General features: G+C 38.8%; 3 protein-coding genes, 1 long non-coding RNA gene, 1 other non-coding gene and 1 pseudogene across 14 annotated transcripts in view; 5 read left to right on the forward strand and 1 right to left on the reverse strand.

The window, feature by feature from the left end:
• Nucleotides 1–138,098: 138,098 nt before the first annotated feature.
• ARHGAP5 (Rho GTPase activating protein 5) lies at nt 138,099–231,909 on the forward strand. Of its 4 annotated transcripts, none has more exons than XM_066343574.1 (7): nt 138,099–138,190; nt 150,177–154,058; nt 189,656–189,803; nt 221,337–221,414; nt 224,929–225,060; nt 226,281–226,386; nt 231,210–231,909. In XM_066343574.1, exons 2-7 carry the CDS (start codon nt 150,345–150,347, stop codon nt 231,535–231,537), a joined length of 4,506 nt encoding a protein of 1,501 aa, XP_066199671.1. In that variant the 5' UTR covers nt 138,099–138,190; nt 150,177–150,344; the 3' UTR covers nt 231,538–231,909. The 4 variants fall into 4 exon arrangements, with proteins under 4 accessions (XP_066199671.1, XP_066199670.1, XP_066199669.1 ...); XM_066343573.1 differs by lacking the exon at nt 138,099–138,190 and adding an exon at nt 138,453–138,567; XM_066343572.1 differs by lacking the exon at nt 138,099–138,190 and adding an exon at nt 138,718–138,948.
• Nucleotides 231,910–246,331: 14,422 nt separating this feature from the next.
• On the forward strand, nt 246,332–246,438 carry LOC136377755 (U6 spliceosomal RNA). Its single transcript, XR_010746388.1, has one exon. It is a non-coding gene; the product is annotated as a U6 spliceosomal RNA (small nuclear RNA).
• A 148,079-nt stretch (nt 246,439–394,517) lies between these two features.
• Nucleotides 394,518–890,157, forward strand: AKAP6 (A-kinase anchoring protein 6). Of its 4 annotated transcripts, none has more exons than XM_066344191.1 (14): nt 394,518–394,581; nt 505,964–506,321; nt 597,136–597,387; nt 607,354–609,117; nt 635,475–635,597; nt 656,600–656,696; nt 657,871–658,034; nt 738,745–738,893; nt 762,143–762,263; nt 804,060–804,206; nt 807,189–807,413; nt 844,342–844,557; nt 874,080–877,504; nt 883,530–890,157. In XM_066344191.1, exons 2-13 carry the CDS (start codon nt 505,998–506,000, stop codon nt 877,461–877,463), a joined length of 6,966 nt encoding a protein of 2,321 aa, XP_066200288.1. In that variant the 5' UTR covers nt 394,518–394,581; nt 505,964–505,997; the 3' UTR covers nt 877,464–877,504; nt 883,530–890,157. The 4 variants fall into 4 exon arrangements, with proteins under 4 accessions (XP_066200288.1, XP_066200291.1, XP_066200289.1 ...); XM_066344194.1 differs by lacking the exon at nt 394,518–394,581 and adding an exon at nt 497,557–497,580; XM_066344192.1 differs by lacking the exon at nt 394,518–394,581 and adding an exon at nt 501,247–501,386.
• On the reverse strand, nt 737,819–738,742 carry LOC136377422 (uncharacterized). The gene is made up of 2 exons (XR_010746301.1): nt 738,693–738,742; nt 737,819–738,033 (listed from the first exon to the last, which is right to left on the reverse strand). It is a non-coding gene; the product is annotated as an uncharacterized lncRNA (long non-coding RNA).
• Nucleotides 883,014–899,611, forward strand: LOC136377143 (U3 small nucleolar RNA-associated protein NOL7 pseudogene; annotated as a pseudogene).
• An 85,663-nt stretch (nt 899,612–985,274) lies between these two features.
• Nucleotides 985,275–1,107,500, forward strand: part of NPAS3 (neuronal PAS domain protein 3) — a 923,046-nt gene continuing 800,820 nt past the window's right edge. For 2 of the 4 annotated variants that reach the window (XM_066343094.1, XM_066343093.1), the window contains exon 1: nt 985,275–985,345. In XM_066343094.1, the coding sequence (XP_066199191.1) occupies nt 985,275–985,345 (71 nt within the window). Of the gene's footprint in view, nt 985,346–989,612; nt 989,673–1,107,500 lie in introns of those variants that run through there. The other 2 variants (XM_066343091.1, XM_066343092.1) reach the window with 1 other exon arrangement.

The raw sequence follows: 1,107,500 nt of genomic DNA on the forward strand, positions 1-1,107,500 counted from the left end.
TATATATGTCTGTCTCTGTGTCTAAGTTTTCCTTTTTTAAAGTCATACTAAATCAGGGCCTACCCTAATGACCTCAACCTTGTTTCCAAGTAATGTCACATTCACCGGTCCTGAGGGTTAGAAATTTAACATCTTTTGGGAGAACACAATTCAACCCATAACAGGACAAGGGAGAGTCAATAGACATCTCTATAGCTCCTTCCCTGGGCCTCCTCAGGAGCATCCTGGAGAGCCCACTTGCCAATTTCCCAAACACGACTAGAAATTACAGTAGAGAGAGATGTTAGGTTCAAATTTAAGTCCCACTATAGACAGAAAAAAAACCCTGTAAACTCCAAGTAAACACATTTTACAGGTAACATTACCCCACTGATTCCTTGTCAGGAATATAGCCTTTTGGTTTTATGAGACCTATAAGGAAAGATTATTTATAACATGGGTAGGTCAATGGCTCTGCTATAGCAAATGTTAATGTGGTCAATAATAATTTCAGCAGTAATGATAATACTGTATACCATGTGAAGTGCATTAGAATTGTCAAAGTATTCTCATATACATAATTTTATTTAATCCTTACAACAACTATGTGAAGTAGGAAAAGCAGATTTTGTTTTATTTTATTATTTTACTGAGAAATAATTGACATGTAACATTATATTAGTTTTAGTTACATAACATAATGATTTGATATTGATATACATGGCAAAATGATCTCAACAATAAGTCTAGTTAACATCTGTTAGTGAGATCACATGGTATTTATCTTTCACTTTTTCCATATAACTTCCTCAAGGTCCATCCATGTTGTCTCAAATGGCAAGATTTCATTCTTTTTTATAGCTAAACAATCATTCATATGCATATATATATACACACACATATACATTTATATACACTCATGAATGGATAAATAAAATGTAATCCGTGTATTCATTCATTGATGGATACTTAGACTATTTCCATGTTAGCTATTGTAAATAACACTGTAATGAACATGAATGAGGTGCATGTGTGTTTTCGAGTTAGTGTTTTCATTTTCTTTGGATAAATACCCAGAAGTGGGATTGCTAGATCATAGGGTAGTTCTATTTTTAACTTTTTGAGGGATGTCCATACTGTTTTCCTTCATGGCTATACCAATTTACATTCCTACCAACAGTGAACAGGGTTCCCTTTTTTCCACATCCTTATCAATACTTGTTATTTTTTGTGTTTTTGATGAGAGCCATTCTAACAGGTGTAAGGTGGTATCTCACTGTGGTTTCGATTTGGATTTCCATGGTGATCAGTCATGTTGAGCATCTTCTCATGTACCTGAGAAGATGTTTGTTATGTTATCTCTTTGTGCCTTCGTTTTCTGATCTTTGAAGTGAAGATGGCGATAGCTACTCAAAGTATTGTTGCTTGGGTTAGACACACTAATAAGCTCAGAGCACTGGTACCCTGTAAGCATGATGTAATGGATGTTATTTTCATTATTGCCATTCATATTACAGAGGGGAAAGGAGATGCAGAGGTTAAGAATCTCAGCCAAGGCTCTCAAACCCACTATAAAGCTGGGTTGGCCCTCGTAGCTCAGAGGAAAGAGGATCAAACAGATACCTCCGTGAACCCAGAAAGGAGGCACCTCTCCATTCCCACCTCCTCTTCCTGTCAGATCTTAGATTTGCTTTGCTGGCGGCTTGTATAATGCCATTGCTTTAAACTGTGTCATCATTTATTTTATTTCCTGTCAAAGCTACTATTTTGTGGTTACCGAAATTAGGAAAGTAGAAAGAAAATAAATTTTAGGATAAAATAACATGCAACTCTTTAGTTCTGCCTGTAATATCTGAATGTAGCACAGTTCTCTACCAGAAAGCAGAAGGGAAAAGGATAACCATACACCTTGTGTGCATGCCCCCCCATATCTATTATTCTCTCTTCCTTTTTCGTTACTAGAAGACATATAGGATATGGCTGGGGGTACAAAATGTTTCTTTATTTTCCTCATCAAGTTTCCCTTTAGTTCACATGGCAAGCCCTTTTCTCTCCCTTCCCTCCCACACCTCCTGTTCCCCCCACCTATTGGCGAGGCGCTCTCTCCTCCCCACCATGCAGCCTCTTGGTTCCGTTTCATGATGTCTTAGGTGGGGAGCCTCAGAGCCTGCTCATGAAAGAGTGATTTATTAGGAAGGCTTCCAGGAAAGGTGTGTGTGTGGGGGGGGGTGATCCAGGAAAGATGGGGGGGGTGAGGAAGTCGGATCAGGAAGGGAGGCATAGGAAGATATCAAGCAAAGTCCCAGAGTTGCTCTTGGAGAAGAGGAGGCCCTGTTTCGGAGTTGCCTTCCTCAGGAACTGAGGTAGTTGACATCTCTGAATCAGCAGTCGTTGGTTTGTAAGGGCTACCTGTACTTTCCTCCCCAGGATGCCAATTCCCAGTCACTTCCAACAGTCTGTGCGCAGGCACAGCATTGGCCTTTACAAGAGAAGCAGGTGCTGACTGTTGGGAACGAAGGCACTGCTGAAGCCAGTGTGTGTGGAGCTGGCAGGAGGGCTGAGGGGGAAGGGGCCTGCTCCATCCAGGGTCTGACGAATCCTGGAGGTTCAGGTTCCTGACTCCATCCTGTGAGAAGCCGCTCGAGTCCCCCTGAGAGTGGCTGAGAGGCGCTTCAGATCCTGCAGACTGGAGAGTCTTCAAAACACACACATTTCTGTTGCTCACGTGCACTGTCTGTTTTGGCAAAGGTTTGATGTTTTATGCTACACAGGGTCTGGTTTTATATTTGTTTTACTAAAGTCAGAGAAGGGAAAGAAATGACAAGTGTGAAGGTGGGTGCTTGAGGAGGGGGCTGCTGGCAGTTGGCACCTGTGGCAGGGAACTGGGCTGCTCACCTTCACTGGCTCTCGGCATAAAGGCAAGGTACTTCCTAGTGGAGACTGATGAAGCCGGAACTCAAGAGAGATAATGAACTGAAACAGGATTCTTCTCTGAATTGAAAATCAGGGCTGGCGATAATGAACGCAGTTGTCTCTGTTGAGCCTCGAAGCTTTATTCTGCAGGGAACTTTGTGAAATGAGGCCTTCCCTGCAGAACAACAGATTATGAAGAGTGGAATCTATATTTAACTTGCGTTAAACTGAGCTAAGCAAAGTCAAGCGATAGCCTTCCAACTCAACAGATTAATTCTGCATGCTAGGCGCTTGGAAAACTCTAAGAGGCTTGAAGCCTTCTCAAGCCATCGGAACAACCTCTGAAAGGAAACAAGTGTAAAATTCCTCTGCCACCTAGGAGCTAAAGTACCTCAGGGGCAGCCTATAACTATCTCCAAGCAAGGTTGTTTCTCTGAACACAGGGACATCCTCAGGTCAGAAGCTTGTGATATGGGGTGAATAGAAAAAGACAGAACTATCAGGTACAAGCACTTTGGAAATCGAGAGATATGTTTTTCTGGGCTAGGGAGTATCAATAAAATATTGTAGACTTTGGGGTACATTAAAAGAAGAAACTGAGGAATGTGTATGCTATGAAAAAGTAGGATAACATGTTACTGATCCTGAACTTCCAATATACAATAATTCTCAGCATTGCCAGCTGTGCTGAATAGAAAAAGTGGGGTCTGGATTGGAAAGATCTGCTCTTGAGGTAGGATATTTTATTGATTTTAAACAGATGTTTATCTGTATAGTATTTGGTATGTTCATTGTCATTCACTAAAATTTTAATTCATGTCCCACATGACTGCCAATACCGTGTACAGTCTGCACTTCATAAAATTTTATCTAAGTCGATTTTTTATAAATCAATCATTTTGATGATTTAAGGCAATAATAACACCATACATTTATAAATAACATCCATGGCTTACCTAACATTTCAGTATATATGGTACCAACTTTCACAACATTTTTGTGAGGGAGTGTTGTCATCTTTATAGACGAGGGAGCTAAGACTCATGGCATCAAGGGGTGTGTTCAACCTTCCAATGCTTCCTGGCTTATGTTTAGAGGTCAATTCTCCTGACTGAGCATCTTACAGCATTTTAAAATTCAGTACTCACTAATTAAATTAAGTCCCTCATAGAATAAATGCTCATTCTTCCAGGTTAATTTTTCTGTTTTAGATACTGTATAATGTCAACAAATATTTATTTTTATTTATCAAATTATTGTAGGTGAGATCAACATTGAATGAAGTGTCAACTAAGAATGCAGTAAAGATTATTATCCCCCTATTGTGGGTAAGAAAATGAAAGAATAATAAGGTTAAGTGAATTCTCTAAAGTCTTTGTAGTATCAGTGCTAACTATTTTAAGCCCCTTGGTTAGCCCATAAAACAGCCTTATATTTTTATTTCTTTCTCTGACAGTTTGGTTATTTGCAACACCCATAAGAACATTTCTAATAGAAGCACAATTTGTGAGTTCACACAAGACTCAAGGGTAGATCCATGTGTCTGTGCTTTAAAGGTTACACAATTTGGCAGTACAATTTTAAGAAAAGGAATACAAAATTAGTGAAGGACTCTGAGGATTAAGCTTCATTAGCTCACGGTCAATCTACCTCGACCAATAGCTGGCAGGAATGCTCCAGCAGCTCTCTTCCAGACCCTCCCACACTCAGCATCTCAGAATTACACCATCCCAAGGGGCAGGAATGAATGGATTTTTGTCTAGTTTTATCAATGAGAGGTGACTGAAGTCCTAACTGAACAATGGTATTGAGAGCAGCTGGCCACTTGAAATGCATTTGTCTCTAAGACCAGATATATTACTTTCCAAGGAACCAAAATAATTTAAAGATATGATTGAGAAACAACTCTTAACCATCTTTGAACAAGTTACCAAAGAATGAATACCCACAGATGAGAGGGATAACTCGTGACCTCTAAATTTCTGAAGTGGATTCTGGAATACAGATTGGTAATCTCTCTTTTTTTTTTTTTTTTTTTCAAGTAAGAGGAAGGGAGATAGTGAGACAGACTTCCACATGTGCCCCAACTGGGGTCCACCTGGCAACACCCCTGTCAAGCCAATGCTTGAATCAACCAAGCTATCCTCAGGATCCAGGGCGATGCTCAAACCAACTGAGTCACTGGCTGCAAGAGGAAAGAGGAAGAGGGAGAGAAGCAGATGGTCACTTCTCATGTGTGCCCTGACCAGGAATCAAGCTTGGGATGTCCATACACTGGCCAACACTCTATCCACTGAGCCGACCGGCCAGGGCCACACTGGTAATCTTAACATTTACCACCAGAAAATTTCCAGAATGGGTTATCTAACAAATTGCTTGTTAACATGTAGAAAGGGAGACATGATTACCAAGTTCTAACATGGATTCACTAAAAATAAATTATTTTCATTTTTAAAATTGAAATATTAAACCCAAAGATCAGGGGAATATATCTGGGTTTTCAAAGGCTATTTGACAGCTTCTTTCATTATATCTTTTCAGACCAGTTAGAGAAATGTGGACTGAACTGTGGAACAGTTAATGGGTTGGTTTGGTTGACTGACAGAGTGAGATGAATTGGTGCTGAAGTGGAAGGTTAGAATTGCTCATTTCTTTTCAGCTCTCGTTTGTCAGGGACAACGCAGGTACAGAAATGAAAAACAAAAGAAAGCAGGGCTCCTGCCTTAAGCTTCAGGTATATAAACAACTAGCTCTGCTCATTATAAAGAGTTCTGCACCAGAGATGTGCAAGGGAAATGAGACTGAAGTGGAACCACTGGGATGAGGGCCGGGTGATCTTTATGGCCATGAGTGATGTCCCACTGTTACACTGTTTTATAAAGAAGTGAGGATTTCGGCCCTGGCCGGTTGGCTCAGCGGTAGAGCGTCAGCCTGGCGTGCAGGAGTCCCAGGTTCGGTTCCCGGCCAGGGCACACAGGAGAAGCGCCCATCTGCTTCTCCCCCCCTTCCCCTCTCCTTCCTCTCTGTCTCTCTCTTCCCCTCCCGCAGCCAAGGCTCCATTGGAGCAAAGTTAGCCCGGGCGCTGAGGATGGCTCTGTGGCCTCTGCCTCAGGCGCTAGAATGGCTCTGGTTGCAACAGAGCAATGCCCCAGATGGGCAGAGCATCGCCCCCTGGTGGGCATGCTGGGTGGATCCCGGTCGGGTGCATGTGGGAGTCTGTCTGACTGCCTCCCCGTTTCCAACTTCAGGGAAAAAAAAAAAAAAAGAAGCGAGGATTTCAACTAGGGAAGAGATGGCCGTTGGGAAAGGACGTTGACCCAAATGACTTTCCGGTTCCCTTCAAATATTAAGGTCCTGAGTTTGCTTTGGTTCAGCATGGCCAAGCCTGCCCAAAGCTCTCAGCATATCTCTCCACAGCCAGACTGGGGGGGACGGGGGATGACAGAAATGCTGAAGTGGGTAACAGAGACAGCCTGGAAACCACACTGGGAGTGAAGGAAGGGGAACAAATGTTTGTTAGCTTGTTCAGATTATTAAGATCGTCAGGAAAAAGAATGTATTAGATTATTTTTAAAATTACAAGCTAAACAGTGTAGGAATTAAAGGAACCTTGCAGTCTATGCAAATGAAAGCCCGCAATATGGGTGGGAGAGCTTCCATTAGAGAGATTCTACTTATGTCTAAAGAGTGCTAAACACCTCCATATTCTCCTCATTTCATAGCTATTCCATACCATTGGAAAGATTGATTCTGTTTTTCTGAAGAACAAGGTGGGTTATTTATTAACATTTATAAGAAATATTTCTATAATGATACCTCAGGGCTTGAAACCAACCTGGCTAGGTAAGGCACATCTAAAGTCTGAAAATACTAATAATGTCAGCCTTCTTTCTTGCGCAGAGCATGGTTTAAAATGAAATATTAAGTCATTGAGTCATTTAAGTGCCTAGAAACCATTCACAGCAGACTGGGAAGAATTTATTACAAAAACACATCACAGTCGCCCAGTGCAGGAGCCCACAGCTCACTGTGCACAATTGTCAACAGCAGAGTCCATTAGAGTCTTATCTCTGGCAAGTGTCCTGGCCTAAATCTACATTCTGACTGAGAACCTCCTCCCCAACCTGAAGTCACCGTAACAAGATATCCACACATCCTCAAAATTCTTTATAAATGTATCTCCCTAGGGGCTTAAACTTTCTCAGATGGACACCCTCCTCTGAGGACAGAAACTGGGCATGTGGTGTGAGCAAAGCTCTTTTCACTAGGCAGGCTCCTAATTACACACAGCCTTTTTCCAGTGTGCTCAGCGTCAAAGACCAGCAAGGCGATGAACTCATGCTGCAGGGCTCCAGATAATGCCGCTCATTTAATGTGGTTGAATATCACAGCCAGGGCCTTCCTGTTTCCAAACCAGTCAAAAGAATTGCGAGGCCTTCAGTGTGTTTCACGGCCTTTTGCCATCCCATGGAAAACAAAGAAGGGTTGATATCTATGTCCTGAATACTTAGCATGAGCTGCCGAGAGCCAGCTCCGCACAGCAACTGTGGTACTCAGACAAGTTAGAGCTCAGTCTGCCAGGCAGCGCCATACCTCTGTACACACAGGTCCACAGATAGGAGGGTCTCGATGTGACTGGAAGGATCTTTAGTCATAAAATATTATCTATTCTCCTGCCTGAACAAACAGGCATCATACTTGAATTTAACTATCCTTTTTTTTTTTTTACCCCAGAATTCTGTGTTCTATTTGTAGAACCATTTGTGTTCTTTAAAATGGAAAGAAACAGTAGTAGACAGAAGTAGAGTAATAAAATGCCAGTACATCCAGCATCCAGACTGTGACACTGTTCTGAGAAATGGGTGATGTTTAAATCTTGCTTTCTTCTTACTTAAGGAACTGCCCTGCTATTCTGAACATGCAAAAGGCCAGCTGGAATGGATCGCAGCCCTTTGGCTCTCAGTAATGGAAAGGACTACAGATTTTTATATAGGCAGTCTCTTCATTTTATCCATCATAGGTTGGCAGTCAGATCATCCTCATGCTGCTACTGAATAAAAAAAATGCTCTGAGTAGGAATAAATGCATGGAACCTATGCATGGATTCTGTGAGAGTCCTAATCCATCCCTTTCCCCTCCCTTCTCCTCCTCACGCTCCACTTGCAAGCAACACTATGCCAAACATCTCGGGAACCTGAGAATGAAAATCTACAGAGATGCTATAAAAATCAAATACTCATGCTTCTACCCAGACCATGTCTAGAAAGTACACAGGACTTGCATACACTTGGCTAAAAATACATAGATGGATAGATAAATGACTAGATCAATAGATATAGACAGGTAATTATGTTATTATTTACTAAGTAAATACGTATATCAGGCGTCCCCAAACTATGGCCCACGGGCTGCATGTGGCCCCTTGAGGCCATTAATCAGCCCCTTCCCCCGCTGCACTTCCGGAAGGGGCACCTCTTTCAATGGTGGTCAGTGAGAGAAGCACTGTATGTGGCGTCCCTCCAACAGTCTGAGGGACAGTGAACTGGCCCCCTGTGTAAAAAGTTTGGGGACCCCTGACATATAGCATAAAGGTCCTTCAAGTAAATAGGGAAAAACTGAAGTGATTATTCTTAGAAATGATCAAGCTACATTAAATCTTTCAGTTCTTTTAAAAGTACTCCTCTCTTATTCTCCCTGGTATCCTTAAGCAGCTAACTCAAGGTCTTTTTTTTTTTTAAAGATTTACTTTAATTTTTAAAAATATTTATTGCTTTTCAGAGAGAGAGAAAGGGGGAGAGAGAGAGAGAGAAAGAGAAATGTCAACCTGTTGCTCCATTTATCCATGCATTCATTGGTTGATTCTTGTATGTGTCTTGACTGGGAACCGAACCCACAACCTTGTATATTGGGACAACACTCTAACCAACTGCTGCCTGAGTTAGCTGCCTGGCCAGGGTTTTTAACTCAAGGTCTTATTTTAAGAAACATCAACTACGGGAATCCTATAATCTCCCAAGACTAGGGTAGTTGCCCTCTTTCTGTACTGTACCTCCATGGCAGGCTATTTGTTCCCTATCGAGGCATCATCATGCTGGTCTGCATTGTGACTGCTGGGCTTGGCTGAAGGAGTGGGCTGAGGCTGAGCCCAGAGAAGGAGAGTAGCCCAGGCTCCCAAGAAAGGGAGAGATTGGTGATCTGTCTTTTCCATTGGTCTGTAAGTTCCTTAAGGACTATGCCTGTCTTTTTCACAGTTTGATCTCTAGCACAGATCTTGGCATATAGTAGGTACTCAGTAGGCATTTGTTGAATGAGTGAATGATTGTACTGTAATTCAAGATACCCTGGACTTTGTCGAACCAACAAGTATGAATTATGACCCTTTTATTATGAATACCATGCTCTTTCCTGGTTCTCTTAAGACCGCTGAAAGACACAAGCAGAAGCCCTGCTTTCAACTTTGTTATGCACTAGCTCAGGGGTCGGGAAACTTTTTGGCTGAGAGAGCCATGAATGCCACATATTTTAAAATGTAATTCTGTGAGAGCCATACAAGGACCTGTGTACATTACGCATTATCCAATAAAAATTTTGTGTTGTCCCAGAGGACAGCTGTGATTGGCTCCAGCCACCCACAACCATGAACATGAGCGGTAGAAAATGAATGAATTATAATACATGAGAATGTTTTATATTTTTAATGTTATTGTTTTTTTTATTAAAGATTTGTCTGCGAGCCAGATGCAGCCATCAAAAGAGACACATCTGGCTCATGAGTCATAGGTTCCCGACCCCTGCACTAGCTAGACAAATGAGACAATCAGAAACTTACAGACCCATGTTGAACCACTGACTTCATCTGAAGTTCAGAGAAGTAAGAGATCATGCAGGCCTAAGAAGTCTAAGACAAGGAGTAAATGAGATGGCACTTGGGCTTGAAGGATGGGTAGAATTTGATTAGGCAGAGAGGGTGAAGAGAGCGTTACAGGAAGCAGGATAAGAAACAGAGATCGGATGAGTCTGGCATGAACAGAGAATGGGGAAGAGCCCAGCTTAGCTGGAAGGAAAAGTCCAGATTCTCCGCGATCTGTAGAAGCTGGCGCAAGACCATGGAGGATTTGGAAAGCCAGCAGAGAGGTCTGGGCTCCAGACACTGCCTCACAGGATATCGATGCAAAACTGGGAGCAAAAAATTTCATGTTAAACACGTCATTGAAGAAGAGTCTTATGATCATGGCAAGGAGAGCCAAAAGGGAGATAGCCGTGCTTAGAAGGCCACTGCAGGCATCCAAGGATGAGGTGACAGAATCTGGGTTAGGGTGATGCTGAATGAAGAGAAGAAAAGGAAAACATTTGGAGAAAGAATGGCAGGCTGAAAAAGAAGAGAAAAGAAAAGAAAAGAAAAGAAAAGAAAAAAGAAAAGAGGAAAGGAAAGGCAGGCCTCAACTACAGACACCTGACGCTCTTTAAAGCCCTGACAGGCTTGGTTCATCTGCAGTACAGAGGCTGCTTCTGGGAACCAGAGGCCCGGGACTGGATGGCTGATGAGGAGGAAGGAGATAGATTGTTGGTCTTCACACTGTCTGCACTTCCCTCCTGTGAGTTTCAGGCACCCTTCCCCTCCCTAGGGCTGTGCTCCTGCCTGTCTTTTGCTTCCACAGTGCAGGAAAAGTTTTCCTCTCCCAGTCACAGTTCTGTGTTCCAGGGAGCTGGGGCGGGGTGGGGGTAAGGGTGGCTACCTCCTGCTGTCCCGCAGAGCTTTGAGTCCCTCCAGGACAAAGCACACAGGCTGTGCTGGGGGTTTAGCTGAAGGCAGGACTGTGCTGCTGGTTGCTGAGGGAGAGTTCTTTTTCTAAAATATGCTAGCCTTTGTTTGACTGCCTTCTCTGAGGCCTCGCGATCCTGCGTTCACGCTTTCATGGCTCTTCATTGCAGGGTAACAACCATCATGTGAGTATTTTACTTAAGGGAAGATGGTCCTTTCCCAGAATGTTCTCAGGAGTAGCCACCACGCCCCGCTCAGCTCTGAGTCTGGAGAACTTGGGGCCTTGTTCCCATGATGTGTAGTGCTGGTGTCATTCCCAGGCAGCCTGCCCACTCCACCCCACCCCCACCCCCACCCCCGTTCAGCTTCTCATCATGGGTTTGGGGCTGTTTGCTCAGTCTTCATATTGCTGCTGCATTGTGTTTTGGGCCTGACCTCCTCCTGGCAAGGAGTGGGCCTGGCGGAGGGAGCTGGCAGAGGCTGAGCCCTGAGAGAGCAGCCGGCCCCAAGGAGGGTGGGAGGGGACTCTGAGATATGCTGTGCCCTCAGCCAGGAAGGGCCCTCAGCAGCCCCCAGCGGGGGGGCTCTTTCGGAGTATTCCTGGGTTAAGGGGTTGCCAGTGCAGCGTCCCTCCTTCATTTCAGCTCCCTCCTCAGACTTTCATACTATTGTCACCTCCCAACAAAATGACTGTAATTCTCTCCAAATTGTGCTTCACTTGAAATGAATCCAAAAGCAGCCTCGAGGGCGGGGCACAGCTGCCTGCTCCTATTTTAGCGCCAGGGCCACAGAGTCCATTCCACCTGCTGAGTTACTAGGTATACCTCCCCCCACCCCGGGACCCCCCTCCCCCACCCCTTCACCCCTGCCTAAGCCTGCAGGCCAGCCAGACTGCGCAGAGATGGAGAAGAAGAGTGAGCTTTGGCCTAGACACCTGGAAATCCGGAGTCCAGCCTTGTCTCTAACATGGACTTCTTGTGTTACCTATTTTCTAAGGACAAAACCACCAACCTCCATCTTTCCCTAGGAGGGGTGAATTTAGCATTATTGATCATGTATTAAGTGTTAAGCTATTTACATACACTGTTAATCCTCAGGACAGCCCCTAACAAGTAAATAGTTCTATCCTAAACGTATGGTTGCTCAGAGAGTGGAAGTAATTACCTAGCACTGCATAGCGAGGAAGCATGCAGGACTTCCTAACTGCTCTCATTCCACATTGCCTCTGAGGAAGGTGAGGCCAGCCCATACACTGACTTTTCTGATCCATAGTCCAACATGCATATTGGAAGAATGTTATCGACCTGACCTGTGGTGGTGCAGTGGATAAAATGTCGACCTGGAACACTGAGGTCTCCGGTTCGAAACCCTGGTCTTACCTGGTCAAGGCACATATGGGAGTTGATGCTTCCTGCTCCTCCTTCCTTCTCTCTCTCTCTCCCTCTTTCCCTTTCTCTCTCTCTCTCTCTCCCTCTCTCTCTCTTTCTCTCCTCTGAAAATTGAATAAAATCTTTAAAAAAAAAGAAGAATGTTATTGACCTCAAAAACAGATTTGCTTAGTCAGTCCCTTCACTGTAAAGCAAGAAAATACTTCTAGCTTCTCAGAGGAAACAATGTCATAGGAAACTCAAATTAGATAGTGTATTTTTCACTCCATAAGACGCACCTGACCATAAGACACACCTAGGATTTTAAGGAAGAAAATAAGAAAAAAATATTCTGAACCAAATGGTGTGTTAAAATATTTAATAAGCCCTGGCCGGTTGGCTCAGCGGTAGAGCGTCGGCCTAGCGTGCGGAGGACCCGGGTTCGATTCCCGGCCAGGGCACACAGGAGAAGCGCCCATTTGCTTCTCCACCCCTCCGCCGCGCTTTCCTCTCTGTCTCTCTCTTCCCCTCCCGCAGCCAAGGCTCCATTGGAGCAAAGATGGCCCGGGCGCTGGGGATGGCTCTGTGGCCTCTGCCTCAGGCGCTGGAGTGGCTCTGGTCGCAACATGGCGACGCCCAGGATGGGCAGAGCATCGCCCCCTGGTGGGCCGAGTGTCGCCCCTGGTGGGCGTGCCGGGTGGATCCCGGTCGGGCGCATGCGGGAGTCTGTCTGACTGTCTCTCCCTGTTTCCAGCTTCAGAAAAATGAAAAAAAAAAAAAAAATTTAATAAAATACAGTATTTTGTGCTTCATAAGATACACGGGCATTTTCCCCTCCACTTTTAGGGGGAAAAAAGTGCATCTTATGGAGCAAAAAATATGGTACCTAGGAGTTCCAGCCCACTGCTGTTTTATTTACCTTATGATGTGACCTGTTGGACATCATGCTTGCTGTTGTCAGCCCAGATGAGTCAGTGCTGCTCAGTGGGAAGAGTGGTCTCAAACAAGAAGAGCCTAGAGGCTGATCCTGCTGTGTCACAGTGTGTCAGAGACCCTGTTCATGGAGCTGTCTGGGTTTCAGTTCCTCCACCTCTGCTCTGCAGAGCTATGCTATGAAGATTAGGTGCAAGCATTTCAGGTTTACAAAGAAGCTACTGCCAAGCAAAGGCTATACCCCAGGTAATTTTCTTTTGTCCCCTCCTGGGAAGACAGGAGAAGAGAGAACCTCTTCTAACCAGCTTCCCTGGATCTCAGAGAAGACCCCATTACTTCTGAAACAACTCCTTCCCTTTTTGTCCTGTCATCCCAACACAGGGGTAGATGCTGTTCGCTCCATCAAATTACTGTATATAACAATGGTATTTTTCACCTGGGCAGGGGGTGTTGGGGTACAGGCAGCTTGTAGCCGAGGCATGTCTCTTGGGCAGACTCAATTATTCACTGAGCCTGGTGCAGAATTAATGCTGTTTCACTGTTCCAGTGAACTGGCCACTCCTCTAGACTCAGGCCTTGGGGTAACAGACTTTGTCTCTGCTCCAGCCCCAGGGCATTCCTTGAGTTAGGCTGAGACTGTTCTGCATGCACCCAGTAACCTACATGGAAGACAAGCCAGACCACGATCTCAACCACGCATCAGGGCTCTGCCCAGGTCTCCTTCTCCTCTCCCTTAAATGACCTCACTCTCTTTCTTGGGCCTGCCCTTTCTATGCTCTAGCTCAGCCATGACTAATGGCTTATATTGCATCTATCAACACCCACCACCCCATAATGACCGCATGAAATACAGTGTTGACAAGGATTCCACAGTTAAGCCTCAGTTTGGTGGGAAAGAATAGCCTAGACTTAGTTAGCAGTGTCTGCCAGGAGCATGGGAGGAGGAGGGTCAACTGGCAGGCGAGTTACTGGCTGTCTATGCACCAGCGTTCAGAGCTTCTTTCCCTGGCCTCACATAAAGGTTGTTTTTGTTTTTTTTAATCTTTATTCAGCTCACATATTTTTGATTTGGATGGGTAGTACTGTGTTGTTGTTGTTTTCTGCTGATAAAAGAAGCATATTTAAAAGCACAAATTTATATTTTATCATAACTACCCTCTTCAACACAGTAATTTTTGGAAGAAGGGTACTCTTTTTGCTACTAAGTTCTGTGGACAATCTTACTACTATTATTTTCTCCTTATCTACTTGAGAAGTTAGAAAAAATGGGAAGGTATCTTTTCTAGAGACAGGTATTGAGTCATTCTCTAACAGAGTCTTTATTGAGTGGTTATTATGTGCCAGTCATTGCTAAGCAGCAGGATACAAAATGACACGGACTCTCTCTGTGAGAAGCTTACATTCTAGCCCGGAATAGCCGCAGGTTAACAGCCAAGTACAGACATAACGCAGACTCTCACCACTCTAAGGAAAGCTGCCATGATGTTCTTGAAACTGGAAAATTTCACCAACTTTCACTCTTTTTTTAAAGAGGCTTAAGCTGTTGAAGGAAGGACTAACCTCCACTTTGTCATCTATCAGTGGTTCTCAGTTCCTAGTGTCAAAGATCCCATGGTGCCTTTAAAATGCTCTCACGCAAAAACTGCTGAACTGAGCCAATAAATCTGACTGAGGTAGCAACAAGCTATTTGGCAAAGTCCTTGGAACCACTCTGTCACCCTGATCAGCATCCAGTGTTTCCCGTGTTCAGTACTTGGCTGCCCATCCTGGCTCCCGATCCTGGGTCTGAGATCTTCAGACTCTTCCCTCCACTCTCAGTGCATCCTCATAGCCTTGGGCTTTAGCTTTGGAACTTCAACCTACAGCAGCACTTGATACTACGTCATATGCGTTGCCCTGGCTAACTCTGCTGCTTATCTTTATTGCTGCCTTTTCAGACCAAGGCTGACCTTCCATCAGTGACCTGGCATGCCCCAAATTCCATTTCTGCTAAGAGTCATTGCACCAGAATGGGTCACCCGAGTAGTTGCTAAGTGGTGCTAGAGTATGAGGAAATGCCTGATTATTTTGGCGATGTCCAGGTATTTCGCATTTGCTCTCACTGTGATTCTGGGCTGAATTTCAGTGCTCATCAACATGTTTGGCAATACAGAGACTCAGCTTTGGCCTGGAGAAGGCTAAAGCCATCTGTTCTTTTAAGTGATAGAAAGGATGAGACTGGATTAGCTAAAACCAGGATAACACAAGGAAAGCTTTCTGAAGAGCTAGACTGCATGGAAATTTTGCTTTGTGTGCTTATGCAGAGATCTCTAAAACTGTTGAATGCAGTGATAAGAAATTTATGACCAGAGACAGAAAGTTGATTTAGCTAGTGGTTGCCAGCAGCTGATGGCTAGAGAACAGGGAGTGATCGCTAATGGGGTTTTTTTTTTTTTTTTTTGGGGGGGGGGGGGTAATGAAATGTTCTAAAATTAGATAATTATATGACTCTGCAAATACAGTGATCCCTCATCTATCACAGGGGTTAGGTTCCAGAACCCCCCGTGATAGGCAAAAATCCACAAAGTAGCAACCTTATATTTATTATTTATATATACAGTGTGTCCGTAAAGTCATGGTGCACTTTTGACCGGTCACAGGAAAGCAACAAAAGACAATAGAAATGTAAAATCTGCACCAAATAAAAGGAAAACCCTCCCAGTTTCTGTAGGATGATGTGGCAGCATGTACGCATGCACAGATGATGACGTAACACCGTGTTTACAATGGAGCAGCCCACGGCCATGCCAGTCAAGATGTGGACAGTACAGAGGAAAGTTCAGTGTGTTCTGTGACTCGCTAAATTTGAATCTGTGACCAAAGTGCAAAGTGAATATCAGCGCCATTTATAACGAAGTGCCACCACATAGGAATAACATTACTCGGTGGGGTAAGCAGTTGAAGGAAACGGGCAGTTTGGTGGAAAAACCCCGTTCTGGTAGGCCACCAGTCAGTGACGAGTCTGTAGAGACTATACAATAGGATAAGCTACCTAAGGAGCCCTAAAAAATCTGTGTGTGAGCCCACATCAAACTTCACTGAATAGGTATGAAACTGGGAGAGTTTTCCTTTTATTTGGTGCAGATTTCACATTTCTATCGTCTTTTGTTGCTTTCCTGTGACCGGTCAAAAGTGCACCATGACTCTATGGACACACTGTATTTTAAGGCTTTATAAACCCTCCCTATACTCTTATAAACCTTTCCCACACTCTTATAAACACTTCCTATGCTCTTAAACACTTTCTACACTCTTAAACCTATGTAATTTTAACAACATATAAAATTCCATATGGGTACTCACCAGTGAATATACTACAACTTGAATGATGAAGATGATGACGAATTAGTTGTGCAGTACTGATCTCACATGAGCAAACTAACTCAAGCAGAAGTGGCCGTAGCTGCGTTTTCTATGTGTGAGTCTTTGTCTACTCATCTGCTGTATGCTATGTATTTTATTTCGATTTAATATTCTTAATATATTTTATATTTTTTATATTTTTATATTGTTTTCAATTTTTTAGGCTAGAAAATACTTATTTTACTACAAATATAATTAAAATAATAGTATATAAAAATACCTATATATATATACTGCAAAATCCTGCAATATAGCAAAAAATCTGCAATACAAAATTAGATATATATAATTTAAAAATCTGTGATACAGTGAGACTGCAAAAAGTGAACCATGATATGGTGAGGGATGACTGTACCCTAAAATCCACTGAACTGAATACTTTAAGAGGATAAATTTTATTGCATGTGAAGTATATCTCAATAAAGCTATCATTTAAAAAAAGAAATAGGCCCTGGCTGGTGGTACAGTGGACATAGCATTGTCCCGGAGTGCCAAGATCACCAGTTCAATCTCAGCGTTGCTAGTTTGATCCCAAGGGCACTAGTTCAACCCCTGAGTTTGCTGGTTCCAGCCCCAGTCAGGGCACATATGAAAAGCAACCAATAGTACAATTAAGTGAAATGAGTTGATGCTTCTCTCCCTCTCTCTTCTCTTTCTCTCAAAAAAGGAAAGACATATGAGATCTATAGCAAAAACCAAAAACATCTTTACTAGGTGTACATTGAACTATTTAGCATCTGCTATGGACCAAGTTGTGCCTGAGATATGAGAGGCATTCAGAGATGAGAGAGACAGAGTTCATAGCTCCAAGTAACCTGTATATACAATTGAAATGTCTCCATTCCCACATCTAAAGCTCACCTGGAATATTTGTCGGCTTTGAGCCAGGTTTTAGATACACACCCAGCCACAATGCTCACCTTTGGACTTCCTACCAGGGAAAGACTGCCTATCTTGGCAACCCTGAAGCCATTTCCTCTCCAGGGAGTGTTTCATTGATGAGCTGGCTTATCTCACTTGTTAGTTAGTAATCACAGAACAGGTTGCAATGAATCTTCCTCTTTCTGTATGCTCATGGGAGTCATCCAGGTCTTTCTCTGGGGCTCCATAATCAGAGATGTGGTCATAAAAGCTCTAATACAAGACAATCCCATGAATGGGTAGCACTCCTGCAAGCTCCTGATAGGCCATTGCACTCAATATTCATCCTCACCTTGCATGGCTAAGTCTATGGGATGGTAGTCAAGACCTGGAGACAAGTGAGGCCCTTACCTCCGCTTCCTCCCTGAGAGGCTGTATCTGCCTTGGCAGGGTCAGTATGTTATTTAGGTGACATTATTCTCAGCCAATGTAGCCAACCATATCTCCATCTAAATCTTTCTATCCTCCACAGGTTACCTTTTGTAGCTTCTAGAAATACCCAACATCTGGCCCTCAACTTTCCTTCCAAACCAGAGTAAGGCCATTGACTGATACCCACCTCTTTCCTGTGGACAAAACCAATTGTAACAGAATTTCCAAACGTGTCAAATAAGCTCCCAGGCAGGAGAACAAAGAGATAGTGCAGGAAAGATGTCATCCAGTATGGAGACAGCGGAGGCTCACATCATGGGAGTCCATTGGCTATAAACCAAGCCTAGATTCATGTTCTAAAATACATGTGTATGTCCCTCAGGGAAAAGAAAGCTATACAGGCAAGCACAACCCCAGTGGTGTATTTGTAACTCCAGGAGCAGTGAAGAGGGAGCCCATGGGAAGACAGAAGGACTCCGGGTATCAAGACAACAGATGCTTTTAATTTGGAGGCTGTCTGGGGAGTTAGGTGGGGCTTGTGGTGCCTTCTGTAAGGACTTAAGCTAGGTGGGAAGCTGGCTTGGCAGAGGCAATAAAAACAAGATGGCTCATTTTTATTTCTGATGAAGTGAAACTTCAGCTTTTAAAAAATTTGGTTGCAACCGGAGTTCATCTCACAGATAAACATGGAAAAGCACTACTGGCTGTTGCCCTCTCCCCTCAGGATTTGTGCCAGAATCACAGCAGCAGTTAGAAAGAAGGTCATAAACAGGTCCTGTCCAGCTGCCTCACAGGAGGGAAAACAGGAGAGCAGAAGGGGAAGAGTTTAAAATAACAAGGGGGCTCTTTAAATAGAGCTATAAAACTGGGTAACAAACCCAGTCCAAGGGTTAAAAACAACCGTTTTCCTCCAAAGTTTCTATGGCAACTAGATAAAATCTACAGCAAGAGTAGAGTTAATGAAATATTTCTTCTAGACCAAGTAGCAGTAAGTGATGAAGGCTGACTTTGTGCAAGGATCCAGCACAGGTGACATTTTTAGCTGCCGCTTTTTTTTTTTTTTCTGGCAAGAACTGGGCATAGAGTTTGGTGAGACTCCCTTTACTATATGCCCTGTTTTCTCTTTCTCAGCAGAGTCTGAAAAGCTGGGGCAGAAATGCTGGTGTTGATCCAAATCACTTGGAATGAAGAAAACCCTTCTCTCTCCTTCTCTCCCTACCCCCACCAACAGTTTGGATTCATTTGACACACACAATCTTAATTTGGACATTTAGAATAAATGCACATGACTAATTTTATCTGTACACAAAGAATAAACACAATCTGGTGAGGTTGGTTGGAAGTTGCTTGTGTTATACATGACTAAGATGCAATGGAAACGCTTGAATTTGGAAGCTTTGAAATGGTATCTTTTTATTATTATTTAAACAATTAATTTTAATGGGGTGACATTGATCAACTTGAGTACATAGATTCAGAGAAAACATCTCCAGATCATTTTGACATTTGATTATGTGATATACCCATCACCCAAAGTCAAATTGTCCTCCATCACCTTTTATTTGTTTTTCTTGATGCCCCTCCCCTCCCCTCACTCCCTCCCTCTCCTCCCTCCCCCTCCCCCTGCCCCTCCCTGTGGTGACCACTGCACTCTTGTTCACGTCCATGAGTCTCAATTTTGAAATGGTATCTTAACTTGGTCTATTATTGACAGATGGACTTTGGACAAATTATTTATGTCTCAGTTTCTCATAAAATGAGCCTGAGGGTAGTACCCATCCAAATGTTGGTTTAAGGATTAAAGGAGATTAAAATATACAAATGTACCTAACAGTGACTGGTATAGAGTATTAGACCTGATGAAATTACTTTGGCTACAAATCACTTTAGGATTCCAGAGAAGCTCTACTGTTTCTCATCAGGAAGATTGAGTCCCAAATTCTTTCTATAAAGGTGGTTTCTTGAAGAACAATGTAAAAAATATGAGATTATTCTATGTATGAAACATATAATTAGATAATAATCAAAGTAGCTAATACATATTGACATTTATTTTGTTTCAGGTGCTGTTCAAAGCACTTTTTAATGTTTTTGTTTGTAATCCTCACAGAACCCTATGTGGTAGAAAACAGTATTATCTATGTAGCAGATGAAGAAATTGAGGCACAGAAAGTTAAAACGCTGGATTTTTTAAGTGAAGTTAAAAGTCCTGTTTGTTTGTTTTTTTAAGCTACTACCACTACTGCCATAATTTATCAACATCAACATCTCATGAGCCTGGCATGGTGCTAAACACTTTTGTGTATCATTTCATCCCATCCTCATAACTTGGCGCCACCATCTTCCATATGAGGACAATAGACTTGTTATAGTGATTATTAGCCCAAATCACAGAATTAGAAAGTGTTGGAGTTACCATTCAAAATAAACTATCATGTCATATACAAATATAGACAGTTTTATTTTTTCTTTTAGATATTTATGCTTTTTGTTTCTTTGTCTTGCCTTATTACACTAGTTATGACTTTTATGTTCAGTGATGATAAGAAGTGGTAAAAGTAGACATTCTTGCCTTGTTCCCATTCTTTGGAAACTAAAAATAATATTTGCTGTAGGTTTTTATAGATGCGTTTATCACATTCTGGAAACTTTTTTCTAATTTTTCTTTGCTGGGAATTTTCTCCCCAAATAAATATGGAATGTCAAATGCTTTTGTTGCTCCATTAAGATGGAGATCTGGTTTTTCTCTTTTATTCTGTTACAGTGATAAATTTCAGTGACTGATTTTCAAATATTGTGCCAACTTTAACTGGAGTAAACTCATTTGGTCATGAGGTATTATTCTTTTTATATTACTGCATTTGATTTATCAGCATTTTATTATGAATTTTTGTATCTATAATTCATGAGTCTGTAATTTTCTTTTCCAGTATGTTATTGTCAAGTATTGGTATCAGAGTTCTTCTGGCCTCATAAAAGAAGTTGAGAAGTATATTCATTAAAGATCTACCAGAAAAAGATATAGTAGGATAAGTATATGTTTATATACATATGCACCTGAATGTATAGACAGATAGATGATAGACAATCAGATAGGTAGATGATTGATTGACAGATGACTATATGCAATGTATTGACTTATAAAATTGTGGGTGCTGGCCAATTAAGTCCAAAATCTGTAGAACATATCATCAAGAATGGCAGGTTGAAAACATTTGGGCAGGAGTTGAAGCTTCAGTCCACAGGCATAGCATAATTTTTTTTTCTTCTTTAGGGAAACCTCAGTTCTGCTCTTAAGGTCTTTTAACTGATTGGGTCAGCCCTACTCAGATAACTGAGGATAATCTCCTTTAATTACATCAACAAAATACCTTTAGGTCAAAACATAGAATAGTGTTTGATTGAATAACTGGGACTATGCCTGGTAGAGTTACCACAAAATTGACCATCTCAATCTTTTCCTTTTTGTGTGTGTATTTTTGTATTTTTCTGAAGTTGGAAATGGGAGGCAGTCAGACAGACTTCCACATGTGCCCAACCAGGATCCATCTGGCATGCCTGTCAGGTGGCGATGCTCTGCCCATCTGGGGCACCGCTCCTTTGTAGCTGGAGCTGTTCTAGCGCCTGAAGAGGAGACCATGGAGCCGTCTTCAGTGCCCGGTCCAACTTTGCTCCAATGGAGCCCCAGCTTTGGGAAGGGAAGAGAGAGACAGAGAGGAAGAAGAGGGGGAAGGGTGGAGAAGTAGATGTGCACCTCTCCTGTGTGCCTGAGCAGGAATTGAACCTGGGACTTCCACACACCCGGCCAATGTTCCACCACTGAGCCAACTGGCCAGGGCCTAACTAAGTGCACATATACATCTCTAAAATTGTACTTAAGCTCCAAATAAAAGCAATAACAAAGTCCTACTTTTGCCTAATATGACACAACTATTCTGTATATAACCAAAAATAACCTGACTCTTTCTCCAGAAGAGGATGCAAAAGTCTTAAGTGATGTTCACTTTTCTCCTTGATGTCCTATACCTTAAATCCTGTGATGTAAAGTTGACTATTATTAATATATCTTATGTTACATGATATTGGAATAAGAGAGGGAAGAAAACAAAAATAGCAAAAAATATATTAATATATTATTAATATAATATATAAATGTAAACATGTTTATTAAAAAATAAGCAAAGAATACTCATAATGATTACAGTCCTTGTTTCTGCAACTGGTCATGTGGCCTTGTCTGATATTTAGCTACTTTTTTTATTATTAATTTTAATGGGGTGACATTGATAAATCAGGGTACATATGTTCAGCGAGAACATCTCCAGGTTATTTTGACATTTGATTGTGCTGCATTCCCATCACCCAAAGTCAAATTGTCTTCCGTCACCTTCCAACTGGTTTTCTTTGTGTCTCTCCCCTCACCCAACCCCCTCTCTCTCCTCCCCCCCACCCCATAACCACCACACTCTTGTCCATGTCTCTGAGTCTCATTTTTATGTCCCACCTGTGTAAGGAATCATATAGTTCTTAGTTTTTTCTTATTTACTTATTTTGCTCAGTATAATGTTATCAAGGTCCATCCATGTTGTTGTAAATGATTTGATGTCATCATTTCTTATGGCTGAGTAGTATTCCATAGTATATATACACCAAAGCTTTTTAATCCACTCGTACACTGAAGGACACTTGGGCTGTTTCCAGATCTTCGCTATTGTGAACAATGCTGCCATAAACATGGGGATGCATTTCTTCTTTTGAAACAGTGCTATGCTGTTCTTGGGGGATATTCCTAAAAATGGGATAGCTGGGTCAAAAGGCAGTTTGATTTTTAATTTTTTGAGGAATATCCATACTGTTTTCCACAGTGGCAGCACCAGTCTGCATTCCCACCAGCAGTGCAGGAGGGTTCCCTTTTCTCCACATCCTCGCCAGCACTTATTCTGTGTTGTTTTGTTGATGAGTGCCATTCTGACTGGTGTAAGGTAATATCTCATTGTGGTTTTAATTTGCATGTCTCTAATGATTAGTGATGTTGAGCATTTTTTTTATATGCCTATTGGCCATCTGTATGTCCTCTTTGGAGAAGTGTCTATTCATTACTTTTGCCCATTTTTTAATTGGATTGTTTGTCTTCCTGGTATTGAGTTTTACAAGTTCTTTATATCATAAATTTTGGTTATCAACCCATTATCAGACGTATTGTTTAATATGTTCTCCCATTGTGTAGTTTGTCTTTTTATTCTGTTCTTATTGTCTTTAATTGTGCAAAAGCTTTTTAGTTTGATATAGTCCCATTTGTTTATCCTGTCTTTTATTTCACTTGCCCATGGAGATAAATCAGCAAATATATTGCTGCGAGAGATGTCAGAGAGCTTACTGCCTATGTTTTCTTCTAAGATGCTTATTGTTTTATGGCTTACATTTAAGTCTTTTATCCATTTTGAGTATATTTTTGTGAATGGTGTAAGTTGGTGGTCTAGTTTCTTTTTTTTTTTGCTGGTAGATGTCCAATTTTCCCAACACCATTTGTTGAAGAGACTGTCTTTACTTCATTGTATGCTCTTACCTCCTTTGTCAAATATCAGTTGTTTATAAAAGTATGGGTTTATTTCTGGGTTCTCTGTTCTGTTCCATTGATCTATATGCCTGTTCTTATACCAGTACCAGGCTGTTTTGAGTATAATGGCCTTGTAGTATAACTTGATATCCAGAAGTGTGATACCTCCCACTTTATTCTTTCTTTTCAAGATTGCTGAGGCAATTCATGTTCTTTTTTGGTTCCATATAAATTTTTGGAATATGTGTTCTATATCTTTGAAGTAAGTCATTGGTATTTTAATTGGTATTGCATTGAATTTATAAATTGCTTTGGGTAATATAGACATTTTAATGATCTTTATTCTTCCTAACCATGAGCACGGTATATGCTTCCCCTTGTTTGTATCTTCCTTGATTTCATCAATGTTTTATAATTTTCCGAGTACAAGTCTTTAATCTCTTGGTTAAATTTATTCCTAGGTACTTTATTTTTTTGGTTGCAGTGGTGAATGGTATTGCTTCCTTAATTTCTCTTTCTGACAGTTCATTGTTAGTGTATAAAAATGCTTCTGATTTCTGAGTATTTATTTTATATCCTGCCACCTTGTTGAATTCATTTATCAGGTCTAATAGTTTTTTGACTGAGACTTTAGGGTTTTCTATATACAATATCATATCATCTACAAATAATGATAGATTTACTTCTTCTTTTTCAATCTGGATGCCTTTTAGTTATTTTTCTTGTCTGATTGCTGTGGCTAGGACTTCCAGAACTATGTTGAATAAGAGTGGTGAAAGGGGACACCCCTGCCTTGTTCCTGATCTTAAGGGGATTGCTTTTAATTTTTTCCCATTGAGTATGATGTTGGCTGTGGGTTTGTCATAGATGGCCTTTATCATGTTGAGGTATGTTCCCTGTATTCCCACTTTGCTGAGAGTTTTGATCATGAATAGGTGCTGGATTTTACCAAATGCTTTTTCTGCATCTATTGAAATTATCATTTGGTTTTTCTCTTTCCTATTGTTTATGTGATGAATCACATTGATTGATTTGCGAATATTGTACCAGCCTTGCCTTCCAAGAATAAATTCCACTTGATCATGGTGTATGATTTTTTTCATGTATTGCTGGATCTGGTTTGCTAATATTTTGTTGAGGATTTTAGCATCTATAGTCATCAGAGATATTGGCCTATAATTTTCTTTCTTTGTGTTGTCTTTGCCTGGTTTGGAATCAGAATTATGCTCGCCTCATAAAAGGAGCTTGGAAGTCTTTCTTCCTCTTGAATTTTTTGAAATTTTAGCTACTTTCTTTTTTTTTTTTTTTTTTTTTTTTTTTTTTTGTATTTTTCTGAAGCTGGAAACGGGGAGAGACAGTCAGACAGACTCCCGCATGCGCCCAACTGGGATCCACTCAGCACGCCCACCAGGGGTGACGCTCTGCCCACCAGGAGGCAATGCTCTGCCCCTCCGGGGCGTCGCTCTGCCACGACCAGAGCCACTCTAGTGCTTGGGGCAGAGGCCAAGGAGCCATCCCCAGCGCCCGGGCCATCTTTGCTCCAATGGAGCCTTGGCTGCGAGAGGGGAAGAGAGAGACAGAGAGGAAGGGGTGGGGGTGGAGAAGCAAATGGGCGCTTCTCCTATGTGCCCTGGCCGGGAATCGAACCCGGGTCCCCCGCACGCCAGGCCAACGCTCTACCGCTGAGCCAACTGGCCAGGGCGCTACTTTCTTATATAACTATTTCCATATTCTTTTTGACTGCAGTGAGCACCTCTGAATGTGATTCTTTGCCTGGTGGGATGACCCAAACTTTCATTTCTGAAGTGTCTGGGCCATTACAGTCTTTGAATTGGGTTGTTATAGGTTTCCACTGACTTTCATCACAGGGCAGGGTAGCATTAAGAGATATTCTTAGGTGTTCCTGTATTCCAGGCTTACTCTTATATTCATTGTTTTGTACCAGTTCCGTTCCCCCTTGATAATCAGGATCAATAACTATAGCCAAAACAGCAACCCTCTTCTTTGCCTGTTGACTCAGCAGCATGAGAATTTCAAAGTGGCTAAAAGGCAGTCATAACTTCCAGTTCAATGGGATCATTGTTGTATCTTCAAATAGGAACATTCCTCCATGTGGAGCTTAGACAACTAAACCAGCAAATTATAAGTTCACAGGGATAGGAAGCAAAAATTTTACTGGTGGTGGATCACTAGAGGTAATAGTGAATGGTGTTTTTTCTGGTTCCACCCCTTGATTATTGGAATTCATAATTCCAAGTATGGACCCATTGCCACATAGCCCATTACTGTGAAGTGAGCACTTTGATCAGAAGCAATGCTGTGTGGAATACCATGATGATGGATAAAGCACTCTGTAAGTCAATGGATGGTAGTTTTGGTATTGCACATAGAGAAAGCAAATTCATATCTAGAATAGATATTTATTCCAATAAGAATAAAGCACTGCTTTCATGATAGGTATAGTTTATTATAATCAGTTTGCCAACTGGTAGCTGACTAATCAGCCTGAAGAATGGTGCCATTATGAAATCAGTGTTGAGTTCATATCATGAACTCAGTGTTGGTTTCTGCTGCTGGCAAATTGGGTACTCAATAGTAAGAGTATCCAGGTTGGCCTTGGAGAGTGGGTGTTCATGTTGTAGATGCTATGCACAATCTCCTTCACTGATACTACAGTCACTTTATTCATGATCCCTTTGGAAAATGGCAGGTGTGGCTGGGGAAAGGGGCTGACATGATTCCACAGAAAGGGTTGTCCTATACATTTGATTATTCAATTTCCCATTGCTGAGGTTACATTTTGGTGAACATTCACATAGGACACAAATATCTTCACTTTCTTTGCCCATTCAGAAAAGTCTATTTACATACCTCCTCCTCAGACTTCTTTGTTTTTGGTTTTCCATTCTTTTTACTTCCAAGTTTGTGCCCATCCAGCGAAACCACTGGCTACAATACATGAATCACTATAGACTCATATGTCTGGTCATTTTTCTTTCCAAGCCAAATAAACAACAAGGTGCACTGCTTGAAGTTCTGCCTACTAGAAGGACTTCCCTTTACCACTGTCCTTCAGGAAGACACCAGAACAGGCTGTGGTGTCACAAATGTCCACTTTAGGGTAGTGTAGAGCCACCTATAAACTAGGCACAAGTCTTCTCTTCCTCAGTCCACTTATTGTAGGAAAATCTCATAAGGCCATAGATATCAGCTGGGAGCATGAACTTTAGGGCCACTTCTTCATGTAACTTACTTGTGCCTTCAGGGCCAACTTGAGCCCAATTTTGTATATGCCACTTTCATTTGATAATAGAGTGCTTTTGTGCATGCCCAACTTTATGGTTGCTAAGTCTTTAGATAACACTGAGTTTATGATGAGCAGCTCAGATCAATTACAGAGTAACTTGGTGGCCCATACAGATGAAGAGCAGTGTAATTTCTGAAAGAAAAAGGTGATCAAGGTAGCTGTTGACTAAACTATGGCATAGGACCAGAGGGTTGATATAGCCCTGAAGTAGGACAGTGAAGGTGTATTGCTGGCCTTACCAGCTGAAAGTAAACTGCTTCTGGTGGTCTTTACTAACAGGCTTTGAAAAAAAGGCATTTGCCGGATCAATAGATACATATTGGGCACTGGGGAAGTGATTATTTGCTCAAACAGTAAAACTATGTCTGGAACAGAAGTTGTAATTGGAGTCAGCACCTGATTAAATTTACAGTAACCATTATTTCTTGGCCTTTTGGCTAGGATCAAGTGTAAATTTACAATTATCAATTGTCATTCTCTAAGGTCCATTTGATTCTCACATAAGCCAGCTAGGCAAGTTGAATAGAGATGTAGTGGGAATCATCACCCCTAATTCTTTTAAGTTTTTGATGGTGGGAATATTTCTTCCTTAAATGTTTAAGGGCATTTATTGTAAAAACTATCTGGGCCTAAAGTGTTCTTTATGGAGAAATTTATAATTACAAGTTCATTTTCTCTAGAAATACAGTAGTCAAATGTTCTCTTCTTGTTTTTGTTTTGGCAATTTGAGTTTTTCAAGGACTTTTTTTTAGTACTTATAAATTATAAAAGGTATTAGTATGAATGTATCATAATATTGTCTTACATTTTTAATGTCTGTAGGATATCGTAGTGACACTCTTGAAGTGTGTAATATGTGTTTTATTTCTCTTTTCTTCATCAATATTGCTAAGGATTACAAATTTTATTATCCTGTTCTAAGAACCAAATTTGGCTTTGTTAATTGTCTCTGCTGTACATTTGTATTCTATTTTTTAAACATCTGCTATCTTTCTTGTTTCAACTTACTTTGGGTTTAATTTACTTCTTTTTCTAGCTCTGAGATCTTTAAATTTAAATTGTTCTTATTTCCTAGTATTAGAATTTAAAGTTATAAATTTTCTTCTAAGCACTGCTTTAGGTGCATCACACAGATTTTGATATGTTGTATATCACTATCATAAGGTTTGGAATATTTTCTAATTTCCCTTGTGAAATTAGAGTTGTTTTACTTATGAATTGTTTAAATTATGTTGTTTCATTTCAGAATATTTAGGCATTTTTCAGATATTATTTTATAGGTTTTTAAATTTAATTTAATTGTAGTCAGAAATTATGCTCTGTAAGATTTCAGTCTTTTGAATGCATTGAGACTTATTTTATGGTCCTTTTTTTTTTTTTTTTTTAGTGAACATGCCTGTGCTATTGAAAAGAATGTGTATTTTCAGGTATTGAGTGCAGAGTTTTCTAAATGAAAATTGGGTCTAATTAGTTGATAGTTTTGTCCAAATCTTCCCTATCCACTATGATTATTTTCTCTAATTGTATCAATTACTGAGATAAGGGTGTTAAAATTTTCATCTACAATGATCTATTTCTCCCTTTAGTTCTTCTAGTTGTTGGAAGCTCTATAATTAGGTAAGCATATGTTTAGAATTTTTTTTTTTTTTTTTTTGCATTTTTCTGAAGCTGGAAACAGGGAGAGACAGTCAGACAGACTCCCGCATGCGCCCAACCAGGATCCACCCGGCACGCCCACCAGGGGGCGACGCTCTGCCCACCAGGGGGCGATGCTCTGCCCATCCTGGGCGTCGCCATATTGCGACCAGAGCCACTCTAGCGCCTGAGGCAGAGGCCACAGAGCCATCCCCAGCACCCGGGCCATCTTTGCTCCAATGGAGCCTTGGCTGCGGGAGGGGAAGAGAGAGACAGAGAGGAAAGCGCAGTGGAGGGGTGGAGAAGCAAATGGGCGCTTCTCCTGTGTGCCCTGGCCGGGAATCGAACCCGGGTCCTCCGCATGCTAGGCTGACGCTCTACCGCTGAGCCAACCGGCCAGGGGTGTTTAGAATTTTTATGTCTTTCTGATTGAATTGACATTTTTCTTTTTAATAGATATCCCATTTTATCTGTGGTATATACTCTTTATTTTGTCTTATATTAATAAACCATAGCAGTTGTCTTATGTTTACTATTTATATGTAAACATAAGACATTATGTCATTTTTCATCCTTTCACTTTAAGTTGTCTCTGTCTTTATATTTCAATTGCATTTATTACAGGCAATATTTACTTGAGTTTCATTTTTCAATTTCTTTCTTATAATTGGACATTTAATTAATTTACATGTAATATAATTATTAGTTGTAAGTCTATTATATTATTTTATTCTAGTTGCCTCATATATTCTTTTTTTCTTCCTTTTCTGACTTTTTTTGGGTAAATGGAATACTTTTTAATGTTAGAACACATGATTATCTCATAGATCACTGAGATTTGTTCACTTTTTTAAAAATTTTTTTATTTTTTTAAAGACTTTATTCATTTTTTAAAGAGGAGAGAAGGGGGGAGGAGAAGGAAGCATCAACTCCCATATGTGCCTTGACCAGGCAAGCCCACAGTTTCAAACCAGTGGCCTCATCATTCCAGGTCAACATTTTATCTACTGTGCCACCACAGGTCAGGCAAAATTTTTATTTTTCAATTGCTGTTTATATTCAATATTATTTTGTATTAGTTTCAGGTATACTGCATAATGGTTAGACAATCATATGCTTTACAAAGTGTTTCCCATGATATTTCAAGAACCCACCTGGCATCATGATTAGTTGTGTTTGTTTTTTTTCACTTTTCAAATCTATCTCTCATCTCTAAACTAGATCATGTCTATTTACCTCTCTTCAAGTTTACTAATCAATAATCTGTAGTCTCTAATCTGTTACTAAATCCATCCTGTAAAGTTGTTATTTCCTATATTGTACTTTTCAGTTTTAGAATTTTCATTTGTTATTTTCTATATTTGCCATTATTTCTCTGCTGAGATTTCCCATCTATGCACTTATTTTGACCACCTTTTACTTTAAGTCCCAATTATATTTGTAGTACCTCCTTTAAAGTATTTATCTTGAAATTCTAAATCTGGATCCTTTAGGATTCTGTTTCTCTCTCTTTCTCTCTCTCTTTTTCTTTTTTTCTTTAGTTTAGGTCAAAATTTTCTTTTCCTTTGCATTCCTAGTAAGATTTTATAGTAGCCTGGCCATTATGGATGATACGTTATAGCAGGGGTTAGGAATCTATGGCTTGCGAGCCAGATGTGGCTATTTTGATGGCTGCATCTGGCTTGCAGACAAATCTTTAATAAAAAAATAATAATGTTAAAAATATAAACCATTCTCATGTATTACAATCCATTCATTTCCTACCACTCATGTTCATGGTTGCGGGTGGCTGGAGGAAAAATATAATATATGAGGCAACTAGAATAAAATAATATAATAGACTTACAACTAATAATTATATTACATGTAAATTAATTAAATGTCCAATTATAGGAAAGAAATTGAAAAATGAAACTCAAGTAAATATTGCCTGTAATAAATGAATTGAAATATAAAGACAGAGACAACTTAAAGTGAAAGGATGAAAAATGACACATTATATAAATAATTGCACAGCTGTCCTCTGGGACAACACCAAATTTTTATTGGATAATGCATAACATACACGAGTCGTTGTATGGCTCTCATGAAATTACATTTTAAAGTATGTAGCGTTCATGGCTCTCCCAGACAAAAAGGTTCCCGACCCCTGCATTATAGAGAGTCTGGATTATATGTTGAGTTTAGAGTGTTGTTTTGTTCTTGTGAGCATTTAAGTTAGTGTTAGATCCTTCTTGGTCCTGTCAATCCCAGTTTTATTTTTTGTTAAAGCAAGGCTATTTGCCTTTGACTTTAGTCTCAGGTGTAGCCCTCACTCTTTGATGTGGTTCTTACTTCTGCAGTAGAAACTGCATTCCTAAAGCACTGTTTTCCATGGATTTAAACTAAATTCTAGACCAGAACTCCAATATCTGTTAGTGCTACACATTCTCTGGCATTACCATTGGTGTTATCATTCACCAGCTAGCTCTGTAGCTGTCAGTATCTATTGGGCCTCACTGAATCTTGCCTTTGAAGTGCAACCTCGCCTTTGCCAAGGGCCCATGGTGAATCCCCACACAGATTTTTGGAACTTCTAATCTGCGCAAGTTCTTCTCCAGCATCAGGTCTCACAAATTCCAAGTATTTTACCAGCCTGGAACTGTAATCTTTGCTTTCTCTGTTCACTCTGCTTTGGCTCTGTCTTCCTACGGTATAGAAGGAATGTACCCATGGCAGAAAACTAGGGCAATTGTGGGGCTTATCTCAAACTTCCTTTTTCTTTTCTTCTCTTTTTCTCCCCCTCTCTCTCTCTTTCTCTCTCTCTCTCTTTTTGAGTGAGAAGAGGAGATATAGTAAGACAGACTCCCACATGTACCCCAACTGGGATCTGCCTGGCAACCCCCGTTTAGGGCCAATGTTCAAATCAATTGAGCTATCCTCAGTGCCTGAGGCTGAGGGTTAGACCAATTGAGCCACTGTCTGTGGGAGGGGAGGAGGGAGAGAGGGAGAGAGGGAGGCAAAGGGCCGCTTCCCATGTGTGTTCTGACCAGGAATTGAAGTCCTTACTCAAGGCCAACACTATCCAGAGATCCAACCAGCCAGGGCTCTCTTTTCTTAAGAATTATAGTTCTATGCTTCCTATTTTTCTTTTCCTGAAAACTATTGCTATATATTTTGCTCATTGTTATAGTTTACTTCAGTAGAAAGACAAGCCAGGTATCAGTTACTCTGTCATTGTGGGACACTGAAGTCTCTGAACACATTCTCTCAAAACCATTTGGAAATATATTAAAGAATAAATGCTTGTATATGATGCCTGACAATATGGAGGCCAAGCTACTATAAAGAAAAATATGGCTATTTAATGAATGTTTAAAAGATATTGTAGCTGAAAATGTAACACCATTAATTCACTCATCAAATAGCTAAAAAGTGTTTATGTTTTATACTTGGTATACACCAAAAAAGAATAAGACCACTTAAACCAGTATTTTTGATATCCTATGTCCAAGAGTCAGAACGAAAATTAGGCAATGAGAATTTGAGATCTTGCTCCCCAGACAATGTCATCAATTTGGCTCAAATAAAATCTTACAAATATAAATTTTAAAAATGAAAAGAAAATTAAGCAGAGTTTTAATGTCAAGAAGCTTTTATTATACCAGGAAATATAAATCACACCTACAAAGCAAGTTTATTTAACTATTATGAAGGCAAGGCAAAATACAATTACATGCTAAGAGTGGTTGGAACAAATAGGTGAGACGAGCCTGTGTTAAATTCCCTTTCTAGCTGCAGGTGCACATCTGCATCATGCAAGATCCCTTCCCCACACCCACGTCACAGGAATGGGACCAAGATTGAATACCTAGCTTGGTGAGTACCAATTCATAGATGAACATTAACCAATGAGATTTCCCTTTAAGAATTTGAATTGAACCTAACCAAGCGGTGGCGCAGTGGACAGAGCGTCAGATTGGGATGCAGAGGACTCAGGTTCAAAACCCTGAGGTCATCAGCTTGAGCACAGGCTCATTCGGCTTAAGTGTGGGCTCACCAGCTTGAGCATGGGATCGCTGACTTGAGCATGGGATCATAAACATGACCCCATGGTCACTCGCTTGCTTGAGCCCAAAGGTTGCTGGCTTGAAGCCCAAGGTCACTGGCTTAGGCCCAAGGTCACTGGCTTGAGCAAGGGGTCTCTCACTCTACTGTAGCCCCTTGGTCAAGGCATTTATGAGAAAGCAGTGAATGAACAACTAAAAAAGCTGCAATGAAGAATTGATACTGCTCATCTCTCTCCATTCCTTCCTGTCTGTCCCTATCTGTCCCTCTCTCTGATTCTCCCTCTATCTCTGTCAAAAAAAAAAAAAAAACTGAATTGAGAAACTCAGAGATTGTAGTCGGATGGTAATGGATATTTGATGAGTAAGGCTATGTAGAGTTGGCAATGAAGTAGGCACTAAGGCAATCCAAAGTAATGGCCAAGTTATGGATCTGGAGGAGCAAGAATTATGGTTAAGAATTCTGGAGAGACTAGAGTAGATGCAAGAAAGAGAATAGAACTAGTGTAGAGGCTGAGAGAAAAAATTGATTTTTTCCTGAGAATTTTCTAGCTATTGTGCTTCTAATATTTAATTTATATAATAGCCCACTGTATCAGTAATGCCCTTTTTACTTGGGATGGTTTTAGTGGTTATTATTTTCCCCCTTATAATGACATATACTCTGACCAGAACTGTGGTTTGGATGAAAAGTGTAGATGTTCAACCAGATAAAAATTACTCTGGGGTATACTAGTCAAAGAAGGCTTCATAGAGAAGATGAACTTAAGGTTCACATCAAAGGACAAAGTACAGTTGAATGAAATACAGTATGGGTAAGCTTCACATGGCTCACAATTTCCCTTTGTAGTTCATACTTACCAATCTTTAAAAATAAATCACTAGCTTAAACTTTGCTTTATATTTTTATCAGTCATTGATGGTTGCTCTTTTATTTGCTCTCCATGTCAACAGATGAATCTTGTGAGGTCTCAAGGTTTCAATCCCCTGTGTCTTACTCTCCTTTGGTTTTATAGGTAAAGAACTACAGTTACAGAACTGCCATTACAACTCTATAGAATTATTTTTATTTTTACTCCATCTTGGACCTTCCTCATGTGCTTATTTTGAGTCTTTGAGATGTAGAATCCTTTAGGGTAGCACTAGCACCAATTGAGAAGTGGAATACTAGGTTTTAATCTAGTTTCACTAATTCACTGTGGCCTCCCAGCACCTAGCCCTGCTCTCCTTATCTGTGTGAGTATTGAAGGTCTTAGTTCTTGTTTTATGTCAAAGTATCAATGTAAAATTTAATGAGATTATGTTCCTAAGAGGATGTAATATCTTCATTGTGGTAAAACATCAGAGATTGCAAATCTACTCAGCAATTGTTGCTATAATAATTGTAGTGAGCAATAGAGAATCTAAAGAGAGAAGTGATTTTCTACTTTTTCTTGTAATTATGAAGAGGATTGGGAAGTGAAAAAGAGGGGGTAGAGAAATAAAAGCCAGCCTCACTTTGGCTTAGATGGCATTTGACTTTCCCTTGGAGGTCGATAGAGTTAAGAAGAGTCTTAGAAGAAATCATTTCTTAGTCTTTATACAGTACTGCTCATAAAAATTAAGGGATTTTTTTTTTCTAAAGTGAGAAGCAGGGAGGCAGAGAGACAGACTCCTGCATGCGCCCAACTGGGATCCATCCAGCAAGTCCACTAGGGGGTGATGCTCTGCTCATCTGGGGCATTGCTATGTTACAACTGGAGCCATTCTAGTACCTGAGGCAGAGGCCATGGAGCCATCCCAAGTGCCTGGACCAACTTTGCTCCAATGGAGCCTTGGCTGTGGGAGGAGAAGAGAGAAATAAAGAGAAAGGAGAGGGGGAAGGGTGGAGAAGCAGATGGGCGCTTCTCCTGTGTGCCCTGGTCGGGAATTGAACCGGGGACTTCCACACACTGGGCTGATGTTCTACCATGGAGCCAACCAACCAGGGCCTAAGGGATATTTTATCACTTCATATTAATTTTGGAATATCCCCTAATTTTTGTGAACAGTGTACATTACCGCAGCCTTCTCACTGTCCCCTTTGAGAAAGCACCAGTGAAAACAGCTCTGTTTTAATGATGTTTTCCTATTTGTTGGGATAAATGGTGACATTTGGTGTAATAGTAGGGCAGGGCAGGTTGAATAATTACTTTGCTGTGAAGGGATCCCAGAGAAGAAGGCAGAACTGTAAACAACATGAGACAGGGAAAGTATTAAATTTGCAATGTCCAATGAAGTGAGGGCCTCATTTTGCATGTTTGGGTGGTTCATTTTACTGTGTAGGCAGCGTTCTGACATGCACTGGCAGAAATATCATGCAAGACTGAATGAGTGATAATGGCCCCCACATAGAGAAAAACTAAGGGCCAGAAGGCAACCAGCTAACATAAAAGTAATTAATTGGTTTACTTTTTAATGGTCTGGCAAGATTGCCTTTGAAAAAATGAATCATACAAATGGGACCATGATGTCAGACAGATTGTCCATTGAGACTTAAGAGACTAGTTCCTGCTATAAATTATGATAATGAGTTAGTTTTTAAAATGTTTTATGAGCTTGAGAAGTGCAATGTCAAATTATTTTTCTTCAATCTCTCATTGCCTTGAATGTCTTTCAGAAAATGAAGGGTAACATTTCCTTTCGAAATTCCTTCCAACTTTACTGGCTGTTGCTTTCCCAACCAGGTCTTTCTCCAGGATGGTTTTAGTGCATGATTTTCATGACTCAGCTTAAAAGGAACAAGACCCCATTGTTGGCTTTCTTGTTTTTGCACCAGCATTATTGACAAGATCTGCATAACTCTTGGGAAAGGTCTGTTGTCTAACCAAGCTACTATGGAAACCTGATCCAGGCCATTTAGAAGCCGAATGCCTTTTCCTCTTGAATTTGTTAAAAATTTTCAGGCTGGTCAAACTTCACTCAGAAAATATTCACCAGGGCAGAAGAGTACAGCTTGTTCACTACACTTTGCTTTTTATCTTAAATCAGCTTTGCAAATAAAATCACTGGGCCAGGGGCAGGGGCAGGCTGCACAGCCCAAGGGGTCATTGTAAAACATACGGAATTCTCTTATTTTGCTCCTTATGTTCTGAGTGGGCAGGAATAGAGAGAAAAAAGGGGTTGGCTTGTTTGTTTATTTGTTTTTTAAAAAAAGCATACCCACAAAATTGATAGTTGGGAAACAAAATCCTGTGTGCCTTTCCTACATCAATAAATAGCTTTATATTCAAGAGAAGAGTTAAAGCTTTACTTTAAAGTTCCAGGTTCTAGCCTGACCAGGCAGCAGTGCTATGTATAGCAGGCATCCCCAAACTACAGCCCCGTGGGCCGCATGCGGCCCCCTGAGGTCATTTATCTGGCCCCCCGCCACACTTCCGGAAGGGGCACCTATTTCATTGGTGGTAGTGAGAGGAGCACTGTATGTGGCGGCCCTCCAATGGTCTGAGGGACAATGAACTCGCCCCCTGTGTAAAAAGTTTGGGGACCCCTGGATAGAGCATCAACCTGGGACACTGAGGACCCAGGTTTGAAACCCTGAGGTCACCTGCTATAGCGCGGACTCACCAGCTTGAGCACTGGCTTAAGATCATAGACATGACTCCAAGGTTGCTGGCTTGAGCCCAAGGTCACTGGCTTGAGCAAGGGGTCACTGGCGCAGCTATAGCCCTCCCTACCTCCCAGTCAAGGCACATATAAGAAAGCAGTCAATGAACAACTAAAGTGCCACAACTACAAGTTGATGCTTCTCATCTCTCTCCCTTCCTGTCTTTCTGTCTGTCTGTCTGTCTCTCTCCCTCTTTGCTGAAAAACAACAACAACAAAAAGTTTCTGGTTCTAAAAAGGAGCTCAATGGTCTATAATCTGCTGTTCCATAAGCATTTCCCTCCTCCAACCCATGAAAGGTGAAGCTAGAGTCCACGCATTTCTCGGGGAGCCAATACCAGGAGTGCCCCAGCTGTGGCTGGACAAGGACTTTCCTTAAAAACTATTCAGACTATTTTCTTTCCTTATTCATTGCCAAGTATCCTGAGGCCTTCAAAGAGTACAGGGAGGCTTTGCACTGCCAATATCGTTAGGTATAAATCTCATCTCTGGGAAACAAGACTTGAAAAATTTATAATGTGGTTATTCATCATTTATGATTCATATATATATACTTAAACTTTATGACGACTCTGACCACAGTCATCTTTCCTGGCACATGGGCCAGAAAGATAGAGCCTGGGGGACATTTCCCATGACCATTGATGAGATACCTCACTATATGACAGCTGGGGATTGGGTGTCTGTGAGTAACAACGTTCTTGGTATTTGATTTGCTGGATGTGCTCATGGTGTGCTGGGCAGTGTGTGGAAACTGAGGAGATCACAGCCTTTTCATATTCTCCTCTCATCCTCCTCAGAGGTGATGATACAATCACACTACTCTCTGAGGTCATTGAGATCATTCAATACACAAACTCTACCCTCAATATTTGCCAGTATTTCATATTCTTTTCCTCCCAAATCTTTTTAAGCTGGAAAATCAGTGCTATTAATAATATGTTCCTCCCACCCCTTCACTCAGGTTATGCGAATCATGGCAAAATTGCTGGTGCAAAACAAAGCAAGGGGAAGGGAAGAAGCAAAAAGAGTTTGAACAGTCCGATGCTGGATTATCTGTCTTCAGTGAAGCCATTCTGGCCCAGAGGGTACAGCGGAAGTTGGGATATGGTTTGGGCTCCTTCCAAATCCACTTGGGAGAGGGCAGTTTTTCCAACAGTTTTCTTTATAGAATCTAAGATACTGGCACAAAAGGCTTCAAGGAGGTAGTCAGAAAAAAATCTTAGTGCCCAGTGAGAGCGGTTCCTGTGACTGGTTTGGCAGTAGTAGAAAGAGCAACAATTCATGGGCAGTCTGGCTCTGCTTGGTCATGACCCCTCCTGGATTTCTGGCTTGTCTTTTTCATTTCTCTCATTGGCTGCACAGCCACAGACACTGTCAGGGAGATATTCTACAGTTTATTCATGTATTATCCCTCAAATACATACTTAGCACCAGTTTTGTGCCAGTCACTGTGCCGGATGCTGAGGATAAGAGAGACTAGCCATGAGCTCTATACCTCATTGTAAATTTATGAACTTGAAGTTACTTGAACTGGCTTAATAAACGGGGTGAAGATGTAGATAGCAATAACACCTAATACACCTTGGAACTTTTATCTAATTACTTCTGGTTGTATTTTTTTAATTGCTACTTTTAAAATAAAATTTTAAGAATAAAAATCATTCCAGTACCATGCAGACTTTTCCTGGATGTGAACTTTTCCTGGACTCCTGCTCCTTGTGACAGCTCCTAACGGACTGAACTGGGGTTGGGTGCATTTGCAGGGATTTGGAATGGTGTTGGTGCCAACTTGGACTTGGTGAACATGTTAAGGACACTACTCTTTTATGGATTCTTGCTGTATTGGCCAAGAGTTTGCTTAAAGGCTTTAATCACTGTAAAAAAAATAGAAGACTGGATAAAGAAGATGTGGCACATATACACCATGGTATACTACTCAGCCATAAGAAATGATGACAGATCATTTACAACAAAATGTTGGGATCTTGATAACATTATATGGAGTGAAATAAGTAAATCAGAAAAAAACAAGAACTGCATGATTCCATACATTGGTGGGACATAAAAACAAGACTAAGAGACATGGACAAGAGTGTGGTGGTTGGGGGGGGGGGGAGGGAGAGGGGGAGGGGGATGGGGAGGAGCACAAAGAAAACCAGATAGAAGGTGACAGAGGACAATCTGACTTTGGGTGATGGGTATGCAACATAATTGAATGATAAGATAACCTGGATATGTTTTCTTTGAATATATGTACCCTGATTTATTGATATCACCCCATTAAAATTAATAAAAATTTATTTATAAAAAAAAAAGAATAAAAATCATGCCTTGATTTACTCAGCTGGACTGGGTCTCTGCTCACTGCCTCATGAGGATCTCATTCAGTTCCTCCCAATGACCCTTTGAGATGACTGTTGTTAATCTCTGTGTTACAGATAAGAACAGTGGAGCTAAGAAAGGTTAAATAACTGTCCAAGGTCACCCAGCTAGTTAGGGGAGGCTATGGTTTGTACCTAGGCGTGTCCATCCCAGTTTGTTACTTTTAGCCTTTACACTCTAAAACAGAAGTTGGCTAACTTTTTCTATAAACGGCCAGAAAGCAAATATTTTAGGTTTTGTGGATTATGCAGTCGCCGTCACAAGTACTCTGCCACTGCGGTGGCAAAGCAGCCGTAGATGGTATGTAAATGGCCAAGTGGCTCTGTATGCCAATTAAACTTTACTGGCAGATACTGAAATCTGGATTTCATATCATTTTCATATTATGAAATATTATTCTTCTTTTGATTTTTTTCAACCTTTCAAAAATGTAAACCCCATTTTTAGCTCACAGGTCATTAAAAAACAGGCAGAAAACTGGATTTGGCAGATGGACCATAGTTCTCAACTCCTGCTCTAAAAGATAAAAATCTCTTATCTGATGATCTTAAATTTAGGAATTTCCCACACACGATGTGTCAGTTAGATTTTGATCCTCATAGCTTCGAGATGTTAGAGCTGAGAAAACTGAGGCCCACAGCAGCTGTTACTTGCTGAGGTCCACGGAGAGGTGGTGGCTGGCCCCAGTCATAGGCTTCTGAAAGGATCATTTTCCAGTCACTCATGGCTGCCCACCTTCAGTAATGCTGAGGGTAGCAGTCTCCCAGGAATGCCATCCTGGTCCATGTTGGGTCTCAGTCTATTTAGCTTAGGGTTCTTAATAGTAAAACCTTGAGACCAGAAAGGAAAACAATTCCTGGGTTTGTGAGGAAACTTAAAGAGGACATATGAAGAATTAATTACATACCTCTTAAGCACCTTTGCGTTTGGCATCTGAGCCAAATCAAATACTTATCTCTTGCCAGACCCTTTGCTTTGAATTTAGCCATTTCAGTATATTCCCTCTCCCTAGTCCTTCTTACTGGTGAGAAAAACAAGCCCCCTAGCTGTAGTATTTCTGGTCAGTTGTGTCTGTGAGAGCAGCTCCGCCCGGGAGTGGTGCGGGGCCTGCCACACCAGCTGCACTGTCACAGTCTTTCTAGAATCTGCCTGTCTGTGGTGCCTAAGACACAAAGAATACTCTGACTTTCAGTTCCACATTAACCATAATTCTCTACACTAACATATATCATAATTTTAAAGGACTTTTGAGTAAAACTTATTGATTAAAAACATCAAATAGGCCCTGGCCTGTTGGCTCAGTGGTAGAGCGTTGGCCCAGCGTGTGGAAGTCCCAGGTTCAATTCCCGGTCAGGGCACACAGGAGAAGTGACCATCTGCTTCTCCACCCCTTCCCCCTTCTCTCTCTCTCTCTTTCCCTCCCGCAGCCACGGCTTGACTGGTTCAAGTGCGTAGGCCCTGGATGCTGAGAATGGCTCCATGGATCCTTCACCTCTGGCACTCAAAATATCTTGGATGCAAGCATGGACCCAGATGGGCAGAGCATAGGCCCTTTACGGGGGTTGCAGGGTAGATTCTGGTGGGGGCGCATGCGGGAGTCTGTCTCTATCTCCCCCACACACACTTGTAAAAAGAAGAAAAAAGCAACATCAAATAAAAAGGTGCGATGAACCTCTTACTGTCTTTAAAGGGGAATACAAGAGATAAAAGAGCATTTTTGGAGAAGGAAGAGGATAGTGTTTGGAAGGTCAATAGCCTGATCTTCCTAGAAACTGAGTGACTGTTACGGAATGGGGAGCTGATCACATGAGGCCTGCGTTACATCCTAAGTGAGCGAAACGAGGGAGGGCACTGATTTAGCCTTTGGGAAGCTAGAGACTTAGGTACTATTGTCCTAGTTTGAAAAGGTGACCTGAAATCTGATCTCCTCTGTGGGTAAACAGAGATTAAGAAAGCTGAAGGAGGTGAAGTAGCAAATTCCAGGTTGGAGCTGTTACATGGCATGATACAAACCAAAGTCACATGATTATCATAAATCTAGGAGAGGAGAAGGGGCGAACGGTGGTAATGATGCAGTGCTAGAGGCAAGATCTTCTCATCCCTGCCAATGAAGTCCTGGTGGCTCCATCCAGTTCTTGCCTCCAAAAAACCTGGCCCTACCAAGGGACCTCCCAACATTCCTATTCTTGGATTGTTGTTGGGCAGATAAAATGTATTATGCTCACTTTGTTAAAGATAACACGAGGAAGCCATCACCCAGGTGATATTAATGTGTGTTGGGGTGGGCTAAAGGCAGGCGGAATCCTTGTAGCCTGGGGCTTGGTTTTGGGATTAAGCCTTTCCTACCCTTTTTGATGTGGGGTGGTGCAATCCAATCATGCCTCAGAAGGTGACTTTGGGTTGGAGACTTCCCTACTTTGTATATTGGATTAAAGGTTGTGAAGCTACACTATAAAATGGGGGCAAAACGGGACTTGGCTCTTGGTTCCTGAGGTTAGCATGAGAGAGCAGAGAAAGTAGAGCCAGCAGCGGAAGGAGGCCACGTGGAGTAGGCCAGGAGAAGCAGCCAAGATGGCGGAGTACTAAGTGAGATGCCAGTCTGTGTAGAGTTTGTATCTGGGATAAGGAAGAAAATGGGGAACTGAGGAGAATAAGGTTGGTGAGCTAGAAACCTTTGATTCTAGGAAACTCGGATAAGTCAGTGGCTTGGTGAGCACTGAGTGTGACTGGGTTTTGGAGCCCAGTGTGTATTTTTACTTGCCCGCCGGGTGCAAGGTAGGATTAAAGGTTATGGCCCACCAGTTTTTGGCTCCATGGTTTCTTTACCGACTGTCCGAATCCAATGTGAACCTGCATGGGCCAGAAGGCTGCTCTGATGGTGGCTCTGGCCCTGATTACTGGCTTTACAATTGTATAAGATTCCTTCTAATTAAGGTGAGTCTACTTTACTAGAGATTTGATGAGTGGGTATCTGTTTATACCAATCAGAAGAGGGATAACTAAAACACACATTTATTTGTTCACTCAATATTTGTTTTTAAGATTTGGGGACAAAGACTTTGGTCTTATGGGGCTCACATTCCAGGAGAGGGATAAAGATGCTAAACAAATAAATAGGTGAATATATACTATATCCGATGCTGGTAGGCACATTGGAAAATGTGAAGAAACATTTCAAGGGTGGGGATAGAGGAAATGGCAGAAGTTCTCACTGATAAAGTGACATCTGAGTAGAGACCTTAGGAGGTGAGGGAGCTAGGCTCACAGAGACATGGGGAAACATTCCAGGCTGAAGATAAAGGGAGGCATGTGCTAAGTGTGTCAGGCCATCAGCCAGGGGACCTGTGTGGCGGGGCAGAGTGAGTAAGGGTGAAAGTAGCAGAAGATGCATCAGAGAGGCTGTCAAAGGATTCCAATGATTATTATTCACTCACTAATCTTTCTTGAATGCTACTATGTTCCAGGATGCCTGAAAATCCTGGAATCAAGAATTAGGATACAAGTGTCTTCTGTCTTTAAAGACTACAAATTTTACTACAGCTATCTGACACCAAAGTAATCTGTAGCTTGTATTCCATCCATACTCAGAACATGAGGCAAATGAATTAAGAAAAGAAAGCAATTGAGTAAAATGCTTACTCCTGAAGACCAGTATGTTACATGGAAAAAGATGCAGAGTCGTAGAATTGCAACTAGACTTCCTCACGTACTTTGGCCTTGCCTGCATGAGGGAGTTGCCTCAAGTTGCCCTAGAAATGCAGCCCTCTCTTCTGTGCTCTCAAAAGATCCAACTGAGGGATTTCATAGCTGTCTTTGGAAATGCCTTCTACAAATCAAGCATTGAACTTGTGCAACTCTGCATGAAAACATGAAGGCTTTCCCTTCAATGTGCTGCTACTACCAAAAATGTCACCAGGCGACCCAATTTCTTCATTCAGATGTTATTTTTAGTGACTGTCAGATGAAGGAATAGTATCATTATGAAGCTGAGAACAAATCCGCTGCATACGCCTCCTCTTTTCATCTGCACCACCCATGGAGGGCGAGAGCAACACTTGGCTGGTTTCTTTCTCAAGAAAATGAAATCTGACTAGATCCTAAAATAGTCATGCTTCAGCCAAGAGATGAATCTGCCTTTTCTCTTCCAGAGAAAATCAAAACTGTCCCCAAATTAAGTTCCTAAAAGCATAATAACTCTGCTAAGTAATGGACTTGAATGTAATTTATCATTCAGAGACAGAAATAACATTAATAACTATAATTTGGATACAACTGCTCCTCAGATTTACAATCAATCTAAGAGATTATATTTATTTCTGTGTCTTCTATGAAAAGTCTAAATGTTGACCTGTGATCCCTTAAAGAGAATGCATGAAAATGAAGTATTGTCAAATCTCCCACTCTGCTCTTATGATAGACAAATCACTGGTCACCCTTGTCTCTACTGTTCTGCTGCTGTTGGCTGTGTGTGTGTGTGTGTGTGTGTGTGTGTGTGTGTGTGTGTGTGTGTGTAGGATTTGGAGAATCTACATTAGAAATCTGCCTTCTGCTCATCACAGTAAATTTCCATTTTCTATTTCTTCATTTTTACAAGCCAAGAAAGGCAAAAAGAAAGTTTACTCAGTTGTCAGAAACACAGATTCTTGCCATCTGCTTACTAGGATACAAAAATTGAAATTGCTCAAGAGAACACTTAGGATTTAATGAAAGCAGTTGATTTCTTTGGATGAAGTGCAGTGCTAGTGCAACCAGGTCGAATCCCTTATGGGCCACCTAGAATTGCATACAGATGAAACCTGGCTTCATAGTCAGAACCTCAATCAGTTGTCCTTTTAATGTTCACTCTTGGCCACATATAGGAAGCCACAAGAGATGAGTATGGCTCCATGAGAATCACTACAGAGGAAATGGCTCAAAGGGCTGGTCCTGCCAATGGGAAATACCATCTATATGACATAATGACTGACAGTATATTGCCAACACTTGCTGCTTATGTGAATATGAAGAATTCAACATCTGTACATGAATGTTTATTTTTGCAGTATGATTAGTTTCTTTGTATACCCAGTAGTATCTAGTGGTTAAGATCCTGAGCTCCAGAGTCAAAGAATTCTTAATTTGAAATCCTCCTTCATCTCTTACTGGTTATGTCATCTTGAACAAATTAATGGATTTCTCTAAGCTTCAACTTCCTATCTGTTAAATAGAAGATTAATGGCACCCAGCTCATTATTATGAGGAAAATAAAAGATGATGCTTATAGAGCACTTGGCATAGCATCTCCCATTATAAGCATTCAAGCACTGTTAGCTGTTGTTATCCAGTATTATTTGCTTTCAATGCCTATTGTATCAGGTTGTTGCAAACATTAAATGAGATAATCCAAGCACAGAGTTTAGCACAGTGATTAACCAATTGTAAAGGTTCAGGAAATGTTGGTCATGATTATAGTGATAATGATGATGATAATCAGAGAGGTGGAGTAACTATCCTAAATTGATACAGTTGGCTAGTGGTTGAGTGAGGAATAGAATTTGAGTACAATGGCAGTTCTATACTATGTCTCTATATAAAAGCATAAGCTAAGAATTGGTACTTAAAATTATCTTTCTGAATCTTAATTTCTTTCACTCAATACCAGCAGACAACTTCTTAATATCTGAAAAGGTTGCTTTTCCTTATACTGAAGAATCCAGGTGTTTCTAGAACCACATTTCAAGCAAAAGTCTATTTTTTGTCCCATTCTGCACATCATGAATTAACCACCTTTTCAATTTTCAGTAAATTCATTGGTCTTTTTTCATAGAGAAAATTCATCACTTCTGGAAAGCTATTGAATACCAGAGTAGTAGAGAACAACAAAGCTAAGTTGAAATAGGTTGAAAATGAGAAATTCCTATAGAACTCCAGGGTCACTTACAAATAGCAGAAATTGCAATTGTAAATATGCCATTATGAAATTGTCAAATGCCAAGGGTCTGCCCTCATTAATTTCCCAGGATATTGGTCTAAGAAACACCTTTGGAGAATTTAGAAGAAAGCCTGAAATAATTAAAAAAAAAACAAAACATTAACTTTATTATTTTATTATTATTATTATTACTTTTTTTTTTTGTATTTTTCTGAAGCTAGAAACGGGGAGAGACAGTCAGACAGACTCCCGCATGCGCCCGACCGGGATCCACCCGGCACGCCCACCAGGGGGTGACGCTCTGCCCACCAGGGGGCGATGCTCTGCCCCTCCGGGGAGTCGCTCTGCCGCGACCAGAGCCACTCTAGCGCCTGGGGCAGAGGCCAAGGAGCCATCCCCAGCGCTCGGGCCATCTTTGCTCCAATGGAGCCTTGGCTGCGGGAGGGGAAGAGAGAGACAGAGAGGAAGGAGGGAGGGGGGTGGAGAAGCAAATGGGGGCTTCTCCTATGTGCCCTGGCCAGGAATCGAACCCGGGTCCCCCGCACGCCAGGCCAACGCTCTACCACTGGGCCAACAGGCCAGGGCCCAAAACATTAACTTTAAACTATCTCTTGGTATGCAAGTTTGCTACACATTCAAATTTAATCTATCTCATTTTTTTAAGTTTAAATAAAGAGATACGATAATAAAGGATACTTATTACAGTCAGTGGTAGAGAGGAAGTTACTGTTTTAATCTCACTAACGTATCATTGTGGTTGAAATGTTGGATATGGGAAAAGCACATTTCCTCAGTAATGTTAAAGATCTTTTTTCTTTAACAAATCTTATTTGGAGTTTTAGATTTTATCATACTTTTTTATATTTCATTAATTATTACTTTGGATTCTCCAATCAATTATTACTTTAGACTCAGGATAACCAGCATTTTTCAAAAGCCATTCTACCTATACTATGTTGGGTCTTCCAGAAAGCAATCATAGATTTCATAGGCGGTAATTCCTGGCCTACATGTTTCTGAAATATTATGGGAATAAACATATTTCCATTTTGTTGCTTCTTTTTCTCTCCTCAGCAGAATTTCTTCCTCACATTTCATGATAATAAAAATTATTTGAGGCATTCTATAGAATGGGAGAGGAGGATAATGGAAAGAGTTGAGAGAAAACACAACACAAGCAATATTAGATAACAATGAAGTAGGTAGCCTGATGGTCATGTCTTATCATGATTATATGTCAGTGGAGACCAAAATGAAACCCATCCCTCATGTGCAGGGTGAACTCCACATTATCCAAACTGTCCTGGAATTTGGGTAGAGAGGAAGGAGGGGGCTCCCGATTCCTGCTTCCAGTGACACGGCGTGTAGATCAGTGGACCATCCATGTGCGCAGTCCTTGTTCCCCTGCTCCTTCCCTATACATGAAACTCAATACCTTTCACTGCTTGCCACAAAGCAAGTAAAACAACAGAAAGTCCTCACTTGAGACCTTTGTGTGCACAGCAGACTTTATATAAATATGTGGAGATGGAGGATTTTAGAACCCTGAAACATAACTTCAAACTGAACTAAACACACCCTGGGCCTAAATAGCTCTGCCCCTGCCTCCTTACATGTTGTTCAGCCATCTCACTCTTCCTTTTGTCTCACCTCTGAAGGGCTAATGTCTTCCATTTTCTTATACATAACCATTAATTTTCCTTTGTTCTTCCAGACGCTGTATGTAGTCTGTCTAAGTGGCCCATATGCTTTTTATACATTTATATTTTTCTCAACAAATAGTTATTGAGCACCTATCCTGTGCCACCACTAAGCTAGGCACTAGGTCTTCAAAGAGGAGCAAAAGAGATACAGCTCTTATCCTCATGGAACTCAGCAATCAGTTCTCTTGACAAAAGAGTATCTGGTAGCAACAGTTATGATAGTAATTCTTTTTAAACCTCGCTATATTATAAATTAGCATCTGAACTTCTTACTTCAGCATGTCATTCACTATTCTGTGATCAAGATGCTAATTTTCAAATGTGTTAAACCCTCATGAGAATGTGGCAGTGGGCTATTCATGTCCCGAGTTTCCAAACTTTAAAATCCACAAAGGAAGAACAAGATCTAGAGAGATATTTAAGATGCTAACTAAATCCAAAGGGGATTATTCTGAACCTTCCCTGAAGGCCTGGACACAGGCCTAGCTGACCTCAGAGCCCTCGGAGAAAGAGCCCTGTCATCACTGCATGGCCTTCTTCTTTGGAAAAAGTACAAGAGAAGTACCCAGCATGTTTGTAGGAATATGGGTCAAAATAAACAGTGCTTTGTGGACACATGAAAACAGCATTCTTTAAACATGTTCAGACCTCAAATTAGAGATGCCCAGGACACACAAGAGTGGAACAAGTGTGAGGGACAGGAGTTTGAATTAGCTCAAAGGGAGCCCTTTCTCTTCTCTTACAAGTGCCATGCAGGTGCAACTGAAAAGCGTTCAATTGGGGGCAGCTAGAGACATGCAAAATAAGAGAGTCTGGTACTTGGGACAGAAAGAAGGCCAGCAGTCAATGGGAAGATTGTGCTGGCTTCTTATTGGACCTCACAAGCCAAATAGTGCAGGACTTGTCCAATATGCAGATGGGGAAAGAGCAGATTCTTGTTTTCTACTAATGGCCCATAACTACTGTCAAGTAAGAAGCTATAGCAACAGGCAGACAGAGGGGATTTATTTAGCGAGAGAGTTGGAATGGCTTGTTTCAGTCTAGGCATCGTGCAACCAGCCCATACAGCAGCGTGCCAAGCTCAGCTCTGTCGAGCAGAACCCCAACAGAACCATTGTGGCTGGGTGTCTTTATCAGATACAGCAGGGTGTGACCCCCAAAGTCTCTGCCCAGCTACTTTACCTGCAGGAGTGAGGAAATGCCACTCTCCATAAACCTGGCATTAAGCAGACTACTCACAGAAGTTGGAAAAGTTGGTTTGCCTTCTCCCCCATTATGTTAAAAATATAATAGAATATTATACTCCACAATATATTGCTTTTATAAAATATAATATTTCATTATTAGTTAAATTGTTTTATATATCTCAACCCCTGAATCTGTGGGGAAAAATTTATATTCCAAGAAGATGGACTTGTTGATCCCTTGACTACCAGTACTGGTCACATGGCTATATATTCCCCAGGAGGAGAAGGTGTGTGTTCTGATTTGGGAAATAGAGCATAGTGGAAATGAGTGACAATGCCAAAAGAAGTGTCGCATATGCTGGAGAGGGCTGCAATCATCTAATGTCATCATTTTGGCACTGCCACTACCACCCTTGTTCCTCCTTTCCATCCTGTGCCCAAATGCTGGTGTCATTTGGATTTCAGTTCAGTCACTTAAGTATGATAAACAACCACACAGCCATCTTCTTAAAAGATTGAAAAGCTATGCGTTATTTTAACCTACTTGCCTTGGTCTCTCACAGACATAATCAGCAACAGCCTCTGTTCTCTCTGGACAGACCTGTAAAGAATGTTCAGAGAGAGAGATGATCAAAATTGTTGGTCATTAACTTCTTCCTCTTTCATTTTAGAATGGAAATAATGGGCATAAAAGAAGATGTGTAACATCTATCTTTCCTAAAGTGAGATAGAAACTGAGAGTCAAGTGAAAGAACAAAAACTCTTATCCCTTCCCAATTTCATAATACCACCACTTTGGCTATGTAATCCACATGAGAGAGATATAGGAAGCTCCAGTTATATCTAAAATGACAGGTCTTAAGAGTAAAACAGAATGTGGAGGCAAGTGTCCAGGGAAAATTCTAGTTTGTTCCTAAATAACCTAGGTGATTCAGATACAAGTGAGATTTTGCCTGAATGGCCCAGATAACTACATAATGTCCCGCAGCAACTGAAAGATTGCTTCAAATGAAGAATGTGAATACAACTGTTTGAGACATACCATGACCAGAAGAATAATTGGCCAATTTCTTGAAACACTTGGTTGCAGAAGAAAAGAATCATGAATGTGTTTCTCAATCCATTACTTTTCTCTACTTTAGTTGAGAATATCACTTGAGCCCCCCCCCCCCAATCTAGGAGCAATCTAGGAGGCATTCCTCCAAGTGACTGAGGACACGTGTTCATGTGGGGGACGTCCCAAGGAAAATCACAGCACTTGTCACAGCTGAGGGGAAATGGCTATTCTTTAACCCAGAGGTTTGCCTGCAGTGAGTGCCGGAAATGAAGCAAGAGATCTCATGGCTCAGGATTGGATTACACTGGTTCAAAATGCATACCAGCACCTGACCCGTGGTGGCACAATGGATAAAGTGTCAACCTGGAATGCTGAGGTCGCCGGTTTGAAACCTTGGGCTTGCTCAATCAAGGTACATATGGGAGTTGATGCTTCCTGCTTCTCTCCCCTCTCTAAAATGAATAAATAAAGTTTAAAAAAAATTATTAAATGCGTACTGGAAAGGGTGGATCAAACGCTGTCATGGATAGCTGCCTTGCCAAAATTCTTATAAAAATGAGAACTGGGTAATCAAACTTGAAATCACTTCTGGAACTCCAGGCTTAAAATCAAGAAAAGAGCGATCACACCCTGTATTTTGGCAGTTGCCAGTGGGACATGTATTATCAGGAGCTGGAGTATAAAGGAAGCTACTAGCCCATGCAGCCTATTCATAACAGAGTGGGTAGGACCCTCCTAACACTTAACACAGTAAAAGTAGCTCTACCAGCATTCACCTAAGATGAAGCTAGGCAGGGAACAGAATGTAGCTGGACAGGTTTCAACATTCCTTCTTTTTCCCTTTTATCCTTTTTAAAGCCAAGCCTTGACTCTCCAAGAGAATTTCCAAGGTACAAAAGTTGAGATTCTATTGACCTAATTTGACATTATAACCCAGTAAAACTCTGGGCTGAAAACCCAATCAAGATGAGCTGCCAATCAAGATGGTGAGGGGTTCATTCTGAGAGCAGCGCTGTTCTGAGCGTGCACGCAAAAGGTGTGCAGGCCCAGCAGGCCACTGAGGAGAAACTGGTCATCGAGTCTGAAAAACCACTGGCTGGACCAGGGAGAGAGGGCGGGGTGCCTGCTCACTTTCCTTGCGCAGCTCCACCTTGCACCCCCTCAGGTGGGGCGTGGCAGCGCTGCTGACAAGAGTCCGCCTGAGCACCCGAGAGCTTGGCTGCCGCCAGCCCAGCTTCTACAGGGAGTCATCTGATGAACAAATTCCCACTGGCGTGTTAATGAATGATTCAGTGTGTGCTTTATTGTCTTCTTCCAGGAGACAAGGGCTTGGACTCTCTAATGCTGGAATTCCACAGACGCTGTTGAACCTAGAAGGGAGTGTTGGCTGAGAATTAGGCCTTTTTCTCTCCCCTGGGTCCCCACCACCATGTCTGACAGCTTTCATGAGGTCTGCCCACTGTCAGCCTCCCACCTTCTGTTCTGTCATGGAATTGACCATCAGCTTCCCTGACACTAGAAGAAGCCATCTTGCCTGGTGTGTTTGTCCAGTAGGAGGCAAAAGGAAAGTAGAGCCTTTTCCAAAGATACCTACTCGTCCTCGGAGACTGGGAGTCTATACAAAGTTAAACAGTGTACATAAGCAGAGAGACTTCCTTTAGTCCTGGACCTGGCTGTGTGGAGCCTGCAGTACCACGTGGGGCATTAAAAAATAATGTCGGGATTAATGCCATCTCTTCCCTGTTTGTTCTTCTGAGTCATGCTCCAGGTTGAGCAGCAAGAAAGGCTAGGCCCTTTCTCTTCACTCTAAAGAGCAGCTGATACATAATGGAAATTTTTGAGAAAGTTGTCATCATGAACCAATTCAATGGCCAGGACGTTTCCTGTGAGACCTTTTTTTTTCCCCCTCTGGAGAAAGATAATTTCAGGGTGAGAAGCCTGGTGTGGTGGGAGGTTGGGTCAGGAGGTTCAAGGAAGTATTCGAATGGCAGGGAGACCAGGAACAAGTTCCCCTTCGTGGCTGTGGCTTTCAGATTTTCCCTGAAGTTTTTCTGCACTTTTAACACGAAGACATAAAGGATTCTTTGGGATGTGGGCAAGGCAAAGACGTTCCAGCACAGACCTTGGAATTTTATCCTGGCCGTGCTGATAACCTGCTGGGGAAAGGCACATTTCAGTTTCTTCTCTCACATAGAGGTGATCATTCCTGCCCCATATAAATCTTATAAAAATGTTTGACAGATGATGTGGTTAATCTTTGGGTGATACCTAGGCTAAAGGGTAAAGAAATGTGCAGTTAATTCCTAATCTGAATTTATTTTATTTTGATTATCTTTCCCATGACACATCCATGTTGCTGTGTATTAGGAGGTATTAAAAAAAAGGCAGCAAAACTGGGTCTCATTATCTATTTAGTTATTTTTCAAAAGCCTTCCTTGGGGGCATATGGCTAATGAATGACATAAGAGTAAAGAATATGAAGGAATGTCTTGCATAGAAGATAGGCACTAATTAATCTCTGTTGAGGCTGGAGAAAGAGGAAGAAAATTTGTACTTAAGCAAATTAAGTGATACAGTGTAGACATAAGGAAGAACTTGCTGATAATAAGCATTTTAAGTTGCTGAAAGAGGCAAGTAAGATCATAATCTTGGCCAATATACAGTGTGTCCGTAAAGTCATGGTGCACTTTTAACTGGTCACAGGAAAGCAAAAAAAGACGATAGAAATGTGAATTCTGCACCAAATAAAAGGGAAACTCTCCCAGTTTCATACCTATTCAGTGCAGTTCAATGTGAGCTCATGTACATATTTTTTAGGGCTCCTTAGGTAGCTATCCCATATAGCCTCTACAGACTCGTCACTGACTGATGGCCTACCAGAACGGGGTTTCTCCACCAAACTGCCGGTTTCCTTCAACTGCTTATCCCACCGAGTAATGTTATTCCTATGTGGTGGCGCTTCGTTATAAATGCACCGATATTCACGTTGCACTTTGGTCACGAATTCAAATTTAGCGAGCCACAGAACACACTGAACTTTCCTCTGTACCGTTCACATCTCGACTGGCATGGCCGTGGGCTGCTCCACTGTATACACGGTGTTACATCATCATCCGTGCGTGCGCACATGCTGCCACATCATCCTACAGAATCTGGGAGGGTTTTCCTTTTATTTGGTGCAGATGTCACATTTCTGTCATCTTTTGTTGCTTTCCTGTGACCAGTCAAAAGTGCACCATGACTTTACGGACACACTGTAGAAAGCAGTGAAGTGAGCCAAATTTCCCACAAAGAAAGAGTCCATTTTATCTGAATTAGGTCTGCTTTTTGACATAAACTGGCTTAAATTTCCACACAACCAGCACTCTAACTTGTGGGCTTGGCAATTTTAGAGTCTCTCCCTAGAAACGTTGTTTTTAGAAACTAGAGCCTTTCTCATCACTGTGAAAGCAAATTTACCGACAGTTCTAGGAAGGCTATAGATTTGTTAACTGGGAAGGTTCCTTCCTTCCTACCTTCCTTCTTTCCTTTTTTCCCCCCCTGCTCTTTCCCTCCCTCCCTCCTTCCCTCAGTTCTTTCCTTCCCTTCTCCTTTTCTTTCTTCTGTTTTTCTTTCTTTATTTCACTCCCTTCCTCCTTTTCTTCCTTTCTTCCTTCCTTTCTTTTTCCTTCTAAGCCATGCTCACTGCACCTTCCAGAACCATGGTTGGAAAAATTAGATTGCTTCTTGGAATCTAGAATAAAAGGCTTGGCTGAAAATCACTCCTGGGAGGTCCAGAAAAGCCAGGACAGGTGTTCTGATTTGTTTATTCATTCAACAAATATTTATTGAGCAACTACTACATGTCAGTCCCCAGAGGTTGAAGCTATAGTATTAGCAATCTTTAAACTGAGAGATAGTCTTGCACATCTGACCTGTGGGCTTAATTGAAGATTAGAGGATGGACTAAAAGATCTTGTGTTATTTCCTAGCCCTGCATTCATACTCATTGATTACTGCTAAAAAAAAAAAGTACTCAGAGACATTTTACAAATATTGCAAACATTCCAGCGGCCATACTAGTTTGCCTTGGAATGTCACTAGGATTGTGTGTAGTATCTAGTTTTCTTTTTTCCAGCCAAAGATCCCTTCAGCATGGCAGTGTCTGGCCCTTTCAAATTCTTTCTGGGCAACTGGTTTCTAAATCATTGTATCAAGTGTTTCCTGTGGATAAACCCTTCCTGATAATGGGTTCATCATCTTATCAGGTGAAAATGTAGCAGCACAATTAATATTTGGGGATAAAAATAAATGACTGGTTTCTAAATAGGAAGCCCTGAGTCTTGCTTTAGAGCTTAATACTCAGTGCAAGACCAAATTAATTTTTTTTCATGAGAACTGACAGACTTTACTTGAAACCAACTACACTTCATTAAAACTCTGATAAGAGTCTGCAAAACAGCACAGAAATATACAGCTGTGGGCTTTCACAGGAAAGGAAAGAATCCTTATATTGTTCTAGTATGACACAATGAGTTTGAAATGGAGTCACTCCATCCCAAATATATTTGGATTCAATGCATTAATTCTCCTCGCCTGCCACCAGGCTCACTTAATGGTGAGAGGGAGGGAGCTACCAATTCTCTTACTTGCTTTAGACTGTACAGGAATTGAGCAACCAAGTTAGGGGTTGGGAAAGATGCATAATAAGGATAAAGTCCTTCTAATAAGAGTCTGGTACCAGGATCAAGAACAGTTTGGGCAGGTCATGTCCAGAGGTGGAGGTAGTGACCAACCTTTTTGACTGCATGAGTGACCTTGCCATTAGACTAGGGAAAGAGCGTCTAAGGCCACTCAGAGGACATCTCCTCCAGGAGGCCTTCTATGATTCTCAGACTGAGTTAGGTGACTTCTTTGTGCTCCCAGATATCTTGTATAGGCTCCTTTATATATAGTTGTCACCACCTTGGAGGGCTGGCTTTAGCTCAGTGGTTCCTTCAAGTCAAGTTTGCTTGTTTGTTTCTACCACCTTCTACTGAATTGTCTACTTTTTCACAGTGGTTACACCACAGACTTTGGAAAAAGGTCACTTGGTTCTGTTGCTAATTAGCTATGTGACCTTAGGCAACTTACTTAATCTCTCTGAGATATTAGAGGTAATAATACAGAGGTCCTTGGGTTACTACAGTCTTGACATATGACATTTCAAGTTTGCGATTCTCACTCCCATAAACACTTTAAAAAAACTGAGATGTGAGTGTTTTGGCTTATGCTATTAGCATTGTATTTACGGACTATGTGGGCGCACTAGTTTGGTTGTGTGGAAGGATACACAGTACCATGTACAGTAGAGTATATTTATGTCCTTTTCTTTTTTCTGTGGCTTAGTTGTGTTTTTATGTTCTAGATTATAATTTTGCAACTGTGTTAGGATAGGTAAGTGACTTAGACAAGGGTGTGTTTTGACTTACACTAAAATTCGGGTTATGTCAGTGGCGTAGGAATGGAATTGGGTGGTAACCAAAGGACCCCCAGTACTTAATAAGGTTGATGTGGGAATTAACTGAGTCCATAAGGGTTTGGCATATACTAATTATTATTATTGTCATCATCACCAATATCATCTTTCTCTCTTGATCATAAATTTCTCATGTAGAGGGTTTATATACTAACAGCTTAGCAGTTAGGATGCTCCCAATAAAAGTCTGTTCAATGAGTTTCATAATGGTAACTGCCAGCATATAGTAAGAGGCTAGACGTGCTTCTCATGGGAGGATAATTTAGCCTGGAGAAAACTAAGAATACCAAAAGTACAAGGAGTCTCCTACTTTTCTATGTCTCTGCAGTGTCAACAAGAAGTGATAGGAATGGCCTTTGCTGTGTGAGGGGTTAGGATGGGGAGGGTTTCTTCATAAGGAGATGGTATGATGAGTCCAGAGACTCTTGCACCAGATATAAGCTTCCTGCCATACCTCAGGTGTCTCCATGTAGAGGGGTAACTATTGGAGCACGTCTACCAAAAAAAGGTTCCTGATAAAGAACCCAGCATAATGTGTGTAGAGAACGAAGTTGTAGGCTACTGTGCCCTTCTCCACTAGCACTATCTTTGGCTTCTCACACTGTGCCTGTGTGGTGTGCACTCATATGGAGTTCACACTTATGAGAGCTACTAGACACTAAAGATCAGCTGGGTCTGTGGTGGCACAGAGGATAAAGTGTTGACCTGGAATGCTGAGGTCACCAGTTTGAAACCCCAGGCTTGCCTGATGAAGGCATCCATGAGAAGCAACTATTATGAGTTGATGCTTTCTACATTTCCCCTGCCTTCTCTCTCTACTATCTCTGAAATCAATAAATAAAATCTTTAAAATATATATATATAAATTTTAATTCAGTGAGAGGAGGGGGGGCAAAGAGACAGACTCCCACATGCATCCTGACCAGGATCCACCCAGCAAGCTCCCTGGGGGCAATGCTCTGCCCATCTAGGGTGTTGCTCCATTGCTCAACAACTGAGCTCTTCTTAGCACCTGAGGTGGAGGCCATGGAGCCATCCTTAGCGCCTGGGGCTAACTTGCTCCAATTGAATCATGGTTGCAGGAAGGAGAGAGAGAGAGAGAGAAAGAGAGAGAGAGAGAGAGAGAGAGAGAGAGAAAGAGAAGCAAGAGGGAGAGGGATAAAGAAGCAGATGGTCACTTCTCCTGTGTGCCCTAACTGGGAATTGAACCTGGGACATCCACACGCTGGGCTGATGCTATGCCGAGACAACTGAACCAAGAGACAGAAAGAAGAGAGAGAAAGACAAGAGAAAATCATGGCATTTCTAACCAAATTGTTTCCACAATATTGCCTTTCTTAAAATTAGCATAGCTAGTAGGCATGAAGATGTGACTACTGACTTGGAAATATTTCACATAGCAGTGTTTCCACCAATTCATCAGAGTTTTCGTTTAAGAAAGAGAATGACTGTGGTAGAGCGTCAGCCTGGCATGCAGAAGTCCCAGGTTCGATTCCCGGCCAGGGCACACAGGAGAAGCGCCCATCTGCTTCTCCACCCCTCCCTCTCTCCTTCCTCTCTGTCTCTCTCTTCCCCTCCCGCAGCGAGGCTCCACTGGAGCAAAGATGGCCCGGGCACTGGGGATGGCTCCTTGGCCTCTGCCCCAGGCGCTGGAGTGGCTCTGGTCGCAACAGAGCGATGCCCCGGAGGGGCAGAGCATCGCCCCCTGGTGGGCAGAGCCTCACCCCCTGGTGGGCGTGCTGGGTGGATCCCAGACGGGCGCATGTGGGAGTCTGTCTGACTGTCTCTCCTCGTTTCTGGCTTCAGAAAAATACAGGAAAAAAAAAAAAAGAAAGAAAGAGAATGAATAAATCTGGTAATAACTTGGCTTTTGCCGAGAAATGAGACTGGCTCACCCAAGCACAGTGGGCCTCATAATTACAGTGGGAGACATTTGTGTGACATGGTAGCAAAAATACAGCTGAGGAGAAGTTTTCATTAGTAAACAGAGAATAGAGAATCTGGGCTCTAGTCCAGGGTCGGGTACTAACTAGTCTTTGGCCTTGGGCAAGTCACTTCACTTCCTCAGGCCTCCGTTTTCAATAGCTGGTGGATAACCTCCAGCACTAACTTTCTAACATATTACAGCACAGGCATATGTACAAATGAAATAGCCAATAAGACATAGCTATACTCTTTACCTTTTCTTGCGCATTGGAATTATCACCCTGCATTATTCCATGTTTATTCATGTCTAGACAAATATTCAAATGGGTTATAAATCAATTCTCTTTAAAAAAAAGTTTCCCACAAGGAGCAGCAAGATGGCGATGGAGTAGGAGGACATACCAACTTCCACCTCCCAGAACCAAAGTGGATTACAACGTACTTTTAAGACATCATCTGGGAAAACCAACTTTAGACTAAACTAAGAGGACTCTTTAACCAAGGAACACTGAAGAAACCACACTGAGACTGGCAGGAAAACTGGAAATGCGGAGAGGGTTGCCCAGCTCCCGGGAGCAAATGGCAGCCCAGATAGACTCGCGTGGCAGGAAGTGAGTTTAGCAGAGAGGGGAGGGTCCTGAGCCCCAGGAACAAAGCCCCAGCCTGCAGCCCCAGAGCCCGGAAGAGGCATATGGACAGTATTTAGCTGCAAAACAAGTCAGCATACTGTTTGTGAGAAAGAGACAGATTTCTCAGACCCAGGATTCTTCTTAAAGGGACCGCACAGAAAACCTCTCTCACAACCATCACCCGGGGCTCTGGGGGACGGGAGAGAGGAGAGGACTGGAGCAGCGGGAAGAGAGTGTAATCTAGGAGGCACAGGGAGAAACACTTTGAGGGACAGCCACCCTAACCCCTGGGATGAGTCACTCCCCAAATCCGAAAAGAAATTTCCCCTGGAAACAGCAATACCAGCAAAGAAAAGCAGGACACCAGCCAAACAAGCTCTCCTGCGGCACTCAGAGAAGAGCTGCTTAGAAGGAGGAAGATTTCAGGACTACATTATGGAGTGTTAGGGTCTGACCTGCAGCGCCCCCTCGCCCACACAGCTGAGGATTTGCTGGAGGTCAGGTGGTGGCACACCGCAGAAGTGCGGTTCCGTCGGCAAGAATGGGAGCTGGTCCAGCCATGCCTGAGGCCCAGCGTAAGCTCAGTCTAGCCCGGCAGGAGCATGCGTGAAAGTGGTCAGGCCCAGCTGTGGGCCCGCCTGCAATCCCGTCTGTGGGGGAATGGTGGGAGCCCCAGAAGAGGCAGAGACCCGCTGCTGAGCAAGGGCATGCAGGTGCGCAGCCTCACCTGCCTGGCCCACGGAACTGAGGCTTGCGGCCTGACGTGCAAGCTGGCTCCACCTGTGGGGATGGGGCTAAAGTCCAGAACAGACGGAGACCCGCAACTAGGCAAAGGTGTGCAGCCCCGCCTGGCCCATGGAGCTGAGGCTTGCAGCTGACCTGCAAGCAGCCTCCTCCCATGGGGTGGGTGAAAGCCCGTAAATAGGTGGACACCCACAGCTTAGCAAAGGTGCTTGCCTGCCTGTGGCCTAGGCACAGGGCATAACCCCACCCATGGGAGGTGAAGGCCAAGACCACTGAGGCTTGTAAACCCAGGCATGTGAACACAGCCCCTCCTGTGGAGGAGAAGCAGAAACCACAGCAACAGCCCCAGTGGGCTGGCGCTGGAAATGCCCATACCTGAACGCCCTAGGTAGCAGCAGCAGAGGGGGTAGTGGGCCAGCAGACAGACCACACCTAGGAAACACAGAGCCCACACCCATTGGACTCCAGTGGCCAAAACCTTCTTATACACAGATAAAATGGGAAGGCAGAGAAATGCAACACAAATGAATCAAGAGAAATCTTCAGAAAAGGACCTGAAAGTGTCAGATATAACCAAATTACCAGATGCAGAGTTTAAAATAACGATTGGGATGCTCAAAGATCTTAGAACAACAATAGATGGTCATTACGAACACCTAAAGACATAGCAAATATAAAATAGAACATTGAAATAATAAAAAAGAATCAGTCAGAAATGAAAAATACAATATCAGAAATGAAGACCACAGTGGAAGAAATTAAGAGCAGGATGGATGAAGCTGAGGATTGAATCAGCAAGTTAGAAGACAAGATAAATGAAGGCATGGAAGCCGAGCAGCAAAAAGAAAAGAAACTCAAAAAGTCTGAGGAAACTCTTAGAGAGCTCTGTGACAACCTGAAGAGAAATAACATCCACATCATAGGGGTTCCTGAAGAAGAAGAGAAAGAACAAGAGATAGAAACTTTGTTCAATCATATCATAGCTGAAAACTTCTTTAAATTAATGCAGGGAAAAGTCTCACAAGTTCAAGAGGCACAGAGAACTTCATTAAAGAGATACCCAAAAAAATCTACACCAAGACACATCATAATTAAAATACCAAAGGTAAGTGATAAAGAGAAAATTAAAAGCTGCTAGAGAAAAAAAAGCTATCACCTACAAAGGAGCCCACATACAGATAACATCCGACTTCTCAACAGAAACACTTGAGGTCATTAGGGAATGGCAAGAAATATTCAAAATAATGAAGAACGAGAGCCTACAACCAGGACTACTTAATCCAGCAAAGCTACTGTTTAAAATTGAAGGAGATATAAAAAGTTTTCCAGACAAAGAAAACTCAAGGAATTCACTACAACCAAACCAATGCTCCAAGAAATGCTAAGGGGCCTGTTGTGAACAGATCAAAGGGGGAAAAAAATAGAGCAAAAGAGGAATACAGTTTTAAAGAATAAAATGGCAATAAACAACTACATATCAATAATAACCTTTAATGTAAATGGATTAAATGGCCCAATCAAAAAACATAGGGTAGTTGCGTGGATAAGAAAACAGGGCCCATACATATGCTGTCTACAAGAGACACACCTCAAAACAAAAAATGCACATAGACTGAAGGTAAAAGGATGGGAAAAAATATTTTATGCAAATAGAAATGAAAAAAAAAATCTGGGATAGCAATAGTTATATCAGACAAAATGGACTTTAAAACAAAGTCTATAGTAAGAGATAAAGAAGGTCACTACATAATGATAAAGGGAGCAATCCAACAGGAAGATATAACCATTATAAATATCTATGCATCTAATATAGGAGCACCTAAATATATAAAGCAGACTTTGATGGATATAAAAGGCGAGATCAACAGCAATACTATAATAGTAGGGGATTTCAATACCCCACTAACATCACTAGGTAGATCCTCAAGAAAGAAAAGTAACAAAGAAACAGCAGACTTAAAGGACACATTATATCAACTGGATTTAATAGATATCTTTAGAACCTTTCACCCTAAAGCAGCAGAATATACATTCTTTTCAAGTGCTCATGGTACATTCTCTAGGATAGACCACATGTTAGGGCACAAAAGTGGTCTCAACAAACTTAAGAAGATTGAAATTGTATCAAGCATTTTCTCTGATCACAATGGCAGGAAACTAGAAATCAACCACAACAGAAAAACTGAACAATACTCAAACACTTGGAAACTAAATAGCATGTTATTAAATAATGAATGGGTTAACAATGAGATCAAAGAAAAAATAAAAAATTCCTAGAAACAAATGATATGAGCATGCATCAACTCAAAATTTATGGGACACAGCAAATGTAGTCCTGAGAGGAAAGTTCACAGCACTACAGGCATACCTTAAAAAGCTAGAAAAAGCTCAAATAAACAACTTGACCCTGCATCTAAAAGAACTAGAAAAAGAACAGCAAGTAAAGCCCAGAGGTAGTAGAAGGAAGGAAATAATAAAGATCAGAGTGGAAATAAATGACCTAGAGGCTAAAGAAACAATACAGAGAATCAATGAAACAAGGAGCTGGTTCTTTGAAAAGGTAAATAAGTTTGATGAACCTTTAACCAGACTCACCAAGAAAAAAAGAGAGAAGACTCAAATAAATAAAATTAAAAATGAGAGTGGAGAAATAACAACTGATACAACAGATATACAAAATATTGTAAGAAAATACTATAAAGGCCTGACCTGTGGTGGCGCAGTGGGATAAAGCGTCGACCTGGAACACTGAGGTCACCAGTTCGAAACCTTGGGCTTGCCCGGTCAAGGCACATATGGGAGTTGATGCTTCCTGCTCCTCCCCCTTCTCTCTCTCTCTGTCTCTCTCTCTTTCACTCCTCTCTCTCCAAAAAATCAATAAATAAAAAATATTAAATACAAATATTAAAAAAAAAAAAAAAAGAAAATACTATAAAGAATGTATGCCAAAAAACTAGAAAACCTAGATGAAATGGACAAATTCCTTGAAACATATAATCTTCCAAAAATTAATCTGGAAGAATTAGAAAACCTAAACAGACCAATTACAACAAATGAGATCAAAACAGTTATCAAAAAACTCCCAAAACAGAAAAGCCCTGGGCCTAATGGCTTCCCAAGTGAATTCTACCAAATATTCAAAGAAGAACTAACCCATATCCTTCTCAAGCTATTTCAAAATATTCAAGAGGAAGGAAGACTTCCAAGCTCCTTTTATGAGGGAAGCATAATTCTGATTCCAAAACCAGGCAAGACAACACAAAGAAAGAAAATTATAGGCCAATATCCCTGATGAATTTAGATGCGAACCAGATCCAGCACTTTATGAAAAAAGTCATACATCATAATCAAGTGGGATTTATTCTGGGGATGCAAGGCTGGTACAATATTTGCAAATCAATCAATGTGATTCATCACCCAAACAAAAAGAAAGAGAAAAACCACATGATAATTTCAATAGATGCAGAAAAAGCATTTGATAAAATTCAGCACCTATTCATGATCAAAACTCTCAGCAAAGTGGGAATACAGGGAACATACCTCAACATGATAAAGGCCATCTATGACAAACCCACAGCCAACATCATACTCAATGGGAAAACATTAAAAGCAATCCCCTTAAGATCAGGAACAAGGCTTGGTGCCCCCTTTCACCACTCTTATTCAACATAGTTCTAGAAGTCCTAGCCACAGCAATCAGACAAAAAGGAGAAATAAAAGGCATCCAAATTGAAAAAGAAGAAGTAAAACTATCATTATTTGCAGATGATATGATATTGTATATAGAAAACCTTAAAGTCTCAGTCAAAAAACTACTGGACCTGATAAATGAATTCAGCAAGGTGGCAGGATATAAAATTAATACTCAGAAATCAGAGGCATTTTTATACACCAACAATGAACAGTCAGAAAGAGAAATTAAAGAAACAATCCCCTTCACTATTACAACAAAGAAATAAAATACCTAGGAGTAAGTTTAACCAAGGAGATTAAAGACTTGTACTCGGAAAATTAAAAAACATTGATAAAAGAAATCAAGGAAGATACAAACAAGGGGAAGTATATACCATGCTCATGGTTAAGAAGAATAAACATCATTAAAATGTCTATATTACCCAAAGCAATTTATAAATTCAATGCAATACCAATTAAAATACCAATGACATACTTCAAAGATATAGAACACATATTCCAAAAATTTATATGGAACCAAAAAAGAACACGAATAGCCTTAGCAATCTTGAAAAGGAAGAATAAAGTGGAAGGTATCACACTTCGGGATATCAAGTTATACTACAAGGCCATTGTACTCAAAACAGCCTGGTACTGTCATAAGTATAGGCATATAAATAAATGGACAGAACAGAGAACCCAGAAATAAATCCACACCTTTATGGACAACTGATATTTGACGAAGGAGGTTAGAGCATACAATGGAGTAAAGACAGCCTCTTCAACAAATGATGTTGGGAAAATTGGACATCTACCTGCAAAAAAAATGAAACTAGACCACCAACTTATGCCATTCACAAAAATAAACTTAAAATGGATTTAAAAAAATGTGAAACCGTAAGCATCTTAGAAGAAAACATAGGCAGTATGCTCTCCGACATCACTCGCAGAAATATATTTACCAATTTATCTCCACGGACAAGTAAAATAAAAGACAGGATAAACAAATGGGACTATATCAAACTAAAAAGCTTTTGCACAGTTAAAGACAATAAAAACAGAATAAAATGACAAACTACACAATGGGAGAACATATTTGACAATACATCTCATAAGGTGTTAATAACCAAATTTTATAAAGAACTTGTAAAACTCAACATCAGGAAGATAAACAATCCAATCACAAAATGTGCAAAAGAAATGAATAGACATTTTTCTAAAGAGGACATACAGATGGCCAATAGGCATATGAAAAATGCTCTCCCTGCACTGTGGGGCTCACACACACTCTCAACATCACTAATCATTAGAGAAATGCAAGTTAAAACCACAATGAGATATCACCTTACACCAGTAAGAATGGCGCTCATCAACAAAACAACACATGATAAGTGCTGGCGAGGATGTGGAGAAAAGGGAACCCTCCTGCACTGCTGGTGGGAATGCAGAATGGTGCAGCCACTGTGGAAAACAGTATGGAGATTCCTCAAAAAATTAAAAAAATTGAACTGCCTTTTGACCCAGCTATCCCACTTTTAGGAATATCCCCCAAGAAAAGCATAGCACTTCTTCAAAAGGAGAAATACACCCCCATGTTTATGGCAGCATTGTTCACAATAGCGAAGATCTGGATACAGCCCAAGTGTCCTTCAGTGGACGAGTGGATTAAAAAGCTTTGGTACATATATACTATGGAATACTACTCAGCCATAAGAAATGATGACATCGGATCATTTACAACAACATGGATGGACCTTGATAACATTATACTGAGTGAAATAAGTAAATCAGAAAAAACTAAGAACTATATGATTCCATACACAGGTGGAACATAAAAATGAGACTCAGAGACATGGACAAGAGGGTGGTGGTTACGAGGGGGGTGCACAAAGAAAACCAGATAGAAGGTGACAGAAGACAATTTGACTTTGGGTGATGGGTATGCAACATAATCAAATGTCAGAATAACTGGAGATGTTTTCTCTGAACATATGTACCCTGATTTATCAATGTCACCCCATTAAAATTAATAAAGAAAAAGATAAGTAATAAAAAATATTAATTGTAAGCCTACGTTGTATAACTGAAACTCACCAGTGAGGGCAACAATTGTTGAGAACTTAGATCAACAAAACTATTTTTAGGAACAGCATGTTATCGTTGACATTGTTTGGCATTGCCACCACGTGATAAATCTTTTCTAAAGGACTTTTACAGAGATGGAGATGATAGCACAGGGGATATAGTCAGTAACATTGTAATAGCTATGGAGGGGGCTAGGTGGGTATTGAAACATCAGGGGGATCACTCTGTAAAATACACAACTGTCTAACCACTATGCTGTACATCTGAAACTAATACAGAGTAATACTGAATGTAAACTGTTTGAAAAATAAAAATACATAAATAGTTAAAAAAAAAAAGAGTTTTCCACAATAAAATTTGCAATAATAACAAAAACACAGATTTCCCAGCCCATGGCATTTAATTCAAGTAATGATTTCTACACTTAATTCTTTTATCCAATTATTTAATGAGCATTTTTAGCACCTGTGTGCCTAGTGCTGTCCAAAGGAAGAAGACAGCAAGACTGCTATACTTAAGAAATTACCACAAAATGACAGTTAAGTGAAACAACCTTAGTAGCATTTGGAATCTGTCTGAGGATCTGGCCTGCACACATTATGAAGCACTTGTTTACATGAGCATTTCAGCTAAAGGCCACTAGTCCAGGGTTTGTCTACCAGCAGCAGCATATAAAATGCTTTCTTCAATGCTGTGTCGTGCACATATGTATTGACTTGCCTAAATCATGGCTGGCATAAAATTCTACCACCTTTGTCCAAGGAACAATGCCAACATAAAAGGGAAATTTCCACCTTAAGTCTGAAAAGACAGAGTCTGGGATCCTGATAACTTTAAAGAGGATGATGGGTATCCCCTGTGTGTTGGGATTATCTACTTAATTCCATCTTCTAAGAACTGGTGAAAGTGGTGATGACTAGAGCCCTGGGCATGGAGGATGTCCGTTGCATGTTTTCCTGTAAACAGTTCTCTGCTTTCCTGAAGCTATCATCAGGCATCCTGGCCTCTGTGTGGTGCAGATTTGAGGGGCACTAAAAACCAATGAGAGCGGCCACCAAAGTGAGTGCAACAGGCAAGGATGCTATTCAGGTACAAGGTTTACAAACATTTCCCAGGAGTTTTTTTAAAAATGTCTTCCAATTTAAACCTTTAAATCACTAACCTGATTTTGTGTGTGTGTGTGTGTGTGTGTGTGTGTGTGTGTGTGTGTGTGTGTGTGTGTGTGTGAGAGAGAGAGAGAGAGAGAGAGAGAGAGAGAGAGAGAGAGACTTTGGGTGATGGGTATGCAACATAATCAAATGTCAAAATAACCTGGAGATGTTTTCTCTGAACATATGTACCCTGGTGTGTGTGTGTGTGTGTGTGTGTGTGTGTGAGAGAGAGAGAGAGAGAGAGAGGTTTTCTTCTTTCCTAAGGATTAGGGAGCCCTGAGGGGTGGGCCCCAGCTGAGGGTCAGATATGACTGTGGAAGAAATTGGGCAAATAGCAGCCCTGGCTTTCAGTAGCCCTGATTTACAAAAATCCTCAGGAACTCCTGGACTGAGTCCTTTAGAAAACCGGATAGGGATTTAGAGAAAGATGTATCAAATACTAAATTACAAGAGCTGTGCAGTCCCTGGGAGAAAATTTATCCTTAGGGGAAGAAAAATTCTGGCACAGCAAGCTGGGCTTGGCAATAGGACTTAAGGATCAAAAGGAGTAATGACTCTCAGTTCAGTACGGAGGCTGTTACTTGGAGCCACCCTGGCCCAATTATCTTGGTGTTGTATGCTTGCCCTAAAGAGAAGAATAAATAAAACTGGAAAAGCACAGTTACCAAACTCTGCAATACTGCGGAGCCTAAACATCCTACTACGGGTTGAGGCCTCTCCCCAACAAAGCCCAACTGACACACAGAGGAATACCATTTCCTTTCTGTGTGGCCGAGCGCTAGGTGGTCAAGGCACTTGGCAAGGTTCTGCCCCCAGAGCAGGGCATTGGCCACAGCAAAGCTGTCAGCCCGCAGTGGCAGAGGCTGGCAGGGTGGGGAAAGGATGCACACAGAGGCGTCATCTCAGTAGGCATGGGCCCAGGAGTGTCAGACAAGACTACCTACAGGGTGAAGGGCTGAGGAAAGGAGTAAAGTGGATGGTCCTAAAGACCAGCAAAATCCCACATTAAGGACAAACTTGCTTCATTGATTCCTATAGCCTGGAGATAGTTGGGTCACATTTCTTTGGAAATGTGCTTTTGAGAAGTGTGTCAAACACTTATCTTTCCCCTCAGTTAGTCAGCCTCACTTATCTTATTCCAGTGGCTGTAGCAGTCACCAACTCTGCCTGCTCCGGCGGACCTCACACAGGTGCCACCTGACACTATCTGGCGTCCTAAGTGCACTGCAAGCCCTTCACCTTTTTCCTGGGCTTTCCCGATGACACAAAGTCATGTGACTGCACTAGGTGCCCAAGCATGAGCAACCACCTGGACATGCAAGAGAACTAACAAGCCGATGGTTTAAATCCTTGACCAGTGGGAAACACAGGGCTCTCCCCCAGTGGTGGAGACATTCTTCCAGTCTTTTTCTCCTGTCCCAATACAACATACAACATCTGGGATGCAGTTAATACAGTTTCTTAGAGGATGGCCCTACCAGATGAAGCAAGGTTTGGAGAGCAGATATATGGCTTGACCTCTGGGGCTGGGAACTAAGTGTCCTGATCTTTGTGTCTCATATTAATGATTAGCAAAGAGTATCCACCACAGAGGAGGATTTCAACAACCAGAGGGACAGATGACTGATTCTGCAGATAAACCAGTATCTCTCCTCAGCCACCCCGGTGTTTGTGTAGTGATTCCATAAACAGGGTAACCAAGATAACAAGGAAGGAGCCTGGGCCTGGGCCCAAAAGAATGGGTTCCCTCTCACCAGCACTGCTCTAACACCGACAGTACCAGAAACAGAGGTAGACATTGATTCCTTGATATGACAGCACCCTTTAAAAGATGAGGCCAGCCAGCCACTTTGTGGCAGGGCAGTTATAATGGTTCTTTTTACCCTGGCAGACAGCACTTCGTTGCTGTGGGAATTGATGCCTACTGTGCATGTGGGTTTGTTTGCCCTTCACATAGTGCCTCCACCAGCATAACCACTCGAGGCCTTTCAGAATATATTGCTGTGGTGGCCCTCACAACATTACATAAGACCCAGAGGCCCATTTTACAGCAACAGCGAAAGAGCTGTTACAGTAGGCACATAGCTACAGGGCCACTCTCATCCAGAAGCAGCAGTCTACTAGGGTGGTGGATGGGCTATTAAAAGATTAACTAAGTTGTCACCTTGAAGAAAATATAAGAGTTGGAGTACTTCTTCTGAATATGCAATATATGTGTGAAATAACAGCCAAAATATGGTGTTATGTCCTTGGTGTTCAGAGGTCACAGTAAGGTTTCCATTGAACTTGAAATTGCAGTAACCACCAAGTCACTTCTGGTGGATCAGTAAGCAAAGAAAGAGTTATTGTACTGAATACCATGAGGAGCTGTGGTTGCTTTGCACAAAGTGAGCTGGGAAACGTACATCTGAAATTGACATGATTCATGAAGATGGATTTTGGTGCATCCATGGAAAATAGGCAATTACAGAAATCACAGCCCGAAGGCAAAGCAAGAAAGACCTCAGACCCCTTGGGGATGTAGATCTTGATTATACCACTAGGCAAGCAGTGCAGATCAAAGCAAAGTGCTGGCCAAAGTTATAGAAATGTAAATGAGTGGTGAAAGAAAGGGATAGTGAATGTCAATTTTGGCCTTGGGACCAGCTGCAATTCTGGAACTAAGTCATATTTCCCTAACAATCTTGACTTGGAGCTCTATGGAAATTTCCACTGCCATCACCTTAAGGAAGACCCCATTCTGTGACTAACTGGACTCAGATCTCCCTCTTCAGAGAAAAAGTGAGGGCATCTTGTTCTCAGAAAAAGAGAGGCTCCAGAGTGAGCCAGGAACAAGCAGGCTGCCTGATGCAAGGGGTGGACTATAGTAGACTGTTCTCATCCAGAACTTTTGATCTCTCAGCTTCACTTGTCTCTTGTTCAAACTGTCAGTGCAGCAAGCAGCTTCACAAAGGCACACCCTGACAGCACTTGGCATCACACCCATGCTGAGTACTGCTCACCTGTTACTCTGAATTTCTTTAAGACCAAGACATAGGAACTCACAGCAACCCTTATACATGTGCATCCTGGGTGTGCTGGAGCATTAACTCTGTAGAGTGAAACCTTGACCAATAGGATATGGGAACAGGGAATAAGTCCTTGCACAGAAGGTCTTTTCTGAGACATTGTTTACATGGGTTCATGGAAGATGATTCCGTGATATCAAACAATCGACTGTGTTCAGAGGGGGCCAGCTCAGTACACTTCTTTGAATTGGTTCTACCTCCTTTCCTGTCTCACTTCCCTTGTCCTTCACTCCTCATCCTTGGTGTACCCTCCCTCCTTAAAGAGTAGCATATGAACCCTTGCCTCGGGTTTTGCAGTCTGATGAAGTCAAGCTAAGAAAGTGGTTACCTCTGAAGACAGAAAAAAATAGATTAATGTACAAAAATAAAAATATTCTCCTCCAGAGAGGAAAGGGAAGTCAAAGGTTAATCCTAAGCATAGGAGGACAGCCCATGGTACAAACTGTCCTTTGTGGGGATAAGATTTGGACTTGAGAACTTGGTATGAAGTAGCAAGAGCTACAGAAGAGTAAGTAATCTATAAACCTTGTTAAATTGCCACAGGATAGTTCCATTGGAGTTTCAGAAAAATTTTATATAGAATTCAAGAGCAGCAAACACTAATATCGGATTTGAGTTGGCCCATGGTAACCTTGTAAGAAGGTAAAGGTGATCTTTAATAGCTTTCCAGATATTCTTTCTGTATCTTGCACTCCTCCCCTAAGGCATCAGTGCTTATATCCTCTTTTCCCTCTTCCTTATCGAGACCTTTGTAGCTGCACATTGTTTGAAAGTGGTCACTTAAGGTTTGCAATTGAGTGTTAATGACTGATTGACTTTAACCTGGTAGTCCTCCAAGAATCCCAGGAAGTTTTTATAAACTAACCCCTTAACTCAACAGCTATGTTTCTAATGGTGGAATTTCTGCCGTCAACCATTGACTGGCAGAGATAGATTTAATGGTTTTTATTTTTAAAAATCACATAGCCAAGTCTTACATTTAATTTATGTCTAGAACTTAGTCCAAGCTATTTTCTTTCTATCTCTTTTCAGGTAATGATCTTTAACTATGAGAAGAAAGGGCAAGAAAGGAAAATAAAAAACCTGACTCGGTTTTTATCCCACCACATTATTATAAAAATTTTAATAATAGTTGAAAGAATAATTTTACATGAGCACCCTTTTACCTGCCAAGCAGATTTTTAAATTAATATTTTACTTTACTTGCCTTATCACATATCTACATACCTATCCATCCCTCTATCTACCCTCCATCTTACTTTCTGATGTATTTCAAAGTAAATTGCTGGTGTCACTACTCTTCCTCCTAAATACTTCACTGGTTTGATTTTCCTCTCATGTAGTCTACATGTCAAGACAAGCAGAAAAGAGTTCAGCAACTGCTGCCTAAAAAATCATTCATTACTTTAGGAATAAGACAAAGTGAAACACATGATGGAAGGAATTCAGTTCCTCCTCCTATTGTCTAGAATAATGAGTGGGTGACTCAGGTGATGAATGTTCATTTCCTGAAAACTAAAGTCCTGACTTGTCCTCTTCATAGTTAGAAAGAACCATCAAACATAATAGGTCTTATATAGTCACATGTTATAGTAAAACCAGCTTTCAACTGTTTATTTTAAATACTCAAATCATTTTGCAGGGGTTTTGTATATATAGGTAAAAGTCTTTGAAGCTATAAATCTTGCCTTGGACTAAGTACAAAGTTTGAGTCAGACCAACATAAGTTGCCTGATTGCATTCCTGACCCACACAGATAAATTGCCCCATCTCAATCCTTTTAAATTCATGATCTCCCCTGGCACCAGCCACTGGGTTTGCAGTTTCCCCACCAAGTGGTCCTTGACCATTTCAGCCCATGTTCTCTCATGCCCACCCAGCACAGCTCTATTTACTATCACACAGTTGAGCACTTACTTATTTATTTTATATAGCACAGTCCTGTCACCCTCCTAGAGTCTAAGTTCTTGGAAGAACACCTGTCTTCTGAATCTTTACCTTCAGTTCTAGGGGGGCTGAAACAATGGTAGGCACACATCTAAGACTTTACAGAACTTAAAGCTTTCTTATATATACTCTCTCATTTAAACTAAATGTATAGTAGTAGACTGGTCTATTTGCTTTCCAAAAACTGGCTCTGGGAACTTTTAAAGCACTTGTCCCAGGATATGTGATCATAGAAGCTAATATGGCCAGGATACTTTCCAGCAAATCCACAGGCAGTCATCATGAGCAGGAACCTAGAGACAGGGCTTTTCTGTGTCCGAGCCAGAATTCAGAAATTCTCTGCTTTTCTTGGGTAAAAAAGATCCAGGGTTTTTATTTTCAACACCCATTTACACTGACCTCTTTTTCTGGCTTCTCAGTAAAAGGATTAAGGACTCAGGAAGCATTGGGGGAAAATGGCTTGCTTAGCTGGCGAGGGAGTTTAGGCAAGTCTGACACTGTAGGGTTGAATAGCCACAAAGGAGCTTCCATCGCTCTGTTTCTGGTCATTCCACAAACTTCGGTTGCTGTCCAACCCTGGGTTATTCCAGTGACGTGCATAGTGGTAGGTCTATTACATACATTGAGTCAAACTATTCCCTCAAGTAAACACACCCTAGCAGTTAGCAGGACATAGGGTGCTAAAGTCCTGGGGCAATTCATTAACCTTAATTACCTAAATTATTTTTGTCAGCTTCCAGAGGGTCCAATCTCTTCTGAGACTATAGCTCATGGTAGTGTGTTGATCATTATATGTGGGTGTGTAGCTAAATAATAAATACACTGATATGCTTTAAATATGAAAACACATTCAAGCAATAGATGAATGTGCCTTTCTTTCCCCTAAATTTTTCCAGAAAAACTTTCATCTTATTCTGAATTTCATATAATAAAGAAGTCATCTACAAATGTGCTAGAAATATTGACAGTAATTTCACTGAGGTCTGATGATAGGTGACAGCAACTGGGTCTCCTGGCCTATTTCCGACCTGAGCTGGATTTAATTCCAGAACTCAGGTGGGCTATGAAGTGACCCTCTCTTCATTATTCTTATTTTTTTTACTGTGATTTTGTGGTGGTTTTGGTGAAGAACAGACTGAAAAAAATCTTTAGGGGCTTATTATCAAAGTTGGATATAGAAGCAAGAGTAAAAGGCTCCAAGCAAGAAGCCAATTGTCTAGAGAAGAGTGAGTCCCAGAGCATCTCCATTGTATCTCCTCCTTTCTCCATCATTCTACAAGATCATCGCCTTCAATATATGTCAGAACAGCCTTCCCAGGAGTGCTCTGGAAAACAAAGAAGCATGGAGAACACATTTAAGTGCACCAGCAGAGGAGAGGTGGGGCAGCTTTACCATGCTCTTGGCAAAGGAAGTACCATCTGATATTCAGGGGCCAGTCAGTCCTCCCCTCTGCACCCATATGTGTGCAGCACTGGATTGCAGTCAGAGCCTACACACTTTGACACCTGGAGGTACAAGCAACCCCTACAACCACCTTAGACACAGCCCATGGGGTGCCAGATTGGGAACTCAGCAGCTCAGCCAGACGTTTGCATGCAGTTGGCCAGCGTAGCTACAAAATGGTTGCTGTAACTCCAGGCATTGTGACCTCACAAAACCGTTTCTAAAAGCAATTAGCAGAAATGTTCACCACATGACCACTCTGGCTGTAAGGGAGGCTAGGAATACAAGTATGTGCCTATTTCAACCTATGTAGGAAGATGGGGGGCTGTGAAGGCCGGTTGAAAAGCCAACCAGCAGTGTGTGCCACAGTTACAAAAGAAACAATGGCCTTTGTCACAGGAGAAAGATCCTGGTGCACTAAGGGCTAAAGTGAAGTTTGAGGTCACAGGGCTATTCGACTTACTGCCACTGGGGGGAAAAAAACAAGCTTCCACTCAAGACCAGCCAGAAAGAGCAAAAAACAACAACAACAACAAAAACAAAACAAAACAAAACCAACCAGAAAAAAACAAACAAACCCAAAACCAAATTAATTAATAAAATTTAAAAAGCCAGCATCCTGACAGTCTTATCTTTCAACCAGTTGCTGGAGTGTCTGGGTATAAGCAGTTCTTATTAAATTATTTATCCTGACATAATGGGGAGGAGATCAGATGCAACTGGTGTGGTTCTTCCTGCTTGCCGCGTGGCTTTAATACAAGCTTTCAGACACCGGGCTCCTCAGCGAAAGCAGCTGGAGGTAAATCAGCTCAAATCAGCTGTATTTTATGCTAATTATCAAAATACTACAATATTCATCAAATGGGGACATTTTGTTCCAGTGTTAGTGATCATAAAGTGGAACTCTGGAAAGGAAAGGAGCATATTACATAACAATTTGCTTTACATATACTCCAAAAGAGCCTCTCGGATGCAAGATAAGGTCACAGTCCAAGTGTTCTTGTAAACTTGGGTAGAATCTCATTTTAATAAGCTTAAAGAGACTTCCAAATTGCTACATTACATCCAAATCTCATTTAATTTGAAGTTATTGCTATAATATACTAAAATATACTGCATTGTTTCCTGGGTTTAAAATTCACTTGCACGAAATGTTAGGTGTACAATTCATTTGCAAATGACTTGGGCGGAGGGAGGAAGAGGTGGGCACCAAAGGGTGTGCTTGCCTTGTGCCAACCAAATAGACCCAGAGGTGAACAATGCTACATCCTTCTGCAGTGACTACTTGAATACAACACAGTATCTTAATGAAAATGATATATTTTTCAAATGTTAGGCGCTTATGTTTTGCAGTTTTATAAATTGCATGATTGCTGGTTTTGCCCCAATTTTTCTTTCTCTCTCTCTCTCTTTTTTTTTGTCAAGAACTCATTGTATTAGTACTAACAGCTATAGAATACAATAAAATGAGCAGGGTTGTGAGTTGCCATTATGTATTCAGAAAGCAATTAAAGGTTCACTAAAAACAGTCTGTAACCGGAAGATGCTGAGCACACACGAAGCAACCTACCCAGATACGCCTTCTCTCTTCTCGGCCTGGTGTGAGCTGTCACCTCCTCTGTCCCTTAATCTCCCTGGACTTCAGTTTTCTCGTCTGCAAAATAAAGAACTGGACTCTGTGAACTCTAGGGTTTTGATGGTTTAAATTTTTATGAGTCTACACACCCAAATCAGAATTTTAACAGAATCCCACATTATAAATATCAGTAAGTTGCAGACTGACATTCTTTTCCATAGGCCGCTAAGAATATTTAACAAAGCAGACAAAACATTGTATGAGAAGGAAATGTCTTTATTCAAAAGATAGGTGATTAAAGGGGTAAATATTTCTAAATGCTTTGTATGATATTTTTCCTCTCCACTATTTCCTGTATCCACACTGATAAATAATGTTAATATGTGAAGCTCACTGAAGGCATGGAAATAGCCTTGATCAGTTGGATGTTAAATGGCATTCTCCCTACATTGTGCTTTATGAATAGAAGGCTAATGAAATTGTGCATGTTTCAGTTTTCACTCTGCAGGTTATTTTGTAATAGGGATGAGACCATCCTACCTTTAATTTGGTGTCTTGTTAAATCACATGCATTTCAAAGGCAGGGCCATTCTATTCCACTATTGTCTTATATTCACAAGCAAGAGGGTATAGTAAGTGCTCTCTCTTGTTGATTCTTTTAGGAATCTCTTGTTTCCAGTTAATGTGATGTAAGCCCATATTTTGCACACAGAAGAAAAAGCTATGTATTTCCATAAATTGGAGGTCTTTAAACTGAGATAGGAACTTCCTTTTGGATTTCTATGATTTGCTTTCATTAAAAAAAAAAAAAGACTTTAAGCAGATTGTTGGTTCTCAACTAACAGGTTACTGGCATTGGATGAGACAATGCTCAGTTTTCATGACTGACCTGTGTATTGCAAGGTATTTGGCATTGCTGGGTCCCACCCACTAAATAACGAAAGCACCCTTTGATTATTGTGACAACCATCTTGCCCCCACACCCATCTCCAAATATCAACTTCTCTGAAAGAGTCCAAAGTGGATGTGTCCCTCTGCAGAGAGACAAGCGATTTGGTTTTGAAATCCCAAAGAGCATGTGTGTTCACATGTGGAGAAATGTGGCTTTAATCATTCCAGCCCATGTCTCTACATAACATACCTTGATGCTGTCATTGCTCCCCAGTGGCAACAATTATATTAAGAGAAAAAGTATAATGTTTGAGAATCACATGACATATAAAAATCATACACTTGTCCTAGATCTTACATAAGAATTAAAGTTTTGTCTTGCAACTTTATAGAGAATGTAGGCTTATTTCCCTTTTATATTCTATAAAATAACCCTTGAGAAGTAAAGATCCTGCATAATAAAAAGCCTACACAGGAAAATGAGTGAAATTTCTTTCCATGTTCCAGATTCCTCTGTGCCTTCAGGGTTTTGTGTTCTAATAAAATTCAACAAACAAGTATTGGGTGCTAAATGAGAGAGATGCTCTCTTGGGCCCTGGGAATGTAAAAAATGAGTAAGACATATTCTCTGTTTTGGAGACTCACAGTTGTGCCTAGGAAACTGATTTTTGGGTAACCAGTATATAAAATAGTAAGACCACCACATAGGTACGTTTACATACTATGGGAATCAGATTAAAAAAACAGCTGATTTCACCCAGGCTCAGGGGTGTTTCAGGGGAAGATGGAGACTGGCAGATCCAGGGAAAGCTTCAGAGAGAAGGTATCAAGTGCATTAAGCCTTGGAGGATAAATAGGTGTTTGCTAGGTGGTGTTGGGGTAAGAAATGGAACTCCTAGGCCCTGGCTGGTTGGCTCAGCAGTAAAGACTGGTGTGTGGAAGTCCCGGGTTCGATTCCCAGCCAGGGAACACAGGAGGAGCGCCCATCTGCTTCTCCATCCTTCCCCTTCTCCTTCCTCTCCGTCTCTCTCTTCTCCTCCCACAGCCAAGGCTCTATTGGAGCAAAGTTGGCCCCGGGCACCAAGGACAGCTCCATGGCCTCTGCCTCAGGCACTAGAATGGCTCCAGTTGCAGCAGAGCAACACCCCAGACCAGCAGAGCATTGCTCCCTAGTGGGCTTGCCAGGTGAATCCTGGTTGGGAGCATGTGGAAGCCTATCTCTCTGCCTTCCCGCTTCTCACTTCAGAAAAACACAAAAATAAAATAAAATAAAAAAAGAACTTCCAGGAGAGAAGAGCATATACATGGTCACAAAAATGTGAACAAGAATAGAGAAAATCCAGTGTGGTGGACATTGGTGGAAGGGAGGGTAAAGGTCAGGTAGGGGTGGCAGCATGTAGAAGGCCTAGTATGCCAGACTAAAAAGCTGGAGCTTACCTGATAGGTAGAAGGGAAGCAGTTTAGGTTTTTTAAGAAGGAAAGTAAGCCCTGGCTGGTTGGCTCAGTGGTAGAGCATCAGCCTGGTGTGCAGGAGTCCTGGGTTCTATTCCTGGCCAGGGCACACAGGAGAAGTGCCCATCTGCTTCTCCACCCCTCCCCCTCTCCTTCCTCCCTGTCTCTCTCTTCCCCTCCTGCAGCAGAGGCTCCATTGGAGCAAAGATGGCCCGGGAGCTGGGGATGGCTCCTTGGCCTCTGCCCCAGGCTCTAGAGTGGCTCTGGTCGCAGCAGAGTGACGCCCTGGAGGGGCAGAGCATCGCCCCCTGGTGAGCAGAGCATCGCCCCTGGTGGGCGTGCCGGGTGGATCCCGGTTGGGCGCATGCGGGAGTCTGTCTGACTGTCTCTCCCCGTTTCCAGCTTCAGAAAAATACAAAAAAAAAAAAAAAGAAGGAAGGTAAAATAATCAGATTTATATGGAAAAGAACTCTGATGGCACTATGGAAGATGCGTAAATGTAGACAAACTTCAACCAGGGATATTAAGAGAACTGATCTTAAAACTTCACTTCTAAAGAGGCGGCGATGTTCAATAGGAAGAACATCATACAACATTATGATAATGCCAGGCCACATGCTGCTTTGGGGACTCGTCAAAAAAATCGCAGAACTAGGGTGGGAAATTCTGTCGCATCCGCCATATTCCCTGGACTTAGCACCCTCCGACTATCACTTGTTTTTGTCCTTACAAAATTTTTTGAAGGGCAAAAAATTCAAAAATGAAGAAGATATCAAACAAGCACTGGTTCAATTTTTCACGTCAAAAGATAAAACATTTTTCAAAAATGGGATATACAAATTGCCCTCACGCTGGCAAGAAATCAATAATAATGGCAATTATATTATTTAATAAAGTTTGTTGACAGTAAGAAAAACAAACAAACAAACAAAAAACTTCACTTCTAAAGACTTGTTTATAAGATTAGGAAAACCAAGTTAATTCAGAGCAAATTAAAAGCAGATAATAAATTTGGAGATTATTCACCAGGAAAACCATTTTTTAAAGATTTTATTTATTCATTTTAGGAGACAGAAGGGGTGGAGGAGCAGGAAGCATCAACTCCCATATGTGCCTTGACTAGGCAAGTCCAAGGTTTTGAACCAGCAGCCACAGTGTTCCAGGTTGACGCTTTAGCCACTGCACCACCACAGATCAGGCCTTACCAGTGACAATTTTAATGATTTATCCTATTCCTGATATTCTGAGTGGCAGCTCCAACCCCTGTTCCTTCTAAACAAAGAAGGCATGCAGCATTTTTTTACACCCAGTCACCATGTTTGTATGATCTATTTCCACTAACATAGACACAGTTGACTGAATCAGAGATTCACAGTAGGCACAGAAACAGTTATCAATAGCCTGAGTGGACTGGCTCTGTGTTCTGGCCAGTGACAGGTGCCCTCTATTGGGTAAGAGCTATCCCACTGTAAGATCCTCTCAAGGTGTCTGAACATAAGATATGGACAGAGACTTGCAGAAAACACAATGGCAAGGAAGCCAAGATACACAGAGAAAAGCTCACAGAAGCCTATGTAAGGAGAAAGCAGGGGGCACTGGGAAGAGCAGAGGTGCCAGTCAGAAGCAGCGGGAAAGAAAGATGTTAAGTCAGTGTGGAGATGAGTCCCATGGGTGGGACAGCCAGCATCCCTTCTGAGAAGTACCCCTGAGCTTCCAGGATGATTGTCCCACTGTTAGAGCCTTTCTCATCATCTGTGCAATGTTCTAATGCCAAGAGGCTGGCTGTGTGGCTGTTCAGATCCTTTTCCTGCTGTTTCTTACGTCCTTGTATCTCTTTTGAAACAATTCAAATTAACAGAGATAACTTATGTCTCTGTTTCTTGCAAAATGAAGGAAACTCACACAGTTCCCTGAGTGAGATGGTGGGATTTCTTCACAGACAATAATAAAAACACCTTTTGCTCAGTGCTCATTGTGGGCCAGGCACTGTCACAAGAGTTGTGCATGCATGACCTTGCTGACACCCCATGATAACCCTTTCAGACAGATTCTTCCATTATCTCATTTTACAGATGAGGAAAAGACCTCAGAGAGGTGAAATAACATAACTGTCTCTGCAAGGCTTAGAGTAGCAGAACTGGGGTCTGGATCCAGACCCATGGGGCTTTAGAACTGGAGTTCTTGACCATTGAACCTTTGTGTCAGAGATGGCTAGCTGTGCTCCTCAATTCATGCTCCACCTTCCACAGAACACAGTTGTTGCTGAGAAGGCACTGCATTTTCAAACCTCCTTGCTTCTAGAGGAAACCATGTGACTATTATTTGCCAGTGGAGTATGAGCTTTGGTTTTGAGGGTCACTTGCAGGCTGAGTGACTTCAGCTGAATGCATATGATGTGGACAAGGCTCCAGAGCAGCGGTTCTCAACCTGTGGGTCGTGACCCCGGCGGGGGTCGCACGACCAAAACACGGGGGTCGCCTAAAGCCATCGGAAATCAACCTGTGGGTCGCGACCCACAGGTTGAGAACCGCTGCTCCAGAGGAACAACAGAGCTACAGTGTGGAGGAACCCATGTCCCTGAACCATAATGTGGGGGAAAGTTGTTGAACTGGAACATCTATATTGTATTATTACATCAGCAGGAAGTAAACTGAGATTGTGGTTCTATTTGTTGCCACACTCTAATACAGCTGTGCTGCCTCCCTTTCTTGCCTTGGGGGTTGAGAGCAGAACAATAAGCTTAAAGTCCGGACCCTGGTGCCTGGAAGGTTGTCCAACATTGCTAAAGGATTGTGGTAACTATCTCAGATTGCACTGTTTTCCCACACTAACAGTAGCTTCCTTTTTTTATTCAGCATAACAGAAAAACCAGAAGGTGTCATAAACACAGAGTATGTTTATAAACACAATGTTCTTATGCCTTCTCAAAATCCTTGAAATCGCAGAAGGAAAAACAACAACAGAGCTTGCAGCCTAGTAGCACCTCATTTGTTAGAGGCCTCCATTCTAGTCCTACTTATATTTAGATATCACTTCCTATTTTACACCTCTGCTTGCCACATGGCAGCCACCTTTGGCATGAAATCTGACACCTGTTTAATGGGCTCACGAGATGACACAGCTGTTTCCAATAGTAAGTAAAAGAGTAACACACCTAGGAAAGGGAGTGAGACTGGAAAAGAGAAAGGCTAGGAATTTAGAGAGTTCACGTATACTTTTATCCAGTTGTGGACTAGGTCACTGATGAGGACAACTGGGATCAATCCCACAGGGACCCTTACGGGGGACATACAGAATACAGCTCAGGGTTATCTGCCTGATGAATAAAAGGGGAAAGTGTTTACTCATAATCAACCACCCCCTATTGGTCAAGGATGTTAAGACCCCTGCACTTCCAGGTTGTACTTTCCTGAGGGCTAGTTCCAGTAGGTATACCATGCTCAGGGGTCAAAGAGGATACCTTAACGGAGGAAAGGCTTTGAGGAGGGCACCAGCAGTGTCTGATACACACCTCAGTGCTGGAAAATGCAGGCAGTTTTTGAATCCAATACCTTCTAATAAAGACGCACACTGTCACTGCCTACATGCCTCTGTTCACCTGGCTTGGGGGAAGAATGCAGGTCTGCGTTGCATGTTGGAGCACTGCCTCTAGTTCTAGAATAGCTGCTGCTGGCTACTGGTCCTAGGAGAACCTCTAAAATACAGATACTGAACAAATCCATTATCTCCCAAATTATGTTTAAGTGTACAGTCATATTGCAGAAAGTTAATTAAGAGGTATAGCTGGGAAGAAAGGGTTTGTTATCAAATAAGATTGGTAAGTGGAGCAAACAAAGTTATATGAATTTCTTCACTAAAAAATTTTAGTCTGTATAATATACACTATATCTTCAATATATGTAGGTGTATATAGATATATAATATGTGTGTGTGTGTATATATATACATTCAGTCTTTATAGTGTATATTAGACAAGATTTTTTTGAGAAACAGCTCACAGGATTAGATTTCTATTCTAACATTTATTGAACCTTACCATTTGCCAGGCATCATGCCAAGAATGTCTCATTATTATTTCAATCATTCATTTTTATAAAAAAGTATTTGTTGAACTCCTGCTATGTGTACCACATTGTTTGTGGCTCTGGAGATAGATACCTCCATGAACAAGACAAAGTCCTGGGTTTTACATGGGGGTTATGAAGAAAAAAGACAGGAAATAAATAGGTAAACAAACGGACAAAAATATTGGCATGCATGATCTTATCTTATTCTCACAACTAGTGAAACAAGGACTATTTTTATCATGCCCATTTTATAAATAATGAGATTAAGGATTAGAGAGGGTAACATTTAAAATGATAGAGGTGGAAATGCCAGAGCAAAGACTCTTTCTGCATTAAAGCCTGCTTTTAAAATGTTTTTGACATCAGGTGCACAGAATTGGATTAATCAGTATCTTGGATCAATTACATACCTTGACACTGGCCCATGTTCAGCTCATGACCATAACCCCTATGGTCTCAACCACTCTGCTCTATTGTCTCTTCTACCATCCTGAAGGTCCATACTTTGCAAAACACTGATTTGAGAAACAAAGTCTGGAGAAGGGATCTTACAGCCCTAATGAGACAAGCAGTAGCAAAAGACTTTACTCATGCACATAGTAGAGATTTGGAAAGCAAATGATTGAGAAGTGACAGAATTGCAAAGTACTACATAATGTCTTGTGAGCTATGCCTCTCAATAATTCTGAATAGATATACATTATTCTCTTCTTACCATAATAATTAAATTTTTTTCTCTATAAATAGTAAATGATGTTTGCGGAAGTTCTTGCAACTTTAAAAATCTAAGGAGTGACTTGTCAGTGGTAAGCTGATTTTAAAAGCCTATACTTTATCTTAACACCTTCCTTTGAAGAAAATTAAAAACCCTGGGCCCAATTTTAATGATCCGTTGGTCTGTGGTATCACTATCAGAAATAATAAAGCAGAGGAAGGAGAATTATACTTTCTGTGTATGGTTTATTGAAATGGTCAGGATTGTGATATTAGAAACAACAAAATAACCTTTGAAGATTTGAATTATTGGTATGTAGATAACGCTTTCTTAAATGCTTTGTTATTTTTACCACTGAAAGACTCCTCTTAGAACTCAACCTTGATCTAATCTGACTTTAAAACTTCCTGGCCAAAAGGAACTTGAGAGTCATAGTTTATATAAAATCCCCACAGTAGATGAAAACATCACACAACACACACACGCACACATGCACACACACATACACACACACACACACACACACACTATTCTGTTTAAATAACTAAGTGACTAGATTTAAAAAATAGAAAAAGGAAGCAGGTTGCTTTCCCTGGATGGTTTTACAGTAAAGGGTCATAAACAACAAAAATAAGACAAGACAATCTTAGAAAGATGTCTTTTCCAATCATCTGAGGCCTTTAGAACCTTATCCCTGTTCTCTAGGAAAAACTATCAGAAATTCATAGCCGAATAATTTCTTCTACTTCCATTAATTGGGTCCTGTTAGTTATGTGTGCACTAGGGAAAGGAATGGGAAGTGGATAGGGACAGGGCAATGGTTGACTGTTCACCATAGACCATGTGTGTTTGTTTGTCTTACTGTATCATTTTTTAATAGGGTTGAGGCAGGAATCACCTTTGATTTCTGACTGAGATGCAAGTAAAGGTGACTTAGAATGTAATGTGTTGGCATCATGCAGGGAGAATGTTGAAAGTGCTGACACTTTTATGACTCGCTACTAACCCCTAAGGCAAGCCTCAAAAACTGGTCCTCTGCTTCTCTATAAGAAAGTATGGTCATCCATAAGTATCCTTTTCTTTTTTTTTTTTTTTGCATAATCAAGGTTTCATCAAAAGGGGAGTAATTGTACAATATTCAAGTAGAAGATCAAAAGAAATCCATCCTTGTTCTAAACAAGTCATAACAGAAAACTAATTACAAATGATTGCATAACGACAAGGGCCTGGTGTTGGGATAGTGAGATAGAAAAACAAATTATAAAGCAAAGGCCATCTCATTTGGTCTTTGAAATTATTGATTCAGGATTGCTGTGCCCTGATTAAGAGGAGATGAATGTTAAAGTTATAACTCTCATCTTGCACAAGGAGGAAACTATTTGCTACCTCTATAAGAATTCTTTGGATACTTGTGTAAAGTCAGAAAGAAAAAGAAAAACCCGTGCAAAGAAAATATTTGCAACCCTTTTAGAATAAAACCAGAATTAGAACTGCTTTCTAGAAATTACTGGGATAACAAAGGTTTAGTGTTCTGATTTAGAGGGGACTTAGTCCAACTAGGCCACATATGCTTTTATTCTAACACACTGTCACCAAGTTTAGACCTCCTCAGGGTCAAAAACCTACCTCTAGTCTGAGACAGCCTAGTTTTTCAACAGAATGACACGAACAGAATGCTGTCCACTCTCAAAGTCCACACATGGTCATTAAAAGGAACCACCAGTGATGAGTACAGATGACTAATTTTTCTTTGCATTGACTCATGAAACATATATTGAGTACTAGGTCTTGGGAATACCAAAGTGAATGACACCTTGTCTTTGTAGAGCTTTCAGTTCAGTGAAGTGATAGATAAAGTCATAGCAACCAATGTTGTGGTAGTGAATGCGGGAGATACATTGTCTGGGAGAACAGAGAAGAGATGCTTAAGAAGATTTTGGGAAGCCAGTGAAAGCTTTCACAAGTTGCCAAAATACAATGGCTTTGAAAAGGGATTCAGAATTGAGTAAAGATTTTCATTTATGTATGTTGGGTTTTTTTGGTGTCTAAGTACACAGAAACCCCTTCTAGAAACTTACCATAGTTTTCTCCTGAATGCCGCCATTCAATGCTGTGGCAGGTTGAATGATTCTGGCCCTGAGGACCTGTTGATGATCTCTGTTAAGGAATGCTTGTTTGTGTTCTCCTAAAATTCATATGTTGAAACCATACCTCTTGTAATGGTATTAGGAAGAGGAAGGGACCTTTGAAAAGTTATGAGGATTAGGTGAGGTCATAAAAATGGAGCCCTCATGAATGAGATTAGGGCCCTTTCAGACAGAGGTTGCTTCTTCTCTCTGCTTTCTGCCATGTAAGGATACCATGAGAAGTCATAAATCTGCAACCTAGAAGACAGCTCTCACCAGAAAATGACCATGCTGGCATCCTGATCTTAAAGTTCCAGCTTCCAGAACTGTGAGAAATGCATTTCTGTCATTTATAAGCCACCCAGTTTTTGTTATTTTGTTATAGCAGCTCAAGCTAAGATATAGTCCCTTGACTAACTTCACCTAGTTTTACTTTCTTATTAGTCCTATTAGTTCCATTGCTGTCTGAATTCTTGTCCAGACTTGGTACAAGGATAGTGTTGTGCACAAGTCCACTTGAAGAGCTTAGCCTTCATCATTGTCTTTTTTTTTCTGAAGTGAAAAGCAGGGAGGCAGAGAGACAGACTCCCGCATCTGCCTGACTGGGATTCACCTGGCCAGCCCACTAGGGGGTGATGCTCTGTCCATCTGGGGCATTGCTCCGCTGCAACAGGAGCCACTCTAGCACCTGAGGTGGAGGCCATGGAGCCATCCTCAGCGCCCAGACCAACTTTGCTTCAATGCAGCCTTGGCTGTGGGAAGGGAAGAGAGATAGAGAGAAAAAAAGGGGGGGAGGGTGGAGGAGCAGATGGGTGCTTCTCCAGTGTGCCCTGGCCAGGAATTGAATCCGGGACTTCCACACACTGGGCTGATGCTCTACCACTGAGCCAACCAGCCAGGGCCTAATCATTGTCTTTTAATCAAAGCACAATATCAGCTTTGCCTCTTTTATCATGTTGATAGTCTATACCCCTGGTCAGCAAACTGCGGCTTGCGAGCCACATGTGGCTCTTTGGCCCCTTGAGTGTGGCTCTTCCACAAAATACTACGTGTGGTCACTACCTTGATAAGGAATGTACCTACCTATATAGTTTAAGTTTAAAAAATTTAGCTCTCAAAAGAAATTTCAATCGTTGTACTGCTGATATTTGGCTCTGTTGACTAATGAATTTGCTGACCACTGGCCTATACTAATCAAATTTAACATTTTTGTCCTTCTATTCTTTTTTTCTAGCTATCATTCCTTTAATACTTTATTACTTATTTCTTCATGAGAAATAGTTTTTGTTCAAGGTAGCAGGAGTAGGGGTAGAGAAGAAGCTGATTGCAAGTCTTATCTAAGCAGAGATTCACACAAAACCAATTAACATAAGTTCAACAACAAAAAATGTGTGTGCCAAATATTATGTGCCAAATATAGGCAACTTAAGTTTAGGGTATATAACTTGACATATATGTAAATGAGTGAATGAATGAATGAATAAATGAATGAATAGATGGATAATGGATGGATGAATGGATGGATATGGTTGAAAGAATGGTCAGTCAAGGCAGCTACCCTCTAGAACAGGGGACCCCAAACTTTTTACACAGGGGGACAGTTCACTGTCCCTCAGACCGTTGGAGGGCTGGACTATAAAAAAAACTATGAACAAATCCCTATGCACACTGCACATATCTTATTTTAAAGTAAAAAAACAAAACGGGAACAAATACAATATTTAAAATAAAGAACAAGTAAATTTAAATCAACAAACTAACCAGTATTTCAATGGGAATTATGCCTGCTTTTAGCTAATGAGATGGTCAATGTCTGGTTCCATATTTGTCACTGCTAGCATAACAAGTGATATGACACACTTCTGGAGCCATGTTGCATGCATCCTGTGTCACTGGAAGTAGTACTGTACATGAACTACGCCGTGCTTTGCGGCACCACCACATACAGGACTTCAGGAGCACAGGATGCAGATCTCACTGACCACCAATGAAAGAGATGCCCTTTCCGGAAGTGCGGCGGGGGCTGGATAAATGGCCGCATGCGGCCCGCGGGCTATAGTTTGGAGACCCCTGCTCTAGAATCTCATCAAAAGTAAAATAGTTCACACAGCTAGTGGAATATATGCCATAACAACAGTTGCCATGTTGTCAAAACCAAGACTGCCAAATATTGGCATGTTTATGTGGATATTTAAAACTGAGATTGCCAGAGAGCTAGGATTTAAGTTCATTTTACCTATAACAGTATACAAAATAAAATCTTAAAAGAACAAATTATAATAATTCTGACCAGAATAGAGGGATGTCTACACAAAGGAGTTAATATGTGGGTTGGTGGTGAAGAGCGAGCAGGATTATTCCATCAATTGACCAAGAAGAGCAAAATGTTGAAACAGACACTGTGAGCAAGGGCACAGAGCTGAGTAAGACTGTTACCCAGCAGGGCCGAAGGGTTGCGGTTCTGGCAGATGAAGCTCAAGAGAAGGATTAGGGCTGATGGTGAAGAAGTTTTCGCTCCATTGAAAATTAGAAGCCATGAAGAAGTGGCACTTGAATCCTGAAATAGGAAGAAGAGAAAGAGGTCTGACAACACATCTTGAGCTCCAGAAGACCAAAAACCATGTCTTCTAGTCAGAGGCAGATTAAGGTCTGTTGAGGCCCTGGGCACAGAAGAAAATATTGGGCCCCTTAAAAAAAAGAGAGAGAGAGAGGGAAAATAAAAATACATGTTAAACATATTTTTAAATAAATAAAAAATATTATGTACTATTAATGTTAAAATTGTACATATGAAACCAAACTTGGTTTCATTAGAATAAAGTGTAAAGTTGGGGTTTTGCGGGGCCCTTTAGAAGTCAGGACCCAGGGCGTGCACTCAGTGTGCCTGCCGTTAAATCCGCCTCTGCTTCTAGTTCAACTCAGTTTCACAAGTAAACATTACAGTTTAAAGGGAGATTAGAATTAATCTAGCTTGACCAGGTGGTGGCACAGTGGATAGAGTGTCAACCTGGGACACTGAGGACCCAGGTTCAAAACTCCTGAGGACACCAGCTTGAGCACAGGCTCATCAGCTTGAGTGCAGGGTCACTGGCTTGCGCATAGAATCATAGACATGACCCCATGGTCACTGGCTTGAGCCCAAGGTTGCTGACTTGAGCAAGGGGTCATTGACTCGGCTGGAGCCCACAGGTCAAGGCCCATATGAGAAGAAATCAATGAATAACTAAGGTGCCACAACTACAAGTTGATGCTTCTCATCTCTCCTTTCCTGTCTGTCTAGTCCAGGCATGGCCAACATACGGCCCACGGGCTAGATCCAGACTGCATAATGAGTTTATGCAGCCCACGATTAAATTTTTAATATTTTCTTCTACTTTAAAATCTCAGCTACTCAGAAGCGGAAGCATCTTTGATTACTGGAAATCAAGATATTTAAGAAGATAGTGATACACGGAAAAGAATTCCGTGTGTGACTAATCTAGGGTTAACTTCTAATAATTGGTTGAATGGATTCACAATGTTTCTTTACTTTTTAAAAAATTCCATTGTAAAGATTTACAACTTTTGTACTCGTCTGTACTCGATATGAACTGTTTGACGGTTAGCTGCAATGTGAAACCCACATTCTTTTAGGCAGAGTTTGCCAGTGAGCACCTAAGGTCAAACAATTTGTTATTTTTGTGGTCAAGTGTGCTGAATCAAGTGGCATTGTAGCATAGACAATAGCTGCAGTTGATAACTGAAAACCTGTCCAGGCTGTTTGTAAAACAAAATAATTGTTTTATTTGCGATATAACTCCTTCAAGTTCATTCTATTAATTAAATATTGTTTCGATTGATTGCGATACAGTTTGGATATTTATATGATATATAATTATATTTTTATAAAAATAATATTGTATATTAAAATTTTTTTCACTTACATTTATTCATAAACAAATTACATAATAAAATTCTGTTTACTTAAACAAATTGTTTTTGCATTTAACATTTTTAAATTTTAATATTTTCTCTGGTCTGTGAAAAAAGTTTTCTTTCTAATCTGGCCCAGGGGCAAAAACTATTGGCCATGCTTGGTCTAGTCTCTTTCTTGTGCTAAAAAAAAAAAAAGAATTAATCTAGTGTCCAGATGCCAACAGCCCTTATCTCCAAATGGGAAAACTTAACATCTTAACTCACATAACTACCAAATGACTCATGTACCACTTAGTGATAGTGATAAAACCAAATTCCTGCTTTGCCACTATAACTATCTCTGGTTTTAGGCAAATTACTTGACTTTTCTAAGTCTTAGTTTCCACATCCATAAAATGGATGGTTGCCTAACCAGTGGTGGCACAGTGGATGGAGCATCAACCTGGAACACTGAGGTGCAAAGTTCAAAACCCCAAGGTCGCTTGCTGGAGTGCAGGCTCACCAGCCTGAGCACGTGGTCGCAGTCTTGAGCACTGACTCACCAGCTTGAGTGCAGGGTCCCCAGCTTCAGTGTGGGATCATAGACATGACCCCATCATTGCTGGCTTGAACCCAAAGGTCACTGGCTTGAAGCCAAACTCACTAGCTTGAGCCCAAGGTTCCTGGCTTGAGCAAGGGGTCACTGGCTCAGCTGGAGCCACCCTGTCAAGGCACATATGAGAAACAATCAATGAACAACTAAAGTGCTGCAACTATGAGTTGATGCTTCTCATTTCTCTCCTTTCCTGTCGGTATCTTTCTTTCTCTCAAAAAAAATTTTTAAAAAAAGGATGGTTGTGATGATTCAGTTATAATATATATATATATATAAAATGCTAAGTAACATTCCTAATGCATAGGAAGAACTCAATAAATATTAATAAAAATTATTAACAACAAAAATATTAACTACAATACTATCCAAGTTTCCTGACTTTGTTCAATGCTAATTTATGTGTGCCAGTGGTGCCCAATCCTGGCTGGTCATTTGAATCCCTTGGGGTGTTTGACAGTCATAAATTTCCTGGCTTGTGCTTGGCCTGTGGTGGCGCAGTGAATAGAGCTTCGTTCGACCTGGAATGCTGAGGTCTCTGATTTGAAATCCTCGGCTCGCCCAGTCAAGGCACACACAACAAGCAATCAATGAACAACTAAAATGAAACAACTATGAGTTGATACTTCTCATTCTCCTGCCCCTCTCTCTTCTCTCTTTGTAAAATCAACAAATAAAATCTTTAAAAAAATTCCTGGCCAACTCCAAACCTACTGACTATGAATCTTGAGGTTTTTGGAGAATCTGAACTTTTGAAAAGCTCCCTAGATGTTTCTAACAATAAGAACTAGGATTAGAAACAACTTTCCATATTAACTACTGTTCAAACTTTATTTTCTTAGTCTAACAACTTGGAATCATTTTCCATGTTTAGTCCTTTAAATGTAGGTGTAGGAGCTGGGGATGGGAGGAGGGGCATTGCACATAACACTGGGATCCCAGGAGGTTAGAAACATCTGTGCTCAAAAGAAAGGAGGGATTGGATGGCAAGATTGGAAATGGGATATTCATCACTAGAGGAAATGATTAATTATGCCCAATTTTGCACATACATTTTCATGCCTCTTAATATAACATATGCAAATACATCTTTAATAGCACAACTTGTTTGCCAATGTTGAATACTAAGTGTAAATAATTTCTATTTTTTGTAGTGTTTAGGAAACTTCAATATGGCACTTGCTGGCAGACAGTTGCTGTCTCCTGGATTTAGCAACATAGTAATTATTACAGAAACATTTTTCACTTACTACTAACAAAAGAAGTCTAGACAACTATTTGTGGCTGTCTATGGAAACAGAAGACAGGTAAAGCAGGATTAATTTAAATTTATGGAAAAAAGTTTAAATACAGCCTATAATTTCCATTTTTTCTTTATTATGTTTTTGTTAATACAGAGTAAAATAGGCCATTAGAACTTTCACCCTTTCTTTTAAGATCCTAGTTACTTTTTCTGATGATGTCACCAAGAGGCAACATAAGACGGGCGATAGAATAAATAAGAGAGAAAAAGTAATCAGAGGCTCTGGGACATTGAAACATTAATCACTGAATAACCACCTGTTGACATCCCCCTCTTCCCATCCTCCTCCCCCCAACCTCCTAGCCATTGTTCTCAGTTTGTATAAAAATCACAGAAACTCCTATTTGACCTAAAGATTCATTGAGGCCCACTTCCAAAGTTTTTAATATAGTGTATCTAGAGGTAGGCCTAGAAATCTGCACTAATAACAATATCCTCCCTCCCTAATCGACCCATGATATTCATATGGATGGTTCTCAAAAGATACTTTGAAAAACACTGGCAGCCCTGGCTGGGTGCTCAGTTGGTTAGAGTGTTGTCCCCTTATGCCAAGGTTATAGATTGAATTCCTGGTCAGAGCACATACAAGAATCAACCAATGAATGCATAATAAATGGAATAATAAATTGATGTTTCTCCCTCTCTCTAAAAGAAAATCAATAAATTTAAAAATAAAAAGTGGAACACTGGCCTGGGTAATATAGAGCCATGAAACTCAGTGTGTTTCCTGGGCCAGCAGCATCAATATCACCAGGAAGTTTATTAGAAAACAGACTCTCAAGACCCACACTGGGCCTACTCAGTCAGAATCTGCATTTTAACAAGATCTCCTGGTGATTCATAGACACATTCAAGTTTAAAAAGCACTGGTCTAGAGGAGGCATCTTCTTCCCTGTACATGCGTGAATCTATTTGTTTTCCCCACAGCCTTTCCCTCCTAAATTCTCTGGGAATGGGGTGGGCCCAGCAGTATGTATTCTAACAAGCTCTCCAGTGACATGATTCTGATGCAAGCTAAGGTTTGAGACCACTGGCATGGTTAATGTTATTGGCCTGCATTTGAAAGTGAGGTTTACCAAAATACTCAGTATCTTCTGTTGTGTAGAGCAAATAAGCCAATGTCACCCGATAGAGTACAAATCACACACTCTTGGTCTGTGTTGTCAATCCCCTAGCATCAGTAAATCCTACAATACCTCCTGTTTAACGGGTGAAGAGGATGGTTTGACTAATGCAAGTGTCAGAAGCAGTCATCTCTTGTGCTAATTAATGAAATGCCAGGATCTAAGAGCAACCTGGGCAGCTGTGCTGTATGATGGTATCAGGGGATGAGTGGCTCAGACAGTTGAGTTTCAAGTGAAAAATAACTTCCTAATCCAAGTACCTTGGAGGTTACAAATTAATATTTTCTATTCTGGTGACTGACCTGCCTGGAATAGCCTGAGTAAAAATATCAAGTATAGGTGACACTCAAGAGAGCCCCTGAATATAAACTGAGGGTGCAATGTGGTGGAAAGGTCAGGGAAAATATGACTGGTCCACTGAGCAAGTCAATTTAAGCTGAAAGCATCCACCTTTGTTTCACTCTTGTTTGAACTTTCCAACAGATTATTATACTCAATGCCTAACCTAATAGCAACTAACTCTAAATTAGAGGTTTTTGTTTCCCTCAGCCCCTCTCCATGTCATGGGCATGGGCTCTCTCTGTTTCTCTTTCTTTCCCTGTCTCTTCCTCTCTGTATCTGTTCATCACAGTCTATGTCCTTCTGTCTCTGACTCTTTCTACTTCCTATTCCATCTCTTTAATGAAAAGACTTAAGGTACCTCCCAGGGTTGGGTTTGGGGAGCATGGAGGCAGGGAGTGGATTTCAATATGGACTAAAGCAAAGAGCCTGCAAATAAGGTTTTGTTGGTATAGTACTGTTCATTAGTTGAAGAGTCGCATGTTGTCCTGCTATCTCTGTTTCTTCTTCCTCTTTTTTTAAAATTTGCAAGCATTTGTCATAGATTATTACCATGCTATTTCTCAACAGGATTAGAGTACCAGTATATCAAAATGTCAGCGTAAAGACCAAAAGTCAAGCAGATTTGCTGCAATGAGGAGAAGCTGTAAATTTGCGGTCAGTTAAGAAATTCTCGAATTCAAAGTACAAGCCTAGCCTAGCCGAGAGCATTTTTGAATAATTGTGACTGAATGAGTGTGAGGTTAACCCAGTGTGTTTGCACTTTGATCTTGTGCCTTGTTAAATTTCTCAGTTTTAATAATTGGTGCTACTATTTATGCTATGATTCCAGTAGCTATGCTATCAGGGAATGCCTGAAATATAAAATCAGATCTATTTTGCTAATTTCTTTTGTTGAAACTCACATCTGTCCCCCTTTTATTCTTTTGAATATTAATGATCATGTATCCTTGAATAAGACTTTCTTCTTCACGTATTAATTATAGTTTGGGTGAAATACTGAACTGTTTTAACATTGAAAATATTTGGCAAATAAGCCTGATAAGAGGAATTTTATAATAGTTCTCTTTGTGTCTTCACTATAAGCACAGAGATGAAGCACATGGAAAAAGACCTAACCTTGGAATTTTAAGTCTTTCAGCAATGCACAAAAGAGTAGAGTCACACACAAGACAAAAAAAATGATTTTCTCAAATCTAATTATCAAAAAGCAATTCGTCTTGTTTGAGTGTTTCAATCAACGCATCCCTGAAGCCACTTTCTCAATTTGCCCTCCTGTCTGATGTATGGATTTGTGTGTGTGTGTTACCATTTGGAGAAACCTTTTAGCATATGGTAGAAAAAATTGCTGTTTTGCTAATTTTATTTCTTAATGACCTACTTCTCTACAGCAGCTTTAGTGGAATGGTTCAAGCTCAGTCTGACTTTTTTGAGTCCTTTACTCCGTGGCAGTGACTCAGCTGAAATAGAACCAAGATGTTTACATGATTGGGTAGGGGTTAGCATTGGCCTCAGCTTTTGCCACTTTGGCGAGAGCTCACAAATTGTAGGCACTCAGAATAAGTGCATCATTAGTGGGTGTAAAATGTCCTATGGGTGTGGGAGTGATTTAGAACTCCAAGGTTCAGTGAAGAGAGAGTAGGATAGGGGCCCAGGTGTCTGAGGGAACAGGATCCAGTGGTTGCACTAAAATGTGACCTTGGTAAATCACTTGACCTTAATTCTTTACCTTAAAATAAGGCAAATATATGTATTTTCCTCTTCTTGAAATGCTGCAAATTATCAGGGCAGTATTTGCCAAGCACACAGAAATCTTTTCATTTTAAGACAATTATTTTAGGTAATGTTTTGCAAAAGATTACTTAACAGAGGCAGCTTCAATATAAGATTCTATGAAAATTGCATGTGTCATAGAGGACATCAGCTCCTGACTGAAGGGATCATTGACAGAATAATTATTTCATTTCCTTAAAATAGCAAAGATAGTATGAGCTCTTTGGAAATTTGGTCTTTTGCAACTCAAGTTGAAACTGTACAAGTAATTTAATCAACCAATGTTTTGTTGCTAGGCCAAATGATCATGTTTACCTTAGGCTTCCCATGAAATGTGAATAACTTTGGTGAATCCATAAAACAAAACTCAACTGAGTTCTTCCTATGTAAACCTTAGCTATAGTCCTTGCCCTCCAAAGCTTTGCATTTTAGACCAGTATTCTTAAATAGAACCTTCTATGTTGATGGAAATACTCTGTATTGGTGTCATCCAATAAAGTTGATACCAGCCACTTGTGGCTATCAAACACTTGACTGTGGTTAGTGTAACTGAGGAGCTAAAATTTTAAATTTTACTTTAATTTTAATAAATTTGAATTTAAACAATCACATAAGGCTAATGACTACCTTATTAAATGGCCTACTTATTTATATTTTTTTTAGAGAGAGAGAGAGGGACAGACAAACAGGAAGGAAGGGAGATGAAAAGCATCAATTCCTTGTTGCAACACCTTAGTTGTTCATTGACTGCTTTCTCATCTGTGCCTTGACCAGGAGGGCTCCAGGTGAGTTCGTGACCCCTTGCTCAAGCCAGAAACCTTGGGCTCAAGCCAGCTACCACAGAGTCATATCTATGATCCCAAGCTCAAGCCAGTAACCCTGCACTCAAGCCAGAGGAGCCCACACTTAAGCCTGTAATTTCGGATTTCGAACCTGGGTCCTCAGCATCCCAGGCTGATGTTCTGTCCACTGCACCACCACCTGGTCCGGCTTGAATGGCCTTTTTAATTAAAGACAAAATTAATTACCATAAAACCATTAGTGACCATCCACAAGGAGGTATATAAAAGATTTCTTGGACAGTGGGGAACTTGAGCTGAGCCTGGTAGGCTTAGGAAAAACAGAAAGTGGAAACGAGAACAGCGAATGTTTTAGACAGAGGGAATAATAAACCAATGACCTAAAGATAAGAGGAGCCTGGTATTATACCTGAAAAGTTAGCATGTCCCCTTGATAGGAGGTAAAGGTTCCTGTTAGAGCTGAGGGGGGAAGAAGACTTGTGTGGGGGAGAGCGATGGGGTGGGGTGAGGTGGAGGGGTCACCTGTCATGTACCAGGCACCTCATATGTATAATATAACTTAATCCTCATAACAAACTGATGAATAGCTACTGCTATTATCTTTATTCTATGCTCTGAAAAGTCATTTCCCTCACGGTCACAAGCTATAAAGTAGTGACTGAAGCTTTAGTGCCCAGGCGGCTTTCTTCCAGATCCACGTTTCTTAACAACCTCACTCCACTCCAGTGGTTGAGAATTGGGCTCTGTAGTCATTGCTTTTCTGAATCTTCTGAGTCTTCTGAGCTTGTGACTATGGGCATCTATAAATTGAGGACAGAAAAGGTATATCATTTAAGGTGGTTGTGCAAGGGTTATATAAAATGTTGCATGTGGAGCCCCTAGCAGTGCCGGTTACATAATAAGGGATCAATAAATCTTTGCCTAATCTTATTATATCAGAAATAGACTCAAAAAGTGGACAAGAAGTTAGGCCTTGCTTAAGTAGGTATCAGGCAATACTACAGCTTTTTAAATTGAGGTTTGATATGTTGAAACTATCATCAAGAGCAAAGGGCAAGCCCTGGCAAGATAGCTTGATTGGTTAGAGTCGTACTGAAGCACAGAGGTTGCTGGTTTGATCCCCAGTCAAAGCACACACAGCGACAGATTGATGTTCCTTTCTCTCTCTCTCCCTTCCTTTCTCTCTCTAAAATCAATAAAATAAACATTAAAAAAAAAAGAGTAGCCTGACCAGGCAGTGGCGCAGTGGATAGAGCATTGGACTGGGATGCGGAGGACCCAAGTTTGAGACCTCAAGGTCGCCAGCTTGAGCGCGGGCTCATCTGGTTTGAGCAAAGCTCACCAGCTTGTACCCAAAGTTGCTGGCTCGAGCAAGGGGTTACTTGGTCTGCTGTAGCCCCATGGTCAAGGCACATATGAGAAAGCAATCAATGAACAACTAAGGTGTCGCAACGAAAAACTAATGACTGATGCTTCTCATCTCTCTCCGTTCCTATCTGTCTTTCCCTGTCTATCCCTCTCTCTGATTTCTGTCTCTGTAAAAAAAAAAAAAAGAGCAAAGGACAAAAAGGAAAAGGGAAGGGAGACTGGAATCACAGAGGCCTCTAAGAGGAAGTTGCAGTCTTAACTAGGTCTAGAGGCTCACATTCAACAAAAGAAATGCAATTTTATTTTCTCCCAGAAACAAAAGTAATATTGATTGGGGGTAATTTAAAATTTTCAGAAGAGGACAAGGAAGAAAATTAAAATTACCAATAATATCACATCTAAGAGAGAATCAAAATCAGTATTATGTTATATATCCTTTCTATGATTGTATTAATTCCTACATGGGTGTTAATTCCTATTTTAAATTTGCCATATTTACCTACAGTAAAATTTACATTTTTGGTGTACTATTATTCTATGAGTTTTGACCAACACAGACTGTCATATAGGCACCAGTACAATGAAGTTATTAAAGAGTTCCACCACTCTCAAAAACCAAACCTCTCCTCTTACTCTCATCCCAACCCTTGGAGACCACTGATCTGATTTCTGTTTCTATAATTTTGCCATTTCTGGAACATCATAACTGGAATCATGCAGGTTGTAGCCTTTTGAGCCAGACTTCTCTCATTCAGCATAAGACATCTGAGATCCATCTATGTTGTTGTATTCATGAGTAGTTCTTCTCTTTTTGTTGCTGAGTATCGATACACCACAGTTTGTTTCAGAAGGACATTGAAGTTGTCTCCAGTTTTTAGCAATATGAATATGAATATATATATATATATATATATATATCACTCTCAAAAAAAGAAACAAAGAAAGAAAAAGAAAACTATATATATATAAATATATATATAAATAAAACTATATATATATATAGTTTTCTTTTTCTTTCTTTGTTTCTTTTTTTGAGAGTGACAAATAGGATTGAGCATCAACTTGTACTTGCTTTCACTTTATTTTTTAATTTTTTTTATTTTGTGACAGAGAGAGAGAGAGAGACAGAGATAGGGACAGATAAGGACAGACAGACAGAAAGGGAGAGGCATCAAGTCTTCATTGCAACACTTTAGTTGTTCATTGATTGCTTTTTCATACGTGCCTTGATGGGGGGGCTACTGCAGAGTGAATGACCCCTTGCTCAAGCCAGCGACCTTGGGCTCAAGCCAGTGACCACGGGGTCCTGTCTATGATCCCACACTCAAGCCAGAGACTCCATGCTCAAGCCAGTGAGCCCACGCTAAAGTCAGTGACCTTGAGGTTTTGAACCTGGGTCCTTTGTGTCCCAGTCTGAAGCTCTATCTACTGTGCCACCACCTGGTCAGGCTGCTTTCAATTTAGTTGTGTATTGATTGCTTCTTGTACATTCATTTATTGGTGATCAGACCTTAGACTCAAGCTGAGCCAGCAACCCCTTGCTCAACCCAATGATCTTGGGCTTTTCACACTAGCAACCTTTGGGCTTAAGCTGGCGATCTTTGAAATTTTGAGGATGATCCCCTCAACTCAAGCTCATGACCCCATGTTCAAGAGCTCAAGAGCCCACGCTCAAGCCTAGCACCTCAGGATTTTAAACCTGCTTCAGGTTGACACTCTACCCACTGCGCCACTACTGGTCAGGCTAGTAATAAGTTTTTATTTCTCTAAGGTAATTACCCATGAATGGAATTGCTCAGTCGTATGTTAAATAAATATTTATGAGAACATTTTAATTTTTATTATAATTCCAGAGTGGCTGTTTCACATTTGCATTTCTACTAACAAGTATAAGAGTTCAAGCTGACCCACATCCTAATCAGTGCTTAGTATGATCTGTTGTTTTAAACCACTCTATTATATATTAGTATGTAACAGTGCTTTTAATTTGAATTTTCCTAATGAATAATGTTGTTGAGTATCTTTAAATGTGTTTTATAGACTCTTCAAATAGAGAAAATCTATTTCTTCTTTTTGATCTATGCCTTTTAAAAAACTCTTGCATTGATCAATGTCACCTCATTAAATTTAATTTTCTAAATAAAATAAAATTTAAAAAATCTTGCCTTATTGCATTAGCCAGGACCTTCAGTATGATGTTGAATAGGAATGGTGAGAGCAGGCACCTTTACTTTGCTCCTGGTCTTAGTGAATTCTTTCACCATTGAGTATAATGTTAGCTGTCAGTATTTTTGTAGATGCCCTTTATTAGGTTAAGGACTGTCCTTTTATTTCCTAACTTGGTAAGAATATCATGAATAGAGGTAGAATTTTTTGAAATGCTTTATATGAGATAATCATATGATGATCAGGAATCTGGGGAGTCTAAAAATCTCTGACTTATGGTAGTAACCTTTAAAACTTTAATATATAACAGAGCTCTATTGTTTGTACAGAAAGTTTTTCTTCTATTAAAAAATACTTGTGTATCCATGGCCAGATAGCTTGGTTGGTTAGAGCATCATCTGAAAGCTACAGAGGTTGCCAGTTTGATCCTTGGTCAGGGCACATACAGGAATAGCTCATGTTCCTGTTTCTCTCTCTCTCCTTTCCTCTTTTACTGAAATAAATAAATAAAAATTAAAAGGAATACTTGTACAGATTGATATAGATGTAGATATATGCATATACGTGGACTCAGACAGAGAGTATCAGCAACGTTTTGATAAATTTAATTCAGAAGCATTTTTTATTTTGAGATGTTTCTTCCCTCAACAAGTAAGATTTTTTATTTTTATTTTTAAATAGAAATGTGTTTTCTACTCTAGAAAAATACTTTCAAGACTGATAAACTGTAGGCACCTACTTTAGGCTTATTTTTAGAATTTCAAGAATCTGCTTTCTTTCAAAGTTTTTTAGAAAATGCAATCTTGTTACTTTTCTCATCCTCATAAAGAAAATGGCATTGCTTTATTTTATATGTAAGACAGAACTTGAGATAATGGCAAATCTTGCCAAAGGCCTCAAGGATACTAAGCATGAACTTTTGGAGGAGTAAGGTTTGTTTTAGTGTCTCTCATTCCCAGACCAGGATTAAAATGGGTTTTGGTCTCTCAAAATGTTTGCATGAGAGGATGAACTTCAATGTTTGCATCATTTCCCCTGTTTTATACTCTCCTCGCATAGGCCACAGCTAAGAATTTTAGAGAAAAGACGCTTTCGGCAAGTGCAAAGTGGTATTGTCATGTTGCTACTGGAGCTGTCTGTGAGAGCCAAGAAAATAGGACAGAATGAAAAGGAAGTAAAATAACTCATAGTGAAACCTTCTTTCTCAGAGGAAGGAAAGCAAACTTTGAAATATTGCTTTTTCCTGGCTGCTTATTAAAGAGGAAATTTGCCTACTGTGCTAGAAGAGTCTTTTATTCATCGTTCTGTTGATGTGAAGCATCCAACTTGTTTGTTTTTGTATGCATTATCCATTTTGTTTCCTAAGGGGAGCTCACTCTACTGACAGTGAGTATTCAACAAATTCAGCATTTCTCTGATTAGAAAAGATGTTAATTTGTTTTAATCATTCAATAATTGATATTAGACCAATTCCTTGAAACAGTTCAATTTAAACATGTTTGTTGCAAAGTCCATTCAAATTTCTGAAATATATGGAATCATTATTTAAACAAGAGTGAAAATTTTGTTTTATTTTTAATATAATTTGTTTGAAATAAGATACTATTTGGATATTTTGTGGAACTTACATAATTTGGCCACTTTCAGAAATAAAAGTATCTGGGATGTTGTAAGTTAATTAACTAACATAAATACCTGGAGTTTATAGGTAGGTATAGAATGTAGTGCTACATCATGCAGTTAAATACCCCACATTCTATTTTCATAAGTTCAAGGTCATTGGTCTAAATTACAATTATATAATTTCTGTTATGATTGTTGGTGATTGGTATAATTTGACTAATTATTGCCTAAACAATGGAAGTTGGCTGGGACTCAAACCGCAACAAATGCTTTCTATATGAGAAGAGCAAGGAAACTAAATGTTTTTTCCCTTTGTCATTCATTATTTTGGGCTGCAATTAATCACAAATATTGCACTAGGGGTTATGAAAAGCTTTTTTTATTTTCCAGGATCATCTTTCTCCAACAGAAAAAAGGTAACCCTCCCCCCAAAAAAGTAAATGATCATGTTTAGTGAAACATCACATTGACTGACTAGTTGGCAGAACAGTGGAAAAATCCCACAGGAAATGGTCTGGAGCCTGTGACTTTTATAGTCAATACTCTTCTTAGGGTAAACATTTCTTTTAATGACATAAAAATCCATTTAAATTGAAGTAAAATCTGCCCAACCTTCTTATCTGACCAGAGTCAAGAATAACCATTGCCAGATAAGGGAATAATTACAGGTTTTGTGAAATATACAGTGAAATTGTGTCTAAACAATAAGAAAGGGGAAGTTTCATGTATATGTGAATTCTCTATGAGCATGTATTAAGACTTTGATTTGTTCCTTTTTTAAAAAAACAATAAGCACAATTACAAATTATAATGCTACCCTTTTTTTTGAAAAGGCACTTGTACTTTTAGGCAATTTAATATATTACATAATTTACTAAATCCTTCTTGGCCTTTTCAACCTTTTCCAGTAATTTCTTTGTCTATTTTGACCACAAGCTCTGGATAAGAGAACTCGGTCATTGTCACTTTTCAAAGGCATAGCGATCTATGTGAGCGCAGATAACCAAACCTAGAATAGAAAGGCTAGGGAAGAAAATAATGGCATTATTTATCTGTGCACTCTAATATATTAGAAATTGCACAGAGTTCTTGGGATTCCTTTGTATCTCTACCAAGGCTGGGGTACTCACTGGTCCCTAGAGGTGGGAAGTGAACTGAAAGGATTCACTTCTGAGCAGGTGCTGCTGGGACATCCCAGGCTCAGACATGGCAACAAATTTCTTCCAAGAGCCTCAAGGCCGTGAGGTTTTCCCAGTCAAAGCAACAACAGTGAAAATTCAATCTGTCTTATGGTCACTTCCCCCAAATTCTAAGTAAAGTTGCCCTATCTTCCCCAACCCCTTGCGAGGAGCTTTATAATTTGAAAGTGTCCAGAGGCTACAAATCCAGGCCCTTGATGTCAGAGAAATTTTTATAAAAAAGAATAACATATTTTATATCACAAATCTTCCATGCTAGTATCACACTCCGAAATTAATAGTATGGCTTCTGAAGTACTGAATGAAATAAATTGCCTTTGGTACAGCACAATGTAGCATAAATAAAAAAATGTAAGCTCCTTATTGAAATCTCACTTGAATATTTTATGCTTCTCACCTTAGAGATAGTCTCATTTCCTTGGCAGCTAATGACAGGTAGGCAGCGACAAGCTGACTGTTGTAGAGTTGGACTTTGTGGAAACAAAAGAGGCCTTATGGAAGGCAGTTCGTCATACTGTTTACACTTGTCAGATCTGGATCCCTGCTGCATGGGTTAAATTCTTATTCTGCCATGACTAGCTATGACTCTAAGCAAATTGCTTAACTTCTTTGGATCTCAGTTTCTACATTCATAAAACGAAATACATAATTATACCTACCTCATAGGGTTATTGTGAGGATAGACCAAGATCACTCATACCAAATACTTGATACATTTTAGCTGTCATTATTATTCATTCATTTCATCATTTTGATATTCCTTTCTCTGGCCTTTCAGACATCAGGATTATTCAGAATTATTATTGAGAATTATTTAGCCTACCCAAATTCTAAATGCCTAAACCATATTTCTTTACAAACTACTTGGGTACAAATTGAACATGTTTCCAACAAAGGCATATCTCTCTGTATACCCTTCAGCGTTGATAGGATATCCTTAGGCCATAATTATACCCAAAGTTATGTAAGTGGGCCCAGAGCCTCCAAGTAGTGTTCCAATGATTTTGGAAAGTCATAATGATAGCTGAGGTACCCACTGGTTTCTAGAGGTGGGAAGTGAACTGAATATAGGACATATTCTCTCATTGGTCTTGGCAGAAGGAGCTCTGACGTTCTATCAGCTCTTTTCAGGCTCACAGAACTCTTTTCCATCTAAGAAGATGCAGTAAAATGTGAAAAGAGAAGATGCTTGAGTACCTATATAGCATGATGCCCACATGGTCTTTGAAATCTCAATGGTGGTTTGGTTTTGAAGTTCATATTTTGGGTTAATATATGAATTAGAAGTTGTTGGCTAGAATATTTTTAAGCAAGGAAATAAAGGAGTTACTTTGGTTTTTTTAGTTCATAGCATTTCTGAATGTTATTAAAGATTAGTATGGAATATAAAAAAGTGTTTCCCTCAGAATTCTTGACCTAAATAAGTAACCTTTTCATTTTAACTTCTGAGCTTACTTGCAATACAAGTAAATAGACGGTAGCAATATTATACTCCTTAACTGCAACAGAAAACATTTTCTCTTTCTCAGATGCTGCAAAATCATAAACTGACGAAGTCAAAGCCAATTTATGAGCTCTTTAAGATCTCACTAAGGAAATAGCTAGAAAATACATAGCAAAAGTATATTTATCTTTATGATACATGCAAAATAATCTCAGAGCACTTCCCTTAAGTGACTCTACTACTATGCTATAAAGACTATGTAAGATTATGAATGCATCGAGTTTACTTAATATGATGCTTTGGGGAACATGGTTTAATTGAAAGCTTTGGAGATAAAACTAGCATCAATTGAGTTGGAAAGTTCCTTTTTAAATAAAAGCTGTTAAATTATACTGCAAACTGCTGGAGAAAATATTGCACACTATCTAAATGTGAAATTAATCTCTCCCTCAACATTGCTGTAAGTGCATCTCAACTTAGTTCATAATTGAGTGAATTGTTTCTTTTGTTTCTGGTGATTCAGAATTCTCACATAATTTTTTTTTCTTTGTCTCTTTCTGTAACCCAAATTCTGCTGCTGGACTAGGTTGTTTGAGCAAGCAAATTAGTGCCTTCTGGGAAGGTATTAATAAGTCACAGAGCAAAGAGGAATATTTCAAGGAAAGTAAATATACAGTATTCTGAAAGTGCAGTAAGTTTGCTTTATTATTTTCCTCATTGAGTTAGATCTATAGCTTTTTATCAGTGGTCTTCTTTCCCTTTTGTAACTGTGACTTGATTTGTGTGACTCATTTCACTTGTTTAGCTTGTTGCTGTTGACACTAATCATCCAATAAGCGGTACTTTGGGCATTTTAAAACAAGATATAAATCAACAATTCTCAACCTGTATTTTCAAATCCAAGGTTGTGTTGATGTAAACCAAAGGCTATTTTTAATTCTTTAAAAATGAACTCAAAGTAGCTTTGAACTTCAAGATGCTATAGAAAATTAAAATGAATGATTATGTAATGACATACTTTCTAAGATTTCAAATACTGTATACTTGAACAATTCTTAGTGTAGATGCTCAACTACCTAATTGAAGAATTTGGCTGCTAAGCAAACAGCTGAATTGTTTTAAAAGTATAACTTAAGTTATACCTGCTTCCATTTTTGGATTCTCATCCCCTTTCCCAAAAATCATGATATTTAGACTCACTGTGTTGATATGATAAAATTTAGGCTTGACCTGGGGTGGCACAGTGGATAAAGTATCGACCTGGAACACTGAGGTCACTGGTTTGAAACCCTGTGCTTGTCTGGTCAAGGAACACATTGAGAGTTGATGCTTCCTGCTCCTCCCCACTACTCTCTCTCTCTCTCTCTCTCTCTCTCTCTCTCTCCTCTGAAAAATGAATAAGTAAAATATTTTTTAAAACATATATAATAAAATTTATAAGGAAAGACTGCTTCTTACATTTTACCATTGAAATGTTTGGGCTATATATATCTTTATCATTTTAAAAATTGGCTTTCTTGGGCCCTGGCCAGTTGGCTCAGCGGTAGAGCGTTGGCCTGGCGTGCAGGAGTCCCAGGTTTGATTCCTGGCCAGGGCACACAGGAGAGGTGCCCATTTGCTTCTCTACCCTTCCCCCTGTCCTTCCTCTCTGTCTCTCTCTTCCCTTCCCGCAGCGAGGCTCCATTGGAGCAAAGATGGCCCAGGCGCTGGGGATGGCTCTGTGGCCTCTGCCTCAGGCGCTAGAATGGCTCTGGATGCAACAGAGTGAAGCCCCAGATGGGCAGAGCATCGCCCCCTGGTGGGCATGCCGGGTGGATCCCGGTTGGGCGCATGCAGGAGTCTGTCTGACTGCCTCCCCATTTCCAGCTTCGGAAAAATGGAAAAAAAATTGGATTTCTTTAGCCAAATAAAATCATAGATGTTTGATTTTATAAAGTCTTTATTTTACAAATGAGGAAACAGAGTCCACAACATTTAAAGGAATTGTTTGAGTTTACCCAACTATTTAGTGACAAAATTCTCCCAAGAACTTAGGCCTCTCCCGACCAATATTGTATTCTATTTTTTTCCTGCTATGCCAGACGACCATCTCTTTGGCGTGGCTCCATATATTTAGAATAAAGCAAGTGACAAGGTAAGGGAATAGTAAATTGAGAATTGGCAATTTGGGATTAAGTCTATGACATTATTTTTCAGAGTGTGATCTGAGATTTACCTATATTAATTACCTGGATGCCTATTAAAAATGTAGATTCTTGGACCCTATCCCAGACCTATTGAATCTCAATCTTTCTGGGAACCAGGAATATGCAGTTTAAACAAGCTCTCTAGGTAATTTTTCTATAACACTAAGGTTTGCATTCTATAAGCCAATGATACCCTACACGTTTCACTATAATGTTATTTAATATGTCCTAAATTGTCATAACAACCTAACATATTCCTTGCAGGGGACTCTAAGAAGTGATGCAGAGGAGGCCTGTGTTGGAAGGAAGGGCACTGAATGTGGGTTCCAATCCAGGCTCTGCCACTTCACTGTGTGGGCCTGGGAAAGTTGCTTAACTTTCTGAGACTCCAATTTTTCTTCTTTAAAGATGAATAATGCTGCCCTTGCAGGATTGCTGAGAGGTATTGGATATAAAATGCCTGGCAGGAACTGGGCCTAGCAGAGTCGAGGCATGCAACTGCTAATTACTGTCATTACTTAAGCTAATATAACTATTATTTTCCATGCCTCTTTCCTTACCTTTTAAAGTAAAAATACACTGAATTCTACATTATTTCAGACCTAGCTACCATTTTGTGGATTATTTCTGTCTTTTGCTCCTCCTCCTCCTCTCCTGTGTGGCTTCCAGCCTACCTCTTAGCCATTTCAGTCTTCATTAGTCACCACCACCAGGAGGAAAGGGAAAATAAGAAATTCAGCTGAAAACATTCATTTTTCTTATATATTATTACTTTCAGCAAAAGATTTGGTTTGAGGGAAAGAAACTAAATCATTGGCCAAAATAGCATTTGTGTGTGTGTGTGGGGGGGGGTGTCTTAGAGTATATCTATTTTTTAGATAGTTTCTATTCTGCTCTTATAATGGGTAAACATTGCACAATAAAAGGATATTTCTACATGAATAATTTTAAATCGTTCTTCCTTACTTACTTTTTAGGGAAATCTAGATGGTTTCATTTAAGAAAACTCATTAAGATCCTGCAGAGAAGGAGCCCAAGTAGGAAGGAGGTCAAATTCCACCTCCCCAGCCATTCCCTTGAGGCGTTGCTGACTTTTTCTAGCTCAGCAGAGGTGGACTGTGTGTGGATGGATTCCTGGATTGCACAGTTCTTGGGTAGGTCTATATTTGGACCTAATGAGAAGGATCCAGTACAGGGCCAGAGATCACAAGTCTTGATTTTCACGTCAAATGCCCTCAGTTCCTTCAAACCTTCAGGTTTTTCTCCATGAAAAGCACTGTGTCCCAGGTGCTGAGAGCTCAGGGTCGGCTGGTTAGAAAGGAGAGCCACAGCCTCCACTACAAGAAATGTGAGGCTCTGGTGGTGGTGACAACCCACGCATCACACAAAAATGAGTGTAGCAGTAAGCAAAAGTTTTCTCTACCTGCTGGTCTGTAGTCAGACTGGCAGGAGGATGGGGTGTACGTGGGAGGGGGGGCTGGCAACTGCCTGGATACCTGGTTTTTCTTCTCCTCACTCTTCATCTACTGCCAGTTCTGAGTACTGATGGGGCGTCTGATATTCTCAGATGAGCTGATGGTCTGGCTGAGGTGTGTGACACAACCAGTCCTCACTAGAATGGTGTCTCCTTGAGTGCAGGTATTTTTGTTTACTTTATTTGCTGCTTTAATCCCAGGACCTAGAACCAGGTCTGGCATAGAGTATGTACTCAATAAATAATTGTTGAATAAATTAATAATTAGGGTTTATAAATGTTTGTTTAAGAAAAGGAAGAAGAGGTGGGCAATGGAAGAGGAAAATCATGAGATGATTCTGGCATAGTTGAGTCAATCTGATTATCTGAAAGTACCCCTTTCAGATAACAAAAGATATTTCTTTGGTCAAAGGCACATGCGATTTCTGCTACTGCTAGACTCTCCAAACAGTTTTAGGATCTCTCCCTGAGATTACTGATGCTGGTGACTGGTTGGATTGGAAAAATAATAATGATGATGATGCATAACAACAATAGCAGCCACAAATGTTTATATAACAATTAACACTGTGTGGCTCATCTTTACAGTCCATTTGTAAAACTTAATGAGTAATAATACAAGTACAACTGCACTTTGTCACAGCAGTGAGAAGCTTGATATAATATAGTTCAAGGTCCTCAAGTCACTGGAATACAATGTTATAAATTGATCCTGGAGGGAGCAGACTAGCCTGGTTTCCCTAAAAAGTCACTGTGTTTATGTGTTTGTGCTGATGTGTCTGTGTGTCTGTACATCTAAACGCACAGTCATTTTAGTAATTATCTTGATTCTGGAAGTTGGGTTGCTAGGTTAAGCTATGTGTAAGTTTCACCTTAATACCACATTCTTTTATTCAGATCATAGTTTTCTGGGAAGTTTCCAAAACCACAAACGCAAATGACACATGCATCTCTAGAAATTTAGGAGAATGGCAGTATGCTAATAAAGGTGAATAATAGAGCATACTTTTAAAAAAGAGCCCCTAACTGAGCCTGTATTTTATAGATCTGCTTTTTGACCCTTATTTTGTCCTCTCTGTTTGCTTCTTTAACACTTTGGCTCTCGAAGGCACTTTATTTAAATTTGATGAAGGCAAACAGGAATGAGTGGAATCATTAAATAAACCGTAGTGTCCTTGAGTGTGTCCTCTGTAAAAGGGCATGGGCTTTGGAGGAAGACAGTCTTGGGTGGTTTGGATTCCAGCTCTGCCAGTGACCTTAGATAACTTTCTTAAGTTCTCTTTAGCAAAGGAGAGAAAGAAAGAACTGCAAAGGGTTGCTGTGAGAATAATATATATAAAATAAACAATATATATATAAATGCTCAGCACAATGACATGGCTATATAAAGTATGCACATAATTATTTCCCTTATTACCTGATGTTATTAATGCTGTCAGCATCCTGCACTACATAGGTAGCTCAAGTACCTGGACATCCCCAGAACTATAGTAAATTAAGGGGGAAAAAATACTTGTTTTTCCTTTGTATTTTTTCTTTACTTTCACACAAAAAACTTCACTTCTGATACTACTGGCTAGCAAATGTGTGGGGTTTCCCTCCACAACAAGCAATTCTCTGTTACATTAGCTGGATATTCTACAATTTAATTCATCTATGATGCTGTCTTCTTGGAGAGAGTGTCAAACACCATAGGTTAAGGGTTCAGTCCCACAGACAGCTCTCATCCCTCTTTAGATGCCATCACAAGGAGTAAGTCTCCAGGTTATCCACAAGTATTGTCTGACTTGACTAGAAATCTGAGATTTCCACTATCCACTCCTTGGTTTGGATTCAGTGGTGGAATTCAGCTGGTTCACACTGGTTTGGCAGATCAGATACCAAATTCTTTGTTGAGTTTGGGGAACCAGTTGTTAAAATGGCACTTGTAATCAGGGTTTCCTCTAAGGTGGGCACTGGGCAGCTACCCAATGTGGAAATCACAAATTTACATTCCTTACTCTTTTTCAACATTCATCTGTGCAACAGGGTAATCTAAGTGCCAGTAGTAATGTTCATTCTGTCCATAGGTGAAAAATATTTGATAGAACTATGCTTGTAATATTTATTTATTCATTTCATAAAATTCATTATACCTTTGATGAAATACTGTATTTTAATTCCCTTGCATTTGTTACTTCAGTAAACAAACATATAATGTACAGAGAAAAGTGTCAACCAGGAGGTGACAAGCTGTCACTTGTTTCAGCTTTGTGTCACAGCCAAAATTCCCCCAAGATACTATGAGTGTGTCGATTGGTGTTCCCCAAATGGTGAAACCAATAGGAAGCTAGAACACAATGAACCTATAGAAACATAGATTTCAAGGGTTTAAGGATAAATCACACAGTTGATAAAAGCTGGGATAAAAGCAAAAAAATTTGCAAATGAGGGTGCCAACCAAGAAGCAATATGGTCTGACTGGGCAGTGGTGCAGTGGATAGAGCACCGGAATGGGATGTGGAGGACCCAGGTTTGAGACCCCAAGGTCACCTGCTTGAGTGTGGGCTCATCTGGTCTGAGCAAGGCTCACCAGCTTGAGCAAAGTGTCACTCAATCTGCTGTAGCCCCCCCCCCCCCATCAAGGCACATACGAGAAAGCAATCAACAAATAACTAAGGTGCCGTAACAAAGAATTGATGCTTCTCATCTCTCTCCCTTTCTGTCTGTCCCTCTCTCTGACTCTCTCTGTCACAAAATAAGTAAATAAATAAATTTAAAATGCTTTAAAAAAATAAAAAGAAGCAGTATGGAAATATCTTAAGTAACAGTTTTACTATTTTTTGTCAGGTATTATTTAATATTTTTCATTAATATTTTAGAATTCTTTCTTATAACATAGTCTAGTTTTGTGTACATCTTTTATTGTTCTTATTTAAGTATTAAATGCATGAAATAATAAACTGCTTTTCAGTATATCACTTTTTATACTTAAAACAGTCATTAGGGCAAAGAACTGGTTGTTAAATTATTTGAATCCCACCACTGGTTGGATTAATTTGCTAGAGTGGCTCACAGAACTCAAGGAAACAGATATGTTTACCAGTTTATTAAAGGATATGATAAAGAATAAAGATGAACAGCCAGAAGAGATACATAAGGTGAGGTCTGGGAGGGTCCTAAGTTTAGGAGCTTCTGTCCCTGTAAAGTTAGGTGTGTCACCCTCCTAGTATGAATGTGTTTGCCAACCTGGAAGCTCTCCAAACCCCTTACTATTGGGGTTTTATGGAGACCTCATCACATAGACATGATCAATTATTACCTCCATTTCTAGTGCCTCACTCCTCTCTAGATAAGTGGAGTGGGGGGAGGGCTGAAAAATCTGTTTCTCATCAAGGCTGGTCTTTTGGTGACCAGCCTCCATTCAGGAATCATCCAAGAATCCACCCAGAGTAAGCTTTTTAGAATAAAAAATGTTCCCAGTGCTCTTATCATTCAGGAATTTACAGAGGTTTTTGGAGCCCTGTGTCAGGGACTGGAGACAAAGATCAATGATATATAGTATTTCTTATTATAAATCACACTACCTCATAGAGCCTGAGGGCAACCTCTTCTTTCTCTCACATGCTGTTGCAGTTATAGGTAGAATTGTACTCTAGCCCAGTGGTCCCCAACCCCCAGGCCATGGACTGATACAGGTCCATGGGCCATTTGGTATTGGTCTGCAGAGAAAGAATAAATAACTTACATTATTTCCGTTTTATTTATATTTAAGTCTGAATGATGTTTTATTTTTTTTAAATGACCAGATTTCCTCTGTTACATCCGTCTAAGACTCACTCTTGATGCTTGTCTCGGTCACGTGATACATTTATCCATCCCACCCTAAAGGCCGGTTCGTGAAAATATTTTCTGACATTAAACCCAGTCCGTGGCCCAAAAAAGGTTGGGGACCACTGCTCTAGCCCACATTCTGCATTGCCACATTATATTAAACACACAAATGCACACACACATTTTTTTATTCCACTCTCTTTTTTGTTTTCTGCTGCCTACAGCAGTGATTTTCAATCTTTTTTGAGCCGCGGCACATTTTTTACATTTACAAAATCCTGGGGCACACCACCTACCAAAATGACACAAAATGATACTCTAACACAGTACATATTATACATATAGTTAATAATATAGTTTCTAAATGTATTTATACTCACTTAGTGTGAAACCTGGGCCTGTTTCGATGAACACAAAAGGGATATCCTGGCAGGAATGGTAGAAAGACATACACGAAGCTCTTCCTCAACAGTTCTCAGTCTCTCTCTGTTTTTAGTTTTTATTGCAGTCAAGCTTGAGAAGCTCAGCTCACATAGATATGTGGTTGAAAACGAGAGCAATGTCAAAATAGCTTTGTTGGCCAGAATGGGGAACTCCTTGGCAACAGATAACCAAAAACTGTCCAAAGGAAGATCAGCAAACTTTAGCTTTAAAGTTAGATAACATTGTGATGCATTGTATATCATCCTCTGCGGGGGGCCTCTTTTAAAAAGAAAAAGGTCAAATATCTATATACACCATCAGGATAGGCATAACCAGCTGAGGCTGAGGCTTCATCTAGTGGTGGCAACATTTACCTCCAGTCCTGACCAGGATTAGAAATCGGGACCATGGGGAGGAGTAGCAGCTTCAACTACTCACCTCGGCCACACAATGACAAGTGCGCGGCAACCCGAGCAGGGACCTTCCTGGGTGTAGATGAGAGGCGGCCTACTATTGGTTCATCGCTAATGGTTGGGATGAATCCTAGAAGGTGATTGGTCAGTGAGCGTTCCCTGTGCCTCCACTCTTCCTGTCGCTGATAGCTGGAGAGATTGTGAGGGGAATGTTTATGTTTGGATGGAGGCGGCTGGCGGCGGGCCAGATAAATAGCCTCTGCGGGCTGTATCCGGCACGCGGGCCGTAGTTTGGGGACCCATGTTTAATTTCCCCACGGCACATCTGGCCATGTCTCACGGCACACTGTGTGCCGCGGCACACTAGTTGAAAAACACTGGCCTACAGGATAAAACCTAAGCTTCTTGCTGAAGCATGCAAACTTTCCACATCTAGCTTTAGGCCTGTTGACTCATTTCTTGCCAATCCTGAACTGTTTCTTCAACCTTGACATGCCCTTTTATACCTCTGTGGCTTTGCATATATGAGTTTGGTTTTTCCCCAGCCTCCAGTGCCCTTCCATGCTTCTCCACCTAGTGTATATCCACTATTGCTTCTTTCAGGGTGAAGCTCAAGTGCTATCTCTATAAAGCATCTCTGGACTGCCTGAAGCCAAGACAGTAACTTACACCTGTTATACCTTTCTGGCTCCCATAGCTCTTTGTTTATATCTTTATTATAGCTGGGTCATATAGAAATTAAAATTCAAACACACCTAGTAATGCCACTTTCTGGATGTGTAACCTTAGGCAAGTGCTTAACCTCTATAGCCTAGTCTTTGCTTGCAAAATAGAGACAATTTTATAACCTATCTGACAGTTATTTAAATATTAAATGAGCTAATTCATATAAAACACATAATACAATGCCTAGAACATGGTCTCTACAGGTCTATCTTTGTTAGACTATGAGCTACTTCATTTTTGCATACCCGGTACCAAGCACAAAGCCTGGAACACAGGAAGTATTTAACATAAATTTGTTGGAAGTAAAGAAGGAAGCAACAAGCTATCTTTCATCTATATTAACAAAAAAAGAAGAAGAAAATGTTAAACTGTATTTAAGAGGAAGGCTCATTAATGCTTCTTTTCTTTCACACTTTAGTTAATATTCTTAGATCTTCAGCTATAAAAATGCCTGCTCTTCCTTCCTCAAAAATGCTTACAAGAAACAATATGTAAAAATTACACAGCCTTAAGTCCTCTAGATACTTCTTAGCTGTAGAAACTAAACCAATACTGTCCCCCCAAAAGTGGTAAGATTATCTCTTTTTAAGAGTGCATATAAAATATAAAATTAAAGAAATTTGGTAAAATGGAGGTCAGCTAAGACATTCAATAGCATTTATAGAGTTCTCCACTTTCTGTATATTGTGTCAACACTTATGTTTTTAGGAAAGTCACGCCCAATTACCAATTTCTTCCTCTTCTAATCAATTGTTAATAAAATGATATTGTTGTCTTCTTATACTTAAAATTCAAAGCCCAATAATTTAAGACAAACATTGTGTTTTACTGTAATGAACTGTAGCAGCCTATTTCTGTCTGTCTAAAACTGAACTCTGGAAGTGGGGAGTGAGAGTTTGGGTTCTAGTTCAGGAGCAGGTATTGGTAAATCAACTAATCCAGTCAAGTTTATAATTTGCCACCTCAACAGCACTGCTGATTATTTCTTAGATGCTTTAATTTTTTTTATTGATTCCAGAGAGAGAGAGAGGAAATGAGAGAGAGAGATAGAGAGAGAGAGAGAGAGAGAGAGAGGGAAAAGAATTAATTTGTTGTTCCACTTAGTTGTGTATTCATTGGTCACTTCCCATATGTGTTCTGACTTGGGATCAAACCTACAACCTCAGTGTTTCGGGATGATGCTTTGAAATTTTTTAGCATTATTTAATTTTTCTGCTATTCAAGTTCTTCATTTGCAAAAAGAAGATAAAAATGCTTACATGAAGGCATGAAGATTAAATGTGACTGTTAATGAATAATATACAGAAAACATCTAATATAGTGCTTTGCATGTAGTAGATACCAAATAAATGATATTTTTTTTCTCATCAGGATTTTGTTTACAGACCCTGTTTTATTCAGATTAATATGTTTATATATAGGTCTACCTCACTATACTATAGACTCATCCAAGGCAGGACTTATGACATACTCATCTTTGGATTAATACCTAGCACACTGCTTGACACAAAACATGTGTTTAATAGTTATGGAAGACAGGAGGAAAGGATGGGAAGGAAAAAAGAAAGAAGAAAGTAAGGAGAAAGAGAAAGGCAGAGGGAATTAAATGCTGGGTAAAGTTAGGTACCATAGAACAAAAATCTTTATATAATTATTCAAGTTACTGTATTTTAAATATTTGTTTTACATATTAATTATAATAATTCTAAGAAATTGCTATTATAAAAATGTAGTTGAATACTCCTTCATACTTTTTGAATAAAATAAAAATCTGATGTGTCTCCTTTTGTTTTATGCCAACACACATGAACAAGCATTACTGAATAAAAACTACTTGTCAAAAATGTAACTAATCTGAGGTGGGGCTGTGATTTTGATGGCATTTGTCATTTATGCCAGCAAAATGAAAGGAGTGTCACCATGTTTCATGGATCACATGTAGCACTTAGGAAAACGCTGCAATCTACTCATTCTGTGACCTAGTCAAAGTGATTTATCACAGGTAGAAAGCATATGTTTCATACTTTTTTAGTGACATGCTTGATACATATTATGAAATAACACAATCTGTAGAGTATACAATTGTGGTGCATACCATCAGACATGTTATGCTTTTTGTTTGCATAATTCACTATTTGAAAATAGCTTATCTAAGAGGAACAAATATATGGTGACAGAGAATGATTTGACTTTGGGTGATAAGCACATAATGCAATCAACAATTCAAATGCTACGGAGATGTTTACCTAAAACCTTTGTACTTTTATTGATCAATGTCACCTCATTAAATTTAATTTTCTAAATAAAATTTAATAAAATAAATAAGTAAACTACATATTTTAAAAATACCTTATCTGATATCAAGAAAAGAACGAAAAGCTGCTACCAATACAGTTTTGAGTCTTCTCAAATAAACTTTCAGTACCTCTCTCTAATGAGTGCTGTAGCTTTAACTTTCTTTCTTAGGCTTCTTGTTGCTGTTGCTGTTACTGTCCTTTTCTCTTAGTTAACAGCTAATAAATACTCTTTATGTTTAATTAAAAAAATTTAATCATAAAAATATGAACCACATAAAATTATAATAGATAAGAAATTTATCTTTGCCATCTCCTTACCTACTTTTCTTGCACTCCTTCCACAGGAATGCATCCTTCCAAGCCTTTCCCATAAATTAAATGTATTAATATACACATATATTTTTGGATAAATGGAATCCAGCTATATATATTTTATTTAGCAACATATTTTAAAACTTAATATGTCCTAGAGATCTTTTTATGTTAGTACATATAAATTGATATTACTCTTTCTCTTTTTTTATTTTCAGAAATTTTATTTGATTCTTTTTGAAATCTGCCCTTTTTTCCCACAGTGTTGGGTATATTCCTTATTACTTAATTTTTTTAATTATATTTAGTGAGATGACATTGGTTAATAAGCTTATATATCCCTGGTCGGTTGGCTCAGTGGTCGAACATCAGCCCAGCGTGTGGAAGTTCCAGGTTCGATTCCCAGCCGGGGCACACAGGAGGAGCACCTATCTGCTTCTCCACCCTTCCCCCTCTCCTTTCTCTCTCTCTCTCTCTTCCCCTCCCACAGCCAAGGCTCCATTGGAGCAAAGTTGGCCCGTGCACTGAGGACGGCTCCATGCCTCCATGTCAGGTGCTAGAATGGCTCCAGTTGCAACGAAGCAATGCCCCAGATGGGCAGAGCATCACCCCTTAGTGGGCTTGCCACGTGGATCCCAGTCGGGCACATGCGGGAGTCTGTCTCTCTGCCTCCTCGCTTCTCACTTCAGAAAAATACAAAAAAAATTTTAAAAACTTATATAGGTTTCAAGTGTACACTTCTATAATACATCATCTGTACATTGTAGTGTGTGCCCACCACCTACAGTCAAATCAACTTCCCACTGACACTGAATACTTGGTCCCCTCACTCCTTTACTACTTCCCACCCTCTTCATACCATACTGTTCTCTGTGTTTATGAGTTTCAGTTTTATATTCCACATTAGTGAAACCAGATGGTTCTTAGCTTTTTCTTACTGATTTATTTTACTTAGCCTAATATTCTCAAGGTCTATCCATGTTGTCACAAATGGCAGTATTTCATCTTTTCTTATGACTGAATAGTATTACATAGTATATATGTACCATCCATACCACATCTTCTTTTTTTAATTAAATTTTATCGGGGTGGGTCTAGTTAACATACTTATACAGGTTTCAGGTGCCCAATTCTACAACATATCTCTGTACATGGTATTATGTGTTCACCACCCCAACTCAAGTCTTCATCCATCAGCACTTTCACCCCTGTGTCTATCTTCACTTCTTGCCAGCAATCTCCACAATGTTGTCCATGTCCATGAAGTTTAATTGTCCTTTTTTTTTGCTTTATCCCTCCACTTCTGTTACCCAACTACCCCCCTGCCAACAACTGTCAGCCTGCTTTTTCTGTAGGAGTCTGTCTCTATTTTGCTTGTTAGTTCATTTTGTTCATTAGATTCCACATATGAGTGAAGTCATATGGTACTGTACTTGTCTTTCTCTGACAGGATTATTTCACTTAAGCATAATGACCTCCACGTTCATCCATGCTGTTGCAGAAGGTAAGATTTCCTTCTTTTTATGGCTGCATAGTATTCTGTTGTGTAAATGTACCATTTTTTTATCCACTCATCTACTAATGGGAACTTGGACTGTGTTCTGATTTTGGCTATTATAAATAATGCTGCAGTGAACATAGGGTTACATATATTCTTTTGAATTAGTGTGTCCTTTTGAATTGTTATTCCCAGACGGAAGGTTGCTGAGACATAAGGCAGTCCTATTTTTAATTTTTTGAGATAACTCCATACTGCTTTTCACAGTGGCTGCACCAATCTGCATTTCCCCCAGCAATGAAAAAGGGTTTCCTTTTCTCTGCATTTTTGCCAACACTTGTTTGTTGATTTGTTGATGATAGCCGTTCTGACAGATGTGAGGTGATATCTCATTGTGGTTTTAATAGCTCCTTTTTATTCTGAAATGAGAAGTAGGGAGACAGAGAGACAGATTCCCGCACGCGCCCGACTGGGATCCACCTGGCAAGCCCACTAGAGGGTGATGCTCTGCCTGTTTGGGGCATTGCTCCATTGCAACCGGAGCCATTCTAGTACCTGAGACAGAGGCCATGGAGCCATCCTCAGTGCCTGGGCCAACTTTGCTCCAATGGAGCCCTGGCTGTGGGAGGGGAAGAGAGAGGTAGAGAAGAAGGAGAGAGGGAAGGGTGGAGAAGCAGATGGGGGTTTCTCCTGTATGCCTTGGCTGGGAATTGAACCCAGGACATCCACACACTGGGCTGACACTCTACCACCGAGCCAAATGGCGAGGGCTTCATTGTGATTTTAATTTACATTTCTCTGATGATTAGTGATGGTGAGCATCTTTCCATATGTCTATCAACTGTATGTCTTCTTTAGAAAAGTGTCTGCTCAGGTCCTTTGTCCATTTTTTAATTGGATTGTTTGTTTTCTTGGTGAGTCTTAAAAGTTCTTTATAAATTTTGAATATTAATCCCTTATCATATATATTGGTGAATATATTCTTACATTTAATGGGTTGTCTTTTCACTTTGTTGATGGTTTCCTTTTCTGTGCAAAAACTTTTTAGTTTGATGTAGTCCCATTTGTTTATCTATTCTCTCATTTCCCTTGTCCAAGGAGATATATCTGAAAAAATATAACTATTAGAAATGTCCAAGATTTTACTGCCTATGTTTTTTTCTAGGATTTTTATAGTTTCATATCTAATATTTGAGTCTTTAATCCATTTTGAGTTTATTCTTGTTTATGGTGTAAGAAGGTGGTCTAGTTTCTTTTTTTTCACATAGCTATCCAATTTTCTCAACACCTTTTATTGAATAGACTGTCTTTACCGCAAGGTATGTTCTTGCCTCCTTTGTAAATTATTGATTGACTGTACCACATCTTTTTATACAATCCTCAATTGATACACACTTTGATTGTCTCCACATCTTGACCTCAGTGAATAATGCTGCAATGAACATAGGGGTGCAAATATGTTGAAAATAAATGTTTTTAAGTTTTTCAGGTAGATACCCAGAAGAGGAATTTCTGTCTTATATGATAACTCTGTCCTTAATTTTTTGAGGAATTGCCAAACTGTTTTCTATATTGACTGTACCAGTTTACATTCCCACCAGCAGCGAATGAGGGTTCCTTTTTGTTCACAAGCTCTTTAACACTTGTCATTGCCTGTCTTGTTGAGAATAGCCATTCTAATACATCTGAGGTGGTATCTCACTGTAGTTTTGATTTGCATTTCCCTAATAGCTAGTGAAGTTGAACAACTTTTCATATACCTGTTGGCCATTTATTTGTCTCCTTGAGAGAGGTGTTTGTTCAGGTCCTCTACCCATTTTTTAATTTAATTATTTGTTTGGTGTTTAGTTGTACGAGATCTTTATATATTTTGGATATTAACCTCTTGTTATAGCTGTTGTTTGAAAACATCATCTTCCATTCGGTTGTTGTCTTTTTGTTTTGTGGGTGGTTTCTTTTGCTTTTCAGAAGCTTTTTAGTCCCATTCATTTATTTTTGCCTTTACTTCACTTTGCCTTTGGGGTCAAATTCATAAAGTGTTCTCCAAAACTAAGGTCCATAATTTTAGTACCTATGTTTTCTTTTATATAATTTATGGTTTCACATCTTATATTTAGGTCTTTTATCCATTTTGAATTAATTTTTGTTCATGAGGAGAAACTGTAATTTAGTTTCATCCTTTCACATGTGGCTTTCCAATTTTTCCAGTACCATTTATTGAAGAGGCTTTATTTTCTTCATTGTGTGTTTCTGGCTTTTTGTCAAAAATTATTTGTCCATATGCATGTGGTTTTATTTCTGGGCTCTCAATCCAATACCATGCTGTTTTAATTATCATAGTTCTGTAATATAATCAGGTAGTGTGATACCTTCAACTTCATTCCTTTTCTCAGAATTGCTTTGGCTTTTTTAGGTCATTTGTGGTTGCATAAAAATATGGTAATGTTTTATTCATTTAAAAAAATGACATTGGGATTTTTATGAGGATTACATTAAATCTGTATATTCCTTTGGGTAATATGATCACTTTAACTATGTTTATTCCTTCAATCTATGAACGAAAAATATAGCCCGATTAGGAGGTGGCACAATGGACACAGTGGTGGACTGGTACTCGGAGGACCCAGGTTCAAAACCCCGAGGTCGCTAGCTTGAGCCCAAAGGTCACTGGCTTGAAGCCCAAGGTCACTGGCTTGAGCAAGGGGTCAGTCACTCTGCTATAGCCCCTCAGTCAAGGCACATATGAGAAAGCAATCACTGAACAACTGAGGAGCTACAACGAAGAATTGAGGCTTCTCATCTCTCTCCCTTCCTAGTTGTCCCTCTCTCTGACTCTCTCTCTGTCTCTATCAAAAAAAAAGAATAAAAAAAAATCTTTCCATTTCACTGCCTTTTTCAATCTCTTTTAATAATGCTTTGTAGTTTTCAGTATATAGGTTATTCACATCCTTTGTTAAGTTTATTCCTAGGTATTTTATGTTTTTGAGTTTGCGATTGCCAAAGGAATTGTTTTATTTCTTTTTCCGATGTTTCATTGTTAGTATATAACAAAGCAGTGAATTTGTGTGTGTGTGTGTGTGTGTGTGTGTGTGTGTGTGTGTGTGTGTGGCCGAGACAGAGAGAGTCAGTAAGAGGGACAGATAGAAATAGACAGGCAGGAAGGGAGAGAGAGATGAAAAACATCAATTCTTTGTTGCGGCTCCTTAGTTGTTCGTTGATTGATTTCTCATATGTGCCTTGATAGACTGAGTGACCCCTTGCTCGAGCCAGTGACCTTGGACTCAAGCTGGTGAGCCTTGCTCAAACCAGATGAGCCCATGCTCAAGCTGATGACCTCGGGGTCTCGAACCTGGGTCCTCCACATCCCAATCTGACTCTCTATCCACTGCACCACCACCTGGTCAGGCAAAGCAGTGGATTTTTGTACCTTACAACTTTACTGTATTTGCTTACTGTTTTTAAGTTTTTTGGTTGAGTCTTTAGGGTTTTCTATATGCAGAATCATGCCATCTGCAAAAAGTGACATTTTTACTTCTTCATTCATAGCTTGGATGACATTTATTTATTTCTCTTACCTGATTTCTCTGGCTAGGACTGCCAGAAATGTATTAAATGAGAGTGGTAAGAATGAGATTCCTTGCTTTGTTCCTCATTTTAAAGGAAAAGTTTTCAGTTTTTTGACCGCTGAGTATGGTATTAGCTGACAGTTTGCCATATATAACCTTTATTACACTAAGGTACTTTCCTTCTATACCTATTTTATTGAGAGTTTTAGTCATTAATGGATATTGTATCTTATCAAATGCTTTTCAGCATCTATTGATAAGATCATATAATTTTTATTCTTTTTTTTGTCAGTTTGGTGTATTACACTGACTAATTTCTATATGTCGGTTGAATCATACTTGTACCTCTGGAATGAACCCTACTCGATTGTGATATATTAATTTTTAATGTATAGTTGTATTTGACTTGCTAGTATTTTGTTTAGAATTTTTGCATCTGTGTTCATTAGAGATATTGGTCTCTAGTTTTCTTTTTTTGTGTTATCCTTGCCTGGTTTTGGTATCAGGTTGTGTTGGCCTCATAAAATGTAAGAAGTATTGCTTTTTCTTCAAGTATTTGGAAGAGTTTGAGAAGGATAAGTATCAAATCTTTGAATGTTTGGTGGAATTCACCAGTGAAGCCATCTGGTCCTGGACTTTTATTTTTGGGAAGGTTTTTGATGGTGTTTCAATTTCCTCACTGTTGATCAGTTTATTTAGATTTTCCAATTCTTCGTGATTCACTTTAGGTAAGCTATATATTTCTAGGTACTTATCCATTTCTTCTAGGTTATTGAATGTGGTGGCATATTGTCTTTCATAGTATTCTAGTATGATTCTTTTATATCTTTAATATCTGTGGTAACTTCTCTTTCATTTCTAATTTTGTTTATATGAGTCTTTTCTCTTTTTTTCTTAGTGAGTTTAACAAAAAGTTTGTCAATTTTATTAATCATTTTAAAGAACCAGCTCTTTGTTGCATTAAATTTTTTTTTTTTCTCCATTTTTCTGAAGCTGGAAACAGGGAGAGACAGTCAGACAGACTCCCGCATGCGCCCGACCGGGATCCACCCGGCACGCCCACCAGGGGCGATGCTCTGCCCACCAGGGGGCGATGCTCTGCCCATCCTGGGCGTTGCCATGTTGCGACCAGAGCCACTCTAGCGCCTGAGGCAGAGGCCACAGAGCCATCCCCAGTGCCCGGGCCATCTTTGCTCCAATGGAGCCTTGGCTGCGGGAGGGGAAGAGAGAGACAGAGAGGAAAGCGCGGCGGAGGGGTGGAGAAGCAAATGGGCGCTTCTCCTGTGTGCCCTGGCCGGGAATCGCATTAAATTTTTTGTATAGTCTTTTTGTTCTCTATTTCATTCAATTCTTCTCTAATTTTTATTATTTCCTTTCTTCTGATGACCTTGGGTTGCTTTTGTTCTTTTTTTTCTAGTTTCTTAAGATATAATGCAGGGGTCCCCAAACTTTTTACACAGGGGGCCAGTTCACTGTCCTTCAGACTGTTGGAGGGCCAGACTATAAAAAAAACTATGAACAAATCCCTATGCACACTGCACATATCTTATTTTAAAGTAAAAAAACAAAACAGGAACAAATACAATATTTAAAATAAAGAACAAGTAAATTTAAATCAACAAACTGACCAGTATTTCAATGGGAACTATGCTCCTCTCATTGACCACCAATGAAAGAGGTGCCCCTTCCAGAAGTGCAGCGGGGGCCAGATAAATGGCCTCAGGGGGCTGCATATGGCCCGCGGGCCGTAGTTTGGGGACCCCTGATATAATGTTAGATTGTTTACTTGGAATTTCTCTTTATTTTTAGATAGACCTGAAATGATATAAATGCCCCTCTTATTATTGCTTTTGCTGCATCCCAGAAGATTTGATATGTTGTATCATCATTCTCATTTGTCTCTACATATCTTTTGATCTCACCTTTTATTTCTTCTCTGACCCAGCCATTTTTTATTAGTATGTTGTTTAGTCTCCACATATTTGTAGGTTTCATTATTTCCTTTTTGCAGCTGATTTTTAATTTCTTATTCTTTCTAATAGTTGCATGGTTTTCCTTACCATGGTTTTAACATAATTCATTTATCTATTCTCCTTTTAATCAGAAATAAATTTGTTTTTTTTTATATACAACATAAATAGTACAGCAATGAACCTTCTTTTCTATTTAATTTCCATAGAATAAAGTTTTAGAAGTAGAATTTCTGTGTTAAAGGGCACACAATGTTTTAAGGGATGCTTAGAACAATCTATTGCAATATTTAGTAGTCATTGCTATTTGGTTATCTTTCCTTGTTTTACACAAGGTTGGATTCCACTTTTGCTTAATTAATCCTTTGAAAACAATGAGATGTCAGCATCAAGAAACTTAGTTAGTTTGATTCTTTTTGTAGATATTTTATTGATTTTAAAATTTTATTGATTTGGGGGTAAGGGAGAGAGAGAAGGAGGAGAAAGATGAGAAGCATCAACTTGTAGTTGTTTCACTTTAGTTGTTCATTGATTGCTTCTTTTAAATGCCTTGACTGGTGAGCTCCCGCCAAGTCAGTGACCCCTTGTTCAAGCCAGTGACCTTGTGCTCAAGCTGGTAAACCCACTCTCAAGCCAGAGAGCTGTACTCCAGCTGAAGACCTGGGGGTTTTGAGTTGGTACTTCAACATTCCAGATCAATGCTCTATCCACTGTGCTACCACCAGTCAAGTTACCTAAAGAAGCTTGAGCCTCTTAAACAAAAGGGGGAAAAGGAATATTATGCTACTTATATTAATTGAATCAGAAAATTTCAATGATGTTATAATATTTGGTTTTCACCATAACAAGATTCTTTTTTTTTTAATTTTTTAATAGTTTTATTTAGACAATTAGTTTTAATGGGGTGACACTGGTCAACTAGAGCACATAGATTTAGAGAAAACATTTCCACATAATTTTTGACATTCAGTTAAGTTATGTTGTATACCCATCACCCAAAGTCAAATTGTCCTCCGTCACCCTTCATTTGGTTTTCTTTATGCCCCTCCCCTCCCTCTACTCCCACCCTTTCCTCTTTTCCCCTCCTCCTGGTAGCCACTGCACTCTTGTCCATGTCCATGAGTCTCAATTTTGTGTTCTACCTATGTATGGGGTCATATAGTTCTTAGTTTTTTCTGATTTACTTATTTCACTCAGTATAATGTTATCAAGTTTCATCCACATTGTCGTAAATGATCCTATGTCATCATTTCTTATGGCTGAGAAATATTTCATAGTATATATGTACCAAATCTTCTTTATCGACCCTTCTATTAAAGGGTTTTTGGTTGCTTCCATGTCTTGGCCACTGTGAACAATGCTGTGATGAACATGGGGCTGCATGTGTCTTTACATACCAGTGATTTTGAGTTTTGGGGTATATACCCAGTAGAGAGATTGCTGGGCCAAATGGTAGTTCAATTCTTACTTTTTTGAGGAACCATCATACTTTCTTCCATAATGGTTGTACTACTTTACATTGCTACCAATAGTAAATGAGTGTTCCTTTTTCTTCACAGCCTCTCCAACACTTGTTACCTGTCTTGTTTATAATAGCTAATCTAACAGGTGTGAGGTGATATCTCATTGTAGTTTTGATCTGCATTTCTCTAATAGGTAGTGAAGATGAGCACTTTTTCATATATCTATTGGCCATTTGTATTTCTTCTTGGAAGAAGTGTCTGTTCATGTCCTCTTCCCATTTTTTTATTGGATTGTTTGCCTGTTTGTTGTTGAGTTTGGTGAGTCCTTTATGTATTTTGGATATTAGCCCCTTATCTGAGCTGTTGTTCAAAAATATCATCTCCCATTTAGTTGGCTGTCTGTTCATAACAAGATTCATTTTAAAGTTGAGTTCACTGTAAATTTTATATTTCTTTTATCTTGTACCACATCCAAGGGGAGTTTAACTGTTTAAATGTGTAGTCACTTAAAAAGTTATCTTATAGATGAATCTGAGGGGGGAAGGCAAATAGGGAATGACGTGATTCTCAGTAGATTAGAGAATTGCAACCCAGTTCTATTGAAGCCTTACAAAATGATTGCTGCTAAATTGAATGTACACTTTCTGATTTCTTTGGGCTTTTTTGAGGGGGGGGGGCGGTAGGACAAATGCTTACATTATTTCCTTTGTATCGCAGAAAAGGAAGCATCTAAAAGTTCTGAATTTTTAAGTGTTAAAAAAATGAGATATGGAGGCTAAACAATATGAGCCATGTTTTAAGCTATCTTTTTTAAAAAGATCATAGAGCCTGACCAGGTGGTGGCACAGTGGATAGAGCATTGGACTGGGACATGGAGAACCCAGGTTGGAGACCTCGAGGTCGCCAGCTTGAGCATGGGCTCATCTGGTTTGAACAAGGCTTACCAGCTTGAGCCCAAGGTTGTTGGTTTGAGCAAAGGGTCACACGGTCTGCTGTAGCCCCCCCCAGTCAGGGCACATATGAGAAAGCAATCAATGAACAGCTAAGGTGCTGAAACAAAGAATTGATGTTTCTCATTTCTCTTCCTTCCTGCCTGTCTGTCTCTGTCTGTCTCTCTCTGTCTCTGTCATGAAAAATAAATAAAGAAAGAAAGATCATGGAGAGTTTTAAGAATGAGATATATCTATCACATCTTCTCAAGTGGGAAGTTATAGATAATATTCAAAGAGGATTGAGAAACTAGAGCCATAGAGTTTTGGGAGACTATCAGATGACGTCTTTTACGGGTTGTTTGGCCATGCCTCCTGGACTCTCTGCTGTATTCTCCCAGTACTCCTACCTGTCCTGAGTGCTATGGTCACAAAGAAAGCTGATCTTCTTTATTACTTTATTGCTAAGCTTGTGCCACACCTTTAAAAATTATAAAGTTTTAAAGTAGATATGGAGTCTTTGGAGACCACTGACTCCTTTCTCTTACCCCAAAGCAGTAAAACTATAAGGTGCATTCTAGTAGAATCTCAGGTAATCTATTTCCAAATGGTTTACTGAGTTTATTTCATCATTTTTTGTTTGTTTGTTTGTTTGTTTGTTTTTTGTATTTTTTTGAAGTGAGAAGTGGAAAGACAGAGAGACAGACTCTTGCATGCACCTGACGGGGATCCACCCATCAAGCCCATTAGGGGGCAATGCTCGGCTCATCTGGTGTGTTGCTCCTTTGCAACTGGAGCCATTCTAGCACCTGAGGCAAAGGCCATGGAGCCATCCTCAGCACCCTGGCCAACTTTACTCCAATGGAGCCTTGGCTGTGAGAGGGGAAGAGAGAGATAGAGAGAAAGGAGAGGAGAAGAGGAGAGAAAGAAAGGGTGGAGAAACAGATGAGTGCTTCTCCTGTGTGCCCCGGCTAGGAATCATACCCAGGACTTCCAAATGCTGGGCCGATACTCTACTACTCAGGGAACTGGCCAGGGCTGGTTTGTCTGTTTTTTTCTAATTAAAAATAATTAGCCTAACCAGACAGTGGTGCAACGGGTAGAACTCAACTTGGGACACTGAGGACCTAGGTTTGAAACCTTGAGGTCCCCAACTTGAGTCTAAAGGTTGCTGGCTTGAAGCCCAAGGTCACTGGCTTGCACCCAAGGTCACTGGATCGGCTGGAGCCACCCCCCACCCCAGTCAAGGCACATATGAGAAAGCAATCAATGAACAATTAAGGTGCTGCAACAATGAGATGATGCTTCTCATCTGTCTCCCTTCCTCTCTGTATGTCCCTGTCTGTCCCTCTCTCTCTGTGTCTCCCTCTCTCACTTAAAAAAAAATCTATATATTTTTTGTATAAAATACATACATATATATATATATATATATATATATATATATATATATATATGGCTAAGGAGAACAGAATGATTGAATTAAACTCCTCCTTCTCCTTACCCTCTGCACATTGCAGCTCCCTCTCTTTCTTGAGATTCTGGTGAGTCATCACTTCCTTGGTAACTGAAGCCATCTTTGGTACACCCTCACTTCCAGTGGAGAGCATTCTTCTATCACGCTTATTATTATAATTTGATATTGTTCTCTCATCTCTCCCATTAAATAGTGAGAATAGGTGATTTGTTTTGTCTTCATATCTCCAGCACCAAGTACAATATCCAGTACTCAGTAAATGTTAAATGAAAGAATAAATGAATGAACAAATGATGGATTGAATAAACCAATTTCACAAACAGTTCTTTCTTAGATGTTAAAAGTGTATTTCAATCTAGAGAAGATGGATTGATTAAAGATCCCTCTCTATTTTGGAGTCCATATTCAAGCTATAAAATCATTTTACTTAAACTCTTTCAAGTCTTTGTGAAGGGGTAATAAGGTTTAAAAATGAGTATTATATTATTTGGTGTTTGTTCATATTCCAAAATCTATCACAACAGCAAAAGGCATTATATCCACCCATCAACTGGTAATTTTTTTGATTCTTACTTAGCCCAAGGAAGTGATTAAAGAGGTTTGTTGTAAAGGTCTCAGATCAATTGAACTGGGACAAACTGATTTATAAAAATTTGGATTTTTCAAGGGCATTTGCACCAAGAACCATTCCCAAATTGGTGTGGGATTATATTTAGGTTTGATTACCTTTTTCCTCTTCTTCCTCCTCATTCTCTTTCTCCTTCTTCTCCTCTCCTTCTTCTTTTCTTCTTCCTCCTCCTCCTCCTTCTTTGTTAGATGAGGGTAAGAATGACAATACCCTTATCAAAATAAAATATGCTGTGAAAACTGCTACATAGTGGCATTTGGAAAACATGGTTAAACGTGTGTGCTTTTGTAAGAGTGATTAAACTGAAACTGAAACTGAAACAGGATTAACAAAACTTTAGGGTTCAAGATTAGCATAGAAATTAATTTCTGAACAAGTAGGTTGTCTTGTTTCATTTAATTGCCTTCTCTGTGATTATGTAAAGCTGAAATTAATTTCTGAACTTTTTTAAGTGTTGAAACTATAGTAGTGTTTCTCGACTTTTGTCTATGCTTAGATTCCCATTTTCTGTCTTCCCATCATGTAATGGCCAGTCAAGGGCTTATTTATATCTTTACATTTCTGACTAGTTGCTTCTGACCCTACTTATCTCATGGAGCACTTTCTATAGCATATCTGAACCATCCTTTTATCAGTGTATTTTTTAAGGAAGATCTTACCCCATCATGCAATCCTGAGAAAACTTCATGAAGAGACTACTCAGTAACCTTGAATTTGCAAGTGCTTAGTCAGGGTGCAAAGCTTGCTCCAGTTTGTAAAGTCAGTCTCATGAATGCATCTATATGCACACGGAAGAGTGGCTATGAAGCAAGGCAACCCCTTCTAGGGGCCTGCAATGTGGCCCAGTCATCCTAATTCATTCAGGAATGAGAAGAGTAAAAAGAAGGAGAAGCCTTGAGTTGAGAGAAGTGTCAATGCCATAATCTTGGCTCTATAGCGGTTACCTAGGTTTAGGGTCCTTATGATTTGAGCTCCAATTTTTCCTTTTCACTCCCAGCTAAATACCTGGACCGTTATAGTGCTTACTTTGACACAAGTTCTTAGATTTTTTTACTCAATATAATTTTTATACTTAGATAAAATGTAAACATACTAAACCCTTGGTAAACTGGTACTGGTTTATTCTAGATGATAGTTCTATTGCTCCAGATTGAAAGCTACTCTTCCTCTGAGTACCTTAGGTACTGAGTAGCTCTTAAAACATTGGCTATCCCAAGTTTCTTGGAGTAGAAATGCCTTTATTATTAGACTCCACATATTTTAAAACAAAAATGTTTTCATGTAATTAGGCTTTAAAATAATGGTACAGCTTTTAAAAAGGAAAGTTATTCTTCTGGCTACTTAAAATATCCACTTAAAGGTCAAAATGATCAATAAAAGGAAGAGATGTGTGCATGGCATTTAAATATTATATATGTGTATTTATATATAAAGTCATATTAGTTTTATATATAAACTCACTAAAAGAAAAATATGTTCAAAAGAGTAAAATAAATGCTAAAGATAACACTAAAATCATATTGCTAAAGAAAATTAAATATCAAATAAGGATATAAACATTAAAATTAAAATGTGACTTGATCTTTTAAGATTAAAACATATAATAATTTGCCTGACATGTGGTGGCACAGTGCACAAAATGTCGACCTGGAATGCTGAGGCCGTTGGTTCCAAACCCCAGGCTTGCCTGGTCAAGGCACCTATGATCAAGGCACCTACAAGAAGCAACTACTACCCCGTCTTTAAAATAAATAAATAAAAATGGGGGGGGGAGAGTATAATAAATTGTTGAAATTTACTAAGAACAGCACTTATTAGCCATGGCTGAATAGCTCGGTTGGTTAGAGCATTGTCCTGAACTGCAGAGGTTGTCACGGTTAAACTCCTGGTAAGGGCACACATCCTGCCTCTCTCTCTCCCCCTTGCTCTTTCACTAAAATCAATAAATAAACATTTTTTTTAAAAAAGCAGCACTTATTAGAATTCCAATAAATCAATTACTCTCAAAATTTTCCTGCAAATGTTATTTATATAAGCAATATTAATATTAAATATTTTAAGGTATAGCTCAACTTCAGCACCTAAAAAATACACACAAACTCGGATACAGCAGCATTATAATTTTTTAATCAGTTTTAATCAAATAGCATAAACTGGAAAAATACTGAGTTAAGAGTTATCAGTAATTAGGACAGTGATAATTTTAGAGAAAAGAATCACCTACAGTGATTATTTCAATAACTTTCTCATTACTATGAAGGGATCACCAATAGATTGTTTGCAAAGTGTCTCTTGCAGAAATAATCTCCTAATGACAGCTCCATTTTAAACTATTTCACTGACCTACTATGTGATTGTTTGGACAGACTTCAATGTTCCCATCTATAATATAAGGACAAATATATTGAAACCTAATTTTTAAGATCTAAATGAAATATAAAATATAAAGCAGTATTTAATTATAAACATGCTGTATATTTATATTGCGTTCACTAAACATAAATGTATAGGAAGATTGATAAATTTTTTATAAAAACAACTTTCTTAGTAAACTTTCTTAAATATTAAATATTGCCATCTATTGACATTTACAACCATATGTAACATTTAAATCCAGTTGTGTGTGGTTGCTAAATAAAGGACCTGATATAATCAAAAAAGTTTTAGAGTTCAAGGATTCTTAAAGAGCACCTAGTCCAACTGCCTTATTTTATAGATGAGAAAATTAAAGTTCAAAAAAGAGAAGACATTTGCTCATGTGTTCAAGGTGTTACTACAGATCAGATCTCCACAACTCAGGTGGGCCATTATTTCCCTTAGAGAGCTGACTTTTGCTGGGACCTTTGAAGATGCATATTATCTCGGAGCTTATGATTTTTTAAATACACAAATGCCACTGAGATGAACAAAGTACACTCATTTTAAAATGATAAGAAAATTTATGGTAGTTTTTGGTTGTCATCTTGTTGTTGTCTCATCAATAGATTCTCAAAATACAAAATATTACATGGAAACTGTTGAAAATTTTTGAAGTGAATATTAAAAATTTTGGGAACCATGACATAATATCCCTTCTTAAAACTATTAAAATTTTGAATGGTTTAAAATGTCACAAATATTGGGAAAGGATAGTGGTTTTTTTTTACTAGTTACATTATTATTGTTATTATTTGTTATTATTAATTGTAGCAGCAGTAGTAGTAATAGAGGCAGCTGTGGGAATAGATGATCAGTACTATTGATGCAAAAATGAGTCTGAGAGCAAAGGCTCAGACAAGTAATGCAGTGAGACAAAGCAAGATGATAATCACTCTGTACTGGTATGTACCCCTGCCACAGGAGCATTATGGACCCTGTGTTCTCATACCAACTGAAAGGTAATCGTTTTGCTTTATAAGCATATTAAGACACACAGAACTTTTGATTTTAATGGTATTTTTCACTTGACAAGAGTAATACCATAGGAATATGATATTAGTCCTTTATTCTGACTTACCAGTGGCACTCCTGACTCTCTGGTTTTAAATATCTCTAGAGAAGATGCACAGCACTATGGTATCAAATTTTTTAAATCAGCACTGTCAAGTCTTCCTTTTTTTTTTTTTAAGCAAGAGAGAGAGACAGACAGTTAGATAGGAAGGGAGAGAGATGAGAAACATCAACTCATCGTTGTGGCACCTTAGTTGTTCATTGATTGCTTTCTCATATGTGTTTGACCAGGGGGCTCCAGCCAAGCCAGCAACCTTGGGCTCAAGCCAAAGACCTTGGGCTTTAAACCAGTGACCATAGGGTCATGTCTATGACCCCGTGATCAAGCAGTGACCCTGTGCTCCAGGTTTTTGAGCCAGTGACCTCAGGGTTTTGAGCCTGGTTCCTCAGCATCCCAGGTCGGCGCTCCATCTACTGCTGTACCACTGGTCAGGCAAGTCTTCCTTTTTTTTCACCTTATGGCAGTGTAAGCTCATTTCCTTTTGTTCATTCTCACTGGATCCTTTATATGCTTAAAAATGTTTTTTTCTTTCTCAAGCAAAAGAATCCAAGTTACTTCAGCTCTTGTGGAGCATGTTTCCAACAAATTAGCACACTCAGAAATATTTGTATTAAGTTGTGCTTTGTGAGTAGACGATGCACAGCATAGCACTGAAACCAAACAAAGGAAAGGTTTAAGAAAACATGCCAAAGCTTTCCCAGATGAAATGAGGACCTGGAACACAATCCTTATTACAATTCAACAAACTAATTGCTCATTCACAGAATGTTCTCAGAGGCTCCTTTGCTATTATATCCTGTGTGTTCCATGCTTGCCTTGATGTACTTGCCTCATTCCCATTAACTTTAACGAGTTTTACTGACACATTAAAGAGACTGATCCATGTATGTGGGAAGCTGCAATACACTGTCTTTCTCAGGAAACAAGATGCCACAGATGAACTAATCTGACATCGGAATATAGCCAAGGTCTTCCTTAACACATCCTTTTCATAGCAGAATCTATTTGTTTCTCTTTGCATTTACAGTGCTTAGAATCCAAATAAACTTTGCATATAAAAGAAAAACTAAGATCTTTAGGTTAAGAATTTGGCAACTCAGAAACATTTAGTTTTTGTTCAAACAATTAATAAATAGCTCATATTGCTAAAGAATCGTGTTATTTATATTGTACCAACTAATACTCATATCAAATATTAAGTATTTTTAATTCTTCAATTTTCTAAATTTGTTTAAAAGGGTTGGTTTTTTAAGTGTGTGACTATATTATGATTATTATTTTTCTATACTATTACTACTGCTCCAGCTGCTACTACTGTTAATACCATCAAGAGGACTTATTGAGTAAGAATTCTGTGTTTGCTTGTCTAAAACACCTCCCTTTATCACTTTTCTTGGAATGTCATGCTAAAAATTTAGCTATATTGAAAGAAATAGAAACAGCATATGAAAAAGAGATGGCTTTTATGAAATGGAATTTATGGAATGTTCTTGTTTTGGATGAGCTGCAGACTTCCAAATTCCACAGAAACCTAAATAAAAACAGTTATGTGCCAGTTAAAACAGACTTCACTCAGTTTTGGAATGGCCTCTGTATCATTTGGTAATATGGCACTAACCTAAAAATTGCAAAAAACAAAACTACAAGACAACAAATTGACAATAAAAAAGAAAAAGGAGTTGATTCAAAGTGCCTCCAATACTCAGAATATGAATCTGAAAATACCCAGTCATAAAAATTAACTTGAACAAGTTAGTCGGTTAGTTTGATTAAGAAGAAATTATTGCCTGCTTAAGTTTGTCATTCTTCAGAAGATTCTATCTATCTATCTATCTATCTATCTATCTATCTATCTATCTATCTACCTATCAATCTAGTTTGCCATGTATAAAGTGAGAAATTGTAAATGTAGTTATTATAGAATAAAATTCAAAGACTTATTTGCTCTTCATTAAAAAACATAATCTATGGCCTACTTCACAGTAAAGATTCAATCCTAGGACATGAAAATGAGCTCATTTAAAGCACAAACCATGCCTTTCATGTTTATATTTCTGATTTGAGCACAGACTTTGGCATATAGTGGGTACAAATTGATAGTCGTTGAATGAGAGAGAGTATATTAAAATACTATTCCAAAGAGATGGTCTACCTAAGTTTCAAAACTCTTGTTCATTGTATTCTGACAGTCAGTGTAATTTTAAGAAATGTTGTGAATGAGAAGAATGACTATTATGTGAGCATTAAGAAATATCCTATTTTTAAAATTCTAAAAAAGTCTGTTTATGTATAAGAAAGTATATATGAGAAAGTATATAAAAATCATATGTAAAAAGGTATATATGATAAATATATTTTTCAGAAAATTACCCAGGATAGCCACACTATCTTTATCTATTTCTTTTAAGTATTTGTATGCTTTTTATATTTGAAAAAATTTGGGATCAGATTGAATCTCCAGTATATATCAAACTCCAAATGAATATCATATATAAAATAACCCAGAATAAACTAAAAATAACTACCCTATAACCAGCTTACACTTAATATATATCACTATCAAATAATAAGAGTTCTCAACAAAATTAATCTAGAAACTAAAACTAAATAAGATTTGTATCAAGGTAAGACTCAAAAGATTTCTTGGATTTCTGGGTTGTCAGCATTCCTAAAGTGTTTTTACTTTGTATGAAGACTTTTCCTTTTTTTTTTTTTTAAGTGAGCGGGGAGGCAGAGACAGACTCCTGCATGCATCCTCATGGGGATTCATCGGCAAGCCCCCTACCGGGCAATGCTCTGCCTATCTGGGCCACTGCTCTGTTGCACAGGAACCAAGCTATTTTAGTGCCTGAGATGAGGTCATGGAGCCATCCTCTGTGCCCAGGGCCAACTTTGCTCCAACCATTCAAGGCTGTTGGAAGGGAAGAGTGAGAGATGGTGGGAGGATGGAGGAGAAGAAGTAAATGGCTGCTACTCCTGTGTGCCCTGACCGGAATTGAACCCAGAACTTCCACACACCAAGCCGATGATCTACTGCTGAGCCAACCCATGGCTGACTTTTCCATTTTCAAATGAAGACATTTCATCTTAGCAATGTCACCAAACAATTGCTTTTTATGTCTTTTTTTTTTTTTTTTTTTTTTGCTTTTTTAAAAAAATTAATTAATTTATTTATTTTTGCATTTTTCTGAAGCTGGAAACCGGGAGGCAGTCAGACAGACTCCCGCATGCGCCCAACCGGGATCCACCCGGCATGCTCACCAGGGGGCGATGCTCTGCCCATCTGGGGTGTCACTCTGTTGCAACCAGAGCCATTCTAGTGCCTGAGGCAGAGGCCACAGAGCCATCCTCAGCGCCTGGGCCAACTTTGCTCCAATGGAACCTTGGCTGCGGGAGGGGAAGAGAGAGACAGAGAGGAAGGAGAGGGGGAGGGGTGGAGAAACAGATGGGCACTTCTCCTGTGTGCCCTGGCCAGGAATAGAACCCAGGACTCCTGCACGCCAGGCCGATGCTCTACCACTCAGCCAACCGGCCAGGGCCAGCTTTTTATGTCTTAGGATTGTTTGATAGGGAAGGATTCCCTCTGAGCTACAGGTTTACATAGTGGCATCTCACGTGGAAAATACCTTTGCAAATACTTATTATTGTGATGATTTAGAAATACTTAACTGAATGGTAGGCTGTAGCAGCTGATTACAAAGAGTTAATTGATGAGATGATTGGGGAGAGTAAAGAGTTTTATCCTCAAGAAAATTCAAAGAATTGTTAGTGACCTGTTCCAAAACAAGGCAAACATATAGAACACTGTCAAAGCCAGAACTCCTTCATTAGAATTAGGGTGACATGTGAGGTGCATACCACAGTAACATGAACTCTCGGGCCACACTGCGGATGTACACAGAGTAAATCAGAAGTCAGTATTCAAACTGCATTAGCCTCTTTTTCTTTCTAATCCCTAAATCACTGCAGCACATGATTTATGGGGGGCCAAGAAGTTACCTTGCACTGCAAAGTATTAAAAGGCATGGCAATGTTTCCAGGTATCACATGAAAAGATCACTTTGAAGTGCTCTAAAATGATATTCTCTTCGCTTAAAAGCATTAACTCACTTTCAAAACACATACTAACTAAAAATGAATTAGGCAGCAAGGTTAGTTGTAGTTATTCATTTTTGATGAAAATGTTTCAAAAGTGCCCAAGGGTTATGTTATTGAGATAGAGATCCCAATTGTCCTGGATCAGGAAGCATATTGCTCATTGTTTAAGAGTCTTTCACCCAGATTTTCTGATAGAATGAGTGTACTGTTTCTAACAACAAAACTCAAATAAGATAACTGGCATGAAACTATTCTGTTTGAAAAAGAAAGCATGGGAAAGAAAGTCTACATAAAGACTATGTATTGCCAATGAAGTAAACTGCCTGTAAGAATGTCCTAGAGGAGAAAATGTTTTACTCAATGATTTTGTATCTTTTACAACATTTTGCAAGTTGCAAAAAGACATATTGAAAACATGCAAAGAAGTGATTCTTGGGAAGTATTGGGAAATAGTCAAATAAAGTCATCATTGAATAAAGAATAAATCTTAAGGATTTTTTTGGGAAAAACGCAATCCAAGAATTTAAGATCAAATGAAGCTCAACTCATTTATAAGGCTAAAAGCTCAATTAAAAACTGGGCAAAATATTGGGATATCTTATCAAAGAAGAGATACCAATGTCTAGTAAGCACATTAAAAAGATGATCAACATCATTTGTCATTAGGAAATGTGAATCCAAACTACATTAAGATACTACTTCATACCCATTAGAATGACTAAAATAAAAAAGGCAGACAATAACAAGTATTAGCCAGGTTGTGGAAAAACCACAACCTTACATTGCTGATGGGAATGTAAAATGGTTACACTTTGAAAAATATTTGGCGTTTTTTACAAACATAAATTTATTATATGACCCATCAATTTGACCTAATGGTATTTATCCAAAATACCTATACCTATAGGAAACATATACCTATACAAACATTTATGTGTTCATAGCACCATTATTCATAATAGCCAAAAAGTGGAAACAATCTAAGTGTCAATTAACTGGTGAATAGATAAACAAAATGTGGTCTATCCATGCAATAAAATACTACTTAATAAAAAGGAAGGAATTACTGGTGAATGCTAAAATATACATGAACTTCAAAAATCTTATGATGAGAAAAAGAAGCCAGATGCACAGACCGCATATTGTATGATTCCATTTACATTAATGCCTAGAATAGGCAAATCCTTAGAGATAGAAAGATTAGTGGCTGTCTGAGGCTGAAGATGGAAACAGGACTGACTAAATGGGTACGAGGGAGAAAGACATGACAGAGACCATGAGCAGCCTGAATGGGTTACTAAACAGGTTTGTGGGAACCCAGGATTGTTTACACGGATGTTCTGGATTATACTGCTGCTGGTGGTGGTGGTGGTTGGCGGTGGGGGGCAGTGATGACTAAATTGTAGGAGTATAAAGAACTGAGGGCTTAGAAATTACAAGGAAACCTTTTGGCAAAGAAAGTTCAGAGCAGCTGACCTTATAACAGGGATGGGATAGGCTTGTTCTAAAAAATCTGGAGGTCCAAACCTAATGAAATAGACTTTGGGAATAGGTTTTGGAGAAATGTAAATTAAGTTGGTTTCAACAGGATAAAGTTTCTTTTTTCCCCCTTGAAGGTTGGAGGCAGGATGAGGTAAGGGTCCCAGACAAAACCAATGGAGAAGATAAGAGTAACAGTTTTGTCTTATGTGTGGTGGTAGGTGTGGGTGGGTTTCAAATGAAGTGTGAACCAGAAAAAAGTGAAGTCTGGTCACTGGGACAAAGCTTCAAAATGATTTCAAACTAAATAATGTCATAGTAGCAAAAGGATCATTTTGTGCATGTGGAAACGTCAGCTCAGAGAGATCCAATGACCTCTGAAGGTCACACAGCAAGCAGAACCACAGACACAAATTCAGGTCTCTGGACTCGCAGTTCAGTGGTCTTTCCACTTCAGACTAATTTGTGCCCCAGCATTCTTACGCACGGTAGTAAGACCATTTTTACCTTTTCTTTAAACTGGTAATTGATTGTACTGTGCTAAGGAGGATATAATGGAGGAGAAGCACTAAGATAAATGTCCCAACTCAGAAAAGCAACCCTTAGGTCCCTGGGGTGATGAAAGACATTTTATCATAAACCTTATGATCCAAAAGAAAGTATCAGAACATGTGAAAAGATCAGCTCAGCTTTATCAGTATTAGAGACATTATCTATTGTCTATACCAGAAAGCTTTTGAACAGAATCTTAGTGTAGAAACAGTTTCAAAATAGAATCTATACCATGAGACCATCAGCTATAGGCAATAGTATTGGCAAAATACATAATTAAAAATAGTGATTAAAGCATAGTGGATAAAGCGTTGACCTGGAAATGCTGAGGTCGCGGGTTCGAAACCCTGGGCTTGCCTGGTCAAAGCACATATGGGAGTTGACGCTTCCAGCTCCTCCCCCCTTCTCTTTCTCTGTCTCTCCTCTCTCTCTCTCTCTCTCTCTCTCTTTCTCTCTCTGTCTCTCCCTCTCCTCTTTAAAATAAATAAATAAAAAATAAAATAAAAATAGTGATTAAATAAGAAAATAGTGATTAAATATAATAAAGTGCTTTTTGTTTGATTTGTTTTGGTCTGTAAAAACTTTTTTTAAAAAAGTAATCAAAGATAATACAATCAGTGGTATTGCCCAGGTCATTTCATTCCATTACATCAGAGGTTGCTACAGACGGAACCAGGCAATGCCCATGGTGGCCCGTAAAAGTCCAAGAGATAATTAAAAGAGAAGAAAAAGAACAAGAAAAATTAAAAAGTAAAAAGAAAGAAAGAAGGAAGAAACATCTAATGTAGGAGTAAGAGAAAAAAAGAGATTAAAAAAAAGGGAAGAATAAGAGAGGAAATAAAGAGATATATGTAGTAGATAGTTCAATTACTTCAAGATAGTTTAGCTCATCCTGCTTTATACAATCTCAATTTTCAACACCACTATAATCCAAATTTTTATTGCACAATAAATATGTTTATTGTAAAAAATTAGAAAATACAAAAAGCAAAAAGAAGAAAATAAACATATAGATTAAATCTTTATTAACATGTTGGCCAATAATATTATCATTTTGCTTTTTAAAATATTTTAATATTTTTAAAATATTGAAAAATGGAATCATACATCTTTTATTGTTTTATAGCTTGATATTTTTCACAAAAAATGTTATATATATTATGCTACCTCAATAAATATGTACTTTTAAAATATTTTATATATTTGCCTCTACTTATTATTATAATTTGATTTAGATGACATGTAGCTTATTATGAACTTTGGCTACTTCACTTTGTTATCATATTTGTAAAATCTCAGAATTCCTAATGTAAATGCTTTTTTGGGGGAAACAATAAATAGTTCTTCAGTGTCTCTTCTGATGGGAACCAAAGCTAGAAATAAATGAAGTATATGCTATGGCTGGAAGAGAGTTGGGAAGCTTATATGAAGAAAGGTGAGTATTATTATTCCTTACTATGTAGTAGATATGTTGAAAGAAGCTAGAGAAAGGGAATCAGAAAGAGAGAAACACCGTCCGTTTCCTGCACTTATTTATGCCTTCATTGGCTGACTCCTGCTTGTGCCCCAACTGGGTATCAAACCCACAACCTTGGCATATGGGGAGGATGCTCCAACCAACTGAGCTACCCAACCAGGGCAGAAAGCTTTCTGAAGACAATGCAGTAACATGATTGGGCAAACATTTACCACTTATTGCAGCTTATAGCAATAAGGGAAAATGACAAAGCCTATATAGGGAAGCAATTAGATAACCTATTGTTGATTTCAGAAACTTTTACAATGCACCAGTTTTTAGAATGTTTCCTGATATTTTAGGTTCACATTTTTTTTTGTTTGTATTTTTTGGAAGTGAGAAGGCAGACAGACAGACCCAGCAAGCCCACCAGGGGGCGATGCTCGGCCCCTCTGGGGCATTGCTCCGCTGTAATTGGAGCCATTCTAGCACTTGAGGCAGAGGTCATGGAGCCATCCTCAGTGCTGGGGCCAACTTTGCTCCAGTGGAGCCTTAGCTGCAGGAGGAGAAGAGAGAGATAGAGAGAAAGGAGAGGGGGAAAGGTGGAGAAGCAGATGGGCACTTCTCCTGTGTGCCCTGACCAGGAATCGAACCCGGGACCTCCACATGTCAGGCCAACACGCTACCACTGAGCCAACCAGCCAGGGCCTAGGTTCATAATTATTTCTTGCTAGTAATTCACACTTATCTACTAGAGAGATGTTATGTGGAGAAATGTGGGTTGTACTTGGAGAAAGAGACCTAACTCAACTTTCACAGGCTAATTCAGCAATTTCTTTAAATGATTTGCATTTTCCAAAGTGATTATCTCAGCTGGTACTTCAAAATATAATCTAAAGCCTTATGTTCACAATAAGTCCACAGAAATCCATAAAACCTAGAGTGTTTCATATTATTATCAAACATTTGTTGAGCTTTCTACTAATGATATTCTTGTAGAGGGCCAAGCATTAATTTAGGATCCCTTTCTGGGGGGGGGGGGGGGCTCACAATCCAAATTTGACATAAAGAGAATGGGAATAGGAGATATTCACAAAATTTATGTTCTGTGGTTAGTCAAGCAATATATGTTCCTGTTTCCCATTATAATGATCTACAAACAACAATGGTAACTATCACAAATGACAGCGGTAACTATCTCAGATAATTCAGTTAGCAACCTTTGCAATTATTTTTTAGCTTTATGAGGTTAACCTTATTGGGGTTGATTAAACTCAAGCTGTGATCCTTCATAAAAACTCAATGGAGGGTCCAGATGGCTCAACTATACCTCCTTTTGTGAAAGGAAATAACTTGAAGACGTTTTGTCTAACTAAAGTATTGGTGCTGGGTGGACCTGAATGAATTGTTATTCCTTTAAAAGGAGTCTGCATTACAAATAATCTTTATAAAATACTAATGATTCAAAAATAGAGTTCTGCTTTCAGTATTTCAGTTATGCCCTAGGAACAGAGGGGCATGAACATGACATCTTGAAGCTAGATTCTGATATCATCTTTGGGATTGAGGTCTGAAAATACAATTCTGGAAAATCAGCCGAACAAGACTCTGTGGAACAAAATGCCAGACAGGTCAAATGTATTACTTTCCTACTGTTCCAGACCCATGCTCACAATTACCTAACTCTTGTCAAAATATTTTCTACAGTAACAGCCAAGACATAATTAGCACCTTTTCTTCATGCTGAAAATATCACTGATAGCCATAAAGCAGACTTGGAGAAAACCCTTCAGCACCTTTACTCAGCAAAAGAATTATTGGTATATTTGCCTACTAGTCGGAATGACACCCAATCATACCCTACCTGCTCTCTTACCAAGAGTCTTAATTGTATGAGGTAGGGAGAAAGACAGAAATCTAGACAAGAGGTAGAACAAAGTATAGGCTGGGGTAGAAATGAGTTGTGAAATTCAACAAGAAAGTAAGACAATCTTTCAGTGCTTTGGTTATTTAGTTGTTTTTGTTATTTTCCAACTTTTTGTATTTTGTCTGTAATCAAGGTCATAGTCTGAGGTAGTTTGCTCCCCAAGAGTGTGTTTTGTATCAGACAGACAAAAATGTAATAGTCAATTTTGTCATGAAAAGAAAGTCTATATGGTTTTTTATATGTTCTTGGTTGAGGACGCAAAAGTCAAAATAGTTATGATCAGAAATTTCCAGCAGGGGGTGTAGTTGCTTCTATAGGGTAAATTTTTTTGAAGCTTTTTCATCAAACATCTGCATCTTGTAGCATTACAAGTGATGGTGGAAGCATGAATTTTGACATTTTTATGGCTGTCATCTGTTTGATCTTAAGAAGGCCATGAATATTAATACTTTATTAGAATGTGTTACAGAAGTAGAAATTTGTTGAGAATATCTAAATTAAAAATCTAAAATGCCTGACTAAAGTCTTATACTACTAATTTTTTCTAAGTAAATAAAGAACAGTCTCAGGTGATTTTACTTATCCAGTACAGTAGAACAGTGCTTAATTATTATTATTATTATTATTATTTTAGATAAGACAACTAGTTGATCTAAGACGGCTTGGTAATATTTACTCTATCTTTCGTGTGTGTGTGTGTGTGTGTGTGTGTGTGTGTGTGTATGCGCGCGCGCGCATGTGTATAACAAGTTATTTATTGTCTCAAAATATCCTCTTTTAATTGGGGAGGAAGGGCGTTTAGTTATTTCTCTGAAGGCACAGCTCCTGATCAATTTTAAAAGGTGCCATTTTATCCTTTGGCTTTTGTTTTATTTTCTGCTCTTTATTTCCTTTTATTTGTAGATATCTGAGCATTTTCAACCTTACAATCTTGGCCCCCAATTCCCGTTTCCAGATTTTTATTTGGACCAAATACTGTATGCTTCATATTTTTGAGAAGCTCAAATAACATAAAAACAAATACTTATTAGCCTGTTTGTACAGGTAAGCAGCTTTAGACTAATAGTTATAAATAAAGAACGAAGTCCTAAATCACGTTTTTGAATCAAAATGGATGATGTAGAATAACTAAAAATGTCAGCTATGATAATTATTGCTCAAAAACCATGCCTTTTCTAAAAAAAACCCAAAAAGTATATTCTGTTGTCTTAACCATGAGAAAATGAGATTTCAAATCTTTCCCCCCCCCCTCTAGTATCATGTCCTCATTCTGCCTTATCAGTCTGATTTAGAGGAAATGTTTACATATAACATTACATATGTTAACGTTCCCTTTAAAAGCCCTGATTTATTTGACGTTGCTTTATGTTAATTAATACATGTCCATGGTTGTAAAATTTAGGAATTTTTAAAATACTATACGGTGGACACGCTAGAGTACTTCACATTTCAAAATCAAAGTTATGACTTTGAATTGGCTTCTTGTATCTTCAAGGACTTATGAAACAGAGGTCAAGAAATTCATTTAAACCTGACCTGCAGCGGCACAGTGATAGAGCTTCCACCTGGAATGCTGAGGTCGCTGGTTTGGAAACCCTAGGCTTGCCCGGTCAAGGCACATACAAGAAGCAACTACTTTGAGTGGATGTTTCCCTCTCCTTCTCCCTCCCCTTTCTCTCTTTCCTCCCTCTAAAAAAAAAAAAAAAAAAAGAAAAAAGAAAAAGGAAAAGAACTGCTTTTAAATGCATGATCTCTCCAGCCTATACAATCAGTATGAATGAATGCTAGCATCATACTTTGAAGTTCCCACTCCCCCTCCCTAATTTTCTCCTTTATTCTTTTTCTCCTTTTCTCCCCTCGACATTTGCTTGCTTGCATTTCAAGTTTTCTTTAGGTCCTCTTCCCTGCCCATGGCTTGTCACTGAAAGAAAGTAGTACCTACAGACCTTAACCTATTCAGTACCATTCAGATGCAAGAAAGAGGCTCGAGTAAAGAATTTTAGTGACGCCTAGATTCTAAAATTAGAAAGGTTGAGAAATTCAACATCTCTCTCTTGCTTTTGTCTGTTGTGTTTACCTTTGAGAGATATGGAGAGATATAAGGGGAACAACTGAACTTCTACAGGAATTATGTGACAGATTTACTAACAAATATTTTCTAACAGATTTTAAACAAAAGGCAGTTTTTTGTTTTTCTTTATTCAAAGACTGTAAATGTATGTAGTTGGCAGCAGTTGCATTATTATAACACTAAAAAGCAACCCTGGCTAACTTCAGTACCTTATGTAACAGAGATAAAGAATAAACTGAATTTAAAAGTCTTTTTATACTTTAACTTTACTGATTATGAACTGCTTTCAATATAGGAAACGAGTCTTTCCCCACAGAGAAATTCTAGCCTGAATTACTTACTTCATTTAGAGTTAAAAACGAATTGGGGTAGATTTATGTTTTTGCTCATTTTTTTTTTTTATCTACTGGCAACTATCTTGAGTCTTCTAAATAAAACAGATTCAGATGACCTTGGGAAAGTCACAAGACTTCAGTTTCAGTGGTAAAGGGAAAGGCACTTTTTCTACTGTTCTTTCTACACCAATCAATGCCAATGCCCAGATGAAAAATACACCGAAAGCCTAGGGTACCCCAAACTTGTGCTGTTTCAAAAATACTGAATATATTTAAAGCAGCATAATAAAATCCAGGTTGGGCTGGTAGTGGTGTGAGCAGGGGTCTTTTGGGCCACCCTTATACCCACCCCATTTTGGAATTGCGCTCAATTTCCATAAGAATAGACTAAACAGAGGGCCTGAAGCCTCCCGGTGCCGCGTCCACAGAGAAAAGGATTCTTCTGGCTCCCATGGAGTTTTGCCTTCTGGGTGAGTACGCCACCAGGTCCCAGGCGGATGATGTCTGTAGTTGGCGAACGATCCCCAGGCAGAAAGCTGGCTGCACACAGGAGCATACACGCCAGTCCCTGCGAATGAGGTTGGCCGTAGATTTTCCTCCCCGGAATTCTTTAATGCTCAGAGACCGTGGGGGGGGGGGGGGTGTATCAAGAATCATTCAGTGCCCACGCGACGTTTCGCAACGGCTAACACAAAGTCAGGTTCCTTTGCAGTATGTAGTTCGCTCCGTTTCGGCCAGAAACCGGAACAGAAGGAAAGGGAGAAAGCAAGGAAGGTTCAGAGACGACCGGGCTCAGGACTGCACAGTCTGCAGCCTCTAAAGCGTGGAGGATGGGACAGGGAAGGAGCAGAATACTGAGACAGGAGAAAGCTAGGGAAAAATACTCACGCCAACGGGTAAAAGGGAAAAGGTGAGAAGGAATGGAGTAGAAGAAGGAACCAATGGATGGGAGAGGCGGAGGAAGAAGGGGGAGGGGCAGAAGCCAATGGGGGAGCCTGGACGCGAGCGAGGACGCGGCTCCGCGCTTGCTCTCCTCCCTCCCACTCCAGAGCTCGCGCCTTCCGCGGCTCCCGGGAGACGAGGGCAGGGGCGGGGCCCAGCTGGGCGCGAGGCGCGGGAGGCGTTGCGAGGTGAGGGCGGCGGGGGTGGGGGGAGTTGTGCGGAGGGAGCGGCGGGCACGCGCGCGCGCGCGCCCCGCCGAAGCTGCGCGGCCGCTCCGCCCCCGGCCGGGTGTGTGGCTGCGCGCGCGCGTGCGTTCCGGCGGAGCGCGCCGGGAGAGATGCTGAGGTAAAGTTCGGGAGAGGGAGAGGGAGAGATCCGTCAGCGTGAGGGAGCCCGAGTGGCCGCCATTACTGAACCCCGCGCGGCGGCCGGCGCAGGGGAAGGGGGGAGGGACGGGGCCGCCGCTGGTGGCGGGGAGGGAGGGAGGGTGGGTTACCCGGCAGCGGGAGCCGTAGGGCTTAAGGTTTCGGGGCGTGTGTGTTGGGGAGCGCGGGGGAGGTGGCTGAAGGGACGCGGCGCTCGGTGAGCGCGCCGGGGAAGAGGCGAGCCGAGAGTGGAGGAGGAGGCGGCGGTGGCGGGAGCGCTCCCCAGGAATGTCGCTGCCGCCGCCACCGCCACCGCCGGGGCCGCTGCCGCTGAGGAGACGGAGGAGACCGACGCTGTTAGGTAGGACCTTGCGCCCACCCCACCCCGCTCCTCCGGGCCTGCCGCTCGCCCCCATCCCCGCCCCGCCGGGGACCCCGCCGCCGCCGCCGGTTGTAACCAGTTCGAGTGGCTGGGGCCCCGCAGCCGCGGAGGGAGCCTGGCCCCGCGCTCCGTCCTTGCGGGCGGGCGGGAGGGGGGGACCGTCGGCGTGAAGGGCAGAGAAGCCGAGGAAAGGGGCGCTTTCTCCACAGGTGACGGGCGGGGGTCGGCGAAGGCCTGGTGTGGCCGGGATCGCGCCGGCCCGCCAGCAGCCCGCTGCCCGCTCGCCTTCACTTGCCCGGGTCTCGGTGGTACGCGGGGAAAGGGAGGTTGCGGTGTCTGTGGGCCGGGTTGCTGCTAATGAGTTCCACCTGGAGGGGGAGAGGGGATGGGCGCTCATCCGCGGAAACACGATCTCGTGGCAAACTTAAGCGCGTTTCAGGGGACTCGGCCCTTTCACTTTTCCCCGTCTCCCCCAGTCCGCCTCGGTTCTCTTCGCCCATTCCCCTGCTGCTGCTGCTGCTGCAACTCGGGGGACGGTGTGAGAAGTTGCACTGCGCAGCTAAAACGTGCGGTCCGACCGGCTGGCTGTCACCGGGAGTTTTCGCTGGAATAATATCTTTAGGTTCTCCCTCTGTTTCCACTAAAGAAAAGTATCGGGGTGGGGGCGGGGAGCCGCGGGAGCGCGCGCGCACTTACCACACAGAAATGCCCTCGCGCCCTCGCACCCGCCCTCCGCTGCGTTATTAGAAATGCTGGTGAGGCTCTGGGTGTAGCTGAAGCTGGAAGGTGCTGGGAAGTAAAGGCAAACTAGCAGGACGTTTAGTAAAATTTCGAGAAAGTTGTATGGAAGACGCTTATACTTTTACCATATGACAGAGCTCTAGTTTTGGCCCCTGCCTAATATTATGGGGATTTAAATGTTTTAAAGTTAGACCAAAATAGGCTTGCAGATGGTGTATACGCGCGTTTTTAAGTTTAAATTACCAAGATGATTTGCTTTTTTCTTTGTGATCAATAGGAAACGATATAATTAAAAGAATGTAGAGGCGTAAAACAGTGAACTATGTCGTTGTGTTTACTGGTCTTGGCTTATGCTGCCTTCTACAGGTGTTGGGGGCAGGGGTTGCCAGCTCGACTTAAATCCCAAACCGGTATTCAATTTGAACAATATATTAGGGGGTGTTTACTGACATTGAGGACTTCATGCACTTCGGGGACTCTTTCTCTAAATCCCCATGTAAAATTTTTTTCTAACCAAAAATTTGATCTAGATGCAACTATTCAGGAAAACATTTGGTTAAGGTATCAGTAAAGTGTGTTTGGAAATGTTTTACTGTCAATTTCAGTTTGACTTTAATATGATAAAACTGCTCTTTTTTTTTAGATAGGCATTCTGACCATATATATGTAACCTACTAGACAGTTTCCAGATTAAGGTTTTGCTTCCATTTTAGATTGCTTTCTCATTTTTGGCTCCTCTTTGTAATTGACCCATATTTCTTATATCTATAGTACAGCAAAGGAAGAGAGTGGTAAGCGCAGATCACCAAAAACTTACATAGGCCTTGGAGTATGGATGATTAAACATACACCATTGGAAAGCTGGTATACCTATGCATGTAACTTTCAAGAAATAGCATTATTGACCTGAAAAACTTAAAGCAGAAATTGGAATGACATAGATGACACTAGATAATCAATGTGGTTGTCTTGTGGAGTCTACATATTTTTACCCACCCCAGCAGGTCTGACTTTATTATTTTTTGTACATTGTAAGAACATTGGGGAATGGGGTGGGTTACACTTTGATATGAGGGAATTGTCACAGAATTATGATATTTTTACCAGTTTTTAAGCACTCTTATTTCCCATTTAAGTTACTTTAGCAAGTTAAAAAATATATGCAAAGTTACTATCTTAATTCTGTCCCATGGTACTTATTCTGAATGTTTTGAAACTCGCCCTACCCCCTTTTTTCTGTTTGAAAGGCAAGTTTAGTATACTTACTCCTTTGGAGAAAATAAATTATTTTGACCTTGCAAGTTAATAGTTTTTAAGGAATGCAATTTCCTTTTTTGGATTTGAAGCTTTAGAATAATAGTTTTGTAACTCACATTTTTTAGTTTAAAAGTTATGTCTCATGAAAACTATACTAAACTTTTTCAACATTAGCAAGACTTACTGCCTTTATGATATTTTCTGGTAGCTACAGAATAAGTTTTAATTGTCACAATTTCAGTTTTTATGGATATTATTTTAAGCCATCTATTTGTCAGATCCATGATTTATATATATATATGTATATATATATATATATACATATATATATATCAAGAAGATAGCAAATAATATAACTGAAGGAGCATTGTGTAGTGTTCTGTTTCAGTAATGTCTATGATCCTAAAAGGTGTTTGTGAAATACATTTAAAACATACCAAGGGAATTTAGTTTTTAAAAGAAATGTGCAGTAACTTTGATAAAGTGATCCATCATTTGATGATTTGAGTAATCAAGCTCCTATTTGTTTTAAGTGAAGGTTGTTGTAGATTGTTTTATCAAGACAGGAAAGGGTATATTAGAAATTAAAGATATATGGTAAGGATTTTCAGTATTAATTAATTGGATTTCTGATTCTGTTCCTTGGAGTCCTTATGGATTTTTTCTGGGTGTCTTGAGATTTCCTCTAACAACCCACCCATTACAAACAAAGTCTCTGATTTTGTTACTCTTGAATTCACTATGCCTTTATTTAGCTTAGCACTTCCTGTATCCCTGGCCTTGATAAATTAGAGATGATATAGTTCAGGCTTAAACTGAAGAGGTAGTTAACTATAATTTTATCAGTAAATAGTTACAAGTACTAAGAGATGCGAAAAGAGAACTATTTCTCTCAAGACATCCTTAAGAATTCCTTTTTTTTTCCCCCCAAATGAGAAGCAGGAAGCAGAAGGACAGACTCCCACATGCTCCTTACCGGGATCCACATGGCATGCCCACTAGGGGGGCAATGCTCCTTTGGAACTGGAGCCATTCTAGTGCCTGAGGCAGAGGCCATGGTGCCATCCTCAGCCCTCAGGCCAACTTGCTCTAGTGGAGCCTTGGCTGCAGGAGGGGAAGAGAGAGACAGAGGAGGGAGAAGGGTGGAGAAGTAGATGGTCACTTCTCCTGTGTGCCTTGATCGTGAATCGAACTGGGGATGTCCACACGTTGGACCGATGCTCTACCACTGGCCAGAGCAAAAGAAAAATTTGAATTGGGATGTTTTAACTGCAGAAGTTTGAATGTAAGACAGTACACAGGGTTGGTATTCTTTTACTGTTTTGGAGCTTGTCTGTCCATAATACCTGCGGTCAAATAAAATATGTTGTTAATGTTTGGTCATCCTGTGTGTTTTGCTTCTTAGAATTAAAATTATTACTTGGGGGGAAAAGTTATATTTAACTAATTTTAGGGTTAAATATGACCAGTGTGTGTCACTTGGTTTGATTCTCAAGCTTTTCATTAATAGTAAAAAGTGAATTTTCATTTTTCTAGCTTCATATTAGATTTAACCTATTTTATTATTCCTGATCAGTATTTTATTAAGTGGCTGGGCACGGTGAGTGATACAGGGAAATATAAACTATTGCGTCTTTAATAGGGCTTATAGCTTTGTTGGGGAGTTAGACAATTTAGGAATAGTTAAATGCCAGTTCAAGGCAGAGTAGAAGAACCATATACGAGCAGTACATACTGCTTTAAAAACTGGTAGTAAGGGATTTAAAGGAGATAACATTTGGAAGTTTCAAAGGAGTGGGATAAGTGAGAAAAAAGGACATTTAGGTAAGTTGGTGACACTGGACCAAAAGCACAGGGAAGTACAGGATAGGTTGGCAGGTGAGGGAAAGATGCAAGGTAAAAATTTAAGAGCATCAATTTGTACCTTATGAGCTACATTGAGAGATTTGGGGGAAAGTATTAAAACAAGATTAATTGAAAGAGGGAGAAGTAAGTCATGTTTGCATTATTGTCTGTTCTCTTTACTGTATTTGGTATTGTTAAATGGCCTGGGAAAAACTCCTACCTTGGTTTCTGATATAGTTCAGTTAATTTTTTTTTCTTTTCAGAATCAAGATATTTTTGTGTGTATGTATGTATGTATGAATGTATATATGCATGTACTCATTGCTTTGGCTGACTAGAGAACCAGTGGAAAATTAACATTCCTAGATCTGAGAACTTAAAAGGTCCAGATTTCTATTCTTTATTAACTATTTAACTTCTCAGATGTTTCTTTTGAGTATTAAATCAAATGATGTCTTAAATAATTTTCTAAAGTTTATGATCTTAAATGTGTTACTAATCTTAATCTTGCCCCATTTCATTTCTGTATTTTCATTTGTTTTCAGGAATAGTTACCTGAAACTTGAGTGATACCACCATTTACTGCTTGGATTTAGTTTTTCATAAAGAATCATTGACTTTCTTTTTTTTATTATTTCTTATATCTTGCAGCCAATCACCAAATTCTTGTTGTCTTAGTTTTTTCTTTTTAGTTCAGGTGCTTTAAAGCCTCCAATATTTGTCCATCTCTTGGGCTTTGTGCTCCACCAAATCTAAATTTGTGTTACACTTCTAATCTATAATGTCTTGTTATGGCTTATTTCAAGATCTAATTCTTCTGCCCTTGAAAACCCTTGATAGTCATATCTTATATCTTCAGAAATAAAAGAAATAAGAAATGTCTCTACTTTCAGAAATAGTAATTTCTACCACTCTACCCTAATCACACACCTGGAATGACTTCTACATATTTAAATCTAAATCCAATTTATTTTTCAAAGTTTGCTCAAATCCTTACTCCTTGTTGAAATTTAGAGGTCTGCAGATTTTGGTTTCTGGGCCAAATCCTCCCTTCTGCCTATGGCTTTTCAGATTTTGAAATAGTCAAAGAAACAATTAAAAGAATAATATTTTGTGATATGTTAAAATTAAGTGAAATTCTCGTTTTAGTGTCCATAAACACAGCCATAGTCCATTTATTTAATTACAGTGTATAGCTTTTTTTGCACTATGACTGCAGAGTTGAATAGTAAAAGACGCTTTATGGAACGCAAAACCTAAAATATTTACTGTCTGGTCTTTTACAAAAAAAGTTTTCCAAGCCCTGATCTATTCTGATTGTGCTGATCCTTCGTTTATTTGAATTCCTATTTCATTTATCATTTCCAAAGAAAACACATTGCCTTTGTCTCTGTAACTATGGTATTATAGTTAGTGGGGAAAGTGCTTTTGAGCCTAAAAAAAATTCATACTTCTTTTTTAAGTCTAAAACCCTTCCTGAGATTTTTACTTTCCTCTTAATGTTCCCATCATTAAGAAAATTGTTAAACCTTACCAAATGTAGTTTGTGTAATGAAAATAATGGTTTCCCTCCTCTGTAGCATGCAGTATTGAATGTCAGATTACTGGAAGGGAGGTGAGCATATTCACAGCACTGGTTTAGTGGGCTTCTGTCTACATACCTTTGTACCCTCAAAACCTTTTGACATGAAGCTACACAGATAGTAGCTAAGCCCAGTAAATACTTAATGAGTTGTTTACATAGGCTGATAAAAATAAAATGACCTTTGGTTCTTCTGTTTTCACAAGAAAAATAAGGAAATGGTCTAAGAAGAGTATAATTTTTTATTTTTGACAATTTTTTAATTTTTTATATTTTTTAAAATTGAATTTATTGGGATGACACTGATTAACAAAATTATACAGGTTTTAGGAAGAGTTTAAAATAACATTCACACCAAGGCCTGCCTCAGTGACATAACATGTTAGAAGAAAGTGTTGATTAAATAATAGGCTAGGCAGTTAATCTGTTTGGGAATGGTTTAGGTCATTGGTTTTTAAATATTAACTGAAACTTTTTTTCAAGTAGTAAATACTTGAAATATCAAAAAGTAAAGATAGGTAAAGGCAGAATTATGTTTGCAGAGTAGGGTTTGAGGAGCTTCCAGAGTATTACCTACTAGGACCCTCCTGGAAATACTACCATTAAAGTTATAATAGTTATAATTTGTATTAATGGCAGACTGTAGTTCTTGAAGGGGAAAAACTGGACTTTTCATAAGAATATTCTACTGTAATAGACCTTATGGGCCCATAACAGTATGTGGTTTTTGTTAATTGTGACTACAAATGCGACTTCAGGATTGCCTCTTGTTTTAGGATCTAAATCTGGAAATTGATTTAATTATCAAATATTTGAGTACCTGCTGTGTTTCAGGCACTGTTCTGGGTGCTGGGAGTATAGTGAAAAAACAAATAGTTTAAAAATCCTAACAGTTTAGTTCTAGAGCCTACCAAGATATGCTTCCAGGTTATTTAGTTACTACATAAACTGGTGAAAAAACTTTTATTTATTTATTTTTTTGGTGACAGAGACAGAGGGACAGACAGATAGGGATAGACAGACAAGAAGGGAGAGAGAGACAAGCATCAATCCTTCTTGCGGCACTTTAGTTGTTCATTGATTGCTTTCTCATATGTGCCTTGACGGGTGGGGGGGTACAGCAGAGCAAGTGACCCGTTGCTCAAGCCAGTTACCATACGGTCATATCTATGATCCTGTGCTCAAGCTGGTGAGCCTATGCTCAAGCTGGATGAACCTGTTGCTCAAGCCCTAAACCTCCAGGCTTCGAACCTGGGCCTTCCACCTCCCAATCCTATGCTCTATCCACTGGGCCACTGTGACAATTGGTGAAATTTTTAATAGATTCTCTTTTCATTCATCTGGTGATAATCTTGTCCAAAACTAATTCATAGGAATGATGACTCTTTTAATGTTTCTTTCAACATTAAGATTGTGTGCTTGGTCAAAGAAAATATGGAATATGATGGACTCCAACAAATTACAATGTTTAATTATTTAATTTATGTGTTGAAATAACGTTTTCATTTCCTCTTTAATTTTTCACAGCATTAATAGCTTTAGGAAACCTTTTAGATGAATAAATTATAGGACTTATTTAGTAAACATTAACATATTTTACTTTTTTATTTGCCAAACAAGAATTTGATTTTACTAATATTTATCAGGATTCCTGGATTTATTGAGTAGTTGCTATGTGGGAGACACTGTCCTAGGGTCTTGTGATATATTAATGAAATACAGACATGTGTTTTTGTGGATCTTTATTAAGCCTGAAGTGGGGTGGGGAAAGGGATAGAGGTAATGACAAGTAATAAAGAAGTAAGTTGTATACTAGATAAGGAGTTAAGCAAGGGGAATTTGGTGGAGAGGGGAAGGTATTGGGAAAAGTCAGTGCAAAAGCAAGAACATACTTAATTTACTGTGACTGGAGCAGAATGAGAGTGGGACAGATAGCATGAGAGTAGGTCAGAGAGAAAGGATTGGAAAAGGCAGATCTTACAATAAGTTGTTGAAAGGACTAGTTTTACTTTTAGGAGCCACTGGAGAGTTTTGAGCAGAAGAATGGGAGGCTCTGATTTATATTTTTGTTTTGTTTTATTCTTTTTCTTCTTTTTCCAAGTGAGAAGAAGGGAGATAGACCCCTGCATGCACCCTGACCAGGATCCACTTGGCAACCCCCATCTGGATCCGAGGCTCACAACTGAGCTCTCCTTAGTGCCTGAGGCGGAAGCCATGGAGCCATTCTCAGTGCCTGCGGCCAACTCCCTCCAATCCAACCATGGCTGTGGGAAAAGAGAGAGAGAAAGAGAGGAGGGGCAAGAGAAGCATATGGTTGCTTTCCTGTGTGCCTTATCCGTAATCAAACCCAGACTAAATGACAAGATAACCTGGAAATGTTTTCTTTGAATATATGTACCCTGATTTATTGATGTTACCCCATTAAAATAAAAATTTATTTATAAAAACAAAACAAAACCCCAGAACATCCACATGCTAGGCCGTGCTCTACCACTGAGCCAACTGGCCAGGGTCAACATGTTTTAAAAGGAACAATTTGGCTCTTCTGATATGAATAAACTGGGGAAGGGGAGGAGTGGAAGCAGTAAATTAGTTTAGAAGCTTTGGAATAATCTAGGGCCAGAGATGATGGTCAGAGTTATAGCACTAGGTTGAGGGAGGGTTGGAGAAGCAGGTGGTCGCCTCTCCTGTATGCCCTGACTGGAATTGAACCAAGACTTCCATTCTCTGGGTCAACACTACTGCTGAGCCAGTGTTGGTCAGGGCCTATTTCTTTTCTTTATGTTCTTTATATAATTTCTTTTCTCTGTAGTAGATAATTTTCATGTATGTTGGTATATGTAACTGAATATTTTCCCTATCTTGTAAAATTTTAATGTGGTAGGAATTTTGTATTTTTGATTCAAAAGAATGTGAAGAATTTCCATATAAAATTTATAAGAGCCCTGGCCGGTTGGCTCAGCAGTAGAGCGTCGGCCTAGCGTGCAGAGGACCCGGGTTCGATTCCCGGCCAGGGCACACAGGAGAAGCGCCCATTTCCTTTTCCACCCCTCCGCCGCACTTTCTTCTCTGTCTCTCTCTTCCCCTCCCGCAGCCAAGGCTCCATTGGAGCAAAGATGGCCTGGGCGCTGGGAATGGCTCTGTGGCCTCTGCCTCAGGCGCTAGAGTGGCTCTGGTCGCAACATGGCGACGCCCAGGATGGGCAGAGCATCGCCCCCTGGTGGGCATAGCGTCGCCCCTGGTGGGCGTGCTGGGCGGATCCCGGTCGGGCGCATGCGGGAGTCTGTCTGACTGTCTCTCCCTGTTTCCAGCTTCAGAAAAATGAAAAAAAAAAAAAATTATAAGAGACTAATTTGTTGTGCCCACATAAATAACCTAAATTAAATTACATGGAATTCTTAAAAGTTGTGTAATGTTGCTGGTATATAAGATACTGCTAAAAGTTTGTCTCAAATATATAATACAAAATTCTTTTGCTTGTTGTTTCTTAAAAATGGTTCATTTGAACTACTCTAAAGAAATAAATACAGTGATTTCTGTATTTAGAACATTTAGAAATAATTTGACAGTAAATTATGTCTCTTGAATCTATTAAGAAATTGGCGCTTAGATTGTGTGTGTGTGACAGAGAGAGAGAGAGAGGGACAGATAGGTACAGACAGGCAGGAAGGGAGAGAGATGAAAAGCATCAATTCTTAGTTGCAGCTCCTTAGTCTCCTTAGTTTTTCATTGATTGCTTTCTCATATGTGCCTTGACCTGGGACTACAGCAGAGCAATTGACCCCTTGCTCAAGCCAGTGTGATCTTGGGATCAAGCCACCAACCATGGGGTCATATCTATGATCCCATGCTCAAGCCAGCGACCCCACACTCAAGCTAATGATCTTGGGGTTTTGAACCTGGGTCCTCCTGGTCCCAGTCCAACAATTTATCCATTGCGCCACCACCTGTTATCCAGTGCTATAACTCTGGTCAGGTGGCACTTAGATTTTTTAAAACTCATTTACTTGGCCCTGGCCAGGTTGCTTAATGCATAGAGTGTCGTCCCAGCAAGCCAAGGTCACAAGTTCAGTCCTGGTCAGGGCACATATACAAAGCATCCAGTAAATGCACAACTAAGTAGAACAACGAGTTGATTCTCTCTCTCTTCCCCTTCCCCTCTCTCCCTCTCTCTTCTTCTCTCCCTTCCTTCCTTTTTCTCAAATCAGTGGAAAAATTATTTATTTTACAAAAGTGGATTTGTAGATATGAAATAAAAATTGGTCCTTCACCTTAGGTAGTCTGAGAATCATTGATCTAGTTAAATACTGTCATTATTTACACTAACTGTCCATTTTTTCTACTTCCCCTTTTAAATATTTGAATATCTTGCCTGCCAGGCAGTGGAGCAATGGCTAGAGCATTGGCCTGGGACACGTAGGACCCAGTTTTGCAACCCCGAGGTCACTGGCTTGAGCAAGGGGTCACTCACTGCTGTAGGTCCTCCCCGCCCCGTCAAGGCACATATGAGAAAGCAGTCAATGAACAACTAAGGTGCCACAACTAAGAATTGATGCTTCTCATCTCTCCCTGCCTGTCTGTCTCTATCTGTCCCCCTCTCTCTCTGTCACCAATATATATATTGAGGGGCTATATATATATATATATATATATGGTCTACCGGAAAGTTCTGTCCATTTTTGGAATAAAACAAAATACAAATTTTTCTTACCGTCAATAAACTTTATTAAATAATATAATTGCCATTATTATTAATTATTTCTTGCCAGCATGAGGGCAATTTGTATATTCCATTTTTGAAAAATGTTTTTTGATGTGAAAAATTGAACCAGTGCTTATTTGATATATTCTTCATTTTTGAATTTTTTACCCTTCAAAAATTTTTGTAAGGACAAAAACAAGTGATAGTCAGAGGGTGCTAAGTCCGGGGAATATGGTGGATGCGACAGGCATGCTTCTGTAGCATTTCTTCCTTGTTGAAATTCATAAAAATTACAGTGGCATAAATGAACTTTTATCAGTAGCCATGGGTACACTATGGCTTCACACATAAGACTAACGTGAATCAACTTTGTTTTAGTTAATTTGCTACGTCAGTATGTATACATTAAGTGATAAAAATAGAGAGGCGCACATGTGCCAAATAAACATGTGCTTATGTGTCGAAACTTGTGATAGAAACGGACAGAACTTTCTGGTAGATCTTATATTTGAATATCTCAGTTTTCTTTGGGCATGATATTTGATAGATTTCATAGAAGTGTATTGAAACTTATTGAAAAAATTTTTAATTCTAAAATCTTACTAATAAAGTCATAAAAAATTTTATTTTAAAGAATAAGTTTCGAGGAACCAGATTATAAAGCAGGTTTTTAAAGGTTGTGAGGGAGTTGTTAAAGCAACTAGTACATTTTAGTTATCACCAAATATACCCTTACTGTTATAGAAGGCAGGAAAATTGAGGGGCTAGTTGTTATCTTAAACTTAAAGGAAAGAGTAGAGATGTAAGGTACATTTGGTATATAAGGGCTTATTTTAAAGTTTATGAAATACTAAATTTTGTGTTAGTTATTTTAATTGTTAGAATTGCCTTAAATTTTGAGATCATTTTGCATTTATAACAATAAACCATAGACTAGGGTGATTTCTTAAAATAGGGTGATTTCTTAAAATACATGTAACATTATTAACTTGAGTGATGCTTTGTTATGAACATCTTTAGTATGTATATAATTTAATGTGTGTGAGTCATGATTAACATTAGTCCTTTTTCTCTTTCCAGGAAGATGATCCATTTGATCTTGAAGACCTTTCTGCACAGAAATGAGGGAAATACAAAGAACCAAATATAGTTCTGAAATTCAGGATCTGTATTTTGAGATGATTTTATTTTCAGAATGAGAAGTATATCTGGTTACCTTTATGAATGTAGAGACATGAGAAGAGAGTTATGATGGCAAAAAACAAAGAGCCTCGCCCCCCATCCTATACGATCAGTGTAGTTGGACTCTCTGGGACTGAAAAAGACAAAGGTAACTGTGGAGTTGGAAAGTCTTGTTTGTGCAATAGATTTGTACGCTCAAAAGCAGATGAATATTATCCAGAGCATACTTCTGTGCTCAGCACCATTGACTTTGGAGGACGAGTAGTAAACAATGATCACTTTTTGTACTGGGGTGATATAATACTAAATGGTGAAGATGGAGTAGAATGTAAAATTCATGTCATTGAACAAACAGAATTCATTGATGACCAGACTTTCTTGCCTCATCGGAGTACAAATTTGCAACCGTATATAAAACGTGCAGCTGCCTCTAAATTACAGTCAGCAGAAAAACTAATGTACATTTGCACTGATCAACTAGGCTTGGAGCAAGACTTTGAACAGAAGCAAATGCCTGAAGGGAAGCTCAGTGTGGATGGATTTTTATTGTGCATTGATGTAAGTCAGGGATGCAATAGGAAGTTTGATGATCAACTGAAATTTGTGAATAACCTTTTTGTCCAACTATCAAAATCAAAAAAACCTGTAATAATAGCAGCAACTAAATGTGATGAATGCGTAGATCACTATCTTAGAGAAGTTCAGGCATTTGCTTCAAACAAAAAGAACCTTCTTGTGGTGGAAACATCAGCACGATTCAATGTCAACATTGAAACATGTTTCACTGCTCTGGTACAAATGTTGGATAAAACTCGTGGCAAACCTAAAATTATTCCCTATCTGGATGCTTATAAAACACAGAGACAACTTGTTGTCACAGCAACAGATAAGTTTGAAAAACTTGTGCAGACTGTGAGAGATTACCATGCAACTTGGAAAACTGTTAGTAATAAATTAAAAAATCATCCTGATTATGAAGAATATATCAACTTAGAGGGAACAAGAAAGGCCAGAAATACGTTTTCAAAACATATAGAACAACTTAAACAGGAACATATAAGAAAAAGGAGAGAAGAATATATAAATACCTTACCAAGAGCTTTTAACACTCTTTTGCCAAATCTGGAAGAGATTGAACATTTGAATTGGTCAGAAGCTTTGAAGTTAATGGAAAAGAGAGCAGATTTTCAGTTATGTTTTGTGGTGCTAGAAAAAACACCTTGGGATGAAACTGACCATATAGACAAAATTAATGATAGGCGAATCCCGTTTGACCTCCTGAGCACTTTAGAAGCTGAAAAAGTCTATCAGAACCATGTACAACATCTAATATCAGAGAAAAGGAGGGTAGAAATGAAAGAAAAATTCAAAAAGACTTTGGAAAAAATTCAGTTTATTTCCCCTGGGCAGCCATGGGAGGAAGTTATGTGCTTTGTTATGGAGGATGAAGCCTTCAAGTATATTACAGAGGCTGATAGCAAAGAGGTGTATAGTAGGCATCAGCGAGAAATAGTTGAAAAAGCCAAAGAAGAGTTTCAGGAAATGCTTTTTGAGCATTCTGAACTTTTTTATGATTTAGATCTTAATGCAACACCTAGTTCAGATAAAATGAGTGAAATTCATACAGTTTTGAGTGAAGAACCTAGATATAAAGCTTTACAGAAACTTGCACCTGATAGGGAGTCTCTTCTACTTAAGCATATAGGATTTGTTTATCATCCCACTAAAGAAACTTGTCTTAGTGGCCAGAATTGTACAGACATTAAAGTAGAGCAGTTACTTGCCAGTAGTCTTTTGCAGTTGGATCATGGCCGCTTACGGTTGTATCATGATAGCACCAATATAGATAAAGTTAATCTTTTCATTTTAGGAAAGGATGGCCTTGCCCAAGAACTAGCAAATGAGATAAGGACACAATCCACTGATGATGAGTATGCTTTAGATGGAAAAATTTATGAACTTGATCTTCGACCATTTGATGCCAAGTCGCCTTACTTAAGTCAGTTATGGACTGCCGCCTTTAAACCACATGGGTGCTTCTGTGTATTTAATTCCATTGAGTCACTGAATTTTATTGGGGAACTTATTGGAAAAATAAGAACTGAAGCTTCTCAGATCAGAAAAGATAAATATATGGCCAGTCTTCCATTTACATTAATTCTGGCCAATCAGAGAGACTCTATTAGTAAGAATCTACCAATTCTCAGGCACCAAGGGCAACAGTTGGCAAACAAGTTACAATGTCCTTTTGTAGATGTACCTGCTGGTACATATCCTCGTAAGTTTAATGAAACTCAAATAAAGCAAGCTCTAAGAGGCGTATTAGAATCAGTTAAACATAATTTAGATGTAGTGAGCCCAGTTCCCACCAATAAGGATGTATCAGAAGCTGACTTGAGAATTGTCATGTGTGCTATGTGTGGTGATCCATTTAGTGTGGATCTTATTCTTTCACCCTTCCTTGATTCTCATTCTTGCAGTGCTGCTCAAGCTGGACAGAATAATTCCCTAATGCTTGATAAAATCATTGGTGAAAAAAGAAGGCGAATACAGATCACAATATTATCATATCATTCCTCAATTGGAGTCAGAAAAGATGAACTTGTTCATGGATATATATTAGTTTATTCTGCCAAACGAAAAGCATCAATGGGAATGCTTCGAGCATTTCTGTCAGAAGTTCAGGACACCATTCCTGTACAGCTCGTGGCAGTTACTGACAGTCAAGCAGATTTTTTTGAAAATGAGGCCATCAAGGAGTTAATGACTGAAGGAGAACACATTGCAACTGAGATCACTGCTAAGTTTACAGCACTATATTCTTTATCTCAGTATCATCGGCAAACTGAGGTCTTTACACTGTTTTTCAGTGATGTTCTAGAGAAAAAAAATATGATAGAAAATTCCTATTTGTCTGATAATACAAGGGAATCAACCCATCAAAGTGAGGATGTTTTTCTGCCATCTCCCAGAGACTGTTTTCCCTATAACAACTACCCTGACTCAGATGATGACACAGAAGCACCACCTCCTTATAGTCCAATTGGAGATGATGTACAGTTGCTTCCAACGCCTAGTGACCGTTCTAGATATAGATTAGACTTGGAAGGAAATGAATATCCTATTCATAGCACCCCCAACTGTCATGACCATGAACGCAACCATAAAGTGCCTCCACCCATTAAACCTAAACCAGTTGTACCTAAGACAAATGTTAAGAAACTTGACCCAAACCTTTTGAAAACAATTGAAGCAGGTATTGGTAAAAACCCAAGAAAACAGACTTCCAGGGTGCCTTTGGCACATCCTGAAGATATGGATCCTTCAGATAATTATGCGGAACCCATTGACACAATTTTCAAACAGAAGGGCTGTTCTGATGAGATATATGTTGTCCCAGATGATAGTCAGAATCGCATTAAAATTCGAAACTCATTTGTGAATAACACCCAAGGAGATGAAGAAAATGGATTTTCTGATAGAACCTCAAAAAGTCATGGAGAACGGAGGCCTTCAAAATACAAATATAAATCTAAAACCTTGTTTAGTAAAGCCAAGTCATACTATCGAAGAACACATTCAGATGCAAGTGATGATGAGGCTTTCACTACTTCCAAAACTAAAAGGAAAGGAAGACATCGAGGAAGTGAAGAAGATCCACTTCTTTCTCCTGTTGAAACTTGGAAAGGTGGTATTGATAATCCTGCAATCACTTCAGACCAGGAATTGGATGATAAGAAAATGAAGAAGAAAATCCACAAAGTAAAAGAAGATAAAAAGGTAAGTTTAATGTATAGTAATGTTTATTAAGATGTTTGTTTTTACCTTAAAAAAATTTTTTTTAAGATAATGGATTTGACATTGGTGAGAACTTAAGCTGCCTTATGTCATTTTGTAAATAAAATTATCAGCTCTTTAAAAATTTCTGAATGTTTTGTGAGGGAAAATGGTATTTTGTTACTGATTGTATTGAGTTTATTTATGCCTTATTTGGGGTAGTTTAATTTCATATTCTTCAGCATGAAAATTCTTGGTGAATGTATTCTCTGTATAGAAACCCAGATATAAAGTGATTTTTTTTTGTTTTGTAAGCATTGCATTTGTCTTTTCCATCTGACCTATCAGTTTTGCAATATTAATTTGATACACCTTTCTTACTAAAGCATATTTATTTTTTATTTTATTTTTTTATTTTATTTTTTTGTATTTTTCTGAAGCTGGAAACGGGGAGGCAGTCAGACAGACTCCCGCATGCGCCCGACTGGGATACACCCGGCATGACCACCAGGGGGCGATGCTCTGCCCATCTGGGGCGTTGCTCTGTCACAGCCAGAGCCATTCTAGCACCTGAGGTAGAGGCCACGGAGCCATCCTCAGCGCCCGGGCCAACTTTGCTCCAATGGAGCCTTGGCTGCGGGAGGGGAAGAGAGAGACAGAGAGGAAGGAGAGGGAGAGGGGCGGAGAAGCAGATGGGCGCTTCTTGTGTGTGCCCCGGCTGGGAATCGAACCTGAGACTCCTGCTCGCCAGGCCGACACTCTACCACTGAGCCAACCGGCCAGGGCCCACTAAAGCATATTAACAGTACAGTAAGACTGCAGTAATTTGTCTTAGAAATTTATTAACTTTTCCAGGCAACTTCTTTGTGGATAGGGGAATAATGCCTACTGACTTACAGAATAGTTTAAGTTTGAATTGTAGAATTCTGTCCAAATAGCAAGTTTTTGTCTGTTATATTTTAAATAGTTACTAATTTAGTATTAGAAACTGAAATATGTATGCTATTAAAGTTGTATTTAATAGTTTTTATTTTTATTAAATATTTTTTCACAGTGGTACCCTAAGCACCTTCACTTCTAATTATGTTTGACACTTGAGAGTACATAAACTTTTATTCAAGGTTTTTATGGTTTTCAGGTAGGATTCAATAGGTTTTTATTCTACATATTGATAATTTTTTCATTTGGTAACTCCATAGTCTTAATATTTACTGCAGCTGACTGCTGTTTTGTAAGTCCAATCAATTAAAGATACAGATATTTTGGATAGTTGAGCTACATTTAATAATTTCTGCTCTACAGTTGGGTAGAAGCCATTTTATTTTCTAAGTTTAAGCTGCAGCGTTTCCTTATTTTATTGTTGTTCTTTCGATTAGGAATGTAAACTGTTGAAATAAGACTCAACTAGATGTACAGCATAAACTCAACTCATGACACTACTAACTACATATCTCCGGCATCTTTTCAGTCACCGTTATCACTAGTCCTCGCTACATATTTTATTACTGCCAAAGTACTTAATTATTTTTCTTTTAATTTGCTTATGTTATAAAACTTATGCTTATTAACAAAGATAACATCCACAATCTTTCTATTTTAAATTGCTTTTATTTTTCTGTTATTTATTATTCTGTTGTTGTTTTGTTTTGAGAGAAGGGGAGATAGACAGATTCCCGCAGGTGCCCCAACCAGGATCTACCTGGCAACTCCCTTCTGGGGATAATGCAACTGAGCTGTTTTTAGTGCCTGAGGCTGACTCACTGGGGCCAACCCAGATATTCTCACCGCCTGGGGCAACGCTGGAACTAGAAGAGCCACTAGCTGCTGGATGGGAAGAGGAAGAGAAGGGGAAGAGGGAGTGGGAGAGAAGCAGAAACTCTCTTCTCTTGTGTGCCCCAACTGGAATTGAACCCAGATGTCCATATGCTGTCCATATGACATTCTATCCACTGAACCAGCTGACCAGGGCCTATTTTTTCATTTGTGATCACAAGTCTACTTAGTTGTTTTGCTAACTTTATTTTGATATCATTTCAACTTAGAGAAAACTTATTGAAAGAGTAAAAGAAAATTATATTTCTTGTCACAGAAAAAGAAAGAGAAGCTCTTATATACCTTTCATTGAGATTTGCCATTTGTTTACATTTTGTCCTACTTGCTTGAGCTGTGTGTGTGTGTGTGTGTGTGTGTGTGTGTGTGTGTGTGTGTGTGTGTGTGTGTTGGGGTTTCTTTGTTTTTTAGCCCTTTAAAATCAAGGTGGAGATACTGAACTTTTTTTTTTTACCATTAAATACTTTCATACTACCTAATAATAACATTCTCTTAAATCACAACAGTACAGATACCAAAATCAGGAAGTTTAAGAATGATGCAGTACTATAGTAGTCTTCGCTTATCTGCAGGAAATACATTCCAGGACTCTCAGAGGCTGCCTGAAATCATGGATACTACCAAATCCTGTATAACTGTGTTTTTTTCTGTACATATCTATGATATAGTTTAATTTATAAGTTAGCACAGTAAGAGATTAACACTAATAAAAAAGAACAGTTATAAAATATGCAGTAATAGCCTGACCAGGCGGTAGCGCAGTGGATAGAGTGTCAGACTGGGATGTGGAGGACCCAGGTTTGAAACCCAAGTTCGCCAGCTTGAGCGCGGACTTATCTGGTTTGAGCAAAGCTCACCAGCTTGAGCCCAACGTCACTGGCTTGAGCAAGGGGTCATTCGGTGTGATGTAGCCCACTCCACCTCTCAGTCAAGGCACACATGAGAAAGCAATCAAAGAGCAACTAAGGTGCCACAACAAAGAATTGATGCTTCTCATCTCTCTCTCTCTCTCTCTCTCTCTCTCTCTGTCCCTCTCTCTTTAACATACATAAAATATGTGGTAATAAAAGTTAATGTGAATGTGGCATTGTTGAGTAAAGTAAGGGTACTTGAACAAAGCACTGTGATACCAGGACAGTTGATCTGCTAACCTAGCTGGCTGTAAGTGACTAATGATCTGGTGGCATGCACAGTGGGAATATACTGGATAAAGGGATAGTTCATGTCCTGGGCAGGATGAAGCAGGACAGCAAGAGGTTTCATTACTCAATGTGCAATTTAAAACTTATGGATGGTTTATTTCTGGAATTTTCCACTTAATATTTCTGGACCAAGATTAAAGGGCACTGAAATTGTGAAAAGGGAAGCTGTGAATGGGGGGCAGAGTGACACGACTGCTATTTAATCTACAACCTGTGTTCAAAAAGGTAAAGACAACATTATTAGAACATAGATTTTTTTTTCTTTTTCTTTTTTTCTTAATTCATTTTTAGAGAGGAGAGGGAGAGGGAGAGAGAGAGACAGAGAGAGAGAAGGGGGAGGAGCTGGAAGCATCAACTCCCATATGTGCCTTGACCAGGCAAGCCCAGGGTTTCGAACCGGCAACCTCAGCATTTCCAGGTTGACGCTTTATCCACTGCGCCACCACAGGTCAGGCAGAACATAGATTTTTGAACATTATGAATCTGTGTCCCCGTAATGTTCTTTTTATCTTCCTTCCAGTATACCTTTTATTTAGTTGGAATTAGTGTATATGTATTGCTTTTTTCCTTAGTCATATTCTTCCATATTGCTCCTTAGTCTTTCAAAATTATACTTTTAGTCATTACATAATTTTTCCATTTCGTGAATTGTATCAAAACTAAATGGTTAAGCTTCCACATTTTAAATTTTGCTGTCTTTTATTGCAGTGGCCAATTAATTTGCTTTAAAGTTTGTTCCTTTTGGATTATTTCTTTAGGATAAATGTACAAAAGGCATGAGTATTTCAGTGGCTTGAAACTAATAAATTCTGAGCACTGTGAAGGGAAGCAAGGTGCCAAATTTGTATTTATATTCTGAAATTTTAGCACAGTCCTTGATTCCAGTTTATTAATGATAATGTTCTTTAAATTGAATTAAATCTCTTCACATCTGATTTGCCTTACTTAGTTACATAACTATTTTATTGATTCTAAAATCCATTTTTTAACTTTTTAAAATCTCTTAAATCTGGATGTGTTTAGCAATTGCTGACATGTTATAATTTAAATAGCATAGGTTTTGTTTTTAGAGTACATAAAGCAGCAGTGCCGTTTTTAGTCACTGGCATCTTAAATTCAGTTATTACAGTAATTTGTTTTTAATTTTGTTATTCCTAGCCACAGACACAAATGGGAGTTAATATCAGACCTAGATTCTCTTCCCCCAAACTTGCAAATGATTTATTTATATATTTGATTCAGTGCTTTGTATAATATACCTCTTTCATTTGATGTCAGTCTTGCCTCATTTGTATTGAAAGGAGGAGTTGGCTATGAAGTGCACTTAAAATCTGCTCTCTTGATTTTGCTCACAGTCTTCAGCTATCCTACTTTTAGAGCTGTTATAGAATTTCCTTGTGCTTTTATATAACATTGTTTTAATTTTTAGATTAATGTGTTATAATACTGGAACTCTTAAGAACATTGGAGAAATATTTTAGAAGTTTTTATATCTATAAGTAATTTTAAAATCTGGTGTCACTTAAACATTTGGTTTGGGGACTTACGGTCTTAAAAAAATTAACATAGGTTACAATATAACTTCATAGGTACAGTTTGTGCCACAGTTATATTTTAGGGCTTTGTATTTATATATTCACAGTGAAATACTCTAGATCTTTCTATGGCTAGCAGTTACTCGTGGTATGTATTTTTTAAGCATTACAGAAAGGCTGGAACACTTTAGTGTAGATTAGTGTGTTATAAAGTGGCGCACCTCAGATTCTGAAAGGCACTGTACCTCATTTCATCGAGTTCATGTAGAGAGACACCCAGTCCAGATGAATTTTGAAGAGTTTTGGTACCTTACAACATCCCTACTGGTTCTATTTCCTAAGTCAAATCCTTGACTTAATTTACTGAGGAGTATGAGGCTGTTGTCTAAGGTTATAACTTATAACATGTAACACAGTGGTCCCCAACCTTTTTGGGGCCACAGACCAGTTTAATGTCAGAAAATATTTTCATGGACTGGCCTTTAAAGTGGGACAGATAAATGTATCACGTAACCGAGACAAGCGTCAAGAGTGAGTCTTAGACGGATGTAACAGAAGGAATCTGGTCACTTTTTAAAAATAAAACATCGTTCAGACTTAAATATAAATAAAATGGAAATAATGTAAGTTATTTATTCTTTCTCTGCGGACCGGTACCAAATGGCCCACAGACCAGTACCGGTCCGCGGCCCGGAGGTGGGGACCACTGATGTAACAGATATTTAACAGACAGGAACAAACCTTGCTATAAAATTGATTAAACATGGTACAAGACAATATTAAAGTAAGAGGACCAATCGCTGCAGATAATAGGATTGTTAGTTAGGGTGACTAAACATTATTTGAAAACTAGTTTTCTGACTCTTCAAATTCTTTTTTCTACAAACCTTCTACAATCTTCACAAACCTTCTGCAACTTACATAGACCTTCAACTTTCATAAACTTTCTTATCCAGAAATAACTGGCCTTCACAACAACGTGCTTTTTCCTTTTTCTTTCAAAAATATTTCCATACCTTATACCTTCTATTATCAAAACCATACAATTCCTTCCTAGTCAGAACTCTCAATTTCAAAATCTCAACCTTTAGTGACAATTAAGTTGACTTTTGTTTTACTCTAGTTTTCCTTTTCCCAAAGTCTGATTAAAAGAGTCCTTAGTTTTTTTATATATTCGCCATACATAGACCAACCAGCTTCCAGTTTGTGGTTGGAGTAGGGCCCGCTATTTTTCTACCTTAGTAGCAGTGGGAGTGGTCAGGATTACGGTGTGTGGACCTAAGTCAGTCCTTGGGTGATGTAATGCTGGAAGCGCCTCTTGACAGTCTTTGAACAGTTTGCTGAGTAACCTGTAAATCCTGCAATTACTTAGGGAAAGGTTGGTGATGTTTCTTTTACTATTTGATTCATGCATTTTACTTGCCTGGACTTTTTGGTACCTGTTGGCATTGGTTTCTAATTATTATTGGGTTCCTTTCTTACTGGCCAAATCCTTTTTCTAATTGGTTTCAAATATACATTTGGCAATAAGGGTCCCAAGATCCCACTGGTTCTGGGTGGCATCTATTCATTTGAATTACTATGTTCTGATTTTGAGGCAGACTGGAAAAATATACAATTAACAATAAAATTCAAATAGCTAATGTTAATAAATACTGTAATTAGCGTCTTAATACAATAAAGTGACTAAAGCCTACTAGATTATTAAACAAAAATAAAATTCTAACTAATATAACAGGATTCAAAATAAAATTCTTACAGTCACAAATGTTCTTAACATGTTAATATAACTTCACTAAGTCTGAGAAATGTCCTAAAGAACAGGAGTTACACATATTCAGGAAAAGTCCACAAGGCATTGGAGTTGTGCTCACATTTCTACACTTTGCAGCTAGAGTTTAAGTCCTAGTGACCACGACTTCTAGTTGGAATTAGGAGCAGGTCCCAGCCTACAATAGGCTAGGCATGGGCATTGAGACAGAGGAATAAAGGAGATACTATACATTAAATAAAGCAATAAAATCAGACTGTCAATACCCACAGTAGAGATCTTCAAGGGATAAATAAAACTCAAATATTCAGGCAAGGCATAGTAAATGGCCCTTGTGTTCACAAGAAATGAGATCAGTTTACCTGCTTCTTGGGAGGTGAACTATCTCGTGAATGATGTTGTGAGATGGGGCCGATGGCAGGCCTTGGGCACCTTCTATCCTTCAGTGGCAATTCCCAGCATGCTGGGCAAGGTCAGGTCACAGGTAGCTGGAGCAGGGCTAGAAGAGACTGAGCCCTCCCTCTATGGAGCAAGGAGCAGCTTACCTTCTCGTGTCCATTTTTCCACAGCAAAGACATTTCCTCTGGTGGGGCCGAGAAGCCTGGCAGGCCTCAGTTCAATGACCTTTCTTTCCACTCTTGAAGCAGGGCCCTGCTGGAATTCTATGAAGCCCTTTCTGGGCACTGGAGCCTTTATGAGCGAATGCCAAAAGCTGATATTTCCAAGCCTCTTAGCAAGACAATGGGACTTCTAAGCAGGACTTGAATCAGTTTGCCACCTGTAAACTAACTGCCTTGCATTGAGCAGCTAAATACAATTTTCACAAAATTACTTTCCCAATAGTGAGTTGCTTTAGCCTATATGAGGTTTCCAGTTTTTCCCGCAATTCCCTGAAAATTCTTTTTACAATTTTTACTATTTTGGTTAATGCTGTGGATCTTCCTTATGAACTTTATGTCTTTTACGTAACTGAAAAACTTGGAGAGACTCCAACACCCTTTCTGCCTGTGGGAGAGTGTTGGAACTTTTCCTCATTTTTACACAGTGGGGGCAACAAGCCATCATCCCCAACACACAGAGAGCTTATTTTTAATTTTATTCCCAATAATCCTATTACTTATGATTCTATCACTCCTTCTGGAGTTGGCAATTTAAGAAACTGCCAATTAACTAGTATGGTCCACACCTACAGTTTGTTAATTTTCTAAATTCCTTTTCTTTCATTTATGCATTTTTTTAAAGCAAAGTTTCAATTTTTAGTACTATCCTTACCCTGTAATTTCTAAATGGGAAAAACCTCTTTTGGTCTGCCTGTGGACATTTGAAACTAATTTCTATTCTACATTTTAGTTATTTATCCTTACTTTATTGCTCTTTTCTGTTGCTCTACACACAGCAGGCTGAATCCTAACCTAACAGTGCACCTGGAGGCAGCGGGCTGTTTACTGTTTGCCTGCCAGACGGGAACAACGGTGGAGGGGGAGGGACCATGCTACTCTGCACCTCGTGTCACCGCTCAGTTTTTCTCACTCAAACTGCTTACTTGCTAGTCCTTTTGCTCCAGAGTTTGGAGAAACCCTTTTAATTTGTAGGCTCCGGTTTTCTTTCATTTAAATCGCTTGCTTGCCAGCCCTTTCAGTATTGAGCAAGCTTTTAAGCCACTATGGTGGATTCATTGTTAAATTTAGCCACCGATCAATGTATGGAAACTGATCGGGACAACATGGGTTCCCAATTACTATATTCCAGGCTGTCCTTATTATCCGGGGATTAGAATTCTCGGTTGCTGTTACTTATTACAAAACTGAAACTTGTTTCAGGAGAATCTAAGAATTAGTGCACCAATAAAACAGAAATATAAAACAGTTAACTAGCACCCGGAATAAGAGGGTGTTTGACTGTAATGATATTAATTATTACACAAGACAAGGGGAAGAAGCCTTCGAACCGAAGAGAATATTTTCCTTCAGGGGAGAAGTCAGAGTGCCCTGAAGGTAGATTTTGAGAACAAAGAAAGTCACTTAACAGAGCTTTTAGTCAGAAACTTCCAATCTTGACACAAAAGATTCGAACAGACACATTTAGACATTGAACAAAGGACTTATACACAAGCGATGCTCATCTATTTCAATTAAATAATACCGGATAATTTGATGAATGAAGACAAAGCCTCACAGAGGAGGGGAAACTCCCCCTCGTGGCCTCTCAGGTGCATGCAGGTCTCAGTGCCAGATATTTCTTAACCAGGGGTTTTAGAAACAGAAACATTAAAATAAAGACTGAGATCTTGACAAACACAGACGTCTCTTGGAAGTCTTGGGTTGAGATTAATCAATCCAGGTTAGCTCAGCCTCCACTGATACAGTGCGATGTGAGACTGACTAATCCTGGACGAACTTAACCTCCATTAGCCTTCCTAGAGATAGACGTGTGTCCCCACTTCTGGCGTTCACTGAGAGCACAACTAGAACCCGAGGCAGGACCACTAAAACTTTCCACCAATGTCTCGGTCTTGAAAAGCCTGCGCGAACTTACTACCACGTCTAGTCTGTTTCACAACAGATCCAGTTCAAAACATAAAAACCATAGACTAGTAACAACTGGCAAAGCAGTTTTGAAAGCCCTACTTACTTACATGGGGGTTCCACATCCCCAGAGTCACAATTCAGCAAAGCCCCCAAATCCACTCTACCTACATTCTAGTCCAACACAGACTACAACAGGGGTCCCCAAACTACGGCCCGTGGCTCCCGCCGCACTTCTGGAACGGGCACCTCTTTCATTGGTGGTCAGTAAGAGGAGCATAGTTCCCATTGAAATACTAGTCTATAAACTAATCATAAAAACGAAAGCAAGAGTTCAAAGAGAAGCCAGAAAGTTCAGAAAAGCAGAAAGAGTAGCTTTACCTATCTCCTCGATTTTCTGCCAAATTGTCTAAATTGTTGAATTTGGGAACCGAAAGGCATCTACCAAGGAATGGTCTGGACCTCACAGGAAGACCAGGAGCTCTGAAAAGTCTCAGGTGGCGCACCTCTCCATGAGATTCAAGCAGGGCCAGGCAGCTCAGTGGAGAGTCCAGCCAGTTCGGGGTGTCTTGATCCGGTGACGCGAAACACCGGATCCCCGATGAGCCCCCATATGTTATAAAGTACTGCACCCCAGATTCTGAAAGGCACTGTACCTCATTTCATTGAGTTCATGTAGAGACACCCAGTCCAGATGAATTTTGAAGAGTTTTATTAGAGGAGGAAATTTTAATGTGCCAGCCGCATATGGCTGATACGGGGCATCTGCAAGCCCAAATCATGCAGTGCCAAAAATAGTTCAGGGGCTGTTTATATACCCTTGCTCACACATGGGTGGGGGAGAGCATGACATCATGGTATAAGCTGGCAACATTTGCTTAGGGGATACACAAACATTAAAACTCTCAGGGTAACACAGTCAAAGATGTTTACACATCTTTCAGGGTTCATCTTCCCTCACTAGCCTAGAGGTATTTTACCCTCAAGATTCCAGGAAGGAGGAGGAACTACAGTCAATGCAAGGTGGTATGTAAATGCTGCCTCCTATTGAAAGAGAAGTTTCTGGCCCTGGCCGGTTGGCTCAGTGGTAGAGCGTTGGCCTAGCGTGCAGAAGTCCCGGGTTCGATTCCCGGCCAGGGCACACAGGAGAAGCGCCCATCTGCTTCTCCACCCCTCCCCCTCTCCTTCCTCTCTGTCTCTCTCTTCCCCTCCCGCAGCCGAGGCTCCATTGGAGCAAAGGTGGCCCGGGTTCTGGGGATGACTCCTTGGCCTCTGCCCCAGGTGCTAGAGTGGCTCTGGTCTCGACAGAGTGATGCCCCGGAGGGGCAGAGCATCGCCCCCTGGTGGGCAGAGCGTCACCCCCTGGTGGGCGTGCCGGGTGGATCCCAGTCGGGCGCATGCTGGAGTCTGTCTGACTGTCTCTCCCCGTTTCCAGCTTCAGAAAAATACAAAAAAAAAAAAAAAGATAAAAGAAAAAAGAAAGAGAAGTTTCTAGGTTAACCTTTATTTTAGATTTAAAACTGAATGACCCATTGTTCTTGCAAGCCTGAAACTTCTACATTCCTTTCTGTCTCCTCCCTAAAAGAGGGACAGGACAGGAAAGCCTGACCTTTACTCTCAGAATATCAATTTCAATTTTCAGCTTTTTGGTGCCTTACAACAAGTGTGCCTAAATATTATTTTCATAGTGTAAACTGGACTTGAGTAAAGTTGTCTTATGTTTCAAATCAGTAAGCATTGACTAAAAACATGCTTAAGTGTAAAAAAAAACTTAAAGGGTATAAAAAGTTGAAGACATGCATCTCTTAGTTTAAATATTAGTTTGAGAGAGAATACCCTGTGGTTGGGTCAGGATTAGAAAGTACTACCAGAGCATTTTAAGGAAGCATAATAATAAGAGCACATGGTCTAGAGCCAGACTTCTGGGACTTACTGTGTAAGGATGTAATTTCTTTGTACCTCTATCTAGGAAAACTGAGATGATCATACTTAGAACTGTTATAAGAAAGTTCATATTGATTTAGAGTGCCTGGAACATGGTAAATTTGTTAAATACAAAAAAAAAAAATATATATATATATATATATATATACTATTTGGTGATAGTATTAAAGGGATATATGATGAGAGATCATAGAGTGTGTGGAGTTGGTTTTGCAGAACTTCATGAAAAAGATAAATCATCAGTTTTGAGTATGTTGATTGTCTTTTTTTAAAAAACGTATCTGCCAATGTAAATCTTTTTTTTAATTTTTTTTTAAATTTTTTACAGAGACAGAGAGTGAGTCAGAGAGAGGGATAGACAGGGGCAGACAGACAGGAAGGGAGAGAGATGAGAAGCATCAATTATTAGTTTTTCATTGCGTGTTGCAACACCTTAGTTGTTCATTGATTGCTTTCTCATATGTGCCCTGACCGTGGGCCTTCAGCAGACTGATAACCCCTTGCTGGAGCCAGCGACCTTGGGTTCAAGCTGGTGGGCTTTTTGCTCAAACCAGATGAGTCCACGCTCAAGCTGGCGACCTCTGGGTCTTGAACCTGGGTCCTCTGCATCCCAGTCCAACGCTCTATCCATTACGCCACTGCCTGGTCAGGCTGTTGATTGTCTTTTAAGAAGGAAAAATATTTTAAATGGGGAAAATCATTTGTACAGCGGTGTAAAATTGTGACTAAGCAAGGTGAGATATGATAGGAAACTGTCCTAATTAAGGGTATTTTGAAATAGCATTGTATTTATAAGAGTCTGCTGAACTGAAGTGCTAGTCTAAATCCAAAAGCAGTTAGTTGCAACAGGACCTGAGCAGCAATAAGGAAAGTTGAGTTTAACTTTGGGTTATAAGTTGAGAAGAGACTGGTATTGGCATGAGGTAATCTGGAGAGGAGGCTGATGTTCACATTCAGTTTTAATGTGATAAGAGTATAGAGACCAAATGAGAAGTCAGCAAAGCTAGAAGTTGATTCTTTAAGAAGACTAGAAAAATAGACATCAGCAAGACTCATCAGAAACAGAAAGAGAACATATAATATAAACATGGAATGAAAAGGCGGGCATAATTACAGATAGATTGGATTAAAAAGATAATAGAGAATACTATCAACAACTTTGTATTTACAGTTTAAAGGTTTAAAAACAAACTTGCAGAAAAATATAATTTACCTAGACAAGAAAGCTTGGACTAATCCTGTAACTGTTAAATACATTGTGAAGCAGTAGTTACATCTTGCCACAAGAATACCAGCCCCAGAGACTTTTATAGGAGACTTTTTAAGAAGCCTATCATTTCAGTGTTCTATAAACTGTTCAGAAAATACATAGAAAGTAGAGAACACATCTTTTTAAAAGATTTTATTTATTGATTTTAGAGAGGGGGAAGATAGAAGGGAGGGGAGGAGTGTAAAACATCAAATTGTAGTTGCTTCTTACACGTGCCTTGACCAGGCAAGGCAAGCCTGGGCTTCGAACCGGCAGCCTCAGCATCCCAGGTCGACGTTCCATCCACTGCGCCTCCACAGAACACATTTCTTAATTTACTCTTTGAAGCCATCTATCTTTAATTCTAGAATGTTGGGCAGGTAAAATATATTATGCTCACTTTGTTAAAGATGGCACTGCCCACGTGGAAGCCCGTCTCCCAGGTGATGATATTAGTTGCCCTTATGCTTGGAATGGGCATAATTATATTAATGTGTATTGGGGGTGGGCAGGATCCTTGTAGCCTGGGGCTTGGTTTTAGGACTAAGCCTTTCCCACCCTTTTTGATGTGGGGTGGACTTTGTATCAGAGACTTCCCTATTTTGTATATTAGATTAAACAGCGGACCCACAGGTTGAGAACAGCTGGATTAAAGGTTTTCATTTCTGCACTATAAGGTGGGGCAGACCGGGAGTTTACTCTCTTGGTTCCTGAGATTAGCATTAGAAGAGAGAGCAGAGAGGAGAGCAGAGGCTGTGTGGAGGAGGTCAGGAGAAGTAGCCAAGATAGGGGAGTGTTGAAGAAGAAGCCAGTTTGTGCAGAGAGAAGGAGATGGGGAACAGAGGTAAGTAAGTCTGGTGGGCTAGAAGAAACCTTTGATTCTAGGAAACTCGGATAAGTCAGTAGCTTTGTGAGCACTGAATGAGTGGGTTTTGGAGCCCCGTGTGTGTTTTTACTTGCCCACCGGGTGCAAACTAGGATTAAAGCTAATGGCCCACTAGTTCTTGGCTCCATTGTTTCAATACCGTCTGTCCGAATCTAATGCGAACCTGCATGGGTCAGGTGGCTATGATGGTGGCCGTGGCAACTGGCCATGCATAGAACCAGCAAGAACGGTATAAGAAAGTAAAATGATAGTTTCATTTTAATTATGAGTATACATGAAAAAAGTCATAAATTACAGATCCATAGACTTAACTGTAATTTTAAAGTCCAGTGACCTCTGAAAATCAAGTTTTTTCTTTTTAGAACTTGGTAACGCAACCTGATTTGACTTTTTCTTGTTGGTAAAACCTAATTCAAACTAATGTGAGACTTACTTAAAATCATTGTTCATCTTGTTTAGAGTGAATATTTATATGGTTCACTGCAAAACTGTTTATATATTTAAGGACAGGGTACTGACCCTCATTTTGCTGAGGTTGTTATATAATAGGTACTTTTTTGTACTGTATGTTCTGGCTAACTAGAAATTTCTGAATTCTAAAACATATTTTGCTCCAAGGGTTTTAGATAAGTGGTTTTGGACATATAATAGCAAAAATATCCAAGTGTTTAAACAGCACTTGATAAAATGTAAAATGATGAGAAAGCTACTGTTTGGAACTTCTTAACTTCCAAAAAGGTATCTACAAATAAACAAGTAAAAGCTATAGTAAGCATCATTCTAAATGGAGAAATGGATTCCCCTTTCAACTAGGAACAAGACAAAATGTATATATTGTCACCATTTCTGTTCAGTATTCTACAGAGCACAGCGATATGATAAGGAAAAAAATTAAAAGCATGAGTATTGAAATGAAGAAAACAAAATTGTCATTATTGACTGATATGATTGTCTAAGTAAAAGCCAAAAGGATCTACAGATAAATTATTAGTATTGGTAAAAGAGTTAGCAAAATATCTTGATATAAGAGGCATAAAACTGACTAAGCAAGATGAGATGTGATAAGAAACTGTCTTAATTCAGGGTATTGTGAAAGAGCATTGCATTTATGAATCTGCTAAACTGAAGAGCTAGTTTAAATCCAAAAGCAGTTAGTTGAACAGGGCCTAAGCAGCCAGGAAAGTTGGGTTTAACTTCAGGTTGCAAGTTGGGAAGAGATCAGTAATCAAAAATTGATTGTATCACTATACATCAGCAATAAGCAACTGGACACTATTTTACAAAAGGCAGTTTATCAAGTGCCTGGAAGTTATAGTATCATGTTCAAACCTCTGGAGAAGTATAAAACTTTATTGAAAGACATTAAAAAAGACCTAAATTAAATGGGTAGCTAGTGCCTTTATGTCCATGAATAGTGCATATTATAAAGAAGTCATTGCTCTTAAAACTGACCTCTAAATTCAATGTTTTCTTCAAAGCGTCAAGGATTTTCAGGAAACTTCACACTGATTGTAATTCATATATGGAAAAGTGAAAATACTAGAATAGCCAGGACGATTATGAATAAGAGGCAGAGGTGGAGTGGTAATGATGTATGTGTGCTTATTCTATAAGATGTAAAATTTAGTGTTTAAGGCAATGTGGTATTTGCGCTGGGATGGGCACATTGACCAATAAAACATAAAAGAGAAGAGTCCCAAAATCACAGACCTGGCTTGAAGCTGTCCTTCCAACATAGTAGCCACATGAGGTCATTGAGCACCTGAAATGTGCCTGGTCTAAATTGAGATATGCTAGTCTAAAAAGTGAGAAAAGGCTTCCTGAGAAGTGCCATTTTAAGTGAGATCTGATAGATGAATAGAACTTAACTAGAGGACTAGTTGGGTGGATGGAAGAATATTTAATGCTGAATGAATAGAATGTTAGTGTGGTGAGAGGTAACATAGTATGTTTTTTTAAATTTTATTTAGAAAATTAAATTAATGGGATGAGTGATCAATGAATACATAAGTTTCAAGTAAATACCTCTATAGCATTTGATGTCGATTGTGTTATGAGCCCATTACCCAAAGTCAAATCATTTGTCCCTCTTATAGTATGTGTTCTTTAAGGAGGTCACAGTGGTTGGTTATTTATCTAAGGCAGTGTTGGCATAGTTTCTCTATAAAGAGCCAGATAATATTTTAAGCTTTGATTGTGATAATAGCCTCTGTTATAACTATTAAAATCTGCTCTTACAGTATAAAAGCAGCCATAGAAATATGTAAATGGATGAGTTATGACTGTTTTCAAGTATAGACAGCAGGCTGGATTGAGTGGCAGGGCATAATCTTGCTGACTCATGATCTCAGTACTGGAGAGTAGTAGTAGAAGGAGAGACTTGAGAATAGGGACTAGACTCAGACCTTTTAGGCATTGTTAGGAATTTTTGTTATTTAGCCTAAGAGTAATTTGACACTAAGTTAATAAGTTCTGATAACCCACTACCATCGGACCAGCCGCCTAAGAGTAATTTGAAAATAGACAGTGAGTGGATTTGAAATCACTTGGTTTTAGTGTGCAGAATGGGTTGAGTGACATGGAAAACCAGTTGGGATATTACAGTAGTCAAACGAACCATAGTGAAAGCTTTGAGTAGTTGAAGTGAAGCGGGAGATAGAATGGGATGGATTTGAGAGGTACTTACAGTTCATAAGATTTGATGATGTTTTGTATATGTGGGGGAAGGGTGAGGATGATGAACAAGGTGGAAAAGGTAGCTTGTTGGTTTCTAGCTTGTGCAGCTTCATCAGCGATGATGCTATTCATGATATATATATTAATAGAACATTTGAAATTTACTGGGTTTGGAGTTGGGGTGTGGAAATAATTAGTTTTAGAGTTCAAGTGGAGATGTCAATTTGTCAGATATATGAGTTCTCAGAGGAGGGGTCTGAGTTGGGAATATATATTTAAGAGACATTGAAGTAGTGATGTCAATAGGTGAAGTAACCTATGAAGTGAAAACAAAGAAGTGCCTATCAGCCTTGAGGAACTGCTGGTGTTGAAAGGCCAAGTAGCATAGACGATTCTTAAAAACAGTAGGTAGAGAGTAAGTATATAAGAATAAAGCACTTACCCTTTCTTAGGTGGTTCCTTCACCTATAAAATGGGAATGTCAGATGACCCCTGACTTATAATGGTTTGACTTGTGATTTTTTGACTTTATGAAACAATACATATTCCGTGGAAACCATGTTTTGAATTTTGATAGTTTCCCAGATAAGTGGTTGAAATTCTCAGGCACATGGTCACCAGGGTAAACAGCTGATACTCTACAGCAGGGATCCCCAAACTACGGCTCCCTGAGGCCATTTATCCGGCCCCACCGCACTTCCAGAAGGGGCACCTCTTTCATTGGTGGTCAGTGAGAGGAGCACAGGATGAGTACTGTATGTGGCAGCGCCACAAAGCGCAGTGTCGCTCACGTACAGTACTACTTCCAGTGACGCGGGATGCACGCGTCATGGCTCTGGAAGTGCATCTCATCACTTGTTATGGCTAGCAGTGACAAATATGGAACTGGACATTGACCATCTCATTAACCAAAAGCAGGCCCATAGTTCCTATTGAAATATTGGTCAGTTTGTTGATTTAAATTTACTTGTTCTTTATTTTAAATATTGTATTTGTTCCCGTTTTGTTTTTTTACTTTAAATTAAGATATGTACAGTGTGCATAGGGATTTGTTCATAGTTTTTTTTATAGTCTGGCCCTCCAACGGTCTGAGGAACAGTGAACTGGCCCCCTGTGTAAAAAGTTTGGGGACCCCTGCTCTACAGTGTACTGTGCTGCAAGTGTTTTGTAGATGTTGTGTTCTGGGCTTGTTTAAGGTAGGCTAGGCTAAACTGTGATGTTCAGTAGGTTAGTATATTAAATGCATTTTTGGCTTGCGATATTTTCAATTTACAATGGGTATTGGGACGTAACTTCATTGTAAGTTGAGGAGAATCTGTATAATACTTGGAATTGTGCTAGAAATTGGAACTATGTGTTTCAAGTCCCTGGCATATACCAGTGCTCAGTAAATACTATTATAGTATCCATCAGAACTGAAATATTTCAGTATACTCTGCCTATATTTCAGAACCATCCTTTGTCCCATTTGCTGGATTTGTTTCCCCAACTCATTTTTAAATATTTATATAATTTCTGATCCTGAGCTTATGCATGTCTTCTTTTTTTTCTCTCTCTCTTTAAAAGAAAAGTTCAGCCTGACCAGGTGGTGGCACAGTGGCTAGAGCGTCAAACTGGGATGCGGAGGACCCAGATTCGAGACCCTGAGGTCGCCAGCTTGAGCGCGGGCTCATCTGGTTTGAGCATAGCTCACCAGCTTGGACCCCAGGTTGCTGGCTTGAGCAAGGGGTTACTCGATATGCTGTAGCCCCACAGTCAAAGCACATAAGAGAAAGCAATCAATGAACAACTAAGGTGTCGCAACAAAAACCCCTGATGATTAATGCTTCTCATCTCTCTCTGTTCCTGTCTATCCCTATCTATCCCTCTCTCTGACTCTCTCTCTCTGTTCTCTGTAAAATATAAAAAGGAAAAAAAAAGAGAAGTTCATTCTGTTTATCTTCATTCTTTGATTCCAAGATGGGAACCATAGTCTAGAAATCTTTTCTCAAATATAGAAAATCATAACTTTTGGGCATTAGTGGCATATAAGAAAGGCTAAGAGGTCTGTTTAGTTATCATTCCTGCCAATCAGAGAAGTCTTTATTTGACTGTCTTTGGTTCTGTACTCCAAAATGAGCTTAGTGTTAATTACTGGAAGAAAATCTCTAATAAATTTTTTTACTACAGCCATCTGTGAAAATTATTTTTTTAAATTATTACCCGTTTATACACACAAACATTTCTACATAGATGAAATATCAAAAAAACACTTAACTATACCGTATATGTTATTTTGATTTTCTCTTTTCTTTTTTAGCGAGCGTGCATGAGAGAGACAGACACAGATAGATAGGAAGGGAGAGATTTGAGAACCATCCATTTCTCGTTGCAGCACCTTAGTTGTTCATTGATTGCTTTCTCATAAGTGCCTTGATCAGAGGACTCCAGCTGAGCCAGTGACCCCTCCTTGCTCAAGCCAGCAACAGCATGCTCAAGCTGGTGAGCCCGCGATCAAGGGGGCAACCTCAGGATCTCCATCCTGGGTCCTCTGCGTTTCAGGTCAACACTATCCACTGCACCCCAGCCTGGTCAGACTTTATTTTGATTTTATAATCTATTACTGGGGGGAAAAGTGCCGGTTGTGACCTACCAAATTGATTTTGTAACCTACAGCTGTTTGAAAATAGTGATTTAAAAGAATGATGAAATGAGGAACATTTTTTTCTAATTTATTCATTTTAGTTAGGAGAGAGAGTGAGAGAGAGAGAGAGAGAGAGAGAAGGGGGAGGAGCAGGAAGCATCAACTCCCATATGTGCCTTGACCAGACAAGTGCAGGGTTTCGAACTGGCGACCTCAGCGTTCCAGGTCAATGCTTTATCGACTGCGCCACCACAGGTCAGGCGAAATGAGGAAAATTTTAATTGTATTAAGTTGCCAGTGTTTGATACATTTATTCAATGAAAAGAGGCATACCTTGTTTAAAAAGCTTTTTGTTTTTCAGTATCTGTTCCAGTGCTGTCGGCTTGGTTCAGGTAGTGAATAGTAAAATCCTTTATGAATTTCATGGTGCATTGGAGTAACATGGTATTCTCATGATTTTCATATTCAGCTTTTTAAATAATTTTTCTTAAATTTCAGGTCATGAATTTTTTTCATCCTCTTATATTAGCAACTACCAATTCCTGTTTTAGTCTCAAGTTTTCCTTCCAGTACATGTTCTTTTCTTTGTATCGTACTGCTGCTCCCTTCTTATTAACCCCCATTATTAGATGGTGTCTTAGAAGATTCTGCTGCTATAGCCATTGTAATAGGGTTTGGAGCCTATTTGGGTAATAATACCAAAATAGGTCTGTTTTCTTTTAAAAACTGAATAATTATATGTATATATTGAGTCATAAGATAATTTACTAGTAAATAGTTGATACCATGCTATTAATATGATAGAACATTTAGAATGTAGGGAAATCTTAGGTTTAGAATTATTTGACTTCTCTCTTCTAGAACCTTGGTCTTTATTAAGTATAATGCCTTTTAAAAATACTTTTAATCCAACAGTGATGGCCACAGTTTTCTCTTGATCCATAAATTGTTTAGTTATAAAAGTAATGAAATATATGAAAACATGTCAGTTTTAAGCAGCTGTTTTTATAAAAAATGCATAAGATACAGGGTAAGTACTTTTTGTTTTTAGTGTGTATAACTTAACCTCTTGATAGTCATTTGTCAGTGTTCACATTTGAGAGAAACTATGTTTTTGAAAGAATTTTAATTAAGGCTAAATAAAAATTGTATGCTAAAAAGCTGACTATAGAAAGAGCAATACTTACATATCCAGCACAGATAAGGTGGTAGGCTTGCACTTGTTTAATGACCAAGGTCGTTTTACAAAATCTTGAGCTGCTTGGTAGTTTTAAGATTTTCCTTTTTATACTTATTTTTGGGAATACCTTGGTTAGATTTTTTGGCAATTGATGTAGGGTCTCCATTATATCCATTATTACCTGCAGACATTTTCTTAGGGAAGAAAGTGAGGATGATTTTTATAAAGGATGTATGTTCAGAGGAATGAGAAAGCTGTTTTCCCAGACCCCTTGACTAGCATCATTTCTAGCCGCTGGTTTTGTTTTTTTTTTTCCTCTTTCGTTTTTTTTCCTGAGTTAGAAGACGGGAGCAGTCAGACAGACTCCCACATGCACCTGACCGGGATCCACCCAGCATGCTCACCAGGAGGCGATGCTCTGCCCATCTGGGGCATTGCTCTAGTGCGGCCGGAGTCATTCTAGCGCCTGAGGCGGAGGCCTTGGAGCCATCCTCAGTGCCCTGGCCAACTTTGCTCCATGGAGCCTTGGCTGCGGGAAGGGAAAAGAGAGAGAGGAAGGAGAGATCGGCAAGGGTGGAGAAGCAGACGGGCGCTTCTCTTATGTGCCCTGACTGAGAATGGAACCCAGGACTTCCACACGCCAGGCGGACGCTCTACCGCTGAGCCAACCAACCAGGGCCTTCTAGCCTCATTGCCTTGAGTTTGGTACTGTATCTATCTATTTCTAACTCCTAACCAGTAAATTCTAGCGAGAGGAACAGAATTATGCAGTTGAATCTAGGCCCATGCTTATCCCTAGGGCTCTGGGTATAATTGACTTTCCCCCTTATTGGGATGAAATTTCTAAAGGATGAAAATCACAATGTCTACTACCAGCAAGATTTATATCTTGTATTTTTTGCTTTGTTTTGTTTTAATGTTTTTTTACATTAGAGGAGGGAGATAGAGAGACAGATTTCCACAGGTGCCCCAACCAGGATCCACCCAGCAACCCCGTCTAGGATCGATACTGAATCAACCAAACTCGAACCAGTTGAGCCACTGGCTATGAGAGGGAAAGAGATAAGGGAAGAGAAACAAGGGAGAAGGAGGGGAAGTAAAGGAGATAGATGGTCGCCTCTTATGTGTGTCCTGATTTGGGATCAAACCTATCTGCACACTGGGCCGATGCTCTATCCACTTAGTCAACTGGCCAGGGCCTATATCTTGTTTATAATTGATCTCCTCAGCCTAGCACGGTATATTTTTGTATTGTGATCAGTTGAAATCAGTGTGAATATATGGCTTTGTTTTTTAGTGGTAATAAAAGAATGGTTTATGTGTTTAAGAATTAGAATTTATTTTGATTAAAGGAAGCTCTCATATTCAGTAAGCATGTTACTGAATGCTCACTATGCCTAAACACTGTGGTCTAAAGCTAAAGGATACAGGGGTGACAGTTATGGAGTCTGCTCTCAAGAAATTTGGTCTAGTAAAATTGATTTTTTTGAAAATTAAACATTTAAAAATACTTTTAACAAGGTTAGCTAAACTTCTAGTTCTTTCATATCTTCTCATCTCATTTGAAAAACATTTAGTGATGAGATTATTTTCATTTTCATTTTATTTATTGATTGATTTTTAGAGAAAAAGAGAAACATTGATTGTTCTACTTGCTTATGCATTCATTGATTGATTCTTTTATGTATCCTGACCAGGGATTAAACCCACAACAACCTTGACATACTGGGATGATACTCTAACCAAATGAGCTACCTGGCCAGGGCTAGTGAGGTGTTTTTAAAGTGACCTTTTCTGTTTATTTCTTCTGACTGTTTGGCTAAATTGATCTACTTCAGATTGATTAGTTATGTGGTGTTTCTAAAATTTCTCAAGTTAAAATTGGTTTCTTTAGTAACACTGGTGGTGCTGGCTACCTCAGTATATGGTATGAGTATGGATATATAATATGAGGTTTCTGCCTACATTTTACTATTTGCTATATCTTCTGTGCTGTCCATTTGACCATGAATTACTACTTTTCATTTTCAGATTGAAGTATAACTAAGTGGTCCATTTTTAAAGTATATTTCTGATTCATGTGTTCCACTGAGGCTTAATTTAAATGATTGTCAGCAGTATGCTTGTTTTTAGTAATTTAAAACAAAAGTAAATTTCATAAGTTTAGCTTTCTATTCAAACTTTTTTTTTCTTGCCTTTAATAGCATATTGAATATTTAGCAAAAACTGGCATAGCATAAATTATTTTAATTACTCTTATTTCTGTAACTTATTAATTATAATTCTTAGAATGTACTTTGTTCACATATCAAGAAGGCACTAACTACTGTAACATAGAGCGGTGATTTTCAACCCATGTGCTGCAAGAATTTTTAAAACATGCAATACCTAACTATTTTAGTCAGGCACACTGACCTCTTTTCCCTTGGATTGTCAAATTAAAAAATGACAACAGCCAACACAACAGTAGCCACACCAGTGTGAATCAAAATTGTACCTATTTTTTTTGTCAGATTGGCAAAACGTGTATTTTTTTTTGTTTTTTTCTGAAGTTAGCAAGGAGGCAGAGAAGACAGACTCCTGCATGTGCCCAACCTGGATCCACCCAGCATGCCCACCTGTGGGCGATGCTCTGCCATCTGGGCCATTGCTCCATTGCAACCAGAGCCATTCTAGCACCTGAGGCAGAGGCCATGGAACCATCCTCAGCGCCCAGGCCAACTTTGTTCCAGTGGAGCCTTGGCTATGGGAAAGGAAGAGAAAGATAGAGAAGTAGGAAAGGGGGAAGGGTGGAGAAGCAGATGGGTGCTTCTCCTGTGTGCCCTGGCCAGGAATCGAACCTGGGATTCCACACACCAGGCCGACGTTCTTCCACTGAACCAACCAGCCAGGGCAAAAGTATAGTTTTTGGTTTGCCACAAAATTTTAGTTAATTAGTTTATGTGTGCCATGAGATGAAAAGAGTTGAAAATTACTGACATAGAGTTTTGTCTTATTATTATAGTTTTATATCAATTGACAGTTGTTACTATTGCAAAACTTACAAGTAAGTTTATAGGGTTGTCAATTTTATGTGCTTCAGTGTGTGGTATATTACATATATTGTCTTAATATGAGAAAAGTTATTATTGCAATTGGCATAGTTTTATGATTTCTAGCTCTGTAATATTTTCTTGCCATTTCAACTGATGTGAAAGAGTTCTCAAATAAATAGGTTTTAATCTCACTGTGTAAAGAGAAATCCCAGTCGAAGGAGAACTGCTTTTTAAAGCAGTAATTTTTGATGTTTCCAATTCTTAGAGTAAAATAAAGGGATGTGACCTCAATAATCTTATCTAAGTTTGTCCAATTAGAAAGTACACCTTGCATACTTCGTATAAAGTAATTGTTTTGAGCTTTTTTGAAATTGTTCTTAGGCTTTAAAACACTGGGGACAAGTTTGGGTATTTTCCTTGGAAAAATACACATGAACAAAATTTTATTGGAGTTTTAAGGAGTTTTATATACTTGCTAAAGCTGTGGACTCTTAAGAACCTCTGTTAATGTTAAGGAAGAGAGAGAGACACTAAAATTTCTCTTCATTCTTTACTGCTGATTGACAACCATTAGAGTAACAGAGAGCACCTAACAGATGAAATAGGGGAAGTAAAGAAAAGATGGTTTTAAGAATGAAATACTGGGTATAATATAAAACTTACTTTAACTTGAATACACTTTTAAGATATATATTTGGGGAAGCTAGGAAGAAATCCACCCATTATTCACTTGAATAACTAAGTGTTTTGCTAGGACTGTCTCCAGGTGAATCCAGGTGTATTTTTTGTTTGTGAATTTGTTAATGGCAATAATAAAATACTTGCCAGTTAGATGATATATGTTGAAATGCTTAATAGAAACATACTGTTTTAAAGGTGAATTAATGCTAGAACCAGTGTTGAGGCACTTGATTGTTCATTGATTGTTTATTGATTGCTTCTCATACATACCTTGACCGGGGGCTCCAGCTGAGCCAGTGACCCTTTACTCAAGCCAGCGACCATGGGATCATGTCAGTGATCCCACACTCTAGCCAGTGACTCTGTGCTCAAGCTAGTGAGCCTGTTCTCAAGTTGGCAACCTCAGAGTTTTGAACCTGGGAACTCATCGTCCCAGGTTGACGCTCTATCCGCTGCACCACCACTGGTCAGGCAGCTTTTATAGACTTCTAAAAAAAGAATTCAGTTAAACCTTTATGCAGTTTTGTCTCCCATTAAACACTTTTTTTCTTATACTGATGTATTATGATATGGTACAGTGCTTATTCCTCTCACCTAAAGTAATCACTTTAGAGTAGTTTTATCACTTTGTAGTTTAATATTCTGTTTCTCTAATTACATGTAAGCTTTTTGAGGACAATTATGATTTATCATTTATCTTTAGTACCATACAGTAGTGTTTGTTTCTCAATCTTGAATTAAGTATTGACCTATTTTAAAGTTAAAATTCTTAGACTTCTCAAGACATATCTGTGACCATCTTCCAAACTTGAATTATTGGTCCTTGTTTTAGCACAAGGTTCTCAACCAGGTTTACTTTTGCCCTCCAGGGAGCATCTGGCAACATTGGAAGACATTTTTGGCTGTTAAAACTGGGATGGGGAGTTGCTACTGATATCTGTTGGGTAGTGGCCAGAGATGCTGCTCTACCTCCTACAATAGGATATAGTCCACAACAAAGGATTATACAAACTGAAAATGTCAATCATAATGTTGAGAAATCCTGTATGAAAAAATGTGACTTCAAAGGAAATTCCTGTGAGTTTCTAGAAGTCATTCTTACAAGGCATGTGTGTACCTGCTCATTAGGAAAGGCAGGTTTTTCCTCATATGTCAGAGCTTTTACTTCCCTATCCTCACCATGCTTGGGTAAGAAACATTTTCAGGAAGGAGCTAGTGTGGGCCAAAGCTACATTCTTTGCTGTTGGTTCTACTTAGCTGATCTTTATTCCGCTGTAAAATGTTTTCATTGTCATAGTCTTACTTGAGCTTGCCATAACTTCTTAGATTATTGCAATGACCTTTTTTTTTAAAAAAAAAATCATTTTAATTTGTGATAATTGTAGGTTGACAAACCATTGTAAGATAATGCAGAGCTCCCATGCATCCTTTGCCAATTTTCCCACAAGGTAGCATCATCTAATATTATAGTGCAATATTACAACAAGAATGTTGACATTGGCCCTGGCCGGTTGGCTCAGTGTTAGAGCGTCGGCCTGGCGTGCAGAGGTCCCGGGTTTGATTCCCAGCCAGGGCACACAGGAGAAGTGCCCATCTGCTTTTCCACCCCTCCCCCTCTCCTTCCTCTCTGTCTCTCTCTTCCCCTCCCGCAACCCAGGCTTCATTGGAGCAAAGATGGCCCGGGCACTGGGGATGGCTCCTCAACCTCTGCCCCAGGCGCTAGAGTGGCCCTGGTCGCAACAGAGCGACGCCCCGGAGGGGCAGAGCATCGCCCCCTGGTGGGCAGAGCGTCGCCCCCTGGTGGGCATGCCGGGTGGATCCCGGTCGGGCGCATGCGGGAGTCTGTCTGTCTCCCGTTTCCAGCTTCAGAAAAATACAAAAAAAAAAAAAAAAAAAAAAAAGAATGTTGACATTAATGTGATCCCCACAGATTTTGTTTAGGTTTCTCTGGTTATACTTGTACTTTGTTTGTGTGTTTCTGTTTAGTTCTATGTAATTTTTCATGTGCAGGTTTGTGTACCACCACAGTCAGGATGCAGAACAGTTCTGTCATCAACAGATCTTTCCTGTTGTCCTTTTATAATCATATCTTCCCTTCTCCTCACTGCCTTTCATACATAACCCCAAGCAACCACTAATTGGTTTTTCTTTTTGTCATTTTATAGTTTTTCCATTTCTAGAATATTATATAAATGGGATCATAGTGTATGTAGCTTGCTGGGATTGATTTTTTTTTTTCATTCAGTATAATTCCCTTTGAGGTTCAGACAATTTTTGCATAAATCAAGTTTGTTCCTTTTTATTGCTGAGTAATATTGCATGCATGGATATAGCACAGTTTCTTAACCTGTTGAAGAACATCTGTATTGTTTCCAGTTTTGGGCTATTATGAATAAAAGTGCTATGAATAATCAAGTATGGATTTTTATATAAATATAAGTTTTCATTTCTTCGGGATAAATGCCCAAGAGTGCAGTTGCTGGGTCATATGGTAACTTCATATTTAGTCTTACAAGAAACTTTTCTAGAGTGGGTGTACTATTTTAAGTTCCCACCAGCAATGTATGATATAATGGATCAAATTTCTCCATATCCTTACTAGCATTGGTGATGCAGTAACTTTTTAATTAGGTTTCTGTGTCTCCTGTTCACTCTTGCTTGAAGCTATTCTATTATGTTGCTTTCTGGGCAGTACTGTTAAATCGACATGCCTAATCTCTCGCCCTACAACATAATATTTGTAGCTTCTGCATAAAATTTTATTTTTTAGTTAGGCACCTAAAGCCATTTGCAATGTGGTCCCTGCCTACCTTTCATTATTCGTTTCTATACATACATTTTAGTTCCAGGTGTGTTGACATAGATGTAAAATTGTAGCTATCTCAGAGGTCATGTGATGATTAGATTATGCAAATATTGCCAAGTACCTAATATATATTAATAAATAAATAGCAGTTTTTAGTAATTTCTAAGGGCTTATCCTGACATGGTAGTCACCCAGATGTTTAGATGAGTAAATGACCTATAGATAGATTTTAAATTCCTGTGATGGCTCCAACCTCATCTCTTCTTTCTAAGTTCTGCCTTTTTGAAGTCTGTGTTTGAGCCTTACATCTAATTATTTTGACAATCATATATGCTTTTGCATGTGCTACTATTGAAATGAATGGTAGTGAAATGTTTTTTCTTCATAATAGATTATCTGTTCCTTGAGGGCATTTAACTTCCACTGATTCTTGTATCCTACATAATGCCTAGCATGATGCTATGTACATAGTGCTCAGTTCTTACCCACTGTGAAAGTATATCACTTTATATTCAAATGAATTCACATAGAGTTGGCTGTTTTTCTTGTAATTTTATGATAATCATTATTTTGTTTGAATCCTGATTTTATTAGGTTCAGATATTTAAGCTTAGGCACACCTATACAATGACTCCCATAGGAACGAAGAATTAGGTATAATGAAACTGTTTGCAGAAATTAGTAAGTAAACCAACAGTACTTGGTATATTTATTAACAGAAGTCTTACATGATAAAGGCTTTCTCAGATTCCTGTTTAAAATTTTTTTTTTGCTTCTGTTAGTGTTTACTAGAGCATCTACCATGTCCTAGATAATTGTGCCAGGTCCAGGTACTGAAAATGGGAAAAGTGCATATATTCTTATGCTTCTTACACATTTGCTCTGGAGAGTAAAGGAACAGAGAAAATCAGGATTGACTTCTAGATTTATGGGTTAAGCAATTGGTGGGTTTACTTGAGATAAGTGATGACTGAGGGTAAAAGCTTTCAGGCTAGATGGAATCAAGATATCTATTCTGTGCTTTTTATGTTACATTTAAAATATCTGTTTTAACATCCCAGTGGAAGTATAAAAGTTAGATTATGAATCTGGTACTCACAGGAAGAGTTATCAGGATGTTAAAGGTTTTAAATCTATGGTATTAATGCTGCAATGAACATAGGGGTATATATATCTTTATGAATAACTTTTTAAATTTTTCAGGTAGGTACCCAAAAGAGAGATTGCTGGGCCATATGGTAATTCTATTCTTAATTTTTCCGTAGTAGCGGTACCAATTTACATCTCAATCAGCAATATTGGAGGGCGCCTTGTTCTCTGCATTCTCTTCAACACTTATTATTACCTGTCTTGTTGATAATAGCCATTCTAAAAGGTGCGAGGTGGTATCTCATTGTGGTTTTGTTTTGCATTTTTCTAGTGTCTAGTGAAGTTGAGCATCTTTTCATGTATCTATTGGCCATTTGTAATGTCTTCTTGGGAGAGATGTCTATTCAGTCTTCTGCCCGTTATTTAATTGGATTGTTTGGTGGTGGTGTATGAATTCTTTATATATTTTGGATATTACTCCTTATTGGAGGTGTTTGCAAGTATCTTGTCCCATTTGATTGGCTTATTTTTTGTTTTGATGATGGTTTCTTTTGCTGTGCAGAAGCTTTTTAGTTTGATATAGTCCCATTGATTTATTTTTGCTTTTTTTTTTACTTCCCTTGCCTTTGAAGTCAAAATCATAAAATTCTTTATCAGACAGAGATCCATAGGTTTAGTACATATGTTTTCTTATATGTATTTTATTATTTTGAGTTAATTTTTGGTGTGATGACAGATAGCAGTCTAGTTTCATTCTTTTGCATGTAGCTTTCCAGTTTCCTTCAGTAGATGTTGGATAAAGAAGATGTGATACATATATACTGTTGTAAAGTACTGTACCCCAGATTCTGAAAGGCACTGTACCTACTTCATCAGGTTTATGTAGAGACACCAAGTCCAGATAAAGTTTGAAGAGTTTTATTGAAGGAGGAGATTTGTTAAATATGCCGGCCACATATGGCTGACACGGGGCATAGCAGACTCAAATCGTGTGCGCCAAGTATATTTCAGAGGCTGGTTATATACCCTTTGACTACATACAGGTTGGGGGGGCTTGACAGCATGACACAATCATGAACAAGATATAACATTTGTCTAGGGCAGGGGTAGTCAACCTTTTTATACCTACCACCCACTTTTGTATCTCTCTTAGTAGTAAAATTTTCTAACTGCCCACCGGTTCCACAGTAATGGTGATTTATAAAGTAGGGAAGTAACTTTACTTTATAAAATTTATAAAGCCGAGTTACAGTAAGTTAAAGCATATAATAATAATTACTTACCAAGTACTTTATGTTGGATTTTTGCTAAGTTTGGCAGAATAAATCTTTTTAAAACAACTTACTATATAGTTAAAGCTATCTTTTTATTTATACTTTGGTTGCTCCGCTACCGCCCACCATGAAAGTGGGAACGCCCACTAGTGGGCGGTAGGGACCAGGTTGACTACCACTGGTCTAGTGTCTATCTCTACTCCTTTGCCTAGAGGTACATGTTAATCTCAGATTCCAGGAAGGGAGGGAGAGCTAAGATCAGTGTAGGTTGGTATGTAAATTTTGTCTCTTATTGAAAGCAAAAGGCAGTTCTTCAGATAACCTTAATCCTTTCAGAGAACTTAAAACCAAATGACCCTAGTTGTCCTTGTAAGTCAGGAGATTTCTATATTCTTTTTCCTCCATTTTCCTAAGAAAGGACGGGAAAACCTGACCTTTCCTCCTAGAATATCAATATTTTGCAGCTTTTTGGCTAAGAGAGATATTAGTATTTACAAGTTTATAAGAATGACCCAGGAGAGGGACAAATTTATGTTATTAATGAATGTATGAGATACATACATTTTTCTTGAAGACAACTCCAATGTTAACATTGCTCTTTTAAAAATGAAATCATTACGTTTCTCATTCTTTTATTTTCAACTTTAAGAGTCTGTTGAAGGCATGGTTATTTTAGTTTTATACCAAGTATGAGAATCTTTTATAGCTGATATTATTCCTTTTTATAATTTTCATGTTTTTCTCCTCTAGCATAAATTTGTCCCTCTCCTGGGTCTAAGAAAAATGTATGTATTTCATAAACATTCAGGTGAAGATGGCAGGTAGAATGTTTCAAATAAGTTTAGAGTTTGGGAGAAAGAGTTGAGCTGAAAGTATTAATTTGGGGGATTAGCATATGGATGTCATTACCAAAAGGGTGAGTATAGATGTTGAGAAGAAAAGACATCAGGGACTGAGGGCTGGGGTATTAACAGCATTACAGTGCTGGCAAGGAGGGATCAGCAAAAGAGAGACTAATGAGAGAGCGATTGAGATAGAGGTGGTTTTCTGAAAGCTCAATGAAGAGTGACTATTGAAGGTCAGGTAAGTTAAGAGCTGAGAACTAATTATTAAAGAACAATCATTGATAACCTTAATTAGAACTGATTTAGTGGAGTGATGAGGGTGCTAGACTAATTTTATACATAGTAAGAGAGAACGGAAAGAGGAATTGTAGACATCTAGTACAGATGACTTCTGTGGTTTGTCAGCAAAAGTAAGTGACATAGAGCAAGTAACTAAAAACTAGAGGAAAATTGAGACTTTTAAAATGGGAGTAAAGGTGTGTATATATTTGGTATGAGTCATAGGAATGATACAGGAGAAGGGTGAACTCTGATGACTTTCTACTTTAGTCTGATATTTTCAATCATATTGAGTTTTACTAAAAAAGGTTTTACTTTTTTAATGGGGTTTCTTCAGTGTCTTTGTATCTTACCTCCTTTTGTCTTGTTTCTTTTTTGATCTTTTATTTCTAGAATCCCATTCTAAATTTAAGAAATAGAGAGGTCTATCTTCTTTTTTGCTGGATTGGTTCTTTGAAAGCTTTGTCAACTGCTTTTTGCTACTTAAGTTTCCATCTTGGTATTGTTTGCAGAAGAACCAGCTGAGTATTGTTTTTGTAAATGTTATCGATTATATTATTTATTTGAGGATGTTGCTTAGATGTCCTTGTGTTGTTGATATTGCTGAAGTGGGATTGCAATTTCTGGAGAGAGCTATACTTCTTTACCTTTTCCTGGTTCTGTTCACTTATACTAATGATAGTTTTTTTTAAATATTTGCGACCTTTAATTGATAATGTTTATATTATTTGTGATTGGAATATTTATTTTAATGTGAATGTGCTTTTGCAGACTTGAGGTTTACTTAGGCAGAAAGAAAGACTGGCCATTTGCTTAGGCAGAAGTTAAGATATGTATGAATATGGTAATGGATCAAAGTTGGATTATCAGTAATCAGATTAATTTTCTCACAGGCACACTTATGTAATTGGGGGATGCCATTTCTGACTAACGGTTGATCATAAACTATAGATATACATGACCAAATAACCAGACTCATCTTTTTTTTTGCATTCAGAGAATCTTGATGACATTTAATAGCAAGTATAATTATCTAGCCTTAGATGGTTTAATTTATGAAATAGGTTTTAAATTATATCCATCATTTTAATTGGTATAAATTTATAGCTCTAGATCAGTAACTCTTAGCCAAAGTGGTATATATCATTGGGTCGAGTTACTTCCCAAAGTGATTCTGATACTTGAGAACCATCACTTACAGAAAAAATGAATTGTATACATTTTTATTCATTATAAAAGCTAATACAGTAATGTCTAATCCAGAACTGTTTTGGTTTTTATCTTGGCATATAGACTTTTTTTTAGCAGTGCCAGTTGGTAGAAAAACTAGTAAAGCCACATAAGCTTTTTATGCTGCACTCCCCCAATATATATGAATTATAACTTGACTACTGGGGTACTTCTGTTACTAACTTTATCCCTTTAAAGTTTGTCAGAAATTCCATGCTAAAAGCAAGCATTTAGTCTTTCATTACCTTACATCACTATCCCTGAATATTGGTGTAACTACAGAATTAAGTAATTTGCCCTTGTAACTTTGTAGACCTTGGAAGATATTCCTTGAGCATATGCCAGAGATTCTGCTTTCCTGTTTTTTGATTTCCTGTCTCCACCCCTCCATCTTAATTTGAGTAAAGAATTCAAGGCTTCTTATATAAAGTTGACACTTTTCTTTTCCCTGTAACGCCAAAGGTATGAGTATAATGATTTCAGAATTATCTGAGAATTTTTAGATTGGTTTCTGAAGGGCAGTGCTGAAAAGAGAATTTCTGAAGGGTTGATTGGGAACAGTTAGGACTATCTAGCTTACTTTTAAAACTATAGGTGGCATTGCAGCCTGTTCTGTTAAAATCGTTTCATCTCTTCATTCCTGTTGCTCCTGCCATAAGCTAAGCATTACTATTTTCATTAATTAACCTAAGAGTACTCTTTTCACCATTGCTTTATCTCTTGGAAAACAGTTTGTGCATCTTTGCTTCAGTTTTCAATTTCCTAATCAGAATGGTGCAGCTAGTAGTTTGCAGGCTTGAAAGTACCTTAGTGCTGCTGGGATTGAGAGGATTTAGCAATGTATCCCTACCTCAGCTTTGAAATTATAGTCTCATTTCTACGTCATTGCACATTGTTCTGTTTTGGTTGTCATGGTAATGGCAGGATCATTTAAAGAGTAAAGATCCCCATACTACTTGATTTGGTGGGTTCTTGAGCCACAGCAAACACTCCAGTGCTTTGATGGCAACATTCCAGACATCTAGTTATATTGTATGTAATCTGTATCATTGCAGAGTGATAGTATATGAGGATTTAGAAGTTGGATTTCATGACCTCTTGACAGTTTGCTAGGTAGAGCAACTTGAAATTGAAAGTAAGAAAGGACTTAATTAATTATTTAAGATATCCAGAGACTTAGAAGAATACACTGGAGGATCCATCCAAAAGAGAGACTACTCCAGAAAGAATGGGAAATTAAGATGAGGATTGTTTCTTTAGGCATTGAATGCTCTACCTGTGCTCCCTCCCTCACCCACCTACACTTTTCTGATTAGAAATGGAATGTTATTGTCCTATTTGTAAGTCAATAGTGATATTTATAATAAATATGACTAGGTTTGTTGTTTATACCAGAGAAAATAAAAATTTATAGATAAAATTAGACTAAAAAGGAACAAATGCTGTCAGTAAAGGTGCTCTAAGGCCCTGGCCAGTTGGCTCAGTGGTAGAGCGTCGGCCTGTCGTGCGAGAGTCCCAGGTTCAATTCCCGGCCAGGGCACACAGGAGAAGCGCCCATCTGCTTCTCCACCCCTCCCCCTCTCCTTCCTCTCTGTCTCTCTCTTCCCCTCCTGCAGCCAAGGCTCCATTGGAGCAAAGATGGCCCGGGCGCTGGGGATGGCTCCATGGCCTCTGCCTCAGGCGCTAGAGTGGCCGTGATTGCGGCAGAGCGACACCCCAAGATGGGCAGAGTATCGCCCCCTGGTGGGCATGCCCGGTGTATCCTGGTCAGGCGCATGCGGGAGTGTCTGACTGCCTCCCCGTTTCCAACTTCAGAAAAAAGGTGCTCTAACATCATGAGTTTCTGAAAACTTCCTCATCTTTCTATGTTTTAGAGATTCTCAACTGGTAGTACAAAATAGAATCATCCCGTGGAAATGGTTACAATGCCCAACTCCAGAAAGACTGACTCAGAATATCCTTAGCCATTGAATTCTAGACAATACTTAGGTTTTTGAGATGTTCACTCCCTGATTAAGAACACATTTTCCCCCAATATTGATAGCAGTTAAACTCTGAAACTTCTTATTTAATTTTGTTTTTCTCTATTGTGAAAAGGTTTGGTTCATTACTTGTAAAAATTATCTTTAAGAAATAGAGTCAGGTAGGAAAAAAAATGGTAGAATAAGAAGGGAAAATGATGGAACTAAAAGTTTATGGAATTACATAGTTTCATTGTATAACACTGGGGAACAAAATTTTTGTTGCATCCACAAAAACACTTGTTCTTACCTAATTCGAGTGTGCTGATCTCAAATCTGACATTAGTTTTTCTCTGTAAGCTACAGTTTTTTTGCAATTCAAGATTTTAGGTTTTCATCTTATTTTAAAATTTTCAACATTTAGTTTAACATAATGAAGTAAAATGTCTTCTTGGGCATCATCTTTGTGAAAATATTAATTTATCTAAATGCAGTAAATACACTAATTCACTAAAAGATATGATTGCATCACAATTTGTCCACAATTTCAAAGTAGAACATATTAAAACACATTTTAATCATAAAAATTTGCGTTTGTCGCTCTTGTGTTTGTGTACTTGTTGAGGACAGTCTCATTTGATGTTCCTGCAATAGTCTGCTCATCACTAACAGCTCCAAGATTTTCGGGAAACTTATCAAGGTGACTGTTCAGGAAGTGAATCTTAACGCTCATGTTATATCCAATGTTGTGGAAAGCCAACAGCATTCTTTGAACCAGAGTTCATAGTTTTCTGTTTTTTTGTTGCCAAGGAAGTTCTTTGTAACTGCCACAAAAGACTGCCATGCTGCTTTCTCCTCCTTATTCATCTTCCTGACAAATTCTTCATCATGTATGAGGGTTCGAATTTGAGGTCCATCAAATACATCTGCTTTTATCTTCTCGGAAGACAAGGCAGGAAAAGCAGAAATAATATGTTGAAAGCATTCACTTTCTCTATTCAAAGCCTGAACAAACTGTTTCATTAAGCCAAGTTTGATGTGAAGTGGGGGGAAAATGATCCTGTCTCAATTAACTACAGGTTCATTCACAATATTTTGCATCCCTACTTCCAGAGCTTCACGTTTCGGCCACTCCTTCTGTGTCCAGTGTTTCTCCTGAGCTTGGTTGTCCCACAAACACAGAAAGCAAGGATACTTTGTGAAACCCCTCTGTTGTCCTAGCAGGAAATTTACCATTTTAAGATCCACACAAATGATCCAGTTATGCTCCTCATACTTCAGAAAGTCGAGGACAATTTTTATGTCATTATAAATCTCGCAAATGAGTTGAATAACCAATTGAAACCGCTGCAGAAACATTACCGTTGTGTAGGAGAACACATTTCAGACTCCCATTTAGAGCTGTCAAGAAATAGCCGCCATTCTGTTGGAGTGTAAGTGGTAACACCAAGCTGGCTGAGAAGACTACTGATATCGTGACAGTAAACAAAGTGTTTGTCTTCAGAAAAAAAGTCCACAAAAATTTGTTCATGCTTCCTGAAATGGGATACTTTAGCTGACAGGTGAAGTACATTCTTTTCTTGAAGCCTGGAGGTTAATAACTCAGCTGCTTTCTTTGATAGGCCCAAATCTCTTACTAAGTCATTCAATTCGGGTTGGCTAAACTGCTGAGGGGTTAATGACTGCTTGGCATCAGAAGAAGACCCTTCAGATTCTACAACCATTTCCTCACGCATCTTATCAAAATACACTTAATCACCATATTCACTTTCTTCATCCTCGGAAGAAATAAAACTATTGAAAACTGGAACCAGGAGTTTTCAGAATGTGGGATAGGTCATATTGCTGAAGGAATATTAGGATATGCAATCATATGCCGTTTTTTCTTTTCAATGTCCTTTGTATGGATCAAACAGAAATAACAGTCACTGCTGTGGTCCTTAGGTTCACGCCAGACCATGGGAATACCAAAAGGCATTCCTTTGCATTTTCCTTTTGTCCAGTCATGAAGGATTTCCTCACAATCATGACACACAATATGAGGAGCCCAATTCTTGTCTTGATTGCCAAGGGGAACTTGAAAATAGGCAATATATGCAAGTGTCACAAATGATGAAATATTGCACCTTTGACATTGAAGTGTGTAACAGCCACATATATAACAGAAGGTGTCAGGACTATTCTTACGTTTACGCCTACTTGAAGAAGCCATGATTCAATCTTAAAATAAGAGGGTGTTTTTATCAGGTAATTTTTTACATTTAAAAACAATTACAATTATGTAAAAGTGATGTTTGTAAAACATTAATTGCCTTGTAGTAATGTTCAATCCAAGAGACATTGCCCTTTACTCCAATTTAAAAACAGATGCATGCCATTAACTGTAACAAAAAGAAATTAAAATTGCATACAAACTAGAGCGTGCACCAAAAAACGGATTTCAGATTTGGAATCAGTGATGCAGAAATATATATTTTTATATATATATATATATTAATATATATATATAAACAGTTCTAAAACCTCATGCAACAAAATGAAAAAAAATTTGTTCCCCAGTGTAATCAATAATTAGAGCAAATACATCTATGCCCAAAAACTTCACATGACTTGTCCCAAAGACCAAATAAAATGAACAGACCACACGAATTGAGCATTACTTCTAGTTTTTCCTTTGCATTGGCACTGAAAAATGATCTTTTCTAATCTCCCTGCCTATCCAGTTTCCATTATTTTCTAAAGGGAACATTTTTTTTCTGCTCAGCTGTTTTTTCTCTATTTACTTTTTTGTCTCTCTTCATTGCTCAAGTTGCTGCTTCAAGCAAAATTTATTTAATGATTTCCATTTTGGTGGGCATGGTTGGATGTGTCTTTTAAATATTTCTTTTGATACAGAATATATATTTCATTGCTTACTGCTCATACTATTTTGAAGAAAATTAATTTTAATAGTTTTAACTTGAATATGTTTTCTTACAGCAGAAGAAGAAAACTAAGAACTTTAATCCACCAACGCGTAGAAATTGGGAAAGTAATTACTTTGGAATGCCCCTCCAGGATCTGGTTACAGCTGAGAAGCCCATACCACTATTTGTTGAAAAATGCGTAGAATTCATTGAAGATACAGGTAGGGTAGAAATATCATTGCAAGAGATTTGATTTAAAATTTCACTTTGGCCGCACCAACAGTCTGTCACATGTTCATGACTTATTAAAGCTAAGTTTTGAAAGAGACTATGTAGTTCTCATTATTAGTATTGTCTTGAGTATTAGCTATAGATGTAACCATCTGATACTTGAAAGAAGTTTTGTTTTCGGCCAATACTGTTTTTTTGTTGTTGGATTTCTCTTTAGTAAGTGACCAAGTTGAATGCTAAACTGTTAAACTTACCTTATTTTGGAATTTAAAATAACTTGGTTGTTAAATTATGCTATTTATTCAGGGGTAGTTATGATTTAAATCTATAACTTGAAAGTTTCCAATATTTTAAAGTAATACTGTTGATTTTTATTACTCATTTTACACATGAATTTTTCTTGAAAACTCAACCGTATTTATGAATGTATGAAAGGCAGTTTGGGATGTTACTTTTTATTCAGCAGCACTAGTTTGGTGTGGTTTATATGATTTAAGTTGTATTTTTAAGGAGTGTGCAGATATCCTTACTATTTTAAAAACAAGCCTGGTTTTGTGTTTACTTTGTCCAATGTCAGCCATTTCTGAGGGTTAAACTAGTCAGAGTTGGGGAATAAAGATAGAATATAATTGAGTTTATGTGCATTTAAAATGAGTAAGAGTTAACCATGAAACCTTAGTGATTGAGTGGACTATTGAATTTGATGGTTTGAAAACATGAGCAAATTCTATTTTAGCTTCATTCTTAATGAGCTTCTTTAATAAATAAGCATTATTTAAAAAACTAGGACACATATTTCATCTAAAAATATCAAGCTCATTTTCACTTAGATGTACGTCTTACTTTTTAATCACTAGTCAGCTAAGTTGTGTTCATATTGGGTTGTCTGGTGAAAAATGCTGACTTTCACTTTTAATAAAGTGGAAGACAGGGCAATATATGTTATCCACTGGTATTATAGTTGAAATAGCCTCTATCTTTTTTCTTTCATTATTGTTAATTTTAGAGCCTACTTTTAGATATGCCCTTAGTCATTATTTCTTCAACAGATGTGTAAAAGGCAAATTTCTAGTCTATATTCCCATTCATCTTTAGCCTAGTAGAAATGCAAACGTTCTTATGATGTTAATTTCCTGTTTTGAGCTTAAAGAATTCTCATTTTCAGCCCTGGCTGGTTGGGTCAGTGGTAGATTGTTAACCTGGCATGTGGAAGTCCCCAGTTCAATTTCCGGTCAGGGCACAAAGGAAAATCAACCATTTGCTTCTCTACCCCTCCCCCTTCTGGTGCCCCCCCCCCCCCCCCCAGCCATGGCTCATTTGAGCAAGTTGGCTCTGTGCCCTGAAGATGGCACTAAGGCCTCCCCTCAGGCGCTAAAACCTCTCAGTAAGAGAGTAATGCCCCAGATAAGCAGAGCACCTTCTGTGTAGGAGGCTTGCTGGGTGGATCCCAGTCAAGGGACATGTGGGAGTTTGTCTCTCTACCTCCTCGCCTCTTAATAAAAAATAATAAAAATTCTCATTTTCTCTAGTGATATAATTAGGCCTTATGGATATGACTGAGCAATTAGAAAACACTTTTCTTTCGTGGTTAGAAAATTATAGGTAATAATGAATAGCATTTTGGACATGTATTTTTATAATTAAAAATACCTGTTTTTTTAATATTTTGATAGTAGTTGAGTGATTTGGTTTGAGGAAAATTAATGCTTTCCAAGTGTAAGATAAAAGGGAATTCTGGTCCAATTCTAAGCACAATTTGAATTAGTTTATGTCAACTGACAGGTAATTAATATATTTAAGTACTTTGTTAGCAGTATACTGAGGTACCATAAGACCACAAGAATACTTATATAAAAGATTAAAAACTATTTCTTTATTGTTGCATATTGATTTTATTACTGATTAATGCTAATGAGTTTTAGCCAAAATTTCCACTTGATTTAAGAGTTTAATAAAATTCTCAGCTATCTTCTATATAAAGTTCAACTTGTAGTAATGTAAATATATATCGGATACCTATTAATTAAAAATTTCACTTCATTGTTTATAGATCCTTAGATGTAGTAGTATAAATGAGCAGTATTGTTATAATCAACACTCTTGTTTAAAGAACTAACTTTTTTTAACCAACTTGGAAGAAAATAGAATGGTAGTTTTAAAAATCAACTTTATTGGTAAAATTTACATAAAATAAAATTCACCAATTTTAACTGTACAGTATTAGTTTTGATAATTCTGTAGTCATAGTCGTATAAGCACAACCACAATCAAGATAAAGAACATTTTTGTCACTCCAAAAAACATACAGTATTTTATCATTAAGTAATGTTAACTGTTGGTTTTTGTAGATGTTCTTTATCAGATTGAAAAGTACCCTTCTATTCCTAGTTTGCTGCATTATTATCCAAAATGGATATTGATTTTGTCATGTGGTTTTGTCTATCTATTGAGGTGATCATATACAGTTCTTTTTGAATATTTTTATGGTGACATATCAATTCATCTTCATATGTTAACTCACCTTGTATCCCTGAGATAAACACCACTTGGTCATAATGTTTTGTCCATTTTGTGCACATATTCTGGATTTAGTTTGCTAAAATGTTAACGATTTCTGCATTCTGTGGGATACTGTAGTTTCCTTGCAGTGCCTTTGACTGGGTTTGGTATCACAGTATGGCTGGCTTTATGTAGACTGTCTATTTTTGGGAAAAGTTTATATAGAATTGGTAATACTTCTTTCTTAAGTTTTGCTAGAATTCACCAGTGAAGCTATATCAGGGGTCCGCAAACTTTTTACACAGGGGCCAGTTCACTGTCCCTCAGACCGTTGGAGGGCCGGACTATAAAAAAAATTATGAACAAATTCCTATGCACACTGCACATATCTTATTTTAAAGTAAAAAAACAAAATGGGAACAAATACAATATTTAAAATAAAGAACAAGTAAATTTAAATCAACAAACTGACCAGTATTTCAATGGGAACTATGCTCCTCTCACTGACCACCAATGAAAGAGGTGCCCCTTCCGGAAGTGTGGCGGCTGGGGCGGGGGGGGGGGGCAGATAAATGGCCTCAGGGGGCCGCATGCGGCCCGCGGGCCGTAGTTAGGGGACCCCTGAGTTATATATTTGGACCTGGCATTTTGGCCTTTTGTTTGTGAGGAGGGTTTTAAGTATGGCTTAATTTTTTTATGTTTATTTATTGGCTTTAGTGAGGGCAGGAGAAGGAGGAGAGACCAGAACATTGATCTGTTTTTCCATACATGCCCTGACAGGGGATTGAACAGACACACTGCACTTCGGGAAGATGCTCTAACCAATGAACTATCCAGCCAGGGCAATTAAATTTTAATAGGTACAAGACTGTATAATTTTTTTTCTTTTTAAATTTTCCATTGCTTGAGAGAGAAGAACAGATGGAAGAAGGGAGAGAGAGAGAAGCATCAGTTCGTTCCATTTAGTTGTATACTTACTGATTGCTTCTTGGACTGGGGATTGAATCTGCAATAAGGGTGCACCGAGACGATGCTTTATCCACTGAGTCCAGGGCCAAGGCTGGTCAGATTTTTTAAAAATTTCTACTTGAGTAACTATTGGGTTTTTGCCTTTTGAGGAATTTGTTCATTTCATCCAAGTTGGCATAATGTTTTATAAAATTTATTTACTCTTTTAATGCCTGTAGCATCTCTAATTGTGTCTTCTCTTTTGTTCTTGGTATGATCTGTCCTTTTTTCTTCTTGTTAGAAGTTTATCAGTTTTCATTAATCTTTTAAAAGAAGAAACTTTGGAGGTATTTTCTCTATTTTTTAATTCATTGAATTGTATTTTTTATTTCCTTTCTGCTTTCATTTGGTTTCTTTATAGTTAAAGTGGAAGCCTAGATTGATTTCAACCAATCTTTTCTACTATAATATTTGTTAAAATTTGCTCAAGCATTATTTTAGGTGCATGCTACAGATTTTGGTATGGTGTTTCCATTTCCATTCAATTCAGATTACTTTGTAATTTCCCTTTGATTCTTTTAATTTAACTCATTGGTTATTATAACTTTTATTTCTAAATAGTTCTCAGAACTCTTTTCTGTTATTCATTTTAGTTTAGTTCTATTGCAAGTGGAGAACAGTTTGATGTCAGTGTAAGTTTATTGAGATTTGTTTTATAATGTAGAATATGATCAATTTTGAAGAATTTTCCATTGATTAACATCTGGGTTATTTCCACTTTTTCACTATCGATAATAATGCTGCTGTGAATATTCCTATACAAGTTTTTGTGTGGACATGTTTTCCAGTTCTCCTGAGTGAATTGCTAGATCACATCGTAGGTAACTATGTTTTAACCTTTTGAGGAACTACCAGTCTCTCTTCCAAAGTGGCTGCACTAATTTACATTCATACCAGCAATATTACAAGACTTCCAAACACATTATTTTTCTCTTTTTTGATTATAGCTATTCTAGTGGGTATCTCATGATTTGCATTTCCCCGATGACAAATGATATCAAGCATATTTTCAAGTGTTTATTAGCTTTTGTATATCTTCTTTGGAGAAATATCTAATTCAGATTCTTTGCCTATTTTTATTTAGTTATTTATTTATTTGTTTGTTTGGTTGGTTGGTTGGTTTTTTTTTTGCATTTTTCTGAAGCTGGAAACGGAGAGACAGACAGACAGACTCCTCCTGCATGCGCCCGACCGGGATCCACCCGGCCCGCCCACCATGGGGCCACGCTCTGCCCACCAGGGGGCGATGCTCTGCCCATCCTGGGCGTCGCCATGTTGTGACCAGAGCCACTCTAGCGCCTGGGGCAGAGGCCAAGGAGCCATCCCCAGCGCCTGGGCCATCTTTGCTCCAATGGAGCCTTGGCAGCGGGAGGAGAAGAGAGAGACTGAGAGGAAGGCACGGCGGAGGGGTGGAGAAGCAAATAGGCGCTTCTCCTGTGTGCCCTGGCCGGGAATCTTTGCCTATTTTTAAATTGAGTTTGTTTTTCTGTTGAGTTTAAGGGTTCTTAATATGTATATTCTGGATACAAGTTTCTTTCCAATATGATTTTGCAAACTTTTTTTTCATGTGTGGGTTGTCTTATAATTTTTTATGATATCGTTTGAAGCACAAAGTTGTAAACTTAGATATTCAGTTAATTTTTTAAAAAATTTTGACATTGTGCATGGTAACATATCTGAGAAGGTTTTACCTAATCCAAGATCACAAAGAGTTATTCCAATATGTTCTCCTAAGAGTTTTATGGTGTTAGCTTTTGCATCAAGGTCTGTTATCCATTCTGAATTAATTTTTTTGTATGGGGCAAAGAAAGGTTTTAGCTTAATTGTTTTGCATAGCTATCTATTGTCCAAGTACCATGGTATTCTTTTTCAAAATCTATTGACTATAATCATGAATGTTTCTGGACTTTCACTTGTAATATATATGCTTATTCATATATGCTGGGGCACTCTTTTTTCATTATTGTAGCTTTGTAGTAAGTTTAGAAATTGGAAAGTATTCAATCCTCCAACTTTATTCTTCTGGGGATATAGTTCTAGGCTAATGGATTTAAAATTTTTCATTCAAATTTTTAAAGACTTATCATCTGCATGATAACTAACAAACAGTTTGCTATTGTTCTTATTTGTGATTCTGTATGTCAGGGATCAGGAACGTATGGCTCACGAGCCAGATGTGGCTCTTTTGATGGCTGCATCTGGCTCGCAGACAAATCTTTAATAAAAATAATAATAACGTTAAAAATGTAAAACATTCTCATGTATTACAATCCATTCATTTCCTACCGCTCATGTTCATGGTTGCGTGTGGCTGGAGCCAATCACAGCTGTTCTCCGGGACAAAACCAAATTTTTATTAGATAATGTGTAACGTACACAGGTTGTTGTATGGCTTTCACGGAATTACATTTTAAAATATGTGGCGTTTATGGCTCTCTCAGCCAAAAAGTTTCCCAACCCCTGCTGTATGTGATGTATTCTCCTTTCTCCCTTCTCCCTCAATTTCCAGCTACTTTTAAAATTACTCTCTGGTTTTTAGCAGTTCTATTAAAAATATAGTTTAATGTGTGCCCCCACCCAATACTTCTGCTTGAGGCTTCTGGAGTTTCTTGGATTACTTAGTTTCTAATTTTTTAAATTGGAAAGTTTGGCATCATTTACTGTATTATTTTCCATACATCTGCTTCTGGACTTCAATTACATGTGTATTAGACATCTTAAAATTGTTCCACAGCTTACTGAGGTTCTGTTCATTGTGTTTCATTTTGATTAGAGTATATATATCTATTGCTTTTATCTTCTGATTTGCTGATTTCCTTTTCTGTATGGTCAAATCTAGTTCCTTTAGAATCTTTTTTATGTATTTCATTTATTCTACCTATTGTGTTGATATTTTCCTTTACATCTTTGAGTGTACTTATAAAATTTATAACTTTTCAGATCCTTGTGTTACTAATTGTAATATTTCATTTCTGAGTCTGTTTCTTTTCCATCAATTTTTCTCCTGATTAGTTGTTTTTTGCTGTTTTAGAGGTTTTGATTTGATTTGATTTTATATCAGGTATTTTGAATTTTACATTATTGGGTAGTTAATTTTCTAGTGTTCTTTTAAAGAGAATTGGATTTCTTTGACATTGTAGGCCCAGTAGTAGTGGCCGTCATTGCCGCCAGGCACATGCAGGTTCCCATTAGATTCAGACAGACGGTAATGAAGCAGCAGAGCCTAAAACTGGTAGGCCATTTCTTTATTCTAGTCTCATACCCGGCAGGCGAATAAAAAACACACTAGGCACCAAAACCCACTCATTCAGCATTCATAAAGCTACTGACACATCCGGGTTTTCCTAGAATCAAAGGCCCCTACCAGCTCACTAAGTCCCCTCTGGTTCCCCATCTCCTTCTCTCTGCACAAACTGGCTTCTCCTTTAGCGCCCTGCCATCTTGACTGCTTCTCTGCAAAAATGTGGCCTCCTCCTTCCTCCTCCTTCTCCTTAAAACTTTTTGGCACGAAACCCCTTCTCCCTCACATATTAGCATAACAAAGCCCCTTCCCAAGCAGTTTCACCTGGCAGCATCGTTCACGTGGGCAGCGCCATTTTTGGTGTTTGTTTGTTTGTTTGGGGTTTTTTTTTGTATTTTTCTGAAGCTGGAAACAGGGAGGCAGTCAGACAGACTCCCGCATGCGCCAGACCGGGTTCCACCCGGCATGCCCACCAGGGGGCGTCGTTCTGTTGCGACCAGAGCCAGTCTAGCGCCTGAGGCAGAGGCCATGGAGCCATCCCGAGCGCCCAGGCCATCTTTGCTCCAATGGAGCCTTGGCTGCGGGAGGGGAAAAGAGAGACAGAGAGGAAGGAGAGGGGGAGGGGTGGAGAAGCAGATGGGCGCCTCTCCAGTGTGCCCTGGCCAAGAATCGAACCCGGGACTTCCGCACGCCAGGCCGACGCTCTACCACTGAGCCAACTGGCCAGGGCTGGCAGCGCCATTTTTAACAAAGTGAGAATAAAAGTCACATTTTACAAACTTATTTGCCCAACAGTCATATATTAAGTATTTTGTGAAATAGTATGATTCTTTCTAGGTTTGCTTGTACTTTTTTGTGGATCTAGAGCAGCTTTTTTTTTTTTTTTTAGATTTTATTTATTTATTTTAGAGAGGAGAGAGAGAGGGAGGTGGGAGGGAGAAAAGAGGGAAGAGCAGGAAGCATCAACTCCCATATGTGCCTTGACCAGGCAAGCCCAGGGTTTTGAATTAGTGACCTCAGCATTTCAGGTTGATTCTTTGTCCACTGTGCCACTACTGGTCAGGTCTAGAGCAGCTTTTATGCTACTGTTTATTTAGCCTTACAATATAGTATGAGGATTTGACCCAGTGCCCTGCCATTAAAAGGTCTTTTGAAAATAGAACTTGAACTGTTCTCAGCCCCCCACATAAGGAAGTTTCCTGTCATACATACATGTGCAGTATTCATCCATTTGCTGGGAACTTTTTTTTTTTTTTTTTTAACATTTCTGAGGCTCTTTCTCTATGTAGCTCTTCCTTTTACTTTTTTTTTTCTTTTTTTTTTTTTTTTACCTTATAAATTCTCATGATCTCATTCTTTCTGAACTCCTGTTTTCCTTCTCTACTCTGGTAGACTAGACTGCTTTGGTGGGATTACACCTTTCTGAACTACTGTCTAAAAACTGTTTCCAGGCGTTAATCGGGGACATTCAAACAGTTTAACTTATGTATTTCATTTTTCTCACTGATCACAGTTCTGAGCTGCCTGTTATCTGAAAACTGTTTTAAATAATGTTCCAGGTTTTAGTTTTTTACTATGAGAGGGCAATTGCCATAAGTTAATCCTTAATGGTAGAGTCAGGTGGTCCTATAACAGTTTTTATAATAGATACTATATATTAAATTGTGCTAAATTATTCCTAATGGGAAATGACCCTTGAAATATTAGTATAAATATAAAGTTGACAAAGTGGTACCATATTTCCCTATGTATAAGACACACCTTTTTTTGAAAAATTTGGAGTTTAAAAACTAGATGCCATCTTTTACAATGGTTGTAGATTTTTTTACTTGAATTTCTTGCTTTTTTGAGCTTGTTTTTGTGCTCATTGTAGGTTTTTACTTGCATTTTCCACTTTTTCGCACTTGTCTTTTTTTTTTTTTTTTTTTCAAATTTCAGGCCCCAAAATTAAGGCGCGTCTTATACATGGGGAAATACGGTAATACCTAAGAAACTAGAAAGAGAACATAGGCCTCTCAGGAATTAGGGTGATAAACCTGATATGGGGTTGAAAGAGGACTCAAATGCCTGTCAGATTGCTGTATTAGGGTGACTGCAGGTGGTGTATTGTTAATGAAAGTAGAAATGATAGTATGAAAAGTATATTTCACATTTTGATAATGGATTGCTCTTATGTACATGTTAGACTTAAAGTGCCTGTGGGGTACCCTTATCAAACCGAAGCCTTGTTTGAATATGTTATAGTTGTGGATCTTTGAAAAATAGTTTGGTCTTAAGATTTTGGTCATTGCCTTTGTATAGATATTAATATAAGCTATGTGTTGATGAACCTGAGAAGAAAATGTAAAGTGAGAAGAAAAGTTCACAGTGCAAAATAGGCCATACACAAGAGTAGAGCCCTACAACACTAGGGAGAAGTAATGTTTTAATAAGAATGAAACATAATTATTAACATTGAATGTACACTTGTTAGGCTACTTAGAAAACATTTTTATTAAGGTGAAATTTGTATAACATAAAAGTAACCATTTTAAAGTATACAACAGTTATCTAGCATATAGTACATGTAGTGTTGTGCAAACACCAACTCGTATAGTTCCAAAGATTTTCATCACCTGAAGTAAAACTAGCTATTAAGCAGGCACTCTCTTTAGTCTTCTCTTGCCCTAGTCTCTGGTAAGCACCATCCTGCTTTCTTTATGGATTTACTTTAGCTATTTCACAGAAATAGAATCATACCACATATGACCTTTTGTCTTTGTTCTGTCACTTTACATAATGTTTTTGAGGTTCATCTATTTTGTAGCATGTTTAATTGTATGGATATAGACCACATTTTATTTATTCATTCATTAGTTGGTAGACATTTGGTTTCTTTCCACCTTTTGACTGTTATGAACAATGCTGTATGACTGTTCACATACAAATATTTGTTCAAGTACTTATTTTCAATTTTTGTGGGTACGTTCCTAAGTGTGGTGTGTGGTGGTTCACATGGTAATTCTATGTTTAACTTGTTGAGGAACTGTCAAATTGTTGTCTACAGTGCATATACCATTTTACAATTCAACTAACAATATATGAGAGTTCAAATTTGTCCACATTCTTCCCAACACTTTTTATATTCTGCATGTATGTGTTTTAATTTTAGCCATTCTATCCCTTTTGATAGGGATTGTATTTTGGTCTGTAGATCAATTTGGTAATTCTGCCATCTTATAAACAGTATTAGCCCTTTCAATCCATGAACACTAAAGGCTTCTTCATTTATTTAGGTGCACCTATATTTCTCATTACTGTTTTGTAGTTTTCAGTGTACAAGTCTTATATCTCCTTAGTTAAGTTTATTCCTAGGTGTTTATTTTTTTGAATGCTGTTGTAAATAGAATTTTTTTCTTAATTTCATTATTGGAATGTTTGTTGGTGGTATATCGAGCTGATTTTTGTGTGACGATCTTTTAGCCTGCAAGTTTGCTAAGTTTTTTTTTTATTATCTCCATTTTTGGTGTCTGTGTTCTTTGGGATTTTCTGTATGTATCAGGTCATGTCCTCTGAATAGGAATAGCTTTACTTCTTCCTTTCAAATTTGGATGCCTTTTATTTCTTTTTGTTTTTGCCTAATTGCTCTGACTTGAACTTTTGCAATTTTGAATAGCTGTGGTAAAATCACATTTCTTAGCTTATTCCTTAGCTTATTAGAGGAAAGCTTTCATTGTTTCATGTGACATTATGATGTTATCTGTTTTTTATAAATGCTCTTTAGTATGTTGTAGAAGTTAAGTTCCCTTCTGTATTAGTTTCCTGGGGCTACCATAACAAAACCCCATAAACTGGGTACCTTAAAACGACCAAAATTTATTCACTCACAGTCTGTGGACTAGAAGTATTGAAATCAAGATGTCAGCTGAGTCGCAGTCCCTTGGAGACTTGAGGTAGAATCCTTTCTTAACTCTTCCTCGCTTCCGGTGGAGAGGACATCAGTCCTTGGTGTTTCTTGACTTGTAGCTGTGATACTCCCAGATCCGCTTTTGGGTTCTCCTGTGTATCTCTGACTTTTAAGGATACCAGTTATTGGCTTAAGAACTCCCTCTGCTCCAGGTTAGTGGTAACTAATTACATCTGCAATGGCTCTGTTTCCAAATAAAGTCACCTTCTAGTTTGTTGAATATTGTTTATTATGCAGACGTGTTGAACTTTGTTAAAGGATTTTCTTTGTCAACAGAGATGATCGTGTGGTGTTTTTTTTTTTCTTTCATTCTGTTAACACGATGTATTATGTTGATTTTATTTTTTTAATTTTGAACCACCCTTACATTCCTGGGATAAATCCCAGTTGGTCATGATGTATAATCAATCCTATTAATATGTTGTTGGATTCAGTTTGCTAGTATTTTGTTGAAGATTTTTGTACCTGTGTTCATATGGGATATTGGTCTATAGTTTTCTTCTGATGTCTTTATTTTGGGCTTTAGTATCAGGGTAATACCTCATAGAATAAGTTCGGAAGTGTTTCCTCATTTAGAATAGTATTTCAATGAGAATTTTCTCTGGTTCTAAGAGTGTGCTATCTTCAGGACTGATAGAGGCATTCCTGTGTTAGAGACGTTCTAAATTTTTTTCTTCATTTTATAGTTTTTCAATTTCAGGCTTTATTGTCAGTGTACCTCCTGCTGATAATCTTATTTTGCTTTTCCAACTTGTAGCTTCTACTCTGATGTGAATCAGGAAAACACAAGGCAGAGTTAGCTTAAATTGTGCTTTTGGTTAAGTTAAATGGAATCTGGAAAAACAGGAAATGTTTCTTGTATAAATGAAATAATGTATTTTAGTGCAAGGCCTTTGTGTTGGCTATTTATTGACCTTTTGTTTCCATTTTTCTCAGTTATGATTAGGTGATCAGATGACCAGGGTCCAGAGAGGTGAGGAATTTTTTCATCTCTGTTGGCAAATTTTATATTTGCATGTAAATGTAGTTAATCTGGAGTAGCCTCCCACACTATTATAAATGAATTTAAAGAAATAGAGATTATTTCTAAAGCTTAGAGGTTATATTTCTGATAAGACTGAGTTCAGATAAATGGGAATGAGGTTGTTTAAATATAGGTCTAAAGATTATGTGTTGCTCCAGCACACCAATGATGATGAAATAATTGAGGGGAGGTGGATGAATGAATCTTTGTTTTATTGTTAAGGTGTAAATATAATTTTTAAAACAAAGCCTTTTAATTTAAACTTTATCATTTCTTCTTGATGTTTTGAAGAACTTCTGATATTTCTGAATTCGTTTTTATGTTCACTCCTTTGCATACCTCCTCAACCCCTACCATGTTTTTCACTTGGCAAACATAACTTTGCTTAAACTATCTCTCTGCGTACTCTGTGGTTGGACCAGAAAGTGGATCGTGGTTATAGAAAAACATAAACCATGCATTTCACTTTATATATATGACCACAAATCTGAAATAATTGTCCCATAATTCCCTAGTCAATTTGTTCTTTTGTTTTCATAAAGGATCATTTCTTTTTTTAAATAAGCATTTCTTATTTTATTAAACTTTGAAAAGTTTTAACCTTCAGAAATGTTGCAAGAATAGTATGATTAAACATCCCTATACCTTTCACCTAGATTCACCACTTATTTGCTTTTTGCCACATTTCAACTGTTTCTTGTTTTTGTTTTTTTTTGCTCAACTGTTTGAGTAAGTTATGGATACTATGACACTTTACTCCTAAATCTTTTAGTTTATATGTCCCCCAAACAAGGACACATTTCCCCCATGTAACCTCAATATAAATACCACTTTCAAGAAATTCAACTTTGATAAAATCATATTATTTGATATCACGTCTATATTCAAATTCCCTCCACTGTCCCAGTAATGTCTGTTTAAAGCTTTTCCTTCTTTCAATTCAGGTTCTAGTCAAGATCATGAGTTATATTTCTTGTTAGCTCTCTTTAATTTTCTTTAATTTAAAATAACTTTTTAACCTTTTGTGTGTGTTTTTAATAATATGTCTTTTGAAAATTTTAAGCTTTTTTATCCTGAACATTCCTTAATTTTAATTGTCAATTCCTAGTAAGACTCCAGTTAAACATTTTTGTCTGGAATACTACATAGGGCTAATATCTCCTTAATACATCACAGGATGCATTTGGAGACAAATGATGTCATTTCCTAAAGGACTTTTTATATTGCTTTTGAAATTCTGGGCTTTTAATAACCTTAACAGTGTCATAAAGGTATGTGCTTAAAGTTGGTATCATTGACATCTCAATTTAATGATTTGGTTGACCTTGTTCATTCTTCATCTGTAAAAAGGAAATTATATATTAGCCCTTAAAGCATTTCTTTAGATAGTTGTAGTATGCCTGTGTCTAGCAGAAATTAAGGTTTTCTGGTATATTAATAGTATTTTTATGACGTCTAGCTTTTGAAATACACAGCTCACAAAAGTTTGGGAATATTTTATCGCTTCATATTCATTTTGAAATATCCCCTAATTTTTGTGAACAGTTTATGTTTTTATCTGTTAGCAAGAACATTCATGCCTTTTTTAAATACCTGGTCATTGAGTCTTAGCTAATGCTTAAAAAAATTTTTTTTTTTTTACACAGCCTTTAGACCAGGGGTGCGGCCCCCTGAGGCCATTTATCCGGCCCCCGCCGCACTTCTGGAAGGGGCACCTCTTTCATTTGTGGTCAGTGAGAGGAGCATAGTTCCCATTGAAATACTGGTCAGTTTGTTGATTTAAATTTACTTGTTCTTTATTTTAAATATTGTATTTGTTCCCGTTTTATTTTTTTTACTTTAAAATAAGATATATGCAGTGTGCATAAGGATTTGTTCATAGTTTTTTTATAGTTGGGCCCTCCAACGGTCTGAGGGACAGTGAACTGGCCCCTGTGAAAAAAGTTTCGAGACCCCTGCTTTAGACCATAATCTCCGTGAAAGTGTAGGCACTCCTCCTCCTAAATAGTGTATAATTAAATTTTTATTTAATACATGTTTTAAAAAGGAATTCCAGGTTTTTTGTAAGAACCTTCCTGTTCTTGTGACATTAGTAATATATTAATGTGTAAATCTTTATATTCCAAACTAAAATTAATGTTTTTTTCTACTAGTCTAAGAATGCATGATCATTGATTGCTAAAATTGAGAAAATGGAGGCATTTGTGCTACAGTAAGACTTTTCAGATTTTAGTTTTTGTAGCAACTAATCTGGTTCGTGCTGAGTCACTAAATCAAAATATAACAATACAGAATTTTGTATTGTGATAATAATGGATGATGAAAGTGATGTACAAGGTATGAGATTCTCTGTGGTTATGACAAGGAAACAAAGGCTGTTCTTGGGTGAAGGCTATCTTAAATGCTTTGATTTTTAAGTGAAATAGAAACATTTTTACCATATTTCCCCATGTATAAGATGCACCTTAGTTTTGGGGCTTGAAATTTGAAGGGAAAAAGTGTTACATAAAGTTATTGAACTCATTTTATTCATCATAAAATTCATACAACTCCCCATCCACGCGAAAAAGCAAGTAAAAAAAAAAATCTACAACCACTGTATAAGATGCACCCAGTTTTTAGACCCCAAATTTTTTGGGGGGGAAATGTGTGTCTTAATACATGGGGAAATACGGGTCATTGCCATTTTTGTGGTTGTCAACCAGATGATGTATGCCAGAAAATGAATGTTGTTCACGTCTGAAGAAACACTCTGCCTTGACTCTTCTTGTCTCAGTTGAAATAATTACTTTGTTAATATAATAATCACCTTTTATTACATGTTTACTATTTATACACTAAACTTTCAGTATGCAATAAAATAAGTAGTAAATAGAATAAACTAATATTCCTAGCTTGCTCAGTTTATGTCCTTTAAGGAGTCACTTCATTTTTCTAAGCTTGTTTTCTTATCTTTAACTAAGGCCTCTTGCCAGTTGTTTTGAAGATGAAGACTTGGCATGTAATATTTACTTTATGAACTTCTAATCATTATGTGTGAAGGAAGTGAAAAAAAGAAAGATTGGAAAAGCTATTGTTGCTTTTTCTTAAATATTAAGTATTTAGTAGCTGGAAAATAGTGACGTATTAATTCTGTAAATTTAAATTGTAATAATATACATTCCCCACAAAGTGGTATTTTAAAATACTGGGTTTTTAAAAAAATTTATTGGAATGACACTGGTTAACAAAATTATAAAGGTTTCAGGTGCACAATTCTACAACGTATCTCTGCACATCGATATGTTGTGGAATTGTGTTTAAAAGTCAAGTCTTTGTCTAACACTATTTATCCCCCCTATACTCTCCTCCACTACTCTTCCCCTCTGTAGTCTAACCACACTTTAGTTTGCATCCATGAGTTCTTTCTCTCTTTTTTTATCCTTTTTTGCACCCTCCTCACCCAGCTCCCCCTGACATGCAGCTGTCAGCCTGCTCTCTATTTTGCTTGTTAGTTCATTTTGTTCATTAGATTCCACATGCATGTGAAATTACAAGGTACTTGTCTTTTTCTGACTGGCTTATTTTACTTAGCTTATCTCCAGGATTATCCATGCTCTTGCAAAAGGTGTGGGGTTTCCCTTTTTATAGCTGCATAGTATTCTATTGTGTAAATGTACCACAGTGAGAGAGAGACAGACAGGAAGGGAGAGAGATGAGAAGCATCAACTTGTTGTGGCACTTTAGTTCATTAATTGTTTTCTCATATGTGCCTTGACAAGGGGTGGGGGCTCCAGCTGAGCCAATGACCCCTTGCTCAAACCAGCGACCTTTAGGCTTAAGCTAGCAACCATGGGGTCATGTCTATGATCTCATGCTCGAGACAGATGAGCCCGCATTTAAGCCTGTGACCTCAAGGTTTTGAGCCTGGGTCCTTAGTATCCCAGGCGGACATTCTGTTCACTGGACCACAGCCGGTCAGTCTGTACCACAGATTTTTTAGCCACTCATCAACTGATAGGCACTTGGGTGGCTTCCAAATCTTGGCTATTGTAAATAACACTGCAAGAAATGTAGGAGTGCATATACTCTTTCGAATTAGTTTTTTTTTTGTTTGTTTTTGGTTTTGGTTTTGGTTTCTTCAGATAAATTCCCAGAAGTGGAATCACTGGGTTGATTTTTAATTTTAATTTTTATTTAATTTTTTAGGTGAGAGGAGGGGAGATAGTGAGTGAGGCAGAATGCTGCATGCACTCAGACCAGGATCCACTCGACAACCCCATCAGGCCAGTGCTCAAGTACAGAGCTATTTTTAGTACTTGAGGCAGATGCTCTCCAACACAGCTATTCTCAGTGCCCGGGGCCACACTCAAACCAATCAAGCCACTGGCTGCAGGAAGAGAAGAGGGAGGGGGACAAGAAGCCAATGGTTACTTCTCCTGTGAGCCCTGACCCCTGACTGGGAATCAATCCAGGACATCCATATGCCTGGCTGATGCTCTACCCATTGAGCCACTGGCCAAGGCTGATTTTTTTTTAATTTATTTTTTTAGGTAACTCCAGAGTGTAAAATGCACACAGACTAGAAGTAAAGAGGAAAACAATATTTCATGCCAAATGGAAATAAAGTATTGTTTTTGATTGAGAAAAAAGAATAGTGCCTTTAGCCATGTTATTTCTGTAGTGGCTTTGTGCCTAAAGCATTACTTACCAGTTCTAAAAGATTTGCTCTCCATTGGTGTTACTTTATCCTTAGAAGCTTGATCTGTAGATACAGCTATCTATATATCTAGCTTTAGAGCAATTTTAGGTTTACTACAAAATTGAGAGGGAGGTACAGAGATTTCCCATATATTCCTTGCCCTCATTTATGAAACCCCTGCCTCATTTCTGTTACTTTCATCATTCATTAGAATGGTACATTTTTTACCAAAGATGAACTTGACCAATCATACCAAGTCCATAGTGTACATTAGGTTGTACATTCTGTGGGTTTGGACAAATGTAAAATGACATATATCATCATTATAATAACATACAGTATTTTCATTGCCCTAAAAATCCTTAGTGTTTTGCCTATTCTTTCCTCTCCTTCCCTCAGCCCTGACAACCAACCACTGATTTTTTTCTTCATAGTTTTGCCTTTTCCACAGTACCCTGTAGTTGGAATCATAGTACATGTAGCCTTTTCAGATTGGCTTTTTAAATTTAGTAATATGCATTTAAGTTTCCTCCATGTCTTTCCAGAGCATTTTTTTCATTATTTGCCATCTGTGTATCTTGAAAAGGGTATGTGTTAAGGTCTTTTACCCATTTTGTAATAGAGTTGTTTGTTCTCATGTAACTGCGTTTTAAGAGTTTTTTATATAATTTGGGTAACTCCATCGGATGTGTTTTGTAAATATTTTTAATTTGTGGCTTGCTTTCTAATTATCTTGATATTGTCTTTCACAGAGCAGTTTTTAATTTTAATGAAGTCCAGCTTATAATATTTTTCCACAATATTTTTACAAAAAAACACAAAATACAATATTTTATCTTTGGTGTTGTATCTAAAAAGTTATCACCATACTCAAGGTCATCTAGGTTTTCAACTGTGTTACCTTCTACAAAATTTCTTAGTTTTGCATTTTTACATTTAAGTTCATGATCTATTTCGAGTTCATTTTTTCAAGGGTTTAAAGTCTATGTCTAGTTTCACCTAACTTGTGCATGTGAATGCTGAGTGTTTATAGCACCAGTCATTGAAAAGACTAGTTCTGTTGTATTTATTGCCTTTGCTTCCTTTTCAGAGATCACTTGACTATTAATGGGTGTCTGTTTCTGAGTTCTCTGTTCTGTTCCATTGATCTGTTTGCCTATGCTTTCCCCAGCACTATTTATTCTTGATTACTGTAGATTTATAGTAAGTCCTTAAGTCAGGTAGTGTCAACTTCCAACTTTGTTCCCTGTAAGCTTTACGTCTTGACCTTTCTATATAACTTTAGAATCAATTTGTTGACATCCATAAAATGCCTTTTGGGAATTGGAAATGCATTGAATCTATAGGTAGTAGGGAAGATCTGGCATCTTGACAATAATTGTGTTTTCTTATCCATGAACATGGAATGTCTTCGTTTATTTAATTTTTTTAATTTTATCAGTTTTCTTATAAATATTTTATGTATATGTTAGATTTATATTAGAGTATTTCATTTTGGAGTATGTTAATGTAACTGAAACTGTGTAATTTTGTTAACCAGTGTCACTCTGCAAATTCTACTTGTTCATTGGTATGTAAAGAAAGCATTTGATTTTTGTGTATTAACCTTGTGTCCTGTATCTTGCTATAATTACTACTTTCAGGAATGTTTTTGCCTATTGATATTCTACATAGATGATCATGTCATCTGTAAAAATGATAGTATTCTTTCTTCTCCATCTATATACCCTTGATTTCCTTTTCTTGCCTTATTGTTTTAACGCGGGCGTAAAGTGTGATGTTGAAAAGTGTGGTGACTGGGGATATCCTTGCCTTGTACCTGATCTTAGTAGGAAAGCTTTGAGTTTCTCACTGTTATGATGTTAGCTGTAAGGTTTTTTGTAGATAGTCTTTATTAAATTAAAGAAGTTATCCCATATTCTTGTTTGCTGACAGTTTTTATCATGAATGAGTTTTAGATTTTGTTAAAATGTTTCTGATATGATATTGTGGTGGTTCATTACTTTTTAGTCTAATGATGTGATTAATTACATTAGTTGATTACCAAATCAATTCATCTCATCTAAGATGAATCTTACTTGGTTGTAGTGTAGAATTCTTTTTTATATTTCTTTGATTCAATTTGTTTATACCTTGTTAAGCATTTTTGCATCTATGTTCATGAGCGACATTGATCTGTAATTTTTCTGTTATGTGGGACATAAGTTTTTGTGTTTTTTTTAGCATGCAAAAAATCTCAGCCTGAGATTTCTGAACATCCTTCATTGTTTTAAGACTTTAGCTGGCTTACTGAACTATATATAAACTATGTTATATGCAGGATAGTATATTGTCTTATATTACACATGCATATTCTAATGTAAAACACACATTAGGCATTTTATTAATAAACATTATATCTGTTTCAAGTCAAAACATCTCCATAAAGATCTTCATATATCTTTTGCATCAACCAGGTATACCTTTACTCAATTTCAACAAGTTAGAGCCATCTCATTTAGTGTTGATTTCATTCATGCATATTTTTTTTTTTTATATTTGATTTTGGGTTTAAGTCATCACATCTATGAGAATGACTCCCAGATTTTTTTTAATCTCACTCCAGTGTTATATTCCTGACTGCCTGCTGAATATTTGGATGTGATATCTTGGGCTTATGATTAAAATTCAGTTCATCTTCCCCTAAGCCACTTACTTTTTTATATTTTTTCTCTTACAATGCCAATGTCTTTCTCCCAGTTATGGAAACAGGTATTTCATTAATGTGACTTTTACTCATTGTGCCCACATACCAGTAATTAATAAGTTTTGCCTTTTCTTTGCAATATCTCTTCCTTCCATCTGCTTTTCAGTCATTACCATGTTATGATTTGTCATATCACATTTCTCCTGTTGCTGCTTGTGATCCAGTTGTTTTCCTACCCCAGTTGTCTCCTACTTAAAAGTATTCAGTGCTTAGGGGGAAAAAACAGATCTAAATTTCATAGCCTAGAAATTAATGCTTCTTAAATTTAAATTATTTTGGTTGGAAGAAGTCAAGTGGAAAAATACATATACTTAGTTGGAATGAAGGATATCTTATGAAACCAAGAGCATCTAATCCCTGTAGACTAAAACCCAGGTAGTGTTGTCATCTGTTCCCCCCTCCCTCTTCCTCTTCTTCTTCTTCTTTCTCTCCCTCCCTCCCTCCCTTCCTCCTCCCCTCATCTTGTCTTTTCACAAAGCCTAGATTTTTATGTCTTAGTTCTAACTGCATTCTGAGCTTAACCAAATGTCTTTTACTCCCAATTCCAAAATTCCAGAGAAAATCTGATGAGTATACCATAGTCACAGCTTAGTTCACCAGTTGCCAAACAAATACCAAATTATTTAATTTTTTGATAATTGATTAATGTGGAACATGTTTTAGTGGTTTTAAATGCATATGACATTGTATAGTTTTCTTGAAATATTTTGTCCTTTTTTAAGTGAGAAAGACAGACAGGAAGGGAAAGAGATGAGAAACATCCATTTGTGGTACTTTCGTTGTTCATTGATTGCTTCTCATCTGTGCCTTGATCAGGCAGCTCCAGCTGAGCCAGTGACTTCTTGCTCAAGCTGGTTGATTGAGCCCATGCACAAGCCCCATGAGCCTGCCCTCATGCTGGCAACCTTGGGATTTCAAACCTCGTCCCAGGTCAACACTATCCTACTGCACCACCACCTGGCCTGACTTGAAATATTTTGTCTTATTGTTACCATTTATCTATATACCTCCTTCAGTTGGTGGGAGTGTAAAGTAGTACAACCATTATGGAAGAAAGTATGGTGGTTCCTCAATAAATTAAGAATAGAACTACCATATGACCCAGCAATTCCTCTACTGGGTATATGCCCCCAAAACTCAAAAACATTGGTACATAAAGACACATGCAGCCCCATGTTCATTGCAGCATTGTTCACAGTGGCCAAGACAAGAAAACAACCAAAAAGCCCTTCAATAGTGATTGGATAAAGAAAATGTGGTACATATATACTATGGAATACTACTCAGCCATAAGAAATGACATCGGATCATTTACAATATGGTTAGACTATGATAACATTATACTGAGTGAAATAAGAAAATCAGAAAAAACTAAGAACTGTATGATTCCATACATAGGTAGCACACAAAATTGAGACTCATGGACATGGACAAGAGTGTGGTGGTTACCAGGGGGAGGAAAAAGGAGGAGAGGGAGGTGGTGGGGGGAGGGGGGAGGCATAGAGAAAACTAAATAAAAGGTGACGGAAGACAATTTGACTTTGGATGATAGGTATATAACATAATCAAATGTCAGAATAATCTGGAGATATTTTCTCTGAATCTATGTACCAATGTCACCCCATTAAAATTAATTGTTTATATAAAATTTAAAAAAATTATATCAAGCAGTAAGAGTGCACATCTAATTTTGTAGCAACTAGCCTAAATAAGCTTGTATTAATACCAATGCTTGAAATCTTTTTCCTATGTGTTTTTACCTTTTTGTTGAGATAAAAGTCACATAATACCAATTTTAGGTGTACAGTTTAGTGGCATTTAGTACATTCACAGTGTTGTGTAATTATCACCTCTTTAGTTCCAACCTATTTCATCACTCTAAAGGAAATCATGTACCCATTAACCGGTCACTCACTCCTCATTCATTATTCCCACAGCCTCTGGCAGCCACCAGTTTGTTTCCTTTGTCTATAGATTTTCCTATTCTGGTTGTTTTATGTTAACTGAAATCAAACATGACTTTTCTGTCTGGCTCTTTCATTATGTGTAATGTTTAATCAGCACTTCCTTTTTGTGCCTGAGTAATATTCCACTTTATTGATATATCACATTTTGTTTATTCATTCATCCACTGATATATCTTTGGTTTATATACACTTTTTGTTTGGCTATTGTGATATAAATAGTTCTTCTATGTAGAGTACCAGCTATGAGTTCTTTAAGTTACATGCCTAGAAGTATGTTTAGCTTCTTGAGGAAGAGGCTGTACCATTTTACATTCCTACCAGTAATGTATGAGAATTCTTATTTCTCCACATTCTCACTTATTTTCTGTTAGTTTCTTATAGTCATCATTAGTGAATGTAGATTGAAATACCTCATTGTGGTTTTGGTTTGCATTTCTCTAATGATTAATGATACTGGGCATCTTTTTGTGTGCTTGCTGGCCGTTTGTATATCTTTGGAGAAATGTCTTTTCAAGCCCTCTGCCAATTTTTATATTGGATTGTTTGGTTTTGAGAGTTAATTATATATTCTGGGTACTACACCCTTATCAATTTTACGATTTGAAAATGTTTTTTCCTAATTTATAGTTTTATCTTTTTGTGATAATGTCCTTTGATGAACTAAAGTTTTAAATTTGTTGGAATTCAATTTATTTTTATTTTCCTCATGTATTGGTGGCTTATCTAAGAATCCATTGCCAAATTCAAGGTCATGAAAATTTTACATCTATGCTTCCCTCTGTGTTTGGTAGTGTTAGCGCTTACATTTAGTTAAAGTTATCAGCGATTAGGGAAAATGGTACTTTATTCCTTTACACTTTGGGTTTCATTTATTTCTTTTTCTTGCCTAATTATTCTAACTAGAATTTCATTATAATGTTTATTTAGAAGTGGCAAAAGCAAGCATCCTTTCCTTATAATTCTCACTTCTGTTTTTCTCCTTTATATTTTACTTATATTCACTTTAATTTTTATCATCTCCCTAGTTCTGCTAGCTTTGAGTTTAGTCTGCTCTTCTTTTTCTGTTTTCTTAAGGTTAATCTAACCTTAAAGTTGAAATTATCTTCTTTTTTAAGTATACATTTACAGCAACAAATTTCCTTCTGCTTTTGTTAGGTTTTGGAATGTTATGTTTTCTTATTTATCTCAAAGTATTTTCTAATTTTACTTGTAGTTTCTCCTTTGATCCATTGACTCTTTTAGAGTATTCTTTTTTTAAAAGAGTATGTTGTTTAATTTCCATGTATTTGTGAATTTTCTTTTTGTTACCTGTTTCTAGTTTCATTCTTTCGTGGTCAAAGAACATTTATATTGTTCCAATACCTTTAAATTTATGTAAACTTGTTTTATGATGTAATATCTAGTCTGTTCTAGAGAATGTTCCATGTGCATTTGAGAGACATGTATCATGTATATTGTGTTGTTGAGTGGGAGTGTTATGCTTATTTGGTTTAGTTTGTTTATAGTATTGTTAAATATTTTGTCTTCTTGATCTTCTGTCTAGTTTTATCATTATAGAAAGTAGAGTATTAAGGTCTCTAACTTTTTTTTTTTTACAGAGACAGAGCGTCAGAGGGATACATAGGGACAGACAGACAGGAATGGAAAGAGATGAGAAGCATCAATCATTAGTTTTTCATTGCGACACCTTAGTTCAGCGGTTGTTCATTGATTGCTTTCTCATATGTGCCTTGACCGTGGGGTTACAGCAGACCGAGTAACCCCTTGCTCGAGCCAGTGACCTTGGGGCCAAGCTGGTGAGCTTTGCTCAAACCAGATGAGCCTGCGCTCAAGCTGGCGACTTCGGGGTCTCGAACCTGGGTCCTCTGCATCCCAGTCCAATGCTCTATCCACTGTGCCACTAAGGTCTCTTTTATTGTTGAACTATTTCTTTCCTCAAATTCTGTCAAATTTTGCTTAGTATATTTTGGGACCCACCCTGTTATCAAAGTATTCAGTATCTGCTCACAAAAATTAGGAAATATTTCAAAATGAATATGAAGCTATAAAATATCCCCTAATTTTTGTGAGCTGTGTATAATGTCCTTTAGTGTCTCATAACAATTTTTGTTGTAGAGCCTATTTTTTCTGAAATTAGGGAAGCCACCTAGCCATTTGGTGACTGTTTGGATGGGAGTATTTTCCTATCCTTCTATGTTCAGCGTGTCATTGGATCATAGTCAGTGTCTTGTAGTCTTATAAACTTTATATAGTTTCTTTGTTTTAATCCATTTATTTTTGAAGTAATTTCTGAGAACTTAATTTCTACCATTTTCCAGTTTGTTTTATTTGTTAAGCCTTTTGTTTCTCAATTCCTGTATTATTGGTTTCTTTTGTGGGGGTGATATTTTTTCTGTAATGCATCCCCTTTGCTTATTTTCTGTTTTTCTGTATACTTTTAAATTATTTTCTTAGTCATTATCCTGGGGATTACAATTAACATCTTAATTTTATAGAAATCAGATTTTAATTAACAACTTTGCTTCAGTAGTATATAAAATTTCTCCTTTACAGCTGCCTCCTACCCATTTGTAATGCTATTCTCACAAATTACATTTCCATACATCTATGCCCATAACATAGATTTATAATTATTATTTTATATATTTATTTTAAGTCATATAAAAACAACAGATGTTATATATCAAAAATTACAGTACTACTGGCTTATATACTTAACTATGTAACTAGTTTTACCTTTGTTATTTATTTTTTTGTATGGCTTCAGTTTACTCTCTGATGCACTTTGATCACACAGCCTGGAGGACCTCTATTAACATTTCTTATAGGTCATGTCTACTAGTGATGCACTACCTCAACTCTTGTTTATCTAAGAATGTCTTAATTTTTTCTTCATTTTTGAATGATAATTTTGCTAGGTACATAATTCTTGGTTGATAGTTTCCTTCTCACCTCCATTTTTTTTTTCTGAAGAGAAATAGGCTGTTAATTTTATTGTGGATTCCCAGTATGTGATGAGTAACTTCTCTTGTTTTTTCAGTGTAGCTCTCGTTAAATTCATCCTGATTGCAGTTGGTTGAACTTCTTGGATGTTTGAGATGTTTTTCAGATGTTATTTCTTAAAATATTCTTTCCCTCCTTTTATCTGGGAAAGCCTTTGTGCACATATTGGTATGCCTGATGGTATCCCAGAAGTCTCTTAGGCGCTGTTTATTTTTCTTCATAATTTTCTCTTTCTGCTCCCAAACTGGATAATCACAATTAACCAATTTTTAAGTTCACTGATTGTTTCCTGCTTAAATCTGCTGTTAAAGCTCTGTAGTGAATTTTTTATTTTAGCTATTATATACTTCAGTTTCAGAATTTTTTAGTTCTTTTTATACTCTCTGTGTTTGATACTTGTTCAGTCATCATTCTCCTGGTTTCCTTTAGTTCTTTGTCCATGCTTTTCTTTACTTCCTTGTGTGCTTCTCTCCCCGCCCCCCCAAGAGAGGCAGGGAGAGAGAAATAGGAACATTAAGCTGCTCCTGTGTGTGTACTGACTCTGACTAGGGAATCGAACCAGTAACCTCTGTGCTCTGGACCAGTGCTTCAGCCAGCCAACTAGGGCTTATATTGATAGAGACAGAGAAAGGAAGGGAAAGAGGGGAGAGGAAGCATTCATTTGTTGTTCTACTCTCTCGTGCATTCATTAATTGCTTCTTGCCTGTGTCCTGACCAGGGATTATGCCCACAACCTTGTTACTTCAGGATGACCCTCATAACCGACTGAGTTAACTGTCCAGGGCTTCCTTGTGCATTTTTAAAACAGTTGATTTAAAGTATTTGTCAAGTAAGTGCAATAGCTGATTTCATCCTGAACAGTTTCTGTTAATTTTTTTGTCTTTGAATATACCATCCAGTTTTGTTTCTTTTTATGTCATTTGGTTTTTTTGTGTGTGTTGAAAATAAGGTTTTGCATATTATAATATGGCATCTCTGAAAATCAGATTATCCCCCATTACCAGGATTTGCTGTTGTTATTTATTGGCTGTCTTTCCTTTTTCTGTTTTCTAAACTATATTTGTAAAGTCTATATTATTTGAATGTGGCCACTGAAGTCTGTATTTAATAGCTTAATGGTTAGCTAGTGGTTTTTCAGTTCCTAGAGATGCCTGGAAACAGTGGAAAGAAATGCCAGGTCTTTGCAGATAGGTTCTGGGGCACTCTTTCAACACTTAACCAAACCATTTATAACTGCCTAAGCCTTCACGTTCAGCTTGGACAAAGCCTGTGGCCAGCTAGAGGTGAAAGTTTAGAATCTTGCCAGGCATTTTCTGAATATGCATCAAGCCCTGGGCGCATGCATTATGGGTTCCTTAATATCCCAGTATGTACAGGAGCTTTTGAAAGCCTTCTTCACCCCACTATTTCTTTTCCCAACATTTTTTCTCCTAGGCTTTTCAGTTTTATCTGTTGCTAGTCTGACTATTGCTCCTTTTCCACATTGCTACTGTAGCCAGTATTTGTGCCTTTAAATGCCTGAAAGAAGCTACCCCAGCCCTGGGAACACTTCAAGTGGAGTCAAATATAGGCAACCTCTTATGCCAATTTTTCCAGGAGCAGCCAAACAGGTCAAAATCCACAGCAGCAATTTTTTTACAGTAAGATCTGTATTGTTCCCTGTAACACTTTCAACCTGCACCTAGAGTTGCCTGTCTGGGGAGGTGAAGGAATGGTAGGTGGGCAATTTAAAGCTGCTTTCTTCACCAAGCCTTGTTCTTGTGATTTTTTTTTAGCAAGATTCCAGAGTTCTGCAAAAGTTGATTCTGACACTTTGGCAGCTAATTTGTAGCTTCGTGGAAGAACCAAACCAAGAAATTTCCATTTTCATTTCTTTTACTGATGCCATTCTCCATGGACATACTTCATATATGGTTTATCTACACATCTTAATCTTCACCCTTTGTAACTTATTTTATGACTTACACTTATAACCTGAAGGTATATAGAAAGAAACGGTGAAACCCTTGTATTCTATATGTTAGGAACTTAAAAAAACTCGAGCATTTTAGAACTTTAGTTATCAAGACTTCTGTGTGGTACAATGGTTATTTACCTAATAAAAGAAAAAAACAGTGATGATACTTAGTTAAAAGGTATTTTAAATTTCTAAATGTTTATACTTAATTTTGGAAATTTGGAATAGATTTCTAATGCCTTTATTGTTTATAGGCCCTCAATAGAATCTTCGGGATTTAAGGAATTTAAGTCTAAGTAAAACATGGCTAATTCACAATTAAGTTATTGTTTTTATTTTTATTTTATTCACATTATTCAGTTGTTAGTGGATGGAAGGCAAGATTTTTGGCATGGATGATTAGGTACCATATAATTTTTCCTTAGCAAATAATACTAAAGACATAATATGTCAGGATTTCTCAGCCTCAGCACTATGGGTATCTTGGGCTATTAATTCTTAATTAGAGGGGAAGTCTGTGATCTCATCTAAGTGCATTGCATTTGGTGATCATGTTTTTTTCAACACCTTTAATTTGGAAGAGTTCCTGAACCTCTTTTTCCTTTCTTGCCTTTGAGACTATCATCATATTTTTAGCTGATATCTTTGGTCTTCATTGATGTTTTGTTTCTTTTTTTATCTACCATTTCTCTGTGTTTATTGGTTGACATTTTTCTGTATGAATGAACTTTTCTTTTTACTTTAATTTGCATTTGTCTGATGTTTCATCATTACTAGGAATTACATATTTTTGTTACAAATACCACCAAAGTGATGTTCTGTTTTTAGAAGTGCATCATATTTGTTGAGGTAGGATTTCATTTTGTTTTAATGCAGGTAATAATAATTTTGATCATTTGGTCGTGTCTGCCAAATTTCTTCACCAAAGTTAAAACTTTGGATTTAATAACTTATTGTTTATTTATATTGATATGGGCTCATGTATTATTATTATTATTGTTATTATCAATGAGCTATAATCCACTAGTGTCCTTTTAAGACTTGTTCCCATAATTTTTTAAGCACTTTTGTACTATCTGGTACAAGATGTACCAGGCTTGCCTTACACTTTTCCTCATCCAGCCTTGGAATCAGTGTTTTCTCCAAAGAGTTCTGGCTTATTTTGGTATTTGGAAATTATTATTGGGGTTGCTTCAGGACCCTCTTAGCAGACAAAGCTAGGAAATACACAGGGTGGGGCAAAAGTAGGTTTGCAGCTATGAGTAATACATAAGACAGTTTATCGTTGTATTATTCTTTATTGTATTACTTTCTATACGAACAACTGTAAACCTACTTTTGCCCCACCTTGTAGTATATGCATTTGCATATATATATACTTTTATTATACCATTATATATATATTAAAAACCATGAATTTATGCTGATACCTCCAATTTCAACACCACTAAAATACATTTTAGTTCTAGTTTCACTTTTGTTATTAGTAACTCTCTTCTCCAGCAGTGAGAAACCTTGCTCCCTTTTATCATCAGCATACTCATTTTCTCAACTCTAGGATACACAAAATGTATAATGCAGGGGTCAGGAACCTTTTTGGCCGAGAGCCACGAACGCCACATATTTTAAAATGTAATTCCGTGAGAGTCATACAACTCCCGTGTATGTTACACATCATCCAATATAAAATTTGGTGTTGTCCCGGAGGACAGCTGTGATTGGCTACAGCCACCCACAACCATGAACATGAGGGTAGGAAATGAATGGAATGTAATACATGAGAATGCTTTATATTTTTAACATTATTTTTTTTATTAAAGATTTGTCTGCGAGCCAGATGCAGCCATCAAAAGACCCACATCTGGCTTGCGAGCCATAGGTTCCTGACCCCTGGTATAATGTATCACTCTAGATTGGGAACCTACTAACCTAGAGTTCAGTTATTTGCTCGTGGTTCTTTTCAAAGGGCCAGTTACATAGAGTGAATGCACCAAATTTAATGGTAGAAACTAATGAGTTAATCAGTTTAATCTACACACCTGTCAAGATATAGAACATTTTAAACACCCTTTATATCTCTTTCCAACTAATCTTAACAACTGCCAGAGATAACATCTCTTTTCTGATTCTCCCCCCCACTTTTGTTATAGGTAAGTATTGCATGGTTTAGAACTTCATATTAATGGAAAAATATTAAATTCTTTTGTGTTCAGTTTTTTTCATTTATCAGAGATTCATTCATGTTGACTATGTCAGTTAAACTTTATAACTTAAAAAATATAACTTTAGTCCATGAGACTTTTGTCAGTGGATTTTTGCTCTTTAGTCCATGGATTTCTGAATATTTACTTTTCCCTCCAGTATGTTTTATTCCCTTTTCATGGCCTTATTTTTTTGTAAAGAATAATTATAGTCAGGTGAAAAATTAGAAGGAATTACTACATCATACCATGAAAAGGCCCTGACTACCTTTTTTACAAAATTCTTTTCCAGGTTTTTATTTTCCCCATTGTTGTCAGAAAAAGTATAATGCCTTATAAAATTGAGTCTCTTTCAGAAGTGGTTTGAGGAATTTCCCATTGGTATAGACAATGACACAAATATTAGATCTTTGTTTCAAATATGTTTATAATTGCTTACTGAAGTATTTTGTGATGGCTACTTTAAAATCCTCATCTGATCATTTCACAACTGATATCTTTGTATTATTGACTGAAAATTGTCTTTTCTCATTCAATTTGAGGTTTTCTTGGTTCTTGATATGATCAATGATTTTAGTTTTATTATTATTGTATCCTAAACATTAAGGATATTATGTTAAAAATATTTGGATCAGCCCTGGCCAGGTAGCTTGGTTGGTTTTAGAACATCATACTGAAGTTCAGAGGTTGTCAATTTGGTTCCCAATCAGAGCACGTACAGGAACAGCTTGATGTTCCTGTCTCTCTCTTTTTCTCCCTTCCTCTCACTAAAATTAGTAAGTAAAAATTAAAAAAAATTAATAAATAAAGGTATTTGGGTCATATTTATTTATTTTTTTATTTAATAATTTTATTTTTTTAATGGGGCAACATCAATAAATCAGGGTACATATATTCAAAGATAACATGTCCAGGTTATCTTGTCGTTCAGTTATGTTGCATACTCATCACCCAAAGTCAGATTGTCTTCTGTCACCTTCTATCTAGTTTCCTTTGTGCCCCTCCCCCTCCCCCTTTCCCTCTCCCTCTCCCTCTCCCCCTTCCCCCCCGTAACCACCACACTCTTATCAATGTCTCTTAGTCTCATTTTTATGTCCCACCTACGTATGGAATAATGCAGTTCCTGTTTTTTTCTGATTTACTTATTTCACTTTGTATAATGTTATCAAGATCCCACCATTTTGCTGTAAATGATCCGATGTCATCATTTCTTATGGCTGAGTAATATTCCATAGTGTATATGTGCCACATCTTCTTTATCCAGTCATCTATTGACGGGCTTTTTGGTTGTTTCCATGTCCTGGCCACTGTGAACAATGCTGCAGTGAACATGGGGCTGCATGTGTCTTTACATATCAATGTTTCTGAGTTTTGGGGGTATATACCCAGTAGAGGGATTGCTGGGTCATAGGGTAGTTCTATTTTCAATTTTTTGAGGAACCACCATACTTTCCTCCATAATCGTTGTACTACTTTACATTCCCACCAACAGTGTATGAGGGTTCCTTTTTCTCCACAGCCTCTCCAACATTTGCTATTACCTGTCTTGTTAATAATAGCTAATCTAACAGGTGTGAGGTGGTATCTCATTGCAGTTTTGATTTGCATTTCTCTAATAACTAAAGAAGATGAGCATCTTTTCATATATCTGTTGGCCATTTGTATTTCTTCCTAGGAGAAGTGTCTGTTCATGTCCTCCTTATTTGGGTCATATTTAAATCTTCTATTTTAGCTGTCCTCTTCTGACAGTGCACCATCAGGGAAAGAAGGCTGCCTTATTATACAAGGTGGGGGTCAAAGTCTAGGCTTTTAACTTGGTCTCTGCTGACACTACCAGAGTAGGAAGGAGAGAGCCCCTTACCTTGGGGGATGGATGGAAGTTTAGGCCCTCTCCTTAGTTCCTGCTGGCACTGCAGGGATATGATGGGCATTTAGTCTCCTTACTTGGTCACCCCTGATATGTGTTAGAAGTGGTGGGTTCCATGGCATTTGGCTGGTGTAGGGTGATCATAATTTTTTTTAACAGTTTGTTTTGATTGCTAGGCTGTATCTTTTCTAATTCTTTCCCTAGAGGAAACAGGCTTTTTTGTTGCTTTTGAAATCGATTTTCTCTGTGTTGTTTTGTTTTTATTTTTTGCCTGTGATCATTGGTATTTCTGGGTTGCAGGCCTCTCTAGTGCCAGGTCCAGGATATATAAGATGTAAAAGAAAACCTAGAGTCTGGCTGGTGGTGGTACAGTGGATAGAGCCATTGACCTGGGATGCTGAAGACCCAGGTTTGAAACCCCAAGGTCGCTGGCTTGATCATGGGATGGTAAACATGATCTCATGGTCTCTGGCTTGGCTGGAGTTCCCTGGTCAAGGCACATATGAGAAGCAATCAATGAATAACTAAAGTGCCACAAGTATGAATTGATGCTTCTCATCTCTCTCCCTTCTTGTCTGTCTGTCTCTCTCTCTCTCTAAAAAAAGAAAAAGAAGAGAAGAAAACCCAGGGAACTCACTGTCATATTGTTTCTCAAGATCCAGGTCACTAGCCAATGAATCTTCTATTTTCCACCATTCAGAGCCTTTTGATGTTTGGTTTTTTATATGTTGCTTTCAGGAATTTAGTTGTGTTTAGTGGAAGAAATGTATTCTCAATTACATGGTAACTGGATGTCCTAAATGGTTTAAAATAAAAAAGTCTTTTAAGAACTTACTTAAAATGAAATGCTCAAAAGTACTTAATTCTTTAAAATATTCTACCATGGCCCTGGCCGGTTGGCTCAGCGGTAGAGCATCGGCCTGGTGTATGAAGTCCCAGGTTCAGTGCTTGGCCAAGGCACACAGGAGAAGCGCCCACCTGCTTCTCCACCCTTCCCCCTCTCTTTTATCTCTCTCTCTCTCTCCCTCCCTCCTTCCCTCCCTCCCTCCCTCCCTCCCTCCTGCAACCAAGGCTCCATTGGAGCAAAGTCGGCCCTGGGAACTGAGAATGGCTCCATGGCCCCCACCTCAGGTGCTAGAATGGCTCTGGTTGCAACAGAGCAATGGCCCAGATGGGCAGAGCATCACCCCCTAGCGGGCATGCCGAGTAGATCCTGGTCGGGCACATGCGGGAGTCTGTTTCTCTCCTTCCCTTCTCATTTCAGAAAAGTACAAAACAAAAAAACAAAGAAAAAAAAATGAAAAAATAAAATATTCTACCACAGTATTTTTGTAAGTCCCTAGATATACATTTAAGGTTATGTATGTCTCTTTATTCTTTTAGGATTATGTACTGAAGGACTCTACCGTGTTAGTGGGAACAAAACTGATCAAGACAATATTCAAAAGCAGTTTGATCAAGGTAAGGTGATAATTATATAAAATAATTATTTCCCTTAATTCAAATTTCATGGTGGGAAGATTGATTTTCATATGAAAACCTTCTTAGAATATGAATGTTGAGGAGAAAGAGTTTTTTAAGTAAGGTTAAACATATTTAATAGAAAAGATACTGCAGTCAAGAAACAGGAGAGTTATAAAACTGTTATCAGGATTGGAAAAGTAGCAAATTGACTTATGACACATTGGCATATTTGTATTATCACAGATAGTACTTACTTAAAAATGGGATTTAAGAAATTTTTCTATGATAATGGGCCAACAAATTACTAGAAGTAAAAACAGCTGAATTCCTTACACACATTAAAGAAAATTGTTTATGAGATCAAAGATTTAAATGTTTAAAATGAAAACCATAAGTACTAGGGAGAAAAATGAGTGAAATTTTTTTGGTCTTGGAGTAAGGAAAGGCTTCAGCTCAACCTTGAAAAGTATGAACAAGATGATAAACTGGACTACCTAAAAATGTAAAATTCTGTATGAAACAGTGGATTAAACATAAAATCAGAAGAAAAATTATAAACTTGGGGGAAGATATGGAATGTTTACTGTAGATTAAGGAATTTACATCAGAAGAAAGCAGCCAACATATAATATATATGAAAATATGTGCTGCCTCTATCAGTTATAAAAAAATGAAAATTAAAAAAAAAGATTGTATTTGTTTAGTTTATTGTCAGACTGAAGAAGATTGTTGGTAGGGTGTATGCAACTGTATTTTGTATACTGTTGGTTGTGAATGCCCTTTGAGTCTCTATTAAAATTCAGGTAGCTTTACTAGAGAAATACAGCTTGTAAATATTTGTTACAGAAATCTTTGTGTAAGCATAGCAAGGTATACTTACAAGGGCGTCATTCTTTGCAGTCTTTTTTTTTTTTTTTTTTTTTTTTTTTTCTGAAGCTGGAAACGGGGCGAGACAGTCAGACAGACTCCCACATGTGCCCAACCAGGATCCACCCGGCACACCCACCAGGGGCAACGCTCTGCCCACCAGGGGGCGATGCTCTGCCCCTCCGGGGCATCGCTCTGCTGCGACCAGAGCCACTCTAGCGCCTGGGGCAGAGGCCAAGGAGCCATCCCCAGCGCCCGGGCCATCTTTGCTCCAATGGAGCCTTGGCTGCGGGAGGGGAAGAGAGACAGAGAGGAAGGGGGGGGGGTGGAGAAGCAAATGGGTGCTTCTCCTATGTGCCCTGGCCGGGAATTGAACCCGGGTCCCCTGCACGCCAGGCCGATGCTCTACCGCTGAGCCAACCAGCCAGGGCCGCAGTCTTTTTGTAATATATATATTTTTTTAAAAGGAAGGGCGACTGACTACCCATGTGTTTATAAATAGAATACTAGAAAACCATAAAAATAATTTAGATTTATGAGTGTTGAAATGGTATAATGTCAGTTATTGAGTGGTATATGTTTGCCTTACTTTGAAAGAGTATTGCGTATTAGGATGTTATTTCATTTAAAAAAAGTACTTTGTTAGAAAAACTAATCTTTATAATATGAAATTGGTTCAATTTTACTTCTGGTAATAAAGGAATGGTGATAGTCAATGCCAAGGCCTCTTGCATTAGATTTCCTGGTTTTGTTTTCTGGTTCTGCCACCTAATTAGTATCCTAGGGAAGATAATCTTTCTATATCTCAACTTTTTCATATCAGGATGGAGTAGTAAGAGTAACTATGAGAAATAATGAGATAATGCATATGAAGAGTTTGCTATACCAGGCACCATATTAAGTGTTCATTGGGTAGCTGATATTACAAGGAATGTAGCCTTAAGGAAATAAACTATAGTACATAAAAAACATTTATCATAGTGTCTTTATGTTTTTAAGTGAAATATATCTAAATGTTTAGTAATAGAATATTTTATAAATAGTTAAATCTGGGGAATATTGTGTAGGCATTAAAATTATTTATGTAGGGCAAAATGTTAATGATTGCTGATTCTTCCTTAAGGATGTGTATGAGTTCTTAGTACTATTCTTGCAAATTTTCTTCAAGTTTGAAATTACAATTAAAATAAAATATGTTATCCAGGCCCCAAAAAGGTTTTGAAAAGTTGCTTGTGAAATTTTTTATTTTTATTTTTTACAGAGACAGAGAGAGAGTCAGAGAGAGGGATAGATAGGGACAGACAGCCAGAAAGACAGGAAGGGAGAGAGATGAGAAGGATCAATCATCAGTTTTTCGTTGCAACACCTTAATTGTTCATTGATTACTTTCTCATATGTGCCTTGACTCTGGGCCTTCAGCAGACTGAGTAACCCCTTGCTTGAGCCAGCAACCTTGGGTCCAAGCTGGTGAGCTTTGCTCAAACCAGATGAGCCTGCGCTCAAGCTGGCAACCTCAGAGTCTCGAACCTGGGTCCTCCGCATCCCTGTCTGATGCTCTATCCTCTGCGCCACCGCCTGGTCTACTAGTGAAATTTTAATAACCTTGGATAATGCCTTAAAAATGAAGTCCATTATAAAATATGTATCTGATTTGTTTTGTTTTCATGTGTTTTAATGATCAGAAAGGGGCTGAAAGAGAACATCCTAAAGTATAAACTGATTGTCTCTGGATGATGGAGTAATATTTTTTATTTTTGTGATCTATATTTCTACATCTCTTATTATAAGTAGTTGTTATTTTTTTTAAGCTTTTTTATTATTATTATTCATTTTTGGAGAGGAGAGGGAGAGAGAGAGAGAGGAGAGACAGAGAGAGAGAGAAGGGGGGGAGGAGCTGGAAGCATCAACTCCCATATGTGCCTTGACCAGGCAAGCCCAGGGTTTCGAACCAGCGACCTCAGCATTTCCAGGTCGACACTTTATCCACTGCGCCACCACAGGTCAGGCCAGTAGTTGTTATTTTTTAAGTCAGAACTTAAGGTTTAAACTTTTATGTAAAAAAAATTTAAGTATAACCTGAAAGGTGTAAATTTGATTTTATATGTATAATTCCTATCTTTGTTTCCTTATGACCTCTTTTAAATAGCTTATGTAAACAAGATATTTTAAAAGAAGATAGATATTAATAAAAAGCTAATGTTCTTCAATATACTAATAAGCTTAACAGCATTTTCTATTGTAACAAAAACACAAAAAGACCTTGGCTTGGCCTGTGGTGGCACAGTGGATAAAGTGTCAACCTGGAACGCTGAGGTCACTGGTTTTAAAAGCCTGGTCAAGGCACATACAGGAAACAACTACTATGAGTTGATGCTTCCCGTTTCTACCCCCTCGTCCTCTCTCCCCTCTGTCTCAAAGTCAGTTTTTAAAAAAAAGCTTTCTTAGTTTTCTGTTCCTTTATCTCTATAGTTTATCTATAACAACAAATTGTGGGGGAGATATGGATCACCCTGTGAAGAAAGGTGGCTGATGAGAATAGTTAAATGTCTTTGGATCCATAAGTGTTTATCTAGCATAATTCAATAATAACTTAAAATTGTATTATATAAACTAGAAATTAATATTTGATTTTTTTGTCTTGTAGATCATAATATCAGTCTGTTATCAATGGAAGTAACAGTAAATGCTGTAGCTGGAGCTCTTAAAGCTTTCTTTGCAGATCTGCCAGATCCTTTAATTCCATATTCTCTTCATCCAGAGCTATTGGAAGCAGCAAGTAAGTATAAGCCTCTTTTATTTTTTTTTAATTTATTTTGTATTTTTCTAAAGTGAGAAGAGGGGAGGCAGAGAGACAGACTCCCATGTGTGCCTGACAGGGATCCACCCAGCATGCCCACCAGGGGCGATGCTCCGCCCATCTGGGGCGTCGCTCCTTTGCAACCAGAACCATTCTAGCACCTGAGGCGGAGGCCATCCTCACCGCCTGGGCCGCTTTGCTCCAGTGAAGCCTTGGCTTCGGAAGAGGAAGAGAGAGATAGAGAGGAAGGAGAGGGGGAAGGGTGGAGAAGCAGATGGTCGCTTCTCCTGTGTGCCCTGGCCAGGAATTGAACCAGGACTTTCACACACGGGGCAGATGTTCTACCACTGAGCCAGCTGGCCAGGGCCTCTTTTTTTTTTTTTTTTTTCCCCGAGGGGGATGATGGGTTTTGTATATTGATTGCTATGTGTTAACATCAGCCACACACTAGAATGCATAGCTAATAAAATTCAGCTTACTAGCACTTTTTTTAAAGGTATTTTTCTTTATAACATCAAGATATATAGATATACCAGTAAGAATCCCTGGGGTTGGCCCCCACAAATATTTAGTTTCCAAGGTGACTTGGTGCTCCTAGATGTTTGAGAGTTTTGTTTTTCATTAAAACTCAAAGACATTGTAAGAAAATTAAGTAATCTTTTCAAATGAATGTATGTATAATGTTTTTCAGTAAAACAACCTGTATATGGTCTTGAAACATGTATATTTAAAACTTTTTAAAGTCAAAACTTATTTTAACACAACCACACTCATTTGTTACATATTATCTGTGTCTACTTTTGTGCTATAACTGCAGGATTGAGTCATTGACCCCACAAAACCTAAAGTATTTATATACCATGAATATTAAGAGCCTAACAGCTTTATAAGTATTTGAGTCTAAATTAATATCTAGTTATATAAATTGCTTGAGTAAATTGCTAATATGCTATTTCCCGTTTTACTATATCTGAGTCACTTTTTTTTCAGCGATTAGTTTACTTACAAAAGGGTTTTTGTAATAGATAGTAATGTATATTTAGCAGGTTCTTTAGAACATTTTCTTTGTTTTTGTTTACTTATCCTAATATGCTTCAAATACATTCTTGATTTTTTTTTTTACAATAAGCATAGTAGGAAGCTTTATCAAATATTTTAAATGTATGAGTTTCACAATAAATTCCTTACTACTTTTACAGAAATTCCAGATAAAACAGAACGTCTTCATGCATTGAAAGAAATTGTTAAGAAGTTTCATCCTGTAAACTATGATGTATTCAGATACATAATAACACATCTAAACAGGTATTTTCATTTTTTGTTTTTGCAAATAAAATGCAGTACAAATTTTAAATGTAACTTTATAAATTAGTAATTACAAGATAGAAAAAGGGACATAAACTATTTAAACGTACATTTTAATTTTAATTTTCTAAATTATTTTTCTGGATTTTTAAAGGTTTTTTTCACCAACTTGTTTAAAGAAAGGTTTAAAGAAAGTCTTTTAATACATGTAATGATTATAAAAATAATAACAGTTCTCTTTTATATATAGTCTTAAAATTTTAGGTATAAAATAACATTTAGATAATCCATTCAGCCTATTTGAAGTTGGAAAAATTGAGGTTTTCTGCCTCTTGTCATATAATTAATAAATGATACATGACTATAATCCAAGTCTTATTAAAAGGTTCCATTTACTTTTTCTATCACACTGTGTTGCTTTTGTTTATCTTGCTTGTTTTGTTAGGATATTTGACAGTGAAATTTTATCAGAAAACTTGAATTCATATTACTGTCCACCTTGATGGTTACTGAAAATGCAGGACATTGATCCTATATTAACACTATATTAAGCTTCAAGTTTATGCTTTTGTCTAAAGATACTCCTCCCAAGGTCATCCATTAAGTGAAAGGCAATATTGTGTAATATCTTAAATCTCAGACTGGAATCAAACATGCTTGATTTTGAAACATTTTAGTTCTGTGACCAGGCAAATTATTTTATCAACTATGAGAAGAATAAAATTTACACACAGTTGTTCTTGGAACTGAATGGAATTATTAGTGTTTGTATTAATTTTTTCAAAAATCTACTCTTTTTTTATTGATGGGTTTTAGAGAGCCATATAGAGATAGCGGGGGAGAGGGAGAGAAAAGCATTCGTCTGTTGTTCCACATAGTTGTGCATTCATTGTTCATTTCCTATACATGCCCTGACTAGGAATCGAACCCACAACCTTGGTGTTTCGGAACAACACTCAAACCAATTGAGCTAACTTGTCAGGGCCAAAAATCTACTTTTAATAATATTTTCTACTGATATTTTTATGAACTGAAGTTTGTTTTTTTAACTAGTAATGGCAGTGTCCAACCAAGTACATTTCAGCCTTTGCCTCTTAGAAGAGAATATTAACCAATATTTAAAGTTTTGTTGCTATCCTTATAGAATAAAATTGTATTAGCGTTTCTAGTACCTATTCTCTGAAGTGTTCCTCCCCAAGAAAATACCAATATACACAGTAGTGCAGTATAATTAGTGGAATTTCCTCTTTTGAAAATTACCATGTAAGTGGTTCATGGTAAAACAGATGTGCACAGAGTTCTATTATAGGAGGCCTTACCCATTAAGGAATATAGAGATGATTTGTGAACATATTATTGTATGTCCTGATTAAAGTGCTGAAATAAGAATTGTACTTCATTACAAAGTACAGGGCCCTGGCCAGTAGCTCAGCTGGTTAGAATGTAATCCTGATATGCCGAGGTTGCAGGTTCAATCCCCAGTCAGGGCACATAGAAGAATTAACCAATGAATTCATGGGTGAGTGGAACAATAAATCCATGTTTCTTTTCTTCCTTTCTCCCTCTCCCTCTCCCTCTCCCTCTCCCTCTCTCTCTCTCTCTCTCTCTCTCTCTCTCTCTCTCTCTCTCTCTCTCCCCCTCTCCCTCTCACCCCCACCCTTTTCCTCTTACCCCCACCTTCTCCCCCCTTCCCTCCTCCTCCCTTTTTCTCTCTCTCAAATCAGTAAATAAAAATAATTTTTCAAAGATCATATAAAAAGTATAGGGAAGAGCATGTGCAAAGAATCACCATGCTAGTCCACCATCAATATTATTTTACACACTTAAAGTGTTTGGCTCCAGAGATAACAGTGACACAGGCCAAAGCATAGTTGATTTGTTGAGAAACAGCAAAGAGGAGGCTATGCGATTTAAACAGAGTGAAGGAAGGACAGAGAAAGAGATAAGGGAAGAGAGCCAGTGCCAAATTATATAGGACAGTACTATAATTAACTTTAGTCCTCAAAATGTTTTATAGGCAAAATAAGGATGCTTCATGTATATGTCACCAAGCATACTGGAGATCAAATGGCATTTATTGGGAGTTGAGGGGCCGGACTTTCTCAACGAAAATAGCATTGCTTGTTTTTTACTCTGAATGATTATGGGGAGCCACTAGAGAGGAGAACAGAGAAATAACATCATGCTTAAATTTTAAAAGGAATACTCAACTAGATTGTAGTGGCAGCTCTGTGCCAGGTACTGTTGTAGGTGCTACAGGCATAGCAGTGAATAAAGTAGTCGCCTATTATATGGAATTTACATTCTGCTATAGGAAATAAAAAATAAATATATAATGGATGATTGACAAATTACAAAAATTAATCTGTGGAGTTAGACTTGGTTATGTTTTCTTTTTCTTTCACTCTCCATATTTAGTGAGTTATTACTTCAATAATTATTTTTCCTTGTTGTTTCTCTACCACTACTTTAGTTTAGGCTTTATCCTTTCTCATTTAGGGAACACGTTTCTTTGTTATTGAGCTCTCTCCCTGCCATTGAACACCTTAAATACTGAAGAAAAAAATCCAAACTCTTTAGCTTTAGCGTTAAGTTGGTCTATCTTTTGCTTCTTCAGTTAGGTTTCCCCAATACACATGCCAACTAACTGCCATTGTCTTAAACTAATAGCACTCAATCAGAAGTTCAATTTGTAGCTCGTCCCTAGTAACATCTTAACATAACTCCTTCAGTCTTTTTCCAAATGCAGTCTTCAAACCTGCAGCAACAAGAGCATCACCTGGGAACTTGTTAGAAATACAAATTTTCAGACCCCACCTCATACACAGCCTTCAATTTCTGTTTCAACAAGCCCTCTGGGAAGTGACTGATAAACACAGAATTTGAGAAACAGAGTTTTGACTGAATTGCCCTTTCTTCCTACCATTTTTTACCAAGGCTCATCACCCTGGACTCAATTCTAACATTACCTTTTAAAGGAAGCCTTTCCTGGCCACCCACACCTCTGATTTGGCACATTTGCTTTGTACTTTTTGATTCAGTAATTAGACTCGATGCTTGTACTCTTGTCTTTTAACTTTACAGGTATTTTCAGAATCTACACTTGCTTGCTGCATATAAATATCTGACTAAGTGCACTATAATTTAACAAAAGGTTGATTTTACTCTGAATATTGTAATTCATTATCTTAACAAACAGCAATAATTTATATCACAGAACACATGTTTTTAGGGCACATGTTTTACCTTAGATGAGCAACTCAACTCCTATGTTGGTTTCAGATTTTTTTTTTTTACAGAGACAGAGTCAGAGAGAGGGATAGACAGGGACAGACAGACAGGAACAGAGAGATGAGAAGCATCAATCATTAGTTTTTCATTGCATGTTGCGACACCTTAGTTGTTCATTGATTGCTTTTTCATATGTGCCTTGACCGTGGACCTTCAGCAGACCGAGTAACTCCTTGCTTGAGCCAGCAACCTTGGGTCCAAGCTTGTGAGCTTTGCTCAAACCAGATGAGCCCGTGCTCAGGCTGGCGACCTCGGGGTCTCAACCCTGGGTCCTCTGCATCCCAGTCCGACGCTCTATCCACTGTGTCACCGCCTGGTCAGGCTTGTTTCAGATTTTTTGATGTACGCCTGACCAGGCTGTGGTGCAGTGGGTAGGGTTAGACTGGGACACAGAGGACCCAGGTTCAAAACCCTGTGGTTGCTGGCTTGAGCGTGGGATCATAAGACATAACCTCATGCTCGCTGACTTGAAGCCCAGGGTCACTGGCTTGAGCAAGGGGTCACTCTGTCTGCTGTAGCCCTCCAGTCAAGGCACATATGAGAAAGCAATCAGTGATAAGGTGCTGCAACGAAAACTTGATGCTTCTCATCTCTCTCACTTCCTGTCTGTCCCTATCTCTGTCTCTCTGTCACAAAAAAGAAAATGTTTTTTGATGTGCAAATTTAAATATAATATTTTACTACTACCTTCCATACTGGATTGTTTATGTGTAAAATTAAAAGTTTGGATAAAATAACTAAGATTCGTTCTCAGCTTAATAATTTTGAGTTATAATTCAAGATTTGCCTCTTATATTTCTTGCTTGTTATATATACGTCATGGTAGAAGGGCTTGCTCACATAATATTTAAAGGGCTAAATGCAAGTCAGTTAATGTTTATTTGTACTTTTATATTTAAATATGTTTATATTTATTGTTGAATTACTTAATGAATTTTAAGGTGGAATGTGTTTCTATGAACTGTGTATTAGCTTTTTCCAAATTAAATTTGTAACAATGTATAAGATATTTAATGATTGAAAAGCTAGTTTTTTGGAATAGTAGAAACTAGTATTTTAGAAAGTTAAGTCTTCTGGTTAGAGGTTAGGATTAAGTAATTTTTTCAAAGTTCTCTTTTTTTTTAAGATTCAGAGCAATGGCATAGTATGATTTGTCTTTTCATCTCTCACAGTAGTCAAGAAATTTGTATATGTAATTAGAATTTTCTGTTTCTGTTGGCAGAAACTCATCAAAATTTGTCACATGTCCTTACCCTGAGAAAAAAGTTTTTTCATATACATGAAGTGGCTTCTATAAGTAACTTATAAAACCCCAAGCTACAACATTTTTAAAAGGCTACCTTTATTCTTAGTAAGGAATGGATTTTACTTATGTCTCCTATTGTTGGAATATAGTTGAACAAGAAGAGTTTTAAATGTGAAGTTAAAGGGTAAAACTAAATCATCTCAGATCAATTCCAGCTCTAAGATTTTTAAATTGTAGTGAGTTTTGATTGGTTTTCTAACTGTTTTTTTTTCTATTATAATTTTAGGGTTAGTCAGCAAAATAAAATCAACCTAATGACAGCAGACAATTTATCCATCTGTTTTTGGCCAACCTTGATGAGACCTGATTTTGAAAAACGAGAATTTCTGTCTACCACTAAGATCCATCAATCTGTTGTTGAAACATTCATTCAACAGTGTCAGTTTTTCTTTTACAATGGAGAGATTGTAGAAATGACGAATACTGTGGCTCCTCCACCACCTTCAAACCCAGGACAGTTGGTGGAACCAATGGTACCTCTTCAGTTACCACCACCATTGCAGCCTCAGCTAATACAACCACAGTTACAGACGGATCCTCTTGGGATTATATGAATAGGAAGTAATTGCAAACAGCCTGAAAATGGACAAAAAGCAAATCTAGATATGCATGTTTCAGGGTTCAGTATTCACATTCAAAATGATGAGACACTTTCTCTTTGAACTGTATGGTATTCCTTTTTCATTTACATTATAAATCTAAGACCATGTGATAAGCATGACTGAAGAGGTTTAATTTTTATAAACAAAAATAGCTATAAAATACAAAACTGCTGTTGCATGCAACCTTATTGCAATCAGTATATCATTCCTGTGGCATTTTCTGTCACATTATATTGTGAATAAAATTTTTCTATAGAAATTAAATGATTTACAACCACATATATGAAACATTTAATGCTTTTCAGCCTGCTTTATGGCTGGTTTTGTTATTTGATGTGCTAACTTGGGAAACCTAATTTAAATTTTAGCAGTCTGTGTAGATAATTAAAGGTCCAGTTAAGTATTTTATTATTTCAGGCTACTTATGCCATGCTTGGGATGTTGTTTGAAAGAAAGCAAAATACACTTAATGTATTTCTGCACCTTCATCTTTACTGCTAAGTGAACCTGTGGATGATTTGATGAGGGGTAAATGAACAGACTCTTGTACACACATACCAAGGACACACTTGTGGCTAAAGTGAATTGATAATGTTGTGCAAAGATAGTTGTCACCAACTCATTTCTTTATGGTCCATAATAAAATAAACATCTTGTATACTGTTAATTCTATAAACAGATGCATGTTCAAAAGATCTATGATGGTCTTGTAATCTTAATCTAATATATTTTAGATATTTTAATTTTTTCCCTCTTGGGAAATAAATACATTTAGTATAGTGTAGAATATTTCATGACATTTTCATATAAGGTTATATAACTTTTCATACATAAACATGGAATTTGTTGTAGAAAATTCTTTAAACCAAACATTTTAATCTAAGACTTCAATTTAATCTGTTCCTTGAATCTATTTTTATGTGGCCCTTAAAAACATATCCAAAATTCATTGCTAATATAGCAATAAAAATACCTTGGGTACTGACAGCCTCTTTGGAGTGTATATATAAATAATTGCAAACTTGCATTCAGATTTTTTTTTCTGTGATATCTTGTACTAAAATCTAAAGTGGCTTTTGCACCATTTTTTTAAACCAGTTTTTTCCTTTGATGTTGGTACCAGATTTGCTATAAGTGACTGCTGCTTCTGGCATTAAACATATTATTAGTGAAGATACACCAGAACACTAAATAATGGATAAAATTTTCAGAAATGGTGGCATAGGTAAATTTTGTTAGGCTTTATTCAAAATTTGTTCATTATCACACCATGTCATTTTTTTCTGGAAAGAAAACAAAATGGTTTGTTTTTTATTGCTAGGTTATATTTGTGTAATGAAGAGAAAATTCTTTGGTCCATGTTGTAATCATCATTCATACTGCAATTTTAAGGTTGTCTTATGTATACTATAGTAAATAGATGATTTTGAGATTCCACACTCCTAAGAGTTTGATTTGCTCCATTTTTTCATAAAATAAATGTTGTCCTTCACAACTATTATGTCCTAGGTATTGTACTTCAAATTTTAACTTCAGAATCAAAATGTCAACATGAACCAGACTGCTATTGAAGTACATGTATATTATAAATTATCTTATTTGTGTTATACTCTTACATGTTATTATCTTTTCTAAGAAAACAAAGTCCCTATTATTCCTATTGCAAAGCACACAGGAATTAAGAAAGTACAGTAATTTTTAAAAAGAAAAATCTGGTAAATGTAGTCTTCTTAACTTGTTCTATATTACTTATACCTGTTGTCTATATAGCTTTAATTTATAGCTGTCAGTTTAACATTGGCATGTTTGGCAAAGAAAATTAAACTTTAAGAGTTTTATAAACTGTTTCTAGGTTGCTAAAGAATTTATTTTTCTACTATATATGGTATAGACAAAGGTCAAAACTATGTACAGGATAAAAGTCTATTTCTTTGGAAGTAGGCTGAAAAGAGAATTTTCAGAACTGTTCATGTCTTCAGTTCACTCACTCATAACTTTGCTATTGTAATATGTGAATCCCAGTTTATTTAAGGTATTCTCTTTTATACTATGTTAATTTAACTTCCCTTTGCATTTGGTATCGGTTTTGTTATTAAAATTAGCATTTATAATTTTCTACATTAACTACCTTATACCTTCCCTAATATCTCCACTTTTCTATGCATTCTCTAATTGATTTGAAAATCTTTGTAGTGAGTCATTAAAAAAATCTACATTTGGTTCAACTAACCAGTAGATTACAGTTAATTGAAAATTAAAATGCAGTTTAAAGCTCAGTCTGTTACACTGAATTGATTGTTTGCCAAGGGTTTAGATATGTTTTTAAATATTAGAAAAATAATTCTAAGAACAGAATAATATAATTAAACTTTTTTTCTGATAAATTACTGGAAGGTTTCATCACTTAGGGAAATATATGAGACTTCTTAACTGATAAAAAGAATATTAGATAGGCATAATTATGGGTAAACATTAAGGCACTATATTTTACAATTTTAAATAAAATTCCATCTATACACATGTTGCCATTGTTTCATTTAAGCTTGTAGTTATTACTATTATACTAATCTAGATTAGCGATATGAAGTGTAGTGGTACTCTCATTTCAAGTTTTCAGTAGATTTATTGGAAGTCAAATTCTGTTCAATTAGGATGTATAAAAAATTTCAGGCACAATATATTTCTATTTGAAATAATATTTGTTAGTAGTGCTTCCCCCCTTATCATTTACAGTGTAAATACTGTAGGTAATAGCAGTCTAACTTGGCTGAATAGCAGCTTTTATTTTCCATACTGTTTGTAAATAATGTAGATGTTTTCTTTGAGGTACTGGAATTTAAATTCTAATTATCTCTTAGTTATAAATGAAAGGGAACAATTGGAATAAGAACTTAGGCCTTAGCTTTACATGGTAATTTTTAGTTTTTTATACAGTAATGTGATGCTTATTTGTCAACTGGATATAAATATATATAATTTTAAAAAGTCAAAAGTTCTTTGTTTTTTGTTTATAAATATCATTTTGGTGCTTCACCCACAGGATGCTTCAGTCAATTAAATATCAGTGAAGCTTCTTCTGTATAAAGAATGCTATGAATAAAACATTAAGAAGCTGTGTAATTTTAAGTTTTAGTTGCCTCTGATTTTTACCATTTCATTGGTAATAATCAACTAGTTTTGTGCATAAAAGAAAATAAAAATTATTTAAATTGATGTCAATATGATAAAAGTTTTATTAGGGAGGTGTATTACTGAGCTATTACTGTACCATGAGAAGAGATTCAAAATTCATTCTGGATGTATACATACAGATGAAATTTATTTTAAAAATGTTCTAGAAAACAAGATTGCTCAGATTTGTAAGACTTAAATGTGACCTGGATCTCATTTTTAAGTTGTGGCTAGACATTCTTTTGAGCTACTAGAAATATGTTGGAGCCTGTTCTAATTTATAGCAGTTGCTTACATGGAAGAACATATTTTTGTTTACTCTTCATGGTTTATGAATATTAAGCCACATTTCATGGAACTTGTCCAATTCCTTGGATCTAGTGAGGTCTGTTTGACTTGAATCTTTGTATATGCTTATCTTGAATTTAATCATTTTAACCAAGTACCTTAATATTTAGGCTGAACAATTTCTGATGTTTCAATACTTGTAGGACATGTTTAATTTCCTACAGTATTTGAACTCTTGAAGTTCTCAGTAGCCTTTTCAGTTTATCAAATGTCTGGAAATAAAATTTTCTAAGATTTAATAAGGAAAGGAACTACTCTTCAAATTTGATTTCTTATGGTAAGTAACATCTGTGTGTAGTTGGGAAGAGTGTGCAAGCATTATTAGCTCATATCCAGTATCCAGTTATTGGATATGAGATAGTAATGTGATATCTCATAATGTGATAATGGGTTATTGTGTGATCCAAGTATTACGATTTAAAAGAAATTTTTTTCCATTGATTTAAGAGCAAGAGAAACATCAACTTGTTCCACTTAGTTGTTCCATTTAGTTCATTCATTGGTTGTTTCTATGTGCCCTGACCAGGATCAAACCCCTGACCTCAGCTTACCATGTTGGTGCTCTACATTGAGCCGTCCAGCCAGGGCCCCTTGATCTTTTAAAATATTTACTATTTAGCCTGACCAGGCAGTGGGGCAGTGGATAGAGCGTTGGACTGGGATGCAAAAGACCCAGGTTCGAGACCCTGAGGTTGCCAGCTTGAGTGCGGGGTCATCAGGTTTGAGCAAAAAAGCTCACCCGCTTGAGGCCAAGGTTGCTGGCTCGAGCAAGGGGTTACTCTGTCTGCTGAGGGCCGGTGGTCAAGGTACATATGAGAAAACAATCAATGAACAACTAAGGTGTTGCAACACGCAACGAAAAACTAATGATTGATGCTTCTCATCTCTCTTCATTCCTGTCTGTCCCTGTTTATCCCTCTCTCTGTCTCTATAAAAAATAAATAAATACATAAATAAATAAAATATTTACTGTTTAATTGAACCTCATCATCATCCAGTGAGCATGATAGCATTTTTCCCTCATAATGTTAGTTTTACCTTTGGGTGGGTGTGTGGGTGGTGAAATCCATATTTCTCACATTGTTCAAATCTTAAAATGTTTAATATTAGTCTCATAAATATTTCAGGCAGTAGCAACAATTTTGTAAAGTTTAAAGGTAGTCAAATTTTTGGTTATTACTAAGTTTAATATATAAAATTATAGATCTTGGAATTACTGCTGGCAATTTTGGTTTAGTCATTTTTACCTTAGTAAGGAGTGCTAAGTCTTGCAATGTATGAACTTGGAGTAGTTGTCAAGGAATTTGTAGTTTAAAAACAATATTTGCTTATTCCCACAGTGCAGATTTTCAATTTTATTTGCCTCAAGTGGTAAAAGTTATTATGAACAAATTAACAGTGGCTCTCCTGTTTTAATAGCCTAATTTTTAGTTGAGTTTCTTAGTGTTATAACCTAGTTTTTCAAATTTATTTCTATTTTGCATTAAATTTTTTCTAATATAAGTGATGTAGGTTTAGCAATTAATCTATATATCACTTTACTAATTCATCCAGACTAGTTTTAATTATGTATCTGTACTCACCAGATCATTTTCTTAGGATCTTGAATTGAATATTTTGTCCTAATCATCTAATATTTTGGGGTACATGCTAGTTTTTAAAATGTCTTACCAGTTTTAGATTTGGAGCTCTTAGTTTCCCTTTTCTCTAAATTCTTTGTATTTCATTTTATTCAGATGTCTTTGTAGATGTTGGTTCAGTGAAGCCAATGTATATATTTAGTACGCTAAAATTATAAGTAAAATTAGAAGCCATGCACGTTATCCTTATTGTTACTATTTTTTTTAGGACTTGAGTTATTTTAAATGTGTCACTGAAAAGATTAAAAACAATCTAGCTATCTGGAAGAATAGTCTTTAGATACCTTCTCACGTTTACTTGGAAATTTTCTTCCCAAATTTATCTTTTTTTGCACTTGGTTTATAGAGAAAGATCATTACTGATCATGTACTATACAAATAAAAACATCCAATTCTTTAAAAAAAATTTAATCAATTTGAGAGAGAGAGAGAGAGAAGCATTCATTTGTTCCACACTTAGTTGTCCCTTCATTGGGCACTTGCGGTATGTGTCCAGAGTGGGGGGCATTGAACCTGGAACCTTGGTATCTCCAGATGATGCTCTAATCCACTGAGCTCACTGTCAAGGTTGATCCAGTTCTTTATTTACAAAATAGTTGGCTGATCCCTGGCTTACACTCTTAGTAATATTAAATCTTCATGTTTTATCCATGTGGAATAATTTAATGATAGATTAAGATAGGTAAAAGTAAAATTTTACAAAGGAAGATAGTTGCTGTCTGTATTAACCATCTTTTTTTTCCTGAAGGAATCATCTTTTTTAGTTGAAGGTAATGAGTAAGTGCAGAAAGCTATGTAGAATAGTTAATAGTTTTTAAAAGTCATGAAAAGTATTAAAACATTGCATTTTGTATATAGGACTGGTGATAAAATTGGCTGTAATTGCATCTCTACACACATTAATCATGATCAATATAGTAAAAAAAATCAATAAATTGTGACAGATTAATGTTTTTAAACTACTAATCCTAAAATGTAAAAAATCATGTCCTTAATGGATAGTCTTTTTAAAGTGTAGGTCTCTGCTTTTGAAGTCTTTTTGGTTGTTTTTATACTATATTTAAGTGCTAAATGAGGCAAATCTTAAAAGAATCAGACTTAAGTTTAAACAAGCTCCTGCTAAAAACAACCATGGAAGTTTTAAGAATGTTCAGGCTTTTGAGTGTTTTTCTGTTTATAGCAATGGTTTCCAAACATTAGAATCACTTGTGGGAACTTTTTAAGAATTATGCTATCCAGAAGCCATCCAACCATATAAATCTCTGAGGTGCAAAAATGCAATTTTAAACTCTTAATTATAGCAATACATAGACTTGATAGTTACTAAGCAATTTTATAATCAAGTTGTAATCAAAACTTTTTTCATGGCAGAGAACTAGGCACATTATTAAGGAAAGAATGTTATTTTCTAGAAAATTTATAATTCCCATTCCCCCTTAATTGATTAAAAGGGGTCTGCCAAAGAAACAAAGAGAAACTGATAATAAAAGAAATAGGTTAAGGAATTGGAGGAGAGTAATTTGCATTGCAGAATGTTTTTGGGTTTTTTGTTTTTTTTTAATGGAGTGGCACTGGTTAAAAAATTACAGGTTTCAGGTGCACAATTCTATCACATCTATACACTATTTTTAGTATTCTAATATGACTACATCCTGAAATTTGCAGTTTCCATCTTATTTTTCTTTAATGTATGCCTTAACAAACATTAGGTATATAGGTTCAGTTTTCATATGAGATGTATAGGTCATACCATATAACAATATTTTAAAAATGTAACTTTCAAAACCCATATTTTTAAAGGCATCAATATGATGTGTAAATGAAATCTAAAATAGATTTAGTGTCACGGAGGGTAGAACTATTCAGAGGTTAGTGGAAAATAAACATTTTTCTCCGATTTCCTTTGTAGAAACTGGGCTCAGTCTTGGTGTCTGGATTTGGTTGAGGCAGAGGGACATGTTAAGGGAAAGAGAAACCAGCCATGCTTGATTGATTAGGGCTGGAGTAACAAATTTGGAATTTTGAAAGGCCTTAAAAGAATAGCCAGTCTCTGTCAACATATTTGCTAAATGTTGAAGCTTATTAAAGCTAAAAATTTCTGAGAGGCAGGGCTAATAACTCCCTTGTAGTCTTTCGTATCTGAGGAAATAAAGGTCCAGGTTCTAAACTGGAAATTTTCTAGGCCCATACCCTGGAACTGGGATAATTGTGCTAAATCCTACAAAAAATTTTAACTGCCTACCAGAGAAAAGGGGGAACCCTCTTCAGAGGAAGGAATTATCTCAGAGCCTGTAGTACAGTTCTTTTATACACAATATCCAGGATAAAATTTAAAAGTTACTCGATATGTGAAGTGACAATCATGACAAAGGGTTAGGGGAGTAAAGTTGATTCTGTAGTCTAGATCAGTGATTTTCAACCTTATTCATCTCATGTCACCCATAAACTAAAATTCTGCGGTAAAATTATTAGACAATCTAAGGCAACAGAGGTCAGTGCCCTTGACTAAGTCAGGTATTGCATGTTTTAAAAATTCATGCAGCACACCAGTTGAAAATCGATCTATTAATAGATCTAGATTGTGGAGTTAGACAATGACTTAAGTAATCCTCAATGTGGGGGGAAATGACTAAATTGAAAAATGAGAGATTTTTCATCAAAAATTTTTTTAGCTTTTTGTTTTAAAAGGACATCATAGAACTGGGGAAAAAATAGTCGCATCAAGAACTCTGGATGAGGCATCAGAAAACAAAATCAGTGAACTGGGAGACAGGATTATCAATAGATAATAACAAACATACTTTCAGAAAGTCTTAACATGTAACTTGGAGTCAGAAAAGAGAATGGGGAGGGAACTATGTTTGAAGAGATTGATGACATCCTACATATTAAAGCTCAGTCAATTCCAGTCGGAACTAAATGTAAAAAAACTACACATAGGTATCCCTGGCAAAAACGCAGAAAATCAAAGGGGAAAAGACACATTGCCTTTAACTGAGCTCCAATAAGACTGAAGTTCATACCTTAATAGAAATGATCAAGACAGGAGACAGATGGAATGACATCTTGAAAATGCTGAAGGTTGGGGGTGATGCCAATGAAAAGGTCCTGGCGAAATAAAAATGGTTCACACTAAAGGTATGCATCACCAATAGGCTTTCAGTAAACAAAAACAAAGGAAAGCAGAAGTGGATCTCAGGCAATTTAACTAGTGTTGTCATTGAAAGTTCCAACAGTTTCATTCCTGAAGAAGTCAGAGCATCTTTTAAGTTCCCTCTAAAACCCACAAAGTTTGGAGTTTTTAACATCTCAGGTAAAAGCAAGTAGAGGCTGTGAGGTCATTCTTTGTCTCTTCCAGCAGCTCTAACTGAACTTAAGACAGCTCAAACCATCTATAGGCTACTGTGGAAACGAGTTCAGTATGTGTGGAGGAAAGACTGCCCACCAATTAGTATTCAGGTTCCTTTGAAGAATTCATATACAAGATAAACTATGTGTAGTAAATGTGAACAGGCATTCATTCAGAAAGGCACATTTGAATATCAGAGAATTCACACTGGAGAAAAACAATATAGTAACTGGAAAATTAAGTCACACCTCTGAATATCTGCAAACACCCAGGAAAGAAATCTTGTACATCCATTAAATATGGGAGGTATTCACCAAAGGACAACTTATTTTTGTACACTACTGTCAATTTGGAGAGAGACCTATAAATGTATTGAATTTGAAAACGTCTTCCCCTGTAAGTCAATGCTGATTGAAATTCAGAAGATTCACACTGGCAACAAGCCATTTGAACGCAGTGCCCAAGGAAAAGCCTTCATTCAGAAATCACAACTCGGTGTATACCAGTTGCATACTGGAGAGAGACTGAGTGTGGAAAGGCCATCAATCACAAGTCAAACTTGCTTCTTGAATGATAACCAGCCTCCAAAATGGTCCCCAAAGGTACTGGCTCCTGGTATTCACTTTTTTTTTTTTTTTTTTTGTATTTTTCTGAAGCTGGAAACGGGGAGAGACAGTCAGACAGACTCCCGCATGCGCCCGACCGGGATGCGCCCGACCGGGATCCACCCGGCACGCCCACCAGGGGCCACGCTCTGCCCCTCCAGGGTGTCGCTCTGCTGCGACTAGAGCCACTCTAGCGCCTGGGGCAGAAGCCAAGGAGCCATCCCCAGCGCCCGGGCCATCTTTGCTCCAATGGAGCCTTGGCTGCGGGAGGGGAAGAGAGAGAGAGGAAAGAGGGGGTGGGGGTGGAGAAGCAAATGGGCGCTTCTCCTATGTGCCCTGGTCGGGAATCGAACCGGGGTCCCCCGCACGCCAGGCCGACGCTCTACCGCTGAGCCAACCGGCCAGGGCTGGTATTCACATTTTTTACATGATCTCCTACTTCAGTTTTACCAAGATTGGTCTTGTGTGACCAATAGCAAACAGCAGAGGTGATGGTATGTTAGGTCCAAGATTAGGTTAGAAAAGACTGGTTTTCCACTCTTGAGCATCCACTATATCTATGATCTCTCACTCTGAGGGAAACAAATTGTCATATTGTGAGTGACCCTATGGAAAGTATCACATTGTGAGGAACTGACATCTCATTAGCAACTAGAGGAACTAAGATCTACCAATATTATATGAATGGGTGCGGAAGCCATTCTCCTTCCCCAAATGACAGCTTGAATGAAATATCACCAGAGAACTCGACCAGTTCTACCTACCCAGCAAAGCCTTTCCCAGATTCCTATTCCTCAGAAATGTGATGTGTTGTTTTGAATGCTGAGTGTGGGGATAATTTATAACTAGTACAACTGCACATTAAAGTTCACACTAGGGTGGTACTTTGTGAATGTGATGATTGTACATTTCCTTTACTTCCAAGTGACAACTCCAAGTGTATCAGAAAATTTTCAGCGAAACTGAAACCATACATATATGTACTGAGTGGGAAAACACTTAAGTGCTAGGTTCAATCTCCATATATATCAGAGAACTCACTGGAATGAAAAACTATTTGTACTAAATAAGTGAGAACCTTGTGTAAATCTGTTTTAAATACGCACCAAAGAACATATATTAGAGAGAAACATTATGAATGTACTGATTGTGGTAATTCCTCTACAAAATACCACTGCAGCATCAGATTCTCAAAGGAGAAAAACTTGTATTTTATGTATGTGCGTGTTTAGGAAGGCTCTTTGAATATCACCGAGTAGTCATCCTTGAGCCACCATTAATGCACTGACTATGGCCTGGCCTGTAGTCGTTCAGTGGATAAAGCATCGACCTGGAATGCCAAAGTTGCTGGTTCAAGGCCCTGGGCTTGCCTGGCCGAAGAACATACGGGAATTGATGCTTCCTGCTCCTCCTCCCTTCTCTCTTTCTCCTCTCTCTAAAGTAAATAAAATTTTAAAAAACTATTTCAAAGAAAAAAATGCACTGACCGTGGGAAAGGCCTTCGAGTTAGCTCCCAGTAATATATCTGAGAATTCATAAAACTAAGAAAGTTGCTTATAGTCAGATAAAATTGCACATTACAGATTTTACATAACCCAGAAAATATATGACTATATATAAATAAAACACTATAAGAACCCTGTTCCTTCTTTACCTTCCTTGTTCCTTTTTTACCTTCCTTCAACAGTATAAAATTAAAAAATTTTTTTTTAATTTTTCTAAGAACTTAAAACTTATTTGATAATCTGTTCTTGCTCCAAATTTCAGCAGTGTTGATTTCAATTATACTATTACTCTAACTTCATATGGAAATAAACAATAAGCTTTACAGAGTTATTGAGTAATATACTGGCATTCAAAGATTGCTCACTGGCAGAGTGTTAAGTATGAGGCCTTATTTCATACTCTTGGCTCCCATTTATTGTGTGCTGTGTCTTGATTTCAAAGATGTTTAAATATGAAGAAATGTATATTCAAGTGTTTAAATAATTTGGTTATAAAGAAAGGTTCAGTTCTTTTAAATTTTTTTATTTTTCTGAAGTTTAAATAATTTGGTTATAAAGAAAGGTTCAGTTCTTTTAAATTTTTTTATTTTTCTGAAGTTGGAAATGGGGAGGCAGTCAGACAGACTTCCGCATGCACCCGACCGCGATCCACCTGGCATGCCCACCAGGGGGCGATGCTCTGCCCATCTGGGGTGTCGCTCTGTTGCAACCAGAGACATTCTAGCGCCTGAGGCAGAGACCCCAGAGCCATCCTCAGCGCCCAGGCCAACTTTGCTCCAATGAAGCCTTGGCTGCGGGAGGGAAAGAGAGACAGGGAGGAGAGGGGGAGGGGTGCCCTGGCCAGGAATCGAACCTGGGACTCCTGCATGCCAGGCGATGCTCTACCACTGAGCCAACCGGCCAGGGCCCAGGTTCAGTTCTTTTAGAACATACTTAGGTGAATTGGTATTCTCTGCATTAGTCAAAACACAGAAACAGATAAAGTGCAGAATTTACAGCTACATCTTTCAACTATTAACCCAACAATGGAGTTTAGTTTTAGCCTAACACATCATCTATCGCAATAAATGTTAATTTGAATTGCATTGATTTATAGTTAGTTTATAACACAAATCAATATAACCAAAACCAATGTAGTTAAATTTGTTTTTAGTTTATAATAGCTATAAGAATATTTATATAGTTTTATGTTTATAGACATTTAAATAATATAACAGAAGTAATTTTAGGAATACTGGAAGTTTAGAAAGAAGTCATTTCTTTAAAAGGGAGATAGGGGTCAAAAGCCCTGGCTGAGTAGCTCAGATTGTTAGAACATGGTCCTGATACACTAAGGTTGTGCGTTCGTCCCCAGTCAGAGCACATACAGGAATCAACCAATGAATGCATAAATAAGTGGAACAACAAATCTGTGTTACTCTCCCTTCCTCTAAGTCAATAAATAATAAAAAATAAAAAGGAAATGGTTATTACATTAAAAAAATAAAAATACAAAGGGGTCACTAATAAAGACCTGTGAGAAATTCTGCTCTAGCTCTTTAACAGCACATTGTTCAGCAGTGCCATGACTCTAAAATTATGCTCTTACACTATTTCTGTACACATCTGATATTTTAGAGTCATTATAAAGATTTCCCTCCCCAAGGATTTGATCTCTTGTCATTTTTTTTTTTTTTTTTTTTTGTAAGTGGCAAACCTTTTCCCTCTTTTCAGAGGATAAAAGGCTTAAATGTGGTCATTCAGGAGTGCGGCTTTCCTGAAGGAATAGAGAAATCAAGTGTATGATTCTGGAACTCTGACCATTCTCCAAATGTAGATTAATCTAACCATATATCTTTTTTTTTTTATAGTGAGAAAGAGAGAGAAAAGCATCAACTTGTAGTTGCATCATTTCAGTTGTTCATTGATTGCTTCTCATATGTGCCTTGACTAGGGGGGCTCCAGTCTAGCCAGTGACCCCTTGCTCAAACCAGCGACCTTGGAATCATGTCAATGATTCTTTGTTGAAGTCGGCACCCCCACCCCACCCCCCCCAACCCTCAAGCTGGTGAGCCTGCACTCAAGACGGCCACCGCAGGTGTTTTGACCATCAGCATTCCAGGTCAAAGCTCTATTCACTGTGCCACCACCTGTCAAGCTAATCATATATCTTTTAATAAATTGGTTGTAAAGTTTCTAAAGAAAACACGAAGGATTTTTGATATATTTCTTCAAATCATAAAACTGAACATCAATTTACTATTTTTTTTAAGTTAGTAGAGGGGAGATAGTGTGATAGACTCCCACATGCCCCCGACAGGGATCCACCCAGCAACCCTGCCTTAAGCCAATGCTCAGTTAACCAAGCTAATCTCAGCGCCTGAGGCTGCCTGTCTCAGATCAACCAGCTATCCTCAGTGCCCCGCCATGCTCAAACCAATCAAGCCTACTGGTTGCCAGAGGAGAAGAGGGAGATAAGGGGGAGAGGGAAGAGAAACAGATGGTTGCTTCTCTTGTGTGCCCTGACCCTGAATTGAACCCAGGACCCAGTGACGCACTCTATCCATTGAGCCAGCCAGCCAGGGTTACTATTTCTTAATAGCTTTTAAGTCTTTAATGGCTTATTGGAAAGACAGGGCATTAGAAAAAATATTTCAAAGCAGACTTTATTTGTAATTCAACAATTTACTTCATAGGTTTGTCATTTTAGCTTAATTTTTCCTTTGGGGTAGAGGAGAACACAGTTTTAATTACTTTTCAAAACTGAAAGAACCACAACCACAGAGCGGTTTAGCAATAGTCCAGGTAGGCTTTCTGTTTCTTTTTTATCGTCTCAAAAATACCAGAAACTCTTATATGGTCCTATACTATTTTCTTTCTGTACATCTTAAAATTGTGTTCCAATTAAAACTTCTCAAAATTACTTATCTGTCGGTTTTTACTTCAAAATAATTGTTTTGGACAGATCGGACGATCAAATAAAGGAGACAAAAGCAAAATTGCACTTTTTCTATAAATATACTATATTCCTTATTTAAGGGAGCCATCTTAACCGCAGGCAAACCTATGCCCTTTCCTTCAATATATAGCGTAGTGCAACCACTTCTATACCAGAGGCTTTCTTCTCCTTTGGTCCTCATTTCACAACGCACAAGGCTGTGATTTAAGCAGTACGGTTTTTGCGGTAGTTATAATCAGTATCTTGAACACTAACATTCAGGTATTCTCTTGCAAGTGGGTCTGTTCTGTGTGTTTGGATCATAACAGGGTGAGGGTGCGGGGAAGTATAAGGAACTACGAAAATGACTCTCCCTTCCATCCCTAACTGTAATTCTTCGACTCCACCTCTCAGGCCAAAAACGTGGGCTTCAGCGTGCTCCGCGCGGCAGCCGGCGGAGACCTGGCTCCACCTCGGCCTGGGGAAAACGCACCTGCGGAAGGCGTGGCCTCCTCCGGCCCGGGCGTCCCCTCCCCCATCACACCGGCACCGGGACTGGAACGGCTCAGGCCCGAGACACTAGTGCGGAAGTTTGCTGAACCCGAGGGACGTCGCGAGTGTGCTGACGGTCCGGAGCTGAGGGGCAAGGCGTTGGGAGGAATTCCCCGGAGGGCTAGACGCTGGTCTGGTTTCACCAATACTGTGGCAGATGGCCAAGGCCCCGTGTCGCGGGTGAAATATCCGTGATACCTTCTGTATTTTGCTGGGAGGACCAGTGCTCAACCCTAGTGGCCCAGCAGGCCAGCCGACTGGCGGAGAGGCCGCCTAGCTCATGCCAGCCAAGGTGCCTCACGGAACACGAGTAGCCCAGTCGCCTAGACCTCGAAAGAGCTGTGCTGGGCGGCCGGCAGGCTTCGCGGATCCAGCGCGAAAGACAGGACCTACATCCCGGCCTCGAGTCCCGCCACGGGTTCCATACCCAAGCTGCCCCGCGCGCTCATTTGCATGTCCCACCCGACAGGTAAACCAGGCAGCTCAAGCGCAGCTTAGAGATCCTAACAATCAACGTGCCCACCTCATGAGATGACCTTCTTGCATCGAATCCCCCCTAAACATCTCTAAGTCGTGGGAAGACACGCAATTTACTCACCATAAGTAAGATAGAATAATGCTTGCCGTGCCTTAAATATGCTTCGAACGCAGATAGAACTGTGCTCGCTTCGGCAGCACATATACTAAAATTGGAACGATACAGAGAAGATTAGCATGGCCCCTGCGCAAGGATGACACGCAAATTCGTGAAGCGTTCCATATTTTGCGCATTTGCCCAAAGGGGAAACTGAGGCGGAATACCGTGTGTTGCATTGAACTGCAAAATTGCAACTCTTTACTATAAAAATACTCTTGTAAGGCAGTCTGTGAAATGAAAACGAATACGAGCTATTCCTGCGTTATTTATGCCATTGTGTTGTCTTTTACAAACCTTAAACATTCTGAAATCGGTTTATGGTTTTGTCTCAATCAAAAACTCAAATGTACAGGTGAGTTGGCTTTTGTTCGCTACAAGACTGCCTGGCACAGAAATTGCTCAGTGAATCCTTACCTATTAATTTCAACTATTGAGTTACACAAGGTAATGAATTTTTACTAAAAGAAGTAAATAAAATTAGTGTTCATTTGTTGTGTCCACTTTGTTAACATTCTTCAGCTGTTTTAGATATGACTGCATTACCTCGTCTCAGACTGCGAGCTGCACAGAGGCAGAGACTGTTACCAAGGAGTGGAGGGGTGAGATCAATGTTGGCTGGCGCCTGTGGCAGAGCTACTGAAAACTGGCTGGGAGCGCCAGGCCCATTGAGATCTGCATTCACAAGTCTGAGACCGGTTTTGTACGCCTGTTTTTATCTGGCCTTTAAAAAGCACTCAAATGCCAGCTTATCTAAAACGGACAGATTCTATGATGGGAAATTCGGTCAAAAGTTCATTGCTCAAACCAATTTAATCAAAAATAAGGTGGAAGTTGGTGGAGGTACAGCTGCCCCTCAAGCAGGAAGATAGAAGGTTTCTTGAGTCCACTAGTAGAGCCTGAGAACAAGCCCAAAGGGGACCAGTCAGCTTCCTCTCCAGAGGCCCACGTGAGGACTCCCGACGCCCATTGAAACAGATGTACGAAGACCGAGTACTTGACGAACCTCCGTGTAGTTCACAACTTCAGTAGGTTACCGGAAGGGGTAAAAAGACACGCCCGCAGCATATTTAAGGCACGACAGACATTATCCTCTGTTACTTACGGTGAGTGAATTGTTTGTCGTCCTGCGACCACGGGACGTTTGAGGGGGGGGGGAGAATTCGATGCAAGGACTTCACCTCATGAGGTGGGTACGAGGATGGTTAGGATCGCTAGGCTGCTCTTGAGCTGCCTGTTTTACCTGTCGGGTGGGACATGCAAATGAGCGTGCGGGGCACCTTGGGTAGGGAGCCCGTGACTGGACTCGAGGCCGGGATGTGGGTCCTCAGTCGTTCGCTTTGCGTCCGCGGAGCATGGCGGGACGCCGAGCACGCCGAGGCCTCGGCGACTGGCACTTTCGAGGGTTTGGAGAGCCGGAGCGAGGACTCTCAGGCATTCGTGGTGCCGGAACAGCACCATACTTTTACGAAAGTCGTTTCCCACTTCAGTTTCCTCTGATGAGTATCTTAAAAAAACAACAGAAAACACGAAAATAATCAGCCATTAATTATCACAACTCAAAAAGTTAAGGTAGTTCCTTAATATACCTAATATTCACCGTACGTTCACATTTCTTTAATCCTTTCAAAGACACCTTTTATTGTTGGTTTATCAAGAATTCAAGCAAAGTCCCGTTTCCCAGACTGTATTTGGTTGCTTGTCTTCAGCCTCTATTATTCTCTAATGCCATCGCTCCCCCATTTCTCTTCACGCCACTGATTTAGTGGGCAAACTGGGTATGTGCCCTGTGGAGCGTCACCATTCTTGCCTGTGGCCCATTTCTTCCTGATGCTGCTGTTTAACTTCTCTACCTTCCATGTCCCTTGAAAACGCCTAGTTAGAGCTAAGGGCCCAGGTGGAGCCTGGCTAACTCTGTAAGCACGTGCGGTTCCTGGGCGGGGCGGGGTCCGGGGTCCGGGGGGCGGGGCGCGGGCGAGGTCCGGGTACCTGGGGGCGGGGTCCGGGGGGCGGGGCGCGGGAGAGGTCGCGGTGCGAGATCCGGGGGGGCGGGGCGCGGGAGAGGTCCGGGTACCTGGGGGCGGGGTCCGGGGGGCGGGGTCCTGGGGGCGGGGCGCGGGAGAGGTCGCGGTGCGAGATCCGGGGGGCGAGGTCTGGGAACCGGGGGGCGAGGTCCGGGGACCGGGGGGCGGGGTGACGTCCGCCGCCTGATCTCTCCGTTAGTTTCCCTCAAGTCTTTCACTTAATGATTTTAGAATACAGTCGTGGTGGGTGCAGGTAGCACTGGTGGTTTGTTGGTTGCTGTTTAATGCTTGGCTCCTGAGCTATCACGATGTAAACCGAAGGCGAAGGGGGTCCAGGTTCTGTGCTCCAGGGGAGGAAACGGAGGAAACAAGACCAGGAAACGAATGAAGGAAGAGTACCGCTGTGGTTTGAGTCTTTGGACCACTCATTCCATCCCAGTTTGGTGACGTGAGCCAGCAGCTGTCTCCTCACTGCTAAGAAGTTCTGGAGTCACTTCCGGTCGCCCTGAGTGCTGGGTCTCCACCTCGCGCGCAGTGGCTAGCCTTTAGCTGCGCGTGTGTAGAATCAAATAGATAAGAATAACAACTCCACCTACTCTCATCTCTGTTTGAACTCTGAATGAATGTAAGCTGATGCTTCTTTTCTGGATATTTTCTGAATGTTGTTGTCTGTCAGGCTACACATTTATTGAAAGCCTCATCCAGTAGGACAATGTGCTAGAGGCAAGCACATTAAAATGTAACGTCTTGGATTTCCTTACTCTTGTTCTCTCTTTACTTGTACACAGTTGTCTTTCCCCCTCAAACTCATGTGTTCCCCTACAGTCTTGTCCTCCTGTTTTTTTCCCCCCTAACCTGCACCCCGCCCATCTACACTGCATACTTTACGAACTGAACATATTTACCCAGTTCTGTCCCTTTGTAATTATATTCATGTCATCACATCACACATTTGCAACATTAAAACACTATTGGCTTCTGCCACACTAAACAATATTTAAGACTCAATGCTTGCATTTTGACAAAAACAATTCTTGCTCTTAACACTGCTTAAGTATATGTAAATCTCTAATCACTTTCTTATAAGGAGATAGTGTATTAACTCTTTTGGCAGTCATATGAGATAGCTGTTTTTTTCAGTTAATTTTTTGTATCCTGAGTTAAAATTTGACTCATATGAGAAGTCCCAATAGACATTGTAAACGAATTGACTTTAGGAGAGATTGATTTAAAAGATTTTTCTTAGCTTACTGATTTTTTTTTTTTTTTGTATTTTTCTGAAGCTGGAACCCGGAGACAGTCAGAAAGACTCCCGCATGCACCCGACTGGGATCCACCCGGCATGCCCACCAGGGGGCGATGCTCTGCCCATCTGGGGCGTCACTCTGTTGCAACCAGAGCCATTCCAGCGCCTGAAGCAGAGGCCATGGAGCCATCCTCAGTGCCTGGGCCAACTTTGCTCCAATGGAGCCTTGGCTGTGGGAGGGGAAGAGAGAGACAGAGAGGAAGGAGAGGGGGAGGGGTGGAGAAACAGATGGGCCCTTCTCCTGTGTGCCCTGGCTGGGAATCAAACCCAGGACTCCTGCACGCCAGGCCGATGCTCTACCACTGAGCCAACCGGCCAGGGCCCTTACTGATTTTTTAACAAAAAGTTTTTATTTTTATATTCTGGAATATCTGGGCTCTTACAATACATGTTGTCATCATAACTCCAACTATTAACATTAACAGGGGAATAATACAATTATCCATTTTTTTTAGGTAGCATATAAAAGTGTGGTGCATCATCCACTCAATGGCATTTTAGATCCAAAGAGATGTTGTATCTTGTTTTTCAGAGAAGGAAACGGAGGCTAAGTGCATAGTGATTTTTCCAGGGTAGTACTGGCACTGGTCCTACAATCTTCTGGGACCAAATCCATTGATTATTATACTGCACCTTGTAGTATTATAAGGTCACACTATTAACAATATGTGTCAAAGAAAAGAATGAAGATTTCAATCCTGCTGTTTTACAACCACACTTCTGGGTTCTGTTTATTTGACTGCACAACAGTTAAGTGAAAACTTTTTTTTTTTAATTCACATAAAGGGAGAACATTCAATGATATGACTCAGTTGAAACACGCAAAAACCACAAATCATCACCTCTTCAGGAAATTTGCTCTAATTAAAAAGAAGAAGAACTCAACCAAAATCCTCACATCTTCTTAAACAGGAAACAGATGAGTCCCTGAGAACGAGAGCATCGATGTCCAGCTTTGCCTGGTGTGACATTGGTGAATTGCAGCTAAGGAACAGAAGTTGCAACTGGGCTGCAGGTTGTAATCACCATGAGAGCTTTTTAAAATACCGATGCCCAAATACACCCTGAAAGTTCTGATTTAATTGTTTTGTTTCTCTGTCTCGCTCTACTGTGAGCTCTCAGCCTTCACAGGTCTGCTTCAGGCTTGTAAACATCCTTCTTTTTTCCTCCATGGAACACACTGTTTTTGACTCTCAAAATGACAGAACTTTACTGACTGTCTGCTTTCCTAATTTTAATATTGTTCTCTATTAATTTTGTGATTTGTCTCTGTTTTGTCTACAGCAATAAGTCATTGACCACTGTTGGTGGCAGTGACTGGGTATTTGGTGTTCTGGGCTGACCATTTGATGAGCTCTGGGAATAGATTAGTGATTTGTAGAGATCTAGTCTCTCTTGGGTGAGAGGCAATAGAGAAACTAGTTAGTTTTGCTTGTTTGCCTGTTCATCTATTTGCGTTCAAATCAATTAAGGATGTTGTGTGCCACCAAGGAGAACAAGTCTCTGATATCGGAACCAGTACATTTTTTTGTCCACTTCTCTGTTTACTCCTGACTCCTGACTAAAATTTTAGAATTGAAGCTATAAACTGTGTATATCTGTAATTCAGAAAGGTCTTTACCTCTTATTGTATGAATGTGTAATGTTTTCCTACATGTTTGACAAATTAAACTATAAAATATACTAAATTAAAGGAGCCTTGCTCTATTTGGCTTATGAGATATATAAGTGCTTATATAAACATAATATTTCTATAATTATCAGAAAATGAGGACTTAGAACTTCTAGATATAAAGTGTGCTAGATTTAAAAAGTTTTTAAAAAGAAACCAGCCCAGAAACGTTTTAAGATTTTAAGTTCAACTCATTTAGGTAAATCTTTGGCAAACTAGTTTAATTATTTGGTTTAATGAAAACAGCTCTGTCTTCTTTGATTTATCACTATTACATGTAATATAAGTGTACATTTTGATTATACTTGTGTATATTTTTCTAAACTTATACAGGTTTACTTACCAAATAAGCTAGTATCATTTCTACTCAATGCTTGCTTATGAAAAATACAAGTTTCATATAAGAATGACTCTCTGGGCCAGTCTCACTGCTTCTAGCAGTGGCTCTGTATATTTCTGGAATATAAATAAAGTAAGTAGGAGTTTGGTTTGTATACCAAGACCCCAGCTGCATAAAGCATTTACATATTTTTTCCTTTTTTTTTTTTTTTTTGTATTTTTCTGAAGCTGGAAATGGGGAGAGACAGTCAGACAGACTCCCACATGCGCCCGACCAGGATCCACCCGGCACGCCCACCAGGGGCAAAGCTCTGCCCCTCCGGGGCGTCGCTCTGTTGCGACCAGAGCCACTCTAGCGCCTGGGGCAGAGGCCAAGGAGCCATCCCCAGCGCCCGGGCCATCTTTGCTCCAATGGAGCCTCAGCTGCGGGAGGGGAAGAGAGAGACAGAGAGGAAGGAGAGGGGGAGGGGTGGAGAAGCAAATGGGCGCTTCTCTTGTGTGCCCTGGCCGGGAATCGAACCCGGGACTTCTGCACACCAGGCCGATGCTCTACCACTGAGCCAACCGGCCAGGGCCAAGCATTTACATTTTATATCTCGATCTACACTGTGATTTCACATGCCTCTACCAACTCGATTCATTCACATAACTGAAGGTTATTGTCCTTGCCTTTTATTCTCACTTTTTAAAAATGTACTCATTTTAAAGAGAGAGAGACAGAGAGAAGATGGGGAGGAGCAGGGAGCATCAACTCCCATTTGTGTCTTAACCAGGCAGGTCCAGGGTTTCTAGCCCGCAACCCCAGCATTCCAGGTCGACACTTTAACCACTGCACCACCACAGGTCAGGCACTGAAAGTTATTGTTTTGCCAGGAAATTTAAGCTTCAGGTCCACCAGAAAAACTGAAGCTATCCTTATTGAAATATTTGATAATATATCACTGCAAATAAAACATTCATCAAACAAATCTTCCTCTCAGATGTATTTCTGAAGGGGAAAAAATATAACTTTTTAGTTAATTATGTGTTTTGGATATTCTGCATAGATCCCTAGGTCTTATGGTTAGAATTTAAATCCCAGTTCCACCTCTTGGACAACCCACACCCTCTTGTGGAATAGGGAATAATAATAATATCTGCTGCATTTGCTTTTTGAGGGTCAACAGAAGGATCTATGACAGGGTTAGGGAACCTATGGCTCGTGAGCCAGGTGTGGCTCTTTTGATGGCTGCATCTGGCTCACAGACAAGTCTTTAATAAAAGAAATAATAACATGAAAAATATAAAATATTCTCCTGTATTACAATCCATTATTTTCCTACCACTCATGTTCATGGTTGCGGGTGGCTAGAGCCAATCAAAGCTGTCCTCTGGGACAACACCAAATTTTTGTTGGAAAATGCTTAATGTACACGGGTCGTTGTGAGGTCAGGAAGTAAACTTCCCTCCTTTTAATCAAGTAGTCACCTAGCTAATTGCAGAAACCTTTTTGACAAAGAAGATGGCTAAAAAAAAAAGATGAGGAGTATCGTATTTTTCAGCAGGAATGGACAGAGGAATTCACCTTTGTGGAGAGAGCAGGTTCTGCAGTGTGTCTAATATGCAATGATAAAATTGCATCGATGAAAAGGTCAAATATAAAGCAGCACTTTGACACATGCCATACTACATTTGCATCGAAGTATCCAGTGGGGAACAGCAGGAAGAAAGCATGTCAAGAGCTACTGTGCAGAGTGCAAGCTAGTCAGCAGCAACTCCATGTTTGGACCCAACAAGGTGACTGGAATTCGACTAGCTTTGCTAGTGCTTTAGCAATTGTGAAAAACGGAAAGCCATTCACAGATGGGGAGTATGCCAAAACTTTCATGTTTGATGTTGCCAGTGAACTTTTTGACGATTTTTTGGATAAAGACAAAATAATCAAATGAATAAAAGATATGCCTCTGTCAGCAAGAACTGTTCACGATCGTACCATCAGGATGGCAAATCAAATTGAGGCAACACAAGTGAAGGACATAAATTCAGCACCATTCTTTTCTCTCACTTTGGCTGAGTCAACAGACGTAAGCCATTTATTCCAGTTCAGCATGATTGCAAGGAATGCTGTCGGTGACACGCTGCTATGTGAGGAAAGTCTTGCTGTTTTGCCTATGAAAGAGACAAGAGGGGAGGATTTATTCAAGTCTTTCACTGAGTTCACTAAAGAAAAAAAATCTACTGATGGATAAACTTATTTCGGTGTGTACTGATGGTGCTCCATGCATGGTGGGGAAAAACAGAGGATTCATAGCGCTTCTTCATGAACATGAAAAGAGACCCATCCTAAGTTTTCACTGCATCCTACATCAGGAGGCGCTTTGTGCTCAGATGTGTGGCGAGCAGCTGGTGAGGTGATGTCACTGGTCATTCGGGTGGTCAACTTTATTGTTGCCTGAGCTTTAAATGGTTGCCAGTTTAAAACACTGCTGGATGAAGTTGGGAATAATTATCCTGGTCTGCTTCTGCACAGCAATGTGCGTTGGTTGTCAAGAGGGAGGGTGCTCAGCCATTTCACGGCTTGTCTGAGAAAAATCCAGACTTTTATTGAAATGAAAAACATCGAGCATCCTGAGTTAGCTAACACTGAGTGGCTCCTGAAGTTCTACTATTTTGTGGACATAACTAAACATCTGAACCAACTCACTGTGAAAATGCAAGGCATTGGAAATACAGTCTTATCTCTTCAACAAGCAGTGTTTGCATTTGAAAACAAGCTGGAACTCTTCATTGCTGACATTGAAACAGGTCGTTTACTACACTTTGAAAAACTGGAAAAGTTTAAAGATGCATACACAGCAAGTGACCCTGCTCAACATCTTGATCTCCAGCAGCTAGCGGGCTTCACATCTAATCTCCTGCAGTCATTCAAAGCACGCTTTGGAGAATTTTGTGAGTGCACTCGTCTTTTTAAATTCATCACCCATCCACACGAGTGTGCAGTGGACAGTGCCAACCTGAGTTACATCCTCGGTGTCTCCATCAGAGATTTTGAGCTACAAGCTGCTGACCTAAAGGCCTCAGACATGTGGGTGAATAAGTTCAAGTCACTGGATGAAGATTTGGAAAGACTTGCACGACAGCAAGCAGAGTTGGCGGGCAAACACAAGTGGGGAGAAATGAAAAAACTTCAACCTGCGGACCAGCTGATTGTCAAAACTTGGAATGTGCTTCCTATCTCATGCCACACACTGCAGCATGTGAGTATTGCTGTACTGACAATGTTTGGCTCTACATATGCATGTGAGCAGTCTTTCTTACATCTAAAGAACGTTTAACGGATGGAAGTCTCAACACCTGCATGAAGCTTAACCTCACCACATATCAACCAGCCTACAAAGCCATCAGCAAAACCATGCAGCACCAGAAGTCGCATTAATGGTAAGAAGTACTTTATTCATCATTAATAACAGCATAACAATGTTATTAAAAAGAATTCAGAGACTTATTGTACTTTAAAAGTGTTGGTCTTACATAAAATGCACACATTTACTTGTATTTAGTGTTAAACATATTGTATGGCTCTCACAGAATTACATTTTAAAATATGTGTTGTTCATGGCTCTCTCAGCCAAAAAGGTTCCCAACCCCTGATCTATGAGAAATGCTTGGGAAAGTATCTTGTGCATTGCAAAGCTCTGCAAGTGTGTAAATAGCTGTTGTTGCCATGAAAAGCTTTCTTAGTTTAAGGTCTGCAGTTTGAATATTTTTACTCATTAATTCAAGAAAAGCATTTGGGTATTTGCATCACAGGCCCTCACTACATCCTGAAGAGCATCTGCCTACAACTCTTAAACTGAGAATGCAACCCAGTATACATTGGGTGTTACCTTGGAAACTAGGAGATTTAAAGATATTGGAAAGGAAATAATGTAAATAGGAGGAAAAGCACACTTAAAGCCAATGACCTTTGTCCCCTCAAAGACTTAAAATATTAGGCACCTACCTGTTTAAACATTCCTAATCATTTTTTTTAATCCCAGAGTATGTACATTTGGGTTATTGTTATTAAATAAATGATGAAAATGAGAGGGAGAAAATATGTTACACTTTGAGGAAGTTAAAACTTACAAGTTATACTACTTGTATCTGTAAAGTGGTCTGCAATGGGGGAAGGTCATGTGAGGAACCCAGACCCAGGAACTTTGGCTGGAGCCACCCTCACTCATGCGCACCAAAAGAAACTTCCCAGGAGTCCCTTGTCCCTTGGAAAAGAGCGACTGTCCATCAGCCAGTGAGATTTCACCACGTCATATTAGCTCAACCACCCTACAGACCCTTTAAATATTCCCCACGTGGGTCACCTCATGCAACTTCCTTGGCCTCTGTTTCCAGGACCAGGGAACATTGTCGGGTGGGATGCGCTGTACTAAATAAAGCTTTTACTATTCCACACTTTGTGGCTATACCCCTTCCTTCTTCCTCAAAGGGGCAAAATACCTTACATTTGGTGCCGAAACCTGGGAGGAGTCAGAAGTCCGCAATGACCGCTCCTCTCTCCTTCCCCTCCAAGAAAGAACCAGGACCTCTGACCTTCCACCCACTTCAGCGCACGGTGTGGTAAGTGCCTCCAGCCTCCTCTCAGTTCTTTCCACGGAGACTCCCTGTCTGAAACCGCAGCTGCATCAGGAACCTCTTTTCTGTTTTGTTCCGAGTGCGTGTGTGCCCATGGAGACATCCCGAGCACATCCACTTTACTTATCCGTCCAGTGGCCAGAACGTGAGTTGTGGGACGCCAATTCTCATCTCTGACCACTCCGAGGACTGAGGGCAGCTATAGGGGCACAGGAATCTAAACCTAATCCAAAGACACTCCTGGAATAGCCTTATCCAAAATCCCTCCCTCCCTAAAGAAGAAGAAACTGTTCTTCTCCACTGTGGCCAGGCCACAGAACCCACTGGATAATAGAACCAAGTAGCCTCCTGAAGGGACTCTCAGTTTTAACACCCTCACCAATTTATCGCCAAAAGAAATGGGAACTGGTTGGAGATCCTTTACATTCAGGGCTTCTAGTTATTCGCACTCCCATCCTAATCTCTGTGCCACCTGCTACATGGCACAGGCGCTTTTTTGGCCAGAGAAACCTCACCTAAAACCTCCGCTTCTAATCTTTTCTTCTCTGCCAAACCCCAACTCTCTCCCCCTCCTGCCTGACCTCCAGGGGCGCCCCTCTCTCGGGACCCCTCTCTGATCCCTCTGCGGATCTCTTCCCTTCAAAAGCCCCCTCCCCTCCCTTTGCAGAATCCTGTTTCTCATTCACCTGCAAATACCAGTCTCTCTTTCTTCTTCTCCTCCTCTGCTGGCCAGGGGCCCTTCCCTTCTCCACTGTGTTCTTAAGCCCCTCCTCTGCCAGGCCATTCTCAGCCTGTCATTGGCCCTTACACTGGTTTGCAGGACGCCCAACCCTAATCTTCTTATAGGAAGGCCTGGCCCTGTCCTGCCTCTGGCTCCAGTGTTTCTGGCCGGATCTGGATGCTGGGCTCTCCAGGAACCCCCTTCTCTTATTCTCAACCCTCAAACCCCTATCCAGGACCTGTGAACATGGCATTTAAAGTTTTTAATAATTGCGACTAGTAGGAACAGGCCAAGGCTGTTTGCTAGACCTGCATGCAGCAGAAGGTAACGCTCCAAACCCAGACTCTTGTGGCAGCCCTGAGGCCGGCAGTGCAACAGGGGCAAGGCACAGGAAGTGCCCGACCCAAGTTCAAGCCACAAAGAGGAATCCCACCAGCAGCTTGCTTTAAATGTGGCAAGAAGGGTCATTGGTCCTGGCAGGGCCCCAGCATGCGGCTGCCCACTGAGCCCTGCTCTAACTGCAAGCAGCCCGGTCACTGGTAGAGCGATTACCCCTTTGGGCAACAGGCTTTCCTCAGCGTCTCTATGTGGAGGACAAGCCACTCAGATGGGAGGCCAAGCCAGCCAGACAGGCCCATCTCTCAAACTCCTAGACATCATGAATGACTGACACGGCCTGGACTCGGAGACCCAGATCATCCTCACCCACGCTGAACCCAGGGTAAGTCCATCTCATTTCTTGTGGACACAGGAGTTACCTTCTCTGATTTGCCATCACACTCTGGACCTCTAGTTCCCTCGCAGGTCTCGGTTATGAGAGTGGATGGGACCCCTTCCTTTCCCCTTCTTACGCCACTTCTGACATACAATTTTTCCCCTTCATATGCCACTCCTGGCATACAGTTTTGCCCAAGTTTGCTGGCCCTTACCCATCTCCGGCTCACCAAAAGGCTGGACCCTGCAGATCCCCCTATTACTTCTCTTTAAAAAAAAAAAAAAATCCTTACAGGACTGCATCCGTGAAGTTTCTCCAGTCACAGTCTAACAGATATTCCTCCCTACTCCCCTCAAAGCCACCACCTGTCGGTCTCTCCCTCCCCATGATGCCCCTAATCAGCAGGAAGTAGCCAGATGAATAAGTGGCACCCCTAATTAACACAAAAGATTGGAATGTAAGGTGGTCAGCAATGGGGGAAGGTCATGTGAGGAACCCAGACTCAGGAACTTTGGCTGAAGCACACCGAAAGAAACTTCCCAGGAGTCCCTTGTTCCTTGGAAAAGAGCGACTGTCTGTCAGCCAGTGAGATTTCACCACGTCATATTAGCTCGACCATCCTACAGACTCTTTAAATATTCCCCACGGGGGTCATCCCATGCGATTTCCCTGGCCTCTGTCCCCGAGACCAGGGAACATCGTCGGGTGGGATGCGCTGTACTAAATAAAGCTTTTACTATTCCACACTTTGTGGCTACGCCCCTTCCTTCTTCCTCAGTGGGGGAAAAATACCTTACAGTATCTACTTTGTACCTACTATTAGCCTATTGGTTTTGTCTAAGATGCTATCAACAGCCCTAAGAGTCCAAATGTAATTATCCAGGACTTCAGAGAGAAAGAAAAAAAAATCATCCAAGCACCCAATAGTGTTTTCACCAAAAACTTCCTCATCCTTGTGCTAATGTATAATTCTGGTTCATGGCTAAACACACAAACTGCTTTTTTTTCTGCATCCTTCATTGGCTCCTCTTTGTTATGACCCATAATTGTTGAAAACCCCAAGCCTTAGTGGTTGGATCCTGCTTTCCTCGTCAGTAACTTTGGGTAAGCTCAGCCATTTTGGGTTTGGTCTATATCTTACCTCTGACTTAGTGGAAGATGTTTACCTCCTCTGAACTCATTTAATCCATATTCCTGGGAGTGTGATTTTGTGATTTAGTAGGACTGGAGAGGAGCCCTGGAATCTGCATTTTAATAGGCAACCAGGGAAATCTGATGTAGAGCTCTGTAGACTGAGTATTACTGTACTCTCTAATTGCTGGCCTAATTTTTACCTTTGATCTTCATCTTTTATCTTGAATTCAGTGAGCCTAAAGCTCACTTTCAGAAGAGATACAGGTTTGTCTTCCCTGTCATAATGCCTAATTATGACATATATAATCAGCAGAGTCTTTGTTCTTCCATCTTCTTCTTCTTTCCTCCTCCCTCTTTTTTTCTCTCTCTCATCTAGTCATCCACTAAGTCTGGTTGGCTCTTCCACCCCAGTCTTCATTTACATTACATGTCAATCTCAAGGCCACCCCTCTAAAATCCCCACCCTCACCAACTCACACCTGAACTATCCAAAAGTCTTTCCGTTTTTCTCTTCCTGCTCTCATCTTTTATTCATATATTGACTCTCATTTTGTACAAACGTCATTTTCACCACGTCACTCACCTAATCAAGAATAAGTAGTAGCCTTGGCCGGTAGGCTCAGCAGTAGAGCATCTGCCTGATATGTGGAAGTCTTGGGTTCTATTCCTAGTCAGGGCACACAGAAGAGCCCATCTACTTCTCCACCCCTCCCCCTCTCCTTCCTCTTCGTCTCTCTTCCCCTCCTGCAACCAAGGCTCCATTGGAGCAAAGTTGGCCCGGGCGCTGAGGATGGCTCCATGGCCTCCGCCTCAGGTGCTAGAATGGCTCCAGCCACAACAGAGCAACGCCCCAGATGGGCAGAGCATTGCCGCCTGGTGGGCATGCCAAGTGGATCCTGGTTGGGTGCATGCGGGAGTCTGTCTGACTGCCTCCCCACTTCTAACCAGAAAAATACCAAAAAAAAAAAAAAATATATATATATATATATGTGTGTGTGTGTGTGTATGTATGAAGTGATTTTTCAGTCACCCATATCAGAATTGAACTTCTGTCCCTACTATTTTATGTTTCTTATAAACTGTGCTCTTTATTATTCCAAAATTGTATTTTTAGTATCTTAACAGTCCATTAACAGTGCCTACAGTCCATTATTTAGGCATAATTTTTTTACTCTTACATTTGAGTATATATTCTCAAAATCTATTCATTATAAACTTTTATAGATGTAGAACTACTTTGTTAATGGGAAATTTTGATGCACTGACTACATTATTATAAATCCCTTTCCACCGGCAAGGGCCAGAGAGGAAACCAAATGGACTGATGAACTGATTGGATGCAGACTTACATTCTTCTGTTTTATCAGAGTTAAACTTCCCTTTGGTGGTTTTCTTAGATTAAATTGGATTTCTTTTACTCAATGAACTTTGACCTTGAACTTTTAGAAGCAGCACCTTTCAATATATTTATTGGTAAAGTTTTTCTAGACACAGGCAGCCAAAATTTTAAGTCAAAATATAGTCAATATTAAAAAATATTGCTTGTCCTGAGCTGTTGTATACTTAACCTGAATTTACTAAGACAAAACTCTGGCATGTTTTGAAAATTAGAAATAATTACCTAGAGATTCAGGAGCGTTAGATAGCTGGTCTTTAGCATAGCAAATCTTTTGCTCTTCTTATTCCAGTTCTTTGATGTCTCTTGTAGTTAAGGAGAAGCTCAAGTTGGAAATGGTTTAAGTACTTGATAAGTCAACATGTTTCTTTTCAGAGCACTCGTCATTGAGGTTAGCCACTGTCTGCCACCTTGAGGAAGACAATTCTCAGCCTCTTCCCACTACAGCATAACTGCCCTAAGGGATACCCCTCTTTCTGACAATAACAGAGGTGTAATAAATTAGTTCTGAAAGGATTTCTCCCTTTTCTCCTCTCTAGGCAAGGTGGGCATTTGAGAAGTTTCTCAGGTGGTTCTAAAACTGCTGCCCATTTTCCACTGGGAATCTTAGCTTTCAAATCTCCTAATTGCTTCTTCTTTAATATAACTAAAATTTATTGCCTTGATTTATTAGTTTTTGAAAGATTTGTGGTAAAATGTAAGTTTGTATTTTTAGTTCTGAAAAAGGTATTGCGATTCTATCACTTTTGCTTCATATAAATATATGCTTACAAGTTCAAGATTGTTATATCTTCTCAGGATGTTTCTAACTTTAGATAGTGTAACTCTACCTCTGCTAATGCTGCAGCATCAATTTTTATATTGTCTGATATTACTCTTCCTAAGTATGTTTTTTTTTTAAACATTTGCTAGCCATATCTTTATTTTCAAACCTTTTAAAAGTTATTTTCTTATAAATAACATAGTTTTCTTTTTTTGGTATTTTTTCAAAGTTAGAAGCAGGGAGGCAGTCAGACAAGACTCTCACATGTGCTGGACTGGGATCCACCTGGCATGCCCACCAGGGGGTGATGCTCTGCCCATTTGGGGTGTTGCTCTGTTGCAGCAGGAGCCATTCTAGCGCCTGAGGGTGGAGGCCATGGAGCTGTCCTCAGTGCCCGGGACAACTTTGCTCCAATGGAGCCTTGGCTGCCAGAAGGGAAAAGAGAGAGAGGAAGGAGAGGGGGAAGGGTAGAGAAGCAGATGGGCGCTTCTCTTGTGTGCGCTCGCTGGGAATCAAACCTAGGACTTCCAAATGCCGGACTGACACTTTACTGCTGAGCCAACTGGCCAAGGCTTGTTTGCATTTCTTAAAAAAATTGACCCACTCTCTTTTCCCTTTTTAATAAGTAGTTTAATCCAGGGATCAGCAACCGTTTCTTCTAAAGGGTGAGATAGTTAATATTTTTGGCTCTCTGGGCCATACAGTCTCTCTTGTAATTACTCAGAAATAGACACTGACAATACATAAATGAATGGGCATGACCAGATTTGCTTGCCAGGTATAGTGTGTCAACCACTCGGCTTAATCCATTTATATTTTTGTAATTGATAATAATCTGGATTTATTTCTACCATTGTATTTTGTGTTTTCTGTTTACCATCTGAATTACTTACAGCAGTGCTAATTGAGGTTACACATTGTAAAGCCAGTAGCCATGGCCACTATCACAGCCGCCTGGCCAGTGCAGGTTCACATTAGATTCGGACAGATGGTAATGAAACAACAGAGCCAAAAACTGGTGGGCCATTAGCTTTAATCTTAGCTTGCACTTGGTGGGCAAGTAAAAACACACACTGGGCTCCAAAACCCACTCATTCAGTGCTCACAAAGCTACTGACTTATCTGAGTTTTCCTAGGATCAAAGGTTTGTACCTCACCAGCCTTATTCACCTGTTTCCCATCTCCTTCTCTCTGCACAAACTGGCTTCTCCTTCAGCACTCCGCCATCTTGGCTGCTTCTTTTGGCCTCCTCCACGTGGCCTTTCTCTGCTCTCCTCTCTAATGCTAATCTCAGAAACCAAGAGAGAACAAGCTCCCAGTCTGCCCCATTTTATAGTGTAGAAATCAACATCTTTAATCCAATATACAAACAAGGAAGTCTCTGATACAAAGTCACTTATCTGAGGCATAATGGAATTCCTCATAAGAGTGCACCACCCACATGATGCAATCAGTCAAGGGTGTGGGGAAAAGCTTAGTCTTAAAACTAAATCTTAGGCCCATGATGGTGAACCTTTTTATAAAAACCACCCACTTTTGCAGTGCTGGTCAACCTGGTCCCTCTTGCCCACTAGTGGGCATTCCAGCTTTCATGGTGGGCAGTAGTAGAGCAACCGAAGGGCGCTGCGATTGGCCCACCATGAAAGCTGGAATGCCCACTAGTGGGCGGGAGGGACCAGGTTGACCAGCACTGCAAAAGTGGGCCTGCTTACAGCCTGTCCCCCACACCCAATGCAAACTATAAGCAAGCAAACATATATATCATATTTTAAAACTTATTTGACCAACACACATGAACCAAGAAATCTCAGTGGCTTAACCCAGTAGAAATATATATTTTGTTGTGTAAGATCCAGTCAGTAGCACGGAGGGGATGGTCTGCCCCACACAGTCAGTCAGGAATCCAGGCTCCTTCCATTTTGTGACTCTGTCACTCCCAACATGTGGGTTCTAAGGTCACCATAGAAAGGGAATGAAGAGATAGAGAAGGCACGCCTGCTTTTTAACCACATCAGCCTGAAAGTAATTTATATCACTACTCCTGGCATTTTGTTCATGAGGACTAGACACATGATATTACCTAGAAGCAAGATGGGCCCGGGAAATATAGTTCATGGCATGATAGCCACCTCCCAGCAACAATTCCTCACTGTATGAGAGGAACACAAATCTTTGGTAGATAGCTGGACACTTCTGCCACAGCCACCTGCTTTTCATTTTTATTTTTTTCAGCCTCCTGTGGCTGAAAAAAAAACTACACATTCACACATATATATATACATATACTCATCATTTTTAAAATTTATCTAAAGCTTATGTTTATTCAGTATCTTTTCTTCTGTTTGAGAAAAGAATCTCTTCATTCCTTCCCTCCCTTATGCAGATACTCCACACATCTTTCTTCTTATTCTTGCCCAGGATTTTATTTCAACTTAAAAAAACCCACAAAAATAATTGTTATTATTATGGTTAAGGATTCAATATGCCATTATTATATTTCTATCAGCTTGTATTTTTATTGTCCTGGAATTGTTATTGCTCCAGTGCATTCTCAGGTTTTTGTTTGTTTGTTTGTTTTCAGTGAGAATCCCTGGGTGATAAGCTTCCTTAGTCTATTATATCTGAAGATCTGGGTTTAGAAGTCAAGGCGGATAATTATTTTCTGTCTGTATGTGGAAGGTATTACTCCATTTTCTTTTGGCATTGATTGTTCCCGATGATACAACTATTGTCAGTCTAATTGTCATTCCTTCATAGGAATATATCTTTCTTTCTCTAGGAACTTTTACAGTGTTCCATAGTTTGACTACACACTATGGCTGTAGATTTATTTTTATTGATTCACTTTGCCTCAGAGTGTATTTTCAAACTGTGGATTCTTAAATATCTTCAGGTATTGAAAATTATTTAGCCACTAATCCTGTGAATATTGCTTATCTTCCATTAACTCTGCTCTTGTGGAATTGATTAGATATGCCTATTGTTTTTTCAGTTTTTAAATTAAAGTTAATCTTTCCTTTATTTTTGTGAGAATCCCAAGAATGCATAAACACTTTTTGTATATTCTATTATTTTTATTGCATTTGCAATGTTGATTCACTTTTCTTGGTTGTCTTTTTTTATCGAGAGATTCTCACTTTCTCTTTCCTTCTTTCTTCACTCATCCCTCCTTGGTGGTCTCTACCTCAAGACTCCTGCAACCCTGTTCAGACCAGGTATCACATGGGTGGGGGGAGAGTCCTGCCCTTTGCGCTACTGAACAGGTCACAGGCCTGGTCCTTGTGTTCATTCAAGGGCCGCCCTGCTCAGCTCCTTGTTCAGGTCAGCTTGATCTCAGGACTGTGTTGGTCTCCTCCTGGGTTTGCAGCTTCACAGGGGGCTTAACCTCTGGCCACAGCTGAAGTAGCTGTCTCCTCATGGGTAGGGTGAGCAGGTGATACTGGTCCAGCCCCGCTTTCTCACAGTGAGCCTGGCTCAGGGCACTGCCATGGGGAGCATCTTAGTCACCATAAATCCCCAGGATTGAAGTCAGCTGGGTCGAAGAAGATCATTATCTTGCTTTAGAGCCCACCTTTAAACATCTCCTTTTTTACATTTTATCTGTTACTTTATGTTTGGAGAAGTGGTAAGATGGGTGTGGTTCCATTCCTCTTTTATTAGGAACCAACCCACCCTGATTTGCAAATTTTCCCCTATTCTTTTGGAACCCTTCATTGGTGGTCACACTGCGCAGCCCATTTTCACACCTCCCATCACTGTTGGACCTCCAGATACACTCAGAACAAGAGAGCCTGGATTGCTCTTAGTAATTCTCCTCAGAGGCAGGTGGTGGTGACTGAGCCCGATGACGGGAATGGGTTGGGTCTCAGTGTCTGTGTGAAAATGAGGTTAGGACATGGCTGGCTTGAGTGTCAGTACTGACACCATGTCCCCTCTTGCTTGCTCCTCTTAACACTTCTGCCCTCAGCTAGCCTGGCACAGACTGATGCCCCAGCACAAAGAGGAGTGTGAAAACGCTGCCTTTGATTTGGGATGATCCAGATGTGACACTTGCTGTCTTTTCTGACACTCTGCCTTGAGCCTAGTTACTTCTAGCCTCCGAACTATGGGCATGGGGGAGCTCTGTTGGCTATGTTGTGCATTATTTCTGAGCATAGGAAGCAGTGGGGAATGAAGTTATGCCCGTGTTCCACCCAAGCAGTGCACCCACAGGGCTGTGTGAGGACCTTCTACACACAAAGATGTGGGTTAGGCTGAGGTGGTCATACAAGGGTATGTCTCTAGTCTCTTTCTAGGTTTCTCGTCACCTTGGATAAGGTGGTCTATAAACCCCTTCTTAGCTACCCTTAGAGACAGGGTGTTGCTGAACTCCACATTGGGGATGCTTTCCTATTGGGGTGTGATGAATGGAAGATCAGGCCTGCTGCCAGGTTGTTGTACCACCTGACTACCTGCTGGAGGAAGCTCTGGAGATTGGGCTTCCTTCCTTATTTCATTGTAGAGTTGGCAGATAAGGTTCCAACTTCCCCTTTTATCTGGGTTAAACCTCAAACATCTTCTGCAAATAGTGATGCCCTCAAGATGCCAAGTAGCCAGAGTAGTTTCGGGTCTTTATTTCTTTTCTTTTTTTTTTTTTATTTATTCATTATAGAGAGGGGAGAGAGAGAGAGAGAGTGAGAGAGAGACAGAGAGAGAGGAGGGGGAGGAGCAGGAAGCATCAACTCCCATATGTGCTTTGACCAGGCAAGCCCAGGGTTTTGAACCAGCAACCTCAGCGTTTCCAGGTAGATGCTTTATCCACTACGCCACCACAGGTCAGGCGGGTCTTTATTTCTAATAGGACCAGCTTTTTGTGTACAGCGCCACTGACACCTTGGGTCTGGATCTGAACCCTGCCCCCAGCTCCCAGCTGTGCAAGTTTCTGGCCATAAAGGTATTAGAAATCAGCCCCAGGGAAGGAGTTGCCAGAAATCCAGCCCTTTGTATAAAGGGAAGTCATGGTAAATACCACCTTGCAGTGCTGCCAGGATACTCAATATAAAGTATTTTCATAGCCTGACCTCTTCTCCAGAGACCCTGCTGTACTAGTGCCGGAGGCAGCACAGAAGCATGTGGTTTCCAGACCAAATGCATACTTCCTTTTCTGTTGTTGTTTAACTGGGTTTCAGCATCCTTGATACTTTTCATAATATCCAGAACTTGCCAGAGAATTCCTTCAGGGAGGTTTAGGAAATGACAGAATGAAAGAGAGGCTCATTTGTAATAGGAGGAAAAGCAATAATTATGAAAAGGACAGAGGAAGCTGGAGAAAGAAAATCAAGGAAAAGAGACTAGGAACAAGTTCGGTGTGAGGGTTACCATTGTGGCTGGTAGATTTGGGTTGGAAGTCTTATTCTCGGGAATGGCTTGTGCTAGCCACTGTACCTGAATCCAGTTAGCAGGGACAAGGAAATGGGATTCACAGGCAATGAAGAATATGTGTTACATACAACCAGGGTGCAGGAGTAGGTGAGTCGGTCTAGCAAACCAGAGAGTTGGAATCATGGAGGCTTGTAAGGCCAGTGGCGACGGCCAGGGCCACCATCAGAGCAGCCCAGCCCATGCAGGTTCGCATTGGATTCGGACAGTCGGTAAAGAAACAGCGGAGCCAAAAACTGATGGGCCATAGTCTTTAATTCTAGCTTGCACCCGGCGGGCAAGTAAAAATACACACTGGGCTCCAAAACCCACTCACATTCAGTGCTCACAAAGCTACTGACTTATCCGAGTTTCCTAGAATCAAAGGTTTCTAGCTCACCAGCCTTATTCTCCTCAGTTCCCCATCTCCTTCCTTATCCCAGATACAAACACTACACAAACTGGCATCTCACTCAGCACTCCGCCATCTTGGCTGCTTCTCCTGGCCACATGGCCTCTTTCTGCTCTCTGCTCTGCTCCCTCTGCTCTCTCATGCTAATCATCCCAGGAACCAAGAGAGCAAGCTCTCGTTCTGCCCCCATTTTATAGTGTAGAAATCCAAACCTTTAATCCAATATACAAAACAGGGAAGTCTCTAATACAAAGACACTTCTCTGAGGCATGATTGGATTGTGCCGCCCCACATCAAAACGGGTGGGAAAGGCCTAATCCCAAAACCAAGCCCCAGGCTACAAGGATTCTACCTGCCCACAGAGACACACATTAATATCACCTGGGCAACGGCCTCCTCGTGGGCAGCGCCGTCTTTAACAAAGTGAGCATAATATATTTTATCTGCCCAACAAGGCTTTTGATGAACTCTTCTGGGAAGGATTTTTCTAGGCTAGACCGAGTTGATCAGTGCAAGGAGTAGGAATGTGGCATTGATGTTTGGAGCAGGAGATCTCTTCCTCATGTGGGAAGCTTTTTTCAGTCAGGCACTGAAAGCATTTGAAAGTCTATATATACCTTCCATGATTGCTATGAAGAAAATATCAACCATGGGCCCTTGAACACAGCAGAGCAGTGGTAGATAACATTTCTAGAAAATTAAATGGTCATGGAATTATCAAATTATCTCTAAGACAGCATCTCAGGTAGCTGCTTGCATTTAGATCAGGGAAATCAAATGTAAAGATTTGAATGTCATTGGTCCCATGGGAGAGATGTAGGCATTACACATAAGAACTAGGGAGCAGAGAGCAGGGAGGGGAAGTCTGTAGGTAGATTATAGATTGTATAATGAGGATGGAACTTGAGACCCACCGGAAAATCAGGTTTTCCTGAATGTGGCCATTTGGGATGCTGAGAAACCAGAGTCTGGGAGAACTTTCCCACATTATGCTCATGGTTTCTTCCATATCTGCTTCACTTTTCTATCTACTTCCACGTCTGTTCCCTTTCTTCCACCCCTACCATTTTACCACTTAAAGTAACCCTTCTCTACCATCGCAAAAAGAGCTCCTGCAATGTTCTATTGTGAAAAAAATAACAGTTCCTATAGTATGTTAGGCTTAGTGTATTTCACACGCACCATCTCATTTCATGGTCCCTGCAATCTTGGAGGTAGTTATGAGGAAACTTTCAGGAACTCTCCAAATGGCGTTAACGACCCTTGGGCCTGACTATGTAAAGGTGTTTCATCTCATAGGAACAGAGGGTACTAGTTAATTGGGACCACTATTTTTAAATCAGATTGAGGAGGGTTGCTACAAGAAGATCATGCAAAGTCTTCTCTAATGAAGGGGAGATGACTAATACATGCTTTGCTTAGGCTCTTTTTAATAATCAAACAGGTCTGGGAGTCAGGTTTGAATGAAGTGTCAATAGCAAGTCAAGGAATGTTGGTACCTTTCTAGGCAGGGGAAATGAAAAAACATACCTTGCCAAGTAGGAGTAGGGGTGAAACTGTATAGTTGAATCCACTGAACATACACCGGTTCAGGAGAAGCATGGAAGGCTGAGCAATTGATTTCTCAGTGGTGGACCTAGCTGGTCAATTCGTAGCAAATTTGCTATTCCAACTCTATTTTCCAGCTAAACACAGATGGATCTTTTGGTTAGAGATGTTTTGCTGTCCTTAGAGAACTCATAGCTAAAGCACAACCAGGCACTGTGAGCAGAGACAGTTTTTATTTAATGAGAATCACTTTGATGAAGTTATGTAATCCAAAGTGTCTGATTCAGGAAAAGATGAAGGCAGTGAGAAAGCATAGAGATCCCGGAGGTTTGTGTTAGGGTTTTTAGGGGATAAGTAATGGGATGAAGGAGTAGGAGATGGAGTGGGCATTTGATGGCTTTCACATGGTGCTGATGGGAGAAAGAAATTCTCACTGACCAAAAGATCAAGTCATCGATTCATAGAGCTTGAGGGATGGGTAGAGCTTAAACAAACAAACCTCTCATTCTGCAGATGAGAAACTAAGGCCCCGAGAGATTTGTACAAGGTCACACTGTAAGGAACAGGTGGAATGTCTTCAAACTCTAACTTTACTTATAACACATTAAGTGAACTTGAATTTATTATTTTAAGGTTCCTAATTCAGTCTTGCATTTGATATGGCCAATAAGTCTCTTGATTTCTTTTATGAAGACAAAGACTATAGGTTTGCTATTATGTCCTTATTAGCAATGATTCCAGAAGCTCATTATTTTACATAGCAAATAAACTCCTACACATGGTCTGAGAGAAAGGTTGAAACATTTTACATTAAAAATAAAAAATCTAAACACATTCATGGATCCAATTCTTACTAACATTCCTTTTTTCTTCTACTTCTTTTTATTTTTGATGGTTTTGGGGCTTCCTGGAGTGAATGATGATTTATCTTGCACAAAATAGAATCTGTTCTTGCATCCTGCTGGTTTAAAACTAAGCTAAACAAATGGAAATAGACATAAGGAATGAATTGGACTTCTTGCTAAGAAAGCAGCACATAATTCAGTCCTATCTGGTAGACAAGAAAAATCCACAGTGCTAAGAGTCCATCTCCTTGTCCGTATGTTGGACCTCACTCAAGCTTTTTGTTCATTTGTGGCATGATAGAATTTCTTGCTTCCTTTCCCTCTGGGAGGGGTCTTTAGTAAGACAGAAAATAAAAAAGACTTTGTCAGCACAAAAGTATTTTGACGTTTTGCTATGAAAGGTGGTCAATATTAGCAAGAAAAGGTGTGCTGGAAGTGGTGTTTCTCCTAGACTCTGGAGGACTTAAAATAATCAGGATTCACAGAACACAGAGAAGCTGACTCACAGTCCCCTCCCCCAGAGGTAGAGGGAAGACACCTGAGGGAGAGACAGGGATGGAATAAATAACAGAGACGTGGATGAAGAGATAAAAAGGGCCTCACAAAGTTCACAGAGAAAGGCTGTGCAAGGACTGAGGAGTTACTTGATGGAAAAAATAAATGACTCTATGTATATTTGTGATCATCTACTCAATGGAAAACATTTATTTTGGTGGTAGGCAATATACCTAAGGTAAAAGATAATTTGCTGTCCTTTTTCAAGTGAAGGGTGGCATTACCAGTTAAACTGTGTTGAGCAGATAAAATATATTATGCTCACTTTGTTAAAGATGGCACTGCCCATGTGGAAGTCTGTCACCCAGGTGATAACATTAGTTGCCCTTCTTGCTTGGGATGGATATGATTATGTTAATATGTGTTGGGGGAGGGCTTTCACAACAAAAGGTTTTAAAAGTAAGAGAGATCATGTTGTTCCGGGGGAAGAGTGATTACGTTCTAGGAGAAGCCCATGCTGTAGGAGAGCAGAGAAAGGCCATGTGGAGGAGGCCAGGAGAAGCAGCCAAGATGGCGGAGTGCTGAAGGAGAAGCCAGTTTGTGCAGAGAGAAGGAGATGGGGAACAGAGGTGAATAAGACTGGTGAGATGAGAAACCTTTGATTCTAGGAAACTCGGATAAGTCAGTGGCTTTGGGAGCCCTGAATAGAAAAGGAAGTGTTTTCCCACTGTGTGTTTTTACTTGCCCACCAGGTGCAAGCTAGGATTAAAGCTAATGGCCCACCAATTCTTGGCTCCATTGTTTCATTACCGTCTGTCTGAATCTAATGCGAACCTGCATGGGCCAGGCAGCTGTGATGGTGGCAGTGGCTACTGGCTTTACATATTGATACAACAGATATTAACTGGTACTATCAGGCAAAGCTGGACATATGGTCACAGACTGTACCTATACCCCTTCTAGAACTCAAGGACATAGGGAAGAGGTTAGACTTACACTTATTCAAAGCACAGTTATTAAGCACTGATGTATCTGGCACCGTGATTGGTACTGAGCATTCAAAGCTGAGCTCTTCTGTTTCTGTACCAGATGAGTTGTTTTTTCTGTGGCTGACACTGTCATGACATCAAAGAGCAAGGCAGAACCTTTACAGTCCAGTTCACAAACTATGCTCCTTCTTAGCAGGGCTTGTGTATATGGCTTCCACCTGGTCTCACCTGCGTGGTGGTGGCTGTACACCCTGAAGCACGATGAGTCAGAGTGGTGTGATTTTGTTCTGCCTCTGCCCTGCATATGCTGATTTTAATCAAATGAATGCCTAATCCTGTAGTGAATCTTATTAAGCCCTTTGCCCTTCCCCATTCCATCTGTTACATGTCTCTTTCTCTATCCTCCAAATGAAATAAGCTTTGTTTTTTTCTCAGACTTTTTTTTCTCTCTTTGTGTTTGATGTCTTTCAGAAATAGGCCTGGAGTCAAGAATGACAATCCAGCTGGAGTGGGTCTCACTGAGGGTTTTTAGCATCCTGAGTTACTTTCGCTAATGCGCTACTTCTCTTACCAGCAAAGCCTCCAATTTTGATGGCTTTTAATGTAGTGTTCTGTGGAGCTCTGCAGTTGATTTCACAGACCTTCCCCTTAGAACTGCAATTACTGACTCCCCAGGCTGTAAAAGACCCTGAGGACACACAGTTATGGTCTCATCTACTTGAATCAGGAGGCTGTGTCCCAGCCCTGCTGCAGAGCCCAAATACCTTCTGATGGATGGATCACAATCTTGCTTCAGTGGGTCTTTCTAATCCTTTTGATCGGTTTGAATATTTTACCATCTTACTAACCAAGTCATTCATACACATCAAAACCAACTCAACCTGAAAAGAGACCTCAGGGCCTCTATCCTCAGAATAGCAAAAGAGTACAGACAAATCTTCCCTAAGGAACATATTTCTGTTTATTGTAGTTACTCTCCTTGGCAGGTGTAAGGCCAGGAGCCGCCATCGTGGCCATTCACATGCAGGTTCCCATTGGATTCGGGCAGACGATAAAGAAATGGCGGAGTCAGAGGATGGGGGGCCATCCTATTTATTGGTGTCTCACCAAGACAGGCAAACCACAAAATAAGACAAGGGAAAAGCAGAAAACCAGCTTTTCCCATGAAGGGCCAGGGATCAGGGAAGTCCCTGCAATTGTGATAGCAGGAACTGTGTGAGCCAGCTCCTGGTCTGTCCCACTTTATAGTGTAGAAAACAAAAACCCCCTACTCCAATATACAAACAAGGAAGTCTCTGATACAAAGCCACTTATCCGAGGCATAATTGGATTCCTCATGAGAGTGCACCACCCAGATCATACAATCAGTCAAGGGTGTGGGGGAAAACCCAGTCTTAAAACTAAACCCTAGGCTACAACGACCCTGCCTGCCCAGAGTCCGTCCCCCACACCCAACACAAACCACAAGCAAGCAAACACATATATCATATTTACAAACACATTTGACCAACAGCAGGTATGATAAGGTTTTAGTCTGGAGGAATGAAAAATATTTAAAAGGTGTTGATGGTGTGGCAAGTTCCAGATTTGGTTCCCTTTCAGCAAGCACAAGCTCGGACACCTGGGCTCTGTCCTTTTGTATTATGTATTTCATGCCATAGTCAACTTTCTCTGCTTTTAGCAGAGGAAGGTCCTGTGAGAGGACGCTTCTTGTGTCTCTATCTTTCAAAGCCTCCCTCACTCTACCCTACGCCACCCCACCCTTGTGCTAAATCTATTATTTTCCACAGAGAAGGTAATCAATACATGTTTTCAAACTCAGTTGGTCTGTAAATTAGTAATTTCTTTATTTGATACGTCCTTATCACTGACTCACTGAAAGGTTCTTAGATGGAATGCTGGGGTTAATGTCCTTTGAGTAATAAGGCCATGCCAAAGGTGTGGAAAATAAGAAAGTCACTCCGTGTGTAGTCATATGGGAAGGTTTTACTATCCCAGGTGCAGAACATTCAGGCCCCTGGGGGTGCAGGTAAAATATGGGGTTGATGCCACATCTAGTCTTTTGATTCTCCTGCTTATTGCTATTGCTGTCAACATATGCATAAAAATACTTTGCCATCGATGGAAGGAAAGATATCTTTTACCTAAGAATACTCATCTAAACTAAGGCCCAGGGTCTGCCTCAAAAGAAGCACCCTGATTCCTCAGTTGGCTCCCAAACCAACTTATCTAGTATGTGCTACACCTGAACTAGACAGGAATCAATCCAGCATAAAACACCTAAGGGAATAAGAGACTGGACAAATGGCCACCTGATTCTCTACATCCTATTCCTGTTTATATAGTGTTTCAACTCAGCTGTAGCATGCTTTTCCCCATTTGACACTTTCATATTGCTTCTCTCTATTAATAGTCATTGGCTTCTGGTCAGCCAGGGATCATTATGCTTCATTACCACCTCTGGGAAAAACTCTGGTTGCCAGGACTTCTATTTGTGTTGTATTTGAGAACAATCCAAACTTCCGACTCACTAAGGGCAGCGTGTGTGTGTGTGTGTGTGTGTGTGTGTGTGTGTGTGTGTTGGCTCTTATGAACAGATGATGAAAGTTCAAGGCATTAGGAAACTTCACATGAATTTCCTAGTAAAGAATAAGAATGCAAAATATAGCAACATTCTCTATTTAGAAAGTAGACCCCTCCTGTTTAGGACTGGGAAGTGAGAAACCTGAGGTAGTATCTTCTATTTATGTAGTGGTAGGCATGAATTTGGAAGGCAAAGAGGCGTTATACAGGGTCAACCATGTATGGACATGCAGTGCATGCCCTGCACAAAGCCTGCATCCAGTCAGGAGGGAGGAAGGGGTGACATTTTGTCATCTGTCTGCCCAGAGGGGATGTCCTTTTGCAATTTTAGTAATATTAGGACTTCTAGTCATCTACCTACCAAAAATAAAGGAAACTATCACAAAGGTTGTGTCTTCATTACCAAATGACATTCCTAATTCAGCAAAGATATCCAATATAGTCTTGATTTTAGATAGGTGCTCTTTGTCTAGCTCCATCATTTTGCTGTGTGTGTGTGTGTGTGTGAGAGAGAGAGAGAGAGAGAGAGAGAGAGAGAGAGAGAAAGAGATCAGGGATAACCCAGAAATGCTGGCTGTTAAATTTCTTCAGGTTGGCTCTTCCTTCTACCCCTTTTCTGAGTTCCTGTATTTTAAACTTTAAGATTCTATCTAGCAAGGAGTGATGCAACACTACAAATAGCTACTAACAGCAGGGCTCCTGGCTTCTGGGAATTCTTGGTGATCAATGCCAATTGGAGTGACTAAAGCAACATCTAAGAGAACCTACAGAAACTTAGAGTTTTCTAATCTTGAAATAAACAGCCAGTTGGGGCTTCTCTGAAGTGTAGAGATTGGGCAGATATACATGGGTCCTAGATTGGTAAGAAAGGAGGTAAAATATTCTAGTAAAAGTGAATATAGGCCCAAGCTGGGTGTCAGGGACAGCTAGTTTCTTAGTATGGCTTGGACTTAAGTTTCATGAAAGAAATGAAATTTTAGGAACTTGAATTTTTAAACACAGGTTTACGAGAAGTAATGAAATTGCAAGTTCAATAGACATGGACTGTGTCTTACTTATTAAGTGTAATGTCAGCTGCTAAAGTCAGTGAATATTCAATGAATTGGATTTAGTTTTCTGAAGATAAGAAGGGAGTTGGTAGAAAGCTCTGATTTGGGTATTTTTTAGTCCTTTTTCTCTATGCAATACTATGATTTTAGGAAGGCCAGGAGGCAAGAGAGAAGGTGCCAAGGCTGAAAATCTGAAAGAGATTTAGTGTGGCTGAACTATAAAATGCGAAGGAATTCTGGTCAGAGATGAGACTGGAGAGGTATGTGGAGGCCAAGTTATACAGGGTCTCTTCAGTTGGTTTAAGGCAGGGGTCCCCAAACGTTTTACAGAGGGGGCCAGTTCACTGTCCCTCAGACCGTTGGAGGGCCGGACTATAAAAAAAAACTATGAACAAATCCCTATGCACACTGCACATATCTTATTTTAAAGTGCAAAAAAAAAAAAAAAAAAAGGGAACAAATACAATATTTAAAATAAAGAACAAGTAAATTTAAATCAACATACTGACCAGTATTTCAATGGGAACTATGGGCCTGCTTTTGGCTAATGAGATGGTCAATGTGCTCCTCTCACTGACCACCAATGAAAGAGGTGCCCCTTCTGGAAGTGTGGCAGGGTCTGGATAAATGGCCTCAGGGGGCCGCATGTGGCCCGCGGGCCATAGTTTGGGGACCCCTGGTTTAAGGCATTTGGACTTAATCCTCTAAGCCGAGGTGCTACAGAAGGATTTTTAGCAAGGGGTATGACACACTTAGATCTACCTATTAGAAAGATCATTAGGTGCAATAAAGAATGGATTGGAGGAACTCAAGAAGGGACAGGAGAACCAGCTGGCAGACAGCTCATGGTTGGGACATGATGGTTTTTACCTGAACGAGGCTACTAGCAGTGAGAATGAAGAAAAAGAAATAGATTCAAGAGAAGGAATTAACAGTTCTTGATACTGATTAGATGTGAGGAAATTTGGGTGAGGAGGAGCCAACAGTGAAGGATGACTCCCAGGTCTCTGATTTGGCTAAGATAAAAGGTGGTGCCTTTTGGTAATCACTCCAAATTTCCTGTTCGTAGGGGCACTCCTCTTGATTCTCCAAGCGGCACCTTTCCAGATTATCAAGCTTTGACCTCAAGTCGACAAACACCTGAGCCCAGATGCTGTCTTGAAATTCTGCAAGTTACATCTTATGTAAATTAAGATGGCTGCTGCTATTTCTAATGGCGGGAAACAGCACCCATAGCACAGGCCCTCGCCTCTCCCAGCCTCCCCTTCACTTATCTCAGTAATGATGGTCAATTAGAAATCCACGACGCCCTAGAACAGTAGATTGGATGATGGTTGCTGTGGTTATGAGGTTGCTGGTAATGGCGATAACAGGGCCCCCAGAGGTGCGCCCCCCATGGCATTCCACTGCTCCCTGCTCCACCGGCCAGAAGTGAGGTCAAAGATCCTCTAACGGCCTAACCAGAAGTCCCAGAACTTGTTGTTTTGGCCTACAGACCTCCGGCACAGAGTGTTTACACTACAGCAAATGTTTTATCCTCAGCTACTGCACCTGGCCATGCAGGAGCCGAGGATGAAACGTCCTTCTAGGCATGTGGCCCCATATTTCTCTGGTATGTGGCTGTGTGTCATCGAAAATGGCTACGCATGCCAGCGCTGACATGTGTGTCATAGGTTTGCCATCATGGGCCTAAGGCTTAGTTTTAAGACTAAGACTTTTCTAACCTTTTGAGGAATCCCATTATGCTTCAGATAAGTGACTTTATATCAGAGACTTCTTTGTTTGTATATTGGATTAAAGGTTTTGATTTCTACACTATAAAATGGGGCAGAGGAGCCCATGTTGGAGGAGAGCAGAGAAAGGCCACATGGGGGAGAGGAGAAGCAGCTAAGATGGTGGAGTACTGAAGGAGAAGCCAGTTTGTGCAGAGAGAAGGAGATGGGGAACAGAGGTGAATAAGGCTGGTGAGGTAGAAACCTTTGATTCTAGGAAACTTGGATAAGTCAGTGGCTTTGGGAGCCCTGAGTGGAAAGGGAAGTGTTTTCCCACTGTGTGTATTTCTTGCCCGCCCGGTGCAAGCTAGGATTAAAGGTAATGGCCCACCAGTTCTTGGCTCCATTGTTTCATAACTGTCTGTCCGAATCAAATGCGAACCTATGTGGGCCAGGCGGCTGTGATGGTGGCTGCGGCTACTGGCTTTACAGGAGATATCAGTTGAAGTACAGATTTGGGGTGATATGATGTAGACATGGGAATATATGAGTGTTCAGGGAAATACTAACATTTAAGGGCTTGGTAGAGGAAGAGGAGGTGTAAAGAAACCTAACCATGAGTGGTCAGAAAGGAAGAAGGCAAACAGGTTTGCAGAGGGGAAGAGAGAATTTTTATAAGAGGGAATGATCCAACTTCCACACATTTAAGTCATCAAATTTTGAGGTCCCCAAATATTTCAAGTTACTTTTGGTCACTATATCCTAGATCAGGAAAAAAGGGATATCCAAGCACTACTATGTGAATGATATAACCTAAGGTCATTGGTTTTTTTATTGAAATATATATAGGTTTTGCTCCTGCTGAGGATTTTACCTAATGCTAAAGAGAATGAGAAAAAATACTCTTTATTTATTTATTTTTATATTTTATTTATTCATGTTAGAGAGGAGAGAGAGAGAGAGAGAGAGAAAGAGAGAGAGAGAGAGAAGGGGGTAGGAGCAGGAAGCATCAACTCCCAAATGTGCCTTGACCAGGCAAGCCTGGGATTTTGAACCTGCGCCCTCAGTGTTCCAGGTTGATGCTTTACCCACTGCGCCACCGCAGATCAGGCAGAGTCCTCTTTATACATTGTACAACTACACTGAAAGTAGCCAGCAGGGATATTGACCTATAAATGCTCTGTATGCATTAAGGTAAGTACCTTTTTAAAAAATGCGCTGTCTTTTGGCTATGGTTTAATGTGATGATTGGTGAAAATGGAACTGAAGAGTGACAGGAAATATTAATGGAAAGCATACACAGTCTTTCGGTTTAGAAAGAGCAATGGGTTATATCTGTTCCCAGAGGGAAAGTTTGATGAGTAATGATCTTGATACACTTTTTAACATTCTGACAGTGATGTAATGAGTGCTGCTTTTATCTTTGGACAGCAGATTCTGCATTGCTGTCGTTGGGTCTACTACTTCAGGTCTATTTAGAGGGCCACCTGAGGGTACCACGACAGAAACATTACAACGCCTATATTTCTGTTATGGGAAGTGGGTGCTGTGAGAGGCATGCTATAAGAGGCTGTAAGTGGGTGCTGTGACATCAGGGCCAGCTTTCCCTGCAGAGGAAAGAGTGTGAGTTCAAGGTCCTGAGAAGGCACACTTTCCCAAAACATCCCACTCCCCAGGTTGCTGATTAAAAGCTGATGATTCACATCGCAATTACATGCCCCTCCACCCGAGTCTGCTCCTAACAGCAAAAATTGGGTCAAGCTCGAACCTTGCTAAGAAAACAGATTGGCTCTTTTTAGTCTTAGCAACACTGAAAACTAAGACAGACTCTGTGGGAAGGCAGATCCGTAGTTACCTCCTCCCCAAGCTGTTGCAGGAGTTTAAGACCTCTGCCTGCCAAAGCACTTTAATAGAGTTCTAGTTTTCTTGGGGGGGGGGGGGTGGTGGTGGTGGTGAGGGAATGCCTTCAGTGACCCAATGTCCTACCCTCTCTGGGCATCAGCATTTTCCTCTTAACAGAGGGGTTTGGATTAAGGGATCCTTGAGATTCTCCAAGGCCTAGTCTGTGCCCCCACCAGCCAGCCTCACCTACAGAGAACTTGTCCTCAGCTAGGCCCTTCCCTGAGGAAAGGACTGCCCTTGCCATATTTTTATTTGAACAGGGCAAATCATGATATGTCAGTGTGCAGAGAGGGAGCTTGTTTGGAGTGGGAATTCCACAGGAAGAAGCTTCTAAGCTGAAAATGCTCACACCCTCTGGGAGACGGGAGAAGACAAAGAGGCCCTAGTTGCTCTAAGGGGTCTGGAGATCGGAATGGTGAGATTCTGCCTGGCCCTGCCAGTGCTTTGCAATTCCTTGGCCTCCTCGGTTTGTGTTCACCTGTGGTTTAGAGAAAAGGTCTCAGAGGAAGACAAACGTAGCTTTGTTCTTTGGTGGTGCGTGACCGTCAGTGAGTTGTTGAACTTTCTGCACCTAATTTTCTTTTTCCGTTAAATGAGGAGGCCTTGTAGGTCTGTGTGAAGATTAAATGAGATAACACATGTAAGTGAGTCTGGCATGGGGGGTTCCATCCCCAGTTTTTCTCTTTCCTTTTACCTTTCCTCACATATTCTCCCCTACCTGGACCATTCTCTCCACCCTCCCACACTTGACTAACTCTTAGTGCTCACTGAGGCCTTCCCACCTGTCCCAACACAGCAATCTTCCTGCTGACCTAGCATGCATTATTTGGCTTCACAGGCTGGTAGGTGCTTTCTTTCTTAACATTGTTTTACTAACTTTGCTCATCTAGATTGCCGCTCTCTGAGGACAGGAATCCATCAAATACTGGTTATCTTTCTGCAATACCTGGTAAGATGCTAGGTGCATACAAGGGGCCTAAGCAATATTTAAATGATTGGATACAGAAAGAACTAAGTTACAGAGAGAACGAGGGGCCACATGTGCCGTGGTGAAGGCATGAATGCAGGAACTAGCCTGCCTGGGTTTGAATCCTGGTGTTATCAATTATGAGCTCTGCAACTTTAAAAGTTGTTGAATCTCTCTGCTTCTCCATTTTCTCATCTGCATGATGGCTGTGGTGAAAATAATGCCTCTGTTCTAGGGTTGTTGTGAAGATGAAATAAATTAGACCTAAAGAGTGTTTAGATCAGTGCCTGACACATGGTGCTGTGTAAGAACCCAGCATTATTATTTTAAAGAATATGAGTTTAGGATTAGGAAAACTGTAGTTCAAAGCCTGTTCTACTGCTTACTAATTATGTGACCTTAGACAGAAGTAATTTAACTGCTCGGTGCTCCAGTGCCCTTATCTGTAAGATAGAGATAATATACCTGCATTATAAATTGTTGGGGAGATGAATTTGAGATTAGAGCCTAGAACACCGTCTATGCTTAATAACTGGTGGCTGCTGGAAGCTTACTTTAGTCTTCCCGAAGCAAGAGTTTGAAGTGACTACATGAGGAAGCACTGCAGTAGCCCAAGCCCTGTTTAGGAAACAGAATATCCCGGGCTTGCCTTGACTAGGGAGGGTTGAGAGAAGAGTCAAAACAAGGGTTATGTGTGCACTGCAGGAGGAGATAGGGAAGTTACTTTGTGCTAGTTGCTAAACTGTATCACCGAAATCCTGACCAAATTAGGTCATTAAAAACATATTTGGAAGGAGCTAGAGACTTTTGCCCATGTGAAATTCCAACACAGGTCCATGCATGTCACCTAACTGCATATCTTTGATTATGTAAGGTGTTTCTGTTACAGCGATGCTGCAGGTGTGGGTGAGTGGAGATGCGCCATTTTCTACTGGCCAGGTGGGTCTCATTTTCTGAGAAAGTGAAATTTGCCAGTTCAGAGAGTATATATCAGAAGGCTGCCATTTGGCTTCTTCTTCTTAAGCCAAGTTGAGACTCAGAGAGTTCTAATTTTTATGGTCAGTTTATTGATTCTTACTCTCAAGGTTTGATTTGGTGCTGAGTGATGTTTTAGGCCCTCGGGGCACCTGTGACCCCTTAACCTCTGTCTATAGTGAGGGCCTGACTGCTCTACTGTTTAGGGCAGAAGGGATCTGATGGTTTCAGTCAGGAGCCTAATAGGTCCACTGGCCTTGAAGGGAGGTGTGGGAGGGGGTGGAAAGCAAAGGAGAGGCAGGCACTGACTTCTTCCCAAGGCGACTTGGTTGTGTTTGTATCTCAGGACTGGGGATTTGAATCTCTTCTCCACTAGCCTCTGGATCTGAGTTTAGAGTTTTTATAATGCAAACTTCTCACATCCCTTTCTTTTCTCTGTCCTTCTACTGAGTCTCTATTTGAATTTAATGCTAAATTCTGCAATGCAATTAATTCTTTGGTGAGGAGCTGTAATATATTACTACCTCAGAATTATAAAAATCTATAAAATTATAGATTTTGCTACATCATCTCACCATCTCATCAATATCTGGTGGCTTCTTTGTTAGCAGTACCAACAATTGGTTTCAAATATCAAGATTAAGGTACCCTTTCCCCTCTTTCCCCCATTACCTCAAAGTTCTTTATGAGGATAATCTTATTTTCACTGTATTCAGGTGGGAGGACTCTTGATCAATTTTATTATGCAGAATAAAATTCAGACATGGGGAAGTTCAAAGAAGGCAGTTAATTATGTTTAGGTGGTAGGCAGAGATGGATTAAGGTCGGTTGAGGCCCTGGGCACAGAAGAAAATATTGGGCCCCTTAAAACAAAGAGAGAAACAAGGAAAATAAAAATACATGCTAACCATATTTTTAAATAAATAAAAAATATTATGTACTATTAATGTTAAAATTGCACATATGAAACCAAATTTGGTTTCATTAGAAAAAAGTATAAAGTTGGGGTTTTGCGGAGCCTTTCAGACGTTGGGGCCCAGGGCGCACGCCCAGTGTGCCTGCCATTAAATGCGCCTCTGGTGGTAGGCCTGGCTATGCCCGAGGAGTTTTAACAAGTACAATGCCTAGGTCCCACCCCAAGTCAACTAAAAATGGCAATTCACTGGGATAGTGTCAAGGCAAGGATGTTTTAGTATTTTCAGGTGAATCTACTTGGCAAACATGGTTGAGGTCACTACTGAATTTAATAAGGAGGCTAGCTTTAATTTTTCACTGTTTGGATGAGGAAATCACAGGAACGATTGTAAAACAATTTAAGAGATGTAGCTTTTTAAATAATTTGCATTTTGCCTAGGAAGGTTTTGGATATCAACAAGTGCAAGGCTTTGTCTTTGTGTCTGACTCCTCAGGGTGCTGGGACTATGTATGACCGGTGGCTGCCCCCGCTGTGGCCATGCAGGTTCTCATTGAACTCGGGCAGATGGTTAAGAAACAGTGGAGCCAAAAAATGGTGGGCCATTCCTTTATTCTAGCCTCGCAACTGGCTTGTGAGTAAACACACACAGGGAAAAGCACTTCCCTTTCACTTAGGGCTCCAAAACCCACCGGAATTCTCCGGTTCCACAACCAGGAGAATCTTCTCCGGTTTTTTCTAGAACCAAAGGCCTCACCAGTCTCAGTCACCTCTGGTTCCCCATCTGCACACCTTCTCCCTTCTCTCTGCACAAACTGGCTTCTCTTTCAGCATCCTGACATCTTGGCTTCTCCTTTCCTTCCTCTTTTCCTTCTAAAAAACTACCTGGGCCCACAAAGACCCCTTCCCCCTGCACACATTAGCATAACAATGGCTCTTCCCAAGCAGGAATGCAATCCTCAATCAACTGCCCTGCTCTGAGGGCAAGCACACAGGTGATTGCCCAGCACAATTTTTTTTTTTTTTTTTTTTACTGAGACAGAGTCAGAGAGAGGGATAGACAGGGACAGACAGAAAGAAATGGAGAGATAAGAAGCATCAATCATTAATTTTTCATTGCGCATTGTGACACCTTAGTTGTTCATTGATTGCTTTCTCATATTGCCTTGACCATGGGCCTTCAGCAGACCAAGTAACCCCTTGCTTGAGCCAGTGACCTTGGGTCCAAGCTGGTGAGCTTTTGCTCAAACCAGATGAGCCTTTGCTCAAGCTGGCAACCTTGGGGTCTCGAACCTGGGTCCTCGGCATCCCACTCCAACTCTCTATCCACTGCACCACCGCCCGGTCAGGCATGCCCAGCACAATTTTTAACAATAAAAGTGAGCAAACTCAAATAACACAAATTTTACAAACGTATTTGCCCAATACCATTCCTTTACTCAAGTCTCATACCGGCCAATGAGCAAACACAAGGGGAAGACCGCTTCCCCCTCACTCAGGGCTCCCAAACCCCTGACACATTCTCCGGTTCCACAACCAGGAGAATCTTCTCTGGTTCCTCCTAGAATCAAAGGCCTCACCAGTCTCAGCAGAGCTTGCAAAGCCCCTCAGCTCTGGTTCCCTATCTGCACACTTTCTCTTTCTCTGCAAAACTGCCTTCTTCTCCAGCACTCTGCATTCTCTCTGCTCTCCCTGCAAAACTACTGGGGCCCACAAAGACCCCTCCTCCTATAAACATTAGCAAAACAATGGCCCCTCCCAAGCAAGAAGGTAATCCACAATTTGCAATCAACTACCCTGCTCTGAGGGCAAGCACACATGTGGCTGCCTAGTGCCATTTTTTAAAAATAAAACTGAGCAAACTAAAAAAAAAATACAAATTTTACAAACTCATTTGCCCAACAGACTAGAAATGCTCATCCACTAATTAGGACTTTAAAGCACCTGTGTGTTGTCTTTGGCATATGCCCATGTTAACCTTAGTGATTTCCAATGAGGTTGAGCAGAGTGCTCTAAGGGCTATTCAGAGTTGCGTTTTCAGAGTAAAACTTTTCCAAACTACACCCCACACCACATCCCCCAAATTTCTCATTCTGATCGGCTCCTCTGAGGACCCAATTAAGTGATACTGCTGTAGTCATCCTTGGTAACTAAGGGGATTGTATCTTTTGGGTATATGAAGGCAGAAATTAGGTTAAGAGCCACTTTCAAAAAAATATACCCCCCCCAAACACACACACACACACACACACACACACACACACACACACACACACACCTAACGGCCTGACCTGTGGTGGCGCAGTGGGTAAAAGCGTCGACCTGGAACACTGAGGTCACCGGTTCGAAACCCCAGGCTTGCCTGGTCAAGGCACATATGGGAGTTGATGCTTCCTGCTCCTCCCTCTGTTCTTTCTATCACTTTCCTCTCTCTGTCTCTTTCTCTCTCTGTGTCTCCTCTCTCTAAAAAAAAATGAATAAATAAAATGTAAAAAATAAATAAATTGTAAAATATATATATATATATATATCTAACACTCTATGAGTATGGTATACAGTATTTATCCTTGTTTTTAGAGCTTTATGTTGAAATATCAAGCTAGTTGTTACAACACACCTGGGACTGGAAATTCCTTGCATTGTATCTGCAAATTTGTTGTACCTATAGTTGGGTTCTGTCCCTTTTATGGGTGGGAGTTCAGAGCAAAAAGGAAACCATTCAGTGAAAGATTTTCCCAAAATGGCACCTCTGGCTGGCTGAGTCCCTCTTGAACCACTTTGCGACTCTTTAAATTTCTAGCTTGGCTGGGTGGCTTTTGGAGCCAGTGAGAATTCTAATCATTAGCATTAGTGAGTTGTTGCTCATTAGCATTTGTGTGGAGTACCCAAATCACACCAACAAAGGGTGTGAAACCCTAGCTTGTAATGGGAGGAAGGGCCAGCGGTATTGTTTCTCTTTGGATTAATACCAGCGTTATTTCCCTTGGTGCAGATCCATTCTTCTCTGTGTGGGAATGTTTAATGTTCATGCTGTTAGGTGAGAGTCTCATTTGGAGAATTTAAAAAACAAAACAAAACACAGTCTTCTGTGTATCTTTAAAACCCCCCACAAACCCAACAAAATACTATTTGTCATGACTTGTTCAGAAATTTGAAAAGGTCTTCTGCTATATGTGAGGGCTTTTCATGCAGTGTGGGTCCACTAGCCATTCAAAGGAAGAGTTAACCGAGGCCTCAGAGGCTTCTCTGGCAGCCTGCAGGCTTTGTGCAATAGCCAAGCTGGGGGCTGAGAGATGCTGATATTCATTTGTTTGTGTATGAAGCTTTCATTCCCAGTCTTAGACATTGCATACCAGGAAAGAGGATTGTGAAAAGCAGGGGCAAACTCAAGTGTTTCCCGGCTGTTCTGGTTGCCTTTGATACATCTAATTCTGCCTGACAGTGTTTGCCACTTGGTTGTCTAAACAGAATTTTCTTCTCTGGTGGTGAGTGGAGATTAATAACTCATGTCCAGCAGTCATCGTATTATCTAAAAGAGTTTACAGTAAAATCTTTAGGTTGGAGGTCACCAGCCCTCTTTTTTTATTGCATCATGCGTAAACTTCACCCTGGAATTATGCAGCTCGATGAGGTCTTTGATTCTGAGAAGCTGTGCAGAGGGATTGTGCAGAGAGGCCCAGCTAGAAATGCCTTCCAGGGCCCAGAAATCTGTCACTTCCTTTTTGTCCATGTCACCGAACTCCTTGGGTCTGGATATAGCAACAGCACCCCCTAGTGTGTGCTAAATTGAGGATGGGCTCCTGGTTAGCTGAGTCAGGTGAGGTGTTCTGGCTTTCACCAAGAGAGATGTGGACAATATGCAGTTTGGCATTTATTGAGCAGTGCAGCTAAATGTAAATATACAACAGCAGCATGTCCTCTAGGTTTGACAGCTGAGAAAGGATAGTAGAGATAGCAAGAAGAGAAGGTTTCAGGTTATTTTACAAAGATGTAAATGCTAAGGAGAGCCACAGGAGAGAATCTGGAGGTCACTGGGGAAGGGGGTTGTTCCTATGAACAATTTGCCATTCTTCCATTGGCCATATGTTTGGAGTTGAGGATAAGTAGGGCCTGGCCACAAAGAGCCTCCGTTGCTGACTGAGACTGGGTCTGCAAAGCTTTTATTAAAGAGATAAAACTGAAATTTCAGACACTCCAAGCAGTGAGTGGCTTAAAGGCTTCTAAAGTATAAATGACTGATAGATGTTACCTGAAAACAGAGTATTGATTAAAGGAACTTGGCTTTAGTACAACAGGAGCAGAAAAGGGGTAGAAACGGACTATAGAGAGAAGGGAAGAGGAATACTTCCTTTATTTTATTCATCTAACAATTTATTGTTGAACTGCTATTCAGAGCCAGCTTCAGAAAACTGGAGGTTCAGATGTAAATTAAAGAGAGTCCCTGCCCTCATAGAGTTTATATTCTTTAAAAAAAATTTTTAATGATTTGAGAGGTAGCCTGAGACAGAGAGAGAAAGGGAGAGATCTGTTGTTTCACCCATTAACACATTCATTGGTTGATTCCTGCACGTGCCTTGACCAGGGATCAAACTCACAACCCTGAGTATTGGGACAATGCTTCAACCAACTGAGCTGCCCCACCGGAGTGAACTTACATTCTTTATAGTTGCCAAGGGGCAGGTCACTATATCTCAGTGTTCCATATTTACATTTTTAAAGAGTGGTTTATTTATAGGCAGGATGTGATTCAGAAAGTACCCTCTCATCAAAATTGTGTCTGCTCCAACCATTCTTTCCTGAAATTTCTAAACCTAAATCCCTTGTTCGTTAAAGATCTGTTTTTTGCCTGGCCAGGTGGTGGTGCAGTGGATACAGTGTTGGACTGGGATGCAGAGAACCCAGGTTTGAGACCCCGAGGTCGCCAGCTTGAGTGTGGGCTCCTCTAGTTTGAGCAAAAGCTCACCAGCTTGAACCCAAGGTCGCTGGCTCCAGCAAGGGGTTACTCGGTCTGCTGAAGGCCCACGGTCAAGGCACATATGAGAAAGCTATCAATGAACAACTAAGGTGTTGCAATGCGCAATGAAAAACTAATGATTGATGCTTCTCATCTCTCTCTGTTCCTGTCTATCCCTCTCTCTGACTCACTCTCTGTCTCTGTAAAAAAAAAAAAAAAAAAAAAAAAAAAAGATCTGTTTTCTGAGAGAAGTAGTAACGAAGTCAGATGCTTTCTCTCCACACTTACCATCTGGTAAAAATGAACAACTTGAAAAGACCTAGAGGGATGGAGATTCTGAGGGGTAGTGTTATAACTCTAGCACTGTCAAGTTGTGACCATGGAGAGCTTATTTTTCAAAGGCAAGGTTTCCTCATCGGTAGAAGGAGCTGTATTAATCCTTGTCAAGTCCTTTCTAGTTTTCACATTCTATTGTGTTTGGCAGATAGCCTCTAGGAAAGCACAGAACACGGGGCACCCTTGGGAACACTGGATAATTGTTTGGGGTTGGGTCTGGATCAGATTAGACACTGAAAAAAAGAGGGAAGCATGAAGAAGGAGCGTGATTTGACAATAATATTTGGGCTATTTGAAAAATATTTCTAAATATATATATATTTCTAGGGTATTTATTCCTGGATTCCTTTTGAGGAGCCACTGCGCCACCTCACCCGCAGGTGTTGTAAAGTACCAAAAGCTACTTAATTAATATTAATATTTTGGGAGGCTTGAAGAACATTTTATTAATTTGGGTTAAAGTGTGCAGAGAAATTGTGAGAAATAGTCTCTGTACTATGTGATTGGCATAACCAGGATGGCCCTTGGCATTGTATTGTAAATGCAAAGGGGAGGAAAACATGGATTCCCAGACATTCCACCACACCTGTGGGGAAAGGGGTGAATGGCTAGCCAGGTACAGGGAGAGAAAAGCCAAAATAAACCTTTTCTCATAGCAATGAGCCATTTGCGGCAGGAAACTACCTCTCCCATATGAATGCATATAGTTAATGTGTGTGATTCTGGACAAAGAGATGGCGGATAAACATTAGAAAATATAGGAATGTCTTTTAATATGTAAAGAGACATCTTTCTATCATTGTGTTGACTTGTAAATTTTGTTTTCTCCAAAATGATGTATGGCTTGCAAATTGAACATGGTCCTATCATGTTAAAAGACATATGACTATAACCAATATTGGTAAAGGACACCTAATTGCAATTTTTACTTCTGTACTTCCCACTTACAAAACTATAAAAACTAGGTAAAACAAAGGGCCAGCGCGCTCTCCCTCAGACTTCTGTCAGAGTTGCTGCTGCTTGGCCAAGCTAGACAATAAAGCTTTGATGTGTAATCGACGAACTTTGTTCGTGTCTTCAATATTTTGGGTCCCTCTGGATTAGGCTTAACACTTTCTGACTAGAAATTGCCTAGAAAAGAGGGTGATAATGTGGATATGGTTGTTGCAGATTTTTAAGAGAAGCCCCATTACTTATACTTTTGTAGGTCAAATGAGTTTTGAAAGTCATCTGTACTGCTCATGGTTATAGAGCCAACCCCTGAGCTGTAACTGCTGCTGTAAAGGGCTTCATGGTGTGGATTTTTGTTGTTGTGTGGGGTATTTTCCCTTCAACTTTCCTGTTCAAGATAGAAATGGAGCACTATAGGCTGATTGATATTCTTTGAATCCTAGAGAACAAGCGACCTACTTACTTAATATTTCAATTAGAGTGTATTTTAGAAAATACTTTTTTCAGCTTGACACATGATTTTGCTTTTGTGAAAAGACACTTCAGTAGAGAGACACTTAATTGGTTTTCTTTTTTTTTTTTTTTTTCATTTTTCTGAAGCTGGAAACAGGGAGAGACAGTCAGACAGACTCCCGCATGCGCCCAACTGGGATCCACCCGGCACGCCCACCAGGGGCGGTGCTCTGCCCCCCAGGGGGCGATGCTCTGCCCATCCTGGGCGTCGCCATATTGCAACCAGAGCCACTCTAGCGCCTGAGGCAGAGGCCACAGAGCCATGCCCAGCGCCCGGGCCATCTTTGCTCCAATGGAGCCTTGGCTGCGGGAGGGGAAGAGAGAGACAGAGAGGAAAGCGCGGCGGAGGGGTGGAGAAGCAAATGGGCGCTTCTCCTATGTGCCCTGGCCGGGAATCGAACCCGGGTCCTCCGCACGCTAGGCCGACGCTCTACCGCTGAGCCAACCGGCCAGGGCCTTAATTGGTTTTCTTGGTTGTTGTTGGGCAAATAAGTTTTAACAAATGTTTAAGTTTGCTTGCTTATAGTTTGCATTGGGCAGCACCACTGTGTATGAAGTCTGTGAAAGGCTGTGGCAGATTGCAAATTGTGAATTTCCTTCTTGCTTGGGAAGGGCAATTGTTTTGCTAATATTGGCTCGCGAGGGTTTTTTGGTTGCCCCAGCCAGTTTTTGCAGTGGAGCAGGAGTGCAGAGGCAGAGTGCTGAGGGGGCTTTGGGGAACCCTGCTGAGGCTGGTTGGGACCTTTGATTCTAGGAAGAACCAGAGAATGCGTCAGGGCTTTGTGAGTCCTGAATAAGAGGGAAGCAGTCTTCCCTGCCTGTTTGCTCATCTGCCAGTACGAGACTTTAATAAATGGAATGGCCCACTATTTTTCGGCTCCACTGTTTCTTTACCATCTGCCAGAATCCAGTGTGAACCTGCATGGCCATGATGGCGGTGGCCACTGGCCCTACAGTTGTTCTTCTGACTTTGGATACAATATGACTTCTGTATGGCCAGCAGTCCAACCATCATGGCCGCCAGGAACATGCAGGTTCCCATTAGATTTGGACAGATGGTAGAGAAACAGTGGAGCCAAAAACTGGTCAGCCATTTCTTTATTCTAGCCTCACACCCGGCAGCCAAGTAAAAACACACAGAGCACTAAAACCCACTCATTCAGTGCTCACAAAGCTCCTGACACATCCGGGTTTCCTAAGATCAAAGGCCCCCACCAGCCGCAGTCCCCTCTGGTTCCCCATCTCCTTCTCTCTGCACAAACTGGCTTCTTCTTCAGTACCCCACCATCTTGGCTGTCTTCTCTCACTCTGCAAAAGCATGGTCTCCTACCTCGTCCTTCTTCTTTCTTCTTAAAACTTTTTGATGCAAAACCCCTCCTCCAGCAAACATTAGCATAACAATGGCCCATCCCAAGCAGGAAGGTAATTAGCCATTTCACCTGGCAGCGCATCCACGTTGGCAGCGCCCTTTTTAACAAAGTGGGCAAATAAGTTTGTAAAATTGGCGTTATTTGATTTTGCTCACTTTTATTGCTAAAAATGGCCGCTGCTTGGGAAGGGGCTTTGTTATGCTAATGTGTGCTAGAGGAAGGGTTTTCATGCCAAGAAAAAGTTTGTGAAGAAGGAGGAAGAGTAGGCCGCTTTTTCAGGAGAAGCAGCCAAGATGGTGAGGTGCTGAAGGAGAAGCCAGTTTGTGCAGAGTTTGTACAGAGATAAGGAGATGGGGAACTAGAAGTGAATAAGCTAGTGGGGGTCTTTGATTCTAGGAAACCCGGATGTGTCAGTAGCTTTGTGAGAGCTGCTGAGTAGGTTTTGGTGCCCTGTGTATTTTACTCGTCTGCCGGGTACGCGGCTAGAACAAAGAAATGGCCCACCAGTTTTCAGCTCCGCTGTTTTTTTACTGTCTGTCTGAATCTAATGTGAACCTTTACGTGCCTGGCTGTGATGGCTGTGGCTACTGGCCATACACCCCCAAAATACAGATTTTACAAATTCATTTGCCCATCAACTTCCCTCCTTGGGAAGAGGGAATGTAAAATCCACGGGCTTCTTTTAAAAGGACAATTCATAACTATACCTTTATATGTGCATGTGTAATTAATGAATGCCTTGATTGGGTTTAGAAATAAAAAAAAATGCGTGAGTTGTTTGCTAGGCTATTAGATAGCTAGAAGATGTTGATTCTGGTCTTTGCAGTTTATTGGTCATGATTTCTTTACTTCGTGGTCTTTCTCTTTGCAAAGAATTTCAGCCTCTCCAGGAAGACCAAAGTACTGTATAAACAGTATTCAAGGATGGAATGCGGGTGGGGCTTTTTATTTGCAAAATTGTTTTCCTACACATGGCTGACTTTTAAAGAAAGAACACCAAGGACCAAAAAAGAGGCAGAGACCTTGGATGGCTTTGGAGTTTTCTATGTGTGTGTTCTGCCATCTGCTGGAAAGGGATCACCACGCTTGGAAAGCTGACTGGTGAAGTGGAGGAGGGTGTGCACTCCCGGCCCCTCCATTCCTCTCACAGGGTTGGGCAGAGTACAGCAAAGTGCACAAAATGTCATGGTGTGCTTGGTTTTCTGTTGGATCACCTTAAATTACAAGTAGAGTAATCCCACAGGGATTTACCCACTAGTCTGCTGAGCTCAGGGCTAGCCAGCTCAGGCCCAGGGTGCTTTGGGAACCTGCATCACATCCTCTGGCCTCACTCCTGAATCCAGTTTGTTGACTGGGATTGCCTTGAAGTACTTTTCACTGGTTTAAGGTGTAATCAAACAAAACATTAAATCCAGAGTAGGAAGCAGGGTGACTGCCTTTGTTGTGATGTCAGTATAAGAGGGCCAACTGACCTATCAGAAAAGGAATGCCCTTTTCTGAGATTATAATCCCATTTTTTTGCTGTTAAAATGCCCTTTTACAAAATAATGGTAATAGATGAGACTTATCACTTTAAGCATATATTTACTTGGCGGGAAAAAAAGTTTGCAACTGTAAATCATTCCCCTAATTCTTTAAAAATATTTTCTTGCCTGTGAAATTCCAAAGTCTGGGCAGATGTGGTTTGCCATTCTCTGTGGTCTCACCTTTCCCTTCGTATGACTAACTTGAGTGAAAAAGTGGGAACAACAGTCCTCAATTTTAACTTCCATATTTTCCCTGGCAAATTCTCTGTGGATTTTTCCCTGCTGTGACCCACATAGAAACACAAAAAGAATAGTGTGGTGGAATGAGGATAATAACTCTTCACTAACTGGGTCACTGCTTTAGAGATGAATTCTGGTTGTAGTAAGTGCTTGGCCTGGTTTTGCACCCCTTTGGATCATTTTCTTCCTGTGGAGTCTGAATGGAATGTGACCTTCCTGGGCTGGATGTGCATGTGGAGCTCCCATGGGTGAGACTTAGATTTTTGGCAGTCAGACCCTTAGGGCGACTGGGACAGGATATGGAGGTCCAACCTCCCTGTTTCTTCTTAAAATTTTCTCAGAGGCATACAATACTTCTGAAAGATTTTAAAATGAGAATATGACATTTTAATATCTATAATTAGTTAAAAGATTCTAGTAACTGAAGTAATGACTTTATTTAGGGTTATAATTATATACAAAAGAATGTTATCCCCCCCTCCAAACATTTAAAAGACCAATTCAAATAAAATTATAAAGATTAAAGGAAAAATAAAAGTGAAGCTATTCTGATTGAGGCAGGTTTGGCACTTGTGTCCATGGAACTTGACTTGAAAATTGCTAGTTTAGAAAAACTAAATTAAAATTGATTTGGGGGAAGACATTTTGTTAAGAGGACAGATAGTTGAGATCTGAGTAGGTGCAGGCTGGGAAAATAAGTTTGTAACTGAAGCCAGAACACATGGTCTCTTCACTGGAAATAGATGTTCCCAGAGAATAAACTGTTTTGTATATTTATCTGTTGGTAATAACTGTTTCTAAACTGAACAAGGACATTCAAGATTGCAGGGTGTGAGTTTCATATGGACACACACAGAGACTTGTGACCTTAAGGCCATGTGAAGAAGGTGGAAAAATCCTCCCCAGTTAAATTGTTAGAAATATGTCCAAGAAGTGATTGCATAAAAATTTTGAAACTTGGCTGAAAATCCTGGCAGAAGTGTATCATCTGGTAAATATTTAGGACTTTGTGTATAATATTTTCAAGGAAAGGCAATAAACTGTATAAAGTTTTTTATTTCCCCTCCAACAAAAACAAAATATTGCAGGATTGTTAGCTTTTGAATTAGAATTTTGATAAGAAAATGGTTTTTTTTCCAATGTGGGGAAAAGAAGTATTATTTCTGATAGAATTAGAATTATCTTTTATTGATTGAAGTTACCACTGGATTGAAGTTTGTTATGATTTGCATGTTAATTCAGCAAAGTCTGGACATATGGTAGCTTCATTTTTCATCAACTGGTAGTTAAAAAAAAATTTCCTTGCCTGAAAGAGTTTATGAAATTTCAGTATTACCTACATCTTGAAATTTCAGTATGTAACTCAATGGCAATTGAAAATGTGAATTCTCTTATGTCTTAGGAGAACTAGAAAGCAGAAAGATAGAGTTGAGAAATAATACTTTAAAAGGGAGCAATCAAAAGTCAAGGCCATGTCCTGGTTTGCTCAGGTCATAACCTTCTATTAATGATATCATCTTGTATTTCAGATGGGCTTCGCATCTGTCATCTCATTTGTCTTTCAAATATCCATTAAAGTAAATGGTTACAGTAACCATGCACCTGTTATACGACTTGGGAAACAGTCACAGATCCTCATTACTTTCCCGTCTTTCTTTTCCTCAATTCATTGTTCTGTTGTAATTAAGATAATACAGATGTCAGCCACTAACTATATGCCAAACACTCTACATGCATTATTTCATTATTTTTTTGTGAGTAGGTATATTTCTTTTTATTTTTTCAGATAAGGAAATAGTAGCTTATAGAGATTTTTTAAAAATGTTGCCAGAAGTTATACAGCTAGTAAGTGGTACAACTGGGAACTGACCCAGCTCTGATTTTATGACCTGTGCTTGAAACCATTACACCATACTGCCTTTCCAGTAATATGCTACAGAGAAAGCAGCTTCCGTGGGCCAGTTGAACTCAGTTATCTATTACTGGGCTCCCAGCCCAGTTATCGTCTGTATGTCTAACATCCAGAAAAACAAGGTTTTGATTTAGACCTCCCCAGGAAGGGTTCTGGAGAGGCAACAGGGTCCTGTTCTCTAGCTTAGTGTGAAATGTCACAGGTAAAAACCCTCTTGACCATGTTTTAAAACAGCATGACAGAGACACAGTAAGCAAATTGTAAAGCCAGAAGCCAGGGCCAGGGCCACCATCACAGCCGCCCGACCCATGCAGGTCCGCATTGGATTCGGACAGTCGGTAAAGAAACAAAGGAGCCAAAAGCAGATGGGCTGTCATCTTTAATTCTAGCTTGCACCCAGCGGGCAAGTAAAAACACTCACTGGGCTCCAAAACCTACTCACATTCAGTGCTCACAAAGCTATTGATTTATCCGAGTTTCCTAGAATCAAAGGTTTCTAGCTCACCAGCCTTATTCTCCTTAGTTCCCCATCTCCTTCCTTATCCCAGATACAAACTCTACACAAACTGGCATCTCACTCAGCACTCCGCCATCTTAGCTGCTTCTCCTGGCCTTCTCCACGTGGCCTCCTTCTGCTCTCTGCTCTGTTCTCTCCTCTAATGATAATCTCAGGAACCAAGAGCGCAAGCTCCCGCTTCGTCCCCATTTTATAGTGTAGAAATCCAAACTCTTAATCCAATATACAAAATAGGGAAGTCTCTAATACAAAGTCACTTCTCTGAGGCATGATTGGATTGTACCACCCCACATCAAAAAAGGGTGGGAAAGGCTTAATCCCAAAACCAAGCCCCAGGCTACAACGATCCCCAACACACATTAATATCACCTGGGCGATGGCCTCACGTGGGCAGCGTCATCTTTAACAAAGTGAGCATAATATACTCTATCTGCCCAACACAAATATACAGACTACACAAGTCATCTCACAGGCTTTCTTCCCATCCCAGCTTCTTCCCTTTTCTGTTGACTCAGGCAGAGTTTCAGCTTTCCCTTAAAAAGATCAAAAGTAAGGCTTCTTGGCTGCACAAATCATATCATCACTGAGGTTTGGCCATCTCTCAGAAAAGATAGGCTGGGTTGCTCTAAAGTTAAACTTTCCTCCCTTGGTATTCCAGGAAATTCAAACTCCACTGAAGGACCTTAAAAGCAAATATCTCCTTCATATCACAGAATGCTTTTGACTGAAAAGTTGAATGTACCTGACATCAAGTGCATTCAGCAATTCGGGATACTGTCTAGACTCTCCAGCTTTTAAAAACACATTTGTCTTTCGAATCCCAACCCCTCTCTTCCAGATCCCAGGCCTGTACAAATGAAATTCTATTTGGGTATAAAGTCTATTCTGAAAAGGAGGTGCTTATTGGACTGCCACTGTTTTTTAATCTTAATAGCTGTCTTGGTGACTTTGTTGATTATGAATTTTCTAGAAGGAATAATTTTGTAGAATACACATACTCTGGACACTATTTGTGCAAATTTCACTTTAAGGGAAAGTGCCTTAAATGCCTGACTGCACTCGAGTAGTCAGTCCCCTGTGGGTCAAATAAGTTTGCAAATATGGTGTATATGTTTGCTCGCTTATAGTTTGCATTGGGTGTGGGGCACAGGCTATAAGCAGGTAGAGTCCTTATAGCCTAAGGCTTAGTTTTAAGACTAAGCCTTTCCCACCCTTTTAATACTAATATCTTTTCAAAACTAAGCTTTTCCCCACACCCTTGCATGATGTGGGGTGGTGCACTCTTATCAGGAATCACATTATGCCTCAGATAAGTGACTTTGTATCAGAGACTTCCTTGTTTGTATATTGGATTAAAGACTTTGATTTCTACACTATAAAGTGGGGCAGAGAAGCCCATGCTGGAGGACAGCGAGAAAGGCCATGTGGAGGAGGCCAGGAGAAGCAGCCAAGATGGCAGAGTGCTGAAGGAGAAGCCAGTTTGTGCAGAGTTTGTGCAGAGAGACAGAGATGGGGAACAGAGGTGAGTAAGGCTGGTGAGGTAGAAACCTTTGATTCTAGGAAACTTGGATAAGTCAGTGGCTTTAGGAGCCCTGAATGGAAAGGTTTATGGCCAGGAGCCACCATCGTGGCCATTCACATGCAGGTTCCCATTGGATTCCGGCAGACGGTAAAGAAATGGTGGAGTCGGAGGATGGTGGGCTATTCTGTTTATTGGTGTCTCACCAAGACAGGCAAGCCACAAGAGAAGACAAGGGAAAAGCAGAAAACCTGCTTTGGTGGTAGCAGGAACCCAGAGAGAGCAAGCTCCCGGTCTGCCCCCATTTTATAGTGTAGAAACCAAAACCTTTTAATCCAATATACAAACAAGGAAATCTCTGATACAAAGTCACTTATCTGAGGCATAATGGGATTCTAATGAGAGTGCACCACCCTGCATCAAAAAGGGTGGGAAAGGCTTAGTCCCAAAACCAAGCCCCAGGCTACAAGGATTCTGTCTGCCCACAGCCTGCCCCCAACACACATTAATATAATCATGCCCATCTCAAGCAAGAAGGGCAACCAATACCATCACCTGGGCGATGGGCTTCCATGTGGGCAGCACCATCTTTAACAAAGTGAGCATAATATATTTTATCTGCCCAACAACCACCCACATCATGCAACAGTCAAGGATGTGTGAAAAAGCTTAGTTTTATTTATTTATTTATTTTTATATTTATTTATTTATTTTTAATGGGGTGACATCAGTAAATCAGGATACATATATTCAAAGATAACATGTCCAGGTTATCTTGTCGTTCAATTATGTTGTATACCCATCACCCAAAGTCAGATTGTCCTCTGTCACCTTCTATCTAGTTCTCTTTGTGCCCCTCCCCCTCCCCCTTCCCTCTCCCTCTCCCCCCTCCCCCCGTAACCACCACACTCTTATCAATGTCTCTTGGTCTCACTTTTATGTCCCATCTACGTATGGAATAACGCAGTTCATGGTTTTTTCTGATTTACTTATTTCACTCCGTATAATCTTGTCAAGATCCCACCATTTTGCTGTAAATGATCCGATGTCATCATTTCTTATGGCTGAGTAGTATTCCATAGTGTATATGTGCCACATCTTCTTTATCCAGTCATCTATTGACGGGCTTTTTGGTTGTTTCCATGTCCTGGCCACTGTGAACAATGCTGCAATGAACATGGGGCTGCATGTGTCTTTATGAGTCAATGTTTCTGAGTTTAGGGGGTATATACCCAGTAGAGGGGTTGCTGGGTCATAAAGTAGTTCTATTTTCAGTTTTTTGAGGAACCACCATACTTTCTTCCATAATGGTTATACTACTTTACATTCCCACCAACAGTGGATGAGGGTTCCTTTTTCTCCACAACCTCTCCAACATTTGCTATTACCTGTCTTGTTAATAATAGCTAATCTAACAGGTGTGAGGTGGTATCTCATTGCAGTTTTGATTTGCATTTCTCTAATAACTAAAGAAGATGAGCATCTTTTCATATATCTGTTGGCCATTTGTACTTCCTCCTGGGAGAAGTGTCCATATCCTCTTCCCATTTTTTTATTGGATTGTTTGTTTGTTTGTTGTTGAGTTTTATGAGTTCTTTGTATATTTTGGATATTAGGCCCTTATCTGAGCAGGTGTTTAAAAATATCATTTCCCAATTAGTTGGCTGTCTGTTTATCTTGTTATCAGTTTCTCTTGCTGAGCAAAACTTCTTAGTCTGATGTAGTCCCATTCATTAATTTTTGCTTTCACTTCTCTTCTCTTGCCTGTGGAGTCAAATTCATAAAATGCTCTTTAAAGCCCAGGTCCATGAGTTTAGTACCTACGTCTTCTTCTATGTACTTTATTGTATCAGGTCTTATGTTTAGATCTTTGATCCATTTTGAGTTAATTTTAGTACAGGGGGACAAACTGTCATCCAGCTTCATTCTTTTGCATGTGGCTTTCCAGTTTTCCCAGCACCATTTGTTGAAGAGGCTTTCTTTTCTCCATTGTGTGTTGTTGGCCCCTTTATCAAAAATTATTTGACTTATATATGTGGTTTTATTCTGGGCTTTCTATTCTGTTCCATTGGTCTGAGTGTCTATTTTTCTGCCAATACCCTGCTGTTTTGATTGTCGTGGCCCTATAATAGAGTTTGAAGTCAGGTATTGTAATGCCCCCAGCTTCATTCCTTTTCTTTAGGATTGCTTTGGCTATTCGGGGATTTTTATAGTTCCATATAAGTCTAATTATTTTTTGGAAAAAGCTTAGTTTTAAAACTAAGCCTCAGGCTATAATGAGCCGGCTTACAGCCTGTTCCCCACACTAAAAGCAAACAAACATATATGTCATATTTAAAAACTTATTTGACCAACATTCCACCCCTTTTGCTTGCTTACAGTCTAAAGCACAGGTATGCCTATACAAGGAAATTAGGCACATTACACAAATTACAACATGACAAATTACACAATTTCAACAATTACAAAGATACACTTCACCAGTCTCTGAGCACTTTGCCAAAAGCACAAAATGTCATCAGACTTCTTTCTAGCCACAGGAAAAGCTTCCCACGGAAGGGAGTGCTTCCAGCAAAACCACCCCCACCCCCATCTCACATTGTCTAAAATCCGTAAGTCCATCCAACAAAGGAGCCAGTGCTCACTCCGATCATAGTCCAGGAATCAGTACATGCACATGAGGCCTTAACCACCCCCTCATCCCTGCCATCCTGGCAGGTATTACACTGTCCCAAAGAGGAGCACGTGGCAATGGCAGTCAGCATTTTCATCTCTGCTCCAGAGAGCATGATGGCATTCACACCTATGTCCCAAAATCTCAGACATACCAGGGGCATAGCAGGTACTCCTTGCTGCTGGGCTCTCACCTCCTGGACACTGCAGATCACAGCTCCAGCCCAATTCTCCTCATCCTCCAAAGAGGAACTGGAAACACCAGCTCCTGCTGCCAGAATTGAGCCCCGGGCTGCCGCAGCCTTCTGCTCAGCTCCGGCCCTGTCCTCAGCCCCAGCCTCCTGCTGCACCTGGCTCTGTGCAATCTCCAACTCACACACCTGTGATTCCTTTTCTAGCACGTGCTCCATTTCCAGGTGAATCTCATGAACCTGGTCGTCCTCCTCTGGTGCTTGCTTCAGCTCCAGGGTCAGCATCTCTCTCTCCCACATTTGCTCCAGCTCCTTCCACTGCTTGGTTTGCAGGTCCCAGGTAGCCTTTTCCACAGAACTCTCGGTTTCCTGTAAAAGTCAGCCAGCCTATGGTCCCCCAAAAGACAGACATTGGGAACCATATCAGCAGCCAGTCCTCTACTCCACCACTCAAAGGTGGTGGCGGCTCCATACCGATCTCTATATCCTGTCACAGACTATGCCAAATGTAAAGCCAGTAGCCACGGCCACCATCACAGCAGCCTGGCCCATGCAGGTTCCCATTGGATTCCGGCAGATGGTAAAGAAATGGTGGGGTTGGAGGATGATGGGTGTTGGTCAAATAAGTTTGCAAATAATGATATATATGTTTGCTTGCTTACAGTTTGCATTGGATATGGGAGGACAGGCTGTAAGCAGGCAGGATTCTTATAGCCTAAGGCTTAGTTTTATGACTAAGCCTTTCCCACCCTTTTTGATGTAGGGTGATGCACTCTCATGAGGAATCCCATTATGCCTCAGATAAGTGACTCTGTATCAGAGACTTCCTTGTTTGTATATTGGATTAAAGGTTTTGATTTCTATACTATAAAGTGGGGCAGACCGGGGGCTTGCTCTCTCTTGGTTCCTGAGATTAGCATTAGAGAGGACAGCAGAGAAAGTCCATGTGGAGGAGGCCAGGAGAAGCAGCCAAGAGGGTGGAGTGCTGAAGGAGAAGTCATTTTGTGCAGAGTTTGTGCAGGGAGAAGGAGATGGGGAACAGAGGTGAATAAGTCTGGTGAGCTAGGAACTTTTGATTCTAGGAAAACTCGGATAAGTCACTGGCTTTGTGAGCACTGAATGAGTGGGTTTTGGAGCTCAGTGTATGTTTTTACTTTCCCACTGGATGCAAGTTAGGATTAAAGCTAATGGCTCACCAGTTCATGGCTTCATTGTTTCATTACTGTCTGTCCGAATCTAATGCAAACCTGCATGGGCCAGGCGGCTGTGATGGTGGCCTTGGATACTGGGTTTACAGTGAGCCATTCTGTTTATTGGTGTCTCATCAAGACAGGCAAGCCACAAGAGAAGACAAGGGAAAAGCAGAAAATTTGCTTTTCTCATGAAGGGCAAGGGATCAGGGAAGCCCTGCAATGCTGATAGCAGGAACTGAGAGAGAGCAAGCTCCCGGTCTGCCCCACTTTATAGTATAGAAATCAAAACCTTTTAAACTAATATACAAACAAGGAAATCTCTGATACAAAATCACTTATCTGAGGCATAATGGGATTCCTCATAAGAGTGGACCACCTGAGTGACGTCAGAGAAATGGCGCTGTGAGGAGTGAGACCGACAAATCTCCCCAAAATTTCAACAAGTTCATCAACCAGAGACAGAAAAATCTATCCTTGGAGCATCCGGGAGATCCACACACTGAAGGCAAAGGTAGAATCGAGCGAAAAATTGACTAAATATATAATCAGCCCTGAAGGAAATAAATCGGACAAAGGAACACTCTGCCTTCCTCACTAATCTGAGCAAAGGCTGCTTTCACTTGGAACTGAGAGTTGGGGGGGGGGCTAAGGACGTGGAGGAAGCTAGGCTGCAGCATGGACGTTTGTTCAAGCTGAGGAAAAAGTGTGCCTATGGTGAATCAGCCCACGCGAGCAAACGCCCAGCGGTGCACGGGGTGTGCGCCAAAGCAAACTTCCCTATGCCCGAGCTTCTCTGGGTGGGCGAGGCGCCTCACCCAGCCATTCAAGCTAACAATCAAGTGTCGGAGAAGGGGCATGAGGGCAGCTTGCAGTCCTTTCTGGAGCGGCTCGGCAGATCCAATCGCTGAAATTAGCTTAACCCACAGTCTGCTCACCTCCCAACTGACCTATGTGGCTCTAATTGATAAGATCTCTCTCAGTTCAGCGATCTAAGACAAGAAGCATGATATTTTTTAGTGCCTCTTGCTAAAGGGGGGGGGCAACTTCTGATTGGCAGAGCTTTCATACTCAGGGATATATGCTAAAAAGAGGGACTTGGCAGATGTTAAGACCTCCTGTACTGCAAGCAGCAACTAGAGCATCTTCTTCCCACCCAAAACAGGCTACAAAGTGCGGAAAGCCTAGGGAGAGTGGTCCCACAGAGTGCTAGGCATGCTGAACAGGCCTGGAGGCTCATGGAAAGTCACCTTGAGTGTAATTGGCTCCCACCCCCACCTGATTACGCTGGCGGCTCTGACTGCCAGAGCCTTACTCAGAGCCCTGCATTCAGTTGGGATAGAGTGGGGATTTACCAGCTCTTTGAGCCTCTTACTCCCCAGGCAGAGGCAGCGGCAGCCTCATAGCTGGATCATCAGCCTGCTAATTCAGGAAGGAGAAACTAGGAGAGAGGCTCCGGGAAAACGAACTCTCTCATTGTCGGAGCCTGCAAACGCTAACAAGCCTTGACTACCAACGACACTGAAGCCTAATATATGACATCACCGTAGAGTCTCATCAACTGCAAATCTCTACCTAAGCATGCTACAGGGTCAGAGCCTGGGGTACAGAGTCACCGACCAGGAAGAGGGAGAGGAAAGAAAAAGGAAGAAGTTAACCTCTAAAAATCAAGAAAAATCCACAGACTTTATAACTTGTTCCACTATTTTTTGTTTCTTTCATTTTCTTGCCTTTATTATTATTATTATTTCTATTTCCTCCACCTTGATCCTTTTATTCTCTGCCCATCTTATTCTTTCCTCTTCTTGAACTACACTACCCATAAGTGTTACATTATATTTCTTTTCTTCTTCCTTACTCTCCATGAGGGTTACACTCCAAAACCCTTAACTCTCTCTCTCTTTTTTTTTTTTCCTTCTTTTCCTTTTCCCCTTTTTCTTATTTCTCCCTCTCTATTAGTTTTTTCTTTTCTCCTTTTACTTTTCCTCTCATTCAATCCTCAATCATGAACAAATTATTTAATTTGGGACTCAAGTTTTTTTGTGTGGCATTTTAATGACTTAAAAAGCAAAGCTTTTTACTTTGCTTTTTAAGTCATTAGCATTCCTTCCAACCCAGGATCTCCATTCTATTTAGTTTTTGCTCCACTTAATACAATAGTTATTTTTTTTCCTTTTTCCTATTTCCCTCTTATCCCTCTCATTATATCTCTTAGTCGACCATCACTTACAAGCAAATCATTTTATACTTGACTTAAATTTTTTCCTTTTTTGCATTTTATGGGTCCCTACTTCCTTTTTTGCCCCTTGAACACTTCCCCCCAACTTAGGCCCTCTGTTATAGGCAGTTTTTGTTCCATTTAGCATAATATAATTCACAATTAATCATGATATTTTACTAAGGAGGAGGGGAGAGAAGGGGAAGAGAAGAAAGAAAAGGGGGGGAATAATAAATTATTATTGGTTTTTATTTCCAAATTTTATTTCCATTTTTTACTTTTTATTCTTTATTAATTCTCATTAGTGCTATCAACAACACCACTCTCAGATGCCATTAAGAAAAAGGAAATTGAATATCATGTATAGAAAAATAGAGACATAGCACAAATAGATGTGAAAAAATCTATGGAGAAAAAATTTAATATATTGGAAGCCTAGGAGCTAAATGACAGAGAATTTAAAATAGAAATCCTGAAAATACTCAGAGATATACAAGAAAACACAGAAAGGCAATTTAGGGAGCTCAGAAAACAACTCAACAAACACAAAGAATATATTACCAAGAAAATTGAAACTATAAAAACAAATCAAACAGAGATGAAAAACTCAATTCATGAACTGAAAAACGAGGTAACAAGCCTAGCTAATAGAACAGGCCAGATAGAAGATAGGATTAGTAACATAGAAGACAAGCAACTTCAGGCACAACAGAGAGAAGAAGAGAGAGACTCAAAAATTTTAAAAAATGAGAAAGCCCTACAGGAATTGTCTGACTCCATCAAAAAGAATAACAGAAGAATAATAGGTATATCAGAGGGAGAAGAGAGAGAAAATGGAATGGAGAATATATTCAAACAAATAATAGACAAGAACTTCCCAAGCCTGTGGAAAGAACTAAAGCCTCAAATTCAAGAAGCAAACAGAACACTGAGTTTTCTTAACCCCAACAAACCAACTCCAAGGCACATCATAATGAAATTGGCATAAACCAACGACAAAGAAAAAATTCTCAAGGCAGCCAGGGAAAAGAAGAATACAACATATAAGGAAGGCCTATTAGATTATCATTATATTTCTCAGCAGAAACTCTACAAGCTAGAAGAGAGTGGACCCCAATATTTAAAACCCTGAAAGAGAAGAACTTTCAGCCAAGAATACTATACCCATCAAAGCTATCCTTTAAATACAAAGGAGAAATAAAAACGTTCACAAATATAGAAAAGATGAGGGAATTTATCATCAGAAAACCCCCACTCCAGGAAATACTAAAGGGGGTTTTCCTACCAGATTCAAAGAACAAAACAAAACAAAATCACAAGTAAAAGCTCCACCAAGAACACAATAAAACCAAATTTAAACTGTAAGAACAAAAGCAAAAAAAAAGGGGAGAGGACGAAGATTAACAGTAGCAAAGGATGATGAAGTGCAGAAACACTCATAAGATAGTGTACTACAATAAATATGGTAGGTACCCTTTTCATTACTTAATGGTAACCACACTTGAAAAAACCACCACAGAAGCACATGACTTAAAAATGGTAGCAACAGAGGAAAGAAGTATGGAATAAAAACAAAAACAAATGATAGAAAAACAAAAGAGAAGAATCAAACAAGATACAAAACTAACAGAAAGCAATTTCTAAAATGGCAATAGGGAACCCACAAGTGTCAATAATTACACTAAATGTAAATGGATTAAACTAACCAATAAAAAGACACAGAGTAGCAGAATGGATTAAAAAAGACAATCCAACTATATGCTGCCTACAAGAAACACATCTAAGCAACAAGGATAAAAACAAATTCAAAGTGAAAGGCTAGAAAACAATACTCCAAACAAATAATATCCAAAAAAAAGCAGGTGTAGCAATACTCATATCTAATAATGCTGACTACAAGACAGCAAAAGTACTCAGAGACCAAAATAGTTATTTCATAATGATTAAGGGGACACTGAATCAAGAAGACATAACAATCCTTAATATATATGCACCAAACCAAGGAGCACCAAAATATATAAGACAGCTACTTATTGACCTAAAAACAAAAACTGACAAAAATACAATCATACTTGGAGACCTCAATACACTGCTGACGGCTCTAGATTGGTCATCCAAACAGAGAATCAATAAAGATATATTGGCCTTAAACAAAACACTAGAGCACTTGGATATGATAGACATCTATAGGACACTTCATCCCAAATCAACAGAGTATATACATTTTTCTCTAGTGTACATGGAACATTCTCAAGAATTGACCATATGTTGGGCCAAAAAAATAACCTCAGCAAATTCAGAAAAATTGAAACTGTACCAAGAATATTTTCTGATCATAAAGCCTTGAAACTAGATTTCAACTGCAAAATAGAGGGAAAAAACCCCACAAAAATGTGGAAACTAAACAACATACTTTTAAAAAATGAATAGGTCAAAGAAGAAATAAGCGCAGAGATCAAAAGATAGATACAGACAAATGAAAATGACAATATGACATATCAGAATCTTTGGGATGCAGCAAAAGCAGTAATAAGAGGGAAGTTCATATCACTTCAGGCCTATATGAACAAACAAGAGAGAGCCCAAGTGAACCACTTAACTTCACACTTAAGGAACTAGAAAAAGAAGAACAAAGACAACCCAAAACCAGCCGAAGAAAGGAGATAATAAAAGTCAGAGCATAAATAAATGAAATAGAGAACAGAAAAACTATAGAAAAAATTAATAGAACAAGGAGCTGGTTCTTTGAAAAGATCAACAAAATTGACAAACCCTTGGCAAGACTTACCAAGGAAAAAAGAGAAAGGGCTCATATAAACAAAATCCAAAATGAAAGAGGAAAAATCACCACAGACATCATAGATATACAAAGAATTATTGTAGAATACTACGAAAAACTATATCCCACCAAATTCAACAATCTAGAAGAAATTGATAAATTCCTAGGACAATACAACCTTCCTAGACTGAGTCATGAAGAAGCAGAAAGCCTAAACAGACCAATTAGCAGGGAAGAAATAGAAAAAACTATTAAAAACCTCCCCCAAAATAAAAGTCCAGGCCCAGATGGTTATACTAGTGAATTCTATCAAACATTCAAAGAAGACTTGGTTCTTATGCTACTCAAAGTCTTCCAAAAAATTGAAGAAGAAGCAATACTTCCAAACACATTTTATGAGGCCAACATAACCCTCATACCAAAACCTGGCAAGGACGGCACGAAAAAAGAAAACTACCGACCAATATCTCTAATAAATACAGATGCTAAAATACTAGCAAATCGAATACAACAACATATTAAAAAAATAATGCATCATGATCAAGTGGGATTCATCCCAGGATCTCAAGGATGGTTCAACATATGTAAAATGGTTAACGTAATACACCATATCAACAAAACAAAGAACAAAAATCACATGATCTTATCAATAGATGCAGAAAAGGCATTCGATAATATACAACACAATTTTATGTTTAAGACTCTCAACAAAATGGCTATAGAAGGAAAATATCCCAACATGATAAAGGCGATATATGATAAACCATCAGCCAACATCATATTAAATGGCATAAAACTGAGGACTTTCCACCTTAAATCAGGAACAAGACAGGGTTTTCCACTCTCTCCATTCTTATTTAACGTGGTGCTAGAAGTTCTGGCCAAAGCAATCAGACAAGATAAAGAAATAAAAGGCATCCATATCAGAAAAGAAGAAGTAAAGATACAACTTTTTGCAGATGATATGATCCTATACATTGAAAACCCCAAAGACTCCACAAAAAGATTACTAGAAACAATAAAGCAATACAGTAAGGTCGCAGGATACAAAATTAACATACAAAAGTCCATAACCTTTCTATATGCCAACATTGAAATATTAGAAAATGAACTCAAAATAATCCCCTTCACAATTGCAACAACAAAAAATAAAATACCTAGGAATAAACATAACAAAGAATGTAAAAGACCTATATAACAAAAACTACAAAGCGTTGTTAAAGGAAATCGAAAAAGATACAATGAGATGGAAAAATATTTCTTGTTCTTGGATAGGAATAATAAATATAATCCAAATTGCCATATTACCCAAAGCAATTTATAAATTTAATGCAATTCCCATCAAAATTCTTATGACATTTTTTAAAGAAATGGAACAAAAAATCATCAGATTTATATGGAAGTATAAAAAACCCCGAATAGCCAAAACAATTCTAAGGAAAAAGAATGAAGCTGGGGGCATTACAATACCTGACTTGAAACTATATTATAGGGCCACGACAATCAAAACAGCAGGGTATTGGCAGTAAAATAGACACTCAGACCAATGGAACAGAATAGAAAGTCCAGAAATAAAATCATATATATATGGTCAAATAATTTTTGATAAAGGGGCCAAGAACACACAATGGAGAAAAGAAAGCCTCTTCAACAAATGGTGCTGGGAAAACTGGAAAACCACATGCAAAAGAATGAAGCTGGACGACAGTTTGTCCCCCTGTACTAAAATTAACTCAAAATGGATCAAAGATCTAAACATAAGACCTGATACAATAAAGTACATAGAAGAAGATGTAGGTACTAAACTCATGGACCTGGGCTTTAAAGAGCATTTTATGAATTTGACTCCACAGGCAAGAGAAGTGAAAGCAAAATTTAATGAATGGGACTACATCAGACTAAGAAGTTTTTGCTCAGCAAGAGAAACTGATAACAAGATAAACAGACAGCCAACTAATTGGGAAATGATATTTTTAAACACCTGCTCAGATAAGGGCCTAATATCCAAAATATACAAAGAACTCATAAAACTCAACAACAAACAAACAAACAATCCAATAAAAAAATGGGAAGAGGATATGAACAGACACTTCTCCCAGGAAGAAATACAAATGGCCAACAGATATATGAAAAGATGCTCATCTTCTTTAGTTATTAGAGAAATGCAAATCAAAACTGCAATGAGATACCACCTCACACCTGTTAGATTAGCTATTATTAGCAAGACAGGTAATAGCAAATGTTGGAGAGGTTGTGGAGAAAAAGGAACCCTCATCCACTGTTGGTGGGAATGTAAAGTAGTATAACCGTTATGGAAGAAAGTATGGTGGTTCCTTAAAAAACTGAAAATAGAACTACCTTATGACCCAGCAATCCCTCTACTGGGTATATACCCCCAAAACTCAGAAACATTGACTCATAAAGACATATGCAGCCCCATGTTCATTGCAGTATTGTTCACAGTGGCCAGGACATGGAAACAACCAAAAAGCCCATCAATAGATGACTGGATAAAGAAGATGTGGCACATATACACTATGGAATACTACTCAGCCATAAGAAATGATGACATTGGATCATTTACACCAAAGTGGTGGGATCTTGATAACATTATACGAAGTGAAATAAGTAAATCAGAAAAAACCAAGAACTACATGATTCCATACATTGGTGGGACATAAAAACAGGACTAAGAGATATGGACAAGAGTGTGGTGGTTACTGGGGGTGTGGGGGAGGGGCAAGCATGGTAAGGATGAAGGGAGAGGGGAAGGGCGAGGGGTACAAAGAAAACTAGATGGAGGGTGACAGCGGACAATCTGACTTTGGGTGATGGGTATGCAACATAATTTAATGACAAGATAACCTGGACATGTTTTCTTTGAATATATGTACACTGATTTATTGATGTCACCCCATTAACATTAATTAAATTTTTTTTATAAAAAAAGAAATAATTGTATAAAATAAATTTTGTTTTAATGAAAAAAAAACAATTCAGCAAAATTAACTGAAGAATAAATCTGGACTAAAACGAGAAAAAAAGCTCTAGAAAAAGATGGCAGCGGAGTAGGCCGACCCCCAGACGCCCAGGTCTCACCACCAAACTGGAATACAAATCAATTTAGGAAAAATCAGCATGAAAAACCAACTCTGAACTGCAAGAACAGCTCTCAAAAACCAAGGAGCAAAGAAGAAGCTACAACAAACCTGGAAGGGAGCGCCTGAGTCTCCTCTGCTTACAGGAACAGAGGGGGGGCGGTGAGGCTGAGAGCCCAGAGGGGATCTCACACAAGCGAAAAGAGCAGGAACTACTGCTCACAGCCACTTGCCTGGTGACCAGGGAGCGAGGTGTGTTGAAAAGACCAGCTTATCTCCCAAGTGGAAAGGAAGGAGAGAGGGACAGACTGTGAGGGGCTAAGGAATGAAGGATATGACCTAAAAAAGCTGACTCATCCATGCTGGAGGCGGCCATACCTGGGGGAGAGACTGAACCTTTCACAAAACAGAGCTGAATTGCTTCTGGATTAGAGATCTCTGGACATCTATCCAGCTCCAATCAGCACAACAAGACTTCTGAAAACAAGAAGTGGGGAGGAGGGACAGTAACTCAGATCTCCATGGATATCTGAGATACACCTCCCCCTACTGAAGCTGAGAAAACACCCTGCCCCCAGGGAGATTAGTTGGCTAAAGAGAACTTCAGAGTCTCAGGTTACACCCATCGCATTCCAGGATACAGTTTCAAGGAAGCCCCCTGCTGAGATCAGTAAACAAGACTATCACCTGTTAAGAAAACAAACAAATCAAGACTTCAAAGCTGCCCAAATCCAAAAGTGGATTACAGAGCACAGCTGATACCAACCCAAGAAGACCTAGAAATAACACAACTGAAAACTGGAGGCAGACAACACCAAGCCTAGACTCAACCAACTCTACAAATAAAACACCCAAAAACAGACAATGAGAAGACAAAGAAGTGCAATCCAAATAAAACCACAAGAAACACCTTCAGGAGATGAACTGAGTGATATGAAAATAATCAAACTTCCAGATGCGGAGTTCAAAATAATGATTGTAAGGATGCTTAGGGATCTTAGAACAACAATGGATGGTCATTATGAACACCTAAATAAAGAAATAGCAAGTATAAAAAAGAATCAGTTGGAGATGACAAATACAATATCAGAAATAAAGACCACAATGGAAAGAATTAAAAACAGGATAGATAGAGCTGAGGATTGAATCAGCGAGTTGGAGGACAACTGGAATGAAGGCATGAAAGCAGAGAAGAAAAGAGAAAAGAGACTCAAAAAGTCAGAGGAAACTCTTAGCTCTGTGACAACATGAAGAGAAATAACATCTGCATCATAGGGGTTCCTGAAGAAGAAGAAAAAGAACAGTGATAAAGACTTTGTTCAATCATATCATAGCTGAAAACTTCCCTAAATTAATCCAAGAGAAACTCTCACAAGTCCAAGAAGCACAGAGGACTCCATTAAAGAGAAACCCAAAGAAACCTACACCAAGACACATCATAATTAAAATACCAAAGCTAAGCGATAAAGGGAAAATATTAAAAGCTGCAAGAGAAAAAAAAGTTATCACCTACAAAGGAGCCCCCATAAGGATGACATCCAACTTCTCAACAGAAACACTTGAGGCCAGAAGGGAATGGCAAGAAATATTCAAAGTAATGCAGAAGAAGAACCTACAACCAAGACTACTTTATCCAGCAAGGCTATCGTTTAATATCGAAGAAGAAATAAAAAGCTTCCCAGACAAAAAACAACTCAAGGAATTCATTACAACCAAACCAATGCTGCAGGAAATGTTAAGGGGCCTGTTGTAAACAGATCAAAGTGGGAAAAGAATATAGCAAAAAAGGAATACACTTTTAAAGAAGAAAATGGCAATAAACAACTACATATCAATAATAACCTAAATGTAAATGGATTAAATGATCCAATCAAAAGACATAGGGTAGCTGGGCGGATAAGAAAACAAGACCCATACATATGCTGTCTACAAGAGACACACCTTAGAACAAAAGATACACATAGATTGAAGGTAAAAGGATGGAAAAAAACATTTCATTCAAATGGAAATGAAAAAAAAAAAGCTGGGGTAGCAATACTTATATCAGACAAACTGGACTTTAAAACAAAGGATATAGTAAGAGATAAAGAAGGCCACTACATAATGATAAAGGGAGTAATCCAACAGGAAGATATAACTATTATAAATATCTATGCACCTAATATAGGAGCACCCAAATATATAAAGCAGACTTTGATGGATTTAAAGGGCGAGATCAACAGCAATACTATAATAGTAGGGGATTTCAATACCCCGCTAACATCACTAGATAGATCCTCAAGAAAGAAAATTAACAAAGAAACAGCAGACTTATTGGAAACACTAGATCAACTCGATTTAATAGATATCTTCAGAACCTTTCGCCCTAAAGCAGCAGAATATACATTCTTTTCAAGTGCTCATGGTACATTCTCTAGGATAGACGATATGTTAGGGCACAAAAGTGCTCTCAACAAATTTAAGAAGACTGAAATCATATCAAGCACTTTCTCCAATTACAACGGCATGAAACTAGAAATGAACCACAACAGAAAAGTTCAAAAATTCTCAAACACATGGAAACTAAATAGCAGGTTGTTAAATAATGAATGGATTAAGAATGAGATCAAAGAAGAAATAAAAAAATTCCTAGAAACGAATAACAACAAGCATACAACAACTCAAAATTTATGGGATACAGCGAAAGCAGTACTGAGAGGGAAGTTCATAGCACTACAGGCACACTTTCAGAAGCTAGAAAAAGCTCAAATAAACAACTTAACCCTGCATCTAAAAGAATTAGAAAAAGAACAGCAAGTAAAGCCCAAATGTAGTAGAAGGAAGGAAATAATAAAGATCAGAGCAGAAATAAATGACATAGAGGCTAGAGAAACAATACAGAGGATCAATGAAACTAGGAGCTGGTTCTTTGAAAAGGTAAACAAGATTGATGAACCTTTAAGTAGACTCACCAAGAAAAAGAGAGAGAGGACTCAAATAAATAAAATTAGAAATGAGAGAGGAGAAATAACAACTGACACAACAGAAATACAAAACATTGTAAGAAAATACTATGAAGAACTGTATGCCAAAAAACTAGACAACCTAGATGAAATGGACAAATTCCTTGAAACATACAATCTTCCAAAAATCAATCTGGAAGAATCAGAAAACCTAAACAGACTGATTACACCAAATGAGATTGAAACAGTTATCAAAAAACTCCCAACAAAAAAAGTCCGGGGCCTGATGGCTTCACAACAGAATTCTACCAAATATTCAAAGAAGAACTAACTCCTCTCGTTCTCAAACTATTTCAAAAAATTCAAGAGGAAGGAAGACTTCCAAGCTCCTTTTATGAGGCAAGCATAATTCTGATTCCAAAACCAGGCAAAGACAACACAAAGAAAGGAAATTATAGGCCAATATCTCTGATGAATATAGATGCTAAAATCCTCAACAAAATATTAGCAAACCAGATCCAACAATATATGGAAAAAATCATACACCATGATCAAGTGGGATTTATTCTGGGGAGGCAAGGCTGGTACAATATTCATAAATCAATCAATGTGATTCATCACATAAACAAAAAGGAGAAAAACCATATGATAATTTCAATAGATGCAGAAAAAGCATTTGATAAAATCCAGCACCCATTCATGATCAAAACTCTCAGCAAAGTGGGAATACAGGGAACATACCTCAACATGATAAAAGACATCTATGAGAAACCCACAGCCAACATCATACTCAATGGGCAAAAATTAAAAGCAATCCCCTTAAGATCAGGAACAAGGCAGGGGTGCCCCCTTTCACCACTCTTATTTAACATAGTCCTGGAAGTCCTAGCCACAGCAATCAGACAAGAAGAAGAAATAAAAGGCATTCAAGTTGGAAAAGAAGAAGTAAAACTATTATTATTTGCAGATGATATGATATTGTATATAGAAAACCCTAAAGTCTCAGTCAAAAAACTACTGGACCTGATAAATGAATTCAGCAAAGTGGCAGGATATAAAATCAATACTCAGAAATCAGAGGCATTTTTATACACCAACAATGAACAGTGAGAAAGAGAAATTAAGGAAACAATCCCCTTCACAATTACAACCAAAAAAATAAAGTACCTAGGAGTAAACTTAACCAAGGAGACTAAAGACTTGTACTTGGAAAATTACAAAGCATTGGTAAAAGAAATCAAGGAAGATACAAACAAGTGGAAGCATATACCATGCTCATGGTTAGGAAGAATAAACATCATTAAAATGTCTATATTACCCAAAGCAATCTATAAATTCAATGCAGTACCAATTAAAATACCAATGACATACTTCAAAGATATAGACCACATATTCCAAAAATTTATATGGAACCAAAAAAGAACATGAATAGCCTCAGCAATCTTAAAAAAGAAGAATAAAGTGGGAGGTATCACACTTCCTGATATCAAGTTATACTACAAGGCCATTGTACTCAAAACAGCCTGGTACTGGCATAAGAACAGGCATATAGATCAATGGAACAGAACAGAGAACCCAGAAATAAACCCACAGCTCTATGGACAACTGATATTTGACAAAGGAGGTAAGGAAATACAATGGAGTAAAGACAGCCTCTTTAACAAATGGTATTGGAAAAATTGGACAGCTACCTGCAAAAAAATGAAACTAGACCACCAACTTACACCACTCACAAAAATAAACTCAAAATGGATAAAAGACTTAAATGTAGGCCGTGAAACCATAAGCATCTTAGAAGAAAACATAGGCAGTAAGCTCTCGGACATCTCTCGTAGCAATATATTTGCTGATTTATCTCCACGGGGAAGTGAAATAAAAGACAGGAGAAATAAATGGGACTATATCAAACTAAAAAGCTTTTGCACAGCTAAAGACAACAAGAACAGAATAAAAAGACAAACTACACAATGGGAGAACATATTTGACAATACGTCTGATACGGGGTTAATAACCAAAATTTATAAAGAACTTGTAAATCTCAACACCAGGAAGACAAACAATCCAATCCAAAAATGGGCAAAAGAGATAAATAGACACTTTTCCAAAGAGGACATACAGATGGCCAATAGACATATAAAAAAATGCTCAACATCACTAATCATTAGAGAAATGCAAATTAAAACCACAATGAGATATCACCTCACACCAGCCAGAATGGCGCTCATCAACAAAACAACACAGAATAAGTGCTGGCGAGGATGTGGAGAAAAGGGAACCCTCCTGCACTGCTGGTGGGAATGCAGACTGGTGCAGCCACTGTGGAAAACAGTATGGAGATTCCTCAAAAAACTGAAAATCGACTGCCTTTTGACCCAGCTATCCAACTTTTAGGAATATACCCCAAGGACACCATAGAACGACTCCAAAAGGAGAAATGCACCCCCATGTTTGTGGCAGCATTGTTCACAATAGCGAAGATCTGGAAACAGCCCAAGTGTCTGTCAGGACGAGTGGATTAAAAAGCTTTGGTACATATATACTATGGAATACTACTCAGCCATAAGAAATGATGACATCGGATCATTTACAATAACATGGATGGACCTTGATAACATTATATGGAGTGAAATAAGTAAATCAGAAAACAAACTAAGAACTATATGAAACCATACATAGAAGGGACATAAAAATGAGACTCAGAGACATGAACAAGAATGTGATGGCAACAGGGGTCGGGGGTGGGGGGAGGGGTTAAGAGGCGAAGAAGGATAGAGGGGTTGAGGTAGGGGAGGGGCACAAAGAAAACCAGTTAGAAGGTGACAGAAGACAATTTAATTTTGGGGGAGGGGTACACAGCACAATCAAATGTCAAAATAATCTAGAGATGTTTTCTCTCAACATATGTACCCTGATTTATCAATGTCACTGTGTAAAGCCAGAAGCCACAGCCAGGGCCACCTTCACAGCCGCCCGGCCCATGCAGGTTCGCATTGGATTCGGACAGTCGGTAAAGAAACAAAGGAGCCAAAAACTGGTGGGCCATAACCTTTAATCCTACCTTGCACCCGGCGGGCAAGTAAAAATACACACTGGGCTCCAAAACCCAGTCACACTCAGTGCTCACAAAGCCACTGACTTATCCGAGTTTCCTAGAATCAAAGGTTTCTAGCTCACCAACCTTATTCTCCTCAGTTCCCCATCTCCTTCCTTATCCCAGATACAAACTCTACACAGACTGGCATCTCACTCAGTACTCCGCCATCTTGGCTGCTTCTCCTGGCCTACTCCACGTGGCCTCCTTCTGCTCTCTGCTCTGCTCTCTCATGCTAACCTCAGGAACCAAAAGCGCAAACTCCCGTTTTGCCCCCACTTTATACTGTAGCTTCACAACCTCTAATCCAATATACAAAGTAGGGAAGTCTCTAAAACAAAGTCACTTCTCTGAGGCATGATTGGATTGTACTGCCCTACATCAAAAAGGGTGGGAAAGGCTTAATCCCAAAACCAAGCCTCAGGCTACAACGATTCTCAACACACATTAATATCACCTGGGCAATGGCCTCTTTAACAAAGTGAGCATAATACATTTTATCTGCCCAACACACTGCATTAAATTTAATAAATAAGTTAAAAAAAAAAACCGAGAAAAAAAAAAAAGAGTGGACCACCCACATCATGCAACAGTCAAGGGTGTGGGGAAAAGCTTAGTCTTAAAACTAAGCCTCAGGCTAAAACTACCAGGCCTGCTTACAGCTGTCCCCCACACCAGAAGCGAGCAAACATATATGTCATATTTAAAAACTTATTTGACCAACAAAAGGCAAATGTTTTCCCACTGTGTATATTTCTTCCCTGCTGGGTGCAAGCTAGGATTAAAGGTAATGGCCCACCAGTTCTTGGCTCTGTTGTTTCATTACCGTCTGTCCGAATCAAATTCGAACCTGCATGGGCCAGGCAGCTGTGATGGTGGCTGCAGCTACTGGCTTTACATACCCCTTATCTTTTATTTTGTTTTCTTGAATTTCAGTTATCCATTGTTAACTATAGTATAAAAATATTAAATGGAAAATTCCAAAAATAAACAACTCATAAGTTTTAAATTATGATCCATTTTGAGTAGTGTGATGAAATCCTGTCTTGTCCCACTCTACCCCACCCGAAAGTGAACCACCTCTTTGTCCAGCATATCCACACTGTATACCCTGCTTACCTGTTAGTCACTTAGTAGCTGTTTCATTTATGAGATAGTTTCTCAGAGAGAGAAAGAGAGAAAAGTCACAGTCACATGACTTTTATTATAGAATATTGTTATAATTGTTCTATTTTATTATGTTATTGTTAATCTCTTACTGTATCTAATTTATAAAATATACTTTATCATAGGCAGATATATATAGAAAAATATATAGTTTATATAAGGTTTAGTACTGTAGAGCCAGTGCTGCTTGCTGTCATAACCATGCAGGTTCTCATTGGATTTGGGCAGACGGTAAAGAAATAGTGGAGCCAAAAAATGGTGGGCCATTCCATTTATTAAAGTCTTGTACCAGAGGATGAGCAAACAGACAGGGAAGACCGCTTCCCTCTCATTCAGGGCTCCCAAAGCCCTGATGCAGTCTCTGGTTCCACAACCAGGAGAATCTTCTTTGGTTCCTGGAATCAAAGGTCCTCACCAGTCTCAGCAAAGCTCCCAAAGCCCCTCAGATCCGGTTCCACATTCGCAATTCTTCCTCTCTTTCTCCTTCCTCTCTTCTGCAAAACCCAGGCTGTGGAAAAAAATCCCTTCTCTAGAAAATATTAGCAATACAATGGCCCCTCCCAAGCAGGAAAGTAATCTGCAATTTGCAATCTGCTGCCCTGAGGGCAAACACCACACCCTTTCACAGACTACATACACAGGGCACTGCCCAGGCCAATGTAAAATATAAGCGAGCAAGCCTAAAAAACACATTTTACAAACTTATTTGCCCAACAAGTACTATCTTTGGTTACAGGCACCCACTGGGTGTCTTGAAACATATCTTCTGCGGAGGAGGAGACTACTGTATTTGTTTTAGGAGAAAAGATATTTGTAAGGCCAGGAGGCACGGCCACCACTACAGCCGCCTGGCCCATGCAGGTTCACATTGGATTCGGACAGATGGTAATGAAACAACAGAGCCACAAACTGGTGGGCCATCATCTTTAATCTACCTTGCACCCGGTGGGCAAGTAAAAACACACACTGGGCTCCAAAACCCACTCATTCAGTGCTCACAAAGCCACTGACTTATCCGAGTTTCCTAGAATCAAAGGTTCCTAGCTCACTAGCTTCATTCTCCTTTGTTACCCATCTCCTTCCTTATTCCTGCACAAACTCTGCACAAACTGGCTTCTCACTCAGCACTCCACCATCTTGGCTGCTTCTCCTGGCCTCCTCCATGTGGCCTTTCTCTGCTCTCCCCTCTAATGCTAATCTCAGGAACTGAGAGAGCAAGCTCTAGGTCTGCCCCACTTTATAGTGCAGAAATCAGAACCTTTAATCCAATATACACAATAGGGAATTCTCTAATAGAGTGGTCCCCAACTCCTGGGCCATGGACTGGTACCGGTCCGCAGAGAAAGAATAAATAACTTACATTATTTCCATTTTATTTATGTTTAAGTCTGAATGATGTTTTATTAAAAAAAAATGACCAGATTCCCTCTGTTACATCCGTCTAAGACTCACTCTTGATGCTTGTCTCAGTCATGTGATACATTTATCCGTTCCACCCTAAAGGCCGGTCTGTGAAAATATTTTCTGACATTAAACCAATCCGTGGCCCAAAAAAGGTTGGGAACCACTGCTCTAATACAGTCTTTATCTGAGGCATGATAGGATTGCACCACCCCACATCAAAAAGGGTGGGAAAGGCTTAGTCCTAAAACCAAGCCCCAGGCTACAAGGATCCTGCCTGCCCACAGCCCACCCCCAACACACACTAATATCACCTGGGTAATGGGCTTCCACGTGGGCAGCACCATCTTTAACAAAGTGAGCATAATATATTTTATCTGCCCAGCAATATTTAAGCTCTTTGTTTCTTTTTCATTTTGGTTATGTGAACTAGTAAGACTTAACTCTTTAATTACTACTATGCATCAAAAAATCAAGTGTCTTAGTTACTGTTGGGCAAATAAGTTTTTTAGATCCCAAATGGAAGATAATGATGGGCTCTGCATTTAGCAGGTTACATATGATATCAAATAAAGCTGTGTCCTTTGTGAACAGGACCTCTAACTATAAAGAGACCAAAGTAATAAGGATAAGAAATACAAACACCCTGCTGTGGGTCATTGGGAATGATGGTAAATGGGGCCACACCTTCCACCTCTTGGTTCCCAGATGCATGAATTCTTCCTATTAGAACACAGGAACATATTAATTTGGCACCTGTACTTTATCCTGGAGGATGGCACACCATCCTTGTAGAGAATTGCTTCTTAGCTGATATTTCAGCTATACCTTCACCAGGACATTCCAATGCTTATCAGGCCAGTGTCTGATGCAGCATGTGATATGACCAATATCCTTCATTGTGAAGTGGGTTCCATGGACACATGCTATGTTTTGTAGGATTCCATGTCTGTGGAATAGGTACACTATGATCCCTGAATGGTGGTGCTGCTTGAGGCTCTGCAGATAGTAAAGGCAAACCTGCACTCAGAATAAGTGTCTACTTCTATAAGAATGAAACCTTGCCCCTTGAAGGGTTATAGTGTCAACTTGCCAACAATTGGCTATTTGGTTTCCTCCAAAAATAATGCCATAGAGGTTTTTCAGCATTGAACTCTGAGGGTGGAAATTCAGAGATGACAGTAGTTAGATTACTGGATAAGTGGGAATTATGTTGTTGTGTCCAGGAATAGCCTTCATCTCTGCCAGTGTGAGTATGTGCCCATCTTGTTAGTTTAGGGTAGTTAATGACAAAAGCTAACTCATGTCAACTGGCAGAGTCATTTGCCTATTTAATTGCTCAGTGTTTATTCCATGGTGTATGCCTTCTGATGGGCATTAACATGAAATACAAAAATCTTCACACTTCATGCTCACAACTATATGTCCACTACATGGATCTTTTTGTCTCTTATCTTCTGATATCTTATCCTTTCAGGTTTCTTGACTAGCCAGCTGCCCATCTAACCTTCTTAGTCATTATAGTAATTTTTTCTCTTGATTTCTGTGCTGCCATCTGGCCTCTATTGCTTTGGGGCCCCATCAACCCTATTAGTATCAACAAGGCAAGATTTGTGATCAACTGTCCTATCATACAGAGTCTCTGGCCTACAGAAGAGAGCCACCACTGAAGTTCTCTTAGTGATGCTGGTTCCCCTCACATTAGCAAATTCATGATGGCCTTGGGAAAATGTTGGTCAAATAAGTTTGTAAATATATTATATATGTTCGTTCCCTTATAGTTTCCATTGGGTGTGGGAGACAGACTGTAAGCAAGTAGGGTTGTTATAGCCTAAGGCTTAGTTTTAAAACTAAGCCTTTCCCACCCTAAGTGGCTTTGTATCAAAGACTTCCTTGTTTGTATATTGCAGGGGTTGGGAACCTTTTTGGATGAGAGAGCCATGAATGCCACATATTTTAAAATGTAATTCTGTGACAGCCATACAAGGACCCATGTACATTACGCATTATCCAATAGAAATTTGGTGTTCTCCCAGAGGACAGCTGTGATTGGCTCCAGCCACCCGCAACCATGAACATGAGTGGTAGGAAATGAATGGATTGTAATACATGAAAATGTTTTATATTTTTAACGTTATTATTATTTTTATTAAAGATTTGTCTGCGAGCCAGATGCAGCCATCAAAATAGCCACATCTGGCTCACAAGCCATAGGTTCCCGACCCCTGGTATATTGGATTAAAGGTTTTGATTTCTATACTATAAAACGGGGCAGAGGAGCCCATGCTGGGGAAGAGCAGAGAAAGGCCATGTGCAGGAGAGGAGAAGCAGCCAAGATGATGGAGTACTGAAGGAGAAGCCAGTTTGTGCAGGGAGAAGGAGATGGGGAACAGGTGAATAAGGCTGGTGAGGTAAGAAACCTTTGATTCTAGGAAACTCGGATAAGTCAGTGGCTTTGGGAGCCCTGAATGGAAAGGAAAGTGTTTTCCCACTGTGTGTATTTCTTGCCCGCTGGGTGCAAGGTAGGATTAAAGGTAATGGCCCACCAGTTCTTGGCTTCGTTGTGTCATAACCGTCTGTCCGAATCAAATTTGAACCTGCATGGACCAGGCGGCTGTGATAGTGGTCGTGGCTACTAGCCTTACATTTGGCATAGTCTGTGGTAGGATTCGATATAGATTGGTATGGAGCCACCACTACCTTTGAGTAGTGGAATAGAGGACTGGCTGCTGTTATGGTTCTCCATGGATGTCCTTTTAAGGGCCATAGGCTGTCTGACTTTTACAGCCATGTGTAAGGAAACTGAGAGCTCTGTGGAAGAGACTGCCTGGGACCTGCAAACCAAGCAGTGGAAGGAGCTGGAGCAAACATGGGAGAAAGAGATGCCAACCCTGGAGCTGAAGAAAGCACCAGAGGAGGCCAATCAGGTTGGTTAGATTCGCTTGGAAATGGAGCAGCAGCTGGAGAAGGAATCACAGGTTTGTGAGTTGCAGATTGCCCTGGACATAGTGAAGAGCCAGCAGTGGTGGGAGGCTGGGGCTGAGGCTGAGGCCGGGGCTGCAAGGCCTGCGAAGCAGAAGGCAGCGGCCTGTGGCTCAACCCTGGCAGCGGGTTTTCAGTTCCTCTTTGAAGGATGAGGAGAATCAGGCTGGAGTTGTGATCCACAATCTTCAGAAGGTGAGAGCCCAGCAGCAAGGAGTACCTACTACACCCCTGGTAGGTCTGCAATTTTGGGACATAGGGGTGAATGCCATCATGCTCTCTGGAGCAGAGATGGAAATGCTGACTGCCATTGCCACATGCTTCTTCTTGGGACAGTGTAAGACCTGCCAGGACAGCAGGGATGAAGGGGGTGGCTGAGGTCACATGTGCTTGGACTGATTCCTGGACTACTGCCAGAGTGAGCACTGGCTCCTTTGTTGGATGGACTTACGGATTTTGGACAATGTGGAATACCCTGATGGGGGTGGGGCGGCTTTGCTGGAGGCCATCCCCTGCCCCAGAAAGCTTTCCCCATGGCTAGAAAGAAGGCTGAGGACGTTTTGCACTTTTGGCAAAGTGCTCAGAGACTGGTGGTGTGTATCTTTGTAATTGTTGAAATTGTATAATTTGTCATGTTGTTGTAATTTGTGTAATGTGCCTAATTTCCTTTGTAGGAATATCTGTGCTTTAGATTGTGAAGCAAGCAAAAGGGGTGGAATGTTGGTCAAATAAGTTTGTAAATTTGATATATATGTTTGCTCACTAATAGTTTGCATTGGGTGTGGGGGACAGGCTGTAAGCAGGCAGGGTCATTATAGCCTAAGGCTTAGTTTTAAGCCTTTCCCACCCTAAGTGACTTTGTATCAGAGACTTCCTTGTTTGTATATTGGATTAAAGGTTTTGATTTCTACACTATAAAATGAGGCAGAGGAGCCCATGCTGGGGAAGAGCAGAGAAAGGCTACGTGGAGGAGAGGAGAAGCAGCCAAGTTGGCAGAGTGCTGAAGGAGAAGCCAGTTTGTACAGAGTTTGTGCAGAGAGAAGGAGATGGGGAACAGAGGTGAATAAGTCTAGTGAGGTTAGAAACCTTTCGTTCTAGGAAACTCAGATAAGTCAGTGGCTTTGGGAGCCCTGAATGTTCAGAAAGGGAAGTGTTTTTGCACTGTGTCTACTTCTTGCCCGCTGGGTGCAAGGTAGGATTAAAGGTAATAGCCCACCACTTCTTGGCTCCGTTGTTTCATTACTGTCTGTTCGAATCAAATGCAAACTTGCATGGACCAGGCGGCTGTGATGGTGGCCGTGGCTACTGGCCTTATAGAAAAGAAGCGAAAAAAAAAAAAAAGAAAAGAAGCAAACTCTTGGCACTTCTATGAAATACATATCTCTGGTGGGCCAAATGTGATGCAGAGGTGGCCACCACTTCCTGTATACCCCCCACACAGGAAGCACTACAGAAGCTTCTCTGCCACGGGCAGCACAATGCTGCCTGCAGGAGTGGTGCTGCTTCCCTCCAGTATACCAGCTTCCCTAGCCTCCTGATCCCTTCCTCTATCTCTTGTAGCAACTCAAGCATTTTCCCTTTCCTTAACATGGGCTTTCTCCAGACTGCTAGGTGCCACCCTAAAAGTTTGCTCTTGGCCTGGGGAACCTGCCAAGGTGTTAAATCCCACATCCCAAGAGAGTACCCCCAAGTCAATTTATTCTAGCTTATACAGTCTTAGATTCCTCCTCCCTTGATCAAGCACCCTCCAATGAAGCCACTGAGGTCCTCCCATGCACTGTTGGGACATGCTAATTCTTGCAGCTCCTTTAGGTATAATGTCTTTCCTGTCTTATCAGTTCTAACATGTCACCACATGTTATGCTGTAGTTATTACTTTGCCATCCAGGGAACAAGGTGGGGTGGCCCCTGAAGGTGGCATGTGCTATTTTTGGCACAGAGGCCTCTGTAGTGTCTTCTTACCTAGGGGGTGTGCTAGTTCCTAACAAGGAGAGGTGGGCCAGCTCTGCAGACTCTGAGGGTTCAGGGGAGTCTCTAGAGCCATAATCCTCAGGGGCCTATGCTCCCATATGGGTCCTAGATTTTTCCAATGATGAATTTTGCATAATTGACCTGCCTTGGCTAAGCATTTCAATGGTTCTGGACCAATGGTGGGATTCAAGTAATTTAACAACTGTTTTTCTGCCCTATGGACCAATTTAAGTATAAAAAGAGATATCCCAAAAGGTAGTTTATTATTTCATGCCTTTAATACTTAAATAAGAACAATGAAAGAGGTACACAAAACTAGATTATAAGAAAGTTTTAAAATATTAATGAACAAATATTAAATAATACCTGACAAAAAACAATAAAACTATTATTTAAGATATTTCCATATTGCTTCTTGATTGGCATCCTCACTTGCAATTTTTTTCACCTATGGATGGAATGAACATTACTATGGGTGCTTAGAATACGCTGCTGTGCAGATGAATGTTGAAAAAGAGTAAGGAATGTAAGGCCCTGGCTGGTTGGCTCAGCGGTAAGTGTCTGCCTGACGTGTGGTCAGGGCACACAGGAGAAGTGCCCATCTGCTTCTCCACCCCTCCCTCTCTCGCTTCTCTCTCTCTCTCTCTCCTTTCTTTCTCTCTCTTCCCCTCCTGTAGCCATGGCTGGATTGGTGTGAGTTGGCCCTGGCCGCTGAGGATGGCTCCATGGCCTCCGCCTCAGGTACTAAGGAGGGCTCTGTTGCTGAGCAATGAAGCAGGGCCCCAGATGGGCAGAGCATCCTGGTGGGCTTGCTGGGTGGATCCTTGTCAGAGCGCATGTGGGAGTCTGTCTTTGCCTCCCCTCCTCTCACTGAATTAAAAAAAAGTAAGGAATGTAAATTTGTGATTTCCGTATTGGGTGGCTGCCCAGGCTGCCCATTATAGAGAGAACCCTGATTACAAGTGCCATTTTAACAACTGATGCCTTGAACTCAACAACAAATTAGGTATTGGTTCTGCTGAACTGGTGTGAACCCGCTAAATCCCACCACTGCCTGTGACCCTGCCTCTGTTTCTATTTTGTTCCTCAGTTTATTGTGTTCATTAGATTTCACATACAAGTGGGATCATACAGTATTGTCTTTCTCTTCCTGGCTTATTTTGCTTAGTAAAATATTCTCCAGGTCCACCCATGCTGTCACAAAAGGTAAGATTTCTTTTTTTTTTTTTTTTTACAGCCACATAGTATTCCACTGTGTAAATGTACAACAGCTTTTTTATCCACTCATCCACTGATGGACACTTGGCCTGTTTCCAAATCTTGGCTAATGTAAATAATGCTACAGTGAACATGAAGGTGCATAGCTTCTTTTCAATTAGTGTTTTGGGGTTCTTAGGATATATTCTTAGTAGGGGGGATAGCAGGGTCAAAAGGCAGTTCCATTTTTAACTTTTTTTAGGAAAAGCCATCTGTTTTCATAGTGGCTGCACCAGTCTGCCTTCTCACCAGCAGTGCAGGAGGGCTCCCTTTTCTCCACGCTCTCACCAGCACTTGTTTGTTGATTTGTTAATAAAAGCCATTCTGGCAGGTGTGAGGTGATAGCTCATTGTAGTTTTAATTTGTATTTCTCTAATGATTAGTGACGTTGAACATTTTTTCATCTGCCTATTGGCCACCTGTATGTCCATTTTGGAGAAGTGTCTAGTTAGGTCCTTTGCCCATTTTTTTTTTTTTTAAAGTCCGCATGGCACTGGATTTTTTTTAAAATTTTTTATTTATTCATTTTTAGAGAGGAGAGAGAGACAGAGAGGGAGAGGGAGAGAGACAGAGAGAGAGAAGGGAGGAGGAGCTGGAAGCATCAACTCCCATATGTGCCTTGACCAGGCAAGTCCAGGGTTTCGAACCGGCGACCTCAGCATTTCCAGGTCGATGCTTTATCCACTGTGCCACTACAGGTCAGGCTGCATTTTTTAATTGGATTGTCTTTTTAGTGTTGAGTTTTAGAAGTTCTTTATAAATTTTGGTAATTAACCCTTTATCAGATGTATTGGCAAATATGTTCTCCCACTGAGTATGTTGTCTTTTTTTATTTTGTTAATGGTGTCTTTTGCTGTATAAAAGCTTTTTATTTTGATGAAGTCCCATTTGTTTATTTTGTCCTTTATTTCACTTTGCCTAGGAGCTATATCAACAAAAATATTGCTATGAGAGATATCTAAGAGTCTACTGCCTATGTTTTCTTCTAGGATTTTCATGGTTTTGTGACTTACATTTAAGTCTTTTATCCATTTTGAGTTTGCTTTTGTAAATGGTGTAAGTTGGTGGTCTAGTTTCATTTTTTTTTGCATGTACATGTCCTATTTTCCCAACACTATTTATTAAAAATACTGTCTTTATTGTATACTCTTGCCTTCTTTGTCAAATATTAATTCTTAGTTGTCAAATTTTCAGTCAAAAAATATAACTGTCCCATTTTTTTCATGCTCTTTACCATTTATTTCTTTATAGAATTATCCTTAACTATGCTTTTTATTCCTGAAAACTGGATTTACTATCCTCACAAAAAAAGCATTTATGTTACTATTTTCTGAAGTGTGAAACAATTTTTTCTCATTTTAAAAGGACCCTCTCTCCTCATTTTGACCAATAAAAGTTCAAGAAAAATGATTTCTCTCCACACTAAAAAGTCATCTTTAGAAATTTAAATCAAAATCATAATGAAATATTACTTCACATCCTCGGGATAGCTAAAATAAAAAAGACAGATAATTACAAGTATTGATGAAGCTTTTGAGAAATTGTAAATTTATACACTGCTGGTAAGAATGTAAAATAGGGTAGCCAATTTGAAAAAAAACAGTCTAGTAATTCCTCAGATGTTTAAATATAGAGTTAGCAGCATATAATCCAGCAATTTCATACCTAGGCATGTACCCATGAAAAGTGAAAACATATGTCCACATAGATGTTCATAGCACTGTTTATACCCACAGGTAGAAACATCTCCAATGCCTATCAACTGATAAATAGATAAATAAAATAAGGCATATCTATAAATGGAATATTATTTTGCCATAAAAAGGCATGAAGTAGTGATATTGGAGCAACATGGATGAACCTTGAAAACATGCTGAGTGAAAGAAATCATACACAAAAGAGCACATATTGTATGTGATTCCATTTATATTAAATAGGTAAATTGAAAATATATAAAACAGATCAGTGGTTGCCTAGGGCTGGGCTGGTGGTAGGGGGCTGCACAAGGATGGGTAATAGGCCAATGGGGATAGGGCTTATTTTGGGGGTGATTAAAATGTTCTAAAAGGGACTATGGTGATAGTTGTACATATCTGAATATACTAAAAACCATTGAATTATACATTTTAAATGGGTGAATTGTGTGGTATGTGAATTACATCTCAGTAAAGCTTTTTAAAAAAGAAAAAAAAATTAAAACAGATTTATTTTCCAGTGATTGATACTACTTCCTCATGAAATGCCTATGGATGAGAAGTGTTCTTATATCTTCTTCTTTTTTTAAATTTTTCTTATGTGAGAAGTGGGGAAGCAGATAGACAGACTCCCGCATGATCCCTGACTAGGATCTACCTGGCAAGCCTGCTACTGGGCGATGCTCTGCCCCCTGGGGCCATTGCTCCATTGCTTGGCAACTGAGCTATTTTAATACCTGAGGCAAGGCCATGGAGCCATCCTCAGTGCCCAGGGTCCAACTTGCTTCAACCGAGCCATGGCTGCTGGAGAGGAAGAGATAGTAAGAGAGAAGGGAGAGGGGTAGGGGTGGAGAAGCAGATGGATACTTCTCCTGTGTGCCCTGACTGGTAATCGAACCTGGGACATCCACACAGAGGGCCGATGCTCTACCACTGAGCCAACTGGCCAGGGCTTGTATCTTCTTGATGTAAAATTTCCCTCATTATATCAGAAGTTAGGCTCATTACTCTGACTAGTAATTGCACTTTGTCCTAATAGAATATGTTCTGCTTCCTTTAAGTTTCAAAATAATTCCATATCGCGCTTCTTTCTTATGAGGGATAAGGCGAAGCCTTTACTGTTTTGAAACAGTCAACATTTTAAGTTTAGGTGGCATAAATTTTTTAATGTTTGGTTAAATTTATGAATTTTAGCTACATATTTCAAATATATGTAAAATATAAGTTTAATGAAACCTTACTTACCTATTGCCTAACGTCAAAAATTATTAACTCATGAACAATCTGTTTCATGTAGATCCTACCTACTTCCTTCCCTTTCCCCTCAACAGTTTTTAAAGCAAATCTTAGATATTCTTTTCATCTCTAAAGATTTCCATACCAAAAAATAAGCTTTCTTTTTTAATAAACATAACCACAAAATCATTATGCTAGCCACAAATTAGTATTACAATCATTAGACAATAAAACTAACAATAGTATTAAATATTATCTAATATTGAAATTTCCTGAATTTCCTTGACTGATTATATATAGCACTTTGTTAAAATCTAAATGAGGTTTAATCATTGAGACGGCATTTCTTAAATATCTTTTAATCTATGATTTCATTTCCATCTCTTTTTATCTCCTCTTGAAATCTACTTCTTGTTGTTGAAGTAATCTCCACAGTCTGTATTTTGCTGATTGCCTCTTCATGGTGTTGATGAATATGCATCTCTGCACCCAGTTTTTTCTATAAATTACCAGTTAAATTTAGTGGTTGATCAGATTAAGTACTTCATAGATTGCTGTTTTGAGTACACCACCAGGAGATACATAAATGTCTGGTATGGTATTCTCCTTTTGGGGGATGTTAGCAACCTGATGATTATTTTCTAGATCTATTAATTCATAAGGCACTCTAAAGGGTGGTGTTCTGTTTTTAATTTTTTCTGTTATTAGCTGGAATACTTCCAATTTATAGAAAATCTTCCCTTGAACAACTATTAAAGCTCTGAGGTACAATTCATAAGGGAAAGGCAAGGAAAGTGCTTGATTCTTTCACTTTATTGATCAGCTTTAAAAATATAAAGTATTTTCTTAGTGTGCTCCGGTGCTGACCAGTACTTTTTAGTATCTTGAACTTATGGGTTTAAACACATGTAATATATTCTATTCTATTATGAGTATTATCCTTATTTGTACCTAAATTTTTCCATATTTGGCCAGTTGGAGTAATGTCTGATGATTTCTTTATAGTATAACCCAGGGATCGGGAACCTGTGGCTCGCGAGCCAGATTTGGCCTTTTTGATGGCTGCATCTGGCTCACAGACAAATCTTTAATAAAAAAAAAATAATAATGTTAAAAATATAAAACATTCTCACGTATTACAATTCATTCATTTCCTACTGCTCATGTTCATGCTTGCGGGTGGCTGGAGCCAATCACAGCTGTCCTCCCGGACAACACCAAATTTTTATTGGATAATGCGTCGTAACATACACGGGTCGTTGTTTGGCTCTCATGGAATTACATTTTAAAATATGTGGCGTTTATGGCTCTCTCAGCCAAAAAGGTTCCCGACCCCTGGTATAACCATTTGTTATGGGCTCATCTTTTACATTTCTTGCTCCATACTTGAATTGGCCATATCTTCAAGAAGCCCTGAGGTGTTTTTTGTTTTGTTTTGTTTTGATTTTGAGACCACATGTGGATGCTATTTTATTGTTTCTGGTTTGGTCATTATTTCTAGGTCTTTTCAGTGGACAGATATAGGAAATCTTTTTTGGATGAATTATGAACTCATACTTATACTTACAATTCAAAAAACAAGATTTTAACTTAATTTCATTGATATTATATCCATGGTTCCTTCTATAAAAATCCCTATTTTAACACCAATATAATTACTCATTTTCCTCATCTCACACTAAATACAGTAGTCTGAGGGGAGCATTACTAATGCTATTGTCAACAATATAATTAGTTTATTTGATTCCCAGTCAGGACATACAGGAGAAACGACCATCTGCTTCTCTCCCCCTCCATCTCTCTCTGTTTTCCCCTCCCATAGCCATAGCGTAAATTGTTTGAGCAAAGTTGGTCCCGTGTGCTGAGGATGACTCCATGACCTTGCCTCAGGTGCTAAAATAGCTCAGTTGCTGAGCAACGGAACAATGGCCCAGAAGGGCAGAGCATTGCCTGGTTGGGGGCTTGCTGGGTGGATCTCAGTTGGGGAGCATGTAGGGGTCTGTCTCTGCCTCCCTGCCTCTCAGTTAATTAAAAAAAATATATGATTAGTCGAAAAGTTTAAAGTTGTTTGTACTTCTTTTTATAATGATGGTATATACCCAAAAGAATAACCACATATTGATACATTACTGTGTTTTAAAGTCACTTGGAATGATTTGTTTCTGGTGGTTATATTACTAACTGGACATATATTTAGTGTTTTCTTTTCTACTAAAAATAAAAAAAAAAGTCTTTTTATTAAGGTATAATTTACATATTGTAAAATTTATCCCTTTCAATGTGTAGATCTTTGGGTTTTGACAAAGGCATAAAATCATGTACCTTGCACTAAAACCAAGATATAGAAAAATTCATCACCCCCAAAATTGTCTGATCCCCTTTGTAGTCAACCCTCACTCTAGCTCCCAGGTACCAGGTACAAGCTGTTTTCTATCCCCATAGTTTTGCTTTTATCCAGAATGTCATGTAAGTAGAATCATACAGTATATAGCTTTTAAAAAATATTTTTATTACTTTTAATTTATTGTGTTAACATGGATTCAAGTGTCCTACTTAATATAACTCCCCACCCCCCTGTCCCTCATTACCAGTCCTTTGTCCTCTTCCCTCTAACTCCCTGACCCCTAGCCTTTGGGATGTGCTGTCCTGTTATCTGTATCTATGTGTTAGGTATATATAATTTCAATAATCCCTTCACCTTCTCTGATACCATCCCCTCAGCCTCCTTCCCTCTGACTGCTGTCCCTCTAGTCCCAGTGACACCGCCACTGCCTCTATTGCATTCCTCAGTTTACTTTGTTCATTAGATTCCACATATAAATGAGATCGTATGATATTTGTCTTTCTCTGCCTAGTTTATTTCACTTAGCATAATAATCTCCAGGTCCATCCATGCCATCAAAAAAGGTAAGATTTCCCTTTTTTTTCACGGCCACATAGTATTCCATTGTGTACATGTACCACTGCTTTTTAATCCACTCATCCACTGATGGACACTTGGTCTGTTTCCAGATCTTGGCTATTGTAAACAATGCTGCCATAAACATGGGGGTGCATATCTTCTTTTGAATCAGTGATTTGGTGTTTTTAGGATGTATTCCTAAGAGTGGGATAGCTGGGTCAAAAGGCAGTACCATTTTAAATTTTTTGAGGAAACTCCATACTGTATTCCATAGTGGCTGCACAAGTCTGCATTTCCATCAGCAGTGCAGGAGGGTTCCCTTTTCTCCACACCCTCGTCAGCACTTATTGTGTGTTGTTTTGTTAATGAGCGCCATTCTGACAGGTGTGAGGTGTAACTCATTGTGGTTTTAACTTGCATCTCTCCGATGATTAATGACGTTGAATATTTTTTCATATGCCTATTGGCCATCTGTACGTCCTCTTTGAAGAAGTGTCTATTCAGTTCTTTTGCTTACTTTTTTTTTTTTTTGTAGTTTTCTGAAGCTGGAAACGGGGAGAGACAGTCAGACAGACTCCCGCATGCGCCCAACCGGGATCCACCTGGCACGCCCAACAGGGAGTGACGCTCTGCCTACCCGGGGCGATGCTCTGCCCCTCCGGGGCGTTGCTCTGCTGCGACCAGAGCCACTCTAGCGCCTGGGGCAGAGGCCAAGGAGCCATCCCCAGCGCCCGGGCCATCTCTGCTCCAATGGAGCCTCAGCTGTGGGAGGGGAAGAGAGAGACAGAGAGGAAGGAGGGGGAGGGGTGGAGAAGCAGATGGGGACTTCTCCTGTGTGCCCTGGCCGGGAATCGAACCTGGGACCTCTGCACGCCAGGCTGATGCTCTACCACTGAGCCAACGGGCCAGGGCCTCTTTTGCTCACTTTTTAATTGGGTTGTTTACCTTCCTGGTGTTGACTTTTAGAATATCTTTATAAATTTTGGTTATTAACCCCTTATCAGACGTATCGGTGAATATGTTACCCCATTGTGTGGGTTGTCTTTTTATTTTGTTCATGGTGTCTTTTGCTATGCAGAAGCTTTTTAGTTTGATATAGTCCCATTTGTTTATTTTGTCCTTTATTTCACTTGCCCGTGGAGATAAGTTAGCAAAAAATATTGCTACGAGAGATATTGGAGTTTACTGCCTATGTTTTCTTCCAAGATATTTATGGTTTCACGACTTACATTTAAGTCTTTTATTCATTTTGAGTTTATTTTTGTGAATGGTGGAAGTTGGTCTAGTTTCATTATTTTGCATGTACCTGTCCAATTTTCCTAACACCATTTATAAAAGAGACTGTCTTTACTCCACTGTATGCTCTTACCTCCTTTGTCAAATATCGATTGACCATAAAGGCGTGGGTTTATTTATAGGTTCTATTTTCTGTTCCATTGATCTGTATGCCTGTTCTTATACCAGTACCAAACTGTTTGGATTGCTATGGCCTTGTAGTATACCTTGATATCAGGAATTGTGATACCTCCCACTTTATTCTTCATTTTCAAGATTGTTGAGGCTATTCATGTTCTTTTTTGGTTCCATATAAATTTTTGGAATATTCTTTATCTTTGAAGTATGCCATTGGTATTTTAATAGGAATTGGATTAAATTTATAGATTGGTTTGGGTAGTAGAGACATTTTAATGAGGTTTATTCTTCCTATGCATGAACATGGTATATGCTTCCACTTGTTTGTATCTTCATTGATTTCTTTTTTCAATGTCTTATTTTCTGAGTACAAGTCTTTTACTTCCTTTGTTAAATTTACTCCTAGATCCTTTATTTTTTTTTGTTGCAATAGTGAAGGGTATTGTTTCCTTTATTTTCCTTTCAGACAGTTTATTGTTGGTGTATAAAAATGCCACTAATTTCTCGATATAAATTTATATCCTGTCACATTGCCAAATTCATTTATCAGGTCTAGTAGTTTGGTTTTTTTTTGTATTTTTCTGAAGCTGGAAATGGGGAGAGACAGTCAGACAGACTCCTGCATGTGCCCGACCGGGATCCACCTGGCACGCCCACCAGGGGCGACGCTCTGCCCACCAGGGGCGATGCTCTGCCCCTCCGGGGGTCGCTCTGCAGCGACCAGAGCCACTCTAGCGCCTGGGGCAGAGGCCAAGGAGCCATCCCCAGCACCTGGGCCATCTTTGCTCCAATGGAGCCTTGGCTGCGGGAGGGGAAGAGAGAGACAGAGAGGAAGGGGGGGGGTGGAGAAGCAAATGGGCGCTTCTCCTATGTGCCCTGGCCGGGAATCAAACCCGGGTCCCCCGCATGCCAGGCCGACGCTCTACCACTGAGCCAACAGGCCAGGGCTCTAGTAGTTTTTTGACTGAGACTTTAGGGTTTTCTATGTACAGTATCATATCATCAGCAAATAATGATAGTTTTACTTATTTTCCAATTTGGATGCCTTTTATTTTTTCTTCTTGTCTGATTGCTGTGGCTAGTACTTTCAGAACTATGTTGAATAAGACTGGTGAAAGGGGGCACCCCTGCCTTATTCCTGATCTTAAGGGGATTGCCTTTATCATGTTCAGGTATGTTCCCTGTATTCCCATTTTACTGAGAGTTTTGGTCATAAATGAGTGCTGGATTTTATCAAATGCTTTTTCTGCATCTATTGAACAATCATGTGATTTTTATCCCTCCTTTTGTTTATGTGATGAATCACATTGATTGATTTACAAATACTGTACCAGCCTTGCCTCCCCGAAATAAATCCCACTTGATCATGTTGTATGACTTTTTTAATGTATTGCTAGATCCTGTTTCCTAATGTTTGGTTGAAAATTTTAGCATCTATGTTCATCAGGGATATTGGTCTATAGTTTTCTTTCTTTGTAGTGTCTTTACCTGATTTTGAAATGAAGATAATGTTAGCCTCATAAAAGGAGCTTAGAAGTCTTCCTTCCTCATGAATTTTTTGAAATACCTTGAGAAGGATGGGTGTTAATTCTTCTTTGAATATTTGGTAAAATTTGCCTATGAAGCCATCTGGTCCAGGACTTTTGTTTGCTGGGAGTTTTTTGATAATTGTTTCAATTTCACTTGTTGTAATTGGTCTTTTTAGGTTTTCTGATTCTTTCAGATTGATTCTTGGAAGATTGTATGTTTCTAGGAATTTATCCATTTCGCCTAGGTTGTCCTTTGTATAAGGATCAGCTTCCTTCTGATTAGAGATGACAGCAGCTCCGTAAAAGCCCCAAGCTCTGTAACATTTGTCTCCACTTTTCAGCTCCTCCTCCTCCTCTTGCAGCTGCTGGTCTTCCTACAGAGACTTCTGTAGTAAGATTGTAGTGTGGGTTCAGACTGGCCTCACCCAACCAACCCCTTTACAGGTTGCATGCTTGGTTGGTTAGGGCAACTGAGATTGGGAATACAATGTTAGTGGGACCCCCTACTTTAGGGGCCTCTTGGTCAGGAGCTCAGTATGGGGAATGTGGCCCCTACTCAGAGCTTAATCCCTCAGGCACTGATGTATACTCAAATTTTATTTCTCCCCAACAAGGTGAACAGCAGGTTCAGACCGAGTGTGGCCAACAGTCCCCTTTGCAGAAGTTCTTACAGCTGGTTTGACCTTGGTTTCAGGGAGGAAGACTGAGAGAGTCCTCTTCTGGGGCTGACTCTCCCCCCCCCCCCCGCCAAAAGGTGTCTAAGCCCCTCGACTAGATGCAGCAATAGATGTACAGGGACCCACACATTAAATGTCCATGCTCCAAGTCTCTCTCCCTTCCCCCTGTGGAATCTCGCCCAGCAGGGCAGGATATCCAGCACCCAGGCCGGCTGAATGTGAAACTCCACCCTATCAAATGCACATGAGCTGCTATGCTGGTGCTGATCACAGAGTGTGGAATTCGCCTCAGCTGGGCCAGGTTTGAGGCGCTTTTGCTTAGTATACCATTCTAGCAAGGTTTATTAGGTCCTGAACTGATGTTTTCCACAGCTGGCCCCTGGATGTGCCAGCCCTGGGCCTCCCTGGCAGGAACCCAGGGAAGACTAGTGGGAGACACTGCCCATGACTGGCCCTTACCAACCTTCTTGGAGCTACAAGCAATCCAGAGTTTGTGGCTGTCTCTGCTGGGTCCAGGTGCTCATGGAAACACTAAGCTGCACACCTAGGCTGATTTTTATCCACACTGGGCCTGGGGGAAGGTCTGCTTAAAAGACCAAGATTCTCAGAGTCCCACCTCCTGCAGCCTCTGTCTGCTTGTTGGGCTTCAGCTGCTGAAAAAAATCTCTGCTAGAGTCTGGAGCCTGTGGCAATTCAGGGATTTGAAAGGGTGGTGGGTGTGGCTCTGCCTCTTGGCCCCAAGTGTCAGTCTGTCCTGACTTTTTTTTTTTTTTTTGTATTTTTCTGAAGCTAGAAACCGGGAGAGACAATCAGACAGACTCCCGCATGCGCCCGACCGGGATCCACCCGGCACGCCCACCAGGGGGTGATGCTCTGCCCCTCTTGGGCGTCGCTCTGCAGCGACCAGAGCCACTCTAGCACCTGGGGAAGAGGCCAAGGAGCCATCCCCAGCGCCCGGGCCATCTTTGCTCCAATGGAGCCTCAGCTGCGGGAGGGGAAGAGAGAGACAGAGAGGAAGGAGGGGGGTGGGGTGGAGAAGCAGATGGGCGCTTCTCCTGTGTGCCCTGGCCGGGAATCGAACCCGGGACTTCTGCACACCAGGCCGACGCTCTACCACTGAGCCAACCAGCCAAGGCCTGTCCTTTTTTCATAGACCTCATTAGGTTGTGGCCCCAGGAGTCCAGTGGGTGTGGCCTCTGAGACTCAGAGGTGTGGTCTGCCTGCTCTCAGGACAGTTCCCACTGAGTCTCCCATGAGTGGAAGCACCATAGACTTCGGAGAGTATGGGGGGGAGTTCTTGTCTCAATACCAGAAAAATGAGTCACTGATGCACCCCCTGCTTCCTGGACTCTCAGTACCGCCCGTCACCATGATGGGTAGGAGAGACTCCTGAGGGCGGGGCAGTTGCTTTTCCCCAGGCTGATGCAACATAAAGGGGATGCTCCACCTGAGAAAGACAGTGACTGCAGTACTGGAGAATGACTCAGCACAGGGGTTCCAGTGGCCATCCCCCACAGTGTCTCTCCCTGGACCTCCAACTTTACACTCTCCTCACACAACTCTAGTCCTCTCAGCTCTCCCTCCACCAGAGCCCAGGGTTAGTGGATTTGAATGAGATTTTCTGCACAGGCCCTTTAAGACAGAGCCTGTGTCTCCAAGAGCTTCGTCTCTTTCTCACAGACAGAAACCCTGGCTCTTTTCACCTCCAAATGCTGTGTGGGCGCCTCTTCTATGCTCTGGGGCTCTAGGCTGGGGCTCCAGGCCTGGGTCTGAGCACCCAAACCTCTCAGGGTGACCCTCCGTGCCTTGAGAGTCTCTCCGGACCTTCAGCTACTGCTCGCTCCTGGGAGCCGGGCAGCCCTTTCCATGTCTCTGCCCTTCTTACCATTCTCAGTGTGCCTTCTTCTGTGATCCTTGGTGTTGGGCAGATAAAATGTATTATGCTCACTTTGTTAAAAATGTCGCTGCCCACGTGAGGCTGTCACCCAGGTGATATTAATGTGTGTTGAGAATCCTTGTAGCCTGGGGCTTGGTTTTGGGATTAAGCCTTTCCCACCCTTTTTGATGTGGGGTGGTACAATCCAATCATGCCTCAGAGAAGTGACTTTGTATTAGGGACTTCCCTACTTTGTATATTGGATTAGAGGTTGTGAAGCTACAATATAAAGTGGGGGCAAAACAGGAGTTGGCCCTCTTGGTTCCTGGGATCATTAGAGGAGAGAGCAGAGCAGAGAGCAGAAGGAGGCCACGTGGAGGAGGCCAGGAGAAGCAGCCAAGATGGCGGAGTGCTGAGTGAGATGCCAGTTTGTGTAGAGTTTGTATTTGGGATAAGGAAGGAGATGGGGAACTGAGGAGAATAAGGCTGGTGAGCTAGAAACCTTTGATTCTAGGAAACTCGGATAAGTCAGTAGCTTTGTGAGCACTGAATGTGAGTGGGTTTTGGAGCCCAGAGTGTATGTTTTTACTTGCCCGCCGGGTGCAAGCTAGAATTAAAGATGACAGCCCATCTGCTTTTGGCTCCTTTGTTTCTTTACCGACTGTCCGAATCCAATGCGAACCTGCATGGGCCAGATGGCTGCTCTGATAGTGGCTCTGGCCCTGGCTTCTGGCTTTACACTTGGTTATAGACTCCTCTTCATTTAGTTCAAAGTTGGTTTTTAAGAAGATTGTTCTTAAATTAAATCGTAATCAAATTTGGTCCTGGTGTTGGCAGTTGAAACGTCCGCCTACTCTGTCGCCAACTTGGAATCTCCTATAGCTTTCTGAGTATAAACTCAGCATAACAAGATTGCTGTTTAAAATTTAATTTTGTTTAAAATGATATAAAATATTTACATGATCCCACAGCCAAATCAACAAAGATATATGCAAAAGTGTAGTTTTTAGGTTTGTCTTCTCTATTTTATTTCTTTCCTCCCTCAATTGATAGCCATATTCTATATTTTGATATCTATTTTTATCTATCTGACACCTCTTCTCTCTTCTTAAACAGTTAACATGCCATGCACAATTTTCCTAGGTGGTACATTTTAGTTTAACTTACTTTCAAGGACTCAGAATTAAAAGGGCTTAAGGACTGGCCCTGGAGGGTTGGCTCAGTGGTAGATTATCAGCCTGGCGTGTGGATGTCCCGGGTTCAATTCCGGGCCAGGGTACACAGGAGAGGCGCCCATCTGCTTCTCCACCCCTCCCCCTCTCCTTCCTCTCTGTCTCTCTCTTCCCCTCCCTCAGTCAAGGCTCCATTGGAGCAAAGTTGGCCCTGACACTGAGGATGGCTCCATGGCCTCCATCCACCTCAGGTGCTAGAATGGCTCCAGTTGCAACCTAACAACACCCCAAATAAGCAGAGATTTGCCCCCTGGTGGTCATGCTGGGTGGATCCTGGTTGGGCACATGCGGAAGTCTGTCTCTCTGCCTGCTTGCTTCCAACTTCAGAAAGATACAACAAATAAATAAATAAATAAGCTTAAGGATTATAATATATTTGACTAATTTCTAGTTTTAAATAGAAATTTTGGGTATGATAAAAGGAATTCATCACTATCTTTCCTTTCTTTCTTTTCTTTCTTACTCCCAAATGTTGTTATGAGTCAGTGCTGAAAATGTCTCTACTGAAGTGTACTTGGATGGTGGTGTTCGTGTTGCAGGTTAGGGTTGGCTAAGATTTCCTGAGTTGTCAGTATCAAAGTGGCCCTTGTGCAAGCTAATGCTGCAAAGAACAGCAATTACTGAGTACCTGACTTGTGCCAGACATATGCAAAATACGGGGGTTAAGGCTGGGAATAAGTCAGGCACTTTCTCTGGTCTCATGATTGGACAGTTCCCTGAGAAAAGGGTTAGGAACATTTGCCATGTATAAAAGATGGGAGAAGCTAGGTTTTCCTGTTTTCTTTTGTGGTGGCCAAGCCCTGTCATAAGAGTAGCCAGAGTAGGCTGCCATTTATCTGAAGGCACTCTTTGACCTTAGAATATCTCCTTCCCAAGCGTGATCTGGGGACTGAAATTTCCATATCTGCAATAGTCATTCCCTTGAGCTACCATTATCTTCAGAAACACTTATTTAAATGTATCAGAAAGGTGCAGCCCATTAATATATTAGAACTTGTTTAATTCTTGCCCAATGTCTTTAATAGATTTCTAGAAGACAGAAGGGTCCAGAGGAATATTAATAAGAAGATATGGGGAGGACAGCCAGGGTCAGATGGTAGCTGTAATAAAGCTGAGGTATTTTGACAGATAATCAAAATGATCTTGTAAGGTTTGGAAGATGGGCCTGGTATTAACAGAATGAAATAATATATGGATAAAAATAACATTTAGAATTTTTCATCAAAGAGCTAAACACCTACACTGGGTCTAGGATTTGGAGAAGCTGAAGGAAGATCCAGGCAAAAGTAAAACAAGTTGCAAGCCCAACTGCTGCCTCATGACAATGAGGTGAGCCAGCAAAGGTAAGCAGCTACCTGTGTGAGCTGCAAATTGCTGCTGCATCATTTTGACCCACCAAACCTCCAACAGGAATCTTTTTTTTTGTAGCCAACCCTCATCTGAAATATATAGGATAGGGAATTCCGGGAAATGTAGTTCAGCTTAACCAAATTGACACATTTAAGAGCCACCCAGGTGTGTATTATTGGGACTCTTTGGTGGCAAGTAACAGGTTCCAGGTAAAATTAGCTAAGGAGAAAATAACTGGTAAGACAACAGGGTGACTCAAGTAACCCTGAGCAAGAATGCAGCTGGTGTCTGGAAGACCTAGAAATTAGGAATGGCACACCATCATGATGCTTTCATTGAGTCTCCTTGGCATGGTTGCTTCATTCTTTCCATAGGTGCATTTCCTCTGCCCCTTTGATCTACCTTGCGAGTACAAGATGGCCAGTCCACAGGTCCCATACCTACATTCATAGTTACTGGATGAGGCATCCCAAGAGACTGTGCCAAAATGTCTCTCAGTCTTTTCCTTCTTCCTTCCTCACTATTTCAATTCAAATGTTTAAGTGGACTCTGATTGGTCCAGCTTAGATTTCATTCCTATTGTCAGTCCAGTCAGAACTGCATGATACAAAATGGCTCCAGGACCAAGACTCACCACTATCAGGGAAGCAGACAGTTAAGGAGAGCTCACTTAATGAGTTTCTAGAATTTGTTTACCAGCCAAATGTTCTAAAATTTGTTCTTAGCAAGCTGTGAAACCACAAGAGATGCCTCTACTTCCTTGTGGTTCTGAGTAGTGCAGTGTGTCTTTGTTTTTCCACCTTCTGATTTCTTCCCTCTTCTGCCTTGTAGTGATCAGAGCTCTGATGCCCCAGTCCCTCCAGGGCTAAGAAAGCAATTGATGTATGACCTTATTACCCTCACAATGAACTAGAATGATCTGCGTTTTTAAAGAGAAAGAGGAAAGGGCAATGTAGTATTTAATCTAAGGTAATTAATAGTAATGTCTGGACCCAAAACAACAACAAAACCCACCAAACCAACCAACCAAACCTCAAAAGCCTTTGTAGTAAGTAACTACTTATTTTGATCTGAGTCAGATAAGTCTTAGATTTCAGAGAAGCCAAAAGTTCAAAATAAACACGAAGACTGAGCTAGCCAAAAAGTGAGCATTGTCATTGGTTTAGCCCAGATGGTAGTCTTGAAAAGGGTCCTAACATTAGGGCAAATACAAAGATACCATTCAACCTCATCACCACCAATATTCTTTGTTAAACAATCCATTGTTTTGTCTTTACTGAAGGATTGCTTGGAATGATAAATAGCTAGAAACAATGTTACCACTAGTTTAAAATCACCTGAGAAATAAAATAAATTTTGTTGCTCTCTGTGAATTATGTAAAGACTTGGGTGAGAAGAAGCAATTGTATTGCTTGGATACTGACTACTTATTAGTGATAATTGAGATGATAGCATCATCAGGCCTGTTTCTAAAGGCCAGAAATGCCTATTACAGCATCACTATTATAGACAAACTCTGAAGTAGGTGAATTTTGCAGTTTGTGAACTATGCCTCTAAGCCCACCTCACTCAATCATTCAGCAAATATTTACTGAGTACCTAGTATATGATAGGCACTGTGCTACTCTCTAAACTCTTATTTAAAAAATAAAATAAAATAAGCCTTAGCTTAAGAAGGCAGCTTAGAAGACAATTGATACCCACTCTGTAAAGCCAGGAGCCAAGGACACCATCAGAGCAGCCAGGCCCATGCAGGTTCGCATTGGATTTGGACAGTCGGTAAAGAAACAACAGAGCCAAAACTGATGGGCCATAGTCTTTAATCCTAGCTTGCACCGGCGGGCAAGCAAAAAACACACACTGGGCTCCAAAACCCACTCACATTCAGTGCTCACAAAGCTACTGACTTATCCGAGTTTCCTAGAATCAAAGGTTTCTAGCTCACCAGACTTATTCACCTCTGTTCCCCATCTCCTTCCTTCTCCCTGCACAACTCTGCACTAACTGGCTTCTCACTCAGCACTCCACCATCTTGGCTGCTTCTCCTGGCCTACTCCACGTGGCCTCCTCCTGCTCTCTGCTCTGCTCTCTCCTGTAATATTAATCTCAGTAACCAAGAGAGCAAGCTCCTGTTCTGCCCCATTTTATAGTGTAGAAATCAAAACCTTTAATCCTATATACAAAATAGGGAAGTCTCTAATACAAAGTCACTTATCAGAGACATGATGGGATTGTACCACCCCACATCAAAAAGGGTGGGAAAGGCTTAATCCCAAAACCACGCCCCAGGCTACAAAGATTCTGCCTGCCCACAGCCCACAGAGACACACGTTAATATCACCTGGGCAATGGCCTCCACGTGGGCAGTGCCATTTTTAACAAAGTGAGGATAATATATTTTATCTGCCCAACACACTCCATCTAAGAACGTATTCTAGTGATATTAAGTGTTCTATGTTCAAAGGAACCTTCCAACAGTTGTTGGTCATCTCTGAGTGATCTAAAACTCTTCCATATGCTGTGATGAAACTTGATTCCTATTTCTACGATGGATTCTAATCTGTCACATGAAGAACACAGTCTATTTCCCATTTACACATGACAGTCTCATAAGATTTGCTGGTGTTACCGCCTCTTGCAAGTCCCCTCCAAGGGGAATATCCCCAGGGCTCTTGGCTGTTCCTGCAGTATCACATGAGCACTCCAGTTCCAAGTGTTTCTCTTCAAACATGATGCTCAGAACTGGATACAGCAATCTATAAGTGCAGAGTTTAGTGGGAATGTTATACTGGGGTGGTAATGTGGTCTACATTTGCTTTAATTTGAACATACTGAATTTGGATCACTTAAGACTACAGGGTGAAGCCAGATCTCTCCTACTCTACTCCTGCCATTGATTTCTTGAATTCAAGTATAGCAGCACTGTAGTCAAAGAAGGCTATATTAGTTCTTATTACTACTGAAAAAAATCAGCACAAATATTGTGGATTAAAACAAATTTATTACTTTACAGGTTTATAGGTCAGATGTCCTTGTTGGCCAAATAAGTTTATAAATATGATATATATGTTTGCTCGCTTATAGTTTGCATTGGGTGTGGGGGACAGGCTGTAAGCAGGCAGGGTCGTTATAGCCTAAGGCTTAGTTTTAAGACTAAGCTTTTCCCCACATCCTTGACTGTTGCATAATGTGGGTGGTGCACTCTTATGAGGAATCCCATTATTCCTCAGATAAGTGACTTTGTATTAGAGACTTCCTTGTTTGTATATTGGATTAAAGGTTTTGATTTCTGCACTATAAAATGGGGCAGAGCAAGAGCTTGCTCTCACTCGGTTCCTGAGGTTAGTTAGCATTAGAGAAGAGAGCAGAGAAAGGCCACATGGAGGAGAGGAGAAGCAGCCAAGATGGCAGAGTGCTGAAGGAGAAGCCAGTTTGTGCAGAGTTTGTGCAGAGAGAAGGAGATGGGGAACAGAGGTAAATAAGGCTGGTGAGCTAGAAACCTTTGATTCTAGGAAACTCAGATAAGTCAGTGGCTTTGAGAGTCCTGAAAGGAAAGGGAAGTGTTTTTCCACTGTGTGTATTTCTCACCTACCGGGTGTGAGCTAGGATTAAAGATGATGGCTCACCAGTTCTTGGCTCCGTTGTTTCATTACCGTCTGTCTGAATCAAATGCGAACCTGCATGGGCCAAGTGGCTGTGATGGTGACCACGGCTGCTGGTTCTACAGTCCTACATGAATCTCACTTGACTAAAGTCAAGATGTTAGCAGGGTTGTATTCCCTTCTGACAGCTTTAGGGGAGAATCCATTTCCCTGGATTACCAGCATCTAGAGGGTGCCCATATTTCTTGACTGTGTTCCCCTTTCTCCCTCTTCAAAGCCAGCAGTGTTGCATCTCTCTGCCTTTCTTCCATAGCCACATCTCTCTCTGATCCACCTCTTCTGCCCCACTTTTTTATTTTTAAGAACTCTTGGGGTTATATTGGGCCATTCTGGATAAACCAGGGTGTAAAGCCAGTAGCCACGGTCACCATCACAGCCGCCTGGCCCGTGCAGGTTTGCATTTGATTCGGACAGACGGTAATGAAACAACAGAGCCAAGAACTGGTGGGCCATTACCTTTAATCATAGCTCGCACCCGGCAGGCAAGAAATACACACAGTGGGAAAACACTTCCCTTTCCTTTCAGGGCTCCCAAAGCCACTGACTTATCTGAGTTTCCTAGAATCAAAGGTTTCTAGCTCACCAGCCTTATTTAACTCTGTTCCCCATCTCCTTCTCTCTGCACAAACTGGCTTCTCCTTCAGCACTCCACCATCTTGGCTGCTTCTCCTTGCAATGCTAATTTCAGGAACCGAGCCAGAGAGCTCCTGGTCTGCCCCATTGTATAGTGTAAAAATCAAAACCTTTAAACCAATGTACAAATAAGGAAGTCTCTAATACAAAGTCACTTATCTGAAGCATAAATGGGATTCCTCATAAGAGTTCACCACCCCACATCATGCAATAGTCAAGGGTGTGGGCAGAAGCTTAGTTTTGAAAAGATCTTAGTATTAAAAGGGTGGGAAAGGCTTAGTCTTAAAACTAAGCCTTAGGCTATAAGGACCCTGCTGGCTTACAGCCTGTCTCCTACACCCAATGCAAACTATAAGCAAGCAAACATATATATCATATTTACAAACTTATCTGACCAACATAGGGTAACTCTCTATTTTAAGATCAGCTAATTAGTGACCTTAAGTCCATCTGCAAACTTAATTCTCCTATGCCAGTTTACCTAACATATGTACAGGTTCTGAGGATTAGAATGTGGACATCTTTGGGGGCCATTATTCTGCCTACCATGGGGCTATAGCAGCTCCAGATATTCTCCTCTCACACAAGAATATTTTAAAACTGGAAAGGGTGCCATATCTTCTCTGTGTCCCCTTTTAAGAAGGAGGCAGAAAAATTTCTTAAGGGCTCCTTGCTCCCATCAGACTTCCTCAATCATCTTACTGGCTAAAATTATGCCACATGCCATTCTTAACCCAATCACTGGAGAGGAAAATAAATTACCATGATTGGCTTAAGCTAATCAAGATGTATTTCCTAAGGCTAAGGAGAGCCCAACCTCCCAGAAGGCAAGTAGGCCTCTGACAACAAAACTGAGTGGATTAAATTGAGTTTCTGGTAACAAAAAAGACAGAAAATTGCTTTTGGGTATAATTTATCCTGTAATGTCACCATGATAATGGCTTCTAATTATGACCTAATAATGTGAAGAAGAGAGCTATTTAAAATTATTTTTCCTTTTTCCTTTCTATGTTGAAGAGAGCAGAGATTTGGTATGTCTAGAGAAAAGAAAGAAAAGTATCATTATATTTTAAGTATATGGGTGTTGTTGGTCAAATAAGTTTGTAAATATGATATATATGTTTGCTCGCTTATAGTTTGCATTGTGTGTGTGGGACAGGCTGTAAGCAGGCCGGGTTGTTATAGCCTGAGGCTTAGTTTTAAGACTAAACTTTTCCTCACACCCTTGACTGATTGCTTGATGTGGGGTGGTGCACTCTCATGAGGAATCCCATTATGCCTCAGATAAGTGACTTTGTATTAGAGACTTCTTTGTTTGTATATTGGATTAAAGGTTTTGATTTCTACACTATAAAATGGGGCAGACCAGGAGCTTGCTCTCTCTTGGTTCCTGAGATTAGCATTAAAGGAGCCCATGCTAAAGGAGAGCAGAGAAATAGGAGAGCAGAAAAAGGCCACGTGGAGGGGAGAAGAGGCAGAGTTTGTGCAGAGAGAAGGAGATCGAAACAGAGGTGAATAAGTCTGGTGAGCTAGAAACCTTTGATTCTAGGAAACTCGGATAAGTCAGTAGCTTTGGGAGCCCTTTATGAAAAGGGAAGTGTTTTCTCACTGTGTGTATTTCTTGCCCGCTGGTGCAAGCTAGTATTAAAGCTAATGGCCCACCACTTCTTGGCTCCGTTGTTTCATTACTGACTGCCCGAATCAAATGTGAACCTGCATTGGCCAGGCGCTGTGATGGTGGCCGTGGCTACTGGCTTTACAGGTGTTGTATCAGTCAGGGTTCAATCAGAGAAATATACACATGTATATATCCCCAGCTCCTACAATTACATAAGGTCACATCCCTGTAACAGATCCCTTTGCATGTGCACGCGTTCATGTAGGTACACACATACACAACACACACACAGAGGGGTTTGTTAGAGGGATGTGTAATTGTGGGAGCTGGTCAAGCACTCTCAGGAGGTGTCTTCACATCGGATACTGGAGCTTGTGGACACATCAGGCTGGAAAGGGCAGGTACTTATGGAGTGCAAAGTGCAGGAGAGCGAGAACAAGTTGGAAACACAAGCACAGCAGGATCCCCCAGGATGGGCTGCAAATGTGAATTCTTTTTTTTTTTAAGGCTTTATTCATTTTAGAGAGAAGATATAGAGAGAGACAGAGACAGAGAGAGAAAGAGAAGAGAGGGGGGAAGGAGCAGGAAGCATCACCTCCTATATGTGCCTTGACCAGGCAAGCCCAGGGTTTTGAACCTGCAATCTCAGCGTGCCAGGTTGATACTTCGTCCGCTGCGCCACCACAGGTCAGGCTGCACATGTGAATTCTGGTTGCCTCTGGTTGATTGAATCTTACTTGGATTCCAGTACTTAATCTACTGAAGATTTATTGCTACTCCTGGCTTTTCTTCCCTACAGTTGGACTTTTTTTCCATTTAGGAACACTGGCAAATTTAAACATTCGAATTGGTAATGTTCATTGATTAGGGGCCTGTAATTTAAGGGCTTCATTTTCTGCCAGCAGAATGGGGAAAAAGGAAAGGCTAATTTAACAATTTATGTTTCAGGTGTTATGTTAGGTGGCTCCATTTGTTTATCTTTATTTTACTGTGCCATCTAAGGCTTATGAGTGATTTAAAAAAAACTCTTGAAACATTTGTTTTTTTTCAGAATGATATCCTTTAACAATTTTGTTAATAGTCTGTTTTAGGTTTGGCATTGCTTTTTGGTGACTGGATTGAAAGATTACAGTTAGGATGTCAAAACTTCTCTTTAAAAATTAAAATTATGCGTTTTGATATAATTAACTGTAGTCATGTTCATTAATCACAATACCCATTATAGCTTATGAAGTATTTTTGGATAAATCACTCACTTTTGGATTAAAAGGAAGGGAATGAAATACATTGAATGCCCAGTATTTGTCTGGTGCATGCTGGGTGTTCCCATCTCACTAATGCACATCACAACCATATGGGGAGCAGCCTCCCATTTACTGTGGAGGAAACCATGTCATAAAGTGGCTCCTCATTTGTCTCAGGTCTCCTGACTGTAAATGGTGGAGTCAGGATTTGAACATGGTTCTATATCGGGGTAGGGAACCTTTTTGGCTGAGAGAACCATGAATGCCACATATTTTAAAATGTAATTCTGTGAGAGCCATACAATGACCCGTGTACATTACACATTATCCAATAAAAATTTGGTGGTGTCCCGGAGGACAGCTGTGATTGGCTCCAGACACCCACAACCATGAACATCAGGGGTCCCCAAACTTTTTACACAGGGGGCCAGTTCACTGTCCCTCAGACCATTGGAGGGCCAGACTATAAAAAAACTATGAACAAATCCCTATGCACACTGCACATATCTTATTTTAAAGTAAAAAAACAAAATGGGAACAAATACAATATTTAAAATAAAGAACAAGTAAATTTAAATCAACAAACTGACCAGTATTTCAATGGGAACCATAGGCCTGCTTTTGGCTGAGATGGTCAATGTCTGGTTCCATATTTGTCACTGCTAGCCGTAACAAGTGATATGACGTGCTTCCGGAGCCATGACGCGTGCGTCCCGTGTCGCGCTTTGCGATGCCGCCACATACAGTACTCCAGAAGCACAGGTCCAGGAGCACAGGATGTTCTCACTGACCACCAATGAAAGAGGTGCCCCTTCCGGAAGTGCGGCGGGGGCTGGATAAATGGCCTCAGGGGGCCACAGTTTGGGGACCCCGATGAATATGAATGGTAGGAAATGAATGGATTGTAATACATGAGAATGTTTTATATTTTTAACGTTATTATTTTTTTTATTAAAGATTTGTCTGCGAGCCAGATGTAGCCATCAAAAGAACCATAGGTTCCCGAGCCATAGGTTCCCGACTCCTGTTCTATATGATTCCAAAGTCCATTTTTCTTGTTGTTGCTTAATTAAAAAAAAATAAGACTAATCCTTGTTATGTTTAGGTTTCTATAGTAAAGTTCGTTATGATATACTATAAGATAATACACTGATTTGAAATGAAATAAAATGGCAGGGTGTGTATATAGAAGTTCCTCATTTTATTGTGCTTCACTTTGTTGCACTACACAGATGTTGTGTTTTTTTACAAATTGAAGGCAAGAGCATCAGCAACAGAAAGATTACTACTTGCTTTATTACGGGGGTCTGGAACAGAAGCTGCAATATCTCTGAGGAATGCCTGTTTGCACACATACCTATGTTCACGTACACTTATGATCACAAACTTTTCTGTTAGGGAGAGGGATTATCTAATCTGACTCGACATTGAAAGTAATTCTACATTAAAAGGGCATGGTGGTAAAATAGTACTTTATCTTTTTTTTTTTTTATGTGAGAGGAGGGGAGATAGAGATAGTGAAACAGACTCCCGCATGAGCCCCGACTGGCATCCACCTGGCAAGCCCTGTCTGGGGCCGATGCTGAAATCAACAGAGCTTTCCTCAGTGCCCGAGGCCAATGCTCTGACCAACCAAGTTATCTCAGTGCCCGGGGCTGATTCTTTTTTTTTTTTCTCATTTTTTTAAAATTTAATTAATTTTGTTTACACAGATTCTAGGGTCACCCTGAATGCATCCCCCTCCCTCCTATTCCCCTCAACATCTCCCTTGCCCCCCTCCCCACAGCACCCTCCCCCCTTCCCTTCAGGTTGATCCTATCCTATCATCCCCTTTCTCTTTGTCCTCTTTTGCTCTAATCAAAGGGACCCAGGGTTGTTTCTTGAACCACTCAAGCCTCTGGCTGCGGGAGGAGAAAAGGGAGAGAAGGGGGAGAGGGATGGGGAGAGAAGCAGATGGTTGCTTCTCTTGTGTGCTCTGACTGGGAATCAAATCTGAGATGTCCATATGCTGGGCCGATGCTCTATCCACTGAGAAAACTGGTCAGAATCTATCCTGTTTGTTTTTTTTTTTTTTAAAGGGAATTATTTGTAAGGTGTGTGTTTATATACATAAAATATTGATGTCTACTAATAGCATCAAAATACACTTTTATTTATTAATCTTATTAAAGTTATCTAACAACAACAAACCATGATTATTAGTATTCTCATAATTCTTTTTTTTTTTTTCTTTTACAGAGACAGAGAGAGAGTCAAAGAGAGGGACAGACAGACAGGAACGAAGAGATGAGAAGCATCAATCATTAGTTTTAGTTGCGTATTGTGACAACTTAGTTGTTCATTGATTGCTTTCTCATATGTGCCTTGACCGTGGGCCTTCAGCAGGCCGAGTAACCCCTTGCTGGAGCCAGCGACCTTGGGTCCAAGCTGGTGAGCTTTTGCTCAAACTAGATGAGCCCGCACTCAAACTGGCGACCTCAGGGTCTCGAACCTGGGTCCTTGGCATCCCAGTCCTATGCTCTATCCACTGCACCACCACCTGGTCAGGCTCTCATATAATTCTTATATCAACTCCAAGAAGTTACTTAATCGTTTGTATCATATTTAGAATTTCAAAATGAACAATGGAACTGAGTACCAAATCATCTTATTCAAAATCCACTTTTGGAAGTTTTCTTTACTTCTGCTTCTCTTTGGTTTTCTGTTCTTATTTTCAATTTACATAGAGCTTTAATACTTTTGAACCACACTTAAAAAATTTAACTTGTGGATAGAAGTAAATATTTAAGACAATATGAATTTATATTGCTATTTCCTAAACATGTTCATAAAACATATTACCTTATGATATTCCCTTCTTATTCAAACACCTGGTAGCACTTTTTGTGGTCTACAAAGACTGAAATAGGTTTGGCTAAAAATGAACCCCATTTCTTCTTCCATGTTATGCTTGGCTCCAGTGATGTCAAAAGCTGCTAGCCTGGCTGGATAGATCGGTTGGTTAGAGCATTGTTCTGAAGTGCAGAGGTTGCCGGTTTGATCCCTGGTAAGGGCACATACAGAAACAAATCCATGCCCCTCCCCTAAAGTCAATAAAATAATAAACATTAAAAAAAAGAATATTCATACCAATTAAGTCGAGTGTTTAAGGTGCAAATTATTTGTATCACAAAACCCTTAAAAAGAAAAAAAATGTTATGCCAACTTCAGCTAGTCCCTCATGCTACTTTGGGATTAAATCCAGGCTAGGGTATACTGAGGGATAGAGCTCAACAGTGATTTAGGAAAGTGAGGCTACAGACCTGCTCCATTGCTTATGGAGTGAGGGAAGTTGGGTAGACAAAAAGAGACAGGCCCTGGCCAGTTGGCTCAGTGGTAGAGCATCGGCCTGGCGTGCAGGAGTCCCGGGTTCGATTCCCGGCCAGGGCACACAGGAGAAGTGCCCATCTGCTTCTCCATCCCTCCCCCTTTCCTTCCTCTCTGTCTCTCTCTTCCCCTCCCACAGCCAAGGCTCCATTGGAGCAAAGTTGGCCCGGGTGCTGAGGATGGCTCTGTGGCCTCTGCCTCAGGCGCTAGAATGGCTCTGGTTGCAACAGAGAGACGCCCCAGATGGGCAGAGCATCACCCCCTGGTGGGAGTGCCGAGTGGATCCCGGTTGGGTGCATGCAGGAGTCTGTTTGACTGCCTCCCCATTTCCAACTTCAGAAAAACACAAGAAAAAAAAAAAAGACAAAGTTTGTGTGAGTTGCAGAATTGTGGCTCTAAGAAGCAACAGTTTAAGGCTAAGTTTCTTGGTTTATCTTCTTTATATGTTATATGCAAGGGTTGAGGCACTGCTGACAGCCCAGCCCGGTCCAATGCCTAGGGCAGAGACACCTGCCACTTGCATAAGAGAAGTGTTTGTCAGGTTGAGGACCTTCCTTACTCCTGCCACAAGGACTGGAACACTGGATATTAACTTCTTTTCTATAGATTCTGTTCCATTTCTAATTTCTAAACTAGACCTAGGACTGAATTTTCTTTTTTCTTTTTCTTCTTTTCCAAGTGAGAGGAGGGGATATAGAGAGACAGACACATGCACCCTGACTGGGATCCACCTGGCAACCCCTAGCTGGGTGTCCCAATAGAGACCAAGCTCTATGTCGATCAGGCGTCCCTGATTCGATTTCCCCCTGCAGTGGGACACTCTTGCTTATCAGCAGGGCTGGCAGCCTCTTTGAGACTACTCTTGAGGCAGCTATGAGGACGCTACTAATCAGTGCTAACACTAACTGCCACGGGAGGAAAGACACAACCGACACACAGAGTTAATTGCGATAATCACACAAGCAATATTACTCACAAATCCTTTTGGCGTGCCTGGGTATAGCTTAAGGGGGCCCTGTTGGCGTGCTCCTCTCGGCTGGCTTTGGTCAGAGCTCAGAGTGGTGTGGAGATAGTCTACATCAACGTTGGAGTCTGGGCGACTACTACAGCATGGGGCCCCTCAGCTTTAGTACCTTTTCTGGCCAACGCCTTCTAACAGGTGTCAATCTACAGAATTATCAACTCAAACCACCTTTTTGGGAGTTCCTCACAGGGAACCCCCTTTATGTTAATCTACTGAAATGTTTATATCAAACCACTTTTTAAGATGTTCTTATTTACATTAACTTACAAAGTTATGACACCAAGCCACTTCTTATCTACGTATAACTTCACATACACATTAACTGGGCCCTGCTCGAAAGTCAGAGTCTGTCTATCACATCTGCACACACTATAATAATCCCTATCCAGACAGCATAACTTTAACTTCCTTAATTTTCTTTTTTTTTACAGAGACAGAGAGAGAGTCAGAGAGAGGGATAGATAGGGACAGACAGACAGGAACGGAGAGAGATGAGAAGCATTAATTATCAGTTTTTCGTTGCGACACTTTAGTTGTTCATTGATTGCTTTCTCATATGTGCCTTGACCGCGGTCCTTCAGCAGACTGAGTAACCTTTTGCTCAAGCCAGCATCCTTGGGTTCAAGCTGGTGACCTCAGGGTCTTGAACCTGGGTCCTCTGCATCCCAGTCTGATGCTCTATCCACTGCGCCACCGCCTGGTCAGGCTCCTTAATTATTTTTAATATTATATTTTAATTACTTTTATATATCTTCCATATTTTTGTTTTTTATATTTCTATATATTTAATTACTATAACATTCTATTACTACAACACTGAGGCTGATGCCCTGCCCATCTGGGGCCATGTTAGTGACCGAGCTATTTTTAGTGCCTAAGGCAGAGGCTCCCAGAGCCATCCTCAGTGCCTGGGGCTGATGTGCTCTAACCAATTGAGCCATGGCTGTGGGGGAGACAGAGAGAGAGAGAAAGAGAGAGAGAGAGAGAGAGAGAGAGAGAGAGAGAAGGGGAGGGGGAGGGGTGAAGAAGGAGATGGTTACTTCTCCTATGTGCCTTAACTGGAAATTGAACCCAAGATATCCACACACTGGGCCAACGCTTTACTACTGAGCCAACCGTCCAGGGCTAGAGTTTCTTAATAGAAACATGAAGAGCTAGGATTTTTACTAGAAAAGAAGTTAACATTTTAAAATTGTGAATAATTTCCAGGATCATAAACTGAATGCAAAAATTGTGCAAATGATTTGTCTATTCATGGATTTGTCTATTTTGGGTAAATTCTTTTCTTATTATGGTCATACCAAATATTTCCATAGCTACACACCTAGATTTTGAAAACACTTAACTTTTCTAGGCAGGAACTTTTCTGCTGGGCCAAATCATTCAAATAACTTGCCCTAAATTTGTTTTGGAAGCATATTTATAATGAATAAAAATATTAAAAAATTATAATTTGGCAATGTATACTAAAATATAATCTTTATTCTCTTTCTATGTATACATTCTAATATAAACACATATACTTTGATCTAGTAACCCCATATCAGGAATTTATTCTACTAAAACACTCTGAAAAGTGTGTATTGATATTAGTCATTAAAAACTGCTTAAAAATGTAAATGGAACACTGGTCAGCTGTTAAAATGAATGAAATAGATCTACAAGCAGCTACAGTAATTGAAAAGAGCAAGTAGCAAAAGAGTTTATATTATGATCAAATTTTTGTCTTAAATATCTACATATATGTAAATGACACACAGGTATCTTTGCCTATAAAAAAAAGCTAAACAAAAACACTGAATCATTACCTCTGGGGAGGTAGGTTTCAAAAATGTTTCAAGGTTTAATAACTACCATGTGTTTCTTTTGAAATAAAAAACATACTTTGAAAATACTCTATTTCTTTCTTCTTTGCTTCTTCAAAACAAGTCAGGGGACCCAATCAGGGGAAGTATTGGGTCTGAGATCCTGAGGGTATTGATGAATTAGGCCTTGGACATCCCTGCTTGGTCTGTTTTATCTGAAAAGTCTTACCCTGACCAAATCATCAGGCCTAATTAAAAATGGAAAATTCATGGAAGGAGAAGCCACCATGCACACCCCCTGAGAGCCATTCTTTCCTGGCTCCCTCTGGGTTCTTCCAGTTCATTAGCTAAGAGGCAGTTAGAGAAAATGTGTCCAGCCACAGCTGCTGCCCTCTCAAGTGTAGCTCTGATGTGGTCAGCAAAACCCCTGGTGCAAAGCAGCAGGCTCTGAGCAGCCTGCCAGCCACGCCTGTTGTCTGCAGGTCTACAGGCTGGTCGCTCTCCTCAACCTTGCCCCTCCTTCCTCTCCAAGCCATTGTGCTATGGAAACATGGGAACTGAGGGGCTTTATTCTTCAGGGTAGGGTGTGCCAGAAAAGAGGCACTCAGATCCTAGGGCTTTACTACGGATATCTCAGACCTGAGGGTTTAGAGATGACCAGAGCTAATGGCCTTATTGGGTCAGAAACATCACGTATCCCCTGGCAACTATAATGTATGGTCCAGTGGGGTTTAAATTATAAGGGAACTGCTTTTTCTGTGAACTTGAGGTCCCCTTTGTGAGGATGCTCGCCCTTACCATGAGAAGTACCGAGGGACACAAGGCTGAGAACAGGATCTTATTAATTTGACCGTGGCAGGGCAGGATGAGTTCTATAGCAATTAATCACACAAGGAACACCTGGATTGGGCTCTGATCTGGTGGCAGCCCACCTGACTGTGGAAATGGGAGAGTCCAGCACGAAGATAGAAAGCTCTACTCAAAAGGGTCTTTCTCTACTCCTTAACTCTAGAACTGTGCTCCCATAAACCATGTTTCATCACAGTTACAAAAATATCACAGTTTTCTTTGGTCATTTCCTGACAGCCTTCTCTGTCTCCACTCCTTTTACTGATAGGAGTATATTAACAGCAAAACAGATGGAGCAGGCAAACCAGGCTAGTTCTGTGAGAATAGCCCCTTTCTCCATTTGAGGCCTAATCATTCAACTTTCTTTTTATCCTAGTAAATCTTTTGTTTTCACTATTTAGTAAGAAACTAATCTTGCATATCTTGATTACTTATATATAATTTTGGTGCCTTTATTGTGTCATTGTAAAACAAAGTATTTTTAAAAACATATTTGTGTACGGATAATTCAAGTAGGGCAAATTCTATTTAGGTAGAGATAAATTACTCTAAAGAAAAAATTCTGGCCCTGGCCGGTTTCAATGGTAGAGTGTCGACCTGGCAGAGTGTGGAAGTCCTGGGTTCGATTCCCAGCCAGGGCACACAGGAGAAGCGCCCATCTGCTTCTCCACCCGCCCCCCTCTCCTTCCTCTCTGTCTCTCTCTTCCCCTCCCGCAGCCAAGGCTCCATTGGAGCAAAGTTGGCTCGGGCACTGAGGATGGCTCCATGGCCTCTGCCTCAGGTGCTAGAATGGTTGTTTGCAACGGAGCAAGGGCTCAGATGGGCAAAGCATCGCCCCCTAGTGGGCATGCTGGGTGGATCCCTGTTGGGTGCATTTGGGAGTCTGTCTCTCTGCCTCCCCGCTTCTCACTTCAGAAAAATAAAAAATAAAAATAAAAAAAGAAGAAAAAGAAAAAATTCTGGGTTTATAGAGATAAATTACAATGAAGAAATTAATCTTGTTTTTTTTTCTTTTTTTCAAATCAATGAATTTGCTGCTTGTGGTAGAGTCTACTTGAACTTACTAATATCTGTGTTCTTTTCGCCCTGGGAATAAAACTAGACCTCATTTCTTAGCTTCTCTTGCAGCTCTGTGTGGCTTTGCCTGAGTTTTGTCAATGGAATTTGAGTGAAATTTATGTACTCCTCTTCTGGGCCTGACTCATAAAAATCTCCTGTGGGAGCCTGACCAGGCGGTGGCGCAGTGGATAAAGCATCGGACTGGGATGCGGAGGACCCAGGTTCGAGACGCCGAGGTCGCCAGCTTGAGTGCGAGCTCATCTGCTTTGAGCAAAAAAGCTCACCAGCTTGGACCCAAGGTCGCTGGCTCGAGCAGGGGGTTACTCAGTCTGCTGAAGGCCTATGGTCAAGGCAGATATGAGAGAGCAATCAATGAACAATTAAGGTGTTGCAACGAAAAACTGATTGATGCTTCTCATCTCTCTCCGTTCCTGTCTATCCCTCTCTCTGACTCTCTCTGTTTCTGTAAAAAAAAAAAAAAAAAAAAAAAATCTGTGGAAAAATCCACTCCATTTGTCTGCTGAACGGGGAGATTCAAAGACTTGCAGAAGATCAGAGTTACAGGACTGAGGAACCTGAGTGCTGAGTAACTGTGGAGCAGAGTCCCTCTGATGAGCCTTGTTGGACTGTGATGTGAACATAACATACACTTTTAAAGTTATAAGCTGCTGAGATTTGGGGGTTCTTAACTATAGCAGTAGGTCCTAATTTAAATGAGCAATTTTAAATTAAGGTTCAGAGATGCTTTCTACTTTACCTTGTTTTAGTCATAGGAAATACTACAGAAATATTAATATTCTATATTGTTAGGTCTTTATTTAGAAAAAGAGCTAGTTCATGGCATCAAAATTTTTTGATGCAAGACTTTCTCTCTTCTTTCTTTCTTTCTTTCTTCCTTCCTTCCTTCCTTCCTTCCTTCCTTTCTTCCTTTCTTTCTCTCTTTCTTTCCTTTCTTTTGCAATATCCTGTGTTATATTTATGGGTAAGCCCTCAGAGACTATTTACACTAGAGTGTTGTTATTATCAAGGGCAAAAAAACTGACTTTCTATGTAGTAAGACTAAACACAAAATATTCACTTTCTTTAATTACAATGCAATGGTCACGGGTACAGGAGTATTATCATTAGATCATTTCTAAGATGCCTTACAGGTACAATGTTCTGATTCTCTAAGTATCAGGAACTGACCAATTAAATTTTATTAAAAGGGAGAGAAAGTTTTAAAGAATAGATTTGTGTAGCTCACATGATAACAGAATATAAGATCTTACAAGTGTGGAAGCTATAGTGGAGCCAGGATCTCAGTCAGAGGAGCTCATGAAAAATCTCTTTAGCTGTCACCAGAGTGACTCAGCTCACTTAGGCTCCATCTGCTCCTTGATTGCCAGCGTTTCATTTCCTAGGGGAGAGGGTCAGATGTAGATTGTTTACATGCCTACCCATTGGCCATGATAGGGTGTCAAGGCTGAGAGACCCTGGAGTGCCACAAAGAGGGTGAAAGAACATCCCCAAAAGAAAGGCAGAATTCTAAAGCATCCCTTTAGAAATACAGAAGGTGGTAGCAGGAAATATAGAAGCAAAATGATGGCTGTCACTCTTTGCCTGGTTGTGTCTTCTGATGTGTCATCTTTCTTGTCTAATAAATATATAAAAAGGCACTAGCTAGATGGCTTGGTTGGTTGGAGCATTGTCCTGAAGTGCAGAGGTTGCTGGTTTGACCCCCAGTCAGGGCACAAAGAGGAACAGATCGATGTTCCTCTCTCTCTCTCTCTCTCTCTCTTTCTCTCTCTCTTTCCCTCTCTCTCTCCCTTCCCTTTATTCTCTCATAAAAAGTCAACAAAATAAATTTTAAAAAATTTTCTGAATACTTCCATTTCTGTACTTATCTTAAATATATATTCATATATATTTCATGTATACATATATTGTCTTATATATGTATATATATGCATATTTCATACATATATATGTCTATATATGAAAAGATGATGCCAGGCCGATACATAAAGCTTTATAACTAAAGGCATTATTTATAACTAAATGAGTGAGTTACCAATCATTAGACAAGTCATAGGCATTATCACCAAAAGCTTAAAATATTTTACTATGTTTAGTTGCTTATAATATGACTGAGATTCCTGGGCACATATTCCAGAGGGCTGAGGTATAATCATTATAAGCATGTGACATTGTAGGTAACTGCAGTTGTTAATACTATGTTTAAATTAGCAATATTAACAGGTTTAGCTGGGAAGTATCTTCAGATTGATAACAATTTTTAAAGTCACTTCTTAATTTTGGTAAGATGGAATGCTTGGGCTTATTAGCATCTAAGGTGGAAAGGACAATGAGTAAATCATATGAGGCCTGTTTATTGATCCTTGAGTTACTGGGCTCTTAATCCACAGCATCACTGGCTCCTTGTCTGGATTACGTCTGCCCTGTGAAATGCAGTTGCATTCATTTTTAAAAACTCTATTTTGAAATATCTTAGACTGATAGAAGAGTTGTAAAGGGAATACAGAGAATTCCCATATACTCATATACCTAGTTTCCTTAAATGTTAGCATCTTTTATATCCATAGTTACAGTTGTTTTTTAGTGTTTGAACATAAACAGCCATTCAGACTTGAGAGAGACAGACGGATGCATTGAAAAGCACGGGGTTTCAGATTCTGACAAACTTGGATTCAGGTACTGTCTCATACTTGCAAGCTCTAAGACAATGTCAAACAAGTTACTGCTCTGTAAAAATGGGGTACCATCTCTCTTATAGGGTCCTTGTGGGCATCAGTCATTACATAAAAATAGAATCATCTTGTAAAGTTTTGGTATATAGTAGATGCTTAATAAATATTCCTATTTTTCTCCCACCTCAATCTCTCACCATGCTCTTAGCTCCCATTCCCCCATCCCTTTTTTTTCCTTTCTTTCTTCATGTTATTGGATAATGTCACTTATTTTGACTTCTAGTTCTGCTTTTGTTTCTGTCTCTAGCCACATTGCCTTCCCAGCCCTCTAGTTCTGGCATTTTCTGATGCTGGAGGCAGAGATGACCTTTGTGACCTTAATACTCTTGCTGATTTAGCACTAACATTTATCAACCTGACTTTGAAGTACAGAATGTTTTCACATTAATAGCAAGAACGTGGAAAAATTAAAAGGAAGAAAATGAAACCAACTATCAGTTATAGAATGTGTGTGCATGTGTGGGGGGGGGGGGGGCGGCAGTAACCAGACAAGGATATAAACTGAAAAACAACTCAAGCCCCTCTGTACTTTAACACTGGAAGGGATTCCTACTACATGAAGTCAAGACCCTGGATCCAAATAATCCATTTTTGCCAAGTGGGACTCCAATCATTGATGGGCTCATGTACTCTTGTCATTTACTCTGATGAATGTCCACAGGGAAGGAAAACGGTATAATCCTGGCACCATTTCACCTCTCAACAAAAGTCTGCGCAAACCCAGATGCCTGGTAGCCATATGACAGACGCTCCACCCTGAGGAGGGGCTCCCCTCGGGGATCCAGGAGGGGCACTGGTGATTATGCTGCATGCCTGCTTCTGAGCCTAATGGGCAGGCTGGGAGGGAAAGATGAAGCCCTGAACATCTTGGAGGTGACACCCTCTAGGCCATAAGTGCTCCAAATAGGATTTGCCTCAGCTCAGCAGCTGTCCCATGGCAGCAGCCCTTTTGCCATATGGGGGAGCCATATTTGGCATTGAATTGGGATCTGCAGGCTGGTAGAAACCTGTCATCGATGTGAGAGAGTGGGTCAGAGGCCTAATTTGAGAGTGAGGGAGAGAGAATAGGCACTCTCAATCTCTCAATCTCTAATTGCCTCTTAAAAAAAATTAACTCAAGAACTGTTATTCCGGTCTCTAAGCCACAATAGGAGGGGGAGTGAGTGTTCGTTTGTCACCATAAAGGAATATAATAAAGAAAAACAAAAATCAGGGTCATACTGGAAAGGAGTTTCACCAAAAGGAAATGCTTGCCCATGGTGGGGGTGGGTTTGTTAGGAAGTCCAGCTGGGGTCATTGGAAGAGTCACAAACTGAAAACATGACCATTGGTAAAGAAAATATAAGCCAGATGTGAGAAAGTAGCATTTCTGTAACAGCTGCACACTCAGATTTGTAGCAGGTCAAAAAGCATGGGACTGACGCCAGGCAGGGTTCTTGCCTGGGGTGGTGGCAGCTGGGTCATAGGACCAGAGGGCGCCTTCTTTTCCTAAGCCATACAGGAAGAGTGGGCAAAGAGGGATGACCAGAGACCTAATTTGTTATGTTTAAAGATTCGGTCATTAGCATTTAGCATTATAACACAGGAGATATTTGAGCTCTGCAGAAATATAATCATTTTGATTAAGAGATCAGTGTTAGGAATGTTCAAGTTTGTACAAGTAGGATAAGTAGTCTTTTATTTTAGAATAGAAATGCTAATGTGTCACATCAGTACGACTGTATGGCCTAACAGAAAAATGGCTTAGAAACAAGATACCTGATTTATAGTCTAAGTTCTATGGCTCATTTGCCTCAGTTTATTTATACACCAATGGGAATGATAATACCAGCTAACACCTCGTTATGATTAGCCTTGGGCCAGTACTTTCTGTATACAGGCACTATTATCATCCTCTTCATTTCATAATGAAGAGCTAAAACCTGAGTTCGATGACTTATTGAATGTCATACAGCTAGTAAATGACTATTTGACCCTGGGTTGCCTCACTCCAGAGCTTAAATATACTGCTCACAAAACTTAGGGGATAGTTAAAAATGAATATGATGCGATAAAAAAAAGCATTTGATTTTTTTTTTTTATTAAACAAGAACATCAGAAAAGCAAACAAGTCAAAGAAAGTTGTTTGATTATGCAAATGAGATGCAGTACCAACTTTCATTTTATTGGTGAAAATGCACTATACAAAAGGCTGGAAGTACCAGAGTATCTCTGCATGTTCTCCTGGTCCCCTAATTTTTGTGAGCAGCGTATATTTATATTCAACTCCCACCATACTGTTCACTATATTTAGGTGGCAAGGATGGAATTAGGTGATAGAAAGGAAGAGATTAGTTTTGAGATGGCTGCTAGAATGGAAAGAGACTTTCTTTTGAAGCCTTGTAGCTAAGCTACAAATTACTTTATCTTATATGTTTTGGTTCTGTCATTTAAAAATGAGAATTGTAATGCCTATTTTTATGTTTCTTGGAAGAATAAAAATTATATATATCTCTCTCTCTATATATATATATAAACACACACACACATACATATGTAATGTTCAATTTGTAGCAGGAACTCAAAAGTTAATAGCTGTCTTTGCTTTCTCCTACTTTCATTTGTTAGTTTTGAGGACTAGGACTATATATATATTGTATCCTAGTTTAGTTATTATGGTATTGAGCACTCTGTTATCACTGAGCTATTAATAATAATAACTAACACTTAATGGAAACTTTCCATGGGCTAGGTGCTATTCTAGGCTTTTTACATATATTAACTCATTTAACTGTCACAAGATGAAGAAAATACTCTTAGTGTCCTGATTTTACAGATGAGGAAGTAACATTCACAGATATACAGTTTTGTGACAGAGCTTGGATTTAAAACCATCAGTCTAGCTCTTTTTCTCCCCCATTTTTATTTTGTTTATGAAATTTTTTTTAAATTTAAAATTATTTGTATTTTTCAATTACAGTTGACATACATTATTATATTAGTTTCAGGTGTACAGCCCAGTAATTAGATATTACATAAATTACTAAATAATCATCCTAATAAATCTTGTACCCATCTGATACTAAACATCATTTTTAGAATAATATTGGCTATATTCCCTATGCTGTATTTTACATCTTTATGACTATCCCTTAACAAGCTATTTGTACTTCTTAATTCCTTCCCCTTTTTCACTCATCCTCCCAGCCGCCCTCCCATCTGTCAACCATCAAAATGTTCTCTATCTATGAGTCTCTTTTTGTTCTGCTTGTTTGTTTATTTTGGTTTTTAGATTCAACTGTTGATAGATATGTATTTATTTCCATTTTATTGTTCATATTTCTGATCTCTTTTTTCTTCTTCTTCTTAAAGAAGACTCTTTAACATTTCATGTAACACTGGTTTGGTGATGAACTCCTTTAGCTTTTTCTTGTCTGAGAAGTTCTTTATTTGTCCTTGAATTCTAAAAGCTTTGCTGAGTAGAATAATCTTGGTTGTAGGTTCTTGCTTTTCATCACTTTGATGAAGGAACTTTGTGCTATTTCCTTCTGGCCTGAAATGTTTCTGTTGAGAAATCTGCTGATAGTCTTATGGGAGCTCCTTTGTATGTAACTAACTGCTTTTCTCTTGCTGCTTTTAATATTCTCTCTTTGGCCTGACCAGGTGGTGGCGCAGTGGATAGAGCATTGGACTGGGATGTGGAAGGACCCAGGTTTGAGACCCCGAGGTTGCGCCAGCTTGAGCGTGGGCTCATCTGACTTGAGCAAAGCTCACCAGCTTGGACCCAAGGTCACTGACTCCAGCAAAGGGTTCCTCAGTCTGCTGAAGGCCCATGGTCAAGGTACATATGAGAAAGCAATCAATAAACAACTAAGGTGTCACAACAAAAAACTGATGATTGATGCTTCTCATCTCTCTCCATTCCTGTCTGTCTGTCTCTATCTGTCCCTCTCTCTGACTCTCTCTCTCTGTCCCTGTAAATAAATAAAATAAAATAAAATAAAATAAAATAAAATAAAATAAAATAAAAGATTCTCTCTTTGTCTTTAGCCTTTTGCATTTTAATTATGATGTATCTTGGTGTGGGTCTCTTTGGATTCATCTTGTTTGAGACTCTGTGCTTCCTGGACTTGTGTGTCTATTTTCTTTATCAAGTTAGGAAAGTTTTCTGTCAGTATTTTTTTTCAAATAGGTTTTCAATTTCTTGCTCTTTCTCTTCTCCTTGATGCACATCATGATGCAAATGTTTTTATGCTGGAAGTTTTCCCAGAGGCTTCTTACACTATCCTCATTTTTTTAATTTTTATTTTTACTGTTCTGATTGGGTGCTGTTCTGATTGGGTGTTTTTTGCTTCCTAACATTCCAAATCGCTGACTTGATTCCCAGCTTCATCTTTGCTGTGGATTCCCTGTAAATTATTCTTCATTTCAGTTAGTGTATACTTCATTTATGACTGTTCCTTTTTTAGGCTGTGGAGGTCCTCTCTGAGTTCATTGAGCATCCTTTATAATCAGCATTTTGAACTCCACATGTAGTAGATTGCATGTCTGCATTTTGTTTAGCTATTTTTCTGGAATTTTGTTTTGTTCTTTCATTTGGAACAAGTTTTTGTTTCCTCATTTTGTCATCCTCCCTGTGTTTGTTTCTATGTATTCAGTAAAGCTGCTGTGTCTCCCAGGCTTAGTAGAGTGACCTAATGTAGTAGGCATTCTGTCAGGTCCAGTGGCACAGCCTCCCCATTCACCTGAGCTGGGTGCTCAAGGTGTGCCCCCAGTGTGGGCTGTGTACACCCTCCTGTTGTAGTTGAGCCTTGATTGCTGTTGACACATCAATGGGAGGGATTTACCCTCAGGCCAATCACTTGCAAAGACTGGCTGTTACCACTGTCCACCAACCTCTGACCATTTTGGAGGATCAGCTGTGCAGGGGCCCATCCCTCAGAATAGGACTTACTTCAGCAAGGCTCTGGTGCCTGCTGAGTTTTCCCCTTTAGTGTGTTGCTTGTGGGGTGGTTGGGTGGTGATGCTTTGACATGGTCTGAAGCCGTCCACTGGGTGCACTACCTTCGGGACCTCCTGGGAGGTGCAGACCAAGGTCAGCCACCTCCTGTTTTCTGCTCATTGTCACCTGGCATGAGCTACAAAGAAATCTGCAAATTGCTGCTGCTCGTGCTGGGCTTGGAGGGGCCCATGTATGGCCAAGCTGTGAACCAGGCTGGCTGCTGCTAGTGCTGGTTGTGAGGCCATTCAGTGAGAGATATGGGGCACACAGAGGCCAGAGCTGCTTGTTGAGAGATTTTAGAAAAATATAAAGCATGAGCCAAGACAGGTGTTTCATTTGGGAAAGCCACAGGAAATAGCTTAGGTGGGTTCAAAATTTGAGGGTAGGGCTTAAAGGAATCACCAGGGCATGGAAAACAGTGTAAGCAAAGTTGACGGAGTCTCAGATATGGCATACTTCTGTTTCTATGGGGGGAGGGCTTATCAAAGGACCAATGGCCTCTGCCAGCCCTTCTGTGTGAGAGAAAGCTGCCCCCTAACTCTTGTCTTGATGTTGAACAATTCAGTTTCTCCCTGTATGTTTCCAATGCCTTTTAATTGCTGCCTTAGTGCTGGAGCTCAGAGTGAGTGATTTTGAGTAATTCTGTGTATGAGCCTGGGACTCCAGCATCCATCCATTTGCCTCAGCCTCCATTTCCACTGGTTTTTACAGCCAGAAGTTATGGGGACTTTTCTTCCCAGTACTGGAACCCTGGTCTGGGGGGCCTGATGTGGGTTTCGGATCCCTTGCTACTCAGGGAGGCCTCCACAACTAAGATATCCCTTCTGATTTATATCTGCCACACATGGGTGTGGGACCAGCCCATTCTGTGTCTCTGCCCCTCTTACCAGTCTTCATGTGGCTTTTCCTTTAATTCCCTAGTTGTAGGACTTCCATTCAGCCAGATTTCATGCAGTTCTGAATAATGGCTGTTCTGTAGTTTAGTTGTAATTTTATATGGTTGTGGGAGAAATTAGAAATTTACCGTCTAATTCTTAATTACTATGCTGTAGTCATAGATTCATAACATCATAGATTTGGAATAAGAAATAGAAGTTTTATAATTCAACCTTGTGTTGCACAGTGAGAATTATGTGCTTTATATTTCTGAGAAATGTTTATTCAGCTTCTGCTTCACAATCTTTAGTAACAAGGTGCTCTATGACCCAATGAGGCAACGCTTTCAATGGGCAACTCTTTGTGAGGGCTTTCTAATGATAAATTGAAACTGGCTTTATCCTTCCCTTCTCCATTGGCCTCCTAGTTTTTTTTAGGTACCTAGAAAAAGGTTAGCTTGTTCTTCAACATGACACTCCTTTACTACTCTTTATTTTTAAGCCAGTAAATTCAGTGTTTTCTCAATGGTGACTTATCATCCTGGTTGGCCCTCTGACTGTTTCTTTTTCTGTATGGTAGAGTAAAATGTGATGATTATTGGGCAGCAACAGTACATTATTTTTTTCTCAAAGTAGGTTCAGATTGCATCGACCTTCTGGACAACCTTATCACACAGTTCCCTCCCATTGACTTTAGGTAACCATAATCTCTTGTTTATTCATCTTTCCAGGCTGCCATAGCAAAATACCATAGCCTAGGTGGTTTAAGCAACAGATGTTTATAGTTTCACAGTTCTGGAGTCTAGAAGCCCAAGATCAATGTTCTGGTTGATTTAGTTTCTGGTGAGAACTCTCTTCCTGGCTTGCTGACACTCTTCTTCCTGCAGTGCCCTCACAAAGCTTTTCTGTGATGTGTGTGTGGTGGGGGGAGAGAGAGAACTCTGTTATCCTTTTGTCTTTATAAGGATACCAGTCCCATAAGATTAGGACCCACTCTTATGACCTCATTTAACCTTTATTACCTCTTTATAGGCCCAAATACAATCTTATTGGGGGTTAGAGCTTCAACATGTGAATTTTGGTGGAGAGAACTCAGTCCTTAGCATCCTGTGACCATAGGGGTATTACTGAATGCTGGTCACCTGTGGAGAACAAAGAGAAAGGCCCATAGCCACTTAATCTTGGACTGCAAGGCAGTGTGAAAAGAGTCAAAACTGCCTTTCTGCTTTCAAGGGCTGTGGTACCTACCTGTATAATCTTACCAAGCCCCTGAACTTCTTTCTTGGTTTTGAGTAGCTGGATACCGACAAGGTGGGGACAGAAAGGGAGAGCTGAAATCTGTTATTGCATCAATAACTCTGAGCTTCAAGCCCAGGGATTTCCCCATTATCTATATTGGGCATTTTGCCTTCCTGCCATAGGAACCAGATGCAGGGAGGACAGGTTGTAAGTTGGAGACCTTAAACATAAGGGCAAAGGGAGCTTTCCCAAGACCTTCAGTGCTGGCAAGATGACTGTGGAGACCTGCCAGAGAAATCCTAGCAGCCCTTGCAGAGAAGCTTAAGTTAGGGAGATTCATTGCTCTTGTGACCCAGCCTGCTTCAGCCCAGAATAGAGTGAGGACAGGGAAAACAAGGCATGTGTCCATTAGAATTCTCTAGATTGGAAGTGCTAGAAAATCTAACCTAAAGTACCTTAAGGAAAATGGGAATGGATTGGTTCACATCAAGTCAGGCAGGCTGAGTTTCCAGTGTGGTTTGGTCTAGCTTGCTTTTGCTTTACTGGCTTATTTTGTGGTTTCATATCTTGTACTACCAATTCCAGAGGAAGCCTAAACATGTTTCCTTGGCTCTGACTGGTTTATGTGGCATTCTAAAACTAATCAGTGTAGCCACAAGGATGGATTTTTATTTTAGGCCAATCAGGGATTTCCTTATAGCTAGGTTTGAAGTCAATTCCATGGAAACCACATGACTAATGATTAATGAAAGGTGGTTTCCCAAAGGAAATTTTGGATCTTCTTTTCCAAAGTAAATTGAATCTCTTATAACTTTTGGATTTGGCTGTTGGACCATAGCAATTTGTGTTTATTACAGAGCATTTGTGACGTGGTCCCTAAAACAAATCTTTAGTTAGTATTACTGGAATGTCCCTGAGAACTATAATAAGCTGCCACTTTCTTTTTGTAGTCTTATATAACAACTTTATGTTTTTATATGCTGAAGTATAAGTCTCCTCAGCTTATCTCTCATTTATATTTGAGATTTCCCCCATGGTCTTGTGTATTGTGCCTATCCAACCAGAAAAACCCCATATAACTTACTGAGTGTCTATTGTGTGCCAAGGGATGCTAGATATCGGGGATGTTGCAGTAAACAAGGGAGGGATGACCGCTGCCCTCATAGGGCTTTCAGTTTTGTGTTTTTGTCTTCTCTTCCAGCTGCCATACTGGTGCTTGCCCATCATGTCGTGTGGCTCAGGAATCTATGCTCTCCTTCAGGCCATGCTGTCCCCACTATTATCCTGGTCTTGCCACACAGAGAGTAGGATCTCCCTTTAATTCTGCACAACATGGCAGAGACTATACTTGCTCTCATATGTACAAGATAGTACTTGTCACAATTGTCATGAATTATCTATATATCATATTTGTTGATTTAATATCTTTCTCCTTAAACTATTCATGAAAGTAACTACTGTATCTATCTTATTTACAATTGCTTTCCCTTGTCTAGTGCAGTGTCTGGAACATAGTAGGCATTCAAATTCCTGAAAGATCTGCTAGACTGTCAGGATTAACAGGACATTTAAGGTAAAGGAATAATTTTAAAAATACAAAGAATAAGTATCCTGACCCAGCAAACAAAAGTTCATAACCAGACAGCTTTACTGGTGAATTCTAGCAAACATTCAAGGAAGAACTAATACAAATTGTTTTCAAACTCTTCCAAAAAATAATGGAGGAGGTAAGTCTTCCAAATTCATTTTGTGAGGCTACCATTACCCTGATACCACAACCAGACCAGGGTGCCACAAGAAAAACAGTAGTAGAGTCCAATACCTTGATGGACATAAATGCAAAAATCCTCAACAAAATATTAGCAAACCAAATTCAACAATACACTAAAAGGGTTATACACCATAATCAAATAGGATTTATTCTAGGGATGCCAGGATGGTTCAATATACACAAATCAGTTCATGTGATATACCACATTAACATAATGAAGGATAAAAACCTTATGATCATCTCAGTAGATGCAGAAAGAACATTTGACAAACTTTACATCCATTTATGATAAAAACTCTTAACAAAGCAAGTATAGGGGAAACATACCTAAACATGATAAAGGTCATATATGAGAATCCCACAGCTAATATTGTATTCATCAGTGAAAAGCTAAAAGCTTTTCCTCTAAGTCCAGGCAGAAGATAAGGATGCCAACACTTGCCACTTTTATTTTACATAGTATTAAAAGTATTAGTGTATTAGGGAAGAAAAAGAAATAAAATATATCTGAATTGGAAAGCAAGAGGTAAAACTGTCACTTTTGTAGATGACATGATATTATATATAGAAATCCTAAAGACTGTTAGAAATAATAAACAAAAGCAGTAAAATTGCAGGATACAAAAATCAATACACAAAAATATTTTTTATTTTCATACACTAATAATAAGCTATCAGAAAGAGAAATTAACAATTTTATTTACAATTGCATCAAAAAGAATAAAATACCTCAGAATAAATTTAACCAAGGAGTTAAGTGACCTGGATATTGAAAACTACAAGACATTAAAGTAAGAAAGTGAAAAAGACACAAAAATAAAAACATATTCCATGCTTATGAATTGGAAGAATTAATATTGTTAAGATGTCGATACTACTCAAAGCAATCTTCAGATCCAATACAATTTCTATCAAAATTCAAATGGTAGGTGAGATAACATCAGAGTAATGGCGGGGTAGGAAGCGATACCAATAAATCTCCCCCAAAACTCAACAAGATCTTCAACCAGAAACAGAAAAACCTATCCTTGGAGCCTCCAGATGTTTTGCAATACACCCGAAGGTATGGTCAAGCAAAAAATTGGCTAAATATATAACCAAACCCCGAAGGAATTAGGGAGTAAGAAATGCTCCGCCTTTCTCACTAACCTAAACAGGGCGGCTTTCTCTGGGATCTGTGAATATAGAAACTGAGGCGGGCAAAGGGGGTGAATAGATCCAGGCCGCGGCACAAACGGCCGAACCAGGCTGTGGCACGGAGATCCAAGCCGAGGAAAAACTGTTCCTGTGGCAATCCGGGCAATACAAGCTAACACTCGCGCCAAACCCACACAAAGAAAGACAAGCGGGGCAGCCATTTTACCCGATCTCCTGGTCGGCGCGCGCAGATAGTGGATGAGAGATTTCTTCCAAAGTCCCAGGAGTGGGTGCCCGTGTTACCCCACAGAGAGGCAGAGTCAGTGGCCGTTGTGTGGGTCGAAAGCGGAATCTCTGGGCAGCCCCAGTGCCTTGGGAAAGCCGCGCATGGGAGGGAGCGAGAACTAATTCCAATGGTAGAACTTTTCCATACTGGTGGGGGTTTCACTCAGAGGGAAACGCGGCCAGTCTGATATCCTGGTCTGCGCATGCAGATAGCGAGAGATTCCTCCAAGTGCCTCGGCAGTGCGCGACCGTGTTATCGCACAGAGGGGCAGAGTCAGGGGCCTTTGTGTGGGCCAAAGCGGAATCTCGGGCCGCCCCAGCGCCTTGCAAAAGCCGCACACGGGGACGGAGTGAGAGCCAATTCCAACGCTGGAACTTTTCCATGCTGTTGGGGGTTTCACTCAGAGCGTGAGACTGCTGGCCGGATATCCTGGTCTGCGCGCGCAGATAGTGAGCGAGAGTTTCCTCCAAGCGCCCAGGGAGTGGGCAACCGCCTGTGTTACTGGACAGAGTGGCAGAGCCAGAGGTCTTTGAGTGGGCGGAAAGCCCGCCTGATTATGCTAGCAGCTCTGACTGACTGAGCCTTACCCAGAGCCCTGTGCTGAGTGGAAATAGAATGGGGAGTTGCCAGCTCTTTGAGCCTCTTACTATCCAGGCAGAGGCAGCAGCAACCCCATAGCTGGATTATCAGGCTACTAATTGAGGAAGGAAAGACTAGGAGAAAGGCTCCAGGAACACGGACTCTCTCACTGTCGGAGCGTATAAATGCTAATGAGCCTCGACTGCCAACGAGACTAAAGCACAATACATGACATCACCATAGAGACTTATCAACTGCAAACCTCTACCTGAGCGTGCCAAAGGGGCAGACCCAGGGTACAGAGTCACCAACCAGGAAGAGGGAGAGAAAAGAAAAAGAAGATAACCGCTCAAAATCAAGAATAATCTGCAGACTTTATAACCTATCCCATTTTATTATATTTGTTCATTTGTTTCTCTTATCTTCATTCTTGATATTTTTTTTCCTCCTCCAATTTGGCCAATTAACTCTCTGCTGGTCTTACTCTCTTCTGTCCTTGAACTACACTACCCATAAGTGTTACATCTCCCATTATCTTTTCTTTCCTCTTCCTTTCTCTCTATGAGGGTTACACTCCAAAACCCTTAACTCTCTCTCTCTCTCTCCTCTTTTTTCTTTTTTCTTCTTTTAGTGGTTCCCTCTTTTTTTCTCTCTCTCTCTTTCTTTTCTCCCTCTATATTAGTTTCTTCCTCTCTCCTTTACATCTCCTCTCATTCAAACCTAAATAACAAATAAATTATCTTATCTGGGACTCAAACTTATGTTTGTGGCATTTTGGGGGGTTTTTACTTCATCTTTTTAACTCACTAGCAGTGCTTCCATCCCTGGCACTCCATTTTATCTAATTTTTCTTCCACTAAATACAATAGTAATTTTTTAATTTGTCCCCCCATTTTTCTATTTCCCTCTTATTCCTCTCATCATAACTCTTAGTCAACGAGCACCTAAAAGCAAATCATTTTATTCTTGACCCAAAACTTTTCCTTATTTGCTTTTTGTGGGTCCATACCCCCTTCTTTTTTCTTCCCTTTTTTTTTTTTTTTGCCCCTTTATTACTTTTCCCCAATTCAGGCCCTCCATTACAGGCATTGTTTGTTATAATTCACAGTTCACCACAAGATTTTCTCAAGAAAGAGGGGAGAGGAGAGGAGAGGAAAAAAGGAGGGGGGGGAATAATTTCCTTTTAAAAAATTTTTATTTTATTTTATTTTTATTTATTTCATTATTAATTTTTTTAAAAAAAACAACTCTTCGATTTTTTATTTTTTTAACTTTTTATTCTTTATTAAATCTCATTAATACTATCAACAAAACCATCCTCAGATGCCATTAAGGAAGAGAAAATCGAATATCATGGATACAAAAGAAAGAGAGGTAACACAGGTAGATGAAGAAAAATCAATGGAGAAAAAATTTAATATATTGGAAACCTTGGAGCTAAATGACAGAGAATTCAAGATAGAAATCCTAAAAATCCTCCGAGATATACAAGAAAACACAGAAAGGCAATTTAGGGAGCTCAGAAAACAACTCAATGAACACAAAGAATATATGTCCAAGGAAATTGAAACTATAAAAACAAATCAAACAGAGATGAAAAACTCAATTCACGAGCTGAAAAACGAAGCAACAAGCTTAGCTAATAGAACAGGTCAGATAGAAGAGAGGATTAGTGAAATAGAAGACAAGCAACTTGAGGCACAACAGAGAGAAGAAGAAAGAGACTCAAAAATTAAAAAAAATGAGATAGCCCTACAAGAATTATCTGACTCCATCAAAAAGAATAACATAAGAATAATAGGTATATCAGAGGGAGAAGAGAGAGAAAATGGAATGGAGAACATACTCAAACAAATAATAGATGAGAACTTCCCAAGCCTGTGGAAAGAACTAAAGCCTCAAGTTCAAGAAGCAAACAGAACTCCGAGTTTTCTTAACCCCAACAAACCTACTCCAAGGCATATCATAATGAAATTGGCACAAACCAACAGCAAAGAAAAAATTCTCAAGGCAGCCAGGGAAAAGAAGAATACAACATATAAAGGAAGGCCCATTAGATTATCATCAGATTTCTCAGCAGAAACTCTACAAGCTAGAAGAGAGTGGACCCCAATATTTAAAGTCCTGAAAGAGGGAAACTTTCAGCCATGAATACTATACACATCAAAGCTATCCTTCAAATATGAAGGAGAAATAAAAACATTCACAGATACAGAAAAGATGAGGGAATTTATCATCAGAAAACCCCCACTCCAGGAATGACTAAAGGGGGTTCTCCAATCAGATACAAAGAACAAAAAAAAAAAACAGAGCCACAAGTAAAAGCTCCACCAAGAACACAATAAAACCAAATTTAAACTGTGACAACAAGAAAAAGAAAGGGGGGAGAAGATGGAGATTAACAGTAGCAAAGGACGATGGAGTGCAAAAGTACTCACAAAACAGTTCGCTACAATGAACAGGGTAGGAATCCTTTTCATTACTTAAAGGTAACCACTATTGAAAAAACCACCACAGAAGCACATGAAATAAAAAAGATAGCAACAGAGGAAAGATGTATGGAATACAACCAAATAAAAACAAAAGATAGAAAAACGAAAGAGAAGGATCAAACAAGACACAAAACTAACAGAAAGCAAGATAAAAAATGGCAATAGGGAACTCGCAAGTGTCAATACTTACACTAAATGTAAGCAGATTAAACTCACCAATAAAAAGGCACAGAGTAGCAGAGTGGATTAAAAAAGAAAACCCAACTGTATGCTGCCTACAGGAAACTCATCTAAGTAACAAGGATAAAAACAAATTCAAAGTGAAAAGCTGGAAAATAATACTCCAAGCAAATAACATCCAAAAAAAAGCAGGCGTAAAAATACTCATATCTGATAATGCTGACTACAAGACAGCAAAAGTACTCAGAGACAAAAATGGCCATTTCATAATGGCTAAGGGGACACTGAATCAAGAAGACATAACAACTCTTAATATATATGCGCCAAACCAAGGAGCACCAAAATATATAAGTCAGCTACTTATTGACCTAAAAACAAAAACTGACAAAAATACAATCATACTTGGAGACCTCAATACACCGCTGACGGCTCTAGATCGGTCATCCAAACAGAGAATCAACAAAGACATAGTGGCCTTAAACAAAACACTAGAGCACCTAGATATGATAGACATCTACAGGACATTTCATCCCAAAGTGACTGAGTATACATTTTTCTCCAGTGTACATGGATCATTCTCAAGAATTGACCATATGTTGGGCCACAAAAACAACATTAGCAAATTCAGAAAAATCAAAGTTGTACCAAGCATATTTTCTCATCACAAAGCCTTGAAACTAGAATTCAACTGCAAAAAGGAGAAAAAAATTCCACAAAAATGTGGAAACTAAGCAACATACTTTTAAAAAATGAATGGGTCAAAGAAGAAATAAGGGCAGATATCAAAAGATATATACAGACTAATGAAAATGACAATACGACATAGCAGAATCTATGGGATGCAGCAAAAGCAGTGATAAGAGGAAAGTTCATATCACTTCAGGCCTATATGAACAAACAAGAGAGAGCCCAAGTAAACCACTTAACTTCACACCTTAAGGAACTAGAAAAAGAAGAAGAAGAACAACAAAAAAACCCCCAAAACCAGCCGAAGAAAGGAGATAATAAAAATCAGAGCAGAAATAAATGAATTAGAGAACAGAAAAACTATAGAAAAAATTAATAGAACAAGGAGCTGGTTCTTTGAAAAGATCAACAAAATTGACAAACCCTTGGCAAGACTTACCAAGGAAAAAAGAGAAAGAACTCATATAAACAAAATCCAAAATGAAAGAGGAGAAATCACCACGGACACCATAGATATACAAAGAATTATTGTAGAATATTATGAAAAACTTTATGCCACTAAATTCAACAACCTAGATGAAATGGATAAATTCCTAGAACAATACAACCTTCCTAGACTGAGTCAAGAAGAAGCAGAAAGCCTAAACAGACCTATTAGTAGAGAAGAAATAGAAAAAAACATTAAAAACCTCCCCAAAAATAAAAGTCCAGGCCCTGACAGCTATACCAGTGAATTTTATCAAACATTCTAAGAAGACTTGGTTCCTATTCTACTCAAAGTCTTCCAAAAAATTGAAGAAGAAGCAATACTTCCAAACACATTTTATGAGGCCAACATAACCTTAATACCAAAACCAGGCAAGGATGGCACAAAAAAAGAAAACTACAGACCAATATCTCTAATGAATACAGATGCTAAAATACTAAACAAAATACTGGCAAACCGAATACAACAACATATTAAAAAAATAATACATCATGATCAAGTGGGATTCATCCCAGAATCTCAAGGATGGTTCAACATATGGAAAATGGTTAACGTAATACACCATATCAACAAAACAAAGAACAAAACCCACATGATCTTATCAATAGACGCAGAAAAGGCTTTCGATAAAATACAACACAATTTTATGTTTAAGACTCTCAACAAAATGGGTATAGAAGGAAAATATCTCAACATGATAAAGGCCATGTATGATAAACCATCAGCTAACATCATATTAAATGGCACTAAACTGAAGGCTTTCCCCCTTAAATCAGGAACAAGACAGGGTTGTCCACTCTCTCCACTCTTATTTAATGTGGTACTAGAGGTTCTCGCCAGAGCAATCAGACAAGACAAAAAATTAAAAGCATCCATATCGGAAAAGAAGAAGTAAAGGTATCACTTTTTGCAGATGATATGATCCTATACATCGAAAACCCCAAAGAATCCACAAAAAGACTACTAGAAACAATAAGCCAATACAGTAAGGTCGCAGGATACAAAATTAACATACAGAAGTCAATAGTCTTTCTATATGCCAACAATGAAACAATTGAGAACAAACTCGAAAGAATAATCCCCTTCACGATTGCAACAAAAAAAATAAAATACTTAGGAATAAACATAACAAAGAATGTAAAGGACTTATATAATGAAAACTATAAACCATTGTTAAGGGAAATCGAAAAAGATATAATGAGATGGAAGAATATACCTTGTTCTTGGTTAGGAAGAATAAATATAATCAAGATGGCTATATTACCCAAAGCTATATACAAATTTAATGCAATTCCCATCAAACTTCCAATGACTTTTTTTAAAGAAATAGAGCAAAAAATCATCAGATTTATATGGAACTATAAAAAACCCCAAATAGCCAAAGCAATCCTAAAGAAAAAGAATGAAGCTGGGGGCATTACAATACCTGACTTCAAACTGTATTATAGAGCCACGACAATCAAAACAGCATGGTATTGGCAGAAAAATAGACACTCAGACCAATGGAACAGAATAGAAAGTCCAGAAATAAAACCACATATATATAGTCAAATAATTTTTGATAAAGGGGCCAAGAACACACAATGGAGAAAAGAAAGCCTCTACAATAAATGGTGCTGGGAAAACTGGAAAGCTACATGCAAAAGAATGAAACTGGACTACAGTTTGTCCCCCTGTACTAAAATTAACTCAAAATGGATCAAAGATCTAAACATAAGACCTGAAACAATTAAGTACATAGAAGAAGACATAGGTACTCAATTCATGGACCTGGGTTTTAAAGAGCATTTTATGAATTTGACTCCACAGGCAAGAGAAGTGAAGGCAAAAATTAATGAATGGGACTACATCAGACTAAGAAGTTTTTGCTCAGCAAGAGAAACTGATAACAAAATAAACAGAAAGCCAACTAAATGGGAAATGATATTTTGAAACAACAGCTCAGATAAGGGCCTAATATCCAAAATATACAAAGAACTCATAAAACTCAACAACAAACAAACAAACAATCCAATAAAAAAATGGGAAGAGGATATGAACAGACACTTCTCCCAGGAAGAAATACAAATGGCCAACAGATATATGAAAAGATGCTCATCTTCTTTAGCTATTAGAGAAATGCAAATCAAAACTGCAATGAGATACCACCTCACACCTGTTCGATTAGCTATTATTAGCAAGACAGGTAATAGCAAATGTTGGAGAGGATGTGGAGAAAAAGGAACCCTCATCCACTGTTGGTGGGAATGTAAAGTAGTACAACCATTATGGAAGAAAGTATGGTGGTTCCTCAAAAAACTGAAAATAGATCTACCTTATGACCCAGCAATCCCTCTACTGGGTATATACCCCAAAAACTCAGAAACATTGATACGTAAAGACATATGCAGCCCCATGTTTATTGCAGCATTGTTCACAGTGGCCAGGACATGGAAACAACCAAAAAGCCCGTCAATAGATGACTGGATAAAGAAGATGTGGCACATATACACTATGGAATACTACTCAGCCATAAGAAATGATAACATCGGAACATTTACAACAAAATGGTGGGATCTTGATAACATGATACGAAGCGAAATAAGTAAATCAGAAAAAATCCAGGAACTGCATTATTCCATACGTAGGTGGGACATAAAAATGAAACTAAGAGACATTGATAAGAGTGTGGTGGTTATGGGGGGGAGGGGGGAAAGGGAGAGGGAAAGGGGGAGGGGGAGGAGCACAAAGAAAACTAGATAGAAGGTGACAGAGGACAATCTGAGTTTGGGTGATGGGTATACAACATAATTGAACGACAAGATAACCTGGACTTGTTATCTTTGAATATATGTATCCTGATTTATTGATGTTGCCCCATTAAAAAAATAAAATTATATAAAAAAAATTCAAATGGTATTTTTCACTGAAATAGAAGAAACAATTCTAAAATATTTATGGAACCATAAAAGATCCCAAGTAGCAAAAACAATCTTGAGAAAGAACAAAGCTGGACACATCATGACTTAGTATTTATTTATTTTTTAAAGACTTTATTTATTTATTCATTTTAGAGAGGACAGAGAGAGAGAGAGAGAAAGAGAGAGAGAGATAGAGAAGGGAGGAGCAGGAAGCATCAACTCCCATATGTGCCTTAACCAGGCAAGCCAAGGGTTTTTGAACCAGCGACCTCAGCGTTCCAGGTCAATGCTTTATCCACTGCGCCACCACAGGTCAGGCCATGACTTGGTTTTAAACAATACTACAAATTATAATAATTAAAACAATGTAGTGCTCACATAAAACCAGACATATATATCAATGAAATAGAATAGAGAGCCCAGAAATAAAGTCACATGTATATGATCAATTAATTTATGACAAAAGAGCAAAGAATACTCAATGGGAAAAGGAGTCTTTTCAATAAATGGTGCTAGGAAAATTAGACAGCTACATGCAAAAGAATAAAAATGGGCCATTATCTTAAACCCTACTCAAAATGAACTCAAAAGGTCTTAAAGACTTGAATGTAAGACCTGAAACCAGAAACCTTCTAGAAGAAAACATAGGTGGTAAGCTCATTGACATAGGTCTTGGTGATGATTTTTTGAATCAGATGCCAAACACAAAAACAACAAAAGCAAAACTAAACAAGTGGAACAATGTCAAGCTAAAAACTTCTGTACAACAAAGAAAATAATAAAAAAAGTGAACGGCAGTATATTTAATGGTAAAATATTTACAAATCATATATCTAATATGGAGCTAATATTCAAAATAGAAAAAAATATAAAGAATTCATACAACTCAATAGCAGAAAAACCAAACAATCAAATTAAAAAATGGGCAGAAGATCTGAATAGACATTTTTTTCTCAGAAGACATGCTGATGGCCAACAGGTACATGAAAAGATGGTCAATGCTACTAATTATTAGGGAAAGGCCAATCAAACCTACAATGAGATATCATCTCACACCTGTTTGTGGCTATTATAAAAAAGACTAGAAATAACAAGTGTTAGTGAGGATGTAGAGAAGAGGAACCTTAGTGCACCGTTGGTGAGAATATAAATTGGTGCAGCCAGTATGAAAAACTGTATGGAGGTTCCTCAAAAAATTAAAAATAGAACTACCATATGATTCCACTTCTGTATATTTAACTGAAAAATATGAAATCCATAATTTAAAAAGATATATGCACCCCAATGTTTAGTGCAGCATTATTTACAAAAAGACAGGTATGGAAACAATCAAGTATTCATCATAAAGTGATTAATATTTTGCCATTTGAGACAATGTGGATGAATCTCGAGGGCATTATGCTAAATAAAATAAGTCAGACAGAGAAAGAAAGTATAATATAATTTCTCTTACATGTGGAATGTAAAAAATAACTAGTTAAAAATCCAAGCTCATAGATACTGAACAGATTGGTGGTTGCCAGAGGGGATGGGAGAAATGGATGAAATGTTTTGATTTTTGGGTTTTTTTTAGTTTAAATAAATTATATATGAATAAAAATAAAATCATGTAATTAGAGTCCAAGATGGCGACAGAGTAGGCAGATGTTCTAACTATCACATCCCAGGACCAAATTGGATTACAACTTAATTTAAGAACAATCATCTTGAAAAACCAAATTTGGACTAAATGAAGAGGAGTCTATAACCAAGGATCACAGAAGAAGCCACACTGAGACTAACTATTAGAGATTTTAAGTTAAAAAAAAAATACTCATAGACACAGATGGCAGTATAGTGATTAACAGGAAAAGAGGGGTGAAGGAGGTAGGAAAGGGTAAATGGTGATGAAAGGAGACTTGGGGTGGTGAGTACACAATACAATGTACAGATGATTTATTATACCCACTGATCACAAAAATTAGAGGATCAGGAAACGTGCAGACACTCCAGTACTTTCAGCCTTTTTGTAAAGTGCGTTTTCACCAATAAAAGTTGGATTTACATCTCATTTGAATAATCAAACAACTTTCTTTGACTTGTCTTTGTTTTTCTTTTTTAAAAAAAATTTAATTTATTGTGTTTACATAGATTCTAGTGTCCCCCCAAATGCATCCCCCTTTCCCCGTGTTCCCCACATCCCCAGTTTTCCCCTCCCACAATGCCCTCCCCCTTTCCTCTAAATTAGCTTTTCTGCTCTCTATAACATTGCATTATGTGTGTATAATTTCACCAATCTCTTTCCCTTTTCTGATCTCTTCCTCTCATCCCCTTTTCCTCTGTCTGCTTTCACTATGGACCCATTGATTCCGCCTCTGTCTCTATTCCATTCCTCACTTCATATTGTTCATTGGGTTCCTCAAATGAATGAGGTCATATATTTTTTTTCTCTACCTGGCTTATTTCACTTAACATAATAGTTTCCAGGTCCATCCTTGTTGTCACAAAAGATAAGATTTCCTTCTTTTTCATGGCCCCATAGTATTCCATTGTATGTGCCACAGTTTTTTTTTTTTTTTTTCTGAAGCTGGAAACGGGGAGAGACAGTCAGACAGACTCCCGCATGCGCCCGACCGGGATCCACCCGGCACGCCCACCAGGGGTGACGCTCTGCCCACCAGGGGGCGATGCTCTGCCCCTCCGGGGCGTTGCTCTGCCGCGACCAGAGCCACTCTAGCGCCTGGGGCAGAGGCCAAGGAGCCATCCCCAGCACCCGGGCCATCTTTGCTCCAATGGAGCCTTGGCTGCGGGAGGGGAAGAGAGAGACAGAGAGGAAGGAGGGGGGGGGTGGAGAAGCAAATGGGCGCTTCTCCTATGTGCCCTGGCCGGGAATCGAACCCGGGTCCCCCGCATGCCAGGCCGACGCTCTACTGCTGAGCCAACTGGCCAGGGCCTGTGCCACAGTTTTTTAATCCACTTGTCCACTGATGGACACTTGGACTGTTTCAGATCTTATATTTAGTTTATTGATCCATTTTGAATTAATTTTTGTGCAAGGAGATAAACTGTAGTCAAATTTTATTCTTTTGCATGTGGCTTTCCAATTTTCCCAGCACCATTTATTGAAGAGGCTTTCTTTTCTCCATTGTGTGTTTTTGGCTCCTTTATCAAAGATGATTTGACCATATGTATGTGGTTTTATTTCTGGGCTCTCTATTCTGTTCCATTTTGCTCATCATCACTAACTATTTGAGAAATGCAAATCAAAACTACAGTGAGATACCACCTCACACCTGTTAGATTAGCTATTATCAACAAAACAGGTAATAACAAGTGCTAGAGAGGCTGTGGAGAAAAGGAACCCTTGTTCATTGTTGGTGGGAATGTAAATTAGTGCAACCATTATGGAAGAAAGTATGGTGGTTCCTCAAAAAATTAAAAACATGCATACATAAAGACACATGTACCCCCATGTTCATCGCAACATTGTTCACGGTGGCCAAGACATGGAAACAGTCCAAATACCCTTCAATAGAGAATTGGGTAAAGAAGATGTGGTACATATATGCAATGGAATACTACTCAGCCATAAGAAATGATGACATAGTATCATTTATGACAACATGGATGGACCTTGATAACATTATACTGAATGAAGTAAGAACATCAGAGAAAGCTAAGAACTGTATGATTCCATACATAGGTGGGGCACAAAGTTGAGACTCATGGACATAGACAGGGGTGCAGTGGTTACCAGGAGGAAGGGAAACATGGAGAGGGAGGGGGATGGGGAAGGGGAGGGGCTTAAAGAAAAACAAATATAGGGTGACAGAAGATGATTTGACCATGGGTATACAACATAATTGACTGTCCAAATGATGTGGAGATGTTTTCTCTAAATCTCTGTACTCTGACTGACCAACATCACTCTGTTAAATTTAATTGTCTGAATAATAAAAAAAACCTACATTTAGGTTATTTCACATTATTCATAAAAAATTGGTAGTTGTGCCTGACCAGGTGGTGGTGCAGTGGATAGAGCATTGGAACACAGAGGACCCAGGTTTGAAACCCCAAGGATGCCAGGTTGAGTGCTGGACCATTTGACTTGAGCAGAGGCTCATCAGCTTGAGCACGGGGTAACCGGCTTGAGTGTGGGATCATAGACATGACCCCATGGATGCTGGCTTGAGCCCAAGGTTCTTGGCTTGAGCAAGGGGTCATGGCTTAGCTGGAGCCCCGCAGTCAAGGCACATACGAGAATGCAATCAATGAACAACTAATGTGCCACAACAAAGAATTGATGCTTCTCATCTCTCTCCCTTCCTGTCTGTCCCTTCTCTTTCTCCGCTAAAAAAAAAAAAAAAAAAAAAAAAAAAAAGACAAAGAAAAATTGGTAGTTGTAACCAAGGGCACATTTGGATGTCTTTTTTAAAACAAAGCTTCCTTCCACCCCAAAGAGAATTCAAGTCCTGTACATGGGCAGATAGAATTGCTTCTAGCATTCAGATGGCAGCCTTCATTCCAATACTCTCTCCCCTCATATTTTACCCATCAAGGTTTGGAATGTCTTCTCAGAGTGGCCAGAATTCACATTATCCTTACATTGCCTGAGTCTGGTACTAAATAACATAGCATAATATCTTAGCCTCTGAAGCTAGCTAGCTCTTTATATCTCTGAATCTTAGTGGTTGGGATAAAAAAAAAAACAAAAACACTCCTAAAACTGCCAGAAATGTTTGGAGCATAGTTTTTCTTTATTTTGAAAGTCATCTAGGTCAGATAGCTATAATTTTAAAAGCAACTCCTGATTAATTGGAATAGCCTTGAATAGTGGTAAAGTCAACCAAATATAAATACTTCAAGCTGAGCTGTGTTTTCTTTAGTAATGGAAAATAATGTTTCTTGTAGAGAAAGATAAACTTTTAGAAGTGTTTTTTCTGTTTGTTTTTTCTGCCACCTTCATTGATGGATTGGTCTCTAATTTCTGTGTGGAGTATTTAAGATGACTGGTAAGTGTTCCATAGTTCAATGAAGAAACCATCAGGAGTAAAATATAGTTTCCAAATGGTTGAGTCAGGGTGTTATGTATTTACTGGTAATAATGGTAAGAATGAGTAATATTACATATTGCTTTAGAGTTTACAAAATGTCTGGTGGGTTAACATTGGATCTGTTTTAGGGACAAGCACTCTGCTCAAGCCCAAGCTAGTAAGTAACTCCAGATCTCATCATTGCGATAACTAGTGGGTGTTTGTGGTAGGCCTGGAACACAGTTTTGCCTTTTCTCACCCCAGTGCTGCCTCCACTTCTGCTAGGTTACTGTGTTCTCTCTGCCCTGCCACTACCTGCCTCCTGCATTTCTGGAGCTTCTGCTGTACCTGGGACCAAAAAGCTATGGAGAGTCATGAGGAAAGAGCTGACTGTGAGATAACTAGATTAAACACATAACTATTACTTGGATCCTAGTACTTACATAACCATTCTGGCTCCCCATCAGCCATTGATGGCTATTTGCTGTTACAGACCCATACGATGCCACCAGATTCTGTATTTTTCCATTACCTAGCTGAGACCCACTGTTGGCAAATGTTACCTTGGCAAAGTTAGGAATGTAGAATCAGGAAATCTGTTCCTGAGTTGGCTAAGGGAGGCTTTAAGATCTGTGAGCACTGACTGACCTTGGGGATGTGGTGATGAGAGAGAGACGACAGAATTTGCTCTGTGGACACTTTCCTTCTAGCACTATTCCCCAGGCCATCACCCTTGTGTATCCCTTGCAGAGCAGGAGATACCCAGACTTTCTAACCATTGGCCCTTCTGCTCAGAGAACTTTCAGAAAACTGCTCCTCCTCTTGGGGTTTTGTGGACAAGTCCTGCTGGGAGTGAGGACGATGGAGACACAAAGATCTGACTCCGAGGACCAGGTTCAGTGACACAGATCCACTTTATTCAGGAAGTAAGCTAGCTTATATACACAGGTTCAGCCTATAGGGTGTTATAGCATGTCCTTTATAGCCAATGGCTGAAAAGATCAGGGAGCTGCGTGGTTGGTGCTGAGTCACTTCCTTATAGTGGGCGAGCTTCCTTCCTGGGTATGCCCAGGAGGGTTCTAGGAGCTGGAGTATTCTCACAGCATTGCATCAGCCACAGCTGCTAGGAATGCACTCTGTGCTCCACCCACAGCTCCCCCTTCTCTTTTAATTAAGGCCACTTGGACTTGATGAATGACAGCTTGCTGTTGTAGTAGCTTCTGAGTGCTATGCATTATGCAACGGAACCCTAGTAGAACTAAAACAACTATAATACCTATTAAAATATATGCTAATAGATTAGCTGGATTAAACAATGAGGCAAGCTTCTGTAATGTTTGACTAGTTAGGAAATAGAACAGGGGTCTTAAACAAGGGATTCCTCCTAGAGGTCGGGATGTCATTTCCCTCCCATTGTGTTACAGAGACCTTCTAGGTGCCGTTAAACACAGTTCCATTTTGATTGTAAAAAATGGATGTAGGTCCATGCACACCCCCTTCCCACAAAGGTCCCAGCGTCCAAACATGAAACGGATGGCTTGCTGCAGGCTGCGTACTGCATATGGTTAAATTCCATCTCTCAGCCTCCAATGCCAAACTCCAAGGTTGATGGTCTGTGCATCAGGGCCAGAGGCAATGCGGCAGTCTCTCCAGGGAATTCCTTCTCTCGGGAGTGTTCTTAGATGTTTGTCATACAGGAACAGGCAAAGAGGTGACCCTGGGAAGGCAAGGTTAGCAGGGCAGGCCCAGCTGTTGGTAGCTAGGGGGAGGAGGGCTTGTAGGCCAAGTACTGAGCCTTGGTTGGTAGTACCATTTTCAGCAAAGTCCCCTGTAGTATGATTTTGAAGGAGGACCCACCCCTCCGAAGGGACAGTGTTATTATTCAGAGTAAACTTAAGTAGCATTGAGTCACTGAGGTTACCCCATATAGTGCCATTCCACTGTTGGGATTCCTGGCCACTATTGTCACAAGGGAGACTAAGGGAGCAGTTACTGGAATATACTGCTGGAAACTGTGGGCTATTAACTTCAACAGGCATAATTATGCCAGGGTGGGGAAAAGCAGCCCATATGTGGGGGTCTGCTTGTGTCTGGGAGTAGCAGTCACTATAGCACACACAAGCAAGAACAGAGGACCGGGGCCTGGTGTTGTGGACGGTAAATGGCAAAAAGCCATTATAGATTCAAGGCTTAGCAAAAGGCTAAGTTCTCCCCCCTCCATCTCCATATTTGGCTTTGATGCTGAGTATTTGCACCCACTCCACTTGCTTCCTTGGGTTGCTGGAAGCAATATACATGCTCTTGCTCTTTGTTTGTTTCAGTTGTTGGTAGATTTCACTAATGTATCCTTTTTTTTTTTACCTTGGGAGAGTTCCTGTCTTAGCCTTTGATGTGCAACTTTGTATCATGGTCCTTGATTTGCATATGTCTATATAATAAAGTGGACTGGGGCTATGAGGCACTCAGATACTGCCAGGCAGTTTGAGGAGTTCTCCTGGTCCCATCGTTTTTGTTTTGACAAAGTGTGTTTCCTTAATTCCCCACCGTTATTTGGAGCTGCGCTGGTCCGCGGCACCTGGGGGCCCATCAGGGGCCATTCTCTGGGCCTGCCCCACCAAAGCCTCCACATCCCCCCAGGTGATGGGGTGTGCATGCTGGCTGCAAGGTCTTCTTCTGGAGTATTGAGGACCTCTTCCCCTCAGGCATAGTTGGTGTGGAGAAGGCCAGGGCTGTGGCTTTGGACAGGTGAAGACTGAACCAATTAGTGGGTGCCCAAGAAACCCTGTCAAGCAGATTGCGGGGGGGGGGGGGGGGCGGGGTGTGTTCCTGGGATCCAGATTGGCTGAAAAACACAAGCATAACCTCTCCCTTGTGTTAGAAGAGGGTGTAATCCCCGCCACTGTGCCATGGCTGGGTCCTTCCAGCGTCATTTCAGAGAGAGGGGTGGGGGAGAGAGAGAGCGAGAGATACAGAGACAAGACAGAAAGAAAAAAGACACATGGGGGCGTATAGGCTGGCCCATGGGTCTGCAGCAAGAATATGTGTTGGAGTTAAAGCTGGGATAGAAAATGGCGTCTGAGAGGCTGGCGTGGGGCATTGAGCCCTAGCAGGGAATGCAGAAGTAGCGACTTCCGCTTTTTCCGGCAGCAGAGCTGATGGCGCAGTTAGCAATTAGTTCGGTTTCGTTTCTGCATGCTCAGCAGCGATTTTGTCAAACTCGGAGGCTAAACTACTTTCCTCCTCAGTGCAAGGGGGTGACTAGGGAGGTAGGGACTCCTCAGAGAGAGAGAGGCAGCCTGCAATATCTTTGGCACTGGCGGAGGGTCCCCAGGAGGAGCACTGGTCAGGCAGGCGTGTATCGCTAGCAGGGCAGGAATGAGGCTGAGAGGGAAGGTTTGTCCCCCATGTACTTCAGCCGAACGGATGCACCAGAAAGCTCAGGCCCAAGTATCAGAGTCCCAAAGAGGCTTGTCCCAGAGCCAAGGGTTGAAACCTGAGAGGATCTCCCAGTAAGTACAAAGATCCTTTTCACAAACTTCAACTCGCCTACTCTGCAATAGGGCATAGAGGGCTCGAGCTTGCAGGGCTCGAGAGTGAGGGAGAAGGTTTCCCATTGCAGAGGGTCACTCACCAGTCCCTTGGATGCTGGTTAGGTCCCTGCCCCACGTTAGGCGCAAGTTGTGGACAAGTCCTGCCAGGGGTGAGGACGATGGAGACACAAAGATCCAACTCCAGGGACCAGGTTCGGTGATGCAGATCCACTTTATTCAGGAAGTAAGCTAGCTTATATATACAGGTTCAGCCTATAGGGTGTTACAGTGTGTCCTTCACAGCCAATGGCTGAAAAGATCAGGGAGCTGCGTGGTTGGCGCTAAGTCACTTCCTTATAGCGGGCGAGCTTCCAGTTCTGGGAGCTGGAGTGTTCTCACAGCATTGCATCAGCCACAGCTGCTAGAAATGCACTCTGCACTCCACCCACAGGGTTCAGACAAGCACGGTTTGTTGTGACCTCGCATTTCCTATTGCTGAGGAAAGAGGAAAGCTCTGGGTTATGGAGAGCTCATCAGGCCTGTGTAGAAAACACAGATTCTGACTTGTTCATTCTCAAAGGGCAGATTTTTGTTCCTCATTTGCACATTAATAAAAATACTCTCCTGTAGTAGTAACAGTGATTTTGATATATCTTACTTTAATTCCTTTGAGTTATTTCATTAGTATGTTTATTTACAGTATGATGTCATTTTGATGTGCTATGTTTCTATGACAGTGCTGAGTCTTGGTTACATGTATTTGGACAGGTGTGCTGATGTCTTCATACATGTAATATTTAGTAGCCAGAGGATGTATTTTCCCTTTTGGAATTGATCTTATTGGAAGAATATTTCTTTATATGTGGTTCATGGTCAAGCTTTACCTGAATTTAGCTCTGTTTTCTTTTTGAACCTATACCCATATGTATATTATTAAATAAACTTCCTTCCCTATGTTCTCTAAGGGAAGCCACGTATCAAAAAGGAGTGCAAAAAGAGGAAATTCAAATGCATCTATGCTCTTAGTTACTTTCTCAAACAATGGTTAAAATATTCACCACAGAAAGTAAACCTTGCCTGTGAGGATGGATGGAAGACTCCATCAGTATTTTAAGTTTATTTTCTTGGCTTCACTCTGGTCATTCTACCAAACTGTTTGTCTTTTCCTCCAAGCTATCAGCTGGTTCTCTCTTTCAGCTAGTTACCTGGGTTTTTCTGCTGTTTTCCTGATATCTGAATCGTGACGTGGAACCTGGAGGATGGTTGTCTCTTAAGATTTTTTGTTTTTGTGTGTCAGTGAAAGTCTAACCTGGGTTGAAGTTTGAGAACACAAATGCCTAGGAATTCTATTCTCTTCAGTTATTAAATGAGTCAGGCTCAGTGCTCTACTCAGAATTCTACCAGTTTCTTTCTTTTTTTAGTGTCTTCTTTAAATAGCAGCATAGAGATTCTGTCTCTGATACCTGTATACAGGACTAGTATGGAGAATGTTGTATTTAACATTCATTAGCATTTAAGCTTCCTCAACTTGCAGGGTTTGCTCAATTCTTATTGACCCAGTTCTATAGATCAGTGTTTATTTGCATGGGAGACTTTATCTTCTTGGTATACAGGTAGATAAACCACAGGATAAGAAGGAATAGTCTGGGATTGCAATGATTGGTACTGTTGCCCTACTACTATTGCTACTGCTGTTATTGGTGCTGCTACCTGCTGCTCTAACAGTGGTTGCAGCTGATGCTGTTGTGGCTGATTCTGCTGCTGTTAGTACTGCTCTTTCTGCTGCTGCTGCTGCTGCTGCTACTACTTACCATTCACATGTTCAGTTCTATGCTAGGTGCTGTAGGGATTCAAAAAATCACTGTCAAAGACTTCAAGATCTTTATAGTCTACCAAGGGCTAACCTGAGAAATAACAGCTGGCAAACAAGCACAATAATTACCATTTATTTAGCACTAATATGTGCCAGATGCCTGACATAAATAGCTCATTTAATTATTTAACAATAGTAAGAGACAGGTCTTACTATTAACTCTTTTCAATAGATGAGTATACTGTGTTCAGAGAAGGCAAGTAATGCACCCATGATTGCTCAGCTGATAAATGACACATTTGGGATTTAAACCTAGGTTTTTTTATTCTCTAGAATTTTTACTATTTTCACTAGGCTGGCCTGAAGCCTTTAAATACATAAAGCACATTCTCCTTTATTATCTCAGGGGATTTCAAAATAGTCCCCAGAAATGGCAGGGTATATATCATGAAAAAAAACTGAAACAAAGAATATGAATGACTCTCAGAGCTAGTTACTAGGATTGAGCCCCAGGGCTCCCAGTTCCCAGCCCTGTGCTCTGTTTCCCTGTGGAGCAACAGTGTTTTACAGACTCTGTATTTATAAAGCAACCCTGCAAATTAGCACAGGCCCAGAGCCTGAAAATCAGGCTAGGAGGACAGAGTTTGAGCAATTATTAGGATTTTACTTCCCTGTTTACTCTCCATGCCATGTATGTTGTGCAGCCATATTCACTTTCAGCAGCAGCATTGCCTTTACAGAACCTTTGTCCCTTGAGCAACTTTGGCATTCATAGCATGGAAGTAAATACCTGGTCTGGTGGCTGAACAGTTTGGAGATCTGTGTATTGCTTTGCTCAACAAGAATTTACTGAAAACTTAGTATGTGCCCCTCTCCCACCCCCATCATTTGATTGTAAGTAGTTCCATTTTTTAATTTTTTGAGGAATCTCTACACTGTTTTCCAGAATGCTGTATTTGTTTACATTGCCACCAACAGTGTATAAGGGTATCTCTATATCCTCACTAACATTTGTTATCTCTTGTTTTTTAATTATCAATATTATAGCTATCCTAACAGATGTAAGGTGAGATCTTATTGGGGTTTTGATTTGCATTTACTTGATTAGTGATGTTGCACTTTTTTTCATATACCTGTTAGCCATTTGTATGTCTTCTTTAGAAAAATGTCTGTTCAGCTCCTTTACCCATTTTTTTTTCTTTTCTAATTTTTTTTAATTTATTCATTTTAGAGAGGAGAGGGAGAGACAGAGAGAGAGAGAGAGAGAGAGGAGAGACAGAGAGAGAGAAGGGGGGGAGGAGCTGGAAGCATCAACTCCCATATGTGCCTTGACCAGGCAAGCTCAGGGTTTCGAACCAGCGACCTCAGCATTTCCAGGTCGATGCTTTATGCACTGTGCCACCACAGGTCAGGCTACCCATTTTTTTAAATCTAGATTTTATTTATTCATTTTTAGAGAGAGAGAGAAGAGGGGGAGGAGCAAGAAGCATCAACTCCCATATATGCCTTGACCAGACAAGCCTAGGGTTTTGAACCAGTAACCTCAGCTTTCCAGGTTGATGCTTTATCCACTGAGCCACCACAGGTCAGGCTCCTTTACCCATTTTTAAGTTGGATTATTTGTTCCTTTGCTATTGAGTTGTAAGAGTTTCTTATATATTTTGAATATTGACTTCTTATTAGATATATGGTTTGCAAATATTTTCTTCTTTGTTGATTGATTCCTTTGTTGTGTAGAAACTTTAGTTCTATGTTGTCCCAATTGTTTATTTTTGTTTTTGTTGCCTGAGCTTTTAGTACATTATCCAGTAAATTATTGCCAAGACCAACATCAAGGAGCATTTCCCTTATGTTTTCCTCTAGAAGTTTTATAGTTTCAGGTCTTACCCTCAAGTCTTTAACCAATTTTGATTTGATTGCTGTGTATGGTATAAGATAAAGGTCCAATTTCTTTTTTAGCATTGTTTTCCTATTTCTGTAAAAAATGCATTGGAATTTTGATAGGGATTGCATTATTTTGTATATTGCTTTGGGTAGGATGGACATTTTAACAATAGTAATTATTCTAATCCATGAACATAGGATATCTTTCCATTTATTTGCATCTTCTTCAATTTCTTTCATCAATGTTTTAAAGTTGTCAGTATATAGATCTCTCACCACCCTGGTTAAATTTTTTAATTTCTAAGTATTCTTTTTGATTTTTTTTGTAAATAAGATTGTTTTTCTTAATTTTTTGGGGGGATAGTTTGCTAATATATAGAAACACAACTGATTTTGAAGATCTGGATATCTTAATATGTTTGGGCTGCTATAAGAGAAATACCATAGACTGGGTAGCTCATAAACAATAGTAATTTATTTCTCACAGTTGTGTAGTCTGTAAAGTCTAAGGTCACCACTGACAGATTCATTGTCTGTTGAAGATCTACTTCCTGATTCACTGTATACACCTCACATGGCAAAAGGAGGCAAAGAGCTTTCTTGGTCTTCTTTTACATGGGCATTAATTCCATTCATGAGGCATCCACTCTCACAAGCTAATCACCATTAGAAGGCCCCACCTGCTAATACCATCACCTTGGGGGTTAGGATTTGAGCATATGAATTTGGGGGGGGGGAAATATTTGGTCTATAGCCCTGGGTAAGCACCATAAACATAGATAGGTAAAGTAATGCTTTTAATACAATATTTTGTTGTATTTTTTAAAATGATGTTTCAATGTATATATTGAATATTATGGTGTATGTTCTTTCGTGACATCTATACTTATGACTATTTTAGATTTGCTTTCATTTTTGTGTGTATAATCCTTTTCAAATAAATTCCATGAGACAATAATATTTTGTATTGTGGTAGAATGTTTTTTTGTAATATGTACATTGATAGAATGTTTACTCCAGCAGTAAATAAGTAAATTTGAAAGTGATATGATGTCATTGGTTAAAATGAGAGGGAAAGATTGGTGTTATGTGCAAAAATTCATTTTCACCTATGTTTTTAAGTGTTTTTAAGTATGAGTGTGTGTTCAACGCACATATATTTATGTGTGACTGGTGATTTGGGAGTTTTTAATTGTGTATCTTTAGCTGGCAGTGGAGAATGAGAAGAGGAATTAAGTCTTTGATCTTGATAAACTCAGGAAAAGAAACATTTACTAGGCAGTGTACAGAACAAGTGCTTGCTATACAACCAATGCTGTTCTGGAAGACAAGAATTTTTTCTGAAAAAGCTTGAAGATGTTTCTACGACAGACATGTATCCAGTTAATGGACTATAAAGCAGGCCGATAGAAATACTCAGATAGAGTTAAAATAAAACCGATGCTATGACAGGGTGCAGGATTTCAGCTCTCTCATTTGTTTCATAGCATCCTAGCAAGTAAAGATTACTTCACTAGTGATGTGTAACTCTGTGCTTTATATAGAGTTGACTTTTAAGAATGCATTTATTAAATTGGATTAATCACTAAAAATGTTTGTATTTGTAAACAAATCTTTTTCATTATAGCTGCTTGTGACTTAGTTACAATAAACGTTTTAAGGTCTTATTTACTGAAGGAATTTTACCTAAGAAAATAAAGTAACCTGGCCGGTTGGCTCAGCGGTAGAGCATTGGCCTGGCGTGTGGATGTCCTGGGTTCAATTTCTGGTCAGGGCACACAGGTGAAGCAACCATCTACTTCTCCAACACTTCCCCTCACCCTTCTCTCTCTCTCTTCTCCTCCTGCAGCCATGGCTTGAATGGTCAAGCAAGTTGGCCTGGCGTGCTAAGGATGGCTCCATGGCCTCATCTCTGGTACTAAAATAGCTCAGTTGCAGAGCAATGGAGCAGTCGCCCCAGATTGGCAGAGCATCACCTGGTAGGGGGCATGCCAGGTGGATCCTGGTTGGGGCACATGCAGGAGTCTGTCTCTGTCTCTCTGCCTCGCTGCCTCTCACATAATTAAAAAAAAAGGTGTAATTTGTTTATAAATGAGGGTTAGTTATTTCATTAACATTTTTTCTCAGGTAGGGGAAGGAGTATAATTTTTTTTTTTTTTTTTTTTTTTTTTTTTTACTTGCACATGCAGTTTACTCTATAAATAATGGTGTGGGCAAAACCAAGGTTACATTTTTTTTTTTTTTTTATAAATTTTTATTAATGTTAATGGGATGACATTAATAATTCAGGGTACATATATTCAAAGAAAAACATGTCTAAGTTATCTTGTCATTAAATTATGTTGCATACCCCTCGCCCAGAGTCAGATTGTCCTCCGTCACCCTCTATCTAGTTTTCTCTGTGCCCCTCCCTCTCCCCCTAAATCTCTCCCTCCCTCCCTCCTGCGTCCTCCCTCCCCCCACCCCTGGTAACCACCACAAGGAGTATAATTTAAAAAACTGTGTGAACTGAAAATGCTATTAGTTATAAGACACATTTGCAAATAATTTGAAAACGGTTATCATGACCACTACTGCCTTTAGCTCTGATCACATTTAGAAGTTATTTGCTTGCTTACTTGCTTTATCATTTTTTGGTCAAAGGGAGGTAAAATCTTATCATATTTCAAACTCTGGGCTGATATGAAAAAAGCTGCTAGGAAGTTTGTCTTTGACTGGAATGGAATCAATTTTATTTAAAAAGAAAGAAATTAATTAAGAAGGATATATTATAAATTACTTATGCTTAGGAGTGTGCTAAGGATTATGGGGAAATCAAAAGTAGCAGAAGACATAGTTTGTACCCTAAAGCATTATCTACTTGAGTAGAAAAGATTAAGGCCTATAAAAAAAATTAAATACCCAAACAGGAAAGTCCCAGAAATACTTGGGCAGGGTTTAAGTAGCTCATAAACCCGTCCTTCATATGTCTGTCCTGAATGTTATCCTCCCTACGTAAGGCAGCACAACTGTGCTGTGACGAACATGCTGAGGTCACTTAGGTTCATGTCTTCATGACAAATGTTTGTATTAAAGTTACATCTAAATGAAGCAGGAAATAAAATTAATCTAAAAAGTCATGCAAGAGAAAAATCTCAAATTCAGCAGATGGCAAAGAAATTGCTGAACTGGCTAGGGCCTGTTTCTGTGGACAAAGTCATCCTAACGTCTGTTTCAGGTTCTATATCTAGGTCATTATTCAAGATACAGCCACCATTTCTGGGCTTTTTGAGGCTTTTGGCCTTTGTTAATGTGAATTTTGCCTGGGAAAGGACAGAAGAGTAGGTCTCAGGCTGACTGGGATGTTAGGTCACTGTCATAAACCCAGGAATGCCCAAGAGAAAAGGCAGATAAGGCCGTGCATCTTCCTTGTGAGGAGAGTGGGCCGGTTCGGCCCTTAGAGGGATTTCGTCGCTGAGGTCACGAGCCATTCCAGAACCTGAGCTTTTCTTTGCCCTTCCAAGGAAGCCCATGCTAATGCTGACAACTGACATATTACCCCGTTTCTCTGATGGCATTGTGGGTTAGTTAGGTTTCTCTTTACTGTGATGGAAATCCCAAAACATACAGGCTTACACAGAAAAGGGTACTTTTTGGCTTTTATAACTGACAGAACCAGAGTAGGGCCGATTTCTGGCTCAAGCAGTGTCACCAGGACTCAGTTTCTTTTCTCTCAATGCAGCTTGCTTTCCTCCTGGTTAGCTTTATTCTTAGACCGATTCTTCACTCAAGAATGCAAGATGGATGAGCAGGCTCAGCTGTGACATTCTTTTACCTTCAAAATCAGGAGGCAACAGTGATTTCCATTAGAATGTCATTGCACCTCATTGGTTTCAGTGAGGTACCATACCCGTTTCTGAACTAATTTCTGTAGGTCAGGGGAATGTAACAAGCTGGTTGGTTTAAGACTGTTCCATTCCTTTAGTTGGAGTCCCACCCAAAGCATATATGTTTAATTGTGGAGGAGAAGATGTCTGATAGAGAATAATAAATCCAAACATCAGGTAACACCAGTAATAGTTGATCTTATATACTATATCATTATTATGGCTGCAAAGTTCTATTCTGATCACCAACAACTAGTACTTTTCAGGCAACAATTTCATTTTTGCTTGGTTATCTAAAGAAAGTGTAAGAGATACTGAGCATTTAAGAACAATAAGAGACACAAATGTCCACTGAAGCTTGGTGTCCAAATATTTCTGGCTTCCAAATATTCAGAGAAAGTATAAAGGTGTACTGATTTAAGCAACAATAACAACCAGGATGTGGTCATATAGGCATGTGGTTGAAGTGTTTGAATGCTTTTATATTTTGTGAACAAAGGTCAGTTTTGAAGCCAGAATTGGGCAGTGTTGGTAGAGGATTAATTAAAGTCTTTATCCTTCTGCATGGGAGTCTGACCTTCCATTAACTTTGCAGATCTGTTCCCCTGGAAACCTGAAAATGATAAAATGTCAACATCATTGCTATGCAACATTGCTTGGGATAAAATTGACCCTTGGTTAGTAAAAATGGCTATCTGGAAGTAGGGGAATTTCTCTGGTTTGGACCTGCCTGTGCTCCCTAAGAAAAGACTATTCTGCCCTTTGGCTTGGCTCTGTGGGACCCCATAGACATTTATCCAATTATATTCTCTAGTGGCATCTGAAGTGGGTGATGAGGGAGGGGTAAAGCTTGTTGGTCTGGGTTGAGAAAACTATAAATCTTAAGAGGAAGCAATAATTTGGAGCTTCTCTGAGTCCAGTGACTATTATAACTGGGCATATCTTTTGTGGGGACTCAGGAGGTTATGCTTACGAAATTGTTATAAGATACTGGATCCTTTGTGGAATAGTGCTTTTAAGATTACGCTATTGAACTTGCCTAATGTGTTCTCCTTGTTCCTGAGCTGTCATCTAGGGGCCAGATAGAATAGCTCCTGGACACAGTATGGATTGCTGCAAGACTACTGCAGAAGAGTACTGCCCGATGCTGCCCTGCTGGCAAACTCTCTGAGCAGACCAGTGCCCAGTATTGGCTGTGATAGTCTTGTGTGTCTGAATGTTCAGCTGAGCTTAGGAGGGCCCTGCTGGTGGTGTTGCAGATATATGTAAAATGCAGCCTGAAACAAGGCTCAGATTCCTGATCCCATGATGTGGCAGAGACTGTATCATTGTGCATTACACCTGGTTTTTCTTCCTTGGGAACAAAGCTAGACTCCATTTCCTTGCCTGTTGAAGTATATGTGGCCGTTTGACTGAGTTCTAATGAAGGGAATGTGGTTGGAAGTAAAGAAAAGTACTTCTAGTCTGACCAGGCAGTGGCACAGTGGACAGAGCATCTCACTGGGACACGGAGAACCCAGGTTTGAAACCCCGAGGTCGCTGGCTTGAGCACGGGCTCATATGGATTGAGCTTAAGCCCAAGGGTGCTGGCTTGAGCAAAGGGTCACTCGGGCTGCTGTGCCCCCCACCCCGGTCAAGTTACATATGAGAAAGCAATCAATGAACAACTAAGGTGCCGCAACAAAGAATTGATGCTTCTCATCTCTCTCCCTTCCTGTCTATCCCTATCAGTCTCTATCTGTCCTTCTCTCTGTCTCTCTCTGTCTCTGTCACACAAAAAAAAAAAAGAAAAGAAAAAAAGAAAATACTTCTATATCTGGCCCAAAATAACCTCTCCCACACTTTCTCTAACTGCTGATGAATGCCAAGGACTCCAAGGCTCTAGAGAAAGGTGGAATCTCAAGATAGAGCCCCTGAATAACCACATACAAGGTCACCTGCAATGGGGAACATCACTTAGACTTCAAGTGAACAAAAAACACTCAATTATTGTATTTAGCCAGGATAATTTGGAGGCTTACCTGTGAAATCAACTAGTATTTCCCCAAAAGTTGGTAACTAACAACTAGCGTTCCTGAGATCCAGAAATTTTTCCATAGTAGCCTAAGGGATACAGGCCTGCCACATTTCCAGGAATGGCTTTCAGAGTTTTTAAACTCTAAAAATACAAACACAAGATGTATAGACCATGAGCTGAAGATTTGGAAATAAAACTAGTTTGTTCCTGAAATGGTAAGGATTTGGGTCACAACTCCTAATTGTAATTGAGGGGAAAATGTCCAGGAGGAAACATTTGTGTAAATGATGTTCTGTCTATAATAACATCACCGAATTTCTGCCTTGCCAGCCAGGATGCAGAGAAAGACTGGAGGCCAATTGGGTTGTCCCGGGGATGAGAGTACACTTGTTCCTCTTCTATAGCCTCCAGGCTCTGTCAGGGGCTCAGCGGGGTTCTAAGCTATTGTTGTTTACAGTCATGTTTCCCAAACTGTGAGTTGACAGCCAATGGAACATCAGTCCACAAAAAACAGGACTTTATGATTAAATAAATTAGGAAAGTACTATATACTCTATTCCCCCCATGGGAGAATCTCAGTGAATATCATCATAACAGACTCTGAGAAAGTCTGTAATAAGAGAACTTGTTTGTAACATTTTCAGCTTATAACAAATAGTAATACATAATATTATAATATTATTATATTATATTTTAGTAATTATATTGATTTTATACTTTGTTAAATTGTTATTATAATTATCTATAAATAGATAATTTATCTGTACTAAACTACCCCAACGTCTCAGTGGCTTAATACTTAAAGGTTGATTTCTCACTCCTTGTAGTTCCATGCGGGTTAGTGGGTAGTTGAGAGAGAATAGTGGTGCTTCATGTGGTTGTTCAGGGACCCAGGCTCCATTCACAGCGTGGGGCCGTTATCTTCCAGAGCTTGAGTTCACCACTAGACTCTTTGCATCCAGCTATCAGGGGAGGAAATATGAAGAAGGCACACAGGTTCTTAACCACCTTTGGAGGTGTCACTGTCCCCTTCCACTCACATTCCATTGGCGAGAACTATTCCAAGGTCCCCTAGAGGTGAGGGCACTAGGAATGTGCCTAGAAGGAAGAGGAAAATGTGGGTATTGGTGAGCAGTCCCAGGAGCTGTCACAAGTTTTCCTGCTGTGCCTCAAATATTTTTTTTTTGCTCTCTTTCCCCTTACAACATACATATTCACATCTGAAGGGAGCTACCCAAGGTCCCATCTAGTCTCTGCATTAAGCAGAAAATCCAGAATTTTTGGTGATGAGAGTTGTTTTCATCAGAGGCAAAATGGGAGACACATGGTCTCTGACCAACAGCAGTCTTCTGAAATCCTTCTACAGGCATACTTCAGATATATTGCATGTTCAGTGCCAGACTACTGCAGTAAAGTGAGTATTGCAATAAAGTCAGCTGTAATATTTTTGCTGGTCAAGGGTCTTGCATTCAATTTGTAAAACATGTAACATCTGGGAGGCACAATAAAACGAGGTATACCTGTAGTCACTCAGGTCTGCCTCAGTTCATTGATCTAGACGTGATTCTACTCTCCAGGAGAAACTTCCTTGTTTACTGTTGCCCATGGCCCTGGCTCTGTGCCCTGAGAGGATCCCTGTTCGTTACCTTCCCTGAACTCATCTGAGCTGAGTGGTGAGGAGTCAGGCCTTGTGGGCAGCTGTGTTAGGCTTGCTCACAGGGTTACCAGCTGCAAGCATTTTGCCTGATTGGTACGTGAGTGCGTGGCTGTGCCACGTGTATATGGCCTATATGAGGCTATGGGTGCTTGTGCTCAAGAAAGACGGGGGGATTGCGGATGTGCGGATTGCCTGCTGCCACTGTGAGGGGCCATTTTGCTGTTTGTTTGCCCAAGAGTCAGTTTCTCCAGTCTGTGTGCTTGTTCGCTGTTGTGAGACTTTATTAAATGGAATGACCCAACCCTTTCCACCTCTGCAGTTTTTCTACCATCTGCCAGAATCCAATGTGGACCTGCCTGGCCTTGGCCACCGGCATTACAGGCCTCCTTGATAGCTGTGAAGACTTTTTGCAAGCCATTTTCCAACTATCCTATTTCAGAGTCCAGAATCTACTGGACCTACAGTTGAGAGCTAAAGATCCTCCAGTGATTGGGATGAGTGGGCTATTAATGACAGTATTAATAAGGTTTGACATTTCTGCGATGCCACTGGTTTTCAAATGCTTTTATATTTGTCATATTCAAGTGTTTTATATCTTAAAACAATCTCATGGACAGGGATGGGGGGAACTGAGAAAGGCCACTGAGAAGTCTACAGTGCATTAAGTACTATAGGCCCATTCACAAAGCAAGACAACACTTCATGACTTGCTTCTGCTTTATGGGTCTTCTTTTTTTACCCAGTGTAGGGGAAACAGTTGTGTTAGACTTGCTCATTTTCAGTTTGCGTGATTAATGTGTGAGCATGAGGCAGCCCCATGTGTGTATAGCCTGTGGAAGGCTACAGGTGCTTGCCCTCAGAGCGGATTGCTTGCCTGCATCTGCGAGGTGCTGTTTGGCAGATCGTTTTCCTGCCACCGTAAGGGGCCATTTTCTTGTTTGCTTAACTGCCCCCCACAACGGGAGATTTTGCTCTTTGCTTACCTGCTACCATGAGAAGTGGTTTTCCCTGCCTGTTGGTTCGTGTGCCATTGCAAGACTCTAATAAATGGGAACGGCCCACTGCTTTTTGATTTCTCTACCTTCTGCCCAAATCCTGGCCTCGGCCTCAGGCATTACACCCAGTCTGGGCCATTCTGATATTTAGGCAGTTCAGGTTGTTAAAAGTCTGATGAGGCCTCAGGTTTGTGGAGTCATCCATCTCTTCCCACCAAATGACTTGCTTTTGGCAACGGCAATGGAGGCTGAGAAGATTCCACTCATTTTGAGAAGCCAAATTCAAGTCTGGAATACCTGATCCCACCATGCTCTCTTCTCTCTACAGAGCAATGGGATTTTAGCTCTGAAAAGGCTGATAACATTGTTCTAGACCAGTAGTAGTCAACCTGGTCCCTACCGCCCACTAGTGGGCGTTTCAGCTTTCATGGTGGGCGGTAGCAGAGCAACCAAAGTATAAATAAGAAGATAGATTTAACCATAGTAAGTTGTTTTATAAAGATTTATTCTGCCAAACTTAGCGAAAATCCAACATAAAGTACTTGGTAAGTAATTATTATTATATGCTTTAACTTGCTATAACTCTGCTTTATAAATTTTATAAAGTAAAGTTACTTCCCTACTTTATAAATCACCATTACTGTGGAACCGGTGGGCGGTTAGAAAATTTTAGTACTAACAGATACGAAAGTGGGCAGTAGGTATAAAAAGGTTGACTACCCCTGTTCTAGACCCATGACTTGCACTCCATCTTCTCCAGAGGCTGAGTGGTTCTCTAGAAGTGCCTTCAGGCCAGATAAGGTAGGGGCTGGGGTTAAGAAAGGTTCATTAGTCTTGGCTCTTGGGTTTTCCCCCCTTTCGACCAGGGAAGCCCATATTTGGTCTGTTTTTCTACTAACAAAAACCCCTTGAAAACCATGGTTAATAGCTAAATTCATCATCTCAGTAGATGAGAAACTTGAGGCCCAGAGAGGTTGATTGATTGGCTAAATGTCACAGAGGTGCTCAGTGAAGAACCTAGCATTAATACTGGGTTTTTCTGAATCCCAAATAAATGCTCTTCGCATGGAAGTGGTGTTCTGCTACTTCCCTTGGTGTGGCACGTGGTCTGAGATAAAGGGAAGGACTCAGGCTCTGACCATGACTGAGAGCCTGGGCGGCAGGGCAGGCAGCTTCACCTCTTGCTCTTGGTCTCCCAATTCCTCGTGAAGTGAAGGGGAACAGTCCCGGCTTCTCATCCAGGCCAGAGCTTCTCTGTGCAAGGCTGATGATGCACCCTGCCAGAATCTTGGCACCTCTCGTGCATTTTATCAGCTCCTGTTTGACTGAGGCAGGCCTGAATTTCTTCTGTCATTTCCCCTGTTCCCACCCCCATGCAGTTGGCTAACAGTGTCATTTAAAATCTCAAGCAGGAGGGGACAACATAATTGTCTCATTAGATTTTGGACTTTTAGAATGTTGTTCTTACCCACATGTGAAGATGGAGTGCATGGAGATCAGCTTGATTCTGTCTCTATCCAGGTTCTGAAAGTATTAAATGTGTATGAGATGGGCCCATGTCTCCTCCCCTCTAGTTCTCACCACATATTTGTTTTCGCTTAGGACTGGAAAGGAGTGATTGCTTTAGATTTGCTTTTCTTTTACTAACTGGAGAAATACCTCACTGTGTCCTATTTAAGTGTGGCTTTTCACACAGTTCCAGCTTTTGTGGGAAGAGGGCATGAGTAATTTCTTTCTGGGTGTCCTACTGCTCTGAAGAGGGGGAAACAGAGCCCCAATATTTGGAATGCCAATGATTTAGGGAGTTTCTAGCAGGTTTGCTACTTTTTCCAACCACAAGGTTTGATCTCAGAAAAGACCCTTGCATTTGGGCCGTAAGTGGGAAGGGTTCTGCAGGCCAAGGGAAGATGTTAAGACTGGTGTGGTATGGTCCCCTGGATTCTAAACCTCCTTCCACATGCCTATTTGATGTGCAAGTGAGTGCTGGGGCTACTCCGCATGAGAAGGTTCTGTGGTTTGGTGACCATGAGGGTTTCAGCTCAGGGCAGACTTCATTGGTAGCACCTGGAGCATGCTTTGAGCATTAAAGCCTATTTACTTTAAAATTAAAGTGACAGTTCCAGCTGTTTATATTCCATTTTAAATTCTTTCTCTTTTTTTCTCCATGTTTTATTCTTTTGATCTTTGGCAATTGAGCAAAATAATTTTTTTTTGTTGTTGTTAAAAAGGTACTGTAATGCTTTCCGGAGAAGAAAAAGTGATCAAATTGGCTAACTGAGAAACACTGTTCATTTGAGTTTATGTTTGCTCAGTATTAATCTATATCTCACCCCATTCCCCCCTTTCTAAATGTGTAACAACAAAGTAGGAGGTAATTTTTATTCTTTCCAAATTGCCTTCAGGGAAATCCCTTTTAAATCTATGGATTTTAGTCCAATGAGGGATCCTCTTCCTTTGGTCTAAATTTTGCATATCGTCTGTTTCCTACAGGGCTTCCGTATTGTCTCAGGCTCCACTGGAAATGCAGCAAGGATTCCTGGCACATCCCAGTTGCCATAGCAACAGCAGTCTTTCCCATAATGAGCTGCATCATCTGAACTGATGTCACAGCATCATGCAGCAGGTCAAACAAGGCATCTCCTAGTATTGCATCCTACAGATGTGCTGTAAACATCAAAAGAAGACGGCGGGAGCAGGAGATGGTGAGTGTTAAATGTCTGGACATTAATTGCATGGCTGTTTTGTTGGTTAGTCTGTGTCTGCTAAGGTGGAGATGGGAGGATGTTGTTTGCTTAAAATGGACTAGGGAAAGAAGGGCTGTTTTCCCTAAATCTGTTTTTCAGTCTGCTGGGTTAAGACAAAGGCCTGTAAGACTCATAAAGCAATCAAAATACATGAAATTATTTCTTGCTCCATCTCTGCCTGTTATTTTTAGTGTTCTTATGGAATTTTTTCATAAGCCTAAGATAATTTTCTATTGCAAAACTCCAAATAGGCTCTAAAATGAATAGTTCACAGTCTTTCAACATGGTAAAGCTATATATTTCTTTTTTATGGGGCAGAGCTAATCGGTCCCCTATTTGCTCTTGTGATTTATGAAATATTTAATGATTTGCATTATGAAATTCAGTATTTACCACGGTTGGGTTTCAGTTTCGCCATGGCAGAGAACGACTGCTGAATAAGCATTTGACATAACCCTGATGTGAAAGGGGATCTATTGCATGTCCAAGACAGAATTTATTAAAAACATGACTACTCAAACCAAATAAAATTACTTGATCTTTTTTATTTATATGATAGTCCTTCAACCCATGTCCTTCATAGTTGAAGGACTGCTACAATGTTTTTCCATTTCTAGCTAGTCTTTAAAATAGCTGGAGTTCTTTGCAAGCTGACTTGTAACAAGTCTCCTCTCTGCGGCAGTTGCAATGAAGGGTAACCCTGAGGAGAGCCTCTGAAAGTGGCAGTGATGTTGCTACTCTTGTTTAACTTTAGCAGAATCTGATAAGATGCATAAATAGCAGGGTCCTCAGTGATTGTGGTGAATGCAAATCTCTGGCTCAGTCATACACGCTCAGCTCAATTCTGTAACTCCAGATAAACATGTATCATCTTCATTTCAACTCCAAGCTCTCTCTTTGGGCATCTTCATTGTATTTTTTTTTTCCCTAAAAATGTGGTCTGACAATGTCAGATAAGGAGCAGTGTGTTGCCTTTTGTTTTGGGAAATGAAACAGATTTCCCTGGTGCAGCTGATGCTACTGAGGGAGAGAAAAGAGGAGGCACATGTCAGTTCAATGGATCAATATGTCCACTTGGAATCAGGGAGTGGTCTTTTGGCTCAATGCTGCCAAGTTGATAGTTTTTATTTGAAAAGTCTTACAGGAAAGAATAGCTATCTTGAGTTTCTCTTCTTCTAGTCTGTTTGTTGAGCCTAAAAGAGATGTATCATAGGAAGCAGGAAGGGCAATAATACCTCTAGCCAGCTTGGAGTCTTTTTTTTTTCAGAGTCTAGCATATTGGTCCCATTATGCACTAGCTTGAATGAAAGACCTCAGGTTTTAATTAGTTTGTTTATACACATCACACACATGCTAATCCAGTTCTTAAAGCTTATGAGGTTGACATTCAGCTGTAGGGGATGTCAGCTCAGGCTGGCTTTATTGCAAACACCTAGGAGCGTGCATTGTTCATTGCCTGCTTTTTGTTGTATAATGTGAACAGAAAGCTCTGCTGGGACTGCTGGGTGTGAACGCAGCTAAGTCAGAAGCTCTAAGGTGACAGGGAGGAGTGCTAGAGGATGACGGGGGAAGGGAAAGTGTGTCTAGTGGATGGATTTGACTGGAGAAAATCACTCAGTGTCCATTAGAATTCTTTTAAACTATTACTTTTAAAGAAAAGCAATGAAGAACGATTTTTTTTGGTAATGTGAATTCCTAGGAGTAAAAATAACCAAACACATTTTAATGAGATTTTATTTGCTTAATTTTTATTTTCTTTATCTATCAGTGTTCTCAGCTGCTTCATCATGGGTGATTTGCACAGTTATTGGAAGTTGCAAAGCCAGATTCCTTAAGGGCAGTGTTAGAAAAGTGGAGTCATGCTTTGAGAGTGGAGAAGGCGCTGGTGGGTGTGGGCTGCCGCAGTTATCTGGTGGAATATGCTTCTAGTTCAGAAGAGCCTGTAATCTTTTCCTGCTGCTGCAAATGTTGAAAATGCAGTTGCAGTTCCCAACTTTATGCTTTTGTGTTCCTTTTGCTCCAGGAAAACAAAGCCCTAGTAATAGGAGCTGTCATCCTGGTGTTCAGTTTCTTCACAGAGGGCCACAGCCTGTGCTACTCTGATTAGCTGCATGTCTTAATTACCTGCTAATGCTATTTCAGTTGCCTTAGTTTTTTTTTAAAAAAATATATCCTCAAGGAGTTGATGGGTTGATTATGGGGGAAGGGAAAGATTATTCTATGGCTGCATTGAGTGGTGTTTCAGTGAAGCTTCCTAGAGTTTAAATAATTTTGTTTCATTGTGATGAATAAAAGATCATCATGACCATATTTACTGTGTGGCCAACCTTTGGCTATGGAAGCCTCACAAGAAGCTATTCTCCACCAGGCTTTTGGTTATGGCTTAATTTACTGAATTACAAAGTTACAAAGAACTTACTTCTTTGTAGTTGACTAAACCATGGTAGGGGGTGATAAAAATAATAATCATAATAATCACAGCTATCCTTCATTCAGTTTTATTATGTATCAGACATTGCACTAAGATCATATATATCTTACTTAGTTTTTATCATGATATGAGACAGAGTTAATCTTACTTTGTAGGAGTAAATGTTATTATTCACATTTTTTTTTTTACAGAGACAGAGAGTCAGAGAGAGGGATAGACAGGATAGATGAGAAGCATCAATCATTAGTTTTTCGTTGCGTGTTGTGACACCTTAGTTGTTCATTGATTGCTTTCTCATATGTGCCATGACCACGGGCCTCAGCAGACTGAGTAACTCCTTGCTCGATCCAGTGACCTTGGATCCAAGCTAGTGAGCTTTTGCTCAAACCAGATAAGCCAGTGCTCAAGCTGGAAACCTCGGGGTCTCGAACCTGGGTCCTTCCACATCCCAGTCCAACGCTCTATCCACTGTGCCACCACCTGGTCAGGCATTATTCACATTTTACAGAATAGAAACCAAGTCCTATCCAGGATAACAAATTTGGCTAAGGCCACATAGTTAAAAAGTGAGTGGTCCAGGATTCCAAACCAATGTGATTTGACTGTGGCACCCTCATGCTTACCCAGTCATCTTAGTTTTATAACATCATAACAGAGTCTCCTATACAGATCAGTCATTTTTATCACACTCACCCAACCCCTTCTCATCGTAATTGGAAAATCAGATTTCACATGTAGAATGAAATCCCGTTTACAGCACTAAGATGGGTTCTACTGCACGGGTGAGCAGGAATCTTGATCAGATCCTACTTTAATCCCAGAGCTTTAGTTATGCAGAATTGAGGCTCAGACTTTTTGCCACTACCCTCATTTGACATATTTTTCTAGCAGGGTTTGCATATGGGAAATGCTACACAAATGAGCATGGGGTGATAGAGTTGCACTAAATACGGGTCTTACCTGAGTCACATTCAAGTTTGTTTTACCTGACTTATCAACTTCATATGTCATGCCCTGCTAGCTTTAAGATGTTTGCATTCCTTGGCAACACTAGGTAAGGACAGAAGAGAAAACTTGTCTCATGGCCAGGAAGGTATACTCTGAATCCATGTCTTGAGTCAAGAAGATAAAAAAGTTATTTTGCTTAGTGTATCAGTGGCTATGTCCAGACACTGGCTATCTCTGACAAAGTACAAGAATGACTTGTGCAACATCCTGGAAGCCTGGTATTTAAGAAGAGCTGATACAGTCATCTCTGCATCATCTTGCCCATCTCCAGCTACCCACGCACAGCATCATTACTGGGCTCTAAGGGCTGTTCTTTGTTTGACTGAGGGGCTAATGCACACACTGATGGTGCATTGATATTGATTTTGATATGGTGAATACTTACAAATATTATTCCACAGAGCTCATTAGCCTTTTCTAGGTTCTGGGAAGAAGTTAATCTTTGTTCCAGCCTGCTCCAAGGAGGCCCAAGCTCTTGTCTGCATGAGCTACAGGAATGAAAGGCTGATCAGGAAGCAACAGAGTTACAGTGACTATGGGAGTTATGTTCCAATTAGGGAATAAAAAAGCCTGTGGAATTTAAGGAAGTTGGTTGTCCTGCTACATGTCTCATTTCCTTCTCTTTCCATCCTAGAATTAGTGAATGATAACTTGTTTTAATCCTATAGACTCAATTCAATCCAACAAGTATTTATTGAGTATTTACTATGTTCCATACAATGACTGGAACACAGCAATGAATAAGATTGACGCAAATCTTTCTACCACTACATTCTAGAAAGGGAGACAAAAATAAACAGTTATATTTAAAGTGAAATAATTTATTCTCTCTGATACTGTAATACTATTTCTATTTACTTTTATTCCATGTGCTAATAGATAAAGCCATTATCTCTGCACATATGTATAGGTACAGAAGCATATATAGTCCACATATGCTGGTAAAATCATTGCATTGAGTAGTAGTGTTTTGTTTGTTTGTTTTTGCTTTTGTTTGGATTGAAATCTTGCTGGGTATAGACAGAGCCAATATGGCATTAGCATTTTGTTAGTATAAGCTATTCTGAAGACTATAATTGTAATCAACCAAAAAGTACATGTCCATTTCAGTTGACATAAACCTGACATATGGAAATATGAAATGTATGTGGCAGATTAGTTAAAGAGAGATTTAAAATTTTTTTATAAAAGCTATTTCTCAGCTTTAAAAATGGTTTGTCCAGAGAGCCCTCTAGATAAAAAGTCATAGCCAGCATGCCAGTGGAGGCATGTGCCACATAGGGGTAAGTGTACCAGTCACCTCCAGCCATGAGCAGCCTGTCCTGGTGTGCCTTACCAGCATCACTTTAAATGGGAAGCATTTCTCTAAATTATCATATTAACTAATGTATTTAAAACTATGATTGTATTTTCTTTTTAAAATTTATTTTTAAAATTTTATTTAGGGAATTAAATTTAACAAGTGACATTGATCAATAAGAGTACATGGGTTTCAGGTAAACATTTCTATAGCATTTGAACTGTTGATTATGTTGTGTACTCATCACCCAAAGTCAAATCATTTTCCCTCACCATATATTTGCCCTTCTTTATACCCTTCCCCCCACCCCTCCCTCATCTCCCTCCCCTACATCCCCTTCCCCTATATCCCCCTCCTCCTGGTAACCACTATACTTTTATCTATGTCTATGAGTCTCAGTTTTATATCCCACCTATGTGTGAAATTATACAGTTCTTAGCTTTTTCTGATTTACTTATTTCACTCAATATAATATTCTCAAGATCCATCCATGTTGTCATAAATGATACTATGTCGTATGATTGTATTTTCGTTTTTTTTTTTTTTTTACAGGGATAGAGAGAGAGAGTCAGAGACAGAGACAGATAGGGACAGACAGACAGGAACGAAGAGAGATGAGAAGCATCAATCATCAGTTTTTCGTTGTGACACCTTAGTTGTTCATCGATTGCTTTCTCATATGTACCTTGACCGCGGGCCTTCAGCAGACCGAGTAACCCCTTGCTCGAGCCACTGACCTTGGGTCCAAGCTGGTGATCTTTTGCTCAAACCAGATGAGCCTGCGCTCAAGCTGGCGACCTCAGGGTCTCGAACCTGGGTCTTCTGCATCCCAATTCGATGCTCTATCCACTGCGCCACCACCCGGTCAGGCGATGGTATTTTCTTAATAGATATTTTCCAGGTACACATTTACTCATGGGGAAGGTATGTCTGACTTGTGACAATCACTTGCAGATTGATGATTCCTCTTTGATGGCAGTTGCACACACGCAACTCTGAAGATGGGATATGAGCGGGAAAGCTTTTCAGGGGCATATTACTTTTTATAGGACTTTGGCCATAGCTATCGATTTTAAGTATTTTGAATTAACAAGGTAAAAGATTTCTTCCCCACAAGCACACATGGCAACAGCTGCATCCCCAGTTGGTTTTATGACTTGGTGTGGACAAAGGAGAGACTTTCTTTCCTTTGTAAGCCACCAGCCAGGTTTTATTCTGTTCTTCAGAAGTCATGCTCCAAACTCTTCCAGCCATCTTGCAACTGTGTGCTTTGAGTCATAAGGGGAAAGGTGAAACCTTTAGAACAGGGTCTCAAAGTGGGTGATTCATGAGTAGGACCTGGCCTGCAGCTTGTTTGGCATGATTCCTGGGTAGGCCCATAGGCCCTGTGCTTAAAAGGATCCACACTTGGTTTAACACATCTTGAAATTCTTATTGATGTTTTGAGCAAGGAATTCTGCATTTTCATTTTATACTGGACTCTGCAAATTATGTAGCCAGTCCCATATCGTCCTTCTTATATAAAAAGAAATGGCACACACATCTGAAATTTTTTTAAAAAATTATTTATTTATTTATTTTAGAGAGGAGAGAGAGAGAGATAGAGAGAGAAAGGGGGGTGGAGCAGGAAGCATCAACTCCCATATGTGCCTGGACCAGACAAGTGTCAGGGTTCTAGGCTTACCATTAAATCAGATGATGTGGCTCACTCAACCAGAGTGGACTGCCTTGGGTGGAGTAGTATTCTCCTAAGTGGAATGGTCTCCCCAAGCTCCCATTCATTTATCTCTACTGCTGCTGCTTGAGCCCTTTGGGTGTTTGAGTTTGAGTCTTCTACTCTGGACCAATTTAGATAGAAATTGTAGAGCTTAAAAAAACTAAAGGACAATTGTCAGAACAATCTGGAGCAAAGATCCCGTGCATGGTAGTTCAGAGTCATCCGTGGCAATTCAGCGCCAGACACAGTAATTCAAGGGCATTTCTTTTATCAGTGATGGGAAACATATTACCTTACACTTGAACATATTTGGCAGGTCAGGCTTATTTGTCACCACCATTGCTTTCAGGGGAGAAATTAAATCTTTGCAAAGCCAGCTAATTAACCATCCTATTGGTTCATTGTTTATATTAATTCTCCTGCCCTTTGTTTTGCTATTTGATTACTTTTATCGCCTTCTTTATTTAACTCTGATTTAAATTGCACAACATTTTTATGCTGGCTGGGTATTTCTTTTTTTCCTTTCCTTTTTTTTTTTTTTTTTTTTAAAGCATTATCCTTTTATTCTCTTTCCTGAAGGCTGGGGGCCTATAATTTGAGGTTATATTACTACAGGAAGAGTTCACATTTTTTCAATTAAAAAGGGAATTCCAGTCAATATTTATAATGAACCCTTCTCCATCAGGTCAGTTCCAGCCATGCTAATGTTTGTAAGTTCAGATCTCCCATTACTGTTTATACTAATGAGATGCTGGTGACAGACTCCAGGCCCTTACAGTAGGTGAAGCATTCTCACCCATCATGTCACAGTTGGAAGTAGCTGTATTAATGAAGATGTACAGAGAATTGTTAGAGAATTAACATGAATGACCACACTTGCCATACAGGAAAGAGGTAATTTATTATTATTATTATTATTATTTAGTGGCTGAGTATACACAAGGACCTGACAAATCTAAAAGGGACACTTGTAATCCCTTAGAAGATGGGGTAGGATAAGAACTCACGGCCCTACTCTGTATATTGTACAAGCTGTAAAACCAGCTGTTTCAGATAATTTCACCAGTAGTCAACAATCAACAAATATATAAAATGCTTATCATGTCCAAGATCATGTGATAAAGGACATACACTTGCACATTAGGATGCCCCAGGCATTCACGTGTGTGTTACGTGGAGAGCTTGTCATAGATGTAGCAGTTGTTTGGGCATGGCCTGCGGAAGGTCCCGGTTAGTTCTTCTCTGGTGCAGGTATCGAGACAGGGCTGCAGGCACATCTAGGGCTGCCTTCTCTTCTGTTCTTTATATTCAATTTCTTGATTTAAGTACTTTTCTTGAACAACTCACTACTTTTTCTGGTCCACTCAAAATTATTGTTTCCTGTGCCCTCCTTGGCTTTTTCAGTTCATAGTGCTCGTAGTTTGTTTCTGTCCCAGCGACTCCCATCACTGTCACCGTCTGGAGTAGCTCCGAAGCCACCATACTCCTGCCCAATAGCAGTCCCTGGGGCCTCCATCTCTCCGGCCACTGTTTATTTCCTAACACATTAGCATAAAAATAGCCCATCAAAAACCAAATAACACTGTAAGCTTGTGAAGTAATCTGCTTACATTTAGCTTTTAATAGTTAATTCAAATATTACACGGTATTTAAACTTTTTTTTTTCTTTCTGTGTGAATTAAAAGGGAATGACTTTAAAACTTGTATTACTCACTCTTGTAGGCAGTCTGTGTGGGACATTAACTAGAAATCTAGAAATAGGTCCTGGCTGGTGGCTCCGTGGATAGAGCGTCAGCCTGGCCTATGGATGTCCCGGGTTTGATTCCTAGTCAGGGCACACATGAGGAGTGACCCTCTGCCTCTCCCCCTCCTTCTCCTTCTTCTCTGTCTCTTCCTCTCTCACAGCCAGTGGCTCCATTGGTTTGAGCATGGCCCTGGGCACTGAGGACAGCTCCTTGGTCCGAGTGTGTCAGCTCCAGGCACTAAAAATAACTTGGTACTTAAGCGCTGGCCCCAGATGGGGTTGCCAGGTGGATCCCAGTCAGGGAGCATGTAGGAATTTGCCATACTATCTTCCATCCTCTCACCTAAAAAAAAATAAAAATAAAAATCTAGAAATAACTAAAACACTGGGACCTTATTGGTAGAAGACTATGGAAACATGAAAACAGGTGTGCAAATGTGGTTTTACAATAATTTGTCCTTTAGTGTTATTAGGACATTGCATGTTCAATTAAAAATAAATAAAAAGGGGTGGGGGTGGGAGAAGGTTGGGCAGCACAGCAAGGTGCCAGAGAGATGACATTTCTTCAGCTTTGGCTAGGAGTGGCATGCAGCTTCTAGAATGTGATAATATACCTGTCTCAGGAAGCAGCAGCTTGCAGAGAAGGAACAGTTCTGAAAATAAAGATAAAAGAAAAAACCCACCATAAAACCAGGCATGATTGCTTGGAGAACTAACAAAGAATCAAAGTGGTGAATTAAGATATTATTGTTTTCACTAATTTAGTAATGAATAATTGATAACATGATTTTTAAGCATTTGAATTTTGACTAAAATGAAAAGGTGTTTAGGTTTAGGGTGTCAGGAAATGGAGTGAATCAAGAAAGCAAACATGGCTGTTGCTCTCACAGTCCACCCACACTGCTGACCTACCTTACCACTAATCTCCTACGTGGAGAATATTAGTCTATATACATACATATGTGTAAAGTGTTGATTTGAGTTTTAGGATTTTAAAACCAAAAATAAAAACCTCATTTGAGGCAAGCTACTGCAAAAAATCACTTTAGGTTTGTAATGTGACCTTTACATTGCCATTTGAGGTTCTAGTATCTGAACAGAATCATTGTTTTGTTTGAAATTGGTAGACCACACTCATTTTGCTATTTCTTGTTTGGATATGTAGGCATATGTGGTATTTGCACAAGGATGGTGTTAAAATCTAGTGTCTAAGAACAGAGAAATATAGCATGCTGGAGACCATGACTTTTATTTTCTGAAGGAATAATAAAAAGTAGGAAAACATTTGTTTACTCATCTTTATAGCAAATAAATCTAATAATACAAACCAGAGCAAAGAACAAAAAGAAAAACCGTGTAAGTTAAAAATAATATGGAGAAACATGTCTTTTATTAAACTGGTTATGTTACCTTTTTCTTGGTCCTCTGCCTCTTAGCCTGGCAGGGTGGACTTTGGAGCTAGTTGTATTACCTTTGAATCTTAGCTCTATCATAAAATTATTAGTTCTGTGATCTTGAGTTTTTTAGGGTATCATTTTCCCCATATATACAATGGGGAAAATAGTCATTTTATGGGATGAAATGAAATATTTTTACATAAAGTTATTGGCACAAAGGTGGTTTATTAATACAAGCTATGATTATTATTTCACTACTCAGAAGTAGTGGTATAAAATTATTTCTCCCCAGAGAAGAAAGGTAATTTTTCCTCAGCTCCAACCCCCAAATCAAGAAAATAGCTTTTATTAATGGAAAGTAAACCCCTTTAATACAGTTTATTTTTTTATTCAATATTTTTATTTTTTTTTAGTGAAAGAAAGAGGGAGGAGGGAGACAGAGAGAGAGAGAGAGAGAGAGAGAGAGGAAGAAAGAGAGATGAGAAGCATCAACTCATAGTTGCGGTACCTTAGTTGTTCACTGATTGCATTCTCCTATGTGCCTTGACTGGGCGGCTCCAGTGAGCCAGTGACCCCTTGCTCAAGCCAGTGACTATGGGGTCATGTGTATTATCTCACACTCACGCTGGTGATTCTGTGTTCATGCTGGTGAGCCTGTGCTCAAGCTGGCAACTGTGGGGTTTTGAATCTGGGTGCTCAGCATCCCAGGCCGATGCTCTATCCATTGCACCACTGCCTGGTCAGGCCCTTTAATACTGTTTAAATGCTTTTGCTGTGTTAGGCACATATATTAATATTATCTTTTGTAGTTTCCTTTTCTCACTTAATTTTTCTCTGTAGCACATATCACCATTTGCAAACTATATGTTTACTTATGTATTGTTTGTCTCCCCTAAGTTTAAAGCAGGTTGCATGAGGGCAGAGATTTCTATCATTTTTTAAATTAATTTTAATGGGGTGACATTGATCAATCAGGGTACATAGGTTCATAGAAAACATCTCCAGGTTATTTTGACATTTGATTATGTTGCATACCAATCACTCAAAGTCATATAGTCTTCCGTCACCTTCTATCTGGTTTTCTTTGCGCCCCTCCTCTCCTCCCACTCTTTTTTTTCCCTTCCCTACCCCTGGTAATCACCACACTTTTTTTTAATTTTTAATTTTTAAAAATTTTAAAAATTTTTTTGTCTTTTTCTTTCTTTGTGCCCCTCCCTTCCCCAACCCCCTCCCTGTCCTCCCCCCCCCCCGTCACTCTTTTTTATTTTTCCATTGATGTTCCTTAGCTCCTAGAATGGTGGCAGGCATATGGTAGGTGCTCCACAGATATTTGTTGCAAGAGTGAATGAATTCACAAAGCCCTTTAAGGAAATAAATGTACTTGTATTCATTATGTAGAAAATGAATTCTCTTTTGCAGTGATGGCTTTCAAGGTTCTAAACACCCTTGAGTGATACTTACTATTCTAGGTAGCATGCCAAGAAACCCTTGTGGCTGATGGTTAGAGCATCCTGTGCAATCCAAATGTTTTACTTTTTTCCACTGAAAGTAGGGATATTGACTAGGCAGCTCTGATGGGCTTCTTTCTCTTCTCTGGGATTTTTATGAGGGAGTGGCGTTTTCACAGGTCATTTGAAACATTGGTTCTTCTAGTGGTGGGTGTCTCTTTCCATTTCTTTAGTATATTTGAGTCTCCTTCAGGAACAATTATTTATTCCCCTTTTAAACCATGAATCTTAGCTGTAAATCTCAGATTGATTGATGAATTAGTGGATTTTGTAAAAAATCTCCAAGGAAGGCACAAATAGGGAGAATAATATGCTATAGCAGTCAACCCTTTCTTATTGCCATTAAAAGTATTCTAATGAGAAATAAAGCAAAACATAGGCACACAACAATACAGTTGTTTTGCCAGAAAAACATACAGCCTCAAAAATGAAGAAATAATTAAGATAGCTGATCTTTGCTATTTATTTTGAAATAGAGACAAACTATCTTTTAGCAGTGACTTTCTATAGCTCAGTTTTGTACCAAAGTCATATCTAAATGTCATGCTTTTGAACTAAGTATTTCTCAGTAAGGTGTGATTTTTTTTTTTGAAATTTAAACCATTATGACAGCATCAGCATCCTATTTTTAGAATGCCTCCTTCCTCTTTAAAAGGGCAAAACAATATCCAAAAGCAATTAGATACTGGGAGAAGGCAGTGTTCTGGTTATACCATAAGAATAGCAGGTTGAATAAGAAAATGTGATGCTGTTAAATTTAAAAACTCATAGTGTTTTTATTTTATGGTTCTGAAACATATTAAATACATCTACTTTTAGCAACCTCATCATACTGCAAGATAAAAGATATGCCTCATGAGAATTTCCTTACATCTGCAGTTCATCCCACGGCTGTTGTAATACAAAAGGGCATTATTATGTTCAAGTAACAAGTTGTTCTGATACTGTAAAGAGCTCTACACTGTAAGGAAGGAACCTAAGTTTTGGTACCTGCTGACATAATCTTCCTGAACTTTAGTTTCTTTCACAATTAAGCGAAAGTGTTAAATTTAAATATTTTTGTTGCCTTTTAGCTCTAATATTTTATGGTTCACTTACAAGGCTATTTATTTCAATTATTCAGCTTTGTGATTTTTCTAAGATGTTGTTCCATAGAATATTTTAAATTTTCTTACTGCTCCCATGTAAATGAAGACATTTTAATTTATATACCATTTAAATTTCACGCTTGTGTTTTTTTTTTTTTGTTTTTTTTTTTTGGTATTTTTCTGAAGCTGGAAATGGGGAGAGACAGTCAGACAGACTCCCGCATGCGCCCGACCGGGATCCACCCGGCACTCCCGCCAAGGGCGACGCTCTGCCCACCAGGGGGCGATGCTTTGCCCCTCCAGGGCATCGCTCTGCCGCGACCAGAGCCACTCTAGCGCCTGGGGCAGAGGCCAAGGAGCCATCCCCAGCGCCCGGGCCATCTTTGCTCCAATGGAGCCTTGGCTGCGGAAGGGGAAGAGAGAGACAGAGAGGAAGGAGGGGGGGGGGGTGGAGAAGCAAATGGGCGCTTCTCCTATGTGCCCTGGCCGGGAATCGAACCCAGGTCCCCCGCACACCAGGCCGACGCTCTACCGCTGAGCCAACCGGCCAGGGCCACGCTTGTGTTTTTTACTAGCTTGTGTTTCACAGTACTCTTGGTGGTTAAAGTATAGTGGATACATGCAGTTTCACTTAAACTAACAAATTACTGTCTTTCACAACAGATTTCTTTTTTGACTATTTGTCTTGCAAATTCATGTATCTTCAATTCGTTCTTTCTCTTTTTATCCATGACTTTCTATAAGGAGCTGAGTGAAGGAGCTGTGGCCACCCCCCTTTCTCTTTGGCTATCACCATCTAGTCTGTGCCTGTGTGCTGTGTACATGTGGGTTTTCTTTGGCTAGTCCCTTCACCTTCTGTCATCCAGTCCCCCAATGCCTGTCCCCTCTGACAGCTGTCAGTCTGTTCCATGTATCTGTCCATGCCTCTGTTTCTGTTTTGTTCGTCAGTATGTTTTGTTCATTAGAGTGCACATATAAGTGAGATCATATGGTCTTTGTTTTTCTCTGCCTGGTGGAATAAAGCCGTATCTTCAATCCCATCCCTCAGGGTAGAGACTGGGTCATCCTCACCCTTCCATTCCATTGTTCCCTTCATTCAAGTCCTGCCAAATCATCAAGTCCTGTTGAGGATTTAACTCTCTGGGATTTGATGAAAATGAGCTTAGGATCACCCCAAATAATTTTTTGTTGTATAATATAGATTTAGGGCATGTTCCACCACCTCCTGGTTTCCCTTTTTCTAAACCATAGAGCTGATATTATTAGACTTTTTCTCATGGAAGGCCCTTACATCCCCTGATCTTTCAAGCTGAACTCTGAACCTGTTTGAGTACTATGAAAGCCTGTATCCAGGACAACCTCAGGTGTCCAGCGTGGCTAGTCACTGTGGTGAAGAGGGGGAGAACATGCCCAGTGTGAGCACTGCGTAGGGACTGCATGAACAAGAGATGTGTTATGCTAGAGGAAAAGACTTCTTTCACTTTGAAAAAAATAACCATCTGATCAGAGAGTTCTAAAATTTGATATATAAAGTTACTATATACTGACTCAAAAGGATTACATACTGCTGATTTCAGCACCAGAACGTTTTCTTCTTTGCAGGCATGATTCTCATTTGTCTTCTGAAATAATACCAATGGACAGAAGCCAGTTTTAACTCTGTAGCCCACAGCACTGGCATTGTTCACAGTACTGTTCACAAAAGCAAAGCAGCTGCCTTTTTCCCCCTTGGAGGATTTAGATGACTAGTTCCCATGAAAAAGGCAGGTGGCATGTTGGTGCGTTGGACTTGGGTTCAGTGAGATCTTCTGAGTTCAAGTACCAGTCACCCACTAGCTCTGTGCCTGGGGAAAGTTGCCTAACTTTTCTGGGCTCTACTTTTCTTCATAGTGCCTGCCTTGCTGAATGTTGTGTAGTTTAGACACAATGTGTATAAAGCACCTAGCACAGTTCCTGGGATACAGGAAATTCTCAGGAGTGGTCAGTGTTGGCTAGGACTATTCACAATGTAAATGGAAAATGAACTGGTGGACAGTTCCACTGCCTGGCCTTGTTTTAGCTGTGTTTCTGTTTCAATTCTGTTTCAAACCTGTGGGATTTCAGTGGTCACATTAGTCTTGTACCAGCATCTTGTCCAGCTACTCTACTTCTTCCCTAAATTGGACAGGAACAATAACATCCTATGATTAATATTGATATATCACATTTTATTTTTCTTATGTTTCCTTCCTAATTTGGGGAAGATGTTTCCATAGAAAATTATTTTAGGCCCAGTGAATAATAATTTACTGTTAAAACTCTCATAATCTTTTCAAGGGAAATTCCACATTTTAAAATGTACATTTACTTTTTAATATAGATTCAGTTCACATGATTGAGTGAACACTTGGGTATTAAAATTAACTTCACAAATACAATTAACTTCACATTTTTTTTTTTGCAGGTGTTGAATATGTAAGCAGACACAGGGATTAAACATCTACTCTCAGGGGACAAAATTGCTTAGAGGGGTTTTACCTGTACAGGTAAAGTTTTGCCTTGGAAATGACTATGTGATTTAGCAATGAAAGGTTACTATTCCATATTCTGTCAGCTTTGGTGTAATCTGGCGCCTCTCACTGAGCTCCAGACATGTCTAGGCACATCTGTTGAATGTCTGCCCTATGTCTGCAATGAGTTGGTGGTCTGTCCCATCAGAGGACAAGAGTTACTGGCACCAGGTTCAGAAGAGATTTCTGGAGAAAATTCATCCCAAGAGGCGTGGAGTGATTCTGAGCCCAGAACGATGTGGATCACAAGGGGGTGTTCTCTCTTAGTCATTCCCTGGACTCAGGACTGAGTCCTGTAAAAGCAGGGGAGGGGCTAGTGGGCTGTGCTTACGAGTTATTCCACTAAAGAATCTGTACCTCATTTGAGTACAAGATCACTGCTTTTATAGCCTTCAGCAGAGTATATTGTGTAAGAGGAGAAAGGCATGGATGCTGCAATCAGAGGTTTCCAAGTTCTTTTGACTGATAATTCTAATCTGTTAAAAAATATCTAAGCCCTCTCTTGTATTAGCATATAATATATTCTATAAGGCATACACAAAAGTAAAAACTAAAAAAGGTGAAACAAAACCAGAAACTCGAATATTTTCTTCACACCCTCAAAGGTGTGCCTTTGCATCTCCTGTGGGGTGAGCCCCCACCTTGCAGATCACTGCTCTGGAGCATTCGTGGGAGGGGCTTGCTGGGACCAGAAAAGAGCAGAGCTTTCTGGCAAATGCTGCAGTGCATGTGGGCAGCTCTGCCTGTCCACACTGTAATGAGTGTGTGCATACACGAGACCCTGCTTAAATTTCATGAAGTTCTACACACGGCCGTTTTTTAGGTAGCTGGCTCTGGTGAGGCAGGTAGGAGAGGGAGAGAGGTTAAAGAAACAGACCAGCAATGCTACTTCATTTGTTTTTCCAGGATGGTGAGCCCTGAGGAAACTTAGATTATACAGATCAAAAATATTTTTGAGACAGTATGTTCATACTGGACTTTAGTGTCTGCCATCAGCTTTCATATGTAACTCCTCAACAACTCTATACAGAATGAAAATTGAGAATGCTTTTAAGCCAATTTGATTATACCCAATTTTCAGGTTATTTCTGTAATAATAGTAATGACCCAAGAAGTTTGAGGTGGTGATATCTCCTCTTCCACAACCTGGCTATCAAATTGTAATGAATACAATCCTCAGATTAGAATTGACTGTACATAAAGATGGAGGGAGTGAGGACATCCTGTTTTTCTGATATTGTACTGGCTAGCACATACCCCCCACCTCTGCACTGTATATTTCAGATATCACTTTATAATTTTCTGTGCCCAGAAATAAAGCTTAAATTGTCATACATATCACAGATTATACTGAAGTATTTTTAAAGTAAATTACAGATCTTGTAATATTGGCTTACCATTTTACATTGAAGCTTATGATCTATGATTTGCCCAAAGTCTCTTAGCTGGTGAGGAATGAATAAAAAAATGAACCCAGGCATAATTGACTCTCGATCCTATGTTTTCTTTGTAAAACCAGTGCACCTGACTCTATGAACTTACAGTGCTGGCCTCCTAGGATTGAAGCCCTGTTCCTATTGGCCACTTTTTAATAAAGTCTTCAGTTTAGTTAATAGTAATATCTTAATGTTAGAAAGTAAAGAGGCCCTGGCCGGCTTGCTCAGTGGATAGAGCATTAGCTCAGTAAACAGACATCCTAGGTTCGATTTCCAGTCAGGGCACACATGAGAAGTGACTATCTACTTCTCTTCTCCGCCCTCTCCCCTTTCTCTTATCCCCTTTTGTTGGTTTGAGTGTTGGCCTGGGCACTTAGAACAGCTTGGTAGATTTGAGCATCGGCCCAGGACAGGGTTGCTGGGTGGATCTTGGTCGAGGTGCATGCGTGAGTCTGTCTATCTCTCCTCCTCTCAATTAAAAAAAAAAAAAAAAGTAAAGAATTGCTTCTTCTGACTTGGTTCCTCCTGTACCTTTTCCTGAGGAGAGGAAAGACAATCCACATAGGAATTATGAGACTTTGCTTTGGTCTTTATCCCTTTTTTCCTTAAGGAAATTGGGATGTTTTTCAGGGCCCAGAAGATATGTGTGAAACACGTATCCCTGAGAGCTGCCGGTGAAGTCCAGGGGCTGTTCTGGACAGTGAGATGCAGATGAACCTAGAGGAAACAGCTAGGTGGAAACATGCCGGGAGCAAGCTGAAAAGTTCCAGGTAGGCCAGACCAGAAGGCCAGACCTGTCTATGCTAGACAGGTGCCAGGAGATTTTAGAAGTTGCATCCTATAGCAGGGATCAATAGGCTTTGCCCAGAAGAATGTAGGCCTGGGACAAAGCAAAAATAGTATATTTTGAAATACCAAGAGCAAAAAGCAATTATTCAAAAACAAATAAAAAGATAAGAAGAATGTGGGGAGGCATCTGGTATATCCTAAGCCAGGGTGACTTTTTCATAGTGCTCCTCATTCCACAACTCTGCAGGGCTCAGGTAATGCCCTGAAAGATATGAATGACCCTATATCTCTTACTCATTCCTATTCTGCTGTCCTAAGCCTGTCAATTGGTCCTGGGGTCCTTTCATAGATCCTACTAAGACACAGCTCTGATTCTTGTGCCCAGAGGATTCCTGGCAGCCACTCTAATTGGCCAGAGCACTTGAGATAGAGGCCCTCTTTAATTCACCCTTTCAGGACCTTTGCTATTGGTTACTGGATTCATAAAAGAGACTCTCTAGTACCTATTACTCAATAAGAACCGTGGCATTGGTGTCTGACAGAACAGAAATTGTTTGAAGGGCCTTTTACAGATCTATTGGACAATTGCCATTTTTATACCAATGACATTGCAGTATTTCAAAATAACAGCCATTTTGGGCATGAATTCAAAACTGTACTCTGTAGATCCAAAGTGAGTTTGGTATATGGGAGTGATTTTTTAAAAGTGCCCTTCAAATGTTTCATTTTAATTTAAAAACTTAAAAATCAAGAGACATCTTTTTCCATAGGAGTCCTTTGATTTTATGGCTTTGTGTAGATCCCAAGAAAGGAGGAAAAATATTTTATGGCTAGAAAATGCAGAATCCTGGATCAGAGGTAGAGGAATATCTATCTCTTGGCCTTATATGGTACGGAGTGTCAGAAATATAGAAAGATCTGTGGGCCTATTCAGACTCAATATAACGACTAATAGGATACATTTTGGTTTCGGATTTGAAAGTTCCAAGTTTACTAAACATGTGCATAATAACAATGCCAACAACGATGATGGCTTTCTTCCATTTACTGAGGGATTACTATGTGTCAGGCTCTTGGTTAAGAAGTGCTTCATATACACTAATTAAATCTTCCACAAATTTATTAAAAATAGTTGAAGGGACATACTCAGTGCCCAGATCTTGGTTCTAAACAGTATTCTTCAATAAGAGTAGTAAAGGCTCCTTGGAGAAATGGCTAATTTTAGGGCTAAAGCAGGGAAAAAATTAGATGAGTATCAATATGGTAAGTGTGAGAAAGTAAGGAAGCACTCTGGAAAGAAAAGAGTAGGGCATGGCAAAGTAACAGGAGCCAAGCAGAAAGAGCTTCCAATGGCCAAATTTGAAACGATTTGAGCAACACAATAAATAATGTAGTATTGAGTTATAGTTCAAAGTACACATAAATATTCCTGAGTATATATTAAAATAAATAAATGATTGATAAGTAGATAAACAGGGGAGAAGAAACAAATCTTTTATAGAATACTTCCAAATAATGTATATAAATACTCCTATTTCTAGGAATAGGAGCTTAAACTATCTCTCCACTCCCTGGAGCCAGGGTAAGATTTAGTGACTTACTTTCAAGGAACAGAGTATGAAAAAGGGAAAATAGTAAATTTATAGTGGAGAAGTGTGACAAACACTACCTTAGGCAAGTGATGAAGGTTCATATCAGTGATGTCATGCTGGTAGGTACCCCTGGTATGCTGTGATAAGGTCACCTCTTCTCTATGGTGTTCTTTCCAAAAAACCATAACCCCGTACTAATCATGAGGGAAATATAAAAAAAACCCAGATTCAGTAACATTCTACAGAATAGCTGGCTTGTCTTCCTCAAGACTGTCAAGGTCATGAAAAACAAGGAAAGCCCAAGAAAATCACAGACCAGAGGAGACCAAGGGGATTTAACTAAATGCAATGTGGTACTCTACAGTGTGTCCTGGAACAAATAAGGACATTAATGGAAGAACTGGTGAAGTTTACAGAAAGCCTGGATTTAATGAACAGTAATGGACCAAGTCCAGCTGTATGCTTTTCACACATGTGCCTTGACAATATGAGATGTTAACAGTGGAGGAAACAGGGTGGGTTACTAGGGGGCTCTCTGTACAATCTTTGTAAATCTAAAATTATTCCAAAATAAAATGCTTATTAAAATAGATAAATGAATAAATAAGTAAAGAAAAAACGGTTGAAAGTTATACAGGCTTATTATTTTTATTGTTATAAAAAGTTACACAGGCTTATTTTTTAAAAGTCAGAGTATTGTAGAAAATGAAAATTTAAAAATTTCCTTTTCTTTAAGTAGGAATTCCAACCCCACCTCATGCCAATCCTAGAGGTAGATATAGTTTAACAATTTGGTATAAAATTTCCCAGATATTTGCTGTGATCTATAAGTACATACTTTGTGGTAGCAGAGTGGCGCAGCGGAAGCGTGCTGGGCCCATATAAGTACATACTTTAATGTATAACTGGACTCTTGCTTTTTATTTTGTCCTGTGACTTCTTTTTTTCTCTACTAAACGTTAAATTGTGGACTTGGTTTCAAGACAGAATGTAATAATTTTCCAGGTGATTTTTAAATGTTTGTTAGAGAATATTGCTTTTACAGAGGACTATTGAGTCTACTTAATTTGTAAGCCTTTTAGTTATACTTTTAATAGATATTCCTTAGGCATGCCTAAATTGTCATATTGTCCAAAAGTATTGCCTGCTGTGCTCTAAAAATAGTATTTGGTAAACATAGAAACAAAGATTATGAAAATAAAGTTGTTAATCGTTAAAAAATATAGAAGTAGGAAAGATGTTGTTAGCTGACCACATTTAGGTCATAATTTTGTAGATAGACGCTAACCGGAGTTGTTAGTGATAGAAATCTGTGTGTGTGTAATATATATGTATATAATTTAAAAGCATTACGTTACTGCTGACTCAGGTAGGATAAGAATAATAACTTATGATTGTCTTAGCTGAAAGCCAGAGAAATTACTAATAAAAAAAAAGTTTTTTTTATATGCACCCCTCCTGTAATGCTGAGGAGCCGGGACTTGAGCCTGGGTCTGCCTTTAGTATGCTGCTGCACTGCCCCCACCCCTACTGGGTAGCCCTGGCAGAGAAGCTGTAGAGTAATACAGTGGAGGGATCTGACTTCTGTGCAACCTGGGGGGCTGTTTGTGTGTGGAGGGGGGCTTCAGCATGCTCCTCAGATTGTATCTCCTAGCATCACTGGCTCTCTCCCACTCTCAGCCACATTGTAACAATGCTTTACCCGTGAGCCTCACTGTACCTACCATTCCCAACCTCCCATTTCTCAATCGATGGCTGAGAAAAGTGAAGCAAATGGTAGGAATCTCTCCCATATCCTATCTCCCAGATAGAAATCTACAAGCTGGTACACCCTTCTTTACCTGCTTTCTCTGAGTTTTATAGGAAGAGGCAAAGTGTTTTTCAAAGCATGGATGGGTTTTGATGTCAGGAGAAAATGTACCTTTTCCCCACTCTGTTACTGTAGCTGGGTAACCAGGAGCAATTGCTTGGAACTTTCTAATACTTGATTCTCTATTCTTTGAAATGGACATAATTATATTGTAGTACCTACTTGATAGTACTAGACGATAACACAGGTGAAGTCTGTTTAGCATGGTAGCTCATACAGTAAGTGTCTCGCATGGTAAATAGCAACAGTAACATCTTTCTGTTCAGATTAAATCTATCTTCCAGGGCTTCCCTAGATCTGAAATTTCTCCTATTGCTCTGGCTTTTTCCTTTATCTATAAATATGCTCAAATAAGAACAAAAAACCCTCCCTTGATCCTGCCTTTATTTCCTATTGTTCCATTTCTCTTTTCACAGGGCCAAGCTTTTTAACAGAGTAGGATAATCTGCTTCCTTTATGTCAGCTCTTAGTCTAAAGCAGTCTGGATTCCATGCCCCTTCCTTGGAAACTGTTCTCGCTCACGTTGCCAGTGAGACCCCCTGAGGTAGACATCTGCTTTTGTTTGCTTGGCATCCTTTTCCCTTCTGGTGCCAGTGTGCCATCTCGGGAGCTGCCTGACCCCGTGGATCCTGAGTTAACTCTCAGTTCAGGCACCCTGCTCTCTCCCAGCCCAAGGGTTGGACAATAGACCCCAAGTCAGACCAAGCAGACTAGCAACTGAGGGGAATGGTGGATGGTGGCATTTCCTTCCTGCTTCCCTGATCCCTCTGGACAGGCTTTTTTCCTGTGTTTTCTATGACTGAATCTTCAGTTTTTCCTGGGAGTAAGTGATCTGCCTCATGTTCCTTCAGTACATTTCTTTTGCTTATATTAGATAGTAGTTGGTTCAGTTGCTTACAGCAAAAAACAAAGCAAAAAACCCAAACTGATACAATATTTTGAAGCTTCTTTGGTGTCTCACATATAGTTGACTCCTTCCTCCTTTCATCCTTGAACCTAGCCTGTTTCTAGTAAAGTTCATGTTACTTTGCTAGTTCAGAATCTATGAATTACAATCATGTATCCATATATACTGCTCACAAAAATTAGGGGAGAGTTCAAAATGAATATGAAGTGATTAAAAAAAGCATTTGATTTTTTTTTATTAAACAAGAACATCAGAAAAGCAAACAAGTCAAAGAAAGTTGTTTGATTATGCAAATGAGATGCAAAACCAACTTTTATTTCATTGGTGAAAATGCACTATACAAAAGCCTGAAGGTGCTGGAGTATCTGCACGTTCCCTGAACCCATAATTTTTGTGAGCAGTGTATTTTTCTTTTTCACTGAACTATGAAGTTCTTGAGGAAAAGGGCCATTATTTTATTCATTTATGTATTTCTAGCTCCTAGCATGGTAGATAAGAACTCTTACCATATAGTTGTTGTTCCCCATAACAAATATTTGTTGACATACTTAGTGTTACTAAAAAAAAATCACTATTATGTGATTTACACAGAGAGTAGTTTGTTTTAGGGAACAAGAGCAAACTAATTAGTCTCTTCCATTATAAATTTAGAACAAAATTTTAGCCTCACTGTATAACATAATTGTACCTCTCTAGTGGATTAACTAGGTCAAGGAACTGTTCTGGTGTAGGAAAAACAAAATTGTAGATTTTTTTTTTTTTTTGAGAGAGAAGCTGGGAGAGAGAGACAGGAGCATCAAACTGCTCCTATATGTACCCTGACCAGGGAATCAAACCGGTGACCTCCAAGCTCCAGGATGATGCTCTAATCCAGTGGTCTCCAACCTTTTTTGGGCCATGGACTGGTTTAATGTCAGAAAATATTTTCACGGACTGGCCTTTAGGGGTGGGACGGATAAATATATCATGTGACCGAGACAAGCATCAAGAGTGAGTTTTAGATGGATGTAACAGAGGGAATCTGGTCATTTTTTAAAAATAAAACATCGTTCAGACTTAAATATAAATAAAACAGAAATAATGTAAGTTATTTATTCTTTCTCTGCAGACAGGTACCGGTCCGCGGCCTGGGGGTTGGGGACCACTGCTCTAATCAACCAAGCTATCCAGCCAGGGTTTAAATTGTAGACATTTTAAAAGCTGGTAGAATTTCTGTTCATAAAAGTTCAGCCAAATATGTCTGTTTTAAGGTACTGTTTTAACTAGATATTATTGTCAAAGATTATCTGAGTTTAGGTTAGATTTACTACAAGTGGAAATTTAGAGAAATAAACAAAAAGTCATGAATATTTGTGGGCTGTTACTGTGGACTGATGTGGAAGAATTCAGAGACAGAATTGCTGAGTGGTAAACAATCTTACAGCATGCAGTAAAATCATGGCTGCTGCTGGCACCTTTACATAAATTAGAATAAGGCATCCCTCCTCAAAACGTTTTACTTCCATCTTTAGTAAATTGTCATTATAGACTGATTTTATTAGAACAGGGTACTTTTCTGTTATCTTCTGAAAAGCCACCACTAAATATGTAAATCTGCGGTATCTGTGATGTGAACCACCCCACCCCAGCAGTGGTGTTCTTGTACACCTTACATTGTACATGTATGACTGTCTTAGCCATGGAATTGTATTTAGCATTCCCTCCTTGTATGTCATTTTGCTACCAATTACTTACTGTTTAAAAGCATTAGCTGCACTTTAGTAAATGGGGGAAGAAGCTAACTTTGGGTATATCCAAGTGATTCTCAGGCTGCATCCAGACTGTTGTCTCCTATGCAATTGAAACAGGGCACCAAAGAGCACTGTGTTTAGGCTGTTGCTTACCTACCTTGAAAAGCATAGCTTTCATGGGTTCTGAAGCACCACTTGCACTAGCTATGGCTCCAAAAGGCTCCTCCTTCAGTTCCCAACTTCTTGTTCTAGAATTCTGGGCCAGATCTCCAAGGTCAAATTTTGAGGTCAGCATCTCATTTTTGCAACCTCTTATACTTCCTTGGTCCAGAACGTGGAATCTCTCTTCCCGTGCAAATCCTGTTTTATGCTCAACGTAAGAAGGCAGGAAATTATTTGTTCCCTGAATAAAAGTGCATCCTTGCTTATTTTCTCATAAAGAATGAAGTTTTGGATCTAAGAAATCTGCATATGCTTTGTTTCTCTTGTTCTTTTTTTATTCTCTAGGTTTGGTTTCTAATCTGTGTGTTGTGTGGGGTTGGGGCAGATATACTGTGAGCCTTGGCAATGTTCTCTAGCTTTATTCTCATTTTTAACCTCTCAACAGGAGCACCATAGCAAAAAGCCATGATCCCAATAAAGCTGGTAGGTGGATGTAATATTCTGAGGATAGGTACAGTTTGTAGGCGGGCTTGCTTTGGAGGCGGAGTGGTGGGTGGGGCTAGTGGAAAGGGAGAAAAGCTTTGGTATGTGGGCCAGATAGGAAGATGTCTGGATCAGTATGAGAAGCCCACTGGGTAAGGATCAATGATCATACAGGCTGTATTTTTAGTAGTGACCAGTGATGATAGAGATGTGAATTGTCATAGGACTAACTGTTCTCAGAGCTCTGATACAAAGTTTCATCAGAGCAGACACCTGCTGAGGCCCCAGGTGCAGATGAGGCCTGGTGACAGGGCAGCTGGCAGGCTGGTCCCAAAGCTAGGGTTGGCTCGGGGGGTTGGCCGTGGATGGATGGAGGCTTCCTTCCACGATAATAACTCAGCTGACACTCCTTGGATTCTAAATGCTGGGTGGGATTAAAAAACATTTGCCTCAGTAGAGCTGCCAAAAAGACACACTGCAACGAAAAACAAAGCAGGATGAACGGAGTGCTGCAACCAAGCTTCTGAGCAGACAAAAGCAAGAGGGACTGCAGCATAAGGAACACTTTACCCGCTTGAGAGGAAGCGCCTTCTCCAAGGTGGTCTTTAAATATAAACATCTTTCTGTTTGTTCCCGATTTTTCAAGGAAACATGCTCACTTTAGAAAACTGAAAGCACAAAATACACGTAAAAAGCAGAAAAAAAGGAATACTTTTAAAAGCTATTTACTTTGAAATAATTTTAGTTTTATGAGACTTGCAAAGATAATAGCGAGTGTCCCCATAAAACCCCATATATCTCTTTTTACCCAGCTTCCTCTCATTTTAACTTCAGACATAACTGTGATGTATATAGTCACATGAGAAGATTAGCACTGTAGTACTGCTAGTAACTAAACCACTGACGCCCCTGCCCCCTGATTTTCCTATTTTTTTTTCATTAATGTCCCTTTGCTCTTTCAGATCCAGTCCAGGATCCCACACTGCATTTAGTCACCATATCTCTTTAGCCTCCTCTGGTCTATGACAGTTTCTCTGTCTTTCCTTGTCTTTTATAATTCTGATACTTTTGAAGATGAGTGGTCAGGTACTTTTTCAAATATCCCTCGATTGGAGTATGTCTAGCATTTTCTCATGCATAAATTAAGGTTATGGATCTTGGAGAGAATACCACAGAAATGATATGCCCTCCTCATTACCTCATTTGAGAGGGATCATGATATCTACACAACTGATTGCTGGGGATTTTAACCTTGATCACATAGTCAAGGTGGAGTTGCTGTGCTCTTTCTAAGTCCAGGCCACATTCAGGGGGAGAGGATTGTGAGCTTTACCTGTTGGACAGAAGTCTATTAAAAAATCTGTAGGCATATGTTAAAAGCACCCCCGTCATTAGTAAATTTGGGGGAGATATTCTGAGGCTATGCCAATATCCTCTTTCTGCCTAACATTTTTTTTTGCCACTGATTATAGCATTCATCAATGGATCATTCCTGTAGCAATTGTTCCTGGTGTTATAATAGTGACTGTTTTCTTCATTCCTCTGCATTTATTAATTGGAATTTTTTAGTAAGGAATGTCAATCCTGCATTTATTTATCTGTTCAATCATTTATATTAGTATAGACTCATGAATATTTATTTTATATTTAGGTTAAAATCCAATCCAATACTATAGTTATTTATTACATTGCTCAAATTGTTTCACCTTTGGTTGAATTATATTGAATATAATTCAATAAATTGAATTTTAATTCTGTTTACACAGCTGTCTCCCCTACAATATTATTTAAACTTGTTGCCCAGTATTGAATATATATTTTTGAGAAGCTGGGGAAGGTCATCGTAGACTGAGAACACAGTGTGAACAATGGTCATCTGGAAAGGGAGGGATTTGGTGGGATCAGGGAATTGAGGTTAGGTTCTACTATAAATGTCAGAGGATGAAGTGAATGGCGGTGACAAATGCCAGCCAGGAGGCCAGTGAGGCCAGCACTGGAAAGAAGGCAGCAAACAGCCCCATTGGTAGCTGTTTCAAAGCACAGTTAACTCATGAATCACTGGACCATTTAAAGGGATGCCATCTAGAGTTTTGTTTTGGATTCTGCTGAGTGAACGGTGATGTGAGGGACCAATTAGAGTTTTTTTTTTATTGCCTCTGAAATCTTTCTTCTTCCTGCAGGGGCATTTCCAACTGCACTTGTAGTAAGGATGAGCTTCTTATTGGTTTCTGGTAAGCCTGTACATTTTTATGTGGCTCAGTCTCAACAGAGACCAGGGCTCACTTAGGCTACAGAGCAAATTGTTTGGTTTTTTTGTTTGTTTATTATCCTTTGATTGCTGTTTCCCATTCATTAAGGTCAGTAGGGTGCTTCTGTGCTTCAGTGTTTAAAGAAGGTTCACTTCCAGTGTGGAGGCTAATCTTTGCATTGAAGTTATTAGGGGCTCTGCTGCTGGTGAGCTGCAGGAACTTGGGCAAGTCTTCTCCTTTCCAGATTGCTCAAGGAAATAATTTGCCTACCTCACAGGTCTGCTGTGAGAAATGAATAAGATGATTGATTTAAAAAAAATCACTTAGCACAGTGCTTGGCCTATTGTCGGTATACTCAATAAGTATGAGAATCAGATTAGAATTGAGAGTCTTTAAGGGATATCTAACCTGTCCTTCTGCCTATGGACCAGCAACTGCTCCCAGCAGTATGGTTAAATATTTTGTATTTTCTTCTCAAATATTTCCAGACATCTGCACTCCATAATCATCCTCAGCAGTGGTAAAAGCATTTATTAAGAACCACCTATATGTTAGTACTATATGGCTTTTGTGCATTACAAAGGTGAATAAGATATATGTCTTGGGCAACAAGTTTAAATAATATTGTAGGGGAGACAGCTGTGTAAACAGAATTAAAATTCAATTTATTAAATGCTATACTAGGGGTATGGCAAAGAGATGTGGATGCATTGTGAGAAAAATGAATAGATTGTGCTAGATTCAATCACATCAGAGATTTGGAGAGAAGTTAACATTTGAGATGGATCTCTATCCCAAATAGGAATCAGTGTTTATGTGTGTGTGGATGTATGTGCGTGTGAGACAGACTGGTAGTGGTGACTCAGGGAAGGTGAATAGCATATGCAAAGGCAAGGAAGCAGGAACCAACATGGAATGTACTAGTTTAACGTAACTTGAGTGTAAGGTGAATAAATGGCTAGTTGGGACAGGTAAGCCACAGAGGAGAGGTGAGTTGGAACCATGCAAAGAGTTAAGACTTTACCTATTGAATAGAAAAGTTGCACAATTCAATTAGACCTGTGCTTTAGAAAATTATTTTTGCAACAACTTGAAAGGTGGTGAACAGGTTACTGTCAAAGGCCTGGTAAGAAAAGACAAATCTGGGCCCTGGCCGGTTGGCTCAGCTGTAGAGCGTTGGCCTGGCGTGCGGGGGACCTGGGTTCGATTCCCGGCCAGGGCACATAGGAGAAGCGCCCATTTGCTTCTCCACCCCTCCCCCTTCCTCTCTGTCTCTCTCTTCCCCTCCCGCAGCCGAGGCTCCGTTGGAGCAAAGATGGCCCGGGCGCTGGGATGGCTCCTTGGCCTCTGCCCCAGGCGCTAGAGTGGCTCTGGTGTCGGCAGAGCGACGCCCCGGAGGGGCAGAGCACCCCCCGTGGTGGGCAGAGCACCCCCCCGGTGGGCAGAGCGTCGCCCCTGGTGGGCGTGCCGGGTGGATCCCGGTCGGGCGCATGCGGGAGTCTGTCTGACTGTCTCTCCCAGTTTCCAGCTTCAGAAAAATACAAAAAAAAAAAAAAAAAGACAAATCTGGTATTAGAGTGTGACTGTGGGGTAGAAGAAAAGAGAGAGTCAGTACTGCAGAGGTATATATCAGGACTTGGATGGAGCAGGGAAAGGAAAGATGGCCCTGAGTTTTGTATTGAGTATAGCTGAATAGATGGAATGTTATTATCTGAGATATGGACTACATAATTTTTGTTAGTGTGATGCTAGATGCATGCTCACCTGGTCACTGGAGCTACAGAGCAAAAATGCATAGTCCCCTCTGTCAAAGAATTTACCACCCTAGTGAATACATTGAAGTGCAAAAACCAACTAACTAACCAACCAACCAACCAACCAACTCCCTAATTATAAACAGGTTGATTATGTACTAAGTGATGTGGTAACACAGTAAAACAAGCATTTAAGTCTACCAAGAGGAGTAGAGAAAAGGTTTCACAGAGGAGGAGCTTCCAGTGAAAAGATGAATAGGTGGTTGCTTGGGAGATAAGAGGGTAGTGACAAGTCCATGGTGAGGGAGTAACATTTGATAGGTAAAAAAACTATGAGAGAATGGATTGTAAAGTAAATAGCTGACTTCCCCATTAGTTTGTAAGCAGGATGAGGGTAGGGACCATGTCTCTCTTGCTCATAATTGTGTCTCCTGTGTGCCAGGTAAGAGAACAAGAAACAGGAGGCGTGGTAGCAGGAAGCCACTTTACACTGGGGTGAGGATGTAGAAACAATAAATCAGGACTGTTCTTTGTAAAAGCTGAGCAGGAAAAGGAGGGGGTGAGAAAGAAGGTGGCAGGTTTTTTTTGTTTTTGTTTTTCTTTTTGATTTTTCTGAAGCTGGAAACGGGGAGGCAGTCAGACAGACTCCCACATGCGCCCGACCGGGATCCACCTGGCACACCCACCAGGGGGCGATGCTCTGCCCATCTGGGGTGTCGCTCTGTTGCGACCAGAGCCACTCTAGCGCCTGAGGCAGAGGCCATGGAGCCATCCTCAGGGCCCAGGCCATCTTTTGCTCCAATGGAGCCTCGGCTGCGGGAGGGGAAGAGAGAGACAGAGAGGAAGGAGAGGGGGAGGGGTGGAGAAGCAGATGGGTGCTTCTCCTGTGTGCCCTGGCCGGGAATCGAACCCAGGACTTCCGTACACCAGGCCGACGCTCTACCACTGAGCCAACCGGCCAGGGAAGGTGGCAGGTTTTGAGGATAGAAGTTAATATAGAGAAATGAAATAGATTTGGACCCTCTAGTTCAGTACTGGTTGAGATTCTTCTAGATACTGATGCAGCCGCCTCCCATTGTAAGGCTCCCTATTACATTTTACCAAAACCAGGGCTCTTGGAAGATCTGACTGGATCATAAGCTGTGGATGCTGTATGGCGGGCAGGACAGAGTGGTTTATCTGACTGTAGTTTTGCAGCTATGACGTCAGTGCCTCTGCACAACCTCTCCCCCTCCCCCCACCTGTTGAAAGGCTGTGATGGTGGTGGTGGTGGTGATGGGAAGGTTGGTATTATTTCAGTAAGTAACATAAATAGCCATAATTTTTTTTTATATCTTTCATACTGGCTGTATTTTTCAACCTTTTATTCATTTGGAGCATGTTCCCCCTCTGCTCCAATACTATCAGTTACCTATCTGACCCACCCCCCTCAGTGAAGTGTAGAAATTCCACAGTGTAAAAAGCCAGTAGCCGCAGCCACCAGCACAGCCACCTGGCCCATGCAGGTTTCCATTTGATTCGGACAGACGGTAATGGAACAATGGAGCCAAGAACTGGTGGGCCATTACTTTTAATCCTAGCTTGCAACCGGCAGGCAAGAAATACACACAATGGGAGAACACTTCCCTTTCCATTCAGGGCTCCCAAAGGCACTGACTTATCCGAGTTTCTTAGAATCAAAGGTTTCTAGCTCACCAGCCTTATTCACCTCTGTTCCCCATCTCCTTCTCTCTGCACAAACTGCACAAACTGGCTTCTCCTTCAGCACTCTGCCATCTTGGCTGCTCTCCTCTCCCCCATGTGCCTTTCTCTGCTCTCCTCCAGCATGGGTTCCTCTGCCCCATTTTATATTGTAGAAATCAAAATCTTTAATCCAATATACAAACAAAGAAACTCTGATACAAAATTACTTATCTGAGGCATAATGAGATTTCTCATGAGAGTGCACCACTCCCTATCATGCAACAGTCAAGGGTGTGGGGAGAAGCTTAGTCTTTTTTATTTTTTTCAGAGACAGCGAGAGAGTCAGAGAGAGGGACAGATAGGAACAGACAGACAGGAACAGAGAGAGATGAGAAGCATCAATCATCAGTTTTTCGTTGCGACACCTTAGTTGTTCATCGATTGCTTTCTCATATGTGCCTTGACCGTGGGCCTTCAGTAGACCTAGTAACCCCTTGCTTGAGCCAGTGACCTTGAGTCCAAGCTGATGAGCTTTTGCTCAAACCAGATGAGCCCGCGCTCAAGCTGGTGACATTGGGGTCTTGAACCTGGGTCCTCCGCATCCCAGTTTGATGCTCTATCCACTGTGCCACTGCCTGGTCAGGCGAGAAGTTTAGTCTTAAAACTAAGCCTTAGGCTGCAACAACCCTGCTTACTTACAGCCTGTCTCCCACACCCAATGCAAACTATAAGTGAGCAAACATATATATCATATTTACAAACTTATTTGACCAACACATGGGAAAGGAGATAAGATTTTCACTCCAAGAAAAAGTGAAGAGAGGGCTTTTTGAATCATTTCCCACTACTTACATTCCAGAAGTTCCAGCTGGGAAAGCTACTTTTCTAGATAGTAATTGACAACGTGAACAACAAATCAATACAACCACACTGGTATCCTGGTCAGAACGTTTCCATTTTATCTGTTGCTGAATAGTAGATTTAGGTCGTCAGAGATGCTTGGACTCTGGAATTGGGCACTTAATTTATAAATCTAATTAATGATAAAATTATAAAGAAAAATAGAATTGGGATATTTTAGAAATTATCTAGATTCTAGGGAAGATGCCATACTTTACAGATAAGGAAGATGACACTAAGAGTCTAATCTACGCACCAAGTTAGCAGAGGGAACCAAATGAGGCCCGAGTTCCCAGGCCCACCTCTGACTTCCTGGCACGCGGCTCTGCTGCAGATGACAGGATGCAGTGCTACATTCCCTAATTGCTTCCGGCTGCTCTTATCTCCCCCTAAGCTACAGGGTGGCAGTGTTTGTGTCCAGTGAGTCATCTCAGAACAGTAAAGTACCTTATCTAATGATTGAGTCATGGTGCAGTAGGGAGAGCTCTCTAGGCAGGAGTTTTCTACAGCACATAGGCCTTTCCACTCTACGTCCTCACGCTGGGACCGAGTCTCCCCCTTTTGTAGAGCACTCACAGGGACACCTGCCTTCAGGGGTGTCTGATGCCTCACCAGGACCCTACAACCTGTAGAGTCTTCCTTTGGAATTGACCATAAAATGAGTGCCTTGTATTGTCAGTTAACCTTCTTTGACTACACTGATTCCAGCCCTTTCCTACCTCCTCAGACCAGAATAGCTTCTTCTAGCTGCTTTGGTCATTAGGGGAGGTTCTCTCTCCTGTGATCTCCCAGGGGTGCTACTGCTGGGGCACCCATACCCAGGTTAACTCTCAGGAGAGAGTCACCAGGCAGTCCTCCTGGTCAGCCTTTCCCATGTCCTCTCAGCAGACAGTTCAAACTTTTACCTCAAACCCCTCCCTGCCACCTTACCTCCTCCCCTGGGGGAAGACCATGACCCTGACTCCATGACATTGTTGATGTAGAATGAGAACTACTCCTCAGCTTCTGTGCCTCAGGTATGCTTCTTTCCATGCAACTTGCACTCCCCATTTCTTCCTTCCTCAGGAGAGAGATGTCTTAGCCCTGTCTGCAATTAGCCCACCCCCTCTTCCTTCTTGGGGCCCTGTCGACTGTGGCCCAATGGTCACCTCCTCTCTCTTCCCTCTATCTTCAAGCCTCTGTCTTCATTGACCCTTCCCCTTATGATATAAACATCCTCAAAATCTCTACCATTAAAATAACCAAACATATAGGTAAACCCACACACATCAAACAGCAAGCCACCTGTGCATCTCTCCCCATTGCAGCCTTCCTTGTTTGTCCTCCTCCGTGAAGACGCCTCTGCAAAGGCCTCATGCCATTGCTCCTGTCCAATGTAGTGGTATGATGCCTAATCACCAGACTACATTATTTCACTTGGTTCAAGTTCTCCTTCACTTAGAGCTGGACACTTGAGCTTAACTTGGTTCTGGTCATTCTCAGGAGTTAAGTATTTGTCGAGCAGTCCCTTCTGGGGTCAAAGTCTCAGGATGGATTGTCATTCTGTGAGCTGATAGTCTGTTTCCTGCACCACCCAGTGGCCAGTAATGAGTGCAGTGGGATGAGGGGATCACTGTGATCCTTGCCAGATACTCTCTGACTTCAGTCCAAGGTCTTTAGAAAACTATTGTGAGAGTGAGACAGTATGTCCTGAGAACCAAGCCCTCGCATTTTTAGAATGTTGACTTTAACTGGTATTGCATATTTTATCTCTTGCTGTGTTTCTTTTCTAGTTACAATGTGAAATCTTTCTCTCTTCTAACTGTATGTATGTTGGGGAGTAGCAGTGGAAAGTGGTGTTAGTCATCAAAACTGTAACAAGCATTTTCATTCATGTTTAGTCTGTTTAGTCAAAATGTTATGAAACTTGAAGTGATCACATCTTAAATTTGTCCTCTAAAAGAAAGAAAGGTTTGTACAAGGTCATAGTACAACTCAAAGTAAGCTGAGGGAACGAAGTTCTCATGCAGTCACCAGGGCGCTTTACAAATCATACTGAGTTCTTTCTTTGTGAAACTCTAGAATATATTCTTGAAAGGGGCCTCCAACATAGCCAAACATGAAGGCATTATAAAGTTTCTTGCAATGGGTTGCTTCAACTCAAACCATGAATTATCCAGAAGATCTTTGGAAAGCTCTCCTGGGAATAGCTGTCTCACACTCCCCTAAGATGAGCTCTTTTGAATGAGAGAGGCCCAGCCACTTCCTCAGACTATGTAGCCAGGAATTTCTTCCCTGTCCAATTAAATCCACAAAACAATGGGACCTCCAAAATATAGATCAGTGTCATCAGTTTGTCACCTACAGTCTCATCTCAGAGCCCAATAAGACTTGTACTTCTATACCAGCGACTGATGCTTGGGTTAAGAATATGAAACGGGCCCTGGCTGGTTTGCTCAGTGGATAGAGTGTTGGCCAAGCGTGTGGACATCCCTGGTTCGACCCTCAGTCAGGGCACATGTGAAAAGTGACCATCTACTTTTTCCCTCTCCCTCTCTTCCTTCTCTCCCACTTCCTATCTCTCTGCCAGTGGCTTGATTGATTTGAGCATTGACCTAGGCACTGAGGATAGCTCGGTTGATTTGAACATTGGCCCCAAACTGGAGTTACCAGGTGAATCTCGGTTGAGGTGCATGTGGGAGTCTGTTTCTCTAGCTCCTCCACCCTCAGTTAAAGAAAAGGAATATGAAGTGGTCAGAAATATTCATGCTCATGGAATTAAGTGGTTGAAAACTTCATCTCCTTGCTTATTTTCTTAAAGTATTAATGGCCCAGGAGCTAAGATTATGAACATAAGTATTATTGGATATTATTTATTATGAAAAAAATAAGATATTTTTCATCTTGGATTAAAGTGAACAGATTTTTTTTCTTTGCTTTTTATTAAAGGACTACTGATTTCCATATGTAATTATTTTTATTGTCTTTTCCAACAGGAATGGCTTGCCATCAACCACATTCTTATGATTTTAATTTTCTCCTTAGTGACTGTGTCACCTTTAAGATTCTGTTCATTAAACCTTGTTTCTTGTCCTACTTGATCAAGACTCATTTTCTTCACAGGATGTCGAATGGGAGGGCTGAATTCCCAGCGAGGTCGGTGAGGTATGCCTAGGCACAGTTTCTCTACTTCCCTTATCTGCTTAACTACTTCGATCTCTACTACTTTTCTTCTTTGCTACTTATTACTAAGAATAACCTAGTCTAATCTCACATCCCCACCAAGTCACCACTTGACCTACTGAGCGCCTCTGGAGACAGGAAACTCAGTGCTTCATAGACAGCACGTTTATTTTCAGGTAGCTCTGAATGCTAAAAAGCCCAAACCTGATGCCCTCAGTTTCCTTCCATTGATTCCACTAAGGCCATATGAGTCAGGTTTAATCTTCTAGAAATTTGAAGGCAGTTCGCATGTTCTTTATCTCTTCCTTCCCTGCTACCCTCCGTCTCTCTCTTTTCTAAGTGAAACTATTTCAGTTTCTGTTTTGCAGTCTGCTAACCCTCCTGATTGCTTTTTTCTGAGCAGACAGGGGCTATGTGTGCATTAACGTGTGGTACTCAGATTAAACATGACCCATCCCAAAGTAAGGCGACTGTCATCCCATTTCATCTTTTCACTGTACCTTTAAGATCACATCAGCTTATTTTCATGAATTCAACAGTAATTTATTAATTGCCTTGCAGGTGGTAAGTGTTGTATTAAGTGCCTGGGTGCTGGCAATATCTATAACTGAAATTAAAGAGAAGACCAACGAGGAAATGGAAACAGAGAGGGAGAGGATGCACACTGATAACTGGAAAGTGTGATGAGTATTGGCCTTCTTAGCACAGTGCTGTGGGTGTGAATAAATAGTGGGAGGACATTTCCTAGCCAGAGGTGTTGGCAAGGCCTCCCAGAGGAAGTGACTTTAAAGCTGGCCCCTAAAGGAATTAGGCAAGAGAACAGAGAGATGAGAGAGGTGGAGGTGCAGGAAGAAGGAGAATGCACCAAGCAGAAGGAAGAACATAGGAAAAGGCCTAGAGGAGAGAAAGGAACTGAACACAGCACAGTCTGCTGAGGATGAGACTGTGAAGGTGAAAAGGCAGAGATGAAGTAGGAGATATAGGCAGTGCCCAAACTGTGGGCCCCTTAAAAGCTCATCATTCAAAACGTGTTTGAACACCTATGTGCTAAGTGCAGTTCTGAGCTCTGGGGTTATGACAGTTAACACGCTCCCCCTCAACCTCCCCCTGCAAACAACCCCAAAACAAAAACATTCAGCCCTCATGGTACCACATTTCGTGGGTATTAAGAAGTTAAAAAGCTTTGTTGAAGAAGTTTGGGCTTTTCTCCAGGACAGGTGGAAACCACTAAAAGGGTTAAATCGGGGAGTGATGTGGTTAGAATCATGCTGTTTAAGGTTAGGCATATAATTCCACCCACTGGGGGGACACTATTGAGAATGAAAGTAATTATTAATAAAAAGTACTACTACTAATTAATAATAATAATTATTATTATCCTGGCACAATAGGCATAAACTAGGCAAAGCAGGAAAGATGAGGACCCTTTTAAAATGTGGGAAAAAAAGACTAAAAGGAAGTAAGACTGGAGGCAGAGACTGGCCCTGCAGGAGTCTAGGTGAAAGACAGTCAGGACAGCACCAAGACGCGCATTGCAGGGGGGCCTGTGGGTGGGTCTGAGAAGCACTAAGAGGGGAGCTCTGCTGGGACAGTGAATGCAGTGTGGTACCAAAAACCTTCTTCCAGACTGACAGGGACCTGGAAACTGGTAACAGACAAGGCCAATTAGCTCTGTTTCTTATTTCCTATTGTCCTATCTGGTCCACCTCACTTAGTAAAAACTTTTGATGAAATCCATGAGTACACTTTTAGATAGGTACTCTTACATTTTTCTAAACTGCTTCTCCAGTAAACCTGTTTAAAACTAAGAAGTAGGGGAGGTTAGCCTGATAGGACTTACTCAGAGTCAATGCCTTTTGATATTGTTGCTTCCTTTCCTTTCAAGTGTTGACTTATGATCAGTGCACTGTATTAGTCAGGGGTCTCCAGAGAAACAGAAACAATGGATATATGTAAATGCAGGTGACCACTGAATAATACAGAGGTTAAGGATGCCAACTTCTGACCACCCTCCAAAACTTCAGTTGTCCTTGTGTGGGGACTGGTTCCAGGACCCCCTGCAGATGCCAAAATCCATGGGTGGTCAAGTCCCTTAAATGAAATAGCACAGGACAATGCAAAGAGTTGGCTTTTCATGCATTCTCAGCCATGAGTTGAAAATACTGTTTTTTGATTAGCAGTTGGTTAAATTCGCAGATGTGAAACTCAGAGATAGAGGGCTGACTGTGTGTATTTATTGAAAAAAAATCTGCATATAAATGGACCTGCGCAGTTCAAACTCATGTTGTTCAAGAGTCACCTGTATATATGTGGATATTTATTATAGGACTTGGCTCATGCAGTTATGGAAGCCAACAAGTCCCACAATCTTTTTTCTGCAAGCTGGAAAAACAAGAAAGCTGGTAGTATAATTCAGTCCAAGTCTGAAGGCCTGAGAATTGGGGAGCCGAAGGTTTAAGTGCCAATCTGAGTCCAAAAGTCTTTGAGTCAGGAGCACTGAGGTCTGTTCACAGGAGACGAATGTCCCAGCTCAAGAAGAGATTTGCCCTTTCTCCACTTTTTTGTTCTATTGAGGCTCTCAGTGGATTGCGTTATGCCCGCCACAATAGCCAGGGTGATCTTCTTTACTCAGTCTACTGATATACATACCAAATTTTCTCCACAGACACCCTCCCAGGTACACTGAGAAATAATGTTTTATCAGTTATCTGGGCATCCTTTAGTCCAGTCAAGATGACACATAAATTTAACCATCACATGCACCATATGTTTGTTATATTGAATCTTCCACACAGATGAGGGAGAGAACTATCCATTTTAAGCATTCAGTTTATTTTTTTAGTGGTTGACCTTCTCCAAAATGTAAACAACAAATCTCATTGTTCTCAATGATTTTTTTGGTCTTTTTTTTTTTTAAGTGTGTGAGTTCCATTTTCAGGGGTCCCCAAACTTTTTACACAGGGGGCCAGTTCACTGTCCCTCAGACCATTGGAGGGCTCCCACATACAGTGCTCCTCTCACTGACCACCAATGAGAGAGTTGCCCCTTCTGGAAGTGCGGTGGGAGCTGGATAAATGGCCTTAGGGGGCCAAATTGCGGCCTGCGGGCCGCAGTTTGGGGACACCTGATTTAAATCATAATCACCTAGAACAGCTTAACATTGAGCGAGTAAGCCCATTATTTCTAAGTTATTGTGTTGTGTTCCACTTTGGACCCAGAGCATATGATGTGTGGTGTTTTCAGGATGGGGTCAGAGGTTCCAAAATGTCTGTCATCTGTCCAGAGGGACCTGTTAAAAATGGAAAAGACCATGGACAAATCAGCACAAACCAGAAACTACAGTTGCAGAAGCACCTTGGTGCCAGCCCCCAGGGGAGTAAGATCACCTTCAAGCAGAAGGGAGAGAATGTCTTGGTCCTTGGCCACTATCATTTTGAATCTTCTAAAGATGATGCTGTTAATCTGGTGGTGGTCTAGGTTCTTCCATGGAATGCTTATAAAAATTGTTGCTGAACATGCTATATATGCACTGTTATTTAAATGCTTTCTGGTAAGAAATGAACTCAAATAATGACTGAGTTTGATTCCCTACAGACTAGAACTGTTGTTTCCGATGCACAACCATTAACAGAGTTCGGCAGTGTTTCTAATCACACAGTCCTGTGGCTTAAATAAGTTGCTCATTGATCAAGGAGGAAACCAGTGGCTCTGTCAGTGCTGGTAAAATGGAAGAAGGACTGAGTAGTTTGCATAAAATAAATCTTTTACTTCATTGTTAAGTGATGCGGGGAAGGGAGGATAGTTCCTTAAATCTAAAATATATTACTCTTATGAAAGCTCTCAAAATGTAAACAAATGACTAAGTGGTTAAGGATCTGTTTGGGGTTTGTATTTTCTATGCTTACTGGCACTCATGGACTTGGGCAGGTTTTAGTACTGGTGGGACCTGCCTCATTCTTTGTGCATTCTGTCCATAATTGCACCCTCTTTCCTTGTGTAAGAGGAAAAGGAGTGACTCACGATGACTCCTGGTTTTAGTTTCAGTCGATTCCTAAAGTGCAAAACTGAGTCAACAATTCTTGTTACTTAAACTCACTCTGACTGATATCTTTGTATCTTTTGAGAGGAAGCTATTTGATGTATATACAGTAATACTGAGAAGTAGAAAATATATATTAAACTATGGAAAGAGAAATCCAGCAACATGAAAATTAACTGTTAAAAATAATTGTTCGTCTTGTTTTCTCTGACTTAAAATTTGTCATCAATATATATGAGCCATAACCCCCATCTCTCCTTTCTTTTTTACTACCTACCTCTCTTCCTTCCTTCTAACATATGTTTACTGAGTGCCTACTTTATTCCTGGTACTATAGTATGTTCTGTGAATATACCCCTGCCCCCTGTAGAGGTGATGAGAAAACAGTTGTCATAAGGAAGGACACATGTACTTCTGAAGAGGCTAGCATGCTGAGGGATGGAGAACAGGCTGGGAGTCAGGGGAGGCTTGTTATGTAAACCAAAATGACAATGTTGTTTATTAACTTAACATTTTTCTTTTACTTTTGATGGGTCCTTTGTGTATTTCTGTGCTGTAGAGCAATTCTGAATCACTATCGAAGATTTTTTACAATGGTGTAAGGAAATACACCATTGACAGGCAGAAGAGGAGATGTTTCAGCTCAGTGAACTTGGGCCAATGCAAATTTAGAGGACCAGATATAGTGTTGGTAATTGGATAAGAAGTAGTAGTGATCCAAATCAAATACCATCACCACAAAATAGTCAAGTTGTTTTATTAGAGAAAAACTTCTTTACAATAAGTGCAATCATTAAAAATTACAATTTTAAAGTTTTTTATTTTTAGACACTAGAGATAAAGTAGAGAGAATGACAAGACTCAGATTTTTGGAATCAAGCGTTGACTAACTAATTGACAAGAATTTTTCTGAACATGGAATAAGGTGGGATTAGGAACTCCCAAAGCAATTTTTGGGTAGTTTTGGAGGTTGTTTCTCATGAGAACACAGAATAATTAGAAGGAAATAGAGTGAAAGGTTGAAGTATTATTGCTAATTATTGCTGATTAAGTTTTAGTAGAAGATGGGGAAGTTAGATGCAAACTTTGATAAAAATTCTGAGGGACATTTTAATGTTTCAAGTCTAATGGATCTAGTTCTTTATAATATAAAATTTTATTTTAAAACTTATGGGTTTTGTATAAGGTTATTTTTGGCACTTCTAGAAATAGAGCAAGCATCAGCTAGTCTTAACTGAACTTCTCTTTTACATGTTAATGTAAAAGTCTTTATACAGAATAAAACCCCTTACTACATAAGTATAGAAACCAGACTTGAAATGTGTGCAACCCATTTGGCTTATAACACAACAGCTGTGTACCTCCTGATGTCACAGTAATCCCTGGTTAAAGACGAGGGGTAACAGGAAAAACTCGTCATATGGAACAGAGGACAGACAAATTGCTACCAAATGAAGTAAAAGGTCTAGAGAGAGCAACTTAAAACTTTGTACAAAAATAGCACACTTAGTCTGGTGTTCAGTTTAATTCACAGACAGGTTTTGAGGGCCTAGAATGTGTTGGAACTATGCTAGTTATTTTGTATGCAAAGATTGAGAGACATAGTCCATCAAGGAGCCTTTAGTGCAGCTGGGAAAAACACATAAGCACTAACTAACCATAGTTTAACAATACCTGATAAATCAATCAGTTAATTTTGTCCGGGAAATCATCTCAAAGGGGATGTTGCTGTTAAGAACAATTAGAGGCCCTGGCCGGTTGGCTCAGCGGTAGAGCGTCGGCCTAGCGTGCGGAGGACCAGGGTTCGATTCCCGGCCAGGGCACATAGGAGAAGCGCCCATTTGCTTCTCCACCCCTCCGCCGCGCTTTCCTGTCTCTCTCTTCCCCTCCCGCAGCTGAGGCTCCATTGGAGCAAAGATGGCCCGGGCGCTGGGGATGGCTCTGTGGCCTCTGCCTCAGGCGCTAGAGTGGCTCTGGTCGCAATATGGCGATGCCCAGGATGGGCAGAGCATCGCCCCTGGTGGGCGTGCCGGGTGGATCCCGGTCGGGCACATGCGGGAGTCTGTCTGACTGTCTCTCCCTGTTTCCAGCTTCAGAAAAAAAATGAAAAAAAAAAAAAAAAAAAAAGAACAATTAGATATTTGCCAGACAAGGAAACAATGGAAAGGTCTTCTAGGCAAAGAGAAAAGGATGATAAAGCCTTGGCAACAGAAAAATACATAAGGCATTATTAGGGGATGTTGACTCATTCCATTTGGCTAGTACATAGGATACAAATTGGGGTTAGGGGGAGAATAGGAGCCTGGAGTGGTAGATTGGAGTCAAATTGTGAAAGGCTAACTTAAGATGTTCAGATACTATTCTGTAAATAACAGGGAAAGTTCATAGTCCTCCCTCCACCAACATTTTATTATGAACAGTTTTTAAACATATAGCACAGTTGAAAGAATTCTACCATGAGCACTTGTACTATTAATATTTTACTAAACTTATTTGATGCATCCCTTTATAATCTATCAATCCATTTTTATGCATTTCCAAACAAATTACAGGTTTCAGTACATTCCTCTCTAAATACTTCAGCATGACTATTATTAGAGTTCACTGTTTAATATATAAAATTATAATCTTTATAGGTTTTAAAGTTTGAGAATAAGATAATTGATTTTATATTTATGAATATCCCACTATAGAGAATCAATTGGGAGAGGAAACCAGGTTAGAAACCCGCTTCAAAAATCTAAATGAGAGATGGTAAGAATGTGTTGAGAGCTTATGGTAGGACTAGAGAGCTACCTCTTAATTCAAGGGATAACCCAGAAATGGAGTCAATGGATTAGTTGACCAACTCAATGTGTGTGTGTGTGTGTGTGGGGGGGGTGTAATGGAGGGCACAGGCAGGGTTAGGGAAGTATAAAAAGTGAAAAATTGATTCAAGATTTTCTAGCCTGGGCAACTGGGTATTTGATGATGCGATATGTAATACAGGGGAGAAGAGAGGTTAGAAGTATAATGGAAGATGATAAATACAGTTTTCAGCAGGTTGAGCCTAAGGTGCCTGTCGCACATTTCAGTGGGTATGTTCAGGTGATGTTTGGAGATATTCTCAGTAGTTATGGGGAAATGCAGAGCTGGCATCAGGCCAGGTAAGCTGAAGCCACCTCTCAGGGAGAGCATTTAGGTAAAGGGGACTAAAGGGAGAACTCTGGGGAGAGTCATTATTTAAGGAACAAGAAGAAAATGCTGAGATAAGAAGGGAGGTAGAAAGGGACAGTCAGAAACTAGAAAGGAAACTAAGCCATAGATAGATAGATAGATAGATAGATAGATAGATAGATAGATAGATAATAGATAGATAAATAGATAGATGATAGATAGATAGATAGATAGATAGATAGATAGATAGATAATTATGTATTTGCTATTTGCTATGGTCCAGGTATCTTAAATGGTTTATATTCATGGACTTTTTGACTACTCACAACAACTTTATTTTATAGATAAGGAAATAAGGAAATTCAGGGACAGAAAAGTCATGTATTTGCTAAAGATCTTGCAGTTAGTAAGTGGCAGAACCAGGTTTTGGATTGAAGTTATTCAGATTTACCTTATTATGGTCGCTAAGGAAAGAGGGAATTTCCAGGAGTGAGTAGTCAGCAGTTTACAGTCTTCCGTGATTTGACACTGACCTACCTTTCAAGCTTTGTCTTCTAATTACTTGATATTGGTCAATTTGGAGATTCCAAGCGTTTTATACAGGCTCAAATTCTACTACCACTTCCAGAGTGTTTTGTGGGTCACTAGGTACACAAGATGCTCTGTGACAAAGTGTGTTGTGGTCAAGTAAGTTTGAGAAATGCTGCCAACTCTATTCTCCTTGGAAATTTGCAAGTTAAAATTGCAAGCCCACCTAAGGTATTGGGAAGTTCTGTAGTAAAGAACCTATTTTAACTTTGTCTACCAAGTGTTTACCAAACTTATCTGAACTTATTTGACCTTGGGACACATCCCCTTTTCCTCATAGGACATCTGTATACTTTCTTCAGAGCTAGGGTTCTGAAATACTCCAAGTGAAACATTGCTTTACTTTTCCTCAGGTGGTTTTAAGTGAGACCCACTAGCTTTATCTCCCTCTCACTCTTGATGGCCATAGGACCCATTCTTCCCTGTGATATTGCTATCTGTGCCCAGTACCTCTACTGTGCCCCGGGGGGATGGAGCCCATGTCTGTTTCATTTTGGTGTCTTCCATAGGCCTAGCAGTACCTCTCATATATGTACTAATTTTTCATCAGAGTCTATTCTTTGATAAATAGAATCCACAAAACACAGAAGAAATAAGTCCTTTTAATAGAGAACATTTATTTGAAAGAAAAGATACTAATCTGGTTCAAAACATATGCAAATTTAGACTCAAACCAGGCTTTTATTTGACAATACGGAGAATGTATGTTTTCAGTATTTTTCATTAGAATTGTTTGCTTTTGGGTTCAGTTGAAGGGTAAACTGAGGAAGGTAATTAACATTTTCAGCAGTTTTCTGGCCTAACTGCACATAAGATATACCATGAAGTCCTTGGAAACATCATTTTTCGTTAGCAGTATCTGGTCTTTCCTTATAATTTAAAGGCAGACTTGGATTTTTTTTTTTTATTAATTTTATTTTTTTAATGGGGCAACAGCAATAAATCAGGATACATATAGTCAAAGATAACATGTCCAGGTTATCTTGTCGTTCAATTATGTTGCATTCCCACCACCCAAAGTCAGATTGTCTTCTCTCACCTTCTATCTAGTTTTCTTTGTGCCCCTCCCCCTCCCCCTTTCCCTCTCCCTCTCCCCCCTCCCCCCGTAACCACCACACTCTTATCAATGTCTCTTAGTCTCACTTTTATGTCCCACCTACGTATGGAATAATGCAGTTCCTGGTTTTTTCTGATTTACTTATTTCACTTCGTATAATGTTATCAAGATCCCACCATTTTGCTGTAAATGATCCGATGTCATCATTTCTTATGGCTGAGTAGTATTCCATAGTGTATATGTGCCACATCTTCTTTATCCAGTCATCTATTGATGGGCTTTTTGGTTGTTTCCATGTCCTGGCCACTGTGAACAATGCTGCAATGAACATGGGGCTACATGTGTCTTTACTTTTTTAGGCTAAATGAGCACACGCCTTATACCCTTTGAGCCGTTTACTGGTTTAATGCCATTATTTCTTTTGCTCCTTCTGACTTACTGGTGTCTGTAGTTCTATTGGTTTCATTTCACTTGTGTGTCCTTATATGGGGTTTAATCAAATGTAATGTGTCTGATCTTTCTCTCCTTTAAATTGTATCACACATTCCGCTATGCCATCCTCTGTCAGAGGAGAGATTTCTCTGACTCTCTCCCACATTCTTTTCTGCTTCATGCGGCTCCTAACTCCCACGTATGGATGTCATATAAAAGTGTGTGTGGGGGGGGGCGGGGTGGAGAGAAAGCGGGGTGGAGAGAGAGAGAGGATGTGTGTGTATAAGCCAGAAGCATGAAGATCACCAGGAAAGGCCTGGACATTTGGGAAAAATGGCTGCTTTCCTCCTCCATGTTGACCCCACCTGCAGCTCAGCTTTTGTTTATATGTTAATTGGATGTCCTACATCTGGAGAAGAACACCAGAGTCTGTGAGTTTGGAGACTGGAGGAATTTTATTATCTCACAATACTTATTTAATCACAATTACTATTTTAAAATGAGTCTAAGATTTTTTAAATGGAAAAGGCAATCCTACTTAGAGTATATATTTTTTATATTTCTTCGATGTGATGAAGAGTGAATTATTAGCCTGGCCAGGAGGTGGCACAGTGGATAGAGCATCGGACTGGGATGCAGAGGACCCAGGTTTGAAACCCCGAGGCTCATTCAGCTTGATAGCAGGCTCACCAGCTTGAGCCCAAGGTCGCCAGCTTGAGTAAAGGGCCACTTGCTCTGTTGGAGGCCCCTGGTCAAGGCACATAGGAGAAAACAGTCAATGAACAACTAAGGAGCTGCAACGAAGAATTGATGCTTCTCATCTCTCTCCCTTCCTGTCTGTCCCTCTTTATCTCCGTCACACAAAAGAGAGTGAATTATTTGAATTTGCATATGTTATGTGGTAATGGCACATTGATCATTATCATTCAGAGAAGCAACAAGTATGGTAGCCACTTATATTGAAAGTTGTAGATTTATTATATTACATGATTTGCAGTTTGGGAGAAGAAGAAAGTCTTTGGAATCAGATATGGCTGAGTACAATAAAAGAATATTACATTATCGAGAATAATGCTCTACGCGCTCTCCCTCCCTGGAGCACACCTGAGGCTTTCTCGTTCCCCTCTTCTTGTCCTCACATGCATTACCTTTGCCTTTCTCTCTCCTATGCTCCACGGGCCCTTATTTTGTCTCTATAACTTGTTCCCTGAGCCTACACAGCCCAGCTGGCTCACTTCTACTATTTCTGTAACTTTCTAAATAAACTTTCTCTTATAATTTGAAAAAAAAATGAATAATTGTCATAATTTTTCTATAGTAATATTATAGCATTCAATTAAAATGGCAATATTCTGCATGGTGTGACAAGATTGTATTATCATGGCCACTGTATCAATAAGGAGAAAACCAGCATTTAGTACCAATGTTAATAATACTGAAATATTTTGAATAAACATTAGATTTTTTTTTTAGGGTGAACAACTATTATGATGTCATCAAAATGGAAAGTGTTGCAAAGAGAAGAAAACACACTTTTGGCTGAATGCACAGCGAATGCTGATGGTATTCATTAAGCATAAAATAATAAGAGGAGCACAATTTCCATCTCTGTCCCCTCCCCTATGAAATATCTTCCATGTTTTCAGCATTCCCTTTGAAGTCAATATATGATCTTGGCTTTAATCCATTTTTAAAGCTTTCTTTGAAGTCAGTGGGAGCTCATGCCTGGAAGAGAGGAAAGTGGCTGACGACTGGGATCCTGCGAGGGTGGGGAGACCAGCCTCATCACCACCAGAAAATAGCATTTATCGATTGTGCTCATGTGCACGGTCTGTTGGGCTCCACATCAAAGTGACTTTGAAATTGGTCTGATTCATTTGCTAGTATTATAAAACTATGTATTAAGATGACCCAAATCGGTTACTTCTTTTTAGGACAATGTTTTTATTTCAAATGGTTGGAGAAAAGTGAATATTTATAAATAGAAATAATTATTTTATCCTGACATTCTTATAAACGCTGTGTTTCACCTAAGTGAATTTTCCAGATAACTGAAACTAATAATTATCTAATAAAATAATTCCTTCTAAGACAATTGAAGACTGTAGAATTATTTTCTCCTCTATGAAATCACTTCAAACTGCTTACCTTAAAAACATTTTTTTAATTAAATACTTTGGCGAAAGGTAGCAAGTAACTTGTTCTCACTCTTCCTGCTTCCTTTTTGCCTGCTGCCAGCTGTCCCCTGTGATGCGGGCTGTGTTCTGTTTCTGTCGGGCTCTCTGATTTTACACAGTTGCCTGAAGAAGAATGGGGTGGCCGGAGGTGGCTTTATGCCTTTCCTGCCTGGTAGGGTATAAAGACTGTCCCTTGTCTCATTTTCTTTTTCTCTCTTCTCATCTTGTCCTCTTCCTCACTTTCTGACCCTTCTCTCCTTGGGTGACCTGTTTCTCATTCTTTTCCCTGTGGTCCACTCCCATGATGTCAGCCCCTCCTATGAGCAGAGGGCGCCTCAATTGATATCTGGTCCATAGATTTTGATTGTAGGCTTGAGCTCTGCATCTCTGGTTGGATCTTGACCTATTTGGTTCTCAAGGTCTCAAACTCAACACTTTAATGCTGAGCTCAGCAGCTCCTGCCAACATCTTTATTTTCAGTCTCTAGGAGTGGCATCACCTTCTAATCTAGCCTGAAAATCTGTGAATTGTGCTTGGCAGCACTTTCTCCCTGTCACTGCACCTCTAATCATGTATCAAACCCTATCATGTCCACCTTGGAAATCCATGATCTGCCCTTCTTTGCACTCCTCCCTGCCCCGGTCTGATCACATTCTGCTGATGACCACAACTACCTCCTCTCTGGTCACTTCCTCATACAAACTTGCCTTGTCATGCTTTCTTTCTAAAATCTGATGCTGACCATGTCATTCTCAGACTTAAAATCTCCTGTTTGCCTCAGTTGAGCATCTAAAGCATGTTATCACCTGACTTGACTTTCCAGCCCCTTTTCTACACCACCGCCCATTGCTCCTACTACTAAAATTGCTGCTTAATTCACTTGGCAGATGTCAATGTATCTTCCAAGATTAGATGGAGTTTTTTCTTTGCAGCCTTCCCCAGTGTCGTTGGGGAAGTCACCTGCCTCATCTCTGGGCTCCCACTCTGTTCTTGCCTCAGAGTATTGGTGAGGTGCCCTGCCATGATCAGTTTGTGTGTGTCTCCTGGTGAGTGCAGTTTATTGTTTATTTTTCTCTTAACCCCCATCCCAATGCCTACCTTACATCAGCTACAAATCAATAAATATTTGATGAATCAATTAATGGAGATTTTTCATTTACATTTGGGCTCAAAGTTGTGTTTTATGTTATTAGAGATGCTGGCTCAGACATTAAAATAATAAAACATTTTAACAGATTCTCCCTTCAAGAAGTATATAGTGCCTGACTGGGCAGTGGCACAGTGGATAGAGCATCGGACTGGGATGTGGAAGACCCAGGTTCGAGACTCTGAGGTCACCAGCTTGAGCAAGGGCTCATCTGGTTTGAGCAAAAGCTCACTAGCTTGAGCCCAAGGTCACTGGCTCGAGCAAGGGGTTACTCGGTCTGTTGACGGCCCGTGGTCAAGGCACGTATGAGAAAGCAATCAATGAACAATTAAGGTGTTGCAACATGCAACGAAAAACTAATGATTGATGCTTCTCATCTCTCCATTCCTGTCTGTCTGTCCCTGTCTATCCCTCTCTCTGACTCTCTCTCTCTGTAAAAAAAAAAAAAAAAGTATATAGTTACAAAAGGTATAATATTTTTTATCTCTTATAAGGGAAAACAATGCCTACAACACTGAGAATGATCCAGCAGAAGGACAGAAAGTTTTGGTCCTTAGTGATGTCATAAACCCTTGTACTACTTTCAGAATCACTTGCGATTAACATCCCTATCAAATGAGAAAAATAACCCCTATCACGGCATCTTTTAATGGGGTACCACGGGCAGTCGTCTGCTTCAGAGCTTCTACTTCTACTTCAGCTAGGAGCCTCTTTGTTTTGTTTTGTTTTGAAATTTTTATTTTATGATTTTAGAAAGAGAGGAGGATGGAGGGGTGAGAGAGAGAAAACGAAACACTAATTTGTGGTTCTACTTATTTACGCATTCATTGGTGACTCTTGTATGTACTCAGACTGGGGATTGAACCTAAACCCTTGGCATATTGGGATGATGCTGTAACCAACTAAGCTACCTGACCAGGGGTGAGAGCCTCTTAAAAAGTTTTTTCCTTAGTATTTTTAGCAAGGCGTATAAATCAAACATACAAAACCCTGAAGTATTATTTTTAAAAATGATAATACAGTTGGAGAAACACATAGCCAAAGTACCAATCTATGATAAAAATGCAAACCTTTTAAAAGAAGAAATGTAGAAAATGTCAATAAGTCCTCTTCCTTATGAAGAGAAACTTGGTTTTAATTTCAGTGATGTTTCTGGACAATGATAAAGACAGAAAATTAACTGTTTAGATAATTTAAAAATTAAGTGGGAGCATCTCACTTTACTTAATAAAATTATAAAAGACACTTCAGTTCCATTGTTTTGGAAAGTAGAGGGAAGAAAGTACAAGACTGAGCTCTGGAGTCGGAGCAGGGGGAGGAGGAGGAGGCAGAGCACAGCTTGGCTGGGAGGGAAGGAGAGGCGGGAAAGCAAGCCCAAGGGAAGAGAAAGTTGTTCCCTCAGCGCCCCCCTCCCCCATTGCTTTATAACCTTCTCTTTGAGGTCTTTGCTTCATTGTCTCTCCCTCCTTTCTAAAGTACCTACTCTGGCCCAGACCACCCCCCACTCTCAAGGCTGCCCTGGGCGCTTCAGGCTCTTCCCTCAGTGTCTAACGGCCTCTGCCCTAACCTCACCAGCCCAGGTCCCAGTCGCTGTGAATCTCACCTCCTTTCTCTCTCTTCCTAGTTGAATGAAAGTTCTGCCTGCTCATCTCCAGTGCAGTGGAGTTCTAACTTACCTTTGGTGTAATATATTTTTTTTTTCCTTTGGTGTAATATTTAATCCTCTGAGCCTCAGTATTCTCATCTGAGTAATACATACCTCACAAGATTGTGAGTCACTCAGCAGATCCTCAACACACATTCCTTCCCTCCTTTGCTGTTTCCTGCTCTTCCCATTGCCTCACTTTGACCCTGCTGATACCAGTGTTCTCCAATCCTCTCACTAACTAAGCCATCAGCTGGGAATTTGCCTCTGGAGCCTGGGAGAAGGGTTGCAGAGGGAGGTTCTGAAGTGAGGACATCTTTGTACCAGCTTCAGAGTCAGACATCACAGTGCAGGTCTTGGTCCCATCCTGTACTTGCTTGGGAGCTTAGAACAGGCTCTGTACTCTGTCTGCCTAGTTTATTTCTACTTTATACTAAGGATTAAATGAGCTACTTAATGAAAAGTACTAGTGCAATGCCGAGCACATTGTAAGTCCTCAGTGTATGTTATAGATACCACAATGTAGAAAATATGCTGAGTATTTGACCAATGGAACGATGCCCGCAGGACCTCAGCTTCTTCATCTTCTCTCCATAGGAAAGTGTATCAGGATGTGAGTGCCAGTGACAGCGATGTCTCCAGAACAGGCCCTGGATAGATACTTGCTGGGTTCAGTGCCTGTAGTAGGTGGGGAATGTGATGGAAGTGTGCCCCGGCTTGATTCTGTGTGGACGTGAAGCAGTGCCAGCGGGGACGGGGGCAGTGACGTGGACGCGGCCGCCTGGGATGGGAAAGGTGGGGGCGGCTGAGCGAAGGAGAGCGGGCCCGCAAAGGGTGCTGCTGCAGTCACCTGACCATGTTTTGGCATCTCCATTGGCCTCATCCTCTTGTCACAAGATCAGAAGTTCCCTAATAGTAACAGATCCCTACAACCCCTGCTTTATAAAAATGCTGCTTTGCAAAATCATGGTCCACAGAATTAGGATTCCCAAGGAGTCTGGTAAGTATGTGTTATAACATAAGAGAGATAAAGGCCCCAGACTGGAGCCATGGAGTGAAGTAGAGAATGGCCTCTGGTCTTGTATTTCTATGGTGTAAGAATGAACATTCTTTTTTATTGTTGAAGGAATATTGACCGTTTATTCAATTATCATTGAATTTGTTATTAGAACATTGGTGAGGCTGGTCAAAATCTAATCAGTTGAAATGGCGTAGGAGATGATGATGATCCTAATTTTTTTTAATTTTTATTTTCAATTACAATTGACATACAATATAATATTAGTTTTAGGTGTACATCCCAATGATTAGATATTACATAACCTACTAAGTGAACATTCTGATAAATCTTGTACCCGTCTGACATGATACATGGTTATTAGAATATTATTAACAATATTCCCTATGCTCTACTTGACATCCCCATGACTGTTCCGTTACTGCCAATTTGTACTTCTTAATCCCTTCACCTTTTCCACCCACACACCCCCAGCCCCCTTCCATCTCACAATCATCAAAATGTTTGCAGTGTCTATGATTCTTTTTCTGTTCTGCTTGTTCATTTTGTTTTTTAGATTCAACTGTTGATAGATATGTATTTACTGCCGTTTTATTGTTCGTATTCCTGATCTTTTTTTTCCCCCATAAAGAAGACTCTTTAACATTTTCTGTAATACTGGCATGGTGGTCATGAACTCCTATTGCTTTTTCTTGTCTGAGAAGCTCTTTATATGTCCTTTGATTCTAAAGGATAGTTTTGCTGGGTAGAATAGTCTTGGTTGTAGATTCTTGCTTTTCATGACTTTGAATATTTTGTGCCAGTTTCTTCTGGCCTGAAATGTCTTTGTTGAGAAATCAGTTGATAGTCTTATGGGAGCTTCCCTGTAGGTGACTAACTGCTTTTGTTTTGCTGCCTTTAAGATTCTGTCTTTGTCTTGAATTTTTTGCATTTTAATTAGGATGTGTCTTGGTCGTGGGCCTCATTGGGTTCCTCTTGCTTGGGACTCTGTGCTTCTTGGACTTGTATGTCTATTTCCTTCACCAAGTTAGGAAAGTTTTCTATATTATTTTTTTCAAATAGAGTATCAATTTCTTGCTCTTTTTCTTTTCCTTCCGACACTGCCATGATGCAAATGTGTGTATACTGATAGTTTTCCCAGAGACTCCTTAACTATCCTCCTTTTTTAAAATTCTTTTTTCTTTTATGATGTTGAGGTTCATTGAGCACCCTTGCAATCAGTATTTTGAACTTTGCATGTAGTAGATTGCTTGTCTGCATTTTGTTTAGTTATATTTTGGAATTTTATTCTGTTCCTTCACCTGGGACATGTTTCTTTGCCTCCTCATTTTGGAAGCCTCCTTATATTTGTTTCTATGTTTTAGGTAGAGCTGCCGTGTCTCCCAGGCTTGGTGGAGTGGCCCTATGTGGTAGGTGTCCTATAGGTCCAGTGGCACAGCCTCCCCATTCACTGGAGCTGGGTACTCTAGGTATACCCCCATGTGGGCTGTGTATACCCTCCTGTTTTCATTGAGCCTTGATTGCTGTTGATATGTCAATGGGAGGGATTTACCCTCATGTGGGTTGGCTACAAAGACTGGCTGTGAATACTACCATGGAGGATCAAATGTGCAGGGACCCACCCATGGAGAAAGACTTACTTCAGTGGGGCTCTGGTGCCTGCTGAGTCTGCCCCTGGACTGTGTCATTTGTGGAGGTGGTCATGTGGTCCTTTCACAGGGTCTGAAGCTGTCCACTGGGTATGCTGGCTCTGGGGTTTCCTGGAAGGTGCAGGCCAAGGTCAGCCACTGCTTGTGTTCTGCCTGGGGCCACTCGGCATGAGCTACAAAGCAATCTGCTTATGGCTACTATTTGTACTTGGCCTTGAGGTTCCCAGGAGAGGCCAAGCTGCAATCCAAAGCCATCTGTCACTAATGCCAACCCTGTGGCCACTTAGTGAGAGGTATGGGGAATGCTGAGGGCAGAAAAGCATGGAAACTTTGAAACATGAGCCAAGACAGGCCATTCATATGGAAAACCCACTGGAAACAGCTTGGGTGGGCCTGAAGTTGGTGGGGCAAGGTTTCATGGAATCCTCAGGGTGGGGAGAACAGGGATAGCCTGGTTGATGGAGACTCAGGTTAATTCCCCTTGCTGGCTCTGTTGGGGAAGGGTCAGAAAAGGAACAATTGCCTCTGCCAGCACTTCTGTCTAGGAGAAAGCTTTCTCTCCACTTCTCACCTTGATGCCAGACAATTCAGTTTCTACTTATATGTACCTGGTGCCTTTTGAGCTACTGCTCAGTGCTGGAGCTCAGAGCGAGTGAGTCCCAGTATGTCTGTTTGCGGGCACCTTAAGAGGAACTGCATGGGACTCTAGCAGTCCTTCTCACTCAGTCATATCCCTGCTGGTTTTTATAGCTAGAAGTTATGGGGACTTCTCTTCTTTGCACTGGAATCCTGAGCTGAGGAGCATGGTGTGGGGCTGGGACCCCTTGCTCCTCAGGTTGACCTCTGCAGCTGAGATGCCCTTCCCTATTTTTATCCATTACACGGGGGTGTGAGACTAGCCCCTTAGTCTGTGTCCCACGTACCAGTCTTGGAATGTGATTTCTTCTTTATATCCTTAATTTTAAAACTTCTGTTCAACTAGATTTCAGATGGTTCGGAATGATGGCTGTTCTGTAGTTTATTGAAGTATCGCATTTATCTTGATCCGAAGCCAAAGGTTTGAAACATGTATGTTTCTTAACTTGGGTTCTATCATTTAGTTAGAAAAGCAATTCCTGACTTATAGATATACCTTTATTTATTTTTACAGTATATCAAAGGCTCTGTATTTGCCATTCTTCAAAAGTAAAGGAAAAATATGCTGTTTTCTGAAAAAATTGTGAGGCAAAACAAATGTGTGAAAAATGAGTTGTCTGCTAAATAACATCAATCATTATAGGGTGAATTCTGGTGCAAGTCAGTGCCACCTTGGTTTCCTTTCTGGGGGCTTGGTTAAGTTAGGGGTTGACTTCAGGAATTAAGTAATAACTTCTTTCAGGGATCAGCAAAATATTTAGGTGTGTAAAAAAAGAATTGTCTTAAAGCAACTTGAAAAGAGCACCTGTTATTTAACTACTTGTGAAAAATAATAGATTATAGTCTGGCTACAGAAATAGATCAATATTTTAAAATAGGAAACGAGATGAGTCTGTGTGTGTATGTACGTAAAGGTACTATATATGTCATTTCCTAGTCTAGTGAGAAAAGGCAGATGAATTATCTTTCAAGGGCCTGTATTATTTTATGGAATGACTATAGTTTCTGAAATTGATAATTTGTCACATACTCTGAAAATGAGACAGAATACCTGAATTTGGCCAGGTCCAGAAAATCCAGTATGCTTGCCTGGTAACCATGAAGTTACATCAGTGTTCTATATAGGGTGAGGCAAAAGTAGGTTTACAGTTGTTTGTATGGAAAATAGTACAATAAATAATAATACAAGAATAACTGTATTTTGCACACTCACAACTGTAAACCTATTTTGCCCCACCCTGTAGTTATATAGTGAAGTTATATAATGAAGTTATATCATGTGACATTTAACATGCAAAATTTACAAAGGATCATTTGGAAAGAACTTGATATATTGTGAGTTGTTCTATAATACATGCTGATTCACTTAATAAGCCTAGACCTTCTCTGAGAGCTCCCTTAGGTTGGGGTATTGCTTTTGCTTTTTTCCTTAGTCATCTCAGCAAATATTTTTGTCTCTTATTTAACCCAAGAAAGTGTCATCTGTTCCAATTCTAGAGAAAAATAGTATTACAGAGGAGCCAAGTATCAATTTCTAATGTGTTTTCCTAATGGATTTTCAAGGATGATTTTCAAAGTGAGCATCTTTTGCCATAGGTACTGCCTTGAGAATTTAAACCCTGGTGAAATGTACTCCTCACTTTACCATTAGTTGCCTCTATCTCTCTCTTTTTTTCAAATTAGATGACAGGAGAGGAGAGGAGACAGAGACTGACTCCTGCATGCCCCCCTCCCACTGACTGGGTTACACTGGCAAGCCCACTATGCAGGGATGCCTGTTGCTCCATTGCTGGAGCAACTGAGCTATTTTTAGCACCTGAGGGGAGGCTCCATCCTCAGCATGGGTCCAACTCACTCAAACCAATCAAGCTATGGCTGCGGGAGGAGGAGAAGGAGAGGAAGAGGGGGTGAGGTGGAGAAGTAGATGGTTGCTTCCCCTGTGTGCCCTGACCAGGAATAGAACCTAGGATATCCACATGCCAGGCTGATGCTCTACCACTGAGCCAACTGGCCCATGCCTACTGGCCTCTCTTATCTGCCCTTCCATACTCCCTCTCCAAACTCATGTTCTCTTTTTTTGCTATTGTGCATATAAGTGACCAGGAATAGGCAGAAGGGCTGGTTCATGACCAGTAAGTGGTCACTAGTAATGCGGTGCTCAGTGCTGGAATTAGGAGCACCTGATTAGGAGTTAGGACACTGCAAAATAAAGGTTTAGTTTGGGGGAAATACTATGAAACAGCAAAAAGTCTTAACTTGTAAAGCAGGTTCTAGCTCAAGAGGAATTCGGTCATTGTATTCTTATTTTGCTAGCATAATGAAAGGAGTGCTTTCCTTCTAGACTAGGTAAATTCTCACAATACCAGAGCAATAGATTCTCTTGCACTGCCCTATTCTGAAGAATTTTCAGATTTTTTTTTTAGAGGCAGGAAGAGAGAGACAGGAACATCGAACTACTCCTGTATGTGCCCTGACTGGGGAATCAAACTGGCAGCCTCTGCACTGGTCTGACACTCCAACCAGCTAAGCTATCCAACCAGGCTTTTATTTGTTGATTGATTTTTTTTTTTTTTTTTTTTTTTTTTTTTAGAGAGACCCAGAGAGGAAGGGAGAGAGGGGGAGTGAGAGAGAGAAGGAAAACATTCTTTTGTTGTTCCACTCACTGGGGCATTCATTAGTTGCTTTCTGTGTGTGTCCTGATGAGGGATTGAACCTGCAACCTTGTTGTTTCAGGATGACACTTTTAACCGACTGAGCTAACCAGCCAGGGATTCAGGATATTTTGAATACAAGTAGACAAATTCTCATAGGGAGTGGGAGGTAAAACTGGGAAATTATAAGATTGTCACCTCATGTTTGGTTACTGTTGCTTAGTGATAGGAAGAAGGAGGAGAGAAGCAAGGGATAGCTAGCTGGTAATGGCTACCGACAAGAAGTCATAGAATCATAGAAGTTTGGTAAGGGAGGGGGGTCTCAATACTACTTACTGAGTTTCAGAGGGGTGAAATGATTTCAGGTCAAATACATAGCAGAGACAGGACCAGAACTTCAGCTTCCTGGCCCCAGGCTGGTGTTCCTTAGGCTGTTTCAATGTCTGATACACTGATTTAATAGGAACCAGTTTAGCCTGTTTTGTGATAGTACAGCCCTACCCTTTAATGAGCTCCCAGAAAAAGGGAGAACAAAGTCCACATTATTTTTACTTGTTTTGATTTAGGGGGAGTATGATTATTATTGGCAAAGTGCCAAGTATTCCTAAACTCTGAAAATATTTCATGCTTATATGTGCTGGGGGTGGGGAGGGATTAGAATGGGGTGGGTTGAGATAGGTGAAGGGTTACAGATGATAATGAAAGCCACAACTGCAAAAATTGATTCCATTTATGATAATGGATTCTTATGGAATTAATGGGGGTTTTATGAATATTTCTTGATTTGATCTGTTTGGCATTAGACAAATTTGCAAGGAGTAAATTTGAAATGAGAAATAGCTCTAGGCTGCTTTGTTGGTATTTTGCCTATCATAGTGCCATCATGGGTCTTGCTTTAATAACAAAACTCCTTTAGCCTCCAGATACTCTGAAAAGAAGGTTGGGCCTATTTCAGCAATTTGATAATGATATACCTTTGTGTTTATCCTGCTTGGAGTTCATTAAATATCTGGGATTTGTGGGTATGTATTTTCCATAAGAGAGAACATTTTCTGTCACATTTTTGATGGCATAACAGTCATTGTGAGTTTTATATTGTGTGCGTTGAATTTTTTTGTATTTCTTTAAAGAGTGTTGAATGCATTATAGCAGAAGTTAGATGGTTTGCCAACCATTTAAACATGTTAGAGTTAAGGTGTTATGGACCCTTCTGGAGTCTCCACTGAATACTTCATATATTCGAGGAAGTTTTTCTACTCTGGCTAGTGGGAGTTAGGATTCCCAGTTCTGTGTGAGCTTTGGGAATTATTCAGTTTACATCTCTCTTTAATAGCTATTTTCTAGGAAGTTTTCTGGCCTTGAAAGTTTTCATTTACTCCATGCACAGATTGTATTCAGCTAAAAACTCAATGTGGCTCCTAGTTATATTTCTTGAGCTTTTTCTCTTTGTAGCTTCCTTCTCTCTGGTATTCTGGAAGCCTTAACAATTTAAGCTTCCATGCTCTCTCCAAACTCCAATTTCTCTCTTGTTAATTCAGCAAGACCACTAGCTCTCTTTGCAGTCCCTCTCCTTGTAGTATATATGGTCTGTAATTTGCCTCCAGACAGAAATCTGGGTCGACCATAGGACTGAGCTCATTTTTTCCCCTTTTTCCAGGAGTCACAGTCATGTTGCTCTCTGTGGCCTAATGACTAAACACCAGGGCTGAGACCAGGGTAAGGAGAGATACAAGGGTACAAAATTTAAGAAGACATTCACTCTAAGGGTTATGCAAGTGCAGGGTCAGTCTTAAAAAGGAATGATTTCTTAACTTTTGTACCCTGAGCACCTTTCTTGCTTCAACCTAGTTCCAGCCCTGATGAAAACAATTTTTTTTATATATTTTATTCACATATTCTTATTTATGGTGGGAGGGACTTTGCTAATCACCCTCATTGTCCAGAGTGAAAGTCCTCTGGCATCTCTGTATGTTTAACTCAACAATAATGTATGGACATCATTTTACATAAGAGAATTTAGATATTTACCACCCTTTAAAATGATTGCCTGGTATTCAATTGTGTGGATGGATTTGAGAAATTATGGAAAGTAAAACTCATTTCTTAAAAAGTCTCCTAATTCTCAGATGTGACATTAATGTAACACTGAAAGTAAAATATGTGAGTGTATATTAAAAAACTCATTTAGAAATGTGTTTGGTATTGAGTATGTTAACTAAAAAACAAAAATAGATTTTTTATTGTATACTTCTTGATTTGTTGCCTGAATGTGTTTGCTAATCTAGAAGAGTCGCTTGGAAGTAAAAGCTGCCGCTGTGGCAGTGTTCAGCATGACATTCCGGAGCTTGAGGCGGCCTGAGCAATGAAGCAAAACCAGAGTGTTAAGAGACTGACAAAACACATAACAATTCCTATCTTTAGGATTTTACTCAGCTGTTTTTCTTTCTCACTAGATTTTATTTAAAGCAGATAAAGGTAAAATAAAAATATTAAGATTAAGATCTATCTAGTATTTAAAACAAATATAAATGGAGAATAGACTGTCTGATATATTTTGTCTTCTTGTCAGTTTAACAACAATCTAGGTATCCAAAGATTTTAGTTTGTTTTTACCAATATTTTAAACTATCTAAATATTGTTTTCTTTTAATTATCATTTGGAACTTTTATGGTGCCTTTTTCATTTTTGAACCAGATATAGAAATTTTATTATTATCAATATTATTAGAAATTATGTAAAACCAATAAAAATACCAGAAGGATATATAGAAATATAATAAAACATTGATTTATATAAATGATAGGATTTGGGATAGTATTTCTTTCCCCATTTTATCCATTGCTTTTTAATGCTGTTATCACATTTATAGAATAGAATATTGAATATCTACATTAAAATTCAATAAATTGCCCGACCAGGTGGTGGCGTAGAGGATAGAGCATTGAACTGGGATGTGGAGGACCCAGGTTCGACACCCTGAGGTTGTAGCTTGAGCGCAGGCTCATCCGGCTTGAGTGCAGGCTCACCAGCTTGCGTGCAGGTTCACTGGCTTGAGTGTGGGATATCATAGATGTGACCCCATGGTCGCTGGCTTGAGCCCAAACGTCACTCACTGGCTTGAAGCCCAAGGTTACTGGCTTCAGCCTTAGGTCACTGGCTTGAGCAAGGGGTCACTCACTCTGCTATAGCCCCCTGGTCAAGGCACACATGGGAAAGCAATCAATGAACAACTAAGGAGCCACAATGAAGAATTGATGCTTCTCATCTCTCTCCCTTCCTGTCTGTCTGTCTCTATCTGTCCCTCTCCCTGTCACTGTCACAAAAGAAAAAAAGAAAATTTAATATATCAGTAAAATATTAGCAAATCAAATCTAACAATGTATAAAAGAACTATATACACCACAGCCAAATGGGATTTATCCCAGGTATGCAAGGCTGATTCAGCATTAGAAGATGAATTAATGTAACCTATCACATCAACAGGCTAAAGAAGAAAGATCACACAATCATATCAATAAATGAAAAATAACATATTTGACAAAATTCAACACTCAGTCACAATAAAAACTCTCTGAAAACTACAATAGAAATAGATAGGAACTTCCTCCATTTGATAAAGAACATCTGCAAAAAACCTATACCCACAACATTCTTACAGTGATGAACTAGAAGCATTCCTGCTAAGATCAGAAACAAGACAATTACATCCTCTGTCACCACTTCTTTTCAACATTGTACTGGAAGTCCTAGCTAATGCAATAAGATAAGAAGAGGATATAAGAGATATGCTGATTAGGAAGAAATAAGTAAAACTCTTTGTTTATGGATGACATGATGTTTATGTAGTAAATCTAAAATGAATTTTTTGGATCAAATAAATGACTATAGCAAGGTTGCAGGATCCAAAGTTATTTAAATGTCAATAACTTTCACCTGACCTGTGGTGGCACATTGGGTAAAGTGTCGACCTAGAACACTGAGGTAACTGGTTTGAAAACCTAGGCTTACCTGATCAAGGCACATATGGGAGTTGATGCTTCTTGCTACTCCCCTACCTTCTCGCTCTCTTGATCTCTCCTCTCTAAAATGAAAAATAAAAAAAAAAATTAAGAAAATAAAGTCAATAACTTTATTATATACCAGCAATGAACAAATGGAATTTGCAATTCAAAACACAGCACTGTTTGTATTAAGCATCACATATATGAAATATATACATAACAAAATATGTATAAGATCTATAGGGAAAAAATCACAAAATGCTGGTGAACAAAACCAGAGAGAAATTAAATAAATGTCAAGGTATTCTATATTTATGGATAGAAAGAACTAGAACTGTCAAGATGTTAGTTCTTTCCCAACATGATTTATAGAGTCAACATAATTCTAAACGAAATCCCAAAAGTTATTTTGCAGATATTGACCCACCAGTCCTGAAGTTTATACAAAGAGAAAAAAGACCCATAACAGTATCAGAAGAAAACAAAGTCAGAAGACTGATACTACTCTACTTCAAGACTTATTATAAAGCTTCAGTAATCAAGACAGTATGGTATTGGTGAAAGAATAGACAAATAGAATCAATGGAATGAAATAGAAATAGACCCACGCAAACGTGGTTAACTGATTTTTGACAAGGAGCAAATACAATACAGCGGAGTGAAGATAGTCTCTTCAACAGTGATGCTAAAAAAATTGGACATCCACATGCAAAAAAAAGAAAAAGAAAAAGAAAATGTATCTAGACAAAGATCTTACACTTTTCACAGAAATTAACTCAAAATGGATGAGAGACCTAAATGTAAAATGCAAAACTATAAAACTACTAGAGATAATATAGAAGAAAAAGCAGATGACCTGGTATGGAATGATATTTTAGATACAAAACAATTCATAAAAGAAGGAATTGATGAGCTGAATTTTATTAAAATTAAAAACTTTTGTTCAGCAAAAGACATTGCCAACAGGATAACTTAAATCACACACTGGGAGAAATATTTGTAAAACATATCTGATAAAGGACTTGTATCCAAAATAAACAAAGAACTCTTAAAACTCATTAATAAGAAAATATACAACCCAATTAAAAAAATGGACAAAATACTTGAACAGACGTGTTGCAAAAGAAGATATACAGATGACAAATAAGCATATAAAAAGATGCCCCCAACATCATATGTAACTAGAGAATGGCAAAATAAAACAACAATGAGATATCACTATACATCTATTAGAATGGCCGAAATCCAGAATACTGATAACACTAACTACTGGTGAGGATGCAGAGCAGCAGGAACTCTCACTCATTGCTGGTGGGAATGCAAAATGGTACAGCACTTTGGAAGACAGTTTAGCAGTTTGTTACAAAACTAAGTGTACTCTTAAAATATAACCCAGAAATTGTGCTCCTTAGCGTTTACTCAAATAAGCTGAAAACTTATATCCATACAAAAACCTACACATGGATGAATATAACAACTTTATTCATAACTGCCAAAACCTGGAAGCAACCAAGGTGTGTTTCTGTAGGTGAATGGATAAATAAGCTGTAAAACATCCAGACAGTAGAATATTATTCAGCACTAAAAAGAAATGAGCTATCAAGACATTAAAAATCATGAGGAATCTTATATTACAAAGTGAAAGGAGTCTATCAGAAAAGAATCATACGGTATGATTCCAACTCTATGACATGCTGGCAAAGGCAAAACTATGGAGGCTGTAAGGTATCAGGGGTTAAGGGTTAGGTGGAAGAGAAGGATACATAAGCAGAGCACAGATGAAACTACTCTATATGATAGATACTGTAATGGTGGATACACACCCATCATACATCATACCCCACCAAGAGTGATCTTTGATGTAAACTATGGATATTGGGTGATGATGTGACAATGTAGATTTATTGATTATACTAAATGTGCCACTCTAGGGCAAGATTTTGATAGTGGAGAGATTGTATATATGTGGGGTCAGGTAGTACACAAGAAATCTCTGTACCTTTGCTTAATATTCCTTTGAACCAAAACTGCTCTGAAAAAGTCCATTAAAGAATTCAATGCAAAACTAAAAAACAATTCTTAATATTATAAAGCCAAGTTAAAAGTCTTTGCTTAGTTTCTCTGGAAAGCAGAGCCCAAAGCAAGAATTCAGTGCTTTACTTGAAGATGCAAATCAAAGTGGTGAGGATTGAGAGTCAAAGGGAAGAGAAGCAAGGAAAAATGCCAGGATACGTGATGCAAAGCATTATTGTGTTCAACAGCACTTGGCAGTGAGCAATAGCTCACTCATCAGGCAGGTGTCCTTGAAGACTTCTCTGAAAAGTTGTAAGAAAGATCTGCATATTTAAGTATACTATAGAATCTGGAAGTTGAGGAGCAACCCAGTGCCAGTAGGACACTAACCAAGAGACAGTAAAAAGGAAGTGGTTAAGGGAATATGAAGACACGCAGGTTTGTGTTCCAGTGCAGCAAGGAAGAACTGGTGAGGAAAATGTAGAAAGACATGGTAGTCTCATCAAAAGTCAGGAAGGGCAGTGGGTGACTAGATCAGGATCCTGGACCCGTGAGAGAACAAGGAAATTAACTTTGGAGTTAGACCTGATCCATGTTCCATCATGTAGCAGTTGTATCACCCTGGGGGAAGTTAAATCACCTTTCTAAGCCATGTTTTCTCAGCTCTGAAAATGAACTGAAATATCACTTTGTAGTGCAGTTTTGAAAAATAAATGTATTAATTTAATGAAATTCTTGCCACTCAATGTATTCTTGCTTCCCTCTATTCCAATTCTGTTATTTTAATTTCACAAAAGCCTATCAGTTCAGTTCCTCCTAGCATTTGTTTCTAGGGAGATTGGATCATTAGGGAGAAAAAACTCATTGTTTTCCCTAGCTTTATTGGGAAATGAGCCAATAAATTTGAATGCCTCGCATGGCTAAAGGGGAAATCTCATTTTACCATTTCAGAGAATAAAAAAGACCAACATGTCTCTTTTTAAAAAGTGAGCCATTCATTCTTAGATTACTTTCTTTAGGTACAATTTTACAATCTCTTACATTTTTTGCCTTTTATCAAAAATGTGACTTAATTAGCTTGTTAACGTTTAGAGTAAGGACATGAGTAGCATAGATAAGTATGCACTATGCTCTATCATTGGTGTTTTACTTCCCTTGGGATGTGCAACTGCACTTTTATCCTCGCTGAAAACACCTTTCCTACCAGTTGAGCGTGAGGTTCAGGATTGGTAACAGCAGCTAACTTTACTAGGTAGCCATTTCCAATAGCTTTGGAGTCTTATTAATGCATAAAATCTGTTTTTATTTATCTTTGATTTATACTTACATTATTTCAATGATTAGCCTTTTTTTTTTTACTTCTACTTTTTTTTTTGTATGTTGCTCAGTAGTGTGACACTAATTTGGTTATTTCTCATTTTTTTTAATTTTTGTTTTGGAGATGGAAGACTTTTAAACAGAAAAATGGCATCATAGAGAGTATCTAGAGCCTATATTCTGAATAAGGGCACTAATACCCTGCTTCCCAGAGGGTGAAAATTGGTTATTGAAGGATAAAAAATTCCCTACTCTTAATATAGAGTGCACAGGTATCCATATAGTATATGTATAGTATATCAGTGGTGCTAAATTTTTATGAGGGTGATTACAAAAAAATGTCTAAAATAGCACTTGAAGGCTGTGACAATGAAAAAAAAAGTTGAAAAACACTGTTGGTTTGTGTGGCTATTTTTTATTGTTTTCTAGTAACAATTAAGTTATATATTAACAGATCAGAGTCAGAGTTCATTGAGTTGTTGGAATAAAGTTTGGAGTTTATAATTATTTGTTATTTTTTATTCCACTACAAATGAATGCCTTCTCCTTTTAGCTTATTTCTTGGCCCTATACTATTTCATTAAAGACAAAAAAAAAAAAAAAAAACCAAAATAAAAAAACCCACCCAGAACCATTGGCAAGTAATATCAATAACAAACACAAATTTTCTGGTGTCCCTAACCTTTCTATTAGCTAATACTCTTCCCTTTTGACTTTCCAAGGCACCTTTTGCACCACTGTTTTGGTATATAGCTTGGCTTTATAGTCTTTTCCTTAGTTCTGTTTTATGGTGATTCTCATCTTCCTAGCCGCAGAGTGCTTTAGTCTGTAGGTACTGGCATTCAGAAGGTGCTCAATAAATATTCATTAATACTTCATTAGTTGTGCCTGACCTGTGGTGGCGCAGTGGATAAAGCATCGACCTGGAAATGCTGAGGTCGCCGGTTCGAAACCCCGGGCTTGCCTGGTCAAGGCACATATGGGAGTTGATGCTTCCAGCTCCTCCCCCTTTCTCTCTCTCCCTCTCTCTCTCCTCTCTAAAAATTAATAAATAAAATAAAAAAAATACTTCTTTAGTTTACCAAATTATTAAAATACAGCTCAAAAGAAATATCCCAGAAATGATAAATTTAACTTAAAATCTATATGGAATATTTTCTAGGGGAGGTCCTTTATTGTAGCTGAGTGAGGAGCCATCTCATGCAAGGAAAGGAGGCGTCCTGCCAGACTGAGGCATGCTTATCTGTATAACTCATGTTTTAAGAAACATTTTCCTCTATAAGATATTAGTTCAACTCTTCTAGAATTTGAACAAGCTGTCTTTATTTTCCTCAATTCTTCTGAACAAAATTTCATCTTCAGAACAAAAGACTTAAAAATAAATTATAATCTCTATGAGCAGATATAGAATGGTTTCCTTGATATATTAAGTTGTTGCATCAAAACAGTGAGATAAGACGTCTTGCCACACAATCAATTAATTAGCCAAATTAAGAAATTAGGAGTCTTTAATTTGCCGGCTACATGGACCACATGGGAACCTAAGTCATTCAAATCGGTGTGGTGGGGAATACGGTTTGGGGCTGGTTTTATAGGGAAAATTACATACTGACTGAAAAATGGGAAGGGGAGGAAGCATAGCAGTAAAACAAAGCAGTGAAACAAGCTTTCTTACAATGTTTATCTATAGGGTTAATTCAGGGAGAAACATTTTGAGCATTTTGAGAACACTTGCTACTTTGCAAAGCTAGTCCAAGGCCACAGTCTGGGAAACCAGCCTCAAGGACAATAGGGAGTAACATTTTCAGAAAAAGTAAGTTCCGCTAAAAGTCTCTTTGTTTTAGAGAAAGTAAGTTTGCCAAAAATTATTTATGTTACAAGCCTTTGTTTTCTATACTTCAAACTGAAAAATATAAATGACTATCTGTAGTATGGTACCTTTCATTTAAGAAAGACAGGCAAGTGATAAAATATTTGTTAGTGAAAAAAGAAATACTTTTTGGATAAACCAGAAACAAATGAGATGGTAGGAGGGAAACAAGTGTGTGCGATCGGGGAGAGAATGGAAGTGGGATACAAGAGATCAAGAGGGACTGACTCTTCTCTGAATGTCTTTCTGTGCTGTAGAACATGTTAACATTTCACTTACTAAAAAAAAAACCTAGGATGTGGGGACACCCAAAATAAAACACCAATAGTAACTATTGAACCCCTTACACATGAATAACATAACCACAGGGAATGGAATGGAAAAGGAAAGAGTTAACTTGTCGCGGTCCAGCCGCAACGAGTCTATTACAGGGTCTCGAACGGGAAAAGGTATGGAATGGAATAAATGATAGACGGGGACTTAAAGATACACACACACACACACACACACACACACACACACACACACACGGATGGGTTCAGGAGGACACACCACGGCCAACAGTCTCTACTGTTCCTTAGCCGTAACGTGCCTGCTCCCAGAAACACATCCACTTTTATTCATAGAAAAAATGTGATCCATTAGCAATTCAATTAAGTTTCCAAGGCAACTCAAAGACAACCCCCACCATACCATCCAAATCTACTTTACACTAATAAGAAACTAGCTTCCAGCCTCCTCCGGAGAACATGGGTGAGACAAATGAGAATCAGGTGTAGCTCTTTGTTAACTAGGCAAATGAGGTGGGGTTTGGGCCCAGCACCTCTGTCCAGATTGCAGAAATACCCTGTTTATTTATTTGGTCCCCAACATTAACCTAAGCAACTTTGGGGAACCCTGTTTGACTCTATATTGTAAAGCAGAAGACCAAAAGTACTATACACAAATAATGTTTTCTGGTTATAAGCACATTTTTCCGCAGGTGTAGGTTAGCAATTTTGAAATGATTTTATATGTATTCTAGAACAAATAAATACATTGTAGAAAATGAAAACCTACTCTCACTCAGAGAAAGGAAATACAAAATAAGGAAAGAGGGAAGGCTAGAATCCAACCCCTATAGTGGATTGGAATTGGAGTTATTAATATGAACTCATGGTTTTTAATATATAAACAGACATGTAGAAATATAGGTTTTTTATATGCATGGTTTAATATGCATACATTATTTCCTAGTCTGTTCATTGAAAGGGCTTATAATAAGTAAAAACCTAGTAGCCATGAGCACTCATAGCACAGATCTTGGTTTCTAAGAAGCTTCCTCAAATAAAAGGAACTTCAGCAACTCAGAGAAATGGGCTGATTCCAAGGTTGAGACAGAGAAAGTATAAGATGAGCTGAGAGCATTATGCCAAATAGTAAGGATGAGCTCAAAAATGATTGAGATATGTGAAGCGAATATAGAAACCAGCTTAAAGAAGCTACTACTAGCCAAATTGAAAACAATTTGAGCAACAAAAGGGGTCATAGAATAGAATATTTATAGAATAAAATAAATATCCAAGAATCCATAGTTAAACCTAATAAATAAATGGTGAGAGAGGAAATCTCTTCGTATAGTAAAATTCTAATTAAATGTAGGATAAATGATGGAAATAAAAACACTACCATTTGTCAAATATTACAATAATAATTATTACAAGCAAGAATCATCAATGTATGTTAAAACTAGTGGATAGAAATATTTGCATAGTATCTTTCCACAAAACACAAAAATTTCAATGGGAAAAATAGTAGCTTAGCATTACAGTGGAAAAACTTAGTAGACACTCTTTAACTAAATGATCAAAATTGACATCACTGAAAAGTAGACATATTGATATCATGTTTCTCCTGAAATGACGTATTGAGAAAGGTACAATATCACTTTTGTGGTATTCTTTTTTTTTATATTTTATTGAATTTTTTTTTTTTTTTTTTTGTATTTTTCTGAAGCTGGAAACGGGGAGAGACAGTCAGACAGACTCCCGCATGCGCCCGACCGGGATCCACCCGGCACGCCCACCAGGGGGTGATGCTCTGCCCACCAGGGGGCGATGCTCTGCCCCTCCGGTCGTCGCTCTGTTGCGACCAGAGCCACTCTAGCGCCTGGGGCAGAGGCCAAGGAGCCATCCCCAGCGCCCGGGCCATCTTTGCTCCAATGGAGCCTTGGCTGTGGGAGGGGAAGAGAGAGACAGAGAGGAAGGAGAGGGGGAGGGGTGGAGAAGCAGATGGGCGCTTCTCCTGTGTGCCCTGTCCGGGAATCGAACCCAGGACTTCTGCACACCAGGCTGACACTCTACCACTGAGCCAACCGGCCAGGGCCTATTTTTTATTGAATTTATTGGGGTGGTACTACTTAACAAAATTACATGGGTTTTGGGTGCTCAGTTCTACAACAGATCATCTATACACTGTGTTGTGTTCACCCCCCCCAAGCCAAGTCTCCTTCTATTACCCTTTATCCCCCATCCCCTCCTCTACTTCCTTCAATGCCCCCCAACAGCTGTCAGCCTGCTTCTCTGTGAGTCTGTCTCTATTTTGCTTTTAGTTTATTTTGTTTATTAGATTCCACATATGGGTGAAATCATATGGTACTTGTCTTTGTCTGACTTTATTTCACTTAGCATAATACTCTCCAGGTCCATCCATGCTGTTGCAAAGGGTAAGATTTCCTTTTTCATAGCTGAGTTGTATTCCACTCTATAAACCTTCCACATCTTTTATCATCCACTGATAGATACTTGGGCTTCTCTCAAATCTTGGCTAGTGCTGTAACTTCTATGGTATCGTTGCAAAAAAGATGCATAAGCTAAATTTAATAATAAATAAATATCAAACAAACCCAAACTGAGGAACATTCTATGAAATATTAAGCTATTACTCTTCAAAAATGTCATTGTTACATGGGGGAGACATAAATAAATGCATGTGTGACCTGAACTAGGCCCTTGAAGGGAAAAGCAATAATAGTGGGGAAAATTGCAAAATTTGAATCAGGTTTAGAGATTAGTTAATATTATATCAATATTTATTTCTGGTTTTGATAATTGTACTGTGGTTATATAAAATGTTAATATATGGGGAAGCTAAGTGAAAAGTTTATTGATATCCTTGTATTATTTTGTAACTCCTTTGTAAATCAAAATTAAAAGTTAAAGTTACAATTTGAGAAAAAATCAAATGTAAAAAACATAAAAAAAATTGTAGCAGGGAGAGATTTAAAAACAAATACAGTTTCTAGTCTTTTTTGTGGCTATTAGTATTTTTGGACATAACCAATAATTATCAAAAAGAAGAAAGAGCTATTTCTCTAAATAAATAGATACATTTATAAACATTGGAGATTTATAGTGTATTTAAAGTCATCTGTTTCAACTCTAACTGCCAAAGTCAAATATATGAAATATAAATCAATATTATATTAAGAACATAAATAATAAGATTAAGTGCAGAAATTAGATGGAAAGGAAAGAATAAGTTTTTTCTTTTTAAGCGAAGGGAGAGGATATAGACTCCCATGCACCCCAACTGGGATCCACCCAGCAATCCCTATCTGGGGCTGATGTTCCAACCAACTGAGCTATTTTTAGCACCTGAGGCTGATGTACTCTGACCAACTGATCTATCCTTAGTGCCCAGGGCCAGTGCTGGAACCAATAAAGCCACTGGCTGTAGGAGGGGAAAAGGAAAAGAAGGGATAGAGGTAGGGATAGAGAAGTAGATGGTTGCTTCCCCTGTGTGTCTGGACTAAGAATCGAACCTGAGACTTCTGCATGCTGGGTTGATGCTCTATCCATCAAACCAACTGGCTGGGGCCAAAAGAACAATTTTTTAAGAAGAAACAAAATCATATAAAAAAAACTATATTTAATCAGGTGCCCCAGGCTTCAATTATTGCATATTTAAAATTAATAACTTTTAAGCACTCTCATCTACAGAGTCATGTTACATGATTATACCTAACACAAGTACATACATTCTGCTTTTTCAACTATGAAATTGACAACTGGTACTGTAACATTCATTAAGGTGAGATTTGATCAATATATGAAATTGAAAACCATGTGATAGTATTCTTTCAGGAGTTTTTCTGATGCTCTTCTTGCAAGGGCATTTTCTACTGTTATCATCAATAAAATTTACTGAGCATTTATGATGTGTTGAGTGTCAAACATAAGGGATATATTCTTTGCTTTCTCAAGGCAAATGTTTTAAACTTTCACAGATTTAGTGTTCCAAAGTTGTCTGGCAAGTATGTGCCATTACATTGGGGAGCTAAAGGTCCACCCTGGGACCATGGGGTGGAGTTGAGTGTGGCCTCTGGCCTTGTATTTTATGGGGTGAGGTGGAACACCCTTTCCCAATCAGCTGAAACAGTACTATTCTTAACTTGGGTTCTGTTATTTAGTAAGAGAAGTAGGGCCTGACCTGCAGGCACAGCTTTATTTTAAACATTAAAGGCTCTATATTTGCTATTCTTAGAAACTCAAGGAAAAGGAGGCTAAAGACCCCCATTTCTGAAAATTTGGGACAAAACAAATTGTACATGTAAAAAAGTTAAATGTCTGCTACATAGCATCATTCATTATAGAGTAGAGTGGATCCTGGATTAAACCTGGGCCACCTTGATTTCCGTTCCACAGACCTTTGTTACCATAAGTTAGGAGCTGACTTGAGTTTAGTAACAGCATTAACCTAGAGTTGATATTTTCACCTTTTCCCACTGGACACTCAGAACAGATCCTGTTCATACCTACTATATACAATCATGAGAAACCCAGAGATATGTTCTATCTCCAGCAGGCCAAATACACCTCTATCCCCTTTCTCCTCCACCCCTAAAAAGCACATGAGAGTGCAAATGATAGTAGCAGGATTATAGTGATAACCTTGAACCTGCTCTTATTTTTTAAGTGGTAAATTATTTGCACATTCTAGTACTTTATTATTAGTAGCAAGTAACTTTCAACATATCTCAAAACAGTTAGGTAAACAGCCCTTGAGCCCCACACTGAACTGGAGAATCCTGCCCCGGGATGGCTCTATTGCAGGGGTCCCCAAACTTTTTACACAGAGGGCCAGTTCATTGGCCCTCAGACCATTGGAGGGCCGGACTAAAAAAACTATGAAAATCTCTATGCACACCGCACACATCTTACTTTAAAGTAAAAAAACAAAACAGGAACAAATACAATATTTAAAATAAAGAACAAGTAAATTTTAATCAACAAACTTACCAACACTTCAATGGGAACTATGGGCTTGCTTTTGGCTAATCAGATAGTCAATGTCCAGTTCCATATTTGTCACTGCTAGCCGCAACAAATGATGCAAGTGTTCATCAGTTAGTCTAGATCGGGTTGGACATTTAAAATTTTTCATCCTAGAAAATGTCTGTTCGCAGACATAAGTGCTGCCAAAAATTGTTGACATTTTAAGAGCATGGATCCTGATATTAGGATATGTCTCTGATGAGAGAGAGGCATAGAAATTAGGCAAGTTGTTTGACTTGAATGCGTCTTTCAGAGAGTCACAATTCTGTAGTTCAGCCAGTACCATTTGGTAAATTGAATCCACATTTTCAATGTCAATAGAAAATGGGTTACGGAAAAGCTGAATGTCCTGTTCATGGAGATGAAGCTCTTTAAATCTAAATTGGAACTCCTTTTGCAACTTTTCCAGTGAATCCATACTTCTTTTGGGAATGCAATCAAGGGTTTTTCCGCTAACAGATTTTGAGTTAAGGGGAGATGGCAGAAATTTTCCTCCTTCACTTGTTTAATAAGAAGGCCTAATTTTACTTCAAATGCTTTTACATGTGATTGCATATCACAGATGAGCTTCCCTTTTCCTTGAAGTTGCACGTTGAAACTGTTGAGTAGCTCTGTTACATCTGTCAGAAAGGCAAGGTGCCATTTCCATTCTGCATCATTGAGCTCTGGTACTTCTTTGTTTTTTGAAAGCATAAAAGCTGTAATCTGTGTAAGTAAGTCTAGAAATGTCTCAAAACTCTCCCTCGACTCAGCCAACGGACTTCGGTGTAATACAGAACATCTTCATAGGCCACATTCAGCTCAGACAGAAATTCCTGAAATTGCCTGTGGTTTAGTGCATTAGTTCTAATGAAGTTAACACAATGTACCACAATTTTCATAGCAGAGTCACACTTCAGTGATTTACTACATAACGCTTGTTGGTGGATGAGGCAGTGTATGGCTATTGGATGAGAATGGTTAAGTTTGTCCATCTCTAGGTTAATGCGAGTAATTACTCCTTTCTTAGGCCCCACCATACTAGGCGCACCATCAGTTGTCACACTGGATAGTTTAGCCCAGTCCAGCTGCAAATCCTTCACAGTTTGGGAAACCTTTTCATAGATATCCTCTCCCGTAGTTGTTCCTTTGATGCTTTGCAGTGCAGCAAGCTCTTCTGTGACTTCAAAATTGTCATTCATCCCACGAATAAAAATTAGAAGTTGTGCAGAATCACGAATATCATTGCTCTCGTCGAGTGCCAAGGAAAAATAAGAAAGTTTTCTCGCAGAGTTTTGCAAATGTTGATGCAAATTGTCCCCCCATTTCTTCAATCCTTCGTGTTATTGTAGATCCTGAAAGACTAACTGTACTAAATAAGTCTGCCTTTTCTGGACACATCTCTTTGGCAACAGAAAGAAGGCACTCTTTAACAAATTCTCCCTCCACGAATGGTCTGCCAGCGCACGCTATTAGCTTGGCAACTTGAAAACTTGCTCGCAGTGATGAAATATTTAGCTGCTTCTGCTTCACAAAAGTATTTTGCTGAGTTGACAATGAATTTTTCAGTTTTAATATTTTATCTTTTCTCACATCTCCAACCAAACAATCATATTTATCTTTATGTTGAGTTTGATAGTGTCGACGCAAATTATACTCTTTGAACACAGACACTATATTCTGACATATCAAACACACAGCTCTTTCCTTGTACTACATGAAAAAGTAATCATAAGTCCACTGTTCTTTGAATATCCTACACTCTGAGTCAATTTTTCTCTTTCTTGACGTCATTGTTTCCTAGGGATTCCAAATTGATAATAGTTAAATACCAATATATATATGCTCTCTGCCCCTCCATATAGGTCCCATGCTCTCTGCCCTTCATGTAGGTCCAGGCCTCTGCCTCCCATGTAGGTCCAGGTTTCTGCCCACAATGTAGGTTCATGCCCTTTGCCCCCCCATGTAGGTCCATGCCCTCTGCCCCTCATGTAGGTCCATGCCCTCTGCCCCCTATGTAGGTCCATGCCCTCTGTCCCCATATAGGTCCAGGTCTCTGCCCCCCCCATGTAGATCTAGGTCTCTGCCCCTCATGTAGGTCCAGTTCTCTGCCTCCCATGTAAGTCCAGGTCTCTGCCTCCCATGTAGGTCCAGGTCTCTGCCCCCCATGTAGATCCAGGTCTCTGCCTCCCATGTAGGTTCAGGTCTCTGCCCACAATGTAGGTCCATTTTTAAAATCCAATTAAAAAATAAATAAAAAATATACTTACCTAGTGCGGCAGCCGCTGCCGCGCTGTGGACCCGGCGCCTTGGTCTTCAGTCTGTCAGGCCTAGATACGCAAGTCGTGCACTACAACGTCGCGACATGATCATCTAGGTAGGACAGTGAGTGCCGACGCAATACAGGAAAGAAAGTTCCTGTATAGCGGTGGGCGCATTATTTCAATTGTAAGCGCCAGAGCGCTTACAATTGAAATGAATCAGGGAACCAGCTGAATCCCCATAAGTGCGACAGGGGCCGGGTAAAAGGCCGTCGCGGGCCATAGTTTGGGGACCCCTGCTCTATTGCTTTGTTATACATATGAAATACTATGTTGTCTATGGTGACTTCTGAAACAAAACTTATACCCTGCCTCCACTATTTATCTTGCAAAACCTCTCAGGAGTATCAACCCCATCCCTTGCGTCTTGGGTGGAGTTCATTTCTTTGGCATCTGTAGTACATGTATAATATAGGGATATACATCTATTATTGACCACTGCACTCTGCATTGTGCTCATTTGTTCACGTGCCTGTCTCTCCGTCTCACTGTGGGTCCTAGAGATGGGGACCCACCCTTATTTATCGTTGTATCACCTTTGCTTAACACTGTGTCTGGCTTAGAGTTTCTGCTTCAGTTAATGTCTAGCTAGCAATGGAAATAGCTCTAGATACATTATTTGTGAATAAAAATATGCAATAATTTTCTGAAATGTGTGTTTCTATAATGGGGAAATGGCCAAAAGGCCTCTGCTATTCAACAGAAAATTATATTGTTAGGGGTAGGAGAAGAGGGAGAATAATGGGAGGAGAAATAAAAAGTAGTATTTCCTTTTCATTGATCTCCTGAGGTTGCCTGTGATAGTTAGTTGATAGATCTACCTCCAGACTAATTGCCATTCAGTAACAAAGGGTGGAGTTTGTGATTTGGGGTTGCCAGACTCATGATGTTTAGCTCTAATTGCCATGTCAAGAACAGTTGATTTCCTTTCCTAAGAGCATGTTGATAGGGGTCATCTACCTATCAGTCATTCCTTCCTTCTCCTCCCTAGCCAAACCATGATTTCCCGTTGGCATCCACTCTCCTCCAGCGTGGGGCAGGTGCTTGTGGGCGCATCCTGACTCCACCTCCAGGTGAAGGAAATGGGCCTGGTTGGTCAATTCTGTTCTTCCTGCCAGTAATTGTCCTGGGATGGGTTTGTGCTGCAATTTGGACCAATGATAAAAGAGGAAAGATGTGCTAGAGATCTCTGGGAAATATTTCCCTCACTTTTTTGAGAGAGTTTCTAGAAGAGAGACTTTTCTCTTCCATAGGAGGCTTCTGTGTGCTGGTCTGAGACTGACCTTCTGATGCCATCTCACCTGCAGCCTAAGGTGAAGTTGACCCTCAGATGAAGGCAGAATTAATAAAATTTTGGGGAATCCAAGCCGGGACTCTAGAGCAGGTCAACCATGGAAATTACTCTTAAGCTTGTTTTCCAGTTGTGTGAGCCATTAGGTGTTCCTATTGTTTAAGCTAGTTTGGTAAGTGTCTGCTGTGACTTGTAGCCAAAGGTGTCATCACTCATTTAAAGAAAAACAAAGAACACTTTAGTTTTGAATAGGTGGAAAGTGGAAACAATATAAGACAGTTGGCAAGGAGGGAGAGCTTTCTTTTTTTTTTTTAATTTTTTTTTTTTCCTTTATATTTTTCTGAAGCTGGAAACGGGGAGAGACAGTCAGACAGACTCCCGCATGCGCCCCACCGGGATCCACCTGGCACGAAGCTCTGCCCACCAGGGGGCGATGCTCTGTCCCTCCGGGGCGTCGCTCTGCCGCGACCAGAGCCACTCTAGCGCCTGGGGCAGAGGCCAAGGAGCCATCCCCAGCACCCGGGCCATCTTTGCTCCAATGGAGCCCTGGCTGCGGGAGGGGAAGAGAGAGACAGAGAGGAAGGAGGGGGTGGGGGGTGGAAAAGCAAATGGGCGCTTCTCCCATGTGCCCTGGCCGGGAATCGAACCCGGGTCCCCCGCACGCCAGGCCGACGCTCTACCGCTGAGCCAACCGGCCAGGGCCGGGAGAGCTTTCAAAAAGTAAATTTTTTAGACCAGTGCTCCTCCATCTTGAGCAGACATTACAATTGCATAAAGAACTTGTTAAGAGCAATTTCTGAAACTGAGTTCCAGAGCTTCTGATTTTGTAGCCTTGGGAAGAGTCTGAAAATTTGTGTTTCTAAATTCCCCAATGATGCCGATGCTGCTGGTCCAGGGACCACAGCTGGAGAACCACTACCTTAGACTTCCGAATATTCTGCCTTTCTGCCAGACTGGCCACGGGTGGTGAGCAGGGCCTGGTGCCAAGGAAGGAGCTCTGGCTGTTCCTGGAGGAGCCAGGGAGCACCTCAAATCAGGTGGGGCAGGTAATCCACAAAATAAGACAAGGTATCAAAACCAAATTGGTTGTGAAAGAATAGTCACAGGGATGTGAATTGCAGCACAGGGAATATAGTCAATAGTATTGTAATAACTACTTGTGTGTGGTACCAGGTGGGTACTGGAAATATCAGGGGGACCACTTTGTAAAGTATGCGATTGTCTAAAACCATGCTGTACTCCTGAAACTAATACAGAATAATATTGAATGTAAACTGTAATTGAAAAAACCCCACATCCAAATGAACCATACACTTCATAAGGACAGGATTTATGACTTGAATATCTTTGTTCCTTTTAGGATTTAACACACAGATCTAAGCACACTGTAGGCCTCAATAATACTTAATTTGCTGGAAGAAAAATGTTATCTGCCAAGCTTTTGTGGTTGGATGTTTTAAGACAAGCATAGGTACAATACAAGGAAGGCTAAAACTAGCCCAGGATGATGATGATTTAAGAGCTCATCTGGTTGCTAAGAAACTTCAGCAACTTGTTCTTTAGAGAAATGGCAGTACTGAAGTCCCCTCTTTGATTCCTTAGGCTTTTGAACAGGAAAACTAATTCACCTATCACTTTCTACTTTTATACCAATCACAAAATAAATCTCTGATACTTCTCTACTAATTTGGCAATGTTGCTTTTTCCTTCAAGTACTTACTCCCTCTATAGACACATCAATGGTCAATTTCATTCTTCCTGCCAGTAATTGGCCCGGGATGGGTTTGTGCTGCAGTTTGGACCAATGATAAAAGAGGAAAGATGTGCTAGAGATCTCTGGGAAATATTTCACTTTTTGGGGGAGAGTTTCCATAAGAGAGACCTTTCTCTTCCACAGGAGGCTTCTGTGCGCTGGTCTGAGACTGACCTTCTGATGCCATCTCACCTGCAGCCTAAGGTGAAGTTGACCCTCAGATGAAGGCAGAATTTATTATAAACTTGGCCAAGTTTATAATAAAGAAGACCTTTGTGTTATGGGTAAATTCTCACTTTCTAAGAGAAGAAGAACTTCTTGCCTTTATGTAGCTTGATTCAGACAAATAATTACTTCATAAATAAGGAAGAGAACTGCTGTTTGTACAAGGGCCAGGAGAGCTTCCATGTTTTCTTTTCAAGCAGCAAAGGGTGCTTCCAAATGCGGTGAAACTGTTTCTGACTGTGGAGGGAGTCGCAGCTGGCAGCGGTGAGGGCTTCTCTCTGCCAGGGAGTCACTGCTTTCTGCAGTCGTCTCTTTCACCTAGGCACTTGTTCACCCTGAGGCAGGGTTGGACAGGGCTTCTTGGCTTCAAGTCTTGCTTTTCATTTCCTTTGGTGTCAGGTTGGCCAAGTGACTCACCCATGCTGGAAATGCAGAGAAGAAAGAATAGCCTTTCCCTTGGCCAAGAATGGATTAAGAAACTTCAGATTGGATGAGCTTGGTTGGATGCAATCCCTGTGATTTGCAGCCATCCTCATGATATAGTCCTGCCTTCAGGCTGCTGCTGGATCTAGCCAACAGAATGGTGGGGCATCTCTGATTAGTAAATTTATGATGATTACTAAACTGCGGACTTTCACAGGGCAGGGACATTTCTCCAACACAGGAATTAAAATATTTTATTTACCTTTTTTTAAAAAAACTTTTATTTATTGATTTCAGTGAGAGAGTCAGGGAGAGAGAGAGAGAGAGAGAGACAGAACGTCGAGCTGTTCCTGTGTGCGCCCTGACTCAGGATTGAACCGGCAACCTTTGCCCTTTGGTACCATACCCTCACCAACCAAGCTGTCTGGCCAGGGCTGGAATGAAAATTTTATTTGGTAAAAACGGATGATACGCACCTTCCATTTTCCCCTTTATGTTTCTACAAGTTATTAGGAATAAATTTTCAAGGAAACACTCCTTACTTATGGAGTCAGAGCAAGAAGCTATAGTAAGGTTGATAGAAAAGACTCAGATAATCAGAGGTTTGAGTTTAATATGGTAATTTTTGAAATGTTGGCCTTTGTTGTGAAATACTGTAAAATATAAATATTAAGGTGAAAGTATTGAATATAATAGAAAGGTTTTGCAGAGTAAGACATTTCACAAAGCTTTTCGTCAGATGTTCCCTCCATACTCTCAAAAATACCATGGCCAGTCAGTCGGGTAGCTGCTGTCTGGTGTTTACATGTTTCAGCAGGACAGGGACAAGTCTCTCCATGTCGGTGTAGGGGTGGGTGTTGCGTACCATGTAAAGCAGGACATTTGGGGGCTTCCCTGCTTAAATACATACACTATAAAATGCTTTCTGGAGCAGTGAGATTACCCCTGTCCTTCCCTAGCTTCTCTGACTTCTGTTCCAGCCTAGGCTGATTTCCTATTGAAGTCATACATTCTTTGCTGAGAATTCTAGAAGTTGAAAATTTCCCTTTTGTATGTCTTTCTAAAATCTGCATTTTTAAAAAAGATAGCATTTTGTTTCTTTCTCATATTTTAAATTCTTTCATTTATTTAAAAAAAAAATAACTTAAAAGCTGCTCTCCTCATACTTCTATTATGTGAAGTTCGTATTTGTCATGTCTGCTGACTTTGGCCGTGGTGCCATGTTCCTTCAAGATTTCTGATTTAACAAGCTCTTGCTATCTGTGAGAACCCTGTATGGTCTGGGAACTCATTTTATGTTCATTTCCGTGTTTGGAATTAACTTGCCGTTGCAGGTAGTATAAATCCAAATCTCAAACCCACAAGGGGCAGGCCCGTGGTTACAAATTAGCAAGGGAGATATTTTCCCTTAGAGTTCTGCCCGAGACAGAGAAGGTTCTTTGTTGCTTCCCTCTGTGGGTAAAATTTTTCTAGTTTCCTGTTCTGGAGAATATAGCCCTTCTAGGGTCCTGGCTCAACATAAGACTCTCCGTTCTGTTGCCCTACTTTGTGACTCCCCCATGTGTCATTTACATACAAGCCCCTTTTTTATTCAGAATAGCAGTGACCTCCAGAGTAACAGAAACTTGAGTAATGGTTTTTAGTTTCTCTGTGTTTTAGGCCTATGGGGTTTTCCTTCCTTTCCTGAAAGTAAAAAAAGTCTCCATATATTTATGGGCTATCTCTTGAGATCTGATTGACTCTGGACTTGAAGAAGCCATTGAGAATCCTCAGGGAGGCCTCACAACCTGGAAATTCCTTAGAATTATAGAACCCTGGACAGAGTGTAGACTTGAGGAGTTTTCTCTGGTTAATTTTCATTTAAAGGTGAATTTAGAGCCTCCGTAGAATACAGGGAGTCCTCGGGTTATAACAGTCTCGACATTCGACGTTTCAAGTTTATAGCGCTCACTCCCATAAAAATTAAAAAAAAATTGAAACGTCAATGTTTCAGCTTAGCATTGTACTCTTTTTACACTCATTTTTTTCTGTTATTACAGTACAGTGTACAGTACAGTATATTTATGGCCTTTCCCTATTTCTGTGGTTAGTTGTGTTTTTATGTTCTAGATCAGGGGTCTCAAACTCGTGGCCCGCGGGCCGCATGCGGCCCGCCGAACAATTTTGTGCAGCCCGCAGACTAATCCACGAAGTTCAAAATATTTTGGATAAAATTAAGTAAGCCTAGGGGCCTACTTGTATTTTTCATTTCTCTAGCATCCTAGCTAGATATTAGCTTAGTTAACAGCAGTTGTGATGCAAACTACAGTTTCTGGCCGTTTTGTGACACTGAGTAAACTGCATGTACAATTGTGCTTGTTGTACTGATTTTTTTTTGTTTTCAACTGCAGTGAGAAAAGTGTTGCGTAACAGTTACCTTTTGTAGACCTAGTGCGGCCCGCCGAACGGCTGTGATCTTGCTCTGCGGCCCACATGCTGAGTTGAGTTTGAGACCCCTGTTCTAGATTATGGCTTTACAACTGTGTTAGGATAGTTAAGTGACATAGGCTAGAGTGTGTTTCGACTTACACCAAAATTCAGGTTGTCACTGTTGTAGGAACAGAACTGTGTTGTAGCCCGAGGATGCCCTGTATAGAGAGGTATGGGCTAAGGCAGTCAATGTCCTCTGGCTTTGCCATAATGGGATGAAAACTAGATTTAGAATTCAAATCAAACAAAGTTCAAATCTTGACTTGTTATGTAATATTGGGTAAGTTAACTTAAATTGCCTGAGTGTCCGTTTTCTCACCTGTAAAATAGAGACAATAATAATTCCTGACAGAGTTGCTATGAAAAGTTAAATGGTATAGTGAAGGTAAAAAAAAAAAAAGTTGGAACAGAGTAAGCATTCAAAAATAGTAGGTGAATGAAACTACTTGTCATCTTAATAGTTAGACTCTGTTCAATTGCTGATTACTTGACCTGTGTCCTTGACATTGTGGTTGAAAATTCAGCACTCTTTCCACTCTAGTCTAAACCATTGGTTCACAAATTTAAGTGGATCCGAATCACCTGGGATTCTTGTTCAAACACAGATTGCTGTGTACCAACTCTGGAGATTCTGATTTAGTAAGTCTGGTTGCAATAGTTTGCATTATCCCAACTACTGCTGATGGTCTGGGGAGCAGGTGGTCATGCACTGACAAGCAATTATGATAGTCCTATTCTTCCCATTGGTGATTGCTTTAGGAAGGGCATGTGTTCTAAATCTGCCGGAAGAGGTATAAGAGGAAGTCTGCTGAGAGCTTCTAGGAAAGGTTACCTCAATCCTGAAGAAAAGAAACAGGAAAAACTGATCTTGTTTTTCCTCTGGACATTGTGTCAGGACATGATGCCTTAGAACTGCCACAGGCATCTCACTTCACCCTGAGGACGAAGCCAGTCCAGGGTCGAGAGCAGAGCCACGCAAGTCCCAGGGCAGCAGAGTTGCCCCTCCGATAGCTCCTCCTTCGCTCGGTACTGCCCTACCTCTGTCAGTTCATTATGTGAGATATTGTATAAGAAAAACTTAATAAAAGAATGTAAATCCAGTTTGAGTCAGAGTTTTCTGGTTATTTGCAACCTCGAATATTCTAAGTGATATAGCTATTGTATTGGTATGTTAAATCTTATTCTCCGCAGCCCACAGCTAGAGTGCTAAAGTATTTGAGTTCACTTAAAATAGTGCTTTTATTTCTTTTTTTAAACTAGTAATTTGCTTTGATACTTTCTTCTCCACTGAGCACCCTGTCCCCCTGTCCCCCAATCTCACCCAGTCCTCTAGGGATATGCTATAACACTGTCAAAATGGAAAGGAAGCCACTGCTCTGAATGTGCATCTCCTGCTTCTTGTGGGACTGCAGGACCTGTTTCTGGTTGAATGCCTGACGATAGTTTTACTAGATGTCTGCTTCTGTACATTGTTATTATCTTACAACCTCAGCTAATTAATTACTTAATCTATCTCCTTTCAGGAAATTCCAATTTCTAGAATTCCCCAATCAAGTCAGCGTTGATTCTACCAGAATTTCAAAATTCTTTGTCAAATTTTTGCTGGGAAGAACTGCAGCAAGAATTAAGGCCACATGATGCAAATGCCTGAACCCTGAATCATGACCAGGACTGCAAAGAAAATAAAAAAGGGAGCTCTGTAGGGCGCTGAGCAGGTTCAGCACCTCCACACGGAGTCTGAGGAAGGGAGTAGTGATCTTTTCCTCTTCCTAGTCTGGACAGCTTCTTTATTTCAAACATCAAGGACTGTTGACAGTTGAATAAAAAGAGTGGAGGCTCATAGGATTGCTAATGAGATATAAAGCCACCTTGGAATCAAGATAAATTTCTATCAATTGGCTCCTCTGACCATGGGGAAATGAATGAAGAGCCTCAAGCCAATTTCTATTGATAGGTATCCTTATCATGGTTAACAGGGGATGTTCTAGCTGGATTCTGAGAGGGAAGGGCTTCCAGTGTGTGCTGTCCTCCCAGCAGATAGCTGGGCCAGAGTGCAGATCAGTACTAATGTGGCATGAAGCATACTCTCTGGTAGGAAAATAAGGTTCTTGGTAATTATAGCTCACATTGATTATAAAATTAAAATTTTCAGCCCACAAATTAAGGCAAGTAGTAAAATGAAGTTTTTTGTTTGCTTTGTTTTAGCGAGAAAGACAGAGACAGAGAAAGGGACAGACAGGCAGGATGGGAGAGAGATGAGAAGCATCAAGTCTTCATTGCAGCACCTTAGTTGTTCATTGACTCTCTCATATGTGCTTTGACTGGGGTGGGACAGGGGCTCCAGCAGAGCAAGTGACCCCTTGCTCAAGCCAGTGACCTTGGGCTCAAGCCAGCACCATGGGGTCATGTCTATGATCCCATGCTCAAGCCAGAGACCCCACACTCAAGCTGGCAACCTTGGGGTTTTGAACCTGGGCCCTCTGTGTCCCAGTCTGACGCTCTATCCACTGTGCCACCACCTAGTCAGGCAAATGAAGTTTCTTTTTCTGCCTTACATGGAAATATATAATTGATAAGACAATATAGTGAGCTTAAAACTTTATAGTCATAACTCAGGTGTACAGAAATGATTGGTTATTTTTCTATTACTGAACCTAACTTAGCTCAAGGCCCTGTTTGCTCAGTTGTCTGAGAAGTGTTACTCTTGCCATAAAATGAATAATTCTGTTTTCTGATATCAAATGCATTTTCTCACTTCCTCTCCAATCCTAATTACTTTTCTAGACCATATCACATTCTAAGTTTTCTTTTGAAGCCTTGTCAGACAACTCAAGCTAGAAGTAATATTTTTCTTCTGAGTACCTGCAGATGTTATCTTATCTGTTGCTATCTTATTTTGCAAACTTTACTATGTACTTCTTTGAAGGCAGGGACCATATCATGTCTTTTCTTATGCTCTCCATACAAGATTCAACACAGTGCTTTGTAGGTAGTAGTCACTTAATAACTATTAATTCATTAGTTGATTTTTTAAAATTTTTATTAAAGTATGTAGTACTGTAAACCCAGAAATCATCTAAGAAGAGAGATTTCTTACATAGGACCTAAGGATGGGCATCAGGGCTTCTGCAAACTCCCTGAAATTGAATGCAAAGTAAACATTTTCTGGGGAGAAGGACCATAGCTGTCAGCAAATTCACAGAGGTTTCTTTCTAAATGGTAAGAATTGCTGAACACGTTTATTCATTTTCTTTCCTTCCTGATAAAATGAGGTCCAAAGGCCATGTCCACGATATCACAAATGGTGCAGGTAGTAAGAGGTCTCTTGTGAGGTTTCAGTTCCCGTTTTCAGTTGTTCCTGAAAGAGAAGCTGAGATTACATGGAATTCATGTACTGTGCTAAACTGATCATATATATATATATATATATATGTATATATATAATTATAATTTTATAAATATATATAATTTATATATGTAATTAAATATATTTTATATATGTAATTAATATATATATTTAATTACACACTGTTAAAGGGACTGTGCCCCCAAGTTCCAGTAGAAATGGTGTATGTTGGTGGTTAGATGCGTGGGCTGGGAGCCAGATGGCCTGCACTTCCATCTCAGCTGTCAGTTACTAGTGTTAAACTGAAAATAAAAACCCAACTAGAATTTTTTTTTTGAGATAGAAAAAAATTATAATACTGGGGTTAGATTCAAGCAGAAACCCAAATTACGGGGTAAAGGCAAGTGTTTTTTATGAGAAAGGGAAGGGAAATAATTACATAAATAGAAAGAAAGGAATTTCTATTAGTGTTAACAAGTTAAATTACATTTTAGCTATGCATGGCTGGTTACTGATTCTAAACACTGTCTATAATCATCAATCCTTGTGGTCAATATGTCTGCTTTCCTGTTAGCTTTATAAGTAATTGTTTTTAACACAGTGTTGGTTTGGCCCAGTCTATAGGTTATTTTGCCTAGTCCAAACATTCCAAAGGTTTAGGAGTAAGACGTGCAAGGCAGGTCCTGTGGAATGGCTATTCTAGATCTGTTTTAAAATGGCTCCACTTATGTCAACGTTTCACGCTAGCTGTTTGACCTCGGACAAATTACTTAAACTCTCTGAATCTGTTTCTTCATCTGTAAATAACAATAGTAATGGTGGTTAGTTCCTGGGGTTGCCCAGAGGATTAAATGAGTCAATGATTTTAAAGCATTTAAAATAGTGCCTTATACACATTGTAAGCACAATATGTTAGTTATTATTTTTGTTGTTCAACTCTATCTCTTATTTTCACTAATACAGATTAGTCATGGTAATTGTATCCTTAATGGCCCTTTAACCACCTGGGTAATCACATTAGGGTCAGATCAGAGTGATGAATTGCTTTGCAGAATTTATGCTGTTTTACGTTTTACTGGGTATAATTCTATGTGTTCTTGCTTGAGTTTGCTTGCTATTCTGAGGTGTAGTTTTCATACAGTGAGACTATTTTAGTCATTTTATAATGGAAGAGAATCAAGATCTTTTAAATTTCAATGAATATGCCTTTTTTCTTAGAAAAAAATATTGTTTTTGTATTTTTCTGAAGTGAGAAACGGGGGCAGACAGACAGACTATGCCCGACCAACCCAGCATGCCTACCAGGGGGTGTTGCTTCGTTGCAACCCGAGCCATTCTAGCAGCTAAGGTGGAGGCCATGGGGCCCTCCTCAGCACTTGGGGCCAACTTTGCTTCAGTAGAGTCTTGGCTGGGGGAAGGGAAAAGAGAAAGAAAGAGGAAGGAGAGGGGGAAGGGTGTAGAAGCAGATGGGAGCTTCTCCTGTGTGCCCTGGCTGGGAATCGAACACAGGACATCCACACGCTGGGCTGACACTACCATTGAGCCAACCAACCAGGGCCTCCTAGAAAATACTTTTTGAAAACTATTAACAAAAGCATTTTTCATTCTGAGAAAAACTTTTGGTAGAGTCCTTCAGTCATCACTTTAGTTGCATTAACTTGGAAATTCAGAGGATGTGGACAGACTGAAGTCAGTACTGTCTGGTATTAATTCTTTCAATTAGCTTTTTGATTAGCCCTTTTAAAATGATGAAGGTTTTTTATTAATCCCAGAATGTATAAATTTAATTTACAGAGACAATATGACTGGTGACGCTTTAGTTTCTACTTTTGAGAGAAGCAGAAAAATAATGGATTTTTGCGGAGGGAAAGGTTGTGCTAAACAAGGCAATTTGTCCAGTGTTATTTTTATGAGGCAACTGGCAAATATGTGAGAGGGCAGGTGATTTGTTGAGACCATGCTGCAGAGATGGCTCAGCTAAGTGCACATCCTGTGATATTTTCCCTGAAAACTGCAACTGTAATTAAACAACGAATATCAACTACTTTATTCCCAGAATCTTAAAATTCCATGGAATTGGAATATATATATACTTAAGGAAGAGAAAAATTTCCATTTGAGTCTAGGATAATGAAGAGTTGTGACAAAAACGAGGGTTATGAGGAGTACAAATATATATTAGTCTGAGTCTTGGCAGAAAATAGTTGATATATACAAATTGGGTAATTTTCATAGAGTTTAAATAAAACAATTTATAAAGGTATGGGCAGAGTATAGCAAAATGACAAGGATAGTGCAGTATTCTTAGGCTTCTAAGGGATGAGAGTGGTGCCTGTCCACCCCTGAATCTGCACTGGCAAGAGGGGCAAGCAGATTGTAATCCACAGACAGAGAGACAGGGAGAGAATGAGGAGAATCAACTGTGTGGAGAGGTTCTCTGCTAGGAGCTTCGATTCTGGCTAAAGTCAAAGGATGGTGGGAAGGTAAACTGGCACAACCAATGTGGAAAACAGTACAGAGGTTCCACAAACACACAAACAAACAGAAAAACAAAACAAAACAAACTAAACTAAACTAAAACTAGAACTACCATATGACCTAGCAATCTCACTTTTGAGTATATACCCAAAGGAACTGACATCACTATCTTGTAGAGATATCTGTACCACCATGTTCATTGCAGCACTATTTACAATAACTAAGATACCAAACAACCTAAATGTCTGTCTATAGACGAAAGGATAAAAAAAATTGATATATCAGAACACTATACAGTGGAATATTATTCAGCCATAAAAAGAAGGAAATCTTATCATTTGTGACAACATGGACAATCCTGGAAGACTATATGCTAAGTGAAATAAGCCAGACAAAAACAATATTGTATGGTCTCTCTTATATGTGATAAAGAAAAAGAGAATAAAACAGTTGCCAAGGGCAGGGAGGTCAGGGAAATGGGGAGATGTTGGTCAGAGGGTACAAAGTTTCAGCTGTGCAAGATGAATTAATTTTCAAGATACAGCAGAGTGACTATAGTTAATATTACCATATTATATTTGAAACTTGATAAGAGAATAGATTTTAAGTATTCAGTCACACACACAAATAAAAGAAAAATATACGAAGTGATAGATAGTTTAGTTACCTCCACTGGAAGAATCATTTCATAATGTATACATATATGAGAACATCAGGTCCTGGTGGTGTACCCCTTAAATACATTCAGTGTTTATTTGTGCACCTTAGATGTATACAATGCTTATTTTATGTACCCTAAATATATATAATGTTTGTCAATCAATAAATAATAAAACTTTGGAAAAAACTCAAAGAATGTTGCCAGACTGGGGAGCATGTGAGGCAGAGAAGTGACAGACCCCAGTCTCGTTCTTTCTCACTCCTGATCTCCCCGCAGGGACACGCTCTCTCTGCTCCAAAGAGATGATGGTGTATGCAGCATTTCTGACACCCAGAACAGATCATTTTTAACACCCTTTCCACTGCCCATCTAGGACAAAATTCTTTTCCATAATCATGTAAATAATCGGTCATAATCACTGTTTTCTTGATTCATCCTTAAGTTTTACAATAAGTAGATTAACAATAAAAAAAGAATAAATTACAAAGCTAAAGTTATTTAAATTTGGCAAAAATCTTTCATGTATGATTTTAAATTTGCATTTATTGAACAGAAACATTATGGTTTTATGCTGATTTACTGTTTACACTACGGTTACTGTTTTAAATATTAAACATGTATTAAAAATTCCAGGTGGCAGCCCTGGCCGGTTGGCTCAGTGGTAGAACATCGGCCTGGTGTGCAGGAGTCTCGGGTTCGATTCCCGGCCAGGGCACACAGGAGAAGCGCCCATCTGCTTGTCTACCCCTCCCCCCCCTTCCTCTCTGTCTCTCTCTTCCCCTTCCGCAGCCAAGGCTCCATTGGAGCAAAGTTGGCCTGGGCACTGAGGATGGCTCCATGGCCTCTGCCTCAGGTGCTAGAATGGCCCTGGTTGCAACAGAGCAACGCCCCAGATGAGCAGAGCATTGCCCCCTGGTGGGCGTGCCTGGTGGATCCCGGTTGGGCGCATGCGGGAGTCTGTCTGACTGCCTCCCCGTTTCCAACTTCAGAAAAATACAAAAAAAAAAAAAAAAATTCCAGGTGGTCACACAGAATGGCAGAATTGATATAACTGAAGTTATGGCTCTTCCTCTTGACAATCACAATTCCCAATCTACTGTTTAAATAAGGGATGTGTAAGTACTCTGTGGGCTGGAGGCAACAAGTGGTCCTGTAGCAGGTTTCAATGATTCTGGACCCTTAGAACTTATTCTGGAGAGGAACGCCTATAGCTGGGTCTCTGAGTGTTGGGCTGACAGTATAGCTAGAAGCATGTTGAATTAATTTTCATGTTACAGTATTTTTAAACATGTATTTACAATTTTGTCAAAAAGATGAAAATGCCTAGGAATAAATTTAACCAAGCAGGTAAAAGACCTGTACTTGGAAAACTCTAAGACATTGAAGAAAGAAATTGAAGAAGATACAAATAAATGGAAGCATATTCTGTCCACATTAACGGGAGCAATTAAAATCATTAAAATGTTAATGCTATCTACAGATCCAATGCAATCTCTATTAAAACACCAATGGCATTTTTCACAGAACTAGAACAAATAATCCTAAAATTTATGTGGTTCTACAAAAGACCCAGAATAGTGAAAGCAATATTGAGAAAGAAGAACAAAGTTAAAGTAATCACACTACCTGATATCAAACTATACTACAAGCCTATAGTAATCATAACATCATGGTACTGACAAAAACAGACACATAAATCAGTGGAACAGAATAGAGACCTCAGAAATAAACCCACACCTATATGGTCAATTAGTATATGACATAGGAGGTAAGAATAAACATATGGTAAAGATGGTCTCTTCAATCAATGATGTTGGGAAAACTGGACTGATACATGGAGATAAGTGAAAATAGACCACTTGCTTACACCATATACAAAATAAAGTTATAACGAGTTGAAGACTTAACTGTAAAACCTGATACCATAAAACTCCTAGAAGAAAATGTAGGTAATAAAGTCTTTGGCATCACTTTTAGCAATATTTTTTTGGGTAAATCTCTTCAAGGAAACAAAAGAAAAAAAATAAACAAATGGGATTATATCAAACTCAAAGTTTTTGCACAGCAAAGGAAACCATCAACAACAAAAAAGTCTACTGCATGGGAGAACATATTCACCAAGGCCAGATCTGCTAGGGGTTAATATCATATATATATATATATATATATATATATATATATATATATGGAACTAGTAAGGGGTTAATATCCAATATATATAAGGAACTCATACAACTTAACATCAAAATAAACAAACAACGTGATTAAAAATGGGCAGAGGACCTGAATAGACAGTTCTCCCAAGAGGACATACAGAAGGCTAATAGATATATGAAAAGATGCTCAACTTCACTGTATCAGGAAAATGCACATTAAAACCCCAATGAGATATCACCTCATGCCTGTCAGAATCGCTATCATCAATAAATCAACAAACAAGTGTTGGCGAGCATGTGGAAAGGAGCTCTCCTGCATTATCGAAGGGAATGTAAATTAGTGCAGCCACTATAGAAAACAGCTTGAAAGTTGCTCAAAAAATTAAAATAAATAAATAAATAATATGACCCAGCAGTTCCACTTCTGGGTGTTTATCTGAAGAAATCCAAAACATTAATTTAAAACAGTAATTTAGGCCCTGGCTGGTTGGCTCAGTGGTAGAGCGTTGACCCAGCATATGGAAGTCCTGGGTTCAATTCCTGGTCAGGGCACACAGGAGAAGCACCAATCTGCTTCTCCACCCTTCCCCCTCTCATTTCTCTCTGTCTCTCTTCTCCTCCCACAGCCAAGGCTCCACTGGACCAAAGTTGGCCCTGGCGCTGAGGGTGGCTACGTGGCCTCCGCCTCAGGTGCTAGAATGGCTCAGTTGCAGGGGAGCAACGCCCCCTGGTGGGCATACTGGGTGGATCCCGGTCGGGTGCATGCAGGAGTCTGTCTCTCTGCCTCCCTGCTTCTCACTTCAGAAAAATACAGAAAAACCCCCAAACAGTAACATATGCACCCACCATACTCATTTCAGTGTTATTTACAATATACAAGGTATGGAGGCACCCAAATAGCCATCAATAGGCAAATGGATAAACAAGTGATTATACACACATATACACACACACTAGCATATTACTCAGCCATAAAAAATAACAAAATCTTTTTTTAAATTTTCTTTTAAAAAAAATTTATAGATTTTTTTTTTTTTTAAGAGAGAGAGAAGAAGGGTGAGTAGATGGGGGGAGAGAAGAACATTCATCTGTTTTTGTATGTGCCCTGGCTGGGGATCAAACCCATATCCAGGATGATGCTCTAACCAACCGAGCTCTCTGGCCAGGGCCTGTGTGATCCTATGGACCCTTGTCACCCTATTAAAGTTAATTTTTTAATTTAAAAAATGAGAGGGACATGTCTAAAAAAACCATAGGAGTCAGTCAAAAAGGTTTCCACTGGCCGAATCTGAGACAATTTGAGCTTCAAAATAATGAGATTAATAAATTTTAATTCATTAAGTTAAAACATCTGTGAGTCCACCCTCACAGCAAACAAATGTAATAGAAGAGAATACCAACTAATAAATCTAAGACGAATGATAGCATTAGAAAATAGCCATTTGCAACCATTTTAACTCTTAGACAAGAATCATCAGTGGAAGATAAAATCAGTGGGTAAGAATTTGTTGAGAACTAGAATATTTACAGTTCTTAAAGGTATCTCTCCACGAGTTACTCTTTGATTGCAAAGGAAAAACAGGAACTTTACTATCGAGTAACCTGGTGGAACCACCCTAACTATTTATGTAATTAATCATAGTTAATATTGCCAACAATTGGACAAATCAGTATCGTGTGCTCCCTGATACAATACACAACCTCGTTTACATACTGTACTTGAAAAAATGTATAATCTAAGTCTACTCATAAGGAAATATTAGACAAACCCAAATTGAGGCACTTTTACAAAGGAAATTGCTGGTACTATTAATAAATATTAATGATGTGAAAGACAAAGAAAGTTTGATTCTGGACCAGAAAAATAAAAATTGCTATAAAAGGGCATTTTGGAGACAATTAGCAAAATTTAAATAAATTCTATAGATCAGAAAAAATATAGAATGAAATCTTGCCATGACAGCATGGATGGACCTAGAGGGTATTTGCTAAGTGAAATAAGTCAGACAGGGAAGGACTAATATTGTACCATATGGAATCCAAAACAAAATAAGTGAACAAACAAAACAGAAACACATTTACAGATACAGAGAACAAATTAATGGTCACCAGATGGAAGGGGAATGGGTGAAAAAGGGATTAAGAAGTACAAATTGCCAGTTGTAGAAAGAGTCACGGGATGTCCAGCTTAGGGAGTAGTCAACAAAATTGTAATGATGTATGATGTCAGACGGTACTAGAATTATTGGGATGACTACTGTATAAGGTATATAAATGTCTTAGCACTATGCTATATACCTGGTACCAATCTAAGGTTAAATGTCAAGTGTAATTGGAAAATCAATTAATGTAACCCCCCCAAAAAACAATGATGCATTAATAAGAAATGCATTTAAATGCACAGACATAGCAGGAGATCTATAAAATTTCTTGATTGGGCAGCACAAGTTAATGCATCACTGATCTCCAATGTAATAAAATTTGATATGAGCCCATTTCAAAAAAAGAAAAATGCTTCCTAGAGCTTTCAGGAAATGCCATCCTGGGATCATTTTGTACCATCCTCTATGCATATTCTCCTTCTCTGGGAGTCTCCACCCCTCTCCCAAATGTCTCCTGTTCATCTGCCTTCCTTTTCTTGCTTCTATGAGTTTAAAGAACATGGTTGTTCCTTTGGCCTTCTTGCCTTTCTTCTCCTCACTCCTTTCTTGGCTACCTCTGTTTTATTCTTTTTTTCTTCACTGGACCAGGCATAAATTTTTTTTTTGAGGGGTGGCACTTTTAGTAATCTATGGAAAAGGTTGTTAAAGGCTTCATGTCAAATGTTCAGTTGCTTGGTAACTCAACCAACGTCCTGCCAAGTTTATGTTCAGAGAATTATGCAAAACATTTAGTCCCACCCACTGTGTTCAGTCCTGGGCAGCATCTGTTCACCGGCCCAACGATGTCTGAGGAGACCCCCACACAGGCCCAGAGAGGAGCCTCCGCCCCCACGGAGCATCAAGGGTGCAGGCAGAGGCTGACCCTCTCCAGCCAGGCCTAAGAGCCACTGGGGAGTCTGGCTTGTCCAGATGTGCAGACACCTTTGAAGAGCAACATAAACTGAATAATCACTGCATGTTCGTGAGGTAGTTTGAAGTTTTTCTACTTCTTCCTTTGGTTTACTTTATGATCTCTCATTCTCATTTCATTTTCTAGTGATTTGCAGGAAACCCATAGTCTTAGACTCAGACTCTCTAACAAATGGTACCAGGTAACCTCAGAGCAATATCATAGAATTCATTCTTGTTGTAAGCCACCACAAACACACAAAATCCCTTAGGATTCTGGGTTTGTAGATACTGACCAGAAGGAAACAAGGCTTCCATAGTGGTAGGTAGAATGAATCCAGGTAAAATATTTGGTTTTAATGCCTGTTAGGAGCTGAAGCTCCAGAAAAACACCCTTTGGTCCTGCAAAAAGTTCTTTGCTCGACTGTAGATGACATTTACTGCCTAATGATGTGCAGAAAATTTCCATAAAGGTAGGCTCCTGGGCAGTGTCAGGAACCTCTGTTACCCACACAACTCCTCGGTCTTGTAACTCCCCCAAATTGTAACACTGTGGAGATGGAAAACTTCTTGGAGCTGGGAAAGCCACAGCATGAATAAAAATTAGTGTTTGGTAGACCAAGCGAGGGGCGGGGAGGGTGGGGGAGCAGGGCCTTCTTCAAGACTGGCTGCCTGGGAGCCAGGATTATTCAAGTAGAAATGATCTGGGAAGGAGGGGAAAGAACAAGTCTATAGAAGGGCACAATAAAAATTTTAATGAGTCTTCAAATGTTGTATTACTTAGTAAAACTAGTTGTTGAATCATTTATAAATTAAGCTGAAATGATTGACATGAGTTGGGCTAAATCTTAAAAATGTTACAATAAAGGAAAAGGTCTCAGATTAGCAACAATATTTATACTAATAAGTATTCAGTGTTCAGAGTAACAGATAAGGTGTTTTTATGGTGATGATTTTAACTTTTGGGAGCTCATTTGATTTTTCATTTGAATGGATGAGATGTCTTTCGGAAGAAAACAAAAACTCAGGTATCTGTTGCACAGTTTCCTTAAGACTACAAGTAAACTGCATTAGACCTGATTTTAGCCTCTTTTCATAATCAGGTATATTAATTATGTCCCGTTGTAGTTTAAAATGATCTCCAAGTAAGTATGTATAGGGGAGGAGGATAATCTCTGTACAACTGCTCTCCTGGCCTTGGAGTAGAAATAAGGATCACTACCGGTGGATGGAGAGTGATGAAGGCTGGAGGCTCATGTTCATGGATAGGGTGATGCTGGTGACAGACTACATATGTGGGATGAGTAACTGACAAAGCCAATTAAGATAGTTTATAAAACCGGTCTAGTACAAAGATTTTCTTTCCTTTTGAAAATGCTAACTACCAAGTAGATTTGGCTAGCTTTCTAATTGATTCACAACAGATTCATTTTCTTTAAAAAGAAAAATTTCAGCCATTTATCCTTGGACATATTTCAGGAATCTTGCTTTTAACGGCAATTTCTTCCTGGGATGCGAGGTTGACAGAGAGCTCTGTGGGTTCCTCTCTACACTGGACTGTAAGTTTGGTTAGCAAAAAAGGGTGTTTGTTTTACATGCAAAATGTACTTCAGATGCAGATTAGCATAATAGCAAAGGTTTTCTTCCTCCTCTAATTTGAAACTGACATCAAAACTAGCAAACAAGGTGAAAGGTAATAAAATTTCAGATGTTCAAACTGTGGATATATCCTTAGGAAAATCCACCTGATCTACCCATCTCTCTTGTTCGTGTATGATGAGGTTTTTAAAAAGGTAATGATGATGATGATGATGATGATTATAACTCTCCCTTGAGTGAAAAACATCAAACTATTTGGAATTTTATAAAGTAACCACTAATTTATTTCCATTAGGTAGACAATATTAATAGTTTAAAAATATTTTTTAATTTTGTAATTCTTTTGGGATTTTTTAGGAAGTATTTTGTTTTAAGTTTAGATCTTATGAAATATAAAATAATTTTAATAGAGAGGTATTAAACCACATTATGCTTCCTAAGTGATTAACTGATGCAAGCACAAATTGCAAGTCGATTTATATTCACCTGTACATAATTTCAGTTAATGTCTGAGAAGCTGATTTTGAAGCTCTGAGTTTGTTGGGAGAGGCATGTCAACTGTGAGCCTAACTATAAGGCAGTGGTTTTTAGCCAGGGGTGATTTTTGTCCCCCAGGGAACATTTGGCAACATCTAAAGACATTTCTGATTGTCATAACTGAAAAGGTGGGAATACTACTAACATTTGGTGGGTAGAGACCACAGATGCTGCTAAACGTCCTATAATGCACAGGACAACCCCTCACAACAAAGAATTATCTGGCCAAAAAGGTCAATAGTGTCAAGGTTAAGATATCCCACTGTAGGATGATATGTGCTGTTTACTGATGGGATATCTTCCCCCAACAATATCTTTAGGCCTTTCCTTTAGATCTGATCAGATTCTAACCTCCTGACTAAAGGGTCAAGGTTATGTTGATAGCATTCTGGGTTCTAAGTGGAAGAACAGATGAGATCTAAGCATTCAATAGGTATATTTGACCTCATTTCCCAGTTTAGGGAAAGGTGCCCCTGCCTTCAATTGTGTTTGGCATTTTCTAGTCCAGAGACTTCATTTTACTTTCTCCAGAGAGAGGCAAACTCCCAAGAGAGGGAATCTGGGGATTCTAGCAGCTTTGTAAATTGACTTTCAGACAATTATTCTATTTTTATTCCCACTTCCAGGGGAATACGATGTCGTCAGTTGTGGGGCATTTGGGACCCTCCATCCATAAACTGAGTTGGCTCTGTTTCCTCACTGCCAGCTTTAGCGCTCCCAGATCTGCTAAATCAGTTATTTCCTGCCCATTTGTATTTTGGTTTCCCAAATTCTCTTCCCATTTTTATATCTCTTACTCTGTTTTTTCTTATGTTTTGTTTGTTTGTCTTGTGATATTTTTGTGGGGTTTTGAGAAGGGGCTAAGGCTAATGAGAGTATTTGACTTTCTACCTTTATAGAACCATAAAATAATTTTTCTTCTCTAGTATGTTTTTGTAATACTGGCTGCTCCAGTTGCCTGCTAACACCAGGAAATGGCTTTTCTTTCATTGTTAAGAACATAGATTTATTGGGTATCTTGTTTTTTGTGAGATAAGGTCCAGATTGAGTGTTACCTCAATAGTTTCTGTTGTTACTAGAAACAACACAAAATAAAACATTTCCCAGTATTATTTTTAACCTCTGTATTTTTTCTCTTTAACTATTTTATAGCCACTTACTTAATATGTAACATACAATTTTCTCCCACAGTATTGATATAAAGCCTTCATTGCCTCACTAATTGCATCATTCATGGACTTATACTCTCACTCATTCCCTGACTCATTCACATGTTCAGTACGTGTTAGCAATAGGCCTGCTGTATAGAAAGGCTCTGAATGAAACAATATGTAGGATGCAAGAAGTTTACAATCCTCTTTGCATCTTTTGGAACTAAATGACATGACATGACATGACATGTTTTCATGACAAGGTGGCATACCTCGTAATCTGTGTACATAATGGTAACAGAATACCACTGTCCCCTTTTATACCATCAACTTTGAAAGGAATCGTTGGGCAAGACTATGCATAAAGTAATATGCCATTAATATTTAGGGACTCCACTTTGTCAGACGTCATAACCAAAGGAAAATTACTGCTTATTTTCCTTTGTGGCTTTACTGAGTCCTTAGGAGATAAAGCTAAAAACTCATTGCTGAATACTGGAAAGGAGCTTCCAGTGTTCACATTCTTCAAGTCACTAGGAAATAATTTCTCTAAAATGAATCAACATATGCCAGTGTGTCCAAAAGCACAGTAGATCTTCAATGATACACGGCAGAGATGATGGTGTCAGCAACCTGCCTTGGTCTAGTCCTATACTTCTTAAGAAATACAGATGCCGTTGGTTAAAGAAAAAAGATGGTAGGATGGGCTGAGAGTAGGTGTAGACAGTGCACTTTTGTTTGTCTTAATAGTGACTTTGGAGGTTATTATTGTAAACAAGGCATCAAGCCTATACTTGCCATTCTACACAGTGTCTCCTAGATTTCTACTGGGAAGCCTGTCCAGGTCCTTACAGATATACTACTTTAAATTGTCTGTCTGTCTGTCTTTTTAACAGCTTCTGTCCTGACCTCCCAAAGATAATATAAGAATAACATTGAACAAATGAGGCAATGGTCATAGGGACTAAAAACAAAAATTTCCAGGGCAAGTCATTCTTAAGTTCTTATAATATGCATCGGGGGGGGGGGGGGGGGGGCAACCACACAGCCATTGAACCACAAATTTCTCCATTGTTTTCTGCCCCAACTCATCCCCAAAATATAACTCAAGGTGAAGTTCCCTGCCAGCATGCTCTCTGCTGAATTCACCACAGCTTTTAGCACAATGTCTTGATGGGAAAAGAAACTCTTCAGACATTTCTTCACTGACTGATGGGTGAATCCAAACTGCAAGAACCATTGTTAGATTTCTATGTCCCTAAGGAGCGCAGCCTCCTCGTCATGTGTGGGGTGTGCCTTTATTGATTTTGTCACAGGAAGAAGGTTGAATTCAAAGTGGAGACCTAAACTGACAGGTCTCTGCAGAACATAAAAGGGAAAACTTGGACACCGAGCACCAACAATGCCAGTGTCAGAAATCAGCCATAGATTTGGGTAGCCAGTATCTAGAATGCCAGATGAAGGTCCCAGTCCAAAACTAAGAAAAGGTTGAAAGGGACATAAGCTTATCAAAAGTGGAATGAGAAATACAGAGTTGAAACTGAAAGGTAAATCAAACGGGAAAGGAGGTATGACTTGCAGTCCTTCCTTTCTTCGATGCTGGTTGAGTGAGACTGGGAGAGCCAGGTGCTCAGGAGCAGGGACTGCTGAAGTCGAAGGGCCAGGAGGCAGAGTAGGAAAAGCGTTTTGCTTTTGAATACATGAGGCCTAGATTCCACACTCTTCTTGTGTACAAAGATTACTTGGAGTTTTTTAGAACAGTGTTCCCCAAAGTATCCCAAGTAGCCCTAGTTCTGTTAATGCAGAAAAAATGTTTGGAAAACATTGGATTAAACAAAAATAAAAGTTTCTGAAGACTCCTAGGAGCTAATGTGTGCTGTCTCTCCTGTAGAGTAAATGCATAAGCACTGTTTCCCAGAGGTGTTTAATCTCCAAACCTTTTCTTATGAGTACTTCACAGAGCCAGTATTATGTGGGCCACATTCGGGGAAATGAGGCTCGGTCTGCTATCAGTGTTCACGTAGAATCTCCACAACTTCTGTTAGGAACATTCTATTCTTCTGGCTGTCAGAGCTCACCATGTAAAAAATTTCAGCTGAATGAATATATTGATATATTTTATCATTATTCGTTATTTATTAAGATGGCTCAAAGAATTGAGAAAATTTTGAACCTCTTTCACTTTATAGCCATGTTACAAGGAGAGAGTGATCAAAGTGAAATTTCTGGTAAGTTCAGATTTCTATTTAGCTTTGCTCTGTGGAGCAAATGATCTCAAATAATTTACCAGACTAATCTAGTCACCGAGTTAAACTTATCTTTGTTCTGATAACTAAATTTGGATGTAAGTTTAGTTTGAAGCAGAAGTAATTATTGTATTTATTACTAACCCTCTTTGCCCAGTTCAGTTTTAAATAGAATTGATCTAATTACAACCTATGAATGAGATTTTAAAAAAATTTCTAAGTATTTCATGGACACAGAAATATCTGGTGATGTTGGGGAAAGAAGTAAAAGACAAGAAGGAAGGGTTAAATCTGCACGATGATGAATTTTTTGAGAGTTGTAATGCAAGATACAGGCAAAGAAGACACTCTATTAGCAATTGGAAGATGTCACCCTGCAGGGTTATTGTATGGAATGCACATGCACTTCCTAAAGTTATCAGTGTAATGATTTTTGTGTGAGCCCACACTGTGTGTACCCTAGTGCCTTAACTGAGCATATACACAATAGGTTTTAAGAATTGCCTTTTATGTTAAGACTTGTAAATTTTTTGCCTAGTTTTGAAAAATAAAAATTAGTGTTATTAATTCAAGTGACTGCTTCATAGTCTGAACCCAAGATGCTATTTTAAAATGTTTTGCCCTTATAAATATAAATACTTTAACTGTTATGCCCTCATAAAGAGAAATGTTTTAAAGCACTGTTAAGTTACAGTGTTTTACTTGTGTTTGCCTCACAAGTAAACTGAGTTTATATTATAACTGAGAGTCTGTTATAATATAAACCTTGCTATACATATATATATATGTATTCATATATATATGAATCTTGTCATATTAGAATAGGGTTAAAATATAAATGTAAATATTAAAGGTTTTAAGAACCCAGTGAAATGATTGGCAAATATCTTTTTTTTTTTTTGTAATAGACCAAGAAACTTAGTTTAAAAGAACAGAGGCTTGACCCAGCAGGATATTTTCTCATCTGTGTCTCTGGAGATCCCGAAAGGCCTTCGTATTAGTCATTCACTCCTTACCAACCACAGTCTATGAGCAGGCTTGTTGGCACAGGGACCAGGCAGGAGAAACTCCCATCTACATCCCCAAAGACCCTGAAGGACCATATTAGTGACTCCAGCTTCTTCACAGCCTTGGTCTGTCAGTCTTCCAGCAGTTCTGGGGGCCCAGGGACCCAATGGGAGACACCAGAAGATCCTAAAAGGGCCCTGCAGTTGGCTCCAGCCCCTGTAGTCACAGTTAGGGACCCAGGGACCAGTCCAGCCTGCTCGGGGACCTGGCAGGAGACATGCCTATCCTGCCTCCAGAGCCAGGTGGCAGGCCTCAATCTTGGGCTCTGGAACATGAAATAGCCATGGTCAGGGCCAGTCCTACTCACCCAGGGACCCATCCAGTGATCAGACTGTGGTTGTCCCAGGATCCTGGTAGGAGCAACATCTGTTGCACACCTGGTAATAGGACCTCTGTCTGAGGACACAGCTGTAGACCCTTGTTCCAACATCATTTACTGAACAAGGTACTAGAGGCAGTCTTATCCATCTAGTCTAGTCATACCTGCTGGATGGAGACCCTGGTAACAAGACTCCAACCACTGATTCTATTGCATAGCCAGCAGCAGCCTCATAATCAGCTCCAGTACAGTACAGTATAGTACAGTACAGTACAGTACAGCTGTGATTCTGGAGGTGAACCCATCAACCTGGGAAATAGACAAGAGGTTTTTTACTTGCTAGAAAAACTGGAAGTGCTTGTGCCTTCAAATGCACAGACCCCAGTGCAAGGCTACAGGGATCAGTAAAAATCAGGCAAATGTGACAACATCACAGGAGGCTAATAAAGCTCTAGTAACCAACCTCAAAGAAGTAGAGATCTACAATATGCCTGACAAAGAATTCAAAATAAGCTTAAAGAAAGTAAATGGAGAAAGAAAACACAGACAACTAAATGAAATCAAGAAAACAAGGTGTAAACAAAATGAGTTTCATAAAGAAATAGAAACCAAAAGAAAGATCCAAACAGAAGTAATGCCTTGAAGGCAAGACTTTCCCAGACTAACAAAAGCTAAGCAAATCCATTACCACTAGCTCTGCTTTACAAGAAATGCTCAAGAGAGGCCTTCAAGTTGAAATGAAGGAGCACTAACAGCATGAAAACATAAACTCCCCGGTAAGGTAAATAAATATACAGCCAAATTCAGATTCTAGTAATATGATGGTGGTATGTGAATCATTTTCATTTTTAGTATAAAAGGTGAAACAATAGTATTAAAAATAGCTATAGCTACAATAATTTGATAATGGATGCACAATATAAAAAGATAAAGTGTGACATCAATAGCATAAAATGTGAAGGGAAGAGAAAGCTTTCTAAGAGTTGGGTATTTTTTATGAGGTTGAAGGTAATTGTTATCAGCTTAAAATGCACTTATAAACATCTCTAATATGTTTTATTAAGCCACATGGTAACTACAACAAAAAAAACTTTTAATAGTTACACAAAAAATAAAGGAATTAAAGTATACCACTAAAAATATAAATCATAAAGATACTAAGAGAGGAAGAAAGCAACAAAGGAACAATTGTTCTACAGTCAGAAAACAATTAAGGAAATAGCAGTTATAAGTCCTTACATACCAATAATTACTTTAAACAAATAGATTAAATTCCCCAATCAAAATATGCAAAGTAGCTGGATGGATTAAAAACACAAGATCTAACAAGATCATGCAAAATGCTCACCTTAAATTCAAGGCTACATATAGGTAGAACGTGAGGGGATGGAAAAGATATTCCATGCAAATAGTAACTAAAAAAGAGCAGGAGTAATATATTCCTCTTTCTTATGAATCTGTCTTCTTTTAAATTTTCATGTTATTTCACACATTTTGGTGGAAGCAGAGAAAAATAACTATATTCTCTCAGCTGCTGGTGCTTTACATTATGTTAAAGGATGAAACAGAACAAAACTCTCTCCTTATAAACTCCAGCTTAATTAAAGGTCATTCAGAATGCACTTACTTTGAAAACTGCCAGCTGTACGTTAATGTAATATTCTTGATTAAGTCATAAGAAATGACATTTCTTGTTGAGGAAACTCATTCAAAGGATCTTGAGTATCCAAATCAATGTTTGAACCATACAGAACTACTAAAAATGATGAATCATGGCAAAGGGGACAATGAATAGAAGCTATGAAAGGAGAATTTGTCTGAGATTCATTGTATTTGGTTACAATGACTAAGTAAGACCAAAATAGCTGTGTCATGTGATGTGTGATACGATTGTGAAACATTAATTGAAAAATTATAAACTGATGATTTCTAGAGCCTGTTGGAGAAGGACCAATTGTTTCTGAGCGTCACACCAATTGTAACTATTGCTAACAAAACCAGATATAACAAATTAAAAAGCTAGGGACAGCTTTCAAGTATCTGACTGACTTTTGGATGACGGCCACTCCTGGATAATATTCACATGCTCCAATGATGACCACAGCTAGACTCGGTTAGTGGTAAGTGATAAAATCAAATGACTGGCTGGAGGGGTTTTACTTTCAATTTAGGCTTTAGCACTCTTATTGGACAGGGGAGAGATTATGGATTGGCCTATTGTAGTGATCAGCATCTTTTGTCCTTTATAATTATGTGATTTAGAGGAGCCCTTACATTTTTCTTTAAAACTGTTTTTCCATCTTTGCTGAAAGGAAGATCTGGCAAAGCATTCTGTAATACTCAATCTAATTTTCTAGTGTGGATGAAGGCTGTCCTAGGTTTATTTTAGAGAATTTTATATCATTAGCTCTTACTCAGCAGTTGCTATTATTGTTATTTATTTTATTAAGCAAGAGAATAATAATTTATTAAGAAAGACAAAAATTCAATGAAAATGAAGATGAATTTCTGCTATGTTGGTTTATCCCTCATGCTTTTATTGTCTACTTAGCATACACGGAACAAAAAATATTTATGTCCTTGTCCTATTAGCTGCTTTTCGGTAGAAAATATGAATTTTATTTTTCTTTGAAGGTTCATGATATATAACTTTTATTTGTTCCAGGAATTCTTTTTTAAAGTACAAATTCATGTCAGCACAAGTCATACTTTACCAGCCACCTTCAATTTAGATGGTTGATTAGGCAGAAGTGCTTTACAGTATTTAATTAACTCGATGCATTTTAAGTAAAATCATTGTAAAATATTTGAAATAATTGGATTCTACCTTACTGACATTGTTTCTTTGAAAAGCAGACATGCCAGACCTTTAATTATTCTTTCTGTAATAAACAGCATTCAGAGGGAGGATCTCTGATCACATCAGACCTTTGGAAAATAAGAGCCTTTGCTTTCTCCCATTGCTGTTTTTAATCTGACATCGGAATCTTGTAAAGAAAATCTTTTTTGCATGTTTGGGATGGTAGGGTGAGCAGGAAATACTAGTGAATAGGAAATAATGCTTTTGAAAATCCTGGTCTTTATGAGAGTTCATCACCCATAAAATGCTTTCTGTTTATGAAAGAATAGCAATGTGGGTAGTTATTTGATGTGTTCTCATGTTGCAGCATGAACAGTTAATTCAGACGTAACATTAGTTGAAAGATTTGGCTTAAGTTCACTATTGTGTTTCACCTTGATTTAGTTGTCTTTAAAAATAAAAGTTATTTACTCTAGAATATACCTATTTGTGGGACAAATAATAACCTTACCTTCAACTCGATCACTTAATCACCCGTGGCTTTCATAATGAGATCAGATTTAGTTTATGAAAACAGTTTTTTCTTAAAGGGATTATCTGAGTGAAAGAAATATTGAACTAAGTCACAGTGAGCATTTTGTATTAAAAAATACAGTCCAGTGTTTTAGGAGGAGAGTAGACACACTTTAAAACTTAGCGTTTTAATCAAATGTCCTCACTCAGTTTTGTGCCATACTGTCCCAAAAAGCAAACAAAAATAATCATTTTCATTGTCAAATAAGTTTGAGAATTAATGCACTTTCTATTCCTATTTCCTCTTTGGAGATGTTCAATGCTCCTGAGAGTATTAAAATCCTGTATTGCAAGATTAAAACGACAATTAATTTAATATGGATGTTTTAAAGTTCTATGTTTGTACACAAATAGTTAAGAATCAAGTAGTTCTGAGGTTTAAGAAAACAGCAGTAGTGGACTCTCTTCTTTTCCACTTCCTATTCTCCAGAGGCAACTACGTTTCATCTTTTAGCTGATTCTTTTGGTAACTACCTTCATTTTGAAACAATACAATAGTGGGACTACTTCCTGAGTATTTTTTATCTTTTCCTATTGACTTCTCATTATGAAAGATGAGAATTTAATTGGCTTGTTCCCCCACCCCATTTTTCTCACTCTCACAGGTGTGCATGTGTACATATGTGCACAAATACAAACCATCACTCCACCCCCAATTTCCTGTAGCATCCCTCTCTTACAGGGCTGCAAATGCACATGCTTGTACATACATAAACCCGCTCCCACTTTTCCTGTAAAAGTTGTGTGATTTGGATTATATCAATATTTATTATTTATTATTAAGAATAAGTATGCAATTTTTAGCTAAACCACATAGAATAATATAACTCCTCTTCTATTTTTGTGAAACTTTGTATTTTTTCTGGAGTTTATAATATATTTGCTCAGTTTTATATGTGTTTATCTCTAACTCAACCCCCACTTCTCCAACAGTTGAATAAACCTCTTTTAGGTAGCTATGTTCATTCATATCAGGTTTTCTCTATCAAAGTGGTATGTTTAATACAGTTGTTCTAAGAGTCTTGTGACCTGTCCCAGTGTAGACAAGATGCTTCCCTTGTCAGTACACAGTGGCTATCCTGAGAATTCACTTCCTCATCACCCTGGGGTCCTAGGTCTCCTGTTTTCTACTTCCCATTACTTGCTGTTTCTTGGTTCTCTCTCTGTGCTAGAATATCTAGAGAGACTCTGATATCATATAAAAAAAATGTTTGATGTTTGTTTTTGTATACAAAACATCTAAAATATCTAAAAATATTTTTATTCTGTCCTAACACTTGATTGTTTATCAATCTGTATTATTCTTGGTATGCAATTCTATACTAGATTTCTTTTTCCTTCTTAAAGGAAACAATTGTCTTCTAGCAGTCAGTGTCACTGTTATAGAAAACACCTCCTCTGTGTCTCCTCTGTTCTCAGTACTCTACCTCCTGCACTTTAGGTCACCAAATGAGTGGTGGTTTCTCCCACACCAGCCAATTCTCTACCTGAAGATAGTATCAAATCCCATAGTTTAAGAGCTCAGTCCCACAAGACTGTCTCCTTCCCTCTTCTCACTTTAGACACCAATTGCCAGCCCAGGTTGTTACCTGTGCATCTGAGCAACTGACTAGCTATAAGTTGATTTTCTCCTCAGGTTGGATTAACTTGTAGAACCACTCACAAAATGCAGAAAAAACAGTTTACATACTAGACTACCAGCTATTACAAAGGGTATTAAAGGACACAAATAAACAGCCAGATGAAGAGATACATGGGATAAGGTCTGGAAGGGTCCAGAGCACAGGAACTTCTGTCCCTGTGGAGTTTGGGGTGTATCGCCTTTCCAGCATGTGGATGCATTCTTGTTGATCGATCAAGAGGCTTTCTGCACCCTGTCCTTTTGAGTTTTTATGGTGGCTCCATTGAACAGGCATAAATGATCAAATCACTGGCAATTAGTGAATGATTAAACATCCAGACTCTCTCTTTTCCAGAGCTTGGGCTGTGGGACTAACAGTTTCAACCCTTTAACCTCAGTTTGTTCCCCTGGCAACCAGTCCCCATCCTTATAGGCTTTCCGGAACTCACTTCATTAGCATTAATCCTGGTATGGTTGGAAGGATCTTGTTATGAATAACAAGATTGTTCTTTCACCTTTATGGCTCTGGAACGATTTCAGGAATCAAGAACAAAAGACCAAATACTGCCTGACCAACATTTGTCAATAAGAGTACATAGGTTTCAGGTGAACATTTGAACTGTTGATTGTGTTGTGTGCCCATCACCCAAAGTCAAATCATTTTCCGTCCCTGTATATTTGTCCCTCTTTACTCCTTTCCCCACATTCCCACCTCACTCTTCCTTGGTAATCACTTCATTTTTATCTAGGTCCATGAGTCTCATTTTTATATCTCACCTATGTGTAAAATCATGTAGTTCTCAGTTCTTTGTGATTTACTTATTTCATTTCGTATAATGTTCTCTAGGTAAATCTATGTTGCTGTAATGACAATATGCCATCATTTCTTATGGCTGAGTAACATTCCATTATATACATCTTCTTTATCCAGTCCTCTATCGAGGACACTTTGGTTGTTTTCATGTCTTGACCACTGTGAATAATGCTGCAACAAACATGGGGGTGCATGTGTCTTTGTGTACCAATGTTTTCACATTTTTTTTTGGATAAATACTCTTTATTTTCTTAAGATATTTTACATATTTTCTTCTTTCTTTTTTCTTTTGCCTTAAGGAATTCTTATTTTTTAGCTGTTGAACCTCCTGGATTGGTAGCTAATTATCTTACCTTTTCTCTTCTAATTTTTGTTATCTTTTTGCTTTACTTTCTGTGAGATTTCCTCAACTTTATTTTTAGCCATTGTATTTAGATTTTTCCTCACTGCTATCATGTTTTTAATTCCCCAAAATTCTTTTTTGTTCTATAAATATTTCTTTTTTAAAATAACATTCTGTTCTTGTTTCATGGATGCAATATCTTATCTCTGATTTTTTTTTCACCAAATCATCTTTTTCTTTGCATAATATGTTTTCTTTTGGTTGAAGTTTTTGTTTGTTTACTTTATGCCTGTTCTCTATATTAGCGTTTTCCCTAAATCCCTGCTAATCCTTGACTGCCTGATCATATTTAGGAGTAGGAGACTAGAAAGCTAATTGAATGCTCTGAATGTGTGGGCAGGTCTATTTTACTGTGAATGACACTGTAAATTGATTAGGATGTGCTAATTTCAGTATCTTATCTTCTTAGACTGACTAGATTTACAGTGGGGATCTCTAGTCTCTTAACTGGAGGGTAAAGGCTTTGGAGAGCCAATTGGGCAAGAGGACTGGGGGGCCTCAGCGCTCAGAATGTCTGTGTTAACTCAATCCCCCTATTTAACAGGAACATCTATCATCAACTGTGCCCAATGTTCTTAAGTCCAGAGAACCTTTGATTGAGTCATTCTGGAGAACAAACTTCTAGTCTTCTATCAGAAGTGGGAGTGGAAGCAACCACATAGCAATACAGAATAAGGAAAAACTTAGAGTTCTGCTTTTGAAATATTTTTATACCAAAATTAATGTTCTCTATGCTCCTTTTGGCCTAGGAGGCCAAACTCAAGGTTAAGTGTATAGTCCTCCAAGACTGCCAAGTCTGCCCAAGACTTCTGACATTAGCTGTAAGTTCAGGGGTCCCCAGGGCTATCCTCACTTTGGACCAGCTGGCTATAAATTGGGGGTCCCCTCAGGCTCCCTCAGATTTGATAATTTGATAGAACAACTGATAGAACTCAGGAAAGTGCTATACTTATAGTTTTATTACAGCAAAAGGATGCAAGTCAGATCCAGCCAAAAAAAGAAATACATAGGGTAAAATCTGGCACTGAGAAAGTTCCAAACACAAAGCTTCCATGTCCTCAGAGATGCGTTACTTTCTTGTTATTGATGTGTGACAGTATTCATGGAATATTGCCACCCTGGGGAGTCAGCTTGAGCCTCACTGTCCATAGTTTTTTTTGGCTTTATTACTTAGGCATGCATGATTAAATGGTTGCTGTGTGGTTGCCCAAAGCCCCAGCCCTCTAATCCTGTGGTTGGTCTTTCTGCCTAGCTAGTCCTCATCCTGAGTGGCCAGTTTAACATAAACTGTGAGGTGTGGTCTGAGAGGCCCACTATGAATAACAAAATACTCTAATCAAGAAATCCTAAGGGTTTAGAGGTTAGCTCCCAGGAGCTGGAACAAAGGGCAGACTTCTCTTTAAGTTAAGTAAATTCTTCACTACACATTTTTCCTTCTCTACTTCCAGAGGTACCTGATTTCACCAACTTCAAAGTACTTAAAGGATCCTGAAGTAAAAGCAGGTTGGTTCTTTGCTTTCTGCACTGCTGGCTTGGGATTTAGCCTTCTTGAATCGGCCAAGGCATTTATTACTTATTCATGTTATTTCCAGCTTCCAAAAACATTGTAACTTCTCTCATCCTTGAATGTTTATATTAAACTCCAAGCCAAAATGTCATTTGCAGCGGTGTTAGTGGGGTTTCTGGAAGAAGCAGAATTAGAGACATATATTCAGTTAGCTATTTCTACCCGGAAGTCACCAAGCACTATTTCAATATATTTGTCAGTAGCAACTTTTTATAGAATACGTATTGACATCTGGTAAATAAGCACTGAATTAGCAAATATTTCTGTATTGCTGCATTAATACAGATAACTAGCTAATTTAGTCTTCAGAATCTTTAAAGGGCTCATTTTCTTTCTACTTTACATGTTGGGGTTACAAAAGATAAGTAGCTTTTTATCACTTATTGACTGGGGATGAGACTATGGGGATAGAGGAGGATCTTTTAACTTCAGTGTTATCTATTTTTACAATGTTTTAATTAATTTATATTACTTTTAAATTATTTAAAAATAATTTTAGAACAAGAAAAATGTAAAAACTTTGCATAAAAGGATCCTTAAAATTTTTCCACTTCAAATATAGGATGCTAAGGTTAATGGAGAACTAAAAATGGAGAATTCTTTTTATATTTAATGGAGTAGGTAGAACAGCACAGAACTCCTTTAATCACTCTGCTCTGAAAGTCAGACTTGCAACCTCCCCCTCTCTCGAGTCCGCCCTACCTTCCTGTCTTCTTTCACTCTATCTCTTTCTCTGTCTTTCTCTTTTTTTTCTAGGCTAGAAAGAGGTTTTTAAGGTCACATTTTATATTAATGAAGTCTGTCTGGAAAAGAGGATGTTGATCCTCTGATAATACTGATTTCTCATTTTATTTTTTTGGTAAATAAGAGTACATGTATTGATTTTTCTGTGCCATTCTAGGACACAACTGTAATCCTATTTCTCTTTTTTTATAATCTTTTTAGAGTTCTTGCTCCTTGTGAGATTCATTCTAAACTCCATAATGCGGCATTCACAGCCCTGTTATAATATGGCTTCAATTTACCTGTAACTTTGTCTGTTTCTGGTCCCCATCAAGTTCCCAATTCCTCTCAACATTGACTTTATTTGCTGAGTCACCCAACTCCTTGGTGCTGAGGTATCTTTGTCTATGTAGTCCCCCCAGCTCCGTTCTTTCCTCACCTCTCTTCTCTCTCAGCCCATCTAAATTGTACCCATTATCATGAGCCCATCTCAAAAGTTATCCTCTCCAGTAAAGGTTCCCCTTAGCTTTTCTTCCCCAGGATTAGTGCCACTCCACTGGGGCCTCGCAGGGTTTTGTTTGCCCAACAGTAGATATTAGTGGGTGAGGGGGTTTGAGGAGGAAAGTGGAAGGAGGGAAATTGTCTCTATTAAGTCATAATTTCTTTGATGGTAAATATGATGAGTCATATATACACATAACACCATATACATAGTTGATTCTCAGTAATGTCAGTTTGATTTGAAATTTTCTTTGTGTTAATAGCATTGACAAAAGCAACAACTATATAAATTATGTATGAGTTCTACAGATCCAGTTTTTCTCAAGACATTTTTTTTTAAAGGAAAGGTATCTGCCTAATGCTCAAAGGTGATTATTAGCAGGTTGGAGTGGGGGTGAGAAATATGAACTCTTTAGTGTTCACTGAATCCAGGTCCACATACTCATGACCATGGGCACCATTTGCTGCTGACAAGCTGATGCAGCCAAATGAATCTCTAAGTGACAGGTACTGACTACTCTAATGGGGGTGGGGGAACACAGGAAGAATGGTAACTGGCTGAGTCAGTCTGGGGTTCCCTGCCACGGGAAAAGGATCTGAATAATCAGGGGGGGGGGGGTTGAGGGTATTGAGGTAAGAGAAGGGCTTCAGCGAGAAAGATGATTGATGAAGTGTGTTATAGCTGACAGAAGACTCTATGTTCTGGGCAAGAAAATTAGTGGTGATTGAAGGGAGACCAGGGGGAATGTGCATGATCTCTATGTGATTAGCAGGATGTAATCAGCCATCTGCCTGAGGGCACAGCGTTCACAAAAGACATATTAAAGTAAGAGAGATAAAGAGAGAGAGAGAGAGCAGTAACATCAGTGATAACTCCAAAAATATCTTCTAAATTGTAGAAATCTGTCTGGGCCCCACTGTTTCACTATTTTCATGCTATCTTCCCCCCAGCCCCCTCCTCCCCTTAAACTTAAAGTCCTTCTCGCTGATATCCACTTGCAGGTTCTTCTGTTATGGCGTGAGGATTAGAAAGTGAGACTAATCTGTGTTTACTCAATGATCTCACTAAACCGTGTTGTTACAGGTGAGTTCTGGACGGTGCGGGGCTGGGAGGAGAGGACCAAGGAGAAGGAAGAAACACAGTGATTATGGAAACACCCTTAGGAGCACCTTACAAAAGCCGTTCTCTCTTTTATTCCCTAAGTACAAATTTAACTTAATATTTGGCTGAAGCTCTTTGGCTCTTTAAGAACTTAAAGCCATTTAAAGTTTTCCAACTCTTGACCTTACAAGAAGCTAGGAAAGTGGGTAGACAGCAAGATTTAAAACTAGGTGATGACAACATAATCAAATGTCAAAATGATCTGGAGATGTTTTCTCTGAATATACGTACTCTAATTGATCAATGTCACCCCGTTAAAATTAATTGTCTAAAACAAACACACAAAAAACTAGGTGATGAATTAGAACCCCATTCACCTAGGTAGACCACAACATTTAATGAAGTAATTTATTAAATATGTTGTGTTTTTGTGTTACTTTCTCAGAGCCCGATTCCAGAGCCCTGGAATCAGGTACAGGATGCATGTCTTGAGTTCATTTATTTTTCCTAATGCAGTCAGAGCATGAGAACTAACCTTAGACAAAAATAAAAACATTCCAGTTTAACTTTATTTTTCTTCCAAAATTCAGTGTCTCTATGAATAGCTTCTGTAAAGAGTGATTATGAGAATATGAAAGAAAAAATGAAGAGGGAGAAAATTGTACACTTAGTGATACCTGACAATTTTCTCTACCTCAGTTGTACAACAACATGTGTTCTGTAGAAAGCAGATTTGTTCATTTGGCTAGAATTATGTTCTAGTTTCTCACTGGCTTTCAAAGAAGTAAGCAGAGCACAGAAAAACTGAGAGTAAGTATTTAGGCTTGATGTTGATTCACATAACGATGTCTGCCTCTCAAATTATACATATGACAATGCTCTTGTTTGGAAAGAACCGTTATTTTTTCTAGGGAAAAAGAGAGAACTTGAATCTGTTTAACTAAGAATGGCTTTGTCAGCTGGATATGTTAATATAGTACTATTAATTTATTTATCCTGCTTTAATATTGCTCAGTTTTCAGGGTGTATAGTCTTGATTTTTCTGAACTGTTCCTGCATGTGCTCTGTCCACCCATTCTTCTCCATAGTGATCCTTGTTTTGGCAACGGTCTCCTTTTCCTCAGCTCACTTATCACTGTTCGTTTGCAAAAGCCTGCCTAAAACCACACAGGCCTGAAGTTTATACATTAGTTTCCTAATAGGGACAGCATGGTAGCCTTCTCTTTGTAAGCGATTTAGGCTCCTAGGAGTGTGTGAAGCTGGTGCCCTGCGGACCTGCCACTGTTCCGCTGGGGCCGGCGGAGCAGCCCTAATGGCCTTTAGCTTGCGTGGCCACAAGAAGTGAACCCGAGGGGGGAGAGAAGGAGGAGCCAGACGTTTAATCCTGAAGGACCTTTAGGGACAAAAGCATTTACAGTGAGTATAGTCGGCAGATTCCTGGCTTTTCTATTCTTTCATTTAAGAGAGAAACTTAAAAGAGAGGGGAGAAAGAGGTGGGCAGCTCTGATGCTGCATAGCTGCATTTTTCCCTGCTAGTTCGGTAGAACACATTCCTGATTTAAATGTGTCTTATTCAGATTGAATGCATTCTGCTAATATCAGGTTTCAACTTAAAACGTGTGGACTGTCAGAGAGATGGCAGAACCAGTCCTTGTTAGGAAACATTCTATGGTATGTTTCTTTTGTTTCTATAAGATGAGAGAATGTGATTGGAAAATCTTTACTACTTTCAGCTTTTGCACTTTAAATGTTTAATCTTCTTTGTATTTGTGGAAAGGAAAGGATTTGATCTATGTTATTTTTAACAGCAGCTGGGATAAAGCTTATATTATCTCTAATGCTGGAAAGGTGACCACAGATAAGCATTTGATGGGGGGGCGGGAGTGTCTCTGGGTTCCAAAAACCTGGTTGATCACTCCTCTCACACAGCTTTGGAGCCAGAGTTCTAACTGGGTGGGGACTTGTCTGCACTTGAGTCAGTGCTTTCATTTGCACCTTCAGGAGTTGTGTACTGGCTTTTTCTTCTTTTTAATTTCTCTGTAACAAGAAAAGAATCTTATTGCAAGATGTCTGGTAAAAGAAGGACACAAAACTTACAGTATATAGAAGGATGTATAGACTTGTGCTGAATTTTCTTCTATTTGTTTGCATTCAAATGAGATACTTAATTTGATGGGAAAGCATCTTGAAGAGTCAGGATAAGGGCAGGAAAAATATACACAAAGATGTAACTATAAGTCTTCACAATGTGAAACAGTTTTTCTTTAAATTATAAACTTAAGATATCTTAAATAAGAAGTGACTTTGTGAAAATCAGAAATAGAGATTGGTTATCTGAGGGTGGTCATTTAAATGTGAACTACTAGAATTGACAATTAAATGTTTATAATAATTATTTTCCATGAAAATGGATAATTAATCAAATTTATGCCACTTCCCAGGCTTGCTATGCTATTATGATACATTGGACTCCTTTCCCAGTGGCAGGGGTGTGTTAGGGAAAGTAAACAGACACAAGTTAAAATAAAACTAGAGTAAAGTGCTTTGCTTTACTTCTCTGGGTTAAAGAAAATCTCTTGTTTATAGTCAGATAAGTTAAATATAGAAATACCACATCCAGGCTGAAATTTTATAACTCAGGAAAATTTTGTTTTGACAGCTCGAATATAAGGTTTCCTTCCCCTTTAGTCATATGTGATGCGCTCCAGCTGTAGTTTTGTTTCATGTTTTTTTTTTATTCTGTTACATATGTAACCACGTCTGTCTGTGTTGTCAATCTTAAATTGCAGACTCCCAGAGGGGATAATTTCCCATATTTGTTCCCTTGGAAAGAATTAGCAACACATAATGTGTAAATAATGATTTAGAAAATGCATTTGCATGGTAGTAATTTATCTCCATTAACTAGGAGAAACCTATGGATGCTGTTTGTATGCTTTGGTAACAGGGAAGGCCATTGTTCAGTATGTACACAGCTCTCAGTATAGGCAGGATACTGCCAATAGTTTTGAAATCTCTGGATAAACAGGTAATCACAGATATTTAGGGTCAGCTGGGATCTTACTAATCATGTGCCAATTTTGTCATTTTATAGATAAGAAAACTAAAACCCAGAAATGTAAAGCACCTTGCCCCAACTCACACAAAACTTCACTGTGCTTGCTTGGTGCATGGCCGGATTGTATTTATAGAATTGTATGTTGGGACATAAATTGCATTGAGCCAATTCTTTGGGAGGTATATTCTTTAATTTACAGTATGATGTATATTCCAGCACAACTTTCATTTAGGAGTTTCAAAGAAAACTCAATGACCAGGCATCATTTTCAGTTGTGCAAGGCTCTCGTGCAGGGAGCCGGGTGTGAGTGAGTGTGGGTGTAGCTTAAAGAGTTCATTGTACATTGCCCTGGCATTAAATAGATGAGTCTGGTTTCTTAGAAAAGGGAACCACTGTGACACCAGTGTCCTCGTCATTTGCCACCAGTTCTATGACTGTGCATTGGAAACCTGTATTAACCTTTGTTTATCAGACTCCTTCTCTGGGATTGTGATTCTAAACAGATCTCCCAGACAGCAGGGATTGATTAAAAATTTAAAAGTGCTTTGGGAGATCAGAATCAAAGCCTGTCTGAGACTAGGGTATGGTTTATAAGTAGCCCGGCAGCTTGCTCTTCCTGGAGTTTGATTGTTTCCAGTGAAAATTTGGTATCTTCTAATTGGTTTTTAAAAGTAGCCAGGTATAGTAGTGTTGTTATTTTAAAAACTGTATGCAAGTGTAGTTAAAAATGTAAGGTGTAGATTTCTCCCTCATGTAATCAGGAAGAGAAAGCTGTTGAATTGAAGCCTAAAACCATTCTCTAAGGCAGATATCAAAGTGATAAACCTACTTTGTGACATAATAGTTTGCTTTTTGTAAATAACTTTACTTTTAAAAATCTATCTCTAAACCTCCTATTTAATTAAAAAATCAGCTGATTAATACATTGGGAAGGGGCACCATGCTGTATCTAGCACTGGAAAGTTTCTAAAATAATATGTCATAGGAGTAACTTATATTTAAGGCTTTTGTTAATTCAACAAGTCTTTTAACTGCTTGTGCCCATTCCTGTATGGAAAGTTACATGTTCCTAGTCAAATCAAGATCTTTCTTGATTCCCACCCCCTTCATTTTTGTAGGTAAAATAATTTTTTTTTATAGTGACAGAGAGAGAGACAGAGAAAAAGAAAGATAGGGACAAACAGACAGGAAGAGAGTAAAATCAGAAGCGTCAAGTCTTTGTTGTAGCACTTTAGTTGTTTATTGATTGCTTTTTCATATGTACCTTGACCAGGGGCTCCAATAGAGTGAGTGACCCCTTGCTCAAGCCAGCGACCTTGGGCTCAATCCAGCGACCTTGGGCTTCAAGCCAGTGTGACCTTTGAGCTCAAGCCAGCAAACATGGGGTCATGTTTATGACTCCAAGCTCAAGCTGGTGAGCCTGTGTTCAAGCCAGGTAAGCCTGTGCTCAAGCCAGTGACCTCAGGGTTTTGAACCTGAGTCCTCAGCATCCCAGTCTGACGCTCTATCCACTGTGCCACCGCCTGGTCAGGCTAAAAGAATTTTTTTTGATATTAAGTGAGTATTAAAAAATCTAAAGACATGATAGGCTACTTTCTGATTATCACATTTAATATTATATTTTGATCAGATGCCTTTCATCTTTATGCGTCTGTAGCTATAAAGTAACTTGAATGCGTAGAACCAGAAAAAGCCTTATTAAAAAAAGAAACCCATTGCCTTGAGTAAAAAATTCTCCTGAAACTAAAAATAATGTCTATTTAAAATGTTTAATGTACAAGATCCAAAAAGTTATTATTTTATAATAAACTGGTTCCAGAAGAAAGATAAATTTCATAGCTAGATAATTAGTAAGCCAATCAACTTTACCTTAAAAAGCAACCTTACCTTATTATGAGTTGTTCTTTTTAATATATTTAATTAACATTTTAGTGTTATGTATTTAAGAGCAATTTATTACTCTTGAAATTCCAGAGGCTCTAAAAATTTCAGAATGACCAAATACTAATGTTATTGAGGTTGAGAGCTAATTTATTAGGGATATATTCTATATAATCCATGATTTATACTTTTCAGGAAAGTGAAAGTTTGGAATTACTACATCATATCTATTTATCTAACAAATCATAGAAAGGGGCAATCTTTGCTGAATCCAGCACTATGTTTTCACTGATTTGAACACGTTACTTCTCTTGTTATCCCATCTATTGAATCGACTGGTTATAGTAGTCAAAATGATATTTGGATGCTTATAGTAAAAAGGCCCCAAATATTAGTGGTCTAACATGATAGAAGTTTGTTTTTGTCTCAGTTAAAGAAGTCCAGGACAGCAGTCCAGGACCAGTATACAGGAGCTCCTCATTGTCAAGTGGAACCCACGTTCCTACAACGGGGCTCTGCCTTCCTCTACCTGCCACACTCAGACGCACCTCCTGGTCTGAGATGGCAGCTGGAACTCTAGCCATGAGGTCCACGTTGCAGGCTGGAAGAAGGAGGAAAGCAAGACAAAAAGAGGACTTCTAATGGAGTGAGCTCCCTTTAAGCAGCTTTCCCACACTTCTACACAGGAGTCCCACTTACGTCTATTTGGTCAGAACTTAGCCATTTGGCCACACCTAGCTATGATGGAGCTAGAGAATGTAGTTTTAAATTCTTGGCAGGAATAGGCACAGCTGGAAATCAGGTTTTTGTTACTGGGGAGTAGGGGAGAATGGATGTTGGGGTCGACAGTGCCCATGGTTTTGTAATCCTATTAGTAGTCTTGGGGCTACCATGTAGAAACTTAAAACACCTCTTTCTGTTTTTGCCAAGAGCTATGGTTTCTTAATTTAGAAATCTGGCTTAATTTAGAAATCCTGTTTCTTCGGCGAAGTATCATTTCTTTATTTGGCAATCTTGTCTGACTCTTGCTTTCTTCTTTCCTCTTGCCTTTCAGCTGTTTGGGAAAGAAGTAAGGTTTAGACTTCTCCATGTTAACCATGAGTGTGACACTTTCCCCTCTGAGGTCACAGGACCTGGATCCCATGGCTACTGATGCTTCACCCATGGCCATCAACCTGACACCCACTGTGGAGCAGGGTGAGGGAGAAGAGGCGATGAAGGATGTGGATTCCGACCAGCAGTATGAAAAGCCACCCCCGCTGCACACAGGGGCCGACTGGAAGATTGTCCTTCACTTACCTGAAATTGAGACCTGGCTCCGGATGACCTCAGAGAGGGTCCGGGACCTAACCTATTCAGTCCAGCAAGACTCAGACAGCAAGCATGTGGATGTGCACCTTGTTCAGCTAAAGGTAAGGAGGGTTTCTGGGCTCGGGGCTGTTCCAGACAGAATGCTGAAAAAGGCGGTGGCATCTAGAGCCTGCGTGCTGGAATTCTCAGTGAGGAAGTGTCTGGGGAAAAAAATAACAGGGTTAAAACATTATGTTTGTAGAAAAACATGAGCAGATTTCCCCCCCAGATTTTACTTCATGGTCTGAGTGTCTAGAATAATACTGACCTTAGGGGATAATATGGAACAAGGGGAGAATAAAAAGTATCGCAAAACGTTTGATGAATGGACTCTCACAGGTAAAACATCAAACTGAGCTGCGGTTGTGAGTATGTGGACGTGATGATTGTCTCCTGTTGGAGGTGGTGCTGCTTTTGCGGCCAGCCGTGGATTCTAGCATGATGGGGAAGGAGCGTATTCTCTTATTAGAACGAGTCATTTCATCCAGGTACAATGCAGAACAAAGGTGCTTTTATAACAACTAATCTAAAATACAGGCATTAAAAAAATGTCTGTGGCTTCCAGAGCCCTCAAGGAGCCTGACTGTTGATGATAATAAAATGGAGGTATTAGAAAGAGTGCTGTAATAGAAATTGCCTAGGGACCCCAAAATACAGTGAATTTTCTCCTGCCATAGCCATTCCTCTTTGCCAGATCTCTGAACAAAATAAACAGGTCAATGACCAGCAAAGTAAGACAGATTTATAACCAATCAGGGCATTGGACCCAAACCCCAAGGTAAATTTCTAGTCGGTTAGATGAGATCCTAAGGAGAAGTCCTTTACCTAAGCCAGTTCATCCTAAATGATTTTGAAACTGAAGACCAAGCAGATTCCTGGCTCTTAACACTTAAATGGTTTACAGGATGCAGCCGTCAGTCACGGTGAGAAGAGAAGCATGTGCCCCAAAGCCTAAGCAGAGCTGGCTCAGCTTCCTCAGGCTGGTTCAGGGGATTCTGGACCCAGCCGCACATGAGAGAGTGTCCAGGAGAGGAAAGGAAAGGATTGGGGGAGAGAGAGAGGAAACAAAAGAGCCAGAATGCCAAGGTGACTGGGCTCCTTACAGGTTTTTGAAAAGGAGACAGCACAAAAGGGTAACAGAGAAATGGCTAGGAGCCAGCTTCAGTGGAATGCAAGCCTGGCTGGTTTCCCACTGTGACAGCACGGAGGGCTGTGTCCGGCCCTGGGAACCCTGCTCGTGAAATGGAAGTTGGGGGCTCCACTTCACCCCTCTCCTCTCTTTCCTCTAACGCTGCCCTGCCATGTAGTTCCCATAAGTAAATACTGGGTTGGGTTTCTAAGGAAAGTTGACTGTTGCTCTCCAAACTCTTCCAGATATACACAGAAAAAAAGTAGTAAATGATAAAGGAGAATGGGGAGAAAATGGAAATCTCTTTAGATGACTACACTAAAAATGTTGCTGAGGGCACCTAATGTGTCAATTTACTTCATTAAATAAATTCCTTTGATAATACTGAAGTGAAAATGAAAGCTTTCATGCCAAATAGAATTATGAAGTTGTTGGACAATCAACCAAGGTTATATTTAGAGTTTGAGAAATCCCCTGCAGGGTGGTGTGCTTATCTTTTTACATTGACATTGCTTGTCACCTCACCTCAGTGATAAAACATCTGCCCTGTCCACAGTGTGGTCTGTCTCCTCTGCTGAGAAAAAAGCCCTAGGAAGGTGGGAGGCCAAGACAATAATCACATAGCAGTAGTTAATCAATTTAAATGGATGAACTGAAATTTTCTTATGTTAATTTAATTCCAGGGTTTCTATTAATACTTTTTTGATATTTATTTCATCAAATGATTTAACAACTAACATTCTTTTGTAATGTTCTTAAACATTCTGTAACAATAGAGCCGAAAGTCAACAACTCTGGTCAGTGAGTTGTGGCCACCTCTAAACTAGGGTTTAATTTTAGTCTCTTAATCTGCTTAAATTTACCCTCTATTTGTCTAATGTTTCTCTATTCAGCCAAATAAGCCTTTGATACTTTTTAAAAAATATATTTTAAAAACATGTTAGCTTTCAGATGTCACACTGATCCACAAGAGAAAAAGGAGGAACTGGATGGTGTTTCATATATGGAAACACAACGAAACAGTCTGGTAGAAGCAGCTCTAGTTGAGGTAAATGCAAAGCAGAGGGGCAGGCCCACCTCGTGCCCGCTGCGTTTGTGAATTACTTAATTTGTTAATTTACAATAAAAACAACTGTCACGGGGATGGGAATACCATGGCTTTAAGGGACCATTGAGGCACAGATAATTCTAAATATACATATTCATTCTAGTATTCTCCCAAGAGCCCAAACTGCCTTAACTGACTTTTCTGCTTGTGTGTCTAGTGAGTATCTCAAACCTGGAATGCCCATCAAAAAGCTCTTAATGTCCCCACCTCCCTGTGCTCCTCCCTCAGCCTTCCCAATGTCAGTAAAGGACACTGCTCTTTGCCAAGCCAGAGCATGGTTCCCCACCCTGCATATACTGGTATGTCTTTTAACAAGTTCTGAGGAGCCATCTCCAAAACATGCCCTGAAGCCATTCCTTCTCCCCAGCCCTGCTGTCACCACCACTTCAGATCAGGTCACTGCTGCCTGGGCAGCTTTAAGAGCCCCTCTACCACCTGCAGTTTATTCTCCACACAGTAGCCAATGGGATCTTTTAAAGATATGACAGGTCCTGTTACTCCCTTGCTTCTTATTAGCTTACAACAAAGCCCAAATTTCTTTCTGTGGTTCGGCCTCTGCCAGCTTCTCTGGCCATGTTTCCTGTTACTTTCCCCTTATTCATAAAGCTTCAGGCACATTGGAAATTCCCAAGAAATGTGAGGCTAGTGCTTGCCTCACAGCTTTTCCTGTTCCCTCTGCCTAGAAACTGTTCCTCTATCTTTGCCTGGCAGATTCTGGATCCTCATCAAGCAGTCAGCCCGAGGTGCAGCCAAGTTCTAACAGGTAGAGGCACAAGCCTGGGACGGGGCTGGCAGTGAGGTGCGGCCTTTGCCGCTTTTGGTGAAGAACAAGAACAAAGGAACTATCCTTACCTCACTTGTCTACGTGCCTCCCATGCCCCTTCACACTGCTTGCTCTGCCTTAATCATTACATACGGTCTCCTCTACCATTGTGTTGCTGTATAATTAAAAAAAAAAATTAGTTGAAAAAGGCTGTTAAAAAACAAAATTCAACTGAGTGAATTTAAAGATCTATTTGGCTTTATTCAACAATTCGTGAATCAGGCAACATCCCATCTAGCAGAGAGAAAGGAACCCCAAGGAAGGCTTTCACCAGCAGAAGAGGAGGAAGGGCCGGGAGAGTGGATTGCTTCAGACAGGCGCATCTCACTCTAGAGGGAAAAGGGGTCTGTTAGGTGGATTACCTCTCCAGTGCTGACCAGGAAATTCCAGACTGACTCACTAAGATTACTGTATTTTTCGCTCTATAAGATGCACCTGACCATAAGTCACATCTAGGGTTTTAAGGAGGAAAATAAGAAAAAAAATATTCTGAACCAAATGGTATGTTCAAATATTTAATAAAATACTGTATTTTTCGCTCCATAAGACGCATGGGCATTTTCCCCTCCACTTTTGCGGGGGGGGGGGGGGGGGAAATAGTTCGTCTTATGGAGCAAAAAATACGGTACATTCCTGAGAGAAGCTGAAACTACAATTAGGTTAGGTATAAGTCTCAGTTTGGTGACATGGGACTTAGCACAAGTGACTCCATTTGGGGCCTGTTACTCCATTTTGGGCCTGTTGTCTCTTTTTTAAACAACACTTTTGGAAAATGCTAAGGGTAGGGTGAGCCTCAGGTTTTATAGTAAATGTCACTTTCTCAAAATAAGTATTCCTGATCCCTATTCTTAAAACACCCATCCCCTTCCCCAGTAATTATCAAGTCCATTTTGTGTAATGGTTTTTATCACTAGCTACAATTATCTTGTTTATATCTTTAGTTGTTTGTGTTAGCCCCAAGGACCTCAAAGGTTTAATTCTCCACTGTATCCCTGTTGCTGAGGACAGGGACCCTGCTTGTTGGGGCTTCAGTTCACATCTGTGGTTGGATAGATGAGTCCAAGTTTGTATGGTCCGTGCCTTCTCTCTCCGTATACAAGATTGCACCAGATGTCATATAAGGAAGTCTGCTTGGTGAGGACTGAATTAGGACAAAGGCTTTGGACGAATCATGGCCCAGGTGTATTTGGATCTTACTGCCCCATCAGGAAGAGTCTGTGGGTGGTTCAGGAGTCTTGGAGATCTTTGCTGGAGAGTCTACCTGGGATAATCTATTCTTTCCGTAGGTGGCTGTGTCTGGTTCCCCTCCCCGCACCTTCTGTTTGACTCATTATTTAGGAAGAGTTTTTATTAATAAGTGCACTCTTAAGTCTTCCAGACTTGGAGCCACTCTTTGTCTTCTAAGGTAACTTTATCTTCTTGGTTATTGTGTTGATCTTAAAAATTATATTTCAGAGACCACTCTTATCAACCTTATTTCCAGCTTCTTAGGGGAAGTTTTAGAGTAACCCCTAGGATGAACTACAAACCAGTATTCTAATGTTGCCATGTTAGAGGAGGTGGGCAAGATTGTTCTAGAGAGTGAATAAAAACATCTAACCTTAAGATTAAAATCTGGAAACAATGCAATATATTACACTGTGTAGTTTTTTCCATTATTTTTTAAACTGAAAATGTAATTCATATATTTTGCTTTTGCTTCCAGATATTCTTTAGTAAGAAATACGAGAAGCCAGCTGAACCATTTTTAGAAACTCTGCCTCGCCTCCTCCCTGTCCCCCTCTGGATTCAGACTGTGCTGCGCAGAAAAATCAGACCAAGAACCTTAAAGATTTTGACTATAGCTGAGACTTCTGGTCTGGATGAATGTGTTTGGGGGCTAAATAGGCAAATTGGGCACCTCTGCTTACTGATTAATAGTCTTCTTGGCCCTGGCCGGTTGGCTCAGCGGTAGAGCGTCGGCCTAGCGTGCGGAGGACCCGGGTTCGATTCCCGGCCAGGGCACACAGGAGAAGAGCCCATTTGCTTCTCCACCCCTCCGCCGCGCTTTCCTCTCTGTCTCTGTCTTCCCCTCCCGCAGCCAAGGCTCCATTGGAGCAAAGATGGCCCGGGCGCTGGGGATGGCTCTGTGGCCTCTGCCTCAGGCGCTAGAGTGGCTCTGGTCGCAGCATGGCGACGCCCAGGATGGGCAGAGCATCGCCCCCTGGTGGGCAGAGCGTCGCCCCTGGTGGGCGTGCCGGGTGGATCCCGGTCGGGCGCATGCGGGAGTCTGTCTGACTGTCTCTCCCTGTTTCCAGCTTCAGAAAAATGAAAAAAAACAAAACAAAAAAACAGTCTTCTTAGAGAAAATATTATTTGCGTCCTCGACACATGATGGCAGGACGGAGGCTCGGCTAGGACTAGTCAGCCTAAGCTCAGTGGTGTGGCTGGAGGATAAACAGAAGGCTGGAAGTGACTCAGCTCCCCAAACAATCCACTTGCGATAAATTCTACTCTCACCTACCTACGGATACAATTTCTGTTTGCTCCTTGATTATGGCCTGATTCTTAAAATTAGAACGCAGGGACTCACATGGGACCTGGAGGGTTTGCTGGAAAAAAAGGTTTGTATTCTCTCCCCAGCTGGGGGCTGGCATGTCAGATGTGCTTGATGGACTAAAGATGGAGAACGTCCTGGTTGATGGGACTCCTGGGAGAAGATTCACCTCCGTCATGGAGCAAGGAGTCTGCCCCAGGCAGGAGGGAGGAGAGGGACTGGTGGTTTGTGGTAAAGTGTGTTCTGGAGCAGCCACTCGCTGGGCAGCATGGGTCCCAGTGAAGGGAAAGGGCTGCAGGTGTGACTTGGAGGACCTGTCTCAGCTGACTCTCCACCTGGGCTTCTCCCCTTCCCCTTGTTCAGCTGGTGTTAGGGAGGGTGTCCGCTTCCTCCCGCTGTTGGAGCATCACTAGCTGAGCTCTGCCTGAGGTGGCAGAGGTGGTACCAAAAAGGCAGCTGTGGAGTCTGGAGGCTGCTGGCTGTGACAGGGAGCAAGTCAGGGGTGATTCTTGGGTGCATCTAAAATGCCCTAGGATTCTCAGAAATTCTTGATAAAGGGAGTGAGTTGTGAAATCAATTTAGTGAATTAAAGAGCTAAAACAATAAAATAGAACCACACAAAATAAGAATAAAAGCTATTTTGTAAAAAACAGTTTATGTACTTAAAATATATAGATATTTTATAGATACTACTCACAAAAGTTAGAGGATCAGCGAACATGCTGATACTCCAGTACTTTCAGCTTTTTGTATAGTGCATTTTCACCAACGATATAAAAGTTGGTTTTACATCTTATTTGCATAATGGAACAACTTTCTTTGACTTGTCATTTGCTTTTCTGATGTTCTTGTTTAATAATAAAATAAATCAAATGCTTCTTTTCTTTTTAATTGCTTTATATTAATTTTGAATATCCCCTACTTTTGTGAGCAGTATATGTATGCTTGGTCATCATGTAAAATTTATGTCTTTCTCTTAGTCAGGACCAGACAATGTGAGAGTTACTGCTTTAGACCACTGTCAGTTTTCTACAGCATCTTTGATATGTACTTTAATTTTGGAAAATATCATGTAAGTAAATGTAGCCTGGTGCAAAGTTTTGCAACACCATTGCTTTTTGTACCTTTATGGGATCAGAACTCACGTGAAGTGCCCGTTAACTTGGCTACCCAAAAAGTATATTTTAAATCCGAGAAACTGGAAAGTGAAGCTGATTTCTCTGTTGGTGGGTATGAAGATGTTAAATTTTAAATTTTTTCCCAAAGTCCAGATTTTTGGCTGGAATCTCCTTTGTTGGTTGATGTGTCTTCTTTTTGGGGTATCTTCTCAGAAAAGCTGGATGATATTTGTAAAGTGTCTTGAGTGTAGTTTCAGTACAGTGTTTATCAGTAGAGAAGTTTTTCCTATTATTAGTATCCAGATCATGTAAGAATATTTTCTATTGACCAATAAAATGGATGAAATAAAAAGAATGTTAATGCTTGAAAGACTAATTTTAGATGTTTAGGGGACCCAAATATGTGGAATAGTCTATCTCAATTATTGATTAATTATCTCTCACCCCTACATACACACATTCTTTGCTAGAAAACAGGCCAAGTGCTAAGTAAATACTTTTTGACTGTTGAATGATTGACATACAAGGTGGGGCAAATGTAGGCTTACAGTTGTATGCAAAATACAGTCTATTTTTGTTTTGTTACTTAATTATTGTATAATTTCCCACATGAACAACTGTCAACCTACTTTTTACCCAGCCTATATCTTTTCTCAGGATTTTGAGAGGTACTTAAAAGGTCTAAGAGCTAGCACATCTTTTATACGGGACATGAACACTCTTGGTTAAGAGATGGAAAAATTATCTTTGGCAGTTTCTGACTATTATTATGGAAGATCTTTGGATATGTCTGAAGCTTAGTCATATCCGCTAATGTATTTAGAGCTTGGTATAGGAGCATTAATTGTTAAGGCCACCCAACAAGTCTACCACATTATCCAGCTGTGTAATTTTTAATTAGAAATAGTACCATGGAAAATGAAGAGTATCACAGACTTCACAATTTGAAAGAAACCATAAAAAAGAGTGTTCAGAGAAAACTAATAAATATAAAAAGACTTGGAAATAAGTCCAATGAAAAAAGTCTAGCATTAGAGAAACTAGCATTATTTTGATTAGAAAAGTGTTATTGGGATTTGTTACCTAAAAAATGGTTTTAAAATAATTGTCAGCATGAATTATCACTGAGTAACAATAGCCATCATAAGTAGTTTTTATGGTTTTGGGGTGTTAGATGTTTGTAGGTGCAACCCACCAGAAGTAGTATATGAGTTAATTTTCCCTTTGCCTAGAGAGTTTTCTGTTCAGTAGCTTCATTAAATTCCTGATATGTACCAGGAATTTTTACTTACAGTATTTTTAGTCTTTACCACATGGACATTGAATCTCAGAAAAGTTGGTAGATGATCAGCTTGGAAGTCAAACCATGCTTTTTAAGCCTCAAATGTAATAGTTTTTCTACTTTAGTGCAATGGTCTCACACCCCTCTATAGGTATGAGAAATTTTAGGGACTATCATGTATAAGATAATAGTACTGGTTTTCTTGTACTATATACTTAGGATAAATGAATATGAGGGTGGAGGACTCATTGCTTTTTTTAAAAAATTTTAATTAAGAAGATATAACGTATGTGTAGTTTAATTTATCATAAATAGTAATATGAGGGTTTTGAAGAAGAGATATAAGTGAAATCTCTGGTCCTTTTATTAATTAATAGCTGCCCTTAAACTGGGGAGATAACTTGTTTTTTTCTTTCTCTTTATTATTTGCTGCTACTTTGTCCACTCTCCCCCCTTCAAAATTTTATATGTCAAAAGAGGGAAAACATGATATAATTAAAAGGAAATGGTACTAAGGTGTGACTTACTAGTATCCCAATATAGATGTTGCTAGAAGAAGAGATGATCATCTTTAATGAGAAATGGTAACAAATCAGTTGGTTCTAGGTATGGAATGTATATATAGAGAGTTGTAGTACTCGTCTTTGACTACACACTAGAATCTCCTGGGAAGCTTTAAAGAACCCATTTCCCAGGCCGTGTTCAAGACTAGCTACATCAGAGTCTGGGCTTGGATGTAGGCATCTGTATTTTAAAAGACTCCTTAGGTGATTCCAGGACATTTAGAGCTGACAGCCCCTGAAAGGAGACTCTTAGTACAGATGGCTTTTGGATACATCTTACTTGTTCTGTGTATTTTTCATTTTCTCCAAAAAGACAGACAGGGATTTCTTCATTTAGGAGTAAGAACTCCTACATGACTCTTTCAGCTTCTTCAGTTTCTTAAGTGATCTCATAAGTCAATAAAATCAATGACAGGGAAGGGAATAGGTCCATGCTAGTCACCAGATCATCTGTTTTAATGTACTATCTTATATTATTCTCTTAAATTATTTTTGTATACAAAAGAAAAACTAAATTCAGACAGAGGAAATGTTTCTCTCTCACTTATTTCTCACAACAACCTTTTGAACTAGAAATTATTTTACAGAGAGGTCCAGGCACAGGGCTGCCCACCTAGAGTTGTGCAGGTTAGATATGAATGACCCCACCTGGACAGTTTTCTGTGGCTGCCTTATATAGGCGAGACAGCCTGAGCAAAGTATTCTTTAAATATGAAAGACAGAAGGACCTCTTTCCCTGGAGCCAAGGAATGATGGTTGACATATATTGTTGAGCTTAGTGGAGACATTTTGAAGGACCATAAATACTTTGAATGCCTCAGAAGAGTCTGGGCTTGATCCAGTTAGTCGTAAAGACATCTACAGGCAAAGAAATACACAATCAAAGCCTGGGTCTTGGGATGAGTTTGTGAGTGTGTGCACAGTAATCTGGGACAGGGAGAGAGAGAGACAGTAATGCGGATGGATGTTCTGTAAATGGAATTGAGTGTCTGGGCTTGGGTGGTCAAAGTGGGAAGAAAGAGAATGTCCATCAGACCAGGTAACTGATGCAACCCCATGAGGCAGCAGGGAAGCCAGAGCCTTTGTGGCTTATTGCCCTCATCAGTGGCAAACTGAACTGCTATGTCTGTTGGCACTTGGTGTTAGAGCTGAGGGCTGTGTTTCTCTTTGTCTAAATGTGACTATAATAAAAAGGAACAGAAAAGAAATTGCTCCTGTGCTATTTTAGCAGTGTGTAAACTGCTTCCATTGTTCTGTCATACCTTAACGTGCCAATTTTTGTCATTATCTGGATGAGGCAAATATGCCAAAGATATCATTAAATGGAAATGGAAAATGTGAGGTGAAAATGGAAAGTGATCTGCTCTTCTCCTGAGGAAGAGGGCGTGGGAACAGGTCTACCTGAGAACTGGGTCCCAGGGAGGGAACCTGGCCTTCTACAAATTATGAAGGAAGTCTTCAGTGCTTCTTGCAGTTTTTCCTCTTTCCAGAAACCTAATTTCTGTCAAAAGACCCAATAAAGTAATTTTAAAAATACTCTTAAACATAGCTACAGCTCAAACTTTTGCCTCTGCTGAGGGAATTAATATCATCACACTGATCGTCTCTCTAATGGTGGGACTCGGGCATTAGTGACAAGATGAGAATAGAGTCTGCAAACACCGCCCAGAAAGCTGCTCCTCTGTGTGCACAGCTATGCTCCCAACCTGGAAAGGACTAAGAGCGAAATGTTGTTTTTAAAAATATTTTAACTATTGTGTTTACCTCCTTTATATTCCAACTGCCTACCCAGATAAAGTCCAAATGCCTGGGCAGAGCCTATAATTTCCTTCACAGTCTGGACCCAGCTGGCTTATTGTTTCTTCTGACATTCCTTTCCTGTACCTCTAAATAGTAGTCAGGTCCTTTCAGAAATCCTTGGAACATGGGAAATCACCTCATTCTTTACCCCAACTTCTCTACCTGGGAAAATCGCTACACATCTTGGAATCATAGCTAAAAATGTCACCTGCCTGGTGAAACCATTTTGAAGGCCACTCTGGGCAGTCCTTCAGTGGGTTGTCCGCATATTTTCAAATGCTGCTTACTGTAGCACGGTGGTGGACACAGCATTCAATTTGAGTTATTATTGCTCTAGCTGTTATGAGGAGCCTTGTTGTTTCTATTCCATAACTATGTATCTCTGTTGATACATTTGTATAACTTTAAAATCTGGACAGAAGAAAACAATCAGTGAGTAATTGGCAGGTCCTTCTTATATAAAGTTAGTTCCCACACCTATGCTGGAAATCTAAGGGCACACATTATTTTCATTTTGTTTGACCTTTGACAGGACATCCTGGATACTTTGCAGTTTAGGAATATGACTTGGCAGTAGTGGGTGGGGGGATCCTCACCTCAAAACTCTGCGATTTCAAAAATAATGTATTAATGAACATTTAGAGGAAAAACACAATGGTAATGAAAACTTAGTGCCCTTTAAGCATTGTTATTGTAAGAAGACATTCAAAGGTAATCAGGTATTTTAGCTTATTTATTTTAGATTTTTTTTGTAATATATATATATATATATATATATATATATATATATATATATATATATAGTTTGTTTTGTGAGAGAGACAGAGAGAAAGAGACAGAGAGAGGGACAGATAGGGACAGACAGACAGGAAGGTAGAGAGATGAGAAGTATCAATTCTTCGTTGTGGCACCTTAGTTGTTCATTGATTGCTTTCTCATATGTGCCTTGACAGTGGGGTGGGGGGGCTCCAGCAGACTGAGTGACCCCTTGCTCAAGCCAGCAACCTTGGGTCCAAGCTGGTGAGCTTTGCTCAAACCAAATGAGCCCACACTCACACCAGCAACCTTGGGGTTTCGAACCTGGGTTCTCTGAGTCCCAGTCCGATGCTCTATCTACTGCACCACCACCTGGTCAGGCTGTACTATATTTTATAGACAAATGTAGGATTTGTATAAGTGGATACACAAATGCTTCATTATTATAGGAAAATCTATTTATTAAACACCCATGTGGACTTGGTGATTTGCTGGGTTCTGTTTAAAAGTGTTGTTAACTCTACTAGTTCTTCCTAGAGTTTATATATCGTTTGGATTCTGGTCTTCTCCACTGAGAAATGAGCTAGATAAATCAAAATTAATGTAAACTCTGCATGGATTAATATAGTAGCTACATGATATTTTGTGCATATGATGACATGCTTTTCCCTCCATTTCCCTCTCTCTTTTCTGCTTATGATCTACATGAAGCTCTTTTGAATTAGTTATATATTTTTAAATACCTATATTTCTAAAATATTTCTTTTTAAACTTTCATAAATAAAGTCATAGATGTGTAAAAATATATTATGTTAGGAAATAAGGTAAATTTTCTTCTTAGAACTCTTGGTCATATGTTTTGTTATTATTTTTTGTCTTAGGTTTTAAAAATTGTTGGGCTTAGATTTTGCTATGGATCTATGACCAATAAGTTTTTTTGTCTGTGACAGGATTATAAATAAGAATACATGTTTTATGACCTTTTAATGTACTTATCCTAAAATTCAGTACATCTTTTAAAATGCAATTCCATAACTGTGTTGCAGGTTTCCAGAACAAATTTATTAGAGCTCACAGCACAAGAATTTCTAAAGAATACACAGTTATTTAATAGATTTTATGGTCTCTGCTTTTATTTTCAAAAACAAATGTAACTTAGGTTCTTTTGTTTATTTTATTTTGGTCTTTTTAAATTTTTTATAGATTTATTAGTCAAAGGTAACAAAAATTTTATTCTAAACTGCAGCTATTTAAGAAGAAGATGACATTTCTCTTATATTATGGTCCCAGCTAGCTACTGCAGCACAAATCCTAGACTCACTGCTCTTCTCATCCACATCTAACTTAACACTGTTGATCCGAGGCGCCACACATGCCTCTCTGTGCCATGCAGCCTTCCTGGGTGCTCTCATCCAGGAAGAGATCCATGATTCAGCACCAGTGTTTGCTGTGTTGTGTTCTTATTTGCTTTTTCATGTTTGTCTATTTTCCTTAAAGAAGTTTAAAAGCTTTTTAAGGGAAAATTCTCCCACTTTTTTTTTTTAATAAAACTGCATTTTTTTGGTCAACTGATTGACTGAATCTTCACATTACCTTTTTTAACTTTCCCTTCTGCTCTAAGTGGCATTAGCATGCCATGGAAACTAAAACTTCCCAGAGATATTTTGATGAGATAATAAAATGTGCTTATAAGCATTTTTAAATTAATACAACTGTTCAAAAAAGTTTTGGTGTTAAGTCTTGACCAAAACAAGTACAATTTTGCTGAAATTAACTCAGCAAAATTTGATAGTTTTCTTAATAAAGATGAGGTGATGAGTAATCTAATTAATTTCCTTCAAAGACAATAGATTTTACTTAATATAACTCAAAGTTTGTGCCAAATTAAATCTCTAAGTTCTACGCAAGTTTTAAAATCACTTCAGTTCTTTTAGATCTTCAGTGTAACACGTGTATGTTTGAGAAAAGTAGACTTTGGAATCCAGCTTCATCTTGGACTGACTACTTGACAACTTAACATCAATTTACATTCACTCTCTGCCCAAGTGAGAGCTGGTATGGAAATATGCTCACTCGTGACATTTCAATAGCTTCTATAGTGGGAGTCTTGGTTTCAAAGGTTAAAATAGGTACACTGATTTATTTAAATAAGTCATAAATCTGTCCGTGCACACTGCTTTTTCTAGTAAGGAAAGCACAGGGGGAAGAACTAGAAATGAAATACACTGACATTTTGATTAATGATGGCCGGGACCAAAGGTCCTCTTGCAAGGGAGGAAAAACATCTATAAATCAGGTGGAGCTGAGTGTTTTTCTTTGTAGTAGGATAGCAACAGTACCTCAACGGCAGCTTTTCTTTGTTCTCAACTGCTTGGAGTAGAACTGAAATCTGCTGTGAGTTCTGTCACTAGCCTTATAATGTGGCCATACCTCCCTTTTCTGGGTCTCCATTTTCCCCTCTATAAAACAAGGAACCTTCAGGGCTTCTTTCAGCCCTAATGTTTTTCACAAATACCAGGCACACCCTAAGCCAGTGGTTCTTAAAGTGTGCGCCAGGACACACTGGTGTGCCCTAGAAAATTTCCAGATGCGCCCTATGGTATTCCAGAGAAATATGTGTCTGTTGGGGACCAAAAAACCAACAGGGTTTTTGGAGTTTAGATTTTTGGGGGGCAGAGGTGTGGGGAATTGGCTGTAAGCTGACAGTCTGCCCAACCCCCCACCTCACTTGCCTGATCAGGTTGCAAAAGGCTGTTAAGCTGTGGTGCTGGAGTGTTTACACTACTCCCATGTTCTCCAGAAAGACTGGAGGCAAGTTTCTTCTATCCTTTGTTTGGTGTAAAGTTAAGATGGTATGTATGGTGGGGGTTTTCTGCACTCAACACAATTAAGAGTAAAAAGAGAGGAATTCTTCAATGTATTGACGAGGAAATGAGAGTCTGCCTTTCAAATATATGCCCAAACATTGAAGAAATCTCTAGAACCCATCAGGCTCATGTTTCTCATAAACACAAGAATGAAAAAACTTAACACATTTGCACTGGAACCTGCTGAATTTACTGAATCTTACTAAGAATGTATCTATATATATAAAAAGATAACGTTTTGTCTTTTTTTTACATTTAACCCCTCTTTTTCACGAATTCTAAAAAGCATAACTAAAAAAATGTAACAAAAATATTTTTTAATGTCAGAATAAATTTAATTTTGTCATATTTATTTTATTTAATTACCATAAAAGCATGCTTGGACTTTATATATTTTTTCTTTAATATTTGACTTAATTATTATAACATATTTTTCAGAAATTTGTATATAGTGTGCCTACAATTATTTGTAGGATTTTAAATGTGCCCCAACTTCAAAAAGTTTAAGAACCACTGCCCTAAGCAGATGGTAAATTCTGCCACATTTGTGGCTCTTTCTGCATCTGAATGAGGATCCTTCCTTCCTCTTAAAGTTTTTCAAGGCTTTTACTCCACTAGTAGTAATACTAACCAGCTACCTAGCATTTCTGCTTGCTTTCCTCAAAGTGATTTGCATGTGTTATTTTAGCTAATCCTTACTATAGTACCTAGACGTCTGTTGAGGGATTTAAGTCACAGGGAGGTTAATTGACTTCTCTGTGGTCATACAGCTAGAAAATGGTAGAGCTAGGAGCAAAAACTAGGTCTTTCCTATTTCCCACCCTTCTTTTCCAAGTGAGAGAAGTGGACATAGACTCCCGCATGTGCCCCGATCAGGATCCACCCAGCAACCCTTGTCTGGGGCTGATGCTCTGCCCATCTGGGGCCATGTTCCCAACCTAGCTATTTTTAGCACCTAAGGTAGAGGCTCCACAAAGCCATCTCAGTGACTGGGGCTGATGTACTCAGACCAATCAAGCCATAGCTGTGGGAGGGGAAGAGAGAGAGAGAAGGAGTGGAGGGGGGGGGGGAGGAGAACCAGATGGTTGCTTCTCTTGTGTGTCCTGACCAGGGGTTGAACCTGGGACATCCAGACAGTGGGCCAATGCTCTACTAATGAGCCAAATGGCCAGGGCCAAAACTAGGTCTTTCTAATCCTCAAGTCTATGTTAACCTTTTTTAGATTAGAAATTTCTTTGAGAATATGGTGAAAACTATAAACCATCTTCTCAATATTATAGCATACACATATCCAAAATATTTTGCAAACTATTTCAAGAGATCTTTTGAAACCCATTCTCAGGAACTTCAATTTAACTCCTGTTGTAAACTACTATATCATACTGCTCTTTCAGTTTATTTTTCCTGATTTCAAAATGGGAAGATTCAGAGAGATATTGAAAATGCATACTTAATTCCACAGTCTTATTTTAGTAGAAAACACACACTTGGGTTCTTGTTTGCATTAGGTTTCTCTACACACATGACCATCAGGGGCTTTGGGGGAGCTGCCCAGCTTTAGGTAGATGGTGGGACTGCAGGAGAGAGCTTCACCTTGGAAAATTAATGTTCCAGTCTGCTCTTTAGTGGCTGAATTACTCTGTCCTCCATAACAGCTTTCTTTCTATAATTAGAGATAAAGCATTAAAAATAAATATCATTGAAATAAGTAATGCATGGGCTTACATTCACATCAAGAATAAATACCAGAGGCTTTCCTAGAAAAGGTTTTTTGATGGAGAAGGCTCTGGGCCCATAAAAGGTGGATGGAATGGAAAGGCTTCAGAAAGAGACCTTGCAATTAACTGCCAGTTTTCTACCTCAAGGCTTGAGGACTGTGATCTAATTCAAGCAGAAGAAACTGGCTTCTAAGCATATTGGTCATAACTGGTAAAACAGTTGAAAGTACTCTTATAACTGGGTTAGGTTGTCTTCTTGAGTTTATAGGGCATATTGGGGTGTCCTAGTCCCTTTTCTTGATGGTGTCTCATTTAGTTCAAGCTGCCTCAGAGTGTTCAGAAACACATTAGGAATAATGGAAGATTGATGCCTCAATGGGAGTTCTCCAAATCAGTGACAGCCAGTTGTCATCCTGGTCCTCATACCTTCCCCTAACCCCATTTCTACCAGCTCAGTGCCAGGAGAAAGGCAAAGTGGAAAGCTCCCAGGATGTGGAGACAGCAGGCCTGGTCTGATCCTGTCTCTTATTAGAAGTTAGACACCAAGCAATTCAGTGATTTCTACAAGTCTCCATTTCCTTAGCTATAAATATTTACATCTAAAGGCTATTAGAAAAATCAAGTCAAATCATTCTTTAAAAGAATTTGTAAATCTCTCAGATGCTACAAAAATGTTAGTGGTTCTGCGTATGATTGTAATTTCCGAGTCTACACACTGCTTGCTATTTTTGTGATTGTGGCAGGGTGAGCTGGCAAATGTGCGTATGCATGTGTGTTAGATTTGTGGCAACTGTATATACATACTGCCAATCATAATACACTCTTATATGACTTGCTTTTGACCATTAAAATATGATACAATAGAGGCTTAATTAATGAGGCCAGCAGGGATAGGACATTTTTATCTAAAATAATAAAATAAAAAACAAATTTGATTTTATATCATGCAAAATTTTTTTCTACTATGCATTAGTATCCTTTCTCCCCATTTCAAGTGCTTAATACTAAATATATCTAAATCTTAGGGTTTAGGATACTGCAGCTGTTGAAGCAATCACTTTGTTTTCATAGAATAGAGTAATGTAGATTTAGATGTAGCAAGAGAGTTGTATTCAGGTTTACTCTTCCTTAGATATTAGTTTTGGGGAATTGGTTTTTTTCTGCTAAAAAAGTGGAGTAAGCGGAGGACCTAGTTAATAGAGAACCTTGATTAATTATAGTTTTACTGTTAAGAACACTCCAATCTGGGCCAATTCTGTCCTTAAGAAGGCCTCTTTAGACGTCACGGAAATGGCGCCGTGAGCAGCGCGTCCGACAGATCTCCCCAAAATCTCAACAAATTTATCAACTAGAAACAGAAAAATTTATCCACGGAGCATCCCGGAGTTCCACACACACACTGAAAGCGAAAGGACTGTTGCCGAGGAGGGAATACGCCTGGGAATATCAACAAGACCACCTTCAGATGCCAATAAGAAAAAGGAAATCGAATATATGGATACAAAAGATAGAGAGGTAACACAAATAGATGTGGAAAAATCTATGGAGAAAAGATTTAGCATACTGGAAGCCTTGGAGCCAAATGACAGAGAATTTAAAATAGAAATCTTAAAAATACTCAGAGATATACAAGAAAACACAGAAAGGCAATTTAGGGAAATCAGAAAACAACTCAACGATCACAAAGAATATATTACCAAGGAAATTGAAACTATAAAAACAAATCAAACAGAAATGAAAAACTCAATTCACGAACTGAAAAACGAGATAACAAGCTTAGCTAATAGAACAGCCCAGATAGAAGATAGGATTAGTGAAATAGAAGACAAGCAACTTGAGGCACAACAGAGAGAAGAAGAAAGAGACTCAAAAATAATAAAAAATGAGAAAGCCCTACAGGAATTGTCTGACTCCATCAGAAAAAATAACATAAGAATAATAGGTATATCAGAGGGAGAAGAGAAAGAAAATGGAATGGAGAATATACTCAAACAAATAATAGATGAGAACTTCCCAAGCCTGTGCAAAGAACTAAAGCCTCAAATTCAAGAAGCAAACAGAACACCGAGTTTTCTTAACCCCAACAAACCCACTCCAAGGCACATCATAATGAAGATGACACAAACCAATGACAAAGAAAAAATTCTCAAGGCAGCCAGGGAAAAGAAGAATACAACATATAAAGGAAGACCTATTAGATTATCATCAGACTTCTCAGCAGAAACTCTACAAGCTAGAAGAGAGTGGACCCCAATATTCAAAGCCCTGAAAGAGAGAAACTTTCAGCCAAGAATACTGTACCCATCAAAGCTATCCTTCAAGTACAAAGGAGATATAAAAACATTCACAAATACAGAAAAGATGAGAGAATTTATCATCAGAAAGCCCCTACTCCAGGAAATACTAAAGGGGGTTTTCCAACCAGATTCAAAGAACAAAAGAAAACATAACCCCAAGTAACAGCTCCACCAAGAAAACAATAAAACCAAACTTAAACTGTGACAACAAAAGAAAAAAAAGGGGAGAAAGGATGAAGATTAACAGTAGCAAAGGACGATGAAGCGCAGAAATACTCATAAGAAAGGGTACTACAATGAATATGGTAGGTACCCTTTTCATTACGTAATGATAACCACCCTTGAAAAAACCACCACAAAAACACTTGACTTAAAAAAGGTAGCAACAGAGGAAAGAAGTATGGAATACAAACAAACAAAAACAAACGATAGAAAAACAAAAGAGAAGAATCAAACAAGATACAAAACTAACAGAAAGCAATTTATAAAATGGCAATAGGGAACCCACAAGTGTCAATAATTACACTAAATGTAAATGGATTAAACTTACCAATAAAAAGACACAGAGTAGCAGAATGGATTAAAAAAGAAAATCCAACTGTATGCTGCCTACAAGAAACTCATCTAAGCAACAAGGATAAAAACAAATTCAAAGTGAAAGGCTGGAAAACAATACTCCAAGCAAACAACACCCAAAAAAAAGCAGGTGTAGCAATACTCATATCTGATAATGCTGACTACAAGACAGAAAAAGTACTCAGAGACAAAAATGGTCATTTCATAATGATTAAGGGGACACTGAATCAAGAAGACATAACAATCCTTAATATATATGCACCTAACCAAGGGGCACCAAAATATATAAGACAGCTACTTATTGACCTTAAAACAAAAACGAACAAAAATACAATCATACTTGGAGACCTCAATACACCGCTGACGGCTTTAGATAGGTCCTCCAAACAGAGAATCAATAAAGATATAGTGGCCTTAAACGAAATACTACAACACCTGGATATGATAGACATCTACAGGACACTTCATCCCAAAGCGACAGAATATACATTTTTCTCTAGTGTACATGGAACATTCTCAAGAATTGACCATATGTTGGGCCACAAAGACAATATCAGCAAATTTAGAAAAATTGAAATTGTACCAAGCATATTTTCTGATCATAAAACCTTGAAACTAGAATTCAACTGCAAAATAGAGGGAAAAAACCCACAAAAATGTGGAAACTAGACAACATACTTCTAAAAAATGAATGGGTCAAAGAAGAAATAAGCGCAGAGATCAAAAGATATATACAGACAAATGAAAATGAAAATACGACATATCAGAATCTCTGGGATGCAGCAAAAGCAGTAATAAGAGGAAAGTTCATATCACTTCAGGCCTATATGAACAAACAAGAGAGAGCCGAAGTAAACCACTTAACTTCACACCTTAAGGAGCTAGAAAAAGAAGAACAAAGACAACCCAAAACCAGCCGAAGAAAGGAGATAATAAAAATCAGAGCAGAAATAAACGAAATAGAGAACAGAAAAACTATAGAAAAAATCAATAAAACAAGGAGCTGGTTCTTTGAAAAGATCAACAAAATTGACAAACCCTTGGCAAGACTCACCAAGGAAAAAAGACACAAGACTCAAATAAATAAAATCCAAAATGAAAGAGGAGAAATCACCACAGACATCATAGATATACAAAGAATTATTGTAGAATACTATGAAAAACTATATGCCACCAAATACAACAATCTAGAAGAAATGGATAAATTCCTAGAACAATACAACCTTCCTAAACTGAGTCATGAAGAAGCAGAAAACCTAAACAGACCAATCAGCAGGGAGGAAATAGAAAAAACTATTAAAAACCTCCCCAAAAATAAAAGTCCAGGCCCAGACGGTTATACTAGTGAATTCTATCAAACATTCAAAGAAGACTTGGTTCCTATTCTACTCAAAGTCTTCCAAAAAATTGAAGAAGAAGCAATACTTCCAAACACATTTTATGAGGCCAACATAACCCTCATACCAAAACCAGGCAAGGATGGCACAAAGAAAGAAAACTACAGACCAATATCTCTAATGAATACAGATGCTAAAATACTAAACAAAATACTGGCAAACCGAATACAACAACATATTAAAAAAATAATACATCATGATCAAGTGGGATTCATCCCAGAATCTCAAGGATGGTTCAACATATGTAAAACGGTTAACGTAATACACCATATCAACAAAACAAAGAACAAAACCCACATGATCTTATCAATAGACACAGAAAAGGCTTTAGATAAAACACAACACAATTTTATGTTTAAGACTCTCAACAAAATGGGTATAGAAGGAAAATATCTCAACATGATAAAGGCCATATATGATAAACCATCAGCCAACATCATATTAAATGGCGTAAAACTGAGGACTTTCCACCTTAAATCAGGAACAAGACAGGGTTGTCCACTCTCTCCACTCTTATTTAACGTGGTGCTAGAAGTTCTGGCCAGAGCAATCAGACAAGACAAAGAAATAAAAGGCATCCACATCGGAAAAGAAGAAGTAAAGGTATCACTTTTTGCTGATGATATGATCCTATACATCGAAAACCCAAAGGATTCCACAAAAAGATTACTCGAAACAATAAACCAATACAGTAAGGTCGCAGGATACAAAATCAACATACAAAAGTCCATAGCCTTTCTATATGCCAACAATGAAATATTAGAAAACGAACTCAAAAAAATAATCCCCTTCACGATTGCAAAAAATAAAATAAAATACCTAGGAATAAACATAACAAAGAATGTAAAGGACCTATATAACGAAAACTACAAGGCATTGCTAAGAGAAGTAGAAAAAGACACAATGAGATGGAAAAATATTCCTTGTTCTTGGATAGGAAGAATAAATATAATTAAAATGGCCATATTACCCAAAGTAATATATAAATTTAATGCAATTCCCATCAAAATTCCTATGACATTTTTTAAAGAAATGGAACAAAAAATCATAAGATTTATATGGAACTATAAAAAACCCCGAATAGCTAAAGCAATCCTAAGGAAAAAGAATGAAGCTGGGGGCATTACAATACCTGACTTTAAACTATATTATAGGGCCACAATAATCAAAACTGTATGGTACTGGCAGAAAAATAGACACTCAGACCAATGGAACAGAATAGAAAGCCCAGAAATAAAACCACATATATATGGTCAAATAATCTTTGATAAGGGGGCCAACAACACACAATGGAGAAAAGAAAGCCTCTTCAACAAATGGTGTTGGGAAAACTGGAAAGCCACATGCAAAAGAATGAAACTCGACTACAGCCTGTCCCCGTGTACTAAAATTAATTCAAAATGGATCAAAGACCTAAATATAAGATCTGAAACAATAAAGTACATAGAAGAAGACATAGGTACTAAACTCATGGACCTGGGTTTTAAAGAACATTTTATGAACTTGACTCCAATGGCAAGAGAAGTGAAGGCAAAGATAAATGAATGGGACTACATCAGAATAAAAAGTTTTTGCTCAGCAAGAGAAACTGATATCAAAATAAACAGACAGCCAACTAAATGGGAACTGATATTTTCAAACAATAGCTCAGATAAGGGCCTAATATCCAAAATTTACAAAGAACTCATAAAACTCAACAACAAACAAACAAACAATCCAATAAAAAAATGGGAAGAGGACATGAACAGACACTTCTCCCAGGAAGAAATACAAATGGCCAACAGATATATGAAAAGATGCTCAGCTTCATTAGTTATTAGAGAAATGCAAATCAAAACTACAATGAGATACCACCTCACCCCTGTTAGATTAGCTATTATCAACAAGACGGGCAATAGCAAATGTTGGAGAGGCTGTGGAGAAAAAGGAACCCTCATACACTGTTGGTGGGAATGTAAAGTAGTACAACCACTATGGAGGAAAGTATGGTGGTTCCTCAAAAAACTGCAAATAGAACTACCTTATGACCCAGCAATCCCTCTACTGGGTATATACCCCAAAACCTCAGAATCATTGATACGTAAAGACACATGTAGCCCCATGTTCATTGCAGCACTGTTCACAGTGGCCAAGACATGGAAACAACCAAAAAGCCCTTCAATAGAAGACTGGATAAAGAAGATGTGGCACATATACACTATGGAATACTACTCAGCCATAAGAAATGATGACATCAGATCATTTACAGCAAAATGGTGGGATCTTGATAACATTATACGGAGTGAAATAAGTAAATCAGAAAAAAACAAGAACTACATGATTCCATACATTGGTGGAACATAAAAACGAGACTAAGAGACATGGACAAGAGAGTGGTGGTTACCAGGGGTGGGGGGAGGGAGGACGCAGGAGGGAGGGAGGGAGAGAGTTAGGGGGAGGGGGAGGGGCACAGAGAAAACTAGACAGAGGATGACGGAGGACAATCTGACTCTGGGTGAGGGGTATGCAACATAATTTAATGACAAAATAACCTAGACATGTTTTCTTTGAATATATGTACCCTGAATTATTAATGTCATCCCATTAACATCAATAAAAATTTATTAAAAAAAAAAAAAAAGAAGGCCTCTTTAGCCTGACCAGGCGGTGGCGCAGTGGATAGAGTGTCGAACTGGGATGCAGAGGACCCAGGTTCGAGACCCCAAGGTTGCCAGCTTGAGCGCAGGTTCATCTGGTTTGAGCAAAGCTCACCAGCTTGGACCCAATGTCACTGGCTTGAGCAAGGAGTTACTCAGTCTGCTGAAGGCCCGTGGTCAAGGCACATAGCAGAAAGCAATCAATGAACAACTAAGGTGTTGCAATATGCAACGAAAAACTAATGATTGATGCTTCTCATCTCTCTATTCCTGTTTGTCCCTATCTATCCCCCTCTCTCTGTCCTTGTAAAAAAAAAAAAAAAAGAAGGCCTCTTTAAATTCCAAAAATAGAATTGAGCCTTCTTTATTTTTTTTTATTTATTTATTTATTTTTTACAGAGACAGAGAGTGAGTCAGAGAGAGGGATAGACAGGGACAGACAGACAGGAACGGAAAGAGATGAGAAGCATCAATCATTAGTTTTTTCATTGCATGTTGCAACACCTTAGTTGTTCATTGATTGCTTTCTCATATGTGCCTTGACCGCAGGCCTTCAGCAGACCGAGTAGCCCCTTGCTGGAGCCAGCGACCTTGGGTCTAAGCTGGTGGGCTTTTGTTCAAATCAGATGAGCCCACGCTCAAGCTGGCGACCTTGGGGTCTCGAACCTGGGTCCTCTGCATCCCAGTCCAACGCTTCATCCACTGCGCCACCGCCTGGTCAGGTGAATTGAGCCTTCTTTATGAACTTGTTCATTATATCTTGTTTAAAATAGAAAAATATTAAGAAAAACACAAGTGAGTAAGGTGGTTTTATTATTTTAGTTCATCTATCTAATAATCTGGTAGTGGAAAAGTTAATTGACTTGGGGAAAATGTTTGGGATTTGCAAATAAGTTGGAATTTGGAAATATCTGTGAACAAACATTCCTCCTACTTTGAGCAGGTCCAAAAGTCAAATAACCTTTAGCTAGTGTGCATGCTTCCCTAAGACTAAATTTTATACTGGGTGGATGTGAGAAAGTAAGATATCTTTTTTGCTTCAGTGTATTTTGATATAATCAAAACATTTGAGTAGAAACCATGAGCTTTCTAATCACTACAAATCTATTCAATGGGTTAAATAATTTGTCATCCTTTCAGATCATCTGGCCCTGCTTTCAACACTCCAGGCTTCTATTTTCTGCTTCCTTCCATTTATCACTCTTTCCTTCTGGTCAGTTCAGCAGAGCTGGCACAGGGGATGAAGCTTGACCTAAAGCTATTTATTTGCTAGTATGTGGACCAGTATTCAGGGAACTTGCTAAATTAGCATGACCACGCCCGGTAAGGAAACCACACTGCCGACACAGCAGATCCTCAGGTAAACCTATTATTGACTAAATCCCATATCTTCTGGTTGTCTCCTAAGCACAAGAGGGTTGATTGTTGTTGTTGTTGTTGGTATTTAAACAAAACATTAAATATATTTTTTCTGGCTGTAGAGTAACACAGTCTTAAAATAAATGTGCTGTCTAATATGGTTGCCACTGGCCACATAGAGATATTTAGAGATTAAATTAATTAAAATGAAACAAAACTAAAAAAGAAAAGGTTTAGTTCCTTAGTCTCACCAGTCACATTTTAAGTGTAGTTAGTGGCCAGTATGTTTCACAACACAGAAGAACATTTCCATAATCGCAGAAGTTGTATTGGACAGTGCTGACTGTAGTTTCAGCCTGTTCTTCCTCCACCCCTTTTCTTGTGGCCATATTTCCATTTAACAATAGCACTGTGTTATCATATTTTTTTGTGACAGAGACAGAGACAGAGAGAGACAGAGAGAGGGAGACAGGCAGGGAGAGAGATGAGAAACATCAAGTCTTTGTTGTAGCACCTTAGTTGTTCATTAACTGCCTTGTATGTGCCTTGACCGGTGGGCTCCAGCAGAGCAAGTCACCCCTTGCTCAAGCCAGCGACCTCACGCTCAAGCCAGGGACATTGGGCTCAAGCCAGTGACCTTGGGCTTCAAGCCAGTGAACTTTGGGCTCAAGCCAGCAAGTATGGGGTCATATCTATGATCCCATGCTCAAGCCAGCAACCCTGCGCTCAAATTGCAGAGCTTGGGGTTTTAAACCTGGGTCCTCTGCATCCCACTCCAATGCTCTATCCACTGTGCCACCACCTAGTCAGGCTATGTTATAATTTTTAATGCTGTGTAGTAATCCACTGCCTGACTGTGCCTTAATTTATTTGTCTAATCTGCTAATGATGGACATGTAGGCTGCTTCTGTTTTTTTTCTATTATGACATGTACAGTGATTATAATCTTTGAGCATATATCTTATTTTTGGACTTGTCTACAATATTTAATATTAGAATTGTTTGGTCCAAGGCTATGCATGGTTTACATTTTTGTTCATATTTCAGAGCTGCCTTCCAGAATTTGTGTCAATAAACATTCTTTTAGTTAATTATAAAGGGCATTCATATCTACCTGAGCAAGTCACTGAACCTCTTAAAGTCTCCTTTAATTTTTTCATCCAAATAGAAATAATAATACTTACCTTTTACTTTACTAGGTAGTTACTAGAAATAAAATATTTGTGAGTACTTCAAACAAACAAAAGGAAAATTGCTACTGCCATGTATGATACTCTTATTACACTTATACATTGGTTGTAAGGATGGAAGTCCAGGACCCTTGACCCTCTGTGATCTAGTTGGCACCCAAAATAAGAAATAATGGTGGTGGTAGTAGCAGAGAGAACATGACTATGAAGACTTCATCATGGGAAAGGAATCTCTGGCTTCAGAAATATCATTTATTGTTATAGGCATAAATATACCAATAAAAAGACAGGATTTTTTTTTATACAAAAACATTTAGAAGTGGGATAATTTTTGTTTTAAAATTATAATGGTGTGAAACCTAAGAGATCATCCAACTCCATTCTTCATTCTGCACATGAGAAAGCGGGGGTCATGAGAAGTTCAATGGGTTCTCAGCTTCACACAGCTCACAAGGTTAGACCGTCTTCTGACCTCCATGCAGCCTCCTTTCCGCCACATCCCGCAGCTCTAAATGGCACAATCGGGCTGTGGCGGGATTTTTGCTATCCTTTTGATGATGTGTGAACCAGCATTGTAATTCGTTCGGCTTGGTAACTTGTATTTATCAGGAAGTTTATTCTTGAAATAAATGCTTGTATAGGCTAACTGGGCCATCTGAGAAGGCAGGCTGTCAGGTGCTTATTGGCTTTTTGAAATTTCTGCAGTGATATTAGACTTTTTCAGATTAACTTTTTAGGCCAAATTACACATCAAATTTGTTTATCATGAATGGCATCCAGTTAGATAGCATTCCTTAGAAATTAATTGTTTGGTGAAGCTCTCAGGGTTTCTGTCTTTAGCTCGTGTCTGAAACTTGAACTTAATACCCTAATTTACTTTTTGACTTTACATAAGAAGTTATAAGGATGGACATCTTCAAGTTATCTAGAAGATTCCAATCAGCCTGCCAAACCAACCTGAGGCCTGTACTGTCCAAACACACCTTCAAAGTACTTCACCTGTGTATCTGCACCCAACTGCCTCCCTCAAGATCTCTCTTTTTATTGGCATTTTTTGAATGTTTAATAGCTGCTAGCAATAAACTTAGAGAAACTAAGGTTGATGGCCCTTCTCCTATTGGCATCTGAGTCTTCTAAAAAACGATAAGATCTCTTAAATTTAGAGAGGGCAGACCGCCTCCCCAGTGTTCTATTCTGGACTGCAACACCATGAAAATGCTTGTCCTTCTGCAGTAACAAAAGCCCCACAAGGTCTCTAGGCAAAGCACAGCTTTTCGTGTTGTCATGCCAGACTCCTCCATCACAGGGCTTCCTGACATGGCAACACCTACTTGATCTTGCACTTGCTGATATAAAGCGGTAGAGAATGAGGTGACAATGTAAGGAGCAATGGTTTGTTGAAGCAGACCAACAAGGAGAAAAATTACAGTGAACACTTGATTTTTACATAAGATAAAAGGATGTGTATAATACACATTTTTAGGTGTTTAAAGAGTTATTTTTTATTTTACATTTCTCTTTTGCTATATACTTAAAAATACATACAATCACACATTTAGAACGGATAGGTTTATTTTCCCCAACATAAATGCTTCCTTATGTTGACTCATTTTCTTTCTTTTATTCATATAAAAATGTGTATGTTTTTCTTTATGTTTGTATGTTTGTTGTGATTTTTACCTCATTTTTTAATGACTGAAGTTTGTTTTTTATTTGTTTATTTCAGTCTTTTTAGTGGTGTAGCAGCATATGTAAAAAAAAAAAAACAGCTATACATGCATTCCAAATATAAAAGTGGTTAAGAATTAATTTTTTTTCAAGATGTGATAAATGCATGAGAATATTTTATTATAAAGAAGGTGCAATAATAATGCTAAGGCTGGTAGGATCCATGGATATTGGTCTAAATATTATCACAATACCTTTTGTTAAAAGGAACATTCACCGTGCTTTCATTTTAATGCTAAGCAGCCTTTGAATATCATGCAGTGCCATAGTTTTTAATTTAGTAGATCTTTAAAAATAAAGAAAAAAGTAGAAATATTGTTTTTACTTTGCAGAAATGTAGTTCAATTTTGAGTTCAAAAGGAACAAAAGGTAGAGATAAAAAATTTTTATAAAACCAAAACCCAAAATGCAGAATAAAATGCTATATATAATACTACGTAAACAAATCACCAAATACAACTCTTTTCCAAAGTAAATGTACAAGACTCTTTTGTTTCATTATCAAATAACAAAGCTATATAGCTGATACCAAGCCTTATAAAATTAATTATGCTCTCCAATTGAAGAAAATAATCTTGATGGATATGAAATCTAAATTAACCAAACTTATCATATGGTTTAATACTGGTTTGCCAAATGGTAAGGTCAAAATTTCTGTTTCAAAATAGGCACCTTAGATTATCATGTGTCTGTGGGAGGCAGACATGGCTGGCCGCTACCAGGTTGGAGAACTGGGTCATTGCCATGGACATCAGATACAACTCTTAATGGACTCACTACTTCTTTAGGGCTAATAATTATATGTATGTAATCAAGAAAGATATTATCTTACCCAAAGAGAGGAGAAAACACATATTAAGAGATATAATTTAAAAAAATCAATGGTTTTCAACTTGTGATACATATGGTAAATGATAATCTTCAAACTATTTTGAAAATTTCAAAAAAAGCCTAGTAAAAATTATATATTTATCCATGATATGGTTTCACAGACTGACACTTTTTTTATTGCCTTCTGTCTGAAATTCCATCAATTCCATTAGGTAACTGACAGTTCTTATCTCACATTGGTCTGGGAGCTCTGAGAAACAGTTGTATTTGTCATTGAATAAATGGGAAAATGGAAAAATAATAATTTCTAAATAAATTTAGCTTGTCCAACAGGCACAGTCTTTCAAAACATGGGGTTTATGTTAAAAAAAAAGGGGGGTTGAATATAGTGAGAGAACTAACAAAAGGGGTTTCTTGGTGAAGACAAGGTTGAAGAACCACTGAATTAATCTATCAAATAGGGCTTTATTATCTACTGAGTAGGGCTGGAGGAAATTCAATATAAAAGTGTGACATTTGATCAAGTGGTGCAGGGAAGGACCTTAAGCCTCCCTGGGGATGGCATTTTTAGCAATATCAGGTGAAGTCATGAGAATTTTACCTGTGTCAGTTTGGCCCTCCAATGACCCTGGAATAGAGTAGCTCAAAATGAGAAACTCATCTGGCTATCTGAGAGTTCCGTAATAGAGCAAATGTAAGAGTGCCTCCTCCTCCTCATGCTAAACACAGGGCTGGGGCAGGCAAAACTCAGAAATTTCAAGCCTTTTGTTAATCTGAGATAAACTTCAGGATGTAAACATAGTGCTAGACAACAGATTGAAACCAAACAGAAAGGTATTTTGTTATGAATATGCTGACAATTCGTCCCTGTGTGCTGCTAGGGCTGACAGCCTGATAAAGTTCAGGCAATGGGGAAGCTGCACAGACTGGGCCCAGTCTCCAGACCGCATACTTCTCATCTATGTCATAAACATAAAATTTTTGAAGTGTTCCTGTTGGCATTTTCATCTCTGTTCACAGACCATAAACCTTAATTATGTAATTGGGACCCAAGTTATACCAAAATAGAAAATTTAAACATTTCTGTTCACTTGCCTGAAACCTCCTTCCCCCACCTTTGCAAGGCTAACCTGGTCCTCGTTATGGCAACTCACAATTGTTTGCTGTGCTATTTAGGGGTTACATCAGTTTTGCTACAGATATTCCCCAATGATCAAAGTCACATCTTGTTTACTCTGCTTACTTGATAGCAAGTTAGTGTGAGTGAAAACTTTGCAAATACACATAAGTAAATAAAAGAAAGTTAACTTGTTCAGGATAGCAATTCTTTTATTGCCATAAGGCTGTGTTAGCAGCCAAAGGTATACCAAATTTGCTTTTATTTTCTAAAAGGAATAGCTTTATTATAACATAAAGGAAGGAGAAGAGCAGAAAAGTTTACATATTTGGTGGCAGGGAGTTGAAGCTTCTGGTAAGTAGGACACTAGGTCATCTAACAAGAATATGAAGGTGGGTAAAACTGTTGGCTCTTGAGCACAAATCAGGCACCAAACTCTACCAGTGGTCATTGGACTTTTCGCCCTTATGGACTGAGAGTAAAAAAGGTCAGTTTCATTTAAGAATGTCCTTGGTTCTGGCCCAGTAGCTCCACTGGTTGGGCCATCAACCCAGCATGCCTAGGTTTCGGGTTTAATCCCAGGTCAGGCCACATAGAAGAATCAACTAATGATGGCATGAATAAGTGGAACAACAAATCGATGTTTCTCTCTCTTTCTCTCTCTGTCTCTCACCCTTACTCTCCATCTTAAAAAAAAATCAATAAAAAATGTCCTTGATAAAGTAAAAAAAAATACATAAGTAAAAGAAATCCAAAGCAGAGAAAATTCTACTTAGAAAAGATAATACTTCAGGTTCAGATAATGAATCTTTATTTAACAGTTCTGTTCATTTTATATATAATCTGATAACTAGGCGTTTAGAGTTGTAATATTTCCCTACTGTTCATTTGAAGCTTTAAAATTTTAGTTGTATCAGCTTCTTCTTCAGTAGAGTAAGGGTAAATACTAACTTTATAAAATTCATGGGAAGTAATAATGTTCCCTACTTGCCACGGATGATGGTACCTGTATAATTATATATGTGTTGCTGATGCTATACTTAGTTTTGTATTCTTAGGAAATTTCCTATATTATAAGTAATTGTAAATGCCCTTAAAAGTTTTATTAGTAGTCATAATAGCAATAAAAAAAATGAACAACAGAAAAGATTGATTAGCATATAAAATTCCTATTAAAAAACAAGAGAATAAGGAGCTGAATAACATCTTTACAGACAAAGTATGCCAGAAAGATATGCTCACGAAACATGAAAATGAGACCTAATGTTTCCAACTAAGCCTAAAGCAATTAAGAAAATGATAGAAGCTATGAAATAAAAACATGACTCAGAATTAGAAAAACTCAGAAGAAAAGGAAGATATTTTCAGGAAAGAATTGGAAATAAAAGAAAAAATAATTTCAAGAATGAAAAATTTTGTCCTGGGTTCAATTCCTGGTGAGAGCATATAGGAGAAGTGACCATCTGCTTCTCTGCCCCCTCTCCCTTCTCTCTCTCTTTCTCTCTCTTTTCCTCTTGCAGCCATGGCTCAATTGATTTGAGCACATCAGCCCTGGATGCTGATATTGGCTTCATGGAGCTTCTACCTTGGATGGTAAAAATAGCTTGTTTGGGAGCACGGCCCCAGATGGGGGTTGCCAGGTAGATCCTGGTTGAGGTATATGCTGGAGTCTATTTCTCTATCTCCCTCCTCTCACTTGGACAAGAAGAAAAAGAAGAAATGAAGACTTTTAAGGAAGGAATAGAAGGGCAAATAAACATAATAGCTAATACCTTAAGAAATATAAAATATGGAAAAAAAGAAATAGTCATAATAGCCCCCAAAGGGAATAGCCCAAATATCCAATAACTGGTGAATAAACTTTTATTTATCCTAAAAATAATGCTACTAATCAATAAAAAGAATAAACTAATTATATTGCATCAATATGAATAAATCTCAAAAACATTATTCTACATGAAATAAGTCAAACACACAAAAACATTATATGCTTGTGATTCTATTTAAATTATATTCTAAACAAGGCAAAATATAGGGACAATGAATAGATCATTGATTTGCCAGAGACTGGGTTGTATGTGAAGGAGAGGCAGTTAACTGCAAAGAGGCATGAGGAAATTTCCTGGGGTTGATGGAAATGTTCTATATCTTGGTTACATTTCTGCTTACATGTGCTAAAGCTTACCAAACTGTATACTTTAAAAGGATTAATTCTATTGTATGTAAATTATACCTCAGTAAAAATAAAGAAGAAAAAGATATGGATTTAAGAGAAGTAGATACAAGCAGATTTTGAAGAAAATTAAACATATGTGTATGAGGAACTACCAAGAAAGAAAGCTAAAACTGTGGACTACAATCAATATTAACATCTCTATTTCATGAAAACTAAATTAAAGTAAAATCTTAAAATACAAGGCAAAAAAAAAAAATCTATCCAGAAACTAAAAACTATTGAACTATAAAAAGAAAAAAATTCTATAGTCATCCAAGGTAAACAACTAAATCATTAATAAAGGAAAGAATAAAGAATATGAGCTTGTCAATAAATTGTCAGATGATATTTCTTTATTTCTTTATTTAGCCAGATGACAATGGAGTAATATATTTAGAAAACTTGGGGAAAGAAAATGGAAGTTGAGGATTCAGCCAAAGATCACTTCAAGTATAAAGTCCACAAGCAAACTTGCAAGAAATCAGGGTGTGTTGTTTCCTGAGAATATGTGTGAGGTAGCATGATTGGAGACATGTCCACGTAAGGACTGCCGGCAGTGATTTCATTGACTGATAAAAACCACAGAAAGAAAGATAACCATATGCAACTCCTGACAAAACTGTACAACACTGTTTATGAACTAGCATTGCCACCCCTCAAAAAAAAAAAAAAAAAAAAAAGAAAGAAAGGGAGGGAGGAAAGGAAAGGAAAGGAAAGGAAAGGAAAGGAAAGGAAAGGAAAGGAAAGGAAAGAGGGAGGGAGGAAAAAATAAGAAAAAAAATCTGCATATGATCACACCTTTAGATCTATCAATTTCCAGGAAACATAAAGGAAAGGGGAATGTGTTAAATGATACTATGGGGTTGCAATGAGCAAAACCCAGGATAGACCATCTTACTTGTTCAACAAAATTTCCAAGACACACACACATACACAACCTATAGATTAATAGAGATATGAGCCATATTAACGATATGGACCTTACTGAGGAAATGACATTTTTTTATTTGATAATACTAAGGAATTGATTCTTGTAGGGTTATTATAATGGTATGATCATTTTGTTTAAAAAGAGAAATCCTTGTCTTTTAGTAGTACATAATGAAATATTTAAATGAAATGACAGGATGTCTAGGATTTGCTTCAAATTAATTTGAGGTGGGTGGGAGTAGGTGGGATAGATGAAGCGAGATTGGTCAAGGGTCGATAACAGTTATTGCTGGGTGATAGAGGTTCATTACCCTGTTCTCTCTGCTTATGAGTGCTTGAAAGTTTACATAATAGAAGATTGTAAAATAGAACAACTAATATTTATATATAATATTTCTCACAAACCTGAAGTGAAACTGTTATTGTCCAGGATAAGAAAAGGGATCTTAGGTGACCCTTTGCCCCAGCACATATGACTAGAATGTTAGAATCAAATTCATGCCTGATCCTTTGACACTATCATTGACTGTCTAAACCTTGTTATCTTTAAAAGCAGATGGCTCTTTCCTTTGGTTGGTTGGGTAATTCTTTCTAGAGTTCTGCTCATCAGTGTGGGTGAGGTCAGAACCCCGGGAGACTGGTCGGTGACTCCTGCAGCATCACATTGCTAGTTTTCAATGAGATGCCCCGTCTGGTTCTCAGCTTCCCTTCGGGCACTACCCCTTTGTGCCAGGCTCACCTCCTTATTCCTTTCCTTCTATCATTACGTGTTCACATTTCCCTGTTTAATTTGCTTTTAATTTCTATTTTCTTTTTTTCCCATTCTCCTGCCCCCCCCCCCCCCAGTCTTTCTCCATCCATAAAGTGGCTTTTTAACTGTTTGCTGATATGGCCCTTTTGTTCCTGGCTGAGTTGTAGATATTATTTCTTCTTTCTTATTTTTATTCTCTTATTCAAAGAATTAGATTCAGGTGAGTTTAAGGAACTGAACCAGCAAAGAGGACTCTCTTGAGGCAGCCCTCATGAGATAAGAACCCCAAAATAGTATTTGGAATCTAAGAAGACTTGTGATTTTTCTATTTAAACACTAGTGTGACAGGAACTTGGCACCTTGAACAAAGTAGTTACTCCATTAATATTCATGAATGACATCAATGAAGAGGAAATGAAGTGACGTACTCAAAGAGCTCGTTTTATGACACAAATATTTCTTGCTCTATGCCTTTTGAGGTTTTGGAGTTAATTTTTATCCCTATAAGCCTTACTTTCTATATCCAGGAAATGAATACACCATACGCTTTTGAGATAATGGTTTTCTCTTTTATGGAGGGCAGATCTTCCTACCTTGTCACTGTAGCACAGAAACATTAGATCGGGGGTTTCTTGACAGCAGGAACCAGTTGATTCAAGTTTCCGCCTCTGTGCTTAGGCACCATGTAATTGTGGGGCATTGCAGGATGTCGTCTCTCTAGCTCAGATCAAATGTTCGGGAGGGTCTCTGTTAGGTAGCCCACACACCCGTGCTACCAATGCTTACAGTAAATTGCAAAACGGGACGTTTGTTCATGGTAAATTTTGTTGTCTTCCCACTTTCCATCTTTGTCTCGCTTTACTCTCTCCCAAGTTACTCCACATCCTCATGTATTCCTCTGATGAGAGCCCTTCTATCACCACAGATTCCAAAGACTTGCAATCCCCACATGTCCTGTCTTCTAATTGGAGTTGCTTCCTTTGCTCTAACAGTCCTGCACCACCTTCATTAACATTGTTATTTCTAGGATATTGATCTAAGATGGATCATTTGTTTAAAGTGATTCTTAATAAAATATAAATAATAGGCAGGTTTAGCGAAATTAAATTTTGCTTAGAAGAATGTCTTTTCCTAAATTCTACAGGAAGAGAATTTTTAAACTCGCTGTTGGAAGAGGTATTCATTAGGCATTCCGCTAGAAAATGTGCTGATGCCTCCTCTGCTTGGCACTCCCCCCTGACTCATGGGTGCACCTTGAGAGCTGACGTAGCTTAGGGGAAGTGCTTTGCTATCCTGCCAACAGACCTTGTGCCAGGAAATGATTTCTAGGCATTGTCTGGTAAAGTTCATCAACTTGCTTTGAAGTAGGCTTATAAAAATAATCCAGGAAATCAATAGAAGGTTTTGTTTGCTCTTTACCATCTTTAAAGAAAGAGATTTTCACAACCTTCTTTATGTGCTAATGTATCAAAGGTCTTGTGACCACTGAGATTCTCCCCTGTAGTTTAAAGAGAATTAAAAAATGCAGTTGTACACAAGTGTTCATAAATTTTTTTTAAAACATTACATTATTTGACTTTAAACTGCCAGAAGATTTCTATAATGTTTCCTAGAAGTAGGAAATTTTTAAGACCTGTCCAGGAATCTATAAACTCAAGGTAAGTGTTGAAATTGCTCAGTAAGAAAGTAGGCAAGATACAGTGATAAGTTAGAATCCTGGCAGGGGAAGGTATTGTCTGTAGGTTCATTGTTTACTTGTATTGTAGCACCACCTAGTGTTGATAGAGAAATCAGCTCGTCATAGCCTTCCTCGCTTTCCTTACCTCCCTGGCTAACCCAGACACACCTCAAGTATACTTTTGGCCTGTCAGTCAAAACAATGCTGCTCAAAAATGTTTCTAAGTTATAAAATACAGTTAAATGAAGTATTATGTCTTCAGTTACCTAATGATTAGAATGGAAATGTTTATTGATATGTGTGACATATTTTTTTGCTTTTAAGCTAATGTCTTTTTATTTCCTAACAAAACAACCTGTAGGTGTTGGGAAATTACTGATTATTTTTAACTTCAGTTGGTCTTTCAACAAACTGAAATCTTTAAATGGGGAAACATTAACTGCTCCAAATATATTGATGCCGTATGTCCTTTGCACATTCCCTCCTTTCGGCCACCTCCGACAGTAAACTTCACTAAAAGAGTCACAAAGCATCAGCTGTATGTTGACATTTGGAACTGTTCTATACAAAGTGCAATCCATGGGCTGGAAGCTTAGGGAACACTTGGGAACCTGTTAGAAGTGCAGAATCCCCGCCCCTGCCCCATGTCTACTGAATCAGAGCCTGCTCCTTAGCAAGATCTCCAGGTAACTGAAATGCCCATTAAAAATAGAGAAGCACTGTTTTAGAAACTTAGCCCCACCTCCCACACCAAAGACTGAACATCAATCAAACTAAGACTAGTTCAAACCAAGACTAAAGACTCATTATGATTTTGGATTGACAACATTTTTAGTCTTGGAAAAAGTTACGTGATTTTTCTTGTCTGACTCGTGACTTATTTCACATAAATTGTATCACTGCTGTTGTCGGGACTTACATCAGCAAGCAAACAAAGATGTCAAAGTCCTTTCTCACTGGATCTGTCAACTTTATCTCTTGGGAAGTATAATCAGGGAGCCATTTAAAGCAGCTGAGAGAAAATTGCCAACTCTGAAATGTTAAGGCATGCAAACGCTAACAAAACATTTAAGTTTGCCATGTTAGAGAGACTCCATTTGAACAGACAGAAGTCGAAGCTTAACTAATTCCTGACAATTGAGATAGAAAGGAACACTTAGAGATGTATTATTTTTAAAGTTTGAAATTTTAAAGCTTGATTTTTTAAAGTCTTAATTTTATCTCTTTTTCCTCCTTATACATCTAGTAAGTTAGAAAAATAAAAGCAGTTACTGCTGTTTGTTTTTTGGTTAATCCTCAATTAGCTCATAAATTTTAACAAATTAGCATCATATACAAATCTAGTTAAATCTCCTAAAAACATTTTAACCTATCTAATGATCTCAGACACCTTAGATGTAATAGAATAAATTAGAAACCAATCTTTCTATGCAATTAGATAAATTAGAAAAAATAGTAAATCAAACTTATAAATATGATAAACTAGATGTTTTATACTAAAAATGATCAATTCTTTTTTTCATTAACATCATAGCTTATATCCATTAACCCTTTAAGTATGGAGTTTTTTTCATGCTTGCTGACCCCAGGAGTGTGTTTTTTTTTTTCAAAAAATAAAATTAGTTCCAGTTCCAGTTTTATTAACTTAAAATCATGTTTGTTTGATAATCAATTTATGGAAACAAGAAGAACATACATTTGCCTTCTTTTAATGTTGCCTTCCACATTTTAAAAATAAATTGATCGTACTCTGGATCGTCAGGAGACACAAGGATGTACATGAACGTTCAGTACTACTCAAACGGTTAAGCACTTCAAATTAAAACTTGAAGGCACTGTTATATTTCAAATTCTTTAAAATATTTTTTAAAATTTCAGTGATAAACAGATTATCAATTACAAATCTTACTACTAAATTTAGAACAAAGTCATATTTCTATACTTATTTCTGCATTTGTTTGGTGTTTCATAGTCACCTATCCAACTAAAGGAAGCAGAAGTTATTTGATCTTTGACCAGTGTTTCAACCCCATTGAGGACAGGTATATAGTAAGAGATACTGTGGACTAAAATGCAAGACCTAGGCGCTATTTCTGAAACTATAGATTACCATGTTGAGCCTTCTTATATATACAGTATGTCCATAAAGTCATGGTGCACTTTTGACCGGTCATAGGAAAACAACAAAAGATGACAGAAATGTGAAATCTGCACCAAATAAAAGGAAAACTCTCCCAGTTTCATACCTATTCAATGTAGTTCGATGTGGGCTAACACACAGAATTTTTTTTTCTTTCTTTTTTTTTTTTTTGTATTTTTCTGAAGCTGGAAACGGGGAGAAACAGTCAGACAGACTCCCGCATGCGCCCGACAGGGATCCACCTGGCACGCCCACCAGGGGGCGACGCTCTGCCCACCAGGGGGCGATGCTCTGCCCCTCCGGGGCAGTCGCTCTGTTGCGACCAGAGCCACTCCAGCGCCTGGGGCAGAGGCCAAGGAGCCATCCCCAGCGCCCGGGCCATCCTTTGCTCCAATGGAGCCTTGGCTGCGGGAGGGGAATAGAGAGACAGAGAGGAAGGAGAGGGGGAGGGGTGGAGAAGCAGATGGGCGCTTCTCTTGTGTGCCCTGGTCGGGAATCGAACCCGGGACTTCTGCACGCCAGGCCGACGCTCTACCACTGAGCCAACCCGCCAGGGCCAACACACAGATTTTTTAGGGCTCCTTAGGTAGCTATCCCATATAGCCTCTACAGACTCGTCACTGACTGATGGCCTACCAGAACAGGGTTTCTCCACCAAACTGCTGGTTTCCTTCAACTGCTTATCCCACCGAGTAATATTATTCCTATGTGTTGGTGCTTCGTTATGAACGCGCCAATATTCATGTTGCACTTTGGTCACGGATTCGAATTTAGCGAGCCACAGAACACACTGAACTTTCCTCTGTACCGTCCACATCTCGACTGGCATGGCCATGGGCTGCTCCGCTGTATACACGGCGTTACATCATCATCTGCGCATGCGCACATGCTGCCACATCATCCTACAGAAACTGGGAGGGTTTTCCTTTTATTTGGTGCAGATTTCACATTTCTATCATCTTTGGTTGCTTTCCTGTGACCGATCAAAATGCGCCATGACTTTACGGACACACTGTAGTTGTTAAGTCTTCACTGCTGGTGGGCAATCCAAGTCCATGGCTTTCAAGTGGGACTTAGTTACACACCCAGGGCGTCACTTGTCCTTGGGGTGTAGTCTACCTTTATTCAGTTTTTATTGGAAACTCTTAACATTCTCTCACTCAATTTGAGTAGATGGGATTCTGTGCCCCCCACCAGGGCTGCAGCTTAATTAGTGTAAATTGAAAGCTACAGCTCTATCTAGGATATAAATTGTCTTGGTAGTTTATTATCTGTTTTGTCTGCTTCCATTTTACAGTCATTCTATTGACATTGCCCCTGACTGGAATTTGGCTATGAATGAAACCTGTACATTGTATTACTAGACTCTAAACATTCCGGGTTATGACTTTTGTACTGGCACAATTATTGTGAGTAAACCAAGAACAATAGTCCTTATGAAATTTCTTTCCGACTTCAATATATGGAAGCCTGGTGGATTGCTCCTTAAGAGGAACTAGAGGTTTGAGAGTGTACTTGTCATAGATTGGATCCCCAGCAGCAGATTCTGAGGCTCTGAGGTTTTCATGCTAGAGGCTTACTGGGTGGGATAAGCTACTGGGAACACACCTATGAGAGGTAAGCGATGTCAAATCAAGTAGGGGCAGAGCTGCATTCCAGTGCAGCTGCCACAGAGGTCTCAGTCAATTCTGTGGGGAACTCCATAGAGTTGGGCTCCCATCCCTTCCCTGCCAGGTTTTAAATCCCCTCTATCTGAGCAGGCACTGGATATGGAAAGCCCCCAGGGAAGGTTGTGACCTTGGGTGAGGCAGCCCCGGGCCGTTCCTGAGGGGGTCTCAGCTGAGAAAGCTGCCAACACTCCAGCCAGCTGGGGAGAGTAGGTGCCTCAGTCAGAAGTGGAAGGGATATGAATGCTTCCCGCAGCAGCACTCACTGGTGTTTTCTCATTATCAGTATTGAAGGGCTGGCCAGAAAAGAATATGGCCTTTAGCCATGGGACCATTCTAGGAGAGACAATGTAACAGTAGACTGATCCCTTTAATGCAAATGAAAATGCCTCTCTTTGCTGAGAGGCACTGTGGAGAATGCATGAAAACATGGCAGCGGTGTTGGCAGGGAGATGGCAATGAAGTTCTCTGAACCAACTGTCTCCTGCAGCTGTGAAAAGACACACAGCCTGACTGCCAACTGTTGGGCTCATTGTGCTTTGGCTGGATTTAGTTCCTTCTTATGTCAACTTGGAATTCTATGTGGAAGAAAACTGGTCTGGTCTGCCATCATCTCCATCTCTTAGCAACTGAGAGATGGAAACAACAGCTGGGTAATTTGATATTGGAAATTTAAAGGTCGTGAAAATGGAATATAATGACTGTTTGTATTATGGAAAAATAAAAGAGAAAATGATGTAACTCTAATGCTTAGAAATGTTTGGAATGCCACATGGGTTACACTGAATAAAAATCTAGTTTAACTGGGTGGACCCCTCTTGTCTTAGAATGATTCAAGTTGAGTCCAGGAGCACTCCCAAAGCCATAGATTTGCCTAAATATAAATTTCTATGGAAAGTTTGAACTGTAGTGTGAAAAATGGTTTCTATGTTCTGCATGTATTTTCTCTAAGATTGACCTACTGCTTTCTTACCACAGTTTTGAAACAGTAATTCCAATATAAATAGATAAAAGTTTAGAATATATTTTATTTTGCTTTTGGGGGGCAATGGGGGAGAGGACCAGAGTTGAAGATGGGAGAAAACGAGAGGTGGTCCTCAGAGGCAGTGATGTGCTGGAAGCCTGCTTTATACGCTGCTCACGCTGTCTCCACGGTGCACATAAAGCAGGTAATAATGGAATTGCATATTTTAAAATGAGAAAATGAAAAGCCAAGTGAAATTGTTGATAACAAATTGTTTTCCCTCTTCCCTGGGGCCAGTGAAGAGGCCATCTGTTTTTCAAATTAGAAAAGCCAGAAAATGTAGTGTTTGCTTTCAGAAGGGGTCAAATGTCACACTGTAATGAAAATTCCAAAGCTGAAAGAGAGAAGTCAAGAGAGAGGGAGTGCGTGTAGAAGAGCTTGAAATGTTTAATTAGTGGGGTGAGCTGTTTGCTGCTTGCATTCCTGTAGGTTCATAATCCAAGCATTTTGCAACCTTTTGTTAAACCTGCCTGGACAAGGTTCATCTGGAGGGATGTGGCTTACAGGAGAGGGGACTGAAAAATCTAGTGTTTTACATGGTAGGTGACTGCCTGATCTTGTTTCTCAGAATAACTTGTTCACCTACCACTTATGCAGCTAGCGTCCCCAGCACAGTGGGCCACTGTTTTCTTTTCTTGGTTAATGGTTCACTTCCTTGCCACCTACTGCTGCTGTTAACATGAGCATCCCTTTCTTTTTTCATCAATGCTAAGAGAATTTAATTCCTTCCACGTGAAGTGGTTCCAATTCCTCAACAAGTGGTTTTATGATGTAACAACTTTGAAGAGGTGAAGTACAAATTGATTGAGAACTACATCTCTTCTTATCCATCCACTTCCTTACTTCCCAACTTTCCTAAGACCACACCCATCCAGTTTACAACAAATGAAGCAAAATCATATGAAACTGCTTTTTTTTGGGGGGGGGGTAGGTCAAAGACAGTTAAAATTGGTAATTTCACGTGGTTCAACTTCTATATATACTTGTAAAAGTTCTCTGATAAAAATGAAAAATACTGAGTGACTATGGGGACCATCCTTAGAATTCTCTGAGGAGAAAAAAAATAAAAGATTTCAATGTAAACAGACTGATGAACTTATTTGTAACCAGATTAAATTTTGATGAGCTAGTTATAGTTCGTAGACAAAAAAGAGATAGGAGTAGCATCTTTCAGGAAACTAGCACTGCTCCCTAAGGGAGATGAAGATTTGAGTTCCCTTTCTGGGATAGGTTTCCAGTTCACATGTCTTGCATTTATCTTGAAAATCTCTTTGAGCCTGACTAGGCAGTGGCACAGTGTATAGAGTGTTGAAGTGGGACGTGGAGGACCCCTGTTCAAAACCCCAAGGTCACTGGCTCGAGCATGGGCTCATCTAGCTTGAGTACAGACTCACCAGCTTGAGCGTAGTGTTGCTAGCTTGAGTGTGGGATCATAGTTATGACTTCATGGTTGCTGGCTTGAAACCCAAAGTTGCTGGCTTGAGCCCAAGGTCACTGGCTTGAGCAAGGGGTCACTTGCTCTGCTGTAGCCCTCCCCCCCCCCCCCGCCCCATCAAGGCACATATGAGAAAACAATTAATGAACAACTAAGGAGTTGCAATGAAGAATTGATCATTCTCATCTCTCTCCCTTCCTGTCTGTCTGTCCCTACCTGTCCCTCTCTCTGACTCTCTGTCTCTGTAAAAAAACAAAAAAACCTCTTTTATATTAGTACATAATTCATTTTCAAAAATTTGTGATTCCAGATCTCTGTGTTTCATTTCTATAGTTTGTATATATACTCTTTGCTGTGAAAAATAAAACATATATCAACCTTTTTTAGATGAAAACTCTAACTTCCCATTCATTTGGGAAAGAAGTGTGCATTTGTTCACTTCCACAGCTCTAGAACATTTGTTCTCAATTTTATATTTTTATTTGAGATGCAAGAAGTATATTTATTTAAACTAGCCTGATGAACATTATATAACGGAACTGAATCTCGGTGTAGTTCTTTCTCCTTTATACTTTATTTTTAATGCTTGATGAATGTGTGATCATCGTAGTGAATGTTAATTCAGCATATACTGTGTGTCAGGTACTGTGCACACATGATCACGTTTAATTCTCACCCTATGATGTGGATCCTTATTCTAAGTCACTTAACATATGAGGGAATTGAGGCACAAAGGTTCAGTTTCTCTCCCAAGGGATCCAAGTTGTTAACAGCAGTGCTAAGACCATCTTGCAGGCTTTCTCCAGACTTGCTCTCTTCATTTATGACAACAGTCTGCCTTCCCACTGACTACAGCTAATTCAGACATCCCCTAAATTATCATTTTTAGTGACTGTATTTGTTGTTAGTTTTATTTTGAAGGTGACATTTGGGCAAGGTATCTTGAAGGACTGATAGCAGGTATATGTTGACTATTCTATGAAGGTGCTTCTGAAGAGGCACCTTGATGAGTTTTTCTCACTGTGTGTTCGAGCAGGACAGCTTCTGCCTGCAGCACTAGGGTACAAATCCGTGCCCCCGAATCCTGACATCTTAATCTGATGAGCCAAGTCTGTGGCCAGAAATTATTTGCAGCTCTGTTAACTACCCATAAAAATGTTTTAAGCTCACTTTTAACTACACCATATGGTAATTATCTACCTGTGCCTTTAAATTTTCCTGTTTCTATGCTGAAAAAAAAATTCAATATATCATTCCTTAACATATTTATATGCTGTGTCTTCTAATATCTCATATCATAGTTATCATTTCAATGAATCTTTATTGAGAGCCTACTATATGTCAGACATTCTTCTCAACATAGCAATGAGCGAAACTGACAAAAATTCTGACCTCGGGCACTACACATTCTTACAGTTATTAGTTTTTAAAAGAGTTGTCAAGGAAAGACCGGAAAAGAAGAGTGGATCTATAAAAGCAACTTCTAGATAGGATTAAGAGGCCTGCAGAAAATCGCATGGTGCCTCCTTAAATTCAGGGATCCCCAGAGTCAGCTCCAAATCTACTCAGACAAGAGCAAACAGAAAGATGGGGTGGAAGGGGTTTAAGTTGAGCTTACTTTGTGTGACTCACCCTAAAGACAAATTGTATTAAGATATTTATATAGCAATCTAAGTCTCCTACTGTATTTTAGCCTTATTTTCCATACATAGAGTTTTATCCAGCCATATTCTCACCGAGTCAGATGAAGATTAAAACACTCAGATGTTGGGTCCAAAGTTAAGGATCTTTCTGCATCACAGAGTTAAAAATAATAGAAAAATTTCATAAGTGGAAGCAGCTGAAGAGGAAAGGTGAGCGAGGGGCTCACAGCTCTCCCAGGTGAAGGCTGAGGCTGGCCGCTTGACCACCAGCCCTGAGGCAGCGTGGCTCCTGTATGTGTGTGCGGGTCTGTCCTGACAAACTAATTTAGTGCCACACTGCCAAGACAAGTGTGTCACAGAATTTAAGAAATGTCTTGGGGCCTATTTACTACTTTGGTCTCCCAAATCAATTTAGTCAGGTCTTTTTACTAATGAAGAATTTTTATTTATAGAGATTTTGCTACAAATGAGAGGCAATTTAGAGTGATGGTTAAGGGAGTTGATTCTTGGAGCCCAACTGTCTGGTTTCAAATTTCAGGCCTGCTTCTGACACAAGGCAGTCCACTGTCCTCATTTTCCTTTCCCGTAAAATGATGGTCATAATAATAGCATCAATTCTGTGGGATTGTAATGAATATTACATTAAATAATATCCGTGGAATGCTTAGAATGCTGCCTGGCCATACTCAGCACTATATAACGTAACTAATGTGATGGGAGTCTCAGATCCTCCTGTCAATAGGTATTACCTGGCTGGGGTTCAGCATCCACAGTGAATCTTTCACATAGCTTGATAGGCCTAGGGGGCATCAGCCCTAATTGCCAAAAGCAAACTGAGACTCAGAGCAAAGGCATGTGCTGAGTACTGCCACGGATGGAGTTTTGAGTTTCCGTATGCAGTGATTAAGAGCCAGCATCAGTGAGTGTGGTTGCCAAGAAGCATCAGACACAGACATGCACACACACACACACATGCCCACAAGCCAAGTCCCAGTGTGATTGCCATCAAATGTGTCAGGAAGGCATCATGCTCAGATCTATGAAACCGAGGGGTAGATTTCAGGGAGATGAGGGCACTTCTGCTAAACAGATGATTGAATGATTAAGTGAATAGTGAGGAGGAAAATTTCAGCTCCAACTGGAGTCAAGATGTGTAACAGCAGCAGCGAACAGCCCCTGATGACAAAGATTAATGATGGACTCAATGTTCTCAGGGGTAGGGAGCAGCCAACTGAGGTAGGAGACACATCAGAGGAGACCTCCATCATCAGAAAACACAAAATTGTGATTTGATGTCAGAAAGAGATAACCAACACATGGAAAACTAGACTTGGTCTGCGATCTATGTCTGTTCAAGGTGCAGGTCAGGGAAAGAAGGTGAATACCAGGGTGGATTTTGTGGGGAGCTCCCAGAATATACAAACTGCATTGTGATGACTACCGTGTTTTTCCATGTATAAGACACACCTTAATTTTGGGGCCAGAAATGTGAAAAAAAAAGTATTATATAAAGTTACTGAACTCAAGTTTTATTTATCATAAAATTCATACAACTCATTTTCACTGTCAAAACTCCCATGTATTAGCTTGTCCTCATCTGTGTCTGATGACGAATCACTGTCTTCAACAATGAGCACAAAAACAAGCACAAAAAAACAAGAAATGCAAATAAAAAAATCTACGACCACTGAATAAGACACACCCAGTTTTTAGACCCCAAATATTTTGAAAAAGGGTGTGTCTTATAAATGGGGAAATACAATATAGCTGAAGAAAGATGATTATGGCTTTTATAGGCGGGAGATGAAGATGGGTGGAGCCTCACTACATGGTAGAGAAAGAGAGAATGGTTGGGTTAATACAGGGTATGGGAGAGATGCATAAATAGGCTCCTTGGTATAATGGAATTCATCATTCACCACAAGAACTCTTGATTTCAACTGCTTTGTCTGCTTTGGCTCAGAATAAAATTAGTATCCAGGGAAGGAGCTAATCTCAAATCAGGGCACTGAGAAAAAATATATAGGGAGGAGGGGAGGGGAGGGGAGGGGAGGGGAGGGGGAGGGGAGGGGAGGGGAGGGGAGGGGAGGGGAGGGGAGGGGAGAGGAGAGGAGAGGAGAGGAGAGGATGGAACTGCCCAGTCCGATTTCCATGAAAATCCAACATGTTAAAAGACCATTAGGGATTTGAAGAGAATGCCTTCTGAGAAAGTATCTCATTGGGTTTAGACTTAAGAGATGTGGCTTATATTAAGTTAGCATCTACTTCTTTGATAGATTTTTAGCATTGTATACAGTTTCTTTTAAAAATTACTTCTATTATTTTCCTCTGATTATATGTATAATACATATTTTTATAAAAATGAGAAAATAACAATCAATGTCCCATTAAAGATACTTATTATTACCATTTTTGCTGTATTTTCTTTTTCTAGTTTTTATTTAGATGAATAAAAACATTGGATTCAGACTCCACAATTTTATACATTGTTTCTTTAATATTATATCCTGAACATTTTCTGTATCAAATAGATACATATATTTATCTTTTTTTCACAATTCTTGTACTCAGGTAATCCCTAGTAAATTAATTAGTAAGGGATTTGTAGAGTTCTATACTTTCCTTAAGCTGGTATGGTGATGACTTTAGGCCTTATAAAGCCAGTTTGGGATTTGCAGTTTGCCTTAAGCTGTGAGATAAAAAACAAGGTCCAACTAGAAGAGAATTGAACCTTAGAATTTGGGTTTGTTTCTGTTAATATTCTTCTTTTGAGGAATATATTCTGACTAAATGTGTATGTCCCAATTCAAAGAAATCTTTGGCAGCTGCTTGTTAGAGAGAGACATATTGGCTACAATGTCAGATATTTAGAAAAAAGATGCAGTTGAACTATTTCAGAGTTCAATGAAACATCACAGCCCCAAGTAAGAGAATGTCGGGGTCATCTTTGAAGAGGAAACAACATACAGTTGACCTGGACCTCTATGTGGGTTCTTGCATTAGTGGGAGATCTGTGTTAAGTCCTAAAGTCTTACAATTGAAACAATGGCACAATATGCAGAATCCAGAGGCCTTTCTTCTTAAATGTTTGTGCCTTATTCATAGTTGAGGTGCCCATTGATAGTTAGTCATGCTTTCTGATGTTAGATTTCTTTCCATGATTTGTAGATATTTGTGTAAAGCAATTTACATAGTTATTCTGAAGGAAGGGGAAAAATGATTTTGTGATTTAGTATAAACCAGTGTGGAGCTAGAAGATTTTTAAAAAATCTAAATCACATTTATAATTTTTTTGAATGTAGGTATCACTGTGCTAGGCAAGGTTTGGTGTATAAAGTGATACAAGACATTCTCTCAAGAGCTGGGGGTCAATACATGACTTCATCAGCCCAGGTCTGATTCTTCTGTGTTCCCCCTCAGCCCCTACCCCACCTGCTCAAGCCTGAAGATCTTAGCAGCCCAGGAAAGCGTCTCAATGGTTTCCTGCTTACTTCAACACAAAGACTATTAATTTATATTTTCAGGTTAATGTATGGTAAAGATACTTTAAAATATGAAAAATATATTTTTTCAGATATACAAGATTGTTGTAAAAATATCAAACGACAGATAAGTGAGAATTTTCATATTCATATAATTATAATTTTAAAAACATATTGGTTACTACTAGGTAACCCACTCTATTTTTTTTAATTTTATTTATTTATTTTAGAGAGGTGAGAGAGGGAGAGAATGAGAGAGAGAATAGAGAGAGAAGGGGGGAGGAGCAGGAAGCATCAACTCCCATATGTGTCTTGACCAGGCAAGCCCAGGGCTTCAAACCGGCAACCTCAGTGTTCCAGGTCGATGCTTTATCCACTGCGCCACCACAGGTCAAGAGATTCTATTTCAGAGTCTGCCTTCCAGAAAACCCATTCTCTTACTTCACATAATATTTAGGATCTCTTTCTGTGTGATTATGTAAATATATTCTTTATCTGTTTAATTCTGCTTTGTGATTAAGTAATATATGCACACATACAAATTGGTGAATACGTATCTCCTATCTTTTTTCCGCCTCATAGCTTCTCTCTCCATGGGCAATCATTGTTAGCAATTTCATACATATCCTATCAGAACAAATACAATCTGCACCATTCTCTTCAGTACACAAACAAGCTGTTACAGACCCCAGCCTGAAAGAGGAAGCCCCCTTTCTTCACTGGTACATTCCCTTCCGGCTACCACACTACTTCTTTCCTTATTACTTACAGCATGTATCCTAAACAAATTGTCTCCATGTACATTGTCTTCAATTCCTTTTCTCGCACCCTCTGATGTACTCAGGGCGACTTCAGTTTTTATGCTATATTTAAGAACTCATTGTTGTGCGGCTCTAAAGGCCTTCCCTCCTCATCCCAGCTGGGACAATTTGAAGAGTATTCTCAGTTTTAGAGTTCCTTTTGAGTGGACTGATGCATTTGTTGAGATCGCGTTCAACCCAGCTTTTCCCAACCATGCTAACTTTCTTTTCCTTTCTCAAGAGTTTATCCCAAGAGTACTCCCTAATAAACTTCCTGCACACTAACTCCATTTCAGAGTCCGCCTTCCGGAAAACCAATCTGTGACATGCTCCAGTGGTTTCCCATCTCAGAATGCGAGCCTGCAGGCCATGAAGTGGTCCTGGGTGATCTGGCTGCATCTCCTACACACTCGCCTCTGTTCGGTTTATTTAGCTCTTCCCTAAGTTCAGTAAACATACTCCCACTCCTGAGCCTGGGTTTATACCCGGGCTCCTTTTCCTCAGTGGGTTCTGAGCTCCAGTTTTGTCCCTCCAGCCCTGAAGACTGCTAGAAAGTCAACTCGGCTTCTCAGCCTCTTAGCTTTGCTTGTATTGATAAATCTGTAAAGGCCTTGAGAGGGAAAATGGGGCCAAACCCCTCACCTCCGTTTCTGTTCTCTGTGAGATCTAAGATTCTCAAATCCCTGCTGCCATGGGTAATTCTCTGGTGCCTTCAAACTGATGCTGTTTTGTTGTTGTTCAGTTTGTCTAGTTGTTCTCAGTGAGGTGGTTGTTCTGCATAAACTAGTCTGCCGTAACCAGAAGTGAAAATCAAAAAGTGAGATAAAATGGCAATTGAAGATACTGTTAAAGCACAGTAGTATCATCAGGCAATAGTGGCTATAGTGTATGTGTTTGCCTCTGAGAGCAACAAACTACCTCAAATACCAAGAACATCACCCAGCATCCCAGGGGATGTGAAGGTGATCTGACTGTGACATTTGTCACTCCACCAACCTCAGGTTGATTCTGCTCATTTCAAGGCTACCTGGCATCTCCTTTCTCCCTAAAAGCCTCACATACATCCACCCGATACCTCCTGAAAGGTTACTCAGTGACCCATGCCAGGAAATGAGTTAACCACGCTCAAGTTCTCTGTTTTCTCATCCACCATGTCTATCTAGTTACCAAAATCATGTCTATTATAGCTCTCTATTGTTTCCATAATTTGTTCACTCTTTTCTTTTCCATCCCTACAGCCTTTGTATAGGTCCAAATGTCATCCTTCATCGAGGTATTGAAAAGACCCCTATACTCATTCCCCTATTGAAACAAAAAATGATCCTTCTAAAATACAAATCTCACCCAAGCTTTTACTACTATGCTTAAGTTCCAACAAAGACTTTTTTCTTTCTTTTTCTTTTCTTTCTTTTTTTTTTTTTTAGCAAGAGAAAGGGAGGTAGAAGGACAGACAGGGAAAGACAGACAGGAAGGGAGAGAGATGAGAAGCTTCAAGTCTTCTTGGCAGCACCTTAGTTGTTCACTGATTATTTTCTCATATGTGCCTTGACCAGAGGGCTACAGCAGAACAAGTGACCCCTTGCTCAAACAACGACCTTTGGGCTCAAGCCAGTGACCATGGGGTTATGTGTATAATCCCATGTTCAAGCCAGCGACCCTGTGCTCAAACCGGTGAGCCCAGGCTCAAGCCTGTGACCTTAGGATTTCGTACCTTGGTCTTCTTTGTCCCAGGCCAGTGCTCCATCCACTGCACCATCACCTGGTCAGGTCCAACAATGACTCCTTATAAGTCATAGAATAAAACTATATATATTATACATCCCTCCACCCCACCCAGAGCAAATACCGAAGGCAGGCACTGTGCTGTAAGATATGCAGAGACCTCTTCTTGTAGGGGCTGCCCCTTTCTAACACATGACTGGAGCAAATGACAACTTCTTTGGATCTTGGTTTTCTCTTCTACAATAAGAGGAAATTGAACTAGGTTTCCAACTCCATTGACTTTGTGATTATGAATCATTGCCTTAAATGTATTGTGTGCCTTGAAAAATGAAGCTTATATTTATAGTAACACATACATGTAGGTTGTAAAGTCTACATATAGAGTAATATCAAACATCAATTATATAATTTTTATATATCAACAGTTGATTTTATCTGTACCAATTCATGAGTCAAATGGGAAACTAAATTATGACTTAAATAAATTCTCTTAATTGAAATCCTCCCCAACTAAAAGCTCGAGGAAGTCCCACAGAATTAAGGTGGATTGCATGCCAGCTGTGGTCCTAGACATCCCCTCCTCTGGCTTGCTGAAGTGTGAGGAATTATTTCATTCTCTGGTTCCATCTCCTGGCTCTCTACTCACTCCCACCCTCACATGCTGAGCTCTTTCCATACTGAGATGTAAATGTACAATGTGATATACATTGTGAAAGGATTTCCTTCATTGAATTAACATATCACAGATGCTTTTTCTTCCTCAAATGCTTTCCCCCAAACCCAAGTCTGGTTCTCTTACTTGTCTTTTAGAACTTGGCTTTGTCTCACCTCCTGTAATTTATTTCTGTCTTATTCTGAGGGAGCTGTCCCCCTTTTCCTTCTTATTCTCAGGACCCCTTTTGTAGATCTCATCACTGTGCTCCTCAAACTATATTGTAATTATTTACTTATCTGTCTAGATTCAAAGTTTCTTGAGGACAGGGCCATGTTCTTTTCATTTTTAAAATTCTGAGAGCTGAGCACAGAGATTAATATATAATAGATATCAAATAAACAATATATAAATGAATAAATATATCATATTTTACAATGAGAGCTATTAAATTTGTTTATCTCTTGCAGTTAACTTCGTCAGATACCTTTATTTGGATGATGCACACACACACACAAAATAAACTTGGCATGTGACAGACTTATGAAAAATTATATTTGGATGCTTCTCAAATTCTCTGAGGAATGTGTACATTCTCAAATAAGCATAGTTTTTGAGACTAATGTTACAACTTGGTTCTGGTCAGAAAATCTTGTCTTGATCTTTGTCATCCTTCTTCTTTTGTGCTGGCAAGAGCTGACAGCTATTTAAATGAGAATTAAAAATAGGAGTCAGTGAAGTACATGTTCCTCCCCCCCCTCCCCCTGCCAAGCTATAACTGACCACAGAACTGGGGTTATGTCTTTCTCTCTTAAAAAAAATTGTCATAGATTATGCTATCAAATTCTCAATAAAAACCAGTGGTTAAAAAATAATGCTGATGAGATAGATATACCAGTGGTCCAAATTCTTTCACCACTCCTAATAGAAAATATGCTTTTTATTCCTCTTAAAAGATATTCAAAGAATTTGAAGGTTAAAGTTCCAGCAGTTTGTAGTCATTGCAGTCTGTGATTCAGCCACATTGTGAGCTGGCTTTGACTACTGGATATTCCCTCCTGTCTGTATTATCTATCACAAGTGGAAGAACTCCAGCTTGTGGGAAGTGGGGGCTGGGAGAAAAGGGGTCCTTGTATGATAGAGAAGAACTATCTTTTGGCTTTAGAAAGGCAGATTCACATTTATCATTGGAACTGACTGACTAGAGCAGGTCTGACTTGAGATTCAAGCTGAGAATGGTCTCTAAGTATATTCTCACTAAAGATTGGACATGTGGTTATTCATTTGTTTATGCTTTCAACAGATATTCATAGAGTTTTACAATGAGTCTACATGACATCCATTGAGCTCCCTCAGAGCTGCCGGTCGCCCTGAACTAACAATGTCTCAGGAGAGTGGGATATTGGGAGTCGGGTGGTAGTAGCTTGAACCCAGAGACCGGCCATGTGCGCTCTGTTGATTCTGTAACTCCCCAGAATGAATCTATTCAGCAAACACTCATTGACATCTGCTAAAGGCCCAGTGCTGTCTAAAGCCAGCTCTAAAAAGATGAACTTGATACAGCAACTGCTGCCTGCAGTTCCCTGTTTGGGGAGTGAGGGAGGAGGTAGCAAGACCATGAAGACATCGAGCAGGTGGCAACATCTGGGAGCAGTGAGTCTCCTGCCACGAAGTGACTGTCAAAGAGTTTGAAAAAGAAGAGGCACTCAGACTTTCACCATTTTGGTGCTTTCTTTTTGAGCAGGTCAAGGCTAACCATTTCTAACAGATTTATTAACACTTTTATTTATACTTCTCTGAGAACAAAATTGACTAAATCTTCCCATAAGTAGTTCTCAGAAAATCTCCAACCCAGGAAATTCTTCCTTATATCTAATTTATTTCCACCTCTTCCTGGGAATTCATGATTTTTCCCTGAGTTTTGACCTTTCTGGAAACCATGAGCAAGGGTGTTGATGAGGAAGTTGAAAGGTTTGTGAATTTATCCCATGCTGCCTTTGGGAATCAGAACGCCCAGTGCTGCATGGAGGTAGGTACTCGCCGGTAAGGAGGTAAAGGACGATTCCTTTTGACTGTTTCTTTTTATGGTATTTCTCTCATGATATGCATGTCTACAAAACGGCTGTATTAGCCAGTAGGTGGAGTACTTTGTTAGGAATAGCAGGTCTTAATAGATGTGTACCGGTGAGTAGTAGAGGGGAACTAACATTCATAATTACAAAAAATGTTTAGAGTAATTTTGTATTTATAGCTTTCTCTATAAGAGCCTGGAAGGGAATGAATAATTTCGATTAGATTCTGGGCAGTTCATTTGTTTTTACTGGAATTTGTTGTGGAGCAATATACAATGTGACTGAAAACTGCCAGTCAGAACTTAGAACTGTTTTATGAAACAGCTGTCCATGTTGCTTGCATGCTTCTGTTGAATTACTATTATTCGCAGTGGGTCTAAGCTCTCTTTGATTATTAAAAGGTAGATGTACAGTTTCAATGTTTCTCCTCAGCTAAAGTAAAAACCCATGTAGTAGAGTGTTGGGGAAACACTGCACACAGATTGTACACTTCTCTGATGAGCTTTTTAATTGTAACCAAGCAACTGACACATTAGACGCCTCTTTGCCATCAGCTTACATTCTCTGGGAACTTAGGTCAGTGCCTAAAATAACCCTGCTAATTGTGAGGGGCACATGTGGACTGAAATTCCAGTTAGCGGTCTGGGAGCTGAGGGACTGAGTATTTGATTCCTTACTATAGTTATAGTTCATCTCAAACCTCTGCGCAGTTACACCCAAAGCCTGTAAGTGTTTAGGTATGGAAAGAGTATATGTTGCATTTTATATTTTCTATTTGTAAAGCTGGTTAGCCAGGGAAAGCTGGTTAAACAACAAATTACTTGAGTCACAAGATCTGGGCTATCTGTGCCCTGCTCCAACCTGTTGGTTGGTAGTGGACTAGCTGACAGAAGCAATGACCTGGCCGAGCGACAGGAAATTTCGGCAGCCTGTCTAGGACCCCACAGGACTTTGGACCTCTTCTAGCTGCACGGTTCAGGTAGGAGGTTGTTTACGTGAAATTCTTTATAAGCTGGACAGAGGTCATAAAACTATTCAATTCGAGACCTGAGAGTCTCAAGTGCCTCTCCTGCACACAGCTTGCTATACTGGTGGGCACTGTATTTCACCCTTACCTTGACATTGTGCCAAACGAAAGTCTTCATGTTCTTAACTCAAGTGCACTGAAGTTTTAGAACGTAAGGGAGACTGATGGGCTTCACACGAAGTGTGATTTATCTGGCATGTGGTAAAATGCCTGTTTAAAACTGACCTTCTTTTCTGTTTTATTTCCTTCTTCTAGCTCCAAAAGGAGCTATATTTATATTTGTGGGAAATGAAAGAAAAAATGTTAAGCCTTGTAGTGTGTAGTGTAGTTTTCATATGTTTTTAAAACCACTTAATAGAGTCTGGGCTTTATCTTTAGGGTAGGATAAAAATCAACATACTTTTTACCAAATAACCTCACTTAACCTTATGTTTGTGCCCCATGTCAGTGTAATTAACGTAAAAGGCTGCAGTGTTATTGCTTTTCTTGTTTCAGTGCTGACCTACATTATCAAGTATCAAATTTAGTTTCACTTCTAAGTATCTGGCACATAAAATAAGTATGTAAATTTTATAAATGATGCTTTGGAACTTCTACTTGAGTATGTTGTTTGATCCAGCATTTATTCAAATTTCTACATATACTTCATATCATATGACAGACATATTTCTGAAACACATGTGCAAACTGGGTTTTGTAACTGAAATGATTTAACACATACTTCTAAAGCTGATCACTTTTAAGTCATCTATGTGTGAAATGAATAGGAAGTCATGACTTTAATTATGCCTTGATGGTTCTTCTTTGCACATCAGTTCCTTAAATTGAAACACACTAATGTTGCATAAACTTGGATGAATTTCTCAGGAGAAAGAAAACTTCCTTTTAATTAAAAGGAACATGCATACATATGTGTATATGATCACATGAAGCCTTTTGGGTATCTCTAGAAGTATGTTGATGTGGCCGAAGTTGGGGGTGGCCTATTGGTTATATTGGATATTAAATTTCGCCTTTTGGGGGTGTTCTGGAGAGAAGAGTCTTGGTCTGAGACTTAAGAAATTAAAAAATAAAAGTTAAAAAAGTTGTCCTATTCTTTGTGTATTGTGTCAATTTAAAAAACCTGCAAGCTTCCAAATTATTGCTCTTCTCACATTTACATCTATTGTAGTCTCAGGAATTATTTTCTTGAACAGTATGAAATTGCCAATATTTTACAATTTTGGACCTATAAAAAATGGCAATTTTGTATGGCTCCTTTTAATTTTTAAGTAAACATTAATTGATTTTAATGAGAGTTTGACCTTCAACCCCAGCAAAAGTAGCAAGAGTCAAATATTCTCAAAAGGATGAGAGATAACTCATTAAACACATGATCATCAAGGGTTACTTCCTGTGAATAAGAACAGTTTGTATATGTCTTCCTTTCAATTCTTAACTTTGGTCTTTTAAAAATAACTTACCTGTTTCTGCCAACTGCTTCCTATGGTTTTTATCAGATCCGGTGATTGTGGGCATTCATCCTCAGAGGTTAGGAGTTGATACTTAGCAGGGTTGGGACATCTTGGAGAAGGTTCATCCCTGGGTGGCTTGTTAATGACCAAATGTATATTATATTTCTAGGGTTTCTCTGTATCCTATCTTTGTGCTCTTCTTTTTCTCTTTCCTACAGTGATATTGTAGGTCATTGATTTGAGACTTTTCTTCATTTTTTAATAGCAGGGTTTAGTGCTATAGATTTTCTCCTAAGTACTGCTTTAGTAGCAGCATTTATTTTGTCTTGTATATTTATTTTTATTCATTTAAAATGCTTTCTAATTTACCTTTGATTTCTTTGACTCATGGATTACTTAAGTGTATTATTTATTTTCCAAATATCTGGGGATTTTTCAGAGGTCTTTCTGTTACTGTTTTTATTATTTTAATTTAATGTTCATTGTAGCCAAAGAGCATAGATTTTAACTTGAATTATTTCTTCGAAGTTTCTGAGACTTATTTTGTGATTATTGCCTATCATGGTAAATGTGCCATGGGGACTTTAAAGTGAAGTATATTCTGCTGCTGTTTGAGACAGAGTACTGAACTGGCAGTTAGGTCATGTTGTTTACTAGTGTTTAAATTTGCTCTTTTTAGCCTGAACAGGTGGTGGTGCAGTGGCTAGAGCATTGGCCTGTGATGCTAAGGACCCAGGTTCAAAACCCTGAGGTCGCTGGCTTGAGTGTAGGGCCATAGACATGACCTCATGGTTGCTGGCTTGAGCCCAAAGGTCGCTGGTGTGAAGCCCATGGTCACTGGCTTGAGCAAGGGGTCACTGGCTCTGCCGTAGCCCCCTGGTCAAGGCACATAAGAGAAAGCAGTCAATGAACAACTAAGGTGTTGCAGTGAGGAGTCAATGCTTCTCATCTCTCTCCTTCCTGTGTGTCTGTCCCTTTCTCTCTCTCTGTCTCTTGCTAAACTATATGTGTGTGTGTGTGTATGTATATATATATATATATATATATATATGTGTGTGTGTGTGTATATATATGTAAAATTGCTGGTTTTATGTCTATTTGTTCTAGAAAGTATTGAAAGAGAGGTATTGAAATATCCAGTTATAACTGTGAGGTTGTCTATTTCTACTTGCAGTTCTATCAGTTTTTGCTTTGTGTATTTTGAAGCTCTGTCATTAGATGCAGCTAGGATTGGTATATCCCCTTTGAAAAACTTTCCCTTTTATCATTTATAAAATGATTATTTTTCTGGTAATTTTTTTTTTGCTCTGAAATTCACTTTATCTGATATTAATATAGTTATTCCAGCTTTCTTATAAAGGCTTTTCTTTTTTAGAGAACTTATATCTAAGCTGTTTATACAAAAATAAACTGTATAACTATTTTATTAATTAAGGTATAAGTAGAATTCACTGATAGTATCCAGATTTCCTTCTATAATTCCATTTTTAAGTGGAAAATTCCTCCATTGTTATGTGATTGTCATTTTGTAGCAAGTATCTTTTTTTTTCTACCCAATGCATAATATTCATATATTTAATATGTAGCATGGAATCAGCACTGGCCAGTGAAGATGGACGCCAGCTATAACAATGGGAACAGCCTCACTGCCGCATGCTGGCTGAGTATCTGTCCTGACTATATAACAACCGAGGACTCCTGAGTTAGGTGCAGGAATCATTTTTTTTTCAGTTGTGCCTATAATGCTCCACTTTCTGTAGATACTTTTTATTTTTTTAAAGCATCTATCTGCTTAGAATTCCTAGAGCCATTCAATAATCAAGTTAACATGTATACCAACATTATAAAGCATGGCATCTTTATATTAAGGGAGAATTCCAGAGGACACTTATTTTTAAGCATTTATTTTAGATTTTGGTTGAAATTTTAGGTAGCAAATATTTGTTCATTAATTTACCAGTTATTTATTGAGGCTCCTATCGTGTGTCAGCTGTTGGAAATTCAAAGATGGATGTCACTATCTGGTGTCTGCCCTTAAGAAGCTACTGTACTCAGGGAGAGAGGCCTTCTGTGGTTCTAGTACACAGAAGAGGTACAGGGCTGTGTTAGCACTGGAGTCTAAGAGGGGACCCTCTGGCCTACAGCATCTCTCAGAAAGCAAGAGCCCAAAATAACTTAATTCACCCAGTTTCAAAAAGGTAGCAACTATTTTATAATATAAATCCTATCTCATTCTTCCAGAGATTTTCGCCATTTTGTCCATGTCTGGGGTTTTGGTGGAGCCCTCACTCTGCCTACCCACGCTCCCTGAGGCATATATTGCCTCATGGTGTGCCTTACATTCTTGGAGCTCAATAAATATTTGTTGAATGAATGAATTAATATTTGCCTCTGTACCAAAAATCAAGCTTTTATTCAGCCCCGTCATGAGCTGGATATTACCCAAAGGAAGAGACTGTTGCCAGAAATACTCCATGGCAGCACTCGGGGAAGGCATTTCAGGGATTAAGAATGAGTTGTCATAATACGCCTATATAACCGAAATCAGAGCAACAAAATAATTTTGTGTGTAGAGTCTTCTGCATACCAAAAGTAGAGTTCAGAGAGAAACAGCTTACAGCACCTCGGCTCAGGGGGGATTTACATGCGTCTGTTTCCTTTCCTATACAGTGTAGCCTCAGCAGCTTGGCCATGGGAATAAATTCATTTCAGTTGCCATCTAGACCCAAGGGGCTGAGGTTAAGAGGTGAGGCTGGTTTGTCTGCACTCCTGGAAAAGATGTTTATAGGATTTCAAGTACCAAATCAATAATAGTTGGTAGTTAAATAGTTCTAGTCAGTATTTCCCTCCTTTTTCTTGTCAAAGGAGTTTAGAAACTGTTGGGAGCAGTTTGGAAACCCAGTTTAGAAGTAAGGGAAATTACTAGAGCTGGATGTTGGGTTACATGACTGTGCATTTTATTATTATGGTCTATACTTTACCTACAAAATAAATACTCTTCTGTATATTAAAACATTTCCCATGACAGAAAACACACAGAATATGAAAGAATATTGCTATGTTAAGCATTGTTAAATATTATTCAGTCATTTTTTTTAGCTTAAAAACACAAGACAAAAGAATATATACTTTAAAGTTATTTTTAAAAAGACTGTATACTGTCTGATCCCACTTACATAAAGATCAGAGTATGCCTGACCTGTGGTGGCACAGTGGATAAAGCATCAACCTGGAATGCTGAGGTTGCTGGTTCAAAACCCTGGGCTTGCCTAGTCAAGGTACATATGGGAGTTAATGCTTCCTGCTCCTCCCCTCTTTCTCTCTCTCTCCTTTCTTTCTAAAAATGAATAAATAAAATCTAAAAAAAAAAAAAAATCAGAAACAAGAAAAACTAAACTATTTTATTTAGACACTTATGCCATGGAAGTAAAAGGATTAAAAAGAAGCAAGAAGGGATTACCAGAAAGTAACAAGCTTGATCACCTCTAAGCAAAAGGGCTACGGGGAGTATCTTGTCTGTCAGCAATGCTCAATTTCTTCAGCACAGTGGTGGTCACACGTATTCACTTTATGATTATTTAAGATATAAATTTATGATTTATAAGCTTTTATCTATGCAAGCCATATTTTGCAAAACAGAAGATTAAAACACATGGGAAAAGTAAAATTAGTGAAATAAAGAGAGAGAGGAGAGAGAGAAAAAAGATTTTCATTCTTATTCACTTGTTTTAGGCTGTCATTATTATTATTTTTTAATTCAACAAGTATTTATTGAGTTACTGGTGCATATAAGGCACTGTTACAGGTGCTGAAGATTCAGCAGTGAATAAAACAAAGTGTCTGCCTGCATGACTCAAGGAAAAAATAGGATATCCTATTTTTATGTGTCTAGAATACATATATATCCTATGTCATATATATATATATATCCTGTATATATTTCTTCATAATTATAGTTTAATATGCATACTTAAAAATTCTTCTATTATATAAGTTTTAGGTATACAGAATTATAATTCAACATCTGTATTCCTTACAAAGTGATAGCCATTACAAATGAAGTTACCATTCATCATCATACAGCTGACTCTCTTTACCCATTTTGTCTACCCTTCAACCCCTTTCCCTTTTGGTAACCACTAAACTGTTCTTTGTATCTATGAGTTTGTTTTTGTTTTATTTTGTTTGTCTGCTTTGCTTCTTTTAGATTTTACATGTGAGTGAAATCATGGTATTTATGTCTTTCTCTGACATTTCATTTAGCATAATACCTTAAAGGTTTGTCCATGTTGTTGCAAATGGCAAGAGTTCATTCTTTTTTATGAATGAATAATACTTCATTATATATATGCATCTTCTTAACTTTTGAATTAGTGTGCTGCTGTTCTTCTGATAGATACACAGAAGTGAAATAGCTGGGTCATATTTTCTGAGGCATCTCCATCCTGTTTTTCATAGTGGCTACACCAGTTTACAATCCCATGTACAGTGTATGAGGACTTCCTTTTTCCCATATCTTCCTCATCAACATATTATTTCTCTTCTTTTCAATAACAGCCATTCTAACAGGTGTGATATGATATCTCATTCTGGTTTTGATTTGCATTTCCCTAGTAATTCATGATGTTGAACAACTTTTCATGTGCCTGTTGGCCATCTGTATTTCTTTTTTAGATAAATGTGTATTCAGAAACTTATGTCCATTTTTAAATTAAGTTGTTTGGTTTTTTGTTATTGAGAGGTTGTCATTATTTATATAATTAGAAAACCTGCCTTTTGCTTTAGTTTTTAGATGATGTTTGATTTGGGTATTACATAGTTAGGTATTTGTGTATTTTAATTTGATGTGTTCAGAGGATGTGCGGTAGATAATACAAAGTGTTAATATTAATGCTTAGAAAAAATTGGATAACATTTTTTGATGCAGTAGTAGTAATATGTGATTTTTGAGATATGCATAATATTATTAATATATTATATATTTAATATCATAACATATTTGTTATCAAGCCAAAAATGGGTTGCATATTTCACGTTTAATTTTTTTTCAAACATTAACCACTTAAAAAGAGTAAAACAGAGAGAACTAGACACAATATTCATTTGTTACAAGGTTTTTATCTTTAACATTCATAGCATATATCTATTATTAAAAGTAAAGCTTGTTGAGTAAATACATATGTACCTGATAAAAATTAAACTTTTCAGTGAGAATTTTTATTTGTGTGAACTGAAACAATATATTTTACTATTATTTATAGATGTTTAACTGTATTGATGTGATCAAGAAATACCTGAGACTCAGGTTTTACTTCTTTAGTACCTTTGTGATTGATTGTCTTAGACAAGATTTTTACTTTCAAGAAAAAAAGAGAAAAGAAAGAGAGGGAAGAAAAACTCATTAATGTGTTTTATTAGCTTGATCCCTGGAATTATCAACAGGAAATACAGATTATTCTTAGCAATGATCTTGATTACAAGACTTGAACAAGCTTTGTGGAAAAGTAGACACCCACATACATCCCATGATCTGATCATTTGACAGATTTATACAAAGAAACATTATTTATTGATACTATGTGAGAATGAATATTGGAATGTGTCTGAAGGATTCTTGTTACAGAGAAAGAAGGAAAATATAATATCCAACCAATTGCCTTTTCCTGCACTTGTGACATTTAACATACCGAAAATACTTCTCACAAGTCCCTGTTTGGAAGGAGGGCACTGTCACCATTCAGGATGCACAGTGCCTATTGTTTACATTGCTTTTGTAGACTATCCAGGTTATTGCTTATAGTGTTTCTGTGTGGGTGCCAGCATTACTTATAATGGCGAAGATTTGCATGGGCATATAGAGCTGGGCAATTCTATACCTCAGTGCTAATCACCACCTGTGGAGAGGCTTCTTTATATTCTCCAACATTATCCTTTTTTCTGCTAGTTTTGCCAAATGTTTCTGGAGTCTAGAGGAACGATGGTCATACTCAAGATCATGTCATAATATACTTCGCCCTTACCCCCTTTATCCTCAGTGTGCACAAATCACTTTTTCTTGATCTCATCTAGGGCAGGCACACATGCAGGGGACTTTAGAATGGACTTCTGAAGGAACAGGGCAAGCTCTGCAGTTTGAAATGGGGACAGCACAGCACTGTGGCAGGGCAGCTCTGCCCTATGCACTCACTCAGGGATCAAGGCTCCTTCTAGCTCAAGCAGCACTGTCCATTAAAAATTTAATATGAGCCATGAACATGCATCACATATGTGATTTCAGATGTTTTAATAGCCACATTAAAAAAATTAAACAGAGAAAATACATTTTAATAATATATTTCATTTAACCCAGTTTCTCTATATTATCATTTCAACATGGAGTTAATATAAAAATTACTAAAAAGCTTTAAAAAACTATCTTCTTCATATGAAGTCTTCTAAATCTGATGCACATTTTCACTTACAGTATATCTCAGTACGGACTAGCTGCATTTCAAGTGCTACTGTATTGAACACAGTTGAGCTATTTTTCCAAGACCTCAGACTCTTTCACAGCAAACAAGGACATGCGAGTGTGCAGAGAATCCCAAAGAAGGTTTGGGGGATCAAGCCTGGCAGGAAACTGTCACTTCCACCCACATTTCTTAGGCCAGTATGCATTCAGATGACCACACCTAACTGCCTGGTGTACCTGGGAAATGTAGGTTACCCCTGTGCCCAGGAGGAATAGGAAGTGGATTTGTTGAGTGCAAAGCAGAGTCTCTACCATAGCAGATAAGGTATTATCATCCACATTTTACAAATCAGAAAACTGATGCCTGAGCTGATTAAAAAGGTAAGTAGGATGCAGGTTATCATTCCCTAGGGCGATACTTCTTCCATTAGACTGTCCTATCTCTTCCTCTTTGTCTCTCAGCCTCCTCTTTAATTCTGTCCATGTAGATACAGTAGTTGCAAAAATATTATGTCTTCAATATTTTATCTCATCAGCTCTTCTAGGATGCTTTATGACAGTGTTTTTCAACTGCCAGCTCACCAGAAATTTTGGGCTGGTCTGTGAGAGTTAAGCTCCCTGATGTTGTATGAAGATTATAGACCCAATAATCTTTGTCTAATTCGCTTATGCTCAGGGTGATTGCCACTTATCAGCCTGCATCAAACAAAATACTATTAAGATTGTCTTAGATATCTTTGGAACTTGTGGGCTTGTTCGAACAATTTTTACACTGTGCAGAACATTTACAAATTGTGTGAGATAGACAAAAAGTGTTTGAACAGTTTATGTAGTATTCAATGCATCGCACATGTGGAGTTCAGAAATCAAGCACTAGCTTGCACTGTGTTGCACTGTTATGCACAGTAAGATAAAACTTTATTCATTGCGTGTTCCATTTCTGGCCAGCTAGGTCACCAGTCCCTAAGTGTAAAGAGGTGGAAAACCACTGCTATATGACTTAATGACAGTACCTATTACTGCTGTTTTGGAAAAAGACAGGCATCCAATATAATGAAGCAAATGCGCCTTATTACTGAATGGTTTAACTAATAGTTCTATTCTGAGCACTGCATTATCATTTTGAGTGGGCTTTTTCTTCCTCATTCAAAGCAAAGGGTTATTAAAGTCCTCATCAAGCCATTTCAATCAATATATAAATTTCATTTTACCTTATAATGAGCAGTCTGTTCAGTCGAAGTTTTCAGCTTTTTAAAAATGCTTAGAAGAAGAGTAACAGAAGTGCTCTTAATGGTGAAATTATTGAACTGAAGAGCTTGGATAAGCTGCTTTATTTCTTAGATGGAAGGGGATATTTTAGATGGAGAAATAAGATACTATTCTCCAAAGCAGACTAGCGGTAAAGAATGAGAGTTCTCCGTGGACTAGTAGTTATAGCACGTGCCCATAAAGGGCAGGTTTTATACACGACAATATAATTAGACGATGGCCCTGTAGTTCCCATAGCAAACTGGTTTGGAGTTTTTGTTGTTTTAAAATTTTGAATGTAAAATAGATTCACAGAGTTCAAAAATTTTAAAATATTTAAAAATATACAGAGCAAGGTCTGCCTTTCATCCTCCAATGCAGAGGGTTGACTGACTCCTCTGCGCACTTTCTCTCCTCCCTCTCCCAACCAGGTAGGTGCTTATTCTTGTTTGTTTCTTGAAGATCTTTCCCGAGTTTGTATATTTATTTATAAGCAAACATGAATTTACTTATTTTTTCTCGCATGCTATTCTATACACACTGTTCCACACTTTGCTTTTTAAACTTAACAGGAATCTTGTTATGTCAGAATATAGAGAGCTTTTTTTGTCATCACCATTTGTTTTTATAACTGTAGTTTCCAGTGAATGAATGTACCATGATTTACTTAACTAGTCCCTCATTGTTGGAATTTCATCTGTTTTCAATCTTCAGATATTACATTTATTGTATTGCAATAAATAGGCTTGAACTAAGTCATTTCACAAAAAGCGTAACTATATTGGAGACATAAATTCTCAGAAGTAGGACAGCAAGTCAGAATGTATATGCACTTGGAATTCCATAGAAATGGCTAAGTTGCTATCCCAGTGGTTGTTCTAATTTATTCTCTAACAAGAAATGCCTAAGTGCCTGTTTCCTACACCTTTACCAATGGTTTGTGTTACAAAATTTTTGAATTTTTAACATATAGCTAAAAGAAGATATTTTGGTGTGGTTTAAATTTACATTTATCTTACTATGAGAAAGGTTGAAAAGTTTTTCATTTGTTTAAGGACCATTTATATTACTTTTCTGTGAACTATGTTCTTTCCTTCTCTTACTTTTCAGTTGTGTTGTTGGTCTTTTCCTTACTGATTTGTAGGAGCTCTATGTTGACTAGGGGAGTATGCTGTAGGATATGAACTGCAATATATGTATATTTTCTGGTTTGTCAATTGCCTTTTAACTTTGCTTAAGATATTGTTTTCTTCACTACACAGAAGTTTTCTTATATTTCTATTTTTTTCCATTGTAGTCATGATTTGTTTTTCTTTTGATGGCTCTGGATTTTGAATCCAGAATGCCTACCCTACTATGAAGTTATAAATAAATAATTTACCTATTTTTATAGTAAATTTTACTTTTTTTTTTACTTCTAAATCTTTGAAGAAGCTTATTTGGAATTTATCCAGTATACAGTGGATTCACATTTTTTCCAGATATCCAGCTAGTTATTATTTTTCCCCTACTGAATGATATACCTCCTTTATCACATGCTCAGAGGCCCATGTGTATGTGAAGGTACTTCTGGACTTGTTCTTTACAAGTGTCTGTCTGTGTTTATGTTTTATTACTGCACAGTTTTAATTACTGAGACTTTATATTTTCATATTTACTAGACTAGTTTGTCCTTATTGGTCTCCCTCCCTTGTTGTCCTTATTTGTTCATTTATATGATATATCTTATCCCCATCCTTCAACTTCTAGCCCCAAAGAAAAACCTGTTCTTATTTGTATTGGGAATCACATCACCTTTATAAAACACCTAGGCAGGGCTACCGTTTTAATGGTGTAGACTCTTCCCATCCAAGAACATGTTTTGTTGTCCCATTTGCTCAGTTAAAAAAAATTCTTCATAGTGTTTTAAAGTTTTCTCCATTTAGGTCTTCCACATTAATTAAGTTTATTATAAGGTATTTTATCTTTGTTGATGTTATATGAAATTTTCAATTATAGTTTTCAAAAGCTTATTATTTGTACATATAAGTATTAATAATAATTTTTTACTCCACTATCTGATTGAATTTTTTTCTTTGTTAGAGTTTTTCAAATATATGATTATATCATCTTCAAATTGTGATAGGCTTACCTTCTCTTTCCCAATAGTCACTCCTCTGGTTCCGTTGGCTTTTGCTAATTTTTAATTTTTTTGGCAACAAAGAACTCCTAGAACTTTGTGGCCCACAACAACAAGGTATGTTTATTGTTCACATTACGTGACAATCACAGGCGCTAGCTCTGCTCTGCATCTTCGTCACCTGGGCCCAGGCTGAAGGAGAGGCTTCCTCCAGAAAATGCTGGGCTCCCCAAATCCAGAAGGAAAGAGGGACTGCAGAGTCACTCCATGGCTCTTAAAATTGTAGCTACTTAATTTTGGCTCACATTTCATTGGCCAAAGCAAGTCATATAGCCAAACCTACTATTAGTGGCGTGAAGAAGTACAATCTTTTCAAAGGAAGGAACATTGACTATAAGCGATCAATAATACAATCTACTTTTACCTCTAATTAATTATTCCAGAAAAGCAGCAAATAACATAATCACATCAAATAAGCATAACTCTTAGAGTCCACTAGCTACAAATGTTTAGTTTGTCTAGACCTATAATTGTCATTGCTATATCAGTTAACTCTTGCTGTATGACAAGCCACTCCACTCTATAGCCCTCCACAGTGGCATATAGCAGCAGTAGGCGCTGATCTCACAAGTCTGCTGGTTGGCTGGCAGTGGCTGCTATAGGTGGGGTTTGTAGTAGGAGGTTTGGCTTCATATATTTCTCAACTTCCTCAAAATAGTGAAATGGCTGAGATTAGGCTGAAGAAGATGAGGGACTTGCTTCAGGCACAAAATTTGAGAAGGTGACAAAAAAACTTAGTGAATCATATTTACTATGATAAATAATTTTTAATGCAATATTTTTAAAAACAAAATATTATCATAAACAAAATATCAAAATTTTAATAAAGACAGGATTAATAACAATGATGCGTCAAGCCATATTGGAGGCAGGGCTAAAGGAAAAAATAATAATATAGATCCTGTCATTCTGAACAATTACTGAGAAAGTTTACTTATTGAGTGTTGTATACAAGGCATTGTTACGTGCAGAATTTATATGTATATCTTCTTTATGAGGTTTAAGCAAATATAAATTATTCCATTTAATTAATCAGTCATAAGGTACTTGTATCAAATAAATATGTGTCTATTCACAACAGTACAGTAATATGCACAGTAGTTTGAGAATTCAATTTTGAAATCTCCTTTGGAGACTTCTACATACTTCTTTGAAAGTCCTCAGTGGTACCTAATTTTCATCTTTTTAATGACAAAATGAGTTTTGAAAACAGGCAAAAATGATTTGGTGGCAAGTATTGGGTAAATATTCAGGGTTGTTAAGCAGGGTACTAATCTTTGATAGAAATAAGAAATGTGAAGACATGATATTTATTTTATTTCGCAACTTATGAAGTTGTGCTGCAAGCACTTTTTAAAGTGGAATTCTAGAAACTTCTATGTTACCTGAATTGTTAAAAAAGGCAGATAACTCAACAGAGTGACAGCTTGGAGAGAAAATACTACTTTTGGATATATAAGGGCTAGCATTAATGTAGCTGCTCAGCCACGCCAATGTTTTGAAAGACTATCGTAAACTCATGGTGAATGGAGGAGACTATATAACTGTCAGAAACTTAATAGAACTATCCTAAGATACATTAAATCAGCTTTGTAGAGTATAAAGCAAAAGTCATAGTTCTGTTTGTTCTGCTATAGTGTAGAAATTGAAAATAAAGAGACTATGAAGACTAGCCACCACCACATCCATATAACTTGCACCTGCTGTTGCCCCTTGCCCCCTCTGGAGTTTCAGTCATGCCATGGCTGTGAGAGCTGGCCTTGGCTTTGTGTGCATACATAAATATCTAGACACATGTAGACTTATTGGCCAGTAGGTGAAGATGGTCCACATCAATACATCTGTGAATATATTAATCACCCAGACCTGGACTCAGGAACACATAAAGACATTCAAATCCAAAGCTGTGTGTCAATATATCAATCATAAAGAATAATTTTATGATATTTGCAACTGTCTTTCATATGTGTATTTCATTTTCATTCTTTTACCTGATAAAAGTTCCCCATCTCTTTTTCTGTGTGTATATAAGTGCACACACCCATGTACACATACACTTCTTATAAAAAAATTTTAAAATGTCTAGGCACTTCCCCTGAGTTATAGAGTAGGAAGAAACACTGGTGATTAGTTTGGATAAGTTAAGTAAATATATAGGAGTGTTTTTGTTTGCTTTTTGGCAAAGTTGTTAAGTAAAATTCTTGATCACCTTCTTTCTAGTTTGCTCAGTATTGTGTCTATCCATCCAATAGTTGATGAATATTTGTCAACTATATCAGTCAGTTACAACATCATAGCATTTGTAGAATTACGGGGCATTTGTAGAATTACTTATAGAAAAGTAATTAGACTTGTTCCAAAATTTGTAATCTACTGAATACTAAAATAAGGTACAGTCCTTCCTGTCAACGGCCTTACCAACCAGTGTCTCAAAGTGTGAAAAATAGTCTTGTTTTTTAGGTGTAAGTCTTTGCAATCAGCGAACCAGAAATGTTGGCCTCAAATTGAGTTCTACACTAAAAATAAGTAAGAGTAAAAGGAAACATCAAGATGAAACGCTGGGTAGCTGTGTTTATTAAGTGCTGTGTTCCAGTATCAGAATGTGTTTAGCTGGCTCAGCACATTGCAGTGGTATTTCTTTTCCATTTTCGCTCTTTTTTTTTTCTTCCACACACAGCAAGCTACTTCACTCAGCTGTGAAATATAAATATTTCCCATTGTAAGGCAACATATAATTGAGCACTGGGATGAGTATGGCAGGCAAGTACTTTTGGAGATCAGAGGACAGGGAATTCAGTTTGGTTTGGGGGAGGCGCTGTAGAGAAAGGAAGGGCTTAAAGTGGGCTTTAAAAAAAGATTTGATTTGATATAGGGCAATTTAGGCAACAGTAATGTGAGCAAACGACAAGAGCCAGAATGAGTCAGACTTATTTCAGGGGTGGTCTGAAAATTGTCTCCTTTGAATCTGGGTAGGAGATGAAGCTGGCAAGGTAGACTGGGAGGCAGCTGGTACCGGGTCCAGGCCAGAGACCCTGGGTCTGCTGCTAGCCAGCCATGTGTCCTTGGCAAGTCATTGAACCTTTTAAGCTTCAACTACTCAGATGTGAAATGATGGCTTCAGGCTGAAAAAGTCTCTAAGGTAGCTTCTTATTTTAGAGAATTCTGTGATGCTTTTATGGTGGTCCTTCATAAACTAAAATACAGGCTTAAATTTATTCTGACATTGTGGAACCTTTAAGTTCTGAGCAAGGGAATCACATAATGAAAGGGGATTCATCACATACGTAAAGGGGCATTTATGGGTATTAAATTCAGTAAAAGTGATTTAGACATATTGGAGGAAGAAAACCATCTCCAAGGCTATGTCAGTAGTTCAGACAAAAGCAGCATTGTGGAAATAGGAATCAAAAGAAGGTGACAGACATGGGGGTGCATTTCTTTTTTTTCAGTCGGTGATACGGTGTCCTTGGGGTGTATTCCTATAAGTGGGATGGCTGGGTCAAAGGGCAGTTCCATTTCTAATTTTTTGAGGAATCTCCATACTGTTTTCCACAGTGGCTGCACCAGTCTGCATTTCCACCAGCAGTGCAGGAGGGTTCCCTTTTCTCCACAGCCTTGCCAGCACCTATCGTGTGTTGTTTTGTCAATGAGTGCCATTCTGACTGGTTTAATTTGCATTTCTCTAATGATTAGTGATGTTGAACATTTTTTCATTTGTCTATTGGCCATCTGTATGTCCTCTCTGGAGAAGTGTCTATTCATTTCTTGTGCCCATTTTTTGATTGGATTGTTTGTCTTCCTGGTGTTGAGTTTTACAAGTTCTTTATAAATTTTGGTTAGTAATCCCTTATCAGATGTATTATCGAATATGTTCTCCCATTGTGTGGTTTGTCTTTTTATTCTGTTCATATTGTCTTTAGCTGTGCAAAAGCTTTTTAGTTTTATATAGTCCCATTTGCTTATCCTGTATTTCATTTGCCTGTGGAGATAATTCAGCAAAGCTATTGCTGTGATAGATGTTGGTAAACTTACTGCCTAAGTTTTCTTCTAGGATACTTATGGTTTCATGATTTACATTTAAGTCCTTTGTCCATTTTTAGTTTATTTTTGTGCATGTTTGTGGCAGCATTGTTCACAATAGTGAAGATCTGAAAACAGCCCAAGTGTCTGTCAGTGGGTGAGTGGATTAAAAAGCTTTGGTACATATATACAATGGAATACTATGGGGCCATGAAAAAGAAGGAAATATTACCTTTTGCAATAATATGGAGGGACCTGGAAACTATTATGTTGAGTGAAATAAGCCAGGCAGAGAAAGAAAAATATCATATGACCTGACTCATTTGAGGAATCCAAGGAATAATGAGAACTGAGGAATGGAATTGAGACAGAGGAGGGATCAAAGGGACCAGAAGAAAAGAGGACAGAGGGAAAGGGGATGATAGGATGGGATAAACCTGAAGGGAAGTGGGGAGGGTATTGTATGGAGGGAGGCAAGGGAGATATTGAGGGGAATAGAGAGGAGAGGGGATACATTCGGGGGTGACCCTAGACTCTATGTAAACACAATTAAATATTTAAAAAAAAGAAGATAACAGATAAGAGTGATTGTTTATTCAATTTTTATTGATCATAAGAAACTGTAATAGGTTCTGGGGATCCGGTAATAAGTAAGACAGAAATGGTCTTTATTAGCATATAACTAAAAATTCTACCAAAAGGAAAACAAAGCTTAATTTATTGATTGACTAACAGGGTATTTATATCTTTAAGAGAATGATACTCCAAAGCCAAACATCCAGCCACAGAGGTTTGGTAGAAGAATATTGTATTTTTAAAAAATGGAATACTATGTGGCATAAAGAATTATGAAACATATTTATTGACATAAAATAATATTCATGATATGCCATTGAATGAAAAACAACACATACATAGAACACTAAATAGAAAGTTATGTACTGCTTTGTATGGAGAGTAGGGTTATTGGTGATTTATTTAATTACAGTTCCTTTAATTGATTATTTACTGAGTGCCTACTATGAACCAGGCATTGTTTTGGGCTCTATGGATAAGTAGTAAATAAGGAAGAGATGGTCCCTGATTAATTTTTGTCTTACTTTTTCTAACTTCTTTTTCAATGAACTTATTACTTCCACTGAAAAAAGTTTCTTGTTAAAGTTATTTTTAAATCTTCCCATTGGCCATTTATGTGGCATATGAGTATGTTTCATGACTGCCTGTACAAGTGAAATGGACAGTACACAGTTATAGATGATTGTCCTCGCCTGTGTCGTCCTGGTGCTTACACAAGGGGAGGTGGTTCCAGGACACCAGCCTCCTGCTTGGGGCGAATCAGGGCACTGCCTACTCTTTGGCACCACAAGTAGTCAAAACTCCCAGACTCGGTCTGGCCCCAAGACAAATAGAGTTCCGCTGAAGATATAAGACTCTGCTGGCTTTTTATAGTCCTGAGGGTTAGCTATTCCAGCTCTGGTGTCATTTTACATTTGCTGTATGTTACTTGACACTCCTTTATTGAAGTGGCCTCTCCCGGAAATCTCTGTCATTCCATAAACCCTGGCAACTGCCCTGCAGTGCAGCTGACCTCCCACAGTTTGCAAAACAAAATGTATTCTGGCTCCATTTAAAGGAAGTTTGGGGTAAATTCATGGGTGAGGACTTGGCTGTAATATCTCTGTGGGCAGAGCACCTAAAGGGGGATCTAGCACTGGCTATCACCTAGGTTCCGGGGCCCTTCTACAAAAGCCTCTGCTTTCTTTTTCCCTTCCTCTGCCCAGCTGTTCTTCTATGACTACAAATAACCAGGTCTTTTGACTACATCATTGCCTCCTATTTGTAAAAGGCCGGATCTTTGTGTATATGCTGAAGAACAAACCAACAAGCAAAACCCAACAAATTATTAATTTTTGAAAAAGTATTTCATGTTCCTTATAATAAATTATAATATATAAGTAAACATACAGATACATATATGAAGAAAAAAATTACCTATAATCCTATTCCCCAGGAATATTTTTAGTGTATTTTATTTGTATACTTTCTACTCATATAGTTCAGTTATATAGTTCAGTTTTTATTCTACCACTTATATAGCCTAGTCATAGATCTTAATTTGAGTCTATACCAATATTGTCCCCTAAGATCGGCCTATTCTTTCTATAGTGAATGAATGCTATTATAATTAGGTGCTGAGCTGCTTTTTTCCATTCCAAGATGGCCCCGTGGCCATGAACATGTCATGGCAGAGTGCTTGTCCATTTTAAAGCAGCATCTGCTTATTCTTTCATGTCAACTCTAACGGAGGGCAATCACTGCAGTCAAATCTTCATTCTTTGTTGCTCTTTGGTGAAACACTAGGGGCCTTTTTTAATACAGAGGGCTCCACAGGGTCACTGATTATCTTGACCTTTGCACCAACCTAAGGGAGAAATGAGGAAGAGAGGTCCCTCTGGACCATATTATCCTACACATTCATTCTACCCTCTGCTTGGAGTGTGAGAACCTTCTGGACGTTTGTGTGACTAATCCTGGAGCACAAGTCCTCCATATAGTGTAAGTGGACAAGCAGCATGGACAGTCTACTTTTCACTAGTTCCAGAGATACATTTTCTCTAGAAATTTCCTTGTTGCCTCTCTTTTATTTGAATTCAGCCCTTTCCAAGCTAGGCCCCTCTGTACCTGATTCTTTCAGTTAACCTTGCTTTTACCTTCCACATGAAGTCTGAATTATAGTCACAAAGATGTGCAATTCTGAGGAAGCAAGAGCTCCCCTGTTTGGGTGTTCCAGGTCATTAGTTCACTCTACTCACAGAAATAGTCTCCTGCTACCCTCTTGTATTAACTATGGATAATTTCATTGTGACTCTATTTTTCTGATAACAGGTCTTTTCTTTCAGCCATTCATTTCTGGCTACACATTTTCTCCTTCCATAGTGTTAAACTGAGTGCTTGCATGCAGCAACTATCTTATTTTAAGTGTCTTAGTCACAATTTTTCCTCCTGTCTTTTCTTTAACTGTAATTGCTTTACTGTTTAAAAACCACTTTATACTTCCTCTGTTTTCTGGATAAGTAGGTAAAGTCTAAATCATAGAGAAATAATATGTTGTCTTATCCTTGTAAATTTCTCTTATAGTATTTTTGTACTCTTATTTTCTGCATCTACAACTCATTCACTCCTTTTATTGTTTCTTTAATTTTCTTACTCATTATTAATTTAAGTATACACATCAGAATTTTCACTAGAAATTTACATGGTATTTTCTGTCTGAGGTTAAATAGGGCATAGGGGCATAAGACTTAGGATACTGTAGGATGGAGTTTACTAATCACGAATTCAATACTGAAAGAAATGACCTGTGGTTCAGTTGCTCAGGGCTAATTTATTGGCTCTGCTTTTCCTTTTGTGATCTTTCTGGAACCCTTCTCATTATTTAATATGAACAGAATTCTGTTTGTGTAATAAGAGAAAATAAAGTTCTTCCTCACTAAGTTTATAGTCAGTCAAAGTAAGATTTGAAATGATTTCATAGGTAAAATTAATTGTAAGGTTTGAAAAGTGCACTGAAATTGAATTCATTTCTTAGCTGGTTGCTGATTTCAAAAGTAAAATACATTGTTCTTTTTGGAGCCTGAATCTGTGTTACAGACACTGTTTGAATGGATCATTTATCTGCCATTGTGGTGTGTCATTGGGACATTAATAATGGATAGTTGCTGCACTTGGTGGTCAGATGCATTATTTTGTTCTATTTTTATTCCCCAAAGGGGCCTCTGGAAAAGGGCAATGAGGGTAGATTTAAAACCACATTATTGGAATTCAATAACTTTCATCACGCTTTGTATGTGTAATGCTTGCTGAAGAGTAGTTTTAATATGGAGAGTCGGTCACGCATGGAGCAGGCAAAATATCAAAATGGATTCTTTTAACTATGATATAAGCTGAATCCCATGTTTTAATTTAGGCTCTGATGCTCAGCATTAATGTATTAGATATATACTGAGGATGAAGGAATGAGCATAGGAACAAAATAAATCCACCCATATAAATTATTTTGTTGATGGAAGTAAACAGAAAAGTTTATATAAGTTCAGTTAGCAAAAGTTATATGTTTCAATAATTCCTAAGCAATTGTGAAGAGCTGAAATTTTAGTTTTGTAAAGTATACCCACAAGGGGGTACTGAATTCTTTTTAGATGTCTTCATTTCCCTGGTAATTACACAAAGGCTGTAGTAGCTATGAAGATTCTGATTCATAGGGTGTTGAGGTAATTCCTGGAGATAAACACAACCTTATTTTACCAAGTGATGGGATCTGTCCTGAGAAATACCCTCTCTTTTGGACTCATATATAAATGTAGAAGAAGATCAATGATTTAGTCAGTCATACTCTGGGACAAATCAACCAGATTAAAAGGGAAAGAAGATGGGTGATATTTACATTCCTACTCATTTCAGGTGATCAATATTTTTTCCTCACTTATGTCTTTATTTCAAGTCTGATAAAAAAAATTTAAAAATCAAAGCAAAAACAAGAGTTAAATGTCTTAATAACCAGTGATTAATGATATGTTATTTATTTGTTAGTGCCTGGCTAATAGCACCTGGCCACCTGACACAGGGTCCTAAGGGAATGATTGTATGGCTGTGAATGAAATGACCGGTCTCTCCCTCCCTGTAAAGAATGTTGTGAGTCTGTGGATACTGTTGGTTTGACATTGATATTCAATCACCTTTTTATTGTACTTTATATTACTTACTGTGCAATTTGACCTGCATTCCTTGACTATTGTTTTGTCATGGGAAATAACTTTACTTATTTATTGTTATTTAACTTTTACCTTTTTTTCACAAAGAAAAAAATGAATCTAATAGAAAAATTTTAAAACATGCAAACAGTACATTAAAAATCACTCATAATGCTGTCACCTAGAGAAAATTCTGTGAACAGTTCTGACATCTTTTTTATTTATTTATTTATTTATTCATTTTACAGAGGAGAGGGAGAGACAGAGAGAGAGAGAGAGAGAGAGAGGAGAGACAGAGAGAGAGAGAAGGGGGGAGGAGCTGGAAGCATCAACTCCCATATGTGCCTTGACCAGGCAAGCCCAGGGTTTCGAACCAGCGACCTCAGCATTTCCAGGTCAACGCTTTATCCACTGCGCCACCACAGGTCAGGCAGTTCTGACATCTTTTTTTAGTTCTTTCTGAGTATACATAGCTACAATTTTTACTAGAACTCTTTAACTTACTTTTTCTCAGATAACAATGTCTTGAATATCCAATGCCATTAAATGTATTTTGCAATATCATTTTTAGCATCTATGTATGTTTTTCACTTTATAGATTACCACATTGTGTTAAACCAGTCTCTTCTCTTTTAATGTTTTGGTTGTTAAAACTTTTCACCATTCTATATAACTCTGTAGTAGCATTTCAATAGGTAAATCCATTATTGCCTTAGTAGATATTCTTAGGAGTGAAATGATTAGGTTAATGGAAAACAGCAGGACCTTTCCAGTACGTTAATTGATGACTTGCTTTCCCATCTGTCTTACATAAAAAGGTGGCATTAGATAGATAATCTGGATTTGTTGTCTCATTTACAGTGTCTTAACCATAGCTTCTGAAATTAGTTCTTCACCGGACTTGATTCTATGGGGTTTCATTTCCTATTCCGGACTCTCAGATGTGAGACTAAAAGCTTGTGTCTCTGATGTTAGCTTCCAACAAACATGTTGTAGGTGTTTAAATACAAATCAACAGCCCATCTAGTTGCTGTGGATACATATGTGGGGGAGGAAGACATAGAAATACATCTTTAGAAGCGGTGTAATGATCTTAGTGATCTAAATATATGAAGAGTGCATCTAAGAAAGAGCTTGACCTTTCCAGGATCACACCATGAGTCAGCAATAAAATCCCAAATGAAATTTCATTTTTTTAACTTCTTTTCCCCACTATAATAAGTATTTATGAATAGGCCAAGAGAATGCATTTGTAAATAAACCTGTAAGACTGTAATTTGAAGTGCTCCAAAATTTCAAGAGAATTACTAGAAAATTTTCATCTTGAGGAAATAAATCGAAATTGCTAAAAGGTATTTATACATTTTTTAGAAAGTAAAATCTTAAAGGACTGAAATGAAGAGAGAGCAGTGGATGATATAGGCAGATGACAATGAGCCTCATAGGAATGTGTGTGTGTGTGCATTGATGAGTGTATGTTTGCCAGAAGCTGGGAAATAAAGGTAGAAGCGTAATGGGTTGACCCTACCATGGAGACTGAGGAAAATGCCGCCAAAGAGGCTCCTCGGGGCATTAACTCTGGTGTGGGAGGATGGGGCTCTGACCCTCATTTGGAATGATCTTTCCTCCCCAGCCTCTCGGTATGGATCTGTGCCGTTATTTTAGATCTGTGGCAGGGCCACTTGCAGAAGCCAGAGAGGTACTTTTTAGTATCCCCAGGACTGATCTCAGGTCTCCTGATTCCCAATCTCGTGTTCATTCTACTACAAGTAAGAAATAACAGTCATGTTACAGGGATTTTCAGGGATACACAAAAGCTTCTGCATAACTAAAGCTCTGGGTATGCATTATGGGAAGGGTGCACAAAATAAAAGAGAAAATTTTAGCACTTGAGAGTAGAGCTCATCCATCCAGCACTGTCTTTATAGATGAGGAAACTGAGATTCAATGATCTACTGGGCACCAGTAACTAGTACACACCAGGGCCGAGAACTCAGACTTTCTGACACTCAGCCTGCTGCAAAGTAATCTAGATACATCTTGTGATTCATTTGTTCTTTCTCATGATAACCTTCAAACCTCTATTTTCATGGTTCATGAATTCAATATCATAAATTCAACATGTATTAAGAATCTATTTGCATGAGATACTCTACAATGAAAAATATAAAAGTGCAGGGCTTACCATACAGGAATTTCCTAAGGCAGGCTAGACCTCATAGAAATAGACTGAAATGACACACAGACCACTGAACAAACAAAGCAAATGTGTAATTGCACAACCTTTCCCTATGAGAGGGTAAATGAAGAGATCATCACAGTCCATTGGTTTAAAAGAGAAAACCCATCTTCATCATGGGAAAGCTCTAAACTAATAAGTAATGGAAATCATCCTATGCCCTATCCTACATAGTTGCTATACTGGAAAGTGCTTTACCTGGCACAGTTAGCACTCGTGTGCACAGTGCCGTTTCTTTGGTATATTGCTGATTACCTCCTTCAGCGATTTTTGTCCTTTTGCAAATTCTGTGATGGTCTGCAAAGACTAGGAGGCTCCGCGGAGGCAGGAAGCCTCTCAGGGCATGCCTTCTAAAACCAAAAGACTTTTCCCTCCCCGGAAAAAAACTAATGCTTATGTGGTTTATAGTCACATTTTTATTGAGACTTCTTTTTCCCTTCTAGAAGGGTTTTGCAGATGATAAGTGAACTTAAAAAAAAACCCAAATGTTTACATTTTATAGTCTGAACTGTAGTGAATGTGAGACTAAGGTATAAGTTCTATTCTCTTAGAGACCACTTAGACAAACCAAAGGTAACTTTGCTCTCTTCTGTGGTAATAGAAGCCACCCTGATCAGGTATCTTATATTTACAAGCCCTAGTCATTTGCTTCATGGACAGTATTAGTAGTAGTTTTAGGGTAATGTTAGTAGTAGTATTCTGAAAGTATCATATGTATAATGTCAGGTTAAACAAATGAGTTACTGTGGGGTCTTCTAATTCTATCACTCCTGTGTTCTCATAAATTTAAACATGTTTAATGGGTTTTGGTCCACTACACTTTTTAACCTTATTGAAACTCAAATTGTCCATTTTTGGTCAGTGGGATACCTTTTGATTTGACTTAGTTGAGTATTCTAGTGTTCTTTGATAGCTTCCTTGCTCATTTTATGTATCATCAGACTTGAAACTGACCATTTTTCTAAGAAGCCTTTGTTTCCTTTAATGGGAAAAAATTTCCAAACTACCATATGGGGAGTAGGGATGCTCATTACTACTGGGTTAGTCATTGTTTATAGGATTTTATAATTAACACAGAGCTAGGGAGTATGAATATTTAAAAATAAAACATCTTATGAATTCATAACTGATATTTCCAATTCAAATTCATGGCTATGGGTTTTTACTTACATCTTCTATTCCTCTGTATCCCCTTTCTTCTGTACCATTAACAGTTTCAGGCACAGAGCACCAAGTATCAAAAATAGTTGATAGCAACTATCAAGAAATAGCAAGCACCAAAATTAAATGCCCCCTGATAGAAGAACACAATGCTACTTATAGTTTTGTCAAAGAAATTGAACCTGAGACTTATCAGGCCTCAGGACCCGGTTACCAGTCTGTAGATAGAAGACAGAGGAACCAGCACACTAACTGCTTCATGGGACTGCAGGCAACAGGTCCAAACGGTGGGCAACTCCGCAGGTCTAATGCCCCAGGATCTTTACTAGATACATTACACGAAAAAGAGAAGAATATGGATGGAAATCTTTAGGATTAAAAAGACTTAAAAGACATATCAAGTGACAAACTGGCCACAAGTAAAATAGTGCATCCAGACATGCTTACTTGGGTGATAAAACAATAAAGAGAATCAAGAAAATGGCTGCTGTGTGCATCGGGATAACGGTCACTTTTGGAGGGATGGAGGGTCTGTGATGGGGAGGGGCACAGGGAGTAAGTACCTCTGGGGTGGCTGACAAAATTCTAGTTTTTGACATAGGTAGTTGTTGCAAGGGTTCTTGCCTTATAATTACCTAAGCTACATATTTTTTGTGATATTTTGTATCTGTTTTATTCTATAATAAAAGTGTAAAGAAAAAAAAAAAGCCCTGACCAGTGGTGCAGTGTATAGAGCATGTCTCAGAATGCCAAGGGCACTGATTTGATCCTGGGTTCACTAGCTTGACCCTGAGGTTGCTGTTTGAGCCCCAGACAAGGCACATATGAGAAGCAATCAATGGGCGCAGAACTAAATGGAACAATGAGTTAATGTTTCTCTCTCTTTTTCCCTTCCTCTCTCTCAAATCAATGGGGGAAAATGTATGAAAAAAAAAACCCCAAAAAACAAAAACTAGAAAAAGCATGTTAGAGAAATTCAGTAACCCGATGTTGCCCTAGATATTGTTACAACGCTCTCAGCAGTGGGTAAATAAAGTTGTGGAAAATTGTGTTCTGGGGCATAAAGAAGGTCCATTCTCCTATACAGCTACCTATAATATTAGTGGTGGGCTACCTCTTAAGTTGCTGGAAGGTTTTGTTTTTATAGTTGTATAACAGCAGGTTTGCATGTAGCTCCTATTTCAGTTAGTCAGACTAGATAGATGACCCATTTCTGACTCAGTGTTTTTTTTATCATGTGGTGTCTAAAACCCGGGCATCATGGTGACTTCAGGCTCAAGAAAATGCAAATTCTCTGGTCCCATGTCTCCTTAATAGGAGCAGCGCCAGAATCTGCATGATTAGCAAGCACACTATGGTGTAAGGACCACCACTCACTTCTCTGTCGATTTCTAAATGATATCAGTTCTATAAAGATACTGTGGGGGAAATACAGATCAGAGTAATTTCCAGATAAGCGGTTAAGAGTCAGTGCCATAAGTGTACTTTTCCTTAGTGAATGAACATTTATCTAATTGAGTCACATAGAACACTAAATGTGGATATGACTAAGCAATGGCTCAATTAGAAAAACATTTTCTCCAGTGTACAATAGCTATTGTCAAATTTTCTCTCATATTTTTTTGTTCAGGATTTTTTCCCTCTCAAGTCAAAGCCTAAGATTAGGAATTTAAAGTGATATCTCAATTGCTGAATCCTCTGAAGCTTTTCAAAGAACAATTCTATACTAAAAGAAAAAAGAAAAAAAATCCCTCAAATCATGGAAAACAGACCAGATTTGGAGATGGCCGTCATGGCTAGACAGACCCTAACTGGTCCTTTATCAGCTGAAGCAAAGGAAGCTTTCAGAGTGTGAGGGCTGCCCTGTGAGGAATCAGCAGTTCACCCTCCTCTCTCCACCACCTCCTTCACTCGCCAAAATCCACTTGCTTTTCAGCACCTCTCCTACTCAAAGCAGATGATCCTTCTGGTACTTCTGCCGACTCAGTGCTGATTAGAGTGGATACACTTAGGAGAGGAAACTAAGCTAGTTCTTGCTTCTTAGGGATTTCACTTTGACTTGAGAAATAGATTATTTCATCCAATTGAATCTAATTCTACAACAGCATTTGAATACTGCCCACGTATATGACATTGTCCTAGCAGTGTGATATGATTTCCTGCTTCCAGAAAGGTATGGTCTAATCAGGGAGAGGGATGAGTAATAGCTAATGACAGCAGCATAATCATCTCCACATAGACAATCTCATTTCAGTTCTGAGACTTTCAGAATTTTAGCAATTAAAAAGATAACCATTATTTATATGACCACCGAGTTCTCTAAACTTTGGAGAGAATGTGATGATCTTAAAAAGTCTCCGCCTCCCTCCCACCATACTCCGTCACTCTCATTCTCAATATGAGAAAGAAGAAACTAGAATAATTAGAAAGTGTATTTGCTAGACCAGCAATTTTCAACTGGGGTGCCACAAGAATTTTTAGAACATGCAATACCTGACTATTCAGTCAGGTGCACTGACCTCTTTTTCCTTAGATTGTCAAATTAAGACAAAGATAACAGCCAATACAATAATAGCCATCTGATGTAAATGGATAAACTATACCTATATTTTGTCAGATCAGCAAAAAGAATATTTTTTTGTTGTGCTGCAGTAATTATTTTATGTGTGCCATGAAATGAAAAAGTTTGAAAATTGCTATGCTAGAAGAATGAAAAATGTAGGGGGGCAGTGTACTTTTGGGAAAACAAAAATACCTTGTCATGAGACCATCCATCAGTCTGTGAAAAAAAGTTTTTTTGTAGAAAATTGCAAGATTTAGTTCAAATGGTTCATTTAGTATGGGTTTTGTTTTTTGTTTTTTGTTTTTGTATTTTTCCAAAGTTAGAAGCGGGGAGGCAGTCAGACAGACTCCCGCATGCGCTCTACCGGGATCCACCCAGCATGCCCACCAGGGGGCGATGCTCTGCCCATTTGGGGCGTTGCTCTGTTTTGGCCGGAGCCATTCTAGCGCCAAAGGCCAAGGCCATGGAGCCATCCTCAGCACCTGGGCCAACTTTTTGCTCCAAAGGAGCCTTGGCTGTGGGAGGAGAAGAGATAGAGAGAAAGAAGAGAGGGAGGGGTGGAGAAGCAGATGGGTGCTTCTCCTGTGTGCCCTGGCCGGGAAGTGAACCTGGGACTTCCACATGCTGGGCTGATGTTCTACTGCTGAGCCAACTGGCCAGGGCGATTGTTTTTGGTTGTTGTTTTTTAAAAACAAGTAACTATGGTGTTTCCTTGATCTATATTTTAAAATATAAAGTACATGTGTTAGATAAGAATCTGTCCTCAGCTTTTCTAATGACAACACAAATGTGTGGTATGCATCTAGATGGGAAGATGCTTTCCTGTATTCACTCTACAACTGCTGGTCAACAAAATGAGAAGTCATGATGACATGATGTTTTGCAGTCAGACTAAAATATGTACAAACAATTATATCTCATTTACTTCTCTCTTGCCTACTGTCTTTAGAACATGACAGCTCTTCATTCTACATGTAATGGTATGCTATGGATAAGACAAGGGTTCAAGATTTCTGAAACTGATGGGGAAAAGGAGGAAGTGGGAGTGAGGAGACCTATCTTTTAAAAGGAGGCTTTAATTTTTTTTTTTCTTTAAAGGAAACCATCTGAATGTGTTGTGCAGTTAGAGAAATGTAAGTCAAGGGTGTTTGAGAAAAACAATGAACTTATATTAGGGGAAGAGAAAGAAACATTATTTAGGGTTGTAGCTGAATGGAGAAATGCCGTCCCTGACTGTTTGTGCCTGTGGAGTCACGTGGTAGGTACTGGCAGGATTTGCTCTGTTTTCTTATTTGGGGATGTCCCTGGGGAAGCAAGAGGCAGACAGAAGTAGGAGGGGCTGCATTTGTGGTATTTCATGAAACTGAGATTCCAAGCGTTGCTTCAGTACCTGGGCGAAGAAGTTGGAAGGGCAGGCTTCTTTCCAAATGCACAAGGAGCCCTGGGGTGGTTGGTTTGGGATGCTTCTGCAGAATGTTGATCCACAGACACATAGTTTCACAAGAAAATCTTCAGGATGTTTTGAAAAAAAGAAAGGTTGAAAATAGGGATGGTAGCCTCATGATGAGGCAGGAAACATCCTCTCCCAGGGACAATTAATAGGAGCAGAGGAGGTCACATTTGGCATTATTATGGCAAGCAGGAAGGGTACCCTTATTTCTATCCTATGCCAATGACAACTGGACATGCTGGTTAAATATGTAACAGTTACCTTAATGGTCCTGTATCTGTCTAGAACAAATGATACAACTACAAAATAAGCAACAATCTTACAAAAAAAGAAAAGGCACCTTTCTCACATAAATATACAACTATAAAAGAAAAATACTGACTCATCTAGCTAGAGTTTATTTGTAAACAGTCTCAGGCCAACTCAGAGTTTGTATCCGCTACCTCAGTAACCATAGAAGATTCCTGTTTCAATGACAGGCAGCAGCAGGTGCAATTTTGAGACCACAAGGTATCTGGAAGTTTGAGTGAAGTGGGCAGTTGGAAACATAATGTCCTAAATGAATTTTATGTTGTAATTCTGAAAGCTACCGGGACTACTATGGTGTATGTGAATTAAACAAGAAAATAGACAGTATCACTTACTCAACTTTGAAAATAGATTGGGGTTTTTTTCTTCTTTTCTTATATAGCCATTTTTTAAAAATAAATTTTTATTAATGTTAATGGGGTGACATCAATAAATCAGGGTACATATATTCAAGGAAAACATGTCCATGTTATCTTGTCATTCAATTATGTTGCATACCCATCGCCCAAAGTCAGGTTGTCCTCCGTCACCCTCTATCTCAGCGGTTCTCAACCTGTGGGTCGCGACCCACAGGTTGAGAACCACTGCTCTATCTAGTTTTCTTTGTGCCCTTTCCCCTCCCCGTTCCCCTCTCCCTCCTTCCCTTCTGCGCCTCCCTCCCCTCGCCCCCAGTAACCACCACACTCTTGTCCATGTTTCTTAGTCTCATTTTAATGTCCCACCAACATATGGAATCATGTAGTTCTTGTTTTTTTCTGATTTACTTATTTCACTCCATATAATGTTATCAAGATCCCATCATTGTAAATGATCCAATGTCATCATTTCTTATGGCTGTGTAGTATTCCATAGTGTATATGTGCCACATCTTCTTTATCCAGTCTTCTATTGAAGGGCTTTTTGGTTGTTTCCATGTCTTGGCCACTGTGAACAATGCTGCAATGAACATTGGGCTACATGTGTCTTTAAGTATCAATGCTTCTGAGTTTTTGGGGGTATATACCCAGTAGAGGGATTGCTGGGTCATAAGGTAGTTCTATTTTCAGTTTTTTGAGGAACCACCATACTTTCTTCCATAATGGTTGGTTATTCACAGTCCCACCAACAGTGAATGAGGGTTCCTTTTTCTCCACAGCCTCTCCAACACTTGCTATTACCTGTCTTGTTGATAATAGCTAATCTAACAGGTATGAGGTGGTATCTCAATGCAGTTTTGATTTGCATTTCTCTAATAGCTAATGAAGATGAACATCTTTTCATATATCTGTTGGCCATTTGTATTTCTTCCTGGGAGAAGTGTCTGTTCATGTCCTCTTTCCATTTTTTTATTGGATTGTTTGTTTTTTTGTTGTTGAGTTTTATGAGTTCTATCTAATTTTGGATATTAGACCCTTATCTGAGCTGTTGTTTGAAAATATCATTTCCCATTTAGTTGGCTGTCTGTTTATTTTGTTGTCAGTTTCTCTTGCTGAGCAAAAGCTTTTTAGTCTGATGTAGTCCCATTCATTTATCTTTGCCTTCACTTCTCTTGCCTTTGGAGTCAAATTCCTAAAATGCTCTTTAAAACCCAGGTCCATGAGTTTAGTACCTATGTCTTCTTCTATGTACTTTGTTGTTTCAGGTCTTACATTTAGGGTTTTGATCCATTTAAAATTAATTTTAGTACCTATGTCTTCTTCTATGTACTTTGTTGTTTCAGGTCTTATATTTAGGGCTTTGATCCATTTAAAATTAATTTTAGTACACGGGGACAAGCTGTAGTTGAGTTTCATTCTTTTGCATGTGGCTTTTCAGTTTTCCCAGCACCATTTGTTGAAGAGGCTTTCTTTTCTCCATTGTGTGTTGTTGGCCCCTTTATCAAAAATTATTTGACCATATATATGTGGTTTTATTTCTGGGCTTTCTATTCTGTTCCATTGGTCTGAGTGTCTATTTTTCTGCCAATACCATGCTGTTTTGATTGTCATGGCCCTATAATATAGTTTGAAGTCAGGTATTGTAATGCCCCCAGCTTCATTCTTTTTCTTTAGGATTGCTTTGGCTATTCGGGGTTTTTTATAGTTCCATATAAATCTGATGATTTTTTGTTCCATTTCTTTAAAAAATGTCATAGGAATTTTGATAGGAATTGCATTAAATTTATATATTGCTTTGGGTAATATGGCCATTTTGATTATATTTATTCTTCCTATCCAAGAACAAGGAATATTTTTCAATCTCATTGTGTCTTTTTCGATTTCTCTTAACAATGCTTTGTAGTTTTCGTTATATAGGTCCTTTACATTCTTTGTTATGTTTATTCGTAGGTATTTTTGTTGTTGCAATCGTGAAGGGGATAATTTTTTTGAGTTCGTTTTCTAATATTTCATTGTTGGCATATAGAAAGGCTATGGACTTTTGTATGTTAATTTTGTATCCTGCGACCTTACTGTATTGGTTTATTGTTTCTAGTAATCTTTTTGTGGAGTCTTTCGGGTTTTCGATGTATAGGATCATATTATCTGCAAAAAGTGATACTTTTACTTCTTCTTTTCCAATATGGATGCCTTTTATTTCTTTATCTTGTCTGATTGCTCTGGCCAGAACTTCTAGCACCATGTTAAATAAGAGTAGAGAGAGTGGACAACCCTGTCTTGTTCCTGATTTATGGTAGAAAGTCCTCAGTTTTATGCCACTTAATATGATGTTGGCTGATGGTTTATCATATATGGCCTTTATCATGTTGAGATATTTTCCTTCTATACCCATTTTGTTGAGTGTCTTAAACATAAAGTTGTGTTGTATTTTATCGAATGCCTTTTCTGCGTCTATTGATAAGATCATGTGGTTTTTGTTTTTTGTTTTGTTGATATGGTGTATTACATTAACCGTTTTGCGTATGTTGAACCCTCCTTGAGATTCTGGGATGAATCCCACTTGATCATGATGTATTATTTTTTTAATATGTTGTTGTATTTGATTTGCCAGTATTTTGTTTAGTATTTTAGCATCTGTATTCATTAGAGATATTGGTCTGTAGTTTTCTTTTTTTGTGCTGTCCTTGCCAGGTTTCAGTATGAGGGTTATGTTGGCCTCATAAAATGTGTTTGGAAGTATTGCTTCTTCAATTTTTTTGGAAGACTTTGAGTAGAATAGGAACCAAGTCTTCTTTGAATGTTTGAAAGAATTCACTAGTATAACCGTCTGGACCTGGACTTTTATTTTTGGGGAGGTTTTTAATAGTTTTTTCTATTTCCTCCCTGCTAATTGGTTTGTTTAGGCTTTCTGCTTCTTCATGACTCAGTCTAGGAAGGTTGTATGGTTCTAGGAATTTATCCATTTCTTCTAGATTGTTGAATTTGGTGGCATATAGTTTTTCATAGTATTCTACAATAATTCTTTGTATATCTATGATGTCTGTGGTGATTTCTCCTCTTTCATTTTGGATTTTGTTTATATGAGTCCTTTCTCTTTTTTCCTTGGTGAGTCTTGCCAAGGGTTTGTCAATTTTATTGATCTTTTCAAAGAACCAGCTCCTTGTTTTATTAATTTTTTCTATAGTTTTTCTGTTCTCTATTTCATTTATTTCTGCTCTGATTTTTATTATTTCCTTTCTTCGGCTGGGTTGTTTCTTTTTTGTGTGTGTATTTTTCCGAAGTTGGAAACGGGGAGGCAGTCAGACAGACTCCCGCATGTGCCCAACTGGGATCCACCTGGCATGCTGACCAGGGGGCGATGCTCTGCCCATCCGGGGCGTCACTCTGCCACAATCAGAGCCATTCTAGTGCCTGAGGCAGAGGCCACAGAGCCATCCTCAGCGCCCAGGCCAACTTTGCTCCAATGGAGCCTTGGCTGCAGGAGTGGAGGAGAGAGACAGAGAGGAAGGAGAGGAGGAGGGGTGGAGAAGCAGATGGGCACTTCTCCTGTGTGCCTTGGCTGGGAATGAAACCTGGGTCTCCTGCATGCCAGGCCGACGCTCTACCACTGGGCCAACCAGCCAGGGCCTCTTCGGCTGGTTTTGGGTTGCCTTTGTTCTTCTTTTTCTAGTTCTTTAAGGTGTGAAGTTAAGTGGTTCACTTGGGCTCTCTCTTGTTTGTTCATATAGGCCTGAAGTGATATGAACTTCCCTCTTATTACTGCTTTTGCTGCATCCCATAGATTCTGATATGTCATATTGTCATTTTCATTTGTCTGTATATATCTTTTGATCTCTGTGCTTATTTCTTCTTTGACCCATTCATTTTTTAAAAGTCTGTTGTTTAGTTTCCACATTTTTGTGGGTTTTTTTCCCTCTATTTTGCAGTTGAATTCTAGTTTCAAGGCTTTATGATCAGATAATATGCTTGGTATAATTTCAATTTTTCTGAATTTGCTGATGTTATCTTTGTGGCCTAACATATGGTCAATTCTTGAAAATGTTCCATGTACACTAGAGAAAAATGTATACTCTGTTGCTTTGGGATGAAGTGTTCTGTAGATGTCTATCATATCCAGGTGCTCCAGTGTTTCGTTTAAGGCCAATATATCTTTATTGATTCTCTGTTTGGATGACCGATCTAGAGCCATCAGCAGTGTATTGAGGTCTCCAAGTATGATTGTATTTTTGTCAGTTTTTGTTTTTAGGTCAATAAGTAGCTGTCTTATATATTTTGGTGCTCCTTGGTTTGGTGCATATATATTAAGGATTATTATGTCTTTTTGATTCAGCGTCCCCTTAATCATTATGAAATGACCATTTTTGTCTCTGAGTACTTTTTTTGTCTTGTAGTCAGCATTATTAGATATGAGTATTGCTACTCCTGCTTTTTTTTGGATGTTATTTGCTTGGAATATTGTTTTCCAGCCTTTCACTTTGAATTTGTTTTTATCCTTGTTGCTTAGATGTGTTTCTTGTAGGCAGCATACAGTTGGATTTTCTTTTTAATCCATTCTGCTACTCTGTGTCTTTTTATTGGTAAGTTTAATCCATTTACATTTAGTGTAATTATTGACACTTGTGGGTTCCCTATTGCCATTTTATAAATTGCTTTCTGTTAGTTTTGTATCTTGTTTGATTTTTCTCTTTTGTTTTTCTATCATTTGTTTTTGTTTGTTTGTATTCCATACTTCTTCTCTCTTTTGTTGCTATCTTTTTAAAGTCATGTGCTTCTGTGGTGGTTTTTTCAAGTGTGGGTACCATTAAGTAATGAAAAGGGTACCAACCATATTTATTGTAGTACCATATCTTATGAGTGTTTCTGTGCTTTGCTATTATTAATCTCTGCTCTCTCCTCCTTTTTTTTGTTTTTGTTGTTACAGTTTACATTTCATTTTATTGTGTTCTTGGTGGAGCTGTTAACTTGTGGTTTTGTTTTGTTCTTTGAATCTGGTTGGAAAACCCCCTTTAGTATTTCCTGGAGTGGGGGCTTTCTGATGATAAATTCCCTCATCTTTTCTCTATCTGTGAATGTTTTTATTTCTCCTTCTTACTTGAATGATAGCTTTGATGGGTATAATATTCTTGGCTTAAAGTTCCTCTCTTTCAGGGCTTTAAATATTGGGGTCCACTATCTTCTAGCTTGTAGAGTTTCTGCTGAGAAATCTGATGATAATCTAATGGGCCTTCCTTTATATGTTGTATTCTTCTTTTCCCTGGCTGCCTTGAGAATTTTTTCTTTGTTTGGTTTGTGCCATCTTCATTATGATGTGCCTTGGAGTAGGTTTGTTGTGGTTAAGAAAGCTCGGTGTTCTGTTTGCTTCTTGAATTTGAGGCTCTAGTCCTTTCCACAGGCTTGGGAAGTTCTCGTCTATTATTTGTTTGAATATATTCTTCATTCCATTTTTTCTCTTCTCCCTCTGATATACCTATTATTCTTAAGTTATTCTTTTTGATGGAGTCAGACAATTCCTTTAGGGCTTTCTTATTTGTTTTAATTTTTGAGTATCTTTCTTCTTCTCTCTGTTGTGCCTCGAGTTGTTTGTCTTCTATTTCACTAATCCTCTCTTCTATCTGGCCTGTTCTATTAGCTAAGCTTGTTACCTCATTTTTCAGCTCATGAATTGAGTTTTTCATCTCTGTTTGATTTGTTTTTATAGTTTCAATTTTCTTGGACATATATTCTTTGTGTTCATTGAGTTGTTTTCTGAGCTCCCTAAATTGCCTTTCTGTGTTTTCTTGTATATCTCTGAAGTATTTTTAAGATTTCTATTTTAAATTCTCTGTCACTTAGCTCCAAGGTTTCCAATATATTAAATTTTTTTCTCCATAGATTTTTCCACATCTATCTGTGTTACTTTTCTATCTTTTGTATCCATGATATTTGATTTTCTTTTTCTTAATGGCATCCGAGGGTGATCTTGTTGATAGCACACAGGTACACTCTCTCCTCGGCTTGAACGAACGTCTGTGTCACAGTTTGCTTCCTCCGCACCCTCAGCGTCCTCCCGACTCTCAGTTCCAAGTGAAAGCAGCCTCTTCATCTTCAGTGTGTGGAACTCCCGGATGCTCCAAGGATAGATTTTTCTGTCTCTGGTTGATGAATTTGTTGAAATTTTGGGGAGATCTATTGGCCGTGCTGTTCACGCTGCCATTTCTGTGACGTCACTCTGAAAATAGATTGTTAACCATTTTTACTTGCTTTGTTTCACTTTGATATGGGCTCCAGATTAACCACATTTTCTTTTATACTTACTTGAAAATCACATGGAAGCTATAGAATGAGGGCTGACAATTGTAGTGCCATGACCTTATGAGCGGTGCTACTTGTAATTTCCAAGAATCTGAAGGGAATGTACAATCCAAAACAAGTGTTTATATGCATCTTAATAAGAGACTATACATTGATTTTGTTTTCTGTTGTTATTTTTAAAATTAGCATACATAAAAATTAGCTTTCTTTTTTGGTGTACAGTTCTACAAATTTTAACCCATGTGTAGATTTGTATAACTACCTCCACAATCAGGATACAGAACAATTCCATTGCCTCAAAAAACTCACTCATGCTGTCATTCAATAGTCATGTGCTCCCCACCCTCAGTCCCTGGAAACCACTTATCTATTATTCATGGCTACAGTTTTGTCTTTTGAGAATGTCATATAAATGGAAATATACACTGTGGAACCTTTTGAGATTGTGTAGTGAATAGATGTTCCATAGTTTATTCATTTACCCACTGGAAGACATTTTTGTTTTGTGTTTATGAGCAGAGCTTCTTTGCATTTTTGTGTATACCTAAAGCTTTCATTTCTCTAGTATAAACACCCATGAGTAGAATTGTTGGGTCATTTTGTAAGTGTATGTCCAACTTTATAAGAAACTGCTAAACTGTTTCCATAGTGACAGCATCATTTTGCATTCACACCAGCATTGTAGGAGAGTTCCAATTGCTCTGAAACTTGTTAGCACTTGATAATATTTTATTCTAGTCATTCTAATAGGTGTATGTACATGGTATCCTATTGTGGTTTTAATTTGCATTTCCCTAATGGCTAATGATGAAACTGAACATATTTTTTAATGTGCATATTTGCCATCATTATATCCTCCTAGAATTTTTTGTTCAAGTCTTTCACCTATTTTATGATTGAGTTGGTTGGTTTCTCATTGTTGTTGAGTTTTGAGAGCACATTCTGGATACACAGTGGTACCTTGAGATTCGAATTTAATTCGTTCTGTAACCGAGCTCGTAAGTCAGTCAACTCATATATCAAACTTCTGATACTGTACCCGTGCACCAACGTGCCAACTAGCGGCAGCTTCTCAAATCATGACTCGTATCTCGGAATTTCTCTCAGATCTCGATCAAAAATATGAACCGAGTCACAGCTCATATCTTAAAAAATTTGTATGTTGGTCTGTTCATATCTCAAGGTACCACTCATACATCCTTTTGTTAGATACGTGATTTGCAAATATGTTTTCCTAGTCTGTAGTTTATTTTTCATTTTCCTAAAAATATCTTTTGCAAAACAAACATTTTAAATTTTGGTGAAATCATTTTTTTTTTTGTGGATTCTGTGTGATATGTGTGCCTAAGGAATTGGTGCCAAACCCCAGGTCCATAATTATGGAGACCACACTGACACTGGCTACTCCCCAAATGCTTTCCTTGCCTCATCCTCCTGGCTGTCTCCCACAAGACCTAAAATTCACTTACTTAGAAAAGTGTTCTCCCTTTGCTCTCTACCCCCATGAGCACAGCTATTTCCTTCTCATCTGTGTGCCCTCTGCGGACACTTACCCTTCTGACTGTAATTTTTGTTTCCACCCCTCCCTTCCTCCTAGCAGTCGGGACACTCCAGGGGCAAGGCTCTGGAATTATACACCTTTCTGTACCCCAGCACATGGATCAGTACAGAGCAGGTACTCAGGGCATTTGCTGACAAAACAAATGCTTGTACTTAATTAATCTCTAAAGATATTGTCTTTTTTTTTTGTGAGACAGAGACAGAGAGAGGGACAGATAGGGACAGACAGACAGAAAGGAAGATGAAAAGCATCAACTCATAGTTGCAGCATCTTAATTGTTCATTGACTGCTTTCTCATATGTGCCTTGACTGAGGGGCTCCAATCGAGCCAGTGACCCCTTGCTCAAGTCAGTGACCTTGGGCTCAAGCCAGCAACCTTTGGGCTCAAGCCAGTGACCCTGTGCTCAAGCTGGTGAGCCCTCACTCAAGCCAGCAACCTTCGGGTTTCAACCTGGGTCCTCTGTGTCCAAGGCTGATGTTCTATCCACTGCACCACCACTTGGTCAGGCAGACATCATCTTTTTATCCTTCATAATTATGAGTTGGGCTAGGGACATTTTGAGTGTCAAAAAAATATATTGTTTGAAGGACATTTTAAAAGTATCTTCAATATATAATTAAAAGTTCCTTAGCCTGTGAGACATCTCTTGATTTAGTTATCTAAATGAGCTTGCTGGAGAATATTTTTTTTTTTCAGAAGAAAAAAATATAAGGGAATGAATAAAACCCATGTAGAATCATGGGAAATTTTAAGTAGCTAAAGCTTTAGTAGACCGTAGGCACCTACTAGAAAAGAAGGGAATTACTGTAGTATGAGGCAAAGCAGAGAGATCTGGGAGAGCAGAGAAGCCCTGAGGTCTGCCCTGCCACCACCAGGCCTTCTCCTCCATCTCTCAGCCGAGGCCTGGGCTAAGAGGCAGCCCCCCAGGGATGGAAACAGCAAAAGCAAGGTCCTTGGGCAAAGTCAGCGTTCGGGAAGACCAGGAAGTAGATAATATAATCATTCACATATTTTTTTCTGTGAAGAAGTTAAGGAATGTTTTTACAATGAATGGGGATATTAGTCAGAAAAGTACAGAGAATTTGGAAGTAGTCAGTTGTGGGAAGAAGGGATTTTTCCAAGGCAACACTGTACTACACAGAAATGAGCCTCCTAAGAAGGCTAAGGATGCAGGATGTGTGCTTGGAGGTGGTTGAGGTATCAGGAATAGAGATGTGGGAGATAAATGGAGTAGATGGTCTCAGCTTGCATTAGCTGAGACCCCAGGCAGTATAGAATACCTGATGATAGTAGTTACAGGCCTGCTTTTTTTGTGCTGAAGGCCAGCAGAGATAACTAATATGGCTACGATTGGTTCCCATGTGCTGATTAATATGGTAATATAATTTTGGCTTTGAATCTTTTTTGGACTACATGTGTTCATGGGCCATATTTGTAAGAACTTTCCCTAAGTAGGACTCTAAAGTCTATTTTGTTTAAACTTAATCTGTTTCAAGTTTTTATTATTACCAATTTGTATCACTATCACTAGTTGATTCTTAGGTTTCAAGAACTAATATTGGAGCATTTATTGCATTTGTACAATAATTATTATTCAAAATTCAGCACAACTCTCCATCATTCTTCAATAGACTTTTTGGCCTATTTTTATACATTGTTAAATAAAGGGTACATTTCAGTTATTTGAAAACATGAAATTGAATTATATGGAATCTGAAGGCTATGTTTCCAACAGAATGACTGTTTTCATGCTCATCATAGTGCTCAGGACTCAAATGCTATCTTCAAATGTTAGCCTTACCAAAAAATTATAAATAAAAGATCTATAAAAGAAAAAACACTATCACCACTAAAAATGGGTAACTGAGCAGTTTTAGCTGATATCCGTATTGTTTTAATGCTTAAGGAATCAAATTGCTCAAGTAGTAAACATAGCTATTGATGCTACTTACTTCACATTGCTGGCTTGTGAGGGCACAGTGGAAATTTGAGAACTTTAAGGACAAGTGCCCCCAAATCTGTATTCCTACTAGTGTTTGTGGGGGAGATTGAAAACTTGATTTTTGTTATGTCTTTGTTTAAATTGTCTAGGTCTTCAAACAAAAGACTATATTTTGTCCTCTGCATCCTTGGGGTTTCTTTGGCATTCCTTCTTAAGAGTGATTCTGCTTGCTAAGTGTGAGATGAACTTTAGATATCCATTATAAATTTAAGAATTAAATTGTGATAATGTGACAATTGTTCCTTACATCAAAGACCCTATGGTTCATTGAGGATGGTTGGGAGTTTCTATGAAACAGATTCTAGCCCATCTTTCTTCATGCTGGATATCTGGGTGATACTTCTATCCTGAAATATTTTGTGCTCAGAGGAGCCCGCCTCTGGCAAAAAGAAGAGCTATCGGCTCACTTGCTGGAATCACAAACAATAAATAAAGAGAACAGAGAATGGATTTGTGATATGACTTTTCACCTTGGCTGAACTTTCAATTTTGGCACCTAAAAGAATAGAATTTTTGTGGTTTAGAAAAAGATCAACTTATCTGTGTGCTTAAAAGGCCCAGTGCCCAGAAATATGGCCTGCAACTATATATCTGAATGAAAACAATGGCCAGCTATTTAACATGTGCTCACCTGACTTGTTGGCCCTACTAAGTAGTGTCAGTTGAAGGAGTGACCTTTACTTTTTTTTCTTTTTCTTTTATTTTTTTACTGCTGCTTTCCTAAGATAAGGCAAAATAGTCATCATATTTTTCCTTGTTTTCCCCCTGCAGGACATTTGCGAAGATATTTCTGATCACGTTGAACAAATCCATGCCCTCCTTGAGACTGAATTCTCCCTGAAGCTGCTATCCTACTCTGTCAATGTGATTGTGGACATCCACGCGGTGCAGCTGCTCTGGCACCAGCTCCGAGTGTCAGTGCTGGTCCTGCGGGAGCGCATTCTGCAAGGTCTGCAGGACGCAAATGGCAACTACACCAGGCAGACGGACATTCTGCAAGCTTTCTCTGAGGAGACACCAGAGGTGGGTATTCTCCTGGAAGCCAAGGAATGCATTGTCAAGTATGGCCAATTGAGAATGTTTTCAGTCAAGAGATGTGGGATAGGAATTCTTTGTAGGTAAGTAAGCAGGTTCTGAGCTGGGCTTTGAATCTAGATATAGTGACCAGAGCCTAGGGCACTTTTAATATAAATTAAATTTAGATCAGAGTTAACTCACACCTACCTGATAGTTCGCATAGATACTACCCACAGCTGGTGTTAATCAGGCTCCTTGTTCCCATATAATTTATATTTATTGCACTTACTATGAGCCAAGCACTAGGTGCTGAGACTATAATAGTGATCAAAACATGGCCTTTACCTTCAAGGAGCTTAGAGTCTAGTGGGGGTTGTAGACAAGTTGACAGACATTAAGGCCAGACAGCGATAAGTCTATATGATGCCAGTGGAGGACAGAGAAGGGGCACCCAACTCGGACAGAAAGGTTTTCCAGAAGTGAGTCTAATCTGAGACTTAAAAAAGAAACAAGATTAAACTGGTGAACTGAGGCCTGGCTGGTTGGTTCAGTGGATAGAGCATTGGCCCAGCATATGGACATCCTGGGTTTGGTCCCTAGTCAAGGCACACAGAAGAAGTGACCATCTTCTTCTCTTCCTCTCCTTCTCCCCCTTCTCTCTTTCTTCCTCTCTTGCAGCCAGTGGCTTGACTGGTTTAAGCATCAGCCCTGGGCACTGAGGATGGCTCAGTTGATTCAAGCATCGGTCCCAGATGGGGGTTGCCGGGTGGACCCCAGTCCAGGTGCATGTGGGAATCTGTCTATCTTCCCTCCTTTCACTTAAAAATAAATAAATAAATAAACTGGGTAACTGAGGTAGAAAATGTTCTAGACAGACAGAATGTCATGTTCAAAGATCCAAAAGTAAGAGAGAGAATGACAGGCTCAAAGAGCTATAGATAAGACTGGAGCAAACAGTTTAGGGAACCAGTAAAATGGGCTTTGAACTAATAAGTAGGAAGAGGTCAGATCATGAAGATGAAAAGCCTTATTAAAGAGCCATATTGAGAGAACTGGACTTCATCTTTAGGACAATGGAATAGTTTGTTCAGGAGGCTAACACGATTGCATCTTGCATTCATGCTTTAGAATAATCATTTGGATATAGTGAGTCAAATGTATTTTATAATTTTACATAATCAATATATCTATATTTTTTTGTACTCATTAAGTGTACTTTAAAGAATTTGTTGTTCCAGCCCTGGCCGGTTGGCTCAGTGGTAGAGCGTCGGCCTGGTGTGCAGAAGTCCCGGGTTCGATTCCTGGCCAGGGCACACAGGAGAAGCGCCCATCTGCTTCTCCACCCCTCCCCCTCTCTTTCCTCTCTGTCTCTCTCTTCCCCTCCCTCAGCCAGGGCTCCATTGGAACAAAGTTGGCCCGGGCGCTGAGGATGGCTCTGTGGCCTCTGCCTCAGGCGCTAGAATGTCTCTGGTTGCAACAGAGCGACGCCCCAGATGGGCAGAGCATTGCCCCGTGGTGGGCGTGCCGGTATGATCCCGGTTGGGCGCATGCGGGAGTCTGTTGACTGCCTCCCCGGTTCCAACTTCAGAAAACAAAACAAAACAAAACAAAACAAAAAAAAAAAAGAATTTTGTTGTTCCTCTTGATGCATAGCTTAGAAATGAACACTGTAAATTGGACTCCAAATGAACTCTTTTATTCCTAAATAAAATTGAAATGTATTATAGAGTGGAACATTGTGCTAGTGCTAGTTAATTGTGCAGGGGCTCTGTGTGTGTGTAGATAGATAAATAATAGATAAAGTAGGTAGGTAGATACATACAGACACACATACCATATATAGATACACAGAGTGCATGTGTACATATATAGTTTCTTGGTTTCTGACACCCAGTTGAGTGCTTCACTGCTGGTTTTATAGAAAAGTGTATGTATTATATAAGTTTATAAGGAACTTATTTGAATATGAGATTAAAAGGCTTTATAAGGAGTGTTACATAATTCATTAATTTATTAATGTTTTAGTGGCTCCAACATTATCAGTAAGCAAAGAAAACCTCTGCCTATCATAAATGATCTATATTTGATTATTGCTTCAACAAAAATGATGCTCTTGCTGTGGCAAATTCCCTGAAGGCCCTGGAAGTTCACGGGAATCATAATTTATCAGGCTCACTTCTCACATTAAGTCATGGTCTTTGTTTTCATTTAGCTTTTCCTATTATGGTGGCAGCAAGGGAGGTGATATAGACTTTGGTAGAGTCCTTGTTTTAATCATAGGATGACTCTGTGTGTGGCGGGAAGTATCAGTCCCCAGATGTCATCCCTCCGGAGTAGGATCCTCCTAGAGAATCCTTGATTGGTACTCATGAGCTTATGGGAGACTAAAGAGAATTCCAACTGGCCTGCTCTGCCCTACAGCTGGTACTTATGAGGTGTATAATAATGAGGTGGAGATCATAGATGGGAAAGGTTTGTCTAAACTCTGAAGAGAGATTTCTTTAGAAGTCTACCTGGCATCCCCGATCTATACATTTTTGTTGTTGTTGTTTTTCCCCGTGTGTACTACTGTCTCTGCCCAGCATTTAGTATTAACAATCCTCAGATCAGTCCATTTTCTACTGTAGAGGGGACACTAGAAATCACTGAGTCAAACCAATTCACGCGACATATTTATTTATTCATTCAATAAATGTTTACAGATCGCCATCTCTTGTTGTAGGACTGGGGATATAGAAGTGCTTAGGTTTTATTGTTATCGTTGTTACTGTTTTGTGGAATATGTTTATCATGCATGTATTTGAACACATATCTTTCGTGAGGTGGTATCCTAAGAAATGGTGAAAAGCCACTGAGTCTAATTGTTACCAGCTGATGTTTTCATAGCTATATTGCAAGTTAAGTAATATCCATTATGGTTCTCATAATGTGAGCTCAGCAATTATTTATAGATTTGATTGGAAGCAGTTTCATGCATTTCCATGCTTGAAGTCAGTCTTTAGTCTTGTCATAAAGATGCAACAATATGTTGTATAAGGGATAAAGGGATGATGGATTCTTAGCCATCTGCTTTGTGGATATTTTTCTATGAGTTGAAACATGGTCTCCATCATTATCCCTGAAGCTATGGCTTCCTGATCCTGTTTGTGTGCCTAGTATGACTTCATAAGAACATTTCAATGACTGCTTAGCTTTATTTGTTTCTGTTACCTCATTGGAATTATGGAAAACCTGAAGGGAATTAGTATAAAATTTTTGGCTTTATCAGAATAAATGCAGCTGTGGCAGATCTGTATAATGAAAAGGGAAGTGGCATAAAACAGCCTGATAAATTAGAACAGTAGATGTTCTTCCAATAAACGAGAATTCATTTTTCTCTTCTTAGAAGTTAGAGTTCAGAGCCACATTAAAGAATAGGTTTAAAAGTTGAGGAAGTGGTAAGTTCTCTCTCTTCCTGTCCCTGCAAAAACAAACTATATAAACTATATGATTTTTATTCATTCTTTTTTTTTCCTTTTTTTTTTTTTTAATGAAGCAGACTGTATCTTGCAAGCAAATTGGTAAACACCTTAGTGAAACAAAACCAAGGAAATAAATGGAAAACATTTTAGGGCAAAGTTCAACACTGTAAAAAATGTGTTATATTATCATGTTCTGTCGTTCAGTTACTGTGATAAGCATTTTATGTTTATTGTTTCATTTATTAAGAAGGGTAAGGGGTATTAAAAATAGCTGCAGTTCATAGATGGAAAAACTGAGTTTAAGAGAGGTTAAGTAAATGCTTTATAGGTAAATAAGGATCTAAATCTAAGAATCATTTAAATAAAAGAAATTAAACCAGCTCTTAAATGTTGTAATAATAATTCCTTCCCCTCTCTCCTGTCCTCCCTCCCTCCTTTCCTTCCCACTTTCCTTTTTACTTTTCCTAAATATTTATTGATTTCCTACTATGTAGAAGGCACTAGCCATTCAAGGAATAATTATACAACTTAGGAATCATGTTCAAATTTGATCAGATCCTTAAACATTTCTGGGAGGTAGGCAGGACAGGTGCTGTTAACCTTATTTTATAAATAATATTGTATCTATCTTACGGATAAGAAGACTGAGGTTGGGAAAGGTGAAGGCACACAGGTACTGATAACGATGAATAACATTAACAAAATAGTAAACAGTAAGAGCTTACTACATGCCAGATGGTGTGGTAAGCACTTGATGTAAATGATAATTTCCCTCTCCATGGGAAGACATTGGTCCTTCCAGAGGATTCACACTACAGTGCTTTGTGTGTTCATTACTGTATGTATCACGGGGCAATTTATAGCATGACAAAGTATGTGCTAGGTTTGAATTGCATGAGTTGTTGGCACCACATTATAATCATTTCTGTATCTTCCAAAGCATCTAGTTCATATAACTGTATATAAAAGTCTGATAAATTGAATTGCATTAAATAATGCAGATAATTACTGCTTCAGGTAGAGAAGAGGGAGCTATCACTTTAGGTTGGGGAACTGGATTAATTATGGAGATTAATTATTTGACTCATGATTTCAGCCTGTAGAAAATAGAAATTCTTAAGAATTATTACTATAGTGTAAATAAAAATAATGAAAGATAGTTTGTATTTTCCCCTCACCCATCAGAACCTAAACTGTGCTTTGCTTCCTATTTTCCTCCGATGACTTGCTCATCTCAGCCTGCTGCTGCTCTTTGGAATGCATTCAGATCACAGAATCCCGTCATGCTAGAGCGGAAAGGAATCTGGACAAGTGTCTAGTCTTTGTGGTCTGAGGACTCCGGGGTCTGTGGCATTCTGGGATGAGGTCCATGAATTTATGTTAGTGAACGAAGCCTGACAAACACTGTGTAGTGAGATTAGGGAAGGAAGGGGAAAAGGGGCATGCTAAAAAATTATTTTTACTGTACCTGGAATTAAAACAGTGTAATTCTATTTCCAACTCTCTTCTCAGGAAGAATACCAAATCACGGTACAAAACTGACCTTGAAGTAGCAATAGGCACTGATATGACCTTGGGGTACTTAATAGGGAGATCTTCAAATTTCTAAATTATGAGTATTAAATCTTATGTTCACATGTAGTGTTAAAAAAAGAAAGGTCTAAGAAGGCTTTTGGAACTAGAGCTTAAGTTTGCTTAATTATGGGTAAGGAACAAAGCAAAATTTCTTGTTTCAAATTAGGAAAAAAAAAGGGCAGGGGTATTTCCTTGATGTCTGAGACAAGGCTGAAGCTAGCAGTAAGCTGAATAAGTTACCCATCAATAAAGTGAATAAATGACCATCTGCATAAAATATAACCTTCATCGGAGAACTACATCATAACATATTCAATGGAGGTATATTTGAGGTTAGACACAACTGGGCAGCCATGGCAGAGCTAATGACATGGCACAAATAAAGGGCAGTCCAAACAACATGCACTGACTGTTCCCCGTCCACAGCCACCTGAGACTTTCTTACTTACATGCGTTAGAAAGCCGTCTGGGAAAGGGTGGTCCAGAAGAAAGCAATGGGAATAAACGACATGAGGATTATGAAGCAATACTTTAAGAAATGAAACTCATTATTCATCTGCTCTAGGAACTTTCTTTTTTAAAATTGCTTCTGTGTGGTAAAATATATAAAAATTCTTATGAAGAATACTCTTAATAACCGACTGAGTTAAAAAATGATTGTCACTTGGGCTTTAGGATAGGAAATAGATATGCCATGTGCTGTTTTTTCTTTTGTTTTGTTTTTCAGGGCAGGGTTTTTTTCACATTAAAAAATGCAGTATGAATTAAAAATAGTTACCCATGAGTGGCAATCAGACATGCACAGAAATAACTGGCCTGCTTGGGAACAGGCTAAGAGAGGGCTTACTTAGGAGCATTAAGTGTTTTAAGTATAGTGTTTTCTTTTCTAAACAAAGGACTGGATAGGAAGGGGGGCTTAGGAGAAGACTTAGGGGAAGGGAGCCACACCCTGTTATCTGATATATAGCTTTGTGTTATATATTTATCTGACATCATTTATTGAGTGCCTGTTATTTATGAGCAAGACAGTATCCCTGGTCGTAAGGTTCTGTGACCACAAAAATGGGGGCCAAATGCTTTCCCAGGGCTCCTGGGTCCCACGCCTCTCCAGAAACAGGTGGCTGATACTGACAGTCATCTAGTTTTTACCGGAACTCTTATTAAATTTCTTTTTCTTTACCCATCATAGAAACACTTTTCCTTAATGCCTCTTTAATCTCACTCATGTAGCTGCAGTGCTGTTCCTTTATGATAAATCTGATAGAAATAAAGCAAATTTCAACTAGTTAATAATTTAAATACTAGCTAATAGGGTAGCTTTAGAACTTGACCATCACTTATAATGATTTATATTTTTATATACTTTATATTTTTATAAAAAGTAAGTTCTGAATACTAAACAATTAAATTTAAAAAATAAAAATACAATCTGCATTTATTTTTAAGTGATTTATCTATATTTATTATCAGCTCAGAATTGACCCCCTTACCTATTTTGAGTTTTTTTCTCTTACAACCTGCCTTTAAATTGAAATTTCTACCATTTCTTTCTTTTTCTTTTTCTTTTTCTTTTTTTTGTATTTTTCTGAAGCTGGAAAAGGGGAGAGACAGTCAGACAGACTCCCGCATGCACCCGACCGGGATCCACCCAGCACGCCCACCAGGGGCGACGCTCTGTCCATCAGGGGGCGATGCTCTGCCCCTCCGGGGGGTCGCTCTACCGCTACCAGAGCCACTCTAGAGCCTGGGGCAGAGGCCAAGGAGCCATCCCCAGCGCCCGGGCCATCTCTGCTCCAATGGAGCCTCGGCTGCGGGAGGGGAAGAGAGAGACAGAGAGGAAGGGGGGGGTGGAGAAGCAAATGGGTGCTTCTCCTATGTGCCCTGGCCAGGAATCGAACCCGGGTCCCCCGCACACCAGGCCAACGCTCCACTGCTGAGCCAACCGGCCAGGGCCTACCATTTCTTTCTTAACAGTTGTATAAAGTGTGACTTTATTTGGTTGCCTCATTCATTGGTGTTTTTTGGGGGGATTCTGACTTTCTTATTTAAAGAACCTGGTCCAGATATGAAGCTTAAAAGCCACAGAATTTCATTTAGATTAATATTGTATTCTTACTTTGTGCAGTATAATTTAGCATAGGGGCACCTCTCATTTTGATAAAAATTTCTCCCTAAATATACTTGAATATTAAAAATAGTAATAAGTGAACGAACATTCATTAAGCACCTATCCACGTGCCAGACTTCTGATTTACATATATTATCTCTTTTAGGCCTTGCATAACCCTATGACATGGCTTATTATTTTCTTTTTACAGAAGAAGAAAATGAGGCTTAGTGACATCAAATTACTGGGTCTTGCTCACGTGGCTAATTAGCACTAGAGGTAGAATTTGACTGTGAAGCTTGCGCTTTTTATCACTAGAGTCAACTAAAACTAAATACTCAGAGGAAAAAATTATATGAACGCATAGAGACATTCCAAAATGTCATCATTCATTCATTTATTCAACAGATGTGTCTGAGTGCTTGTTCTATGCAGATCACTTTGCTAAGTGTTGCAGGTATCTGAGTGAGTCACCCATTTTCTGTGTGATTTATATTGTTGTGGTGCATACCAACTGTTGGGAGAAACAAGATAGTTAAATAATCACAATAGTGTATATTTAAAGATTGAGATAAATACTTAAAGGAAAAATAAAATAAAACATAGTTTTATGAGAGTCTTTAAGAAAAGACCCTGACTTTGGTAAGGGTTTGGAATTTTGAAGAAGTGCAAACTCGATCTGAGCTCTGAGAGATGAGTCCATTAATTATGGGGGTAGTATAGGTGGGAAGCTTTCCTGAGAGAGGAAATAGCATGTGCAAAGGCCCTGAGACAGGAGAAACACGGTGTGTTCAAAAACTGAAAGGCAAACACTCTGGTCAGGTGAAACCAGGGAGGGGAGAGTGATTTGAAAGAGGCATCTTCATGCTTGTTCTTGAAAGGGTTTGTGTTTTTAACCTAACAACAGGAAGCTAATAAAGGACTTTAAGCAAAGAATTAACAGGAACTGATTTGTAAAGATTACTCTTGTGGCAATGTGGAGAACAAACTGGAGGAGGAAGTGTGTCAGTTTAAAATAACATTCAATGAATCACAGAAAATTATGGTATAGAGCAGTGGTCCCCAACCTTTTTTGGGCCATGGACTGGTTTGATGTCAGAAAATATTTTCACGGACCGGCCTTTAGGGTGGGACGGATAAATGTATCACGTGACCGAGACAAACATCAAGAGTGAGTCTTAGATGGATGTAACAGAGGGAATCTGGTCATTTTTTAAAAACAAAACATTGTTTAGACTTAAATGTAAATAAAATGGAAATAATGTAAGTTATTTATTCTTTCTCTGCAGACTGGTACCAAATGGCCCACGGACCGGTACCAGTCCACGGCCTGGGGGTTGGGGACCACTGGTATAGAGGTCAGAGTGTTGACTGAGTCACGCCCCTGTTTAAGGCCTAGCTCGGCTCTTAGTTGCAAGGCCCTTTGCTAGTTATGCACCTTCTTTTGGCTCAGGCTCTGCTTATATAAAACAAAGACAATAATATAGACCATACCCCAGAAGAAAGTTGTTGGGAGGTTTAAATGAAAAAGTAATAGTAGTAATCAGCCATCCCCATTCATAGATGAGGAAACAGATTAGAAAGGTGAAATGAAGATTTTTATCATTATTATCTGGATGTTGCAGAATGAGAGTGAGGGGAAACAAGTGATAAAGGCAAGGTAAAGGTCTGAAGGAAGAGAACATTCCTAAAGCAAAACAAGCAAATGAACAGAAAAACCTGTGGCCAGATCTTGGGATAACCTGGTTGAAAGTCCAGCAGCTACTTGAGGGCTAGCCTCAGTTTGCTCACCTATTTCTCCTCCAGGAGAATGGAGGTCTGGGATTTAACAGTTCAGTTTCCTTACGTCATCTACTAAAGAACTAGACCAGGCCAGCCTTCCGACTGGTACACATAATAGGATTCCAGGGACCCCTTTGTTCCAAACAAATTATTAGTCAAAAATCTTCTCATTTGCTGTATGGTATCAGAAACCTCATTAGAAATGAGACAAAAACTTTGATCACATAATTAAAGTTTAAAAAATTAAAAATACTATTATTACTATTTTTAAGCTTAGGGGAGTTTCAAATTGTCAATTATAATTAACAGTAAAGGTGTTCGCTTGGTATCTAGCATACACAAATGGGAGCAGGGATGGGGGTGAGGTGGCAGGAATGCATGCGGAGCGGTGGGGGCTAAGATGATAAAGTATTGATATTCTCTGATTTTCTCCAGGATTTCATATATTTACCTTCAAAAGGGTGAGGAGAGACAGATGCTTGGTTTTAACTGTTTTGTTATGAAGGGAAATGCAGTAGTTCACCTTCCTGTGATTTGTGAATATGTTTTTAACACAACAGACTTAGTACAATTAATTATTCTACTTTAAAAATATTTATTGAGCATCTACTATGAGTTAGCCACAGTGGTAGCTGATGGAGTGATAGCAAAAGAGACATTTATGGAGATTTTACTCTTACATTAATTTGCCCCCAGAAATTTTATTATTCCAGGATCATTTAGGAAATGTTTATTAAATGAATAATACACTATTTTAAAATAGAACAAACACTGAGGCAAGAATGGGTATTTTTGGCTTGACATTGACCATTCTTATCAAGGTTCTATACTCCAGATTGAAGAAAAATTCTTAAACATTTAAGAACAGGATATTAAATAAAACAGTATAATAGTTGGTCAATATGATATTCTGTGTGTCAAACCAGAAGCAGCTGAGAGTGATGTATTCTTTACCTTAATCGCGGCCTCTGCTGAGATTTCATTTGAACAGCAGTTGAGTGCAGTTGCTGTTCCATTTACTGAAACCTTTGCCATTGTCTGTTTCAGGGCCGGCTTGATTCTTTAACGGAAGTGGATGACTCAGGACAACTAACTATCAAATGCTCTCAGAACTACTTGTCTCTGGATTGTGGTATTACTGCGTTTGAACTGTCTGACTATAGTCCAAGTGAGGATTTGCTCGGTGGCCTGGGTGACATGACCTCTAGCCAGGTCAATACCAAGCCATTTGACTCTTGGAGCTACAGTGAGATGGAAAAGGAGTTCCCTGAGCTTATCCGAAGTGTTGGGCTACTTTCGGTGGCTACTGACCCCCTCCCTTCCAATTGCAGTGAAGCAGTTAGTGAGGAGCGGGCTCAAGTATCACTTTCAGCAGATGACAGGGGTGGATGTGAGGAAAACAATGCTTCCACAGTTGAGAAGCAACAAGGCCTAATGCAGGGGCCATCCTCTTCAGAGGAAACTCTGACAAATACTGCTCAGTCCTCTTCTGAGACTACGAAACAAGAACCAGGCCCCTCCTCCCAACCTGGAGCAAAGAACCAACCGCCTGTTCCTTGTGAAAATGCCACCCCCAAGCGTTCCATCAGAGATTGCTTTAATTATAATGAGGACTCTCCTACCCAGCCCACGGTGCCAAAACGAGGGCTTTTCCTTAAAGAGGAAACTTTTAAGAATCGCCTGAAAGGCACTGATGGAAAGAAGCAGAGGGCTGATCTCAAGCCCGAGATGAGCAGAAGCACCCCGTCGCTGGTGGAGCCTCCTGACCGCTCCAAGCTGTGCCTGGTGTTGCGGGCCTCCTACCCCGGCAGCCCCTCGGCTGCCAGCCAGTCCTACGAGTGCTTGCACGGGGTGGGGGAGGGGAATCTTGAAAACACAGCCAAGAGTCGCATTAAAGAGATCTCCTCCAGTCTAGGAAGGCTTAACGACTGCCATAAAGAGAAACCTCGACTTAAAAAGCCACATAAGACCCCAGAAAAGGTGCCTCCATGCCAAACACCTAACGGGGGGACCGGTTCAGGCAAGCAAATGGAAAACACAAGGAGCTCCAGACTGCCCAGTGGAATTCCTTCCGGCACTTCCAAGGCCATAGAGGGGCCAGAAACAGATTCTGCCTCTACATCCTCACTTGAGCCTTGTAATCAGAGAAGTCGGAATACCAAATTACCAGCGCAGTCGGAAACATCCAGTTCACCGCCTTTTACTCAAAGCAGCCACTCCCCGGTTGGCTCAGACAATATCATGTCTCCGGTACCCCTTCTTTCAAAACACAAAAGCAAGAAGAGTTACTCCTCCTCCCCAAGTCATGTCACAAGGAACGGTCAGGTTGTGGAGGCCTGGTATGGCTCCGATGAATACTTGGCTCTGCCCTCTCACCTTAAGCAGACGGAAGTGTTAGCTCTGAAGTTGGAGAACTTAACAAAGCTTCTGCCTCAGAAACCCAGAGGAGAAACCATCCAGAATATTGATGACTGGGAACTGTCTGAAATGAATTCAGATTCTGAGATCTATCCAACATACCATATCAAGAAGAAGCATACGAGGTTAGGCAGGGTGTCACCAAGCTCATCAAGTGACATAGCCTCCTCGCTGGGGGAGAGCATTGAATCTGGGCCCCTGAGTGACATTCTTTCTGATGAGGAGCCATGTATGCCTCTCTCTGGTGTGAAAAAATACATTGATGGAAAGTCAGAGAGAGCTTCATCTGAGAAAAATGAAAGACATTCTGCTACAAAAGCTGCTTTAATTCAGAAACTTATGCAAGATATTCAACACCAAGACAACTATGACTCCATCTGGGAAAAAATAGAGGTAAGCTGGATGCTTTCTTGTCTTACCTGATTGTTGGAAGGAATGCTGGGAAAAGTTCAGCCCCACACCCACCCATTACAGAAATTTTTGCTATTTTTGGTAAACATAACTGATTCTCCAAAGAAAGAGAAGAAGAAGCACAATGATCACTGCATCGTGACAGAGTGTGCATCATTGAGAACTGCCTTTGTCAGTGAATTGGCTTCATGGGCCCCACCTGGTATAGAAGTCTCTGTTGATACTGCTCAGACCTAACATGGTTCCTGATGAATGTGGGCCCCCTGGGGTGGCACACACACTAAAGTAGAGCAGTAGCTGTGAACACACCGCAGTTCAGGGTTATGTGAACAGAATATTCCAGTCACCCTCTGACTTTTTGATTTGTTTGTTCTAACCCCAGAACAGCTTTCACTCCTCCAATGTTAATATCCTGTAGAAATAGACCGGATGTTTCTGATTTGGGGGAAACTGTTTTTCTTCAGTCTTCCTCCTCTTTGAAGCTTCTGGCTAGCAGCCATGCTATCTGTACTCTGCACCGTCCACTGGCTCTGGCACGGGGAGTTGGTAGTTTGGGTAAATCTGTACTTATAGAATGAATGATTAGATGTGGATAAATCTTTGTGGACAGATATCAAAATTCTCAGGGCTGAGCTTGATAGTATAAGATATGATTTAAGACATCAGATAAAAGTATACAGTAGCCCCCACTTACCCACCGGGGAGTATGTTTAGGGCCCCAGTAGATACATGAATTTGCACAGATAGCACCATACCTATCTACTACATTTTTTCCTATACAACATCCCCATGAAAAAGTTTAATTTATAAGCCAGGCACAGGAAGACATTAGCAAAATAACTAATGATAGAATGAAACAATGATAACAGTATACTGTACTATAAGTTATGTGACTGTATTGTAACCATCCCTTACTTGCAGTAAATGGCTTAGTGTCACTCATTTTAGGGGATCCCTTGTTGGCGTGTTGGTATAGGCTTGATGCTTTCTGGTGCAACACATTACCTCCCGTTGGAACATGCATTCTGTTTGTGTCTTCCACCAACAAGTGTTATGTTCTTTTCCATCCTAACTAAGCACTGTCATGCGCTGCAGCTATAACTTTTGCAGTTTGAGGTGTGACAGCAAAACCGGCATAGATTTCTTTTTTTCTCCTTCACAATCTCACGAATAGAAGATTTGTTCTTACTCTAAATTTTAGTAAACCGGTATTTGATTTTCGCCCCCTTTTCTTATTAAGTGGAGTACTTTCACCTTTTTACCTACAGAAAAAACTGTGGGGCTTCTCTTCGACATGTCTGAATGGCCAACATCACTACTTTTGCACATTGACCATTCTAAAGTAAAACAGGGGTTACCTGAACACACACACCGTGATCCGAAGACAGTCAGTTTGGTTACTAGAGGGCTACGATGTGACGAGCAGGCGGGTGTGGTACACAGCGTGCATACACAGGACAAAGGGGCGATTGGCCCAGGCAGGATGGACTCACATTTCATCATGCTCCTCAGAACAGTGTGCAATTTAAAATTTATGAATTGCTTATTTCTGGAATTTTCCATTTAATATTTTTGGGCTACAGTTGTCTGTGGATAATTGAAATCATGGGAGCAAAACTGTGGATAAGGGGGATCCCCTTTAGTACATATGGACAGAATAACCTGTAGAAAGAAAATGAAGGTACATTAAAACAGAGGGAAAAGTTAAATGCAATATATGATCATTGTAACATGTTAATCATTGTTTTTACTAGTATTTATTTGTCAAATCTCACAACAACCCTAATATTAATACCATTTTATGGATGAGACTGCGGCTGAGAGGTCAGGCAGTCTGCTCTAGCACATGCTACTACTTAAATGTTCCCATGCCCCTTCATAGGAAGCAGTCAATAGGTACTGCATGTAAATACGATAGTTCTGTGGAGAAGAAATAGTATCAGTGGAGCTGGGAAGTTCTTGTGAAATGCTAAGCCTTCAATGGGGCTTTGAAGGACGTGCCAGAAGCTAGAGAGAAGGAAGGTGGGCATTTCAGATAGGAGGGGCATAAACTAAAACGCAGCAGTAGGAACTGGGCATGAGTGTGGTTTGGGGATACATAGAGAACCATCCTGGCTGGAAGGTCTGTGATCAGAAAGTACTGAATGTTTCCATACATTTAATAGACCCAGTTGCTGCAAGACCCTGGCGGCCAGTCTAAGACAATTAGAATTTGTTCACTGGAAAGGCATCCATGTCTACTTCTTTGAAAGGCACTGAGAGAGGTAATATAGCTCACAATAACTAATGTTTCTTGGGCTCTTATTTTGTGCTTGGATTTGTGATAGGAGCTTCTACATACTTAAGTTGTTGGAGGTAGAGATTTTTCAAGCAAAGAAGCTAAGGCAGAACATAGTTAGGAGACTTACTGAAGGTCTCACAGCTAGTAAGTGCAGAGCCAGGATTTGAACTCAGAGCCAGCAGTGTAGGTCATGGCCTCTCTTAACTTCTGGTAGGCTTAGTTGCCAGTAACAGGAAAGTGGTAGTGGTGACCAGTCCAGGGAGGCTGGCCTGTGGCAGCCAATGTAAGGAACTGCTGTAATGTGGGATGGGCCAGGTTGAAGAAGTGAACAGGTTCCAGAAAACTGGTTGTAGGCCCTGCTTGGCCATTGAAACCTGGAATGGCCTATAGCTAGTTCAGCCCCATTGTTTTAAGCAGATAATGAGCACAATATCAACTTCCAATGATAGCATCCTTTGATTTCATAATTCTACAAAGATGAAGCTAAGTTTTCAGCCTGTAGGGCTGGTATATTTTTAATAGAAGGAAACATTTAGATAGGTAGCTGGCTTGCAGTGGAGATAAGGCAAGTAATTAAAAAATATATATGCATTGATAATGAGCATATGATGAAACTTTTAAGAGGAAGTGTTTTGTAAGAAGTTGGAATACTGTCCTGAAGTTGGGGTGTGAGGTGAAGGCTGAGAGAAGATTAACCCCTTTCTCAGCCTAACTTCTTTTACTTACTTCAGGTGAGAGCAACTGCCAATCCCCAGGTCAGTTGACTTTGAATATCATACTCTAGTTTTGATCTCCTCCATATAATCTATTCTACCTGAAAAAGAGAACGTAATGAGAGAGAGGACTACTTAACGTCTTCCTGAATCAGGCGCCTCCTAGGCACTTTACCTGCCGTGATTTCCTTGTAGGATTCTCATCACAGCCCCACAAGGCAGGTTTACCATCTAACCGTGGCCACTGCTCTTTCTCTCCAGCACTCTCCTGCTGGTCCTAGCCGCCATCACCTCCTGCATTGGATTACTGACATAGCCTCCTAACTGATCTTTCCACTTCCATCCTGTTCCCACTAGTCTATTCCCAACACAGCAGCCAAAGCGATTCTTGTAAAACAAATCAGGTCATTTCACCTTGCACCGGCGTGCATCACATTCAGAGGTCTTGCAAGAACTGGCTCCATGATTTCCTTTCTGACCTCGTTTCCGACTGCTCTTCCCCGTACTGACATCACTGCATTCCCGCTGGCCTCTTTGGTGTTCCTAGAACGAGCTGAATGTGCCCAGCCTTCAGGATCTTTGTCTGTTCCCTTTGCCCGCACCCTCTCCAACAGATGCCCTCATTACTAATTCCCTCTTCTGAGTCTTTGCTCATAATCACTTTTTTAGGGGCCACCTTTTAAAAGATGTAACCTGGCTTTTTTTTTTTCTCTACAGCTCTCACCATATTCTGTCATTTTATATAATTCTCATATTTCATGTTTATTGTGTTTTGTTTCTCTGCCAGCTAGAATGGGAGCTCTGTGAGGGCAGGATTATTTATCTGTTTAGCTCATGGACCTAGAACAGTGCCTGGTACATAATAGATGCTCAGTAAAGAATATTGAATTTGAATTTCTGTTTTAGAGTGAAAGAAACTGAATTCAGAGAGATGAAACCACTTGCCCTAAGTTGCACAGCTAATAAGTCATAGAGCCAGGCTTCAGGCCTTCTCTGCTATGCTCTCACCACTAGAAAAATCTTGAGAATAGATGAATTCCCTGAGAGAATGAGGACAGATGGAGAAGAGAAGGGGAGTGGCAGCTGAGTCTACAGTTATGGCACAGTTATGAGGCAGGAGTAAGGGAAAGGCCCAGTGTGAGGATGAGGAAGAGACAGAAAGGATTCTTGGGTGTTACATAAATGAAGGGAGAAGAGATGTTTAGTAAGATGGATGTTTGTCATTTGAGAAAGGGAGATCAAGATGAGTAAGAACAAAGGGTGAAACTATTCTTTAGATTTGTTTTAAAGAGTCAGTGAGGACCTCAGAGGAAAAGGGACTGAATGGAAGAGTGGAGGTAGAAGCTGGACTAGAGATTATTAAGATGTGAGAGAAAATCATTCCTAATAGCCCAGAGAATTGGGATGTGAAAGCAATATGAGACAAAGAACAATAGTTGGAAATAAATAAAAGGGTGTTTTTTTATTAAATTAAAACTTATTTGAAAGCAGGAATAAAAGACTGGGTAGTGAAGAGATCTTGAGGTGGCTGGAGAGAGCGTACAAATGTGGGACAGGTGAGACAAGAAGGGTCGGCGTGTGCGGCTCCGTGAGAGCAGCTGTGACTGGACGCTGCAAGTTATAGAGCACTGATGAGCACGTCCTGCTCCTGAATCCACATCTGCCAGATGAAGAAAGGTGTGTTTTCTCCTCCCATCATGTCCCAACGTCCCATTTCTCTCTGAGTCACACAGAGTGCAAGGCAGAAGGCACATCAAGCCCACTAACAGATGGGGGACTCCCTTCAGCGGTGGTAGAATTTCTGGGACAGCACCTGAGTGATGAGTGTCTCCAATGCCTTTTAGGTTCCTGTCACTCTCCACTCCTCATATTTGTGTCTTTCCTTTAGTAGGCTTGTTTTATGAATGTGAAAGATTTCTTTTTAATGTATACTTTTATTTGTTAAAAATTAATTTCTTTTAATAGATAATATATTCACATGGTTTAAATACATATGTTTAAAAATATCCAATGAAAACTCTCTCTCATCATTATTCTGCATCCTGAGTTTCCATCTCACCATAGGTGATCCCTCTTGCTTTTAGTTCTTATGTTCTTTAAGAAGTTCTTCACAGATATACAAGCAAATGTGAACATTTTTACTAAGCAATATTTTAAAACCTGGGAAAAAAGTTGCAACCTATCCTTCTCTTCAAATAAAAGGGTTTCAGTTAACTCTGTGCATTCTTAAGTGATGGTCTCCTTCCTATTCTGTTATGAGAGCTTAGCATTTGCTCAAATATAGCTGATTTCCTCAGAACCTCGTGTGAATAATATAATTGAGCATCTCAGGTCTAAGTGCTTACTTTTCATGGGAACTTCTCAATACTTAAAATTGAAAGTGAAAAACTATATCAAGCATTGAACTAGACTAATTTGTTCTTATAATTCAAAGAATATATAGAACTACCTAGCAACTTCACTTCCAGGTATTTATTTGAAGAAATGCAAAACACTAATTTGAAAAGATATATGCACCCACGTGTTCATTGCAGTGTTATTTACAATGGCCAATATCTGGAAGCAACTTAAGTGTCCATTGATATATGAATGGATAAAGAAGATATGGTACATACATACTATGGAATGTTACTCAGTGCTAAAAAGAATGAAATCTTGTCATTGGAGACAGCATAGATTGACCTAGACTAGGATATTATGCTAAGTAAAATGTCAGATAAAGAAAAACAAATACCATATGATTTCACTTATATGTGGAATGTAAAGAACAAAATGAATGAACAAACCAAATTGAAACAGACTCATAGGTACTGAGAACATTTTAATTGTTGCCAGATGGGAGGGGGGAGAGGGCTGAGTGAATAGGTGAAGGGATTAAGATGCACAAATTGCTAGTTATAGAAACAGTCACAGGGCTGTAAAGTATAGTACAGGGAATATAGTCAATGTTGTAATAACTATATACGGTATCAGATGAGTGCTAGACTTATTGGGGTGATCATAAGTTATATAAATGTCTAATCACTATTTTGTACATATGAAACTAATATAATATTGTATGTAAGCTTTAATTGAAATATAAAACAGATTAAAAAATAGAAACAATGAAAAGAAAGGAGCAAAGGGCATATTTGGAGCAGATGGAATCAAACAGAATGATGAGAAGTTAATGTAGTGTGCTATCCGGATATATGTGCTGTAAGTAAGAGGGATTGACAAACTATATACCTTATGGGCCAAATCTGGCCCAAATGCCTGATTTTTAAACTAATGTTTTATTGGAACACAGCTGCGCTCATCATCTATGGATGCTTTTGTTCCGCAGTGACAGAGTTGAGTGGTTGCGACAGAGATCAATGACTTGCAAAGTCCAAAATGTTTACTGCTTGGTTCTTTACAGAAAAAATTTGCTGACCCTGCTTTAGAATGAGGAGGAAGGAAGGGAAATAATTTGTGATCAGCATATACTTTGTGGTTTTGAACTAGGTCCTTTTATTTAATTTTATGGCAACCCCGAGGAAGAGCTCTTATTGGTCCTGTTTTACAGACGATGAGTTAAAGGCTCCGATGCTAATGACTTGCCCAGAGTCACTCTGCTGCTACATGTGGGCGCTGGCATTCCACCTGGGATGTCAGAGCTGACTTGGCATTCTCCTAGAGATATAGTCAAATGCCAGAAAACCTAGATAATAATTCCATATCTAGATAAAAATCTATTTAGAAAACTCGGAAACCATTACTAGATTAGTAAATAAACTGTATAAGTTCTTCCTCATGACCTGAATAGAAATGAGCTGCCTGGTAAGTAGCCACCTGTCTGAGGTAGGTAATTATTGATGCGAGATGAACAGCTGTATGAGTCCCAGTGGGGGCTGGCTGGCTGACTGAAACATAGTGTGGTGCTCCCTCAGTGAAGCATTTCCAGAGCTCTGTCGTGCAAGATTCATTTCTCAAGTCATGGGCCTCCTGCTCACACTAAGTTCTCAACACTCATCCTGCAAGACATGACTAGTTTAAATTGGACTTATTGGTACCAAGTTGGTGGAGGCGTGCAGAGTGCTCCCTTTCCTCCCCAGTGATACTCTTTAAATGCCAGAGAATGACATTTCAACTTATAGTTCAATGACTCAGCTACTGTTCACATTTTATCTCAGATGCACCTATAACCCAATTTTAAAAGCTTCTTTGGAGCCAGCTAAGGATGTCCGTGCACATAAGTTATTTCAGATTTAGCACAGCAAATACATAGTTAATTGCTTGCTCTTTGTAACCAGGCTCCATATATATATATGGTTGCATTATAGTCTGTGGTGACAGCACAAAGCAGCCACCATTGCTGCTGCCTGGAGGAGAAGCTGGGAAGTGGTCGGCAATACCAGAATAACATGAATGCAGAAGAGGTGTGTCCCTGGGTTAACTTGGCACCGATTTCTAGATTTCTTTTTCCAAGAGGTAAAATGGTCCAAAGAGGGCCCATCCTGTCTTTTATCCTCATTTTGACCTTATGTTGACACGTCAGTGATACCACACGAGTGGTGGCAGTCATTAAAGAAATATCATGTTGACCTGAATTCTCTTTTCCTTTTTTCATTGTGGTAAAAAACATGTAACATAAAATTTGCCATTTTAACCATTTTTAAAGCATATAAGTTAGTAGTGTTAACTATATTCACATCAATGTGAAACAGATCTCTAGAACTTTTTCACCTTGCAAATCCGAAACTCAATGTCCATTAAACAACTGCCCTGTCCCCCTTGTTCCCAGCCCCTGGTAACCTTTCTAATTTGTTTCTATGAACTTGACTACTTTAGATGCCTCAAATAAATGGAATCATGCAATATTTGTCTTTTTGTGATTGGCTTACTTTACTTAGCATAATCTCCTCAAGGTTTATCTATGTTTTGGCTTATGACAAAATTTCCTTTCTCTTAAGGCTGAATGGTATTTCATTGTATGTATATAGTACATTTTGTTTATATATTCATCTGTGGATGAATATTTGACTTGCTTCCTCTATTGTCTATTGTAAATACTGCTACTATAAACATAGATGTACAAATATCTCTTCAAGACCCTGTTTTTGATTCTTTTGGGTATGTACTCAGAAATGGTGTTTTTATTTTTTTGAGGAATCTCTTTAAATTTTCCGTAGTAGTTCTTCCATTTTACAATCCCAATAAGCATGTAGAAGAGTTTCAATTTCTTTACATCTTTACCAACATTTGATATTTTCTGTTTGGGTATGGTGTTTTGTTTGTCTTTTTGAAAATTAGCCATCCTAATGGGTGATATCTCATTCTGATTTTAATTTGCATTTCATCAATAATTACTCATGCACTCATGAGTTGAGCATCTTTTCATGTGCTCATTGGCCACTTGTATATTATCTTTGGAGAAATGTGTATTCAAGTCCTTTGCCCATTTTAAAACTGGGTTATTTGAGTTTTGTTGTATGAGTTTTTATATATTCTATATATTAACCCCTTATTATATATATGATTTGCAAATATTTTCTCCCATCCCATAGTTTACTTTTTCACTCTGTTTACTGGGTCTTTTGATACAAAAAGTTTTAAAGAATGATCTAATACAGTTTGTCTAGTTTTTCTTTTGTTTTCCATGATTTTGGTTTCATATCCAAAAAATCACTGCCATGTCCAATGTCATGAACTTTTTTCTCTGTGTTTTCTTTTAAGAGTTGTATAGTTTTAGGTCTTTAAATTCTCTTTTATTTTATCTTAGTATAATTACCTCTTATGTTTTAAGATCCCACTCCTGGCTTTCTTGTAGGATAGGATAGTGCTTCAAGGCTAGAACTATGTCTCTTAAAGAAAAAAAAACAAAACAAACTTGGCTACTCTTTACTTGGTTTGACAAGTAAAGAATTTAAGCCCCATTGAAACACAGCTGTATCTTTCTTTATTCACCTCAAAGTAATGTACAATCAATGTCTGTTATTAATTCAGCTCTCTCCTGACTTTGATATTTCTGTTATACCAACCATGTGTCATTCTTCCTAGTGGTAGAGTAGTAGTCTGCTCTTTGGTGTTGATAGTGTTGTCTTTAGAGCATCCTATCAGATAGGAAGCATTTTAAGGTTATTAGACTCTTCTCACTGGCATTTCATTTTGTATGTGCCTTTCCCTTACACTAACCTCATTTTATCCCACAGTTGCTATTCTTTTTCTTGTAACTGAATTCTCTTTTTTACATTTTATTCTCCCATTACTTTTCCTTTTCTTCTGGACTGTATATTTTTCACTTTTTTTTTTTAATTTTTTTTTTTTTTTTTTTTTTTTTACAGAGGCAGAGATAGACAGGGACAGACAGACAGAAAGGAGAGAGATGAGAAGCATCAATCATCAGTTTCTTGTTGTGCGTTGTGACTTCTTAGTTGTTCATTGATTGCTTTCTCACATGTGCCTTGACCGTGGGCCTTCAGCAGACCGAGTAACCCCCTGCTGGAGCCAGCGACCTTGGGTCTAAGCTGGTGAGCTCTTTGCTCAAGCTAGATGAGCCCGCGCTCAAGCTGGTGACCTCGGGGTCTCGAACCTGGGTCCTTCCGCATCCCAGTCCGATGCTCTATCCACTGCGCCACCACCTGGTCAGGCTATTTTTCACTTTTAAAAAAAATTTCCTTCTCTAAGAGTATCTTTCATTTCCTCCTCCTAATGTTGTCCTAGAGAGTCTGAGATTCTAAATATGAAAACACTATGAGTTGGCTCTCCATTACCATTCAGGCTTGAATTATTGATCTTGTGGTGCATTTCTTCATCTTAGAAATATGTATTCAGAGAGTTGAGGAATTATTTAGATGCAAGAATAAAGAAAACAAGAATTTAGTTTAACTATACAGAAAAAAATTCCTAAAGAATTGGATTATCTTAACTTTATAATTAAAAATGAGATATTTAGAGTCCTGAAGGATTATACATTGAGCATGAATTATTAGTTCAGATGATTATTCAACAAGAGCTCTAATAGCAAAATGCCATAGGACCTCTGAATACTCTTCTTTATTTATACTATGCACAATCTAGAACTTAAAGAGAGTTATGACAGCATAATTCTAGGCTCTATGCTAACTGAATAATATTTGATAAGTGTCAAGTGTAGGGTCATACCAAGAGAGAACAAAGAAAGGAAGATAGGACTATTTGAGCTGGTCCTTTAAGGAGAATTTAGATAGCAGAGATGAGAGGTGGAATGTCAGTGATGGAAACCTTGACATAAGGCAATGCTGAGGGCAAGAATATTCAAAGTATATTTGGGAATAGTAAAGAGAGATGCTGGGTATTCTGGAGTAGAGGCTAAACCTCTATAAACAAAGAAACCTAAAAATACAATAAGATAGAAGACTTTTTTCCCCCTCACATAACAAGAGGTAGACAGACAGCCCAGGGAAGGTAGGGGCCATCTAGAGCTCCAGGGAACTTCTCCCTGTCGCTCTTATGCCATGGTTCTCAAATACTACCTCTTTGTTCCAGCCCACAAAAGAGGGAAGTGGAGAGCACCTAGCTTTCCTTAAAAATATGACTTGGAAATTGCCCACCACACTTCTGTTCATATGCCATTGGCCCAGACTTTGTCATATGGCATCAGCTAGTAGCCAAGGAGCTTGGGAAATGAACATCTAGGCTATGGACATTGGAGAGGGAGATGTCTCTCAAACCAACTGCTGGTTAAAATTGAGTTTGTTGAAGGGAAGGGGAATATAAAGTTAGAAAGAAAGAATAAAGCCAAAATACGACAGATTCTTGAATTTCAAGTGTTTGCCTACCACAAACATGAAATAAATACCTGTCTAATATATGCATGAATAAAGGAGTGAGTGAGTGAAATGTATCATTCAGTTTAAACTTTAAGCTTTAGGCTAGGAGTCACAAGAGTGACTCTAAGAGTGTCAGACAGATAATATAAATAAGTCATACAGCCAGGTGTAAGTGGGGAGTGGTCGGGACTGAACAGTGGAGAGTAGGTGCCTCAGCTCCGGGTGGCTGGTGCATGGAATGTGGGTACCGTGTGACATGATCTTGCAAGTTTTAAAAAAGAGGTAGGAAATCTTTTATGTGACATCTCCCAATTTTTTTTTTTAATGTTTGGTCTGAACAACTTAAAAACAGGCCAAATAAAGCACATCTATAAGGTAAATCTGACCTTCAAGTCACTAAGTTATAATCTTTGTGAACATGAGAAACTACTTAAAATGTTGGCCCGGAGAGTTGGTCATTTAAAGAAGGTTAATTTGGCTATGGTATGCTGGATACACGTCTAGCTAAGTGGCTCTTGATTGCGGCTGCACATTATAATCCCTGGGGAGCTTTCAAAAAAAAAAAAAAAAAAAGAGGGCCAACCTCAGGCTTCTCCCCAGACCAATTAAGTCAGGCTCTGGAGAGCTGGGGATCTTAGAGAGCTTTTCAAGTGGCCTGGTGTGCTGTCAAGGTTGGGAGCCAGTGCTCTAAATTTGAAGGTTATTGCAATAGCCCGCGCATGTAATAAAACGGTCAAAACTGTGGTTTTGGAAGTGGACTGAGGAAAGAAAGAGACAGGTAAAATACACTGTAAAGGACAAATTGATAAAAATATGTGGTTTTTGAAAAATCAAAGAATGGAAAAAGGGGCTCAAAAGAGTTGAGATTTCAAGCTGAGATTTTTAGGAGCTGGGAGATGTAAGGAATTTAATATATGGTTCCCAGGAGCGTGAAATTAAGATACACAGTAGATGAACGAGAGAAAAGTAAATGCTATCTTATATGCAAATGCTATGAGCAAATCCATGTTGAGAATTCCAAACTGACCTAACATTAAAAAAAAAATAAGGCTAAACAATTCTTTTAAAGATAATCTTTTGTATATTTTATTTGTTGCAAGCCAGAAAAAAAAACACCTTGTGAATTAACATTGCTAATAGATTTGTTGAAACAGTATGACAAGGTCATTGCTCAAGGTTGAGGAACCGAAGCAAACTCTTTCCTGGTTAACACACGAGGAAGGCCTGTTCTGCCTCGGTTTGGTTTCTGCAGAGCCTTAGCTGGGTCTTGAGGCTTTATCAACGTTCATTTACTGCCATCTCGAGGCCACATTCAGTCACTGCATCTGGTCTTTGGCTTCTGAAACATAGTAAGGTGCAGTTTTTTTGTTTGCAGTTTTAAACATTAAGATGAAAATAATTGTTATTTTCTTAGTATGGAAAGGCTATGTGATTAAATAATATTTTGTTGTATCAAAATGATGATAGTGCCTAATCACATTGGACAGCAAATATTTCTATAGTAAAAATCAAAAGAGGAATCAACTTAGTGTTACATTTTTTAAATCAACTAAAATAATTATTAGAACATTAATGAATTCTTCATTATAATTAAGCCTAAAGTAATGACTTTGCATTAGTGGTAGGATATTTTGGAAAGATAGAAATTAAGAAAACAAAACAAAACCTTTACATTTATTGTCCACTTATAATGTGTTAAGCAAGATGCTAAGAGGTTTATTCACTCGACACATCAAGAGAAATAATTCCTCTGATGTGGACACCCTTATTGTATCCTGAGGACAAAGGTACGTAGGGAAGTTAGTAATTTATTCAAGAATATAGGACTTGAAGACAGAAACTTTGTATTCAATTCACAACTCATTTTTCGTTATGAAAACTTGACTAAGTCACTAAAAGCTTACTGTTTAAATCTCCCAGTCTTTAAATGAAATGTTAATTATGTTTATCATGCCAATGCACAGATTACTGCATGAAATTACAAAAAGCAAAGGCTTGTTGTAAACTCTAAAGACTATGTAAATGCTAGTTTTTTTTGTGACTGCTTCTGTGAACCCAGGGTATTAGCATCATTATTGTTACCTTCTCTATGATTCCAGGATATTAACATTAACAATAGCAGAAAGAACTAGAATAGGAATCTTAAGTCTGCCTCTCAGTAGCATGGTGACCTCTGAAACTTAACTTCCTAAACCTCAGTTTTGAAAAATAAACATTAATGAAGAAACTGAATAGAATGACCTCCAAAATACTTCTCAGGTCTATAATTTCAGGACAGGCTGACTATGAGGCATTTCTAAGAGAAGAGCCATTTTTCTATGAAATATCTACTGGAATGTATCACTTGAACGTGGTTGGCTTTCTGTTCTGTGGAATTCTGGGTGAATTCCTCTTAGAAGATCCTAATGGTGAGTGTGAGTCTGTGACATTAAGACCCTGGAGGTATGAAACTATTCATGCTGCATTCCTAGCACTGTAATATGAGAAGAACCAGACATCCTAGAGGAATTTGTAGCCTGGCTAGAGTTTGTAAGATGCCAAGAGACCAGGGATAACGGTCACAGTAAACAAATGAGCAACCAGGTAAGAATTAGGTTTAGATTAGCCTGAATTTATAGCAAATAAGGTCAGTCAAATGAAGCAGATCAGAAACATCCACGCTGTCAGATTTGCCATTGTGATGTCTTAAAATTACTTGTCAGCACTGCTGTTTGTACTTTGTTCAGATAATAGAGGAAAATTCATCCCAAGGCATGTTGTAAATCAATCAGAGTCAAGGTCACTCATGATGTGAGAACCATGTCTGAAGCTGTGGGTCCTACCATATAAGGATTATTGGCCTGGAGTCTGCATGGTGAATAAACTACTTGACCCAGGCAATGTGCGGCCTATAATCTGAGGCCCGGGCGCTTTTCCTTGTTCAGATTGCTGAGGTTCTATGCCTTACTTGTTAGGAAGACAATGATTTTGTCATTTGCCTTCCTTATTTATCCAGCAAGTAAAAGAAGTTATTTTCTTTTTTAATGCTAAGATAATCAAACTGGCAAGGTGTCACTTTAAGGGGTGCTCTGATATTTCTGGGTTTTTCTGTAGACTGCTTAGCACTACTCATTTGAGGTAGGGGTGTGTGTGTGTGTGTGTGTGTGTGTGTGTGAGAGAGAGAGAGAGAGAGAGAGAGAGAGAAGGAGAGAGAGAGAGAGTGTGTGAGAGAGAGAAAATGGGAGGGAAGAAGGGAGAGAGAGAGAAAGGTGTACGTTGCAATTGGCAGTCTAGTACTCTTCCTTATTCCTTCCTGAACCCATTACCTTATTATAAAAATAAAAATGGTAAATTGAATAAATAAAAATATTTTTGTTTTGTTTTCTTTATTTTTTTTACAGCATAGAGAAGACAATGTGTATTCTTCCAAAATGAAGTTTCATTAAAGCCTTTTTCCTTATCCTGCCCTCACTCAGTTTTGCTTTTATATTATTTGATGCATACCATTGTATTTAAGAGACTACAGTTGGCCCTTGAACGGTATAGGTTTGAACTACACAGGTGCACTCCTATGCAGATTCTATAAGCATACAGTTGGCTCTCTGTATCCCCCAGTTTTGTTTCTGCAGATTTAATGAACCATGGGTTGAAAACAGTATTTTTGATGTGTGGTTGGGAATCTGTGGATGAGGATGTGGACTTTTGATTGTGTGGAGGTTAGAATTCCTAACTTTCACATTGTTCAAGGGTCAATTGTATTGACCAGAGTCTCCTTAATAGAATACAGGTCCAATAAAAAAATCATATTGTGCCCACACTTTTATATAAGGAAAATCAGGCTGGAAAGAACTCCAAAACTAGCCTTGTTTAAGGTACCAAAAATGTGAATATTCAGAAAAGTAATCCATGAAACTCTATGGCACAGGGAAAGGTACATTTGGTAGAAGAGATTTTTATATTAACAGATGAGGGGCTTCTCCGGAGCTGGATGGTGGTGGAGCATGGGGCTAAGAATACAGGCTCTCCCGCCATATTGCCTAAGCCATAGTGCCCGTTTACCACTTATCACCTGTGCTATCTTGAGCAAGTGACCTGACCTTTTTGAGCCCCAGTTTCTTCCCCTGCAAAAATAGGGTTAAAAGTATATCTTCCACATAAAGTTGTTGTGATGATTAAATGTGTTAAAATATGTAAAGAGCTTGGAATAGTGCCTGGTACGTAGTAAGCCTTTAGTCAGTATTAGCTCCTGTGGTTGTTACTGCGGTATTTTTACTACTACAGGAGCAGAGGGGTTAGTCATAGGTGACTCTGGAGTTTTAGAATGAAATGCCACCACCCTGTGCTCTTCTCCCACTTCAGCTACCTTGGTCATTACAAAGCGTCACCTCCTTCATGACCCACAATGATCTGTCTCCCTTTGAATGTGATCTGTGGTGGTTGCCCTACATTCCTGCATCCGTCTACTCTATGACACGCTGGGCCTCCAGCCTTGACAGATGATTCTCGTCTTGTATTAGAGATATTTATCCTCTAATTGGCCCAAAAATTTTAGTTAATGTACTTCTCTGAAATCTTAGGAAGTTTAGGTAAGAGAATTTCTGCTATAAATGTCTGTTCAAACAAATACAAGCAACCTTCTAGTTTATAATATTGTCATGCAAAAACCTTATAAAATATGTACTTATTTGTTTATAATTTGTATTTACATATATTATTATATTTATAATTATGTACTAGTAAATAATAATCGCACTGCACTCTTTTTGTGTGTGTGTGACAGAGACAGAGACAGAGAGAGAGAGGGACAGGTAGGGACAGACAGACAGGAAGGGAGAGAGATGAGAAGCATCAGTTCTTCATTGTGGCTTCTTAGGTGTTCATTGATTACTTTCTCATATGGGCCTTGACCGAGGGGCTCCAGCAGAGTGAGTGACCCCTTGCTCAAGCCAACGACCTTTGTGCTCAAGCCAATGGCCATGGGGTCATGTCTGTGATCCCACGTTTAAGCCGGCAACCTTGGGGTTTCGAACCTGGGTCCTCTGTGTCCCAGTCAATACTCTAGTCCCTGTGCCACTGCCTGGTGAGGTCCACTGCATTCTTTAACCTGAAGGAAATTCATTATAATGTACTCTGGGAAGTAAAAGGAAGGGACTACAGTAGGTTTAGAACCGATCCTCAAACCCTGGACTGCTAAAGACGAAAACATTTAAAAAGTGGGTTGGAAAGGCAGCAATAGGTTGGGATGATTTGTTGGGAGAAGAGCACGCAGCTGATTTGCAAACAGCTAAACAAATGCCAGTCTTTTCACTTTTTTTGAAAACTTCAGCATTTTAAAAATAGTAATATGTGATATGTAAAGATGTAATAGATTATTATTGTTATATATAAACAAATTAATAAATATTTTTTACATTCCTAAAATGAGTGTTGACAGTTATAATCCACAGAAACAAAAGTTCTTCTGAGTTCCCAATAATTCTTAATAGTCTAAGGAGTCTTAAGACTAAAAGTTTGAGAACTGCTGATCTGCATTATCATACACGTCACACTTTGATGATATCACTGTGCTCTGAACTCTATAAGAGAAGAATTTAGGTATTTTATGTGTGAGTTCCAGGTCTTAGTACAATATCTGTTATGTAGCAGTCTCTCAATAAATAATTTATTAATAAAGGACCTAATATACATGTGTGCATTGTACACATGGAGTTTGAACAAGAAAGGCAATTTAATCTTTACTCTGGCCAGCCTAATGCTACCCAATGTAACTAGTAAACACAACTTGCTAAAGCAATGGTACTCTAAATTTTGTATTACTCTTAATAACTTACTAAATAATTCCTTTATTTTTAATTCTAGAAATCTAGTCCAAAGGATGTTTAAGAATACTTTAGGCCCTGGCTGGTTGGCTCAGCAGTAGAGCGTTGGCCTGGCATGTGGAAGTCCTTGGTCTGATTCCCAGCCAGGACACACTAGAGGAGCGCCCATCTGCTTCTCCAACCTTTCCCCTCTTCTTTCTCTCTATCTCCCTTTTCCTCTCCCGCAGCCAAGGCTCCATGGGAGCAAAGTTGGCCCTGGAAGTTGGCCCCTGGGCGCTGAGGATGGCTCCATGACCTCTGCCTTGAGTGTTAGAATGACTCCGGTTGCAGCAGAGCAACGCCCCAGATGGGCCGAGCATTGCCCCCTGGTGGGCATGCTGGGTGGATCCAGGTCGGGTGCATGCGGGAGTCTGTCTGTCTGACAGCCCCCACTTCTCACTTCAGAAAAATACCAAAAAAAAAAAAAAAAAAAAAGAATACTTTAAAGTGAAAACTCTAGAGCTCTATACTTGACAAAAACCTGAGATCTTTTGGCTCAGTTGCCTATTGGTTTTGTGTTAACTGTGAAGTACTTAATCTTTCTGAGCCTCAGTTTCCTCCTCTGTGAAATAAGGGGCATTGCACTTGATAGGATCTAAGGGCCTTTTGAAGACTGGGTCTGTGCTACTAATCTTCACAACATTATTCTCCTTTTCTCTTTACCAAGCAGGTTTTTGTTTTTTGTTTTTTTAATTAAGGAGAGCAGGGAGACAGATTCTCACATGCATCCCAACTGGGATTTACCTGGCAAGCCCTCTATGGAACAATGCTCTGCCCATCTGGGGCGTTGCTCCATGCTCAGTAAACAAGCTATTTTTAGTGCCTGAGGCTGAGGCCATGGAGCCATCCTCAGCACTCCAGGGCCAACTCACTCAAGCCAATCGAGTCATGGCTCCAGGAGGCAGTAGGAAGAGAGAAAGAAAGGAGTGAGGAAGAGAAGTGGAGAAGCAGATGGTTGCTTCTCCTGTGTGCCGTGACTGGGAATTGAACCCAGGACATCCATATGCCTGGCTGACACTCTACCATTGAGCAAACTGGCCAGAGCCCAAGCAGATGTATTTCAATAATACTATTTCCTGTCTTCTTGGCTCTAATGATAGTATAGCAGCTGAGTTGTTGTTACCTTTTATTGACTCACTGCCCTGAATTTCTCTGGTAGAAAGTTGGCTATTTTATTGTTCGTTCGGCATGATAGACTGTCCACACAGAATGCCAATTTTTTCTAAAAATATTAACTTCGTTATTACTAAAGAACTATATGGTCCCTAGAAAAAAAATTAGAATGTTTAAATAAACAACTCAACAATCACAGGTAATCTTTTAAATAACCTTATCATTCTACAAACAATCCCATCTAACCACTTGCATTCTTGTTCCAAATATTTGATTTACAAGGAGGTCTTACTAAACAGGAAAGTATTTAGATCTAATCTAAATATGGGAATATAACAATATTTTCAGCTCTGCACTTCAGTGTTAAGGAGGCAGTGTTATGGACATGTTGGGAAATGTTGTTTATTACAAGTGGTTGTTATTCCCAACAAGGCTGGAGGAGATTGAGCTGTAGGAAAAGAGAGAAGGAATGCAGAGGAGAGAGAAGAGGAGAGGAAGGGAAGGGAGCAAAAGAAAAGGGAGGAATGGAGAACAAGTGAGGAGTGGGGTGAGGAGAGGAGCAAAGAGAGGAAAAAAAGGCAAAATAGTGATCAGGAAGGGGAGAGAAAAGGAGAACTGAAATGAGAGCGCGGAGGGTATAGGGGAGAATGATCTGAAACAGGCGTTTGTGATGGGAATGGTTGAAATTGTGTGGCAAAGAGTGGGATTCTCAGAGGCTTGGAAAATCGCAATGAGTTACAGTGAATGCTGCTGCTATCCTTTGTATTTCTCTCTGTGAACCTCTTGGGAATAAGTCTGGCTAGAAAATTAGTGTGGTATGGTAGTTCAGAGCTTGGTCTCTGAAACAAAATTACTTAATATCTATTTGATGGCTTTATGACCTTTAATATATTACATAACTCCTCTATGCTTTCAGCCTCTTCATATGTACAGTAGGGAAATTAGTGAAGATTAAATGACTACGTAAGTTATTAGAAAAGTAGCTGATAGATAGTCTGCCCCCAAATGTTAAGTATTATTTATAATGCTGGATATAAGAAATCTACAATTAAGCCATTAAAACATCAAATCTTAAATTCTAAGGTGTGAGCATCTCAGGTTCTCATTTGGATTCAGAGGCAGATAGAAATGGCCTTCTCTGTTCATCCAGTGTCTCTGGAGGACTGGGGTGTTCGAGTCAGGTCCACTGGAGTAAAGGAGGAAAGCTTCGGGGGCAGGCAGACGATGCACGAGGACCCCCAGCTCACTCCGGACAGCTGTCCGGAGCCCACACTCAAACCAGGTGAGCCACTGGCTGCGAGAGGGGAAGAGAGACAGAGAAGGGGGAGAGGGAGGAAAGCAGATGGTCTCTTCTCCTGTGTGCCCTGACCGGGGATCAAACCCAGGATGTCCACATGCCAGGCCGATGCTCTATCCACCGAACAAACCGGACAGGGCTTAATAGTTCCTATTTTTATTAGACTTTGATGATATGTGTTTCAATTGTGGTTTGTCCTTAAAATTGTTGATCATTTCTTTTTATAAACCAACAGGGAAGAACTGAACTCAAAGCCTCTAGATTTGTTTGGGGAAATCCTTTGTCATTGGAGAGTTAGGGATCTTTCTGGTTTCCCCTTTCTCCATTGAAACCACTGTCAATAATATTTGAAGAAACTGGAGACTCAGTTCGATTTATCTTATCCATTCTACATAATCTTGAGTTCAGAATAGAGCTTCCCGCTTGGTCAGTTTCAGAAAATACCACTCTATGTCCCTTTTGTATTCTTTCCAACAGACAGCTTTTTACCTCTATTCTGGGGAAATTTTATCGGGAATATTTTTATATTCTGAAGATACCCATCCAACCTTTAGAAAAGAAGTTAAGTATTTCATAAAACATTCCAGTATTTGAGTTTTCTTGTAAAATCAGAGTTAAAACTGCTTTAAACCATTTCATTTTCTCTTCATTTTTCTTCTAAAATCACATATCTTAGCCTTCCTTCTGTCAATTACTTGTATTGGATTGGATTTTTGAGGTAGAAATGCGGGTAAATATGAGAGGTGGTTGAATCCAAAACACCACTTTGAACTCCCTAGCATTTTGTCTTGAACATCTGAGTCTCAGGGCCTCGTTACATATGTAGATGTATGGTCAGGAAAGGCAGATTGCATTTGGATGCTATTGTGCAAAAAGATAAATGAGTCATTTTGTATAGGAACTCTGTGCATCAGAATTAAGCAAAATGGAAGATTAAATATATGTAAATATATATGTTGGTAGATATATATATATATACATATATATATTTATGAAATCTCAATGCATAATTTTGCTTTTAAATGGAGTTCTAATTTTATCAGTTAAGCCTATATAACACTTCCTTGTGGTAGGAAAATTGCGATTACTTGTTGGTAGCCATTGCTAATGTAATGACTGATTGCAAAGCATGTGTCTCATTTTGAACAGTTAGACCAGATTATTCTTAAACTTGCAGCTGTTGGTAGAGAAGTGTGGTCCCCTTCAGACCTACTGATGCTGTCCCCTCCATGTTGCTTTCCTCCTCCGAATGCCCAGAGCAGGTGGGGGTACCTCAGTGTGGCGACCTTCCTCATCCATCTCCCCTGAGGTACCTGGCACAGTGGTATATGCATAATGAATAATCCAAAATATTTATTTATTTTACTGGATTTATTGGGGGTGACATTGGCTAATAAAATTATATAGGTCTGTGATGTACAATTATATAACACAGTCTGTGTAGTGCACTGTGTCCACCACCCCAAGTTAAGTCCCCCTCCATCTCCATGTATCCCCCTTTCCCTCTTCTATCCCCAACCCCTTCCCCTCTGACAGCACTCGGTGTTCGTAGCTATGAGACTGTTTCTATTATGTTTGTTAGTTTATTTTGCTCATTAGATTCCATATGAACATAATATAAATGAGCTCATATGGTAGGTCTTTCCCTGACTGGCGTATTTCACTTAGGATAGTACTTACCAGGCTCATCCATGCTGTTGCAAAGAGTAATATTTCCTTCTTTTTTAATGGCTCAGTAGTATTCCATTGTGTAAATGTAGCACAGCTTAAGTGAACGAAATAAAAGATCAAATTGGAATCTGTTGATTAGGAATGGCTTTTAAAAATAATTTATCAAGCCCTAGTTTTATACCAGGCTTTAAAAATCTGTTTTTTCTTAAATGTCTCATGTAAACCCTCGCTCGTAGGAGAAGAAGCTAAGGGTCAGTAGCTTACTTAGTTTACACCGTCAGTAAGAGGTAGATGGAGCCTGCAGCCAAAGCCAGTTTTGTCCTGATGTAGCAGCTGTTCTCTTAATGTTATCCACATTGGTTCATGATCATTTTTTTTTCCTTTTCATATACCCTCCCCTGCTCCTCACAATTAATTCTCATTTAAATTTTTTTCAACTTCTAATTTCTGCCAGGGACTTAAATTATTAGATTGACTGGCCTTTCATGATTTCATGTGGTGCCAGGAGGCTCTCTGAATTCAGGTGGTGAGTCACTGCCTTCTAGTCCTACAGCACTGGGTAGGTTTCCTTACCTCTCAAGGCCTCAGTCTTGTAATCTGTAAAATGGGAGTGAAGTGACACTTGTACCTACTTCACAGAGTCTTTATGAGACCCAGATAGTCTATTGTATATAAAACACATTAAAGGGTTCTGGCACATAGTGAGAACTATATGAAAATTATTATTGTTTCAGCTAGAATTGTTCAGATGAGATAATTCACAGAATCCTTTAATCTTGGACTACTAAGAATGGAATAAGTACTTTTAAATGGTTTTAGAGCTACAATAACAGAGGGTGACTTTTTTCCCCTAAATATAGTGAAAGGAGTTTACTTTTGATGCTCTTCAGCAGGTTTCTGTCTGAGGCAGCTAACTTGATCTAGACTAGGTCAGACATCATCGTTCTGTCCACTGAGACATATGAATCTTTTTCTGGATGAACACACCCACATCCAGACAGCAAGCACCAAGAGGAAGTGAGCAGTGTGGGTCACTGACTGAACTCACCCCTGAGAACCAAGGGCCCTCTCTGCGACCGACCTGAGTCAAACTGCCCCGTAACCGAGCCCTGGTAGAACAAGCTTGTTCAGCCGTGTAACCACCTTAAATATTTGCTTTAAATGTCACGCACATTAGAGCTGAAGTTTATAGTGATTATTGCTTGCTCAAAAGAAGTTGCTCTCCTTACCCAAGATATATGTTTCTTGTTAAGCATCTAGCCTCATTACAAATCCCCTTTGAGAAAAATTAACAGAAAATAGTGAGTGTGAAGGGAAAAGGACTTAGAGCTGAAAGAGTTTTACCAAGGCTGTGGGCCTGGAAGAAATGTTGCTTCTCCTTCATTTATGTCCAAGAATGTGTCTCTGGGAACCCTGTTTCTAGAGTTCTGGGTGGTGTCGTGAGAGAAACAGACTTTGCAGTGAGATATGGGTTCAAGTCCCAATCCTGCCACAGGCAAGCCACTCACATTCTTTGATCCTCAGTTTCCTCATCTGTGAACTAGATATAATCAGCACCACTTCACAGACTTGTGAGGGCAACGCAGCGGCTACTTCCTGTTGTATACACCCCTATTTCCCTTTTAGAGAAATAGTTTTTAATGTCAGTTCAGTCTAAACATTATGTAATTCTATAAAAAAACTACCAGTAGGCTTTCGACTCCACAAGGCAGAGGTCACACCTTGTTTCTTACCCTATCAGTTTCCTGGCCCCATATCTGGTGCAAGGAGCCTCTTTCTGCTCCTGTCACTCTTGGCAGCCTCGCCAGAGGGCGACAGTAAGTACCCTTCAGCTTACAGTTACCAGACTAGGCTTGTTGGAGGAGAGAAATAGGTAGAAAAATAAGTGAAATAATGGGCATCCTTAACCTATCAGGAGAGTATAGTTATTTGCAAGATTCAAATATAAATTTAATATAATATAATCTTTAAATGTATGTTAACCAGCTGAGGGCTCTAGCAAATTATTTTTCACAAACCAAGTATATATTTGCATGCACTTTGACTATGTTTCTTGATCTTTAAATAGATTGATGCTTCAGAAAGTGTAAAAGTAAGATTTTTTTTCCAAAGCACCTCATTAAGGAACTTTCAAAATGCAAATGATTTGAAAGTGGGAATTGTACTACCTGGTGGTAACAGGGCTAAGATTGTTCATTTTCTCCCCTGTTGGGGAACCAGGGCTCCTCCTGAGGGTTGGGTCCTGGCTGGGCTCCAGTCAAGTTTACAGACTCTCAGAATGTGTATCAAATATGAGGATGGCAAGGGATCCACCCCGAGGGAAACAATGAAGAAGAAGGTGGCCTGTGAGGACTGGGCCTGTGGACTGGGTCACCCTTAGTGTGCCCCTGGGCAGTTTGACAGGGAGGCCGAGAACAGCAGGGAGGAGGCGGGAGAGGGGCTGACAAGGAAACGCGGTGAAAACGCCAGGGGAGAGACTGAACAGGAGGGAAACATTGGTGGGAGGTGGAAAGCCAAAGACTAAACTGTGGCCTCTCAGAGGTGTGTAATTCAGCCAATAGCAGTGAGTGGGATGTGCATAAAATGTGCTTTTTACATAGTGAGATGGCAGCATTGGATTGTGTCATGAAGAAAATCTAATTTTTATAGTCATCTTTGACTCTTCAGGTAACCCAGAATGTTAGAGAAACAAACACAGGTAGATCAAATACTAAGAAGAGAAACAAAATTGGGTACAGACAGAACTCTGATACAGGCAGAATACATTTCACAAGAAAATCTAGAGTGTCTCCACTCTTTATTCATTGTAAAACTTAAAAAAGAAAAACCACATTAAAATTGCCTGAATTTGGTAGGCCAGTGTTTAGATATGTTTTATGTTCTGCTGAAATTTTCGCTGCAATGATATTTATCTCTTTATCTCTAATACTGTGCAGCAATGTGTCTTATACAGAATAGACACTTAATAATTATTAGTTGAAAGAATGAATGAGTGGCCAATAATTGTACTAGTATTTGACCAGTATTTCAAAATGAAATTTTGTACTTTTCCCCATTTTCCTATGTTGTTACTATAACAGCTTCATTTTCCTTCATTTACATCACAAAGACTGAAAATGAGCATCAAATATTTGTTGTATGTGCCCACATGTGAATGCGCCTTCATGTCACATGGCTTGCTGTATTGAGCGGCACTTACTTGGTCTTTTTAAGAAGAGTATCTCATGATATGGGGACAGTAGACAGTACACTGCTCACTACACAGAGCATTCGCGGCAGTACGCATATAAGTTATCTGGGGGAGGTGGAGAAAGAGCAGGTGACAAAGGTATCAAGAATCAGATGGCTTCCAACTTCATTTGCTTTTACTATTTCTGTCTATATTCTTGTGGCTACACATATAAACAGGAGAGGAGGGAGGAACTAAGATCTCACGAAGAGGAGGAGTGCTTAACTTTTCATTACAAGTTAAGAACAGGGATTTCTCAGGTTTTACTGTGACTGATGAAACTGTTTAGCACTGGCAAGAACAGAGTTGATAAAATGTGCAACAAATGAAAATTGGTGAGGATGGGCTATAATTCCGAGGAAACCCAGAGCGATGCCTTGAAAGGACCCGTTTCCTGTATCCGACAGCTTGGTTTTGCTGTCTGGCTAGGCTATGCAGAGAGGTCAACCAGAAAGGTTCCCCTGGGCTCCTGCTCTGCACCTCACAGATTTCAGCTGTGTGCCATGATTCTGTTAGGAAACCTGAAACACGTTTCTTAATGCTTTTTAGCCAAGACTAACGTTTTATAGTCAGGTACCCATGCAATCCCACACACACATATTGTTTTGTTTGCTTGTTTCCTGGAGGAAGAGAAGATATGAATAATTATACTTCAGTTAACATCTCTTTACTATTTGTCTTTTTGGATTTAACCAGTTGTTTCCAAAATAATTTACTTTCTGACTTATTTTCCCCAAAACCAATTTATATATACAGATATAACAACTCAAGTCCAAATTGAATAGTAAATACTATTTAATACTATAATAATTATGAAGTACTATTTTCAACTCACAATTATCAACTATCTAGACTCTGATATTCTGATGAGGTTCCACAGATGTGTTTCTGGAAGTCCCTTTGGTCAGTCCAGGCTATCTTCATTTTTCAAAGCATTTAATTAAGAGAATATCAAGAATTAGGACTACATCTCTAAGAGCCTAAATACATGAGAAAGGGAAAAATTAATTACTTGGCATGGATTTCTATTACTTAGAACAAGTTGCAATATGAGAAAATTCGAGATTTTTCAAAAGTATGTGTGTGATTATCCTATGACACTTGACCCAGTAAGGATGTTTTCAAAAGGAAAATCTTTGGAAAGCATTTAGGCACACGGGAAACTTGTGATACGACAGCAAAGGGGGCGATAGACTTACTAGGCTGACAGCACAGCAGAGGACAGTCTGCTCTCACTCCACGGGCCTCCGTGTCCACAGCTCTGCTGTGCCAAGTGTGTTTCTGAGTGTTATTTTTCTGCCTTCCTCTTAACGACTCTTCTCAATACATTTTCTCTTTTTAATAATTATTTTTAGTACAGTCAACTGTTTGAATTAAAGGGTTATGAATCTTAAACTATTATCTGGGAGAAAACTTAAACAAAATGTAGCTTCTGAGAAGCATGATAAAGAAAATAAATCTTCACCTATTATCAGTTTGTTCTCAAGATATCTTGTTAAGCATTAAAAATATTGTTTACGATAAATCAAAAGGCAAGTTTGAAAAAGGGGTTATGTTTCATAGAGAAATAAGCATCCCAAACCATGAGTACAAATGTCCACGCCTGTCTTTGCTCCTTTCGACCTCCAGGTGGTGCTGTTTACCTAGAGATGGAAAGAAGGCACCAGCCCCATTTCTTTGCCTCGGGTTCATAGCCGGGCTTTCATTTTTCAAAATAATTTCCGTTTCTACAGATGTGTTCTTTTAAATGGTCAATAAATTTTTATAACCACTATTTGAAAAATTGCAAGATTATTGTGATTTGTGCTTCCTAGCCAAGAGTATTTTTTATGGCTGGGACACACCCAGACAGGTGTTTATATTCGTTCATTGGCCCCACTGTTACTACTCTTCCTTGATTCTTAGAACCCAGGCTCAGCATGGACATTTGGGCTGTCATTAGAACTCATCCACGTCCCTTAAAACACTTTTCTGACTTAACAGATTTCTAGCTCAGTTTAAGCAACTCCATTCTACAAGCTTCTGAGTAAAGAATACCACCTTTACATAATTGTTCTTATCCCCAAAGCCAATGAGAATTCCTAGCAGCGTGGCCTGTTTTTTTTGGTGAGGGGAGCTTGTCAGACACCAGTAATGTTTTAATGCTTTGAGGTCACCTTTACAATGATACCCTGGAATGCCATCCAAATTTCTCAGAAAAGTGTTCCTACGAAAAAACTGAGGGAGTCATGGACAATTTCTTTCCATTTTGCTAGATTTTAGTGCCAGGAATACTGGAAAATGTATTCCACAGTGTGGACCTAGGAAAGGAGTGTAGTGGTATCAATTTTACCGTCGGTGAAGTGTGGAATATTCAAGATTGGCTTTAAAAAAATAACTGACATGCTTTTATTGTCCTTTTCTCTGCTTTTCTTTTTTTGTCACAGGGGTTTGTAAACAAGCTGGATGAATTCATTCAATGGTTAAATGAAGCCATGGAAACCACTGAGAACTGGACACGCCCGAGCGCCGAGACGGGCAGCCTGAGACTGTACCTGGAAGCACACTTGGTAGGCACGCCTGCGCCGCTGTTGCCACCAGCAGTGGCAGGGTTTAATGCACTGCTTGTTTATTTACAGAGAGTATACATTTTATTTATCAGAAGTCATTATATGCGAATGAAACCAAGTTCTAATGGGCAATCTGCAGTAGCTGAAAATTTATAGGCATTTTGAATAAAACTGTGAAATCTAAATCCTCCATATTTCAAGTATTTTTTCAAAACTTTTTTCCATACAGGTAAGAAATTATCTTAAAAATACCGTAGAAAGTTTTATTAGACCCTTCTCTCTAAAGCAATGATGGAAGGTTTTCTCTTTCTTAAAAACATATAAATGAAAGAGATGATTTTGATGACCATTCTAAGCTTTCTAGAATTCCTGTAAAATTAATGAGCCTCTCATTATCAAGAGGGTCTACTTTATCTGTTCTGAGCTGGGTTATTTTAATAAAATATTTAAAACAATGATCGCCATCATTTTTGCTGCTATGTGGGTTTTCAGCACATAATTAATACAACTGTCATTACACTTGTCCCCGTGCTGAGGGAAGCCATGGAGGGAAGTGGAACACACTTGGATGAATATGCTTTGGAATATGTTAGGAGCAAGAATTATAGACCGAGGGACGTCTGACGAACCTCATGAGGTTTTTACTGAATACTCCAAATGGCCGATATCAATTACGAAGGGGTGGGGACCAAGCAGTGGAATGTGATAAACCATGAAGAAAAAGCACGTTGTCATAGGAATGAAAATTCAGGCTTTAAAGATCTCATCTTTATTCCTTTCACCGATAGCATAAAATTGACAAAGGCAGTGAACACGAAACCTTGGGTACCGAACTGTGGGGTTGATTTTCTGCCCCTCTTGCGCACTCAGAATATGGATTGAATAAGCCTGGTGTGAGTGTCCTACACGTGTGAGTTCACAGAACTGCCCCCTGTGTTGAGGGAATGAGAGAGAGGGAGAAGGCAGAGGGTGAGAAAAGGGAAAAAAGAGAGAGAAAGAAAGGGAGAGAGAGAGGAGGCTTTAGTTTTTTGGTGTTTGTGTTTTGTAGAGTTTTATATCATTGCGAGAAAACAGTCTCACAATGCTGTGGCTGCCTGCAGTCTGGATGACAGAGTGACGAATGGTGTGGTAGAGGACCAGGACTTTCTTCCCTGTTTAGAGAGCTGGGTTGATGGTGTGTAAAAACGCCAGTGACCTAAAATACCTCTCTTGTACATGGGTTTTTAAATACTGCCCTTAGTACTCAATTCCCTGTTGAGTAGAGCATTGATTTTTTTTAAAGAGGGCATTTCATAATAGCAAGATAAAGATATTCAGTTCTTTATAATGTAAATTGTATTAATTAGAATGTCAACTTTTCACTGGCATTGTTCTGACAGAAATTCTAATCTGTGTTTAAACAGGAGTATATGAACTTTATTTCACATTAAGTGTGCTGTCTTAATTTCTCTTGATTTAATATTTTATGGAAAACACACATTTAGTTTTTGAGGTCCCAGAGTGCATGGGGACAGAAAGAGTGCTTGAACTCTTTTTATGGAAAGCCAGGCTCAGAGAGTATGAACCAAGCTCTCGACCTCTTTATAACCAATGCCCCATTCTCGATCTATATTACACATCTATATTCCTTACTTAGCAACCCTTTGTTGGCCTCGGCCTCATTCCAGCCCAACACCGTCCACTAGGACTTTCTGTGCTGCTGGTATATTTTATATTGCACTGTCCAATAGGGGATCCACTAACTCCATCAATCTGCTGAGCACTTGAAATGTGGCTAGAGCAACTCAGGAAGCGAATTTTTAGTTCTAATTAACTTATATTTCAATTTAAATTTTCACACGTGGTTGTGACTACCATATGGTGGTCTTATAAATACCAGAACTCTTTACAGCTAACCGTAATAATGTGCAGATATCCTTACTCGCCTCAGAATGACTTTCTTATCCAAAATGTGGAAACCATTATCCCCTTTGCTGTGCAGCTCTACATAGATCCATAGCAGAGTCCTTCTTAAAATATGTATCTTTAAAGGACAAGCTTGTTTCTACCTAAAGATCGACATTTTCTTGAACCACTTTCCTCCATGCTCATGTCTGATTGATTATATTGGTTTGAACAGAGATGACATGGAAACATCTTTATCACTGCTTTGTAAATAGTCAGAGGTTATGCTATCCAGCTTTGTTCACTGGATGTTGGGTCACAATCTCAAATTTTACTTCTCAAATGACGAATAACGCTGTCTAATAGTTAGTGAAGACCTACTGTGTATGGACCACTACTGAGTGATACTTAAAGACAATCACAGACTCACTGTTATACTGCATGTCGTGTCTGTTACTCTAAACAACATACTCATGCCGCCTGTTGTTCAAACGTCTTCAAACTCCGAACTACTCTGTCTCTCTGAGGATAGTGTCTACATTGTATTTTGATTAATATTGTCATTTATATTTTTTATTGTACTTCCTTACTTTCTTGCTGACTTAATATTAAGTTATTCTTCTCGAAAGAAGACAAAAAATACCTTACCTTACCAAAAAAAAGTATGTCTGCAACTAAGCCTGCAGATTTATATTCCTTTCTCCCCTGCATCAGTCATTGCTGCTCCTGCGTGAGGGGGCACGTGGCATTTGCAAGATTATTCAGCATGCAGATACAGCTGCACGAGTTTCTTTAGACATCGCTGTAGACTCTATAATTTAGCATTAAATCAACAGATGTGCAAGCCCCTGAGATCAGTATCTCCTGTGGTTTAATAACGTGTTAGAATAGTTGGCACTCTGCAATGTTTATTGCAAAGACAAACAAATATAAAACAATAACCAAAGTTGTACATTTCTGTTTTGATACTTAATTCAATTATTTTCTATGATGGTAACCAAGGGTTTTTACCAACACAAATCAATTAAAGCTTCACAATACCTTTATGAGGGATGTGAAGGAGCTTTATTTTAACTGTAAGAAATAGTGTGAAATTGCGATGATACATCAATGATTTTCCATGATAATTAATCACCTGCTTGCAACTTGGCTGCTCCTTTCAAAAATACAATTCCTATCTTCCTAAAAAATGACATTTTCAGGAAAATGTCATTCTAGAAAGGTGTTTTGTGAGAATCAAACATATTGAACCTTCCTCTTCTTTGAGAACCACTTTTAAAATAGCATTGTTTGCACATGTTCTTAAACTCCCTTCTTTCTCACCTCTGTCCACTTTTTTTAAACAGCCATATTGATGTACAATTGACATACAATAAATTGTATCTATTTAAAATATACCATTTCACAAGCTTCCACAAATGAATAAATGTATATACCCATAAAACCATCTCCACAATCAACAGAGTGGATAGATCTATCACCTCCAAACACTTCCTCACTATCCTTTGTAACGTTCCTTCCTGCCTACTGGCCTTTCTGCCACAATCAGCTCTGCTTTCTGTTACTATTAGAGTTGTTTGTACTTTCTAGAATTTTGCATTAGTGGATTAAAACAGTTATGCACTCTTTCTTTTGGAGGGGGGGGGGTCTAGTGTCTTTCACCCAGCATGCTTATTTTGATGTTGCATATTTTGTTCGTTCATTTTTGTTTCTGAGTAATATTCCATTGTGCAGATATACCACAATATGTTTATCCATTTACCTGTTGATGGACATTTAAATTGTTTCCCTCAGCACCATTTTTATTGGCTAAAAAAGCAAAAGTCAGCAAAAACTGCATGGGAGTAGAAGCATCATAAGTAGTTCTTGGCCAACTATTTAGACATGTTTTTCCTTTAAGAGACTTTTTAGTCTTCAGGGTTAGAGAGCTTAAGAGTAAAGCAGCAGAGGCAGACAGCAACTTCTCCCTCGAGAGACTTCATTCACTCCAGGTCCCTTTGCTCCTGAAAAGATAACCCTGGTCCCCAAGTAGTTTTTATGCGTGTCTAACTCACAAAATGGCCACCACCTCATATGTAATCAGTTGTAAGAAAACAAATAAAAATTTATTTTTTAAATCTATACCCAAGTAGAGTATCCAGTAGGAGAAACCAAAGTCAAACTGACACCAGAGAGCTGTGTAAGAATTAGGATAAAGAACCAAGCACAGGGCTTAGCTTAAATTTGAGAGATAAATTTGCATAGGTCATGTTGGGCAAGCATTAAACAACTGCACAGAGATAGCCTTAGTGGGGGTAGTGGGGGTAGTGGGGGGAGCCGCTGGGGGGGTGGGATTGAACAAAATAAATAAATAAAGAGAGGAAACTCGTGAACATAGACAATAGTGTAGTGATTGCAGGGGCTGTAGAAGGGTATGGGGGATAAATGGTGATAGATGAAGACTTGACTTGGGGTAGTGAACACACACACAATACAATGTACGGATAATGTGTAATAAAATTGTTCATGCATAATTTTGCTAACCAGGGTTACCCCAATAAATTCAATAAAAAAGGAAATAACCTTGGAAAAACAACATTCTTAATTCAGTTTGATAAATGAGAGAACATGGGGGAAATGGTGACAATGAGTTTTTGCATATATTAAGCACCCATGAATGCCAGGCAGTAATTTAGGTGCTGGAAATACATGATAAATGAGTTAGACTTTCTTCTTCCAGCAATTTCCAATCTAAGGAAGATGGTCATAGATTAAATGTAGTCATTCACAGACCCAAAAATGGTGAATGTAATGCAATTTTGAGCAGCAAACTTCTTGTAGGATAAGCAAAGTGCTGTTCAGAGCACAGAGACAAGTGTTACTGGTTTTTCCTGAAGGGTAGGGAAAGCTCAGAGAGGTAAAATTTTTTTTTTTTTCTGAAGCTGGAAATGGGGAGGCAGTCAGACAGACTCCCGCATGCACCCGACTGGGATCCACCTGGCATGCCCACCAGGGGGCGATGCTCTGCCCATAGGGGCATCGCTCTGTTGCAACCAGAGCCACTCTAGCGCCTGGGGCAGAGGCCAAGGAGCCATCCCCAGCGCCCGGGCCATCTTTGCTCCAATGGAGCCTTGGCTGCGGGAGGGGAAGAGAGAGACAGAGAGGAAGGAGAGGGGGAGGGATGGAGAAGCAGATGGGTGCTTCTCCTCTGTGCCCTGGTCGGGAATCGAACCCGGGACTTCTGCATACCAGGCTGACGCTCTACCACTGAGCTCTACCAGGGCCTCAGAGAGGTAATTTGATGTGCACTTCCCAGGCCCCTATATGACTTGTTGGGTAGACGGGGAAGGAGAGGAGATGGGAGGAAATTTTATGGGCCATAAGGGAGGTGTGGTGAGCCACCTGGTGTGACTGAGACTGAATTGGAGTTTTGCAGGTTGGGACTGGGTGTAAAGGAGGTTGTCATTTCAATGGGCTGAACTTTTCTCTGGGGCCAATGGAAACTCATTGAAGGTTTGATTTTATTTTAAAACAGGAGAATGACATGAATGAACCGCCAATGCCATGGGGGTGGGGACAGATGAAGCCCGTGCCTCTGTGAGAGAACAAAGGGCGTGGTGGAAAGCGGCTTGGGTACAGCACTGGAGGGATATGCTGGCACAGGCAGGGTGTCATGAGTTTCTTTAAATGTGTTTTTTGACTAATGTGTGGCTATAGCACAAAATTCTAAAGGTAAATAAGGGAGAGTATAAGAATACAGAAAGTCAAGAGTAAGCCTTCCCCCTTTATCCCCCTAGTTACTAATTCTCCTCCCTTCAGGCAACCACTGTTTCTTTATAGCAAAGTTATTTCAGGTATTTGAAAACAAGTGTAGATATGTACTTAAATTTGCTCCCTTTATTTATATTATCAGTAATTCAGCATCAGTATAGAACTACATCATCCCTTTGAATGGCTGTACAGTATTCTGTTTATGAATATGTCATAACTTATTTAACTAGCCCTTTATTGATAAAAATTTAGGGTGTTTGCAGTGTCTTTCAATTATAAACAGTGCTTCAGTGAATATCCTTGGATATTTACCATCTTGCATAGTATAATTACCTCCTTAGAATAAGTACTTTATGTGTGAAAATCCTGGCTGAAAGATTATACACATTTAAATTTTTCATATATTGCCAAGTTGTCCTTTATAGAGAGTATGAGTTTATACCAAACAGTACTTGAGAATGCGTACTTCTGCATATCCTTGCTATTGGAGAATGTTATCACATTAGTTGATATTTGTTCCTTCGATAGTTACAGATCGAGTCTCATTATAGTTTAGTTTGTATTTCTTGTATTTTAAGTGGAGTTGAGTACCTCTTCATATTTTTAGGAGTCATTTGTATTTCTTTTCTGAGAACTATCTGCTCGTGTTCTTAAGTCTATTTTTCTGCTGGGTCATTGGCCTTTTGTTTCAGGATTTGGGGGAGCTTTTTATATATTAAAGAAACGAGTCCCTTGTCTGTGATGTGAATAGAAAATATTTTTAAAAGAGACTATTTTGGGGATTTGGTTCCAGAAGAACATGGATAGCTCAGTACTTTGAGCATCTAGGGTTAGGCAGACCTGAAGGCTAGGCTGATAAGCATCAAACAGGTCTCTACCCCTTGCCAAACAAAGCATGTCCGATTCCAGTCCTGTGAAGACCCATATATTCTAGGGCAGGGGTCCCCAAACTACAGCCCGCGGGCCACATGCAGCCCCCTGAGGCCATTTATCTGGCCTCCACTGCACTTCTGGAAGGGGCACCTCTTTCATTGGTGGTCAGTGAGAGGAGCACATTGACCATCTCGTTAGCCAAAAGCAGGCCCATAGTTCCCATTGAAATACTAGTCAGTTTGTTGATTTAAATTTACTTGTTCTTTATTTTAAATATTGTATTTGTTCCTATTTTGTTTTTTTACTTTAAAATAAGATATGTACAGTGTGCATAAGGATTTGTTCATAGTTTTTTTTATAGTCTGGCCCTCCAACGGTCTGAGGGACAGAACTGGCCCCTGTGTAAAAAGTTTGGGGACCCCTGTTCTAGGGAGCTTGCTTTCTTAGTCTTGGGTGGAACAAGCCTAAGGTCAGGGAGGCTCTTGTTGAATGAGTGAATTAAATAATGTCTGAGCAATGAAAGAAATGGAGAGGAAGTGGGTTAGGGTAGGCAGGAGGCAGATGAGAACAGAGCAAAGGATGAATAGATTAGAGAGAGAAGGATGAACAGGCGAGAGATGTGAGCAGTTCTCTTTTTGATGCACTCTCTTGTCTAGTTAGAAATCTCCTTACCAGCTTCTGTTTCATTTTCCCCACTCTCTCCTGAGGCTGCTAATGTCCTTGATATAGTTCAGGACACCCTGCTGCCCATAGCTGACAGGTCTGACCAAGCCCCGGAGGTATGGAAGGGTGAGGACATTGGCTGGAAGCTTCTCTGTGTGTGGAGTGGGCCCGGTGCTCCAGGGCCACTCCAGGTGTGTGGGAAACCGGGCAGTGGGAAAGGTGCATGTTGGGCAGATAAAATGTATTATGCTCACTTTGTTAAAAATGGCACTGCCCACGTGAGGCCGTCGCCCAGGTGATATTAATGTGTGTTGAGAATCCTTGTAGCCTGGGGCTTGGTTTTGGGATTAAGCCTTTCCCACCCTTTTTGATGTGGGGTGGTACAATCCAATCATGCCTCAGAGAAGTGACTTTGTATTAGAGTCTTCCCTATTTTGTATATTGGATTAGAGGTTGTGAAGCTACAATATGAAATAGGGGCAGAATAGGAGCTTGCGCTCTTGGTTCCTGGGATGATTAGCATGAGAGAGCAGAGGGAGCAGAGCAGAGGCCATGTGGCCAGGAGAAGCAGCCAAGATGACAGAGTATTGAGTGAGAGGCCAGTTTGTGCAGTTTGACACTGGAGAAGGAAGGACATGGGGAACTGAGGAGAATAAGGCTGGTGAGCTAGAAAATTTGATTCTAGGTGTTGGGCAGATAAAATGTATTATGCTCACATTGTTAAAGATAACACGAGGAGGCCGTCGCCCAGGTGATATTAATGTGTGTTGGGGTGGGCTAAAGGCAGGCAGAATCCTTGTAGCCTGGGGCTTGGTTTTGGGATTAAGCCTTTCCTACCCTTTTTGATGTGGGTTGGTACAATCCAATCATGCCTCAGAAAGTGACTTTGTATTAGAGACTTCCCTATTTTGTATATTGGATTAAGGGTTTTGAATCTACACTATAAAATAGGGGTAGAACAGGAACTTGTGTGCTTGGTTCCTGAGATTATCATTAGAAGAGAGAGCAGAGGAGAGCAGAGAAAGGCCACGTGGAGGAGGCCAGGAGAAGCAGCCAAGATGGTGGAGTGCTGAGTGAGTGTTGGGCGGATAAAATGTATTATGCTCACTTTGTTAAAGATAACACGAGGAGGCAGTCGCCCAGGTGATATTAATGTGTGTTGGAGATCGTTGTAACCTGGGGCTTGGTTTTGGGATTAAGCCTTTCCCACCCTTTTTGCTGTAGGGCGGTACAATCCTATCATGCCTCAGAGAAGTGACTTTGTATTAGAGACTTCCCTATTATGTATATTGGATTAAGGGTTTGGATTTCTACACTATAAAAGGGAGGCAGAACGGGACTCGGCCCTTGGTTCCTGAGGTTAGCATGAGAGAGTGGAGAGAGTAGAGCCAGCAGCTAAAGGAGGCCACGTGGAGGAGGCCAGGAGAAGCAGCCAAGATGGCGGAGTGCTGAGTGAGATGCCAGTTTGTGTAGAGTTTGTATCTGGGATAAGGAAGGAGATGGGAAACAGAGGTGGATAAGTCTGGTGAGCTAGAAACCTTTGATTCTAGGAAACTCGGATAAATCAGTGGCTTTGTGAGCACTGAGTGTGACTGGGTTTTGGAGCCCAGTGTGTGTTTTTACTTGCCCGCCAGGTGCAAGCTAGGATTAAAGACTATGGCCCACCAGATTGTGGCTCCATTGTTTCTTTACCGACTGTCCGAATCCAACGCGAACCTGCATGGGCCAGGCTGCTGTGATAGTGGCCCCGGTCTCGGCTCCTGGCTTTACACTAGGAAACTCGGATAAGTCAGTGGCTTTGTGAGCACTGAATGTGAGTGGGTTTTGGAGTCCAGTGTGTGTTTTTATTTGCCCGCCGGGTGCAAGCTAGGATTAAAGACTATGGCCCACCAGATTGTGGCTCCGTTGTTTCTTTACCAACTGTCCGAATCCAATGTGAACCTGCACTGGCCGGGCTGCTCTGACGATGGCCCTGGCCACTGGCTTTACAGTGCAGCAACATTTACATAAAAAAGGGCAAGCAGATGTTACAGGAACTTAGTGACCATAGGGGCCCTGTGCTGAAGGTAAAGCAAACTGTCTTTCACACAACTCTAGTTAAAGAAAAACACTAAATTATACTCACTGGAAAAATTTCAAACTGTATAAAAGAGCATAAAAATCAAAGTGGAAAAACTTACCCCCCCTTGGGTAGCCAACCCAGCCATTTGTTATATAACTTTTTGGGGCCTTTTTATGTAAAAGTGCATATGTTTTAAGGATTTTAAATTCATATTATATATACTATTATTAAATAAGTTTTTAAAAATCTAAACATATCTCAAATATCCTTCTGTTCATACATCAAGATCTACTGTTTTAGCAGCTTCTTAATATTTTATAGTTTGGATGTGCCACAGTTAAATCATTCCCACGATGATGGCAACTTAAGCTGCCTCCTTATTTATGCTTTTGCAAATAACCGTGCAATGAGACTTCAGGGTATGTTAACACTAGTTGAGGGAGAGTTTCTTCATGGTCCCAGTACTGTCTTTCCACAGCAGCAAGTCAGGGATCTTATGTAATGAGTCTCTCATATTCTAGGGACAGCTTTTGATATAAGTACTAAAAAAGTGATTTAAGGTTGCTATTTGTGTGTGTACAGAGTTTTGAGTTTGTGTTTCTAGGGGTATCTTTTAAAACCCATCTTCCAGAATTTTGTTACTCATTTTAGGATTGATACCTGCAATTTGAGTTGGCTACCACAAGGTGGCACAGAAGCACCAAAATCCTGCAGACAGTGCTTACAACCTTGGTACTCTTGAAGGGTTTGAAAAAGTTTCCCTATTGGGTCATTACCCTAAATACTTACAAAGTAGATTGGATTAAACTAATAATGTGTCTGGTTAACAAAATCTCAGGATGGATATTTTCATGCATTTATCATCTACGTTTAGATCTTCATGTTATATTTTTTTATTAAATAGCTTCCATTTGTGTCATAAGAAAAACACTATACTTCTCACAATATTTAGCCATACAAATAAATTTTCTCAAATACATCAGCTGTTTTTCTCTTGCTTTTCCTCCTGTCTTCACCTCTGCTCCAGTTTTTATTTCTTGAAGTTAACACGGGCTTTCCTTTTTCCCCACTTCCTGGTGCCCACCACTTCCTGCCCCCCTTTCTCTGCTGAGATGACAGGAAGGTGTGGCCGAAGCAGGTTGTACTTCACAAGATCGGCAGCTGCCATGTGCTGTACTCTTCTGCCAAAGGGAGGCAGCCAGGCAGGCTTCAGAAGCCTGAGCAGTGCATTTGGCTTCCAGCTCCCTCAGCCTCACTATGCAGGGCAGGGGGCCTTGCAGGAGTTTTGGTGTTCCATTTGCTTAGCCTCGTTCATTCCCATTAGTTTAAGGTGAGTCGCTGAGAGGTTAGTAGGAAGAAGCATTGCTTCTCTTTAGGGAATTTGATATACTCAGCTCCTACCCTTGAGTTTCTTCCTTTGGTGGGTTAAGGATGGAAAGGTCTGTTGGAAATTTATAGCGTGCGGGCATTTTGGGGTTGATGCATGGGACAGGAGGCTCGTCTTGGACATGTGAAAGTCCTGGGCCACACTTCTTTGTCATAGAGCTCTAATTCTATGTATCTAGGAGTCAAATAGTGTTGTCTCCCCTTTTCAGTTAAAAAGGATTTCTGAACTATTCCAAGCACCTGGGAATATACTTTTTGCCTAATTTAGTCTATAGACTCTAGGGTCATAGTAGTCAGCAGTTTTGATCGTTTTGAAAATTGTTGGTACTCAGATACTATATTAATTAATTACTTTATTTAGGATATAATAAATGTTTTAAATTAGAATGCCCAGGAAACACTGTATTTATTAAATACTTCCTCTTTAGTGTGGTGCCATGCTAAGCACTGAAGAGAGAGTTTGCAGACTGGCCTTGCACTGTGAGGGTCACACACAGGTTAAAGGATATCGCGTGGGGACAAGAGCCAGCGCATGACCTAACCCAAATCAGCCCTACCACCTCTCTCTCTGTGTAAACCCCGGTACAGATCCTACTTAGCTACAGTGTAATATGCAAGTTTGGAATTTTGAAACAATTCCTCTGGTATAAATGATATTAAGGTAAAAGTTTTAGGCCTGAAGCAGATCTTTACATTAGCCAGAAAAATGCCTGTCTTGGCTACTGAAGGCTGTTGTAAGGACCAAAGAAACACATTGTATGTGAGGATGTCTCGAGAGAGTCGGACACATCTTCCTTGGCACCTGGGAACGGGCAGTGTAAGAAGCTCAGGTGTCCCCAGAGATGTGCAGTTTCTCCCCGCACACCTTTGTGCTTGAGGATTCACCTGCAGCTGTTACCTACTTGAGGGACAGCTAATGTCTCTTTGGTGTTTCCTTTGACACCCAGCTTTGCTCATGCACAATAGTTACTAAAGATATCTGCTAAGTGAATGAATGAGCATTTATAAAAGCAGTGTAACAACCAATGCAGACAGCAGATTATAACTAATATTATAAGTCATCACACAATAACTGAGAATGTCTGCAGGTTAAATTATTTCCTTTACTATTTCCAATCCAAAATGGACTCTGGTCACAGAGCTTTCTGGGTATTGTATGGTGTGTTTGTAACAAGAAAAACACCCATAGAGGCAAAAATACAAATGCTTTCTTCTGTTTTCAGGATGTAATTCATCCCCTATGGCAGAAAACACAGGAAAATAAAAATGCTAACTAAGACATCAGAAAGGTTAAAAAAAATTCCACAGGTTAACATTACCATTTCAAACATAAAGACTATATGACTAGACAGGATGTTAATGACTTGACATTAGAAAATTTATTACATTTATTTTTAAAGCAGTTTGGTTTCTCCTTTCAAACGCATGAAGCATGTGGGAGTTGGAATAGATGTGCCCCAGGCTGCTGAAGAAATTTTTAATGGAACTGGAGTCCTTCAGGGATTGTCCTAAATCCACATAATATTCTTAAGTCCTGGTTTATGCATGGGGACCTGTATATTAGCAGTGTACGTGCGAATAATATACTTATATTCATCCATCACCTTGGTGACTCCACATCTGTAGGGGCTGTTGCACATCAATTATTCCACCACGGGGGGTAGGCAGACATTAGGGCCAACACTGACCTCTTTTTCAATCAGGGCCTCACAGCAGTGAGTTCTGGAAGTCAAATGGTCCCTTTAGAAAGAACCTCTGTTTAAGAATCCATTTGGCCTAATGTGTCCATGCTGGGAAGTCAATGTGATTACCTGTGCTAGGTGTGGAGGCAGCGGTCAGAAAAACAAATGAAAATTTGGTCACTAAGAGGCACCATCAACATTCACGATCTCTCCCATCTATCTAATTCCTGCATAAAATATTAGCAAAGTCAACTCTGGTAAAATACATGTACCTTCCACAAACAAAAGCTCAACTGTTTGTTTGAAAGAAATTATGATTTGTTGAAAGAGCTAAATTCACTTTCAAATGCTTGGAAATGATTTTATTAACTGAGATTTCAGAAAGAAAGTCTCCTCAGGAAGAATGAAAATTTTTGTCTTCATATCTTAGTGCCTTTAGCTCCTCCAAGGAAAATAAAGTTTTTATAAAGCTTATCTTGTTTTATCAAAAACTTGGAACTTCTTTCTCAAGAGTACATAGTACTTTTAATTTTTTAGCTTCTGGTAGTATACGTGGAGGTGTGTTGCATTTGTCATAATTGATAAATCAATGACAAATGTAGCTGTTTCATTTTGTTGGGGACATACAAAATTGTGATGGTAGCTGACCATTTATTTAATTATGTGCTAAGTACCATATGATAGAAAAGTGAAGTTAAATTGATGATTTGGGCTATCTCAGCTGGAGTACAGTTTACATGGCAATTATACCAGGATCATCTAAGTGTAATTGGCAAGTAATTTTGTAAGCAAAAGAACATGACAGCTCATTTACATGGTGTTCACTGAGTAAAATTTGGGGACATTTATCAACCACCTCCAAGTGAAGAGTGATTGCACCATTATCTCCCCAAATGCTCTGGGCAGTTTGAAAGCTACATGGAAGGTTTTTGTAAAGAGACTTCATTCATTCGCTTCCTGAACATTTGTTAGGTGAGTGCCGTGTGCCAGGCACTGTGCTAGGCACTAAGGATACAAGAATGAGAGACAACTTCTGCTCTCAAGGAACCCATGGGTGGGACGCAGACACACATCAGTACTTACACAACAGTATCATATAGACAGGGGCTTGGGCTCTGCACAGGGGCTGTGGATGCTGAGGAGGGGAGCCTCGGAGGATGGAAGAGCAGAGAAAACCTCCTGGAGAGGCTGGCACCGGAGACGAATTGTGAAGAACGAAGCAGGGCTGAGCCAGGGGGAGGGAGAAGAACCTTCCAGGCAGAGGTCCTGGTGAGAACAGATCCTGGAGAAGTGAGGCACTGGTGTGAGCAGAAACTAGAAGCCATTCGGGCACATTTCATGGCAGGCCTGGGGCCGGGCAGCAGATCTGCCTGGGATCTTAGAGGGCTGTGTAGGTCATGCTAGGGGCGGGTCCTTATTCTTTAATCTTGGGAAGCCATTGAAGGGCTTTTAGAAGAGGAGCCTCTTTTTCAGAGCTGTTTTGTAGACCATTCTGTGTAGTAAAATGTTTTTATTGGGCTATTATGATATGCAGGGCTCTGTTCTACAGATATTAAGGCATTTCATCCTCACAGTGAGCCTAAGAAGTTGATACTAGCATCTCCCCCTTTTTACAGAGGCAGATACTGAACACACAGTGGTTGCGCAAAGCTACACGATGGATGATGGAGTAGCCAGGATTTGAACCCAGGCTGTCATCTCTAGAGCACATACTTGTCACTGTTGCCCTATACCTGGTCATAGCCCCTTGACACAATCAACTGGAACTCCGTTTATCAACTGGAATTCCCTGTTTATAAGAAGCACACCCCACTTCCCCACTAGACTGTGTGCTCGGTGAGGTCAGGGACTGTCTTTATCTTGTTCACAGCTGCCTTCTGCCAGGCAAGGACCATGCCTGTGCCTTCAGAGGCATTCCACGAATAAGGGAGCAATGTTGTTTTGAGGGGGTCATGAGTGGAGGCTGTCCAAGTCGACCTGGCAAGGGATGGTGATGAAGGTCCAAATCTATGAAGTGTTAGTCAGTACGGAGCGGTCAGGATGGAGGGATAAACTGGCAGGGCTTGGTGATAGATGGATGTGTGGATTTTACTGACCTGCTCTTACAGTGTCTCTGATTTTCCAACTCCTGTGCTAGAGAGATGACTTGGCAAAGGAAGCTGAAGCAGAGGGAAGCTCCCGCGCTCTCCATGGGGCTCCTAGTTCCTGAGAAGAAATGTGGTGGACTCAGGAGAAGTCAGAAGAAAGTTACCTGGAGGTAGTTAGAAATAGATTGGACACATCTGCCCGGCAAGGTTGAGAGATGGAACTGCCCCGGGGTAGATGAGCAGTTAGGTGGCTTTTGGGATTCTTCCACTTTGGAAAATGTTCTGGTTTAGAATAAATAAAAATTCTCCCAAGCCACCTATCTTTAATTGCCTGACTAAGATAAAACCAAAGTGTCCGAGGACTGGAAAACATCGAGTCCAAATGCCTGGATTGTAGATAAGGAAACACAGCCTAGAAAGGTTGGATGGCACCCCCAGGGACACACACTGAACGCCACAGGAAGCCCGAGCTCCCTGGCCTCTCAGCCCCTGCTCCCCTTCACCCGAGTCTCAAACAGGAGCTCTGTGCCTTGGTGCCTCCCGTGGGCCGGCCTGTGCTGGGCGGTGACACAAAGCCAAAGAGAACCTGGGATCTGCACTTGGGGAGTTCAGAGAGCCTCAACAATTAAGTGCCACTTGTCACCTACAAATGCTGTATTGTACCATTTACTGCATAGAACATTGGGAAAACAGAGAAAATGAGTTTAAAAGTCTGTAACGATTTTTGTTTAGGCCACCGCGTTGCCAGGACTGCTTCAGTGCTTCACAGTCATTCTCTCTAATTCTTACAACAACTAGAAGTTAGACAGTATAATTTTCATTTTATGTTTCAGAAAGTTAAAACACTGAGAACTCACCCTTAAGACCAGATTGTTAACTCCCAGCCCTACCCTGAACAATTAAAGTTAACATTTTGTTGCATTTCCCTACAGTCTTCTTTGTTACACTGGGACTAATCATTTACACAGTTATAATTTTATCAGAGATACAACTGTGAGTCTTCATTTTTTTGGTTGGTAATGTATTCTGTGTATTTTTCATGTGATTTCATAGTCTTCATTTTAATGGCTGTATGTCTTACCAAGTTTTAGTAAGCAAAGAAATGTCTACTAATAAAAAAATCTTTCAGTTCTTGTCACATATGGTGTTTGGAAGGTACATTTTATATTTTGAGCACATCTGGCAAACGTCTATGGATGGCATTGGGGCACTGTGCGGAGAAATATTGCAGGCGCTGCCCCGGACAGGGACGGGGCGTGCCCCTGTGAGGTGCGCGGGCGGCCTCAGCAGAGATGGCCTGAGGCGTAGCAGGTGACTTTTCAATCCTCTGCTGTTCTGACTGAACACACATCCTCCTGCCCTTGTAAAAAAGCAAGTTTTCATTTTCTTAGGGTAGTAAAAAATCTTTTGTGTGAAGAAAAAGTGTCATCAAGTGCCTTATTCATCAGCATATATACTATCTCTTTAAAATGACAGTGGGAGTAAAAGTTCATCAGTTCAATATGTCTTTCACATTTGGAGACTCCTGACTAATAACCTCTGGTATTTATCATCAGAGCAGCCAAAGAACTAAATTCTGGCACATGCTGCTCTCACGCACTGAGAAAAACTTAAAAAGACAAAAGATTTTCTCCATTTTTTTTCCTTCCATTCATTTAGAAGAAACAGCATATCTTTTTTTAATTAAAAAAAATATGAGCATGCAGAAACATCTGGCTTATATTACCAAAGCAACCTCCTAAATAGCCTTCTCGTCTCCAGTCTGCCCTTTTAAAATCAACTATCCACCACAGCCAGAAAGATTTTTCTAGAACACAGAACTGTACCAGTCCCTCATCCATGTTGCTCCATCTTCTTCAATGACTCTTTCATGGCTCTTTGAGTTGTGCAGCTACAAGTTCTGCTGCCCTCGCTCACACCCTGTCCCAGTCACCCCACGCTGCTGGTGGCTTCCTCATTCCTGCGGCAAGAAGGGCTGTCTCCAGGCCTGCACACAAAGTAGTCCCTTTTCCACAAGCTTTCTCCCTGTATGGGCAGAATTGGCTCCCAGCTTGAGATCCACAGCACCTACCCAGCACTCACCACACTTGTGCAGAATGTAGCCCACAGTCTTGTTTGTACTTTGCCAGCATACTTTAAAAAAAGAAATTAAATCTCATTAGACAGAGCATATCACTGTTCAGTTTGCTTAAGGCCCCACTGCTGTCTATTGCACACCAAGCCCTAAGTACACATTTACTCGATGCTGGGTCCTGTGAGGCTACTGGGTCTCTTATTGTACCCGATAGACTATAGCTGCATGTGCCAAGATTTTGTATTAACTTTTGTTTCTATAGGCGTGGCAGAGACTGCTCAATAAATATCTATTGCATTGATTTATGCTTCTTAGTAAAAGCTGAAAAAGACTCAATACTCTTTTTAGTCTTTCTGTTCACAAACATTAAACTCCGGGACCTCAGTGGACCTGGCAGATACTAACAGTATTCCGTGGGGATAACTGAAAGCCTGTTCATGATATGATGCTACTAAGACTGAACCACTTTGGATCTTCACGCCCCTGAATGTGACTGAGGTCTTCCCCACTATTTTCTGTACCAGGATATCCATATCTATTCTTCTGATCCCTCATCAGAATTCTTCTTCTCATCTGTCATAGTTTTGTCCATTGAGACATACATTTCCTTGGGTTCATTTCATACCCACATGATCTCCACTATCCCATCAGGCTGGGCTCTTCGGAAATATGAATGGAATAGCATTAGATGCAGTATTTTATCTGCTTTGCAAGGTCTAATCATGATCTAAATACAATCAGTGTGCTTACCTAAATTTGGATCTGGCCAAGGAATAATGAACCCAGGTCCGTGCAGGCTGGAGAGGCTGGAGGTGCAGTGATGGATATCCATTGGTCAACCACAGACATGCCATCTTTTTGATAATCTAGTCCTTTGTCTCAGTCACTGTATTTTCCATTTCCTTAGTTATTCCCTTCTAGTCATTCACTTAGATGCTGCTTTAAAGACACTAAAGAAGAGATGGTGTCCCCCAGGACCCAGTTTACTCATATTTATGGAATGCTACATGATCACTGACTCAGGTCTATGGTCCCTGTAAATGGTAAAGTTGTTGCCATAAATTAAATCTCAAGAAGAAGCCCTGAATTCTCAAGGAGCACTATCAATGTTCCAGAGGGACTATCGACCGTAAGGTATTGGTGAAGAAACATGTTAGTAGCACAAGAATGGAAATATGTCCAAGTATCAAGCTCAAGGAATATAAAAAGGAGACCTTCTGTCTAAGCCTCGTTCCCTAGGGAAGAGGTGGGGGAAGAGTGGGGAAAGCTTGTCACAGAATCCTTTAGCAATGAGAAATTTCATTGACAATTTTGTTAACGCACCTGCTTGGCTGCCTTCTCAGGGCTCCATTGTGAATTTCTTAGTTGATATCATTAATGGTTAAGGGGTGCACCTGAAAATCAAGTAATATTGTACTGTTTTGTAATAGTTATATTACTGTTATTTTCTACAGCATCAATCTTATCAGCTTATCTTTTCCCTAATAACAAATATCTCATCATTTCCAATTACCTAATCAAATGCTTCCACATCATATTGAGGCAGAACCCGATCCAGCTGCACCTATCCTGTACTCTTGGCTTCAATTATGTCAAATTATCCAACCTACTCGTAGGTCCTTAGGTTCTGTTTGCTTCTGAGAGACACAGGCCTAGTGTACCTCTTCAGAAGCTCATAATTACCAGCCATTCAGAAGTCTCTTGTAAGTAAACAGTATCAAAGAGAGCACTAAGCTAAATGTATAGTATGAGGAAATGTCTAGAATAGGTTTCCTCCTAAACGTTGCCACTATAGGGTTGGTCCAAGTGTTTTTCTTTCCTCTGCCCCCTTTCCCTGAAACACACATGCACCTCATTCTGCACATCATTACTTTAGAGTTGAGGATTTCCACTGCAGTGGCAGAAAGTTGATGCACTTTGGTTACAAAATAATAGATACTTAATTTTTTATAGATATTACATTGTGCGATTAACCAGAAGCATCAGGCTTCCCATACATTGCCATATTTTATTTTCTTCAACAAACACCTGTAACTGAAAGAGAAAAATACAAGAAATAGTGTGATCAACCCTTGGGGTCTCTTTCTGTCACGGTTGGCTGAAACTGCTATTTTTTTATGCCTATAGTCAGATAAATTTTGGAGTCAATTTATTTTCTGGGGTTTTTTTTTGTGAAAATTCCTATCTTTATACCTCAGGACCTGACCTATCTGTTTCTATCTCTTTCATTTGCAGCTTCTTTTTCTTCTGAGCTTTAAAAAGACTCATTTTCTCCACTAAAGAAGGGAGAGCCCAGACTCACTACTGCACATCTGAGATGACTCAGGCTGCACTTCCTTCTCCTAGTAACATGTGCAGGTGCCCTTTTAGGCCAGAAGCCGTGCTTTATATCCTCTAAATTGCTATTACCTTGCACAGTACAGAATAGGCACAATACATAGTTTACACACAAATGAATGAATGAATTAATCAATACCTGATTTCACAATTAAAATTTTTTTTATTATTAAATGAGAGGTAGGGAGGCAGATAGACTCATGCATGTGTACTGACCAGGATCCACCCAGCAAGCCCCCTACAGGGCGATGCTCTGCCCATCTGGGACCATTGCTCCGTTGCTCGGCAACTGAGCTATTTTAGTGCTTGAGTAAAGGCCAAGAGCCATCCTCAGTGCTTGGGTCCAACTTTGCTCAAACCATTTAAGCCATGGCTGTGAGAGAGGAAGAGAAAAATAGAGGGATGGAGGAGGGGAGAAGCAGATGGTCGCTTCTCCTGTGTGCCCTGACCAGGAATTGAACCCAGGACTTCCACATGCCAGAGTGACACTCTACCGCCAAGCCAACCAGCCAGAGCCTCAATTCCACAATTTATGATTGTTTAACCTCTTTTGTTCAAATTATATTCCAATTGGGACTATATTATCTCAAACTTCTGCAAACATTCTTTTTTGTTTGTTTGTTTTTTACAGAGACAGAGAGAGGGATAGATAGGGACAGACAGACAGGAATGAAGAGATGAGAAGCATCAATCATCAGTTTTTTGTTGTGGCACTTTAGTTGTTCATTGATTGCTTTCTCATATGTGCCTTGACCAGGGAGCTACAACAGACTGAGTAACCCCTTGCTAGAGCCAGTGACCATGAGTCCAAGTTGGTGAGCTTTGTGCTTAAACCAGATGAGCCTGCGCTCAAGCTGGTGACCTCGGGGTCTCGAACCTGGGTCCTCTGCATCCCAGTCTGACGCTTTGTCCACTGTGCCACCGCCTGGTCAGGCTGCAAACATTCTTAATACTAAGTTTAGTGCAATGCATACAGCTATGGCTCAGTGTTTAGTGAGAGCAAAGTATGTTGTATATGTTGGAGTCCTATCACAGAGAAACCAAAATTTGGCATGCAGTGTTGCAGAATCTATGGTCATTCCAATTAGTCAAGTGCAGGAATAAATTTTTACCCTGAAGACTAACTGTTGATCAAACAGATTGGTTACTATGATTATTCTCCATTGGACCTCCTGTGGTTGAATCCCTTATAACATTCCAGAGATGGAAAGATATTTGGGAAACCATCTGTGTTTCTTAAAATATTGAAATGGAAACTTTCACCTTTGGAGAGTGCTACTGATATAGTTTAGCAGATAATCGCTATTCCCACCAACGTTTATCGAGCATTTTGTATGTGACATGAGTTGGAGGTAAATGTGAAACTGGCAGTTCTTTCCAATTGTTTATAATATGGTAGCCAAGTATAGAAATAAAACAGAATGCAGGCTGATAAATTCTGCAATAGAAGCCAGAATAAAGAGCAGAGGTAACAGGGTGGGGTGGGGTAGTTAACTCCATGTAAGGTGGTAGGGAAGGCACCCTAAAAGAAACGGCTCTGAGTTGGAATTCAGCCATGCTAGCAGGTTTTGGTTTTTGGATGACTATCATGAGTGAAAAATGCCCCTGATATGCTTGATTTATTTATTTATGAAGCAATGTCACATTGTAAGGAATAAACTTTTAAAAATCAAATATTTGAAAGGCATTCAATGCCTCAATATAGCACCTAAATCCACCTCGATATTCTATGGTTTACATTGTATCTGAGAAACACAGCTGAATATCTACTATATTAATAGATTTATATATATGCACATAAGGCTAATATAATTTATGCTGCCAATTTTTTTATGGTTTCATAAATAGTGCTATCACTAACATTTTTAAAATGTGAAGAAAAGAGCTCATATGCACTGATAGAAATTTAGTGTATTTTATAGAATACTTCTACTCTTGATATAGCCTACGGGATGTGACTTTTCATAAAAACCTAATGAACTTCTAGATTTGTCAGCTGTTTCCAAACAGGTGCACTCTGCTAATCTAAGGGAAACATTTTGAGCCCAGGTCCTAAATATCAATAGCTTTTAGTATTGCAAATTAGTTTGTCTATTGAGTAAAATGGACTCTGTAGTTCTTAATAAAAAGTAGCATGAAATTTTGTATGGATGTTTTATGTAAACTGCCCTGCCAGGATTTGATGCTCATATTTTTCCTTGCAGAGTTTTAAGTTGAATGTAGACAGTCATTGTGCTCTCAAGGAAGCTGTGGAAGAGGAAGGACACCAACTTCTTGAGCTCATTGCATCTCACAAAGCAGGTAAATCCTCCTGAAATATTGCAAGTCTTTATGTCTCCAGACTATTAAGAATGAAGAAGCGTTGCTGTAAATTACTGCATATATTCACCGCCTTATGTATTATTAATATTTACATTATCAGATTGACCTTCAAGATTTATAAATGTTTCATATACTGCATACAATGCTGTGATCCTTATAAGATGAAATACTGCCTCCAAATGGTCTATTCATTTTATTTTGGGTTTGCTGTTCGCCTGAGTTTCAATTGAAATCACATTCCTGAGAACTTCACATTGACATGCTTTTTGATGTAGGTGCTCTGGAAATAACATTAAGTTAATGAATGAGAATTGTGCATATAGTTTTAATGCATATGCATTAAGGTACTTATAGATATTATTACAGATATAAGGCCGGCAGTCTAGAGATATCTGATTATTTCCCTGCCAATTCACACACATGAACATTTTGCATGTTCTTTGCCGGTCATTGCATTAGCAGAGTTTTGGCCTTACACCAATTCTTACTCTAGTTTTAATGTATTTATGAGGAACAGATTATAAATAAAAAATAGTTTTGTCATTTGGTTATACTTATCTTGATAGTAAAAGACCATAAGACAGGATGAATTACAATTTGGCTCTGGCTTTGAGCTTACCACAGCTAAATAAGGAAAGAGCAGCATTAATCGGATGTGCTAATGCTGAAGGCTGCTGTCTTAATTCTGGCCTGCACACTGGATATCTCATTGAATTAACTTACCTATTTCCACATTTCCTTTTGATCATTATTGTGTCTCCACACAGATACACATGGGACCTTTTATTGGGAATGTGAAGCTATAGTTAATATTATCATTTTTAAATATCGTGATTTTTGTTTCACATGTGCTTTTTGGGGGGTTTTGTTTGTTTGTTTAGTCATTATACTGAATCCAAGTCAATTCCAAACCACAAATCTGTGTGGTTATATCATTTTTTGTGTCCTATGCCTTATGCCAAGGCAAAAATTCCCAGTCTCTATTCTGAGTGACAAATGCTAATATGGCAGGCGATGGTGATGTTTATTTAAGTTAATGTTTATTGTTTGACATAACCATCTAATTTACTAAAAATAATAATAACAATAATAATAATAATGGCACTAATGCAGTCAAGTCCGTGACCCGTGCTTTCCCCTTTTCTCGGAGAAGGACTGAAGGACATGCTGCGGATGATTGCCAGTCAGTGGAAGGAGCTGCAGAGGCAAATCAAACGGCAACACAGCTGGATCCTCAGGGCGCTGGACACCATCAAAGCCGAGATTCTGGCTACTGATGTGTCTGTGGAGGACGGCGAAGGGACGGGAAGCCCCAAGGTAAGTAGCTTGAAGTTTGCCTTATTTCCTCTTATTTCTGTTTTCTTTTGAACTAGGCACCACTGAAGTTTTCTTTCCACCCCGAAGGCTTTTTTCTATTGTGTAAACTTTATATATTTCTCTCTCTCTCTCTCTATATATATATATGTATATAAACAAAATGTAATGGCTTAGTTTAAAACAATAAAAAGAAGCTTCCAACTTTCAGGTGTTCTAGGAACAGATCTTTTTGTGAAAAGTGACAGGATAGGAGGGGACAGTATTTGAGGGGTAGAAGAAAGGGGGACATAAAACATTTAGTAAACAAAACATAAAGCATCTTAAACATGAATAATCAGAATGGTTTTAAATTGTTTTGTTGCAACTATAAATCACTATAATCAGTGCAATCACTCAGCTCTGACATCCATTAGCCGCTTGGTTACAGCAAATTAACAAAGAAGAGAGAAAGTGATTCATTATCTCATTCCTGTTAATGACTATCAGATGCATTGCCTAATTAGGGGATGGTCATTGTAGTGGGAAGAAGGTCATATGCTTTGCTACAAATCTTTTTGCTCTGAGTGTAAGTTCTCCATAATGTGCATGCACCGAATACAATAAGTACTTTAAAAATGAGTATCGACATGTTTTGGTTATCTATTTTAGACTTACAAAATACCCCTTAAAGCATATGCAGTTAAACTTTAAATAAGGCACCTTTTAATATAATGTTCTAAAGGTATGTTGGACTTATGATGTGGAAAATAATTTTATTAATTTGATATTTTTATGTAATTTCTCTGTTCTTTTGTACTTGTTCTTTCCTGAAAGTAAATGCTAAAAACCAGTCTCATACTAGACTCAGCATTGTAACATGGGGAAAATAGATTTAAGGGTTTCAATCCTGGCATGGTCAAAGTAATTAATGAAATCATCATCAAGTCACACTAATTTAGCACTGTGCTAATGTCTCCAGAGCAAGTTAAATAAACCCTTTGCCCATTTAAACTCACGCTCTTAAGTATAGGCAGAGGAGACACCCAGCCTGCCTGCAATGGTGAGACCATTTGTCCAGCGAAAAACTCAGACAATTTATAGTTTTGGAACCTCAAACAACAGCCTTTAACTTATTTGCTGGAAACAGAGGATGGAAGGATGAGCTCAGTTCCCCTTAAAGAAGGTGCCACGGAGGAGGTCACATTTCAGGAAATACTAGAAGGAAGGAAGAGGGGTGGCTTGGCACGTGAGCACATATTTTCAGGAAGTGATGAGATGGAAGGATCAAAGCTGGAGCCGGTCCCACAGAATAAGATCGTAGTCAGCCGTCTTCTCGGGGCAGACGTGGAGGAGCTATCTTAAGGGGCAGACTGCAGGGAGAAGTTCATTGGACTGATGCTTTGACTGGGGCGGTGATGCCAAGAAAGGATACAACTAAACACTCCATTGTGTTTTACTTATATAACAAAAATACACCGAGTGCTTGCTTTCTAGAAGCCGTCCTGTATGGGATGCATTCTGCACACCCGGCGCTGTTCTACCGCACCGTGTGTGTGTTCGCTCCCTTCATTCTCACAACCAACCTGGAAATAGTACTTTTATTATCCTCAGTGGAGAAAATAGAGGTCAGAGAAGTTCAGTGACTTGCCGCAGATCACACAGGGACTAAGTAGCAGAGCTAGCTAGGGTTTGAATCTGTGGTCCAAGAGCCCATTTTCATCACCACCTAGAGCACTGTCTCTTGTCCGCACAGCTTAGGGTGGGGTGTGGGGACAAGCCACTGGCCTCAGTAGCTGTCTCGTGGAGCTTGTCGTGAAGTGGGGACATGTGCTTAATCTAATAGCCATGCCTTTCTAGGCTGTGGTGTGCTGTGAAAGAAAATGGAGCAGCCAGGAGCTGAACTAGGAGAAATTTGACCAGCATAGCAAGGAGGGCTTCCTCCAGGAAGCAGCATTTGGAGCAGGCCAGTGTGACGAGAAGGAGTAGGAGTATGCAGGCTGAGGAGAGGGGAAGGCTCTTAGAGGGAAATGACATCACTGATCTGCAGCACGAAGACCTGTTCTTGGCTGTGTTGTGGAGCATGGTGGGGGTGGAGTGGGGCGAGGGGGGTGAGTAGAGGGTGCCAAAGGGAACTGCAGGGATGGTGCAATCACCTAAAATAATTAGAGGCCTATGTTGAAATGAGTAGCTGTTTACCAGGGCCAATTTGAATCAGACACTAAAATCAGCTCATTTTGTAGGGAGGTACTAAGATGGAATAAAGATGATAACCCAGTGAGGAGAAAGTAGGTATCAAAAGAGAGAAATATCAGCATCTCTCAAAAAGAGGACAGCTTGCCCATGCCCTGCCTCAGGTGATCAGAAGCTCCTGGGCGGGGCCCCGGAATCTGTATTCCACGAGCCCCTAAGGAACCACTGTCACAGGCTCTGAGATGACCCTTTTCCCACAGGGCACATTATTCTCCCACTACCTGGATTTCACACAACATGAAAGAGGTAAGAATTTAAATATAAGTAGGGAAAATACACACATCAAATTCCTAATGATTTGGGTGCTAAACAAATAACAATAATGAAAACTCTCTCTATTTGCACCATCCTCAGGTGAAAACGTCTTCCTAGGGAAACACCAGTTTACAAAGAATAACTTGTGTTTTTCCTGTTAATAGTATTCTGTTCCAAAGCATTTCACGCCACACTATGTCCATGCTGCATCTACAGGCAGTGAAGAGGAGCACTTTTGTAGGTTTCTACACATATGGAACTGAGGGAGAGGCTGAAAATTATGGACTTTACATGGTAAAGCCAGCAGAACCCCAGGTCTTCTGCCTCCCAACCAGTTTTCCTTCCTGTCTGGGCTGAATTTTCTTTGGGCAAATGAACTTTTCCATAGTCAAGGGAGAAGGCAGAATCAGGATTTTTTGTTTTGTTATTTTTTTGTATTTTTCTGAAGTGAGAAGCTGGGAGGCAGAGAGACAGACTCCAGCATACACCTGACAGGGATTCACCTGGCAAGCCCACTAGGGGGTGATGTTCTGCCCATCTGGGGCATTGCTCTGTTACAACCAGAGCCATTCTAGCACCTGAGGCGGAGGCCATGGAGCCGTCCTCAGCACCTGGGCCAACTTGCTCCAATGGAGCCTTGGCTGCAGGAGGGGAAGAGAGAGACAGAGAGAAGGGAAAGGGGAAGGGTGCAGAAGCAGATGATCGCTTCTCCTGTGTGCCCTGACTGGGAATCAAACCCAGAACATCCACATTCCAGGCCAACCCTATACCACTGAGCCAACCAGCCAGGGCCCAAAATCAGTTTTAAGATAAAGAAAATGTATTTTTAAATTTAAACTTAAGCTTGACCAGGCGGTGGCGCAGTGGATAGAGCGTCGGACTGGGATGCCGAGGACCCAGGTTCGAGACCCCAAGGTCGCCAGCTTAAGTGCAGGCTCATCTGGTTTGAGCAAAGCTCACCAGCTTGGACCCAAGGTTGCTGGCTTGAGCAAGGGGTTACTCGGTCTGCTGTAGCCCCACAGTCAAGGCACATATGAGAGAGCAATCAATGATCAACTAAGGTGTTGCAAGGAAAAACTAATGATTGATGCTTCTCAGCTGTTTCTGTCTGTCCCTATCTATCCCTCTCTCTGACTCTCTCTGACTCTCTCTGTCTCTGTAAAAATAAACAAATAAATAAATAAATAAATAAATTTAAACTTAGGAATCTGTGAAGAAACCAGAATGATCACTTTTTTTATTTGTTTAATGTATATGCATCACCTCTCATAGTCCCTTAGGCAATCATGCAGAATAATGGGAGAAGCTCAGATTCTAAAGTCAGACTGCCTGGGTTCAACCCCTGACAATTTCTAGCTATGTATACATGGGACAGTGATTGCCTTCTCTGTGCCTCAGTCTCCTCATTTGTAAGACGGAGGTAATGCTAATATCTACCCCAAAGGGTTGTGATGTAGATGAAAGAGTTGACAATATCTAAAGTGCTTAGAACAGTGTCCGGCTTGTGGTAAGTCCAAGGTAAAGTACAAGCCTCCATATTATAGTCTTGGAGACAACCGACAAATAATTATAATAGAACCCAATAAATGCCCAAGTGGAGATAGACACAAAGTTCTGTGAGTACACAGAGAAGGAAATAAGTAACCTGACTTGGAGGTATCACAGGAAGAGTTACAGGGGATTGATGTTTTAAATGGTGGTGGGGGTGATTTTTGCCGGAGCAGAGTCAGTGGACAGTGAGAAGAGCCAATGCAATGGGCTCTGTCTGGAACCTGGAGTCCTGGGGACGGTGTTTAGGCTGGTTACCACAGTCTGCACCAAAGCTCACAGTGTGACAGTGACAACAACAACATGACCCTTAATGATCAGTTATTCGAACAATAGTTCATTCTGTGTCTCTAATTGACACTATCCATGCCAGAGTGAGAGCCCTGTACAGAGTATACTTAATATATACTATTTAAACAGAAATGTTTCTTGCCATATTGTACTAAGGAGAGCAAGCTTAAATAGCTTGCCCCAAAGTTCTCTAAGACTAAAAGCTGGATTTGACTTGTTATCTGTCACGTCAGTCCTGTTTCCATGACTGACCTTGCGCAGGTCGTGAATGAACTGTGCCATGAAATGCATCTCCAAGCATAGCAGTTATGATCATCTATTTCATCTTGACCTAAAAGAGGAACTAAAATTAAAACACAATAAAAAAAAACCCTCTAGACTTCATCTTAGGTTTACTTCAGAAGCTACTGGGAACTTGAGAAGCATAATAGAAAATCTAAGGAATATATCTAGGGGGTATTTTTCTTTTTTTACCTTGTTTGAGAGACTGTAGAAAAGGACTTGGTCTTAGAAATTTGTAAAAAAGGAAGATAGGAGGAAATTCAAAGACTCTGGGAAACTTCTCCCCCAGGACTCGGCAGCATACCTTATTTGTTGTATTTCATTTTTAAAAAAAGTCTTTTCCCAGGACTATGAGATCTTTTATATGTGGAAAAGAGAACAGAATTCATCAGTTCTGGAAACAGAGCTTCAACGTTCACACCCAAGAATTGGAAATATGCTTGTGATTATACATTTTATTTTAGATCGGTGAAAGTTTATCATGTTAACTAGGCTTTCCGTATGAGTATGTTAAAATTTTAAATATATGTAGATGGAAGAATTCCAAAACTCAGTGAATATCTAACTCTTAACAAAGGATACATGCTTTTTTTTTTTTTACCTTTCAAGGCAAAAAAACCCAAAAAACAAAATCCCCAAATCCGTAAAGCAAGAAGTTTTTTTAAAATTTTGCACATGACCTTCTTTATATTGTCCTTATCCTTTATGGCTTTACTTTTCACCTGGATAGCTCGCCATCGTACAGATATCTTAGAATCAAGGCCAAGATTTCCCCACCAAAAGCACACAACAGTGGTAACTTTGTCCTCTTTAAAGAAACAGATACATTTCCAAAACAAAAAATATTTAAAGATATTATTGTGAATTCAGAGAACTTTATAGCTACCAGAGCATCACATAGCCTGGGTTCCAATCAACATCTTGATTTCCTCAGTGAAAAGAGACAGAGCATTAGCTGGTTTGAACTCGAGGGTTGTGCTTATTTTATCTGCCTCCTTTGAGGTTCTCAGATTGGAGTTCTCATCCCTTGGAAATGGACATCAGACTGTGAAGGTCAAAAATAAGAACATTTCTTAAATGTGTCTGCTCAGCCCTACAAATGACAGTTTTAGATATTGGCCAACAAGGGATGCTGGCATGGCCTGTGACTTGGGTATGTCTCAGACCACCTGGCATTTCTTGAGATGTCAGAAGAGGGCAACTCTAATATTAATGAATATTAATGTACATTTTTGTTTGTTTGTTTACCAGACACCTAACCCGTAACCCAGTTTTTATGCTAAAGAATTGCAGGTAACTTTCTTTAACTGAAGGTAGAGAAAGACGCCATCTTGGGGAGCGCCCTTCTGAGATATTTTGTCTGTATTATGTAATGCCTCTTGGATAATAGTAAAGCTGGATATTATCATCCCAGAATGGAATTATATTCTGCTTCCAAAGCTTTGGTGGGACAAAGCATTTTCTCTGCATTCTTTTCTTCACTGGCTCAAAAGCTAATATAGTTAGCATGTTCTTTAATATAGGATCTGCAGAAATGGTGTTAAGGTAATGATTGGGAATTATACTTATGTTTTGTTAGTCTCACATACGTTGACATATACATGACATACTTTACTATCTCATGTGAGCACAGGTATATGTTGTCAAAGGGACCAGAAATGATATAGTAAGTATATATTATGCCTCAAGAAGTAGAAAGAAAGACTACAGGCAAAGGCCTGGCCATTATTTATTGAGTCCTGCCAGAGAGCTCAGCCCAGTGCTGAGCCAGATATGAGGGAAGACTTGCTTTTCGGCTCTGTGGTCTTATCATCTCAGTGTAAGCACAGAGTGTAACATCTTGTCTAATGTAGATTGGGCTATCTTACATCTAGAATAATAGATCACCTAGATTCAGATCATCTTAATTAGGATGTTGGCAGATTGAAATGGAATGGGGTTCTTGAGGCCACAAATGAATAGTAAGTGCATTACCAGTTCCACCTTTCCTGTGCAGAGTTCTCCCTGAGAGGCAGCGTCCCGTCCAGTTACTTTCCGGCTGAACTGTATAAACACTGTCCTGATACGCTGTGCCTAGGGAGAGCCCTTTCTTCCACTGTGGATTCTTCACTAGTCCTTTTTCTGTTATCAGAAGGGCAACTTTTCTTCAAAAGTGTTTTTGAAAGACAGAAACAAAAAGTGAGTTATTTCTCTGAAGATCAGTTGTGGTTACTAAATTTGTGATAGAATAGAAATGAAAGAGAGTTTCTCTACTCTCCTTGAGGCACTTAAATTTGCATATTATCAGATGTATGGGTGAATCCAAGACGAGGAATTATTTTAATAGTCTGCCACTCTAATGAGGGAACTGAAAAATGATTGAGATGATAAAAATATTACTGGGTCAAAGGACACTTAATGGTCAGCCCTATCATGGTCTATATGATAAATAAGACCATAGCTTATCTTGATTTTTCACTTTGATTTCACTTGATTTTTTTACCACGCTTCCATTGCTGGTGGCCTTCAGGGTGGGTAGAAATATTTGGCTCAGAAAGAATCTGGAAGTGAAATTCTTTACTGTTTCTAATCAACACAGGGAAATGTCATTGACCTTAGCAGGTATGTGGTCTATTGTTTTCCTTATTTAGTCCAAGAAGAGTGCCTCACCTCTGAATCTGTAATACCTACAGCTGCAAAGATGCATGGTTTTGGATACAAAGTTACATTCTATGGAGAGCAGTCCTCTTTATTAGAACTCACATTTTGTAACTTAGCCTGATCTATTTTAAAAATAACATATAGTAAACACATTAGAGGGACTTTTTGATACACAGTGGAGGTCAACATTAAAAAAATAGACGTGTTTAAGCACAACACAGAAGGCAGATACAGAATTGCTTCTAAAAAACACTTTGAATTTAATAAGTAAATTTTTGAAAGTGTGAAACAATTACCTCAGTGTGTGATTTACACTTTTTCCCTGGAATGTGTTGTTTCTGGCAGGGGAGTGGGCTGAGCTAGGGAGAGCCCTGCTAAAGGGATTACTTTGCTCTGGCTCTTGTGTTTATTGAGTCACCTAGGACTTCTTATAAAATAGCAGCTTTCAAATGTACACACACCTGCGCTCGACAACTAGAATACTCCAAATGCTTGTTTAACTGTGCTCACACCCATCACATCTCTCCCATCCAGAGGTCAAAAAGCACTGAGCTGTCCACATACTGCTTTCTCCTTTTCAGTTGGAATGTTGCCATTTGTATGGTTGTGATGCTAACAGAGATGGAGACATTTAAAAATGTACTGTAGTGCTCTTTGCCAACAGGACTCAGAGAACATTCCCAGTATTACCTCCTACTGCGCCTAAATGAAGGTTAATGTTTTTCAGGAAACGTTAACTAGATCGGAGGTCCTACGAGGCCTGAGCCTGGGGACCCATCTCACTGCAGCTTACAGGCCATTTTGCATTAGGTTGGGGGGTGGCTTCTCTCTTTACACAGCTGATCCTTGAACAACATGGGTTTGAACTGTGCAGGTTCACTTATATGCAGATTTTTTTCAGTAAATACGTATAGTACTATAAAAATATTTTCTCTTCCTCATGGTTTTCTTAATAACATTTTCTTTAGCTTACTTAATTGTAAGAACACAGCATATAATACGTATAACATACAACATATATGTTAATCGATTTTATATTATTAGTAAGAATTCTGGTCAACGGTAGACTGTTACTAGTTAAGTTTTGGGGGAGACAAAAGTTATACATGGATTTCTGACTGTGCAGTTAGGGGGTCCATAGCCCTGAGTTGTTCAAGGGTCTACTATATACATTTGACCTGCAGAAGCTAGCACTTTTTTAGTGTTGGCCACCACAGGGCTAAGCAAGGCCATGGATCTTGCAGAATAATAAAGGGAAGAGAGAAAAAAAGGAACCCTTAAGTAAGAGTCTTAGACAAAGGAAAAGAGTGAAAAAAAAGAAGACAGGGACCAGAGGGAGAAGAATAAAAGAAGAGAGTATGTGTCAGTGAAGCTAACTGTGCAGGTCTGTTTCATGGACACCAACGCTTTCATCTCTCTCTTATTCTTTTCTTTCTCCGGCTCTGGAAATCAAAACCAGAAAACTTTCTTTACTTTTTTTGGTCATCTGAGATATTATTGTATAACCCTTTTGTATGTGTGTGTGTGTGTGTGTGTGTTAGCATTTAGAGCACACTTACTATGGTCTAGGATTGTGTCAAGTCTTTTGCCTGGAGTATCTCATTCATTCTTCCTAACAATACTAGCAGGCATAACTCCTCTTACCATTTTCACTTTACTGATGGGAAAATTTAGGCTCCAGATGCATGCTAGAAACTCAGGCTTATTCAGAGCCTTTTTAAAAACCTTAATTGACAGGGTAAAGGCCACTCTCCTTACCCTGTCATTTGAATCCACCTGCTCAGTCAAGATTCATGTCACTGTTTCATTTCATAAATGTTCTAGTTAATTTATCATCCTCCAAATGCATTTCCCTCTTCTTTTCTCTTTGCTTTTGCCCAGGGCTTTTTCCAGTCTCTCTAACTATACTGGTCTTATCTATCTTAAAATCAATAAGTGTTGAAAATGTGCCTACTCTGTAATTTCATAACTCTGGAGAGAATAATGTACCTATCCTTACTCACTGCCCAGGAGGGGAGACAGAGACACACATACATAATTCTAAATTAAGCTGACTGTGTGTGATAAATATTATAACAAAGCACATAAGAGATAGGGATATTGGGGGAGGGGGGCGTTATTTCAGTCTGATGGGACCTGGGAAGCTCCTTCCATCCCCAAGAGTAGATGGATTTTGTGGAAGTCATGGATATTCTGTTAACTTGTTTATAGAAAGGTATGAGAAGGAGAGCATTTCAGGAAATGCCATGGTCAGGAGTATGGAAAAGGGAAACTATGAGAGACATCTAGAGAGTGGTGAACAGTGAACAGTTGAGCTCTTTTTTATTTTATTTATTTTTTTTATTTATTTTTCTGAAGCTGGAAACAGGGAGAGACAGTCAGACAGACTCCCGCATGCGCCCGACCGGGATCCACCCGGCACGCCCACCAGGGGGCGACACTCTGCCCACCAGGGGGCGACGCTCTGCTCCTCCAGGGCGTCGCTCTGTTGCGACCAGAGCCACTCCAGCGCCTGGGGCAGAGGCCAAGGAGCCATCCCCAGCGCCCGGGCCATCTTTGCTCCAATGGAGCCTCGCTGTGGGAGGGGAAGAGAGAGACAGAGAGGAAGGAGAGGGGGAGGGGTGGAGAAGCAGATGGGCGCTTCTCCTGTGTGCCCTGGCCGGGAATCGAACCCGGGACTTCTGCACGCCAGGCCGACGCTCTACCACTGAGCCAACTGGCCAGGACCCAGTTGAGCTCTTTTGAGCATAGAGTATTCATGCGTTTATGGGAAGGGTGAGGATCTATTGGAAAATAAAGTCTGAAGAACTTGGAGTGATACACTAGAGAGCTTTGAATATCAGCTGAGGAGTTTGTGCTTACTAGTGTGCCATGACTGTTTTAATGGTTGGAGTTAGCCATAGAAAACAGATGGCAGAAAATAGGGTGAGAGAGGAAGAACTGACAGTGAATTGGAAAACTAGTGCAATAACTAGTATATTATAGAAAAGGAGGTATTGGGATTTGGTGTCGAGGGAATGGAGGGCTGAGGGAAGAGTTAATGATAACTCAGAGGAAAAATATGAGCAGTTACTGTTAATTGAGTTTGGATTATTTTGATAAGAAGCAGTTTTGAAAGCAGAGTATAGGACCTTGATGTCCAATTATATCTGGGTGCATAATCTGGGCATAGATATTTTTGTAACTCTCTACAGGCGATCCCAAGTATAGGCAAGTTTGAGAACAGTGATGTAGGAAGAGGAGAAGCCTGAAAATCCTCTGGTTATATGCAACACTCAGTTGAGTGTTGCAAGCCTGAAGGTTCTTAGAAATAACTGTAGCCTTGGAAGCTGATATTGACAAGAAGGGACTACTGTGTGAGAATAAAGGACAGGTTTGATAGAACCTTGAGAAATGCTTAGAATTACTAAGAGAAGAGCAAGGATGCCATATTAAAATTGGACATTAAGTGAGAATCTGCATGCTCAACAGTGAAGCTCTCAGCCCCTGCCTCTCAGAATGCAGGCAGCCAGGTAATAATAGTGATGTAGGTCAAAGGAACTTTTCATGAGATAGGGGTGACCTTGGCATGTTTATGGGATACAGAATAGGACTAGTTAAAAAGGGTCTATTGAAGAAGATAGTTTCAAGAAGGATGAGAAAGAAGATGAATTAGCATGATGGTTCAGAAGAGGGAGAGGAAATGAATCAAGGGGAGCTGTGAATTTCAAGAAGAGAGAATCTATCCTATGAGATAGAATGGAAAGAAGAAATGTTACGTGGTAAGCAGTAGTAAAGAGGGAGGAAAGCCAAAAGATTTAGAATGAAGGAAAATTCACTGTAATTAGCCAGTGGAGCAATTATTTGAGTAGAGGGAGGGCTGAGTGTGAGGAGAACAAGAAGGACTCAAATACCACCGTCTCAATAGAGATTTCCCACAGTTTCCAGTCCTCAGGGATTGCTATCCCTTCTAAACTGAATTTTGCATTTGCTATTTGTACCGCACATTTGAGGATTAATCACACATAGCCTCGTGACACCAACCTCATTGTTGTCTTCGACACGCATGTATATCTTCTATAGTTAACATCGAAGGTGATTACACTCCACGGCTCCTCAGGGCAGCAGCTGCCTCTGAAACATTTTTGTTTTATGGGTTTTAAACTTTATTTAAGCTAAAAGTCTATTTTACTTAATTTTATAATTAAAGTGATATGTAATATTGATGGTTGTTTTATAACACTATTATTAAAGCTGAAGACAGAACTTCACTCTATCTTCTCATCCTTCTTGCTACTTGATTTGAGTTGAATAAATGCCAGCATCCTGTCTCAGCACCTGCTCTTCCTCTCCACAGTTCTCTCCCATTTCCTTTGCCTCACAGTCTTTAAAAGAGCCATTTTAACCATTCTCCCAGAATGACTAGCAATTTATAGTATCGAAAGGAAAAAATGTTTTATTATTATTTTTATACTTCCTTGAAACAAGTCAGTTGGTTAATTATTTTAATAGTTTTTTTTTAAGTTGTTATTTAAACAGACTTGCTGAAAAAAATATATTCTGAATTGGGTCTCTGAAAAAGAGTAAAGGCATCTAATGTGATTTATCAGCTGAACAAGCACATTGTTTGATGAAATTTGTAGTTTTTGCTTTAAAGCTCTCTAACAAGATTAGGTAAGAGGGAACCTGAAATGGTAAAGGTCTCTGCATTGACATAAACTCATTGGGCAGAACTGAGTCATACTGCTGTTTGAATCTCTAACAAAGTCTAATCTCTGACATATTATATTTGGTGCACTATAAACTGTGTCCATATACACATCCCTCTAGTAAATGATGAATGCAGTTCAGTTAATATAATATAGTTTATACAATACTGGACCTCTGTGGTAAATACAGGGGTGGGAAGCTCCGCTTTGTAAAATGACCTGGATCACTTCTCTGGAACAGAGTCTCCATAAAACACACACTTATGTGTGTTTCCAAACCAGCTTGGTCAAATTTATTTCCCTCCTTTCTTCATTTCATGCCTCTTCTGGCTGTCATTAGATAGATGGGTGGAAATACTGAATTTCACTAGTTTCATCTGGCTAAAACCAGTAAAATCACTAATTTTTGTTGGAAATTTTTGGTCTAGTTGTGAGACCAGAAAGAAATTAGTAAAGTTTCATCAACATATTTAAATTCCAGAACTTAACGGAACCTTCTGAAGTTTGTCCATAATTTGAGGGCTATGCATTTTGAGTTCTGAGGAATTTTGAAAAACTCTTTTTTTTTTTGTCTCAGCTCTTTTCTCCTTTTCAGGCCCTCATGGTCAAAGCTTTTATTTCATTTCTAACTGAAAGTGAACCAATAAGCACATGATAGAAACTCGTGACGCTGATGCTAAGCAGACTCAATAGTATTGGTGATCCTGACTCTTATAGGTTATGCCAGCCAGCTTAACGTGTTGGAATTTTCCCCTTTACTTAAAATTTAGGAGGTTTCAGAACCTGGGCTGCTTTACACTGATTTTTTTTTTATCACACATTGTTTCTCCTCTTTACAAACTCGTGTAAGAATTACATTTTTATAAAATGGCAACTTTCTGGGCCCTACTCCCATCCTCATTAGTGAAGTCCTTGTTTCAGATGTTTTTTTCTCTCAAGTCAATTAGACTAATTTGACTCAACAGGACACAAAATGTATTTCTCAAAATTATCATTAAATTGTGCTATTAATTTTTATTGCATTTTAGAATGAAATGAAATCATCTCATTTGTTAATAAGTGAAAACTTTGTAACTATTACTCTTAACCAGTAATTGAACCTCCCTCCTTTTTTGTTAAAGTTGAGGAATTATTAATTGTATAACATAGAACAAAAACAAGAGTGATGAACAAACACATCACTGGATAAAGATAAATTTGGTGTTCACAGTGTTTTTCTTCCTTTTTAATATCTTTTGTGTTTTATCCAATTGTACAGTAATTTTCGGTTGTATGCCTGCTTCAGACCTTTGACAAATAGCGTTTTCTGTCATTATCTGCAGATTCTTTTAGTCTCAGTTGTAAACAAAAAGAACTTAATGACTATTCTTCATTGACTAATATACAAGAGGGAAATTGGGTAAAAGAATTTGAAGATAGAATCTTTGGAAATTCTGTATTTAAGCAGATGTTATCTCACAAGAGCTTCTTTCAATAAATACCTCGAAATAGAAACTCTTATTGTGTGTACTTTTCCTAGGCAATCAATAGTTCTCTTTCTTCTCATAAATGGTAAAATTGGATATTAGAAAGTACAGGCCCACTTCTCATAAAAGGGAAATGGGTTGGAGATGTTGCACTAATGATGTAATCATCAACAGCTACATCAAGCGGTGGTTATTAAACTCAATTTGCAGGCATGTAGATTGTAGCCAATGGCCATTTTTCTCTTCCCCTTTCCTAACAGCATAACCTATTTTGTCCACATGCCCACCTTCTTTTATAGTATATAGTATGAAAGAAGACCAAATCAGTCTTTGAGCTTCAGATCCCTAATCTATAGATAAAACATTTGATCTTGATCTGATTTGATCCTAGTTTTAATGGAAAAGTGATTAACCAATAATTATTTTAAACTAAAAGTTACTAATAGCTACTACATATAAAACAAACCAAAGCAGAGTTTCTTGGTTGACTCAGAACCCAGAGGCTTTGCTCCCTGCAGGCTGCCACCTGGGCCTCCTATAGCTCTCCCTGTCCCCAACCTCTGCAGAGCTTGCAGGTTCCACGGGACATGGTTCAAAACTAGCCTCCCAGCTTGACATTCTTGTCAGTGCCACTCCAGCCTCTTTCCATTTGTACTGTAACTACTACCCAGAATGCCTCAGTGATTTTCCATCACTTCCTGACCACGTTTCTTTCTTTCGAGCTTTGTTCTTTTGAGTCTCTTTTGTCGTCCTTTACTACAGCCACATGGGGCTACTTCTAGTCTCCAAAACTGACTAGTCTGTCCCTTTTTTCTATGCTTTTCTCATTTTGCTTTTTATTTCTTTGCCCAATCTCACCTTTTTAATCCTTTTAACTCCTACTCAGTACCTATCAAATCAAATAACTCTCAATTTTCTCAATGTTCTTGTAGTATTTGCACCTGCCACATTCTCTTTTGAATTTTGTATTAAAGATATTCTTCAGGTTACATGCTCTCTAAAGGCAGGGACTATATCTTGTTCATTGTTCTATACACAGCAGTGCTCAGCGTATGTCCCTCAAATACTCCAAAAATACTCATTAATAAACAACAAATTTACAACAGAAATCAAAATCCTTCAATTCTGTGGGTGTTCTTTAGATTATTTCTGTTAGTTATTTAAATATTCATATCAGTTTTCATATCTATACTCTCTGAGGTTATATAAATTAATTTAATTTAATTGAAAAATGGCATCTAGGTCAGTTATATTTATATAAGATGAAGTATATATAGAAAGAGTACATATAAGGTCTGCCTTCCACACACCATCCTGGAACTCCTGGGCTTCCTCTCAGTGCAAAAATACTGGCCCCATGCACCCTACACATTCAGGGTGTGCATCTGCCTCCTTTATGGACTCTAGTATTATAGCCTAGGTGATTTAGATCCTGAGATTTAACAGGTACAGGATCTGAATTCTTAAATTATAATTTTTAATGTTTGAATTGTTATTGGAAATAATTATTATAATTACCTTGTCAAGGGTCTTTGATGTTAAGATTTTATTAACATTTATCTAGAAATCTACAGTAAATTGCTTCTATGGCTGTGCATGCATTATTTCTCTTGGTAGGTCTGGTATTTATAGGGTAACGTTGGAAATTTGCCAATTGGCTGGTGATTGAACACTACACTGCCAATTCCTTTTCCACTTCCCACATTTCCCTACTCCTCGCCCATGAATTTTGTAGGACTCAGTTTAACTCAGGAGAGGAAAATGGGTTGCTTAAACTGAGTGGAGTCAAGGAATGGTTCTGGCTCTTGTGGCCTCAACTATAGGAGCCTCAGTAAATCCTTTCTGCAAAGTATTTGATGCTTGCCACTTAACTACCAGTGATGCCTCTGAGTCAGTCCCTAGAGATGAGAGGACTGTGACCACAGTTACCCACAGAGAAGACTCAGAAGAAGATAAACTAAGGAAGTGTTTTCCAAGTAGCTTTTTCAGCACGTATGGCCTGGTCTTTAAACTCCCAGCCCGTAAAGGAATATATCCTGTTGTAATGATTTCCGTATCTTGGTCTCCTAACAAGCTCAGAACAGTAAGTGGGCTGCGCTGTCTGTCTGCCCCTGACTGCTCTGACTGTGTTAATCATCATTGGCTCACAGAGGGGCAGATACCCTGGGGATCACAGTACAGCAGAGTCAATAAATTGGTTGGTTTGTGCAACGTTTTGGGAGAAGAGAGTGGTAAAGTGAGTTAACAGTGGCAGCATGAAGAAAAGTAGTGTTGAAAAGACAGACCCCTGTCTGATTGTACTGTGACTTTGAGCAAAAAGATCTTTGTTAAATACAAGCTTATTTTAGTTATTTTCAGTGACAGTAGGAGCTGTTCATCTAGTGCAAATAAAAAGGAAGTTTTGGGTTTTTGAGTCCAGGGCCCCACACAATTGTGGAGAACACTGGAAGCTGCTGTGGTGTCAGGTGGCCCCAAATGACGACAAAGTGCTAAACTGATAGGACAGGTGGAAATACGCTGCTCAAGAAAAATAGTCTCATTTTAATAAGACATGAAATTCCTGCATCTGCCATGATACAATGACCCTGTTAACACAAGAAAGGAAAACAAGGAGTCAGCATGGTTGTTACCTAAGCCCGTCATAACATTTTAAATTGCTTAAAATTGCAGTTTCCTAAAAAGAAGTTAGAGTTGTTGTGGGACCCTTTTGTCTACTTGGCAAGACTTGTGATTCAGGCAGCTCAGGACTTCATTCTTATGGAATTCTGCTTCCCTTTTCCTATGTAAAAGGGTCATAGCATTTTATATATCACTGAAAAATATGAGATGATTAAGGCCAGCAAAATAGGCAGGGAAAAATAAGAAAACATAGCTCTTTCCCTGTGTCACAAAACTGTGGTGAGTACTAAGTAAGACAAACAACTTAATAATTAGACAAAAAATTATGAGGTTATTTTTATTCTAAAAATCACATTAATGGCTTTGTCTGCAGCACAGTTATTACCAATTGCCATTAACTTGTTGGCACAAACAAGCTTAAAATTTATTTCATATTCTGTATGCCTTAATAATTTTATTGAAAAAGTATGGCATTCAAATGGTATAATTAAAACAAGTAGAATAATAAACATATTTATGAAGGACTGTGAATTTATTTGTTTTAAGTTGAACAGATAATTTCTAGCGATTTTGTGAGTCATACAGTAAATAATTAAAATAAATTTAAATTCAAATATTAAAATTTCAATTTCCAGCTTGATAAATATAAGCAAATTATTATAAGTTTGCTTTCAATTCCTGCAAAGCATATTAAAATTAACTTTTCCTCCATTTAAGTAATGTGTATAACTAAACTTCCTTCCTACTGTGAAACAGTTTCATTTATTGCTGTTTGTAAACTGTTGAGGATAGATGCAGAGTGGATTGGGCTCAAAACTCCTTGAACAATTTCTTTTGAAATAACACTACATACGTTAAGCTCAATTACACATCCAAACAGCCACAGCTCACTTTGGGTAATTTATTCATTGATTGAACATAGTACCCAGAAGAGCCATGCCTGCTGTCATTTTTGTAATATATTATGTTTTAAATATACTCGTGCTCACCCATGCACACCATTAAGGTGTGCATAAACCTGTGTTTTTCTCTCTTGACAGCTATAAATGTTTGTTATTATTACACAAAACATATGTTCATGTTGTTTTTGTCTAAATTATTCTATCTGGGGCTATAAAGTTTTAATGTTATTAGTTGCCCTTAGAATTTTAATGTTTCACTGCTCTAACCTTCTTAGGATTTCTGTGCAATTAAATAGAAACTATTTTACTGCAGCCTGGAAGAACAATATCTTTTTCACAAATAAAAAAAAAATCTTGATCTTGCTCCGTTTTCTCTCATTGTAGCAAAAATGTTTGCTTGACAGTTTTTCTTTTGATCTGTGGAAGTCTCACCTGTGGTCATACTTGAGCACCAGCTGCATGCAGAACATTGCTCTTCTCACTCCTGGCATTCGCCGGAGAGGCATGAGTTAAACACCATTTCACCCAAAAGAACAATTTTTTACCAGCTTTCAGGGGTCATTCCAGGTGCTGTTCAGTTGACTCCACTTGATCTGATATGTGCAGAGACCAACAGGGACCAAATAGGAAGTTCATTATAATTCCAAGTATGTGTCTAACTAGTTTGTTTTCCCAGCTTGGGTCAAAGATAACTTTATTTACAATCAGTGGAAACACTATCACTTGGTAAGCGCTGGACACACTTTTCTATTAGGGTTCCTCTCCTTTCTATACCCAGTTACTATACTCGGTTTAGAACTCACTCTTCCAACCAAATAGGGTTGTAGACTAATCTTGAATTCTGATTTCCCAAGGATAAAATCAATAAATTGCAAATAGTTTTTATTTTATAGATGAAGTGGTAAGGGTATCTTGGCTGGCCTGCTTATAATCCTATAGTTAATGTTGGCAGTGTCCACCCCGCCCCAAATCTTTCCGTAAAAAGTGCTGGGGCTGGGTAATGTCACCAACTTATAATTGATTCTCAGCTTCATTTTTACTTCTGTGTACCAATCACTCTACTTCCATTGTCATCTTCCTAAAATGCATGTTGGATCACATCAAACTCAAGCTCAAAAGCTTTGCCACAAATAAATCTGAACTCCTCAATAAGGTGTTCAGATTTTTTCCTGATCAGCACCAAATCACTTCTCCAAGCTCACTGGCCCTTCGTTCTGTTACACAGGCCATACCTCAGGCCCACTCTCCAACACCTTGCTCAGCCAGATGCCCGAGACTGTTCCTCGGTGGGGGGTGCTCTTCTCTGTATTCTGTCCATCAAAAGCCAGTTCAAGTATTGCTTTATCTATCAGGCATTTCCTAATTCTCCCTCAGTCAAAATTATGTAATTACATCTGCTACATTTTTTTAAAGTTCTGTTACTGGTTTTTTTTTTCTGAGTTTATTAGGGTGACATTAATTAGCAAAACCATACAGGTTTCAAATGTACAGCAGAACAAAACATCATCTGCACACTGCTTGTGTGCCTATCGCCCAAAGTAAAGTCTCCTGTCCCCTTTATTTACATCGGCTACATTTCTATAGAACATGGCTTCTATGGGATTTCTTATATATTTCATTTTATTCATGTTATTGTTGTTCACTAGATTATAGGCTTCTTGAGGGCAAGAACTATACTTCTTTCATCTTTATTTTCTTGCCAATGCCTTGCATAGTATGTAATAGGTACTGCTTTATTGATTGAATGAATAAACAATATTTCTTTTTTTTAACCTTGAAATAATTGGGAATCACTGAATATTAGGCTGATTTCAACTGATGTTTTATCCAATCTCCCTGCTTTTGTTCAGGTTTTATGTACATTAATATAAAATATTAATATAAAATAGACCTAAAACATATCTGACAGACTTACAGAAAGAGATTATACGTCTCCTCAGAGCAACACGTTATGGTAGTGTAAAATAACCTTGTTGACAATTTTTTTGCTATCTGAAAGAACCATCAAATGCTCAGTTCATCCTGTATCTGTCCTCTGAGGAATCAAATATTATCTGGTCTTCATTTTTTGAATAACCTCCTACTGAAGTAAAGCCTCAATATGAAAATCAGAGACACAAAATGAACTAACTTTGAACTAGGAGTATTGTATATAGCAGCACTGCTTAACCTCAGTTTATATTCCAGTTTGACTTGTGAGAAAATTAGCTACTTATAAATCAGTGTTTGATATTATTTTGTTTTTCCAGATTGTGAGTTTGAGTTGGTACAAATATTGGAATTATTTTCTACCCACTTGATCCATTCTTAATTAAGATATATAGTTTCAGAAATAATAAGGGCTTTATTCTTTTTCCTTAAATGGTGCCCCTAAAATAACTTACATTATAGAATGTGAGTTTTTCAGTGCTCATAGGAGCTGAGCCTACTAGAATGTAATTCTCTCTTCTTCTTCTTTTCTGGGGCTATGCAAGGTTACTGGGACTCTCAGGAAAGGAAAGCAGCAAATAAAGTTCTTGAAGGATTTGTGGAAGTCTCTCCTATTAAAATCATCCTTTTGTACTTTTCTTTGTCTCCAACACTTCCCAGTTTAACACCATATGCAAAACCCAATTGGGAAGAGACTTAGAAAGACACGTTTACCTCATTTTAAACATTTATTTATTTATTTATTTATTTATTTATTTATTTATTTATGTCTTCTTAGAGTGTCTCAAATGGTGGGGATTAAGGCAGTAGTTAGTGCTTATGAACAGACCTCCTCTGATTTACACCGTTTTAATTAGATACGAATTTTTAAACCAATTATATGGTAAACTTCTTTCTGCAGGGCAAAGGTAGGGGTGTGTGTGTGTGTGTGTGTGTGTGTGTGTGTGTGTAGTGGTGATGGTGGGGGGGTGAGGTTGGTGTGAAACCTGAGTAGCTTTCTCTTTTAGAAATAGAAAAACCTATAATGGAAAAATGCCACATTTGTGGAGATAACAGAAACTAGTAAATCAAGGTGCTTGCTTATAAACTAATCTTTCATAGAGTGCTCATTACAGCTGAATAATTGTGTTACAAGAAACTTTCTCTCTGAGAAAAGGGTCAAGGAGGTCAGTTATCTGGTGGTAATGACCATAGTAGTGATCAGAGGGTATTAATCCTATTAAGAATAGAAATTTAACTGTCTATTGAAGTTTTTATTTAACTGATATTAACTTCAATTCAACTTTTAATTGAGGTGGAACCATCCAAATTCTACAGCTGGGCATCAAGAAGTAATGAACATAAAATTACATGTTCTTCTGATAGGTTGATGGGTCTTTATTAGAATTCAAGTGCTTCCATGAACTGTTATTGGAGACAAAGTGCTCTAAAGTCTTCTATTTGAATTAGGGCTGGTGAATGATTCCAAGAAAAAATTTCAACTTGGAAAAAGAAAAAAAAAGAAAGAATAATAAAAGGGCAAAAAATGTTTTGATCTGTTGTGTTTTTTTTGCCTTTTAATTTTTTTAAGGGGAAAAGGCCCATTTATACGGCTTGTTCTGGATCCATTTTCCAGGCCTTTAAAACACAATATACATCTACTTTCTTTCCCCCTTCCATCTTCTCTTGTTTTATTCCCCACCTTTTTTATCTCCAACTAAATAGGAATAGAAAAAAATACCCCCCAAAAGGAGGGGTTCTTTCTTTCTAAATATTAAGGAAGCTCATCTTTCCTGAGAATTCCATACATCTGTGTCACCAGTTCTGTTGGGATAGCAGAACCTATGGGAAGGATAAAATAAACACCTCATTAAAATATTTAAGTTGAGCTAAACAAAAGTGAGAGTCAATGCCAGAACTTTGCCATCCATGATTTATAAAGAAGCTGTTTTCTAAATAAAAATACCCGACCACCTGCAGTTCAGATCTCATGGGGGACTTGGGGGCGGGGTAAACAGTTAGGGAAGGAGTCTTTTCTTCTTCCTTCTCTAGGAACAAAAGAGAGATAAGGCAATTTCAAGTTTCCTAATTTTACCTCTTTGAGCCAAGAAGGAGCTATGTATGGGTAGTGAACAATTCCATAAACAAAATCATTCCTTCCCAAGACCCCTTGTTTTGTCGTAATCATAAACTTTATAAAGATTCGGTGTTAAGTTGGTTGGCTACCATTTTACTGCAAAGAAATTTGCTAAAGGAATTGATAATGACCATTTTTCCTTTGAAAAAGGATTTAACCTACTTTACAATTTTGGTAGATAACCAGCATTTTGTCATTTAGACATGTCACATTACTATGAAAACATTATGCATCATAACACAGCATAACTGTGATTTGCTGAAGTGCTAGTTTCTTAAAAAAGAAAAAAGGGAGAAGGAAACAATTTTTAAAAGACAAGCCTATATATATATTTTTTTAATGTGAAAGCCATTCAGCATCCACCCCCCCCCACCCCCCCGCCAAGAACTAGTAGAAGTTCTTAAACTAGTCCCACATCTCTGGATGCCAGGGGTTAGTAGGCCTCTGTAAACGTGAGAGCTCACTTCTGAGCTTTGTTTCTCACCACAGAACATACGTATCTGGCTAGAACATACGTATCTGCCTAGAACATACGTATCTGGCTAGAACATACGTATCTGGTTACGACCTGTTCCAGTGCAGCTGGCTGCATGTGAACATTCAATTGTCGGGAAGCTGGAAGAACTAGATTTTTAAACCCAACTAAACTTCTTCAGAGATTGGAAATGATCTGTTTTGTAAGAATGACAACACTCTGATCTATTAGGTTAACTAACCAAAGTATTAGTTTGGAATAACCTTTATGTGAGACGAAAATAAAACTGCTTTCCATTAGCTAGGTGAATATGAGCATTTCTGTGTGACAACTAGGAGTTTGTTATTCTCATACATAGATTTCTCTTCTGTGTGCAAACCAAGGCTATAATTCTCAACTGCCCCTTCAGATAGATCCCCATTAAATGAAGTCACAATTTAACATGTCAAATTTGGAATCGAAGATCTCATCTCATTTTAGAGAAGATCTTGTTTTATAAGCTGGTTCAATTTACTTCAAATCATCTTTAAATTGCAATTAGAAATAAGGTCCAAGATGAGAATATAAGCAAGCATCCAGTTCAACATTTAGTAAATGAAGAATTTTTTTTTCAAGTATAAAATGACTGTAATTGAAATTGCCTCATGTTGCTATTATGGAAAAGAAAAGCAATATAATGCATTACTTGCAGAATTTAATGAAAAACCTGTTAATGCAATGGAGTTGGGTATCAGCATTGAATTTATTTTTCTTTATTTATTCATTTTTTAAATTTAATGAGAGGAAGGGAGGCAGAGACAGACTCCCGCATGTGCCTCTACTGGGATCCACCCGGCAAGCCCACTGCAAGAGGGGAGGAAAAGAGAGAGAGAGAGAGAGAGAGAGACAGAGAGAGAGAGAGAGAGAAGAGAGAGGGGGAGGGGTGGAAAAGCAGAAGGGTGCTTCTCCTGTGTTCCCTGACCGGGAATCGAACCCAGGACTTCCACATGGGCAGACACTCTACCACTGAGCCAACTGGCAGGACTATTTTCTAAAAGACACTTTCATAGTAATTTTTAACAATAGTTCAGGAAGAAAGGCAAGAGATGCTTTGGACTAGAGAGACAATATTTCTTTCGAAGCTAATGTTACCTGCTAGGACTTAGATGCAAATAATAACCCCAAAGGAAGTGAATTTATAACCTGATATAATGTGAGCCTCCAGTGTTCTTTGAAATTTGAGGTAAAAGGTAAGCATTAAGTCTGTTTGACAGTATAATCCTTTTCTGATACAAAGAGGTAAGTCTTTTTAATGGCTTAAATGAGTCATTGTTTTTTCTAACATTAATAGTAATAGATGTTTATTGAAATGACATGGGAACTACAAAAAATGATAAAAAATAAATCAAATCGCAACTATCTTAACATTGAATTGTAAGGATGGCTAATATTCTTATGTATGCTATTCCCTTCTGGTCTTTTTTCTACTGCTAATAATTTTTGTGAATTTTAAAAAATTCACAGATTATATAGAGAGATTTAAATTAGATAAAGACATTTTATATTTCATGTTTTTTTTTAATTAAGAAATATCCTTTTGCCCTGGCCGGTTGGCTCAGCGGTAGAGCGTCGACCTGGCGTGTGGGGGACCCAGGTTCTATTCCCGGCCAGGGCACATAGGAGAAGCGCCCATTTGCTTCTCCACCCCCACCCCCCCTTCCTCTCTGTCTCTCTCTTCCCCTCCCGCAGCCAAGGCTCCATTGGAGCAAAAGATGGCCCGGGCGCTGGGGATGGCTCCTTGGCCTCTGCCCCAGGCGCTAGAGTGGCCCTGGTCGCGGCAGAGCGACGTCCTGGAGGGGCAGAACATCGCCCCCTGGTGGGCAGAGCATCGCCCCTGGTGGGCGTGCCGGGTGGATCCCGGTGGGGCGCATGCGGGAGTCTGTCTGACTGTCTCTCCCCGTTTCCAGCTTCAGAAAAATACAAAAAAAAAAGAAATATCCTTTCCACACTTCAATTTACCCAAACAGCATTTCATTTTGTTTGAGAGGTTTGTTCTCATATTTATTCTACTAAAACCTCACACTGTGCTTAAATACCACATTTATTGTTTACCATGTTATTTTTAGAAGATTATTCCTTGAGTACCCTATGTTTGTGTATAAGATTAAGATTAGCACTATTTCTGTGCTTATGTAAATAAACTCATGATGTTGTAATGACAGGTTTTATATTTACCAATTTTCCACTTTTCAGAATGCCTTCTTGTATAGTTTATGATTGGATTTCATGATTGAATAGTTTATGATTTTTTAAGATTGAGATTGGTTAGATTTTAAACAGGTTTTACAAATGTAGCAAAAACAGTTATAAACACCATATATTACAGTTGTGCAGTTGCACAAAACTAGGAGAAATACACTAATTGATCTCCCGAGAGCAGTAACTTCAGCAGGGAGAGGTGGGATTCTGGTCCTGTTTTTCCAGTGCTTCAAAGTGGTCGAACCCAGCACTCCAGCGTTTCACCAATAGGATGAAGCTCGTAAGACTGTGTGAGTTCCATTATTAAAAGTAGCCTTAGAATAAGCCACTGAAGTTGCCACATGAATGAGATGTTTAAAATGATTTCAAAATTTACAGCAGCATTTTGATTGTCGATTTAGGTAAAGGTCTTTAAAAAGCAAATACTGTATAGTATAGTCTAGATATGGTTATGCTGTGAGTTGTCAGTGTTCTTTTATAACCATGGTTATGTAAGTAGATCATTATAATACAAAAGAAGTCTTCTTAGGCCTTGATGACATTCTAATAGCATTCTGTAATATTTATGGAAATGGCATTTTAGATGATGGGGAGTGAGACAACTTTCTCCTCTAATGTTTGAATTTTCAGCATTATATTTATTCCTTTCCCCTAGGGCTTAAAAACATTTGTTTTCAAAAAATGAGGGGTGGGTTGGGGTGGGAAGTGACGTGACTGGATGTCTGTTTTATAAACCATTAACCATACTTATTCCTCCTTACTCAGGGAAGCAACAACAAATATTTTTTGAGAATCTTTTTTATTTTTATTTTTTTGACAGAGACAGAGTCAGAGAGAGGAGCAGATAGGGACAGACAGACAGGAAGAGAGAGATGAGAAGCATCAATTCTTCATTGTGCCACCTTAGTTGTTCATTGATTGTTTTCTCATATGTGCTTTGACTGGGGGAGGGGGGACTCCAGCTGAGCCAGTGACCCCTTGCTCAAGCCAGCGACCTTGGGCTCAAGCCTGCAACCATGGGGTCATGTCTATGACCCCATGCTTAAGCCAGCGACCCCACGCTCAAGCTGGATGAGCCTGTGCTCAAACTGGCGACCTTGGGATTTCGAGCCTGGGTCCTCCGCATCCCAGTCCGACATTCTATCCTCTGCACCACCACCTGATCAAGCTTTTTTGAGCATCTAATATGAAAAATATATTGAATTATCTTTAAACGCCTTTAAATAAAAGTTTAGGAGCTTTTGCTACATAAAAGGGATGTAGCTGCCAGAATGACCTGTCAATTTATTTATCCATTTGTCTATTTATTCTAAAAATATTAAGTACTGAGTATCTACCACACATTCCAATATGTTGTCTTCCTTGGACTCTGAATGTTTGTGTTCTGGGAAAACTTGGATTTCCCTAAAAGATTTGGTAGGATTGCAAGAAAGGAAAGAGAGCCCATTTTTTAATTGAATGTCGAGCAAATTTGATCCTTGATGGGAATGTTCTGGTATCAGCAAACTGTGCTCAGATGAAGTGGTAAATTTGCAAGATATGCATCTATGTCTAAGTGTCCAAACAGGAGAGCTCAGTGGGAAGCTGGAACAGGGATCAAAGAACCAGACTGTGGGCCAGAGAAAAATGGCCTTTTGGAAAACCTTGGCAGCTATAAATGACCAGTAAGGATGAGAGACTTAAGCAAGAAAACCAGACAAGTGCAAAACTAAGATTCGGACTTTAGTTTTATAGGTTTAAAAAATTCCACTTACAGGCTTGGAAGTGACTCATTCTAAGAATACCATTGCATCATTTTTATTTGCATATTTGGGGTGACTTGTTTAGCACCAAAATGTATTTAAATTAGTTCATTTTTAACTATCAGTCATTGTAATACATATATCTTATATGTAACTGGAATATTTTATTATATCAGTGGCTACAGAGTCAACAGGTAAAATCATCTTAATTGTAATGCCAATTAGGATAGAAAATCAAGAAGGTATGGACACATGTGTACTGGGTCTTTTTTCTTACCTTTATAATTTAATTTCATTTTAATTGTAAGAAAACAAAGCATTAAAAATTTATATCTATCTCATCAATTTGTAAAACTCTTTGACTCACTTTTCAGTCTTTGACAGATTTTAGGCATAGGATGATAAAATCATACAGCATAAGGCTTTTACATAGAAAATACAGAAATAGAACAGCAGTTATTCCCCTTAGGACAGAGCCCTCTTAGGACAGACTTTATCCCCTTCTATGAAGTTTACCCATTTCAGTCTGTTGCTTTAATTTAGAATGACAGCATCGGTAAAGAGCACAGGCTTCCTCTGGTAGAGTGCATTATTGTTCCCACGATTCACTCCCCTTTCCAGTAAGAGGATTATACACCCTTGCCTCCTACCATGTGACCTGCAGGCCTCCTATGGAGGAGGATGCACCCCCTGCCCCGCCCGTGTTGAGCTAGATCTTGGCTATGTCACCTGCTTTTGACAGTGGTAAATGAGCAGATGTTTTAAGAGCCATTGCGTGTCCTGTCAGCTCTCTGGCTCTTCCTCGGACACAAAAATCGCATATCCAAATAGGGGCCACTCCTTTAGCATGGGTCCAGCACTGAAGAAGACAGATGGAGAAAACTCTGAACTCACTCACAATAACAAAGCTTACCAAATACAATTACCAAAGCCCTAACCAAGTGTTTCCCACCTCGCCAAACCAGTCTGCACGTCTGCTCATCTCCCTAGTCCTGTCTCTCTCCAGCACTGCTCCTCCTCACAAACATTCCGTGGTTTCTTATTTCAAATTCAAACCTTTTCTATTTCTAAGGCAGCCTACAATCTAATTCACATGTCAAACTTTTAGTTTTACTCCACACAGCCTCTATCACTAATTAGGCCAGTTTCCTCATTGTCCAAGCTCCATGCATATGTTTAGGTCATTAGAGTATCATGGTTAAGTGTGATTTAAGGATTCAGACAGCCTAGGAGTGCACCCTGCGCCCACCATTGACTAGCTGGGTGACCTTGAACCAGTTACTCAAGTTATCTGAGCTTCAATTTCCTTATCTTCAAAATGGGAATAATAAAAGTTCCTAACACACAGGCCGTAATACTAGCAAATATTAAGTATATAAAGTGCTCGGTGTGGACCTGTCACATTGTCACATAGTAAATACCCAGTAAGTGTTTACTGGCATTATGGTGTTGCCTTCACCTGGGATGTTTTTCTTCCTTCTGATTTATCACAAGTCTAACCAAACTTCAGGTTTGAGTTTAAAGCTCACTTTTTCTGCGAAGGCTTCCCTTACAATATTTGGATACTGTCTTTATTTGCTCTATATCGTTTCTTCCTGATTTTAAGCTTCTTGAAATTGGCTATGAGTTAAGCGTACTCTGTATCCTTCTTTAGGTTGAGGATATCGTGGCTGTCCAATCTAAATGATTGTCATTCTCTTATTGAGGTTATTCATTTTGAGAGCTAGTTATTTTGTGGGGTGAGAAGACGAGAGTCAGTGTAGGAATGGCTAGAGTTTTAGCAGATACTCCTTTCAGACCACTTGGAAAAGGAGCGACATCTGGCCCTCTTCCTAAATACCACACAACCCCAACTTGAAAGAGTCACATAGTTATAACAATAGGTTTGCATTAAGATAAAAACATGTTAAGAATTCAAAGCTAAAGAAAGTGAGGGCCAACCACTAGGATTAGTTTTCAGTGTGGTGCTCAAGAATGACTTCAATATTACTCAGTTTAATTGAGGAACTTTGAAAAGGAAGATCATTCTTGGTCAATGAAGTGTACGTCCTGCCAAGGTCAAGTTGTCTTATATTATTGGGACTCACATCTGAGTACTTTATTAATTGTTTTCAAATTGGGAAATAAAGTTACAGCCTTTCCAGGAAACTCTGGGAATTTAGTTCATTTATTTTAGTGAGAGAATGGGGGCATGGAAGAAGCAGCTTGCCAGTTCTATACAACTGTGAAGAATAAGGAATTATGGGAAGCTAGATGTATGTGTCACTGGTCAGAACAAAAATCTTAGCTTTATAGCTTATAACAACGTGTCTGTAAGTTACTTACAAAATAAGTAACAGGGGCTCTACGTTTGAATGTTTTATTGTCTGTTTTAATTTATGTTACTAAAAAAAGAATCACATGAAGCAAACACATCATAGATTTATTTGTAATTATTAAATTGAAAGTAATTTTAGAAAGTGCTACCCTCAACAGAGAACTCTGTTATTAATTTAGCTGTGGTGAAGAAGCTATCGTGGAGCTGGGAGCTAGAGTTGTAGCTTAGGTTAGATAAATGAATTAGAGCATATTCTGATTGAAGAACATTGGTAGAACTAGACATGGTTACATTCAAGGTATTGATAATTGTAGTGAAGGAAATTGTAATGAAGGATAATTGTAGTGGAGGATAATTGTAATGAATTTTAAATATTTTTATGGAAAAATGATTGTGTTTCACTAGACATATTTTGCTAAAAACATAAAGAATGTTGAAAACGAGTGATTAATAACAGTACCTAATTTTTTAAAGCTATGAATACATATGTGAAAGTTGTGAGGATATGTGCATCAAGCCAAATAATGGTAGAAGATGAGATTACCTCAAAGTACAGGGTGTTATAGTCATGTTTATTAGCTTTGTGATAACAATGTGGCACCACTCAATTTATTCCTTGTTTTATGTTAGGTAGTTCTCAAGAGACCGGAAATCCACCATTAAGCTTACTGATTTATATTCAGATAGTAGTCTTTTTGCTCACTTGTATACAGACTCGTATTTGTAAGGACTTAGTATTTTGCCCAGAGATGTTGTGCACTCACTTGAAAAATTATTTAAAATAAAAATGTCCTTGTATCTGTTAGACATTTTGAATCAACATTCCAAGTAGCTTTAAAAATAGCAGACTTTGAAATGCAGTAAGTGTTACATGTGCAGGAATATCTACACATATAACATAATTGCTGGCAATCAAATGACTTGCCCATCAAAGCAAGCAAATGGTGTCAAGTTTTACTCTAAATTCATGGATGCTGTCTTCATTAAGAGTGTTAACTTATCAAAACATTATTGTTGCACTTGGATAATAACAAAATTTCCTTAGGTATATGAGAAATTTTGAAAAACATACTTTTGATGTATGAGTTCAAATCAGTACAGTTAAATTAGAAAGAAGAGATGGAGAAGTAAATATTTGAGTTCTATACTGACAGGCACTATGAGTGAAACCAGTGGTTCAAAGTTAGGTTAAGAGAAGCACAGTACTGCTCGTCTTACAGAAGGTTACAGTTGTGTGTGAGAGAGTGACAATGACTCTTGGCTGTGAGTGCAATGCACAATGGTGAGAAGGGCTCCTATATCACTTGGGTGTGGGGAGGGAAGAAGTTGCATGAGTTGAGGCCAGTGAGGCGGGCAAGGGGCCCACTATGAACAGATTTGTGCTGTAAGTATGACCACTGAGTGTTAGTATGATAGTTAAGAGGCACCTGTGCTAGTGTTTAGCAAGAAGGTGACATGATCAGTTGTGAAATTTAGAAGGTCTTTAACAGCAATAGAGAGAATGAATGGGAGAAACAGAATGGAGTCAGGAAAAGCAGAGAGGAGTGGATGGGTCCTGGAGATGTTAAGGAGGCGGAAGGAGCTTGGCCCGTCCTATCACCTATGGTTACATTTTCCATACCTATAAAATAGGGATGATGACAATACTGTGTACTCCAGAGCATTCCTGAGACAATTAAATACTGTAGGAAGCACTAAGCACAGGGCCTGGCATATAGCATAAGTTCAATGAATGTTAGCTTATAATACTGTTACCTGTGATACGGGCTCTCAGTTCTTGAGTTTGGTAAAAAAAAAAAAAAAAAAAAAAATTTAGAGCTAAGAACTCCAGCACAAAAAGAAGGTTATTTAGCATGAATAGCGATAGTACACTTGAAGAGAAGATTCAAGTGGGCTACTGAGAGCTGCCTTGGCCTTCTAGAAGGAAAATTACAGAGACAGAAGAAGTAAGCTAGCTGGGTTGTGTGGACTCAGGAAACAAGTTACGGGAGCAAAAGAAGGGCCCTTGCAGTCCCTGGCCAGTTGGCTCAGTGGATAGAGATCATCCTGGCATGTGGATATCCTGAGTTCAGTCCTAGGTCAGAGCACATATGAGAAGCACCCATCTGCTTCTCTTCCACTCTTTCTTCCCTTTCTCTCTCTCTTCCATTCTCGCAGCCAGTGGCTCAGTTCATTTGAGCGTCAGCCCCAGACACTGAGGAGAGCTCAGTTGATTTGAGCATGGGTCTCAGACAGGGGTTGCCAGGTGGATGCCAGTCGAGGTGCATGAGAGAGTCTGTCTCTCTATCTCCCCTCTCTCTCTTAACAACAATAACAAAAATAATAAATAAAGAAAGAAAGAAGGGCTCTTGGAGACAGGTTCAGGGAGTTAGCCTGAGATGAGCTACCACTGCCTGCTGCTCCCTGGTTGCAAGTTTTGTGGAGACCTTTAGAGTGTGGGAGAAAGGAGGCAAAGATACACTCCTGAAGAAAGAAGGAATGGGCAAGCTTTTGAGAGAGAGTTTGTATTCACTAGATTCACTAGCTTAGAGTTTTTAGTCTTTTTTCTAAAGGCAAGAATTTTAGAGGGGGGGGTCTCAGTGGAGGATCTAAATAGACTATTCATCAACTTTCCAGGTGTGTCCTTTAGTATGCTTATATATCAAAATGAGCCTATAGGGTCAGTGTCATGAACTCCACTGATTGGTTGGCACTAGGGATCATTGTCATTATATCTGGTCCTGTTGTCAGCCATGGTGTCTCTTGTTCTGGTTTTGTTGCTTTTCTGGGCCTGGAGTTGAAACACAACTGAGGCCTAGATGTTATCTCTGGTTTGACTAAAACTCAGTTCCTGTGGTGAACAAACCTGAGGCTTTGTTTCTAAGATTATTTGATGCTAATCAGAACCTCATTGTCCTGAGCGCTTACTGCTCAAGGGAGTGGTTGTGCAGGGGAGGGAGAAGGAGGCAGGGGAGTCAGGGTGCTGGATGAGGCCAGCTTGAATCAGCTCTCTGCCTCAGTTTTCCCATTCCACTTGCCAAGGAATTTTTCTCTATTTTTACTATTCTGCCTCAGTGCATCATCATACATGATCATAACTTGGTAGCTGATGGTAAGGAAGAAAGAACAGAAGCAATGGCTGACTTCTGATGGTGCACTGGGTGAGAAGCGGTGTGTTCTGAGACAGGTGCTTGAGGAGGAGGAGTCGATTCTGGGGAGAGAAGCCAAATTGTAATGGGTTTAAGAACACAAATAAAGGATGGAGATTTATAGAAATGACAGGCTACTCTAACAAGACTTTTGTGAAGGGAAGGAGAAAAATATGATCATAGCAAAAGAGAGATGCTATTTAAAGGTTTTCTTTTTGTTTTGTTTTTATTTTGGGTTATTTGTTTGTAATATATATATGACTATGTTTAATTGAGTCAAGAGTCAGGAAATAGTGGCAAGGGAATAATTGGTATAACGAACCCTGAAATCAGGTTAGAAAAAATATAAAGACAAAAGAGAGCTGATATATGGGCAAGAATTAGAATTATTCAAATCACATCTGGAAAGAGTAAATGTATTAACAGTGAGAGGGGAGGGGAGGGGAGAGGAGGGAAGAGAAGGAAAAAGAAGTGGGAGGAGAAGGGAGGGAAAGGGAGTGGAGGGGAAAGAAAGAAAAAAGTGCTGGGAAAATCAGAGAGGTTGTGGTCAGAGAGTGGGACATGGGAGTTTGCCTTCACATTCTAGATGTGGCAAAAATATGGTTACTAGCGCGGGTTGCAGAATGGTTAGGTTATTAGAATTGGAGAAGTGAAAGAACTGAAATATGAGAAGAGTCACCCTCATATACATTGGAATTGTCCAAAGCAGCTGGGGATGGGGATAGAAACAAAGATCCTGAGGCAGGTGCCATAATCCTCAACTGATGAATGGGGAAAAAAAATCCAGTAGTAATGAGCCACACAGAAAGATTTAGAATGAATCTCAAGGGACATATTTCTTAATTAGGAGCAATGGTTTGGGAAAGATTGTCTTTTTGTGTTCATTATGGTTAGTGGAGAGGGAAAAAATGGAAGATGAGCTAGGAGCAGAACTGTGATGAGAATCGCTGTGAAAAGAGAAAAAGGGGCCTGTTTTTGCAGTGGCGGCAAAACTGGCAAAGATGAGAAGCATGATAGAATCCACTGGTCCCAAATTTCATCTGACACAGATGAAGGCACTTGGGGGCAGCAGCCTGTGGCCTAATGGACAATAGGTGCAATTCTGTTCTTTATGTGCCTCTTCTTAGTTGTATTTTTTTTTCTGGATCTAACATTTTGACTCTTTTACTATTACCATTTTAGGCAGATAATTAAGGAAGAGAGGAGAAATTAGAACCTAATCAGTAGGTGATTGCATGTTGTAATGAAACCTTAAAAATTGTTGTTTTTGTGAAATAATTACTGAAAATAATTAGTATTATCTAATGGCCTGGTTCAAAGGAAATGGTACTATCAATGGAAAGACCATGTTTTGTATCTATAATTTTTCTTCTGTATTCCTCCTTCCCTCTCTTTAATTTTTCTCTTCCCTTCTATTTAAAACACCTATATGTGTAATGTTTTCAACTACCAAAGCATTGTGCTTGGTTGCTGGTGAAATAACGTGTTGGATGTTGTATACAATGAACAGAACTAGGTTCCTACTTCTAAGATCATTGTAGATGAAGAAACTGACAGAATATATAGTTATAACAGTAAAACTAGCAAAGAAAAAAAAAGACAAAACAAAAAACAGAAACAACCCAATTTGGACTAAAATTTGGACTAAAATCAGGGAATATATAGAGGATGGAACAATTAAAGAATATGAAATGCTTTTTAAATATGCCTTAGTGAGACTTTGGTCCTGACTTGGCAATAACACTTTCTAAATTTCAAAATTTAGATGGCTTCATATGTGTAGGATTTATTTTCATTCTCTACCATCAGCCTGGATAATGGACATACATGCAAATATATAATATTTAAATGCTATTACTGTGGAACAGTTCACAATATATTAAAGTTATGAGCCATCAACACTTATTAATAATCCGTGAAGAAACTTAAAGGAACTATAGGTGATCCAGAATATCTAGGTCTGTAGCTAATCATTGACTCAGTGAATAGAGATATTTACTCTTGGAGGAAAGGTTTAAGTATATATAAAACTTTTACAGAGAGAATGATACAGCTAATTTCAACTATTTCAATACTAGAACTAGTAATCAACTGTGTCTAAATAACACCAGTCATTTCAATAAAAAGTGAAAATAATTCATTTGTTCATTCATTCTTTCAGTTAACAAATGTTCACTGAGTACCTTCTATGTGCTAGGAACCACACTAAACTTTTGGGGAAATGATAGTGTACAAAACCAGATAGGATCTGTCCTATTATGAGGCTAGAAGAAGATGGAATGTTATCATATTTTTGCATAGATAAAAGTAAAATTGCACCTGTGAAAAATACCACAAGGGAGAAATCCAGAGTGTTAGAAGAACTTAGAGCTGATTTATCTATCAGGGAGGTTGGGCAGGTGTTCAGCAAGGAAGCAAAGTAGATCAGAGATCTAAATAATGATTAGGTATTAATAGGTAAAGGTGGGTGGAGTGGGCACTGAAAATCTTTTCTGGTTGAGAGAGTAGTGGTGATTGCGTTCAGTGGTGGTGAGGAGCCACTGAGCCATTTCACCCACAGGTGTTGTAAAGTACCAAAGGCTACAGAATTAATATTAATATTTTAGGAGGCTTGGAGAACATTTTATTAATTTGGGTTAAGGTGTGCAGAGAAATTGTGAGACATAGTCTCTGTACTGTGTGATTGGCATAACCAGGATGGCCCTTGGCATTGTATTGTAAATGCAAGGGGAGGAAAACATGGATTCCCAGACATTCCACCACACCTGTGGGGAAAGGGGTGAATGACTAGCCAGGTGCAGGAAGAGAAAAGCCAAAATAAACCTTTTCTTATAGCAATGAGCCATTTGCGGGCATTTATTTGTCCCCACCGAAACTACCTCTCCTATGTAAATGCGTGTGTGACTCTGGACAGAGAGATAGCAGATAAAGACTAGATAATATAGGAATGCCTTTAATATGTAAAGAGACATCTTTCTACCATTGTGTTGGCTTGTAAATTTTGTTTTCTCCAAAATGATGTATGGTTTGCAAATTGAACGTGGTCCTATCATGTTAAAGGACATATGACTATAACCAATAGCGGTAAGGGGCTCCTAATTGCAATTTTTGCTTCTGTACTTCCCACTTACAAAACTATAAAAACTAAGTAGAAAAAAGGGCCGGCGCGCTCTCCGTCAGATTTCTGTCAGAGTTCCTGCTGCTTGGCCAAGCTAGACAATAAAGCTTTGATGTGTAAACGATGGACCTTGTTCCTGTATTCCATATTTCGGGTCCCTCCGAATTTGGATTAACAGTGGTTGGAGCAGAGAGCACCGGCAGGGCTGGGCTGTGGGTGAGATCTGGGGGCAAGGAGCAGTCAGACTGCTCCAGGCCTTGTCATTCTTCTTTGCTGTAAAGGCAAAATATACCGGAAGTAAACTCAATTTTTATTCATATCTTTTGGTTTAGTATAGATACATCTTCAGGCAAATGTCTTTTCCAAGAATAAAGTGAAGAAAACATTATTGTCATAATAAAATATTTTAATGAAATGTAAAAATGATAATATTCTTTATTTTTTCTTTCCAGTAACAGTAATATAGCACACTCTTTCAACTCTTAAAATAAATATATAAATAAGAACAAAAATGAGATCTCTAGCTCCTATCTTGTTTATCCTAATCAGGATTAGCTTTATCCTAATCAACAATCTTATATTCAACCTTAATGATATTTCATTAGCTTCTCAGAACCACCTTTCCTGTCTAGGTCTAATTATATCTAATGTAATGTATCTCAACTCACTATATTAAATCATTTAAAAAAAACATTTTAAAAACATTTTAAAATCACTTCAGAGCTTTGATTTAGGCTTTAGAGAGGATTGAACCTTTTCATTTGGGGGGGCGGGTCCAGTACCTTTCAGTTTTCTCCTCAACATTTCTTCTTTATTCTTCTCATATCTAATCTAGGGAGAGAAAAAGGAATAATTTTCTTTTGTAACAGTTTATAAATATCTACATAAGTAAAATGCAAACGTAAACATCTGTTTTAATCATTCTTAAAATGTCAGTTGTTTGGTATGCTTCACACCATGAAGGAAGACCACTCTTTCTTGCCTGTGCTCACATTAGCCCCTACAGATAACCTTCAGTTGATTAAGAATCTTAGGCATAGCCCTGGCCTATTAGCTAAGTTGGTTAGAACATTGTCCCGACACACCAAGGTTGCGGGTTTGATCCCTGGTCAGGGCACATACAAGAATCAACCAATAAATGCATAAATAAGTGAAACAGCAAAATCCATCTCTCTCTCATTCTCTCTCTCTCTTTTACTCTCTCTCCCTCCCTCTCCTTTCCTCTATCTCTAAAATTAATTTTTAAAAAAGAAGAATCTTAAGCACATGAAATAGTATATTTTAATATCCTATTACCCCCAATGAGATCAAAGTTTTAAACCTTTTGAATGTTGAGCTTCAAAGAATGTAATTTAGAAATAACACAGAAATATATAACTTCAGAAAATCCATGTAGTAATGATATAGTACTCTTTTTATTGAGATATAAAAATAAAAATGTACAAACAAAAATCCAAAGAGGTGAAACAGTAAGGAACCGTTAGCTACTGCTATTTCTCTTTGAGGACCTTTTGGTGGCATGCGTTCATAAACCACTGCCACTGGAAGCACTACCTAGAGGATCCTGGGATATCACTCAAGTCACACTGTGGATTTCATTTTTAGTGGGGATACAGGAGAAATAGATTACTGCTCATCTACTACCTGAAAGGTTCTTATGAATTTTCCTTTCAGTAAAAATAATGTTTTGGAGAAGAAACGGGGTGGAAAAGGTGAAGGAACTGGGAAATACAGATTGATAGTTACACAGTAGGGATGGGGATGTAGAGTACCACACTGGAAATACAGTCAGTAATATTATATATAACAACTATGTACAGTGCCAGGAAGTTACTGGAAAAATCAGGGGGAGAGCTTTGTAAAATATATGATTGTCTAACTACTATGCTGTACTCCTGAAACTAATACAAAATAATATTGAGTATAAACTGTAACTGAAAAAAAAATAATTAAAAAAGTAAACTGCATATAGATAAAATGTAAAAACATAATGTTTAGGACTACTAAAGAAAAATATGCCATCTCCTCTCTGTGAGGGTGATGAGTAATCAGGTGTGCAGCCGGTTAAGTCAGGCATGCTCAGGGTACAGAAGGGAGATCTGATGCAACGAAGAATACAAATTATATGAATGGAAGAAGTGGAGTACACAATAATGTACAGTACAATAAAGAAAACTAGAAAGCTAAGGCCTTTCAGACAAAGAGGAAGAGAACGTCTGTCTTCTAGGTGAAAAACTGAAGGAATTATGTTAACTGAGCCTATTGGAGTTGAACTTTGGGGTTATTTCTAAGATTAATGGTCAAAAACAATGACCTCTACCGGATAAACCCTGAAGACTACTGATGGAGATCAGCTGAATTCAATATAGTCCCCAACTTCCACTCTGTGAAAAATAACAGAGCTACAATTAAAACTTGAATAAAGGGGAGTTTATCTGAGGAGACTAAAAATGGTGTAATCTATAGGTACAATGGTGTAATCCTTGATAAAATTGTAAAGAGCAGGGCACAAGGGTTTCATTAAGGAAAAGGGGGAACATTTTGTTTTTAGGGAATTATATAATATTTTAACCAGTTGAGAAACAGAGAGAAAAGCCAGCATTTTTATGTTAGAAGTTGTTTTTAAAAATGTTCTTAATAGTTGGAGACTAGGAAATGGCAAATCAGCAAATAAATGAAGGTATCTTTAAGAAGAAAGGCTGTTAACATTGTTTTTCCAGAAATGCAATATCATTTACTTGGAGGAACAGAAATGATTAATATAGTCTTTTTGTTCAGGGAAGCTATTCCACAAGATAAAAGGCTAGTAATCTAATAACTAGCATATCAGTATTATTTTATTTGCTTTTTTCTGTTTGCAAAATAACTTCAGTTCTATCTTGTTATTGTTGTTATACTTGGCTAGTTATACATCTATGATAAGAGAACATAATTAATGTGAAAAATTATACTGAAATGGTTGTGTTTATTTTGTGTCACTTTAGCAATGCCCCCTCAGGAGTGCTATTCTTGTTTTCCACTTGCATTCAATAATGGGCTTGCAGCCAGTGGCATTGTATTTACACAGTTTTGGTCAAAACAATTTTATCTCTAATAGATTTTTATCTACATCAACTGAAAACTTCTGTTTCTGTTTAAAACTGTAATATAATTTCTTATATCTCTATTTCAGACAATAGAAAAACTTTTGAACATATATGTACTTGGCAGCTATATGCTTTTTCTTTTGCAAAGTTGATTTATTTTCTAAAATAGGGGGAAATGTCCTTAAAATTAGGCATTTGGTTTTTAAATGGGCTTTGAGGAAAGCAACAAATTTGAACACAGTCTTTTCCAGTCATTCACTGCAGGAAGGAGCATTTAAAAAATGCTCCAAATTCTGTAACCTTCAGATGATTGGAATTGGTAACAAATATAAATGAATCCCCCACAAACATTAAATGAACCCTCAAGGAACCTTATTTGAGACTATGTAGAGATATATTTTCATTTTGATGCACAAGGATTTACATGTGTGACTGCCTATTAGCATTACTCAGGTAAATCCCATTAAAAAATGCATATGCCTCTGTGTGTATAAATTTATACATGAAGCACAGTTAAAGTATGTCAGTGATAATACTGTACCATGGGAATACGATATGATGAGGAAATTGGCAATACAATTAAAGTTCACACAGAATTAGAGTTTTTTAATTAGGATAAAAAAAGTTTTCATGGTAATTTAAGAGGATAAATCGGGACTTACTAGTTCAACCAAAACAAATGTGTACATTTTAATATAACTCTTGTGAGGCAAATGTAATAAGGAAGATTAATGCTGTGGATCTCTTGAAAGGGACTCTCTTTTTTTTTTTTTTTTTTATTAATTTTACTAGGGTGACATCAATAAATCAGGGTACATATGTTCAAAGAAAACATGTCCAGGTTATCTTGTCAATCAATTATGTTGCATACCCATCACCCAAAGTCAGATTGTCCTCCGTCACCTTCTATCTAGTTTTCTTTGTGCCCCTCCCCCTCCCCTCCCCCTTTCCCTCTCCCTCTCCCCCCACCCCCCATAACCACCACACTCTTATCAATGTCTCTTAGTCTCGCTTTTATATCCCACCTTCATATGGAATAATGCAGTTCTTGGTTTTTTTCTGACTTACTTATTTCACTTTGTATAATGTTATCAAGATCCCACCATTTTGCTGTAAATGATCCGATGTCATCATTTCTTATGACTGAGTAGTATTCCTTAGTATATATGTGCTACATCTTCTTTATCCAATCAACTATTGAAGTGCTTTTTGGTTGTTTCCATGTCTTGGCCACTGTGAACAATGTTGCAATGAACATGGGGCTGCATGTGTCTTTACGTATCAATGTTTCTGAGTTTTGGGGGTATATACTCAGTAGAGGGATTGCTGGGTCATAAGGTAGTTCTATTTTCAGTTTTTTGAGGAACCACCATACTTTCTTCCATAATGGTTGTACTACTTTACATTCCCACCAACAGTGAATGAGGGTTCCTTTTTCTCCACAGCCTCTCCAACATTTGCTATTACCTGTCTTGTTAATAATAGCTAATCTAACAGGTGTGAGTGAGGTGGTATCTTATTGCAGTTTTGATTTGCATTTCTCTTATCATCATGTTGTCCTAACAAGTATCTGAAATCTTCTAGCCCTAAAAGTTGAAAGTAGGAATCAGTCATAAAACCCACCTTCAAGGAAGCGTATAATGTTGAGAAAGGTGTTTCCTGCTTGCCTTACTATCTTCTTTTCTTCATCTTTCATTTTCTTACTCCATTATCTTCCTATCTCCTGCTTTTCTCCTTTCCTCCTCTTTTTTCAGCCTCCTAATTCATGGGCATGCTTCCCCCCCCCAAATATTTCTGCTGTTGAAAAGGTTTACAATGTTGCCTTATGCCAACTATGTGTCACCAAGAGAAAACATAAAGACAAGAGACATGTCTTTACATAATTGGACATTTGAGCTGTAATGAACTTGATATTTAGTCTTGATCCTCTGCCCAGATCAGTGATCTGAAATAGAAATGAAAAATGCATGGTTCTTTATTTTTAGTTAGGATTCAATCTGTAGGCTTATGTATACTCATAGTGCTGACTTCGATTATTTTCTCCTTCTCCCTATTTCTCATGGATACATTCACCTGAAATATTAACGAATCCTACATTAGTAGATGATTATATATGTACACACACATATATATACAGAGAGTGTGCATAATATTGACTTATGAAAGCCACTCTGTTGCAGACACTTAACATTAGTTAGAGTGGACCATTTCCAACAGATCACTTGATGTTAAAAGGTCTGACTTAGTTCAGTGATCTGCTTGCTACAGAACAATACAGAGGCATTACAAGCCCAACGTCCACATAGATCTCAGTCTAGATGGAGCTGGGATTGCACTTTTGGAATGTGAAAAGATAGTAGGGGTGGGAAGTTGCTACCTCCCAAAGACTGTGAAATAATGTCCAGAGAAGTGGTTCTTCCTATTAAGATCATTTCTCCCGTCTATCAATGATTGCAGGCCAGCATCAGAGAGGAAAGCCGTCAGTAATTTCTAACCTGGCTGGGTTTTATCTGGTGACCTTAGAGCAAAGAAACTCTAACAGAGTGCTGGTATGTAGACATTCATTTGATCTCTCTCTAAATACTGCCCAAGGGGTTTTGTTTCCAGGATGTTCCTGAGAGTTCCACTGGCCTAGGAAGTAAAAGGGGTTTTAAGTACTTGAAATTTTTTTCTAGTTTGCTATAAAGTGGTTCAGAGTCTATGTAACAAGGCCTTGGGTTACTTTAGTTAGCTATTGTGTTCTGGGGACCAAGATATATATTTATTTTTAATCTCATAGCTTCTCTGTTTCTCTGTCTTTGTTTTCTTTTTTCCATTCTCTCTACCACCAACTCTCACATGCTGAAAGATTCATGTTTCCTTAAATATATAAATAATGTTTTAGCCTTCTCACTAATTTCCCAATTTCCTGTACCAATAGCTCAAAATTTTTTCATATGATTACCCAAGAGAGGCCTCTTTTTTTTTCTAAAAAGCTGCCATGCTATGAAGCTTCTGGTCTTTGACAGACTAACAGGTGTGTTTACTGTAATTAATGGATCATTCAAGCACAAAAGTTACAGCCAGTCACCCCTCCATTATGGATTTACTTCTGTGACAAACCTAAATCTTTTGTTATCATCTCCACTGTAAAGCATTCATCAGGCTATTGCTTAGAATGGTGCTATTATGCAGCTAAATAAAAAGAATGTTTACTTTTGATGGTGACCTAATCTCAGAAGGTTAGACGCTACTTAAATTCTTACTCTGTGCAGAGGAAAATTAGGTCATTAAATAAAAACCCACTTATTTATATGTATACGTAGTATCAGGGAAAACTATTTCATGCTACAAGGTGCACACTTCAAAGACCAATGTAGCACTGAGGAAATTTTCAACCTTGAATATTTTATTGAAATGCCATTAAGCAATCGGTACTGTTTGCTGCATTTCCCTTCCCATCATTGCTGATTGCCAGTATATTTGTGGGAGACCAATCTTTTATACCTGTCCTCCTCCTACCTTGTATACTTCTTGAGCGTACTGATTAGCGTGGGTGACAGAGGTGTTCACTCCCTTGTCAATGAGCTCCCATGCCTCAAGCAGGGCTATGTTGAATTCAAGTAAATTTGGCAAGAGGAGTGGGAAGATGGTAAGGGAGGAATGGTTTAAACACAATTCTTGGGACCCTGGCAGAAGGATTGGAGCTAGGCAGGGAGGAGTCTTCAAAAACAATCACAAAAGGCTGAACAGCACTTTTTAATAGGAAATATATACTTGTTTGACTCCAGTTTTATGCTTAGATGCTTTTAATCTGATATACATTTAATTTGCCATTCCTTGGAGAAGGCATTGATTGTACTGAAAACTATCTGCTCTATTGCTAACAACACAGGATTGGTTTAGGGGCTACCACGACGGCATTGTACTTTACTGGCGCCCACCTGGAAACATTGCAGTGCTTACTTCTGGAATCATCTCCAGCATGTTGTCCCAGTAGAGCCAAGCTCTACGTCGATCCGGCGTCCCTGATTCGACTTCCCCCTGCAGTGGGACACTCCTGCTTATCAGCAGGGCTGGCAGCCTCTTCCAGACTACTCTTGAGGCGGCTATGAGGATTCTACTTATCAGTACCGAGACCAACTGCCACTGGAAGAAAGACACGAGACCGGTACACCAAGTTAGTGCAAGAATCACACAGACAGTTTATAACTCACAAATCCTTTTGGTGTGCCTGGGTACAGGTGAAGAGGGCCCCATCGGCGTGCTTCTCTCGGCTGTCTTTGGTCAGAGCTCAGAGTGGCGTGGAGACAGTCCACGTTCACGTTGGAGTCTGGGCGACTACTGCAGCAGGAGCCCCTCAGCTTTAGTACCTTTTCTGGCCAACGCCTTCTAACAAGTGTCAATCTACAGGATTATTACTTCAAATCACCTTTTTTGGGAGATCCTCGCAGAGGAACCCTTTTTATGTTAATCTACTGAAATGTTACATCAAGCCAATTTTAAGATGTTCCTAGGGAACTTTCTTGTTTCTGTTAACATACAGAGTTATGGCATCAAGCCACTTCTTATCTGTGTATAACTTCACACACACACTAACTGGGCCCTGTGTGAAAGTCAGAGTCTGTTTATCACATCTGCACACACTATATTAATTCCTATCCAGACGGCATACCTTTTTAAAATTTCCTTAATTTTAATATTGTATCTTAATTACTTTTATATTTCTTCCATATTTTTTAGATTTCTATATATTTAATTATTCTAACATTATATTACTACAATACATTGCTAGACCCACTCTTCTGGTTGTGATTGCCTGAAAGCCTTATTAAAGTTATAGTTTTAAAGAAAAGTGGGCCAAGATTGGGTCTTGAAAAAAACAGAAAAAAAGCCAAGTTTGGACATGAGTTTTAAAGTTTTGTAAAGGTTCATTTGAAGAGCTAAGTAACAGTTGTACATCTGTGAACATGTAATATATGGAATAGCTATATTTACATATATTGGATTTTTCAAAACTCAATCACTTTGGCATTGAAATGAAAAATAATGGTATTCAACACTAGTATGACAAGTTTCCGAGAGACATAGAGATTCTAAATTTAGGCTAAGCAACTGCATGGTAACAATTATTTTAGAAATCTGAAGCTGCAGGAAGATCTACCTCAAAATTCAAGTCTTGTGTGTTTTTAAAAATTAGACTGCCATTATTTCTGAAATTTTAATGGCTAAACTAGCAACAGTAAAAATGTCCAGGTTTCAGTGAAATATATTTCATAAATTAGCTTATCATTGCACTGATTTAGCATGCCTAGCAGGTGAGAGACAAAAACATGTGTTATCTTCCCTAGGGAACCTTCAATGAATGTCATCCTGGCTTCATATGTCTTTCTTCTCTCCCTTCTTGAACTGATATAAAATTCTAATGTGTGCCCTCTAGTTCCATCTTCACTGAAATCTAGCAAAACCGCTGAAGGTAAGATAGTGGCAATGGTGCATGAAAAAAGCGAAACGGAATACAATGATTCATAGCACACTTGAAGAAAGTTGCAATTGTTAACAGCACTACTTTTGTATGTAGACAGGTTAAAATATGTCATATATCAGTGATAAAAATAAAGTTATTCATCTTGGCTAGTTTCTTAAAGTTCATGGGAAAGGCACTTAAACTATATTGGTAACTTGAAAATATTTCCATATGTATCTAAGGGCATACCAACTCACTGTCTCCCAAAACAACAGTCCAGAAAGTAGGTGTATGTGCTAGGACTATCAGGAATCTTGACAAGGGTTTGTTTAAATACCATAAATGGTAGTTATTATTTAAAGCCCTGCTTCTATTATTATGAAAGTGAAATGTGATATTTTTAAGTATAGTAGTTCAGGCCAACTTTCCTTATCTCTGTGTCTTTGTTCTTCTATGCAAATTTGAATCGCTGATACAAAGATCATTTTGGAAGTGGTGGTTATCGGTCTTTACATCCATGGACGCCAGTGCTTTCAGAAAGGAACGATCCTTCTCCCTAGGCATTTATTCCCATTTTCTAGATGAGGAAACAGAGGTATATGACCAAATACATTTCCTTTTTCTGGTAAAAACAAATAGGTTCTTGAAATACTGCTCACTTTTATTTTTTCTAGCCCTTCTTTAGCCAATAAAAATGTATAGCCTGTTTTCCTTACCTTTTGCTTAGGAAACCTGAGTAGACCTTAAGTCGCATCTTCACTTTTTGAATGAAGCTGTTTGGTAAAAGCTTCAGCCAAGATATTCTTCTGATAATAAGACAGGTTGTAGTTATATCAGTGATTTATAACAATTTTTGAGGAAATCCACACAGTTGATATGATACTGCTGAAATCTAGCCAATAGATGTTGGCACCACTAGTGTAATTTAGGAATATGAATGTTAAAAGTTACTATTCTTTTTAGCAGTTGAAGCTCAGAACTTCACATCTATGGAGCATTGGGCCAGTGTGAATTCACTCTGCCCAGCTCTATGAGATATGCCTTTTTATTCAAAGCACGCACATATTCAAAAGCCATTCTGGAATTAATTGAAGAATTCAAAGAATTATATTATCTGCATGACTTTCTTAGTTGCCTTTCTCCATCAGCAGAGTAAGTATGTAAGTGTTCCTTGAAATGGTATACTGTTAAGCTATAAAAATAGGTAAGTAAATAAATAAGAACACCCAAATCATGATATATGGAAGTGCATCAAAATAAGAATTTATGTAGAGTCTTTAGATCACTATTTCTCTCTTCATTGTCTTCCCATTTAAAACAAATGCAAATGGCCACCATCAGTTGTTGCAGGTGTGCACCTCAGTCGTCACAGGCGTGAGAATTGCATGTATTCCCGTTTCTGTGTCTTCAGTAATGTAACTCTGCATTAAGTCCCAAACTTACTTAGCTAGAGGAGAATTGAGGAGCTGTTTAAAAGGAGACATTTAAAAATATATATGTTGATTTGCGGTGATTTGGATTAAAAGCTACAATAAAATGTTTCATTCTTAAGATTTGGTTTCCTTAAGATAAGGTTGTAGTTTTCTTATGAATTACTGTTTGCCTACATAGAAATTAGTTTTTTAGCACTGCTTCTTAAATAATAATGGTGATCATTTTTAGAACTGCCTTTTTGACGAGTATATATGAGTGCATTCCTATTTGCTCAAGTGCCTTAAGCAGGAAGGATTGGACCTTTCTTTCCTATTTATTCCACTTCTCACTCTGTCTTTATCAGGTTTGATATTTAGCAAAAACGGTTTCCAATTGCCTGGGTGTGCTTTGACAGAACTGACAGTAGAAACTGTATCTTAACTTCCTTGAATCAGTGCTGTAGAAAGGCAGCCAGGCATGCTGAAGACAGCTTTCATGAAGTACATTTTGTCAGTGTAAATACTATGAAATCCAACACATTTGGAAGAGCATATTCTGTATTTGTTAGAGTGAATGAATCACTAATGGATTAAGGAGCACAGCCAAGTAAACCTAGACTAGTCATAAGCATATGTGGTCTAATATTCAAATGCAAGAAATTCAATTAAGCTACAGCTCTCCTTAGTTTTTCATTCATGAGGCGGTAGCTCTACTGAAAAAGCAAATAACTAAAAAGTTTCTTTTACCAAAAAAAAAAAAAAGACACTGCAGTTTTAAAATATAAGTTTGAAGTTAGTCTTCCACAGATAGCCAATTTAATTATGCTAAAAATGACATTTTTAATTAAACACCAAGGTAAGCATAAATGGATTTCAAAATAATTAATCAAACATCAAAAAATTGAAACCTTTTTCTGCTTGAGCAGCAGAAATGAAAGAACCAGTCTTCGGGTCTCATAGAGATTCAATCTAATTTAATTCTCTGTCTTCTCTAAATAAACATTCCTAAAACCTTTTTTTCATCTGGGGGAATAAGGATGAGAGGGGTAATCAATATTTCTAGCATTTTAATTAAAACCGTTAGTGGAATAAATCCATTTAATTATCAGTTAATGAAATACAAGGTCATTTACCTGACAGGAACTTTGAGGGTGGATTACTAGCTGGAATAAAGCAGAAGAACCCAATGTCACAGCCATTTAACTTCTGTCAAATTTAAGGTTAAAATCCTTTTAGACTGTGTAACCTATTCTCTACCATTTTCCTATTATGTATGCCAATTGGCAGAAGAAATGCATGTTAAAACTTATTTTACATTTAATTGCACTGAAAACTTTTCATTAAATTTCTACAAATATCTTCCTATTTCTAAGGCAGGAACTAAGAGGCTAAAATAGATTCTGAGGTGATTTTATTTTGTGCTTATCACTTATAAAGTTTAAAAGATATTTGTTTTTCTTACTAAAAGTCATATGCATTATTGCTTCTCTTTTATAAACATGAATTAATTAAATATGTTTTAGTAGTCTATAAATTTAGGATGCAAATACAGGAGAAATACACAATAGTAAATCACTGTACATAATTTATGGTTAATTTTATATAAACTCTTTTGAAGTGACCTGTATTTCGTAAGAATAATATAAAAAAGTGAGGGCTTGTCGGTCACTAAACTGCTTTGCAAATTGGTTTGATTAGTGGTTTTAAGTAAGTTTACCAACCAAAGATAAGGCAGAAAGAGTGTCGTAGAGAAAAGTCCCTTGTCTGTGATGGAAACACAGGTTTCTCTAAGCAGCACACAGTGTTCACATTGTATCTAGATCACTTCCTGTGATAGTCTAGGAAGGGCTCTTGTTCTTTCTTTCTTTAACATAGATGTTGTGATCAATTATCCAGGGTTTGGGGTTTTATTTTAATTTTGTAGATTTGAGTTTGCCTCATAAATTTCAGAGTTAATATAAGGTAACTTGTTATTGGGGGTCTCAGTCATTTTCTCTAAAACAAAACTCCTTAAATATTGAGTCCTGCACAATACAAGCAATTATTGGCCTGTGTTGAGTTGAGTTCGTAGGGGTTTGGATTCAGATCCTGCAGGTACCAAAATCTGCAGATGCTCAAGTCCTTTAGATGAAATGGTTTGCATATATCCACATCTTAACATCTCTAGTTTACTTATTGTACCTAATACAATACAAATGTTATATAAGTAGTTTAGGGAATAATGACAAGGCAAAAAGTCTGTACATATTCAGTACAGACACATCATTATAGGTTTTACTAGCAGTACATGACAGCAACGATGTAACCATTTTTTTCCAAATATTTTCTATCTGGCTGTTGGTGGAACCTGCAGATGTGGAACCCACAGATGTTAGAGTGCCAACTGTATTTGCAGTTTCCTCTGTGGTATTTATCCTGAGGCATCTTAGCTGCATGCTGTTAGAAGCCCAAAGTACCTTGCAGTAGTTTGCCTTTTAAAGACATACTGGTGATCCAGTCTAACTTCTAAGTGTTAAGTATAATTAATTTAGAAAAACCTATGTCACTTAAAAAAGAAAAATAAATCAGTTACCAGCTCACATGTGTTTTAATCAGACCAGGTATGAAGGTTTAAAAATAGTATAAGCATCATTATTATGCCCTGTTTAGTATTCACCTAGAGTGTGTTATATTTTTAATACTTTGAAAAAATAACAAAACTATTAGGAAGACTGATTTAGGTCGAATATTTTTAAGAGTTCACTCTCTATTTTATATTCTTTAAAATGTAATCCTGTGACTTGCCAAAGAAGACTGTAACATTTGCTTATTCTAAGCCATAAGGTAAGGTGTAGGGAGAAAAAGATACCTAATTTTTTTAACGTTTTATTTCTTTCTTTATTTGTTTATTTATTTACTTATTTATTCATTTATTTATTTACTTTTAATGGAATATATTGGGGTGGCACTGGTTAACAAAATTATACAGGTTGTAGGTGTGCAATTCTAGAATACATCATTGCTATACAGAATTGTGTGTTCACACCAATTTGTATATACAAATGTTATATAAGTAGTTTAGGGAATAATGACAAGGCAAAAAGTCTGTACATATTCAATACAGACACATCATTATAGGTTTTACTAGCAGTACATGACAGCAACGATGTAACCATTTTTTTCCAAATATTTTCTATCTGGCTGTTGGTGGAACCTGCAGATGTGGAACCCACAGATGTTAGAGTGCCAACTCCCCAGTGAAGTCTCCTTCCATCACTGTTTATCCCATCTTCACCCTCTTCTGCTTTTCCCCACTCCTGTCGTCATCATAAGTATTTCAACTTTGATTGGAATACTACCTGGAAACAGCTAGGGATGGCCTATGAGAACGCAGAGGACCTTGGCACTTGTATAGGTTATCTGATGGTCTTCATATTTACTAGTTATAGGAATCTGCCCAGTAGCACCCCTTTGCCCTGTAACATTTTAATGGCTCGCACCTTAGGTGCCCAGTGCCTATATGAACTGTATAGTGTTTGCCTTTTCCATTCCTCCATATTGCCAAGCACTATCTATGTTTTCTATTTTTTTAATCAAGGCGTTCATGCCTATTGTGTGTGTCACAGCAGCCGAGGATCTTGTACTTAACATACCACTTTCTTAATTGTTTGAATGGCTCTGTACCATCATGGTGGTGGTATGGCCTAATTGTTGCAGATATGTGGGGTCAATTGTAGTTCTGTGTATGTGAAAGATCTTTCTATAGAGGTTATTTACAACAAATCACTGCAATTTCCTTTTGGTTCTCTTACGTCTTAGATTTTTTTTGTCATTATTATTGACTACTCGTTTTCCTCCCACCCTTTGACAGTCTTCAAAGTCCATTCTAGGTCTTCTCTCTCTATGTATTTTTTTTCCTGGAAATCTATCATTTAGGATTATTTCAACCACTACCCTAAATAGTGGTGCTCAGATGTATATCCTCACTTCAGTCTCTGACTACTTTACATCCTACTGTTTCATCTTCATATGCTGTTGATTTCTGAAACTTTTCATAATAACTGCATGTATCTTTCTCTCCGTTTCCACTTTCCTGTCGTTGCCCTGCCGGACTTGCCAGGCTCCTCAGCAGTAGACACAGAGAAGTCATTTTCACTGTTCTAGCTTTTATTTCCCAAATGGGAATCACCAGCCACCGAGTACTGTTCACTCTTCCTTGATGCAGTTTCATGAAATCATGCTTTTCTATTTCTCCAGCTGTCACAGTAGCCAATGCCTTAATCTATTTATGTGTGGATTGCTCCACCAGCCCTTACCTGGTTATCTTTTGTTCTCTTAAAAACCCAGAATATAATGAACTGGATTATTTTTAAACATTCTTTTTCCTTCTGATCTCTATAAAACACAATTTTTTTAAAAAAGGAAATTCCATGCATTATAATCATTCTCTATTGGATCAAATTCAAGGTATTTGCCTTTTGTTAAAAGATATTTCCAGCCATCACACCAAATTAATTTTTCATTTCCTGTGACAAAAACTGCTCTCCATTCAAGCTAAAACTCTACCATTCTTCTCTGAGCTGGTTCACCTTTTTCCTCAGTTGATATTTGGGGAAATATTCCTCTATCCGGATGCACATCTCTCAAACTTTTTTTTTCTTGAGTGAGAAGCAGGGGAGCAGAGAGAAAGACTTTCACATGCCCCCTGACTGGTATCCACCTGGCAAACCCCCTTTGGGGTGATGCTCTGCCCATCTGGAGCCATTGCTCTGTTGCTCAGCAACTGAGCTATTTTAGTGCCTGAGGCAAAGCATTGGAGCCATCCTCAGCGCCCAGGGCCAACTTGCTCCAACTGAGCCACGGCTGCAGGAGAAGAAGAGAGATAGAGAGAACGAAGAGGGGTAGAGGTGGAAAAGCAGATGGTTGCTTCTCCTGTGTGCCCTGACCAGAAATCAAACCTGGGACATCCACACACTGGGATGATGCTCTACCACTGAGCTAACTGGCCAGGGCCACATCTCTCAAACTTTAAATCATTATTCCCAAGCAATTTTGGGTGTGCTAACATTAAAACTGCAGAAGAGTCACTCTATTAAGTGGTACATGTTTGGTCTCAATTTAAGAATTCTACCATTGAAAGTTAGGTACCATATTTGGCCATTTTTTCCCTCTTTTTCTTTTATTAATCTGGAAATAAGGTTTGGTGTTAATTTCCTCATCTATGAAATGGTGATATTTATTTTGAAGAACAAAATGAAGTTGTGAAAGTAATTAAGTAACAGGGTTTTATTTGTTCACTTGCTTTCTCTGGTTTCTGTGTTATCAAAACTAGAACAGACAAAAGATTGCCTCATTTTTGTTTATGTTCATGGATTGGTATGTTCAACAGAAAAATGCAATAATTGATTTCTATCATTTCACATTCATGTAAATTGAATGAGTAGAAGTTTTCAGGTTTCTGCTTGTTATAAACCTATGCAGAATCATAGTAACAGATCAGAAGACTCATGTCTTGGGCCATTTGGGTTCTTCTGCCATGTGCACAAGTCTAATTTGGAACCATTGTACCTTAAACTCTCACTGATTGCTCTAACTTAAAGTCATTATTTCAGATCCTTATTAAACTTCATACTTTGTCCTATAAAATGCCCATATATTTTAGCAGCTATCTGCTGTGTAATTTTCTCTTTCAAAATATGTCATGTTCAATTTAATTCTGGTATGTAATTTTCAAGTGGCTGGGGGACTTTGTGAGGCCATTGCAAAATCTAGTTTCATAAGAGGTAGATTCTGAAGTCTGCACCACTGACATTCTGTGCCTGTTTTTCTGACACAGTTCCATAGCGTATTTTCATACCCTCGGGGCTGCCCTAGGGGGTATTCTGTCATGGAGTGAAATCGCACTGATCAAAATGAGAATTTTCTCTTCTGTGAGAAAGTGAATTGGAAAGAACCCAGTCACAAATGCAACAAATCAATTGAATAAAAACAAAACCCATAATTCTGTGTGCTTATTAATTAAGAGTGAGATACACTTCACTGATAGTCTTTTAGGAAGATACCTTGTATACAACTAGAAATATTATTAAGTTCATATTTTTACACAATACATAAAGGATACAAAATTATATTCTGACTTATAAATTTACAAAATAATGTATGTAGATATGCAAACTCTTTTTTTTTTTTTAGTAGTTAACTTTTGGTTGTAGAATATTAATGAGGAATATACAAACTGAAGAGTTGAATTCAGAAAAAAATTATCAACAAAAATACTGTACCAATGGGTAAAATTGATTACTGAAATAGTAGAAACTATCAAGAAAAGCATGAATATGCAGCAGATTAAGAAACAGTTGACTGTGGCAAAGATTACTATCATCAGAAAAATGAATTTTATATGAAAAGTTAGTTTGAATTAAGCTATAAATGCCCTTTTTGTAATAAAATATGTGAATTGGTAAGCATAGAAATAACTATGTTTTACCTTGAAGCTTACTATTTAGTGTTCAATTAAGAACAGAATTCAAGTTCCAGTTTATTTCATGCATTGTATTGATAAAACACTTACCTATGGTTTTTATTTTTAGGAGATTCCTACAAATTCGTTGAAGGAACAAAATATCCCACTGATTCTGCCAGTTTTGACACCAAATGTCATAATCTTTATTTAAACAATGTCAGATTCAGTATCTTAGAAAAGATAAGAGGGATTGAAGGAGATGAAGAAGAGAGGGAGAGAAAAGGAGTGAGAGAGCATGTGTGAGAGCATGTTGGTGGTTGTAATTGGGAGAAATAACTTATTATTACCCTTTGTTTTCTCATCAATTACTTTGTACCCTGATTATACTATTCAATTCAACAGGTAATCCTTATTCATTCAAAATGGTTTTTTTATTTTTTATATTTTTGAGAGAAAGGGAAAGATAGGCAAGAAGGGGAAGAAGAAAAAGATAAACAGGCAATAAAAATAAAAATTGTTTCCAGAAGTAATTTATAATCATTCAGAAATGTGTGGGAGTTAAAAAACAAAGCAAGGATGATAATGCTATGTTACTTTATGCCATGTGGATGTGTATATGTCAGAAGTAATCACATTCTGTATTTTTACTCCTTTCTGTTTGTCTTTCAGTTATTTATAGTTAGATAATATTGGTATTTCTTGGTTACCTCTGAGGGATGGTACGTCGAGTTGACACTTTGTATACCATTGTATATATTATACCCTTTTACCCAATAATATACTACAGATTACAATTTAGGGGGAATAGAATGCACCACCCCAAAATGTGTTACTGTGGATTGTTTTGAGCTGAAGTCAATTAAGACCCCACAGATTCAAGAAAAGCATTTTGCCTCTCTCTTAAATGTCAAAAAGAATTTAGATAGGGGCCTGTACTAGAAGAGACTTATCTGCATGGCATGACAGACACTTGGTTACCGAACATTTGCTCTTCTCATTTTCCTGTGAATTGCCTTGCTCGCCTTTGAAGCCCGGTTTTCCTTGCTCAGGATGGTATATAAGCCTCAATTGCCTAATTGCCTTTGAGTCTCATGTCTTCGTGGGGCTCCCTTACGTATGTAATTAAAGTTGTTTTTCTCCTGTTAATTTGTTGTATGTTAATTTATTTATGTAGTTAGTTCTTTCATTCTTTATGGGCAGCCTTTTAGTTGTTTGGCTTTATGTATTAAAATCAAGTGTGGTTTGAAATATTTTTCTGTCCTGTTCTTGTGAGTGAAAGAAATCCAGTTAGAATTCTGTTGGCTTTTGTATTGTTGTATGTCACTTTACTTACTAGAACAGCCAAAGAAGGGAAAATTTTCCTTCTCAACACAACAAAAGCCTCATTATTACTTAGAGTTAAGGATAGACAGTAAAGTGCTTTTATATTTTTGTACTTTTTTTCCTTAATAGTGACTATTATTCTAAAGCTTTTTTTCAAAAATTAAATATTATTTATTTATTTCTTTTGTTTGAGAGAGAGAGACAGACAAGGACAGACGGACAGGAAGGGAGAGAGATGAGCAGCATCAATTCACAGTTGCAGCACTTTAGTTATTCATTGATTGTTTTCTTAGGGGGCTCCAGCTGAGCCAGCAACCTTGGACTCAAGCCAGCGACCATGGGGTCATATCTATGATCCCACACTCAAGCCAGCGACTCTGTGTTCAAGCTGGTGAGCCCACGTTCAAGCCAGCAATCTTGGGGTTCAAACCTGGGTCCTCAGCATCCCAGGCAGATACTCTATCCACTATGCCACCACCTGATCAAGCCAGAAATGAAATATTATTATAAAAAAGGTGAAGTCCACTCCAACTGTATGATTCTGCTAGTTGAATTTCTTTTATCTCCAGTACTTACCCAATGTTAGTCATTAACATTCTATTCTCCTTCTACCTTTTGACATCTGTGAGTTATATAAATGCAGATCTGTTCTCAGATATATTATAGGTAAAATATATAAGCTATACCTCAAGTTAAGGACTAACATCTATAGCATATTTAAAAATTTATTATTAGATCATTAAATAAATTATTTATTTATTTGATTATTTTATAGCTCTTCTTTCCTTTTTCCAGTTTTATTAAGATATATTTGACATATAACATTATATAAGTTTAAGGTTTACAATATAATTAGCTGATATATGTATATATTGCAAAATTAGGACCACAAAAAGATTAGTTAACATTCATACTTAGAAGTTTTTTCTTTGTGATGAAACTTTTAAGGCATACTACTTCTTTAACAACTTTCAAATATACAATACAGTGTTGTTAACTATAGCTATCATGTTATACATTACCAGGACTTATTTATCTTATTATTGGAATTTGTACCTTTTGAACACTTATACTCAATCCCCCTCATAACCCTCCTCCTACCTGTCCTAAATCTTTTTAAATGTGGATATCAGGTTTTTTTTACATAACTCTGATGTGTGAGGCAAGGTTCTAAATGCTTTGGGACAGTCTTTGATAATAAGGAGCTCATGACTTAGAACAATAAGACTTAAAACAATTGAGCAGATAGATCTCTTGCAAGGCAAGGTGGTCCGTGATACAAAGTAGAAGAATAAAGGAGCAAGTATTGGAATTAGGGAGATGAAAGATGTTTTTGTATTGGCCCTTAGATAGATTTTTGGTTTTATCTAAGAGAGAGGGTTAGAGGAAATGTTTTATGTAGGAGAAATGTTGCTTGCAAGACTTGGAGGGTAGGAAGTGCTTCTATTTAGGAACCAGTGATGGATAGACAAATGGCCTGGGGTAGAAGGTTGTGTGGAAAGTAAAGGGAGATGAGACTGAAAAAGGAGATGGAGGTCAGAGTAGGGGAAATCTTTTTACCAGTCTAACCTTTATGTCTAAGTGAGTGAGTTGAACCATATTTTCTCAGATTTATGGTGATCATGTGATCATGTCATAAAGAATATAATCACAAACCTAAAGAAAGTCAATGTATGTTAAATCTGTCTCCTGTAAAATAAATCTGTTTCTCTCAAGATAAGTCTTTCTCTTTTAGTTATTTCAGTTAAAAATCATAAAGAGTTGTTTGACATGAAACAATAAAGATTTAGCTATTTATTGGCAAAAAGAGGTAATAAAAGTAGAGTACACTACAAAAGGAGCTAATTTCTAAAAAAAAAAAAAAAAGTTATGTGTTTGAAAACTCCAAGCTTAAAAGGCATTTATGAAGCAATATTTACAGCAGGGATGACCATAAAAGTGTATTCAAAGTGAACATAAATCTTTTTATTTTTATATGAATTTTATCTGCACATCAAATTTTGTTAATTATCAAGAGTGACTCTATTTAATAATTCTTTCTCCCTCCCAAACTTGTTTTTTTCTCCCATATTAATCTATGGAAGGTAAGAGGTTAGGTATAGAATAATTTACTTACTTTTATGACTGTTCTTTGTAATATGATGAATTAGGGACTGTGGTTTCTCTCTCCCAGAGGTTCTTCAGATTTACTGAGTAAGCATCACCTGAATGTACTGTTTAAAACTGACCCACCCCAGAAAGTAGGATTCATTAGGTCCCAAGTGGGCCTCTGAATCTGCGTTTTAGTGAAGCCCCAGGCTGATTTTGAAGCCGGTGGTTTGAGAAACACTACTCTCAAGTGAATGAGAGTAAGTCAGGATAGTGGAGAGCAAAATTCTACTCTCAGGCATTTGTCTTGAATATTTATATGCCGTTAAACAAATGGCTCAGTGCTTGGTGCCATATAGGTCTACTTTCGTGTCTCTGAAGGACTTCTCAAAGGAAGATCCTTTGAACTGAAAACCAGGAAGAACGCTTGTGAGGGTATGTCACACATTTCTAAATCAAGATTGTGTGCTTCTCTCTGTCTCTTACTTACACATTTTCTGAATGAAAAACCAAGTAAATTTAGTGGACAAAGCGTAGGTAATACTGATACATGGCAACCCTATAAGGAATTTTGTCGTAATATGATCTCCAGAATAGAGAAAGAATTTGATAAACGCTCCTCAAATTCATTTAAACAGAACTGGGAGCACCTTGCACCTGCTTCCAGGGCACTGCCCTCAGCACTGAGCCATGAAGACAGCCTGTCTCCCACATGGTCTCCTGGGAGCCCAGGACCTGGTTTGCCATGGGAGAAAGGGCCAAGAAATTTGTAACAGTTTGGAGAATGGCTTTGCAAACCCAAGGAACATTCATTTCCCAATTTGTCAGCTAAAAAGTTCTCACAGTAAGGTAAAGATACTGGCTCATGCTGACCTTGTGATGGGCTGTGGTGAAGTGGCCACTGAGTGGTGAGAACAGGAGGGAAGTCCTACTCTCTCTGAAGTCAGTAGGAATAAGCAGCTTTAATGTTTGTGACTGCTCAGAACAGCAAACGAGCCTGCCAATCTGAGTGTAACCCGCTAGCTCATTTTCTTTCACTGCACCAACATTCACTACAATTTCTGTTATTTTCAGTTTCATTTTTGAATGTACACTCATGAGGGACACTTTTTATCATGGTCACTTGGGTTTTTCTGTATCTAAAATACTGCCTTACAGCCCTGGCCAGGTAGCTCAGTTGGTTCGAGTGTGGTTCCCATACACCAAGATTGCAGGTTTGATCCCCAGTCAGGGCACATACAAATCAACCAATGAATGCATAAATGGGTGGAACATCAAATCAATGTTTCTCTCTCCCTTCCTCTCTCACTAAAAACAGTAAATACATTTAAAAAATACTACCTTTCATACAGTAGGGGATCAGTAGGGACTTAGTTGTTTTAATTTTGTGCAATATTATGAATGTTTTTAATGCTTAATAAGGATATGATCACTTTTTCTATAAATGTGTGTTTTAAAGGCTTGCAATGATTCTTTTTACTTTAATTTTATCATGTCTTCGGTCAAAAGAATTCAATGGTGTTCTATATGAGTACCATTTATTTTATATAATAATAAAACTGTCCTCATTAAAATGATAAAAATAATGTACAGAATATTAATAGTACTTGAAATTTGTCACATCTAATTGCTCACAGTAAGGAGAACATGAAAGTGAATTTTATTTATAATAAAAATACACCCTTAATAATTAATTGTTGGTGGTCCAGCCACAGGGTAGATTGACAATAGAGAACTATTCTAACACATTTAAATGTTTAAGGTCAAACAAGACAACATAGACTATTTTAAAAATGAAGTTTCTTCTAGTTCGAGACTTCAAGTATTAAATGGCATTGCAACTAATATATATTTTCTTTAGTCTCTGGGAAGGACAAGAAGAGGTTAGGAGGTAGGTAGTCATGCTGATAATGTTAGCTCTATATAATCATTTGTTTCTTTATGTATAAGAAAGGTGACAGTCATGGGGATCTTTTCCGGTCAAAGACGTCTGCCCTCCAAGTGATCACCAAAAGATTTTAATGTTTAAAATCTAAAAACAATTGAGTCTAGATTTTCTAAGAATATTCTTTTTCATTTTGATGGGGTTTTCACTCATGTCATATATATCTCCCTGTTTAATATTTTTAATATGGTGTGTGCTTCAAAAGTGATCGCTGTTTTATGATTTACAATCTTGGAGAAAAATAACATAGTAGTCACAACTTTGCAGTTTTTTGTGATGCATGAAGATCAGGTTTTTTAATGTTGGTTAATGCTTTGCTAATTAAAGTGTGCATGTTAATTAAAGCAGAGGCTAATGTTAATTACCTATATTAATGGAATCTCATGTAGCACCTGCCTGAAGCAATGGGTTCAATTTTCAAAATATCTCAATTAAGGATGAAACTTTTGATTTGCATCTAGTAGGGTTTCAATTAACTGCATTGAAAACTTAAATAACACTCTTAGGGGTGCAAAATATCAATGATTATATGAAGTATGGTGGAGTTTGTCAGGCTCATTTATAGAGACACATTTTTTTCAGCCTAACTGTATCTTGTCTACTGGTCAAAATTGTTCAGCCATAAAGACCCAGTGTAAACACCACCTCTTCCGTGAAGTATTTTCCAGTTCTCAATGGGCTATATAGTGCCTATTTGTTGCTTCTTTTATGTCATTCTGCCTTATATTAAAATTGTTTGTTACCTCCTGTGTCCCTTGCTAACTAGAAGCTCCTTAAAGACATTGTCATCATCCCTTACAAGGGCCAATACAAGGGAAAATACTCTTTATGTGTTTGCAAAACAACTAAATACATTTATTGACTAAAGTGGAAATGAGCAAACTTTTCACTTTTAGCACATGACAGTTGCATTGTTGCTACATTTATGACTGCTCCAAATAAAGCATAAAGTTACTATTTCGGATTTTATTGCTTTGTCAAATAAAAGAGCTATTTTTGTACATTTCAGTTAAATATGAGCTGGAATGGGGAAGAGGCTGCTTGTTCAAGATAAAATAGTCAGTATTATGAGACCAGACGATGTGTGTTTATGCTGGCAGAGATGATATTAATATCCTTCTTCAGTCCCAGGTTTATAATCTTAACATTCTGCATGCAGGCCTGCTTGTGACCATAAGTACAAATATTTTAAATCAGCTACTCATTTAAGAGAACTGTAGAAATCTTGTTTTATCTTGGAAGATATCACATGGGGTTATCATGGGGTAGGCTAGAATCTTAAAATAATGAATTAAATATAAATACATGTCTGGAGACAGGTACATTGTGATTAATATACATAACCATTCTCCTGAATTTACTGTTATGTTTGCTGAAGTCCCAATAATAACTATTCCCATTGGGTCTCTGGAAAGGATTATGAGCTAATGGTGCTAACCTTTTTGACATCTAGTGTAATCATGGTTTCAGAAAAATAGTTTCCACAATTGAAGGGAGAAGTAATCTCCTCAATAAGGATGACAGGACATATGACTGCTGGAAATGAGATGTGAATGGATCCATTAATGAAACGCCATGCGGGCTTAGATGTAATAGTGAGAACTCACATTCTTTATGTCAGAACTGGTTCAACATTAGTTAGTTAGTAGGTGCAATAGGTGCAACAAATAGTTGGAGCAATGTGACAAATATGCAGATGGGACTTTCCAGGCGTAAAGCAATGGACCAGGTCTTTACAACTCGGAGTACAAAGTCACAGTCACCACCACGTCCATTCCCCACTGTGGCACCATTAAGGCGGCAGATGGCAGAGCATTAACAGAAAGACATTGGGAACAGCTGGAAAACATCTGCTAGCAAGTGACAACCTAATGGGTGTTCTGGGCTTTTTTTAATTGTGAGGAAATCACTCAAAAATCCTGGAAAGAAACTTTGATGTTTTGGGAGGAAGGAGTTGGCTAGAGCATTACATGCTGATTCAGGGATTTGAGAAACTTCTCAAAATAAGTCACTTTGGAGCCTGGTGAAAATATTATGGGGAAAAATAGTTATACAAAATCACTTTGCTTTTCCTTAAGTTCTAAATAAGAACAAACTTTTTAAAAAGGTGTCCATGAGGTTGATGTGAACCTGGAATCTACTTTAGGAAGATAAGTTGATTCATCACTAAATTATGAATGCTATTTAAATATAGGATTTTGAGGGTCTATGGAAGGGTTAGGTTTTCACAGGGAATATGGAAACACTAATTAAAGTGCAATGAGGAAGGTGGAACAGTTAGTGATTCAATTCACTATTTCTCTTCTAATTATACTGCCTTATGAATGGCTTTTCTGGAGCCTAGATGAAATATAAAATGCGTTTTGGCTATGTCTGTCTCTGTATTTCTTCATTTTTTCCCTTTTTACTCCAGCCATTTGTCCTTGACTATCTACTTCTTATTGCTTACTCTTCCACGTTCTCACAAGGATCACCTAATTTCTCACAACCACTCTCTTTCAAAACTCACCACAGAGAAAGTGACAGTTCATTTGGGAACATATTATTTCCTACAGAACATGAACAGTGAAGACAGTATTTCTTAGTGGGCTTATAGGTAGAATCTGGGTACAGAAGGGGCACTGATGCCTGCTATGTGACTAGGGCACATTACCTCACAAGTCACCAAATAAATCCCTAGTTGCTCCGTGAAGCCTGTGTTGGGATGTGCAAGCCTAGACATTGTAGGAAGGAAAGAGAAATCTGAGTAGGTTCCAGGGGGCCCATGAATTTTCCGGACACTGCCCTGATCTACTTAACATTGAGAGGATTAAACAAGACTGTTCAAAGTATAGCCTTTCAATAAATGTTAGGCTATCTTCCCTTGTCTGGCTCCCCCATTAGCGATTGGACTGAATGTTTTATCCTGTTTTTGAGCCCCAGTCTCAAACAAACAAACATAGTGAAAACAAGTAGCAGAACAATTTAGTATATGCAGGATCTAACCTGCTTGTTTCCAAACCCCTGGAGTCCAGCAGATGGCTGTTTGCAGAGGGCCGAGTGGAATCCAACTACAGAGGAGGAAGCAGAGGGGGTGGAGGGTGAGCAACTGAGGAGCTGGGAATTGGAAGGGGAAGCAGTAAGCAATATTGTTGAGTCAAGATGGCACACATAAAAGCCCTATAGAGGAAGTTCAGAGAACAGTGACAAGCAAGGGGAGAGGGACAGTGTCTCCATAAAGAAATAGCAAGGAGCCTGACCTGTGGTGGCGCAGTGGATAAAGCGTCAACCTGGAAATGCTGAGGTCGCTGGTTCGAAACCCTGGGCTTGCCTGGTCAAGGCACATATGGGAGTTGATGCTTCCAGCTCCTCCCCCTTCTCTCTCTCTGTCTCTCCTCTCTCTCTGTCTCTCCTCTCTCTCTCTCCCTCTGTCCCTCCTTCTCCTCTCTAAAATGAATAAATAAATCAAAAAAAAAAAAAAAAAGAAATAGCAAGGAGACAAAATGAATGCAGAGAAGTCAAGGCCTCAACATGTGCCACAATCCCAGCCCTAAATTTCTAAGTTGCCACAAGACCCCTATGAACTCTGTCATGATAATGATAGCAAATGTTTACTGCTTGGGGATCAGAAACCAGAACGGGTAAGAAAAAGACCCTTGCAGTGTGGCTGCATTGCTCACTGTGCCCAGGGTGTTTGAAGGGAAGGAGTGACGAGTTGGTTGAGTGGCAAGCTGTACACACACAAGGTAGTCAGTGCAGAAAGGGAGCACGTGGCAGGGGTGCACAGCCACCAAAGTGGCATAATCAATGTCATTTTTGGAGGTAAAGGAGTGGAGAGTTTTGATGAGTCCAAGAATCACAGGTCAAGGTACACTGAACCTTGAAGAAAGTACCCTGCACGCGGACTTGGGGCCACACCCAGCTGTTGCAGTTGCCTTAGTCACTGACCAGCTCAGGACCAGAAATTGTGGCCACAGGACTGCTGGCTAGAGAGGGGACTTGGTGTTTAGTAGACAGCACTTAGAGCCAGAAACTGACCAGCTCAGGACCAGAAACTGTGGCCGCAGGACTGCTGGCTAGAGAGGGGACTTGGTGTTTAGTAGACAAGACTCAGAGCCAGAAACCCTTGGATCTTCCTCTCATTAACTTTGGACAAACCAATTTTTTTTATCTCTGGCTTCTACATTTGTTCAGTAGGGATAATAATACTTGATCTACCTAAGAACAACACAAGGTTGTTATAATTATCAAATGAGAAAATGTATGTGAAATCACATGAATCATAGAAATATAAATGCAATTTGTTATCAAATTATCAGTATCCTATTAGCAAGTGATTTCTGATCAAGCAGAGCATTATTCTCAATGATGACTTAAGCAGTTATCCAAGTGCCCAGTGAATAGCGAGCTGACTTAGGTGAGAGATAGTAAACCCAGAAGTATCACATCACATTAACCTGTTGGGTTGCACACTGGTTCAAGTAACAGGACAAACCACTACTTGTTTTATAGGGGAATAGATTATTTGGGATAGAATTATAAAATATAAATATCTAATTATGTAAAATATAAAATATTTTAGTTCATTTTAAATGTCCAATAAAATGATAGTTTTATTTTGGGCCTGGATTCTGACTAAAAAGCAAGATGTTTATCTTTTTAAGTTGAATTTTATTAAGGTGACACTGGTTAATAGAATTATATAGGTTTCAAGAGTACAATTCTGTAATGCATCATGTATATATTGTGTGGTGTATTTACCACTCTGAGTCAAATCTCCTTCCATCACTATTTATCCCCTTTTTACCCTTGTTGGTCAAATAAGTTTGTAAATATGATATATATGTTTGCTTGCTTATAGTTTGCATTGGGTGTGGGGGACAGGAGGCAGGGTTGTTATAGCCTAAGGCTTGGTTTTAAAACTAAGCTTCTCCCCACACCCTTGGCTGTTGCATGATAGGGGGTGGTGCACTCTCATGAGGAATCCCATTATGCCTCAGATAAGTGATTGTGTATCAGAGACTTCCTTGTTTTTATATTAGATTAAAGGTTTTGATTTCTACAATATAAAATGGGGCAGAGGAGCCCATGCTAGAGGAGAGCAGAGAAAGGCCATGTGGAGGAGAAGAGAAGCAGCCAAGATGGCAGAGTGCTGAAGGAGAAGCCAGTCTGTGCAAAATTTGTGCAGAGAGAAGGAGATGGGAAACAGAGGTGAATAAGGTTGGTGAGGTAGAAACCTTTGATTCTAGGAATCTCGGATAAGTCAGTGGCTTTGTGAGCATTGAATGAGTGGGGTTTGGAGCCCAGTGTGTGTTTTTACTTGCCTGCTGGGTGCAAGCTAGGGTTAAAGCTAATGGCCCACCTGTTCTTGGCTCTGTTGTTTCATTACTGTCTGTCTGAATCAAATGCGAACCTGTTGACTTTGGGTGATGGGTATGCAACATAATTGAGTGACAAGATAACCTGGAGATGTTTTCTTTGAACATATGTCCCCTGATTTATTAATGTCACCCCATTAAAATTAATAATAAAAAGAAATGCAAACCTGCAGAGGCCAGGCGGCTGTGATGGTGGCCGCGGCTACTGGCTTTATAACCCTCTTGTAGCTCCCCACACCACCTTTCCCTATGGTAATCACAATACTGTTGTCTGTGTCCATGAAGGTTTTTTAAAATCATTTTTTAAATACAATTATCTCTTAGGACAGGTTCTCAAACTCCAAAGTAGCATATTGAAGACAGTCATGCATTTAACACTGATATGAAATAACTTTGTTCCTCACTGTCATCTTTTATTCCAACCATTTATTTCCATCTCAGAACTCCACTCATACAGATCCCAGTAACTGAAGAAACAGGTGGATTGTCATGTGACATGGTTTATGCTCCAGATTTGTCTGATTATTTCCTCATGATGTCTTGTAATTATTTTTCCTATCCCCTATTTCTTAGAAACTGGAAATTTGGTCTGGAGGCTGGCTTTGATATAGGTTAAACATTTTTAGCATGTGTACTTTATATGGCGTCTCATCATGTCAGGTTGTCTGCTGTTCGTGATACTGAAGTGGTGACAGCCAGGGACCTTCTTCCTGAGATGAGATTCCTCTTGTAATCAGCAGGCAATCTGTGGGGCAGTTCTTTGACAACATGTGACTATTCAGTTCTCCATTAAAGGTTTGCTTAATGGTTTTAGAATGCACTGATAATTTTTGCTGGAATAAATTGTTTTTGGTGAGATTGTAAAATGGTAGTTTTCGGACTCTATTATTTCTTCTATACTTTTAACAGGTACTTTTTTTCCTATAAAGCTTCCTCCTATCAACTTCAGATGAACTACAATTATTTTTTTAAAAAGCAAGTAAAATACCTAATTTTTCTCTTTAGTTACCAATTTTGTGGGTAATAGTCACCTTCCATAGATAAATTTCTTCTTTCCCTCTTTTGAGTATACTTATAGATTGGTTGATTATTTATTTAATGTGCTACAATCAATTACAGTAATTCTTCTTTTTTGATGCTTAGATTGTCCCAAATTTGCCAAAGGGGAGACTCTTCATGACGGTTCCTGTATTTTTGTGACACATCCCCATTAGTTAAGGAATAGTTCTTTGTTTTCTGGCACAGGAAGATGTCCCAACCTCACTTTATATCTTTCCTACACCAAAATTTTAAGGTGATTTTAAAAATGATACCTTTTACACTTTTTGTATAGAAACAAGCTGTACCAGACGATCTCTGTGCCTCATTCATTCATTGAGCAAGTACTTATTGTCTACTATGTGTCAGGAACCTATAATATCAAAATAAATCTGGCTCATATTCTATTTTTGGGGAGCTTAAAATATAATAGGACAGAGGAATATGAATGCCTATAAGGTGGAAAGAGATATATATTTTATAAATAGAAGGGTAGATCATGTGACCAGCAAATTCAGGTGAGAGGGGAAGTTATTGAGGATGGAGGAATGTGTGGGTGAGAAGTTGCGGAGTTGGCGGAGAGCCTGGGAAGCAGAGCTGGAAAACTGTAAACCTGGGAAGGTATGGTTTAGTCTGACATGAGCATAAGTGGGTTTGCTATTGTCAGAAAAGAAAGTCACAGAGGGTATAGGGGAATTGGGCTAGGATCCAGCCATGAATGATGTTTAAATTCTGTGGTAAGCCACTTAAATTTATTCTAAAGAAAAGGACAGTCACAAAAGTTCCTATTGTTATTATTTGATTTTTAAATTACAATAATGATGTGAGTGAAGATATGCCACAGGAAACTTCAAAGAGAGGCCTTTTCTCCTATAGGCTATTATAAGGGGCAATGCAATTACACTGCTGCAGGTTGGATTTTAAACAAGCTGGCTATAATGATTAAATACAAGGGCACTAGATACTCCTATGATACATGTCTTACATGCAATGGTAGATTACTCTGAGGTTTTTTGGCGGGGGTTGTTGTTGCAAAAGCTTTATTGTTTCCATTTGGTTCAGGGGCCCTTCAAAGGCCTCTGGACTCCAGAGGCTTGTTGGCAAGCCTTCTGAAGAGGTCCTCTCCTCTCACAGCCCAGGGCCAGCCAGCCTGTGAAGCTTAGTCAGGTGGTTGCACACCTTCTAAAGCTTTAACCTCCTTATTTAAGAAGCAGCTGCGCTGTGACAGAGATGGGAGTCTTTCTGGGCAGAACCCAGGGCATGCAGATCCTAAAGGGATCTGCCAGAGAGAGGCCAGTATAGGAGGCCCACAGATTCACGTTGAACGGGCAGGTGGTTGACGGCAGCCCCCAACTCGACTGAGTAATTCTGACAAATCTGGAGCTCATGTTTGATTGGCAGTAAGGAGCAACAAGCAGTGTGGCTGGTCCCAGAAGCCAGGAATGGCTGAGCAGATGGTTCTGAAGGTTGCAGCTGGAGGGGAGGTTGGACAGTGGTTGGAGGCTGGAAGAAGGGGAGTCCGTGGATCCTGGCAATCACCTACAAACAGATTCTGTTTAAAGATGTGAAATATCTCAGACTTTTTTCCTTAATGTATGAAATAAAATTCAAAGAAAAAATTTTAGTACTTCAAGAGTTAAGTTACTCTGCCCCTGTCCCCTTTGGTAACTGACAGCCTGACAGAGGGGTTTTGGAGTCTCCGTGGACTCCTCTCAGTGGGTCTGACAGAGGGGTTTTGGAGTCTCCGTGGACTCCTCTCAGTGGGTCTGACAGAGGGGTTTTGGAGTCTCCGTGGACTCCTCTCAGTGGGTCTGACAGAGGGGTTTTGGAGTCTCTGTGGACTCCTCTCAGTGGGTCTGACCATTCGTCAGGCGTTTTCTTTTTCCCTTGGTTCCTTGTGATTTGAACACTTCCTTTCCTATTATATGTTGTTTAACTGTTCTTCCTTACTGTATCTTTGAGAATTCTCTTTCACATTATGGCCTGAAATGTGATATATTTGCCCAACTGTGCCTTTTATCTTAATGACTAAAGTGTCATAGACACCTGGTAAATTTAAATGTCCTCACTTTAAATTAAAATGTGTAACATAAACACTTTATAGTCCCCAGGAACTTTCTTATTTGTAATTTTTAGACAATCCCAATCTATTTTATAAGCTGAAGGAATTCAGGGGACTGGCCAACGCATCCCTTTTAAGGGTAATTATCCTGCTACGCCTTGAGAAGTCTTTTGAATACCACCATTCACCTTTACCTTCACAGATTGGTAACCTGAGGTGTTTGTCAGCAATGGCCAAGAATCTGTGCTTTCTACCAGGACGTCCCCTCTCCTTGAAACTTCCTTCTGAGACTGCTCATGAGCTTTCACTCAACAACCCATCATTCATTATTTATTCAACACAATTCTGGACATTGGGGAGACAAGTATGAACAAGAAAGATGAGGTCCCTGCCCTCATGGGATTTATATTTCAGTGGAATATGGATCAGAGAAAGCAAATAAGCAAAAAAAAAAATTATTAAAATAAGCATGTAAATAAGCAAAAAAATATTCAATCAAATAAATATAATTGTAAGATATAGTAACTAATAGGAAGAAAATAAATAAGACCTGAAAGAGAGAATAATTAAGAGATACCTATCTTAGGTAGATAACCAAGGAAGGAAGTTATTTATTTACTTTTTATTAAATTTACTGGGGTGACATTGGTTAATGAAATTATATGGGTTTTAAGTGTACAATTCTATGATACATCATCTGTATATTGCATTGTGCACCCACCACCCAAAGTCAGAGCTTCTTTCGTCACCATATGTTTGACTCCCCTTTACCTTATTCTGCTCCATCCTTGTTCCATCTGGTAACCATCATACTGTTGTCTGTGTCTGTGAGTTTGTGTTTGTTTTTCTTGTTTGCTTATTTGTTGCTTTCAGTTTTATATCTCACATATGAGTGAAATCATATGGTTCTTAACCCTTTTCTGTCTGGCTTATTTCACTTAGCATGATATTCTCAGTGTCCATCCATGTTGTAGCAAATGGCAGTATTTCATCTTTTCTTATGGCTGAGTAGCATTCCATTGTATAGGTATACCACATTTTTTCTATTGAATTATCTATTGAAGGACACTTTTGTTGTTTCCATATCTTGGCCACCGTAAAAAATGCTGCAGTAAACATAGGGGTGCATATATCTATGCAAATAAATGTTGTCAATTTTTTGGGTTATGAGACCTAAAGGAGATGAAGGTAATAACCATGTGAAGAAAGAAGAATGAATATTCCAGGCAGAGGGACCCACATGTCCAAGGTAGGAAGGAGCTAGATTCATTAAGGATATTGAAAAAAGCCAAGTGACGTTAGAATGTGTGCAGAAGGGTGAGAGCAGCTCAGAGTAGTGATAGGCAGTGAAGGCCAGACAAAGCAAGCCTCTAAAGGCTCTAGTATTCTAGGGGAAATATGTCTACAACACACTGATTGAGGCTGAGGTCATACCTTTCCTTTAAAGAGATTGTGAGCATAATTTCTAATACCTATCGTCAATAAGGGGCATATAGAATAATGGAAATATAGAATAATAATGTAGCAATCTATTAAAATTTGTCTGCCTTGGACAGTGATGTTTAGGGATCCTTTTATAATTAGTCTTTTGGCTTAAGAGATAGAACTATTTCACTCTTTCATTCTGGTTCCAAAATAAAGAATAGAAAGAGATATAATTGAGGTAAACAGAAGTGAGGAGAAAGTAGGAGGCTATAATTGTGTTTATATTGTTTACTTAGAATAGCAGTTTGCCTGACAAGTAGAAATGAAACCATCAGAGAGGAAAACCGATGTGTATTTGTATTTTTAAGTCCCCTCGGGATGTATTAGCAGCAAGCTACTGAACATTTTCAGGTACAAACTAAGCAACAGTCAAACTTTATAAACTCTAAGTAGCAGCGATGATCAATCTGTATAAAGGTGTATAAAAGCTTGGAAATGACTGTTGTAAAGATTTGTGCAAGGTTTGTGTGTGTGTGTGTGTGTGTGTGTGTGTGTCTGTCTGTCTGTGTCTCTGTTTTGGTCTCATATCTACCAGAAAATAGCCCCAGCAGTTATTTATTTATTTATTTATTTAAATATTTGATGAACTTTTAGAAGAAAGGGGAGTGTTGTTGAATATTGTTTTAGTCTGTTTGGGCTTCTATACCAGAACACCATAGACTGCGTGGCTGATAACAGAAACTATTTCTCACAGTTCTGAAGACTGGGAAGTCTAAGATCAAGATGCTGGCAGATCCCATGTCTGGTGACAGCCTGCTTCCTGGTTCATTGTGTGCTCACATGCAGAAGCACTGTGAGAAAGCTCAGAAGGGGTCTCTTTTTTAAGGGCACTAATCATTTATGTGGGCTCCACCTTTCAACCTAATCATTTACCACAGGCCTTTCCTCATAATACTATCATATTGGGAGGTTGGTTTCAACACACAAATTTTGGAAGGACACAAACATTCAGTCTATAACAAATATGTGAGTCATTTCTGAAGATATTACACCTTCAAACTACAAAAAGAATTTTGTTTAAGTCATAATTTTGTTTAAGACCATTTCATTTTGGGTTTTGTGGGCACTATTATGATAACGGTTCTTCACACTTATTATATATGATAACGGTACTTCACACTTACTATATACACTAGTTTTTTTCTCCTTGCTCTTCCACTCTGCCTTCATTTTCATTTCAATTTCTCCTTGTTGGGTCTCCTTTCAAGCTGGCATGCATACGCTAACTTCTGAAGTTTTGTGACCTTTCCTGGCAGTGCAGATTGGGGTCTCACAGCCAGTCTCAGCTTCACATAATCTCTCATTTTATACTCGGGCCCCTAGCAGCCAGGCCAGGATGTGTTTTAGGAATAGATGTGGGAGGTGAACACCCAAGACTTGGGGATCTCATCCAGGCTCTTCTCACCCCTGCTGTCAAATGAATTTCCACCCATGGCCTTTCTTAAACTGATCTTGTCGATTCATACATGTTAATATTTAAGTGAAGAATATTGAAATTCATGAACTTAGAGATGGGTACCATGTTAAGATGTTAATTCCTGTGAATATTTGGTATGCATTAGTATATCAGATATCTTTCCAATTTAGCAGTTAGCAAGAGTGAGGATGGGGGATGGTATACAAAGGTAGTGGGAGCTTTTGTGCAGAAGCTATTATAGATGGTTTTGAGATTTACTGGAATATTCTTATTATATGTTGCCTTACTCATAGTAAAAATCCTCTGCTTCCATTAGAATTTCCAAATTAAACACAATTCTCTGTCTTTACATTTTTATTGTGACTTAGTAAATTGATTAATAACCAATATGTTGAAAAGCAAAGGGTTTTTCCTAGAAAAGTATGTTGATATTTCTTACAAATATGGTTTAAAGTAAAATTTCTATTACAGATTTTAAAATGACTCTTGTGATTTTCTTCCTTTTTTATCTTTAAGTATTTCTTACTTATCAGTGAATCACATCTCAGTGTAATATCTAGGTAAAATGTACTTCCCTCCTTTTAAATACTTTTATATTCTCATCTGTTTTTATGGCATGTAACTGCATGTCTCCAGAGGCACACAGCATTTTTATTTTCAAGTAAATTTATATTAGTTACAGTCTCCAGCTGTTTTAGATATATGATCATTTCCTGTCGGTACTGTTTCCAGGACAATTCTTTTTTCCCCTCACAAAAATGAAAAATGTAATTTAACAAAGACATCCTATAATTGCCTTCATATCTAGCAAGGTATCTAGCAATCTAAATACTTATTTTATTTAAAACATCTGTCTACATAATATCTAGTGATTGTCCAGGGTTATGTCATCCTTGGGAAAGGCAGCTGCTGCCATTTTTATTTAATTTATAAGGAACCAACAAAAATGTCTCCTTAATATTGAGTCTTCTGCCATTATGTCTTATGTGAGGATTTTTTTTTTAATGAGAATAGCTTACCTCTTTGGTGCTTGCAGTTACTTTAGTCTTTTTTAAATTGGTAAATACCATTTTTTTAGTAAAACCTTCCCATGGAAACATTCTGCACGATTAGTACTTTTGTTATATATTCATATATCATAATAAGAATGGTAGCATGCTTCTTTACTTGTATACCTAGACCTTACATAGGAATCACATTTCAATTTCCAAGTTCTTTTAGAGTTATTTATCTATAGTCTATTTTCTTTTCATTTATAGTTAAAACTTTAGTCTTTTATTATAAAGTCATTCTGGTGATTAGAGCAAGTAGTTGATATTTTCTTTTTTCTTTTGTGCAAAAAGCACATGGAGAAAGGTGGCAGCTTCTATAAACGCCCTTTGTCTTAAGGTGATACTGAATGCTGCTCCTAGAGGAATCCATATGTAAACTATTGTGTGTGTGTGTGTGTGTGTGTGTGTGTGTGTGTGTGTGTGTGTGTGTGTGTGTAGCCAAAGATAAAGTGTTTCACTGTTAATAGAACATATCAATTTAGGCTCAGCTGAATGCCAAAAACAACAGACACCTAGGCATGCAATAGTGTGTCTAAATGAGAAAGTTTACCTTTTCCAAGGAAGTAATCAAAATATTCCTTTTTGGAACACTGAGAGTATGAAGGGGAAATGATTACGGTTCCCTACTGACATACTGTTATGATTGACAGGAAAAACCAACACGCATGCCGCCTGAGACGTCTTGTTCAGGAACTTTCTGGAGGGTAGTAAATTGGTGTTGGCACAAACACAAAAAAAGAAAATGACTTGATTCAGCACTTTTCATTTCTAAATCCCCAAACACTAAAGTAAGAAGTAAATATTCATCAAATGATCAAAATTTATATTGATTTTTATTCTACATTAGCAGCTCAAAGTCGAGATTCTTGACAGGATGGATGTCGATTTGAATGATTCTCTTTGAAATGAGGATATAGGCTCTGAGCTGAGTGCTACCGTGCATTCCTGAACCATAGGCCCTGATTATTAGAACCCTAGGAGGCTAAATTTTTAACAGAACAGTATAAAGACACACTTGTTCAGTTCTGTTTTGATAACTAAATTGCTATTATTAGTATGTAAAGTAATTCTTGTTGTTCCTGTTTCATTTCTTTCTATTACCTTCTAAGGATGACTATTTTATAGAATTTCAAAGGAACTGGAGTACACATTATAGTTATAGAGCTAATAGCTGCATTTGCCAGCATAAATGTACTTGAGAAGGAACTGCCAGTCCTGCAGGGCAGGGGAAGCTAAGATTGTATCTTCACATTATACATCTTTATTTTTTTGTTTCTGCCCGAAAGTAAATAAGGATTTGCTATAGTGAAATTTGGAAGATGGGAATAAGTACACAGCCGTAGAATATAAACACAGACTTGATGCCCGTGTCATTGTGCAGAGATTTGCTAAGGAAACAGTAATGGAGAAACATCGGAATTCTAATCATCCGCTTAGTGGACACAGTGTAATCACACTCTGTTCCCACCTAGCTCATGACATAAAATGCTGAATTTTTAATGACTCTAACTACTTGCATTACAAAGACGGGCCCGGCAGTGGTGGGTGAGGCTCTCCATGAATGCAGTTGTGTGATATATTTGTCTTTATGTTTGTTAGGTGGAGGTGTTGTTAATAAACATGTCATCTATCATTAAAATGGAGGAAGAGGACATTTTTCTTTACATACAAATAAATACAGAAGAAATAATGAAAATCATATTTATGCTAATATTTTTGCTTTGTGTAAAAATAGTTACGATTTAACAATTTATAATTAAGGAAATAAGAATTTTCTAAACATTACAGGGAATATTCTTAATAGTTTACAAACAGCATCAAGTCAACAGAAATAAAGATGACCTTTTAAAGATATAAACATAATATATTTTACTTAAGTCAGTTATCTTTTGTAGTTGCCCTGAGTTAGTTATCCATGAATATAAATATAAGAAAACCTTAAGATGCTAAGGCTAATTTTCCTGGATTTGCCAATATGTTTGTAGAAGTTTTGTGCCTTAATATACAAAGATTAGTATATACAGTAGTCTTTGCTAAGTATAATATTGAAGTAGCTCTGAGATTCTTGTTAAAATTTTAATATCTATTTAATTTTTAACAATGGAAAAATATATATTTATATATTTTAACACTTTTATAACTCTCTTATCCAACGACAAACTGTTTCTTTGGCAACATTTTTGAGGTATAATATTGGTCTTATTCTTGAATGAATATTTTAGCTCCTGTTAGTATAATTTTTCTGTTGTTCTAGGTTATACATTCCCTGAGGGCAGGCACCATGTCTGACCCAGATGTGTATCTTGTTCGGTGCTTTTACACATTAGAGATTTCCAAGGTAAACCTGTCAAATAAGTAAATGAAGGCCCTTAATTAACTATACTCCAAAGATATACATTGTTCTTTAGTCCTACTGCAAGTCTATAGGAAAAGGAAGCTTCGACACTCCACTCAGCCATGCACTCAGGGCTGAAGAGCAATGTGAGATTCGCCTTCACTGTAAGGTCATGTGTTGTTTGTATTTAGCCAGAATGTAACTAATCATGGATATGTGAATAAATGTCTTTAGAAGGTGCATTTCTGGGCAAAGGAAAAGCACATTGAATTTAATCCTTCAAGTGAGTTATTTCAGGAAGTTATAAACCACCAGTAATGATGACAAAGGCAAAAATGCACAAAATACCAGGATCTCAGGAGAAAAATAATCTCAACACTATAAAAGTGACAAGTCTAAATCCTGGAGTGAGTATGAGGAACTCTGCCAAGTAAAAAAAAAATGGAGAGTCCCAAGTGTAGATTCTAATCAACCTGAAGTTGTTTCCAGAAGGAAGCAGTCTGGGCCGGTTGCAAGAGTGATACTATAGGGAGGAAAGAGAGAAGGTATTTTAAATATTTGTATAAGGCAAGGGTCCCCAAACTACACAGCCCGCGGGCCGCATGCGGTCCCCTGAGGCCATTTATCCGGCCGCCATCGCACTTCTGGAAGCGGCACCTCTTTCATTGGTGGTCAGTGAGAGGATGCGAATGCATCCTGTGCTCCTGGAGTACTGTATGTGGTGGCGCCGCAAGGTGCGGCGTCACTCACGTACAGTACTACTTCCGATGACACTGGACACATGCGTCACGGCTCCAGAAGCACGTCATATCTCTTGTTACGGCTAGCAGTGACAAATATGGAACCAGACATTGACCATCTCAGCCAAAAGCAGGCCCATAGTTCCCATTAAAATACTGATCAGTTTGTTGATTTAAATTTACTTGTTCTTTATTTTAAATATTGTATTTGTTCCCGTTTTGTTTTTTTACTTTAAAATAAGATATGTGGGCCCTGGCCAGTTGGCTCAGTGGTAGAGCGTCGGCCTGGTGTGTAGAAGTCCAGGGTTTGATTCCCGGCCAGTGACACAGGAGAAGCACCTACCTGCTTCTCCATCCCTCCCCCTCTCCTTCCTCTCTGTCTCTCTCTTCCCCTCCCGCAACCGAGGCTCCATTGGAGCAAAGTTGTCCCGGGAGCTGAGGATAGCTCTATGGCCTCTGCCTCAGGCGCTAAAATGGCTCTGGTCACAACAGAGTGGTGCCCCAGATGGGCAGAGCGTCGCCCCCTGGTGGGCATGCCCGGTGTATCCCGGTCGGGCACATGCGGGAGTCTGACTGCCTCCCCGTTTCCAACTTCAGAAAAATACAAAAAAAAAAAAAAATTAAAAATGGGAAAAAAAAACCCGATATGTGCAGTGTGCATAAGGGTTTGTTCATAGTTTTTTTTTTATAGTCCGGCCCTCCAATGGTCTGAGGGACAGTGAACTGGCCCCCTGTGTAAAATATTTGGGGACCCCTGGTATAAGGAATAAGGAAAAAGACGTGTGTTTGGAGATACTGCATCAAAGGTTAAAAAAAAGACTGTAGTAAGACTAAGAAATTATTCCCCAATGGCAAAATTATTGCCAGAAAAATACAGCTCTCACCTATTACATTTGAAGGATCCCCATGATTGTCCTGACTTAGTGTGGATTCTTCAAAATGAATTATATTAAAATATTTTAAAGTATGAATATACTTAACTTTTAAAATAAATCCTCCTTTCTAAGTTCAATTTCCTAATTAAAGAAAGAAAGAAAGAAAGAAACAAACAAACAAATAACTATGGCATTGTTAATATCTTCTCCAAAAGGTCAAATGACTTTTTTTAAATGGGAAATCAGATTTTACTACACTAAAACCACTAAAACAAGCTCCTACCCAGAAGACTTAAAACTTTGTTTTGATATGGATTGTGAAGATTATCACACACAAACAGTAGATGAAGTTTCACTCCATATCCTAATTACTTTCTTTCTTTCTTTCTTTCTTTTTTTTTGTATTTTTCTGAAGCTAGAAACCGGGAAAGACAGTCAGACAGACTCCTGCATGCGCCCGACTGGGATCCACCCGACATGCCCACCAGGGGGGCGAGGCTCTGCCCACCAGGGGGGCGAGGCTCTGCCCACCAGGGGGCGATGCTCTGCCCCTCCAGGGCGTCGCTCTGCCGCGACCAGAGCCACTCTAGTGCCTGGGGCAGAGGCCAAGGAGTCATCCCCAGCACCCGGGCCATCTTTGCTCCAATGGAGCCTTGGCTGTGGGAGGGGAAGAGAGAGACAGAGAGGAAGGAGAGGAAGAGGGGTGGAGAAGCAGATGGGCGCTTCTCCTGTGACACTGGCCGGGAATCGAACCCTGGACTTCTACACACCAGGCCGACGCTCTACCACTGAACCAACTGGCCAGGGCCCCTAATTACTTTCTAATACAATATACAACATGTAAGATCACTCTGTTAGCTGAATGAAATGTTACCAAATGATGCTTTAATTAATGAAGCTTTTATTTTCTTCTTCCTTTTTTTCCTAGAGGAAAGCAAATTAGGTATATATTTTAATAATTTTTATTTCTGTCAAAGAAAAGATAGTCTTCTTCCTAAGGGAGACTGAAGCCAGTGATTTTAACAATCAAGCTGAGGTTATATAGACTTCAAACTATCCATTTTATTTCTTAGTATATTTTAAATCACTTCAGTTTTTCCAACAGTAAAATTTATTCAGACAAGTTGTAGAGTGGCTTCATATACCATGTGCTGTGCTGGGTGCTGGGGATATAGCAATGAATACATAGACAAATGTCCCTGCCCTCATGGGGCTTCCAGTCAATAGGGTGGGGATGGGGAGGATGTACAATACAAAATACATTTTGGCTAGATATAGTGAATATGTATGAAGAGGGTAGGGATCGCTGCGTGTAGGGGTGAGTTGAAGTTTTAAGTAGAAGATCAAGAAGACCTGAATGAGAAGATGACATTTCAGCAATGACCTGAGGAGATTAGGGACTGAACTGCCATGCAAACAGGACCAAACTCTCCAAGAGAGTGCCTACTGGACCTGCTGGAACTGGTCAACATAGGTTGCAGACTGAGGACCTGCCACTGGCATAGGGAATGTGGACAAAAGCCCGAGGGAGTGTGTTCAAGAGAAACAGGAGAGGAATTAGACATAGTGTAGATAAAGCATATAAAAGTGATTTTGTTGTAATAGAGAACAGAGAAAAGGGACATTAGCCAGAGGATAGATGATGTCAACTGGTTTCTAGAGATTTCTTTTCCCTTTTATTTTTCTTACATTGAAAAAAAAAATGGGGTTGGAAGGCAGCTGATGTACTAGTGTGGCTAATACAGTAGAGAGGACAAGTTGAGAGAGGAGAGAAGGGCAATTTGCTGTGGGGTGGTGATATTTGTGTAGTTAAGGGGGATCTGGTGCACAAGTGGAGGGGATTGGTCTTAGAAATATGGACAGTTTGCACAGAACAGGAGGGGAGGAGGAGAACATGAACCCAGATGCAAGTAGGAGGGTAGATGCGGTGGGAGGCTATGAAATACAGTATGAGTCTGAGTGACCAGGCAAACCTACAAAGGCATGAATTAAGTAAGAGTAAAATTAACTTTATCATTATCAGGATATTTAACAAAGGATGCTAGGACATGTAGTTTTAATGAAATAATTGATCTTTCTGAAATAAATTGGTGCTTTTTAAGATAAGGCATATATCTGTATGATTATAAAAGTGATTATGGCCCTGGCTGGCTAGCTCAGGGGTAGAGCATCAGCCCAGTATGTGGAAGTCTCGGGTCTGATTCCTGGTCAGGGCACACAGGAGAAACACCCATCTGCTTCTTCACCCTTCCCTCTCTCCTTTCTCTCTATCTCTCTTTTCCCCTCCCACAGCCAAGGCTCCATTGGAGCAAAGTTGGCCCAGGGAACTGAGGATGGCCACCGGTGCTAGAATGGCTCAGATTGCAATGGAGCAACACCCCAGATTGGCAGAGCATCGCCCCCTAGTGGGCATGCCTGGTGGATCCTGGTCAGGCGCATGCGGGAGTCTGTCTCTCTGCCTCCCTGCTTCTTACTTCAGAAAAAAAAAAAGTGACTATGTGTTAAAACTGTAAAGATTGTAGGAATGACTAAAATTTACTCCCCAAAATTTATCATGGGCTACCTATTTTGCTATTAGACACAATATCTGAGAGAAGTAGATGTTTGGACAATTATTCAGACTACCCAGATCGTTGAATTTTGATCACCACCTAACAAGCCAAATTGAAATAAAATATTTTAGAACATTATGTCTTGCATTCTAAATTCTTAACTTTTAATCTAATTTGAAGAGTTGAAGAAGTGTATCTCTAGTGATTTGGGCTCTAGGTGCATATAAAATAAAGAGGACAACATGCTATTAATAATAAGCAGCAAAACAATTGTATTAAACCTCAGATGAAAAGGCAGTGTTTCTAACTTTATTATGTGTACTAGTTTGCTAGAGTGGCAATAACAAAATACCATAGAATGGGTGGCTTAAACCAGTGGTCCCCAACCCCCAGGCCGCAGTCCAGTACCGGTCCATGGGCCATTTGGTACCAGTCCGCAGAGAAAGAATAAATAACTTACATTATTTCCCTTTTATTTATATTTAAGTCTGAACAATGTTTTATTTTAAAAAATGACCAGATTTCCTCTGTTATATCTGTCTAAGACTCACTCTTGACACTTGTCTCGGTTACATGATACATTTATCCATCCCACCCTAAAGGCCGGTCTGTGAAATATTTTCTGACATTAAACCAGTCCATGGACCAAAAAAGGTTGGGGACCACTGGCTTAAACAACAGATATTTATTTCTCACAGTCTGGAAGCTGGAAATCCCAGATCAGGCTGTTGACAGGTTTGGTTTCTGGCTTATAAGTGACTACATTCCTCTGTGTGCCCACTCTTCATCTTCTTAGAAGCACACCATTCCTATTGGATTAGAGCCCAACCCTTGTTACCTTATTTAACCTTACCTCCTTGAAGACCTTATCTCCAAATCCAGTCATATTGGGGTTAGGGCTTGAACATATGAATTGCAGAGGGCACAGTAGACTCTACATATTATGTTTAAGGTTTCTTAGAGGTTATGATTTACTAATAATATCTCTTAGGCATCTCCCCCTGTTTGGGACACTGGGCTTTTGGCCTGATGGACACTATTGATTTCCTTCTCAATGCAGTGTTCTCAAAGTATGCCAGGACATAGGAGTTTTTTGAGCTTACGTGGGCTAATCCATCAGATGACCATCTTACCATGCTAGAAACGGTGAGATGGAAGAAAGTGAAGGCCATCACAGAGACAGTGATCTTCTATTGGCACTTCATTGGATAGCACCTGAATTCTCTAACTTCACATCCTTCAGTCTATCCCCTTCTATTTTAGCCTCTTTGTCCAAATGTGCCAAAGCTCCTGCCATCAGTCTTTGAACATGCCACAGAGTTTCATGACCCTGGGTCTCTGACCAAAGGAATTACTCTGCTTATAAAAATATTCATCTACTTTTTCACCTAAACAGTCATACCCCTATTCCCAGATCTGGCTCAAATGCCTCCTCTTATCAAATTTTCACTGCTCATTCCTTACCTCCAGGCAATTAGTTTTTTTATTTCCCCTTCTTCCCCCACAATCATTTCATTTGGCACACATGTAGTACCTGTTGGCATAGCTCTTTCCTCCACTACACTGCAGTCCCTTAAGAAAAGAGATTATATTTTGTTCCTATTTGTACCCAGTCTTTGGTGCAGTTCTTGACCCATGATAAAGGCTCAGTGAACATACGAGTAATATATAGATAGATGAATGAGTGTACAATTCATTCATTCAACAATTATTTACTGAGCCCCTAATGTTCCAGATATGCCAAGGTGCTGGGAATATAAAGTGGCAAAGGAGACATAGAGAACACAGTTCCTTACAGAGCTTGGAGTCTGGAGACAGAGACAGAAAAAGTATGGGCCAGCAAATACAAAAATGGTAAATTGTGATGTGTGCTGTCAAGGAAATTACCACTGTTCCAAAATACAGAAAAATAGAGTGGACCTACTTTTGATAGGGCGATCAGGGAAGGCCCTTCTGAAAAGTAGCCAGGCAGCAGAGAGCTGAGGGATGAGTTGGCATTAGCAAGAGAATGTTGCAGAGAAAGGCAACAATATGTGCAACCGTCCTGAGACAGGAAGGGGCTGTTTAAAGAACTGAAAGAAGGCAAGGATGACAGGGGCATGGTGATCAACAGTGAGGTAATTAGGTCAGCGAGGGAGAAATGAGGTCTGAGGCAGGAAGGGACCAAATCTTATGGGTCATGAGAGTTTATTTTTTAGGAATGATTGCAATGTGAAACCAACTGATGTTTCATAAAGACCACTCTAGCCACTGTAAGGCAAGGAACTGAAGCGGCAGGAATGGGTGGAAGAAAATACACATTAGAGGATAATTGCCGGACTGCAGAGGACAGAAGATGCAGGCTTGGGTCAGGTTGGCAGCAATGAAGACTGGGGAGACAGACTGGAGACACATTTTGGTAAATGAAGACAATAAGGAGTCAAAGATAACTTTCAGGTTTCTGACCTGAACAACACATAGTGCCAATTATTTAAAAGGAAAGGTCTAAGAAGAGAACATTTGAGGGAATACGGGGAGGATGAGGATGGAGAGTTTTGTTTTGAACCATTATAGCTAAAGTAAATCAAGTAGTAGTGTCAGGGGTTGGTTAAATACATAGGGTGGAGCTCAGAGGAGAGGATTGAAAGCCATTAGCATATTGATGACATTGAAAGGCATAGAAGGGAGTATAAAGAAAAGAAGTACAGAATTGAGCCCTTAAGCAACAACAGCCAGTGATCTCAGGTGTGATTCAAAAAGATCAGCCAATGAACCATCTATAAAATGGATTTGGGGATGGTGGAGAGAGATGGAGGGAGAGTGATTGAGAATCCATCACATTAGGTTGGCCAAGCAGTAAATCAGGCCCTGGTCAGGCTAAACGAGAACTGATCCTTTCTCTCTTCTCATCATACATTTTCTTCCATAGCATTCTTACTTCATCTCTCAGTGCCAACCACTGCCTCCAGGTTTGTATTTCAGTCGTAATATTTCTACTTGCTTGAATATCTCACTTCTGGGTATCCCACCAGTGCCTCAGAAAAGACTCGACCAAATCCAGCTCATTTGTTCCATCTACTGTAGTATTGCTCTCTTTACGTTCCTACTCCCACTGATGGCACCGACCAGAAAGCAGGAGGGGCATCTGTCCTCGAGTCTGCTTCCTCTTGTTCCTTTTATTTCCCTGAATGAGTAAGTTGCCAAATCTCGTTGGTTATACACATCAGTAATAATATTTAATCAGACTGTTTCCATTTATAAAATATATTTCCTTTTACAAGTATCCACTGTTCTCAAAATGAATAAAATTCTAATGAATAAAATTATTTTAATCAGAGATTCAGTGTTATTTTTTGTAAGAACTGTATTTTCTTCAGATCTTTCACCTAAAAATTTATCTTTAAACTAAGATAAAGTATGAAAAAAGGTTAAGACAGTTTGCAGAGCGGTTTAGATCGGGAAAGCCATTCAACCTTAGCAGAACGATCTACTTTGGTTCTATTTTTATCATCACATTTAGGAATGAATCACTGAAAGCAGAGATAGAAACAGAGATGGATAGGAAAGACTTGGACCATTAATTCATCTCCCTGTTAGTGCAGGGAAGTTTTTTATGTCAAATGTCTGTGAGATATTGGGCAATGTAAGTCTTAGGTTATAATATTTCAATCATTTTTTAAGGATTATATTTATTGATTTTAGAGAGAGGAGAGAGAGGAGAGAGAGAGAGAGAGAGAGAGAGAAAGGGTTGGGGGGAGGAGCAGAAGCATCAACTCATAGTAGTTGTTTCTCATATGTGCCTTGACTAGGCAAGCCCAGGGCTTCGAACCAGGTTTTTTTTGGTAAGGTGACAAATTATCTTTTGAGTTGCTCTCAGCATGTTCTCCAAAGTCCTTTCCATGTATCCTTGTTATATAAGAAGTGTTTCGCTTTTACACAGAAATGGCCTAGGATCTAAAAGGAATAAACTCAAGTTATTTTTTCGTAGTAGTAATGAGTCTGCATTAAGTCAGCATCCCTCTTTATGATCCTCATTGTGACCAGTGGCACACATTTTTGAGATCATGACCTAGAACAAGCAGTGGTCTAGCTTGTTACTTTAGGTTGGTTAAAAAGTAACAGGAAGCTCTAGGGATCAAACATGCCCTTTGGAACCTTGTGGTGCAGATGCGTTATTCTTTTAGGGTTTTCAACAGAATTCTTGGTGTAGGATGACCGCCTCATTATCCCTATAGCTTTGAGGAGGGCAGTGGAGGAAGGAGGGCAGTGGAGGAAGGATGGCATTTAGAAGAATTACTGTTTTTAAATTCTTTGACTATTGTTCAGTATCTCTCAGTTATCTCATTTATTTGCTCACATAAAATATTGTGCACTCTTTTGAAAGATATGTTTTGTTCTTTTTTTCTAATCATTGACTCCCTATATTCAGTTTTATTACCTTCTCATTAAGAGAAAACATTCTTAGGTCTTTAGGTATTATTCCTCCAAGTTCTATGATATCTTGATATCTGTATATCCTTGGTTGAGACTTGTCTATAATGTCATTAACATGCTCCATACCTCCCCTTTGAAATCCTTAATAAAGATGCTAAATTCCTTTGTGCTTTCTCACCAGCCACACCCTTTCCCCCCAAACTAAATATGTTCCATGTAACATTACCTTTTGTTTGTAGTGTTTGACATAATTCTTAATCTAGTTGAGTCTATTCTTATTCAAGCCAATTAGTTTGGACAAGAGAAGTTCACGTGAACTAATACATAGCTATTTAACTGATTTCTGAAACTTCAATTATGTGAATATAGTAATTTTAGCATTTTTCAAAAGTTCTTAGGCAATCCAAAGCATGAATAATTAGCTACGTGTGGAAAGCTACAACATAGGAACTCTAGAATGGTTTGAGATCTTATAAACTACCCATTTCCTTTACAAGGTCCTGATTTGCACTTTTAAGAAGCTGCCACTTTATAATCCCTTCCCGCTGGGTTGAGCCTATAAAACTAGAGACGAGGTAAAAGGCAGCGGTTGGCCCTGGACATGAAGAGTAAGAAGGCTGTGTCTGACTCGGCATTTCTTACATGTTACAGAATTCTGGCAACTACCCAAGAGCTGACCCAGAACTGTGTTTTTTTTTTTTTCAGGAGAAGACATAGTTAAAGTATAAAGAAGTAGCAGTTTTAAGGTTTATCAGAAATATTAATGGATGATCTTAGATTTAGTAAGTGTGCCAAAAGAAAAGAAGAGTTTCTTTGGTTTGCCGTGCAGGTGAACTCGGCATTGCCCCTCCCTTTTACCGCGCATGGGCAAGCGGACCGCTGAGGACACTTCATTTCCAGGCTCATCTGGAGGACGAGGGAAACCGAAAGCCACAGAGATCACCACAGCTGCAATAAATAAAGCATCTATTTAATGCTTTCTCATGCCAAATATTATTCAGCATTCTTTTGTCCTTGGTTTGATAGAAAACAGCATGGTGAACTTACTGCCTCCCCTTTACTACAGTGAGCCCCAAGTAACTATGAAAGATTTAGCAATTCAAACCTGCATGTAAGCAAAACCACCATTCACTCTACTTTAAAATTAAGATAATAGTACAGAGAACAAAAAAATATAATAAAGGAAGTCTGTTGTCACTGTTGAAGAGGTATTAGAATTAGTACTAGGTTTTCTTATTCTCTTCAGGGAAGATAATGAGAAGCATTCACAAAATGTGCCCATGCAAATATATGGGTTGGAGGGGGAAATCTTTAAAAAATAAAGGTTACATATGTGGCAATATGAGGAAAAATATTATTAAGGAATTTCACAGAATTTTTATGTAAAGTCTCATCATACAGTATTATGATCTCAGGGATATTTTGTAATATTTACTGAGTCTTCTTAGAGTTCATTTATTCTGGTCACATTTTAAGGGGGAACTTAAAAGGATTCATATCTAAGGTATAATTCTGTAATATGTCCACCTGATCCCATTAAATCCCGCCCCGAAAGGAGCAGTGTCATGGTATGAACAACTCCCCTCCTTTGAGCTGTTACACCTCACCTGAAATGCATTCCTCCTGGATTAAAGCAGCAATGCCTCTCTGTCTCTCTAGGCCGAGGTTCAGCTCTGCTACCTGGAGGCACAACGGGACGCTGTGGAGCAGATGTCCCTCAAGCTGTACAGCGAGCAGTACACCAGCAGCAGCAAGAGGAAAGAAGAGTTTGCTGATATGTCAAAAGTTCATTCAGTGGGAGGCAATGGGTAGGGAACTATTCTTTTTGTTGTTTTATTCTCACTAATCTCTACTTTTTCAATGACGTGCACTGGTAGGCATTTGGCAGGCATTTCCTCCCTAGCTAACAGACAAGAAGCAGCTCAGCAGACTAGGTAGGCATTTAAGTTCTTTTCCATGCGTGCTAGCATCGAAGACTGTGGATTTCATCAGCATCTGTTGCCTAACCCAGAACTTCCTAACTTATTTATTTATTGACTGATTGATTTTAAAATAGCCTTGTGATTGTACAAGTATTTGTGTGTCTATTGTGCCTAGAGTATTGGTGGGGATTTTTTTTATCAGTTTATTTTTCAGTGTATTTCCCCCTTTTTAAATTTAACCATTTATTTTAAAGTTTGTCTAAGGGTTTTTTTAAATACCTCACTTGAAACTTGGTAGAACATAATTTTCCTGAAAAATGTAGATGTTTAATATTGTTTACAGACCGTGGGCTGGCTGGTTTGCTTCATATAAAGTCAGTTGGGATAATTGACTGACACTTGAATTGTCTGTGTTATGAGAAAGGACCCAGCACCTTCAGTGACCCATCAAGTTTATTCAGCCTGAGATATATGAGTGTATTCTTGTATTATAGTAACTGCTCATCTTACTGAATCATTGTCATGCATTCAGATATTTCCAAATGACTTTAAAGTAATACAGACATGTGTATATATTTTTTATTTTTTTATTTTTGTCATTTCTGGCTTAATTCTAATATTTAAAATAGTAGGTAAATAAGAGTAAGAGAGTAGTAATGAAATTTAATTATTTCATAGTTTTAATAATGATAATAATTATACTTATAAAAACGGAAAACACAGACCTATTTTACTTTTATACTTGAGCCAGACAACAAAGGAGAGAAGCTGTTCCCCCAAGGCTGTTACATATTAATAGCATCTTACTAGGCTACGAGGTGTAGCCCTAGCTAAAATATTCCCTGAAAAGGCAGGAAGAAATGGAGTCTTTTTAAGTACTTGTTTGCATTATTCTTTTAAGTACTTATAGTTTTGACTGGACTTTAAATCCTCATATATATTTTTCGGATAAATTAGGTACACTGATTACAAATTCTGCCTTGTGATATAATCCGGGGTCTATGAATCCAGGAAAAGGATCAGAGTCACAACTCTGTTTAGGAAATGGGAAATAAACTTTTAAATCTACTTATCTATATAATTTGTTGCTCTTTCAGGATTTTTTTTTTATCCACAGACATGTTACGTATATATTTGATTCCTCTTCTATAATTAAGTAGACATTTATTCATAAGAAGAAAACATAGAAGCAAGTAAGAAAGAAAAGGCTAAAACTTGGAGCATGAACAATAAGCCATTTTGAGGCCTTAATATGCTTTAATTTCTCTAAATGCATAAACAGTCTCTGGTGTATACACAAGCACAAACTTTAGGTCACATATTCATGTTTTCTAAAAGCCCTGGAGATGGAAAGGGCACCACATGCTCTGACCTCAGATTCCAAAGACCCAACCTGAGTACCTACTCTGGGTTCCACACATCATAACTGTGCCCTGGGAATTGCTTAGTGAACAACCGGCATTGTTCAGTGAAGTGGGAGTAGGTGAACTTGCCTGATATCTTTTGTTTATGCTCCTTGAGGTGCTGAAGGCTGTTCATTGTGCAGAAATTTAAGAGTGTGCTGAAGAAAAAGCAGCTATTTAGTACTAAGGACAAAAACCATATACTCTTTTCTGTTTACATACAGAAAAGCATTGTGTGAGAGATGCATGTGGGTGAGGTTATCTGGGGTGTTCTGCCCCCAAGACTTTTTGTTCCCACAGTCAAATCCCTAATTCTGAAACCTTAAGAACATAGCCTTGAAATAAAAAAAAAAAGTAAAAAAAAACATAGCCTTGTAAAATTATCTGACTTAATGACACATAAACTTTATCAACTGTTTCTCTTGTTGCATAGACTGGTCATTGTTTCCATAAGCAATTGTGGGAATAGTGTGGGCTTTCTAGGATCTTCATTCCCTATGCAAATATCCAGTTTACTAAAGAGAAAATTAAGTTGGTGATACAATTCTTACATTTTTATTTTCTTTTCATGTCTACATGTATGCTAAAAAGAGTATATAGTTGAAAAATGTACCAGACTACTCCAGAGAAGACTCAGATGCTAGATAGGATGATGATCTTACATTTCAAAGAATATTACACAACCAAAATATCACTTAGAAATGCATTTACCGGCCCTGGCCAGTTGGCTCAGTGGCCTGGGGTGTGTAAGTCCTGGGTTCTATTTCCGACCAGGGCACATAGGAAAAGCACCCATCTGCTTCTCCACCCCTCCCCCTCTCGCTTCTCTCTCTCTCTCTCTCTCTTTCTCTCTCTCTCTCTCACTCTTCTCTTCACCTCCTGCAGCCATGGCTTGATGGAGCGAGTTGGCCCCAGATGCTGAGGATCCATGGTCTCCACCTTAGGTGCTAAAAAAGATGGCTCAGGTTACAACAGAGCAAGGGCCCCAGATGGGCAGAGCATCACCCCCTAGTGGGCTTTCCAGTGGATCCCAGTCAGGGCACATGTGGGGGTCTGTCTTTGCCTCCCCTCCTCTCAATAAATTTAAAAAAATACATTTACCTGCTAGCTTGACAGAAAGCTGTGTGTAAAGGTGATACATGGTAGCTCATATACAACTATAAGCTGTGTGTCTAGCAGTCACGAATATGTGTGGTTGGCAGATTTCCCCAAATGCATGTGAGGCTCTGTGAGCTTTGGCAACAGAGTGTGTTCACCTGTGGGAGATACTTGGCACTGGCTCCTTCATTGCAAACTGATAAACCATGGCTTCCGGAGGGATAGTCAATGTGTGAGTCACCCAAAATGATTCTCTGTGAGAGCAGGTTGGTGCTTTTTGATTTGAGCCAATTTAAATGAAAGCATTCATAGATTGCTTTGTTTCTTTCATTCAATAAATATTCAATGAAGACCTACTATAGCATGGCACAATGCTTTGAACACAGTTTTTTATGAACACTTACATTTTATATATTTTGTAAAGTGTGACCTTTTTTTCCCCAACACCTCTTTTTATTACAAGGTTGTCTGATTTCATTTTTAGATGAATTTCGAAGATGCTGTTTAATTCATTAAGTAGCATCCTTCTGCTGTAGATTACAAACCATGACTTTTCAAATGATAGAACTGGGCAGCAGAAGGGCCGGGTGACTGGCTTGTCTAATGTGAGAGTGGGAGATGGAGCTAAGGCCTCAATTCAGAACCCTGGCTGCGTGACTAGCTTGTCTAACGTGAGAGTGGGAGATGGAGCTAAGGCCTCAACTCAGAACCCTGGCTGGGTGACTGGCTTGTCTAACGTGAGAGTGGGAGATGGAGCTAAGGCCTCAACTCGGAACCCTGGCTGTGTGACTGGCTTGTCTAACGTGAGAGTGGGAGATGGAGCTAAGGCCTCAACTTGGAACCCTGGCTGGGTGACTGGCTTGTCTAACGTGAGAGTGGGAGATGGAGCTAAGGCCTCAACTCGGAACCCTGGCTGGGTGACTGGCTTGTCTAACGTGAGAGTGGAAGATGGAGCTAAGGCCTCAACTCGGAACCCTGGCTGGGTGACTGGCTTGTCTAACGTGAGAGTGGGAGATGGAGCTAAGGCCTCAACTCAGAACCCTGGCTGCGTGACTGGCTTGTCTAACGTGAGAGTGGGAGATGGAGCTAAGGCCTCAACTCAGAACCCTGGCTGCGAGACTGGCTTGTCTAATGTGAGAGTGGGAGATGGAGCTAAGGCCTCAACTCAGAACCCTGGCTGCGTGACTGGCTTGTCTAACGTGAGAGTGGAAGATGGAGCTAAGGCCTCAACTCGGAACCCTGGCTGGGTGACTGGCTTGTCTAACGTGAGAGTGGGAGATGGAGCTAAGGCCTCAACTCAGAACCCTGGCTGCGTGACTGGCTTGTCTAACGTGAGAGTGGGAGATGGAGCTAAGGCCTCAACTCAGAACCCTGGCCAGAACGCAGTGAACCATCTATGAAGCCTCGCTTGGACCCTTGATAAATATTTTTCTCTAAATTCCACATTGTACATATTCCATGCTCTATGAAATTTAAATTATGGTATCTTCCTACTGTGGAGAAGTGCAGGAATATTAAGATATCATTAAAGTTACAAGGAAGTTTGGACAAAGATATTGCAAAGTAGATTTAAGTGAAAACAAAATTGATTTCATTCATTAATTTGACAAATAATATTATGTACCTTCTTTATGAAATACAGAAATTAAAAGGCAAAAATAAAATGGTCCTTAACCTTGGAGATACTCAAACTCATGATTTGGGAGGAGAGTCTTATCTACATGGGCTTAGGGGGTGGGCTCATGGAAGGCAGAGCTCAGTGCTAACTGTATTGGGAATGACCTGGAGTAGGTCAGAAAAGACAGCACGGAGAAAGGACTCTGGAGACAATTTTTGAAAGAAGACAAGGTCAGGAGCAGCACTTTCCAGTTTAATCTGAACAAACGCTTATTGAGCATCTACAAAGACAGACCACAGTCTCTGGCTTCATGAAGTTTAGGTCTAACAAGAGAATGCAACATTAAGCTAGTATTTGCTGTGCACTGAGAGAAAAGGGAAAGCATAGGGTGATAGGGGAGCTCAGAGCAAATGAGGTCGGCTCCATGAGACTGGGCTGTGTCTTTGTGTTTGCCACACTCTGATTTGAATCTGGTGCAGTGCCTGGCAAGTGCTAGGTGCTCAGTGAATGAATGGATGCATAAATGAAAATCTAAAACTAAGCTGGTGCTTAGAGAGAGGGAGCAAAGCTCTGGAATCATTAAGCTGCTTGCAAGTCCATGTGACTGGAGAGTAAGCTAGAGAGTTGGAGGGGATGTGAAAAGTAAGGCTTGGGAAGAAGGAGAAGTTAAGACCCTAGAGTTAATCATTGAGCTATGTTTCTTTCTTTCTTTTCTTTTTTTAAAGCCTTTATTTATTGATTTTTAAGGAGATGAGCGAGAGAGAAAGGCTTGAGGGGAGGGGAGTAGGAAGCATCAACTCATAGCCGCTTCTTGCATGTGCCTTGACCGGGCAAGGCCAGGGTCCCGAACTGGCGACCTCAGCATTCCAGGTCTTCACTCTATTCACTGTGCCACCACAGGTCAGGCAAGCTCGTGTTTCTTACCCAGGATAGTGCATCAAGATCACTTGTGGAACTTTTAAGCTAAAAAATGCCTGCCGTCTCTACCCAATGAAAATTCTGATTCAGTAGGTAGGGGTAGGTCAAGATATTGTTATGTTCTAATGCTTATCTCTAGCTGTGAACCATTATTCTAGTGGTTTTCAAAATATATTCTCTGGACCAGCAGCATCAACATCTCCTGGGAATTTGTTAGAAATGCCAATTCTGGGCCCATTTCAGACCTACTAAATTGGAAAGTCCAGGGTCCAGCAATCTCTGTTTAGCAAGTCCTCCAGGCAATTCCATGATGCACTTTGAGAAATACTGCTTTAGTCTTGGAGATTTTAGGTTAGAGGTGAATGAAGAAGAGATTAAGAAGTAAAAATTGGTTGTTACAGAATAGTCATAGAAATGCACAGTACAGCATAGGGAATGCAATCAATAATATTCTTATATCTATGTATGGTGTCAGACAGGTACTAGATTTATCAGGGTGATCACTTAGTAAGTTATGTAATGTCCAATCACTGGGTTGTACACCTGAAAATAATATAATATTGTATGTCAACTGTAGTTGAAAAATAAAAAAAATGTTCAAAAAATTATTGAAGAATGTGGAAACTAAATGAGAAACCATGGTAAAGCCTGATAGAATCAATAAACATTGGATGGGGAGAATGATACTTCATTTGCTGGTTCAAGGATGAGACAGAAAAGAGGAGGCTCTGGCTTCCAATGACTCTGGTGTTATTCAGCATTTACTGTTTATTGAGTTACTATTAACTCACGCTGTTGTAGGCACTGGGGATGTAGAGACAAAGGGTGACGCATGTGTGTAAATCAGGAGAGCCTTCCAGGAGAACTCACAGAGAATGGCTCAGGGTCGAAAGTGACAAGAAGAATGTTTCTCACAGAGGAGGCAGTGTGTACAATCAGCTGGAACCACTAAAGGATGTCCAGCGTGATGGATTGAGAGTTTTTAAACAATGTTCTAGCCACAGCGTGGAGAATAGATTGGCAAGGACCAGACTAAACAGTACTTAGTTAGAAAGCTATTGAGTCGTCCAAGTGGGAAATAGGACCTGAGCTAAGATATCAGCAATACAAACTAAAAGAAGGAAGTTGCACTGTCAGGCCTCAGTCACCAGAGTGGTCACCGATATTTTTAAGAATGTTTCAGGCTTGTGCATTCTGGCAGACGGACATGTCACTCACTGAGGTGGGGAATGCAGGGAAGGAACAGAAGAGGGAAAAGAGCCTCGTATAGTCCCTTTGATGGCCTGTGGAACGTCTAGGTGGAAATGCCCAGGAAGCACATCTGAAGCTTAGGAATGTTTTGGGCTTCTCAACCAGCAACAAGGGCAGTATGGTGACTGTGGGTAGCAGAGGCTGAGAGAGGTAGGAGCTTACCTTTTGGTAGTCTATTCTCCTCTCTTAGGGGCATATAAAATTATCTTTAAGAATGCTTAAAGAAATAGAAAATTTGAAGAGATTACTAGTAAGGACATTGAGTCAGTAATAAAAAATGTTCTAACAAATAATTCCAAGATCAGATGACTTTACTGGTGAATTCTACCAGATTTTCAAAGAAGACTTGATATTACTCCTTCTCAAACTCTTCTAAAGAGTAGGTGAAGAGAGAACTCTCCCAAACTCATTGTCTAAGCCCAGTATTGCAGGAATATCAAAACATAGTTGCAAAATCCTCAACAAAATGTTAGCACACCAAATTCAATAATATATTAAAATGGTCATACACCATGGTCAAGTGGGATTTAATCCAGGGATATAAGGATGGTTCAACATTCACAAATCAGTAAATGTGGTGCATATTATTAACAAAATGAAGAATAGAAATCATATGATCATATCAAGAGATGCAGAAAAAGCAATTGACAAACTTACACATTCTTTTATGATAAAAAGTCTCAGCAAAGTGGTTATGGAGGGAACATCTTTCAATCTAATAAAAACCAATATGAGAAGCCCAAAGCTAACATCACACTCAATGGTGAAAAGCCGAAAGATTTTTCTCCAAGATCAGGAACAAGATGAGATGCCCACTCTTGCCACTTTTATTCAATGCAGTATAAAGTCTTTTTTTTTTTTTTTTTTTTTTTTTTTACAGAGACAGAGTGAGTCAGAGAGAGGGATAGACAGGGACAGACAGACAGGAACAGAGAGAGATGAGAAGCATCAATCATTAGTTTTTCATTGTGCATTGCAACACCTTAGTTGTTCATTGATTGCTTTCTCATATGTGCCTTGACTGCGGGCCTTCAGCAGACTGAGCAACCCCTTGCTGGAGCCAGCGACCTTGGGCTCAAGCTGGTGGGCTTTTTGCTCAAACCAGATGAGCCCGTCTGCGCTCAAGCTGGCAACCTTGGGGTCTCAAACCTGGGTCCTCCGCATCCCAGTTCCGATGCTCTATTCACTGCGCCACCGCCTGGTCAGGCAGTATAAAGTCTTCACCAAACAATTGATGAGGAAAAAGAAATAAAAGGTATCTATATTAGAAAAATAAATAAAACTGTCACTATTTGCAGATGACATGATATTATATATATAGGAAACCCTAAAGACTTCATCAAAAAACTTTTAGAACTAATAAGCAAATTCACTAAAGTTGCAGAATACAAAATCAATACACAAAAAATGTTGTGTTTCTATACAATGAACTATCAGAAAAAAATAAAGAAAACAATTTCATTAACAAATAGATCATGAAGGATAAAATACCTAGGCATAAATTTAGCCAAAGACGTGAAAGAGCTGTATGTTAAACCTACAAGGTATTAATGAAATTGAATTCACAAAAACATGGAAAGATATTACATGTTCATGGATTAGAAGAATTAATATTGTTAAAATGTCCATACTACCCAAAGCAATCTATAGATTCAAGGCAATCCGTATAAAAATTGCAATGACATTATTTTTTCAAAAAAATAGGACAAATAATTCTAAAGTGCGTATAGAAACACAAAATCCTAAATAGCCAAGGCAATCTTGTGAAAAAATAACAAAGTTGGATGCATTACTCTTTCTTATATTAAATTGTATTACAAAGTTAAAGTAATTAAGACAGTATAGCACTAGCATAAAAACACACAGGTAGATCAATTAACAGAATAGAGATCCCAGAAATAAGCTGGTGCATATATGGTCAATTAATTTATGACAAAAAGACCAAGAATATGCTATGGAAAAAGGATAGTCTCTTCAATATATGATGTTGAAAATTGGACAGTGACATGTAAAACAATAAACTTAATCACTCTTAACACCATAAAAAATTAACTAAAATTAATTAAAGAATTAAACAGAAGGCATTAAACCATAAAACTTATAGAAGAAAACATGGACAGTAAGCTCCTTGACATAGATCTTGGTGATGACTTTTAAACATGAGACCAAAAGCAAAGCAACAAAATCAAAAATAAATAGGTGGTACTACATTATAGTAAAAAACTTCAGCACAGCAAAGGAAATCATCAACTAAACAAAAAGACAGCCTATTGAATGAAAGTAAATATTTGCAAATCATATATCTCATAAAGATATCCAAAATATATAAAGAATTCATACAACTCAATAGCAGAAAAACAAACAATTCTATTGAAAATGGGCAGGAGATCTGAATAGATATTTTTCCAAAGAAGACATACAGATGATGGCCAACAGGTATTTGAAAAGATGCTCAATACCAATTATCAGGAAAATACAAATCAAAACCACAATGTGATCTTACCTCATATCTGTTAGAATACTTAACAACAGGACTAGAAGCAACAGGTGTTGGTGTGGATATGAAGGAAAAGAAACCCATATCCACTGTTGGGGGTGTAAATTAGTATAGCTATTGGCCTTGGCCAGTTGGCTCAGTGGTAGAGTGTCGGCCTGGCGTGCAGGAGGCCTGGGTTCAATTCCTGGCCAGGGCACACAGGAGAAGCGCCCATCTGCTTCTCCACCCCTCCCCCTCTCCTTCCTCTCTGTCTCTCTCTTCCCCTCCCGCAGCCAAGGCTCCACTGGAGCAAAGTTGGCCCGGGCACTGAGGATGGCTCTGTGGCCTCTGCCTCAGGTGCTAGAATGGCTCTGGTTGCAACAGAGCGACACCCCAGATGGGCAGAGCATTACCTCCTGGTGGTGTGCCGGGTGGATCCCAGTTGCGCACATGCGGGAGTCTGTCTGACTGCCTCCCCGTTTCCAACTTCAGAAAAATACAAAAAAAAAAAAAAAAAAAAAAAGTTAGTACAGCTATTATAGAAAACAGTATAGAGTTTCCTCAAAAAATTTTAAGAACTACCATTTAATCCAGCAATTTCACTTTTAGGTATTTATCTGAAGGAAACAAAAACACTAACTTGAAGTAATATATGTACCCTCCCACCATGTCCATTGCAACATTATTTAAAATAGCAAAGACATAGAAGCACCCTAAATTTCCATTGATAGATGAATGGATATAGAAGTTTTCATATATAAATACAATGGAATAGCCATAAAAAAGAATGAAATCTTGCCATTTGTGACAACATGAATGAACCTTGAGGGCATTATGCTAAGTGAAATAAATCAGAGAAAGACAAATACTGTATAATCTCTCTTATATGTGGAACCTAAAACAAAGACAAAAACAGAAAAACCAAACTCAGAAATACAGAGAATAGATTGGTGATTATCAGAGGTGGTGGTTGGGGAGGTGGAGAAATGGGTGAAGGTAAAAAGAACATGCAGTTGATGTAAAACAGACATAGACATTTTGAATAAAAATATTTTAAATATAAAAAAGTAAAGAATGCTTGTTTGTTTTTTAAAATCTAGATCATTGAAACATTTTGAGTTTAGAATCTTCCCTCCTGTATCATAAAAGTCTTCCAAAATAAAACACTACATCATTGAGAAATTTAGGTTACCTTATTGGCAAGAATTGAGGACTATAGTCAACTATTATTTGCTATCTTAAAGCAACAAGTAAAAGCTACTGAGCCTAGATTTTAGAATATATTAGGTCTGCTCAGATTGCTTCCAACTACACAAATAACATTTCTATTTAGGGATAGTTATGCACTTACTACAGTCTAATTTCTTAAAGAGAGCATAATATGTAAATTAAACAATAAAGACTAGAATTGAAGTTGGCACTCTGATACTTCTTAGCTGTGTGATTGGAACACTTAACTTCCCTAAAATGCAACATCTCAGCCTGTAATATGGGAATAGCTATCCCAGTCTACTTCACATACAGTTTACAGCATAGAAATATAATAATTGATAAGAAAATGTGTAAGTAGCAGGAATATAGTAGATCTGTGAAAAATCAGTAAGTGAAATACACAATGAGCAACAACTGTGTTGCATGAGTGCTATGAAATGCTAGAAATGAAGAAGATACAGGACACAATCTCAACAGTTCTCAGTCTAGTGAGGGAGAAAGACACTTGGATACGTCTTTATGAAACAATGGGCAAAATTCAAGATAGGGAGTATTATGGGTGTACTGGGAGGCCTGCCTAATCTACTCTGGCTAGAAGGAGTTAGGGAGGGTTATGGGAGGAGGGAACATCTGAGCTGTCTTAAAAGATTCATAGATAGTAGCTATTAAAGAAAGGCTGATTACAGGGAGGGTGAGGATTTCAAGCACAAGACAGTAACTATGTAAGGGGTGTGTGTGTGTGTGTGTGTGTGTGTGTGTGTGTGTGTGTGTGTGTGTGTGTGTGTATGTGTTGAGGGTTACTAAAAATAATAATTTGATGTTGTTGAAACAGAAGGGCATGGAGATGTTCCTGGCTCTGCTTGAGAATCCCAAGAGAGTTCTTAGGGACTTCTCTTGTGAAATTCTAGAAGATGCCTCAGTCTTATCAGCCATATACCAGGCTTCCTCTGGCTTTGGGTGAATTTAGACCAGGGGCAGTCAACCTTTTTATACCTACCACCCACTTTTGTATCTCTGTTGGTAGTAAAATTTTCTAACCACCCACTGGTGCCACAGTAATGGTGATTTATAAAGTAGGGAAGTAACTTTACTTTATAAAGTTTATAAAGCAGAGTTACAGCAAGTTAAAGCATATATTAATAATTACTTACCAAGTACTTTATGTCGGATTTTCGCTAAGTTTGGCAGAATAAATCTTTATAAAACAACTTACTATAGTTAAATCTATCTTTTTATTTATACTTTGGTTGCTCCACTACCGCCCACTATGAAAACTGGAACGCCCATTAGTGGGTGAGAGGGACCAGGTTGACTACCACTGATTTAGACAATGTCTACAGATGGAAATGTAATCGAGATTGATGCCCTCTATCTAAGAATATAAAAGTAATTCATCCTTAGTCAGTCAAGGTTTCAGTGTAATTTTTACTACCAAATCCAAGTAGTATATGCAGTTTATTCCCAAGCACAAAAGGCTGAACTAAATGAACTTTAAACAGACAGAAGTTTACAAGTTTGGAAAAAGATGAATCCATTTTTGTTTAAGAAAAAAGCATCTCTGGATCAGTGTGAAAACACATGCACAAATATGTATAAAACACCCTAAAGTGAAATTATATTGGCAAATGAAAACAAAAACATCACTACTTAAGACATTGCTTGATTACAGATCAAATTTGATTCTCTAATGTCAGCATTAAGATACACTGACTGTACCCACCTGGGAAGGGATAGAATCATCTGGATTTTGCTGCTGCTGGGTGATATTTCTAGTTGAGCAACAGGTTAGAAGTAGCATCTTTGTGCAGCTGAAGCATGAATGTTCACTCATATTCTCTCTCTTTCTCACAGAAACACACCCATAAGATGACCATTTTGATTTCTCTTCAGTGGAACATTGCTATATAAAATAGTTTCTTTTTGATATATACCAGCCATAAAATGAAGTATTATCTCTCTTATATGTGCTAATGTTGAGAATATCTTGCATATAAATCACAAGACAATCCAAAGAAATCTTATTTCTATCATGCAGTTCTACTTTCTTCTCTAGACTCTTGACCTAACTCAATCTAATTGATAGCTGATCAGTGTTCAATTCAGGTTTTTTTGCCTTTCTCTCATACTGTGGTGTTATTATTAAAATTATGATTACAATGCAGCATGCAGTTAAAAGGAGCAAAACGTGTTTGACTTCCTGGATAACTGTTATTCGGGGCACTAAGAGATTATTAAAATAGATCTTTCTGGGTAAAAAAAAAAACAACTCACCTGTAGAAATGTATTCATTTAAGATCATGATATTATACCCTTTTAACATGCAAATGAATTAAGCTAATTTTAGACCTAGAGAGTCTTACATTTTTTGATCTAGTGTCATCCATGCCAGTAGCCAATAAAGAGCAAACCAGAGAGGTAGTGATATATACTTTCTGGGAAAGTATTACTTCAGTTTTAAGAGTAATGTCTTTCATCTTAACAGTGCTTACTTTCTGTAATGCTTTGCAACATTGATAGAGCCCATTGAAGAGGGAGAGGAGTACTGAAAGGAACAATGAGAAGGTTCCCTGGATACATCCATTCTACCTCATTTTAATGTGAAGAGCTTAACTGTTGCCTTTAAATTTTATTACTGCCTGACCTGTGGTGGCACAGTGGATAAAGAGTCAACCTGGAATGCTGAGATCTCTGGTTCAAAACCCTGGGCTTGCCTGGTCAAGGCACATATGGGAGTTTATGCTTCCTGTTCCTCCCCCCTTCTCTCTCTCTCTCTTCTCTAAAATGAATAAATAAAGTCTTTTTAAAAGGCTACTTAGAATTTATTCCTTTATTAATTTCCCCATCTCATTTAGAGAGGATTTAAGTCAAATCACAAACATATTTATAATAAAATGGAATAAATTTTGACTGAAATAAGTTAGGCAACAGTAAGATATGTGTAAGAAAACAAACAAATGCATGTTCTATGCCTATCCTCAAGAACATTTTCTATGGCTCTAAGCTTTCCACACCCAAAGAAAAGGGTGAAACCTCATCCATCAGAAAATTGATAGTGTCCTAAGATAAAAAATAATGCATATTGGAGGAAAGTCAACTTCTTATGCCATTGAATCCAGAGAGGAATTTCCCCTGTAGTTCTTTAAACAGAAGACTGGCACCTATGCTACTGCATCTCTACAAGAGAATCCAAATTCCCAAGGCATTATTTTATGTAGGCTACAGAAGGGATGTTATGACATAATTCAATAAGAGCCGTTCTGTAACTAATAATGCCTTACAGTCTGAGCATAGCACTCTCTGGGCAGAATCAGCACGGATGGGTGAGATAGATGAAGTCGTCTTGGGAGAGATCTTTGTATTAATTCTGTTACCATGCTTTTGTTAGGGATTGGGCAACCCAGAGTTATCTCTAGGTTATTTACCTCCTGCCCTAGCCCTGAGAGTAAATATTCTCTAATGCCTATTAAATCTTTGACAACCAGCTAGGCTTAGGGTGGGGCGGTCCTTTTATAAAAAGGTGAGCTGCCCAAACAACACTAGTGTGCCAGGAGTGGATCCAGTCACCTCTAACACAGAGACAGTGACATAGAAAGGCTCATGTTTTGTTTTGTTTTTAAACATCACCTTGGCTTTGTCTTCTGAAGTGCAGTTTTCTCCTTTGGGTTAGAATCACTACCTATTTTAACTGCTTCAGAATGTTTTTCCAGCCCTTCGGCTAGAACTCAGTGCAGCATATTACCTGAAAATTTAGAAAAGGGTTTGACTTCCAGACAGCCTAACAAAATTCTCTAACTACATTCAGGAATCAACATTGGGATGTCTAATTTTATGGCTAATCTTGGAGGTTATTATTTTTTTTGTTTTATGGCTTTTATTTCAATAATAAATGTTTATGAACAGATGGTCCATGGGTTCATTAGAAAGTAAAGCTAGTCATTAACAAATTTGTAGAGTAGATTTTATTTTTCTTAGACATTTTCACATGTACATGGGTCTATATGAGATTTGAGAAAATTACTGCTGGAGAGAACTCCATAGTCCTTTTTATTTATTAATGGCAAAGGCAGCCTGTTTTTCTCATGAGGAAGTCGCTCATGAATTTTCATTCAAAATAGTAAATTAGTGTCCACACTTTAATATGTTTAGAGTGGAAAGGGATTCTACATGCAACTGTGCATATCAGATTCCATGTTGGGAAAGCTAAATTTTATTCTTTAATGATATGATGATTGAGCAAGGTACCACTATTGCATCTCCCTGCTGTGTTTACATGCCACGTGGAGTAGAGGATGATGGGTAATTCTGCTCTATTATTAGTATTTTATTTAGGTAAAATTATTAAACCATATTTTTACAAGGTTTTTTTTTACCACTTCCTTTAGTTTCATTTTTGAAAAACAAGGGCAAACTTCCTTGAGCAAATACTGTGAGAAGTGAATACTTAGTGAATATTTGGGGAAAGAATCAATATACTAAAGAAGCTTGGAAAACTGGATTATTTAATATAAGTCCCAATACAGACAAGCTGGTATTTCGGAACCAGTCTTGTGGTGTTGGTATGAAATGAACCGTTAAACATACAAAAGATGGATTCTTAAGTGCTCCAAAATATATACTACTCAGCCCTAGGTTAAAAAAAATACACAATTTCCAGGACTTTTAGTGTTATCTTTTCTTTAATCAATAATTTCTGAATTTTGATTTCTTCATTTGGTTGTCTGTTTTAATGAAAATTCCTCAGTGGGTTAATCTGAAACCTCATATATTCATACACACCTCCCATTGATTTCACTTGGGTGAAACTTTATCTTTTAAGCAAAGTTTAAGCTGAAATGTTCAGTTAATGATGCTCACTTTAAATACCAAAGGCTGAATGCATTCATGTATTCAAACACTCAGCTAGTCAAATATAACTCTCATCAGGGTTTAGAGAAAAGATTAAATCTTAAACTATACCAGCCTCACAAATAACATATTGCTACTCAATATGTAGAAAAATGATACTAAATAAGTTTGTTAGTATTTTATATCTGTGCTGAAAGGACCTGAAATCCTTTTAACCTTAAAAAGGCAGAGAAAATGGTAGATAAGATATTGGGAAAAACTTTTGGCATTATCTATAGTAGTTGACCCAAACTCAGAAGTAAACACTAAAGGAAATATATTCAATACATATTTATTTCTCCATTGTTTTTTTTCTCATCTCTATTAGATTCTTAGACTATGGAATAAATACATTATAATTTTGTTTGTCTAACAAAAACTGACTTTGAGTTAGAAGACTTTCTGTCCTCATAACATAATTAAGCTTTCAAACCTCCTAAGATGGGAATGTTATACCCAAGAGAATGTCCAACTTCTTTTTTTGTGAACCCTACAGGTATATAGCAATTTATGGGAAAAGTATCCAAAAGCGTAACTTTTTTTTTTTTGGTGATGTTTGCTTTCATAGAGTAAAATATGAGTTTCCTTTGTATAATTTCATAGAAAACGTAATATGTTCTGAGAGTACCAAAAGGTATGTTTCGAGATCTTTTAACATGAAGGAGATTATATATTTGAGTGAATGAGTTGACAAAAATCTAAACACAATTACAAAGAAAATTTTACTCCAAAAAAATTTTTACTCTAAAAAAGTAGTTCCCACTATTATATTCCTTAAAGGATTCTGAGCTACTTGCCACAAGTTGAAGTCATTTCAGAAGGTTTAAAAAGAACCAACAAAGCACTTCTCATAATTAATTGCTGGTTTGCAGCAAAGTTCTATATTTTATTTCATTCAATTTGGAAAATTTTCAGGTCTTTCTAAGCTGTGAATGAACACATGGCCAAGAATCTGAAATCAGGCTCAAATGTTTTAAAAAAATGTTTTTGTCCTCAGTATTTTGACTTTAAGAGAAGTTGTTTGGAAAACACTGGGCTGATTCTACACTAGTGAAACAAAATAATGGAACCAAAGATTTGCTCTCTCTCCAATGAACTCAAGCCCAAATATTCTCAGCTGGGATGAAAACAGACTCAACTGGAGAAGAATGCGTACTGTCCCTGTGTTAGATTCACTCACCATTTGTAGGTCTCCAGCGCAGACTCTCTAAGAAGGAGCCCAATGTGCATTTAATGAGAAGAAATGGCTTTTGTTCTGTAAAGACAGTAATAGGAGAGAGCAGCTAAGTGGGTATAAAGGCATGGTAAAGAGCCAGTGAAAAGAGTTTCCATTCATTGTTCTGAATATTTTGTCATCCTGTGTATATTTTTCATTTGTTTAAAATCTATTTCTAAATCTCCTTTAACTTTCACTGGAGAAAAGAGGAGGATGTAAAAAGAATGGGAAGACAATTGAGATGAACTGAAAATCTATTGCCTCTAACCTTTCTAAGTAAGCATATGGACCATTCTCATATACTACACCGGAGGCAAAAATCTCCCCTTCAGAATGAAAGAAGAAGCCGGTCAGTGGTGCCCTCATTGCTTTGGGATTGGCATTTTAGGGTGAGATACTATTACCTCTGTCACGTACTGCTCTTCTGAAGTTATTCTTGCCCCACTAAAGGTTTTTGGTTTCATAATCTATACTCAGTCATTATTCATCAGGTACTATGGTGAGCACTAGGGATGCAAAAGTAAATTCATTCTTTACCCTTAAATTGTTTAGTCATAATCAAAGTTTCTTTGTTATCATTCACATATGGAAAATAAACCAATCTTTTTTCATTTCTTTTCCTGACTGATCATTTTTATGAGATGCATACTTTCCTGGTAAGGCTAGAAAAAAGCCTGCTTAAAGATCAGTGTTCAGGCTCTTAAATATAATGCTTATAGTCTCCCCTAATAATTAACATTCTCTTTAAGGAATAACTCTTGGCATAAATGCTATTTTTCAGATTTCCAATTCTTCTCTCTTCTTTTAGACAAGTATATTGTCCGAAAGAGGCCATAGAGGGCTTACATGATCTTGTGATTCTGGGATGCAATAAGGTGCCCTGTTTTAATGTGGTCTGTGGGTGCAGGCCAGGCTGGCTGGGTTCATTGAAATGGGTCTTGATCTGGATGTTATGAGGTTGTCTCCATCAGAGCACTATAACTGTGCTGTTATCTCTTGTCTTGGTCAGTAGGTATTTCCTGACCAAAGACTCATCTCAACCCTCATTGGTCCATCAAATCTCTAGGTCAGGCTTCAGAGCCTCAGCCAACCTTTTCCTGCTCCCCTTGGAAGTCATTGTGCAATACCTCTGCCAAATTCACCAGCTGAACTTCCAGAAACCTCAGGGGGGTTGGGGGTAGGGTGGGGAGAGAACAGGGTAGCAAAGGCAGTCCTGACCACTCCAAGTTATTGTGAGGGCACTGATTAGGATGATCTCTTCCCAGACTTCCTAGCAGGAAATGAAACTGACATACTTGCACTTTTGGCTTCCCTTCAACCTGCCTCACATGCCTTTTCTCTAGGTCTTAGTCCAAAGGATGGGAGGATACACATCGAGCCCATGCTTCTCTTGCCTTTATTTCTTTCTTATTCCCCAAGTCCACTGAGATGGAAGGGTAAGCTATTTCCTTCTTTTCCCCTTTCCTTTTAATGTTTCCCTGGACCATTCTCTCCTAATTTGAGGGATGGCATTCCACTTTTCCCTTGTTTTCTTATAGTTAAAACATGAGTGAGTACAAGGAGAGTGAAATGATGACCATGATTTGGGAGGTATTTCTAAATTATTGTGCCTGTCATATGAACAAATGCTTATTAATCATTCTTTGACACTTACAAAATTAATGAAAAAAGCCTGATGGTTTATTTTCCCCTGTTACAGTGGTTTTTGTTTGTTTTTTAGTGTTTTGAAATGTATATTTGCAGATTTCATGCGTATGCTTCAAGTCCTTGCTATTCAAAGTGAGGTCCATGAACAGCAGAATTGGTAGTGGCTAACGTTTTTTAGAAATGCTGGATCTCAGGACCCACCCTAGAAATCCTGAATCAGTACCTGCATTTCAACAAGATCCTCAGCTATGCTGTATGCACGTTAAACTTTGATAAGCACTGCTCTAGGCCACCATAGCCTTACTGAAAGTATTGGCTATGTATACTTTCAGCATTCAGTAAACATTTATTAATCAGTTTTATGTGTCAACTAGTGACAATCCTTGCCCTTGGGTACTTATGGTCTTAATCAAGGATCTATATAATTATGGTAGAGTAATTAAAGTAAAGTAGGCAATTCTGAGTCTAGTCCTCCATCACCAGGCACCTTAATTTTTTTGACAGTTCTATTAAGATTAAGTTGTAGTTATGAAAAGTGAATGTTCGTTTTTTTGGAAAGCAGTTATTTAATGTATAGAGGCCAGAATTAGGTAGTAATAAGATACTTGAAAATGAAGATTCATACCTCAGGCTGACGCTTCACTAGAATGAATTAGGGTTTTTTGTTTGTTTGTTTATCTTTCTTTCTTTATTACTATTTTTATTTTTCAATTACTTTTGACATACAATATTATATTATTTCAGGTGTACAACCCCATGATTAGACAGTATATAACTTACTAAGTGATCATCCTGATAAAACTCATACCTATCTGACAACATCCATAGTTCTTAGAATATTATTGATTATATTACTTATGCTGTACTTTTTATCCCCATGACTATTCTGTAACAACCAATTTCTACTTCTTAATTTCTTCACCTTTTCACCCATCCCTTTTACCCCCTTCTATCTGGCAACTATCACAATGTTCTCTATATCTATGAGTCTGTTTCTATTCTGCTTCTTCATTTATTTTGTTTTTAAGATTTAATTGTTGATGGATATGTATTTATTGCCATTTTATTGTTCATATTTTTTACTTTTTTTCTTTTTCTTCTTAAAGAAGATCCTGGCTCTGGCCAGTTGGGTCAGTGGTAAAGTATTGCCTGGTGTGAGGAAGTCCCAGGTTTGATTCCTGGTTAGGGCACACAGGAGAAGTGACCATGTGCTTCTCCACCTTCTCCTCCCCTTCTCTTTTTCTTTCTCTCTCTCTTTCTTTTCTCCTCCCACAGCCATGGCTCAATTGGTTCGAGCACATTGGCCCCAGGCACTGAGGACAACTCTCTGGCCTCCCACCTGAGGTGCTAAAAATAACTTGGTTGCTGAGCAACAGAACAATGACCCAGATGGACAGAGTATTACCCCATGGGGGGCTTGATGGGTGGATCCTGGTAGGGGCACATGTGGAAGTCTCTCTCTGTCTCCCCTGCTCTCACTTAATTAAAAAGAAGATTCTTTAACATTTTGTGTAATACTGGTTTGGTGCTGATGAACTCCTTTAGCTTAAAGCTCATTATATGTCCTTTAATTCTAAATGATAGCTTTGCTTGGTAGAATAATCTAGCTTGTAGGTCCTTGCTTTTCGTCACTTTGAATATTTATTGCCAGTCTCTTTGGCTTGCAAAGTTTCTGTAGAAAAATCAGCTAACAGTCTTATGGGAGCTCCTTAGCAGGTAACTAACTGCTTTTTTTTTTACTGCTCTTAAGATTCTCTTTGCCTTTAAACTTTGGCATTTTGATTATAATGTGCCTTGGGTGGGCCTTTTTGGGTTCATCATGTTTGGGACTCTCTGTGCTTCCTGGACTTGTATGTCTACTTCCTTTACCAGGTTAAGGAAGTTGTCTGTCAGTATTTTTTCAAATAGATTTTCAGTTTCTTCCTCTCTCTCTTCTCTTTCAGGCTCCCCCATAATTTGAATGTTGGTAAGCTTCAAGTTATCCCAGAGGCTTTGTATAGTATCTTCATTCTTATGGATTTTTTTTTCTTTTTGATGTTCTGATCAGGTGCTTTTGCTTCCTTATCTTCCAAATATCTGACTTAATTCTCTGCTTCATCTGCTCTACTGTTGATTCCCTGTAATGTAATCTTCATTTTAGTTATTATAATCTCCACTTTTGATTGTTGGGGGTTTTTGTTTGTTTTCTAGCTCCATTTTTATATTTTCTATCTCTTTGTTGAAGTTCTTACTAAGTTTATCTATTCTTCCCCTAAGTTCACTGAGCATCCTTATAATCAGTATTTTGAACTCTGCATCTAGTAGATTGCTTGTTTCCATTTTGTTTACTTACTTTTTTTTGGAGTTTTGTTCTGTTCTTTCATTTTCAATATGTTTCTTTGTCTCCTCATTTTATCAGCCTTTGTGTGTTTGTTTAATGTTTTAGGTACAGCTGCCGTGTCTCCCAGACTTTGTAGAGTGACCCTATGTGGTAGGTGTCCCATAGGTCCAGAGGCACAGCCTCCCTAGTCACCTGAACTAGGCCCTCCAGGTGTATCTCCCATGTGGGCTGTGTACACCAACCTGCTGTCATTGAGCTTTGATTGCTGTTGGCATGTCAACAGGAGGGAGTTACCCCCAGGCCAGTCAGCTGCAAGGATTGACTACGACCACCATGGAAGATCTGCTGTGCAGGGGCCAACCTCACAGAGCAGGACTTAGTTCACTGGGGCTTCGGTGCCCACTGAGCCTACCCCTCGAGTATAGAGGTGGTAGGATAGTGCCCAATGTGGTCTGAAGCTGTCCACTAGGTGTGCTGGTTCTGGGGCTTCCCAGGAGCTCAGGCCAAGGTCAGCTGCCACCTGTGTTTTGCCCAGGGCCACCCAGCATGAGCTACCCAGTGATCTGCAGGTAACTGCTACTTCTGTTGAGCTTGGAGGTTCCCAGGAGAGGCCAAGCTGTGAACCAAGGCTGGCTGCCACTAATGCCAGGCCTGGGGTCACTTATTGAGAGTTACTGGGTACACTAAGGTCAGAAGCTGCTTGTTTGAGAGATTTTAGGAAAGCTTGAGCATGAACCAAGACAGGCCATTCATATGGAAAAGCTACTGGAAACAACTTGGGTGAGCCCAAAATTTGGGTGGAATAGGGTCTTAGGGAATTATCAGGCTGGGGCAAACAGTGGGAGCCAGGTTGATGGAGACTCAGTTATGGCATCTGCACGCTGACTCTGTGGTGGGAGGGGGCCTCAGAAAAGGAACAACGGCCTCTGCTAGCACTTTTGTCTGTCAGAAAGCTACCCCTCACCCTCAGCTTCTTGTGCTGATGCCAGACAACTGAATCCCTCCCCATAATGTTCCTGGTTCCTTTCAAGCTGCTGGCCCAGTGCTGGAGCTCAGAGTGAGTCTGAGTAAGTCCATGCACAGTCCCTTTAAGAGGAATGCCTTGGACTCTAGCAGCCCTCTATCTCACTCAGCCACAATCACTGCTGGTTTTTACAGCCTGAACTTATGGGGCTTTCTCTTCCTAACACTGGAGCCTTATGCTGGGAGGCCTGGCATGGGTCTGGGACCCCTGGCTCCTCATGAGGGAACCTCCACACCAAGGTATTCCTCATGATTTTTATCTGCCATACGTGGGTATGAGACCAGCTCATTCCATGTCTCTGTCCCTCCTGTCAGTCTTGATGTGGGTTCTTTACAGCCTGAGTTGTAGGACTTCTGTTCAGCTAGATTTCAGATGATTCTTAATGGTGGTTGTTTTGTAGTTTAGTTGTAAATTTGGTGGGGTTGTGGGAGAATGAGAGTCCCGTATTTACCTATGCCACCATCTTGACCAGAAACCCTGATAGGGCTTAGTTCAGTTGGAGTATGACAATACTCTAGGATTTCTTTTAGGGAGATGTTATTTTGGGGAAATACAAGGTCATCGTTTTTCATCTGCACTTTCATTTTCTGATCACAGTGTTTTAGAAGAATCTGGGCTTTACTTATTCACTGGGCTTTCAATAGAGAATCGCATTAATCCTTTTAAGCTCCTTATTCTAATGATTTATTTTGTTGAAAACCATAGTGATCCTCCTTTGAATTTTAATGATTGCTGCCTTTTCAAAGATTCATTGTTTTGACTTCCTGTCCTTACCTTTGTTTCCTACATGTCTGTGGGGAACACCTGTCTAATACTGGATCTGCCCCGGGTTCTCACTGGCTTACCAGAGTCACTCAAGCCTATCTCTGAGTGTTAAGCTGAAATGCTGGCTACTCATCCATGACAATAAATGTAGGATATATGTTTGCATAGATAGGCAGATAGACAGCAGAGGGAAAGATAAATGATTGAGCCATTTCCCAGTGAAATTTATATTTTGGATTTGAAAGTGAATTATGGTTATTGTAGAGAAATAAATTAGTATTCTTCTTTAAAAATTTTTTCCATTGCTTTGAGAGAGAAGAAAAAAGAGAGAAAGAAAGAAAAAGAGAGAGACATCAACTTGTTTCACTTAGTTGTTCGATTTAGTGTGTACTCATTGATTGCTTCTCATACATGTCCTAACCGGGGGTTGAACTGTGACCTCTGGTGTGCCAAGTCAATGCTTTATCCATTGAGCCACCCAGCCAGGGTGAAATTAGTATTCTTAATCATAAATCTATTGGGATGTAGTATCTATGGAAAAATCTAGTATTTGAGAAAGGAGTTTGAATTTGAGGGTGTTACTTTTACCCCCAAATTCTAAACTGTGTAACTTTCACAAGGCACTGATCCACCATTTCTGAGCCTGTTAAATATTACAATGCTCTTTTTTTTTTAAGTGAGAGAAGGTGAGATAGTGGGATAGACTCCCGCATGCGCCCCAACCGGGATCCACCTGGGCAACCCCCATCTGGGGCTGATGCTCGAATCAACTGAGCCATCCTCAGCGTGCCCAAGGTGATTGCTCAAACCATTCGAGCCACTGGTTGCAAGAGGGGATGAGGGAGATAAGGGGAAGAGGGAGAGAAAGAGAAGCAGATAGTCACTTCTCATGTGTGCCCTGATCAGGAATGAACCCAGGACTTCCACATGCCAGGTCAACACTCAATCCACTGAGCCAACTGGCCAGGGCCAACAATGCTCTTTTTCAGGGACGTAGTAGTAGTCACTTTGTTCAAGTGCTGCAAAACCTCAAAAGGGTTAGCAAATGGATATTGTCATGATAATATGTTTCAGGTATGAATATCGAAATTACATGTTATGATTTCAAAATCTAAGAAGTGGTAATGTCACAAGCTTGAATCCTTCTTTTGCCCACTGTGTCACCACACAGAGAATTTTTTTTTGTTCTTTTTATAGGCATCACCTAGGAACATCATGGGTTTTCAAGCATATATTATTCTAATATGAGATTTTAACAACTACACTGTATTTATGCATAATACATTTTGTGTCTTATCTTCAGGCTTCTAGACTTTGATTCAGAATATCAGGAGCTCTGGGATTGGCTGATTGACATGGAGTCCCTTGTGATGGACAGCCACGACCTGATGATGTCAGAGGAACAGCAGCAGCATCTTTACAAGGTTAGAGCTACCCTTCTTGCCTTTACCTTGCTGTGGAAGATCTGATTAGCCTGACAAGTCTCTCTCTCTCAGGATATCTTTGCGTTTATTGTATGTATCATGGTGTCTATTAGAATTCTCTTCCCCATCCCCAAACTCATTTCCATCCCTTGTATGCTGACAGGCTGCACCGACATCGTAATTGCAAGAAAGTTCCCTTTATCACATTCTATTTGGTGTAATTCTATAGAAGGACAAAGATTTATCTTCAAGATGAATAGCAATAAATGAAACTGCATTAATAAATAGACTGAAACAAAATGAAGGGTAAATGGAGTGGTAGCATTTAACAAAATGTGTTTTGATTGGAGCACTCAGGTAGATTCTATACACCCCTCAGATATTCCTGGAGAAAGAAGGAAATTTGCCTTTAGTTTGGCCTGCTGCTTTCAGGGTCCAGGACTTGTCCAATTTAATATTTATTAGTGATACATAGAGCAGACGTTGTCATATTAAATCAATACATTTGTATGTGATTTAAGAAAACTGGCTTGGAATTCACATATTGATTGCAGGCAATCCATCTAATAACTATCTATATTGTTTTCCATGTCTGCTAATTCACCCTTAGCCTAGTGCATTTTACCAATTCCACTTAAATAGTCTTAGAAGTTCTTGCAAAAATAACCCTGTGATTTTGACTGAAAAAAAAAAATGGTCACAAGATTACAGTGTCTGAAAAAGCTGTTGGGGAGGGTAGAGGGACTTTTCACTGAAATATCAGACTGTAGTAAATCTTCCTCATTTAGGCAATTTTTATTGGAGTAATTCTGACAGTTGTCATCCTTGAATTGCTTTGAGCATATGGCATATTTCAAAGAGCAGATTGTGAATCATAAAAAATAAAATTAATAACTAACCACAGAATCAGCACCAGTATAATGACAAGAAACAGCTACCCTCTAGCTTTTTAAAATTTCTTATAGAATAAGAAGTACATTCAAGGTCAAATAAAAGTTGTCTTCTTTCTTCTTCAATTCTTATCTTTTTATGTTACCTTTCCTTAATATATTATTTTAACTTTTACTTTCTCTAATGAGAAATATTTATTTGTACTTTTTCAGGGTCTGGTCGACTTTAATTAATGTCCCCTGGGAATCATCTTGGTTAAGAAAACATATAAGCTCCCCAGGGACTCAGCAAATGGTGATATTTTACTCCCTAAAGAACTCTGTCCAACATTAATCAAGTTTGTTGACTATTAGCTGTTTCCTGTATGGATAGCTGTCTACATTAACAACAAACTTTCCAATATATCTTCTGGCATAACATATTGTTAGAGTAACAGCCTCAACTTAATGTAACGAAATCGAGGTGACTTTACATTTTACATCAGGATCAAAAATTACATATGAAAAATGCCTATAAATCTATATTAATTTATAATGCAAAAATATTTGTTGTATTCCTAAGGCTTAGGATAAAAAAATCGAGCCAAACAGGAAAATATAATATAAAAGTTACCTAATCATAAGCCATTATCTTAGATTTTATTACATTCATGCTGCCAAATAACATTTTTTCTTTCTGATGCATTTTGTATTTTGCACATTAACCACTGTTTTTTCAGAAACAGTGCCATTCTTTGTCAAAATCACATCCATATAATTTACATCACAATTAATAGGAAATCACAGAACAAAAAGCACAGTCTTCTTTTTCTTGTGCTTTCCTTATAAGTGCTCCGCCTGAGAATTCTCATTCTGGCACATTGAAGGCCGTGGTTCCACCCACCCAGTATGTACTTTTGGTATGTAGTATTTTTCCAAACGTTTTCCTACTGGGGTTCTTTATTTGTGACTCATGCTTTGTCATCTTTTTTTTTTTTTTTTGCTTTTAGGTGTTTAACATATCTAAGTTTATTAGACTAGCATTAACTTTGCATTTGACTTCTAAGCCATATTGAGTTAGAAAACAAGGGCAAACATGAGAGGTGTCGAGTTTCTCCCTATATAAACTCCCAAATTATTCCAGAAGTTTGGAAACTTCCAAAGTAATTCTGACAGTATTGACTAAGGGGTAATTTAGAATTTTGGTGGCTTCTGAATTAGAAAAAATGATGGAAAATTAATTTCAGATCTTTGCCAAACATTTTTATTTCAGTGTTTCATTCCTTGGTTCTCCTCTGCTTTTTCTGGAATGACTGAGATGGAGGTCTGGAGCCTACTGACCCCAGAGACTCCTGAACGAGGAGAGCTGGCAGCTGGTCCCAGGCCTGCCTGGGTTTTCAATGCCATTTGAGACCACCTTAATTATTTTCAATCTTTAAATGTGTTGACCTTGATAGATACCAATGCTTTATTACTATTTCTCATCAAGGGCATCATTGACATTTGGGACAAAACAAATTTTTGTTAGTTTGTGGGACTATCCCTTTTGCTACTGGGTATTTATTATTCATTTTCACTATCACTGTGACAACTCAACAGAACACCCAACCCACTTTACAGTGTTCCCATTCCATTTCAACCTGTCTACAGCATCTGCATTTCTTAAAGCTTGTATAACACCAAGAAAAATACCTTTCACTTTGATTCTATATGTTGTTAAGCAAAGCATCTTATATAGTTATTGAACAGTATTGAGTTAAGAAATTAAGAATGAGATGAGGTTCATGATTCCTGGTATTACTGAAAAGAATGAGGTGAAACTTTTAAGTGAGACCTTCAGCTGAGCATCGGTAGAATCCCAGGAACTACAGGCCAGGCAGAACAGAATCATTATTTCTTTTGTCATAGAATTTGAAATCTTTGTTTTGTTCCTCTAAGGATCTCTCTATAGCAGGGGTTGGGAACCTTTTTGGCTGAAAGAGCCATGAAGGCCACATATTTTAAAATGTAATTCTGTGAGAGCCGTACAACAACCCGTGTACGTTATGCATTATCCAATAAAAATTTGGTGTCCCAGAGGACAGCTGTGATTGGCTCCAGCCACCTGCAACCATGAACATGAGCGGTAGGAAATGAATGGATTGTAATACATGAGAATGTTTTATATTTTTAACGTTATTTTCTTTTTATTAAAGATTTGTCTGTGAGCCAGATGCAGCCATCAAAAGAACCACATCTGGCTCATGAGTCATAGGTTCCCAACCACTGCTCTATAATATTTCAATACTCAACTCCTTACCTGGCATAGCTAGTCATGCCCAGATCCCAATTTATGCATTACACAATCCTAGGTTGATCCCCAAAATCCATATTTGGAAATGTTGGCTTAGAGAAAATATAGCAAATGGTACTCAGTGAGAGGGAAGGTTTTTGGGTACTACCTAAACATTAGATATACTAGCTTCCTGACTTTACCTATTTGTTTTATACTCTGATCTCTTCTAGAAAACCATCTGACCTTACCTTCTAGATATAGAACTACAGATAAATATCCCAGACTATTCATTCAGCAGACATCCTGAGTGGGGCATCTGTTGTGATATCTTAGTTACCCCAAACCAACAAACTATCCAAGGAACTTACAAAGGAGAAGAATTACATTTAACCAGCAAACAATACATTTATACAACCTGACATAATTTAGAACCTTAGTATTATGGTGAACTGTAAAGTGGATTTCTGTTTAAGCCATTTCTTGTCATTTTCAGATTGTTAAAAACTTAAGATCATTTTTTTTCTAACTAATTTTAAACTGCAGGGTTCTGAAAGCACCCTGATTCTTATCAAAAAACTCACCACTCCTTTAAATATACCTTCTTCTTTATTTAGAGACAGTGAGCCATACTGCCAATAGCTTTCTTTCCTCCTTCTCTGTCTTGCCCAGTCTCTGAACCGGACCTCTATACCTATTTTAATAAACATTGCAGTATTGTCAGCCTGGAAACACAAACCGGGTTTTTTTTCTCATTTTTTCCTTCCTCCATCTGAGAATCACCTCCAAGGAGAATTTGCTCCCACTCCCTTACTTCCCTTCTCTTCATTCCGCTTACCTTTTTAAGTAGGACAATTTAATTTGTCAAAAGTAACCACCGTGATTTTGAAAGTTCAGCTCCTATTTGTACTAGAGTTACGAAGCCAGAATTCATAATCACCAGGAGCTGTCACTCTGCTGGTCTTTATGTGCATTAACTATTAATGGAGAAATATTTAAAATCCACTTGCAAAGGAAAAGTTTCTTTTTTTTTTTTTCATTTCTGCAGATCAAAGGTGGCATTATTCTTGGGCTCAGGAAGCTCAAGACACCTCCTCCCTCATCCTATAAATTTTCTAGACTGAGTGACCAGGAAGCATCTCTTCAGGCTGCTGCTGCCCCGCCCTGCGCGGCAGACCCGGCTCAGCCTGGAGGGCCCTGAGAGTGTGCCCGGTGGGGGCGCTCACCTTGCCACAAAGCACTGCCCGTTCTCTCCCTGCAGGGCACAGATAACGGTGCCCCTCATAATCCTCCGTGTTGGGTTCCAGAGTCTGAGGGTTAATTTCACGAGCCAGATTTAGAAGTTGCAGTCTGATGATTATTGTTAAAATTGAACAAGGGCTGTTTTCAGATAGTATGAAGCTCACTAAAATGCCCAATTTATAGATTTATTCCTTGAGTGAATGGCTTAGCTATTTCTCATCAATAAAATATTGGATTATGTGATTTTTAAGGGGTTAAGAATAACACTTCTAGCTTAAAAATAAGAAACTAGTTCCCATTTTAACAAAGACCTTTATATTTTCAAGGAATATACAATAAAGATTTTATATTTAATTTTAAGGGTTAGGTATATAGTTCTGTTTTTATGAGGAAAATGTAAATATCCTCTATCTTTCTCTATTGGTATCAGCATTCTACAAATATATCCTGTGTTCAAAAGGAAAGACCATTCATTTTACATAATGCAATGCTCTGCATAGATTAATCACACATTTACTTTGCTATGGATTTGAGGTGTTTATAAAAATCCATCAGAAAATAATAAAAAATATTTTAAACTGTAAGCATAAATTATAACTGGGGAAATATACAAAGATTAGAGTCTGTTTCCATGAGAAGAGTTCATATGTAGGCACATACACGGCAAGGTTCTATGTAGTTATTAAAGATGACCTCAAAAATCTGAAAACAAAGAGGGAAATATGCTCAACTGAAAATTTTTCTTTTTCCACAGGAAACAAGTCATACTTTCTTTGAAGAAATTAAGTTTAGTTTGATCCTTAAATTTGAAAACATTTTCTTTTAGAACTTTTTAATGTAAAGGATTAGAATGGTGTGGTAGAGAAATGTCTAACCACTATTTGTTACAAGTAAACCTTAATACTTCTAACAAGTGAATTAATTATTTTTCTCTGATTCCACTGCCAGGTAATAGAGTCTTTGAGCACAGGTCTCACCCAGAGGTGGCTCGTGTTGACGATAGTGTGGCTAGGTGGGGTTCACTAATATCCTGGGGCTGGCTCCAGGACATCAATATTATAGACTGGAAAAGAAGAGGCTATTAGTAAAGTGAGAGAAAAATGTAAGCATTGAAGAGAAAAGAAAGCAGTTGAAATTAGTTAATAATAAAGTTAACTAAACAAAAAAGGGTAAAGGAATAAATTAAAATCATGGGTAGATGAAAAGAAAACACAAAAAAATAAAAAGAAATTAAACAATGAAGGAATTGTTTCAGGAAAAAAACAAAACAAGAGAAAGGGATAACTTTTAAAGGAGAAAATGGTACTTTGGAGAATTTAGGTATGTATTGAAAGATAAGCATTACGACTTTTAAAAGGCGAACGATTTATACGATATGAAGAGAAACAAGAGTATGCATTACGACTTTTAGAAGGAACACATGCATGAAATAGGATTAGAAATTTGGGGGACTAAGAAATGTAGTGTAAGAGAAGAAAAATGTGATCTAGTTGATTTGTTATTATATAACTATTTATGTCAAAATAATGTTATGGTATGAACCAATCATAGAAAACAGGTTAATCATGCTATCCCTATATTTTATAAATATACAAATTTCAACCATCTCTCATTCATTTTGTTCTCAACTGGCTTGATCTAAATAATTTTAGATGTGGCTTGATATCTATATGACTGAACCTGAGCTCCTAAAATATAATGTCCGGTTTGTTCATATCCAGGTCACAGTAGCTATGCTTAAAATAGAAGAAATCCATTAATTAAAATTTTGTTCATATGTTACTATATAGAAGTACAAATAAAAAAATTAAACTCTGTTAATTAGGCCTCATGTTGGAATTTCAGTACCAAAATGTCCTTACCTTGACTGTTCAAAATGAAGCAAATTACTAGTTATTGAAGCAGTCAAGGTAAAATAAACCAGGTAGATCAGGCACAGGAACCTAATGATAATTTTTTACCTCTTTCCCCATAGATTAATTGTAGAGCTTAATTGAATGTTCGATTAAAACTCCATTAAGATAAGGAGAATATGCTTAAAATCATTATAATATTTCAAAGAACATTATCTAGTCATTTTTTTATTTTTTTTTATTCATTTTAGAGAGGAGAGGGAGAGACAGAGAGAGAGAGAGAGAGAGAGAGAGAGAGAGAGAGAAGGGGGTAAGAGCTGGAAGCATCAACTCCCATATGTGCCTTGACCAGGCAAGCCCAGGGTTTCGAACCAGCGACCTCAGCATTTCCAGGTCGACACTTTATCCACTGCACCACCACAGGTCAGGCTTTCTAGTCATTTTAAAAGTGATCAGAGCCTGACCAGGCGGTGGTGCAGTGGATAGAGCGTCTGATTGGGATGTGGAAGACCCAGGTTCGAAACCCTGAGGTTGCCTGTTTGAGCGTGGGCTCATCTGGTTTGAGCAAGGCTCACCAGCTTGAACCCGAGGTCGCTGGCCTGAGCAAGGGGTCACTTGGTCTGCTGTAGTCCCCCAGTCAAGGCACATATGAGAAAGCAATGACTGAGAAACTAAGGTGCCACAACAAAGAATTGATGCTTCTCATCTCTCTCCCTTCCAGTCTGTCTGTTCCTCTCTCTGTCTCTGTCACACACACACAAAAAAGTTATCAGAATGGAAAAACTTAGGCTGTCTCCATTGCTATCTAGAAATGAATTTGTTGCTCCATTTTTATTAAAGTTCAAAGAGTCCTTAGATTAGCTGTCATATTAATTTGAGCTTTGATGAATTAGTGTTTACAATGAGGATTTGAATATATATATACATATATATATATACATATTCTTCTTTGAGATAGGGCAAAATTCACCCCAAAAATGTTTAAGAGAAGAAAAAGTAGATGGCTATGGTTTCTGAACAATATATGAAACATTGTTCATGCTGGAGCATATGAATCCTATTTGAATTACTTAAAAAAAAAAAAAAAGAGGATGTTAAGAGAATAGAACACCAAGAAATAGTTGGCTCTGTGTGCAGAGGGGCAAGGAGGGAAGCCCCACCAGCAGGCTCTGGCGGGTGAGCTACTGTCCGGAAGGTGCGCCGGCTCTCTGAGCAGCCCCGGCTGCATTGTGCTGCTCCCCCTCTCCCTGGCCCGGCCTGCTCTGGCCTGGAGTGGATCAAACAAGCCGTGGGGAAAGTCCCCCTCATTTGCATCACTTCTAGACAGCCCTGTCGTACTCTTTGCTGACAGGAAATCACTGTCTTTGTCACCTTTTCTTAGGGCCCTCCTTTTGGCAGAGATGGGCCATGTGACCACGCTTAATCACAACAGGGCTGGCTCAGGACTCAATGGCATGTTTCCCTGAGCACTCCAATAAATAGGGTAGAGGAGTTAGTAGGAGATGACTACATTAATTTTAGAGTGAAAAGATAATTAACACTTGAAGGACTCATGCTACAACCTATGGAATTATTATTCAAATTGAAGTTAATTTATCAAAAACTTGTGAAAACTATCTTCCCTAAATGCAACTGTTTAAAAAAATAAATCTTAAATAGTAAGAGTTGAAAGAAGGAAGAAGGCGGGGAGAGAGGGGCTCTGGGTGAGAGGGAGAGAGAAGAGGGGGAGAAAGGGTGAGGGAAATCATAGCAAGCATTAAGTATGTTTGAAAAAGCAACTTAAATAGGCTAAAACTTCAACGTTTGGGAAGCAGGAGCATGTAAAACGCTTACTTAGATGATATGAATAGGACACTGGCAAACAAAAGCAGCAGTGTGCTCCTAGAAAACTGTGCTTAAAGGAGTTTCCTTGGCAACAGAAATGCAGTTCCAAAAGTAGACAGAACTTTCTTCAGAAAACATACTATTAATAACAACCTTCCAGAACAACTTGGAACAATTTGACGACTTGGCAATAATAATGCCAAGTGTTCTGCAAATTAATCTAACACATAATAGTTATGTTTCCCTTGCCCATATTCTGCAGGTCTCTACCTAGAACTTGTTGCTCTTCAGTGGCACAAATGTAAAAAAATATTTCTAAATGCTGTCATGGAAAAAGAAAACCAAAAGAAATGCTAGTGGCCAACAGTGAGCCAGTGGTTGTATTCAGCCTTTTGGAATCGACAAGAGAACGTTCTTTAGTGAGATAAGTTTATTCCAATGAGAGCTACTACATTTAATATCGCCTTCCAACAGAGATGTTTCCACAAACAAAACTTGGTAAAGGGTTAATACCCTGAGACTTGCAGAGATGGGAAGCACATCTTGAGGCCACTGGTTATATAAATGTAACACTTCACTGAATATGTGCTGAGTGTTATTTTTAAAAGCATCATCACTTCTTGTCAACCCAGAGAATAAACTAATCTTGGATCTATTTGACCAATGGGAATCATTTGAATTCTCCTGAAAGCTATATGTTCACCAGCCAAGAAAGACTGTTCCCCTCCTCTGACCTTTCTTGAATCCTTGGATCTAAAGGTTAAAAGTAATCAATATCTCATTGCACTGCTTGGTTTCAGGGTAATAAGTAATAACCATCATGTTAAAATCCAAATGATTACAGATAGCACTTAAATGAGTTGACCTGTTTGGGAGCTTCTATTAATTGCAATCAGGATAATCATTAGAATTTGCTAATAAAATTTAGGATTAAATTGCAAAAATTTCAGCCTTTAACTTTTAAAAATTACTTTTACTTAATTAAATGTGAATACACAGTATTCCCTCCTGTGTTGAGCTGAGAGATTTGGCTTCAACCTAATACATATTTGTAAATTTATTTCTGGCTTTATAAAATAAATTAAAGGAACATTTAAATTTCTAGTAAGAAAGGATGTTTGGTTCACTGCCACCTTTGGCTCCTCAACTCCTCAATACTGTGTATGTGTTTCAGGTCAATGAATTAATAGAAATGTGTCTCCCCTACTTTTTAGCATTATTTATTTTTAAATTACTTATCTTTAGTGGTTATATTCATATTTGTGCTAATCTGATCCAAAACTAGAAAAAAATTATATACGGTTAAACTTTACAAACAACCTGTGTTTATTTGTTTGGTTTTTAAAAAAAAGTAGCAAAGTTTAAAGATAAAAGCATAGTGTATTACTGACAAAGAAGTTTTAATATAAAAATAATAAATATTAGGTTTAAAGTTTCATGCAGTTACATCAGAAAGGCGGTGGTTAGCATAATAATAACCACTAAGAAGTGTATAAGATATATATGCTACTGAATCCAAATATTTTGACTTTATTAATCACTCTAGTTTTTGTAATTTATTAAAATTTTATGCATATATTTCTAAAGCAGAAAAGTAAGGCTAGAAGGGTACGTAAATAATATTTTAGTTATATCAAAAGAAGTCCTGGCACCTGTTCAGAATAAGTGGTGAGCCCTAGGGTGGGAGGAGGGAACTCAAGCATAATGCCTTCACAGATATATTCATTTACCTCCTTCCTGCTTGTCCTTATGCCATGACCATGTCTAAGTAGGGTAGATTTGCTGTTGTTCAAGAGACATCATTTTTGGAGTATTAGGAACACTCAAACCCAACTATCCTTATTGTTAAATGTCCACACTGCATTAAACCCCATCCTTAGGATTTATTTCTTTGAGGTATAAAAGAGTACACTCTATATATGCAGATATTCAATAGGGATAGGAGAATAATATTGAATTAAATGCCAATTTCAACACCTAACTTAAGGGGAAGGGCACTGGGAAAGGAAGATGGAGTGGGTAGAGGGAAGAAATCCAGAAAAGGAACAAAGAACAGGTATTGACATCATCATTTTATAAAAAAGGAAGTGTGTGCATGCGTGTGAGTGTATGTGTGTGTTTCTGGTATAAGACAGGAATAAGATAAAGGAAGAAAAAACCTAACATTGGCCCTATATTCCTGTTTGACTCTGTTAATGGCCTCTGCATATTATCTTACTTAATGTTCACAATGATCATGGATTATTTTCCCCATTTCAATGGACTCTGAGCCTGAAACACAGAGAAGTTAAGTGACTGGCCCAAAGACACAGAACTAGCTTCTCAGTCAGGTTAGGCTAGGGTTTACTGATATAACAACTCCCAATTCTCAAAGGTTGAAAGACACAAAGATTTATTTATCATACATACATGTTCGACACAGGTTGGCTATGGACTCAGCTTGCTATGTTCTTTCTCCAGGGCTCAGACTAATGGGCCAGCCACCCTCTTACACTGGAGAATAATTTTTTTTTCATTTTCTGTTGCATGAGGTTTTAGAACTGTTTCTATATATTTCTGTATCACTGATTTCAAATCTAAAATCCGTTTCATAGTGCATGCTCTAGTTTTTATGCAATTTTTATTTCTTTTTTGTTACAGTTTTACAGACATCACTTTTACATAATTGTAGTTGTTTTTAAATGTAAAAAATTATTATCTGATAAAAACATCCTCTTATTTTGTTTTAAGATTGAATTATGGCTTCTTCAAGTAGGTGTAAATGTAAGAATAGTCCTGACACCTTCTGTTATATATGTGGCTGTTACACACTTCAATGTCAAAGGCGCAATATTTCATCATTTGTGACACATGCATATATTGCCTATTTTCAAGTTCCCCTTGGCGATCAAGACAAGAATTGGCCTCCTCATATTGTGTGTCATAATTGTGAGGAAATGCTTTGTGACTGGACAAAAGAAAAGTGCAAAGGAATGCCTTTTGGTACTCCCATGGTTTGGCGTGAACCTAAGGACCACAGCAGTGACTGTTATTTCTGTCTGATCCATACAAAGGGCATCGACAAGAAAAAACAGCATATGATCACATATCCTAATATTCCTTCAGCAATACGACCTCTCCCACAGTCTGAAAACTCGGTTCCAGTTTTCAATGGTTTTATTTCTTCTGAGGATGAAGAAAATGAACATGGTGATCAAGTGTATTTTGATAAGATGCATGAGGAAATGGTTGTAGAATCTGAAGGGTCTTCTGATACCAAGCAGTTATGAATCCCTCAACAGTTCAGCCAACCCAAATTGAATGACTTAGTAAGAATGACATAAAAATTGTCCTTGACTTTCTGAAGTATGAGGAGCATAACTGGGTCATTTTTGAGGATCTTAAAATGGTAAATTTCGGCCCTGGCCAGTTGGCTCAGTGGTAGAGCGTCGGCCTGGCATGCAGAAGTCCAGGGTTCGATTCCCGGCCAGAGCACACAGGAGAAGCGCCCATCTGCTTCTCCACCCCTCCCCCTCTCCTTCCTCTCTGTCTCTCTCTTCCCCTCCCGCAGCCGAGGCTCCACTGGAGCAAAGATGGCCTGGGCACTGGGGATGGCTCCTTGGCTTCTGCCCCAGGTGCTAGAGTGGCTCTTGTCTCAACAGAGCGATGCCCCGGAGGGGCAGAGCATCGCCCCCTGGTGGGCGTGCCGGGTGGATCCCGGTCGGGCACATGCGGGAGTCTGTCTGACTGTCTCTCCCCATTTCCGGCTTCAGAAAAATACAGAAAAAAAAAATGGTAAATTTCCTGCTAGGACAACAGAGAGGTTTCACGAAGTATCCTTGCTTTTTGTGGGACAGCCGAGCTCAGGAGAAACACTGGACACAGAGGGAGTGGCTGAAACGTGAAGCTCTGGAAGTAGGGATGCAAAATATTGTGAATGAACCTGTAGTTAAACGAGACAGGATCATTTTTCCCCCACTTCACATCAAACCTGGCTTAATGAAGCAGTGTGTTCAGGCTTTGAATAGAGAAAGTGAATGCTTTCAACATATTATTTCTCTGCTTTTCCTGCTCTGTCTTTTGAGAAGATAAAAGCAGGTGTATCTATGGACCTCAAATTCGAACCCTCATACATGATGAAGAATTTGCCAGGAAGATAAATAAGGAGGAGAAAGCAGCATGGCAGTCTTTTGTGGAAGTTACAAAGAACTTCCTTGGCAACAAAAAAGCATAAAACTATGAATCTCTGGCTCAAAGGATGCTGTTGGCTTTCCATGACATTGGATGTAACATGAGCACTAAGATTCACTTCCTGAACAGTCACCTTGATAAGTTTCCTGAAAATCTTGGAGCTCTTTGTGATGAGCAGACTACTGATGGAGCATCAAACGAGATTGTCCTCAACAAGTACACAAACGCAAGAGCTACAAATGCAAATTTTTGCCTGAATAGAATTTAAATACGTTTTGCGCAAATTTCATGATTAAAATAAGTGTTTTAATATGTTCCATTTCGAAATTGTAGACAAATTTTGATGCAATCATATCTTTTAGTGTATTAGTGTATTTACTGCATTATATAAATTATCATATTTTCACAAAGATGATGCCCAAGAAATTCTACTTCATTATGTTAAACTAAATGTTGAAAATTTTACAATAAGATGAAAACCTAAAATTTTCAATTGCAAAAAAACCTGTAGCTTACAGAGAAAAACTAATGTCAGATTTGAGATCAGCACACTCAAATTAGGTAAGAAGAAGTGTTTTTGTGGATGCAACAAAAATTTTGTTCCCCAGTGTATTCTTTCAATGTGGCAAAGAGAAAAGAGACTTCTAGAAGGTCTCACTCTGGCTATTAAACCTTTTACCTGAAAGATACATGTCATTTAAAAATCATTGACTAGAACTAAGGCTGTGGCTCCGCCCGACCCCATACTGGATGGGGAAATGAATCCCCACTATAAGCCTGAAGGACGGAAAGCTAGAAATGTTTCTCAAGTTGTACCAGTAACTACCACAAGAAATGAGTAAAAAATAAGGATTTGAACCCAATCTGCTTGGCTCTAATACCCAGTGTTTCTTTCACATGCTGCTCACTGTAACCCCATATCCATTTTTCTACAAAAGGTAAAATTCTTGCAGGGACATTATTTTCTCCCTCTGCATGAACTTTTGGTGTGAAGGTAGAAAAAAGAAGTAGCTAAATGTTTAGATAGTACATCTGCGGAGAAAACATGGTGAACTTAGGCTAACTCTTTAGCTAATCATCAGGCTATTCTGTGAAGGCCCCAAACCTCCTTAAGCACCTCAGCACCCTGGGGAATGTTGCCATGTTGAGCCTCGTAGGAACTTCCTATATTCTGTCAGATTCAGGAAAGCTAAGGCTGAAAATATTTATGTTGTGGGAGAAGATGCACTAAAAGCTGTGTTGCCCTAGGAGAATTCAACCTCGCAGATCCTGTTATGGCCAAAGGGAGTTGACGTTGGAAGGGCCCCCATGGAAAGATGCTCCAGAGGAATGTCACTGCAGAAAAACTGCTTTTCAGTCCACTAAAGGAAGCAAAAACAGTTCTCAGAAATAAGGGCATTCTCAAGCACATTCTTAATAACCTCGGCATTTGTGGAGCTTGTACATTCTCCAGCTAGGCACCTCGGCTACACTGTATCCCAGTGAGGCGTCCTGGGGTAAGCCGAGAGGGAAGCAGTGGTCTTCCTGCTGAACCTTGAGAAGCCACAAACACAAACACACATTTTCTTTTTCCTAAAGCTGGAGGAGAGTTAACCAGAGTAAGACCCTTACTGCTTTTGTGGCTGATTTTTTTTAAATCTTATTTTTATTAATTTTAATGCAGTGACATTGATAAATCAGGGTACATATGTTCCGAGAAAACATCTCCAGATTATTTTGACCTTTGATTATGTTGCATACCCCTCACTCAAAGTCAAATCGTCCTCCGTCACCTTCTATCTGGTTTTCTTTGTGCCCCTACCCTCCCCCCACTCCCTCCCTCTCCTTTCTCGCCCCTTCCCCACCCCTCCACCCCACACCCTGTTACCATCACATTCTTGTCCATGTCTCTAAGTCTCATTTTTATGTCCCATCTATGCATTGGTTCATATAGTTCTTAGTTTTTTTCTAATTTACTTATTTCACTCCGTATAATGTTATCAAGGTCCATCCATGTTATTGTAAATAATCCGATGTCATCATTTCTTATGGCTGAGTAGTATTCCATAGTATATATGTACCAAAGCTTTTTAATCCACTCGTCCTCTGATGGACACTTGGGCTGTTTCCAGATCTTCATTATTGTGAACAATGCTGCTATAAACATGGGGGTGCATTTCTCCTTCTGGAACCCTTCTATGGTGTCCTTGGGGTATATTCCTAAAAGTGGGATGGCTGGGTCAAAAGGCAGTTCGATTTTCAATTTTTTGAGGAATCTCCATACTGTTTTCCACAGAGGCTGCACCAGTCTGCATTCCCACCAGCAATGCAGGAGGGTCCCCTTTTCTCCACATCCTCGCCAGCACTTATTCTGTGTTGTTTTGTTGATGAGCGCCATTCTAACCGGTGTGAGGTGATATCTCATTGTGGTTTTAATTTGCATTTCTCTAATGATTAATGATGTTGAGCATTTTTTCATATGCCTATTGGCCATCTGCATATCCTCTTTGGAGAAGTGTCTATTCATTTCTTTTGCCCATTTTTTGATTGGATTGTTTGTCTTTCTGGTGTTGAGATTTACAAGTTCTTTATAAATTTTGGTTATTAACCCCTTATCAGACATACTGTCAAATATGTTCTCCCATTGTGTAGTTTGTCTTTTTATTCTGTTCTTATTGTCTTTGGCCGTGCAAAAGCTTTTTAATTTGATATAGTCCCATTTGTTTATCCTGTCTTTTATTTCACTTGCCCGTGGAGATAAATCAGCAAATATATCGCTGCGAGAGATGTCAGAGAGCTTACTGCCTATGTTTTCTTCTAAGATGCTTATGGTTTCACACCTTACATTTAAGTCTTTTATCCATTTTAAGTTTATTTTTGTGAATGGTGTAAGTTGGTGGTCTAGTTTCATTTTTTTGCAGGTTGTTGTCCAATTTTCCCAACACCATTTGTTGAAGAGGCTGTCTTTACTCCATTGTATTTCCTTACCTCCTTTGTCAAATATCAGTTGTCTATAGAGCTGTGGGTTTATTTCTGGGTTCTCTGTTCTGTTCCATTGATCTATATGCCTGTTCTTATGCCGCCAGTACCAGGCTGTTTTGAGTACAATGGCCTTGTAGTATAGCTTGATATCAGGAAGTGTGTTACCTACCCTTTATTCTTCTTTTTTAAGATTGCTGAGGCTATTCGTGTTCTCTTTTGGTTCCATATAAATTTTTGGAATATGTGATCTATATCTTTAAAGTATGTCACTGGTATTTTAATTGGTATTGCATTGAATTTATAAATTACTTTGGGTAATATAGACATTTTAATGATGTTTATTCTTGTGGCTGATTTTAATTTTTCTTCCCAACTTTCTCAGCTCATAGCCTTTTTAAGAAAGATATCTATCTATACACCCCTTAAACTCATCTGTTCTTACTATTTCAGTTACTTCCCTAAGTAGTTGATGCCATATGCTCATAGATGTTTACATAAAGAAAATTTGTGATATCAGCCTTGCCATCTTATTTTAGCCATTGAACACTAGAACGTTTGTGGAAGAGGCACCCATAAGCATTGTTAAGCACACACATTTATGTACACATGTTGGTGGAGCACAGAGCGCATTCCTAGCAGCTGTGGCTGATGCAATGCTGTGAGAACACTCCAGCACCTGAAACCCTCCTAGGCACACCCAGGAGGGAGCTCGCCCTCTGTAAGGAAGTAACTCAGCGCCAACCAGGCAGCTCCCTGATCATTTCAGCCATTGGCTGTGAAGGACATGCTGTAACACCCTATAGGCTGAACCTGTGTATATAAGCTAGCTTGCTTCCTGAATAAATCAGATCTGCATCACTGAACCTGGTCTCCAGAGTTGGGACTTTGCATCTCCAACGTCCTCACCCCCGGCAGGCCTTGTCCATATACACACATGTGTACAAAGTACTGACTTTTATTTTATTTTTTTACAAACCTATCATCAGAATTGTATTTGAATGAAAGATTCTTTGGACCAGATATACTTGTAGTCCCAAGACATGTAAATCTTGCATATATAAATAACTATGTGAATTCCCTTCTGTATGCCAAGTTTTAGTCTGGAGCTCATTTCTATGTTATAAATCTTGGCATATTGGACTCTGTTGCCTTTACTACAATAGCATTATCCATTTCAATACTCACAGGTGCATTCTACTTGAAAATAATTTGACTGTGAGTTCTTTCTTGTTAAATGAATGCATATTTTTAATAAAAATAATAGATTTGGACTTTTAGACCAAATTTGAATGAATAATTATAATTTTTATTAGACCCCATACTCTAGGAAGGCAGGGTTTATATCTGTGTTGTTTATTATATATCTATCTCTAGTGCCTGGCACAGTATCTGCCACAGAATAGAAACTCAATAGTATTTGTTGAAAAATATTTTTCCAGTAAAGTTTATTCAATAATCTATTAATTAAATCATATTAATCAGAACTGTGCTTTTAACTCATTACTTTTCCAAGAAAACAATCCTATTTTTATGCTGTGGTTATTGTGTCTAAATCTTCATAACATCTTCTTATATCATATATAAAAACAAAACAAAAATCTCTCTCTTTGGAAAACCAAAGTATATTAAGGGCAGTTTTTGATACTCAGAGTCCCCTGATTGGCCAGGTTGATATGAGGGAGAGAGACTAGGTGGCAGGGAAAGAAAGATGGAGGGTGGAAAAGAAGGACAATGACATCTATGTCTGAGACAAATGGTATAAAAATGTGCAATTAATCACCATATTTCTCTGACTAGTTTCAAACTGTAGTATTTGCTGATGTACTTTTATCTTTGTAGACAATCCCAGTATAATTATTTATACATCTGAGGTTTACATGTATCATTTGATTGTGATACCTAAAATAAAACACTATTTTTAGGTAGGTAAACACTAATAGTCATTAGAAATGATAAGTATATCAGCAAAATTTGTTCCTGTACCATAGTTAGTGGGAGAGTTTATTGACACATTCATTGTAGGAAATTGGGTTTGACTTCAGATAACCATGTGTGTCAAAAAATGTAATAATGAACGGGGTGAGAAAAACAGTGAGAGCTTTGGGCTTGGGCTGGTTCTTCAGTGCAAGTCCATCATGAGGAGGGTGAAGGGGAAGAGACTCTGAAAAACTGACTCATTTTTCCAAAGCTATAGTTAGTTCATTCAGAATACCAAAATTAAAAAGTTAAATTTCACTTCTATAATATCAAAAGAAGGCTGAAATTTTGAAACTTCCTCCCACTGCCATTGAAAAAGTTTTACACTCTATACCTTTTTAAAATAATCTTCAAATGTGATTATTTATATTTTAACTTAGCGATTATGTACCTGATTTTAAGCAATAAAGATAAGAGTAAAAGATGTACCATTTAAAATTAGAATTGGATCAAGATCTGTGATGAATTCACTTCTTGTTCGGTTTGTGTCCACCTTGATATCATTTTGGGTTTACTGGCTTCCCACTGAAACTGGTCCTTCCTCCTCAGCTTTCCTCAGCTGAGACATGCTGGGATTTGAAAATATGTGTGAAGACCTGTCCTCTGTGGGCAATTTTTCCTCTCCTTTTCCTCACTCTCTTCTGCCTGGTGATGCTAAAGACCTGATTCTGTGAATCACTGGTTTTCCTCTAAGACACAAACATGTTCATTAAAACTTAAGTATAAATGAATGTCTTGAGTTGAGCTCATTGAATTCTTTTCTACACCATGGGAATACAGCACAAGAACTCAAATTCGGCTGGCATTTTATAATCCATGTTTTGATGATAGTTTGAGAGGCTCCGTCCATCCAAATTTGGGTTAGAAAAAGAAATAAAGTATGGAAACACTGCCTGAAGCCTTTTTTATTTATAAAAATTTCCAGGGATACCATGTGTAATGCCAGAAATCTCATGTGACAGCTAGCTCTTGTGGGATCTTTGTGCTCACCAAGGTCAGGAAATAGTTCCAGAAAGCTGATTGGAGCTCATAGATTAAAAAAAAAAAAATGAACTGAAGTGAAGAATTGTGTCCCATTGTCCAGATTGCTGCTCAGACCCAGGCCTTACTGGGTGGACATCTCTCCAGGGTTGGGTAATATTTGGCACTCAATAAATAATTTCTGAATTGAATCACTTGCATAATGAGTGTTTTCTTTTGAATCATGCAAAGTAAATCTCTGAAAGATTTTGTACAGTTATTTATTTCCATGGGAAATGAAAATTTTACTTGGAGTTTTAAGACTACAGGTGGCCTAGAAAGAACCTTTATTTCATTTACTCTCTTTGAATGATTACTTTTCTTATCCATTCCAGATAGGAGAGTTTGTCCTCCATTAAAGATCTTTCCAGAGGGAATTCACAACCTCGCATTAAAATGTTTAACAACTCTCGTGGCCCTGCAAGTCTTCTTATAGCTAGTGTAAATCCCTCTGCTAGGGCTAACTGTCCGGTCAGCCCAAAGCCACGCTCTGTAATTAGACCTCTTCTGTTGTCTGCATAGTCATATTCCTTAAGCTTTTGCAAGTTCCTTTTCAAGTTAAAAAAAGCTTCTTAAAATCCTTTATTTCAGTTTTGTCTGTACTCCATCGAGTAAAACCACTTTCATGTTCTTTTGTAGGAGAAAATGTGCTACTATTGAAAGACTGTTGGTAAATCCATGTATGTGAAGGGCTTTCACAAGTTCATTTCTCCATCAGGTTTTTCAACTCTCTCATTAAAAATTAGTAAAATAGTTCATGGATGGTTTGGAAGAGGAGTGTGGGCCATCTGAAATGGCATGGCTTACAGTGTATAGCTGGGGGGAAAAAAGTTTAAAAAGAAAAAGGAAACGACATAAAAATGGACCAAAAATTCTCTTCTGATTTAGGGAAAGAGCTGCTTTTTCTCCCAGTGGATGCATAATATATTATTTATGTAAGAATGAGCATTATGCTTTTGGCTCATATTCCATTTGGAACATATACAGTATGACAGTTTCCTTGGCTTATTGTTGTATATGTAGCTATCTATTTTTAATACATTGCTTTTGTCCTTTTTCATGCTTGCTTACATCTGTTGTTATGAAAACTGACATAAAGTTTTTAAACATAAAAGATTGCTGGAGAAAGAGATGGTAAAAGACATTTCAGGGGAGTGTGAAGTGCAGAACAGGAGCAGAATCTCTGTGGAAGGAAACCCAGAGCGGACTCCGCAGGAGAGAGGGAAGGGAGGGCCAGCACAGGGGTCAGCAGCATCAGGCAGCGAATGGCCACAAGGCATTTCTAAGGTAGAAGGAACACAGTACGTTTCCCACCAAATTATTTTTAGGCTGGCATTTCAATCTTGTGAACTGAGAATAATACCCACCTTGAAAGGTTGCTAGGATTCAACAAGATAATGTACGTTCAGCCCTATGTTTGGTGAATAGTTTGAGCTCAGTACATAATATAGAACCAGAGGTTGACAAACTACAGCCTGAAGGTCAAATCCAACCCACAGTCTGTTTTTTTTTTTTTTTTTTTTTTTCTGAAGCTGGAAACAGGGAGAGACAGTCAGACAGACTCCCGCATGCGCCCGACCGGGATCCACCCGGCACGCCCACCAGGGGCGACGCTCTGCCCACCAGGGGGCGATGCTCTGCCCATCCTGGGCGTCGCCATGTTGCGACCAGAGCCACTCTAGCGCCTGAGGCAGAGGCCACAGAGCCATCCCCAGTGCCCGGGCCATCTCTGCTCCAATGGAGCCTTGGCTGCGGGAGGGGAAGAGAGAGACAGAGGAAAGCGCGGCGGAGGGGTGGAGAAGCAAATGGGCGCTTCTCCCGTTGTGCCCTGGCCGGGAATCGAACCCGGGTCCTCCGCACGCTAGGCCGACGCTCTACCGCTGAGCCAACTGGCCAGGGCCAGTCTGTTTTTTTTTTTAAAAATAAAGTTTTATTGGAACATAGCCAAGAGCATTCATTTATGTATTGTCTATGGCAGTTTTTATACTGTAATAGCAGAGTTGAGTAGTTTCAACAGTGTCCATACGACCTCCATGCCTAAACTATTTACTAGCTGACTCTTCACAGGAATATGCATTCTACAAACTTGAATACTTTTCTAATTCTATTTTACGTCTGTTGTATTGTAATAAAACCTGTTGACTATCATTCTTTGCCCAAGGTTGTGTGTAGGGGTTGCTTTTGTTTTTCTGTACAATCCAAAGTCTGCCTGTTTTACCTGCTTTCCAATGTAGCTTAAATGGTTAATTGGTTCATTTCACCACCAGGTGGCCACCTATACTCTATTGTGCTCTGGGACCCAAAGGGAAGCAGAAAGTGCATCTTACACATTTCTTTCAACTTTGGCTGTTTTTCTCCTTGTATTACTTTTCTGTTCTGAAATCGCTCTTTGAACCCTACATTTTGTGTTTGGTCCTGAAACATAAATGCACCATAACCCTCTTAGAAAATGAATTATAAATTAGAGAAGCAGTTAAAACAATAAAAACAAAATTAAAATATTTAAATGTATACCCACACTTATGTCAAAGTGAATTTTTAAAAAGAAGCTCAGTCCCACTCTCCTGTTGGACATATACTAACCAGCAGTATTAGTAGATGTCCTTCCTTAGGAAAGGACAAGGCCACTGCCACTCAGACCTCCATGTGCTCATTCCTCTTGAAGAGCACTGATGGACTTCATCTCAGTGCCTCAGTTTCTTTATGTTATTTTATTCTCCAGATCCCCACTTTGAGTTTTCTTTTATCTTATTTTTAAGCTTCTCTAAAGACCAGTGCTAGCAAAAAAGAGAGGAAATTCATGTGATAAAACTCTACAGGAGGCCAGATCCCCCTTGGGCAGTGACTCTTCCCCTCTCAGGTTTCATTCTTCACCTGTGAAGTGAGGGGCGCATTAAGGGGCTCTAAGGTCCAATCCCCGTAGCGTCCTCTCTGGTGAAACATCATAGATTGTTCTTGTTAGTAATTGATTTAGTCTATAAGCAATCTGGAAAAATCAGAATATTTTTTAGGAATTCAGTTTTAAAGCCTAAGAAAGCAAACTTATGAATAAACATTTTTTTTGGAAAACTTTCATTAAAAGTATGTAATTTCTAAATGTCACATTGTTTTTGGTTCATTTTAGGTAGTAGTCCTAAATACATATTTTTAAGTCTTCTTAGACCCTTTCTTTCCCATTTTACTTCTATTCAGTGGTAAAAGACTATTTATTTGAGTTCTTAATAGTGTCTGTTGCTAAATCTGTCATGGAAGTCAGTTTTCTCTTCGACATCTTATTTTCCACACATTTTAATTTCCCTACCTTTTTTCTTTAGGCAGAATAATCAAATGCTCCTCAATTTTTTTTTTTTTTACAACATAGAACATAGATATATTCACTTCCATTTCCATCAAAAAGGAGCCCTTTTATGTCATAAGAACAACCTGTTCTCACATCTGCTGTGTTGCAGTATGTGTACATCACTGGTTTGTGTTTGAATTTTCACTTTGGATGTCATGGCAAATATGGCTAAAGGCATTTAGCTGTCCAAGAGGAAAAGACTATAAAGGTCTCTCAGGTATTTTGGTGAGGAACAGGCTTACATTTGAATTCAGAGTCTAACCTGGAAGACCTAGCAACGGGCAATCACACTATGTATTCCAAATTCCCTACTGGGGCTACTTCTCTGGAGAGCTATTTGGTTAAAGGCAGATTCGTTCATATTTGCTTGGAGAAAAATTGAACTACATTCCCCCCCACACACACACTTTGCAAACTACACTAATTAGTATCAAATCCAACTAACAATGTATGAAATTTGTATCACTTTCTGTGTGCCTAAGCATAAAGACATTTCCTACTTTAGTTCTCTTTTCTCACAAATATTTTTTTAATTATGTATGTCCATATGTCCTGATACATATGTTAAAAAATAATGGTCTAATAATTCAACCTTTCCTTTCAACATAAGGAAGAGTAAGGAATGACTCTGACTGGTATTCGTGACTATGAAGATGAGGCAATAAGCATTTGTTAGGTATTGCTATAAGGTATAGAGAGCAAAATGAAAGGAAAGTTATTTTTTCCTTAAGTAATTTATAATTCATCTTAAAAAGTAAAACCAAAGAACATGAAATAATAGCAAAGAGCACATTGTATAGTACAAAAAAAAAATAACTTCTGGTCTTCTTAGAGCTTCTTCAGAGAGGAAATGAGATTTGAATTGGGCCTTGCTAGGTAGAATATAAATAAATGGAATGCAGAAAAGTGTGTGCATAAGAATTCAATATGGGGGGAAAACCTCCGATCTGGGAATTAGTTTGATGTGCTGCTAGGACTTTACCAAAATCAAGAAGACACACTGGGGAAGAGTAGCAAAGCAACGACGAACCCTAATAGCATTCGTCCAGTTGTTCAGTGAGTCAATAGAAGGTAAGAGTTTTTTCTAATGACTAGTGAATCCTAGATTTAGTGTTTGATTTAGTGAAGGGAAGTTATATACATAAATATTCAAACTAGTGGCATAAAAGAGATGAGAAAAGTTATGCCAAAGGTCCCGTTTTCTTAGCATACAACATTTGGATCAAATTTGAACCAACACTTGGATATAATATTTATTATGTAAAAAAAAATTGTTCCAGGAACTTTGCATGTATTAGCACATTCAGTCCTCACAGCAACCTTGTGAAAGAAGTATTAATATTATCCCCAGATGAGTACTAAGGCACAGGAATTGCATAGCTAGTAAACAATGTGAGCAAAGTTTGAAAATGGGCAAACTTCCTGACCAGGTGGTGGCACAGTGGATAGAGCATCAGACTGGGGTGAGGAGGACCCAGGTTTGAAACTCCAAGGTCGCCAGCTTGAGTGCAGGTTCATCTGGTTTGAGCAAGGTTCACCAGCTTGAGCTCAAGGTCACTGGCTTGAGCAAGGGGTCACTCGGTCCGCTGCAGCCTTCCCCATTCCCCACTCAAGGCACGTAGGAGAAAGCAATCAATGAACAACTAAGGTTCCACAATGAAGACTTGCTGCTTCTCATCTCTCTCCCTTTCTATCTGTCCCTATCCCTCTTTCTGTCTCAAAATAAAAAGAAAGAAAGAAAAGAAAAAGAAAATGGGCCAGCTGATTCCAGGCATGTATTTTCACTTGATTATATTTTATTTATTTATTTAGCCAATCTCATTGATTCACAAATTAAACTGTTTAGCACTGGTCCTTTTCTGTCACCATGTTTATCAAACCTAGTGATTAAATGGTTATGTGTGTATAGGTTTAGAGACATAGTATCTTAGTATTACTGGGTAATACCAACATATTCCTTCCTCCTGTTATTAAGGGTAGAGAAAATAGAAGAATATAGTTGATATATATTTTCTCAAAGATGAGAACAAATATATATATATAATATGTATTGCATATATATGTATTGTTTACCTTTCTAGTGGCTCGGATGTGACTTATTTTACTCTTTTAATTAATTTACAATACCTTTTCTCTAAGACACATAGTAAAAAAAATGGGTAATTTGCAGACTTATTTGCAAATGGGTAACAGGTCAAAAAAATTTAATCCAAATGTCAAGTGTTTTAAACTTGGGAGACTTATTTTTTAATGGTGCCTTTACATAGAGATCTGGAACTTTGTACAAACATAATCTAATTGCTTATTAAAATATCTGTGGTGGACAAGTGGTGAGCATGTCATTGTCACTATTTTACAGATGGGATGTCCACAAAAATAGGAAATGACTTCCCCCAGATCATGTGACAGGCCACCCATTGAGCACAGGCAGACATAACAGTCAGGGAAGATGGTGCACAGCGAAGGGCTCCCTATCAATGATGCTCAGGAAAAATCCTCAAAGTCAAAGTTTTGGTATCTATTTCTTCTTGAAAGGTTATTCGTTGTTTTGTCTGTAAGCTATGCTAAATGGATACTTCCTGGTTCTTCTGTCTCTTTTTATTCCTCTTAGTGAATCTTTGCAGCCCTTACGCAAAATTTTAAGTCATTATTATGATGTTTTCTCATCTGATTATTAATGGGAAGTCATTAACTGAAGATATCTCTAGATATCTTCCTCTTCAATATTCTTTATTTTTACATAATTTTTGTGGGCTTTTTTTTCTGTAGATGATATGGTTTCCTATATCTGGTTAAACCTTTGTGATTTTCCCTGTTTACTTATTACTTTCTCTCCATCCATCTATGCATTTTCATCATTTTGTTCTCTAAATTTTCAGTTTTTCCTGTTCCTTACTTTATTAGTTTAGTGACTGGACACTCACACACTCACACACACACCACACACTCACAGACATAATGTTTCTCTTTAATGAAGCTATTCTAATAAAGTTTCTTCAATGTTTATAGCAAACTCCTGTACATAGCTTGAAAAATATGCTCAGAAGCAGTTATCATAACCCAAATTTTCTTTTATTAGTTTTAGTTTATACTAATAAATTTTCACCTGTACCCGATCACAGCTTCTTAAAACTGTGATCCGTCATTCTTTTGAATGACAGGTATGACAATCAGTGAGAACTCTCCTATCTGCTCTTTTAGCCTCAACATCAAGCTATTAAAAATCTATTGCAGTTTGGAGGGTGAGTCTACACCAAAATGAATCTGGTCATTTAAGCCACAAAGTGGGATTTTTAAGTATGTTTTGACCACTCCAAATTCTTTTTTTTTTTTTTTGTATTTTTCCAAAGTTGGAAACGGGAGGCAGTCAGACAGACTCCCGCATGTGCCCAACCAGGATCCACCGGGCATGCCCACCAGGGGGCGATGCTCTGCCCATCTGGGGCGTCGCTCTGTTGCAACCAGAGCCATTCTAGTGCCTGAGGCGGAGGCCACAGGGCCATCCTCAGCGCCCGGGCCAACTTTGCTCCAATGGAGCCTCAGCTGTGGGAGAGGAAGAGAGAGACCGAGAGGAAGGAGAGGGGGAGGGGTGGAGAAGCAGATAGGCACTTCTCCTGTGTGCCCCGGGCCGGGAATCAAACCTGGGACTCCTGCACACCAGGCTGACGCTTTACCACTGAGCCAACCGGCCAGGGCCTCCAAAGTCATTTTGAATGGCATTCTTGATCTGATTTACATTATACTCCACAGGACCACCAATTTCCTTAGACTTCTGGAGATGTATAAAGATATATTTTTAAAAATTAAAGTTAGCATGGCCTATTTAACTAAACTGAAATTCCTCCTGAAAAGTCTTTTGTTGGGTTTTAACGCTATCTTACTGACCTTGGGCAAGTCACTTAGCTTCTATGTATCAATTTTTAAACTGTGAGACAGAGTGATAATACTGACTTTCTCTTTAGACTTGCCTTAAGAACAAAAAAGAGAACAATACATTGAAATGACAGTCAAGCTGTCTGAGGTTGGAGTGACAAACAGTGCTTAAAGCTAAAGCCTGAAATCGCTAAAATTTATATTTGTAAAATCTTTCTCTGGTAAATATGGACATGTGCCCCAAAGGAAAACAATAAGCCAGAACAGAAAGGTTTTTAAGTCTGTGGCAGACTGGTATTGGAGTTGGAAATTGGACCCAGCCTCTTGAATTCTGATCAAATGTTATTACTATGAGAAAACACTGAACTCATAAAAGGTGTCCTTAAATATTTAAAGAGCTCTGTGCCCTTCCTCTTTTCTTTGATACATTTTATAGATGCTTTTTGTATATTAACCATTCCTGGCCATTGGAAAAAATTAACTTTGTTCATGGTTTCTGTGTAAAAATTGAGAGTAAAATTTCTGTTTTGATGTTTTCACCAAATATGTTTTTCACTGAGCATGAAATTCAAAGATAGGTAAGGCAGTCACATACTACTCATTTCTGTGTACTAACACTATACCTGGAATATATTTCAATTGCTGATACATGCTCATCTTGTCTTTATTTCAGAAGAATTCAAATGAATAAATATTTCCCACCTTCAAAATCTCAGTCATGATGCTAAGGGTTACAGCGGATAAATGGTGAACAACACATGGCCCCTCACATTAAGCACTCCATTGCGGGAGCTTATATTCTAATTCTGAAACCACATTCATCCTCATATGACATGAAGACACCAGAAAACCCTCAAAAGCAGCCAAAGGCAGTGGCTTTTAACCTTTTCACACTTGGGGACCAGTGAAAATAGAGAGTTATTTCAGGGATCACGAAGGCAGAAATCACCCTTACTATAAGTGAATTCAACTAAGATCACAGGGTTCATCATCTTCATACAACATCAGGTGGTTAACTCTTTTGTGAACTGGCATGAAATTTTTGGCAGACCAGTCCATGGACCAGTGGTTGAAAAACACTGGCCTAAAGTATCAAATACTTTATTATACAGGGATTTGGGTGGTCATCAAGAAAACCCCATGGCATTATGGATCTATTAAGATTATAAAAGTGAAAACCCTTTGAAAAGTTAAAAACACCCTACAAAGAAAAAAGACATGATATGAATGCCTAAAAGGATGATGGCATTTCCGTTGTGTTTTGGAAGCAGACAACCCTGGAAATGCTTTGATAGGTTCTGTGCTAACCCCTACTATCACACAGTGAGTTCTGGATATACTTCTCAGTGCTGAAGTCCATAGTCCCTGAGGAATGTTCATTTGCGCTAAACTTAAAAAGGTAGTTTTTGATGATGACAGTACGGGGGATAGTGCATTCAGCCTTCATTAGGCCACTGATTCTCATAAATTTCCAAAGTACTCATGTTCTGCTGCAATATCTTTTTGATAAACTACAATGGCTACAATGCTCTGCCTCTCATTTTTCTTGTCATCCTCAAAGAGAACCCAAAATATTCTCTTTGAAGAAACATTACCAACAGAGTTAACCTAAGGAATATATAGTCTCTTCCTTATGAAATTAATTTGGCTTTATTTTTGAGGTGTGCAACATTTTGGCAACTGCTTTGGTTTAAAACTCTATGTGATTTGGGAAAAGCACGTTTCAGAATGTTTAATTCAATGATACAAAAGGCACTAATGAAATATGCATGTATGAATTTTATATCATATTAGTTCCCTCTTTCTTGAAATCTGAATAAAAGCCAAACATCTGGATTACGTTTGAAAAGCCTGAATTTTCAATTTTCAGAGAGATTCAATCTATTTTGACATTGCACACTTAGCCTTAACATTTACAGTGTGCTATTAACATTACTTGCAATTGTAAAAAAAAAAAAAGTCTAGATTTAAACAAACTTGGTGCCCCATAATGCTAAAAATATATCTATATTTGAAATGGTTGCTGCTGCACAATCATAGGCAGCCACAGTTTAGGCTTCATCAGCATTTCTATTATAAATACTTGCATTGAACAGTCCTGTAATTCATCTATAGAGGCATGAGGTATGCTTTTATATAGAAATTATCTTATTAAATAACAAACAGCAGCTCATGTATTACTTCATTTGAGAAACTATTCATTGACTTAATGTTTTCTGAAGACTGCAAATATTCAAGGTACTCTATAGTTGACCAAAAACGGCATAGCCCTCATCCTTTGGGAGTTTATGCTCCATATTTATGACAAATAAGACTTCTATTTTTATAGATATTTGGGTATATTGTGGTAGCTAGACTAAAGGCAAGTGACTATGTGCAATCATAATTTTGAGAAGTAAACATGGTATTATTGCTTAATCTCAGTGATTTTCAACTTTTTTATCTCATGGCACACATAAGAAAATTACTAAAATTTCGTGATACATCAAAAATATAGTTTTTGCTGATTTGACAAAAAATAGCTATAATTTTGATTCATTCACACTGAATGACTATTGTTATGTTGGCTGTTGTCATTGTCTTTGTTTGACAATCTAAGGGAAAAGAGGTCAGTGCCCCTGAGTAAATAATCAGGCATTGCATGTTTCAAAAATTCTTGTTTATTTAAGGCTGAGTTTTGGGGAGGGTGTGAGAAAACATGTTCTATGATTAAACAAGAAATGAAGGAAGATAGAAAAAATGTGACATTGTATTTAAAGTTTGCATAATAGTAAGCCTCCAGTGGACCTTAATTTACTACACTGAAGTTTTTACTGGATTTCTTGCAGAATACAGTAGGTGAATCTCCTTTTGTGACATGAAGAACATCTAACATCAGGGATTTCCCCTTTCTCTTCTTCTTATTTTGTTTTATTTTTTTAATCTATTAAATTATGTTGTAGGGCCCAAGTAAACATAAAAAAAGTTTTGGGAGGCATTTGTTTAGTTTGGGAGATGGAAAACAAAAAGAAATACTTTTAAAACTAGAAACTTTTTAAAGGAGAAAACTCTTCATTACATTAATTGCTGCTCCTCGTGTCTTTTTTCCATTCTACATTGCATACTCTAACAGATATTACATAATTGCATAACTATTCTCACTATGTGCTGACATGACATTACGACAGCCTGATATGGTGCATCATAATGAACCCGTAATTAGAGCAGTCATGATGTATTATGGCAATGATCCACATCGTCACTGAAGTGCATTGGAATGCACAGGAAACCCACTGAGATGTGCAGATTTCAACATAATACAGTGCAACCATGAAGTTTCATCGCATGGAGAAGAAATTGCCATTATGCTCACACTGCTGGCAGACAGGGTTATAATACATTTCTTAGATATCTGTAAGGGAAAGTTCTATGTTGATGGAACAAAATTTTTGAGAGTAGCATTTGTGAAGTTTATATCTTTAAAAAAATCTACATGAAGGACTTTGTTGAAATATGGACTGAACTACATAAATTCTATAATGGAAGTTTCCTATATTTATCAAAAAGGACCCAAAAGGTTTTATGTAACATCTCAAATTCAATGAAATATTTCTCTAAAGTAGGCCAGATTGAAGATGATTTGAGGATTTTCAGTTAAGCTTGGCTTTTCTTTTCATTCTGTGTCCTATATTGAGTTTGGATTATATAGCTTACATTTTATGTGGTTGTGTCATTGTTTCATTGTTATTCTCCTAGGTTTTTCTGCATGAGAATCTTACATCTAAGTGTTGTTCAAGAGACAGTGTTTCCTTAACTTGGTGATTTGGGGTCTTGGCATTTCTTTCATACATAATGTGATTGTTATGGCTGATCTGGTGAATGTGGGCCCAAAGAAGCTCCATTTCCTAAAACAGAGAAAAACTTTAGATCCTATCTTCTAGGCCAGTCCTCATTCAATGCCTCATTAACCCATAAAATATCCCAACCAGGTAGACTTCTGCTCTCTGCCTCAATTAAGGTGACCAACTTTTTTACAATGAAAAGCAGGACCAAAATTAATCGAAGAAAACAATGTAATAAATAAACATTTTATTCGGCCTGACCTGTGGTGGCGCAGTGGGATAAAGCGTCGACCTGGAACACTGAGGTCGCCGGTTCAAAACCTTGGGCTTGCCTGGTCAAAGCTCATATGGGAGTTGATGCTTCCTGCTCTTCTCCCCTCTTCTCTCTCTCTCTCTCTCTCTCTCTCCCCTCTCTCTAAAAATTAATAAATAAAATATTTTAAAAAAATAAACATTTTATTCATTGCAACAATAATACACTATAATATGATAAATGTATAATAAAAACATTTGTAATATTTTATATTATAATTATGCTTACATGCCTATTAATTTTTAATAATAATTGTAATGAATATTTTTACCAATGTATCATCTTGTAACAATATATTGGAAATATCTGAACAAGAAATATCCTTCATATTGAATTTTACAGCAAGTGCTGCAGCTAGAGTATCAACATTCAATCTTGATTTCTTACTTGTCCAAAAGTCATTAGCAATTGAAAAAACTCTTTTAACTGCTGCATTGGTTCCAGGGCAGCACAATGCAAACTGAACAAGAATAAATAAATTTTCACATGGAATATGTTCATTTTTGAAATGGCTGAATATTTCCACCCATCTTTTATCAATTTTGACGTGTTCATTTTCCCATTGTAGTAATTTTTCAGAATTTAAATATACATTCAGTCTTCTAATTTTTTCAAAGAGACAATTGTCATCTATTTTGATGTCTGGCATTTCTTTAGATAAAAACTCAAGACAAGATTCAATATCTGTCCAATATACTTGCGATGAAGTCAAAAAACACAATTGAAAACTGTTATTTCCCAGGATGTTTGTTTTGGACCATTCTTCAATATATTCAAAACATGTCTGGTAAAAGTTCTGCACTTCTTTGATGAACTTTTCTGTTATGTCCGGATTTGATTCCTCTAAGTCTAACAATTTTCTTTTTATAATTAAAGGAAGAAATTTTTCTTCAAAACAAGATTTATATTGAAGGATAAAGTCATTCAAAATAAGACTAACTTCCATAGCTGAAATGTGTTCACCTTCAATCATTTGAACCATTTTGTGAAAAACAGATGCTTGATTATGTACAAAATACATTAATATCTCAGATATTTTATTATTGAAAAACGATTCCAGGATTTTAGGACATTTGTCTAAACTTTAAAAATATGAACGGAGAGGCTCAAATGATTGTAGAACATGCTCTATAGCAGGTGTTAGAGCAAGCCATCTAACTTTTGAATATCCTAAAGGTTTTCTGTATTCAACATTTGCTTCTTCACAAAATTGTTTTAAAGTAGCAACACAAATGGTAAAACGACTAAAATGCAAATAAATTGTAGTTATTATTACTGCTATATCAATTTGCATGACACATGATGCTGTGTTGATTGCATTTGACAAAATATGTGCATTACAATCTATTCCTAATATTTTCTTTTGGAATAATTCTTGTAATTTTACATACACATTATTCAGCCCTTTGCGTCTTCGCCCATCAACATTTGTATTTGTATTATTAGCTGTTAGTGCAACAACTTTGGATTTCAAGTTGTTTTCATTTACTACTCTGTATAGATAGATGGTTTGACAAAATTTCAGAAGTTTCACCCTCAATGGATTCTAAATTTAAAATTTTTACTGGAATGCCCTTGGTAACATTAATATATTTTACTATTATTGGATACAATTTAATTTTATTATGATTTGATGCATCAGATAAAATTGTTACAAATGCTGCAGTTTCCAAGTCCTCTGTAAGTATCTTGTCACAGTAATTTTTAAATACTGATTTCAAAATAGCCTCGCATTTTGTCATGACACATGAAAATTTTGCATTGTGAAACTTTTTCAAAAATTTAGTTGTACAATCCATACAACGAAAACTTTGATTGTGAATTATGGTATGAAATGCAAATGTTCCCTCTATTGCAGCCAACTGTTTTTCATCTTCAGAATAATTTGAAGTTTAAAAAAAAAACTTGTTACTTTACAACTGGAAGCTGATGTATCTAATGATTGCTTATGTTTGTTGGTGGCCAAGTGTTTTGTTATTGCTGCTCTGCCCCCAACTGCAATACAAAATTCTCCACTGCAAATACTGCAGAAAACAATGGTATCTTTCTTTGATATGATGAATGGAAATTTCTTTTTCAATTTATCTTTAAAATGGCATTTTCTCTTTTTTGATTTCTTTATCCCTTAAATGAAATTTAAAATTAAAAATAAAATATAGAGCTACATGAACAATGCAAACACATTAGGAACTGAAAACGTTACATCATGGTAGGCAAATTTTCTGGAAGCTAAATTAACAAAACTAAATATCAAACAAAACCACTAATTTGGAGTGATATTCGAGTTTATCATTTTCTAGTTAAAAAAAGTCTGTTTTATGCAACTATTTAATCAAAATGCATTATTAATAGATATGATTTGAGGTTAGATTTCTACTTTAAACCTCAAATTTCAGGAAAATACCTGTAAATAAAATTTTATGTATTTGGAAATTATTATATAATGAATTAATAAAATATGAATTGTGGTTACCTTTCTATGATTGAATATTCACTGAGAAAGAAATAATCATGAGTCTACAGTGTTGTATGTGCCGTGTTGTATTTCAGTAAGAAGTACACAAACCCATTTGCGTGCTCCATATATTGCACGCTCTCTCAAAGTCTCCTGTGCAGAGCGCATGCATCTCATAATCATGTCTTGCCGCACTGTACTGATCCTTGATGAATCGTCATGTCAAATAAAAATACGTCACATCACACTCAATGGATCAACTCTGCATCGATTGAATACGAACATTTACAGATTAGTCTTCCAATATCAAAAAGGAGGACGTGTAGGAGACACTTTTTGAAGAAGGACAGAATCTACAAAAAAAGGACTGTCCTCCCTAAAGGAGGACAACTGGTCACCTTACTAAATACTGCTGGTGAATGGGAATTCCCTATTGCCGAAGCTACATTCATATATTCAGTCTTTGATCCCATGCTTGACCTTTGAGGTCAGATGAAATAGATTAATAGTTTCTGTGTAAAAGTTCTCTAAACATTTAAAATCTGCTAACTTTTCCTTTCCTTTCTTCTCTCATCTTCAACTCTTATTTACCCCATTGCTAAATACTTCCAACTTCTTTGGCAGCTTGCTCCTTAGACAAGTATTGAATCTTCTTCTTTCCTCAAGGGCTTTCCTTTGCACATTTGATACACTGTCTAGGTCCCTCTTGGAAAATGGAACCCAACCAAAACTGGGACTGCAAGTTTGGGTCTAGTAAATCATACTCAAGCTGACCTACCTGGTACCTTCTCATTTTTGACCCTGTGTTTGTCTCATTCCAGCCCTAAATTAAATTTCTCTTTTCTTTCTTCTGGTTTTTTTTTTTTCACTTACCTTTTACTGTCTTTTGGATTCATTGAACCTAAAGGCAATTGAAGCCTAGTCACCACCATTCTTTATGCAGTTTTGGTATTTTAATTTTTTTGTTGGAGGGAGAGAACAGTTATTAATTTTGTTAATAACTCCTACATGGAAACAGTTGGCAGAGCTGAGTATTGGTTGCCCCATTTGGATGTATATTGTGTTCTGTTATTTTCCATATTCCATACTGCTTCCTCTTATTTCTCTCTCACTGGGATCAAGTGTTGGTAACCATCACATTCTTTCTTTCTTTTCTTTTTTTTTCTTTCTTTCTCTTTTTCTTTCTTTCTTTCCTTCCTTCCTTCCTTCCTTTCTTCCTTCTTTCTTTTTATAGAGAAAACAGTTGTTTTTATTGTCTAACAGTTGTAGACAATAGTTAGAAGATGATGAAAGACTAAAGATGTCTTATTTATGCTCAATTCAGGTCCTTTAGCAGTTAGGTAGCGGGGTTGTAGAGCTGGCAGGTATTGGCTTTTGAGAGCTGACTACTAAATATTCAAGAATTTTGCCAACAGCAGCAACTGTTGGTAGTTTGGAACCTTGGTAACTTGGACTCTGCCATGGTGGAAGTATTACACTGGGGAAACCAGCAAATACTATAAATCAGGGCTCCTCCCACCCTTTAGCCAGTTTATTAGTATACCACTACCAGTAGGTATTTGAGTTTATGATCTCTGAGCTAAAATATTATTCTTTAGTGATGAGTGAGTTTAGTATAATCTGGCATTCTGACTAATGTGCCATATACATATTTTACTTATATATATCATTAATAAAAATATTGAGTAAGACTAGACCAAAAAGGAGCCCTTGGCATAGCATAGCCATTATGCAGTGATCTTTGCATTTGTTCAACAGGTTCTCAGCAAAATTCCTTGTACTTCAGTGTTTCTAAATGGTTGACTCCTTCTACTTATGTTAGGCTTATGAAAATCTAATAGAAGCCCATATATCCGATCCAGGAATTCACATCTTTTCTGTAGGGATTTAAGTCATTAGATTTCGGGTCTACGTTCTTAGCAATTTAATTATGTTTAAAATCTGGTTAGTAGTGTAGTAAATAACTGGTATTGCTACAAAATTGCATTGAGAAGGTAATAGGATTGAATTTTTACACAAGTTGACACTCAATTAAAATTTCCATATATCCAATGAGTTAGCCAGTTCTTGGCCAGGGAGTTAGAACAAATGCTTTCCCTAAGCTGATCACTTCAAAACAGGCAAAATTTATAATGAAGTCAAATCAAGACTCAGTGCATCAACTAAAATTTGAATGTGGCTTTTCAAATACAGATCAAAAGCAAGAAAGAAACTAAAGAGCACCCTTGATATTTCCTGCTTAAATTCCTCTATTTTTTATGACACTGAAGGAAAAATAACACATTAAAACCTCCTTACTAAATTACTGTCCTAAACTAGTAGATCCATGGGGCTTGTTCAGCTAAAAGCCACAACAGACTTTGTAATGCAATGATGTAATCTTGGCTTTGTGTCATTTATATTCAACCTAAAAAAAACACAATTTTCCTGAATAGGCAGGCTGACAACAATATTGTTCGGTGTGGGTTTTTATTTGGATTCTTTCCAAATGGTTCACATGCCTTCACAGTGCTTACATTTTTTTGCCTGAATTCCAAAGTTTTCCCCTTTTACTAGCTTTCTATTTTTCTTTTAAGGTCTCAGTTATGTTTGTAAAACTAACCAGCTCCACCACAAAATTAGGATGTATCTTGCAGAGTGCATTCATTTTACTTTTTGCATATTTTTCCTGAGGTCATGTCAAGGTTAGTTTGAATTCCATCCTACATTAAGACTTCTTTCACAGCTATTTAGCTCGGCAGCCTACTCCCCGCTGGGGTCTGCCCCTTGGGCACGTCAAAGCTTCAGACCTGACAAATCACACACAGATGAAGCTGTACAGTTTTTTAAACAGTTTCATCAGTAACTTTTTTTTCTTTTTTACTATCCTCCTTCGTGTTGAGATTTTTTTCCCTCTGAATTACCATTTCAGGAATGTCGATTTCTATTTGAGACAGTTTGTTTTTACATCGGAGTCGCAAACTAGCAATATCCTTTATTTTATAGTAAATCATACTAATAGCCTTTTAATCAACCAAGATTACAGATTGAGATATCTACAGACCATTTCTGACTAGTATAACTGTAATTCTGTTACTGAAGTCTATTTGTAGCAGGAAGCTTAGTTTTGAAAAGGTAGTTTACCAGAATCAAAAAATGTCAACCATAGAAATGCATCAAGTTTATAACATATTATGCCTTGAGCCCTGAAATGTTTCTCAAATAGTTAGTAATATGCTCTTATCAGTATTTTAGCAAATTGTGAAACTAATGGTGCAACTCCATTTCCTGTTTAATTGATGAAGTTAAAATGGTTGGTTGCTAATGAGTGTATTAGCAAACAATGTCTCCTTTACAGGCTGAGGTAGATTAGAATATTTTTTTAAGCTGCTTATTATCCTTATTTTTCTATAATGAAAAAAATACTGACTGCCACAAAATTGCTAGGTCAACTGAAGAAATGGTGTAATTAATGCTATCTTGTCATTTTGTCAATGTCAAATGACTGTATTATAGATTTTAGTTCTCACCCTAGAAAATAGTCTTTTTTTTTTTTATACAAACATAGGCTTTTCATTACAATACTTGAAGATCTGAATTGCAGACTAAGCAGAAAACTTAGAAGTAAGGGGGAAAATAATATTTGAATGATTCTCCTTTCCTCAGTTCTCTTTTACAGTCAGTTCAGTATCAAAGAACCCAGCAAAGAACTCTGTGAAAGGTTTCTTGGTTGAAACTAATTAAAGACAAGTCAAACAAGAAAAAAAAAAAAAAGGAAATCAAAGGAATTATATCAGGTGTCCGGATGTTGTTTAGGAAAATTCTTCTTAGAGTTTTGTAATTCTATTCCAGGAAAAAGCTAAATTCTAAAAATGTCCATTTGTACCATAATTTCATATTTGCATTATTTTTGCAATAAGATACCTGGCAACAGGCAAACATGTTGAAGAAATCATTTCTGCATTGGAGTATTAACACATTATGGTGAAAAGAGAGGCTTGTGCTTTTCACGCAGTGCATTTCAGTCTTCAATTAATGTGAAAGCACTACAATGCCTATGCAACTTCTCTTGCCTAGTGGTGCACCATTTATCATTGCAGTTTTACATTGACCTTGACACCCACTTCATTAGAATAAAGATTGTCTACCATTTAGGTTACATTGTTCCTCTGCACAGAGACCCCATGCAAATTTCTGTTCAGATAGAAGAGCTGCGAGGCTGTCAGAGGTCATCTGCATTAAATGATTGCAGCTATTTTCCAACTGCTTCTTTTCATTCTACTCAATTCAGGCTAGGAGGATCAATCAAGTCCTCTGCCTGAAACAGTGGGACTGCTGGGAATATAACTGTTTTTAGTAGTAGTGGGTATGCTCTAAACAGTATTAAATATTTAATATAAACTCATTAAAGACCATGTAAAGGCTTCAGAAAGATATCAAATTTATAGAAAAATATAAGGGGCCAGAGAATCCTTTTAAAAAATAAATGGAAGAAGAATAATCAATTTTATAATTCTAAAGAGTATAATTACAATAGTTCTTAAAATTAGTAAATTTCTTCTGTAGGAGACTTTTCTCTTGACCTTGACTTGGGTAGAGAAGGGGTGAGACAGAAGGCCTCGTGTTCTTATGTAGTATTTTACATGAAATCAGCAGGGGAAAGTTTGCAGTTATTGGTGTTTTTATTTTTGTATCACAACAATGAATTCTGTGCTAAGTATTTATTTTAAAAGCTTAGGTATTTGTTATGTAAAAGAAATGATTGGAGAAATAAGTTGCCAGGTTTCCCACTTGAGTTTTCTGAGTAATATAATTGGAATTAAATTATTAATGGGAGATACTTTTAAAAAGATTGTTTTATGATCTTCTATTAGGGAATTTGCAATTCATTTTAATATTTGTAGTTTGATTTATATTAAAGATAATGCAATCTATGTCCAATTAACAATACATGGCCAATGTAATGTGATTTTCAGATCATGCAAATGGAATAAGCTAGAAGAGGGGGGTAAAACTCAATTCTTAACCTCAGATGTAATTTGCTGTGCGAGTTCTGGCAATTTTAAATGACATTGCACTTTTTAATTTTTCCAAAGGCTCAGCAGCAAATTTATCCCAATCAGGAAAGCCTATTATTAATTTACAAGGACAATTGTAGGAGTCTTTATAATTTCTCTGTGCAATTATTCGCCATAAATTGCTAATGGTAAAACACAAGGAGTTTGCAAGAAATAACGACTATTATTTATCTCGGGCTTGAACCCTCTTCTCTAGTCTTGAACACCTTCCTGAAGCACTAGTGATATTAGCTCCACACGAAACATCACATACGTTGTAAGGTGCAAGACCCTGGTGTTCTGAAAAAACACGAGAGCTGCTGCAGAGGCGACACTGGCCTCTAGCAGATCCCTGCACTCCGCGTGTACAGCTGAGCTGTGGATTCTGGACTTTCATATAAAAAGACTCTTTGTTCACCACTGAATGGCATTAGGCATGGACTTGTGGAGGGGCCACCATGAAGCCTCACATGAGGAGGGCAAACACTAACCAGAAAACACAACATCAGAGTCATAAACAGATACATCCCTGCATTTTTGTGCAAAAAAGCATATTTTCACATATAATTTTGCCAATACTTTGGTGTTTTGTTATGTTCCTAGCATACACTTTCTTACTGATAGACCAAAATATATTTTATATTCTTAGTCTGTCTATCTATCTATCTATCTATCTATCTATCTATCTATCTATCTATCTATCTGTTCTGTGTTTATGGGAAGGTGGATTATGCTTAATAGATAGGTGTTTAGGTATTACTTTGTACTGGAAAAGATATTCAAATATCTTTATTATTATATCTGTCATTCTTATAACTAGATCATTTTCCTTGCTTTAACTCTTCCTGATATAAAGTCACATAAAGCCCAGTTAAAATATACTATAAAATGTAAATACTCAAATCCTGAAGACACAGAATCTGACAGCCCTATTCTAATAATGGATAAAATTCTTTGGTTTAATTTTTGTTTTTCTCATAGCCAAACCTTCACTCTCCACTCAGCAATGTCTGGTCTCTTTTCAGCATAACCAACACAAGCACTATACAAAAGTCTTACAATGGATGTCTTAATCTCTCTGTGTGCTTTTAGAGCATTATTTTGAATTCCATCATGCTGCCTTTTTTCTTTCCTCTTCTGAAGTTTTATTACAACAGCAGAATTCCCAGGGAGCTTTGGGGGCAAGGTTCACATAATATAGCCCTGAAGTTTTGCTTAGGTGGAATCTATCCCTCAATCCTGGCCATCCTTTGATTATCTTTCTATTTCAAAAAGATTCACTGGGTAGAGTCTTACCACATTAGCTGTATGTAGTTTATTTTTTATTTTTTTATTTACTAGACGTGAGCATCTATAGCCCTTTCATGATGCTTTCTTTCTCTGACCTCACAGTGACAAGGCATCTTGTTCTTTAACATTGAGGGAGGCAGAAAAATGCTTGAGTTGCTCAATGTGTGCCTTCTATACCAGTTTCAAAATGGCTTATTCTTCTGGTTTCCATGGTGACAATTAACACTGTTTCAAGGCATTGTTCCAGTCTCCATTTGGGCAGAATTTTCGGTGTGATTTTTAACAAAAAAAAAGAAAAAAAAGTTTTAGGAGGGAAAAAAAGCCTTTAGCATAACTGTCAAAAAAGTTATCTCAATCAAGTCTTCATGCATTTTTTATTATATTCACTTCAGAAATCCCTGTTTTTGCTGTCTTTGTTTTATAATTCAATTTGGGCAGTTGTGCTTTTTAAAAAGTAAGCACAGAGTTAGAATTTTCTTAAAACTTCTTTAAAACTTAGTTAAAACAATAAGCTAGTATTTCTCATTATTTTTAGCTGCTTTTTAAGTTTTCTTTATATATTCTATATGCACACACAAGTGGCATTTAGAATAGAAGTGGCCTCTGTCTTTAATTTAAATCATTAACATATCTATTAGGAAGCTTCATTAGTCAAAATTGAATTAGCCAAGCAAGGACACTTAGTAATGTAAATATGGCCTTTCAATAGAGTATATTTTGTTTTTGACTAGACAGAGATGTCCACTGCAGGTACTAGGGGGAAATTAAATATGGGATGCCTGTTTACCTTAGCACTCAAGAAAAGCCATCTGACTAACTTTGCTATTCTCATTTTTGGCTATTGAAGAGTAGTCTGTATCCTAACAACCCTAGACTGCAGGACACAGTGGGGAAGCCTTTGCTCAGTTACTGCTGTGGGTGAAATTAATATGAAGATTAAATTATCTTCTCACCACAGGATAAAGTAGCCCTACTTGATAGGATGATCAAGAGCTGATAAGAGTGAGCAGTTGATTCTGTCTAATGCTTCTGAAAAGATGGAGAAAGAGGAGCAAAACCATACTAGCATCAACAAAAATAAACCCTTCTGGTTTTATTACATATGCAGCTTAAGGCCCTAAATCATGTCTGATTCAACTTTCAGAGTGTTTCAAATATTAAATATTTCACCTTAAATTACAGGACATTCCAGTACCTTTCTTGCACTTGTATCGCTACATCTAACAATTAGCTGAATTCTCCTGGCTTATAAAAACTTCAAACTATAAAGTTTAAAGGCATTGTCCATCAATCACATCTTTCATCAAGCTGTCTATATAGTAGGGTACATGGTGACCATGACAGAGAACATACATGACAAATTTTTTAAATGTAATAACCTTTTATACTAGCTATTGCAGTGACTATTTTTAGCACATTTCACAGAGAAAATTATCTTTTGTCTAAAATGTAATTAATTGCTTTTCATATTTTTAATATTACAAGACTATTGTGTTTATGGAACAGATCTAAACTGCTCTTTTTCTTGATTGACCTACCCTGCAGGAGCCACTCAAAGTCAGAGTAAAGAAGGGGGATGATCTTGTCCTAAGTGAAAGTGATAGCCGGGCCAGGCTCTCCCAGGCGGCACCACCGAGGACTCCCTCTCTCAGCTAATACACGTGGCATTAACTACCAATTTGAACAATATTCTTCTGCCTCCCTGAAATGCTGATTCCCCCAATATTGTGTCAAAGATAATTATCAAATTCATTATGTAAATCTTTGTCAGCACCATCATCTTTAGATGGATGTGTGATTACATAAAGCAGCTTGCCCTCACCTCCAGTCATCACTCCGACAAATAAAACACTATGTAGGTTTCTAGAGTACTTGTTGAATGTTGAATCCAGAGTCCTCGAGTGGACTCTGTGTTTTCTAAGTGCTGAAGTGAGGTGGTCCTGGTAATTGTCTGTCATTAAAGAATGCAATCAGAATTTCCCATGTAACACAGGCCAAATTCTGAAAGAGCTCTAAAGCAACCCTTAATTTTTTTTTATTATGCATATTCATGTAATTTTGGATATTCTGACAATCTGATCAGCATTCATTAATACTATGAGATGCTTTAAATCACATTATTAAAAATATTTTGTTCTGTGATCCATAAATGACTAACATTTGGAGAAGTTTACATAATACAAATAATGTGCATGTTTAGTGCAAATGAAAGATTAAAATATGAAACTCAAAGTATGCAAACATTTGCACATAAATGCTGAGTATTAACCAAAACAGGGATTTCATGCCTCCTTTTTCTTTAAGCTGTTTCCAATTGTATTTAGTTTGGGATCTTATTTAATATTATGTTCTCAAGTCAAACAGTCACCCAAGTGGTTGGGCATGTTTTGAACTTGCTGATTTGCAATTTTGTTCAGAAAAAAGCTTTTCTTATTAGATCTGATCAAGTGTTCATATTAACTCAGGGTTATGGCGCAATACTGGCAATAACCTCAATGATCTAACTTTTACTCCTCAAAGAAAGAAATATTGAGATTGTCACTGTATTTTGGAAATGTGCTAAAATTATAAAACATGTTTATTATTTTAACCAGAATCTAGCTTTTCTTCTTAGAGATGTTTTTATGTGTACATTTAAAAACTATGGACAGTCACTTATAGCTATTCATAATATAGGACTTTCTACTATGAAGTTATCCAAATAGTTATTTGAATAGAATCACCATAGTAACTGTCATATTAAGTAGCACCTACATTATCTGTAGCAAACATCTTTTAGGAGAGACTTACTTGGCAGTGTGTTACAATACAATGTATGCTGGAAGAGAGGGTACTCTAGTGCATTGTGATATTTGAGAAAATTTTAAAGTATTTATTAAGGATATTCATTAAGGAAGCATAGATTTATAACCATTCTTAAAGCACTGGTTTTCTTTTTCCTCTCTCTATATACCTCTTCTCTAAACTCACATCAAATTTTTAAGTAAAAGAAAAAAAACCCCTGAGAATTCAGAGAACTTATGGGATAAGGAAGAAGTCATGCAATCTTTAGGGATCATTTTATTTGTACCACTCTGAGACTCGTCCTTTGTGGGGCAAAGATCAGAGATGGGCAGCACTCTGGAGTCAAATGTTGCCCAAAATTAACTTTAATATTAACTCCTCTTAGACCATGTATTTTCCTATTTGGAATATTTTAAATTAAAGAACCAATGTAGGTGCAAACTTTAGTTTAAAAAGACATAAATTTCAGTCAACTAAATGGAATACCTTGAATGGTGGTATATGTATACTACATATATATTTAACTATCTTCCGCCATATTCCTCCACTACTCAAGTTACCTAGGTTTAGTTTCCTCATAAATATTATTGGAAACAAAAACTTTTCACACACATGAGCATTGCTAATGCTGTGCTCCAAGATTTTCTAAGAACACCTCTCTCACTAATGATATATCTTTCTCTCTTCTTGTTTCAGAGATACAGTGTGGAAATGTCCATCAGGGACTTGAAAAAGACAGAGCTGCTTAGTAAGGTTGAAGCTTTGAAGAAAGGTGGCGTTTTACTACCAAATGATCTCCTTGAAAAAGTGGATTCAATTAATGAAAAATGGGAACTGCTTGGGGTATTTGCATTTTTATTACTGTGTGTAGGTTATGTGTACATTTTTTTGTGTAGTGAAGTACTCTGTCTGATTTCTAATGTGAGGCACAAATATCTCTCTCTTTCAATTCACTACCTACATTTCAAACAGCTATTCATGCTATTATGGGGGGAAACACTGCTTTTTCTCTTCTGTTGATTTTTTTTTTTTACCCTCAGCTTGTCTCCTCTCAGATTTTAATAATTTTGGTTCTTTATACATAAAAAAGTAAGTAAAATATGCCATGTATTATGGGTATGCAGCAAGTCAACTATAATACAGTATATCTGATATACACCAACTGTCATGCTTGAGTGAATGTTAATAGAATTTGTTCTGAAGGTACATGTTAGAGACATTCACTGTTTAACTATTTACTGTACCCTTCAGGAGAAAAGTGGAGCTGTCACTACAGCTTTCAAGTCACACTAAAGCTACCAAAACAAAGATGCAAATTTGACCCAAATCTGAATTGCAGAATTAAATTGGCCTCTGTTTTGTGCCCAATTTCTAGCTCACTTTTAACAAAAGCCAAAAAGAAAAAAAAAGTTTCATGTAATTCATTTCACGCAATGATGGGCTGGGTCTCAGCCAAAGACTGAGATGCAAGAATCTGGCAAAAAGGCAATCTAGAGATTCCGTTACCCAGAGACCGGGATGGCACTGTGCAAGAGACAGGACTGGCCTTTTGTTGGGGGACAGCTGAGAGAGAGAGGTTAAACTGTAGTTTTTCATCAATTTCTCTCCTAAACTGCCTTCACTTCAAATCAAGGGTAAGCTGAATTTGTCAATTACTTAAATGCTTAATTATAATAGCTAAGTATGGGTGGTGTCAGTTATGGAACCTAATTTTGCATGCCTTCCATTTTCTGCCTTTTTTTTTAATTCTAAAAGAAATAATACTCCAAAAATATTTTGAATACAAAGCTCTCCGTGTACCTGATGACTTGGAGGGGCGCCAGTGCTCAGTGTCTGCCATGCTTAATCTAGGTGATTAAAGGCTGCAAGTTTAAATCCTTGCTTCTCATCTGAATGCACTGCACTCTCCAGTTGTGCAATGTAACTTAAAACGTTTTAAAGTTTTTACTCTGACCTGTTGTTACATTACTTTTTAATAGTAATTAATGGCTTTACATTATAATATGGAGATTTCCATCAGAACCTACTAAAGTCTGCAGAATTCTTTGATCTCATACAAGAAAAATGTGGTTAGTGTATGACATTTTAAAAGTTGTTACTAAATGGGGACAGCACTTTTATATGCTTGATAGATAAAGTGATAACTTATTTATATAGAAATAGAACCATGTCTTTTTCTAATTTGATAAATAAATAATAATAATCATTTTTGAAAATTGTATAAAGTATGCCATGGATATTGCTTTCTCAACAAAAAATGAAAATCAACATAACATTAAAATAAAAATAGTTATCGTTTATAAATCAGACAACTTAGAAATGGTTGCCATTTTGACAAAAGTATCATTTGAATGCAATATGCAGAGTTTTATAATGATTTAGGGAGAGAGAAAGGTGAAGGGAAGATTTGAACAAAACCTGGGCCACACTAACACCACCAGGCATATGGCTTTAATTGGCATGATTACATTTTAATTGGCATGAAAAAATATTTAAAGACAGGATTTTAACTTCTAACAATAGTAAAATAGAGGGATATGGTTTTTCATATTACTTTCATCTAAGGTGAACAGTGTGGAATGGAAATACATTAGAATGAAATGTCAGTGGTGCGTACAGTTTAATCTGTGAAATTTTGTCCCCTGTGCTGCATATTACTCTGTCTCAATTGCATATTAAACAACCCTATCAAGGCAGGCATTGGCATCTGCTGTGCTGACACAAATTGTGAATTAAATGAAATTGATGTCCTCTGTCGTATATTTATGAAGACGGACCATTCTCTGAAGTATTCTGTTTATGAAGAATTTATGATTGCAAACTGTTCCAGAACAAAAAAGTGGCAATAAATTCTTTTTTGTGACCCTACCCTCCAAGGGCATTGATTTCACCTCCTGCTGCTACTTTTGTTACAGCATAAAAACAATAGCTAAATCTGGATTCCACTGAGGGTCTTCAAATTATCAATATCTGCACCATGAAAATATAAAGGTGTTGGCAAGAAAGACTATTTTTCTGTTACGACCTCCTAAAGATACTATTTACAGAACATTACACAGCAGATGAATGTTGGTTGACTTAATTTTGTGTTTTAAAGCTTATATTTGTAGGTTTAATTCATCATTATAGATTAACTCCTACTGATTCTCCAACAACAAAAAAAGCCCTCTCTGACAACACCTTCATGACATAGGAGTTAATCTAAGAAGGCTTCTAGCATTCTGGGTTGGGACTTCTTTTAACATATATTTTGGAAAGTCTAGCATCCACAAATGCCAACTGTAAGGAATTGTGGGCATGAACAATTGCCCGGTCAGATAAAACCAACAAGAGCACCACAGAGGCCACCCCATCTTAACAGACCTCAGTCATGTGGTTTGGTGACTTGTACTGAACAACAAAAAAGAAACTTAATTCTCCATGCCTCTTTAGTATATTGATTAAACTCAGATTTCTATCTTCTGAAAATTTTATGCAGAGAATTTTTTTACTGTAAATTCCCATCATGAGAACTCAAATGAATTTTTATCAGTGACCATGGTGAAATTTTGAGTCAACTCTCCTTTCTGTGGAAGGAAATTATGATTGAATGAGGTCTTAAACCTCGAGTGATAGTCAGAACAACACACATTGCTCAAGAATTTAAAATCCTAAATGGCACACGGAGCTAATCTGAATAGAATGTTAGTTGTAAAGTGGCCGGTGTAGCGGCACACATTCCAGATGGTTCTTGTCATTGGCCCAAGTGTGAGTTGTTTTTGGTATCTACGCTAATCTATGTTTTTATTTTTTGTTGGTGTTTTTGTTTTTAATTTGATGCATTAGAAAACCCTTGGAGAGAAGATCCAGGACACAATGGCAGGGCCCAGTGGGTCGGGTCCACGTGACCTTCTCTCTCCTGAAAGCGGAAGCCTGGTAAGGCAGCTGGAGGTCAGGATCAAAGAGCTGAAAGGGTGGCTGAGAGATACAGAGCTTTTCATCTTCAATTCCTGTCTGAGACAAGAAAAGGAAGGAACAATGAATGCTAAGAAACAACTGCAATACTTTAAGGTAATAAAAAAACAATCAAAGTTGATAAAAAGCTTTCTTTATGGTAGGGATGAAATATTTATCAAGTACATAAAGTATTATACCCATGTATCTATGTATCACTGTGCACTTAAATGTTTCCTTGAATTTATAGACACCCTCCACATTTCTTATATGCCAGCGCCTGTGTGTGTGTAAAGATGAACATTAAGCACATCAAATACACATTGGATAGGGGAAATCTGCTGCTTGCGTGTTTCGTGCATTGCCTGTGGAAGGAGGACTTTGATAAATTAAAAGCAGACCAGTAAACCCTAAAGATGAGGACTTTGAAAGGCAGACCTAAATGTTCTATAAATAATGTGGCTAAAAATACTTCCATAAATCTATATAATAAAAGCACACACATGATTTAACTGAAGACCATTACTGCTAACAAAAGGGAACATAATTTTTACATATGAAAGAATCAACTATTCACAGAGAGAGGAAATAAAGTAAAAGAGGTTCCTACATTATAGGCATATTCTGTTGTAGTCAACCCTAGCAATAGAGCTATGTGTGTGTTCACTGCATGTCCATGAAGAGGAAGCATGTCTCCATTTTTTCCCCATGGTTGACACAATATCTATTCAAAAGCAGTTCTGAGTTCAAATGTCTTCTGTTACTGCCCATGCTAGCCTGTATTGCTTGAACCCTTACAACAAGGCAGCGATTATTTGGGCTGTTGACTGATGTCAGCCTGAGGCTTTGGAGTTGTAGACTATGATTTGATAGCAAGAAACCTGACATGAAAGGTCTTAAAGAGGAGGAAAGGGAAAACTAAGAAGAAAAGAATCTCTTGAGACCAAGCAACTGTGTCTTCTCAAGGCATTCCAGGACCAGGTTTTATTCATTTCACACCTTCTGCCTTGCAGTTCTCTGCAGTCTATCAGGGAATTTAGTCATAGTCACATGTGGCTCACATTCCCTCTGCCAGACAGGCAGGATCGCCTTGCTCACTGCGTAGTCCAGGAGAAAACACCCTCAAAGGTGCTTCCCAGTAAACTGGCTGTATTACACACCTACAAGTTATTTTGATTGAAAATCTCCTCTTCTGTCATTGAATTGACAAGACCAAACTGGAAATTAAATGCAAGCCTCTTGTCAAAGTAAATGCGTTTTACTCTTTAGAATCTAATATTCAGATGATTTGTTATTTCGCCTCTCCTTGTCCCACCCTAACCCCTGCTGTAGGGAGGTGGAATCTTCAGCTACCTCCCTCTGTGTTATTTGAACTTAATAACATGAATCTTAGAAAACATCCTGGTCATTAGTACGCAGGATGTTGTGAAATGTATCTTTTCTAGTATCTGTATAGCAGCTTTAGTGAACTGGTTAATGGCCCCAGCCAGTTGTATAACCTTGGTCATGTTTCTTGTATGATTCCTCAGTGCCTCAATTTCTTCATCTATAAAATAAGATGCTAGGATTTATATCACATGAAAATGAGTTTACATATGTAAATTATCATTTCTACTTTTTGTAATGGTGCATTCATAAGGGATAGAAATACTATTTTTTCTTTTTAATTTTTTAAGTGAGAGGACAGAAGATAGTGAAACAGACTCTTGCATGGTTCCTGACTGGGATCCACACAGTAACCCCTGTCTGGGGCCAATGCTCAAATCAACTGAGCTATCCTCACAGTGCCTGAGGCCCACACTCGAACCAGTTGAGCCACTGGCTGTGGGAAGGGTAGAGGGAGTGAAGGGGGAGAGGGAAGGGGAAAGAAGTAGATGGTCACTTTTCATGTGTGCCCTGATTGGGGAACAAACCCAGGATGTCCACATGCCAGGCTGATGCTCTATCCACTGAGCAAACTGGCCGGGGCCAAAATATTTTAACATAAGCCCAAAGATGTTAATAATAATTGGAAACCATAATAAGAAGTTTGCTATTATAGATATTTATATATTTACCATTCTACCCACATATCTCATAGATATTTGAAAACAACTTTTTTTTCACATTTGCTATTATTATAAATGAAAACGTGAGCAGTTCTGCATTAATTTGTTGTTTCCAACAGATATTAGCTTTCTGCTTTAGTTTTGTACAGTGTCAACATCATTTTTAACTAGTTTCTAGTAATAAATATAAGAGTTTAAGAGACAGAGAGAAGTCTCTCCAGACTTCCAGATTATTGATTGATAGCTCCTAGGAGTCCTAGTTATTTGCTGACACTTTCTAGTCATAAGGAGGATATTCACTACACCTAGTTCATTATTTACTATGTGCATATTAGTGCCTGAAAATAATCATAGAATTTTAATTTCAAAAGTACCAGAGACTATCTCATGCTTTTGACTATTTTAATTTTTTCTTCTAAAATATTTTTTCCTTAAAGCATTTTTTATTTTTTATTGTCACTATTTATTAATTGTTTTTAGTGTCACTAACTGTTGTTATATCCACTTTTATTTATTTAGCAATTTTTAAAATAATGTAATAAATTCAGAGACTTTCCTACCTCAAACGAAAGGTAGGATCTTAATGATGATGTACATACACCTCACCGCATCGATTCCCCAGCCCTATTTCAACGTCTGCTCTACTCACCTAAGGAAATCATATTCTTCACCCCAAATTCTTTATTCAACTTGCTTTTCTTTGATAGGAAATGATATTTTGATTTTATTTTTGTTTTTAACTTTATGAAAAGATATCATGCTGTGTTATTTTTAGGATATTCTTTTTAATTTAATATTTATTCATGTTACCAAGTATGGCTACAATTCACTTATGTTGACAATTGTATAGTATTCCATTGTAAATATATACATGTATCTCATTTAAGGCAAATAGCAACTTCTAAAGTCAGCATCAGGATACTGATTTTGCAGATGTGAAAGAGGTACATAGAGATTAAGTTTTGTATGTCCAAGGTCACTTACAATGAGTGGCAGAATTAGAATTTAATTCTAAGCTGTCTGACTTAATGCCCATACTCTGAACTACTACTCTGCAAAGTTGATATCTACTGACTGCCTTTCCACGCAGGGTGACTCAAAGGGAAGAGCAAGACAAAGTTAAATGTCGTTGTCTTTCTGATAGCTTTGTCAGTCACAATCTTCAGCAAGTTCACCAGAATTGTAAATAGCTTCAGCTCTTGAAGATCTTGGGAGTTGAAAATATTTGTGTTTTGTTTTACATTTTTATACTAAATCAGTGTAAATTCCTTTGCCACGTGTCACTTCTTAAATTGAAACTTTAAAAAAAATTGAGATTATGGAGCTCTGACAATATCTTTTTTTTACAAACAGAAACTCTAATACTTTCTAAAATTTTGACCTTGTGGAGTTTGATCAGATAAGTTACATGGATCTAACATAATGACACTTTTTTTTTTTTTTTTACAGATAGAGAGAGAGAGAGTCAGAGAGAGGGATAGATAGGAACAGACAGACAGGAATGGAGAGAGATGAGAGCATCAATCATCAGTTTTTCATTGAGACTCCTTAGTTGTTCATTGATTGCTTTCTCATATGTGTCTTGACTGTGGGCCTTCAGCAGACTGAGTAACCCCTTGCTAGAGCCAGTGACCTTGGGTCTAAGCTGGTGAGCTTTTGCTCAAACCAGATGAGCCTGCGCTCAAGCTGGTGACCTTGGGGTCTCGAAACTGGGTCCTCGGCATCCCAGTCCAACGCTCTATCAACTGCGCCACCGTCTGGTCAGGTGACACTTCTTTTTAACGAAAGCTTTGTGCATGACTTTTGGAATAAATATCTTTCCTACCCAGTATTTTAAATATTTCTGAGCTGTTTACTCTTTCGCACTTAGTATATGATTAATCAAGAGTTCTATATATTACCACATTCATTGAAAGAATAAATCTAAATGTTTATAATATGATAATAATGTAATGTTTATAACCTGACAAAATTAGTAACTACCTATAGAATAAAAACATTTTTACTTACTAAAAATTCAAAGAATTGATGCCCTCTGCCTTTCTAAGTGATAAAGGTGCTCAGGTAGGAGAGTTATTCAAGAACCTTTCCGTGTTCAAGAACCTTTCCGTGTGGAAAACTTCTGCCATGTTCTGTCTCTGTTTGCGGGTTCCCAAGTGTCTCCTGCCATCATTGGTCACACAGAAGATGGGCTTTAGCTACAAGGTTTATTTAGCTTAATGATTCTTCATTCTCTAAAATCTCAGGCTTTTAACAGAATCAACACCTTTCTATAACACCCAGAGTAATGCTAGGTAAGGCTTGGTGCACTGCCCAGGAGAGCGGGAAGGAAGGGCGCTGCGTACACAAAGGAAACCCTCTGCTTTGTAGACACAACAGTGTCCTTCTCTGAGCTTGGTTTGGGAGGAAAGAAAGGATGTGGAGCTTAGGTTTTTAGGAAAAGGGAAGAAAGCAATTGTGAAATGTATTTTTTTTTTTCTTTAAGGCAGTAAGTATGATAAGTGTGGAATTAGACACAAGGCACAGTGTACCTAAGAAAGAAAACGTGAAGGGCTGGCACAGGGAGAGACAGGAAGGTACGAACCTGAGATCCCAGGACAAAAATGTAAAATTGTCAAGGAGGGAGCACACCATGACGACAGAATGAGGAGAGCACAGGAAGGGAGGCGTAATGATGCCGGCTGGCAAAGGGCCCCGGAGCTGTGTGTGCAGCTTTGATGCCATGGGCTGGAGAGCACCACTCTGTAACGACCCTTCAGTCAGAAAAGAAAGTAATTACTTAATCATATGTTCCTTGTATCCCATAACCAAATTCATTATTTTAAAGATTCAAATTGAGAGAAAGTATCCATTGCCAGCTGAAGGAGCTCAAAGCCCTGGACTGAGCCCAGAACAAGCCTGGAAAGGACCAGTGTAGACCTACCCAGAAGCTTTGTCACCAAGGAGGAGAATGAATGGAATAGATTTGGTAACCTCACCAATGATTAATGCCCCAGACTTGCTTAGCAATTTAAATTTGACCAAGAACGTGTACGTGTGTTTTTATACTTAAACCTTATGCTAATTATGTAAGTTGAAAATTATGAGCACCTTCTTATGTGTATTTTTACTTATTTTGATAAATGAAGAGCTTGAGATATGGAAAGTTAATGTGACTGATATGAATCCACACAAAAACCAGCAGCAGAGACAGCAGAAGCAATGGTCTTTGGGTTTATATTCCAACATTCTTCCATCCCTCCATTCACTGACCCTTAAAAATAAGCATTAAAACATTATTTTACTCTAAATCAAACACTGACAAACATATTTTGTAAGAGGCCAGATAATGCAATCTCTGTTGCAATTACTCAACTCTGCTCTTGTAGTATAAAAGCAGCCACAGACAACATGTAAATGAATAAATATAAAGTGTTTAATAAAACTAATTTACAAAACTATTTACAAAAGTAGGTAATGGTCAAGATTGGATCCACTGGCATTAGCTTCCTGGCCCTGCTCTAGATTACAAAAATTATCATAAACATGAGAATGGTTACCGTTTGCATTTCCTTCAAGGAAAGGAGGCTATACTATGCCAAAGAGAAGCCGTTTATCCCGAATTGCATTCGGAAGAACAAAATGTTCTTTTTAATAATTTTAACAATGACAATGAATACTTACAGAGTGCTCACAAGATGTAAGTCATGTTTTCTAAACATTTTACCTGCATTTGCTTATTTAATCCTCATCATCTTTCTGGGGCAGATGGTTTATTATCCCCACTGTAAAGATGGGAAAACGGAGGCAGGGAAAGTTGAAGTGAGTTACTCAAGCTCATACGTCGTTAGTGGTCGAGTCAGTAGTCAGCCCTAGAAAGTCTGCTCCAGAATCTGCCTCTATTTGTAGGCACAGTAGTCTCTAGGTCAAAGATCTATTTCTAAAAAGAGAAAACCCTTGCCTGACCTGTGGTGGCGCAGTGGATAAAGCGTCAACCTGGAAACGCTGAGGTTGCCGGTTCAAAACCCTGGGCTTGCCTGGTCAAGGCACATATGGGAGTTGATGCTTCCTGCTCCTCCCCCCCTCTCCCCTGCCTATAATGAATAAGTAAAATCTTAAAAAAAAAATGTCACTAAAAAGAGAAAACCCTTTATCCATGGTTTTTCTCTCTGCTGTTTCAGCTACTTGCCAAAAATATTACATGGAAAATTTGTAAGTTTTAAACAACTCATAGATTTTAAGTTACATACTGTTTTGAATATCCTGATGAAATCTCATCCCATCCCTCTCTGTCCTGCCTGGGACGTGAATCATCGCTTTGTCCAGTGTATACACACTGAGTAAGTCACCAGCCCAATAGTCACTTAGTAGCTGTCTGGGTTATCAGACCAATTGTTGTCATAGCACAGTGCTTGTAATCCTTATTTTATTTAATAAAGGCCTCAAAGTGCAAGAGCAGTGATGTGGGCGATTCAGATATGCCAAAGAGAAGCCCTTTGAGTAAAAAGGTGAGTGCAGTATAATAAGATATCTTGAGAGAGAAACCACCTTCACATAACTTGTATTATAGTATGTTATTATAATTGTCCTATTTTATTTAGTTATTGCTATTAATCTCATATAAGTGCCTAATTTATAAATTAAACTTTATCATAGGTATGTATGTATAGGAAAACACATAGTATATATAGGGGTCAAGACTATCCACAGTTTCAGACATATACCAGGGATCTTAAAACATACCCCCCACACAGATAAGAGGGGGTCTACCATAACTGGTGGCTTACTCTGTTGTTCTCATCTCAGATCTGAATTCTTCACAGCTGGTGGAAGTCAGCAAGTCAGTGTTTTAAATCTTGGAAATTAAAAATTTTAGAGTAAGGTTTTTAAACGGATTTCAAATTCTGAAACATAGGATATTACTAATTACTCTGAAAAGAAACATTACTAAGATACTTTTACAAAAATAAAGAGATAAATAAAAGAACTAAACACAGTTCATGTGCTTTAAGAAATATTTTCCAAATGTGTAAATTCCACAAACAAAAATAGGACCAGTCTAGTCGTGACATGTTGAGGGAATTTCTCATGTCCACTATAACCAATCTCAAATGATACTATAAATAATCACACTTCCCAATATCCCACAAAACCCACATTTTTCAGGAGGTTAGGTTGAGAGACAGGAGAAAATATTTTTGAAGTTTTGAGATATGAAAAGGAAACCATGGTTCCTAAAGGTCCAGGATCCTCCTCGCTGCTTTGTCCTGGAGCCATTAGAAACTTCGTAATGATGCTGTTGGCAAAGCTGCAAAGAGTTGCAGTCATTCAGTCTGGCTATAACAAAAGCATGCAAAATGCTTTCAGAATCAACAGACATCAGGCAGGATTCATTCCTGTCTATATGTCTTAGATAATTTTTTTTTAAATGTGGTTATACTGCCATGTATGTTTATCAAAAGGAAATACTGAATTCAGCTTCTATTAGATATTTTCCCCTACTATATATATATAAAAACCAATCACCTAACACTTCCTTGGAAGTAATTTAAGTAATTGGATACAATCCAGAATTGCCTTGTAAAAATAATTGGCTGGGTTAAGGTTGAAATTCAAAGATACATTGAAATAAATGTTATTCACACTACCAACTGTAGGGGGGTGGGAATGGGGAAGACCCACAGGAAATTTTTATAGGTAGTCCCAGTGCAGCTTTCTAAAGTAAAAGAAAATTAAAAAAAACAAAGGCCTAATTCATTCTGAGTACACCTTTTGCTAGACTAAGAGGCAAAACCATACCTATCAAGTCAGGACTTCTGCCCCTGGTTGAGGATGCAAAGATATAGCCATACACTCATTTCATATGTGTTGTTTCTATTGCTGCTTTCAGGTAAACCAGATTCAGGAAAGTTAAAGACTGCCACGCCAGTCTAGAAAGGTGAGGGACAGAAAACCAGACAGGGCTGCACTCACACTCTGAAACCACTGTGACGAGTGTTTCTGTTCTTAACTGACTTAAAGTTCTTTCCGCTGTTAATAAGCTCAACTTAGGAAGACACTGGAAGAACAGAATTTAAAAGATGTCTTCATGTTCTCCACTTAGATCAGTTGTAGGGTTAGAGTGGTGAATCTGACCCACCATATTGTGGAGACCTAACATGTGGATTCAAGATAACTGGCTTTATCCTGACGCTACCTATTTATACTTCATGATCTCCTTAATAGTTCAGGTTTCTCATCCTAAAAATGCTGATAATAATAGCACTTACCTCAACAAAGTGGTTCTGAGTGTTAAATGAAATAATGTACATGAAAGCTGTATGAAATAGAGCCTGCCTAGTAAGAAACTATGTATTTTAGCCACCAGCACTATAATTATTATAGCATAAAGTTGTTCTATTAAGCATTTTTTTAACACTGCAAAATAAGTAGATAAAGAAAATAAGTAGTAAACAGATAATAAAAATCCAAAGGGTTTCAATTACACGTGAGTTGTACGATCCATAGCAGTGGTTGGCAAACTCATTAGTCCACAGAGCCGAATATCAACAGTACAATTGAAATTTCTTTTGAAAGCCAAATTTTTTAAACTTAAACTATATAGGTAGGTACATTCCTTATTGAGGTAGCGCCCGCACGTGGTATTTTGTGGAAGAGCCACACTTCAAAGGGCCAAAGAGCCGCATGTGGCTCGCAAGCCGTAGTTTGCCGACCACTGATCTATAGGAACTGAATTATCTGTTAGTTAGATAATTGACCTATTACTGAGGACAGTTTTGTTGGAGTGTATCAGTCTCAGGTGCTAAAAATAGCTTGGCACTGAAGCACTGGCCCCAGATGGAGCTGCCAGGTGGATCTTGGTCTGGGACCTGGGCACATGCAGGAGTCTGCCTCACTATCTCCCCTCCTCTCACCTAAAAAAAAAAAAAATTGCTAAACTTTGCCCTGGCTGACATTGTCCCAGAGCATGGAGGTTGCCAGTTTGATTCCCTGGTCAGGACATACAGAAGCAGCTCTATGTTCCAATCTCTCTCTCTCCCTGCCTCTCTCAAAAAAAAAAAAAAAAAAAAAAAAAAAAGGAAAGGAAGAAAAAAAAAAAAGAAAAGAAGAGAAGAAAGAGAAAAGAAAAGAAAAGAGAAGAAAAGAAAAGAAAAGAAAGATGCTGAACTTTAGTCTAATCACATTCATTCATTTAGTCATTCAATAAGTATTTATTGGACACCTACCATGTGGCAGGCACTGGCCTGGGCATTAGCAATACATAAAGCTTACACTCTGGTCTTATTTAAATATTTTGCTATAAGGCATGTTGTTCATTTTTACCCTGGTAAATTGAAAGGTTTTTTAGAAAATATTTTACTTCCAGTATAATGAATAAATCAGCCTCTTGTTGATGCCACTTTTAAAATGAGAAATGACTTGAGTTTTTTCTGCATTCTCTATCTTATTTTTCCATTTTTGTTGATATAATTCTTTAAATTTAATTAGTAGCTAATATTATTTTACTAATATAATTACATTCTTTTTCATATTTCAATAATTTCTTTTGATGCTTGTATATTTTAAAAGAATATTTAAAAATTCAGAGTCAGTTTATGATAATACTCATTTTGTTGCTCACTATCAGTTTTTTAATATACCATGGGTTTTTTCTCTTTTAAAAATAATTGTTCTTATATTGACTACTAGATTGTGTTTATTTGTTTCTTTTTTTAAAGATTTTATTTATTTACTTTAGAGAGAGGAGAGAGGAAAGAGAGAGAGAGACATAGGAGCAAGAAGCATCAACTCCCACATGTGCTTTGACCAGGCAAGCCCAGGGTTCTGAACCAGTGACCTCAGAGTACCAGGTTGATGCTTTATCCTCTGTGCTACCACAGGTCAAGCTGTTTCTTTCTTTTTGAGAGAGGCAGGGAGAGAGAGAAAGAGACAGAACATTGAGCTGTTCCTGTATGTGCCCTGACTGGGGATGGAACTGTCAACCTCTGCACTTCCAGATGATGCTTCAACCAACCAAGCTATCCTGCCAGGGCTTAATTTTCTAAATTTTTACTTATTGAACTTTTTTTAGAGAGAGACAGAGAGAGAAAGTGATAGAGAGAGGGGAGGGGAAAGGAAACATTCATTTGTTGTTCTATTTAGTCGTGCATTCATTGGTTGCTTGTCGTGAGTGTGCCTTGACTGGGAATCAAACCCATAAGCTGGTCATTGCAGGGCAATGTTCTAGTCGACTGGGCTAACTGGCCAGGGACTAGATTGTTTTTTAATAATTTTTATAGGAAAAGTACATTTCTAATATATTTCACAAGCCCTTGCATGTCTGAAATATATTTTACTTGACTTATAAACAATAGCTAGGCTGAATTTAAACTGTTGCTGTAGGGAGTATAATTTTTTGCCATTAAAACTGATTTTGGCATTTATAGTCATAAAAGTCTAATTTTTTATTTTTATTTTTTTTGCATTTTTCTGAAGCTGGAAATGGGGAGAGACAGTCAGACAGACTCCCGCATGCGCCCAACTGGGATCTACCCGGCATGCCCACCAGGGGGCTACGCTCTGCCCACCAGGGGGCGATGCTCTGCCCCTCCGGGGCGTCGCTCTGTTGTGACCAGAGCCATAAAAGTCTAATTTTTGTTTCCACATAATAACTTTGTTTTTCACTTGTATGTGACAGGGTGTTGGTCTCTTTTCCTTTCTTTACTGGTAACTTGGTGAGTCCTCATTGATTTTGAAAATTTAAATCCTGCGTTAGATCAGAAAGTTTTACCTACTACTGGATAATCACAAGTTCTCCATGTGTTAGGTCTCTCCTTTTGGAAGTCCTGTTTTGTGTATATTGAGTCCCTGGATCTTTCTTTCACTTAAAGAAATCAATTCTTATTTTTATGTCTTTATTTGTGGACTTCAAGTAGAATTCTCAAGGATGAGTTATGTTTCCACAGTACCTAATTTTGCAACTTATTGTCTTCATTGCAATTAAAAAAATCTTATTTAGAAAATTAAATTTAATGGGGTGACATTAATCAATAAGAGTACATAGATTTCAGGTAAGCATGTCTATGGAATTTGAACTGTTGATTGCATTGTGTGCCCATCACCTAAAGTACCAAATCATTTTTCATCACTGTATATTTGTCTCTCTTTACTCCCCTCCCCCCAACACCCTCTCTCTAACACCCTCTCTCTGATAACCACTTTTATCCATGTCCATGAGTCTCATTCTTATATCCCACCAATGTGTGAAATCATATAGTTTTTAGCTTTTTCTGATTTACTTGTTTCACTACGTATAATGTTCTCAAGATCCATCCATGTTGTCATAAATGGCAATATGTCGCCTGACCAGGCGGTGGCACAGTGAATAGAGCGTCAGACTGGGATGCAGAGAACCCAGGTTCGAGACCCCGAGGTCGCCAGCTTGAGCCCAGGCTCATCTGGTTTGAGCAAAAAGCCCACCAGCTTGAACCCAAGGTCGCTGGCTCCAGCAAGGGGTTACTCAGTCTGCTGAAGGCCCATGGTCAAGGCATGTATGAGAGAGCAATCAATGAACAACTAAGGTGTTGCAACACGCAATTAAAAACTAATGATTGATGCTTCTCATCTCTCTCCATTCCTGTCTGTCTGTCCCTGTCTATCCCTCTCTCAAAAAAAAAAAAAAAAAAAAAAAAAAAAAAAAAAAAAAAGGCAATATGTCATCAGTTCTTATGGCTGAGTAGCATTCCATTGTATATATATACTACATCTTCTTTATCCAGTCCTCTATCGAGGGACACTTTGGTTGTTTCCATGTCTTGGCCACTGAGAATAATGCTACAATGAACATGGGGGTACATGTGTCTTTATGTACCAATGCTTTAGAATTTTTTGGGTACATAACCAGTAGAGGGATTGCTGGGTCATGTGGTAATTCTTAATTTTTTGAAGAACTACCATGCTTTCTTTCATAATGGCTGTGCCAGTTTACCTTCCCACCACCAGTGAATGAAGGTTCCTTTTTCTCCACAGCCACTCCAACACTTATTACCTGTCCTGTTGATAATAGCCAGTCTAACAGGGATGAGGTAGCATCTCATTGTAGTTTTGATTTGCATTTCTCTAATAACTAGCAAAGATGAGCATCTTTCATATATATGTTGCCCCTTTGTATGTCTTCTTGAAGGAAATGTCTGTTCAGATCCTCTTTCAATTTTTTAATTGCATTGCTTGTTTGTTGCTGAGCTTTGCAAGTTTTTTAATATATTTTGGATATTAACTGCTTATTGAAGCTGTTGTTTTTAAATATCATCTCCCATTTAGTTGCCCACCTTTTGTTTTGTTGTCAGTTTCTTTCTCTGTGCAGAAGCTTTTTAGTTTGATATAGTCCCATTCATTTATTGTTGCCTTTACTTCCCTCACCTTTGGGGTCAAATTCCTAAAATGTTCTCTACGGCCAAGCTCCTATAAGTTTAGTACTGGTTCACTGCAATTTTTAATTCAACAAAAGTTCTTTTCATCTCTGTACAATCTTTGTTGATCTTAATCTGTTCTATCTTCTAAAGTGCCTACCTCAGCGCTATGGATGCAATGTCCTGGTGCATGTTTTCAAGAAATGGATTGAAGTTTTCTAAGGATTTATTTTTTCTTTTATTAATTCTATTTCAAAAGGAGTCAATTAGTCTATTTTGCTTTGAGTCCTCAAATTGGACCCCCTTTAAAATACAATGTCTGTTAATGTATATTCTTCTTTTTTATATCTTTATTTTTAAAGAGAAAGTTGTGTTTTTTTTTATGAACCAGATGTTAATATAGGTTCACTGAGATTCTGTAAGTGGCTCTTTATATAAATATTTTAGGTCTAGACAAAAACTAAGTGGAAATTTTAATTTTCTTTAGTTTTATTATAATTCAGTAGTGAGAAAGTATAGATGATATACATGATATCCCACTATCTGGAATGCTGTTGTCTCTGCATTGGCTCATAGTTCCCTTTAACAAAAAAATCTTCAACAAAAGGCATTTAAAGTAATAGAACTTGTTTAAGGATAGAGGGATTCTAGAACCTAAAAAGAAGAGCCAGTTCAAAACTATTTTGGGAGTGTGGATAGAGTTATTTTTAATTCATTCAACACCATTATCTTAAGCAAACACCTATTTCACGTGCTGTGCTGGGATACTGTGGTGAATCATCCATTGTTCTCTTCCAAAAGGAAAACATAGTCTAAAGTGATATAGACAAGTCAACAGGCAAGCAAACTAGGATATGGCATGTGCTTTGATGGTGAGCTATAGAAGTACTCAGTTCTTGGGGAGGAAAGGTTTTTGTGGGGAGAGACAGGCAAGTTCCTAGAGGGTGTGATCCTAAACTGAGACCTGAAGTGAAAGTGGGTGAACATAGACAGAATAGTATGTATGTGTGTTACAATTAATGAACCTACATTGAACATTATAATCACACAAAGTCCATAGTTTAGATTATGGTTCATTCTTGGTGTTGTACATTTTATGGGTTTAGCAAATGTATAATGACATGTATCTATCATTATGGCCTCATATTGCATATTTTTACTGCTTTGAAAATCATCTGTGCTTTATTCCTTTATTCCTCTTCCCCCATCCCACTCCAATTCCTGAAAACCACATCTGGTCTTTTTACTTCCCATAGTTTTGTCTTTTCTAGATGGTTGTGGAGTTGAAATCATACAGTATGTAGCCTTTTCAGATTTCTTTTACTTAGTAATATGCATTTAAGATTCCTCCATGTCTTTTCGTGGCTTGACAGCTCTTTTATTTTTTTTTTAGCACTAAATAATATTCCATTGTGTGGATGTAGCATAGTTTATTAAATCATTCACTTACTGAGGGACATCTTGGTTACTTCCAAGTTTTGTAAATTATGAATAAAGCTGCTATGAACATTCATGTGCAGGTTCTTTTGTGAATTTAAGTTTTCAACTTCTTTGGGTAAATACTGAAGAGCACAATGCTGAATCTTATTGTGGAAGTATGTTTATTTTATTGGAAATTACCTGTCTTCCAGAGTGCCAGTGCCATTTTGCATTCCCACTAGCAATGAGTGAGAGGTTTGGTTTTTCTACATCCTTGTTAGCATTTGGTATTGTCAGTGTTCCAAATTTTGGCTATTCTAGTGGGTATTTGGTGGTATTTCATGGCTATCTTAAGAGTATAAAAATTTCTAAACTAGGAGCTATCTTGAAGTTGTAGTCATTTTGTATGACCTTCATAGTACCAATGGTAATGCCTCAGAGTCACAGGATACTCATGAAGTACTTAGGAAGTTGTAAAATTTTATCATGATATGGAACCTAAGATCATTTAGCTAGTTCACCCTCCTATTTCAAAGAAGAGAAAACCACGTCTCTGATAAATTAAATGACTTACCCAGGACAGAACCAGATCCAGAGCCAGATGGCAGCCCATGTTTACTGAATTCTAATCTAGGCCATAGTCCAATACTGAACCAATAATTTCATGTTAGTCGTCATTGATGTCTTTGCAATTTTCACATCTCAATTTTTCTCTATAAATAGAGATAATAAGCTTATCTTATTTGATGAATAGAAATAAAAAATTATTATCACAAGGGAGCTACTGATTAATAGAAAATGTAGAAATGCATATTAATACCATGAAGTACTATTTTAAACAGTTTTAAGAATACATAAAATGAAAAACCAAGCCTCCTCTAGCGTTCGAACTCAAAAACTTTACCATCTTTTCTGCAACAGCTTCTCATTTCTGGGGTCCATACTGAGTTCAACTTGGTATAGAGTTTACTATCATTTTTCAGCTTGTGTGTATGTTGCACCTTCATATGAGGAGCTTAAAGAGCTTTACAGACATTAGCTTCTTAATCCTCCCAAAACCTCTCTAAGACAGGGCAGAAGCATAAATCATTATTCCTATCTTGAAAAAAAAATTATCTCTCTTAATTTCACTGATGCTCTAAACTGTTGATTAAATCCTAATTTATACACTGTATATTTAGAATATAAAATTCTCTTCCCCAAAGACATTTTTATTTCTTTTTGAATTTAATGTCATAAGGACAAGTATAAAAATAGATTGACAGGCCTGGTGTTAGGAGCTTCTTTGAGAGGCATAGGCTAGACGGTGACCCGGTTTCTCTTGTACTCTCCTTTTATCACAATGTTCTTTAGTGCCCTTCAGTCATGACAGGAGAAATAACTTAAAAACTGAAGGGACTCGGTCCTGGCTGATTGGCTCAGCGGTAGAGCGTTGGCCTGGCATGCGGGAGACCCGGGTTCGATTCCTGGCCAGGGCACAAGGGAGAAGCGCCCATTTGCTTCTCCACCCCCCCCCTCCTCTCTGTCTCTCTCTTCCCCTCCCGCAGCCAAGGCTTCATTGGAGCAAAGATGGCCCGGGCGCTGAGCGTCGCCCTGGTGGGCGTGCCGGGTGGATCCCGGTCGGGCGCATGCGGGAGTCTGTCTGACTGTCTCTCCCCGTTTCCAGCTTCAGAAAAATACAAAAACAAAACAAAACAAAAAAAAACTGGAGGGACTCATCTACCCCTTCATCTGTTTGCCAAGACCTGCCAGCAAGAGAGCCAATGGGTAATTTTCAGCCATGCCACCCTAACTTTCAACAAAATGCTGGTGCCACAGACTTTAGAGCTTTGCGAAAACAACAATGGCAGTTAAATTTTCAATCTTATATGTTTTGCTTAGGCATGTAGTTCTCACTATAAAGATATTTGAAATTAGACTTTGAAGATGTTAGAAAATGACTAAGATGTGAACACAATCCGAGATCAAGTAAAGTTGATGAATGCAAATGATTGCAACAACACATTTGTCTTGACAATTAAAGTGGTTGTTGCTCATAGTTCAGGTCAGTGTAAAGGAAATTAAATTAAAATGATAAAGACAAAATAAAATTATATTCCATCACTCCTAGAAATTCTTCAGAGGAGAAAAGAGTCACCTTGCAACTGAGAGATATTCAAGGTTGTGTTTTATTTTTTAAAAGTTCATCTCAAACCAGCATATGATATTTTTCCTGTCTCATAACAGAATAAGGTTATGTAATAATTTGATGCCAGAGATAGTAAAGGCTACAGGAGCATTGATTTTTAGAAAAAGGGTATTAAGGGCATATAAAAGTTACACGATTTACTTGAGATCATTCAAACTAGTTATTGCTAAACTAGGAGAATACTAAATTGTGGGGTTTTGCTCAATCTAAGTTGCTTCTCAAATGTTAAACTAAAACATCTTTCTGCTCAGTGGACTTGCCACCAAAATATTAGATAAGACAAATGGGAGGACTGCCCCACTTTATATTCTGTATTCTTTGGGGAGCAGGCAGGAAAAAGATATGATGTCTCTTCTCAGAAGAAAAGAACTCCTTATTAAAGGAAAACAAGCCTTATTTAAGAAAATGTTGCAAAAAATCATCCTGTACCTCTGCTTTGTTTTAGCCACGGGAATGTTAAAGAAAGAAGTTCTTATTACATTTCCTTTTCATGAGTATCCAGAATATTGCTTTGACCTAAATAATCATTATAGCAATTCACCAGTTAGCTAATATTTAGTCAGCATCTCTCTACTACCTAATATAATAGTCAAAGAGTGTTTTGCTGTTATATATTAGTTAAACTTCTAAATGACCCTGAATGTATGGTTAGTATTACTGCACATCTGGGAATACTGAAAACTGGAGAAAAAAAGAGTTGAATTTCCCTGGGCTTCCACAACAAACACAAAGGGAAGAACTAAAACTCCCAGTGGTCCAAATTCACAGGAAAATGTCCTATTTAACTTTAGATGCTATGAAAATAAAATCAGAAACATGAAGTTTATAGACCTTTTTATGCCCCAGCTTCATCTAAATTAGGAAGGAGCAAATAAATGAACAGAGGGTCTTTCTAAAATTGACTTTATGTCCCTAGTATCATTTTCCTCCTTTTTAAGTTATTTTAAGTTATGTTATTCCCCATAGCCTAACTTTCTTCCTGTATTCTTATTTTGTCCCTAGAGTTCTTGAATTCATTTATTTTAGGATTCTGGAATTACAGAAATATTTCTTCAAATACCAATTCCTAGAAGTAACACTCTGAGCTTTGTGATGAGTTCCAGGAATGGCTTCATAGGAAATAAAGAATAAGTTAGCCAGACATAGGTCTGGAGAGATGGGCTTTTTTAGAAGAGTTGTGAAGAATAGCCACCTGTGTATGGATAAGAAAGCTAGAAGAATGCCATGCATCAGAGTTGAGTGAGTCATGAAACTAATCAGTCTATTAATCTGTCCTTCCCTGCATGTTTCACGTTATCCCTGGGAATTCCCTTTGGGCCATCTTGCTCCTGTGTTCTCTTGCTCTCCATCTTAATAGTTTTTCATTCTCCAGGTGTGGTCTTTATGATCATCCCTCTTTCATAGATTTAGCGTCATGGCGGCTGTACCTCGTCATAAAGAATTTTCTTCTTCCTCTCCTCAAGACTTTACTGGATACTCCTTTGACCTGGCCAGTGAATACACTAAACCCATTAAAAGCACTGATGAGTTCAGGTACTGGGATTGACAAATAACCTAGAGAAGAAAATCACCTTCATCCATTCCCCAGAATTATTTAGAAATGATTCCCATGGAATCAACTAGAGATAAAAAGCACAGTAGGTATTGTAAATAGATTTCAAAATGTAATAATGTAAAAATAAATGGCAATTAATGCCTTATCTGCTTATGAAAGGAGTGATTGTAGGATTTTAAGAAAAGGTATTTTGTAGTATAATGGCTAAGTTGCATTTATATCCAGCAGCCTTTCCCCTTTATTGCTAAAAGTAGCTTTCTATAACTGCAGACTGATTTAGCATCTTAATAATAATGGACATGTTTTTAAAAGATTATTGCCAAAAGTGCATTCTTTATTCCAGGGAGAATCTGTAATAGATACCAGCATTTTAGTAATGATACAAGCAATCTGTAAGCTATTATAGTTTTCTTTAGAGTAACTTAATCTTCATATTGTTTGGTATGTCTGGAATTTTAATAGTGTTTTTAATTTAGAAAAGGAAATATATAACATGTTACTAATTACACGTGACTATGAACTAAACACATGACCACTGAGCTTGATTCTTAAAAAGTAAACATATTTATAAGTACTTAACCTAGTATAGGGAAAGTCACAAAGAAATTAAAGAGTGCTACATAAGGATATCAACAGCTTTCATGGAATGACACAGTGAGGGCCTGCATTTTTAGAATGGTTATTATATTTTGGTCTACATCTAAAAAATAGCTAAGGGGAATAAAAACACTCCTTTCCAAATATAATTAATATGTTTTTCACTACATGAAGGTAAAAACAAAACAAAAGTGAATATTTATAAAAGGATGATAACAACATCTGTCCAAGGGTCTTCCAAAATTTGTCGCCCTGGCCAGTGGCTCAGTAGATAAAGAATTGGCCCAGTGTATGAACATCCCAGATTTAATTCCCGCTCAGGACACACAGAAGAAGCAACCATCTGCTTCTACTTCCTTTTACTCTCCCCTTTCTCTCCCTCTTTGTATCCCACAGCCAGTGGTTTGATTGGTTTGAGTGTATCCTCAGGCACTGAGGACAGTTTGGTTTGTCTGAGTGTGTAAGCCTCAGGCACTAAAAATAGCTCAGTACCCCAGCATTGGCCCCAGACAGTGGGTTGCTGGGTAGATCCTGGGTGGAATGCATGTGGGAGTTCTGCTTCACTACCTCCCCTCCTCTCACCTCAAAAAAAAAAAGAATTTTTAGTACTAATTAATAGTCCTGGTGGCTTTCAATGATTCAACTTAATTGGTGAGGATACTAGATTGCAAGAAAATATAAGATTTTTTTGTAGGTCAAAGATCAGGCTAATTAAGCCCTAGAGGTAAAAGTAACTTATCTTTGGACCTCACTACTACCTGGATGAACAGAGGGGAGAAGATTTTTTCTAAAAATAAAAGTATTCACTGAAAATATTTTGATTTGAAGTGGCAATAAGGAATCATTTAGTGTTGTAATCTAGACTTAGATTGTCACATACAATTTTAAAAATATTTGGCACACATCCTAGACCCTCTTCCAGGAGCTGATAGAAATGTGCTTAGTGATCAATTCAGGGGGCTTTAATGCTAAGTTTTAAATCTAGTTTTTAAATTAAATAAACCAGTTTGTTATTTTCAAAGAAGTTATAATCTACTTAAAACTGTCATTCTCTGTTTCTGACTTACAATTAGATGGTATTTCCAAAATGTCAGACTTAGATTCTTTTTCTACCATCACCATAATAAAATCTGACAGCCAAGATATTATATCAATACCTTTTCCATAATTAGCAATAAGGATCCTACCAAGGGTTAACTGGAAAAGTTTCAAAAACATTTTTCTACAAATGGTCCTGATGGGTATTATGCTTTTAAAATCTGCTAATGTAGCAAAGACTCATGACAACTAGGAGACAAATCTTTGAGCAAAACTGTTTGGAAAGAATAGTTTTGTAGTGTATGATGTATGTTATGTAAATGAGCTTATTAGGACTCTCATCTGTTTTATTATTGGTGACCAATTTAATAGAGGCATTTAAAAAACAATATTTCTGCCTGACTCCTAGAAATGAAGAAGATACATTGATATAATTGAGAGCAAATGATTGCATGTCATGCCATTTAATCATGTCATTTTTCAATTGCTATTTTTTGCACTTCACTGCATGCTTATAGAATATTTAGTTTCAATATAGATTAAGTTCCAGGATTTTCAATGGAGGGTTCCTATATTGTCTGACATTGTCTTTTAAGTTTGAATCAGTTAAAATGCACAGATGTCATTTACAAATGTTTTCTTTAAAATATGCAAGTCATTGTTCATGCTTCATTTAAGTATTTTAATTGTTTGCTATTTTGAAGAATTACTCCTTTACAATTCTCTGATGGAAATTTTTATTTGCAACACTTATACACTAGGTATAGTTAAGCACATAATTGATTCAAGAATAGAGCTATCAGGACCAAAAGATGTGCTGATCCCTTGTCAGAAACTTTAATAATCACTAGCCTCATGAATGTTTCCTACCTCTTTGTTCAATCTCTTCTTTATTATTTATATAAATTATAGCTTTCTCAGAAAACAGATTATCTCCCACTGGTTGCTATAATATGAGGTTCTTGAGAGCAAAAAGTTTTGTCTATTTTATTCACTGATGTATCTCAAACACTCAGAAGAGTGCCCATTATAATAGGTATTTAATAAATATTTTTTCAATAAGTTTATAAGTATTTTTTCCATCTCTGCTATCATAACCACCCTTAAGAGTTACATAAGAAGCCCCACCTGTGGAGGAGAGGAGGAAACCACAGTAACTGCCTCAGCGGGCCGGCGCCAGCAACTCCCATACCCAAATTCCTGAGGCAGTGGCAGAGGGGGTGGAGAGCCTGCAGACAGACCACATGTAGGGAAAACAAAGGCCACACCCATTGGAATCCTGTGGCCACACCTTTCTTATACACAGACAAAATGGGAAGGCAGAGAAATGTAATCCAAATGAATCAAGAGAAATCCCCAGAAAAGCACTTGAATGAGTCAGATATAAACAAATTACAGGATGCAGAGTTTAAAATAATGATTGTTAGGATGCTTAAAGATCTTAGAACAACAATAGATGGACATAATGAGCACCTAAATAAAGAGATAGCAAATATAAAAAAGGACATTGAAATAATAAAAAAGAATCAGTAAGAAATGACAAATACAATATAAGAAATGAAGACCACAATGGAAGAAATTAAAAGCAGGATGGATGAAGCTGAGGATCAAATCAGTGAGTTAGAGGACAAGATAAACAAAAGCACAGAAGCAGAACAGCATAAAGGAAAGAGACTCAAACATCTGAGGAAACTCTAAGAGAGCTCTGTGACAACATGATGAGAAATAACATCTGAATCATAGAGGTTCCTGAAGAAGAAGAAGAGAAAAAACAAGAGATAAAAACCTTGTTCAATCAACTCATAGCTAAAAACTTCCCTAAATTGATGCAGGAAAAAGTCACACAAGTTCAAGAAGCACAGAGAATTTCATTAAAGAGAAACCCAAGAAACCTACATCAAGACACATCATAATTAAAATTCCAAAGCTAAGAGATTAAGAGAAAATATTAAAAGCTGCTAGAGAAAAAAAGACTATCACCTACAAAGGAGCCCCCATAAGGATGACATCCGACTTCTCAACAGAAACACTTGAGGCCAGAAGGGAATGGCAAGAAATATTCAAAGTAATGCAGAACAAGAGCCTACAACCAGGACTACTTTATCCAGCAAGGCTATCATTTAAAATTGAAGGAGAAATAAAAAAAAGCTTCCCAGAAAAAGAAAAAAAAAACCTCAAGGAATTCATTATAACCAAACCAATGCTGCAAGAAATGTTAAGGGGCCTGTTGTAAACAGAACAAAGGGGGAAAAGATTATAGTAAAAGGAAGATAACTTTAAAGAATAAAATGGCAATAAACAACTATATATCAATAATAACCTTAAATGTAAATGGATTAAATGATCCAATCAAAAGACATAGGGTAACTGCATGTATAAGGAAACAGGATCCATACATATGCTGTCTACAAGAGACACATCTCAAAACAAAAGATATATATAGACTAAAGGTAAAAGGATGAAAAAAAATATTTCATGCAAAAAGAAATGAAAAAAAAAAAGCTGGGGTAGCAATACTTATATCAGACAAAATTGACTTTAAAACAAAGGCTATAGTAAGAGATAAAGTAGGTCCTACATAACGATAAAGGGAGCAATTCAACAGGAAGATATAACCATTATAAATATCTATGCACCTAATATAGGAACATCTAAATATATAAAGCAGACTGTGATGGATATAAAGGACGAGATCAACAGCAATACTATAAAAGTAGGGGATTTTAATACCACACTAACATCACTAGATAGATCCTCAAGAAAGAAAATAAAGAAATAGCAGACTAAAGGACACACTAGATCAACTTGATTTAATAGATATCTGCAGAACCTTTCACCATAAAGCAACAGAATATACATTCTTTTCAAGTGCTCATGGTACATTCTCTAGGATAGACCACATGTTAGGGCATAAAAGTGGTCTCAACAAATTTAAGAAGATTGAAATCATATCAAGCATTTTCTCTGATCACAATGACATGAAGCTAGAAATCAACCACTACAGAAAAACTGAAAAATACTCAAACACATGGAAACTAAATAGCATGATATTAAATAACGAATGGGTTAACGATGAGATCAAAGAAGAAATAAAAAATTCCTAGAAACGAATGATAATGAGTATACATCAACTCAAAATTTATGGGATACAGCAAAAGCAGTACTGAGAGGGAAGTTCATAGCACTACAGGCATACCTTAAACAGCTAGAAAAAGCTCAAGTAAATAACCTAACCCTACATCTAAAAGAAATAGAAAAAAACAGCAAGTAAAGCCCAGAAGTAATAGAAGGAAAGACATAATAAAGAAAAGAGCAAAAATAAATGACATAGAAGCTAAAGAAACAATATAGAGGATCAATGAAACCTAGAGCTGGTTTTTTGAAAGGGTAAACAAGCCTAATCTGTGGTGGTGCAGTGGATAAAGCGTTGACCTGGAAATGCTGAGGTTGCCTGTTCGAAACCCTGAACTTGCCTGGTCAAGGCACATATGGGAGTTGATGCTTCCAGCTCCTCCCCCCTTCTCTCTCTGTCTCTCTCTCTTCTCTCTTCCTCTCTGTCTCTCTCCTCTCTAAAAAAAAAATGAATAAATTAAAAAAAAATAAAGGGTCTTTTTAAGAAGAAAAACAAACAAAAAAGGTAAAAACATATGAACAGTAAAATGGCAATAAACACATATCTATCAATAAATGAATCTTAAAAAAAAAAAACCAAAAAAATTTAAAAAATAAAAAATAAAAAAAGAAAGGGTAAACAAGAATGATGAACCTTTAACCAGACTCACCAAGAAAAAAAGAAAGAGGATTCAAATAAATAAAAGCAGAAATGAGAGTGGAGAAATAACAACAGACACAACAGAAATACAAAGGATTGTAAGAAAATACTATGAAGAACTGTACATCAAAAAATTAAACAACCTAGGTGAAATGGACAAATTCCTCGAAACATATCTTTCAAAAATCAATTTGGAAGAATCAGAAAACCTAAACAGACTGATTACAACAAATGAGATCAAAACAGTTATCAAAAAACTCCCAACAAACAAAAGCCCTGGGCCAGATGGCTTCACTGGTGAATTCTACCAAAGATTCAAAGAAGAGGCCCTGGCCGGTTGGCTCAGTGGTAGAGCGTCGGCCTGGCGTGCAGGGGACCTGGGTTCGATTCCCGGCCAGGGCACATAGGAGAAGCGCCCATTTGCTTCTCCACCCCCCCCCTTCCTCTCTGTCTCTCTCTTCCCCTCCTGCAGCCAAGGCTCCATTGGAGCAAAGATGGCCCGAGCGCTGGGGATGGCTCCTTGGCCTCTGCCCCAGGTGCTAGAGTGGCTCTGGTCGTGGCAGAGCGACACCCAGGAGGGGCAGAGCATCACCCCCTGATGGGCAGAGCATTGCCCTTGGTGGGCATGTCGGGTGGATCCCGGTCGGGCCCATGCAGGAGTCTGTCTGACTGTCTCTCCCCGTTTCCAGCTTCAGAAAAGTACAAAAAAAAAAAAAAAAGATTCAAAGAAGAACTAACTCCTATCCTCCTCAAGCTATTTCAAAAAATTGAAGAAGAAAGAAGACTTCTAAGCTCCTTTTATGAGGCAAGCATAATTCTGATTTCAAAACCAGGCAAAGACAAAAAGAAAAAAGAAAATTATAGGCCAATATCCCTGATGAATTTAGATGCTAAAATCCTCAACAAAATATTAGCAAACCAGATCTAGCAATTCAGGATAAAAATCATACATCATGATCAAGTGGGATTTATAATGGGGAGGCAAGGATGGTACAATATTTGTAAATCAACCAATGTGATTCATCACATAAACAAAAGGAAGGAGAAAAACCACATAATAATTTCAATAGGTGCAGAAAAAGCATTTGATAAAATCCAGCACCCATTTATGATAAAAAAATTTCAGCAAAGTGGGAATACAGAGAACATACCTCAACATGATAAAGGCCATCTGTGAAAACCCATAGCCAACATAATAATTAATGGGCAAAAATGAAAAGCAATCCCCCTAAGATTAGGAACAAGACAGGGGTGTCCCCTTTCTACCACTCTTATTCTATATAGTAGTACTGGAAGTCCTAGCTACAGCAATCAGACAAGAAGAAGAAATAAAAGGTATCCAAATTGGAAAAGAAGAAATAAAACTATCATAATTTGTGGATGATATGATACAGTATATAGAAAATAATAAAGTCTCAGTCAAAAAACTACTGGACATGATAAATGAATTCAGCAAGATGGCAGGATATAAAATTAATACTCAGAAATCAGAGGCATTTTTATACACCAACAACGAAATGTCAGAAAGAGAAATTAAGGAAACAATCCCCTTCACTACTGCAAAAAAAAAAAATAAAGTACCTAAGAGTAAATTTAACCAAGGAGGTTAAAGACTAGTACTTGGAAAATTACCAAACATTGATAAAAGAAATCAAGGAAGATACAAACAAGTGGAAGCATATACCGTGCTCATGGTTAGGAAGAAAAAACGTCATCAAAATGTCTATACTACCCAAAGCAATTTATAAATTCAATTCAGTACCAATTAAAATACCAATGACATACTTCAAAGATATAGAACACATATTACAAAAATTTATGAAACCAAAAAAGAACTCAAATAGCCTCAGCAATCTTGAAAAAGACGAATAAAGTGGGAGGTTCACACTTCCTGATATCAAGTTATACTACAAGGCCATTGTACTCAAAACAGCTTGGTACGGGCATAAGAACAGGCATATAGACTAATGGAATAGAACAGAGAACCCAGAAATAAAACCACACCTTTATGAACAACTGGTATTTGACAAAGGAGGTAAGAGCATACAATGGAGTAAAGACAGTCTCTTTTACAAATAGTGTTGGGATAATTGGACAGCTCCCTGCAAATAAATGAAACTAGACCACCAACTTACACCATTCACAAAAATAAACTCAAAATGGATAAAGCACTTAAATGTAAATCGTGAAACCATAAGTATCCTAGAAGAAAACTTAGGCAGTAAGCTCACTGACATCTATTGCAGCAATATCTTTGCTGTATTATCTCCACAGGCAAATGAAAGACAGTATAAACAAATGGGACTATATCAAACTAAAAAGATTTGTACAGCTAAAGACAATTGAACAGAATAAAAAGACAAACCACACAATGGGAGAACCTATTCAACAATACGTATGATAAGGGGTTAATAACCAAAATTTATAAAGAACTTGTAAAACTCAACACCAGGAAGACAAACAATCCAATCAAAAAGGGCAAAAGAAATGAATAGACACTTCTCCAAAGAGGACATACAGATGACCAACAGACAGATGAAAAAATGTTCAACATCACTGATCATTAGAGAAATGCAAAATAAAACCACAACGAGATACCACCTCATACCAGTCAGAATGGTGCTCATTAACAAAACAACACACAACAGATGCTGGCAAAGATGTGGAGAAAGGGGATCTCTCCTGCACTGCTGGTGGGAATGCAGTCTGGTGCAGCCACTGTGGAAAACAGTATGAAGATTCTTCTAAAAATTAAAAATGAAACTGCCTTTTGACCCAGCCATCCCACTTTTAGGAATATATCCCAAAAACACCATATATCTGATTCAAAAAAAGAAATGCATCCCCATGTTTATGGCAGCATTGTTCACAATAGTGAAGATCTGGAAACAGCCCAAGTGTCCATCAGTGGACAAGTGGATTAAAAGGCAGTGGTACATATATACAATGAAATACTATGGGGCCATGAAAAAGAAGGAAATATTACCCTTTGCAACAACATGGATGGACCTAGAAACTATTATCTTAGTGAAATAAGCCAGGCAGAGAAAGAAAAATATCATATGACCTCACTCATTTGAGGAATCCAAGGAACAATGTGAACTGAGGAATGGAATTAAACCTGAAGGGAAGGGGGGAGGAAGCTGTTGGGAGGGGGGAAAGGGAAATGTTGAGGGGAAACCGGGGACTGGGGATGCAATCAGGTGATACTAGAATCTATGTAAACACAATAAATTAAATTAATAAAAAAAAAGAACTATAAAAGTGAAAAAGGATACACATTCAGTTAGCTTTTGTTTAGCTAATGTGGTAACAACAATGACTTGACTGGCTTTTAGAATCAGCTGATTTTAGAACTAACTAGTTATACTCATAATAAAGTTATGATCTGATATTCTCAAAAAAAGAGTTATATAAGTTACTAATTATTAACATATTTTCAGGCTGGAGAATAGGTAGAAAATAAACCTTTGAATGGTGTATATAAGCTGTTGGCTCTCTTTACAACAATTTTATGACTGTGGTCACTTGTGGTTAGAAGTCAGTAGCAGAGATAGTCTGATAATGTAGAAATCTTACCATCTTTTTCAGCTTTCTTATGAAAGGCAATGTAGCCTAATGTTTTTATGAATTGGTTCCGGATTCAGGTTGCATGAGTTAAAATTCTACTTTTGTCTTTATTAGCTGTGTTATCTATGATCAGTTACTTAACTTTTCTGTGTCTCCATTTCCTCATTTGTAAAACAGTTAGATGACAATCATATATATTTTATAGTACTGTTGTGAAGATTATAATGAGTCAATACATATAAAATACTTTAAAATACATAGCATCCAAATACAAAAAATGTTTGTCATTGGTATAGGAGATTAGTGCAAAATAGCTAAGAATGGTGCTCTAACAATGATTGTTGTTAATATTTTACATTCAAGTAAATCATGATTAAATATTTAAAGGAAACAACGTTATTTTTATTTTGTATTGGTTCAGATACTAATAGTCAACTCAGAATGATCTTTGGCAAAGTACATGCAGTATATTTGATATATCAGGTCTTTCAGTTTTGTACTGACACCGAAAATACAATTAATAAAATTTCATAAGATGTATATGTGTATATTTGAAAGTCATCACTGCAATAATTAAACATAACTAACATTCTTCAACTTTCCCATTTTCTCCAACAACTCCTTTTCCATAATAATCATAGTCTTGTATGTATACTTTTCTCTTTATGTTTTATGATATTTCTAGAAGTAGGACAGCTATATTTAAAAAGGCACTGCATTATTTTCTTTATATAGAAGAATGTCTTACCTGAGATTTGTAAGTTTGCACTTATGACTATCCCAGGAAATTATGTAGCCATTACTTTTTTAAAAATAAATAAATAAAAGCTCTAAATTTGCATTTGTAAGTGTGTTAATCTGTGCATTGACCCATAATTGCAAAACTATGATAACTGGATGATATTAGTAATATTATAGGACCTGTTGTTATTATACACATTCCCTAAAGGAATGGTAGATTCTCTGATTATAGAATCAGTGGTTGATAATATGTACATGGGCTTCAAGTGACTTTTTAAAAGAACAGCTTTATTGAGATATAGCCCATATACCATAATATCTCATTTCAGAATATTTTCACCACCCCCAGAGGAAACCCTTTACAAATTAGCAGTCACTCTCTGTTCCTCAGGACTGCAACCCCTAGTAACCCCAAATATACTTTCTGTTACTATGTATTTGCCTATTCTGGATATTTTATATAAATTGAATCATATAATACAGTGGTCCCCAACCCCCGGGCCACGGACTGGTATCAGTCCGTGGGTCATTTGGTACCGGTCCGCAGAGAAAGAATAAATAACTTACATTATTTCCGTTTTATTTATATTTAAGTCTGAACAATGTTTTATTTTTTAAAAATGACCAGATTCCCTCTGTTACATCCGTCTAAGACTCACTCTTGATACTTGTCTCAGTCACGTGATACATTTATCTGCCCCACCCTAAAGGCTGGTCCATGAAAATTTTTTTTTTTTTTTAATTATAATTTTATTTTTTTAATGGGGCAACATCAATAAATCAGGTTACATATATTCAAAGATCAACAAGTCCAGGTTATCTTGTCTTTCAATTATGTTGCATACCCATCACCCAAAGTCAGATTGTCCTCTGTCACCTTCTATCTAGTTTTCTTTGTGCCCCTCCCCCTCCCCCTTTCCCTCTCCCTTTCCCCCCTCCCCCCGTAACCACCACACTCTTATCAATGTCTCTTAGTTTCACTTTTATGTCCCACCTACGTATGGAATAATGCAGTTCCTGGTTTTTTCTGATTTACTTATTTCACTTCGTATAATGTTATCAAGATCCCACCATTTTGCTGTAAATGATCCGATGTCATCATTTCTTATGGCTGAGTAGTATTCCATAGTGTATATGTGCCACATCTTCTTTATTCAGTCGTCTATTGACGGGCTTTTTGGTTGTTTCCATGTCCTGGCTACTGTGAACAATGCTGCAATGAACATGGGGCTGCATGTGTCTTTACGTATCAATGTTTCTGAGTTTTGGGGGTATATACCCAGTAGAGGGATTGCTGGGTCATAAGGTAGTTCTATTTTCAGTTTTTTGAGGAACTACCATACTTTCTTCCATAATGGTTGTACTACTTTACATTCCCACCAACAGTGTATGAGGGTTCCTTTTTCTCCACAGCTCTCCAACATTTGCTATTACCTGTCTTGTTAATAATAGCTAATCTAACAGGTGTGAGGTGGTATCTCATTGCAGTTTTGATTTGCATTTCTCTAATAACTAAAGATGAGCATCTTTTCATATATCTGTTGGCCATTTGTACTTCCTCCTGGGAGAAGTGTCTGTTCATGTCCTCTTCCCATTTTTTTATTGGATTGTTTGTTTGTTGTTGAGTTTTATGAGTTCTTTGTATATTTTGGATATTAGGCCCTTAATGAAAATATTTTCTGACATTAAACTAGTCCGTGGCCCAAAAAAGGTTGGGGTCCACTGATATAATATGTAGCCCTCCATGACTAGCTTCTTTCACTTAGGCTTCATAGTTCATCTATGTTGTATAGATGGTTCATTCATGCATGTATCACTACTTCATTTGTTTTTCTTGCCAAATAAACTTTTGTTATATGAATATACTACATATTTTTTATCCATGTATCCATTGATAGGTGTTTGGGTTGTTTCCACTTTTTGACTATTATGAGTAATGCAGTTATGAATATTTGTCTATATGTTTTGTGTGTTTTTCTTATGTTTTCAATTCTTTGCGCATATACCTAGGAGAGAAATTGTTGGACTATCTGGTAATTTCTATGTTTAACTTTTTGAGAAAATGTCATACTGTTTTCCAAAATGAGAGCACCATTTTGCAATCTTATAAGCCAAGCAATGTATGAAGGTTTTTATTTCCCTACATCCTTGCCAACACTATTTCTGGGTTTCTGTTTTTGTTTTTTTTGGTGGAGGGTATTAGATATTAGATAGTAGTACCTAATATTGTGGTTTAGATTTCTGTTTCCCTGATAGCTAATGATATTGAGTGTCTTTATGTGTGTTTATTGGCCATTGTATGTCTTCTCTGAAGAAATGTCTATTAAAATATTTTGTCCATTTTAGTTTTATTTTTTTATTTGAATTTATTAGGATGACATTGGTTCATAAAACTATACTGGTGTCAAGTGTATAACTAGAGTTATTCATCTTTATATTGCTGAGTTTTAAGAGTTCTTTATATATTCTGGATACAAATCCTTTATCAGATACATAATTTTCAGATATTTTCTCCTATTTAGTCGTCTCTCTCTCTCTTTTTTTTTAGCAAGAGAGAGAGAGAGCATCAACTTGTTGTTGTGGCATGTTAGTTGTTCATTGATTGCTTTCTCTGTGTGCCTTGACTGGGGCATCCAGCCAAGACAGTGACCCCTTACTCATGCCAGCGACCTTAGTCTCAAGCCAGTGACCTTTGACTCAAGCTAGCAACCATGGAGTCATGTCTATGATCCTATACTCAAACCAGTAACCCTTCACTCAAGCCAGCAATCTAGGAATTTCGAACCTGTGTCCTTAGTATCCCAGATTGACACTTTATGCATTGTGGCACCACCTGGTCAGGTTTTTTTTTACCTCTTTATTATTATATGAACACCCAAAATTTTTAAGTTGAGTAAGTTGTCCAAAAGTTGCTTATACTTTTGGTGTTATATCTAAAAAACCATTATCTAGCCCAAGGTCATGAAGATTTACTCCAGTGTTTTTTTCAAAGTAGTTTTATTTGTAGCTCTTACATTTAGGTTCATGATCCATTTTGAGTTAGTTTTGGATATGGTGTAAGGTGGGGGTCTAATTTATTCCTTTGCATGTGGATATCCAGTTGTCTTACCACCATTTGTTGAAAAGACTATTTTTTCCTGACTTAATTGTACATTATCATAAATAAGCCCTTTTAGGAAATAATTTATAGTGTTGATTTTATAAATACTATCTTGTCTAAATTATTACAGCATAAGTTATAAGTTATATTTTGTTTGTACATCTGAACTTGATGTTATGTGATGTGACCTCCTCAGAGAAGCTTTATTGGTGGTCCAATCTAAAATAACTTCCCCCCCACATCACTTTCTATCATATCATCCTATTTTTTTGAGAGCTGTTATCACTATCTGATATTTTCTTGTATGTTTGCTTTATTTCCAACCTCTCACCACATTTCCCCAACCTCCACAAATTTGAGTGTAAGTGTCACAAAGGTAGAAGTCTTGTTTCTCGCTGTTATATCCCCACCACTGAGAACAGTGCCTGGCACATAAGAAACACTCACAAGTGCATTTGGATGGATGGATGGATGGATGGATGGATGGATGGATGGATGGATGGATGGATGGATAACAGAACTATGCTTATCATCATATTCCACTTGGACTTCCATTCTGTTTTAAAATGTTACAGAGGTTGTGGTTTCTTTATCTTTTCTTGTGTGAATCCCCCCAAATGTCATGCATGTGCTCTTTTCTCTTTATTCACCTTTTTGATTTTCAGAAACTTTCACAGCCTGGTTCTAATCCCATGAGTCTTAACCTGTCCACTTCAGCTAGTCATGATCTTTCTCAGGCCCAAGTCAATGACCATCATTTAGCATGTATATTGATCTCACTGTACATTTGGGTCACATCCTTGGTGTTCACAAAGCACACTCACCTCCCTTTCCTCATTTAAAACCGAAAACAACCTGGTGGGTTAGGTCTTATCAAAAACTCTTGCTTTGCTTTGCTTTCTCTCACTCTGAGGAGCCAGTATCTTCTCTTTATAGCTAAATTACAAGTACTTAAGAACAGGTACTGCATCTTATTATATGCATTTTATCCATCAATGGCAATCCTAGTTTATGAAAAGTTTGGTGTTTGGCACATAATTGATACCCAATAAATGTGTTTATTTCTACAAGAAATATTATTCTTTGCCAACTCTGCCTCAAAATAATGATCTCAATCCAACCAGTCAAAAGCATCTTCTGAAAAATCATAGAGGTACCAATATAGCCTCTCATATTTCCAACCTGCTGTATACCTTATTTGATCATGACTGTAGGTATTAACATTATCTGTATCTGATGTCTTATACTTTTAAACAATCCTTGTGGTTTTGTTTTAATTATGTAAGCTTTCTGAGAGCAACACTTCTATTCAATTTAGCACAATGCCATATGTGTTAGAGTTTTTCATTACTAAATGACTTATTTGACAAAAAGCAAAATACCCAAATATGGTATTCAAACAACCTAATGTATCACCATTTTTAATAGTTATATTGAAAATTCTGGAGATTACCAAGTAAATACTAATGTTATAAAGATATCACTAGCCAAAAAGATCTGATTATTGATTAATTCATTTTTCAGTCATTTGATAACAATTAACAAAATAATCGATCGCTCATGGCTATGGTTCCTAGGTTCTTGTGTGTGACTTCAAACTTACTACTTGTATCTTCTATTCCATACTTCTAAAAAAGATCTAGTCTAACTAGGTTAATTTTCTTATCTGAAAAGCTAAGTTCTTCTGTTTCCTGTAAACCACTGTTCTCAAAATGTAGTGTGCATTGTAATCATCTGTAGAGCCTATTAAACTATGTTTCACTGGGGCCCACCCCAGAGCCCACCCCAATCAGAAGATGTGGAGTAACGCCAGAGAATGCATTTCCAGCAAGTTCCCAACTAATGTTGTTTGTCCTAGGGAACATGCTCTAAGAGATTTTGCTCTAGAAAATCTGGTCACAGAAGCAGATCAAAAGGATAGTTACCCATCTTATAAAATTAAAATGGTAAAGTACAGAAAATGCAAAAAAGAAGAAAAGAAACACGTGAAAACATGTAAGTTACTCTTGTAACAGGGAGATGGAGGTAACAACTTGACACTATTTAAATTAGAAGCACTCACTTGCCTTTTTTCACTTTTGCCTTCTCTCTTCATATATTTCTGCCCTCTAAGTTGAAGGCAGGTATGTATCATATATGATGATCTAAGCTTCTTTATTGTTTTTGCTACACAGAAGGCATACTCAATAGGTGTCATTAAACAATTGATTAATCTAGAGCAGTGGTAGTCAACCTGGTCCCTACCGCTCACTAGTGGGCGTTCCAGCTTTCATGGTGGGCGATAGCAGAGCAACTAAAGTATAAATAGAAAGATAGATTTAACTATGGTAAGTTGTTTTATAAAGATTTATTCTGCCAAACAGCGAAAATCTGACATAAAATACTTGGTAAGTAATTATTATTATACGCTTTAACTTGCTGTAACTCTGCTTTATACATTTTATAAAGTAAAGTTACTTCCCTACTTTATAAATCACCATTACTGTGGAACCGGTGGGTGATTAGAAAATTTTACTACTAACAGAGATACAAAAGTGGGTGGTAGGTATAAAAAGGTTGACTACCCCTGATCTAGAGGGTAAAGTCATGTTTGACTTTATGAACGGAATTGCTTCATAAATTTTTTTTCTGTTTGACAGATCAGCTAAAGTCACACCACTTTGTTCATTAGCTTACCTAACAATGTTACATTAACTTGTTAAATAAAATTATGTAAGAGAGATGGAGACAAATTGCTTTGGAGTTTCTTAGCTAGATTTTATTTATTTGTTTGTTTGTTTTAAAGAGAGAGGGTACAGACAGGGACAGACAGGGGCAGACAGACAGGAAGGGAGAGAGATGAGAAGCATCAATTTTTTTTTGCGGCATCTTAGTTGTTCACTGATTGCTTTCTCATATGTGCCTTGACCAGGGACTCCAGCTGAGCCAGTGACCCCTTGCTCAAGCCAGTGATCTTGGGCTCCAAGCCAGTGAACCCTGGGCTCAAGCCAGCGACCATGGATCATGTCTATGATCCCACACTCTAGCCAGTGACCCTGCACCCAAGGTAGTGGGCCTGCTCTCAGGCCAGCAACCTCAGGGTTTCAAACCTAGGTCTTCAGTGTCTCAGGTGGACACTCTTTCCACTGTGCCACCACCTAGTCAAGCTTTCTCTCTATTTTTAATGTATGCTTGGTTTTGGTGTTTTTTAAATATTCTTTTCCTCCTCATATCTTATTTCTCTATTTGGTTCTTACATTTGACTTTTGTACATTTTAGTTCTTAGTCTAATTACAGTTCTTTTATTGTAAACTTACTTATATCCTTTTGTAAGAGATGACACTTGTTTCATGTCGAGAGTATGGCTATAAAAGCAAATATACTAATTCTATCCAATATATGTGCATTATACATATAATTACTATAGAATAAAAAATGAAGTACTAATAGTAGATAGCTTACCTTTATTGGTGTTAAACTGAAACTGATGTCAAGAATGATATAACATCACATTTGGCTTGATAATATGAGTGATTTAAACAGTCAAGAAAGTTGACAGAGGAAATCTGGAGAAAGAATATACAATTAACCAAAAGCATCCTTTTGTACAACCATTTGTAAATTAAAAATCAAGTTTACAGTCTAAGTATAAAACAAAAACCTTCAGCCTGTTGACAATTCTCTTGTTAACATGTCCAAAAGATGTGTGTAGAGCGTTAGAGATCTTATCATTGTAAAGGAAAAAGCAATTTGGAAATTTATATTTTTACTTTTTTACACTTCTGATTTTTATAGCATATCTGTTACTTTAGTAACATGAGGAAACTGTATAGAAATGTAAATTAAGTAAATAAAGTGGATTATTAAATATTAAAAGTAACATACTAACCAAACTATATCCCAACAATTGGATTCTGAGATGATATTAAGACAATTACCTCCATACTGACTGAGGTAGCCTTGTCAGAAGAAATTGCCTAAAGATTACCAAATTATAAGGATAACTAAACAAAGCCTCTAGAATTTCTTGGACATATTAATAATTGTTATTATTTCTTTTTAACTTTTCTTTCCCTCTTTTGTCTTTATACTTTTCTGTGGAGACAATATGACTATGCTTGGGAACCAACATGATTTCATTAGTTATCAAGGAAAATGCTTCAGAATTGGCAATAATAAAAGGCATTCCAATTTTTGCTGTTCCTTCCTTCCTTTTCCAGCTGCTTCACTCTCTTTTACCCGCAACACACTAGGCACTGTCATTGCCCCTGGCTACTTGCTTCTGGACTTCTACCCTTACAACCATCACCACCCAACTTGGACCATCTGACTCACATAGTTTCCCTGAAGGTTGCTCTAACCCCTCCAATAGCAACTTGCAGAAACTCCAGTTAGCACCTCCCTCTCTGCATTATTCTTGATATTGTCCTTACTTGTATATCCACCTCCAGTAGTTGCTTAGCTCCTTGAGAAAAGAAACAGTAACTCACTCTCTTTTGAAAACTACATGCCTGAAACAGTGCCTAGCAGGTAGAAAATGCAATATACGTTTGAGAAAGTCCAAGAGACAGGAATAAGTTTGTCTTATTTTTGTGCCTTATTTAAATTGCCTCGCTTGAGTTTCTGTTTAACAGTACTTTTCCCTGAAAATGTAGGCCAAAAATAATTATAATCATTTGTGCCTATGTAGTTATATTTAACATTTCTCTAATGCATAGTTTATCATGGAAGTAATGTAAATTACTAATTCTAAGAAACACTGCTAGCAAATGCACTGATTTTATTTAGTATGTGTGATTATAAATAAATATGTATATATAATGGTTGTCATGGAAACCCATTTATGTAGAAGAATGTTCTTTTATTAATTATATCTCCTAGATATAAAAAAAAATATTGAAAAACAAGTTGGTCAAATAAAAGTCTCAATTTTCCCCTCCTTTTTTAATGTACTGTTATTCCCTGTGTGTTTATATGGCATCAATTATTAATCCAGACTATAGACTAACTTCTTTGGATATTTAAAGAAAAAACTGCCACTGTGACAATCCAAAAGTCAAATATTGAATATCAGCATTTTTTTTAAATATACCTTTCAGAGAGAGAGATAGAGAGAATGTATGTGGGGGTAAGGCAGTTAACAGGATTGGAGCAAATGGAAATACCTTTAATTAATTTAGTTGCTTTAGTAAACTTCAAGTTTTATCTTTGAATGTTTGGGGGATTTCTCCTCATTCAGCATTGAGCAAATTTATAACATCAGCAAAGAAATTTGTCAGATCTGCTGGTTATATCAGGAATTATATCAGAAAATAATAATGAACCCTAGGAAAAGAAATAAGGGTAAGTTCAGGAAACATAACTAAAATGCCACCTTGGTATAAATTGAATAATAAAATTCCTAGTCATATTTTGCCATAAATAGAGGTGTGGGAAATTGTCATTCGCCTTATTTAAAATTCAGAAATATTAAGGGTACAGGGTTCTCTCATTACAAATATAATAGAATTCCAGCTATTACTGAGTTAGGGTCATTTAAATGGCTGTAGCATGTACTATATCAATAAGTAGAACATCTGTATGAAATGTCCACCTGCTGATCTACTGCCACTCCATGCACATTTCAATGAACTGCACTTAAATTATTTTAAGACTTCTAATGAAGCCTTATCTAGATGAACATTTTAAGCACAAATAGTTTTAGGCATTAAAACTCTCACACTAAATGAAATTGCATTGTCTTGTTTACCCTTGTTGATTAATAAGCAATCTGTTAACTGTTAGAACAGTCCAATTGTGGCAGTAGCAGGAGATTAGTAATTCAGTGATGTTTGTGGATATAATCATCATTTCTCCTGAAGGCTTTGAATTAGAATATCACTTACACACTATCCGTAGGCAAAGAAAAGATATAATATTTTCAGACATATGTATCCACTATTTTGCTTGAATTGTTCAGCTTACGGTCACTGCAGCAATACAAATGCTTCTGGGGGCAAAATGATATTTTGATGCATGCTTATCCTTCTTAAATAGTGTGAATATCTATTAAAAGAAACACAGCACCCAACAAATAGTGCTCTAATAATCCAACATTCTAATTTCTGTTTTCAGAACATTACTGCTTTGTTAATCAAGCTTCAGAAGAGAAATGTTGCTTATCCTTTTCATTTTTTGTCAAATAATAGATGTTATATATCAAAATTCTTTATAATATTATTTCACTTATCCCAAGCCAGTACAAAACTAAACTATTGGCTCAAAATTGTCTGACAGTAAATTTGGAAAAAAAATTCTTTTTGGAGAATTTTTATCTTTTGTGTTTCCTGGGATTTTGAATCAAAGCATATCATCTGGCATTCATATGACCTAATTACTTATTTCATTAAGTTATAAGTTATTAAGCAACTAGGTGTGAAGTTGGGACTCAACATTTTAGAAGACAAATTACTGAAAAGGAGAAGAAGGTTGGAATGCAGCAAAATTCTTTGCAATTAAATGGGTATCTATAAGAAACCTCCATGCTAAAGGTGATGCTGGAGTCCTTCTTGTTTAATTGTTCATAGTGGAGCAGATCACTACAGTCTAAAATTATGGTGGAAGAGTGTGTTTTATGTTTTTGGGACCTCTGCCCTGTAAGTATTCATGGCTTGTCCCTCTCTGTGTTGCAGTCCCTCTGTTGTGAAATCAAGCAGCGACGTCGTGGAGTGGCCTCCATCCTGCGATTATGCCAACATCTTCTGGACGATGGGGAGACCTGCAATCTGAACGCAGACCACCAGCCCATGCAGCTGATCATTGTGAATCTTGAGAGAAGGTGGGAAGCCATCGTCATGCAGGCCGTCCAGTGGCAAACGCGGTTACAAAAGAAGATGGGAAAGGAGTCTGTGAGTGGTTATTTTTTTAAACAAAATGGTCTATCATTTTTCTCAGGGAAAAAAAATTCTTTTGGGTCTTAGAATATGTGTTCTTCAAACAAGTGGTTTTGCTAACTAAAGGGATAGCTATCTGCAACCACTAAATGAAACGCCATTTGTCATAACACAGAGATTTATTTGCCTACTAATAAGATACATTTTAGTATATCTCCTGGTCTTACTTAAAAAGCACATGGGCATTTTGCTTAACCTTACCAAACAAAGGCATTACTTCTTTTCATCATTTCTTCATAAATGATACTTATTAATCATACAATACCCCATGGAGATTTTCTAGAAGGTAGCTTACTACTCTAACAGCATATGGAACAGTGAGTGCATTCTGCAGAAAAGGCAATGCAATCAAGTGTACTGTTTACCTTTTTGTTACAGGATATGAGTTAACCTTTGTACAACAATCTCCATTGTTCCTGCCTTCTGATAGAACTGTATTGCTGAGAACTAGCAAGTGTCTTCCTAAGAGTTTTAATGCTTGCAGAGCATCAGAAGTCTCTAAGTGGTCTTTTGTTTGTTCATTATAAGTCCCGCCCCTGTGCCATCCCTTTCTTGTGCACAGGGACTTTCACTGTTATATTTCTAAGGCCTGGGACATACTTATACATAATAGATATTTGACAGATACTTGTTGAATAAATGAGAACATGGTTTATTTAATACTGTTATAAATGTTTCTATAAGATTCTTTCACTTTCATAATACCTTTAACCTTTCCTCTTGGTAGGGACAGTGTTCCAGGTTCTAAAAACATGAGGTGAAGTATTCCATGGTATACTCTCTGTTCTTCAGAAGTTATTTCTGAAGGAAATTCTGTATGAGGTATTAGATAAAGTGGTTCTAAAAATTCTAAAAATGTGGGCTACTTTAGAATCAGAAGCTCTAATTCTCTGTGTTTTAGGATTCTCTTCTTTAATCACTTTGGAAACAGCGTGTATAAGAGACCCATCCATCCAGTGCTCTTCATTGTTGAATTCCCATCTGCTTGTGTGATGATTTGATTAGTATTGGTCTTCTTCACTGGTCTAAAGCATCTGCATAGCCATTTTCCACTCACCTTTGCATTCTCAACCCCCATGTAGTACCTAGGACTTAGTAGGCACTCTATAATATTGGTTAAATAAGTGCATTTTCTCTAAGTGATGCTCTACTGTAGTCAGTGTTAGAGATTCATAGGTAAGTAAGATACCCTCCCTCTCCTCAAAGTGTGCTAAGAAAGGTGATACAAGCATACAAATAACTATAATGCTAAGTAATATTCATAATTTCTGCCTTCAAGCTTACAGTTAATACTGATGAAAATATGGAAAATCTTCATAGGATTTAGAAAAATTCAGATTAATGTTTAAATGTCAATTAAACAAACTTCTTTATTACTCTTAACTAGGTAATAAATAATGTATTTCTTTCTTTTATAAAAATTTCAAGAAAGCAAGTAATTTTGTATTAAATTCTGGAGGTCAAAAGAGACAAAGCCCCAAAGCATCTTTCTCCTTTATCATCAAGATTTGAAATGCCTAATTATTTGACACTATGCTTTGTTCTTCCTACACGCAGGCTCTTTGCCTAGACTGACTTTTATTTTGTGTTATCTGTAAAATTATCTATACTTTTCAGGCTTTGATTTTAATTTTTATTTGGATTTTTTTTAACTTCTAGACTCATGCCTTCTTTCTTTGTGAGTTAAAGAAGATTGAGTTTTGCTCCTTTGACCCCTTTCTCTGAAACAAATGATCAGTAATAGGAATAAGAGACAAATATCCCTACAGGTTCTATGAATATTAAAAGAAAATAGGCCCTGGTCAGTTGGCTCAGCAGTAGATCATGGGCCCTGCATGTGGAAGTCCCGGATTTGATTTCTAGACAGGGCACACAGGAGATGCAACCATCTGTGTCTCCCCCCTTTCCCCTCCTCTATCTCTCTCTCTCTTCCCCTCCTGCAGTCATGGCTCAAATGAGCGAGTTGTCCTTGGGTATTGAGGATAGCTCCATAGCCTTACCTTAGGCACTAAAATAACTTGGTTACCGAGCAATGGAGCAGCAGCCCTAGATGGGCTGAACATCAGCCCCAGACAGGGGTTGCTGGATGGATCCCAGTCAGGGAACATGCGGAAGTCTTTCTCTTCACCTCCCTACCTCTTACTTGATAAAAAAAAAAAAAAAAAAGAAAGAAAAGGAATATTATGTATAATAAAGATCAGAGCCAAAATTATTGAAATTGAAAACAGAAATATAATAGAGAAAAACTCAATTAAGCAAAAGCTGTATTTTAGAAGATCAATGATATTGACATGCTTCTAGCAGACTGATCAAAAAACTATAGATTAATATTCCTTATGAATATAGATAAAAAGATTCTTAGCAATATTTTATCAGATCAAATAATGACCATGTGAGGTTTATCCAAAAAATACAAGTAGTTTAACATTTGGAAAAAAAAGTCAGTTGAATTCACTATATTTACAGACTAAGAAAAGAAAATTATATGATTATCCCAGTGGGTTCAGAAACATATTCATCAAAATCCAACCCCCTGCCTGACCAGGTTTTGGCACAGTGGGTAGAGCGTCGGACTGGGATGCGGAAGACCCAGGTTCGAGACCCTGAGCTCGCCAGCTTGAGCGTGGGCTCATCTGGTTTGAGCAAAAGCTCACCAGCTTGGACCCAAGGTCGCTGGCTCGAGCAAGGGGTTACTTGGTCTGCTGAAGGCCCACGGTCAAGGCACATATGAGAAAGCAATCAATGAACAACTAATGTGTCACAACAAAAAACTGATGATTGATGCTTCTCATCTCTCTCCGTTCCTGTCTGTCCCTATCTATCCCTCTCTCTGATTCTCTCTCTGTCTCTGTAAAAAAAAAAAAATACAACCCCCTTCCTGATAAAAACTCAAAAGCCTAAGAACAAGCTAGGAATTTCCTCCACTTTATAAAGGGCATATACAAATAATCTACAGCTAACATCTTAATGGTAAAAGACTGATTGCTTTTTTCTTAAAATCAGGAAAAAAAGGCAGAGATATCTATTTTTATCATTTCTAGTCAACATTGCGCTGGAAGTTTTAACCAGTGCAATAAAGCAAGAAAAAGAAATGGGCCTGACCTGTGGTGGCACAGTGGATAAAGCGTCGACCTGGAAACGCTGAAGTCGCTGGTTCGAAACCCTGAGCTCACCTGGTCAAGGCACATATGGGAGTTGATGCTTCCTGCTCCTCCCCTCCTTCTCTCTCTCTCTTTTCCTCCTCTCTAAAATGAATAAATAAATAAAAATAATAAAAGAGCATTCATTTTAAAAAAAAAGAAAAGAAAAAGAAATGGAAGACATGCTACTTGGAAGTTAAGGAACAAAATTATCTTTACTCATAGACTCCATGTTTTTCTATGTAAAAAATTCTGTAGAACCTTCAAAAAAGATCCTAGTGCTAAAAAGGGAATTTAACAAAGCTGTATAATATAAGATCAATAAACAACTATATTTTTATGTATATCAATGAACAATCAGAAATTAAAATAATAAAGAATATTATTTATAATAGCAGCAAAAACATGAAGTAGTTTGGGATAGATTTAACAAAAATATGTAAGACCTGTTATACTCTGAAAACTGTAAAAATGCTGCTGAGAGAAACAAGATAAATGAGTGATGAACTATATTGTGTTCATGGATCAGAAGACACAATAATGTTAAGCTATCAATTCTTCCCAGGTTTAGCTACAGAGTTAATGTAATCCAAATGAAAATCCCAGTGATGTTTTTGGAGCAAATTTATAAGCTGATTTTAAAGTTCATATGGAAATGCAAAGGAGCTAGAATATCCAAAATAATTTGAAAAAAAATAAAGTTGGAGGACTTACAGCTCCTGATTTCAAAACTTAAAATAAAGGTATAGTAGTCAAGAAAGTATGACATTAGTATTAAGGCCAAAAATAGATCAATAGAATAAGATAGCTATTTCAGAAATAGGGCTGCACATAAATGGTCAGTTCATTGTTGACAAAGGTAATTCCAAGACAAATGATCCTGAAAGAAATGAATATCCATATGCACAAATATGAAATTGAACTATATATTGCACTATATACAAAAATTAAGTCAAAATGGATCATAGACCTAAATGTAAAATGTACAAACCACTGGAGAAATTATAAAGGGTAACGAGGAAACTTTTGGGGATGATATATAGATTCATGCTCTTGATTATAGAGAGAGTTTTGTGAGTGTATTCAGACATCAAAACATCTAACATTTTACACTTTAAGTTGTGAAGTTTATTTTATGCCAATTATATCACAGTAAAACTATTTTAAAAACACATGAGCATATACAGAATTTTACATAATTACAAATGGGTTGATTGATCACCCTGAAGTCTGGCAGTGAGTATCCTTGCCTTGAAGTAAAAATGGGTATTCCTTTGTGAAGGAAATAATAGTGGTAGTAGTAATAATAATGATAATAATAATAGCTAACACATATCATTTAACATGTCAGGCACTGTTTTAAGTGATTTACATATTTAGTCATTTAAGATGTCTAACAGCCATGTGGTAAATGTAATATTGTCCCCTCAATTTTACAGAAGAAAAAATTGAGGCAAAGTTTTAATAACTTGTCCAAAGTTATACCCAGCTAGTTTGTAATTGATCTGCCATTCAAACCTAGGCATTTCATCTTAAAGCTATCCTAAATTGTCTAAGATGAAGCCTTTTTGAATGATAGGAATGGTGCATTTACAACCACTTTTCTTAAAAAAAAAAAAAACAACAACAATCAAGTAGATTAACAAGACTTTTGTAAATGGAAATTAAATTATTAGATTTTGAAAATAAGTAATCTTATTATCCAATACAATTTAGAAAATTATTGGTTAAATTTCTTCATTATCACAGGTGATATATCAATTACCCCAAATTAGCCATACCTAAGTGGGCTTTAAAAAGCAATAATTTCTTATGAGAACATTAACAAAAAGGAGTAAGCAAGCATTTTAAGTGTTAGAAAAAATAGAGAAGAGAGAATTTGGGCTGCCCTGTGAATTGATTGACAACTGACAGCTTATTGACACATAAGGCTTTTTTTCTAAGTACTGGGGGCTTCTTATTAACTTTACACATGCTTCACAGAAACTCCTGACTTCCATGGAATTCATATGAAGAAGACCACTTTTCCAGCAGAGATTTCTTTATATCACAAATTAGATTTCTTTTTTCAAATGCCATCTCAAAGATACCTCTCTCTATTGGGCAGGTTCGGGCTAATATAGACCAGTTCCTCGGGGGAATCCACAAAGTTGTTAACCAAAGAAGGTATCTTCATCATGAGGAAATATATTTCAGTTTATTTTATTTTAATGTGTTAATTTTGTATGTTAGATTGTCTGGCAAATATCCCTCTAAAGACCCAAGTAGTATAAAAGTGTGAATCATAAGAGAATGGGGTTGTTGTGTTACTTGATAACAGTACTGAACGTGTACTGTGTCTTAAGACACTGAGTGACCATTTTTCATACATCATCTCAGTTCATCTTTATAACAACTATAGATGAAGAAATTAAATTTTTAAAAGATTAAGTAAGTTATCCACTATCATGGTGCTAATAAATAGAGGAGGAAGATCTGATCCATAAATATCTAACTCCAGGACTTGAAGCTCTTTCACTGCTTAAAAGTTTCATTGATATAATTCCTTGCCTTTTTCCCTCTAAGTCTACTTTGGTTGGTTATCATATCCTGTATTAATTATTTATAGTCTTATTTTTCCTTTTTATTGGAAACTGCCTGAAATTCTTTTTTGAATTGAATAAAAAAAGAATCATATAGACAACTGACAGCACAGTAATTTCTATTTATACATTATTTTTTATTAGTTGGTCAGTCCTAAGAATTTTTGCATGATGTGTTAAAGATTAAAGACTAAAAGCCCTGGCTGGTTGGTTCAGTGGTAGAGCATCATCCCAGCATGTTGATGTCCCGGGTTTGATTCTGGTCAGGGCACACAGGAGAAGTGACCATCTGCTTCTCCACCCTTCCTCCTTTCGATTCTCTCTCTCCTTACCTTCCCTCCTGCAGCCAACGCTCCATTGGAGCAATTGGTCCCAGGCGCTGATCCATGGCCTCAGTGTCAGGAGCTAAAATAAATAAATAAATAAATAAATAAATAAATAAATAAATAAATAAATAGCTCCAGTTGCAATGGGGCAAGAGCCCCAGATGGGCAGAGCATTGGCCCTTAGTGGGCTTTTCCAGTGGATCCCAGTCCGGCGCATGCAGGAGTCTGTCTCTGCTTCCCCTCCTCTTACTAAATTAAAAAAAAAAAAACAAAACAAAAAAAACAGTTGAAGACTCAAGCTAAATTGAATTTAGTTCGAGAATTCCATCTGGAAGTAAATCCAATGCTTCCCTCCACTCTCATTCATTGGCTCTTTTGTGAAGAAAGAATTGGATTCATTGGGAGAAATACATGGATGCAATAAAGCATTGGCCTTATTTGGAAAAAATAAATACACCAAGCAATGAGAAATCACTGAATAAAAAATTTGAAAGAGCAAAAAATATTCTTTTTAAAAATTGTAAAGTTTGAATAATAAAGTTTAGATTTTAGCCTGCATTCTTATGAATGAATGAAATGCTTTGGATAAGGTTATCATATATCATCAACTCAATAGTTTTTACTTCAAAAGTATTTCTAAAAATAATAAGATGAGTTCTATGTAAAATTTGCTTGGCAGAAAATAAAGGGAAAAAATAACTGACAGTTAATATGTATATGTATGAAGCGTACTTGAAAAAGTACTTTCAAAATGTTGCAAATATAAGACTTTTTTGGGTATTGATTTGGACATCAAGTTTATGATTCTACCACAAGTATGCTGCTCTGCTAGTCTTTGATGGATCTTATACATTATGGCTCCTTACACTCACAACTTTCCTGTTCAGTTTCTTCTGTCATCGGCAGCATGTGAATGAATGCTGTACCTATTTGGAAAGACTCAAACTAAATGAAGATATAATCACATAAGTAAAAGGATAGAAAAACTTCTTATAGTATTCAGAAATCTGTGAATGTGATTAAAAAGAAAAACACCTGGTAAAGACACAGAGATCATATTCAGAAAATGAAACGGATTTGACAGTGTCTTGTTTATTGTGATGTCCCCAAATAATGCCCTAATTCACTCCTGGACTTTTTTTGGAGAAATGTCCAGAAGTCTGTCATAAGGACTGAGGACATCACTAACATTGAATGGGCGGGTGTGGGGAGACAACAAACAATACATAGAACAATCTATGGTTTGTTTTCCACAAACACCAGTTGTGTATTCATTGGAAAACACTACATGCTCTAACCATTTTGGAGTGCTCCTCTCCTTCATGCCAGAGACAGATCTCTGTAAAATACTATTATGCTTATAAAATATGTCCTGTGAGTCAGTGGTCCCCAACCTTTTTTGGGCCACGGACCAGTTTAATGTCAGAAAATATTTTCACAGACCGGCCTTTAGGGTGGGACAGATAAATGCACAAAATAAAATTATGTAACCGGTGTAAAAACTGTGGTATTTTAAAATATAATTGTCGAACTTACAAGACAAGCATCAAGAGTGAGTCTTAGACGAATGTAACAGACGGAATCTGGTCATTTTTAAAAAATAAAACATCGTTCAGACTTAAATATAAATAAAACGGAAATAATGTAAGTTATTTATTCTTTCTCTGCGGACCGGTACCAAATGGCCCATGGACCGGTACGGTCCGCGGCCTGGGGGTTGGAGACCACTGCTGTGAGGTATTCAGCACAACTCTGCTTAGCCTTTTTGAAACCCTTTACATAAAGAGGAAGAAAACTTTTGTCTTTCTTATCTCAGTTTCCTCACCTAAGTTGTCATATAAGGCAGTGGTCCCCAACCCCCAGGCGGACCGGTACCGGTCCGTGGGCCATTTGGTACTGGTCCACAGAGGAAGAATAAATAATTTACATTATTTCTGTTTTATTTATATTTAAGTCGGAACGATGTTTTATTTTTTAAAAATGACTAGATTCCCTCTGTTACATCTAAGACTCACTCTTGACACTTGTCTCGGTCACATGATACATTTATCCATCCCACCCTAAAGGCTGGTCAGTGAAAATGTTTTCTGACATTAAACCGGTCCGTGGCCCAAAAAAGGTTGGGGACCACGGATATAAGGCTTCTGAATAGTACTTGCTTTTCAAACAAATGTTTTAAACTTGGATGATCTGGATTCCTTTGAAATGCCTTTATTTCAGCAAGTGTGCCTTTGAATTCTTAGTAAATTTAAGTTTTTAAGTTTTTATTCTTTATAAAAGTATATATATGTATTTCCTTTTGCCCTGCCATTCAAGAGCTCTAACATTGAAAACAGGACCTCGTGTTCAGAAACTCCTTGCACATTTATTGGCCTTGAAAGTATGCAACACATCTAGCCACGTAATTGAAAATAATAAGGCCACAATAAATGGGATGGCCCCAGGGTAAAACACCCAAGGGATTCAATTGGTGTCACTTTGCATCAATGTCCATGCATCATGGTAATTGAGGTAACATAACCAATTACCACATTTTAATTAGAGTTCTAAGAACTTGAGAAAATTTGCAATCATGACACAGCTCACTTTTAAAAAGAAAAGAGTTATGAAAAGAATGAAAGAAAAGGGTGAAAAACCCCACACATGACGTTACCCAGGCTTGTTTCTCACAAGCAGGGGTTACATAAAATGATGTTTTGTGAATCTTCTTTATTTTTTCTATCCCTCAATCTTATTATTTGGTGATGCATTTAAAGAACCAAGTATTTTAAAATGCTGGTTTGTGACTACAGTAATAGCATTCTTACCCTAATATGACTGATTATTTTAGAAACTTATGGCTAAAAATATTCTCTAGATTGTGACCTTGGTTTATAATTCCATTTACCATCTAAGTGCTTCTTACCATCGTAATTTAGAGATTCATTCTAAGTTTTAAGCCAGTGTCTGAACACAGTGACACATTGTTAAATTACTTATTTCTCTGGCTGTGGTTGCTAAACAAAAATAGACCTAGATTCCATCCCCCCTTCAAAAAAAATTAAAAGCAGAAAGAATTACTGCATTTAGAAAATAATTTTGACTTGTGGCAATTATTTTTATAAGGCTCAAGTTTAAGTGAAAAACCTCCTGTAAAATTTTAGTGCTGCTACATAATCAAGTAATTATGTAATTACTTGTACTTAATTACTTACAAGAGAGATGGTTGTTAAAAAATCTTTATACATGTCAAAAACAGCTTTCTTCTTTAGAGTATTTCTAGCCAAGCCTCAAATAGAAAAAAAGCTCTTTTAAAGAGTAATTTCCAATGCTTTTATTTTTCCTTTATAAATCTGTGACCATTTTTCTTCAAATGTATCAAAATGCATTATATACAGGTCTACATGCCCTACCTCCTGTTTCTACTCAAAACAACTGAAAAAGAATAGAAAGAGAGAAAAAAAAGAAGGAGGGGGAGAGAAAGAGAGGAGAGAAGAAAGAAGGAAGGGAGAAAGAGATAGAGAAGAAAAGAAAGAAACAATTTTAAATTACAGTTGAAGGGCTTGATTTTAAATATAAGATGTATATTTAATGTGGAGAATTCTAGTAGACAGTAGATTTTCAAGAGAAGTTGAGGATTTGCCTTTCCTTGAGCATTGAAATAAAATGTAACTAAGATCTTGGGCCAGACTGTGCCACTTATTAGCCATGTGATAATTAATAGCAAATTATTTAATTCTTCTATGCCTCAGTTTCGTCATCTGTAAGATGGAGATAACAGTCATATCTACCTCAGGGTATGTGAGGTTCAAATGAAAAGTTCTTTGAACATTTACTGCTAGAGTCAACAAATGTTAGCTGCTATTATTTAGGTTATTGCAGGCACCAAGTCTGATTTAACTTTACAATTGTCTAGAAATTAATTATTTTTACTTAAAGAACACATAAACAATGATAGAGAAGTGAGTGGTAGAGGAAATGCTGTGGTCAACATTAACGCGCATCCTTATCCTCCTCCTTTCCGATCAGAATTGGCAAAAACTGAACCACTTGAATTAACTCTAGATACAACCCTCTCAGGATTAGTTGATTTCTTTATTGCTCCCCCACTTTCAATTTTATTGATTTTTTTATTCTAGTTTTTGTTATTTCTTCTGCTTATTTTAGGCTTAAATTTCTTGGTCCTTTTTTTGCAGTTTCCTGAAGTAGGAGCTTAGGTTACTGATTTTTTAGATTTCTCTTTATTTTTAATATATGCATTTTATACTATAAATTTCCCTCTAAGCACTACTTTTGCTGCATCAAACAAATCTTGATTGTATTTTCATTTTTAATTAGTTTCAAATATTTTAAATTTTTTCTTAATATTTTTTTAAACTATGTATTACTTAGAAATACACTTTAAATTATGCCAAATATTTTGGTGTTTTTCAGCTAGCTTTCTGTGAATGATTTCTAGTTTAATTCTATAGTGGTCTGAGAGCACACATTGTGTGATTTCTATTATTTAAAAAAAATTTAAGATGTGTTTTGTGGCTCAGAAGGTGGTCTTATCTTGGTGAATGTTCCATGTGAGTTTGAGAAGAATATGTATTCTGCTGTTGTTGAATGAAATATTTTATAAATGTCAATTAGATCCAGTTGACTGATAGTGCTGTTCAGGTCAACTATATTCCTTGTAGTTTCTGCTTGATTGATATATCAATTACTGACAGAATAGAGCTAAAATCAGGAGTCTTCAGCACCAGTTGAAATCCAGCTATAATAATGGATTATCTATTTCTTCTTTCAGTTCTATTAATTTTTGCCTCACTATTTTGATATTCTCTTGTTAGATCAATACACATTTAGGATTGCTATGTCTTTTTTTTTAAATTGATTCTTTTATTATTAATGCCCCTCTTTATCTCTGATAATTTTCTTTGTTTTTCAGTCTGCTTTGTCTAAAATTTATATAGCTACTTCAGCTTTCTTTGGATTAACATTAGCATGGTACATCATTCTCAATTCTTTTAACCTTTCTCAATTTTTGTGTTTAAAGTGGGGTTCTGTAGACAGCATGTACTTGGTTCTTGTTCTTTTTTCTGTTTTGGAAATAACTATTTTAAATTGCAGGTTATAGACCATCACATTTAAAGTGATCATTAATATAGTTGGAATAGTATATGTCATGTTCGTGACCATTTTCTATTTACTGGACCCGCTTCATTGTTTCTTTGCCCCCTTCTTTAATTTTAATAGAGCATTTTATAATATTTGATATTGTCTTCTTTTTTAGCATATTAATTACACTTCTTTCTAGAAAAATTTTAGTGGTTATCCTTGTTCTTGCAATATACATTTTAAACTAATCTAAACTTGCCTTCAAATACTTCAAATTCACATGGATAGTGCTGAAAATTTAACAGTATTTTTAATTTCTCTTTCTCATCTCTTATGACATTGCTGTCATTTATTTCCTAAAACATTGCTACTATTACTACTTTAAATAAACTCTATTTTTAGATCAATTAAAATAATAAAGATAAAATATTTTACATAACCTTCATTACTTTATTCTCTCATGTTCTCCTTAATATAGATCCAAGTTTCTGACCTATATAATTTCCTTCTTCTTGAACTTCTGTTAACATTTCTTGCAAGGCAGGTCAGATGACAATGAGTTCCTTCAGTTTTTGTGTGTCTGAGAAAGCTTTTATTTTGCTTTTGTTTTGAACAAGAATTTTCTGGATATAGAATTTTAGATTAGTGTTGCTTTTTATTTTGATAATTTAAATATTTCACTCTAATCTCTTTTTGTTTGCATAGTTAGTTTCTGATGAGAATTTCACTGTAATTCTTGTCATTATTCATCTTAGAAGAGGTTTTTCATTTTTCCCTCTACTTTCTTTCAGATCTATCTTTTTGTTTTTCAGCAGTATGAATATATTATGTGCAGGTATAGAATTTTTTGGTTTTTATCCTGCTTCCTGGCTCAGTGTTTTTGCATCTGTCATTAACTTTGGAATATTCTCAGCCATTCGATTTTAAATATTTCTTGTCTTCCATTCTCTCTTTTCTTTCTGGTATTTCAATTACACAAATATTGTACCCTTTGTCTTAGCCTGACCAGGCAGTGGCGCATTAGCCTGGAATGTTGAGGACCCAGGTTCAAAACCCTAAGGTTGCTGGTTTGAGCATGGGCTCATCTGTCTTGAGTGCGGGCTCACTGGCTTGGTAACAGAGTCCCCAGTTTGAGCTTGGGATCATAGACATGACCCTATGATCACTGACTTGAATCCAAGATTGCTGGCTTGGGCAAGGTGTCACTGGCTCAGCTGAAGCCCTCCAGTCAAGGCACATATGAGAAAGCAATCAATCAACAACTAACGTGCCACAATGAAGAATTGATGCTTCTCATCTCTTCCCTTCCTGTTTGGCTGTCTATCTCTCTCCCTCTCTCTAAAAGAAAAAGAAAAATAGAAACAAAAAAAATTGTCTTTAGGTTCTTTGATGTTTCCTATTTTCTTATCACTTTTTTTTCTATCAGCATTTTAGTTTGGAACTTTATTGACCTATCTTCCAGTTCATCAATTATTTCTTTGGCCAGGTCCAGTCTCCAGGTAAGTCTATCAAATACATTCTTCACTCTTTTAGATTTTTAAATTTTTTTCTAACATTTCCTTTTGACTCATTTGTGGAGTTTCCATCTCTATGCTTACATTACATATCTATTCTTGCATGTTGTTTACTTTTTCATTAGAGGCCATAATAAATTAATTAGTTACTTTAAATTTTCTGTCTGTTAATCCTCGAATTTGGGGTCATATCTGAGTTTGATTCTGATACTTGCTTTGTCTCTTCAGCCTGTGTTTTTTTCTTGCCTTTTAACATGACTTGTAATTATTTTGTTGAGAGCTAGAGATGATGTATCAGGTAATCAGAACTGAGATAAATAGGACGTTAGTGTGAGGTTTTATGTTAATCTGGCAATGATTTGTGTTTAATGTTTGCCGTAACTGTAATTCTTTTATGCCAAACATCAGAGTCCTTTAGCATCTCCTCTGTTACCTTTGAAGTTTCCTGAGAATTCTTTCTCAGATGAACCTGTAAATTATCTTTTAGCTGTAATCCACTGGTGTACTGAAACCCTATTGGTGAAGTGGTAATAAGTGAGGGAGGATAAGTGTTTTAGGATTGACTGTTTTGGTAGGCCCATGCACTTGGGCTATGACCTTCATAAATGTTTCTTAGCTTCTCCAACCCCGCAGATGAGATAGAAAGACTAACGGGAGTGAAGTCAGAGAAATGCCCTTCCCTAGGTGAGATAGGCTCACATGAAGTTTTTTGCCCTGTCAAAGTAGGCTTGTGTTATGGAGAGTGTTTGAGTATATTTTACAATGGTTACTTACTCTTCTGCTCCCACTATCAGAATTGCAAGAGAATCTTTCTTAGCATTTTACTGTGAGAACCTGCTGGGGTTCTGGGAAGCACAACCCAGGAAAATGTAGGGTCCCCCTAAAATGATGGTCACTAGAAGTTTTTCACTCCCAAATTGTCCACATGCAGCCTTCAGCAAGTCATTAAAATTACTATTTAAGAGTTGCTGCCAGATTTCATCTGTGATTCTCTGGATTCACCTGTGTTTACAGATGTCAGGATAACACTTCGCCCTGCAGCTTTAGTCCTCTGATTTTTCCAAGGAAAGCCATATATTTTTAAGTTTGGTTAGCTTTTCCTTCTTTTCAAAACAGGAACAATAACTTCCAAAGTTTTTTACCTGTCAGAGCTAAAGTCAGAAGTCCTCAGCATCTGTTATCACGAAGGGCTCCAGGGCTTAGTACTGGTTGCAGAAGAAGGGCAAACGTGATCCAAAACTGTAGGCTATAAATTCAGGAAAAATCTAAGATGCAGGATTAAGGTCAGCAGGGCTAGGAATCCCATATTTAGAAGGCATTGATCCAAAAGGGCCCAAGCAAGAGGCTGAAACCCAGACTGAACAAGGGTTGCAAACACAGAGAGCCCCAGGGCAATAAAGGTGATTCCTGAAGGAGTGAAGTCCTTTTTAATACAGAATGTGAAGAAATGGAACTGTTAATGGTGCAAGCAGATTTGGGCTGGAATGTAGCTCCCCGTTTCCCTTAGTAATTTGTATGTGAAATATTGATGAAAAGTCACACTCTTGTTTTCCTGTTCTCCCTATCCTAATTCTAGCCTGTTCCTATTGCCACAGCCTAGTGGGTAGGCTTCTTGCTAGTGTGCTTGTTTCCAAGCAGCTCCTCCAGGCCACCCAGCATACCAGCCCCCTCGGGCTTCAGTGACTGAAATGCTGTATAATGATACTATCCCACTAAACAAGGACATGTTGTAGCTCCATTTTGCTTGTAAATTAAATTTAATAACCCTCCCTCCATAGACCGACTCCACCCCGACTACTGTCAACCTAAACAAGGAGGTAAACTGAGGCAAGCTTGGATTACCAGAAATGTAGTTTATTTGGGAATAACAGAGGAGTTGCAATTCAGAAATACATGCTCTAGCAAGCTATACATGAGTTTATTGAGCTTTTGGGATGGACTATATTTATAAGCAAGGAGTGGAAATAGAGGGAAATCCATTCAGAATACAAACAGTAAGTTCATTGGCTTGAGGATAGGGAGAGATTTTTGTCAGATGTTTATTGATTAGGGGATCAGTTTCAGTCTTCTGTAAGACAAGCATTTACAGGAAATTAGTGTTTCGGTTCTTAAGTTCTGTTCTTCTGAGGAAGCATGATTCTCTAATTCATCTTTCAGTTCCATTTTAGATTGAAATTCTTTCACAAGACATAAACCTTTTGCCCCAATAATTATGTATCCAGTTAGTTCTAAATAATAAATTTTAAAAAAGAGGCAAAGGATATAATCAAGTGATTTACAAAGTAATAGATACAAATGGTTACTAAACCTATGAATAAATATCCAAATTAAAGAGTAATGTAAGAAATATACAGTAGTGCAGTTTGACAGTTGCCTTTTATTTTTTATCCATCAGACAGAGGGAAAATCAGCAACAAATCCCAGTGTTGGAGTGGTGAGGCTGTTTGCAAATTGTCTTAATTTTTAGCCTTCAATATCTTAAAAAAAGAGTTCACACCCTTGGGCCTAATAGTTATCCTTCTTGAATTTACTCTCAGAAAATAATCTCAGCAATTTATATGAAGATATCTGTTATGTTTTATTCATAAAACTAAACATAATTGGAAACAGGAATTTCTAATAATATTTATTTTAAGTAAACATTTAATTAAAACGGTGGAATATTTAAAATCATTAAAAATCATGTCTTTCAGGTTCTATTAGTTTTACTTTCTAAATAACTCTAAAGTCCATTAGTTTTCTCTAACTATATACCACCTAAGTCCAAGTTACTAGTTAGTATCTTTCTAAAGGGTTTAGGATATTACCTGGCACAGAGAAAGTGCCAGGTTCAATACATGTTTGCTGTTATTATTCTTATTCCTACCTCTACCTGTGCAGAAGCCTCTAACATTGCACTCCCCACATTAACTTTTTGTCCCCTTTCCAATCTATTCTCTACCCTGTAACCTGTGTAATCTTGTAAAAACCATAATCTGGTTATGCCATCTTGCCTGTGTGTCTCCAGACTTCTTCCCAGTCACATGTCCTCCCTCTGCGGGCCGGGCTCACCGCCTGCTGACAGCCTTCACGTGGAGCCCACTCCACCTTGCCCAAGCGCCTGTACCTTCTGCCTTCCCCACTCACCTAGACCTGGAGTTCCTGCCCCCAAAGTCTTAGTAACCTTCAGAAATCAACTCAAGAGCCACTTCCTCTGGCAAGTTTTTCTTGATCTCCTAGAGTAGATCAAGTTCTCCTATTATTTCTTATATATGGTAATCTGACCAACTAGTCCTAAAACTAAATGTTGTCTGTTTCATTCAATAAGTATGTGTGGAATAAATTTGCTGAATAAATATTGAATGAATGAATGAGGTTGTCTAAAACATTCATAATTATTTAGTCTGCTTATTTACTTTTCTTCCTATATCTTGCTGCTGTGGATTCAGTCTTCATTGACCCACTTTTCCACCTTCTCATATTTTCATGGTTTTCCTAATCAAAGAAACCTCTAATTATATTGTGTACAGCTGACCAACCAGGTACCCTAAATCAGTTAGAGGTGAGTTAAGATATTAAAACCCTTATAAAAGAAAAGATGTTAAAACCTTTATCCCTTGGTATGTAGGGGGAGGGGACAAGGCAGGATGCAGGACAGAGCAGAGCCTGGGAAAAGTCCAGGCCATTTGCCTGCTGCACTGAGTAACCTGTATTAGTATTTTCTATATGCAAGTCTGTATTAGTATTAGTATTTTCTATATGTTACTTGAAAACAGCTGGGAAGCACTAGTCTAGAAATAATAGGTATTAAACCTCAACACCAACCCCTGCTCATGAAGCAATAGTCACATTTAATTTTTGATTGAAAAGAAAACATTTAAGTGGAAATGCCAGTGGGGTCAAATAATTTTCTTATCCTTTATAAAGATGAGATTAACTCTTATTTTCTTTTGCATTCAGGTCTCATATTTAGGTCTATTTATTCACTTCAATTATTTTTGTTATTTTTTAACATCTAAATAAGTTTACTGAATGTCAAGGAAAAGATTTTATGTTTAGTCATGCAAGGGGTTAAAACTGAAATACCAATATTGAAAAAGCTAATTTTCGCATAATGGAGTATAGCAGGGAGAATGGTACAGGCAGGCCCATAGGTCTAAAATCTGAAAAACTATATCTATTTTAAATTAGATTAAATATTCTTCCCATAGCCAAAATACTATGAGTGTATTACTGCTGGTTGTGCAAGTATTGGATTCTGAATATTTATCCTATTTACAAAAACAATTTGTTGTCCAGTTCCAAGGTATCATGGAATTGGAAGGGACTGAAGTACCCTTCAGAGCCTGCTCTATGCACAGCATCGTTCTGAGATTTGTCTGCACGGAAGTAGTGCAGGACATGCTCTTCACTCTCAAGAAATTTGCAAACTGTATGGAGTGGCAGTAAGATAATGTTGGCAGAGATGACACAATAATTATTCCAAACTGTGTTTGGACCGAAAATGACAGCACCAATTACAAACTAAATAAAAATCTGCAAGATTGTTGATAGGTGAGTTTGTGCTCGATACCTTTATATCTGCTCAGTTTCTCAGCAGAGCTATATAGTAAGGAATGAATGAGTACAAGAATCAATAAATCAATGAATTGATGAATAAATCAACCAATCAACAAATAGAAATATTAAATGGCATGGTTCTATCACTATAGTAAGAATCAAATAAGAGAGAAATTACTAAGAGCTAAGTATTCAGAGAAATCTTTGTAGAGGAGTTTAAGACAATTTTGAGAGATTTGGTGAAGGCAATAGAAACAAATTCATTCATTCATTCAATTAAATATTTATTGAATACCTACTATGAACAGAGGCATAATGACATAAGTGATCAGGGAATATTCACAAAGCATTTACTTTCTGAAAGTCAGCTTTGGGGGGGCATTAAATTAAATTTCATTCATTTTTATATTACTGGGTTATACAGTGCCTAAAAGGTCAGAATAATTGAGAAGAGATAATGGCCACTGAAAGTTGCTTCTATTGTTCGTTTTGTTTAATGCAAGGAGTATTGCAATGAAAATATTTATTTTAGCAAGTTTGGCTTGAAAGTGGTGTATAGTATTATCCTGAAGACATTATTGTCCCCTCTGTTTTTAAAAAAGTCTAGGGGTAGATTTTTTACCAATTTTCTGGGGGTCTATGAGAACAATTAGTTGCCCTTTTAATAACAAATCTTTTGGGTATATCTCATCTAGTTATCTTGCTGTAATGTAATTTCATTTCTTGATTTTGAAGTTGTGGAAATAGAGGACTCTTTCATTATCCTAGTCATAGTAACATTCCAAATGCTGTTGAAAATAAGTCCCTATATAGCCTTTTCCTCACCTGGTAAAATAACTATACCTCCCTTAACCTTTATCAAATGGTTTGATTTTTTTAATGTTAAAGAACATTTCTTGACTATTAAATGTTAATATTTAACTAACTAGATTCTCTTATATGGCCATGATTTCTTCCCTTTGTTTTTATACTTATGCAAAATTAGGCATAATGACAATTCTAAAGATTAAGTACTAGAAACTCCTAAAACAATTCCATTTCAAGAACACTGTTTGCATGTAAAGAAAAGTCAACTTTGTCCAATTCTGAATAAAGAATTTTTAATTTGGTGGAAGATAAAATATCTTGTTATCTCTTTATTCCTCACCCTATGACTATCATTTGTTAACTGTTACTTTCTTAGCTTTCATATAGCTCTTGTCATCCCCAAGAACTAGAAAAGGAGTCTCAGCAGTAAATATCCAGAGAGATGGCCCTTCCTCCCCAGGACACCTATGAACAATTAACATGTTCAGGAATAGGAGAGAGGAAAAATTAGCTAAGGACTCTAGCTGTTTGGTGTTTCCTGATGGACTCAAATGGCCTACTAGGCTTACCTCACCAAGGATCCCATTCATGGAACTTAGATTCTTAAAAAAAGACTACAGTTCTCAGCAGAAATTGTCAATGGGTTGGAAAGGGCTAGTTAGGAATTCAAGTGTCTTTGTATAGTAAAGGTTATTCCTGTAAGATCACTGACTCACCTCATCCAAGTTGGTGCACATTAAATTTGGTTTAACTCACAAGATAGACAAAAACACAGAATATTAGGAGATCCCAAATAACCTGTGCCATTTTGCTTTTTTTTTCCTTCTTGTTTTACAATCTGAAAGAACCCACTTCAAATAAGAGAGTGCAATTTTCAAAAAGCAGTTCCTCCAAGTTTTTATTTTTTTCTTTCTGAGTGGCACTCATACGGTAGCCGTGGTAAAATAAACAATTATGTGTTGGATTTTGTTTCTTTTTGTCTATATGACATTTGTGTCATCACCGCAGCTCTAATCCATATTCAGGTCTTCATGTTTGGTGTGCAGTAATATGTAAATGATCTCACCAGCTGCATGGAGCAGTGTTTGTTTATTCTACTTCTCTTGGCACTGCGCAGCCCTGACTCGGTGCCAGAACGGGGCTGCTTCAGGGCGCTAATGCTCCAGGAGGAAGTTCTGAAAGGAAGCGCATGTCTTAAGCCTTCATTCTGTGAAGGAGCAAAATCAAAACAAACTTTTTATTTACTAAAATATCAGTATTATGAATGTAAAACGATGTGTTTGTTAAAATATAATGAGCACACTGCCCATCTCCAGGATGCTTGGTGTTTGTGGGTTTTGGAAATGAGGATACAATGCTGAGAAAGCTGGTACATTTTTATTCTTGGAAAGAAAGTTGGTGAAATGAAACAGACAGAGACAATATCTAGAAGTTTAAAAGGGAAAGAAATATTTTAACATGCATATTAATCTCTGGAAACACATGGCATTTACATGCATTTAAAAGTGGACAGCTGTGGCGTTTAAGTGTTAAAAAATTTCATTAATGATGCATAGAGCTATCTACTTCTGCTGGCAGGCCTTTCAGTCTTCAATCTGACACTTCCTTTTTTATCCAGCAAGCTAATTTCCCCTCTTTTGTGAGGAGTAACTGTTTTCACACTGCTGCTTACCCAGCAAGCCTCCTTATTGTTTCATGGTTAATTATCTTCTCCCGCTTCACCTTCCCCAGTGAAGGGAGGGACTATCCTCCTCAGCACTAATGAAAGCTCAGTTTTATGGGTACACTGTGTAAATAAACACAGGGTCTGATCAGTCAACATAATAAATGAGTTCCTAAAGTTTATGGAGTCACAGCTCATCTAGTGATTTTACTGAATAATGAGGGAAAATGATTAATCTGGTGGGAGGAGGGACTTTAATTTTGAGGGAAAAAATGAAGCCTTTATTGCCTTCATGTGGAACCTATCTGCAGATAAACATAAGGAATCTCTGTTTATCCAAGTGTTCCTCATGCTTCCTAACAGCAGCAAAGACATTGCCTGGAGAATGTCTCGCTTAGAGTAGGCTTGAAAAATACTGTTGATCGGTAGGAGGTGGAGGTCACTTGGCACCTCTTTTCCCTGATTATTGCTATTTATTAAGAAAAAGGAGCCCTGGCTGGTTGGCTCAGCGGTAGAGCGTCGGCCTGGCGTGCGGGGGACCCGGGTTCGATTCCCAGCCAGGGCACATAGGAGAAGCTCCCATTTGCTTCTCCACCCCTCCCCCTCCTTCCTCTCTGTCTCTCTCTTCCCCTCCCACAGCCAAGGCTCCATTGGAGCAAAGATGGCTCGGGCGCTGGGGATGGCTCCTTGGCTTCTGCCCCAGGCGCTAGAGTGGCTCTGGTAGCTGCACAGCGACGCCCCGGAGGGGCAGAGCATCGCCCCCTGGTGGGCAGAGCGGCGCCCCTGGTGGGTGGATGCCGGTCGGCCGCATGCGTGAGTCTATCTGACTGTCTCTCCCCGTTTCCAGCTTCAGAAAAATACACACACACACAAAAAAAAAAAAAGAAGAAAGAAAGAAAGAAAAAGGAGCAACCAAGCTGTATATAGTCAAACTATGCTCCATTCTGCACTGACTGCTAGAGAAGCAGTGATAAGTCATATGCTACCAGTGTCTAGTGCCCAGAGGAGTCAATGCAGCAGTCTGGGCCTAGGTAATTACCTCTGCAGGCCAGGCAATGCCTCACCTCCCTGGACTATAAACTCAGCATATTCTCTTAGTTCCAAACCGAAGGATTCATATCTAAAGACTTTGGAGATCCTAGTTATTTTTGGGTTTTGTTTTGTTTTGCACTGCAAAAGGATTTTAAAGGATTAAGGTGATTCTAAACCACCAATACTGTTTTTGTTTAATTTCAAATAAATTCACAGTTTGAGATTATTTTTCTTCTAGAATGAATTTCTTTGATTTGGGTTACAGTTTAAATTAAGGTCCTGGCATTTAAAACTCTCAAGAGCTTCCCTCATGAAAGCCTAGGCCCTGAGCTTCTATTCCAGTCAAGACTGAGTTTTAAATCTAATTGGAGCTCAGATCCTTAATATTTTCCCCTTGAGATCTCAAAAAGAAATTTCCCCCAGGGATTTTACATTTTTGACATGTCTAAGGATGCTATCAGAAGTATAAAATCTGTTGGAAATTTACTTCAAAGACTTTTATTACCTTCTAGGAAATCATCCTGAAATTCCAAGTAACTTTTCTTTCTTTCTTTTTTAACTTTTAAAAATTTATTTTATTTATTGATTTGAGAAAGAAGAGAGAGAGCAAGAGAGAGAGAAAGGAGGGAGGAGCAACTCATAATAGTTGCTTCTTGGATGTGCTTTGACTGGGCAAGCCCAGGGTTTCAAACCGGTCACCTTAGCATTCCAGGTTGGTGCTTTCTCCACTGCACCACCACAGGCCAGGCCCAACTAATTTTCCATCACCATGTATACCTGTATAGTCTCCAGTTATCTTTATGGAGACAACAGTGACAGCTCAAGGGAAATGTTACAGCAATTTTGAGACTTACCAGTCCTCCCAAAGTCTAAAAGTAGTTATCATTAAAGGGAGGCTCAAAACAAAGATGTAAATCAAATGAAATAAAATCAGATGTAGAAATAAGGCCGACATGCCTGTTAATCATCGTAGACCTTGGGTCAGTCAGATACACTGAGAAAGGCAAGACAGGCTTGGTTGATTGGCATAAATAAGACAGAAGAGATGAAAATGATACCTGCCATTTTTGGTGATTCTTAATTTGCTTATCCAAATTAGCCAATATATTATTCTTAGGTGTTTTGTTTGTTTGTTTTTGTCTAAATGGTGAGATATAATCACATTCTTAGAATTAAAACAAAAACCAAAAATCTCACACCCTATTTATCAGAGAGGAGCAAATACAATGTTAGCTCTGAATGTGTATCTCGTTGAAAGTGAAAAGATATAAAATTCTCTTATGGCTCCCAAATATGGATGAACTGTCATCTGATGCTTAGCTTTTTAGGCAGACCACAGCATGCTGGCAAAGCGCACCCTGTGCATTAGGCTACCTCATATTCATGCCACAAATCTTGTACTGTGTTCATAAAGTTCAGTCTGAACAAGTCTATGTTGTAGAAAAGTTCATGTGTTAGTAAACTTCACTTGTTTACAGGAATGTTCACTTCTTCTTTACTACAAATATACTTTGTAAGTTTTAAAATTGTAAGTTTTTTATTAATGGAAGATCTTTATCATAAAGCAGGGATGATAATGTATGTTTCACTAAGGCAAAGGTGAAGCAAAATTACATCCTGAGGCCCAAAACTTGAATGTTATGTCAACTCCTGACAACCGAAAGGCAAACACCAAACAGCTAGAATAATGCTAGAAAAGTGGGGATAGCTGTTATCATTAGGAGAAAAAAAATAGTTTATGTAACTTGGAATGTGATCTGCTATTGTCATCCAAATAGATTTACCACGGGGTAGATGTAGAAAATGCCACCATTTTAGTGCAGCTAGGTTTTTACAACTTTTTGAGGTTTTTTTGTTTTTGTACTTACTTTTTTGTTTGTTTCAGTTCTACATAATACTGATAAGAAGTTCCTTTTATTTATTTGAACTGCATGGATCCATTCATATGTGGATTTATTTCAGTAAATTCTGTAAATGTATTTTCTCTTCTAATTTTGTTAGTAACATTTTTTTTTGTAGTTTTCCAAAGTGAGAAGGAAGGGGGGTGGCAGATAGACAGACTCCTGCATGCACTGGACTGGGATCCACCCGGCATACCCACCAGGGGATGATGCTCTGCCCATCTGGGGTATTGCTCCACCACAACCAGAGCCATTCCAGTGCCTGAGGCAGAGGCCATGGAGCCATCCTCAGCACCCGGGCCAACTTTGCTCCAATGGAGCCTTGGCTGCAGGAGGGGAAGAGAGAGAGAGAAAGGAGAGGGAGAAGGGTGGAGAAGCAGATGGACACTTCTCCTGTGTGCCCTGGCCAGGAATCGAACCCAGGACATCCACATGCCAGGCTGACACTCCACTGCTGAGCCAACTGGCCAGGGCCAGTAACATATTTTTTTTTAGCTTACTTTATTGTAAGGATACAGTATATAATACATTTATAAAATATGTGTTAATTTACTGTATGTGTTATCAGTAAGGCTTCCTGTAACAGTAGGCTATTGGTAGTTAAGTTTTGAGGGAATAAAAAGTTACATGGGTTTTTGACTGCATGTTGGGGTTACTGCCCTTAATCCCTGTATTGTTCAAGTATCAACTGGGTATGAGTTCTTGTGTCCAGCTTCTTTCACTGAGCACAGTGTTTTTGAGGTACTAGATTTTATAACTGAAAGACAACACCAGCAGGAAAATCAGAAATTTTCCAGGTGGGTTAGCCATGGCAGAGTTTAACCTCAGGACCTTTCCCTAGATCCCTTCAATAGTTCAAGAGACAACAAACAGGTTTTTATTCCTTCAATTCACTCAGTTCATATTTTCCGAGAACCTACCCTCTGCCTGGCACTATTTAGATGCTGGGGTTCTAGTGGAGACTGAACAGAAGGAGCCCCATGGAGTATATATAGTTCAGGGAGGAAAACACCTACTTCTCAATTGAACTGTCTTTTATATCTGGTTCTTGTTGAGAGCTAAGGCAATTTTTGCTGTTGTAAAACTTGCTTTTAAACCATCTAATGAATTATTTTATTTTCAACTATTTCAGGAATATCCATGTAACTAAGACTAGGAAATATATCCATGTTGGTAATCATTTTAGTGATATTTTAAAAATAATTTGATGTTTCATACGTCTGTTTTGTGTTTCTGATTAGCTTCATTATTGAAAAAGAACATTCACTAGAAGTGTTTTGTTTCTATGTTTGTTTTTCATTTTAGTGAAAGGAGGGGAGGCATAGAGACAGACTCGCACAAGCACCCTGACCAGGATCCGCCCGGCAAGCCCACTAGGGGGCGATGTTCTGCCCATCTGGGGCATTGCTCCATTACAACTGGAGCCATTAGCGCCTGAGGCGGAGGCCATGGAGCCATCCTCAGTGCTCGAGGCCAACTTGCTCGAGCTAATCGAGCCATGGCTGCTGGAGAGGAAGAGACAGAGAGAGAGAGTGAGAGAGAAAGAGAGAGAAGGGGGAGGGGTAGAGAAGCAGATGGTTGCTTCTCCCGTCTGCCTTGACCAGGAATTGAACCAAGGACATACATCCACATGCCGGGCCGATGCTCTACCACTGAGCCAACTGGCACAGTTAGAAGCATTTTGATTGTTTATGTGAGATTGACTTTCAAAGGGTCTTCTGAACTGAGACAAGTTACTTTCACATTTTGTCAATCTGATAGATAGTGAACAGTAGTTGATTGATGTATGTGATAGAATTTCACAGACAATAGATTTGCCTTTTATATATTTAAAAAAATTATTTTTAGGAAATAGAAAGACCTTGAGCTAGGGGCCTTACTGAGGGCTGGGCAGGTATCCTTTCTCATCTGGTTATTCCTGAGGGATAAGGCCAGTAAAATCATGCAAAGACAAACCCACACCTCATTTACAGTGCAATGGGAGTGAATAAAGGGCCTAATTGATGTTTATTTCATTGCATGTGGTTATACTAAAGAGTAATCAACCAACCACTAGTTTAAATGCAAACATTGTTTGGGTTATTTAACTGTTAGCCATGCTATTGTACTATCATCCTCTCACTTCAGCCCAGGAGATATATGCTGATAGCTGCCAGTCATGGTGCCCCTGCTATGTGCTAGGCCTCCTCATAGGACTTTACAGACATTTTCTCATTTAAACCTCCCAACAATCTCTAAGGTAGACACAATGTACAAGGGGGTCCTCGGGTTACAACACAGTTCTGTTTTTATGACACTGACGTAACCTGAATTTTTATGTAAGTTGAAACATACCTTAGCCTAACACAGACAGAACACTTGCACTTTAACAGTTCAAAATGGCGTAGGTAAGCATATTGGAGGATGCTAAGGCCTTCACTCATATGCTGCATTACTGAGTATTCTGCTGCACGCAACCAAACTGGTTTACCCATGTGGTCTGCAAGTATGATGCTAATGGCGTAAGCTGAAACACATCTCAATTTTTTCAAGTTTTAATGGGAGTGAGCATGGTAAACTCAAAATGTCATATGTCGAGACTGTTCTGACCTGAAGGCCCCCTGTACTGTGATTATCTTGGATAAACCAGTGAGAGAACTGAGACATGTAAATGTTGAGTAACTTGTCCAGGATCACAGAGCTAACAAGTGAGAGAGGGGATCCAGGATTCCAATCCAGATGTGCTTGAGTTTCTAGCCCAAATCTCAAAAGAGTTGATAGTGAACATCATTGCTTTTTACCCACTTTTTTCATCTGTATTTTTTTCTTGATAACTCTACGTCAGTTTTTTGCCCAAGTTTTCATAAGAGTTGCATTTCCATTTTCTGAAAACTAGCTCTTTGTTTTAGTTTTTGATTTTTAAAAATTTCTACCTAAGTCTAATTTAGGAAAATAAGTATGCATCTAATGCTCAGACAATTTGGTTGTAGATTTGGAGTTGTGTGCTGGGGAAAATATTGCATTAAAAAAAATCAGAGTGAATATATGAATGTTGGAATTTTCTCTCATTTCAATAGATTTCCCCATATATATATATGATTTTCTTCCTTCTGTTCATTGGCACCTTAAACTCTGGGTCTGCTTTTGCCTTATGGTAAATATACACCTCTTTATTCAATTACAATTAAATTTGTTTATGCTTTCATTATTTTTATTTATTTGTATGTTTTTGTTGTATTCAACTTTTCTACAGATAAGTCTTTTCTCCCAGGGCTTTGCAAGTAGTATCACTCAATAAACTTCTGGATCTGGGATAAACAGAGAGCACAAATTGCAAGACCTCCTAATGATCTTTTCATTTTGAGCACAAAAAGTTTGAGTAGAACATTCACTTAATACTGCTTTTATTGTAATTCTTTAGATTTTTCCAAAGATGCAACTTTTTAAAGGAAATTAAAGGAATCCAGAGATAGCTGTATCAAATCTCTGTTGAGCTGTTTTATAGAATACCAGGTATCTTCACCGCCACTCTTTAGCTAATAACGTATCTTTTTTTTTTAAGTAAGAGGAAGAGAGACAGAGACAGACTCCTGCATATGCTCCAACCAGATTCCACCCAGAAAGACTCCTACTGGCAATGCTCTGCCCATCTAGGGCCATTGCTCGGCAACCGAGATATATTTTAGCACCTCAGGTAGAGGCTCCACAGAGCCATTCTCAGTACCCAGGGCCTACTCACTCAAACTAATTGAGCCATGACTGCAGAAGGAAAACAGAAAGAGAGAGAGAGAGAGAAGGGGGAGGGGAAGGGGGAGAAGCAGATGGTCACTTCTCCTGTGTGACCTGACCAGGAGTCTAATCGGGATATCCACACGCCAGGCAGACCTCTACCACTGAGCCAACCAGCCAGGGTCCTAAAATTTTAAGAAAATCCTAGAAATGCTACCCTGGGAGACCTAACTCAATAAAAGACATACAAGAACCAAAGGAAGTTTATTTGGATATGTATTACTTACTGCTGTTAGAATCTTGGTTCTTTCCTCCTCCTCTTCCTGCTCATCATCATCATCATTTCTCCAGCCACTTTTAGTTACTTTCTTTGTGCGTATTGTGCTAAAATAAATAACTCGCTTCTTGTTTCTTGAGCAAATCTGTAAAGATGTGTGTGTGTGCAATTATTTATATAAAGCCCTTGGGGCAGGCCAAAATTCTGTACCAGTGAAGCAAGTTTATGAATAAAACACCCTTGCATAAATTAACAATTCAGAATTATCTCTGGAATTGCAGACTCTCTATTTGAACCTTATATACTTCTCACTATTCTTTTGGTTTCAGTCAAATACTCTTAGATTTTGTCTCCATCCATTTTTTTTCTATGTGAGGATAAGGGAGGGAAGGTGAGCTGGGCCCATCCCCACCCCCATCCCTTGGGAACCCAGGTAGTCTGACAGCACAGCTCACCTGCTCTTCCTTTTTTGATTTATCATTTTATCAAAGACAGGAGCAATTTTTTTTAAGTATCAGAAAATTCCTTTAGAAAAATAACAACAAAAATGCTTAATTAACCTGAACATTATTGACTGTGTTGAGCTATCATCAAAGAGAGTATTCAACCAAATAATCTTCCTACCAGTTATATTACTCTATACATACATCTTTTTTTCCAAGGACTTTTTAGTTATATAGATATTCTAATGTTCTTCCCCTTGGAAAATTTTCCCATGTTGTTGCCCCCATGGTATGTTTTATCTTTGAGGTTAAGTCTTGAGGAAATGGAGATTTTACTGAAAATATTGACAGAATTTAATACATAACAGCAGAGAGTGAATGAGGGCAGAACAAGCTGTACTTTTTTAATATGTGAAGTTTAAAGTCTAACATGAATGATTTACTAATGGATCTTGTCAGATATACCTGGAATTGACTTACACACAAAAAAAATGCAAAAATGACAATAAATTTAAGAGATTTATAGGAAAGAAACAGGGAAAATGATAATATTATATCCAAAAGTTCAATACTTTTCTATGGAAATTTTCCACTCCAACCACTTTATTGAACAAAGGACGTGTTCTTTTAGGTCCTGCTGTAAGTTTTATACTTTCTTAGGCTTGTGTTTGAAAAGCTGATGAGGCAGCATTTGGTCAGAAAAATGACTGTGTCATGGAAGACAGGCCGAGCTCCTGGCATCACTCGGGCTGAGCTCCCAGCTCACACCCAGATGGCACAGTTCCTGCATCTAGTGTGAGCCCCCAGGTTTAGGACGCTCGTCGAAAGTCTGTGCTGCTACACCTTAGAGTCAACCAGAGAGTTACAAGGAGAGCTCCTTTGAAAAACTAGTTCAATTATTTATTAGCACTTCCAGAGTATAGTGTCAGCCAAGATAGTATTTGAAATTAATATACTATTTGATTATACTGATTGATTGTTCCTGCAGCTGAAGATTTTAACATTCATTAGCCTCACTAAGCGGTCATTAGTATTGCCTTTATCAGCAAGCAAAGAATAAACAGAAATTCTAATAAAAATTCATCACAGTGAATGTGTTCCATATCTAAGCGAGCGTGATGAGTGCCGGTGTACTAAATGAACTGCTGTAACATTGGCAGCAGGAAAGATTTCTGTTATAAAATTTAAAAATATCCCTTAATTAATGTTTACTTTGTAACTGGACTCTTTTAAACTTAAGTAGGCTACACAGATAATCTCTTACACATCCAGTATAATAAAGGGCTAATGGGTACTTCATACTCAATGTGTCTGTGGTATTCTTTAACTATTAGTGTCAGGGAGGACTTAGGACTTATGGAAGTTCTGCTACTGGTTTGCTGGTGGAGCCATTTTCCCAGTACTGAGGAATAAAGCATTAGGTCTGTTTTCCAACCAGACTGGTAAAGCCAGTCTGAATCGTAATGCAAAGATGCTGACCTGTTACACTGTATGACTCCTTTCTCTACCAACCTTGTCAGGAATCCCTGGTGGTTGTAAGAGCTAATTGAAGGGAATGATAAGAAGGAGAGAACAAGGTGGGCAGGGAGAACCCTTACGAATTGACTCAAGGCCACTCTAGAGCAATTCTATGTGCATTAAGAACTATCGTTACCGTGTGCTGAACGCCTCCTCAGCCCTCCACATGCGTGAACTCATTTTGTGCTCCTAATCATCTTGAAAGATAGTGCTAGCCCCTTTTAACAGTGATGTCAGGAGACTGGTGCTCAGATAACAGCTTAAGGGACTTGCCCAGGGCCAGTCTCTGTCAGAGAGAGAGAGGCTGAGAAGAGGGGGGCTGAGAGAACTGTGATTAAGGGCCTTGGAGCAGAGCCAGATCTTAAAGAGGCATTGCCCTGAAAGGGAAAGCAGAGGAGAGGAGAGACCAGTGGCTCCACAGGTGGTGGTGCTTTATTCCCCAGGCCAAAGCTGCTTCAAGGGAGAACTCAGCAATAGAGGCAAGAGGGGCGTCACTGTCTATGGCTACAGACAGTATTCCAGTATGGACTCCAGCACTAAGACAGTAGCAGGGTGAATGTGTCTTAAGAGATTCCATAGGCTATACTTTTTGGGTTTTTGTTTTTTACCTTCATTTGCCTGATAGTTTTATCTTCAACCAATCCAAAGTTAAAAGTGTAAAGAATCAATAAGAAATAGTTAATTCCCTAAATTACAATTTGACTATAATAACCTTACATTTTAATCTATGTTATTGCCTCCAGTGACAAATTACTATTGATAGAACAGCCTATTTCAATAATTTTAGGTGTTATTCCAGAGAGGGATAGAGCTAATAATTATGCTATCTTTCAAATCTATGCTTGGAGCACATTTCTTTCCTGACTCTTCCAAGAGATTTTGAATGGATAAGATTTTCATGCTGTGTTCCCTGATTCTTCTTTTTCTTTCCTTCCTCTTGCACAGGAGACTTTGAATGTGATTGATCCTGGCTTGATGGACCTAAATGGGACCAGTGAGGATGCCCTGGAATGGGATGAAACTGATATAAGTAACAAGTTAATTAGTTTGAATGAAGAATCAAATGACCTTGATCAAGAACCTCAACTTGTCAGGCCTTCCTTAAAACTTGAAGAGACAAGTGGTGAGGACCCTGGTTATGGAAAAGAGGCAGGTGACCGTGGGGGACCCCAGCATGCCTCAAGCGTTACAGCCCCCTCCAGTCCCCACATTTACCAAGTATACAGCCTGCACAATGTGGAACTCTATGATGACAACCACATGCCATTCCTGAAAAGCAACCCAAAACTCACCACCAGCATGACACAGTCTAGTGTTTTAACTAAGAGTCTCAGTAAAGACTCTTCATTTTCATCTACCAAATCTTTGCCGGATCTTCTAGGTGGTTCCAATTTGGTGAAGCCTTGCTCATGCCACGGAGGAGACATGAGCCAGAATTCAGGCAGTGAGAGTGGCATCGTCAGTGAAGGAGACACTGACACCACTACCAACTCTGAAATGTGCTTGCTCAATGTGGGAGACAGGTCCCCTAGTAACCCTGAAACTGAACATCTGGACTTGCAAACGGGAGATGCCGTTAATGTGTTAAAGCAAAAATTTAAAGATGAGGAAGAAGCCATTAAGCTTCCAGATTGTTCTCAGCCATCCATTTCACCAGTGGGTTGTGTAAATGGAAAAGTTGGAGAATTAAACAGTGTTACCAAACATGCCCCTGATTGTTTGGGAGAAGAATTACAAGGAAAACACAATGTGTTTACATTTTATGATTACTCATACCTCCAAGACTCAAAACTCAAATTACCAATGATAATGAAGCAGTCACAAAGTGAAAAAGCACGTGTAGAGGATCCCCTGCTTCATGGCTTTTATTTTGATAAAAAATCCTGCAAATCTAAACATCAGGCTACAGAGTTACAACAAGATGCACCTCCTCATGAAAGAATTCTGGCAAGTGCGTCACATGAAATGGATCACAACTCGTATAATTGTGGTGATGTAGAGAAGACATTTACTGGCATGCAGAATGCCAAACAGCTCTCCCTTTTATCTCGTAGTTCATCTATTGAGTCCCTTTCTCCAGGGGGTGAGTTATTTGGATTGGGCATCTTTAAAAATGGCAGTGACAGCCTCCAGCGAAGCACTTCTTTAGAAAGTTGGTTGACATCCTATAAAAGCAATGAAGATCTTTTTAGCTGTCACAGCTCTGGGGACATAAGCGTGAGCAGTGGCTCAGTTGGTGAACTGAGTAAAAGGACATTAGATCTCCTGAATCGTTTGGAGAATATCCAGAGTCCTTCAGAGCAAAAGATAAAGAGAAGTGTTTCTGATATCACTCTTCAAAGCAGTTCCCAAAAGATGTCCTTTTCTGGGCAGCTGTCATTGGACATTGCATCTTCTATAAATGAAGACTCCCCTGCATCTCTTACAGAACTTAGCAGCAGTGATGAGCTCTCTCTTTGCTCAGAGGATATTGTGTTACACAAGAACAAGATCACCGAATCAAATGCATCATTCAGGAAGCGCCTGACTCATTCAGTGGCTGATGAAAGCGATGTCAATGTCAGCATGATCGTTAATGTCTCTTGCACCTCTGCTTGCACTGATGATGAAGATGACAGTGATCTCCTCTCCAGCTCTACCCTCACCTTGACAGAAGAAGAGCTATGCATTAAAGATGAGGATGATGATTCCAGTATTGCAACAGATGATGAAATTTATGAAGAATGCAACTTGATGTCAGGGCTAGATTATATAAAGAATGAACTGCACACCTGGATTAGACCAAAGCTTTCATTGACTAGGGATAAGAGAAGGTGTAATCTCAGTGATGAAATAAGGGGCAGTAAGGATATAAGTAGTAGTGAGATGACCAATCCCTCTGATACTCTGAGCATTGAGGCCCTTCTAAATGGCTCTGTAAAACGTCTCTCTGAAAATAATGGAAATGGTAAGAATCTATCCTACATCCATGAGTTAGAAACAAAGGGTGAAAATAAGAAAAATATTTTCAAAGTTAATAAGGATCCATATGTGGCTGACATGGAAAATGGCAATGTTGAAAGTACTGCAGAAAGACAGCAGGACGAATTTAATGGGATTTCAAAGGCATCAGAAAATCTCTCTTCCACCAGACAGGGGATTTCAGAGAGTGAGCGTGGTAAGTGTAAAGCATTCATGGATGGCTCAGACAATTCAAACATTGGTGGAAAGGAATTTGTCCCCCAAACTGTTAGCCATTCTCCAAAGAAATGTCAAAACCACCACCATTTTGAAAATCAGAGGCCTGCTTCTTCTCCCACTGAGAAGTCTTGCCCAGAACTGCCCTCAGAAGCCAGTGTTATCAACAGACAGGACTCTGATGTACTGACATCTTCATCTAATGATGCATTAAGTCTGGCTGGGAAATCTGCTGCTTGCTGCCCTGCCCTTGAACAAAATGAAACAGAGAGAAATGCCTCTGCCACGGACAACCTTTGCTGCTGCGACTGTGAGCCAGATCCTTTCCATCAGAAGGATGCTGAAGATTGTTCAGTACATGACTTTGTTAAGGAAATCATTGACATGGCTTCAACGGCACTAAAAAGTAAATCTCAACCTGAGAATGAGGCAGCTGCTCCTGCTTCATTAACTCAAATCAAGGAGAAAGTGTTAGAACATTCTCACCGGCCCATCCAGCTGAGAAAAGGGGACTTTTATTCCTACTTATCTCTCTCATCTCATGACAGTGATTGTGGGGAGGTCAGCAGTTACATAGAGGAGAAGAGCAGCACTCCTCTGCCACTGGACGTGACTGACTCCGGCCTTGACGACAGGGACGACATTGAATGCTTCTTTGAGGCCTGTGCTGAGGATGACCTCAGTGGAGGCGAGCCCCATCTCCCCAGCGCTCCTCCAGGGGCACCTGCAGGTCCCAGTGAAGCTGCAGGGCCACGGCAAGCCGGGGCCGCGTCTGCTGGGCCCAGTGATGCTTCTCTTTTAGCTGATGATGCAGACACGATGGATCATTCAAGTCCTCCTGCCTGGAAAAGATCTGACATTGGAAAGGAAGCGGGTGGTTTACCGCAAGCTACCAGTGTCGGTGGAGGAAGCGCAGAGCCCATGGCTTCATCAAGGCTGGGCAGTGAGAAAGGAAGTTCAGAGAGCCCGGGGGAGCCCAGGATGCCAGAAGAACATGCCGCTGCTTCCGCCAAATCTGGAATTCCAGGACCCCCCTCGAAGCCAAAGCAGACCAAGGACAGGGGTGCGTTGCATCCCACCTCCAAAACTTTAACCCGTGAAGAAAACCTTCAAAACCCTGATGAAGAACGACATAGAAATATGCATAGGTAGAATGTAACCCTCTCCGAGCATGAAAATCATCTCACTGAAAGGTATGTACAGTTCTCATGTTTTTAATATACATTTAGTAATTTTTAGTACATATATATACTAAAAAAATATGTGTGTAGAGTATGTGTGTGTGTAGATATACACACACACACACACACATATATATATATATATATATCTACACACACACATACTTAAAATTTAAGTTTGAGTCAACAAAACCATGATAGGAGAAAAGACTAGTCAGAATGACAGGCCATGGCAAATATTTATCTGAAGAAGACATTTAGGTGAAAGAAATACTCCCAACAATGCAAGGAACTGTGAAGCAAAAAGGGAAAAAACAGTCACAAATAACATTTTTTGTGACATTATCTTATTACATCATTCTGGCAAGAAAAATACAAAATTTGCGGAAGTAGCTGAATAATTTAGGGCTTCAGAGTCTTCAGTGACAGAGGAAAAGGCGGTTCTCCCAATTGCAGTTATAGCCTCTGATCCAAAGGCACGCACAGTGACAGCGCTCCCCAATTCCGTCTCCCGTACGCAGAGCGGCCTGCTGCCGTCAGTGCCGAAGACAAGCAATGATTAGGTTAAGGGCTGTGTCTCCTGTTCTGGGCCTTCCCTTTATGCTTCTGTCTCAAGTAACTATCATCACATTTGCTTCCCCAGTGGAAGGCTGTGCTGTCACAACTCCCAATCACAGCCAAGTTTGAGGATTCAAACAGGAGGGGAAAGTGATGTTGGAGAAGAGGCTCCTGTTTCCCCACAGACACGGGCTGAGAACAGGCCCAGCGAGCAAAGGCAGAAAGAGTACATGACAAGATAATAGCGTTTGCATAAAAACAGAATTTTTGAAATTTGTCTAAAGGTGACAGGTTGATTTTCATCATATCTTTTAAGAAAGTCATCCCACTCTTCATGTTTAATAAGACAGTTATTGATTGATAATTCTGAGGTGATGATATAGTTCTAATAGTGACAGAAAAATTCCGTTATTTCCCATTTCTATAAGCCTCAGTGATAATATACTGTCTCAATCAAGTTCAAAGAAAATTTGAACTTTTGAATGGGAGAACTGTTTTACCAAAGTATAAGGTGCCAAATACTATCGCCACCCCCACTCTAGAGCTTAATGCCGTCACCTAGACTTGTGCTATAGGAAATGAATTACAGAAGCAATCTACCCTAATTTGTTAACTTATTCAAATAACAGTTATTATACTTAACTATGCTAAAGATTATCTTTTTTTGTGGCAGATTGTTTATTTTTTGATGAGCCTAATTACTGATTTTCTAAAAGTAATTTACATTTATTACAAATACATCTTTTAAAATGTGACAGATAAATGTTGTTCCCATAATGTATTATGAAAAAAGTTACTATTTAAAAACACATTATTTAATTTGAAAGATGAATGGCAAACATCATTATTTTTTTCCTGCAACACCTGTGCCCTAGGCTCATTAAAATGTGTGATTCTGTGTAGAGCTGCTAGAAATGAGGAGTGGGGGGGGGGGGGAATCTATACCATATATATGCCCTAAAAATAAACTTCGAATGCAAAATTGAAGAAAGGCATCCTAGTTACTAATATAGCTCAACTAATTTTCCAGGTTTCAGACTCTTTACAATCGGCTGCAAATGAGAACAAAAGTGGAAGAGAGAGAAATGCATTTCCTGTGAAAGATGTCCCCCCTGTAATCACATTCTCCATCAGTGTGCAGTAAAACTGACCATTAAGAGAGAGTAACTGCTATTCCTTAAGCTCCTTCAGAACACGCTCTGTGAGGACCATTTGTACTGCTGGCTCTGCCAACCTCCACAGAAGGGCTGGTAAAGCCTGGCGGATTCTTGTTCTCTGAAAGGGGATAAAGGCTTGAAAGCAACATCACTTTGAGCATGAAATCATGTGACTGTGACCTTCAAGTCACCAGTCAGGCTGATCCGGAGCTTGAGAAGCTCTGGCCCTGGAGAAAGCTCCAGGATGCACTCCTTCCTTTTTGATACTGTGGGGATTTCTCCTCTCCCTCCATAGACATAGAATTGACATGAAATGTAAGTGGTGAGCAGCTCTGTCCACTGATGTGGGGGAGTGAATGTGCTGATGCGTGTGTGTGACCCTCACATTTTACAGGCAGGGACAATATAACTGTCAGCCAGCCTGCCTGCCGGTCAGCAATATTTTGTTGAACCCCATGATGCGCTCCCTGGCCCTATCCCAGGCCCAGGCAATGGGAGATGCAGCCAGATTTTGCTTCTGCAGAACTCACATTGCCCCCAAGTGACTCGTTAGCAGCCTGGGGCCATTTAAATAGCCATACTTACCAGTCCTAATCAGTTTTTTTAGTAGTGTGTACACAAAACATCTGGATACCTAAATTTTTCACCAGTCATTAGCATGGTTACCTAGGTATAAAGATTTACATATTGTTAAAGTACTACATTTATTCTCAAAATGTTGACATGACTTCAGTGCTAAATGTCAGAAATACATAGTACCATAGTAAAATTATTTGGTAAATATGAGGTTGTATGTCTACAAAAACTTAATTGTTGTCATTGTTCTTCCTGTAAGATTCAAACCAGAAAAATAAAAAGCTCTACTTTTTCTACATTTGAAAACTCTCAATTGGAGTGCTCTTTTTATCAGGATAATAAAATTCAACTTTCTGGTTCTTTTTAGAATTAAGTTTTCAGGTGATGAAATTAGTATGTCATCTAGAAGAGCTATAACTTAGAATAATAGCAATACAGTTGGCAGCAAACAGTAACAACATTTAAAGAATTTTTTGAAAAGTTTTTTCCATATACTGTGTTCTAATTAAAAACTCACTAAAACTAGAGAAGCTTTCATGTACTCTAACACAGTATGCATTTGCACCAATTTCCAGGCACACCACTGCACTTTTCACCATTTTCATTTATCTGTCATGTTTCTATAAAAACAGAGAGGTCAATTATAGCAAATCAAATCAAATCAAAAGAAAGGTAACTGAATAGATCTAGAAATTTCTGCCTAATTTCTGAGGAAGCACATAATGTATGTCTGGAGTGCCTCCTAGGACCTGCCTAAGAGACGTACTTTACACTAATCTTCCTACTGTATTCTGAGTTATTTCTTCATAATCCTCATCATAAGCCTCTGATCTTTGGTGAATGCTTTAACCCCAAACTTCATGCAGGATAAATCCTGTAGTATAAAATTTAACTCATCATGCCACCAGTATGGACTTTTTATTTGTTTCTTTTGGTTTGCTCTGGTTTTCAGCTTTATTTTACTGTGTGTGTGTGTGTGTGTGTGTGTGTGTGTGTGTGTGTGTGTGTGTGTGTGTGTGTGTGTGTGTTTAGGAAGAGCTGTATTAGGATGTATATTATTTCCTTTAAAACTTTTTAGCCTTTCCTACTTTACTGGTCTGCACATGTGCTAGTTGGTTGCCCATAAGTTTTAGATTTTAGACAAATACTTGTATTTCTGCATGCTCAAGGATACACATGTAGGGTAAAAAGTGCTGCTACTCAGTTTTGACAAACTGAGAAAGCTATAAGAGCAAACATTCTCATGTACACATGGCAGATTTTTGTTCTCTTCATTGGATTGACACTAAGCATGATTCATTTTTTCAATAAAAAATACAAGGCCCTGCCCGTTTGGCTCAGTGGTAGAGCATCAGCCAGTGTGTGGATGTCCCAGGTTCAATTCCCAGTCAGGGCACACAGGAGAAACGCTCATTTGCTTCTCCACCCTTCCCTCTCTCCTTTCTCTCTATCTCTCTCTTCCCCTCCTGCAGCCAAGGCTCCATTGGAGCAAAGTTGGCTCGGGTGCTGAGGATGGCTCCATGGCCTCTGCCTCAGGTACTAGAATGGCTTCGATTGTAGCAGAACAATGGCCCAGCTGGGCTGAGCATCACCCCCTGGTGGGCATGCCGGTGGATCCTGGTTGGGCACATGCTGGAGGTTGTCTCTCTGCCTCCCTGCTTTTCACTGTGGTGGCGCAGTGGGTAAAGCGTCGACCTGGAAATGCTGAGGTCGCCAGTTCGAAACCCTGGGCTTGCCCGGTCAAGGCACATATGGGAGTTGATGCTTCCAGCTCCTCTCCCCCTTCTCTCTCTCTGTCTCTCCTCTCTCTCTGTCTCTCTCTATCTCCTCTCTAAAATGAATAAACTTAAAAAAAAAACATTTAAAAAAAAGAAAAATACAAAAAAGAGAAAAAAACATAAACAATATAAGTGTAATCTTATCAAATTTACCTTTAAAATCACTTAAATAAATCAAAGTTCTGGTGGCTGTGAAGTTTTTTTTTTTAATTGTCCAACATTTCTGAATAACTAGCTTTGTCATGATAAATAACGAAGATTTTATTGGACATCACCCACCACACACACACACACACACACACACACACACACAGCCCATCTGTGCTTCAGCCATTTGGCCTGCCCTTTCCAAGTGGGCCAAGTTGGAAGAATTGATTATCCAGAGAGAACTTACAGATTTGCCTTATCTAAAGATTCCTGACTCAGTGGCCAGATTTCAGATGAGTCATGTCCTCAGCATTTGAACAATGCACTGTGCTCTTTGCACAGTGTAATGCTTGAGTTACTGCATTATTTTACTAAACCAAATTGCATTCCATCTGTTCCTGCCTGTCTCTCCCTGTTCTTAAACTTGCTTTCTCTCCCCAACTTCCTGTGACTCCAGCCAAACCACATTAGCTGAAGATTTTCTTGCTCTTAAGCAGATTGTAAGGTTGTTGAGAAAGAGCAAGACAGAGAGTGAGAATGTTTAGTTCTTTTTTTTTTTTTGTATTTTTCTGAAGCTGGAAACGGGGAGAGACAGTCAGACAGACTCCCGCATGCGCCCGACCGGGATCCACCCGGCACGCCCACCAGGGGTGCCGTTCTGCCCACCAGGGGGCAATGCTCTGCCCCTCCGGGGCATCGCTCTGCCGCGACCAGAGCCACTCTAGCGCCTGGGGCAGAGGCCAAGGAGCCATCCCCAGCTCCTGGGCTATCTTTGCTCCAATGGAGCCTTGGCTGCGGGAGGGGAAGAGAGAGACAGAGAGGAAGAAGGTGGGGGGTGGAGAAGCAAATGGGCGCTTCTCCTATGTGCCCTGGCCGGGAATCGAACCCGGGTCCCCCACACACCAGGCCGATGCTCTACCGCTGAGCCAACCGGCCAGGGCCGAGAATGTTTAGTTCTAAAAGGACAATAAAGCATCTGACATCACAATTCAGAACTCAACTTAAACCCAGACACTCAAGAAGCCTGCTTGAGAGTTGGTCAGAGTACCTTAAAAATTGCATCCTGCATTGCCTAGACCTGGAATTTAGTTGTTCCTTACATTCCACAGGTAGCTTTCAGCCACTTAAAAATAGGCAGAACCAACTGAGTTTGGAAAAAATGTGTGTTCAATCCATCAGATGTACAGAAATAATTAATAATTCTCATTTGCACATTGCTGTCTGTTCCCTAAAATAAATGCATGTATATTTGAACTAGATGCCCTAGTTAAATCCCATTGTAGGCAAGGGGTTGGGGTTGTCACAATGTTACGAGTATTTCAGCACGTGATAGTAGTGGAATTGTTCAGTTCCACTGTCACACATAGAGTCTCACTGGAGGAAGCACTAAACCGGAGGGCCTCCGCTCCCAGTCTGTGAGTGACTGGTGACACTTTGCTGACCTACTTGGCATTGGCAGCCTCACATTTTCATAGTGAGCTGAGGCTATCTTGAGTGTTTGAAACGGAGTTCACAAGGAAAAGAGAAGATGAGATCCAGAGGAAAAGTCAAACTTGATCATTTTCCTTGTTTTCTTTAAAACCCTGTTTCTTTAAGCAACTCAATGTATTTTTCACCTTGATTCCAAAACATTTTTGTCAGTAATGTGAACCTCAGGCTATTGAAATCACTTTATATTACATGTATCCTTTTATTTCAGAACACCAACACGTAGTCCCAAAATGGCAGCCTTCGATGGTTCCTCGAAGGTCTGGGTTTTACAAATGAAACAGACATTTCTGAAACGTTTTTTCTTTCTTGTCACTTCTTTGTTTCTTGTAGATAAGTCTTCGCTGCAACTCAGGGGTGGCCTCATACTCCCACCCGGGCTGGTCTCTGTTCCATCGTGTCACTGCCGTTTGTTACACTGACCTCTCCAGAGATGACTCCCCTTCCCAATGCGGTTTGTCCACATAAGCCTCGTGATCTGGATCTGTGCACTGGTTCTCTTTAGGTGACTGTCTCTGAAGTTCAGCAAAGCTGCTTGTTCGCCCATGGATTCCTGTCCTGAGCTACCTCTACCAACCCTGCCTCTCCAGCGAGACCTTTCTGTTTGCTTCCTCCCCTCCCCACCTGCTCTCTCAAGCACTGCAGCGCACCAAATGGATGGCCCATTAAATCCCCTGTCTGGAATGAGCCCCTGCCAGTACTTGACCAATTTCATGTTTCAATATGAAATTTTTGTAATGGTATGATGCCTCTGTTTATTGAAAGAATTTTTACCAAAAAGGGCACTGTTTAGATTGCAGCAGAGAGAAGAAACACTGGTCTTTCAAAATTAAGCAACTTTTAAAAGCACCATTTTATTTATTTTATTTAAAAAATAATAATCTATGCAGCACTTCAAGAAAAAACTATCTGGTGTTGTATACTATAAACTGGTGACATTCTATTAAATCATGTATGACATTTTTGGGTTTTTTTTATGCTTCTTGAGGTGGTAATGAGAAAACGTTTTTTTAAAAAAAGTGTGCCTTGCTGTATTTCTTATACCATTTATTAAAAAGCTGCTTTCATGGTAAAATGAGGTTGATTTGAAAGGAGGAAATAGCAAGGTTAAGATGTGTGAATAATTTCTGTATATATGTATAACCAACTACAAACGTTGATGTATAATGACAGTATAAAATGCTTTCATGTTCGTGATGTCTAGTGATGTGGAAAATATAAGCCTTAAATTCATTAGATTGCATGGTAATTAAAATTGGCATAATAAACATAGCTTATTAGGGGAAAAGGAAAATTAGTGATCTCTTCTACCTGTGTTCTTTACCAAATTATTGCATCTGGTTCTGGAAGAAATATTACATATAGCAGCTTCTAATATGTGTATATTGTATAAAAGACTTAAAATTACTTACACATGAAGCCGTCACAATTTTCAAAATCTTTCTGATCACTATAAAGATCTTGGAACACAAATGATTTAATGCTAATTCCCCATAGCCAGTAAAAATACATCCTAGATTTTTTACTTCTACTTATCATGAATGGTTTTAATGTTGAATTTCAGGATGCCTAGTACATCTTCTATTTATTTTGTATAATTATTTTGAATGTGTTTGATAGAAACACGGTAGAAATGCATAGAAAATTTAACTATTATTTTGATTTAGATTTCAAGTGTATTTATTTTGTATAAAACAAGTTAGCTAAAAAAATATTCCATTTGGTTTTTACTGCTCTTGTTAAATGCAGTTTCTAATTTTATTCTAATGCCTACTAAAGTGCCTGACACAGTAGGTATTCAATAAAAATTTATTGAATTAAAATATTGAATTAGGTAAAATGGATGGCATTTATCTTTTTGTTTTGAGAGACCTACACTAAAATGTGAACAACTTAGAAAAACCACACATAATATATAATCAATCTATAAAAAATTTCAAGAAGAAATAATGTTGTGGATTCATATAGTCACAGAAATGACAATCATTTATTCAGCAGTTAACTAACACCTATATTTATCTGCAAGACACTGTTCTAGTAGCAGAGAGTGTAGTGGTCACTGAAGGAAGGCCTTGGCCTCAGGAGGCCTAACTACATTACAGGTAAAGAAAGCACACACATGGGATGCAGTAGTTGTCTTGGAGGTGAGGAGGAGAGCAAAGTGGTGAAAGAAGTTCGAAGACAGAAGAAGCAATGAGGGACAAGGAGGAAGGAAAGGGATAGAAGAGAGCAGATAGGTAGACAGAAAATTAGTGAAGCTTATTGCAAGGGTTCTAGGATAAAAGGTAAGTTGAGAGACTTAATCGAGGGTGTTTTAAAAAGTGAAATTGGAGCTTTTGTATGGGATATGCTAGGTAGTAAGGAAATTTTATCAGGTTTTTCTTTTTCACCTGATATTATTTATCATTAGAACTCTATTAGTAGCACACCAAGAACATTTTTTTAAAAATACTAGTTTATGATTTTACCATTTTAGTAACTATTTGTATTATTATGCCCCTTCTAATCTTTTCCATACATTTTTTCCCCTGGCTGAGAGGAGGGGAGACAGTGAGGCAGATTCCTGAATATACTCCAACCAGGGTCCAACCAGCAACCTCGTTTAGGGCCAATGCTCAAGTACCAAGCTATTTTTAGTGCTTGTGGTTGACATGCTCTGACCAACTGAGTTATTCTCAGCTCCTGGGGCCATGCTCAAACCAATGGAACCACTGGCTGCAGGAGAGGAAGGGAGAGAGAAGAGGTGGGAAGAAGCAGATAGTCGCTTTTCCTGTGTGCCCTGACTGGGAATCAAACCCAGGATGTCCATATGCTGGGCTGACACTCTATCCATTTAGCCACCGGCCAGGGCCTTTTCCATACATATTTCTAAACTGGTGAATCATTCTAAGCTTTTGAATAATAGTAATTTGTTCACAAAGGATTTTAGGCAGACATTTAGTTGCAGTGTTCAAGATGATTATAGAGGACTATATTAGAGATGAATATCTTCTTAGGAAGTAGATGTAAAAGATAAGCTAGTTTTGAGAGTATAACAGAAATAACAGGGATAGTGGCCTGGGAGGAAAGTGTAAAAACAGTCCTAGCGTCTTTGAAATACCTAAGAGCATTCTGGATCTCTGTTGAAGTATGTCATCATTTTATATACAAATTCTATATAAAAATTGAGACAACCTCAGTTTTTCTTGGGTATTAACTATTGCCAAGTCTATATCTATTGATAAGACAGTCAAAGAACCAACAGACCATGATGTTCTATTTACCTGTGATATGCTCATTGAAGACCTTGAAGTATTGAAAATTTTTGTTTATTAATAATCTATTTGGTGTTAACACCGAGTTTGTAAAATGGCTTTCATGTCTATTGTACGTGCTTTTTTAGGTTGGAAGGGATGAAAATAGCCTCAATCTCTTGCTCTATGTAGGTGCTACCTCCTTAGTTACACTTGAATATGGTCACACAAACTGCCTGCGCACTTCCAGTGACAACAGGGGTTTATTACCAGTTAAGACAAGCTGTCCCTACATTAGACATGTCTCTCTGTTAGAAAGCTATTTCTTGGGTTGCTAAAATTGTCACAGTGCCCCCTTTTCCACCTTTAATTTTGCTCACTGGTCCTAATTCTTTCCTGATAAGCTGCTCAGAGAATGTCTACCCCTTCTTTTTCATGGTAACCCGGAAGATAATTGAGACCAGATACTCATCCTCTCCCAGCTGCTTTGAGTTCTGTTCTTTAATTCCCTCAACAGCACTTCATATGTCATAATTGTCAGATCCATTTCAACCTGACTGAATATAAACAGACAGAATCCTTGAAATTGAGGGACTGTCTTCATCAACATACATGTAGAAAAATATCTAAACATTAAATGGTAAGTTTTCTCTAGAGATATATTAAGATATATGTTTATTCTATTATTGTAAAATTCAATAAATAAACAAATAAGCAAATAAATAAGAATCCATCACTTCCTTCAGTAGCCTATCCCAGTGCTGGAGGCATCTTGAGTGTTTACCTTACATCAAATCCAAACCTAACCTGTTTCCACAAAAAGCAAGGTCCCCTCTTCCATTTATTCATTTATTCAGACATTCAACAAACATTCATTGAGTGGCTACTTGTGCAAGGCACTGTGTTTGGCATCAGAGATACAAAGGCAACTAAAAAGTGGCCTCTGCCTACAAAGGTTTACAGTATTTCTTATGAAAGTGCCTTTCATGTCCTTGAATAGAGTGATTTCTTCAAATTAAATGATGACCCATTAATTTTGTTTCCTATCTAGCTTCTCTACGTTTTTAAAAAATCTAGTGAGCAAAATAGTATGTAAAATTATGTGGATCTAGAAGCAGCAAAGTGTTTTTTGTATTTGAAAGTTTTAATTACAGAAAAAATATATTTCAGATTTCTGGTCACTGAATAAAGATTCATTTTATGCAACAACAGAATAGCCTAAATTCAGGGCTTTTGAGAAGCTAAGTTTGATGATTTTGTTGTGTTTGGTTTGTTCAGCATAGGTTTTTACTCATTCTATAATTCCTGGACATAAAGTAGATGGAAATAACAAAACAAGCTGAAATGATTTAGCTATTTCTTACAAGTCAAACTATTTAATTTCCAAGTGAAATTGGTATTACTTTAGAATTGTAACAAATACCTTATTTCAAATACTATAATTTTATATTTCAAATTTTTCTAACTTGAACCAACTAAATTTGCAACTGTCTTTTTTGCCATATATATTTTCCCAATTTTTATTTTGAATAATTTCAGACCTATATAAAAGCCAAATAGGTAGTAGAATGATATTTGCGTGCTCATCAGTTAGATTCATTTACTGTCACTTTTACCACATTTGCTTTTTCTCTCCACTCACACACAAGCACACACAGTGCACACACATGCACACACTTTTTTTGTGCAATTGAACCATTAGAAATTAAATTGCAAATCATAACACTTCATCTGTAAATCAGTATATATCACCTACAAAAAAGGATATTATTCCATCCACAATACCATCCTCATGCCCAAGAAGTGTAACATTGATACAATAACATTTAATAATCCATATTCAAATTTCTTCAAATACCCTAATACTGTCTTTTAACAGTTGTTTTTAATCTATGGTTCAAACAAAGATTACAGATTGTTTTTAGATTTTGTCTTATTATTCTTGAACAGTTTCACTGCATTTTTTTTTCTTTGATCCTTTATAACTGACATTTCTGAAGGTTCCAGGCCAGTTTCATAGAATGACCCACAATCTGGGTGTGTCCAGTTGTATTCTCATCATTCAACTCAGGGTAAACTTTTTTTTCAAGTATAGCACATAGGTTATGTGGTATTCAATAGCTACTCTTTAATGGAGAATGAATGAGTCGTTGACATTCTTGATGTGTGCTGAAATTCACAACTCCTCTTATAGCTCGTGCTTCATTAGTCTTAGGCAGATCAACAAACTGTAGTTGGTAAGTCAAATCTGGCCCACTGCTTATTTTGGGGGAGCTCTGAGCCAAGAATGGTTTCTATGTTTTTAAATGCTTGAAAACATCAAAAGAATATTTCATGATATCTAAAAATTATATAATATTCAGTGTCCATGAATAAAGTTTTATTGGAACATAGCCAAACTTATTTGTTTACATATTGTCTATGGCTGCTTTACACTATAACTGCAGGGTTAACTAGTTGTGACAGAGACTATATAGCCTATAAACCCAAAATATTTCCACTTGGCCCATGATAAAAAAAGTTTTCTCATCTCTGATTTATGGTATTCTAAATTGACACCATTTCCTTAAAAGTAGATAGATTTCTATTTGCAAATTCAATGTAACATATTAGCACTTGAATAGTTATCTTTTTCTTTCTATATTTTGAGTGGGTAATTTCTGTTTCATGTTACCTTAGTAAAATAAAGTATACTTTGTTTCATAAACCTAAAGATTGTTCTACATCCACAGTTGTTTAAGGATTTAAATTTAGTTTACTTGATACAGCATGGCTTTGATTGATTTTGAGAGTTAATCAATTATAGACTAAGTCATTTGTCCAATCAAAACCATCAGGAAAATTGACAACAGACTAAACTCACTTTAATTCACCATTAAACTCAAATCCTTTCTCTGAATGTTTTTCTAAAGCAGTCCAAGAAAATTTAAATCCAGGTCATTTCAGAATTTGTTTTTTATTTAATGTATTTTTTAAGCCAAACAAAAGTAAAACCTTGATCAAGGATTGTTTACAATACACTTTCATTTCTCAGGTGTTAGTCACAAGTAATCTGAATTTATAAAGGAAATAAGTATTCTTCACAGACTTTGTTGTGGCCAAAGGTAGACCCTCTTATTGAATAGAAGATGTTCAAAAGGTAATAGGCTTCTACATTTTTCCATAATTTATCTTTGACAGCATGACCACCTCCTACTGCCACACGCTTAGACAGGGTCACTCAAGGGAGGTGTTTAGTAGCTACTTCCACCTCTTTAAAAAGCAACTACGTACCTTCTGTGTAACAATGCCTATTAATCTGACACTTCATGCATTTTCATTTTCATAGTAAAATAACAAAATGATGTGTGGAAGTCATTCACATAATGTTAAGTTCTCTGAAGCAGAGGCATTTTGTCAATGCCTTGAGATCACTCTGGTCCTTGGTTATTGAGCCCTCACCAAAGCCGACAGTATGCAAAGATTATTTGTACTTGTGTACTGAAGTAAAGCAGGGCATAAAAAGTTGCATAAAGCAACTTTTCTGTCTCTTTTCTGTTTGAACACACACAACTTGGAAGATGTCCATGTGTGAGGCACTTCCAGGCTATTGCCAAGCATTAGAGCAATTTCCAATGAGAAAAGATTCTACCCCCTTTTCTCCCACTCACAGAGAGGATCTTAGTGCAACTGAATGGAGTGACATTATTCTATGAATAACTCTGAAGCTAATCTAATTCATACTTAAACCAAAAATATATATATGCCTGAATATCATAATATACTTTATTATTAGCTACAAATCCCATGTGACATAGTATTTTAGAAACACTGAAATTGAGGCTAGTGATCTTGATTGAATTGAGGTGCCCCCAAACCTAGGAAAGATCTTCCAAAGAACAAGAGAATCAACAACACTGTGCGTGGATGTACAGCCCCAGATGGTCCATGACCATGAAGAATTAGATCTTTCTGGTGAGTACATTCTTCGGAAGAAACAGTAAATTCAAGGGAAGCAAAGGTAAAGTGCAACAAAACTTGTCCTCAAATTTACACTAGAGAAATGGCTCATTCTGAAGGTTTGGCCCAGGTCACTTTACCCCTTGTTAACTACAGAAACATAAGATACGGAACATCAAGATTTTCTAGATGTATGCAGAACCGTTTTGTGTCTCTATCCTGGGCTGCCCTGTTCATCAACTTTTTAGACCGTGGCATTGCCCTTTCCCATTTCTGCATTTATTTATGGGGAATTTGGACTAGAATCACCAGATGTGAAACTTGGTATTTTTTCCATACCATCAAGACATATAGTAATAGATTTATTAATAAGAACAATTTAACAAGAAATGACACTAAAATTATTAAAACATTTCTTTGTCCTCACACTTAACCTGCCATTTAAAAATATCCCAACTCTCTATAAACAAATGAGCCATTATAGGCATAAAACAAATATTATTCAGCAAAATTTACTCAAGGACTGAAATGATTGAAGGCATTAGGAGCATAAAAACACATCCGATCCTCTTTAAACTCCAATATTCTCTCACCACTGGTTTATAAAAAATACTCTAAAGTTTATAGAATGAGTCTGGTTCTATTAGGTAATCAAAGTATATACTTACACTGTCAGCAATTCAAAACAAATAATTCCCTCTGTATGTGCATGTTTGCTTGCTTGGAAATAAATTTCATTTATTTTAGTGTCTTCTTATATAAAAATCCACATGGCTGAAATTTATCTTGTCATTAAAATAGTGTGAAAATCAAATCAGTCTTCATATTGGTGCTCTTATCCCTGTCTATCTCAAATGACTGATGATGCTTACATCAAGATTTTGAAAATGAGAACTTAACTGTTCAGGAAACATTCTTTTTTCACATGGACACAATTTGCCTCTTTTCTAAATAGTTTTTATAAGTATTTTAAGTTTGGGCTTATTCTCTTACGAAAGATGTCTTTCCATGTAAAGTATATAAAAAAATATTTTTAGAAAGTAAAATTTCTAATTATTTACAGGTTTAGAGGCATTTTCTATAGGAATGAAATAATATATAATGGGTAATTTTTTCTTTTTTATTTAGATAATTAAATTTAACAGAGTGACTGATTTAAAAAAAAAAAAGAGTACATAGGTTTCAATAAATATGTCTATAGCATTTGAACTGTTGATTATGTTGTGTAAACACCACCCAAAGTCAGATCATTTTCCATCACTGTATATTTGTCCCTCATTAATTCCCTCCCCCACATCTCCCTCCTCCTAACCATCTCCCCCTGGCAACCACTTCACTTTTATCGATGTCCATGAGTCTCTTATTTGTATACCACCTGTAAGTGAAACCATATAGTTCTTAGCTTTTTCTGATTTCCTGTTTTTCTCAGTATAATGTTCTCAAGGTCCATCCATGTCATAAATGGCAACAGGTCATTATTTCTTATGGCTAGGTAGTATTCCACTGTATATATGCAATTATTTTTTAAGTGAAAACAAACTCTCATTGATTCAAAATGACTGAACACCAAAATATTCTTGTTCACCTAAGAGTCTCATTATTTAAGTCACCTGTGACTTAATGGGAACTCAAATTTTTTAAACAAAATTTATTTTTTGATGATATGGCCTCAATCTAATAATTACCAATTATTGTTTAGTAATGAGTGAGTTATAGAAAATCTGGCTAAATCAGTAAAAAAAATGGATATTATTTTTTAATCAGTATAAATTAAAATGAACCATTATTACTTCAGTGCTAAGTACTATGCTAAGACTTTGCATACACATTTTTTTTTCTTGTGACAGAGACAGAGAGAGGGATAGGGGACAGACAGGAAAGGAGAGAGATAAGAAGCATCAATTCTTCGTTGCAGCACCTTAGTTGTTCATTGACCGCTTTCTCATATGTGCCTTGAGGGGGGGGGCCTTGCCGAGTACCCCTTGCTCAAACCAGATGAGCTCGTGCTAAAGCTGGCGACCTTGGGGTTTTGAACCTGGGTCCTCTGCGTCCCAGTCCGACGCTCGGTCCACTGCGGCATCACCTGGTCAGGCCATGCACAATTTAATTGTATTCTTACAATGCTCTATGATTGGTGATACCCATTTCACAATAAGGAAATTGAGGACTGGAGAGGTAGGCTAGTTATCATTTGTTTCCTTTTCATAAAAGCAGAGTATGGGGGAATAATAGCTTTTTAGAAAGTCATTTTCCATTGAGATAAATAAGGATTATTTTAATGTTCACTTAACATATGTTGCTACATTTCCTGTCTGTACATTTCCTGTTTTCACGCCAAAACTGGAGAAAGGACTTTCAGTTTTAAATGTATTTCTTATAAAAATTCTATTGGAAAAAATGATAGCTACATTAGCACTTGAAAAAGGCCAAAGAAAATTATATACTGTATATAATTATGCCTCATTATGACCTCTGCACATTTTCCAGAGAAGTTAGGTATTAAAAACACATAACAGGAACACCTTAAAGGTCAGAGTCTGATGAAAGAAAAACGCAATTGTTAATTATGAAAGACAAGATTAATGTTCTAGTAGGAACGTACTTTTTTGGGTATTTTTAAAACTTATTTTTGATAGCACCATCCAGTACTCATTTGAAAGATAGTATATAAAGCTCAAAGCCTGGGCAGAATGGCTCTGTGGATAAAGCATCAATCTGGTGCACTAGAGGTTGCGGGTTCAACCCCGCATCAGGTCACATATGAGAAGTAATCAATGAGTGCACAACTAAATGGCACAACTAAATGAAACAGTGAGTTGATGCTTCTCTCTCTTCCTCCCTCCCAATTCTTTCCTCTTTCTTTCTCTATCATGCAATGGGGAAACAAATTTTTAAGCTTTAAAAATTCCTAACCATGGGACATTCCAAGAAAAAGCAAAACTCTATATTAGTAACAAAATATAAAATGGCAGACATGCATAGTATATGAGGGCAACATTTTCTAACAACTACATATGCATATTATTATTCTTATTCACAAATCAATTTCTATGATATATTTATTTTTCTTTTAAATTTATAGTTTACATTTAATATTATTTTGTATTAATTTTAGATGTACAGCATAGTGATTAGACAACCATACACTTAACAAAGTGGTCTGCCCGATACTTCAAGTAACCTGCTGGCACTATACATAGTTATTGCAATGTTATTGACTATATTCCTTATGCTGTACTTTACATCCCTGTAACTTTTTTTTTTTTTTTCTTTCTGAAGCTGGAAACGGAGAGAGACAGTCAGACAGACTCCCGCATGCGCCCGACCGGGAACCACCCGGCACGCCCACCAGGGGCGAAGCTCTGCCGCGACCAGAGCCACTCTAGCGCCTGGGGCAGAGGCCAAGGAGCCATCCCCAGCGCCTGGGCCATCTTTGCTCCAATGGAGCCTTGGCTGCGGGAGGGAAAGAGAGAGACAGAGAGGAAGGAGGGGGTGGGGGGATGGAGAAGCAGATGGGCGCTTCTCCTATGTGCCCTGGCCGGGAATCGAAACCGGGTCCCCCGCACGCCAGGCCGACGCTCTACCGCTGAGCCAACCGGCCAGGGCTCCCTGTAACTATTTTGTGGCTACCAATCTGTACTTCTCAATCCCTTCACCTTTCTCACCCAGCTCTCAAATCCCCCTCCCCTCTGTCAACCATCAGTCTGTTTCTGTATTAATTAGGAACATACATCTTTATCATTACATTTTGCTTGAGAAATACTTTAAAATATGCAGTTTCCCTATCATCTATTTTGTTTCATATCTGAGAGAAGTGGTAGAGAGAGACAATTCTTTACAGTACAAGTAGAAATTAATTTTGATTTAATAAAATAAAAATGTGGGCTTTTCTATGATCCCTAGCATTCTTCCTATGATTTCTGTTCACGTAGGTCTTTTCTCTGCAAAGGTATTCCAGCTTAAAGAGTAGATACTGAGAGCTCAGTTTGCAACAAAAATTTATCTCAAAAATTTTTTTGTCTTTAAGAGATGCGTTCTGAAATAGTAGAGTCATGGATCCTATGTTTTGAGTTTTAACCTGACAACACATCTAACTATAAACAGTTAAAAATAACAAAAGTGGGAACTGATTTTAAACTTTTTATTAGGAAACAACTTCAGATTTACAAAATATTGCAAAAATAAAAATAACACATTTTAACTAGGCTCACCTATTGTCAATATCTTAGCTTATTTTATTTATCATTTTCTATCTACCCATTTATCTATATAGTTTTATTTTTCCCTGAACTATTCGAAGACAAGTTGCACCATGACTTTTTATCCCTAAATATTTCATTGTATTTTTTCTAATAGGGATATAGGTATATTCTCTTACAAAACCATAGTATAGTAATCAACTTCTTAAATTTACACTGATAATATATATAATCCACTTTCACACTCCAATTTTGTCAATGTTTTCAATAATATCCCTGATGGCATTTTTTTCCTTCTTCAGTGCACAATTTGGATGTTGAATTTGTCATATCGCTTTAGCTTCCTTTAAACTCAAAACATTCCTCCAGCCTTTTTCTCTTTTTATGATATTGATAATTTTGAAGAATGGATTCTTCCTTTTACAAGTAGATTATTCCTCACTTTGTGTTTGATCTTTCTTCATGATTAGATGCAGATTTTGCACTCTCAGAAGGAATACTGTGTAGGTGATGTTCTGTCCTTTTTAGAGTGCCATATCTTGAGGTAAATAGTATCTATCTGTCCTTCACTAGTAATGTTAATTTTGATCATTTTGTGGAGAAACACTTTAATACCATGCAAATACCCTGCCCCTTCTCAAATAATAATTCTTACCTAATCCAATCCATACCAAGATGCTGCAAAATTATGGTTTTCTAACTGTACCATTCCCTCCATGTTTATCAGTTGGTCCCTGGTATTCTACCTTAAGTAAGATCTTTCTCTTCTCCCCTATTTTTTATCTATTTGTCAGAGGTATGAATTCATCTTTTTTCCTATTACTTTTTATTTATTACTGTACATTACTTATTTTAAAATTTTTTATTGATTGATTTTAGAGAAAGAGAGAGAGACAGGAACATCAATCTATTCCTGTAAGTGCCCTGACCGGGGATCAGACTGTCAGCCCTTGTGCTCAGGCTGACACTCTATCAACTGAGCTATTTGGCCAGGGCATGTACTTTAATTATTTTATTATTAAGTGAGAGGTGGGGAGGCAGAGAGACAGACTCCTGTATGCACCCCGACCGGGATCCACCGGCAAGCTCCCCTATGGGGCGATGCTCTATCTGCAGCCACTGCTCCATTGCTTGGCAACTGAGCTATTTCAGCACAGGAGGCAAGGCTATGGTGCCATCCTCAGTGCCCGGGGCCAACTTGCTCAATGAGCTATGGCTGCAGGAGGTGGGGAGAGAGAAAGAGAGAAAGGGGGGGGATGGAGAAGTAGATGATCACTTCTCCTGTGTGCCTAGACCAGGAATTGAACCCAGGACTTCTACACACTGGGCTGAAACTCTACCACTGAGCCAACCAGCCAGAGCCATACTTTAATTATTTTAGTGCTCAAATTGTCCCAGATTTGGCTAGTGAGAGTCTCTTCAATTTAGTTCTTATATATTTTTTGAGTTATTTTTTTTAGTTTGATTTAGAAAATTAACTTTAACTTTGATCAATAAAAGTACATAGGTTTTTAGGTGAACATTTCTATAGCACTTGAATTGTTGATTATGTTGTATACTCATCACCCAAAGTCAAATCATTTTCTGTCATCTTATTATATTTGTCTCTCTTTACACCCTTCCCTCCACCTCCTCCCCTTACCCCATTTACTCAAATCTTATATCTTTAATATATCTATTAATCAATCCCTTACTTTGTGGTATGACAGAGAGTTTCAGACTTATTTTGTACCTACCTGCCTCAATCCTTGAATCAGTCATTTCCCTGCAGAGCATTGGTTCTTTTTAGTAGGAATTGGCATGAAAGGCCAAGATCTGAGTGCTAAGTGTGCTTGCGGCTACTGGGGTCTTTGCTTCTTGAGTCAACCCTGTCTGCCAACAAAGCTAGAAAATACATGAATGTGTTCATCTTTATTATATGCGACTTAAGTGTCTGTTTGTTGCCGATAGCTTATTGGTTGCTTGTGTAACTGTACTAGCCAATGGGGTGAAGTTGCCACAGCTGAACGCAAATTGAGCAGGTCAGGGGGAAGGTGAACATTTGTTTGCATTGGCAATCATCTGCTTTTGAAACAATTTAAGGCTGAACGCAAATTGAGCATGTCAGGGGGAAGGTGAACATTTGTTTGCATTGGCAATCATCTGTTTTACATAAAAACTACGTCTTAACGTAATTTCTTTTAAGAATGCCTCCTAGAAAATACAGCACTGAAGAGGAGAGAAAAGGAGCTAAAGCTGCATAAAAACGGCTTTCTCGACAAAAAGAAACCACTGAGCAGAGAAAGACAAGGCTTGCTTCAGTCACAGAGCAAATGCGTCTTTCTCGGCAAAATGAGACTGATGAGCATAGAGAAACAAGGCTTGCCTCAGATGCAAGACAAAAAAGCCTGTCTCGACAAAATGAGTCCCTTGAACAAAGGCAGGAGAGAAATGCAAAAAAACGACAGAGTAATGCTGACTGAAACGCAAAAAGGATTAAAACAGTTTCAAACGGAGAAACTTTAATTTTTGAGCATTCCTCTGGTGACATGAATATTAAATGTGAACACTGTCAGTCCTTAAACTTCAAGTTAGAAACTAATCGATTTGACCCTGGCAAGAAAGGATTTTCTCAATGTTGCAAGTACGGAAACATTGTAGTTCCACTAATTGAGAATTATCCACCACTCGAATAAATTATTGACTAATCAGCATCCAAATAGCAAACAGTACATGGATAGCATTCTATCCATTAATAGTTCATTTGCTTTTGCGTCCATGGGAAACAAACCAATTGACTTGCCTGGACCAGGACTTTATTGCTTTCAACTTCATGGTCAAGTTTACCATCAAACTGGAACTTTGCATTCTTCTGATGGGAAAAGAAAGTTTGCTCAACTATACATACTTGATCCCTCAGAAGCCAGTTCCGCACGTTTAGAATGGAATAAAAGAGTTCCCGAGACCTTACTTAATGAAATGGGGGAATTATTTCAAGACATTAACCCATTTGCTACTGCATATAAAATGATGCATGAAGTTGAAAAAAAGTTGGCCTCTAATGCTATAGCAAGCAATGAGCCAGCAATCAGCATTGCCATGACCATTGTCTGTGATCGTAACTTAGATCAAAGGTGGTATAATATCCAGCAAGCCAATGAAGTGGCTGTCATAGTTGAAAACACTGATGGAGAGCCACCACATGAGCGAGATTTAATAATTTACCCAAAGGCTCAACCTGGACAAACTGAATTAAAGTGAATCAGCACATGGGATCCAAATCTTGACCCAATGATTATGCTGTTAAGAAATCTTAACACCAGAAGGGGTCTTTGCAATGGTACAAGACTAGAGGTTCTCCAATTGAAAAATAATGTCATAATAGCTAAGTCTTTGACTGGCTCCTCTAAAGGTGAAATACATGTCATTCCAAGAATTGATTTGGCTCCATCTCAAACAGAGTTGCCGTTTCAATTGAGACGTAGACAATTTCCTGTAAAACTTGCCTTTTCTATGACCATCAATAAGTCTCAGGGCCAAACGCTTAAGCGTGTTGGCATTTTTTTACCTGAGCCTGCATTTGGACATGGTCAACTTTATGTTGCCTGTTCAAGTGTTTGTGAAAGAACGGACGTAAAATTAAAAATAATTGATGGTCTTCTGCAAGGCAAGCTTAAAAATGATGGAAAGATCTACACAAGAAATGTTGTGTACAAAGAGATCTTTGACATGTGAATTAACATTTTATTATTTAAATCACCTTTATTTATTGAGCTAGTGGTGGCTCTTAAGAAATGTACCGCCAGTGGTTTCCTTCATTGCACTCTACTTTAAGCAATTAAGCAAGTAGAAGGGGGAAACCCCGTGGGGCACTAAGCAAAGGGGCATCCTCGCTGCCTGCCCTGGGTAATTCAGTTTGAATTAGCAGACACCTTTGCACAAATCATTTTAATTACAATTTATAATATCTAGAACAGCGGTCATTTCGTATGACCGCCGGGCTTTCTACTACACATATGTCCACATACATACAATTAATATATTTATATAGCAGATAGGCATATTCATACACACATACATAAATACATTATGTGTATATATGTATGTGTACACGAAAACATATACACACACATATACTTGTTTTAGAATCAAGAGTTCACACCAGTTTTTCCAAATTCAGCTCAAACCACAAGATTCTTGCTTTCAGTGGGGCCTCTGAGCCTGCTGGGAGCGATTGAAACTGGTGTTGCTCGCTCTTTGTGTCGCTGGCTCTTTACATCACTCTCGGAGTGTGTGCTGTTGCTTCCGGGTCAGAGGTCAGACGGTCCAGCGTGATGTGGGGTAGGGTGCAGCTCCAGATGCGCCGGTCCCACGCCCCTCAGAGCAGGAGGTGGAGCACGACCCGTTGGTTGGGCAGCCCAGCAGTGGCGCAGCCGCCAAACCCATGGAGGAGAAGACAGGGACAACGAATTTGACCATGAAGCCCCTGAAGAATTGACTTTCGCCAGCGCCCAGGCCAAAGCAATAGAAGAGGAGCGGCGGGTTCGGGAGACGGTGCGCAGGGATAAATCACTGCTGAAGGAACAGAAGAAGCAACACAACACGAGGAGCTGATCATCAAACAAAAGAAAACTCCTTCCAGACACAGTTCTAGAGAAGTTAACTACAGCGTCACAAACATAAAGAAATCATGAGGAAAGTTAAAAGAAGTTTATTTACAGAAGAAAACTGAAGAATGTGAAAAAGGAAGTGACTCCAAGAAAGCTAAAGAAAAAGTACAGCCTATCGCAAGAATAAGAGCTACTTGGCTGTAAGGCTGAAAGATCAAGATCTGAGAGATTCAAGGCAAGAAGCCACCCAAACCTTCATACAGAATTCTCTATATGGTCCAAGAACCATTAGAACTACTGTAAATAATTTCCTGTCTCTTGACAATAAGAGATTACCAGTGAAAAAGGCTGCAACTCAGGTTTTGAATAATGGTTGAGGAACCCAGAAGAAACAAAATACCAAGAGATTTAAAAGACAGTGGATGCTCAGAAAGCTTAAAACTTCCAAAAAGTAAATCAAAGCTAAATGAAGAATGAGAACTTTGTATGTATGAGACTTATGAATAGTTAAAATTAATTTGTCTTTTAAAAACTCCAATAAACCACTTATAAATTAAAAAATATATATACCACAAGATTCTTCCTTGACTTCCCTGATTCTATTTATATTTCCCTTTTTCCACCATAAGAACCCTAAATACCAGCAACAGCAAGCAACACATTAACTCATTTCCTGAATAATATAATACATTTAAAACAGTTTCAGAATTGCTTCAGAACCATTATAATAAATCTGCTAAAAAGAGTTCAGGATTCATTTGCAATTTCCTCATTCCCACCCTGTTCAAGATTGTAGGGGTGTGGTCAAATACTTTTTCAAAGTTTAAAATTAGTTTTTTACCAAGCTATTGGCTCCTTTCTCCTCCTCTCCCCTCCCTACCTCCTTCCCTTCCTCTTTGATTTTCCTGGAGCACTTTATCCCGATTCATCTGTCTCTTCATTATACTCCATGCCAACAGCAGACAACTTCTAGGTATAAAATTATGCTTAAATATCTGCTGTCATCAAAAACTTTCTCTTAAGACTGTTGCCTCTGTACACTGCACAAGACTCCCAGCTGGAGGGGCCGGTACAATGAAATCCACCCAACATTCTGCTGGCCAAGTCATGACAGCATACAAGTGAAAATACATCTACCCGGAGCAAGGGCCAGATTTTCCTAATTTTGAGGAAAGCACCTACAGTCTAAAAGCAGCCTTTCCTCAGTCCTTCTTTCCAGTCATGCTATCATTGTATCTATCCATTATACACCAAGTGCATATATATTTTTGAGTTAGTGTTTTGTTTTCTTCACAAATATACCCAAAAATGGAATTGCTGGATCACATGGTAGTTCTATTTTTTTATTTTTTGGGTGAACTTTCATTTAATTTTCTATAGCAGCTGTACCAATGGACATTCTCACCAACAATGGACATGAGTTCCCTTTTATCCACATCCTCGTCAGCACTTATTATTTCTAGTTTATATGCATTGTATATATGCACTCATAAGAGTTTCGTATGTACTTTAGTATTTCTGTGGTATCAGCTGTAACACCTTTTTCATTTATTTTGAGTCTCTTTTTTTCTTCAGTAAATTTAGGTCAATTTTGTTTATCTTTTCAAAGAACTGACTCTTTTAATGATCTTTTCTATTGTCTTTTTGGTCTCTATTTTGTTTATTTCTGCTCTAATCTTTGTTATTGCCTTCCTTTCACTAAACCTGAGCTTCACTTTTATTTCTAGTTCCTGAGATGTAAAGCTGGATTGCTTATTTAAGACTTTTCTTCTTAACTATGCATTCATTGCTATGAATTTCCCTTTTAGAATTGCTTTTGCTGCATTCCATAAATTTTTATATGTTACATTTCCATTTCAATTTGTCTCCTGGTATTTTTTATTTCTTTTTTGATTTCTTGTATAATTCATTGGTTATTCAGGAGTATGTTTTTAATCTTTACATATTTGTAAAATTTTCTGTAATTTTCATGTAATTAATGGCTAATTTTATACCACTGTGGTCAGAAAAGATACTTGATATGATTTCAACCTTCTTTAATTTATTCAGACTTGTTTTGTGTGCTAATATATGATTTATTTTAGAAAATGTTTTATGTATGCTTGAGAAGAATGCATTTTATTTTGCTTTGGATGTGGTGCTTTATAGATATCTGTTAAGTCCATCTGGTCTGAAGTATCATTTTAAGGTCAATAGTGTCTTACTGATTTTTTTGTCTGGATATAAATGTAAATAGGGTATTAAATTCCCTAGTATTATTGTAATACTATCTATCTCTCCCTTTAGATTTGTTAATATTTACTTTATATATTTAGGTGCTCCTATGTTAGGTACACAAATATTTACACATTACATATTCTTGTTGGTTGATTGATTCCTTTATTAAATAACTCCCTTCTTTGTCTCTTATTACAGTTTTTGTTTTAATGTCTATTTTGTCTGACATAGCTACTTCAGCATTCCTGAGTTTCATTTACATATAGCTAGGTCTATTTTGGTTTTTTAATCCATTTAGCCATTCTGTGTCTTTTGAATGGAGAATTTAGTCCTTTTACATTTAAAGTAATTATTGATAGGCATGAGCTTATTGCCATTTTGTATTGTTTTCTGGCTGTTTTTATAGTTCCTCTATTTCTTTTTGTTGTTATTACTCTCTTTCTTTGTGATTTGGTGACTTTCTCTAATAATATACTTATATTCTTTTCTCTTTATGTTTTATACATTAATACAGGCTTTTACTTTGTGGTTTCATTAGACTTACATATAACAAGCTATATCTATAATAGTCTATTATAAGTTGATAACTACTTAAGTTTGATCCATTATAAGACTCAGCATTATTCCTCTTTCCTCATGTTTTAATGTTTTTGCTATTACAATTTACAATTTGTAATTCATGTATCCCTTAACTAATTATTGTAAGCATAGTTGTTTTTACTACATGCTTTTGACTTTTAACCTTCATACAAACTTTATAAGTGATCAATCATCTATCTTTACTATATATTTACCTTTACAATGAGATTTAGTTTTTCATGTGTTCTTATTGCTAATTAGTACCCTTTCTTTTCAGCTTAAAGAGTCCCTTTAACATTTGTAGAGGAGATTACTACCTTCTTTAGCTTTTTTTTTGTCTGGATAACTCCTTATCTCCCCTTAATGTCTGAATAACTTCACCTGGTACAGTATTCTTGGTTAGAAGCTTTTCTTTTTCAGCACTTCGAATGTATTTTGCCACTCCCTTCAGACCTACAAAGTTTCTGCTGAAAAACTTTCTGATTGTCTTATGAAGTTCCCTTTTATGCAACAAGTTGTTTTTCTCTTAATATTCTCTCCTTGTCTTTAACCTTTGAAATCTTAGTTATAATGTGTCTTGATGTAGGCTTATTTGGGTTCCTCTTATTTGGAAACCCCTGGGCTTCCTGCATCTGGATGTTTGTTTTCTTCCTCAGATTAGGGTATGTTCTACCATAATTTCTTCAAATAAAAAGAAAAGTTAATTTCAAAAATACCTGAACCTGTTCAAAATGATAATAAAGTGTTTTTAAAAGAGAAATATTTTAAATCTTTTAAAGAAAAATGTTTTTAGAGTTATTTCTTACAATAAACTTAGATGAAAACTTAAAGAATTTTGAAAATGAGTGATTAGAGGATCCCTTCAATAACTCCTTCTAAGTATCAATACTTTCAGCCAGGCTTTTGACAGGAGATGTATAATAGACAATTCAAAATTGAGATTACTGTTCAATTCCACTCAAAGATAATCCATATTTTTGATTGAAAAGAAGATCTGATGGTTAGATGACAAGGATGTTGTTTCTTTGTAAAATAAAAGAACTTTTCTAATATTTTTATCTCAATGAAGAATCACTTTACCTGTGTAGAACAATGAGCCAAGTGAGCAGTCTCAAACAGATCAAGGGCAATTCTCACAAAGCAATTCAGTGTCTGCACAAACTGATGGAAATGGCAAAACTCTATGCCATCAGGCAAAAAGAGCATGACTATCTGAAAAGATTGTGAAGATAAGAGGTACCAAAGGTTTCTGTTGGCCACAAAAGATCCTTAACATGATGCCTATAGAATGTTCAATTTTGAGATCAGCTGCAAACTAAGGTTTAATCAGGTAAATCATAAATTGTGACCCTAAGAAACTAAATATGGCAATCAGTTAAGAAGACTAGTTTAATGTTATCGATTTAGAAGTCAAAGTGTGCCTGCCAAAATTGATCATTTTGGTTTTAGTAGAATTAATATTTAGTAGTTTTCCTGCCATAAGTTAGTCGATAGGTTTTTTTGCCAAAGCCACTTCTCTGACCATCTAGGAAGACATGTCATCAACACATGAGAGGCTCTTGTCTGCTGTGGCTAGGTCATTTAAAGACAACCAGTTTGTTCAGTTATAAAATTAAAAGGAGGTCACAGGATCCAGCCCTCCTTTTAATTTTAAACTGATTTTAATTTTAAACTAGTCTTCTTAACTGATTGCCATATTAATTTTTTGCCATTTAAAATAGACATTTCATCTTTCAAAAAGAAGGCAATTCGTAACCATGTTAATTTCTGCTATATTGTCCAGTAGTAATGACTCAGAGAGATCTATGTTGAGATCATACACTTAGGCTTCTTTATGGATTCAATGACCAAAGAAAAACCAGTAAATTTCATGAAAAGTCTTAAAACACTCTTAACTGACTGAAAGCAGTTTATCTTCAGAAATAGATGCTGCATGTTGATTTCTTATCTCTCTTTTAATTTTCCAAACATATTTTCCCAATCTATCCTCATTCCTCATTTTCTATATTATCTTGCATTATACTTACGTTAACATGTGTTTTATAGCCTAAGTTAGCTTTCTGTTTTATTGGATCAAACAAATCTTTCATTTCATAAATATATGAGTAATCTAATGTTTGCTAAATAAGAGAATAAGTTAATAGTAGGTAAACAAATAAATGGATGAATATTTTCTACTTGGTTATTGTTGTGGACCGTAAATGGCAAAAAGTCTTTGTAGATTCGAGGCATAGCAAAAGGCTAAGTTCTCCCCACTCCACCTCCATATTGGCTATGATGCTGAGTATTTGCACCCACTTCACTTGCTTCCTTAACTTGCTGGAAACAATTTTCATGCCCTTCCTCTTACTCTTCATTTGTTCAGATGTTGGTTGATTTCGCTTATGCATGGTATGGGGATTCCTGTTTATGCCTTGGGAGAGTTCCTGTTTTAGCCTCAGATGTGTAACTTTGTATCAAGGACTTCCTTGATTTGCATATGGCTATATAATAAAGCAAACTGGGGCTATGAGGCACTCGGATATTGCCATCAGCATTGAAGAGTCTTCCTGGTCCCATCCTTTTTTCTTAATAAGTACATTCCCATAATTCTGCACCATTATTAGGAGCCATGCTGGTCTGTGGCAGGTTATGATCAAATATAACATTCCTAATCATTCAATCTAGAGACACAGAGAGAAAAATCTGAAGGTCAAAGAACATGGTGAATGTGATTTTTGTCTCTTAACTCAAGAGGTTGCTTTGGATTTCTGAAGGAAATTTGGAATCATGTAACTCCAGACTTGCAAGGTACAGATTGTTGAAAATGAATGGACTTTATCAGCACTTGTCATAAAGTCACAGACCCTGTCACTTTGGCCAAGCCATTATAATGTTCCAATTGGACTACTCTAACGTTCCTGAGGCAAACCCAAAGAACCCGTAGACAGTCTGAATACTGAAGATGGAATTTCTTAAATTTACCATGTGTGTATCTAGATGTATTTAGCTTCAAAGGGTTTTCAATTAATTAATAACATATTTGTATTTAAATGCCAGCTCTCTTTCAGTATATTGCACAGCCGAGTCAATGATTTGCCACATTTTCCACCTCATGGTATATATAAAAAGTGATGCTATTATACTCTGGAAAAAACAGAGAAGGCTATTTATGGTGATGGGCATTATATATGGGCCACCATGAGGGCTAAAAGGGTCCAACCCCAGCACAATGGCAACACTGCATTCTGGTGTCTGACAGAAATAAAATTTGGGAAACTCTAGTCTTTAGTACACAAATTAACTCTTGGAGTAGGGAGCAGTTATCAGGTCCAGTTTTTCATTCCCAGAAATTAGATTTAATTATTCTGCACATCCAAAATAGTGGTTGTTTATCCTATGTTTAAAGATTTCTAGAGGTTGTTGAGAGACTGTCATGCTGTGGACACACTGTCCTTGTTTTGTTTACCTCACTCTCCACTATGCATAGTCAGCCTGTTATCTTCTTTTAAGTAAAAGTCAAGGTTTTCATGAAAACGATACAGTCGTCCCTCGCAGTTCACTTTTCCCCGTCTCACTGTATCATGGATTTTTAAATTGTATATATCTAATTTTGTATCATGGATTTTTGCTCTATTGCAGAATTTTGCAGTATATAGGTATTTTGATATATTTATTACTTTAATTATTTCTGAAGTAAAATAAGCAAAACAAGTGTGAGAAAGGTAAATAACAGTGTGGGAAAGGTTTATAAGAGTATAGGGAAGGTTTATAAAGCCTTAAAATATATATAAATAATAAAATAAATATAAGGTCACTACTTTGCTGATATTCGCCTATCGCGGTGGGTTCTGGAACCTAAACCCTGCAATAGACGAGGGACTTGAAAACCTTGAGTAAGTCACTTTTCAGTCTCTTTTCAATTCTTTCTATTTTTCCCCCAGGGCTGGTTTCTTATTTCTTCAATATTTTATCTCTTCTTTCGTATTTTTTTTTTCCAAAATTAGAAGCGGGGAGGCAGTCAGACTCCTACATGCGCCTGACTGGGATTCACCCAGCATACCCACCAGGGGGTGATGCTCTGCCCATCTGGGGCATTGCTCCCTTATGGCCAGAGCCATTCTAGCACCAGAGGTGGAGGCCATGGAGCCCTCCTCAGCCCCCGGGTCAACTTTGCTCCAATGGAGTCTTGGCTGCAGGAGAGGAGGAGAGAGCCAGAGAGAAAGGAGAGGGAGAAGGGTGCAGAAGCAGATGGGCACCTCTCCTGTGTGCACTGGCTGGCAATCGAACCCAGGATTTCCACACACCAGGCCAGCACCCTACTGCTGAGCCAACCGGCCAGGGTCTTATTTTAATATTATTTAAGGTACTTTACTGTGATTTCTCCACATATTTTTTAAAATACAGAAACCAAAAATTCACAAACTATTCTATAAAAATCTGGCCATTACACCATATGTTCATATGGGCTTACTTACATCTTACTGTGGTCCACTGACATTCTCAAGTATTATTCCATTGTAAGTGTAGTTAACTGACAGCATTTATACTTATTCTTAACAAACAGGTGAGAAAATGTGAATAAGGGACTCAAGTAATAAAACTATAAATATTAATATCAACCATAGCTGCTATTGAATAAAACACTACTTAATAGTGCTTGACAAATGTTATCTCATTTGATTCTCACAACAACTGAACAAATGGATATATATTAGTACTCCCATTTTGTAAATGAGGAAACTGAGACTCAGGAATACTAGGTTACTTGTGTAGAGTTGGTTTTGGATTCAAGCAGATTGATCTCTGACCACTATCTCTTACTGTCTGTAAGGATAATAGTTCAGAATAATAATGGTCAGACTGATTTGCACTGTGCATTTATTCTGGCTCTTTCTGTAGTTACCCTGATGTAGAAGCAAAATCATGTTAAAAAGTTATGTCTACCTCAAATTTCATCCATTACCTCCTTAACAGGACCAGTACACTCCAAAAGAGTTAATGGTCTCAAAATATGCTTCTAAACATAATTATTCTAATCTGTTACATTTTTTTAAATTGAGTTATACTTATCATATAACATTAAATTGATTTCAAATGTACATGATTTAATATTTGTATATATTGCAAAATGACTCCATAATAAGTCTAATTTCTTTGTCTGTGGTGAGAACTTTTAAGATGTACTCTCTTAACCTCTTTCAAATATAAAATACAGTATAATTAACTATAGTTACTGTGCTGCAAATGCATCTTCATGATGCATTTATTTTGTAACTAGAAGTTTGTACATTTTGACCCCTTTCACTCATTTCACCCCCCCTTCCTTTCACTCCCATTTCTGTTCTGGAAACCTCCAATCTTTTCTCTGTGTCTATGAACTTTTATTTTTGTTTTTTGGATTTTATTTTTAGGTTTCATCTCTAAATGAGATAAGGTATTTATTTGTCTTTCTGACATTTCACTTAGCATAATTCCCTCAAAGTCCATCTATACCGTCACAAATGGCAAGATTTCATTTTTTTAATGGCTAAATAATATTTTATTGTATAAATGTACCACAATTTTTTATCCATTCATCCATCAATGGACATTTGGTTATTTCCACACTTTGGCTATTGTGAATAGCGATGCCATAAACATGAAGTTGCATATATCTTTTTGACTTATTGATTACATTTTCTTCAGATAAATACCCAGAAGTAAAATTGCTGAGTCATATAGTAGTTCTATTTTTCCATATTTTCAGGAGCCTCCATTCTGTTTTCCATAGTGGCTGCACCAATTTATATTCCCACCAATTACCTTCACAGTCCACATGGGTTCCCTTTTCTTCACATCCTCATCAATATTTGTTATTTCTTGTCTTTTTTATCTACTGTTCACAAAAATTAGGGGATATTTCACTGAATATGAAGCGATAAAATATCCCTTTATTTTTGTGAGCAGATTTAGGAGATATTTCAAAATCAATATAAAGCAATAAAATATCCCCTAATTTTTGTAAGCAGTGTAATAGCTACTCTAACAGGTATGAGATAATATATGGTCATGTGGCTTCTAGAGAAAAATATTATTTATTAAGCAAATGGTTACATAACACTCATTATATGTCCAAATATTCTTCTAGGTGTTTTATAAATAAAACATATATAAGCCTCTAAAATAGGCACTATTTTAAACGTAGAGAAACTGAGGTCAAAGATGTTAAATAATTGCCCAAAGTCCCAGAGATGGTATGGAAGGAGGACTGAGATCTGAACCTAACACCAAGTGCTTACCACTCTACAATCCTCTTTTGCTTGCTGAACAATATGTTATTTGTAAAAAATATAATGACTGACCTGGCTGGTTGGCTCAGTGGTAGAGTGTCGGCCTGGCGTGTGAGAGTCCTGGGTTCGATTCCCGGGCAGGGCACACAGGAGAAGCGCCCATCTGCTTCTCCACCCCTCCCCCTCTCCTTCCTCTCTGTCTCTCTCTTCCCCTCCTGCAGCCAAGGCTCCATTGGAGAAAAGTTGGCCTGGGCGCTGAGGATGGCTCTGTGGCCTCTGCCTCAGGCACTAGAATGGCTCTGATTATGGCAGAGTGACCCCCGGATGGGCAGAGCATGGCCCCCTGATGGGCATGCCGGGTGGATCCCAGTCGGGCGCATGCAGGAGTCTGGCTGACTGCCTCCCCGTTTCCAGCTTCAGAAAAATACCAAAAAAAAAAAAAAAAAAGTATAATGATTATTTTAATTCTGTTACTAAATTTAAAAGTATAAAGTGTGTGTTTGTTGGTAGGTGTGTAGGTAAACATACTGATACACCTTTTAAAAAAATTTAATGTTAATGGAAACACGCCTTCTTACCAGAGATGGCTTATTTGTAGTTACATATTTTTCAGAAATCTTTGGTCAAACACATAGACCTCAAGTTTCAAAGCTACCAGTGCAGTAACATAAATAAGAAGTTACCAAAACCCCTCCTCTAGTTTGGAATATCTGAGTTTTCAAGTGGACCCAAAAGTTGGTGCCTTGCTATCTCCAAGGAGCAGAGCAAGACGGAGCAGAGAGCCCTGAGAATTATCCCAGACTTCCGCATCCTCAAGGGAAACTGAGCGGCCTTGAACCTAGAGACGTCAAGTCTGCCTCTGCTTTCATCATTAGAGAGGATATTATTCAGCTACAATATATCTTTTAATAGCAACTACATAAATACATCATGATACTTTTATATTTTCAAATATTGGTCATTGTCTCTCTCATAAAATGGCTGATTTAAACAAAGAATTTTATCCATGGCACCCTCTACCCAGTTAATTTTAAATAATAATTTGAAAGATATTTGGAAGTCCCTTTGTATCTAATTTCCCTATAAGAGGCCAGGGACAACATTTTGACCTTTGTTGAAATCAGCATGTATTTCAATTTAGGGAAAGAAAAGAGAAATGTTCCTTCTTTCAGCTTATGTAAGCACCTAAAACAAGACAGTCAGATGCCAAGTGGAATTTTAAAAGATACTATATATAAATATAGATATTGCCTAGGTTGGCAGTAAACCTACAGGCAATGCTGCTAAATGAGGGCAAGCTTGATATGTTTTGGACACACACCAGCCACAATGGAGGAAGAACGCTGGGCGTTGGAGTCACGGGGCCTGGGCTCTCCTGCTCTCTGTCTGTCTGTCTTTAAGTGGCATATCCTTTCAGAGCCTCAGATCCCTCAGTTGTATAATGGAGATGCCAATAATTTGCAAGGCTGTTTTAAATATGAGATATAACAAAATAATTAGCCCAGTTCCTGACTCTCCATAAGCACATATATAAAGATGGCATTTTTTATTATAAAGATCTATGTTCTTATTTACAGTTTTGATGTGAGAAGTTAACAAAGAGAAAGGAGAGATTATTTGGGCATCATCGAAATGGTAAAAAGAAGTCTCAGGTTCCCATTCTTTGCTCAAAAGCTGGTGTCTAATTTTGGGTGACCAGCACATACTAACCCAACATATGACATGCAGTAATATTGGGTCAGATGTCTGCTCTAATGCTATGGCTCAATGTGAGATGTTTTATTTAAAACAAAAACACACAACTTTAATTATTAGATAAGTTTCCGTGATGCAGACAAACTTATCCAAAGTAGGCTTATTGTGCATAGGCTTAGAGCTGCACAAGGTGTCACGGGCAGTGTGCATAGTCTGTGTACACTTCCCCAGCTGTAGCCACTGTGATAAATTATATCTCAACAAAAAACTACTCTTATTTAAAGCAAGTTGGGAAAGAATATTTCTAACCCTTCTTTAATCATATACTTTGATGGAAGAATGTTCTTATGCACATCAGTGCAGCTCAATTCCTTCCAGAAGGACTGACATCTTAAACTGCACTAAACAATGAATCACCTTGTCAAATAAAGTGCAAAATGGAAAACCTGTTACCAAACTCCTCTGATATAATGACATTTACAACAACATGTTTGAGGTGATAAACCGACAATAATAATTATATTTCCTTTAGACTTTTTGATTGTACTTGGAAAGTTCGATGCAATCATACTTTCTTCCTTCAAGAAAATTTTACACCCCGACATTTAATTTCCGAAACTTCAAACCTTCTCTGAATGTGCAAATCACAGTTGGCATTAAGAGAAATCCCCCCCGCCCTTCTCAGGAACCTAGAGTCATGCTGGAAGCATTGAGTTAAAAAATGACAGCTAGAGCACCTCTCTCTCCCTGCAACACAAATTTGCTGGTAGACTCTCTTGAAGAGAATAAAAGCAGAATCAAAGCCATGTGAAACACCAGATGACAGCCACACGCATAGCACTTTTGTATGTATAGTCGTAGGTACTTCATTATTCTTAAATGAATAACAATTTCTGGGAATTTTCCATACAATATTCTGAGCACTAAGGAGACTGGATCACTCTCTTCAGGGAGGGGTTCTAATTAATCTCCCTGTGTAGGCCGAGATTTTCCCTGCCCTGAGTTCCCAGGCCTCACAGACACCCCTGGCTTCCTCCAGGTTGGTGAACAGGCTCGCGGACTGGCTCCCGCTCCTGGACAAGCAGCGCAGGCTGCCCTCTGGGGGTGGGGCGGCACTGGGTCATCCACCACGTTCCTAAATTCTCACTGATTCTCTTAATGCTTATGCTTGGTCGCATTCTACATCTCGTTTGCTGTTTGTTAGTAGCTCTGGCTAAAGGTTCAATAGAGAAAAAAAAATTTAACTTTTGACAGAAATGGGATTTGATATACTATTTGCAGTTTCCAGTAATCCACGCTCTGTCTCAGAACTCCCAAGAGAATCAGCGTGGGCTGTATCTTTTTCCCTAATATTTGTGATTATAAAATCTACTTATGACCCAAACAGCTTAGAGATTAAGGGACAACATAAAATCTAAGTCTCATGGAAAAAAATGGGACTTTTATTTTTAGACATAACTGTTTTAGGTGCTCTGCTGAACATAAAAATTATATATTTTATATATTTAGGAAGTTGTAATCTTACATAAGTGAAGGATACGCTACATACATAATTTTTTCTCCAACATCCCTCAGATTTTATATAGCCTCCCATAATAGAAATAATACACTATAATATTTCAGACCTAAATTATGAAAAGAGTTTTAGTTGCTTATTTGAAATATTTTGCCTACATCTGCATCAACTATTAAACTGCAAATTTCTAGTGATCTGTATCTTATTCTTCTAATGCTAACACCATGTCTTTCAAAATAATCCTTTTCAACAAATTGGTTAATATGAAAATGAATATAAACATTCACATAAAGGACATAAACAATATAGACAGAGTTCCTATGGAGCAGCATTCAAAGAAGGCATGCAGACAAATGTTAAAAACCAGGAAAAACCAGTGAGTAATTAGTATACTACTACTAATTAAACAGAGTCTGTTGTTGGAGACAATGGCAAGAAATAGAGATGCATTAAATTTTATGTTTGTGTTTCCATATTCCGACGAAATCTGCTATCTTTGACCGCTCAGCCGCTGCAAGGCAAAGTAGCCAAATGCCTGCTACAAGGTCATTTTCGGCATCCCTAAACTTGTCAATAATGAATGATTGAGTAATCAGGTAGGCTTCCAGAATTACTCGTCAAAGTAACAACATTAGCAAGACAAACAAAATATATCCAAAATATATCATTAAGACTTACTGTTAATGTCTAAGTATTCATTTTCAACTATAGGTTAGCATTCTAGGTATAACTTAGGGTGCAAATCTACTTTATGCTTTAAATTCTATAAAGCGTCAGTTAAAATAAAAATATATTTATCATAACAACAATAACTGCTATATGATTATTATGAAAGCTGTTAATTTTATTTTTGTACAAATGCAATTGTGAAAAACCCTCAGCTAATTAAATAAGTAAGTATGGGCAGCTAAACAAACAAAAAACCTTAAAGATGTGTATTTAAGTTTTAGTTAAACTCCATTTACATTACAATTTTGAGAAAATATCCTCTTTTTTGAATTTTTTTCATCTCATTAAGATGAATTAAAAGCAGAATGCCAAATTTTATACCTCAAAATTTCCTAATGAGGCAAAACTTCAGAAAGCATGTGTAATAACACCCATGGTAAGCCACCTTTCATCAGATCATACTGCAGACCACAAAGAGCATGAAGACAAGAGGCCACCCAGAGAGAATCAGGAAACGGCACTGCCTGGCTCCCCTACTGGAGCTGGTTGGGGCGGCATCGTCGTGGCTGCAGGAGCTCTTTTCTGGCTGACGGTGCTGAGAAGCTGTTTCTGTGCTGTGGCTTCAAACTCCCCAAATCAACCACTAAAGGTTTCCGTGACAAAATTGTAGGATTGATTAAATTTACTAATTAAAAGATTAGATATTTTTTATTTGTTTTAATGTAGATGTTCTCTTCCTCAGGAAGTAAATATTGAATTTAAGAGTTAGAAATTCAGCACATCGAGCAAGAAGCAAGAAAGGCTTCTCAGAGAAGGCGACTTTAAGCTGTGACTAGAACTAAAGAATGGGCCAGCCAGGGAGTAGCCTGGGTGAGGAGCAGTTCTAAGCAGAGACAATAGTGCAAAGGCCCACAGAACAATCAGCTTCTCACCTTAGAGAGGAAGAAAGATATGGTTGGAGAGCAGGAGGCAGTAGGGAGAGTCCCAGATGAAAAGTGAGAGGCAGGCAGTAGCCAGATGCTAGATAGAGCCCCTCTTTCACCCCTGTCCCCTCCTTTACCATCTCGCCTCCGGGCCCATTCCTCCCCCCCTCAGCATCCTGCTGAACCGTCTTTTTACAGTGTAATAGCATGTTATCACTGCTCTGCTTAGCGTCTGTCTGTGGTTTCCCTTAGCACATAGAATGCCACCCAACCTCCTTGCCAAACTTCTGAGGCCTGGCCCTGCAGACTTCTCTAGGCTGCCTCCCCTTCAGTACTCTCCCCCTCACTGACTAATGACCAGCTGTCTCTCTCCGCTCATTCACACACAGCTCTGTGGCATCTGGCCTGGTGCCCATACTACTCCCTTCACTAGGCTCCCTTCCCTTCAGCTCTTTGCATGATGCCCAACTCTTTGCTCAGGTTTCAACCTCCACTTTTAGAAGTTTTCTCTGATAACTACCAAGATTGAATCTCCCTCCCCCCCCCCACCCCATGCTAATATCTTCATCAGCTATTTTCCCCCCTTGAATTTCTTTTCTTGTTTATTAACTGTCTTCTCCACTGAACTGAAAGCCACTTGAGAGCCGCTGCCAAGTTCACTTTCTTTACCACTGCAGCCTCAACACCCAGCACAATGCCCGCAATGGTGTGTCTTCAATATATATCTGTTGAATAGGAAATAAAAAAATAAAAATAAAAACAACAGGCCCTGGCCAGTTGGTTCAGCAGTAGAGTGCCGGCCAGGTGTGTGGAAGTCCTCTCGGTTCAATTCCTGGTCAGGGCACACAGGATAAGCGACTATCTGTTTCTCCATCCCTCCTCTTGCCCCCTTTTCCGCTCTTTCTCTTCCCCTCCTGCAGCCATGGCTCAAATGGTTCAAGCAATTTGGCCAGGTGCTGAAGATGGCTCCATGACTTCAGCTGGAGTGCAAAAATAGCTTGGTTGCTGAGCAATGGAGCAGCAGCCTCAGAGGGGCAGAGAATTACCCCATAGGGGGCTTGCAGGGTGAATCCCCAGAGCACATGTGGGAGGCACATGCGGGAGTCTGTGCCTCTCTGCCTTATAAATAAATACAACAGTAATTCTTTAAGTTACAACCCAGTAGTGAAAGAAACAAATAAATCATATAACAGTAACACATGAAATGAACAACTCCCACTACTGTTACTCACTCTATGCCATACCAATGGTGTACTCAATGTTTTATTTCGTTTATTGCCCATAACACATTGATAGGTAGGACATTACTCTCCTTGTGTATTTTTATTTATTAATTTTCAACAGCAAAATGTATATTTTATTCGTCACAAGTTAAACTGTTGGTCATATGTTAAAACACCGTATTTCCCTGAGTTGCTTTTTTTACAGCATCATGAATTTCTTTCTATCCTTTCTTTTTAATGCACAAGTAAATGAAATTTCTTTGTAAGAAATACAGATCAGCAAAAAGAAAAGAAAGTCCCCCAAACTATACCCACACCAGGAATGTAGAAGTCATCCTTGATTCTCCACGTGGCAGAGCCCTACCTGACCTTGTCAGTTCCACCTCCTTAATGGCTGCGGAGTCTCACATCTCTCCAACGCACGGCCACTGACCTGGGCTGAGACTTCCTCCTGCCTGGCCGAGATCTGTGCCATGCTAAACGTGATCCAGCAGCAATGGCATCACCTGCAGACTCATTAAAAAGGCAGAATTGCAGGCCCCACCCTGGACCTATTGAATCAGGATCTGCATTTTAGCAAGATCCCTGGGTGATTCACATGTTCTTGAAAATTTGAAGAGCAGTGCACTAGATCAGGTCAGGAGTGTCTCCCTGTGTGTTTTTAAAAACAACTACGAAACTAGAAGCTCAGAAGAAGTACCTTGCCCAAAGTTGTACTTGGTAAGTGGCAGAACCGAGGGTTGGTCGTGGAAGGCCATGACTTCCACACTCAGAACAAAGATTTTTATTTAGTTAACACCTGGGAGCCACTGAAGACGTTTTGAGCAAAGTAAAATAATTCTTAAAATATTTTATTCGCAGTATTCATTCTCAGAATTATAATAGATCATTTGTACTTCCAACTCTGTGAAACTTAAATGGAGCTGATATTCCATTTCCCTCACAGGCGGCTTTGCCCTAGCACTGCGTTTCTGATTCCATTCCCCCAATTAAAGAGAAATGGTTAATTCTTAGAATGTGAAATGCAATTCTGACACCAAAATAACCACAAGGACAATTAAAATGATAAAATCTTAGACTAAATGTGAAATAAAGGCAAACATAATTTCTTTGGAATGTTCGTAATTATATTTACACATAAAATCATGTACTGTGCAAAAATTCATGAGCTCCAATTTTCAGGAAAGAAAATAGCACAATCACTCTAAGCCCTGCCTAAGTGTGTTTTTATCCACATTATTTTTTATACCAAATTTTTATTACGAAATATTTGCAGTGTGCCTGGTTTGGCTCAGTCCCGTTAGACAAAAAGCCCTGCAGACTGTCTTTCCCCATGTGGCTAGATATTCCAGGTTGTGAAGACACAGATTATGTACTTATGTTCTTCTTTCTTCTCAATTATGAATTTAAAGTCTGGGACAAAAAAAAATGTATCCTTGGGCAACACAATAATTTGCAGTTAAATAAGCATTTTTCCAAGACTTACAGAAATAACGGAGCATGCAAGCACAAAGGAAATTAAATTTCAAGCTGTAAGGCCGATTTGAACATTTTAAAGAGAGGTACAATTCCCATACAGTTATGTGATTTTTTCCCCTTTAAAATCTATTCTGATCATTTTTATATGTCATTAGCTATTCTCCACGTTTTGTATAATAAATGTCTAATTCTTCAACATGAGGCCATGTCATTATTTCTTTAACAAAGCTTCCTTTTGTGTAGCAAAACTTTTTCTTCAAGCCTTTTTTGTAGTTTTTCACTTTAAATAATGTAAAAAAAATTCCACTGGGATGAAAATCTTTCCAATAATTAGCTTTATTAATGCATAATTTACTTACAATAAAATACATCCATTTTAAGTTTATATTTCAAGGAGTTTTAAAGAAATATATTCGTGCAACCTCACAATGAAGATATAGACTAGTTTAATCAAAGGGAGTGTTCTCTTGTGTTTCCCACCCTGCTGGCCTAGGCAACCATAGATATGTCACTCTAGATAAGCTGTGCCTCTTCTAGACTTGCAGAGAAATAGAATCACACAGTATGTATGCTTTTCAATCTGGCATTTTTCACTGAGCATAATGTTTTTAATATCTATCCATGTTGTTATGTGTGATAGAAACTCATTGCTTTTTATTGCTGAGGAGTGTTCTATTGTATGGATTTACTACAATTTATTTATTCTTTCTGCCATTGACATTGTTGTTTGCTTTAGTTTTGGCTGTTTTGAAGAAAGCTACTGTGAACGTTTGTGCCCAAGTGTTCCTGTGCAGATGCTTTTATTCTCTTGGGTAAATGTCTAGGATTGGGATTTCTGGGTTGTATGGTTAAGTAAAGCTTAACTTTTAAAGAAAGCACCAAACTGTTTTTCCCAGGTGATATCCCATTGAACATTCTTCCCAACAGTGTATCAGATTTTCAATTACTTCAAATCCTTACCAACACTTGGTATGGTTAATCCATCCATGCCAATAGGTATGGAATAGAATCTTACCGTGGTTTTGATGTGCATTTCCTTAGTGACTCATGATGTTGAACTTTTTTATACATTTATTTGCCTTTGATCTCTTCCAATCTTTTTTTTAAATTTTTTTTTTATTTATTTTTTTTTTTTTCATTTTTTTTTTCTGAAGCTGGAAACGGGGAGAGACAGTCAGACAGACTCCCGCATGCGCCCGACCGGGATCCACCCGGCACGCCCACCATGGGGCGACGCTCTGCCCACCAGGGGGCGATGCTCTGCCCATCCTGGGCGTCGCCATATTGCGACCAGAGCCACTCTAGCGCCTGGGGCAGAGGCCACAGAGCCATCCCCAGCGCCCGGGCCATCTTTGCTCCAATGGAGCCTTGGCTGCGGGAGGGGAAGAGAGAGACAGAGAGGAAAGTGCGGCGGAGGGGTGGAGAAGCAAATGGGCGCTTCTCCTGTGTGCCCTGGCCGGGAATCGAACCCGGGTCCTCCGCACGCTAGGCCGACGCTCTACCGCTGAGCCAACCGGCCAGGGCTTTTTTTTTTAATTTTTATTGACTTTAACTTGTTGTGTTTACATAGATTCAAGTGTCCCACTAAATATATCTCCCCCCTCCATGTTCCCCTTGACACTCCCCTAGCCCCCTCCCCCCAATGCCTTCCCCTCTTCCCTCCAGGATTCACTATCCTGCTCTCTATAACTTTGTGTTCAGTATATATAATTTCACCAATCTCTTTCCCTTCTCTGATCCCATCCTCTTATTCTCTTTCCCTCTGACAGCTTTCCTTCTGGTCCATTTGATCCTGGTTCTGCCTCTATCCCGTTCCTCAGTTCACATTGTTATTAGATTCCTCAAATGAGTGAGGTCATATGATATTTTTCTTTCTCTATCTGGCTTATTTCACTTAGCATAATAGTTTCCAGGTCCATCCATGTTGTTGCAAAAGGTAAGATTTCCTTTTTTTCACAGCTGCATAGTATTCCATTGTGTATATGTACCACTGCTTTTTAATCCACTTGTCCACTGATGGACACTTTGGCTGTTTCCAGATCTTGGCTATTGTAAACAATGCTGCAATAAACATGGGGGTGCATATCTTCTTTTGAGTCAGTGATTTGGTATTCTTAGGATATATTCTAAAAGTTAAATAGCTGGGTCAAAAGGCAGTTCCATTTTTAATTTTTGAGGAATCTCCATACTGTTTTCTACAGTGGCTGCACCAGTCTGTATTCCCACTAGCAGTGCAGGAGGGTTCCCTTTTCTCCACATCCTCGCCAGCACTTATTATGTGCTGTTTTGTTAAGTAAGTGCCATTCTGACAGGTGTGAGGTGATATCTCATTGTGGTTTTAATTTGCATTTCTCTAATGATTAGTGATGTTGAACATTTTTCATCTGCCTATTGGCCATCTTATATGTCCTCTTTGGAGAAGTGTCTATTCAGTTCTTTTGCCCATTTTTTGATTGGATTGTTACCTTCCTCGTATGAAGTTCTACAAGCTCTTCATAAATTTTGATTATTAATCCCTTATCAGATGTATTGTCAAATATGTTCTCCTATTGTGTGGTTTGTTTTTTATTTTGTTCATATTGTCATTAGCTGTGCAAAATCTTTTTAGTTTGATATAGTCTCATTTGTTCATCCTGTCCTTTATTTCACTTGCCCGTGGAGATAAATCAGCAAATATATTGCTGCAAGAGATGTCGGAGAGCTTACTAAACTATGTTTTCATCCAAGATAATTATGGTTTCACGTCTTACACTTAAGTCTTTTATCCATTTTAAGTTTATTTTTGTGAATGGCATAAGTTGGTGGTCTTCATTTTTTTGCAAGTATCTGTCCAGTTTTCCCAACACCATTTGTTAAAGAGACTGTCTTTACTCCATTGTATGCTCTTACTTCCTTTGTCAAATATTAATTATCCATAAAGTGGTATGGGTTTATTTCTGGGCACTCTTTTCTGTTCCATTGATCTATATGACTGTTCTTATGCCAGTATCAAGCTGTTCTGAGTACAATGGCCTTGTAGTATAACTTGATATCAGGAAGTGATACCACCCACTTTATTCTTCTTTTTCAAGATTGCTGAGGCTATTCCTGTTCTTTTTTGGTTCCATATAAATTTGTTGAATATTTGTTCTATATCTTTGAAGTATGTCATTGGTATTTTAATGGGAATTGCATTGATTTTATAAATTGCTTTGGGTAATATAGACATTTTAATGATGTTTATTCTTTCTATCCATGAACACAGTATATGCTTCCATTTGTTTGTATCTTCCTTGATTTCTTTTATCAATGTTTTATAATTTTCCAAGTATAAGTCTTTAACCTCCTTAGTTAAATTTACTCCTAGGTACTTTATTTTTTTGTTGCAATAGTGAAGTTTTCTTAAGTTATCTTTCAGGAAGTTCATTGTTGGTGTATAATAATGCCTCTGATTTCTGAATATTAATTTTATATCTTGCCACCTTGCTGAATTTATTTATCAGGTCCAGTAGTTTTTTGACTAAGACTTTAGGGTTTTCTATGTACAGTAGCATATCATTAGCAAAAAATGATAGTTTTACTTCTTCTTTTCCAATTTGGATGCTTTTTATTTCTTCTTCTTATCTGACTACTGTGGCTAGGATTTCCAGAACTATGTTGAATAAGAGTGGTGAAAGGGGGCACCCCTGCCTTGTTCATGATCTTAAGGGGATTGCTTTTAATTTTTGTCCATTGAATATGATGTTGGCCGTGGGTTTGTCATAGATGGCCTTTATCATGTTAAGGTATGTTCCCTGTATTTTCACTTTGCTGAGAGTTTTGATCATAAATGGGTGCTGGATTTTATCAAATCCTTTTTCTGCATCTATTAATATTATCCTGTGATTTTTCTCCTTCCTTCTGTTTATGTGACAAATCACATTGATTGAATTGCAAATATTGTACCCACTATGCCCTCCAGAAAAAATCCTACTTGACCATAATGTATAATTTTTTTGATGTATTCCTGGATCCAGTTTGCTAATATTTTGTTAAGAGTTTTCGCATCTAAATTCATCAAGGATATTGGCCTATAGTTTTCTTTCTTTGTGTTGTCTTTGCCCGGTTTTGAAATGAGGATTATGCTCACTTTGTAAAAGGATCTTGGAACTCTTCCTTCCTATTGAACTTTTTGAATTAGCTTGAGAAGGGTAGGAGATGATTCTTCCTTGAATATTTGGTAGAATTCACCTGTGAAGCCATCTGGCCCAACACTTTTGTTTCTTGGGAGTTTTTTGATAACCGTTTCAATCTCATTTGTTGTAATGTGTAAAGTTTTCTGATTCTTCCATATTGATTTTTGAAAGATTATATGTTTCAAGAAATTTGTCCATTTCATCTAGGTTGTCTAATTTTTTGGCATACACTTCTTCATAGTATTTTCTTGCAATCCTTTTTATTTCTGTTGTGTCAGTTGTTACTTCTTCACTCTCATTTCTAATTTTATTTATTTGAGTCTTCTCTCTTTTTTTCTTGGTGGATCTCTTTCAATCCTTAACCTGTTTTTTAAACCAAGTGCTTATAATCTCATTGAGTTTTGAGACTTCTTTATATATCCTTGATAAAATTTCTTTTAACAAATATATTTAATGCAAATATTGTCTTCTAATTTGCAACTTTTCTTTTCATTTCTTTTTTTAAGGGTTTTTTTAATTTTTATTATGTTGACATGGTTTCAAGTGTCCCACTCAATGTAACATCTTCTACACATTGCTTTGTGTCCCCCATGCCCCATGCAAAGTCTATTTCTACCTCCCTTACCCCCCCCTTTTACCCCTTTCTCTGTACTCCAACTCCCCCTTTCCCTCTGAGTATTGCTACTCTGTTGTTTGTATATATGTGTTATGTATATATGATTTTGGCTAATTGCTTCACTTTCTTTGATCCTGTCCCCTTTTCCTCCCTGCCTCTGACAGCTGTCCATCTCTTCCCAGTGACCCCGCCTTGTTTCTATTTTGTTCTTCAGTTTATTGTGTTCATTAGATACCATGTATAAGTGAGAACACATGGTATTTGTCTTTCTCTGCCTGGCTCATTTCATTTCTCATATTAATCTCCAGGTCCATCCATGCTGTCACAAAAGGTAAGATTTCCTTCTTTTTTACAACCATGTAGTATTTATTCTATTGTGTATAATCTTAAGTCTATAATGTTAACAAGGTAACACAGATACACTGGCAAAATTTGTTAATAAATGAACAGGATGGAGTTACCAAGAATATTAAAATGAAGAAACTCAAGAAAGAGCTTGGTGGCCAGCATTGCAGGAGACAGAGATAGAAGGAAAATTACTTACCACTTAAATAGGTTTAATAGAATGTGGAACTTTTTTATTTAATTAATTGTGTTTACATAGATTCTAGGGTAACCCTGAATGCATCCCCCCTCCCCCCTATTCCCCTCAACATCTCCCTTGCCACCCTCCCTGAAGCGCCCTCCTCCCTGCCCTTCAGGTTTATCCCATCCTATCATCCCCTTTCCCTCTGTCCTCTTTTCCTCTGATCCCTTTGATCCCTCCTCTGTCTCAATTCCATTCCTCAGTTATCATTATTCCTTGGATTCCTCAAATGAGTGAGGTCATATGATATTTTTTTTCTCTGCCTGACTTATTTCACTCAACATAATAGTTTCCAGGTCCCTCCATGTTGTTGCAAAAGGTAATATTTACTTCTTTTTCATAGCCCCATAGTATTCCATTGTATATATGTACCACTGCTTTTTAATCCACTCGTCCACTGACGGACACTTGGGCTGTTTCCAGATCTTTGCTATTGTGAACAATGCTGCCAAAAACATGGAGGTGCATTTCTTTTTTTCAGTCAGTGATATGGTGTCCTTGGGATATACTCCTATAAGTGGGATGGCTGGATCAAAGGGCAGTTCCATTTCTAATTTTTTGAGGAACCTCCATACTGTTTTCCACAGTGGCTGTACTAGTCTGCATTCCCACCAGAGGTGCAGGAGGATTCCCCTTTCTCCACATCCTTGTCAGCACTTATCATGTGTTGTTTTGTCAATGAGCGCTATTCTGACTGGTGTGAGGTGATATTTCATTGTGGTTTTAATTTGCATTTCTCTAATGATTAGTGATGTTGAACATTTTTTCATTTGTCTATTGGCCATCTGTATGTCCTCTTTGGAGAAGTGTCTATTCATTTCTTTTGCCCTTTTTGATTGGATTGTTTGTCTTCCTGGTGTTGAGTTTTACAAGTTCTTTACAAATTTTGGTTATTAACCCCTTATAAGATGTATTGTCGAATATGTTCTCCCATTGTGTGGTTTGTCCTTTTATTCTGTTCATATTGTCTTTAGCTGTGCAAAAGCTTTTTAGTTTGATATAGTCCTGTTTGTTTATACTGTCTTTCATTTGCCTGTGGAGATAATTCAGCAAAGATATTGCTGCAATAGATGTCAGTGAGCTTACTGCCTAAGTTTTCTTCTAGGATACTTATGGTTTCACGATTTACATTTAAGTGCTTTATCCATTTTGAGTTTATTTTTGTGAATGGTGTAAGTTGGTGCTTTAGTTTCATTTTTTTGCAGGTAGCTGTCCAGTTTTCCCAACACCATTTGTTAAAGAGACTATCTTTACTCTATTGTATGCTCTTACCTCCTTTGTCAAATATCAATTGTCCATAAAGATGCAGGTTTATTTCTGAGTTCTCTGTTCTGTTCCATTGATCTATATGCTTGTTCTTATGCCAGTACCAATCTGTTTTGAGTACAATGGCCTTATAGTATAACTTGATATCAGGAAGTGTGATACTTCCCACTTTATTCTTCTTTTTCAAGATTGCTGAGGCTATTTGTGTTCTTTTTTGGTTCCACATAAATTTTTGGAATATGTATTCTATATTTTTGAAGTATGTCATTGGTATTTTAATTGGTATTGCATTGAATTTATAAATTGCTTTGGGTAATATTAACATTTTAATAATGTTTATTCTTCCTAACCATGAGCACGGTATATGCTTCCACTTGTTTGTGTCTTACTTGATTTTTTTTTTATCAATGTTTTATAATTTTCTGAGTACAAGTCTTTAATCTTCTTGGTTAAATTTACTCCTAGGTACTTTATTTTTTGATGTTGCAATAGTGAAGGGGATTGTTTCCTTAATTTCTCTGTGTGATAGTTCATTTTTCATGTATAAAAATGCCTCTGATTTCTGTGTATTAACTTTTTATCCTCCAACCTTGCTGAATTTGTGTATTAGGTCCAGTATTTTTTTGACTGAGACTTTAGGGTTTTTTATATACAGTATCATATCATCTGCAATTAATGATAGTTTTACTTCTTCTTTTCCAATTTGGATGCCTTTTATTTCTTTTTCTTGTCTGATTGCTGTGGCTAGGACTTCCAGTACTATGTTGAATAAGAGTGGTGAAAGGGGGTTTGTTTTTGTTTTTAATTTTTGTCCATTAATTATAATGTTGGCTGTGGGTTTGTCATAGATGTCCTTTATCATGTTGAGGTATGTTCTCTGTATTCCCACTTTGCTAAGAGTTTTGATCATAAATGGGTGCTGGATTTTATCAACTGCTTTTTCTGCATCTATTGAAATTATCATGTGGTTTTTCTCCTTCCTTTTGTTTATGTAGTGAATCACATTAATTGATTTATGAATGTTTTACCATATTTGCCTCCCCAGAATAAATCCCACTTGATCATGATGTATGATTTTTTTCATGTATTGCAGGATCCAGTTTGCTAATATTTTGTTAAGAGTTTTAGCATCTAAATTCATCAGGGATAATGGCTTATAATTTTCTTTTTTTTTTTTTTTGTATTTTTCCAAAGCTGGAAACGGGGAGAGACAGTCAGACAGACTCCCGCATGCGCCCGACCGGGATCCACCTGGCACGCCCACCAGAGGGCGATGTTCTGCCCATCCGGGGCGTCACTATGTCACAACCAGAGCCACTCTAGCGCCTGAGGCAGAGGCCACAGAGCCATCCCCAGCGCCCGGGCCATCCTTGCTCCAATGGAGCCTTGGCTGCAGGAGGGGAAGAGAGAGACAGAGAGGAAGGAGAGGGGGAGGGGTGGAGAAGCATATGGGCGCTTCTCCTGTGTGCCCTGGCCGGGAATCGAACCTGGGACTTTTGCACACCAGGCCGACGCTCTACCACTGAGCCAACCGGCCAGGACCTAATTTTCTTTTTTTGTTGTTGTCTTTGCCTGGTTTTGGAATCAGAATTATGCTCGCTTCATAAAAGGAACTTGGAAGTGTTATTTCCTCCTGAATTTTTTGAAATATCTTGAGAAGGATAAGAGTTAGTTCTTCTTTGAATATTTGGTAGAATTCACCTGTGAAGCCATCAGGCCCAGGAGTTTTGTTTTTTGGGAGCTTTTTGATAACTGTTTTGATCTCTTTTGTTGTAATCGGTCTGTTTAGGTTTTCTGATTCTTCCAGATTGATTTTTGGAAGATTATATGTTTCAAGGAATTTGTCCATTTCACCTAGGTTGTTTAATTTTTTGGCATACAGTTCTTCATAGTATTTCTTACAATGTTTTGTATTTCTGTTGTGTCGGTTGTTATTTCTCCACTCTCATTTCTAATTTTATTTATTTGAGTCCTCTCTCTTCTTTTCTTGGTGAGTCTTGTTAAAGATTCATCGATCTTGTTTACTTTTTCAAAGAACCAGCTCTTGGTTTCATTGATCCTCCATATTGTTTCTTTAGCTTCTATGTCATTTATTTCCGCTCTGATCTTTATTATTTCCTTCTTTCTACTATCTCTGGGCCTTACTTGCTGTTCTTTTTCTAGTTCTTTTAGATGAAGGGTTAGGTTGTTTATTTGAGCTTTTTGAAGCTTCTTAAGGAGTGCCTATACTGCTATAAACTTTCCTCTCAGGACTGCTTTTGCTGTGTCCCATAAATTTTGAGTTATTGTTTGCTCATTATCATTTGTTTCTAGGATTTTTTTTACTTCTTCTTTGATTTCACTGTTAACCCATTCGTTATTTAATAATATGCTATTTAGTTTCCATGTGTTTGAGTAATTTTCAGTTTTTCTGTTGTGGTTGATTTCTAGTTTCATGACATTGTGATCAGAGAAAATGCTTGATATGATTTCAATCTTCTTTTTTTTAATAATTTTTTTAAATTATTTTTTACAGAGACAGAGAGTGAGTCAGAGAGAGGGATAGACAGGGACAGAAAGACAGGAATGGAGAGAGATGTGAAGCATCAATCATTAGTTTTTCATTGCGCGTTGCAACACCTTGGTTGTTCATTGATTGCTTTCTCATATGTGCCTTGACCGTGGGCCTTCAGCAGACTGAGTAACCCCTTGCTGGAGCCAACAACCTTGGGTTCAAGCTGGTAGGCTTTTGCTCAAACCAGATGAGCCCGCGCTCAAGCTGGCTACCTCGGGGTCTTGAACCTAGGTCTTCTGCATCCTAGTTCAATGTTCTATCCACTGTGCCACCACCTGGTCAGGCTGATTTCAATCTTCTTAAATTTGTTGAGACCGCTTTTGTGCCGTAACATGTGGTCTATCCTAGAGAATGTAATATAAGCACTTGAAAAGAATGTATATTCTCTTGCCTTAGGGTGAAAGGTTCTAAAGATATCTATTAAATCAAGTGGATCTAGTGTGTCCTTTCAGTCTGCTGTTTCTTTGTTAATTTTCTTTCTTGAGGATCTATCTAGTGATGTTAGTGCGGTATTGAAATCTCCTACTATTATAGTATTGCTGTTGATCTCACCCTTTATATCCATCAAAGTCTGCTTTATATATTTAGATGCTCTTATATTAGGTGCGTAGGTATTTATGATGGTTATATCTTCCTGTTGGATTGCTCCCTTTATCATTATGTAGTGACCTTCTCTATCTTTTACTATAGTCTTTGTTTTAAAGTCCATTTTGTCTGATATAAATATTGCTACCCCAGCTTTTTTTGTTCATTTCCATTTGCATGAAATATTTTTTCCATCCTTTTACCTTCAGTCTATATGCATCTTTTGTTTTAAAGTGTGTCTCTTGTAGACAGCATATGTACGGGTCCTGTTTTCTTATACAAGCAGCTAACCTATGTCTTTTGATTGGATCATTTAATCCATTTACATTTAAGGTTATTATTGATATGTAGTTGTTTATTGCTGTTTTATTCTTTAAAGCTTTATCTTCTTTTGCTATATTCTTTTCCCACTTTGATCTGTTTACAACAGGCCGTTTAATATTTCCTGCAGCATTGGTTTGATTGTAATGAATTCCTTGAGTTTTTTTGTTTTGTTTTGTTTTGTTTTTTTGTCTGGAAAGCTTTTTATTTCTCCTTCAATATTAAAGATAGCCTTGCTGGATAAAGTAGTCTTGGTTGTAGGCTCTTGTTCTGCATTACTTTGAATATTTCTTGCCATTCCCTTCTGGCCTCAAGTGTTTCTGTTGAGAAGTCAGATGTCATCCTTATGGGGGCTTCTTTGTAGGTGATAGCCTTCTTTTCTCTAGCAGCTTTTAATATTTTCTCTTTATCTCTTAGCTTTGGTATTTTAATTATGATGTGTCTTGGTGTAGGTCTTTTTGGGTCTTTTTAATGGAGTTCTCTGTGCTTCTTGAACTTGTGAGACCCTTCCTTGAATCAATTTAGGGAAGTTTTCAGCTATGATTTGATTGAATAAAGTTTCTATCCCTTGTTCTTTCTCTTGTTCTTCAGGAACCCCTATGATGTGGATGTTATTTCTCTTCATGTTGTCACAGAGCTCTCTCAGAGTTTCCTCAGACTTTGTGAGTCTCTTTTTTTTTTCTTCTCTGCTCTCATGCCTTTGTTCATCTTGTCCTTTAACTTGCTGATTTGATCTTCAGTTTCATTCATCTGCTTTTAATTTCTTCCATTGTGGTCTTCATTTCTGATATTGTATTTGTCACCTCCAACTGATTCTTTTTTAATATTTTAATGTCCTTTTTTATACTTGCTATCTCTTTATTTAGGTGTTTGTAATGACCATCCATTGTTGTTCTAAGATCCCTATGCATCCTGACAATCATTATTCTAAATTCTGCATCCAGCAGTTTGGTTATTTCCATATTACTCAGTTCCTTTTCTGGAGATTTCTATTGTTGTTTCATTTGGATTGCACTTCTCTGTCTTCTCATTATGTCTGTGTGTTTGGGTGTGTTGTTTGTAGCGCTGGTTGAGTCTAGGTGTGGTGTTGTCTGCCTCCAATTTTCAGTTGTGTTATTTCTAGGTCTTCTTGGGTTGGCATCAGCTATTATTTGTAATCCACTTTTGGAATTGGGCTGCTTTGAAGTCTTGATTTGTTTGTTTTCTTCTCAGTTGTAGTCTTATTTACTGATCTCAGCAGGGGGCTTATTTGAAAATGTATCCAGGAATGCAGTGGGTGTAACCTGAGACTCTGAAGGCCTAATCTGCCAGTTACTCTCTCTGGGGGCGGGGTGCTCTCTCTGCTTTAATAGGAGGAGGTGTATCTCAGATCTCCATGAAGACCTGAGTTACTGCCCCTCCTCACCACTTCTTGTTTTCAGCTGTGTCTTGTTGCACTGATTGGAGCTGGAGAGATGTCTGGAGATGTATGATCCAGAAGCACTTTGGTCTTGTGTTTTGTGGAAGGATCAACCCCACCCCCAGGTATGGCTACCTTCAGCACTGGATGAGTCAGCTTCTCAGGTCCTCCCATGCATTCCTCTGCCAGTCTCTGTCTGTCTCTCTCTCTCCCCCTTTCCTTTTGGAAGATCAGCCAGCCCTTTCGACACACCTCATTCCCATGTCCCCAGGCAAGTGGCTGTGAGCAATATTTACTACTCTTTTCCTTGGAATGAGAGCCCTTCTGGGTTCTCAGCCTCACACCCCCTTTGTTCCTGTAAGCAGGGGAGACTCACCGCTCCTCAGTGCTCCCTACCAGGCTCAGTGTGGTTTCTTCTTTGCTCCTTGGTTTTTGAAAGCTGGTCTTGTAGTCCAGAGTTGGTTTTTCATGCTGATTGTTTCTAAATTAATTTGTAATCCAGTTTGGTGGTGTGAGCTGGGAGTCTGTGCATCTGCCTACTCTGCTGCCATCTTCAGGTCTCTCTTTTCATTTCTTAATAGTATGTATTGAATATCAAAAGTTACAAATTTGATGAAGTTCAATTTATGTATTTTTTATTATGATGCATGCTTTTTGTGTCATATACAATAAATTTTCTTACTAAGAGCATTTCAATAAATGTTGCCAAATTACTAAGTGAAAATAAATAATATCTTGGTATTTTTCTGAGATTAAAAGATACTCAGACTTTATTACTTAACAGAGCTGTTGTGAGGACTGAGATCCCTGTGCAGCAATCAGTCTGGTGACTGGGTTTACTACTGTTCAATACATGCCAACTTTTATGGCTGTTTTCAGAAACTTGTATTTCCTCTTTCATAAATTCCTGTACAAAGAAAATATTACAAACATTAAAAAAAATTTATTGATTGATTTTTTTTTAGATAGAGGAGAGAAAGAGGGGGAGAAGTAGGAAGCATCAACACATAGTAGTTGCTTCCCGTATGTGCCTTGACTGAGCAAACCCAGGGTTTTGAACTGGCAACCTCAGCATTCCAGGTCGACGCTTACCCACTGTGCCACCACAGGTCAGGCTGAAAATATTACAAACTTGTTAATCAGGAAACAGACTTTTTTCCCCATTTTCATTGCCAAGTTACTTTCCCTATGATAGCTTTTTATATTTTTAATTTTTCTAATTATATCTTCTCTGTGATATTTCCCCTCAGTTTTAGAAAGTTCTTCCTCATCTAAAATCTGTTCTAGATATAAAAATTTCATATATGATGCAACTGGTACCATAAAATTATGTGAAAAAGAAACCAATAGCCTGACCAGGTGGTGGCACAGTGGATAGAGCATCAGACTGGGATGCTGAGGACCCAGGTTCGAGACCCCAAGGTCGCCAGCTTGGGCGCGGGCTCATCTGGTTTGAGCAAAGCTCACCAGCTTGGACCCAAGGTCACTGGCTCAAGCAAGGGGTTACTCAGTCTGCTGAAGGCCCACGGTTAAGGCACATATGAGAAAGCAATCAATGAATAACTAAGGTGTCTCAACGAAAAACTGATGATTGATGCTTCTCATCTCTCTCCATTCCTGTCTGTCTGTCTCTATCTATCCTTCTTTCTGACTCTCTCTCTGTCTCTGTAAAAAGAAAGAAAAACACAATATATTACTTGGGGACTACTTACCAGCAATTTTAAAATTTAGAACCTTATTTCACATTATAATTCAAAACGAATTCTAGGCTAATTAAAGATGTAAATTTAACAATGGTGCAAAAGTGAAATAAACAGGGACATGGCACCCATTACCTTTGCCATATTCTGCCAGCTAGAGGCAAGTCACAGGTCCCTGCCACACTCATGGGGGGGGATTAAATATGGTGTGACTCAGTGGAGGTCACATTAGGGAGCGTCCACCACAAATACAGATACATACTACGACACAGATGAATCTTAAAATCATTATGCTGAGTGAAAAAAACGGATAAAGAAGAACATATACTTTGATTGCATTTACATAAACTATAGAAAATGCAAACTAATTTATAGTGATGTGTCCCTCCCCAAGTACAACCTGGAAATTCAAGGGAGTTATCACCTTGTGGGGAAAAACTTTGGCAACAAGCAATGTCACACTGGATAAACGTCCCTCGCCTTTGCCGGCCTCTCTCGCCCTGCTGTGTCTTCTGCTCCCCCAGGCTGTTTCTCACTAAAGAAATATCAAGTTAGCTTTCTGCCTGAGGCTCTGCTTTCTGGGGGACCCAGGCTAAGAATGAAACTACTACAAATAAAATGTTTTAGTATTATTAGTATCCACATAAATACATTATTAAACTGCTCTTTTGCCACTTGAAGATGTTAATAAGTTAGAACACGACATACTTGTTAGTCACTCCTTTCTGGCTATGAGGAGAAGCAGGGGAAATGAGTAGAAAATGGCATGAGGAAAGTATTAGGGCAAAAATCTGACATTGGCATAATCTTTCCTTGGTTGGCATAACTTTCCAGGTGTGGCCAACTCTACATGGATATTTTTATTACCCAAACAAAAATCTAAGCTAATACTAACAAGCTTATATCAAGACAATGGGATCTTCCTTAATGTCTCCATATATCAAAGATCCCCAGATCGCTGTATTTGGTCTTCTGTTTTGCAGATGCCTAAAGGCAGTGGAAAACATTTGAGGATTAAAAATGCTCAGCTGCCACCTCATATGAGAAATAAGAGCGAATATCAATTTCTGAAGCAACAAATCTAATGGTGTGGCATCACTCTGAGCTTACTGGTAAACCTTCATCCTCCCTGAGTCAGCCAGACAAAAACTCAGAGAACAGATAATAATTCACTACCAACATCCTACAGAAGTTGGAAGTTTTCTGCGTGCTGTGATCAGAGTCGCTCAAAATTTATCTGTCTTGCTAACTTTCTTCAAATTCTTTGGAGTTGCTTCCTCAGTTTAAAATAGACCAGCCAGCAGACATTGTTAAGTTGTAATACGTTATCTCATAGTGATCAAACCTTGATCCAGACCCACTTGTTGAGCTGCTAGAATAGATTTGTTTACCTGTCTATGACAGAAAGTAACTTTAAAGAAATAATACATAGGAGAGGGAACTGGTCTGGAGAAAAGATACGGTAGATTCCAGAAAGGTGTTGGAAAAGGGAAAGTACTGAGTGGATTAGAATAGACTAGGCTGATGAACAAATAGACCTCCACCAAAGCTTAGTGGCATCAGAACAAAGGTCATTTCTTGCTCACAAAACCGTCCCCATTGCTTCACATAGTCTTCCAGGGACCTGAGCTGACAGTGACAATACCATTATCAACAAATGGCTTCAACAGTCACCCAGAAGGTGCATCCTAATCAGGCAAAAAAAGACAGTAGCATAGGTGGCACACGCTGGAGGTTTTAAGTTACACTACATTCTACTGGCCAGACCCTAGTCACAAGGCCTCACCTAACCTCCCGACAGGCTGGACAGTGCTGTCTAGCTGTGTGCTCAGGAAATTGAAGAAAATAGGTCTTTGTAGATAATTTGCAATCCATGAAAAGATGATGCCTGGGTGGGGCTTGGTTTCCAAGATAAGGCATTTTTGAGGCAATATGAGTAACCTGGAGAAACCAGGTGAAAAGTATAGAAGATGAAGTTCAGTATTAGCTATCTATTGTTCTGTAACAAATTACTACAAAATGTTATGCCTTGAAACAACAATAGAATCTGTTTATTGTTTCCGAAGATCAAGAATTCTGGACCTCTTTGGCTAGGGAGTTCTGGCTCAAGGTTTCTTATGAGGTTCATTCATATATTGACTATGGCTGCAGTCGTATGAAGGCTCAGGTGAGAGGGGAGGATGCACTTCTGAGGTGGCTCACGTACATGGCTGACAAGTTGGTACTGGCTGTTGATGGAAGATCTTTTCATGTGGACCTCCCTATAGGGCCCCTTGAATGTGTCTTCATGGCATTGTCATGGGCTTCCTCTGTAAAGAAAGATTGTACAGAACAAGGTGGAAATTTCATTCCCCTTTATTACCTAGCCTAGGAATTCACCTCTGCCACATTCTATAGATCACACAGACCAGCCATGGTTAAATGTGGGAGAATACAACATAAGGACGTGAATATCAGAAGAAATATCATAGGGTAGCATCTTAAAAGCTGGCAACCAAAGGTTTCAAAGGTCAATTTGAACTAATCCACAATCAACTGTTGTATGTATTAATTAGCACCTCATTGATGAGCTGTGTAAATTAGCTGCACATACTAAAAGTAGACTAAGTCAATCTGACTCAAAGCCTGTATATCCACATTTCTTGGGCATGAATCGACACTTGAAACAAATCACCTAACAATCTTTGAAGTAAGTATCAGGAAAGATTCCCTTGCTCTTTGTTTTTACTTCTTCTCCATGTGCAATGAGCTCATTGTGCCATTGTCACTCTCCCACCTGTCCCTGACCACCTGCCTAGGAACACACTCATAGATTTTAATCTGAAAGCCTCATACTTGAAATTCCCAGCATTCTCTCTTCTTGTAATCCCCTTACCTATTAAAGATTAAAATATGAAATAAATGAAATTGATATCAGGCCTTATTTTCCTGTGTTCTTCCTGAAATTTTTATTATGAATAATCTGGAGTTTCTAAGAAGAAAACTAACACTCAAGAAGCCTGGTTTCCTCTAGCTATGATGAGGTGCTAGATTTACTAACAATTTGGTTATTGTTGTATATAGTGTTTGTTATACTCCTACATGTAGAATGGTTAACGAGGAGTAAAAAAGATCCAACACTGACATGGTATCCAGTGGCAGTAATTCTGAATCTAGTACCATAAAGAATATACCTAGTCACAAGCAAGCTATAAAACAGTCTGGAAAAAAAACCCAAAACACCACAACTTAACAAACAACCATATTCCAACACATTGGACAATCTGGATGAAATGGATAAATTCCTAGAAACATGCAATCTTCCAAACTGAATCAGGAAGAATCAGAGAACCTAAATAGACAGATTACAGCCAGTGCAATTGAAGCAATAATAAAAAAAACTCCAAACAAATAAAAGTCCAGGACTGGATAACTTCATCAGTGAGTCTTATTAAACATTCAAAGAATTAACACCAATTCTTCTAAAACTGTTTAAAAATATTCAAGAGGAGGGAGACACCCAAGCTCATTTTAGCAGGCCAGCATTATCCTAATTCCAAAACCAGATAAAGACATTACAAACACAGAAAAGTATAGGCCAATATCTCTGATGAACGTAGATGCTAAAATCCTCAATAAAATATTATCAAACCATATCTAGCACCATACTTATCTAAAAGGTCATACACCATGATCAAGGGGATTTATTCAGGGGATGCAAGTCTGGTACAACATCCACAAATCAATACATATGATACAAGGAATCACACTACCTGATATCAAACTATGACAAAGCCATAGTAATCAAAACTGCATGTACTATTATAAAAACGAAATACAGATCAACAGAACATAATAGAGAGCCCAGAAATCAACCCACACCTATACGGTCTTAGTGTTTGACAAAGGAAGCAGGAACATTCAATGGGGTAAAGATGGTCTATCCAGTAAATGCTGTTAGGAAAAGTGGACAGATAATGTGCAAGAAATATTAAATTAGACCACCTTCTTACAACATACACAAGAGTAAACTAAAAATATATTAAAGATGAAATATTAGACTTGAACCATAAAAATCTTAGAAGAAAACAGTAAAATCTGGGACATTTCTTGTAGCAATATATGTTTTATATATACATCTCCTCGGCCAGAAAAAAAGAAAAGAAAAAAATCTTCACTTAAAATGAACCATAGAACCAAATGTAAGTGCTAACTATAAAACTTCTATAAGAAAACATAAGAGGAAAATATTATTGACCTTTGATTATGCAAAGACTTTTAAAATAAGACATAAAGAGTAGGAAGTATAAAAAAATGGATAAAATGAACTTTATAAAAATTAAAAACCTTTGCTCTTCAAAAGATAGGTAAGAAAATTAAATGTTAGGCATAGACTGGGAGAAAATATTGCAATATCTATCTTATAAAAGATAGATATTCCAAATATATAAAGAATTCTGACAATTCAAAATTAAGAAAACAACCTAATTTTAAAAGGTGAGGGTGGTGATGGTGCAAAAGACTTAGATACATCACAGAGAAGATATACAATTGGTATATAGGCGTAGAAAGGGTTTATTAGGCATAAGGAAAATGCAAATCAGAACTACCGTAAGACACCAACCGCTTCGTAATCACTATCATGACTAACATTAAAAGGTCTGACAGTATCAAATACTGGCAGAGATGTAGAATAAGTAGAATTCTCGTGCATTACCAGTGAAAGTGTAAAATGCTTGGCAATTTCTTAAACATGCACCTACCTCACGATCCAGTGTGTCTACTTCTATGTGTTTGTTCAAAATAAATGAAATATTTGTTCACAAAAAGACTTGTTGATAGCAGCTATAGTTATAATGGCCAAATCTAAAAACAACCCAACTGTTCAACAGGAACATGGAAAAGCAAATTGTAGTATATTAATATAATAGAATAATACACATTACAAAGAAATGAACTGCTCACACAGAAAATATAGATGAAACTCAAAAACATTGGTGAAAGAAGTCAGATATAAAAGAGAACAGATTTTATGATTCTGTTTATGGGGGAAGTTCAAGATTAACCAAAAAGAAATGATGGTGATAAATATCTGAAGCAGCCACTGCCTCAGGTCGGGTTGAGAACTGACTGGTAAGAGCACAAGGGAACTTTCTCAAGACCATGGAAATGCTCTTCTGATAGACATGGAGCTATATGCTGCCCCTTCAGGAGATGCCTGCTTGTCTCAGTAGCTGGGAATATTGTACTGAAGACTGTTCAGCAGTCACCCCTTCTCAGATTGCTTCAGCTGTGAGGATCCCCCAAGGCCATTCCTTTCTGGGGGTGACCCACATTCAATCAGAACAGAGGGAGGTTAAATGCCTGGCTTTTGTGGCCCAGCAGCAAACAGCTGCTTTGGGCCATCCCAGCTTCCTAACTCAGAACTTGCCCTGTGAGGACAGCGCAGGCAGCTGAGGCTGTTGTTGGGCCTGCTTTGTAGCAGAAAAAACTATTTCAGTATAAAACTATTTGTAACAGTATAAAACTATTCCAATATTTGTGGAGAAGAGTATTCTTTTCCCATTATATTGTCTGAACCCTATCACAAATCAATTGACCATAAACATAAGAGTTCATTTCTGGATTTTTAATTTCATTCCATCGATCTATATATCTATCAAATGCCCATGCTATTCTATTTTGATTATGGTAGTTTTGTAGTAAGGTTTGAAATCACTGTTAGTCTTTTAAAATATATATATATTTATATATATTTTTTTCTTTTTCAAAATTGTTTTTGTCTATTAGTTCCTTGTGTTTTAATATGAATCTTAATATGATTGGCAATTTCTCAAAAATTATAAAAGGAGCTGGTTTAGATATACCAAATCTGTAAATGAATCTTGGAAATATTGCCATAATATTTTATAGTTTTCAGTATACATCTTACACTTTTTCTGTTGAATTTATTTCTATTTTACCTGTTTAATGCTATTGTAAATTGAATTATTTCCTCAATTTAATTTTCAAATTTTTTATTGCCAAACACAGAAATGTATATATATAATGAAATGTAATTACTGTATTTTTCCCTCCATAAGACACACTTTTTTCCCCCAGAAGTGGAGGGGAAAATGCCTGTGCGTCTAATGGAGCAAAAAATACGGTATTTTATTAAATATTTTAACACACCACTTGGTTCAGAATATTTTTTTTCTTATTTTCCTCCTTAAAACCCTAGGTGTGTCTTATGGTCAGGTGCATCTTAATGGAGCAAAAAATACAGTATATAAGGATTTTGTATTCTGGAACCTTGCTAAACTCTTTTATTAGTTCCAATAGATTTTGTGTGTGTGGATTCCTTAGGATTTTCTATGTTATTACATCATCTCTGAATAGAGATTGTTTTACTTCTTCCTTTTTCAATCTAGCCGATCTTCCTCCTTACTCCCTCCTTTCTCTCTCTTCCTCCCTCTACCTCTCTCTTCTCTCCTCCACTCTTTTTTTTCCTCCCTTCCTTCTTTCCTTCCTTCCTTCCTTCCTTCCTTCCTTCCTTCCTTCCTTCCTTCCTTGCTTCCTTCCTTCTTTCCTTCCTTTATCTCTTTCTCCCTTTCTTTCCTTTTCTTGACTAATTGTCCTGGCTGGAACCTCCAGTATAATGTTGAATTGAAGTGGCAGGAGTAGACATTCTTGCCTTGTTTTTATGATCTTGGGAAAACTATTCAGTCTTTCACCATTAAGTATAATATTTTCATAGATGCTATTTGTCAGGCTGAGGAAATTCTTTTTAATTCCTAGTTTGTTGAATGTTTTTATCATGAAAGGGAGTTGGATTTTGTCAAATGCCTATTCTGAGTTTATTGAGATGATCATATGATTTTTGTGCTTGATTCTATTAATATGGTTTATTATATTGATTGATTTTTCATATGTTCAACCAATCTTGCATTTCTAAGATAAACCCACTTAATCATGGTGTATAATCCTTTTTATATGCTGCTGGGATTCAGTTTGATAGTATTTTGTTGAGGATTTTTGCATCTATATTCATAAAAGATATTGGTCTACAGGATTGTTTTTTTTATGATGTCTTTGTCTCATTTAGTGTCAGGATAATGCTGGCCTCTTAAAGTCTTAAAATCTTCAGGATTCAACTTTCCTCTAGGAAAGTAAGAAGAAGAATGGAAAATTCAAATGCATTGGTGGAAGTTTAAATCTCTAAGAAGAAATGTAACATTTGTTAAACAGAAGTTGTAGATAAGATGAAAATATCTTATTCTATGCACCTTTATTTATTTTAGAAATATTTTATAATTAATTTAAATACTGCTTTAAATTATTCAATGGAAAACCAGTGCACTTGATAAACTTTAGATTCCCTCCCTCAGGCCTGTGTAATCTGACTCTGACCTCTGAAATCACAGCTGATGCTGTTTGCATCTTTGCTTGTTAGGAAACACCCAGCCTGGGTGGCTGTATTTTTCCAATTCCAGTTGCCTCTGCCTCCCTCTTTCCTGGACATTTCTGGCTCCTTGAGTTTTCAGCTAAAATATTATTTTAGTGCAGCCATCTCTGACCACTCGGTATCTGTAATCTCCCTGCACTTTCATCCTCTCTGCACATTTCTTTTCTTTACTTCTCTTTATGGAGTGATTTTAATTTGGGGCCCTGTCTTCCTCACTCTGCTGCAAATTCTAGCTGGGGACACTGTTCCATTCTTCACCTCTAGGACAATGACTGTCATATGTATGTACTCCCATATGTGGTCAATGTAGTATAAAGATTGTGAATCTGTAGCCATAACTTTAGTATCTTAGATATGTCACATATCTTCATTTTCTTTAAACCAAGTTAAACCCAGCCTTACACCCAAATCTGTGTGGATGGTGAGAAATGCAATGTTAATTAATGTTGACAGCTGGAGTGGGGGAGGGTGCGCCCACCAACTTTTCACCATCCCTGAAATCCTCAGCTGTGAGTCTCCTAAGTCACACTTGTGACCCCTCTCCACTCACACGAAGCTTTCTACATCCTCTGGCCCCATCCAATGCTGATCCAGGCAGGCACTGCCAGCCCTTCCCTTCTTACTATGAGCCACCTAAGATAATTTCCTCAGTGATAGGAAACTTTTGTAAAAGACAGTAAGAGCATTTATTTCACATTCTTCCCTAATGGAAGTGGTGAAGGAGACAGAAATGTAGGAGGGGAAATACACAAATCTCAATAAACATCTCCAGAAACAGTTTTTCTGCAAGGAAAAATAAGTGACTAAATGAATAAGTGGGCTCAGGTGACCAGAGCTAATAATTCACTACTATTGTAACCATTGGTTTTCTCAGTATAAAGACCAGATCTCATCTAAGTCTCTGGCATTCCCTCAAAGTCTCTAGCTACACTGGCCTTTTTCTCTACATACTGAAAAGTCATATGATTCTTCTCAATATTTTAAACTAGTCAGCAAACTGGCATTCTCTTCTAGCCATGTTCATAATGAATGGTTGGTCAGTAACCTTCCTACCTCAACCCAGCTATTCTCATCCTCAGGGAAGTCTTCCCTGAGCCACTAAACGTGGTCAGGCCACCTGTTCTATGCTTGCATGGCACCCGATACATTTTTGTTAGAGCACTTGTCATGGTTTGTATTTATTCTCTTGTGTTACAAGCAGCCCCGGGGAATGAACCAGATAGGTTCTATAGGTTTGTTCTTAAGTTGAATCTGTATGTAAGTTGGAACAGGTACATTTACCTATTAAATGCATTTCAGACAAATGTTTATCTTAACATAGTATTTATTGCCCTGGCCAGTTGCTCGGTGGGTTAAGAGCATCGTTCTGAAACAACAAAGTTGCAGGTTTGATTCCTGGTCAGGGCACACATGGGAAGCAACACTGGTCTTTTTGTCCTACATATTTGCCTCCCCTCTCTCTTCCTTCCTCTCTCTGTCTTTCTAAAAATTAATGAAAATTAAGCCTTAGCTGGTTAGCTTGGTTGGTTGGAGCGTCATCCCAGAGCACAGAGGTTTTTGGTTCAATTCTCCAGTCAGGGCACATACAGAAGCAGCTCGATATTCCAGTCTCTCTATCTCAAAAAACAAAACAAAACAAACAAAAAAACCATAGTTATTTTTACCTTTCTGTGCATATAAATACTTAAACATTTTCAAATCAACCTTAAACCATCTTGGATGATGCAAAAGATGATGGACTTGTTGGAGAGGACGGGACTGGTGTTAGAGAATCAGGGTTTGATTCTGCTGTTGGAGTCAGTTTCTTGAAGTAGGCCTCAAGGAGGTTTGTACAGAGCTTTTCTATTTCTCATTGTAAATGGCCTGTAGCATCTCAGGCCTTTGGTAACTGTACAGTAAACTTTGGTGAACATCTCTGTATCAGGATATTACTCCTCTATCTCTGCCATTCCCGTTTCAACGAGACAAAAAGCATCAGCTAACTCTTTTGTAGAAAACTTTTTCAGTTCTGGCATTTCAAGGTCCCTATTTTCTTCCCTAAATGCTGTCATATGCTGCGCTAGTTCCATAAGGTCTTTATTGGTTAGTTGCTAGCCACAGGAGTTGAGTAACTTTGTGATATCATTTTCACTGATGTTCAACTGCAGTTGATTACCAACAACCCTTATGGCACTCGGTTTGTAAGTATGAGCTATATAAGTTGGATGTTCATCACTTGAGGACTTACTGTACTTTTTATTTATTTATTTGTTTTTTTACAGAGACAGAATGAGAGTTAGAGAGAGGGATAGATAGGGACAGACAGACAGGAATGCAGAGAGATGAGAAGCATCAATCATCAGTTTTTCATTGTGGCACTTTAGTTGTTCATTGATTGCTTTCTCATATGTGCCTTGACCGTGGGGCTACAGCAGACGGAGTAACCCCTTGCTCAAGCCAGCGACCTTGGGTCCAAGCTGGTGAGCCCTGCTCAAACCAGATGAGCTCACGCTCAAGTTGGTGACCTCGGGGTCTTGAACCTGGGTCCTCCTCATCCCAGTCCAATGCTCTATCCACTGTGCCACCGCCCAGTCAGGCCTTACTGTACTTTTTTTTTTTTTTTTTTGTATTTTTCTGAAGCTGGAAACAGGGAGGCAGTCAGACAGACTCCCGCATTCGCCCGACGGGGATCCACCTGGCACGCCCACCCAGGGGGCGATGCTCTGCCCATCCGGGGCGAAGCTCTGCCGCGACAGAGCCACTCTAGCGCCTGGGGCAGAGGCCATGGAGCCATCCCCAGCGCCTGGGCCATCCTTTGCTCCAATGGAGCCTCAGCAGCGGGAGAGGAAGAGTAAGACAGAGAGGAAGGAGAGGGGGAGGGGTGGAGAAGCAGATGGGTGCCTCTCCTGTGTGCCCTGGCCGGAAATCGAACCCAGGACTTCCGCATGCCAGGCCGACGCTCTACCACTGAACCAACCGGCCAGGGCCCTTACTGTACTTTTTAATAAAAATTAATGTATGTCTCCCATATCGGATTATAAGGACTATTAGGTCAGAGACTATTATAGAATTTGTTTTAATTATATCCAGAGCTTAGGTCATTAAAGGGCAATAAAAATTTGTAGAGTGAACACTTAAACAAATGAATGAATGAATGGATGTGGGACCTTGTGAACATTATACTTGTAGCATATGACCAAACATATAATATATGATATATGATAAAGAAAAAAAGTATACTCTTTTTTTATGAAGTTTAGAAGATCTTGAAAATACTTTCATAGATGGTAAGTTAACAGTCTAGTTTTCAAATGTTTTATGATTATAACATCTATATCAAACAGCATTAGTAAATAGGTTCAGAGTTTCTAAGAAATATTTGATATTTTATTTATTTAAATTTAATTTTTCAAGTTGAATAAAGAAAACTGAGACTTTTGAAGAAAAGAAAGTCTTGACATGTCACGAATGAACAAACAACTTCAAAGCCTTACAAACTACAATATTTGTACCTAAGTGCAAAAGTCATCCCTACAAGCACCAAAAACATGTTAAAACTAAAGTAGAGTATCTGATCCAGGATTTTTTTTAGAAGATAGAAACAGATTTTGGAACTAAATAAAAACTAACACGGTGTTTTGATCATTTATTTACTTTAAAAAAACCAGAAACAAAAAACTCAGTTCATATGCACTATGGATTTTCAGTGAAGTCTTCTTAATTTGAATTACTGTATTTCTTTCAGAATTTTATAGACTTGTCCAAAAAAAGTCTTTTACCAAAAAATTACAAAATTTTACTTCAATATTTTTTCTTGTTTCTAAAAAAAATGTGTTAATATTAAAGGACTGTAGTTTATCACTTAAACTCTAAGGATGAAAAATACTTAGTTCTATTTCTTGAACACTCAAAGCTTTAAAAAATGCCCAAATAATGAAATTATAATTTATAGGTTGAGTCTTAACTTAGTTCTTAGGGTGCTTTTTTTATAATTAGCCATATAATTGCCTTCATATGTGACTTCTCTAATTGGAAAGCCCTTGGTAGATATATCAGAATATGTAAGATACTAGTTTTGTTTCTTTTAAAGATCCTGTCTGGGTATTTCTGCTCTCTACTTTGCAGATACAAGTATATATGTCACTATTTCACGTTAAGGATAAGTGATATTTACGAAGTCCTTAGACAGCTGTTTCTAATGTTCTGCTCCGTGAGTTGTGCTGATTAGCGGCACGTGGCACGGCAATCACACCCTATTTGGAAGAGAGGCAGGCAAGGCTCTCACTGAGCTCAGGAACACTTGCCTGATCCGAACGCTTGCTGGTAACAGTCTTAAACTATTCTGATGGCTTTCTCCCCCCTCAGTTGACCTTTGAAATGGTTGACCTGTTTGCATTTGTAGAGGGCATTTTGAGCAATACTTAGGAAGCAACTACTATTATTGAGTATCTACTTTGTGCCAGATACCGGGTGGAGTCCTGGAAAAACAAAAGTAAATCCACTCAATGATTTCAGAAAGTTATTTGTATCATTTAATTGTTGCAGTTTTTGTTGTCAAGGAGTTGGTCTTTACCTCTGTGCCGCCTTTTTAGTAAGGAAGATAATGACATTTGTCAGTTGCCTACTAAGTGCCAGATATTTTATACACATTTAACAAATAGTACAATTCTATGCCTCATAACAACCCTCTGGGGTAAGAATTATTTTAGCTTCATTTTGCAGATGGGAAAACTGGGGCTCAGAAGGATTGAATCACTTGCCTATGAGTGAGTGGCAGAACATCACCCTACAGTCTGGGAAAAAGTCTTTGGAAACTAAGAATTCAAAAGACATGGCAGAAGATGGGTCCACATCTCTCTTGCCGACAGACTGCTCATTAGATGATCAAAGCATAATATCACTGAGGCCCTTAGAGCAGGGGAGGCTGTAACAGCGGCGTGAGGGGAGAAACAGATGCTTTCGCAAATGGCAGAGGGGTAAGCTTGAAAATGAGATCACCCTTCCCAAGTGTGCGACGTTAGTAAATTGCTCACCACTTTTCCCCCTGAGCCCATGAGTTTTAACACAAGCAGTTCTTTTGTATGACAAGCATGACACCCATTTTTTTCTGGCAGTTGTACAGAGTAACTTAATAACGAAAGGATGCAAGTATTGTCTCCAGACGCTAGGCACGCTGTATTTCAATCTAAGTCCTGTGAGTGGTAGCTTATGAGCCACCTCTAATGGTACTGAGCATCTTTCCTCAATCTATATTCACATCAGTTCCATTTTCAAATTAGTCAAATGGAAGCTGAAGTTAGCCAGTCAGAGCTTAACACCTCTGATTTATGGTCAGGAGTATCTTAATAGGATCATTCATTTTCCTTCGCTTGTTCAGAACATCTGATGTTACAAGTTTCTAGAAATGTTCATGTATCCTCTGGTTCTGCAAAAATATAATCTTTATCTCCAAAAGTGACCTTCAAATGAGCAGGAAATGAAAGCCGGCCGTTCTTTTACAGTCACCTTGCCTGGCTTTATTGATATGTCATAATGGAAATCTTGAGAGCCAGAAATCTCAAAATTATTATGATATTTTAATCTTTTTAGGTTAAGTGTAAATGTGAAGGTGTAGGGCAAAAAGCATTAGTTTAGGCCTGGCTTTATGAAGTATCTCTCTCTCTCTCTCTCTCTCTCTTGCCCTTTTTCTCCTTGTTCTGTTGCTTTAGAGAGGCTGTCTCTTCTGCAAATCCACAATTTCTGGGCTTTTATGAACTTGGTCTTCTACTTCTTATACCTTCATAAGTAACTTGATTAATGAAATAGTTTGGAACAACTCTTAAGTGTCCAACCCCTCAACCCGTCTCACTGCTGGCCCCTTCCCCGTCTCTGCTTCCCTCACCTGAGCACTTCAGTGCTAGGTCCTTTGTTTCTACCACAGATTTTTAAAATATTTGCAGACAAATAAATGTAGCTGCAGCTCAGTTACTAACCTTCTTTCTCACAGGAAGCATGTCTGTTTAAGCACATGCTTTGTTCCATTTGAGACTGCACGCACTGAGACAGAGAGGTCAATGCCCAGGGCATTTCAGTTTTTTAAGTAGCATAGACTCACTCATCAAGAATCTTGCTCCAAAGCTAAATAAAGTCTTGCTGTCCTTTTAATTTTGGGCAAGAGCTCTCCAAGCTATCAAAGTTTGACTTTTTATAACATGCACCCCAAAATTTGGTACTCTAAATTAGTCTTCTGTTGGAATGAACTCTTAGTAATGAGCCAGTTGCTAACCTGGGGTAATCATTCATTCTCCTGAGGCAGAAATAATTGTTGACTACTTGATTCTAAATGCATCTCAAGGGCAATGTAAAGTTAGGGTGAATTAGTGAATTTACAGAGCTGCTCTAGTAAATATATAAAAAACCCTTCCAACATCATGATTTCTGTTTCAGCCTCAAGATTGCCCTAAAATACTTGGTTTTAACTGTGCACTAAACTGAGATGACCAGATATTTTTTTAAATGTCTTCTATCACTTCGCACATACTTTAGAAAATAAAATCGTATTGACTTTATTTTTAATCACTAAATTAATAAATTCTCATTATAATAAAAGGAAAAAAAATACAGTAATGTACAAAATGAAAAGTAAAAGCTGCTTCTTACCAAACTCAGCCTCCATAGATACCACTTGAGAGTTTATTTGTGTCATTCCATGTCTTTTGTAGAAATGTAGATATATAGGTATGATATTCAAATATAGTTAATAAATATATTATGATAGTATATTTCTATCCTAATATTTGTAATATGTTCTCATCTTTTTTTCTGAGGGCAGTAGACTGTGGCAGTAACACCAGAAGGGCCATCTTGAAATTGGAAGGCTGATACCTTAGCTGTACCGTTGGCCTACACTGAATGGATTGAACATCCGCCACATTACGTTTTAAGGTCTCTGGGAGATATTTTATGATCAGATTTAACAGACTACATAGTCTTCCCTTTAGAAGGCCATAAAATTTCCAGATTATGGGAGCAGATCTTGGGCTCAAGTACTGTATTCAGTTCTCTATTTTAAACTTGATTTTTCTTTTACTATGATCTGTCAGTGGTACTTTGGTTTAGTTCTCTCCTGTGGCCAAGGACTCCTTTCCTACATATTTGCTTTTTAAATTGTGTGGTTTTTAAGAAGATGAACTTCCCATCTTTGAGATTATAATAAGGAGCGTTCTTTTATTGTTGAAAATTTCTAGCTGAATTAATGAGATTGTTAACATAAACTGATGAGGCCAAAATGTGATAGTTAAAGAAAAGTAAATCATAAAACTAATAGGAAGTGTCCACAGTGTAGAAAAGTACCTCTTCTGGCTGACAATAAACTGAAAAGAGAAGAATCTATTGACAGAGAAGGAAAGAGGAGGGAGGAATCCCTCATACACACATCAATATGGTGTAAAATTTAAGTCCAAGCAGAAGAGTCAAATTCTGTTTTTTTCTTTCTTTTTAAAAAATGTTTTAAAATTGATTTTAGAAAGGAAAGAAGAGAGAGAGAAACATCAATTCGTTGTTCTATTTATTCATACCATCATTGGTTGCTTCTTGTATGTGCCCTGACCTGGGTTGAACCCACAACGTTGGCTTTTCGGGACATTGTGCCAACCAACTGAGCTACCCTATGGGGGCCCTGGATTTTGCTTTTAGACAAATTTTATCAACTGAGAAAACAGTCATAAATGAAAGAATGTTTGGGTTTTATTTCCTACTGGTAGCCACTTTAGGTAAGAGATTTTGTTCCACAAAGTAGCATTTCAAAATCTTTGTCCCATCCAGCTAACTCCGTCAGTCCCTTGATTGTTAGAAAACTTCAGTGCAAAATAGCCACACTGCAGCTCTGTTTTTAATTGTCTCTTCTCCATTTTATTTCTATTGACTATTATCTAAAGACATGAGAATCAGTTTCTTACCTTCTCATTGTTAATGTCTGCAAAATCAGTCAAATTTCTCACTTTCCCATAAATAAGGACATAACAGGAGTCTGGTCTAGTTTTGCTTTCTCTTTTCTCCTCTCCTCAAAATCAAAGTCAATAGTCAGCAGTTTGCGCTGACATAAATCTTGTTATTGTTTATCCCAACTCACCCTTTCTAATGCTATCAGAACCACGGTGGACATAGAGCCCAGAGATTTGCTCATCTTAAAGCTCTAAGGCGGCACCACTTTTACGACAACAGTAAAGCCTTGAGCTGTCACTTTACCCCTAAGACTGTTATTCACTGTGATTACTGACATTGCTTCCTTGCTCTTTCCCTCCACTCTCATCCCCCACTTTGATTGTTTGATAAAAATATTTGGAACAAATGAGGTAAAGTACTAACAATTCTCAGTTCTCCGCTGAGCTGCGTAAACCTCTGTGGTGCCACAGAGTCTGTCCTCCACGTGTTGTATCCATACCCTTTCTGAGCGCCCCTTCCATAACTATGGTGGGTTTTCTGGGGGCTCTTAGAACAAGAAGGGCTGAAGAAAAGCATGGCCTTCTTCTCCCTGATGAGGAACTGGCTCTGTTCCCCATGACCCTGCGCCAACTACATGACAGTTTGACCCAGCAGACCCAGGTTCAAAGCTGAACTCGACTGCTTCCAGGTTGCAGGTTCAGGCAAGATGCTGGCTTCTTTGTCCTTCAGTTTCCTCCCTGGAAACGTCCTCTGCCTCACAGAGCTGCTGTAAGGATCAAATGGAATGATATATGTGGAAGGGTGCTATAAACTTGTATCGCACTATAAATACTCAAACTTAAAATGTTTGTTGATTAAAAGAAAGGAGGAAAAACGGTTTGGATATGCAAAAGAACTAGGATTCACCTGCTCAGGCATTTAAAAGTCCCAGTCAAATGATCTGACAGTTTTTAAATTTAAAGACAGACATATTAGAATGTATCTCTACAAAATTGAAATTTAGAAGGTATTGTCATCTTACATGTGAGAACAATGGTATAAAACATTATGTCACTTGCCCCAGGTCCCTTACTCCTTGGAATCAAAAGCTTTTCAATGTTGACAGCCTGGATATTTGTCTCCCAGAAAGGAGAGGATTTATGTGGGAAGTTCATCCTGGGAAAGGTTACATGTTCTCTAATGCAGTGGTCCCCAACCTTTTTTGGGCCACGGACCGGTTTAATGTCAGAAAATATTTTCACAGACCGGCCTTTAGGGTGGACGGATAAATGCACAAAATAAAATTATGCGACTGGCGTAAAAACTGTGGTATTTTTAAATATAATTTTCAAACTTATGAGACAAGCGTCAAGAGTGAGTCTTAGATGGATGTAACAGACGGAATCTGGTCATTTTTTAAAAATAAAACATCGTTCAGACTTAAATATAAATAAAACGGAAATAATGTAAGTTATTTATTCTTTCTCTGTGGACCGGTACCAAATGGCCCACGGACTGTTACCAGTCCGTGGCCTGGGGGTTGGGGACCACTGCTCTAATGTATTGCTCATTTGCATTAACATTTTCCTCAATGCCAGAATGGTATTAACTGTATCTTAACTTTTATTCTATTTCCCTATTAAAATAAATATTTTAAAAAAAATCTCGTTGTAACAATGCAATTAGAAGCGGGGTTAATAAATAGAGAAAATAGGGCAGGGAAATTTCCTAAGTGCCTAAGGCAGTCATGCATCTATCTTCAGGTCAAAAGCGTCATTTTTTTTTTTCATTTTCTTTTTCTTCTAACTCTACATACATAAAATGTGTAAAACATGGGCTTTTAAATGAGGTTTATACAAACAGTGTGGAATGATGAGGCTGTTATTAGACTGATCATTTCCATCTAGTCACGGAAGAATGAAGAGTTAAAATCTATTGTTTTTCCTACCCGAAAGGATTAAAAAAAAATTGTTCACACTTAAAACCTGACTGGGAACAATGCTTTGGCTCAGTTTTGACAGGCGGGTCTATATATGAACAAAATAACAATGTGCAGGGTGAATGAGATTAAAAAAATCTTCGGAGTTAATATGTCTTGGAATTTCTAGTCAATTTGGCCTCTGAACCTCTCCAGGAAAATGGCTTAGCCTAACTTCAGTTTCTCAGCCAATGTGGCAAATAATTGACTTTGGAAGAATAATCCCAGAAGCTTTCGATTTATGAACAGGTTAGAGTGTAAGTTAATTGTCTGAAATTTGTATTTTACTTTTTTCCTTGGCAGGATTTTGAGAAATGCAGTTTGGTTCCTTGACTCGTCTGCAAAAACTAACCCATAGAAAATCAGGATCTCTAGTGTTCTCTGAGTAGCAGCAGGCACTCGGGCTTCCTACACATCTCCCGGCCGTGGTGGCGGTGGCATGAGAGGGAAAAGATGCAGAGGACGACGACTCCTTCAAAGAGCAGGTCGATATGTTCGGGGCCCAGTGACTTACCTCTCACGGTTTGTTAGACAAAGCATTTCTCTAAGTTACTCACCATGTGTGACTGGGAACAACGGGGTGGTGCCCATGGGATCTACGGGCTTAGGACTCCTGCCTTCAGTAACTGATCCTGCACAGAGATTGTTCCTTAGCCAAGCATTTATGACTCCAGGCAGAGGCAGATGAAGGTCGGTTGAGGCCCCGGGCGCAGAATAAAACATTGGGCCCCTTATAAAAAAAAAGAGGGAAAATAAAAATACATGTTAACCGTACTTATAAATAAATAAAAAATATTATGTACTATTAATGTTAAAATTGCACATATAAAACCAAACTTGGTGTCATTAGAAAAAGATGTCAAGTTGAGATTTTGCGAGGCCCTTCAGAAGTCGGGGCCCACTTGCGCGCCTGGTGCGCCCGTGGTTAAATCCACCTCTGACTCCGGGACTCACTGTTGGGATGCCTTCACCCCACGCATGCAGGGCAGGGTTTGCAAGTGAATGTGTTGGAAGACTGATCTGCGCAAAACCAGAATTTCAGAGATTTAGTCTCTAAAAAACAATTGCTCTTTTCAAAACAAAAATAATGTTGTCAGACTTGAAAATGGCCATTAAAAAAAATTTGTAAGCTACGCTTACTAAAACATACCAAATTTGAGTTGGGAAGTAAACTGTAATCTTTCATTTTGGATAGAAAAATTATATCATTTAGCATCTTCTAGAAACTTCTTTGTGTTTAAAGAAGGAAAAACATATTCACAATTTAATTTACATGCAATGAAGATTTACTTTTAGTAGATGGTTCCTAAAAAAGGACAAATGAAAATTTACTGGTCTCCAAATGGCTATGTGAAGTTAAATATTAGCTTTATGTAACCTTTTGATAATAATAATAATAATAAAAAACCTTAAGGCTTAGTTCAAATATGTGATGGGGAACAAAGCTTTACATTCACCCCAGCACCCTCTCTTTCTCAGAGACCAAGTCTATAATATCCTAAACTAAAAAGGAAATTGATTCCTATGGCAATAATAGCCGACTAAATGAACTTTATAAATAGATGATTACCCTATACCAGATTTGGAACGTGTGCCATTATATCTATGTTACAGTCCCTCTTAGGCTGCCAGCATGTGCAAGCTGGGTTCTTCTCAGCCTCTGGAATGACTTCCTAGGGGGTGGAGGAGGCAGGGCACATGGCCACATATGAAGTCGTCTTGTCCCAACATCAGAATCTTTGTGTTTCAGAGTATTAACCAGATTATAGGTCATAATCTGTAAAAGCTCCCCTGCTAGTGCCCTGCTTGACTTCTTTCCAGATGAAATCTCTTCAAACAAATCCTGGATCACAAAGATACTCTGTTTTGTGTCTGGAGCCAAAGAGAAAAAAAAATTATGCATATAGAAAGACAAGTATCCGCCAAGGGTAAAGAGCTAGATTGATGAGGTTCTGCGTTTATCACCTCTGGAAAAAAATTGTTCCTGTAAAAGAAGCCAATTGCAACATTTAGGATGAAGTAATTCATCTAGTGATTCTTCTTCCATTTGAACTTTTCATTTCCTTGTGCTTTTTTTTTTATGGATGCCCAGTTTGAATGTGTCTAGATAAGGACATGACTTATTTATTGGCACTAAGAGCTTTTATAAATTTAATATAATTTATGGGTTTTTAATAATCCCACTAATTGTTTCTTTACATGAGTTACCACTTTTTTTAAAAGCCAAATTTCATTTGCTTTATGACAGCAAATGAGTTGAAGAGAAAATTAAGGTTTAAATAAAACGTTATCCTACGTGGCATCCCAAACCCATCCTTTGGCTCATAAGACACCCCTGATGAGGGCACCCTATTATTTTTAAGGGGTGCATGAAATGGACAGAATTCAATTGTTCTCATTTATTCTCTCAGCATGCAGACAGGAAGTTTATGGGAAAGCACTCTCAAAAAAAAAAACAAAACCACTTTCATTCTATTCTCATTGGGAAAGTCTGGGGTAAAGCTGCTGAAACCAAGCTTGCTTACTAAACATCCTCAACTTTTCACACACATTCCTCCCCCACCCCCCACCCCCACCTCTGTCCGGCCAGGGATTACTTTTTCACTTAAAGGATACTTACTAGTATCCTTTAGTTTTTCACTTGTAAGTGGTTAGAACTTGTTTTAGGGCAAATAACCTGGTGACATTTTTTTTAATTCATTTTAAGAGAGAGAAAGATAGAAAGGGAGAGAGAGGAGGGAGGAGCAGGAAGCATCAACTCTCATATGTGCCTTGAACAGGCAAGCCCAGGGTTTCGAACTGGCAACCTCAGCTTTCCAGGTCGACGCATTATCCACTGCGCCACCACAGGTCAGGCTTTAAAATAATTCTAAGAGGACTAGCTTACAACAAAAGGTCACTGGTCTCTAAACAGACTACGCTCTGAGCTGTCCTCTTCCTTGCTCTGAGCTGTCCTCTTCCTTCCCTGGTCACCCCATAGCCACATGCCACAGATGCTCACTGGGCGCCCCTGTGCTCCCCTCACCTCCCACCGCCCTTCCTGGTCCAGGCCTATGTTGCTGTGTTCCTATCAGCAAATTCATTCAAAAGGCCTCATTCCTCCATAGTCACCCGTGGTAGAGATGTTAGCCTCCTGTATCTCTGATGACATATGGGGCCACTGACACCACCTAGCAACATGAACAAGGGTGAGTGAGGATGCTGTCACTCTGAAATAAGAGTTTCCTGTTTCCCTCTCCTCACCATTAGACCTCCAAGGCCCTTCCTCTGCTGGGACCTGCCCTCCTGCCTCTCCACGCCATGGCCATCTTTCCTGGCCGTTAGCCCATGCCTCCATGGACTTTAGCTCCATGTTCTTTGGGTCCTACTTCCCTGCTCTGATAAAATCTGTTCCCACCCATATCAAGTTCACTTTTTCATAATAGTTTTATTGAGGTGTAATTTACAAACAGTACAATTCACTCATTTGAGATATACAGTTTCATAAAACTTTGTAATTACATACCATCATGTAACCTCTGCCACAAGCCAGATCTAGAACAACTCCATCACCCTACGAAGTTCTCTGTGCCTCTGTGGCAGATGCTATCTGACTCGGCCTTAAGCAACCACTGCTCTACAGGCTCTCATTGTAGCTTTGTCTTTTCTAGAATTTCGTATAAGAATTGTAGAGTATGTGATCTATTGTACTTGAACTATTTCCTTAGCCTAATGTTTTTTAGATTAATCAGCATACTTAAGTATGTTAATATTTCTTTCCATTTTTTAAATTTTGCTGAGGATATAGCACAGTATGTTTATCTGTTGACCCACTGACAGATTCATATTGATTTTGCTCCACACCTTCCCTCCCCCCTGATAGTGATTTGGAAGTGAATTTCTTGAGTTTCAAGGTGTCTGCCCTAAAGACTCAACTAATCAAACGCATTGAAATGTAATAATAAGAAAAAAAAGGTTGAACAACTCAGAGGGATCGTAGGGTCCTCACAAATGAAGACTACTTTATTGTAGCAATGCTCTCTGAGCAGTGAGGAATTATTCAAGCATAGGGAATTAATGCCGTATAGGAGAGGTGTGAAGTTCATTCAAGGTCCGTCCGACAGAACAAAGGCTGGTCTGCCTTGATTCCTGCACCCTTTCCACGTCAAATTACTTATTTCCACCCCCACCCCCTTTCTGTTTCTTTTACTGGCCACTTCGATTACAGGTGAAATGTGATAAGGAACTTCTGAAGTTATTTAAACATGTGAGCCCCGTGACACTTCCTTCACATGTACCCTTAAGTAGGGAACATCGGTACTAGCGTTTCAAAATCCAATGATCAGTTATTTGAAAATAATTGCTATTTGAATTTACCAGTTCATTTGATAAAAACTGGTTGATCTGAGTTGATATAATCTAAAGTTAGGACTTCAATAATGTTTTTCAAAATTTAACATGCATAAAATCACCAAAGGTAGCTTGGTAAATGTGAGGTTCCTAAGCCTCGCCTTTTTAGTTCAAAGAAGTTTGGGGCAGAGCCTAAGAATCTACATTTTATAAGCATTTCAAGTGATTCTGAAGCAAGCAGTATGTAGATCTCACTCTGACAAGTGCAGGATTTGCAAAGATCTAATACAAAAGGCTGGTCAAACTGGTCATTTGGCAAACTACCTACATTAGTAAGGACTCTCTCCGTTGTGACGGGAACCCAAATCAAGCTGAATCAAACTGGCTTTCCCAGACAGATAAATGTTGACTCACATAGTTCAAAGATATGGGAATAGAACTGGCTTCACTGAAGACCTGATGAGCCTCAGGCTTTCAAAGATGTCATCATGACTTGATTTCCCTCTCCATCTTTTGGATGTTTTTTCCTATACTTTTATGCCATCTTCTCAGTTACTTCACTAGAAAGACAAAAGTCTCATAATTGAGTGCTGAGTTTTATCACATTCCCATTCCAAAAATATTTGGAATACACTGAATGGCAGGCCAGATTGAGGTGCCAAGTGCCCTGAAGTGAGTGAGTGAGAGTATGTGTGAGTGTGTGTAGCATAAGCTTGCGTGTGTTGAAAGCTGGAGGGCATGGATCAACTTCACTTAACCCTATGACCTGACCGTGGGGGTAAGGGAGATTTTCTCCTCCCCCAACAACAACAAAATAACATCTTAATGATAGAAGACAGCCCAAGTCTATGACATTACACATTTCACATAAATACCATATTTCCCCATGTATAAGATGCACCCTTTTTTGAAAAATTTGGGGTCTAAAAACTGGGTGCTTCTTATACAGTGCTTGTCAAGTCATTTAAGAAGTGTGGCATTTCAAATGCCATTAATGGAACTGAGGACAAGACAATATATGAAGACAGTGGTTCGTCATCAGGCACAGATGAGGACAAGCTAATGGATGGGAGTTTTTGACAGTGATGAGTTGTATGAATTTTATGATGAATAAAACTTGAGTTCAATAACTTTGTGTAATTCATTTTTTTTTCAAATTCTGAGCCCCAAAATTAATGTGTGTCTTATACATGGGGAAATACAGTAGATGCTAGTAAAATACTTTCTTTTCCTCTGATTAGCTGTACAAATGGATACTCTTATATTTCAAACCTCTAATGTGAGAGTACTAACTTGCTTTATGGGAGACTTAGTAAGGTCCTGTCAGTACATGCTTAATAACTATAATTTAATCTTGATCATTAGCATTGCTGTGGCCAAGTAGCTTTTGGAGGTTTAGCCACTCAAGATAGAAGGGAGGGTGCCTTTAAGAGTGTTTCAGTAGATTAGAGTCTGTTGGATGGTTAGGATTATTATTATTTTTTTGAATTGTACTTTGTAATCCATAACTTAAACTGCCATCACTAACTATGATAGTGGGGTAAAGAAGTAGGTTTCAGAAGAAAAAAAAAGTCTGCTAAAATGACCTCATCATTGAGAGGTGAGAGGCCAAGTAGGAGGAATGAAAAACCAAGTAGCAGAAACAATTGAATGAGCCTGGATAAAGACTGTGGGTGCTAAAAGCTGTGAGTACAAATTCAGCCGTGAGTCTGAGAGTGAGATGTTTCTGATTCGTGAGAACATGGGCAGGTGTGTGCTTGTGTGTGGGGTGGGGGTGGTGGGTTTGCATGATGCCTAATTGGCATTCGGAAAGACCAGACCCAGATTGATATGGGCAAGAGACCTACAAATGTAAAGGAGTTTTATCAGTAGTATTACACTTTAGAATAATTTCATGAAGGGTGCTCCGTGAACAAATCTAAAGCTAGGCTAAACAGTATACAAAAGAGAAAATGAAACAAAATAGTGGCATAAAAACCAGCAGAAAATAGGGAGCCCATGACCTGAAAGGTCTCTTTTGACCTCAGTTTTCTATGATCCCAAAACATATGTGTCACCTTTGTGGTTTCTTTCTAAGCAATAACAATCTGAGGTTCAGCTGAATGTCACACATGTCGGCCCCTCCCCCAGGCTGTCTGACATGGGTTTGCTGAGTCTTAATGGCTTATGACTCAGCAGGTTAAGGAAGTAACAGCAGATGTTTTTTCTGTGTTTCTTAAAACTCATGACCCATGCCTCTTAAAATGTAAAGTTTTAAATTAAATGGCCTAAAAAATGTCTAAATATCTAAAATTAGAAGCCAAATACCCCAAAATGACCAAGTTCATCTTAGAATAGACTCAAAATATTTTATAATTTATTGCTTCAAATTTCAAATTTTAAAGTAACATGGCAAAGTTTGGTAGTGATATCACAAAAGTTTTCTTCAGGATCTTGAGATCTGTCATAATTGTGTACTTTAAAAAAAATATACATGTATATTTTTAAATTGTGTAATTATGTATATACATGTATATTTTAAAAACTTTCCCCAATGGACACCATGTGATATTATGTATACATCTGATCTGTTTCTTGACATTTTCTCTTAGATAAATTGACTGTGTATCCTACTTAGGGAAAAGGAAGTTCAATGAAACTATAGTAAATTAGATACCAAGAAAAAGACTTAAGACAGGAATGTAAATTGAAGTGACTTTAAGGGCTGAATATAGGATGACATCAGCATGTTGGCAAGAACTAGAGATACACGGTGAGGCAAGACTGTCTGCTGTTCTGTTCGGGGTGGAACAAATGAAGATGAAGGCCAATGCAAAGCTGCTGCAATAAATACAAGAGTCTAAAATGTGCCCTTCGTGGTTATTAGTGTATCTATTTCCTAGTGCAGAAGATATTACTTAACACCTCCAGTTCATGTGTCACCTTCCCCCTCCCTCCTGCTTTCATCTCTGTCAGCCCTGCTCTTGCTCTGACCAGCCCCCAACTCCACCAAGATTCTTTTGAGGCTTGTGTTTGGTAATAAACTCCTCCTTTGTCTTTCAGGACTCCATCCTCCTCAAGCTAACTGAAAAATGACTATTTACTTGACCATGAAACCTTTCTATTGCTCTCTTAACAGCTTCTACTTACAGATGAGGGTCTTAAGTTTTTCCAAGAAAGGAGGTCTTCAACAAGGTCCTGCATGTATTTGTATATGTTAAAAAGCAATCCCAGAGGACAGGGTGGGGGAAATAAGAAGAATGAACCCAGAAAGCAGGAAAGCCAGTATAAAGATGTGTTTCAAATTGATCACTGCCTCTGATGACTGGAGAGACACACCCCTGGGACGTTCGGAGGCACCTTGTGGAAAGTCCTAAGAATTATTGCCCAAAGGATAGAAGAGGGGAGCATGAACCACCAGTTAAGACTTGACCAAGCTTTGTCCTGATCAGTATTAACTCCCTCCAGTTTTAGATTACACATAAGTGAGTGCTGCATTTTATTGTAAGAAAGGCACTGGGACAGAAAGCAGGAGCTGAGGTCCTAGTTGAGCTGGGTGCTGTCAGGCTACACCTGTGAGAAGCTGGTTGGGGCAGCAATTCCTGCAATAAGCAGGGGCCCCCAGGGATGTAATGAGAGGCATCTGAAGTGCTCTGTACAAGGGAGAGAGAGCCAGTGCCTTCAACTCTGCTGCATCTACTTCATTAACTTCAGCGTTTCTTCTGGAACCCATGATATCTCCTCACCTCAGCTTCCAGCCACCAGTATGCAGTTCCAACCTCCTCAAAGATGGTAGCACTGGACCTCTGTCTTCCTCTATGGCCTGTGTCTGTCACCATTTTTCATGCCTTCAGTATTTATGGTGATGACCCATTAAATCCCTGGCTTTGCAACTCCTCCTCTTCAGGTGTCATTCAACCTCACTGACTCCCAACACAGCCACACCTGTAGCTGCACTACTGCCAAGCCTTCCACATGTGCACATCTGGAACATAGGAATCTCCACAAACACACCCAATATGTAACCAATTTGCTTCCTTATTCTTTCTTCTCTTCTCTTGGTTCTCACTGGGCCTTCCAATGCTTCCCTACTTCCCAACCCACATCCAGGCAATTCTGGTTTTATTCTCTTCCATACTTGGGCTGGACTTCTTGAAATGAATAATCATGTCAATACTTGTGAGATATTACCTTCCAACCCTTACCAAATGTTGCTGGAAAAAATTCTCAAAGCGATGATATGAAGACTGCTACAAGTTCATACTTAAATAGCAACCTTATTTTATTTGTGTATCTTGAATCCGAAGACTAGTGCATTCTCTAATGCCTTTTACACATTACTGCAATTCCATCCCTGGCCTTATAAATTCACCTCAGTAGATGCCCTGTCTTCTTACCTCACTGGGAAAGAGACATTTCAACATAGGCCCCCTTCATGTCTCTCAAAATTTCCATCTCAAAATTTGTACCTTTACCTCAACTTTTCTTCTGTCTCCGAGGAAAAACTAACCCACCTCTCTGTAGGGCTAATTCTACCCTTTAAGGCTGTAATATCAAAATAAAAGCAACAGCCTCTAATTTGCGTTCATTATTCAATGGCTTCTGTCAGCACACCAGCATGCTAGAAGTCCTTCAAATTATAAATGGCATTTCTCTTAATTTGTCACCATCCTGAAACACTAATCCACAGCCTACTGCAATGCATTACTCTTTCTTTGTTAATCAAATTTATTCGAGTGACACTGGTAAACATAATTATACAGGTTTCAAATTCTACAACATATCTCTGTACACTGTATTATTGTTCACCGCCAAGTCAAGTCTTTATCCACCACCATTTATCCCCCCTAACCTCTACCCAATCTCCCCCACTCGGGCAATCTCCACACTGTTGTCTGTATCCATGAGTTTTCTTTTCTTTTTGTCCTTTTTTGCATAACCCTTCTACCTCCTCACCCAGCCCCACCCACACAACAGCTGTCCGCCTGCTCTCTATGAATCTATCTCTATTTTGCTTATTAGTTCATTTTGCTCATTAGATCCCACATATGAGTAAAATCATATAGAACTTGTCTTTTTCTGACTGGCTTCCCTCATTAGCATAATGCTATCCAGGTCCATCCATGCTGTCCCAAAAGGTAGTTTCCTTCTTTTTTAAGGCTATGTAGTATTCCATTGTACAAATGTACCAACATGTTTTTATCCACTCATCTACTGATGGGCACTTGGGTTGCTTCCAAACCTTGTCTATTGTAAAAACACTGTAATAAACATAGGGATGCAAATATTCTTTCAAAATAGTGTTTCAGGGTTCTTAAGATATATTCCCAGAAGTGGTATTACTGGGTCAAAAGGCAGTTCAATTTTTTTTTTTTGAGGTAACTCCATGCAGCTTTCCACAGTGGCTGCACCAGTCTGCATTCCTACCCAAGGTGCAGGAGGGTTCCCTTTCCTCCATACCCTCACCAGCACTTGTTTATCAGTTTATTGATGATAGCCACTCTGGCAGGTGTGTGGTGATATTTCACTCTCTCTTTATGTCTATCAAGGTTTGCTTTATGTATTTAAGTGCTCCTATATTGGGTGCATAAATGTTTACAAGGGTTATAGCCTCATGTTGAATTGCTCCCTTTATCATTATGTGCTGTGCTGTCTTTCTTTGTTTTTTATTGTAGCCTTTGTTTTAAAGTCTATTTTTTCAGATATAAGCATTGCTACCCCAACTTTTTAAAAATATCCATTTGTATAAAATATATTTTTTCATCCCTTTACTCTTAGTCTGTGTGTAACTTTGGTCTGAGATGGTTTTCTTGTAGACAGCGTATATGTGGGTCTTGCTTTCCTATCTACTCAGCTATCCTATGTCTTTTGATTGGAGCACTTAAGCTATTTACATTTATTTATTGATAGGTATGTATTTATTACCATTTTATTTTTAAATTACATTCCTCTGTTTGTTCTCTTTCTGTTCTTCTTTTCCTTCTCTTCCTCCTCCTTTTCTTCCCTCCTGTTCCTCCTCCTCCTCCTCCTCCTTCTTCTTCAAGCAGGCCCTTTAACATTACTTGTAATACTGGCTTGGTGGTAACAAATTCCTCTAGCTTTTTTTTTTCTTATAAGCTCTCTATTTCTCCTTCAATTTTAAATGACATTGGAGTAAAGTAGTTTTTGTTGTAGGTTCTTGCTTTTCATTACTTTGAATATTTCATGCCTATCCCTTTTGGCCTGAAATGTTTTTGTTGAAAAATTAGCTAAAAGTCTTTGGGAGCTCCCTTGTAGGTAACTGCTTTTCTCTTGCTGCTTTTAAGATTCTCTCTTTGTCTTTATCCTTTTACATTTTAATTATGATGTGTCTTGGTATGGGCCTCTTTGAGTGCATCTTGTTTTAGATTCTTTGCCCTTGCTGGACTTGTGTGTCTTTTTTCTTTACTAGATTAGGAAAATTTTTGGTCATTGTTTCTTCATATAGGTTCCCAACCCTTTGTTCTCTCCCTTCTTGTTGTACCTGTATGATAAGGATGTTGTTACATTTCATGTTGTCCCAAAAGTCCCTTATACTATCCTCATTCCCTTTCATTTTTTGTTTTTGATGCTCTGGTTTTTCTACCTTGTTTTTCGAAATGCTGGCTGGACCCTCTGCTTCCTCCAACCTACTGTTTATTCCTTCCAGTGAATTCTTGGTGTCGGATATTGTATTCTTTTCTGAGTGGTTCATTTTTATGGTTTCTATGTCATTTTGTATGCTTGTTATATCTCTGCTGAAGTTCTCATTTTGTTCCTTGATCATCTGTATAACCATTTCTTTAAACTCTATATTTGATAATTTGCTTATCTCCATTTCATTTAGCTCTTTTACTGAAGGTTTCTCCTCTTCTGTCATTCCGTTTCTTCTTTTTTTAATTTAATGTATTGATTTTAGAGAGAAGAAGAGACAGACAGAGAGAGAAAGAGAGAGAGAGAGAGAAACATCAATCTGTTCCTATATGTGCCTTGACTGGGAATCACCTGGCAACCTCTGTGCTTTGGGATGATGCTCTAACCAACTGAGCCATCCTGCCAGGGAGGAGGCCTGTTTCCTTTTTCCCATTTTGGCTGCTTCTTTGTGTTTGTTCCTATGTATTAGATATACTATGCTTCTAAATTTTCAGGGTATGTCTGTATGTAGTATGTATTCTGTTGGGTCTAGGGGTGCAGTCTCCTTAATCTCCTGAGCTGGGTGCTCCAGGAGTGTCTGTTGTGTGAATTATGTGGGACCTGCTGTTATAATTGAGTTTTGATTGTTATTGGCCCATTGTGCATGGGGTCAACCCTCAGGCTGGCTGACTATGAGGCACTACTTCAACCAAAGTACGCAAGCTGCTGTGTAGGTGCTGACTACAGGAAGCAGAATTTATCTCAGCTACGTTTGGTGCCTGATATGATCTCCTTTTGGATATGCTACTGTGAAACTAATTGGATTTTGCTCCAATGATATCTTAAGCTGGTCACTGGATGTGTTGGTTCTGGACCTTTTGGGAAGGAACCTGGCATAGGCTGGCTACCTGCTGCCTCTGACTGACCCTCAACTGTTTGGAGCTACAAGTGATCCACAGTTTGTGGCTGCCTCTGCTGGGCTTAGGTGTGTGCAGGAAGAAGCAAGCTGCACACCAAGGCTGGTTTTTACTAGCACCAGGCCCAGTGACAGGTCAGCAAAAGTTCCAAGGCACCTTGAGTTCCACCTTTGGCTGCTTCTGCCTGTTGGCTATCTGTTAGGCTCAGTCACAGAAGGAGCCTCTGGAGTTGCGAGGATGGAGTTAGCGGATCTCCACTGAGAGGGAGGTGCCAGTCAGGCTTCAGGAACGCTGGGGAGTGTGGCTCCCACCCCAGAGCCACAGTTCTTGGTCTGTCCCAGAGTTTCCCCCTGACTTCAGCGGGTGAAGCCACTAGGATTTGGATGGGCGGTGCCTCTGGAGCCTGGAGGGAGGGTCTCCAAGGAGGCAGGAGGGTGGTTTTACTGAATCTCCTGTGAGGAGAAAGCATCAGTCAGATTCACAGGGAAGTATGGGGAACACCCTCTTTCAAGGCCTGACAACAGGGTCACTGTCACCCTTTGAATCTGTCCAGATCTTTATTCTTTGACCAAGGCAGCTGCCTCCTCAGTAGGGCCTAATTTCTGGAGTGTAGGGAGAGTGGGAGTCCACAGCATGGGACAATTGCTTTCGCCCAGGCTGACACACTACAGAGGGAAGCACTCCATCTGAGAAAGATGACAACCGAGGCATTGGAGAATGACTCAGCTCAGGAATCCTCGTGCTGTCCATCCCCATCCTCTGTTTCTCCTCAGAACTGCAAACCTCAAACTCCCTTCACATAACTCTAGTCAGCTCGGTCTGCCCTTTGCCGGAGCCCAAGGTAAGTGACTATGAAAAAGAGTTTGTGTGTTGGCCCCTTAAAAGGGTGCCCACATGTCTGGAGACTCCCATCTCTTTCTGGAAGACAGAAACCTCACTGCCTTGCACAGTCTCTGGGTGCCTCTTCCCGATTCTGGTGCTCTGGGCTGGGGAGCCTAGCTTGGGGTTTAGTCCCCACACCTTTTAAGGGTAACCCCGCTTAACTGAGAAACCCATCTAGAGCCTCAGCCACACTCATGGAAGCAGGGCCAGCCCTTTTTTGGTTTCTGCCCTTCCTATCAGTCTTGATGTAGCTTCTCCTATGAATCTTTGGTTATAACGCTCCTCTTCATTGAGTCCTGGGTTGGTTATTCAGGATGACTGTTCCTAAATTTAGTTATAACTTCAGGTTGGTCCTGGGAGGAGGTGATTTTAACATCCACCTACTCCACTGCCATCTTGGATCTCTCTTCAAAGCATTTATCTTTTGTTTTTATTATTTTTACTGTTTAGGACTTGTCTTTAATGAGGGAGTATGTTCCCCAGAACATACTCAAAAGATATCTTATGTATCTTTTGTCTGATAAAGGTGGTCACTCATTAAGCACTTTGTACAAATGCCCATTGACTTCATTTATGAATCAGAGCATTTTCTTTAAAAGAAAACATGTGTGTACCTGAATCTCAAATAGTATAATATATACCGGCTTTTCAAAATTCATAACTGGAATGAATTGGCACAGTTAGGATCATCTTGTTTTCCTTTGAATGTTCATTGTGAATGACTTAGCTTCATAGGCATCTTGCACTGTGGCTATCATCCCTAAATTTATAATTCCAATGGAGTGCAGTGCCTAAAACTATGTTGAGCAAAAACTATGTAGATGATGAAATATAAATATAGCCTGTGTCTACACATCATAAACACTCGCATTAAAATATGAAAATATAAAAACAAAGATTTGACTGTTTTTTAAAAGCTTTTATAAAGATGTTGACAGCAATAATTTGGGGAATCAGTTTTATAATATATCTGGAATTTATACAAATCAGAGCTAAAACATAAGAATTTAACTAACAATCATTACATTCAAGGATGTTTAAGAGTAATTAGAATAAAAATAAGTTAAACAAACAGCACTGCAAGTCTCCTTTAAAATAGAAAGAAATTTAGAAATATCAATATATCCTAACTTCCAGTGCCATGCAAGAATCTTCTCTGTAACACCTGTGGCAATCTATGCCCCAACAATGCTGCCTTGCCTGATAGGAAGCTAAACATTTAAGGTGCACCTATTACATTTGGAGACAGAGTCCATTTTTTTCAGAATTTCTTCATTACTTTCTTTTACAGGACTCACACAATTCAAATATCTAGGATCATGTACATACATAAGAGAATCCGTGGGCCAGGTGTGATCAACAGGGAGTGGTGTGGACTGGGTACAGCCAGCATAGTGAGAAACCAATGTTGCCAAATCATCCTGTGGTTCAGGAGAATCTGAAAATCCAGATATTTGTGTTAAATCTTGTGTCTTAGGCCCTGGCCGGTTGGCTCAGTGGTAGAGCGTCGGCCTGGCGTGCAGAAGTCCCGGGTTCGATTCCCGGCCAGGGCACACAGGAGAAGCGCCCATCTGCTTCTCCACCCCTCCCCCTCTCCTTCCTCTCTGTCTCTCTCTTCCCCTCCCGCAGCGAGGCTCCATTGAAGCAAAGATGGCCCGGGTGCTGGGGATGGCTCCTTGGCCTCTGCCCCAGGCGCTAGAGTGGCTCTGGTTGCAACAGAGCGATGCCCCGGAGGGGCAGAGCATCGCCCCCTGGTGGGCATGCCGGGTGGATCCCGGTCGGGCGCATGCGGGAGTCTGTCTGTCTATCCCCGTTTCCAGCTTCAGAAAAATACAAAAAAAAAAACAACAAAACCACACACACACACACACACACACAAAAAAAAATCTTGTGTCTTTTTCATGTGAGCAACTAAGTCAAAATATTAGATAAAACTCTATAGAGGAAGGGTGGTAAATAAAACAAACACAACTGTGGACTGCACCTGGCTTGAGACCATTTAGCTTCTTTAACTTCTGAGTTAGATCCTGCCTTTCATTGTGACCTCTGCAAAAGAATGTGTTACACTTACACTTTCATTTTTAAAAAAAAGGTAATTATTTAAGGATAACTATTGTTCTCCAAACGTATGCAAGTCTTTTTTAAATTCCTTGAGTCTTTTTAACCAAAAAATACATTCTGTTCAAAAATCAATTACATGTATCAATATTGAGAGAGCGCTGATTTAGAAGGCTCCTTATGCAAAAGACTGATTTCTATTATGATTGTTTTGCTTAGTTTTGGTCCACTGTTAAAATTTTTATTTGGAAACTATGCCTTGTAAGCTCTAGGCCTCCCAATTTTATGTCATAAGCAAATTTGATAAGCATAGCTTCTATGTTCTCATTTGGATCATGAATTAAAACTAAATTGAGCTTTTCTGGATTAAGATAACTGTCTTATGGTAAACCACTAGTCCTGCGCCCTGACCCCCGACCAGCTGGCATCAGTCAGTCTATGATTTTTTAATCTTTGGAAAAATATTCAATCTTTTAAAATTGCAGCAACATCTGAACTACATCCCCCTTTCTTCACAGAAGATATTGGAGGGAAGTTTGTCAAATATTCTGTCAAAATAGAAATGTATTATGTAAATTATTTTACTTATTTACCAATTTAAATTCCACTTAAAAAGGAGCTTGAGTCAGTACCATCATGCTACACAATACGGGGGCTTCATTCCTATTGTCTTTCACTCAAAAGGCAACTTCAGAGCATAACTCACACTCACAGAATCCAGGGTGGCTGGTGCCCCCTGGAGTTGTGCATCTACTCAGCCCTGACGGAGGTTTATTTGGTTATAATATTCTTGAGGCATCTGCATGTACATGCTAGCTCCTGGTGATCGTGTTCTTAGGCTAGACTTTAAAACCAAAACAATAAAACCTGATTACTCCAGAATACTCTCCATTGATAAATATTTTGGTAACATTTGAATTTATACAAGAAATTATAATCTGGTTATGTAATCACATTTTAATCTTAGTACTGTAAATGCTACATAACCCCAGAGAAAAGCTAAATATCTCTGGCATTTCACATATATTATTCCCTTACACTTATTAAACACAACTTTTTGTAGTCAAGATTATCTGTTAGAACAGAGATTGATGAATACTTTTGTAAAGGGCTAGATCAGGGGTCGGGAACCTATGGCTCACGAGCCAGATATGGCTCTTTTGATGGCTGCATCTGGCTCGCAGACAAATCTTTAATAAAAAAAATAATGACGTTAAAAATATAAAACATTCTCATGTATTACAATCCATTCATTTCCTATCCCTCATGTTCATAGTTGCAGGTGGCTGGAGCCAATCATAGCTGTCCTCTGGAACAACACCAAATTTTTATTGGATAATGTGTAACGTGCACAGGTCATTGTATGGCTCTCATGGAATTACATTTTAAAATATGTGGTGTTCATGGTTCTCTCAGCCAAAAAGGTTCCTGACCCCTGGGCTAGATGGTAAATATTTTTAGGATTTGCAGGTCACATATGGTATTTCTCACATATGCTTTTAATTCTTTTCTAGCGGTTACCAATGTTTTTGTTATTGTTGTTTTTTAAGTGAGATGAGGGGAGATTGAGAGACAGACTCCCGCATGCACCCCGCCTGGGACCCACCTGGCAACCACTGTCTGGGGCCAATGCTGGAATCAACCAAGCTGTCTTTAGCACCCAAAGCTGACTTTTGAACCAATTGAGCCACTGGCTGTGGGAGGGGAAGAGAGAGAGGAAGGGGAGAGAAGCAGGAGAGAAGCAGATGGTCACTTCTTATTTGTGTTCTGACTGGGAATTGAACCTGTAACTTCTGAACACCTGGTTAATGCTCTATCCACTGAACAAATTGGCCAGGGCCTACAAATGTTTTAATCCCTGATAATTTAATAAACAGTAAGTGCCACCTCACTGCTTTTTTTTTGCTTTTTTCTTTTGGTACTGTGTTCATGAAGTATCAACTTAGTAGACCCTCACAGCAGCCCGGAAAATAGGTTGTACTGCTGGCTTTGTGTTCATAGACAGGGAAACCAAAGCCCAGCAAGGGTTAAGCAACTTTCCCGAGTTTTCATGACAATTTTGCTCTTACAAAGAATTTCTTAAGATTGTATCTTACATATATTAAAGGGTGAAAATAAGTGCAAAATGGACACAGGGAATTATTATTTATTTCTATATACTGGCCTCAGCCTTTTTCCATTTTTTCCTTTTTACCACAGGGTGCAACTGCAGATGTGTGTGTTTTCACTATATTTTGGAATGATAAACTGATATGAAAATATTTTAAATAGCATGCCAAAACTGTCTTCACTGTGCACAAAATGGACAAAGTCCAAATGTTAGTTTAAATTTCATATTATCTACCAATCTTCCCAGAGGAATCTGAAAGATGGTATTGTTTAAGTCACGTAGTTCTTCTGAATCATTTTTTCTTTGTAAACATTTGGCAATCCAAACTCTGGATTTTTCCATTTAATGTTCAAAGGAAGCTCATTTTAAAGATCGATTTTAATCAGCATATCTGTCACCTCTTTTTTAACCCTCTTTTGCCATTATTTTCTGGTACTGGTGGTAATTTGACTTGCAACTTTAAACTGGTATTCATTTTCTTGTGTATAACTGCAATTTCCTAGTCACCAAGACTCGCATTCCCCCCTCGTTTTCTCTGAAAGCAAGTATTAGTGGTCGCTTTTTTTTTTAAAGCTGTAATTTTTACACTAACCTTGTTTCTTCAATTGTTCTGTTTTTTAATTTGTTTGTTTGTTTGCTTGTTTTTTGTCAGACAATGGTAGGGGGCTGGTAATGGTGTTAGTTATTTTGAGAATCCAGCTTCAGTGGGGCTGTTGGACATAAAAGCTTACAGTGATAATACTCCTGCAGGCCTCCGACAGCAGTGGGACCATAACGGAAGGAGAAGGAGAAGAGGAAGCGCGAGGGCGCGGAGATGACGCGGGACTGCCCTCATCACTTCGGAGGCCAGAGGCCAGTTAGAAGCAGGCGGCCAAAGGGTGTCTTTAAATATAAAGACATGTCCAGGTCCCTATAAATCCAAGTTGCTGAAAATAAGTCTCCCTGCCCTAGACCAGCTACTGGCCACTGAACTTGAGGACAGCTAAATAACCGAATGTTTCCCTCACCACACGTGTGACACACATTTATGAGAAAAACCACAGGTAAGAGACAATGAGCACAGTCAAACCCTTTTTAGGCCAACACGTAACTATTCACATGTTTTATCTTTTGTTGGTTTCCCTCTCCGTAGCTATTGTGCAGCTGTCTTTGTCACCATTAATTGTCCATTAAAAAACAAAACAAAACATGTTGCAGTTAAATTGTTCATATTTAGCAAGAAACTTAAAAAATAATACTTCTGAGGAAGTTTACCCTTAACTAGAGATGGTCTGTAAATATAAAACAGTGAAAGGAAATAAGTCATATGGCATTTCATACCTAAATCATTTTTTATTTTAATTTGGACAAAGAAAATGTTAGGGAATTATATTTAGGTACTGTTATATTCAATTTACAAATCTTAATTCATTTAACACTTTTTAGGCATTCCTTTGAGCTGGACATATTATAGTCCCAATCTTAGTTCTCTAATTTTACACAAAACACAGTTGAAAGAAAACATGTTATATATCTTGAAATTTTCAGTTAAAAACCTGGATTTTTTTTTTAAATTTTTATTTATTTATTCATTTTAGAAAGGAGAGAGAAAGGGGGAGAGAGAGAGAGGAGAGAGAGAAGGGGGGGAAGAGCAGGAAGCATCAACTCACATATGTGCCTTGACCAGGCAAGCCCAGGGTTTCGAATCGGCAACCTCAGCGTTTCCAGGTTGGTGTTTTATCCACTGCGCCACCACAGGTCAGGCCAAAAACCTGGATTTTTAAATGCTATTGCAGATAGCCAGTATTTCAAACTCACGATTGTTTCTAACTCTACTCCCATCCTGGTTTCCAAAGCTTTAAACAGTGGTGGGATTCAAATAATTTAACAACCGGTTCTCTGCCCTAATGACCATTTTAAGTATTAAAAAATGATATACCAAAAGGTAGTTTATTATTTCATGCACTTAGTACTTAAGTAAGAACAATAAAAGAGGTACACAAAACTAGATTATGTTATAAGAAAGAGTTTAAAAATATTATTGAAAAAATATTAAATAATACCTTACAGAAAAAATAAAACTGTTATTTAACGTATTTCCAAAGACAGCTTGTCACTCCCTGGTTGTTTGGCACTTTTTCTCTTTACATTATATGTTCATTTACTGAAGTAACAAATATGAGAGAATTAAAATGTAGTATTTCATCAAAGGTGTAATGAGTTTTATGAAATTATTAAATTAATATTACAAGCATAGTTCCATAAAATTTTTTTCACCAGTGGACAGAATGAACATCACTACGGTCGCTTAGAATATGCTGTTGTGCAGATGAACGTTAAAAAAGAGAAAGAATGTGAATTTGTGATTTCCACATTGGGCCCAGGCGCCATCTTAGAGAGAACTCTGATTACAAATGCCATTTTAACAACCGGTTCGCCAAACTCAACAAAAAATTAGGTATCAGTTCTGCCAAACTGGTGCAAACTGGTGGAATACCACCACTGGCTTTAAATCTCTGGACAGTGCTACATTTAAAAATTATCTAATTCAAAATTTTGGTTTTCCTGCCTCAATGTTTTAATTAATAAAATTGTTATTTTTAGCATCATAATATAATCAACAGGACATACTTCCATAAGATACAATAATTAAAAAGTGTCATTTGTAATAGAATCGACATTAATTTTTTATAATGTAAAAAAATCTTGATAAAAGTAGAATACAGTATACAAAATCAAAGCATGTGATGATTTTATATGATGCTATCAAATCAACACTTAAAAAATAATTTACTCATCAATTCACTCAAGAACCCAGTCTATATGGTTTTCACGTTTAGGAATAAATGTTTGATGTTCCCTTAGCTGGTCTTTATTAAGCAAGTTCCATATGCAAGACCCTGAGCAGAGTGTGCTCAAATACTTCACTGGAAATGTATGGAGTTCCACACGTGTCCACTAGGAAACGCTGCCAGTCACAGCCAATGAGGAACAGCCTGGAGGCTTTTCCACATTACAAGCCATTTATTGTGTAAAAAGCCTGACCTAACCAGAAATATATGCTTCTATACAGAGTTAGATGGCTATTTAGAAGGTAAACATATGGGTATATCTAGAAATAGATTTTTACATGTAGAGAATGCTAGTAATTGTTAGATACTGGGAAAATTATTTTAAAGTTTTGTTGAAGTATAATGTACATGCAAAAGTTGTAGGCATAGAACTCCATGAATTTTTATAAACTATACTTATATAAGCAGCACCCAGATCAAGAAACAGAATCTTATTAGCACTCCTGAAGCTACTTCTACCACCCTGAGTGTAAATAATCCTTTCTGCCATCTAATAGCATGGAGCAGCTCTTCTGTTTTGGAACTTTGTATAAATTGAAATATTCTGAATGTACTGTTTTTGCTGACTTTTTTCACTCACCATTTTGTTGGTGAGAGTTAGCCACATTTTATCTAGTTCTCATTTGATCTTGAATATGCCTTGATTTATTTATCCATTCTGTTGCTAATGTGCTTGGAAAAAATATCTAGTGTGATTTTCACATGAACATTCTTGTGTGTAAAGCCAGGGTTCACCACCATGGCCATGCAGGTTCACGTTCTCATTGGCTTCGGGCAGATGGTAAAGGAACAGTGGAGCAAGAAAATGGTGAGCCATTCTGTTTATTAAAGTCTCGTCAGGGCAGACTGCTTCCTTTTTTCTCTCCGGACTCTCTTAAACTCACAGTGCAAAACAGACCCCCACCAGCCTCAGCACCCCCAGCTTTCACTCAGAGCTCCCAAAGCCCCTCAGCATTCCTTCAATCTCTCTCTCTCTCTCTCTCTCTCTCTCTCTGCTCTCTCTCTCTCTCTCTCTCTCTCTTTCTCTCTCCACTCTCCAGCAAAATCGGCTGGGAGGAAAAAAAAACCCTTCTCCAGCAAACAATAGCAAACAATCGCCCCCCCCATGGAGGCAGGCAACCAGCAATTTGCAATCTGGTGCCCTGAGGGCAAGCACCACAGCCTTTCCCAGACTACATACACATAGAGCTCCGCATGCCAATGCAACAATTAGGCAAAATATTAGTGAGCAAATTTAACACACATTACAACTTGAAACACATTGGTTTGCCCAACATTGTGCATGGATTTTGGTTGACAGATGTAGGTGTTTCTGTTGGCCTCTTCTTTAAGGAGGTGATGCTGAGTCACAGGCATTCTCGTTTGGATTTACTGGACACTTCTAATTCCCAACAAGGTCATACCAGTCTACATTCCCACTGGCAGCAATTGAGAGCTGGTCAACATAGCTGCAGGCACTTGGTCCTTTCTGTCCCTTTCATTTCAGCCATTCTAGAGAGTATCTAGTAACATCTCACTGTTTTCATTTGCACTTTCTTGATGAACACTGTGCTAAATGTAAAAGCACAGAGTTACATTATCAATTCTCACAATTTGTACTGATGAGGAAGTTGCACTTTAGTGGATTTGTGATTTACTTAAATTCACTCAGACTGGGTGGGATAAATAGTAGAAACAGTAGGTTTGACTCATTAATCAGGCAATAATAATAGAATTTTAGAGTCAGAGGGTTGTTTTGAGATCATGCTATCCACAAATTTCTCACAGATGAAGCTGAACCCAGAGAACTGGCTGTGTTTATCACATCAGGCATTAGATTCCATTTGGATTTTTCTGGTCAAGTACACTGGCCTAGACATCTGGATTTTATTCTGGGTTCTCCCACCTACCAGCTGTGTGGTTGAATCAAATCACCTACTTTCTCTGGGCATCTATTCTTTAATGACAGCTATATGAGCTAAAAAAAATTTTATTGAGTGTTTATAGTCACCTAGAAGACAATTATGATAAAAAGTGCAAGTTTCTGTGGCTTATAGCTGACAACAGACTTGAATGGTCTTCAGCTGCCTGTCCTCCCTCTGCACCATGCATGCTGGTCTTCAGCTGGGCTTGGCAGCTGGATGCTGTCCTCCTTTTATGACTCATATTTCAGTCATCTACTGGGTAGCTCCACCTGCATACCCACAGGCACCTCTACTTTACATGCACTAAATCCAACAGGTCTTTTCTCTCCATTTCGCCAGCTCTTGACTGCAACCCTTTTAGTATACCTGTTCCTCTTCTCGTTTCTGACCTCAGTTATATCACCTGCATATATGTCTTCTTTGCTCCACTGCATCACTCCATATATTATTACATCATTAATTATCACCATGCCACCTTCTACTGGAATAGTTTTCTAAAAGAGTTCATAGTTCCAATCTCTTCTCCCACTAAACTATCCTCGGCCACTTAGACTACTTTATCTCTCTATATTCTGATATGATCATGCCATAATCTTGCTAAAATAAAATAAAAACATCTTTGATGACTATGGACAATGAGATAAACTCCAAGTTCCATGGTTTGTCATTCAAGGTCTTTAGAATCTGGCACCTGGTTGTCTTGCATACTTCAGTTTAATTTCCTATTGGTCATTTTGCTTTGCTGCTTCACCTCCATGTCCCACCACAGACCCTATCTGATCTCCAGCCACGCTCCATTCCCTGCATGAGACATACATGTTCCCATTCACTTTAGAAACTGCAGATCCAGAACACCCTTTTCATCTATACCTGTTAAATTCCTACTAATGCTCTCACTTATGAAGCCTTCTCTTGTCCTCCCTCCAGTTGACCCAGGTCATCTTTACCATCTCATCTCTGCTTTCACATCAATCATCACGAAGTTCTACTGCACTATTTCTCACATGGTACCTCAGTCATTTGTGTGCATCTATCTTCTCTGCTTCTTTAAGCTCCTCCAGCATCAGGACTGGATCCATCTACTGCCTTATCTCCTGTGCTGAATGAACAAGATGCTCAGTGACTATTTCTTAAATGTGTAAATAAATTTATCAAATTTGAAGAGGCCCCCCAAAATAATCTGCCTTTTTAAAATTAAATTTACTGCCATGACACTGGTGAACAGAATTATACAGGTTTCAGGTGCTTAATTCTACAACACATCTTTGTGCACAATGTTGTGTGTTCACACCCCGCTCGATCGAATGTTCGTCTATCACCATTTATTCCCTCCGTATGCTCTTCTGCCTCCCCACCCAGCCCCGGCAATGCTGGCCTGAAAATGAGCTTGGGAATTTTCCCTCCTCTTGAATTTTTTGAAATGGTTTGAGATGGACAGTTGTTAATTCTTCTTTAAATGTTAGGTAAAATTCCCCAGTGAAGCCATTCATGCCAGGATTTTTGTTTGTTGGAAGTTTTTGGTTGTTGTTGGGTTTTGTTTGTTTGTTTGTTTATTACTGCTTCAATTTCACTAGCTGCAATCTGTCTATTTAGATTCTCTGATTTTCCATGATTCAGCTTTAGAAGATTAAAACTAGGCTATCTTTACTAGTGAAATACCAAGATATTACTTTCCTCCTTTGTTATCAACACGCTTGTTCTGTTACTTTGCTTTTCTTGTCATCAGTCTTTTTAATTTTATCTAGGTGTTTGCAATCATGACATTTTTTATACATTTTGTCATCTATTTGCAATGATGATATCAAAAATTTGAAGATTTGTGTTGAACTCCTTGAAACTTTAAATTGACTATTATAAATAAATATCCTGAAATGTAATTTATCTTAAAAATTAGATGCCCAGAGAAATGCCAAGGATAGTGTTTGTAACAGACTCTTTCCAATGCCATCTTCAATATGGTCTTCACCTCTCTGCTACCATTTTGCTGTGTGTAAAACTGGTCCACTAAGCTAATTATGTGATGGTGAACATGTGGATGATCGTGATGTTGCTTTCTGAAAAATCTGGAAAACACCCCCAAACCAGACATATAAAAAATGTCCAAATACACATTAAAATTAGAAATAACGTATGTCTGTTTAAAACAAACAAAACCCACACATAAATCTTCTCTGAAATATAAAGCCCCAGACAGTTTTAAAGCCATTTTCTAGAAAACAAAACATTTAAAAAGAATCATTACTCAGAAATGTGTAAAGTGTTTCTCCTCTTCCTTAAGATATTTTATGTGGACACAGTCATCACTCAAAAATTTAGCTTTTAATTTAACCTTTAGAACCCAAGAATGCTGATTTTTAAATATGAAGATATGATTTTTAAATATAAGACTACCTATAAAAGCAGGGCAGGGCACTCTCAAGACAGAAGAGTCTTGAGACTTTTACAATAATCAGTAAATAACAGTGTACTAGGAAAAGTGCATTTAAATTTATCCAAAACATTTTACCTCTTACAAAATTCCAGATTTTACAAATAAGTTCTAAAAAAGAGATGTGCAGGACAAAGGGAAAAAACACATTTTCAAGCACATCACAAAAGGAAAAATTAATAAGGATTAAACATTTTTTACACTTTGTTCAAAAATGCATATTTTGATTCTGTTCTCACTTAAGTGATGATAAATTATTGTATGAAGCCCACATTAGTTAACTACTTTCAATAGCCACTTTATCCAGGATTACTGGCATTAAATACTAAATTAGCATTAGCTGACTGCTATTGTTTATAAATTAATTTTTTTCTGTCTCTGTGAATTGCATGAATTAAATTGTGTAATCTCCTTTTTCTCAAGGGACATGGGGTGTTACAATGAAAATCACTGTGGCCTAGAACCTGAAGACTTAGAAACAAAATGTGATTGCCAGGAAGAGGCTTTGTGACCTTAGATGAGTCACTTGACTTTTGCTGACTCTCTTTTACAGGCATTGATTGGAACTAGATGGCATGTGAGGTCCTTTCTAATTCTAATAGTGAATGACTCTTCTTGGGCCTGTTTTAGACAGGATAATACCTTATAACAAATTGTTCACACCCACATGGTATAGATGACAATATTCACTCACAGCTTTGCCCCAGGGCTATGTAATTTCTATCATAATATAGTCCTGAGAGATCGGGTCTATCCAATAACCTTCAGATACCACATTTATTCATTGCATTGATGATACTCTGCAGCTCAGGCAGGTGGAGTGAGAAGTGGCTAGCATACTGAATGCCTTGTTAAGACTTGTACACCAGAGGATGGGAAATAAATTGTATGAAGATTCAGGGCCTGTCACATAAGTAAACTTTCAGGGCCCAACAGTCAGAGACAAGCTGCAACATCCCCTCCAAAGTAAAGGAAAAATAAAAACAAATTGCTGCATCCTGTACACTCTACAACAAAGAAGCCCGATGCCTGGTAAGTTTCTGTGGATTCTAGAGGCAACACATTCATACTTAGAAATACTGTTTGAGCCAAAATACCAGGGGACAGGGCTCTGCAGCAGGTCCACACTGCATTTGCAAGCAGCCCTGCTACCTGGCCCATATGATCAGGCAGGTTCTATGATTTGAAGAGGTCAGTAGTGGAAAGATATAGTGGAGTTTATGGCAAATCTAGTTGGAGAATTTCAATGCCTCTGGGGTTCTGAAAGAAGTCCAAGTCATCTGCAACAGAGAAATATATTCTTTTGACAATCCATCAAGATCAGTCAAGGTGAGAACTGAGAGCACGGGGAATTTAGAGTGGTGAGCAGAGAAGGGCAGCAATGAATGCCAGCTGCAAAGAGGGTTCTAGTTCACTGTAGGAAGAAAGCAACTGGAATCCTGGAGGACTGCTCGAATCTCCCTTCAGGAGAGAACTTGCCTTCCGCTGGGAGGGATGTGGCTGGCTGACAGCCTCCAGTGATAGTGCCTTCAGAGCATGTCTCCACTTTTGAACCAAGACCACACTCTTATCTGGTGGTCCTCAGAAAATGACTGAGCACTTCTGCCCAGTGTGGCACTCTTGTGACACACAACCTGCCCCCCAGTGTTTCACAGTCTGAGACTCTCCCTGCCCAGTTTGGTTTCCTTTCACAAACTCAAACCTATATCCTGCTCGAAAGGCTTTCCTTGGCCAACCCTGCTTCCTCTCTCTTCATCTTTCACAGGCATGGCCACCTCGCCGCCTCCCACACATCCCAAACCTCCTTCACTCCTGTCTTCACCCTAGCATTTGATTCCCAGTCACAGTAACTAAATAACTTGATAAAAATTCTAAGGTTGGCTAGAATCCTCATTGCCCATCTGCTTCCAGAGCACTTGAACTTTCCTCCAGCTTGGTTTATGCAAATGGTTCACCAGTGCCCCATTTAGGTAAATCAGGTGCACCAGAAAGTTCGCTGCAATAACTCTCACTTTAGCCTCATTTCTCAAAGCTATTGTGCAAGCCATCGCTCTGCGGTGGGCAGGTGATAATTTCACCTGCAGCAGTATTGCCTTTTCTACTTTCTACATTTGTATGAACATAAGCTTTAGTTTCCCTTGCTCCCTTCCTGTTCCACCTTGCAGGAGGTCTCTGTCAAACAGTGCAAAGGGCACCCATCCCACAGGACCGTGTGCCCGTGAGAAATTGGGCTACTCCGGACGATCAGCCTCGTTTCGCAGCCTTGCACCATGTGTTCCCCATGTTATTCTGGAGTTAAAATCTCCAAATACAGGGTGGCTGAAAGGGGCTTTACAGCTGTTCATATGGAAATAATGCAACAATGAATAAATAATAATACAAGAATAAACTGTTTCAGTTACTCACAACTGTAAACCTACTTTTGCCCTACCCTGTATTATTTTGAATTATTTGCTAGTCTCTTTCTCTGTCTCAACAGTATCTCTGTCAGAACTTTGAAGATATTTCCTTTTACTGATATTGAAGAAACACTGATTTTAAGAGAGGAATCTGGTTTTCTTACCCTCTTATTTTTTTCCTGCTGGTTTAGTCTTTTCCTTAACTTTTATTAAGCCACCTGTGAGTTCAGAAGGCTGAGAGAATTTTCTTTTTAAAAAAGAAAGCTTGCCTACCAGCCAGTTTTATATTTTTCCCCAAGCACTCAACAGTCTAATCTTTTTCCCATTTAAAATGAGAAAGAGTTTAGAGCAAGAAATTGACTTGGTGTTAGGACAGGAGCTTGACGAAGCTCTAATCTCAGTGACAGCTTTAACAAACCAATCCAGCTCTCTGGCCTCCTACATATTGAACAGGACGGGCCTTGCTCTGCCCTCCAGGTTGGAAAGCAGGTCTCTAGCGCACATCCTCTTCACTTTCTTCCGGCTTTCTCTCCTGCATTTTCAGGATCAGTCATTGTGATATATTCTCTGCTCCTTTTAGAAGCAGAAGAATTTAGAACGGGAATCAGACTTTGTTGCCTTTGAAATATTTGCTCTGGTTTTAATATCTGCACAGCACCCAAATTGGTAATATTTGAAAATGTTTTGAAATATTGAGTCTTTAAAAAATATATATTGTTTTGTCTTTTTCCTTTTATAGGAGGAAACTGGTAACATAATTTTTTTTTTCAGCTAAGCAGAAGAGACTCTTGCCTCAAAAAAAGTTAAGATTATAATTATTTGTCACATTGTTTGTTGGTTACTGATAATGATCCAGGCCGGTGGCTCTCGATTGTCAGGGTCCATGATAATCAACTGGAGGGCGTTTTGAGACTCAGGTTTCTGGGCTCCATTGTTAGTGTGTGTTGAGTAGATGGGGGTGGAGAACCTGCATTTCTAACAAGTTTCCACCATGACGATGATGATGGTCTGGGGACTATGCTTTGAGAACCATTGATCTTTATCATTGTTATCATTACCCAATAGAAAAAAAATTATAAAAACCTAAAAATTCTATGACCACTACTAATTGAACTAGAGTATCGTGAGCATTGTGTCATAACTTAGTGAACTTAATAGGAAAAGTAAAAAAGCCTGATGTATTTTAGGACTAATAATAAATAGGATAAAAACTGTCATTTATCTTCTCAAGCTGATTGGTGGCATTACATTTCTTTGTGTCTTACATGTGGCTAATTATTAGTAAAACAATAACTGGCAACTAAAAATATAAGCTATTTTTGTTGTCTTTATTTGTCCTAAATATTTACTATATTCTGTGCAATTTATAAAGTTTTTTCATCTGTAAAAGTGGGGCTAATAATATGTTCTTTATAGGATTGTTATGAGGGTTAAAAAAGAGTGTGTGTACAGAATGCCTAACATAGTGCCTGACTAGTAGCAGATTATTCAGAAATATTAATTTTTTAATTTTTATTTTTTACCAATGTTAATGCCTTTAATTCTTTGTGGGTATTTAAAATACATATATATCTGAAAAAACAGAGGAATAAGAGAGGGAGGTACAAATTATTTTAATGTGGGATTATTTTCCATTAGATATTGAAGGAATTGAGGAATTTTTTTTCTTTTACAAAATAAGAATTAGAATAGGAATGACATCTTCATTCCTATTTTAGACCATTATTGTAATTCAAATGCTTTGGCTCTGGTTCACACTGTTCCTACATTCATGTGCTCGCTTCAATAACACGTCTACCTAGATGCATGTTCGCAGGTCAGGTACTAGGCTGCATACTTTATTGTTTTCCTTTTTCGTCCCTATAATGACCCTAGGAAGTTGTATTTTCCAATTTTTACAGATAATTGTTGAATGCTTTTTCCTCTTATCAATGACAAATCCTGCATGTGAGCAGCAGCTTTGCTTTATATCCTGATGTAGCCCCATAACTTAAATAAACATTGGGCATATAATAGTTGCTATAGGAATAGTTTTTGAAATACAGTAAATTCATGAATCAATGAAAATAAATGAATGAAAGGAACTCTTCTTTGAGAGGTTAGGTAATTTGCCTGAAGTCCCTGGCCAGGTTAAAATCTGGAGGTTCTGAATCAAGTGTTCCGTCTTCTGACCCCTGTGTATGCTGCAAGCCCCTAACATACACTGCGGGTCCCTAACATACACTGCAGGTCCCTAACAACACTGCAGGCCCCTAACTACACTGCAGGCCCCTAACATACACTGTAGACATAGGTCTTTCTGTACTAGTATTAGAAGGTCAGAGTTTTTCTTTACATTTTAAATGGTAACACTGCTGTGTGTAAGACTGAAATATGCTTAAAAAGAAATCTGGGTTTAAATAAAAGTTTAAAATAAGCTCAACTTGAAAGTTAAGGGTCTTTGGTAGAGAATGGTTAGAGGAAGCAAGTTATTTTATGGAATATCTTGTCTTCCTGTAGAACCAGAGAGTAAATAGTAAGACAGCTGAGGTCACCACCAGCAGGTTCGTTTCATTCTCTAACTGCTGAATGCCTATAGTCATTTCCTCAAGGAAAGGTATAACTGAGGTTTCCTAGAGTCCATGTGTGTTCTATACTCCACAAAGTATAAACACAGTGAGAGGATAATCTTAATCCTTGATACCCGCCCCTCATATTCTGAATATTGGCCAAAGGGATAATAGTTGACCACATTACTGTTGAATAAATAATATCTGTGTGTTTTCCTGAGTCTATTTTCTGTCACAAATCAAATGAATATTATACTTCCCAGTATATCTTATACTACAATTCTTAAAAATTTGTCATCTTCCTTTCAACAAAAGGGAAAACATAATCACATCTTACTCCTATATTCCTTTCTGCCTGTCTTCAGAGCAATCAGAAATGTATCTATCAGCTTCGTTGGTGCATACCTCAGGATGTGGTTCTCATATTCTATAGAAATACTGTTGGAAACTAATCCTCATTAACTTCAATAAAGAGTTTCTTTTAATATTTTAGTTTCAAATTAAATGGGTTAATTTTTGTCTCTTCATTTCAATTGGATTTTGAATTGAACTGTCCCCTTCTACTATAATAGAACTCTTTATTTTTATCTGGCCACATAACTCTTTGGAACATGGACTTCATTACCCAGCTTATCTTGCTGCCATTCATGGCCAAGTACCAAAATTTTGATCAATAGGATGTAAGGGTAGTATGTGCCACTTTCCAAACATATTCTTTTTTTTTACATAATTAATTAATTTTTATTGATTGATTTTAGCCAGAGAGGAAGGAAGAGTGAGACAGGAACTTTGGTCTGTTTCTGTATGTGCCCTGACCAGGGATCAAACTGGCAACCTCTGTACTTTGGGCCGATGCTCCAACCAAGGGGCTATCTGGCCAGGGCCCCAAAAATATTCTTTTTTTTTTTTTTTGTATTTTTCTGATGTTGGAAATGGGGAGGCACACAGACTCCCACATGCGCCCGGCCAGGATCCACCCGGCATGCCCACCAGGGGGCGATACTCTGCCCATCTGGGGCATTGCTCTGTCACACCCAGAGCCATTCTAGTGCCTGAGGCAGAGGCCATGGAGACATCCTCAGCACCCGGGCCAACTTTGCTCCAATGGAGCCTTGGCTGCGGGAGGGGAAGAGAGAGAGACAGAGAGGAAGGAGAGGGGGAGGGGTGGAGAAGCAGATGGGCGCTTCTCCTGTGTGCCCTGGCCGGGAATCGAACCCGGGACTCCTGCACGCCAGGCCAACGCTCTACTACTGAGCCAACCAGCCAGGGCCACCCCAAAAATATTCTTAAAAGGAAGACTTATGCTCTTCTTTCTCACTCCTGGTACTTCAGTCTTGCTGCCTAAGATGTAAATGTGATAGCTGATCTGCCTTGACATGGTGGGGCAACGTGGCAGCTGGAGCCCAGGTCTATGTATGATAATATAGAGTACATCTGTTTTGAACCACCTACTTTAAAACATTTACATGAGAGAGGAATAAACTTCTATATTCTATAAACAATTGTTAATTTGGAATTTTGTTACACAAAGCTAAAGTGATTTCATATACAGTGTCTTTTACTTCTATAATGTTTGATACTTCTTTTTAAAAAAAGTTAAAAATGTGTAATCACATAATCCAAAATCTTTGGCAACAAGGAAATTTTCAGTGGAGATATTTTGTATCGTTCCACACAATAAAACAAAATAAGATTGACAACATTTTGAAATTTGAACAATTGGTTTAGAATTAGATGGTTTCCCTCATATAAAATATTATAGTTCTCACTGAATCTTCTTTGGCTATGACCACATAGATCACTTTTTAGGAGGAATCATTTCTCAGTCAAAATAAGTCAAATCAAAACGGTCGTGTTATTGTCTTGGTCCCCCACCCCCACCCCCAAGTGAGAAGTGGGGGTGGGAATGGGGTGAGGCAAACAGACTCCCACATGCACCTGACTGGGATCCACCCAGCATGCCCACCAGGGGGCGATGCTCTGCCCCTCTGGGGCGTTGCTCCGCTGTAATTGGAGCCATTCTAGAGCCTGAGGCAGAGGCCATGGAGCCATCCTCAGTGCCCAGGCCAACTTTGCTCCACTGGAGCCTTGGCTGTGGGAGGGGAAGAGAGAAATAGAGAGAAAGAAGAGGGGGAATGGTGGAGAAGCAGATGGGTGCTTCTCCTGTGTGCCCTGGCTGGGAATCGAACTTAAGACTTTCACATGCCGGGCTGACAATCTACCACTGAGCCAACAGGCCAGGGCAGCGTCTTGGTTTTGTGCAAAGGTAAACAGATAACATTTCTATGATGCACATACTTTATTCCTCTGAAATGCAAACACTGCAAAGGTGTCTCTGTGAATAAGTCAGCCAAAAAGCTACTGCGTCTAGAAATTTCATCAAAATATGTCTGAAAGTTGGGATATAATTCTTGGACAAGATTATTTTAAATTTTATATTAAATGACTAATTCTTCAGTAGTTTATCATCTCTTTGAGTTACGCCTTTGATTATGAATCACTAATAACAAGTAATTATTAAACTTTAAAAGGTTGAGTTACTGTTCCTTATTGGTCGTACCTTGAGCAGCTGTCCAGGTTACTTAAATAAAATTAATTAATGTAAATATTTAAATTATTGATCATTACCTTTTCTTTTGGATTCTGAGTAGGGAGAGTAAAGATGCTTTGCACAATAGTTCGCTTTGTATTTCCATTTTGAATAAAACTTTAAAATCCTCCAGCCTGAGAATAATCATAAACAATCAAGAAAATATTTATGGTAAACAATGTTAGCAATGGGGTACAACACTTTTAAAATAGTGTTGCAATGTTTTGCTGATGGTATAATATGATTAAGCTATGTCTATATAAATTATGAACTTAAAGAACATTGATTCCAACAGACCTCCCAGTGAAAAATTTCTTCACCTGAACTAGAAAGTGGTCGTGTTATATTGCTAAATTCTATCTCAAGCAAAGGAGGCTCAGCACCTCCAGAGGTTCCTTCTCTAGGTTTTGAATATTGGGAACTTCTTTCTGATATGGAACTTAATCTAGGTCCTCATGTGTATTCCCTTTCATTCCTTCTGGAGTATCACTCTGATTTTTGAGTTCTCATCACTTTCTTGGAGAATAGAAGGAAAATTAAGTTCCTGGCCCAAGATCTTCAACATTAAGTATTTACTTTTTTTGCTCAAAACTATACCTGCTTCCTGGACAACAGTATTAAAAAAACAAAGTACCTATTTCTGTTTTGTTATGAAAGCAAAATCCTAAATACACCATTCATAATACTTCATGATTTTATAGCAAGCAATACATAATTGCAAAGTGCATTTTTAGTCTCAAAAAATGCAGCAAAAGGAAAGTTTAAACTTTCCCTTTCCTGAGTGGTTATAATGACAACTTAAGGCATGCATACTATTAAGACAGTAGTTCTCAAAATGTGGGCTAATGACCTTTTCAGGGTGCTCATGAGGTCAAAACTATTTTATAATAAGGCTAAGACATTATTTGACTTTTTCGCTGTAGATGGTTGAACTAATAGTCTAAAAACAATGATGAGTAAAACTGCTCAGGTATTAGCATGAATCAAGGCAGTGGCACCAAACTGTACTGGTGTCATTGTATTCACCCCTGTTCCATTCATACCCTGTTTCCCCGAAAATAAGACCTAGAGCAATTTTTTTCAAGTTTAGAAATATAGGCCTCCCCTGAAAATAAGACCTAGTGCATCTTTAACATAAGACACTGTCTTATTTGGGGGGAAATGGGGTAGATTGTTGTACATGGAAGTAGAGTCACAAGAAATTCTTACTGGAATTCAGAGTTTGGCTGGTTATGCTGATGTTTGTGATGACATGACTACAGTATATTAATAAGTGTTGATTTTTTTGTTCAACAATAAATGTGAATTCTTGTTCATGGAAAAATAAGACATCCCTGAAAATAAGACCTAGCGCATCTTTAGGAGCAAAAATTAATATAAGACACTGTCTTATTTTCGGGGAAACACAGTAGTAAAGATATGCCAGTTTCATTTCAGAATGTCCTTGGTGTAAAAGTAAAAATTATTAACTTTATTAAATCTGGACCCATGGACACATATCTTTTAAACATTTTTTGTGATGAAATAGAAATTGCACATAAATCACTTTTGCTGCAGATCTATAACTATCCCCCCCCCAATAAAAACAAAACAAAGCCAAAAACCATGTGCCATTGTTTGAGTTGCAAGCTGAACTAGCCAGAGTCCATATTATAACTAACTTTTAAGAAATTACTTCTCCTTGAGTGTGGGTGTAATAGCAAAGAAGAATATCTACAATTAAATAACTTGCCCTTGACCATTCAATCAGTGTGCCGCAAAGTGAGGATCAGAATCTAGACCTCCTGTCTGAACACTCTGTCATGAACACTGGAGGTCAGTGACTCTCAAATATGGTGCCTGGGCCAACTGTGTCAGTCTGGCCTAGCAACTTGTAGGACCCTGCAAAGGTCAGGCCCAGAAATATGTGTTTTATTTAGCCCTTCTTGTGATTCTGATGCATGCTAAAGTTTGAAAATCACTCCTCTAGCTGAAGAGATAATAGTGAAATAAAAACAGAATGGTTGACTCAGCATATAGCATAATAAAACCACTTAATTTGCTGTGTGATTAGGTTTATAAAACATCCTATCCTACTGAGAATGAAAAATTCAAGTAAAAATTCATCTAGTATGGTTTTACTTTGAAAAAAAAAAATTAGTTCAAAGCCATTAGTCACTCCTTCAATCAACCAGACTCTGAATTAATAATTTTACAATTAATATGAAAAGTCAGTGAAGAAAAGAATCCATTGGCCACTTAAGGATGCCTACCTGGAGGAATAAAGTCAAACAAACAACATTTTCACTTAGCCCTAGATGTAACTTTCACTGAAACAAAAAGTAGTATGGACTGCTAGATCTGCTGTACAAGTTCCTATTCACAGCTTAGTAACTATGCCAGTTCTAAGTGTGCTGACAGTAACAAAGTAAGAAAACCAGAGCCAACATATGGGACTTCTTTATAATCACAGGTAGATTTAAAATTGATTCATAAAAAATGAGAACTATTTCAACTCCAAAACTAAATCGACTTATGAAAAAATAAGCAAAAGCAATTTCAAGATTGTGTTTTAAGACAAATTAGTCTTTTGAATATGATGAGAGCATTTAGTCATTTTGTATTTAAGTCTAAGATTAGCTTTAGTTATATTCTATTGATGTGTACATATTTTGGAATGATATGTGCCATGATGTGTGACTATTTTAACTTAAAATAAAACCATGTATTTGAGATCCTTTCCCACTCACCAATTTAAAAAAATTCTCCTCCCCTACTGCCTGTTACTGATTTCAAAAAATGGTCAAAGAATTTTTCTCTTTTAATTAAACTTCTTCTCTTTCTAGATATATATTTATAAAGTCATCTGAGAATTAGTTTAGCATAATAGCTTGAGATATTCAGTGTTTCATATAGGTAGTATTAATATAAAAAAACTATCAGTACTCTCCTTATATATTATATATGGGCATATATATTATAAATAATGATTCATTGGTTATTCTTGCTTAATTCCTTAGTTTCTCTTCTTGAATATCAAGAAAGACTGTATTGCTAAGTTTTTGTTATTTTTTTCTCCTCTGACATTATAGTTTTGCTTTTGAATGGACTAGAGCACATATTAATAGGATGGCAGATTTAGCAGTAAGAGCTTGAGTACCATTGGAATTGAGGAGCAAAGATGAAACTTGTTTTTGAATCAAATACTCAACCCCTCTACAGAATATAAACTCTCTTGCCCAGAATATGGAGGGGACCTTAATTTTAGCTCATGGCTCTTCTTACAATGAAGATTCATCTCTCAGATTGCTGTAAGTTATCACATGGAATTTTTTTAGCAGAAAAAAAGGAATCCCTCATTGTAACATGATCACTTCAATAAAGCAGTCAACATTTCAGAGTAAAGCAGTCTTACCTTATTTATTGCATAGAGCATTTTCATTCTATTCATTTTGTTTTGCTTTAACTTATCCTGATCTCTGTGCACTATTTTATTTTCCTTTTAAATATCTGAGCAAAACAAAGCAAAAATTAGATATAATCATGTTTTGTAGCTCCTCTCTCCTACCTGTCACTGGCAGCTTCTGACAGCCAATAGCAAAAATTCCAAGTCAAATCATTTCATTTTAAGTAGATGGAAATGAATTTCCAGAGAATATTTTTATTATATGAGCAAGAGGCACAGTTGTGCACTGACACAAGGATGGCGATGTAACTATGTAATTGTAGTAGCCGTGTGTGCATCATATGTATATATTTGGGGCTTAAACATCATAAAATCTTTCTCTATAGTTCTACATATACTTATATGTAGATTTTAGAGGGGAGAGACTATAAAACAAGACTGTATACAGTTAAATGCTAACTGCAGCCTTTTTTGTTGGATGAGTGCCAGAACAACTTTCAAAATATTTCAAAACAGCTGCCAGCATGTAAAGATTTTAACTGAAGGAGCACAGTAATGAAATCTGAATTACTAATGAGTGAATAGACTTATATTTTGCTTAAGGTCTTTAATGAACATGGAGTTAAGCATATCCAATAAGGAACTTGTCTGACATGCATACAGACCAAACTTCCAAAACTAAACACATAAGGACAAAATTCTGAAACTTATATGCATTCTAAGGTAACCTACTGAGCAAGTCTTTTTGAGTAGTCTGTGTATTTCTATTATAGAAATGAAAGTTTCTGAAGGGCAGGAGCCATATTAATTTCCTTAAATATGGGTAATTGAAAGCTTGGAACTTTGAAGTTGAATGTGCTCATTAAACTCTATTTTAATGTTGTATAGTATAATTGAAGTAGCTTCAGCACATCTAGTTTTAAATGTCTAACAACGGAGCTCATATATTCTTTTGATTGGGAAAATTTTTGCCCTTTGGGCTTCCAAGAAAATCTTGCCCTCCAAATGGGAAGAGAAGCAGAACCACATATTCCTTATCAACTATTCTATAAAATAAGTAGTTAATAAAATCTAATTATTGGCTTTTTCTAGTCATAGTATGGGTATTGAAACAATTAAAGAAAACTGTTGATACTATCTATACATATAATTGATTGTTGATTGTGCAGAAGGACTTCAACTGGAAAAGTAATTTTCTAAAAATTCTGCTCTTTTGTCCAAAGAGAGTTTTCCCTGCTTTGGCATCATTTGGCATATTGGGATGCATCAGAACCTACAGAGCTAGCTTGGAAGGTTGTAACGCACTACTGGAATCCACGTACTGTACACATAAAAGCAGGAGCCACTTGCTAGAAGCCTTCAGCAGTTGGTTGGCCAAGATACCAAGTGGCAGGCAAGCGCCACCCCACAAGGGTCAATAGTTCTGACAAACGCTATGTTGTGGAAAGCCACTGCCTTCATGTATGCTCACCGTTTGCCTGTTTACTAGGCTTCCTTGGGCCTACAATACTAGGGTCCTTGATCTGTGCAGAGAACCTTCCGCAACCCCTAAAACATTCCTGACTGCTCTAGAATTGGCAGGAACTTACTTCCCTTTGTTTCAACAGGAAAGCCTTCAGAGTCAAGGGATATTTGAGATCTCTTCAAATCCAGCCCTGAGGGATGAGAGGTGAGGAGAGGAGAGTGCAGAGAGGCAAGTTAAGTAAGCGTCGCCTGTCCGCTCTCAGAGTAGGAGGAGGACCCACATCTGCGACCAGATCCTTACAGGGTGGCCTTCCACCTACGCAGGCCCTCCAATCCTGTCACCCCGCCCCTGTTCAAAGACCTTGTGTTTGGCCTCCAAACAAGTATCTCAGAATGGAATGGCCTTAATCTAGAAAATGACCCCATCCCAGGAAGGAGGGAGCCAGGATAGGTCTGACTTGCAGGATCCTAGTACAGCCACAGATGCTCATTACGATTCTTTTTACGTGCAACATGTGGGGGACGAAGCAGTTTCGTATCTCCTGATCGTATCTGCCGTCCAAAGCATTTTCTTTGAGAGGAGAATGGAAACGCAGCTGCGCCGTGAGCCCGGCCAGCCAGAGCCGGTTCCCCCCTCCGACTCCCCGCGCTGTCGGGCGCGGGCGGCTCCTCCAGAAACTGACTCGGGAGAACGCCGAGGGGTCCTCCGCAGGCGCGGGACGTCGGCGTTGGCGGGCTGGCCTTTGTGCGGTTTGGCTTTTTCCCGGGAGCCACGCGGATGGAAGGGGACTCCAGGTCTGCGGCTACTGCAGGCGTCTGGCCCCTAGACCATGCGCGGCGACGCTGGGCTGGTTGGTCTCTGCCGCTCTTGGCCTTGGCAACTTCTGGCCAATTGGCCCTGTTCCTCTAGGTCCCTGCCGGGCGGGTGCGCCCTGACTTAAAGTGTTATTAAGCAGGTGTTTAGCCCCACAAGGTGTTGTGGGAGGAGGGCCGGGGCGTCAGGACCACGGCCACCACTCACCGCCAGCCCAACTTGGATTCGGGCAGCGAGCTCGGTGGCCACTTGTCGCCTGGCTGCCAGTTTAGGGCCTTGGCGCGCGGGATAGGAGGGGTGAACGACGCGGAGAAACCAACAGAACACCCGGGTGCCAGCGCGCAAGAGGAGCGGACCCCGAGCCCCGCCTCGCACCGGGACTGCACCCTCCGCCTGAACTCGGGTCCGGGGTGGAGACCTGTTAGAAAGAGGAAGGAAGTGAGACAACATGGGGTCCTGGGTAGGGGGGTAGGGGAGCCATCTACTCTCACCGCCCCCACCTAGCCAGCGGAGAAGTGCACGTTCTCGTGGAAAAAAAAGCGCGCCCACACCACAAGCATCCCTTCTCACCCCTTAAGGAAACACCAATGTATCGATGTGAAGAAGTAACTGGGAGAGGCGAGGAAATAAACGCACGTGCTTTCCCTTTTTGTTTCCCTGGTGGTTGGAATTTGCAGAGTTCTCTTCAGTTGTGGCTGCTAATTTATTCGTTTCATCGTTCAAAGGGGGCGTATAGAGATGGATATGGCGGGGGGGGGGATGTGCACACCCGGATCCTCCTAACTGCACCCACAGTCACAGTCACCACCTAGCAAGTTTTCCCAAGACTAACACGCCCGCCCACCAGGAAAGAGGAGAGTCCCTTCGTCTAAAGGGAACAAACTCTCCATTGCACAAAAGCAGCTTCCCACCCTCCCCCTCTTCTGCACACCATCCCTCCTTGATAAGCATCAAGTTCTGCAATAGTCCAACTTGAAGTTGGCAACCCTAGCGCTTGCTGCCTAGTGTGCAGAAGACAGGAGGAGAGGGGTCCCGGCGGGGAGGAGAAGCTCTGCGCCCCCATTCCTGCACACGCGGGCTGGGATCCAGGTTGCTGGAAGCCGCGGGAGGCTCGAGCCTGCCTGGATGGTGGTGGTTATTTCTCTAGAGAAAAGAGGGGAATAGAGGAGCGCTTGTCTTGCACTTTGGGTCGGAAGTGCGCCGTGTGTGTGTGTGTGTGTGTGTGTGTGTGTGTGTGTGTGCAGAGGGGGCGGGAAAGAAAGGCACCCTCCGCTGCCCATCATTCCCTTGCACCGGCCAAGTCCTCGCCGAGCCTCCCGGTGCATCCTTCCTCCACCACCCCCTCCCCTTCTTCCTTCAGCTGGGCTCGCGCGGCGCAGCCGGAGCAGCCAGTGAGAGCAACATCCTGGAAAGAGGGGGGAGCACCACCGCCCCCCAAAAGGGAAAAAAGGCCCCACCCTGACACGTTTTGCTGTTTGCAAGTCTCTCGCACCCCGTCACCCCCGCACCTCCTCCTCTCGCTCGCGGCCCCCCCAGCCCGCTGCGCGCACATCAAAGCTCCTCTCTGCCGCGCACAGTGGCCGCGGCTCACTAATGGGATTGCAGGCTGGTGCCTGGCTCCGCTGCTGCCGCCGCCGCTGCTCGCGCTGCTGCTGCTGCTGCCGCCGCCGCCGCCGGAGCCCCAGCCCGAGCCCCCGCCAGCCCGAGCCCAGAGCCACCGCGCCCGGGGGCCGAAGCCGCGGCGATGATCCGAATCTTTCCGGATTTCAGCGTGCAGGTGACGGCCGCGGCGGCTGGCGGGGCAGCCGCGGGGGTCCCGGCCGGCGCGGGCATGGGGAGGGCCAGCGCCGCGGCCAACGGCACCCCGCAGAACGTCCAGGGCATCACCTCGTACCAGCAGCGGTGAGTAGTCCCGCCTGGGCTGGGATAGCCCCCGCCCCGGGGTGCTGGGGTGGGACTCACTTTGCCTCCTGTTTTATGCGTTACAACACACACGCACATCGCTAGGACTCACTTTGCTTGCCCCTCGTTCTACAGATGAGAAAGAAAAAAGAATCACAAGTCGGATAGAAAGGCACTCCAATGTGCTGGCAAAGTGAAATCATCTTTTGCTGTCTCCCTGGCCCCCAAATCCAAAGCCTCAGCTCCGCGTAGCCGACAACTTGCCGCGAAGTCTGATGCACCGCACTAGGTGCTTTTGCAAAGTTTGGGATCCCCGTTCCCTCCAGCGGTCTTCTCTCAGCGCCTCTGCCGGGTGCGGACTCGCGCTGACGGGCAGCCGGGCAAGTGATCACCAGAGGCTGATTGATCATTTGTTTCCAAACAGAATAGGAACGATTTTCACGTGTAGCTGTGGACTTGTAATCCTACATGATAGCGTTATCCTGTCACCTGTTACCACAGGGAAATATAGCATAAAACCCGAGTCTCCTCGGCGTTGTTAAGTATTCATCTTAAACGCATTATAATGCAAATACCTAAGATTCAGAGATGCGAGTTAGCAAGCAGATTTTACAAAGTTAGGCTAGGTGGTGAAAAAGAAGCAAGTTTCAAAGTATGACTTGTTTGCATTTCTCCCAAATATTTATAGATTTTTTTAAAAAATGACTATGACATTGACAATAAACGTTCTTTGATTCAGTTGGGAAAGAAAGAGAAAAAAATTTACCACCATCAGTGCCCCAGAACCCTAAAGTTTTTCCTTAAGGACAACTTGTAATGTTCCAAGATTTTATTGGAAAAGTAATCCACAAAGACGTGCTGAGGAAAACTAACAATGTACTATAAAAGGTAAGCTCCCCTTTGTGGAGCTCAGGTTTTTAGAAGATGGAGAAAATAGGAACACATGAAAATGTGAAATTAAATATTTGTGTTTCCCAGATTCTACACCATTAAACATCTGAGAGATTTGCCAATGGCATTTCACTTAAAATATACACAATGCATAATTCAAACAACAGTTCCTATTTTTACCTTGTATTTCAAACTTCATTGATTTGAGAACCTTTGATTTGAACCAACAGTGTTTAAACTGAAAAGGTTAAGATAATCTATCACTGCCATATTTTGTGCCTTCTACCAATGGCCCAGCGACCAGAGCAGATTTTGCATAACACACTGAGCATTTCCCAAGTTGATGCCCAATGTTGTAAATATTCTGTAGAGGACTTCATTATATGCTCTGAGTAATGTCAGAAGTTTTAAAAAGAGTCTTGAAAATAACTAAAAAAGAGGCTATTCCTTGTCGCAGAGATTTTTTGTTTAAATTATTCTAGTCTTGTTTTACTTCAGTGATTACAAGAACCTTTAATACAAAAGATCTGGGAATCTTTCAAACATAAAAGACTTAGGAAAGAATGAGATTTTAGAAAAGATTTAGAATTTTTTCATGGTTCAGGTATGTTTTTTTGTCATGTATAAAACATTTAAATGACAATAGACTCTGGTGGTCACTTTAACTAGGAAGTGTACAGGCAATAGTCACAATAGTATGGTCTGTGAAGTAGGGATCAAGGGTCAGAAATGTCAGATGGCTTTTGGATGATTTCAGGGAATTCCGGGGAACTTCAATCACCCAAAAAATATAAACTGGGCATTAAAGGAAGTCGTGAATTCAGCCTGTAGGTTTGTTCTCAGAGTGTTGGTGTCCTTCACCATGAAGATATTCTCAGGCCCAATTTTTCTGCAAGTCAGTAGTATCTAGGGGTAACTAACTCTCCATAGTCCCCCACTCCAACACTGAAAGCTCACTGATTTCTTCCACTGTCATCTTTGAATTTGGGCCACTTCATCAAGTCACTTAACCCTACCACTAGTTCTAAAGACTAAAGCTTTAAAAGCAATCAACTCTAAAATTTAGCCTTTGGGATGTATTCTTCCATTCCTTTCTTTTTATGTTCTGTCATATTGATAGAAGAGAAGGTGCTAGATGTGAAAAATATAGCCTTCTTTGGTTTCTTCACTTTGATTTGATGACACCTGTTACTGCTTTTAGTTGTAGTTCATTTGGAGACAGGAGAGTGAGTCATGTGGGGCAAGATTACTGGCAGGTATTTAAAGGAAGGTCTGAGTCAGGAGTTAAGAAGTCCTCTGTCCTCTGGCACCTCATCAGGAATGTAGACCACCAACATGCTAGGCTTTAGGGACTATGAGGGTCAGATTGACTTTCTACCTTAAGACCTGGATACATTACTAAACTGCATGGTGACACATTACCAAAAAACAAACAAACAAAAACAAAAAAACTTTTTGCATTGAAAACTTTGGGGAGTCTGATGAGGGAGTGACATGGGTGGTGGGGTGCAGGAGAGGGGTTCATGCAAAGAGTGGTCTTTTGGGAGAACACAAGCTTTTCTCATTTGTCCTCTTTGGGCAGAAATGCCTTAGGCTGGCTGTCCTGGACTTGTCCAACTGGCAACTTTCCCTCCTCCTCCCCATTCCCTGTATTTTGGACTCAACACTCGCAAGTTCATTTTTCAATCACTCCATCTTCTACCTGTAGATTGTACTCCAATGAGAATTCAAACACTGTCCTGCAGATTAAACACCTCTGCTATGAAAAACACATGTTTTCAGTTTCCAACTTTCAACTTCACTTTACTGGAATGGTAGGGACCGACTGGGGCCCTTTAAAGATCTATTTTTTCTTCATTTTAAACTAAAGCGCAAAGCCTCATATAGGACTGATGCTTTCCTCCTGCCTTTTTTCATTTATTGAAATGCTATGGGGGTCCTTTCCACTTTCCTGGTTGACACATGACTGACCTAAGTCTCTGCCCCAAAAGCTGCCCATACCCAACAGAGTGGTTTTAGTCAAGAGAACGCTCTGACCAGGGTCTACCCCGGTAACAGGATTCCAGCATTGGCCCTGCACAGAGTGGCGCTTTCTTTTAGGCCTCGCTGGGATGCAAAATGGGGCGTCAGCTGGGCTAGATAGAACCAGAGGCCCGTAGTGCGGTCTGGTCCTGTCCCAGGTACCAGGAACTGAGTCGGGAGCGGCGTTTGTATGTAACTGCGTTTAAAGTATCGGGGATTCACCTGTGAACCTTGGGGTCTGCAGATACGTCTGTGCGTGAGTAATGCAGACGCTCCGGCTTGGGAAACGCGGCTGAGAGCGCAGGACCCCAGGGTGCCTGTGCCGCCACGGTGTCGGCCCACAAGGCTCTGGGGTTGCTGGTTTGGCCAGCGCACGACCCACCCGCGTTTATTTACGCGGTCCCCGAAGGCGCGGCCGGAACACTGTCCTGCCCGAGCCGGCTCCGGTGGCCTCCCAGTGCCTCAGTCCCTTTCCCCCTGGCTGTGCTACTCCCGAGAAGAGAAGTGTTCAAAACTGCAACTGAGTGGCGTTGTTGCGCCAGCAGCCGAGCTTCCCAGTCCCCCAACGAAAGAGAGGGCGAGAGGTAGAGAGAGGGAGAAAGAGAGCGGGAGGGGTGGGGGAAGGGGGGTGTTTGCGTGCGAGGGAGCGCTTTGGAGCAAAGCAGCTGGAAAATGCCCAGAAATACTTTCACAGCGGTCAAGCAGGGAACCCCCCGCGTGCCCTCCGCCGCCCCGCCCCCCCGGGCCTAGGCCCCGGCTGCCCCTCGCCGGGAGGCTGTGCGCCCCACCTGCCGCCCGGCCGGCTCTGGGTGGCGGAGGCGGGGGCAGCGGTTCGCGGCGGGGGGTGTGGCGGCGTGCGCCGGGGAGCGCCCGGAGGCGGCGGGGCCCTGGGCCGGGCTGCCCGCGGGGCCGCGCGGCCGCCTCCCCCCGCTGCCCCCGCCGCCGCCGCCGCCGGTCTCTGGTCTCCACGCCGGGCATATGTCTCGGGAGCCGGAGCGGCCCGGGCCGCGGGGGCTCTGCGGCGCATGGACGGCGGCGGCGCCCGGCGAGCAGGGGGAGGAGAAGGCGCAGGCGGCGGAGGAGGAGGCGACCTGCGGCGAGAGGCACCGGCGGCGCGAGGGGACGGCCGGCCGCCGCCGCGGCTCCGGCCCCACTACTTTCCCGTAGCCTCCCAGCCCCAGCAGCACGGCCGCCGCCGCCGCCAGCACGGCCAGGGCCCCGCCGGGCCGCCGCCGAGCGCCGCGCACGCCCGCACTCACTCCCGCCGCCCCACGCACACGCACACCCCCCGCCCTCCCCGCACCCCCCACCCGGGGAGGGGGGAGAGAGGCAAAAAGTAAGAGAGGAAAAAAAATAGCAGGAAGATGGCGCCCACCAAGCCCAGCTTTCAGCAGGATCCTTCCAGGCGAGAACGGTAACACTTTTCTGTTTATTGAACCTGCCGCCGAGGCGGCTGCCGCCTTCGCTGCCTTCGCCGCCGCCGTGGCGGGGCCCGCTCCGCAGCCGCCTCCTGGGCCGCGAGCCCGCGGGGACCTCGGCTGCCGCCGCCGGCGGAGCGCTCGCCCGCGGTCCTGCGCGCATTGTCCGCCCGCGGCGGCGGCTGCGGCTGCGGCGGCGAGCGGGCTCCTGCGGGGCGGCCGCGGCGGCGGCGCCAGGCTCTCCGAGCAGTCGCTCCAGCTCGGCTCGGCAAATAGAGTGACTCGCTGACAGAAAAAAAAAAGAGAGAGAGAGAGAGAGAAGAAAAAATAAAAAGAAAAATACAAGAAAGAAAAACAAACAAAAAAGAGAATGGACTGCTGTGTGACAGGGCGCAGAGGTGAGGGTGGGGGCCGGGGATCCCCGGGGCCGCCGCAGGTCCCTTGGCAGCTGCTCTCTAGGAAGGAATGAGGCTGCGGAGCGGGAGGGAAGCGGGGAGGGAGGAGAGGAGGCGGCGGCCGGGGGCGGGGAGCGCGGGCCGCGCGGAGTCGCGGAGGAGCTGTCTCTGCGCAGGGCCTACCGGCCGGGACTGGAGCGGACGCGCTGCCGCCGCCCCCACCGCCGGGCTGCGCCTCAGCCTCGGCAACTTGTGGGTCTCCTGCTCTGCCCTCCGCTCTCTCTGCCCTCCTCTCCACCCCCCCCCCCCACGCCCCAATTCAAATAGGCAACCAAACAGCGAGATGTAAAATGTGCCAACAGTTGGAGCATCTATGCCCCGTTAGTTACTGTTCGGGGATCTGTGTTTTAAAAGTTCCTGGTGAGAATTGCATATCCAGGCAAGGGGCTCAGCCGAGCATGTCTGTTTGAAGTTAGTTAAACTAAAGCCAAAGGGAAAGGGAGTCTATCTGTATTCAAAATATCCATCACCGTACTTCCTACTTGAATGGCATTGTTAGGTTTCCAAGTAACTAAGCACCCTCCTCCCCACGTGGTTTTCCCTCCTACAGTCTATGCAGCCTAGTTTGTTTGCAATCTTTTTTGCTATTAATTGGCAGCGTCAATGACATTAACTGTATATTGGTTTGAGCAGAGTATCTCTGTCTCTGAAGAGGAAATGCTTCATAGGAAGTATGAAATGCTACCCACTGATTCAGGAGGAAAACAAATGGAGTTAGATACATGCACCCCCTCCCACACACACACCGCCCCCAGCAGAGACGTTTCTTTCCCCAGGCTTTCGTGAACTTGAAGATGAGGGAAGTCCTTACTTGTAAAATTTAACCATTACTACATGGGCAGTTTAATTTTTGATACAACATAGCATTTAACCTGTAGTTTATATCCAGAGGAAACAGGGAGGTATTTAAACAAGCTATTCATTTAAAAAGCTTCAATTGCACTACTACATATTTCCTTCATACAGTAAGGACTTAAGAATTATCAGGATTAAGGAAATGATTTTGTTAAGTACATAGTAACATATTGAATGTGAATAGCATTTACTTTCTGACAATTTATATAACTAAAATGAACATTTAGTGTTTTTTGAGAATTCACATATTAAAGACTCCTTTCTTTGATAGAAAAATTTTATCAACATGGTAATGAATCGTTTTGAAATCAGATAGTTTTTCCCTCCCTCCCTTCCTCTCTTCCTTCTTTCCTTCCTCCTCCCTTCCTCCCTTCCTCCCTTCCTCCCTTCCTCTCTTCCTTCTTCCCTCTTCCCTCTTCCCTTAGTTATGTGGGTAGTAAATGTATTTACTGGGATGGCCCCAGTAATCTCTTTAGCAGAGGCCTATTTGTGTGCCATTTTGGGAATTCTCTGAGATAAGAATCTTGAAGATAGAATTAATTTCTAGAGGAAACTTCATAGCCTGTGCATGAGCGCGTTCTTTATCACCTGTCTCCATTTGGCATTCGAAGAAGGTAAATCAAAGTGCGCAATTTGTTATTCTGCTCCACTTGAGAGCTGAACTAAATAACACTTGGTCTGAAATTCTGATTGAAGTTGTAGGAGGATATACTATATTTAATTTAATGCCCTTTAATAGCATCTTCTTGTTCAGCTTGGGTGCTGTCATTTTAAAGGTTGGATCTAGAAGGTTTAACCTGTAGGGAGAGGGAGCAGTAATAAGGAAGTAGGGGGCAGAAGGAGCCATGTAGAGGAAGGAATGAAGTTACCATATAAACTAAATACTTCAAACAGTAATAACTGCAAACTTGGCCTGGTCTCCAAACAGTTGTTTTATGCCCTGAGGGTTCACTTCATTTTTAAGGGTTTTAAATGTTCTTAACACTTTAAGTGTAAGTGTAAATTCTACACATGTCTGTTGTTTTGGTTTTGTAGTGAGAAATGGGTAGTAAGATGGTTTGTTTAGGAAGGGATTATTTTTCTTAGTTACTTGCTAAATAGAGGCATTTCATCTTGATGTTCACTTTGAACCTGGAACTTGTTGGTTAGTGTAGGGAATCACCTGTCTAACCTTGAACCCTCTATGACGTGGATTGGGGAACTTTAGTTAAAAGCCCTTAGTGAATGTTACTTGATGCAAACACCAAGAAACTGTGAGTGAATGACCTTTGTACAGACACAAATGAATGCATGTGAATAGGTTTTAGAAAATTAGCCTAGAGGTTCTAGATTGTCCCATCTTTTGTGCTGGTTAATTAGCAAAAGAAAAAGAATATACTGACCCAAATTAGCCCTTTCTCCATGTCAGCAAGATGGCCATTAGTCATTCTTTCCCCTTATCACCTGGTCTTGCTCCCTTGTAATCCTGTTACCTCTGTTCTGCTTGTGATCAATAAAAGCTAAGGGGGAAGGAAATCCAGTTCTTTGCCTCCTTTGGCAAGCCTCCCCCTCTTCCTCTTGACAGAAGTTTGTGCCTTGAGTAGGTTTTTTCCACAGGACTTTGGTAGTTCCCAGGGGGCTGGAGTACTTACGGTTAATAGTGGTATTTCTTAGTAATGGTTGAACATAGATAGGTTTATAAAAGATGACTTTCTTTGGAAATGCTTTAAAGCAGTGTTTTTCAAGCTTTTCCATCTCATGGCACATATAAACTAATTACTAAAATTCTGTGGCACACCAAAAAGTATATTGTATTTTTTGCCCATCTGACAAAAAGTAGGTATAATTTTGATTCATTCACACCAGATGGCTATTGTTATGTTGGCTGTTGTCACTTTTTTATTTGACAGTTTAGGGGAAAAGAGGTCAGTTTCCAAACTAAATAGTCAGGTATTGCATGTTTTAAAAATTCTTGAGGCACACTGGTTGAAAATTGCTGATTAAAGTGATATCCTTGTACTTATTTAAAAAATGGTTTTCAAATAAAAAATTTCATCAAGATGTTTATGGACACTATTCTTTACTGCTTTTCAAGTACACCAGTAATCAAAAGTTATAGAGGAAAATATCCTTTGAATTGTATTATTGTTTATTTATGAAATATCTGACCTGAGTATATAATACAGTAAAATATTCATTTCCTGCTAATAATGTTTAAGGAATAAATTTTGGAAAAAGAAGCTTTTTCTTGATAATGTTTTTGATTAGTCTTTGGAATTCCTTAAATTTCTCTGATTCATACACCCAGAAAATTCCTCTTTAGAGCTTGAAAAAGCAAGTTGAAAACCTTGTACAGGTATATTGAAACTTGTTTGATTTTTCTTTAAATTCTAATAGGCTGTAAATTATGTAGCACTACCACAGAGTTTTTCCACTATGTGGATGTATAGCCAAGAAAATTAGACTGACAGTAGTGTCAAGTTGTGATATGCCCATGCTGGTTTGCAAAGCATAGTCTTGTAGCATGGGGCTTTTGGTTCAAAAGGTAAAGGTGGTGGTGGAGACTTTAGGAGAAGCATTTCTTTCTACAGTGTAAGCTTAAACGCAGAGTGATAAATGATGATATGCGTTGTCTAACACTTGCTTATATATAAATAGCTCCATAAGATTGCTTAAATGATAATCGAAAATATGAAATAGGATGGCCTTCATATCACAAGGCCAAGGGTCTACAAATGGAAAAACTGAAATAATGAAATATTTCCAAGGCAACAGACTGTCAACAAGAACTGTAATGCATGGGCATATCATAGAACCACCAGAGAGGATATTAGATCATATAGCTCCAGAGCCAGGAGTTATAATAACCTTTATTATGTAGCACCCTCCCACATTACAACATCCTTTCACATTTCCAATTTCTAATTTATACATCGCGAAACATATAGCTACTTCAGATCTGTAATATGCAATTACTAGGTTTGATTTATTACAATGAGAATACTTGAATTCAATATTATTTGATGCTTTTGGTAAAAAAATAAATTATATGATGTATTTTTAGCACCTAGTGGTATCTTGAGTAAAATTTTGGTCCCTGTGTCTTTACATGTTCTTGAAAATCTGACTTTTATTTTTACTTAGAGTTATGTTAAAATAATCTCTCTCTCAGCAATGAATTGGTAAAAATTATGTTGCAGCTTAAATAGAATCTACAGATTGGAACAGCTTGATACTTTTGTATATGAATATGAAGTTTGATTTTCCCCTGAAATTCTTCCACATGATGGTGGCCCCTCCAGTAGAGCAGTTTTATAGGAATGTCAGAATTTCCAGAAACCCCTCCACTCCTTTGCTCTGCCCGACATCTTAGTCTGGAATCCATGATTTGTTCAAATTGCTTATGTTTAAAACAGGACCTGAAGTCCAGAGTCTCCCCACTCGGTGGTGAGGTGTTCTACAAACCTCTGTAAATCTTAGTCTGTTTTTGTTTTCTTATTTTTCCTGCAGTTCTTGTGATCCTTTTGCCCATGCCAGATGCCACTAGCGAAATTTAAAGAAAATTAAGCACACATGAGAGCAGAAGTAATTACTCTCCTGTGTTGGTACATGGCCACTTGTTCTACATCAGGGGTCCCCAAACTACAGCCCCGCAGGCCACATGCGGCCCCCTGAGGCCATTTATCCGGCCCCACCGCACTTCCAGAAGGAGCACTTCTTTCATTGGTGGTCAGTGAGAGAAGCATAGTTCCCATTGAAATACTGGTCAGTTTGTTGATTTAAATTTACTTGTTCTTTATTTTAAATATTGTATTTGTTCCCGTTTTGTTTTTTTACTTTAAAATAAGATATGTGCAGTGTGCATAGGGATTTGTTCATAGTTTTTTTTATAGTCCGGCCCTCCAACAGTCTGAGGGACAGTGAACTGGCCCCCTGTGTAAAAAGTTTGGGGACCCCTGTTCTACATTGTAGCATTTTATCACCTAAATTATTGTTATTTTGTTAATTCTGCATTTACATTGGCTTTGATTCTAATTTCAGGAGTTTTATAGACATTTCTTAATTGTTTACAATGGGAAAGGCTGAAACTTAGTGGAAGAGTTAGTGTATTGAAAATTTTAATTGATTAAATACTAATTTTAAATTTTAAATGCTACCAAAGTTAATCATAAGAGAATGTGTGAAACTTTAAATATTTAAATCTGTACTATGATTAGTTAAGAACTTTCAGGACTTATGGGAAAATTCAGATACGTTTGTTTTGCATTAAATGATGTTAATATTTTCTCAATAAATAGTGCCCCCCCCTTTTCCTTGTTGGGCAGTGTAATAAACCAACTGTAACCAAATGGTGTTTTTACTGCTCTGGGCCCCATTAGTGTGAATAGGATGTTTGCACTATTAAGTTTGATAGAACCTTACATAGAATAATTTGTAGTAATATTAGTAATTCTACAGGGCGTAGGCAGGACATAGCTTGGTAAGAGGAAAGTGATTGCTACTAGCTCTGAAATGACTTAGGGCGGTGACAAGATTCAAGAACACTTGAAGTTATTGTCTGTATATATTTCTAAAGCATAATGTTTTGGTGAATTAATTGGAATACTCGTGGTCTTCTATACAAAATCATGAGATGCAAAATGAAAATCCCATATTACCATGGCCCAAAGTGGTTGTGGCCCTTGACTGTAATTATTGATTGGTTCGTTCACTCAGCTTTGCTTATTGAACCTCTATGCTGGACCATGGGTTAGTAGTGAATAATAAACCCTGTAAGAGCAGTTGCTCTGATTATAGACTTATCTTTATATTGGACATGAAAAATATTACAGAGGTCCAGAAAACATCTTTTCTGAAAGAGGAAGAGGTGTAGAATTCATAGATGTATAACTAAGGCTCTCTATTGCTTCTGACTTATGTTAGCTTTGTGTTTTTTGGGGAAAGGCATTCAGCTTGTGAAATATTGTGATTAATGACTATGAAATGATTAGTTTTTAGAGAAAAGAAAAAAGGTGCTATATAAATATAAACTATAGCAAATTTTAAAGAAGGTGTTTGATGGCATTTAAAAATATAAAGAGGTCACATATGACAATAATAAACACTTATTGGACACTATCGTGTTTCAGGCCCTGTATTGAATATTCCACTGTAATTTTCTCATTAGTTTCCCCACTGTCCGGTGAAAAAAGTGCTAAGCATATCCCATTTATGGATGAGAAAATAGGCTTTTCATTCCCAAGGAAGGTGGTAGAGTTAGAGATGGAGTTCAGGTTTGTTTAGATAGAAATGTGGAGGGGCCTGCATTTTTGGATTTTTGAATTCAGGGATTTGTTTTTATTTTTGTTTATTTATTTTTTCATTTTTTTATTCAGTGAGAGGAGGGGAGGCAGAGGTAGACTCCCGTATAATCTCTGGTTGGGATCCACCCGGCAATCCCACTAGGGGGAGATGCTCTGCCCATCTGAGGCTTTGCTCTGTTGCTCAGCAACTGAGCTCTTCTTGGTACCTGAAGTGGAGTGGAGGCCATGGAGCTGTCCTCAGTGCCTGGTGCCAACTCACTCCAAATGAGCCATGGCTGCAGGAGCTGAAGAGAGGGGGGGGGGGTGGAGGGAGGGCGGGAGAGAGGGAGAGAAAGAAAAGCAAGAGAGGGGAGGCATGGAGATGCAGGTGGGTACTTCTCCTGTGTGCCCTGACTGGGAATCGAACCCAGGACATCCACATGCAGGGCCAATGCTCTACCACTGAGCCGAGTGGTCAGGGCCAAGGATTTCTGAGTAGATGCTGGAGAGAGTTCCTATGACAGAGAGACCATGTACACTATGGATAGTGAACTAGAACTCTGCTTCTTGGTCCTTCATCAGATAGTTGGAGAGTTTCAGAAATACTGTGTTTATAAAGTTAAAGGAAGAATCAATATTTAAATTACTCTCCCTCCACTCTTTAACATCCCTTAGTTTTGTGAGCAAGCTCCATAGCGATATATATATTTTAGGGCAGATTTTTTACTGAATGATTAGAGAAGAATGTTCGCCGTGTGTATAAGCCTGTTTGGTCATAGACTGTCAATTACCAAGGACCTCTTCTGCTCCTGATCCATGCCTCAGAGTATGCCATAGTTTGTCTAAAGATTACAGTTGAGGCATTTTTATTTTGTGCTAGTTTTGCCATCGAGTGTTTAGAAGTACCCTCATAAAGCTTTTTGAGTAACACACGTTAGTGCCTAACTGTATTTCTGTATATTGGGCTATTTCTGGATAAGGACCTCTTGCCAACTTATCTGGCACTGTAATAATGACAGCAAACATTTATATAGCTCTATGTGCCACATACTTTTCTAAAGTTTTACACATATTAATGACCTCATTTAATTAAAAACATAACATGTTTAAAATGGACCACAGTAAATATATAAATGATGTTATCATTATTTAGTACCTCCCCATAATTGTGGCATCTTGAAGAAAAGAAAGTTTTTGGTAATGTTCTTATTTCTTTAATGCCAGGAATGAAAGGGATTGGTTTGGTATGTGGCAGTTTCTTGACAAAAGCTTTACTTTATGAAACTTTGTAACATCTGATTTCATCCTCCCATCCAAGTACTAACCAGGCCCGACCCTGCTTAGCTTCCGAGATCAGACGAGATCCGGCGCGTTCAGGGTGGTATGGCCGTAGACTGATTTCATCCTTAGTAGCAAGTATACTGAATTTGAGGTAGCAGACAAGCATGCCACATTTAGCTGAATGTTTTTGTATATAATATTGTCAGCCAAATAGCTTTTTAAAAATATGTATATAGTAGGAATTTCAGAGCTTGAAAGGCCTAGATGAACAGTGCTTGAATATTTGTAGTTGGATGAGCTGAGTATTTTGCTTGTGCATCTTAATCATATATTCACTTTTATATTCAGAAATATTTTTGTTTACATAAAGAATAGGTTGCTTTATAAATGTTGGAAGGGTCTTATTTAGAGATATGTTCTGCTGAGCTTTTAGATAAAAAGCAGCAGTTGATAGAAAGTATATGTGAAAAATAAGGCCACAAAATTTAAAACAGCATTCAGATCATCTTAAAAGAAATTCCATCTGATTACAGTATTTTATTATCATCAGTATGCTGCTACAGAATGAAAGGGCTCTGACTTGGGTACCTGGCCTGTAACTTAACAAATCTTTATCACATATTTTGGAAAGTAGTGCAGCATAGCATTTTAAGACCATTTTATGGAATTGTAGGTCATTTCAGTAATGTCTCATAAGTGCCAGTAGACTGGGGCTTTTTTTATTTGTAAGTTTTAGAAAAAGAATTTTATTATGAAGAAAAATTTAATATTGGATTGAAGACCATCTTTATATGAATATAACTGAAATTAATACCCTCCCACCCCCATCTATAAATTTTCCTTTCTGCTATTATAACACTGCAGAAAAGGATACAAATTCTAAAAATCATTTAGAAGAACTTTACTTAGAAAGATTGCAGTATTTGGTAGGGGAAAATGAAAATATTAAAACTTTGTAAAACCTATCTTCCTGTTCCTATAAAATGGAGCTATCAACAAATAAGGGTATTTTACTAACTAATATGTATTGCATTGATTGAAGGAGTGTTTTTTCCTACAAAAATAACTTATTCCTCAGGATCTATTTCTGAAAAATATATACATTCTATTCATATAAACAGGGTGATTTTTTACTGCACACAATTTCTATATATGGTGTACATGGTTATATATGAGCCATATATATATATATATATGTGTGTGTGTGTATACTGTTTACAACATTATATAAGCCAGATATACCATACTTGTATATATCTACCTAAAATGGGAAAATGTGACAAAAATGTCTTGAACGTATCATAAATGTCTTACTTTACATCGAGTTAAATTTAAATATATGCTGTGGATCGGTGACTTTTTTGTTTTTCTAATGATGTAAGGAAAAGTAGGCTCATCTTTTTTTTTTCTTTTGCACATTTTTATTGTTCTGTGTAAATGTAATTTGTTAATCCTGTGAAATTTGTCATAGATAAATTTGCTTGGATTATCTTGTCACCACCGTATCTGCATTCTTTTGTTCATTGCTTATTCATAATTTAACAGTCTGGCAGTGAGCCTTTTTGGGATGCTCACAAAAGATATATGACCTCTACCAGCTGCTACTATAACCTGCAGAATGCACAGCAAGACGTTAGAAATGCGAGAATTCCTCTACTGATTAAAGTGCTCTTCATTTAAAAAGTCTGTTTATAAGAATCTCAGGAATCTTTTGCTACTAGCAGTTTTGAGTTTTCTTTCTTCCTAACAGAATTAGTTCTAACAATTAAATCTTCATTCAGTAATAATTTTTCAGATTATCCAAAGTATGTTTATTTCCTGAATGCTGTTTCTTCTTTATAACTACATACTTAAAATTTTTATATTTGGGGGCTAACGTTATCCAGATAATATTTTTGGAGGGGCAGGAAAGAATGGAGAGTGGAGGAATCATCATGTCCTAATTTGAGAAGAAATGGTTGATTTAATCTTACTTGAATCCAAGCCCTTTACAGTTTAAAGTATAAGCACCCTATATTATGTAATATGTGGCATATATTAAAAATAGAATGTTACTAGAAGTGTAACCACACCTTTAAGTATTCATTATTCTGCATTAGCTTAGCATGGGAATTTATTCTCATTTCCCTTCTTCTCTCTCAATCAGTAGATCAGTTTATGAGTAATGGCTAGTTTTTGCCTCTCTTCTGTGCAGGCATATGATTACGGTTCAAAATAAGTCATTGCTAATCCATGCAGTATTGGTTCATCTCCATCACTCTGTTCTGTGATTAGAGCCTCGGGCCCACTGTCTCGCTTTCTGCCCTGATAGTCTCTAACTGCAACCCTTGTTTTAATATAGTTCTGTAGTCACCACTGTCCTACTAGCCCCCCTCCACTCCTCATATATATATCGATTGCAGTAGATTAATATTTATTTGAAGCTATTTTTCAGACTTTGTGAAAAATGTATTCATTTCTCACTGTGAATCTTCCCCTAAAGGGAGGGGGAGAAGGGGATGAGGGATGCTGGTAGATGACTCTTCTGATAGAGTAGAGCTATGGCATTGCCCACCTTCATTCTTTCCTATGGGTAAGTTTTATGCTTTATACACAAATCAGGTAGTTTAGTTTCCTTTTAGACAGGTTAAGCTGCAATGTTAACAGTTGAACTCTTGTTTATAGCAATTCTAAAATGGCTTTTTATATTTTCCAAGTACATACTATATAGTTAGTGCAACCACCATAATATACATTGATCAGCTTGCATTGAATATTTCCAGACAGACACAAAACTATCATTTTTCTTAACATTAGAATTTGCCAGTTTTACAAGGAGGTCACCTAACAAATTTTTAAAAGACTTTGTTGCAGATCTCAGTAGTCCTGTGTTCCTTTTAATAATTACTTTCGTCTCATTGTAGCCGTGTGTTTGAAAGTGTAGGTCAATGAGGATGATTGCATTCAGAATTTCATGATCTGTGTAGTGGAACAAATTGAAAGCAAAGCCTGTATCAATCACTGTGAAGGGAGGGTTAATTGTTACCGCTTCTCAAGCCTCTGGACAGATAAACCAGTAATGAAATACTTATTGCTCTGGTATGTGAGTGCTAAAGGATGAAACAGTAGAAACAGAAGCGGTCTTCAGAGATAACCAAAAATGTACAGAAAAAATAATAAAGTGGATGAAAGTATGGAATGGTGTCCTGCATTAACTCTCTTAAAAGTAATACTGTTTTTAGCCTCCTCCCTATTTTCTCTGGCAGGTTAAGGCAGCATCATATATCAGCTTGCTACAGCCAAATAAGAATATAAATGGAAAACACTCTTTCTGTAAAAAAAAAAAAAAAATCTATTAAAGTTCAATCCTATGCTTTATATGAACTCTGTATATTTTATAAAATAATGTTTGAGTTACTTTTTAAGATTTTCTCTTTTAAAAGACTAGTGATGCTACCTATGTTAAATATTATTAACGTACAAATGGCTTAAATTCCAGAATGCTTCAAAGGATTGTTTTATCTTTGAAGAGATTTTGAAATTATTGGTCTACTGTAGACCTAAGAATAGAAGAAATTGTGAAATACATAAAAAATAAATAAATAGGAATTAGTGTTGCAAAGAAATCATGAGAATAAACACATTAAAACCACTTCTTCCATATGAACTTTACATTTAAACATCTCTTAGTTACTTATATGTTGAAATATATGCAAAAATATTTAGCCAAATTGAAGTCTTAGCCCATGACAATCATCTCAACACAGTGGGTAGTTCTGAAAATTAATGAGAATGATAATACTGTAAAGACTGTTCCAGAGTTTGCCCAAATTCATTATCTAAGACTCTTGTTAAGAACATCTCAAAGAATTTTAACCAGGAAAATATATTAATGGTTCAAAAGCATTTTCAAAACTCTGAATTATAGAAGTATAATGGAATTATATATGCAAGAGTTATAGTTAGTAATACAGATAGCAGAAGACATTATGAAGGCATATTTTTCCATAACGTACACTGCTCTTGCATATGGTTTAATCCATAGGGTTTAATCACATAGATTATTATTTTTGTATTTGGAATAAGAAAATCAAGGTTGTTTTAAAAATATAATGGGTTCCTTTCCATTAATGTAGGAAAGCTTATAGCTATAAAAAGTTAGGTATGCCTTTTGGCAGTCATTTCAGATTTGATACAAACAAATGCTAACAAGATAGAACATTCTTAGCAAGAAGAAGGAACTGTTCCACATCTTTATATTTGTCTTTGGAATGTCACAAATTTCCCAAGGCCTGCTTCTATGCAGTACAGTACTGATGTGGATGCACCACAGTTTAAACAAATGATTGGGGCCTAGCCCTTTTTATGACAGCAGCACCATGCTCTGCCTCATGTGGTTTTGTATATTGTATCATATAAGATAAATGTAATAGTTAATGCTATAATGTCCTTGGCTCAGGTAGTATTTAAAGTGCTACTAAAATACACTGAAGTATAAGTCAGTAGAGAGCCCTAAAAGTCAAGCTTTTCCAAAGGGTGTCAATTTTTGTGTACAGCAGGGCAGGCAAAAAACAAGAAATATTCCATTACTCAGTAGTGGATGTGTACTTAAGACAGGAGTCCTTGAATGTGGAGATAGAGCAAGTAGTACTTCATGTATGCTCACATGTATAAGATGCACCTTAATTTTGGGACCCAAAATTTGAAAAAAAAATGTATTACATAAAGTTATTGAACTCAAGTTTTACTCATCATAAAATTCATACAACTCCTCATCACTGTCAAAACTCCCATCCATTAGCTTGCCCTCATCTGTGTCTGATGACGAATCACTGTCTTCAACAATGAGCCCAAAAACAAGCGCAAAAACGTGGGAAATGCAAGTAAAAAAATCTACAACCACTGTATAAGGCACACCCAGTTTTTAGACCCCAAATTTTTCGAAAAAAAGGTACGTCTTATACATGGGGTAGTTGTTCTTTGGGTACTAGTAGAACAGTAGGTAATGGCATAAATTCTGGTCACCAGTGTGAGTCCTCCTTTATCTTTAGAGGAAGGTGGACTCGATACAAGTCCTTTAACAACTTAGACTCTGTGTCTTCATTTGTATAGTATTGATTGCTAACATTTCCTTCCAGCTACAAAAATTTATGACTACATGATGACGCAGATATATGATATAAAATAATGAAGTATCTGGTGGATTGTTTTCTAATGGCCTTAACATTTAGTTATTTTTTATTATAAAGCTATTATATAAACTAAGATTTTAGATCAAATCTGATGATTCTTGTCATTCAGGTTTCAATCAAAATGTAGAATACTTAAATATTTTTCTCCTATGAAAATATTTTTGGGATGAAATATCTTCAGTTTTTTAAAATTTTTTGAAGGAAGCTTCTTATTGCAAGAATGTCCAGAGGGACATTATGATGGAAGAATAGGCTGGATTAAGTTATTTCTTTAAAGTGACATTTTATACATGTGACTCAATATAGCACTAAAGAAAAACAAAGTGTTTAACAATAAATACATTTGTTGGTTAAATTTAATTGAGACAGCAGAACAACTCTGGAAATGTTTGAAAATCAGGTGATATACCTAAAAGAAGGAAGTTAACAATGTAATATTTGATGGTCAGGCGAGAGCATAGGAGATTAATCTCTGAAAAATTTGTGTGTTCATAAAACATTTATAAAGGAATAAATTTCTGCAGTTTTAATTTTGTTTATCAAAGGAGCTTTCTTGCACTTCCTGTCTCTTACTTATAGAGGTGAACTGGTTCATTGTCTGTTCTGTAGACAGATTTAAATATTTATGATTGGATAAGATTTCTGCTATTAAATTAATGACTTTAAAAATAGATGTATCATTTTTATAATTAATGATATTTATAGATACTGCAAGTATATTATTATGAGATAATTAACTTTTTGATTAATTTCTATATGTATAGATTATTCATACTTATAGATTAATCTATAGATTAAGAGTATTTATTCCCTAAACCTATATTTTATGTTTAATTATCAATGACAGATTAAGACCACTGATAAATATTTTCCCTTAAAAACTCTGTTCCTCAAAAAGTTAATTTTCCATTTTTCTTTGAAAAACTTAGAAAAAATTTAAAAGCATGGTGTAGTAGATTTCTGTAACTCCTTTCTTTCCCTCTTCACTCATCAAAACCCTACTTTCTCAAAGCTAATAGGTGTTAGGAAATAATCTGATTAGAACCATTTACAGTTAGGAGAGAAACTTATTTTCATTTTTAAAAGGAACCAATAATAACATCAAATTTCAGTTAATGTGAATGGGGAATCTTCAGTGTGCCCTTGCCTGTCTTTTCATATCATTCCCCTTTCCAAGAAATACATTAGTCAAAGCTTTGAAATAACTCTTCAGAAAATTTAACATCTCGTAGTGACGTTGTTTTAAAAATATATTAATTTCCCTAATTATTGTATAAAAATACATACTTAAATAGCATCAGGTGGGTTAAATAAATGTGTTTTGCATAGTTTCATTGATAACCATTTTTTTCTCATTGATAACCATTTTTTTCTATCTTGTTAAAAGTCTCACTGTGGTAAGGAGCTACCATCATGTGGAGAAATTTAGAATTGGGTGGTATGTTGTGACACTAAAGTTGAATGTGTCTACTCAGTGCTAAAGTAGAACTTGAATGTGGAATATATAGACGGTTATAGTGTTCTTTGTAGAAAGTTATCCACAGCAGATGTTTGATACTTGGATTGAACCAAATCACAGTAGGCCTCACAGATTTCAGTCTCGCCCCTTTCCCACTTCTTCTGCAGGGTTATTTACCAGGTCTTATTCCAAGTGCAGACATTACCATCTAGCCACATTTTGCTGTTGTCAGCAGCATCTATTTCAGGGGTCCCCAAACTTTTTACACAGGGGGCCAGTTCACTGTCCCTCAGACCATTGGAGGGCCGCCACATACAGTGCTCCTCTCACTGACCACCAATGAAAGAGGTGCCCCTTCGGAAAGTGCGGCGGGGGCCAGATAAATGGCCTCAGGGGGCCGCATGCGGCCCGTGGGCCGTAATTTGGGGACACCTGATCTATTCCATACATGGTCACAAAGACTTTTGATAGGTCCTGATCAAATGTGGCCTCTTTTGACTTAAACGGATTTTTAACCTGTGGTCAACTGTTATAGTAGTTGGTGAATGGGCTTCAGGGGAATCCAAGAATCTCCTGAGATGGCATATTCATACATTTTTATCAGTTTCTCAAGGGGGTATATATTCCCCCAAAATCTGTTTTAAGAACTATAAAGAGTCTGACATTTTACCATACTTGCAAGCCTATTGGTTGCCTAGTCGGTTAGCCTATCACAGTTTAATGTGTGCTGCTAGAGGATGCAGAATCCTGGGATCAGAGATGAAAGAAAGTTTAATACAGCAATAGTCCCAGTTCCTACCAGGTGATGCCAGGAGGGCCACATAGCACCTCCACATGCAAGAGGTCATGTATAAGAATTTGGAGCTTAGGGAACCTGAATCTTTTAGAATGGACAGTAGGTATATATGTCTTCCCTGTCCTGTGGAAGGAGAAACACTGGCTCTGCACTCTAACGCTATTCTCTTTACAAACTTGAACATAAAGTCCAGAACAAAGGGCAGATAGTGCCTTGCATGCAAGATATGCAGAAATGTAAGACATACAGAGACGTGGTCTTTCAATAGTCTGACCCATTGTTGTGGAGAATGAAAGGTGAAACAGTCCCACAGTCGAGAGCTTCTTTGAGCTTAATGCAACATGAAGTTAACTAGTGAAAAAGAAAATAACAAAAGTTTTGAATATGAAATTTCTCAAAAATTGAATATGATGCAAATATATAGTTTTAGCTGACTCAGTAGTGGGTGGGTTCTTATGTTAATATATTCACATTCTCATGACTTATGTTTTATCACATAAGATGTTCGTCCTATTTTGTAAGCACGTTCTCTTCCTGGTTTGCTCTGTTTATCCATAAATTTCGACTTGTTAAGAGTTCACTTTGTGTCCTTGCATTATGAAATTTAAGTTACTCCATGGCTCTGTAAGATAGTTCTGTTAATATCTCCACTTTATAGATAAAAGTGCAGTTAGTAAAAATTTGAAATTGGGCTTAAGCCTCAATTTGTATTGACTTTTACCATATCTGCTTCCTTCTGACATTTATAGATTTATTTTCTTTTTAAATTTTTATTGTATAACTTTTATTTTAAATAGTTTTTTTTTTCCAATTACAGTTTATATGTACCTGGTGATTAGACATTACATAATTTACTTAGTGATCATCTCAATAAATCTCACACCCATCTGGCACCATACATAGCTGTTAGAATATTATTGACTCTGTTCCCTATGCTGTGCTGTGCATCCCCATGACTATTCTGTAACAGTTTGTACTTCTTAATCCCTTTACCTTTTTCACCCTTCCCCCCAATTCCCCTCTACTTGGGCAACTGTCAATATGGTCTCTGTATCTATGAGTTTGTTTCTATTCTGCTTGTTTGTTTATTTTTTTTAGATTCAGTTGTTGGTAGATATGTACTAATTGCCATTTTATAGTTTATATTTTTTAATCTTTTTTTTTTCTTCTTAAAGAAGACCCTTTAACATTTCATGTAATACTGGTTTGGTGCTGATGAGCTCCTTTAGCTTTTTCTTGTCTGGGAAACTCTTTATCTGCCCTTTGATTCTAAATGACAGTTTCTTGGGTAAAGTAATCTTGGTATAGGTTCTCGCTTTTCATCACTTTCAATATATTTTGCCACTCCCTTCTGGCCTGCAAAGTTTCTGTTGAGAAATCAATTGACAGACTTATGGGAGCTCCCTTGTAGGTAAGTAACTGCTTCTCTCTTTGCTATTTTAAAGATCTCTCTTTGTCTTGAACGGTTGGCATTTTAAGTATGATATGCCTTGGTGTGGGCTTTTTTGGGCTCATCTTGTTTGGGACTTGCTAGGATTTCTGGTCTTTTATGTCTATTTACTCAACCAGGTTAGGGAAGTGTTTTGTCATTATTTTTTCAAATAGGTTTTCAATTTCTTGTTCTCTTTCTTCTCATTCCAGCACCCCCTTGATGAGAATGTTGGTACACTTGAAGTTGTCCCAGAGGCTGTAGATTTGTTTTCTATTTCATTCTTTCTTTTGGGGCTTCTCCATTTTCCCACATTACCTTTCTTCATCATAATGCTTTCTGTTTTCCTGTACTCTGCTCCTCACTCCATATGGGCCAAGCTGATGCTGTAGGTTTTTTCATATATATTACTTTTTAGTACTTTTGATAGATTTATAGGGTCTTTCTGCACCCTCAGATGATTTTCTTCTGATTTCCTGATGACTGTCTTTATAAAGCTAAATGATTACCATTACAACAAACAGATCAACTAAAAGTTTGCAGCTCGCACTTAGCATTATGCTAAGGTACTGCATTAAAAATTGTTGTGAGGAAATTATGATCTTGGTTAGCACGTTATAATATATAGTTCTACTTTCTACATAGGTTTTATTTATAGCATTTAATTGTGAATAGATATACATTTTATCAGTTAAGATGGCATAGATAATAATATATTCCTGTCTTTTGCATAGTATTGTGCTTTTGTATATATATATACCATAATTTATTGATATGGTTTATTTTAAAGGCTTGGTTACAATAACTTAAGGCTTCTGGTCAGTTCAGATCCAACTATGACTAGGCATTTACTTCCAATCAATGTCCAATGATTTGGTACTTTGCTTTCTCTCTTTTTGGTTTTGTAACCCATTTTTTCCTGATAGGATTTAACAATAACATATTAAGATAATTTAATGGAAATTATCAAAACATAGTTTAATAACAAATAAGACCACTCACACCCAACTATTCTTGATTGAGTACATTTTATAATTATTCTCTGCAATGGGGATGTTTATATAAATGTCAATCAACTACCTAGAGATCATGCTGAAATATAAAACTAGAAGATGCTTTTGAGGAGGTAATGATGGCATATAGAAGTTGTTTATATGTTGAAAAGCAGATCATAGTTCATCATCAGAATCTATCATTAAAATTCTAAATATTTATAACCAGCACAGATGACACTAACTAAAATTATGGGTGAGATGGTGATGAACAACTAAATTATATTTTTGTTTCTATACTTATTTTTCTGCTTGGATTGTGACCTCTTTGGAAGGGAAGAAATCCGTTTCCTCTCTTTACATGCTCAGTGGTGAAACATGTCTCTGGAACAGAGTTAGTGAATCAAGGAATGAGTGAATCCCAGTCTTAATTATGCCTAGTACATATTTATGTTTCATCCTGTGACTTTCCTATAGCTGTTGAAAATCTACAGTTACCTTTTGCATACCTTAGGACCTCTGATCTAAATAAGAAATTAATAGGGAAACATAAGAATTTTGTAATTGTAAATATTTACCAGTGCTTAGAAATTTCTAGTGTATTCTTAGTTTCAAAGCTGAATTACTTACATTGTCTGTCCTGGGTTTCCAGAACATTGTACTCCTGTAACTCTAACAGAGAATAGTGTTAGGTTCAAGATGTGTCACAACTCTATTAAGCAAGGCACCAAGAAAATCAATTAGAACCAAATATACCATTGATAGTTTCTTTCCCTCCAATGTTACCACCAAATAGATGAATTCTGCAACAATGGAACATTTCCAATTAGAATTACATTTCAGTTATGTTATAGTCAATCATAGTTCCAGAAAATTTGAATTTTATTAAGACTATATTTCACAAAATTGTACCTATAATAATGTAAGTTGATTAGACCAAAAATTTAAAAAGTCAATATGTAAAATAGAATAGGTTACAAAGGGAGCTGACATTTTTCCAGGGATGTATCCTCTGATAGCACAGATCAGCTATGGCATGGCTTTGTGTACATGGTACCTATAACAAAAATCTTCCCACAGAAAATTGTATGTAAGGCTACCCTGAGTAACCGAGGTAAATTTAGCTTTTTACTGTAATTGATTAATACTACTGTAGTAGTAGTAAACATTGTTACTTTTATATAAACCAGTAGAGGGATAAAACTGATAAACTTGCTTGAACTTAGTATATATAAAGAAATGAAATAATGACTCTAGGGAAAGAATGGATCAGTAGTTCAAATATACTTATTCTTTTCTCTCTTTATTCTGAACATTGCTCACTTTCTTCAAAGTGACTTATCTTTGGAAAGTTTTGGCTTTAATGCATATTACCCACATTCAGATTTATTAATGTATATCTTGAATGATTTTAAGAATAACATTTACCTACAGATTTATTAATATCCAGGTGAAGAAACATTCAATTCTCTGAAACCAAAATAACATCTGACATATTGATATATGTAACTCTGTTCACACACCCACCTACACACACACACACACACACACACCCTATGCACATTAAAACAGAACTTTCTACCCTATATCACAGTGTTAATAATCAAAGCACAATCTAAAAAAAGCTTTCTATTTGCCCAATTAGAGCACTGAATTCCAGGAACAAATATAACTGTGCATGGCTATTTGGTGTGGTGCCTTAGCATAATGATATTTATTTTGTCCAGATCTGGCTCCAACTCCAGAAGAAAGTGGTCTTCTACATCCAATATCTATTTAAGAAGATTGTTCTCTTTCTGAAAAATATAAACCATCTCTGGACTGTGTTTGCTTTTTTGGAAAACCTGAGCAACTACATATGTGTTACAGTAATAATATTATTTTAACAATTACTGCTTATTGTATTATTATGTGTCAGACACAGTGATAAGTTATAACATATTATCTTAACTTTCTAAACATTATAATTTATTAGTTTGTATTCATCTTTGATAACTTTACATGTTGCTCATTATAAAGATTTATTTTCTGTTCCAGGTATTTATATTGTATATGTGTCTTCCAGAAATTTTGAAAGCTGCAAAAATTTCAGTTTTGTTTAACTGAGTCACTCACTTATCGTTTGGAGTGACATCTGTCTTCTTTCATTCTGGGGAATGTGCACTTCTTAATCCCAAATATGGTGGTAAGATCACGGTAAGCATTATAGGCTTATGGAAGTTCTTGTTTTCTCTGAGTTCTGTAAATTAGGATACTTTGTAGTCTAAATGTAGGAACTCTAGCTTATGAATCTTTGCAGACACATTTGCTGCCCCCTCAACTCTGTACAGGAGAGCTTCTGTTTAGCTTCCTCATTTTGACTACTCTCCTTTGCTACGTTCCTTTATCTCAGACTCACTCACCATTCCCATAAATACATATACTTCATCAGTTCCCTTGAAGTGGGGGCTTTTCATTTGGAAGTACCACCTAAAATGTTGTTTTTCTCTTTGAAAAAAAAATCTGTGATCCTTATTCTCTATTTTGATTTTTATTTCTTATTACCTTATACATTCTTTAAAATAGAAGTTCTCTTTCTCTAAAATAACCCAACACTTCCATAAGTGTTAATCCCCTCTCCCTCCACCCCATGAACCTACCAGTTATCCTGAGTTTTTCTTAGCCAAGTACATTTAGCTTCCTTGTCTGCCTCCAAACCTGAGGCAGCCTGCTGCTACTAAGAGCCGCCTTCAGTCTTTATCTGCACAGCATTGGGATAGTATTTGGCACTACTGATCAATCCTTTTTTGAGGCACTCTGTTCCTTGTCTTGTGTGATGCCATACTTTTCTGGTGTTCCTCCAAGCTCTCTGCTCATTGGTGAGCATTCTGGCCTGGTTTTCTACTCCGCTCCTTCTCTACTCTGTACAGGAATTGGCTTACCCGCGCCATGGCTTTATAAAAGGAAACAGTAAAAAGGCTGACAATACCACATTTGTTCATTTAGAGTTCTCTCCTGTCTCTAAACCAGGATACACAGTCATGTATTGGCCACAGATATTCAGATGTTCCTTTGGCACCTTAACTCAAAGGGACCCAGACGTAACTGTACAGTTCTTGGCACAAAATATGTGCTCAGCATGTTTTATGTCAAACGAGTAAGTGGGTAAATATGTAAATACCTGGGCAGGAAATGTAGCCTCAATACAGGCTCATGCCAACCTGTGGATAGTGATAATGTTATCTTTCTTAGCTGAATTACTGACACATATACTAGTCTGCATTGACCTTTGAAATTTGTCTTTTCTTTCTCATCTCTCTTTTGACTTCCTGGTTTTGATTGATTCTTGAACTTCTTTACTTGTGCCTTGATGATTTTATTCCTAAATTTTCCTTTGCTTTTGATGCCCAATAAACCATAAATCTTTATTCCTAGACCTGGTCTGCTTTTGACAGGGGATTCCTGGTATTTAGTAGGGGGGTGTGCGCACGTGGTGTGTGCATGTACGTGTACATGCTTTAACTGTAATTCTCATAAAGACTCCAGAGATGCATAACGACCTTGAGCTGAGTAATATTAAGGTTGGACAACCAAAATAAGCTAACCTTTCAGAAACTGTGTTTGCATTTCATGAGTAAATGCTTCATATACTTTGATTCTGTTGTCATTTTTAAGCATCTTTTCTTTCATGAAATCTGCAATTTACATGAATTGTGTTCAAATTTCTGGTGGACACAGACTTAATTATAACTGTGATAGTAAAGGATTGAACCTGCTCAGCAAGAGCCTTGTGAGATGTATGCAGTGATGGTTTTAGGAGAATTGGAAACACAGTCTCACCATGGTGTTTGGAAATTCCTGAGTATTTTCAGGTTTGTTGAAGAGAAAACTCTGTTTTCTGAATTCATCGAGTTGTAAGTATGAGTGTAGTGTTATTATCTGTAGTTTATCTCAGCTCAAGTGTACTCCACAAAGAGAGGATATACGGCTGAAATCATCTGTCTTGTATAAACTAGCATAACGTTTTAGGAACATTACATACAGGATATATCATGTCTTGTGTCATTTGAGTTTCCATTTACGTGTGTGTGTGTGTGTGTGTGTGTGTGTGTGTGTGAATAATGATTAATTGTTGCATCGGGCCTGACCTATGGTGGCGCAGTGGATAAAGCGTCAACCTGGAAATGCTGAGGTCGCTGGTTTGAAACCCTGGGCTTGCCTGGCCAAGGCACATATGGGAGTTGATGCTTCCTGCTCCTCCCCCCTTCTCTCTCTCTCTCTTCTTTCTAAAATGAATAAAAAATAAATAAAAAAACTGTTGCATCGGGCAGACTCTGGAGCTCTTTCGGTCTTTCCAAGTATGTACCAGGGAATTTTGAAAGGAAAGGATGGCTATATTCATTTTATTTTATTTTATTTTATTTTTTAAATATTTTTTTAACTTTATTCAGTTTTTTTAGAGGGGGGGGAGAGGAGCAGGAAGCATCAACTCACATATGTGCCTTGGCCAGGCAAGCCCAGGGTTTTGAACCGGCGACCTCAGTGTTCCAGGTCGACGCTTTATCCACTGCGCCACCACAGGTCAGGCGGATATATTCATTTTAAGATAGTAATCAAACACATGTAAGAATTTTCAAAGGGAGATTATTCAAAAGGGTTGCTTTACTTTTATGTTTTTCTATTTATATAGTTTTATTAACTTAAATATTTTTTACTGTCATTACCAAACTCATATACAGAGGGCGTCCTTGGGTTATGACACACAGTTCCTACACAGTGACATAACCCAAATTTTTTTTTTTTTTGTATTTTCCTGAGGTTGGAAACGGGGAGGCAGTCAGACAGACTCCTGCGTGCGCCTGACCGGGATCCACCTGGCATGCCCACCAGGGGGTGATGCTCTGCCCATCTGGAGCGTTGCTCTGTTGCAACCAGGGCCATTCTAGTGCCTGAGGCAGAGGCCACAGAGCCATCCTCAGCGCCTGGGCAAACTTTGCTCCAATGGAGCCTTGGAGCCTTGGAGGGGAAGAGAGAGACAGAGAGGAAGGAGAGGGGGAGGGGTGGAGAAGCAGATGGGCGCTTCTCCTGTGTGCGCTGGCCGGGAATCGAACCCGGGACTCCTGCACGCCAGGCTGATGCTCTTCCACTGAGCCAACCAGCCAGGGCCAACCTGAATTTTGCTGTAAGTCAAAACACACCCTAGCCTAGCACTTGTGCTTTTAACAGTCCAAAATGGCATAGGTAAGCATACTGGGGATGCCAACTCCCTCACTCATATGCCACATTACTGTGTATTCTTCTGCCATGCACAACCAAACTACATAGTTTGTCCACATAGTCCATAAGTACGACACTAACAGTATATGCCAAAACACTCGTGTCTCAATTTTTAGAAGTTTTTATGGGAGTGAGTGTTGTAAACCCAAAACATTGTATGTTGAGACTGTTGTAACCCAAGGACCCCCTGTAATGAGTTTGTAAGAAAAACAGGAAAGACAATATTTATTGTAGAAGTCATGCCTTATTAAATGTCTATATCCTTGAACATTTCTTGGAACAGAAGAAAAGTACAAGTAAAATCCTGTATTAATATAGAGAGTCAGTTCAAATACAAAGGGACACTAAAGATTCATATCTCTTCCTGTGCCCTCAAGGTAGTTGGCTGAGAGAGCTTCTCAGACAGATCACTAAGAATATCACAGTGGAATGTCAAATTACAGACTTTATTTTTTTAGGGGGGAAGAGAGTTATTTTATACCATGTTACAACTTTTATTAATTCATAAATATTGATAATTAAAAGACTTTTCTCATCAGTTAGTCAAATGTCATACTTTTAAAAAAATATTCAATAAAAAACAATATTTGGGTTTTTTGAAATAGAATAAAATTTTTTCTAGTATGTTTTTAATGTGTAATTAGAAAAAAGCAAAGGACACTTATAAAACTTAAAGGTAATCATTTAATAAATAGTAGGAGATGGAAACCTTCAATAAGACAGCTTTGTTTAACTGTAAGAAACCAAACAGTGGTGTTTTGTGTTTCTGTTTGTTGTGTTTCCCTAGCATGTGTGTTTCAATGTGTCCGCCAACCTCTGGAAGTAGTTAGAGAAATGTTTGTGCTGCTTAATTCCCCATGTAAATGGTAATTTTATGGTAGTTCTTAAAATAAACATTTTTTTTTGTATTTTTCTGAAGTGAGAAGAGAGGCATGCCCCTGACCGGGATCCACCCAGCATGCCCACCAGGGGCAATGCTCTGCCCATCTGGGGCATTGCTCTGTTGCAACCGGAGCCATTCTAGCACCTGAGGCAGAGGCCATGGAGCCATCCTTAATTCCCCAGGCCAACTTTGCTCCAGTGGAGCCTTGGCTGCAGGAGAGGAAGAGAGAGATAGAGAGCAAGAAGAGGCGGAAGGGTGGAGAAGCAGATGGGCGCTTCTCCTGTGTGCCCTGACCTGCAATCGAACCTGGCCGATGCTCTACTACTGAGCCAACCGGCCAAGGCCAAATAAACATTTTTAAAATTGAAAATATTTTGTGGCTATTTCTGTTATAGAAACAAATATTTAAATCTCAAAGTAATATTTTACTGGTAATTTGAAATCTATATATAGTAACATTTCTCTGAAAAATGTGAATTCATATGTGATGGCAGTGCTGCTGTCTGACATTGGCCCCACTCTCTTTCACACTTAGTCTGTATAACATGTTGTGCTACAGAGGCCTCTTGGTTATTCAGAGTGAGTGTTGTCTGACATCCTGTAGGGCCCCCACACTCCATCTTCAGCATCACCTCATGATGGAGGCAGAGCGTGGTGTCCACTGCATCCCAGGCAATGTGCTAAGAGCTTTACACACATTGTCTCCTTGAATTCCGACAAGAACCCTCCCAGGAAGAGAGTACACACCCATTTTATAGGTGAGGAACTGTCTTCTCTGTTAATCAGTAGAGCTTTTATTTAAATATTTAGAGAGCTGGCCTGACCAGGCGGTGGCGCAGTGGATAGAGCATCGGACTGGGATACAGAGGACCCGGATTCGAGACCCCGAGGTCGCCAGCTTGAGTGCGGGCTCATCTGGTTTGGGGAAGAGCCCACCAGCTTGAGCCCAAGTAACTCCAGCAAGGGGTTACTCAGTCTGCTGAAGGCCCGCGGTCAAGGCACATATGAGAAAGCAATCAATGAACAACTAAGGTGTTGCAATGCGCAATGAAAAACTAATGATTGATGCTTCTCATCTCTCTCTGTTCCTGTCTGTCTGTCCCTGCCTATCCCTCTCTCTGACTCACTCTCTGTCTCTGTAAAAAAAAAATAATAATAATTAAAAAAAATAAATATTTAGAGAGCTGCTTTTTGGTTGTAAATACAAGGTAAAAGAGTGGAGAGAGTGGCTTAGATATTCACATGCAGGACAGCCTGTGGTGGTTACTTAAGTGAAACAGAAGTTAAAATCCTCTGAAGTGAAAACCAAACACAAATATAAAACCCCTCAAATAATTTTTATCTGTAGTTATAGAAAAGAAGCAATTAGAAAAAAAGGAAGCTTTTTCTTTAAAGAAATATTTTTGTACAGGGATGTGTGGCTTCTTGATGTTGATGAGAGACTCTCCATTTACATTTAGGGCCTTAGTGGGTTATGAGGCAAGAGGACAGGGTGGTGGTGAGGGGTTTTGAAAATGTCTCCCTATCTATAGAGAAGGATACCAACAAAAAATGAGTTGGTTGATCACTATTCATTTAAACTGAAAAATATAAAGACTGAATTTTTATTATTTGAGTTACTAAAACTTAAATTTGAAGCTATTAAGTACTACTTATTTATTTCAAACTGCAAGTAAGAACAGCATAAAGGTTATACAAGATAAAGTATTTAATAAACCACTAATAAAGAATGAAAATGTTATCTTAAGAAGAGATTTTGCTTCTAAATTGAACTGTTTTAAGTGAAAACATTAACAAGATAGATTACTATTAAGTGAAATCTAAGACTATACTAAATTTAGGAATTATGCCACAATTTAAAAGTACATATTTCCTTCTAATTCAGAAGCTACTCATCTCTTCCTTCTGAACGATATTTATGGTTGAAATGGGTGCGTAGAATGGCTTTTCTCATTGTTAGTGGTGATAAGTGATGATCCAGAAGAAAGTTTAGATAAATTTGATGATAAAAATGATAATTTCTGGGGCTAAAGAAGTTACTTTAAAAACGCAAGCAGTTCCGAATGCAAATAAGTAATGGTGACAGAGGTCTTTTCTGTTTGCTGCCCTACGTCCCAAATTAGCTATCTTTCAGAATTTAAATACAGAATAACATTTGATAAGAGGAGATGTGCCAAGTGGAAAGAAAACAGCCGATAAGGACATTAAATTGGAATAATGAGCTGCTAAAAAAAATAATGGATCAGGCTGTTCCAAAGCAGTCTGTGGAGCTGGGGGTGTGTGTGGGAGGAGAAACTTTTTAACTGGGTTCTCCAGCTCTTTCAGACTGGTCTCCTTTCAGCTCCGTGAAATGCTGGCTGCAGAGGGAGGCACAGAGTGGCTACTTCTTGTACAGTTGTCCCTGAGGAGGGTGTGCAGAATCTGTACACAGACTTGCTGACCCAGTGCCTTCCAGCTTCCCATCTACCCATCTCCTCCTTCCTCTGGAAGAATCATTCAAGAGAGAGATGTAGACGTTAGTGCTATGATTAACTTTGAAGTTAGAATGGGGCTCTCATTTTAATGTTTAAGTTAGTTTCATATTTGAAATTAATATTCAGTATCCAGCTAGAATTTAGTAGATGATTGAGTGACATAATGCATGGGAAAATGTCTTACTGATTCTGAAGTTCTCTCTAAATGTTAAGTAATATGATACAACTGCATGGCATAAATGATCACGATGCTCACTATTTAGGATTTTTGTTGCAAAAAAAGAAAAGAAAAGAAAAATAGACTGGGGAGAAGCTATGATTTGGGAGGTCAGGGATGCCATTAATTAATGGCAAATTTAGTTTTTCACTATCTGTTCTTCCTTGATATACCTGAAAGTTATAGTCAAAGAATAATTATTTTGCCTTCATTAAAATATAAGTTCTAAAGTGATCATACTCTTATAATCAAATATGGACAAAATGACTGATATGATCCAAACAATATTGTCCCCAATTAGGAGATTTTCTACAACTCTTTGTTTTACTTTTTACTACACTAAAAAATGAAAACCATTCATTGATTTAGTGCTAGTCCTATTCTAGACTCTGTGCTAAGAATGTTACATGTATTATTCATTCCTTATTCAACTCTCTGAGGTGTTGTTGTTGCAATTTTATAAATGAGGATACAGCAGGACAGAGAGGTTAAGTAAATTGCCTAAGGCTACACAGCTAGTAAATTTCATAGCCAGGATTCCAGTTTAGGTCTTGAGATGTGAGGTTACTGTTTGATATACCATTCATTCAGCAAATATGCTGAAATACCCTTCTTTATTTTGACCATTAAAAATTATTTATTGATTTCAGCAAGAGAGTAAGGGGAGAGAGAGAGAGACAGAAACATTGAGCTGTTCCTGTATGCGCCCTGACTGGGGATCGAACCAGCAACTTCTGTGCTTAGGGACAATGCTCTAACCACCCAAGCTATCCAGCCTGGGCATATTTGACCATTTCTTTAAGTTTTGTTTTTTTCTTTATCTAGTTGTTACATATGTACATATAGTATGCTGTAAATAGAAAAGAAGTTTCTTAATGAAGACATTTAAAATTCCGTATGAGTAGAAGGAATTCTGAAGATTTAATGGAAGCATCTATTATAAATCAGATAGCCTATTTATTCTGCCTGAGAAGAAGTTAGCATATTCTAAAAGGTATAACTAGAGAAGCATAAAGAAGCAGCAGTTGTGAAGGTCTATAAAAGCAGAGTAGAGAATTCCTGGTCTGGAGCTCAGTTGGTTCGAGTGTCATCCTGATCAGAGGTGGATTAAGGTCGGTTGAGGCCCCAGGCACAGAAGAAAATATTGGGCCCCTTTAAAAAGAGAGAGACAGGGAAAATAAAAATACATGTTAACCATATTTTTAAATAAATAAAAAATATTATGTACTATTAATACTAAAATTACACATATGAAACCAAACTTAGTGTCATTAGAAAAAAGTGTCAAGTTGGGGTTTTGAGGGGCCCTTCAGAAGTCGGCGTCCAGGGTGCGCATCTAGTGCACCTGCCATTAAATCCACCTGTTTTTGATACACCAAGGTTAAGTGTCCTATCCCCAGTAGGACACATATAAGAATCACCCAATGAATGTTCAACTAAGTGGAACCACAAACCAGTATTTCTTTTTGTCTTCCTTTCCCCCCTCTCTCTAAAATCAATGAAAAAAATAAAAGACTATTCTTAAAAAAGTAAAAGCAGAGTATTTAAAATATTTCTTAATATATGTGCCACAAAATACATGAAATATTTTGGTTTGAATCACTGGTATTAAAAATCTGAAGGTGATCCAGATTGTTGTCTTGTATATGCCTTAAGCTATATTATTATATCAATGATTTTGAAATTTAATGGTGATACATTTTCATGTTTTAAATCACATCACTTTTCATAACCAACATACTTGTACAACAACAATGTTTATTATCTAATACAGTTTCTGAGGAACAGGGATCTTGGAGTTCTACCTGGATGGTTCTGGCTCGTGGCCCCTCATGAGGTTGCAGTTGCTTGTTGAAGTTAGAGTATTGCTTCCAAGATGACTTAGCTTGCTGGCTATTGAATGGAAGTTTCCTTTTCTTACTTCCTAGGCCTCTCCAAGGCTGTGTCCTCACAGTGGCAGCCAGATTACATCAGAGTGAGTGATGGGGGTGGAGGGAGAGGAGAGGAGAGACCCTAGAGGGAAGCTGCAGTCTTTTAGAAACTACTTTTATGAAAAATTATAAAAAATAATTACCCACTGTATTCATTTTCTAGGCGAAGGTCTGTTATAACAAAGTACCACAAACTGGATGCTTAAACAACAGAATTGTATTGTCTCACCATTTTAGAGAATGGCAGCTGAAGGTCAAAGTGTCAGCAGGGTTGGCTCCTGAGGACTGTGAGGGGGAATCTGTCCCATGCCTCTCCCAGCTTCTGCTAGGGGAGCTTCTTCCAGCTTTTGCTGGGGCTCTTGGGTGTCCTTCGCGTGTTGATGTACCACCCCAGTCATTGCTCACCGTCATGTGCTGTTCTTCTGATATTTCCTTCACGTAAGTATACTGGCCACGCTGGATTAGGGCCCACTGTATGACCTTAACTACCTCTGCAAAGATCTTGTTTTCAAATAAGGTCATATTCTAAGGTGCTGAGGAGTAGGGCCCCAACATAGCATCTCCTCAGGTAAGACAGATATAACTGCCATCCCAGTGATGACTACCTGGATGTGTTCACACTCACTTCTGCCTATGGGAAACATGGTTTGAAGTGTGAGAATGATTTTCATGTTTTTTTTTTCTTTATAGCTTTGTTGCTCATGCATAATCTCTAACCAAAATATGACTTTTAAGACTTCTTTTATGAAATGGATAAGTTTTAAAAAGTAGGACTGTACATTATATATACTATGTGTAATGTCATCAATTCCCTGGGGGAAATACAGTGTGTCCGTAAAGTCATGGTGCACTTTTGACCGGTCACAGGAAAGCAACAAAAGACGATAGAAATGTGAAGTCTGCACCAAATTAAAGGAAAACTCTCCTAGTTTCATACCTATTCAGTGCAGTTCGATGTGGGCTCATGCACAGATTTTTTAGGGCTCCTTAAGTAGCTATCCCGTATAGCCTCTACAGACTCATCACTGACTGATGGCCTACCAGAACGGGGTTTCTCCACCAAACTGCTGGTTTCCTTCAACTGCTTATCCCACCGAGTAATGTTATTCCTATATGGTGGCACTTTGTTATAAACACGCCGATATTCACGTTGCACTTTGGTCATGGATTTGAATTTAGCGAGCCACAGAACACACTGAACTTTCCTCTGTACCGTCCACATCTCGACTGGCATGGCCGTGGGCTGCTCCGCTGTATACATGGTGTTACGTTATCACCTGCACATGCGCACATGCTGCCACATCATCCTACAGAAACTGGGAGGGTTTTCCTTTTATTTGGTGCAGATTTCACATTTCTATCATCTTTTGTTGCTTTCCTGTGACCGGTCAAAAGTGCACCATGACTTTACGGACACACTGTAGTTGTTAAAAAGGCCTACTTTTTGGCCCTGGACAGTTGGCTCAGTGGTAGAGCATTGGCCCAACATGTGGAAGTCCCAGCTTTGATTCCCGGCCAGGGAATACAGGAGAAGTTGCCCATATGCTTCTCCACTCTTTCCCCTCTCCTTTCTATCTCTCTCTTCCCCTCCTGCAGCCAAGGCTCCATTGGAACAGAGTTGGCCCGGACACTGAGGATGGCTCCATGGCCTCCACCTCAGGTGCTAGAATGGCTCTGGTTGCATTGGAGCAACAGCCCAGATGGGTAGAGCATTGCCCCCTAGTGGGCATGCCAGGTGGATCTCAGTGGGGCACATGCAGGAGTCTGTCTCTCTGCCTCCCAGCTTCTCACTTTAGAAAAAAAAAAAAGCCTACTTTTAAGGGTAAAAGTAAGTAACAATAATACTTATTGCTTCCAGTGGACAAAACAGAGGTAATATTTTGTGAGTTCCATTTTGGATCACAGTTTGCTTTTGTATTACAGACTGCCTCCTCAGAGGATGACTAGTATCAGCGTAGACTTCTCTGGGATGGAGTTCATTTCTCCAGTTCGTTCATATTGTAATGAAATCCAGGGTCATGGTTCCCAAACTTTTCATTACTAAGGACTCAGATTATTGTGTTCTTTCTAAACCAATTAAAAAATATTTTTTTGTCTTGTAAACAGCACTTACAAGATGTAGTCAGGTCTTGCCATTCTTTGTTAGTGATAGATGTCTACCAGTGGGCACTGGATTTGCCCGAGATGTCTCCTGTAGTAACCACTGCCAGGGTGGTACTGGTTAAAACCAAAGGAACTTGATGTTTTCATTATCTTGATTAGCCTTATTTAGGAATGAATATGAGACTTTTCTTAGCTTTTTAAAAATGTTGAAAATAGTTTATGCTGATTACTACCTTTGAAGATGCCTAAAGGTCAAGGTTTCAATGAAACACACACATGCATGCATGCATGTAGAGCCTTTGCTGAAGTCTGCAGCATGAAAGAACAGTTAAATTGAATTCCTTGTAATCACATTGTTGTTTTAATTAAAGTCTTCAACCCCATAAGTATACATGGTTGCCAAATTTCAAATGAACCATAATAAATCCAGCAGGTTGCCCCTGTTCACTCATTTCTCTTTCCTTTATTAAAATCTCTGCTGTGCCTACTGTAGGAAAAGGGGTAAAAGCAACACTTGAATATATCCCTCACATTTCTTTGTTCAGCAAAATACATTTTTAGAAGCATCTTTGAGACCTGTGAGTTCAGGAGTGGGAAATGGTTAAAAGAAGTGATAGAAGGATTAAGATAGAGTAGCTTACCCCCCACATCAACTCACTGTAGACTCCCCTATACAATAGAAAACAGGGCTCTCCTTAACCTGAAATGCTCACCCCACGTTAGTGGGACTGGAGCTCGGTAGCTAGATACAGTCGGGTCAGCACACAGTCTCTCTACAGGTAGATGCTCCCAGAAAGCACCCTTGCAAATTACTTTGATCACATTGCCTTCTGTCTTGTATCTGAGGTAGAGGGCCATTTTCTTGGGGCATTTGGGTAGGAAGAGAAATGGTTCTGATGGCAGTAGTGGGTACCCCTTCTATGCTATAGGGATGGGAGTGGTTATTAAGATTTGAATTGTCCCTGGCCGGTTGGCTTAGTGGTAGAGTGTTGGCCCAACATGTGGATGTCCCTGGTTTGATTCCTAGTTAGGACACATAGGAGAAGCACCCATCTGCTTCTCCATCCCTCCCCCTTTCACTTCTCTCTCTCTTTCTTTTTTTTCCTCCTCTCCTACAGCCATAGCTTAATTGGAGCAAGTTGGTCCTGGGCACTGAGGATGGCTCCATGACCTTGCCTCAGATGCTAAAAATGGATCCCATTGCAATGGAGCAAGGACCCCAGATGGGCAATGCGTCACCCCTGAGTGGGCTTGCTGGGTGGATACTGGTCCAGGCACATGTGGGAGTCTGTCTCTGTCTCCCCTCCTCTCACTAAAAAACAAAAACAAAAAAGATTTGAATCATGGCATTTTCATCTTAGTATGTAGCATGGAGATAAGCAAAGAAAGATTACTAGATCACATTCATTTGTTTGAAGTTTTGCTTTGAGCTAACTCCAAAGTCAAGAGATGGAGTAGAGTGAGGGTAATGTCTCTTTTTAAATTTTTAAAATTTCCTCTTTTTCTGATGTACTGTTCATGCTGGCAATGTTTGGTACACAATTTTGCCACATTAAGGTTAACCAGGCATCTGTGATCAGACACCTAACCACAGTCTAAAAAGTTATTTGTTGTTTGAAGAAGTGTTCTTAGTTTGCTATGAAAATGCACTTTTAGGATTTCATTTGTTCATAAATTTGGAAATGCTTATAAATAAAAATCTGTTTACAGTTCTGCAGGTATATTTTGACTTCTGAGGGTCATTTCTATAGCAGGGATACTTAAATAAAGTAACCCTTTGAAGTACTATTATTTGATAGGACATAGGTGAATATATTTTTATTTTCTATAGTAAATTACTTTATTTAAAGTCAAGAACTTGATCAAGTAGATTTCTGCTCCTCTGGCTCATAGTATATTGTTGTGTACGTAGATTAATAGATGAATGTAGAAGAATGGGTGGGTGAATGGTTATATAGAAATAACTTGTATAACTAGAATGTACACAGGAGCAGTTTACACAAGATTTGTGAGTTTGATTATTGTTGTCTAAATGATGAGGTTATCCTTTATTTACCAATAAATTTATTCAATAAATATTAAACTGAACATTTATGATTGCTAGTCACTGTGCTAAGTGCTTTGTGGTGAGCCAAGATGAATGAAATGAGCCTCTGCCCCCAATGAGTTTATTTCCAGTGGGAAAAGAGTCATGATAATAACACAAAAACATGAAGCGGACCTTAACTGAAATACAGAGAAAATACATTCATCTTTCAGAAAAGTAAGAGGAATTCAGATGTTTGGTGAGATTTGAGTTCAGCTTAGGAAATGTGATGGACAGAAAAGATACGTATCAGAGATGTTTTCCATGGCAGACAACAGAAAAAAAAGGCTAATAGTGGCTTAAACAAAGATTGACTTTAAAAAAGTAATTAGAAGTACAGAGATAGGTGGCTCTTGGCGTGCTGGGTTTAACAACCAAATAGAGCTGTATCTCCCTTGTTCTCTCGGCTTCCTCTTCATGGTTAGAAGTATCTACTCCCACTCTGTCATGGCTACTCTCAAGGCAGAAAGGGTGGGGGCAAGTGCAGGGACAGCACTTTCATGTTTTTTAAATCTGAAAAGTGAAGGCTTTTCTAGAAGTTCTAAGCTTTCTTCTGCTTGCATCTGTTGGGTCAGGTCAGTACCACATTATCATGGCATCATCCAGATTATACTAGTATTAAAAAAAAAAAAAAAAAAAAGTTGCCTGACCTGTGGTGGCGCAGTGGATAAAGCGTCGACCTGGAAATGCTGAGGTTGCCGGTTCAAAACCCTGGGCTTGCCTGGTCAAGGCACATATGGGAGTTGATGCTTCCAGCTCCTCCCCCCTTCTCTCTCTCTGTCTCTCTCTCCTCTCTCCCCCTCTGTGTCTCTCTCCACTCTAAAAATGAATAAAAAAAAAAAAAAAAAGGTCAAAACCAAATGAAAAAAAAGAAAACACAAAAGAAAATCTTCTTTAGTGTTACTAATGAGAATAAATAGAGAAAGATGCCTGATCAATAAAGTAATCTTTCAGAATTTAGAACAGTGGTAGTCAACCTGGTCCCTACCGCCCACTAGTGGGTGCTTCAGGTTTCATGGTGGGCAGTAGCGGAGCAGCCAAACGGTGCCGGGATTACATACTAATCGACTGTTGACCAGTCAAGATCAGGACAGCAGTCAGACTCTATTACAGGGCATTTGTATTGGGACCGCACCTGACCTCTTTTGTGATCACCTGGCCTGCATGCGCAAGCAGCCAGGTACCTGAACCCAGGTCCACACCCACCACCTGATCCGGTGGGCAGGTTATGACCACTATTGTCACCCCAAAACTAGCAGTTCATCATTTTATTACCCTATAGACAAAGAACTCCATGGTTTGACGCTTCTTTCTATGACAGAAACTGTCAGACAGTGGAGACACCAATTAACTCATATTTTCCTCTCAATTCCCGGATTTTAGGGTAATAGGGTGACATTCAAGGAACTCCCCCTTGGACTGCCAAAACTAGCCGATGTCTTGCTACTTCGCCCCAGTCGCAAAGAAGTGATGCCATTAGCCAACACCCGCTACATAAAATTTTATAGAACGCACAACCACAGATACTCATTAACTTAGTCTCGTCTAGACAAACTCTCACTCAACCACGACACTTGTAACATTGCGACCACGCAACAGACTTCAAGTGCATAAGTATTGTTCACGTTACGTAAGTGAAGCTAAATCGTTATGTAATCGAAACTAAAGTCAGTCCATCATTAGATTTCTGAGAGCAAGCACATGCTTATAGCTTCAAACAAAATATTGTGAAATATTGTGAGCCCGTGTCTCAAAAAACAAACAAACAAAAAAAACGCACGCAGCTATTCGCCAGAGTATCTGAAGATGGGTTTCATAGAATCTGTTGCAAATAAACAACATCCAATGTGTTTATTGTGCCATAAAACATTATCCAATGAGGCAATGAAGCCAGGTCAATTGCGAGAACATCTTTCTACAAAGCATTCAAATGACAAGGACAAGCCCATTGAATATTTTCAGGAAATATATAAAAAATTTCAAAAATTGTTCAACTATCATTGCATCATTTAAGAAACAACATACAACCAATGAAGATGGATTAATTGCCACTTATCGCATTTCACAAATAATTGCAGAAAGTGGTAAAAGCTATAATATTGGAGAAACTAATACCCTTTATAAAAGAATTTATCTCAACAGTAATGCATCAGGATATATCTCAAATTTTAAAAATGTTGCCCCTAGCCCTGGCTGGTTGGCTCAGCGGTAGAGCATCGGTCTAGCGTGCGGAGGACCCAGGTTCGATTCCTGGCCAGGGCACACAGGAGAGGCGCCCATTTGCTTCTCCACCCCTCCGCTGCGCTTTCCTCTCTGTCTCTCTCTTCCCCTCCCGCAGCCAAGGCTCCATTGGAGCAGGGATGGCCTGGGCGCTGGGGATGGCTCTGTGGCCTCTGCCTCAGGCGCTAGAGTAGCTCTGGTCGCAACATGGCGATGCCCAGGATGGGCAGAGCATCGCCCCCTAGTGGGCAGAGCGTCGCCCCTGGTGGGCGTGCCGGGTGGATCCCGGTCGGGCGCATGCGGGAGTCTGTCTGACTGTCTCTCCCTGTTTCTAGCTTCAGAAAAAATGGAAAAAAAAAAAAAAAAGTTGCCCCTAAGCGATAGCACAGTAAAGCGATGAATTAATGAAATAAATGGCAATTAATGTTGAAAACAAACATATAAGTATTCTCCAAAACTCTTCACTTTCCATGCAGTTGAACGAATCTACCATTGCAGATAATGATGCTTTATTGATGGCATATGTACGCTATTTTGATGAAAACAATATATTACGAGAAGAAATGCTATTCACAATAAATCTTCTCACAGATACAAAAATTATATTTAATACTGTGAGAAATTACTTTACAAAAAATAATATTCCTTTGAATAATATTGTTGCATGTGCTACTGATAGAGCACCATCAATGGTAGGTCGCTATTGTGGATTTGTTGCTTATTTGAAGCAGGAAATGCCAAATGTTTTATGTATTCATTGTGTGGTGCACAGACAACATCTTGTAGGAAAACATCTAAGTACAAATCTCCATTCATCATTAACTATAATAATTCGAGCCGTAAACAAGATCAAATCCAATGCAAAGAATGATAGAATGTTTCGGCAGCTTTGCCAAGACAATAATGAAGATTTTATTAAGTTACTTTTGCACACAGAAATTCGGTGGCTGTCAAAGGGTACATCTTTGGTGAGATTTGTAGCATTATATGATAGTGTCATACAATTTTTTGAAAGTAATGATGAGACCAGTCTGTGTCAACAGTTAAAAACAGTAAAGAATGATGCCTTTTACTTGGCAGATATTTTCAAGAGATTTAACGATGTCAATTTGCAGCTTCAAGGAGCTAATAAAACTCTTATAGGTTGCCAAAGTATTGTACTATTATTTATTGACAAACTTGAACTACTTCGTCATAATCTATTGAAGAGAGAATTTCATCAGTTTCCTCAATTATCATCTATAAAAGATGATGTAACTCCAGAGGAATTGACAGATTCAGTAGCCACCTCAATGAACTTAAATTGGACATGGAAAAACGATTTGAAGATATTTTGAAATTGAAGGTATATGACTGGATGAAAAATCCTTTTACCGCAAATATTGAAGAGAGGCTGATACAACTTGCCAAGAAGAACTGTTAGAAATTAGATATGATGAAGAAAGTAAACAAATTCAACAGTGGTGGATATGAAAACCTATGGCAAAATAAAAAAATGCCGGTCTTATAGCCAAATATGTGGAAAATGATATTCAGTTCATTGATACCTTTCCCTACCTCATATCTTGTGGAATCAGGATTTAATGCTATTAATCATATTATGATGAAAGAAAGAAACCACCTGAATATTTCCGAAAGGGGAGACCTTCGTTTGTTCCTCACAAAAATTGAACCGGATATTCAATATTTAGTTTCCCAGCATCAGCCTCAGGGATCCCACTAATAATTCAATTAACTAATGTAATTTCTATGTATGCAAAGTATAAATAAAAAGATAGATTTAACTATAGTAAGTTGTTTTATAAAGATTTATTCTGCCAAACTTAGCGAAAATCCGACATAAAGTATTTGGTAAGTAATTATTATTATATGCTTTAACTTGCTGTAACTCTGCTTTATAAATTTTATAAAGTTACTTCCCTACTTTATAAATCACCATTACTGTGGAACCGGTGGGCGGTTAGAAAATTTTACTATTAATAGAGATACAAAAGTGGGCGGTAGGTATAAAAAGGTTTCCTACCCCTGATTTAGAAGGTAATCAAGGCCCTGGCCGGTTGGCTCAGTGGTGGAGTGGCGGCCTGGTGTGCGGAGGTCCCGGGTTCGATTCCTGGCCAGGGCACACAGGAGGGGAGCCCATCTGCTTCGCCACCCCTCCCCCTCTCCTTCCTCTCTGTCTCTCTCTTCCCCTCCCGCAGCCGAGGATCCATTGGAGCAGGGGATGGCCCAGGCGCTGGGGATGGCTCCTTGGCCTCTGCCCCGGGCGCTGGAGTGGCTCTGGTCGTGACGGGGCAATGCCCCGAATGGGCAGAGCGTCGCCCCTGGTGGGCGTGCCGGGTGGATCCCAGTCAGGTGCATGCGGGAGTCTGTCTGCCTCCCGTTTCCAGCTTCAGAAAGAGAAAAAAAAAAAAAAAAGGTAATCAATTGTGATCTCTAGTTCCCACTATGGTTAGAGGATGGTATTGGTAGAATAGCTTCCTGTTGTACCATACTAGCAGAAACTTGACATAATATTCAGCAATGAACATTTGAATAATTAAAGACTTCTAATAGATGGAAGTATATCAGGTCCTCACATAATGTTGCTTTGTTCAAGATCATTTCATAATAACGATGAAAGAAAAAGTGATTCTGTTTTGAGTTGGTATGTTCTCCCCACGTCTACTTGGGTTTCCTCTGGGTTCTCTGGTTTCCTCCCACGTCCCAAAATGTGCATAACAATGGGAACTGGGTGTCTAAATATTCCCAGTCCAAGTGAGTGTTGGTATGTGTGTGAATGGCCCTGTGGTGGAAGGGTGTCCTGTCCAGGATGGTGGCCCACCTAGCACTCTAAGCTGCTGGGATAGACCCTAGCCACCTGTGACCCTGAACTAGAATAAGTGGATTGGCAAAGAATTATCTTGTTTTTATTCATTTTTCTTAAATGTATATATAGCTCACATTTATTTTAATGTTTAATATTAGAAGTAGTTGGTTTTTTACTGAGAATGTTGGTGATGTTTTGTGCCCAGAAATATACCAGAAGAACTCAACTCTTGTTTACAACAATTAGCTTATGGTAAAATTGGTTTCTATATGTCATTTAATTTTCAGTGATTGTTTCAAAGAACCTATTGACAACATTAAATGAAGACTTAACGGTATTTGAATAAAGAATCTTTTACTTCTAGACTAAATCTTTTTTTTTTAAATTTTTAAAAATAATTTTATTTTTTAATGGGGCAACATCAATAAATCAGGATACATATATTCAAAGATAACATGTCCAGGTTATCTTGTCGTTCAATTATGTTGCATACCCATCACCCAAAGTCAGATTGTCCTCTGTCACCTTCTATCTAGTTTTCTTTGTGCCCCTCCCCCTCCCCCTTTCCCTCTCCCTCTCCCCCCTCCCCCTGTAATCACCACACTCTTATCAATGTCTCTTAGTCCCACCTACGTATGGAATAATGCAGTTCCTGTTTTTTTCTGATTTACTTATTTCACTTCGTATAATGTTATCAAGATCCCACCATTTTGCTGTAAATGATCCGATGTCATCATTTCTTATGGCTGAGTAGTATTCCATAGTGTATATGTGCCACATCTTCTTTATCCAGTCATCTATTGATGGGCTTTTTGGTTGTTTCCATGTCCTGGCCACTGTGAACAATGCTGCAATGAACATGGGGCTGCGTGTGTCTTTACGTATCAATGTTTCTGAGTTTTTGGGGTATATACCCAGTAGAGGGATTGTTGGGTCATAAGGTAGTTCTATTTTCAGTTTTTTGAGGAACCACCATACTTTCTTCCATAATGGTTGTACTACTTTACATTCCCACCAACAGTATATGAGGGTTCCTTTTTCTCCACAGCCTCTCCAACATTTGCTATTACCTGTCTTGTTAATAATAGCTAATCTAACAGGTGTGAGGTGGTATCTCATTGCAGTTTTGATTTGCATTTCTCTAAGAACTAAAGAAGATGAGCATCTTTTCATATATCTGTTGGCCATTTGTATTTCATCCTGGGAGAAGTGTCTGTTCATGTCCTCTTCCCATTTTTTTATTGGATTGTTTGTTTGTTGTTGAGTTTTATGAGTTCTTTGTATATTTTGGATATTAGGCCCTTATCTGAGCTGTTGTTTGAAAATATCATTTCCCACTTAGTTGGCTGTCTGTTTATTTTGTTGTCAATTTCTCTTGCTGAGCAAAATCTTCTTAGTCTGATGTAGTCCCATTCATTTATCTTTGCCTTCACTTCTCTTGCCTTTGGAGTCAAATTCATAAAATGCTCTTTAAAACCCAGGTCCATGAGTTTAGTACCTATGTCTTCTTCTATGTACTTTATTGTTTCAGGTCTTATGTTTAGATCTTTGATCCATTTTGAGTTAATTTTAGTACAGGGGGACAAACTGTAGTCCAGTTTCATTCTTTTGCATGTGGCTTTCCAGTTTTCCCAGCACCATTTATTGAAGAGGCTTTCTTTTCTCCATTTTGTGTTGTTGGCCCCTTTATCAAAAGTTATTTGACCATATATATGTGGTTTTATTTTTGGACTTTCTATTCTGTTCCATTGGTCTGAGTGTCTATTTTTCTGCCAATACCATGCTGTTTTGATTGTTGTGGCCCTATAATATAGTTTGAAGTCAGGTATTGTAATGCCCCCAGCTTCATTCTTTTTCTTTAGGATTGCTTTGGCTATTCGGGGTTTTTTATAGTTCCATATAAATCTGATGATTTTTTGCTCCATTTCTTTAAAAAATTAGACTAAATCTCTTAGTAGAGCCTAAAGAATTTGTACTAACAGTTGAAAGATTCCAACTTATCTTTGAAAAAATATGGTTGGTTTTTCCTTCTGTTTCTAGAAGGGACTTGTTTCTATTATTTCTTTCAAATGGCCATGGCAATCTTTGTTAATGTTGTCAACAGAGGAGAATTATAAGGAAGCATCTTTGCTATTTTTAAAACTCTGGAACATCCTGACCTGTGGTGGCGCAGTGGATAAAGCATTGACCTGGAAATGCTGAGGTCGCCGGTTTGAAACCCTGGGCTTGCCTGGTCAAGGCACATATGGCAGTTGATGCTTCCTGTTCCTCCCCCCTTCTCTTTCTCTGTTTCTCTCTCTCTTCTCTCTCTCTCTCTCCTTTCTAAAATGAATTAAAACAAAACAAAACAAAACAACTCTGGAACAGGGAGATGAAACAAAAGCTGATCATCGTTTCTTATTATACTGATATATCAGTTTTTAAAATATTCTTAAATAAATTTTAATAGAGGGATGTAAAATCCATTGTAGGGAAGAAAGACTAAAAAAAGCAAGAGCTCCTGTGGTTAATAGAGCAAACCAACAACAAACAGGTCTCACATTTAACCTCCGCCTGTCACAGGTGAATGTTTTGGAGCCTTTTCCTTGCCCTTGTTGAGGTTGTGGTATCAGTGGTGTTGTGATGTATGAACTCCGGTTGCTTTGCAGAAAGACCCATTTTGGTGGGGTTTTTTTGTTTGTTTGTTTGTTTTTTTTTTTTTTTTTTTTAAATTTTATTTTATTCATTTTTAGAGAGGAGAGACAGAGAGGGAGAGAGAGGAAAGAGAGACAGAGAGAGAGAAGGGGGGAGGAGCTAGAAGCATCAACTCCCATATGTGCCTTGACCAGGCAAGCCCAGGGTTTCGAACCAGCGACCTCAGCATTTCCATGTCAATGCTTTATCCACTGCGCCACCACAGGTCAGGCCCCATTTTGGTTTAGGGGGAAAAAAAAGGAAGTTTTCATTTATGTTTATTTTTAAACTTTGCTTTTTAAAATTTATCTCATTTGTTTTGTAATATACATGTTACATTAGTAGTATTGTACATATTTATAATTTAGAAATAGATAGGTGATGCATTTTAAAGGCCTGGTCTAGAAAATGTTTTACTGATAGTGGTGCATAACCAAAGAAGTTTAGAGGTGCTGCTTAAATGATTTATAAGACCAGAATCCAGACATCTTCTTTTGCTCTTTGTGAGAGTTTATTGTTCCTTAATTATTTTTCACTTAGATATTGACATTAGTCAGTGCTTCTTTTATTAACATACACAGAGAGGATCACTGAAGATGGAGAAGAGGAAAAGACTTTGCACTTTATGTCAGGTAGAAATAACTGTGTACTAAGGTTAATAACCTTCTCTGACACCTTCAGAGCAGCAAATCTCTGCTGAGGAATCCGGAGGAAAGAAGTGAGGGAGCTTCAGACGGTCAGGTTATGGCCGTGTTGTCACTGTGCGCAGCCGTGACAGAGTTGCCGTGTTGTCAGTGCTGAGTGCATGCTCAGAGGCTAGGGAGGGGGTCTTTGAATGGGGATTCCTTTTATTTTTTTAATTAATTTTTTTTTAGATTTTATTTACTTATTTTCAGAGAGAGAGAGAGAAGGGGGAGGAGCAGGAAGCATCAACTCCCATATGTTGATGCTTGTGCCTTGACCGGGCAAGCACAGGGTTTTGAACCAGTGATCTTAGGGTTCCAAGTCGATGCTTCATACACTGTGCCACTGCGGGCAGGCCAGTGTGGATTATTTTTAGAGACTCCACTTATTTATCTTTATCTTTGAATTAGCCTCTTCCCTTCCGTTCTCAAAGGACTCTTTCCTTATCAAGTATGTCACTTCAAGGTTGAAAAAAAGGCACTATTTTCACTGTATAAAATTATATTTTTAAAGATATTTTTAGATTACAATAGCTAAACATACCTACTGTCACCATAATTATAAATCCAGTCCATTAGGTAAACTTTTCATTTTCCTTATCTGGAGCTGGCATCAAGGTTTTGTCTTCCTCATATTTTCTATGCTTTAAAATAGACGGTGGGACTTAGAGATGCCATGCTTTCCTATCCTGGGTTCCTCAGGGGGTGGTATTTGTAGACATTAAGATCCTTATTACTTTCTTAAAAGTTTCTCTGTCTCTCACACACATACCCACACACCCACACATCCGTGCACCATACATACCATACACACTGACCTAATAGATTTATTCAATTGAATTGTCAAAAGAGCAGGGAAAACATAAAACTTCTGGCTTGAAAAAGTTGAGCAGTTTGTCAATATTGTCATTCTTTTAATAGCCACACAGCACAGGCAGTGTCTAAAGATCTGAAACCTACTTTGGAGTCTCGTTTAAAAATATTATTTCTTATTCTAGGGCTATTTTTTTCCTGGTGTTTCTGAGTATTATAGGATAGGTCTGAATAAATTGGAGAGGAATGACAAAATAGGAATGAAAATGATAATAGATATAACTTACCACTAATGATATTTATTGAACCCACATGTGCCAGGCACTGTGCTTGATACTTTATAATCTCACTTAATCTTTACAGTAATCACATGATTTGGGTGCTGTTGTTATGATCCCATTTATGGACATGGAGATGGAGATTTGGGGAGGTGCTAAAGCTTGCCAAGAGTCACTGAGTAAATTGAAGAAGAGTCTGGATGCCAGATGTGCAAGGTCTGTTCTTCAGCAGGGTGTGTATGTTCTGTTTTAGTCTTGTGTATGATTGGGAGTTGGGGCAAGGACAGATTACTTTGGTGGAAATAAATATGTCCTACCCTACCCCAAAGGAAAAGCCCTAATACCCAACAAGGAGAAGAACCATGCATTGCACAACTCACAGAGCATGATTTTCTTTGTATTTGAATGAATGGTGCCTCCTGCAGTTCTACCAAGTGGGGATACTGGCTGGGAGCTCTGTCTCAGGTACAGAAAGTTGGAAGGGGGTAATGGATTTAGTGTGTCTATAAATGATAACAGCTGTGTGTAGATCTAGGTGCTAGCAGGCTGGTGGAAGGAGGGCCTCCCAGACTCTGAGGAGACTGGGCTTTCGGTACTGCAGGGACTCACTAGGTGTCTAGGTTCCAGTCTCTCAGAACATTCTATTTTCACTGTTGAAACCTGTTTTTAATTCACAGACTCAAGACATAATACTTCTGTAGTTGTTTCCTCTGCTGTATAATGGAAATGATCTTTTTTTTTTGCATACTAGAGAAATGTTGGATGGATTAGTGAGTAAGGTCTTCAAGTGGTTGGTTGTTATTTTGTTGCCCCTCCCCCCAAAAAAACCCCCACGAAGGGTCAGGTCTGACTATGTTCAGTTTTACATTGATATTTTCTTCAGCCTCTAAGGTGACACCCTTTCAAGATTGTTTAGGTATGATTTTTGTAAAGTTGAGGGGTCAGTAATCCTGTCTATTCTGTTGTGTTTGTACCCCTTTATACCTGGAACATCACAAGAACTCCATAAATAATTGCTGAGTTAAAATTGCTCAATTCTTCTGAGCTTTATTTTTCCTTATCTATAAAATGAGGACAATAGTGTGACCCACATAAGGTTTTTGTTTTTGTTTTTAATCAACTGAGAGGCAGGAAGATGGAGAGATAGACTCCTGCGTGTGCCCCGACCAGAATCCACCCAGCAACCCCCATCTGGGGCTGATGTTCTGCCCATCTGGGGCCACTGCTCAGTGGCTTGGCAACCAAGCTATTTTAGTGCCTGAGGTGAGGCCTTGGAGCCATCCTCAGCACCTGGGGCCAACTTGCTCATTTGAGCCATGGTTGCAGGTGGCAAAGAAAGAGAGAAGGGAGAGGGGGAGGGATGGAGAAGCAGATGATTGCTTCTCCTCTGTGCCCTGGCCGGGAATTAAACCCGGGAATTATGCACGATGGGCCAATGCTGTACTGCTGAGCCAACCAGTCAGGGCCTGCATAAGGTCTTGAAGAAGATTATTACATTGGATAATAACTTCAAGAGTTTGATAGTCCTTGCCACATTGCAGGCACACAGTATATGTTTCCTATTCTTCTTCTTCTTCTTCTTCTTATTATTATTATTATTATTATTATTCTGCTTATTGCTGATAGTCTCTAAAACATCACTCTGAGCTCTGCTACATAAAACCTGTGTGCCCTGGAATAAACTAGTTGGGTTGTTTGAGTCCCAGTTTCTTATTCTGTAAAATGGAGATACTAATGCTCACTTTGCTGATTGCTGTGAAGGTTAAATAAGATTCAGAATTAACAGTTATTTAGTGCATTTTATGTGTATCACTGAATGATATATTTTTTTGTTTAACCCTTGCAAAAATCTCTTGAGATAGGCACTATTGTTTTCATTTTACAATCAAGAACACTAGAGTTTGGAGAGTAAGGGTTTAAGTAGAAGGTCACATAAGTTGTAAGTAGCCAGTGTCTGTCTGATGCCCCTGTCTGTACTTTATAATCTTTAAAGCCACTTAAAAGGGTCCTAACCTTTTGTGGAGCATTTGTGACATTTCTTTTGGTGGGCCTGAGGTTTGCAATACAGTGAGGCACCTTAGCATAATTTGTTCTGCTTTGGTATTTAAGTATATTGTGGTGGAACAACATTTGAGGAAATTGTTTTTCCCAAATTTTTCTTTGATTTTAAATTTTTTAGGGTTTTTTTTCCAGTCTAAAAATATAGGTTCCTGGATTTCTTAAATTAAGAAAGAGTAAAACTACATCTCCAAATTTTGGAAAGAGATCTTTTTTTGTGTTACATTGCCCAGTTTTGGGCTTTGAAGTGGTTATTAAGTAAAAGCAGCTTACTACACTAGGAGGTCAGTATAGTTTTAGAATTGTGCCAAATGACTTGCCAGAAACTTTTCTAGAGAAATGACATTATGGTGTCAGCTCTGACACAGCTAAGTGGAGTATGTTTGAGTGTTTAAATTATGCCAGAGGATCATGATTTTGAACATATCACATATCCAGAGACCTGGAAATGAAAACTAACTACTTTATCACTATGTTTTTCTCTGGGTGTCTTAATTAAAAATCAATTTGAGAAACAAGAAGAATCTGTTTCTGCCTTGAAGTATTGCTCCTCTGACAGATCTTGCCGTAAGCCATCCCAAAGTTGTTTGGAGTGTCAGGTTCAGAGTTAATTGAGTTTTCCTATTTACTGAGAAGAGGTGGCTCTTTTATTTTAGTCTGTTGTTCTCAGAGTTTTGAGCTTTGGACAGGTGTGACTCAGACACCAGGGTTACTAACAGAAGCATCATGTTGTTGACTGAATATTGACTGACAGATCTCTAGTCAATGTACACAGCTTGAAGTGAGAACTGCAGTTATAGAAATGGCATTTGCATTTCCAAACGTGCTCCTGTATGACATAATGATTAAATTTCCCATTACTCGAAATAACCAAAAGGGGGATATTGAATTTTCTTGTGGTGAGCTGTAAATTAGAATACCAAATTGGAAATAATTAAATTGTGTTTTTGTTTAGGTTTTCCCTCTCTGGGTGCTACTATTTCAGAAGAGCACAGATCATGTAAAAGTCTGAATAAAATTCACGGAGTAGCATCAAGGACCTCTGAGCCCAGGAAACTGAATTTGGCAGTGCTAATTTGTATTAAAGTTGTTGTTGCATGACAGCCGGAAAAAGATTTAATGCTTGCCACCTGAATCAAGGCACGGAACATTGGTTTCTATAACTGCCATGAATTTGAATCGAGGCCAGTATCTCTAAATTTGAAATAAACTGATACTCTGTCTTGAAAGAAGATACAGGCTACTTAGGTTGTGGAAGGTATTTAGAAAAAAAGTATTTCAATTTAATTTTTTAGCAATACACACACATATGCGTGCACACACACTCACATCTTTCAAATTGTTGGGCTCCTCAGCAGCGTGGCCTGTAGTGGCTCTTGCTATTTGAGGTTCACATGGGAGAACTAAGAATGCCTGCTTCCATTTATTACCCACTTTCAGCCAGGAGTTAGCAGGGAGTTTGCACCAGGTCCCAGGTTTGGCATTTCTCCACTTACCATGGAGGAGCTGCTCACTTCATCAGAAAGTCGTTATCCCTCCTGGATGTCACTATGGTTCACAGTATTACAGTGTTGCTTTAGGAGTTTAGATTTTAACCTAGCCACCCTGCTGCAGTGAAACCCTAGAGCCACCAGATGCAAAATACATTCACATGCTTAGCACAGTAAAAATGATGATGATGACAATTCATATTTTGTATTTGCAAAAACATCTTTCATTTGAAGAGCTTTTATAAACAGAACATGCATCTTGAGACTACTTTATAGAAAGTGATCTTTGGGTCTAATATGGAAGTGAATCCACCTCTGAGGTGAGATGTGGCAGCCATTTAGTTATTTTTAACAGGGTACACATTAAGCACAGTTGTGTCTCTATGCAGTAAGTGTTTTGCTGAGAAACTATATAAATTATGTGTTACATTAAAAATTTCAAACTATTTTTATTTTTACTAAAAGATAACAAGTCTTTTGATTAGAAAAATACTTAGAAGTTGACTAAAAATAAACCTCTGTTGAGCTATTTTTTTTAAGCCATAAAGGATTCCCGTAAGGTAGTGTACAAATGTTTCTCAGGGGTTCTTAGAGCAGGAAACATCTTACTGCACCATCCTGGTTGGGTGGTAGTGAGGGCTTAGCCACATACTGTCTTGAGGGGCACTACCAAAGCACACTCAACTCAGTTGCACAAATGCAGTAATACCAGGCCAGTTTCTCTTCTGTTTACACTTTTCCCCTCTGATCTCATCTATTCCTAGGGCATCAAATAGCATGTGGATGGCCCACTGCCTTTTATCTCTGCTTCTCATGCCTTGCCTCAATTTCTGCTTTATTTTTCTAACTTTCTTCTCTTTCAAGGTAATAACCCAATACCTCAAATTCCAAAGTAGGATATCCTGTAAAATAATGGCTGGCTCTTACCTGTATGTACTCCTTAAATAATTAACCTCCTACCTCACAGTTTCACTCCTAGTATATATGTTCAAGACTTGACAGCTTTTAAGACAGCCTCCTTCTCAAATCCAATTAGTTCCTAAATTTTATAAATTTACTTTCTGCATGGTTCCTTGCATCTCTCCACTCCATTATATAAACCAATCATTTTACTGCTAACTGCAAAGGAAAGTGAAGAAAGTGAAACCAGAATTGCTCTCCTACCTGCTAATATCACACAGATGGTGGATGGAGGCATAGTTAAAATTATGGGTTGAGATAAAGTTTGTGGGCAACTTGCAGCTTTTCTTTAATTTTCTGTAGTAACAGGAATAATTTAAAAGTTTGAGACTATATAGAAATACTACGTGTCTGGGCTGGCCATTTGTAACTATTTGCAGCACAGTATGCAATTATATAAGGTATTGTAAGTAAAGATGAAGGGGGTGCCTGACCAGGCGGTGGTGCAGTGGATGGAGTGTTGGCCTGGGATGTGGAGGGCCCAGGTTCAGAACCCCAAGGTCGCCAGCTTCAGCACGGGCTCACTAGCTTGAGCGTGGTGTCAAGGGGTCACTGGCTCGGCTGTAGCCCCCTGGTCAAGGCACATATGAGAAAGCAATCAATGAACAACTAAGGAGCCACAACGAAGAATTGATATTCCTCATCTCTCTCCCTTCCTGTCTGTCCCTTCCTATCTATCCTTCTCTTGAATCTATGTAAACACAAATTAAAATCATAAAAAAAAAATAGATTTTTTTTTTTTTTTATCTAAGGGGCAACTTCTTTTAGGTATAATTAGTAAAGAAAAACATTTCAACGTTACAGAATGGTAGATGCTTAAATGACATATTGCTATTGTAAAGGTGTTGAGGAAGATTTTTGTTGTCCTTAACTAGTAATTATAGTGAATATATTTTCTGTAAAAAAACAAAGAAATTCCTCAAGTCTTCTCTTTCTTAGAATATGTTGAATGGTGAACATACATGAAAAACTTTTGCTTATGAAATTTTGTATTTTTCTTAAGACAGTGGAAATCCTTCCAGTCCTTACTTTACCAATATAGTGTGTGTGTTGTGCATGTATGGATGCTTTACCTTAATGGAATGATTTATTAGATTAAATGATATGTTTATATTTCCAGTATTTAGGGGGCAGGGAATTCATTTATATTGAATCATTCATTTTTGAGCTGACCACTTTATCTGGCATTGTAGGTTTTCATTTAATTTTGTTCTTCCAACAATAATTTTAAATGCAGAATTTCCCTTTTTAAATGAAAAAATAACATGCACCAGTATTCATTCCAAAAAGTCTTTGCCAAATGCTATAAATTTAAATCTTTGGTTGAAACTATACGATATATTTCGGGTTTCTTTCTTCTTCAGTAATGGCTATAGATTAGTGATGTTGTGTTATACTCATGTAATTTAACACAGCTTATTAAATTAAATAGAATTATTAAGTGTTATACAGAAAAACTGATTCAGAAGAAAAATTGTTTAATATAATGTGGTTTAAAATGAAACCTAACTGACCAGATTCAGTATATATAACACATTATATGTTTTCCCATGTTCTGAAAGTGAACTGCTTATTGTTTAGATATAACCCTGACCTGAGTTAAAATGGCTCAATCTTAGTTTGGCTTGGTTTTAATCCCACTCTATTTTAGAATTCTGTAGGAGTTCGAAACAGAATGAGGATTCTTTTTTCCACACTGTTCTTCAGAGGTCCACCACTTGGATTGGAATGATATCTTTGTATAACTCTTGCTACCTTTTTTAGTGCTTATAGAAGGTGAAAATTCTCAAAGAGAGTAAAGTAGATGCAAAAAAGGAAAAAGAGATTAATTGGAATAAGTAGGTACAAAAAGAAAAGAGAAGATTATAACAGGCATCTGATGTTCTTTCAATATTTTGTTTTCACCTGTCTTTAGAGATGTGGCCATGTAAGCTCAGCAACTACCTAAACACTATGTTTCAATTCTTTATAAGCCTTTCTTGTGCTGTATTTTACATGGAAATAATATTTAAAGCAGTTTTAAATTCTCTTCTAGTATTTGTAGAATCCTTCCAACAATATTATCAGGCAGTTTGGATAACATTGGGATAGCTAGAATACTGTTGTGTTTGTGTTTATTTTTTAGAAATGGGAACTGCTTAAACACACAGACACACACACAGTGGAATTAAAATAATGTCTTTATTGTTCATTCTTAACAGAAGCTCTATTTTCTTTTGTAGGGTGGAAATGGTTGCCGTTAATTATCCTTAGTCATATGAATATTCTTTGAAATTTTGCCCTGTCTTGTCAACTAATTTCTGGAAGAATGGCCACCAAGTATACAGATCAAGTTTAGTGATTCCAATGTTCTAAAAGCACGGTATCTGATTAAATTGTTAAGGACAATTGTCAAGGGTTTTTTCTGAGTTGATATGTATCTTGTCGACAAATTAAGTCCTGGTGTAATGTACATAAAGGTGTAAAGAATTTGAGGGTCAAATTATATCTATTTTTTTGTAAAGAGAGTTTCTTAAATTATGGTAATGATTATTACTTGATATTTATGAGGGTTAGCTGGGCATGACATACCAGAATACTGTCTCAGCAAGATATGCTTATAGTCAGACTTAGAATAAACAAGCAAATAACATATTATTGATAAAGAAAATGGTGAACAAAACCCATCCTGTAGATGGGCCTGGTACAACGGCTTTTATATATGTCCATGTCCTAGTTTAGGGAGGGCTTCAGTGATACATCTTGGAGAAGAGAGGTACAGCAGTTTAGAGAGGCTACTGAAGATGTTTGAAAAGTCAGAAACCTACAGTAAACAAATAATATAGTGAGGAGATATTTGGTTATTTAAAGAGTCTACATTGTTGATGTTATGCTATGCCTTTACAAATTTGGACTATTGGTAATTCAAGACTTAATTTTTATGCTTTTTAGTTTATATATTGGCTCCAGATATATATCATGGTTAATAAAGGAATTGAGCCTCTTTTAGAATATTCATTGTAGACTTCCTGGGGAAGATATCTTTTCCCCCATGTATATCAGTTAGGGATTGTTTGAAAAACAGAACAAAAAATAAACTTGTAAGAAAGGGCACATCATGGAAAAGAAGAGGAGACAGAAAAAATATCTCATACTTATAGGCATGCAAACAGTTGATTTTTATATTTCACAAGGATATTTAGAATTCGGATTCTGATTATGGATGGCAGCAGCTTGGTTCTCTATAATGCACAGAAATATCCTAGTAGAAGCTATAAAGTTCTATCATGTCATGGGTTGGTGAGCGAGGATGGATTTACACAATCAAGGATATAAATGGCTGTGAGTAAGTCGTTAGTCATAACGTCCACGATTCTTCATAATTGACATGGCTTTCCCTTGTCATTCAGACAGACAGCGGTAAGGATGAGCTGTTGTCATAGCAGCTGTATGAGCCCACACGGACCCCGCTGGGAGGATTCTGAACTCCATGCAGCAGAACACTGCATGCCTCTTGGACAGTCTGGGTGCAGCTGTGCTTTGGGATGTCTTACATCATTTGAAAAATCATGGCTGGAGCACTAGCTTGACATCACCCGCTCTCGTTTGTGTGATTTACAGAGGAGAATACGAGTAATGGGTTTCTTCTCCCAAGTATGAATATATACGTATTTTGAGAATAAGATGAAAATGTTCTCATGCCATTGCTTCTGGTTAAGCCTTAAAAAGTATATTCTAATGAGACAGAAAAGTATACTCTCTTCATGTTAAAATATTTTGGATAGACTACTAGTCTACCTTCCAAAGAATCATGGCTATTTGACACACTCTGAATAGGTTTGGATGTAGCTGATTCCCTGTGACCACACAGGGAAACCTCTGTGTGCATTGGTTTATGTGTGTTGATGTCAGTGGGGAGGGTGAGGTTTTTGATTCCATTACTATATGTCAAGTATATTTTTAAAATGTGACCTAAACCTAAAGAAAGGCAATGCTAGCACCAATCAAAGACTCTTGCATTGAAATTTTAAGATATTTTTTTGTATCTTACTGGGAATTTTTAAAAGTGCCACAAGTTGTAAAATTTATTTTGAACTTTAATGTGTCAGTCTGAAAAGTTAGCAGTACTGCTGTGTGAGGTTCAGTGAGAGCAGCTTTGATTGAGCGGGGCTGGGGGTGCACAGGTCTTTAGCAGAGGGTGGATATGATTTTACATTATTATTTTTTTAAGGTGGAGAAATGAATGAGACGTGCATTCATGTTTTTCACCCAGGCCAAATGGAAGACTTTGCAGTGATGTCACCCATTAGGCTGGAGAAGCCTTTCTGCGGAGCTGCCCCGCGGTGCCGAGAATAAGTTATGAATGCTGCACTGTTTCGGCGCAGAGGGCCTTGCTGCGAGCGCCGTGTGCCTGGGCCCCAGCTATTGAGGGGATGCCAGTCAGGGATGAAAACGCCTTTCATGAAACTACAGCTACCTTCCCTGTGACACATGACCGTAAAACAGAGAGTATTTTTAAAACCAATAGTATGAAAATAAGCACAATGCCTTATGAAAGTCAGAAGGCTTCATTTTAAAGGATGCCTGTTGAGTAACTAAAAATATACAGGCTTGTGTCAGAATTCTTATTAGTGAATTGGTCTAAGCAGTTTTTCTTCTCCCCCCCCTTCCCTGTTTGCAGCTCTGATTTCTTTTGCCTTTTGGTTGCAAGTACAAAAGATATCTTCTGAGACAAACGCTGGTGCATGACATCAGGACGAAGGAATGCCGAGCCTGTCTGTCCAGCATGTGTAAAAGCATCAGCTGCTTGAAAAAAATGCTTCATTTTTCAGGATGGAATAAAAATTGTGGTGATCCACAAGAGGGGAGGGTTATGTGTAGACTTTTTCAGACTTTTTTGTTATTATTTTCTGTGATCAGAGACATACTAAAACTGGAATTAGATTTTGAGCATTTGTAATATAGTGTTTTTCCTTAAACAGAAGATACTCTGTGGTCTTTATAAAATAATAACAAAAGAACAGCACAGGATTTACATTTTGTAAAACCTTTAAACTTAAAATTGTAAATCTAAAGTATTGACACTTTACTTTTTTAGTTTTATGAATTTATAAGACTAATTATTAAATGATTAAATGAAAAAAATTATTTAATTTTTTTTGTTCTTAGCTATTACCATGACTTAATTTGGAACATTTTAATGAAATTTCCTAAACTTGTTAAAGTTCATATTAATTGAAGTAACAACTAAACATTTTTTTCATGGTTTAGCATATAAAAGAAATGTGTTTTTAACTATCAATATCCTTATAGATACATTTTATTATCATTAATTTCACTCTTGGTTCTAACTACATCAATAGAAGAAAATTAAAGTTCTGAAAAATTTTTAAACTAGTACAATTTCAATAAAATATATCAAAATGCCTATATGTAAAATACTCAAATCAGATTGAAGAAGTTATTAGTTTGGTGATTTATGGTCTATAGATTTAAGAATTACCTCTAAGTATTGGAATTCTTTGTTAAATTATGGCTTAGAGCAGTATTTTTTAACCACTGGTCTGTGCACTGCTCCGCCAGAAATTTCCTGCCCATTTATGAAAGAGTTAACCACCCTGATGTATGAAGATTATAGACCCAGTGATGTTAGTCTAATTTGCTTATGCTCAGGGTGATTTCTGCCTTACTGGTCTCCAAAATAATTCTACTTTACCAATCCCCAAGTATGAAAAGGCTGAAAACCACCAGCTTAACGTATTAATAATGTTAAAAGGTAAACTGAATCACATTAAAGTTTTCAAGAATTTATTTGAGTGTACATTGATTCTATTGGGCAGTGCCAAACCAAAGGTGGTTAGGTGTGCTCCTCTGTCAGGAGCTCGGGACGAGGCTCTGACAGAGAAGACCCAGAAACAAGGACATTTATTTGATAGGCTGCAGCTTAAGCGTTTGCTTATTTGGGAAGGCCTAGTTGACTATTTGTGATTGGTTGTTAATAAGTTTCATCTTCTTGCATTCTAGTGCATTGCCTCTGGCTTAGGTTTTGGTTTGCGTCTATAGCTACCAAGGCATTAGATCCACCCCAGGCTAATGGCTTCCTTGTTTAATTATTTTAACAATCATTGTGTAAAGATGCTAAAGCTGTTTACACCAAGAAAAGTGTGGAGGGATTAATTAGATTTATACCTCCACAGAAAGGAAACAACAGACATTAAGGAAAGGAAAAACTGAGGAGGGAGATGACTGAGTCATGTAGGCTGACCAGGTGAAGGCTGGTGAGCACCGTGGCTCTTTCTGAGGGCAGTTCAAAGTGCATGTGCTTCTTGGGCAGAAAACGGGGGTTGTAGGAAGGGAAAGTTTGCTTACCTAGGCCTTGAGATCATAGAGTGGATGGAGGCTGGCAAAGGCAACTTCTGTCTACTTTTTATATGTGCCTTCTGGAAGTTGAGCCGTTGGGAATGGCAGGAAAATGATGAGACTAGACAAACCTTCACATATTGTTTCATTTCTTGTCCATATGCTCATAAATGGCTTTTTCTTGTGGTAAGAACATAGCCTCCTTAATATTAGAACAAAATGAGGGAAAGTTAATACATATAGAAGATAAAGCAAATATTTTCGATATACTTCTGAATAATTTTCCCAGTTGAACTATGAAGACATTAACTTCTAAATAGTGGGTGCCTCTTTGATGTTCTTTCTTTTAATAGGTTTTTCTGATAATTTCTCTACAATATATATGTACATATAATTATTATAGGTACATTATAAAACATTTTGGGATTTTATAACTGTTTACAGCATCCAGACGAAAATTCCTAGTTGAGCATTTGTTATAGTTAACTTGGTGACCATATAACAGGGGAAGAAAACAAACCTGATTATTTTTACTCTATAAAGCCAGTTGGTTTTGAAATTAAGAAGTATAACTGGTGGTGATATGGAGAGAGGAGAGAGGTGAGCTCAGAGGAAAGAGATGCCAGTGTGTGTAGGGGGTGCAGTACTCCAGGCAACAGGAGGCACTCAGATCAAAGACAGTGTGAATAAAGCAGGGCTTGATAAATATAGTGTGCAAAATTTACAGAAATTCATAACTGAGTGCATGTGAGGGAGAAGGAGAGCCATGATCAGCAAAGGTTTCTGATTTAGTGGATTGTGCTTTTATTTCCTGAAACAGGAAATAGGAAGAGGAGCAGATTTGTGTAGAAGATGTGATGAGGTTGGTTTTGGATGTTTTGAGACTGAGAACTTCCATTAAAAAGTGAAATGGCAGAAACTCAAAATTTGTTGACTAATTCTGAGTATGAAAATAATTGAATGCACTTGGTAAGTGAATGCCTGTGGATGATTGAATGGATGTGTAGATTAGCCATCAATTTATTACATTTCAAATGACTATTATTGACTTGTGTAATTATTTTAAAACCATGTAGCACAACAGCAAGCATTCTAGTTATTAACAAAAGCAAAAGAATAAGTAGCAGAAAAAATTATTTTTGCTGTGTAAAACTTTTCAAATAGGTTAAAATGGCTATATGTAACCCTGAACTTAAAGTCGATTAGTCTGACTGCTACCATTTTCCCCCTTCACTGATTGTCTATTTTTGGAATTTAAAAAATAACAGTAGAGGGTTACTAGTAGGCTAATTCAGTAGGAAGAGAAATTACCAATACAAATAACTCAAAAATCTAAGAGTGATTATAGTTTTTGAAAAGTTAGTGGAGAATTCATCTATTTGGATTTAAGGTTTGTTCTTGGTGAGATTTATTATGGGAGGCTTGTCGGGATCATGGTTATAAATATGCCTGTATAGAGGCATATTTGAGATTATTTTGTGAGAAGAATTAATATTCTTCATGTTCTCCTTGGAAGCTTACTTGGTTAATGGGACTATAATTCCAGAAGAATCAAAGCCCGTGTAAGATGTAGTCAACAGGAAGGGCAATATCCCCTTCTAAAGCTACCTTAGAGATCTTCTGTCTGGCAGAACCAAGGTTGGCAGGTAGGGATATGTGGCCTTTTGATAAACCAAAGCCTTGATTTCCAGCGTTCTGTCCATCTGCCATAGTTTCCCCAACAAGGCTAGTAGCATCTTCTTTTGAAGCTGTGCAGGGTACTGGATAATACCCTTTCAAGGGCAGTAGAGACTGAATGTAGGGTGAATTCTTTCCTCTGGCCCTTCAAAACTATGAAAATAACATGCATCATTCATTTAATGACTATATGACAAAATTTTTCAATGGTATTTACTTTCCTTATATTACATCATCCAGATCATAAACCATGACTAGTTAGTTCAAAGCAATTTGACTGGATTGTGAATGATATCCCTTATATTCAACATTACAAAATATCATTCAGGGTTTTAAAAAAATACTGTTACACCCTCTTTGGGTCCCACAGCAACACCTTCATTGCCTTGTTTATTTGACTGTGTCTGGCACAGGGTCTGTCACTCAGCTTAGTCAACTTGGAAATCTGATGTTGTCAGCACTCAGAGGGCAGGTCCATCTCTCCCGGGTGGACTCACGTTGACCACATTCATGAAGCTAGTTAAATCAGAATGCCAAATAATTTATTTGCAATGAGAAAATAGTCATACAGATGGAATTCTTGTCTTAGCAAGACTGCATTCTTTTCCAGCATGGGGAGCAGATCACACTAGAAGGGGCCTGTGAGCATGGAATCGGAATGGAGGAGTGGGATGAGTCAGACCAATAGCCTGGTGTCCCCATGTGCACATGGACTGTGGACTGGTCAGAAGGACAGGACTCCTCAAAGTCTATTAACTGACGTTGTGCCTCTATGTACAGTGCACGAAGGGCACATCTAGCATTTGTCTCTGTGGTTGAGGAATCCCTTTCTAAGTGTCATATTCTTTCTTTAGGTCATTAGGTGATACTCAGATCTTGATGTGGCTTAGAAATTATCCTGTCTCTACGATGACATTGGTTTTTCTTTACTGTCATATATTTGTTATTGTTATGGTGGACATTTCATAGGTCAGTTTAATTTCCAGATGTTTGGAGGTTGCCAGTGTTCAGCCTGCAGGCACAGGCAGGGTCTAGAACTGAGGTGTAGGGCAAGGTGAGCAGCAAGGGCTGCCTCCCTCCCTGTTTCTGGTCTTAGAACCACTCCTGTCATAGAGCCTGATAGGAGGCTGTCCTGAAGGTATCTGTAGTTATTGCTGTTTGAGAGGTAGAGGAGAAAGTAGGGAGTCTGGGACTGCAGTGACCACATTTTCTGAGCCCAATATCAAGGCACAGGCCATTTTATGCCTTCATATGAAGGCATTAAACATTAATGAATTATCCTGATTGAATTGTATGAAATGTACATAATATGATGTTCAGGATGAAAGAGAGGAATGAGTCAAAGATGACTCTGAAATTCTACGTGACTAGAAAAATGGTGACATCAGTTTAATCAAAAAGGAAGCTTGAGTTATGGAGCTGGTTTGGCAAAGAAGTAATTCTCTTGGGACTGACTATGCTGTGTATGAATTGATGCTGCTGTATTAAACTAACAATACCCAGGGGCCTTTACAAAAGGCTTGTGTGAGAGGACAGAGATGCAGAAGTAGGTTTCTGAGAAACAATTTTGAAGGTTTAAGAGTAAAAGGACAAAGATACTCCAAAGTAAATATAAAAACAACTTTCAAGGAGGAGGAGGTTGCTGAAAAGTATAATTGGGAAATATGAGGAAGTGAGAAATTCTATAGGAAAACCTAATCAAATGTAATCAAATTCCCTGGTTGGTGTGGGGTCAGGAGATCTAGGAGGTGAGAAATTTAAGTGGAAATTATAAGCAAATGCAGAAAGGGGCAAGAAGATTTTGGACATAAAAATGGCTGCTGAATTTGATAACAAGATCATATATGACCAAAGATCCACTTATTAGCAGAAGTGCTGGAATTCACAGATTGTGTCCTTTATTTCTCACTGTAAATTAATCATTCTCTCCAATTAATTTTCAATTAATTTAACTTTTGAATGAATATGAAGTTAGTAAAAGAAAAAGGAAATAATAGCATTAGAAAATAAGAATATTGATACCTCTTTAAGGACTGATATATCTCCATAGCTTCATAGATGTGGTCAAATTTTGATATAAAAAATCGTGGCTTGAGAGTCTTTCCAGTCTGGTTTTATCAGATACTCTGTTTAATTAAGTACTTTTGTTTACATAAACAGTATCTCAGCTTATCGTAGCCCAGATGGAATTTGAAGAGGAGAATTTTTAAGTTAAATTAATTTCCTTATGCCCCAGGGAAAGAGAACCAATAAGTTTTCAGAGATGTCTTCTTTAGAGTTTTCCAAGTTAAAGAGGTGATGGGATGAGGGCTTTCTGGGGCGGGAGGGAAGAAGGAGGTATACGGGAGGGACTAAGATAGTTTATTCATAGTATTTTACTTAAAACATGATAATATGAGTTCCATGAATACCATAAATTTGCAAGTACCTATACTTTTATTTAAATGCATACTATTGAGGAAAAATTTAAATACTTTTGGGATTCTGTGATACTTCTTTCTTCTATCTTTTAGAACAGGTACTTGCATACTAACTCCGTGGATATTAAATTAATAGCTTATTAACAAAGAGTTAAGATAGGTTAATACAGCCCATAATTCTCTTAAAGCAAATACAAAAAAACCCCATTAAACTACAATAACTAAATCTACTAAATTCTTACAAATTGTATATTACAGCACAGAATATTTTTCCTCCTTGAAAATACTGGACGATGTTAACTTCCATCACCTGGTAGAGGGCTTCTAAGGTGGACCCCGGTTCGGGTGCATGTGTAAGTCTGTCTCTGCCTCCCCGCTTCTCACTTAGGAAAAAAAAAGAAAGAAAAATGTTTACTTAAATGAATAACAATAATTTCATAAAAAGAGAAGCTAACCTTTGATCAAGTTTGCAAGATAATTATTTGTTACTAGGATCTTAAATTTAAAAAAATTTTATTGGATAGCCATGCTACTATTTGTGTTTTAGATATTTAAGCACTTTGAGTTTCTTGAATCAAGATTCTCTACTTGAAACCATAATTGTTTACTAAAGAAGCAAGTAGCCCTTTGGAAAATCATGCAGTCAGGAAAAAAGAGGACCGCTTTCATTGGAAACTGAAGTAGGGCAGCTCAGCATGGGAGAAGGAGTGTAGGTCCAAATCCTGGTCCAGCCACTGGCTTTGTGGTTTTGGGTAAATATTTCATTCATCCAAGCCTCAGATAACATTTGCAAGCTGGAAATAATACTCACATAGGGCTTCTTTAGAACAAAGCAGGATGATAAACATAAGTCTGCCAGGCACCAGAGGAATTCAGTAGATGATGATTCCGCGTAAGAGGAAAAGCCTGCTGAACACTTTTGCTAGTTGAGAGACAAGCCATGAATTAGAAACCAGCCTTCTGCAGAAGATACCAATAAGGAGCTTTTAAATCTTGTTTTCGGCTCTTGTAATCTCAGCTACAGTTCACTTTTGTCTGCTCCCTTTCAGTCTCACGGTCTTGGTTCACCTTGCATTCAGATGTGGACATTTTCCAAACTGCTTTCCTTGACCCTCTTCTCTTGTTCTGAATTTCTGCGTGAGCTCCAGTGTTCTGCACATCTCCTTCCATTCTCCCCGCTGTCTTAGCTACTGCGAAACTTACAGTGCAGCTCATCTGCATTTCTGGACCAGAATTCCTGAGGACCATTGTACATGTCTGGTAGATGTTCAGCTCCTCTAAATCAGCCCTTCTGAGTCGTTCTGCTCATGAAGGGCTTTCTTTTTGTTGTTCTGGAATCTAGTTAATATTGAACTCTCCATCCAGTTAGTCAACCTAGAAGCCTTGGAGTCACAGTTGACTCTTTCTCGCGTGGTAGTTCTACGTACTCATTGCTGTTCATTCTGCCAGACTGTCCCATTTTGCATTACTGTGGTCCAGCTCAAGCACTGCCATTTTTCAGCTAGACAACTGAAAAAGCCTCTTAACTACCTCATTCTCTCCATGTCATGGCATGTTTAAAACTTTCAGTGATATATCCGCTTCTGTGGAAACAGCTTGGTTCTTCACCATGAAGTTATCTGACAATTCCACTTGTAGGTATCTGCCTGAAAGATTTGAAAATGAGCTCTCAAACAATTACAAGTACACACATGTTCACAGCAGCACTATTCACAATCTCCAAAAGACGGAGACAGCCCAAATGCCCATCAGCAGGTGAATAGATAAGGTAATTGTGGAATGCACCCAAAATGGAATATTATTCAGCCATTTAAAGGAACGAAGTGGTGATATATATTCAAATGTGGATGGATACCAAAAATATTGGGCTTAGTGAAAGAAGCCAACACAAAAGGTCACACATATTGTATGATTTCATTTATGTGAAGAGGTAAATCTATAAAGACAGAACCCAGATTGATGGTTTCCAGGGCGTTGGGGAATTAGGTAATGGGAGGCAACTGCTTAACGAGTTTGGGTTTTCCTTTTCAGTAATAAAAATATTTTGGAAGTAATAGAGTTTCTGGTTGCCTGCCTCATTCAGTAAATGCCATTGAATTGTTCACTTTAATCTGATTAATTTTATATTATGTGCATTTCCCCTCAACATAAAGAAACCCAACAAACTTTCAGTGGGCTCCCCCTTGTGTCCAGAATGAAGCTCTCTTTCCCACCCACCAAGGAATAGGTGCTATTCCCTAACCACTTTGTACTCTTTTGTCATTTTCTACCTTGGCTTATACTGTTCTTCCTGTTTCCTTTCTTGGTAAAGCTCCACTGCATCCTTTGAAGAAGAACAGAAATATCAGAAAGTCCTCTCTGAAATACTCCCTACTCTTGCCACCTACCCAGGCAATAGCAATTCCTCCTCCCCTCCTTGTTCTCAGAGGACCTGCTCACAGCCTGCTGTACTGAGGTTTGCAGTTTTTCTGCCTCTTTTCATCATTTGATGGTCCATCATTGGGCTGGCATTTCATACAACTCATGTCTGTACTCCTTGTGTGTAGTATAGTATGAGGAGCACTGAGTATGCAAAGTTGGCTGTTAAGTTTTATTTTTATAGAGTAATTTTTGCTTCTTTAATTTCAATTATTGACTGCGGCAAAAAAAAAGAAATTTCAGTTGAACTTTTCTATTCTTTTATTTATAATAGAAGTACTGTGAGAAATTACATGATAATAATTATAAATATTTCTTGTTTAACACAATTGCATTTTGTAAATGATTATCTAGTGTATATTTTAATTCTGAAGTATTTTTATTTCTATTAATTATAGTTATATTAAAAAATTTATTTGATATTTTAGAGAAGAAACAATTTTAACTTTATCTTCTCACCTGTAAAGATTTCACCCCCCATCCCCGCAAATTACATACTTGGGTAAAAAATTCTGTTAATGATGTATTTTTCTAGGACCAGTTATCCTGTTATTTTGTTCCTTTTCCCCCCTTTAAACTTGTTTAGATTGGGGTTTTGTTGTTCATAGTAAAAATATCCTGAATAATGTCACTTAGTGTGTTATAAGTGCTCTATCGGCTCTGGGGGCCCTGACCAGGAGTAAAATACAGACTTTGTCAAGGTGTTTGCAGTGGTTTTGGGGGAAGCAGACAGGAAAGCACAATTACCCGTCATGTGATGAATGCTGTAATTGACATTTACACAAAAAGACCTACTATCTCAAATGAGTGGGGACACAGGAGGTGGCCCAGGTGTGGGGCTATGAGTTTGTGGTAACGAGGTCAGATGTGTCTGGAGAGTGTCAACAGCCTCTGACTTAAAATATTTTTACCAGTTGTTGCCCAGATCAGACATGTGTAAATAAATTTTGATCTATTTGAACTTATTTGCTACCAAATGTCTAGGTAGACCTATCTTAATGACTGTTGCCAAAAGGTGATTAACCAGAGAGCATTTCAGTTGAGATGCCACCAAAATGTGCTATGTATGGTGTTTAGCCTCTGTGTTCCTCCATGCTGCATGATATGTGGTTTCCCAGCTTAAGTGCGCCAGCTCATTTCCTGGTGACACTGGACAAATGAGGGTGCCAGTGCATGATGGTGTGTGCACTTATGTCATACGTGCATATTCTGTGAGTTATTTCACATCTGGTGCAAATGTTTGAGTAGAAGTTTGAACTTCAATTAGTTGAGTTTATGAAGCACTGACAGTGTAGCGCATTATATGAGGCATGTAGGAAATTACAAAGGAAATAGGAAACACAATCTTTGTTCATATTGAGTTTATAATCTAATGAAACAAATATAAATGGAGATACATGATAACAGATAAAATAAACATAAAAGTATAGTCATAACCAGTTACAGATGGATAGAGATATTTGCACTAGTGCTGTGGGGTTGGGAAATGATTGCAGTGACTGTTGTCAGCCAAGGGAATCAGGAATTGTTTTAATACAGGAGGTAACACTTAGGCAAATATATTAAGGACAGGAAGGACAAGGATTAGTGTGGGGGAAAATCATCCTAGGAAGTATGAATGAAAATGAATACAATGAATGAAGACACAGGAAGTAGGCGGGCTCTTTGTAGCTAGATGGCAGTAAGGTTTGCTTGAAGAGCTGAGATTTTATAGCGCATGGATTTACAGAGAAAACCTTAGAGTAGGCTCACTGCTGTAACAAACAATCCCTGAATATTCATGACTTAATGCAATCAAGGGCTACGTTTTATATCAGATCCAGTGGGAATCTATGTTTGTAGGGTCTCTATTCTGTGTAGTTATTCAGGGTTCCAGGCTCCTTCCAGCTTAGGTTGTAGGAGTCTTCCGGGTTCTAAGAGTCTTTCCTTAGTCTGGTGGAAGGGACAAAAGGTGGAAGACAGTCTAAGGGAAGCCTATGCAGACCCAGCATGAAATAACACTACATGCATCCTACTGCCCAGAGCTCAGGGCTACGCATGAGGCTGGAAAAGTGCCCACGAGAATGAAGGCATGAGTTTTGGGGGACACATAGTAGGCTCTTGCTATGCTAGTGTCTTCTGAATCTACATTACATCTTTATTTTTTACCTGAAATTTAGTTTGTTCCCTCCAATTTGCCTAGTGAGCTCACCTGTCTCCTATTACCTCAAACTCACCACCCCCTCTTTTCCTAGCTTCCTTAATTTTTTTATCAACAATTTCTTTATTCTTTTATTGCCTTAGCTTATTACAGAGTCACTGTTAACCTCTTTCCCTTCTTTCCTTTATATATTTGACAATGTTCCTTCAGAATGCATGTTCAATCTGGTTTTTTGTTCTTGTTCGTCTTCTGGGCATTTGTCAGTGACTTCATCTCCTAACGATTGGCTGGTATCATAATTTTCCTGGAGTTATGTCATCCTAGAATTACACCTGAATGTGGCTACTGGACACTTTCATCTTGCTACATCCTCATTCAGTAATCCGTTCCCTTTCTTTTTGTGTGAGTGTGAATTCCAGATCCCCGTTATACAGCATCTCCGCTTTCCTGCCTCCCCTCCTTTCCAGCCTTACTCTGCCTACTGAGCACAAGAAGTTTCTGCTTCCACTCAGGGAGACTGGTCATGTTAGTCTCTGCATATAGAGGATGCTAATCTCCACCCTGGAGACATGAGCTTTTCCTGGAGAATGTGCTATCCAGTACCTTTTTGGAGCAAGCCCTAGCACATGTCAGTATCATGCACAAACATAGTGGCTTCTAGTCATCTTTGACTTGCATGTTCCACTCACTCTTGTGGGCACTTAGTCATGGACAGCCTCATTTTGTTATAAAAGTGTTTGTGTGCATGTTTTGTCTCTCCACAGTGATTGGTAAGATCCATAAGGGCAAGGATTATGTCATATATCTTATAATTTCCCACAGCGACTAGCATACAACTAGTCACAAAGTGATTACTCAACAACCACTTGCTGAATGAACCTATTGAGTGAAGATGAAGGCACTTAGGTATGAAGATAATCATTTGGATAGGACTTTTCATTTGATTCAAGAGGCAATTGGGAGCCATTGATGGCTTCTGAGAACAGGAATCAAAAATTACTCTTGGAAGTGGATTCTTCTGGTTGTATATAGGGGCCTGTCAAGTTGAAAATAGACAAATACAAAATGTTAGGAATGGAGTTAAAGAACCTGCTTTGTTCATGTAGAAAGCGTAGGAGTCCTGTTTACAGGATTGGAGGTAGTGGAAGTCTAAAACCAGAGATTTCTGGTAGGTTGTCTAGTTGTGAAACAGAAGACATAAAGGTAAATGACCGGACTTACTGACAAGCGAAAGCAAAGGAGAGAGATGACTCCCACAAAATCTGATAGCAATGCGATATCGATGGTAGCAAATTGGGAAGGGGTGATGATTTGAATGAATGTGATGTGCCGATTTAGTGCAAATTCAGTTTCAGGTTGCAACAGGACTTTCCGATACAGATACCTTCGGCAGCATCAGACGTTTGAAAGAGCTCTGATTGCACAGTTAGGAGACTAATGATCTAGTCCTGGCTTTGTTAGCTTTGGTGTTTGTGACCCTGTGCAATCATTCAAGCTTTCTGTATATAGGTGGGTGAGGTGAGAGCATTTTTATGGGATGAATTTGTTGAAAAAGGATTCCATACTCAATGAATTTTAGAAATCCTGTGTATTTTTCAACATTTAAAATGAATATTTCAAATATACAAAATACTTGAAATACTTTGAGTAAACACCCAGATACCCATCATTTAGATTCAACAATGAACATTTTACTATACTTTATTATGTATCTGTCCACTTGTCACTCCTTTATTCATTCATCATTTTATTTCTTCTCCTCCTACTTCTTATAATTATCATTATTTATAATGCTAGCCAGGAAGAGAAAGCATAGTAGGCATAGTAGTAACGAACTGTAGGGTTACAGAGTGCTCATTAATTATAAAGAATTTACATTGCTTTCATCTGAATCTGTGCAGTCATTTTTTTTTTTTTTTTTTTTTTTAATAGAGACAGAGAGAGACAGGGACAGATAGGGACAGACAGAAAGGGAGAGAGATGAGAAGCATCAATTCTTTGTTGCGGCTCCTTAGTTGTTCATTGATTGTTTTCTCATATGTGCCTTGAACGGTCGGTGGGGGGGGGGGGGACTCCAGCAGAGTGAATGACCCCTTGCTCAAGCCAGCGACCTTGGGCTCAAGCAAGCGACCTTGGGGTCATGTCCATAATCCCACGCTCAAGCTGGTGAGCCTGCACTCAAGCCGATGACTTTGGGGCTTGAACCTGGGTCCTCTGCATCCCAGTCCAATGCTCTATCCACTGTGCCACCGCCTAGTTAGGCAGTGCAGTCATATTTATTTATTTATTTATTTATTTTTCTGAAGCTGAAAACGGGGAGAGACAGTCAGACAGACTCCCGCATGCGCCCGACCGGGATCCACCCGGCACGCCCACCAGGGGAGACGCTCTGCCCACCAGGGGGTGATGCTCTGCCCCTCCGGGGGCCTCGATCTGCCGCGACCAGAGCCACTCTAGCGCCTGGGGCAGAGGCCAAGGAGCCATCCCCAGCACCCGGGCCATCTTTGCTCCAATGGAGCCTTGGCTGCGGGAGGGGAAGAGAGAGACAGAGAGGAAGGAAGGGGGGGGGGTGGAGAAGCAAATGGGCGCTTCTCCTATGTGCCCTGGCCGGGAATCGAACCCGGGTCCCCCACATGCCAGGCCGACGCTCTACCGCTGAGCCAACTGGCCAGGGCCAGTGCAGTCATCTTTATACATTGTCTTATAGCCTGCCTCTAATCCATCAGCTTCATCTACTTTGTATTCCACATCTGGTTCATCTCTTCAACTCTGCTTCCAAAATACAGTATCTCCCCAAGATTTTTCTCATCACCCTCACTACTACACTGTGCCAAGCCACCATTTCCCCAGTTGGATACCTACTATCTTGCTTTTCACTTTTGGTCACCCATTCTTTCTTCTTCACAGGGAAATCAAAATTTTTATTTAAAAATAAATGTCAGAACAAGTCACTCTTTGCTAAAAATCTTCCAGTCACTTTAGTGTGGCCTACTAGGCCATGTAGTATTTGTTCCCTTGCTCACACTTTGATAGCAGGTTCTACCACCCTTCCCCTTGCTTACTCAGCATGACTACATGTTCCTATCTCAGGGCCTTTGCACTTGCCTGGAATCCTCTTTACCCAGATAATTCATGATTTTCATCCTAAATTCCTTTAGGTTTCTGCTCTTAATGTCACTTTATCATGAATGCTTTTTAGATATCCCTATCTAAAAGAGGTGGGGGTTTTTTGTTTGATTTTTGTTTTGGCCATTCTCTATTTCCTTATCATATTTTTCTTTTCTTCATTGCATGCATTTTTTTTCCATCAGAGAAGATATGATCTCTACATATTAAGGGTCATAGAACAATACTAGGCCCATAACAGATACTTAACATGTATTTATTGACTATGTAAATGAATTAAAGATAAATGACATAGAGCAGTGGTCTCCAGCCCCCGGGCCATGGACCGGTATCGGTCCGTGGGCCATTTGGTACCGGTCCGCAGAGAAAGAATAAATAACTTACATTATTTCCATTTTATTTATATTTTAAGTCTGAACGATGTTTTATTTTTTAAAAATGACCAGATTCCTTCTGTTACATCCGTCTAAGACTCACTCTTGACGCTTGTCTCAGTCATGTGATACATTTATCCGTCCCACTCTAAAGGCCTGTCAGTGAAAATATTTTCTGACATTAAACTGGTCCGTAGCCCAAAAAAGGTTGGAGACCACTGACGTAGAGGACATAAAAGATAACATAGATACTGCACTGTTGTGGTGACTTTCAAAATTTATACAAGTAAGCTTGCTGACTTTATAACATATACTGATGTTGTTTAAAATAGCAGAGTCCCCAGGCAGGACATGAGATTGGATTTGTAAAATGCTGCTGAAGTTGTCCATGGCTTTACCCATCTGCATTCCTCAGTAATGAAGAAGATGATTTGGGGAAAGCCTTGTTTAAGTGAGATGGAAAGCCACATGCTGGGGGGAGATGATGTGAAGTGAGTTGATGGCCAAAGTGTAGGAGTTAAAAAAACACAGTAAGAGGAAGATTAAAATCTGGGAGAAAAATACACATTTTTCTTTTTTTTTTCAAATCATAAAAGAAAGTTTATTTAGAAAGTGACATAGACAGTAGAAGCAACCAAGATGGGCTGCATGGGCTCAGGAAACAACTTACAGAGGCAAAAGAAGGGCCCTTGGAGGTTAAGAGAGAGAAAGGCAAAGGTACCACACCTGGGGTGGTGGGGGAGGGGCGAGAAGAGGGCGAGGGGAAGGGTGCAGGTGAGCTCCCGGAGGGAGAGTGCCAAGAACCGTATTTTTCTAAGTCAGTAATTGACAGTTTAAGTTCCAAGTAGTCTTAGTATTTTTTAAAGGGAAGCCCTTTTGCATTCAGGTATTGACTTTATTGAGCATAGATGCAAGAATTTTCCTCTATAGGCATGTATCATAGTAATGCAGGAATTCTAATAAAAATAATAAATAATTTTATTCATAAGTTTTGTTTTCTTTGCTCAATTTAGGACATCAAAATTTCCGTCCTGGATTTTCCATAAATAATTTTCAGTATTAGCACTTTTTAATCCCTTTTAACCACATCCACACAATAAATACTTACCAGTTACTGAGAAATTGGAATGTAAGCTCAATTATGTTAAAAACTAATGGGCAACACTAACACACAGTAACAGTTTCTTTTGCAATATTTATTCTCTTGGTGATAAAAAAAAATAAGCCCAATAGCCCATTGCTGCAGAAAGAATTTAGCTACAAGTTTATCAATTTGAGCAGGCCAACTGCACAACTAAATGTATGTGAAACTTAACAAATCCCTTGGGGAAGCTGACTGTAAGAATTTTCTAGTCTGTGTCGAGTTACTGAGGTGAGACATGGTGGATTGGACTTAATGCCTTAGGCAAGCACAATCAAATAGAGACAGTTTAAGATTTTCCCGTGTCCATAAAGGCATCTCTGGTGGGTATCTAAATGAAGTTTTCAGAAAGGAATATAACACCATCATGAGCTCTTCCCTGAATATTTTGGTGGGTTATTTTGGTTTAAAAGAAATTCAAATAAGATTTACACAGGGTAAGCTTTGTAATAGTTGGAAGATTTAAGATTGTGATTTGCTTCCTAGGAAATACAAAGCACTTTTCCTCTTAGATTTTCATTTTCATTTTCAAGGAGAGAATTTATATGCTTTTTATTGGAATTATTTTTAGGTTATAGCAATTTGATTTTGTAGTCTCTTAAAATTAACCCCCCCACACACACATACTCACACACAGAATTTCAGAACAGTTTGATGAAGAAAGTTACTATAGTAGTCAAGTGATTGAGTGGTTTGAATCTGGAGCCTGATTACCTTGCTTTGAATCCCAGTTACACCACCTATTAACCTCACTTTTCTAGTTTGTAAAATGGGAATGATATCAGTTTTAGAGTTGTGTGAAGATTAAATGAATTGATAAAGATGAAACATTTAGAATAGTGCTTGACACTTATTACTCAAAGGGGCAGCTATATAGCAATGACTATAATGATAATTTTTAGTATTGTGATTCTGTGATCCCTCAGAAAGTATGGTGCAGTTTCTTGGGAGCATGAGTCACGTAGTGTTCCAGTTCTTCACCTGCCCAGTACTCAGCTGGCAATCAATATTGTATGAGAGGGAGGTCTGAGAAAAAATTGGACCCCCTCCCAGACAATGTTTTCCACCTGGGAAGGCACTCCTGAAGAGGACACTCACTCTGAAATCATCCATGTCAGAAAATAGAACCTTTACCTAGATAGGAGAAACAGCAGGCTGGAGTTGAAGTGGGAATTGTTTTAGCTTTTTAGACACTGGAAATCTTCTCAAATTTGTTAAAGCAACTGTACCTTGGACATTACTTGGCTACTGGGTTTTCAGTATTCAGAGAGTTTTTCCCAATTTTTTCAACCATATGCTTTCAGAATGGCACCTTTGAAAAATCTTCACAGTCACTTCAGTCTTTTGAAGAAGTCCTTTCAGTTTATTCCTGTAGCCTGTCCTCATGATACTGACATAGTATACTGACTGTTCTCATGAGACTGACCTGAGGACATCACACTATGTCACTATCATGACATACTGACTGACAACAGTCCTCCTACAGAAATCCTGCCCCAACCTTGGAAGCACGTGATTCCTTCCTGCTGACCTAGTTGACTGACCAAAAGGCAAGGAACCATGGACATTGACCTTGGACTTCTCCCTTGACTCTGTGTCATTGACACAGACTCCCCCATCTCCTCTTTCCCTCTGGGTTTGAGGAGTCCCGCTTGCCTCTAATTCTTCCCATGGCTTTTTCCAAGCTGTTGCTTCCTCTTTCTCCTCTTTCTCCCGTTGGAACGTCCTAATCAGGACTCAGGAAAAGAGATGGAGAAGAGTCCCTGGGGGAGGCGAGGATAAAGGGACAAAGCCCTGCTTTAAAGAGGGCAACCACATAATTTATGATTTCACCTGGGACATTTTGAGACAAAAGTAGGGCTTTGAATAATTAAACTAGGAAAACCTGATATAAAGATGGTTCTCCTGGAACATCTGGGTTCTCGGCCTACCTTGGGCCTAAGACTGTAGGGAAAAGCAGTTGTTCCACTGTCTTTTTTCCTTGTTCTTTCCACATAACAGTACAATCAACAATTTAATGCTTAACCTCCCCCCTTTATTTTTAAGTAATTGCTGGGGGAAAGGTCAGTCATGACTTACTACAACCTGATCATCTTAGAGACTAAGCAGTGAAGTCACGAAGAGAGATCTTTAAAATATCTGTCAGTGGTCAATCAGCAAATAATGAAATAATTATTATTGCTGTTATTTTTGATCAAACGATACCAGTAGACTTATTTTTTTCATTTTTTTTCTCTCAGTAGAGAATAAAATGGGGATTCAGTCTTTTGTACATGTGTTGCCCCTCTTTGTATAGCTTCTATAAAGTTTCATGATGAGAAATGCTGAAAAAAACCTTTAACATTTACAGTGTAGGGCTGTGATTGGAAGCAGAGTTCCCTTTCTTCACAAATGTGACATAACCTGGAAAGTTGAGTTGAAATTAATAAAAACATTTATATTTCTAATAAGAGCAAATTCGTCTGTGCGTGCTTTGGGTCTCCTCATAAGTGTTAGATTCTATTAGCGGTTAACTCTGTAGGTGCCAGTTCATTTTACGTGAACATAAAGTAAATAAACTCAAGTTATGACCTTTTTTGTTATCCATTAGGGCCGATTTTCCAACTTTTACAACCAACAACAACATAAAATAATAGGGTCAGTCAGTGAGTGTTGTAGTAATTTTAAGTATATACTAATTTAAATAGATGAAGTTTCTGTTATAAGTACCTTCTTTTAAGAGTGAATTGCAGGTGCCATAGAATGAGAAAACTGGGTAGGCTCTTAGCTGGTAACTAGTGTAACCACCCTAGATGACAGAGGGCACAGTGAAGCCCAGAAGCCTCTGCCACATGGCTTGAGTCCTAATTGTCTCATTCCGTAATCTTGTCTGTGTGATATTGGTAAATACTATTAGGCTGTAGTGTGTAAATCATTTAAAATTTTTGTGTTTTGCTTTGAAATGGCAACCTCCCTCACCAGTCAGGCTTAGAAACAACCTGTTATTTTTTAGTGGAATCCCTAATTTAATTTTTTGAAAAAAATTTCTAAGTGAGAAGTGGGGAGGCAGAGAGACAGACTCCTGCATGTGCCCGAAGGGGGGTCCATCCTGCAAGCCTCCTACTGGTCAATGCTCTGCCCCTCTGGGGCTGTTGCTCCCTTGCTCAGCAATTGAGCTATTTTAGTGCCTGAGGTGAGGCCTTGAAGCCATCCTCAGCACCTGGGGCCAAGTTGCTCCAACTGAGCCATGGCTGCAGAAGACAGGGAGAGAGAGAGAGAGAGAGAGATGGGGGAGGGGTGGAAAAACAGATGGTCGCCTCTCCTATGTGCCCTGACCAGGAATTGAACCTGGGACATCTACATGCCAGGCCAATGCTCTACCACTGAGCCAACCGGCCAGGGCCCCTAATTTAATTAATTCACTCAGTATCTTTAAAGTTATGAGGGAGCTGAAGTAGATAGGGCTTTATATTTCGTGTTTCAGTTGTAAAATTCAAAAGAGATACTGTTTTGTTTAGCCTATATGGACCTTTTTTTTTGTTTGTTTTAGTAGCAAGTGCCACTACCAATGTCTTCTACTTAAAGCATAATGATACTGACCCTTTAACTTGCACTTTGTAAAACCAGAAAAAGTTCCCCAGAGGAAGGCTATTTGATATTCCAGTGTAGGGGCCAACAAACATTTTTGGGAAAAGGACAGATAGGGAATATTTCTGGCTCTGCAGGCCATATGGTCTCTGGGACAGCCACCCAGCTGTGCTGCCCAGGTGCAGGAACTGTCGTAGATGCTGTGTACCAGAGTGAGCTCAGCTGCGTCCTCTGATGGTGTTTACACGACAGGCTGGCTGAGACTGGCCTGTGGGCCGTAGTTTGCTGACCCCTGTTCCCCTAAATTTAATATTCACATAGGTGAAAACTATGTTTTAAGTTTATTCTAGTTACATAATAAAGAAAAAGTATCATATTTATTGAGGAATTTTATATATGATTAGGATATATGCTTAATTAATTCTAATAAAAATTAGAGAATAATAGAGAAGCACTAGCAGAGATTATTACTGCAACATTTTTTGTAATAGCAAAAAAGAGAAAGAACCTAATGTTCATGAATAAAGAACTGGTTAAACAAGTTGTGGAAATCTACACAGTTAAAAAGAATGGAGCTCCAAGGACTATTATTGACAAGGAGATTTCTCCCCAATACTATTATCTTGAAGGATAAAAAAAGCAAGTTATAGAATGATATATACAATATGATACCATTTATGCTAAACAAGTCACAAAAGAATGCTGCATATTCTCTGTGGATACAGATGTATGTTAGTACATTTATAGATAAAAACCCCTCTAACCTGATGACAGTGAGGATAACTCAGGGGAGGCTCTGGGTTCTGGGGTGTTAGAAGTCAAAGAGAATATGAAACCACAAAAGATTGGAAAATGACATGCAAAAAATGCTAGACATATTCTTACATTTTGAAACAGTATAAAGAATGAGGACTTGTAATTTATCAGTTTATAGGCATGACATTTTTAGTCTTTATAATTTTGAGAGGTCTATGGGGAATGCATGTTGGGTGAGAATTCTACTTCCAGTAGAATAGGTACATGATTTATTTATCACATTTGGCCTTTGGATCTACAGAAGATCTTTAAACATTATGAAATTTGGGAAACTTTATAACTTTGCAAAGGTGGTCAGCACTTTATGAGCTGTATGTCAGTGTTATGGTCTGTCTGGCCTTAGAGATTGACACCTGTGCTAGTGCCACACTTGGACAGGGAACCTTGCTTTGTAGCACTTTACCTTCTCATGTAAATCTGTGAAGATTTGATGCTCGCCTACCTTACCTTAGTACAGTCACATTGCTTTAAAATGTGTCTGTTATAAATTAATACAGTATGTTATTCCAGACTTAGGATGAGTGATAGAAACCAAAACGATGCTTATTTATGGTTGAAAAGAGGCTGTATTTTCTTCTTTTTTTGTATTTTTTCTGAAGCTGGAAACGGGGGAGAGACAGTCAGACAGACTCCCGCATGCGCCCGACCGGGATCCACCTGGTACGCCCACCAGGGGCGACGCTCTGCCCACCAGGGGGCGATGCTCTGCCCCTCCAGGGCGTCGCTTTTCCGCGACCAGAGCCACTCTAGCGCCTGGGGCAGAGGCCAAGGAGCCATCCCCAGCGCCCGGGCCATCTTTGCTCCAATGGAGCCTTGGCTGCGGGAGGGAAAGAGAGAGACAGAGAGGAAGGAGGGGGAGGGGGTGGAGAAGCAGATGGGCGCTTCTCCTATGTGCCCTGGCCAGGAATCGAACCCGGAGAGGCTGTATTTTCAATCTAGCAAGTATCTGTTGTAGACCTACTATGAACTTCTCAGTGTATTGAAAAAGTTGGTGATATCAGAAAAATGTGAATGGCAGCCTATTTCCTGATAGAGCAAAGCACCTCATTGGGAAATAAGAAGAAATTAGGTATTATTAAATTCATCACGTCTTAAATGTCAGTTTGAAAATCTGATTATATATATATATATATATATATATATATATATATATATATAGTAGATCAGGGGACCATATATATATATATAGTAGATCAGAGGACCAGTGTGGGCTGAAACATTTCAGGGTCAGCTTAAGGGAGTTGTGTCTTGGCTTAGGCCTCTGTAAAGCTTGGATAGATAGTGAAAGTAGAAAGGCAGATTTTAAGAAGGAGGGAGCTTGTGAGATATAACTGAGTCAGAGAGCAATGTTTGGCATCTCTTCTGAAGAGGAGCGTGGTGTGGTAATAATGACAATGGCATTGACAATATTACCTGTGCTGCTGCTGCTGCTGCTGCTCATGGAAGCATCAGTAGTATAAATAGCATTAATAGCAGTAGTAATAATACTAGGGTATTTTTTTGACCAACAATTTTATACCTGGCAAGGTCATAAGTGTTTTACTTTTACATCCTCACTAAGCCCACATAGTACAACCCCCTCCCATTGTACAGGTGAGGAATTGAGGTTTAGAAAGATAGCATAACTTCCCCAAGAAAATTTAGCCAGTGAGTGCCAAAGTCAGTAGGAAAACACTGGCTGTGTGGCTCCCAATCCCTGAACCTCCCAAGCTCAAACTGACCCTGAGGACAACCATAATCCATTGCTGGTTCTAACACTGAGTGACCCCCAACTCATTTCCCCCATTGTAAAATAAAAGCACTGAATAGCACAATCTCTAAGATTTATTATGCTCATCCTGTGATCAGTCATCTTGTCAGAAAATGGGGCTAATAATTGTGCTGTGCAGACTAGATAAGAATGAGAGAATATGCAATACAGTGTCAGGCAAATAGTAGACACTCAATAAAATTTTAGAGTCTGATAAATAAAATGTTATCCTCTTATCATCAAATAGTCAAGATAATTGTCTCATCACTTGTTCTCCTGGACATGTCCTAAACTGTGCATGAGGAAGATGTTGCAGGGTTAGCATCAACCTCTCTCTGTATTTCTGTTCAGGGTAGAGACCTGCCCTAAAGATGTGGGTCATCACCAGGGAGACATCTTGTGAGAGATCCTCTTTGTTGAAATTTAACAAAGCCTAAGTGGAAGTGTTGTTTTTTTTTTAAAATATTTTACTTATTGATTTTTTAGAGAGAGAGGAGTGAGAGAGAGAGACAGAGAGAGAGAGAAGGGGGAGGAGCAGGAAGCATCAACTCCCATATGTGCCTTGACCAGGCAAGCCCAAGGTTTTGAACCGGCGACCTCAGTGTTCCAGGTCGACGCTTTATCCCACTGCGCCACCACAGGTCAGGCCAAGTGGAAGTGGTTTTTTAAAAGTAAAAACACTCCTGGGTTTCAGGAGTCACAGTGAGAAGTGAACAAGCCAATTCTGCAGACTAATGTCAACCCAGTTTTTGCAAGAAGGTATAAGTTTATAAATTACAGATACCGAAGTTCTGCTTTTCCTACTTGTTCCAGTAGTTTTTTAATCTTTGTATCTTAGTTATGCATGAAAGATAATTGAATTATAACCAGTTATGCTTTTCTTTGCTTTCTCTTTTTGTTTCTGGTATCTTTTCTTCACTTTAATGTTACTTTTATTGCAGACTGTGACAGTGAGGCAGCCTGACACAATGCATTCATTTCTGTTTTGTGGCAGAGATGTATCAAGAATTTAGGTTTCTAGATTAGAAAGGCCTGAGGTCATGTACCTTTATTCTCTTAAATATTCAAAAAAATTTTCATTCTTTTTTCTTCTCTCTTTTTTTCCCCCCTAAGCCTTAGGCTGATTATTCCAAATGAACTCTTATGCAGGACCCCAGTATGTACATCAGACAGGGGTGGTCCTGCTCGGGTTTAGTGGGGCCTGAAGCCATGCCTGCCTTTCCCTATGTTTTCGTCTCCATCCTGTGATTCCATCCACCATCGAAGTTTCTGTGCAGGGCAATTATATAGAACATTGTCCTGTTCCTTACAATTTACTGATGATGGCACTATGTATTTTTAGATCTGATATATAGGACTTATTTTTATCTTCTCAGTAGTAACTTCAGTAGAGGTGGGGAGTGGAAGAGAATTGAGATCTTTTCTTGCATAAAACAAAGCCTTCTGTTGCTACCCACTCTGAATATTTAATTTCTAATATTGCATTACTACTTCAGTACTGACCAACATGTTCTAGTCATAGAAAGTAACTAGAGTTTAATGAGAAATAATAACTCACTAAATACAAGGAACCATGTTTCTTAGAAGGTAAATACAAATCTGTCTTTTAAGTGAGAGTTTTACTTTTCAGATTTAGACCCTGTGAGAATCTTTAAACTATCTCAGGAAAAATGTATGATATTTTCAGCCTTAAAGTCATATCTTTTGATCAACATGTTTACATATAAACAGTGGCAAAAGCATGACATAACTCAGAGTCTGAATTTTTTGATTAGTATCATAAGTGATGGTATCTATCTAAGTGTTCTTAGGGAACGAGAAAGCAGTGAGGATGAATAAACTCAAAATATTAAATACTCTTGAGAGGTAGCAAATTCTAACAGTCTGTGCCACTGGGTTTCTGTTTTCCTCACTGATAAGACACACTGACTAAACAAGGAAAGCAAGTCAGAAAAAGCATCCTATTCTTCAGTCAGATTCTCCATATCTACAGAATATATGCAGATCAGATTAGATGGTTTCCTCCTACAACTAATGAAATTGTTTGCTATTTTATTGTAAGTGCTTTATCTCTCAAAGTGGTCTTGTATATTCCTCTGGCTATTAAGTTTTTATGGTAGGTTCACAACCTACCATAAAAATTTTAAAATTAGCCAGACTTGACATTCTTATAGAGAAAAAAGTTTCAGATGGAATTCAGAATCATCTGTTTTGGCTTATTTAACTAGTTTAAATTTAAAATAATGAGAGCTTGTCCTGAAAAGCCAAGATTGCAGGTTTGATCCCTGGTCAGGGCACATGTAGGAAGCGACTAGTAAATGCACAACTAAGTGGAACAGCAATGAGTGCTTCTCTCTCTCTTTCTCCCTTCCCCTCTCCCTCTCTCTGTCTCATTAAAATAAATCAATAAAATTAAAAATAATGAGTTTAAAAGCAAATTTTATACTCTAGGTCAGTAGTCGGCAAACTCATTAGTCAACAGAGCAACGATTGAAATTTCTTTTGAGAGCCAAATTTTTTAAACTTAAACTATATAGGTAGATACATTGTTATTAATTAGGACCGACTGACACCCTTGTGCGTACCTGCACGCCTGCAGGAGGTATTTTGTGGAAGAGCCACACTACCGACCACTGCTCTAGGTAGTTCTGCAGGAGGTATTTTGTGGAAGAGCCACACTACCGACCACTGCTCTAGGTAGTTTTATTGTATTTGTTTTGTTATTGTTGGTCAAATAAGTTTGTAAATATGATATATATGTTTGCTGGCTTATAGTTTGCATTGGGTGTGGGGGACAGGCTGTAAGCAGGCAGGGTTGTTATACCCTAAGGCAGGGGTCCCCAAACTTTTTACACAGGGGGCCAGTTCACTGTCCCTCAGACCGTTGGAGGGCCGGACTATAAAAAAAACTATGAACAAATTCCTATGCACACTGCACATATCTTATTTTAAAGTAAAAAAACAAAACGGGAACAAATACAATATTTAAAATAAAGAACAAGTAAATTTAAATCAACAAACTGACCAATATTTCAGTGGGAACTATGCTCCTCTCACTGACCACCAATGAAAGAGGTACCCTTCCAGAAGTGCGACGGGGGCCGGATAAATGGCCTAAGGGGGCCACATGTGGCCCGCGGGCCATAGTTTGGGGACCCCTGCCCTAAGGCTTAGTTTTAAGACTAAGCTTTTCCCCACACCCTTGACTGTTGCATGATAGCGGGTGGTGCACTCTATGAGGAATCCCATTATGCCTCAGATAAGTAACTTTGTATCAGAGACTTCCTTGTCTGTATATTGGATTAAAGGTTTTGATTTCTATACTATAAAATGAGACAGAGGAGCCCGTACTGGAGGAGAGCAGAGAAAGGCCATGTGGAGGAGAGGAGAAGTAGCCAAGATGGCAGAGTGCTGAAGGAGAAGCCAGTTTGTGCAGAGTTTGTGCAGAGAGAAGGAGATGGGGAACAGAGGTGAATAAGGCTGGTGAGGTACAAACCTTTGATTCTAGAAAACTCAGATAAGTCAGTGGCTTTGGGAGCCCTGAATGGAAAGGGAAGTGTTTTCTCACTGTGTGTATTTCTTGCCCGCCGGGTGCAAGCTAGGATTAAAGCTAATGGCCCACCAGTTCTTGGCTCTGTTGTTTCATTACCATCTGTCCGAGTCAATTGTGAACCTGCATGGACCAGGCAGCTGTGATGGTGGCCGCGGCTACTGGCTTTACAGTTATTATGAATGCAATTCATGGTTATATATATGATGCAATACATAGACATATAAAGTTACCTGTGTTCCCATCTTACAGAAATATAACCATTTGAAAATTTAGGTAATAGTCTTGTAGATTTTCACTGCATTTGTATTTGAAAAAAATGTATGTTACTGCCCTCAGTGGTTAGCTCAGTTGGTTAGAGTATCATTCCGAAATGACAAGGTTGCCAGTTCAATCTCCGGTTAGGGCACTCACGGGAAGCAATCAATGAATGCACAACAGAGTGGAACAACAAATGAATGCTTTCCTTCCCCTCCCCTCTCTCTACTTTCCTCTTTCTTCCCCCCCCCCAAAAAAAAAAAAAATTAAGCCCTGGCCAGATAGCTCAATTAGTTGGAGCATCGTCTTGAAGCACGGAGGTTGCCTGTTCAATTCCCTAGTCGGGCACATACAGGAACAGCTCAATGTTTCTGTCTCTCTTGCTCTACATTAAAAAAAATATTTTACTATTTCACAGTGATTTTACTCCTTTTTAAATTAATATATTGTGGAAATCTTTATAAGATAATATAACTATAATTACAAAGTATTTTGTTGCATAGTATTTCATGCAAACAGTTCTTTATTAATGGGTGTTTAACCTGATTTTAATATTTTGTTTTTATGAAAAATTCTGTGGATATCATTTTGCATTTGTATCTATATGGGTACAATTACTAGATTTGCTTAGGATAAATTCAAAGAAATATTATAGAATATGCATTTAAATTTTGATAAATACAGTGTTGTTAAGCTGTCCTGCAGAATTTTTGTCATTTCCTTTTCATGTTGGTAGTAATAGCATGATGTCAAAATAAGCTGAAAAAGATAAAAAAAATTTCACTTTTGTAAATATGTTCAAGTGAAGAACACACAAAAAATCAATCTGAACAGTCTTTAGAGTAGGATCAGTGAAGTGGATCTCACTGCTTACTTCCTATAAGCCATTTCTCAAATCAGAAAAGCAAATACTTTAAAAAGTACCCTAATAATTTTCCTAGAATAGGCAAAGATAGAAAAGTATTAATTTTGGATAATATTAAGATGTACATGGCCATGCTGTTTTGGGGGAGGATGTGACTATATACTTTATGGTAGAGGCACAGATAAGGGGCAGAGGGAATTGTATGTCTTATTTCTAGAGTAGATTATTGAAGGGCTGTATTTTATAATGTTATGTATTAAAATATATAGGAACAATAGTTGTAAAGAAATACACATTTGCTTTTTGTGTCTGTTAAAGTAGAAATGTTTGTAATTAGTGTCCTCAATTTATTTATTTATTTATTTTTATTTATTTATTTATTTTTTAAATACCATGCTTTTTATTTATTTATTCATTTTTAGAGAGGAGAGAGGGAGAGAAAGGAGAGACAGAGAGAGAGAGAGAAGGGGGGGAGGAGCTGGAAGCATCAACTCCCATATGTGCCTTGACCAGGCAAGCCCAGGGTTTAGAACCGGCGACCTCAGCATTTCCAGGTTGACGCTTTATCCACTGCGCCACCACAGGTCAGGCCAGTGTCCTCAATTTAAAATAAACTACTCAAATACCAAAATTGTAATTTGTTATATACCATTCTTTTGAACTAATATTTATTTATTTATTTACTATTGACAGAGAGAGAGAGTCAGAGAGAGGGATAGATAGGGACAGACAGATAGGAAAGGAGAGAGATGAGTAGCATCAATTCTTTCTTTGTTGCAGCTCCTTAGTTGTTCATTGATTGCTTTCTCATATGTGCCTTGATCAGGGGGCCATAGCAGAGTGAGTGACACCTTGCTCAAGCCAGCGACCTTGGGCTCAAGCCAGTGACCTTGGACTTCAAGCCAGCAATCTTTGGGCTCAAGCCAGTGACCCTGGGTTCATGTCTATGATCCCACACTCAAGCCAGCGACCCTATGCTCAAGCTGGATGAGTCTTCGCTCAAGCCATCAACCTTGGGGTTTCGAATGTGGGTCCTCTGCATCCCAGTCCAATGCTATCCAGTGCGCCACCGCCTGGTCAGGCCTTTTGAACTAATCTTAAAATGATCACATACTGATAAGGAAATCATTATTAATACCTCTGTCATGTGATACAACATCTTAAATGACTCTTCAATGGCTAAATGACTTGTAGTCAAATCTTAGTATAGTAATATAAAAATTATATCTGTTCTTCTAGTAAATAAACTTGTTGGTTTATGGAGAGAAGAATTTCTTATTTTAGAAATCTGGGTGATAGCACTCATTGTTAGATTATTTTTTTGATCAGGGCAAATGTAATGGAGCAAGTGTTTAGAGAAGGAAAGGACATCAGAGGGCATTAATAAACTGACATCAGGAGGTTGGAGAGTGTAGGAACTTGATTCATCTAGAAAGAGAAGGGGCAGCTCTGCCGCACGGCAGCTGCACAGCAGATGGGAGGCATTCCCCTGGAGCACGAGGCGGGAATGTCCATGGAAGCACTATCCTGTACTTGGCTGGACAGGGAGCAGTGTCTGTAGAGGAACTCATACAGTGACTCCAGATACTGCAGTGGTCTCCCTGGAGAAGTGGAAGGAGGATGTATGTAGACCTGCAATGGTTTCCTGAGAGATACACCTCATTCTTGGAGTGAAAATATAATTGATGACTCATGTGTCGAATCTCATTAAACCCAGGGTGCTGTGCAATGCTTATAGAGGGGAGATGGCTAAAAGGGACTGAGAAGTTATCTCTCAAGGTCTGGATGGAAAGTTATGAGGTCTGAAAAATACAGGTGGTGTCCTCATCTGTTTTTCCAGTTTTCAGAACTGGAATGAATGGGCTTGATAGGGGTCTCATTATTAGGACCAAGAAGGCTTTAAGTTGAAACTTGGGGCTGGTAAAGGAAGGAAGGAAATGAAACAAGATAAGCAAAACATAGAATGAATATTTAATTAATGAAGAAGAGTGACTAAAGACACAAAATTCTCTAGAAACCATAGCAAAGCATAATTGTGGAGATGGGGTCAGTCTGGTCAGATACCTGTATGTCAGGTATAAAGTGTAGATTTTAAGAAGAAAACTTAATTATGATGTAAGGGGTTCTAAGCAAATCTTGGCCCAAGGGGAAGGACTAACAATAGGAGGAATGTAATGAAAGGATGTTCTCCCTGCAAGGAACAGATTTTTAAAAAATACAGAACTCACTGTGTATTACATAGGTGTGCACATACAGCACACATACTCAGAAGATTTATATGCATACATAGACATGTGTGTATTTGCACACATATCTATATATATTCAAGAAGGGAATACACCAGAAATGTCATAGAAATTACCTCTAGGCATTATAGTTTGAATAATTATTTTGTTTTTCTGGCTTTCTGTATTTTCAGATGTCTCAGCGTAAGCATGTATACCTTTGATAATTAAAATAGAATTTAAGTAATATTTATAAATACCAGAAATACCAAAACACACATTTGAGTGGAAAGCATTTGGGTGTGGATGAAATAATTAGAAGTAGTTGTTGGCCACCTTTGAAGTGGATATGAGGGCTAACACTTTAATTAATGAGACTTTAAAGCTGTCAAGGAAGCGGGCATGGTGATGCTGGGGAATTTCCTCTCTACAGATGGTCTGCATCTGTAAAATTTATGATTTGTCTTTAAAAAGTCTCTAATAATGGAGGAGACAATGAGTAACTGGTGACTCTCAAATTCTAAAATAAAGGAGAATTTGTTGATCAAATCAAGACTGTACACAGGACTGTAACCTGTGGCTTCAGGAAGCAGATTTTTAAATATCTAAATAAAAAGGATTCTGGCTTCTTAAATTCAGGGCCAATGTCCCTAAAATAACTGGCCCATAGTAGATCATCTAAAATTATTATTGGTGTGATTCAATGACTTGAGACTTGCAAAGAATGCCTGGTATTCAGTAGGCACAGTAATATTTGTGTAATAAATTAATGACTGAAAGATAGGGTCTTTGAGCAAAAGTGGATCATTGGTACAGAACTCTCTAATAATAAAATTCTGACAGCAATAGATGACCCCCACTAGGGAGAGTGGTCATCCAAAAACACACAGGTTTTCAAAGTATTCTCATAAAATATAGAACTGTAAAATCAGAATTGCAGTTATGTTTGGAAGCATGAAAAGAAGGGAAATAAAAGCTCCAGCTCATTTTTTTGTTTTGTTTTTTTTAAAGATTTTATTTATTTATTTTAGAGAGGAGAGAAAGAGAGAGAGAGAGAGAGAGAGAGAGAGAGAAGGGGATGAAGATCAGGAAGCATCACTCCCATATGTGCTTTGACCAGGCAAGCCCAGGGTTTCAAACCGGAGGCCTCAGTGGTTGAGGTCAATGCTTTATCCACTGCGCCACCACAGGTCAGGCACTAGCTCATTTTTTAATTGGCTGTTTATCTAGAAGATTCCTTAACAGCTTGTTTGCTCTCCTTTGTATTCTGTTCTCTTTTGTGTCACACTTGACCATCTCTGTCTCTGTGACTCTCCTTGGGTTGTAAGCACACTGGGTCATCTATTTTCTTTGTTCTCATCAAAAATACTTGCACAGCCTGACCAGGCAGTGGAGCAGGGATAGAGCGTCGGACTGGGATGTGGAGGACCCAGGTTCGAAACCCCAAGGTTGCCAGTTTGAGCGTGGGCTCATCTGGTTTGAGCAAAGCTCACCAGCTTGAGCCCAAGGTCACTGGCTGGAGCAAGGGGTTACTCGGTCTGCTATAGTCCCCCGGTCAAGGCACATATGAAAAAGCACCAATGACAACTAAGATGCTACAACGAAGAGTTGGTGCTTCTCATCTCTCCCGTCCTGTCTGTCTGTCCCTATCTGTCCCTCTCTCTGACTCTTTCTGTCACACACACACACACACACTGGTTTGCATTGTTTGGAACAGATGGTAGAATGTTAAAAGATGACAAAAGATTAGAAACACCACTAAACTCTATTTATTCTGTTTTCTCTATAAAGGATAATGACTTTTCTAATTGTAAAGGGCAGTGCAACCACAGCTGAAAGACCCTGAAAACTTCAAGTAGGTGTAGAGATTCTTTATGAGCTCATGGCCGCTTTAAATTGGTGCAGATTCAGACATTGCCTAAAGGAATTTTCAGTTGGGATTATGGAACCACTTTTGAAAATCTTTGGAAAAGCCAGGAAAGTGGAGAGAAGAGGCTGTATTCTGATATTCTGAGTAAAGTGGATGCCTGAACTTGACCTGTTCTGGGAAGGCAACTATTAACTGGATGAATGAACTGACAGCACTTGGGAAAACAGTACTCATTAGATAGCAGCAGCCAGGGTATCAGTTAACTTCATTTCCTTTACAAAAAATATAACTACTGAAACTGTAGGTTAGGAAAATTCCTAAGGCAATAGTGTATATTAGTTTGTGCAAGTCTTTGGAAAGTTATTTATATTATATTTGTGGATATATACGTTGTGTAGTAAAGGATTCGTGGGTTTTTGAGTAAATGGTCCCCAAAAGATAATCAAACTGGAGGCTAATCTTTTAAGAGATACTGACTTAATTGGCTTCTGTTCAACAACTTTATCATAGGCCCATTTATTAATGTTCTACAAGGTAGAAAATCAAGAATAATTGCTGATAGTGTGGTAGTGAAGGGTGGCCTGAACTCAAACTCTGGCCCTGTCACTCGCTGAATGACCTTGAGCAATTAGCAATCCTATTTGTGCCTCAGTTTTTTCATTTGTGAAATAGATATAATACACTTGTGTGTGTTGCACATAGAGGGCACTTGGCACTTAACCTGGCACTTGACAAAGACTTTGTAAATGGTAGGAAGTGCCTATTTAGAATTTCCCATGTGCCTGACCAGGCCGTGGTGCAGTGGATAGAGCATTGGACTGGGATGCCGAGGACCCAGGTTCGAGACCCCGAGGTTGCCAGCTTGAGCGTGGGTTCATCTGGTTTGAGCAAAGCTCACCAGCTTGGACCCAAGGTTGCTGGCTCGAGCAAGGGGTCACTCAGTCTACTGAAGGCCCGTGGTCAAGGCACATATGAGAAAGCAATCAATGAACAACTAAGGTGTTGCAACAAAAAACTGATGATTGATGCTTCTCATCTCTCTCCATTTCTGTCTGTCTGTCCCTATCTATCCCTCTCTCTGACTCTCTCTCTTTGTCCCTGTAAAGAAAAATAAATAAATAAATAAGCAAGGGAAGGATTAAAAAAAAATTTCCCATGCTAAGCATCTTATACACAAGGAATCAAAGGCTTACAAAGATTAAGTAGCGTCAAATGGACAGGAATAAATTTCTTCCAGGTTAGTAATGGACTAATAAAATGAAATCCAAGATCAATAAATGTAAAGTTCATGAAATTTTTACTTTTGTTAAAAATAATTTATATAAAATTTCAGTTGATATCGAATGACTAGGATCCACTGTTACATTATGGCTTTAGAAATTAGAAACAGAAAATAAAACTGGTCCTACTGCATTTGGAAAATTTGACCACATTTGGAATATCTTTTTTCCTCATATTTGTTAAGAGGGACAGATTGTGGAGGATGGACACAAAGGCACATAGGGACCATCTTCAAGAACTAGAGTTAATAAGTTTGGAAAAGCAGGAATTTTTAAGGAAGGGATCATTTGAAAGAAGGTTTGATTTATTTTGTGATATCCAGAAGTTATGGGAAGGCCAGTTTGACCTTTAGATTTTTGCTGACCTTCCGAACCATTCAAAAGCGGGGTGGTCTTTCAGTGTGGTAAACATGATCTTCTACAAGTTGTGGCAACGGCAGGATTCTCTGAGATACTGTGGAGGGGATTTCCATATCGGAATGGGAAAGATGCCTTTCAATTTTCTTCCAAATTTAAGAATTTATCATTTTGTGTGAAACGGAATCTATTGAAATAATGCATTTTCAAGTGATAAATGTTACTGGTTTAGGGCACCTGTTCTCCTGTAATTGATTTTTTAAAAATTATAAACAGGTTTCAAATATAAGAAATATATTCTTCATTTTGGAAAATGATGACTATTTTAGTGTTATTGGGAAAACCATAATTTTAGTAAAATTCAAAGCACTGAGAATTCTTTACATTAAAGGAAAGGCAATTTCCTCATCATGATTATTGTAAGATCTTTCTTCTATTATGGAAGAGAAATCATTTGTGTTTAAAGAGCATTCATGTTGCATTAAGAAGATGACATTTCTTTGATGTTTGTGTGTACATAAGGGTAGCTTGTAGAAAAATGTAAGAATACAAGAAGTACAAACTCATAAAAAATAACCTCCATGTGAAAAGCCATTTGATATGTATCAAATATTCTCTTAGACTTCATAAGGTTATCATTTTAGAACCTAGATTTTCTCTTTCTTTAAAAAAATCTCTTAAGATTGCTGACTGTGGTATCATCTTGCCCAGATTAATAACATTGTTAGGATTTTGTTGAATAAAAAATGAGTCTGATTTAAGTAGTGAAGTGGGCTTGGCTGGCGTCTTTCCTCCCCACCCAGGTGTCAGGCCAACCCAAGCTGTTTAGCACAATGAAAGTTCTTGTTTGACCATAACTGCACATCTCACTCCACAGGCAATCAGCATTTTAATTAGTGACTCAAAGGAAAGTCATTGTTGTCTAGCTGCTTTATCATAATTGCCAAATAATTTCCCATTGAATAAATAAATAATGTAAAGGAGAACCCTCCCCTCATAATGCTGTCATTAAGCCTTCGGGTTTTTTCACCTCCTCATTTGTATTTGTATTAACACACAGCCCACTTGAAAAGGAGTAATTATAATGGTTTTCTGATGGTAACCTATCCTTTGTAAAACTGGGGATGGTTTCCTTTCTGTCACCACTTTGTACTGAATGGCTTATTTTAAGGTTTAGATAAAGGAAGCTCATGGTAGCTGGTGTCTCTTCAAAGGTGTGTGAAAGTGAATGATTGATTTGTTGTGTGCATCATTGGAACTAGGTAACTTGTATTATGACTCTGATGTACTGTGTAATTGATGCAAGTCCTTTCATAGCATTCTGAGATTGAAATCAATATTCATTTGGAGTGCAACAACTGTAATAAACCACATTTCTTTTGTAAGCAGTGGTCTAAGCTTTGTAAAGGATCAGTTAGGAGCGACAGATTATTGTTTTGGTTGGGCTGGGGTCTATTTGAATAGATGTGAACTATGCCTTCCAAACCTGTTTAAAACAGCTGGTTTTATGAAATTAATTTTTTGATTTTGCTATGTAGAAACTTCTTTTGCTTTTCTTTTATGTGAGTCTGCCCTCTATCCAGTTATAAGCCTGGACCCCATGGGACAGAGTAATAATTGTTTTTATAAATCAGTTGATTTTCATGATCAACACCGTAGATGTTTTATACACATTGGCTGATTTATAAAATCTCCTGTCTTTAGTGTTATCCCTTTCAAATATCGATGACTGGCAATTGGATTTGCATTCTTTGTTATAAATGGATATGCTTTGATGATATCTAGTGCAGAGTAAAACTTTAGATAGCTAAGAGATGTATTTTGAAGAATATGGACTAATATCAGTTCATTCTTATAATAGCTTGTTTATCATTTTAAGTACAGACATGTGAGAGCTGGCATAGTTTAGAGGCCAAGAGGGCTTGTTCTGGGGTCAGAAAAAACCTGAGTGCCAACCTTGACCTTCTGATGACCAGCTGTATGACCTTGAGAAAATGATATAAAATTTAGCCCCAGTTTACTCATCTTCAAAGTGCAAATGATAACTGTAACTTCCCCAGAGTAATGCTGGAGTAATTAAATGAAATAATTAGCATGAAAACATACCACATTACTTGGCACATTTTAAGTACTTGATGAATGTTAGTATACTCTCACAAAAATTAGGGGGTATTTCAAAATGAATATGAAGTGATAGAAAAAAGAAGCATTTGATTTTTTTTTGTTAAACAAGAACATCAGAAAAGCAAACAAGTCAAAGAAAGTTGTTTGATTATGCAAATGAGATGCAAAACCAACTTTTATTTCATTGGTGAAAATGCACTATACAAAAGCCTAAAAGTCCTGGAGTATTGGCCCTGGCCCGTTGGCTCAGCGGTGGAGCGTCGGCCTGGCTTGCGGGGGACCCGGGTTCGATTCCCGGCCAGGGCACATAGGAGAAGCGCCCATTTGCTTCTCCACACCCCCTCCTTCCTCTCTGTCTCTCTCTTCCCCTCCCGCAGCCAAGGCTCCATTGGAGCAAGGATGGCCCGGGCGCTGGGGATGGCTCCTTGGCCTCTGCCCCAGGCGCTAGAGTGGCTCTGGTCGCGGCAGAGCGACCCCCCGGAGGGGCAGAGCATCCCCCCTGGTGGGCAGAGCGTTGCCCCAGGTGGGCGTGCCGGGTGGATCCCGGTCAGGCGCATGCGGGAGTCTGTCTGGCTGTCTCTCCCGTTTCCAGCTTCAGAAAAATACAAAAAAAAAAAAAGTCCTGGAGTATCTGCATATTCCCTGATCCTCTAATTTTTGTGAGCAGTGCACTATAAGGACAATAATTTTGCCCACTTTGGGGGGATGGGGTCAGAATTCTCTTCTTTCCACCCCACAGAGTGTTACCACTAAAGTTGTTAGAAAGTACATATTATCAGAGATCTTAAAAGATACTGGTTTTGTATAAGCAAACCCTATTCATGGTTTAATCAGTGCATCTCTATAAGCTTTACAATGCTTTCTTTTCCCTCATTAATTATAAATGTTGAAAGAGCTGAATGTATTTTATTATTATTAACATTCATTAAAGACTTATGATTGCTTATTTTATTTGTCAGTGCTATGTTCAGAATCTTGTGTTCTGTGGTTGCTTTGCAGTGACTTAACCATGTTTTGGTCAAAAGTTGGGGTATGTGACTTTGCCCTTCTGAATGCTGACAAAATCCATAACCTTTATATTTTTAATACAAGACTGTTCACAGTTTTGTAGAAAGAAGCATCTATATCTGAGGGTGGCTGTCAATGACATCTGTAGTCTTCCAGGCAGACATAACAAAGTTAGTGGTAAACACAAGTTAAAGAAAAAAGAGGCCACACAAAAACCCTTTTCAGGATATCTTCTGGGTTGTCACCGTCAAATATGGCTACTATTTAAGATCCTATTTCACATCTCTGACGCAGATGGTTTGACAAGATGCAATCTGAAGGCTTTCGGAAAAAAATCTGTCTGTGGTAGTGTTTGTGTGATATAAATATTACAAGGTCAAATTCATTTTTTTCCAGTGAGACAAAATGTTAACCTTACACTTGGATTCAAAGCTGACCCATGACATCATTTTTGGAATGAATATTTCTTTTCATTGGTAGGTGTGACCCAATCTCCATATTTCTTCTATGTATCTTATTTCCTGATTTGACTTTGAGTCAGAATCACCTTTTTTCATACATGTGTTGGTGTTTCTGCTGCTGGAAATAGATCTGTAAGCTGTTAACAATTATTGTCATTCCTAATACGTTCTAAAAATGCATTATAAAGGTGGATTGATTCTGTAGTTGTATAATAACCTGAATGTGGCACTGGTAAAGTGGATGAAAGAGTATTCAGAATGTGTCCTTTTTACATTAGACATTTAAATCCTTCGGCAGTTTTGAGGTTATAGGGGAACATCTTTTCCTGGTCTTGATATAAAATGTTGACAATATGAGCTTTTGTCTTGAATACTATTTTTTGTTTATTTACATTATTTATATTAAAGTCAAGAGATTAGATATGTTTGATAATTATGAATATATTTATAGAATAAGTCTCAGATAGGCATACATTCACATCAATTCAGCAAACATTTATTGAACATTTACTATGTATCAGACACTTCAGCAGGGATAAAAAGATGAACAAGACACTGGTTTTTATCTTAGATGTTCATGGTGTGGAAACATTGCAGAAAAACAGATATTTTAATATATTTTAAAAGGAGAGTAGCCTGGTACATCTTTTGGATAGGACAATACAGTAACATACATTTGAGCTCTTACCTTTTAAGTAATCATATAATGGACAGCATGGTTAATAGGATAAGAATACCTTTTATTCACTGAAAATCTTGTTCTTGAATACTATAGAAAATATTTACCATATAATGTCAAATGTAAAGAAGCCAGTTATAAAACATTATTTACAATTTTGGCTTTAGTTAAAAATCACATACACGTAATATCTATGCAGATACATAGGAATATAGAAATATACTAATTATGTTCACTTGGACTATTTTGAATGTTGAGATTGATCTTTGTTTATATTTATCTGCAATTTTCAAACTTTTTTATAATGAACATGTTATTACTTTTATAAACAGCAAACACGCAACATAGAAAAAATTATTTCGATTGTATAGAACACAATATCCTTATAGTTTTTCAAATCTAAATTGTAAATCAGATCTAATGTTACCATTAAAATACACCCTTGATAGTGGTTGCCAGAGGGGAGCCGAGATTAGAGGACTGGGTAAAGAAGTGCAGGGATTAAGAAGTACAAGCTGGTAGTTACAGAGGAGTCAGAGGAGCCGTCAGTAGTACCGCAATATCTGTGCGAGCTTCCAGGTGGGTACCGGGAACACTGGGGGGCATTTTATAAATTATATGATTATCTAACCATCAAGTTGTACAACTGAAACTAATACAAAATAATATTGAATGTAAACCGTTATTGAAAAATAAAACTTAAAAGTTCTTTTAAAACTCACACCCTATAGCTATGCTCACAACACCATTTTATTCTTAACCTATTGGTGCACTTCTGAATTTGCTTAGGCACTCTTGAAATGGCTTTTCATGCCCACTAATGAAAATGTGTCTTTATAGATTTTAAAATAAGAAGTTTAGTAGAATAAAAAACAACAAAAAACAAAAAGCCAGACACCAGAGGAGGCCGCTGCCTCCGCAGTGAGCACCAGCTTTCTTGGGTTTGAGCATAGACTTTGGGGATCAGATAAATTTGGGTCTGGGTCTTGGCTTTGCCAATACTGGCTATGAGATCCTGAGTAAAGCACTTTTAAGTTTCTGAGTCTTGGTTTTTCATCTTAAAAATGAGAATTGTAAGCTGTACCTTTCTGGCTTATTGCCAGATTTCAATATATAATCATTGTAACATCAGGCATGAAGCATATAGTAAGTGATCAATAAATGTTAGTTTTTCTGCCTAACCTCCTCCAGCCCCAGCCATGGATCCAGTCTGGGCACTAAGTGGTATCCTTGCAAGATGGTCAGTTCAAGTCTGCCAGGCTAGGAGGCACTAATGAACTCCTTTAGACTCTAAGTTTTCAAACGGGTTCCACCAGGAACTTGACAATATACTGGAGGAAAAAAATATTTGGTATTTTCTTATTTAAAATAAGATATTTTAACCCTTTTTCTTGTTCTCATTGAAGGCTTTTTTCTGATAATATCAGACTAGACTCTTCTCCAAAAGGAACAACATTCCAGATCACGTCTTGACTTTAGATAATAAGATATGTATGTCAAGTAGAATTAATTCATGGATATCAGATGACTATTGTTAAAGGAAACACAGAGCACTTCCTCCTTATTCATCCTCTGTCCTCTGGTTGGCTCCTGTGCAGTCAGATCACAGCCTAGCTGATGCTCTCTGTGGGCCCTTTCTCAGACACCTCAAGCTTGGCTATGACCCTTCTGTGGTGTGCTCCTTATCTTGCCTATTTGTAAATATGTTAACCAACTCTCACTCTTCTTCCTTACCCTCTAGCATGTAACCTTCTGGAGGGCAAGGACTCTGTGTGGGACCTTACTGTATCCAGTCTTGAATACAGTTTTGACTCCCAGTTGCTATTCAGTTAACATCTTTTCACATGACTTGTTTGGCCAGAATTCATTTGTGTGTTAATGCAACCTGCATACCAACAGTGGATCAAATGCTTTTCCCTTTTGTTGCCTCTCTGCTCACTGTGCCCTTCTGCTGTTTTTTCATATATTTCTGAAGAGCTAGGGAAGACTGTTACCTGTCCCCATTTTAGTTCTTCCCCACAGTGGGTTTATCGTTCGTGATGTGCCTGCTTCCAGTTCATTCCTTCTACTTTACAGTATTCTTCTTGGCTGCATTGTACCAGTTCATCAGACAGCTAGTTTATATTTTTAGTCACTCTCATACCTTTCTGATTGAGTTTGTGAATTAACATTTTACATAAATAAAAATAGATTTGACTTCTTGAATCCAGAACTCAAAGTTCCTCATCCTTTCTCTGTGACTCTCTTCTTTTTCCCCTGTCTGTACCCCTGAAGCTGCTCTTCTCATCACAGAGTCTAGCAAGGCTTCATCCTTTGCAGCTAAATTCCAGGGAAGTGGTTGGTGTTAAATGTGATGTACTTCATGCCCTTGCTTCCTGCCCGTTATGTGTATCATTTTCTCCAGTTGACCCTGCGAAGGAAGGTTAGTAAAACGTCTCTAATTCCTAGGTCAGATCATAGCCTCGGGCCTGGACCACCAACATTGGCAGGGTGTGGGGTCACTGCCAGACACTTGGAGATACGCAGAAGGCGCTATTTTTCTTGGGTTGAATTGAATAGTCTTCCTACTCCCTCCTCTTTTAGGAGTTTACATAGATGGAAAATAAGTTTTCTCTTTTGGCAAAATAGCAAGGCGTTTTAGAGAAAGACATGTTTGGGCACTGAGTCAGGAGGAATAGGAATCATTGGGAAAGCTGGAAAAACTGTCGTCTATTCATTTTTCCCTGATTTTCCAGGCCCACCTCCCCATTTTTTTAAAAGCTGCTTTTTATTTCTGAAGATATATATTGATTTAATGAATTTCAGGATTGTTAAAAAGAATTTTACTTCTCAACTTGCAAACATTTAACACCTGGTTAACTACTTATTCAGGTTAGGTTGAGTTGTTTTTCTCTTATCTCATTCTCTCTTTGTCTCTCTCTTTTTATTTCTTTGTCTTTGGCATGCTATAGCCTAGCTTCCACTTAATTTTGGCAGCTTGGAGATCTCGTTCTTATTTTATGAATGTTCATTGAGGAGAGGTGAAGTATATGCCCCCCCAAGCTATCTACATTTGTTTTCTGTATTATATAGTATGATTTAATGCTTGGCTATAAATGACTGTATTACAGATTCCCTTCCCTTCCATGCTACCCTTTAATATGTGAATTTACAAGGGACAGTAGATCTCTCAGAAGCAATATACATATTTTTAACAGTACGTGAGAAAGCTGAACTAACTTGCACTAAGAGTAATGGACTGGATACGAAGGAAATGGGGATTGTCACAAATAGCTGACCTCAGTTACAACCTTTTTCGGTGCCTTCTTTTTTATGTGACATGGTACTATGTCCAAAGTATAGTCATACCTATAAAAGAAAAGAAACTCGCATATATGTTAGTGACTTTTCAATCTAGTATAACCTAGGCTACTTTCACTCAATGCCTAATTGCTAATAAAATGTCACTTTCTCTTTTACAAATTTAAGAAATTTATTGGGGATAAAGGTCATTGGCTCATGCCTTGGACCATCACGTAGGTCACACTTCAGTCTCTGTAGTGAATCTTAGTTGTGCTGTTTTGTGAACACTTAGGTTTTACCTCTTTGGGCCAAAATACATTATATCTCATGAATGTGAGCTTTACTTTTAAAAGAACTTATAGTTTTGAGAAAAAAATGTGATATTCTCTGAAGTTCAACCTCAAATTCATTGACATTTTCACTTTGTCATTTCTAGGATGTGTTTTGTAATTAGTCCCTAATTGTTACCTATTTTTAAACTGTGATCGAGGGATTTTGATAATTCTACTCTACAGGGGGAAAGCTTACACAGTGGTGGAAATGACACAATTAAAAAGAAAGAATGAGTGAAGGCATCACCAAATAAACACAGACGTAAACTTAATACTAGAAACACCATTCTTCTGCTGCTTTTTTCTTCTTTTCATTCTGGGGTCTAAATGTAAGATAATTTTTGTCATTTAGGATATGTTTTGGAGTCTGGGATTATATTTTATCCCCATCAGAACCTAGTATTGATGGCAGTTAACATTGACAGATAAATAAATAACTAAAATAGTGACTCAGTCTGGCTTGGAGTTGTGTACGGTATTATGGGATCACCAAAGAAGAAATAAATACATTTAGATGGGAAAATCACAGAAGACATCACAGAGGAGGTGATAGGAGAGAGATTTTGAAGAAATAAGAGTTTGGCTGGGTGGAACTGATCAGAAAGTTATTTATCTAGGGAATACAACACATGGAAAGGTCAAACTGAGGAAAGACCTTAGTGATGGAAGAATAGGAAATTGCTTGGTAGGGATAGAATTGCTTAGGACTGAGGGGCACACAGGAGTTTGGCAAAGCAGCACTTGAAGTGAGTGGTACTGTCTTCAATATGCAGTGGGGAACACTGACTTTAAGCAGAGAAATGATACGATAGAGTCATTTTCTTAGAATAACATTGCTTTTAATATTGAAAAATGAATTGAAAGATAAGGAGTCTTTTAAAGTACAAATGAAGGGAGACCTTGATCAAATTGAAGGAAATCATCTAATATTCTGGAGAAAACTATTTGTTACATAGGTTCCAGTTTCTTAGGAGAGAGCTCTTTAATTTCCAAAAAGAATGTTTTTTATCAGTCCAATATTTCCATTACTGGTTTTCTTTTATTAAGGAGATTCCTATTCTGAAGGATTTTAAAACATGATGTATTATTCACTATTTATTACACTTTATAAAATATGAGTTGGAAGGGTAGCATTTCTAGGTTTTTGTTCAGACCCAGCCGTTGTGGTCCTGGGGGGAATCGAGGACCACTGAACATCCTGTTGAAATGGAGTCGGGTCATTTCATTTCTGCAGTTGGGAAAGCCCACTCCAAATTGTGAGTGAGTGCTACTGGGATAATCATGGTGTGAAAATACTGGCTGCTGAAACCCAAATGAGAAGAACTGAGTGCTGCCCAGATGATTAATTTTACTGAAAAAAAAAAAAAGATATTCTTTAAATATTTGCCCTCCAAATGGATTATGCCAATTTATACATTATGTATTTGTTGATATTGTCAGTATAATGGTGGTGAAATTACAACTTTGAATCAGACTTCCTCAATTAAACTGATGATTCAAGTGGTCTTCACTGTATCAGTGAGTTCTGCTTCCCTTTGGCAATGCTTAATACATGCAAATCTAAAATGCTGCATTGTAGCTTTAAAAATATGCGTATTTTCTGGCTGTTGAAGAAAAGGGAAACTAAACCTGAACACTTGGATTTCAACCACTGAAGCAAAGACAGGAAGATGATTGAATTTAGTCTTAAATTTTATAGAACTACTTAATGGCGAGCACAGTCGCACTCGGTGGTGATTGTTTTCAGTGCTGCTTTATTAAGTTATGTAATGGCAGGAGTTCAAATTCAGTGATTGTCGAAATGGTAAATTTAAGGAGTATTTGAGATTGCCTGCCAATATGCAAGTGCAAGGGGTTTCAGAGTGCATAAAATAGTATTTCCACCTTCCCATTTCTGTGGCTTGTTATTCTTATTCAAACAGTTTTTAGGGATTATATTTAATACACTGCCTTAAAAATGTTTTAAAATCTCATTTTATTCCCCAAAGATTTGTTTTTTGCTGTTGCGATTAGACGATGACAGCTAGCTGGCTTTTAAAATTGATCAGGAAGTATTCTGGCAGTCATTCAGTGTTGTAATAGCACTTTAATGGATATGAGCTATTCACCCAGATCAGACTCAATGTCAAAACAGGCGAAAATACAGCTGTCACTCTGGACAACAAGATACTCATATGCAAGCAGCTGCTTAATACACTGTAGAATGGCAGCCTTTAGCATTATTTAAAAGGTGTGTCAGTGCCAGTGTATGAGTGTGCCATAAAGTTGGGGTGTGCCTTTTAGAAAAGACGAGGACATGCATGTATTTTATCTGTAGACTTATTCAGGCATATCCTGTGAAAATCATCTAGGTGTGTACTATATAGACAAACAAAAGAGCTTTGTAAATTTCTCCTTTCTTTTAAGAGACCCTTGCTTATTAAATACCTATGAAAATACTTATGCATGTACACACAAATGCACACACACAAATACCTCTTTGACTCTGTTTGTTAAACTTGAGGTCAAAATCGTTAAGTCTCCATATGAGGCTAGTTAATGAAATTCAAATGCTCATCCCTCTCCCTAGTCAGCTATATTTATAGGACTGATTTTAAGGAGATCCAAAATTGAGGCAAGCACAATTATTGGTTAAACTACTCTCAGCGTCACAACAGTGGTTTGGGGTCATCTCCATTCATCATCTGAAGGACAGTACCTCACTGTGACAACACCAATAACTTGTGATGTTCTGTCACTAGAAAAAAAAATCAAAGCAATTTCATTGATACTAATTTATTTAACTCTTGAGTTAGTTACGTGGAATGTATAGCAGAGGGCAGTTGATTTTCCAGTTTTATGGGTGAGGCAACGAGATGTAGGATGATTGAGTGTCACATGCCTGGTTGTTACTGCAGACTCCATGTTCAGATCCCTTTTTATGACACAATGGCAGCTTTCTACATTCATAGTTTCAACTCAGTACATTTTGTAAGTATCTGTTACAGGCCAAGCATTGTTCTAGATATCGTAGGTGATAACAAGGTGAGTAAAATAAACATTTTGAACTCATGGAGATGAGAATATAGAATAAGAGTAAAGATAATTTATATTGTATACAAATAGACATAGTTCAAGCTTAATAAATGCCAGAGTAGAGAAGGAAATCAGATGTTATAAGAATACAGAAGGGGCAGGTGTTAGGAAAGCCCACATGAAGGAGACTCCTCTCTTTAGATGATGTTGGCACCCTTTGAAATAGACAGATAAAGTCTAGATTTTCCCAGGTAAAGCATACAATGTGAGCAAGGACAAAAGTGTATTAAGGTGAATAGTGACTGCTCACAGTGACCAGAATACAAGATAAGTGCAGGAGAATAGTACATAATGTGACTAGGAAAGGGCAGACTGAAACACTTGACTTAATTCTGCCAACAAAGGGGAACTATTGGAAGGTTCTGAGCAAGGCAATGACAGATTGGAATCATGTTTTAGGAAGATTAATTTGGCAGTGGTGCACAGGAGAGATTGAAATGGAAACAGGTACATGAGAAGACCCATTAGAAGATGCTCACAACATCCAAGGGAGAAGGAAATGTAGGATCCCACTAGGGAGGCGGCGGGTCTGGGGGTTTCTGTGTGGAGATTCTGAGCACATTAAAACACTGTAGCATATGTGATTAATGCCCACAACTTGACTTCCAGCTGCCAGCATCTTTGCTCCAGGGATTTCTCTGGCTGCTGAAGCCCTTGCCAGGGAATTCACATAGTCCCCAGTGCCTGATGGATATACCATATTTTCCGCTCCATAAGATGCACCTGACCATAAGACACACCTAGAGTTTTAAGGAGGAAAATAAGAAAAAAAACCTATTCTGAACCAAATGGTGTGTTAAAATATTTAATAAAATACTGTATTTTTCACTCCATAAGACACACAGGCATTTTCCCCACCACTTTTTTGGGGAAAAAAGTGCACTTTATGGAGTGAAAAATACGGTAAGTATACCAGTTTCTCCATCCCTTGAATGAGATAATCCTGAGGTACAGTTTACACTGGCTCCCAGAGTTCCTTGGTGTGGTCAAGGTCCAGTGGCCTATACTGGTCATATTTATTTCATATACTACTTATTGACTGCTTTCCCTTCCCTCAGTGACTTCTTAGCCCTTCCAATATTCCCTTCGCCTTCTAATAAATTATTTACACTCAAATCTCTATATCATGGTCTGCTTCTGGGGATCCTAAACAAATACCAGCCTAAGTCCCAATTCAGTCTTATGAGCCTCTATATATTCTGAGTCAGAAACTTTCACTAGCATTAAATTAAAACTTTGGTTTGTACTAGAAATTACAATTTATGTCATTCATAATCCAAAAATAGTTCCGGTGTATCTGTAATCTCTTGATTCCCAAGTCAGGTTATCAGATTGAAAAGGCACTCCAAGCAGTGACTTGACCCAATCTCTTTGTGGAGCTAGATAAATATAGACTTGAAAAAAATTCAATAGAAAATAGAAATAAAATTAAGCCTTCAGTTGTGGTATATTAATATCTTCATTTCATTATAGTAAATATATAGACCTATATGTATATATATGTACTCCATATTGTATATGTCCTTATTAAAATTCGTGAACCAGTTAATGTCCATCGCCTATTAGAAAATTAGTAGATCATGCCTATGGTATCACATCTATTCTCTGCCCAATGGTTCATTTGCTTAACTGATGACCACTCTTTTTCATTAAGAGCTATCATATATCATATAATAATGATACCTTCCATATTTGCAGTCCACAGCTATACCAGTTACTTCTAATCACATCCTAGCATTGGCCAAATGCCAAGCCTTGTTTATATTTGCTCCTTTGTTCCCATAGTTAGTATATTGACATTTCTTTCATGTGATAAGTACATATAGTAAATTGTTAAATTAAAATCAAATTACCTTTGTAGGTTCTGTCTGTTGTTCGTTGGCCCTTAGCCTTTGAACCTTATGCATATTGTACAACTACATTTATTTAATGTTATTTACAGACCTTATATAAAAAGCAAAATAGCACAAATAATTTATTATAAATTGAAATAATGATAATTATGTAAATCAGATAATCAGTTACTCAAAATAAATAAATATGTCTTTTAATTGCTATACTTTCTGTGCTAAGTAAATAGAAGTTTTTCTTCTAATTTGAATGAAGGGCTTCCTTTTATAACATGGAGTTAAAAAAAGGTTTATTTTTGATTCACCTTATTTACCTGAAGGATAACATTATAGACTTTATCTATGAATATATGCATTATTACATGAAATCAGGAGTCAAATTACAATATTGTTATTAAAATACAATTACCTATTTGAATTTTTAAAATATTTTGTCTTAAAATATTGCAAAAAAAGTTATATAATAATGTAAATAGTACCTTGAGTCTTTTATGCTCATTCTATTAAGATGTGATTAACTGCATCTATACCTGCTGGTATATTTGGTGTATATACTCAGCTGGAAAATTATAAAAAGTAATTATATTTAATGTGGTAACTCCAGATACTAATTTCCTGACAAATGCAGATTATTGGGCCCCCAAAAGGCATCTTACTTAAATATCACATTTCATGAATCAGGAACTTAAAACAAGGAGGGGGTCATGATTTGACCAAAGAGGCACCAGGTTGGTGATAGACTACAGGGACACATTATTCATTGTCTTTTGAACCTAGTTCATCACTTCTGATTCTTTGGAAAAGTTTTGTCAAGACAAAGTTACTTTTTTCAAGATCATCTGTCAGTTTATAAGAAGCCAATTTCATAGAGAAATGAAAAAATTAGTCAGGCTGGCTGCTTTGTTAAATCAGTGCCAATCACATTGATCAGATGAATTTCTTTTACTTAATGACTGAACTGATCAGTTATTTTGATAGTTTGCAGACACCTAATGAAAAAGCATCATTTTAAAAAAGTCTTATTTTCTGAATGTGTTTAGTGAATTTTGCATATAAATTAAGTCTAGCAAACTATTTAATACACACATAACATTTGCTAAATGGGCAAGCGAAAATCAAGGGCCTTTTAGAGGACACTTTCAAATTGGCAGTGATCTCTTTGGCTTAGTTTTATCTGTTATTATTACCAGAAGGCAGATTTTTTTTTATGGTGCTCGGGCTTGCTGTAGGAGAATAACAGTCTCACACCCTGAGATGAAAAACACTTGCTGGTATTTTTTGACATTTCAAGTATTTTCATGTTGTGTTAGAGCTTAACCTCTACTGTGCACATGTCTGATCTCCCCAACTAAATTGTAAGCTTAGTCTTATACATCTTCAAATCCCCAAAAGTCCCAGTGGAGTGCCACATAGTTGCTACTCAATAAATATTTGTTGTTTATTTCAGAGCTCATTTTAATCTTTGAAAATACACATTCAGGGCTTTGAAAATATACATCAGACATTAGGCAGAAACTTGAAATGCTTTTTATCAGTTGGTACAGCATTTTCCAATTACTTTGCAAAAGAGACTGCCAAGGGACATTTTAGAATTGTCTGGGCTACCAATATGGCTTTAAGGATAAACAGACTTTTCATTGACATGAGCTCTTCTCTTTGTACCAGTTGTGTTTTACCTTTCTTAGCATCCCAATATTCCTGAGCTTCAGGTAAAGGGAACACTGTTCCCTCTATGGAAGTCCCCAGTCCTCTTTGATTACTTCCTAGTACATATGTGGTTTTCATAGAATTGCCATATGAGAGGCTGATTTCACTGTGTGAAGGAAGAGCAGAGACTTAGGATAACAAAAGTCAAAGCACCTCGTATTTTCCTGATTTATTTTTAAACTGCCCTGGGAGCCACTTCCTTTTTAATCTATAGAGTTTATGCACAACCTATAGCCCTTTGTTTGGGTTTCCTAATTTTTGGTTGGAAAGATCCCTGTGCTCTTCCATATCCATAGTCCTCATTTTCCAACTCTGCTTTGAAGGCAAAGAGCTCTGGAAAGCAGAGCTGTCAGATTTGGGAGTGAGGGTGAGGATGGGGTGACAGGGGGCTACAATCCTTACTTAAGTTTCTAGCAATGGCTTTAGTAATGATGGTGATCCCAAAAGCCACGAGCTCTGGGCCAGTTCTCTGAAGAGGGAGAATTACATTATTAAAGTATATAATAAGTGGTAACAGTTTGATAAGGACAAGGTGCAAACAGAGAACAGTGATCAAGATGATGGAGGAGGTGAACCAGGAAGGGGGAAGACAGTCTCCTGTTTGGGACACTACAAGGTCGATACTATGAAGATGGGCAGAGCATCGCCCCCTAGCAGGCTTGCTGGATGGATCCTGGTCGGGTGCATGCAGGAGTCTGTCTCTTTGCCTTCCTGCTTCTCACTTCAGAAAAATACAAAAAAAAAAGAAAAAAAATGTTATCAATATACAGCAGGTCCTCTAATAACATCATTTCATTCTACGTCATTTCATTATAATGTTGATGAGGTACCACAAAAACTTTATATCAATTAGCGGTAGAGCGTCAGCCTGGCGTGCGGGGGACCCGGGTTCGATTCCCGGCCAGGGCACATAGGAGAAGCGCCCATTTGCTTCTCCACCCCCCACCTCCTTCCTCTCTGTCTCTCTCTTCCCCTCCCGCAGCCGAGGCTCCATTGGAGCAAAGATGGCCCGGGAGCTGGGTATGGCTCGTTGGCCTCTGCCCCAGGCACTAGAGTGGCTCTGGTCGCAACAGAGCGACACCCCGGAGGGGCAGAGCATCGCCCCCTGGTGGGCAGAGCGTCGCCCCTGGTGGGCGTGCCGGGTGGATCCTGGTCGGGCGCATGCGGGAGTCTGTCTGACTGTCTCTCCCTGTTTTCAGCTTCAGAAAAATATAAAAAAAAACAAAAACAAAAACAAAAAAAACCTTTATATCAATTAACCTGTGGTAAAATTGGTTTTGTTGTATGTCATTTTGCTAAAAGTAACAGACTCTGTTGATGACATTGAGGACGTACTAAATTCGTGAGTTTGAATGTATATTGGAGTACCATTTTCTTTTTGAGAGGAGGGGGGATAGAGAGACAGACTCCCACATGTTACCCAACCAGGATTTACCCGGCAGCCCCCATCAAGGGCAGTGATTGAATCAACTATCCTCAGTGCCTGAGGCCAATGCTCAAAACAATTGAGCCACTGGCTACAGGAAGGGAAGAGAGAAAGAAGTTGGGAAAGGGAGGGGAAGAGAAGCAGATGGTCATTTCTCATGTGTGCACAGACTTGGGATCAAACCCAGGACTTCTGCAGGCTGGGCCAACAATGCTCTATCCACTGAGCCAAGTGGCCAGGGCTGGAGTACCATTAATCCTTTCTAAATTCATATTATATGCTAAGATAGGTGGTTGGGATGTTGCCAAATTTCACAGAATTACTATGTGAGTCAAAATATTTGTTGGAGAAATGAGCCCTAATGTATATATTCAAGAGTCTCAAAAGACATATTTCTAATAACAAAAGTTTCTGTGAAATGCCTTGGACTGAGGCCTTGAAGCCATTCAAAGGAATCATGACATGTCAGCCAAACATAAATTGCCAACACAGTTTAACAGGAAGTTCCTATATTATTCTTTACCTCGATTATCTTATCTTAGGAAATGAATTGTGTTCCTGAATGACTATTAGATTGATAATACTTATAGATTCCTAGGGATGCTTAAACTTTGTTGATACCTTGGATTTAAATTAGAGGCAGTTTAGAGAAGCATTATGCCACTTGATTTCTCTCAAACTTTCCCCTACCCCTGTGTAGTTTCTTATTTGTTAGCTTCACTTGTGTGAAAAATTGTTTGCTTTTTCCTCTTCTCTGTTTTAGTATTTCTCCAGATCTGAGTATTTTCATTTCCATTGTAGGATATATATATATATATATATATATATATATATATATATATATATATATATATATAGTGCTAATTCCCTCTTAGTTTTTAAACCCCTTAGGCAAGGAAGCTTGGGAAGAAATGAAATGATTAAAAAATCTATCAGGATATATGCCTTAGTTGCCATATCTTTATTTCTGTGGCAGACAGCAAAGTGCTTCTCACTTACAAAATAACCATCAAGAAGCATGGAGGAAGGACACCAAAAAGGCCTGCCATGTATGCCTGGCATCAGTTTAACAGAATAATGATGAGGTGGACAGATGAAATTAATAATTTGAGAATGTCCCTGTGCTCTTCCTAATATAATCTTGGTTCTCTGAAAAGAGAAAATATTTGTTTCTAAATAGAAAAAAGCAGATGTTCCCCAAATATGCCTGGCCAATTGGGGGGCCAGTGGATAGAGCATTGGACTGGGACACAGAGGATCCAGGTTCGAGACCCTGAGGTCACCAGCTTGAGCACGGGGTCATCCAGCATGAACATGGGCTCACCAGCTCAAGTGTGGGGTCGCTAGCTTGAGCAAGGGGTCACTTGCTCTGCTGTGGCCCCCCCAGTCAAGGCGTATATGAGAAAGCAATCAATGAACAACTAAGGAGCCGCAACGAAGAACTGATGCTTCTCATCTCTCTCCCTTCCTGTCTGTCCCTCTCTCTCTCTCTCTGTCTGTCAAAAAAAAAAAATGTTCCCCAAATGTTTTATATATACATAATATTTAATATAATCTGTAATATATATTTATACACACACATACACTAAAGGGGAATTAGTATATTTTAAAAGGAATAATGTTATCATTACAAGCAAATTATATTCCACACTAGCTGGTAGCATTTGGGGTTAGTTATACTATATGTTGAGTTCGGACTGAGGATAAATTAGTTTTCTCCAATAGGCAAGTAACGAGGCTTCTCTGTTTCCAATTGTTTAGAATCATAAACATCCCACAGCTCTTTTGTTTTTCTGAGCTTACACAACTGATTTAAATTTGAAGTTAGAAGAATTTTGATGGTTATTGTTAAGACAGCAAACAACATTTTTGTAAATTAATGACATTTATTGGAAACAAACATTAGTGTTAACTAGTTATCTAAGGACAACTTGAGGCAGGGTGAAGTTTGGTATAAATTGATTACTAGATTTTATTGTGTATGAATGGCTTTTCAGAGCTGAGGAAGACGAAAAGCCCATGTGCAACATGGGAAAACAAAATGACATTTTTGGATTCTATCAATATCCCACCTGTGATTCCAAAGATTTACCCATGAGGCCATGACCAGGAATTCTTTGTGGAAAGGTTTATTTCTGTTAATCGACTTCTTTCACTCAGTTATATGTAGCATTGTTTTGACTACATAAATGGTGCTCATTGTGAGATAATTTTTCAGGGCTTGTTGTTTGTACACCTTTTATACTTATACATTCATGTTTGCTTTTATTGCATTTTAATAAGTGGGGGAAATGCACTTCCCACAACGAGGTAACCTTTTTTTCTAAGGTACATTCTTGCTACCAATGGAAGCCTAATTTCTAGTATATTCACTCTGCTATAGAAATACTTAATGCCAGGAAGGAGATATTTACTGGAATCCATGAGTCCAGAATTCATCATGATTCAGTGTGAAATCCACTGCCCTTTGCTCCCCACCCCCTTTCAGACTGGAATGAAATGTGCCTTAAACTGAAGTGAAATACATCACACACAGCAACAGTGGGCCCTGGCTTTGCCTCTATTCCTGGTGTGAAATCGATACACTATCTTTCCTCCTGACCTGTTTCGTGACCTCCATTGCAGCTTTCATGCTGAACAGCAATTGCTTTGAACAGTCTGGGTCTGCCACAGCTCACAAATGATTCTCAGCTTCTGTCTAAAACTGGTGCTGATAACAAAGGCTTGATTTTAAATAATGCAGTTGTAGTTGTCTTCTAATTATGAATAACCTGAAAGTGCAAGCTCCTCTATTATTAAACACTTTCAATAGCAGGCACAGTACATGTACAGGCTACATGCAGGGGCCTGGGGCCTTGGAATCAGGCCTTTATATTTCTCTGGCTGAGTTTGGATTTATGGAGAAAGAGAAAGAAATACAAAGTATATTTACACATTTTGGTCATTTTCTTGGTTGAAATCTGTTTGGCAACACATAATTTTTTTTTCCAAATAAGGCTGTATTTGTTTTTTTAAGAAAACATTTTTGAACACTAGATTATAAGATCTTGCATAAGAAATAAGTAGTTGACAAATATTTAGCTTCTGATAAAGTGGATTTTACTAATGAAATTTCTGGGTTAGGTAGTTAGGATTCTGACAGACTGGAAGGAGCAGTAGTAATTTGCTGGGAGAGTTCTCTTTCTGATCATTATGTAACTTTATTGGAGGAAGTAGAGGTATGATGGCATTTTAGCCATTTTCATGAGGCTCTTGAATAGAGGAATTTATTGTATCAGGGGAAAAACAGGCATTGTTATGTGTACTAGGAAAAGGAATGTGTGATTGATGGAATTGCTCTGCTTGGTTTTGCCAGAGTAGAAGTCTAATGAATGAGTGAAATGCTGGGCAGGAGTGGAGTTTTCCCAAAAATCTTGATCTGAAATAAGGATAACAGATTTGGGAGTACTTTGTGAACAGTTGTATATAAAATTAGTCATTCTTATGTGTATTTGGTGAGTGCTGTTGAAATGAAATTGTTTAATAACGAATGGCTATATTGTCCACAGAATAGTAAAATGTCAATTTCATGATCAATGCTATTTTAGCAACACACACACACACACACACACACACACACACACACACACACACACACACCATGTATGGGGAGGCATTAGCACATATATGACTATTAGTTTATCCCATGAGTTGAGTGGAATCATGGAAAGAACATTAGATGGCCTGAACACAGTCAGCTTTCCTTAAGTCTTATAACCTCTTGTCATTTTTGTTTCCTCACCTGGGAAAGTGATTAGTCAATGAGGTTATCTTTAACATCCTTTCTACTAGCAGATTTAGGTAATTATAATTTATAATTCCCCTTCGTCTTTCCATAGAACTTATGGTTTCCAATGCTTGTCCCAATGCATCTGACCTTCTCAAGCACCCTGTCAGGAGGCCAGGGCTTGTTACTGTTCCCAGTTTCTTGAACAGGAAACCAAGACAAAATAGTTTGAGTTTCCACAGACTACACTGATAGGAAGTGACAGACATAAAACTAGAACCGTAAGATGACTGCAAGTGCAAAGCTTATTGGGGTGGGAGAAGGGCTGAGGATCTTTTATTAATATCACAACTTGAAAGGCAGAGTCTTGCCACCATAGATTCTCCATATTTTTTAATTGTTCAAATGAAGTCATTTCTTTAAAATTTAATACAATATATTAACAAGGCAATCTCTAGTGATTTGTTCATTGTTTTGTCTAAATATCTCATGATAATGTGCTGTCACTGGACACCTTCAGGTCAGTTATTTATAGACAATTGTACTTATAAATGCATGAACATATATTCTTAGTGCACCAGTACTTTAGTAAAAGGCGAAAGATATATACGATCTGAAGAGAAACCAGAGCATACACCAGTACTGAACACAGGGAAATATTTATTTATTTTTACTTTTTAAATCATTTTTTATTTTTCAATTACAGTTGAGTTAGAATATTATATTACTTTCACCCAGTGATTATACATTTTATAACTTAATAAGTAATCATCCTGATAAATTCTGTATCCATCTGACATCATACATAGTTTTTAGAATATTATTGACTATATTTTCTTTGTTTTACTTTACACCCCCATGACTATTCTGTAACTACTAATTTGTACTTCTCTTTTTTCTTTTTGTATTTTTTCGAAGTTAGAAGCGGGAGGCAGTCAGACAAACTCCTGCATGCGCCCGACCGGGATCCACCTGGCATGCCCACCAGGGGGCGATGCTTTGCCCATCTGGGGTGTTGCTATGTTGTGGAGGGAGCCATTCTAGTGCCTGAGGCAGAGGCCATGGAGCCGTCCTCAGCACCCAGGCCAACTTTGCTCCAGTGGAGCCTTGGCTGAGTGAGGGCAAGAGAGAGATAAAGAGGAAGGAGAGCAGGAAGGGTGGAGAAGCAGATGGGTGCTTCTCCCGTGTATCCTGACCGGGAATCGAACCTGGGACTCCCACACTCCGGGCCAACGCTCTACCGCTGAGCCAACCGGCCAGGGCCCAATTTGTACTTCTTAATTACTTCACCTTTTTCACCCATCCCTCCAACACTCCCTCCAATATGGCAATCATCAAAATGTTCTTTGTATCTATGAGTCTGTTTCTGTTCTGCTTATTCATTTATTTTCTATTTTTAAGATTTAATTGTTGTTAGAGATGTATTTATTGCCATTTTATTATTTCTGGTTTTTCTTTTTTCTTCTCCTTAAAGAAGACCCTTTAACATTGCATGTCATACTAGTTTGGTGATGATGGACTCCTTTAATTTTTTTCTTGTCTGGAAAACTCTTTATCTGTCCTTTGATTGTAAATGATAGCTTTGCTGGGTAGAGTGATCTTGGTTATAAGTTTTTACTTTGCATCACTTTCAATATTTCCTGCCACTCCCTTCTGGCCTACAAAGTTTCTGTGAGAAATCAGTTCATAGTCTTATGGGAGCTCCCTAGTATGTAACTAACTGCTTTTCTCTTGATACTCTTAAAATTCTCTCTTTGTCTTTAAACTTTGGTGTTTTAATTATGATATGTCTTGGTGTAGGCCTCTATGGGTTTATCTTGTTTGGAACTCTTTGCACTTCCTTGACTTGTATGTCTATTTCCTTCACTAGGTTGGGGAAGTTTTCTGTCATTATGTTTTTAAGTAATTTTTCAGTTTCTTGCTCTCTTTTCCTTCTGGCTCCCCCATGGTGAGAATGCTGGCACGCTTGAAGTCGTCTTGAGAGACTACTCATCCTATCCTCACTTTCCTGGATTCTTTTTTTTTTTTTTTCTTCCTTATATTCCAAATTGCTATTACGATTCTTGGCTTTTCTGCTCTTCTGTTGATTCCTTGTAAATTATTCTTCATTTCAGTTAGTGTACCCTTCATTTCTGACTGTATTTTTTCTTTTGTTTCCATATTTTTTTTATGTTAAGTTCTAACTTCATCTACTTTCCCCTAAGTTTATTGAGCATCCTTATGACTAGTGTTTTGAACTCTGCATCTAGTAGATTGCTTGCCTCCATTTTGTTTAGTTCTTTTTCTGGATTTTTGTTCTGTTCTTTCATTTAGGACATGTTTCTTTGTCTTCTCATTTTGGCAGCCTCCCTCTGTTTGTTTCTATGTATTAGGTGCAGATGCTATGTCTCCTGGGCTTGGTAGAGTGGCTTAATGTAGTATGTGTCCTTTAGGGTCCAGTGGCTCAGCTGCCCCACTCACCTGAGCTGGGCACTCCAGGTATGCACCCCTATGTGAGTTATATACCCTCCTGTTGTAGTTGAACCTTTATTGCTGTTGGCACATCAGTAGGGTGGCTTTACCCCCAGGCCAGTTGACTGTAAGGACTGGCTGCAACCACCTGGGAGGATCAGCTGTGGAGGAGTCCACCCTAAGGAGGAGGACTTACTTCAGCAGGGCTCTGGTACATGCTGAGTCTGCCCCTTGAGTGTGTTACTTGTAAAGGTGGTTGGAATGGTGCTTTGACATGGTCTGAAGCTATTTACCAAGTGAACTAGCCCTGGGACCTCTTGGAAAGTGCAGGCAAAAGTCAGCCACTGCCCGTGTTTTGACTGGGTCCACCTGGCATGAGCTACAAAGCGATCTGAAGATACCTTCTACTTGTGTTGGGCTTAGAGGTGTCTAGGAGAGGCCAAGCTATGAACCAAGGCTGACAGCTGCTTATGCTGGGCCTGGGTCCCCTTAGCAAGAGTTACGAGGCATGTTGAGCTCAGATGCTGCTTGTTTGAAAAATTTTAGGAAAGTCTAAACCTGAGCCAAGACAGGCCATTCCTAAGGAAACGATTTTCGTGGGTCTGCAAGTTGGGTAGGGCTGGGGGTCTCAGGAATGATCATGGTGGGGGAAACAGTGATAGGTTGATGGGGACTCAGATATGGCACTCATGGGCCAGCTTTGTGAGGATGGACTCAGAAAAGGAACAATGGCCACTGTCAGCACTTCTGTCTAGGAGAAAGCTGCTCCATCAACTGTTGCCCTAATTGTAGACAATTTAGTTCCCATATGTCCCTGATGCCTCTTGAGTCACTACCCCAGCGCTGGAATTTAAAAAGAGTATGTCTGTGCATGGACCCTTTAAGAGGACCGCTAGGGACCCCAGCAGCCCTCCGTCTCACTCAGCCTCAATCACTGATGGTTTTTACAGCCAGAAGTTATGTGGACTTACTTTCTTGCTGTTGTAACACTGGCCTGCAGACCTGGTGTGGGGCTAGGGCTTCTAGCTTTTGGGGCAAGGGAGGGGGAAGGCTATGCAGTAAAGATATTCCTCTCAATTTTTATCTGCCAAGTGTAAGTTTGCAACCAGGCCATTTCTCATCTCCATTCTGCCTACCAATCTTGATGTGGCTTCTTCTGTATGTCCTTAGTTGTAGTCCTTTGTTTGGCTAGGTTTTAGGAAGTTCTATATGATGGTTGTTCTGTAGTTTTGTTTTAGTAGTATTGTTTGACGTGGTTGTGGGAGGAGGCAAGCACAGCATTTAACAATGCTGCCATCTTGACTGGCAGTTGACATTTCTCCCTATTCAGGGATCTGTTTATGAATGTGGTAACATACAATCAAAGATGAGTAAGATTCTTCAAAGACCAGTGATTTTGTAATGATGATTACTTCTTCACAATGGGATGTAACTTGAATCATAGAAATCAGAAAATTGAAAATCTTCCACAATCTGTCATGTTTGCTTTCCAAATATGTCATATTTTCATATTGTAGGCACATTAACAAGTGCTCTTTAAAAAGTAAATAAGGCCCTGGCCGGTTGGCTCAGCGGTAGAGCGTCGGCCTAGCGTGCGGAGGACCCGGGTTCGATTCCCAGCCAGGGCACACAGGAGAAGCGCCCATTTGCTTCTCCACCCCTCCGCCGCGCTTTCCTCTCTGTCTCTCTCTTCCCCTCCCGCAGCCAAGGCTCCATTGGAGCAAAGATGGCCCGGGCGCTGGGGATGGCTCTGTGGCCTCTGCCTCAGGCGCTAGAGTGGCTCTGGTCGCAACATGGCGACCCCCAGGATGGGCAGAGCATCGCCCCCTGGTGGGCCGAGCGTCGCCCCTGGTGGGCGTGCCGGGTGGATCCCGGTCGGGCGCATGCGGGAGTCTGTCTGACTGTCTCTCCCTGTTTCCAGCTTCAGAAAAATGAAAAAAAAAAAAAATAAAAAAAAAATAAATAAATAAATAATAAAAAATAAAAAGTAAATAAAAAAAATGACAAGATACCTGAGTCATACATAAAGTAGCCAAAAAGAAAGTGATACCAGACATAGAAAAGGTTCTATCATATTTTCTATGCCTTTCAATGGAAAAGTTTAGGTCCCGTGTCCTGGACAACTTTCGACTATGGGAGTGTCCCATTATTCTGCCATTCAGGATAATTCCTATTATTCTAGGGCTTATACATGGCACCTATGGGGACATTCCTACAAGGTGGATTGCCTATGTAATTAGAAATCATATATGATGAGAAAATGTGCTAATGTGGACATTTCTGTATTTTGTAGAATTCTGTATTTTGAAGCACCTGTTCTGACCATTCATGGATATACTCCATCACAAGAAGGACAAATGTGTGGACAAGGATTTACCCACCCACCAATCATATCCTTAATTTCTGGGTCATTTGTGAAAATCTTCCTAACATAAATCTATTCAAAGTGATGTGGAAAATCCCTGCCAGAACAAAACCGCCATTTGCCAAAATATTAATAGAATTGAGATAAATTTCTTGTTCTTCCCCTGTTCCATTTAATGATAGGCAGTATTTTCTTTACTCTTCAACATGCCATTTCACTCAACCGTCGTGAACCCAATTTCAGAATTAATATTATCCTTGATCACACTTTAGCTATTCAATTTTAAAGTTCCAATTTGAAGGCCTGCTATTTCTATTAAGAGTTTTTCCATGAAAGGAATAAATCTTGGCCAGAATTCATGGTAATTCTGTTTAAACAAGTTAAGAAAAGAATTTTATTCACAGTGGTTATTTTGAGACAGTTGAATACAGAAATGAAGGTTCTAGAGACAGAAAGACACAAACTTTTATACAAGGTGATATTTTTCCCTTTAAAGAAGACAGTGCTAATAAATCTTGTTGAATCAAGACCTTGAAAGAAACTGAAAAATATGTACAGATCTCAAATATATCTGAGAAAAGTACTTTATATTACCTTGCTGTTCTTGCTTCATAATGTAGTTTTAGTTGAATGTAATCTCCTCCACTCAAATTTATATTTAAGAAATTGCCACACTGAAAGTTGAAACCATTTTTGTCATTCAGAAGAAGTGGAAGATCAATACTGAAGCTCTCCTATTAGTCAGTATAGTCTACTTTAGTGTTACAAGATTTATGGTAAGAACACATTTATAAATATATATTACATAGCAGTTGTATAGTAAAACCTCAAAATAAAACCTTTTTCTTTTTTTCAAGAGAACGAGGTGGTCTATTTATTGTTGAAATGCTACTCTAAACTATAATTCAGTGATATTTTATTCCAATTAAATTCTCCTTAGTAGTAATCCTTTTTTATGATAAACATAAACTGAATAATACAGGGTATGTTCTCTGCAATGAATTGTTGTGTAACAAGACTTGATGGTAATTCTACCTTTTCCAAAATCTGATATCAGGCAATTTATCTTCTAAATAATACTCCTGAGTACCAAAGCTGAAATGTTTTGGCTTCCACCCAAATCAAACTTGAGGAAGCAGATTCTCCAGAGCATTTCCCTAACTCTGTAAATTTAATTGTTATAATGAATAGAATACATGTGTCAAGATTACTTGCAATTTTACCTGTTTACTGCTGTTCCTAAGACAGAAAGAGCAACACGACAAAGGCTGTTAACTCTTGCTGCCATTTCAAAAAATAAAAAACCACTTAGAGCACATGATAATTAAACAAATAATTTTAAAGGTCCATTGCCAGTTAATTTCAGAACAGTTTAAATTTAAAAATCTATTATTATATCACAATAAAATAGACTGATGGAAATTTAAAAAATCTCTAAATATTTTTCTATGAGGGACAAAATATTCAGATAAAAATATTTGCATATGCAAAAAAATATCTTCAGTACTCCATGTCATAGTATTTAGTCACATTGCTTCATCTTCAATTTCTTCTCTTTCCATTGTGTCTGCAGACATGATATTTCTCTTATATTTGACTTTTGTGCAGTATTTTTCATAGATAATGAAATCCAGTGTGGTACTTGGATCAAACCAATGTTGGTATCAATGGCATTCATGTCAGAAGCCAGACAGAGGTAAAGTTCATATTATTTCTTTTTGCCACTGATTTCAAAATCTGAAATGGTAATTGATTGGGAAGGAGGCCAAAGCTACTATGCCTCTTTACCATGGATAATCATTTTAATTTAAATAAAATGATTAATATTAAGTTTCTAATGTAGAGTAACTTACCAAAAGTTATTTTTTGCTATTTCCTCCATTTAATTATAGTTATTTTAAAATCTTTATTATTCATATATATTTAAACTATGGTTTCTAGTTAAGGCAACCATTTTATTTTACTCATATTTCTATTAGAGAGCAGGACATGTGCCTTGGAAGACTTGAACATTTCTTCTGACACTTAACAACATTATAACTGTTGAGTGTGAGCAGACAAATCTGTATATTAACAACCATTATTCACTTTCAGTCAATCCAAGAAAGTCCGTGTGGTTCTCAACTTGATTTATTCACGTAGGGTTCATTAAGCCACAAATTTGTGCCAATATTTGGGCAAAACATAGCATATAATAAATTCTTGCCTTCAGAATTCTGATTTCTTAAAGGGGGCAGAAGGGCAAATAAACCATTGAAATGAACTGTGGTGAGAACTGTAACAGAAATGAGGACAGAGGAGTTTGGTGACTCAGAAGAGGGTTAGATATACTGTGGATACCTCAAACTCCATGGAAGACTAATTTTTTGAAGGATGAGGAGGAATGGAAAAAATGGATAGGTGTTATTATTGGTAAAAAGCTAAGAGGTTGTAACAAAGAGACTATAAAATACAGTAGCTGAAAGAACTTTGAAGTTTATTTCTCTTTGATTGACTAGCCCAAGGTGAGTGGCCCAGTTAAGGGAGTAACTCTGCTTCACAGGATCATTCAGGGCCCAGGGCCTTTCTCATTTGTTGCTCTACCATCAGTGTTATTCTCATCTTCTTGGTCAATGTTGGATTGTAGTTTCTTCAGTCCAAATTGAGGGAAGGAAAAGATATGGAGAAGCACATACCTACTATCTTTAGGCCCAGACCTGGTAGTAGTGCTAACCCCTTCCTCTCCATTTCACTGGTGAGAATATAGTCATATGGTCATACCAAGCTGCAAAGGAAGCTAGGTATCTAGTTACAACTCTATTACTATGGTTATTAGTAGATAGAAGCCAGAACCAAGAGCCCCATAAATCATTCTAAACTAGTGTAAAGCCAATAGCCACGGCCACTATCACAGCAGCCTGGCCCATGGAGGTTCGCATTAGATTTGGCCAGTCGGTAATGAAACAATGGAGCCAAGAACTGGTGGGCCATTAGCTTTAATCCTAGCTTGCACCCAGCGAGCAAGTAAAAACACACACTGGGCTCCAGAACCCACTCATTCAGTGCTCACAAAGCTACTGACTTATCCGAGTTACCTAGAATCAGAAGTTTCTAGCTCACTAGCCTTATTCACCTCTGTTCCCCATCTCCTTCTCTCTGCACAAACTGGCTTCTCCTTCAGCATTCTGCCATCTTGGCTGCTGCTTCTGGCCTCCTCCACGTGGCCTTTCTCTGCTTTCCTCTCTAACGCTAATTTCAGGAACCGAGAGAGAGCAAGCTCCCAGTCTGCCCCACTTTATAGTATAGAAATCAAAACCTTTAATTCAATATACAAACAAGGAAGTCTCTGATACAAAGTCACTTATCTGAGGCTAAATGGGATTCCTTATGAGAGTGCACCACCCTACATCAAAAAGGGTGGGAAAGGCTTAGTCTTAAAACTAAGCCTTAGGCTATAACGATCCTGCCTGCTTACAGCCTGTTCCCCCCACATCCAATGCAAACTATAGCCAAGCAAACATATATATCATTATTTACAAACTTATTTGACCAACAACTAGGAAGAAGACTTTATAAATTGCTTTTTTTCCATGTAAATCTTTGCTTCTTATGTTTGCTAGAGAAATCTTAGTGTTTTGTAGCCCTCTCTCCATCTTTTAAATCTTAAACTTTAAGTTGTTACTTCCTGGTGTTTTCTTTTCTATTAATCTTAGAGGACTTTACATTTCTGATTTCATTTTTGGTCACTATCTCAAATTGATTTAATTCATTGAGCAAGTAACCAAAAGAGCCTAGATACTATGTGTCTTTTAACCATGCCAGATAGCAAACAAGTATTCCTGCTAACAGTAGGATATATGTCATAACCTCAGGTTTTGTTGACATCTAGTATAGATGAGACTGGCTTACTGTATTCTCAGGATTTAATTTTTGTTTTAGTGAAGAGAGTTATAAGCTAATTCACCTGGGCTAGAGGGCTACAGAGAAGGGTCTCATGAGCAATTCTTATCTGAGTTGATGGATTCTTTTTTTTTCAGCTGAAAATACTTTGGAGTAAGGCTTAACAAAGAGTCTCCAATTAAACCTTAAAGGCTGTGTAGAAAAAGAGTAACTGTAACTCTTTCAAAAATCAAAGGAGGACAAAACGCCCAGACAACTTGATGAAGAAAGTAGGATTTATTTAGCCGGTCGAGCTGTGTGACTCCAACAGAGTCAACAAAACACAAGCTCCCCAAAGTTAGATTTCTCACATCTTATACACCTTTACAGCTTTAGTTTTCACATGACAAATGCCTGATTTCTATGACTTCTTTGTTTGCAGGCCTGTGTGACTTTCCTGTCCTAGGTAGGGGAAGGGGAGAGGAGGCGGGAGGGTCTGTCCTTGATAATCCTATTACTTATTCTTCTTACTGGAGCTGCAAGTTCATTTCAAGGAACTGATAACAAGCAAGGTTCACACCCAGAGTTTGTTATTTTTTAAAAATTTCTATTTGCTCTTGTTCCTCAGTCCTGAACACTGACTGAGATCACAGGCTGGAGCGTGAGACCCTAGACATTTTAGGCTCTTCTCTCCTCTGTATTATTCTGGTTTCTCCTCCCTCATAACTGTCTTATGAAGAAGAAACATTTGCCCTAGATAGCTCGGTTGGTTAAAGCATCACCCCAAAGCACAGAAGTTGCCCATTGGATCCCTGCTCAGGGCATAAACAGGAACAGATTGATGTTCCTATCTATTTTTCTCTCTCTTTTCTTCTTTTGCTAAAATCTGTTGGGCAGATAAAATGTATTATGCTCACTTTGTTAAAGAGGCCGTTGCCCAGGTGATATTAATGTGTGTTGGGGTGGGCTAAAGGCAGGCAGAATCCTTGTAGCCTGGGGCTTGGTTTTGGGATTAAGCCTTTCCTACCCTTTTTGGTGTAAGGTGGTACAATCCAATCATGCCTCAGAGAAGTGACTTTGTATTAGAGACTACCCTATTTTGTATATTGGATTAAAGGTTGTGAAGCTACACTATAAAATAGGGGTAGAACGGGAACTTGCCGCTTGGTTCCTGAGGTTAGCATGAGAGAGTGGAGAGAGTAGAGCCAGCAGCTAAAGGAGGCCACGTGGAGGAGGCCAGGAGAAGCAGCCAAGATGGCGGAGTGCTGAGTGAGATGCCAGTTTGTACAGAGTTTGTATCTGGGATAAGGAAGAAGATGGGGAACTGAGGGAAATAAGGCTGGTGAGCTAGAAACCTTTGATTCTAGGAAACTCGGATAAATCAGTGGCTTTGTGAGCAATGAATGTGACGGGGTTTTGGAGCCCAGTGTGTATTTTTACTTGCCCGCCGGGTGCAAGCTAGATTAAAGACTATGGCCCACCAGTTTTTGGCTCCGTGGTTTCTTTACCGACTGTCCGAATCCAATGCGAACCTGCATGGGCCAGGCTGCTGTGATGATGGCCCTGGCCGTGATTACTGGCTTTACAAATCAATAAATAAAAATTAAAAAAAAAAGAAATACTTATTTCTAGAGCCTTTAGACTATATAAGAGGGAAACTGGGTTGAGTTGGGGATGAATAGTACAGTCTATATACATGGTTGGTCTTAATCCCCTTATGAGTCTTCCTGAGGTATGGAGGACCTAGACTATTAAGATACCTAAAAAGAACCAGGCCCTGTACATACTCACTGGTTTTTGGCTTCACAACAGTTTTTGGAATTTTTTTGTTTATTAAGTGAGAAGTGGGGAGGCAGAGAGACAGACTACCACATAAACCCCAACCGGGATCCACCCAGCAAGACCGCTACTGGGAGATAGATATTCTACCCTACTGGGAGATGTTCTGCTACTGGGGATGCTGCTCTGTGCTCGGTAACTGAGCTATTTTAGCACCTGAGGTGAGGCCATGGTGCCATCCTCAGCACCTGGGGCCAACTTGCTTGAACTGTTCAAGCCATGGCTGCAGGAGGGGGAGAGAGGAAGGGAGAAGGGGGAAGGGATGGGGTAGAGAAGCAGATGGTTGCTTCTTCTGTGTACCCTGACCAGGAATCAAACCTAGGACTTCCACGTGTCAGGCTGACACTATTGCTGAGCCAACCAGCCAGGGCAGAATTAGAATTTTAAAATGTAAAATATATTCTTTAAAAGAATTTTTGTTTGTTTGTTTATTTATTTATAGAGGAGCAATATAGTGAGACAGACTCCTGCATGTGCCCCAACTGGGGTCCACTTGGCAACACCTGTCTGGGGATGATGCTTGAACCAACCAAGCTATTTTTAGTGCCTGAGGCTGACATGCTTGGACCAACTGAGCTATCTTATTACCTGGGACCACTCTTGAATTAATTGAGCTGGCTGAAGGAGGGGAGGAGGGAGCAAAGGGGGAGAGGGTTACAGAGAGAAGCAGATGGTCGCTTCTCCTATGTTCCCTGACTGGGAATCGAACCTGGGATATCTATGTGCTGGGCCAATGCTCTATCCACTGAGCTACCAGCCAGGGTCATAAAGCACATTCTTAACTAGAGTTTGCAATTAAACAATAACAACAACAATAAAAGCTTTACCAGAGGAAATGTTGTAGCTGATGAAAACGAATATCTGTTTTCTGATACTAGTCAAGACAAAGTCAAGAAGTAGGTAAGTCCCAAAAGATACACATCAGTCAGCCAGGGAAGAGGCAAGGCCTTTGGAAAAGAGGAAACAGCATGTGAGAAAGCACGTGGGCACTTATGGAGCATGCAAGCTGCAAGTGGAATGGAGCTGTGGTAAGCAAAGGGTTGCTATGGACAATGGTTTCCTGGGTGGAGCCGCAGAGGTGGGCGGGGCCGACCCAGATAAGCCTTATATGCCAAGCTGTGATGCTGGAAAGACCTTCAGGACAGTGAGCTAGCAAAACCAACTTCTATTTAGAAAGCCCATTTCTGACAGTGTGGCAGACAGAGTGAAGGAAGGAGAATCCAAGGTGAAGGAGAATATGGAAGAGAAGATCGCTGTGATCCAGATGTGTAACCTGCCTAAACTAAGAATGGCACAGTGAATAGGGAGGTGACTTTGCACAAATATGTAGGAGGCATTTGCAGAGCAGTTTGTTGATTGTTTGCAAATGGAAGATGAAGGAAGGGAAAAATAAAGAGCCAGTTCTGGATACTGGTATCCGGGAGAAAGTGTGAGGCTGAGCCCGGAGGTCATTCCAGCAGGGAGTCTGAGAGCTCTTAAGGAGGAGAGGTTGTGGGGTCTGTTTTAGAAAGATCAAAGGGAAGCTCTAAGTCGAAATGTCCAGTGGATAGGTGAATCTACAGGCCTTTGGTTTGAGGGGAGGATGAAAGCCAAGAATAGAGATGTGGGAGTAATCAGCATATAGGTAAAAACTGAAGTAAAATGTAAACTAAATTACTCTGAGAAATGATAAAGTGGTTATTAGTTAAAACAACTCTTTTTTTTGTGTGTATTTTTCTGAAGCTGGAAACGGGGAGAGACAGTCAGACAGACTCCCGCATGTGCCCGACCAGGATCCACCCGGCACGCCCACCAGGGGCGACGCTCTGCCCACCAGGGGGCGATGCTCTGCCCCTCCGGGGCGTCACTCTGTTGTGACCAGAGCCACTCTAGCGCCTGGGGCAGAAGCCAAGGAGCCATCCCCAGCGCCCGGGCCATCTTTGCTCCAATGGAGCCTTGGCTGCGGAAGGGGAAGAGAGAGACAGAGAGGAAGGAGAGGGGGAGGGGTGGAGAAGCAGATGGGCACTTCTCCTGTGTGCCCTGGCCGGGAATCGAACCCGGGACTTCCGCACGCCAGGCCGACGCTCTACCACTGAGCCAACCGGCCAGGGCCAAAACAACTCTTGAGTAACTCTTATAATGTATTATTTTTCTACTGATACTTTAATAATTCCTTATTGGAAGTAAAAAAAAAATTATTGCCTAAAATATTTCTTAAAGGTGCAAGGTTAATCAGCAATGGTCAATTGCTCGGTAATCAGCAAAATAAATGAAATGTGACAGCCGCCCCTCTGAAACTGAAACAAACCCACATTGTACTTGGTGCTGTCTTTCTTACTCAGGACAAGAGCTATAAATTAATCAGATGGAAACCGGAGGCCCTAATATTAGGGAGTAGAATTTGAATGAATCTTAATTTATGCATTTGGAATTGTTAAATGATTTATACCTACAGGGTGTGACAAAATTAGGTTTATAGTTGTGAGTACACAAAATACAGAGTTCAGTCTTTATTATTATTTATGATTGCATTATTTTCCATATGAACAACTGTAAGCCTACTTTTCACTCTCGCTTTTTGTCATTGTCATCAAATGTAAAAAATATTGCCCTGGATATTATTCAGTGTCCGAGTCTTTATCCAGCTCTGTTACTACTTCTCTGGGTGCAACGTGGCATGCCTCTTGACCTTTCTGAGCCCAGTTCCCTCAATAAAAGGAAAGATTTCTGCTGTTTCTCTAGCTCTGGAAGCTGTCCAGCTAGGATTCGCTGTATAAGCCACTGTTCTTTAATGGAAAAAAAAAGGTTTATGAAATCTGAATGGATCATTTAGAGATGATCATTTTAAATAGAGAACTTGAGCATCCAGAAATATTTGTATCCATGGGGGTCCTGGAACCAGTCCCTTGTGGATACCAAGGGACAACTAAGTTTTTTGGGCAGTGAGAATGTGTGGATTTTCAACCGTGTGGGGGGTCAGCACCCCTAATCCTCATGTTGTTCAAAAGTCAGCTGTATATAAATGTACATTATTGTTGCTCAAAGAGAACTGGTCTTTCTAACTTAATATGTATATAATTCTTTTGATGTTGGAGACTGACTGCTGGAAGTGGACTCAGTAGTGGGCTCAGCACTGTAGGGACATACTGGGGCAGGCCATTTAAGGACAAATGGCAGGGCTGCATCATTGCAAATTTCTCTTCCCTTCTCTTCAGATCCCTGAAGTCAGGCCGTGCCTTCGGGCATAGCTTTCCCCCCCAACCCTTGTTCCTGCAGTTGTTGGTTCAGCTTCCTGAGCTGCCTTGACCTTGGAACGGACTTTCCCCAATCCCCAGTTGCCTGCTGATCTCTACCTACCCTTTTACCACCATTAATAAGAGCGCCTCAAACCACATAGAACTTGCATTTTAATGTCTTTTACTTCTTTGTCTAGTTCCAGATTTGGTAATGGCATGATTTTTCAGCCATTATGGTCCAGAACTATTTTTCTAGAACCCCAAATTAATGGAGAAAGGGAGGTCATAGTAGTAAATAGCCCACTCTGCTGACACACTCGTTTCTGAAAGAGACAGAACACTCAGCGGCTAACAGGTCATGCAGCTCACGTTGAATGGAAGTTCTAAGTACAGGCTAGTAGCACCCTTGTTCTTATTGCGGAGAGGGTACACAGCACTCAGTATGAAGGAAGATGACGTATGTATACATATATGGGTAGGGAGGCTATTGATGGAGGGATTTCAGCTCCTTTCAAGGCACTGATCTACAAAATGTAGATCAAAGCTGGTCTAGGGGTCCCTTTTCTGTGATTACAGATTTCTCAGATCTACTAAGTTACTCTTTATGGTCCCAGTAGCAATGGTGTCTGTGGGCTTAGTGGGTCATCCTCCTGTTGAGTTTCTATAGCAGCTCTTGATAACACTTGCACAGTGACTGACTGATAAGATAACTCTCAGAAAATGCTTTTTTACTCAGTAAATGAGAGGACTAACCATTATGATGATTATTGCCCTTTATTTTTTTCCAGGAATTGTTATTAATGCTTTATAGCATCATCCCTAATCCTCATGAAATAAAATTTATCTTCATTATAGGTGAGGGAAATGAGGCTCAGAGAGGCAGTGCTCCATTTTCAAAGTCACAGAGCTTGAATTTCCATTTAGGTCTGTTTGGTTCCCAAGTTCAGGCTCCTAAACACTAGACAGGTCTCCCAACGTAGGGACAAATGTGTGAATCCTGAAACATCAAGGAGGTAAAAGGACAGAGGAATAGAAAGAGAAATAGAATGGAATTACTTCCCTTGTATCTGATTCACTGGAGTATATTTGTACTAGTTGTTGAAATACTTTCCAAGTTACCTTCTTAGATATTTTGTTTTACCTTAAGGTAAAATATCATTGGCTTTCCAGAATTAATAGGAACTGCAGAATACTTCAGTTAATGCTGCGAGAGTTCTGTAGGTAACTTCAGATAGAGGAGGGGACAGTCTAATTGGAGATACACTCTCATCATTTGTTAGAAGTCAGCTGTTCCAACACAGGTTTGGCGCTTGAGCTCTGTATTCTAGAACATGGCCACGGGGTGTTTTTTCTGGGTCAAAACACTGTCAGTGATAGGAATTCCCCAGTCTTGAACACATGTCATTTCATCCCTGACTACATATGACCATTCAGGATTCTCCCTTATTTTAATCTGGAATCCGTCTTATGTCTTCTATCCATAGGACCTGAACCCTCCCTGGTGGGCTCATAAGAAATGAATAACTTCCAGTTCAACATTTCAAATGTTTGAAGCTCAGTGATCTTTCCTGGGTTTTCTCTCT

This window comes from Saccopteryx leptura, chromosome 6, assembly GCF_036850995.1.
Source record: "Saccopteryx leptura isolate mSacLep1 chromosome 6, mSacLep1_pri_phased_curated, whole genome shotgun sequence".
Taxonomy (NCBI): Eukaryota; Metazoa; Chordata; class Mammalia; order Chiroptera; family Emballonuridae; genus Saccopteryx; species Saccopteryx leptura.

What these genes read in the sequence shown, in the direction of transcription:
- ARHGAP5 (XM_066343574.1), top strand. Translation starts at nt 150,345, where the DNA reads ATGATGGCAAAAAACAAAGAGCCTCGCCCCCCATCCTATACGATCAGT. An exon ending in AGAATTCATTGAAGATACAG is followed by an intron (nt 189,804 to 221,336) that starts GTAGGGTAGAAA and finishes TTATTCTTTTAG; the next exon opens with GATTATGTACTGAAGGACTC. An exon ending in AGAGCTATTGGAAGCAGCAA is followed by an intron (nt 225,061 to 226,280) that starts GTAAGTATAAGC and finishes CTACTTTTACAG; the next exon opens with AAATTCCAGATAAAACAGAA.
- AKAP6 (XM_066344191.1), top strand. Translation starts at nt 505,998, where the DNA reads ATGTTAACCATGAGTGTGACACTTTCCCCTCTGAGGTCACAGGACCTG. An exon ending in AGCAGCAGCATCTTTACAAG is followed by an intron (nt 762,264 to 804,059) that starts GTTAGAGCTACC and finishes TTCTTGTTTCAG; the next exon opens with AGATACAGTGTGGAAATGTC. An exon ending in AACAACTGCAATACTTTAAG is followed by an intron (nt 807,414 to 844,341) that starts GTAATAAAAAAA and finishes TCTGTGTTGCAG; the next exon opens with TCCCTCTGTTGTGAAATCAA.